This window comes from Dendrobates tinctorius, unplaced genomic scaffold, assembly GCF_039654945.1.
Source record: "Dendrobates tinctorius isolate UK_male_01 unplaced genomic scaffold, ASM3965494v1 ptg000147l, whole genome shotgun sequence".
Taxonomy (NCBI): Eukaryota; Metazoa; Chordata; class Amphibia; order Anura; family Dendrobatidae; genus Dendrobates; species Dendrobates tinctorius.
In genome coordinates this window covers 17,501-995,000 of record NW_027361814.1, presented here as the reverse complement: position 1 = coordinate 995,000, position 977,500 = coordinate 17,501, and the positions used below count along the sequence as shown (strand labels likewise).

Below are 977,500 nucleotides of genomic sequence, written 5' to 3'. Positions count from 1 at the left end.
AGTCTGTGCGTGTAGCGGTTCGGGCCGTATTAATTGCGGAAATCTACTTAATAATAAGAAGTTAGCAGCGTTCGGATTACAATATAATTAACTAGATGTGTATTTCCTAAAGGGAGTATAGATAGTGGTTTGAAATGGTGCCCGCTAGAGTTGAGCGAAACGGGTCGAAAAAATTCAAAAGTCGCCGACTTTTGGCAAAGTCGGGTTTCATGAAACGAAACCCAACCCTAGGATGAGGTCGGCCACGAGGTCGGCGACTTACGCGCCAAAGTCGCGTTTCAAAAGTTTGTTTTGCGCTCTTTTTCAGCCAATCAGGATCCACGGACACTGTGGGCAACGTGATGACCTAGGCACGGGTCACCACCATCTTTCAGAAGGGCATGCAAGTGATTGGCTTGCTTTGGTGGGAGTCACAGGGGGTATAAAAGGGCGTGCACGCCGACCGCCATCTTACTTCTGCCGATCTTAGCATAGGGAGAGGTTGCTGCTGATTCTGTAGGGAGAGCGTTAGGCAGGGAAGAAGACAAAAAAACTGCTTCTGCTGCTAGCGATTTGGCCTGCACAACACACCAGTCACTGTGTGTGCAGTGCAAGGGGAGGCTATATAGTGGTGTATCAGTGGTGTTGGTTGTTGGGCTGCCTTCTAAGGCTTCCTGACATTCCTGCATTGCTGTTTACCCACTGCTCCGCAAACTGCTTTTTTAAAAGCAATCCCAATTTTTTTTTTTGTCCTGCTGAGAAGAAAAAAAAACTGCTTCTGCTGCTAGCAATTTGGCCTGCACAACACACCAGTCACTGTGTGTGCAGTGCAAGGGGAGGCTATATAGTGGTGTATCAGTGGTGTTGGTTGTTGGGCTGCCTTCTAAGGCTTCCTGACATTCCTGCATTGCTGTTTACCCACTGCTCCGCAAACTGCTTTTTTAAAAGCAATCCAATTTCCTTATCCTCTAGTCACTTTTGTCACAGCTGTGCCATCGAGCCTGTCACATAGCGCTCAGATATTCATTGGGCCTCACACAATCCAAAAGTGTCCAGTGTCCAAAAGTGTGTGCAGAGATTCAAAATCTCCCTTATCCTCTAGTCACTTTGGTCACAGCTGTGCCATCGAGCCTGTCACATAGCGCTCAGATATCAGTGGGCCTCACACAATCCAAAAGTGTCCAGTGTCCAAAAGTGTGTGCAGAGATTCAAAATCTCCCTTATCCTCTAGTCACTTTGGTCACAGCTGTGCCATCGAGCCTGTCACATAGCGCTCAGATATCAGTGGGCCTCACACAATCCAAAAGTGTCCAGTGTCCAAAAGTGTGTGCAGAGATTCAAAATCTCCCTTATCCTCTAGTCACTTTGGTCACAGCTGTGCCATCGAGCCTGTCACATAGCGCTCAGATATCAGTGGGCCTCACACAATCCAAAAGTGTCCAGTGTCCAAAAGTGTGTGCAGAGATTCAAAATCTCCCTTATCCTCTAGTCACTTTGGTCACAGCTGTGCCATCGAGCCTGTCACATAGCGCTCAGATATCAGTGGGCCTCACATAATCCAAAAGTGTCCAGTGTCCAAAAGTGTGTGCAGAGATTCAAAATCTCCCTTATCCTCTAGTCACTTTGGTCACAGCTGTGCCATCGAGCCTGTCACATAGCGCTCAGATATCAGTGGGCCTCACACAATCCAAAAGTGTCCAGTGTCCACAAGTGTCTGCAGAAATTCAAAATCTCCCCTGTCCTATAGACACCTTGTACCTTGTTTTACATTACTATATAGTTTGTTGGATTTTGTCTACATTTCTACCAAAAATGAGGAAGGCTGGTGGAAGAGGCCGTGGAATTGGGCGGGGGTTGGCAGCTGGTAATGATGGTGTTGGTGGTGGATCTGATGGTAGTGGCAAGAGCAAAATAGGACCGAATGCAGGAGGTGCTGACCCTGCGTCATCGTCTGGCTACATAAGGCCTCGAACGCTTAGTTTTCTAGGAGTTGGCAAACAGCTTTTAAAGCCAGAGCATCAGGAAAAAGTTTTGTCTTACATTGCTGACTCAGCCTCCAGCTCTATCGCCTCCTCTTCTTCAGTTGTAAAAAGTAAAAGCACTGAGTCGTCATTGGAGGCTCATGTTCATGAACCACACCTTTCCTTTTGTCCTTCACCCCAACCAAGATTGAAGGATGACGCAGGCCATACTACTGATTACTCCATGGAGCTGTTTTCACATACCATGCCTGGATTATCAAGTGAAATGGTGAATTACCCAGGCCAAGATGAATCTGACATGGAGTGCACTGATGCACAGCCGCTGATGGATGATTCTGCTGGTACATTCACTCAGAGCACTACATTGTCCTCGCAGTGTACAGAGCCAGATTCTGACCCTGATGAGACTCAGGTGCCCCTTCCCGCACACCATACCACCATACACGGTGACACAGAGGAAGGTGCACATGACATAGAAGAGGAGGTGATGGATGACCCAGTTGTTGACCCAGATTGGCATCCATTGGGGGAAGAGGGTGCTGCTTCCAATAGCTCAGATGAGGAGCATCCACAGCAGACATCGACATCGCAACAGCTGTTATCTGGCAGGCCCGGAGCACTCCAAAGACAGGTTCCAAACATCAAAAGAGTTGCTGGACAGCTTGTCCAGAGGGTCAAAAGATCACAGCGTGCTAGGCCGCAAAATGTCTGCCAAAGTAGGAAGAGTGCAGTGTGGCACTTTTTTGACCAAAATCCTCATGATCAGGCCAAGGTTATCTGTAAGAAGTGCGCAAAGACCTTTAGCCGAGGGAAAAATCTGAAAAATTTGAATACCAGTTGCATGCTTAGACATTTAACCAGCATGCACTTGCAAGCGTGGACACAACACCAAACCTCAAGTGCCACATGTGCAAATGATCACAATGAAGGTAGTCAGCAACGCTACATTGTTTCCCCCACTGTAAGCCCACCGGTTAGCACAGCAGCAAATGTTGAGGTGTCGTTGCAAGACCACAGCAGTCAGGGAATCCCACTGTTATATCAACGAAAGACTGATTCTAGGCCATCAGAAAGAACACCAACTCCATCACCATCATCAACCCTCTCTCAGTCCGCCCTGTCCACCGCTACTTCCACCATATGCAGCTCTCAAGTCCAGCTCACCCTCCCAGACACTATGAGTAGGTCAAGAAAGTACTCAGTCTCTCATCCGCGTACACTGGGTTTGAACGCCCACATTGCCAAACTAATCTCGTTTGAGATGATGCCCTTTCGGTTGGTGGAAAGCGCAGCTTTCCGCGAACTCATGGCATATGCAGTACCACGCTATGACCTACCCAGTCGCCACTTCTTCTCTCGCAAAGCCATCCCAGCCCTCCACCATCATGTGAAAGACCGCATTGTCCATGCACTCAAGCAGTCAGTGAGCGGAAAGGTGCACCTCACAACTGATGCATGGTCCAGTCGGCATGGCCAGGGCCGTTACGTGTCCATCACTGCGCACTGGGTTAATGTGGTGGATGCAGGGTCCACAGGGGACAGCGGTGGTGGGACAGTGCTGCCTAGCCCACGGTATAGGAAACAGTTGGCTGTAGGCGTTCGACCCTCCTCCTCCTCCTCCTCCTCCTCCTCCAGAAGCGAAAGCTCGTCCACAGAGCGCAGTCGTACGAGCACTCCATCTGCAGCTGCCACTGTTGCACACGATGTGTCCCCCTATCGAGCAGCTAGTGGAAAGCGTCAGCAGGCTGTGTTGCAGATGATGTGCTTGGGCGACAGACACACCGCTGAGGTGCTGGCCGAGTACTTGAAGCGACAAACTGAGTCATGGCTGGGCAGTGTACATCTTGAGGCAGGCAAGGTAGTTAGTGATAACGGCCGTAATTTTGTGGCATCTATAGCCCTTTCAAAACTCAGCCACATACCTTGCTTGGCTCACACCTTGAACCTGGTGGTGCAGTGCTTCCTCAAAAATTATCCGGAGTTAACAGCCCTGCTCCAGAAGGTGCGAAGACTGTGCGCGCACATCCGCCGGTCGCCTGTACACTCCGTTCGTATGCAGAAGCTGCAGCGATTGCTCCACCTTCCCAACCACCGCCTCATTATCGACATTGCAACAAGGTGGAACTCCACCCTGCACATGGTGGAGCGGCTGTGCGAGCAGAGGCAGGCCATAATGCATTTGTGGGAGGATACACGGCCAGGCACTTTGAGAGCAGACATGGAGTTGACAGGTGTGCAGTGGTCGAAGCTGAAAGACCTTTGTAAAGTCCTTCAGTGTTTTGAGGAATGCACATGGCTGGTAAGCGCAGACGACGCCATCCTAAGCATGAGCATCCCACTTATGCGTCTGCTCATGCAAACTTTGACGCACCTTAAGGAGCAGGCGTCTGCAGCCAATGTTGATGAGGAGGAAGAGGAGGAGGGAATCCTTGATGACATTCAGCCATTGTCTGCTCAGGGACCTCTCCTGGATGAGGTGGAGGAAGAAGAGGAGGAGAAGGATGATGATGGGGATGATTACTTAGGGGAGGAGGATGCATCTCGTGGGGCAAGTGAAAATGTTGGCGTGGCAAGGTCTGGTACAGGGTTTGTGCGTGACTGGAGGGATGTGGATTTGCCAGAAAGTGCTCCTCCACCCAGCACTCGCAGTGCATCATTGACACCGGGAACATTGGCCCACATGTCAGATTATGCCTTGCGGATCCTAAAAAGGGACCCCCGCATTGCCAAAATGATGAACGATGACGACTACTGGTTGGCCAGCATCCTGGATCCATGCTATAAAGGCAAATTACAAAACATCATGCTACAGGAGAACCTTGACCTAATATTGGCTAATAAACAAGCAACTCTGGTAAATCGGTTGCTTGAGGCATTCCCAGCACACAGCAGCGGTGATGGTTCTCACACGAGCCGTACGGGCCGGGGGCAGCTTGGCAGAGGTGTTCGTGGTGCACACAGCAGAAGTGGCGTTGGAGACAGGGGTTTCATGACAATGTTGTGGACTGATTTTTCAAATACCGCTCACACAACTGGTAATACTGCATCGATGGAAAGTGACAGGAGACAGCAGTTGTCAACTATGGTTACAAACTACTTTTCCTCCCATATCAATGTTCTCCCACACAGGTCATTCCCCTTTGACTATTGGGCCGCTAAACTGGACACCTGGCCTGAATTGGCCCAATATGCCTTACAGGAGCTCGCTTGCCCAGCTGCAAGTGTGCTATCGGAAAGAGTCTTCAGTGCAGCTGGATCAATCCTGACAGAAAAAAGGACCCGTCTGTCAACCCAAAATGTGGATGATCTAACCTTCATTAAAATGAACCACGCATGGGTTTCCAAGGATTTTGTCCCACCTTCCCCTGATGACACATAGGGTGACAGAAAAATGGCTTGCTTTGGTCCACCTCTTCCTGGTACTTCACCTATTTCGCCTTTTGCATCAGCTGAATGTCCAACATCAACATATGCCACTTTCTAAAACTCCCTAACTGTGCTGCCTCCCCCCCCATGGCCGGGGTCACCACCTAGCGCACGACACCGTGCGAGTTCCGTTGCCCTGGACAGGTGGGTAGGCCGACTCTTGGGCGCGGGCACTGGCACAGGGTCCCTCATAGTGCAATCAAGTGTCTCTGACGGTGGTGGTGCACACCCGCCGTCAGACACACCGCTGTACTATGAGGGGCCCAGTGCCAGTACCGACGCCCACGAGTGGGCCCCCCTTGCTTGGGCAGGGCCCCAGCATTTGCAATCTTTACCTCTCCCTGCTCCTCCGCTGTGTAATCTGGGCCGTCAAATCCATACTGTGCCTGACACCGTCTGAGCCTGCCTCCTGAGACATATATTTTGAATGTGTACACTATCCATACATGTTATACGGGGATACGGTACCCTTTCTAACCTTTGTGCAATCACGTGCAATCCATACTGGGCCTAACACCGTCTGAGCCTGCCTCCTGAGACATATATTTTGAATGTGTACGCTATCCATACATGTTATCCGGGGATACGATACCCTTTCTAACCTTTGTGCAATCACGTGCAATCCATACTGGGCCTAACACCGTCTGAGCCTGCCTCCTGAGACATATATTTTGAATGTGTACGCTATCCATACATGTTATCCGGGGATACGGTACCCTTTCTAACCTTTGTGCAATCACGTGCAATCCATACTGGGCCTAACACCATCTGAGCCTGCATCCTGATGTATAGACATATATTTTGAATGTGTACGCTATCCATACATGTTATCTGGGGATACGTTTCCCTTTCTAACCTTTGTGCAATCACGTGCAATCCATACTGGGCCTAACACCGTCTGAGCCTGCCTCCTGATGTATAGACATATATTTTGAATGTGTACGCTATCCATACATGTTATCTGGTAATACGGTTCCCTTTCTAACCTTTGTGCAATCACGTGCAATCCATACTGGGCCTAACACCGTCTGAGCCTGCCTCCTGATGTATAGACATATATTTTGAATGTGTACGCTATCCATACATGTTATCTGGGGATACGGTTCCCTTTCTAACCTTTGTGCAATCACGTGCAATCCATACTGGGCCTAACACCGTCTGATCCTGCCTCCTGAGACATATATTTTGAATGTGTACGCTATCCATACATGTTATCCGGGGATACGGTACCCTTTCTAACCTTTGTGCAATCACATGCAATCCATACTGGGCCTAACATCATCTGAGCCTGCCTCCTGATGTATAGACATATATTTTGAATGTGTACGCTATCCATACATGTTATCTGGGGATACGGTTCCCTTTCTAACCTTTGTGCAATCACGTGCAATCCATACTGGGCCTAACACCGTCTGAGCCTGCCTCCTGATGTATAGACATATATTTTGAATGTGTACGCTATCCATACATGTTATCTGGGATACGGTTCCCTTTCTAACCTTTGTGCAATCACGTGCAATCCATACTGGGCCTAACACCGTCTGAGCCTGCCTCCTGATGTATAGACATATATTTTGAATGTGTACGTTATCCATACATGTTATCTGGGGATACGGTTCCCTTTCTAACCTTTGTGCAATCACGTGCAATCCATACTGGGCCTAACACCGTCTGAGCCTGCCTCCTGATGTATAGACATATATTTTGAATGTGTACGCTATCCATACATGTTATCTGGGGATACGGTTCCTTTTCTAACCTTTGTGCAATCACGTGCAATCCATACTGGGCCTAACACCGTCTGAGCCTGCCTCCTGATGTATAGACATATATTTTGAATGTGTACGCTATCCATACATGTTATCCGGGGATACGATACCCTTTCTAACCTTTGTGCAATCACGTGCAATCCATACTGGGCCTAACACCGTCTGAGCCTGCCTCCTGAGACATATATTTTGAATGTGTACGCTATCCATACATGTTATCCGGGGATACGGTACCCTTTCTAACCTTTGTGCAATCACGTGCAATCCATACTCTTCCTGACACCGTCTGAGCCTGCCTCCTGATGTATAGACATATATTTTGAATGTGTACGCTATCCATACATGTTATCTGGGGATATGGTACCCTTTCTCACCGGAGACTTATTTCATTGTTTTCAATGTTGGGACAGCAATTTTTGGGGAGCACTATACTCTGGAGAATGATAGATGGGGCCCACCATACACTGGAACATTCCAAAGGTGGACATCAGACACTGGAGCAGCATTTACAGGGCCCATTATACACTAGAGCATTAGAAATGGGGCCCATTATGTTTGGAGCATTATTTGGGCCCATAAGACAGTGGAGCTTCATCCATGGGGACCAACATATACTGTAGCATTATGTAGAGCTCATCATATACTGTTTCAAACATTATATGGGACCAATGATTCTGTATGGAGAAATAGATGGGCCTCGTCATGAGATGTAAAAAGTGAGGTATTTTTCATTGTACTATACCGCTATTTCTCTGCCGTATCGGAGCATGATGAGTTGTGGTATGTGTTAAAGGGGCGCTCTTTCGCCCAGGGCACATGAAAACCTGCAGCCAGCCCTCCCCCCCACAACTTTAGCCAAATAACCCCCATTTTTCAGTGCGTAACTTGTATTATGAAGTTAATTAAGGTTGACAAGCTTAAGTAAGAAGAATTGATGCTTTTGGCATTCAAATGGGCACTGTAGGTGTGTTTCCTGTCCTCCTCTCACTGCCGACTTTTATTCCCCATTGACTTACATTGAGTTTCGTGTTTCGGGATGACCCCGACTTTTCCCTATAATCGGACGATCTTGCTCGACCCGACTTTTGGAAAAGTTTTCATCAGGGTCCGATTTTGTGGGTGGGGCCCCTCAGGGTCCGATTTTGCGGGTGGGGCCCCTCAGGGTCCGATTTTGTGGCCGGGGCCCCTCAGGGTCCGATTTTGTGGCCGGGCTCCTCAGGGTCCGATTTTGTGGCCGGGGCCCCTCAGGGTCCGATTTTGAGGGTGAGGCCCCTCAGGGTCCAAATTGGTGGGCGGGTCCCCTCAGGGTCCGATTTTGTGGGTGGGGCCCCTCAGGGTCCAATTTTGTGGGTGGGGCCCCTCAGGGTCCAATTTTGTGGCTGGGGCCCCTCAGGGTCTGATTTTGTGGCTGGGGTCCCTCAGGGTCTGATTTTGTGGGTGGGGCCCCTCAGGGTCCGATTTTGTGACCGGGGCCCCTCAGGGTCTGATTTTGTGGTTGGGGCCCCTCAGGGTCCGATTTTGTGGCTGGTGCCTCTCAGGGTCCGATTTTGTGGTTGGGGCCCCTCAGGGTCCGATTTTGTGTCCGGAGCCTCTCAGGGTCCGATTTTGTGGTTGGGGCCCCTCAGGATCCGATTTTGTGGCTGGGGCCCCTCAGGGTCCGATTTTGTGGCCGGGGCCCCTCAGGGTCCAATTTTGTGGGTGGGGCCCCTCAGGGTCCAGTTTTGTGGGTGGGGCCCCTCAGGGTCCAATTTTGTGGGTGGGGCCCCTCAGGGTCCAATTTTGTGGGTGGGACCCCTCAGGGTCCGATTTTGTGGTTGGGGCCCCTCAGGGTTCGATTTTGTGGTTGGGGCCCCTCAGGATCCGATTTTGTGACCGGGGCCCTCAGGGTCTGATTTTGTGGGTGGGGCCCCTCAGGGTCCGATATTGTGGTTGGGGCCCCTCAGGATCCGATTTTGTGGGTGGGGCCCCTCGGGATCCGATTTTGTAGTTGGGGCCCCTCAGGGTTCAATTTTGTAGGCGGGGCCCCTCAGGGTCCGATTTTGTGGCCGGGGCCCCTCAGGGTCCGATTTTGTGGCCGGGGCCCGTGACGGTCCAATTTTGTGGCCGGGGCCCCTCAGGGTCCGATTTTGTGGTTCGGGCCCCTCAGGGTCCGATTTTGTGAGTGGGGCCCCTCAGGGTCCGATGTTGTGGCCGGGGCCCCTCAGGGTCTGATTTTGTGGCCGGATCCCCTCAGGGTCTGATTTTGTGGGTGGGGCCCCTTAGGGTCCGATTTTGTGGGTGGAGCCCCTTAGGGTCCAATTTGGTTGGTGGGGCCACTCTGGGTCTGATTTGGTGGGCAGGGCCACTCTGGGTCCGATATGGTGGGCGGGGCCACTCTGGGTCCAATTTGGATGCCAGGGTGGCTCAGCCTCCTTTTTGTAGGCCAGGGTCTATCAGCCTCCGATTTGGAGCCTTGGGTCACTCAGCTTTCGATTTGGCGCGCCGGCCCTTTAAGACTCATTTTGGTGCGGCGGCTCTTTAAGAATCACTTTGGCGCGTCGGCCCTTTAAGAGGCAGGGTGGCTCACTGGGCTTCTAAATCCACGTTGGCGCACATTCTCTCTCAGGGGCATACATCATGTGATGAAGCTAGATTTGCCTTTGTGCTGTGGGTTTTGCTTTAAGAGCTGATATTATGTGGCAGAAGCTCTGTCTTGGAGAGGTCATGTGACGTTCGTAGGCGTTGGCATAGTAACTGGGTCTGCCTGCGCATATCAATGAGCTCAACTGCCATTTCAATCGCCTCAGGGCATGTTTTGCCATTTCCCCATTGAAAAGCATTGGAGACAGTGCATTCCAATGACGGGAAAAAAAATTTTCAAACGCAAATTGCGCAAAAACTACAAATCCGATCGACACGAAAAATACTTAGCACACCTCTCATGGACGCTGGCTTCGAAACGACACCTCAACGGAGTCTGTGCGTGTAGCGGTTCGGGCCGCATTAATTGCGGAAATCAACTGGAAAATAAGAAGAAGAAGAATAAGTTAGCAGTAGTGTTGAGCATTCCGATACCGCAAGTATCGGGTATCGGCCGATACTTGCTGTATCGGAATTCCGATACCGACTTCCGATATTTTTTCAATATCGGAAGTCGGCATTGGAATCGGAAGTTCAAAGTTGATTGACAGCCTGACGTCATCATGATGCGCGGTGTGTGCGCATCATGATGCGCCGTCATTTCGGGCCTTCCGGGGGTCTCTGCCGGCCTGCCAGGGGGCTGTGTGGACTGCCCGGGGTCTGTACCGGCCTGCCGGGGGGCTGTGCCGGCCTGCCGGGGGGCTGTGTGGACTGCCCGGGGTCTGTACCGGCCTGCCGGGGGGCTGTGCCGGCCTGCCGGTGGTCTGTGCACCCTGTGGGGGTCTGTACCGGCCTGCCGGGGGGCTGTGCCGGCCTGCCGGGGGGCTGTGCTGATGTCCGGGGGTCTGTGCAAGCATCGTCCGATGGGACTATAAGTCCCATCTGGCGATGCCTGCTACCATGACAGTGATTGACACATTAGCCAATGATGGGACAGTAGTAGTCCCATCATCCGGCTAATGTGTTAAATGTTAAAAAAAAAAAAAAAAAATACTACATACATACTACATACATACTACATGCATGCTACATACATACTACATGCTACATACATACTACATATATACTACATGCATGCTACATACATACTACATATATACTACATGCATGCTACATACATACTGCATGCTACATACATACTACATACATACCACATATATACTACATACATACTACATGCATGCTACATACATACTACATACATACTACATACATACTACATACATACTACATACTACATATATACTACATGCATGCTACATACATACTGCATGCTACATGCATGCTACATACATACTACATACATACTACATGCTACATACATACCACATATATACTACATACATACTACATACAATACATTCATACAATACATACATAGACATACAGTACATATAACATAGAGTAACATACTTACCAATACTTGTCACATTGTTCCCCGAAGCCATTGTCTTTTACGGAATAAATATTAACATAACAAACCACAAAAATACTCACCCACGATCCGAAGCAGTCCACGAGTGTGTCCCACGACGATCTTGGGTAGAGAACTGCAGCATCAGCTGATGCTGCCGTTCTCTACGGGCTGCAGGAATCCAATGACGGAAGGTAGGTATCCTTCCGCACTGTATTCCTCCACCACTTAAAAAAAAAAAAGTCCCTAGTCTCACTTTATGTCATTGCTGCGTGGGAAATTCTGCACAGACCCCCTGGCAGGCCGGCACAGCCCCCCGGAGCCTGCACAGCTCCCCCGGCAGGCCGGCACAGCCCACCGGAGCCTGCACAGCCCCCCCGGCAGGCCGGCACAGCCCCCCGGCAGGCCGGCACAGACCACCGGAGCCTGCACAGACCCCCTGGCAGGCCGGCACAGCCCCCCGAAAGGCCCGTACAGACCCCCAACACATTAGCCGGATGATGGGACTACTACTGTCCCATCATTGGCTAATGTGTCAATCACTGTCATGGTAGCAGGCATCGCCCGATGGGACTTGTAGTCCCATCGGACGATGCCTGCACAGCCCCCCGGCAGGCCGGCACAGACCACCGGAGCCTGCACAGACCCCCTGGCAGGCCGGCACAGCCCCCCGAAAGGCCCGTACAGACCCCCAACACATTAGCCGGATGATGGGACTACTACTGTCCCATCATTGGCTAATGTGTCAATCACTGTCATGGTAGCAGGCATCGCCCGATGGGACTTGTAGTCCCATCGGACGATGCCTGCACAGACCCCCGGCAGGCCGGCACAGCCCACCGGAGCCTGCACAGACCACCGGCAGGCCGGCACAGCCCCCCGGCAGGCCGGCGCAGCCCCCCGGAGCCTGCACAGCCCCCCCGGCAGGCCGGCACAGCCCACCGGAGCCTGCACAGCCCCCCCCGGCAGGCCGGCACAGCCCCCCGGCAGGCCGGCACAGACCACCGGAGCCTGCACAGACCCCCTGGCAGGCCGGCACAGCCCCCCGAAAGGCCCGTACAGACCCCAGAGAGGCTGTACAAGGCAAAAACAGGGTTTTTCTTATTCCGATACCGGAAGTCCCATAGACTTGAATGGGACTTCCGGTATCGGAATCGGCGATACCGATACTTTTTTTTAAGATCGGCCGATCCATTCCGATCCAATACTTTGAAGTATCGGACGGTATCGCTCAACTCTAGTTAGCAGCGTTCGGATTACAATATAGTGGTTTTTTCAAACCACTATAATAATAATGTCCCGCTATGTGCCCCTAATATATTAATCATTTCCTCCTATGTGGCCCCATATAGTAATAATGTTCCCCTATGCTGCCCCCATACATTAATATTGGCCCCAATGTGGCACTCATCTGGTAAACCTGTCCCCCCATGTGTTCACCATGAGTTAATATTGCCACCCTATGTGGCCCAGTAGTAGCAATGTCTCCCTGTGCCCCAACACATGAATAATGTCTCTCTGTGTGGCCCCCATACATTCATAATATCCTCTGACGCGGCTTGGTCCTTATACATAAATATTCTGTTAATCATATACAGATGGATGGAGCTGCTCCATGTTGAGTAGTTGCAGTTATCTGACCCATTGTGACATCACTGTGTTCCGCTCCTCGTGATGTCACACTGAGATCTCCATTGTGACATCACGGAACTGTGTGGTTATACGGAGTGACGCTGCAGGAAGAGGCTTTGTCTGAAAAGACTCACTGAGTGTTACACATTCGGCGATATTTCTCCAGGCTAAAATGCTCTTTCGATTTCTTATAATTGTGAGTTTGCTATTAGCATCTGTGGAAGGCGCGCCTGTCAACATCTGCCGCCATGATCCCTGGACCAAGCCTACGATCCCAGCAGGTAAGTACTTTTCCTAATAGTCACCCAATATGAGGTTTACCCCGTGGGGCTGGGTGAAGGCTTATTTTTTATGCCATGAGTTGACATTTTTACTGATAACATGTTGGGGTAGATCCAATGTTTTGATCGCCTTTTTTTATTGCATTGTTGCGGCTGCCAAAAAAATGTTATTCTGGCGATTTAGATTTTTTTTCTGATTATGCCGTTTACTGAGCAGATAAATTTATTTTAGATTTTGATAGATCGAACTTTTACAAACGCAGAGGAAACAAATGTGTATTTTAAAATATTTTTAAGTGTTTAATTTTTAAGGAACTTTTTTTCCACTTTTTACTGTCTGCAAACGTCCCCTTTAGAGACTTGAAGCTGCGATTGTCTGGTTGATTGTGCTATGCATAGCGGTCCATAAACACTGCTAAGTAGAGTAAAAACCACACTCTCCTATGAACGCCAGCTGCAGGCAGCCTTTCACAGGAGGATCCTCATAATAATCATCTTTATATAGCGCTAACATATTCCGCAGCGCTTTACAGTTTGCACACATTATCATCACTGTCCCTGATGGGGCTCACAATCTAAATTCCCTATCAGTATGTCTTTGAAATGTGAGAGGAAACCCACGCAAACACGGGGAGAACACACAAACTCCTTGCAGATGTTGTCCTTGGTGGGATTCGAACCCAGGACCCCAGCGCTGCAATGTTAACCACTGAGCCACCATGCTCATGACAAGCACTGAGTCTTCAGCACACCCTCGGCTGTCATGGCAAACCATTGGTGCCACGCAGTCATGTCACAGGCATGCAGTTCAGCTTGTGATATTACCCCACCCCAGTGACACGTGTTAAATGTCGCTGTCAGAGATTCATAGCAGCATTAGACAGGTTAACATCCACGGGTGGAGCTCCATTCCACCCATGATTGTTAAAGTCACATGAATCACCCATTAACTGCTGGGAAACATGCAGGCTGAATCAAAGGCAAGGACACGAAGGACACAAACTTTGACGTACATGTACGGCAAAGGTCTTGAAGGTCCTAATGCTAAATATACAGCCATGACTGATTCATGCACTTAGTCAAATAATATACAGATAAGACATAGAGGTGTAATAATACGGGCTGGATACAATAACTTCTACACATAACAGAAGGGAGGTATAGGAAATACATGTCACCTCTCATTTTGTCAGCAGAGATCTTTGGAGTTATGTAACTTCTATTGAGTGGCTGAGATTGTTAATAGGTCACATGATACATTTCGCGGAGGAGTCTTCATGTGTTACCCTCTCCCATCCTGTATTCCCTATTCTAGGCTCTCGCACTAATTGTAAGAGTAAATGTAGATCTTCCTGTAAGGAATAATGGAGTCACTTGTGTCTGTGATCTTCAGTCGTGTGATTCCATCTTTACCACTGGGGAAATTATACAGTTTTATGACTAACGGGGAATAACTTGTCCACCATGTTGGGCTTTCCGATAATTGTGATCTGTGCAGTCCTAGAGTTACTCATAAGAAATGGTCCTAGGTCTGGATAAGTAAATTAGGTGCAGTGAATAATGTATATACTAGTAGCTGTAGACATCTGATGTTCTCCTCCACTAGAAGACTACTGAGGAGAATTACACTGATACATTGAGAAAAGTTCCTACAGAGTTTCCCTACAACTAATTGATGTCTCATTTTTTTTCAGACTTTGGTACCAGGGTGCTTTCTAGAACCAGAGTCTGCATAATTGGACAGGACAACTGTTTTCTCCACAAACAGTGCAAAGGACCTGAGGATTATGGATGTAAGTCACATAGTTACGTGGACAGGTTATCTATTATCTGTCAGTGTTAATTCTAAGTCAACCCTATATTCTGTAGTCAATGTTCCTTCCTAATAAATACTGCAGTTAGAGTACACCCCTGGATCAACCCCTCTTCTCCAGTAATCTAGAGCAGTTATCTAGTAATAACATCTATTTATGGAAAAGCCTCCAGATATCTTTTAAACTTTTATCCTCTAGACACACAAGGCCCTTTTGATATGTTTACATGCCTGGATATAGAAGGATAGATGCAGGGGCACAACGATCGAGGTCACAGTGAGTGCGACCAGGCCTGGGTAGGTGGGCCCTGCAGACATACATTGAGCTGAAATTCACTGCAGCACAAATATTTGCCGAGTGGCGCATGCTAGTGATGTCATGCGCTTCCCGTCACTTGTGCGCTAAAGTCAGCTGCCGGCTTCTGCTCCGGCTATGGAAGAAGATGTCACAAGTAGTGGGAATGGGTGAATTTGAATAGAATCATTTCATTTTTTTTACTTTTGTTAGAGAAGAGCTCTAGAACATGGACATTATTACTGGAAAAATATACCGGGATGGGGGATATATATTACTGGAAGGAGCCCAGAATGGGCGGCATTATACCAGGAAAGGGCGAAGGATGAAGGACATTATACCAGGAAGAGGCAAAGGATTGAGGACATTACTGTTTACCAGGAAAGGGAGCTATTATACAAGGAAAGGGCCCAGGATGGATGAAATACCAGGGAGAGGCAAAGGATTGAGGACATTATACCACGAGAGAGACATTATACCAGGAAAGGGCGCTGGATGGAGGATAATATACCAGGAAGAGGCAAAGGATTGAGGACATTATATCAGGAAAGAGAGTCTTTATACCAGGAAAGGGCCAAGGATGGATAACATTATATCAGGAAGAGGCAAAGGATTGAGGACATTATACCAGGAAAGGGACACATTATACCAGGAAAGAGCCCAGGATGGAGGACATTATACCTGGAAGAGGCCCAGGATGGAGGACATTATACCAGGAAAGGGAGACATTATAACAGGAAGGGGCCAAGGATAAAGATTTTATATCAAGATGGTGGATATTATTACTGAATGAGGTTCAGGATGGGGAACATTATTACAGGAATGGGTTAGGATGGGGACATTATTACAGGAAGGGTGCAGGATGAGTGATATTATATGAAGGGCCAGAATTGGGGACTTTATTACAGGATGGGACATTTTACAAGAGGGGGCAATCATGTATGTCTTCACAGGATCTGGAATGCTACAAGGGACCATACATCTGTCAAATATGCAGGTGGGGCCCAGGTCAAAATTTTTCACCAGGACACATCGGCCTCTACCTAAGCAACTGGATAGATCTCTATATTGTCAATAATATGTATTATACAGAGTGGGCCATTTATATGGATACACCTAAATATCATGGGAATGGTTGGTGATTTCAACTTCCTGTTTGTGGCAAATTAGTATATGGGAGGGGGGAAACTTTTCAAGATGGGTGGTGACCGTGGCGGCCATTTTGAAGTCAGTTATTTTGGATCTAACTTTATATTTTCCAATGGGGAGAGGGTCATGTGACACATCAAACTTATTGAGAATTTCACAAGAAAAACAATGATGTGCTTGGTTTTAGCATAACTTCATTCCTTTTATGAGTTATTTACAAGTTTATGACCACTTTTAAAGTGTGTTCAAAGTGCTGCCCATTGTTTTGGATTGTCAATGCAACCCTCTTCTCCCACTCTTGACACACTGATAGCAACACCGCAGAAGAAATGCTAGCACAGGCTTCCAGTATCTGTTGTTTCAGATGCTGCACATCTCGTATCTTCACAGCATAGACAATTGCCTTCAGATAACTCCAAATATAAAAGTCTAAGGGGGTCAGATCTGGAGACCTTGGTGGCCATTCAACTGGCCCACGACGACCAATCCACTCTCCAGGAATCTGTTCATATAGGAATGCTTGGACCTGACACCCATAATTGATGGTATGGTGTGGTATATGGAGTACAAAGATAGTGGGGCTATTCTTCATCAATGGAAACCTCAATGCCACTGGATATCTGAAATTGCTACATGATGATGTGTTGCCCTCTTTATGCACTGAAGATGGCACATTCCTTAAGTTTTTCCAGCAAGATGGTGCACCACCACATTATGGATGCCAGGTCCGAGCATTCCTACAATGACTCTGCCCCCTTAGACTAGTATTTCTTCTGCAGTGTTGCTATCAGTGTATCAAGAGTGGGAGAAGAGGGTTGCATTGACAATCCAACACAATGGGCAGCACTTTGAACACATTTTATAAGTGGTCAGAAACTTGTAAATAACACATGAAAGAATAAAGTTACGTTAAAACCCAGTACACCATTGTATTTCTTGTGAAATTCTCAGTAAGTTTGATGTGTCACATGACCCTCTTCCCATTGGAAAAAATAAAGTTGGATCAAAAATGGCCAAGTTCAAAATTGCCGCCATGGTCACCACCCATCTTGAAAAGTTTCCCCCCTCCCATATACTAATGTACCACAAACAGGAAGTTGCTATCAGCAACCAGTCCCATTTTATTTAGGTGTATCCATATAAATGGCCCACCCTGTATATTAATATGGCATCATCCCTGAGACATAATTTTAAAGTCCCATATTTTTAATCGTCTTGCCGGATCCTACAGTCCAGTAGAATATGTAATAGAGTCACAGTTTTCTCTGCGGCAGATTGAGCAGAGCTCAGTTTATGAGCTGTGTATAACCCCGCCACAGCTTTGTGTTTACATTATATATTGACAGAAAGCGGCTAATCAGTGCTGGAGGCCTGGTTGGACTAGGAGGCACAAGACCAGTTGTCCTGTAGTGATAATCAATTGCTGGTAAAACAGTGATTCTATTGCAACAGTCCAGTAATTGACACATTGCTATTATAATGGTCTATGCTTCTGCATTATGGTTCTCTCAGATAAGATGGCAAAAGCCTGGTGACAGATTCCCTTTATAGGACTGCTTCGATAATAATGCCATAGTGTATTACATACAAGTTATTGAATATATATTCTTTCTTCTCTTTCAGTGGATGGGATTCTTCCTCCAATGATCCCTTGGAATAAAGTCATCATTTTTATTGTAGTTTTCACCATCATCATATTCCTCCTTGGAAGATTCAATGGTGTCATCTGCAACACCATACGTAGGTAAGTATTGTAAAGGATGATTTATATTGTACATGGGACTCTGTAAAAAAAATGACATCTTTATTACAGATGAGAGGCTCTGACAAAATTCTGCCAAATCATGTAGATTTTATTTAGAGATTCGATTCACATCAAAATTATTCTTCACAAATTGATTGTTCCCTATTATGCCCTGGGGTCTTCCCAGTCCCAGATCATAATAAATGGAGGATGTAAGAAGAAAATAAAGTTCATACATCACCAAGCCCCTCTCCAGAAGCCCCCACCGCTCTCTGCCTGCAACTCCGGCCCAGTGTTGACTCTTGGCATGGACTTGCATGAGCAGAGACCTTTCGGGGCCCGCTTGTAGCCAAAATTCCAATGCAAAGAGAATACTTGGCCAGAGGTTCGGTACAATGGTATTGTGGAAAACTGGCCATCGAGAATAAAGCAGCGGAAGTCGGTCAGAGAGGAGAGCTAAACTTTTTGCCAGCGCTCTACTGTTCCGCAAGCTGGCGGCTGCCGCTAGCTTCCACTTTGCTTTATTCGCGTGGAGTGAATTACAAAAAAATCTGTGTTCTCCAACATTCCTAGTTTTGTAAATATGAGCAGAATTCAATTTCACTCAAATCCACTTCTGTCTAATCTTCATATTACCTTACAATCCAGTGCGATCCACACATATTAAACTTTCATGTACATAAAAAATTGTTGATAACTACCAAAATTTTCCTTATTGCCAATGTTTCTACAGAATGTAAGAGACAAAATGAATGAAGAAACATATGAGTCTATGTTTCATTCTGCAGAATAATAATATGTTACTTTGTAATTCACAATATACCTTATATTTTACTATTTTAAAGATATCTGAAAAAGGATAAACCCAGGAGAAATGATGAAGATAAAGAGACCAGTGATAAACCTATTGGTAAGTACAGCCTAACCAATCTGACACTAAAGCAGTTCTCCAGTATAAGAAAACCAGGGCTACCATCTTCTTAGGTACTGCTCATTAAAGTAATGAATATGCGCTCCACGCCTATGGGAGTGGAGACAGGTGCATATTCATTGCTATAATGAGCGGTACCACATGACCGCTGAACACAGGAAGACGCTGCCTCAACGGGACAAAAGAGATGTAGGGAGCACGTGCAGTGACTGCACCAGGAGGGGTGAGTATGATTTGACAGCCGCTGGCTCCTGTCACTCCCTCACCCCCCCGCTAGCTATCTTGGACAACAACTCGTGTATAAGCCGAGGGGGCCGTTTTCAGCACAAAAAAATGTGCTGAAAATCTCGGCTTATACACAAGCATATACGGAAATCTAGTTTCCCACCTTTGAATTGACTCTAATTTCTGAATATCCTATTTTTAAATGTGCAGCCTAAAACTGGATCCTATATTCTAGATGTGGCAAGCATCATAGAGGGAAAACAAGTAGACCCCCATCTAGTGAAAACTCTCTGGCCATTCCCACTCTGATTTCACAAAAGTTACCTCAGTAACGACAAGTATTTTGATTACTAATATCTACTTAGCTGAGAGGCAAATTTAAGAAAAAAAAAGTTTTATTCCACTTTACAGTCAACATTACAATATGTGTCCTGTACAACATGAAAAATTTTTGGTGAATAGTCTTCTTTAAAGAGAATCTGTCACCAAGCAAATATAGTTTAAAATTCAGGTTCCATATTATAGAGCAGAGGAAGCGGAGTAGATTGATACCGTGTATACCCGTGTACAACCTGAGATTTTCAGCACATTTTTTTATCCTGAAAACACCCCCCTTGACTTATAGACGAGTCACTGCCTGCGGGGGAGGGGGAGTGGTGGAGAAGACGGCTGTGGCATAGTGACAGTTGCAGCTGAAGCTGCCGGCTTTCAGAAGAGATCATACTCACCCTCCTTGCGTCGTCACTGCATCTCCCTTGGTCCTGGCTCAGGCAGCTCTTCCTGTGCTGAGCGGTCACATAGTACCGCTCATTAAGGTAATGAATATGCACATGTCTCCACTTCTATAGTTGTGGAGCGCATATTCATTACCTTAATGAGTGGCACCACGTGATCGCTCAGCAAAGGAGTGCTGCCGGGATGGGACAACGGAGATGCAGCGATGGCATGAGGAGGGTGAGTTAGATGAGGAGAGGTTGAGCCATGCATGCAATGACGGGATGGGGGGATGTGCCATGCAGACAACGGGACCAGGGAGCCATGCACATCAGGACAGGGATTGGGGAGCCATGCACAGCATGACAGGTATGGGGGACAATGCATACCAGGCTTATACTTGAGTCAATAAGCTTACCCAGTATTCAGTGGCAAAATTAGGTGCCTCGGCTTATACTCGGGTTGGCTTATACTCGAGTATATACGGTATATAGTTTTGTGAGGAAAGATTCAACAAAACTCATTTTTTAATCCCTTCATGACATTGGGGTTTTCTGTTTTATCTCCCCTTCTGAAAATATATTAGAAACGCAATGAAAAGAAAAACAACCTTGTACAAATAGTTTCTTAAAGGATCTTGTTGGTAAAAGATCCGTAGACATAGAAGTAACAATCTATGGGAAACATAGAGAAGTGTTTATTATCAAAATAGTGATTTCTGTGGTTTCTGTTACAGGAAAACAAGAGAATAAACTAATTATTGGAAATGGTGAGGCTGCTTGTGGACCCATGGCTGAAAAAAGTGACAACCTCAAAAACATAGGTATCAATAAGCAATGGATCAGAGACAAAATCGCCCAATTCGATGCTAAAATAAGTGACAACCTCAAAAACTCTGAAGTCAATAAGAAATGGCGCCGTGAAAAAATCACCAAATTCGAGGCACGTCAGAAAGTGATCATCAACTCTGACAGTAAGTACTCAGGGCTTTTATGACATATATTTAATGGATAAACACCCTTATAAAATAAGTCTTTTAAAGGAAAATGTCAGTGAATAAACCCCAGACATTGAGGTAACTCTAATGGTTTGGTCCATCTTTTTTTGTGTCCTCAAATCTCACACATTGAGAAACGTGCAGTAAGCTATTGTGGAGCGTGTTCTTTTTCTGCTGTGTAGCTTGTTGCTTATGCTTTTTTTTCATAGTTTGAAAAAGGATCTAGGTCCAACAAGTTCAACTTCTCTCCACCAACTGTGCACTAAATTATCTATAACCCACAGTGCTGTGTCTGCCATTACCAGCTCTTGTAGTTGGGCATTCTACAGTCTGACTGCTCTAACTGCAAAGAACCCTATCCTATTTAGCTACCAGAATCGCCTTTCTTCCACCCATAATGAGTGCCCCCTGGTCCTAAGTATGGTCCTTACAAGGAATAAGTCAGGTGCTAGATCTTTGTATTGACCCCGCACATATTTATAGATGTTAATGAGATCTCATGTAAGAATCTCAACTTTTCCAACCTTTCATCATATGAGAGGCCTTACATCCCATCTAATAATCTAGTTTCCCATCTTTGAACTGACTCTAATTTCTAAATATCTTTTTTTAAATGTGCAGCCTAAAACTGGATCCCATATTCTAGATGTGGCCAGCATCATAGAGGGAAAAGAAGTACACCCCCCTCTAGTGAAAACTCTCTGGCCATTCCCACTCTGATTTCACAAAAGTTACTACACGGGTTTTGATTACTAATATGTACTTAACTGAGAATGTGAAAGTGTGGTGAAATTGCATAAATAGTGCAATTCCACAAATGCATGTATAAGTCATAGGTCATGACGGGGTTAATCGTTTAAACTTCTGCTCTTTCTGGGATTTTCGGTCCAGTAGGCAGTCCTATCCGTGGTTGAGAGCTACCTTTGTTATACACACTTGTACAAAGACATATGTCAGTCACTGATAGTACCGCCAATTGGCCCAAAAATCCATGAAAAAGCAATGGAATCAATGATTAAAACACAGGTAATACTAAATGTTTTCTCACAGGACTATGTTATATATCGATCTACTCATCCCCCTGATCTATAATATGATGTCTGCAGATTGGACTGTGTTTTCATGGTGACAGTTTCCCTTTAAGTCATTTCCTAGTATGCTAGGGATCTCCAACGCCAGGCTGACTGCAGAGTAGAATCAATGTCCTTTTCATGATCATCTAGTCCCACTAACAGTGTATTTTACAGAACAACAAGAGGACGAAAAACATATTCCACCTCCTCGGCGTGTTTCAATAATTACCTCTCAAGTTTCTGATATCTGGGCGGAACTTAAAACCCGTCTAAGCCAAATCTGGCAGTAAGTTCTTAAGACTTAAATATATGTTTAATGATATACAGTATGCCATGTTCTGGCATTAACAGGCAGTGGGATAACTAATTAGAAATTGATCACTCAAGACCTAAATGTTGATAGCAATATTTTTATTTGTGCAAGGTAAAGCTTCATCATGGGAGTCAAAGCAGGTCTTTGTAAGGAGTCTAGATGGTACCAGCAACATATGGTTTCCATACTGGTTCTGTTAATATTTCTAAAATCCATTTCCTTTCAAAAAGAGACTAATCGAAAATCTAGTAGTCAAACTGTCAGAGGATGGCCTGTAAGGCTAGGATCAGTTCACTGCGTGTAAAGACTGTGATATAATCTAAGAGACCTCTTCAGAGTGTCAGAGGACATGAAAACTATTGTCACCTATTCGAAGTAGCAATCTTAAAAGTCAATATCGACTCTTTAAAAAGCCTTGCCACAAAACTTAGGATAAGAAGGCAAAGCAGAAATTCCCATTGCAGATGTGTTTTGGGGTGTTTGCGTCTCTTCAGTGCAATGCATGAGATCTGATTTTCCTGCATGAGAGACCTCTGACATGGGGTTTAAGGGTTTAGGTTTTTCCTTGTGGACAATTCTTCCCTCGGAATTTGATAGAGTTCTTGACCTTTTGCTCTCTGAATAGGCTATTTACTTATTCAAATTCCCCGTGAAGCATTGCATGGCCTTTAAGTCTTGCTCTGCTTTTTCTTCTCCACAAACAATATAATCTGGAAATAATGAATGACATATAAACTTTGCCAGCTGCCTTGCTCAATATAATCTGTCTCCATATTCATATTGTCATCTTTAATGTTTTGTTAATGTTGTGACATTTATATTGCAGGTTAAGCAGAGCGGGATCTCGCTGTGAACCCACAATGAACATCGGATCCAGCCAGAGACAACTTTACATCAGCAAAAAGAGGCAGATTCTGGGCTCGGTTTCTGTTCTCCCCCACTGAATAGTACATTACAGGACATTTCTGCAGCTAGATGCACTCACTGAACAAGTGAGTTTCCTATTGCAGAACGAGGCAGATTCCGGGCTCGGTCTCTGTTCTCCCCCACTGGATATGACATTACTGGACATTTCTTCAGTTAGACAAACTCACTAAGCCAAGTGAGTTTCCTACTGCACAAGGCAGATTCCATACTCAGTCTCTGGTCTCCAGCACTGAATATGACATTACTGGACATTTCTGCAGCTAGATGCACTCCCTGAGCCAAGTGAGTTTCCTACTGCACAATGAGGCAGATTCCAGGCTCGGTCTCTGTTCTCCTCCACTGGATATGACATTACTGGACATTTCTTCAGCTAGACAAACTCACTGAGCCAAGTGAGTTTCCTACCGCACAACAAGGCAGATTCCATACTCAGTCTCTAGTCTCCAGCACTGAATATGACATTACTGGACATTTCTGCAGCTAGACGCACTCACTGAGCCAAGTGAGTTTCCTACTGCACAGCGAGGAAGATTCCGGGCTCGGTCTCTGTTCTCATCAATGTACACCCAAAGCCTAAGGGAAAGGCAGTCCTTCATCCATGGTTCCCTAGAGGTTTCCTCCATTGGGGGTTTTTCCTTTCCTGAGTGTTGAAGGTTGACTCTTCGTGAGTCAAGGGCCCCTTGTCTTCTTCATCAGGGCCACATTTTAAGTATATTCTATTACTTCTATGAGAACTTTTACATCAAACACCTTGAATATAGTTAATAAAGAAGTCATTGAATAATATGTAGCAGTGTATCTGAGCCTCTATGTATAGATCTTTATAACGCAGCAGAATACACATAGCATTGTGAGGAGGGATTATTTTGTATAGTCATTGCACACATGGCTGCTTATAAGCATATTTTCTGGCAAAAATGTAAATTGAGGTAGATTTCTGTTGTGTTAAAAAATAAAGATGATTAAGGATTTAAATGTGGAAATGGTTGTAGATCAGTCTAGATGGCATTGTATACTTGAATGTTGCTAGAACATAAGTTGCACAGTATTCAAAGAGTAACCGTCATTTTAATTTTTATTTTGTTTATCAATAGTACAGATGAAAATAATCATATTTGAAATATAACTTATCAAAGAAATTTACTTCTTCCCCTGGACTGATCTTTCAATATCAATTCAATCAAAATTCTACCAAATCTGTATTCATTTGTAAAGGGGTGGTAAATGGAAGATGCATTCAGTCAACAATGCACAGCACATACATGTAAATGCCATCATCTGCTGGTTGCACTGGATAGGCAGAAACTGAAGGATAGAGCATGTGTTCCCTGGAGGGAACAATTTGAGGGGAACACTGGGTCAGGTGACAGCTGTGGCACAGTTGCTAAATATAAAAGGCTGGGACGACGAAGCACAAGTCAGTTGGTGCCAGGATGTGAAAGCAAGAGGAAATGTGGGCAAAAGAATTGGTGAATGGACAAGATTGTGCTCATTGTACCTCAGAGCAGTCTGATCATGTGGACATCTCGACTACGTATTTCAAGCACTGAAGACCGACTTCTTAGGTAAAGCATTGGAGACCGACTTCGTAGGTCAAGCTCTAAAAGTCAGATGTTGATCGCAGGCCAGAGAAAAACACCTGTCATTCCTAAAAGAAGACACTGAGTAAACCGAGTCGTTACTTCCAGGTTAGACATATGATACAGGGTGTCAGCAGGGGCCATGCTTCATGGATCAAAGGTGGCCTGTGAACAATGTGGCTCGCATATTTAGGGCAAAAATGTAGGTTTCTTTTAATTAGTCGGAGATTGCAAGAGGAGTTCCGCCTATTTTTACTCTCAGTCCACAGTCTGAGAGCTTGTGGAAGATGAGTTTTTTACAACTATTCACTGGTCTTTGTGCCATGTGGTGGCCATTGTTGCTGTGGTGTTGTGCTTGTGGGGTGGTGTGGCCTGAAGTCATGGGGACTCAGCCTCACAACATGGGAGCTGTGAGGCACCAGGTCGCCTGCCCTGCTGGTGCATCATCGATGCGATGGTGGTTTGAACACCATGCTGCACCTTTTAGGCTAGGGACCCATTGAGAGGTTCACCGTGACATGGTAGTGGGCTTCATAAAGTCTGATCAGAATGTTAAACTAAGAACCTCATGCTCAGTTTTGTAAATCTTTTGCCTAGTGGAATTAAATGAATGTATGATTTTTGGATGTGTGGTCTATGTCTTTTTTTCTACAGGTTTGGCACTCACACATTTAGGACTTGCGGCCTAGCACGAAATATCAGTGACTCCCATCTGTTAGGACCAGTGTAACGTTCAGAGTTGCTTAACCCCTTAATGTCCAATGACGGACACAGTCCGTCATCAGACGTCTCCCCTGCTTTGATGAGGGCTCCGGCACTGAGCCCGCATCAAAGCCAGGACATGTCAGCTGTTATTAACAGCTGACATGTGCCCGCAATAGGCGCAAGCGGAATCGCCGTCCGCCCGCGCCTATTAACTGGTTAAATTCCGCTGTCAAAGCTGACAGCCAGCATTTAAATAGCATTTCCGGCCGCCGGGCCAGAAATGACATCATCGCCGACCCCCGTCATGTGATCGGGGGTCGGCGTCATGTTGCCTGGACAATCAGGTTGTTCCAGGCATATGGCTTTCAGCGCCACCTGGTGGTCGGCGCTGAAAGCACAGCAGTAAATCAGCTACATATGGGCGATCTGCTCATCGCCCATATGTAGCAGAGCCGATCGGGTTGCACATGCTTTTAGCCTCCTATGGAGGCTAATGAAGCATGCCAAAAGTAAAAAAAAATGTTTAAAAATAAAAAAAATTAAAAAAAAACCTAGAAGTTCAAATCACCCCCCTTTCGCCCCAATCAAAATAAAACAGTAAAAAAAAAATCCCACATACACATATTAGGTATTGCCATGTTCAGAATCGCCCGATCTATCAATAAAAAGAAAGCATTAACCCGATCGCTAAACGACGTAGCGAGAAAAAAATTCAAAACGCCAGAATTACGTTTTTTTGGTCACCAAGACATTGCATTAAAATGCAATCACGGGCGATCAAAAGAAATCTGCACAAAAGTGGTATCATTAAAAACGTCAGCCTGGCACAGAAAAAATAAGCCCTCATCCGACCCCAGATTATGAAAAATGTAGACGCTACGGGTCTTGGAAAATTCCACAATTTTTTTTTTTTTAGCAAACTTTGGAATTTTTTTCACCATTTAGATAAAAGAAGACATAGACATGTTTGGTGTCTATGAACTCGTAATGACCTGGAGAATCATAATGGCAGGTCAGATTTAGCATCTATTGAACCTAGCAAAAAAGCCAAGCAAAAAACAAGTGTGGGATTGCACTTTTTTGGCAATTTCACCGCACTTGGAATTTTTTTCCCGTTTTCGAGTACACAACATGGTAAAACCAATGGTGTCATTTAAAAGTACAACTCGTCCCGCAAAAAATAAGCCCTCACATGGATGGAAAAATAAAAAAGTTATGGCTCTGGAAAGAAGGGGAGGGAAAAGTGAAAATGCAAAACCAAAAATACCCCTGGTCGTTAAGGGGTTAAAGAGAATACAACTGTAGGGAGATGGACTGGGCCAGTGATATCTCTCTTGTGTCAGGGCTGAAACTATTAGTGCTGTCACCACTGTTGCCGGGGGGAGAGATTTCTGACCAGGACAGACCTTTGCACTCGACTATAGGGGGCGAGTCAGACTTAAAAGGGACAGTTCGCGCCACTGCAGGGCTCTGGGTGAAAAGACAGAGTGTGCAGCAGAAGAAGGTTGATTACCTCTCCGCAGAGAGATGCCAGAGTACAAGACCATGCTGCAAAGCACTAGCCCACATATCTACTGACTGCGAGCAACTTGTGACTGTCTACCCTCTCACCTCTGATACGGAGAAGACATCCCTTGCCGTTCCACTGACAGTTGCTGGTGCGTTATTTAGTATTGACAGGGAGGAATATTCAGAGCCAGGTAGCAGAACCCCGACCCCCTCCTCCAAACCCAGACATTCTTCGGCGGTGCCACAGATGACTCTGCATCGTGTGCTTCTGCCCGAGACTGCGAGACTGCGTCTAGGGAAGCCAACATGTGTCAGGAGACAGTGCCTCACTTTCCTTCAGGACCAGGCCAGAGACTTCACGCATCGCTTGCGGCGCCACCGTAGGATTTCAAGGCTTCATCATCCGGATACATCAGACTCAGGGGCACATCTATAATGAGGCAAGTTGAGCCGTTTGCCTCAGGTGACACTCAGTTCCTGAAGATAGGGGGCGGCAGGGGGGAAAGTGCATGTCCTGTGTGCTCCAGACATGTGCAGTCCAGACTCCTCATCCCTTTCTCCTCCTGCGTACCGCTCCGTACCCCTACAAAAAGCGGAGGACCGAGCACACCAAGCTTCCTCCATGACACCAAACATTTCCTTACTGCTGGATCCTATTTGGCCAAAGGACCTTTGATGATGAAAGGAGCACATGATTCTTTGGGAGGAGACTCAGGCTGTGGGCTGTGCTTGATAATGTCTAGTATTAGTGACTGCAGGTGAATAGAAAGGTGAGCTACAAAGCCTGTGTGGTGCCCAGGAAGAAATGTGCACGGTTGTGTGCAGAGCCCGGCGTGTGTCAGCAGACCGCGGCAGAGCAGTGAGTGAAGAGCCCGGCGTGTGTCAGCAGACTGCAGCAGAGCGCTGTGTGCAGAGACCGGCGTGTGTCAGCAGACTGCGGAAGAGCACTGTGTGCAGAGCCCATCGTGTGTCAGCAGACTGCAACAGAGCACTGTGTCCAGAGCCCGGCGTGTGTCAGCAGACTGCGGCAGAGCGGTGTGTGCACAGCCCGGCGTGTTTCAGCCAACTGCAGCAGAGCGCTGTGTGCAGAGCCCGGCATGTGTCAGCAGACTGCGGCAGAGTGCTGTGTGTAGAGCCCTGCGTGTGTCAGCAGATTGCGGCAGAGCGCTGTGTGCAGAGCCGAGCGTGTGTCAAAAGACTGCAGCAGAGTGCTGTGTGTAGAGCCCTGCGTGTGTCAGCAGATTGCGGCAGAGAGCTGTGTGTAGAGCCCAGCATGTGTCAGCAGACGGCGGCAGAGCGCTGTGTGCAGAGCCGAGCGTGTGTCAAAACACTGCAGCAGAGCGCTGTGTGCAGAGCCCGGAGTGTGTCAGCAGACTGCGGAAGAGCGCTGTGTGCAGAGCCCATCGTGTGTCAGCAGACTGCAACAGAGCACTGTGTCCAGAGCCCGGCGTGTGTCAGCAGACTGCGGCAGAGCGGTGTGTGCACAGCCCGGCGTGTGTCAGCCGACTGCAGCAGAGCGCTGTGTGCAGAGCCCGGCGTGTGTCAGCAGACTGCGGCAGAGCGGTGTGTGCAGAGCCCAGCGTGTGTCAGCAGACTGCAGCAGAGCGCTGTGTGCAGAGCCCGGCATGTCAGCAGACTGTGGTAGAGTAGCGTGTGCAGAGCCCGGTGTGTCAGCAGACTGTGGCAGAGCCAGGTGTGTGGCAGCTGACTGCAGCAGAGTGCTGTGTGTAGAGCCCTGCGTGTGTCAGCAGATTGCGGCACAGCGCTGTGTGTAGAGCCCAGCGTGTGTCAGCAGACTGCAGCAGAGCGCTGTGTGCAGAGCGTGGCATGTGTCTGCAGCCTGCGGCAGAGAGGTGTGTGCAGAGCCCGGCATGTGTCAGCAGACAGCGGTAGAGTGGCATGTGCAGAGCTCGGCATGTGTCAGCAGACTGCAATAGAGCGCTGTGTGCAGAGCCCAGCGTGTGTCAGCAGACTGCAGCAGAGTGCTGTGTGCAGAGCCCGGCGTGTGTCAGCAGACTGTGGTAGAGTAGCGTGTGCAGAGCCCGGTGTGTCAGCAGACTGTGGCAGAGCCAGGTGTGTGTCAGCAGACTGCAGCAGAGTGCTGTGTGTAGAGCCCTGCGTGTGTCAGCAGACTGCGGCAGAGCGCTGTGTGCAGAGTGTGGCATGTGTCTGTAGCCTGCGGCAGAGAGGTGTGTGCAGAGCCCGGCATGTGTCAGCAGACAGCGGTAGAGTGGCATGTGCAGAGCCCGGCATGTGTCAGCAGACTGCAATAGAGCGCTGTGTGCAGAGCCCGGCGTGTGTCAGCAGACTGCGGCAGAGAGGTGTGTGTAGAGCCTGGCGTGAATCCGCAGACTGCAGCAGAGCGCTGTGTGCAGAGCCCGGCATGTGTCAGCAGACTGCGGCAGAGCGGTGTGTGCAGAGCCTGGCGTGAATCCGCAGACTGCAGCAGAGCGCTGTGTGCAGAGCCCGGCATGTGTCAGCAGACTGCGGCAGAGCGGTGTGTATCAACCACTGAGGACTAACTTTTATACAGTAATAATTCTAAAACTTTTTAAGGTATGTTCCCACGGTCAGTAGGTAAAAATGGAAATCAGAGATCATACCCATAACAAGGGAACACCTCAATTGCACAAAAATGTAGTGATACATAAAGATCAAATTTTATTAATAATCATACAAGGATACATACAGTACATGACAAAACCAAAACACATATAAAACAATTAAAATTGCATATAATATATGCAAAGCAACCCAACACAGTGCCACACCTTAATATAAAGACTGTGGCAAACCACACAAGGTTCTCACAAAAGGCGCTATGTGGAGAAAAAGGCTGGCTTAAATATATACAACTTCACAATAAATATGTGACATAACACACTTCAAGTTGACATGGATCACATATATGCACAAAATCAATACATATGCAAGAAGATGTGTACAACCAGAAAAATAACTGGCTTAAATCTAATATATAAAGCTCAAAGTGTGTATGTATGTGTGTGTGTATGTATGTGTGTGTGTATGTGTGTATGTCTGGGATAGGCATCTGCACCGTCGCAGCTACAGCCACAAAATTTGGCACAGTCACACGTCTGGACCCTGAGAGCGTGCTAAGCTATGTTGTGAGGTGAAATTTTAACCCTGCGCGTTCCAATTCACCAAACAATTTTGCCCCTATCTACATACTGGGGGAAAAAGTGTGTGTGCGTCAAGCCCCGCCCTCATTATGATGTCATAATGCCCCTATTTGCATACTGGGGAAACAGTGTGTGCGTATCAAGCCCCGCCCCTCATTATGATGTCACAATGGTTGCCATGGCGACGCTAATGTCACCATAGGTTGCAAGCCCTGCCACCGCTCATTATGATTTCATAATGGTTGACTATGGGATGGAGGATTTGTATGACGGGTATATGGGAACGGGACTATGGGATGGGGGATGCGTGATGGGTATATGGGAACTGGACTATGGGATGGAGGATATGTATGACGGGTATATGGGCACGGGACTATGGGATGGCCGATATGTATATGGGCACGGGACTATGGGATGGGGGATGCGTGATGGGTATATGGGCACTGGACTATGGGATGGAGGATATGTTTGACGGGTATATGGGCACGGGACTATGGGATGGCGGATATGTATATGGACAAAGGACTATGGGATGGAGGATGTGTGATGGGTATATGGGCACTGGACTATAGGATGGAGGATATGTATGATGGGTATATTTGCACGGGACTATGGGATGGCGAATATGTATGATGGGTATATGGGCATGGGACTATGGGATGGAGAATATGTATGATGGGTATATGGGCACGGGACTATGGGATGGAGAATATGTATGATGGGAATATGGGCATGGGACTATGGGAAGGAGGATGTGTGATGGGTATATGGGCACTCGACTATGGGATGGAGGATATGTATGATGGGTATATGGGCACGGGCCTATGGGATTGTGGATATGTATGATGGGTATATGGGCACGGGACTATGGGATGGAGAATATGTATGATGGGTATATGGGCACGGGACTATGGGATGGAGAATATGTATGATGGGTATATGGGCATGGGACTATGAGATGGCGGATATGTATGATGTGTATATGGGCACTCGACTATGGGATGGCGAATATGTATGATGGGTATATGGGCACGGGACTATGGGATGGAGAATATGTATGATGGGTATATGGGCATGGGACTATGAGATGGCGGATATGTATGATGGGTATATGGGCACTCGACTATGGGATGGCGAATATGTATGATGGGTATATGGGCATGGGACTATGGGATGGAGAATATGTATGATGGGTATATGGGCATGGGACTATGGGATGGAGAATATGTATGATGGGTATATGGGCATGGGACTATGGGAAGGAGGATGTGTGATGGGTATATGGGCACTCGACTATGGGATGGAGGATATGTATGATGGGTATATGGGCACGGGCCTATGGGATTGTGGATATGTATGATGGCTATATGGGCAGAGGACTATGGGATGGAGGATATGTATGATGGGTATATGGGCACGGGACTATGGGATGGAGAATATGTATGATGGGTATATGGGCATGGGACTATGGGATGGAGGATGTGTGATGGGTATATGGGCACTCGACTACGGGATGGAGGATGTGTGATGGGTATATGGGCACGGGCCTATGGGATTGTGGATATGTATGATGGGTATATGGGCACGGGACTATGGGATGGAGGATAATTATACTTTTCTATAACTTACCACAGTTAGTTACTATGCCCGGGCAGCACCGGGCTCTTCAGCTAGTCTAATATATAAAGCTCAAAGTGTGTGTGTATGTATGTGTGTATGTGTGTGTGTATGTGTGTATGTCCGGGATAGGCATCCGCACCGTCGCAGCTGCAGCCACAAAATTTGGCACAGTCACACATCTGGACCCCGAGAGCGTCCTAAGCTATGTTGTGAGGTGAAATTTTAACCCCGCGAGTTCCAATTCACCAAACAATTTTGCCCCTATCTACATACTGGGGAAAAAGTGTGTGTGCGTCAAGCCCCGCCCCTCATTATGATGTCATAATGCCCCTATTTGCATACTGGGGAAACAGTGTGTGCGTATCAAGCCCCGCCCCTCATTATGATGTCACAATGGTTGCCATGCTGACGCTGATGTCATCATAGGTTGCAAGCCCCGCCGCTCATTATGATGTCATAATGGTTGACTATGGGATGGAGGATGTGTGATGGGTATATGGGCACTTGACTATGGGATGGAGGATATGTTTGACGGGTAAATGGGCACGGGACTATGGAATGGCGGATATGTATATGGGCACGGAACTATGGGATGGAGAATATGTATGATGGGTATATGGGCACTCGACTATGGGATGGCGAATATGTATGATGGGTATATGGGCACGGGCCTATGGGATTGTGGATATGTATGCTGGGTATATGGGCACGGGCCTATGGGATGGAGGATAATTATAATTTGCTATAAGTAACCACATTTAGTTACTATGCCCGGGCAGCGCCGGGCTCTTCAGCTAGTATATATATACAACTTCACAATAAATATGTGAAGTAACACACTTCAAGTTAACAAGGATCACATATATGCTATCTTTTCCCTGAGGAAGCCACCTGTGTGTGGCGATACGTGTGGGAGCTCATCCCACACTTAGGTTCTCTCCATCCTTTGGCGCTGCTGGCCTGATTTGTTCACTCTGGGGCATATAATGATCCTAGAGTATACATAGATTCATATGAACTTATTTTGTTCATATACCATAGCTGTTGGGCATCCATAATTGCTGAGTCTCTTATATCTGACCTATGTAGCTAAAATCCCTGCTTAGGGATAATCTTCCTTTATTCCCTTTGCAAGAAAAAATCAATTAATTATCAGAGAAACTGTTTCTTTTCTGCCCATTACGAATGCTGTTGGACCCCTCTCCTTTGGTATTGTATGCACACTTTTTTTCTGGTTGTATACATCTTTTTGCATATGTTTTGATTTTGTGCATATATGTGATCCATGTCAACTTGAAGTGTGTTACTTCACATATTTATCGTGAAGTTGTGTATATATATATATTTACATAGTAACATAGCAACATAGTAACATAGTTTTGAAGGCTGAAGGAAGACCTTATGTCCATCTAGTTCAGCCTATTTTTAGTGCAGCTGTTCTGCATTGTTGATCCTGGGGAAGGCAAAAAACCCACAGAGTAGAAGCCAATTTTCTCCATAGGGAAAAAAATTCCTTCCCCTAAGCTGGGTCAGCCATCTACCTATAATATTCTGTTATTCGTAACCTTCTATACTGTTACTCACAAGAAAAGCCTCCATTCCTTTCTTAAATTCATTCAGTGAGTTGGCCATCACCACTTCCTCAGGAAGAGAATTCCAGAGCCTCACTGCTCTTACCGTGAAGAACCCTCTTCTATGCTGGTGCAGAAATTGTCTTTCCTCCATACGAAGAGAATGCCCCCTTGTTCTTGTCACAGTCCTTGGTACAAACAGTTCATTGGAGAGATCTCTGTATTGCCCTCTGATATACTTGTACATATATATTAAGTCTCCCCTAAGTCTTCTCTTTTCTAGAGTAAATAGACCTAATTTTGATAACCTTTCTGGGTATTGTAGTGAACCAACTCCATTTATCATTTTAGTAGCCCGCCTTTGAACCCTTTCAAGTTCAGTAATGTCTTTCTTGAGCACCGGCGTCTAAAATTGCACACAATACTCCAAGTGTGGTCTGACGAGTGATTTGTACAGAGGGAGAATTATGTTTTCATCTCGTGTCCCCAGACCTCTTCTAATGCATCCCATGACCCTGCTTGCTTTGGTGGCAGCTGCCTGACACTGGGCACTCCAATTTAGCTTCTTATTGACTAAGATGGCTAAGTCTTTTTCCATGTCTGATTTCCCCAGCAGTTTCCCATTTAGTAAGTAATTATAGCATCTGTTTATCCTTCCCATGTGCATAACCTTACACTTATCTGTGTTAAACCTCATTTGCCATTTTTCAGCCCAATTCTCCAATTTACTCAAATCTGTCTGTAGTTGCAAACTGTCCTCCTTTGTGTTAACTACCTTACATAGTTTTGTATCATCTGCAAATACTGATATTTTACTGTGTAAGCCATCCACTAGATCATTAATAAATATATTAAATAGTAGGGGGCCCAATACAGAACCCTGTGGTACCCCACTAGTAACCCTGGCCCAATCTGAGTATGCCCCATTAATAACCACTCTTTGTTTTCTCTCACTAAGCCAGCTACCTACCCATCCACACACATTTTCCCCTAGCCCAAGCTTTCTCATCTTACTTACCAATCTTTTATGTGGGACAGTGTCAAATGCTTTAGAGAAGTCGAGATAAATGACATCCAATGATTCTCCTTGGTCCATTTGAGAGCTTACTGTCAGAGACACCGCACTACACTTGCTCATAGAGTCAGTGCGCGTGTCCTGAGTACAGAAGCAGTGCTAAAAGATACCTGGGGAGCAAGGCCACAGAGGTGACCAGGCGTGCTTCAAGCTAATAGTGTCAGGGTCCAGTCAGCGCTGGAAAGTAAAGAGGCACGGGACCTGCGGACACTGAAAATGAGCAAGCTGGCACAGGACCTATGGTCATGTGACTGCAAGGGGGTGGGGCTTAGCGTCCTGCTTTCAGATATGACTGGACACCATACAACAACTCAGAGTCAGGCAAAACAGAGGTCACAACAGTACGGGCAAACGAGGCACAGGAGGGACAAACAGACGGGTAGTCAGACAAAGCCAAAGGTCATACACAAGAGGGCGACGTGGTACCAAGGGGACAAGCAGAGAGAAGTCGGGTCACAAGCAGAGAGTCATACACGAGAGGTAGCGCAGTACAAGAGGGTCAGGCAGAACTCGTAACAGGGACAGAACCAGATCACAACCAAGCAGGCAACAAGTTATCAGGCACAAGGCACACGTATACAAGAGGTCAACTAACTCAGCCGAGGGCAGGAGTATAACTGACACCGGACCCAGGTCCAGTGAGCACTAAATAGCCTCCTTCTGCGAGAGAGAGGCAGGACAATTAACCCATAGTCTAACCAGGACGGGTCAAAGAGAAATCCCGTCCTGGATCATGACACTTACATCCTCATAGAAGCTGATCAGGTTAGTTTGACAGGAGCGATCCTTCATAAATCCATGTTGATATGGAGTTAAACATTTATTAACATTGAGATATTCCATAATGGTATCCCTTAGAAACCCTTCAAAAATTTTACCCACAACAGATGTTAAGCTTACCGGCCTATAGTTTCCAGGTTCCCTTTTACACCCCTTTTTGAATATTGGTACCACATTTGTTTGCCGCCAATCAAAAGGAACAGACCCTGTTTCTATTGAGTCTTTAAATATAAGGAATAGAGGCCTGTCTATCACATTACTTAACTCCCTTAACCCCTTTCCTACATTGGACGTACTATTCCGTCCATGTGACCTGAGACCAAAGTCCCAAGGACGGAGTAGTACGTCTAATGCGATCAGCGGCGCTCACGTGATCGCGGTGTACCGGGGATTAAAGGAAGCATCGGCAGGGAGGGGACTCCCTCCGCGCTTCCCTGCGACCCCCACAGCAGCGCAATGTGCAGCGCTGCTGCGGGGGGCTCTTTCCCTGCAGGTCCCCGGATCCAAGATGGCAACGGGGACCTTCAGGGGCCTGCAGGGAGCTGGCTTCCTCACTGCCCGCAGAGCGCAGGCATGAGGAAGCCTGCAGCAGTGCCTGTGACAGATTGCTGATCTGTCACAGCGATCTGTGATGTGACAGATCAGCGATCTGTCACAGGACAATGATGTCCCCCATGGGACATTATAATAAAGTAAAAAAAAAAAAAAATATTCTCTAATAAATTCATTTTTTTAAAATAAAAAACAAAAAAACAATAAAAGTACACATATTTGATATCGCAGCATCCGTAGTGACCAACCCTATAAAACTTTCCCATTAGTTAACCCCTTTAGTGAACCCCTTAAAAAATAAAAATAAAAAACGAAACAAAAAATAATGATTTATTATCATACTGCCGAACATAAAGTGCAATAACGCACGATCAAAAAGACGCATATAAATATCCATGGTACCGCTGAAAAAGTCATCTTGTCCCGCAAAAAACGAGCCACCATACAGCGTCATCCGCAAAAAAATAAAAAAGTTATAGCTCGCAGAATAAAGCGATGCAAAAATAATAATTTTTTATATAGAAATTGTTTTCATTGCATAAAAGCGCCACATAAAAAAATGACATAAATGAGGTATCTCTGTAACCGTACTGACCCGAAGAATAAAACTGCTTTATCAATTTTACCGCATGCGGAACGGTGTAAACGCACCACCCAAAAGAAATTCATGAAACGCAGGTTTTTGTTCATTCTGCGTCTCAAAAATCGGAATAAAAAGCGATCAAAAAATGTCATGTGCCCGAAAATGGTACCAATAAAAACGTCAACTCGTCCCGCAAAAAATAAGACCCCACATGACTCGGTGGGACAAAATATGGAAAAATTATAGCTCTCAATATGTGGTGATGCATAAACTATTTTTACAATAAAAAGCGTTTTAGCGTATGTCAGCTGCCAAAAATAAAAACCGCCATAAATAGTAAATCAAACCCCCCGTTATCACCCCCTTAGGCTAGTTTCACACTTGCTTTTTTTTGCAGCGCGTTTTTCCCGCAAAAAAACGCATTGAAAAAACGCATACATAAGCATACAACTGCTGCGTTTTTTTCAAGCATTTTTATGAGCATGCATGAAAAAAACGCAGCGTTTTTAAGCGTTTGTACGCGTTTTTAGTGCGTTTTTACCGCGTTTGCGTTTTTTTCCAACATTTTTAGGTGGCCCCTCACACTACCCAAACCATGACTTTACTAACCCTAACCCTGACCCTAACCCTAACCCTGACCCTAACCCTAATCCTAACCCTGACCCTAACCCTTAACCAAATCATACTTAACCCTAACCCAAACCCTAAACCCTAACTAACCCTAACCCTAACCCTAACCCTGACCCTAACCCTAACCCTAACCCTGACCCTAACCCTAACCCTAACCCTAACCCTAACCCTGACCCTAACCCTAACCCTAACCCTGACCCTAACCCTTAACAAAACCATACTTAACCCTAATCCTGACCCTAACCCTGACCCTAATCCTTAACAAAACCATACTTAACCCTAACCCTGACCCTAACCCTGACCCTAACCCTAACCCTAACCCTGACCCTAACCCTTAACAAAACCATACTTAACCCTAATCCTGACCCTAACCCTGACCCTAATCCTTAACAAAACCATACTTAACCCTAACCCTGACCCTAACCCTAACCCTGACCCTAACCCTAACCCTAACCCTGACCCTAACCCTAACCCTAACCCTAACCCTGACCCTAACCCTTAACAAAACCATACTTAACCCTAATCCTGACCCTAACCCTGACCCTAACCCTTAACCAAACCATACTTAACCCTAACCCTGACCCAAACCCCAACCCTAACCCTGACCCTGACCCTAACCCTAACCCTAAACCCCCTTAACTAACCCTAACTCTAACCCAAACCCCTAAATTCCATGGTTAAAAAAAAAAACGCATATGCAAAAAAACGCATACATGAGCATGCCAGTGCGCACATATGCGCATCCATAGGCTATAATGGCCATTTTTAGCGCAAAACGTGCGCATATGTGCGCATGCGCTTTTTTGCAGGGCCAAAAAATGCAACATGCTGCGTCTGGAAAATACCAACGCACACCCCAAAAAAACGCAGCGCATGAAAATCGCATACATGCGCTTACCAGCGCGCAGGTATGCGCACCCATGTTAAATATAGGGGAAAAACGCATGCGCAGGTATGCGTTTTTTTCCAGCGCTAAAAAACGCAAATGTGAAACCAGCCTTAGTTAGGGAAAAATAATAAAATAATTTTTTTTAATTTATTTCCATTTTCCCATTAGGGCTAGGGTTAGGGTTAGGGCTAGGGTGAGAGCTAGGGTTAGGGCTAGGGTTAGGGTTAGCTTTGGAGTTAGAATTGGGGGGTTTCCACTGTTTTGGTACATCAGGGGCTTTCCAAACGCAACATGGCGTCCTATCTCAATTCCAGCCAAAAAAGTTAAATGGCTCTGCTTCCCTTCTGAGCTCTGCCAAGTGCGCAAATAGTGGTTTACCCCCATATATGGGGTATCAGTGTACTCAGGACAAATTGCACATTAACTTTTGGGGGCCTGTTACTCTTGGGAAAATAAAAATTGCTGGTGAAAAGATCATTTTTGTGGAAAAAATATGATTTTTTTAATTGTACGGCTGTACGTTATAAACTTCTGTGAAGCCCTTGGGAGTTCAAAGTGCCCACCACATATCTAGATAAGTTCCATGGGGGGTCTAGTTTCCAAAATGGGGTCACTTGTGAGGGGTTTCCACTATTGGGGCACATCAGGGGCTCTCCAAAAATGGCATGGCGTCCGATCTGAATTCCAGCCAATTTTGCACTGAAAAAGTCAAACGGCGCTCCTTCACTTCCGAGCTCTTCCATGTGCCCAAACAGTGGTTCCCCCCCACATATCAGGTATCAGCGTACTCAGGACAAATTGCACAATAACTTTTGCAGTCCAATTTCTCCTGTTACCCTTGGTAAAATAAAAAAATTGAACCTGAAGTAATTATTTTTTGTGAAAAAAAAGTTAAATGTTCATTTTTTTTAAACATTCAAAAAATTCCTGTGAAGCACCTGAAGGGTTAATAAACTCCTTGAATGTGGTTTTGAGCACCTTGAGGGGTGCAGTTTTTAGAATGGTGTCACTTTTGGGTATTTTCTATCATATAGACCCCTCAAAGTGACTTCCAATGTGATGTGGGCCGTAAAAATAAAATGGTGTTGTAAAAATGAGAAATCGCTGGTCAAGTTTTAACCCTTATAACTTAGTGCATTTGTCTGGAGGCCTGTACGGGTAAACCTTTTTGCTCTTTTCTGTTTTATATTATTGGTGGACTTTCAAGTCCTCTTTCTGTGCTGTATCAGTCTTAGGATTTAGTGTTAGGTACCCGTAAACGTGGAGATCTTTGACGTAGGTTACGGGCTCACGTATTTTGGCCAAAATATCAGCTAATACTCCACATATTTTAATGTGTTTTTGCACTTTTTATTTAGGGTGCAGTTGGGCCCATTTGGTCTTGTAAACTGCGGTGTCTGTTCACATGGCATGCATTTTGATAGCGCTGGGCAGCCCGCCTGAGCTAATAGAAGGGTGTCACTACTAGGCTGACCTGGATGCTGTGCATGGCCATAGTGTGAACAGCGCCGCATACAAGTGTTTTGTTGTGCATTAACATACCAGGCAGCCGCCCCCTCCATGTATTGGTAGGCTGTGAGCAGTTGTTATCATCGGTATTCTCGCCCCTGTGTTGCCATCTTAATTATATGGGTCCACTGCATCCTGATAGTGCATTTGTCTGGAGGCCTGGACGGGTAAACCTCTTTGCTCTTTTAGCTGTTTTATATTATTGGTGGACTTTCAAGTCCTCTTTCTGTGCTGTATCAGTATCAGCGTACTCAGGACAAATTGCACAATAACTTTTCCAGTCCAATTTCTCCTGTTACCCTTGGTAAAATAAAAAAATTGAACCTGAAGTAATTTTTTTTTGTGAAAAAAAGTTAAATGTTCATTTTTTTTTAAACATTCAAAAAATTCCTGTGAAGCACCTGAAGGGTTAATAAACTTCTTGAGGTTGAGTGCAGACGTACTTTTTGGCCCTGCAGATTTTTCCGCGCAGAATGGAAGAAATCTGCAGGTCAAATGACCTGCATTTTTCCTGCGGATTTTTTCCATTTTTCATGCGGTTTTCTTGCGGTTTTTGTGCGGTTTTCCATCGCGGTTTTCCCCCTGCGGATTTGGTGACAGGGGAGATGGAAAACCGCAGAAAAGAAGTAACATGCTGCGGATTTTGTACCGCGGAAAAATCCGCAGCGTCTGCACAGCGTTTTTTTTTTCCATTGATTTTAAGGCTACTGTACATCACAATGCAGATATGCAACGTTTCTGCACGGTAAAATCCGCTGCGGAACCGCTGCAAATCTGCATCGTGTGCACACAGCCTGAATGTGGTTTTGAGCACCTTGAGGGGTGCAGTTTTTAGAATGGTGTCACTTTTGGGTATTTTCTATCATATAGACCCCTCAAAGTGACTTCCAATGTGATGTGGTCCCTAAAAATAAAATGGTGTTGTAAAAATGAGAAATCGCTGGTCAAGTTTTAACCCTTATATCTTCCTCTAAAAAAAAAAAAAAAATTTTGGTTCCCAAATTGTGCTGATGTAAAGTAAACAGGTGGGAAATGATTTAAGAGCATAAAAATTCAAAGTTGGAAAATTGCGAAATTTTCAAAATTTTTGCCAAATTTCCATTTTTTTCACAAATAAACGCAAGTTATATGAATGAAATTTTACCACTAACATGAAGTACAATATGTCACGAGAAAACAATGTCAGAATCACCGGGATCCATGGAAGTGTTTCAGAGTTATTACCTCATAAAAGGACAGTGGTCAGAATTGTAAAAATTGGCCCGGGAGTTAACGTGCAAACCACCCTTGGTAGTGAAGGGGTTAATACCCGAGGGTGAATGCCATCAGGGCCTGGTGATTTGTCAATTTTAATCTTACTAAGGCGGTTCTGCACTTCTTCCTGGGTTAGGCAGGTAATACATAATGGGGAGTTTACATTATCACTCTGCATTTCCCCTGGCAAATCCTTTTCCTGTGTGAACACTGTTGAGAAAAAAGTATTTAAAACATTTGCTTTTCCCACATCGCTCTCTATGATTTCACCCTCATTGTTCTTTAAAGGGCCGACACCATCAATTTTAATCTTTTTACTGTTTATATAATTAAAGAATAGTTTGGGGTTTGTTTTACTTTCCTTAGCAATGAGTCTCTCAGTTTCCACTTTTGTTTTTTACACATTTTATTTTTTTCTCTATAACTTTTTAATGCTTCTTCATTGCCTTCTTGTTTTAGCTTCTTAAATGCCTTGTTCTTGTTATTTATTGCCCTTTTTACATCCTTATTTAGCCACATTGGTGTTCTCCTGTTCCTAGCCCTTTTATTTCTGTACGGTATGGCTAGCTCGCAGAGGGGGTGTAAAACGGATTTAAATATTTCCCATTTAGTTTCTGTGCTCCTATTTTTGAGGACATTGTCCCAATCAATTCGGCGAAGGTCCTCTCTAAGCTGATCAAACTTTGCTTTCCTGAAAGTCTGCGTTTTGGTAACCCCCTTCCAGGGCACCTTACTGAAGGACAAGTGGAGTTGTATTATATTGTGGTCACTGTTCCCTAGGTGCCCATCGACTCGTACTTCTGTTATTCTATCTGGCCTGTGGCTTAAAATTAAGTCCAGAAGGGCTGTCCCTCTAGTTGGGCCCTGCACAAGTTGTGACAGATAATTATCCTTGGTCACTCACAGAAATTGGTTTCCTTTCTGAGATACGCAGGTTTCAGTTTCCCAGTCTATGTCGGGGTAGTTGAAGTCCCCCATAATAATAACCTCATTGGGATTTGCTGAATTGTCTATTTGTTTCAATATTACATTCTCAGTGGTTTCTGTTATATTTGGTGGCTTATAACAACCCCCTATGAGGATTTTATTACTTTTCTCTCCTTGTATCTTCACCCATAGAGACTCCACCTCTTCGTTTCCCTCTTGTATATCTTCTCTTAGTGTGGGCTTTAAAGTGGGCTTTATATATAGACAGACTCCGCCCCCTTTCCTTTTTTTTACGATCCCTCCTAAACAAATCATATCCTTGCAAGTTAGCTGCCCAGTCATAGCTGTCGTCTAACCATGTCTCAGTTATTCCTACTATGTCGTATTTTTCCTCATACATTACCAACTCCCGATCTTCAATCTTATTGGTCAGGCTCCTTGCATTGGTCAGCATGCAGGAAAGAAGTTTTGCTTCCTTTTTCTTAGCTTCCTTCTGAGTACCCTGTCTTGGGTCCTCTGTACCACATCTAGTATCCTTGATTAGTTTGTCCTTCTGCTGCATGTTCTTGTCTGCTGTTTTTCCTCCCATCCCCTCTTCTTCTAGTTTAAGCCAGTTATTTTTCTGGTTGTACACATCTTCTTGCATAGGTATTGATTTTGTGCATATATGTGATCCATGTCAACTTGAAGTGTGTTATGTCACATATTTATTGTGAAGTTGTATTTATTTAAGCCAGCCTTTTTCTCCACATAGCGCCTTTTGTGAGAACCTTGTGTGGTTTGCCACAGCCTTTATATTAAGGTGTGGCACTGTGTTGGGTTTCTTTACATATATTATATGCAATTTTAATTGTTTTATATGTGTTTCGGTTTTGTCATGTATGTAGCCTTGTATTATTATTATTAATAAAATTTGATCTTTATGTATCACTACATTTTTGTGCAATTGAGGTGTTCCCTTGTTATGGGTATGATCTCTGCTTTCCAGTTTTACCTATTGTCTTTTACATACCCTGGTGATTCCGGCATCAAAGTAGGAAAGGATTCTTTAGGCTATGTGCCCACGTAGCGATTTTCAAGCAGAATATTCCTGAGCAGAATAGCACACCCTGCTCCCGGGAAAACGCATGCGGTTTTTGATGTGCTTTTTTAAGCGTTTGTCAAGCATTTTTGCATGCGTTTTCCTATGCGTGTTTGACCATACAATTGATGTTATGCCGAATCACTTGCGATTCCGCAAAATTAATGAACATGATGCGTTTTTTACCGCTAAGCGATTAAGCAGCGGTAAAAAATGCACAATTGGCACAACATGTGTGTTTTCAATTACAAATGCCTGGAATGCTTTTCTTAAGCGCTTCTGCAGCAGAAATGCTTGTCTAAAAGCGCTGCAGAAATGCTTATAAAACACTACTTGGGCACACAGCCTTACAGTTAGGGTATGTGCACACGTTGCGGATTTTGATGCGGATCCGTGTTTTTTGCATCAAATCCGCAGTGTAGTGCACAGGCAATATTATTCTATGGTAAATGAAGAATTGCTGTGCACATGTTGTGGAAATATACAAGCAGATTTTTTTCCGCAGCATGTCAATTCCTTTTGTGGATCCGCAGCAGCGTTTTACAGTCTGGCACATATCTCTCTCTCACAGATCCAATACCACCTAAGATATCCTCACACCAAAAACGCATTAGAACCGCAGGAAATCCGTATCAATTCCGCAAGAAATCCGCAAGTGTTTTCACCTGCGTTTTCTGCAGAAAATTCTGCAGACTAATCTGCAATGTGTGTACATACCCTTAGAGTAGTCAGAAAGTCAAATGACCTACAGCAAGAAGTAGTAATGGCAGATATTGTATCCTCATTTTATAAAGGGCTGGATGCTTTTCTCACAACAAATGACATTTTGTGTTAGAAATAAACTAGCGATAGAGAATGTATTACTGGTGGAAAAAAGTTGAACTTGAAGGACAAAGGACTTTTTTCAACCTATGTAGCCATATTCAAAAATATGTAAAGCACATATATGTAGGTGGTATTATCTCTTCAGGCATTCCCACAATCCGGGCTACTTCTCTTCTAGGACAGATTTGTGATGTCCTGTTCCTCCAGATTGACGCAGAGTACAAGTACTATCCCATTACATACAATAGCTAGCGTACATGCTACCAAGAACCCCAGAAGGTTCAATCTGAATCTCAACACCCTCCAGGGGGATACAAGCTTGGATGGGTAGAGTGAGTACTGTTTGCCCGGGTGGCAAAATGAGTTTGGAAGAGGAGGGAACAATCACTTTTCTTAATACTCCTCCGTCACGATAAGCTTCTTGAGCTTGAGCTACATGTACTAACTGCTGGAATACTCTCCTCTGAGGGGTATGTGAACTTCACTGCTTCAAAGTCTCTTTAGAAGGTTCGTTGATCAAGAGGCTTCCGAATTCCTTTATGACATTCATTCCCAGGGTGACTGTGTGTCTGCTACCCGCTTCTCCCTGGGTTAGCACCACACTCTTTCGTCCATATCCTTTACACAAATGGAGATCTGCACCCACGCCACTCTTGCGACCAGAATGAGTAGTTGGTTGGCAGCCATTAACTTTATCACTTGGCCCCGACCACTCAGGCCGTCCTGCTTCTGGAAAATGTCGTGGGAAATAGGCCTCTGGCATCATTGTCACATGTGAGTCTGTGTCCACCAGGCACCGCACTGCATGACCATCAAATTCAGCCCAAACCAGAGGGCATGTTGACTCTAGGTTTGCGGGACTTCCACTACTCCTCTGTGCCTGTTCTGTGCGGCGTCCCCGTGGCTTAAAGCCCTCTAGTTTAACGGATGGCAGGGTTGTATTCTGCCCTAACGTGTACACTCCCATGCTGTGTGTCCATTCTCGCCACAATTAAATCAAGTGAGGGGTCTCTGATGACGAAGCATTCTATTATCATGGTGGGGTTCTGGGCCTTCCCTGCCCCAGGCGGATCTGCGGTAGCCTCCGTTTTCTTTTTAACATCCGCCAGTTCTCCCTTAATATTCAGTAGTTATCTCCTCAATTCTTCGACCCATTGGGGTTCAGTGATTGCACTGATGTACACCTCCCCGCTCCAAACCTTCCTCACCAGGACTGTCACCCCCTGCTCCTGTTCACGCGTGCACGCTTCACTTCCTATCTCAGAAAAGGTCATGCACGTGCTCCCGCAGGGCCTGCTTTGTCAGCTTGTCCCGCAAGCCCGTCAAAATTCAAATTCAAAGAAGCTTTATTGGCAAGACTAAATACACATTAGTTTTGCCAAAGCAAGTGTACAAAAGGGAATAGGGATAGGAACTGTAGGGATGTTGGGTAGGGGCTGTAGGAAAGGTGTATGGGGGCAGATCCAGGATGGGGCTATAGAAGTCCATGGCATAGGGAAGGTGAATGGAGGGATGGGGCAAATCCAGGGTGGGGCTATAGAAGTCCAAGGCATAGGGAAGGTGGATGGGGGGATGGGGCAGATCCAGGGTGGGGCTATAGAAGTCCATGGCATAGGGAAGGTGGATGGGGGGGATGAGCCAGATCCAGGGTGGGGGCCATAGAAGTCTATGGCATATCATAGTTCTCTTTCTCGCAGTCTATGGCATGCGCTCACATATTGCGCTGCTATCTCCACTGCTCTCTCTTCTTCCCCCAGCAGGATATATGTTTTCTCTTCCTCCTTCATGGTGATGAAATCCGGGAAGAGATATGAGAGTCTCTTGAAGTGAGTGTCCCTCACTGCTGAGTATTTGGGGCAGCGTAGCAGGAAGTGGGTATCATCCTCCAGGGCCTCCTGGTCACAGTGTTGGCACAGTCTTTCCTCCCTGGGCTTGTAGCTCTGCCTGTGTCGGCCGGATTCGATGGCCAGACTGTGGTCACTGAGTCTATACCGGCTCAGGATCTTGCGGTCTCTGGGGTCCGGGAGTTTCTCCAGGTATGGGGCCAGTCTGTATACTCTCTGTAGACTCCGGTACATGGTCAGTTTCTGTGAGCTGATGATGTCGTTCTTCCAGTCACTTACGTACCTCTCCTGGCCTTCGTCTACCATCTTCCTGATTCCGGCTTTTGTCAGGTTATTGTTCTGGTCTGGTTGGTTTTGGGTGAGCTGTTCTGAGGATCCTGGTTTTTCTCTTTCACCTACATGTGTCAGGGCTTTATGGTGATGGGAGTTTGGATTGCTCCTATGTAGGTGAGCCCGGAATGACAGTGCCCTCTTTAGAACCGTTAGGTGTAGAGGGAATCTGCCTAGCTCGGCCCGGCAAGCACTGTTGAAGGTACTCCGATGGACTTGGAGAAGGTGCTTGCAGAATTCCAGGTGGAATATTGCTGTTTGGCTGGAATCCCACCTTGACCAATCTGGGTAGGTGTGAGGACCCCAGACTTCGCTGCCATACAGGAGGATTGGGGCGATGATAGAGTTGAAGATTTTTAACCAGACCCTCACTGGTGGCTTCAGATGGTAGAGTTTCCTTCGGATGGCATAGAAGGTTTTGCATGCTTTGCCTTTCAGGGTCTCTATGGCTTGTTTGAAGCTCCCTGACCGGTGAATCTCTAGGCCCAGGAAGGTATATTTGTCCGTTCCTGTAAGGGTGCAGTTGTTGAGGACAAATGAAGGGTGCTGGTCTGATTTTCTCTTTCTCTTCTGGAACTCCATGATGTTGGTTTTCTTTAGGTTGACCGATAGTGCCCGTCACTAAAAGGTCTCGCAGAATTATGTCAGTCGGGCCTATGCCAATGCCATCTTTCCTAATAATCGCAGCATGCAACTCCTGCAATGCGTTCATGTACTGAGTTACAGTCGCCTCCTCCCTCATCATGTGGCTAAAGAGAGGCGTCCTCATTTCCCCTACGTCTGTGGAATCTCCATGAGTCTCTTCCAAAATTTGAAGCACCTAGTTAAAGGTGTCTCGCTCCCTGGGTGTCTGTAGCATAACCGAGTATCTGGCTTCTCCATCTAATTCCATAAGAGCCACCTCAGTTTCTAATGCAGGGGTCATAGGGTGCATCCTCATCATGCCCCTGATATGCTCAGTCCAGCTCCACAACATAGTGCTATTTCCCATAAATTTTAGCAAATTATTCAGTATTGCCCCCAGTGAGATATTGGATCTAGGGCCATCCCCAACTACTTGGTCTGCCACCTCCCTGCTGTTGGACTGCATCCTGCTGACTACGCCAAGTGTAAGGTACTAGCAGGAATGCGGGATGCAGTGACAAGCAGGATGCAGAGCAAGCCTTAACGGGTATTGTATGCAGAGAGATAACAGCAGTAAGTACTCCTTGCAGGGAGTGAGGGGGTATGATAATATAGAAGCACACAGAGCAAACGGGGACGGAGCAACAACAGAGGGTCAAATAATGAGTTAACCTATCAGTCTTTGGTTCCAGGTCGGCGGAGGCTGGAAAATCTCACGATGGCACCGTAGTTGACGCAAGGAGTCTCTGATATGATCCCGGAGGAAAATGTTGCACAGTCTCTTTGTAACGGTGAAGTGTCCTGGCTCCCTCACATGTGGTCTTGTCGTCCTGGAACATGCTGCTGGCCGATAGGAGGGCTGAAGATCCACAATAGGCATACAAAATCCCGGGATGAAGGTTGCAGTCTCACTATTACAGACAACGCGCACTAGATGATGAGTACTGCGCAGCATGTTGGCAGTTGGCAGCGGTTCAGACGGGTTTGTGCTGTTGAAGTCAGAGGTTAATGAAGAAACAGTCTCTGGAAGTACCCGGTCTGCCTGCACAGGGGATGGAAGGGAGCTGCTGAGTTCTGTAGATTGGCATTGGAGAGCGGAGAGGGAGTCAACTTTCTCATGGAGCACACACTGGGTCCCCGCCAAAAGCCCCATTTTCACACTCACAGTCCCCTTTATCTCAGACCCGCCCACTTCAGTCAGGTGCAAAGGTGTACCCCAGTCAGAAAGTCCTTCCCCTGACAACAATAGTGACAGCCCCGACAGTTCCAGCCCAGACACACGAGATACACCACTAGCCCGTTCCACCTTCCTACAGTGAAAGCAGAGATCTGCTTACCGTCAAAATGAATGACGAATGCACTGGCTGCATTGTGACTTGTGATACTGGTGCAGCATTGGATCCAAGTGTGTTTTAAATGCCATCAGATTCAAAAGTGACACAGACTATGCAGGTGTGGCGTCCCTGAGGCTTCAGTCGCCACAGAGGTAATGCACCTTCTCCTAAGGTGTAGTGCCCCACCATCCAGGTAGGCTGGGAACTCCTTTCCGCATTCCAACATCTGCACCCCACACACAGGATAGTTCAGCAGGGACCCATCCATGCTTTATGCTGGAAAGGTCATAGGGTGCCTTTTGTGGTCCCTGGCTTCGTAACACGGGAGGTGCTGGGGAGGCGGGTGGAGTTAGATATAAAAGAGTGGGAAGAGTGAAAGTTGTGAGTGAGTTGGTTAGAGGAGAGAGAAGAGAGAAGATGGGTGTCTGAGGGACGTGCTGCAACAGGTCCCAGTGATCTGGGCTGCTGGCACGAGAAAGACCAGAGAAAGAGACTTATAAGATTGATAACCTAACCTTCCATAAGAGAGAGAGAAAAGATCGGAACGAAGGAGAACAGAAGGCGGTGGGAAGCAGGTTGAGAAAGAGAGGAGAGAGAACCCTTCCAGTCCAGAGAGCACAAAGGCCGGGGCCCGGTCCCCGAGGTTGATTGGATCTTTATGTCTGGCAACAGACACCGGAGGAGTAGTGAGCCGCTAACGCCTTGCTCCCATCATAGACTTGGGACACAACAGCAACTGAATAGAGAGCCGGGACGCAGTGAGGAGTCCCCGAAGCAGGCTACAGCTGTCTGTCATACAAGTAAAGACTAGGAACACCTAGAGAGAGGCATTCCAGGGGAACTAAGTACTGGAGTGCTTCGCTCCTAAAGGCGCATTGGAGGAGCTGTTCAGTAAGGTACATGTTGGTGGAGTGTGGAAGGGAGAATCCTATCCTGCCTGGAGGTTGGCTGGAGCCCTGACCTGGAGAACACAGTACGGAGGCAGGCAGTTGTGTGAACTGCAGAGAGTGAGTAAAGCTTTGGAACCGCATACTCTGGTGTCCTCCAGTTATTCCCGCACCACTACACCTGGGTACCAGCATCCATACCATTCTGTGCCTCTCCTCATCCATTGCACCTACACTGCCCTGGGACTACAGCTCCACCTGTGGGGAGCTATACCATCTCTGCTGCACCACACCATCAGTCCCAGTGGATCTGTATGCAGCGTTGGCTTACCATCTTACTTGCTAAACACCACGGGTGGCGTCACAAACTATTCATATAAACTTTAACACTAGTGTTGAGCTTTCCGATACCGCAAGTATCGGGTATCGGCCGATATTGCAAGTATCAGGTATCGACCGATATTAGCTGTATCGGAATTCCGATACTGACTTCCGATATTTTTTTCATATCGGATACCGGAATCGGAAGTTCCCATAATGCTATCAGCCCGCTCGCTTTGATTCAGCCAATGGGAATCCTCAGAAGTGTGGGCACATCCTGTTAGGCATGTAGGCATGTTAACTATTGGCATGGCTGTGATTGGTTGCTGAAATGATGTCATGATGCACTGTAAAAGCCACCGCCGCCGCCATTTCTGGTCACTCTGCTGTGAATTCAGTTAGGGACAGGCTGCTGTTGAAGACTGTGAGGGACAGTTAGAAATAGCGATTCTCAAAACAATATTGTGCTTTACCCAGACTACATAAACCACCACTGTAGCTTTCTTTTCCCTATCAGCAGTGTTCACAGCTGTCTGCAAGGGCTGTGTGAGTGCAGCTCACGCTGTGGAGTGGGTCCTTCAGCCACGTCTGGTTGTAGGCCGCCCAGCGTGCCTCACTGCTGCCTCATACATATTTTTCTTTTTGAGCTGCTTATTTTAAAAAAATTCTATCTAGTGTGCTTCCATCCGTATCCATATACGTTGGTTGCAAACACTAGTAGTAGACAGTGGAGCCTTTCTGCAGCCTTTCAGTGCTAGTGCCCACTTAACTGCACTGTTCACGGCTGTCTGAGAGGTCTCTGACTGTGTGAGTGCAGCTCACGCTGAGTAGTGTGTCCTGCAGCTACGTCTGGTTGCAGGCCGCTCAGCGTGTCACTGCCTCACACATTTTTCTTTTATTGCAGCTCATTTTTTCTCCTATTAGTGTGCATCCATCCGTATCCATATACGGGGGTTACAAACACTCTAGGAGTACACAGAGGAGCCTTTCTGCAGCCTGTCAGTGCTAGTCCCCACTTAGCTGCACTGTTCACGGCTGTCTGAGAGGTCTCTGACTGTGTGTGAGTGCAGCTCACGCTGAGTAGTGTGTCCTGCAGCTACGTCTGGTTGTAGGCTGCTGAGCGTGCGTCACTGCCTCACACATATTTTTCTTTAATTGCAGCTCATTTTTTCTTCTCCTATTAGTGTGCATCCATCCATATCCATCTACATTGGTTGGTTGCAAACACTATATAGGAGTAGATAGAGGAGCCTTTTTTCTGGCTTGTGCCCTTCAGCTGCAGCCAGATTAGTATTACCCAATTTTTTTGGAGCCTCATCATTTGCATTGTAAGTTACCTGCCTGCATTGTAATAGCTCTAGAAAGTTGGTGATACTCTGACTTTCAAATCTTTGGTCACATCCTTTTAGTTTTTTTTCCCCAAGAAAAAAACAACAAAGTTCACCAAACACTACATTTGAAAGTTGTGTAGGCCACATTAGCTCCCATTAAAGTGTAGTCGACACACACACTTCATAAAATTAGTGTTTCTTATACCTGTAACCAGCTGTTCAGGAATAAGCACACTAAGGCCCCCCTTTGTACTTTTCTGCCTATCTTTCTCAGTCTAGCAAGATGAAGAAGGCAGGGAGTAAGACACGTGGCCGTGGGCGTGGAGTTTCAGCAGGGAGAGGACGTCGGGATTCTGCAGGGAGAGGATGTGGTGATTCCGCAGGGAGAGGACGTGGGGATTCTGTGCCTGCTGTTGGCACCAGTGAGTCAGCATCCCCCAGTTTTAGCAGGCAACAGTCCTTTATGCGCAGCTTTGTAGGACCTCACTGTAGGAATAAATTGAAGCCATTGTCGGATGGATGGCAGCTAACGCATCGACTTCAATTACCTCCACATCCTCTCAGGGCCAGAGCACCATAGAGCAACCATCTGTCTCTTCACAACCTGCCAAAGTGACCAGGCAGTCAGAGACCCCTGGACAGGAGCCATCACAGTCTCTACTTGTGTTCTCGGAATCTGTTGGTTTGGAAAGAGGGGGCCAGCCAAGCAGCATTCCAGAATGTGAAGAAGAGGGATTATGCAGTGATGCGCAACTTCTTTGTCCCTCTGAATCTGAAGAGGCGGGTTGGCCAGTGCCTATGGTCAGCACACCTCAGTACGCATCAGATGATGATGAGACTCAGTTACCCCTTTCTGGTGCGTACGGTGCTGGCGAGACAACCCAAGAGAAGCAGGTGTTTGAAGAGGGGAGTGTAGATGATGAGGTCCTTGACCCATCATGGCGTGAGGAACAGGAAGGTGGTGGGAGCAGCTCTGAGGAAGAGATTCCCCGAACCGCCAAAACCGGCGGGAGAGGGAGGGGGCAGACTTGGTTGCCTGTAGCCTCCACTTCGGCACCCGTTAGGAGCATTCCACTTTCAAAAGGCAAAACTGGCGCTCCCAATACTTGCAGTGCGTGGTCCTTTTTTGACACAGTTGCAGATGACATTTGCTTTGTCAAATGCAAGCTGTGTCATCAGAGAGTCAAAAGAGGGAAAAATGTCAGCAACCTCAATGCCACTAATATGTGGAAACATGTGCGGACCAAGTACGAGGTGGAGTTACACAGACACACTGAAGACGTAGGCCAATGTACAGCACCACCTACCACCTCTTCAGCTCGTGTTGGGGCCTCTTCCTCCAGCTCACACACAGCTGGTTCGGCTTCCTCACAGGATCGCCAAGGAAGAACCTCTGGCACTGTTGTCCGGAGACCATGTGACATTCCACCCACAGCACCACGTTCCAAGTCATCCTCACACTCCCAGGCCACTCGGCAGCCATCGGTAGCACAGACATGGGACAAAAGGCGGCCATACTCGGCAAACCATCCCCGAGCACAGGCTCTGAATGCTGGCATTGCCAAACTACTGGCCCTTGAAATGCTGTCATTCAGGCTGGTGGAGACTGACACCTTCCGGGACTTCATGGCATTGGCAGTCCCACAATACACCGTGCCCAGCCGCTTTTATTTCAGCAGGCGAGCCGTCCCTGTCCTGCAGAAACATGTGGAGGCAAACATAAAACATGCGCTACTAAACGCCGTCAGTAGCAAGGTCCACCTGACCACTGATGCGTTGACCAGTAACCATGGACAGGGACGATACTTTTCCCTCACTGCCCATTGGGTCAATGTTGTGGAGCCGGGTACAGATCTGGAGAGTGGCGCTCTATGTGTTCTGCCAACTCCACGGATTGCAGGAATCCAGTCTGTACAAATTGACTCCTCCTCCTACTCAAATTCCTCTGAAACAGCGCAGCAGGAGCCTGTTACGACCGATATGAGCACAGCCGTGGCCAAACGTCAACAGGCCGTACTGAAATTAATTTCTTTGGGGAATCGAAGCCACACAGCGCAGGAACTCTGGAATGCCATCAAGCAGGAGAGCGACGTGTGGTTTGTGCCAGCGAATCTCCAGCCGGGCTTGGTAGTGTGTGACAATGGCCGAAATCTGGTGGCAGCTCTTGGCCTAGGCAACCTCACTCACATCCCATGTCTGGCACATGTGCTCAACTTGGTCGTGCAGAGCTTTCTGAGGGACTATCCAGATCTTGATGCACTGCTGCACAAGGTCCGCATAGAGTGCGCTCACTTGCGGCGTTCCAGCACGGCAAGATCGCGCCTTGCTGCTCTGCAGCGCCGATTATGCCTTCCGGAACATCGCATCATATGTGACCTACCCACCAGGTGGAATTCAATGTTACATATGTTGAAGCGGTTGTGTGAGCAGCAGGCAGCAGTCATGGAGTACCAGCTGCATCAGGCGCAAACAAGTCGCAATGTGCGCCGGTCACACTTCAGCACCACTGAGTGGGCCTCTATGAAGGACATCTGCCTCGTTTTGCGTGCCTTCGATGATTCCACGCGGATGTCGAGTGCAGATGATGCACTAGTCAGCATGACTGTCCCCCTTATCTGCCTGCTTTTAAAAACACTGCAAGCACTAAGGGATGAGGTTTTGGAAGAGGTGGAGGATGAGGAGTCCCAAATGCCATCTGCTTCTGGACAGTCTGCGCTGCGTGCTTCCTCACAAAGGCCTAGGCAGGGGACACTTTGGGAGGAGGATGAGGAGGAGTCGATGGAGGAGGAAGACATCTCTCCACAGGAGGGAGGTACACAAAGCTCTAGTCAGTATGTACAGCGAGGGTGGGGTGATGCAGAGCAGGCAGAGATCACGCCTCAAGCAGGGGACAGCGGTTCTTTGGCAGTTGGGAGTCTGCAGCACATGGTTGACTTCATGCTGCTGCAGTGCCTGAGAAACGACCTCCGCATCGCCCACATTCTCTACACGGCTGATTATTGGGTGTACACCCTCCTAGATCCTCGCTACCGGGACAACTTGCAAACCCTCATACCAACGTTGAACCAGGAGTGTAAACTGCGGGAGTACCAAGACACACTGGTGCAGTCCATCATGTTTTCCATTCCACCCGACAGTAGTGGTGCTAGTGCTTTCCACGCACCACTGTGCGTCGAGCCAGTGGAGGAAACTCGGCACAAAGAGGGAGCAGAAGCAGCGCCTCAGCAGAAGGCAAGACCACTATGGCCCAAATGTGGCAAAGTTTTGTGTGTCCGCCAGAATTGTCTGCACCATCACTGACGGCTCCAGTCAGCAGGAGGCAACGTTTCCGTCAGATGGTGACAGACTACATGTCTTGCCCTGTGAGTGTACTCCCAGATGGCTCTTCCCCCTTCAAGTTTTGGGTCTCTAAGCTGGATACATGGCCAGAGCTTAGCCAGTATGCATTGGAGGTGCTGGCTTGCCCTGCTGCCAGTGTATTATCGGAACGCGTCTTTAGTAGTGTTGAGCGACATTTGGTTTTTTAGGGTCGAGTTTTGTTTCATGAAACCCGACTTTTCCAAAAGTCGGGTGGAGCAAAATTGGCCGACTATAGGGAAAAGTCGGGGTCGTCCCGAAACACGAAACCCAATGTAAGTCAATGGAGAATTAAAGTCGGCAGTGAGAGGAGGACAGGAAACACACCAACAGTGCCCATTTGAATGCCAAAAGCATAAATTCTTGTTACTGAAGCTTGTCAACCTTAATTAACTTCATAATACTAGTTACGCACTGAAAAATGGGGGTTATTTGGCTACAGTTGTGGGGGGGGGCTGGCTCCAGGTTTTCGTGGGCCCAGGGCCAAAGAGCGCCCCTTTAACACATACCACAACTCATGATGTTCTGATACGGCAGAGAAATAGCAGTATAGCACAATGAAAAATACTTCACTTCTTACATCTCATGACTGATATCCATTTTAAATTCTCCAATACCTCCAAAAACGGACAGTATATAACTCCATACAGTATTATGGCCAGCGCTTAGTGCGCTATACAGAGTAATGAGGCCCATATATTTCTCCATACGGAATCATTATTCCCATATAATGTTTCAAACCGTATATGATGAGCTCCACATAATGCTACAGTATATGTTGGTCCCAATGGATGAAGCTCCACTGTCTTATGGGCCCAAATAATGCTCCATATATAATGGGCCCCATTTCTACTGCTCTAGTGTATAATGGGCCCTGTAAATGCTGCTCCAGTGTCTGATGTCCACCTTTGGAATGCTCCAGTGTATGGTGGGCCCCATATATCATTCACCAGAGTATAGTGCTCCCCAAAAATTGCTGTCCCAACATTGAAAACAATTACATAAGTCTCCTTGCTAGGGAATCCCTGCACTACTCTGAACTCCTTGTCGTCCCCATCTTCCATCTCACTGCACTTGGCTGTTTAGGCCCTCCCACCGGCAGAGACACTTTTGCGTACTATGCGGTGCCCTGTGCCAGTGCCATCGCCCATGAGTATGCCCCCCCACCTGCTTAAGGAACCTGCTCTTTCATCTGCACCTTCCTCTTTGTCACCGTGTAAGGTGGTATAGTATGCGGGAAGGGGAACCTGAGTTTCCTCTGGGTCAGATTCTGGCTGTGTAGAGTGCGAGGGGAATGTAGTGGTCTGGGTCAATGTACCAGCAGCATCATCCAGCAGTGGCTGGGCCTCAGTGCACTTGTGGCGTCCCCAAGAGTACAGTCGCCACTGTGGCATTGCCTTCCTCCTAGGGAGTGTGTTGTCAAGCTTGGGAGCAACGAAGCATCTCTCTAGCAGTGAAACCAACATACAACACATTTCCCACTCCAGGCCAGCAGGGAGACCTCTGAACCTGACTGCTGAGGAGCTGCTCTCTGTGGTCAGGAGGAGGTAAGTTAGGGCACTCTGTGCAGGGAAGGGGAAGTGTGTGGACATGAGAAGGGGACCTAGAGGATGAGCAGAGTTAAGGCTCACTCCTAGCTGGAGCACATGGTCTGGATTCCGGTCTCCGAGTTTGTAGGGACACTGACGTTCCTGCAGCAGAAACCGGGGGAAGTAGCAGCTATAAATGCTCTGTACCCAACTAAGGCTCGGAGGCCCCAGCATCGACGTGTGCGAGGCAGAAGGAAAAGGCTACAGCTGTCTGCCATACAAGTGAAGTCTGAGGAACATCTGTTAGCCAGGAGGCGTTTCAGTGAACCACGGTCCTGTGAGTGCTTCCCCCCCAACCGCTAGAAAGGAGACGTTCAGGAAGGTACATGTTGGCGGAATGTTGGAAGGGAGCTTTCCATTCTGGTCCCGGAGGTTGGCAGAGGTCCTGACCCGGAGGACACAGCACGGAGGCAGGCATCTGTGTAACCTGCAGACTGTGAGTAAAGCTTTGGAACTGCACGCTCTGGTGTCCTACAGTTATTCCAGCACCGCTACATCTGGGTACCATCACCTACACCGCCTGTGCCTTTCCCCCATCACTACATCTACACTTCCCTGGGACTCCAGCTCCACCTGTGGGGAGCTTCACCATCTTTGCTGCACAACACCATCAGTCCCAGAGGATCTGCATGCAGCGTCGGCCTAACATCTATGTTGCCGAACACCACAGGTGGCGTCAAACTATCTATATAAACTCTTTACCATTATACCACGCCATTTACATGGGCGCTCAGGGCCACCGTCCGGGTCACCGCTGCTGTGACACATCCCACTGACACCGGCCCGGTACCGAGTACCCCACAGCCCTGGGAGGGCGACCCATATGCCGACTGCTGATCGGGCGGCGTTATTCCCACGAACCTCCAAACAGCGTCCCTGAAGGCAAAGTTTTTGGTTTCCGGGGGCAGTATGATTGCAAAGCTGAACCTTAAAGGAATGTCCAAAAGGGCACCACCAGGAGTGGAGCCTGTGGCTTAATTGGACTGCACCCGGGAAACCACTACCATACAAGCTACAGAAAAGATGGACAGAATGCAAGCTTTGTCGATTCTGTGTGTGGTGTGGTATTTCCGTTTGTAGTTGTGCTAGCGATTTCTCAGCTTTATTCCGTTAACGACCGATACTCCGGCATGGCCCCGCGGTACGCGTCTAGCTTACTAGAGGGATACGCGAGGCTGTGGCACGTGAGATCGAGCAAATAACAGGTCTAGCATTCCAGTATATGTCCGGGGCTGCATGCACGCTACACTGAAAGGACCAGCTTTTGTCGCTTACAGGTGCAGATAACCTGCTGAACTCCGTTAGTGCTGGGGATCTGGGATTCAGATTATTCCCCGCGAACGATGATTTCCCAGTAAGTTCAGGTCAACCGCAATTCCGGAGTTAGGCCTAACCGTCATTCCTGAAAAAATTACGTGTCCAAACCACAGGTGCTGTAGCTTGCTTAACAGATCGGCAGCCGTTCTCAGGCCCAGTATGGATTCAACAACATTGTAGAAAGTTGGTAAAGGGTACAGTTTCACCGAATAACACGCATATATGTAGCCTAGTTTACATATTAAAAATATATGTCTATAGATCAGGAGGCAGACTCAGATGTTCTCAGGCCCAGTATGGATTTGACCAGATTGTACAAAGTTGAGAAAGGGTACTTTATCACTGGATAGCAGGTATATATAGCATAGTTTAAACATGTAAAATCTCTGTGTTCTCAGTATGGATTACACAGCAATCTAAAAAGTGGAAAAAAGGAAATGCATTTGAGGCGTACACAACTATATACTTTTGGTGTTATTTTTAAATCTTCATATATATTTCTGTCTCAGTAATACAGTCCAGCCTCTCTGCAATAGGAAATGAGATGCATACAATTAGTGACATAAAGGCTATTGATTGCAGAAATCTAGGAATTATTATTCACGGGAAAAACTTCCGTCACAATTCTCATAGGCGATGCTGACCCTCAATTAATTTGTGTGTTGAGACAGTGAAAACATTTTTTGGTGAATAAAGTCTTGCTGTATCGCACTTCCGTTGATTCCATCACTGTTACTCATCTCAATCCAATTTTTATCACAGGGAGCGATGTAAACATGGTGCTCACTGGCTATCATGATCTGTCACGTAACTTTGGAGTGCAAAAGACAGAAGCCACAGGCTGTAGGCGATTCTATTTGATTGGCATGAGAGGGCACATTTTGAAATGTGCGCCGGAATGTCACACGTTTGTGAGTAGGAAAACTGTGAAAGCTGATGATAAACCACCACTGCATGTAATTGTGAGTCGACGTCCATAAGAAATGGAAGCCACTGATCATCTGGAGCTAGAGCCCGGCCAGCAGGACAGGGCATAGCTACATCTTAACCATCATCTTTCAGTTCAATCAATTTGTAGTGGCAGTCCCAGTGAAGGATTTGACAGCCCAGACTACACAGCGGAGGAGCAGGGAGAGGTAAACATTGCAAATGCTGGGGCCCTGCCCAAGCAAGGGGGGCACACTCATGGGCGTCGGTACTGGCACTGGGCCCCTCATAGTACGGCGGTGTGTCTGACGGCGGGTGTGCACCACCACTGTCAGAAACACTTGATTGCACTATGAGGGACCCTATGCCAGTGCCCGCGCCCAAGAGTCGGCCTACCCACCTGTCCAGGGCAACGGCACTAGCACGGTTTTGTGCGCTAGGTGGTGACCCCGGCCATGGGGGGGGCCGCCCACTTAGGGAGGTTTACAAAGTGGCATATGTAGATGTGGGTCATTCAGCTGCTGCAAAAGGCGAAATAGGTCAAGTTCGCGGAATAGGAGGAGGACCAAAGCAAGCCATTTTTCTGGCAACCTATGTGTCATCAAGGGAAGGTGGGACAAAATCCTTGGACACCCATGCATGGTTCATTTTAATGAAGGTTAGATCATCCACATTTTGGGTTGACAGACGGGTCCTTTTTTCTGTCAGGATTGATCCAGCTGCACTGAAGACTCTATCCGATAGCACACTTGCAGCTGGGCAAGCGAGCTCCTGTAAGGCATATTGTGCCAATTCAGGCCAGGTGTCCAGTTTAGCGGCCCAATAGTCAAAGGGGAATGACCTGTTCGGGAGAACATCGACATGGGAGGAAAAGTAGTTGTTATCCATAGTTGACAACTGCTGTCTCCTGTCACTTTCCATCGATGCAGTATTACCAGTTGTGTGAGCGGTCCGTGAAAAATCAGTCCACAACATTGTCATGAAACCCCTGTCTCCAACGCCACTTCTGCTGTGTGCACCACAAACACCTCTGCCAAGCTGCCCCCGGCCCGTATGGCTCGTGTGAGAACCATCACCGCTGCTGTGTGCTGGGAATGCCTCAACCAACCGGTTAACCAGAGTTGCTTGTTTAGTAGCCAATATTAGGTCAAGGTTCTCCTGTGGCATGATGTTTGGGAATTTGCCTTTATAGCGTGGATCCAGGATGCTGGCCAACCAGTAGTCATCATCGTTCATCATTTTGGCAATGCGTGGGTCCCTTTTTAGGATCTGCAAGGCATAATCTGACATGTGGGCCAATGTTCCCGGTGTCAATGATGCACTGCGAGTGCTGGGTGGAGGAGCACTTTCTGGCAAATCCACATCCCTCCAGTCACACACAAACCCTGTACCAGACCTTGCCACGCCAACATTTTCACTTGCCCCACGAGATGCATCCTCCTCCCCTAAGTAATCATCCCCATCATCATCCTCCTCCTCCTCTTCTTCCTCCACCTCGTCCAGGAGAGGTCCCTGAGCAGACAATGGCTGAATGTCATCAAGGATTCCCTCCACCTCTTCCTCCTCGTCAACATTGGCTGCAGACGCCTGCTCCTTAAGGTGCATCAAAGTTTGCATGAGCAGACGAATAAGTGGGATGCTCATGCTTAGGATGGCGTCGTCTGCGCTTACCAGCCGTGTGCATTCCTCAAAACACTGAAGGACTTTACAGAGGTCTTTCAGCTTCGACCACTGCACACCTGTCAACTCCATGTCTGCTCTCAAAGTGCCTGGCTGTGTATCCTCCCACAAATGCATTATGGCCTGCCTCTGCTCGCACAGCCGCTCAACCATGTGCAGCGTGGAGTTCCACCTTGTTGCAATGTCGATAATGAGGCGGTGGTTGGGAAGGTGGAGCAATCGCTGCAGCTTCTGCATACGAATGGAGTGTACAGGCGACCGGCGGATGTGCGCACACAGTCTTCGCACCTTCTGGAGCAGGGCTGTTAACTCCAGATAATTATTGAGGAAACACTGCACCACCAGGTTCAAGGTGTGAGCCAAGCAAGGTATGTGGTTGAGTTTTGAAAGGGCTATGGCTGCCACAAAATTACGGCCGTTATCACTAACTACCTTGCCTGCCTCAAGATGTACACTGCCCAGCCATGACTCAGTTTGTTGCTGAAAGTACTCGGCCAGCACCTCGGCGGTGTGTCTGTCGCCCAAACACATCATCTGCAACACAGCCTGCTGACGCTTTCCACTAGCTGCTCGATAGGGGGACACCTCGTGTGCAACAGTGGCAGCTGCAGATGGAGTGCTCGTACGACTGCGCTCTGTGGACGAGCTTTCGCTTCTGGAGGAGGAGGAGGAGTCGAACGCCTACAGCCAACTGTTTCCTATACCGTGGGCTAGGCAGCACTGTCCCACCACCGCTGTCTCCTGTGGACCCTGCATCCACCACATTAACCTAGTGCGCAGTGATGGACACGTAACGGCCCTGGCCATGCCGACTGGACCATGCATCAGTTGTGAGGTGCACCTTTCCACTCACTGACTGCTTGAGTGCATGGACAATGCGGTCTTTCACATGATGGTGGAGGGCTGGGATGACTTTGCGAGAGAAGAAGTGGCGACTGGGTAGGTCATAGCGTGGTACTGCATAGGCCATGAGTTTGCGGAAAGCTGCGCTTTCCACCAACCGATAGGGCATCATCTCTAACGAGATTAGTTTGGCAATGTGGGCGTTCAAACTCAGTGTACGCGGATGAGAGACTGAGTACTTTCTTGACCTACTCATAGTGTCTGGGAGGGTGAGCTGGACTTGAAAGCTGCATATGGTGGAAGTAGCGGTGGACAGGGTGGACTGAGAGAGGGTTGATGATGGTGATGGAGTTGGTGTTCTTTCTGATGGCCTAGATTCAGTCTTTCGTTGATATGACAGTGGGATTCCCTGACTGCTGTGGCCTTGCAACGACACCTCAACATTTGCTGCTGTGCTAACCGGTGGGCTTACAATGGGGGAAACAATGTAGCGTTGCTGACTACCTTCTTTGTGATCAGTTGCACATGTGGTACTTGAGGTTTGGTGTTGTGTCCACGCTTGCAAGTGCATGCTGGTTAAATGTCTAAGCATGCAACTGGTATTCAAATTTTTCCCTCGGCTAAAGGTCTTTGCGCACTTCTTACAGATAACCTTGGCCTGATCATGAGGATTTTGTTCAAAAAAGTGCCACACTGCACTCTTCCTACTTTGGCAGACATTTTGCGGCCTAGCACGCTGTGATATTTTGACCCTCTGGACAAGCTGTCCAGCAACTCTTTTGATTTTTGGAACCTGTCTTTGGAGTGCTCTGGGCCTGCCAGATAACAGCTGTTGCGATGTCGATGTCTGCTGTGGATGCTCCTCCTCCTCATCTGAGCTATTGGAAGCAGCACCCTCTTCCCTCAATGGATGCCAATCTGGGTCAACAACTGGGTCATCCATCGCCTCCTCTTCAATGTCATGTGCACCTTCCTCTGTGTCACCGTGTATGGTGGTATAGTGTGCGGGAAGGGGCACCTGAGTCTCATCAGGGTCAGAATGTGGCTCTGTACACTGCGAGGACAATGTAGTGCTCTGAGTGAATGTACCAGCAGAATCATCTATCAGTGGCTGTGCATCAGTGCACTCCATGTCAGATTCATCTTGGCCTGGGTAATTCACCATTTCACTTGATAATCCAGGCATGGTATGTGAAAACAGCTCCATGGAGTAATCAGTAGTATGGCCTGCGTCATCCTTCAATCTTGGTTGGGGTGAAGGACACAAGGAAAGGTGTGGTTCATGAACATGAGCTTCCAATGACGACTCAGTGCTTTTATTTTTTACAACTTCAGAAGAGGAGGCGATAGAGCTGGAGGCTGAGTCAGCAATGTAAGACAAAACTTTTTCCTGAAGCTCTGGCTTTAAAAGCGGTTTGCCAACTCCTAGAAAACTAAGCCTTCGAGGCCTTGTGGAGCCAGACGATGACGCAGGCTCAACACTTCCTGCATTCGGTCCTATTTTGCTTTTGCCACTACCATCAGATCCACCACCAACACCATCATTACCAGCTGCCAACCCCCGCCCAATTCCACGGCCTCTTCCACCAGCCTTCCTCATTTTTGGTAGAAATGTAGACAAAATCCAACAAACTATATAGTAATGTAAAACAAGGTACAAGGTGTCTATAGGACAGGGGAGATTTTGAATTTCTGCACACACTTGTGGACACTGGACACTTTTGTATTGTGTGAGGCCCACTGAATATCACAGCGCTATGTCACAGGCTCGATGTCACAGGTGTGAAAAATGTCACTAGAGGATAACAGAGATTTTGAATTTCTGCACACACTTGTGGACACTGGACACTTTTGGATTGTGTGAGGCCCACTGAATATCACAGCGCTATGTCACAGGCTCGATGTCGCAGGTGTGAAAAATGTCACTAGAGGATAATGGAGATTTTGAATTTCTGCACACACTTGTGGACACTGGACACTTTTGGATTGTGTGAGGCCCACTGAATATCACAGCGCTATGTCACAGGCTCGATGTCGCAGGTGTGAAAAATGTCACTAGAGGATAATGGAGATTTTGAATTTCTGCACACACTTGTGGACACTGGACACTTTTGGATTGTGTGAGGCCCACTGAATATCACAGCGCTATGTCACAGGCTCGATGTCGCAGGTGTGAAAAATGTCACTAGAGGATAACGGAGATTTTGAATTTCTGCACACACTTGTGGACACTGGACACTTTTGGATTGTGTGAGGCCCACTGAATATCACAGCGCTATGTCACAGGCTTAATGTCGCAGGTGTGAAAAATCAATCAATCAAATTTATTGTCGCCAAGTACATATTACATATATACAAGGAATTCTTTGTGGCAAAGAGGCAACATAATATATAACAACAGATACATCAAGTAACATCTAACAAGACAGATACAGTATATAGTCTACACATGAAGATTTAATTGTTGAACAGAGAGTGGATAGAAGCTGTTAATATGGCGGTTGGTGCTGCATTTGGGGACTCTGAAGTGATGTCCTGAAGGGAGTAGTTGGAATGAGGAGTGTCCCGGGTGAGAGGGATCGGATGAAATTTTCAATGCGTGGGATCGAATACTCTTATCATAAAGATCCTGGATTTTAGGCAGGGGGAACCTATAATTCTCTCTGCTGTTCTGAAAGTCCTTTGTAAGCGGAGTTTGTCATGTGCAGTGGCTCCCCCATACCAGACTATGAGAGAGGATAGTCACTAGAGAATGTCACTAGAGGATAACGGAGATTTTGAATTTCAGCACACACTTGTGGACACTGGACACTTTTGGATTGTGCGAGGCCCACTGAATATCACAGCGCTATGTCACAGGCTCGATGTCGCAGGTGTGAAAAATGTCACTAGAGGATAACGGAGATTTTGAATTTCTGCACACACTTGTGGACACTGGACACTTTTGGATTGTGTGAGGCCCACTGAATATCACAGCGCTATGTCACAGGCTCGATGTCGCAGGTGTGAAAAATGTCACTAGAGGATAACGGAGATTTTGAATTTCTGCACACACTTGTGGACACTGGACACTTTTGGATTGTGTGAGGCCCACTGAATGTCACAGCGCTATGTCACAGGCTCGATATCGCAGGTGTGAAAAATGTCACTAGAGGATAACAGAGATTTTGAATTTCTGCACACACTTGTGGACACTGGACACTTTTGGATTGTGTGAGGCCCACTGAATATCACAGCGCTATGTCACAGGCTTAATGTCGCAGGTGTGAAAAATCAATCAATCAATCAAATTTATTGTCGCCAAGTACATATTACATATATACAAGGAATTCTTTGTGGCAAAGAGGCAACATAATATATAACAACAGATACATCAAGTAACATCTAACAAGACAGATACAGTATATAGTCTACACATGACGATTTAATTGTTGAACAGAGAGTGGATAGAAGCTGTTCATATGGCGGTTGGTGCTGCATTTGGGGACTCTGAAGTGACGTCCTGAAGGGAGTAGTTGGAATGAGGAGTGTCCCGGGTGAGAGGGATCGGATGAAATTTTCAATGCGTGGGATCGAATACTCTTATCATAAAGATCCTGGATTTTAGGCAGGGGGGAACCTATAATTCTCTCTGCTGTTCTGAAAGTCCTTTGTAAGCGGAATTTGTCATGCGCAGTGGCTCCCCCATACCAGACTATCAGAGAGGATAGTCACTAGAGAATGTCACTAGAGGATAACGGAGATTTTGAATTTCAGCACACACTTGTGGACACTGGACACTTTTGGATTGTGTGAGGCCCACTGAATATCACAGCGCTATGTCACAGGCTCGATGGCACAGGTGTGAAAAAAGTGACTACAGGATAAGGGAGATTTTGAATTTCTGCAGACACTTGTGGACACTGGACACTTGGATTGTGTGAGGCCCACTGAATATCACAGCGCTATGTCACAGGCTCGATGGCACAGGTGTGAAAAATGTCACTAGAGGATAACGGAGATTTTGAATTTCTGCACACACTTGTGGACACTGGACACTTTTGGATTGTGTGAGGCCCACTGAATATCACAGCGCTATGTCACAGGCTCGATGTCGCAGGTGTGAAAAATGTCACTAGAGGATAACGGAGATTTTGAATTTCTGCACACACTTGTGGACACTGGACACTTTTGGATTGTGTGAGGCCCACTGAATATGACAGCGCTATGTCACAGGCTCGATGTCGCAGGTGTGAAAAATGTCACTAGAGGATAACGGAGATTTTGAATTTCTGCACACACTTGTGGACACTGGACACTTTTGGATTGTGTGAGGCCCACTGAATATCACAGCGCTATGTCACAGGCTTAAAGTCGCAGGTGTGAAAAATGTCACTAGAGGATAACGGAGATTTTGAATTTCTGCACACACTTGTGGACACTGGACACTTTTGGATTGTGTGAGGCCCACTGAATATCACAGCGCTATGTCACAGGCTTAAAGTCGCAGGTGTGAAAAATGTCACTAGAGGATAACGGAGATTTTGAATTTCTGCACACACTTGTGGACACTGGACACTTTTGGATTGTGTGAGGCCCACTGAATATCACAGCGCTATGTCACAGGCAGAAATTGGCTAGTGTATGGCAAACTACAAGGTGTATATAGAATTGGGCAGAATAGGAATCTCCCTAGAGTGTAGGTCTGTAAGAACGGAACAAGTCCTCGACTTATCCTTACACAGCGACACACAGCTTCACTGTGGCCGTGATAACAGCCATTACACGGTACTGAGAGAGGAGCGTGCACGTACACGGCTGTCCGGTGTACGTAAAATTGTCAAGCTCCGTGTTTTTTAAGTATATGGACTGACACACGCTGTCTCTCTATAGTTTTGAATGTGATCAAACAGCAAATATATTTAACTGTTTGAAAACTAGACAAAACTAGAAGGTGCAGGTCTGTAAGAACGGAACATGTCCTCGACTTATCCTTACGGAGCGACACACAGATAGCTTCACTGTGGCCGTGATAACAGCCGTTACACGGTACTGAGAGAGGAGCGTGCACATACACGGCTGTCCGGTGTACGTAAAATTGTCAAGCTCCGTGTTTTTTAAGTATACGGACTGACACACGCTGTCTGTATAGTTTTGAATGTGATCAAACAGCAAATATATTTAACTGTTTGAAAGCTAGACAAAACTAGAAGGTGCAGGTCTGTAAGAACGGAACATGTCCTCGACTTATCCTTACAGAGTGACACACAGATAGCTTCACTGTGGCTGTGATAACAGCCATTACACGGTACTGTGAGAGGAGTGTGCACCGCTGTAGGGTGTGAAAAAATGCACGCTCAGTACCTCACCAGGACAAAAAAAAAATTGGGATTGCTTTTAAAAAAGCAGTTTGCAGAGCAGTGGGTAAACAGCAATGCAGCCGTCAGGAAGCCTTAGAAGGCAGCCTAACAACCAACACCGCTGATCCAGCAAAATATAGCCTCCACTTGCACTGCACACACAGTGACTGGTGTGTTGTACAGGCAAAATCGCTAGCAGCAGAAGCAGTTTTTGGTGTCTTCTTCCCTGCCTAACGCTCTCCGTACAAAATCATCATCAGCAGCTCTCCCTATTCTGAGATCAGCATGAGTAACATGGCAGTCGGCGTGCACGCCCTTTTATACCCCTTGTAACGCCCACCAAAGCAAGCCAATCACTTGCATGCCCTTCTGAAAGATGGTGGTGACCCCTGCCTATGTCATCACGTTGCCCACAGTGTCCGTGGATCCTGATTGGCTGAAAAAGAGCGCAAAACAAACTTTTGAAACGCGACTTTGGCGCTTAAGTTGCCGACCTCGTGGCCGACCTCATCCTAGGGTCGGGTTTCGTTTCATGAAACCCGACTTTGCCAAAAGTCGGCGACTTTTGAAATTTTTTCGACCCGTTTCGCTCAACTCTAATATATACTTATACTATATTTTCCGCTTTGTAAGACACACTTTTTTTCCCTCAAAATTGAGGGGAAGAAGGGGGTGCGTCTTACAAAGAGGATATACCTTTGCGCTGCCACTGAGGGAACTTGCCGCGGCACTCTGTGCCCTGATGCTGCCGCTGCGCTGTCTGCCGGTACTTACCGCCACCGCCGCGCTCCTGTCCCCCAGTCGTTTCTTCCACCGCCGCGCTCTGTCCCGTTCAGCGTGGGGGGTCTCTGCCGCTCCATGCCTGCTTTCCTGTGTCTTTCTTCCTGGAAAATGGCCGCCGCGCATGCGCAGATCGACATCTCGGCACTGAAATCTCGGGAGATGAGATTTCAGTGCTGAAATCTCATCTCCCGAGATTTCAGTGCCGAGATGTCGATCTGCGCATGCGCGGCGGCCATTTTCCAGGAAGAAAGACACAGGAAAGCAGACATGGAGCGGCAGAGACCCCCCACGCTGAACGGGACAGAGCGCGGCGGCGGCGGAAGAAACGACCGGGGGACAGGAGCACGGCGGTGGTGGTAAGAACCAGCAGACAGCGCAGCGGCAGCATCAGGGAAATCCACAGGAAAGCAGGCATGGAGCGGCAGAGACCCCCCACGCTGAACGGGACAGAGCGCGGCGATGGCGGCAAACACCGGGGGACAGGAGCGCTGCGGTGGCAGTAAGAACCGGGGGACAGAGCACGGCGGTGGCGGTAAGAACCGGGGGAGAGCGCGGCGGTGGCAGTAAGAACCAGGGGACAGAGCGCGGCAGTGGTGGCAAGCTCTGGGGGACAGAGTGCGGCGGTGTTGGCAAGCAGGCACCGGGGACAGAGAATGGCGGTGGTGGCAAGCATCAGGGGACAGAGGGCGGCGGCAGTATCAGACACAGGCAGCGGCACGCTTCACATCAAAACACCCCCTCATCCCAGCAGCAATGTTCCACTCCGGCCTCCTCCATCACCACCCTTGGTAAGCAATAAGACGCATGGATTATAGGATGCACCACCATTTTATTAAAAAAAAAGTTTTTTTCCTATTTTTCTCCTCAAAATTTGGGGTGCGTCTTATAATCCGGAGCGTCTTATAAAGCGAAAAATACGGTACTGCTCAAAAAAATAAAGGGAACACTAAAGCATTTGGAATGATGTTTACGCGTTCTCTTTATTTTTTTGAGCAGTATATATATATATATATATATATATGTGTGCATCTCACAAAGTTAGAATATCATCAAAAAGTTATTTTATTTCAGTTCTTCAATACAAAAAGTGAAACTCATATATTATATAGAGTCATTACACACAGAGTGATTTATTTTACGTGTTTATTTCTGTTAATGTTGATGATTATGGCTTACAGCCAATGACAACCCAAAAGTCATTATCTCAGTAAATTAGAATACTTTATATCACCAGCTTGAAAAATGATTTTAAAATCCAAAATGATGGCCTACTGAAATGTATGTTCAGTAAATGCACTCAATGCTTGGTTGGGGCTCCTTCTGCATCAATTACTGCATCAATGTGGCGTGGCATGGAGGCGATCAGCCTGTGGCACTGCTGAGGGGTTATGGAAGCCCAGGTTGCTTTGATAGCAGCCTTCAGCTCATCTGCATTGTTGTCTGGTGTCTCTCATTTTCCTCTTGACAAAAGGTCAGGCGAGTTTGCTGGCCAGTGAAGCACAGTGATACTGTTGTTTTTAAATCAGGTATTGGTACTTTTGGCAGTGTGGACAGGGGCCAAGTCCTGCTGGAGAATGAAATTTCCATCTCCAAAAAGCTTGTCAGCAGAGGGAAGCAAGAAGTGCTCTAAAATTTCCTAGTAGACGGCTGCACTGACTTTGGTCTCGATAAAACACAGTGGACCTACACCAGTAGATGACATGGCACCACAAACCATCATTGATTGTGGAAACTTCACACTAGACCTCCAGCAGCTTGGATTGTGGCCTCTCCACTCTTCCTCCAGACTCTGGGACCTAATGACCGTTAGCTAAAGAGATTGTCCACTACTTGGACAATCTCTTCTGAATCATTATTCTCCCCTAAACTAACAACTATACTCGCCTTCAAAGTTTTGATATTATAGTTCATATTCTCTGAAAAAAGGCCAAGAAAGCAAAAATTCTGCCGGGGTATGTAAACTTTTGAGCACAACTGTATGTATAGTGAGATCAGCCAATTATGGACGATCATTCTCCACTTTGTGTAAGTGAATTCTGTAAAATCTTCTGATGCTGGGATTATTGACATTATGTTTCCATCTAGTAGTCTTTTTTGCAAATTAATTAATGAGTTAAATTATTATAATTCCATCTCCGCATCAGTTATAAAGATGTAGGAAATCCTATAGAACTATTCTTTTTCTTTTAGCAGAATTAATCTCATTTCCTATCATACCGTTCGCTGAAAATGCTAATATGAAGTCTTAAGGGGATCTGATAAAAGAATGCTGCGAATGTGGAAAAAAGAACAAATATAAAAGCAATAGTTCAATAAGAGGAACTTTAAAAAAATGGACTTATGCTTAAAAATGAAAACATATACAAATACAGGGAGCAGCAACCAGCCCAATCATAATTGCTTTTTTATGCTTTTCAATTCGTTGAACAAAATAATTTTCTAACTTTTTAAAAAATATATTACATAATGTATTTGGGCTGTCAGTTTTAATTAAGAGTGATGATTTTTCTAAATACACTGTACTGTGCCAATCTGTGTAGAAAAAAAATACGTAAACATAGTAACATAGTTATTAAGGTTGAAGGAAGACTTTAAGTCCATCTAGTTCAGCCCATATCCTATCCTAACCTGCCCTAACATGTTGATCCAGAGGAAGGCAAAAAAACCCATGTGGCAAACAGTAAGCTTCACATTGGGGAAAAAAAATTCCTTCCCGACTCCACATACGGCAATCAGACTAGCTCCCTGGATCAACGCAATATTAAGGAAACTGGTGTATATACCCTGTAATATTATACTTTTCAAGAAAGGCATCCAGGCCCTTCTTAAATTTTAGTAGGGAATCACTCATTACAACATCATATGGCAGAGAGTTCCATAGTCTCACTGCTCTTACAGTAAAGAATCCACGTCTGTGAGTATGCTTAAACCTTCTTTCCTCCAGACGCAGAGGATGCCCCCTTGTCCCCGTCACAGGTCTAAGAGTAAAAAGATCATTAGAAAGGTCTTGGTATTGTCCCCGCATATATTTATACATTGTAATAAGATCACCCCTAAGCCTTCGATTCTCCAAACTAAATAACCCCAAGTGTAATAACCTGTCTTGGTATTGCAGACCCCCTAGTTCCCTAATAACCTTGGTCGCTCTTCTCTGCACCCGCTCCAGTTCAGCTATGTCTTTCTTATACACCGGAGACCAGAACTGTGCACAGTATTCTAAGTGTGGTCGCACTAGTGACTTATATAGAGGTAAAATTATGTTCTCCTCATGAGCATCTATGCCCCTTTTAATGCATCCCATTATTTTATTTGCCTTTGCAGCAGCTGCCAGACACTGGCCACTAAATGTGAGTTTGTCGTCCACCCATACACCCAGGTCTTTTTCAGTGACAGTTTTGCCCAGTGTTTTACAATTAAGCACATAATTATACATCTTGTTCGTTCTACCCAAGTGCATGACCTTACATTTATCCCCATTAAAGCTCATTTGCCATTTATCAGCCCAAGCTTCTAGTTTACATAAATCCTCCTGTAATATAAAATTCTTCTCCTCTGTATTGATTACCCTGCAGAGTTTAGTGTCATCTGCAAATAATGAAATTCTACTCTCTATGCCCCCTACAAGGTCAATAATAAATATGTTAAAAAGAAGCGGCCCCAAAGCTGACCCCTATGGTACCCCACTGCTAACCGTGACCCTAACCGTTTGAATACTTAAAAAAAAAAAAAAAATACCGTCTTTTGCGGATTATAACACGCATCCCAAATTTTGAGGCGGAAAATAGAAAAAAAAACTTTTTTAATAAAATGTCAGTGCTTCTTATAATCCATGCGTCTTATTGATTTACTGTGGGAGATGAGGGTATTTGGAGGTGCGTCGCTGCGGGTGTTCGGTGGTGCGGGGTTCTGCCAATATTTTGTTACTTTTCATACTGTCAAGTAATGCAGGATTAAATAGGAGTGAGGTCATCGGGGAGTGTTCAGACATTAGTGGAAATTTTTAAAGCATGTATCCCAAATCATTTTAGCGAAAGTTATTGGTTTCAACCTGGAAGAGTCTAATTTGTTAGGAGTTGGTCAATCAAAAATAGGAGTTTGGGTGGATAGGGGCCAATCACAATTTTTCGATTTTCATCCATCTGAGGAATGCTCTGAGAATAGACTAGGCTGGAATATGACGCAGACGAGTTGCCAGTTATATTTAATCACATCTGGTACACCAAGGCCCCCTCTCGTTTTGCTCGTTAATAGAATCTGATTCTTAATTCTTGTATCTTTGAGGGGCTCAAATACATTTTAGAATGGACAACTGAAAGCTTTGTAACTCCTTATAGGGAGCACAAATACGTAGAGTTTTAATGAAGTATAAAAGTTTAGTGAGTATAGTTATTTTGACTGCTGATAGTCTCCCAAACAAATATAGTGGAAGACTATTGCACTTATTCAGTGATTGTTTAAGTTCAAGAAACAACTGAGGATAATTATGCTGATACAATGACTTGTAATTGTAGGTCAAAAGAAAAAACTTTTTGACAGTGAAGGTGATCAGTGAGTGGACCAGGCTGCCATGAGAGGTAGTGAGTTCTCTGTCAATGGAAGTCTTTAAACAGAGGCTGGACAGACATCTCTGAGATGGTTCAGTGAATCCTGTATTGAGCAGGGGGTTGGACACGATGAGCCCGGAGGACCCTTCCAACTCTAATACTCTAGGATTCTATGAACCCCCAAATATTTCAGAGAGGAGGCCATCCTTCTATATTTGTACTTTTCTATTAAGGAACTTAATGATGAGTTATATGACTGAAAAATAAGAAAAAAGAGCGGACGTCACCGCTGTTACCGTGACGGGACCAATGGTGTGCGGCAGGCAGAAAACCAAACAGCTTGGACTCCCGGGTGCTTGACCTTGTAGTATTCAAATTTTGGAATCCATGAAGAGAAAGTAGTCGCACTCAACGGAAGGTGAAGAATCTGTTTATTGACATATCTGGTTACATGTCACAGTCGGGGGAGTGGTAGCATGAGTGCATAAAGGCTGACAATGGCCGTTTCGCGCTATTGCAGCGCTTCTATGGGTCCTGTAGAAGCGCTGCAATAGCGCGAAACGGCCGTTGTCAGCCTTTATGCACTCGTGCTACCATTCCCCGACTGTGACATGTAACCAGATATGTCAATTAATGATGAGTTAGCCACATTGAGGAGGAGAGCTTCCATCTTACCTTTATCAACCTTATAGCCTGGAAGGTAAAGAGCTATAAGTATTTGCAATGTTACATAATAGGCGTTGTATGAGGGATATTTTGAGGGGAATAAGATATAGTTTTTACTGGTACTATTTTTTTTTAGTACATTTGAATGTATAATCACTTGTTACTACACTTTAGGGTGGGACTGATGAAAAAAAACAGCAACTGTGGCATAAATTATTTGCACTCTTCTTTACAGCTTTCACTGTGCAGGACAAATAATGCATTAGTATGGGCCATTATGAATGCAGAACTTCCGGCAATGTAAAAAGAGCAGACAAAACTGTTACAGGTTCTCTTTAAATCCATGGAACGTGGTTGAAAATATTTCTCGTCATGAGCGTGAATTAAGTATGCTATGGCAGACTGTCTCTCTATCCCTGTCCAGTCCCTTCTCTTCCCACATCTGCTCCAGAGACAGATTACACATGTGGTTTTCCATGAACCACAACCAACAAGTTCTAAAATCACAGTAGTATCCATATACAATTAGTGCTACCCTTAGGGCGCATTCAGATGGCTGTATAAATTGGAACGCGGACATGGACTGGCCGGCGAGTCTGCCAAACCAAGCATGACAGGTTCATATATTTCTATGCAGCCATCACACTGTACTTAGAAGGATCATTTCCAGCCCGAGCATTGCATTCCAATCTCGGTCTGATTTTTTTACGGCCGTCTGACTACGCCCTTAAAGTCCATACTCAGCATAAAAGAAATTAGGATTATTGATGAGCGAACGTGCTCGGATAACGTCTTATCAGAGGATGCTTGGGTGTTATCCAAGCATTTTGGGCGTGCTTGTATATTATGTTCGAGTCCCCGCAGTTGCATGATTTCCGGCTGTTAGACAGCCTCAACACATGCAGGGATTGGCTGTTTGTTAGACAGCCTGAAAACATTTGGGGATTCCCTAACAGCCGGAAATCATGCAGACGCGGGGACTTGAACATAATATATGAGCACGTCCAAGATACTTGGATAACACCAGATCATCCATGGATAAAACGTTATCCGAGCACGTTCACTCATCACTAATCAGGATCAATTTATATTTTTTTAAATATTGTTTTCTGTTTTTTTGCAGTTTAAAACTCTTGCAGCTTCATAGATGGCCACCGAAGGACCATCAGATTCCAATATCATTAGTAAAAATTAGACAAAATGTTGATCAGACTGCTAAGTCACTAAAATTGGATGCAATTAATAAAGAATGCAAATGATATCATTAGGAGCCTAACTTTGCAGTGCATTTCTGTGGGCTCCATATTTATATTTCATATTTTAGGAAGTCAGATGCAGATAGAAATCTAAGGTTCTTGGAAGCAGCGAGTATGATTAATTTAAACATACATCAATGTGCCATAGAAGGTCACAGTGCACGCTTGGAAGTGAGGAATAATAAGCTTGAAAATGCCCATAGGGGCCCCTGCTCGACTGCACGGAAACCAGACTGCTTGCAGAGTGCTTGAAATCATTTAATAATTCATCGCTATCTCTTGCTAAAACCAATAAGATGAATTATTTAAGGACTTCATATTATTAAAGTGTCGAACTGATTTGGTACCCGGAGACTAACGTTGGCAGTTTACAAGTAGCCGGATGTATGCCATTCCAGGGTGTCCTCTGTTTCCTCATGGGCACACACCTTGTAGCAGATATTTTACCGGGTGATACTTCATTCCTAGAGAGAAGAAGGTTTGGGATAAAATCTTGTAGTCAAGGAAATAAAAAGACAGGAAAACAAGAAATGTATGGCTCCTCTGAGCGGATACCGGTGTAATTTATTTAATGTTTATAGCTACAAGCCTGCAGAACAATTCAGATTTCATCTTCACACATAAATGCTACTGAGAATCGTAAAACATGTCACTGGCGCCAAGCATCCCGCCAAGAGGACCAGATTACGGATGCACAAACTGATAGCAGGATAGAAAATTACAGTCTTAAAAGGGGAACTCCTTCTATAAGCCAATAGTTATTTCATAAGTTCCTATCGCATTGGCAGATTCGGTCTGTCCATTTATTACATGGTTGGTCTTTCGTTTAGATAGCCAACATGAAATGCCAGCTTCTACAAACCCAATAGAGTTGGTGGAAAGCAGTTTGCATAGCTCAGTCCATTGGCGTCACCAGTATTGTGTGGCCAACAGAACTGCCACATACCTGACGTCCAGGGCCACCATCAGGGCATTACTGGCGTATGGTACCCATTGAGCAAAAGTAAAGAGGGGGGCCCGGACCTAGGCTGCGCCTCCCATCTTGTGCTTCTGCTTACTGGGCCCCAGGGCATAATAAATAATTGTGGGCCGCCAATGTCGTCGCACATCTCGGTACAGGTAGGCTTCTTAAAGCTCCACGACCTTTAAAAGTGAGCGGCCGTGCAGCTCCAAGTTAGTCTCACTGCCTCTTCTGTGATGGCATACACGCACAGCAGGATACCTGTCCAAAAGTTTAGATGAAGAGGATCGTAATAGAGGTAAGTATGAAAATTAAAACTAAAATTAATTAAATGGGCTTGGGGTGGAGCAAATGATGACGAATTGTGGGTTTGGGATGGGGGACTGTGAATGATGATGTATTGAGGTGGAGTAGCGCAAATAATGATGAATTGGGGGTGGGCGACAGGGGATAGCAAATTATGAATTGAGGGTGGGGGACGGGGGACAGCAAATGATGAATTGAGGAAGGAGATGGGGACAGCAAATGATGAATTGAGGGTGGGGAGACCAAATGATGATTTGAGGTTGAAGGGGTGGGGAGAGAAAATAATGATGTATTGAAGGTGGGGTACAGCAAATGATGATGAATTGAGGATGGGGGATAGGGGACAGCAAATGATGAATTGGGGTGGGGGAGAGTAAATGATAAATTGGGGGTGGGGGAGTGTAAATGATGAATTGGAGGTGGGAGAGAGAGGACATGACGTAATGAATTGGGACGAAGGGGGACATGTAAATATAATGAATTGGGGGAGCGGGAGGTACAGAGTGGGGGATCTTGAGGATGCAGGAGTGTGATTGGTAATGAATTGGGGGAAAGAGTGCAGGAACTAATTAATTTATATATTTATTAGGTTAGGAAAGTGGTTATTTATGGTTAGTGAAGGCACAGTGGTGTATTATAATTTATATTTGGAATGCCGGGTTGCACAATAACTATATATTAATGGTGGGTGCACATCTGTATTCAGCTGCGTACTGTAGAAGTTGGGGAATGTGCTCTGGAAGCGGTGCTCTAGATAACTGTTATTTTATGCAGAGACAATTCCTGGATTGAAGAAGTGATGGTGGTGTGTGCTGGATAAAGAAAAAAGGCAAATATTAAGGACTTCAAATAGAGATGTCACCGGTGAGTCAGTGTGTTATACAGCACTCCTGTGTATAATGCAACTGGTGATCACTGCATTACCTGTACTCTATATACTGTATATAGCTCCTGTGTATAATATCACTGGTGATCCCTGTGTTTTAACTGTAAACTATACACTATATACAGAGCACCTTTCTATAATGCCACAAGTGATCCCTGTATTACCTGTACACTGACACTGTATACAGAGCTCCTGTGTATGTCTATAATGTCACTGATGATCACTGTATTACCTGTACAATTGCATTATACTCTGTATACTATGTACAGAGCTCCTGTGTATAATGGCACTTATGGTAATATTAGTATTGCAGGATTTTTTATTAATGATCAATATTGTATTCGGTCACTATGTGGTGGTAAAATGTGGTCTGGTCATGGTGTCTGGTCATGGTGTGGCGGTATTTGTCCCTTGTATTTGTAGTAGTATTCGGTGACTATGTGGTGGTAATATGTGGTCTGGTCATGGTGTGATGGTATTTATTCCTTGTATGTGGTATTATTCAGTCACTATGTGGTAGTAATATGTGGTGTGGTCATGGTGTGATGGTATTTCTTCCTTGTATGTGGTGTTATTCAGTCACTATGTAATGGTAATATGTGGTGTGGACTTGATGAGGTGGTATTTCTCCCTTGTACATGGTAATATTCAGTCACTAAGTCGTAGTAATATGTGGTCTGGCCATGGTTTGATGGCATTTGTCCCTTGTATGTGGCATTATTGGTCATTTTAAAAATATATGCAACGTATTTCCTTAAAGAAAAATAAACAAAAAATATACTTAAAAAGAGTACAGGATATTTTAATTTTTTTAATATGTTATAGTAGTGTAAGACCCTGCCTAGAGCGTCTACCTTGTAGTGGCAGTCTTAAAAAATCTTTTAGCCAAAACAAAAGCTGATGGCTATGTGTGTGATGTGTTGTTAGATCTGTTTATGTGTGATTGGTGAGGACGTGGCGCAGAAGTGGAGTTTTCCAAGAGTGGGTGGTGGGACTGTGGAATGTTTGAGGGGTGGTGGGTGAGCTAGGGTAGAGCCTGGGCAGAGTATCAAGGGGGCCCCAAAGTTTTGCCAGTTTGGGACCCTGAAATTCCTGGTGGCATCCGTTTCCCTTCCTTAGATCAGCCGGCTTGAATGGACTTCATCGTTGCGCACATGTTACGTCACACCAGGGTGGCTGATCAAAGTAAGTTCCCATGCTGCAAAGTTAACAGTTCTCAGTGCTCCCGTTTACACACCGGGTGCTGCAAATCGATTTGCACCTGCTCTAATACCCCAGAAATTAGTGAAGGTCTGATATCCTTCAAAGATCCCTAAGATGTACCCTAATACTGTACAGAGATAAAGGTTTTCTACTAATGTATTAAATCTTTGTGTTTGTGGGATTGTCCAGCATTAGCAAAAACAATTTAATTTTTTCCAAAACCTGCACCACTCCTGATCCATGTCTTGTACTAGAAGTCATGTAGAAAACTAGGTACTCAGGTAAATGTTGTGAGCAGATAATTTTATTTTGTGCCAAGTTTTCTACAAGATTTACATGGGATAGGATCCTACTTGGGCACGATCTTCAGGAGTGCCATAATTACCTTTTTGGTATAAGAAGTCAGACCTATTAAAGGTGTTATCCCAATACCAACATTTATCACCTATTTCAAGATTAAGTGATAAATGTATGATTGGAGGGGGTCCCATCATTGAGATCCCCACCAATCGCAAGAACGGGTGTCTCAAAGTCCAGTGTGAATGGGGCGCTAGTCACCGCTTTCTTCACTTAAATGGGACTACGGGTGTGGCACTGCGCAAGTATGACCACTGCTCCCTGTGAGTGGAGTGGTGGTCACGCATACGCTGTACCGCTTCTTATATATTTTCAAAAGCTTTTGATACGGTGCCACACAAAAGGTTGATACATAAAATGAGAACAATGGGGATAGGGGAAAATATGTGTAAGTGGGTTAAGAGCTGGCTCAGGGATAGGAAACAAAGGGTGGTTATTAATGGAGCACACTCGGACTGGGTCACGGTTAGCAGTGGGCTACCACAGGGGTCAGTTTTGGGCCCGCTTCTTTTTAACATATTTATTAATGACCTTGTAGGGGGCATAGAGAGTAGAATTTCAATATTTGCAGATGACACTAAACTCTGCAGGGTAATCAATACAGAGGAGGACAATTTTATATTACAGGAGGATTTATGTAAACTAGAAGCTTGGGCTGATAAATGGCAAATGAGCTTTAATGGGGATAAATGTAAGGTCATGCACTTGGGTAGAACGAACAAGATGTATAATTATGTGCTTAATTGTAAAACACTGGGCAAAACTGTCACTGAAAAAGACCTGGGTGTATTGGTGGACGACAAACTCACATTTAGTGGCCAGTGTCAGGCAGCTGCTGCAAAGGCAAATAAAATAATGAGATGCATTAAAAGAGGCATAGATGCTCATGAGGAGAACATAATTTTACCTCTATATAAGTCACTAGTGCGACCACACTTAGTATACTGTGCACAGTTCTGGTCTCCGGTTTATAAGAAAGACATAGCTGAACTGGAGCAGGTGCCGAGAAGAGCAACCAAGGTTATTAGGGAACTAGGAGGTCTGCAATACCAAGACAGGTTATTACACTTGGGGTTATTTAGTTTGGAGAATCGAAGGCTTAGGGGTGATCTTATTACAATGTATAAATATATGCGGGGACAGTACAAAGACCTTTCTAATGATCTTTTTACTCTTAGACCTGTGACGGGGACAAGGGGGCATCCTCTACGTCTGGAGGAAAGAAGGTTTAAGCATACTCACAGACACGGATTCTTTACTGTAAGAGCAGTGAGACTATGGAACTCTCTGCCATATGATGTTGTAATGAGTGATTCCCTACTAAAATTTAAGAAGGGACTGGATGCTTTTCTTGAAAAGTATAATATTACAGGGTATATACACTAGTTTCCTTAATATTGCGTTGATCCAGGGAGCTAGTCTGATTGCCGTATGTGGAGTCGGGAAGGAATTTTTTTCCCCAATGTGAAGCTTACTGTTTGCCACATGGGTTTTTTTTGCCTTCCTCTGGATCAACATGTTAGGGCAGGTTAGGACAGGATATGGGTTGAACTAGATGGACTTAAAGTCTCCCTTCAACCTTAATAACTATGTTAATATATACAGGGAATATGTTGATGCAATATGTCAATAAGCTGGCAACTGCCTCAATTTGAAGAATGATTTTAATGTCGTGAAAATGGAAGTTATTCTGTACTTACTAGAGTAATGACAATCCAATTTCAAAGTCCCGTTCCATCTTCTATGTGTCTACTGTGACCGCCCAGCTCTGTGGGTGAGACAAACACTTAGTAGAAACCAGCAACATATGTAGATGCAGAGTGAAACAATTTCTGTTTGTTACATTACTTATATCCTGCCAGTTTTCTCCTCTTAACGCTCTACCTTAAATTTCTAGTTGTGATGTTTCCTACACACAACACACAGATATGAGGGATTTATGTTCTCCTGTCTCTATGTAGCACATGCTCAGAAAAAGCAGTTGCATGGAGGACATTATAGGTATTGAGCATCATAGCTGTGAATCCAGCTCTGGGGTGAGACAAACACTTACTAGAAAGCAGTAGCATGTGTGCGCCTCTCTTTTTCACACTCTCTCTATTCTTCTTCTGCACTCTCCACAGACTTCAACAGTTATCATCTGAGTGAGCTGGAAGGCCGTCTTGTTTTGACTACGTGAACGATAAGTGTTCAGGTGGGAACAGAAGAAGTGGCTCATAAGTGAAGCAAGCATTTTTCTCTGCTAAGATATAATCTTGTCCTGTTAACTTATGTAAAGTTTGTTGCCCATTAAAATGGGCTGTCTGCTTTTAACAATCCCTTTATATTAGTGGACCCTCAGTAATAAGATGATGACAGGTTGGTATTCCTGCTATTGGGTCTCTAAATAACAACCAATTCTTATCACTTTATAAATCTAGAATGTCCTAAAAGAACGCTTGAAAATGGGGGTTTCTAAGCCAGACAATCTTTCTAAATTAAACGTGACAACAAAACGTTTTTAAAAAGCAACAGGAGAGTTTTATGTGAATTCCTGGTTGACATAGAGTTCCTCTTTCTCTTAAGAAAGAGGTTCTGCCGAAGCTTAGGTGTGAATTTCAATCTCGTACTTGTATAGTCTCTACATCCGAACACTGTAAAGATGAATTTCACACATAGAAGTCAATGGAAAGTGGTTGCTGAATGTAAGCTTTCCTTTTGCCTTTTTACGTTTTTACGTTTCAACTTTGATAGCTGCCGATTCTGTTCCTAAATCCGTCCTTCTCTGGTCAGTGCAGCTATGTGGGTGTACTATATACACTACCATTCAAAAGTTTGGGGTCACTTAGAAATTTCCTTGTTTTTGAAAGAAAAGCATAGTTTTTTCCAATGAAGCTAACATTAAATGATTCAGAAATACACTCTATACATTGTTAAAGTTGTAAATGACTATTCTACCTGCAAACGTCTGGTTTGTAATGCAATATCTTGATAGGTGTATAGAACCCCATTTCCAACAACCGTCACTGCAGTGTTCTTATGGTGCTTTGTGTTTGCTGTATAAGAAGGCTAATGGATGGTTAGAATACCCTTGAAAACTCTTGTGCAAGTATGTTAGCACAGCTGAAAACAGTTTGGCTTATTAGAGAATCTATAAACCTGACCTTCCTTTGAGCTAGTTGAGAATCTGGAGCATTACATTTGTTGGTTCCATTAAACTCTCAAAATGGCCCGAAAAAAAAGAACTTTCATGTGAAACTCGACAGTCTATTCTTGTTCTTAGAAATGAAGGCTATTCCATGCGAGAAATTGCCAAGAAACTGAAGATTTCCTACAAAAGTGTGTACTACTCCTTCAGAGGAGAGCACAATCAGGCTCTAACCAGAGTAGAAAGAGAAGTGGGAGGCCCTGCTGCACAACTGAGCAACAAGACAAGTACATTGGAGTCTGTAGTTTGAGAAATCGACACCTCACAGGTCCTCAGCTTCATTAAATAGTAGACGCAAAATGCCAGTGTCAACGTCTACAGTGAAGAGGCGACTCCGGGATGCTGGCCTTCAGGGCAGAGTGGCAAAGAAAAAGCCATATCTGAGACTGGCTAATAAAAGGAAAAGATTAATATCGGCAAAAGAGCACAGACATTGGACAGAGAAGATTGGAAAAAAGTGTTAAGGACAGACGAATCCAAGTTTGAGGTGTGTGGATCACACAGAAGAACATTTGTGAGACGCAGAACAACTAAAAAGATGCTGGAAAGTGCCTGACGCCATCTGTCAAGCATAGTGGAGGAAATGTGATGGTCTGGGGATGCTTTGGTGCTGGTAAAGTGGGAGATTTGTACAAGGTAAAATGGATTTTGAATAAGGAAGGCTATCACTCCATTTTGCAGCGCCATGCCATACCCTGTGGACAGCGCTTGATTGGAGCCAATTTCATCCTACAACAGGACAATGACCCAAAGCACACCTCCAAATTATGCAAGAACTATTTAGGGAAGAAGCAGGCAGCTGGTATTCTATCTGTAATGGAGTGGCCAGCGCAATCACCAGATCTCAACCCCATTGAGCTGCTGTGGGAGCAGCTTGACCGTAAGGTACGCAAAAAGTGCCCATCAAGCCAAACCAACTTGTGGGAGAGGCTTCTGGAAGCATGGGGTGAAATTTCTCCAGATTACCTCAACAAATTAACTGCTGGAATGCCAAAGGTCTGCAATGCAGTAATTGCTGCAAAGGGAGCATTCTTTGACGAAAGCAAAGTTTGAAGGAGAAAATTATTATTTCAAATAAAAATCTTTTTTTCGAACCTTGGCAATGTCTGGACCAGATTTTAAATTCATTTGGCAACTCATTTGATTAATAAAAGTATGATATTTCATGGAAAACACAAAATTGTCCGGGTGACCCCAAACTTTTGAACGGTAGTGTATAACGACAGGGAGCTGAGATGCCAGCGGGTGGTTTGCATTATAAAGTAACAATCCCAAAGCACCGTCAAAGCGACACTTCAGAGGAAACGCGCTGGAGGAGCTGCAGAAGTTCATCTGTGTGGGGGGTTTTAAGGAAAATTGTAATGGAGATGATTTATTTTTTTTACTCCATTGAGTCATTAAATGAAAATCTACATAGTCATTTAAGTGCTCAGAGGTTGAAGTTTTTCTAAATTTTTTTTGCATTTTTGGATGACAGAATTACTCCAAGGAGAGGTCTAAAAAGGGAACGGTGAGTGGTTTTTGTCAGTCGCATCTGCCGGAAACAAGTCCAGTTTATGTGAAGCATTTAGAATATAAAAAACCCCATCGAGGCTTTTATCCATATATTGAAATTCTGTCTGATGATCAGGAACAAAAGAAGCCAGGACGCCTCTATTGTATTTGCATTAGACTCCATGGCAACTAACTTCCTTTAATAGCGTTTAAAGGGCCTTGTTATGAGAAGCTTTAAAGGGAGCCTTTGAGAATGAATTTACTACTGAAACTGGTGTTATGGCTGTACAGGTCATTGTGCAAGAAGAAAAATGAGATGTACCTTGTAGTAATCTGGTGTCCGATCATTGAGAAATCCAGCTTGAGAGCCTAGAAGGGCACTGAAGGCAAGTCAAAGCAATAAACACGCCCCAATGCATTTTCAGGTTAAAGGGGTGTCTCAAAACCAGGTTTGATTTTCATCTTAAACGTCTATTTATTGTAATAATATCCTATCCTTCCCTCGCCAATCTAACGGCTTTATTTCTTTTTTTCTTTTTTATTTACCTATTTCCGTCTTGATGCTTCATTTGAGAATCCCCAGTGCATGCGGGGATAGTCGAACTATACGTCATCAGGATACCCTCCCTGAATCAAAATGTCATCAATGACGTTCATTTCAGGGGCTGGCTAGACCCTTCTGTAGTGAGCATGCTTTGGTTGTCAATTCTGACAAATGGTCAGCACAAGTTCCCTTCTTACTGTGCATTACTCTTCTCAATGCACAATGGCAGTGCACTCCCTTGCCGGACTTAATTAGAACTGACAAGCCGGCAAGAGAGCACACTGTCAGTGTGCACTGTAAGGAGAGAACTCTACATCAGAATGAACTCACTGACTAATTCTCTGCAGCCATGTGAAAGGAAATAAAGCGCTTGTAAAAGCCAAATGGTGATTTTTTATTTTTTTTACTGAAAGCTATAAGATTTATTGAAACCAAAATGGTTATCAATAAAAAATAACAGCTCAATGGAAAAATTTAAAAAAAGGTTCTCGGAAATTGATGAGACAAATGATTTCGCCCACAATAAAAACAAGCCGTCATACAGCTTTAGGGACGAAAAAGAAAACAAGGGAAGAAAAAAACAAAAGTGCTAAAAGAAACTTCGCTGGTTTGGGAAAGAGTTAATCTGGTTTGCAAAAAGCTTCAAGACCCTCTGCAGCTAATCAGTCCTCAGTCACCAACAGAATGGATCCGGCTGGAAAAAAAAAGAAAACCGAAGTATAGAAAAACCTAAATACCTTCACAGCAAGAGGAAACAAAGTGACTGTAATGCAGATCTATAAAAGCCCAAACGGATTTTTTTTCCTTAGTACCTGAAAGCTTTTACGTTTGGTTGCTACAATAGTTATTCATCCACGTGTCACGGCTGCCAGATCTTTACAGAGAAACATGCTTGCTGCCTTTTTATATATGTTCACCTCAGAATTACCGCCGAGCATGTATCAAGAGCTGTGTGACAACTTCTCTTTTTTCACCTGCCATTTACACACCTTAGGGCTCATTCCCACTTGCGATGAAATCGGACGAATGCAATCGTATAAAAAAATCGGATTGAATTCGGACCAATGTTATTCTATGATTGTGTGTTCATCAGCGTTTTTTTATTTCCAGCTCGGATCACGATCGCACTGGAAAAAAGTTGCAGCATGCTGCGATTGTAATCGGAAAACGGATCGCATCCCGCAATACAAGTCACTGGGTGCGAGAAAAAAAAATCACACAGCACTTGGACCATGTGAGTGCTGTCTGATTTTTACACACCGATCGCATTTGAAAAGCCAGCAATTCATATGTGGATAGAGTAAAATCACACTAACAGGTTAGAATAGAATAGATATATATATACACATGGAATACAGAGATATATAGAGATGTCAGTGACACACACATATATATGTATTTATATTACAGAAATGGATAGAAGAAAAACTGGTAATTCAGCAGCCGGGTGGTGTAAAATCACTGCAGATAGGGGAGATGGATTACATACAGTAAATACAAACAGAATAGGTAGATATATAGATATAGTAACATAGTTTTGAAGGCTGAAGGAAGACCTTATGTCCATCTAGTTCAGCCTATTTTTAGTGCAGCTGTTCTGCATTGTTGATCCTGGGGAAGGCAAAAAACCCACAGAGTAGAAGCCAATTTTCTCCATAGGGAAAAAAATTCCTTCCCCTAAGCTGGGTCAACCATCTACCCATAATATTATGTTATTCGTAACCTTCTATACTGTTACTCACAAGAAAAGCATCCATTCCTTTCTTAAATTCATTCAGTGAGTTGGCCATCACCACTTCCTCAGGAAAGGAATTCCAGAGCCTCACTGCTCTTACCGTGAAGAACCCTCTTCTATGCTGGTGCAGAAATTGTCTTTCCTCCAAACGAAGAGAATGCCCCCTTGTTCTTGTCACAGTCCTTGGTACAAACAGTTCATTGGCGAGATCTCTGTATTGCCCTCTGATATACTTGTACATATATATTAAGTCTCCCCTAAGTCTTCTCTTTTCTAGAGTAAATAGACCTAATTTTGATAACCTTTCTGGGTATTGACAAATACAATTAGTGCAGTGCTTGTGCAGCTTACTGTACATGTATTTAATTAATAAAAGATTATATTTCAGAAAAAAATGACGTGGGCTCCCACGCAATTTTCGGAACCAGAGGGAAAGCCAACGGCTGGGGGCTGATGTTGATAGCCTGGGAAGAGGGTACTACCCATGGGACTTCCCAGGCTATTAATATCAGCTAACAACTGTATACTTAGCCTTTACTGGCTATTAAATTGGGTACCTCCCCCAAAACAAGACTTGGGGTCCCCCTATAATAACTAGCAAAGGCTATGCAGACAGTTGCGGGCTGATATTAATAGCATAGGAAGGGGTCATGGATAGTGGACCCCCCAGATTAAAACCATTAGCTCTCAGTTGCACCAGAAAAAGCGCCTCTCTAAGATGCGCCAATTCTGGCACTTATCCTCACTTTTCCCACTTGCCCTGTAGTGGTGGCAAGTGGGGTGATAGTTGGGGGGGTTAATGTCACCTTTGTATTGTCAGATGGCATCAAGCCCCAAGGTTAGTAATGGAGAGGCGTCATTAAGATGCCCCCAATTACTAAACCCATAATCACATTGTATAAAACACACACAGAGAAAAAGTCCTTTAATTGAAAGAATGACACAGACTCCTTTAATATTCTTCATTAAACCATACTTATGACCTCACCCATTCCCCTGATTCCCTCCTTATCTGAAAAAGAGGTAAGAAAAACAAACAACAATATTCCTCACCTTTCTGCAGAGATGCTTTTAATACATTTGTCCCACGACATGTCCAGCTCTGCTACATCTAGATGGCAGGCTGCATGGTGTGACCATGCAGCCTGTCATCCAGTGAAGAAACTGAGCACCGTGTGCTCAGTGTTTCTGTAGGAACTGCTATTCCCTATCTGAGGACATTGCGAGTGTGGGAAAGTTCTCCTGCTCGTGGTGCCATCTGACAGGTCCTGCGAGTTCACGGCCAGTGAACTCACTTCACCTATGTGACATTAGCGCTCATCCTAGATATCACTGAATGAAATATTCCAGTTGCAAATCTTTATTCATTACATAGTGGCATGCGTTGAGAACAATAAAACATAAGAATGATTAATGTAAATCAAAATGAATATCCCATGGAGGTCTGGATTTGGAATGATACTCAAAATCAAAGTGGACAATCAAATTATAAGCTGATCCGACTTGAGTTGAAACGCCTCTAGGCAAGCAAGTGATGCTCAGTAGTGTGTGTGGCCCCCACGTGTCTGTGTGACCTCCCTACAATGCCGGGGCATGGTCCTGATGAGTAGCAATATATTCATTAGGCACAAGTTAAACAAAGTCCACATAGATAATCCAAATATATGTGTGTGGGAAAAACATGTTACTCCACAAACCTGTTTGTAGCAATAAGAAACTTAGAGTTTTATGACAAAAACATGATAATTTTATTTAGAAATAACAAAGAAAATTAAGTGACCTTTAAGTGAATAAAATCATGAACAAAGAGGACAAAAGACCATAGTAGTACACAGACATCCTGGTGACAAATGGTTGATAGTACAAACAATGCAATGAAGTGGATTAAATCTACCTAGGGCAGGCAAGAGCATTGACAGTAAAGACAAAGCATATAACAATGCTAAGCTACAGTTGCCCAAGCAGCTGCCATAAACGTAAGCCCAACATAATGCTCTAGTGTTAAAAAAGTGGTTGTGCAGAATAATGAGGTAGATTAAATTATTGCGGGCAGACCAGTCCATAGCTTCAATGCCTTCATCATGCAGGAACCACTGACACACGTCAGCCACATGAGGTCTAGAATTGTCGTGCATCAGAAGAAACCCAGGGTCCACTGCACCTGCATATGGTCTTACATTGGGTCTGAGGAACTCATCCCGATACCTAATGGCAGTCAGGGTGCCTCTGGCTAGCACATGGAGGGCTGTGTGTCCCTCCAAATAAATGCCACCCCATACCATTACTGACCCACTGCCAAACCGGTCATGCTGAAGGATGTTGCAGGCAGCAGTAAGTTCTCCACGGCATCTTCAGACTCTGTGACGTCTGCAGGGCATTAGGGCAAAGCAGACTAGGCAGCTGCCTAGGGCCCACACTCTCTTGGGGGACCCCAGCGTCTACAACAGAAGCTCCACTGATAATCAGTGAAGCTTCTGATGCAGAGATTGGTTGAGGACCTGTAGTGACAGGGGAGGGAGAGCTAAAGACCCGGCACCTACCAACCTGAGATGTGAGATAAGTAGTGTAGCACCCACTGTGTGCTGCTCCTTGTGAAAATGGCTTCTGTCAGCACCTCCTGCTCTTGTCCTCAATCACAGCAGAGGAGAGGGCAGGGAGGTGTCTGCTGGGAGCAGGAGAAGCTGAAGCTCATAGTGTGGAGCATCTCATTCCCTCCATCATAAAGCAGTGCGTGCATCTGAGGTGTGTGTAATGTGTGTAATTGATGTGTGTGTAGTGTGTGGTATATGTGGTGTGTGTGTCTGTGAGCTATGCGTATGTGTTTATATGAATCACAGGTATCAAATGAGCATTTGTTGTGCAGCATGTGTGTACCATGTACATGAATGTATGTGTGTGCCATGTATATGTGTGTATGTGTGTGGGCCTTGTACGTGTGTATAAGTGTGTGCCATGTATGTGTATGTATGTGTGTGCCATGCATATGTATGTATGTGTGTGCCATGTACATGTGTGTGTGTGTGCCATGTATATGTGTGTATGTGTGGGCCTTGTACGTGTGTATAAGTGTGTGCCCTGTACATGTATTTATGTGTGCCATGTACATGTGTGTGTGTGTGTGTGCCATGTATATGTGTGTATAAGTGTGTGCCCTGTACATGTATTTATGTGTGCCATGTACGTGTGTGTGTGTGTGTGCCATGTATATGTGTGTATAAGTGTGGGCCTTGTACGTGTGTATAAGTGTGTGCCCTGTACACGTATTTATGTGTGCCATGTACATGTATGTGTATAAGTGTGTGCCATGTACATGTATGCATGTGTGTGCCATGTACATGTGTGTATAAGTGTGTGCCATGTACGTGTATGTGTGCCATGTATATACGAGGCTGAAGTTGTTTTATTATTTGTCAGTTTCTTGTTCGGCAATATTTTCTTTCCTGTTTTTATAGGTTTCACTACAAAAAAATAAGCATCACAAAAATAACATACAATGCAGCGAGGTGCCCTGATGTGAATACACTTAAAAGCAGCTACAAAAATTATAAAACTGGCACAAAAATGGGCATCAAAGTGGGCACCGAAGTTGCAGATATGCTGCTAATAAGAACTGTGAAGTTGGTAAGCCAAGCCTCCAACTCAGACTCTTCAACTTCCCTGACTCCCGACTCCACAGGTCTGGTCACTGCCGAGCATAAAGTGCATCACAGATTCATCTCAGCTAAAAGCCAAGATCCTTAGATCAGGAACAGAACTGACATTTATTGGACATTTCATAATTTTCCCAAATTACTATGAAAAAAGTACATCACATCCTGCACCCAATGTATACCGTGTATACTCGAGTATAAGCCGAGGTACCTAATTCTACCTAAAAAAAACTGGGAAAACTTAAAAAAATATTCAGAATTGAGAGTCCTCTGTGGTTAATACCTTTTAATGGCTAACTGAAAAGATGGTAACATTGCAAGCTTTCGAGACTACTCAGGCTTGCAAGAGATGTCAAAAGCAATAATAAAGGATTTTGGGGATATGTCAAAAGTAAAAGAAAAGTCAAAGATGCTATAGGATTTTTACAGGATGAAAATGATGAAATGGTAAGACAGGATGTTGAGAAGGCCGAACTTTTAAATTCCTATTTTGGATCTGTTTTCTCTCAGAAAGGAAATGTGACATCAACTGTTCTTCACTGTCCTATTAAGGGAATAGAAGAATCCAGGATATCTATAAACAGAAAGATAGTGAGGAAACACTTAGCTAACCTAAATGAATTCAAGTCTCCAGGTCCAGATGAATTACACCCCAGAGTACTGAAGGAGATAGCAGAAGAAATTTTTGAACCGCTCTCCATAATCTTTGAAAATTCTTGGAGAACAGGAGAAGTCCCAGAAGACTGGAGAAGAGCAAATGTTGTTCCTATCTTCAAAAAGGGGAAGAAGGTGGACCCAGGCAACTATAGGCCGGTGAGTCTGACTTCTATACCAGGAAAGATCTTTGAACAAATTATTAAACAACATGTATGTCAGTACCTGGATAAGAATGAAGTGATTAAACAGAGTCAGCATGGGTTTGTAACTAGTAAGTCATGTCAGACTAACTTAATTTCCTTCTATGACGGAATCACTGATTGGGTGGATCAAGGAAATGCTGTAGATATAGTATATCTTGACTTCAGCAAAGCATTTGACAAAGTATCTCATACAATCCTTATTGAAAAAATGACTAAGTATGGAATGGACAAGGCAACTGTTAGGTGGATTCATAACTGGCTTAGTGATCGGACCCAAAGAGTGGTCGTAAATGGCTGCACATCCAGTTGGAAGAATGTCTCAAGTGGGGTACCACAGGGCTCTGTCCTGGGCCCTGTATTGTTCAACATCTTTATCAACGATTTAGATGAAGGAATTGAGGGTAAACTCATTAAATTTGCTGATGACACAAAGCTAGGAGAGATAGCTAATACTAGAGAAGAGAGAGAGAGGATTCAAAAAGATATAAATAAACTGGAGAAGTGGGCAGCAACTAACAGAATGGTTTTTAACAGGGAAAAATGCAAAGTACTACATCTGGGCAATAAAAATGAAAAAAGCATATACAGAATGGGAGGAATAGGCCTAAGCAAGAGCACATGTGAAAAAGACTTGGGTATACTAATAGATCACAGACTGAATATGAGTCAACAGTGTGATGCAGCAGCAAAAAAAGCAAATGCAATTCTAGGATGTATTAACAGAAGCATGCAGTCTAGATCACGTGAAGTCATTATTTCCCTCTACTCCTCTTTGGTCAGACCTCATCTGGAATATTGTGTCCAGTTTTGGGCACCACATTTTAAAAAAGACATCAACAAACTGGAGCAAGTTCAGAAAAGAGCAACCAGAATGGTGACCGGTCTGCAAACCCTGTCTTATGAGGAAAGGTTGCAGGATTTGGGATTGTTTAGTTTGCAAAAGAGAAGACTGAGAGGAGACTTAATAGCTGTCTACAAATATCTTAAGAGCTGTCACATTGTAGACGGATCAACTTTATTCTCATTTGCACAAGGAAAGACTAGAAGCAATGGGATGAAACTGAATGGGAGGAGACACAGATTAGATATTAGAAAAAACTTTTTGACAGTTAGAGTGATCAATGAGTGGAACAAGCTGCCACGAGAAGTGGTGAGTTCTCCTTCAATGGATGTCTTCAAACAGAGGCTGGACAGACATCTGACTGGGATGATTTAGCGAATCCTGCTTTGAGCAGGGGGTTGGACCAGATGGCCCAGGAGGTCCCTTCCAACTCTACGATTCTATGATTCTATGATTCTTCATCAGGCATAGACTAATACAAAATCTGAAGAATCGCATATTTATGCACAACACAGCACAGAAAAAATGCAATAGATAAGACAAGTGACGTGAAGCAGAATTCTGATTATGGGAGAGGGAGAAAAATAAATATTGGACCAGTTCATAGATAAGGAGTCCGGATGTTTTATTGTCCTCTGATTGGGGTCTCCTAATGTGATGCCCCCACAAGGTCTTAGGAGCAAATTCCTTAATTGATGTAAAAAGACATAAATCCATGCGACACATTCATTCCAGCATGAGAGTGTCAAAGGTCGTCATAAATTTATACTCACAGACTCTTCTCTCTCTCTGAGATGTGAAGTTACCTTTCAATACCAGTAATTTCATATCCCTGGTGTTGTGGTCCATCATACAAAAATGTTTTGCCACAGGTAGGTCCATTCTTTTTTCTCTTATTGTGTGACGATGAGCATTCATCCTTGTTCTAAGCTTTTGCCCGGTTTCCCCCACATACAGACCCCCCAGTTGGACATTTAGTACAAATAATTAAGTACACCACATTAGATGTAATGCAGCTGAAAGTATCTGGGATCTTGTAGTCCTGATGTGAGTTGGGGATCTTTATCGTGACCGTGGTCATTATAAATGGACAGGTTTTACATTTTTTCTGGTTGCAAGGAAAGGTTCCTGCAGCTGTTGGAGAGGAGAGGGAGCTTCTGACAATGATGCTTCCTAGATTTGGGGGCTTCCTAAAGCACAGTAGTGGGGGGTCTGGAAAAATGGATTGTAATCGGGCATCTTTTTGTAGTAAAGGTTGTAATTTCCGTGCAGCTCCCCTTAGCGCTTCCAGATTTGGGTTGTATTTTTCTATCTACTGGCTAACACGGTACAAAAGATATACATCTTACCTGTGGGAAAACTTATTAACTCGAGTATAAGCTGAGGGGGGAGATGCAGCAGCTACTGGCTCCATGAGCCTCCCCTCTCCCCACGAGTCTCCCCTCTCCCCGTCGGTCTGCGAGTCTCCCACAGGGGTGTTTCTTACCCTCTTCAAAGCAGCACCATCCTGGAGCAGCAATAGCAGTCATGTAGGCGGTCTGTCGCCCCTCTCTCCGGTCAATTTCTCTTTCCCTGGGTTGCTTCTTATCCCCTCCTTCACAGCAGCAGCAGCAGCAGCAGAGCAGCGCAATCCTGGCATGTATTGAGGTGGAGGTTGCCTGAGTCACGGAGGTAGCGGCGTGCCGGTAACTTATGAAGCAAGCGGTAGCTGTACGGCAGGTGGAGGTTGCGGGCGGCCTGCATTTTCAGTGCAGCACGCTTCACTTCTGGTGATGTCACAAATATTCATAAGCCATAATGAGCAGGACCGGAAGTGCAGTGTGCGCAGTGAAAATACAGACAGCCTGCAACCTCCACCTGCCGTACAGCTACCGCTTACTCCATAAGTTACCAGCACGCCGCTACTTCCGGGACTCAGGCTGCCCGCAACCTCCACCTGCCGTGCAGCTATCGCTTGCTCCATAAGTTACCAGCACGCCGCTACCTCCGGGACTCAGGCAACCTCCACCTCAATACATAGCGGGCTGCTATTTTTAGGCTGGGGGGGCAATATCCGTTCCTTACGAGCCTGAGAATACCAGCCCCCAGCTTTCTGCTTTAGCAAGGCTGGTTGCCAAAAATATGGGGACCCCATGCTGCTTTTTTAAATTATTTAAATAATTTTAAAAAATAGCGTGGGGACCCCTCTATTCTTGATAACCAGCATTGTCAAAGCTGACAGCAGAGGGTTGCAGCCTCCAGATATGAGTTTTGCCTGGCTGGTTAACGCCGTTTTAAATTATTTACTTACAGCGCATGAGCCGGCTAATGAATACTCCCATCCGCCGCTCCTGCTCTCGCTGTTATTAGCGGTAGCGGGTGTCGGATGATGGTTGCTGTAATCTCATAAGCTGACACCAGTAACAGGAGGTAAACTTTATACCTCCGATCACAGATGAGTGCCTACGCTGTCTTTTGACAGCATAGGAACCAAGGCTCTCTGACCGACGGGGATGATTTCACCGCCAATCAGAAGCGGTGTTCACCGCACTGTCATGCACATGACAGCTTGGCAAACACTGGATGTTCGGGCCCCCCATTCAAGTGAATGGGGTCCAGGTTCTGGTACTGTTCTGGTACCCAAACCCGAACTTTTTGTAACTGTTCGGCCGAACCCGCCGGACCATAACATCCAGGTGTCCACCTATCTCTAATTATATACTGTATTTAAGGAGTCAGAGTCTCTCCATTTGATACCGACTCCATCAAAATGGACACTGACTCTGACTCAACAGCCTTGCTGCTTATAACATGATATTGTATGGGGATAGATTGAGCTACTAGTGTTCTGCCCCCATCATTCTTCATTAGCCAATATAAAGAGGTCGAGAAACGAGCCAAACGACTTCAATATTACATGGGCCTGAACTCAGCACATGTAAATACAGCCAAAATGTTTGAGTGTCATGGTGCAACATTTGAGCAGTGGGGGCCTTATATTATTTTTTTGCCTAGGTTCCCACTTTGTCTAAAACCGGCCTTGCATGTCTGTCACATGTGCCCAGTGTGAATCTTCTCTCATCCGTGAAGAGAACAGGGAATCAATGTTGAATCTGCCAATCTTGATGTTCTTTGGCAAATGCCAAGCGTCCTGCACAGTGTTGGGCTGTAAGTACAATACCCACTTGTGGACATCTGCCCCTCATACCACCCTCATGGAGTCTGTTGCTGACAGTTTGAGCAGACACATAGATGTTAGTGGCCTGCTGGAGGACATTTTGCAGGGCTCTGGCACTGCCCTTTCTGTTCCTACTTGCACAAAGGAGAAGGCAGCGGTCCTGCTGATGGGTTGCTGCTCACCTACGCCCCCTCCACGTCTCCTGGTGTACTGGCCTATCTCCTGGTATCTGCTCCACGATCTGGACACTGCTGAGAGACACAGCTACTTTTCTTGCCACAGTTCGTACTAATATGCCATCCTGGATGACCGCCACTACCTGAGCAACTTCTGTGGGTTGTAGACATCGCTTCATGCTATTGTACAGTAGAGATGAGCAAATTTTTTCTGATTTGGGCCCCAAATCTGATTTTGACATATTCGTGCCCTAGTCGAACACTATTAGTGCCGAATGCATGTCTTATGATCGGTTCCAAACATATTCGATAATTTCTACTCCCATTGACTCAAATGACTTTCGGCTGTGTTCAACAAATATTGCAAAAACAATATTCAATTCCGATCGTATTTGGACCTGAATCCAAACAAATTCGTTCTTCTATACTGTATAGTACCTCTAGGGGTGAGAGCAATGACGGAATGCAAAAGTGACCACAGCATCAGCCAAAAAGGATAACAGAGAAATGGTCTGTGGTCACCCCATGCAGAACCACTCCTTTATAAGGGTTGTCTTGCTAATTGCTGATCATTTCTACCTGTTGTCTGTTCCATTTGCACAAAAGCAGGAGAAACTGATCCACAATCAGTGTTGCTTCACAACTGGACAGGTTGATTTCACAAAAGTGTGATTGACTTGGAGTTACATTGTGTTGTTTAAGTTTTCCCTTTACATTTTTGAGCAGTGTATTTGTCAACTTTTTGAGAACTTCATCCAAGAAACGAAAAAAGGATGTATTGTGGGCCACCAAAAATATTTAGCTGTTACTATGCCACCTTTCTTAGGACATATCCCACTACTTCCATTGCCTGCCATCAATGCTCTGCTCTTCTCCATCCGTATTAAAATAAACTTTCCAGAATCGCAGGTTTTCAGGAGGTTTTAAGCAATTTCTGTTGGAGTTATAACAACAGCTGCAGCTATGCTAGAGGGACAGCAAATGGGGCAATGGGAATGGAGTTTATCGGTACTGAACTGTATGACCTCTCAGTGCTAATTGTATCAGTTCTTCCTATAATCCTCCACGTTTCGATAAAAAAAGATAATCGTTGCTGCATTTTTTCAATTAAAACAGTTAACTCTCCCAAAATGAGTGATGACGATTCTGCTGAAAGCTCAAATCTGCAACAGTTTCAGCCCTGTCTGAAAGACTTACCAACAATTCCAGAAATCTGGGAGGTATCCAATCTTCGGGAGCTCCCAGGAATGCTAGGAGAGTTCAAAAATATGACAAAAGTGCATCTTTGGGGAATGAGGCAGATAGAATATGGAAACATTTATGTAAACCCGGATTTTACAGTTAGTAGAGTCGGATGATCATGAGGTCACAAAATTCAGCACTTTCTCACTGCTTTTTTTTCCGCATGGTGTTTGCACTAAAAGGCAAAAGCAATCAGCACTGCTCTTTGCATTATTTGATTTAAACTTTTTTTTTTTTGCCTTTTTTTGATGCATTTATGTTATGGATGCAGATTCTCAAGGAAACGACAAACTTCCTATATGCAGTACTCCTGTCTTCCAGTAGGTGGCAGTAGTTTCCTTCTCATCTTTTTAAGTGCCAATCTACAATAAAACAGGAGGGAAATGAGATACATAGTTCAGTCTACTAAAAAAATATGAGTAAGAAATATAATTTCTTCATTAGTGCTGAAGACTTCCTTTATCAACAAGTTCTGTAATTCCAGAAACATTCTCACTTTCTCTGTAGTTTGCTTGCTCCATAATGCCAGCGCTATTGTTTTTTCGCCCCGAGCCAATTACTGTATGGTAAGTATAACGCTGACAATGTGTTTTTACCAAGGTTTAGGTGCATTTATCAATTTTTTGATTTTTTTTTTTCTTTTTACCCCTGCACAGTGCAGGTATGAATAAATAAAAGTATGTGCATCAATTCTTGGCAATAAAGCTTATAATCTAATTTGCTTATCATAATGGAAAAACACAAAACAGACATCTAATGTGAAGCAAAGAGCTCATTTGAAACCGCTAAATTCTATAATGGTGTTCTTCCATAGGGAAAAGCTAGGAGAACTCACATAAGAGGTGAGCGCATCTTTTGAAATTCGAATTCACAGATTTTGACGACTTTTCCCCAAAAAACTTGATTTGCATTTTTATAGAGAAATATAAAATGTAAGATTGCATAAATGGCTATAGGTACTGATGCTGCTGTGTGGGTATTGGTATTGTATTGGTAATGCCAACGGTAACCTGGTACACCCAGCTCAGGAGTAGGGACAGTATAGAAGCTAGTTTAGTGCTTAGTTAGTGATAGATAGAAACATTAGACAGTGATGGGCCTATTAATGTGTAAAATTTAGAAATAGGTTATTATACTGTTAAAATCTTTGGGACCAGCCCAGCATGGGAAGAGAAGGTCAAAGCAAAAAGGAAAGCATTTCCTGGTTTAGTCAGACAGTGTTAGTATGTGAGGTTCATGTCAAGTGGAAGATCAAGTGGCAAGTGGGCTGGAGGAACATAGTGTTCTGGCAGTCTGAGATCGTATATCCTGTGGCAATTCCTGTAACGTCGGGGGCCTATGGCTTTAACTAGGCACTGGAAAACGTGCCTTATTCCCTTCCATACAGATGAGAAACTGCAAGAGGGATATGAAACGGATCTCGGGAGGTGTGTTGGGCTGGACGGGAAATCCCTGGAACTGACAGAAGGATCAGGGCGGGTTTTAGACAAAGTGGGGACCTGGGCAAAAGTTTAAAGTGGGGCCCCAAATGCTAACATATTGCACCATCACACAGAAACATTTCTGTTGTATTTACATGCGTTGAGTTCAGGCAGATAAACGAGCGTGATCGACAATATTGAAGTTGTTCGAAGCTTGTTTCCTGGCCTCTTTACTCCAGCTGAGCAAGACTGATGGAGACAGATAGTCCTCAATACAGTATAATGCAGATCCCATATAGTAGAATGCACTCCCCATGTCCTTGATAGAGTATAATGCAGCCCCCCCAGAGTATACTGCAGACCCCCTCAGAGTATACTGCAGCCCCCCTCAGAGTACAATGAATTTCACATATAGTACATATAGTAGAATGCCCCCCACATACACAGTATAGTGCAAAACACACACACCCAATACTTACCTCTCCTCCTCATTGCCCTGCTGCTCTGGCTTCTCAGGGTCTCATCAGCTCCACTGCTGGCACATGTTGCTGAGTCACAGGCATAGGGGAAGTGATAGGAGAGGGTGTGCTCTCTCCTCCATCACTGCTTTCAACTGTATTGGCATCTATGATAAGTTAAATACGCAATGTAGGGGGGGTGGCTCCAAGCCCCTCTTACTCATGGGCCCCATAGCAGCCACATGGTGTGCTGCTATTAGCGGCACGCCACTGACTGGGGGTCCTAGGAAGCTGCCTGGTCTGCCGGCCCTGAGAAGGATCATGCATAGGGATAAACTGAGCTGAATGAAAGCAAAAATGGAATTGGAGGGTGCTTTGCCCAAAACTGCGTGTTAAAGACTGTTGTATCCGAGCTGTCCAGTAAAGTTGAACTTGTTATAACAAACTAGGTGTCCCCTGATGTGTGCAGCTAATCCTGGACTCATGGACATGGATGTAGCAGAGTCCTCTGGCCTGAACGTGAGTACAATGCAATATTCATAGTACAGTACATATGAACTTGGACACTGTGTGTTTGTGGGGTGTCAGGGTGTGGAGGAGCAGCTGCTCTCCCACAGCTACCAACCTAGCCACGTTACAGTTACACTCTACAGATGTAAGTATCTGGTGACCATACGAGCTTACACCCTACAGAAGGGAGAGGACCCCGCTAACCATAATAGCTTACACTCTACTGAAGAGAGAGATGACCCCTCTGTCCATAAGAGCTTACTCTCTACAGGAGAGACGGACACTGCCGAGCATAAGAGCTTACACTCTACAAGAGAGAGGATCCTTGCTGACCATAAGAGCTTATATTCTACAGGAGACAGAGAGGACCCCGCTGACCATAAGAGCTTACACTCTACAGGAGACAGAGAGAGAGAGGAACCCGCTGACCATAAGAGCTTGCACATTACGGAAGATATAGAGGACCCCACTAACCATAAGAGCTTACACGCCATATAAGGGAGAAGACCCCGTTAACCAAAATAGCTTACACTCTACTGAAGAGAGAGAGAGGACCCTGCCGACCATAAGAGCATACTCTCTACAGGAGAGAGGACCCTGCTGACTATAAGAGCTTACACTCTACAGAGAGAGCGGAGCTCGCTGACCATGAGAGCTTACTCTCTACGGAGAGAAAGGACCCCACTGACCATAAGAGCTTACACTCTACAGAGAGAGCGGAGCTCGCTGACCATGAGAGCTTACTCTCTACGGAGAGAGAGGACCCCACTGACCATAAAAGCTTACTCTCTATGGAGAGAGAGGACCCCACTGACCATAAGAGCTTACACTCTACAGAGAGAGAACCCCGCTGACCATAAGAGCTTACACTCCACATGAGAGAAAGAAATAATTCCTAACCATAAGAGCTTACACTCTACGAAAGATAGACTTACAAGTTTTTCACAGCTGGAAAAAGATGCAATGGGAACATAAAATGTATACATAACAAGGATAAATACTGTATGTCTTCTAATGTGTTGCTGGAGTATGCTTCCTTGTATTACAGCAGTCTCTTCCTTGTAAATAGTGAACGGTTCCAAATTGGAACAACAACACAGTGTAAGTATAGGGGTTCTCAAAACTTTGAGATACACAAGTTTATATAACAAAGAAGTCACATAACTAGTTTCACAATGCACAAATGCAAAGAAATCAACTTTAGTGTATCTACTATTTTAGCTATACAGAGAGTCCCATGCAAGCTTTCCTCCAGTCCTTAAATCTTAGTAGTTTCTCAAAAGATGACAGTCTGGGTGTTATGCTAAGAATTTTAACAGTTTGGTCATCATGCCAAGTAAAGCTTTACACTATTACATGACAACGTAATTAGCTTGTAACGCCGGTGTGTTTGTACCTTGTTTCTCAGGCATTACTCTGTTGTCTCTGCTTTAACCCTTTGCTCTTCTCCCTCTAACTAGCTGGGAAACTGTTGTCTGTTACCTGTATGGATGTGGCTCAGTTGCCTGCTCTGCTGCGTAGCCGTACCTGTGTTGTCATGTCTTTGCTCCGCTGCATGACCATTCGCACGTGCAGTCCCTGGCTGCCTCTGTGGAAGCTATCGGCGGGTTGCAAGGTCCTCTGCAGCTGGTACATGACTTTCCACATGTGTCCAGGCTTTCAGTCGCTGCCAGGTGCCTTAAGCCTCAGTTCCTGTGTGATTGTGCTGTAATGGTTTCTGCCTGTGCTTAAGGTGCGGGCGGCCACACCTTCCCTGCTTTTATTAGGGTTAGTGTGTGCACTTGAATTGCAGTCCCCAGTCTATTGCTGAGGGGCAGCTCCTATATAAAGTTGCTCTTTCCTGTTGGGCATGGCCAGAGCTTCGCATTAAGTTTCTGAGTCTTGCCTTGTGTGTTTGGTGTGCAGCTCCTGTTCTGCCTGCGTTCAGTTCTAGGAAAGCTGATGCCTGTTTTTCCGCCTGCTCTGGGGGCTGAGTACCCAGACCTGTTTCTGTTTGTGTCCTGTTTTTCCACCTGCTCTGGGGGCTGAGTACCTAGGCCCGTTTCTGTTTGTGTCCTGGTTTTCCACCTTCCATGGAGGCTGCATATCCAGTCCAGTTTATGTTGTGTCTTGTTTCCCGCCTCCCTGAGGGCTGCATTCTCAGGTCTGAATCCTTGATCCAGTATCTGTCCATGTACCTGGATCAAGATTAGAGATTTTTGTGCTCAGATATCTTTGACCAAGGTTTCAGACCTTAATTGGCCTGTTAGGGTTATAGCCTGTTCACTATCATCATTAGAAAAGGCCAGGTGATGCAAATCTCCCAGCTTTATAAAAACCCAGCCTCCATTAACTTTGTGCCAAAGAACAACAGCCATGGGGTTTTTCTAAGCAGCTGCCTAGCACTCTGAAAATTAAAATGATGGATGCCCACAAAGCCGGAGAAGGCTATAAGAAGAAAGCAAAGCATTTTCAAGTTGCCTTTCCACAATTTGAAATGTAATTAAGAAATGGCAGTTTACAGGAACAGTGGAGGTCAAGGTAAGCGCTAGAAGACCAAGCAAAATTTCACTGAGGTGCTGCTCGTAGTTTTGCTAGAGAGGCAAATCATAACCCTTGGTTGACTGCAAAAGACCTTCAGAAAGATTTAGCAGATTCTGGAGTTGTGACACATTAATCAACTGTTCAGAGACACCTGCACAAATATGGCCTTCATGGAACCGTCATCAGAAGAAAACCTCTCCTGCATCCTCACCATAACATTCAGCGTCAGAAGTATGCGAAAGAGCATCTAAACAAGCCTGAGGCATTTAAGAAACAAGTCCAGTCTTGTGGACTGATGAGGTTAAAATATAATTCTTTGGCCACAATGATCAAAGATATGTATGAAGAAAAAAGGGCACAAAATTTCAGGAAAAGAACATTTCGCCAACCATTAACCATGGGAGTGGATGAATCATGCTTTCGGTTTATGTTGCAGCCAATGGCAGGAGAAACATTTCACGGGTACAGGAAAGAATGGATTCAATGAAATTTCACAAATTCTTGATGCAAAAATAACACCAACTGTAAGAAAGCTGAAGATGAAAAGATGATGGTTTATACAAATGGTTACTGATCCTAAACACACATCAAAATCCACAGTAGACGACATCAAAAGGTGCAAGATGAAGATATTACAATGGCCCTCACAGTCCCCTGATCTGAACGTCATTGAAAATCTGTGGCTAGACCTCTGAATAGAAGAGGATGCAAGACGATCCAGGAATCTCATTTCATCTTCAACTTGCTTAACTGTTCACAATAACAGTAATTTTGATCAGGGGTGCCCAAACTTTCACATTTCACTGTATTGCTAATCTAGCATCCACTTCCTGATTCAGACGCTGAGGCTCTAAAGTGAGTGGGGAGCAGTATATCAGGATGCCGTATGTACTAACGAAGAATCACAGATATATCTTTCACAAGGATACATATTGTCAGCTGATCCCTATTAATATTTTTCTATCAAATGTATCCCTTTATTTCACATTTCCAAATGCTCCTGACATTTTGTATATCATTTACTCAACCAAATTTTCATAATAATTTGCCCACTAAGTGGCGCCGCCCTGCTGAAGTCCACGGTTAATATTTAATTTTCCTTCCTCTGAGCCGTCAGTTGCCGCTCTTACTAATAGTGACAAATAACAGAGTCTAGAGGTCCTCCGCTCAAATTAACTTATGCTGATGAGTTTTGCTGGAGAGCGTTGTGTACATAGGGTGTGAGATATGTTATTTACAGTATCGGGTGCGCGGTTGGACCCTCCTTCTATACCGTGTTTCATATACAAGTGGTTTTAATCAGAACAGGACTGCAGTATTTCACTTGCCAACCAATCGCTCTCCTCAAAGGAGTTCTTTCCACTGTGAATCATGTATCTTGTGATTAGAGCTGGATGCGCAGAGACAGTGGATGCGCTGGAGGAAATCCTACCAATGAATTCAGGACAATGGAGAGCGCCGGCTGTTCTGATATTGCTCCTTCCCCAGCTGGCCTGAAACGCAGAAGGTCACAGGCACATAAAGTTTAAGCATGTGTTTATTGGAGCCGGAGAATTGATTACTGATTTAGGCTGTCACGCTGTCGGAGCTGTTGCTGTCGGAACACTAAAGGCATTTTCAATTTTTCAATTTTTTTTTTCCCTTAATTTTGATTTCAAGCAAGGCAAATTGCGAGTCACTTATCAATACTGAGAAAATTGAATGAGACTATAATAACTTGTAGAATATTTTTTTTTTACTTTTTTGCGGAGTTACTACTTAACTTTTTAGGAGTGAGATGAACGCATGCATCCAAATTATTTCCAAATGTGGAGGTGAATATCCACATAATTTTGCTTTTGCCAGTAAATCTCTATAGCACTGAGTTGTTGCTTGGTGTCATACGTTAATCCGCCTCTTCCACAATGTACCATGTATCATTTTTATAAGTCTTTTGCAGTGCCTAATGATATTACATATGAATACATAAAGCTCCTAATTCTCCTTAAAAAGCACTCTAGTGTCAAACTGTAAAGATAAGATGGAGAGGAGGGGGATGCGGCTGCAGTTTTTTTTTTCGTTTTTTCAATGTAAAACGGGAGAAAGGAGTAGAGTAACTGGCGGAGACATATGATGTGTTCAGTTCTCACAACACATCGATAAATCACTCCAAGAAGCAGTTACCCACCTCAGTTGTACATTACATCATGTTAATATTTCCTGCAGTCTTCAGATCTTCCAGTGCCAGAAGATTCGAAGAAGATCGGAGGCAGCAAGCTGAAGCTGCGGCAGCACAGGTGAGGGGCCGGCCAGGGTCTAGAGAGTTTAAACTTCTATTAGTTTTAGTATCTTCCCTCCCCAAGTTTATTATGCCTTGGGCTCTGGAGAGACCTTCGAGTTTAACAACCATCTTCCATTTCAGACCCAAGATTTTATTCAAACTCAGTCAAATCTGTCAGCCAATAAAAAGAAATCTGCCCAAAACGGTAGATTTAGCTCACCTCTAATCATAGTCATTTTCAAATAAATTTAGTTTTAATGGCTTAGTTTACAAAGGTTGTGCTACTTTATTTGTTGGTTATATATGGAGATGGCTACTCTTAGTAAGCACCTGTTCACACCTGTTTTCTGTTTGGATGCGCCCATCAGTCTTTTGATATTAGTTTACAAAGTTGCCACCTAAATTATGATGTCGTAGATACATTTTTTTTTTACAGAAACAGTGCCACTCTTGTCCATAGGCCACGTGCGGTATTGCACTTAGCTCATTTAAAGAGTAACTCAAATTTTATTATTATTTTTTTAATACTTTTGTCCACCATAAAAATTTATGAAACTTTGCAAATCACTTTATTATGGGGACTTGTCTTCATTACTGTGAGAAATTTCATGTAATCCCGCTTTTTCCCCAGTCTATTTGCCGCCATCAGCCACATTGATATCATTTGGAGTACAGATGATGGCAATGATGGGTCAGCTCAGCACTTGTGTCTCACTCACTGTGTGGATAAGCTGATAGGCATAACACTCATAGGAGACAGGGACTGACCCATCACTGCCATAATCTGTACTCCAAAAAGATATGTTCTCATATAAATGCAAATGAAGGCAGGAAAATATACTGGGGGGGGGGGGGAAACAGGTCTCGAAGCCACTTTTTTTCAATTTTATTTTACAGGAATGAAGCAAAATCCCATAATAAAGTGATTTTCATAACTTTCTACGCTGGGCAAACTTGTAAAAAAAAAAATCAAAAGTTTAGTTTACTCCTTAAAGTAAAATGGGTCTAAACTGTAATATCAGGGGTGAAAAAAAAACAACTAAATCTTTCCAATCTCATGGAACCCCTTTAAAAGTGTGGGCTTGAAATAGCATGTCTGCAGCTTCCCAGGACCCTGAAGCCAAGGAGTTAGCATTCACTAGGTAATTCCTGCATATAATGAGTAATGCGATTAAGGCCCAAGCCTCCGTATATCACTTTATGAGATTCTTATGTCACTAAATAAATCATTGTGTTGTATTTCACTTGAAATTGTGCTTTTGCAAAAATCGATAGTAAGCAAATTAACAGCAGACATTATATCACTATGTACTTATTACAACGCTTGGCTTATTTCGCTGCTCTTTTATTTGTTCTCGCCCCGGTTTAAGGCCTTACTACACTTTTTATTGAGACTTAATACATGCTCTGCTGAGCTGGCTCTTCTCCAGGATCTCATAAAGAGCGAAGAAAGCTTCTTTATTATTTAGAAAGTTACCAGTTAGTCTAAGTTCACACTTTACTTTACGCTTGAAAGTGACAGAACTTGATGAACTTTACGGCATAGAATCCAGCTGCTGAAATGACAGAATTGCCAATCAGTGTTACATCTTAGCTCTGCATGATGGTTACAGTCTGTGGACACAGAGGTTTTTCTAAGGAGGTCAAAGTAGAAAAGTTTTCTAGTGGAAATATCCCTTCTTTGGAAGAGTTTTTCGTTTCCTGCAACTGTTTTTAAGAGTTTAAGTGCTTTTGGAGAGTGGTTTTTGCAAACTTCTGATTGACCTGTGCCAGGTTTGGAGCGCTTTGAAGACACAACATGCACTTCTTTTCCCGACCATTTTTCCAACACCTGAAATGGAAGGAAACCACTTGAAAAATTTAACATATGCATGGTAGGTCGATTTTCAATGGAAAAGAACAAGCAAAGTGTTTTTGAGCAAAGCACAAAGTTTTTTGAGGCATTCAAAAATAACAAGTATTTCAAGTAGAAACCACCCTAGGAAACAGTTTTTTTTTGTGGATTTTTTTTCTTTTCCTGAATCAGTTTTTAAGAGTTTTGTTTAGAGGTTTTTTCTCTTTTTTTTTTTTTTTGCAGCATTTTGATTGGACAGGGCTTGGTTTGAAGAAGAGATTCCATCAAGATAATCTCCAAAGAAGTGAAATGTTCCTTTTGTTTTACACCAGGCATTTTTCAAAACCTCTTCTGGGAAAAAAAAATTTGAAGAATGGCAAAGTGGATTTCCCATACGAAAGAATAAGAAAAGCTTTCCAATCATTTTTAAGTGGTTTTTGCGAAGCATTATAGAGAAAAAAAATCTTCCAAAAACTCTTGTGTTAACATAGCCTTGGGGTTCAGCTATCAGAAATTACCCCCTAAGTTTGCCCATGCTTTCGGCACGCCACAGTTTGTGTTTCATACAACACTTGTGCTGCATATTCAGTTGACTTTCATCCAGACAGTAGGTAAGAAGATGGTGCTATGTTTTGCATGAACTTAAAGTGAATTTGTCACCCCTGGAATGCTTTTTTAAGTTATTACTATGGGCATACAGGTAATATAATGGTTAAAATAGTCTTACCTGTATGCCTCACAGCTGCCATCTATCTACACACATGGTCAAAATTGTTGGTGCCCATCATTTAATGACAGAAAAACCCACAATGGTGACAGAAATAACTTGAATCTGACAAAAGTAATAATAAATCAAAAATCTATGGAAATGAACAAATGAAAGTCAGACATTGCTTTTCAGCCATGCTTCCACAGAATTTTTAAAAAATTATAACTCATGAAATAGCCCTGGACAGGATTGATGGTACCCTTAACTTAACATTTTGTTGCACAAACTTTTGAGGCAATCACTGCAATCACACGATTCCTGTAACTGTCAATGATACTTCTGCACCTTTCGACAGGTATTTTGGCCCATTCCTCAGGAGCAAACTGCTCCAGTTGTCTCGTGTTTGAAGGTTGCCTTTTCTAGACGGCATGTTTCAGCTCTTTCCAAAGATGCTCAATAGGATTTAGGTCAGGGCTCATAGAAGGCCACTTCAGAATAGTCCAATGTTTTCCTCTTAGCCATTCTTGGGTGTTTTTAGCTGTGTGTTTTGGGTCATTATCCTGTTGCAAGACCCATGAACTGCGACTGAGACCAAGCTTTATGACACTGGACAGCACATTTCTCTCTAGAATCTCTTGATAGTCTTGAGATTTCATTGTACTCTGCACAGATTCTACCCTGTGCCAGATGCAGCAAAGCAACCCCAGAACATAACAGAGCCTCCTCTATGTTTCACAGTAGGAAGTGTTCTTTTCTTGATACGCTTCATTTTTCCTTCTGTGAACATAGAGCTGATGTGCCTTGCCAAAAAGTTCCATTTTGTCTCATCTGTCCATAGAACATTCTTCAAGAAGCTTTGTGGCTTGTCAACATGTAGTTTGGCAAATTCCAGTCCGGCTTTTTTATGATTTTTTTTCAACAATGGTGTACTCCTTGGTCGTTTCCCATGAAGTCCACTTTGGCTCATACAACAACGGATGGTGCGGTCTGATACTGATGTTCCTTGAGCTGGAAGTTCACCTTTAATCTGTTTAGAAGTTTTTCTGGGCTCTTTTGTTGCCATTCGTATTATCCATCTCTTTGATTTGTCATCAATTTTCCTCCTGCGGCCACGTCCAGGGAGGTTGGCTACAGTCCCATGGAGCTTAAACTTCTGAATAATAGGTGCAACTGTAGTCACAGGAACATCATGCTGCTTGAAGATGGTCTTATAACTTTTACCTTTAACATGTTTGTCTATAATTTTCTTTCAATCTCCTGAGACAACTCTTTCCTTTGCTTCCTCTGGTCCATGTTGAGAGTGATACACACCATGTCGCCAAACAGCACAGTGAGTATCTGTAGCCTCTATACAGGCCACTCACTGATTCCAAAATTGTAGACACCTGTGATGCTAATTAGTGGACACACCTTGATTTAACATGTCCCTTTTGTCACATTATTTTCAGCGGTACCATCATTTCTGTCCAGGCCGATTTCATGAGTGTTATTTTTTTTTTTTATTCTGTGGAAGCATGGTTGAAAAGCAATGTCTGACTTTCATTTGTTCATTGTCATAGATTTCTTATCTATTATTACTTTTGTCAGATGCAAGTTATTTCTGTCACCGTTGTGCGTTTTTCTGTCATTAAACGAGGGATACCAACAATTTTGACCACATGTGTAATTGTTGAGAAATTGAGTTTTAATTTTTTTATGTTAATGATTTCTTCTAGGCTCTGGGGCGTGTGGTACCTGGAAGAAATCTCTGCCTCCTGTCTTTATTATCATACTACCCCCTTCCCATGCACCTCGCACTGCCCTGTGATGTGCAGCTGTGGCGTCATAATCCTGTATCTGCGCCCTGTACTCGCGCTATTATCTGTACTATATCCGCCCTTCTATGGGCAGTGTATTCATCCTTCTTCTGCGCAGACTGAAAACCATCAGACTATTATGAAAATGGTTTTCATGAGAACTGCCCCAGAAAGGGAAGTCCAAGAATTACCACTGCTGCAGAGAATAAGTTCATTAAAGTTATCAGCCTCAGAAGCTGCAAATTGACTGCACCTCAGATAACAGCCCTCATAAATGATGTACAGAAATATCTCAACTGGGGTCTGATGAGTCAAAATTTGAGATTTTTGGTATCAACCACCATGTCTTTGTCACCATCTTAGTTTCTTTTTACATGCATTTCTTTCCTTCTAAGATGAAGTCAGGATAGATAAATATAAATTCTGCTCTCACAAAACCATTTGAGAGAATACTGAGAGGGTCTAAAACTTTCATCGGCATAAAAGGAGAGTACCATGAGAAATCTGTGATTTAACTCACATTCTGGTAGGTGTCACATGTTTTTCTTTACTCCTTTTTCCTACATATGTCCCTCCATGGTTTTGCTGCCTTCAGTCTGAATTTACAATGTGCACATTCCAATGTAAACATGCCGAGACGGTAGCCATGGGAGAGGGACTCTGTTTCTGCTGTATTCTTCACACACACACACACACACACATACACTCGGGTACAGTTTACTTGGGCCAAAGAGCATTCTCACTTCTTTCCTTGTCCATAGAATCATAGAATCATAGAATCGTAGAGTTGGAAGGGACCTCCTGGGCCATCTGGTCCAACCCCCTGCTCAAAGCAGGATTCGCTAAATCATCCCAGTCAGATGTCTGTCCAGCCTCTGTTTGAAGACTTCCATTGAAGGAGAACGCACCACTTCTCGTGGCAGCCTGTTCCACTCATTGATTTCTCTAACTGTCAAAAAGTTTTTTCTAATATCTAATCTGTGTCTCCTCCCATTCAGTTTCATCCCATTGCTTCTAGTCTTTCCTTGTGCAAATGAGAATAAAGTTGATCCTTCTACAATGTGACAGCCCTTTAGATATTTGTAGACAGCTATTAAGTCTCCTCTCAGTCTTCTCTTTTGCAAACTAAACATTCCCAAATCCTGCAACCTTTCCTCATAAGACAGGGTTTGCAGACCGGTCACCATTCTGGTCGCTCTTTTCTGAACTTGCTCCAGTTTGTTGATGTCTTTTTTAAAATGTGGTGCCCAAAACTGGACACAATATTCCAGATGAGGTCTGACCAAAGAGGCTTCACGTGATCTAGACTGCATGCTTCTGTTAATACATCCTAGAATTGCATTTGCCTTTTTTGCTGCTGCATCACACTGTTGACTCATATTCAGTCTGTGATCTATTAGTATACCCAAGTCTTTTTCACATGTGCTGTCACTTAGCCCTATTCCTCCCATTCTGTATATGCTTTTTTCATTTTTATTGCCCAGATGTAGTACTTTGCATTTCTCCCTGTTAAAAACCATTCTGTTAGTTGCTGCCCACTTCTCCAGTTTATTTAAATCTTTTTGAATCCTCTCTCTCTCTTCTCTAGTATTAGCTATCCCTCCTAGCTTTGTGTCATCAGCAAATTTAATCAGTTTACCCTCAATTCCTTCATCTAAATCGTTGACAAAGATGTTGAACAATACAGGGCCCAGGACAGAGCCCTGTGGTTCCCCACTTGAGACATTCTTCCAACTGGATGTGCAGCCTTTTACGACCACTCTTTGGGTCCGATCACTAAGCCAGTTATGAATCCACCTAACAGTTGCCTTGTCCATTCCATACTTAGTCATTTTTTCAATAAGGATTGTATGAGAGACTTTGTCAAATGCTTTGCTAAAGTCAAGATATACTATATCTACAGCATTTCCTTGATCCACCCAATCAGTGATACCGTCATAGAAGGAAATTAAGTTAGTCTGACATGACTTATTAGTTACAAACCCATGCTGATTCTGTTTAATCACTTCATTCTTATCCAGGTATTGACATACATGTTGTTTAATAATTTGTTCAAAGATCTTTCCTGGTATAGAAGTCAGACTCACCGGCCTATAGTTGCCTGGGTCCACCTTCTTCCCCTTTTTGAAGATAGGAACAACATTTGCTCTTCAATCTAGTCCAAACTAGAATATCACCTGAACTTTCTATTCCTGTAACTAACCCACAATCCCAAAGCCTTCTCCTGACTATGTGCCGGCCCTACAGTTAACCCTATCTTCCGCAGCCACAGACGGATAACTATTAAATACCATACAGTATAATTCCTGTAAAACTGTAAAATACATTTTCATAAATTTAGCTACCAGGGGCTGTCAGAGGAGTGGAACATCATCCTCACCTCCCTCATATTCCTCCATACTTTAATTATGGTCGTCCTCAAAAATACAGGATCTTAAAAGAAGGGTTAGTACATTTATCAGAAACCATTCTAAAACACTGAAGACTGGTCTTGCTTGGGCGTCTTCTACTCACTGAACGTCAGCCTCGGTTAAAGGACCCAGAACAATAAACAACACATTCCATAAAATATTTTTTAAACTCTACCAGCACTGGTGTCCATCTTGTTAGGGACCCTGGAACAAAGTGTCCATGTCCATACTTAACAGAGACCCATAGGACAAAGCACCAGCAGCCCTTCATGCCAAAGGCACAGTCCTGAAGACTTCTGTCCCAGCTGGATCATCAGGTCATCCAACCCCCTTTCCCCAACAACAGTCATTAAGACTTGGGCACAGTCCATAAAAACCACAGTCTATGTTTTTGAGGGGTATCAGACCCCACAGTTGCACAAGCAACTGCAATCCAGCAGAAAAATGCTCAACAGGCACAACAGAACAAAATCTAAAATCAAAAATTAGCCCAGTTGGCTATAACAGGCTCATTCTGGGATCGAGAGCATCCCAAACAGTCCCAATTTCCCTTTAAGTGAGAAAAACAGGTCTTGGTGCCAAATAGGTTACAACAATCCTTTTTCATTAAATCAAAGAAAACAGAGGCGGGATGCCTCAAATTGGAGTCCTGAGATGCAACTGCCTTCTCTCATTGGACCAAATTTTCATGGCTGTCTAGCCAACTACTATAAGGTATAAAGGGCATTTCTTCCTATGGCAACTTTCTCTCTTCACGGCTTCTCCAAAAACTTCCATTTCTCCTTCATATATGTTTGGGAAGGTGGCCTTCTCCATTTCCGCGATTGTTCTGGGTGTTTGACCACGCCTGGATCATCCCACCCACAGATCTGCCATAGGCCACTTGGATCGGCCCGTAACTAGTGACCTGGAAATGCTAGACCACTTGCCTTTTTGTTGCTCCAGTCATCTCAGCTGGCTCCCACTCTGCCACAGGCTCCAGGTGTCTTGGACCTTCCTCTCCTCAACTTGACGATGTCTGCTGTGTTGCCTGGATGGCCCATTCGAGAGTTCTGATGCTACCCTGAGACTCCTGAAGGGCCTCTTCACCTTTTTTTGGAGAAGGCTCTTACAAGACCACACCTTCCTCGCCCCAGTGGAGATCACTGGCCCTGGGGACATGGTTAAACCCTTTAGGGGCCTCTTTGGCTCTCCTCTTCCAAATTTGTATTATAGCCTTCTCACTGAGCATTTCCTCCTCCCACTGCTCAAGATTAATGTCCTTAAAGGGCCAGACCAGTGCTGTAGCATGTCAATCTTTGCAGTACCAACATTTTATAAGCGCTACAAATTCTCCTGGGTACAAACTATGGAGCCATGGGGGCAGATATTTTCGCTTAACTGCGCTCTGGTTTAGATAAACATCTAGGTCCTCCTCTAGGAACCCGAATCCTCATTTGATGTCAAATTCTATGACTCCATTCCTAGCCTGGGCATCTTCTGCGGCCCTCCTCCAGGCGTAGTCGGACCCCTCTAGCCAGCCCCACAGGTAGATGCCCATCCATTTACGCTCCTCCACCACATCCCTGCATCAGATAGGATGATCTTCCCACCAATTTCTCTGTGAAGGACTAGGGAGGCCCTCTAGCGGTAGAGAATTGAGCAGGTCAAACTCCATCCTTCTCCAGTTTATCTCTTGCACCTCCGTGCATTCTACCCTTACCACCTTTGCTGCCACATCAGCCTCCCTGAGATCCTCATCGTCTTCTGAGGACTCAGTCACCGCATTCGGGGTAGGCTCTACAGACATCGAAGCCTGTTTGGTATCTTTGAGGGGGTGGCGCCTGAGTTGGTGGCCTTAGGGGATACCTCCTCAGCCACATCAGCAGGTTGTGGTGTGGCTGTTACCAGAACCTCTGCCAGTGGACACCCTCTCCTCTTGCATCTGACTCCAGCACCACACCCGCAGCTCATGGACTAGGGGGCCTACCATAGGCTGCGGGGGGGGTTAACTACTGCATCATCTTCCATGGTGGGGGGTGGCTGTAGCTTCCTGACGCAGGCTCTGGAGTGATGATCTGCAGCATGTCCTCCACCCCTGCATCCTCCTCACTGGTGTCCATGTGCCTGTCCTGCCACTCACCCGCCTCTCTACCGCCATACAGCATCTTCTCTTGAGCTTCCTATTCCAGTTCCTCATTTCACAAGTGCTGCAAAGAAAATGGCTACAGTTGCTCCATTACTTCCTGTGGCTTTTGCTCTGGTTTCCTGATGCATCGGTTGAGTCACACTTCACATTGACCATACCTCCTGCCTTCACCATCTTCCACCTGATGGGCTGTGCCCTCTTCAGGTACACACCTCCCACTTCGGGCTGGATCCTATCTTCAGGACACATCCTTCTTTGGACCAACACTCCTGTGAACTGGGCACACTTTCGTTCTATCGGACACCATCCACGCCCATAATAGGTGATCCTTCTTCTTCTCTTCACTGCCACCATCTTAGAGTCCATGGTTTCATGTGCCGCATGTATTCCAGCGCTCTCCCATATGTGCCACGGGTCTTTGTTACCCCGCTTTCTGAATGCAAGGAACTCACCTCCTGACGATGACAAATGTAAATGTGCACAGGATGATAGCCATGGGTAAGGGACTCTGTTTCTGCTGTTTTCTTCTCACACATACACTCCAGTACAGTTTACTTGGGCCAGAGAATGTCCTCCCTTGCTTCCTTGTCCACCCTAGACTATCAACTGAATTTCCTAGTTCTGTAACTAACCAACAATCTCCAGTCTTCCTTCCCAATATGCGCTGGCCCTACAGTTAACCCTGTCTTCCCTACTAACAGGAACTGCAGCCACAGAAGGATAACTATTAAATACTGTACAGTACAGTAAAACACCTGCAAAATATATTTTTAATTTTTTTAACTACCATGGGCAGTCAGAGGAGTGGAACACCATCCTCACCACCATCACACAAATAAGAACAAACAAACATTTAACTACATGTATGGGTGTGTCCAAGCTTTTATGCGGTACTGTATATTCATTTTATTACCATGTAGTTTAGCAATCTGTAACACCCATTCTATCCCTTCTCACAAAACTTACTGGGTCATAAGATTTCTTGTTCCGTGTGGAACCTGTAAGCTCTCCCTGTACACATCCCCAGTCACTGTAAACTTGCAGAGGCTCATAGACCACGCCCACTTTACGTCAGCATTCAGAGCACCGAGAGCTTCTGTATGAGTCATTCAAAGCATAAACTGTAAATTTCTGTAGTCTGTGCTTTAAACCGACTGGGTATCACATGATAACATGTGACAGATCAGGAACAGAGCAGAATTTTATCAGCTGGTAAATTATGAAGTTTTTTCATTTCTGATAGTCTGTACAATGATTTAATTACCTGTGTGCCTGGAAAACCCCTTTAAATGACAAATAGCTCTGCTATATCTGTAATTAGATTGCAAGCTCTAGTGAGCAGGGCACTGTCACCTTCTGTTTTACTGAAACGCTTAGTGCTACAAGAATGCATTTTACATCCCAGTACGCATTACAGATACTGGCTTTCATTTTCCGTCATATGCTTGCAGTTTTCCAATATTTTCTGCTTACGTGGTCTGCAAAATACATAAATGAAAGAAAAGTTGTTAATATCTACTAAAAGTGTATAGGACAAAAACAGTAAATTTGATAAGAATGTCAACCTCATGTTAACCCCTTTTGGTTTTTCCTCTCTTCCCAGATTCATCTCCCTATATTGTCTCGCTGGCTTCCCGGCTTGCATCTTACTAATGACGTTTACGGTTCAACCATTTTGATGGTTTCTCAGAATTACCGTATGTACACCTGATGCATCATTCATCTATATGCAAATACAGAAAATTAGAATAGTTAAGCGGATAAAACTGTAATTACTCAATGCAAAATATTATTTTTCCTTTTTTTTTAGGGGAAAAGCCTTATCCAAAGTGGCATAAGACACCATGGATACATGAATGTGTTACCTAAAGTTGTATTTGCTGCCTGTTTAAGGTTGCCTCCCAGCTCGTAACTCACCATTGTTACTCTACCATAAGGCCAGTATGACTGCGTCATCTGGAAAACCTTCTAAATATATTGTTACAGTGACTGAATGTAACTCTGTTTTTCTGTTACATAGCTCCAAATCGAACTAAACACAGATTTTGAAGATAGCATGCTGGCTGCCTGCAGTCACCACTAGGGGGAGCTTAAGAGGTTATTGTATACTGGTTAAACATTGAACTCAATGCTAACTTAGTATGCAGTAATATCTTTAGCGCTCTCTAGTGGTGGTTAGAGGAATTCAGAGCAGCACAGATTTTTTAATCCACTTAGATAAAAATGGTGCTTAAGAGCAATTGTTGGTAGAAGAGTGGGAAATTCATTTTAAAGGGTGATGAAACTGAGCAAAGCCACTGAAGGTCACTTCTATCTTTGGCATAGTGAAATGCATGCACCACCCTATAGTCCAATTTTACATTTTCCCCATTTGCATAATCATTATCAATATATGCAGAATTTCTCTGCAAATGTCATCACAAGATCTTCTGTATATAGTAAGGTATAGTAAGGTGGTGGGATGAAAATGATCCCCACCGTGTTCATTTTCTTTTTGTTTACGTGTTGCTTTATGGAGCCAATGCTTAAAGGGGTTGCCCACTACTAGGACAACCCCTTCCTGATCAAAATGTTTGGCCTCGATAAATTAATAAAACCTATACTCCCCTCCCGTGCCATCGCCGTTCCCACGGTGTCTGCTTGCTCTCCTCGGGGTACTCGTGCGGTGTTGTCTGGACTTCTTCTTCATGTTCGATTTGTCCTAAGGTGAGGACAGTGATGCCAATGCTGATTAGGCAGCGGCATAGTGTGTCACAACAACAGCAGGGGAGCGCCGGGAGAACTATCGCCAACACAGCGGGAACGGCGTCAGCACAGGTGGTGAGTATAAGTTTTTTTATATTAATCGGGGCCAAGCAAGGGGTATGAGAAGAAGTTGTACAAGAAGTTTTATAACTGTTCAAGAAAGGTTTAAACTACCAATCACGGAGCTTGACGATTCTTCCTGAGTAGACCGGACAAGCCGCTTAGCGCCGAAGAGCTCACCAATTGATTGACTGCAGAAGATGCAGAAAATAATAGGCACTGGAAGCAGTGGCAATGACTCAGCACTGGACCCAGAGAGGGTAAGTAAAGTGATTTTCTGAGACAGGAAACCCCTTGAAGATCAGACAGAGTAAGATAGCATTGGTCAGTTGGGTAGTACCTTAAGAGAAGTAGAGGCAGAGTATCAGTGACCCTACAGTCCCCTCAGGAAATGGAGTGATGTGAGCACGTTCCTGAGTTCCTGAGAAGGGATCTTATGCATCGAACCGCGGTGATGACTCAGTGATGAGCGGTGACATCACCGCTAGCTACTGAGCATGCACCGGCTGCTCCCATTCATTCCACAGTCAGTTACAGTCGGGAGCGGTTGTATTAGCAGCGCTCCGACTGTAAACGTATTAACCCCCGAGATGGATTTACGCCGTGGGACGAGACTGAGCACCGGACAGGTAATTATAGATTTGATTTGTTTTATTATTTTCCCTTTTTTTTCAGAAGATCGATGGCTTCGCTAAAGGAAGATTCTAAAAATGTGTGTTGTATTATTTCATTAAAATAATTTATTCTTATTGTGAGTGTGTTTATTTAACCCTTTATTTACTGTAGGATTAGTAATGGATCCATGTCTTATTGACACCTCTCCATTACTAATCCGGGCTTAATGGCACCTTATAATAGAAAGTTGCCATTAACCCCTTATTACCCCACTTGCCACCGCTACAGGGCAGTGGGAAGAACCGAGCAAAGCTCCAGATTAGGCGTATCTAATAGATGCGCCTTTTCTGGGCAGCTGGGGGCTGCTGTTTTTAAGCTGGGGGAGGCCAAGATAAATGGCCCCTTACCAGCCTGAGAAAAGCAGCCCCTCAGCTGTCGGCTTTAGTCAGGTTGGCTGTCAAAATTAGGGGGGATCCAACGCCGTTTTTTTAAATTATTTATTTAAATAATTTTAAAAAACAGCGTGGGGACCCCTCTATTCTTCACACCCAACCTGGCTGAAGTTGACAGCTGAGGGCTGCAGCCCCCATCTGTAAGTTTCATCTGGTTGGTTATGAAAAGGAGGGGTAACCCCACGTCGGGTTTTTATTCATTCATTCTTCTCTCCTGCCGGCAGAATGTCAGCCGCGGTCAGCACCAGCTGCCGGGAACAGCGCTACCAGCGTGCTGGCGCGACCATGCTGGTATCTAAGGTACACAGTGGGTAACTAAGTGACGCGCTTGCATAGTTACCCGATATTTACCTTAGATACCAGCTCCCTGTGTCGCTGATCGTTGGTCTCCCACTGTCACACGCAGCGATGTGCGCTGGCCAGCGGGAGACCAACGATAAAAACACGGCCCAGGACATTCCTGCACGATCAGCGATACCCGGCAGGGGGGACAAGTCGCTGATGCCTGTCACACACAGCGATATCGCTGGCGAGATCGCTGTGACGTCACAAAATCAGCAATCTCGCTAGCGATCTTGCTGCGTGTGACGGGGCCTTTACTTCAATGGAGTTTGCAGAAGGTCATTGAAGTTTTAATGTCCAAACAGATGACCCACCTAACAAAGGAATGAAACTGACCAGTGATTTGTTATTAGTAAATGCATTTGTTGTTGGTAACTAAGTAACTGACTGGTTTAAGGAGGTTTCTCTCTGGCATCCCAATGAAGATCAAACTTTTTACTGAGATACATTGGATGTTTTATGATATAAAAGAGCACACAGACATAGAGGGAGAGGGACACACACAGAGAGCAGAGGGGAGATGTGACAGACAGAGACGTTACGTAGATGGACACAGATTGATGGATTTTTCTACCTGAATAATGTAATGTATGAATATTGCATATGCATTTATTGTTTATGTTGTTTATTAATTAATCTTATCATTTATTAAGTAAATCAATTTAAGTAAAATTCAATTCTTGTGTGAGCAAGCATTTTCTTATTCATTACAATCCTTTTGAATCCGTTACAATACACGAGTACAAACAGGCAAATACAGATTTTGATTAATTGTATCATCGCTTTTACTGAGTAAACCGCCAATATAACCAATATAATCTTCTAAAACGTTGTTTCTTGATTTGTTTCCCAAATGTTTTCCTGAACATTTCAATCAAACCTAATACACTATTCATGAGTTCACGTCTCTCCATGAAGTACAGAACTTTCCTCGCTTCTTAATCGCCCGGATCATGCACAAAGTTTGAGTTGCATTTAATCTTAAAGATCTATTAGGGGTCTGTGATGGTTTGATATGCTATATGGATATGAATTGTTCACTCTCCTCTTGCTCTGATGATTGTGTTATACCAGAGAAGGACCCCGTGACAACTGGTAGCAGCGGTGGGATCAACAGAGCGTAATCCAATGGAGAACTACCCACAGAGTGAGTACAGAAATTGGACTGTATCCAGTTTACAGGAGAGAGCCAGAGACCTGGGCCTGAACTTCCAAGGACTAACTAAAGAAGCCTTTATTGACCTACTGGTGGGTGCTAGTCAGACCACCTACTCCCATATGTCTGAAGGACGAGCACTGGAGACAGGAATCCCCACCCCAAAAAACCAGTGGTTGGTGTGGTACGAAGAAGAGATGGCGGTTCTGGGCCCCGGAGTTTCTCAGGAGTATAAGGAAGAAGCTGTCCGCCGGGCACAGCGGAGACAAGAAGCAATGGAGCTTGAAAGAGGGAGTAATGCAATGTGGAGTGTAACCCCAACGATCCGGGAGCCTGTACGGATCACCTGGACAGAGTTTTAGCCATTTGATGAGGCTTCCGGAGATGTGGAGGGGTTCTTCAAGGACTTTGAGCAGCAGTGTGCTGTGATGGAGGTGCCCCACTCTAGCTGGATGCGTTTGATAGTAGGGCCCCTGAATGAAAGCATGGCGGAGGCTTACCGAACCATTGACGCACTGCGGAATCGGGATTATAACATTGTAAAGCAGACTATCCTGGATTACCATGCTATCACCCCAGACTCATATAGGGCCAAGTTCCTAGACCTCCCATGCACCACAGGGGGATCGTTTAAGATGTATGCACATTAGATGTCCCAGGCATGTCGGAGATGGCTCGAAGCAGAAAACGTCTTTACTGTGGAAGATGTTATACAGGCTTCCTTATAGAACAATTTCTTGCCAAGTGCTCCGCAGAGGTACGGGAATGGATCCGGGAGCGCATGCCGTGTACCGTGGATAGAGCTGCAGTCCTGGCCGATGATGCCCTTACTATCCAACCGCAATAGAGGAGGCTTCTAGATAATGTACCACGGCCTGCTCCCGCGCCCCGTCTCCCTCAGATTATATCTGCCCTTCCATCTAATCGCAAGCCGATGACTATCACACCTCCCAATCCTGGGCCCCAACAGTTCCGACCACGACCTGGGGGTATCACAGAGAGGAGATGTTATGTGTGTGGGCAACCTGGACATTTGCAGTTTGGATGTCCCTCAAGGATTCGGAGGGAGCCCACGCAGCCCCACCTCATCCAGTGCATCTGGTGCACTCCATCCTGCCTGAGGAAGAGCTACCACCATCCCCACCAGAGTCGACCACCAACCACGGCACCATAGATACTCCTCCTGGAGTGTACGGACTCCGGCCTCTGTACTTTGGCTACCCAGAGCAACGGCAATGCCACCTGCAGGATGTTTTAATTGATGGATACAAAGTGTCAGGATTTAGAGACACAGGGGCATTTCTGACTATCGCTGACACCCGTCTGGTTCGACCCGAGGCAATTCACCAGGGTGCAGGAATTCCCATTGTCTTGGCGGGGGGTGTCTGCAAATATATACAGCGAGCTTTGGTGCATTTGGATTATGGTTTTGGAGAAAAACTGTGCTGGATTGGAGTTATGGGAGGACTTCCTGCAGATATCCTCCTTGGGAACGACATTGGGGAGTTACAGTGTCACTTTGTGGGAGCAGTCACCCGACTACAGGCCCTTCAAGCACCACGACATCCGGACCCCACTGGGGAGCAATCTGTTTGGCCAGAAGGTCCATGGGCCTCTCACTCTTCTGAAAGAACAATTGGAGGGAGATATCGCAGACATTGGAATGCTCATCATTCTCTACGTTCTAGAGTTCAGAGATCGTCTTGCCCAGCTAGCTACCTTGGCTAATGATTAACAGCAAATGGCCCAGTCCAGTCAAGAAACCTGGTATGACCGTAACGCCAGGACCCGGGAATTTATGGAAGGACATCAAGTGCTTATAATTATTGCAACCCCTGCCACTGTAAAAGGAACTATAAACGATTGAGCAATGTGGACTATAGTGAGCAGGCCAGAGGTCTGTGTAGACCTCATAGCGTGCTCACTTATTATGAGGGGGGAGAGGTTGTGATGGTGTGATATGCTATATGGATATCATTTTGTGTATATTGCTATTTCACTGATTTGTATAGTGTTAATCTTGATGCCTTGTATGTCTGCAGCCTGACTTTTATCTATGACTCTTGATGACCCCCTGTCTGGGAGGCCTGAAAACCACCCCAACCTGTTTGACTCCCCCTGGACATAAGGAGGGGACTGGGGAGGACAGGGGGTGGGCAAGTCAGTTGCTGTGTGCAGAGTATGGTGTGAAGACAGGACTTCAGAGAGAAAGAAGAATATATGGAACATGTTATCCACTGTCAGCTGGATTTTGGACTCTCATCTCCCTGGACATGTTATACTGTTACTGAACTGCATTCAGATTCTGGACTATCTATGCTTTGTGGGGTGGACTGAATATGGACCTTTCGTATTTTTGCCTAAATAAATGTCTTGGAATTGTTCACTCTCCTCTTGCTCTGTTGATTGTGTGATGCCAGAGAAGGACCCCGTCCCAGGGTCATTAATTGAGAACAAAAAAAAAAGAAATAATTATGGATCAAGCCTTTGTCTCAGTGAACAATTCTTGTCCTGTTGAGCTGTATATTAAGTTGCATATTCACAAGCAAGTAATGCGGATTAATACACGCACTTAAGGAACGCTAGAAAATCTACTTATCCTATAAAGATTATGATTAAAACCAATTTATGACACTCATCTCAGATAAATAGGTAATTCTGATGGAAAACTCCGCTAATTGCTGCAGTATAAGAGGATTGATAGCAATAACATTTGTGCATAAAGGATACAAACGATTGGGTTTGGCTTCATGTTTGAGAATCTGTTTATATAATATATTTGGAGCAAACAAGCTGTAAAGCGGTTTTCCAAGAGTGAAATATTCATTATATATCCTTGGATGTCAATTTCTGATCGTTTTCATTGTTTAACATGTACATCATCATATATTTAGTTTTGACCGTGCCTGGTGGTGAAGCTTTGTGCCTTTCACAGCCGAGAGCTGCAGTACCAGGTACAGTCCCAACTGAATAGATGCAATACTTACAGGAGCACCGTGTTGGCGCTGTCTCCTCTTCATAAAGATGCTCATCGGGCAGTGGTATGGCCCCAATGGTGGCAGACCACACAACCAATTTTCACCCCCTGACACTCAGTACCCAGACACATGCCCCCGTTGTCTCTTCTTCACCCATCTATGCTCCGTCGTATGTTTGCAACATCTCTGGTTGCAGTAGTTTTGCTGCAAAGCCATATGGATAAAGGATGGTTGAGACATCCATACTGATATCATAAATAATCAATCCTTTTTTTAGAATCATATTAGGTTTATCATTAAATGTAAGCACAAGCTAAGAGTCCATATGCACAGACTCTGACCGATGGCACACGGAGTTGCAGTGGCTCATTAATGTAAACATGTTGACACACAGTATCCAACTGGACGGTACTTCTGGGTGGATCCATATTATTCATCAAAAACAATCCCTTTAAAGGAAAATATCTGTATTACAGCAAACATTTGAGCATCCAATGCAACACATGAGGGGACAGTATGACCATACTTGCCAACGTTTCTGTAATATCTGGGAGGCATCTGGAAAAACGAGAGGCCTTTACAACTCCTGGTGAGATAATAAATTTCCCGATACTGCTTTGACACTAGTCACTATTCACGGGCAAGCCGTGAGGCTAGGGTAGTCAAGAGGTCCGGGGTCAGATACAAAGGGGTAAAGCAAAAGGCGTAGTCAGATCATAGACCACAGTCAAAATTCCAAGATCACAGTGTGTCAATGCAAAGGGAGTAATACAAATGGGTAGTCAATATAAAAATCCAGGGTCCGGCAACAAAATATTAGAAGTCAGAGATCAAGGCACAGAGGACAATCCACACAGAGCTGAAAGCTACAACTGACAGAATAGAGGCAGACAGCCAGCTAAATAGCATGGGAATCACTCCGAACAGGAGACACCGGAAGAAAACACAGCACGTCCTGGCCCTGATAGGGAGACTGGACTGTCACTCACTGCACTGAGTTCAGCACGCCGAAGCCTCAGATTGGACTGCCTAGCTGTCTATCATAATGCTGACAGCTCAGCATGCCCCTTTTCCAGATTGGGCGGCTGAGCTGCCACTCACCACACTGAGTGGAGGAATCGTGACAACTGCCAAACCAATTATACTGAGAAGTTTTATCATTCACGGCGGTGAGAAGGCATGCAGAGGTGGACTAGATGAGTACCCTTTCCAAATCCTTGCCGTGGAAAGTTGGCAAATATGAGTATGGGGTCATATCTGGCAATGGAGCATACCCTAAGGACAGTTTTATGGTTTCATAATATGGCTAAATATTAGAATCCTTATTGGGCTCCATGATGATCTTTTTTGGGTACAGCAAGATTAAGGGAGCACTGTAGATTGTGGCTATAAATGTACATGTATCTATCACAGCAGTATGAAACTGTCAGAAGGGAGGAAGGAATGAAATAATGCAGGGACTTGCAGCTTTTTGTAATCCCGTAGAAATAATCCGTACTGCTTACTATAATCATAAAGCTCTGACAAGTGTAAAAATGCCGCCGTGTACCTGCTACTAAATATTATTCACAGCATAGAAAGTTATCTACTTGCTGTCACAGCTGCGCCAGAGCTGTCACTGCTACAATTCCTCTGTATTTTCTGAACCCACAGGGAAATTAAATCATATTTCTTCATAAATTAATAGCAGGAAAAGAGCAGATTATTGGAGTTCATCATATTATAATATATCGGTACCAATATATACAGTACACTGAAATGCATGCTTTAAAAAAATGTAAATGATGTCCAGGATATGAAGGAAATCCTTTAAAAAAATGCTATTCTGGTATAAATGTTGGGAATCACCGAAGTGGCTGAGCTACAGCAGAGGAGGGTTAAGAATCCTCTTCACCCAATTTGTCTATATATTAGCCATACATTAGAGATGAGCGAAAAAATTTGCCAGACCTTGGTCAGTATTCCATGGCCACTGGACGGGAGCCCTATAGACCAACCTTTTGACATTTACTTAGTAAAAGGTGGAATGTGCATTTACATCGTGTGTGTAATATACAGTGGGGAAAATTAGTATTTGATACTCTGCTGATTTTGCAAGTTTTACCACCTACAAAGAATGGAGAGGTCTGTAATTTTTATCGCAGGTACACTTCACCTGTGAGAGGCAGAATCTCCAAATAAAAAAACAGAAATCATTTTGTATGATTTTTGCATAATTAATTTGCATTTTATTACATGAAATACAGCATATACTCGAGTATAAGCCGAGGCACCTAATTTTACCATAAAAAACTGTGAAAACTTATTGACTTGAGTATAAGCCTGGTATGCATGGCCTCCTCATTCCCATCCTGGTATGCATGGCCCCCTCATCCCCATCCTGGTATGCATGGCTCCTCATCCCCATCCTGGTATGCATGGCTCCTCATCCCCATCCTGGTATGCATGGCCCCATCATCACTATCCTGGTATGCATGGCTCCTCATCCCCATCCTGGTATGCATGGCTCCTCATCCCCATCCTGGTATGCATGGCCCCATCATCACTATCCTGGTATGCATGGCTCCTCATCCCTATCCTGGTATGCATGGTCTCTTCATCCCCATCCTGGTATGCATGGCTCCTCATCCCCATCCTGGTATGCATGGTAACCCTCATCCCCATCCTGGTATGCATGGCCTCCTCATCCCCATCCTGGTATGCATGGCGCCTCATCCCTATCCTGGTATGCATGGCCTCTTCATCCCCATCCTGGTATGCATGGCCCCCTCATCCCCATCCTGGTATGCATGGCTCCTCATCTCCATCCTGGTATGCATGGCCCCATCATCACTATCCTGGTATGCATGGCTCCTCATATCCATCATGGTATGCATGGTCTCTTCATCCCCATCCTGGAATGCATGGTACCCCTCATCCCCATCCTGGTATGAATGGCTCCTCATCCCTATCCTGGTATACATGGCTCCTCATCCCTATCCTGGAATGCATGGTACCCCTCATCCCCATATTGGTATGCATGGCCTCTTCATCCCCATCCTGGTATGCATGGCCCCCTCATCCCCATCCTGGTATGAATGGCTCCTCATCCCTATCCTGGTATACATGGCTCCTCATCCCCATCCTGGTATGCATGGTACCCCTCATCCCCATATTGGTATGCATGGCCTCTTCATCCCCATCCTGGTATGCATGGCCCCCTCATCCCCATCCTGGTATGCATGGCTCCTCATCCCCATCCTGGTATGCATGGCCCCATCATCACTATCCTGGTATGCATGGCTCCTCATCCCTATCCTGGTATGCATGGTCTCTTCATCCCCATCCTGGTATGCATGGTACCCCTCATCCCCATCCTGGTATGCATGGCTCCTCATCCCTATCCTGGTATACATGGCTCCTCATCCCTATCCTGGAATGTATGGCCTCTTCATCCCCATCCTGGTATGCATGGTACCCCTCATCCCCATCCTGGTATGCATGGCTCCTCATCCCTATCCTGGTATGCATGGCTCCTCATCACTATCCTGGTATGCATGGCCCCATCATCACTATCCTGGTATGCATGGCTCCTCATCCCTATCCTGGTATGCATGGTCTCTTCATCCCCATCCTGGTATGCATGGTACCCCTCATCCCCATCCTGGTATGCATGGCTCCTCATCCCTATCCTGGTATGCATGGCTCCTCATCCCTATCCTGGAATGCATGGCCTCTTCATCCCCATCCTGGTATGCATGGTAACCCTCATCCCCATCCTGGTATGCATGGCTCCTCATCCCCATCCTGGTATGCATGGCTCCTCATCCCTATCCTGGTTTGCATGGCCCCATCATCCCTATCCTGGTATGCATGGCCCCATCATCACTATCCTGGTATGCATGGCTCCTCATCCCCATCCTGGTATGTACAGGCTTCTGATCCCTATCCTGGAATGCATGGCTCCTTATCCCTATCCTGGTATGCATGGCTCCTCATCCCTATCCTGGTATGCATGGCTCCTCATCACTATCCTGGTATGCATGGCCCCATCATCACTATCCTGGTATGCATGGCTCCTCATCCCTATCCTGGTATGCATGGTCTCTTCATCCCCATCCTGGTATGCATGGTACCCCTCATCCTCATCCTGGTATGCATGGCTCCTCATCCCTATCCTGGTATGCATGGCTCCTCATCCCTATCCTGGAATGCATGGCCTCTTCATCCCCATCCTGGTATGCATGGTAACCCTCATCCCCATCCTGGTATGCATGGCTCCTCATCCCCATCCTGGTATGCATGGCTCCTCATCCCTATCCTGGTTTGCATGGCCCCATCATCCCTATCCTGGTATGCATGGCCCCATCATCACTATCCTGGTATGCATGGCTCCTCATCCCCATCCTGGTATGTACAGGCTTCTGATCCCTATCCTGGAATGTATGGCTCCTTATCCCTATCCTGGTATGCATGGCTCCTCATCCCTATCCTGGTATGCATGGCTCCTCATCACTATCCTGGTATGCATGGCCCCATCATCACTATCCTGGTATGCATGGCTCCTCATCCCTATCCTGGTATGCATGGTCTCTTCATCCCCATCCTGGTATGCATGGTACCCCTCATCCTCATCCTGGTATGCATGGCTCCTCATCCCTATCCTGGTTTGCATGGCTCCTCATCCCTATCCTGGAATGCATGGCCTCTTCATCCCCATCCTGGTATGCATGGTAACCCTCATCCCCATCCTGGTATGCATGGCTCCTCATCCCCATCCTGGTATGCATGGCTCCTCATCCCTATCCTGGTATGCATGACTCTTCATCCCTATCCTGGTCTGCATGGATCCTCATCCCTATCCTGGTATGCATGACTCTTCATCCCTATCCTGGTATGCATGGTTCTTCATCCCTATCCTGGTCTTCATGGCTCCTCATTCCTATCCTGGTATGCATTGCACACAGCAGAAAAACATTAAAAAAAATAAATAAACCATCCTGCTTACCATACCTGTGCTCCCTTGCAGCATCTTGTTCCAATGCTAGCAGTTGCACCGGCTGGACAATCACGTGTGCCCACTGCTAAAGAGAAATGAATATTCATTGCGCACGCAGTGAATATTTATTTCTCTTCAATAGCGATCACGGGATCGCAGCTGATTCTTTTTGTGAGGTAGAAAATTTCCCTGCCTGTTTTATAAATAATATTTTACTTCAAAGAAAGAATCATTTGCAATCCACTGCTGTAATGACTGTATACTCTTTTACGTCCTCCCCTGCCCAGGATCTGTGGTATGCTCAGACCATGTCCATGCACGGTCAGACACAGCCATTACACAGTACACAGCAGGGACACATTTATAAGATTATCTCAGCACAGGAACATTTTATTTAAACACATCCAATTGTGGAAACTATTATTATTCCAAGATCTATTGATTGTAATGGTAAAACCCCTTTTAAGAACTGTTTGAGAAATAAAGCTACATCAGCTCCAACCCAGCCTTTAAAACGCAGAATGTCTCACACTAAAATGTCTTTCCGCTGTTTTATATTCACATGCTATAGATTTATTGCTGTACTTTTCGAAACTAAAATTCACTGCACTTCTTTTCATCTGAATAATGTTGACTTTGCCAGCCAGCACATGGACTTCTACAAGTCCTATTCAGAATGTGACGGGGGCAGACATTTCTGCTAAAAGTCTACTGCATGTGGATTTACCGTAAGGCTTCTTTCACACATCAGTTTTTTGCCATCAGTCACAATCCGTCAAAGTGGGAAAAAAACAGATCCTGTGCAGATTGCAAAAATCTTATGCACCTGATCCATTTTTTTGACGGATCTGTCGAAGCAGGAGCTGTATGAATTTAAAGGAATAGGAAAAGAGAGAGAGAATCTTTTGATGTGCCAGAATGGAAAATGCAGCTTTGGGGGTTAAATTAAAGGAATAACTTCAAAAAACGGAATCCATCTTTTGACGCTCAGCGACGGATCCTGCGCCCATAGGTTTCCATTATAGCCAACGACAGACAGCGCTGGATCCGTCACTCTCCGACTTTTTGACGTTCACAAAAAAACATTACTTTGTCCGTCGTCTGCGCCCGATGGACAAACATTTTCCGACGGATCCACCAGACGATGGATGAAACGTGAGGCCATCAGTCACAATCCGTCACTAAGGCTACTTTCACACTAGCGCCGTGCGACACACGTCGCAATGCGTCGTTTTGAAGAAAAAACGCATCCTGCAAAGTTGCCCGCAGGATGCGTTTTTTTCCATAGACTAACATTAGCGACGCATTGCGACGCATTGCCACACGTCGCATCCGTCGTGCGACGGATGCGTTGTGTTTTGGCGGCCTCGACGCACAAAAAAACATTACATGTAACTTTTTATGTGCGTCGTCTCCGCCATTTTCGACCGCGGCCGAAACTCCGCCCCCTCCTCCCCGGACATGACAATGGGGCAGCAGATGCGATGAAAAACTGCATCCGCTGCCCCCGTTGTGCACGCCTTTCACAGTGTGCGACGGTACGTCGCCCCGACGCAGGGCGACGGCCGTCGCACGACGCTAGTGTGAAAGTAGCCTTATACAAGTCTATGAGAAAAAAACGGATCCAGCACTGGATCCGTTTTTTTTTCAAAAAACGACGGATTGTCACTGATGGCAAAAAACTGATGTGTGAAAGAGGCCAAAGGCCACGATTTATCCACACCGGCATTGCTCACATGGTGGAGTCAGTCGCTCCTGATTTATGTAGAGGCGCACACCTCATAATGAATCCAGAGCCTCCGACAGGAGACGTGCGCCTCGTCACACACAATATCTTACTCCAGTCAGTGAATAGAGTAAGATTTCTGGTGTAAGGAACACCTCAGTTTGTCATGAATTAGACGATCTGTGGTGTCACACGCCCATCCTTCGTCAGCTTTCTCCAATATGGGCAAAAATGGTGTGAAGTCACAAAATTTGGGCACAACTACGAGTTACGCCCAAATTTGTGACTTGTCACGTATTTTTTTTGCCAGTTTTCTGGAGTAAAATCTTTGATGATTCGAGGCCTTAATGTTTTACACTTCAGGCTCGTTCAGATGAGCGGTCCTTGTGCAGAATGGATGTTATGTGGACAGCATATGGACCAATGTAAGAAACAAGAACATTTTCAGGACTGAATCTGTGTCAAATAAAATTTACAGCATGCGCTACTTTATTCTGTATATCGGGTCAGATTCGCCTATTATTAGTCAACGGGTGCACAAAAATCGGATCACGTACTGGTGGCCATCCATAAGGCATAGTTTTCTTACAGATCCATTGCAATTATTAACGGTTATTGTTTTGTTATTATTTAATGTTCAAGTAAAACTGGATGCCAACCGGGTGTAAAAAAAAAAAAAAGGGACATATGGATGTAAAAATGGTCATACAGATTGTAAGCAATAATCACACGGATGGCAAACGTATGCTGAAAATAGACGTAGGGATGTCCATTTGTGCTATGTTTCCATTTTCCTCTTCCTAGACAAAGACAACTGAAATAGGAGGATAATTCATCAAAATAGTGTAAAGAAAAAGTGGACCAGTTGCCATAGTAACTAGAGGGGAACTGGAAAATGAAAGCGACGATCTGATTGGTTGCTAAGGATAACACAGCTCCTCTGCTGGCTCCGATTAGCATCCATTTGTGTGCCGTGTTTCCGGTTTCATCATCAGTGTTTCTCACATGCCAAAAAAAAAAAATACGTTTTCCAAGATTTCTCCTTCCCATTAACCCTCCGTCAGGTGCACCCGAGTTCAAGGACAGTGAGGCTGACAGGTACAGGTTAGAAAACCACCTGTAATATCTAATTATCTCAATTTCAGGACTCTAAAAGTAATCAGTGACCGTCATAGGGATGTATTAATAGAGAGTACACAAAATCAGGTGCCAAAAAAACCCAAAACATTTAATAACCATAAACATATTAAAACAAAATGTAAGTATAGCGATATCGGGATTAAAAATACACTATTCTAGCAAGAGGTTAAAAACCAAAACTAGACACAACACATACCCAACACCTGAAAGTCCAAAACCAGGTAGATAATTCCAATTACTTACCACAAATTATTGCCAGTGCAGCCAAGGAGGCATCGAGGAGAAAAAGATACCCCCTGATTACACACGTGCCTGACAAAATATTGCAACCAGGTTGTCAGCTGCATCTGATATCACGATCATTGGCACTGCTTTTTCCATGTGCCTCCTGATGAACTTCTATCATGGAAGGGAAATGCGTCGGTTGATTTTTTTTGACAGATTATCACCCCTTTTTTAGGGGTCTATGCTCTTTTTTTTATTTGACGGGAAGTACTGATTTTGGTATTGGTGGAGAATAGGGTGGTATAGGGGGCATAATAGGGTGAGACATCGTTGAGCTCAAGGTAGGGTGCCAACCTCCGCAGCAAGGCAGGTGTTATTCTAGGGTGCTCTAGGCCGGTCCCAACCTCCGCAGCAAGGCAGGTGTTATTCTAGGGTGCTCTAGGCCGGTGCCAACCTCCGCAGCAAGGCAGGTGTTATTCTAGGGTGCTCTAGGCCAGTGCCGACCTCCGCGGCAAGGTAGGTGTTATTCTAGGGTGCTCTAGGCCGGTGCCAAGCTATGCAGCAAGGCAGGTGTTATTCTAGGGTGCTCTAGGCCAGTGCCAACCTCCACAGCAAGGCAGGTGTTATTCTAGGGTGCTCTAGGCCGGTGCCAACCTCCGCAGCAAGGCAGGTGTTATTCTAGGGTGCTCTAGGCTGGTGCCGACCTCCGCAGCAAGGCAGGTGTTATTCTAGGGTGCTCTAGGCCAGTGCCGACTTCCGCGGCAAGGTAGGTGTTATTCTAGGGTGCTCTAGGCCGGTGCCAAGCTATGCAGCAAGGCAGGTGTTATTCTAGGGTGCTCTAGGCCAGTGCCAACCTCCGCAGCAAGGCAGGTGTTATTCTAGGGTGCTCTAGGCCGGTGCCGACCTCCGCAGCAAGGCAGGTGTTATTCTAGGGTGCTCTAGGCCGGAGCCCACCTCCGCAGCAAGGCAGGTGTTATTCTAGGGTGCTCTAGGCCGGTGCCAACCTCTGCAGCAAGGCAGGTGTTATTCTACGGTGCTCTAGGCCGGTGCCAACCTCCGCAGCAAGGCAGGTGTTATTCTAGGGTGCTCTCGGCCCACTTAGGCACTTCTTTTGTGGACACTTCATGTGTCTTTTATCACAATAATGGGTTAATATATATGTTATCCGAGTCAGTCAGAATATTGATTTTTTTGCCTGGTGGTCATTATATGTTGTCTAGTTGTCTGTGTTTTTTAATGTTTCAATAAAAGGTAATTCTTAAGTATTTAATTTAATTTGATGAGCTTCTCTGTCATTCTTCCACTGTACAAGGACAGTGGAAGAATGGACCAAATGTGTTTTGTTTTTTTTGTTTTTTTCCTTTTATTCCTCTTTCCTGACTGGAAGACCCATGGATCTGCAGCAGCTGTATGACCCGTGGATCTGCAGCAGCTGTTTTCATACATATTCATGGTTGTGTTTCATATAACCTTATTATTAGGTCAGCATAATTTTAATTGGCAAAATTGTTATTCTCAGATGGAACCCTATTTGCGCTTTGCTTGCTCCTAGTTTCTATTCTTCCACTGTATGCCAGAGGACACGATGTGTTCCGTAGCCCCTATGCCAGACTTTGGGCTCCGTACGTGACAGGAGCAACCGCTTGGGATCCCAGTAAGGCCTCTCACTGCCTGGAACAAGTGCCCCTTGCTGCCCCTAGCAGCCCACTGTACTTGAACTTGAGCTTGACACTGCACTTCTCAAACCACACCTAACTCCTACACTCCCAGGAAGTGCCCCCCTTTTATTAAGACTAGTTTCCACCCACTGGGCTGGTTCTATCCTTAACTATTCCTAAACTCTCCTATCCTATAGACTAAACCTTTTGTCTTTATCTTATGTCCTATACTGTTGGTATACCACTTACTATATAAACCATACTTATGCTATCTTAAGCTAATCCTATGCTTATCTTGTACTATACACTACTCACATTATACATTAACACTTTACATGACTTACATACTGTACATTACCATAATACATTACATAAAAAGCACATCACTTTTACATATAAAACCGCATGACACTATACACACACCATGGCTGTTGTCTTCAGGGGCAGGATCAGGGTAACAGAGTCCACATCCCTACAGGTACATCTTAGAGATGGTGCAAATCTTTTCGCACTGCCCGATCCATCGGCCACGTAAGTGATCTATGGCTGCTAGACTGGAGCCGTGAAAATCACCTATTACTAAATGGCATTTGCAGCTCTTCTTTCGATTAGCCAGCCTGGCATGATGTCACATGTGTGTGATGCCATGATTTTGACGTTGCACCAGGTTGACTAATCAACAGAAGAGTCACAGATGTTATTATGTAAAGGTTGATTTTCAGAGCTGCCGGCTAGCAGCCACAGATTACTGACTTGGCCGATGGACAGGGTCGACCAATATCAACTCTAATACATGAAACACAGAAGTGTAAACTGGGTGTAAATCAGAAGTTAAATTGTAACCAATGGGAAAGTGATGACATACAGGTGCTTCTCACAAAATTAGAATATCATCAAAAAGTTAATTTATTTCACTTCTTCAATACAAAAAGTGAAACTCATATATTATATAGAGTCATTACACAATGATCTATGTCACGTATTTATTTCTGTTAATGTTGATGATTATGGCTTACAGCCAATGAAAACCCAAAAGTCATTATCTCAGTAAATTAGGAACAAACTGTAGAAGAAATCAGCGCAATACGGTCTTACCCGATGGATAAAAAAATAAATCAATTCAGATTGCACTAACCTGATAGATCTATTAGTAAAGCATATACATCTTATTGAAGAAATTAGCTGCAGCAGGTCCACAGGTCTTGTTTTATGGACCCGTAGAAGCGACAGCAAAGTCCGGGAGGTCTCGCTCTTCATGAAAAAACTCCCCTGACACCTGCACCTCTGCAAATATCAATTTAACCAATTTTATGGATTAAAGCCCCATCTTGAAAGAAGGATCGGCCTTTTCCATTTGTCTTTGTATACATGTGGTTGTGTCCTGTCCCCTCAGCAGTGCCACAGGCTGATCGCCTCCATGCCACGCCGCATTGATGCAGTAATTGATGTAAAAGGAGCCCCGACCAAGTACTGAGCGCATTTACTGAACATACATTTCAGTAGGCCAACATTTCGGATTATAAAATCATTTTTCAAGCTGGTGTTATAAAGTATTCTAATTTACTGAGATAATGACTTTTGGGTTGTCATTGACTGTAAGCCATAATCATCAACATTAACAGAAATAGACACGTGAAATAGATCACTCTGTAATGACTCTATAGAATATATGAGATTCACTTTTTGTTTTGAAGAACTGAAATAAATTAACTTTTTGATGATATTCTAATTTTGTGACATGCACCGGTATCTAGGAAATATGGCAATAAACGATTAAACAAAATAATTCCGAATGCATTGTCAGATACAGAAATGTACACAGGTTTTTTAATGTTTTATCCAATATACAAAGAAAATACCATTTTCGAAAGCTGTTATAATGTATAAATAAGATTTATCTTTTATTATAGTGTTAATGGTAAATGTAGTATAAAGTGCTGGGTAACATGGGCATGATTATTCCATAGCAGATTTTCTATTTGGAGCTGCGGGAGAGATAAATTCCTTCATTGCAGTTACAATGTGTTCAATGTCCTCAACGTAATGAGGGGGAAGGGAGACGAGGCAAAATATTGGCTATTGGCGCGTGCAACGACTATGTGTGTTAAGTAGAAACCAGGACTCGTCTCCGTTAATTGATTGTAGCTACACGACCGGCTTCTCTAAAATGAATATAATTTCCCCAGATGCCTGTAAAAATTAATCAATATATCCCAAGTGATTACTTTCTGGCTAAATTGCATTCAAGAAATTAAACCAACAAATGTAACTTGTTTCAATTTTGGCAGATTTTTTTTATGTTTTTTTTTTATTTATCTTTTAATCCATTTTTCTTTAAGCTTGAAATTAACATAATGATTTATATGTGGGTACATGTATGGCAAAGATGTTTTTTTCAGATGCTTAATTTAAATTAGTTTTTATAAAGATGGCTGAGTTTGGGTTTGTTCAATAATGGGTTATACAGGCAAGGTGTAAAGTTTCAGGGTATGTGCACACAGGCCAACCACCACAGTGGAAGAAACAGTGCTAAGTATCTCAATGCAAAAATGTCACAGTTAAGCCCGTCCTTTATAAAGGATAAAATCCGAGGTGACATGCACAGTATAAATTGACATACTGCAGATGTCAAGGCCATTTATGTTGCAGCTATTCCCTGCAGTGTATACATTGGATTTTTTAAGATCTCATTTGCAATGCTACTACTCTAAAATGGTAAGCTAAACTAAAATGTTTCTATACGAATGCACAAAGCATGGGCAAAAAAAAGGATAATTGGGATGGGACTACTAACGCAGGAAAAGAAATATGATGTCACTGGTATCACTGAAGCTTTGTGGGACAATACACATGATTGGAATACAAGGCTAGAAGAATACAACTTATTTGCAAGAAACAGACTTGATAAACGAGGAGGAGGTGTCGCATTGTGTGTTAGAAAAGCGTATATCTACACAGAGATCCTAGCTTCAGAGACTGGGAGTTCTGTGGAAACTGTTCGGGTAAGAATACAAGGAGAGAAAAATGGAAAGGACACTATTGTAGGCATTTACTACAGGCCGCCTGTGCAAGCTGAAGATATGGATGAACTCTATGCATCAAATTGCCAAGTTGTTCAAAAAATATGACATAGTGTCCATGGGAGATTTCCACTATCCAAACAATTGTTGGGAATTACTCTCAGGCAAAACTAAAAGGTCAAGCAAATTCTTATCCTCTCTTGCTGACAACTTTATCTTCCAAAAGGTAGGGGGGAAACAAGGGGATCTGCTACCTTGCATCTAACCTTATAAACAGGAAGGAAATGGTTGAGGAGGTAAGAGTGGCCGGGGCCCTAGGAGGTAGCAACCATGCTTTTTTAGAATTTTGGATAACTAGAAGCGGAAGACCTGTGAAGACTCAGACTTCAAGGTTAGATTTCAGAAAGGCAGATTTTAAGGGACTCAGAAAGAGAATCAGAGGGATCCAATGGCTGGATATCCTTAAGGATAAAAATGTCTAGGAAGGATGGGAAATTTTGAAAAATGAGATTCTCAAAGCACAATCGTTAACAATTCTGAAAAGAGGGAAGAATAGGAAGCATTTAAGGAAATCAGGATGGATGAACACAGAACTTAAACACATGCTAAAAATGAAGAAAGAAATGTTAATCAAATGGAAAGAGGGAGGTATAGCTTAAGAAGAATATAATGCAGTCTGCAGAACCTGCAGGGTATGAATCAGATTATCTAAAGCTGACAATGAATTAAGGCTTGCAAGAGACGTCAAAAGCAATAAAAAAGGATTTGGATGATATGTCAAAAGTAAAAGAAAAGTGAAAGATGCTATAGGATTCTTACAGGATGAAAATGATGAAATGGTAAGAAAGAATATTGAGAAGGCGGAACTTTTAATTTCCTAGTTTGCATCTGTTTTCTCTCAGAAAGGAAATGTAACATCAACTGATCTTCATGGGACCATCGAAGGAATAAAAGAATTCACACTATCCATAAACAGAGAGATGGTCAGGAAACGCTTAGCTAACATAAATGAATTTAAGTCTCCAGGTCCAGACAAATTACACCCCAGAGTACTGAAGGAGATAGCAGAATAAATTTTTGAACCACTCTCCATAATCTTTGAAAATTCTTGGAAAACAGGAGACATCCCAGAAGACTGGAGAAGAGCAAATGTTCCTATCTTCAAAAAGGGGAAGAAGATGGACCCAGGAAATTATAAGCCGATGAGTCTGACTTCCATACCAGGAAAGATCTTTGAACAAATTATTAAACAACATATATGTAAGTGCCTGGATAAGAATGAAGTGATTAACCAGAGTCAGCATGGGTTTGTAACTAATAAGTCATGTCAGACTAGCTTAATTTCCTTCTATGACAGAATCACTGACTGGGTGGGTCAGGGAAATGCTGTAGATATAGTATATCTTGGCTTCAGCAAAGCATTTGACAAAGTATCTCACACCATCCTTATTGAAAAAATGAATAAGTATGGAATGGACAAGGCAACTGTTAGGTGGATTCATAACTGGCTTAGTGATCGGACCCAAAGAGTGGTCGTAAATGGCTGCACATCCAGTTGGAAGAATGTCTCAAGTGGGGTACTACCACAGGGCTCTGTCCTGGGCCTCCTATTGTTCAATATCTTTTTCACACAAAACAATTCATAGGGTTTATTTAACCATCATAAACCGCAACGTAAGCCTGGTTGCACATCACCAGCTTACTTACAGTCCATTACTTCATCACGTGTGGCTTTACAAAGCATTCACTAGTCACGCCGAACTCTCTTCAGTCACCGGGTGACCGCACAGTTCAGTAACTGACCTTTGTCAGTGCACATAGTTCTTTCCCCACACTCGGGGTTACCTTTCAGGAGCTCCTGCTCCACAGGCTGACTCCTCGTCAGTCCAAGGTCCTCAACAGGACAGCGTCTTTCTCAGTGTGGGGATGTCCCAGGCTCCACACACATGTGGCCTGTCAGGTGCTATTCAGGACGTTCGTCCAATACCCAGGCCACCAGGTTCAAGGTCTCACCACGTGCTCCAGGAATCCGATCCTACTCACAGGATCTTCCAACACAGACCTTCCAGGACCTTGCACCCTGAACCATTCAGGTACACACACTATGTGCCTATGTGACCAGACCTCAGGTCACATTATATGGTTGTAACCACCCCCATGGTTGGGAGGTACATGTGTGGTTAGTCAATTCCCGCCCAGCTCTCTGACAAATACTTGTGGAACTATTAGTTCCAGCATAACCATATCATTTTGGGCTTACAGCACAGAGAATCTCTGCGACACATACCAGCCATTTACAATAATGCCCGTCCCTAATTTACCATCATAATTATGCTTCCAAGCGCCTCCTAGCTGTAACAGAGGTTACTGCATCACAAGGGGTGTACCATCCTACATCCCATTTATACACAATATCAAGCAATTTAGAACTTCTGTACAATGTCTAAGGATAAACAAAAGTTTTTTCCATACTGTATACTTGCATTTGTAAACCAATTGTTTCCCATTTCATACGCTATTATGGTGTATGTGGGCTTTTTCTGATGCGATATGATGATTTGTGGCATGCAATGGACCCGCAAAAATCTAAGTGAATATTACATTATATGTTGCTAATTTTATCCTTCTAATATAGGTTATAAACATAATAAGGCCAGTTGTTTGGCGCAATCTGTTATCTGCTGATTTTTCCACCCGATTGCAGATAACTCTACAAATGGTTCTTCTAATTTTAAGATAAAGTTGGTCATCAGTGTTTGATCTGAAGTAAACTTGAGCTGTTAGGATTTCTGACGCTTCTTCTGATTAGTAGGTCCAGCACGAGGTCATTGTTGTGGAGAAACGCACACATGACATTACGTCAGGTCTACTAATCAGAAGAGTCAACCCAAGCAAGTAGGAGAAGGTTCACAGGGCTCCCGTTCAGCGTCCATGGACTATTGACATGGCACCTGAATTAAGGTCCTTCTCTAATCAGTGGAGGTTACACCTACTGATCAGCACAATGAATGGGACAGGGGAATCCTGTTCTGATTGCTGTAGAATATGTAAAGTGCCAAAATAGTTCCTAAATCTATTAGCATTAAGGCCCATGCACAGAGATTCTGCTTAATTTGGAATCGGACTCATGCAGAGGTACAATGTCCTCATACAATTCTGTGAGTGCAGTATTATGGTTCCTTACAACTAAGAGGATTTATGGAGCTGTAATGTGTGTGCTGGCGGTTCTATATTAACACTCTACACTTAATATTATTTAATACCAGTGGACTGATTAGATTCTTCTCATGGCACAAATAAAAATGTCTTAATGTGACATTTGAGAACATGAGCATAACAAGTCTCTAAAAAGTCTCAAATTTGCTCTACAGAATACAGACTACAGGTGTTTACTTTCTTGGCAGCCTGTATTCTGCTGATAGGTCTTACAGAACATTTTACATTACTTACGTATTTTTTATTCAAGATAACGTCTTGAAAACATTACTCCCCTTAAAAATCCTGTCCATGAGATGATCTGCACTTGTCCCAATGTTTTTTCCACTGTTCAAAAAAATGCTTATATTCTTGTAAACTAATGTTGTTAAGTGCCTCCAACTATTTTTTTCTTAACCTCTTCTATGTCCTGAAAACGCTTTCTCTTTAGGGCTTTTTTTATCATCCTTGGGAATAAGAAGAAGACGCAGAGGGCTAAGTCAGATGAGAAAGGGGGATGAGAAACCATCGTCATGCCATTTTTCTGGTTGATTTTCAACGATGTGTGGGCAGTTGCGTTGTCATGATGAAGCAGCTAGTCCCCTGATTGCCATAATTCAGGTTATTTCTCACTGCCTCAACCAAACGCTTCAACGATTGCAGATAGTAATGTTGGTTCACTGCGGTGTCTTTGTGAAGGAGAGAATGGCTAATGAAATCAATTATTAAGCTTATATAAGGTAGTTCCGATGTGGTGTGGCAAGATGGCGTCTGCATCCTGGAACAACGCCCTGGAAGGAATCCTTGGAATGTGAAGTGGATACACCAAAGACTATATATGGAGCATGCCTAACATGGACCAATCACAGACTGACATGATAGTTGCTCAGAAGATGTGCGACACCCTTTTTCTGGCTGTTGCATGATCTTTTGTTCTGTACTAATAAAATCAGTTGTATGCCAGCTTTTGCTGTGAGAGGACCACATATCTGACTTCTGTGTCCGATGTAGTTCCTCTATGCATGCACTCGGCTCATATTTATCAGGTCAGAGACAGGCAATCACTGAGATTTCACCTTAAGAGATCACCCCCACATCCTGAGGAACAAATTCAACGTGAACAACTCCATTGATGTTGAAAAAAAACAAGCCATCATGGACTTCAAATTAGATTTCACTTGCCGTGATTTTTTTGGTCTGGGCGATGAATGCATCGTCCACCGGCTGGGCTGCTGTTTTGTTTAGGGATCATAGGCGTAACACCAAAATTCATCCCCTGAGATGAAAAAAAAAATCTGGACCACCCCCCCTTACTCACCTGACCTAGGCCCCTGCGATTTCTTCATAATTCCCAAGAATGAAGGAAAGCCTCAAAATAAAGCTTTTTCAGGATATAGAAGAGGTTAAGCAAAAATAGCTGGAGGCTCATAACGGCATTAGTTCAGAAGCATATAAAAATGTTTCAAACAGTGATAAAAACCATTGGGACAAGTGCAGATCATCTCATGGACAGGATTTTGAAGGGGAGTAATATTTTCAAGATCTTATCTTGAATATAAAAAATGTAAATAAGTAATTCTCGTTTAGTGAGGCTTTTATAGCACGCTGTCTTCCAAACCGAAGCCCCGTAACTCATCGTTCTCTCACCATAAAAGAGACAGGTTTATAGTTTATACTTTTATATTCATAGAAAAAAAATCCTCTATGTCCATGGGCGCTTTATGTGAACATTTAGTTAGGATTTTGCCCTTCTGAAGGAATTTTTTTTAATTCCTGATCCAACGCCGTTCCGAAAGGACCTCTTCATGAAAGACTTCTCTAGAAAGGGTTTGAGGAATGCCAGCTCTTCGCTACGATCAGCTTCCATCAGGCAACTGTTCAACAGGATGAGGCAGTAGTCTGATTTTCCAGATGACTATAGGGGAAGATAAGAAATCATTCAATGAAAGGATACAACTAGCAGCAGCGTAACATATACGGCTTCCGGTCTCGTTCATCATCAGCAATTTGCTAGGGCACTGCATTAATAGTGGTGTTACCACTACGGACATTCATAGCGACTGACCACGGGTTTCCTGACTTGACCTTGCAGCCTCATATATGAGTTTGTAAGTTCGGGTCGGGAGAATCTCTGCCAGTTCAAGCATTGTGGTCTGTATATGGTGCATGAAATACATCCATCTGACCTTGGTCTTACCCTATTTTTCTATAGCTTTCCATTTCCTCTCCTCATGTTTTTCACATCATGACCCTGTTCCTCTGCAAATACTGGGCATTCTTCCTGATAAATCCCATATAAGTTGATCAGTTGACATTTCTCTCTACCTTACCGTAGTCATACTCTGTGAAACTGTGAACCATTCACGCTTCCTTTCATCCATTCCACCCAGTAAATCACTATATGGATTATAATGAAATTACAGGCGTTTACAGGTCACTTTCTCACACAAAATCAACAGTCTCTTCCTCTGCTGCTGTACAAGAATCCGTCTAGACAGAATTATCATAAATGTGTTATTGAGAGGGGGGTGGTTTCTAGAACGTCTTATGTTGAAAAATGCAAATTCTGACATTGTTTTTGCATTACTAATTAGGCAAGTGAGGATTAGTAAATATGGAATTGCATTTGTCCCTCTCTACCTCTGCCGCCACTATCATAAATCGTGAAAAAAGGAAACAGCTGGAAGATTGGAGTGGGGCTTCTGCTGACCTCAATTTAAGTGGTAATAATGTTCTTTCACAATAGTAAATGATCCAAATACAAAGATCAGTTTGCCCGGGATCTTGAGTGCCTTAATCTACTACTTTAACTTTTTTCTATAGAGAAAACCAAAAGCAAAACACAAAACAAATATCCTGGAATAAAAAAGTAAAAAAATATATTGCAAAAATTGCATGAAGGTAGTAATAATAGTAATAATAAGGGTATTTAGTTAACATAATTTTGATCAAAATAATGTAGAAGCCATCCTGCCACGTCACGGCAACCCTTGTGGGACAGTCCTAACTCTTGTATTTAAAACCTTTCCACTTGTCAAATGATGTAAATGTGAACAAGGACAGAGGGACTGAACCACCAGTAATAGTATAGGCCAGACAGGATGGATTTTCCAACTCAGAAACAGGGCGGTCACACCCTTATATGCACAGAATGCACAATGAAACAAATGAGAAACTGGGTCTGAGCAGAAAAAGTAAATTAATGTGCATGCAAAATGTAATTGCATATGAACACATGATCCAAATACAAAGATCAGTTTGCCCGGGATCTTGAGTGCCTTAATCTACTACTTTAACTTTTTTCTATACTAGTCTTTCAAACAATGTTTGGAACAGATAGGTAGTTGTTTATAAAAAGTGACATAGACAATATTTTGAAGTGAAGGTGCTACACAAAAATGTATGTCCAGTCCACCATATTTATATTACAGTAGTTAGTTTGGCCAATTATGCCACCAGACCGGTGATGCCAAATACAAGGGAACTTGGGGCTAAGGCCTCATTCAGATGGCAATTTTTCACTTTTCTTCTGTCAATGTTTTTCATGTATGAAACACCTTCCCATTATAAGCCATGGAGCTGTTCACATGTCCATTTGTTTGGCAGACCAACTGTCCGAAAAAAAAGGAGATATGTCTATTTTGGGGGTAATGTTTCTTCTTATCTTGTGTAGAGTGACAAGCCAGGCCTGGTATATCAGAGTGAGGAGACATTTATATGCCTTGCATGCTCCTCTGGGAAGTTTAATATGTAAATTGCTTCATCAGAGAAAAAAACAGATCAAATGGGACATGGTAAGTTGGTTGAGTTGTACATGGTTCATGGGCATGAGGTGTGCCCTGTTATTGAAATAACATGTTTTTTGGCCATTGGGGATGATCCAATTTCATTCTTAAAACATTCGAATGTTTTTTCTCTGTCAAAATATTAGTACCTAGCAGTGTTCAAAGATTGTTGGTTGCGTTTGGGTGAGAAGCCTGCAGAATATGGATCACATTGCGGGTTTGGGGAATGAGATGGTTCGCCACATTGGGTGGTGGGAATCATTGCGTTTTAGTTCCTTTGTCCACCTTGACCTGATGGCGTTATGAAGGGCCGGTAGATTATATGTATTAGTATGGTATTAATGGTGTTATGTTTGTTACCTTAGGTGCATGCTTAATATGGATCCTAGGGCACTCTTATGTGTTCTGAGGGGCGTTGTGGTTGGATATTCGTCCAGATGGTCAGCAACTCGGGCAGGATAGGTCCACGGCGATGATGAAGTCGATTGGAATCTGTGGTATGACTTGGGGGAGGGTCTTACCAGAATTCTCCTATTATTGCAGAGTGGACTGTCCACAGGATTTTCTGGTATTGCATGTAGGAGGAAATGACATTGGCACCAGATCATCTCGGGAATTGATTCAGGATGTAAAGTTTGAAGTAATGAGATTGTGGTCAGCATATCCAAGATTATCATTATTGGTTCAAACATCATGGCACAGTTCACATGGAGGTATGTAAGGTCGATTGAGAAGATTAACAAGATTAAAGTAAATAAGGTGGTGGATCGTTTTGTTGCCAGGAATCAAGGCATAGTGGTGAGACATAAGGACTTGGAGATTGCTTCCAGGGAGCATATAACTTTAGATGAGGTCCATCTAAATGCAATAAGTACTGATTTGTGGGTGTTGGATTTGAGGCCAGCAAGCGATGCGTTTGTGGCAAGGTCAGACCACGTAAGGTGTCACATGGTCGGTCTATGGCGGGGGGACAGGTCTGTGTTAAAGGGAATCTGTCACCCCTTTTTTTGACTATCAGTTGCCGGCATTGACATCAGGGGCTTATCTACAGCATTCTGTAATGCTGTAGATAAGCCCCCGATTTAACCTGAAAGATAAGAAAAAAGAGTTAGATTATACTCACCGGGAGGGCGGTCCTGTCCGATGAGTGTCGCGGTCCGGCCCCTCCCATCTTCATATGATGCCTTCCTCTTCTTTCCTTCCTGTCGGTGGCTCCGGCTGCTCTGCCCTTGAGGGCCTCTCCCGGCGCCTGCGCACTGCAGGACTCTGCTCTGCCCTCAACAGCGCCGTACCGGCCCGCGACACCCATCAGACCGGACCGCCCCCCCCCCCCGGTGAGTATAATATAACTCTTTTTTCTTATCTTTCAGGTTACATCAGGGGCTTATCTACAGCATTACAGAATGCTGCAGCTCACGGTTCCCCAGCTTCAGTCCTCAAGGCCCACCAACAGATCATGTTTTCAGGATTTCCTTTGTATTGCACAGGTGAAGCAATTACCACCTGAGTAATACTAAGGAAATCCTGAAAACACGATCTGTTGGTGGGCCTTGAGGACTGGAGTTGGGGAGCCTTGCTGTAGATAAGCCCCTGATGTTGGTGCCGGCAGCTCATATTCAAAAAAAGGAGTGACAGATTCCCTTTAAAGGCTAGTCAAGCGGTGATGGTCCTTGGTGGGAAGGCACTATTAAGGTATGGTGGATTCTGTGATAGGCCAAGATAACGTGCGAGCGTAGGTCCCGCAAGGTTAGGAGTATTAATTAAGTGTTATTAATACTTCACTCTCTGTGCTGGCGCGCTGTTGTCAGGGAAAAAATTTGTAAGGTTGTGGGTTATGCCTCCGGAGCAGGCCTATCAGCTGTTTGATTTTAACTAATGTTTACATTGTTTATAATGTTGGGGCGCCAGCGTTGTAGACGCCACAAATTTGTGTATAATGTGTAATAAAGGCTGCTGTAGCTATTTTACCCAAGTCGCAGGCAGTCATGTGTTTATTTCAGGTACATTAGGTATAGTGGTTAAAGAATGGTGGTTACAGTCATAGCGACCAAAAATCCTTATTTAACTTGTGAGAAGACTAGAACTCTAGTGCCATCTAATATAATTTGCAATCCTGAAAGTTAATATCAACCAGTAACAACCTTTGCTACATTATTTAGGACAAAAGTCAAACCAGATATTATTTGCAGTCATGTGTAGGAGTGTTTGCCCCTCATCAGTGCAAAGCAAAAGATCTGATTTGGATGTAATTTAAGGTATTTTCCATCTGGATTTGCAAGAGGAAAAATCTGCAGCAAATTATAATAGCAGCAAAGAGGAAGAGGTTTTAGAAACATTTCATTCACACTCTGTGCAAAAATGTGAGCGTACAGTACCCTCACTATATCTGGAGTAATGAGGAAGGCTGAGGCATTAATCACCTTCCACTTCATACAGTTGTGGCCAAAAGTATTGACACCCCTGCAATTTTGTCAGATAATACTCAGTTTCTTCCTGAAAATTATTGCAAACACAAAATACATACATACATACTACATACTACATGCATACTACATATACACTACATTCATACAACATACATACAGTTGTGGCCAAAAGTATTGACACCCCTGCAATTTTCTCAGATAATACTCAGTTTCTTCCCGAAAATGATTGAAAACACAAATTCTTTAGTATTATTATCTTCATTTAATTTGCCTTAAATGAAAAAACACAAAAAGAATTGTCCTAAAGCCAAATTGGATATAATTACACACCAAACATAAAAAAGAGGGTGGACAAAAGTATTGGCACTGTTCGAAAAATCATGTGATGCTTCTCTAATTTGTGTAATTAACAGCACCTGTAACTTACCTGTGGCACCTAACAGGTGTTGGCAATAACTAAACCACACTTGCAGCCAGTTGACATGGATTAAAGTTGACTCAACCTCTGTCCTGTGTCCTTGCGTGTACCACATTGAGCATGGAGAAAAGAAAGAAGACCAAAGAACTGTCTGAGGACTTGAGAAACCAAATTGTGGGGAAGCATGAGCAATCTCAAGGATATAAGTCCATCTCCAAAGACCTGAATGTTCCTGTGTCTACCGTGCGCAGTGTCATCAAGAAGTTTAAAGCCCATGGCACTGTGGCTAACCTCCCTAGATGTGGACGGAAAAGAAAACTTGACAAGAGATTTCAACGCAAGATTGTGCGGATGTTGGATAAAGAACCTCGACTAACATCCAATCAAATTCAAGCTGCCCTGCAGTCCGAGGTTAACAGTGTCAACCCGTACTATCCGTCGGCGTCTGAATGAAAAGGGACTGTATGGTAGGAGACCCAGGAAGACCCCACTTCTTACCCTGAGACATAAAAAAGCCAGGCTGGAGTTTGCCAAAACTTACCTGAAAAAGCCTAAAACGTTTTGGAAGAATGTTCTCTGGTCAGATGAGACAAAAGTAGAGCTTTTTGTGCAAAGGCATCAACACAGAGTTTACAGGAGAAAAAAAAGAGGCATTCAAAGAAAAAAACACGGTCCGTACAGTCAAACATGGTGGAGGTTCCCTGATGTTTTGGGGTTGGTTTGCTGCCTCTGGCACTGGACTGCTTGACCGTGTGCATGGCGTTATGAAGTCTGAAGACTACCAACAAATTTTGCAGCATAATGTAGGGCCCAGTGTGAGAAAGCTGGGTCTCCCTCAGAGGTCATGGGTCTTCCAGCAGGACAATGACCCAAAACACACTTCAAAAAGCACTAGAAAATGGTTTGAGAGAAAGCACTGGAGACTTCTAAGGTGGCCAGCAATGAGTCCAGACCTGAATCCCATAGAACACCTGTGGAGAGATCTAAAAATGGCAGTTTGGAGAAGGCACCCTTCTAATATCAGGGACCTGGAGCAGTTTGCCAAAGAAGAATGGTCTAAAATTCCAGAAGAGCATTGTAAGAAACTCATTCATGGTTACCGGAAGTGGTTGGTCGCAGTTATTTTGGCTAAAGGTTGTGCAACAAAGTATTAGGCTGAGGGTGCCAATACTTTTGACTGGCCCACTTTTGGAATTTTGTGTGAAATGATCAATGTTTTGCTTTTTGCTTCTTGCTTCATTCTCTTTTGTGTTTTTTAATTTAAGACAAATTAAATGAAGATAATAATACCAAAGAATTTGTGTTTTGCAATCATTTTCAGGAAGAAACTGAGTATTATCTGACAAAATTGCAGGGGTGTCAATACTTTTGGCCACAACTGTAGATCTCCTCTCTTTTCTATTCTACATGAGCGAGATATATCCAGCAGTTTCCTCATATGTATACATTATTGGGATCACTCAATACTGGTGAGAAATTATAAAGAAATTATTCTTCCTAATAGAATATGCCCTAGAACTGGCACTTTTAGGTGCTATAAATTTGATTTGCTAGCACTGGTTTTCCCATAGGAACAATAGTAGCAAAAATCAAACAGACATCTTGACTCTGTTGCATCTGTAAGTGTAGATTTTCTAAAGCCATGCTGCACAATTTCTAGAGCTAAAAGATGATAATTAAAAACTGTACAAACCTTTGACTAGATTATTTTTTATAATTGTTCATTTGCTTTCTAAATGCAGAGTAGAGAAAACAGGACACAGACAAAGAATACAACACATAAAGAGGAAATAAGCAAGAGGAAGAGGGTTTATACACATATCTACAGTTTAGAGAGGATAAAGCAGCTACAGTCTCAGGGAGGGCAGAGAAAATAAGTTATTTAAAAAGAAAAGCACATGAAGAGGAAATAGTAGCGGGATGAAAACTGTTCTGATACATGAGCTTGCATCCTGGATACCCACAGAGCTCACATTCAGCCTATATTACTGGGAGAGACACTCCCAGAAGAGAAAACATAATTTTTCCATGTCAGTTATCCATAGACTTTAATGCTTTCATACTTTGTTTTCAATTGAAATTACAGTATAAGCAGACTTTGACCTTACAAGTGTATGGCTTAAATTACAAGCTCCTAATATATAGATGTAAAAATCTCAGGAGGGACTTAATATTGGAGATATGTGAGATAAAGTGGGAGTGGGATTTTTGGGGGGTCATGCCATTTGAAGAAAATTAAAATTACAGTCAACCTTTTTCTCACCTGAATGGGCTGATAACAGTTATTAATAAACTGAAGTTAACTAGACAGCACATGGACATAGATGAAATTATAGCTAAATGTAAAATGTTAGCAAATTTTACCAAAATTTTAAGATCATTTTATTTAATTCCCATTCATCCAACCTGGAATTCCCCATTTAGTTGAATCAGCCTGAGCTGCAATACCACACCCAGACATAAGGGGTGCTATTTCTGGAAAGAAAAAAAAAGGAATTCTGGAAGATCAACCCTAGATAGTTAATTGATAAATATTCACAGATGGGTAACTTACAGTCATGCACATGCCAGGCTGATACCAGAGATGCATGGTGGAAATCCAGAAGATGAATACAAAGTGAAGTTTGGAAATGCTGCAGCAAGATGTAAAGAAACAATTATACATGAAAATATACTGTACATCAGCTAGATAATATCTGCATTACTGTGTGCTCCATAGACCGTCCTTACCTGCTCTGCTGCACTCCTTCCATTGTGGGAGCGAACGATGGAGCCTCCTGAGTCTTCCTCCCGTCAGGAGGAGGTTTTATACTCTGTTCCTGAGTCATGGAGACGCTCGCCATCATGTCTAATTGATATGGGGTGGCCTTTAATGAATGTTAAAAGGGGCGAATGGGAGCTACGAGGTGACTTTTCTCTCCATGACTTGTAGAAACTTGTGGCCTTTCGGAAATAAGCTTCTGACAAGGTTCTCCGTGACGCCATCAAGACTTGAAAAATGGAGAAATTTTCTTCAAAAGTTTTGAGTATTTCCAAGTTATGACAGTGAGCATATTAACCCCTTAGTGACCACCAATACGTCTTTTTACTGACATGTGATATAAGAGAAAAGCATCCCCCTATGGATAATAGTCCTGAAGCTATCAGCTGTACACTATAGCTGACAACTTGCCGCATCAGCCACAATCAGTGTTGGCACTGACTGTAGTCATTGAACCCCCTTACAGTTGTGCTCAAAAGTTTACATACCGCGGCAGAATTTTTGCTTTCTTGGCCTTTTTTCAGAGAATATGAATGATAGCACCAAAACTTTTTCTCCACTCATGGTTAGTGGTTGGGTGAAGCCATTTATTGTCAAACTACTGTGTTTTCTCTTTTTAAATCATAATGACAACCCAAAACATCCAAATGATCCTGATCAAAAGTTCACACACCCCATTTCTTAATATCATGTATTGCCCCCTCTAACATCAATGACAGCTTGAAGTCTTTTGTGGTAGTTTTGGGTGAGGTTCTTTATTTTCTCAGATGGCAAAGCTGCCCACTCTTTTTGGCAAAAAGCCTCCAGTTCCTGTAAATTCCTGGACTGTCTAGCATGAACTGTGCTCTTGAGATTCCTCAGAGTGGCTCAATGATATTGAGGTCAGGAGACTGGGATGGCCACTCCAGAACCTTCACTTTGTTCTGCTGTAGCCAATGACAGGTTGACTTGGCCTTGTGTTTTGGATCGTTGTCATGTTGGAGCGTCCAAGTACGTCCCATATTCAGCTTCCGGGCTCATGAGTGCAAATTTGCTTCCAGTATTTGACTGATAACGTGCTGCACTCATCTTTCCTTCAACTTTGACCATGTTTCCTCTGCCTTTGTAGCTCACACATCCCCAAAACTTCAGCGATCAACCTCCATACTTTATAGTAGGAATAGTGTTCCTTTCATCATAGACCTTGTCGACCTCTCTCCAAGTGTAACGTTTATGTATGTGGCCAAAAATTCAATTTTGGTCTCATCACTCCAAACTACCTTGTTCCAGAAGTTTTGAGACTTGTCTCTGTACTGTTTTGCATATGGTAGGCGAGATACTTTGTGGCATTTGCGCAGTAATGGCTTTCTTCTGGTGGCTCGACCATGCAGCCCATTTTTCTTCAGGTGCCTCCTTATTGTGCACCTTGAAACAGCCACACCGCTAGTTTTCAGAGAGTCCAGTATTTCAGCTGATGTTATTTGTGGGTTTTTCTTTGCATCATGAACAATTTTCCAGGCAGTTGTGGGCACATTTTTTGTTGGTCTACGTCACTTACCGTGGTTTTGTTTTCACAGAGCCCTGATTTTCTATTTGTTAATCACAGTTTGGACGCTGCTGACTGGCATTATCAATTCCTTGGATATCTTTTTGTATCCTTTTCATATTTTATACAGTTCAACTACCTTTTGCCGTAGATCTGTGGACAATTCTTTTGCTTTCCCCATGAATCACAATCCAGAAATGTCAATGACAGGATGAAAGATGCAAGAGTCTGTCTGGATCCCAGAAACTCACTCAGCTTTAATGCACACACACAGATTACAAGGAAACAGGTAACAGGTGAGGATGTAACCTTTAGTAGCCATTCAAACCTAATTGTGTCAATGTAACGATAATGTAAAATATCATGTTTTATTTTTCCTATTAATTCACATGCCTTTCTAGAACTTTCTGCTCCCTTCATAGCTGCAGACTCATGCCCCTTCCCCGTGTCAGCAGGCTGCTCTCCCTAGCTTCCTCACTCACAGTCTGTAACATGAGACTACAGCTCTCCTCACTCCTTCCTGCTCTTCCCCCCCTCCCGAAGGAATGTTAATTAGCCAGAGCAGTCCTTTGTCCAAAAGAGAACATGTGCTTCTCATATTAAAGAGGCCATAACTTGGGCCCAGTCAGTGACAGAAATATGAAAATGACATTTCTGGGACGTGCGTCGACTAAGCTTCATTGCCCGTGTTTTTCCCAGTTCCAGCGCTAACAGAACCAGAGAAATGAATTTCTCCTGAACAGAGTTGAATAGACAGCCAGTGTTTGGTGTCATTAGAAAGCTAATTTCAACATAAGATGAATGATGGTTCTGCCAATATTCTGCTAGGTCCTCAAGCCCAGTTATGATTGTTATAAGTTTTCCTACCAGAATGTGAACTCTGAAAGCAGTAGAAAGGAGGCCACATGCTTTTACATCATGCATGTCATTCAAGTCTACTCCAGTTCAGTTTTTTTGTGTTTCTTTAGTATTTTTGTATTCAGTACAAATAGGGTGTGGCCTCCTTTCTACTGAGCTGTGTAGTTCATTTATAGTCCCTCTTAAGCTGGGTGTCCATTTGGGACCCAGAGACTCTGCCACTATTCACACTAGGTAGGTTTTACCATTAGTGTATTTACTGTCTCAAATGGGTACACCTTGCCGTGGTGCGACAGCTTTATACTTTTTTGATCAAAACAGTGTTTACCAAGTACCCTATGTTATTTAATGCACTTGCTTTTTTACTTATTTATTTTCATTAGGGTATATACACACATTGTTTTTTCCTTTGGTTTTGCTTGCTTTTATGGCCAGTGTGAACATGCTTTTACATCATGCATGTCATTCAAATCTACTTCAGTTCAGGTTTTTTTTGTTACCGAACTTTCACATGCCTAGAAGTTAACTGCGCTACTAATTTGGGTTGGCTTCGTACCCCTTTATTAATTTAAATATTGATAGAGAAATCAGAAGCTGGTGGCAGTGAAGTGTGCTCTGGGCTAGGTTGGCTAGCTGGCAGTGACGGAAGGGGTTTTATAAGCTGATTGTCTGGCTGCGGCCAGAGCCTTTATAATTCCCTCACTGCAGCGGGCCTAATAGCCAGTGCACAACAAGTAGCTCGTCCGACGAACAGTTATCCTAGGTGCAGTTCCCTGACTGACCTGAGGGTAAGGGTGGCGCCGGAGAGCTGCAAGTTCCAAAGCAGAGCTGGAAAGTGGGATATACATAAATCCCGGCAGTTTGTAACACATTGTGGCAGCAATGGGATAACTCAAATAAGCCCCTGCGGTAAATTGTTAGGGCAAGTCTAGCTTGCTGTTTTCATCACATTGTGGCAGTGGTGGGATAACGAAGATAAGCCCCCCTATATGTGTGATAGCCGTGTGCGGCCAAAGGTCACACCCCTGATCGTGAAGGTCAACTTCTGTGCATGTTATCAGGCCAAAATCACCAGGGTATGTGAACTTTTGATCAGGGTCATTTGGATGTTTTGGATTGTAATTGTGATTTAAAAAGAGAAAACACAGTAGTCTGACAATAACTGGCTTCACCCAACCACCTACCATGAATGGAGAAAAAGTTTTGGTGTCATCATTCATATTCTCTGAAAAAAGGCCAAGAAAGCAAAAATTCTGCCGGGGTATGTAAACTTTTGAGCACAACTGTAAATGCTACTGTCAATAGTGACTATGACATCTAGATGGTTAACAGAGTGTGGGGGCTCTCTATTTAACCCCATTGGCACCCTGAGATCTTGATCATGTGGTCCTGATGTTTGCCATGGCAGTTGATGACCAAATAATGGCCTTAGAGTCTGCTGGCTTTAGTGGCCTGTTCAGACGTTATCAAAATTTAGGTGGTAAAAATACACTTTTTCATTCCTGTCATGCCACTTTGCATTAATTCCTGAAAAGCATCTGAAGAGTTAATGAACTACCTGAAAGCAATTTTGAATACATTAAGGGGCGCTGTTGTTAAAATGGTATCATATTTGGGGATTTCCAATATATAGCACCCACAAAGTCACTTTGAAATTGGACAGGTACCTAAAAAAAATGTTTTGTAAATTTCCTTGAAAAAAATCAAAAATTACTGCTACATTTTTAAACCTCCTAAAAGGCTAACAAAATAAAATAACATTTTACAAGTGGTGTTGATGTAAAGCAGACATGTGGGAACTGTTATTTATTAATGTTTTTGTATGGAATGATTCTCTGGATTAAAGGGATAGTCATTCAAATCTCGAAAATTGCAATTCTTAGAAACATTTTGGCAAATTTCTAATATTTTTTATAAATAAACGCAAAACATAGGAACTTAAATTTACCATTATCATAAGGTATGATGTGTCACGATAAAACATTCTCAAAATCAATGGGATATATTCAAGCATTTCCCGAGTTATTACTGCATAAATTGACACATGTCAGATTTGAAAACATTGGCCGGGTCACTAAGGGGCTTTAAACATGGAAATGTTACCTAGCTTCACTGATATTTCTCGTTTGCTTTGTGGCAGTAGCTGTTGGTCCCTGGTGCAAACTCTGTAAGAGGGCCACCTACTATGCACCATATATAATGCTGGTGTTGTCTTGTGCCAGGTGGCCCACGGGAACCTGTCAAACCTTTTTCAAAGCCCAAACCTTCTTGTGCAGGGTTTAAAAGTGGAGAAAGGACAATCACTTGGCCTTTCCACACTAGGTTATCCAAATCTGGTGCCAGTGGCTCCACGACTATGTTGGCCTTTCAGAAGTAACATCAAGCAGTTATTTTTTTTTATTTACATGAAAAATTAGATCTCATAATATGTCTGTAAGAGGGTCAGTTTTTAAGCCTCTGGTCCCCATCACAATCGCTCAATACAGGTTCTGCAAGACAATGGCACAAAGATAGGTGGAAACAGTTTTTGGTACACAGCTTGGCATCTACAATCTTTGGCACCGATGCTTGGCGCTAAAACCATAAATGTTCGTAACTGGACTTGCAGACTCTTGGCCCAGGTCATTCTTTGGATACAATTGCTAATGGAAATGAAGGAACTGTCCCCCCATTCTTCCACTGTAAAACTGCTCTGCAATATCTCCAACTAGCTACCCAGGAGGCCCTGGAAGTACTCCACAACCTCACAGCTATGATGCGCAGGAAGACACTGCAGGTCCCAAGAACTCTCCACAATTAACACTGCTGATGCAGACAGCATGGTTGGTCTCAAAAATGACCCCTTTAAACAGAACCTTCGAGGCACTACTCGACTGCGTCCACCCACCGTCCAGATATTCGGCCATTTCTGCTCTTTTGTCCCCTCTCACAGCATCTACATTCACAGAAGTAAGAAGAAAGGAAGCTGCAAGTTGCATCCAGACTATTTTTTTTTTCTTGGAAGTATAAAGAGCTTATCAGTATAGAAAGGGGAATGCTTGAAGATGAAGAAGATGCCACTTTCTCCAAATATATTTTATTAAGCTTCATACATTCACATGTACCAGTGAGAAAAATCAATATTGATAGGTTGCTCTCAGTCTGTTACCTTGAGCATGTGACAACACGACAAGTAAAATATCTTGTGTAAATTATAGAATTTCAGTTCCTATACTTTTGCTCCATCTGGGATTATGACAAGTGTCATGTTTAGGCTAAATACCTCTGTGGGTGGATAATGAGGATCGCTGACATGGCGAATACCTCACACAACGTGTCAGTGTTTAGAGCCGTCTTGTCTGGTTCTGCGGTTCCTGCGTGCGCAAAATATACCCGTCTACTCAGCTGCCTATAACGATCTATGGGGAATAAGTGATAATAGCGAAATACTTGTCATTACTCTGATTGCTAAATATTGTATCATCTCAGGAGATGTCTCAGGATATCTCTATCTCTTCATGTCCCAAATAGACCATGCCATCTGGTTGCATTAAGATTTCTTTCGGATTGATGTACACTTCTCACCATTGAAATTGTAAGGCCGAGAAGGAAAAGTTGTCACAGTATGGAAATCACAAAATGGATAGATGTTGTGCAAATGGTGAAAAAGTGGAAATAATATTTTCAAAACATCACCATATCTTCAGTATCGAGTATGAGCTCCAAGTGCAGAATTCTCTACAATTACAGCCTTGGCTGCTACCAATTAGGTTATTAATGGTTGTCTGAGGAAAGTCTTGCTGCTGAATGCACTTGGGCAAAGCAACATCAAGATCCGCTGCTGGCGGACCTTTTGCAATTGCGGACCAATAACATACCAGATGGGCCCAATGGGAGACAAGTCCAGAGATGCTGCAGGCCATGGAAGAATATTCAGACCACACTGGTGTCTCACAGTAGAACGAGTAACATTTGACTAGTAATGTGTTGAGAAATGACCGTATCACTGGTTCCACCATCAGGGCATTACTACCCATACTGCTGTATGGGGCCCGGTGAGCAAAAGTAAATAGTGCTTCTGGGCCGGACCCCAGGGTATAATAAATTATCATGCGTTGAAGCACATCTCAGCGCAGGGAGCCTTTCTCGTGCTGGACACCCTTCAAAACTGAACAGTTGTGCGGCTCCAAGGGAGTCCCTCCGCCTCGTCTGTGACACGCGGGTGATGGCACGTACATCATTGTGTACACACCGGCATGGACACGTGGCACTAGCCAGAGGGGCGCCTGCAGGGGCTGAGGTGGAGCCTGGGCGAAGTCTCAAGTGGACCCGAGCATTTTGCCAGTATGGGTCCCTGAAATTCCTTGTGGCAGCCCTGTACCAGGCAGTTGGTATATCTGAAATGAAGGCTAAAGGGATGCAGCTACCATAGATTATGCCATCCCACACCATAATCTGGGTGAAATGGGAATACTGTACGTGGTCACTTGGCCACTAAAGAGAGCTATCACGAATCTGCTTGGCACTAGCTATTCTGTTTTCCAGATCCCAGGGGTTGCCTTGACCCTCAGCCTTTAACCCCTATACAGAGATCTCGACTTAATAAGGACCCTTAGGCTGTGGCCACATAGTTAGCTGCCATTTGGTGGTGCAAGCACTCAAGCAGAATAGTCAGGTAGCCGGATCAGAACCAGAAGGTCAGTATGGGAACAAAATCACAAGACAGGAGAATAGTTAGAAAATGATCTGCAGTCAAAATTCAGGAATGTCTACAGGGAGTGAGAGCAGGATACTGAAGTTTTCAAGGAGTAAATCAAATTCTAATTGGCAGTGGGCTGCATGCTTTCAGGAGCTTAAATAGCCACAACCCTGTCCAGGCCAAACAGAAGGAATCAAACACTGAAGCAATAACTCCTGATCTCCCAGTACAGATAGAACTACGAGTACTTTGTACGGAACTAGAAGCAGACACAGGAAGGGCAGACACCTACACAGACGTCACACCAGGACCGATGTGACATCCATCCTCTGTGAAGGTCTCTTCATGCCACCACTGCTCACGTGGCTATTATTGCACCCAAAACTCCTCTCCAAGACAAAAACAGAACTTATCTCTGAAGATGATAGTCCTCCATTGTCCATTTCCAACCTCCATCCAGAGACTATGTGGCAATGCCATGAAGAGACCTTCATGAGGGAACAGAAATAACTCTTGGATATACGGTAATTGTGACTCTAACATGAACAAACTTCTTTTTTTACCCAGTTTCTAAATGTCGATTTCCTTTTTTTGTTTTCCAGAAATTTCTATGGAACATAAATTACATACATATTACAATGTGAAAATATTCAGCCCCTTTGTGATCTTTTTTATCCTGTTTTGTGGCATTACAACCTAGAATTAGACTACATTTAAAGTATATGGAAAGAGTCTTGAGGAGGGGAAGAGTCTTGAGGAGATCATTTGCATATTCCAGTGCCTTCTGGGATAAGTGAAGAGTCTCCGCGAGCTCTACGATCACTGGGTTTTGGCCGTTGCAGCTGAAAAGAGGAAATCGGAAAACCAGGGGAAGAGTCTTGAGGAGATCATTTGCATATTCCCAGTGCCTTCTGGGATAAGTGAAGAGTCTCCGCGAGCTCTACGATCACTGGGTTTTGGCCGTTGCAGCTGAAAAGAGGAAATCGGAAAACCAGGGGAAGAGTCTTGAGGAGATCAATTTTGGCTCATCTTTCATCGTTTTTAAGAAATCTCAAGATGGAAGAGGCCAGGAGCCATTTGGTGAGCTGCATTTCTTGCTACATGTTCACAGACTTACCAGTGGAAAAGCCAAACTTCACATGCCACAAATGCAGCTTGTGTCCCTGTTGGAGGAAAAGTTGCAAAATCTCGAAGAGAGATTGGCTACGTTGAAGATCATTAAGGAAGGTGAAGAGTTCTTGGACAGAGCAGAATTATCTCTTCATGTTACAGAAAGAGAAGAAATTCGAAGTGCACCTGAAGAAACAGAGGAATGGAGACATGTGACCCAGAGAAGCAGGAGGATCAGGAGGCAGTCAGCACCCATACTGCTCAGAAACCAGTACCAGGCTCTCACGCAGGAAAATGATGAAGAAATACATCAGGATAAGACTTTGCCAACAAACAGCAACCTTGTACGCCTTCAGAGTCCTCCTGGATGGAGAAAGAAAAATGTTGTGAAGAAGAAACGGAGAGTGGTGGTCATGGGGGATTCCCTGTTGAGAGGAACAGAGGCCGCTATCTGCAGACCGGATATAACTTCAAGAGAAATGTGCTGTCTTCCAGGTGCAAAAATTAAAGATGTGTCTGACAGGATATCAGGACTCTTCAGACCTACAGATGACTACCCATTCCTGCTACTACATGTGGGGACAAATGACACCGCAAGAAACGACCTGGAAACCATCTGCAGAGACTTTGAAGACTTAGGCAAGAAAGTGAAAGAACTGGGAGCGCAGGTGGTCTTCTCTTCCATCCTCCCAGTGGATGGCCATGGAACATGGAGGTGGAATAAGATTCTGCAGGTGAACAACTGGCTACGTCGATGGTGCCGTCAGCAACGATTTGGATTTCTGGATCACGGAGTGAACTACTTATACGATGGACTACTTGCTAGAGATGGGGTGCACCTTACGAAGACTGGAAAGCATGTATTTGGAAGTCGCCTTGCTACACTTGTAAGGAGAGCTTTAAACTAGAACAACATGGGAAGGGAAGCAAAAGACCAGAAAAAGCCATACACCGGACAAATGCTATTGAGAACTCTGCTAATAGAAGTGGAAAGGAAGAACAAAGGAAGAACAAACAAAGAAGAACAAAGGAAGAACAAAGACGAAAGAATCTAATTAATAAAAATATTGGAGAAAGAGAAACCAATCACAAACTAAAATGTTTCTATACTAATGCACAAAGCATGGGCAACAAACAAGGAGAATTGGAACTACTAACACAGGAAAAGAAATATGATGTCATTGGAATCACTGAAACTTGGTGGGACGATACACATGATTGGAATACAAGACTAGAAGGATACAACTTATTTGCAAGAAACAGACTTGATAAACGAGGAGGAGGTGTTGCATTGTATGTTAGAAACGCGTATATCTGCACAGAGATTGAAGCTTCAGAGACTCGGAGTTCTGTGGAAACTGTTTGGGTAAGAATACAAGGACAGAACAATGGAAAGGACACCATTGTAGGCATTTACTACAGGCCGCCTGTGCAAGCTGAAGATATGGATGAACTCTTTATGCATCAAATGGCCAAGTTCTCCAAAAAATATGACATAGTTGTCATGGGAGATTTCAACTATCCAGACATTTGTTGGGAATCTCTCTCAGGCAAAACTAACAGGTCAAGGAAATTCTTATCCTCTCTTGCTGACAACTTTATCTTCCAAAAGGTAGGGGAGAAAACAAGGGGAACTGCTACCTTGGATCTAATCCTTATAAACAGGGAGGAAATGGGTTGAGGAGGTAAAAGTGGCTGGAACCCTAGGAGGTAGCGACCATGCTATTTTAGAATTTTGGATAACTAGAGGCGGAAGACCTGTGAAGACTCAGACGTCAAGGTTAGATTTCAGAAAGGCAGATTTTAAGGGATTCAGAAAGATAATTGGAGGGATCCAATGGCTGGATATCCTTAAAGACAAAAATGTCCAGGAAGGATGGGAAATCTTGAAAAATGAAATTCTCAAAGCACAGTTGTTAACAATTCCGAAAAGAGGGAAGAATAGGAAGCATTTAAGGAAACCAGGATGGGTGAACACAGAACTTAAGCACATGCTAAAAAGGAAGAAAAAAATGTTTATAAAATGAAAAGAGGGAGGCATATCTAAAGAAGAATATAATGCTGTCTGCAGAATCTGCAGGGCACAAATCAGATTATCTAAAGCTGAAAATGAATTGAGGCTTGCAAGAGATGTCAAAAGCAATAATAAAGGATTTTGAGGATATGTCAAAAGTAAAAGAAAAGTCAAAGATGCTATAGGATTTTTACAGGATGAAAATGATGAAATGGTAAGACAGGATGTTGAGAAGGCTGAACTTTTAAATTCCTATTTTGCATCTGTTTTCTCTCAGAAAGGAAATGTAACACCAACTGTTATTCACTGTCCTATTAAGGGAATAGAAGAATCCAGGATATCTATAAACAGAAAGATAGTGAGGAAACACTTAGCTAACCTAAATGAATTCAAGTCTCCAGGTCCAGATGAATTACACCCCAGAGTACTGAAGGAGATAGCAGAAGAAATTTCTGAACCACTCTCCATAATCTTTGAAAATTCTTGGAGAACAGGAGAAGTGCCAGAAGACTGGAGAAGAGCAAATGTTGTTCCTATCTTCAAAAAGGGGAAGAAGGTGGACCCAGGCAACTATAGGCCGGTGAGTCTGACTTCTATACCAGGAAAGATCTTTGAACAAATTATTAAACAACATGTAAGTCAATACCTGGATAAGAATGAAGTGATCAAACAGAGTCAGCATGGGTTTGTAACTAATAAGTCATGTCAGACTAACTTAATTTCCTTCTATGATGGTATCACTGATTGGGTGGATCAAGGAAATGCTGTAGATATAGTATATCTTGACTTCAGCAAAGCATTTGACAAAGTCTCTCATACAATCCTTATTGAAAAAATGACTAAGTATGGAATGGACAAGGCAACTGTTAGGTGGATTCATAGCTGGCTTAGTGATCGGACCCAAAGAGTGGTCGTAAATGGCTGCACATCCAGTTGGAAGAATGTCTCAAGTGGGGTACCACAGGGCTCTGTCCTGGGCCCTGTATTGTTCAACATCTTTATCAACGATTTAGATGAAGGAATTGAGGGTAAACTGATTAAATTTGCTGATGACACAAAGCTAGGAGGGATAGCTAATACTAGAGAAGAGAGAGAGAGGATTCAAAAAGATTTAAATAAACTGGAGAAGTGGGCAGTAACTAACAGAATGGTTTTTAACAGGGAGAAATGCAAAGTACTACATCTGGGCAATAAAAATGAAAAAAGCATATATAGAATGGGAGGAATAGGGCTAAGTGACAGCACATGTGAAAAAGACTTGGGTATACTAATAGATCACAGACTGAATATGAGTCAACAGTGTGATGCAGCAGCAAAAAAGGCAAATGCAGTTCTAGGATGTATTAACAGAAGCATACAGTCTAGATCACGTGAAGTCATTATTTCCCTCTACTCCTCTTTGGTCAGACCTCATCTGGAATATTGTGTCCAGTTTTGGGCACCACATTTTAAAAAAGACATCAACAAACTGGAGCAAGTTCAGAAAAGAGCGACCAGAATGGTGACCGGTCTGCAAACCCTGTCTTATGAGGAAAGGTTGCAGGATTTGGGAATGTTTAGTTTGCAAAAGAGAAGACTGAGAGGAGACTTAATTGCTGTCTACAAATATCTAAAGGGCTGTCACATTGTAGAAGGATCAACTTTATTCTCATTTGCACAAGGAAAGACTAGAAGCAATGGGATGAAACTGAATGGGAGGAGACACAGATTAGATATTAGAAAAAACTTTTTGACAGTTAGAGTGATCAATGAGTGGAACAGGCTGCCACGAGAAGTGGTGAGTTCTCCTTCAATGGAAGTCTTCAAACAGAGGCTGGACAGACATCTGACTGGGATGATTTAGCGAATCCTGCTTTGAGCAGGGGGTTGGACCAGATGGCCCAGGAGGTCCCTTCCAACTCTACGATTCTATGATTCTATGATTCTTTCAGGGACATTTTATTTATACTTCAATAAAAGAATTTGGAACCAAAAATCATTTTGACCAATATGTTGCACCATCTACTGTCTACATCCTCTGTGTTAGGCGGGGGTCACACTTGCGAGAAACTCGCACGAGTCTCGCGTCTCAATTCCCGGCATTGCCGCCGGCACTCGGGATCGGAGCGTTCAGCTACATAGAAATACATGCAGCCTCACACTCCGGTCCCGAGTGCCGGGTATTGAGACGCGAGACTCGCGTGAGTTTCTCACAAGTGTGACCCCAGCCTTACACTATCTATTACTAACTGCAGAGTGAGCAAACTGAGAACCCATCAGTGAGCTCACTCTGACAGGGAGTTTGTAACTCTTTTTTTTCTTTCTTTTCCTGAGCTCTTTATGGCTGATTTTGACAATATCAAAACTGAGTCCAGGTGAAAAGAGTTCCAAATTCTCCGTCAGAACGAGCTCAATGACGGATTCTCAGTTAATTCATTCTGCAGCCGGCAATGAAGTAAAAGTCTGTAAAATCCAAACGGGACAAAATTTTTAACGAGATCCAATTGCCAAAATGATTTTTAGCACAAAATAAAGGCACATTCTTGACAAATCCCAATAGTATTGTAATATTTACTCTTTTTTCTCAGTCTTTTTATTTATTCTTTATTTTCCTGTACTCCGGGTCATCCTCCCCTCCCCCGTCTCTCCTGCTATCACTGTGTGCCATTGCTCAGTACTTTCCGCAGTACAATCAGATTAGAAATGGCAGTCCTTACACGCCTAAAGCATCTTTGCCGACTCTGTCAGAACTTGTTGGGTTGGCAAGAATATGCCAAGTCCTTTGGGTAGCAAAAGACAGGAGAGTGACCCAAAAAACAGAGGGATCTCCTGCCAAAAAAAAAGGAGAAAAAGAACGTACATATTTATAAGGCAGAATGTATTGAAGCAATTAATCACTAAGCGGTGACAACGTAGATTTGTGCTGGAGCGTCTCTCTGTGGAGATGGACGGAAGGGAGCGTTCAGGGGTATTGATAATTCTGTTAGAAGCTGGAAGACATAAGAGATCGGGGGAGGCCGTAGATGAAGACATCTCGCAGACATTCGGGAAATCTACTTGCTGGAAATGTCAGCAGCAGATCACTGGTGACACAGGACGTCACTGCGCATTACTCACTGCTGCCCCTGATAGCGCGCGTCGAGGTGACGTGTCCGAGTCTTTTATCCTTTGCATGTATGCCGCAAATTGAATCATTTAATAATTCCGCATTGTTTATGTTTTTTGTTTCAGTTCCGCTCTCAGGGTAAGGAATGAAAGCGAAGGTGATGGCGCTCCAGGCTGTCAGGAGACGGCGACCGGTGATAATTGAAAGTCAGGACGGGGGATGGGTAAATGCAACAGCTGAGCGCAGACGTGAATGAGGAGGCGAAGGAAATAATCATGCTAGCATGTAAAGAAAGGGGTGAGACAAAAGTTAGGAACCACTCGTAATGTTAGGGTCATATATTACATTATTAGGACACCTCCGCATTACACCTGCAGGCGCTTTTATATCTTCCCATTAGACAGTAATATGAAATTGTTGTATTGTACATAGATATTAGATGGGGCTGAGGTCCGGACTCTGTGCCACCGACGTCATGTCCTTTCCCCATCTTCGTCAGGACAAAGGGACGAAACGCGCGTTGGGGCGCTTGTGGAGGACCACATTAGCAGACCACATTTTCATGTAAGTGTTTTGAGAAAAAAAATGTATATTTTTTTTTCCTTTTGGTCACAGCAACCACCATTAGTTTACACTACAGTAGTCTGTGCATCATTTGTCTCTACATGGTTAACACATATGGTGGTAGAGCTGGTGAATTACTATGTGCACTGATTGCAGATTTAGTAGGTCAGGCTTCTGGCGTTGGTTCCTCCTATAATACATTTTGCAGTAGCCTTGTAATTGTGTCTTTTGCATATTATCTCTTATTATTATTGATCTATTTGAATAAAGCTAATAATTATTTTACTGGCATGATATACTGATTCTTCTTGGTCTTTTGGTGGTTTGATATCTAATACAGTTGTGCCATTCTACCTTATGGGTTTTTGTGCTATACTACCCCTAATATCCCACATCGTCCCATCAGCCAGAGCCACCGGACTACTACCCCTAATATCCCACAGTATCCCATCAGCCAGAGCCACCGGACTACTACCCCTAATATCCCACATCGTCCCATCAGCCAGAGCCACCGGACTACTACCCCTAATATCCCACAGTATCCCATCAGCCAGAGCCACCGGACTACTACCCCTAATATCCCACATCGTCCCATCAGCCAGAGCCACCGGACTACTACCCCTAATATCCCACAGTATCCCATCAGCCAGAGCCACCGGACTACTACCCCTAATATCCCACATCATCCTATCAGCCAGAGCCTCCGGACTACTACCCATAATATCCCACATCATCCCATCAGCCTGGAGTCAGAACCAGAGTGCTGAGTGGAACGGTCCTAACTTCCATACCGGGGATCCCTTTAAGAGAGGCCTGGGGTCAGTACCAAAGCGCAGAGTGGATTTTCCCTCACTTCTGTACCAAGGATCCCTTTAAGAGGGGACTTAGGTTAGAACCAGAGCGCTGAGTGGATTTGCCCTAACTTCCATACCGGGGATCACTTTAAGAGAGCCTGAGGTCAGTACCAGAGCATTTGAAGGCAATTGCCCTGACTTCCATACCAGGGATCCAAGAGACGCTTGGGGTCAGAATTAAAACGCTGGATGGATTTGCCCTGACTTCCATACCGGAGATCCCTTTAAGAAGGGCCTGGGGTCAGTACCAAAGCGCAGAGTGGATTTGCCCTAAATTCCATACCAATGATCCCTTTAAGAGACCCTGGGGTCAGTAACAAAGCGTTGGATGGATTTGCTCTGACTTCCATACCAATAATTCCTTTTAAGAGGGAAGATGTGCCTATGGGATGGAGGATGTGTGATGTGTATATGGGCACGGGAGGGGGGATTCATTTGTCATGTGCTCTCTGCTCCTTTCAGGGGGGCAGACAATGGCTGGGAGCTTATGTTCCCGGGGATGCTAGATTTCTCCCACCATGTCAGTGTCTGCTGAGGTGTTGTCAAGTGGGAAAACTGTTGGTCATAGCAACCAATCACAGCTCAGCTACTTTTAACCAGCTCTGGTGAAATGAGAGATGCTTAGTGATTGCTTGCAAGGAAAACTGTTGCTCATAGCAACCAATCACAGCTCAGCTTCTTTTGAACAGCTCTGGTGAAATGAAAGATGCTTCGTGATTGGTTGGTGATACACACACACATTCAATTTTATATATAGAGATGTGTCTATATGTGGCCACCCAGTGGTTGTGACGTGCATTGCGGCTTATTTTTTATTTACTCATGGGTGTTTTGTAGGCATGTTACATTTTATTAAATTTGTATCGTGAGAATCAGGAGTCCTTAATGAAAAGTATGCTTATACACATACAGTATGTTCTCCTGGCCCTTGATTCTTGACTTACCTGGAATTGAAGTATGGGGAAAGGACTAATGATAGCTATGTTTTTGGGTGCTTAAAGCGAATGTGTCACTCGGTTTTTGCCATGCAATCTGAGAGCAGCATTATGTAGGGGGAGAGACCCTGATTCCAGTGATCTGTCACTTACTGGACTGCTTGGGGCAGTTTTGCTTAAAAAAATTATTATTTTCTCTGAGGCAGATCAACCAGTGCTGAGCCCTGTATAACTCCACCCACACCCCTGATTGGCAGCTTTATGTGTACACTGTGCATAGGCAGGAAGCTGCCAATCATTGACGTGGGTGGGGTTACACAAAGCAGGAGGAATACATGTCTATAGACACGTAGATAATCTCCTGCTGATAAAACACTGAACAAAACACAACCTGGTAAGTGACACATCGCTGGAATCAGAGTCTCTCTTCCTACATCATGCTGATCTCAGATTACATACAAAATCCAGACCATTTGTCAATTTGGCATCACAGTGATCTCAAAAAGATGCCACAGTGGAACTGTAACCCATGCTTCTTACAGACCACAGCAGATCAGTAGCCATTGGTTGTCTTGTTGATGGTGACCTCTCACCTACAGGCTAAAATTGGCCAATGTTGTCAGAATGATGAGCGGAACCTTCATGGACACGAGTCCTGTATCTTTATGCCCCAAAATGAATTCTCAAGGAGTGCACAATTAATTTCATTCCGATTACCAAAGTCCAGGACTCCAGGGACCCTGCAGAGGAGCCCAGTTTAGGAGACACTGCTCGATATGTCAGTGCAATGGCCGGCCTGGTGGGAGGATGACGATTCTACATCTTCTTTTACAAGCCCCAGTGTCTGAATGTCCCATTCCTTTGTACTATTGAGTAAGCAATCATTGTGACGCTTTTCCGTTCTCTGCACCTTACGCGTTTTATAGCCGCAACATGATATAAAATAGATTTTTGAGATTTAGACTTTTGCCGATGTAATTTTCCAGAGCAGAGGACAATGGGAAGGAAAATGGAATTATCCCACCCAGATAGCTTTCAAATTGTGCATCCGAAGACATTCTCAGGAAGGAAAAACATATCTGGCCCCGAAATACCGGAAAATCTACTTAGCGGAGCGTTTCTTTGTTTACGGCCAATCGCAGCCCTGCGCTTTATGTGTAATTTTATTGCTTAGGAATGAAAAGAATGGATCGCTTCTGTCTTGACTATTGGGCAATATACAGGGACAGATGTGGCGAGGAGGAAATGATGGCTTTTTATAAAAAAAAAAAAAAATAAAAAAGATCTTCGGAGAAAATGTTGCTGCAGTTTACAATGGGATAATTCCGGCTGAACTTCAATATTTTCTAAAGAGGTGAAAAATGAAATATGTAAGCACCGTGTGCGTAGCAGACAGAGAAAATATAGAACGTGCATTGTGGCGGGCAAACGTAGGAAGATCCAATGGCGGGTCACTAGTGATAAGTGAGCGTGCTGGGATAAGGTGTTATCTGAGCATGCTCGGGTGTTAACCGAGTGTCTTCGGCGTGTTTGAAAAATATCTTCGAGTCCCCGCAGCTGCATGTCTCACAGTTGTTCAGCAGCGGCAACACATGCAGGGATTTTCTGTTTGTTAGGCAATCCCTGCATGTGTCGCGGCTATCGAACAGCCAGGAGACATGCAGCCGCGGGGACTCGAAGATATTTTTCAAGCATGCCGAAGACACTCGGATAACACATGAGAATGCTGAGATAACACCTTATCCGAGCACATTCACTTATCACTACTGGTCACTCAGAAGCCCGGGATCGTTTGATGATGGAGTATAGAAAACTTCCAAGGAGAACTCACCTTCCCGTAGGCTTCTGTGGTATCTCGGAGATTTGCAAACTCTTCCAAGGGAATGGAAGACTCAAGGAAAATTGGGAAACCTTCTAGACTCCTGGAAGAGTTTGCAAATCTCCGAGATACCACAGAAGCCTACTGTGGCACTACTGAAGCGTCCAAGAGTTTCCCAGAAAGCAGCATTTCAAGAAGGCTTCTTGTGTGTGATGTTCCATCATCGGACCCAGCCGTGGCCCAAAATCACAAATCCGAAAGGCATGAACGGCACGTGGAAGAGGCAAGTTCTCCTTCAATGGAAGTCTTCACACAGAGGCTGAACAGTGAAATGGTTTAGAGACTCCTGCATTGAGCAGGGGGCCAATTGGACACGATGGTCCTGGAGGTCCCTTCCAACTCTAACATTCTAGGATTCTATGTACCTGAAAAAGGGTGCGAATATTTTTGGAGGCGGCGACTTGTTCTACATGTCACAATCAATATTCTCAGACTGGTCCCTGAGATAAGGTGGAGAAGCAAATGCTCCTCTGTCCTGGGTTGCATAACCTGGCGACTTTGAACATTAGGCCACGTTCACACGTTCCGCATTTGGTCAGTCTTTTAACATCAGTATTTGTAGGTCAAAGATGGTAGTGGGTGAGAAATGGAGAAGTGGTGACGGGTTTCTATTATACTTTTCCTCTGATTGTTCCACTCCTGGTTTCGGCTTATAGATAGTGATGTAAAATGCTGACCGTGTGAACGTGGCGGGGGTGCTACTGCTGGAGCAAAATTTTAATTTGTTTCTCTATGGCTAAACAGGTTAGGTGATAACTTGTGGATCCAATCGATGGGCTTCCCGATCCTGAGAACATGGCGCAGTGGCTGCTACACATTTCTGCAATTCTTTATGGACAGGTCCACTGTATTCCGGTCTCACGACGCCCAAGTGTAGCAGCAGCTGCGTACCCGGAGGGAATGCCATCTCCCTGCCACCTGTCCATCCTCTGTTCAGTTTTGCACAAAAAAAACACGGTGAATTCTGTTAATGCCGGTTTATGTATTCATAACTTCATAAATGATCGAGTTCTCTCTTACCCACTGAGCCGACACATAATTAAATCACCTTCTCCTCCTCCACTGTCTTTTACTTAGAATAATAATCAATTTCTCACATAAAAATAACTACAGTTTCTATTTTTTTTTCTTTCTTTCTGAATCTTTAGTGAAAGGTCACGGCGGTGATGATTTATTTCAGTCTAATCCTTTTGTGCGCCCGCATTACAAGAATCTCATGAATTTCCATTTGGCGTTTACCTTTCAGGCCGCTACTCTCCGGCGCTGCGCACACGTCAGATCGGAATCAATTTATTTTATTGACTCTTATAATTTGTTTACAACACAATCTGCTCCCATGATGTTTCGGAGCGGAGCTGCGGGGATCTGATGTGCGACTGCTCAGTGTAGCAGACTGTTGTACGCTATTCGGTGCGTGCGGGAATCTATGAGCGCACCGCGGTGCACCCGGCGAGAATGAGGTTCTTAATTTTTGTGATTTCTGTACAACTTATTCACAGATCACGGACACAGGCAGGTTAGAAAACCACAAATCAGCAAGATGTATAAACTCAAAGTTCATTACGAAACGTTAATGGTAAAACAATAAGTGATTGATATTCAGCGTCCAAAATAATACCGCCATACAATGCTTTAAATAAAACACCCATACAGTATTCAAATTGTTCAACGCATACGATACTGCCATCCACTGCACAAATAAGACCACCATCTAATGCCTTAATAATACAGTCATACGGCATCCAAATAATTCTACCCGTGATTAATTTATAAAGTAGCCATATAATTCTAACCCACATAATACTGCCATCTACTACACAAATACCACAATGCAATGCCATGATAATACATACTTACAGTATCAAAATAAATCTACTCACGCAATACTGCTATCCACTACACAAATAATACCACCAAGCAATGCCATGATAATACATTCAACTGGTATTAAAATAATTCTACTCACAAACTGCCACCCGGCAGTATTATGTGAGTAAAATTATTTGGTTAGTTTATCAATGTATTGTTATGGCATGGTATTGTGGTATTATTTGTGTAGTGGATGGCAATATTGTGTGAGTAGAATTATTTTGACACTATATGAATGTATTATTATGGCTTGTTTTGTGGTATTTGTGTAGTGAATGGCAGTATTATGTGGGTTAGAATTATTTGGTTACGTTCTGAATGTATCATGGCATTGTATGGTGCTATTAATTGGGTAGTGCCACCCACTACACAAATAATACCACCATACAATGCCTTAACTATAGCTTCATACAGTTTCTGAATACTACCCACTAAATACAGCAAATCAATGTCCAAATAGTACTGCCATACAGTCATGGCCAAAAGTTTTGAGAATGACACAAATATTAATTTTTACAAAGTCTACTGCTTCATTTTTTCTAATGGCAATTTGCATATACTCCAGAATGTTATAAAGAGTGATCAGCTTAACAGCAATTACTTGCAAAGTCAATATTTGCCTAGAAAATTAACTTTATCCCCCAAAACACATTTCAACATCATTGCAGCCCTGCCTTAAAAGGACCAGCTAACATCGTTTCAGTGATTGCTCCATTAACACAGGTGTGGGTGTTGATGAGGACAGGGCTGGAGATCAATCTGTCATGATTAAGTAATAATGACACCACTGGACACTTTAACCCCTTCACCCCCAAGGGTGGTTTGCACGTTTATGACCGGGCCAATTTTTACAATTCTGACCACTGTACCTTTATGAGGTCATAACTCTGGAACGCTTCCATGGATCCCGGTGATTCTGACAAAGTTTTCTTGTGACATATTGTACTTCATGTTAGTGGTAAAATTTCATTCAAATAACTTGCGTTTATTTGTGAAAAAAATGGAAATTTGGCAAAAATTTTGAAAATTTCGCAATTTTCCAACTTTGAATTTTTATGCCCTTAAATCACAGAGATACAGCACACAAAAAACTTGATAAATAACATTTCCCACATGTTTACTTTACATCAGCACAATTTTGGACCCAAAATTTATTTTTGTTAGGAATTTATAAGGGTTAAAAGTTGACCAGCGATTGCTCATTTTTACAGCACCATTTTATTTTTAGGACCACATCACATTTGAAGCCACTTTGAGGGGTCTATATGATAGAAAATACCCAAAAGTGACACCATTCTAAAAACTGCACCCCTTAAGGTGCTCAAAACCACATTCAAGAAGTTTATTAACCCTTTAGGTGCATCACAGGAATTGTTTTGAATATTTAAAAAAAAATGAACATCTAACTTTTTTTCACAAAAAAAATATTTCAGGTTCAATTTTTTTTATTTTACCAAGGGTAACAGGAGAAATTGGACTGCAAAAGTTATTGTGCAATTTGTCCTGAGTACGCTGATACCTGACTTGTGGGGGGGAATGACTGTTTCGGCGCATGGCAGAGCTCAGAATGGAAGGAGCGCCGTTTGACTTTTTCAATGCAAAATTGGCTGGAATTCAGATCAGACACCATGTCACGTTTGGAGAGTCCCTGATGTACCTAAACAGTGGAAACCCCCTACAAGTGACCCCATTTTGGAAACTAGACCCCCCAAGGAACTTATCTAGATATGTGGTGAGAACTTTGAACCCACAAGGGCTTTACAGAAGTTTATAACGTACAGCGGTACAATTAAAAAATCATACTTTTTCCACAAAAATGATCTTTTCACCCCAATTTTTTTTTTCCCAAGGGTAACAGGACCCTAAAAGTTATTGTGCAATTTGTCCTGAGTATGCTGATACCCCACATGTGGGGGTAAACCACTATTTGGGCGCATGGAAGAGCTTGGAAGGGAAGCAGCGCCATTTGACGTTTTTGGCTGGAATTGAGATCAGACACCATGTCGCGATTGGAAAACCCCTGATGTACCAAAACAGTGGAAACCCCCCACAAATGACACCATTTTGGAAACTAGACCCCCTAAGGAACTTATCTAGATGTGTGGTGAGAACTTTGAACCCCCAAGGGCTTCACAGAAGTTTATAACATACAGCCGTACAATTAAAAAATCATATTTTTTCCACAAAAATGATCTTTTCACCCTCAAATCTTATTTTTCCAAGGGTAACTGGACCCTAAAAGTTATTGTGCAATTTGTCCTGAGTACGCTGATACCCCACATGTGGGGGTAAACCACTATTTGGGCGCATGGCAGAGCTCGGAAGGGAAGCAGTGCCATTTGACGTTTTTGGCTGGAATTGAGATCGGACACCATGTCGCGATTGGAAAACCCCTGATGTACCTAAACAGTGGAAACCCCCCACAAATGACACCATTTTGTAAACTAGACCCCCCAAGGAACTTATCTAGATGAGTGGTGAGCACTTTGAACCCCCCAGTGCTTCACAGAAGTTTATAACGCCAGGGCATGAAAATAAAAAAATCGTATTTTTTCCACAAACATGATCAATTAGTCCCCAATTTTTTCATTTTCCCAAGGGTAACAGGAGAAATTGGACCCCAAAAGTTGTTGTCCAATTTGTCCTGAGTACGCTGACACCCCATATGTGGGAGAAAACTACTGTATGGACACACGTCAGGGCTCGGAAGGGAAGTAGTGACGTTTTGGAATGCAGACATTGATGGAATGTTCTGCGGGTGTCATGTTGCCTTTGGAGAGCCCCTAATGTACCTAAACAGTGGAAACCCCCCACAAATGACCCCATTTTGGAAACGAGACCCCCTAAGGAACTTATCTAGATGTGTGGTGAGCACTTTGAACCCCCATGGGCTTCACAGAAGTTTATAATGCCCGGGCATGAAAATAAAAGAATCGTATTTTTTCCACAAACATGATCAATTAGTCCCCAATTTTTTTATTTTCCCAAGGGTAACAGGAGAAATTGAACCCCAAAAGTTGTTTGCCAATTTGTCCTGAGTACGCTGACACCCCATATGTGGGAGAAAACTACTGTATGGACACACGTCAGGGCTCGGAAGGGAAGTAGTGACGTTTTGGAATGCAGACATTGATGGAATGTTCTGCGGGTGTCATGTTGCCTTTGGAGAGCCCCTAATGTACCTAAACAGAGGAATCCCCCCACAAATGACCCCATTTTGGAAACGAGACCCCCTAAGGAACTTATCTAGATGTGTGGTGAGCACTTTGAACCCCCAAGGGCTTCACAGAAGTTTATAATGCCCGGGCATGAAAATAAAAAAAATCGTATTTTTTCCACAAACATGATCAATTAGTCCCCAATTTTTTCATTTTCCCAAGGGTAACAGGAGAAATTGGACCCCAAAAGTTGTTGTCCAATTTGTCCTGAGTACGCTGACACCCCATATGTGGGAGAAAACTACTGTATGGACACACGTCAGGGCTCGGAAGGGAAGTAGTGACGTTTTGGAATGCAGACATTGATGGAATGTTCTGCGGGTGTCATGTTGCCTTTGGAGAGCCCCTAATGTACCTAAACAGTGGAAACCCCCCACAAATGACCCCATTTTGGAAACGAGACCCCCTAAGGAACTTATCTAGATGTGTGGTGAGCACTTTGAACCCCCATGGGCTTCACAGAAGTTTATAATGCCCGGGCATGAAAATAAAAAAATCGTATTTTTTCCACAAACATGATCAATTAGTCCCCAATTTTTTTATTTTCCCAAGGGTAACAGGAGAAATTGAACCCCAAAAGTTGTTTGCCAATTTGTCCTGAGTACGCTGACACCCCATATGTGGGAGAAAACTACTGTATGGACACACGTCAGGGCTCGGAAGGGAAGTAGTGACGTTTTGGAATGCAGACATTGATGGAATGTTCTGCGGGTGTCATGTTGCCTTTGGAGAGCCCCTAATGTACCTAAACAGAGGAAACCCCCCACAAATGACCCCATTTTGGAAACGAGACCCCCTAAGGAACTTATCTAGATGTGTGGTGAGCACTTTGAACCCCCAAGGGCTTCACAGAAGTTTATAATGCCCTGGCATGAAAATAAAAAAATTGTATTTTTTCCACAAACATGATCAATTAGTCCCCAATTTTTTCATTTTCCCAAGGGTAACAGGAGAAATTGGACCCCAAAAGTTGTTGTCCAATTTGTCCTGAGTACGCTGACACCCCATATGTGGGAGAAAACTACTGTATGGACACACGTCAGGGATCGGAAGGGAAGTAGTGACGTTTTGGAATGCAGACATTGATGGAATGTTCTGCGGGTGTCATGTTGCCTTTGGAGAGCCCCTAATGTACCTAAACAGTGGAAACCCCCCACAAATGACCCCATTTTGGAAACGAGACCCCCTAAGGAACTTATCTAGATGTGTGGTGAGCACTTTGAACCCCCATGGGCTTCACAGAAGTTTATAATGCCCGGGTATGAAAATAAAAAAATCGTATTTTTCCACAAACATGATCAATTAGTCCCCAATTTTTTTATTTTCCCAAGGGTAACAGGAGAAATTGAACCCCAAAAGTTGTTTTCCAATTTGTCCTGAGTACGCTGACACCCCATATGTGGGAGAAAACTACTGTATGGACACACGTCAGGGCTCGGAAGGGAAGTAGTGATGTTTTGGAATGCAGACATTGATGGAATGTTCTGCGGGTGTCATGTTGCCTTTGGAGAGCCCCTGATGTACCTAAACTATTGAAACTCCCCACAAGAGACCCCATTTTGGACACTAGACCCCCCACGGAACTTATCTAGATGTGTGGTGAGCACTTTGAACCCCCAAGTGCTTCACAGAAGTTTATAACGCTCGGACGTGAAAATAAAAAAATCATTTTTTTCCACAAAAATGATATTTTTGCCCCCAATTTTTTATTTTCCTAAGGGTAACAGGAGAAATTGGACCCCAAAAATTGTTTTGCAATTTGTCTTGAGTAGGCTGATACCCTACATGTGGGGGTAAAACACTGTTTGGGTGCATGGCAGAGCTTGGAAGGGAAGGAGCACCATTTGACTTTTTCAACTCAGAATTGGCTGGAATTGAGATCAGACGCAATGTTGCATTTGGAGAGCCCCTGATGTGCCCAAACAGTGGAAACCCCCAATTCTAGCTCCAACCCGAACCCCAACACACCCCTAACCCTAATCTCAGCCCTAACCCTAACCCTAGCCCTAACCCTAACCCTAACCCTACCCCTAACCCTAATAGAAAAATGGAAATAAATACATTTTTTTTATTTTATTATTTTTCCCTAACTAAGGGGGTGATAACGGGGGGTTTGACTTACTATATATGGCGGTTTTTATGTTTGGCAGCTGTCTCACGCTAAAAGACGCTTTTTATTGTAAAAATAGTTTTTGCATCACCACATATTGAGAGCTATAATTTTTCCGTATTTTGACCCACCGAGTCATGTGAGGTCTTATTTTTTGCGGGACGAGTTGACGTTTTTATTGGTACCATATTCGGGCACGTGACATTTTTTGATCGCTTTTTATTCCGATTTTTGGGACGCTGAATGAACAAAAACCAGCGTTTCATGAATTTCTTTTGGGGGAGTGCGTTTACACCGTTCCGTGTGCGGTAAAATTGATAAAGCGGTTTTATTCTTCGGGTCAGTACGGTTACAGCGATACCTCATTTAGGTCGTTTTTTTATGTTTTGTCGGTTTTATGCAATGAAAACTATTTTATATAAAAAATAATTATTTTTGCATCGCTTTATTCTGCGAGCTATAACTTTTTTATTTTTTCGCTGATGATGCTGTGTGGCAGCTCGTTTTTTGCGGAACAAGATGACGTTTTCAGCAGTACCATGGATATTTATAAGCGTCTTTTTGATCGCGCGTTATTACACTTTTTGTTTGGTGGTATGATAATAAATCATTATTTTTTGCTTCGTTTTTTATTTCTATTTTTTAAGGGGTTCGCTAAAGGGGTTAACTAATGGGACAGTTTTATAGGGCGGGTCGCTACGGACGCGGCGATACCTAATATGTGTACATTTATTGTTTTGGGTTTTTTTTATTTCTAAAAAATGGATTTATTTGGGGGAATATTTTTTTTTTTCTCATTTATTTGGCGATTTTTTTAAATTATTTTAACACTTTTTTTATTTATTTTTTTAACTTTCTTACATAGTCCCAGGTGGGACATCACTGTCCTGTGACAGATCGCTGATCTGTCACATCACAGATCACTGTGACAGATCAGCAATCTGTCACAGGCATTGAAGAAGACTTCCTCTTGCCTGCGCTTTGCAGGCACTGAGGAAGCCAGCTTCCTGCAGGCCCCCGAAGGCCCCTGTCGCCATCTTGGATTCGGGGGCCTGCAGGAAAGGAGCCCCCCGCAGCAGCGCTGCACATTGTGCCGGGTGGGCGCCGCTGATCGTGGTAGAAGTACTATCCCGTCCATGGGCATAGGGGCCCGGGTCCCATGGACGGGATAGTACGACGGATGTCAGAAAGGGGTTAAAAGGAGGCTGGTGCTTGGCATCATTGTTTCTCTTCTGTTAACCATGGTTATCTCTAAAGAAACACGTGCAGTCATCATTGCACTGTACAAAAATGGCCTAACAGGGAAGAGTATCGCAGCTAGAAAGATTGCACCTCAGTCAACAATCTATCGCATCATCAAGAACTTCAAGGAGAGAGGTTCCTTGTTGCCAAAAAGGCTCCAGGGCGCCCAAGAAAGACCAGCAAGCGCCAGAACCGTCTCTTAAATGTGTTTCAGCTGCGGATCGGGCTACCAGCAGTGCAGAGCTTGCTCAGGAATGGCAGCAGGCAGGTGTGAGTGCATCTGCACGCACTGTGAGGCGGAGACTCTTGGAGCAAGGCCTGGTCTCAAGGAGGGCAGCAAAGAAGCCACTTCTCTCCAGAAAAAACATCATGGACAGACTGATATTCTGCAAGAAGTACAGGGAGTGGACTGCTGAGGACTGGGGTAAAGTCATTTTCTCTGATGAATCCCCTTTTCGATTGTTTGGGACATCTGGAAAACGGCTTATTCGGAGAAGACCAGGTGAGCGCTACCACCAGTCTTGTCTCATGCCAACTGTCAAGCATCCTGAAACCATTCATGTGTGGGGTTGCTTCTCAGCCAAGGGAATGGGCTCTCTCTCAGTCTTGCCTAAAAACACAGCCATGAATAAAGAATGGTACCAGAATGTCCTCCAAGAGCAACTTCTCCCAACCGTCCAAGAGCAGTTTGGCGATCAACAATGCCTTTTTCAACATGATGGAGCACCTTGCCATAAAGCAAAGGTGATAACTAAATGGCTCAGGGAACAAAACATAGAGATTTTGGGACCATGGCCTGGAAACTCCCCAGATCGTAATCCCATTGAGAACTTGTGGTCAATCATCAAGAGACGGGTGGACAAACAAAAACCTTCAAATTCAGACAAAATAAAAGCATTGATTTTGCAAGAATGGACTGCTATCATTCAGGATTTGATCCAGAAGATGATTGAGAGCATGCCAGGGAGAATTGCTGAGGTCCTGAAGAAGAAGGGTCAACACTGCAAATATTGACTTGCTGCATTAACTCATTCTAACTGTCAATATAACCTTTTGTTACTCATAATATGATGGCAATTATATTTCTGTATGTGATAAAAACATCTGACAAACACACATAAAAACCAGAGGCCAGCAGATCATGTGAAAATATAATATTTGTGTCATTCTCAAAACTTTTGGCCATGACTGTACAATAGCTTAATAGCTTCATACTGTACTTAGATAACACTACCCACCAAATATTGCCATTAACCACACAAATAATTCTTCCATTCAATGCCTTAATAGTAACTTCATATAGTGTCCAAATAATACTGCTCACATAATACAGACGGTCACTGTCCAAAAAAGTCCACCCTATAACACCTTAAAAATACAGTCATACAGTATCCAAATAATTCTACACACGATGCTGCCATCTACTACAATACAATGCCTTAATAATAGTATCATACAGTATCCATATACTACTTCTCACATAATACAACTATTCACTACCCAAAATGACACTGCCACACAATGCCCTTAGTAACGCTATACATTATCCAAATAATAATAGCCTCAAAATACCGCCATTCACTCCCCAAATAATACCGCTATGCAAAGCCTTAATAACAGCTTCATACACTGTACAAATACAACTACGACCACCGAGAGCTGCGGCCAGTGGTTGAACAAACACCCTACCGATTTATTCACACTAGGGACTCGGGAAGCGCTCTCCTGCTTGGTGAGGGTCCTAGTAGTGAGACCTCCAGCGATCATTGGGTGGAATGATGAATCACCTTTCTTTTTAATTTTTTATTTCTCATTTTAGTTCTCTTATTCGTTAATCTGAATTTGTGGCCTCTCAGATTAACGAGGCCGTTCACTATTCACTCTGGTTTTCCTCCTTTGCGTTTTTTTTCAGCAGTGTTGTGAAGGGTGTAGTGCGGCATTTTGTGCACTTGTTGTGTACGGTGTAGTGCGGCATTTTGTACACTTGTTGTGTACGGTGTAGTGCGGCATTTTGTGCACTTGAGTACGGTGTAGGGCGGCATTTTGTGCACTTGTGTACGGTTGTAGTGCGACATTTTGTGCACTTGTTGTGTACGGTATAGTGCAGCATTTTGTGCACTTGTTGTGTACGGTGTAGTGCGGCATTTTGTGCACTTGTTGTGTACAGTGTAGGGTGGCATTTTGTGCACGGTGTAGTGCGGCATTTTGTGCACTTGTGTACGGTGTAGTGCAGCATTTTGTGCACTTGTGTACAGTGTAGTGCGGCATTTTGTGCCCTTGCTGTGTACAGTGTAGTGCGGCATTTTGTGCACTTGTGTACGGTGTAGGGCGGCATTTTGTGCACTTGTTGTGTACGGTGTAGAGCGGCATTTTGTGAACTTGTTGTGTACGGTGTAGTGCGGCATTTTGTGCACTTGTTGTGTGCGGTGTAGTGCGGCATTTTGTGCACTTGTTGTGTACGGTGTAGTGCGGCATTTTGTGCACTTGTTGAGTACGGTGTAGTGCGGCATTTTGTGCACTTGTTGTGTACAGTGTAGGGTGTCATTTTGTGCACGGTGTAGTGCGGCATTTTGTGCACTTGTGTACGGTGTAGTGCGACATTTTGTGCACTTGTGTACGGTGTAGTGTGACATTTTTGTGCACTTGTGTACGGTGTAGTGCGGCATTTTGTGCACTTGTTGTGTACAGTGTAGTGCGGCATTTTGTGCACTTGTTGTGTACGGTGTAGTGCGGCATTTTGTGCACTTGTGTACGGTTGTAGTGCGACATTTTGTGCACTTGTTGTGTACGATATAGTGCGGCATTTTGTGCACTTGTTGTGTACGGTGTAGTGCGGCATTTTGTGCACTTGTTTTGTACGGTGTAGTGCGGCATTTTGTGCACTTGTTGTGTACGGTGCAGTGCGACATTTTGTGCACCTGTTGTGAACGGTGTAGTGCGGCATTTTGTGCACTTGTTGTGTACGTTGTAGTTCGACATTTTGTGCACTTGTGTACGGTGTAGTGCGGCATTTTGTGCACCTGTTGTGTACAGTGTAGTGCGGCATTTTGTGCACTTGTTGTGTACGGTGCAGTGCGACATTTTGTGCACTTGTTGTGAACAGTGTAGTGCGGCATTTTGTGCACTTGTTGTGTACGGTGTAGTGCGACATTTTGTGCACTTGTGTACGGTATAGTGCGACATTTTGTGCACTTGTTGTGTACGGTGTAGTGCGGCATTTTGTGAACTTGTTGTGTACGGTGTAGTGCGACATTTTGTGCACTTGTGTACGGTGTAGTGCGACATTTTGTGCACTTGTTGTGTACAGTGTAGTGCGGCATTTTGTGCACTTGTGTACGGCGGCATTTTGTGCACTTGTTGTGTACGGTGTAGAGCGACATTTTGTGCACTTGTTGTGTACGGTGTAGAGCGGCATTTTGTGCACTTGTTGTGTACGGTGTAGTGCGGCATTTTGTGCACTTGTGTACGGTGTACTGCGGCATTTTGTGCACTTGTTGTGTACGGTGTAGTGCGGCATTTTGTGCACTTGTTGTGTACGGTGTAGTGCGGCATTTTGTGCACTTGTTGTGTACAGTGTAGGGTGTCATTTTGTGCACGGTGTAGTGCGACATTTTGTGCACTTGTGTACGGTGTAGTGCGACATTTTGTGCACTTGTGTACGGTGTAGTGCGGCATTTTGTGCACTTATTGTGTACAGTGTAGTGCGGCATTTTGTGCACTTGTGTACGGTGTAGGGCGGCATTTTGTGCACTTGTGTACGGAGTAGAGCGGCATTTTGTGCACTTGTTGTGTACGATGTAGTGCGGCATTTTGTGCACTTGTGTACGGTGTAGTGCGGCATTTTGTGCACTTGTGTACGGTGTAGTGCGGCATTTTGTGCACTTGTTGTGTACAGTGTAGGGTGGCATTTTGTGCACGGTGTAGTGCGGCATTTTGTGCACTTGTGTACGGTGTAGTGCAGCATTTTGTGCACTTGTGTACAGTGTAGTGCGGCATTTTGTGCCCTTGCTGTGTACAGTGTAGTGCGGCATTTTGTGCACTTGTGTACGGTGTAGGGCGGCATTTTGTGCACTTGTTGTGTACGGTGTAGAGCGGCATTTTGTGAACTTGTGTACGGTGTAGTGCGGCATTTTGTGCACTTGTTGTGTACGGTGTAGTGCGGCATTTTGTGCACTTGTTGTGTACGGTGTAGTGCGGCATTTTGTGCACTTGTTGAGTACGGTGTAGTGCGGCATTTTGTGCACTTGTTGTGTACGGTGTAGTGCGGCATTTTGTGCACTTGTTGTGTACGGTGTAGTGCGGCATTTTGTGCACTTGTTGTGTACGGTGTAGTGCGGCATTTTGTGCACTTGTTGTGTACAGTGTAGTGCGGCATTTTGTGCACTTGTTGTGTACGGTGTAGTGCGGCATTTTGTGCACTTGTGTACGGTTGTAGTGCGACATTTTGTGCACTTGTTGTGTACGATATAGTGCGGCATTTTGTGCACTTGTTGTGTACGGTGTAGTGCGGCATTTTGTGCACTTGTTTTGTACGGTGTAGTGCGGCATTTTGTGCACTTGTTGTGTACGGTGCAGTGCGACATTTTGTGCACCTGTTGTGAACGGTGTAGTGCGGCATTTTGTGCACTTGTTGTGTACGTTGTAGTTCGACATTTTGTGCACTTGTGTACGGTGTAGTGCGGCATTTTGTGCACCTGTTGTGTACAGTGTAGTGCGGCATTTTGTGCACTTGTTGTGTACGGTGCAGTGCGACATTTTGTGCACTTGTTGTGAACAGTGTAGTGCGGCATTTTGTGCACTTGTTGTGTACGGTGTAGTGCGGCATTTTGTGCACTTGTTGTGTACGGTGTAGTGCGACATTTTGTGCACTTGTGTACGGTATAGTGCGACATTTTGTGCACTTGTTGTGTACGGTGTAGTGCGGCATTTTGTGAACTTGTTGTGTACGGTGTAGTGCGACATTTTGTGCACTTGTGTACGGTGTAGTGCGACATTTTGTGCACTTGTTGTGTACAGTGTAGTGCGGCATTTTGTGCACTTGTGTACGGCGGCATTTTGTGCACTTGTTGTGTACGGTGTAGAGCGACATTTTGTGCACTTGTTGTGTACGGTGTAGAGCGGCATTTTGTGCACTTGTTGTGTACGGTGTAGTGCGGCATTTTGTGCACTTGTGTACGGTGTACTGCGGCATTTTGTGCACTTGTTGTGTACGGTGTAGTGCGGCATTTTGTGCACTTGTTGTGTACGGTGTAGTGCGGCATTTTGTGCACTTGTTGTGTACAGTGTAGGGTGTCATTTTGTGCACGGTGTAGTGCGACATTTTGTGCACTTGTGTACGGTGTAGTGCGACATTTTGTGCACTTGTGTACGGTGTAGTGCGGCATTTTGTGCACTTATTGTGTACAGTGTAGTGCGGCATTTTGTGCACTTGTGTACGGTGTAGGGCGGCATTTTGTGCACTTGTGTACGGAGTAGAGCGGCATTTTGTGCACTTGTTGTGTACGATGTAGTGCGGCATTTTGTGCACTTGTGTACGGTGTAGTGCGGCATTTTGTGCACTTGTGTACGGTGTAGTGCGGCATTTTGTGCACTTGTTGTGTACAGTGTAGGGTGGCATTTTGTGCACGGTGTAGTGCGGCATTTTGTGCACTTGTGTACGGTGTAGTGCAGCATTTTGTGCACTTGTGTACAGTGTAGTGCGGCATTTTGTGCCCTTGCTGTGTACAGTGTAGTGCGGCATTTTGTGCACTTGTGTACGGTGTAGGGCGGCATTTTGTGCACTTGTTGTGTACGGTGTAGAGCGGCATTTTGTGAACTTGTTGTGTACGGTGTAGTGCGGCATTTTGTGCACTTGTTGTGTACGGTGTAGTGCGGCATTTTGTGCACTTGTTGTGTACGGTGTAGTGCGGCATTTTGTGCACTTGTTGAGTACGGTGTAGTGCGGCATTTTGTGCACTTGTTGTGTACAGTGTAGGGTGTCATTTTGTGCACGGTGTAGTGCGGCATTTTGTGCACTTGTGTACGGTGTAGTGCGACATTTTGTGCACTTGTGTACGGTGTAGTGTGACATTTTTGTGCACTTGTGTACGGTGTAGTGCGGCATTTTGTGCCCTTGTTGTGTACAGTGTAGTGCGGCATTTTGTGCACTTGTTGTGTACGGTGTAGTGCGGCATTTTGTGCACTTGTGTACGGTTGTAGTGCGACATTTTGTGCACTTGTTGTGTACGATATAGTGCGGCATTTTGTGCACTTGTTGTGTACGGTGTAGTGCGGCATTTTGTGCACTTGTTTTGTACGGTGTAGTGCGGCATTTTGTGCACTTGTTGTGTACGGTGCAGTGCGACATTTTGTGCACCTGTTGTGAACGGTGTAGTGCGGCATTTTGTGCACTTGTTGTGTACGTTGTAGCTCGACATTTTGTGCACTTGTGTACGGTGTAGTGCGGCATTTTGTGCACCTGTTGTGTACAGTGTAGTGCGGCATTTTGTGCACTTGTTGTGTACGGTGCAGTGCGACATTTTGTGCACTTGTTGTGAACAGTGTAGTGCGGCATTTTGTGCACTTGTTGTGTACGGTGTAGTGCGGCATTTTGTGCACTTGTTGTGTACGGTGTAGTGCGACATTTTGTGCACTTGTGTACGGTATAGTGCGACATTTTGTGCACTTGTTGTGTACGGTGTAGTGCGGCATTTTGTGAACTTGTTGTGTACGGTGTAGTGCGACATTTTGTGCACTTGTGTACGGTGTAGTGCGACATTTTGTGCACTTGTTGTGTACAGTGTAGTGCGGCATTTTGTGCACTTGTGTACGGCGGCATTTTGTGCACTTGTTGTGTACGGTGTAGAGCGACATTTTGTGCACTTGTTGTGTACGGTGTAGAGCGGCATTTTGTGCACTTGTTGTGTACGGTGTAGTGCGGCATTTTGTGCACTTGTGTACGGTGTACTGCAGCATTTTGTGCACTTGTTGTGTACGGTGTAGTGCGGCATTTTGTGCACTTGTTGTGTACGGTGTAGTGCGGCATTTTGTGCACTTGTTGTGTACGGTGCAGTGCGACATTTTGTGCACCTGTTGTGAACGGTGTAGTGCGGCATTTTGTGCACTTGTTGTGTACGTTGTAGTTCGACATTTTGTGCACTTGTGTACGGTGTAGTGCGGCATTTTGTGCACCTGTTGTGTACAGTGTAGTGCGGCATTTTGTGCACTTGTTGTGTACGGTGTAGTGCGGCATTTTGTGCACTTGTTGTGTACGGTGTAGTGCGACATTTTGTGCACTTGTGTACGGTATAGTGCGACATTTTGTGCACTTGTTGTGTACGGTGTAGTGCGGCATTTTGTGAACTTGTTGTGTACGGTGTAGTGCGACATTTTGTGCACTTGTGTACGGTGTAGTGCGACATTTTGTGCACTTGTGTACAGTGTAGTGCGGCATTTTGTGCACTTGTGTACGGCGGCATTTTGTGCACTTGTTGTGTACGGTGTAGAGCGACATTTTGTGCACTTGTTGTGTACGGTGTAGAGCGGCATTTTGTGCACTTGTTGTGTACGGTGTAGTGCGGCATTTTGTGCACTTGTGTACGGTGTACTGCAGCATTTTGTGCACTTGTTGTGTACGGTGTAGTGCGGCATTTTGTGCACTTGTTGTGTACAGTGTAGTGCGGCATTTTGTGCACTTGTGTACAGTGTAGGGTGTCATTTTGTGCACGGTGTAGTGCGACATTTTGTGCACTTGTGTACGGTGTAGTGCGACATTTTGTGCACTTGTGTACGGTGTAGTGCGGCATTTTGTGCACTTATTGTGTACAGTGTAGTGCGGCATTTTGTGCACTTGTGTACGGTGTAGGGCGGCATTTTGTGCACTTGTGTACGGAGTAGAGCGGCATTTTGTGCACTTGTTGTGTACGGTGTAGTGCGGCATTTTGTGCACTTGTGTACGGTGTAGTGCGGCATTTTGTGCACTTGTGTACGGTGTAGTGCGGCATTTTGTGCACTTGTTGTGTACAGTGTAGGGTGGCATTTTGTGCACGGTGTAGTGCGGCATTTTGTGCACTTGTGTACGGTGTAGTGCAGCATTTTGTGCACTTGTGTACAGTGTAGTGCGGCATTTTGTGCCCTTGCTGTGTACAGTGTAGTGCGGCATTTTGTGCACTTGTGTACGGTGTAGGGCGGCATTTTGTGCACTTGTTGTGTACGGTGTAGAGCGGCATTTTGTGAACTTGTTGTGTACGGTGTAGTGCGGCATTTTGTGCACTTGTTGTGTACGGTGTAGTGCGGCATTTTGTGCACTTGTTGTGTACGGTGTAGTGCGGCATTTTGTGCACTTGTTGAGTACGGTGTAGTGCGGCATTTTGTGCACTTGTTGTGTACAGTGTAGGGTGTCATTTTGTGCACGGTGTAGTGCGGCATTTTGTGCACTTGTGTACGGTGTAGTGCGACATTTTGTGCACTTGTGTACGGTGTAGTGTGACATTTTTGTGCACTTGTGTACGGTGTAGTGCGGCATTTTGTGCACTTGTTGTGTACAGTGTAGTGCGGCATTTTGTGCACTTGTTGTGTACGGTGTAGTGCGGCATTTTGTGCACTTGTGTACGGTTGTAGTGCGACATTTTGTGCACTTGTTGTGTACGATATAGTGCGGCATTTTGTGCACTTGTTGTGTACGGTGTAGTGCGGCATTTTGTGCACTTGTTTTGTACGGTGTAGTGCGGCATTTTGTGCACTTGTTGTGTACGGTGCAGTGCGACATTTTGTGCACCTGTTGTGAACGGTGTAGTGCGGCATTTTGTGCACTTGTTGTGTACGTTGTAGTTCGACATTTTGTGCACTTGTGTACGGTGTAGTGCGGCATTTTGTGCACCTGTTGTGTACAGTGTAGTGCGGCATTTTGTGCACTTGTTGTGTACGGTGCAGTGCGACATTTTGTGCACTTGTTGTGAACAGTGTAGTGCGGCATTTTGTGCACTTGTTGTGTACGGTGTAGTGCGGCATTTTGTGCACTTGTTGTGTACGGTGTAGTGCGACATTTTGTGCACTTGTGTACGGTATAGTGCGACATTTTGTGCACTTGTTGTGTACGGTGTAGTGCGGCATTTTGTGCACTTGTTGTGTACAGTGTAGGGTGTCATTTTGTGCACGGTGTAGTGCGACATTTTGTGCACTTGTGTACGGTGTAGTGCGACATTTTGTGCACTTGTGTACAGTGTAGTGCGGCATTTTGTGCACTTGTGTACGGTGTAGGGCGGCATTTTGTGCACTTGTGTACGGTGTAGAGCGGCATTTTGTGCACTTGTGTACGGAGTAGAGCGGCATTTTGTGCACTTGTTGTGTACGGTGTAGTGCGGCATTTTGTGCACTTGTGTACGGTGTAGTGCGGCATTTTGTGCACTTGTGTACGGTGTAGTGCGGCATTTTGTGCACTTGTTGTGTACAGTGTAGGGTGGCATTTTGTGCACGGTGTAGTGCGGCATTTTGTGCACTTGTGTACGGTGTAGTGCAGCATTTTGTGCACTTGTGTACAGTGTAGTGCGACATTTTGTGCCCTTGCTGTGTACAGTGTAGTGCGGCATTTTGTGCACTTGTGTACGGTGTAGGGCGGCATTTTGTGCACTTGTTGTGTACGGTGTAGAGCGGCATTTTGTGAACTTGTTGTGTACGGTGTAGTGCGGCATTTTGTGCACTTGTTGTGTACGGTGTAGTGCGGCATTTTGTGCACTTGTTGTGTACGGTGTAGTGCGGCATTTTGTGCACTTGTTGAGTACGGTGTAGTGCGGCATTTTGTGCACTTGTTGTGTACAGTGTAGGGTGTCATTTTGTGCACGGTGTAGTGCGGCATTTTGTGCACTTGTGTACGGTGTAGTGCGACATTTTGTGCACTTGTGTACGGTGTAGTGTGACATTTTTGTGCACTTGTGTACGGTGTAGTGCGGCATTTTGTGCACTTGTGTACAGTGTAGTGCGGCATTTTGTGCACTTGTTGTGTACGGTGTAGTGCGGCATTTTGTGCACTTGTGTACGGTTGTAGTGCGACATTTTGTGCACTTGTTGTGTACGATATAGTGCGGCATTTTGTGCACTTGTTGTGTACGGTGTAGTGCGGCATTTTGTGCACTTGTTTTGTACGGTGTAGTGCGGCATTTTGTGCACTTGTTGTGTACGGTGCAGTGCGACATTTTGTGCACCTGTTGTGAACGGTGTAGTGCGGCATTTTGTGCACTTGTTGTGTACGTTGTAGTTCGACATTTTGTGCACTTGTGTACGGTGTAGTGCGGCATTTTGTGCACCTGTTGTGTACAGTGTAGTGCGGCATTTTGTGCACTTGTTGTGTACGGTGCAGTGCGACATTTTGTGCACTTGTTGTGAACAGTGTAGTGCGGCATTTTGTGCACTTGTTGTGTACGGTGTAGTGCGGCATTTTGTGCACTTGTTGTGTACGGTGTAGTGCGACATTTTGTGCACTTGTGTACGGTATAGTGCGACATTTTGTGCACTTGTTGTGTACGGTGTAGTGCGGCATTTTGTGAACTTGTTGTGTACGGTGTAGTGCGACATTTTGTGCACTTGTGTACGGTGTAGTGCGACATTTTGTGCACTTGTTGTGTACAGTGTAGTGCGGCATTTTGTGCACTTGTGTACGGTGGCATTTTTTGCACTTGTTGTGTACGGTGTAGAGCGACATTTTGTGCACTTGTTGTGTACGGTGTACAGCGGCATTTTGTGCACTTGTTGTGTACGGTGTAGTGCGCCATTTTGTGCACTTGTGTACGGCGGCATTTTGTGCACTTGTTGTGTACGGTGTAGAGCGACATTTTGTGCACTTGTTGTGTACGGTGTAGAGCGGCATTTTGTGCACTTGTTGTGTACGGTGTAGTGCGGCATTTTGTGCACTTGTGTACGGTGTACTGCGGCATTTTGTGCACTTGTTGTGTACGGTGTAGTGCGGCATTTTGTGCACTTGTTGTGTACGGTGTAGTGCGGCATTTTGTGCACTTGTTGTGTACAGTGTAGGGTGTCATTTTGTGCACGGTGTAGTGCGACATTTTGTGCACTTGTGTACGGTGTAGTGCGACATTTTGTGCACTTGTGTACGGTGTAGTGCGGCATTTTGTGCACTTATTGTGTACAGTGTAGTGCGGCATTTTGTGCACTTGTGTACGGTGTAGGGCGGCATTTTGTGCACTTGTGTACGGAGTAGAGCGGCATTTTGTGCACTTGTTGTGTACGGTGTAGTGCGGCATTTTGTGCACTTGTTGTGTACGGTGTAGTGCGGCATTTTGTGCACTTGTTGTGTACGGTGTAGTGCGGCATTTTGTGCACTTGTTGTGTACAGTGTAGGGTGGCATTTTGTGCACGGTGTAGTGCGGCATTTTGTGCACTTGTGTACGGTGTAGTGCAGCATTTTGTGCACTTGTGTACAGTGTAGTGCGGCATTTTGTGCCCTTGCTGTGTACAGTGTAGTGCGGCATTTTGTGCACTTGTGTACGGTGTAGGGCGGCATTTTGTGCACTTGTTGTGTACGGTGTAGAGCGGCATTTTGTGAACTTGTTGTGTACGGTGTAGTGCGGCATTTTGTGCACTTGTGTACGGTTTAGTGCGGCATTTTGTGCACTTGTTGTGTACGGTGTAGTGCGGCATTTTGTGCACTTGTTGAGTACGGTGTAGTGCGGCATTTTGTGCACTTGTTGTGTACAGTGTAGGGTGTCATTTTGTGCACGGTGTAGTGCGGCATTTTGTGCACTTGTGTACGGTGTAGTGCGACATTTTGTGCACTTGTGTACGGTGTAGTGTGACATTTTTGTGCACTTGTGTACGGTGTAGTGCGGCATTTTGTGCACTTGTTGTGTACAGTGTAGTGCGGCATTTTGTGCACTTGTTGTGTACGGTGTAGTGCGGCATTTTGTGCACTTGTGTACGGTTGTAGTGCGACATTTTGTGCACTTGTTGTGTACGATATAGTGCGGCATTTTGTGCACTTGTTGTGTACGGTGTAGTGCGGCATTTTGTGCACTTGTTTTGTACGGTGTAGTGCGGCATTTTGTGCACTTGTTGTGTACGGTGCAGTGCGACATTTTGTGCACTTGTTGTGTACAGTGTAGGGTGGCATTTTGTGCACGGTGTAGTGCGGCATTTTGTGCACTTGTGTACGGTGTAGTGCAGCATTTTGTGCACTTGTGTACAGTGTAGTGCGGCATTTTGTGCCCTTGCTGTGTACAGTGTAGTGCGACATTTTGTGCACTTGTGTACGGTGTAGGGCGGCATTTTGTGCACTTGTTGTGTACGGTGTAGAGCGGCATTTTGTGAACTTGTTGTGTACGGTGTAGTGCGGCATTTTGTGCACTTGTTGTGTACGGTGTAGTGCGGCATTTTGTGCACTTGTTGTGTACGGTGTAGTGCGGCATTTTGTGCACTTGTTGTGTACAGTGTAGGGTGTCATTTTGTGCACGGTGTAGTGCGGCATTTTGTGCACTTGTGTACGGTGTAGTGCGACATTTTGTGCACTTGTGTACGGTGTAGTGTGACATTTTTGTGCACTTGTGTACGGTGTAGTGCGGCATTTTGTGCACTTGTTGTGTACAGTGTAGTGCGGCATTTTGTGCACTTGTTGTGTACGGTGTAGTGCGGCATTTTGTGCACTTGTGTACGGTTGTAGTGCGACATTTTGTGCACTTGTTGTGTACGATATAGTGCGGCATTTTGTGCACTTGTTGTGTACGGTGTAGTGCGGCATTTTGTGCACTTGTTTTGTACGGTGTAGTGCGGCATTTTGTGCACTTGTTTTGTACGGTGCAGTGCGACATTTTGTGCACTTGTTGTGAACGGTGTAGTGCGGCATTTTGTGCACTTGTTGTGTACGTTGTAGTTCGACATTTTGTGCACTTGTGTACGGTGTAGTGCGGCATTTTGTGCACCTGTTGTGTACAGTGTAGTGCGGCATTTTGTGCACTTGTTGTGTACGGTGCAGTGCGACATTTTGTGCACTTGTTGTGAACAGTGTAGTGCGGCATTTTGTGCACTTGTTGAGTACGGTGTAGTGCGGCATTTTGTGCACTTGTTGTGTATGGTGTAGTGCGACATTTTGTGCACTTGTGTACGGTATAGTGCGACATTTTGTGCACTTGTTGTGTACGGTGTAGTGCGGCATTTTGTGAACTTGTTGTGTACGGTGTAGTGCGACATTTTGTGCACTTGTGTACGGTGTAGTGCGACATTTTGTGCACTTGTTGTGTACAGTGTAGTGCGGCATTTTGTGCACTTGTGTACGGCGCCATTTTGTGCACTTGTTGTGTACGGTGTAGAGCGACATTTTGTGCACTTGTTGTGTACGGTGTAGAGCGGCATTTTGTGCACTTGTTGTGTACGGTGTAGTGCGGCATTTTGTGCACTTGTGTACAGTGTAGTGCGGCATTTTGTGCACTTGTGTACGGTGTACTGCGGCATTTTGTGCACTTGTTGTGTACGGTGTAGTGCGGCATTTTGTGCACTTTTTGTGTACAGTGTAGGGTGTCATTTTGTGCACGGTGTAGTGCGACATTTTGTGCACTTGTGTACGGTGTAGTGCGACATTTCGTGCACTTGTGTACGGTGTAGTGCGGCATTTTGTGCACTTATTGTGTACAGTGTAGTGCGGCATTTTGTGCACTTGTGTACGGTGTAGGGTGGCATTTTGTGCACTTGTGTACGGAGTAGAGCGGCATTTTGTGCACTTGTTGTGTACGGTGTAGTGCGGCATTTTGTGCACTTGTTGTGTACGGTGTAGTGCGGCATTTTGTGCACTTGTTGTGTACGGTGTAGTGCGGCATTTTGTGCACTTGTTGTGTACGGTGTAGTGCGGCATTTTGTGCACTTGTTGTGTACAGTGTAGGGTGTCATTTTGTGCACGGTGTAGTGCGGCATTTTGTGCACTTGTGTACGGTGTAGTGCAACATTTTGTGCACTTGTGTACAGTGTAGTGCGACATTTTTGTGCACTTGTGTACGGTGTAGTGCGGCATTTTGTGCACTTGTGTACAGTGTAGTGCGGCATTTTGTGCACTTGTTGTGTACGGTGTAGTGCGGCATTTTGTGCACTTGTGTACGGTTGTAGTGCGACATTTTGTGCACTTGTTGTGTACGATATAGTGCGGCATTTTGTGCACTTGTGTACGGTGTAGTGCGGCATTTTGTGCACTTGTGTACGGTGCAGTGCGACATTTTGTGCACTTGTTGTGAACGGTGTAGTGCGGCATTTTGTGCACTTGTTGTGTACGGTGTAGTGCGACATTTTGTGCACTTGTGTACGGTGTAGTGCGGCATTTTGTGCAGCTGTTGTGTACAGTGTAGTGTGGCATTTTGTGCACTTGTTGTGTACGGTGTAGTGCAGCATTTTGTGCACTTGTGTACAGTGTAGGGCGGCATTTTGTGCACTTGTTGTGTACGGTGTAGAGCGGCATTTTGTGCACTTGTGTACGGTGTAGTGCGGCATTTTGTGCACTTGTGTACAGTGTAGTGCGGCATTTTGTGCACTTGTGTACGGTGTAGTGTGGTATTTTGTGCACTTGTTGTGTATGGTGTAGAGCGGCATTTTGTGCACTTGTGTACGGTGTAGTGCGGCATTTTGTGCACTTGTGTACGGTGTAGTGCGACATTTTGTGCACTTGTGTACGGTGTAGTGCGGCATTTTGTGCACTTGTTGTGTACGGTGTAGTGCGACATTTTGTGCACTCGTGTATGGTGTAGTGCGGCATTTTGTGCGCTTGTTGTGTACGGTGTAGTGCGGCATTTTGTGCACTTGTTGTGTACAGTGTAGGATGTCATTTTGTGCACGGTGTAGTGCGGCATTTTGTGCACTTGTGTACGGTGTAGTGCAACATTTTGTGCACTTGTGTACGCTGCATTTTGTGCACTTGTGTACGGTGTAGTGCGGCATTTTGTGCACTTGTGTACGGTGTAGTGCGACATTTTGTGCACTTGTTGTGTACGGTGTAGTGCGGCATTTTGTGCACTTGTGTACGGTTGTAGTGCGACATTTTGTGCACTTGTTGTGTACGATATAGTGCGGCATTTTGTGCACTTGTGTACCGTGCATTTTGTGCACTTGTTGTGTACGGTGTAGTGCGGCATTTTTTGCACTTGTTGTGTACGGTCTAGTGCGGCATTTTGTGCACTTGTTGTGTACAGTGTAGGGTGTCATTTTGTGCACGGTGTAGTGCGGCATTTTGTGCACTTGTGTACGGTGTAGTGCAACATTTTGTGCACTTGTGTACGGTGTAGTGCGGCATTTTGTGCAGCTGTTGTGTACAGTGTAGTGCGGCATTTTGTGCACTTGTTGTGTACGGTGTAGTGCAGCATTTTGTGCACTTGTGTACAGTGTAGGGCGGCATTTTGTGCACTTGTTGTGTACGGTGTAGAGCGGCATTTTGTGCACTTGTGTACGGTGTAGTGCGGCATTTTGTGCACTTGTGTACAGTGTAGTGCGGCATTTTGTGCACTTGTGTACGGTGTAGTGTGGTATTTTGTGCACTTGTTGTGTATGGTGTAGAGCGGCATTTTGTGCACTTGTGTACGGTGTAGTGCGGCATTTTGTGCACTTTTGTACGGTGTAGTGCGACATTTTGTGCACTTGTGTACGGTGTAGTGCGGCATTTTGTGCACTTGTTGTGTACGGTGTAGTGCGACATTTTGTGCACTCGTGTATGGTGTAGTGCGGCATTTTGTGCGCTTGTTGTGTACGGTGTAGTGCGGCATTTTGTGCACTTGTTGTGTACAGTGTAGGATGTCATTTTGTGCACGGTGTAGTGCGGCATTTTGTGCACTTGTGTACGGTGTAGTGCAACATTTTGTGCACTTGTGTACGGTGCATTTTGTGCACTTGTGTACGGTGTAGTGCGGCATTTTGTGCACTTGTGTACGGTGTAGTGCGACATTTTGTGCACTTGTTGTGTACTGTGTAGTGCGGCATTTTGTGCACTTGTGTACGGTTGTAGTGCAACATTTTGTGCACTTGTTGTGTACGATATAGTGCGGCATTTTGTGCACTTGTGTACGGTGTAGTGCAACATTTTGTGCACTTGTGTACGGTGCATTTTGTGCACTTGTTGTGTACGGTGTAGTGCGGCATTTTGTGCACTTGTTGTGTACGGTGTAGTGCGGCATTTTGTGCACTTGTTGTGTACAGTGTAGGGTGTCATTTTGTGCACGGTGTAGTGCGGCATTTTGTGCACTTGTGTACGGTGTAGTGCAACATTTTGTGCACTTGTGTACGGTGTAGTGCGGCATTTTGTGCACTTGTTGTGTACAGTGTAGTGCGGCATTTTGTGCACTTGTGTACGGTGTAGTGCGGCATTTTGTGCACTTGTGTACGGTTGTAGTGCGACATTTTGTGCACTTGTGTACGGTGTAGTGCGGCATTTTGTGCACTTGTTGTGTACGGTGTAGTGCGGCATTTTGTGCACTTGTGTACGGTTGTAGTGCGACATTTTGTGCACTTGTTGTGTACGGTGCAGTGCGACATTTTGTGCACTTGTTGTGAACGGTGTAGTGCGGCATTTTGTGCACTTGTGTACGGTGTAGTGCGGCATTTTGTGCACCTGTTGTGTACAGTGTAGTGCGGCATTTTGTGCACTTGTTGTGTACGGTGCAGTGCGACATTTTGTGCACTTGTTCTGAACAGTGTAGTGCGGCATTTTGTGCACTTGTTGTGTACGGTGTAGTGCGGCATTTTGTGCACTTGTGTACGGTGTAGTGCGACATTTTGTGCACTTGTGTACGATGTAGTGCGACATTTTGTGCACTTGTTGTGTACGGTGTAGTGCGGCATTTTGTGCACTTGTGTACAGTGTAGTGCTGCATTTTGTGCACTTGTGTCCGGCGGCATTTTGTGCACTTGTGTACAGTGTAGAGCGGCATTTTGTGCACTTGTTGTGTACGGTGTAGTGTGACATTTTGTGCACTTGTGTACGGTGTAGTGCGACATTTTGTGCACTTGTATACGGTGTAGTGTGGCATTTTGTGCACTTGTGTATGGTGTAGTGCAGCATTTTGTGCACTTGTGTACAGTGTAGGGTGGCATTTTGTGCACTTGTTGTGTACAGTGTAGTGCGGCATTTTGTGCACTTGTGTACGGTGTAGTGCGGTATTTTGTGCACTTGTTGTGTATGGTGTAGAGCGGCATTTTGTGCACTTGTTGTGTACGGTGTAGTGTGGCATTTTGTGCACTTGTTGTGTACGGTGTGGTGCGACATTTTGTGCACTTGTGTACGGTGTAGTGCGACATTTTGTGCACTTGTGTACGGTGTAGTGCGACATTTTGTGCACTTGTTGTGTATGGTGTAGTGCGGCATTTTGTGCACTTGTGTACAGTGTAGTGCGGCATTTTGTGCACTTGTGTCCGGCGGCATTTTGTGCACTTGTGTACAGTGTAGAGCGGCATTTTGTGCACTTGTTGTGTACGGTGTAGTGTGACATTTTGTGCACTTGTGTACGGTGTAGTGCGACATTTTGTGCACTTGTATACGGTGTAGTGTGGCATTTTGTGCACTTGTGTATGGTGTAGTGCAGCATTTTGTGCACTTGTGTACAGTGTAGGGCGGCATTTTGTGCACTTGTTGTGTACAGTGTAGTGCGGCATTTTGTGCACTTGTGTACGGTGTAGTGCGGTATTTTGTGCACTTGTTGTGTATGGTGTAGAGCGGCATTTTGTGCACTTGTTGTGTACGGTGTAGTGTGGCATTTTGTGCACTTGTTGTGTACGGTGTGGTGCGACATTTTGTGCACTTGTGTATGGTGTAGTGCGACATTTTGTGCACTTGTGTACGGTGTATTGCGACATTTTGTGCACGGTGTAGTGCGACATTTTGTGCACTTGTGTACGGTGTAGTGCGACATTTTGTGCACTTGTATACGGTGTAGTGCGGCATTTTGTGCACTTGTGTACGGTGTAGTGCGACATTTTGTGCACTTGTGTATGGTGTAGTGTGACATTTTGTGCACTTGTATACGGTGTAGTGCGACATTTTGTGCACTTGTGTACGGTGTAGTGCGGCATTTTGTGCACTTGTGGACGGTGTAGTGTGACATTTTGTGCACTCGTGTACGGTGTAGTGCAGCATTTTGTGCACAGTGTAGTGCGGCATTTTGTGCACTTGTTGTGTATGGTGTAGTGCGGCAAATTGTGCACTTGTGTTCGGTGTAGTGCGACATTTTGTGCACTCGTGTACGGTGTAGTGCAGCATTTTGTGCACAGTGTAGTGCGGCATTTTGTGCACTTGTTGTGTACGGTGTAGTGAGACATTTTGTACTGTTGTTGTGCACGGTGTAGTGCGGCATTATGTGCACTTGTTGTGTACGGTGTAGTGCGGCATTTTGTGCACTTGTTGTGTACGGTGTAGTGCGACATTTTGTGCACTCGTGTACGGTATAGGGCGGCATTTTGTGCACTTGTGTACGGTGTAGTGCGACATTTTGTGCACTCGTATACGGTATAGGGCGGCATTTTGTGCACTTGTGTACGTATAGGGCGGCATTTTGTGCACTTGTTGTGTACGGTGTAGTGCCACATTTTGTGCACTTGTTGTGTACGGTGTAGTGCGACATTTTGTGCACTCGTGTACGGTGTAGTGCGACATTTTGTGCACTTGTTGTGTGCGGTGTAGTGCGACATTTTGTGCACTTGTGTACGGTGTAGTGCGGCATTATGTGCACTTGTGTACGGTGTAGTGTGACTTTTTGTGCACTTGTGTACGGTGTAGTGCGGCATTTTGTGCACTTGTTGTGTACGGTGTAGTGCGGCATTTTGTGCACTTGTTTACGGTGTAGTGCGGCATTTTGTGCACTTGTGTACGGTGCATTTTGTGCACGTGCTGTGTACGGTGTATTGCTACATTTTGTGCACTTGTTGTGTACGGTGTAGTGCGACATTTTGTGCACTTGTTTACGGTGTAGTGCGACATTTTGTGCACTCGTGTATGGTGTAGTGCGGCATTTTGTGCACTTGTGTATGGTGCATTTTGTGCACTTGTGTATGGTGTAGTGCGGCATTTTGTGCACTTGTTGTGTACGGTGTAGTGCGACATTTTGTGCACTTGTTTACGGTGTAGTGCGACATTTTGTGCACTCGTGTATGGTGTAGTGCGGCATTTTGTGCACTTGTGTACGGTGCATTGCGACATTTTGTGCACTTGTGTACGGTGTAGTGCGGCATTTTGTGCACTTGTTGTGTACGGTGTAGTGCGGCATTTTGTGCACTTGTTGTGTACGGTGTAGTGCGGCATTTTGTGCACTTGTGTACGGTGTAGTGCGGCATTTTGTGCACTTGTTGTGTACAGTGTAGTGCGGCATTTTGTGCACTTGTGTATGGTGTAGTGCGACATTTGGTGCACTCGTGTACGGTATAGGGCGGCATTTTGTGCACTTGTGTACGGTGTAGTGCGACATTTTGTGCACTCGTGTACGGTATAGGGCGGCATTTTGTGCACTTGTGTACGGTGTAGTGCGACATTTTGTGCACTCGTGTACGGTGTAGTGCCACATTTTGTGCACTCGTGTACGGTATAGGGCGGCATTTTGTGCACTTGTGTACGGTGTAGTGCGACATGTTGTGCACTCGTGTACGGTGTAGTGCGACATTTTGTGCACTTGTTGTGTGCGGTGTAGTGTGACATTTTATGCACTTGTTGTGTGCGGTGTAGTGTGACATTTTGTGTACTTGTTGTGTACGGTGTAGGGCAGCATTTTGTGCACTGCTTGTGCCGTTCTCAATAGGTTAGGTTACTTTTTTTTTGTTGTTTTTTTTTTTTTTTAACATTTCATGTATTTATGGCATATCCAAACGTTAGGAATGTGTGGAGGATCCACTTTTTGAACACCTACTTATCAAAGCCCCAACTTTCAGTTCAGGGTCCCCCCATGTCTGGGGATTCAGAAAAACCCTATCTGCTCCCTATGTCACCATATTGAACCCTATTGTCAAATCTATGGTCGCTGTGTCGCCTGTACATGACAAGTTCCTTTAATTTTTAGAGGGTTTTATACACAACGGTTGCAAAAAGTTAAACACCGACCCGTCAGGGGCCTGAATGCAGTTTTCTCATAATGAATTCACCTGCACAATAAGCGGAGAACAGCGGAATTATCAATGGAGCTGAATATTTATAGGGCATCCTCTAGTGGTAGCCTGTGATTAGCATGGATGAGGCAGGAGCGCCAGCAGATATGGGGGCTTCACATTACACAGAATGCATTTATCCAGAATTATGGTGATCCGGCTGCAGGAGCGGCTTCCCCCCCTCCCCGGCCAGTACCACCACCAGGATCGCACTGCTGGCAGCTTGGGAGCAGCCACAATCGAAAGTCACAGGAGAAATCATAAAAGTGATCCTAAAGAATTACTGATCACGAGACCGGTCTACAGAAGCGAAGGTAAGCTGCAATACCACACACAAGCTCTAGTCACAGGGGTGGCGCTATTTTGCTAGAGCACAATATGTATTTCTAATTCTAAACAACCCCGGAAAGGGAGATGATAAAAATGTCTGTAAAGAGCTGTGAAATTAACGGCGCTATATAAGCGAATATATAAAATTAATAGTGCACATGAAAGTGAGGAGCTTTGTAATATATATCTTATCAGAGAAATCTGCTTTTTATTCTCCTGGATTGATCATTTATTCTCAAAATCCTCAATTCTCAGGAATGCAGACTTTTCCCATTTCTGAGCTAGATGACAATTGGTGCTCATAAAGTTCTATGGAGAAATGTAACTGTTGTTTCAGGAGAACTTGCAACAGAATGTCTGTGTTGCATCTATCTCCTCCCTCCTCCATAGAACTTTAAAAGGACCAATTGTCATTTCCTATCTCTGCACTAAAGACAGATTTTACCCAATAATTGAGAATGAATGATCAGTTCCGGAGGATAAAGAAGCAGATTTCTCTGATGAGATATATTAGAAAGTTTATTATTTTCACCTGTATTATAGATTTAAATAAAAATAATATCTAAATAAAAATTAACACGATGGTTACTCTTTAATCAAACTGAGCTGCAATACAAGACTCAGCCTGTGGACAAGAGGGGCGCTGTCTCTGGGGGGGAAAAAAATCAAATCTCTAACTATGAATTAATAAATTGTGGATAATTACTCGAAGTTTCTTTTCCGTGTCTCCGGCCAGCCGCGCTGCTGAATAGATAATGCATTCTTTTTGTTGCCAATCTTTGAGATAAGATCTGTGAATGTAACAGAAGTCGTAATCCGCGGCTTAATAATCCTGTCATCATCGACAATGCATTGTGTAAGGGATATATTATTTCTATTATAGGAGCTAAGCCCTTGTGTCACCGGCTTCCTCACCGGAGGTCAGCGCAATCCTAATACAATAGGCCACAATTTCTTATCCGTGAGTGTCCTACTTAGATTAAAAAGAAAGTGTTTGTCGGCCGCTCCTGTCCGTCCGGCGCGGAGGAGGCAGGACCCACTTGGCAATGCACTGACTTGCATTCAGCTCCTAGCGGCTAATGCTCTATTATTTGTGCTGCGCCTCTCTGGAGAGAGAATACTTCTTAACCCTTCAATACTGAGGACCGGAATACGGGAGAATACAAATCAATTCATTAAGGCCTACAAGTCCCACCATGCAAGATGTAGCTGACCTGACAAGTGAGGACACGCCGATGGGAGATGGGGGGGGGATACGATGTCGGCGACCATGAGAACCATACCAGCACCTAAATAATAAAAGAAATGAATGGGCAAGTTTGGATTTATGGTCTGGAATGAGGACAACAAGCAGAAAATGGCACAAGTACAAGACTGGGCAAGATGGATTTTAGGGCTACCAGGTGTGATCTTAATGAGGTTTCCTGGGATTTTAGGCTGGGAATTACATATGATGTTCCCCTTTAATACCTCATTTCTTCAACTCCAGTCCTCCAGTGGTTCCAACCGGTAATGACCACTCTTCTGTGACAGAACAGCCGGTGGTGCAGAGCTCACTGATATCAGCCCAGTCCAGTGATAGAAGCCACCGCGGTAACAAGTCCATTCATGACACATCTTCCTCCAATCTTCCACCATCACCTGTGAGTGATATTATTGAGAAGTGGAGCAGAACCGCAGCAACTCACCCATGAAGTGGAGACCCTGTAACTTTTCAGAACGATGACAGTGCTGAGGAGGAGCAATGGGCAGAAAAATCACCAACACTCTGCTGACTGTATAGCTGCAGCGTCCAGATCTCCTCTGGTATTAACATTAGCATAAATATTGCGCCCCCGCCCGTGGGGAACTTCATGGCCAAGCAGCTGCATGCAGCCTTACATCACTAAGCACAATGCCGAGCGTCGGATGGAGTGGTGTAAAGCCGCCACAACTGGACTGTGGAGGAAACATGTCCTGCACAATGATGGATCACACTTCTCTATCTGTTGTCTGATGGAAGAGTCTGGGTTTGGTGACGGCCAGGAGAACATTACCGGCCTGACTGCATTGTGCCCATTGAACATTTTGGTCCAGGAGGGATAATGTTATGGGCTTGTTTTTCATGGGTCAGCCTTGACACCTTAATTTCAGTGAAGATAAATATTAATGCTTTAGGACAAGACATTTTGGACAATTGCAGCTTCGTTTTGTGGGACCAGTTTGAGGAAGACCCTTTTCTGTTCCTCATGACTGTGCCCAGTGGACAAGGTCCATAAAGATATGACGTGGGGAGTTTGTTGGAAGAACATGACCGGCTGTACAGAGCCCAGACCTCAACTCCATCTAACGTCTGGGATGAACTAGAATGGAGAATCTCCTCCAACGTCAGTGTCTGAGCTCACAAATGATCTTCTGGTTGAAGGAGCAAAAATTCCTACAGACGCTTCCAAAATCTTGTAGAAAATTTCTCCAGAAGAGTAGGAGCTGTTATAGCTGGCAAGGGATCAACTCCATATTAATGAGTATGGCTTTAGAATGAGAGGCCATATAATCTCCTCTAGGGGTAAAGTCTAGATATCTCTTTTTTGTAAAAATGCAGTCAAGAGAAAAACTAAGTAAACCCAATTTGAATTCCTCCTGAACAATGTGTCATACAAAAAACAATTACTTTAAGTTAATGCTGCTAAAAGTTGTACTACAAATTACTGATTCTTGGGGCGTACTTAATTTTTCACAAGATGCACCAGTTTTTTGGCTTAGTTTTTGTTAAATAACGACAGTGTAATGTGTCAAGTGGTGTCCAGCTTCGGTTTTATTTATTAGAGATGATTGAATCCATTGAAAATTCGAATTCGCCGCCATTGGCAAAATTCAAATTACGGCAAGGAAATTGGATGTGAATCACAGGTTCTCCTAAAAAGATGTCTAACATTCTGCGGTTTCTTACGACTGTATGCAACTACTTTCAAGCTTCTTAAGGAAAACTCAACCTAAGTAATGTGAAGATGATTTCCACTATGGGCAGGGACGACTCCAGGTTTTTGTGGACCCCTTTAACACAAACTACAATTCATGATGCACAGATAAGAAATATAGGTATAGTACAATGCCAAAGATTTCACTTACTTCTTCCATTACATGAGTGATTTGCCCTGGGGGTGATTCAAAAATCTGCAGTCACACAAAGTGACTGCAGACTTATTTTAGAATGGACAGTATAGTCCTCCATACAGTATTATGGGCACTACATAGTCCTCAATACATTATTATGGGCACCCCATAGCCCTCATTACAGCATTATGAGCACCCCATAGTCCTCAGTACATTAAAATTACGCCCCCCCAGGAAAAAGCGATAGCAAAACGCGCGTCAGGGTTTTGCCTCCTGACCAGCCTCATTCATACAGGTACTGGCAGCACTTTTAACAACCCCCCTTGTTGCAATGGTCTTTATGCACCTTTAGGCACTTGCACTTTAGCACACTGTGTATTAATTTTACTGGACATCTTTTTTCTCTGATCTTGTATATGCAACATTATTTAACTACTTACCATCTTGCTTTATGCACGGGTCAGAATTTAATTCCTTTTAACACTGTTTTTTACCATAGTGTTTTGACAGTGTACTTTTATATTAATGTTTGTATTCGTATATCGCATCTGTATTGAAAGTATTCTACCCACTGGGCTTATATTGTAATCTGATTCACAGTGTATGGCTTTGACATTCTTTGATTTAGTACATGTACTACTTACCTGTTTCACATGATTATTTATGCTGTGGTTGCTCGGAGGTCACTCTGCCTTGTTCTACGCCCTTTTCTGCACTATTATCTCCTATCCTATTGTTTTTATCCCATTTGTACTAATAAAATATTCACATTTTATCCTGGGTTGTGCACTTCCCTTCTTTTGGGCATGTTATCTATTTTGGAAGTCTCCCCTTATATTTTCTTAGATGGTCTTTATGTAGGTTTTAACCCACCGATCAGCAGCATGAAGTTCCCCAGGGCGGCACCAGACTCTTAGGTCTGTCACACATGTTGAATGTGAACCTGCTCTCATCTGTGAAGAGAACGGGAGGAAAAAAACAGACTTTCAACAAAATTGACAAATCAAGTTGCACGGTACTGGGCAGTGAGCACAGGTTCCAATACAGCACGTCAGGCCACCATATCATCCTCATGGAGTCTCCTTGACAGTAATTTCACTATTGCATATGCTTCCCTTCCTACCTTAGCAGACCCGTAGAAGTGAGTAATCGCGAAACGGCTGTTGTCCGGCATCTCCCTCCCCTAGCATTGATCTAACGTCCTGCATTTTCACATACCTTTTGATTGAATTCATGTGAAATAAAGATGCACAGTTTTTCAGCTCTATTGGTGAGTGCCGTATGTATAACTAATACATACTCTCAGGTCCCTCCCTGCCCAGAGACAAGCGAATCCCCGCAGTGACTGCAGACTTATCGATTTGGACCAGACAACCCCTTTAACTGATACTGAGTGTTTAGGTTCAAAGGGAGAATCTGTCAGAAACAGATTTAAGTCCCACTGAGGAACGTTTGGCCTGGGAATTGGTCTTGATCTGGAGGAAGCTGTGATAAAGTAGGAAAGCAGAAAAACCAACCAGGTCATAATTATATAGGGCCTAAAGGGAAGCCACCTTAACGTTAATGATGCTAGTGGAGAATCCCTGTTCTAGACCTTTCTGAAGGAACTCTAAAATACAATTTACTGGTACTTCAACTCCTGAAGTGGCTAGAAATGTTTTTCAGGTCTTACCATAGATCTTCGTGGTGACTGCCTTCCTATTCTGGAGCAGAGTAGAAATCAGGTTAGGAGAACTTCCTTCGTCCCTTACTACCGATCTCTCAAGTTCCATGCTGTTAAATGTAGGCTGGCTGCTTCAGGATGACACACCGGTCCTTGGGAGAGGAGATCTGGTCCTTCGGTAGCCCCAATGGTTCGGTGACTGGCATCAGTCTCAACCTGGAAAACCATGGCCTCTTGGGCCAGAAGGGTGCTATCAGCATGACTCTAGCCCCGTCTTCCCTAATCTACCTTAGGACTGCGGGAATCAGAATCACAGGTGGAAAGGCATATGCTTGACCGTACCTTTGTCTGACCAGGAAGGCATCCAATATCAACATCTTTATCAACGATTTAGATGAAGGAATTGAGGGTAAACTGATTAAATTTGCTGATGACACAAAGCTAGGAGGGATAGCTAATACTAGAGAAGAGAGAGAGAGGATTCAAAAAGATTTAAATAAACTGGAGAAGTGGGCAGTAACTAACAGAATGGTTTTTAACAGGGAGAAATGCAAAGTACTACATCTGGGCAATAAAAATGAAAAAAGCATATATAGAATGGGAGGAATAGGGCTAAGTGACAGCACATGTGAAAAAGACTTGGGTATACTAATAGATCACAGACTGAATATGAGTCAACAGTGTGATGCAGCAGCAAAAAAGGCAAATGCAGTTCTAGGATGTATTAACAGAAGCATACAGTCTAGATCACGTGAAGTCATTATTTCCCTCTACTCCTCTTTGGTCAGACCTCATCTGGAATATTGTGTCCAGTTTTGGGCACCACATTTTAAAAAAGACATCAACAAACTGGAGCAAGTTCAGAAAAGAGCGACCAGAATGGTGACCGGTCTGCAAACCCTGTCTTATGAGGAAAGGTTGCAGGATTTGGGAATGTTTAGTTTGCAAAAGAGAAGACTGAGAGGAGACTTAATTGCTGTCTACAAATATCTAAAGGGCTGTCACATTGTAGAAGGCTCAACTTTATTCTCATTTGCACAAGGAAAGACTAGAAGCAATGGGATGAAACTGAATGGGAGGAGACACAGATTAGATATTAGAAAAAACTTTTTGACAGTTAGAGTGATCAATGAGTGGAACAGGCTGCCACGAGAAGTGGTGAGTTCTCCTTCAATGGAAGTCTTCAAACAGAGGCTGGACAGACATCTGACTGGGATGATTTAGCGAATCCTGCTTTGAGCAGGGGGTTGGACCAGATGGCCCAGGAGGTCCCTTCCAACTCTACGATTCTATGATTCTATGATTCAATATCTGAGGAGTCTTTCTGGGATTCAAAGAACAACATTTTTCCACCTTTCTGTTTTGTTTGTGAATAGGTCTATGTCTTATGGCGTGTTCTACCATAGTAACTCTTTCATGTTCAACTAAACCGACTTCTCTTCCTCTGTCCAAACTCCCTGGACCAGGTGATCCTCTAAATGAGCTCCCCATCCCATGTGGCTTGCATCTGTGGTAATTAGCCTTGAAGTTTTGTTTATACAAGGTGTCCTCTGGCTAGATTTTCTATGTTCAACTACCAAAGAAGATAATGGGTTGTTTCTGGGGATAATAGTACTCTCCCTTCCAGATGACCTTTTAAGTTGAATTTGTTCCTTCGAACGTGCCACTGCAACTTTCTGGCATGAAACTGGGTCCACAATACTGCAGGGATACATAGTGTCTGAGAAGCCAGCAAGGACATAGCCATCCTGAGAGACATGGTGGGAACTTTTACCGCTTCTGATACCTGGCGGCATACTATTTCTATTTTGTCATCTGGAAGACGACATTCTTGATTTCTGGAATCCAGAAGGAGACCTAAAAAGACTTGTACTTTCAGGGAATTTGATCTAATTTTTTTTAGATTTAAGAGGCAACCTTTTTCAAGGTAGCGCTGACCTCTTCTAACTGAATGTTGCAGTGTTAGGCTGTGTGCCCACGTTGCGGTTTTTTTTTTTAAGCGTTTCCGCAGGTTTTGTGCCGGCTCAGACGCTGCAGAAACGCTTAAAAGAAGCTTCACATTAAATTGCATGCGTTTTTGGCTTTTTGTGCCAATGCATGCGTTTTTAAACGCTCAGGAATCGCATAGCGGCTAAAAACGCAGCATGCTCATTAATTTCCGCATTGCTGAGCGTTTTTATCCTTTTCCAATGTTCCCAGAAAATGCGCGGGAAATAACGCGTCCCTAACGCGCATCTTTTGTGCAAAAAACGTGCAAGAAACGCGCGGAAATAAAACGCGCGTTTTCTGGGAAGGGGATCAGTTTCCTGAGCGTTTAAAAACAATAATGTGGGCACATAGCCTTAACTGACCTGCCTACAATTAGGAAGCCATCCAGACATTGGACTACAAGCTCATCCTTTTCTCAAAGGAGAGCCGTCACTTCTGCTATTATTAAGAGCGAGAGCCTTTCAATTACCTGGGGACAGGCAAGTCCTTTGTGTGAGGAACCCGTCTACGCTTTCCCCCCCCCCCCCCGACCATCCCATCTATCCTGATCTCTGGGGAGTCTTCTCCAGTTATACCTTCTTTTGCGAAAGGACCTTCTATAAGCCGGTATGGACAAATTAGGAAGTTATTTTTTGCTGTCTCCTACATCCTCCAAAATATCGTACAATACTAGGTCAAACAGGTAATCCCCTTCACACGAGATATAGCATAGTTTTGACTGGACTTCAATATCCCATAGTCATCACTTCAACCAGAGAGTTCTATGGGAAGAATTAGGAAGTGCCTCCGATCTAGCTGCCAACCTTGTTGAATTCACTAAAGCGTCAGAAACTCTGCTGCCCCCCGCATCAACAGATTTGTGGCCAAAATTGTGTCCCTAGCCACCTTATCCTTCAGCTGACTTTCTAGCTGATCCAATCAAACCAAAGACAAGTACATGTTACTGAGGTGGCTGATTTCAGAACTCCAGCCAAGGATTCCCAAGTACCCTTAAAGCTATTTGCCTTTACAGCCAAGGGATCCTTCAACTCCCCCAAATCATCAAAGGGTAAAGTGAACCTTTTAGGTGCCGTTGAGACAGCCACATTTAACTTTGGGGCTTTATCGCAAGATGACGTTGAGTCCTCATCAAAAGAATATTTCCTCTTAAATAATTAAGGAAAGGAACCGCTCTTCTCCGATTTTTTCCTCTCTCCCCCGACAAGGGCTTGGATCTTTTCATTAACAGGGAACGTCCGACACTTTTAGTTACAGGCCCTCAAACATGACATCCTGGACAGATTTTTGGGCTTTAGGCTCAACAATATCCATTAAGGATTCTAACTGCCTTCACTAAGTTATCAGTCTCTTCTACAGGAAAGCACTGACGCCCCTTATGCTCCCCTTGTTCTGCCATTCTATGACAAAGAAGAAGAGATATTTTAAGACACATAATGACCTTCGGACCTGTCGGATTTGTTGTCCGATTTTGGGGATGATCTAGGCTTCCTAACTTTCCTACTCTTCTCCTCCCCATGAGTTAGGGACTTTAGGGAATTATTGACTTCTGCCCTAATAATGGATCTTCATTCTGAGGCCAAGTTAGGGGATTCTTCCCAAAAAGTCTGCTCAATACAGCATCGACAAAGTCTTTTCTGCTGAGAACAAGGCAGCCCTTTCTTTACAGAACGCACATTCCCTATATACATTATACACTTCCAACTTTTTCCCTGACAAAATTACAAGAGAAGCCCTATTATAACGTGAGCTTTCACGAACATCAATTACCACTCAGAAACTATCAAGAGTACTGGATTCAGACAAGGAATCACATCACCCGACAGATCTCCTCTAGAAGTCCATACTATCAACATCTACTTTACTGGAGCTGTGGCTTTGTTGGCTGGTTCTACGGTCACTCTTGGCACCATGTTTTCCACCTGAGTGATTACTACTGCCACACTGCCGCTGATGTTCCTGCTGGGGCTCCCACTGGTGCTGCTGCTCCATTACCGCTGGAGAAAACGATGGAGCAAAGAACCTACTCTGCTAGCGGTCTTACTGCATTTTAAATGATGGACCTGTCAGACACAGCACATCCCTCTGCTGATGCCCCATCTAGTCCCACCCCGGAAGTGAAAAACACCTCTGGGTCAAATGTCATCTGAGTACTCGTCATCAGGGTGGTCCTCCTGATGCACATCTCTGCAAACCAGGGATGTGTAGTAACCGGCTGACCACAGAGAACGGCACTGCTACTTGCACTGGCACATCAGTCAAGTCCCCCTGAACCCACTGTGGCGCTTCCAGGACCCCTGCACCGGCCGCAGCAGGGACGGAACCAATGACTGAAATGACCAGCCAGGTCTTGGTAAATCTTCTTGTCTTCTTCTAGTACTGCCGATATATATAGATGAAGGTTCTTCAGTCAAGTACAGAAAACCAATTCATGTGTGGGAGAGGAACCACCCTTTTACCCTGTAGGTTTTCTGTCCTTGAAGGGCTGATCCTCTCTCTCCGTAGTGCTGTCATGGGGGAGAGAAAAAGTTAGTGGGTTAAAACTTGGAGGTCTCTACCCGAAGCGATTTATTTCATGTTCTAATTACACATGCGATATTGGTTACTATGTAGTAGAGGGGAGATTAATTATAGAGTTTGCAGTTTCCATCTCCGGCTGAGACTTCAGGTCACATCATGTGGATTGGAACGGTTATAAGATGGAGCAGATTTCAGATTTCATTCTGGCAGAGAGAACAATCTGACAAACAAATGCTTTTGCGTTCCAGAGCAAACCCTGGAGAAGTTCACGTCGGGGCTGGAACATTGCAATCTCTTTGTTTAATGCAGTTCATCTCTCCGGAGTTTTCAAACACATCAAAAACTTAACAAAAAAAAATACAGATGAAATCCAGCAGAAAGTGAATAATCTAAATATGTTTTCTCTCCCAACTTTCGGTTTCCCAGTAAATGACTGACCAGACCAGTATGACTGAGGATTTTACTTCGCCTACAGAGAAAAAAAAAACACTCTCAGTCACAGATGTTTTATTTCCTTGAACAATTACTGTATTTGTAGGCACGTTACGGGGATATGGGGTCAATTGCCATCAGCATATTACTTTGTCCCTTTTTCCATTGGGACCGGACCTCAAAAGAAGCTTTTTTTTTTTGGGGGGGGGGGTTTGGGGGGGAAGAGTGTGTTAGAGAGTTCATGCTAGTGGAATAGGAAGGGCCTTGAATAGTCCTTATTTTGAGACGCATATTAAGAAGTATATATTAGCACAGAAAGTGATAAAACACACAGCATTGGGTCTTTCTCTCGAAAGGTGCCCTCAATTTACATAACAGTGGAAAAGCTCAAAAGAGGACCAGAGCTTTTTAGAGCTTTTTGCCATTGTTTTTGCTTTAAAAAAAAACAACAAAAAACGCTAGTGGCTTCTTCATTATTCAATGCAGTGAAAAAAAAATAACAAGAAAATGATAGTAAAAAAAAGACTTCACAAAAATCACGCCAGTAGCTAAAATCAGGAAACGACACAAAAGATGATTCAGGGAAACAAAAAATCCAAAGTTTTGCTTCTGTGTGAAAAACTCATTGCGCCTGAGTTTAAAAGACTGTGTGTACATAGCCCAACAGGACTGGTTAGTCTTCAGATTCTTACCCCTTCCTTTGGATCAATAATGGAAAATAAACTAAAATTGCCCCTCTGACGGTGTGCCCCCTGGCAGCTGCCCATTCTGCCTTACCCAACATCCGACCAGCACTGGCCAGAAACACACACACAAAAAAACTAATTTATTTTGAAAACACCGGTTTTAATCTTTTTTAGTCAATTTATATATAACAAAATCTACAATGTGATTATAAAATGGAATGGAAGAATAATACATATACAGTAAGTGGCGTTGTTATGGGAAGGTGACGAGACGGATCTACGCGAGATTCTGGTCATGCACTGGCACGGTCAGCTCCGCTGCTGAGCCATCTATAGGTGCTCAGTAGTCACTGGTAAGAAATGCATAAGAGCTTGAGTAGGTGATTAAAATAATCTACTACAATAAAAACGAGCATCATAAAAATGAAAACAACCTAAAAGAAAAAAAGAAAAATAAAGTAAAAATAAAATAAAAAGTAACCGTCATATATACAAACTTCTGTACAAGATGATGAAACAGGAATCGGCAGACATCGTTAGCAACGCCTCAATACTTTTTATTTGCTTTATTCTCTTGTATGTAAATTGCTCCTTTATTATTCTACGACATAAATTAGTATCCACAGCTCAGTAGCTCAATGTTTTTTTTTGTATTTTTCTACATTTTTGCCTACTCTAAAGGCCTTTTATCTACCGTGATTGCACAAAAATGAAAAAAAAAAAAAAAAAGTCAAAATGCTGTGACCCAAATGAGGTAAGTCCTGCATGAAGGATTGCAGCGATGCCGTACGTTGTGTCGTTGGCACGTGATCTACTGCATGATCCCAGAATCCACAGATGGCTGCTTCCTCGTGGTCTTTGGAGGGGGTGGCGGTGGCGTTTTGCTGGGTAGTGGAGGTGGCAAGTGCTGAAATAAAGGTAAAAATGGAAACATTAATATACAAAAGAAGATGAGAATATGGCCGTACACAAGGGACAGCTGGTAGAAGGCGGCAGCAGTCTGTCACCCATGGTATTAAATGATGAGGCATGTTGATCTCCAACATGCCCGATCCCACTTTCACTTGACAGCTGCACATACAAATTAGATAGTCGGCCAAACACCTGTCAAAATCGGAAGTTTTGCCAACTTATGCATATGGACAGGGATGGGAGATTTAGGTGTCGCTTGATTTGGTCTATGGCACAAATGACCCGTTATGCCCAAAATATCAGAAGCAGCTTGTATGATGTCAAGGCTTGTGCCTGCACCAGTTTTCATTTCCAGACACAAACCCGCAGTCATTCCCTACAGATATAAAGTGATTGGTTAGTATTGATCTCTTCCCAGAAACAGTGCCTCTCTTACCCACAGGCTGTGTCTGACATTACAGTGGAGCAATAATCTGTTGCCATACTGGATCTAACTATTTTTTTTCCTCTTTTCTCAGTGATCGTCGGGCAATTACTATTGATTAAGGGAATGTTTATTGTGATATACAAGTTTATTATTTCAAAAGGAAGATGCAGGAACAATCACAATTATCTTAAAAGTACAGAAGCGAGCGGCAGCTTTGTATGGATTATGATGTAGCACAAACTTGCAAAGATGCAAAAAATCGATTTATCGTTATTATGGATTCTTTTGGTAGTAAAAAAAAAGAAATCCTTAATGGTGGAGAAAAAAAAAAAGCAGAAATCCTTCTTTCAGGCTCAGGATAATTCTAGCCAAAGACGGATCCACGACGAGGACGCAGACCCATTATTTTTCTCAATACAGTCCAAATTTGCAGGCTGATTATATGCATGCTGATTATTTGCAGGCTGAGTATATGCAGGCTGATTATATGCATGCTGATTATTTGCAGGCTGAGTATATGCAGGCTGATTATATGCATGCTGATTATTTGCAGGCTGATTATATGCATGCTCATTATTTGCAGGCTGATTATTTGCATGCTGATTATATGCATGCTGGTTATTTGCAGGCTGATTATTTGCAGGCGGATTATATGCAGGCTGGCTATTTGCATGCTGATTATATGCAGGCTAAGTATATGCAGGCTGAGTATATGCAGGCTGATTATATGCAGGCTGATTATATGCAGGCTGCTTATTTGCAGGCTGATTATATGCATGCTAATTATATGCAGGCTGATTATATGCAGGCTGATTATATGCAGGCTGATTATATGCAGGCTGATTATATGCAGGCTGATTATATGCAGGCTGATTATATGCAGGCTGCTTATATGCAGGCTGATTATTTGCATGCTGATTATATGCAGGCTGATTATATGCAGGCTGATTATATGCAGGCTGATTATATGCAGGCTGATTATATGCATGCTAATTATATGCAGGCTGATTATATGCAGGCTGATTATATGCAGGCTGCTTATTTGCAGGCTGATTATTTGCAGGCTGATTATATGCAGGCTGATTATATGCAGGCTGATTATATGCAGGCTGATTATTTGCAGGCTGATTATTTGCAGGCTGATTATATGCATGCTGATTATTTGCAGGCTGATTATATGCATGCTGATTATATGCATGCTGATTATATGCAGGCTGATTATTTGCAGGCTGATTATTTGCAGGCTGGTTATATGCAGGCTGATTATATGCAGGCTGATTATTTGCAGGCTGATTATATGCATGCTGATTATTTGCAGGCTGATTATATGCATGCTGATTATATGCAGGCTGCTTATATGCAGGCTGATTATTTGCAGGCTGATTATTTGCAGGCTGATTATATGCAGGCTGATTATATGCAGGCTGATTATATGCAGGCTGCTTATATGCAGGCTGCTTATATGCAGGCTGATTATTTGCAGGCTGATTATTTGCAGGCTGGTTATATGCAGGCTGATTATATGCAGGCTGATTATATGCAGGCTGCTTATATGCAGGCTGCTTATATGCAGGCTGCTTATATGCAGGCTGATTATTTGCAGGCTGATTATTTGCAGGCTGATTATTTGCAGGCTGATTATATGCAGGCTGATTATATGCAGGCTGAGTATATGCAGGCTGAGTATATGCAGGCTGATTATTTGCATGCTAATTACATGCAGGCTGATTATTTGCAGGCTGATTATTTGCAGGCTGATTATTTGCAGGCTGATTATTTGCAGGCTGATTATTTGCAGGCTGATTTTTATCCCTGGTTGTTTTCTGCTCCAAATTTTCAGTAAAATTCCGTCTGAATCTGCACTTTCTCCACAGTGGATCTTTATAGCTTATTACATGTATACTAGACTTGAACAAAAAAGATTTGCAGCAGCCACGTCGGCAGTCCATGGCCAACTTACAAGAGCCATACAAAGCTGCTCGAACCTGCCGGCATCCCCAGCACCTCTTTAGTAGGCCCAGCGTGACCTCATGTTTGTGGTGCGCCGCAAGGATGATGTCGAGCAGGACCTACTAATAATTAGAGGCGCTGGGAATGCCGGCAGGTTTGAGTAAGTTCTCATGGTTCTGCTGAACCAGGATCCAGCAAATCTTTTTGATCACCCCTATAAATAAGTTTAATGTAAATATTAAAGCTGCACAAAGTATCGCCCCCTACTGGTGACTGCAAGTAGACTTTTTTCATTAAGGCTATGTGCCCACATAAGCAGAATTTTCCTGGGCAAAACCGGACTCCTTTACAGGAAATCCGCATTTTTTTTTGGCTTTTTTGCGTTTTTTTTTTTGGGAGCATCCTAATACAATGAACATAGTGGCAAATCCGCAGATTTTCTGCAAAATTAATGAACATGCTACGTTTTTTCCACGATGCGTTTTTTTTGCGGAAAAAAACGCAGCATGGGCACAAAAATTGCGGAATGCATTCTAATAATGGGATGCTTAATGTATGCATTTAAGCGTTTCTGCAGGGGAAAAACGCAAAAAAAAACACGAAAAATCCTGAACATGGGCACACAGCCTTATTGTCAGCAATTTTAACCTCCCAAACAGACATGGAGAGCAGCAAAAGCACAATTATAGGCATAGTCAGGGTGTGAATGACCGAGGAATCCAGGATTTAACCTCTCCTGCCTCGTGTACATCACACGTGGGGGGGCTCTGCTGTATGGAGCGGACTCTGGAGATGATTCGGGGGTCCAGGCTGCATTATACGGCCTGTGTGACTGCAGTGATCAGGGAAGAAAATCTAATCATCGGCTGCAAAGCAAATCCCAGGGGCTAGGATTAAAACAGGCACGACACCTTTAATATTCTGTATATGAGGAGGATAAGACATACCTAGGTGGTAATCCTCATACAGAGGAGATGCTGCGCTATATCGCAGAGCAGCCACTCGGTGTGTATAGGCGTCCCCGCAGTTTACATAGCAACAACCATTGACCACATCTGTAGAAGTAGACATGTGATGATCCTCCCCGTACGTTTATACTAGTTGTGGTCTCTGCTTTTACACACATCCCTATAGATGCGGTGCCCTGCCCTGTGCAGGAGATATCGGGAGTCTGCCAGGTTACATTAGGCCCCAATCTCAGCAAATTCAGTGAGTCGCGCACACCTCGGGGGAGACGAGAACCTTATGTAAAAGCCATATCTGCATCACAGCAGCAATCTGTCCTTCTTGACGGCCTCTCGTATCCAAGAAAGCCGAGAGACTTCCTTGTTGTCATTCTCTATGTATATGTCCGTAGATTGAGATTACATAAAAATATGGGCAAGAGACAAAGACACAGAGTAGAAGTGACAGATGTAGAGATTAATGGAAGAAATCGTGGGTAGATACGACTATATCTACATCATATCTGCCTGTCATATCTCTAGCACGAGCTGTAGATAAAGAGATGATGGGGAGAGACCACAGCCTGTGGCTCCATAGCCTTAAGCTCCTGCCTGCAGTAATAGAGGTTGTTGGTTCAAGTCCCGAGGAGACTCACAAAAAAAGAGAAAATGACTTTGTTTTATTATTGATGGAGAAAGGTTGAAAAAAGACCTAGGTCCATCAAGTTCAACCTATGTACCGATGTAAAAATATGAACCATCATATAGTACCCACCCATATTAGCAGAAAGGTATCACGTAGATATAAAGGTGACACTGTAGGTGGATATGACCAATATTGAGTTGATCGGACATACAGTGGGGCTTGAAAGCTTGTGAACCCTTCAGAATTTTTCATATTTCTGCTATAAAATTGACGTAAAACTAGATCAGATTTTCACCTAAACCCTAAAAGTGGATAAAAACAACCCAGTCAAACTAGTGATTCAGAAACATTAAACTTTGTCATTCTTCTATATGAGGAAAATGATTTAATATCACATGTCTGTAAGTGGCAAACGTATGTGAACCTTTAGGATTTGCAGATACTTTCAAGGTGGAATTAGAGAATGCGGTTTCCAATCAATGGAATGACAATCAGGTGTGAGTGGGTGACCTGTTTTATGTAAGCAACAGGGATCTATCAAAGCCTGATCTTAATAACATGGTTGTGGAAATATATCATGGCAAGAACAGACAAGATTTCTGAGGATCTCAATAAAAAAAAAAGAGTTATTAATGTGTATCAGGCTGGAAAAGTTTTCAAAATCATCTCTAAAGAGTTTGGGATTCCACCAATCCACAGACACATTATGTACAAATGAAGGAAATTCTAAATAATTTCTACCCTCCCCAAGAGTGGTCTACCAACAAAGTTCACTCCAAGAGCAAGGCGTATAATAGTCCACAAGGTCACAAATGGCGCTTAAGGTAACTTCTAAGCAACTAAAGGCCTCTGTCACATTAGCTAATGTTAAAGAAGCACTCCCATCAAAATTTTTATCGTCTTAATATATTGCAGTCATCATATTATATGGCACTGTGTACTTACAATTGCTCATTTTGCCTTTCTACCTAGTTAATCCTTCTGTTTTCAACTAGGACAATGACATCACATGATTAAAAACTGACTAGTTAGAATCTTTAAAAGCTCTGTGTAGAAACAGGAGGCCAATTTTCTCTGCACAAGGCATTAGTCACTGCAAAAGTCCTTGGCAGGTGGAGGAGCGGAGCATCTGGGTCAGGGGTGGCAGAGGTGAATGATAAATGCAAGGACAAGAGACTTCCTGTTTCCACATAGACCAGAGAAAAGAGAAGAATTATCTTGGCAGAAAGGCAAAATGAGCAATTGTAAGCACAATATGATGACTGCAATATATTAAGAGAATAAACTTTGATGGGAGGCTTATTTTGCTGTTCATAAGTCCACCATCAGTACACTGAACACAATGCTGAGGATGAATGTGACCATAATAACATTTCTCTTTTAAATCATACAGCTCTATGTATGGAGAAAGCAAAACACTGTACTACATCACAAAACCCCCGTGACACACGGTGGTGTTTGGGCCCGTTTTTCTGAATCTGGGCCAGGACGGCTGCCATCACTGATGGTACAATTAATTCTGAATTATACCAGCAAACTCTACAAGAAAAATGCAGGACCGCACAGGAGCCGATTCTCAAAATAACATGGGTCATGAAGCAGGACAACGACCCAAAGCACAAGTCGTTCTACAAAAACATGGTTAAAAAGGATAAAGTTTAAGTTTTGGAATGGGTAAGTCAAAGTCCTGACCTTAATCCTATAGAAATGTTGTGAAGGACCTAATGCAAGCAGTTCATGGGCGAAAACTGCTGCAAAATAGCAGAGGTGAAGCTGTTTTGTAGAGAGGAATGAGCTAAAATTCCTCCAAGCCGACGGCCAGGACTAAGCAACAATTACCAGGAACGTTTAGATGCAGTAATTGCTTCACAAGATGGTCACACAAGACAATGAGAGCAAAGGTTCACATACTTTCACATACTTTTGCTACTTAAAAAGAAGAGACAGTCTAATATTTCACATACATTTCACATACTTTTGCTACTTTTGCTACTTAAAAAGAAGAGACAGTCTAATATTTGTGACTCCTTTGTTTGTTCTCTCTTGTTCTTTTTACTTTTTGGACTTAAGTGAAAATCTGATGTAGTTTTAGGTAAAATTTATGCAGAAATATGGATCCAATGGGTAACGTTTCTCCTTGCGGAGCGTGACAGGTCAGGCCTGACATGCCAAGGTAAGGACACTTTTAAGCCGCAATGCTAATTTGGGAAATATGCAAATTGTTTCATCAGAGAGGAAGAGGACTAGAACTCTAGTGCCACCTATATTTCCCACAGGAACATTGCGGCTTAAAACTTTCCTCAACTTGGCATGTCAGGCTTGACATGTGACTCTCTTGCAAGGAGAAAGATTACCCTTTGGACTTCAGTCAGACGCCTCTCATCCAGCCAAACCAAATCTCACACTTTGCACTGACGAGGGGCAGCACCCCGAAACACAGTGTCAGCACAATTGAGATTTTGTTTTTGGCTTTTATCCTAAGTCATGTAACTAGGCTCGTTAGATGGTCGACATGGACTTTTAGGATTGCTACTTCCAATAGGTGGCAAAAGAGTTCTAGTCCTCTTCCTCTCTGAAGAGACAATTTGCAGAAATATGGAAATTTCTGAAGGTTCCAAAAGCCCCACTGTAGACATGAGAGATGAAGGCTAGAGGTGAACTAAAGCAATACATCGAGATATGGGGTCAGACAATGATGTGGATGAGAATCTCTGACCCTCAGCTGGTCACCAATTAAACTGAAGGTTTGAGGATGGGGTGGAGGTCAGTGCTCTGCGCAGTCGCTTTCCCTATCCACACCACTCTCATCCCCCCATGTCTGTAGGGTTTTCACCTTGTGCGCAGGGGAAAAGTCATGCTGGAACAAAAAGGTGCATTTTGCATACTACTACCACAGAGCTGGAGGAGAAGACTGTCAATAAGGGCATTATCACTTCCCCTTGATGCCATCTCAATACCCCACCCAGCATGAAATCTATGTGACCACTGAAGATGTTGTAAATGGAATAACGCTTTAAAAATCTGTCCCCATTTGCGGAAGTAAAATTTATTTTAGTAGCCAATCATTTTTGGCTTTTACCCTTTTAAGTCAGCCGAAAGCTTACCCTTTGGGGTGTAGATGGGGGTGTAGCAGGTGGGATGAAGTCTTGGTAATCCGTGACATTTCCATAGTCTCCAATGCTACTTTTGACTGGTAGTGGAGGGGGGACATCCATTGGTTCAGCAGTACTGACGCCATTTTGTTCCATGCCTGGTGATACATAGAAGGGAAATGGTAATAGGTCGTTCACTCTTCTGCCATTATTTTATAATAGCAAGAACTATTCATTCATGTCACAGACCGAGAATTTATAGGCTGAAATTTCTATCAGAATTTCACACTGGGTATCATAGTTACATGGATTTACATTTACATGTAATTTACTCCAGAGCTGCAATCATAGTTCTGCTGGCTGTCATTGGAAGCAGTCAGCAACCTCACTTTCTGACAGATCTCGAGCTGATTTATAATGCATTTCACCTTTAGTGTAGTGGGGGGCACTTAGTTTTTTTCCACCCTCCAAGTACTGTGCAATGTGCGGATTTCAGCTCTGAATTGTATTTTTCAAAGAAAGCGATTCCTGTTTTCTGCTGCACAGATACAATGTAATCACTTTCCATAGAAAAGGTGACCTGATTGCTATGATTTTCCAGCATTCATTATTCTTGATTTTTTCCTGCATAATTGAAAAGTTTATAACATCTCCCAAATTGTCAGTCAAAAATATTACTAATAAGCAGAATTAAAGCGGCCACGAGACCAAATCTCCTTTCTTTTAAGATACAACAGGTGGAGCCTGACCATTTGGGCGACAAGTTGTCGTTTTTTCCTTTAGATCCTTATTACAAAAAAAAAAAACCCACAAGACACAAAGCAAAAAAAAAAAAAAGAAAGTGAAATGAACAAACTGATACCTGTGTTCTACACCCATTACATTTACAGAAAATGAGAAAGGCAATGACCAGCTGTCGATATATTAATTTCCAGGATGAACAACAGAGGGGCAAGCGCAATGGAGAGTTGTAAGAAAAGGCTCCAAAAATATATTCGAGACCCCCTGTGTTAGGCAATCCCTGCATGTGTTGCGACTGTTTGAAAAGCCGAGAGACATGCAGCCGCGGGGACTCAAACATATTATTTGAGCACGCCTAAGACACTCGGTTAGCCCCCGAGCATGCTCAGATAACACCTTATCCGAACACATTCACTCATCACCAATCACCACCTTTCCCATTTGTTCCTCTAATCATCTCCTACGAGGACAGGGGCCACCCTCCACCACCTGCGGTGTCGCCTGCTCTCCAGCACAGGTAAGCCCTGAGTCCTTCTCCACATTGCATTTATTACTTTGCTATGCTGGAACTTGTTGTGACTGTCAGAGCACGCTGAAGGTTGTAGTTCCCCGAGAGCTGCAGGTTGCTGACCCCTGAATTTGGGCATCTGTAAGCCCAAATTAGTGGGGTATATGCCACATATCGTATGAGGGGGTCACAAGCCATGGATGCACCCTCAGATGCATTGCAGAAACGTCTCTGCCTGGTAAGTTGCATGACGTACCTAAGGGTGGGCTGAACGTTAGCCTATTCCTAGGAGTGACCGGTGGGGGCTGCTGGGCAGAAGCCGGACTCTGGGACGCAGAAAACCTCCTGTCACCAACGACGGCACTGAGAACTTGACTCCTTGGTCTCTGGGGTCTTAAGGGGCTTATCTGGAGGAGAAACAGATCAATACTGTTAGCAGAACACAAGAGAAAATTGCCATAACCCTACTGTAATCCGCAAGTATAGTGCAGCAGCCTTCAGCCACTGGAAGGGGGACGCGAAGGATGCTGTACATTGTGCCATTTCTATTGTGTTCCCTATGATGTCCAGGATGATGACTGCACCGTACACCATGTAGGGGTCATTCTCTGGTTCTGAATCTCAGCTTCCATTCACTTCAATAGGAGCTGAGATGCAGTACCTAAGAACGGCCACTACATAGTATATGGAGCTGTGCTTTTCTGGCTTCATACCCTGAAGTTCCGATGGCCATGGGTCCTGGTAACAGCTGATCGCTGCTGATGTCAATCGTCGAGCCCCTCCGATCTGATACTAATGACCTACAGTTATTGCCTTTCTTACAAGAAAACTACAACCCGACCCCTAACGATACAAATTCAATGGGTTTTGTTGTGTTAACAGTTACTGATCTGTATCAGGATATATTTCTTGTGTTAGTAAGAAAGGCTACATCTGTATCCTAAGGATAGTTCATCATTATGTAATCCCTAAAAAAAAAACCCATTAATATACCTCTACAGTATATTAGTTTTTCCTAATAAAGAACTGCCATTCTCAGGCATAGTCAAATGATAAGATAGTGTTTGCCTTCAGCCACCACTAGGGGGAGCTCACTCTCACTACATTCTGTTATATTACTGCTCTCTATGTAGCTCCCTCTACTGGTGGCTAGAGGCAGTGAAAGAAAGACGCAATCTACAATGACGTATCCCCGTTTATTTATGTGACTTCTACAATAACCTCCCTTGTGCGCACAACTGACCGTCTCAGACAGGATCACGGCTTCAGATTGCTGCGGCGCAATATCAGCTGCTTTAAATTCTTTGTCGAATATCTCCTGGTGTTTGCTGTTCCTCTTCTCCTTCTTTTTCTCTTTTCGGTCCTTATCGAGGTCGTCTCTGTCTAATTTATCTTGAGAACGATAATGCATCTTCTTTGGTAATAGTGGCTCAAGAACAAAGCTAAAAAAGAGGAAAGCTTCCATTAATCCTTCAGGAGCCGACGCATTTTATGTGGTCAACCAGGTACCAAGGCGCTAATCCTAATGGCATCATGACTGCCTTTGAGGCGGCGAGGCGTAGGACAGCATTTGTACATGTGATTGTATGATTTTTGCACTTTACTAGCTCTGTACAGAAGAACATTGGACCTTCTTTTCTTATAAATCACTGTGCAATCCCTCTGTTATGCCTCTTGGAAATGAATAAATTGACTACTGGGACCCATAAACTTTTTAAAAAATTGGTCCGATTTTGTTCCTGAAAAGTCGGATGAGTGTCAAGCGAGTACAATGCGATTTTTATCACCTAGCATCTAAATGACATGCGAATGCAATCCGTATGCAATGAGATTTTAACATTAGCTTTTACATGGAGTAATTCTCTGTAATTTAAAGATAGTTTTCCAAGGAAATATTCTTCACTACATATACACATCTATATCAGATAGATACATAGATTGGTAGATAGTAGATAGAAATATGTGAATGAGATAATTAATCAGTGCTTTGCGTGTGTAGTTTACTGTACATGTAAGTTATTAATAAATACATGGAAAAAAAATGGCGTGGGGTCCCCTGAAATTTTATTATCCAGCAGAGGGAAAGCGAACAGCTGGGGCAGATGTTTATAGCCAGGGAAGGGGGAAAAGTTCTCACGCTTGCAGTGAAAAAGTTCAGCGGAGCTCATATCCAATGAACTCCGTTCACCTCAATGGTGCCAGTAAAAAATTAAAAAAAATTTTTTTTACAGGGGACATGGGCTTCCGTGGATTAGACGTTAAGGTTGCACTTTTTATTTTTAAATTAAAAAGATTGTCAGTGTGTTTATTTGAAATAAAGGACTTTATTCAAGGTGGTTTTTTTTTTAAGACATATCTCCAATACTAACCCCTGGGCTTGATGTCAGCTGCCAATACAAAGCTGACATCAAACCTCAATAACCAATACCCACTTGCCAACGCACCAGGTCAAGTGGGAAGAGCGAGGCTAAGTGCCAGATTTGGAGAATTTTATGGTTTTGTCATTTCTCGGGTGGCTGAGAGGTGATGTTTTTAGTCTGTGATGGGGACAATATCCATGGCCCCTTCCTAGCCTATTAATTTCCGTCCACAGCCTTTGCTAGTTATTAATAATAGGGGGAACATAGTCGGTCCATTTTAAGTGTATGTTCTCTTATATTTTGAGAATATGTATTCTGGACTGAAATCACAGTGAGAAATATCCATAAAACTGCAGCACATTGCTGTAAATAGGAAATCTATGTAGCCACATGTGGACTAATCTCTCAGAATTGGCCTATTCCACGTGTGGGTCAGCAGAAGTTTATAAACTGCAAATCTGACATAAAAAAACCTGACGATCTCAGATTTCTGCTGCCAATTACTCTGCAAATCTACAGTACATACGGTAATTTTTTTTACACATAAAATCGGCCCTGTGGAGGGCGGTTCACAACCATGACAGACAACAAAAAAACATTTAAGGAGTTGTACCCTTTCAAAAAAACTTTTTTTTAACATTTAACAGTTAACTGTGAAGAAAAACAAAACAAAAACTATTATGTACAGTTATTTATAAAACAAAAGGAGCATTACTTACCCTCCTGTGGTCCAGACCATCGTGTGAACCGCTGCCCCAGGCTCTGATGTTTGGCTGCAGCGGTGATGTCACGTCGATGAGCTCAAAAGGAGAGGTTCGTGCAACCTACACGGACAGAGCTTAAAGACTGGCTGCAGCGAAGTCGACATAATTTCACCACTGCAGCCAAACAACAGAGACGGTAGCAGTGTTTTTTTTTGTTATAGTGTTGAAGCCTATGATAAAAATAACTGTATAAGGTTCTGAAAAACAGGAAAAAAATACTTTGTGGCACTGATGGTAAAAAACGAACAAAATAAAACTGGAATTCCGCATGAAATGTAAGGCTGGTTTCACATTTGCGTTTTTTTTCGCGGTATTTTAGCGCTAAATAGCGCATGCGTTTATTTTTCCTATACTTTGCATGGGATGCGCTTATGTGCGCATACACATGCGTTTGTACGCGTTTTACCGCGCATGCGTTTTTTTGCGGTATGCGCTCGGGCGCACAAAATGCAACCTGTTGCATTTTTTGGTGCGTCCGACTTGCCTCAAAAAAACGCATGCACGCGCAATGCGTTTTTTTACAGCAAGACACCCATTATAGTCTATGGGTGCGCATATGTGCGCATTGGCATGCTTATGTATGCGTTTTTTTGCACATGCGTTTTTTTTTGTTAACCATGGAATTTAGGGGTTTGGGTTAGAGTTAGGGTTAGTTAAGGGGGTTTAGGGTTAGGGTCAGGGTTAGTTAGGGTTTAGGGTTTGGGTTAAGTATGGTTTGGTTAAGGGTTAGGGTCAGGGTTAGGGTCAGGGTTAGTTAGGGTTTAGGGTTTGGGTTAGGGTTAAGTATGGTTTGGTTAAGGGTTAGGGTCAGGGTTAGGGTTAGTTAGGGTTTAGGGTTTGGGTTAGGGTTAAGTATGGTTTGGTTAAGGGTTAGGGTCAGGGTTAGGGTTAGGTTTAGGGTTAGGTTTAGGGTCAGGGTTAGTTAGGGTTTAGGGTTTGGGTTAAGTATGGTTTGGTTAAGGGTTAGGGTTAGGTTAGGTTTAGGGTCAGGGTTAGTTAGGGTTTAGGGTTTGGGTTAGGGTTAAGTATGGTTTGGTTAAGGGTTAGGGTCAGGGTTAGGGTTAGGGTCAGGGTTAGGGTTAGTGTGAGGGGCCACCTAATGTTGGAAAAAAACGCAAACGCGGTAAAAACGCACTAAAAACGCATACAAACGCATAAAAACGCTGCGTTTTTTTCATGCATGCTCATAAAAATGCTTGAAAAAAACGCAGCAGTTGTATGCTTTTGTATGCGTTTTTTCAATGCGTTTTTTTGCGGGAAAACGCACTGCAAAAAAAAGCAAGTGTGAAACCAGCCTAAGATTTGTTTATAAAGGATGTCCGCTTGGCGGTAAAAATTACCATCTTGGGCCTTGGATTTATCCAGCCAGGCTTCACATTGTTATATATTATCAAAGGAAACCTTTTTGCCACAAATAATTTCTTATCATTCTATTACATCAGCTTTTGGCTCCATGGCATCTACTTTTTACTGACAGCGACATTGTGTCAGACTCTACCTCTCCCATTATGTCCCATTGCCAGGGTTTGACTCCTACATCCAGACCACTGGACAGGCCGACACCAACCACCTGAATAGAGCTTATCTGTAATACCAGACTTGACCTATAATCAATAGTGGTGCTATTTCTGGGAACAAAAAATACAAAGCCTTTTCTGGTGCAAACAACTTCAATTAAGCGTTTGTTGGCTTTGGACAATCCCTACTTGTTAAAAGAATCTTTGAAAATTTCCCAGCAGCACCTATGCAGGGGATTAAGGCTGTGTGCGCACGCTGCGGATTAGGTGCGGATTCATCCGCGCGGATTTTGTAAAATCCGCAGGTCAAAATACCTGCGGTTTTACCTGCGGATTGCTCTGCGGTTTTGCCCTGCGGTTTTTCATCTCCTCAATGGAGGAGATGGCAAACCGCAGGAGAATCCGCAGAAAGAATTGACATGTCAATTCTTTCTGCGGATTGAAAACCGCAGATAATCCGCGCGGAAAATTCCGCACCGTCTGCACTGCGGTTTTTGATTCCCATAGGGAATCATGGTACTGTACACCGCAGCAGAAACTGCTGCGAAAAATCAGCAAAATCCGCAGCGTGTGCACACAGCCTTAGGGTATAGCAAAGTAGTAATTAAAATCACTGAGTTATCTGTGTAACGAGGGACAGGACAAGTTCTTCCAGTGAGAGAGACATTCTATGTAATGGCTGAGAGATGAGGACCCCACTGCTCCAATGACGTCCAAGGAAAAGGGTTTACCAATCCGGAAGATCCCTTTAAAGTGATTGTCGTTATCTACTGACTTGATTTTGCTATAAACAGGCATAATGCGGAGTATATAAAGAAAAGGTACTTGCTGCCCAATACCCAAGTATAAAATACTGTCAGTCATCAGTTACAAGGCAATAGAGCTGGAATTACAGAGGCTTTAGATCCACAAATAGCATTGGTCAGTAGCCAGTTACGGGGGGGAAAGAACTGTAGTGATAGATGCTTCAGATCTACAAACAGCTACAGGGGAATAGAGCTGGAGTGACACAAGTTTCATACCTAAAAATAGAAATGGTCAGTCATCAGTTATGTGGGAATAGAGCTGCAGTAACAGAGGCTTCAGATCTAAAAATAGCTAAGTGGGAATAAAGCTGGAGTGACAGAGGTTTCAGATCTACAAATAGCAATGGTCAGTCATTAGTTAGAGGGAAATATAACTGTAGTGACAGAGGCTTCAGATCTACAAATAGCTATGGGAGAATAGAGCTGGAGTGACAGAGGCTTCAGGTCTACAAATAGCAATGGTCAGTCATTAGTTAGAGGGAAATATAACTGTAGTGACAGAGGCTTCAGATCTATAAATAGCTATGGCAGAATAGAGCTGGAGTGACAGAGGCTTCAGATCTACAAATAGCAATGGTCAGTCATTAGTTAGAGGGAAATATAACTGTAGTGACAGAGGCTTCAGATCTACAAATAGCTATGGGAGAATAGAGCTGGAGTGACAGAGGCTTCAGGTCTACAAATAGCAATGGTCAGTCATTAGTTAGAGGGAAATATAACTGTAGTGACAGAGGCTTCAGATCTATAAATAGCTATGGCAGAATAGAGCTGGAGTGACAGAGGCTTCAGATCTACAAATAGCAATGGTCAGTCATTAGTTAGAGGGAAATATAACTTTAGTGACAGAGGCTTCAGATCTACAAATAGCTATGGGAGAATAGAGCTGGCGTGACAGAGGCTTCAGATCTACAAATAGCTATGGGAGAATAGAGCTGGAGTGACAGAGGCTTCAGATCTACAAATAGCCCTTCAGCCTCAACTGCAGATCCCTGCAAAAGCTGATTTTTAAGGAACGGACTGGACATGCAAATGTATTGTTGGACTTGTGTTTAAAAGAGCTACAAGCAAGTATAAGTAGTTTGGGGGATGAAATCCTGCTGACAGATTCCCTTTAAACCTTATCTGCTGACTTCACAGAAACTGATGAGCGCTGGGAGTGGAGCCAAAGATACAAGGCCGATATTAGGCATCCGGGGAGTAGATCTAAATTTTGTTTAATATGCAACAACAACATTACTTGAGCTTTGTAAGCTAAACAGCTGTATCATGTCTCAGTCCTGCAGAAATGTGACAAACAGCTGGGGCAAATATTGTGACCTCACGAAATGTCAATCGCCATCTGTAAGACTCAAGTCTTCACTAAGCTCCTCGATCCGGGGTTTAACAGAAGTGAGTTATCTGCCACCTTGGAATATAACCATGTTGTGTGATTTGCATATGTGAAATACAGAAACAAACACGGAGGACTTGGCACATAAGAAATCCATATGGTCAGCAGTTATGACGGCTGCAGATTAGCCATCTCTCCGCAGTGTCGCAGGGGGTAGAGGCATTTATAGGAATAGGAAACAGAGAAAATATCATTATCTCCCTTTCTCATTTCCTTTCATTTAATTCGATTTTGTCATTTACTAGAAATTAAAGTACAGATAAGAAATGTCAGCCATGTACGAGTTCCTCCTCTTCCATATTGTCCTATGTCTGGCTGTAAGACAACTACCTGCAGCAGGACAAGCTGATATGTAAGCCCCAACAGCTCAGCTTCTGTCTGGCCACAAATCCTACAGTTGACATGTCATGGCATCCCCAGGTAAAATCAGGTGTTTTATCAGAGGTCCTCCAAAACCTCATCATTTATGACTGCAAAATATTACATACCCATCAGAGCCTGGTCTTGAAGGTGTGCTGTCTGATGACATGGAGGATACAGAGACGACGGATAAAGGCCTGGATTGTGACGGCATGGTAAAAGATCTAACCATAGATCTGGGCCGGTTCCCCAGCCTGTCATCAATGCTCGAAGACTAAAAGGAAGCAAAAAAAAAAAACATATCAGTAATTTACTGTCTGTAGTACTGTATGCAGCAGAAAGGTATTCATAGCGAAGACGTAGCAGAGCTGAACTTGTCATTTAGTTATCTTTGGTACAGGATCACAAATTTAGAGAGAAGAAAATACCAAATATTGGTTAGAATTATCAACTTCAAAAACACAAAATCCTAAGAATTTAGAGGTAAAAGAAATTGTGTAAATTGGCTGCCTGGAATTGTATCTGAAAAGAAAGCCTGTGAGTCCTGCATTCCTCCACCCAGTTTACTAGATCTGAACACAAAGCAATAGGAAAAGAGGTCAATCACTGTGTGGCTCTCTGGCTTTCCCTTTATGCACGCAGGGCTCTCCGGCTTACCCTTTATGTACGCAGGGCTCTCAGGCTTTCCCTTTATGTAGGCAGGGCTCTCAAGCTTTCCCTTTATGTAGGTAGGGCTCTCCGGCTTTCCCTTTAAGTAGGCAGGTCTCTCCCTTTATGTAGGCAGGGCTCTCCGGCTTTCCCTTTAAGTAGGCAGGGCTCTCCGGCTTTCCCTTGAAGTAGGCAGGGCTCTCCGGCTTTCCCTTTATGTAGGCAGGTCTCTCCGACTTTCCCTTTAAGTAGGCAGGGCTCTCCAGCTTTCCCTTTATGTAGGCAGGTCTCTCCAGCTTTCCCTTTATGTAGGCAGGTCTGTCCGGCTTTCCCTTTATGTAGGCAGGGCTCTCCGGCTTTCCCTTTAAGTAGGCAGGGCTCTCCAGCTTTCCCTTTATGTAGGCAGGGCTCTCCGGCTTTCCCTTTATGTAGACAGTGCTCTCCGGCTTTCCCTTTATGTACGCGGGGCTCTCCGGCTTTCCCTTTATGTACGCGGGGCTCTCCGGCTTTCCCCTTATGTAGGCAGGGCTCCCCGGCTTTCCCTTTATGTAGGTGGGGCTTTCAGGCTCTCTCTTTATGTAGGCAGGGCTCTCCGGCTTTCCCTTTATCTAGGCAGGGCTCTCCGGCTTTCCCTTTATGTAGGTGGGGTTCTCAGGCTTTCCCTTGGTTTAAGCAGGGCTCTCAGGCTTTCCCTTTATGTAGGCGGGGCTTTCAGGCTTTCCCTTTATGTAGACAGGTCTCTCCGGGTTTCCCTTTAAGTAGGCAGGGCTCTCCAGCTTTCCCTTTATGTAGGCAGGGCTCTCCGGCTTTCCCTTTATGTAGACAGTGCTCTCCGGCTTTCCCTTTATGTACGCGGGGCTCTCCGGCTTTCCCTTTATGTACGCGGGGCTCTCCGGCTTTCCCCTTATGTAGGCAGGGCTCCCCGGCTTTCCCTTTATGTAGGTGGGGCTTTCAGGCTCTCTCTTTATGTAGGCAGGGCTCTCCGGCTTTCCCTTTATCTAGGCAGGGCTCTCCGGCTTTCCCTTTATGTAGGTGGGGTTCTCAGGCTTTCCCTTGGTTTAAGCAGGGCTCTCAGGCTTTCCCTTTATGTAGGCGGGGCTTTCAGGCTTTCCCTTTATGTAGACAGGTCTCTCCGGGTTTCCCTTTAAGTAGGCAGGGCTCTCCAGCTTTCCCTTTATGTAGGCAGGTCTGTCCAGCTTTCCCTTTATGTAGGCAGAGCTCTCCGGCTTTCCCTTTATGTAGGCAGGGCTCTCTGGCTTTCCCTTTATGTAGGTGGGGCTCTCAGGCTTTCCCTTTATGTAGGTTGGGCTCTCTGGCTTTCCCTTTATGTAGGCGGGGCTTTCCCTTTATGTAGGTGGGGCTTTCAGGCTCTCTCTTTATGTAGGCAGGGCTCTCAGGCTTTCCCTTTATCTAGGCAGGGCTCTCCGGCTTTCCCTTTATGTAGGTGGGGCTCTCAGGCTTTCCCTTTATGTAGGTGGGGCTCTCCCTTTATGTAGGTGGGGCTCTCAGGCTTTCCCTTTATGTAGGTGGGGCTCTCAGGCTTTCCCTTTATGTAGGTGGGGTTCTCAGGCTTTCCCTTTATCTAGGCAGGGCTTTCAGGCTTTCCCTTTATGTAGGCAGGGCTCTCAGGCTTTCCCTTTATGTAGGTGGGGCTCTCAGGCTTTCCCTTTATGTAGGCAGGGCTCTCCGGCTTTCCCTTTATGTAGGTGGGGCTCTCAGGCTTTCCCTTTATCTAGGCAGGGCTCTCCGGCTTTCCCTTTATGTAGGTGGGGCTCTCAGGCTTTCCCTTTATGTAGGCAGGGCTCTCCGGCTTTCCCTTTATGTAGGTGGGGCTCTCAGGCTTTCCCTTTATGTAGGTGGGGCTCTCCCTTTATGTAGGTGGGGCTCTCCGGCTTTCCCTTTATGTACGCGGGGCTCTCAGGCTTTCCCTTTATGTAGGTGGGGTTCTCAGGCTTTCCCTTTATCTAGGCAGGGCTTTCAGGCTCTCTCTTTATGTAGGCAGGGCTCTCCGGCTTTCCCTTTATCTAGGCAGGGCTCTCCGGCTTTCCCTTTATGTAGGTGGGGTTCTCAGGCTTTCCCTTGGTTTAAGCAGGGCTCTCAGGCTTTCCCTTTATGTAGGCGGGGCTTTCAGGCTTTCCCTTTATGTAGACAGGTCTCTCCGGGTTTCCCTTTAAGTAGGCAGGGCTCTCCAGCTTTCCCTTTATGTAGGCAGGTCTGTCCAGCTTTCCCTTTATGTAGGCAGAGCTCTCCGGCTTTCCCTTTATGTAGGCAGGGCTCTCTGGCTTTCCCTTTATGTAGGTGGGGCTCTCAGGCTTTCCCTTTATGTAGGTTGGGCTCTCTGGCTTTCCCTTTATGTAGGCGGGGCTTTCCCTTTATGTAGGTGGGGCTCTCAGGCTTTCCCTTTATGTAGGTGGGGTTCTCAGGCTTTCCCTTTATCTAGGCAGGGCTTTCAGGCTTTCCCTTTATGTAGGCAGGGCTCTCAGGCTTTCCCTTTATGTAGGTGGGGCTCTCAGGCTTTCCCTTTATGTAGGCAGGGCTCTCCGGCTTTCCCTTTATGTAGGTGGGGCTCTCAGGCTTTCCCTTTATCTAGGCAGGGCTCTCCGGCTTTCCCTTTATGTAGGTGGGGCTCTCAGGCTTTCCCTTTATGTAGGCAGGGCTCTCCGGCTTTCCCTTTATGTAGGTGGGGCTCTCAGGCTTTCCCTTTATGTAGGTGGGGCTCTCCCTTTATGTAGGTGGGGCTCTCAGGCTTTCCCTTTATGTAGGTGGGGCTCTCAGGCTTTCCCTTTATGTAGGTGGGGTTCTCAGGCTTTCCCTTTATCTAGGCAGGGCTTTCAGGCTTTCCCTTTATGTAGGCAGGGCTCTCAGGCTTTCCCTTTATGTAGGTGGGGCTCTCAGGCTTTCCCTTTATGTAGGCAGGGCTCTCAGGCTTTCCCTTTATGTAGGTGGGGCTCTCAGGCTTTCCCTTTATGTAGGCAGGGCTCTCCGGCTTTCCCTTTATGTAGGTGGGGCTCTCAGGCTTTCCCTTTATCTAGGCAGGGCTCTCCGGCTTTCCCTTTATGTAGGTGGGGCTCTCAGGCTTTCCCTTTATGTAGGTGGGGCTCTCCCTTTATGTAGGTGGGGCTCTCAGGCTTTCCCTTTATGTAGGTGGGGTTCTCAGGCTTTCCCTTTATCTAGGCAGGGCTTTCAGGCTTTCCCTTTATGTAGGCAGGGCTCTCAGGCTTTCCCTTTATGTAGGTGGGGCTCTCAGGCTTTCCCTTTATGTAGGCAGGGCTCTCAGGCTTTCCCTTTATGTAGGTGGGGCTCTCAGGCTTTCCCTTTATCTAGGCAGGGCTCTCCGGCTTTCCCTTTATGTAGGTGGGGTTCTCAGGCTTTCCCTTTATGTAGGTGGGGCTTTCAGGCTCTCTTTTTATGTAGGCAGGGTTCTCAGGCTTTCCCTTTGTTTAGGCAGGGCTCTCAGGCTTTCCCTTTATCTAGGCAGGGCTCTCCGGCTTTCCCTTTATGTAGGTGGGGTTCTCAGGCTTTCCCTTTAGGTGGGGCTCTCAGGCTTTCCCTTTATGTAGGTGGGGCTCTCAGGCTTTCCCTTTATGTAGGTGGGGCTCTCAGGCTTTCCCTTTATGTAGGCAGGGCTCTCCGGCTTTCCCTATATGTGGGCAGGGGGAGGTCAGCTTATTCACCTCCATGCTTTCTTTAGGTTCAGTAGTGGAGGAGACATCTGACAGATGAGCAATATTATAAGAAAAATGCAACACGAAGCACAGCCCTACTTCCATTATAGAAAGTATAAGCTACAGCGTAAATCATAATTTCCTAATCCTTTACAAATTCTGAGTTTACTCTGAGTGGAAAACCTACTGTCTCCTTCCCCATCACCCTGTAGACCGTACGCCCGCGGGGCAGAACCCTGTCCCCTCTGTACCCATCTGTCATTGTTAGTTTGTTCATTGTCATTTCTATTTGTGTTTTGATGTAACCTCTTATGTATCTTATTCACCATGGAATCAATGGTGCTCGAAAAATAAAGATAAAGATCAAGCCAAGCGCCGATCCCTGTTCTTTTGCGGCTGTGTCTCATTGATGGAGCAGTTCACTTTTATATCAAAACACACATCTAAATCAGGAAAAGAAAGATCATATCCATGAGAATAAAGACGAGCGATTCACAGCAACATTTCTGCCCGACGTGATGGAGTCCGGCGCGTGGGGACGATATGACACCGGATGAAATCTTGCCGGCTGTGGAGCTTTGCGCGGTTTTGTACTCTGTCACTTGCTGATTAATTGATACCCGGTGAGCAGACAGTGGTAGGGGCACTCCATCATCGCTGGCAGGCCCTCCGCCAAGCAGGGATTAGGAAAACATTATTAAGATAACATCGGACATGTGTAACTAGAACGCCGCTCCTTTGTCAATGCGTAAAATGGAGAGCGAGGTGAGGTGACATCGTGACTAATCCTAATTGAGGTTTGTGAGATATCTCGCTGTTATATTAGTATTTAATGGACCTGTACGGGCGCCGAGGATCTGCAGCTGGACTCGGAAAGAAAAATTTTTTAAAAAAAAGCAACGCTCATTATAATACCCATCTGTGTGTGCAGACACCAACCCAAATATTGGATCACGCTGCCTGGCAAAGCTGCCATCAGATTTGGTAACAGATGCTCAGCAGATACGGTCCTGTCTGATAAATACAAATAATACGAAACCTTAGCAAAAAAAGACGAGCTGGGAGAAGACAAATTAGCAGAGCTCGGTGTTAATGCGCCATTACCGGACATTACACACACTATAACGCTATGTCGCATTCGGCCAGATAATGAATTATTGCTGCATTATTTGCTATAGACATAGCGGGCAGAGAATTTTGGGGAAAAATGGGCCAAAAAATTGTAATATATTACATGCACCAAATTTATTATGATTTGCACAAAAAAAAAAAAAAAAAAGAATAAAAAGAAAAAAAAAAAAGAAAAAAAAAAAAATAGGTGGCTGAGGTCAAAAGTGAGACAACTTTATTACTAGTCACTTATGGTGCAAAGCGCAGGGAATAAATGCCACCAAATTTATTTTTTCGTCTCAGGAGATCTGTAAGGCCATGTGCACACGTATGCAGAAAATTTCTGCATAAAAACAGGACTCCTTCCCAGAAAACACGCGTTTTTGCCGCGATTTTTGCCGCAATTTTTTTAGTGCGTCCCCAGACACACAGAAAATAGCCATGCTGTATTTTTTTTACCGCAAAGAGTTTTTTGCGCGGTAAAAAACGCATAAGAAAATGCATTAAAATGAATGGGAAGCTTCTTTTTTGCATTTTTCCCGCGGATTTTTTGGTAAATCTGTGGGAAAAACGCGAAAAAAACACTGTGTGAACACAGCCTTATATGGCCAGTAGTATGGGGTCTATATATTAGTGTAAATGTGTAGGTGCCAGCAGCTTTCCTTGCTAGACAGACTGAGAACAAGAATATCAAACCACCAGGGATAAAGTTCATCATTAGGTTGTTCTCTAAGGCTACTTTCACACTTGCGGTTTTTTGCGCTGCGCACCGTGCTCCGTGCAAACGCACATAAAAAACGCATCATGCGTTTGTGTCTGGTTTTTTAGCATGCGTTTTTTTTTAGTTGACGTGCGCATTACAATGCGCACGTCAGCGCACCCATAGTCTATAATGGGTGCTTTGGTGAAAAAAAAAACGCATTGTGTGCGCATGCATTTTTTTGGGACAAGTCGGACGCACAAAAAATGCAACAGGATGCATTTTGTGCGCCCGAGCGCACACTACAAAAAAACGCATGCGCATACAAACGCATTGTATGCGCACCCATGTAAAGTATAGGGGAAAAAACGCATGCGCATACAAACGCATGTGTATGCGCACCCATGTAAAGTATAGGGGAAAAAAACGCATGCGTTTTTTTGCGCAAAAAGACGCAAGTGTGAAACCAGCCTTAGGAAAACCCCTTTAAATGACACTTGGTTCTGCTATATATAACGCTCAGATTACAGCTACATTTATCACCTATCCAGAGGAGAGAGGACTAGAGTTGAGCGACTTTGGTCGGATCGGGTTTCATGAAACAAAATTTGTTTCAGATGAAACTGGTCAGACTAGGGCAAAAAAAGTCAGTTTCGTCCGAAACCCGACCCCAATGCAAGTCAATGGGGAATAAAAGTCGGCATTGAGCGGATGACATTCTTCCACTCAATACCAACTTTTATTCCCCATTGACTTGCATTGGGGTCGGGTTTCGGACGAAACTGACTTTTTTTGCCCTAGTCCGACCAGTTTCGTCTGAAACAAATTTTGTTTCATGAAACCCGATCCGACCAAAGTCGCTCAACTCTACTTATGACTTATTACTAAGGGCCCCATCATAACGACCTCCAGTGATCACTAGGACAGGGGTCCCCGATCCCGCCTTCCTCTACACTATGGTTGGATTTTATATAGTGGCACGGTCGATCGTGATTCATGGTCTATGAGACTGGCAGACAGGTGACTATATCTCTTGAAGGGGCTGTACCGTTTGAAATATTTTGCTCCTAAGGCTCAGGGAGGCAAAAAAAAAAACAAAACAGAGCTTTAGCTCACACTCCCAGAAACCAACCTCACCACTCACCACTGCTCTGTTCGTTTTTGATCGGCAGCAGCAGAGACCTCACGCTAACTGTGCTGCAGTCAATCACTGAGCTCAGTGGCTTGTGCAATCGACATCGGCAGTGGTGCTGAGCTCAGTGACTGACTGTAGCACTGTTGTGACATTACCGCTGCAGCCAATCAACATTCGCTTGTTCTTGTGATCAGACGAGAAACATTCATTCATCGGGAAAATCTCTCTAACGACACTGGGTATAATTACCAACACTGGCGACCCCTGGGTAGTCACGTCTTGGATTGACCAGGCAAATATGAGCCGGAAAATACCTTAACATTTCATACAATTTCTAATTCAGGTCGCAGAGCCTTATACCCACCAGAGTCCGGACGCCATATTGCTTCTCAATTTTCTCTTTCAGTTGCTTAAAACAAGCCTCCATTCTCTCGTGGAAAGGCCTCAAGGCTTCTGTGACCTTTTCTCCATGGATGCGTATTCCCTCTGCAAGGAATGGAACCTAAACAGATAACGAGAAATACATATAAAAGGCTAGAAGAATGCAAAAAGAGATCAGAATATACAAAGACAATCCAAGTACACCATATACATTGTGTATTTTTTTTCCTGTATGATCCATTATCTTCTTTGGAAATGATTGGGGCAAGCGAGACCAAGAGCTGCTTCTCCTGACGGCCCCATAGGTATGACGCACAGATCCAGATGAGCATTTATTAATGGTGAATAATGACGAGTGATTGTAAGACATCAGCTCTTATGGAGCAGGATGTCCGCACCATGATGTATCATATATAATGCGGAAAAAACAATTTTCTGTTCCCGCTGCTAATCACCAAAGACTTTTCTTTTTTTAGTCTGCACGGATAAGTTTAGTTAATCGCTAAAAAAATTCTAATAAATATTAATAGTTTTTCTATAAGGATTATTATAATTTAATTATTATAACTAAATTATTATAAATTGTTTAAGCAATTATTATTTAAATGATTACAAATCATATAAGAATAACTAAAAGCTAATTATAGTAATACCATACTATTATACTAATTATAATATTTATAATGATCATTATTTAAGAATGTAATCTAATTATATTTATTATAATTGAATTAATCAAATAATTTATTCAATTCAACTATTCATTATTAATATAAAAAATAAGGATACGTAAATGCTAACAAAAATTATACATTAATCACAATCTTCACTGGCTGCTCCTTTTTTGTAGTGCTAACCATGGTAAAGGGGTATAATTCCCATGGCTCAGTGGTTAGCACAGATTCCATGCAGCCCTCAAATTCGACAGAGTGACATTTGCATGGAGTTTGTATGGTCTCCCCGTTTTTCATATGGGATATTTTTGGAAATGGAAGTACGCAGAGGAAACCTATGAGGTTGATTGCCTTCCTGAGAACAGGAGTCTGATGTGTGTTGTATTGTACACTCCAAAACTGCACTCACAATTCAGCTGATTGGGATTGGAAACAAATAAAAAAAAAAAAAACTTGCCGTCAGACACGGCGCACCTAAAGTTTAGCTAAGGACAATTCGTTTTTCCTCTATTAGATTCCTGTACAATGGCTGATGTAAAAAGCAGCGAGTCAAACACATATACTGGGAGAGTTAAAGAGTAACCGTCGTTTTCATTTTTATTTCATAAATCAATAGTACACAGAAAAATAAGCAACTTTGTAATATACCTAATCAGAGAAATCTGCTTCTTTCCTCTCCTGTACTGATCATTTCCTCTCAGTTAAATTTGCTTTCAGTGCCGACAGACTAGTTACATTACTGAGATAGGAGGTGACAGTTGGTTGCTTTTCAAATTCGATGGCGTGAGGAGCTAGAGGCAGACACAGACATTCCGCTGCTGGCTCCATAGAACTTCATGAGCACCAACTGTCATCTATCTCCGTAAAGAGAAAATCTGTATTCAATGAAGACAAATTTTTGAATTGAGAATTTTGAGAATAAAGTGATCAGTCCAGGAGGAGAAAGAATGAAACTGAAAAGGGAGAAGATTCAGATTAGATATTAGGAAAAAATTTTTTGATGGTGATCAATGAGTGGAACAGGCTGCCACGAGAACTGGTGAGTTCTCCTTCAATGGAAGTCTTCATACAGAGGCTGGAGAGACATCTGTCTGAGATGGTTTAGCAGGGGGTTGGACATGGAGGTCCCTTCCAACTCTAACATTCTATGAGGCAGATTTCTCTGCTAAAATAAGATATAGTACAAAGGTTTTTTTTTTTTTAATTAAAAATGAATAAAATAACGATTACTCATTAAGCTAAAAAAAAAAGCAGAATTGGCAACACAGACACAGTGTGACTAGAAGTCATCACTTTGTGTATCAGCTGATAATTGCATAATGAAATATTGTTTTTTAATGTACAACAGTATTTAGAAAGTTGTCAAAATTGACATTTAAAACCAAGCTCATACATATTTCCCCAAAAATTACATTGTTTATTTAAAGGGGACCTGTCACCTGCCACAATAAATGTATAATTTTATTACCCGGTATAAATACCGCAGTTCTCCTGAATCCAGCGTCGTTTTTCATTTTTTCCTGCTCCTCTCTGTTCCTGAGATATGGCCTCCTCTTCCCTGATATAAATCTAGTCTAGTTAGCCAAGTGGGTGTAATCTTCCAGAAGACGCCCACAGAGGAGAGTGGATGACCAACCCCCCTTGGCTAACAAGACTAGATGTACAAACAGAGAAGAGGGGTGAGTATCTCAGGAACGGAGAGGGTCAGGAAAAAAAGAAAAACATCGCCGGATTCAGGAGAACGGCGGCATTTACACCAGGTAAAAACAAAATGGGACAAGTCCTCTTTAAATTTGCCAGGAATTTTCCTATTAGTCCATAGCACACAGTGTGATTTTTTTTTAACTTTGCATAATGGAGTATTTTCCCTTTTAATACGCAGGACCTTATTGGTATGAAAAGCAATATATATATAATATATACATCTCTGTATCTGTTGGCCTGTATATATCATGTGCAATAATAAACAGCTTCCATTGAAATGACGGGTAAATGTCCGACGGGCCGAACAAGACAATGCGGCTCCTTCTCCTTTGGTGACAAGGAGACTAAGGGATAACTATTCATGGCGCATATGAAATTATCAAATGTCAATGTCAGATTTGCTACTGTAAAGCTGATAAATGCCACGGAAAAGTGCATGCCACGCGGATGACGCAGCTGCCCACGAGCTGTCAGCTCAGAGGCCGAGCTGTCTCTTGGGTGCCTGCCCCTGCACTGGGTAATTACAGCGAGTTTTTACCTGCCATGCAATCAGATCCTTGACTTTTTCAATTTTATCCAGGTCCTCTGGGTGTTCTTGCATGTATTTCTCAGTAAAGAAAGCCTGGTGAATATAAACAGGATTGATTACAGCCGCTTTCATCGATGCGAGTCACTTAAAGGCAACTTTCATCATCATCATCATCATCAGTTATTAGTTTATCAATGTGTAGAAACAGAAAAAAAAATTTGCAATACGATCCCCCTATCGTTTTAGGTATAGAGCTCTGTGCAAACCTATGTGTTTCTATGGTAACAGACAACAAACCCTGTAGTCATGCCTTCTTCCATCGGTTTATGTTGAGATATATTCAGTAAGTGCTGAATATTGGAAGCCAAGTTTAAAAGGATTTTTCCGGATTTGGAAAGCCCGCGCAGTATAAAAAAAACAAACAGAAACTGCGCTTTAGTCACCCTCCTCTGGTCCAGTGTCAGCCGTTCCCAGCAACTGTTATTATCTGCATTGTAGACGTCATGCTGACAACACTGCAGCCAATCGGTGTGCCCAAAGCTGCTCAGAGACGCTGAGCTCACCGACTGGTTGCAGCGCTGTCCAACATGTCGCCGCTGCAAAATATAACAGGCTCAGAGCAGTGGCGAAGACTCAACACAGGACCCGGAGAGGGTGAGCGAGGCCAAGTATTTTTTTTTTTTAATCTAAAAAAAAAAAAGACAAATTCCAGTTGGGGAACACGGGTTTCCCAAAATCAGAAAACCCCTTTAAGGTTATGTTCCCGCATGGCGTTTTTGCTACTTTTTTTTCTGCAGCAAAAACAATAGTGTTATCAGGAAATATGGTGCAATTTTTTTGTTTTAATGGGATAAAAACGCTGCTGAAAAGAAACGACAATCCAGGGATCGCCTGGGAAGTATTTTTGTTTTCTCAGAACCCTTAGAAACGGGTTTAAAAAAAATAAATAAAAAATAAAAGCAGAACTTTCATCACCAATCCCAGAGCTCCTTTCCCAACAGCGCCCCAGTTCCTCAATGGTCCTTACTTTATGTGATGACATCCGGACTCAGAGACTTGTGACCACTGCAGCCACTCACTGACTGTAGCTGGTAACCACTGCGTGGAGTGATTGGCTGCAGCAGTCGCACGTCCAAGTGTCAGGACCGCATTGCTGCAGCAGGAAATAGGGACCATAGTGAGAATAGGTAACATTGAAAACGGAGCAGCTGGGAATCAGTGAGGATTTTACAAAAAATGTCTGTCTGTGAGGCAGTCCCTTAAGCTTACAGCAAGTGACAGAAATATGAGCCCATGGGTTTTCTTGCCGGATTAATTTGTAGGATGATTTGGATGCAACCACGGAAATCAACATACAAAATGTGTCCCAATATTAGAAAAAAAAAGCGGATTTCATAAAAACCTTAAAAATAACCAATTTTGGAATAAATCTAGAGTCTCAAAAATGTTACAAAAACGTCTTATCGTGGCAGGTAAACCGAGCGATGGTTTTGGTTTTTGTTCCTTTTCGGCCATCTCACCTTTTCATAATTTGCGAATCCTCCCATGACTGCGGGGTCCACAATACCGTTCAGTAGTAAGGACAGGGGGTTGATGGGCAGGTTGGGGTCGTTCATGTGCTGCTGCACCATGTCGTTGATTTTCTCATTGGTCAGCTGCATCGTCTCGATGGCGTTTTCCAGTGGGCTGATTTCCACCTGTCGTACAGGAGAAAAAGGGGCAAATACATAATATCGGAGAGAGAGGACCTAAAATGTGAGTATCACATTCCCACATCTCTCCATGGAACCCTATATGTACGGAACACCGATTAGCGGGGACATACTGTCATTGTAGACCTAGAAATAGGTGTTTGGTGTTCTGTTACAGATGTAGCAGAGCTAAAGCTGTCATGTGGCACAACATCACAATGTCTTACCATATTCACAGATTTCACTTCAAACCATCGCAGGATCCCAGGAAGCTTGTAGGCTATGGAAAAGGTCGTTCTCTCAATCCACATATTCTAAGCACGGAACAAAAAAATAGATTAGCCCACACGATCTGGTGAAGACGCCATGAAGGACATTTTCACAAGTCCTGGAAGTTGTATCGTTGTCTTTCACGTTTCAAACGGTGACTGGCTGGAGCTTCTCTCTGTATCTACAGGCCCGTACCTTACTGCAGCCCTTTACTTTCTCCCTGCCGATCTCAGCTGCAGGAGGGTGAGAGATCTTGCAGCAGAGATTGGCAGGGAGAAAGTAAAGGGCTACAGTAATTCCAATGTCTTCCTATTCTACCTTGTTTTCAAATTAATGACTAATAAACATCAAACTCTGAATGAAATGAAACTAGTAATCCCATCTCTATAAAAAAAAAGAGAATACCCCATTAAAATAATCTAAATTCTATATTTTTAATAATAGGGACAAATGTAAATTTACTGTGGCAGGTATCGTCCGGGGATTACTGGAGCAATAGTTTAACGAGGTGTTTCTGGGCTATACAAGGATGGCTCTTCTAAGATATGTCATTATGATTGGTTGGACCTCTGGGACCACCATAGAATGAAGGTTTATTTTTTTCCCCTGCATAGGAGCCCCCAATCACCAGCTATAAAGGAAACCTCAGCTGGCCCCACTAGGGGGCGCAGCACTAAGACCCCTTCATTATCAGCCCCATACTCATGGGAAAGTGAAGGCATTCCCTATCAGCTTGCTATCACTTCCTAACATCAGAAAACCATTTTAAATGAGTGAGATTGACCTAAAAGAGAAGGTGTAATCAACCCATATGGGGCGCAGACTTGATATACACCGCCAGAAACACCTCTTTATATAATCCGACAATGATTACTGTATTTTTGTAGAACTAATTGTGACCGTCCGCACATCCGCCATCCCCAAAATAACAACATCGGGCTCCCTATCTGTACGGCACAAATGGAAATGACAGTATTTACGGCACACAAGCTGTTTTCACTTCGATTAGGATCTAATGATCTGCAGCAATTGGCCGCTGAACTGTCTTCTTTTCACGCCAGGCAGTGTGTATAATAATTACATTTCTTGATCATAAATGTCTGTTGGGGCGATATGTAGCAGCTAAAAATCTCAGGTACTTACAGCAAACTCATTGTCAGGATCTTTTTCCCCTTTTCTGATTGGCCGGGAGTATTGAAATCGAACGACTTCATTAATTCGGTAGAAGCTGCGGGAAATCATAAGAACAGATATGGCGATCTCAAGGGTGATTGATAACAACACAGCAGTAATGTAAAGCAAATCTATCAGACCTCAGGCAGTGAGGACCCGCCTCGGACCAGTATTTCTGACACTATCAGAGGAGAACACAAATTATGGGGTCCTATATGATCGCCACTACCCAACTTGGCTGTGCCACCAGTACAGTCCGCTGAGACCTCACCCCGATTCAGATCCTCTGCTTTAAGACTGATGCTTTTCTTTGCTTTGCAAAGACTGCAGAAAAACGCAACGGATCTGGAAATCCGCAACAAATATTTAAAGATAAGGCTTGTTGGGCTGCTTTACTACGTAGCACTGGCATTTTGACAGTGCGGAGTTGAAGTTGCTCTTTCTTTTCCATTTTGACGTCTTGTTTGTTAGGCTATGTGCCCACGTAGCATTTCTAAACGCTCAGGAAACGGGTTCTCCTTCCCAGAAAACGCGCTTTTTTGATGCTTTTTTTCGCACGTCTTTTGGACTATAGGAAATAGCCAAAACCGCGGACCTAAGCGGAAATTAATGAACATGCTGCGTTTTTTACCGCAAGGCGTTTCCTTAGAGGTAAAAAAACGCATCCATTGGCACAAAAAGGCCAAAATGCATTTAAATGAATGGGATGCTTCTTTTAAGCGTTTTTGATGTGGTTTGACCCCGAAAAACGCATCAAAAACGCTTAAAAAAACGCTACGTGGGCACACAGCCTTAAAGATAAAAATCTGATTAAAAAAAACCGAATTGAAACGTTCTGCAGATATTGTACAGAAAATGGTTAGTAATTTTTGGTGGGAAAGGCGTATGGAAAGCTACAGTTCCAAAAGGCGTTACATAGACAACAGTTTGGGGTTTCTATTGGCCTTTCTGATACTTTTAGGCCAAGTTTCCACAATGAGCAGATTCTCTGTACCCAAATAAACTACAGTGGATTGTGACGATATTCACCCTCTGGCTTTTTACCTATTTTGTTACATTACAACCTGTGTTTAAACATTTTTCTAATCCAATTTGTGTGTGATATATCAGAACTAATTTGGTGAAGTGAGAACAATATAGACATAAATTAAATTCTTGGGATCAAATAACTAAAAAATGGCAGGTGCATATGTATTCATCCATTTTGCAATGAAGCCACTAAAAATTTCTGGCACAAGCAATTACCTTTATAAGTCACATGCTTAGTGACAGGACGCCCTCCTGTTTGCAATCTAAGTGTCACATGTCTGTCAGTATATACACTTTACCTTTTCTGTAAGACAACACCATTAACACCAACACCATTAAACAAGAGGCACCACTAACCCAACAGCACCATGAAGACCAAGGAGATCTCCAAACACCATGAAGACCAAAGAGATCTCCAAACACCATGAAGACCAAGGAGATCTCCAAACACCATGAAGACCAAGGAGATCTCCAAACACCATGAAGACCAAGGCGATCTCCAAACACCATGAAGACCAAGGCGATCTCCAAACACCATGAAGACCAAGGAGATCTCCAAACAGGTCCCAATCTCTGATGATCCTCTGGAGTGCCAAAAAATCCATTATCATTAGATGGAAAGAAAATGGTACCACAAGGGACCTGACAAGAGAGGGCCGCCCACCAAAACTCTCAGTCCGGGCAAGGAAGGCATTAATCAGAGAGACAGGACAGAGACCAAAGCTAACCCTGAAGGAGCTGTAGAGCTCCCAAGCAGAGATAAAGTATCTGTCCATATGACCGCAATAAGCCGTACACTCCATAGCAGGGGCCTTTATGGAAGAGTGGGCAGAAAAAGCCTTTACTTACACACAAAAATTGTAAGGCTCGTTTTGAGTTTGCCAAAAGACATGTGGGAGACTCCCCAAATGTATGGAGGAAGGTGCTGTGGTCAGATGAGACCAACATTGTTTCCATTCCATTACATAACAATTCATTATGCCTGGCCCCTTGCAGAAACCAACTATCCAAGTAAGAGATATTTGCTTCAAGGGATGCTTTCTCACTCTCCTTTTAAGCCAGTATAATGAACGGAAATTCATCGTTTACAGCATTTGACTGTTAAGATAGCCGAGTCCTGGCCACATACTAGACTTTTTTTGTAGGGTACCCTGAATATAAAATATCCTCTTTGGGTATTGATTTTCTGGTTCCCTGAATTTTTGCCCTTCTTCCTCCACTGTTGCTCCCTATCCCAGGTTTTGGGTTGGTTTTATTATTAATTTTTTTATGTAGTTTTTTAATCTATGTTGTTTTATTCATGTTTCTTCAGTTTACGTCGGACCTTTCTCTTACTCTCCCTCTGGATCCATATTCCATATTTCTATCTGGCTGTTCCATTGGCCCTAATGTTCGTATCTGCTCTATGTACGCGTTAGCCTGGACATCTGTCCTTATGGATGAATATGAGATGCTACGATTTAAGGAGACTACATGTGCTTTCATATTTATAGTGACGCTATGTTGTTTGAATTATATGTTGTCTCTTGATATATATTTCTAATTCCTATTTGTAACTGTTATTTCCATCTGATGTTTTTACTTATATATTCTTGTCCATTTGACTTGTGCCCATTTTTGTACATTACTTCAATACAAACCTACATTCATTGGTGATAGTGGTTGTGCACATGTCGCTGTCCCTGTTCGTGGCTGACATGCGGAGGAGTGTCTTCTGCCTTCCTCCGGGCTCCCGGGGATTTCTCCTCCCCTGCAGCCCGGGGTAACTTATGATGCTTTCTCCTGCATTCGGCGCTTTGGGTGTACAGCGCGCATGCGCCGCGTGAAACCGCTCTGATTGGCTTATTGGGAGCCATGTGATTAGTCACATGGGCTTAAGAAGGTCCTGTGCTCACCCCCCGGCATACTTCCCTTGAGAAAGCGTGCTTCTAGTCACGCGAAACGCGCGTCGGGTGTTCCCCTCACCTGGTCCCGGGTCCACTCAGCCTCTATCCTTAGATCTGGTAAGACATTGCTCTTATACTTGACCATATGAGACTTACTTTTGCGCACTGGTTGCTATAATGGCTTCACTAGTTGGTGTAGGAGTTCTCTAACCGGAGGATGGGGAATTAGCAGACATTGCTAATTCACCTGGCTGTGGCTATATTTGCATTCAAATTACACATACTGTCTTGCTATTTGATATTATGTGGCTGGGTGTTTCCCCCGGGTTATTCTGTCTTCTACCATGTGGTGTTGCTTTACTTTGTGTCTGTACAATGTGATACATATGTAAATTAATAATTATTCACCCAGTTACTCTCATTTCCTCCTTGCATGCATATCTATTGGAGTGGGTGCTTTAGGTGCTCTTTTGTTTAGGGTGGCTACTTATAGCCTTACCCCCTATTTTTGACATAGTGATAATGTCACTGAGGTCTTTGCATTTAATACTAGACTATTGGTTGCTACAACCTTAGCCCACGATTCCCAGAACAACGAAAATCTCGACCAATAACAATAGCACGCAACAAGTCCTTTATCGTTCCTACTGTTAGGACATGGAACCATGTCGACCTGAGATATGGGATAGTTCTTGTTGTTTCCATGGATACACCTTAACCCTATCCCCTTCACAGGGTCTAGCAAATACGGAAATGTGGCCCTTGCCAGGGTCCCGTCACTTGGACATCATTCACAGTCACCGGGCATTCCTGAGGCCCCTCGCCAGTATGTGGAACAGCACTGCAAGCAGGGTAGGTGAAGGAGGACTAGTGCCGGTGTACGCTGAAGTCCATCGAGTCCGAGGTCAAGATCAAGGGACAAACGGCTGATGTATGACCCGGGACTCAACACATCCAGCAGATAATGGTATGAGTTGTAACATTTGAACCCGGCTCTGACTCCTCTGGGGTCTTTATGCGCTCCATCTTTTGGGTCTCCCAGAAATGTTATCTCAGGCTCCCTTGATTGCTCATGGAGTTCTCCATGGCCAACTATCTTTCTACAAGGCTCACAAGGTCATCCACATTCAGGGGATCTCCTTGGGCAGCCCAGCACTGCACGGTTTTTGTAAGTTAGTGGATATACTGGTTCACTACCACTTTTTCCACCGTTTACGCTGAAGAGCAGGTCTCAGTCTGCAGCCATTTTGGCCCCAGGTGTAACAGGTCGAACAACTGGGACGGGCAGGTTTGTCCCTTTGATAGGGTCAGAAGTGTACCCATTGTACCCCGATTACCAGGTTAATGCCCAAACGTGCTATAATCTGCACCTTCAGCTTATCGTACTCCTTGGCATCCTGCAGGGCAAGGTTATAGTATGCTTTCTGCAGTTCACCCATGAGGTATGGCATAAGGACCTCTGCCCACTGTTGTGGGGGCAGTTTCTCGGTCCACCAACCTCTCAAAATATAGTCAGGTAAGCCTCAATGTCATCTTCCATAGACACCTTCTGTAAGGCCTCCCATACCATTCGCCTCACCCCACTACCTTCGCTTTCGCTGGCAGGTGTTGTCAACTCCAGTGCATGGACAGTTTCTGCCAGAAAAGCCATGTGCTGCTGATGCTGAACCTGCTGCTGCCGAAACTGCTGTTACATTAGCTGCTGCTTTAACTCCTGATGCTGCTGTTGATCCTGCTGGATCAGGATCTTACCGGCTTCCTGTTGGGTCAGCTGCTGCTGCACCTGACTAATTGCTTAACAAGCTCCTTTATGCTTTTAGACTGTGTTTGCTGTGGCTGCCTTTTACCCAGGACATTCAATCTTTGCTCTGCGATCGCCTGTGCTCTCTGGGACTTCACATCTGCATCTCATCTACCAATTGTAGGGTTTCACTTTCTCTGGTAGGCGTTAGGCCTTAAATAGCGCTCACCTAGGTTTTTGTCCAAACACGTGTATAAATATAAAAACGCACACAAATAAATATATATATATATATATATATATATATATATATACACATACACACACACACACACATTAATATATACCCTACATATATTAATATATACCCTATATATAACACACTACTGGACTGTAAATTTCCTCACACCCTAATTAACCTTAGTCTTTCCTAATAAGAACTGCCGGCCATGTAGGATCACCTAACGGTAATTATAAAGCCATTCTTCTACTATGTATTATAATATTGAAATTTCTAGCTTTCGTGCATTTGACAAATTGAAATGTGTCGCAACAGCCTGCACCTTTCTCCCCAACGCGGCCGAATGCAGATGATATGCAAAAAATCATTTGGTGGAGTTTTAATTCTGTCTTTATGCTCAGCACTTCCTAATGATTGGTGAAGAAAACAAGGCTTTGTGCAGATTCCCAGTGGACGCACAACTAAGGGGCGATCTCAGGCTATTACTTCTCCTCGGGCAGCCGTGTGCATCGTGAGGCTGCGGCAGACACCTTCCTTATCTTTGGATTATTCAATAACTCCCTAATCTCTGCACACTATGAGTGGAAAACCAAGCAGAGGGTCCCATGTGGGGGCTTCCACCACTGATCTTTAAGTATGTAAAATTATCGACTGAACTTCGTATAAAGCATGAAGCATTTGTGGCTTTGTTGCCATCTTTACGAATATTATCTCAGTATTACGCCAGCTGCATTTGACTGACTCCAATACGACAATCTGTGTGTTGACATAGGACTGCACGAAAATCTGCATCTTAGGCATCAGTTTTTCATTACAGTCTATGTGGTTGTTCATATTATATCTGTGTTTTTCATTTTTTGGGATTTTGTGTCTTCAAAAAAAAAAAAAAAAGGAGAAACTTCAGTCTTTGATTCAAGTCACAGAGATCAAAATCACCCACACAAGTCTCCGTGCGCTATGGCAGCATTGCAATGGGTACAAAAATTTTTTTTAAGCATACAAGAAAATCACTAATAAAATATTGATGGGAAAAATGGACATAATGACAAAACAATGATGAAAATTGGTCCTTTTTAGCATATAAAAAAAATCACTGAAGTCTGACTAAGGCCATAAAGTGAATCCCTAATCCCAAGGAGTGGAAAACATTTAAGACAGTTGACAATGATCTCAGGAGTGAATGCCCTAACAAATTCACTCCAAGGCCAGACTCAGAGTAATTACAAAAAAATTCAAGAGCTACAGCTCAGACTCTAAAGGCCTGTTATGTTAAATGTTCAATTTCATAAACGTCCAAATAACGTACAAATAGAGAAAGACTGAACAAATATGGTTTCTTTGAAAGTCTCTTCTTTTTAAAGTGAACATGGCAGTAGGGCTAAAATTTATAATGTTGCTTTTGGCAAGCTCAAAAAATATATTCCAAAATTATACAGTATTTCAAGTCCCCGTGGCTGCATGTCTTGTGGCTGTTCAACAGCTGCAACACTTGCATGCATTGTTAGGTAATCCATGCATATGCGTGGCACTCAAACAGCCAAAAGACATGCAGCCGCTGGGACTCGGGCATAATTTTCGAGCACGCCAAAGACACTTCGCGCACAAGCATGCTCGGATAACACCTTATATGAGCATGTTCGCTCATCACTAGTCATGATTTTAGCTTGTTTTTCAACCACAGAACCTGTTATGCCTGCATGTACAGAATGAAACCCACAGAATTGTATTTATGGCCTTACAAACTAAAGGGATACTCATATTTTAAAGGATAACTACATTTTTAAAAGATATTTGATGTTATAGCCCCTGGCAAGTACTGTTGATCAGGGGATCATAAGACCAAGGGGCAGAACCGCTCAGCTTATTTAGATGTAAGGACACAGAGACTTCTTAATGAGCCCGTTACACAACTCTGCTTGGGTTTGAGGATAAGATGAGCACTTCTGCCTCTTGTCTGAGCAATCAGGGAGGGTCTCGAGACTCAGTTCCCAGGATCTACAATGCTAACTAAACAAGGGCTAGAATACAAAAAAATAAAAATAGTTCAAAACTTAGTTAAGTTTCACAAGGCAACATATGCCGCACGACAGCAAAATTGCAGAGGGACATTGTGACATCACATCTGATATTTACCTTTAACCTCACACTGTGACCTGCAACAGGGACGCAAATTTTTGGAAGTGTGTTGGATTTTCTACCACTAGTGCATGCGAGTCACTTGTCATAGACTTGAAGGTAACTTGTCTGCAATTTGGCTTTTTTTTTTTTTTCTTTCTTCACGCAAAATCTAAGTAATCGCATGACAGCAAGTTGCACAGTTGGTGGCGTATAACAAGTCGCTGTGTAGCCCCAGCTTTAAAACAGGTCTGTAGACAGGTGCAGATATCACCTATGAAACCAGGAGCCCAACAAGGGGGACATGCAACCCACTTTTACAGATTCACAGATGATGATTACCCATTTGCTGGAGAGGAGTCTGTCTTTTCGGCCCCCTCACCCAAAAGTCTTATGGTAACAGCCAAAAAACTGAGCCAAGGGAAGATCCTTTTAAAAGAAGTAATTAATACACTGCGTTAAAGGCAACCTGTCATCTTGGAAACTGCCATTTACCTGCAGATATAGGGTTAATGTGCAGGTAAACTGATTTACAATGCTGCTTGGTTGTCGTACTGAAAGTATGGCTACGAAAGCAAATGAATCATTTCCTCCTGGAAGCCGCCGACTTTCAGTTACTGTAACCACTCTGGGCACGCCCCCATAACTGAAAGCTGGCAGTTACCAGGAAGAAATAAGTTTATTTTCTCCCAGTTGCTGCACTTTCAGTAAGTCGGTCAAGCATCATTGTAACGCTACATACCTGCACATTAACCCTATATCTACACATAAAGAGCATTCTGAGGTGAAAGGTTCCCTTAAAACGAAGGGGCATGGGTCTGAAGGGGCAGTGAATAACTTATCATCTAACATTGTTGTGCTCACCCTTTCTTTGTGTCTTTCCAATTTCTCTTAAAGATCTGTCATGAGATTTCACAATAATCCATCAGAAATGAAAGCAGCACGCCATGGAGACTTCAATTTGAGTGATGTTTATTAGCCCATCCGGCTATGTGCCCATTCAGCAACGTTTTGGTCCTAAAGGGATATGGACCTTTCTCAAGCAGAGACTGTATCCCTTTTGGATCGAAACATTGCTGAATGGGCACATAGCCATATGGGCTAATAAACATCACTCAAATTGAAGTCTCCATGGCGTGCTGCTTTCATTTCTGATGAATTGTTTTGAGGTTTGGTATATGCCTGGAAGCGTGCACCCATTGTTTTCTTTCTTTTGTGCTGCTTTTTCATTTTTTTTTATCAGATTTCACAATAGAGATGTCATACCTTAGCAAACAGATTTTGTAGACCGGATGAGACTGTTGAACTTACTTTGAAATTCCATGTCAGAATGGCTGTCTAATTCTTTTTGAAAGTTTTACCTCCTGATATTAAAATTAGCATTTTATAAGTCATATAAAATACTAATTTTGCAATATCAGGATTATACAGCTATTCTGATACAGATTATTATTTTTTTTAATTAAGTATACAATTCTCATCAGGTCCAAGCAAACTATATAAAATTGTATGTAGTTTACTACACTATAAAAACTGCTGATATGTCCGCCTTGCTCTCTTTATATAATCCAACAGAAATAATAGAAAAGCTTCTATTTTATGAGAGCAATAAAAAGGAAATCCGAGAAAAAAAAAAACAAAAACACCGGACACATAAAAGTGAGTAAATTAAAATAATTCCTTTAACACAGCATCATAACTCCGTTCCTGTTCGTTTCTCCTATTTATAAACTGCTGATCTGAATTTCCGGAAATTCAATTAACACTTTCTTTACTGTAAGAGGAATGAGAAAAGTATGTGACAGGCGCGCAGTCTCTGGCCTGCAGGGTCACTCAGCTACGCAGATTTTTCATCCTCCTACATGTGTGCGCGAGTACAGGATACAGGGCAGCACGGGGAAGCCAGCGCTGCTTCACAGTTACGTAATATTTCTCTTACATCTGCTCCACTATTTCCAGCCCTATCGGGGATTACTGTATAATCACAAAAATGAGTAAGTCGAGCTTATTAGAGAAGCAAAGCACAAGCAGAGAGATGTCACTGCAGAAGTGCCAGGTTTTCAATGAGTGTGTGATTATATATATATTTTATTATTGTGCAAGACTTTTTGGTGGGTGTGGAAAAAGCATGCTGCAAAGTACAAATGCATTCAATAATAGAATTGTTAATAGCTTATTTTTATCATTTAAAATGAACAAAACAGCCTCAGTTCTTCTAGTTACACTTGCACATAGTAAGTGCTAATTCAGGCTTCCGTGAATCTTGGACATCGATGTCCGGACTGGCCGCGGATCTCCTGACTCGAGTGTGACAGCCGTATGGCATTGGTGGTTCGTGCTCAGACTGATTGTGCGGAGTCCTTAGGGATTTGCAGGACTATAGTCAGGTGTATGAGTAATAATTATACCAAACAGATGATAATGATCATCATTGTATATAGTGCTGTATATAATTATAATGCTGTAGATAAGCCCCCGATCCAACCTGCAAGTGAAGAAAAATAAGTTTTATTATACTCACCCGAGGGGCGGTCTGGTCCGATGAGTGTCGCAGGTTCGGGTCCGGCGCCTCCCATCTTCTTGCGATGCCGCCATCATCCTGCTTCTTCATGGCTCCCCGGCATCGCGCTCCTGCGCAGGCGTACTTATCTGCCCTGTTGAGGGCAGAGCAAAGAACTGCACTGAGCAGGCGCTGGGCCTCTCTGAGTGCGATGCCGGGGAGCCATGAAGCAAGCAGGAAGGCGGCATCACAAGATGGGAGGCGCCGGACCCGGACCTGCGACACCCATCGGACTGGACCGCCCCCGGGTGAGTATGATAAAACTTATTTTTCTTATCTTTCAGGTCAGATCGGGGGCTTATCTACAGCATTATAGAATGCTGTAGATAAGCCATGAAAGACAGTGGACGCATCTTATAGTGGCCAAAACAGGTGACAGGTTCGCTTTAAAGCGTTGTTCTCAACATAGATCTTGGGATTCACATCACTTCCCTGGCTCCTGGACTTCTGCTTGCATGACTACAACACTGGCTTGGACTTTGCACTGTCCCACGTTGCAAGCAGAGGCAGCTGTGCCTCTGCAGCATTGCAGTGAGTCTTGAGAGCAAAGCTTGCAGGTGCTGCTCTCCTTGGCTAGGAGACTGGCCACCTCTGGTAGACAGTAGAGGTGGCAGATACCTAGACAACGAGCAATAGATTAGAACATTAAAAATCCTTCAGTTCTTGAGAATAATGAGAATATTTTAATAAAAGGTAAATAACAAAATCGCTTGTTTTTACTTTTATAATGTTGAGAATAAAAGAAGGCTCAGTGGTGATCCATTCATCCACCAGATCTAAGGTTTCCAATGATTGTACCTACATAGATCTTACACATACTAAAGAGTTTAAAAAATAAAAAATCTCACGACAAACCTGTACATACCTTAATATCTGCTCAGACACAGGCTTATTCTTGAACTTTGGTGGCAGCTCGAGCAACGGTTTTACGGTAAAACACTGAATGTCTGATTGTGAGAATTAAAGATTAATACTGGTGTGTTCATTCAATTCCATAAGAAATAAAAACTAAATAAATATGTAGGTCTCATTAAAATGTTATTTCATAGCCTGGGGTGAGAGCAATGCCCCAAAGGCACCATGAAAAAACATTGCCTTCTTTCTTCTACCTGACAAGTGCCAGTATGTGAGACTTCTGAGAGCGTCCTGTGAGACGACCCAGACAACTTCCGTCTCACAGTCTTTTCTAAAATCTAATAATATCCATCAGTGCTGTAATTCTGTTATATACTGGGGACGGTGATTTTCTGCTTTGCTCCATTTCTTTACAAGATGCTAATCCTAGAAATTAATGATAAAAGCAGGAGATAATCCTGTCCCCACTGTTTGCATCTATACCAGCTTCCGCTCTTCTGAGAAGGTTTTCTACAAGATTTTTTAGGTGTTTGTGTAAATGTTTAGGTCCCCAAAAAATTAGAAAGGTATTCAAACAGTGATACCTTTATTGGCTAATCAGAGAATTTATATTTGTAAGCTTTCAGGGCTTCCCTGGAAAGCTGCTGTAACCAGACCTTCTGATGCATTGGGAAGTCTGCCTCCTCCCACCAGCATGGTTGTCTGAGATGATCTAAGTAACATGTGAGTGCCTTTCTTCTTTAACCCTGTTTTATTTGTAACTGCTTTGTACATATTTTAATTGTCTCATTTTGTAAAATCTTTTATACTTTCTGTAAACACTGTCTACCTTTTTTGGAGTAAAATATAAACTAATTAGTCTCGTATCTCCTTGCTCTATAACGAATTCATGTGCCTAAAAGTTAATTGTGCTACTAATTTGGTTTGACTTTGTACCCCTTTATTAATTTAAATATTGAGAGAGAAATCTGAAGCTGGTGGCAGCGAAGTGTGCTCTGGGCTAGGTGGGTTAGCTGGCAGTGACGGAAGGGGTTTTATAAGCTGATTGTCTGGCTGCGGCCACAGCCTTTATAATTCCTTCGCTGTGGCGTGCCTAATAGTTAGTGCACAACAAGTGGCCCGTCCACGACTAATTATCCTAGGTTTAGTTCCCTGACTGACCTGAGGGTAACGGGGGCGCCGGAGAGCTGCAAGTTCCAAAGCGGAACCAGAGAGTGGTATATATATAAATTCCGGCAGTTTGTAACAGTGTTGGCAGCGGTGGAGTAACTAAAATAAGCCCCCCTGCAGTAAATTGATAGGTCATGACTAGCTTGCTGTTCTCATCACATTGTGGCAGCGGTGGGATAACTTAGATAAGCCCCCCTGTACATGTGATAGCCGTGTGCGGCCAAAGGTCTTATATACCCCCTGATCGTGACAAGCTTGCAAATATAATTTCTCTGGTTAGCCAATAAAGGTATCACTCTTCGAATACCTTTCTCATTTTTTAGGGACCTAAGTATTTACATCGATTTTTCTGGCTAACACGGTACCACAATATTATTTTGTATTGTACATCGTTAGGTGTTTGTGGAAATTTTTCCCTTTCATCCAGTAGAGCATTTGTGGGGGTCAGACACTGATGTTGAGGAGAGGTCGGGCTCACAATCTCCATTCTAGTTCAGCCCAAAGGTGTTGGATGGAGTTGATGGGCTCTGTGCAGCCAGTCATGTTCTTCCACCAAACTTCCCCAGCCATGCCTATATAGACCTTGTGCACAGGAGAACATGGGGAACAAAAAAGGGCCTTCCCGAAACTGTTCCCACAAAATTGGAAGCCACAATTGTATAAAATGTTTTATATGCTGAAGCATTAACATTTAAACTCATAAGTCGAGGGGCTGGATGTTGTTATAAACCGGGGGCGAGGGGATGAAGCTTATACACCTGTGGTGAAGGGCCGGAGGTTATACACCAAGGGCTGTAGCTTATATACTGGGGGCGAGGGGCCAAGTTTTGTACACCGAGGGGGGGGGGGGTGTTGAGGGGGCTGGAGGACATACACCGGGGCGAGGGTCCGGAGGTTATACACCGGGGGCGAGGGGCCGGAGGTTATACACCGGGGGCGAGGGGCTGGAGGTTATACACCAAGGGCTGTAGCTTATATACTGGGGGCGAGGGGCCAAGTTTTGTACACGGGGGGGGGGTGTTGAGGGGGCTGGAGGATATACACCGGGGCGAGGGGCCAGTGGTTAAATACTAGGCTTGACGAGCCATGTAGTGCACACCTGGGGCAATGGGACTAAAGGAGACAAATCTGAATTCTGTGATTAAGCATGTGCCACAGCACTTTCCTCCATTTCATCAAATTGCAGTGTGTATAGATGATGACATGTAGTGTGCATTACATATACACTTCTACACACACACCACTTCCATCCCACTGGATCCTATAAAGATACATTGCCCGGTAGAGCTCTTGATGTCATCGCCTGGCGGAGATGTAGTCTTCATCTTCTCTGCATTAGGAAACTGAGTTAACAGCCGAGCCTCAAAATCTTCACGTCGCTCATACTCCTTTCCCCTATAAATGAAGACTTTATTCTGAGGAAGAAAAAACAGAAGAAACTCATTAATAAAAGATGTTGCAAACACACTGCCACTAAAAAAGCTGCAAGCGAGATAACTTGCTGATTGTGGAGACCCCAGTCATACTGAGAAGGGGGCTCTGGGATCCCCCCTGTATGAACAGAGCGATGCTCATGCATGTGCAGCAGCGCTCCATTCCTCGTCTATGGGACTAACAGAGGCCCGTACTCAGCTAATTCCAACCCGTTTAATCATTTTGCTACAGCAAATAACTCCTAAACATTCGGTCTTTCTGCTCCATAAGAGGAGACGAGTATCAGATCTTAGATGATCATATAGATCTGGGTACATTATTTGTAGAGTTGGGGGCTTCTTGGCACTGGCATAAATACTCCAGGTGTTCCTCGCAGCACAGGACGCCGCTTTCCTTGACATGATCGGCCCACGTGATTGGGAAAAGCCCTTTCGGTAAAGAAGAGCGGCTAGCTGTTATTTGCAGCGTTACCGATCTGTGGGCACCAGGAGAAAGAAAGCAGGAAGGACTTTTTGTTTTTGTTTTATTTTTCATCTGGAATTAAAGTGCGTTAATACGCGCAGAAGCCGGCAGACCTCACCGTGCCGGCCCACGTGACCTTTATTTAATGTCTGCAGCTCGATATTAGTGGCGAGGCTGGCGGAAACAAAACAGGGTATTATAGTTTTAATAAGACTGCCAGCAGGCAATGGATTCCTACTTTTGCTGACCTACTTCTGTGCAATTTACGACACGCAGCTTCTGTGCACACGGGAAAGATGCATTCGCCTCTGATGTGGACCAAGTTATGCAAGGTAAATTCATCAAACGTAAAAGCATTAAAAAAAAGCAAATTATTGACAAAGGTGACAAACAGAAATTGAAATAAAAGAGGGCGTGGGAGACGCTTTTTATTTTTTTGTAATTTTTTTAAACCGATTTTTCTTTTTCAGAAATGCATTAACCAGGTAATGAAACATGACTGTCCCCTGACTAATGTACAGGAGTGACAAAGTGACCCCAACTGTCCGGCCGGTGGAAAACCCAATAAATGCATTTCCGCCCAAATGCAGACTCGCTGGCTCGTGAAGGGAAACCAGACCTGGATTAATAAAGATGTTTAAAGCACAGCTCACAGTTTGCATTATTCACTCTTTTACTACACACATAATGTGTCTAAGCTGGAAAATTGCTTGTTGGACTGAACCCCGCTATGAATTTCAATGCTCTGGAAATCTCGGTACATCGATGACAGACGCTAGGCTGAAAACTGCAGACACACCTGGATATTTAGTGCCGGAGGACGGATAATAGTGGTATTTATTGTCAATATCCTACTGCCATAAAGGCTGCCACTGCAGATGGGGGACATATAGGGGCCCCCAATTCAACACTGCACCATGTGGACTTACACAGGTACTATAGAAATCCCAAATAAGGGAGGCTAGCCTGCCAGGGGTACATCAGTAAACAGTTCTTTCAGGTAAGGGAAGGGAGTAGGGGAGTCACGCACCAGGGGCATTTCAATCTCATGATGTGATGACCCAACATCAGGATACGCCATAAATATATGATCATGGGGGTACAATATATATGACTCCCTACAAATCTGGAAGATGAAAGTGCTAAATTGGTGATTCAGCATGAGGCTCCTTGAAAGTCTTTCCCTGCATAGTGGCGTTAGGGGAACTTCTGCACAGTTGTGCACGGCCACCTAATGTGCAGAGGAACTTCTGCACAGCAGTGCCCAGCCACATACCGTGCAGAGGAACTTCTGCACAGCGGTGCCCAGCCACATACCGTGCAGAGGAACTTCTGCACAGCGGTGCCCAGCCACATACCGTGCAGAGGAACTTCTGCACAGCTGTGCCCAGCCACATACCGTGCAGAGGAACTTCTGCACAGCGGTGCCCAGCCACATACCGTGCAGAGGAACTTCTGCACAGCGGTGCCCAGCCACATACCGTGCAGAGGAACTTCTGCACAGCGGTGCCCAGCCACATACCGTGCAGAGGAACTTCTGCACAGCGGTGCCCAGCCACATACCGTGCAGAGGAACTTCTGCACAGCGGTGCCCAGCCACATACCGTGCAGAGGAACTTCTGCACAGCGGTGCCCAGCCACATACCGTGCAGAGGAACTTCTGCACAGCGGTGCCCAGCCACATACCGTGCAGAGGAACTTCTGCACAGCGGTGCCCAGCCACATACCGTGCAGAGGAACTTCTGCACAGCGGTGCCCAGCCACATACCGTGCAGAGGAACTTCTGCACAGCGGTGCCCAGCCACATACCGTGCAGAGGAACTTCTGCACAGCGGTGCCCAGCCACATACCGTGCAGAGGAACTTCTGCACAGCGGTGCCCAGCCACATACCGTGCAGAGGAACTTCTGCACAGCGGTGCCCAGCCACATACCGTGCAGAGGAACTTCTGCACAGCGGTGCCCAGCCACATACCGTGCAGAGGAACTTCTGCACAGCGGTGCCCAGCCACATACCGTGCAGAGGAACTTCTGCACAGCTGTGCCCAGCCACATACCGTGCAGAGGAACTTCTGCACAGCGGTGCCCAGCCACATACCGTGCAGAGGAACTTCTGCACAGCGGTGCCCAGCCACATACCGTGCAGAGGAACTTCTGCACAGCGGTGCCCAGCCACATACCGTGCAGAGGAACTTCTGCACAGCGGTGCCCAGCCACATACCGTGCAGAGGAACTTCTGCACAGCGGTGCCCAGCCACATACCGTGCAGAGGAACTTCTGCACAGCGGTGCCCAGCCACATACCGTGCAGAGGAACTTCTGCACAGCGGTGCCCAGCCACATACCGTGCAGAGGAACTTCTGCACAGCGGTGCCCAGCCACATACCGTGCAGAGGAACTTCTGCACAGCGGTGCCCAGCCACATACCGTGCAGAGGAACTTCTGCACAGCGGTGCCCAGCCACATACCGTGCAGAGGAACTTCTGCACAGCGGTGCCCAGCCACATACCGTGCAGAGGAACTTCTGCACAGAGGTGCCCAGCCACATACCGTGCAGAGGAACTTCTGCACAGCGGTGCCCAGCCACATACAGCACAGAGGAACTTCTGCACAGCGGTGCCCAGCCACATACAGCGCAGAGGAACTTCTGCACAGCGGTGCCCAGCCACATACCGTGCAGAGGAACTTCTGCACAGCGGTGCCCAGCCACATGCCGTGCAGAGGAACTTCTGCACAGCGGTGCCCAGCCACATACCGTGCAGAGGAACTTCTGCACAGCGGTGCCCAGCCACATACCGTGCAGAGGAACTTCTGCACAGCAGTGCCCAGCCACATACCGTGCAGAGGAACTTCTGCACAGCGGTGCCCAGCCACATACCGTGCAGAGGAACTTCTGCACAGCGGTGCCCAGCCACATACCGTGCAGAGGAACTTCTGCACAGCGGTGCCCAGCCACATACCGTGCAGAGGAACTTCTGCACAGCGGTGCCCAGCCACATACCGTGCAGATGAACTTCTGCACAGCGGTACCCAGCCACATACCGTGCAGAGGAACTTCTGCATAGCGGTGCCCAGCCACATACCCTACCCTGCTGTACAGTGAATAGAAATTGCTGAAATAGCCTGCACGGGAGGGACTCAGGGCCAAAGTACAGAAAAAGCAGTATAGTGAGTAAGCACTGTGGCCAGAGTTGAAGAAAAAAAGATTTGCAGGACCCTGGTCCAACATCCATGACATTAGTCTGCTACTGCAAACCTCCACCTACCAACAGACATCTCTTCCGAATAGCATGCCATCATTGCAGCACAACGAACACATGACACAGCACAGGGCCTACTGATCCTAAGAGATTCTGGAGATTCCTGCAGGCAGAAGAAGTTCTAAAAGGCTCTGGTTTGGTGGGCAACATGGCTCTTGCCCAGGCTCGTGCTCATCTTGTTCCTTAGCTCTAACTGCGGCCCTTTCACTCTTAAAACCCGTGGAGGGAATAGAGGTTGGACCCCCAAGATTATGGAGCAATGGAAGATACTGGCAACAAGCCATTAATTTACAAAATGGGAAAGTCCCTTTAAAGAAATTGCACCTGGAGGGATGTCTGCTTTTTTGCCATGCAGTTTCCATTTTAGATAGATGTTCCTGTTAGTCAGACGATTGACCCAAATGGTCTAGTCGTAATGTCTACCACCCCACCCCCCAAACATAAGCTGAGCTGCAAGGTAAAGGGGACACATTTTTTTTCATAAAGAGAGCTTGTCATCAGAATTTTATACCCAAGGTAATGCTGAATTGTCTCTCCCTATTCCCCGCCCGCTGCTGGCCTCTTCTCTCTGTCTGACACATGAGTAACCTTACCCGTGATTGACAGGAGGCAGGCAGAAGCCGGAGAGTTGTAAGTGCAGCGCCAGCCCACTGCACTTACAACCCATTAACAACTTACAACTCATTAACTTAAAACTAAAAATTTCGCTAAAACGGCAAAACTAATTTCTACAAGAAAAATCGGCATTAAGTCGCTTTTACATACATGCCATTAAGTCTGGTATGTTAAAATGACAATATTTGGGGCTAAAAAAATACATTTTCGGAATTTGGATTTCATTATAAATTTTGCACCGTCTGCCTCCTGCAGCCTCTGTGTTGCGCTGTCCATTGCCGTCTGCAGAATGAGCTCATTGGGAATCTGTCAGTCAGCCCCGCTGTAACTGGAGATGTTTCTAACCCTTTTATCTGTCTTTTTCTGAGCTCATCTCAGCTGACTTATGACCACAGACCACATCAAAGTTGAATGTGTCAGAAATCAAAGAGCCGGTAATAACAAAATGGTGCAAAATGTTTACTAAAAAGCAATTGCAAAAATGATGGTTAACCCCTAATACATGCATTTAAGTAAAAAAAAAATGTTTTTAAAGGTGGGGATCTGATAGCGATCAGATGATCAAGCATTATGCTGACAGCTTTGATGTGTTCATAGCATGTGGATGTGCCAAAAATAAAGGTACAGAGGGACAACTTCTGATTACATGCCGTCCCACCTCCAGCTAAAAGGATCAAGCTCAGTTGGACTGGGGTATCCATGTATTACATAGTCAACCGTTCATGTGAATGGCCACAAGTGCTGCAAGGGAGAGGAGCAGAAGGAAACTTCCCTGGCAAAATCAGCTGATCCCATATATGATTCTTACGTCGGGAGACGACTCCTTTAATCAAAATGTGGCAGGTTGTTTAATTGATTTTGTATTGCTCAGTTGGCACGAGAATGCATGCGACAGCAGCTACTTACGTCCTCTGCGGTCACATACGGCACAGGCAGCCGCATAAAACAAGTAACACACTCGGGTTAATACAGTAACTGCAGGTCGTTCCACCGCCACTTTTCTCAGCCCGTGCAGTAGTATTAACAGATTCCACATTAATTTTACATGTACCCTAAGGAACGTGGGGAATCCTTGTCCGAAATATCCAACAGCAAAGTAGTCAGGCTTTGGCCGGATAACTTTCACGATGCTTTCGAAAAACTGCGCTTGTTTCTTCTGCAATGAAAAGAACGGAGTTACAGAACAGAAGCGAGGAATAAGGACGCGGGGTATCAGGGCGGTGCTTTAAGGAGGCGGCCCGCTCTTATTAGGAAAGCAGTCTGGATTATTAGTCGTTTTGGATGCCAGCAATAGTCAGAAGCTGCAGACGACAGACATTATAATCCGGTTTCACTGCTTTATCATGTCTACTGCTGCCCAGACTCAGGCGCTAGGAACGGTATTAATTATTCGCCATCTTTCCATCTGATTTCAAAATTTAGTGCTGATTAATTTTTATAGATCTTCCATCCGGGCAGGATATAATGCATCCTTAGGGAAACTACTAGAGAGAGCTTACTGCCTACTGAGGGATCAGATTACCACTACCTGTGTACTGAAGTCTAAGGAGAGTGGATGGAGGAAACTGAGGCACAGACATAGATGGTGCAGCTACTTTATATGTGATTTATATTATAATCAGAGCTGAATTCACAGCTACACTGCTCAGTACTAATTTTTAATGTCCTCCACGCTGCTGATTCTGAACTTCACCTATATTTATTCACCATCTCTTCATCATATTTCAAAATTCAGTGCTGATTTTTTTTTTTTTTTATAGATCTTAAGTCCGGTCAGCATAACATTATGCAGCTTTAGGGAATGACTAGAGAGAGCTTACTGCCTACTGAGGGATCAGATTACCATTGCCTATGTACTGAAGTGTAAGGAGAGTGGATGTAGGAAACCGAGGCACAGACACAAACAATGCAGCTGTTTTATAAGTGTTTTGCCTGTGCTGGATTGACAGCTACTCTGCTCAGTATTGCTGTATAATGTCCTCCATGTAGCTGATTCTGCATTTCTCTACATAGAGACAGGAGAGCATGAATCCCTGCGTGTGTGTTATTTATGGGAGACATCATAGCAGCTAGGGTCTAACCACTAGCTTAGAAATAACTGAAAATTAGCAATAAGTGAAAAGGTGGAATTCAAGTCTTATAATGGCCAGAAAAGTGTTATTTCTAAAGTACACACTCATGGTAGCTTATAATAATTTCTCCTGAATAATATGTACACTTCAATGTATAATTTGTAGCAGTAAGACCCCCCAGCTGAAGTTGCAAGAAGCCATAATGTAGCTCCAGGTATATGCAATGGATTTAGATTTAAAAAAAAAAAAAAAACACAACATAAAAACAGAGTTCTAAACCATAAAATTCGGTTTTTATGTTGTTGTTTGTTATTTTTTTTTTTAAACTAAATAGAGCAAGAGAGAGGTCACCAGATAAAAATGATTCTGGTGACAGACCTGAAACAATAAATACCGACATAAAAATGAGCTAAATACAAAACAAAAAAACATAGGGGAGACACACTCGACAAATAGATATGTTAAACCAACTGAAAACACCCAGAGTGCTACACAGGTCTCATGAAAAAAATATTATATTGATGTCAAAAAATGAGAATTTTTTTTTCCAAAAAACAGAATGCTCCAGTGGAGTAGTACCAAAGCACATATAGGTATATGTCAGAATAGATTTATCAAAAGGTCAGGTGCAAGATGCGTATATGCAAAAATATATAAACTGGTAAATAGAGCCCTTACCAAAAAATACCCTAAGTCATACATGCAAAATTCTGAGACTACCTCTTAAATAAAATGTACCAGTAGGAAAGGGGGTAAGGTGCATGTTCTCTGGTCCACCTTCCCCGACGCATGCTCCCTGACAAAGCCTGCGGGTGAAACGTGCGTTGGGACCGGTGGACCAGAGCACAGACACATTACCCCCTTTCTTACTGGCACATCATTTTGATGTAAATACACTATGGTTTCCCTCCTTTTAAGAGGTAGTCTCAGAATTTTGCATGTATGACTTAGAGTATTTTTTGGTAAGGGCTCTATTTACCAGTTTACATATTTTTTAATATATGCATCTTGCACGTGACCTTTTGATAAATTCTGACATATACTTATACAGTATATGCTCTGGTACCACTCCACTGGAGTATTGTTTTTTGTAAAAGTTTATTTTTACATCAATAAAATAGTTTTTTTTTTCATGAGACCTGTGTAGCACTCTGGGTGCTTTCAGTTGGTTTAACAGACATGAAACAATGCACTATGACGTTACTGCATTCATAAAAACTGGAAACAAAAACAAATCTTAGTGCAACAAAGAAAAAAAAATAAATGAACGACTCACCAGTAATTCACTCAAATGCTCATAGTCAAACATTTCATTTTCATATTGCTCTGCTAGTTCTTTGCCCAGGGTAATGGCCTCCTCCCACATCTGAGAAGAAATGATAGAGATAGATGAAGTCAATCAATCATTCTTGCTCGGATACATTATAATGAAGCACTACGTGTTACTATTAGCCGCCATCTCTTGCAGTTTTTGCACACTCGCCTTGTAGTCATGCACTAACTCCTATTCTATCGGCTCCATAGAGGACAAAAAAAAAAAAGTCAATTCCTTCTAGGCAAACAGTGATGGAAGAGAACTTTACCGTACAGCGAGTATTAAACATCAAGGACATTTTTTTATACCATTTCTTATGTACTGTGCCTTTTAAAAACTATTCACACTGCATCACCTATTCCACATTTTTTTCACATTACACGCCAATACTTAAATGTATTTTATTGGGATTTTATGTGAGATACAAAGTAGCAAGTATTAGTGAAGTGTAAAGGAAATGATACATGGTTTTCTAAGCTTTTTTTTTTTTTTTTTTTTTTTAAATATGATGATTGTGACGTGCATTTGTATTCAGCCCCCCTGAGTTAATACTTTGTAGGACCACCTTTCTCTGCAATTGCTTCTGCAAGTCTTTTTTGTCTCACCAGCTTTGTACACCTAGTGGTCACATTTTTTTCTCCATTCCTCATTGCAAAATGGCTCTAGCTCAGTGGGATTGGATGGAAACGTCTGAACAGTAATTTTCACATCTGGCAGATTCTCAATGGGATTTCAGTTTGGACTGTGACTAAGACACAACACACATGATCTAAGCCATCCATTCCATTGTAGCTCTGGCAGTATGTTTAGGGTCCTTGTCCTGCTGAAACGTGAACCTACACCCCAGTCTCAAGTCTTCTGCAGCCTATAACAGTTTTTTCTACAGGATTATCATATATTTAGCTCCATCCATCTTCCCATCAACTCTGACCAGCTGCAGAAAAGCTCACTGTCCTTCCTGAAGAAAGCATCCCCTACAGCATGATGCTGCCACCACCATGTTTCACGGTGGGGATAGTGTTTTCATGGTGATTTACCAATGCTTTCTTTTTTGTATTGGTATCACAGCATCATATAAAATCCCAATAAAATACATTTAAGTTTTTTTGATTAACATGAAAAAAACGTGAAAAGGTTCACGGAGTATGAAGACATTTTCAATGCACTGTATATTTTTCTACATAAAAATACTTAACAAAACTATAGACAGTTTTAAGTATCAGTACATTTAAAAACAAAAAAAATCTGGTCCTTAGAAAGCCTAAAAGGGAACATGTCAGTTAATTCATGCTTCTCGAACCACGGTCAGCATGGATCAGAGCTTGGCTGCATGACTGCAATCAGGCATGTTTTACTATAAAACACTTCAGTGTTCCAGTTATCGAAAAAAAACAAAGAAATGAGCTGGTAACGTGTAAAGTGTAAGAGCACGTTCACACTGTGGCCATTTCACAAACAAAACCCAATAAAAAAAATACATTCAGCATATACCCTATAGTAAGTAAATAGTAAAAGTACATTTCAATAACATAGGGTACTTAGTAAACATTATTTTGATTTTGATAAAAAAAGCATAAAAGTCATCCCACCATGACAAGGTGACCCAGTTGGAACTGTCCTATCCAGTCTCTAGTATTAAAATCTTATCTTGTGTCAGCCGACCTGAATATGAATAAATGCAGAGCAGGACAGGGACCGACTATTCAGACACCCATCTGTTGTGAATTCTCTTGCTCGGAGTTCTGAGCCGAAGCTCCCTCTGCTCCCTCTAGTGGTTGTTGAGAGTAGTGGAGTTGGCCAAGCGGATGTAAGTTCCCCACCTGACGACGATAATTGGAAACCTGGGATTACTGGCTGGGAGCATATAATTGAACTGGCTGCTCTTGGAGGTTGCTGGTGATTTCCTCAGTGTGCATTTGGAGCTCTTTTGTCCCCTGCCTGATCTGCATGGTTTAGCTAAATGATTCTTTTGCTAATTCTATGCATCTAATCTGGTTGTGTCTTATTTTCTGCTCTCTGTTTTGCTACTAGGGTTCAGCGTGCTCCCTGCTGGGGGCAGCGCTGAGCCCTGCTTCATATGTTGCAGCTTGTTCAGTCCCCTGTTATGTTAGTATATTTTTCTTGCTGCCAGTTTATAGCAGAGTGCTGATCTAGCGGGAGTGAGATCGTGTGATCTCAGGTTTTTTGTATATCAGTAGTGTTGGACTTTTTCAGGGTTTTGTGCGTGATTGCAGACAGTATCTTTTCTGTTCTGTCCTGTCTGTCCTGTCTAGACAGCTTGGGCCCCACCGTTTGCTCAGTCTGTTCTCTGCCTGTGTTTGTGTCTTATCTTGTCTCACCGACAATATATCTTTGGGGGCTGTCTGTTCCTTTGGGAATCTGCTCCGGGGCAGTTTAGATTTCATCTTTCTGTCTTTAGGCTTAGTTAGTCCTCCGGCTGTGACGAAGCATCTAGGGCATCGTAGGAACACTCCATGGCTACTGCTAGTTGTGTTGATAGGATCAGGGGTCTGCAATCCGCTTAGTTACCAACCTCTCTGGTCTTCTGGTGGCTTAGCCTGTTCCTGCCATCCTCCTCGGTGACCCATTCATAACATCCATCCATGGGAAGCTATATAGATAAATGTCTAGCTCAAACGATAGGACCATCCTGATTTGGTACGCCTTGTCGCGGCAGGATGGCTCATATGCTCTTTCTATCAAAATAGTGTTAACCAAGTACCCTATGTTATTTACATGTATTATTAATTTATTTACTTACTACAATGTATATGCTCAATTTGTTTTTATCTTGTGTTTTGTTTTACATATAGTTTAGTTTGAAGAGCAGTTCGGGGACCATAGGCAGAGACTAGACCAATCCGGCAGGAAGCTTTGGCTGGCTTCTGCCGGCACCTATCCAGGTGATTGACAGGTCCCTATTTACACACCTCATATGACAATATGATCATATAGGTACGATACTTAGTAGTAAATACGATACCTAGCAGAAAACGATGCCTGCCACAAGGATTACTGTGGATTTGCAATAGATTCACAAAAGGAATATCCTCATGATCATTCAATGAGGCTATTCCTGGGCTTTTTCTTGCAGAATCCGCAGAAAAAGATAGCATGCTATTTATTTCCAAAGTGAATGTTAAAGTGACATTTAATACAGAGCATCTAACAGACTATAGAGTCACTTCTTTTTAGATCACTGGTGGTGATAAAAGTTTGCACAGTGTCCATAAGAAAGAAATTGTGTTTGTCACCAAAAGAGATAAAGAAGTGTGTATAAAGCAAAAGGATTCCAGAAATACAAGGAATTTTATCAGATCACAAATGACCAGGGCTGTGGAGTCGGAGTCGTGGAGTCGGAGCTCATTTTGGTGGAGTCGGTATAAAATGGTCCGACTCCGACTCCTAAAATTTATAATAAATTGGGTACAGTAATTCAATGCAGAATGTGCTGAATATTTTTTCATAGGAATTTGGGAAAGTTATGAGATGTCCTATAAATGGCTGTTCTATTCCTGATCTAAGGCTACATTCACACACAGCGTTTTTGCTGCGTTTTTTGAGGATACGTTTTTCAGCTGCAAAAGCAGATCAGCTTTTTAAAAAAAAAAAGCATCACCTGAAAGGTTTTTGAGCTCATAGATGTTTTCAATAGAAAAAGCAGATTAGAAATCTGCTCTATCCATTTATCCTTATCTTATCTGTACCAAAAAGAATGAAAGCCAGGTAGCACACAGACTAACACTCCTTTTTTTTTTTTTAGCACCAGTCAGGTACACCTCATAGCTGCCCAAAAGGACGCCCAGGACAGGCATTGCTCGTCTTCAGTAACACATCAACATCAATTGACAGTTGGAATAAATAGACTGCATTCACCACATCTTAAGGTGCAGGCTTTATTTTCAAGTGTAGGGGTGTGCAGTATAAGGTTCTGCTGCAGCTGAGGTGTGCGGTAAGAGATTCTGCGGAACAGTATGAGGTTCTGCCCCCCCCCCCCCTAGTTTTGATCCTTGCTAAAACTGTTTCTTATAGATATGGCGAACCCTCAGGTAACCCTAAATGAAGGTCAATGGACACAGGTGGCTGAATTGAAGGAATTGCTTAATCACCTATTTACCGTGACTAAAAAATTACAAGCTGAGGATTTAACTCCTGGCATTTTCATAAGGGAGTGGAAGAACTTGCTATTTTGCCTGTCCCAAAGAGGAGATTTAATCGCAGATGGCATTTCTGCTTCAGTGAAACGGAGAGAGACACAGCTATTGGAAAATAAAAATTTTCTGGCAGCTGTTTATGTGGACCCAAGTCATCATATATTGCTTGATGATCAACAACTTACTAAAGGAAAAGAAGCTCTGACTGAGGTAGCAGTTAGGATGAGTGGCCTACAGGAGGACTGCCAGGCGCAAGAGGACTTGGGTCCTGACAGTGCTACTGCTGCCATATCTTCATCCTCATCAGATGAGGAGTTTGACTTTGACAAGTATTTGGATGATATGGAGCAGGCAAAGCGTTGCTGCAAGGAAAAAGATTTCACTCCGTCTCCTATAGCAGCAGATTGACCATATTTCAGCAAAATGTTTCACTTGCTCTCAAAGAAAAATTCAACTGTTCATCAAAATTGACTGTGCATGAGGCAATTCCTTTATACCCGGAAATTGTTAGAGATGTTGCCCATGTGGTTACGGCTTTGCCTCCAACCCAAGTTAGTGTAGAGAGGTTGTTCTCTGGCCTTAAAATAATTAGGTCAGATTTGAGGTCATCTATGAAGGAGGATCTGATGGAGGCAGTTCTATTTCTTAGAACAAATTCATAGACTGCACAAATGTTATTTAGTATGCTTTTGGTGAAAACTGTTTTTTGCCACTTACATAGTTTATTACATAGTGTTATATATATATATATATATATATATATATATATATATATATATATATAAAGAATTGATATTACATAGTGTATTACATATTTACAATTTATTTCAGTTTTTTGTGTTCTAAAGATGTATTCCAATAAATATATATTATGTTCTATCTAAATGTCTTGATTATTGTATAATAAAAATGATTAAATGTCTGATGTTCGCATAGTACTACAATAAATTTTTCACTTAAATATAAGCAATATATGTTGGAGTCGGAGTCGTGGAGTCGGTGGAAGGGAAATTGAGGAGTTGGAGTCGCAGGTTTGGCTTACCGACTCCACAGCCCTGCAAATGACACAAAATAATAATAAAGAAAGTACACATAAGTACAATATACAAAGATGTGGCTGTCAAAGCTCCCCTTCTCATCCTCCTGTACAAGGACTGATAACACCTCTATATACAGTAGATAACACAGGATCCACCATTCACAACAGGTGATGTCACAGCTCACCTCCTCCTGTACAATGATCTTTGTCCAGATAAGAGCAAGTCCAAACTAGTGAGTCTAGTATTGGGTTCAGTAGCCAGTGTAAAAATACCAAGATTTCTGAAATCATCTTAATATAGATAGGGATTTAGAAAATATAAAAAAAATAAATAAGTATACATTTACCATAAAATCCTGATTTACACAAGAGGTTATTTTTCATGACATTCCCTTAAATAAAATGCAGGAATCACAAAGCAGTGGGTGTCAGTAGTGGCGCAGAAAGTAGGCAACAGGGACAACATGATGCCTTTTTAGGTAAATATTATTTAATGAGGAGTCAGGATGTCACCGGAGTAAGCTGGGCACTTATTGGAGTCTGGTGTATTCTCCTTTATTGCCTGGGGAGCTGTCAATCACTCATCCCCCTGTAATGCAGTGTGGCACGCTCTCCATGGAAGTGTGATCAGGGACCACAAGGACCGCCATATCCTTCAAACTGGAGAGAACGCTGAATGTCATGGAGAATGTGATCAGAGTAAATCAAGAAACTGTACAAGCAAAAGTGGCAGAGCAGGCGGGCGCTGAGCGGAGGCGGGATAAATGGGGCCTTCTGTTGTTACAAAGCACATCTGAATGTGATCTCCAGCTCTGTTACATAACGCTCAGTCCCTCTGTCAGGGACAATTCCAATAATAGGAGAACTGTCCCTAGGATGAATCGCCTCCTCTCGGCCAGCTGTTACAATGGAACTGGGGGGCAGTAATAACCTGATGAGTATTACAGGAGGTGAGGGGCCGGAGAGAAGAACTGTATAACACGCAGCAATGCAAACCGGTCACTCACATGTCTGCAGATCATATTCACATCATCATAGCCTTCTACAGAGAGGAGCGGCGCCCCCACATGTGCTGCTAATCTCCTGCAGAGGGCATCCGTCACAGGTCACCACTGGAGGAAGTCACTTCTTAACCAACCACTGATTGACTACTAGTGCTCCCCCCTCCCCTGTAACAAGAGGTTCTTCAGCAGCAGGGAGTATTATACAGTCATTGCAGCTGCAGAGCATCATGACACACATCTCGTCTGCAGCAAAACCTCACAATAGACACCTCAGATGGTGCAGAACCTCATAATAGACACCTCAGCTGCTGCAGAACCTCATAATAGACACCTCAGCTGGTGCAGAGCCTCACAATACACAACTCTGCTGCTGCAGAACCTCATAATACACAACTCTGCTGCTGCAGAACCTCATAATACACAACTCAGCTGCTGCAGAACCTCATAATAGACACCTCATCTGCTGCAGAAACTCACAATACACAACTCAGCTGCTGCAGAACCTCATAAGACACCTTAGCTGCTGCAGAACCTCACAATACACACCTCAGCTGCTGCAAAACCTCTAATATACACCTCAGCTGCTGCAGAAACTCATAATACATGTCTCAGCTACTGCAGAACCTCATAATACACACCTCAACTGCTGCAAAATCTCATAATACACACCTGAGCTGCTGTAGAACCTCACAATATGCACCACAGAATTCCTGATAATCCATATTGTTTTACTATATTCTGTTTTTTTCTTTTTTTTTTTTTAGGATGAAACCACAAAAGTTTGGAGCACCAGGGTGACTGGTAACTTTACAAAGAATCATATTCTGTTTTCCGGAGCCGGGGGCTGAGCATAATCTACCCTGGTTATGTCTTAAAATTAATATAAAATCAACGGTCCTGGAAAAACTGTTGATTCTGCACAAGGATGATCCGGGACAAGTACAACTCTTATGGTTTTATTGTATAATTTTGTACTTCATTGGTTTTACTATCGATCTGTACTTTAATAAAAAGATGCCCCACGGGCGGCAGATGGGAAAGATGCAACTTTCTAATCCCAATTGTCTCTGCGCAACGAGGGCCCAGATGGAGCTGTAGAAGAACGCACCATCTCCTACTGAAGAAAGTGTCGCAGAGAACAGACATTTCTTGCCCCCTTTTTTTTACTGGGAAAAAAAATTGCCTCTTTTGGAGCTCCCCTAATGAGCAGAACAAGATATGTTGCAAGAGTCACTTTGTCCTGATTGTGGTCTTGTCTTTGTATCATTTTTGTAAAATTTCCCCTTATCACTATCTTAAAAAAAAACTTGAAAGGAGTATTCAAAATCGAAGATCCTACCCTATAATATGATAATATTAGCAAATACTTCCAATAAGAAACGTACTATAGTTCTTCTGATTAGCTACAGTTGTGGCCAAAAGTATTGACACCCCTGCAATTCTGTCAGATAATACTCAGTTTCTTCCTGAAAATGATTGCAATCACAAATTCTTTGGTATTATCTTCATTTAATTTGTCTTAAATGGAAAAACACAAAAAAGCCAAATTGGATATAATTCCACACCAAAGATAAAAAATAGGGTGGACAAAAGTATTGGCACTGTTCGAAAAATCATGTGATGCTTCTCTAATTTGTGTAATTAACAGCACCTGTAACTTACCTGTGGCACCTAACAGGTGTTGGCAATAACTAAATCACACTTGCAGCCAGTTGACATGGATTAAAGTTGACTCAACCTCTGTCCTGTGTCCTTGTGTGTACCACATTGAGCATGGAGAAAAGAAAGAAGACCAAAGAACTGTCTGAGGACTTGAGAAACCAAATTGTGAGGAAGCATGAGCAATCTCAAGGCTACAAGTCCATCTCCAAAGACCTGAATGTTCCTGTGTCTACCGTGCGCAGTGTCATCAAGAAGTTTAAAGCCCATGGCACTGTGGCTAACCTCCCTAGATGTGGACGGAAAAGAAAAATTGACAAGAGATTTCAACACAAGATTGTGCGGATGTTGGATCAAGAACCTCGACTAACATCCAAACAAGTTCAAGCTGCCCTGCAGTCAGAGGCTACAACAGTGTCAACCCGCACTATCCGTCGGCGTCTGAATGAAAAGGGATTGTATGGTAGGAGACCCAGGAAGCAGGGCTGTGGAGTCGGTAAGCCAAACCTGCGACTCCGACTCCTCAATTTCCCTTACACCGACTCCACGACTCCGACTCCCACATATATTGCTTATATTTAAGTGAAAAATGTATTGTAGTACAATGTGAACATCAGACATTTATCATTTTTATGATCCAATAATCAAGATATTTAGATAGAACAGAATATATATTTATTGGAATACAACTTTAGAACGCAAAAAACTGTAATAAATTGTAAATATGTAATACACTATGTAATATCGATTACATATATACAGTACAGACCAAAAGTTTGGACACACCTCATTCAAAGAGTTTTCTTTTATTTCATGACTATGAAAATTGTAGATTCATTCTGAAGGCATCAAAACTATGAATTAACACATGTGGAATTATATAATTAACAAAAAAGTGTGAAACAACTGAAAGTATGTCTTATATTCTAGGTTCTTCAAAGTAGCCACCTTTTGCTTTGATTTCTGCTTTGCACACTCTTGGCATTCTCTTGATGAGCTTCAAGAGGTAGTCACCGTATCCTCAAAAAACGCAGGAAAAACACTGTGTGTGAATGTAGCCTTAGATCAGGAATAGAACAGCCATTTATAGGACATTTCATTACTTTCCCAAATTCCTATGAAAAAATATTCAGCACATCCTGCATTGAATTACTGTACCCAATTTATTATATATTTTAGGAGTCGGAGTCAGTCCATTTTATACCGACTCCAACTCCGACTCCACCAAAATGAGCACCGACTCCGACTCCACGACTCCTACTCCACAGCCCTGCCAGGAAGACCCCACTTCTTACCCCGAGACATAAAAAAGCCAGGCTGGAGTTTACCTGAAAAAGGCTAAAACGCTTTGGAAGAATGTTCTCTGGTCAGATGAGACAAAAGTAGAGCTTTTGCAGGCATCAACAGAGTTTACAGGAGAAAAAAAGAGGCATTCAAAGAAAAAAACACGGTCCCTACAGTCAAACATGGTGGAGGTTCCCTGATGTTTTGGGGTTGCTTTGCTGCCTCTGGCACTGGACTGCTTGACCGTGTGCATGGCATTATGAAGTCTGAAGACTACCAACAAATTTTGCAGCATAATGTAGGGCCCAGTGTGAGAAAGCTGGGTCTCCCTCAGAGGTCATGGGTCTTCCAGCAGGACAATGACCCAAAACACACTTCAAAAAGCACTAGAAAATGGTTTGAGAGAAAGCACTGGAGACATCTAAGGTGGCCAGCAATGAGTCCAGACCTGAATCCCATAGAACACCTGTGGAGAGATCTAAAAATGGCAGTTTGGAGAAGGCACCCTTCAAATATCAGGGACCTGGAGCAGTTTGCCAAAGAAGAATGGTCTAAAATTCCATCAGAGCATTGTAAGAAACTCATTGATGGTTACCGGAAGCGGTTGGTCGCAGTTATTTTGGCTAAAGGTTGTGCAACCAAGTGTTAGGCTGAGGGTGCCAATACTTTTGTCTGGCCCATTTTTGGAGTTTTGTGTGAAATGATCAATGTTTTGCTTTTGGCTTCATTCTCTTTTGTGTTTTTTCATTTAAGACAAATTAAATGAAGATAATAATACCAAAGAATTTGTGATTGCAATCATTTTCAGGAAGAAACTGAGTATTATCTGACAAAATTGCAGGGGTGTCAATACTTTTGGCCACAACTGTATGTCACTTACCCCATGTGCAGGGCATTGCATTAGTTTAGGTATCCATGGTTACGACCAGTCATATAGTGACAGTTAGTTGTTAGTGGTTGTAACTAGAGATGGGTGGACACCTGGATGTTTGGGTTCGGCCAAACAGTTACAAAAAGTTCAGGTTCGGATACCATAACAGTATCCGAACCCGGGCCCCATTAACTTGAATGGGGGGCCCTAACATCCAGTGATTGCCATGCTGAAAGGTGACATCAACCCCACTTGCCACTGCTAAAGGGCAAATGGGAAGAGCCGCACATCTAATAGATGCACCTTTTCTGGGCAGCTGGGGGCTGCTATTTTTAGGCCGGGAGTCAATATCCATGGCCCCTTAACAGCCTGAGAATACCAGTCCCCAGCTGGGAGCTTTAGCAAGGCTGGTTGTCAAAAATGGGGGGGACCCAAAACAGCATGGGGACCCATTTATTTTGTTAACTAGCCTTGCTGAAGTAGACAGCTGAGGATTGCAGCCCCCAGCTGTGAGTTTTGCTTGGCAGGTTATCAAAAATACAGGGGAACCCACGCCATTTATTTTTTTAATTATTTATTTACAGCGCAGAAGCGGCTGATGAATACTCCATCCCAGGGGTGGATTAAGGGTAGCCAGGGCCCGGGGCAGTTCAGACTCTGTGGGCCCCCCTCGTCACGTGACGGGGGTCACGAATCGTAGAGCCACACTCTACATAGAGAATAATGGGGCCTCCAGCACCGACCTCCACCTGCAGAGCCACACTCTACATAGAGAATAATGGGGCCTCCAGCACCGACCTCCACCCGCAGAGCCGCACTCCACATAGAGAATAATGGAGCCTCCAGCACCGACCTCCACCCGCAGAGCCGCACTCCACATAGAGAATAATGGAGCCTCCAGCACCGACCTCCACCCGCAGAGCCGCACTCCACATAGAGAATAATGGAGCCTCCAGCACCGACCTCCACCCGCAGAGCCGCACTCCACATAGAGAATAATGGAGCCTCCAGCACCGACCTCCACCCGCAGAGCCGCACTCCACATAGAGAATAATGGAGCCTCCAGCACCGACCTCCACCCGCAGAGCCGCACTCCACATAGAGAATAATGGAGCCTCCAGCACCGACCTCCACCCGCAGAGCCGCACTCCACATAGAGAATAATGGAGCCTCCAGCACCGACCTCCACCCGCAGAGCCGCACTCCACATAGAGAATAATGGAGCCTCCAGCACCGACCTCCACCCGCAGAGCCACACTCCACATAGAGAATAATGGGGCCTCCAGCACCGACCTCCACCCGCAGAGCCGCACTCCACATAGAGAATAATGGAGCCTCCAGCACCGACCTCCACCCGCAGAGCCGCACTCCACATAGAGAATAATGGAGCCTCCAGCACCGACCTCCACCCGCAGAGCCGCACTCCACATAGAGAATAATGGAGCCTCCAGCACCGACCTCCACCCGCAGAGCCACACTCCACATAGAGAATAATGGAGCCTCCAGCACCGACCTCCACCCGCAGAGCCGCACTCCACATAGAGAATAATGGAGCCTCCAGCACCGACCTCCACCCGCAGAGCCACACTCCACATAGAGAATAATGGGGCCTCCAGCACCGACCTCCACCCGCACTCCACATAGAGAATAATGGGGCCTCCAGCACCGACCTCCACCCGCACTCCACATAGAGAATAATGGAGCCTCCAGCACTGACCTCCACCCGCAGAGCCACACTCCACATAGAGAATAATGGGGCCTCCAGCACTGACCTCCACCCGCACTCCACATAGAGAATAATGGAGCCTCCAGCACTGACCTCCACCCGCACTCCACATAGAGAATAATGGAGCCTCCAGCACTGACCTCCACCCGCAGAGCCGCACTCCACATAGAGAATAATGGAGCCTCCAGCACCGACCTCCACCCGCAGAGCCGCACTCCACATAGAGAATAATGGAGCCTCCAGCACCGACCTCCACCCGCAGAGCCACACTCCACATAGAGAATAATGGAGCCTCCAGCACCGACCTCCACCCGCAGAGCCGCACTCCACATAGAGAATAATGGAGCCTCCAGCACCGACCTCCACCCGCAGAGCCACACTCCACATAGAGAATAATGGGGCCTCCAGCACCGACCTCCACCCGCACTCCACATAGAGAATAATGGGGCCTCCAGCACCGACCTCCACCCGCACTCCACATAGAGAATAATGGAGCCTCCAGCACTGACCTCCACCCGCACTCCACATAGAGAATAATGGGGCCTCCAGCACCGACCTCCACCCGCAGAGCCACACTCCACATAGAGAATAATGGGGCCTCCAGCACCGACCTCTACCCGCACTCCACATAGAGAATAATGGAGCCTCCAGCACTGACCTCCACCCGCAGAGCCGCACTCCACATAGAGAATAATGGGGCCTCCAGCACCGACCTCCACCCGCACTCCACATAGAGAATAATGGAGCCTCCAGCACTGACCTCCACCCGCAGAGCCGCACTCCACATAGAGAATAATGGGGCCTCCAGCTCCAGCACCTACCTCCACCCGCAGAGCCGCACTCCACATACATGGCTGCTCTCAGTGCTCTGTGCTGTGCGCACAGGACCTGTGATGAGGTCACAGGAGGGGAGGAGACAGGGGTCACATGATCGGGGGCCCTGACACCTTCCCTCCTGTGATCTCATCACAAGCCTTTGCACGCTACCAGCAGCATCAGCGTTCACGCTACTTGTAGATGCTGCTGGTAGCAGAGCACATAATGCCGCCCCCACGGTCACTCACTTTTAGGTGGGGAGAAGATGGAGTGCCATTGCAGCAGCCAGCAGGAATGTGGTGGGGGCCCCGGGGCTGAAGCCCCGCCTGCCCTGCCTATAATCCGGCCCTGCGCGGTGGCGGATTATAATGGGGCAATTTACTGGCCTGGGCTGTGGGCCCCTTAACCCCACTGGGCCCGGGGCAACTGCCCAAATTGACCTCATTATAATCCGCCACTGCTCCATCCGCCGCTCCTGCTCTCACTGTTATTAGCGGCAGCAGGTGTCGGATGATGGGATCAGTAGTCCCACCAGTGACCGGAGGTAAACTGTATACTTCCGATCACAGCTTAGCGCTCACACTATCATTTGACCGTGTGGAAACCGCGGTTCTCTGACCGGCGGGGATAATTTCACCGTCGATCAGAATCGGTGTTTGCCACGTTGCCATGCACATGACAGCGCGATAAACACCGGGTGTTCGGGCAGCGAACCCGAACAGTATCACGGACTTCCTGGTGAAGTCCGTGTTCGGTGTCCGTGCCCGAACAGTAGGCGTTCGGTACGGACACCGAACTTTACTGTTCAGGTTCGCCCATCTCAAGTTGTAACCATAGATACCTAAGCTACTGCCATGCCCTGCACATGGAGTAAGCGGCATAGCTAAGCAGAAGAACTATACTACATTTCTAAATGGAGGTATTTGTGAATATTATTATTACTACACCTACAACATAATGGGATAGGATCTTGTACCTGAGAAGACTTGTTTAACCCCTTACCTACAATTGACGTAATATTCCGTCCATGTGACCATGGACCTAATTACCATGGACGGAATATTATGTCATCGCGATCAGCGGCGCCCACGTGGTGAGCGCCGCTGATCGCGGCCGAGTGTCAGCTAATTATCATAGCTGACACCCGGCACAATGTGTCAGGGGCGGTCACGGACCGCCCCCGACACGTTAACCCCTTGCACACCGCGATCAAACGCGATCGCGGTGTACCGGGGGTTAAAGGGAAGCATCGGCAGGGAGGGGGCTCCCTCCGTGCTTCCCTGAGCCCCCCACGGCAGCGCAATGTGCAGCGCTGCTGCGGGGGACTCCCTTCCTCCAGGCCCCCGAATCCAAGATGGCGACGGGGGCCTGAGGAAGCTGGCTTCCTCAGTGCCTGCAAAGCGCAGGCATGAGGAAGTCTGCAGCAGTGCCTGTGACAGATCGCTGATCTGTCACAGTGATCTGTGATGTGACAGATCAGCGATCTGTCACAGGACAGTGATGTCCCACCTGGGACAAGGTAATAAAGTAAAAAAAAAAAAAAAAAAAGTGTTAAAAATAATTTAAAAAAAATCGCTAAATAAATTAGTTAAAAAAAAAAAAATATTCCCCAATAAATCCATTTTTTGAAAATAAAAAAAACACAAAACAATAAAAGTACACATATTTGGTATCGCCGCGTCCGTAATGACCTGCCCTATAAAACTGTCCCATTAGTTAACCCCTTTAGCGAACCCCTTAAAAAATAAAAATAAAAAACGAAGCAAAAAATAATGATTTATTATCATACCACCGAACAAAAAGTGCAATAACGCGCGATCAAAAAGACGCATATAAATATCCATGGTACCGCTGAAAACGTCATCTTGTCCCGCAAAAAACGAGCCACCATACAGCATCATCCGCAAAAAAATAAAAAAGTTATAGCTCGCAGAATAAAGCGATACAAAAATAATTATTTTTTATATAAAATTGTTTTCATTGCAAAAAACCGACAAAACATAAAAAAACGACCTAAATGAGGTATCGCTGTAACCGTACTGACCCGAAGAATAAAAACGCTTTATCAATTTTACCGCACGCGGAACGGTGTAAACGCACCCCCCAAAAGAAATTCATGAAAAGCTGGTTTTTGTTCATTCTGCATCCCAAAAATCGGAATAAAAAGCGATCAAAAAATGTCACGTGCCCGAAAATGGTACCAATAAAAACGTCAACTCGTCCCGCAAAAAATAAGACCTCACATGACTCGGTGGGTCAAAATATGGAAAAATTATAGCTCACAATATGTGGTGATGCAAAAACTATTTTTACAATAAAAAGCGTCTTTTAGCGTGCGACAGCCGCCAAACATAAAAACCACCATAAATCGTAAATCAAACCCCCCGTTATCACCCCCTTAGTTAGAGAAAAATAATAAAACTAAAAGAAAATGTATTTATTTCCATTTTCCCGCTAGGGTTAGGGTTAGGGTAGGGTTAGGGCTAGGGTTAGGGCTAGGGTTAGGGCTAGGGCTAGGGTTAAGGCTAGGGTTAGGGTTAGGACTAGGGTTAGGGCTAGGGTTAGGGATAGGGTTAGGGCTAGGGCTCAGATTAGGGTTAGGGGTGTGTTGAGGTTAGGGTTGGAGTTATAATTGGGGGTTTCCACTGTTTGGGCACATCAGGTGCTCTCCAAAGGCAACATGGCGTCTGATCTCAATTCCAGCCAATTCTGCGTTGAAAAAGTCAAATGTGCTCCTTCCCTTCCAAGCTCTGCCATGTGCCCAAACAGTGTTTTACCCCCACATGTAGGGTATCAGCCTACTCAGGACAAATTACAAAACAACTTTTGGGGTCCAATTTCTCCTGTTACCCTTAGGAAAATAAAAAACTGGGGGCAAAAATATAATTTTGCGGAAAAAAATGTTTTTTTTATTTTCACGCCCAGGCGTTATAAACTTCTGTGAAGCACTTGGGGGTTCAAAGTGCTCTCCACACATCTAGATAAGCTCCGTGGGGGGGTCTAGTTTCCAAAATGGGGTCACTTGTGGGGAGTTTCAATAGTTTAGGTACATCAGGGGCTCTCCAAACGCAACATGACACCCGCATACCAATCCATCAAAGTCTGCATTCCAAAACGTCACTACTTCCCTTCCGAGCCCCGACGTGTGCCCATACAGTAGTTTTCTCCCACATATGAGGTATCAGCGTACTCAGGACAAATTGGACAACAACTTTTGGGGTCCAATTTCTCCTGTTACCCTTGGGAAAATAAAAAAATGGGGACTAAAAGATCATGTTTGTGGAAAAAATACGATTTTTTTATTTTCACGCCCGGTCGTTATAAACTTCTGTGAAGCACTGGGGGGGTTCAAAGTGCTCACCACACATCTAGATAAGTTCATTAGGGGGTCTAGTTTCCAAAATGGGGTCACTTGTGGGGGGTTTCCACTGTTTAGGTACATCAGGGGCTCTCCAAACGCAACATGACACCCGCAGACCATTCCATCAAAGTCTGCATTCCAAAACGTCACTACTTCCCTTCCGAGCCCCGACGTGTGCCCATACAGTAGTTTTCTCCCACATATGAGGTATCAGCGTACTCAGGACAAATTGGACAACAACTTTTGGGGTCCAATTTCTCCTGTTACCCTTGGGAAAATAAAAAAATGGGGACTAAAAGATCATGTTTGTGGAAAAAATACGATTTTTTTATTTTCACGCCCGGTCGTTATAAACTTCTGTGAAGCACTGGGGGGGTTCAAAGTGCTCACCACACATCTAGATAAGTTCATTAGGGGGTCTAGTTTCCAAAATGGGGTCACTTGTGGGGGGTTTCCACTGTTTAGGTACATCAGGGGCTCTCCAAACGCAACATGACACCCGCAGACCATTCCATCAAAGTCTGCATTCCAAAACGTCACTACTTCCCTTCCGAGCCCCGACGTGTGCCCATACAGTAGTTTTCTCCCACATATGAGGTATCAGCGTACTCAGGACAAATTGGACAACAACTTTTGGGGTCCAATTTCTCCTGTTACCCTTGGGAAAATAAAAAAATGGGGACTAAAAGATCATGTTTGTGGAAAAAATACGATTTTTTTATTTTCACGCCCGGACGTTATAAACTTCAGTGAAGCACTGGGGGGTTCAAAGTGCTCACCACACATCTAGATAAGTTCCTTGGGGGGTCTAGTTTCCAAAATGGTGTCATTTGTGGGGGGTTTCTACTGTTTTGGTACATCAGGGGCTTTCCTAATGCGACATGGTGTCCGATCTCAATTCCAGCCAAAAACGTCAAATGGCGCTGCTTCCCTTCCGAGCTCTGCCATACGCCCAAATAGTGGTTTACACCCACATGTGGGGTATCAGCGTACTCAGGATAAATTGCACAATATCTTTTAGGGTCCTGTTACTTTTGGAAAAATAAGAATTGAGGGTGAAAAGATCATTTTTGTGGAAAAAATATGATTTTTTAATTGTACCGCTGTACGTTATAAACTTCTGTGAAGCCCTTGTGGGTTCAAAGTTTTCACCACATATCTAGATAAGTTCCTTGGGGGGTCTAGTTTCCAAAATGGGGTCACTTGGGGGGGTTTCCACTGTTTAGGTACATCAGGGGCTCGCCAAACGTGACATGGCGTCCGATCTGAATTCCAGCCAATTTTGCATTGAAAAAGTCAAACGGCGCTCCTTCCATTCTGAGCTCTGCCATGCGCCGAAACAGTGGTTCCCCCCCACATATCAGGTATCAGCGTAGTCAGGACAAATTGCACAATAACTTTTGCAGTCCAATTTCTCCTGTTACCCTTGGTAAAATAAAGAAAATTGAACCTGAAGTATTTTTTTTGTGAAAAAAAGTTAAATGTTCATTTTTTTTTAATATTCAAAAAATTCCTGTGACGCACCTAAAGGGTTAATAAACTTCTTGAATGTGGTTTTAAGCACCTTGAGGGGTGCAGTTTTTAGAATGGTGTCACTTTTGGGTATTTTCTATCATATAGACCCCTCAAAGTGGCTTCAAATGTGAAGTGGTCCCTAAAAATAAAATGGTGTTGCAAAAATGAGAAATCGCTGGTCAAATTTTAACCCTTATAACTTCCTAGCAAAAAAAAATTTTGGTTGCAAAATTGTGCTGATGTAAAGTAAACATGTGGGAAATGTTATGTATTAAGTTTTTTGTGTGCCGTATCGCTGTGATTTAAGGGCATAAAAATTCAAAGTTGGAAAATTGCGAAATTTTCAAAATTTTCGCCAAATTTCCGTTTTTTTCACAAATAAACGCAAGTTATTTGAATGCAATTTTACCACGAACATGAAGTACAATATGTCACGAGAAAACAATGTCAGAATCACCAGGATCCATGAAAGCGTTCCAGAGTTATGACCTCATAAAGGTACAGTGGTCAGAATTGTAAAAATTGGCCCGGTAGTTAACGTGCAAACCACCCTTGGTAGTGAAGGGGTTAAGAATTGTTTAAAATTTCACCAAAACATTTAAAAAAAAAAATACATTTAACGCAAAACATAAATTTGCACAGTGGGCTATTTTCTGACGATACATTGTCTTTAGAGTCTCTCCCCCCAGAGATCAGCAGAGGGGAGCTGTATACTGATCTTTATCCGTGTAGATTGTGCTGCATTACTGGGCTTTATAAATTACATATCATGGTGCTGAAAATGAATAAAGGATTGATGATCACAGCCTGAAACATAGCACAAACTCTCTTTTTTAACTCAAAGTAGACACAAATTTATGCAAAAATGCTTTTCTTTGGCAAGCCTGTTCATAGCCTTTAATATCCCATTTCTGTAATAACATAGTATCTTTATTTAACAATAATAATGTGTATCCCTGTGATGTGCAGGATCCATCTAAAAACCTACCATTCATATCTATCCATCATAGTTGACCTAGGCTTTAAAACACATCTATGTCTGCTCTGTGTACTCAAGGGTTAAAAGTACTAGGGTAGAACTTTTTTTTTTTTTTTTTACTGGCAAGTATTTCTGGTCCACTGCTATTGCATAGGAGCTTAATAATATTCAACAAAGTCCTTGGATTAAAGAGCTTTATTAAAATTACTTTCCTACTGCAAAAGACAATAAATGAATATAAAGCGTACCCGGCAGGAAAGGTTAGGCTGCTGCAGTGAACTAAACACAAGGGTACAAAAGCAAAACCCGCACTACAGAGGATTAGGACTATATTTCCATGTCGGTGACATGCGGCTATAGCGAGCGCTGCGTTTAGGGCAGGTGATAGGGAGGCGGCGAGAAATGAAGAGCAGGATAGAATTTCTTTGGAATGTCCCAAACTGCAAAAGCAAATGCCGCCTGTCCAGTCCTTTCCTTGTGAACCCTTGATCTTAATGTACTTGCCTGGTTACATAATCCTAGAATGTTAGAGGGTCATCGTGTCCAACCCCCTGCTCAATGCAGGAGTCACCAAACCATCTCAGACAGATGTCTGTCCAGCCTCTGTGTGAAGACTTCCATTGTAGGAGAACTCGCCACCTCTCGTGGCAGACAGTCCCACTCACTGATCACCCTCACTGTCAAAACTTTGTTTCTAATATCTAGTCTGTATCTTCTCCCTTTCAGGTGTTTTTTCCATTGCTTCTCGTGTTTCCATGTGCAAATGAGAATAAAGATGATCCTTCTACACTGCGACAGCCCTTCAGATATCCTCCATCCCATAGTCCCGTGCCCATATACCCATCATACATATCCACGATCCCATAGTCCCGTGCCCATATACCCATCACACATCCTCCATCCCATAGTCCCATGCCCATATACCCATCACACATCCTCCATCCCGTAGTCAACCATTGTGAAATCATAATGAGGGGCGGGGCTTGATACACACACACACTGTTTCCCCAGTATGCAAATAGGGGCAAAATTGTTTGGTGACTTGGAAAGCGCGGGGTTAAAATTTCGCCTCACAACATAGCTTAGGACGCTCTCGGGGTCCAGACGTGACTGTGCCAAATTTTGTGGCTGTAGCTGTGACGGTGCGGATGCCAATCCTCCATACACACCCACATTGAGCTTTATATATTAGATATATAATAATGACACTTTCAGGTACTTTCTTAGCTAAAAATAATTTTTACAACTGGTTTTCATTAAAAATTTTGCACAGTTTTCTTTCTATAGCCTCTGGGTTGCACTATCCACTATGGGCTGCAGAGTGAGTTAACTGAGGATGCATAAGTAAGCTTATTTTGAGAGCGACATTTGAGACGCTTACCATTCTTCTCCTGAGCTCCTTTTAGCTGGTTGATGACCACATTGAAGTTCAAGCTCACTGATGGATTCTCAGTCAACTCATTCTGCAGCCACACAATAAACGCAGAAGGCAAATAGGAATAATTTTACTGAAACCTAACTGCAAAATAATTTTTAACCAAATATACACACATTTAAGGTAAAAAAAAATGATTTCAAAAGTTTCCATATCCTCTAATGAAAAAAACTAATGCACTGGCATATCACAAGAGTGCCTCAAGGGCCTTACTTTAGCTTCCACCTTCCCCTTCCTAGCAGCTTGGACAGAAGTTTGGCGCGGGTGTTGGTAAATATGCAACACCAACCAGTGAGTGACAGCTACACAAGTGAGTGTTATTCCAGTGCTGTCATCCATGTGCCATGAACCCTATTGCCAAACCATATCCTACACCTATACAAATCAATAATAACTTATTAAAAGGTGTAAACATTGCGACTCCCTTATCTTACATAAGTATAATCATTTTACTCTTACTGGCAAATTTTAAAGGGAATCTGTCACCCTTTTTTTTGCCCTATCAGCTGCCGGCATTGACATCAGGGGCTTATCTACAGCATTCTGTAGGTCCGGTGGGGCGGTCCGGTCTGATGGGTGTCGCGGTCCGGTCCGGCTCCTCCCATCTTCATACGATGCCGTCCTCTTCTTCCCTTCCTGTAGTAGCTCTGGCGCACTGCTCTGCCCTGTTGAGGGCAGAGCAGAATACTGCAGTGCGCAGGTGTCGGGAGAGGTCCGGCGCCTGCGCACTGCAGTATTCTGCTCTGCCCTCAACAGGGCAGAGCAGTGCGCCAGAGCCGGAGCCACTACAGGAAGGGGAGACGAGGACGGCATCGTATGATGATTGGAGGAGCGGGACCGGACCATGACACCCATTGGACCGGATCGCCCCCTCTGGTGAGTATAATCTAACGTGTTTTTCTTCTCTTTCAGGTAACATCGGGGGCTTATCTACAGCATTACAGAATGCTGTAGCTAAGCCCCTAATGTCAATGCCAGCAGCTGATAGGGCAAAAAAAGGGGTGACAGATTCCCTTTAAAGATAACATGTCATTTGCCATAAATGTTATTTTTTCCTCTTGGTATAAATGCCGCTGTTCTCCTGAATCCGTCATTTTTTTTCTTTCGTTTCTGCGCCTCTCTGTTCCCGAGATACGGCCTGCAACTAAATCTTGTCCTTTTAGCCAAATGGGTGTGGTCTTTGAAAAGACTCTTCGCCCACTTGGCTAACAAGACTAGATTTATATATAGAGAGGAAGAGGCCATATCTCCGGAACAGAGAGGCGTAGAAAGAAAAACAACGCCGGATTCAGGAGAACAGCGGCATTCACTCTAAGTGACATTCCTCTTTAAATATTCTATTAGTTTTGAAGTGTATGTCTTACTATTGAATTGCGAATCATGGATAACTAGCCATGCTTGTATAGCCCTCGGCTATGTCGCTGTTCCTGATATTAAGCAGGAACTCGGCATTTCGGTGTTCCAACACTCCCACAGTCAATAACTTCCCGACGGCTACGGTTTTACCTTTACAAGCATCTGGATGCCGTTTCAAATCAGAAATTATGTCACCGTTTACCTTCCATCAGATGAAAACAATGTTAAGTTTCTTGTTTTATTAGTTTGGGGAATTTGCTATATTTTATGCAGGCAGTAAAGAAGTCGTAAAATTTCATCAACGTGTTTTTGAAGGACGGCTTTAACAAAAACAGGGAGAAAATAAATGGAGGCGCCGGAAAGTTGTCGGGAGCGCCGTTCTCTTATTACCTTTCCTTTGTCGAAGTAATGGATAATCTCCTGGTACAGCAGTTCTTTTAATTGCCCTTGCGTAGTTGCCTGGTAACCGTCCCGTTGAGTCAGATGCGCGGCACAAGCCTCCTCCGACCACTTGTAGTAGGATTGGTTAAAAGAAAAAAAAAAATAGATTAGATGAGGAAAGTCCATATTACATTAAAAGCATTTTTTTTTAAAGAGAATTGCAAAAGTTAATAAAAAAAACAATTAGAAAAAGCATTTTTAAATCGACATCTGTCAAATAGTTTACAAACTTATCGCGATCTTGACCGTCATCGGCGCAAAAATAAACAACTGAATTGGAAAAATACTCAGGGGATTATGAAGGAATTTCAGAATAATTTATAGGTGCCGTACAATATCGCGACGGTCTCTAATTCTGCACGGTTTAATTTCTTTCTTTCTGATACAGAGCTCCAAATCCTCTGCCAAATTAAAGTTAAACAACTGTAGTCCTGAATATTAGAGGGGTATTCCCATCTCTAAGATCCTATCCCAATATGTAGTAGTAGGTGTAATAATACTAATATTAGCAAATACCTCAATTAGAAATGAAGTATAGTTCTTCTGATGCACTGTGTCTCTTTTTTTCATGTGGAGGCATTGCAGGACCTTAAGTATCCATGGTTACGACCACTAGCAACTAGCTAGCTGTCACTATATCAGTGGTCGAACCAACAGGCAATCCTTGCATGCGATGTAGCTGTCGAACAGCCGCGAGACCTACAGCGGCGGGGACTCAAACATATTTTTTTAACACGCCAAAGTTACTCGGGTAGCACCTGAGCATGCTCGTATAACACCGTATCTGATCACTTTCTCTCATCACTACCAGACATCTCTGATGGCAACTTACCTCCCAGACCAAGAAGGATTAGTGGTCCGAAATTGTACATACCGGATCCAGATAAAATCAGGGGAGAGTCGGGAGGGCCCCATACACATCAGACTGTTCACCGAACCCGTCAATGTCAGGGGGTTCAGCCGACGTCGGTCTAATGTTTTTGAGGGCATAAACTCTGGGCAGGTTGCAACGCTTCAACGTTAACTTTTACACCCTTGTTACCTTTTCCAAAATAGAAAGGGTCTGGAGGCAGATTCTCCGGAAGATCTATGTCCGACCCATAGATCTTAACAGCTTATTTACATATTAAGAAAAATATGGATTTTTCTGGAATAAGACATTGGATTGCAGATATCAAGGTATCATTTTAATTAGCTACCTGCGAACTACATACCCATAAAGACGGCTTAGAATGGTTATTTTCAGCTATCCCCCTACTATCCCTCTACTAGATGCAGTAGAGTATTTCCTGTTTCAGTACACGACCAGAAATGTGTATGAAGGGGGCAGGCTAACTGCTCTTTTCAACAGCTAAGCCAGTCCCCTTTAATGACAAAAAAGGGGGCTGGCTTTGCTAATATAAAGCCAGCCTCCTTGTGCGGAGCACAGTCCGGTAGTGCCGTTGCCGAATGCAGAACTGAAGGCAATAGATGAAAATCAGGGATCTATGATAGCAGAAAGATATTAATATTTGTTTAAACTTACTATTTTACCCCTATTTAATTCTTTAGTACATCTTGTAGGAATTTTCTTTATTTCTGGGCAAATTTAGTTTTTCCTCAACAGATTTTATATACTGCTCATGTCTAGGCGTCCTATCTGACCGCTAGGCCTGTCCCACAACTAAACGCTCTCGTTACTAAACACAGAGCAAAATGACGGTGAATGCAGCTAAATAAAACGATGTTCCCCGTGAATGATCTTATTGACGAACGCGAATAAATCTACCCTGATTATTATTTTCCAGGAAACTGCGGTGGAAACGGACATTGCCTGTACAATTTATAGCCCACTAGTCCGTGAAAAACACTCGCAGAAATATTCATAAAAATCTAACGTCTCACGAGACATTTTAGAACCAAGTAGCAGAACTTTATGAGTGATCTCAGATTCTAAAGCATTGAACAAAATGTTCTTTATGGGAACAGCGGTGACGGCTCTGAAAATCGGGAAGTGGAGCAGCTGAACGTCTCTACGTGCAGCAGATAAGAAGTCCTTCAATTAAACTAAGGAACCAATGTAAAAAAAATACTTGTGGACTTCATATTCCGCCCACTTTTTTTTTTTAATTTGTATTTTTTTTTTTTTTTTTTTTAATTCTTACGGTACCCAATGTGGCCAATTCTCATTTTCGCACTTTCATTTTCTCCTACCCTTTCCCTCCAAAAATCATAAATTTATTTTATTATTGGGGACTTGATTTTTGTGGAATGAGTTGTAGTTCTGAACCCCATCATTCCATATAACGTACTGAAAAGCGGGTGGAAAAAAAAAAAAATCCAACTGAAGTGAAATGGTGGAATAAAAAAAAAACACTATTCCTTCAGATTATAGTCGTTTAGTTTGCGGTAAAAAAAAATGACCTGGCAAAATGATTTTTCAGGTCAATACAATTGTGTTGAAACCAAATTTTTTGCTTAGTATTTTAGTGGCTAAAAAATATTAAACTTTGTAAAAATAAATTATTGGCTTGTGTCGCCATCTTCTGATCTCTAACTTTTTTATTTTCCCATCGATGGACGGGAGTGAGGGCTTGTTTTTTTCTCAATGGTATCTTTTGATCACTTTTTACCTATATCATTGGGGGGAGATCCTGCAACCACAAAAAAAGCTACTCCGGCATTTACCGGTGGATATTTTTGCTTTTCACAGTTTACTGGACGGATTACATAATTCATTTTAATAGGTCGCACTTTTGGGATGTGGTGATGACAAGTATGTTTATATATTTTTTTTAATTACGGGGGGGGGGGGGGTCAAAGTTGTATATATTTTTTTTAACTTTAATTACTTTTTTTTTAGTCAGTCATCCTAGGGTACTTGAACCTATGATTGAAGAGTATTTGCTTGTACTGTATATTAGCATTAATGAGTACAAGGATGGCAGCGACAGGAGTCATCGGCAGTCCCCAGGCTGCAATGACAACTCATCCACACCCTACGAATCGAGTCTCCAGTGGGGTAATAGGGGCAAGAATGAAGGCCAACTTGGACAGCAACACTTTGCTGCTGTCAGAGGCATCTAGGTGGTTAAACAGCAGCGATCAGAGCTATTTAGACTTGTTGCTGATGCTGTATAACACAGCCAGCAGCCACTGTGTATGGCTTAGGAGTCTGTACTCATGACATACGCTTTACATGTATGGGGATGACTAGTCCTTCTAAACACAAGAATGTAATGCAACAATGACTACTTTTGTACATAGTCTGCTCCGTACCTTTAGAAGCTTGGCGTGTAGTAGCAGCGTGTACGCGGCTTCCGTGTAGTTATCACATTCTTTATGCAGGTCACACAACTTGTACAAGTACCTAAGAGATAAAAAGGACATTGAAAGGTGGAAAGCAGCTGCTCGGCACATCTCAAATGGTTCTAATTAATATTTGATACATTTCCATAGGATATCTATGGCGGATACCCACATGTAGACATATCAGGGGCTGTTCATACAAAGTGTTTGACCAGTCAGACCCGGTCCTGCTCTGCCCTCCCCCCCATCTACATTTGGGTCATCTGACAATAGATGAAGTTTTAATGCTAGTGGTTAGGACCTTACCGATTGGGGTACATCTTGTCGCAATGGGATGGATTTTATGCTTTTTTGATTACAAACAGTATTTACTAAGCACCCTATGTTATTTATAAGCACTATTACTATTTACTTACTTACAGAAGGGTATATGCTCGTTTTGCTTCTATCTTAGGTTTTGTCTTAAACTATTTCTGGCCATTATATGACTTGTGTCCTGTGTTTTAACCATTTTTTTTCCCGAAAGCAGACTCAACTTCTAATTTTTCAGTTGATTTCCCCATGCCCCGCACACAGACATAAGGGATACCAGTTTCCCTATCTTTCTGTAGCTCATTCTCAGAAGCAGTAGCACTGAGCGGTGCAGCTGTGATTCCGGCACTGGGATGAAAAACTCTCTTAAGACTGATTTTTAGCAAAATATCAGTGTGAATGATGAGGTCTGAAGGTGGGGAAGGGAGGGAGATGGGATGGGAAGAAGTTACTGATAAGTAGAGAATGAGGTATATTTCTCTAATAAGATATATTACAAAGTTTCGTATATTCACTTGTACCATTCATTTATGCAAAGCTTGTTGAAAGTGCGGCGCTCTAATGCAAGATCTGGGAAAAGGGGACTCTCCAATGAAAGTCTGTGGATCAGTGAAAACAAAAAACTGAACAGCACTAGGAATGTTTGATAGGATGATTTCTCCAGATTCGCCTTTTTTTTCATCCAAGAAAAACTGATTAAATACATACACTCGTGTGAACTGAGCCTAATGTAAAACACTGACTAGTGTGAGAAATGAGCACCGTGTGCCCCTGCACAGATTATTCGGGGTGACCCTTTAGTGCATTCCCCTAGGCTTAGCAGGCTCTCGACAGGGGAGATGTTTTCTGGTAAAACATCACTGACAACAAGGTCGTCCAAGGATTTTACAGCCGTTCACCGCAATGTGATTTCTCATTTCCCTCCCCTGTACTAAGGATGTTCTATAAAACGATACCCACCTAATATACATTTCTTCCCTCTCAATCTCTTTGTAGAAATTCTGTGGAAACAAAAAAAAAAACAAAAAAACAACAACATAACAAATAGTGCGTTTACTCATCTTTTCTGCAACCTGTAACACAAATGCAGTTTACAGAGAAAATAGCGCATGAATATTCATGGTCAGTCGGAATGTAAATTCAGAAAACTCTGAGTCACTGCACTTAGCCTGGGGGTTTATTGTGCTTTACAGTAACTGGAGGAAACTTTCCTCCAGACTGGGAATTCTTCATAAAGAGTTATGTATCTGACCTCTAAAATTTAGATGTGACTTACAGAGGGAACAAAACAAGGAGTAAGATGAATGAGAATAGAACATTAGGAGATGCATACTCCGACACCAAGCATTAGGGCAAGTCGTGCACGATCAACAGTTCATTAAAGGGGTTGAATGTGCTCAAACAAGGTGTTATCTGAGCATGCTCGGGTGCTAATCGGGTGTCTTTGGCGTGCTCGAATAATATGTTCGAGTCCCTGCAGTTGCATGTCTCTTGGCTGCTCAACAGCAGAAACACATGCAGGGATTGCCTGTGGCAGCCGTGGGGACTCGGACATATTATTCAAGCACGACGAAAACACTGGGGTAGCATCCGAGCATGCTCAGAAAACACCTTACCAGAGCACCTTCGATCATCACTAGCATCTCTGTGTTAGACAGGGATGGACTATCATAAGGATATGCCATCCCTTTATGATCACAGGGGCTCCTGAGAATCTATTAGAAGCCGCATTTAGGGCAGCACGCTGGCTCAGTGGTTAGGACTGTTGCTTTGCAGCACAGCGGTTCTGGGTGCAAATCCCACCAAGGACGACATCTAGTGAGCTTGCATGCGTTACCTCCGGGGTTTCCTGGTTTCCAAATTCCACCTACACTTTAAGTGATGCCATACCCTTGTGATATCACATTAAGAAATGCAACTTCGTGGTGCATACAATGTGCTGAACTCTTTTTGTTTTTTTCCTTTTTTGTGGAAAAACGGTAATTCCGTCATTTGGATTCTTTTCTATATGGCATATACCGTACAGATGTAAAGAATTTCATTTTGATAGATCACAATTTTATGAATGCGGTGACCAAATATGTTTATATATATTTTGTTTGGTTTTAAACTTGACCTATTTTTTTTTTTTAGGTCCTCCAGAGGACCTGAACCTATGATTGCTTCTAGTATACACGACAATACTTTAGTAAAATAATATATAGTAAAATTAACAATGTCCTACCACAGAAGCACCAAAATGGAGAAGACAGGGACGTTCCAGCAACCCATCCGCACCCTGCGACTGCAGCATAAGCTGAGGGGGTTGATGGCGGCAGGGACAGATGCCTACAGCTACAATCACTACTGTTTAAAGCTCGGTACCGGCTGTACAGCACAGCCAGCCCAACCCTGCATGGAGGAGGCTCAGCTGTAAAGTCTAATATCAGACTGATCCGTTATTTCGGCAGGCAGACCGTATGAGTAGGGCAACAGATCACTCCACATCAACAATTGGTCACGCAAACAGTTCGTGTGTAAGGGGGGTATCAGTCATACAGTTTATGGGGGACCCATATTTATCAGACACTTAATTTATGGCACAAACTACTTTATTCCTGCTGAAATTTTTTTTTTTTTTTTTTTTTTTTTTACATATTTCTTTTTTAACTTTGCCATATTGTTTTTACAAAGGGGGTGTGGCTAATCATGCAGAGCAGCCTACAGACACCCCCCCCCCCCCCCCCGAGGAATCCTGTGAGCCACTCCCCTTTGATAAAAACCCATACAAATTTAGAAGTGAAAAAAAAATTCTGGATCCATAAGTTGATTTAAAAAAATAAAAAAAATTAAATACTCTAGGAAGCAGCGGTAATAAAACAAGAGCAAAAGCTGAGCACTATTGACCTTGTGACCATTACTCTAATCTGTACTGTCCTGATCTAGGATAAAAGCAAGATAATACTGGACTGGGTTACATCTATACTTTTGCCACTGACCAATACATTGACGGTGCAGCTCATTCGGTTCTCCTTATTCTCGTCATGCATAATAGTCCTGTAGTCTAGAAGTCTCTCCATCAGTCGGACAACCAAGGTAACAAAAGTTTCTCCGCTCTTGGCCAGATATTTATGCTTCCTGCAATGCTCCAAGAGTCTGCAAAACAAACCAAAAATAAACTTTGTTACTAGCCTATTCCTGACTTAAGCGTTATTTTAAGCCAAGAGCTTCATTAGCACATTTTAATTATAAGCGAACTGTAAAGTTCACGGCTTGCTTGTTATTGTCCCGTGTGCCTATACTTAGGTATAAATCTTAACGGTTAATCAACACTTACATCTTCTCAAACAACACTTTGTACTGCTCGTCCCCTCGCCCTCCTTCTACCTCGTGGTCTAACTTGGTGATGATCTCGTTTTCAAACTAAAAGGAAAAAAAATGGAAAGGAAACAAGAATAAGACACAAAAATTAACGTTTACAGGAAACAGAGCTGTGACAACCGAATCTAAAAAGAAGAAAAAAATTAATCCGTCATTTGATAGTCCTGAAAGTCAGATAATGTGGCGTTTGTTTTCCTGGATAGAACCTAAATATATGACATTTCACAAGAGTAGAAGCTGAAAGGAAGCAGGAAGATGTATTCAGATGACCACCCCTGATGTACACCAACTTCTAATAGTTTATTGCCCCCAATCTTACCAACATGCATTTAATTTTATTAATGGGCAATTGGACGCAATGCAATCTGCCAGAACATCTGACCCAATTAAAATAGTTTTGTTGGCAATCATCATAAAACTGCCAATATATTACAATCTTCAGGAAGCAGATCACAATACCAGGAAAGGGACAATATGTTCCTCATCAGCAGGCAGCAAGGGAGAGGGCACTGCCTGCACCAGTGTGCCACCAGGGAGAAGACACTGCTGCATCTAATCACGAGCTATAGTAAGATCCCCAGGTAGAAGACCCTGCCCCACTGGATCCTCGGGGAGAGGACACGGCCCCACTGGGTCTCCTGAGAAAGAACATGGCCCCACTTGCTCCCCACCTATATGACACTACCCACGAGTCACCGGCTATAGAACACTACCCACTGAGTCAGGATATTGCACCAGTTGGACACCAAAGAAGCAGCATAGGACACTAACCACTGAGTCACCAGGGAGAAAATACTGTCCCCAGGGAGAGGACATTCACCTACTGGATCACCAGCTATAGGACTCTACCCACTAAATCACCACAAAGAGGCCACTACCCCACTTGGTCACTGAGGAGCAGTATAGAACTCTGCCCGACTGCATCCCACAGAGACGGGACACAGCCCCACTGGGTCATCAGGAATAAGACACGCCCACCTAGGTCATCAGGGACAAGATACGGCCCTGCTGGGTACCCCAGAAAAAGACACCGCTCCGCTGGGTGTCCAAGGATGGGACACCACTCTACTGGGTACCTCAGGGACAAGACATAGTCTGATGGGTAGCCCAGGGATAAGATACCACCTCACTGGGTACTTCAGGGAGGGGACAGGGCCTCGATAGGAAGCCCAGGTACAGAACATGGCCCCGCTGGGTACCTCAGGAACGCAGCCCCGCTAGGTCACCAGGATTAAGACACGGCCGCCTCGGTCATCAGGGACAAGACATGGCCCTGCTGGGTACCTCAGGAAAAAGACACAGCCCCGCTGGGTCTCTAGAGTATGGAACACCACTCTACTGGGCACCTCAGTGACGAGATATAGCCCGCTGGGTTGCCCAGGGATAAGACAAGGCCCCACTGAGTACTTCAGGGAGGGGACACGGCCCTGCTAGGAACTGAAGGGACAGAACATGGCCCCGCTGGGTACCATAGGGATGGAACGTGGCCCTGCTGGGTACCCCAGGAAAAAGACACGGCCCCGCTGAGTCTCTAAGTATGGAACAACACTCTACTGGGTACCTCAGTGACAAGACATAGCCTGCTGGGTAGCCCAGGGATAAGTCACGGCCCCACTGAGTACTTCAGGGACAGGACAAGGCCCCGCTAGGAACCCCAGGGACAGAACATGGCCCCGTTGCCTACCTCAGGGACGGAATACGGCCCCGCTGGGTACCCCAGGGATAGTACAAGGCCCTGCTGGGTCACAAAAATCAGATAAAGCCCCACACGGTCATCATTACTTTTGACGAGACTTCATGTAATTGTAGCTTATAAGTTTTAGAGGTGTAGTTTTTGTTTAGAAATATGCCTTAGATTGGTGAATGGATGGTGAAGAAAGTTAGGAGAGGAGTTATTTCTCCTAAAAGAACCAAACTTCAGCAACCAAACCAAGCTAAAGGTGTGTATTTTCTTGGGTCTGCTTCCATTTCAACTGCACGGGCCCTTCTGATCAGTGCAATTCACACACGAGGAACATACTGGTATGTAAGCTTATTATTATTTTAACCAGAAATTAAAATGATTGCTTCATTCTCTTGCATTTATTTTTTCTTTTTCGCTCACTTTTCAGTTTCCAGAAAAATTAACATAATTAAAGGAAAACAGGATCTAGGTTTAATTAAAATTACTATCATTATCTCTTCCCATAATTACATATTATCTATTATCGTTTACAACCTTTCAGCAGAATTGTCTGCTTGATTAATTTAATATGTTAACTACTGTCAAAAATGTGACCTTTTCACAGCAAAAATGAACTGAAACCTAGATGTTTTCATCATTTTAGATGAATGTTAAAGGTGAAAAAAGAGAGCACACAGCGTGATGAAGAGGATTGACCTTTTGCTATTTTGAGGCCGAGACCTTAGAGATGAGCGAGGTACAAGTAACACATAAAACTATGACAAATGGACTATTCTCAGAATTGTTGCTCTATTAGCTGCAATTTATTAAGACAATTAACATAAAATATAAAAAATAATTAAATCATTTATTTCCATTTCTTATAAAGCAGCAACGCTATTGTGCACCGTTGTACAGATCGGTCCCAAAATACGACATCCTTATCTCAAATACGCATTAAGACCAATTTCATGCAAAGTTAATTAGGCTGCTGTTCACACTTTGAGAGACTGTGATAAAACGCCAACTTTTTTTTATGCAGTTTTTCTAAAAAAAAAAAAAAACCTCAGCATTTTTACATCGATTTGGGAAAATTGCAGTATATAAAAAAAACTATGCAGCATTACCAAAATTTTGCATTGTGTGAATACAGCATCATTCTATTAGTATGCTTTCTATTGTTTTGTACCTTCAACTTGGTTAAATGAAAATCTGATTAAAAAAAAAAAGTATGCTTTTGGGAGGAAACCTAAAACCCTGGTTGGAGTACAAACCCCAGACATGACATGGAGCAGTGCTAACCACAGAGTAACCGGGCTGTAATCCGAGCAAGACTAATAATGTACAGTGGGAAACCCTTCAAATGACTAGCGATGTTGGGTTTAACATGGACTGCTCCTTTGCCTCCTGGCTTCCCGCGCCCATGAAAGTGCACAGCTCGGACTTGTGGCATGTTCATGCCACGGGTCCGAACTGTGCCCTCTCCCATGCTGCTGGCAGAGACAGTTTTACCTCTGCAGCTTTGGAGGAACACAAGGATCCAGTGAGGCAGCCAACTTCAGAGTAGCACTTGCAAGCTCTAAAGGAAAGGGCTTGTAAGCGTCTTTTCCTTCCCTAGGACACCGGGCACTGGTAATACGCTGCAGTGGTGGCTGGTAGCCTAAGAAATGAGAAACTATAGACTTAAAAATTCATCTGTTCTTGACTTGAAAAGCAATTTTAACAAAAGATAGAATTACAAAGTTACTTGTTTTAAGATGAGACAACACCTCCTTTTAAAATATTGCAACTCCTTACGATAATGAAGCTAGAGGATCAAAAAGTGAAAAACAAACGCAGAATCAATGTCAAAGAGCATAAAACCACTAACTGGAAAGGACATGCCATGTACCAAAATTTGTAAAGCAAATTGGACTGTGCCTTTAGTTTGGACTCTTTATTGTCCTAGTTCACTTACATGGTAATGTAACTGGAAGGGTTGATGGCAGCAGGGATCTGACTGCAGGACTGCCTGGTAAATGGTAACTGGACCATCATGTAAGTCTTCCAAAGAAAAAGCTGGTCATTTTCTTAAGTTCTTTTGCTGGCTTTAAGAGTAAGACGGTTGAGATTTTGAGCTGGGGCACTTGCTAGTTGCTTCCCTAGAGCTGCATCTAAATACCATGGCCAAGGTAAACTGGCTTGTAAGTATCCCTGCGGACCTCATGACCCAGTTAATCCCACCCTGAACTGATATGCAAATGAGGCTGAAGAACTATTTGTAGATCTGAAGCCTCTGTCACGCCAGCTCTATTCCACACCCAGTGCCGCCACCTCCTGCTGGACAGAAGACTCCTCTGCTTGAAGTCACACAGCGTAGAAACAGTTAATCAAGGAAAAGGAGGTGGCCCTGGGCGGGGAATAGAGTTGGAGTGACAGAGGCTTCCGATTTACCATATCAATTCAAACGTGGATTTCTCAGTAATGGAGGAATGAACTGGCCATGTAAAGTTATTGCTGGACTTGTCTTTGAAAGAACTACATGAGCAGTCTAAAAATAAAAGGGGACTTGTGCTGTCTGCTCTCCCCTGTTCACAAAACTGCAGCGAAGACTTAGTTGGAGAGGTAGGTCATGCATGCACCCTACTGCTCCATTAACTGGTCCAGGAGGTAAATATACATTTTCTTGTAGCCAAGGAAGAAACGGGGACAGAAGAACCTCTCCTGTTAATCAGTGGGGAACCACACTAATCTAACAGTTATCACCAATTCAGTGGACAGATGACAACCTGATCAGGCTGTAATACCCAATAAACGTTACTGCCAAAATTACAAACAACTTACTCTTTATATATTAGTTTTTGCAACATCCAGACGTTCTATATTGGTGATGCGTGGCATACAGAAAAAAAAACAAAAACACAAAGACATCAATAAATGTGTTTAACGGCAACATTAGCTCGAGTCTAAGGTCTCGCATGTTACAGAAGAAAGCAAAGCTGATGTCAGGTCTGACATTTATGTATGTTACACTAAAAGCCAATGGTCAATCAATAAATAAAGAGAAATCCCTTGGCAACTTCTAAAACTAGAGAAAAACCAAACAATACAAGTAGTAACATAATATTAGCTGACACTATGGATTGAGTAGAAAGATGAAGAATACCAAGGCACATTGGACAGACCCATGCTAGAAAGAAGCAGAACAACGGCTTCATGACTTGGTTGTCCGTGCTTACTTGGATGTGAAGCCTCAGTGTTCTGGAACGATGGACTTTCCGTATCATGTATATATTTATATTAATACTGATAACCTGTAATGTTTGTCATGAATGATTAGGATATAGTCTAAAAGGTTTGATATTTGGGGCTCCCAACAAATGGGACCCTCACAATGCAGGAGGATCCGGTGTCCGGACCATGTTCCGGGTATAAAAAGTGGCCAACGGTGACTGGTTAACTCCCATGTTAGATTTTCATAGCTGAGGCCAGAAAGAAGAGCGGGCTATGCTACACTATTTCAGAAATTTGGAAGTTTATGCCCAATCACTTCTATGGATGTTACAGAGACAGCGGGGTACAGCCCACGCCGATAATCACATAATCATGGCTGCCGCATGCAGACAAGTATTCCCATCTCAGCTATGAATATTGGAAAAGGGTAATAAAGGGGAATGGAAAAGTTTTATTTTTATATGGTATTACACACGTTTGTGTGAATAGAGGAGAAAACTTTGGTCAGCATCTTCACTTCTTTGCCATAGGCTAAAGCAGTTTACAGATGTGACCTCTCACTCTTGAGGTCACATCTTGTCTTTTGATTGTGTCTTTGACTTTGAAAGAGCTACATGGGCATACACAGATTCTGACCGCTTACTCATTCCCTATGGGACTTGCGGTTTTGCACTTGCGGTGAGACAAAAAAACACAGCTAGCAGCGTTTTTTTCCGTTGCTGCAAGTACCGCATTTGCGGGATCGCGGCAAAACTTCAAGTGCCGCACATGTCCGCAAGTCCCATAGGGAATGAATGAGGCCGAATGCAGTGTTGCCATAAGTGATCCGTTACGTGACAGATGCGGAAAAAAACTGCCGGATCTGCCGCGAATGGCGAAAATCGCTGATGTGAAAGTAGCTCAAGTCACTACTGACAGTGTCTGCATTAGTCATACTCGCCAATTGGGGACAGCACGAAAAGTGTCTAGGGCAGCACAATCTCTAAATACGGCCCTGGTAATACCTTCTCTTTTCCTGAGAAGGCGCTGCAGGTAAATAAAGCACTTAGTGTCAAATTTCTCCTTAGTTTACAGCTAATTTCTGGGGATCCAAAAAGGGCATCACTATGTGATCAACTTATTGTCAAGGGCCTCCACTTATTTATAGAGTCCGTCTAAATCGGGGAATCCCTTGAATGACTGTAGGCAGAATAGAAATAGTCATGTGAAGAACCCCAACTCAGATATCCTAAATGATCAGAGTTAAGCAAAAAGATTTTCAGGATCTTGGTCCAGCAGCCATGTCATGAGTCTATGTTCCTGTGAACCACATCCATCCTCGGCTTCTCTTTTAGTTGGTCCAGCGTGACACCTTGCCAATGTTACGCCACAATGATGACATCCCTGAAAGAGGAGTCTGAGATTCCAGCAGGTAGGAGGCACTTCACAGTGCTCTTGTCTGAAAGCCAGAGGACCACCGACATGACCACTGGAACATGGACCTGCAAATCTTTTTGCTTATCTCTATTAAGGACAGACTTAATCGAAACTGAAAGATCTTTCAGTTACATGAATGGTAAAACGATAAGAATATGCCCGGGTGTCCTGTTACTGGGACTTTTAATGGATCCTCTGGCAAGAGTGAGTATCAGCAAGTATACAATTTCTCTGCAGCAGCCCCACAGGTGAAGTGGGGTATTACACAATGTAGGTGATGATTTTTTTCTAGACTCTGTTTAATAGAAAGGGGTCTTGAATATGACCTCTTAAGGCCTTATTGGGGTGTCTGGAAAGGTTTTTTTTTTTTTTTTTTTTTAACTAGATACCCCACAAATTAAAAACAAAATAAAACACAATCCGATGTGTAGAGGCAGCGTGTTTTATAAATTATAAATCATTTGCTAAATTCAGCTTCGGCAGAATATGACTGCAGGAGTTCCCAATATCCAAGGGATTCGCTTTATTGAGTGTCTTGTCTTTTTAAAAAGACAGAACAGATCCACTAATGTGTGCATTCACAGACAGCCCCGGATTTTCGTTTCCGCATGTAGGAGCCTAACATTGGCTGGGGAATGGCAGAACAGCATTGCCTCTACAGTTGGCTGTCTCGGCCCATTTAGGTCTCCGTTCAATTAAAACTTAATGAGTACAGTTCTAGTTACTTAAATGCTCTCTGCATCAATAATTATTAAGCTTGAGCTCTTCATTCACCTGCGTGGAGAAGCATTTACATCTCATAACATCTACAATCACTATTTACTCCTACAATTAAACCTTTCATTTCCATCACAAACTTATTAAACATATGAGTTTTTTTCCGGAAGGAAAATCCTCTTGGGTGGCGCTCAGCTAAATAACATTTAACTTGGGCGTCTTCAGATAAACCGCTTTTTTTCCATTATTTGATTATTTTCATTAGATCCATCTACAGATAGGCCCATATATGTTTGGACAGAGACATTTTTCTAATTTTGGTTCTAGACATTACCACAATGAATTTTAAACAAAACAATTCAGATGCAGTTGAAGTTCAGACTTTCAGCTTTCATTTGAGGGGATCCACATTAAAATTGGATGAAGGGTTTAGGAGTTTCAGCTCCTTAACATGTGCCACCCTGTTTTTAAAGGGACCAAAAGTAATTGGACCGTTGACTCCAAGGCCATTTCATGGACAGGTGTGGGCAATCCCTTTGTTATGTCATTCTCAATTAAGCAGATAAAAGGCCTGGAGTTGATTTGAGGTGTGGTGCTTGCATTTGGAAGGTTTTGCTGTGAAAGAAACAGGCGGTCAAAGGAGCTTTCCATGCAGGTGAAACAAGCCATTCTTAAGCTGCAAAAATAGAAAAAACCCATCCGAGAAATTGCTGCAACATTAGGAGTGGCAAAATCTACAGTTTGGTACATCCTGAGAAAGAAACAAAGCACTGGTGAACTCATCAATGCAAAAAGACCTGGGTGCCCACAGAAGACTAACAGTGGTGGATGATCGCAGAATAATCTCCATGGTGAAGAGAAACCCCTTCACAACAGCCAACCAAGTGAGCAACACTCTCCAGGAGGTAGGCGTATCAATATCCAAATCTACCATAAAGAGAAGACTGCATGAAAGTAAATACAGAGGGTTCACTGCACGGTGCAAGCCACTCATAAGCATCAAGAATAAAAAGGCTAGACTGGACTTTGCTAAAAAACATCTAAAAAAGCCAGCACAGTTCTGGAAGAACATTCTTTGAACAGATGAAACCAAGATCAACCTCTACCAGAATGATGGAAAGAGAAAAGTATGGCAAAGGCGTGGTACAGCTCAAGATCCAAAGCATATCACATCATCTGTAAAACATGGCGGAGGCAGTGTGATGGCTTGGGCATGCATGGCAGCCAGTGGCACTGGGTCACTAGTGTTTATTGATGTGACACAGGACAGAAGCAGCCGAATGAATTCTGAGCTATTCAGAGCTATACTGTGTGCTCAGATCCAGCCAAATGCAGCCAAACTGATTGGTCGTCGTTTCATACTACAGATGGACAATGACCCAAAACATAAAGCCAAAGCAACCCAGGAGTTTAGTAAAGCAAAGAAGTGGAATATTCTTGAATGGCCAAGTCAGTCACCTGATCTCAACCCAATTGAGCATTTCACTTGTTAAAGACTAAACTTCAGACAGAAAGGCCCACAAACAAACAGCAACTGAAAACCACTGCAGTGAAGGCAGAGCATCAAAAAGGAGGAAACACAGCGTCTGGCGATGTCCATGAGTTCAAGACTTCAGGCAGTCATTGCCAACAAAGGGTTTTCAACCAAGCACTAGAAATGAACATTTTATTTACAATTATTTAATCGGTCCAATTACTTTTGGTCCATTTAAAAACAGGGTGTCACATGTTAAGGAGCTGAAACTCATAAACCCTTCATCCAATTTTAATGTGGATACCCTCAAATGAAAGCTGAAAGTCTGAACTTCAATTGCATTTGACTTGTTTTGTTTAAAATTCATTGTGGTAACCAAAATTAGAAAAATGTTGTCTCTGTCCAAATATATATGGACCTAACTGTATGTACATACAAGGGGTTTATTACAACAACAATAAACCTTTCCATATGAAGCCATTGTGGTACGGAAAAGGGTGTTTTGCTGGATGGGAGATACATTTCTCACAGCAGGTTAAAGTTTGGATGGGATTTTCCCTAAAGACAAGGAACTGCGATGATGTTAAGGTCACGTGATAACGTGTGGGCTATATAATGGAGGTTGGTATTTGGCACATAGTGAGTGTGTGTGGAAGATACAGGAACTTGGCTGGAGTTAGCCTGAATCTGTTTGTTGGACTGCACATGCTGCAGAGCTATAGCAGCAAGACTCCAAACAACCCTGGGAATGGCACCGGGCAGATGACACTGACCTGGCAAACGCTTAGTTAAGCCCGTCTCATGCAAAGGTGAGTCTGGGACCTGTGGATCTCCAAGCTGGAGCATGTTTATGTTTTCCGTTACTTTCAGTTAACCTGCTGTTTTTCAAAGTGACATTAAACCACTGAAGTTGTTGCCTCGTTACTTCGGCCCTGCCATTCCTTACCAGAGCAAATTCCTACACCATATATATAGCAAATGGATGCCATGGAGGTGTGCACACACTGCTCGTGTCCTTTATTCTTTCTGTAAGGCAGAGTAGAAAAAGGATGGCTTCTACTCTAGTGGACACAGCCTGTCAATGTATTACATAGTCTTCCCTTGATGCAAGTGGCCGCGATTAGATTTGAGCAAAGTGATTTTCAGGACCTTGATACAGCGGTCTAGTCAATAGTCGATGGCCACCGGATCAGAGTCTTATGAAATTCATTTCTGGCTCCTCTTTTTATTTGTAAGCCTGGCATGATGTCATCGATGTGGTGCTGACTAATCAAAAAAAGAGTTGAAGATGTCGGCCGGTAAGAGACGGTGTTAAGGGTTCTGGTCTGGCAGCCTCGGGATATCGATGTGGCCGCATCAGGCAGCCTTGGGATATCCATGTGCCCGTGTCTGGCACAGCCTTGGGAATCAGATATTGATGTGGCCACCGGACAAGAGTCTTGTGAATGTTTTCGATTAATTCTAGCTGGCATGTAATCATCATACACTTCCCATGCAGCATTCGAGGGTTTCCTTCTATTGAAAAGCAAAGGAGAAATCCAGCATTTCCCTGATAAAAAAATATGCCGATAGTTTTATTCCAACATAGGTCGAAAATGGACAATACCAGTACTACAAAATTAAAAGGATAAAAAACTACGCTTTTTGAACTAAGTTTAGTCTGAAACGAGTAGGATTTATCCTTAAAATTTTGAAGTACAGGGATTGTCCATTTTTGCCTTTTTTTAGAATAATGCTGTCTGCATATTTTTTATCCAGGAAACGGCTGGACTTCTCCTTTGTTTGCGGTCCTACACTACTCTACAGCAGGAGTGGTGTTTGTCCGTGCCGAAGCCTGCTGGACACTACAAACTGGGCGAGCTGGATTATTCCTTTGACTTTCCTCTGAATGACTGGGAGATTGTACAAAATAATGCTTTATTTTATCAAGACAAACCCATTTAGGGACAAACTCAGACAAATGAGTGACAATAGTTCAGTACTGGAAAAATGGAATTCAACATCGCTAGTTTTTAGAGTTCTACAGACTAGTTCTTCCTTAAGGGGGTTTATACAGAACTTGATTTTAATGACCTATCCTATTATTAATATCAGATAAGGAAAACATACGTGACCCCCACGATCAGCCGTCTGCACTCTACATGGAGTTAGGACATCACAGCTCAGTACACCATGTAGTGGTCATTACTGGGTACTGCAGCTCATCGCCCATTGGAGTGAAAGGCAATGAAGAAGAGGAAAGGCTCTGGTGTCAAGGCTCTGTACACTACTTATTTTCAGCCGCTGCAAGATCTGTTAACAGCTGATCGGTAGGGATGAAGTGTGTAGGATCAGTACCGATCTGATATTGATGAAATATCCTGGATAACCCTTTTTAACTTGTCTCTAAACCTGAAATATTCTGATATGAATGGCACAATATGGTATTGAAATTATATCATGACAAACTCAATTTATGAAAAGGAGGGAGACAAGGAGTGAGCCAAGACACAGGAGGAGCATGTACAAGTTAAAATAAATACTTGCAATTCCCTGTCTGACCACATGGTGCGCTGTTGGAGGAGATTACTGTAAGATGATATTTTAATGCACCACGTAGTGACGGTAATAAGGCAATCATGAAGAACAGACATTACTCACCAATTACTAAACGTTATTTGTTGACTGCTGTTGCCTTGTTCTTAGGGAGTTCTTTTTGTATCACAATTATAAAGGGAGGACTTCCTAAAATAATAGTGTGCTATGTATCTTATGCAATGGGTTCTTAAAAATGTATGGCAGATACACCGCTATAGGGGAAATGTGAAAAATAGCAGCCTGATTAACCTTTATTCCCATAAGTTGTAGCATCGCTTTCGCACACTCCAGATGACAATTGCGCATTTTTAGCAGCGAGATTCCTGCAAATCTCACAATAACAGCCGATATAACGACCTCTTCTGGAATCTGCGGGTGGAGAGGATTCGGCTTCTTGCAGAACGGTCTGAAGAGTCTTTTAATTCCGTGCTCACATGTCTCTGGAATAGATAGCGGTGCAGAAGTAAATGCTGACGGGATCCGCTGCCTGTCCACGCACACACTGACCCGCTGAGACTTGGCACAGCAGCGTGGGAGTGAGTGGGAGATCAATGAGACATCTCTTTATCCAGGGAATGAAACGCGCGAACAGGCTTTGTACACAGTTGCAGTCTGGGTGCTATTGTGCGGACCCCGTGTACACATTGTAGAGCAAGGAACACCCTTTATTAATCCTCAAGATGAAAGCACAGGGGGTTACCAAGACTTAATGAGACAGACAGGGAAAGTTCGATGTTTCCTGATGACGGCTATATAGGAGCGGAATTGTTTTTTTTTGACTCACCGCTCCAAGCTGGGTTGTTCATGCAAGTTAATAATGATGGAAGTTAAAGGGGTATTCCTATCTCACACAAAATTATGCCACTATTTTATGATTGGTGGGGACCCCGGAGAATGGCTTTAGTCTGTCTCTGCGCAGAAGCGCCCTAAGCCTCTCGCTGTGCAGGGGATCCACAACACAGCTACAAGTGAACAGCTTCCAGCTACATTTCCCTGCACAGCAGAGAAAAACAATGATGAGGGCTACAACAAAGAATTAGCACTGTGTTTTAGTATCTGTGGGGGTCCGAGAGGCCAGACCCCTATCAATCTGAAAACCAGACCTTTTTTTGCTTCCTGTAGCTTGTATTAGGCAACATATTAGGAAGCACAATACAGAGGTTGTCACCATTTATCATACTATATTAAAGGGATTAAACAATTTACAACCTGTTCTGAGCTCACACATCGTTTGTAACTAGCACAGACGAATGCTCATCAGTGGAGGTGTTGGACGCTCACCGATCTCATATTGTTGACCTATCCAACACCACAGGGCATCAATGGCTGGGTCCTGGACAACACCTTTAAAAAATATCTGCAGCACATCTTCATGCAGTTGCATGGGGCTGGCTGCCGTTCCCAGCAGAGCCGGGTGGCCAGAAGGGAAAATTAGAAGGGCATTAGTGATGAGCGAACGTACTCTGATAAGGTGTTATCTGAGCACGCTCGGGTGCTAACGGAGTGTCTTCAGGTGCTTGAAAAATAAGCTTGAGTCCCTGCGCCTGCATATATCGTGGTTGTTTGACAGCCGTAACATATTCAGGGATTTCCTGTTTGTTAGGCAATCCCTACAAGTGTTGCGGCTGTTTAACATCCGCGAGACATGCAGCTGTGGGATTCGAACATATTTTTTTGAGCCACTGAAGACACTTGGTTAGAACCTGAGCATGGTCAGATAACACTTTATCCGAGCACATTCGCTCATCATTAAAGGGCATACAAGTGCCCCATCAATCTCTACATCTGTGGCGCAGAGGTCCTCTATCGAATATAATGTTGTCACCATAACCTTTTTTTACATTATTTCAAACATTTCCTGTACAAAAAGTTAAAAAAAATAAAAAAAAAAAAAAGGTCACCAAAAACTCTCGGCTTAAAAGTATGTTACGGTCTTAGCACATAAAATAATGCCCACTGCATGTTATAATCTGTGACATTTGCTGGATTGACATCTCAATAAATTGCAGCCAGTGACAATCTCACCTCTGATACACCTGTATAGAAATGGGCAGCACACAATTAGTAGAACAGATCAGATGAAATCTCATTGTTATGCCGCCTCAGCGGGCAACTCTTCTTACCATCTGAAAACTCCTCGTAGAATGAAATTCACATTGCATCATGTCAAAGAAAATTGGGATGGTGGCTTTACGTAGTTCTGTCTCAGGGATCAGCGTCATTTCCAGGATGGGACCGACCATTTCAGGAATGAATTTGATTTTGTGTTGCCCTTTGAGGAGGAGGAAAGAAAAAGACAAAAATGAAGAAAAAACAAACAAACAAAGAAAGTGGATTTAGGTCAAGTGGTAAGAAAGGATAGAAAGGCTGCGGAGGATGACAGCGGTGCCCTCCTTCCTTCTTAAGGATATGTCTTCATGTAGAGTAGATAACCTTCACAGTCTTCGTAAAATTACTAAAAGAAACATTTAAGGGAGAATCTGAGCAGGAGAGAAAAAAAAAAAAAAGGCTTCCGGAATCTAGGCAAATTTACGGAGGGTAGGGAAGGCGCTCGAGGCACCTCTGCTACATTACGAGTAAGGTTATGTGTTCAGACAATATTTGGGTACATTCATTTCAAAGGTTCACAGCGGCAAATCTAGATAAGAAAACATCAAGAGGATTCTGATGGAATTTCCCTATGGAAATCAGCACCGTGTAATATGAAAGAAAATAAACCCAATACTAAAAATTTGGTGCTTCCATGGTACCGCACCAGTCTCTGTACAAACTGATCTCCTGTGATTATCTCACTCTTGTGATGTGCCGTCATCACAGGACGTCGACTGTATGAACACCGATGGGACCAGAAAAGGGAGTAACGCAAGGACCAGGGAAGGGGAGAATGGTGGCGGATTCTATATTTTACATATATAATAATGAACCCGCCACCATACTCCCCTTATATATGTCTATTGAAGTGCTAAGAATGTTCTGTAGTGTGAGGATGTGATCCTAAATGTAAAGTTAGGCAACTTTCTTAATGGTCTTCATTAAAACTTTTCTAGTAGTTTGCTGCTGCAGAGAGTTTTTATAGGAGTTTATCCCTTTCAATATAGGGCCTGCAGTTTATAGCGGCTGCAGTTTATATTAGAAAACAAACCTGCCTTTCTTGGGCGCACCGGCGAGTCTCCACCGCTGCCGCCGATGCCTGGCATTGACTGCAGCGCTGCCGTCACATCGACAGTGTGGCAGCTCTAAAAGCGGTGTTCCATCTACACTGGCAGAGCAGCCAATAACAAACACTGGCAGCAGCGGCGGAGACTTACCAATGGACTAAGAAGGTATGTACGATATGGTTTTTAGTTTTATATTACACAACAGCTGGGGTAAAAACTTTACTGAATCCCTTTAAGTCATGCACCTAGCTGAGCAGTTTTCAAAAATATTACAAATAGTTAGAGCTCTTGCTCCTGGCTCTGACAGCTCTCTCTGCTCTATTCTCCCTTGTGTCAGTGTTAGAGATAGCAGCAGGGAGCCCTAAGGGTTGTAGAAAGAGCTCAATAGTGCGGAGATGGGAGAAAATACAGTCTATATAGGGCAGTGAAAACTAGCTGCAGATATGAGAAAAGCACATGGAGAAAATAAGTGCAAGATACAAGCTGTGCTGACATATGAGCTAATGATGACAGCAGTGTGAAGGAGAGAATGGCTAATGAAATCCATTATTAACCTTACATAAGCTAGTTTAGATGTGTTGTGACAAGATGGCGTCTGCTTTCTGGAACAACACCCTGGAAGGAATCCTTGGAATGTGAAGTGGATACACCAAGAGACTATATATGGAGTGGATCTAACATGGACCAATCACAGACTGACACCATTGCTGTTCAGGAGTTGTGCGACACCCTTTTCCTGTCTGTTACATGATCTTTTGTACTACTAAATTTCAGTTGAGTGCCAGTGCTCGCCGAGAGAGAACCCCACATGTGACTTTGTCCGATGTAACTCTTCTAAGCATGCACTCGGCTCATATTTATTAGGTAAGGGTCAGTGAGATCTCATTTTAAGAGATCACCTTCACAGCAGCACCTTGCAAACACACACAGCTCACATCCAGCCTATATTACTCGGAGAGAGATTCCCATAAGAAAAAAAATCTGAAACTCAGATCAAGCTGAAAACTACATATTAGGGGCCTGAAATGAATGAAGTTATGTAAATTTCAGACTGAAATGTGTAATCACTTTTATGCCAAGGGTGTCTGTAGTCTTTTATGCAAATACTGCATACAAACCAAAATCAGCACTTTCTCCAACATTACAGAATTGGGCAGCAAAGTGGCTCAGCATTTACCCTTGCTAAATCAATGAGGTCCTAATGCTTGTTCATGCTGGCATCATGGCTTGTAATTCCAATGACAGCTAAAATCGCTATCTACCAGGATTTCTGTCATTAAAAAAAGTGTTACAGAACACCTGTTCTTGTTTTATAAAAAAAAAAGGCCAGTGTGAACGGAGCCTAAACGATAGCAAAAAAAAAAAAAAAAAAGTAAAAAAAGTGTTCAAAGTTCTAAGAAGTCCACGCAAAAAAAATATATTTCATACTTATATACAGTTTAAAGTTAAATAATAAAATGCGTTGATCCTGTAACTGACTGAGTGACCCTGCAGATGTTTAATGGTTTGCAGCGTACACTTGAAGGAGCTGTAAGGCGAGCTCCTTTTTCAGGCCTGTTATTTTCCAGCTTGTCTGTGACAGTTTTCATGTATAATGTCTGAAAAATGTCAAAGTCACGGCTTCAGAAAACAAATGCTCCTGACACGGAGCTATTCATCAAACACAACATCAATGTCAAAGTTTTCTGGAGGTTTTATTGCTGCTCTTTTAGAAAAAGGATACTACAGAAAGCAAAAACTTTTTTCCAATCATGGAAACATTGCACTCACACACATGCTATGGATTGTTTTTTTCTTTCTTTTTTTTTTTTAAAGGAATCCTTTAGATTAGGGAATATTTACATTGCCTTATTGAGGCTGAACTGAGGATTGTAATTAATTTATTGGTTTAAAATGTGCCAAATCAGGAGGCTCAAGAACGTGAGCTCCGCCCCCAAGGAGCCTTTTTGAAGCTAATGAATTATAGCTACAAAAAAATGCTAAAGTCACTGCATCAGAAAACAAATGCTCTTGACACAGCATCAATGTCAAACGTTTACTAGAGGTTTTATTTCTCTTTTACAAAAAGATAAAAGACAACAGAAACTTTTCCCTAATCCTAGAAAGGTTGCATTAGCTCACATGCCATCGATTTTCTTTTAAAGGAAACCTTTAGATTAGGGCATATTTACATGGTCTTATGGAGGCTGAAATAAGGAGTGAAATAAGAATTAATTTAAAGGTTTTAAATGTGCCAAATCAGGGAATCAAAAGAAAGTGAGCTCTGCCCCCGAGGAGCCTCTTTAAAGCTAAAGAATCATGACTGCAAAAAAAAAAAAAAATGGGTCAAATACTATTCTTAAATGGGTCTTCTAGTTGACAAACGAGAATAAGAATTTGTGAATGAGCAATATAATGTGAAGATGAGTAAGAGTTGTCAGTTTTCCTTTAAGTGAACCACCCATGAAAAATTGGATCGAAAAAAGAATGAGGTCTGGAATCTTCCACAGAAATGTACATTTTATTTTGATAACTGTATGCAAAAACTTTGTTGATTTTGTAAAGGTTTGTGACATTGCTTTGGCATAAAACCAGTAGTTAAGGGTGCTCAGAAGAGAAGGAATTGATGCCTAAGTGATTGCAAGGGAAATTATGGACAAGAACCCTTCTAGGAAAGTGCTTGACATTATACAACCAGGTGCTCATTATTCTATATGATTTTAACATCACATTCACTTGTGTTAAAAGTTACAGAATATTCTAAATATTAAACTCTGAAGGATGCTTACTAATATTATAAGTAAGAGAGGAACTTTTGGCATTAGTCAATCAAGACGCTTATTAAATTAATTAAAAGGGGTAGTTTTATAGGAAACAGACCCTTTAAAAATACAGATGCTGGGGTGACAAGTCGTAGGTCATGCCTAGCTAACATAGTGGTGTAGGACACAGAGATACACATGGGACAGCTTGTGTCTGCCACAACGGGGAGATGCTTGTACACATTGATCATCCATTCCGGATTGTGGGTTGGGGGTCTTGATCAGAGAACTAATGGGATATATGAACAATGGTTCATCTCATGAAACGATTACTTTAAAACTCATCCTTACAAATATGCCCTGGAACTTGGGAAAAGGGAGAACCCTTCCTAAAAATATGATGAAGGAACTTCGTTGATAAGTGACCCTCTTAGGACGTAATGTGCCAAATATAATATATTGACCCTGCTTGCCGGTATAATACCCCTTTATGATGGCATGGAAATACAGAGAAGATACTAGAATGGCTTTGTGCGATCACTAATAATATTCTAATTTGGTGCAGAAAATGTGTCAGACGCATCTCAATATCATTTTTACTTTTAAGCTTTTAAAAATGAAGAGAGCGGTTATACTTACCCAAATTATACCACATGTCCCTGATTTCAAAGCCGATCTGTCTTCTCATATCACCGTATCTGAAGGATGAGGAAAGGTGTAATTTATGTATTTTTGTCATTGTTTCCAATCTTGTGAATAAATATTAGCAATACCGAGTGACAAAGGCAGCAGTGATTGAATGTGACAAGCTATGACAATCTTTTCAGTATGGTGATGGGAAGAGACTGGAATTTATTTCCTCGGAGAGTAGGGAATAAAAGAGGCGCGCAGTCTATGAAGATTTCTCAAAGTTTAAATTGGACGAGATTTCTCAGGAAATATCTTTATCTACAGTTCATAATTGAATAAGAAGCACCCACCAAAAATATAACCAGGAAGACGACCATCGGTGAAAAGAACGTCTCCGGAACAGGAAATCCAATCAGGTCAGTGAAAATAACATACCTACACCCAGACTGGAAATATGGTAACCTTCGTCTTGGCCAGAAGGGCTACTGTGCTTGCACCAACATTTAAATTGGTTTTGACTTAAAGGGGATATCTGGGACTTTACAAAAGTGTATCTAAGCACCAACAGACAAGAAATTGCAGCATACCTGCTTGTTGTGCCCGGCGCCGGTCTTCCCTGACACAGAGTGGTCACATACGCTCCTGCCGGGAATTCAGAAGCCTATGATGACTTCACGTCCATAGAGTGGAGGCTTCTTTTCCGGTCCGCTCTGTTGACGGGGTGGGACTACCGAGGTCTTTCTGATTGACAGCCGTTTCCCCGCTGCCTAAATAGGGGAGCCATTTGTCAATCAGAATTACCTCGGAAGTCCTGTCGCGTCAGCAGAGGCAGCTGAATCCCCGGCAGGAGCGGTCTGTGACATTTAATATACATACAATAAAAAAAGGCTGCTAGGCCGTGTCCATACCAAGTTTGAACCTACGTTTAGTTTGCATGGTGCGAAAGCTCAAAGTGTATATGCTAAATTAGACCATGGAAGGGCTCGTCCATCCGAGCAGATGGAAGAAATCAGATGGTTCTGGCAACTTTCTTCTAGTGTCTATGGGGCATACACACTAGAAGAAAGTTTCCAGAATCATTTGATTTCATCGGCACCGGCCAACCATCCGCTCCGATGGATGATGCATTGTATTCAGCAGAGATGAGCTGCTGACAGAGGTGTCTGGCACTAGCTTTCTCCTCTCTCCTAGATGAACATTAGGAAAGCAGAGCACTCGTGTTTGGAAGAGTTAAGAGAGATTATTGTTTTGAAAATGACCGTTCAGCTGACAGCTATAAATTGTGCATGGCCAGCTTCAAGGGAAACCATCATCAGTAAATGACTTATTGTTTCAGCCTTTTTAAAAAAATGTTGGCAATCTTATTTTACATGTGACAATTTGTATTAAAAATAAATATCTTGCAATTTTTTCCTTGGCCACCGGGGCTTTTTTTTTTTTTTTTTTAGGCCTCTTTCTTGCAATCAGTCACAATCCGCCAGGTTTTGAAAAAAAACGGATCCTCAATTTTCTTTTGAGGATCCGTTTTTTCCCCATTGACTTCCATTAATGGCGGATTGTGACGGATTGCCGTCCGTTGCATCCGTTTTTTTGAGGATCCGCCAAAAGTTGGTGTCCGTCACCATCCTCAAAGATTTGAAAATGGAGCTTGCAATGTTTCTTTCTCTGGCGGATCCTCCAGACACTCATTTAACCCGAAATTCTTTCTGGGTGCCGGACAAACAAAATCAATCAATCTCTCTCTCTCTCTCCTTTTCCAGGCTGAGATGCCTTTAAAATTCTACATTTTGCGGATCCGTGAAAAAAACGGATGGGTGGCATCCGTTGTCATCAGTTCTAAAACGGATCCAGCATCCGTCCTTTTGGCAGATTTTAACTGATGCAAAAAACTGAAGTGTGAAAGAGGCCTTAGACTCATACTTCCTGTTGTTTCAGGAAACAACGCCTGTATATAGCCACAATAAACGTACCCTGACCCTACCTTTTGAACTGAAGCATCTAATGTGGCAAAGGTGATTGTGAAGGAAAGGGGGAGCAGGTGTGCTGTGACATCATCTATTGGTGGATCTTGTGTTAACACTTGTGTAATATAGGCCATTGTCATCCATGTATCGTATATATAAATGCTTACTTGAATAATGTAATAAAATCGCTACTGATCAAACAATAAATGCACAACTACAAACCTGCAGATTAAATTCTGATTTACGCTCCCAAATGTGACCTGTTCAAACCTGCAGTTTCCTGAATGCTGTAAATCCTCAAGTTCCTAAGCTCTGATACTAAAAGTATAAAATATTTTCCATTTCATTCTTTTTTTTTTTGTGTGTGCAAATCTACGACACTTTAACCTTTAAAAACAGCAACACGCAAAGTGTTTAACTGGATAGAAATCCCTACAAAAGGCAATAGGGATAAAGTTTTCTACGACAGATGCGATGACTACGTCCCGTGGAACACACATCTTCAGATGTATAAGTTCCGCTTTGTAGTGAGCAGTCGCCAAAAATCTCTAGACACAGGTACTGACGGAAAATGGATTAGCATTTCATTCAAGCTGTGGAGGAAATACAAAGCGTCTCTCCCTTCATCTTAAATAAAAAAATATGCAGAAAAATCACAATGCATTTCTATTCTCAGAAAAATGAAATTCGCTCGCCCTCTGTACTTGTATTTTTGAAGCGATAGCTTTGGTGCAGGTGGTTTAAGATTTATGCATCTATTTCACAGAAGTTACTTGTTACTCACTTGTTCAGGATTTTTGCTCTTTTGGCACTTGAGAAATTTTCCAGTTGCAGCGATTCTTGGGTTAAGAAAGCGACGGCCAGGTGAAAATAATTGTTCCACAGCTAAAGAAAAAAAAAATTATATTGCAAATAGGCAATTTTTTTTTTAAAGAGGACTTGTCGCCTTTCCCAAAAAAAAAAAATAATATCCGGCATAAAATAACACTTCTGGGGCACATCATCTAATAATTTTGCTTTGTTTAATTCCTCTGTTATTCCTCCTAGAAATGTATGAATTAATAGACAAAAGGGTGGTAACATTCCTCTTGTCAGAGAGGCGTGTCCCTGCATAGTCAACACTGATTGGTGAATGCAGAGTCAGATGTCAAGGACACGCCTCCAACTGATAACACCCTGCTGTCAAATCATTTCATATATTTCCAGGAGGAATAACAGAGGGATGGATCAAGGCAGAATTAGAAGAAAAGACTACAGAATTGTTATATTAGAAGGAAATAAAACATACCGTATTTAGACTAGTCAGATGAATGGACAGGTCCTTTTTAACTCCTGCATCAATTTTTTTGTCCCACTGTTAATAATTGGTATGTCTTTAGACCAATTCCATCTTATAAGTTTGTAAGTTTGTATGAAATTGTATTTTGTTAACTTATTTTTCATTACGTACAGTATTATATGTATTATATATACACATAGATTACGTGGGCCTTATTGGATTTTAATGGCTATCACATTCAGAGGAATGAAAATATGTGGTTGTTTGTGGGAATCTGTCAGTAGGATCAACCCACCTATGGGCATGGCGGTGAGAGAAAGTTGTATTAATTACATTTTTATCTGTGATTCAGTCTTAATTCAGAGTAATCCATTTTTTTATTCATATGTAAATGAGCTGTTAAGATCTATACACTGGAAATAGATCTCCCAGAGAATCTCTCTCCTGAGCTCATATTAAATGAAAGGAGGCGTTACCAGTGTGAGACATGTAATGACTGACAGTCTTGCCCTCCTGATTTCATTGCAGTGCTGTGTTTTATTACAACTAACACATAACATTGGAAATGAACTTTGTCTTGTTACAAACATCTGCAATTGTGGCTCTCATATTACGGTCAGCTCTGCTGTAGAACTGTGCCAGATTACAACTAACACTTCTTCAGCTTTCATCTCACGGCAGCCAGTGTGGAAGGAGAGGAGCAAAGTCGAGATGACAGATCGGAGGAGAGCTACAGCTTTGTTATGAGTAGAGTTGAGCGATACCGTCCGATACTTCAAAGTATCGTATCGGATGGTATCGGCCGATCTTTAAAAAAAGTATCGGTATCGCCGATTCCGATACCGGAAGTCCCATTCAAGTCTATGGGACTTCCGGTATCGGAATAAGAAAAACCCTTTCCTGCCCTTGTACAGCCTCTCTGGGGTCTGTACGGGCCTTTCGGGGGGCTGTGCCGGCCAGCCAGGGGGTCTGTGCAGGCTCCGGTGGTCTGTGCCGGCCTGCCGGTGGTCTGTGCAGGCTCCGGGGGGCTGTGCCGGCCTGCCGGTGGTCTGTGCAGGCTCCGGGGGGCTGTGCCGGCCTGCCGGGGGGCTGTGCCGGCCTGCCGGGGGGCTGTGCCGGCCTGCCGGGGGGCTGTGCCGGCCTGCCGGGGGGCTGTGCAGGCTCCGGGGGTCTGTGCAGGCATCGTCCGATGGGACTACAAGTCCCATCGGGCGATGCCTGCTACCATGACAGTGATTGACACATTAGCCAATGATGGGACAGTAGTAGTCCCATCATCCGGCTAATGTGTTAAATGTAAAAAAAAAAAAAAAAAAAATTACATGCTACATACATACAACATGCATACTACATACATGCTACATTCATACTACATACATGCTACATTCATACTACATGCAACATACATACTACATGTATACTACATGCATGCTACATACATACTGCATGCTACATACATACCACATATATACTACATACATAGTACATGCATGCTACATGCATGCTACATGCTACATACATAACACATATATACTACATGCATGCTACATACATACTACATGCTACATACTACATATATATACTACATGCATGCTACATACATACTACATGCTACATACATACTACATATATACTACATGCATGCTACATACATACTACATATATACTACATACATACTACATACATGCTACATGCATGCTACATGCATACCACATACATAACACATATATACTACATGCATGCTACATACATACTACATGCTACATACATACCATATACATACTACATGCATGCTACATACATACTACATGCTACATACATACCACATACATACTACATATATACTAACTGCATGCTACATACATACTGCATGCTACATGCATGCTACATACATACTACATACATACTACATGCTACATACATACCACATATATACTACATACATACAATACATTCATACAATACATACATAGACATACAGTACATATAACATAGAGTAACATACTTACCAATACTTGTCACATTGTTCCCCGAAGCCATTGTCTTTTCCGGAATAAATATTAACATAACAAACCACAAAAATACTCACCCACGATCCGAAGCAGTCCACGAGTGTGTCCCACGACGATCTTGGGTAGAGAACTGCAGCATCAGCTGTTGCTGCCGTTCTCTACGGGCTGCAGGAATCCAATGACGGAAGGTAGGTATCCTTCCGCACTGTATTCCTCCGCCACTTAAAAAAAAAAAAGTCCCTAGTCTCACTTTATGCCATTGCTGTGTGTGACAAGTATTGGTAAGTATGTTACTCTATGTTATATGTACTGTATGTCTATGTATGTATTGTATGAATGTATTGTATGTATGTAGTATATATGTGGTATGTATGTAGCATGTAGTATGTATGTAGTATGTATGTAGCATGCATGTAGCATGCAGTATGTATGTAGCATGCATGTAGTATATATGTAGTATGTATGTAGCATGCATGTAGTATATATGTAGCATGTATGTAGTATGTATGTGGTATGTATGTAGCATGTAGTATGTATGTAGCATGCATGTAGTATATATGTAGTATGTATGTAGCATGTAGTATGTATGTAGTATGTATGTGGTATGTATGTGGCATGTAGTATGTATGTAGCATGCATGTAGTATATATGTAGTATGTAGTATGTATGTAGTATGTATGTGGTATGTATGTAGCCTGCATGTTGCATGCATGTAGCATGCATGTAGCATGTATGTAGCATGCATGTAGTATGTATGTAGTATGTATTTAGCATGCAGTATGTATGTAGCATGTATGTATGTAGTATATATGTAGTATGTATGTAGTATATATGTAGTATGTATGTAGCATGTATGTAGCATGCATGTAGTATGTATGTAGCATGTAGTATGTATGTAGCATGCATGTAGTATGTATGTAGCATGTAAGTAGTATGTATGTAGTATATATGTAGTATGTATGTAGCATGTATGTAGTATTTTTTTTTTTTTTTTTTTTTTTTTAACATTTAACACATTAGCCGGATGATGGGACTACTACTGTCCCATCATTGGCTAATGTGTCAATCACTGTCATGGCAGCAGGCATCGCCCGATGGGACTTGTAGTCCCATCGGACGATGCTTGCACAGACCCCCGGACATCAGCACAGCCCCCCGGCAGGCCGGCACAGCCCCCCGGCAGGCCGGTACAGACCCCCACAGGGTGCACAGACCACCGGCAGGCCGGCACAGCCCCCCGGCAGGCCGGTACAGACCCCCACAGGGTGCACAGACCCCCGGCAGGCCGGTACAGACCCCCACAGGGTGCACAGACCACCGGCAGGCCGGCACAGCCCCCCGGCAGGCCGGTACAGACCCCGGGCAGTCCACACAGCCCCCCGGCAGGCCGGCACAGCCCCCCGGCAGGCCGGCAGAGACCCCCGGAAGGCCCGAAATGACGGCGCATCATGATGCGCACACACCGCGCATCATGATGACGTCAGTCTGTCAATCAACTTTGAACTTCCGATTCCGATGCCGAATTCCGATATTGAAAAAATATCGGAAGTCGGTATCGGAATTCCGATACAGCAAGTATCGGCCGATACCCGATACTTGCGGTATCGGAATGCTCAACACTAGTTATGAGACAAAGATCAGCTCTGCGGTACTGAGTTACTTGTAATCACACACAGCTCTCCAGTGAGGTCAGGAGAGCAGACCGCTAGTTATTTATATTCCTCACACTGGTAAATTTTAAATAAGATCTGCAGGCAGACTCTCCAGGAGATCTTTGTCCCGCCCAGAGGTCTTTAAAGCTTATTTACATATTGGGGAAAATGTGTGTCTCTCTGGAATAAGACACTGGATTGCAGATATCAAGGTATTATTTTATTCAACTTTCTGTGACTAACATGCCCATAAGAGGATTGATAGATTGCTTTCCCAAAAAAGTGTTGTACCAACCCAGTCTTTCCTCTATAAAACATATACCGTATATACTTGAGTATAAGCTGAGTTTTTCCGCACATCATTTTTAGGCGGAAAACGCCCCTCTCGGCTTATATTAGAGTCACTGTCCCAGAAGACGACGGGGGAGGAGGAGCGGCGGAGTCACAGGAGGCAGAAGCCGGCTGTTGCGGCTAAAGTCTGAGCCCGCTGCTAAAGAGAAATGAATATTCACTGCACTGGCAATGAATATTCATTTCTCTTATAGCGCCCACACTGTCAGCCACAGCCGCCGGCTTCCAGCAGCTGCCAGGTGTTCACGGGTGCTTGCTATTTATAAATAGGCATGGAGTGAAGTGAATATTCATTACCTTAATGAGTGGGGACATGTGATAGCTCAACTGCATGAGCTGCTGGCACCGGAACATGATGCTGCGAGGGTGCGCAGGGAAGGCAAGTAGGATTTTTTTTTATGCTTTTCTCATGGGGGCCATGCATGCATACAATGATAGGGAAGAGGAGCCATGCATACCAGGACATGGATGTGGAGCAATGCAAACAAGGATGGGGATAAGGAGCCATGCAGACAAGGATGGGGATGAGGAGCCATGCAGAAAAGGATGGGGATGAGGAGCCATGCATACCAAAATAGGGATGAGTGGACCATGCATACCAGGACATGGATGTGGAGCCATGCAGACAAGGATGTGGATAAGGATGTGGATATGGTAATTTAATGATAAGGCAAATCCTGTATTATCTAGCAGAGGCAGTGCAGTTTTTTTTATATACAAGCGATTAGGCATTTTCTGACATCTAGATTGGGCAGGGCCATATAACCGCTATGATCTAAATGATCACATTTGCAATAATTTACATCTCTATGGCATTCTTGGAGTCACGTATACATTTGATTGAGAAGACATGGTGCGCGGTAAGGAACATTCAATTACAATGAACTTTTTTAGGAAAACCCCGCTGGCAGGTAAAGAGTTACCATACAATGCACAAATCTGGCAGATATAAGACAAAATCTTTAGGCTTCACTGGATTATTTTCTTTCAGATCAGCACAAAAGAAGGGAACGGTGTTTACTATTAAACAGCTCCCTGAAGTGCAATGTGTTCTCCTCTTTACGGAGTGAGCAAGGAAAAGCTGCTGCTCGTTGGAAATCTGGTTGCCAGACGCCTCCTTGTTGTACCCAAGCTGTGTTCTCAGCATTTCTGTGCGATGCAACCTCCACATATGTTTGATTTGATAAGGCATTAAGCAAAGTTATAAGGCTGCGGAGAGCCACAAGTATGGAATTCTTTACTTTTGAAGACGAGAAGAAACAGAAACTTCTCATTTCGGGACAGATCTGTGCAAATTAGAATAACCAAATGGAGACCATAGTATGATGTGCAGAAGGCAAAATCCAACCAAGACTAATACACCATTTATCAGATACTGGTATGGCTTATCTCTTAAAGGAAAAGGTCCCTATACAATCCCTTAACTCTCTGGGCCCCACAAAGAGATCTGGCACAACGTCTTTAATGGTGGCACCCAACTCAACTCTGAAATAGGTATGTTTACTAGTGCTCTTGACCCATGGCACCTTTAGGTGGCTACTTAGTTGTAAAAGATCCCATTTTAAATATGTCCCTTATGTAGAAATAAAAAATTCTGTAATTACACTTTACAATAATAATATTTCCAGGGTTTCCAAGAAGTTGCCCTCTGTAGTCAGCCACATTCTCTTCTTGTTTTCTGAGGTCTGTGCTGGTTCAGGCCACTGTCGCGGTGCTAAACCATTGATCACACTAGTTTATCATAAAAATAGTCTAAGATTAAAAAAAAAGTAGTCTCTTACCTGAAGTTCAAAGTTTGCTTGATCCAAAAACTTTTTGTTCAGCATGTCAGCATACTGATTAATAGCCCGTAAGAAAACTCTGCGACAAGACATAAAAAAATGACATGGTTACTGAAAACAGCAAAGCGAAATACAAAAGGGCCTATAGGTTGGCCTTACAGTCATTCCCCTTTCACACAAGTCGCCTTCATTAGGATTTCTGCACCAGTCGTGGCAGCGGAGCCGCTCATTCATTGTAATGATATCAGCACTGTGTGTAGTCGCTTCTCTCCGGCCTCGGTAACCGTAGGTGAAGAAGAATAAGAATATAATCAATAGCGATAATTATTTCAGTCTGAGGAATGAAATAATGGGAAAGATAACTGCTATAGTGAAGGTAGGAGCCAATTAGCCGGCTTAATTACCGAAAAATCGCAGATATAAGACTGCAAGTCATTACATTTTCTATTATGCGTGGCTTCGGTATAAAGGTGGCATGGTACTAAATGTGTCTCATCTCAAGAGCACAACCTTAGAGTGACGTTAATACCTAAAGCCTCGGTATTTACCCCATTGGCCCATCATGGAGTAGCCCAGACATAATTTAAGAGAAGTTAAGGTCATCCATAGATTTTGACTAGCTGTTCGGCAAATTCTCATTTAGTGGACAGCTCACCCAGGACTTGGCTCAACCTTGTATGGATTCATTTTACTAAAGGAAAGGGAAGAAAACGAACACGTACGCCTTTTTTGGAACCTAAAAGTTGCCATGTTGAAACTCAACATATCCTGACAATCATTCAGCTTTAGAAAGACTGTCGTAAAGGCCGTATACGTCTTAAATCAACCATCAAGAATTGCTGGGAAAAGTATCTGCTGTATGGCCAAAACATATTTATTTGGACACCTGACCATTACTCCTGTATAATGGACATCTGTTAAAAAAAAATATGTATTGGGCACTGGTTTTGGATCAGAAGGTCTGAGTCAAATGATAGAAAATGTGTTGAATGGAGTTGAGTTTGAGGTTTTATGAAGCCATTCAAGTTCCTCGGCACCAAACCCGTCCTACCGTGTCCTGACGGACCTCAATTCGTGCACAATCATGCTGGAACAAGAAACGGTTTTCTCCAAACTGCTCTCACAAAGTTGGAAGCAACTGTGCAAAATGTCTATATTTAGAAGACCCCCTCGTACTATTACTCTTTTCCCCCAAACCTTTCAGCAGCCTCTATGCATTTCTATAGGAATCGATATTTGGGCATCTGCTAAACCCAGTGAAGACGTTTCCAGCCCAGTGATGACATGCTTTACATGCTTTCCAGCAGGCACTTGGCATTGTCTATGGCTCGCTTAGTCTTGTGTGCGGTTCCTCAATCATGAAACCACCTTTCATACAGTTCTCGATTTAGTTGGAGGGGTGTACCGCTTAGTGGCAGAGTCGCTGTTAGGCTATGATCAAACTTTGCTTTTTTGCTGCTTTTTTTCCTGCAGGCAGTAAAGAAGCAGCATGTAAAAATAAGTTTTTGCTGTGTTTTACTGCTTTTTTGTTTCTTTTTCTGGTGCAGATTATATGTGTTTGCATTTTTTGCAGCATTTTTGCACTTCACTGCTTTCTATGGAGAAAAAAAATTCTGCTTTTAATTATATAGTGTATATTTTAAACTAATGCAACATTTCTTTAAGCAAAGAATATGCTGATATATACGGTAATAGCCCTTTAAATCTGCCGGGAAATTACGACCGTCCTTGGACCTCTTTTTTTTTTTTATTCGACTCTTCCAGATTGACAGGCCCATTGCACATTATACAGCGAAATGTGAAATTGTAGTTACTATTCAGATTGCTAAGTATTGATCTGTATTTTAACAAGCTTCATTATTTCAGTAAAGCCTAATTAGCGCCATTAATCAGGAGGCTCCAGCAGTATCTGGGAATATTGGCCTGTCACATCATGTTGTGCCGGGGACCATAATAGGCTGCACTGATGCCGTCCGCCGCCGTACTAACAAGATCTTACGTTACTGAGGATTGTACTGATGGAATCACATCCGTGCTGCCCCGCAGGTCTGCTCCGGATACCTCTCCTAATCCCCGGAGCACTGATGGACACAACAGACTAACGATCACTGACAGATGCTTAAGTGCTTGGAAAGAAACGTATTGAAACCCTTCAAAGCTGCTCAGGCCCGAGGGCAATTGTCTATCTGTACAGTGACAAACTTCCGAGGACAGTAAATAAATTGTACCAAGAGATGTTCGTCCTGACAAGCATCACTGGCCCACCCGCAACCGGTCCTGTTACTGGAGACAACAGACTTGAGTCATGGTCGCATACAAGTGTCGCCTCATAGGGGGCTGTACAGTCCAATATACACACTATAATAGAACTTTATTACTTCCGTGTCCAGGCATTGGCTCATGGGGGGGGGGGGGTCGTACAGTCCAATATATTCAGTATCATAGAACTTTATTAGGTCCGTGTCCAGGCGTTGGCTCATGGGGGGGGTCGTACAGTCCAATATATACACTATTATAGAACTTTATTACGTCCGTGTCCAGGCGCTGGCTTATGGGGGGGTCGTACAGTCCAATATATACAGTATAATATAACGTCCGTGTCCAGGAGTAGACTCATGGGGCTCATAATGTATATAGTATAACAGAACTTTATTATGGCCATGTCCAAGCATCAGCAAATTGGGGGGCTCATACAATCCAATATATACAGTATAACAAAACTTTATTACAGCAGTGTCCAGGCGTCGACTCATGGGGGCTCGTACAGTCCTATGTATACAAAATTATAAACCTTGATTACATCCGTGTCCCGGCGTCGGCTCATGGGGGGCTCATGCAGTCCAATTTATGTAGCATAACAGAACTTTATTGTGGCTGGGTCCAGGCATCGGCTCTCGGGAGGCTCGTACAGTCCAATGTATAGAGTATAACAGAACTCTATTGTGGGTGTGTCCACGTGTCGGCTCACGGGGGGCTCGCACAGTCTAATGTATGTAGCATAACAGAACTTTATTGTGGCTGTGTCCAGGCGTCGGCTCTCGGGGGGCTCGTACAGTCCAATGTATATAGTATAACAGAACTTTTTTGTGGGTGTGTCCACGCGTCGGCTCATTGGGGCTCGTACGGTCCAATGTATACAAAATAATAGAACTTTATTACATCTGTGTCCAGGCATCGGCTCACGGGGGGGGTCTTGTACAGTCCAATGTAAGTGTAATATATATGCTCAACAATTATTTGCTTTCCCTATGACTCACAATCCAGAAACGTCAGTGGCTGGATGAAGGATGCAAGAGTCTGTCTGGATCCCAGAAATTCACTCAGCTTTTATGCACACACACTGATTACACACAAACAGGTGAGGCTGTTACCTTTTGTAGCCATTCAAACCCATTTGTGTCAACTTCTGTGCATGTTATCAGGCCAAAATCACCAGGGTATGTGAACTTTTGATCAGGGTCATTTGGATTGTAATTATGATTTAAAAAGAGAAAACACAGTAGTCTGACAATAAATGGCTTCACCCAACCACTAACCATGAGTGGAGAAAAAGTTTTGGTGTTATCATTCATACTCTGAAAAAAAGGGGCAAGAAAGCAAAAATTCTGCCGGGGTATGTAAATTTTGAGCACAACTGTTGTATAACAGAACTTTATTGTGACTGTGTCCAGGCGTCGGATCACGGGGGGCTTGAACAGTCCAATGTAGGATAACTCGGACACATCAAATTGTTGAACATGAGATTAAAAAGTGTATACACAGAAACAATAATCTAGATAAAGGAATGAAGGGCTATATCACAAAATTATAACTTATCCCCTATCCATCGCATAGGGGATAATTACTGATCACTGAGGGTCCGATCAATAGGAGCCCTATTGATCCAGAGATTAGGGCTCTGGAGTCTTGAATGGAGCAACCGTGCCATGCTCACCCCCAGCTACATCTATTACCCGTTGGGAATAATGCTTTAACATTTCAGATCACATAGTCAATAATGACGGGTATAACATATATCTGTAGGGTGGTGGTGGCGTACTATCTTTTTGCACAATATATATTTTTTTTACTGGAACAAGGTGAAATTATTAGAACCGTAACTTCCAGAACTGTAAAGACGGATCTGGCAGAGCAGACATTGCACTCAGTCAGCATATGTATCCAACCAAGACTTTCCTCCTCGTAGAGCGCGGGAATGGTTAATAGGTCTGTAAGTTGGACAGAGCGGTCACGGCCGGGATAACGCTGTAACAGAGTCAGGTGGTTCCAGTTTTGTTAAATTAAAAAGTATTGAGGATTAGGAAATGATTAGACAAGTGAACAAGCCATAGAATATGCCTGTACATTTCATTTTTTACATCAAGGACGAACGACCTGTAGCTCCAGCATAGAGGGAATATATGCAGACTGTGTAGGGAGAGGGAGGAGGCGAGCTGTGACATCGTCTATTGTGGATGGTGGATCCTGTATTATCTGCTGTATACACCGCTTATATTCCATAAGAACACAGATATGAAGCCCAACAAGCTCAATGCTTCTTCTTACCGACATCTACCATTGGGGAGAGTCAGGACACATCCATAACGCAACACACATACAGTTGTTTCAATTGCTTTGGCTGAAGTTCTTCTTTATTTCTGTCTACCAGCATAACGCTGGACCTCTTTTGTGCAAGTAAGTGAAGAAGTCACAGCCAGAGATGAGGCAGCGACTGATCTTCAGTGTGAACAAAAAATTAGGCATGTCGATATCCAAAATGTCTGATACTTCTATAGCGCCATTCACATTAGACTTTTGGCCAATTCTGCTGAAACTGGTTGACATAAAGGGTGTATATTCCCTGCTCCAAGATCACATTCCAATATTTAAATTAAATAATAATATTAGCAAATACCTCCAATTACAAATATAGAATAGTTCTGTTGATTTACTATGTGCGGGGCATTGCAGTAGCTTAGGTGTCCATGGTTACGACCACTCATATAGTGACAGTTTGTTGCTAGTTGTCGTAACCACGGATACCTAAGCTACAGCAATGCCCTGCACATGGGGTAAGCGACATAGCTTATTAGAAGTACTATACTATATTTCTAATTGGAGTTATTTGCTAATATAATTATTATTGTCCCTACACATATTGGGATAGGATCTTGGAGATGGGAATAACCCCTTTAACTTCTTAATTGCAGCTATAGACTTATACGTCCAAACATTTTCTGTCTGCAGCCTTTGGGTATTGCAGGAAAATGACTGCCAGCAGCCTGGGAAAGCTTCAGGTGCCCCCTGCTGAGTACAGGTGAGTAATTAGGCAGGGGGTGATCACAGCCCCTATAATATAAATGCACAGCATGGCGCTTAGTGCCGACAGTTTAATAATCTGTTACTGATGTATTCAGATTTGTTCCTTAATGTGCACCTTTCATTTGCCTCATATTTCCGTCATTTACACATCTGTGGTGCGGACTATCACACGGATCAAGAACCATCATGACAGCCAATGTTAAATATGGGTTTAAGTTAGTGAGCTATTAATACTCAGCAATCTTCCCGCACTCGCTGCTTAAAGCAAATCATTCCTCAAACACATAATCATAATCAGTGGGAGCCCTGATGCTCGGATGAACGGTGTACGAGCCGGGGAATCCGGTGATTGAGGTAAGTGCCAGATTAAAGGTCTGTTTTATTGTTGATCTGTCCCTTCGCAGGTTCCTTCTCTTGTCAGTCACTGAAAACCAGCCCGGATAATAACAGGACGGAGATGGCGTTTCCAGCCACATCTGTGCTATATCGTCTCTCTCCCAAACTTATCTTTATGGTTCCTACAACTTACCGTACTTTTTTTTTTCTTTCTTTTTAAATCTTAAAAATGCATTTCTCATGTGCCCATTTAGAGCTTATGGGGCGGGATCTGAAACAAGTCTGTGTAACAGAGAGGCAGTCTCTGTACAGCAATGTGGTTACCACCTGTAACCTCAATTAATACCTTGACCAACGAGTAATAATTTTTATTTCCATAGCGCCAACATATTCCGCAGCACTTTACATTATAGAGGTGACTTCTACACACAATAGACACTACAGCATAGCATAGCAATAAACAGATAGATCAAAATAGATGCCAAGAGGAATGAGGGCCCTGCTCGCAAGCTTACAATCTACAAGGAAAAAGGGGAGACACGAAAGGTGGGTGGTAACAATTGCTTTTATTGTTCGGGCCATCTCTAGTGTAAGAATCGGGTGTTCCTGTTGCTGCATGAACCAGTTAACAGTCTAAATACAGTCATGGCCAAAAGTATTGACACCCCTGCAATTCTGTCAGATAATATTCAGTTTCTTCCTGAAAATGATTGCAAACACAAATTCTTTGGTATTATTATCTTCATTTAATTTGTCTTAAATGAAAAAACACAAAATAGAATGAAGCAAAAAGCAAAACATTGATCATTTCACACAAAACTCCAAAAATGGGCCGGACAAAAGTATTGGCACCCTCAGCCTAATACTTGATTGCACAACCTTTATCCAAAATAACTGCGACCAACCGCTTCCGGTAACCATCAATGAGTTTCTTACAATGCTCTGCTGGAATTTTAGACCATTCTTCTTTGGCAAACTACTCCAGGTCCCTGATATTTGCCATTTTTAGATCTCTCCACAAGTGTTAATAAATCTAATAATCTTTATTTTTATATAGCGCTAACATATTCCGCAGCGCTTCACAGTTTGCACACATTTTCATCACTGTCCCCGATGGGGCTCACAATCTAAATTCCCTATCAGTATGTTTTTGGAGTGTTCTATGGGATTCAGGTCTGGACTCATTGCTGGCCACCTTAGAAGTCTCCAGTGCTTCCTCTCAAACCATTTTCTAGTGCTTTTTGAAGTGTGTTTTGGGTTATTGTCCTGCTGGAAGACCCATGACCTCTGAGGGAGACCCAGCTTTCTCACACTGGGCCCTACATTATGCTGCAAAATTTGTTGGTAGTCTTCTGACTTCATAATGCCATGCACACGGTCAAGCAGTCCAGTGCCAGAGGCAGCAAAGCAACCCCAAAACATCAGGGAACCTCCGCCATGTTTGATTGTAGGGACCGTGTACTTTTCTTTGAAAGCCTCTTTTTTCTCCTGTAAACTCTATGTTGATGCTTTTGCCCTAAAAGCTCTACTTTTGTCTCATCTGACCAGAGAACATTCTTCCAAAATGTTTTAGGCTTTTTCAGGTAAGTTTTGGCAAACTCCAGCCTGGCTTTTTTATGTCTCGGGGTAAGAAGTGGAGTCTTCCTGGGTCTCCTACCATACAGTCCCTTTTCATTCAGATGCCGACGGATAGTACGGGTTGACACCGTTGTACCCTCGGACTGCAGGGCAGCTTGAACTTGTTTGGATGTTAGTGGAGGTTCTTTATCCAACATCCGCACAATCTTGCGTTGAAATCTCTTGTCAATTTTTCTTTTCCGGCCACATCTAGGGAGGTTAGCCACAGTGCCATGGGCTCTAAACTTCTTGATGACACTGCGCACGGTAGACACAGGAACATTCAGGTCTTTGGAGATGGACTTGTAGCTTTGAGATTGCTCATGCTTCCTCACAATTTGGTTTCTCAAGTCCTCAGACAGTTCTTTGGTCTTCTTTCTTTTCTCCATGCTCAATGTGGTACACACAAGGACACAGGACAGAGGTTGAGTCAACTTTAATCCATGTTAACTGGCTGCAAGTGTGATTTAGTTATTGCCAACACCTGTTAAGTGCCACAGGTAAGTTACAGGTGCTGTTAATTACACAAATTAGAGAAGCATCACATGATTTTTCGAACAGTGCCAATACTTTTGTCCACCCTCTTTTTTAAGTTTGGTGTGGAATTATATCCAATTTGGCTTTAGGACAATTCTTTTTGTGTTTTTTCATTTAAGACAAATTAAATGAAGAGAATAATACCAAAGAATTTGTGTTTGCAATCATTTTCGGGAAGAAACTGAGTATTATCTGACAGAATTGCAGGGGTGTCAATACTTTTGGCCATGACTGTATGTAACAGTACAGACACAGAGGACTATTAAATGCAAAAAGCATGTGAGAACATGATGCGAGGAACCTGGTTATGGTAAAAAATTTTGAAATGAGCCACACAGGGATATTTAGGTTAGTGCGTTGAGCGATAGGCCAGTTTGAACAAATGCGTTTTTAAGGAACGCTTAAAACTGTGGGGATTAGGGATTAATCGTATTGACCTGGGTAGTGCATTCCAAAGCACCGGTGCGGCACGTGAAAAGTCTTGGAAACGGGAGTGGGAGATTCTGATTAATGAAGATGTTAACCTCAGGTCATTAGCAGAACGGAGGGCACGGGTAGGGTGGTAGGCTGAGACGAGGGAGGAGATGTAGGGTGGTGCTGAGCCATGGAGTGCTTTGTGGGTGAGGGTAATAAGTTTGTACTGGATTCTGGAGTGGATGGGTAACCAGTGTAAGGACTGGCACAAGGTAAAGGCATCGGTATAGCGATTGGTGAGGAATATGATCCTGGCTGCAGCATTCAGGATGGATTGGAGAGGAGAGGGTTTGGTAAGAGGGAGACCGATTAGTACAGAGTTACAATAGTCCAGACGAGAATGAATAAGAGAAACAGTAAGAGTTTTTGCAGAGTCGAAAGTAAGAACGAGTGCATCCATTTTCAAATTTTCCAGAGATACGAGCCTTCGCTCGGGTTGATTTGTTGTTGTATGATGCGAGCAGACATCTGAGTTACAAGCGAGTGTCCCAAGAAAGTGAGGTTTCCCTGTCAGGTGCACTTTTGACCTTTTCTTGTGAATAATTTTCCTGGGGTGGAATCCATATTTAGCACTGCATGCTGATGACACTGTGCTGTACCTAGGATAATGGTTATTTTTTGGTTTATGCTTCTGCTATTTTACCTGTGGCGGTACGTTTTTTCACAAGTGCAGCAAGGTATAGTATTCTGCACTATTATGTGCACTCCCCGACTCTTTGGAGTGTAAGCTTTATGGCTCAATATTTGCTATATTTATATGTGGCCATTTGCATGCTTATGATGTTTTGATCGACATTTCTTACTTTTTTTATATTGTTATGGCACCCAAAAAAACAACAATTCTGGAGCTTTGATTTTTTTTTCTCGTTACGCTGTTTAACGATCAGATTCATCTATTTCATATTTTGATAGTTTGGACTTTTACAAAGGCAGCAATATCAAATATGCGCATTATTTCCTAATTTTTTTAATTGGGAGGGGGGGAGAGGATGGGTATTTGAAATATATATATATTTTTTTTTTTTATTTAAACTTTTCACTGTATTTGTTAGTCCCCTTAGGGGACTTGAATCTACGATCCTCTGATCGCTTGTGCTATATACAGCAATGGAATAGCTGAACCTGGGCTGATATGGCAATCTTGATCACATCAAGGGCCAGCCGATGGACGCACAGAACACCACGTCCCCTTGCCTGCGCACGTTAAATGTCAGAGATTAACAGCATTGTTTGAAAAGTTAGCAGCCGCAGACAAATGTGTTAAGAGGCAGATGATGGCCAATTACATCAGCCATCATCTGCCGACAAAAATGCGAGCTCAGCGAAAGGAAGACGGCATATGACATAACTGTAAGTCATATGTCATCAAGAAATTAAGTATTCTAATCTCTAACAGCGGTGGTCGGTTTCCAAGGCAATGAGCTGTACACAAAAGAAAAAAGTTATATCTTTAGAACGGCTGAAAATTTTAATAAGCAGTAAATTGTAAAATTGCTTGCGTTTACAAGATCTAGTCGACATTACCTAGAACGGGCATTTCGGTCCCTCACACAGTGTGTGATTTCAGCAGACTTATTTATTATAGTAAAAAATAATGCTGTGGTCCAACGAGTATAGAGAAACAATCAGGACAGAACACAGCCTGCCTGGATCTGCATTTCCCAGAGATGTTTGGATCTTGCCGGAGTAAAGCGCGCACCGCGGAGAGCTCCTGTCAGAGCGTTAATCTGATGTGGTGTGTGAGAGTCACTGGTGCTTATTATTGTACTGTGATTAGAAAGTCTGAAGAAAATCTTGTTTTTTCTCAGATTACAAAAATCAAGACAAAACTGCGGCGCAATTTCAGACCGTGGGAGATAATAAAATCTTCAGTCATGCAGTTCAGAAGACCCCGCGCGCAACGAAGCCTCGGCTAATTTCAGAAGGTTTAAGAATGCCATGATTGATAGCGAATTTTAAATGAGGTTACAAAAGGCATTACTATAATGTCACACCAATTAAGTTAGATGGAAAGATAATGAAGGCTTTTATTTCAGCCGATCAATCCTATCGAGATTACACCCGACGACTTTCCATTGCTTTGATAAGCGAATATTTGATATCAAAATAAGACGTTCAACGGAGGAGAAATAAAGGCTGTGCATTAACGCGGTCAGTGAAGGTCAAAACACAGATATTTACGGAAAAACAAGATAAAATCATACCGAACCCTCAAAAGTAACGGTGGTCTTCAGATGTTCTCCGAACAAGTAGTTAAGAGTCCATTTATCAGTTTCTTATTTGGAAAGGGTGAGTGACAACCAATATGGAAAACATTACATTTCCTACAGGGGTTGTCAGTCACCCTTCACATATTTTGCCGGCTTCAGTTAGTTACAAAAACACAAACTGGCTTTACGCTTCCTACCCAGGTCCAGGGCTGCGTTTCTGCTGCTGCTCCCGATGTCTACAGCGATAATATCACAGGACAGCACCGCAGCCATTAACTAAACACAGTGGCTAAGCCCGCGCTGACGGTATGAGCCGCTGAGCTCATTGATTTGGCTGCAGTGCTGTTGACTAGTGATAAGCGAATGTGGTGTTATCATATAAGGTGTTATCTGAGCATGCTCGTGTGCTAACCGAGTGTGCTGAGTGTCTTCGGCGTGCTCGAAAAATATGTTTGAGTCCCCGCGCCTGCATGTCTCGCAGTTGTTCAGCACATCCACAGATTGCCTAACAAACAGGCAATCCCTGCATGTGTTGCGTTTGTCAAACAGAGACAAGGCGACGCTGGGACCCAAACATAGTTTTCGAGCACGCCAAAGACACTCGGCACACTCGGTTAGCACACGAGCATGCCGAAGACACTGTTAGCACAAAAGCGATTTTTTTTCCCTGCACAGTGGCACGGCATGCCTACCTAGCTGCGCAAGAAACTGCAGCTTGCACAAAATAAGTTTTAATGGCGCGCCCCATATTATAGTTCACCCACAAATGCCTGCATTCGGCCCATTTCTAAATGACAATCTGGTAATTTTCTTAAAAATTAATCATTTCTGCGTCCAAACCGAGGCAGCTACTTCAAGAGACGATTGACTACGATCAAGCAGGGCTTCCAACAGTGAACCCCATGCCTCCCGCTACCGAGAGGTCTCTAGCTCATGGTAAAGTAAATGACTCTGCTGAATACTGGGTCAACCTTATAATTAGCCGACTCCATTGTAAAAAAAGTGACAAGTCTATTTTATACCGTCTGTGACCAATGAGACATGCTGTAATGCCCGGCAATCCGGGCCCCGCGGGAAAAGCTGAATTAGTGATTCCCTCTCCGTAAACTACTTTTATTATCTGGTCTATTACAAGACAAGATATCCTGTAAATAACTGTGAAGCGCACAATGTTCACCATTTACACGTTCCGCTCATATTTTATTTACATATTCTGCCCTTTTCTCGCTCAGGAGATGTACTGAAAATAGACATCAATGCTACCATCACCTCCAGACATTTAGGAGTTTTATGTCATAAGCACATTCATCAACCCACTACATTAAACATCTTGCAATTTTTCTAGTCGACCTACTGGCTTCAAGTGGTGCATATAGTACTGATGTTACAGGGCACAGACGGAGAGTATCTAAAGTAACGGGAATCTGGAGACAGGGAGGGAGAAATCAGCTAGAGAAAAATTCAAGAAGTCGCCTGATGAAACCTTTGATGATCAAGCGGGAAAAGAAAAAAATATAAAAACTAGCTGAAGAGCCCGGCGCTGCCCGGGCATAGTAACTAACTGTGGTTAGTTATAGCAAATTATAATTATCCTCCATCCCATAGTCTCGTGCCCATATACCCATCATACATATCCACGATCCCATAGTCTCGTGCCCAAATACCCATCATACATATCCTCCATCCCATAGTCGAGTGCCCATATACCCATCACACATCCTCCATCCCATAGTCCCATGCCCATATACCCATCACACATCAACCATCCCATAGTCCCATGCCCATATACCCATCACGCATCCTTCATCTCATAGTCCCATGCCCATATACCCATCATACATATCCTCCATCCCAGTCCCGTGCCCATATACCCATCATACATATCCGCCATCCCATAGTCCCGTGCCCATATACCCATCATACATATCCTCCATCCCATAGTCCAGTGCCCATAAACCCATCACACATCCTCCATCCCATAGTCCCGTGCCCATATACCCGTCATACATATCCTCCATCCCATAGTCCAGTGCCCATATACCCATCACACATCCTCCATCCCATAGTCAACCATTATGACATCATAGTGAGAGGCAGGGCTTGCAACCTATGATGACATCAGCGTCGCCATGGCAACCATTATGACATCATAATGAGGGGCGGGGCTTGATACACACACACTTTTTCCCCCATTATGTAGATAGGGGCAAAATTGTTTGATGAATTGGAACGCGCGGGGTTAAAATTTCACTTAACAACATAGCTTAGGACGCTCTCGGGGTCCAGACGTGTGACTGTGTCAAATTTTGTGGCTGTAGCTGCGACAGTGCAGATGCCAATCCTGGACATACACACACACATACATACACACACTTGAGCTTTATATAATAGATTGTACAACGGATCTGTACCAATCCTATGTTTTATCAATCAAGGGGCAAGTCCCTGGCCGCTAGACCTGAACCCTCCGAACCTTGTCCTCCATGAGACATCCCCAGCACCTTTTTTGGATTTGTAGGCCCGATGCAATGTCATGGGGTCTTCTAACAAAAAAAAGCACCAAGGGATGTAGCTAGGTAGGAGGCGGTTTTCAGGAGTCTGGTCTGACGGCTATGCTACGATGAGACCACTGGGTCAGGGTCCTGCAAATGTTAGACCACTGGGTCAGGGTCCTGCAAATCTTTTTGCTTAACTCAACTGAGTGCTCAGTTATGACTATGGTTTTGCAAGGCAAAGGGTAGGTTCACACGATCAATTTCTCCACAACCGAGAAAAACGGTACGATTTTTCAGAGGTTGATCAGAGTGGCATCAATTTTTTATGCTGCTGGTGACTTTGGCTGACCAGGACCAGGTGTTAGGAAGTTCAATAAGTTCAAGGAACTGTCTTTTACTGAATAATTTGGTGGAAATTATATAAAACAGATAAGGGGTGTATAAGTTCATGAACATTTCTCTTAATACACGGAATATCTTCCTACACTTTTCCTGTAACCTTCCTTACTTTATTATTATTATTATTATTTATATAGCGCCATTAATTCCATGGTGCTGTACATGAGAAGTGGGTTACATACAAAGTTATAGATATCGTTGACAGTAAACAAATTTACGATGACAGACTGGTACAGAGGCGAGAGGACCATGTCCTTGCGGACTTACGTACGTTCTACAGGATAGTGGGGAAGAGACAGAAGGTCGGGGGTGCAGCAGCTCTGGTGGTGATGAGGCGGCAGCTCAGGCGGTGGTGAGGCGGCAGAATGGTTATTGCAGGCTGTAAGCTTTCCTGAAAAGATGGGTTTTCAGGTTCCGTTTGAAGGATCCGAGGGTGGTGGATAATCGGACGTGTTGAGGCATGGAATTCCAGAGGATAGGGGATATTCGGGAGAAATCTTGGAGGCGGTTGTGTGAGGAAAGAATAAGTGTGGAGGAGAGAAGGAGGTCTTGGGAGGATCGAAGATTACATGAGGGAAGATATTGGGAGATTAGTTCAGAGATATAGGGAGGGGAAAGGTTGTGAATGGCTTTGTAGGTCAGTGTTAGTAGTTTGAACTGGATTCGTTGGTGAATTGGGAGCCAGTGAAGGGATTTGCGGAGGGGAGAGACAGGGGAGTAGTGAGGAGAGAGGTGGATTAGTCGGGCAGCAGAGTTGAGGACAGACTGGAGTGGTGCAAGAGAGCTAGTAGGGAGGCCACTGAGGAGAGTGTTGCAGTAGTCAAGGCGGGAGATGATGAGGGCATGTACAAGAGTTTTAGTAGATTGAGGGCTGAGGAAGGGTTCGGATTCTGGAAATATTTTTGAGTTGGAGGCGACAGGAGGTGGCAAGAGTTTGGATGTGTGGTTTGAAGGACAGTGCAGAGTCCGAGAGTTACTCCGAGGCAGCGGATTTCAGGTGCGGGAGAGAGCGTAATGCCGTTTACCATAATAGATAGATCTGGTAGGGAAGATACGCGAGATGGAGGAAAGATAATGAGTTCAGTTTTGTCTACATTGAGTTTTAGGAAGCGAGAGGTGAAAAAGGAGGATATGGCTGATAGACATTCTGGGATTCTGGACAGCAGAGAGGTAGATCTGAGTGTCGTCCGCATACAGATGGTACTGTATATAGGTTCCTTACCTAGTCCTCTGTCTATACCACCACCCAGGAACTTCCGTTGTCCCAAACAACAGTACTATTGTCAGTGAAATTCCTGTACTTCAACCCGCGGTTCCACATCTTTTTCAGATTAGGTGAGCTATGTTGCCTCTATGACCGTTACTCAGCTTCTCTAATGACCGACGCCTTGGAACTACTGCCCAGGGTACGCTCTCCATCTCACACTCCGTCCGTGCTTTGATCCATCCTATTACCTTCTGGACTTGCAAGCTTGGTATTGGGTTGCTAGGTTTCCTGACCCAGGTCTCGTCTCCGGAGAACAACTCGCCCCTTCTGTCACTTTCTCTTGCCGCTTTCCTGGCTCTGGCTATCCATTCCCACAGTGACATCCACGTCACTCGGCTCTGCTTGTCGGACAGACCATAGGTTTGCTTCTGCTGAAGGCTGGGCCTTATCTGATCTCCTGACAGGAACCTCCCTCTTTCCCTTCACTTTAGCCCCTCCTACTCTGGGCTAGTCCAAAGCATTAACCCTAACTCTACCTACTGTCAGGCAAAGCACAACACTGTCGTTAATAACACATATCACGAAACACATCAAGCATTTAAATACATTAAAAACAATACACGTGCCTTTCAGGTGAAAGGAGGGCAACTCTTCCACCTCCTTACACACAGCCCCATAGAATATCAAAGGTACGAGTGCTCTCTCTGAAACATGGATTTTTGTGAGTACTCACTGTAAAATCCTTTTCTCCGAGACGCTCATTGGGGGACACAGGTACATCTGGAGGCTGACACTAGGCAAACAACACAAGGTAAGCTCCTCCCCCGCCGTATACACCCTCGCCCTGATTGCGGGCGGAAACCAGTTTAGTGCAAAAGCAGTAGGAGAACAATAACAATCAGCCTTAATGCAGAAAACAATATGTCTGGCAAGGAAAAACGACCCTGACATTCACAAAAGAAATACACATTAATTAAATAAACAAGAGCCAACTTGGCTTACAGGGTGGGTGCTGTGTCCCCCCAATGAGCGTCTCGGAGAAAAGGATTTTAAGGTGAGTACTCACAAAAATCCATGTTTCTCCTTCGTCTCATTGGGGGACACAGGTACTGTGGGACATCCTAAAGCAGTCCCTGGGTGGAAGATTGACTCACCGATCCAAGCTACATGCACCTCTTGTTTAAAGGTGCTCCACCGCTGCTTGGAGAATCCTTCTACCCAGGCTTGAATGAGAGACTCCCCGGATGAAAGTCTTTACCTGCATATTAGTAGCAATCTTTCGCTGGAAAAGGACGGACAACACCGATATCTGTCTCCTAAGGGAGCTCGGGGCCAGCCCTGAGTCTAGGCCTGATTGAAGAAACGCCAAGATGTTGGGAATAGAGAATGTCAGGGGCGAACGACCCCACTCTCTGCACCACGTGAAAAAAACTTTCCAGGTGTGGTGGTAGATTTTTGCCGAGGTCAGTTTCCTGGCGCTAACCATTGTAGCGACCACCTCATGCTCAAACCCTGCTTGAGTTAGAATCCAAGATTCAATGGCCATGTCGTCAAACACAGGGCCCCCGAGTTCGGGTGGAATATCGGGCCCTGGTGCAGTAGATCTGGGCGGTCTGGCAGTCGCCATGAGACGTCGGTGTGCAGCCGCACAAGATCTGCGTACCATGCCCGACCAGGCCAGTCTGGTGCCAGCAGAATTGCTGGGACCCCCTCTGTTTTGATCTTCCTGATGACCCTCGGAAGCAATGGCAACGGGTGAAACAGGTATGGAAGGCGAAACTGGTTCCATGGTAGGACCAATGCATCCACCCCGAACGCTCATGGGTCTTGCGACCGAGCGACGAACACAGGCACTTTGGCATCCATTCTGGACGCCATCAGATCCACATCCGGTGTTCCTCACCGTTGGCAAATTTGCTGGAAGACCTCAGGGTGCAGGGCCCATTCCCCAGCCACGACCTCTTGTCGGCTGAGGAAGTCCGCTGCCCAAATTTCTATGCCTGGGATGTAGACTGCCGAGATTACCGACTGGTTCTTCTCGGCCCAATGAAGCATATGTGCTATCTCGCGCATGGTTGCCCTGCTGCGCGTGCCCCCCTGATGATTTACATAAGCCACCACCATGGCGTTGTCTGACTGTATCCGAATGGGCCGTCCTGCTAGGAGGTGCTGAAAATGCTGCAGCGCCTGCCAGATCGCTCATATTTCCAACAAGTTGATCGGGAGATGAGCTTCCTGTTGCAACCACTGGCCCTGGGCCGTGTGGTGGCGAAAAACTGCTCCCCAGCCGAGGAGACTGGCGTCGGTCGTGACCACTAGCCAGTGGTCTGTGGGAAACGGTACCCCTGAAGAAGGGAGGATCTGGTCGTCCACCACTAGTGATTGCCTGACCTGAGAGGTCAGCCGGCACCGCTGATCAAGGGTGAACGGGTTCTTGTCCCATGCTGACAAGAGAGTGTGCTGTAGGGGTCGAAGATGAAATTGGGCAAACGGAATTGCTTCCATTGCTGCCACTATCTTCCCTAGCATCCTCATCCCAAACCGAATGGTGTGAGGGACTGGCTGCTGGAGCTTCTGGACTCCTTGCCGGAGCGCTAGGGCTATGTTTCGAGGGAGAATTACCAACCCTTGGGAAGTATCGAAGATCATTCCCAGAAAAGCAATCCTCCGAGCTGGGACCAAAGATGATTTCTTCCTGTTGACCAACCAACCTAAGCGGGAGAGTGTATCCAGCATAATGCTGACATTCTCCTTGCATGCCCGAAATGAGGGACCCTTCACCAAGAGGTCGTCTAAGTATTGCAAGACGACAATGTCCCGCGAGTGTAAGACGGCCATTATGACTGCCATCACCTTTGTGAACACTCTGGGGGCGGTGGCTATCCCGAATGGGAGTGCTGCGAATTGAAAGTGTCGACCATTGATGGCGAACCAAAGAAACTTTTGGTGCGAGGGAAAAATGGGAACGTGCAGGTAGGCATCCTGGATGTCGATCGAGGCTAAGTACTCTCCCTTCTCCATGGCTGATATAACTGAGCGGAGAGATTCTATCCTGAAATGTTTGACCCTGATGAACCTGTTTAGGAGCTTCAGGTCCAAAACCAGTCTGACTGTCCCGTCCTTTTTGGGGACCGCGAACAGATTGGAATAAAAACCCTGAGCTTTCTCGTGCTCTGGTACGGGAACAATGACTCCATTGTTTGGGAGTGAATTGATGGCCCCTAGCAGCGCCTTTGCCCGGGGCTTCACCTTGGGAAGTCGGGAGAGAAAAAACCGTGTTGGAGGGTACCTGATGACCTCTATTTTGTACCCTGAAGTCACCAGTTCCGCGCCACCCATAAGTCGTGTGCTACCTCGACCCAGATATGACGAAAAAAGAGCAGGCGGCCCCCCACCCTGCTGATGTCACCTACCAAGGGCTCCGAGTCATCTGGCTGAGGGTTTCTGGGCCCTGGCTCCTCTCGACCTGGGCTGGCGAGCGTGCATCCTTCCCACCGGAATGGGTCTATATGAGACCTGTCTCTCCCTATCCTGGTTAGAGCGAGGCGCTGCTGCCATCCATCCGGTGTTCCGAAAGGCTCGAAAACGTGTCGGGACCTGGTGAAAAGGCTGTTTCACCTTTTGCTGCGGGAGGAAGCTGCTTTTACCTCCTGTCGCGTCGGAGATGAGCTGATCCAACTTCTCCCCGAACAGGAGGCCCCACTGATAGGGCAAGGAAGTCAAGGACTTCTTGGAAATTGAATCGGCTCGCCAAGTCGTCAACCAGAGGGCTCTCCTAATGGCTACCGCGTTAGCGGCTGCAAATGCTGCACAATTAGCCGCATCCAAAGAAGCATTAATTAAGTAGTATCCAGCCATAGCAATCTGACTTGCAACCTCAGACACCTTCGCAGGTAGGCCTCTATCCTGCAAGGCCTTATTGAAAGACTCTGACCTCGCACAATTTGGCGCTCTGCGCTCGTGGAAAACGGAGCCCTACAAGAAGGGCATGCAGCGTAGAGAAAAGTGTGTGTCTTCCCTTTCCCGGCCATATTGTGCCTGCCAGGCGTTTTATATATGTATAAAAAACTTTTTTTTTTTTTTTTTTACTTCAATAAGAGGCAGGGGTGGGGGAGGAGGGGCCCCCTTGGTGTTTAGTGGCCTCCACAGCGAAGCTGCACTCACCTGACGTGCGTTCCCCGACTGTGCGCCGCAGCCCCAACCCCCTCTGAGCCTCCGTGGGGCAAGCCGACCTCTTCCCTGGTCGCGGCCTACCCCGCACTGAAGCCGGGGCCTGGATTTATCCGGCGCCCGTCCAGGCTCCAAGGGGCGGGCCGCCGGAAATGATGCCGCACGCCGAGGGCGGTACTTCCGCAGCGGCCTAGCACTGACCAAAGCCGGGGACTAAATTTTTCACCACCGCCCGCAGCGGACGCACGCGTCGCAGCGGCGATGATGACGGGGAAAGCGACGCTACTCCTGGCCCCACTATGGAAACGAGGAGGGCCTCAGGGGAACGCACACCGCTGCCTGCTGCTGCCCAGGAGCCCCCCGTACGACCTGTACCTTCAAGTCCACTTCATCCAGACGACTCCAGGTAGGCCCTTCAGGGATCAAGACCAACCAAAACAGGGAGCGGGGGGTGGTGTGGGGATCCTGGATGGTGCAGGCACCCTAACTCCGTCCAGCATCAGCCGAGAAAAGGGACCGTCCGCCTCCTTGCAGCACCTCCGTCTTGCGTTGGTGGAGCAGTGGGGGCAGCTTGGACCGTCTTGTGCCTCTGAATAGCCCATGGTTTCTCTACCTAGGGGTGGTCAGGGCTAGGTCCGGCATCGTGTCCCACGTCGCGGGAAAGGATACGTGGAGGGACGCTCGCACGTGCTCGCCCGTTGTTGGTTTGGGGAAATCGGACCCTTTCATTAGGATCCGTTGCCCCTGTCTCATCTTCTTAGAAAAAAATAAAGAAAAGAAAAAAACAAACTAAAATAACAAATTCTGGGGAAATTGCCCAGATTTGTCCCACGGTGCAGGAAAGGATACGTGGAGACCATACTCGACACGTGCTCGCCCGTTGATGGTTTGGGGAAATCGGACCCTTTCAATAGGATCCGTTGCCCCTGTCTCATCTTCATGGAAAAAAAGTCTGGAGAAAAAAGACCAGACGTGTTCCTCCATAGACACTAAGCAAAAAACTGGCTTCCGCCTGCAATCAGGGCGAGGGTGTATACGGCGGGGGAGGAGCTAACCTTGTGTTGTTTGCCTAGTGTCAGCCTCCAGATGGCAGTAGCATACACCCACAGTACCTGTGTCCCCCAATGAGACGAAGGAGAAAACCATGGATAGCACTCGTACGAGAAAATCAGTTGTGTGCATTAGTTCAAAATGCGATATCTGCAGCATTTGCCCAGTGGGAAAATCCCACGAATTTGTGGAAATATTTGCTTCTGCAAAAACTCCACAGCAAATATGTCCAACGTTGACGTACCCTAAAGGCCACCTGACAAGGGCCGACTTCAACCAACAAATGAGCATTGATCGATATGTAAGGGAATGGACGACAAAAACTATTTAAGGACAAAAACGATGATTCGGTCCCTATAGAGTTTGCATAATATGGCCACCACATGTTCACATGGGCCGATGATAATTTTTTATGCCAGCATAGACAATCAAATTAGCCAACAAAAGACTGTTTTGCTCGTTTGTCGCCATGTTTTCAGTGGCCCATGATCAGAAGCAAAGTTCTTAAGAACGACCCTTATTCTGCCTTCAGGCACGCTGACACGATGTGCAATCCAGCATACAGTATAAACCACAGCTCTGTCTTCCAAAATAAGCAGACTGTTCTCTGTAGTCTAACTTGTTTATTTGTGAAGAGTATAGAACATGCGTGGTAAAACTACAAGGAATACAAATAACATGCATAAGTATTGGGCAGATGATCACAGCTAACACAATCACAGAAGTGTACATTGAGATGCAAACATTACATAGGAATACATTAGTTTATGATTACATTTACTGAGAACAGGCAACTAAAAGGTTAATGACATCTCTTGGCTGCTAGACAGTAAATAACACCTCTCTGAATCACTGCATTGCAAGAAAGATTAAGCTTACCAGATATGCTTTAGCCGGGTAGTGACATAGAGAAGTTGCAGGAAAAACAAAGGTTACACAGGAGGACAAAATAACATGTGCATCCTATGAGATCCACAGAAGCAAAATGGCCCTTCTTCATCCCAGAATACATTGCTTCCTTCCCACAAAGCACTGCTTTAATCCTATAGTGCATTGCTTCTGTAAAAGTCACAGGCTTTATAATGCTATTGAAGACACTGCTATAAATTCAGCCACCAGTAGATGGTGTTATAATTAACCCAGCACATAATAAAACATTCTTTGTCCTATTAAGAGGGCAGAACAACCCTAAGGGCCAGCCTAAATGGGCCGTTAGGGTTGGCAATGACAGCAGGATTAGAGCGACTGGTATATAAAACAAATTACTGAGTCTTACACACAGATGTACACGACAATGCGGAAAATAAAGCCTCCCCCCACTGCTGACGCCACTGCAATGTATAGACGGTTTAGGGTTAGAGAGTGTAACTAATCCAGCAAAGACAGAAATACAAGCTGGAGAGACTCGCACTTGAGTTTTCAGAATCATAAAATTAGTTTGCAAAAGGCAAAAAAAAAAAAAAATAAAATAAAGTGGGGAGGCGAGGAGGGTATTTCTGGTCTGTGGAGGTGGTTGCTAATTGATCCACAGTATAAAGGCCTGCACCTGAAATAAGCTAGATGCCGGTCTCTAAAAAACAAACTATGTTAATTAAAGCCCGAAGGATTTCATTAGACAAATTCATCTTTTTTTATTTATTTATTCTATTTTTTTTTATTTTTTTAAATAAAAGAGGCCCATTTTCAGATTAAGACCTCATAATAAGCTGGCAATTTGATTTACTGGAAACGAGTGTGGATGTTATTAACCTAGATACAGTAAGTGATGTTAGGATGAAATAATACTTAATATTAAATATATCATGTTTGTGTATTTATTCCATACGTTTGCACAGCTTTGTGCGAGAATTTAGATTTTGATATTAAAGGACTACTGCCAAAAAATCATGTCACCCCCCATTTCATAAGATGGGGATAACTTGCTGATGGCTGGGAGCCAAAATGTTGGGACTCCTACTGATCCCAAGAAAGGGGCTCTGCAGTCCTGTCCTGAATGTGAAGTCAATGCTCTTTATTAAACGGCTGATTAAAAAAAAAAAAAAAAAAAAATCACTAGCGTTTTGACCCCCAGTGATCTTGAAGCTCTGCGGCCCCATCCTTAATGGAGTAGAGGTGTGCAAGTTTGGCTTCCGCGCCATTCATTGTCTATGGGACTGCTGAGTACTGTGGTTGGCTACTTGCGGCAGTCACATAGACAATGAATGGAGCAGGAACCAAGCATGTGCCCCTCTGCTCCATTCAGAGCCTCAAGATCTTAGCAGTCAAACTCTGAGGGATTTTTTGGGGGATCAGCCCCTTAATAAGGTGCATGCACTTTCAGTATATATTTCATGACCAAAATATCAAGCACTGCTGGGTTTTCTATGAGTAATTGCCAGAAATCCAAAATTTGCCAGGACTGTCAATTTTCTGAAAACAAAAAGGAACTGTGTTATCTTAAACCCCAAGGAGTGGGCTTTTATGTTCATTTTGTAAAACTAGATTTAAGGGTCTTCTGACATAGGATTTTGGGTGGGCATTAAAAGTGTTATCCATTATTGGACAACCCTTTACTAATGAGCCAACGGGAGTTACTAAAAAAAAAACTATTCTCACCTCTCAGGCTGGGATTATGATCCCAGCAAATCAGCACTAAATAGGGAGGAGCGGCACAGGTCCACATGGACAGTATCAATTTATTTTCCAACACCTGTTGCTTGTATAGTTGCAGCATATTCTGCAGCGCTGTATAGAAATAGTTTTAACTCACATCGGTCAGTAGGAGTTTGGACTTCACAACACAATCAGCATGTCTTCGAGCAGAGACTCTGATTCCAGCGATGTATCATTTATTGAGCTGCTTACTGTAGTTTGGATAAAATCCCTGTATTATCTTCTGCAGATTTAGCAGTTCTCTGAATGCTGAGCTGTGCATAACCCCACCCACACCACTGATTGGCTGCTTTCTGTGGAGGGGGTGTGGTTATAGAGCTCATAAATATTGAGGACTACCTGGCAGCAGCTTTACTAGTCCTCCAGTGACCGTATACTGCTGATTAACATTGATTTTATCAAAACTACAGTATGCAGCCCGGTAAGTGACACTTTGCTGGAATCAAGAGCTCTGCATCATGCTGCTCTCATATTAGGTGGCAAAAATCTTGCCACCGATTCCCTTAAAACTGTGAATTCACATATCACAAGTGGTGTCACTGTAGGGGAGACGTGAAGACGAAGCTATTACAGCACGGTGGCTCAGTGGTTAGCACTGTTGCTTTGCAGCGCTGGGGTTCTGGGTTCAAATCCCACCAAGGACAACATCTGCAAGGAGTTTGTATGTTCTCCCCGTGTTTGTTTGGGTTTCCTCCAGGTTCTTCGGTTTCCTCCAACACTACAAAGACATACTGATAGGGAGTTTAAATTGTAAGCCCCAATGGGGATAGTGATGATCATGTCTGTAAAGTGCTGTGGAATATGATAGCGCTATATAAGTAAATACATAAAAAAGTAAGTCCTGATGAGACGACTCCTGTAAATATATTCACTAATGTGCAATTGTAGAAAAAATACTGAAAAACTTTAAAAACAATAAACTGGTAGGATTTTATCCGATAAAGTAAAAGTTTCCAAAACCTAAATTTACAGTAACCTTCCCTCATCTTACCCAAAAAACCCTATTTTCTTCCAAGCATTGTAATTAGCACTGCAAAGAGAAGGAAACTTTGAGATCAGCCTCATAAATCACTTCCATCCTCAAAGCTGAGGAAATATGCTTTTCTTCAAAAACTATTGTTGTTAATGATGTATGACAACAAACATGGCATCAATATTCATTAACATGACTCTGCGAGGCGCAAGCTCCCAACGTGTGACTGCAGCGATTTGTTCCCAAGTTACCTGAAGTCTGAAAGTTTAATTTGCGTGGAGCAAAAGAGCGAGAAAAGTATAAAAAAAAACCAAGAGAAAGTCTAATGTGTATGTAAGTAATGACCCGATACAGCACATAACTCAGGGACCAGTACCTACCAGGGTATCCGGAGATAACAATACTTTAGAGTGTGGTCTCTACGATCGCTACAAGAGCGGACATGGAATAATGCAGCTCCTTCTCCCTCTACCAGGAGGAAGTCTCAGCACGATCTTAGGCTTCACTGAAAGCCTGAAATACATCAAGTCATCTGCAAGTAGCAAACTCTTCTCTAAAACTATGGAAACTTCCTAGTATAACGGTGGCCGTACGCCCAAGACAGCTCTAGACAGAATACTAACTTGGCCGAAAGCTATCCAACCCCTTCAAAGTGCAGATCATGCATGTGTTCTCAACAGGGAGCGGGAATAAGAATCAAGCAACAGCTAAAGGTCAAAGTTGGCTGTGTGTCCCTGCTACAAAGCAGCACAATGCAATTAATGGAGTCGCATTGCATTGTTTTTTGAGACTTGCTTGTCGCAGTGTCTTCATGGTCTGCAGTCGCTGCAAGCAAGTTGCAAAAAGTTTAACCGCATCCGATTTTGCGTTACTTGCTTGTAGCGGCAACCTTTGGCACAAAATGCAACCCCATTCACATGTGTTGCGCTGCAATGTAGCCGCTACACAGTGAACTTTGGCAATGCGACAACTGTAGTAGCCAAAGTTGTCATGTTGCCCTAGCCTAAATGATACCTACAGTTATTATAATTTTCTAACATGTGACAGGGGAAGGGTCTGGGTCCATAGATCCACATCAATCACTCCATTCATTTGTGACATGTTTGTTGCTCAGGAATAAACAGTACGAGTCCATATAGAGAGCGGTGTAAGATAGCATAGCATGTCTATGAGCCTCTACACATGCTCTGGAGAAAGAAATGGGACAACTGAATGCTTGGTTGGTCTTGCAGAAATTACCCTGTTCAGCTTAAATTAATCTAGAGTATACGGGCACATTAAAGCATATGTCCAACTTCACAAGGACGCTTTAACTTATGCTTAACTGGGAAATTTCTGCAAGACCAACTAAGCATCCAGTTTTTTTTACATGTTAGTGGTTACTTTCAGTTAATGAAACTGCAATATGCTTCAGCCTGTAATGTTCATTTCTTCATTCATTTTCATAACCCCTGATATGCAGTTTGCAGCTTGAACCAAGGGTCAGATTTTTCTCTTGTAGGAGTATCTCTTACAGTAATATAGGCTGGATGTGGTGTCTGTCTCTCTCCCAGTAATATAGGCTGGATATGAGGTCTGTCTCTCCTAGCAATATAGGCTGAATGCGAGGTCCGTGTCTGTCCCAGTAATATAGGTTGGATAGTCTGTGTCTATCCCAGTAATATAGGCTGGATAGTCTGTATCTATCCCAGTAATATAGGCTGGATGTGGGGTCTGTGTCTCTCCCAGTAATATAGGCTTGATGTGGGGTCTGTCTATCCCAGTAATATAGGCTGGATGTGGGGACTGTGTCTCTCCCAGTAATATAGACTGGATGTGGGGTCTGTGTCTCTCCCAGCAATATAGGCTGGATGTGGGGTCTGTGTCTCTCCCAGTAATATAGGCTGGATGTGGGGTCTGTGTCTCTCCCAGTAATATAGGCTGGATGTGGGGTCTGTGTCTCTCCCAGTAATATAGGCTGGATGTGGGGACTGTGTCTCTCCCACTAATATAGGCTGGATGTGGTGTCTGTGTCTCTCCCAGCAATATAGGCTGGATGTGGGGTCTGTGTCTCTCCCAGCAATACAGGCTGGATGTGGGGTCTGTGACTCCCCCAGTAATACAGGCTGGATGTGAGCTCTATTTGAACTGAACTGTTTGCATCCAGGGTATTCTTCTCTTCACTGCTCATATTTCAGCACAGCTTGTATTCTGTACTTATTGTCAAGGGTTTACCACAACAGAGAGGAGCCAGAAGACCGCAGCGTCCAATTTCTTCTACTCCTGCACTCTTTAGAAGCACTTCACCTTGAATGGTGTAAGTTTATTTTAGCAGTGCAGAGATTAATCTGCTCAGTTGAGAGCTCCTGGAAGCTTTCCTACGTTAAGGCTCTCAGCTGTGCATCATTATCCACTCAAATCTCTTATATAATCTGGACCTGGCTAGCACGCATTGTCCTAGAGATCGCTTATGCTGCATGGTTGGAGGTTGTTGGTGGTGGTTTTTGGAGAAGGTGCTTGGTGGATTTATCTGAGACTGTTGCTATGTTTTGAGAGTGTGATAATTCCCTTTCTTCTCCTACTATGGTTTAACCCCATCCTCCACTCCTCGAAGTTTACCTGTGTTGGTTAGGTGTGTATATTTGTATGACTGGTATTTCCCTTTATCCCTGTACATATTAGCTTGTTAGTCTGGTTGGTGTATTACGGTAAAATACTATTTTCCTCTTCCCTGGGTGGGAGGGCTACAGACTGAGGGCGGATTCATGAGCTAAGGCAAGGTACGTGGCCCTGGCGTCTTCAACATCAGAAGTAATCCAGAGAGCAGGGCAAACTAGGGTGCTCCTAGAGTTAGGGACAGCCGACAACAGAGTTGTGACACTTATTTCCTCTTTGTCTGTTTTACTTCTTGTTTACATGCTGTTTTTCTCTGCTTTCTATAAAACTTTAGACATTTTCCCCTCTCTCCACTGTTTATCTGAGTATCATCTCCTCACTTCTGCTATCTCTAACACAAAAAAGTAAAAAAGTGAGGGGTGAACAGAGAGCTGTCTGGAGTAGGAGTGCTGACAAACTCTTTATCTTTTTTGCTGGAGAAGTTTTGGAGGCCCATTGCAGCAGCAAAACGGTACAACGTTTTTGCTAAAAATGATTTAGAAAGTTGCTTAACTTTGCATTTAGAAAGAGAAAAACAAAAATGTGTTAAGGTGTACATAACTATTAAAAGGAGTCGGCCACCCCAAAACACTAATTGATCCACTCACACATATATGGAGGTGACTTGCCTCTACAAAAATTAGACATGTAGTATAGATTTTAGTGGTTTCGTTAGAAAGATGAGAGTGCACATGGACACAGCAGGAGTCGGTCCGCCGCTCACACAGTGTGTGCAGTACAGTAACGAACTGTGACTGCGGACAGAAGACAGTAACTACATAGCACACTGACACTTTTCAGTTTTGTGCAGCTGGGGTGCTGCAGTCAGTGTGCTTTCTTATCACAGGCTCCTGTCTGGCTTCAGCACTGTACTGCAGACAGGAGCCAGCGATGAGAGACCGCATTGCTACTGATCAGTGCCTGGTTCTTGTAGTGTCAGTGTGCAGACGAAGAGCCGCAGGAAGTGCTGTCAATCAAGACATGCCAGAGTGCTTGGAGTACAAATTGAGGGTTTATTCTGGCAACTAAATCACTAAAATCTATACTGCAGGCATGAGTTTTATAAATGCCAAGACCCCCTACATACTTGTGTAAGAGGAGTTTTGGGGGACTCCCTCCTAGCTCTGCAGATGCTCTCCCCCAACAGGACCGGACTCCTCTCTATTCCTTATATGAACAAACCTATGATTTTAATGGGCAGCATGTCCATTTTTCCTGCTTCGTTAGACGACCTTTTCTTTGTTAGGGGGTTATCCGATTTAGCCAGTTCCTCTTATGTTATCGGATTTACTGCCGTCAGACAATCCACCATAGTCTAATGCTGTATTTCATTGTTCACATCCTCTTTGCAATTTAGGAAAAGGAACGACCAAATTACTGATCTTCAATGATAACTTGTGCCTTCGATATTTTGAACTGCACGGCATGACAGAGACAGAAGTGTACATATATACCCCATCTACCTCTCTCTACGCCATGGTAATGTATGCAGCGTCCTTCAGCAATGCATATATCACCTTGGCACAGATAGAATGGCGCATGAGACATCAAGGTTATGGATCTTGCAGCACACCAGCTAAATCCTAACCTATATTACATTCTGGAGAGCAGTGCAATTAAGGTCTTGGCAACATTGTACAATTTTAATTGGGAAGCGGAATAAATAAAACATCAAACAAAATAAGGGAGGGGGTGACGGTATATAGTCATGTGCACAGTTTGCAGGAATAAACAGGGTTTTTTTTTCCTCCTAAAATTAACATAATAATAAAATATGAAACCTGTAAAAACTGCTCATCAGTACATTATTCTTCAGATGCATCCCTTATCTTTGCTGATGTGTAATTGAGAACAGGAGCACTTAATAATGCTTGGTGCATAAAAAATATATATATACTATAGAATGGTGTTTACTGGTGCAGAAAAGCCGCCATAAATCTTATTGTCAACCAGTGCATGTAGAATCAGCTGGTTGTGTGCAGTCGTTTTACACGTGTGCATACATATATCTATGCTAGGGACACCGAGCAGTTATCATCACCATGGACAATTGCAGAAAACATGCACATGCAAAAACATTGCATGAGTTGATCAGTTTGCAAACCCTATGGATTGCATTATTTATGGGGTCAGACAAGATTAAAGGGCAAGACGGCAGTTCACAAGGGATGCACAGCTCTTAGGGTAAGGAGCTGAGTGGCTTTTGTGCCCAGGCTTCCTCACCGCACCCTGGTCCCTCGCCCAGGGCCCCGCCGCACTCTGGTCCCTCGCCCAGGGCCCCGCCGCACTCTGGTCCCTCGCCCAGGGCCCCGCCGCACTCTGGTCCCTCGCCCAGGGCCCCGCCGCACTCTGGTCCCTCGCCCAGGGCCCCGCCGCACTCTGGTCCCTCGCCCAGGGCCCCGCCGCACTCTGGTCCCTCGCCCAGGGCCCCGCCGCACTCTGGTCCCTCGCCCAGGGCCCCGCCGCACTCTGGTCCCTCGCCCAGGGCCCCGCCGCACTCTGGTCCCTCGCCCAGGGCCCCGCCGCACTCTGGTCCCTCGCCCAGGGCCCCGCTGCACTCTGGTCCCTCGCCCAGGGCCCCGCCGCACTCTGGTCCCTCGCCCAGGGCCCCGCCGCACTCTGGTCCCTCGTCCAGGGCCCCGCCGCACTCTCGTCCCTCGCCCAGGGCCCCGCCGCACTCTCGTCCCTCGCCCAGGGCCCCGCCGCACTCTGGTCCCTCGCCCAGGGCCCCGCCGCACTCTGGTCCCTCGCCCAGGGCCCCGCCGCACTCTGGTCCCTCGCCCAGGGCCCCGCCGCACTCTGGTCCCTCGCCCAGGGCCCCGCCGCACTCTGGTCCCTCGCCCAGGGCCCCGCCGCACTCTGGTCCCTCGTCCAGGGCCCCGCCGCACTCTGGTCCCTCGTCCAGGGCCCCGCCGCACTCTGGTCCCTCGCCCAGGGCCCCACGTTCTTAGGCTGTCCCTCTGTATAGTTAAAGCCATCTGCCAGTGTGCGAGCACAGAGACTATCAGGAAGGCTGCACTACTAAACTCATTAGGGGTTACACTGAGCTGGAACAGGAAAGCAAGCAGCTGTAGTTCGCTGTGGCAGGTGGGCGGAAATTATTCTCACGTTACAAACAAAATATGAAGATGAGCAAAAGAAAAAAAAACAAAAAACAACAAAATATAACACAATAGGAAGAATTTTACCCATCTACATTCCATTCCAAATATTTGCCCTAGTTTCCTGTATGTGGAAATTTTATTACATTTTATTAAAATCATTATTTTTAAGATTTTTAGATCGAAGCGCTCATTGTTTAGATTAAATGTCAGAGAGTGAGCTGTAATCATTGGCTGCCGATACAAGAGACGGCGACCAAGATTACACGTCATAAGGTACACGAGCGCAGCCTCAAAATGTGATCAGGAGGATTTCCATTCATTGGCAGCAAACAGTGCCCTAGAAAAAGTATAGTGCAACAGTGCAAAACTAATCATTATACAGGAATACCATAGACTCGAATATAAGCCGACCTGAGTATAAGCCCAGGCACCTTATGTTACCACTAAAAACTGGGAAAACTTATTGACTTGAGTATAAGCCGGGTATGCATTGTCCCATCATCCCTATCCTTGAATGACTGTCCACCATCCCTATCCTTGAATGCATGGCTCCATCCATATCCTTGTATGCATGGTTCCATCCTTATCCTGGTATGATTGACTCCCATTAAAAAACATTGAAAAAAAAATACCATCCTACTTACCTTCCTGCGCTCCCTCGCAGCGTCTTGTTCCGGTGCTAGCAGCTGCTTTATGCTTGGAAGCAGCACGTGGCAGGAGAGTCATGCGCTGCTCACAAACCAAGCACAGCTGCAGGAATACTCACTGCTCCCCACGTGGGAACTATGGAAGGCAGGGAGTATTCATTGCTATTAAGTAGCGCACACAGTGTCCGCCGCCAGGCGGTCACGTGTGCCGCTACTTAAGAGAAATGAATATTCACCTCTCTCCACGCCCATGGGAGTGGAGAGAGGTGAATATTCAATTCTCTTAAGTATCAGGCACACGTGACAACCCGGCCGCTGCAGGAGCCGGCCGCTGCAGGAGCCGGCCGCTGCAGGAGCCGGCTGCTGCAGTTGACACTGGGCGCTATTACAGAGAAATGAATATTCATTGTCAGTGCAGTGAATATTCATTTCTCTTTCGCAGCAGGCACAGTGTCAGCCGCAGCAGTCGGCACCTGCCTCCTGTGACCCACCGCTCCCCCTCCATTTTCTGGACACCTCACTCGAGTATAAGCTGAAGTGGGGGTGTTTTTTAGCACAAAAAAATATGCTGAAAAACTCGGCTTATACTCGAGTATATGCGGTATATAACAAACTTGTTAATTAATCCCTACAGCCATATTTTACATGGTTGCAGTTTGTACGACTACATTATGAGAGAATTTCCGCTTAGTTACTGAGGTCTGTACTCACTTGTTTTGCATCATGTTCATTATAACCCAGTCTGACGGATACACGTTCTTCCCAATGAGGTTCTTAAACATGATAAACGTTTCCATAAGAAAGTCCTAAGAAACAAAAAACAGAAGGCAAAATGTTTCAGTACGTGACCGCCTTCGAGCCACACAGACAATAACCTTCCAGGCGGTCTTGGTTTTAACTCTGCAATCATGTTCTAAAATGTAACAGGATAGTAGAGCAGCTGTGGGAGCCCCAGGGAAGTTGCTGTCAGACACAGCCAGACTCCCCATAGAGAAGGCAGTTTGCTGAATACACTGCTCTACACTTTCTGATCGCTGTATACATAGCGCTAAACAAAGCGCTGTCTATTCCGCATATAGGTCCTACTCTGGATCCAGCGGTCACATGATTGATAGGTATAGGAAGGGACCAGGAGCTGCAGGGTCACAGGAGACCTAGTTAACTGTTCTATGCAGCCAGGCAGCTGAATTTTCCCCTGTAACTGAGGCTAATATACTAACTACAGTTACAGAAGAAATCTGTGAAAAAAAATTTAGGTTTTTAAATGTGTGTTTACATGTGCATATTGTGTGTGTATATTTTATATGAAATAAATGAAAAATTCATAAAAAAAGTTTTAAAATAGTTACTGCCAATACACAAAAATTCCTTTTCGTAGCTCTGACATCATTAAAAAAAAATAAATGTTCAATATATAAAAATAATTGTTATGGAACAGAAAACAATTTAAAAAGTTATTTCATTGGTCCTTTGAGTTCATCTAAAAAAAATTTGAAAAATCATAAATTTCCTTTATTTTACTAATTATCGCAATTACGCAACACACAAAAAAGATGAACAAATTGTATTAATATTGGAATGCATGTATGGAAAAAAACAAAATGTGACTGGTCAGTAATGGGGGGGTAAATGACCCGATCTTGGTTTTTTCCAAATTTTCAATTTAGGTAAGAAAAAAATACTTAAGTTCCACAGCATTTCTTAACCCACATGGGTTCGAAAAGTCATGCCTTGTGATGAACAAACGTGCTGGGATGCGGTGTTATCTGAGCATGCTCGGGTGCTAACCGAGTGTCTTCGGCGTGCTCGAATAAAATGTCTGCGCAGTCCTCGCAGCAGCCGCATGTCTTGTGGCTGTTCTACAGCTGTAACACATGCAAGTATTGCCTGTTTGTTAGGTCGGGATCACACATGCAGGAAACACGGCCGAGTCTCGCATGTTAATACCCGGAACTGCCGCCGGCACTCGGATCGGAGCGTGCGGCCGCATAGCAATACATGGAGCCGCATGCTCCGCTCCCGGGTGCCGGCAGCAGTGCTGGGTATTAACAAGCGAGACTTGGCCGTGTTTCTTGCATGTGTGATCCCGGCCTTAGACATGAATACACGGAGACTCAAACATATTATCCGACCACATTGAAGTCACTTGGTTAGCACACGAGCATGCTCGCTCATCACTAGGACTCGTGTGTACGCTTTCTTTGAACTGTTAAAAGCAGCAGATTTTCTGCCAAACCCTGTAACAAAAAATACAAAAAAACTGAGCATTTGGTCAACTTGGGAATATGACCTAAAAACTACAAAAAGGAAACTCACCACAACATCAGTTCTCATTTTCCCAAAGGTCTTGATAAGGTGGCCATAGTGGTAATCTTCCATTTGCCTTAATATGGCCGTCATGGAGGCAACAAAATTTCCCTAAAAGAAGAAACCAAATAAAAAGTTACACGATCCAACTTATACTTTTATTGAGAAAACTAAAATATATGGAATTAAAAAAAAAAAGTATATTATTCATAGGTGTTGTGTACTTAGGATCGCTATTAGTATTTCGCTTTGTTTCCTTCCCGAATAGTACAGCTTAGCGGGATCCCTGCATTGAACACTGAGAAAGAGATCGGAACTCGGTCTTCCTTTTAAAAATGATCCCATATGAGTCATGAATGAATGGTTAAAAAATACACAAGTGTGCACACATCTGATGAGTGTCAGAAATGACATCTCTTTATTCATAGCTGCTTTTAATAGGTTTTCACTCTTCCCCCTTTCGGTGGGTTTCACCCAGGAAGGGGAACGGTAACACCCAGTTGACAAATATTCAGGAAAAAAATAGCAGAGCTCAATACAAAACAAAAGTTATAAGAAAAGATTCTCCAGAATTGATAGCGATTACTAAAACAAATGTGTCAGGAGGGACGATGACAGCTCCTTTTTAATATTTAAAGATTTTCTCTGCTCAAAGAGGTTTTCTCCTCCTCATCATCATCAATAATAGGTAAAATTGCAAAGTGCTGGTAAAAACAAGAAACTTTGCAATTTATCGCATATTAAATATTGTCTTCGTTCTAAAAGATGGAAGGATTTTCAATGTTCTAAGTTTACCGCTCGTTGCCTATTTTACTAGCCACCTCTGCAGTCTATCAGAGGTGGCCGATTGCCTACGGTGCGTACTTGTAAGCGCTTTCCTTTAGAGCTTGTAAGCGCTGCTCTATTGCTGAATCCAGGTCAGCTTTGGTGTCCGTGTGCTCCTCTGATACTCTGCCTGCAGCCTCGGCGTGCGCACAGTTCAGGTCAGTCATTCAGGAGTACACGGCTTCCCCTTCCTACAAGGAGAAAGCTGGAAAATAGGGGAGAGGTGCGCTCCTGAAGATATAAAAAAAAAAAAAAAAAGGATGTTGAGAGCAACTTTTATTTTTGACAAAAAAATCTGATTACGAGCTAAGAAAACTCCTACTCTATGTACTGTCAAGCCTTCTGTAACCTCATTTGCTCTACGTTTCATGCATTATCTCATGCTGTATTATTAATCAGATTTTTTTTTTCCAGATTAGATGGAAAACTATTTTGAGCACCTGAAAAAGCGAAGAAAAACTTTGTCAGGAGGGATTGCCTCCCAATTTATATTCCCATACAGGCAAACAATATAATAATAATAAAAAAAAAAAATCAATAGAATCTTGATGTAACCATCCTAAAATAAAGAAATTAAAAAAAAATGTGGAGGAAGAAATGATGATACTTTAATGTTTCCTGCTCCTTTACTGCCGAGTGTATTTCAAATGGACACCAAGATATTGGTTTACTTATTAAACGCATTATGAACAGTGACATGGGCAATTTATAGCAAATCCGTGTTTTATGGGGGAGATAAGGAAGAACATTCATCTTCATCATGAGCCAAACAAAAAAGCTGCGTTTTGCACGCTGGGGTTGGCGGCATTAAAGCTGGAGTCTAATAAACACATTTACTGTATTTTTTTTATATATATATTTTTTTTCCACAGTCACTCCTGTTAAAAATCGCATTAGCCTGTGTTTCAAGTCATGTCTGATTGCTATAATCATCAATCAAAATATGTTAGAAAAGGTTAAGACAAAACTGCAAAATCCATCTGAAGCCGGCGCAGACATCATTCCGTATGCGTGCAATTTGGGTCCCCAGAAGCATAAAAACCCATTTCTGCTAACAGGCTTTTCATAGAATTTGAAGGGACATTATGGTCAAGTACTCTCCCCCGGCCGGTGCATCGTAGATTGGAATCAAAGCTATTATTCTGCCGTATCAGGGGCTGAGCGGCATTTTAAGTGATTTTAACAAAACTTCCGTGCGTTTTCCGCCGGCGAGCCATCAATCTGAATTACACGCTGAAGGAACGGCTGCTTAAGACGTGTACGCGGTGTTAACACACGGGTGTCCATCAGTTCGCTGCAGCAGCGTGAGGAATACGATGCAGGTGCTGAGTGCTTATTCAAGGGGGTGATGTTCAGCCGTACTGGAAAGCAATGGACCGGAAGCCACACGCAGAGAAAATCCCAGGCGGCGGGTCTCCGGTGATCACTGATTATATTACAGGACTGCAGATTGGAATCTATCGCTGCACATTACGGACCGGCGTTGGATGCCGGACTATTGGTGTCCCGGATCAAGGGAGGTTCCAGATTTATGTAATACTAGCTGAAGAGCCCGGCGCTTCCCAGGCATAGTAAATAACTACGGTTAGTTATAACAAATTATAATGATTATATATATATATATATATATAAAGCTGAGTGTAGAGTCCCGCCCAGTCCGCATAACCACATTCACTATAATATCCCACATCATCCCGTCAGCCAGAGCCACTGGACTACTACCCCTAATATCCCACATCATCCCGTCAGCCAGAGCCACTGGACTACTACCCCTAATATCCCACATCATCCCGTCAACCAGAGCCACCGGACTACTCCCCCTAATATCCCACATCATCCCGTCAGCCAGAGCCACCGGACTACTACCCCTAATATCTGACATCATCCCGTCAGCCAGAGCCACCGGACTACTACCCCTAATATCTGACATCATCCCGTCAGCCAGAGCCACCGGACTACTACCCCTAATATCCCACATCATCCCGTCAGCCAGAGCCACCGGACTACTACCCCTAATATCCCACATCATCCCATCAGCCAGAGCCACTGGACTACTACCCCTAATATCCCACATCATCCCGTCAGCCAGAGCCACCGGACTACTACCCCTAATATCCCACATCATCCCGTCAGCCAGAGCCATCGGACTACTACCTCTAATATCCCACATCATCCCGTCAGCCAGAGCTACCGGACTACTACCCCTAATATCCCACATCATCCCGTCAGCCAGAGCTACCGGACTACTACCCCTAATATCCCACATCATCCCGTCAGCCAGAGCTACCGGACTACTACCCCTAATATCCCACATCATCCCATCAGCCAGAGCCACCGGACTACTACCCCTAATATCCCACATCATCCCATCAGCCAGAGCTACCGGACTACTACCCCTAATATCCCACATCATCCCATCAGCCAGAGCCACCGGACTACTACCCCTAATATCCCACATCATCCCGTCAGCCAGAGCTACCGGACTACTACCCCTAATATCCCACATCATCCCGTCAGCCAGAGCTACCGGACTACTACCCCTAATATCCCACATCATCCCATCAGCCAGAGCCACCGGACTACTACCCCTAATATCCCACATCATCCCGTCAGCCAGAGCTACCGGACTACTACCCCTAATATCCCACATCATCCCATCAGCCAGAGCCACCGGACTACTACCCCTAATATCCCACATCATCCCGTCAGCCAGAGCTACCGGACTACTACCCCTAATATCCCACATCATCCCGTCAGCCAGAGCTACCGGACTACTACCCCTAATATCCCACATCATCCCATCAGCCAGAGCTACCGGACTACTACCCCTAATATCCCACATCATCCCGTCAGCCAGAGCCATCGGACTACTACCTCTAATATCCCACATCATCCCGTCAGCCAGAGCTACCGGACTACTACCCCTAATATCCCACATCATCCCGTCAGCCAGAGCCATCGGACTACTACCTCTAATATCCCACATCATCCCGTCAGCCAGAGCTACCGGACTACTACCCCTAATATCCCACATCATCCCATCAGCCAGAGCCACCGGACTACTACCCTAATATCCCACATCATCCCGTCAGCCAGAGCCACCGGACTACTACCCCTAATATCCCACATCATCCCGTCAGCCAGAGCCACCGGACTACTACCCCTAATATCCCACATCATCCCATCAGCCAGAGCCACCGGACTACTACCCCTAATATCCCACATCATCCCGTCAGCCAGAGCCATCGGACTACTACCTCTAATATCCCACATCATCCCGTCAGCCAGAGCTACCGGACTACTACCCCCAATATCCCACATCATCCCGTCAGCCAGAGCCATCGGACTACTACCTCTAATATCCCACATCATCCCGTCAGCCAGAGCTACCGGACTACTACCCCTAATATCCCACATCATCCCATCAGCCAGAGCCACCGGACTACTACCCCTAATATCCCACATCATCCCGTCAGCCAGAGCCATCGGACTACTACCTCTAATATCCCACATCATCCCGTCAGCCAGAGCTACCGGACTACTACCCCCAATATCCCACATCATCCCGTCAGCCAGAGCCATCGGACTACTACCTCTAATATCCCACATCATCCCGTCAGCCAGAGCTACCGGACTACTACCCCCAATATCCCACATCATCCCGTCAGCCAGAGCCATCGGACTACTACCCCTAATATCCCACATCATCCCGTCAGCCAGAGCCACCGGACTACTACCCCTAATATCCCACATCATCCCATCAGCCAGAGCCACCGGACTACTACCCCTAATATCCCACATCATCCCGTCAGCCAGAGGGGGGTCTGTACCAAAGCACAGAGTGGATTTGCCCTAAATTCCATACCAATGATCCCTTTAAGAGACCCTGGTGTCAGAACCACAGAGCTGAGTGGAACGGTCCTAACTTCCATGACAGGGATCCCTTTAAGAGAGGCCTGGGGTCAAAACCAAAGCGCTGGATGTATTTGCCCTGACTTCCATACCAATGATCCCTTTAAGAAGGAAGATGTGCCTACGGGATGAAGGATGTGTGATGGGTATATGGGCACGGGAGGGGGGATTCATTTCTGTCATGTGCTCTCTGCTCCTTTCAGGGGGGCAGACAATGGCTGGGAGCTTATGTTCCCAGGGATGCTAGATTTCTCCCACCATGTCAGTGTCTGTTGAGGTGTTGTCAAGTGGGAAAACTGATGGTCATAGCAACCAATCACAGATCAGCTTCATTTAACCAGCTCTGGAGAAATGAAAGATGCTTAGTGATTTATTGCAAGGAAAACTGTTGGTCATAGCAACCAATCACAGCTCAGCTTCTTTTGAACAGCTCTGGTGAAATGAAAGATGCTTCGTGATTGGTTTGTGATACACACACACATTCATTTTTATAAATAGAGATTGGCACTTATGTAAATCCTTTCATCCGGTAATACAGAAAATCTGGGAAATCAGTGCACGATAATTCTACAGGACTGCAACTAGTGCAGATCACTAATGTTACATCGCAGGCTGCATCGCGGCACATTCGAATATAGATCCATTTTGCGGTTTCATTCCCATTATCCCCATGACAACACTTACAGCCTTTGCGCTCTGACAGCTAGATATTACCATAGGGACATTCAGCCTCAGGGGTTATGCAGACAATCATAAAAATCAGACGGGCACGATCCGTTGTTTTGACAGATAGCGTTCGTTTCCATGTTATTCAATGAGGCTGTGCACATGCCCAAATCTTTCATCGGACCAAGTGGTCGGAGAAAATAAATAAAATTGCTGTATGCACAATTTGCTTCCAATAGGATTGCACTCGACCATTCAAGTCTATGGGTCCGTTGAATAAAAATCGGACTGCACTTGTACGACATCTGAGTGTGGACCGATTTTCACATACATACTTGAATGGAGAAAGTTTTTGTTTTCCATTCTACACTTTCGAGAAACTCCAACCACACTCCAAACAGCATAATTGGACCAATTATCTCAGATGAGGAAAAAAAACAGTCGTGTGACCCTGGCCTTATAGTAGCCTACTTGGTGGGGAATTCATGATGAGTGGAGTTTTCAAAAGGAACCTGTATTTTTACTTTTGGAAGTGATGTGGCAGTAAAGGTGCTTGCACCCACATAAACAGGATAGTTTTTTTTTTGTAGAGATCCAGTGTATCAGTAATGAGAAATCTAGTGCAGAGGTCATATGCAAATCAGGCTGGAAGTGCACAAGGGTGTGTGTCAACTCTTCCAAGGGTATTGACACACCCCTAGTGCACTTCTAGACTGATTTGCATTTGACTTCTGCACTAGATTTCTCATCTCCAAGATCCCATCCCAATATGTAGTGGGTGTAATAATAATAATAATAATAATAATAATAATAATAATAGCAAATACCTTCAATTAGAAATGTAGTGTAGTTTTTTCTGGTTCGCTATGTCTCTTTCCTCATGTGCAGGAATTGCAGGACCTTAGGCATCCATGGTTACAACCACTGATACAATGACAGCTAGCTGTTAGTGGTCGGAACCTTGGATACCTAAGGTCCTGCAATGTCTGCACATAAGTAAAGAGACACAGCAAATCAGAAGAACTATACTACATTTCTAATTGTAAGTATTTGTTAATATTATTATTATTACACCTAATACATATTGGGACAGGATCTTGGCGATGGGAATCGCATCGCGGAAAAAATAGCAGCATGCTTATTCTTTTGTGCGGAATCACAAAGAATTGCCGCGATTCCGCACCCATAGGAATGCATGAGAATCGCTTACTTCCCGCATGTGGCTATGCCCACCATGCGGGAAGTTAAGCGTCTCATGTGCGGTTGGTACCCACAGTGTGGAGGAGAGGAGACTGTCCTCCAGGCCCTGGGTACCATACCCCTGTAAAAAAAAGAACAAAAAATAAAAAATCGGGGTATATTTACCTTCCGACGTCCCGCGCTGCCATCCCGGGCCACAGCGTTCCCAGTAATGCCTTGCGGCAAGGCCCTGTGATGACGTAGTCTCGCGTGACTCTAACGGTCTCGTGAGATCGCTATAGCAACGCGAGACCAAAGTCATCACAGGTCTCGCAAGGCATTACTGGGAACGCTAAGGCCCGGGATGGCAGCGCGGGACGTCGGAAGGTAAATATACCCCGATTTTTTTATTTTTTTTTACATTCTTTCTTTTACTATTGATGCCGCATAGGCGACCTCAATAGTAAAAACCTAGTCACACTTGTCAAACACTTGTCAATCACTTTCCAAGCGATGCTTCAAATCGCTTGGAAAGTGCTTGAATATCGCACGCGAAAATCGCGGCAAAATCGCGAACATAATCGCGGTAAAAACGCGCGATTTCTGGGAAGGAGTCTGGTTTTCAGTGTCCGGATTTAAACGCTACGTGGGCACATAGCCTTAAACAGATAAAAATCTAAATGTATTGTTATATTGTTTACAGCTCCATTTTTCTGATACAGAGCACCAATTCACCTTCATATCCATAGTTTTAAAAAGATGACATTTATCTACCTGTAGCCACCACTAGGGGGAACCTGATATTTAACTGCATACTGGTTATATACTGAAGTCAGGAATAAAATGGTATGCAGTAAGCTCCTGAGCTCCCCCTAGTGGTGGCTACAGGAAGACTTTTAAACAAAGTTACAACTACTTAATAGGGGTTATCATGGCAGCCTATCACAAGCCACAGCGCTTCCATGGCTGGTTAAAAAACGCAGTCATTGCTTCCAGTCATGGTGGATATATTATGTAAATGATCTGTTAAAGATCTATGGGCTGGACATAAATCTCCCCGAAAATCTGACTCCAGAACTCATTTTAAATGAAATTGGTGTTGCTAGTGTGAGACACGTAGGTCAGGAAAGAAGACGATCAGTAGTTATAAGTCATGATACGCTCCTTTTAATTTGTAATAAGTCCTGGAGGCGGATTCTCAGGGAGATCTACGTCTGGCCCATAGATCTTAAGAACTCATTTACATATTAGAAAAACGTGAAATTCTCTGGAATAAGACATCAGATTGCAGATATCAAGGTATCATTTTATTCAGCTTCCTTTGACCTACATGCCCATATAGACGGATTAATAGGGTTGATCTTTCTGACAGATTCCCTATAAGTTGCGGCCACCACCATCAGGGGCTTATCTACAGGATTCAGTAATTCTGCAGATAAGCCCCCGATGAAACCTGAAAGATAAGAAAAACATGGATTTTTGTGATAACTCACCGTAAAATCCTTTTCTCCGAGACGCTCATTGGGGGGACACAGATACACAGATTTTACGGTGAGTTATCACAAAAATCCATGTTTCTCCTTCGCCTCATTGGGGGACACAGATACTGTGGGTCGTCCTAAAGCATTCCCTGGGTGGGAGACTGACTCACCGATCCAAGCTACATGCACCTTTTGTTTAAAGGTGCGCCACTGCTGCTTGGAGAATCCCTCTACCTAGGCTCGCATCCACCGAGGCCTGAGTATGGATATTATAATGTTTGGGAAATGTGTGCAGGCTGGACCAGGTTGCTGCCTTGCAAACCTGTTCCATCGAAGCCTGGTGCCGAAGCACCCAAGAGGCGCCCACTGCCTGAGTACAGTGCGCTCTGATCCCTGCTGGAATCGGCGTGCCTCTAATGCGGTAGGACTCCTGAATAGTCAAACAAATCCATCTGGCTATGGTCGATTTTGAGGCAGCGAGTCCCTTCCTGCGTCCTTTGGGGAGCACGAACAGCATGTCCGTCTGACGAAAGGGTGCCGTCCTCGACACGTACCTCCGGAGGGCTCTTACCAGGTCTAACATGTGAAGAGCCTTTTCCACACGGTGCACCGGTGCTGGACAAAATTAAGGCAAGACAACATCCTCATTAATGTGAAATGAGGACACGACTTTCGGCAGAAAAGGAGGGGCAGGTCTGAGCACCACCTTATCCTTACGGAAAGTGAGGAACGGGGCTTGGCAGGATAGGGCTGCCAGTTCTGAAACCCGCCTGATAGAAGTGATGGCCACCAGGAACACCACTTTCCAGGAAAGGTACCTCAAGGAGATATCCTGTAACGGTTCAAATGGAGCTTCCTGGAGAACACTTAGGACCAGGTTAAGGTCCCAAGCGTCCATAGGCGCCTTATAGGGAGGTACGAAGTGGGAGGCTCCCTGGATGAAAGTCTTCACCTGCAGATTGGTAGCAATTCTGCGCTGGAACAGGACTGATAAGGCCGATATTTGTCTCCTGAGGGAACTAGGGGCTAAGCCCGAGTCTAGGCCCGACTGGAGAAAAGTCAAGATGTTGGGGATCGAGAATCTCAGCGGAGAAACACTGCGGCCTCGACACCAAGCAAAGAACACCTTCCAAGTGTGGTGGTAAATTTGTGCTGAAGCAGGCTTCCGGGCGCTAATCATTGAAGCGACCACCTTGCTCCCGAACCCTGCCTGGGTTAGAATCCAAGATTCAACGGCCATGCCATCAAACACAGGGCCCCTGAGTTCGGGTGGCAAATCGGCCCTTGAGAAAGAAGATCTAGGCGCTCTGGCAGGCGCCAAGGAACGTCGGCGAGAAGCTGCATTAGATCTGTGTACCACGCTCGACAGGGCCAGTCTGGGGCCAGCAGAATCGCCGGGACCCCTTCCGTCTTGATCTTCTTGATGACCCTCGGAAGTAGTGGCAGCGGGGGAAATAGATATGGGAGGCAAAACTGGTTCCATGGCAGAACCAACGCATCCACAGCGATTGCCTGCGGGTCCCTGGCCCGAGCAACATATGTGGGCACCTTGGCGTTCACTCTGGACGCCATCAGGTCCACATCCGGAGATCCCCACAGCTGACAAATCTGCCAGAAGACTCCGGGATGTAGAGACCACTCTCCGGACGCAAGACCCTGCCGGCTGAGAAAGTCTGCCGCCCAATTTTCCACGCCCGAGATGTGGACAGCCGAAATCACCGTGTGGTTTGCTTCGGCCCACTGCAGAATATGCCCCACCTCGCACATGGTTGCTCTGCTGCGGGTGACCCCTTGGTGATTTATGTAAGCCACCGCCGTGGCGTTGTCCTATTGAATCCGGATGGGGCGGCCTGCTAGAGAGTGATAAAACTTTTGCAGAGCCAGCCGAATTGCTCGTATCTCCAATAAGTTGATCGGGAGGCGTGCCTCCTGTGGCGACCACCGTCCCTGGGTCATGTGTTGGCGAAACACCGCTCCCCAGCCGAGGAGACTGGCGTCGGTTGTTATCACCAACCAATGGTCTGGGGAGAAAGGTTTCACCTGGGTCAGAGAGGAACTGGTTAACCACCATCCGAGCAACTGCCTGACTTGAAAGGACAGTCGGCACTGCCGATCGAGCGTGAAGGGATTCTTGTCCCAAGCTGACAAAAGGGCGTGCTGCAGGGGGTGAAGGGTACCGCTTCCATTGCTGCCACCATTTTCCATAGACTCCTCATCCCGGATCGGATGGTATGAGGGACTGGTTGCCGAAGTGTCCGGACTCCCTGCCGGAGCGCTCGCACCTTTTCCTGAGGGAGAATTACCATCCCTCGGCGAGTGTCGAGAACCATTCCTAGGAAGGAGATCTTTTGAGCTGGCACAAGGGATGACTTCTTCGCATTGACCAACCACCCTAAGCGGGCAAGAGTATCTAGCGTGATGTTGACATTTTCCTCGCATGCCCGTATTGAAGGGCCTTTGACCAAGAGGTCGTCCAGATAAGGCAAGACGACTATGCCTCGAGAATGCAGTATGGCCATGACAACTGCCATAACCTTTGTGAACACTCTGGGGGCTGTGGCTAGCCCGAAGGGTAGTGCTACAAACTGAAAATGTAGATCGCTGATGGCGAAGCGTAGAAACCTCTGATGAGGAAAAATGGGAATATGCAGATATGCATCCTGGATACCTATTGAGGCCAAGTATTCTCCCTGCTCCATGGCCGATATGACTGACCAGAGAGACTCCATCCGGAAATGTCTGATCCTGATGAATTTGTTCAGAAGTTTCAGGTCCAAAACAGGCCTGACAGACCCATCCTTTTTGGGAACCGCAAAAAGGTTGGAATAGAACCCCTCATTTTTTTCGTGTTCCGGAACTGGAACAATGACTCCGTTGTGCTGGAGCGATTTGATGGCTCCCAATAGAGCCCTTGCCTGGGCATCCACTCTGGGAAGCCGGGAAAGAAAAAACCGTCTTGGCGGGTATCTGACAAATTCTATTTTGTAACCAGAGGCCACCAATTCCTTTACCCATGCGTCGTGAGCGACATTGGCCCCGATGTGGAAAAACTAGAGTAGGCGGCCGGTCACCTTGCCGGTCGAGTCATTTGGCCGACGATCTTTGGGATCTGGATCCCCTCGATCTGGGCTGCTGAGTACGCAATCTCCCCAATGGGTTGGCTCTATATGAGACCTGCCACTCCCTATCCTGGTTGGGGAGGCCTGAGGCGGCGGAATTGGCCGCTGCAGTCCACCCGGTGTTGCGAAAGGCACGAAAACGTGCCTGAAACAGGTGACAAAAAGGCGGTTTGACCCTTTGTTGAGGGAGAAACCCGCTCCTTCCTCCTGTGGAGTTGGAGATAAGTTGATCCAACTTCTCCCCAAATAGGCGGCCGCACTGATAAGGCAGGGAAGTCAAGGTCTTCTTACAAGAAGAATCGGCTCGCCATGTCCTTAACCATAGGGCTCTTCTGATCGAAATTACATTAGCGGCAGCAAGTGCAGAGCAATTGGCCGCATCCACAGACGCATTGATTACATAGTCTCCAGCCATCGCTGTTATGATTGAGTCACCGTAGGAGGCAAAAACAGAAATACAAGCTAAGTCCAGAAAACCAGAGAAGTTGGCAACTATCAGATTGCAGACCCCTGAACCTATCAACACAACTAGCAGTAGCCGTGGGGGGTTCCTATGATGCCCTAGACCCCTCGATCACGGCCGGAGAATTAACTAGGCCTAAAGAAAGAAAGGGGAAATCTAAACTGCCCCAGAGCAGACCCCAAAGCAATAGGCAGCCCCCAACATATAATGACTGTGAAGCAAGATGAAAACACTAACACAGACAGAAAGATAGACTGAGCAAAGACAGGGCCCAAAACTACCTAGATAGGAAAGGACAGGAAGGCTGCTGTCTGCAATCTGCCAAAACCCTATCAAAGACATAAGCCAACAAGCTGATATGAAAAAGGCCCTGAAGCAGCAAGGCTTCAAAAATTAAAGCAGCACTCAGGTATTTTCAGAAGACAAAGCTAAAGGAATTCAGCACACCCCAGCAGGGAATGGCAGAAATCCAGACAAACAAAGCAAAACAAAGTCAAGCACCAATGCAAAAGGCCGAACAGCAAACTTAGCTTTAGAGGAGCAGGAATTCAGACTGGTCTTCAAGGATCCCACAGAGAAATCACCCGCAGGGCAGAAGGGCGTCGGCAGCCTTATATCCAGTCAGTAACTCCACTCAGCCAGTCATCATCATCAGCCTCAGGTGTTTGATAAACAGGCTCACTACCTTTCTTTACCAGAAGAGGGAGTTCCTCGGGCCTCAGTAATGAAGGGGAAAATGAACTCACAACACATCGCCATCTGACCTGCGACCTCCGAAATCTCTGCAGGTAGATCCTGCTCCTGCGCGACCTTGTTTAATGTTTCTGACCATGATATCATAGCCTTGGCTACCCAAGTTGCTGTGAATGAGGAAGCGAGCGCTGACCCTGACGCCTCATATACTGAGCGAGCTAAGCTCTCTATAAGGCGATCCGTGGGATCCTTAATTGAGGAAACACTAGGGACGGACAGCAGGGTCTTAGTGGCTAGGCGCGAAACCGAAGGATCCACCATCAGGGATTCCATCCATCTTTTACGGAGGTCTAGGGCAAACGGATACCTTGTTTCGAGTGCCTTTTGACCTGAGAAACGCCTGTCTGGACATTCTCTGTGCCGCTGCACTATGTCCTCAAACTACGGGTGAGAGGAAAAAATTCTGTGCGGGCGCTTCACTCGCTTAACCCCTTCACCCCCAAGGGTGGTTTGCACGTTCATGACCGGGCCAATTTTTACAATTCTGACCACTGTACCTTTATGAGGTCATAACTCTGGAACGCTTCCATGAATCCCGGTGATTCTGACATTGTTTTCTCGTGACATATTGTACTTCATGTTAGTGGTAAAATTTCATTCAAATAACTTGCGTTTATTTGTGAGAAAAACGGAAATTTGGTGAAAATTTTGAAAATTTCGCAATTTTCCAACTTTGAATTTTTATGCCCTTAAATCACAGAGATACGGCACACAAAAAACTTGATAACTAACATTTCCCACATGTTTACTTTACATCAGCACAATTTTGGAACCAAAATTTTTTTTTGTTAGGAAGTTATAAGGGTTAAAAGTTGACCAGCGATTTCTCATTTTTACAACACCATTTTATTTTTAGGACCACATCACATTTGAAGCCACTTTGAGGGGTCTATATGATAGAAAATACCCAAAAGTGAAACCATTCTAAAAACTGCACCCCTTAAGGTGCTCAAAACCACATTCAAGAAGTTTATTAACCCTTTAGGTGCGTCACAGGAATTTTTTTGAATATTTAAAAAAAAAATGAACATCTAACTTTTTTTCATAAAAAAAATACTTCAGGTTCAATTTTTTTTATTTTACCAAGGGTAACAGGAGAAATTGGACTGCAAAAGTTATTGTGCAATTTGTCCTGAGTACGCAGATACCTGATATGTGGGGGGGGGGGGGGGAACGACTGTTTCGGCACATGGCAGAGCTCAGAATGGAAGGAGCGCCGTTTGACTCTTTCAATGCAAAATTGGCTGGAATTCAGATTGGACGCCATGTCAGGTTTGGAGAGTCCCTGATGTACCTAAACAGTGGAAACCCCCTACAAGTGACCCCATTTTGGAAACTAGACCCCCCAAGGAACTTATCTAGATGTGTGGTGAGAACTTTGAACCCCCATGGGCTTCACAGAAGTTTATAACATAAAGCCATACAATTAAAAAATCATATTTTTTCCACAAAAATGATCTTTTCACCCTCAATTCTTATTTTTCCAAGGGTAACAGGACCCTAAAAGTTATTGTGCAATTTGTCCTGAGTACGCTGATACCCCACATGTGGGGGTAACCCACTATTTGGGCGCATGGCAGAGCTCGGAAGGGAAGCAGCGCCATTTGACGTTTTTGGCTGGAATTGAGATCGGACACCATGTCGCGTTTGGAAAACTCCTGATGTACCAAAACAGTAGAAACCCCCCACAAATGACACCATTTTGGAAACTAGACCCCCTAAGGAACTTATCTAGATGTGTGGTGAGCACTTTGACCCCCCCAGTGCTTCACAGAAGTTTATAAAGCCCGGGCGTGAAAATAAAAAATTCGTATTTTTTCCACAAACATGATCTTTTAGTCACCATTTTTTTATTTTCCCAAGGGTACCAGGAGAAATTGGACCCCAAAAGTTGTTGTCCAATTTGTCCTGAGTATGCTGATACCCCATATGTGGGAGAAAACTACTGTATGGGCACACGTCGGGGCTCGGAAGGGAAGTAGTGACGTTTTGGAATGCAGACTTTGATGGAATGGTCTGCGGGTGTCATGTTGCCTTTGGAGAGCCCCTAATGTACCTAAACAGTGGAAACCCCCCACAAATGACCCCATTTTGAAAACTAGACCCACTAAGGAACTTATCTAGATGTGAGGTGAGCACTTTGAACCCCCAAGGGCTTCACAGAAGTTTATAATGCCCGGGCATGAAAATAAAAAAAATCGTATTTTTTCCAGAAACATGATCAATTAGTCCCCAATTTTTTCATTTTCCCAAGGGTAACAGGAGAAATTGGACCCCCAAAAGTTGTTGTCCAATTTGGCCTGAGTACGCTGACACCCCATATGTGGGAGAAAACTACTGTATGGACACACGTCGGGGCTCGGAAGGGAAGCAGTGACGTTTTGGAATGCAGACTTTGATGGAATGGTCTGCGGGTGTCATGTGCGTTTGGAGAGCCCCTGATGTACCTAAACTATTGAAACTCTCCACAAGTGACCCCATTTTGGACACTAGACCCCCCACGGAACTTATCTAGATGTGTGGTGAGCACTTTGAACCCCCAAGTGCTTCACAAAAGTTTATAACACTCGGACGTGAAAATAAAAAAATCATTTTTTTCCACAAAAATGATATTTTTGCCCCCAATTTTTTATTTTCCTAAGGGTAACAGGAGAAATTGGACCCCAAAAATTGTTTTTCAATTTGTCCTGAGTAGGCTGATACCCTACATGTGGCGGTAAAACACTGGTTGGGCGCATGGCAGAGCTTGGAAGGGAAGGAGCACCATTTGACTTTTTCAACTCAGAATTGGCTGGAATTGAGATCAGACGCCATGTTGCATTTGGAGAGCCCCTGATGTGCCCAAACAGTGGAAACCCCCAATTCTAACTCCAACCCGAACCCCAACACGCCCATAACCCTAGCCCTAACCCTACCCTAACCCTACCCCAACACACCCCTAGTCCTAACCCTAGCCCTAATGGAAAAATGGAAATAAATACATTTTTTTAGTTTTATTATTTTTCCCTAACTAAGGGGGTGATAACGGGGGGTTTGATTTACTATTTATGGCGGTTTTTAGATTTGGCAGCTGTCGCACGCTAAAAGACGCTTTTTATTGTAAAAATAGTTTTTGCATCACCACATATTAAGAGCTATAATTTTTCCGTATTTTGACCCACCGAGTCATGTGAGGTCTTATTTTTTGCGGAACGAGTTGACGTTTTTATTGGTACCATTTTCGGGCACGTGACATTTTTTGATCGCTTTTTATTCCGATTTTTGGGACGCAGAATGAACAAAAACCAGCGTTTCATGAATTTCTTTTGGGGGGGGGGGTGCGTTTACACCGTTCCGCGTGCGGTATAATTGATAAAGCAGTTTTATTCTTCGGGTCAGTACGGTTACAGCGATACCTCATTTAGGTCGTTTTTTTATGTTTTTGTCGGTTTTATGCAATGAAAACTATTTTATATAAAAAATAATTATTTTTGCATCGCTTTATTCTGCGAGCTATAACTGTTTTACTTTTTCGCTGATGATGCTGTGTGGCGGCTCGTTTTTTGCGGGACAAGATGACGTTTTCAGCGGTACCATGGATATTTATATGCGTCTTTTTGATCGCGCGTTATTACACTTTTTGTTTGGCAGTATGATAATAAATCATTATTTTTTGCTTCGTTTTTTATTTTTATTTTTTAAGGGGTTGGCTAAAGGGGTTAACTAATGGGACAGTTTTATAGGGCGGGTCGCTACGGACGCGGCGATACCTAATATGTGTACTTTTATTGGGTTTTTTTTTATTATTTCCAAAAAATGGATTTATTGGGGGAATATTTTTTTTTTTTTCTAATTTATTTGGCGATTTTTTTTTAAATTATTTTTACACTTTTTTTTATTTTTTTTTTTTTACTTTATTAAATAGTCCCAGGTGGGACATCACTGTCCTGTGACAGATCGCTGATCTGTCACATCACAGATCACTGTGACAGATCAGCGATCTGACACAGGCACTGCAGAAGGCTTCCTCATGCCTGCGCTTTGCAGGCACTGAGGAAGCCAGCTACCTGCAGGCCCCCGTCGCCATCTTGGATTCGGGGGCCTGGAGGAAAGGAGTCCCCTGCAGCAGCGCTGCACATTGCGCTGCTGTGGGGGGCTCAGGGAAGCACGGAGGGAGCCCCCTCCCTGCCGATGCTTCCCTTTAACTCCCGGTACACCGCGATCATGTTTGATCGCGGTTTGCAAGGGGTTAACGTGTCGGGGGCGGTCCGTGACCGCCCCTGACACATTGTGCCGGGTGTCAGCTGTGATAATCAGCTGACACCCGGCCGCGATCAGCGGCGCTCACCACGTGGGCGCCACTGATCGCACCGATGTACTATCCCGTCCATGGGCATAGGGGCCCAGGTCCCATGGACGGGATAGTACGTCAGATGGCAGAAAGGGGTTAAATGCCACTTTATGCCCCGTAGCCGCTGCGGGATCATCCTCAATCCCCAGGGTCTGATTGACGGCTTCTATGAGGCTGTCCACTGTTTCACGTGACCCTGGAGTGTCCAGGTCAAGGGGCTCGTCTGGGTCGCAAATCCGCCTTGCAGCACCGCAGTCTAAGCATTGGTGGAGCAGTGGGGGCCGCACGGACTAGTCTTGTGCCTCTGTACAGCCCATGGTTTCAATACCTAGAGGTGTTAAGGGCTAAGTCCGGCATCAAGTCCCACGTCACGGGAGAGGATACGTGGAGGCGACACTCGCACGTGCTCGCCTGTTGTTGGTTTGGGGAAATTGGACCCTTTCAATAGGATCCGTTGCCCCTGTCTAATCTTCATGGGAAATAAGAAAAAAAGTCTGGAGAAAAAAGCCAGACGTGTGCCTCCATGGACACTAAGCAAAAAACTGATTTCCGCCCGCAATAGGGGTGAGGGTGTATACGGCGGAGGAGCTAACCTCTTTTCTTTCCACTTAGTGTCAGCATCCTAGCGGCAGAAGCATACACCCACAGTATCTGTGTCCCCCAATGAGGCGAAGGAGAAACACGTTAGATTATACTCACTGGGGGCGGAGTCGGGGCGGAGGGTGTCGCGGTCCAGTCCGGCGCCTCCCATCTTCATACGATGACGTCCTCCTTCTGTCTTCTCCCTCGGCTCCTCCGCAGGCGTACTTTCTCTGCCCTGTTGAGGGCAGAGTAAAGTACTGCAGTGCACAGGTGCCAGGAAAGGTCAGAGAGGTCCAGCGCCTGCGCACTGCAGTACTTCACTCTGCCCTCAACAGGGTAGGTAAAATACGCCTGCGCAGGAGCCGAGGGAGAAGTAAGGAGGAGGACGGCATCGTATGAAAATGGGAGGCGCCGGACTGGACGCCAGGGTGAATATAATCTAACTCGTTTTTCTTCTCTTTCAGGTTACATCGGTGGCTTAACTACAGCATTACAGAATGCTGTAGATAAGCCCCTGATGGCAGTGGCCGCAGCTTATAGGACAAAAATGGGGTGACAGATTCCCTTTAATGGTGACATTAAACGTTTAAAATGGTTAATGCCAGCCACCATTATCGTTCATGTTTACAGTGAATCTCTTCTTTCCATTATTACATTTTAAATCTTTGGCCAAATAATCTTAGTCGGTAATTATTTATCGACTATAGCCGCTTAAAAGATTTATCAAAGTATATAATCCCTTATACCCGTCTGTTTGATATCGGATACACATGTGAAACGTTTAATGCATGGCACTGCGCACCGCTAGGAAAACACTGGATCTTCATAAAAGTAATCACCTCTTGATGCCGAGATAAAGGAGCCGTTTCATACCTTAATTAAAATGACTGGAGCTGCAATCAAAATATCAATCAGTTTGGTTTATATAATTCTAATGACCGAACCCCCGGCACAGCTGAGTCCCTCCCGAGACCGCACAAACCAACTCACTGACACACAAACACGGATCTAACGTCTGACAGATGTCAGCGCCTGGGAGCAGGATTTTTATCTACTGTGCTTTTATTTGGAAAATATGTTTTAGGCAAAAGTGCAGTATGGTACATAATTGACTAACGCAAAGAAATCTGTTCTGCTTGATTAGGAATCATGACCTATTTTAGACCGTGTTGCATGGAAACTTCTTACCTGGACTCTCAGCATCTGATAGTAGAAAAAAGTCAGGACTCATTCGATTTACATTTAAAGGGATTCTGTCACCAGATTTTTGCTACCCTATCTGAGAGCAGCACGATGTCGGCGCAGAGACCCTGATTCCAGCGATGTGTCACTTACTGGTCTGCTTGCTGCAGATTGGATAAAAGACTGTTTTATTTGCTGCAGATCGGTCAGTTATCAGAATACCGAGCCCTGTATAACTCTGCCACCACCCCTGATTGACAGCTTTCTGTGTGCACTGTGCATAGGCAGAAGGCTGCCAATCAGTGGTGGGGACGAGGTTACACAAAGCTCATGGCTATGGAAGACCACATGGCAGACGTTTACTATTCTTCTAGTGAATCTCCTGCTGATAAAAGTGATTTTATTAAAACTATAGCAAGCAGCCCAGTAAGTGACACATTGGTGGAGTTAGGGTCTCTGCCTCTACATTATGCTGTTCTCATGTAAGATGGGAAATACCTGGTGACAAATTCACTTGAAACTGCACCCATGATGGTGTTTTTGAAGATGGTGAAGGGATAGGGAGGTATAGGCAATTAGTTTACTACATATTCGTTGTTGTAATCAAGGGATTTGTGTTATTGTAAGTTAACAAGGACTTTCTTGCTGAGGATTTTAAAGTGAATCCGCTCCAAAATCCACATTAAAAATGTTATTCCTATCAAAGAAAATCCTCCTTGCTTCTCATATGACAAGTTTATATACGTGCTTGAAATACAGGGTCTGGGACTTTTAATTTCTGCATGCACCTAACAAATTAGATTGCTGTAATCACCAGAATGGATCAGATCTACACCCAAATTTCCCCAGCAGTCTCTGTACTGTAATTGTAAGGTGCTACAGTGTACTATTTCTCTAAAGTAGATCTATCTACCGTTGTGGCCAAAAGTATTGCCCCCCCTGCAATTCTGTCAGATAATATTCAGTTTCTTCCTGAAAATGATTGCAAACACAAATTCTTTGGTATTATCTTCATTTAATTTGTCTTAAATTAAAAAAACACAAAAGAGAATGAAGCAAAAAGCAAAACATTGATCATTTCACACAAAACTCCAAAAATGGACCAGACAAAAGTATTGGCACCCTCAGCCTAATACTTGGTTGTACAACCTTTAGCCAAAATAACTGCGACCAACCGCTTCCGGTAACCATCAATGAGTTTCTTACAATGCTCTGCTGGAATTTTAGACCATTCTTCTTTGGTAAACTGTTCCAGGTCCCTGATATTTGAAGGGTGCCTTCTCCAAACTGCCATTTTTAGATCTCTCCACAGGTGTTGTATGGGATTCAGGTCTGGACTCATTGCTGGCCACCTTAGAAGTCTCCAGTGCTTTCTCTCAAACTATTTTCTAGTGCTTTTTGAAGTGTGTTTTGGGTCATTGTCCTGCTGGAAGACCCATGACCTCTGAGGGAGACCCAGCTTTCTCACACTGGGCCCTACATTATGCTGCAAAATTTGTTGGTAGTCTTCAGACTTCATAATGCCATGCACACGGTCAAGCAGTCCACTGCCAGAGGCAGCAAAGCAACCCCAAAACATCAGGGAACCTCCGCCATGTTTGACTGTAGGGACCGAGTTCTTTTCTTTGAATGCCTCTTTTTTCTCCTGTAAACTCTATGTTGATGCCTTTGCCGAAAAAGCTCTATTTTTGTCTCATCTGACCAGAGAACATTCTTCCAAAACGTTTTAGCCTTTTTCAGGTAAGTTTTGGCAAACTCCAGCCTGGCTTTGTTATGTCTCGGGGTAAGAAGTGGGGTCTTCCTGGGTCTCCTACCATACAGTCTCTTTTCATTCAAACGCCGACGGATAGTACGGGTTGACACTGTTGTACCCTCGGACTGCAGGGCAGCTTGAACTTGTTTGGAAGTTAGTCGAGGTTCTTTAATCAACATCCACACAATCTTGCGCTGAAATCTCTTGTCAATTTTTCTTTTCCGTCCACATCTAGGGAGGTTAGCCACAGTGCCATGGGCTTTAAACTTCTTGATGACACTGCGCACGGTAGACACAGGAACATTCAGGTCTTTGGAGATGGACTTGTAGCCTTGAGATTGCTCATGCTTCCTCACAATTTGGTTTCTCAAGTCCTCAGACAGTTCTTTGGTCTTCTTTCTTTTCTCCATGCTCAATGTGGTACACACAAGGACACAGGACAGAGGTTGAGTCAACTTTAATCCATGTCAACTGGCTGCAAGTGTGATTTAGTTATTGCCAACACCTGTTAGGTGCCACAGGTAAGTTACAGGTGTTGTTAATTACACAAATTAGAGAAGCATCACATGACTTTTCGAACAGTGCCAATACTTTTGTCCACCCTCTTTTTTATGTTTGGTGTGGAATTATATCCAATTTGGCTTTAGGACAATTCTTTTTGTGTTTTTTCATTTAAGACAAATTAAATGAAGATAATAATACCAAAGAATTTGTGTTTGCAATAATTTTCAGGAAGAAACTGAGTATTACCTGACAGAATTGAAGGGGTGTCAATACTTTTGGCCACAACTGTATGTAAGGTCTGCACATAATGCGGACAGGTCCACTCTACTACTGACCAAGACAGCATTGTGTAATGACAGATATGCCTTACGAGAACTTGACATTAAAGAGGACCTTTCACCATTTTTTTCAAGTTGATCACACAATGTAATAGTGGCTCTAATGTTGCACATCTCCATTACGAGATTTTAGCAAAGTATTTGGCACTTAATCAGTTAATTTTAGTTAAGTCCAAGTGGGCATTATCAGAAAGTTTTCACTGGGGGTGTGAACTTTGTCACCTATGACTTTTCCCAATCATAAGCAGGCAGCAACACTCAGGGAGAAGAAAATCATCCCCCCACCATAGCTTAAAACAGGCTAATCCTGGGTGAGGCATCTATTAACAGACTTATCTCACTGCAAGAGGTATTACAAATTGGGAGGAAGCAGCGGTACTGCTGAGCTGGCAGCTCTGAGAAGAAAGTTGACAGAAGTGTTTATAATGTGACATAGTCTAATTCAGCTGTACTGCCCTCTCCCCCACACACTAACTGGAAAGAGAAGAAATCTCAAAAGTGTCCGTAATGACACTTGGGTCTGCTGTGCTCTGAGCAACTTATAGTCACTCTTTCAGTTACATCAAGCTGTTTATCATTAAATATCTCACACAGGAGTAGCCTGTTCTAGGCTATGGTGGGACGTGTTCTTCTTTTCGCTGAGTGTTGCTGTCTATTTATGATTGGTCTACATTATACATGGAGAAGTATATGCTTCCAGTGAAAATTCTCTGATATTGCCCACTTAGGCTTACAAAAGATTAACTTATTGGGTGCCAAATACTTTTATTGCCAATATATCTGCAATGGAGAAGAAAATACAAAAAAAAAAATACTGCAGCCACATACGGTGGTATGTCCAGTTCAACATGAAAAATTTGGTGAAAGCTCCTCTCAAAATCAAGAGCATGTATATAAGGCAAAGTTCACTTTCAGGTTGAGTACTTTGTTGATTTACAACCTCTTATTAGTTGGCTTACTTAGTGCTAAAAATGTCAACATTCAACATTTTGGCACACGGTACAGGATGTTAAGACATGCCCCTTGTTAGGCGTCGGATTTCTGCGTTTACTCCGCAGGGATCCAGACCCTCACATTCTGCAGTCTCCTGCTGTTTATCTACTGCAGAGGAGATTGCCTTTCAGCAAATCTCTCCTGAGGCTAAGTCCTTCTGTCCTCCTACTGAGCATGCTCATGGGACGATCTCCCATTGGCGATCGGGAGTCATGTGCTCAGGTCCCGCTCCAGATCTCATTGGTCCATCTCAGAGATCTGGAGGCTTGCGGAAGGTCCCGGCTGCTATAAAAGGTGCGCATGGCTGTTCCGCCATGCGCTAGTATAGACTTACTTGCTGCTGTGTGTATGAGGACGGATGTATGATTCTGGTGAATGACTAATTATAAAACCCTTTCCCTCTGATATTACGTATGTGGTTAGGGACTGAGTTAGAATCTGCGCCAGCGCTCCTCTGCCGCAACATCCACAGCTGCTAGCATCCGACATTGCGCTTGCGTCATAGCTTTGTTGTTTAGCAGCAGTGTCCACGCCGCGCTGCAGTAGCAGCTCTCCTTAGTGTCCGCAGCTGCGACGCCGCACACACAGTAGGTCTAGACGGACGTAGTGCCGCCGTCTTGGGCAACTCCTGTGACCAGATACGGTGTGTGTATTTATAATGAGTACTGTGACCTCAACAGGCTCAGTCTGTGTATTTGTATTTATTTGGCATCTCTGTGATTTATCAGCGATTGCTCTGCGCACCTGGGTGACGTTTAACCCTGTGCGCATTACCACCATATTGCTCCTGCCATCACTTAGCAGCGGTTATATCACCTACTGCACGGTGGACCCCGAGCGGCGAACGCACTTTATTATTATTTTTATTTAGTGTGTTCCGCCGTTCCTAACACCCCTTTTCTATTTAGCCACACTCTTTTTCAGAAAAAAAACACTTTGCCAGACAAGGCACAAAAAGTGCCTAAAAGACATCTGTGATGCAAGTCACAAAAGACCATTTTATAAGCACTAAGCCAAGTAGAGCCATTATACCAGGCCAAGACGCTAAGATGCAAGACCAGGAAAAGGCATAGTACCGGGCATAGGCACTGAGTTGCAGTACCAGGTAGAGCCATAGTACCAAACTTGCATAAGGATGAGTGGCTTTTCCTGGCTAAACATGTGCTGCACCCATTAAAAAAAACTACATATGACTTTCTTCTTCAGATCTGTTCTTGACATCATCACTGCACTACAACAAAATACCAAAAATTGTCTTTCCGCTCTCTCCAACACCATAATCACTCTCTATTTGTAACCGTATATTTCTAAAATGGAACGCCTTGTATTTCCAACTTGTAAACTGACCTAAAAATTATATTTCCAGTTTAATGTCTGGTCTACAGGATTTACTTAAAAGGGATGTTGTTCTTAAAATTAGACAAAAGGAAATAGAAAAAGTAAGTCAATTGCAACATTTCTTATCTGCTGTCTTTCTCCTATAAAGATAATTTTTATCTTGTAATGTGCAACTTGTTTTTATGGAGGTCGGCCTGCAAACCCAGGCGGAGAGAGTTACAGTACAGAGATTCACACTGTCATGATCCCAGTGTAGGTTTTGACCTGCACGTTAGGGGAGGGGTTAATGTCTTGAGCCAAGTGCAGGCTTTGACCTGCATGCCTGGGATTAATTATTGTGGCCTCTCTTTGGTTCAGGGAGAGCTTTTATAGCCCTGGGAAACTCCAATCCCTGTCAGTTATACTTTTGCCTTTGGCCAAGTGTGGTGACCCCTGTGCCTGTTCGTTGTCTTCTAGCTTGCTAATATGGTTCTGACCTGGTTCTGTCCCCTGTTGTGAGTTTGCCTGTTGATTCTGTACTGTATATCTGTTTCTCTGGTTTCTGACATCTTGGCTACGTCCTGACTATCCGTTCTGTCTAATCCTTTGGTATTGTCGTGCTATCTCGTGCTTTGACCCAGGCCTGATCTGTTTACGTCCCTGTCTATGCCCCTTGGTAACCTTGTCCCGTAGCTCCCATTCTAGGAGTTTTCCTGCAGCTCCTAGCTCTCTGGAGTTTAGGTAACACCCCCAGCAGTCACGTGCTTTAGGTCCTGCTGGTCTGAAGCACGCATCTTCACTGCTGCTGCCCGCTCCTCAGGTATCTTTGAGCACAGTTTGTCTTACGCAGGACACGCGCACTGGCTCAGTGGGCAAATGCAGTGCGGTGTTCCTGACATACTCCTAACATACCAGCCACCTCTCTACAACCCATTGATTTCCATACATCAGATTGCTGATCACCTCCGTCCATCCTTCCATCTTCTGAAGAGAAACAGTTATTAATCACCAGCCTGGCAGCATTAAGATCACGGTTATCTGCTCTTGCTGTCCAGAGCGGTGTGTGCATATGTGTTCAAATCCCCTGTTATCTCTGTGTGTAAATACAGGGATAACAATACAGCCTGAGAACAAACCACTGAGAGCTCAATGTGTTATAGCAGAACTTGTGCTGAACTTTATAGTACTAACACAACAGTTCTATTCATCAGAGGTGTCATTCAAGCAGACGTGCCTATCCTTCTAGAAGTCAAGTAGTAAGGAAACTGAGATTCCATTGCTCAGAACAGCTCAAGAGACCACTTGAGAATACCCCTTACATTACCTGCACCTCAAAAACATCTACAAATGGGTCGTTCGTTCTTTAAACTCTCCTAGTTTCAATCTATCCTGAATGGAGCAGCCAAACTCATTTCTGTCCAGCTGCTACACTGATGACTCCACTCTGCCAGTCATTGCACTGACTGCCCGTCAGATAAAGGATACAAACTCATCACTCTCTCCCCCACAAAGCTCTCCACAGTGCTGTACCCCATCGCCTTCCTCATCTCTATCACCCTACCGGGACACTCTAATCTTCTAATGATCCAACACTAACTTCCTCCATAATTCTATCATCAAACTCCCATCTCCAAGACTTTCCATGTGCTGCTCTGAAATGTTCTAACCCAAACAATCCGGTTAATTATATTAGTAGCCAGAGTTCCCCTTTCCTACATTTTTGTCAAAATATGGTTCTTTCCATCATCTGTCCCTAAACTCATTGTGTAGGAGGAAGAAAAAGATCGGGGGTACCTTTCTCGCTTCAGTTCCGGAACTGCCGGGACTGTCACCAATGTTGCAAGGGGGAAGACTTTCAGAGAGGGACAGTCATTGACTGCATGTCACTGAGGTAGGTGGGGCGGAGTAAAAAAAGCACTCCGTGCAGGAAGAGGGTCAGAGTGCAGGTGGAAAGCTGAAGCAGGCAGATGGGTAACAGTGTTGGCTGTGAAGGCAGAACATCCTGTGAGCGCAGGCAGACATGACAGATTACTTGTGTACAGGTCTGCTGAAAGTAGATGACGGACTGCCTGTTCCCCCACTAACCTCCGTACTGGGAGGTGACTGACAGTCGAGACCAGAGACTAAAATGCCGACTCTCCACTCCAAGCCACAGGTGACTAGGCCAGCGCCTTCCAGCCAAGTTCCTGACACACTGCAGAGTGAAGCCTCACTCCAGCGGTTACTTGTACTGGACTAGCACAGTGTTTGGAGTTGCTGGGTACGGAAGCTTCCTGCGCCCTTCAGAGACTCTTTTCCTGCTCCGTGGATTGGAACCCTGTCCTCTACAGACACCTCCAAGACGTCACGTGCCGCTGTTGCAGGTGCCACCGTTGGAGAACCGAGATGCTGCAATCAAGAAGACTAACACTAAGTTTTTGCCTTTTCCTATTGAATCATCGTCCGTCCCTGCCATACCCCTTTCTAGTTCTCAGTTCTGCTCTTCTTCTACATACCTTCCCCTTGTCCTTCTACTCCCTACGCGGAGTTTACTTGTTGTCAATAAACCTGTTAACTCTTGATCTGACTCCTGTCCTTGACGACATCCCACGTTCCTGCTGTTTCTACAATTGAACTCAGTAGCAGGTTTTATCTGGACATATACAAATACTGGCGGGAGAATGGTTCACACAACATTTCGTGAATGCCCCCAATTTATTATATAGATAGCAGGAACTACACAAAAAAAAGCACTTTTTACATTTTGTGCCACTGCATTTTCCTTATAGATTGTAAGATCTTCCAATCAGGACACTCATTCCTTGTGTGAATGTGTAACTTTGTAATGTCTAATTATTTTTTGTACAAGTACCCCCTGAAATGTTGTGGAATTACTGGTTCTATGCAAATAAAATTCTTATTATTCAGATGTTTTAGGACTCAAAGACAAGTGGTGTGAAAATAGAAACGTCAGTTGACGGGAGGTTAAATCTTGCCCTGTGAATGTGTGTTGTAGCGACTCTTACAGCGAGGACCACACACAGATGAGTCACTGCCAGTATTCCTTTCTAGTGTAGTATTTTAATGGGTGGTACAAATGAATCTGATGTCTGAATGCCCAGCTTAATTGGAGGTTAATTAACTGATAGCACTCATGAATAAAATGCCCAGTCCTGCTGCAAATCAATGCTCAAAAAACAAAAAAAACAAAAAAAAAACAAAAACTATAAACAAGTTACAAATCACGCAATGATATTATAAACTTGAATATAGAGAAGAAAAGACCTTGGAGCTTAAGAAAATTATGTTGAATATATAGTATACAGTCATGGAGGAAATTGATGGTACCCATGAAATTGTCCCAGAAAATGAAGTATTTCCCCCAGAAAATTATTGCAATTACACATGTTTTATTATACATGTTTATTTCCTTTGTGTGTATTGGAACAACAACAAAAAATGAGGGGAAACAGGCAAATTGGACAAAATTTCACACGCATGATTCCAAAATGAGCTGGACAAAATTGTTGGCACCTTCAACTTAATATTTGGTTGCAGACCCTTTGGAATGAATCATTGCAATTAATTGCTCTTTATAATCAACAAACTTCTTACACCTCTCAACTGGAATTTTGGAGCACTCTTCTTTTACAAACTTCTCCAGGTCTCTCATATTTGAAGGATGCCTTCCTTTTACCATCTCTCCAAAGGTGTTCAATGGAATTTAGATCCGGACTCATTGCTGCCACTTCAGAACTCTCCAGCGCTTTGTTCTCATCCATTTCTGGGGTCATTTTGAAGTCGTTTGGAATCATTGTCCTGCTGGAAGACCCATGACCTAAGGCGCAAAACCAGCTTTCTGACAATGCGAATCAAAAACCTTTGATAATCTTCAGATTTCATGATGCCTTGCACACAGTCAACAAGAAGGAAAAAACTGGAAAAAGACAAATTACAAAACAGGTTCTTATCTGTGTAGCAATATTAACAGAAATGCACAAATTATGCTCACCTGGTTGGGTTGTGTGCACACAACCACTGATGGCATTTTAGCCCACTGCAGACCCACGAAGAGGTAATACACAAAACAGAGCAAATGGGTTGTTGTGCACTGCAGTAAAAGAATCGAAGATGCCAATCCAGTAGTATGGTTTATTCGTCAATGCATTTCAAAAGTATACAACTTCCTCATCAGGATAACCACGAACTACTGCTGGAAGAACCAAGACCTAGGACTCAAACACAGTTTTCTGACACCGAGCACTACACTGCGACCCAAAATCCTTTAGTAATCTTCAGATTTCATGGGGCCTTTCACACAGTCACAGCACCCAGTGCCAGATGCTGCAATACAACCCCAAAGCAATGTTGAACTACCACCATATTTGACTGTAGGTACTGTGTTCTTTTCTTTGTAGGCCACATTCCGTTTTTGGTAAACCGCAGAATGGTGTGCTCTACCAAAAAGCTCTCTCTCAGTCCACAAGATGCTTTCCCAGAAGGATTTTGGATTCCTTACGTACATTTTGACAAACTGCAGACTATCTTTTTTATGTCTTTGTGCTAGCAGTGGGGTCCTCCTGGGTCTCCTGTCATAGCATTTAATTTAATTCCAATGTAGACAAATAGTTTGCACTGACACAGATGTACTCTTATCTGCAGACAGCTTTAGTTTCTTTGAATGTGCTTGGGATTGCTTATGCACCATTCGGATTATCCTGCATTGGAACCTTTCATCAATTTTTCTCTGCTGTTCATGTCCAGGGACATTAGCTATAATGCCATGGGTTGTAAACTTCTTGATTATGTTGCGTATCATGGACAAAGGAACGTCAGTATCTATGTTGATGAACTTGTAACTTTGAGGTTGTTGATATTTTTCAACAATCTTGGTTCTCAAGTCCTCAGAATGTTCTCTTCTCCTTCTGTTCTCCACGCTTAGTGTGGCACTCACAGACACACAATAAAAAGATTTAGTCAACTTTTCCCCTTTTCATCTGGTTTCAGGTGTGATTTTCACATAGCGAAAAAATTGAAAAATTGACAGCTGGGGGTGCAAATTAATATGTGACTAACATACAAAAAATGCAAAGTGGATAAAAATTAACTTTTAATGTACACAAAATATACCAACAACATACAATTAAAAGGTGCACTCTAGGTTCACCCTACAATTCAGGCCCTTATGTCAGTTCCTGCCTCCAGTGGAGGTTGGCACCCTAGTTACTTCTACAAGAAAATGGTACCCCCGCTCCTTGGCGGCTGACACTAGCTGCTTTAGATATGTCTGTGGATAAGTGCAAACAATCACCCAATCACAGTGTTGGGGACAAATGAAGGAAATACCAAGCAAGCGAGCAGCTGAAACTACGAGCGTTGGCGGAAAAGTGCTGGAGGGGTGAGTAAGTGAACCATCGGGCATCATTTGGATACTACTAAATAATCAATGATTAACATTTGTACCCCACTAGAGCTGTCTCCTGTCCTGAATAGCCTGCCTACCAGCGGAGGCTGGCATCCTACTTGACAGCGGATATGGTGCCCCGCTCAACAATGGCTGACCCTGGGAGTCCCTAGGATAAATGTTCATCCCCCAGGACCAATGTGGCCAGATGCTGGCAGGGAGCCGGAGCCCCACAGTGAGGAGAAGACCACTCACAACCAGAAATCTGGCAGTGCAGTGGCAGATTATATTAGATCACTTCATAAAAGACCAACACAGCAAAGGGAGTATTTATCACATCGGTCGCTTGTAACTATGCGTTTCACCACATATGGATCATCAGGAGGTGAGATGAATTGATACTGCATGGTGCTAGTCCATGCTCATTTATTTATACACAGATGCCAATCCAGGAACATCCCACAACCAGGGCTGTGGAGTCGGTAAGCCAAACCTGCGACTCAGACTCCTCAATTTCCCTTACACCGACTCCGACTCCCACATATATTGCTTATATTTAAGTGAAAAATTTATTGTAGTACAATGTGTACATCAGACATTTAATCATTTTTATGATCCAATACTCAAGATATTTAGATAGAACATAATATATATTTATTGGAATACAACTTTAGAACACAAAAAACTGTAATAAATTGTAAATATGTAATACACTATGTAATATCGATTACATATAAACAGTACAGACCAAAAGTTTGGACACACCTTCTCATTCAAAAAGTTTTCTTTATTTTCAGGACTATGAAAATTGTAGATTCACTCTGAAGGCATCAAATCTATGAATTAACACATGTGGAATTATATAATTAACAAAAAAAGTGTGAAACAACTGAAAATATGTCTTATATTCTAGGTTCTTCAAAGGAGCCACCTTTTGCTTTGATTACTGCTTTGCACACTCTTGGCATTCTCTTGATGAGCTTCAAGAGGTGGCCACCGGAAATGGTCTTCCAACAGTCTTGAAGGAGTTCCCAGAGATGCTTAGCACTTGTTGGCCCTTTTGCCTTCACTCTGCGGTCCAGCTCACCCCAAACCATCTTGATTGGGTTCAGGTCTGGTGACTATGGAGGCCAGGTCATCTGGCGTAGCACCCCATCACTCTCCTTCTTGGTCACATAGCCCTTACACAGCCTGGAGGTGTGTTTGGGGTCATTGTCCTGTTGAAAAATAAATGATGGTCCAACTAAACACAAACCGGATGGAATAGCATGCCGCTGCAAGATGCTGTGGTAGCCATGCTGGTTGAGTATGCCTTCAATTTTGAATAAATCCCCAACAGTGTCACCAGCAAAGCACCCCCACCCCATCTCACCTCCTCCTCCATGCTTAACGGTGGGAACCAGGCATGTAGAGTCCATCCGTTCACCTTTTCAGTGTCGCACAAAAACACGGTGGTTGGAACCAAAGATCTCAAATTTGGACTCCTCAGACCAAAGCACAGATTTCCACTGGTCTAATGTCCATTCCTTGTGCTCTTTAGCCCAAACAAGTCTCTTCTGCTTGTTGCCTGTCCTTAGCAGGGGTTTCCTAGCAGCTATTTTACCATGAAGGCCTGCTGCACAAAGTCTCCTCTTAACAGTTGTTGTAGAGATGTGTCTGCTGTTAGAACTCTGTGTGGCATTGACCTGGTCTCTAATCTGAGCTGCGATTAACCTGCGATTTCTGAGGCTGGTGACTCGGATGAACTTATCCTCCGCAGCAGAGGTGACTCTTGGTCTTCCTTTCATGGGGCGGTCCTCATGTGAGCCAGTTTCTTTGTAGTGCTTGATGGTTTTTGCCACTGCACTTGGGGACACTTTCAAAGTTTTCCAAATTTTTCGGACTGACTGACCTTCATTTCTTAAAGTAATGATGGCCACTCATTTTTCTTTACTTAGCTGCTTTTTTCTTGCCATAATACAAATTCTAACAGTCTATTCAGTAGGACTATCAGCTGTGTATCCACCAGACTTCTGCACAACACAACTGATGGTCCCAACTCCATTTATAAGGCAAGAAATCCCACTTAATAAACCTGACAGGGCACACCTGTGAAGTGAAAACCATTTCCGGTGACTACCTCTTGAAGCTCATGTAGAGAATGCCAAGAGTGTGCAAAGCAGTAATCAAAGAAAAAGGTAGCTACTTTGAAGAACCTAGAATATAAGACATATTTTCAGTTGTTTCACACTTTTTTGTTAATTATATCATTCCACATGTGTTAACATTCATAGTTTTGATGCCTTCAGAGTGAATCTACAATTTTCATAGTCATGACAATAAAGAAAACTCTTTGAATGAAAAGGTGTGTCCAAACTTTTGGTCTGTACTGTGTATATATATATATATATATATATATATATATATATATATATATATATATATATATATATATACACACACACACACACACACACACACACACTATGACTTATGTCAGCTAAGACAAACCCTAGATCCTCAGGCTACATTCACAGCATGGGCATAGCCAGGATCAAACTGGGGGGGGGGGGGGGGCAGAACCTCATACTGTTCCGCAGAACCTCATACTGCACACCTCAGCTGCTGCAGAACCTCATACTGCACACCCCTACACTTGAAGATAAAGCCTGCACCATAAGAAGATGTGGTGATGAATGCAGTCTATTTATTCCAACTATCAATTGATGTTGATGTGTTACTAAGGACGAGCAATGCCTGTCCTGGGCGTCCTTTTGGGCAGCTATGAGGTGTACCTGACTGGTCCTAAAAAAAAAAAAGGAGTGTTAGTCTGTGTGCTACCCGGCTTTCATTCTTTTTGGTACAGATAAGATATGGATAGACAGATATGGAAAAATGGATAGATAGAGCAGATATCTAATCTGCTTTTGCTATTGAAAACATTATCTATGAGCTCAAAAACCTTTCAGGTGATGTGTTTTTTTAAAAAGCTGATCTGCTTTTGCAGCTGAAAAACGTATCCTCAAAAAATGCAGGAAAAACGCTGTGTGTGAATGTAGCCTTAGATCAGGAGTAGAACAGCCATTTATAGGACATTTCATAACTTTCCCAAATATTCAGCACATTCTGCATTGAATTACTGTACCCAATTTATTATATATTTTAGGAGTCAGTCGGTCCATTTTATACCGACTCCACAGCCCTGCCCACAACAGGATAGTCATCCTGGAATCTAGGAGAAAACACGTGGTAGACACGTGTGCCTAAGTATGGGTACCCCCCTATCCATATAAACATCTTACTACAGGAAAAATGGTGCCTAACAGGACCTATATATGGGCCTGTGTATCATCCATGTCACACGCAAACCTCCAGGTCCGGGACCTTGGCGTGATACTGGAAATGATAACTTGGAAGTGCGTTACGGGCAGGGTCAGGTGTGCGTTCCACTGTGGAACGCTATAATGAGATGCAACTGTTGTTTTGCGCATACGGGGAGGGCTGCAATCCATGTTCGATACCCACCCCCACGGAAGCGCACCGTTCCGTGACACATGGAGTATTGCTGACCAGTGACACGATCAAATGATATAGAGTGGGGCTAGGTGCGCATGCGGACTGGTGTCTATGACCAACTGAGTTTGAATGAGTATCACAAGCTTGAAACAAAGTTGTTTACCACAATTGTGTTGGACCCATTTTTGGGGTTTAACGTGAAATTGTGTCCAATATGCCTTTTTTTCCCTTCTGTTGTAGTGTATTGTTTCGATGCACAAAGGAAATAAACATGTGTATAACAAAACATGTGTAATTGCAATAATTTTCTAGGAGAAACACTTCATTTTCTGGAATAATTTCAAGTGTGCCAACATTTTCGGTCATGACGGTATATACTGTATATACTAAGTGTATAAGCTGAGTTTTTCAGCACTTTTTTGTGTGCTGAAAATGCCCCCCTCAGCTTATACACGAGTCATTGTCCCAGAAAGACGGCGTGGGAGGGGTAGCGGCGGAGCAGCAGGTCACAGAGGCAGGAGTCGGCGGCTACGGCTAAACCCTGTGCATGCTGCTAAAGAGAAATTAATATAACTGCGCTGGCAGTGAATATTAATTTCTCTTATTGCACACACAGTTACAGCCGCCGGCTTGCAGCACACATCCTAATTACCTTCCCAGCGCGCCCACGCTGCATCTTGTTCCAGTGCCAGCAGCTCTTCCGGCCGAGCGATCACGTGTCCCCTGCTCATTAAGGTAATAAATACTTTTTTTTTCTTATAGGAACCATGCATACAGGGACAGGGATGGGGAACCATCCATACAAAAACAGGGGATAAGGATCCATGCATACAAGGACGGGGAGCCATACATACATGGATGGGGAGCTATGCATACAAGGAAAGTGGATAAGGAGGCCGTGCATAACAGGACAGGGATGAGGGGACAATACATACCCCCACTTATACTCAAGTCAATAAGTTTTCCCAGTTTCTCAAGCAAAATTAGGTGCCTGGGCTTATACTTGGGTCAACTTATACACGAATGCTCTATATACTCGAGTCATAGTCCAGGGGGTCGGCAGGGGAGGGGGAGCGCAGCTGTCAGATCATACTCACCCCCTCCTGGAGCGGTCTCTGCAGTCCCTGCTTCTCAGATAGTCTCCGGCGCCGCAGCTCTTCCTGTGTTCAGCGGTCACGTGGTACCGCTCATTAAAGTAATGAATACGTGGTACCACGTGACCGCTGAACACTGGAAGGAGTTGCCAGCATCGGAAAAGGAGGACGGGGGGAGCATATGCGATATTCACCTGTCCCTGTTCCACCGCCGCACGCCGCTCTGTCCTCCGCGTCCTCTGGATGTGACGGTCAGGTCAGAGGGCGCGATGACGTGTTTAGTGTGCGCCCTCTGCCTGAACAGTTACTGCAGTGACCCGGAAGACAGAGCAGCATGCAGCGGTGGAACAGGGACAGGTGAATATCGCAGGTGCTGGGGCCCTGAGCCAGCGGCGACATCATTACCTGACCCCATAGCGCGCCGGTGTCCCCGCCTGCTCAAGACACCGGCACCTGGCCCCCAGCGATGAGGGGTGAGCATGTCTTTTTTTTATTCGCAGCAGCAAATGGGGCCTACTCTATGGAGAATCTTATGGGGCCATAACCTTTATGGAGCAGCATATGGGGCATATTCTATGGAGGATCTTACAGGGCCATTTCCTTTATGGAGCAGCATATGGGGCATATTCTATGGAGCATCTTATGGGGCCATAACCTTTATGGAGCAGCATATGGGGCATATTCTATGGAGCATCTTATGGGGCCATCAAGATATATTGAGCAGCGTATGGGGCATATTCTTTGGAGCATCTGATGGGGCCATCAAATGTTATAGAGCAGCATATGGGGCATATTATTCTATGGAGCCATTATTAACCTTTGTGCAGCATTATATGGGGCATATTTTGTATGGAGAATCTTATGGGGCCCATCATGAACTGTATGGAGCATTATATGGGGCTCCTGATTCAATACGGATATTCAAAAACATTTCACCTACTGATGTCTCAATTAATTTTACTTTTATTGGTATCTATTTTTATTTTTGAAATTTACTAGTAGCTGCTGCATTTTCCACCCTAGGCTTATACTCAGAGTCAATAAGTTTTCTCAGGTTTTTGTGGGAAAATTAGGGGCCTCAGCTTATACTCGGGTCGGCTTATACTCGAGTATATACAGATGAGTTGTAAGGTGGCTGTTAGACACATAGTGGATGGGAGATAAACCTGGAGGAATGCTTTAGTACATATAAGACTAAAAGGGGTTAATTTGCCATGACAGGTTGATAAAGAGCAGCTGAAGAGTTGGAAGACATGGCTGCTCACCATATCTCCCATGGGTTTGGTTCACTTTGTAAGATTGAGACTTGTTTGTGTCACAGATTGCTGTGTGTATGGAGGTGTGCAGATCTCCTGGATTGAGTGCCTTTGCTAAAGGACTCAGAAGCTGGACTCTAAGCCAGGCAGGCTAACCAGCATTATTGTATGGACTTGTTGCTTTATGTTTTACTATGCACATGTGTCTATGCACATGTCAGTGTATTTCCACAGACCATGTGTCCATGGGCAAAATAGGCCGACATGTTCGGTTTTTTAACAGCAGCATGGGCCGCAAAACGTCCCGACCATGTGCACACAGATGACTGTGCGTGAACTCTCTGAGCTGAACTGCGGTGAACTCAGTGAACTTTTTCTCACGGTGCTGAGGTCACCGCAGTTCAGCCCGGGTGGGAACGCAGCCTCAGTGATCTGCGGTAACCTTGATGATGTCACTGCTGCTCACTGATGCTGCTCGCAGCAGCTCAATCATCAGTGTTTCTCAGCCTGGACGGTCACATCTTGGCACTGTCCAGGTTGAAAACTGTTTATCCCCAGACATGGATTACGGCGTGGGACAAAACGTCGAACAGGTGAGGGATATTGTTGCTTTTTATCTTTATTACAGCAGACAAGGGATTCAATGGAATGGCCGTTAGGTGAGGAAAAGTGTATTTAGTTTTAAATAAAAAGGGAAAAGTGTGTTTTGTTTTATTTCAAACAAAAGACTTTATTCTGGCTGTGTCTTTATTTACCATGTAATTATAGGATTAGTAATGGATAGGTGTCTAAAGCCCTCGTTACACATAGCCATATCGCTAGCAATATTGCTGTAACGTCACCGATTTTGTGACGTAGCAGCGATATTGCTAGCAATATCGCTATGTCTGATACCTCCGACCGGCTCCCCCACTGCTCATCGCTGGTCACGCGAGAAGGTCCTGGATCATTTCTCGTCGGCGACTTCCTGCGGCGCTGACGAGCGACGCGTGGAAGCGGGCGGGAGGACGTCAGGATCACCGTGTCTGACAGGTAAGTAGCGACCCCCGACCCCTGCGATGTCACTGGTGAGATCTGCCTGTGTGGCAGCTCACTAGCGACCACTTAGCGATGCACCAGCGATCCATATCGTTGTCGGGATCGCTGGTGCATCGCTAAGTGTAACGGTACCCTAAGGGTATGTGCACACGGTGCGGATTCTGCTGCGGATCCGCAGCATTACTGCAGCTGCGGGTCTGTAGCAGATTCTGCTGCGTTGTACAGTACCTTTATTTCCTATGGAAATAAAAAAAAAACGCAGTGCACATGCTGCGGTTTACAATCCGCAGCATGTCAATTCTTTAGTGCAGAAACGCTGCAGTTTCACACCTCATCCATTATGAGGTGTAAAACTGCAGGGCAAAACCGCAGATAAACCCCAGGAATTAAGTCCTGCGGATTTATCTGCGGTTTTTGCTACAAAATCCGCAGAGCCAAAAAACTCCGTGTGCACATAGCCTTATAGACAGCTCTCCATCACTAATCCCTGGGCTTGATGTTACCAGACAATAAAAAGGTGACATCAACTCCACAAATAATACCCCACTTGAGACTGCCAAAGGGCAAGTGAGAAGAGAAGGGCAAAGCGCCAGAATTGGTGGGGCAGAAAGATCAGAGCAGTCTTCAGCACCCGATGCCAGGAAACAGCGCTAACTGTACTGCTGCTTCCCAGGCACCGTTACGTGTGGTACTGATGCGGAACACGTATGCCACAATTATTACGCACAGGGACACACATCTCCGGTACTGTTTTTTCTGGTACCGGAAATATCAGGATGTGTGATTGTGAAACTGTGGAAGATCTTAAGATCACCTCATGAAAGAGGAGCAGTAATTCTAGTTTCAAGCATCTAATAGAAAAAATGTAAGGAGGACGTATGGTAAACAAATACAAAAAATAATTAGGAAATGTAGCAAAAATCCAAAGTAGGAATCTATGACAGATAAAACCCTATTTGCAATCTTTAGTACAAAATCTCCTAATTCCTAGTGATCATGATGGATGTATAATTTGCGCAGATATTAGAGGACCAGATATAACAAGTGGCGGCTCGAACGCTTTTTTCCCCTACAATGTTATGAGACTCATTTATATTTTGCAAAACAAATAAAATGGTTTCTCTGTGCAATTACGGAACAATTTATCAGACCACAAGAAGCAATTACGCAGGACGATATCTCGGAGTTGCAAAGATTTCACACTTGATATATCACATGCCATATCTTTATAGTTCAGGAACGTGGACGTTGCTTTCTACCGTTCTCTGCCATGTTAATAGTATATATCTAATGCCCATGATGTAACAATAGAAGGTGACGGCTTTAGGGAATCCTAGTAAAAAATTCATTCTAAGCAGCACTTTGTTTTCCTCTGTGATGGAATCTGTTGCCGCCGCTTAATCAGTTTCCATCGCTTTCAATTTGCACTTTTAAAGAAATATGATTTTGCCAGAAAGTTGGGGAAGAATCTGCAGCATCGATCTCAGTGGCCAGTGGCCAACACTCACTTAGGGGTTTTTTCTTTTTTTTTTTTTCTTCTTTTACGGGAAGAAATAAAGAACAAGATGGGTTGATTAAAAAGATTTGCATTGCAATATAAATTGCACTGCAGCAATTTAGGAAGTTGGAAAAAAAAAACCCTTGTACAGATATCAGAATGTTGCTTGTTTTGCATAAGAAAGGCCACAGGGATATGTACCCAAGTGTTACAATGTTTTATCAATACAATTAAAGTAACATTTTCAATGCATTTATTGCAAGACCATCTGCTTTCTGTGAAAACTTTACACAATGCAGTTTATCTGGTTTGGGGGATGAACCTCATAATCATATGTTAGTACAGGGGAAGGTGACCTTTGTATAAAGTAAATCAATGCATGCTGCTTAAAGCGCATCTGTCCTTTCATATAATGCATGCAGAAAAGCATCTGTCATGGGGCTACCGCGACAGAGAGGCGCTAAAGACCACGGTGTCTGGTGTCCTGCACTGGTTAGAAGTACTTTAACATTGTACTAAAAACAGTGCAGGTTTTCTCCTTGCTATCCGTGCAAGGATTAAAATGTTCAGTTGAAGATACTGGAGCTCTCCTAAATGGATTATCTCAGCTGTTCAGTGTTGATCACTCCTCTCTGCTATATGTGCTCGCCTCTGGAACTTAGGAATTGCCAGTGTTAAGTCGTACTGCCTGGTTCTGAAGTTGGAGGTGTGGTTTGTGGTTGGAGTTGGTGTTTGGAGTTTGTTCAGGAGATTATTGCCTTGAGTTTTGTCTGTGTGCACATCCTCATCCTTTACTATTTGGTTTTGCCTTCCTTTTAACTCCCATGTGACTCACTCTGTTGTTTGGTGTGTGTATTTTGTATGGTTGTTATTTTCATTTATGTCTGTCTTCCCTTGTTTGGTTAGTGTGTTCCTATACACTTCAGCTTCCCAAAACCCTGGGTGGGGGAGGGGACAGATAAGGGTTGACATGGGAGCATAGCCTAGCATGTGATCCTGGCATTTCCACCTTCAGAAGTAATCTGGGGGGACCAGAATAGAATAGGGCACCCCTAGTTCTAGGAAGCTGGTTATCGCCCATAGTCCTAACACCATTATGACAGCATCCACAAGTTAAAACTGATTTTGGTACACATTGCAGTCTATGTTCAGAAACTATTCTGATTCCATCTACTCTTTGTCAGTAAGCAGTTTTTTGTCAACAGCATTCTACCAGCATTATAGGTGCTGGTACTTCCTTTTCTTTATTTCTAAATTATGCATTTTATATTTTCATGTCTTGCATTTCTCCTGCTACTGGCCAATAGTTTAATTTGTCTGCCCCAAACTAAAAGCCCTCTTCTCTGTTATGCCTGTATGCAGTTGCGCCAGACAGAAGAGTAGAAGCAGTGAGACAAAGCCACAACCCCAATTCCTATAATCCAACTTGAGAGTCTCTGCTGCTAGACCAGGCCTGCACAAAATACGGCCTACAAAGAACCAGGAGACCCTGGTTCCCACCTTCCTATATTCAATTGTATTTGCGTCTTTTGTCAGCCCAACCTTGACATGCAGCAGCGTGATGAGATCATTACGCCACGCTGTGACCTCATCCCACTGCAGCTGTCGCCGGTGCAACAGCGCAGTGAAGATAAGCACGAGCTGCAAAAATTAAGCGCTACAGAAGAGGGTTGCTGTTACTATGAGGTGCTATTATAGAGAGGACCTGTGTGGGGGGGGAAATTACGTTGAGGAGCTGTGTGTGAGGGAATATTACGGAGAGGAGCTGTGTGTGGGGGGAATATTACGGAGAGGAGCTGTGTGTGGGGGGAATATTACGGAGAGGAGCTGTGTGTGGGGGGAATATTACGGAGAGGAGCTGTGTGTGGGGGAATATGACGGAGAGGAGCTGTGTGTGGGGGGAATATTACGGAGAGAAGCTGTGTGTGGGGGAATGTTATGGAGAGGAGCTGTGTGTGGGGGGAATATTACGGAGAGGAGCTGTGTGTGGGGGGAATATTACGGAGAGAAGCTGTGTGTGGGGGAATATGACAGAGAGGAGCTGTGTGTGGGGGAATATTACGGAGAGGATTCATGCACTGACTGTGGTTCTGGCCGTACCGTGCTTCGTGTTAAAACTGAAAATTCCTCAAAATTTAGTTTTGGGATTATGATGAGGATTTAATGGAGTTTATGCTCCTGAAACTGGGTGTGTTCATATGGATTCTTTTTTTTTTTTTTTAGCAGAAACTTAAAATCCTTCTCAAATACTCAAAACTTAGTTCTGCAGATGTATTCATGCAAATACCCCTTTACATTTTTTTGGAGGTGTTTTGGATTCATTCAGTAGGACAATGTGGCCGTTCGGGACCCAAAAAATGTTGGTAGAACTTGAAACTTCTGAACAACAATGCAATATTTGTGACGCTCTTCCCACCCCCAAATGCAAATTAGTAACGGGAGAAACCCAAGCTCTTATGTACGAGTGAATATAACAGAAGGATGGCACAACGCAGTTATTTTATTTGAAATACAAGTACCGTATTCGCTATAATGCACAGAGGAGCCGACAATCCCTCTTATATGACTAACTTTAACAAAAGCTCAAGCTGAATAAATCACATTTATCAACAATTTACTATAATAACATTGTAAAATTATCCTTTAATTTTTAATTGATATAAAAAATAAATAATTTATGTGCTGTAAACAGAATTTTACTAGCCTTAAGAAACAATGTAGGTTCCCAAGACGAGAAAAAAAAAATCTTGGGTTTCTCCTGCTCGCTCGGAGTCACATTCTACCAAGACTCCATTTCTTTACCTGTTGCTAAGCAACCAAGAAGCTAATAAATGCAGACAGTGGACATCTCCATCATCTGCACCACAGCAGGTTTTTAAAGAGTTCAAATAGGGTAAATGAAAAAAAATAACAGAAGAAGCTAATTAGCAAAAGCTTGGGCCTCTAATGAAGACTGTTCACTAAATCGAACAAAAAAAAAATCCATACAAGAGGATAAAGTTGAATTAACAAAGTTACAACTTTGTTGGGGTTTTAACTGGTGTATACTGGTGATGATGGTTGCAAATGCCAAGAGAAGTACCTGTTTCTGCACATGTTTAAGAAAAGTCATCTACAACTACATAGGAGAAAAGGCCGGGCATAAATATTGCGTTAGGTAAATTTTGAATTAATGCATTAGTATTTTCAGGACTAGATCTTGCTAGATCTTGTAGGACCTTGTCGGACTGCTGTCCAAACTAGACCTCACAAGTGGCAGGGTTTATGCACATTTGCAATAATGTTTCTGGCAAACGAGACACCAAGTTGTAACTGATGCAGTTCGCTGCAACATTCAGTACAGATATATCGAGAAACAGTGTCATGAAATTCAGATACAAGGAGTATTGCTTGAAAGCCATTTCAATTTAAAGCAGCACTTCAGCATATATTTTCTTTTAAAACTCCCCTCATTATACCAGCTACACTATCGATAAGAGCAACATGCAGAATCTCCTGCATATTAAAACGAGATACAGCACCAGCCTGACTCCTGCTTGTAAGAGATGACAGGAAAATACCTATCCCAAGCAGGTGGCAGGAAAGCTGGATTGAAGATAGATCACAAAGAATACACCGAGACTGCAGAAAGAACTTGATGTCTGCCAACTTGGAGTAAAGCCACTACTTGAGGATATTGTGGATTTTTTTTTAACCTATAATCATGCTACCTTTCTTGGCCCATGCTTCCTGAATGGAAGGAACTTTCTGGAAGCTTAGTTTTTATGGCGGCTTGGGGGGCTTCAGTGGTGCCAAGGAGATTTGCCATCTCCTCCGCACCTCCTGGGTGTAAGAGACCTTCCGGATGCATAGAGAAAGAGCGAAAAGGAGGGAGTTCGGTGGTGCTAAGGAGATTTGCCCTCTCCTCCATACAAACTGAATATACGCCTTCCTGAAAAACAATTTTTCTAGAGGTTTCAGGGAACTTCAGTGGCGTGAGGAGATTTGCCAATTCTTCCAGGAGGTCTCCCATTTTTCGAACAGTGTTTGGATGTTTTGGAAGAGTTGGAAAATCTGCAATGCATAGCATAAACAGACTCTGCGGGGTGAATCTTGATTACACAGGATACAATGAGACTGCAGTTCTATGTCACCATCACTAGCTGCCCTTAGAGAAGACTTAAAAAAAAGTGCAAGGACATTGTCATGAGTCTCCAAACCCTCTGTATAGACAGAGACAACATGGGAAAAGTCTCTTACATTTGGCGAACATATAAGAGAGGAAAACGTTAATCATCACAGACAACAAAGAAATTGCACATCACGAACAAGTTACACAAAAGGTACACGGAAGAGCCCATACATTATTCTTTATCTAAAGCCGATGTTGCAGTATAGTCAGACATAAAATGTCTGAGTGCTGCTCTAATTCCAAGAAATACAAACATGGGTTGTGTGTATTACAGGAGACTATAAAATACAGGCCTCAGATTCATCATTTACAGTTTTTTTTTTAAGTCACTTTTCTTTTTTGTCTTGTGGTATTCGATGCCTTCTTTACACCAAATTCTTTAAAATGGTGCACCCGACTGAAGAATTTTGCGCAAATCAAAAATGATCTATTTTTGTACACCATGTTTCGTCACTTTTTAATGTAAAAAGTTGCAAAAATTGTGTCAAAGTTCTTGGCGTACATATAATCACTCTTGGGAGGGGGGAGAAGGACGGGGTTACATGTGTGACAAATTTAGTCATTTTTTTGAAATGTAGAAAATGATAGATCAGAAGGAAAACATATGTAAAACCTAAAAACCACCCACAAGGACAAACAAAGAAAAAAAGGCAAACAAAATAGGCTTAAAAAGTGCTAAAAAAGCACAAAAAAACCAAACGGACATGGTGTTTTCATTGTAGAAGATTCAAATACGATAAAAGCGAATTACTAATTGCACCAAAAAAGTACGTGATATGCAGTACATGCATTATTCTTCACAATTGTGAAAAGCGTTGGAAGAGGAATCACAATGAAGATGTGCAAACAAGTGTTTTAGGCTAGTTCTACACTGCGACTTTGCCCGCGAAGTTCACTCGGTGCCGCTTGCTACATCGCAGTGCTATAAAAGTGAATGGGGTCACATTGCGCCACCTATACTACCGCGATAAGCAAGCCGCAAAAAAAAACAAAACAAAAATAAGTCTCAGTTGCGGTTGCAGTAGTGTAGGTGTCGCAATACGATCCCATTCGCTTCTATAGTGACGTAATGTTGTCAACGGCGGTCGTGTAGCAGAGTCTTATATGCAGATTGTTTGCCATGTGTGCAACTTTGATGAACTTGTTGTAACCTTTGCTATTTTCCCAAGCACATAAATCAGACCGGATGAGTAATAATCACACAGATGTGTGAAGCCAACGACATAGCAGATATCAGAAAAAAAACAAAACATCAAATTCCCAGGAGCGCTTTTTGATTATTTCGATAAATTAGAGAAGCTGATTTTTTGGTGAATCTTTAGAATGTTTGATTGGCTGCAATTTAATATGCAAAATAGAATAATTAAAATTTAAATATATGACCTGCTATAAAATATGTCAAAAAAAAAAGTTTTTAAAAAATTTACTAAAAATGATATTTTGAAAACTTTGTTAATCAATCTGGTTAAACTGATTCATTATGACCCTGTTATTTTGCTAAAGCTCCACTGAAACTTGAAGGGTTTGTAAAGCCTTAGGCTACTTTCACACATCAGTTTTTTGCCGTCAGGCAGGATTCGGCTATTTTTAGAAAAAACGGATCCGGCATAAATTTTGGAGAACTGTAGAAACGGATCCGTTTTTCTGCCGGATCCGTCTAGCAGGTTAAATCTGTTTCCTGGGGGCTGGCCAATTGGATCTGAGCATGCGCAGACTTAAAAAAACGGATCCGGTGGCTGGATCCGTCTTTTTCTGGATCCGGCGCATTCCGGCGCCCATAGACTTTCATTGTAGCAAAAAGCCGGAAGTGTCGGATCCGGCGCTTCCGGCTTTTTCTCCGGAGACAAAAAACGTTACAGTAGCCGTTTTTTCCAGACGCCGGAATGAGACAAGTAGCCGGATCCGGCAAAAAACGGATGAAACGCAACGCCATCCGGCGCGATCCGGCGCTAATGCAAGTCAATGGGGAAAAACTGGATCCGGCATGGCATTTAGCCGGATCCGGTTTTACAAAAAAAAGCCGGATCGCGCCTGACGGCGAAAAACTGATGTGTGAAAGAGGCCTAAGGCTATAAGTCTGCAGAGACTATGTGACTGCAGACTTGTGAATCCTCAAATCAAACGCTGGAAGGATTCTCCACAGAGCCAGGAGCGGACGGTCATGTGACCGCAATTATTCGATTTGCATACTTTCAGCCACATGCTGACTAGACGTGTCCAGTTTCGCTCAATACACTTGCACTGAGTGAGGCCGTGCACGTCTAGTCCGCACATGACTGCATGTATGCAAATCACATACTTGTAGCTCCGGCAGCACAGGATCCTCGCAGTCCGCGTGATGTGAGAATTCACAAGTCTGCAGTCACAACGTGACAGCGTATGGCAGGACAACCCCTTTATGGTCAAGTTCAAGCAAAGTAGATATGATACCATGAAAAATCATGCCCACTATTAAAGACACTGTTGAACAATGTTAGTTTGATGCTGTTTTTTTTTCCCTATAGGCAGTCTAAATAAAATTGTGGTATTTCAGGATTTCTGTGCTAAAACACTGGGGGAAAAACCCATTGCACCAAATTTGTACCAAAAATATAAAGAAAGAGGAAACAACTGCAAAAAAAAATAAATGCAGCAAAAACACAGGGCCGTGTTCACAAGTAGCGCAGGGAGGTAGCCGTAGGCAAGATGCTTATCTCTTATGCCCCCACACACCCCGTGATAGTGGGAGTCCTGGCTGGGTGTATGGACGTGTGCTGTGAGGGCGTTACACCAGTGCAGGCTGCATGTAACCAATGTTGCTGGTTTGCCAGGACCAGGTGTTGAACAGTTCAATGAGAAAGACCACCATTCCAAAATAAACTTTTTACTAATCGGGAAATTAGTAGGGAATATATACAAGATTTAGCGGGTACACAGTCTTATGAACGTTTCCTCTACAACTCTAAGAATTTTTCACACAGTTTCCTTCATTCTCTTCTCTATTATTCTCAGCATTCACCTTCCCTCTTTACTCTTATTACTTGTCCTCTGTTTCCACTGTTTCGCAGTACTTCACCACAGCCCAGCTCAGTACTACAGTCCTGCTTAGTAAGACTCCTTTACTCGTCCCGCGTCTTTTTTCCTCTTAGGTTGCCAGCATGGACGACCTTTGTTTCAAGCTCAAGGAGGCTCTGAAAATCTCACTTGGGACTTTCTATTCGTCTCGCATACTCAATCCTGTCTAGGCCCGTTATTGTGAAAGTAGTACACTCTAGGCCTTTTTCCTAGGTGCCTTTTCCCGGGACCAGTCGTTGAAGGATCACTGTTGTGAGCTCATTTTCGGGTTTGCCTCTGGCTTCTGATGAGGGTTATGGAGCTGGCTGTGCTGACAGAGGAGTAGTGAGTTCTCTATCTGGACTCCCTCTGTTGGTGAAGGGAGGTAATGAAGCTGATCTAAATGGCAGAGACCGGCCACCTGAGGAAGAGGATTTTGATTGGACATCAGGAGTTTCTGATTGGATTTAAGGCAGCCGACTCCCTAGTTTCTTCCTGGTGATTTTTCCTGACTGTGGCTCCTGGTTTCCAGTTTGGTTCCTGCCTTCCTAAAGCTAAGTTTTCTCTGCTATTGTTCATATGAGTTTTTGTCTGGTTTACTTAGTTTTTGTGTTCAGCCAGCCCTGGCTGGGACTGGGCTGAATCCCCATTTTTGTCTCTGATCAGTTGATCTCTTTTGCTCGGTCTTCAGAATATACCTGAGTGCTGATATAGTGATTTTTTCTATCAGACGTGTTGGACATTCTTTTTGGCAGGGTTTTTTGCGTGATTGCAGACAGCAGCTTTTCTTTCCTGTCCTTTCTAGTTAGCGAGGGCCCCATCGTTTGCTCAGCCTATCTTTCTACCTGTGTCTTCATCTTGTTTCACCGACAATACATGTTGGGGGCTGTCTATTGCTTTGGGGTCTGCTCTGGGGCAGTTTATATTTTCCCTTTCTTTCTTTAGGCTTATTTAGTTCTCCGGCCGTGACGAGGCATCTAGGACCACCGTAGGCACGCTCCACGGCTACTGCTAGTTGTTGTGGATAGGTTCAGGGGTCTGCAATCCGCTAGTTACCAACCTCTCCGGTTTTCTGGGCTTAGCTTGCTTTGTTTTTTCCTCCTTGGTGACTCATTCATAACAGATCACTCTGTCTCTTAGTCACTTCGGCTCCAGATCTCACCATCTCTTTCCTTTGGGTCTCCTCCCACTCTAAGGACACCCCATAATGAGGGTGGATCTGTTATGAATGGGCCACCGAGGAGGAGAGCAAGCCCAAGTTAAGCCACAGAAAACCAGAAAGGTTGGTAACTAAGCGGATTGCAGACCCCTGATCCTATCCACACAACTAGCAGTAGCCGTGGAGCGTGCCTATGATGATCCTAGACGCCTCGGCACAGCTGGAGAGCTAAGAAAAAAGGGGAAATCTAAACTGCCCCAGAGCAGACCCCAAAGGAATAGATAGCCCCCAAACATCTATTGTCGGTAAAGACAAGATGAAAACACAAACGCAGGTAGGAAAATAGACTGAGCAAACGATGGGGCCCACACTGACAGGACAGAAAAGGAAAGACACTGTCTGCAATCACGGAATAGCCATGCAAAAAGGTCCAACACGTCTGATGCAAAAAAATACTGAAGTCGCACGACTTCACCCACTATATCAGCACTCTGGTATATTCTGAAAGCAGAGCAAAAAGAGGCCAATCTAATAAGGGACAAAAACAAACTGGCACATGCAGTAACATATAAATGGTGATTCAACACAGCCCCAGCCGGAGTTGGCTGACCCACACAAAACTGAAATAGACAAAACCAGATCAAATGTAAACAGAATAGCAAATGAACACTTAGCTGAACATGCAGGGACTGAGCTGGAAATAAGACCTCAGGAGGCAGGAAGAAAATCACCAGCAGGGATAGAGGGAGTCGGCTGTCTTAAATCCCAGTCTGAAACCCCAGATCTCTAATCGTCATCCTCACTATCAGGTGGCAGGCCTCTGTTAATCAGATCAGCTCAGCTCTTTACCTCCAGTAACCACCAGAGGGAGCCCAGAAAGTGAACTCACAACCCCTCTGTCAATTTGACCAGCTCCACTACCTTCAGTAGTAACCAGAGGTAGGTTAGAAAGCGAATTCACAACAGGATCTTAGCTCCTTCCTCTATGCACTCCAGACCTTGTCTAACAGGAAACTGTCAGTTTCCCTTCAAATCAGCCCCTTCCTCTCTGGGCTAGTCCCAATAATTAACTCTCACTATCCCTGTTGCCAAACTACACACATCATCAATACTACTAAACACCTTTAACATTATCACACTTCCCATTACACCATATAACATTAAACCTGCTTCTTCAAGGAGGAACGTGGGCAGTATGTCCATCTCCTTACATGTGCTGCGGTAAACTTGCAAATTTTCCTCGACAAAATACACACTAAAGATCCTCTCTGATTATTGCATTTTTTAATGAGTTCTCCCCCTATATTTCGCCTTTGGTGCAAATTTAAGTGGAAAGGGTTTTCTTTTTTCTTTTTTAAGTTCAGAAAAGCTTTGATTCTGCACTTAAAAACACAGCTGTTTCTTACAAGCGTTTTTTTCTGGTTCCTGTGGAAGCCTATTGAGAAAAAAAAAAGCACCAAAACCCCACAGTTCAACAGCGACTTTGAACGCATAGTGGGACGGAGTCTTCTTAAAATCAAATTAACTTTGTTTGAACAGTTGAACGCAGCAGATTTTCTGTGCCAAAAATAAAAAAACGACAGAAACCCCCCCCATAGTATTTACACTAAGTGTGAGCACAGCCTTATAATCAGAGCAGATTGTTATTGCATATTTTATGTGCACAAACCTTAAATGTTTGTGCACATGGCCTGAATTACTCTAAAAACTGCACTTAAATTAATCCAAAAAAATCATCCAAAATTGCACCGAACCTTAAACAAATCCAAACATTTAAAAAAACTGAATAGAAAGCCTGTTTTAGAAAATTTTCTGAAAAATCAAATGTTACAAAATCTACATAAGTTACTAATTCCACAGAACGCACATGACAAGCGCAGGTTGGCGTATACAGGTCCTGGTGGCCAGCTTAGCCGATATGAGGCGAGATTTGCTTGGCAGGACACAAGGTGGCACTCCTTCCCTTGCAAATGCTACAGCAAAAATCTCTATGGTTTTCATGCAGTTTGAGTGGCGACTTCGAGATGGAAGCAGCTTTTGTGTTTCTGCTCTAATCATTCCTCCGGGTTTTGTGTTTTTTTTGTTTGTTTTTTTTCTTTCACCCCTTTCCAGAAGAACAAAAAGAAAAAAAAAAATTCGTAAAAAAAAACAAAACAAAAACAAGTTTTAATAATACCCCGAGACAACTGCTTTTACAATCGCAGCTATCAACTCTCAGGAAGCCAAGGAGATTGCTCGGAATATCTTGCAGCAGATGCTGAACCACAGAACATCCTTCAACAGCAGGCTTGCGGAACTGATCCGAGAGAAATGGCTCAAAGGGGAACTTCACAGTCATTTACTTATTTTTAAGGATACATAAGGTAAGCTCTGATGCCATAACACCCCCCTTTTCTGGAGGAGGCTACGGTCTTAATGAGATGTCCATCTGCTTCCCCTGATCTCTCATTGTGTTTTGATTATCCTCAGTCTTAACATTGGTAGTGATCTTGATCTATGGGGGTGAAGATTGGCCATTTTCGGGGGTGGAGGAGTGGGTAAATATTCCAAATCTGAGCATCCCCACGCTGAGTTTCCATTTCCTGCAGAGAGCTATGGCAATAGTACAATCTAGAAGCCCTGCGTATTAGCCTGGGCTATCTGCTTGCTCTGTGATGCAGAATGGTATTTGCTTATGGAGAGCTGCAATAGACGGCATGCACTTTATTGATCGGCTCCTAGGATGTGGTCCTGGGTACCCACAGCACAATATCTATAGAGCTGCATAGAACATTTCCTGAGCAGCACATCTCTCTATCAGGTTCTATATAGACAGGCTTGCTCCTGGGACGTGAGTGAGCGTGTGTGTGTGCGATGTTTGCACTCAGCCTACTTGCTCATGCTGGCAGCACACGGTGCCATCGTCAGTTGCCATCCGGCCGACTTCGAGGGAATGATCGCTGGAATGAATGGTGACGATTGGTAAGTGCTTATCAGCTCCATCTAATATTTAAGAGCAAATTAGCTAGTGTTCTATGGCGGCGTAATCCCTATAGGCGCAGCGGGCTCCTTCCATCACTTTCTCCCAGAATACTCAATGAGCCAATTTCATCTGGCCATCTTCATCCACGGCACAGGACGAATACAAATATGAGGCGTCCGCCCCTATAGGTGACAGCCGGACGATTATTATGGATGCTTTATGTATCACTATTGCATGTGTAGATTCAGTCCTGCAGATTCGTCAGCTCATAACTTCTCCCATACAAAAAAAAAAAAAAAAAAAATCTGTGGGGTGGAGGGTGGGATGACATTGGGGTTAGGTTACCGACTCGAGCGCTGGCCGCCGCCACCGTCTATCATATGTACAGCTTCTTGTCACATGACCAGGAATGTAATTAGTCTCCTAAAACGTGTTTATCCCCCCAGTCCTATATGATCTACACCAGCATCACGAGAATTCCCTGCCCCGAGATTCCTGTCCTAAGGCATGGTGCTTTCTCCAGACTTGTATCTGCATTCAAAGTCGCTTTCATCTCTGAAATATTCATTACATCTTTTTTTTTTTTTTTCCATGTGAGGTTACACTGGAAGATACTCAGGCTTCTGAATTTATAGCCATGCAGCAAAGCACCCGGAGCAATGACTTACACAGATTACACCATCCCTGGATTGATGGGGTTCAAATAAGTGGAACTGGGCTCATACAGCTCATTTTTCCTTTAATTAATTTTTTTTTTTTATCTTTCTCGTATCTAAAAATTTTTCCAGTTTGAAATGGTTCGCTGAGTAAATTATTATATATATATATATATATATATATATATATATATATATATATATATATATATATATATAAATAAATAAATAATTTTTTTTTTATTTATTTCCCCCCATGTAACTACTGGCACAAATATATTAATTTTTGCATGTGTGTACTTGCGGAAAAAATAATTACACGCATATCTAATATGTATATATTTCCATATCATATCTATATGCAAACATATAGACTGTATATATGACATAAGAAAAAGCATTACTCGAGAAATGATATATGAATATAATATATACTTACTTTAATTATATAATATATATATTCTATGAATATATATTATATATAAAATATATCATATCCATATAAAAATATCTCTCTCTCTCTCTCTATATATATATATATATATATATATATATATATATATATATATATATATATATATATATATTTATACACACATCCAATAAATCACTACATAGAAAAATAAAACATATGTTATATATATTACACCCATACACAATAGTTATAGTTTACATTTTCTAAAATAAAAGGGACAGAGTAAAGAAAAAAAAAGGGGGTATGTAGCCAGGATGCCATTGGTCGGGTTTGCCAAGTAGCCGCTTTATGTGCAGACATAACTTACAGGACCATTTGCATTTTTGCGACAGGTCATTTTGGCGAACAAGATGTGGAATATATTATGACGCATAAAAGTGTACATCACTTTGAGCAGAGTGTTAGCAAGGTCACTGTGGAGGAAAGTCTGTCTCCATTGCTACCACCAAAAAAAAAAAAAAAAATTACCAATCCCATTTGAGGCGTATTCCCAGAGTATTCTCAGCAATGCAGATATTACAGTTCCGGGTGTGTAAGTGGAAGGCATTTTGCTCACTGAGAGCGAAGCATCTGGAAATGGTTTTTGCACTAGAAAGTTCCTTGTTAATACCAACGAAAAAAATAAATAACAAAAACTTATCTTTAAGTTGCCGCTGTGGATGGTTGAGTCTCCACTGCAGGGGCTAATCGGCTTCTCCCCCGCACCCTGTGGACAGGTAGTGACTCTTTATTACACAACTCAGACTATGCAAGAATGTTGAATCTATCATTAGCTACTGATGTAGCAGAGCTGGGTTTGTCATTGGGTCTGCATCATTGCATCACAGATAATGCAGTAGATTCACCTGCAGTTGCGTGGTGCCAAATGACAAACCCTGCTCTGCTACACTTCCCTTTTTCCGCTGGATGGATTTATCTTTAGCTTTCGTCCTTGACAAAGTCATTTATTTCTGTTAGACACGTGCAGAGAATATCATCGCTTTTGCAGACGAGACATGCTCGTTTCCTACGACATACATGTAGGCTTTTGGATTTGTTGATAAATGGAATAACACGGCATTTCCATTTGTAAGTGTGTGCAGCAATTTGTCGAGTGGCCTCTAACATGACAGGTGTCACGTGAGTCGAGTCCGCTAAATGGCTGTCAATCACCAGTGATTAGCGACTGGTTCCTGTGCCGTCCTCATAGTGATGCCCAGAGGGGCAATAATGGGTCAGTGATGGCACGTGCCTTCCAAATCCCAGCTCTGCTGCAATGGACACATGTGCTGGGTGAGAAGTACTATCAGATCCAGTATTGGTCACCACCCAGCTTTCCTCTTGCCCTGAATGGCATACAATAGCACTTTCCTTCCCTATCTGTAAGATATGTTCACATGTGGCAGATATGCTGCGACTTTCCATCCGGATCTGCATCAGAATAAATCTGCAGTGCTTTACAGCTGCTGAAAAGGTCCAGAACAGAAAATATCCTGTGCAGCGGATTTGGAAATCTACGACAGGTCAATTTCCTCTGTGGGTTTTTACAGCGGATTTCACCTCCTTTTGCAATGCGAAGGGCGAAAATCCACGACGATCTACTTGTAATAAGCACAGATCCGTGTCAAAATCTGTAGTGTCAAATGGGTGTGTGTGAACAAGCCCTAAGTGTCAAAGCTACCGTATTCTGTCTCTGGAATCCTACTCAGGAAACAGGCAGCTCAGGCTGAACAGTAATGCAGGGATTGAGCGGGAACATTATATATATATATATATATATATATATATATATATATATATATATATATATATAAATATTTTACTAATTAAATTTAATCAACACTTCGTATAAGCATCCATGCTGCATTATATGCTGTCCCCTGACGTACACAAGTGCACCTATTGCTCTCTCTTATCAGCCATTTCTGCAGGTTTCTAACCTTGAATTAAATACATGCAATTCTGCTGTTTTTTTTAGACTCATAACCAGATGGAGCAGCGTTCTGCCGTCCCCTCATAGCTCAAACAGCCAAATTTGGCTCTGCTACATCTGCACATGAACGTGATCAGTTTCTTGAGCCGCCGACTGCTTTAGATTTATTTACTTGTCCTAATGTGTCCGTGCTGAGAAACGATCAGGAAAAGCGACGTCACACTTTATGAAGAGCGCAGGACTCATTATATGGCATATTATATATATATATATATATATATATATATACATATATATATATCTCCTTGTCACATTGCACAGGACTCCAGACCTTGAGGGTATCTCCTACACAATCCGTACAGCGTGTGTAAGCCTGACTCAGCATTCTGGTCATTAGTAACGTCTGACTCGCTCGCTGGCTCCAACACTCTCCTCCTTTCAGAGCCTTGAGGTCTGGAAGCAATAATCATATGTAAGGAACACAGTTACCCATGCTCCAATATGCCATTACATGTCTTGGTGGACGTGTCTTCCAGCAGACAGCAATGACAGGCGGCAAAGCTAAGGAAGACGGCGGATGGGATCTCATGCTCTGCACCATCCAGACATAGACAACTCTGCAGGCACAACCACACAATGGTACAGAATGGTCAGCATGGCATCGTCAGAGTTTCCGAGAGGGATCAGAGCATGTAATGGGCACATGTAAACTTTTGTGCCACCCATCACAGAACTGGAAGAGCCATTAGTTGCTGATCAGATATTCCCCACCACCTTCTCTTTAGTAGAGCATACTTGTCCACGGGCCTCGAGAGTAATTTGTGGTCAATGGTACACAATGGTACTGAATAGTCAGCATGGCATCCTCAGAGTGGCCGAGAGGGATCAGCGCATGTAATTGGCACGTGTAAACTTTTGTGGCACCCATCACAGAATTGGAAGAGTCATTAGTTGCTGGTTCACCTTCCCTTTAGTAGAGAATTCTTGTCCATGTGCCCCGTGAGTAATCTGTGCACAATGGTACAGAATGGTCAGCATGGCATCCTCAGAGTGGCCGAGGGGGATCAGATCATGTAATGGACACGTGTAAACTTTTCTGCCATCCATCATACGATTGGAAGAGTCATTAGTTGCTGATCAGATGTTTCCCAACACCTTCTCGTTGATAGAACATACTTGTCCATGGGCCTCGTGAGTAATCTGTGGACGATGGCTCACAATGGTACAGAATGGTCAGCATGGCGTTCTCAGAATGGCCGAAAGGGATCAGATCATGTAATGGACATCTGTAAACTTTTCTGCCATCCATCATAAGATTGGAAGAGTCATTAGATGCTGGTTCAGATGTTCCCCACCACCTTCTCTCTTGGTCCATGGGCCTTGTGAGTAATCTATGGACGGGAGCCCTAAAAACAGCTACCCACCAGACGGTATCCACGGCTCTTCTTTTGATTTATCAGCCTGGCGTGACACCATGTGCACCAGTTCAATTAATCTAAAGAAGAGTCGCAGATGTTGAGAGGTAAGAGTTAGTCCTCTGGGCTGCCGGAGATCACCGAAGTGACCGATGTGCCAGGTGCAGCAAATCGATTCTCACCAACTCTAATAGTAATCCAATGTGACAGCGCTGAGAAATCAAGCTTTGAAACTACATGTAAATTAGCCTCATAGAGCACAGGGGGTGTGTCCTGCACTAAGCACGTCCCAATGGACTTCCAGACAAATTTGCATTTGACTTCAAAGATTGATTTCTTACTGCTGGCACATTGGATTACTACAAAACAATATATGACTGTAGAATAATTCATCCCAGGCTCAATGGCCTCGCCACAATATTAAAAGACCAGAAAGTGAAGACCAGTCTAAGATTGTAAAACTTTTTCCAATGAGTGACACAAGAGCACTTTTATGGGGTCAGTCCCCCCCTCTCTTGACCCTTCTTTGGTCCTGAGGCTGCCTACAAGGGCTCTTGGACATGGCTGGGTTCTTTGGAACACAAAAGCTTCACCCATGAGAGTCTATGAGGCTCCATGAGATGCATCAGATTTCATAGCTTCTGAGGGAGAATCCGCCCATACCATAATGCCTATTGGAGACACAGTATAAATGGCGCCCTTCTCAAGTCACCATCTTGGTGGAGTCATGTTTCTATGACTTATTTTCCATTGATTGAACTTCTGCCTTTATAATAATGAAGTTTTCCATTCCAGTTCCGATTTTCCTAACTTGAGCCCGTGTTTTGCAATGTGCTACATTCTAACGCAACGCAAAGCAAAAATGCATCAAAAACAAGCATTTTTGCAGTTGCGTTTTTCCTGCCTTGAGTTGTAGAAATGGTGCAGATATTTCTGCATCCATTTATTAAACATGTACACATAGCCTAAGAGCGTTAATTGTTTGAGCATCAAACTATTTCAGTGTTTTCGGTGTGAAAAGGAAAAATTTATCAGAATGCAAATATGGATACTGAGCAAGTATGGGTGAAGATAGATTTTAGTTCTCTAACCTGCAGAATTGGAGCGGTGGATGGCGCGTTATCGAGTAGCTGCTGCCATATGTTTCAAAACTTTATACGTAGAGTACAAAGCAAGCGAGCGGGAATTTACAAAGCCACATTTGCCCACTCGGCTGCACACCCTTTGCATTCCCAGTCTTGTGGTGTGTCCGGATATATGCAGTGTCATCCATGCATGTAAGCTTCGTTATTGCTGTAGCGTATATCTGCTTGTAGATCTGTTCATCCATATTGGGATCTGCCATCTAAGCAGCTTTGTGTGTCACTATCCACAATGAAGTCTGCATGTCCTGACACAGCGCCGGCTGGTATGTAATGGAGTCAGCACCTGCCAATAATGATGTCCGGTGAATATCAGATCCGGCTATAACATACAGCGAATACGCTGAGTGTGCAGGTATATGGCCTCAGACAGGACCTTGCATTGGTATTTTACTGCTGTTGTACAATGTGGCATTATACAGTCAGATCTTCTTTAATGCTACTACTTTAATCACATTATTACACATTACCTAAAGAGTATCCTTTAAAAGAGAACATATCAGCATGAAATAGGGAAAGACGCCCCGGTTTTAAATAGCTAGGTCTCCCCACTCCGCCGGATTGACAGTTCGCTCCCTATTTCTTAGGGAGAAATCGGCCATCAAAAACGAGTTGGGTAGGAAGAGTCAGAGGGAGCCGCCCTCATGACTTTTCTTCTCCAACTATGGCTAGCGTAAAACAGGGGCAGGCCCCTTACAAAAAGCGGTGTCTTCCTGCCATGCTTGATGGCTGCTAACTTGCTATACACAAATAGAGAGAAACAGGTCAATCCAACTGAGCCGGAAAGGGAGAAGCCAGAAGGAGCCGCCCACATGACTTTTCTACTCGCTCCCATAGCCATAGACGTTTGAATCTAGCCATGAATTGGACCATGATGCTCGACTGGCCATACATGGCTCAGTGGTCATCACTGCAGCCTAGCAGCGCTGGGGTATTGGGTTCAAATCCCACCAAGGACGACATCTGCAAGGAGTTTGTATGCTCTCCTCGTGTTTATGCGAGTTTCCTCTGGGTTTTCCGGTTTCCTCTCACACTCCAAAGACATACTGACAGGCAATGTAGATTGTGAGCCCCGATTGGGACAGTGATTATGTCTAGGGAATTATTAGGGGTATATATGTAAGTAAAATAAATTAATAGGTCTCTCTCCTGACCTTGACAGCCCAATATATGCCTATGAGGTGGTTGAGTTTTGGTCAGGAGACCTACGTCCAATCCATGCATCATGGACTGTACTCAGACTGAAATAGAAATGTTTACATTCAGCCTAAGTAACAAGGAGGTTGGTCTCCGTTTTATATATATACACACACACACACACACACACACACACACACACACACACACTGCTCAAAAAAATAAATGGAACACTCAAATAACACATCCTAGATCTAAATTAATGAAATATTCTCATTGAATACTTTGTTCTGCACAAAGTTGAATGTGTTGTCAACATAATCACACAAAAATCATCAATGGAAATCAAATTTTTGAACCAATGGTGGCCTGAATTTGGAGAGACCCCGAAAATGAAGGTGGAAGCAAGTCAAAATGATGCTCAGTATTTTGTGTTGCCACCACGTGTCTGTATGACCTCCCTACGCCTGGACATGCTCCTGTTGAGGCGGCGGATGGTCTCCTGAGCAGTGTATATATATAAATATCAGTTTTTTATTATCTCCCACAATGGGTCGAAAGAAGCTTAAAATGGAAGAGAAATCCCGTGCCTTGGCTCTGCTCGAGAAGGGGGATTCGGTGATTGCTGTAGCTAGAGATCTGGGAGTGTCAAGAGAAGCAATTTATCAACTGAAGCGGTCGGCGGCATCATTGCCTCCTGGGATGGTACCGCAGAGGAAGTCAGGCTCTGGCGCACCTAAGAAGACTTCACCAAGGACTGATAAGCTTCTGAAGCGTGAAGTGATGTCACATCCTTCTATAACTGCTGGTGAACTAAAAAACAAGTACCCTATGCTCCTCCAGAACATCGCAACTAGGACAATTCATCACCGCCTGCAGAAGGACCTGGGTCTACCAAGTTGCCGTGCCGCAAAGAAGCCCCTGCTCACAGCAGCAATGAAGAAGAAAAGGCTTGCCTTGTGTATGAAATATCAAGATTGGACATCTGAAGAGTGGAAGAAAGTGATGTTTAGTGATGAGAGCACTTTCAGGCTGGTCAGGGGAGGCTCAAAGGTTGTGCGTCGTCCGAGTACCGTGTCACGGTATGACCCAAAATATACAGTTAAGACTGTTAAACACCCTGACAGTGTGATGGTGTGGGGTGCATTCAGTGGAAGCATGGGCAGGGCAGGTTTGTACTTCCTTCCCAAGAATGTAACTATGAAAGCAAGCAATTATATTACTGCTTTGGAAGAACACATGCTTACTTTTTGGGTCATACATCAGTGTGATTACTTTATGCATGATGGAGCCCCTATCCACAAAGCCAAGGCCGTGAGAAAGTTTCGCAGTGACCATAACATTAACATTTTAGAGTGGCCAGGTAATTCCCCTGACCTTAACCCCATAGAAAATGCCTGGAATTTAATGAAAAACAAGGTTCAAGAGACACGACCCAGCAACATCAACAATCTAAAGGAGGTGCTGAAGACACTGTGGGTAAACATGGACTCCGCATACTTAGCCAGCCTTGCTGAATCCACGCCTAAACGACTGCAGATGGTGATAAAATGTAAGGGTGACATGACAAAATACTAATTGCAATAAAATATCCACAATAAAACACTTGAATCCACTTGAATATTAAGATTTTGTGGTTTCATTGAACTTGTAAAGATTTTTTTTGCCGGCACTGTATATATATATAGCAGCGTTTTTATCTGCATCATCTACGCATGACGGCAAAAAAAAACCGCTGCATTTGCGTTGTTTATGCGTTCGATATGACATCAGGCAAAAATGGGCGTGACTCATGGAATTTCTATTTACATTTTGAAGAACGCATGCGTACGCATATCCTTGCATATGCATGCGTTCCCATAGACAGTAATGCGTTTTTTTTACGCACTCATCCGCATGTGCATGACTGTGCATATTTGACTGAGTTTTGCCGCTTCCAAAAATGCAAAATGATGCGTTTACCGGACCCCGCCGCACACTGGAAAACGACGCATGCGTACGCTGACGCATGCCCCTGCGTTCACCATGTTAAACATAGGGAAAGATGACACATGCGGATTGCTGCGGATGAAACGCTGCACACACAGACGCAAATGTGAAAGCAGCTTTAGTGATTGGAAGAACACTAAAGTGAAAAGTCATGCTCCTTAGGCCCTGCATTTGGCATATCATGGTGTACCAGCTCAACCCAAAGTGTTCGTTTAAACAGTTCTAACACCTAAAGGCTTGAAATTTAAGGGAATGTACACTTGTGGTCACAAAAAAAAACTACATTCTTATACCCTATTTTGGAATTTTTAGTCAATAGGGGGTAACCACATGGCAAGAGTAGAAAGTGTCTCTTGCTCCTGAAGATCTTTCCTGACTTACACAAAAGTTACTCCTTAGATCCCAGTCCAGAGCCTCTCAGCCAACCAAATCAGATCTCATACTTTCCACCCCGAGGTAGTGTGTCTGCATATTGAGATTCTGGTTTGGTTTTTATCCTAAATCATATTGCAAGGTTCGTTAAAGATTCAATATTGAATTTTAGGATCACTGCTTCCAATAGGTGGCACTAGAATTCTAGTCCTCTTCTTCTCTAAAGAGACAATTTGCATATTTAATTTCCCAAAGGAGCATGCATGGTTTAGAAGTCTCCTCACTCTGACATGCCAGGCCTGGCTTGTCACGCTCCACAAGAAGAAAAGTTACCCCTTAGATCCCAGTTCAGAGCCTCTCACCTAGCCAAATCAGGTCTCATACTTTGCACTGATGAGAAACAACACCCAGAAACAACGTGTCTACAAACTGAGATTCTGGTTTGGTTTTTATTTGTATATTTAATGTGACAATGTCCAATTTTTTAGTTCCCCTGTGGTGGTGGCGCTGCTGCAGGGAAACACTGCCAGGTTTCTCCCATCAGTATATTATCTTGGCCATGAAAAATCACTTTAAAAATGTCGGCCACTGTCTCCCTGCTGTCTTACCCTACTTTTCACTCTCTTAGGTCTGTTGCACACATTTTTTTTTTTTTTTTTTTTTTTTTAATGTATAGAAAAAAAACTAAGTTTCATTTTTGAATTTTCTTCAGTGTGTCGGATCCATTTCTATGAGTCAGTACTTCCAATCCTCATTGGATGAGCTTTGCTTATACGCCAAAAAAAAAAAAAAAATCTTCTCTTACCCATTAAAGGGAAATTGGTCACTAGGATCAAACCTCCAAATCCATCTAGATGGACATACAGGTCATAGAAAGTTGTATAAAATGATACCTTGATATCTGTGATCCCGATGTCTTATTCTAGAGAAATTATGGTAGTTTTCTAAATATGTAAATGAGCTGTTAAGATAGATCTATGGGCCGGACATAGAGCTTCCTGAGAATCTGCCTCCAGAGATTATTTTGAGAGTGGATTACCAGTGTGAGACATGTAATGACTGACAGGCTGCTCTCCTGACCTACATGTCTCACACTGGTAACACTCCCATTTATTTAAAATAAGCTCTGGAGGCAGATTCTGAGGGAGATCTCTGTCCGGACCTTAAATCTTAAGAGCTCATTTACATATTAAGAAAAACATGGACTTCTCTGGTATATCCGATCACAGATAGCAAGGTATCATTTTATTCAATTTTCTACTGACAATTTCACTTTAATGGGTAAGAGAAGAATTTTTGTTTTTCATATGAGAAAAACTGATGCAAAAAGGATTGTAAGAACTGACACAGACCAAAAATTCCTATATAAACCGCTTAGGAGGGTTGATCCTACTGACAGATCCTTTTAACCCATAAAATATTGGCAGAACACTGATGACAACTGTGTGCTATAGGTTATTATTGTTGCACTGGTAAGTTTGATGCGCGGCTCAAATAGGAAAGGTCTCCATTATTTTTTTCATGTTTCGCAGACAATCGTTCTATGAAAGAAAGAACAGGTGAAAAGGCAAGCTGATTACAGTAGGCAAGTGATCTATGGGCATACATAAAGGATAGCACACATGCCAAAATAAATGAAATGTGAAAAAAGCTCTTAGGGCAGGTTTCCACGGTCCAGAAACATTCAGTATTTGCTGCGGATTGAACGCTGCGTCCTGCCGCAGCGTTTAATCCGCAGCGTCCAGATGTTCCTGCATAGTGGAGGGGATTTTATGAAATCCCGTCTCCACTATGTGTCCTCCGATTACGCGAGTGACAGTTTCGCTAAACCGGACATGCGGCGCGTCTTTTTTGACCGTCGCATGTCGGTTTACTGTGCGGAGATGCTCAGTAGGTAAACTGCCTACTCTACGGCTACGCTGCGGTGATTCCGGATGTGTTCAATGAGCACATGCGGAATCACCGCGCGTACAGAAGGAGGCGGGGCTTTGGGTGGAGTGGGGTGTCCACTCAGTCTAAAGCGCAGGGAATACGGTACGTGGAAACGTACCCTTACAGTAAGCAGGATTACAGGAAGGTGGGAAAGAAAGAAAGCCATTGGACAATTACAAGAGAAATGCATGCTAGGAAATGAGGAAAAGGAAGTTCCTGCTCTCATAGTGCTGGTAGAATCTTGATGACGAGGGACCGTCCACTCACAAAAAGTGGTTGGCAAGTTACAGAGCAGGAGAATCAGGACACTTCCTAGACTAATTAGACTGGTATGGGAACAAAAAGCATTTATAACTTGCTTTGGGGGAGTGACGGCATGAAGATTACAGTTTTTTTTATGGGAAAAGGAAATGTTTGACTTAAAGGGCTGCTTCGCTATTTTTATACTGATCGTTTGACAGGTCATCGGTATAAGATCAGTGGTGGTCCGACAGCTGATACCCCTACTGATCAAATGTTCTTAGCGCAGGTGGCCGCCAGATGTTAACAGATGTGGAGCTGAACAGCACAGATCAGTCAGCTCTGTAGTGGCCATGGCTGGGTAGATGCAAATGCATAGGAGTGAATCGGCAACTCAGATGACAAAGGTGAGCTATCCGGCTCCACAACGGCACCCAGAACCACTGATCGGAGGGGGTGATCCCGCTGATCTGATGACAAATCCTTATGATATGTCATCAATATAAAAAGTATCACAGATGAGTCATTCATTGCGCGGTTCTCTCCGGGCGATTATCTACTCCGCTGCCAATATTTAGAATCTGTGGGATCTCCAATTTTCTAAGCTATATGTCTCTTCCCCACCCCAGTAGTCTCAGACTTCTGTGTGTCTCTCTGGCTGATGGCACATCGCGGGTTACCAGGGATTGATGGAAAGTTGCAGATGGTGAAATCTAATGATTCGGAGCGTAAAGTATCAATGATAATCTAGAAATAAAATACGGGATGGATTTATAATAGCACCGAGGAAGTGGAGAGAAAAAAAAAAAAGGGAAAAAAAAATTGCTGAAAAGATTTAGTAGAGCGGCGTGCGTCCTGCAGAAAAGTGATAAAAAGCGCGTGCGGCTTATCAGAGGCCTTCTCACATGATTTAACGATTATCTTGCTTTTAGTGTCACCTGTAAACTGTATACAGCCTTCCATTAATCTGGCTGTTTGATAAGAGATTTTCCTCTCTGCTGTCATTCGGAGCAGCTTACGCCTCTTGAAGCCCTCCAAATACCAAGCCAAACAGCTCCCCGGGCTGATAAAACACTGCATGAAGCGATGCGAGGCTCCGTACTCCATCATGGCACAGATACCACTGCAGATGTTGTACTCCAGAGATCGGCATATTAAAAGACAACCAGGAACGACGATGAGCAGAGACATCGCCCAGCGGGTGCAATCACTTAATGTGACAGAGAAAAAGGATTTTCAAAATGTAGAGATTCGGTGGTTTCTTTAAGGCCAAGGTGATCGGTGATATCCGGAGGGTCTACTAAGGTGCCGGTGGTATTACGACGAGTCATGGAAATACAATAAGACCTAGGGGCAGACTGACCATTTGGGCATTACGACAAAGACGGAGGTAAAAAAAAAAAAAAAAAAATTACTCATCAAATGCAATTTATTAACAATGCGAATGCTACCAGTCCTGAGAATTAAGAGGCCACAGCGCGAGTTTAGTTCTTCGCCCTGTCCATGTGCTCTGCAGGGGAACTACCGCTGAACCGAAAGGTGCCCATTACACTGTTAGGACCACCGCTAACTAGGGGAAAACTCAGAAACGGACTTTGGATGCAGACATTGCGCTAAAGAAGCGATGTGGCCTCTTCGTTCTCCGAGGTCAAACCCTCATCAGTCAAAGTAATGGCAAATCCTAGCGATAGGTCAGCACCTTACAAAAGCGGAATAACTCAAGATGGCTTTCTCCTGCTTCTGGCTTTGCGTAATGCCACAACATATTGTGAATTCGTGTAGGGAATAATAGATGCATCATCAAGCTTTCTAAATGATTGGATGCTGAATTAGAGGGAATCTGTCAGCAGTTTTTTACCATGTAATCTGAGAGTAGCATGATGTAGGGGCAGAAACCCTGAATCCAGCAACGTGTCACTTACTTGGCTGTGTTTCCCTGTTTCAATAATATATATTTTATCAGCAGTAAATTATCACTACAGGACTAGGTGTCACATGCCTTCTGGTCCAACCATGTCACTGTACAGAGCTCACAGAAAGCAGCCAAACAGTTGTGTGGGCGGGGTAAAACAGGGCTCGTCATTTGAGCTCTGCTGGATCTGCAGCAGAGAAAACATTGATTGTATCATAACTGCTGCACCCAATAAAGTGATATATGGGTGGAATCTGTATTTCAGTCCCTACATCATGCTGATGTCAGATTCCATAGCAAAATCATACTGAAGTATTCAATTTAAAGGGATAAAGACAGCTGAAGAGCATCTCTCCTTGCAGTCAAAAGTCAATAGAAATTCATGAACGGTGTTCAAAACATTTTAGGAGTGATTCAATCTTATTATAATAAAATATAAGAATTTTTTGTGTGTAGGTATTGAGATGCTGACTAAATATCAATACTGGTGTGATTGGTCTGAATACTATGCATAAAGCTGTAAACCCTAGTTCAGATTCAGGGATATCTGGAGGAACATTATAACCAAAATCAGAAACCTTCCGAGTGATGTAGTGATAGCGCTGTATAACCTTACTGCAACATGTAACTAGAAGGATTTGCCATGTAGGAGTCGGTGAAAGCTGGGACACAGCCCCTCTGAGAACTGCACTACTGACCCTATTAAAAGGGAACCTGAAAACATGTAAAAAATTAAAGACTTGTTTTTCAATTTTAGGCAAAGAATGAGATGAAATATTTTACAGGCAGTCAAAAAAAGTATATAAGATGCACAGAAGTATATTTTACTAATTAGCTGATTATAAAAATACTAGATGGGGCCCAATTCTAACGCATCGGGTATTCTAGAATATGTACGTACTATAGTTTATTTAAAGGGAATCTGTCACCCCATTTTTGCCCCATAAGCTGCGGCCACCACCATCAGGGGCTTATATACAGCATTCTGTGATGCTGTAGATAAGCCCCCAATGAAACCTGAAAGATAAGAAAAACACGTTAGATTATACTCACCGGGGGGCGGGTCCGATGGGTGTCGCGGTCCGGCGATTCCCATCTTCATACGATGATGTCCTCCTCCTTGCTTCTCCCTCGGCTCCTGCACATGCATACTTTATCTGCCCTGTTGAAGGCAGAGTAAAGTACTGCAGTGCGCAGGCACCAGGAAAGGTCAGAGAGGTCCGGCGCCTGCGCACTGCAGTACTATGCTCTGCCCTCAACAGGGCTGATAAAGTACGCCTGCGCAGGAGCCGAGGGAGAAAGTCATCGTATGAAGATGGGAGGTGCCGGATGGGACGGCGACACCCATCGGACCGGACGCCGGGGTGAGTATGCGGCAAATCCATGCAGCAGGAGATGACCCGCGGCAACCGTCGGGACATCAGCGGCAAGCGCAGCCGATCTCCCGACGGTAGCGGTGGCGTGCGTCATTCGAATTCCGAGCCAATTCGCAGCCGGACTGGGAGATTAAATATGCAAATTGTCTCTTCAAAGAGGAACAGGACTTGAACTCTAGTGTCACCTATTGGAAGCTGCAATCTTACAAGTCAATATTAACCCTTTAACGAGCCTTGAAATATGACTTGGAATAAAAGCCAAATCAGAATCTCAATTTGTAGACCTGGTGTTTTGGGTAGTGCCGCTCGTCAGTACAATGTATAAGCTCTGATTTGGCTAGGTGAGAGGCTAACACTGGGATCTAAGGGGTAAGATTTCTCCTTGTGGAGAGTGACATGCCATGAGGAGCAATACCCCGAAACACCATGTCTACAAACTGAGATTCTGATTTGGCTTTTATCCCGAGTCATATGGCTCGCCAAAGGGTGGATAATGGCTTGTAGTATTGCTACTTCCATTAGGTGCCACTAGAGTTCAAGGCGTTTAAGTCTCCTCATTCTGGCGTGCCAGACCTGGCATGTCACTCTCCAAGACCTCTAGATTAAAAAGTTGATCGAAATTAACTTTGAGGTAAAAAAAAAACCTTGAGTAATACACTGTGACATCTTTGAATGAATGGACGTTTGCTACTTTAGGGTCCCTTCTGCCCTAAGTATTAATCTCGATACCTCTCCATCCTTTACAAAATGAAAGCAAGATGTCCCACTAGCAGAACGCTTTAATCAAACTTTAAACATCTAGTTGTTGGCTTGTCTTGTTTCAAGTGCATTGTTAGAAGGTTCTTCGAGCTCCATCTTTGCAGTCGGAGCTGTAGAAGGGACTGGGCCTGATTGACCGTGGAATATAAATTCCTGCTTGGTCAATACTGAACAGTCTCAGGGGAATGTGCTTGTCACTACAGATATACACGGACCACCGGGTCTGGAGTTACATGCTGGTAAAAGATGGAATAAATTTTGCATTGTTTTTTTTTTCCCAAAAAATATCTGTCATTAGCCTATTCTTCATGTTACGGAACTAAATTACCGACATTTTTTTTTGTCATGTAAAAAAATCATACCAAGTAGAATCATTTCAGAATTTTTTTTAGCTTTAATGTCACCTGTAATCTGTCCAAATCCATTACAATATAAAACGAACATATTTTTGGATGGAAAAAGAAAAAAATTAAAGAACCAAAATAATATGGTTGCATAAATATTCACACCATTAAAGCTACGGTAATACCTTGCTGTAGTACCTTTTGAATTTATGACACTATTCAGTTTTTTTGGGTAGGAGTCTATAAGCAGGGAATTGGCAATCTTTGCTGTCTCTTCCTTGTGAATCTCCTGTGCATATCGCCCTCTAACTCACAGATTTCCAATTAGATTCAGGTCTGGACTCTGGGACATTCCAAAACTTTTCTCCTCTTCCGGTGGAGCCATTCATTGGTTGATTTGGAAGTGTACTAAGTGTCGCTGTCATGTTGATATTCCTCTTCAGCTTCAGGCTTGAAAATTTTGTTGCAAAATTGACTGATATTTGAAACTATTAAAAACTCCTTCCACCTTAACTAAAGCCCCAGTTCCAGCTTCCAATACATAGTCCAAACCATAATGCATGGCCTTCCATGTGTCACTGTGGGTATGGTGTTTTTATTTAGTGATGCGCAGTGTTGGCTTTGCGCCAAACAAACCTTTTGGAAATATGGCCAATAACGTCAACCTTGGTCTCATCAGACCATACCATGTTTTCCTATATTTTTTGGCCGACTTGATGTAGCCAGGCTTGGATGTTTTTCTTTTTAAGAAAAGGCTTCCATCTTGCCACCATACCCCATAGGCCATAAGTATGAAGAGTATGGAAGATTACTGTAACATATAGTACACAACCAGCACTTGCCAGAAATTCCTGCAGCTCCTTTAACCCCTTCACCCTCAAGCCTGTTTTCATCTTTATGGCCAGGCCAAATTATACAATTCTGACCAGTGTCAATTTATGAGGTATAACGCTGGAACGATTCAACAGATTCCACTGATTCGGAGACTGTTTTTCGGGACACTTTGTACTTCATGATAGTGGTAAAATGTATTCGATAGGACTTGTGTTTATTTGTGAAAAACAGAAATTTGATGAAAATGTAGCAATTTTCAAACTTTTAATTTTTATGCCCTTAAATCAGAGAAATAAGCAGTTTCTCATTTGTTTTCAACAAAATTTTCAAAACCATTCTTTTTAGGGACCACATCACATATGAAGTGACTTTGAGGGGTCTAAATGACAGAAAATACCCAATAGTGACACAATTTTAACAACTGCACTCCTCAAAGTGCTAAAAACCACAATCAAGAAGTTTATTACCCTTTCAGGTGCTTCACTGGAATTTTTAGAATGTGGAAGGAAAAAAATAAACATTTAAGCTTTTTTCAAAAAAATTTAACTTTAGAACCAAATGTGTTTATTTTCCCAAGGGTAACTGGAAAAAATGGACCCCAAAATTGGTTGTGCAATTTCTCCTGAGCATGCTGATACTCCATATGTTGGGGAAAACCACTGTTTGGGCACACGGAAGGGCAGGAGCACCATTTGACTTTTTGAATGCAAAATTTGCTGGAATAATTAGCAGACGCCATGTCGCGTTTGGCGAGCCCCTGATGTGCCTAAAGAGTAAAACCCTCCTAAAGAGACCATTTTGGAAACTAAACCACTCAGGGAACATATCTTAGATGTGTATTGAGCACCATGAGCCCCCAGGTGCTTCAAAGAAGTTCATAACATTTAGCCGTGAAAATAAAAAAAAATTTACACAAAAATTTTCTTTTAGCTCCAAATTTTGCATTTTTGTAAGGGTAACAGGAGAAATTGCACCATACAGTTTGTTGAGCAATTTATCTTGAGTACGCCGATACCCAATATGTGGAGGAAAACCAATATTTGGGTGCACCACAGGGCTAAGAAAGGAAGAAGTGACGTTTTGGAAGGCAGATTTTGATGGAATGCTCTGCAGGTGTCATGTCGCGTTTAGAGTCTCTGATGTGCCTAAACAGTGGAAACCCCTGACAAGTGACACCATTTTGGAAACTAGACCCCTCATGGAACGTACCTAGATGTGTGGTAAGCACCTGTAACCCCCAGGTGCTTCACAACATTTTATAACGTATAGCCATGAAAAATAAAATTTAAAAAAAAAAAAAAAATCACATTTTTTCCAGTTATTTTAGCCCCAATTTTTTTATTTTCACAACGATAACAGAACAAAAATGGTACCCAGTACATCGCTTCGACCAGTACGTCGCTGCGACCAGTACGACGCTGCGACCAGTATGTCGCTGCGACCAGTACATGCACCTGTAAATTAGGCGGGCTCTCATCGCTACAGAAATGCCAAACATGTGGATGCTAACTGCAGTTTAGGTACACCGTAGGGATGAGAAGGGAGGAGGGCATTTGGATTTGGGAGCGCAGAATTTGCTGAATTTGTTTTCAGGGACAAGGAGCCATTTTGCCTTTCCAGACCCTCTTGTCATGATCCAGGTTGGATCTGACAGATTAAATGCACAAAGTAACCTTTTTTTTCTTTGGCTGTGTGCCAAAGGTGGTTTTCCCCCCGGTGGCTATTAGGGTCATTGCACTCTGGTTACCTTAGTTTGTGCACGTAATTATGCAACAGGTGTGATTGCTCTATAAGAGAGTATCAGGTGTGTTAATCACTGTTGGTGATAAGTTCCTCACTTACAAGCAAGCCTGGGTGAAGGATGGAGCTGAAGGAGAGTCCCGGGCAGCTTAGAGAGTCCTGGAGTGGCAGCGATGGTGTCTGCAAGGAGGGCTGGCATGGATTGGTGGAGTTGCAGCTATGGTGTCTGCAAGGAGTGCCTGCATTGCTTGGTGGAGTGGCAGCTATGGTGTAGAGCTGCACTCATGATGCTGGACTTGGTTGCTGGAAAGCTGGACTCAAAATGCTGGACTCTGTCTCTGGACAGCTGCATGGAGGTGGTGGACTCTGGTTTCTCCAAGGCTGCACTATGGTGTTGGATCCGGTTGAAGGAAAAGATGCACGCAGGTGGTGCGCTCTGTTGCTAGGAGCGTAAGCAACAGGGCAAAGCTAAGTGGTGTTTCCCCTGTTTTGTCACTTTTCCTTATGTGTGTTTAGTGCAGTGGTGGGATTAGTTTCCGCACCGACCATTTCCCTAGTGAGGGTTTAGGTGCAGGGCGAGCTAGGGTTTAAAGGTATCCTGAGCGGTGCCCAGTGCGGAACCGGCCTAGGGTACGTTAGGAGTGTAGAGACACTGACTCAGGGGAGTGCAGTAGGTCTCCACGTCCCCCGTTCCCTATCGCAGGGCCACCATTGTTATTGTTACCCAGGTTTTCCCTATTCCCTTTGTCTTATTGTATTAGTTACCGGCCTGCGGGCCGCGTCACATAAGACAATTACACGTGCCGCGTCCTGTTGTATCAGTTACCGGCCTGCTGGCTGTGTCACTCAGGACGGGGCACGTGACACCTCTGTACTACAACTATCGTGGAAGACCCCTATATTTCCGTTAACAGATGACGTACCTGAGTGGGGACTTGCTTTTTTAGTGGATTGAGTTGAAGCTTTTATTGGTAAGATTTTACAAAAGGTTTGGAGATCACATTTATCCTGCGCACTACGCTGAGCACTTACTTGGGGATTTCCATCTAAATCTCTGAGTGACGTGATTCAGGTGAGATACCTAAAGGATCCACTCACTATAATGAGGCAGCAGAGTTAGGCTATGTGCACACGTATGCAGAAAATTTCTGCATGAAAACCGGACTCCTTCCCAGAAAACGAGCTTTTTTTCTGAGTTTTCTGCGCGTTTTTTGCGAAGCGGTCCCAGCCTCATAGAAAATAGCTAGACATGAGGAATTTTTCATGAAATTAATGAGCATGCTGTTTTTTTCTACAATGTTTTTTTCGCGGAAAAAATGCATCAATATGCACAGAAGTGCGGAATTTATTAAAATGAATGGGATGCTTAAGCTTTTTTTAGCGTTTTATTTGGTAAAGCCGTGAAAAAAAAACACGAAAAAACCGCATACGTGTGCACATACCCTTACTCTGGACTGTCTGGCCTCTGTTCAGCGTTTTCTTTTTTTCAGGAGTGCACAAAACTGTGGCCCTTTCATGCACGCCTAAAAAGCGAACACCACCAGATCATAAGTGGCCTGATGGCATCCACAGTGCCTCTATCTGCTTTATTATTGGGAATCTTCCACCGGGGTTTCTGTCTGAATCTTGTATTTCAGACATTTACACGGAAACCCAGGCGAAGAGTAGGATAAATATGAGCCGAGCCTTACTGCGATTTTTGGAAGACAGAATGAACAAATCAACAGCAGGTGAAGAATTTGTTTTATTTATATCTATATAGACATCTATAACCTGTCTCCCCCATATGTCTCTGAACTAATCTCCCGATACCTTCCCTCACGTAATCTCCGGTCCTCCCAAGACTTCCTTCTCTCCTCCACACTTATTCGCTCCTCACCCAACCGCCCCCAAGACTTCTCCTGAATAGCCCCCCTCCTCTGCAATTCTTTGCCCCAACACGTCCGGCTATCAACCACATTTGGATCCTTCAGACGGAACCTGAAAACCCACCTCTTCAAGAAAGCCTACAGCCTGCAATGACCCCCCCTACCTCCTTCTCTTTCACCACTACCGGTGATATCACCTCAACCAACACCGGAACTGCTGCAACCCACCAACCTACTGTCTCCTTCCCCACCATCCTGTAGCATGTAAGCCCGAAAGGGCAGGGTCCTCTCTCCCCTCTGTATCAGTCTGTGATTGTTAGTTTGTTGACTGTAAGTGATATCTGTAATCTGTATGTAACCTCCCTTCTCATGTACAGCACCATGGAATCAATGGTGCTACATATATAAATTAATAATTTATTTTTTACGCTGTTCCTCGTGCGGTACAAGTGATTAGGCAACTTTATTCTTAGCGTCGGGGCAATTACCAGGTTTTTATGTTTGACTGCGGTCACACACTAAAAACAGCTTTTTTTTTTGCAAAAACTAATTTTTGCATCGCCACATTTTGATAGCTATGATTTTTCCATATTTTGTTTGGCACAGTCATGAGGGCTTGTTTTTTGCAGGACGACTTGACGTTTTTATTGATACCATTTTTGGGCACATGACATTTTTTGATCGCTTTCTATTCCAATTTTTGTGAGGCAGAATGAACAAAAAAAAACAGCAATTCAGAAATAGTTATGTTTTTTTTTATGCCATTCCGTGTGTGGTAAAATTGATAAGGCAGCTTAATTCTTTGGGTCAGTACAATTACAGTCATACCACATTTATATTGGTTTTTATTTTTGCATTGCTTTATTCTGAGAGCTGTAACTTTTTTTTTAATTTTCTGCGGATGTAGCTGTATATGAATGTTTTGGTTTTTTTTTTGGCGTATCAAGATGACGTTTTCAGATATCCCATATTCATTTACATTAGTCTTTTTCATCGCATTTTATTCCACTTTTTGTTCGGCGGTATGATGTTGAAGCATCATTTTTTTGCCTAGTTTTTTTATGGTGTTCACTAAAAGGGGTTAATTAGAGGGTCAGTTTTATAGGTCGGGTCATTCCAGATGTGGCGATATCACGTAAAAATATTTATTTCTTGGTACACAATATATTTTTATTTCGTGAATTTTTTTTTTTTTTTTTTATATTTCTACAATTTTTTTTTCTAAATCATACTCGGAGCATGATGCAGCAAGTTTGTCAGTGCAGCTCTGACAGTTTGTAAAGCATGGGGATGCTCCTGCATTCCTATGCTTAACAAGCGATTAGCCTGCAAAAAGTAAAAGCCCCATAGAGGGACAAAGTGAAAAAAAAATGTAAAAATATTTAAAAAAAAACAAAAATTCATTGTCGTCATCATGACATCGGGTCATCATGGCAACGATCGGCCCCTCGTATGACGTCACAGGGGCACTGATCAGAGAGAAGATATCAATTGCAGCATTTAGCGTGACAAAAGTGTCGGGAGCAATGTGGGCATATCTCCTGGCACGGATTCTCACAGCGGACACCCGGCGGCGATTGCCCGCATACAGCATCCTGTGCACAGGAGATCGCCATGATGTATATATACTGCATCGGTCAGAAAGTACTTCCCGACCATGACGTATATATACTGCATATGTCAGAAATGGGTTAATTATGCTGCAGGCCTCTTGGCAGCCTCGATGTCGAATTTTCTTCTTGTCAATTTTTGAGGGATCCAGTTCTAGGTAATTCTACTATTGTGCCAAATTTAATCCACAGCCCCAAACATAAGAGGGTGTTCACACTTATGCAACCACATTATTTTATTTTGTTATTTTCACCCTCATGTCTTTCTCATACAGACCTCAATTGTTATATTTTTGTGTTTTTCACCTGTTAAAAGTATTATATTTGTTGGATTTTTTTCTTTAAATAGTGTGTTTTTAGCAAAATCAAAAAACACAAACAAACTGGCGTTTGGTGATAATTCTACTTTTATACGTTCACAAATCAAAAACGGAACTATAAAAACACAAATCAATATTCCTCGATACCCAAATACTTTTTTTAAAATATCAACATTTGTTTTCCCATTTGGGATTGTATTATTTTGTTAACAGTGTATAAAAATGAATGTCGGTGGCTAAGAGTTGGAGCAAAGAAGTTCCTTGACTTCGTAGAACTGGCTGCAGGTATCCTGAACCGAACTTACAGCCTCATAGACATAATGATCCACAGTTGGTTGAAGACATGCGGCCCATATACGGGTTGTCAAATATGGCCATCTGAACCTAGCCTTACATGGATGGCGCTAATATAACAGCATACAGCGTTGAAGAGTGGCAATTTTTTCAGGGAAAAAAAAAAACAAAAAAACTACCATCTCTTTTAACCCAACTTCCGAGGATCCGTTTCTAGCCCCTAGATTTACGATAAGTGCACAAAAATGTAAAATCATCCAACATTTCACCTGCATATTATATCTCTAATAATTGAATAGCAATTCTGAGTCTTCTATAAATATTTCCTAGCTGAGCCCTATGTAAATACTTTTATGCCCAACGATGATAAGGGTATTCTCGGAGTGATACGTTTATTGGCTATCCAGAATATATAGGTTTGCACTCTTTCAGAGCACAGAGGGTCCTTCTTCAGGCTGGATTACAATGAAGGAGCCTCTGTGCTCTGAAAGCTTGCAAACATATATGAGTTTCCGGTTAGCCAATACAGGCATCACTCCGAGGACACTTTTGTCATTGTTGGGCATAAATGTTTTTACATCCCTTTTTCTGGCTATATAATTGTGCATCAATCACCACATTCAAAGATCCAGCTCCGTACAATTGGTCAGCGGGAATTTTGTACCAAATGACCAACCTACAAATAACGAGTAGATATACATCAGACTGGACTCTTTTTGGGTGTATGGACACCAGATTTGCGATCAGGTAGCCAAGAATTAAAAAATTAAAAGAGCAAGGTGATGCGATATAGTTAAAAATGAGCGATTTTAACATTCCTTCTATCACTCTCTTACAAGGGACTGTTGGTCGTCAAAGACTTCAGGGGTAAGATTAATCATAAAAACTTGGGGGTGGAAGTTACTGTAAACTTGTAGGTGCTCACAATGGTATGTAACCAAGGACGGCTTGAAGCGCAAACAATAAGCTGTCATTTCTAGTTTTCTGCAGCTCACGTTAAGCTTTGCTGTGCAGACTGAGACAGAGTCTGTAGAATCATCTCATAACTAGAAGTTGGAGGATTTTATAACAGGCTCATTGTAGTGCTTGGAGCTTAGGCGTGTTTCACACATCAGTTTTTTAGTGTCAGTTAAAATCCGCCAAAATGGCGGAAAGCGGATCCGTTGTTAACGGATGCCACCGAACCGTTTTTTTGACGGATCCGTGGAATGAAGAATTTTAAAGGAACTGCTGTCCGAGAGAGAGAGCGAGAGAATTTTTTCTGTCCGCCAGAAATGATTTCAGGGTTAAATTTCTGCCTGACTTCATTCCTCTGGGCATGCGCACTATAAAATGCGGATCCTGCAGCACAAAAAACGTTACATGGTCCGTCCAGGCATCTCGGCGGACGCAAAAAAATTGACGGATCCTACGGATGGCCATCCGTCAAGATCCGCCGGTAATGCAAATCAATGGGGGAAAAAACGGATCCGCCAAGAAAATGGCGGATCCGTTTTTTTGCAAAAATGGCAGATTTTGACTGATGGTCAAAAACGGAAGTGTGAAACAGGCCTTAGACACACCAGTAGAGTATAACTACAGAAAAATCATCAGCCTTTCATAAGGAGACAAAAATTGACCATGTCTTCCTGAAGATTGCATTAGGAGGTTAACACTTTCCTGACCATTACAGGGATATTGCCATCCCTTACACACTTATTCTGTGTATGTAAAAAATGAAACAGGTGCGGTTCCACCTCCGGGCCTCTCATCGATCGTAAGAAAGGGGTCCCATGATCCCAGTGATGGTCCACTTTGGCTGTGGTCTTCATACAGTATATTACATCTATTAAATTTGCCACAATTCCTACATTTAATGAATAAACTATATTTACATCCGCCATATTCTCCTTCTAAGCACGCACTTCTGGTTTTGAGTAAAGCGTTGGTCAGAGGAAGCAGAAACGGATGAATCTAGGTCAAAGTCTTGAAGGAAGAGTGCATGTAGGTTTCATTCGTAAGGGATGTTCTATGCATTGGCTTCAATGACCTAACATATTCTGACAAGGACTTACAAAAAAAAACAACGTGTGAAATGTGCTAGAATGTAAACCCGCATACTCATATTATTCATCAAGCGCAACTCTTTGGGATTTAAAGGAACATTTCGTCCAATTTAAATGGCCCTTTAAAATAAAATCAGCCTGTGTCATACATTAGTATTTGGGGGGCAGGTGATGTTTAGCTGTAGAGATGCAATCAAATCCCAAAATTAGACCAAAATTAGAGAGGACATACCTCAAACTATCAGACACCAAAAAAACGGAATTGTGAAGCCAAAATATAATAAAATGAAAAATTTTTTAAATACAAAATAAAAAATAAAGTAAAATAAAATGACAGTTACATAAAGGGTCAGAAAATGGACAGAATGAGCTCCAAGAGGTCTACATAAAAAAAAAAAAAAAAAAAAAAAAAAGATATCTTCATATACTGGTAAGAATGAAATCACATATGATTAGAAAGTAAATACAAAGCAAAATAGCGACATTACATAGGGATTTCAAAAAGAGGAGTAAAGTGCCAAAAAAAATCAGATGAAACCAAGCGAGTCCTCTCCTTGCCTGGTCTACATGGTAATTATGCTCCTCAGTGATGGTCCGTTATAATGGATGCCTTGACTTATGGTTATAGAGCTAGTTGATCGCACATTTGGCACTTGCACTATTATATGCATCACTAAGTCTATATCTCCGATCCGTTGTTGCACCTTATATTTTACTGACTGTCACTGCAATTTATCTTTGCACTATTGCATTTTAAATTCTATCTTGCCATATATTTATGACGCTATATTGTTAGTATTTGCAGCCACTGTTGGTAATATTTTACATTCCATGTAAATAATATACAGGACTCGCTTGGTTTCATCTGATTTTTTGGTACTTTACTCCTCTTTGTGAAATCCCTATGTAATGTGGCTATTTTGCTTTCTATTTACTATCTAATCATATGTGATTTCATTCTTACCAGTACATGCAGATATCTTTTTTTTTTTATATAGACCTCTTAGAGCTCATTTTGTCCATTTTCTGTCCCTTTATGTAAATGTAATTTTATTTTACTTTAATTTTTATTTGGTATTTAGTAAATTTTTCATTTTATTATAATTTGGTTTCACACTTCTGTCTTTTTTTGGTGTCTGTAGAGATACAAGTAGATATATTCGGCAGCAACCCCTATGTGGACTGTAAGAATCGTAATATGCCAGGAAGAAAAGAAAAAGACAAGGGGGTGGGAAAAAAAGGGCTTGAGAATATTCATAGACAGAAATGGATAAAAAAAAAATAAGTAAAAAGAAAAAAGAACCTTTAATAGCCCATGTGGCGTGGCGACATTTCAGTTACATAGAACCTTTCTCATAGACGCGTTCTATCCACACAAGAAAAATGGACGGAACACGTTCATGAAACTCGGGAGTGTGAATAGGGTCTTAACAGCGTCAAATTATCTTTTATTTATTAACACTATGGGTGTGGGCACTGTCCCTGTAACTATCAGCACCAAACAGTAACATATATTCATAAAGTAATTCCCTGCGCGGTATACTCAAATATTTATTCATGTGAAAGGTTCCCTAAAAAACCTAGAAGGAATGTGTTATCAGAAGATGATCTATTCCTTAAATCTAAAAAATTTCTAAAATGTATTTTGGAAAAAAAAAAATTGGTAACATTTGTTTTATATCAAAATGTGTATTAAAAGTAGAAAATTAGATTCTTGAAATTTTCACACCGGCGACTGGTGTTTTTTTTTTTTTGGACTCTAAATTTCACCTACCCGAACCACAATGGTCAGACTCTGACCCTTTCTATTGTACTGAAGCATCTAAAAGGTCCATTTACATGGACCGATCACTGATTGGTAAACCTTTACAAAACGATGGTCGTTTATATTCCTGTTTACACAGGCAGACCAAATGATGCGTACTGCAGGATGGTGCACCGCTGAGAAGGATGATCTATGCTGCTTGTTCATCAGGTGATCTGCATCCTTTTTACACAGCAAGAAAACTGTGAAAAGAGCATTTTTAACAACACTCATTCATGATAACCTTGCAGTGTAAATGCCCCTTAAGCGTAGAATAAAGGTCGCTTTAACGGGAGGTGGAGCAGGGGAGCTGTGACATCGCTTACTGTGATTGGTGGATCCTGCGGTGTTATCAGCAGAGTATAGAAGTGTTACCCTTAATTGTAATCCCGCCGCAGATAAAGAAACTGCTGAAAACTCTTCTTCAAAGGGCAAGTAGTACGAGTCTAAAAAGCCCCAATGGCCTGTTATTTTTTAATAAAGTTTCTCATGGGAAAAAAAGTATTTGATACTCTGCCAATTTTCCCACCTACAAAGAATGGAGAGGTCTGTAGTTTTTATCATAGGACACTTCAACTGTGAGAGACAGAATCTAAAAATAACCAGAAAATTACATTGTATGATTTTTAAATAATTATAATATGCAATAAAATGCATTTTAATGATTTGAACACCTACCCACCATACAAGACTTTTGGCTCTCACAGACGTGTTAAAGAAAAACTAAGAAGTCCTCCTACTCTGCACTCACTACCTGTATTAATTGCACCTGTTTGAATTTGTTACCTGTATAAAAAAACACCTGTCCACACACTCAGTTAATCACACTTCAACCTTCTCCACCATGGCCAAGACCAAAGAGCTGTCTAAGGACACCAGGGGCAAAATTGTAGACCTGTACAAGGCTGGGATGGGCTACAGTACAATAGGCAAGCACTGGGCAACAACTGTTGGCACAATTATTAGAAAAAGGAAGAAACACAAGATGATTGTCAATCTTCTTCAGTCAGGGGCTCCATACAAAATCTTGCCTCGTGGGATAAGGATGATTCTAAAAAAGGTCAGGAATCAGCCCATAACTACATAGGAGGACCTGGACAATGACCTGAAGAGAGCTGGGACCACGCTAGTAACACGCTACGGCGTCATGGATTAAAAACCTGCAGGGCACGCAAGGTCCATCTGCTCATGCCAGGACATGTCCAGGCCCGTTTGAAGTTCACCAATAACAATTTGGATGATCTAGAGGAGGCATGGGAGAAGGTCATATGGTCAGGTGAGACCAAAATAAAACTTTTTGGTATCAACTCCATTCGCTGTGGAGGAAAAAGGATGAGTACAACCCCAAGAACACCATCCCAATCATGAAGCAAGGTGGGGGAAACTTCATATTTTGGCGGTGATTTTCTGCAAAGGGGACAGAACGATTACTCGGTATTGAAGGGATGATGGATGGGGTTATGTATTGTGAGATTTTGGCCAACAACCTACTTTCCACAGTAAGAGCATTAAAGATGGGTCATGGCAGAATCTTCCAGAATGACAATGACCCAAACACACTGCCAGGGCAACTAAGGAGTGGATCCATAAAAAGAATTTCAAGGCCCTGGAGTGGCCTAGCCAGTCTCCAGACCTGAACCCAAAAGAAAATCTTTGGAGGGAGCTTAAACTCAATGTTGCCCAGTGACAGCCCTGAAACCTGAAAGATCTGGAGAAGATCTGTTTGGAGGAACAGGACAAAATCCCTACTGCAGTGTGTGCAAACTTGGTCAAGAACTACAGGAAACGTCTGACCTCTGTAATTTCAAAGAAAGGTTTCTGTACCAAATATTAAGTTCTGTTTTACTACTGTATCAAATACTTATTTCAAGCAATAAAATGCAAGTTAATTATGTAAAAATCATATAATGTGAAGTGTACCTATGATAAAAGTTACAGACCTCTGCATTCTTTGTAGGTGAGGTGAGAAAACTTGCAAAATACTTAATTTTCCCCACTGTATAATAATAAATAAATTATATATACACACAAAATATATATATATCTAATATATAAAGCTCAAGTGTGTGTGTGTGTGTGTGTGTGTGTGTGTGTGTGTATGTCCGGGATTGGCATCCGCACCGTCGCAGCTACAGCCACAAAATTTGGCACAGTCACACGTCAGGACCCCGAGAGTGTCCTAGGCTATGTTGTGAGGCGAAATTTTAACCCTGCGCGTTCCAATTCACCAAACAATTTTGCCCCTATCTACATAATGGGGAAAAAGTATGTATCAAGCCCCGCCCCTCATTATGATGTCATAATGGTAGCCATGGCGACACTGATGTCATCATAGGTTGCAAGCCCCGCCGCTCATTATGATGTCATAATGGTTGACCATGGGATGGAGGATGTGTGATGGGTATGTGGGCACTGGACTATGGGATGGAGGATGTGTGATGGGTATATGGGCACGGGACTATGGGATGGAGGATGTGTGATTGGTATATGGGCATGGGACTATGGGATGGAGGATATGTATGACGGGTATATGGGCACTGGACTATGGGATGGAGGATACGTATGACGGGTATAGGGGCACGGGACTATGGGACGGAGGATGTGTGATGGGTATATGGGTATGGGACTAAGGGATGGAGGATGTGTGATGGGTATATGGGCACGGGACTATGGGATGGAGGATATGTATGATGGGTATATGGGCATGGGCGTATGGGATCGTGGATATGTATGATGGGTATATGGGTAACCACAGTTAGTTACTATGCCCGGGCAGCGCCAGGCTCTTCGGCTAGTGAGTATATATATATATATATATATATATATATACACACACATATATACATGCATACACACACCGACACTATACATATGTTCTTAATGCTCAGCAGTGGTTTTAGTCATGGAACTCTGCAATGCCAGCCAGAGTTTTGTGACCTCTTGGATGAGTTGTCGCTATGGTCTTAGGGCAATTTTGGTCGGCCACTATTGGGAAGGTTCACTACTGTTCTATGTTTTCGCGATTTGTAGATAATGGCTCTAACTGTGTTTCACTGGAGTCACAAAGCTTGAGAAATGGCTTTATAACCTTTTCCAGACTGATAGATCTCAATTAATTTCCCATTTGTACTAGAATTTCTTTGGATCGCGGCATGATGTCTAGCTTTTGCTCTACTTCATGTTGTCAGGCGGGTCCTATTTAAGTGATTTCTTGATTGAGAACAAGTGTAGCAGTAATCAGGCCTGGGTGTGGCTAGGGAATTGAACTCCGCTTCTCAGAGATGTGATAAACCACAGTTAAAACAAAAATCTTATTTCCCATCAGAAACTTTATTTAAAAAAAATTGTAATCTCACACTGGCCATTGGGGATTTTTTTACATTTATGCAACGAGAGAAAAGAGGAAAAAAAAACACAGATACCTGACAAAAAAAAACAAACAAACAAAAAAAGTCACTTTTGATGACACACTCCGTTTAGAAGGATGATGCAGTCTGCAAAAATGATCACCTATCCACTACTGGGACACCCACCAATTGCCACAGCAGGGAACTTATGTCTGTTCATTAGTCTGATCACTCGTGCCGTGGTCATTCATTGGTTTATTTTGTTTTATCTATTAGTTTCTAAGTCACAAATACAATCTCTAATCAATGGCTGATTTTGCTAAATCCCAAACTATCCAGATTTATAAAATCTTCATCTTACTGGTTTCTCTGTTTTTTTTGCAGGAACCATGGTGAGCAAGGAGGGGGACAAATGTGTGCTGACATCCTCAGAAAGTGAAGCCGAGCCAGCTGTTTCTTTAGCCTTAGACATGAAATATGCATTGGACCCCAACCGGCAGATAAAAAAACGAAATAAAGCCCTTCAAGTGAGATTTAAAGATATTTGTGAGGCTCAGAATGAACAGAGGGATAAAAAGCTTACAACGGTGCCGCAAAGTGAGAGAAAAGACACCAAGTCTCTTTCTTACAAAGCTTATCGGAAGTACATGACAGTGCCTGCTCGGCGGTCTATACCCAACGTAACCAAGAGCACAGGGGTTCAGACTTCGCCAGACCTGAAAAAGCGCTACCAGACTTTTCCTCTTGACCGGAAAAAAGGGAACCTGTTAAAAAATGCTTCTGGCGTGGAACTGAAGGGTCAAAATAATGGATTCCTAATAGAGGTAAAGGATACAAAAGAACACAAAAGCTCAGGAGAGTCTAATCGATGCAGCAGGGTCAATGACCAAGTTGTTGCGGAACTGGTGGTACATTCGAGTGAAGATATGGATGTCATTACTTCTAGCAATTGTTCAGATGCATGTGGAAGCACTGATTTGCACAGCTGTACTAAAGATTCCCCCTTTCCTCAAAACCCAGCAATCTCCACATCGAAACAGGCCATCTGCCATGTGCATGAAACCACAAAACACGACAAAAGGCCATTAGGGAACACGCTACCCCATCATCCGGCACATGTTAAAGTGCTTCTGAAGGAGGAAGCCACCATACACTCGCCTGCCCTCAACCCCAACCTAGCCGACCCTGAAGACTTGACTGACACACAAAGGACAGTTTGCCCGCTGACACATGAAGACAAAAGAACTGCTCACGTAAATGGCCTACAAGGCCAAGATATGAATGCAAAAGCGTGTACGACGCAGTCACAGTGTCAAACGACGGAATGTAACGAGCAGGCCATGCAGATAAATGTTTTACCTGTGGAAAAAAATCAGCCTTGTCAGACAGCAGTTGCTTTGAGTGATGAATGCCAACAAATTGTGCCTCACACGGAAGTGATAGACTTAAAAGCACAGCTTCACACCATGGAGAACCTGATCAGCTCTAGTCAGGAAACAATCAAAGTGCTTTTGGGTGTTATTCAGGAGTTAGAGAAGGGAGAAGCTCACAGAGAGGGGTAAGTGTCCAAATCAAAAACTCATTGTATGTTTATACGAAAAGGGAACTCATAGGACATGTATTCATAAAATGCAATCAACTCGAATTGTCATACGCAGAGTCCACCATTAAAGGGAATCTGTCACCTCAATTTGGCGGGCTATTTAAATGCCTTCTGTCCGGTCTGATGGGCGGTGTGTTGTCGTCGCCTTTCCTCTACCCCATCCTTGGCCGCTGTCCCTAATATTTTCTGGAATTTGAGTAGTTGTCCTCCATAGTCGGCGCGTGCGCAACGCAATCTTGCCTTGAGCATGCGCAGTATGCTTTTCCCAACCGCGGGCAAAGCCGAAAAGCATTACTGCGCATGCACCGGTGAACTATGTTCCGGAAGTATTTCGCTAAGAAAGAAGATGGGGGAGTGCAATGAGTCTCACATGACTTCAATAGGACAGGGATTGTTTGCAGTCTATAAACCATGAAGGCACATGGATCTGCAGGTGAGCTTTTATACACAATGATAGGACTTCGTTTAATGAAGACTATTTCATTTATTTTAGAAAAATTTTAGCATTTGAAAATACAAAACAAAAAAATACTTTCTTCTGATCAAATCAAAGACAAGATGCTAATAATTCCTGGACTTGTTTTTGTTGCGTGAATTAAGTATTTTTACGAAACGCAAGGGACGGCAGTGGGGTCCGGACTGGCTGACCATCGTCCCCCAATTGTAGATGTCCAGTAGAGAGGAGTTGGGCCATTGGATTATAACATGCCCTTGGCATTTTGCATGTATATGGGGAGGGGGCAAGAAAAGAAGTGTTCATCCGACAGCCATCTATTGTGTATATTGAGATCAAGTAATGAAAGTGAGGAATCTGTTTGTCGAGACATATGAAGAACATGAGCTTGGAAAACAATCCAAGCGAACATATATTCATGCAGCTTTTCTTGCTTGTTCACTTCAGTCAATAGTGTAATTACCCATAGCTTTTAATTGCATCCAGCTATATACCGTAACTCAGATCAGGCTATCACTTGTCTCTGCTAATGTAACAACGATCAGAAATAACTACAGTATGTCCTTGTCCTTAAAGCAGCAACAACAATGCCTAACGCAACATATCCGTCTCATATACCTAACTACAGTCATATGTAAAAGTTTGGGCACCCCTATTAATGTTAACCTTTTTTCTTTATAACAATTTTGGTTTTTGCAACAGCTATTTCAGTTTCATATATCTAATAACTGATGGACTCAGTTATATTTCTGGATTTAAATGAGGTTTATTGTATTAACAGAAAATGTGCAATCTGCATTTAAACAAAATTTGACTGGTGCAAAAGTATGGGCACCCTTATCATTTTCTTGATTTGAACACTCCTAACTACTTTTTACTGACTTCCTGAAGCACTAAATTGATTTTGTAACCTCATTGAGCTTTGAACTTCATAGCCAGGTGTATCCAATCATGAGAAAAGGTATTTAAGGTGGCCACTTGCAAGTAGTTCTCCTATTTGATTCTCCTATGAAGAGTGGCATCATGGGCTCCTCAAAACAACTCTCAAATGATCTGAAAACAAAGATTATTCAACATAGCTTTTCAGGGGAAGGATACAAAAAGTACAGACAGACATCTGACTGGGATGATTTAGCGAATCCTGCTTTGAGCAGGGGGTTGGACCAGATGGCCCAGGAGGTCCCTTCCAACTCTACGATTCTATGATTCTATGATTCTAAGTTGTCTCAGAGATTTAACCTGTCAGTTTCCACTGACAGGAACATAGTAAGGAAATGGAAGAACACAGGTACAGTTCTTGTTAAGCCCAGAAGTGGCAGGCCAAGAAAAATATCAGAAAGGCAGAGAAGAAGAATGGTGAGAACAGTCAAGGACAATCCACAGACCACCTCCAAAGACCTGCAGCATCATCTTGCTGCAGATGGTGTCACTGTGCATCGGTCAACAATACAGCGCACTTTGCACAAGGAGAAGCTGTATGGGAGAGTGATGCGAAAGAAGCCGTTTCTGCAAGCACGCCACAAACAGAGGCGCCTGAGGTATGCAAAAGCACATTTGGACAAGCCAGTTACATTTTGGAAGAAGGGCCTGTGGACTGATGAAACAAAGATTGAGTTGTTTGGTCATACAAAAAGGCGTTATGCATGGAGGCTAAAAAACACAGCATTCCAAGAAAAACACTTGCTACTCACAGTAAAATTTGGTGGAGGTTCCATCATGCTTTGGGGCTGTGTGGCCAATGCCGGCACCGTGAATCTTGTTAAAGTTGAGGGTCGCATGGATTCAACTCAGTATCAGCAGATTCTTGACAATAATGTGCAAGAATCAGTAACGAAGTTGAAGTTACGCAGGGGATGGATATTTCAGCAAGACAATGATCCAAAACACAGCTCCAAATCTACTCAGGCATTCATGCAGAGGAACAATTACATTGTCCCCAGACCTGAATATCATTGAACATCTGTGGGATGATTTGAAGCGGGCTGTCCATGCTCGGCGACCATCAAACTTAACTGAACTGGAATTGTTTTGTAAACAGGAATGGTCACAAATACCTTTATCCAGGATCCAGGAACTCATTAATAGCTACAGGAAGCGACTAGAGGCTGTTATTTTTGCAAAAGGAGGATCTACGAAATATTAATGTCAATTTTATGTTGAGGTGCCCATACTTTTGCACCGGTCAAATTTTGTTAAAATGCAGATTGCACATTTTCTGTTAGTACAATAAACCTCATTTGAATCCAGAAATATAACTGAGTCCATCAGTTATTAGATATATGAAACTGAAATAGCTGCTGCAAAAACCAAAATTGTTATAAAGAAAAAAGGTTAACATTAATAGGGGTGCCCAAACTTTAACATATGACTGTATCTGTTATAATCTTTCCAATATCCATCTCTTACCTATGTTATATCCAGCTCATATTTATCTATCAAACATGAAGTTATCGCTGCATGGAGCTATTCAGTAAGTGAGAGCAGCTTAGTTACACAAAAACGTAGAAGTGCGATATGTATCCAGTGAGGCAGGAGTCACAATGGCGGGATCTAAAGATGCATTCATCTCACCGGTACTGGACTGTTATATCTCACCATCCATGGTAATACCTACTTACACATCTCTCCATCACAAATCTATCCGTCCCACCTGTATTCATCCATCCAGCCTCTGTCTAGACGCAACTATTTCTCTCTCTAACTATCCATCTCTCTATAAGTTTATCCAGTCATCCATACTGAATACTTCATATCATGAAAATATCCATCTGTCCACCTTACCTCTATCAATCTATATCTTGCCCTCCACCTATCCACACTTCATATCATGATTTAGAAACCGGTCTCTCTCTCTCTTCGCCCTCTATCCATCCATTCATCTCTACTGCTCCCTATCCCTCACACTCTCTCTCCAGGGCTAGCGCTCTCAATTCGTCCCACCCTCCCACGCTCTCAATCCATCCCACACTCCCACGCTCTCCATCCGTCCCGCCCTCCCAATTCGTACCTCATTGCCACTCTCTCAATCTGTCCCACCTTCCCAATTCGTCCTGTGCGCTCAATCCATTCCTTCCTACCACTCTCTCAATCGGTCCCTTCCTCTCAATTCATCCCTCTCTTAATCTGGCCCTCCCTCCCGCTCTCTCAATCAGTCCTTCTCTATCTCAATCCGCCCATCCCTCCCGTGCTCTCAATCCTTCCTGACCTCTCGCGCTCTCGATCTGTCCTACCCTACCGTGTTCTCAATTCGTCCCGCCCTACTGCACGCTCAATCCATCCTGCCCTTCCGCACTCTCTATCCGTTGTGTGCGCTCAAATTGTTCTTCTATCTAGCGCTCTCAATCCATCCCTACCGCTCTCTTGATCTGTTCCACCCTCCTATGCTCTCCAACTGTCCCTCCCACTGTCTCAATCGGTCCCTCCCTCCCGCTCTCTCAATCCATTCCTCTTCCCAATGTCTCAATCGGTCGCTCCCGCTGTCTCTCAATCCAGCACTCCCGCTCACGCTATCTCTCTCCTTTAAGCACTCATGCTTCTCTCAATCAGTCCCTCCCGCTCTCTCTCTCTCCAGCCAGCACTCCCGCTCTCTCTCTCCAGCCAGCACTCCCGCTCTCTCTCTCCAGCCAGCACTCCCGCTCTCTCTCTCCAGCCAGCACTCCCGCTCTCTCTCTCCAGCCAGCACTCCCGCTCTCTCTCTCCAGCCAGCACTCCCGCTCGCTCTCTCCAGCCAGCACTCCCGCTCGCTCTCTCCAGCCAGCACTCCCGCTCGCTCTCTCCAGCCAGCACTCCCGCTCGCTCTCTCCAGCCAGCACTCCCGCTCGCTCTCTCCAGCCAGCACTCCCGCTCGCTCTCTCCAGCCAGCACTCCCGCTCGCTCTCTCCAGCCAGCACTCCCGCTCTCTCTCTCCAGCCAGCACTCCCGCTCTCTCTCTCCAGCCAGCACTCCCGCTCTCTCTCTCCAGCCAGCACTCCCGCTCTCTCTCTCCAGCCAGCACTCCCGCTCTCTCTCTCCAGCCAGCACTCCCGCTCTCTCTCTCCAGCCAGCACTCCCGCTCTCTCTCTCCAGCCAGCACTCCCGCTCTCTCTCTCCAGCCAGCACTCCCGCTCTCTCTCTCCAGCCAGCACTCCCGCTCTCTCTCCAGCCAGCACTCCCGCTCTCTCTCTCCAGCCAGCACTCCCGCTCTCTCTCTCCAGCCAGCACTCCCGCTCTCTCTCTCCAGCCAGCACTCCCGCTCTCTCTCTCCAGCCAGCACTCCCGCTCTCTCTCTCCAGCCAGCACTCCCGCTCTCTCTCTCCAGCCAGCACTCCCGCTCTCTCCAGCCAGCACTCCCGCTCGCTCTCTCCAGCCAGCACTCCCGCTCGCTCTCTCCAGCCAGCACTCCCGCTCGCTCTCTCCAGCCAGCACTCCCGCTCGCTCTCTCCAGCCAGCACTCCCGCTCGCTCTCTCCAGCCAGCACTCCCGCTCGCTCTCTCCAGCCAGCACTCCCGCTCGCTCTCTCTCCAGCCAGCACTCCCGCTCGCTCTCTCTCCAGCCAGCACTCCCGCTCTCTCTCTCCAGCCAGCACTCCCGCTCTCTCTCTCCAGCCAGCACTCCCGCTCTCTCTCTCCAGCCAGCACTCCCGCTCTCTCTCTCCAGCCAGCACTCCCGCTCTCTCTCTCCAGCCAGCACTCCCGCTCTCTCTCTCCAGCCAGCACTCCCGCTCTCTCTCTCCAGCCAGCACTCCCGCTCTCTCTCTCAATCCAGCACTCCCGCTCTCTCTCTCAATCCAGCACTCCCGCTCTCTCAATCCAGCACTCACTCCTGCTCTCTCCTCAGTGCATTCCTCCCTATCGCTCTCTCCTCCCTCCCTGTCAATCCGTACATCATTTCTCTATCCATCCCTCCCTCTATCCTTCCCTGCTTTCCTCGCTCTATGAATCTATCCATTTATCTATGCCTCCATGTACCTCTCCATCCACCCTGAATACATCATATTATGGTGACTTAGAAAACAATTGTAACACGGATTATCTCCAAACAGTTACATCAGCAAACCAGTTTCTCCTGGCGACGACTGCTTTATAATCTTATGCTAGTGAATTAAGTAATGAATTCTGTGAATAATGACACATTTAGCATCAAATCTAAATTAAGGAAGTATGATTATTAGAGAGCGCGAACGTCTCCCTATAACACTCCTGTATGTGTAAAACCAAGATAGTAATGATAGCTGGAGTAGCGAGCTATGCGATATGTATACAGCCTCCTTCTGTGATGATACATTCAGTCTTCGCATTGCAGAGTATACAGCAAGTGTCTGTCTACTTCTCAGGCAGTTCAGCCGATTGTGACCCACTTAATTTAGTCTTATCTTATAATTACGACCTCGGTATTTTGTAAGACTGTTTTGCATTATCTGTCTAAATGGGTCGAACGACGTTTTGCGCTAGATGTCATCAATATTCCCAGTCGATGACCGCTATCTACAATTCCCATTAAAAGTCAAAGCATTAAATGAGGAAGTGATTTAGTTAAAAAATTATGAACAGCGTGATTGATCAAAAGTAACATAAATGAGTGTTTGGTGAAATGGAGATAAGTTTCTGTTTCTTTTCCAGTCACAGCGCCTCTCTAGTCATTGGTTGCATCTGGTATTGCAGCTCCACCTTTTACAGTAAAATGTAGCGGAGCTGCAATACTAAATACCAGACACTGGAAAAGAGGGTTGGTTTCTAATCCTGGGCAATGCCTTTAACTCATAGACGAACAAAATACATATCTACAGTCGAGATGCCAATGCCAGATACAACTATGGTAAATGGGCACCGACACGGTCAGCCCGATCCTCTTAAAGTGACCGTGTGCTAGCCGCTACATGTCAAAAAAAAAAAAAAGTATACGGCTCAAACTGAACGCTAGGGTTTGCAATTTGACGTGAAAAAAGGTGGGAAGTGTTTTTTTTGTTTTTGTTTTTTTTTTTTACTGCATTCAGGCCACTACCATTTCAAGCAAGATGTTGCAATGACATCACAGCCTCAAACATGGGGAGAGGAACATGCTGAAGGAATATTCCCAGCAGTCCTTTGTATGCAGAAATAGGGAGTTAATAGTAAGCCATAAGTGAAAATCTAAAATAAAAGGAAATACAAATAAACCAAAAGTTCCTTTCAGATCCAACCATCAGGGACCATTCCCTTTGACATGGAAATATTTTATATGATTTTATGGTCCATATCACAGACTACATGTTATATCAAATTCCCAAGCATTATTAATTGTCACTAGTTTTTGTCTCCCTAGCTAGAAAAAAATTGTCCTTTGTTCCTGGGATTATAGCAATGATCTAGGCTGAGCAAAGTATTCGGTGTCGTTATACGCGGAAGAGCGCGGGGATAATTTTCTGACAAAGTTGTCTAGTAGAACTAATTACACACTACAACACAGAAAGGAAAAGAATGAATTTTTGTTTCCAATTTTCACTACATAAAAAAAGGATAAAAAAAAAAAAAAAAAAAAAAAAGATACTAGATCAGAGAGCAGTTCAGCAGGAGACCAGGGATCCAACTCATAGGCAAGTGTAATGCTTGTCAGAGTGCCCTCATAATTCGTGTGGGGGGACCATCATACTGCGTGAGAGGACCATCATACTGCGTGAGAGGACCATCATACTGCGTGAGAGGACCATCATACTGCGTGAGAGGACCATCATACTGCGTGAGAGGACCATCATACTGCGTGAGAGGACCATCATACAGCGTGAGTGGACATCATACAGCGTGAGTGGACATCATACAGCGTGAGTGGACATCATACAGCGTGAGTGGACATCATACAGCGTGAGTGGACATCATACAGCGTGAGAGGACATCATACAGCGTGAGTGGACATCATACAGCGTGAGTGGACATCATACAGCGTGAGTGGACATCATACTGCGTGAGAGGACATCATACAGCGTGAGAGGACCATCATACAGCGTGAGTGGACATCATACAGCGTGAGAGGACATCATACAGCGTGAGTGGACATCATACAGCGTGAGAGGACATCATACAGCGTGAGTGGACATCATACAGCGTGAGTGGACATCATACAGCGTGAGTGGACATCATACAGCGTGAGTGGACATCATACAGCGTGAGTGGACATCATACAGCGTGAGTGGACATCATACAGCGTGAGAGGACATCATACAGCGTGAGTGGACATCATACAGCGTGAGTGGACATCATACTGCGTGAGTGGACATCATACAGCGTGAGTGGACATCATACAGCGTGAGAGGACATCATACAGCGTGAGAGGACATCATACAGCGTGAGAGGACATCATACTGCGTGAGAGGACATCATACTGCGTGAGAGGACATCATACTGCGTGAGAGGACATCATAATGTGTGTGGGAGGACATCATAATGTGTGTGGGAGGACATCATACTGCCCATGTTGGGTACTGTAAGGGCATAATATTGTGATTAGGGTGGGAGGGGGACAGGGGGGGATCATACTATGTACTTGGAAATGTGGAGACATCATGCTGTGTGTAGGTAACTCATACTGTGTGTGGAATGAATGTACTGTGGGGGCACCATACTGTGTGGAATAAATGAAATATTGGGGCATCATACAGGTATTGTACCGTGGGAGAACACTAATGGGTTTCACTAGGAGCAATATCTCTGTGGCTTAGTGTGAAATAAAAATTGTGGTAGAAGTATGTGTGTCTCTTTCCTAACTTAAAGTTGGGAGATATTTTGAATGTCGCATTTGGATCACATACTTTAATTTAGTTTAATAAACTTACTGATAATGTACTTAATACAGTATATGCTTCAGAGGCATATGGTAATGAAGCTTCTGGGCCCCAGCTCAATATCTACAACACATTTATAATGGTATGTTCACACAGGACGTATTTACAGCAGAATTTTGCAGAGATATTATCCGCGTTGAATGGTGTGGACGCCGCTGCAGTTTCTGCTGTGGAAACACTGCTGCATTCACCTTTGCACCGTAAGTCCACGGTGAATACTTGCAGCATAAATTTACATCTTGCAGATATCAGATCCACATAACTGGTGAATTTAAGCTGCAGGTTTTCTCCAGAGCGTGGATGAGATCTCAAACTTTCATCCACTAAATTGGTACAATAAAACGTAGCCGATTCCAGATTGTATACCTGATACCTGCTGTAAGTGCATCCAGTGTGAACAAGAACCAATACTGGTGTCTTATGTAGCAGAGAGACCTTTGGGCTCTCACTAGCACATGGGCCCGTTCTGGGCTCTCACTAGCACATGGGTCCATTATGGGCTCTCACTAGCACATGGGTCCATTATGGGCTCTCACTAGCACATGCGTCCGGTCTGGGCTCTCACTAGCACATGGGTCCGTTCTGGGCTCTCACTAGCACATGGGTCCGTTCTGGGCTCTCACTAGCACATGGGTCCGTTCTGGGCTCTCACTAGCACATGGGTCCGTTCTGGGCTCTCACTAGCACATGGGTCCGTTCTGGGCTCACACTAGCACATGGGTCCGTTCTGGGCTCACACTAGCACATGGGTCCGTTCTGGGCTCACACTAGCACATGGGTCCGTTCTGGGCTCACACTAGCACATGGGTCCGTTCTGGGCTCACACTTGCACATGGGTCCGTTCTGGGCTCTCACTTGCACATGGGTCCGTTCTGGGCTCTCACTAGCACATGGGTCCGTTCTGGGCTCACACTAGCACATGGGTCCGTTCTGGGCTCACACTTGCACATGGGTCCGTTCTGGGCTCTCACTAGCACATGGGTCCGTTCTGGGCTCACACTAGCACATGGGTCCGTTCTGGGCTCACACTAGCACATGGGTCCGTTCTGGGCTCACACTAGCACATGGGTCCGTTCTGGGCTCACACTAGCACATGGGTCCGTTCTGGGCTCACACTAGCACATGGGTCCGTTCTGGGCTCACACTAGCACATGGGTCCGTTCTGGGCTCACACTAGCACATGGGTCCGTTCTGGGCTCTCACTAGCACATGGGTCCGTTCTGGGCTCTCACTTGCACATGGGTCCGTTCTGGGCTCTCACTAGCACATGGGTCCGTTCTGGGCTCTCACTAGCACATGGGTCCGTTCTGGGCTCTCACTAGCACATGGGTCCGTTCTGGACTCTCACTAGCACATGGGTCCGTTCTGGGCTCTCACTAGCACATGGGTCCGTTCTGGGCTCTCACTAGCACATGGGTCCGTTCTGGGCTCTCACTAGCACATGGGTCTGTTCTGGGCTCTCACTAGCACATGCGTCCATTCTGGGCTCTCACTAGCACATGCGTCCATTCTGGGCTCTCACTAGCACATGGGTCCATTCTGGGCTCTCACTAAGCACATGGGTCCATTCTGGGCTCTCACTAGCACATGGGTCCGTTCTGGGCTCTCACTAGCACATGGGTCCGTTCTGGGCTCTCACTAGCACATGGGTCCGTTCTGGGCTCTCACTAGCACATGGGTCCATTCTGGGTTCTCACTAGCACATGGGTCCGTCCTGGGCTCACTACACATGGGTCCATCCTGGGCTCTCACTACACATGGGTCCATTCCTTGAAGGCATCAAACTATTTTTTTTTTTATCAATAAGTGTATTGCATAGAGCAGCCCAATGGGATAAAAGTTATTTCACAAATTAGCATATCTCCGACTACCGGGAATCCGTGTGAAGTCTCTCATCACCTCTCTATCACCTAAACCAGTACAGTATACGAACAGGACGATTACAAATTGAGGGAGTGATCACCGTACTACTTCGACTTCCCATTAAATATTCATAAAGACATGGATAATTCAACACCCACAGGGACCGTCTGTCCAAGCTGAGGAAAACCTATGCCCATTAATTGGACAGGTTACAGGACCGGAATTTCTTACTTTACCTTGGGCCAAGAGTAATCAGGGTTAGTTATAGCAGAAGTGCTCCATTTCATATTTTTTTTTAATTTTCTCTTTATATATTTTGCTTTTTTTTCTCTCTCTCTCTTAAAGCATGGATTGCCAATCTTTTAGGGGTCTTAACCATCTAAAAAATGTTGACGCCTCACCACTCTTTGCTTTCAAAAATGTCAAAATTTACCCTAATTTTTCTTAAAATATGTCAACAAAAGCAGAAAAAAAAACCATAAAAAAATAGCACAAATTAAGTCTGTGTGCTTAGGCTAAAACATACGTCCAGAGCTTTAACCAACGTGTACGTGAACGTTCCCAGAGCTCCATTCACTAGTTTATCATTTATTATGTACATGATAAAGGAATTTGTAGCTCGGCATTAGAAAATTGGAGCTATGGTCTCCATACTTCTATACTGTGAAATTGATAAGCAAGTTACTTTGGAGCAGCTCAGATTTAAAGGACAGTTAAACTTTTTCCTTTTTCCTCTAGAGTCTCACCAGACTAAAATGGTGACACTCTACTTTTAATTATTTCTTATAGCCAATACTACATAAATATATCTAATATATAAAGCTCAAGTAAGTGTGTGTGTGTGTGTGTGTGTGTGTGTGTGTGTGTATGTGTGTGTGTGCGTATGTACTGTATATAGGTCTGTCTGTCTGGGATTGGCATCCGCACCGTCGCAGCTACAGCCACAAAACTTGGCACAGTCACACGTCTGGACCCTCAGAGCGTCCTTAGCTATGTTGTGAGGAGAAATTTTAACCCCGCACGTTCCAATTCACCAAACAATTTTGCCCCTATCTACACAATGGGGAAAAAGTGTGTGTATCAAGCCCCGCCCCTCATTATGATGTCATAATGGTTGCCATGGCGACACTGATGTCATCATAGGTTGCAAGCCCCGCCGCTCATTATGGTGTCATAATGGTTGACTATGGGATGGAGGATGTGTGATGGGTATATGGGCACAGGACTATGGGATGGAGGATATGTATGACGGGTACACGGGCACGCGACTATGGGATGGCGAATATGTACGACGTTTATATGGGCACTGGACTATGGGATGATGGATATGTATGATGGGTATATGGGCACGGGACTATGGGATGGCAAATATGTATGATGGGTATATGGGCATGGGACTATGGGATGGAGGATGTGTGATGGGTATATGGGCACTCGACTATGGGATGGAGGATATATGATGGGTATATGGGCACGGGCCTATGGGATCGTGGTTACGTGGTTATGTATGATGGGTATATGGGCACAGGACTATGGGATGGAGGATGTGTGATGGGTATATGGGCACGGGACTATGGGATGGAGGATAATTATAATTTGCTATAACTAACCACAGTTAGTTACTATGCCCGGGCAGCGCCGGGCTCTTCAGGTGATATATATATATCCTAACCCTAGAACTTTAATGTACTTTTGCTTCTACGTAACATTAATTTGGCTAGTTTGGTTGTTAGATAATAACTTTTCCTGTAAACTGTGAACCAGGTTTATTAGCACTGCTCATTAGCCCTCCCTCACAGTGGCCTACCAGGGGATTCACCTGTTCCCGACGGCCAGTCCGAGCCTCTATTGTATGTTTGCCCTTATGTGCATATGCATAGTTTGTGTGCAGCTGCCTCGTCCTCTCCTCTATTCAGCAGTATTTTAGCTCTATATCAGGATTGTACACACTCATCAGCTAAATGACAATCTATTTCAGAACATAAATGGAAATATAGATTTCTCATCCATCCAACTAGATGTCAAATTAACCCTCTGTAATGGAGCTGCAATTCATTTGTGCATACGAGTTTCGGGGGCTCTGTTCGTTCAGTGCTGGATATTAACTAAAAGTCTCTGCCTAAAGGTCGTAGAAGATTGTAGAAATACTAACTAGTAAGGGTAAAGAACATCAGAAGGGGCGAGAAAATGTCAACGCAAAATTTGCCAACTTTCATGATAAGCATGAAATGACCCCAGCTCAGTCTTCGCTACACTCTACATTATGTTACATGTTTTTTTTTATTATTCATTTAGGTTTTAATTAAATATTTCATGAAGAACAAAAACCCTAATCTTTCATGGATATGCATTGGAATTCTATAAAACCCACAAGGAAAATCAAATTAAAAAAAAAAAAAATTCGCTAAAGGTCAATACCTCAGGATGTCAAGACGACACACTCTGGGAGAGGTGGTCAGGGGGCATAAGGAATATATGGGTGGGGAAAGAGTGAAACCAATTATGAAAATAGTCCCCATAAACACCACTTATCTGAAAGATACAGCATGTCCCCTCCGGCATTTAGAGGTTCCTCAGGGGGCTTCAATTATAGATTAGTAGGAGGACTGCAGGTACGTGTGTGAGACGCTCCCAAATTGATGGAAGGTATGTTCCTTACAAGATGTTTAAATGGGGGGTACGTTTTATATATTGAAAAATTTTAGGGTGACGACCTCTGCGGACAGGAAGGGCTTCCTCCCACTGTGTAGTAAGTAAAGATCTTTTTTCCTAGTGAAGGATTGCATATCTACCTTTTACATATGATAGATTTATAACAGTGCTATATTGGAGTTTTTTAACCCCTGTGTGACACAGATTTATACCCAAGGCACATAAAGCTTTTTTTTATGCCTTACTTTTTGCCCACCCACAGACACCTCATATTCCTCTGACCATCCTTCCACTGCAACATCTTTTTGTCAGTGGGTTTATATTTGCAAATATTTTTTCTCTTTGATTCTGGATTCCTGAAGCCATTGTGGGTGTAATAGAATTTTAATGCATATCTATTACAGATTAGCGTTTTTAGTAGCGTTTTCACGTTTTGTTCTTGATTACACTTGGCCCCCTAGTGTTATACCGATATTGCTTCCTTCTTGTAGTTGTTTAATTAAATATTTCACCGATGCAAAAAAAGAAAATTCAAAGAAATGTAAATTCTCGCAGGAATCTTCAAGCAAAGACGTGAACTTACTTACAGTTCTATGCTGGAAACAGGTGGCAAGATCGTCGCTGTCTGAACTAACATGCTGGATTAAAGGACATCTGTACGTGGGGGGCCCTCATACAGTGCGTGGGGAGGCCATCATACTGTGCGTGGGGGGCCCTCATACAGTGCGTGGGGGGCCATCATACAGTGCGTGGGGGGGGCCCATCATACAGTGCGTGGGGGGCCCTCATACTGTGCGTGGGGAGGCCATCATACTGTGCGTGGGGGCCCTCATACTGTGCGCGGGGGGGCCATAATACTGTGCGCGGGGGGGCCCTCATACAGTGCATGTGGAGGCCATCATACTGTGCGCGGGGGGGCCATCATACTGTGCGCGGGGGGGCCATCATACTGTGCACGGGGGGGCCATCATACTGTGCGCGGGGGGGCCATCATACTGTGCGTGGAGGGCCATCATACTGTGCGTGGGGGGGCCCTCATACTGTGCGTGGGGGGCCCTCATACTGTGCGTGGGGGGCCATCATACAGTGCGTGGGGGGGGCCCTCATACTGTGCGTGGGGGGGCAATCATACTAGTGCGTGGGGAGGCCATCATACTGTTGCGTGGGGGGCCCTCATACTGTTGCGTGGGGGGGGCCATCATACAGTGCGTGGGGAGGCCATCATATTGTTGCGTGGGGGGCCCTCATACTGTGCGTGGGGAGGCCATCATACTGTTGCGTGGGGAGGCCATCATACTGTTGCGTGGGGGGCCCTCATACTGTGCGTGGGGAGGCCATCATACTGTTGCGTGGGGGGCCATCATACTGTGCGCGGGGGGGCCATCATACTGTGCGCGGGGGGGCCATCATACTGTGCGCGGGGGGGCCATCATACTGTGCGCGGGGGGGCCATCATACTGTGCGCGGGGGGGCCATCATACTGTGCGCGGGGGGGCCATCATACTGTGCGCGGGGGGGCATCATACTGTGCGTGGGGGGCCATCATACAGTGCGTGGGGGGGGCCCTCATACTGTGCGGGGGGGGCCATCATACAGTGTGTGGGGGGGCCCATCATACCGTGCGTGGGGGGCCCATCATACTGTGCATGGGGGGCCCTCATACCCTGCGTGGGGAGGCCATCATACTAGTGCATGGGGAGGCCATCATACAGTGCGTGGGGAGGCCATCATACTGTTGCGTGGGGGGCCATCATACTAGTGCGTGGGGAGGCCATCATACTAGTGCGTGGGGAGGCCATCATACTGTTGCGTGGGGGGCCCTCATACTGTTGCGTGGGGGGGGCCATCATACAGTGCATGGGGAGGCCATCATACTGTTGCGTGGGGGCCATCATACTGTGCGCGGGGGGGCCATCATACTGTGCGCGGGGGGGCCATCATACTGTGCGCGGGGGGGCCATCATACTGTGCGCGGGGGGGCCATCATACTGTGCGCGGGGAGGCCATCATACTGTGCGCGGGGAGGCCATCATACTGTGCGCGGGGAGGCCATCATACTGTGCGCGGGGAGGCCATCATACTGTGCGCGGGGAGGCCATCATACTGTGCGCGGGGAGGCCATCATACTGTGCGCGGGGAGGCCATCATACTGTGCGCGGGGAGGCCATCATACTGTGCGCGGGGAGGCCATCATACTGTGCGCGGGGAGGCCATCATACTGTGCGCGGGGAGGCCATCATACTGTGCGCGGGGAGGCCATCATACTGTGCGCGGGGAGGCCATCATACTGTGCGCGGGGAGGCCATCATACTGTGCGCGGGGAGGCCATCATACTGTGCGCGGGGGGCCATCATACTGTGCGCGGGGGGCCATCATACTGTGCGCGGGGGGGGCCATCATACTGTGCGCGGGGGGGGCCATCATACTGTGCGCGGGGGGGCATCATATTGTGTATGTAATATACAGTCATATGTACAAGTTTGGGCACCCCTATTAATGTTAACCTTTTTTCTTTATAACAATTTTGGTTTTTGCAACAGCTATTTCAGTTTCATTTATCTAATAACTGATGGACTCAGTTATATTTCTGGATTCAAATGAGGTTTATTGTACTAACAGAAAATGTGCAATCTGCATTTAAACAAAATTTGACCGGTGCAAAAGTATGGGCACCCTTATCATTTTCTTGATTTGAACACTCCTAACTACTTTTTACTGACTTCCTGAAGCACTAAATTGGTTTTGTAACCTCATTGAGCTTTGAACTTCATAGCCAGGTGTATCAAATCATGAGAAAAGGTATTTAAAGTGGCCACTTGCAAGTAGTTCTCCTATTAGATTCTCCTATGAAGAGTGGCATCATGGGCTCCTCAAAACAACTCTCAAATGATCTGAAAACAAAGATTATTCAACATAGCTTTTCAGGGGAAGGATACAAAAAGTTGTCTCAGAGATTTAACCTGTCAGTTTCCACTGTGAGGAACATAGTAAGGAAATGGAAGAACACAGGTACAGTTCTTGTTAAGCCCAGAAGTGGCAGGCCAAGAAAAATATCAGAAAGGCAGAGAAGAAGAATGGTGAGAACAGTCAAGGACAATCCACAGACCACCTCCAAAGACCTGCAGCATCATCTTGCTGCAGATGGTGTCACTGTGCATCGGTCAACAATACAGGGCACTTTGCACAAGGAGAAGCTGTATGGGAGAGTGATGCGAAAGAAGCCGTTTCTGCAAGCACGCCACAAACAGAGTCGCCTGAGGTCTGCAAAAGCTCATTTGGACAAGCCAGTTACATTTTGGAAGAAGGTCCTGTGGACTGATGAGACAAAGATTGAGTTGTTTGGTCATACAAAAAGGCGTTATGCATGCGCTGTATTGTTGACCGATGCACAGTGACACCATCTGCAGCAAGATGATGCTGCAGGTCTTTGGAGGTGGTCTGTGGATTGTACTTGACTGTTCTCACCATTCTTCTTCTCTGCCTTTCTGATATTTTTCTTGGCCTGCCACTTCTGGGCTTAACAAGAACTGTACCTGTGTTCTTCCATTTCCTTACTATGTTCCTCACAGTGGAAACTGACAGGTTAAATCACTGAGACAACTTTTTGTATCCTTCCCCTGAAAAGCTATGTTGAATAATCTTTGTTTTCAGATCATTTGAGAGTTGATTTGAGGAGCCCATGATGCCACTCTTCATAGGAGAATCAAATAGGAGAACTACTTGCAAGTGGCCACTTTAAATACCTTTTCTCATGATTTGATATACCTGGCTATGAAGTTCAAAGCTCAATGAGGTTACAAAACCAATTTAGTGCTTCAGGAAGTCAGTAAAAAGTAGTTAGGAGTGTTCAAATCAAGAAAATGATAAGGGTGCCCATACTTTTGCACCGGTCAAATTTTGTTTAAATGCAGATTGCACATTTTCTGTTAGTACAATAAACCTCATTTGAATCCAGAAATATAACTGAGTCCATCAGTTATTAGATATATGAAACTGAAATAGCTGTTGCAAAAACCAAAATTGTTATAAAGAAAAAAGGTTAACATTAATAGGGGTGCCCAAACTTTTACATATGACTGTATGTGTTTGTAATATCTCTTTCATATCTAATACAGATTGAGATCAAGATATAATAAACATGAAAGGACAATGTCATTGAGTTACAAATGATGAAAAAATGGAAATTGAGATGTTTTGAACTTTTTTTTTCCATTTTTTTATTTTATAAATTTGTATACTATTACCATGTCTACCAATCCTGTGATTTCTATTAAATCACAACTTTTCCTTCCTGGCGTGGTAATATTGTTGAGGTGTGTTATAACTCTGATAAATATGATATAGACAAATAAAAAGAAAATACAGATGGATAATAGATGTGGTCTTATTAGTAGAATGTATACGTAAAAGGTGTGATTACTAATTCTACAAGCGACAACGCAGAGGAGTCACACAGCAGCCGCCTCTAGAACAGGTAAAGAAAGCCTCACACGCCTCCCTCCTGACCTTGACCCAATCATTCTTCCTAATGAATGTCACGGCGAATAATTGCCGCGCTCTGACGGGGCGACGCTGCCGCTCCGACAAGTGAATCCATCACTGAAGACGACAATAGAAGAGGCTGGTTTGGCACTCGCTCTTTACCTAAAATGCCTTTATGCAGACCTGCCACCATTTTTCCTAGCTGCATCTGAAAATTACGTGGCCACATTGTAGATCTGACACTCGGGAGCTTTATAGATTATTGATACTTGGATAACTTTGATTTTGCTGCGACATGGCATGTGGTGGTCACTCATGCCCACGAGAATATAAAATGAAGGTCAGCTCGCCGCTCCTACAAAAATTATTTTATTCTACTCGGCAAGGTTTCTACCATGGAAAAGCCGCATTCAGTAAAAGACTGATACACATTAGTAATTTAATAGGAACATTTCAATAATAAAAAAAAATATGAGAACAAGGAAGAAATCCAGCAAGGACTCAGCAAACCAGGATTGGAGTAAAATACCAGTGGGTTTGGACTGTGAAGAAGGCGGATTAAGTCGCCGAAACGGGTTGTCACATTTGCGTTTATTTCTGCCATGCACTCTGGTTCCTGATCCTTGTGGGTCGTCTTTTTAAACTTTTTGAAGAAATAAAGAAAATATTATTTTACTCCAATCCTGGTTTGCTGAGTCCTTGCTGGATTTCTTCCTTGTTCTCCTATTGAAGGATTTACTCCTAATCCAGTCCGTGCAGGAACTTGATCACCAGGTGGGAAAGACCCATGAGTCTCATTGCTGCAGCTGGACTCTGACATACATACTCTGCCAATAAAAAAAATATATATACAACTAAATACAATGGGGTTAAATGTCAATCACCAGAGAGAGGAGCTTTTTAGGCCTGTTTCACACTTCCGTTTTTTCAAATCCGTCAAAATCCGTTGGTTTCCGTAAAAAAACGGATCCGCCATTTTTTGCAGGATCCGTTTTTTTTGTCCCATAGACTTCCATTAGTGGTTACCGTGGATCCGTCAAAAAAACGGATCCGTTTTTTTAAAACGGATCCGTTTGCATCAGTTTCCGTCAAAAAAACGGAAACGGATCCGTTTGGCGGACACAAAAACGGAAGTGTGAAACAGGCCTTACAATCTACAGGTTGTAAGGTCTTTAATAATGGGGACAGAATGCAATTAGCTTGCAGTGCCCTTGTACACTATAAAAGGCGCTAATTAATGAACCATTTTTTTCCTGTGTCCCACTTGGTGCAGCTGATGGTAGGCTCTAGACAGAATCAGTTTCCTTCCCCCTCTGACAGTTGACAATACAGTCCCTTTACAGGGACAGAACGTAATTAGCTTTGTAATGTTTCCTGTGTAAAAATACTTCATTTTTTCCTAATTGTCCCACTTGGTGCTGCTGGTGATGGGTTCTAGACAGAATCAGTCTCCTTCCCCATCTGGCAGCTGGCAATATAGTTCCTATATACTTTTCTGCAGTTACTATATATATTACCATGGTACACGCCAGAGGCTGTATGCCTTTTCCTGATCAGTAAGGCAGAAAAATGCTAATTCTATTGCCTGCTCTGCAGTGAACAGAGTGGAACTGTGCAGAGATCTGAGTTGCTGCAGAATGTGTGTCCAACACAACTCCTCTCATTAGGCGGACAGGCACATTGCTACATACTTTAAACACCAGGTGGCACCAAGACTATATAAGTAAATACCCGGGTCCATACAATGAAAATGATCTTTAAAGAGGACCTGTCACTTGCCATAAGGAATTTTTTTTTATTTCTGCCTGCCTATAAATTCCCCTGTTCACCAAAATTTGATATTGTTTTACTTTTGTCGTTTCACCTCTCCATTCCGGAAATATGGACCCCTCTTCACTTTATGTACATCTAGTCCTGTTTGATATTTTGAGGTCTAGCCACAGATTTTCAATGATGTTCAAATCAGGGGACCGTGAGGGCCATTGTAAAACCTTCAGTAATTATCACTGTAGAAGAGGTCTAATACATTTCTGACAAATGAACGAGTCACCAATCTTCGGGTTCGTTTACACAAGCAGATAATCACTTAAACGATGTGATCGTAACTCACGACGAGCAAATGATGTCAGACAAGTGTTTGTACAAGGAAAGAATCGTAAAGGAAATGGTTGAATAGCGATTGTTCCACTCCTCCTTTTTGTCGGGCTAATTGTTGAACGAGCGAACATTCTCTATTTACATTACACAATAGACGGGTTCTGATCCAGGACCGGGGGGTATGTATGCGTTATACATACTCCTGGCCAGAGCCAGTCTAGTGGACGTGGCCTCACTCCATAGACTTGTATGGAGTGAAGCCGCTCCCCATCTAGTGAAGGGGCAGTTCATTGCGCGTGGCCGACTACAAGGCGCTTCCTCGGTCCATACTACGGGGGTTGCATCCACTGGCCAGGAGTATGTATAACACCTACATACGCTACATTCCCGGATCAGAAACCGGCGAATCCTCACGGATTCGTAAGTCTGCAGTTACACAGGTTAAAGGGGAAGTCCGGTCCAACGCTATCGTTTCTAGATTTGTATGCAAAAATGCTACAAAAAAAAAAAAATTAATTCCCATGAACAGTGCTGAACAGGTTCTCTCTGCTTTCCGAAATTGCAGTATATCACATTTTTTTTAAATTATATTTAGCCATAGGCCTAAGTGGCGTGTATGAGCTCCACACACCGTGAATTTTTTTTTTAATAGTATTGTGGGTTAATTTTTGGCTTGGATCAAACAAAGCTACATACATTAATTTTATGCATATTTTACAAAAGTCATATTTTGTCGTCAAACCCCATGACTGCCCCTGTGAATAATTAACGAGGGTGTCTTTCTTTTTTTTTTTTTGAGTGTTCCCTCTAATGGAACTGGAAAGGCTGCAAGATAAATAACGTCACCACAGATATCGCAGGAATGGCGCCGGTCTGGGAAGCATGTGTCTTTTAATTTTATACGAGGGACTATACTATAGCATAGAAGGCAGTGTTCAGTATTGGACACCGGTGATGAGCGAACGTGCTCGTATATTATGTTCGAGTCACTGCGGCTGCATGATTTGCAGCTGTTAGACAGACAACATATGTGGGGTTTCTCTAACAAACAGAAAATCCCTGCATGTGTTGAGGCTGTTTAACAGCTACAAATCATGCAGCCGCAGGGAGTCGAACATAATATACGAGCACTCCCGAGATACTCCGATAACACCTGAGCATGCTCGTTAACACTATTGGACACCCTTTCAAGCGTGTTGTTTTAATTAAGTTTTTTCAGTACATGCAAATAGTATAAAATTGTCCCGATTACCGAGGGCTGGTGGGGTGAAAAATAGGGATAAATAGGTAAGAATATGGTATAATAGAAATACTGATAAATGGAATGTTGGTGAAATATATAGAAAGCAGGAAATATAACATTAAGGATCTTTATTTACTGTATATGTATGTATGATTGTAAGGAATAAAGAACAATCTACCATCGGTTACGTTATCGCCTTGCGCCACAAGTTGCCCCGTTATCAATTGGAGGAATAAGCCCAACTCCAAAGATGTTTTCTTTGTAGTATGAGGGATAAAAAGCCTTTAGAAGTGGAACCAGTCTGCTCTTCAGAAGCAACGTAACAGAAGTAGGACAATAGAATTGGGAATTCAATAGCTGCGTGTTGGGTCACTCGGTACTGACCCGTATACAAGCTTCCACCCCCCGTAAGCAATTATACCATTCTCAGATGTTGCAGATAGATCTACATAACGATTACTGCCCGGTACAAAGACTGAGTCAATTCAATACAGTCAAGTCCTATCGGTAGACTGCTCTCTCCCAGAACGATGACTCCTCTAGAGAAAAATTGCTTGGCTGACATGAAAAGAACAATGGTTTCATGGTCTTGTTCTATGGCAAAACTGAGAAAGTAACGTTAATTGTTGAGTTGATGTACGCTGGCATTATCCTTCTCAGTATTATCGTATTATCGTTCTCAGTTATCAGCCATTATAGCCTACGGTTAGATTAATTTTTCCAATTGCTTGATTGCCTAAGAAATGTTTATCAGTCCTCTCCTTAATGGTAAGAAAATATATATATTTTATAAAACTTCCCAAAATATTCTTTTACTTCCGAATGTCCACCGATTGCCCAAAATCAACAATCCAATTACAGTCCTGAGTTTGACACAGGAGAAAATTTCATGTGTAGGTAATGGGGATGGTGGATTTGCTTACATGAATCGCAAAGCCAGCCCCCGTCTCAGTTAAAGCCCCATAGGCTGGATCAACTTTTAAAATGTGCTGTTAGCCAGGCCCCCTACATACAACTCTCTCCTGTGTCAAGCACAGGGATGAAAGTGCAGTTTACGGGTTCCAGGACTGCAGCCATTATCAATATGACAGAGAACATTTAGGTTTAAGAATAAATAAAAGTGGTATACGTTTATTAAAAAAACCAATACATGCAGAATTAAGGTAGTTGCAAGAATTAACAAAATGCATCTTTTATTAAGCAAAACTTAAAAATATATGTATGACGACGCACTAGTTTGTGAAGAGCACGTCGGGTGTGCTTGGTTGGTGATCAAAGACGCCAATCTGAGTAGTCGATCATGTGTATTTAGCTTTGTATTTACAAAATTATTGTTATTTTTCTTAGCTGTGCCATTTATTCCCATCATGGGGCTTTCCCTGTGGCTTCACCCACTTTGTTTTTGGGTGTGGTATAAATATATTTTGTATTTATATGTAATAAATTCTGCATTTTATCCATTCTTGAAACTACTCTGCTCCCACGCTTATTGTAGTGTGGTTGTGGGATTTCAGTCGGTGCTTTAGGATCTCCCACCCCACTCTGTCATGTCACGGTATTGCTTTTTTTTGTTTTTTTACTCCTTAATGACTGCCAATAAGTTTTTTTACTGACCAGAGATATAAGAGAATAGCGTCTCCACAGAGGTGACAATCCCGCAGCTGTCGGCTGTCCACTACAGCTGACAACTTGCTGTATCACAAACTTGGCACTGTCCATATCTGTTTAACCCCTTAGATGCTGCCGGCAGTAATGACTATCATATAAATGGTTAACAGTGTGAGGGCTCCCTATTTATCCCCATCAGCATCCTGAGATCATGATTCTGTGGTCCTGATGTTTGCCATGGCAGTTCACGGCCAAATAACGGCCTTAGAGTCTGACGGCTGTTGTAACCTGTTCAGAAATTAGTGACATTTCCCCAAAGTCACTTCAAACCTGGATTGGTTCCTAAAAAATAAATTTTGAATATTTCAATGAAAAAATTAAAAACTGTTTCATTTTTTAAACCTCCTAAAATGTAACAAAATAATAGAGCATTTTACAAATGGTGCTGATGTAAAGCTGACATGACGGAAATGTTATTTATTAATGTTTTTGTGTGATACGACTATCTGGATTTTGGCCCGGTCACTAAGGGGTTAATATTTACAGTAGCTGTACAGCTGAGCACACTTATTTACTTATTTTTAAAGTGGACAAGCCCTTTAAGGAGGACCTATCGGCAGGTCAAACGTGGGCAGGTTTTGCTCTTTTGCCATTTTATTCCAACTGCTCCCCAAAATATTCTTTTTATCAGCCAGAATATATCTATATAGAGATGGTTCCAGATTATATCTATATATCTAGATAGATCGCTAATTATATCTATCATTTTTGCTGGTCTTTACAATGGAATGTGGCTCCCAGGATAATTATGGAATTTTGGCAAAGAGCTGAAAAAAAAAAAAAAATTCAAGTTTATGTGTTAAATTTACATTATAATCAAAGGGTCCTTAGCTGAGATTCTTCACTGGAGGTGTCACTTTTTTTTTTCTACATCATTTTGGTCAGTCATAAGCATGAGGCATCAAACAGAAGGGGAAAAAAAGAAAAAACACACCCAGAGAAGCCAGAACCGTCTCTCTCTGTGTGATATTATGGTACGCCATGTGATGACACACAGCTCGGCCGTCCTCCCCAGATCACACCGGCTGCACCAGCTGAGATTACAAGCAAGGGGAGTAAGGTGAAGAGAGAGAGCAAAGTTGTGGGTCATCAGAAACACATGCCTGCATCTATTTTAGACATCAGGCAATAAAACCCTGATAGCCAGAGTGGTGTGTGACATGCTGCAGCTTTCACCCCACAGCACTGTCACCTCTGCTCTCCTCCCTCCACACTGTCAATGCCCATTCTAACCTTCTAAAGGAGCTTTGTTTTTGTTTTTTTTAACCCTGCATGATGCTGCTTGCTTATGATTGTTTGAAGTCAAGCAGGGTAAAAAGTAATTGCTCCTAAAGAAGAATCTCTGCTGACACCCCTTAATATTGTAATTTAACATACAAACCTTCAGAAGCTAATATCTCGCCAATGGAGAGGAGACGTTAAAAAAATATTATATTTATACATACCCATACATATATATATGACTTTCCATTCTGCTTTGCAGCCATTTGTTCTTCATATGGACAGTTTAGCATGCTAATCTGCTACAAGTTCCTCTTTAAGTAATCACGTCTGCATCGGGTGACTGAACAGCTTTAATGCTGTCATGCTGCCTGCTAGGTCACATACAAGGCCAACAGGCATTGGCAGCTATCCTTTTCATTGAGAATAGTACAGTGGCCGGTCAGCCATGCATGCACCTTAGCAGGCACCTGCCAACGCAGGGTCATTGGTGTCACTCACATCAATATGTGGACTTGAGTAGTGCCACTGCTCCCCTCTCTCACACTATGTGCAATGGATGTGACCACCATTCATTCCAGAGAGTATTTTCCATGATATACAGTGGGGCAAAAAAGTATTTAGTCAGTCAGCAATAGTGCAAGTTCCACCACTTAAAAAGATGAGAGGCGTCTGTAATTTACATCATAGGTAGACCTCAACTATGGGAGACAAACTGAGAAAAAAAAAATCCAGAAAATCACATTGTCTGTTTTTTTTTCATTTTATTTGCATATTATGGTGGAAAATAAGTATTTGGTCAGAAACAAGCAATCAAGATTTCTGGCTCTCACAGACCTGTAACTTCTTCTTTAAGAGTCTCCTCTTTCCTCCACTCATTACCTGTAGTAATGGCACCTGTTTAAACTTGTTATCAGTATAAAAAGACACCTGTGCACACCCTCAAACAGTCTGACTCCAAACTCCACTATGGTGAAGACCAAAGAGCTGTCAAAGGACACCAGAAACAAAATTGTAGCCCTGCACCAGGCTGGGAAGACTGAATCTGCAATAGCCAACCAGCTTGGAGTGAAGAAATCAACTGTGGGAGCAATAATTAGAAAATGGAAGACATACAAGACCACTGATAATCTCCCTCGATCTGGTGCTCCACGCAAAATCCCACCCCGTGGGGTCAGAATGATCACAAGAACGGTGAGCAAAAATCCCAGAACCACGCGGGGGGACCTAGTGAATGAACTGCAAAGAGCTGGGACCAATGTAACAAGGCCTACCATAAGTAACACACTACGCCACCATGGACTCAGATCCTGCAGTGCCAGACGTGTCCCACTGCTTAAGCCTGTACATGTCCGGGCCCGTCTGAAGTTTGCTAGAGAGCATTTGGATGATCCAGAGGAGTTTTGGGAGAATGTCCTATGGTCTGATGAAACCAAACTGGAACTGTTTGGTAGAAACACAACTTGTCGTGTTTGGAGGAAAAAGAATACTGAGTTGCATCCATCAAACACCATACCTACTGTAAAGCATGGTGGTGGAAACATCATGCTTTGGGGCTGTTTCTCTGCAAAGGGGCCAGGACGACTGATCCGGGTACATGAAAGAATGAATGGGGCCAAGTATCGTGAGATTTTGAGTGCAAACCTCCTTCCATCAGCAAGGGCATTGAAGATGAAACGTGGCTGGGTCTTTCAACATGACAATGATCCAAAGCACACCACCAGGGCAACGAAGGAGTGGCTTCGTAAGAAGCATTTCAAGGTCCTGGAGTGGCCTAGCCAGTCTCCAGATCTCAACCCTATATAAAACCTTTGGAGGGAGTTGAAAGTCCGTGTTGCCAAGCGAAAAGCCAAAAACATCACTGCTCTAGAGGAGATCTGCATGGAGGAATGGGCCAACATACCAACAACAGTGCGTGGCAACCTTGTGAAGACTTACAGAAAACGTTTGACCTCTGTCATTGCCAACAAAGGATATATCACAAAGTATTGAGATGAAATTTTGTTTCTGACCAAATACTTATTTTCCACCATAATATGCAAATAAAATGAAAAAAAAACAGACAAATGTGATTTTCTGGATTTTTTTTTCTCAGTTTGTCTCCCATAGTTGAGGTCTACCTATGATGTAAATTACAGACGCCTCTCATCTTTTTAAGTGGTGGAACTTGCACTATTGCTGACTGACTAAATACTTTTTTGCCCCACTGTATTTAGCGTAGCTTGCACATTATGAATGCATTTTAGAACACTGATAAAGAGGTACTGAACAAAACAATATCTGTGGGTGTTTGAGTAAAAGGAAATGTGTCACTAGTTTTTTGCAACTCTATCGGAGGGAAGAAGTATGTCAAGGCAGAGACTCTGATTCCAGTGATATATCACTTATTGGGCTGCCTGCAATAGTTTTGGTAAGTTTTCTCTGCTGCAGATCTTGCAGTTCTCTAAATGCTGAGCCCTGTATAGCCCCGTCCACATACTGATTGGCAGCTTTCTGGCTATGCACAGTGGACACAGAAAGCTGCCAATCAAAGGTGGGGTTGGGGCTGGATTTCCTAGCAGCAGGTTTACTAGTCCTCCAGTTGCTAATCTCCTGCTGATAAGTGATTTTATCAAACTTAAAGCAAGTAGCCCAGTAAGTGACATCAGGAAAGCAAGTAGCCCAGTAAGTGACATCAGGAAAGCAAGTAGCCCAGTAAGTGACATCAGGGAATCAGGGAGTCTCCGCCCTTACATCATCCTGTTCTCAGATTGGGTGGCAAAAAACTGGTGATGGATTCTCTTTAAAGCTACACTAATAGAAAAAAAAAAAAAGACTCATAATGACAATAAAATCAGAAAGATCAGTATTTGCAAACCTGCTTGATCATTTTGTGATATTTCTTCGATTTACAGCTATTTCTATTTTATGTTTAGGCTTTCATACCGGACTGGCCAAGATACAGCAAACTGTGACACGTGCAGGAACAGCGCATGTATAATATACAGGTAAAAGGTCGTTATTTTACACATTGAGCATGCTCATATACATACATGTAAAGAAAAAAAAAAACACACACACACCAGTTCAAATCGCTGTTTATAGCCCTGAACCCTGCAAACAAAATATGTCCAATATATACCGTAAATATAATGTCTATAGGAAAGGAAATACGATTTTAAATGTTTCTTGGTGGTCCTTTGTGGTCATAAAATAATATGAAATCATTTTTATTTACATTGTACTCCAGATATCGGGGAAAAAAAAGAGATACAAAACCGACAAAAATTAAGTCCCATGTATTGCGAAAAAAGGGGTAAAAATTACTTGAATATCAATTTTTTTTTTTTTTTTTTAATAGCTATTAAAATCGCATGTACGATAAAATCCGGAAATGTGCCTGATCGAATGGTTAAAGAAGCATTCTCAGCTTTTGTTTATTTTTTACTTCTATAAGGGCAACCAACATCTGTTTGTCTATCCGATTCTGCGCACTTCATTCCATCTAGTTCAGCCTCTTGTTCCCTTTAGACTCCATCTTGAACTTCAGATTACATCCTGCTCGTTATTCTTATATGTCCTGCTATCAATCCAATGATGCATTAATACAGCATAATATGACTGGCTAGATTATGTATGATCTGTGTCACCTGGGAGGATACAGTGATTATCCTTTCTTCTATGTTCTCCAAAATTAGCTAATAAATTATAGGTATTCATTAAAGAAGTCCGCCTCCTCCTCCCATCAACTTTTTTATCCTTTTAATATATTGCAATCCTGATATTATATAACATTGTATACTTACAATTGCTCATTTTGCTTTTCTACCCAGCTAATTCTTCTCTTTTCCATTAGGTCTCTGACATCATGTCATTAAAAACTGACTAGATGAATCCTTTTAAGCTCTATGTAGAGACTACAGGTCAATTTTCTCTGCATGAGTCATCAGATACTGCAAAAGTCAATGGCAGGGGGGAAAGGAGTAGCAGCTGGGAATGACTTACACAGGGAAAATAGACTTCCTGTTTCTACACAGAGCAGAGAAAAGAGAAGAATTAACTAGGTAGAAAGGGAAAAAGAGCAATTTTAAGTGCACAGTGATGTTATGATATAATGATTGCAATATATTAAGAGGATAAAAACTTTGATAGGAGCACTTGTATAAGACAGGCTGAACTGTATTCTACATTTTAATTGGTACAATGATTTAAAAAAAGCAGATAAAAAAAGACAAGATTTGTACAGACAATAAATGTGGTATCCCAGTTACATATAAAATGTAATTGTGTAATAGTTTAACTCCTAAGTTCCATGAGGAAACTCAATATTATAGAGCAAATACAATATTCATATAATATATAAACTTGGTTTTTTTTTGTAAATCATTGTACCAATAAAGATTTACAACTTTTTAATATATTGTTGGGTTGTTCACGCGTTTGTCAGGTTACACTACATTATAATTGTTTGATAGGAGCTGTGCAGTAATCATCATTATCTTTGATATCAGTTTCAGTTAAGTGGTACAGTCCATGCATGGGCAGCATGGTGGCTCAGTGGATAGCACTACAGCCTTGCAGCGCTGGAGTCTTGGGTTCGAATCCCACCAAGGGCAACATATGCAAGGAGTTTGTATGCTCTCCCCGTGTTTGTGTGGGTTTCCTCCCACTCTCCAAAAACAAGAGGAATTTAGATTGTGAGCCCCATCGGGGACAGTGATGATAATGTGTGCAAACTGTAAAGCGCTGCGGAATATGTTAGCGCTATATAAAAATAAAAAGATTATTATTATGCATTTGCGTCATACAGTTCTGGTGAATGAGATGGTGTCCACGCAACTTTAACGATGAGAAGTATAAGGCTGAGTGCAGACGAACTTTTTGGCCCTGCGGATTTTTCTGCGCAGAATGGAAGAAATCCACAGGTCAAATTACCTGCATTTTTCCTGCGGATTTCTTCCATTTTTCCTGCGGATTTCTTCCATTTTTCATGCGGTTTTCTTGCGGTTTTTGTGCGGTTTTCCACTACGGTTTTCCCCCTGCGGATTTGGTGACAGGGGAGATGGAAAACCGCACAAAAGAAGTAACATGCTGCGGATTTTGTACCGCAGGAAAACCACGCTGAAAAATCCGCAGCGTCTGCACAGCGTTTTTTTTTTCCATTGATTTTAAAGCTACTGTACATCACAATGCGGATATGCAACGTTTCTGCGCGGTAAAATCCGCTGCGGATCCGCTGCAAATCTGCATCGTGTGCACACAGCCTAACATGAAACATCAAGTAGTAACTATACTAAATAAGGTAATATTATACAGTGGGGAAAAAAAGTGTTTAGTCAGCCACCAATTGTGCAAGTTCTCCCACTTAAAAAGGTGAGAGAGGCCTGTAATTGACATCATAGGTAGACCACCACTATGAGAGTCAAAATGAGAAAACAAATCCAGAAAATCACCTCGTCTGATTTGGCAAGATTTATTTTGCAAATTATGGTGGAAAATAAGTACAGTGCCTTGCGAAAGTATTCGGCCCCCTGTAACTTTTCAACCTTTTCCCACATATCATGCTTCAAACAAAGATACCAAATGTAAATTTTTGGGGAAGAATCAACATCAAGTGGGACACAATTGTGGAGTTGAACGAAATGTATTGGTTATTTTAAATTTTTGTGGAACATCAAAGACTGAAAAGTGGGGAGTGCAATATTATTCGGCCCCTTTACTTTCAGTGCAGCAAACTCACTCCAGAAGTTCATTGTGGATCTCTGAATGATCCAATGTTGTCCTAAATGACTAATGATGATAAATATAATCCAGCTGTGTGTAATCAAGTCTCCGTATAAATGCACCTGCTCTGTGATAGTCTCAGGGTTCTGTTTGAAGCACAGAGAGCATCATGAAGAACAAAGAACACAACACGCAGGTCCGTGATACTGTTGTGGAGAAGTTTAAAGGCGGATATGGATACAAAATGATTTCCAAAACTTTAAACATCCCAAGGAGCACTGTGCAAGCGATCATATTGAAATGAAAGGAGTATCATACCACTGCAAATCTACCAAGACCTGGCCGTCCCTCTAAACTTTCATCTCAAACAAGGTGAAGACTGATCAGAGTTGCAGCCAAGAGGCCCATGATCACTCTGGATGAACTGCACAGATCTACAGCTGAGGTGGGACAGTCTGTCCATAGGACAGCAATCAGTCATACACTGATTTCTTCAGCAGGGACAGGGAAGATGGTTAAAATTGATGGGAAGATGCAGGCGCAACAAAGGATTAAGTTAAAGGGGCCGAATAATATTGCATGCCCCACTTTTCAGTTTTTGAATTTCCACAAAAATTTAAAAATACCCAATACATTTTATTCAACTTCACAATTGTGTCCCACTTGTTGTTGATTCTTCACCAAAAATGTACATTTGCTATCTTTATGTTTGAAGCATGATATGTGGGAAAAGGTTGAAATGTTCCAGGGGGCCGAATACTCTCGCAAGGCACTGTATTTGGTCACTGATAAAAGTTCATCTCAATATTTTGTTATATATTCTTTGTTGGCAATGACAGAGGTCAAGCGTTTTCTGTAAATCTTCACAAGGTTGGCACACACTGTTGGTGGTATGTTGGGCCATTCCTCCATGCAGAACTCTTCTAGAGAATTGATGTTTTGAGCCTGTCACTGGGCAACATGGATTTTCAAATCCCTCCAAAGGTTTTCTATGAAGTTGAGATATGGGGACTGGCTAGGCCACTCCAGGCCCTTCATATGCTTCTTACGAAAGCCACTCCTTCGTTGCTCTGGTGGTTTGCTTGGCATCATCATGCTGAAAGATCCATCCACATTTCATCTTCAATGCCCTTGCTGATGGAAGGAGATTTGCACTCAGAATCTCACGGTACATGGCCCCACTCAATCTTTCATGTACACTGATCGGTCATCCTGGTCCCATTGCAGAAAAACAGCCCCAAAGCATGATGTAGCCACCCCCATGCTGCACAGTAGGTATGGTGTTCTTTGGATGCAACTCAGCATTCTCTCTCCTCCAAACATGACGAGTTTTGATTCTACCAAATAGTTCAACTTTGGTTTCATCAGATCTTATGACATTCTCCCAATACTCTTCTGGATAATCCAAATGCTCTCTAGCAAACTTCAGACGGGCCTGGACATGTACTGGCTTAAGCAGGGGGACACGTCTGAGTCCCTGGCGGCGTAGTGTGTTACTGATGGTAGCCTTTGTTACAGTGGTCCCAGCTCTATGCAGGTCATTCACTAGGTCCCTCCATGTGGCTCTGCGATTTTTGCTCATCATTCTTGTGATCATTTTGACCCCAAGGGGTGAGATCTTGCGTGGAGCCCAAGATCGTGGAAGATTATCAGTGGTCTTGTATGTCTTCCATTTTCTTCTTATTGCTACCACAGTTGATTTCATCACACCAAGCTGCTTGCCTATTGCATATTCAGTCTTCCCAGTCAGGTGCAATTACTACAGGAAATGAGTGGAGGACATAGGAGCCTCTTAAAGAAGAATACAGGTCGGTGAGAGCCAGAAATCTTGCATGTTTTTAGGTGTCTAAACAGGTATCAGGTTTTACTGCGTTTTTTGTGCCAAAACCCAATACGACTTTTTTTTTGCACTAAACTTTGTCAGCATGCACAAGAGACAAATCTAGCATGCTAAAACACACCAAAAAAACGCAGCAGATAATGCAAGGAAAACCAAGCAAAACCTGCTTTTTTCTCCTGCCAAGAGATCAGGTTTTGCTGCAAAAAAAAACAAAAACAAATGCCTAGTGTGAGCTTACCCTAATAAGGACTATAATTTCATCAGTCACTTTGTGATTCCGTGAGATACATATCTCATGGAAACTAAGTATCATGAAATGACGGAAAAAGGTTAAAGCCAAGCAGAAATGCGTCAAGAACCGTTACCTTGAATTACAAAGAACATCATGTCATCCGGTATTTGCTTTTGTAAGGGATATGAAGGAACATGGATTATTCTGAGAGGGAATATATCCATACAAGTAGGGATTTCAGATTACTGTCATCAGACACAATCATGTGCCCTGAGACTTAAATATGTGGCACAGCCTGACTGCCAACGAGCAAAGTCCCATCTGTTATGTAACAGCTGAAGGAAAAGGAAAGCATATACATTAACATATTTCTGGCACCGCTACTTAGAAATGGCTTATTTTTTAACGTTATCAAGTCTGTTAATGAGAATAAATATGCAACAAACAAACAGAGCAGATTTATTACCGGTATAATATCTATATAATTGTCGGATCTGGCCCAGGGAATCCGTCCGACTGCAGTCACAGCTTCATTTCCTTTATATTATCCAACAATAAAGAGGAATGTACATTGGAAGATTAAGAAATATTTTCATCAAATCCAGTTAATTGATGTAATACTAAAAACTGGATAATTCGGACTTAGAAACGACGGCATCAAGTATTAAGACTGTGAAAGAATATTCACTCCAGTGACAAATTCTTTCTTTTTTTAAAATTAATAAATCTAAAAATGTTTGCAATAGGGTTTCATTAAAAATGTTGCATCGCTTAGCTTTAAACACGCTGGCTGGCTATAAAATGAGTTAACTGAGAATCAGTCAGTGAGCTCGGTCCTACAGGACTCATCCTTATTTTACAGAACTCCATTCAGCTGTCTTATGACCACATCAAATCAGAACCTTTGCTTTCATGTGGTCATTAGCTGGAAAGATCCCAGTAACAGACAGATAAATGAGTCCGAACTCTCCTGTCAGCACAAGCTCACTGATGGATTCTTAGTTGACTCACCCTGCACTTGTTTGTGCTTCCTTCCTCACAGCCTGCACTTCTGTCTAATATCCGTCTGCCTTTAGAGGACGATGACACCAGACCTGCCCATCAATCTCCTCCTACAGAAAAACCCAGCGACTATTTTTTCATTAGGAGGAGGCTTGTGGACTGATCTCGCTGCACACTCCTGCACCAGCAGCCAAATTAGCTACAGGAGTTCGGTGCAGTGTGTGCAAAAGGAGGAGAACCTGTAACACTTTTAAACTAGTAAGCGCCACAAAATCAGGCCTCCAATGCATTTGTTAAAAAGGAGAAGTCTCAAGTTGTCTCTTGAGCAGCTCAGAGCAATGCAGTCTCCTTACTTCTTGGTTTCTGGCAGGGCAAGCTCTACTGTTTGAGTGACAGCTCTAGTGAGCAGCACAAATGTAGTATTAGTAGAACTATAAAGCTTAGCACAAATTCTACTGTAACACATTCAGCTGTCAGTGGTTTAGTCTACAGTGTACACCGTTATCACTGTATAAACATATAGAGAAATGGTATTTGAAAAAACACAGACCGGACAGTGAGATTGGTCATTAGGATATACTTGCTCTGAAAGGTGCAGGTTGTCGATATTGCAAGAAGCTGAAGGGGATAGAGAGGCAGGAGAGCAGCTAACTGCTGTATAGAAATCAAAAGATTGGAGAGAGGTGGCTGGTATGTTAGGAGTGAACTTGTCCTGGAATGTAACAACTGTGCACAAGCCAAGCTCCATGGAAACCAGCTGTACACTATGAAAGATAAATGCTGCCATTGAATGAGAATAACAGCAAACAGAAGGAAGTCAACTGCAAAGTTGCTTATTTTCATGCTGTCTAACTAATGAAAGCAATTTAAATTACTTGAAAATACCGATAATGCACCAAAACCAAAAAATGCTGGAGAGAATTAAAAAATAAAATAAAAAATCATATATCTTTTATTTAAGGACCTAATTGTAATAAACACTCAAAGTTGGTTGAGAATCCCACTAAATGAAAGTTATAAAGATGCTGTTTATAGGACAAAACTGGTAGAAGACAGCTTGCACCGCCCAAAGCAGTACTGTGACCAGTGGGGGCAGTCTTCAGCTACAACCACACTATAGCTTCCTATTCAAAGATTAAAAAAAAAACCTCTTCAACATCATTCCAAATTAATAAGTGGTATGTCACCCAATAAACCCATTGCCCATTTTTATATCCACAACAGATCTTGGGATTTCTTTATTTTTTGGTTGGGGGCTGGACGAGTTGTATTTCTGAATAACACCATTCCTATTACTATATAATGTAATGGAAAAAGGGAATAAAACTTCAACTGGTGTGAAACGGTGGGGAGAAAAACATAATTCCGCCAATGTTATTTTTGGATTTTGTTTTTGCAGCATTCATTGTGCGGTAAAAATGACTTGGCAACACGATTCTATGGATCAGTACTGTACCGGCAAAGCCAAAATTGTATAGTTTTAGTTTTCTTTTTTAACCTGATGTAGAACAATACAGTAGGGTTTAGGTCATGAATGGATTAAGACCCTCACTGATTATCCTAGCAACTACAGAAAGTCTGTTTGACCGAAAGATCCAGCACAAAGCCTTAAATTTTTGTGAGTAGTGTATTTGGCTTTTGGGCAAAATTCCAGGATGAACCAAAAATGCATTCTGACTTTTTCAGGTGAATTAATGTGACCTCTAAACGTTTACGCACATGTCCAACTGTTCAATGTCTCAGGACTTTTTGCACAACTTCATGTTCTCCATCTAGGAGCTTAATGGCAAAATTCACAACAGGCATTTGATCCGTGAATCGCCCAATATATTTTTAGGTTCAATTAAAATTGGTATTAAACAGTCCTCCACATCGTGCTGTTCAGATTTTGACATCAGACCAAAACGACACCTAGCAATTGATCACCTTGATCACCAGTACCTCGCCATTACGAGGCTTCAGCAGGATGTTCTCAGACGGCAGTGGCCACTGAGCTTAGAGAGTCAGAGAGTCATCAGCGGGAGATAGAAGGACTGGAAGAGTCACAGAAAGGCAGAGAAGTGAATGTCCTTTGGCCACATCCCACACTGATAACCGCTTCATTCTGAACAATGGCCTTTGGAACCGTATGATGATGCCACACAACTCCAAGAACATTTAAGGGAGATGAGGGAACCCAAGTTTCACATCAGGCCATTCAAAACCATTTATATCAGCGTGGTCTGCGTGCTAGATCACCTGACGACCAAGCATGGGCCAGAGAACATCTATGCTGGACGAGGGACGAGTAGGCATCAGTGTTGTTCACTGGTGAAAGTCGAATCACACTGAGCAGAAATGATAGTCGCCAACTATGTTGGAGACGTCAAGGAGATCGCTATGCATCAGCCACTTGTCACCAGACGGCCTTTAGTGGTGGTGTTACAGTGAGGACAATACAGAACTGCCCTACACTTTGTGAATGGTACAGTGACAAGCCCCTACTACTGGAATAACATCATTAATCCAGTCATTGCGCCTCTACACCAACAACACAGGACTAATTTCATCTTCATGGACACAAAATGTTCCAGCTCATCAAGGTCACATCATTAGGCCTGTTTCACATTTCAGCTATTTGACGTCAGTCAAAATCCGCCAGGTTGTGAAAAAACGGATCCGTTACCATTATGACACAAACGCGAGTCTGGGAAGGAGAGCGAGAGAATTTTTCTGCCGCCAGAACGGAAATTGGGGTTAAATTTCTAGCAAGGAAATCCTTCCGGGCATGCTCAGTGTGAAATAGCTAATCCATTGCCGGATTCCGTCAAAAAACGGTAGGCAACAGATCCACCGCCCATAGGCAACCATTATAACTAATGGCGGATAGCGGCGGATCCGTTGCTATCCGCTATTTTGACGCAGCCAAAAAATGTTTCATTGTGCGTCCACTCAAGTCAGCGGACGACAAAATTTTGGCGGATCCATCAAAAAACGGATCCAACGGATGAGCATCCGTCAAAATTCGCCGCTAATGCACGTCAATGGGGAAAAAAACGGATCCGTCAAAAAAAATGGTGGATCCGTTTTTTGGGCAAAACGACGGATTTTGACTGACGTCAAAAAACTGAAGTGTAAAACAAACCTTAGGGAACAGCTGCTGGAGACTGGAGAATATCACATGGAGTGACCTGCCCTTTCTCCAGACCTGAATCCCATAGAAAACCGATGGAATCAACTGAGGCACCGTGTAGAGGCTCGTAACTCTATACCCCAAAAACTCAATGACCTGAAGGCCACCCTTCAAGAAGACTGTGACGCCGTGTCTCAACAGACAATAAATCAACTTGTAAACAGTACAAGATGACGGTGTCACGCTGTAATTGATGCTTAACTCCACATGACAAGGTATTGAAACAATGACATTTTTGTCGGGGGTATCCCATCACTGTTGTTGGCTTTTGTTTCACTAATTTGCTTGAGATGAGGATATTACCATTGCTGCTTCTACTTAAATGTCCTACTTTCATGATAAAATATCACTGTAGAGTGAACGTTTTAAGTTTTCCATAAATTTTGCCCGAAAGCCAAATATCCCTAAATTTTTGTGAGTAGTGCATGTGCATTCTTAATGAATTACCGCTGATCTTTGAGAGAGAACACAGAGTGAAATCAAGATCAACAAATCATTGGGGAATTTTGGAAATTGGCCTTGCAGCTTATAGCATAGACTGTGTCTACTATTCTAAAGTTCTCTGTCCTCCCTAATGGACATCTCTGTTCATTTTGCTGCTATACGCAAATTAGGTTAGACAAAGACTTTGTGACTGTGATGTCACGGGTGACTGGATACTCCGCCTCCAGCAGGGCGAATTTCTATGTCACCCGTGACCCTGGATACCCCGCCTCCAGCAGGGCGAATTTCAACAATGAAACGTGCAGCTGGATACACCGCCTCCAGCAGGTGAATTTCAATAGTTACACGTGTATCTGGATACACCACCTCCAGCAGGGCGAATTTACAGAGATAAGGGAAACACCAGGGAAACTGATACAATGGAGGGCCCTGCAATAGGGAACGGGGACGTGGAGACCTCCTGCACTCCCCTGAGTCAGTGTCTCTACACTCCTGACGGTCCCTAGGCAGGTTCCGCACTTGGCAATGAGCAGGATACCTAAAAACCCTAGCTTGCCCTGCAGCTATCCCTTTCTAATGAATTGGACGATGCAGAAACTAATCCCATCACTGCACTAAAACACACATAAGGAAAGTTACAAACAGGGATAACACCACTTAGCTTTGCTCTGTTGCTATTGCTCCAAGGAACTCTTCTCTAGCTCCTTCCTCCACCAAGGATGGTTGGAAATGACCAATATCACCAACAGTGAGTGAGACTACCTGACTCTCCTTTATAAGCAAGAGCCAGAGTAATCACACCTGCTAGTGATTCCCGTGTAATACTACTAGCCACCACCGGGCAAAACTAGAACTAAAGACACCACTGTGTAACGACCCTAATGGCCACCGGGGGCAAAACTAACTTTAAGCAATCAGCTTAAAGGAAAACAAAAGGTTACATGTGCTTTTATCTGTCACAATCCAGCATGGATCGTGACAGTGACCATCCCAAAATTTTTAGATAACTCAGTTGACTGTATGCAAAATGCAGGTCAATTTAAAAGAATCAAAACCGAATGACGAGATTTTATTTTCTGCCATTTCTTCCATATGTGTCCAAATACATATGATTGGGATATATATAAATACGGATAGTGTCTACTTTTCAAGTTTCTGTCTTTTAACAGAAACTTCTGCGTTGGCGGGGAGAGTGCTGGGCGTTTGATTTTACATTTAAAGGGACAAAAAAACAGTGCCATGTCCAGCAAATAATGGAAATTAAATGTCAAAGTAAAAGCGTATGTTGACAACAAGATTTTCTATGCTTCCCAAAACTGCATTAAAAGTTCTACAGTACAAAGATGCTCGGAGGTTACATGGTAAAAAATAAGGTGAGAAAAACATTAAGAATCACAGCCAAATGGTGCTCAATATTACATTTAATTAAACTCTATAATTTAGAAAGAATTACAGAAATCAGAAATTTAAAAAAAAACAAACTAATTTTCACCAGGATGTAAAAAAATGATTTGTTACAAAAAAAAACAAAAAAACAAAGAGATAGAAAAATGAGAGCGAAAGAGAGATAGAAAGAAAAAGAAAAAAAGAAAGAGAGAGAGAAAGGAAAGAGAGAAAGTAAAAGAAAAGAAAAGGAGAAAGCATAAGAAAGAGAAATAGAGAAAATGTAAAAGAAATTAAGAAAAAGAGAAAGAAAGAGGAAGAGAGCGCTTGGGTGGCAAGCAGAGAGCCATGTTACAGCCATAGTACTACAGTGCCCATACTGTACCCTCACGATGCCCCCCCAAGGTATTCACGAAAAGTATTGCGTGACAAGGGCTCCATATGGCAGCGTGCGCAGGAATCTGTGTGCAGCCGTACAAAGTCTCGGCACACAGAAATGCAGTGAATTATTTAATGAAACACTTATGTGGATTCTGATTTAACTGCTTTAGTGGTTCCATTTTTCGAAAGTAGACACAAAATATTTATAGCAACAGTCCAAACATTGGCCGGCACTCACATAATTTTAAAAGAATTGCTTTATTGATCTAGTAGCATAAAAGGCACAAAAAGTAGTTGAACAAAAGAGCACAAAAATTAAAAAGGCAGAAGAGAAATATCAGCTGCGCTCTCAAGCAACATGTTTCAGACCTGCATGGTCCTTTGTAAAGTCTGACTTGACCGTGCAACATTATACTATTAAATATAAAAATTGCTATTTTCAACTTTTTGTAGACAGGATAAGATGTCTATATCTAATATATAAAGCTCAATGTGTGTGTGTGTGTATGTCTGGGATAGGCATCAGCACCGTCACAGCTACAGCCACAAAATTTGGCACCGTCACACGTCTGGACCCAGAGAGCGTCCTAGGCTATGTTGTGAGACGAAATTTTAACCCCGCGCATTCCAATTCACCAAACAATTTTGCCCCTATCTACATAATGGGGAAAAAGTGTGTGTGTATCAAGCCCCGCCCCTCATTATGATGTCATAATGGTTGCCATGTCGACGCTGATGTCATCATAGGTTGCAAGCCCCGCCGCTCATTATGATGTCATAATGGTTGACTATGGGATGGAGGATGTGTGATGAGTATATGGGCACTGGACTATGGGATGGAGGATGTGTGATGGGTATATGGGCACTGGACTATGGGATGGAGGATGTGTGATGGGTAAATGGGCATGAGACTATGGGATCGTGGATATGTATGATGGGTATATGGGCACGGGACTATGGCATGGAGGATGTGTGATGAGTATATGGGCACTGGACTATGGGATGGAGGATGTGTGATGAGTATATGGGCATGGGACTATGGGATGGAGGATGTGTGATGAGTATATGGGCACTGGACTATGGGATGGAGGATGTGTGATGAGTATATGGGCACTGGACTATGGGATGGAGGATGTGTGATGGGTAAATGGGCATGAGACTATGGGATCGTGGATATGTATGATGGGTATATGGGCACGGGACTATGGCATGGAGGATGTGTGATGAGTATATGGGCACTGGACTATGGGATGGAGGATGTGTGATGAGTATATGGGCATGGGACTATGGGATGGAGGATAATTATAATTTGTTATAACTAACCAGAGTTAGTTACTATGCCCGGGCAGCTCCGGGTTCTTCAGCTAGTATATATATATATATATATAAAGCTGTGTGTGTGAGTGTGTGTGTATGAGTGTATTGACGATGATGTCATAATCATATGTAATCAACTGATGTCATTCAATGATGTCAATCATTTGATGATATCACAATCAATCGATGATGTCACAGTTATTCAATGATGTCATCAATTGATGTCATAATCAACCAATGATGTCAATCATTTGATGTCATAATTATTCAAAGAGGTCATGATCATTTGATGATGTCATAATCAACTGATGTCATAATCAACTGATGATGTCCCCGCTATGTGGAGTGGGTGTGGCTTAATACACACTCACATAAACCAATGGGATTGAGGATGTGTGATGGGTATATGGGCACGGGACTATGGGATGGAGGATGTGTGATGGGTATATGGGCACGGGACTATGGGATGGAGGATGTGTGATGGGTATATGGGCACAGGACTATGGGATTGAGGATGTGTGATGGGTACATGGGCACGGGACTATGGGATGGAGGATGTGTGATGGGTATATGGGCACGGGACTATGGGATGGAGGATGTGTGATGGGTATATGGGCACGGGACTATGGGATGGAGGATGTATGATGGGTATATGGGCACTGGACTATGGGATGGCGGATATGTATGATGGGTATATGGGCACGGGACTATGGGATGGAGGATAATTATAATTTGTTATAACCAACCACAGTTAGTTACTATGCCCGGGCAGCGCCGGGGCTCTTCAGCTAGTACTGAATAAAGGTGATGAGAATTGATTACAGAGCGTTCCCGATTATCGGCCTATGTAAACATGCCCATAATCACCCGAACGTACGAGCATTCGCGGGTGAATGGATCGATTATGCCAGCTTTAAAGTCATCATTGGCAGCAGCTCACCCAATATAAACAGAGAATGTGCTGCCGATAACGTTACGTGGGGACAGAATGATTGTTTTAACCACTGTTCTGCCTCTATCATTGCTCTTCGGCCTGTGAAAACAGACCAGAAAATGGACGTTGATCGATTTCTACAAAGTAGATCGGCCCTTCACCTATCTATAGGTAATAAAAGTCTAATCGCTGGGGGGCGCCGTCACAAAGACCCACAGCAATAACTAGAATAGGGGCTCAGAGCCTTCATTTCCTCTCCATTACATTACCACATGCAGAAGAGGGGTCAGAGCCGTGAACAGAGCGGTGGCTGAGCACGTCCTATTGACAGGTGGAGTTCGCAAAGTGAATCTGTTGCCATATATTATAATGCAACAATGCAAACTGTATATATTTATTAAAATAGATCTATTAGGCCTGATATGTCTGGTGTATTTATTTTGAAAGTCCATATCAGAAATGATGTGTAAATTGAATATTAATTGAATCTTTTTTTGGGGATCAAGCTATAGAATGAAATAGCTCATAACTCCAAGTTTATGCAGCCTCCGCCCATCTAGCGTGACTGACAGCCGCAACGTGTACTGAGCAGCGTGAAAAATCAGCAACAGCAGGGAGGAGGAGCTGTCAGTCAGGCTGGGTGACTCCATTTGTGAACCATGAAAAATGTAATTGAGGAGGGTGGATATTCAGCAGCTGGGAGGAAGGACACTGAGGAGCTGTCAGTCAGATTGGGTGGCTCGATTTGTACACAGTCAGAAATGTAGTCTATGTGGGTTGAGATTCAGCAGCAGGGAGGAAGGACACCAAGATGCTGTTGTTCACGTGAGATAGGTGCAGACTTCGAAGCAGCAGGGAGGAGGAACACTGAGAAACAGTCAATCAGGAAAGGTAGGTGGAAGGTGGGTAGAGATTCAGCAGCAGGGAGGAGAGGTGCTTAACAGCTATCAATCAGGCTAGGTAGGTGGAGAATTAAACTTTCTTAAAGGATTTTACTCCAATTCTGACATGGATTGTCAAAGCAAGTATACCGGCCTCATCAGGTATAAATCTAATACATCATATATGCAGTTTGTATTGTGAAATCTGTTGACAGATATGATTAAAATATGTATCGCACATTGTCATCGCTGAGTAGAGCGCATTTTAAATTTGTTAATTTACGTAAATTACTTTTTTTTCCTTTCTTCTTCACATTTTAGTGTGGAACTGGATTTTAAGCAGCAAGAAGACAAACTACAACCAGTTTTAAAGAAACTCCATCCCATTGAGGAAACTCAGGTTGCACCTTTGCCTTACCCTGCAGAGAGTTACACGTCGACCCCCAAGCAAAAATCCAAAACAGAATCGAAAAAGCACGGAAGATGGAAACTCTGGTTCCTATAGCTAAAGCTGCTGAAACACGAGCCTCTGGCCTTCATGGGCACCATCTAAGAAAATACAATAGTCCATTACCGAAGAAGTGGGATCTTGTTAACGTGCAGTTATCAAGAAGCGTATGTTTGGTCAGTATGCAGATATCTACTGTGTGTACCAAAAAGGCCTTTATACTTGCAACTCACATGGCAGGAGCAAGGTATAAAACAAAACAAAAAAAAAATCACAACATGCCAACTTTTACTAGCAGTTCACTATGCGGGATGTAAAATCTGGATTAAAATTTGTATTGCCAAATGTGAAGAAAAGAAACGGAAAATGTGGAAGTTTTTTTTTTTTTTTTCCAATTATTTTGGTTCAATATATAAAAAAAAAAAATCAATGGCTATAATGCTATAATTTGGGTTTCTTTTATTTTGAGTTTATATTAAGAACATGGATTTAAGGGAAAAAATTTTTTATAGCCTAACATCTATAAAAAAAAAAAAAAAAAAGAAAAAAAGGGGTCTTTCATCTAACATTTTATTGCAAAATACAAGCAGGTGATGAGTGCAATTTTCAGCACATCAAAAATCCGGAGAAAGCACAAATTTTCAAGCGGTCGGAGACCAATGAAAATCTCAAAGATGAGACTAATTATGAGTTATGCCTTCCCGCGCTACAGAATATTTTTTTTTTCCTTTGTCACTTTCACGCTCACTTTAATATTACAGAAAAAAGACATTATAAAAATAAACCGCTCACGTCAGAGCAAACAGGCATATCCCAAAGTCAGAACATGCCTTTAATCTCATTGTTCGTTGACAGGGTCAAGGATATGGGACGCTTTGTTTTCTTAGACGTAATTTCTAATGTTTTCGTACCCAAAAAAAACAACAACTTTAAAACGAACAAAAAATAATAAAAAAATATATATCTCAAATAAAAAAAAAAAAACACAACAACACATTTCTGGCTAAGGTTTCGTAACTAATGTTGGAATAATGTTTGGTCTCCACCTTACAATGTTTTATAAGTATTAAATGCCATAACCATTGTATAAGAAAGCCAAGACTTTTTTTTTTTTTTAGTTAATTCGGCATTATGCTTTGTAATAATAGGTCATAGAGATCTACAACTTTTTTTTTAATAAAATGGTATAATTTAGATAAGTGGAATTTACATTTATTATTCAATGTCTGTTTAATTAAAAATGATAAAAAAAATGTGAATATGGATATTTTCTAGGTAATTTTAAAATAAAATTATTAAGATTAATTTTACTATTTAATTGAAGAAATAGTAAATGAATGAAGGATTGTTTCGCTACTTAGTATAGTATAAAACAGTTATTATATGCTCTTAAATGAGAGAGGGGGATCAAAAAAAATAAAAATAAAATAAGTAATATCTATATTTACAAAGAATTTTTGCAATGTATCCTGTATAGCTTAGATCGATGAGAAAGTACAGAATTCAGTTTTCTACAATGCTTCGAGAAAGGTAGCTTCCCAGAGTTGCAAAATTTAATTTATATAGTTGAAGAATCTTATCTTCATGGAAAAAAAAAATCTAGTTCATTAAAGGAACACTAAATATATCTAAAAAAAAATAAATAAATATAAAATCACACAAAAACAGAATTATCCCAATCTCGTCCTTTTCTTTATTTCTGTATTTATCTGACACTGCAATCAAAATTGAGGAATTTAAATTCAATTCTTGTTTTCTGAGAGCTCAGTGATTCCTCGCCTCCTCCTCCTTGCAATCCTAGCTTTTCTGTAAGCGCACAGTCAGGTGGGCCGAGATCAGACCGCAATGCTCGTACTGGCCGGCGGCTCTCCTGAGCCAAGCGTTACAGCTGCAGCGAAATACATGAAACGATCACGCTTGGGTAGGGAGAGCCGCCGGCCAGTCCGAGCATCGAGATCAGATTTATACAGCCGTCTGACTGCACTCTAAGGCAAATGATTGATGGAGGGTCCCTGCCCCACCTCATATTTAGACTAAAGGTGACCGAATCAGCAGGCACCCCCCACCCCCCTTTCAACATTAGCGTACTAACGGCCAAATCGGCAAATATCAACAGGATCGACCAGCGGCCTAATGTGTATGGAGACATCCTGACTCTCCCTCCCTTGAAAAGTTAAATGATGGGAGTGAAGGATGCCACCACATTGGATTACCAGTGGCCAGTCTTTTTATTTCCTGGAGATAAGTCGCTGATCTAGGAGAGGAAACAGCCGTGTGTTCCAATCTATGTAGGCATCGGGAACAATTGATCGGCCACCAGTCATCTTATGTGTATGGGGGCTTTAGACTGGAGCAGAAAAACCGAAATACTAAACACCATCCTTTATCTACGCCTACCTGTGAGCGATCGATCAGACTAAAAATAAAATAAAAAGCAAATTAATGCTTGTAGGCGTTACAGTGTTCATTTCTGTGCTTAGGATTCTTTTAAAAGGGTTGTCGGGTGGGTAAGTTTTACTTATTTTTTTTACCAATGACTAAGAACAGGATAAAAAAAAAAAAGCAATACTCACTTCATCTAATCCTCAACTGCTGTAGTTTTGAGGTTGCCCGTATCACCCAAAAACTTCCACCCAAAAACAGGAAATGCTAGGAAAAATAGTGCAGCCAGACCCTGCCTGTGGCGGGTGCCAATGATCAGCTGATCGGGCATCTCCTGTTTGTCATGAAGGAACCAAAACGTCTGGCAGGGTGGCAGCCTTCGAGGAATGGGACCCACAGATTCAGAGAGTATTGCGCTTCTCTTAAATTTTTTTCTACCCAACCTATTCTAAGCCACTGGTAAAACAATTTTATCCACCATAAAACCGCTTAAAGGGCTTGTCCGGAGAAAAGCAGTTTTAACTGATCCACGGCATAGGTGATAATTTATGGATTGGATCCCAACCAAATGCCAGAACTTAAGTTGGGTTCTCTGAAAAAAGTTATAACTTATCTGCAGGACAGGTGATAACTAGTGAAGAGCGAGTGTGCTCACCACTCAAGTGACCATCGGGGTGCTTGGATACGCACAGATTATCGCGGGTCCTCGAGCGTCATGCTCGAGTTCCCGCCCCACATGTTTCGTGGCTGTTATACAGCCAATAAACATGCAGGGATTGCCTGAAACATGTTGGGAGGGAACTCGAGCACGGCGCTCGAGGACTAGCGATACTCTATGCGTACTTGAGCGTCCCGATGCACGCTCACTCATCACTAGTGATGGCAAATCGTTGATGGGCATGACTGTCAGGAGGCGCACAGAACAGGTCATTTTCATCCCCCTTTGGATGGAGTAGTAGTGCACATGCCGACTGTCTCTCCATTCATTCTCTATGAGGACAGCCGAGCGCTGCGTTCAGCTATTACCGATAGTCTCCATAAAGATTGAATGGATTGGTGAGCGAGCTTGTGCATTACTGCTCCACCGTGATGGAGATCAGGTGTCCTGTTCAGCGCGCATCCTGGGGGGGGGGGGGTCATACCCCTCAGTGATCTATAAGTTATCACTTTTCCTGCAGATAAGTTGTAACTTTTAAAAGACAACCCTTTTAAAAGGAGAAAACAGACAACATAAGGATCACAGGGCTGAAAAAAAGCTAATTACACAGTGGCTTCTGTGTACTAAACAAATCCTATGGTCAGTAACCAATTAGATTTTTCCTTTTTTTTTTTCTTTTTTTAAGAAAAAATAGGAGACATGGGATTACAGATTTGCCACAGAAGATTTAGTAGCTACTGATATACACCGCAGGTTATTTTCTTCACTGTAAGAGAAATAATTGATACAAAAAATATGAATACTTGAGTGTGAAAGTAATGCATAAAATGGAAGATTAAATGCATGGATCGCTGATTTTTCTTTTTAGTAATTTTTTTTTTTTTTTTGTCACTGCGATTGGTACATCCAGATAAAAAGGTGCTTTATTTTCTATCACTAAGTGATAATTTGAAGCGAGTGTAAGGATTGTACATTCTTTTTTTCAGTAATATTGTATAAGATGTGTATTCATGCCCAGATACATTTATGCTTTATTATGAATAATACTTGTCAGACTTGCTTAATAGGGCTACAAAAAAAAAAAAAAAAAAATGTACATAAAAAAGAATAATCAAAATTATTTTTGTGTATAATATAGTCTCTGTGAAAGGAATAGTGGTAATGTGCCAAGAAGGAAGTGCAATTGTTACTTGCTGGGCGGGGGGAAAAGGAAAAAAAAAAATATATATATATTACTGTATTTTTATTATTATTATTTTAATTAAAGATACATATGTTTATACTGCACAAGAAAAAACTTTGTTTTAAAAATCCCCAAATAAAGTTTTGCCCATACGTCATGATTTAATTAATAGAATAGTGCATTAAAAGACTGGTTATCATTTATCACAAAAGAGGATTTTACTTTTGCTGGGAACATTTCTATCAGGAGAATGAACCGCGCTGAAATAAACAAGTACGGTATACACTAACATCGTAGAAAAGTAACTGAGGTTTATTGTCAATTTATGTCACAAGTTTATACATATTTTTAAGACATATTTGCCAAAAGATTGTTTACAACTAGCATAAACGCTGTTTTTTATTTTCCCCCACATCTCTTTTTTTTGTGTGCAGAAAAAGCAAAGTGGGTGTGAATTCACGAAAACTCAGGTGTTCACCGGGCGTTTACAGGGAGCGCCATCGTTAAAAAAAAAAAAATCACCTATGGTTGGAATTAGGTTTTTGTGTTACATGTATTTTTTTTTTTTTTTTACATTTTGGCAATTTTTTTTTTCATATTACGATCTTTATAAAAAAAAAAAAAAAAATCACACAATTAGTAATCCTGCAATTTCTTCACACTGATTTTAAAGATTTTTTTTTTTTTTTTTTTTTTTAGACTTTTACGTCCTGTCGTTTCAGGAAGCGTTTTCAGCAGGCTCCTTATAAGCAAAGGCAGAATTGCAGTGACAAGTAAAACCTCTACGTATCATCTAGGATCTACAAATCACGAATGGTGATTTTACACTTGACCCTGCACCCTTGTCGCTTCACATTGACCTCTGCACACGCTCATTTTACACTTCAGTTCGAGAGATGGGGTCGGGATCTGACCATTGTGGCTAATGTACATGTGTTGTTTCCTGAAACAATAGGAAGTTAAAAGTCAGGAGGGTCCCGGCATACCTTGATTCCTTTATTTAACAAAACGCGACGCGTTTCAGCCCATCCAAATCCATCATCTTCTTGCTGATGAAAGCTTCGGATGGGCCCAAGACACATTTGTTTTTCTTCAATCCTTTATTTAATAAAGTTGAATGCATTTCAGTCCATCCAAAGCTTTTGTCAACTGCTGAAGCAAGCTTTGGATGGGCTGAAACACGTCCAGAACTGTTAAGTAAAGGAATCCAGAAAAAAAACATAACGATTTGAGTACCATGACTCGCTTAACTTAGCATTATCTTTTTTTCCATGGGCACTACTACCGCCCGTGCGGTGCCGATCATTTATGATTCCTATTCAATAACGCCCTAGTGGCCAGTGTGAAAATTGCATATGTACTTAAAAAAAATGTACCGTATTTAAAAAGAAAAAATTCTGGCAAAAATGTTTAGAAAATACATTTAACACAAAAACAAAATTTAAACAATAATTTTCTGATGACACATTCCCTTTACAGATGCTGGAAGCCTGTAAAAAATGCATGTAAAAAAACACATCAAGTGCAGAATGTCAGTGTTTCTGCACAAAAAAAGATGAAAAAAAAACTTCTGTAAATCTGCTCCAAAAAAAAGCATAAAAAAAAGGAGAAATTGTGACAAAAACACCTTTTTTTGATGCAGACACGTGCAGAAAAAAGCTGCATTTTTGCAGGTAAAAACATGACCTACATCTACAAGGTGTGGACTCCTCCATTGCTGGCAATATGGGGAGTGGTGGTGAACTGGTTCTCCGTACGAGCATGGAGACTTACAGACAGCGCTTCATGGGTGATAAGTATACAAATTAGCTCTCATTCAGAACTATAGACACTTTCAAGCTCCACCGAGGAGAGGTAGCGATCTTGTACGTCATGTCCGAGCCTGAGAACTAGAGCAGGAATTAACGCCGAGCCCAAAATCGCTCTACGGGCAATGATTCGGGAGTGTTTGCCCCTTATAGTAGCAGAGTCATTGGGTGGCGTGTGACATCAGCACAGGGTATTTAGAAAAAAAATGCACCAATAGCAATACCAACTATCATATCATCCTAAAGATAAAATAGGGGTATTAATACGCCCTAAATATGCACAAATGTATAATTATAAAGCTGAGTTCACACATGTACCGCTGTTTTTGTGGCGGTTTAAAACGCGCGATTTTGCCGCGAAAACGTGAAAAATAAGCATCCCATGCATTCCTATGGGATTCCGCAATGCTGTGCTAATGCTGCGTTCTTTTCCACGGCGGAATCGCGTCGTGGAAAAAAACGCAGCATGCTCATTAATTTAGCGGAATCGCGGCGATCCGGCACCCATAGGAATGCATTGTTCTGCTTACTTTCTGCACGTGGCTGTGCACACCATGTGAAAAGTAAGCAGAACATTTGCGGATGGTACCCACGGTCCGGAGGAGAGGAGACTGTCCTCCCGGCTCTGGGCATCATATCCCTGTAAAAAATAGAATTTAAAATAAAAAATATTGTTATTCTCACCTTCCGGTGTCCCGCGCAGCCTTCCCGCCGTTCTCCACGCTCCCGGATCACGACGTCATCGTGAATGACCGCGAGACGTCGCGATCCTGCGAGAACGGACACCATCGCGGTCATTCTCGCAAAGGATTACTGGGAACGGGAGCATGGATAGAGGCGGGAAGGCTGCGCGGGACGCCGGAAGGTGAGAATAACAATATATATATTTTTTTTATTATTTTTTACATCCTCTCTTTTACTACTGATGCCGCAGTGTGACCAAACTGTCAATCAGTTCTCCAAGCGATGCTACAGATCGCTTGGAAAACGCTAGCATTCTGCAAGCTAATTACGCTTGCAAAATGCTAGTTTTCCCGCGGGAATTTAAAATGCGATTTTCCCGCGGAATGGAATCCGGAATTCTTGCGGTAATTGCAGTGAGAGTTCCGCTACGTGTGAACGTAGCCTAAGGGATACACGCCCAGATACAATCATAAACATGATCATATACCAGTACGTCCTTCCTTTTCTTGTCTCTACGGTGGACATATCCCAAAATATATGGCAGAAGATTAGGGTTAAGCAAAAATATTTGCAATGACCCTTGCCCAAGGCCACGTCATAGCCTGTAGACCAAAGCCCTATGATCCTACAAATTACCTCTTCTGATTATTAACCCACAGAAGGGGTATACATAATGTCACTCCGGGCCTACTAAAGAGAAGAGACCCCAGGGATGTCAACGGGTAGGAGGTCCGTAAGACTCTTGTCCGGTAGCCATGAAGTACCATTGTGGTCACCAGACTAGCGGACCAACAAATCTCAACTCTACAAGAGATGTTTGGCAGATATGGAAAATAAATCCAATGGTCAATGTTATCCATCAGCCATCGATTGCCAACAAGTTGCCATATTATTATTATTTTTTTTACAGCATTTCTTGCTCCCAATATAAAAAAAAATATACATATATACATTTAAAATTAGAAATTTGCTTCTGTCAAAAATCAGCTTACAATATGGTTCAGGAGAGGGGAGGAAAGATATATAGACCCCTTCATCAGAGGAGCTCACTGACAGATTCACTGGTAACTCATTATTATTATTATTATTGTGCATTTGTATAGCGCCATTTATTCCATGGCGCTTTACATGTGAAAAGGGGAAATATAGACAAGTATAATAAACATATGTAAGACAAGGGACACACAAGTACATAAGGAGCGGGGACTCATGGTGCAGTCTGGTATGCAGTGATACATAAAGGCTGTAGAAACAAAACTGTCCATATTTAATTTGAAACTCTTGCAAAAGAGATTTTTTTAGCTAAAAATGCAAGTAAAAAATAATCCCTAAAAGGTGTCTTTAGACAACATTAGTAATTGCAGTCATTGTGCGAGAATGCCAGAAAGCAGAATTCAGCACCCATATTTCTTCAGCAGAACAATAGATGATGAATAGAGGGGACATTAACCATGGTCTTGCCAAATCCCCTGCAAGTCTTAATGTGTGGGTTCATATATCGCTTATGTCTTCTGGAATTTTAAGTTGCAAACTCACTTTTACTAAACCCCATTCACACTGCGCCGGACATGAAGCATAATGCGGTTTTGTCAAATGTATTTCACCCACTGTACCATTAATATTAGCAAGTACCCTGAGGTTAACGCTGCAAATCCAGAAAGACAATCCATAAATCATAGCAATATCCCTTACTTCAAAAGCCCCGCTTAACCGTTTGGCAGAAGCAGCCCCATTGAGAGTGATGGTGTAGCGACGCATTTTGCTGTGGTGTAGGTCGCTGGAGTGCCATTCTGCCAATGAGCCAAACGGTGCGCAGGGCCTTGCACGATTTTAAATGGCCCGAATGTTAGTTTGGACCACAATGAGAAAATGGTCAGTGCAGAAAAAGGGGTCATTCCCACTGTTCTCATGTTCTTAAAGAGATATTTCCATCTCAGTAATTGATGGCATACAGAACGAAGAGTCTACAGAATTGCATCACTGCTGCTTCCCTTTCACAGATTTTTTTTTGTTTTTGCACAGGGATGTTCTTGTCCATCCACCATAAAAGAGGTTGCCTACTACTTTTTCATTGATGACCTATCCTTAAGTCATCAATGTCTGATAGGTCAGGGTCTGACGTCCGGCAGCCCTGCTGATCAGCTGTTTTCGGAAGTGCTCGATTGTGGAACTGTTCTGTCTTCTGATAGAGACGGCAGCCGAGTACTACACATCCGTATCTTATAGATTTGAATAGAAGAAGGATGTGTACTACCCTGCAGTGGCCACTATCAGAAGACAGAGCAGCTCCACAATCAAGCAATTCCAACCGGCGGCCGCAGATGTTAATACCGGGAACAGTTGATTGGTGTAGGTGCCAAGTGTCAGACCTAGCCTAAGGATAGAACATAGGAGAAGCAGTCGACAGCATGTCCAGGATTAAGAAGATGCATGCTCCAAGTCCAAAGACCCATTTGGACAGAGAATTCACAGAAAAAAATGGAGGAGAAGAGCAGCATCCAATTCGGGTGAAAAAATGTTCAAAGTTTATTCTGCCATCAAATATATACAACGTTTCGACCACAGCATGGTCTTTTTCAAGTACGTGGTCGAAACGTTGTATATATTTGATGGCAGAATAAACTTTTGAACATTTTTTCACCCGGATTGGATGTTGCTCTTCTCCATTTTCTCTGTGAATTCTCTAGCCTAAGGATAGGTCATCAATGAATAACCTCACGTGAATGGGGCGGCCTTCGGTATGGGGTCACGTTTGCAGTTTTCCCAGAACGGCATCGCCCTCCTCTACCACTTGGCTGTGCTGGGAAAAATTGTGAAGACGACGCACCACTAAAAGAAGTGTGGCCCCTATAGTCTCTAACTCAGACCTCGATCCCGCAGAGATTATTGAATCATTGCATATCCTAACAATAAGCCAATCACTTACTAAGTCGGGAACACCACCTTAACAGAAATGTCACATACAATGTGGTTTTAGAAAATAAAAACAAAAGCCAGGAGGGTAAAAATTGCTATGGTTGATTTCCCAAAACAGCTGTGTTACAGTTCTGTAGACCATTTAATTAAGTTAACATTATTTCAGCAAATTGTAAAATTAATAGAACACATATTTGAGCCGACGTGATTTAAAATGTACTTACAATGAGCTCAGAGTCCCGTCCCATGGAGATGACTGTTCTGTTCACAGTTCTCAGAAGTTTTTCCATTATTATCTGAACGTGTCGTTGAGTTGGACCCTGAAGAAGGAGAAAGAAATTTAAAAAATAAGATATTTGTGTTCTATTCTGTGAAATCAATTTTTAAGAGCATCTAAAAACTGCGGAGTTAATAGGCGCCAAATACTTGGTGGCGATAAATTGGGAGTCATTCGAACAACAGATTTAGAAATCTGAACGCGCAGAGCTTAGAACAAGTCTTTACAATGTGAATTTTATTCTATTTTTACAATCTTGTAATATATTTATGATCTAAAGATGTTTTGACTTGAGCTATAAAGCTTTAAATTGACTTTCTAAAACTGAAATAAATGGCAGTATCATTTTGCAATGGCAATTTGTCTCCATTTCTCCGTACAGTGTTGTCGGTGTCTAATATAATAACGGCATTATGTAGTAAAGATAAGATGTGCAAGTTGTGGTTTGGCGCAGGAACAAAAGTGATCATTGTGGGAATCCTTTTTGAAGCAAATATTTTGTTCTATACATCACCTATACACACACATTATCTTGCCATGTTGGCACAAAAGTTAGCCCTGTTACCGATTTATACAGACCAAAAGTAAATAAAATTAACCTTAAAAATGTAAATGCTATTTGGACCTTAGAATTTTTTTTTTATTCTTCATTTGCTTCCTAAGTTCAAATTTAGGCAACTTTCTGAGTCGTCTTCATTCAATATTTTCTATCATTTTGCTGCTGTCTTGTCTGAAAGTCCTTTTTCTAGTTGAGTGATTAGCAAAAATGTTACAAATTCATAATGGTGCTTGCTCCTGATATTTCCCTCTGATGTCCTCCTCCCTTCTCTCAAGGTTATGGATATCAGCACAGCAGGGAAAGGGTATACACAGATCTCGAAACTTTGGACAGGGGAGAAAACATCTACAGTCTCAAGGAGGGCAGAAAAATAAAACAGACTACATATAAAGAGGAAAGTACACAAAGAAAAAAAAAAGTGCAGGATAGAAGCTGTACTGTTATATGAACTAGTGAAAACCAAAGCACCATGGATACAAACAAAATTGGTAATTACAGCACTCCTGTGAAAGGTGCCCAAGTAGCGCCCTAACCCATGTAAATCTTGTAGAAAGAGTGACAAGTTTTCTACAAGATTTAACTAGATACAAACAGACCTCACATCCAGCCTATATTACTGGTAGAGACACTCTCACAAGTGGGAAAACAAACTTGGATCAGGCTGCAAATTGCATGTCAGGAGGTCTGAGAATGAATAAAAGGAATTAAGTTTTCAGATTGGAACAGTATTCATTTTCATTACGTTTATTCAGCCACTTACAAAAGTGCATTAGACTTTATTTTAATATACCAAAGGCCATCCCAAAAATATATATTTTTTTTTTAGAATTGATCACCAAGTTGAAAAAATGGTTGGCATCTATCAACACTATCGCTACTGTCGAAAGTATTCCTCATGAAAGTATACAAATAATTGCATATTTATGTGTATATTGAGGACATTTTAGAGATCTAGCCTCTATCAAAATTAGATTAAGTAATCAATCAGTAAAGAATGAATTTTGGTTCTATTTTGATTGAAAAAAAAAATGCATATGGTGTACAAGAGTGGACATTAATCTTAAAGGAGCATAACACCATGGTCCTGTGGCCCCCAATGAGGGGACAGAGAACGTTGTCCAGGACTTAAATGGGTGATAATCACAGTACCCAGCAGCGGCCAGTAAGCAATGTACATGGCTGCTGTGTTCTGTACATTGCTTGCTGCTGTAAAAGTGGATTTTTAGCTGATCTCTGGGGGTTTCAGGCTATCGGACACCCACTGATCTCATGCCGATAAAACCTCAAAGTGGATAGGTCATGAATTTTAAAGCCTTAAACAACCCATTAAAGGGTAGTTACTAGTGATGAGCGAACGTGCTTGGATAAGATTTTATCTGAGCATGCTCGGGTGCTAACCGAGTGTCTCCGGCGTGTTCGAATAATATGTTCGAGTCCCCGTGGCTGCATGTCTCAACCACAACACATGCAGGGATAGTCTAACAAACAGGCAATCCCTGCATGTGTTGCGGCTGCTGAACAGCCACGAGACATGCAGCCGCTAGGACTTGAACATATTATTCGAGCATGCTGAAGACACTCGATTAGCACACAAGTATCTGAGCACGTTCGCTCATCACTAGTAATCATCCAATGTAATTGACTTGATTAGGATGGATCCGTATCTGGCAGCACATAGAGAATCTCCCAGAAGAAATGGTAAAATACAATTTGTGGGTTCATAAAAGTGAGCGATCTTTTCCCATTACTGACCACGTCTTTCCTGTAAAGCACCTCCAGGATGTTACTAAGCAATTGGCAACAAGCTTCCAGTTCCTCCTGTCGCTCCAAGTGATACTTCAGCTGATCGGTCATCATTGGGAGTAAGATTTCTCTGCACTCTGCAGACAAAGCAAACAGTTACACCGAGGAGAATGGATGTTTAGCAATGAGACAGACAGAAAACAGACATTACTTATAATACTTAAAAGGGGTTGTCGGACTTCTGATTTGTGACTGCTGACTTCTGAATCCTAACAGAGTGCTGTGCCCACACTGTCAGGATTCTCCAGTACTTCCAGCGACAGTGGGCAGCCAAGTGACCGCAATATGTATACATGTGGCCACATGCAGACTAGACGTGCTCAGCTTCTCTTAATCCACTTGTGTTAAAGAGAAACAAGACATGTCTAGTCGTAATATGGAGGGAAGTCTGCAAATACCAGGGATTCCTGACAGTATGCGCAACACATACTGTCAATATTTAGAAGTCTGCAGTCACTCTGTCATTATCAGGACACTGGACAAATAGCAGCCGACAGAAACCTTATTAATTGCAAAAGGAGGAAATTATCATCGTTCTGATCCCATTCACTTCTCTAGGGTACATATTTGGCACAATTTTTCACCCATTTAGAGTGGCCAATAAGACTCCATATTCAGTCAGCTGGTCTACAAGACTCCAAATACAGCACCTCTCTTTAAAAAGAAAACCAGTGCACCCCCTCAAAGCTTTGCCTGGTTTATAAAACCCTTTGTTAAATACTCTGTATAGACCGGCTCCCTCAGGTAGACCTCTAATCTATTAGTCAGAGCGGACGCCAGGTAGAAAAAGCATGCGTCTTACTCCAGAATACAAAGCACATCCATACATTGCAAGTCCAGCTCACAGATAATAATGAGAAATGCATACATCTACATTTTTCCTGCGGTGGTGCTGAAAAGGGAATGAACGCATTATTAATTCAAAGGGAATTTCTCAACTCACTTTTGCTTATAGTGGAGCACACCTCACCGGTCATCGGCCCTCGCGTTCTCTGGACGGTTTCTTTCATGGTAACCCTCACTTATCCATGTGAAATGAGCATATGATGAATTCCTGTTTTGACGATTTAGGACCCTAATTTATACAGATAAAATCTTGATAAAGGCCTAACGGCCGAAACGTTGATAGTTTATTATCTGTTTTTGGTCCGAGTGCATCTTTTTTGGAATAATAAACATTGGATTCGTCAAATATTGTTTGCCGAGGTTTTTCTATAGTACATTACTTATAGAAGTAGTGATACGGCTCTATAATAAAAAATGATACTTTTTTTGTCGACTTCTGATGTGCTAATCATGAGAAATCTAGTGTAGAAGTCATATGCAAATCAAGCTGGAAGTGCCTGGGGGCGTCATTGCACTTGGACTGTTTCTTCTGGGTGCAACGACATGCCCCTAGTGCACTTTCAGTTTGATTTGTATATGGCTTCTACACTAGATTTCCCATGACTGGCACAGCAGCTCTGTACAAAAAAAGTATAATTTTTTTTTATTAAGGGACTAACAAAAGTGATGAGCAAACGTGTTCAGATAAGGTGTTATCTGATCCGAGTATCTTGGGTGCGCTTGAAAAATGTGCTCAAGTCCCCGCACCTGCATGTCTCGCGGCTGTTAGACAGCCACAACACATGCAGGCAGGGATTGCCTAACAAACAAGCAGTATCCTGATCGTGGCATGAAGGGAAGTGTTAAAATGTCTCTTGCTCTGGAGAAGAGGTAGAAACCCTTTTGGGCGCTGTGAAATGTACAATTTCCCTTACAGTCCAGATTTCCCACTGATCGCTACAGCACTCCACTTCTACCAAGTAGCAATTACCGTAATAGTCTAAAGCAGAGAACCCCTGTAAAGAACTGGTCGACTGAATGTATCCCTTAGAATCCACAATTGTCAGATTTGCTGCATAAACATTCTGCAGAAAAGAGGCCAAAGTCCGAGGGGGAATTCACGTGAGGAAATCCACACTAAATTTTGGTTCTCTGCCAGCAAAGATTCCTAAAGGTAATTATTTTATAATATTGAGGTTCTCCTGATGAAGAAGCTGGTTCAACGAAAAGCATTGAGAATCAGTGGCACTATCTAATTCCTCATTACGTCCTCCGGATTTCTTGAATATAGCACAGCAGTACAGATTACTACTCCGATCCTCCACCAAGGGAACCATCAGTAGAAGATTTAGTATGGGGGTTATGCGCGTAAAGTGCCTTTTATATATATTTTTTTTTTTTACAATAAGGCACAAACACAGATTTTCCTGCATATCAACAGGTGAAGCGCAACGGTAAGATTTCATTACATATTTTTACTTCCTCCTTCAAAGTCAATTGAGAAAATCAGTCACAAATCTCTGCTCTTTAAAGCTATGTTACACCTTCCCACAGAATTTTCTTTTATCGCTAAATTATTTCTTAAATGCCACGGTTAAGGAACTTTAAAAATAGTCTTCAATAAAAAATGTCAACGTTTTGCGGTGAGGATTGTAAGTCCTTTATCTAGTGATCTGGAAAAATGCTACCAATCCACCATAACTCCTGTTCCTCTGTCCCTACTCTCAGTATTAGAGATAGCAGGAGGGAGGGAGTTGCAAACAGATCTCCGCAGTATACAGTGATAGTGAGGAAAGTACATGACGAGAAAGCAAGTGCAGAAATGGTGTTGATCTATACAAGCAAGTGAAGACAGCACCACAGACCTCACATCCAGCCTATATTCCTAGAAGAGACACTCCTACATGAGAAAAACCTGACACTTAGATCAGGGGGTCTGAAAATGAATGAAGGAATGAAGATGGAAGACATATTAACTACTGACTTACCGTATATAAAAAAAATATTTTTTTTTTCCCCAGGTCAATAAGGTGTCAATCGCTTTAAAAATAAATCCATACTTTGGGTCAACTTTTGTGTAGAAAAATTCTGCGGCATGTGGATATAATTTTTTTTATTCTCATCCGTGTACATGGTACTGTAAACTGTTGCAGATGAAACCTATGCAGAGCTGCAGATAAAACCTATAACATATTTGATGCATGTGTACTTAGCTTTCCATTGGAAATAAAACAAGAAAATTTGCTTTTCAGTCCCTGCTATCTACCTGGAATCAGTACATTTGGTAAATCGTAATGGCTGCTTCCTATGATGGCTGTACATCTGTAACGGCTAATAATATATGGTGCTCACCATCTCAGATACGGAGAGACTAGAACATAACCTCTATATACAGATACTTATGTGCTATCAGAACCTGAGAGCGATGAGCTCCTATGTGACCGAGCAGAAGACATGCAGAGAATGCCAATGGCAGCCCCTGACTGATCCCTCAGTTCAGAGCCCCGGTACAATTACCGGGGTAGGTTGGTTTATTCATGCATCAGATCAATATCCCTTCTCAACTTGCAAGGTTAAGCCTAAGGCCTCTTTCACACTTCAGTTTTTTACAATCAGTCACAATCCGCCAGGTTTTGAAAAAAACGGATCCTCAATTTTCTTTTGAGGATCCGTTTTTTTTCCCCATTGACTTCCATTACTGGCGGATTGTGACGGATTGCCGTCCGTTGCATCCGTTTTTTTTGCGGATCCGCCAAAAGTTGCTGTCCGTCACCATCCTCAAAGATTTCAAAACGGAGCTTGCAACGCGTTTTTTTCTGGCGGATCCTCCAGACACTAATTTAACCCGAAATTCTTTCTGGGTGCTCGACAAAAAAAATTCTCTCTCTCTCTCTCTCTCTCTCTCTCTCTCTCTCTCTCTCTCTCTCCCCCAGCGTTTCCTTTAAATTTCCTCATTTTCAGGATCCGTCTGAAAACGGATCCTGTGCCATCCGTTCACATCAGTTCAGAACGGATCCGCTTGTCTGCCTTTTTGGCGGATTTGAACTGATGCAAAAAAACTGAAGTGTGAAAGAGGCCTAAGGCAACGGGGCTTTGAGGTACCGATGTCCTGGGATGAAATCCAAATGGGGGCATGATGAGGATAGAGATTAGATGTTCTCCATGCTTTAGTTTCATCTTTGCGCCATTAAAGGGATTTTCCTTGATATGGATCAAAGCTCATAGAACTTTTGTAAAAAGATTTCTACATACAAATTCAAGGTTTTTCCATCATTACTTTTTTATGTCATTGTCAGTATGATCCTCTCCACCTTTGCTGACGTACATGCCCAGTCTCGAAGGAGGTCCTGAGATCATATTGCATTGTGCATGAGTACCGGGAATATGTTGGCAGTGCGGTGGCTCAAACCCCACAAAGGAAAAGATTTGGAAGGAGTTTATATGTTTTCCCCGTGTTTGTGTGAAATTTAGCGATGAGCCGGGTTAGCACCCAGGCATGCTCAGATAACACTTTATCCGAGCACGTTCACTCATCACTAGTGGGTTTCCTTTTAGTTCTCAAGTTTTCTCCCACACTCCAAAGACGTAATGATAGGGAATGTAGATTGTGAGCCCCAATGGGGACAGTGATGATATCTGTAAAGTACAGCGGAATAGGATGCTTCTACTGTATATAAATAATGTTGACTCTTGCTTCACAAGATGCACTGCTTTAATTTTCCCCTACGCAGGAGCTAAAATCAAACCCCCTGCCGATTTGTAGGACATCAATTTGGAAACTGGCACATTACCACATACTGACCAATGGACACAGTCTGACTGCTCGCTCACCAGCAGGCGCTGCCAAAAGAACGCAGCTTCCTGTGAAACCAGCCCTAGTGTGAATGTAAAGGCTCGTCAATCTCTGCACAGCGCTGCAGAATATGCTGGAGAAATATATATTACAGGAAATTAAAAACAAACAGGCTTTAAAGAGGACCCATCATCTCGCCTAACATGGATGTGTTGGTATGTAAGGGAAATTCCTGTAAAAACCTTTCTGGATCATCGTTTCTTAGACTTCCTTAATCTTGTTTTACTCAGTTATTCCAACTGGAGATGCAAGAATAAATCATTCCTCTTGTCATGGTGGTTTATGGTGGTTCCCCCATAATCTGGAACTCTCTGCCGCAATACATCAGACTCACCATCAACGGAAACCTTCAAGAAGAACCTGAAGACCCACCTGTTCCGACAAGCCTACAGCCTGCAATGATCCTCGGTCTACTGAACCACAGCATGACCTGCTCTACCCTCTCCTACTGTATCCTCACCCATCCCTGTAGACTGTGAGCCCTCGTGGGCAGGGTCCCCTCTCCTTATGTACTTGTGTGTCCTTTGTCTTACTCGTTTATTATACTTGTCTATATTTCCCCTTTTTACATGTAAAGCGCCATGGAATAAATGGCGCTATATAAATGCATAATAATAATAATATCCTTACTTAATAAGACACTTTATAATTACTGCTGACTGAGGAACTGGACAATGCAGAGAGTGAGAGAGCACTCTTCAAAAGCACATTAAAAAGTTTTTCTCATCTTCATCCTTCAGGAGCATACTGCTCCTGTGACTCCTGCTTGCTGGGGAACTGGTGCACTCTTGATTGAGAGCTCTGTTACAAGCAGAGGCAGCTTTATTCTGCAGTACTTAAGCTGGCCAGATCCATCAATTTGGCTAGGTTCAGAGCAGCTCATACAAGCTCTACAGCCAAGAACTTGTAAGACTGAACTGCTTGACTAGGACCAGCCACCACTGCAGTATAGCAGACATAACCTGGGCAACACGCAGTTAAAAATTAAAGTAGAAATCCTTCCATTCTTGAGAACGCATTAGATTTTTCATAAGTAGACTGCAAACCTTCAATTTTAACCATTTATGATGTTGAGAAAACCCCTTTATGCACAGAATGGAAAAAAAAATATTCCAGCAACTTCTTCCTTAATCTCTTTTTCTTAGATCTAGTTTTGTCTCATATTAAAATTGAGATCAACGCCATGTCCTCCTTCCTCATTGTCTGATGTATGCATTTAAGACAACTGACTGCAGCAGGAGCCTCTTCCATCTACTCAGCCTGCAGCACGATTAAAGAGAACCTGTGATGTCAAATAACACTATTAACCTGCAGACATAGAGTTAATCTGCAGGCTAAATAGGTGTCCGGCCACCAGGAAAAGATTAACTTTATTCCTCCTATGAGCCGCTGGATTTCAGTCTTACAGGCGTGCTGTCACGGCTACAGTGTGAGAGGCCGCCGGCTTTCAGTTAGAGGCATGTCGAGATGGCTACCGTCACTTCTTACAGTATTATGAGTGGTGGCTATAAGTACCAGGGCTGTGGAGTCAGTAAGCCACAGTTGCGACTCCGACTCCTGGATTTTATCAGGCTCCGACTCCGGCTCCGACTCCTTCATAAATGGCCAATTCATAACAACAAATTTACTGTTGTAAAATATTAAACATGGTGCTTATTCAGTTTCTCACCAGTATATAAGTAATCAGACCACTTAGGGCAAAAACTACATTTATTAGAATACAATTAGAATATAGCAAATAACTTTTATAAACTTTTCTAAACTGTAAGTAAATATGCAATAAACACTTTTATGCAGTTAATAAGAAGAAATCTATAAATTTGTCCTCAGAAAAAGTATTGCCTCTGTCAGATCCTCCTTCATGGATGCCCTCAAATCTGATCTAATTATTTTGAGAGCAGAGAACAACCTCTCTACACTAACTTGTGTTGGTGGCAAAGCAGTAACCACTCGGGCAACATCTCTGACAATGTCAGGATACAGAGGAATCGCTTGTTGCACTGTTATTTTTGATGAACGGTCAAATTTCTCAATTTCTTTTAGTGCACATGAAAAATTCTGCTGAAATGTACTGGCTGTGTTCCTTGATGGGGATGACTATTCTTCTATGCGGGAACGCTTTACACGGTCCTTGTGATCCAAATATTTTTCGAAATTAAATTCTTCATCAGTTGATGATGAGGGTGAAGATGTGGCAGGACGACCAAATTCTTCTTGTTCCTCCTGACTGTTCTGCAACCCTTTCATCCTTACTGCTATTTCAAACAGAGCTTCTTTTCCTTTACTTAGCTGTTGATCATCTAGAAGAATCCGATGGATTGGGTCTACATGAACAGCTGCCAAAAGAATGTTATTTTGTAATAGTAGCTCCTCTCTCCGTTTCATTGATGTAGCAATGCCACTTGCAATTAACCCTCCTCTTTGGGACAGGCGAAACATCAGGTTCTTCCACTCCTTTAAGAAAATACCTGGAGTTAAGTCCTCTGCTTGTAATTTTTTAGTCACTGTAAATGGGTGCTCTAGCAATTTTTCCAGCTCAGTCACCTGATTCCACTGACTTTCATTTAGCGTCAGTTGAGGGTTAGCCATGTCTACAAGAAAAGTTTTCAGTTCAACCAAGCGCTGAATCATTAAGTAAGTACTGGCCCATCGTGTGGCTTGATCAATAATTGCCCCTTTTCCAGCACGTCTCTTCAAAATTGAGTCAACTTTAGGGGTTCTGGCAACAGTAGCCAATTTTCTCACCTTGCCAATCAGTGCAGCAGCATGTCTTTCTTGCAGACTGTCTCGTATAGCCAGCTGTAGCGTATGCACAACACAGCGCATGTGATGAATGAAAGAACATATTGACACAGTTTCAACAAGATCATCTAAACTATCATGTTGCTGTTCATCTGAAGCAACTTCAGTTTGCTCCTCAGTTACAATACTGTGTTCCTCTATTTCAAACATTTCTGTGTCTGTGGACCCAGAATGTTCTTCTAGCTGCTGGTCACCATCATTACTCTCATTCATTAGCTTAATAGTACTTATCATATTTGAAGCATTGTCAGTTACGACAGAAAGAACTTGCTCTTTTTTAAGTTCATAGTCTTGCAGAACCTTTTCCACCAAGACCTGGAGAAACTCACTGGTGTGATGAGCTTTGGTGTCTTTTACTGCCAATGTCTTGGTAACTATTTCATTTTTGTCACAAACAAATCGGACATTGATGGCAAGCTTGCGGGCCATTTCCCATTTCAGACACATAAAAGCTGGTCGTGAAAATAATGAAATCGGCACACTATCCTTTACAACAAGCTCTATGATCTGTTTTTTTTAAATGTATCTACTGTCATTGTCACAGTAACTTTGTCACTGACAAAATATCTTGCAACTGATGGCTGCAAAGTTCTCTGCTCCTTTGTTTGGCTGGAAGAGCTGGGCACTGGTTCATTGGTTTGGATGCAGTCTCTCTCATCCACTGCTTTCAGTACTTCTGGATGAAAGCGCTGTAAATGTCTCTTTAGATTAGAAGCTCTGGTAGGAACATTTTTATCTTTGCCTGAATATGCACTCATCTTGGCTTCACAGCATTTGTTTTCGTCTGGATCATTTGTCATACACTGACAGACATAATGTTTTCTATCTTGAGTGATGGTGAAATGTTCAAATACAGCTGATTTAATGTGATGCTTCTTTGACATTCTCAGGTTTTTAATTCTGCATTCACAATCCAAATGACAATTGTTTTTCCTAAAAACAATTGTACAAAATTATTGCCAGGTCGTACAACTGATATAGTGGTCAGTAATACTGTTATTATTCCTCATGTACTCACAGCTAACTGATGCAAAGTTTGTTGAAAGGATAATACTTCTTACAGTCTTCCTCTTCTGAGTAGCAGGCAGCTGTGAGATGCTTGGAAGACGCACACCTAGTATGATCTAGTCTAGAGGAGGAGCTTTACTACTAAGAATTTGCAACACATTTTCACTTTCAGTTTCATACATTGTAAGTAGGGGGGTTGAGGCAGCATGAGGTTAACCAAGTATAAGATTAGATAAGGGCAGTGGAGAACAGTGACACACAAGAAGTAAGAAATGTCTCTATCTCCAGCAGAACTGCTTATCACTGTTGTTCATAGTTTGATAGAACATATATATTTGAGTAACATTTATAAAATTCATATGAAAGTTCAATTATGAAATATTAATACATTTTTTTTAAAGCTGGAGTCGGAGTCGGTACATTTCTACCAACTCCAACCAAAACTAACTCCGACTCCACGACTCCGACTCCACAGCCCTGATAAGTACATTCTGACACTTTGACTGACAGCCGGCCTTGCAGTGAATCAGTGCAGATTCAGCTGTCAAAGTGCTTATAGCCACCATTCACAATACTGTGAGAAGTGACTGTAGCCACCTCGGCACGCCTCTAACTGAAAGCCAGCGATTCTCAGGAGAAATAGAGTTAATTTTCTCATTTATTAAGGAAACCGGGCACCTTTCCAGTCCTGATTTCGACTTACAATCACTGATGTAAAATACTGACCAAATATTGAACGTGGCCTAATACAGGTAAGCTACTTGCCTGTTCTACCAGGCGCCGGCTCTAAAGAGTCAATAACCACTCCTGCCGGCGATTCGGCTGCTCTACGTCAACTTTTCTTCTTGCAAGCTGCTCTGTCGATAGTGCCAAACTGTCGACGCCATGCTGATTGACAGCTGGCTCCTCGCAGTTGTCAATCAGCATGATGTCAGCAGTCGTGCCCCATCAACAGAGCAGAGTGGATGAAAAGCAGTTGAATTGCTGGCAGGAGTGGTCTGTGACAGCTCTGTGTCAGCACAGATTGGAGCCGGGTACAATGGGCAGGTAGTTAGCAACTATCTGCCTGCTAGTTCTCAGACCCTTAAAAAAAACATTATATAGTCCTGGATAACCCCTTTAAATGATGATTTCTAGGTTTTAAGTTCCTTTAAAATTGCAATTAGACTAAGGACAGGGACTGATGTAAGTAATGACGTGTACAGCGCTGCAGAATACACTGCTGCAATATATCTACCAAGGACGTTCCTAAATTCATGTGAAATCCTAAATTCAGCTCAGAATACAAAACTCCATATAAGTAAATACATAATAAACTAGCAAGATCAATTCTCGCCTAAACTGGGAAATGGACTGAAATCTAATTTGCTTGCATTTGAGGGTAAATCCCACAGAAGACTTGGATCTGATATTGATCTGCACCATTGTATATGACCTATATTTTCAAGCACGGAGAAATAACCGTAAATGCCAGAAAAAAATGTCTATACTCTTAGCACAAACTAAAAAAAAAGTATTACTTAGAAAGGGAGGTCATAGAAATGCGGTTATTCTGCCCCAGCCCAATGTTTGAAAGACTGTATAGAAAGTCACCTTGATGCCACTTATCACAGCGACATTGCTCGCGTAAGATAAAGCATTAAAATGATGGTCCGTACTGCGGCTTTCCTCGAGGTAAATGACTATTATCAGGCATAAAATGCAGTGATGCAGACCGTTCCCTTCTTACCGAGCTGGCTGAAAAGGTCGCTGTGTACTATCTCAATAAGGCAGTAGAGCTTCTGTCGAACGAGGCGATCTCTAGGAACGTTCAGGATGAAGTCAGTAAAAAGTTTGCTGCGGAAAAGAAAAATTAAGTTTTAAATACAAAAACACACTAGTAAAAAATTCTCAACTATGAAGAAGAGCATTTATACAGAAAATAAATACTTAAAGCAAAAATAAAAAAAAAATACTCATAACAATATTGAAATTTCCTTTTCTTTGGAGGTTTTAAAAGGTTTTAAAAAGGAATCCCTTCTATTGCTCTGGCACTACTACGGGAATCAGAATGTTATACAGGAAGAGAAGAGCAGACGGGAAAGGATTTGGTGCAATTTGTATTTTCATGGAATCTGTCACCCTTTTGAGTTATGAATATGGGCATACAGGTGTATCCAGGTGAGATTCGTCGTATTCTGTTATATTCAGAACTCAAAAAGCTTAAAAGGGAGATAGATTCCCTTTAATGGGACATGTAAATTTTAGACATTTATGGCGTATCTGCTGAATACAAATTTATAGCAGATGCGGATCTAACAAAGAAGATGCTCGAATGCACGGGACTTGACCACTAACACCGCGCACTGGACTCCAAAGCATAAAAGAGCTGGGATTTAAGTGCATTAAAAGGGGTATTCCCACCTCAGACATTTATGGCACATCCATGGGATATGCCAAGAATTTATAGTAGAGGTGCCAGAAAAATGACATCAATCTCAGGAACAGGACTCCGTCACATGAAGCAGACAGTGGAGAGGTGGTCAGAATTCAGGCCAATGGGAATTTGAAAAACCTCTCCACTCATAGGCTCCGTTCTCGAAATAGAAGACCCCCATTGGATATGCCACAAGTGTTAGATGAGAATACCCCTGTAATGCACTGAAAGCCTCTCTTTCTATGCTTAGCAGTCGAGTGGGCGGTCCTTATTTTCACTCCAACGCTGATGCCAGTGATACAGCAGTGAAGTAAGACAAAGACATTTTTCACATTTAATTAGTAAACCAAGCGTGGCTGAGACGTCAGGAGTATCGGCCCTGGATATGACAGTTTTTTGGGTTTTATTTTACTAAACTTATTTTAAAATATCTTTACCTGTTGAAAAACTCTTTTACTGTTAAACTGGTTTATAAACTACAAAATGCCTTTGGTTCTAAAAACAAATTTTCACAAAACCAGATTTTAGGCTAGTGGACCATTCTAACACTTTGGAGGTCCACCTAGAAAATATCGAAGTGGACATCTTCTAAGGAGAATTCCATCTCCTAGTGGTGGTGGTGGTATTAGGAGGGCTACCTACCTTAACTCCTTTGGATCAAATACAAGTTTCACATCATTCACAATAGTTGGCAGATATTTCAGTGCAGCCCCCTGAAAAAAAAAAAATCATATCACAGTAATGTCAAAAAACATATTTTTGTATTCTTACTTTAAAAAAAATAATAGTGATTATACTATACTTTTTTTTATTAAAAGCATACATGTAATTTCAGGCGACTTTTTAGAATAACCTGATGATTGTGCGTACATCCAAAATAATATATCTGGCCATTACATCCTTCATTTTCAACAGTTGTTCCCTCCCCTCTAATTTTCAGTTGTCTCTGAGCTAGTGGGTGGAGATTAGCAGCTAAGATGTTTAACAAACACATGACATAGAGACTTTAGGGAATCCTGTTGCCCGGTCTCTATGTAGTGTATGCTCAGTGGTAGCAACAGCACAGAGGAGATAAAACCGCAATATTGAGCAGTGTAGCTGTGAATTCAGCACTAGGGTGAGATAAAACACACACAGAAGGCTCTCCTGCTTTGTGGTGTTTATTTCCCTCCCTCTAGTTCTATGACCCTTTCTTCTTCTTACTCCCCTTTTTAAATTAAAAGAGACTTCAATAAGTAGCTGTAATCTGATGACTCAGTGAGTTGGCAATTTATTTTGTTTTAAAGAGTATTAGTCAGTAGGATCAATCTCTGCCCCAAACTGCATATATGGGCAGGCATGTCTTTGATATATACATATATTGACAACTTTACATCATCTATCTGTTGCTGCATTCAAAAGCAATTAGCATTTTTTCATTCTTACACAAAAAAGATAGTAAGTTGTTGTGAGTTCATTTTTCCCTTCACCATTGAGGTCTGATGAACTCCCTACTCTAGTGAAGGAAGGTAGTGAGACTGATTACCAAACACCTGGGCAGCTAGATGATAACTGGGTGGCTGGAATTGAGGACTGGATATAAGGCTGCCGACGCCCTTCTTCCTGGCTGGTGATTTTCCTGCTGGATTCTTGGAGACCAGTCTGATTCCTGCGTCTCAAAGCTAAGTTTTTCTGCTCTGCTTTGTACTCTTCAGTTTTGTTTTTGTTTTGCCTTGTTTTTTGGGATTTCTGCCATCCCCGGCCGGGGGTGAGCTGAATTCCATTTTTGTCTCTGATCTGTTGATCTTTTGCTCTGTCTTCAGAATATACCTGAGTGCTGATAGTCTTTTGAAGCCTAGCGACTTCAGGGCCTGTTTTTCCTATCAGTCGGTTGGCTCATTTTGATAGGATTTTTGCGGATTGCAGACAGCAGCTTTCCTATCCTGTCCTATGTAGTTAGCTTGGGCCCCATCATTTGCTCAACCTATCTTTATATCTGTGTTAGTGTTTTCATCTTGCTTCACCGTCATATGTTGGGGGCTGCCTATTGCTTTGGGGTCTGCTCTGGGGCAGTTTAGTTTTTCCCCTTTCTGTCTTTAGGCTATGTAGCTCTCCGGCTGTGATCGAGGGGTCTAGGGCACCGTAGGAACCCCCCACGGCTACTGCTAGTTGTTGTGGATAGGTTCAGGGGTCTGCAATCCGATAGCTGCCAACCTCTCTGGTTTTTCTGGACTTAGCTGGTATTTTGTTTTTTCCTCCTTCGGTGACTCATCATAACAGTAAGTGCTCTGGTCATGACAAAAGCACTTTCTAAAGCTTTGCCTCCACAGGTTGTTTCCCCACTCAGCACTGGCCTCCTTAGCTTGACTGATAGCTCATACTCTGATTTCCTCGCCTGGTGCCTGATGTCACACAGACAAATAAGCTAAAGAAGCTGGTGCTAGGAGAAAAAAAAAAAAAAACAACTGCAGGAGACAGTGACATCTTAATTGAACTGTCACACATACAGCTTTTAACGCCCAATTACCATGCAATAGAGAATGTTTATTACTTGGGAGTGCAGAAACAGATAGAAGATATATAAAGTATCAATGGTTTTAGATGTCCAAGTCCTGCATGCACATATATGCGATTTGGGGGAGGTTCAATCGTACTGACAAATTCCCTTTAACCAAAACTGATTTTAGTAGTTTTCAAATTAAATTACCGTATATACTCACGTATAAACCGAGATTTTCAGCCCATTTTTTCGGTTTATACGCGAGCCATATACCGGGGGTCGGCGCGGGAGTCAGAGATCATACTTACCCCCTCCTGGAGCGGTCTCTGCAGCCCCCTGCTTGTCCCACGGTCTCCGACGCCTGCCTTCAGCGGTCACGTGGTACCGCTCATTAAAGACATGAATATGTGCATATTTATGTCTTTAATGAACGGTATCACGTGACCACTGAAAGCAGGCGCCGGAGACCGTGGGAGAATGGGGCTGCAGAGACCGCGCCAGGAGGGGGTAAGTATAGCGATATTCACCTGTCCCCATTCCCATGCTGCTCATCACTGTCTGTCGCATCCTCTGTGATGTTCAGGTCAGAGGGCACGGTGATGTTGTTAGTGCACGCTGCGCCCTCTGCTGCCTGAACGTCACTGAGAGATGACATGGCAGACAGCAGCAAGCAGCATGGGAACGGGGACAGATGAATCTCTCAGGTGCCAGGTCTTGAGCCAGCAGCGACGGAGAAGTGAGTATGTAATTTTTTTTTTATTTGCAGCAGCATATGGGGATTATTCTATGTTGCATCTTATGGAGCATCTTATGGGGGCCTATTCTATGGAGCATCTTATGGGGGCCTATTCTATGGAGCATCTTATGGGGGCCTATTCTATGGAGCATCTTATGGGGGCCTATTCTATGGAGCATCTTATGGGGGCCTATTCTATGGAGCATCTTATGGGGGCCTATTCTGTGGAGCATCTTATGGGGGCCTATTCTGTGGAGCATCTTATGGGGACAATGTATGGAGCATCTTATGGGGCAGCATATTCTATGGAGAATCTTATAGGGCCATTATTAACCTTTATGGAGCATTATATGAGGTGTATTTTGTATGGAACATCTTATGGGGCCATCATGAACTGTATGGAGCATTATATGGGGCTCCTGATTCAATATGGATATTCAAAAACATCTAACCTACTGATGTCTCAATTAATTTTACTTTTATTGGCATCTATTTTTATTTTTGAAATATACCAGTAGATGCTGCATTTTCCATTCTAGGCTTATACACGAGTCACTAAGTTTTCCCAGGTTTTGTGGCAAAATTAGGGGGGTCAGCTTATACACGAGTATAAATGGTATGATTTCAGGGAGGCAGGAGAAAAAAAAAAGTGTCTCATAAGTGGAGAAAAGAAAAGCACATTTCTCAGATAAGATCTATTACAGGATTTCTTATATTCACATACACTGTAAATTAAGAAACGTTTCGTGGAAAGATGGTGATTGGTGTCCATTACAAAAAAAATAGCAGGGACTACAAAGATAACGGCATTCATAGCAAACACTGCATAAAAAGCACAACTGTTTAAAGTAACAACAAAAAATACAAAAGAAGAGAAATCTAGTTTAAAATTAGGAGCAACTTTTTCCTCTCTGAAATCTCCCAGAAGGATTAAAGAACCAGAGTTAGGGTCCCGTCACATTTAGCGATGCACCAGTGATCCCGACCACGATACGACCCGGTCAGGATCGCTGGTGCATCGCTAAATGGTCGCTAGTGAACTGCCAAATAGGCAGATCTCACCAGCGACGTAGCAGCGGTCGTCGGTCGTTACTTACCTGTCAGACGCGGCGATGAAGACGTCCTCCCGCCCGCGTCCACGCGTCGCTCGTCGGCACCAGCAGGAAGTGGCCGACGAGAAATGGTCCAGGACGATCTCGCGCGATCAGCGATAGACAGCGGGGGAGCCGGTCAGAGGTAAGTATCACACATAGCGATATCACTAGTAATATCGCTGCTGTGTCACAAAACCAGTGACGCTTTGGCGATATCGCTAGCGATCTCGCTTAGTGTGATGGGGCCTTTAGGTGAGTAATAATAAATAAACTTGTTCATGATATCTCCGTGTCTTCCCTTGAGCTTGGCCTCTTATATCAGAGATGAAACAGCCAGCCTTTTTGATGGGTGCAGGAAATCGTCCTTGCTAAGCAAATGCATGCCTGACAAACCCTCACGGGAAGTAATTTGGGTTGGTGCTTGACGTAGACACAATTATAAAACACTTTTTTTGCATTTCAATTGCCCTGAATAATACTAAGGGATGAAGATCTTCAGCACGTAGGGTTTGTGAATTCTATTGCTAATTTATACGCTCAAGAAACTGAATTTCAATTTTTATTTTTATTTTTTGCTTAAAGAGTAAATTACTACTTTGTGATTATAAAATTAACACAAAAGTGTAAAAGAGAACTAGATGTGTATTTCCTGAAGGAAGTACAGATAGTGGTTTGAAATGGTGCCCGGGCTGGCTCTTTAAGAGAGACTTGCCTGCTGCCCCTGCAAGACTTTCAACTCAGGATCCGTTTTAACTGTGAGTGCCTCTCAAAGGCCACTTTGGCCTCAGGGTCTGATTTGGTGGGTGGGGCCCCTCAGGATCCGATTCCTTGGCCTGGGCTCCTCAGGGCTTGAATTGTTGGCGGGGATCTCTCAGGCTCCGATTTTGTGGGTGTGGCCCCTCAGGCTCCGATTTTGTGGGTGTGGCCCCTCAGGCTCCGATTTTGTGGGTGTGGCCCCTCAGGCTCCGATTTTGTGGGTGTGGCCCCTCAGGGTCCGATTTTGTGGCCGGGGCCCCTCAGGGTCCGATTTTGTGGCCGGGGCCCCTCAGGGTCCGATTTTGTGGCCGGATCCCCTCAGGGTCCGATTTTCTGGCCGTGGCCCCTCAGGGTCCGATTATGTGGGTTGGGGCCCCTCAGGGTCAGATTTTGTGGGCGGAGACCCTCTGGGTCCGATTTGGTCGGCGGGACCACTCTGGGTCCGATTTAGTGGGCGGGGCCCCTCAGGGTCCGATTTGGAGGCCGGGGTGGCTCAGCCTCCGATTTGGAGGCCGGGGTGGCTCAGCCTCCGATTTGGAGGCCGGGGTGGCTCAGCCTCCGATTTGGAGGCCGGGGTGGCTCAGCCTCCGATTTGGAGGCCGGGGTGGCTCAGCCTCCGATTTGGAGGCCGGGGTGGCTCAGCCTCCGATTTGGAGGCCGGGGTGGCTCAGCCTCCGATTTGGAGGCCGGGGTGGCTCAGCCTCCGATTTGGAGGCCGGGGTGGCTCAGCCTCCGATTTGGAGGCCGGGGTGGCTCAGCCTCCGATTTGGAGGCCGGGGTGGCTCAGCCTCCGATTTGGAGGCCGGGGTGGCTCAGCCTCCGATTTGGAGGCCGGGGTGGCTCAGCCTCCGATTTGGAGGCCGGGGTGGCTCAGCCTCCGATTTGGAGGCCGGGGTGGCTCAGCCTCCGATTTGGAGGCCGGGGTGGCTCAGCCTCCGATTTGGAGGCCGGGGTGGCTCAGCCTCCGATTTGGAGGCCGGGGTGGCTCAGCCTCCGATTTGGAGGCCGGGGTGGCTCAGCCTCCGATTTGGAGGCCGGGGTGGCTCAGCCTCCGATTTGGAGGCCGGGGTGGCTCAGCCTCCGATTTGGAGGCCGGGGTGGCTCAGCCTCCGATTTGGAGGCCGGGGTGGCTCAGCCTCCGATTTGGAGGCCGGGGTGGCTCAGCCTCCGATTTGGAGGCCGGGGTGGCTCAGCCTCCGATTTGGAGGCCGGGGTGGCTCAGCCTCCGATTTGGAGGCCGGGGTGGCTCAGCCTCCGATTTGGAGGCCGGGGTGGCTCAGCCTCCGATTTGGAGGCCGGGGTGGCTCAGCCTCCGATTTGGAGGCCGGGGTGGCTCAGCCTCCGATTTGGAGGCCGGGGTGGCTCAGCCTCCGATTTGGAGGCCGGGGTGGCTCAGCCTCCGATTTGGAGGCCGGGGTGGCTCAGCCTCCGATTTGGAGGCCGGGGTGGCTCAGCCTCCGATTTGGAGGCCGGGGTGGCTCAGCCTCCGATTTGGAGGCCGGGGTGGCTCAGCCTCCGATTTGGAGGCCGGGGTGGCTCAGCCTCCGATTTGGAGGCCGGGGTGGCTCAGCCTCCGATTTGGAGGCCGGGGTGGCTCAGCCTCCGATTTGGAGGCCGGGGTGGCTCAGCCTCCGATTTGGAGGCCGGGGTGGCTCAGCCTCCGATTTGGAGGCCGGGGTGGCTCAGCCTCCGATTTGGAGGCCGGGGTGGCTCAGCCTCCGATTTGGAGGCCGGGGTGGCTCAGCCTCCGATTTGGAGGCCGGGGTGGCTCAACCTCCGATTTGGAGGCCGGGGTGGCTCAGTCTGTGCGTGTAGCGGTTCGGGCTGTATTAATTGCGGAAATCAACTTAATAATAATAATAAGAAGAACTAGATGTGTATTTCCTGAAGGAAGTACAGATAGTGGTTTGAAATGGTGCCCGGGCTGCGACTTTAAGAGAGACTTGCCTGCTGCCCCTGCACGACTTTCAACTCAGTATCCGTTTTACCTGTGGGTGCCTCTCAGGGGCCACTTTGGCCTGTGGGGCCCCTCAGGGTCTGATTTAGTGGGTGGGGCCCCTCAGAATCCGATTCAGTGGACTGGGCTCCTCAGGGCTTGAATTGGTGGGCCGATTTGGTGGGCGAGGCCCCTCAGAGTTCGATTTGGTGGGCGGGGCCACTCTAAGATTTGGAGGCCGGGGTCGATGAGCTTCCGATTTGGAGGCCGGGGTCAAAGAGCCTCCGATTTGGAGGCCGAGGTCAAAGAGCCTCCGATTTGGAGGCCGAGGTCAAAGAGCCTCCGATTTGGAGGCCGAGGTCAAAGAGCCTCCGATTTGGAGGCCGGGGTGGCTCGGCCTCCGATTTGGAGGCCGGGGTGGCTCGGCCTCCGATTTGGAGGCCGGGGTGGCTCGGCCTCCGATTTGGAGGCCGGGGTGGCTCGGCCTCCGATTTGGAGGCCGGGGTGGCTCGGCCTCCGATTTGGAGGCCGGGGTCAAAGAGCCTCCGATTTGGAGGCCGAGGTCAAAGAGCCTCCGATTTGGAGGCCGAGGTCAAAGAGCCTCCGATTTGGAGGCCGAGGTCAAAGAGCCTCCGATTTGGAGGCCGAGGTCAAAGAGCCTCCGATTTGGAGGCCGGGGTGGCTCGGCCTCCGATTTGGAGGCCGGGGTGGCTCGGCCTCCGTTTTGGAGGCCGGGGTGGCTCGGCCTCCGTTTTGGAGGCCGGGGTGGCTCGGCCTCCGATTTGGAGGCCGGGGTGGCTCGGCCTCCGATTTGGAGGCCGGGGTGGCTCGGCCTCCGATTTGGAGGCCGGGGTGGCTCGGCCTCCGATTTGGAGGCCGGGGTGGCTCGGCCTCCGATTTGGAGGCCGGGGTGGCTCGGCCTCCGATTTGGAGGCCGGGGTGGCTCGGCCTCCGATTTGGAGGCCGGGGTGGCTCGGCCTCCGATTTGGAGGCCGGGGTGGCTCGGCCTCCGATTTGGAGGCCGGGGTGGCTCGGCCTCCGATTTGGAGGCCGGGGTGGCTCGGCCTCCGATTTGGAGGCCGGGGTGGCTCGGCCTCCGATTTGGAGGCCGGGGTGGCTCGGCCTCCGATTTGGAGGCCGGGGTCAAAGAGCCTCCGATTTGGAGGCCGAGGTCAAAGAGCCTCCGATTTGGAGGCCGAGGTCAAAGAGCCTCCGATTTGGAGGCCGAGGTCAAAGAGCCTCCGATTTGGAGGCCGAGGTCAAAGAGCCTCCGATTTGGAGGCCGGGGTGGCTCGGCCTCCGATTTGGAGGCTGGGGTGGCTCGGCCTCCGTTTTGGAGGCCGGGGTGGCTCGGCCTCCGTTTTGGAGGCCGGGGTGGCTCGGCCTCCGATTTGGAGGCCGGGGTGGCTCGGCCTCCGATTTGGAGGCCGGGGTGGCTCGGCCTCCGATTTGGAGGCCGGGGTGGCTCGGCCTCCGATTTGGAGGCCGGGGTGGCTCGGCCTCCGATTTGGAGGCCGGGGTGGCTCGGCCTCCGATTTGGAGGCCGGGGTGGCTCGGCCTCCGATTTGGAGGCCGGGGTGGCTCGGCCTCCGATTTGGAGGCCGGGGTGGCTCGGCCTCCGATTTGGAGGCCGGGGTGGCTCGGCCTCCGATTTGGAGGCCGGGGTGGCTCGGCCTCCGATTTGGAGGCCGGGGTGGCTCGGCCTCCGATTTGGAGGCCGGGGTGGCTCGGCCTCCGATTTGGAGGCCGGGGTGGCTCAGCCTCCGATTTGGAGGCCGGGGTGGCTCAGCCTCCGATTTGGAGGCCGGGGTGGCTCAGCCTCCGATTTGGAGGCCGGGGTGGCTCAGTCTGTGCGTGTAGCGGTTCGGGCTGTATTAATTGCGGAAATCAACTTAATAATAATAATAAGAAGAACTAGATGTGTATTTCCTGAAGGAAGTACAGATAGTGGTTTGAAATGGTGCCCGGGCTGCGACTTTAAGAGAGACTTGCCTGCTGCCCCTGCACGACTTTCAACTCAGTATCCGTTTTACCTGTGGGTGCCTCTCAGGGGCCACTTTGGCCTGTGGGGCCCCTCAGGGTCTGATTTAGTGGGTGGGGCCCCTCAGAATCCGATTCAGTGGACTGGGCTCCTCAGGGCTTGAATTGGTGGGCCGATTTGGTGGGCGAGGCCCCTCAGAGTTCGATTTGGTGGGTGGGGCACCACAGGGTCTGATTTGATGGGCGGGGCCCCACAGGATCTGATTTAGTGGGAGGGGCCACCTTGGGACCAATTTGGTGGGCGGGGCCCCACAGGGTCCGGTTTGGTGAGTGGGGCCCCACAGGGTCCAATTTCGTGGGCGGGGCTCCTCTGGTTCCGATTTGGTAGAAGGGGCCTCTCACGGTCCGATTTGGTGGGCGGGTCCCCTCAGGATCCGATTTGGTGGGTGGGGCTCTTCAGGGTATGATTTGGCAGGCGGGGCCCATGAGGGTCTGATTTGGTGGGCAGCGCCCCTCATGGCCTGATTTGGTGGGTGGGGCCACTCTGGGTCTGATTAGGTGGGCGGGGCCCCTTAGGGTCAGATTTGGTGGGTGGGACCCCTCAGGGTCTGATTTGGTGGGCGGTGCCACTCTGGGTCCAGTTTGGTGGGCGTGGCCCTTCAGGGTACAATTTGGTAGGCGGGACCACTCTGAGTCTGATTTGGTGGGAGAGGCCCCTCGGGGTTCGATTTGGTGGGCGGGCCACTCTGGGTCCGATTTTGAGGGCGGGGCCACTACGGGTCTGATTTGGTGAGCAGGTCCCTATCAGGGTCCAATTTGGTGGGCGGGGCCTCTCTGGGATCCGATTTGGAGGGCGGGGCCTCTCTGGGATCCGATTTGGAGGGCGGGGCCACTCCGGGGCCGATTTGTTGGCCTGGGTGGCTCAGCCTCCGATTTGTAGGCCAGGGTCGATCAGCCTCCGATTTGGAGCCTGGGGTCACTCAGCATTCGATTTGGCGCGCCAGCCCTTTAAGGCTCATTTTGGTGCGCCGGCCCTTGAAGATTCACTTAGGCGCGTCGGCTGTTTAAGAGCTAGTTTGGCGCACTGGGCTTCTAAATTCACTTTGGCATACATTCTCTGTTAGGGGCACGCGTCATGTGATGAAGCTAGATTTGCATTTGTGCTGTGGGTTTCGCTTTAAGAGCTGATATTATGTGGCAGAAGCTCTGTCCTTGGGGCGTCATGTGAAGTTCTTTGACGTTGGCATAGTAACTCGGTCTGCCTGCGCATATCAATGAGCTAAACTGCCATTTGAATCGCCTCAGGGCATATTTTCTGTAAGGCAAAAATTTCCCCATTGAAAAGTGTTGAGACAATACATTCAAATGACGGGAAAAAAATTTTTCGAATGCAAATTGCGCAAAAACTACAAATCCAATCGACACGAAAATTACTTAGCACACCTCTCGTGGACACTGGCTTCGAAACGACACCTCAACGGAGTCTGTGCCTGTAGCGGTTCGGGCCGCATTAATTGCGGAAATCAACTGAATAATAAGAATAAGTTAGCAGCGGTCGGATTACAACATTAATACTAGATGTGTATTTCCTGAAGGAAGTACAGATAGTGGTTTGAAATGGTGCCTGGGCTGCCCCTTTAAGAGAGACTTGCCTGCTGCCCCTGCAAGACTTTCAACTCAGGATCTGTTTTAAATGTGGGTGCCTCTCAGGGGCCACTTTGGCCTCAGGGTCTGATTTGGTGGGTGGGGCCCCTCAGGGTCCGATTTTGTGGGTGGGGCTCCTCAGGGTCAGATTTTGTGGGTGGGGCCCCTCATGGTTGATTTTGTGGGTGGGGCCCCTCAGGGCTGATTTTGTGGGTGGGGCCCCTCAGGGTCCGATTTTATGGCCGGGGCCCCTCAGGGTCTGATTTTGAGGGCGGGGCACCTCAGGGTCTGATTTTGAGGGCGGGGCACCTCAGGGTCCGATTTTGAGGGCGGGGCCCCTCAGGGTCCGATTTTGAGGGCGGGGCACCTCAGGGTCCGATTTTGAGGGTGGGGCCCCCCAGGGTCCGATTTTGTGGTTGGGGCACCTCAGGGTCCGATTTTGTGGGTGGGGCCCCTCAGGGTCCGATTTTTTGGCCGGGGCCCCTCAGGGTCCGATTTTGTGGCCGTGGCCCCTCAGGGACCGATTTTGAGGGCGGGGCCCCTCAGGGTCTAATTTGGTGGGCGGGGCCCCTCTGGGTCCGATTTTGTGGGTGGGGCCCCTCAGGGTCCGATTTTGTGGCTGGGGCCCCTCAGGGTCCGATTTTGTGGCTGGGGCCCCTCAGGGTCTGATTTTGTGGCTGGGGTCCCTCAGGGTCTGATTTTGTGGCTGGGGCCCCTCAGGGTCTGATTTTGTGGCTGGGGCCCCTCAGGGTTCGATTTTGTGGTTGGGGCCCCTCAGGGTCCGATTTTGTGGCCGGGGTCTCTCAGTGTCCGATTTTGTGGCCGGGGCCCCTCAGGGTCCAATTTTGTGGTTGGGGCCCCTCAGGGTCCAATTTTGTGGTTGGGGCCCTTCTGGGTTCGATTTTGTGGCCGGGGTCTCTCAGGGTCCGATTTTGTGGTTGGGACCCCTCAGGGTCCGATTTTGTGGTTGGGGCCCCTCAGGGTCCGATTTTGTGGCCGGGGTCTCTCAGTGTCCGATTTTGTGGCCGGGGCCCCTCAGGGTCCGATTTTGTGGCCGGGGCCCCTCAGGGTCCAATTTTGTGGTTGGGGCCCTTCTGGGTTCGATTTTGTGGCCGGGGTCTCTCAGGGTCCGATTTTGTGGTTGGGACCCCTCAGGGTCCGATTTTGTGGTTGGGGCCCCTCAGGGTCCGATTTTTTGGCCGGGGCCCCTCAGGGTCCGATTTTGTGGCCGGGGCCCCTCAGGGACCGATTTTGAGGGCGGGGCCCCTCAGGGTCTAATTTGGTGGGCGGGGCCCCTCAGGGTCCGATTTTGTGGGTGGGGCCCCTCAGGGTCCGATTTTGTGGGTGGGGCCCCTCAGGGTCCGATTTTGTGGGTGGGGCCCCTCAGGGTCTGATTTTGTGGCTGGGGTCCCTCAGGGTCTGATTTTGTGGCTGGGGCCCCTCAGGGTTCGATTTTGTGGTTGGGGCCCCTCAGGGTCCGATTTTGTGGCCGGGGTCTCTCAGTGTCCGATTTTGTGGCTGGGGCCCCTCAGGGTCTGGATTTGTGGGTGGGGCCCCTTAGGGTCCGATTTTGTGGGTGGGGCCCCTCAGGGTCCGATTTTGTGGCTGGGGACCCTCAGGGTCTGATTTTGTGGCTGTGGCCCCTCAGGGTCTGATTTTGAGGGTGGGGCCCCTCAGGGTCTAATTTGGTGGGCGGGGCCCCTCAGGGTCCGATTTTGTGGGTGGGGCCCCTCAGGGTCCGATGTTGTGGCCGGGGCCCCTCAGGGTCCGATTTTGTGGCCGGGGCCCCTCAGGGTCCGATTTTGTGGCCGGGGCCCCTCAGGGTCCGATTTTGTGGGTGGGGCCACTCTGGGTCTGATTTGGTGGGCTGGGCCACTCTGGGTCCGATTTGGTGGGCGGGGCCACCCTGGGTCCAATTTGGATGCCAGGGTGGCTCAGCCTCCTTTTTGTAGGCCAGGGTCTATCAGCCTCCGATTTGGAGCCTTGGGTCACTCAGCTTTCGATTTGGCGCGCCGGCCCTTTAAGACTCATTTTAGTGCGCCGACTCTTTAAGAATCACTTTGGCGCGTCGGCCTTTTAAGAGCCAGGGTGACTCACTGGGCTTCTAAATACACTTTGGCGCACATTCTCTCTCAGGGGCATACGTCATGTGATGAAGCTAGATTTGCATTTGTTCTGTGGGTTTTGCTTTAAGAGCTGATATTATATGGCAGAAGCTCTGTCTTGGAGAGGTCATGTGACGTTCGTCGGCGTTGGCATAGTAACTGGGTCTGCCTGCGCATATCAATGAGCTCAACTGCCATTTCAATCGCCTCAGGGCATGTTTTGTCTATAGCAACATTTCCCCATTCAAATGCATTGAGACAGTGCATTCCAATGACGGGAAAAAAAATTTTCAAACGCAAATTGCGCAAAAACTACAAATCCGATCGACACGAAAAATACTTAGCACACCTCTCATGGACGCTGGCTTCGAAACGACACCTCAACGGAGTCTGTGCGTGTAGCGGTTCGGGCTGTATTAATTGCGGAAATCAACTTAATAATAATAATAATAATAATAATAATAATAATAATAATAATAATAATAATAATAAGAAGAAGAAGAAGAAGAAGAAGAAGAAGAATAAGTTAGCAGCGTTCGGATTACAATATAGTGGTTTTTTCAAACCACTATAACTAGATGTGTATTTCCTGAAGGAAGTACAGATAGTGGTTTGAAATGGTGCCTGGGCTGCCCCTTTAAGAGAGACTTGCCTGCTGCCCCTGCAAGACTTTCAACTCAGGATCTGTTTTAAATGTGGGTGCCTCTCAGGGGCCACTTTGGCCTCAGGGTCTGATTTGGTGGGTGGGGCCCCTCAGGATCCGATTCGGTGGCCTGGGCTAATAAGGATTTGAATTAGTGGCCGGGATTCCTCAGGGTCCAATTTTGTGAGTGGGGCGCCTCAGGGTCCGATTTTGTGGGTGGGTCCCCTCAGGGTCCGATTTTGTGGGTGGGGCTCCTCAGGGTCAGATTTTGTGGGTGGGGCCCCTCATGGCTGATTTTGTGGGTGGGGCCCCTCAGGGTACGATTTTGTGGGTGGGGCCCCTCAGGGTACGATTTTATGGCCGGGGCCCCTCAGGGTCTGATTTTATGGCCGGGGCCCCTCAGGGTCTGATTTTGTGGGTGGCACCCCTCAGGGTCCGATTTTGTGGCCGGGACCCCTAAGGGTCCGATTTTGTGGTCTGGGCCCCTCTGGGTCCGATTTTGTGGCCGGGGCCCCTCAGGGTCCGATTTTGTGGCCGGGGCCCCTCAGGGCCCGATTTTGTGGCCGGGGCCGCTCAGGGTCCGATTTTGTTGGTTGGGCCCCTCAGGGTCCGATTTTGAGGGTGGGTCCCCTCAGAGTCCGATTTGGTTGGCGGGGCCCCTCAGGGTCCGATTTGGTAGGCGGGGCCCCTCAGGGTCCGATTTTGAGGGCGGGGCACCTCAGGGTCCGATTTTGAGGGTGGGGCCCCTCAGGGTCCGATTTTGTGGGTGGGGCCCCTCAGAGTCCGATTTGGTTGGCGGGGCCCCTCATGGTCCGATTTGGTAGGCGGGGCCCCTCAGGGTCCGATTTTGAGGGCGGGGCCCCTCCGGGTCCGATTTTGAGGGCGGGGCCCCTGAGGGTCCGATTTTGTGGGCGGGGCCCCTCTGGGTTCGATTTTGTGGCCGGGGTCTCTCAGGGTCCGATTTTGTGGCCGGGGCCTCTTAGGGTCCGATTTTGTGGTTGGGGGCCCTCAGGGTCCGATTTTGTGGGTGGGGCCCCTCCAAGTCCGATTTGGTTGGCGGGGCCCCTCAGGTCCGATTTGGTGGGCGGGGCCTCTCAGGGTCCGATTTTGTGGGCGGGGCCCCTCAGGGTCCGATTTTGTGGGCGGGGCCCCTCAGGGTCCGATTTTGTGGGCGGGGCCCCTCAGGGTCCGATTTTGTGGGTGGGGCCCTTCTGGGTTCGATTTTGTGGCCGGGGTCTCTCAGTGTCCGATTTTGTGGCTGGGGCCCCTCAGGGTCTGGATTTGTGGGTGGGGCCCCTTAGGGTCCGATTTTGTGGGTGGGGCCCCTCAGGGTCCGATTTTGTGGCTGGGGACCCTCAGGGTCTGATTTTGTGGCTGGGGACCCTCAGGGTCTGATTTTGTGGCTGGGGACCCTCAGGGTCTGATTTTGAGGGTGGGGCCCCTCAGGGTCTAATTTGGTGGGCGGGGCCCCTCAGGGTCCGATTTTGTGGGTGGGGCCCCTCAGGGTCCGATGTTGTGGCCGGGGCCCCTCAGGGTCTGATTTTGTGGCCGGATCCCCTCAGGGTCCGATTTTGTGGGTGGGGCCCCTCAGGGTCCGATTTTGTGGCCGGGGCCCCTCAGGGTCCGATTTTGTGGGTGCGGCCCCTCAGGGTCCAATTTGGTGGGTGGGGCCACTCTGGGTCTTATTTGGTGGGCTGGGCCACTCTGGGTCCGATTTGGTGGGCGGGGCCACCCTGGGTCCAATTTGGATGCCAGGGTGGCTCAGCCTCCTTTTTGTAGGCCAGGGTCTATCAGCCTCCGATTTGGAGCCTTGGGTCACTCAGCTTTCGATTTGGCGCGCCGGCCCTTTAAGACTCATTTTAGTGCGCCGGCTCTTTAAGAATCACTTTGGCGCGTCGGCCTTTTAAGAGCCAGGGTGACTCACTGGGCTTCTAAATACACTTTGGCGCACATTCTCTCTCAGGGGCATACGTCATGTGATGAAGCTAGATTTGCATTTGTTCTGTGGGTTTTGCTTTAAGAGCTGATATTATATGGCAGAAGCTCTGTCTTGGAGAGGTCATGTGACGTTCGTCGGCGTTGGCATAGTAACTGGGTCTGCCTGCGCATATCAATGAGCTCAACTGCCATTTCAATCGCCTCAGGGCATGTTTTGTCTATAGCAACATTTCCCCATTCAAATGCATTGAGACAGTGCATTCCAATGACGGGAAAAAAAATTTTCAAACGCAAATTGCGCAAAAACTACAAATCCGATCGACACGAAAAATACTTAGCACACCTCTCATGGACGCTGGCTTCGAAACGACACCTCAACGGAGTCTGTGCGTGTAGCGGTTCGGGCTGTATTAATTGCGGAAATCAACTTAATAATAATAATAAGAAGAAGAAGAAGAAGAATAAGTTAGCAGCGTTCGGATTACAATATAGTGGTTTTTTCAAACCACTATAACTAGATGTGTATTTCCTGAAGGAAGTACAGATAGTGGTTTGAAATGGTGCCCGGGCTGCCCCTTTAAGAGAGACTTGCCTGCTGCCCCTGCAAGACTTTCAACTCAGGATACGATTTAACTGTGGGTGCCTCTCAGGGGCCACTTTGGCCTCAGGGTCTGATTTTGTGGGCGGAGCCCCACTGGGTCCAATTTGGTGGGCGGGGCCACTCTGGGTAAGATTTGGAGGCCGGGGTGGCTCAGCCTCCGATTTGGAGGCCGGGGTCGTTGAGCCTCCGATTTGGAGGCCGAGGTCAAAGAGCCTCCGATTTGGAGGCCGGGGTGGCTCAGCCTCCGATTTGGAGGCCGGGGTGGCTCAGCCTCCGATTTGGAGGCCGGGGTGGCTCAGCCTCCGATTTGGAGGCCGGGGTGGCTCAGCCTCCGATTTGGAGGCCGGGGTGGCTCAGCCTCCGATTTGGAGGCCGGGGTGGCTCAGCCTCCGATTTGGAGGCCGGGGTGGCTCAGCCTCCGATTTGGAGGCCGGGGTGGCTCAGCCTCCGATTTGGAGGCCGGGGTGGCTCAGCCTCCGATTTGGAGGCCGGGGTGGCTCAGCCTCCGATTTGGAGGCCGGGGTGGCTCAGCCTCCGATTTGGAGGCCGGGGTGGCTCAGCCTCCGATTTGGAGGCCGGGGTGGCTCAGCCTCCGATTTGGAGGCCGGGGTGGCTCAGCCTCCGATTTGGAGGCCGGGGTGGCTCAGCCTCCGATTTGGAGGCCGGGGTGGCTCAGCCTCCGATTTGGAGGCCGGGGTGGCTCAGCCTCCGATTTGGAGGCCGGGGTGGCTCAGCCTCCGATTTGGAGGCCGGGGTGGCTCAGCCTCCGATTTGGAGGCCGGGGTGGCTCAGCCTCCGATTTGGAGGCCGGGGTGGCTCAGCCTCCGATTTGGAGGCCGGGGTGGCTCAGCCTCCGATTTGGAGGCCGGGGTGGCTCAGCCTCCGATTTGGAGGCCGGGGTGGCTCAGCCTCCGATTTGGAGGCCGGGGTGGCTCAGCCTCCGATTTGGAGGCCGGGGTGGCTCAGCCTCCGATTTGGAGGCCGGGGTGGCTCAGCCTCCGATTTGGAGGCCGGGGTGGCTCAGCCTCCGATTTGGTGTGTCGGCCCTTTAAGACTCATTTGGGTGCGCTGGCCCTTTAACAATCACTTTGGCGCGTTGGCCCTTTAAGAGCTAGTTTGGCTCACTGGGCTTCTTTTAAATCCACTTTGGCGCACACATTCTCTCTCAGGGGCATGTGTCATGTGATGAAGCTAGATTTGCATTTGTGCTGTGAGTTTCGCTTTAAGAGCTGATATTATGTGGCAGAGGCTCTGTGCTGGGGTTCAAGTGAAGTTCGTAGGCGTTGGCATAGTAACTGGGTCTGCCTGCGCATATCAATGAGCTCAACTGTCATTTCAATCGCCTCAGGGCACGTTTTGCCATTTCCTATTGAAAAGCATTGGAGACAGTGCATTCCAATGACGGGAAAAAAAATTTTCAAACGCAAATTGCGCAAAAACTACAAATCCGATCGACACGAAAAATACTTAGCACACCTCTCGTGGATGCTGGCTTCGAAACGACACCTCAACGGAGTCTGTGCGTGTAGCGGTTCGGGCCGCATTAATTGCGGAAATCAACTTAATAATAATAAGAAGAAGAATAAGAAGAAGTTAGCAGCGTTCGGATTACAATATAGTGGTTTTTTCAAACCACTATAATAAACACAAATACAATTTGAACAAATAAGAAAAAAATACGTAAAATAGATCAACATCACATAAATAAAATATATATTATCAAGCAATATATACTGCAAACAGGTTCACATTTCACCTTAAAATGAGGGTCTAAGACGAAGTTTTTCCTTAATAAAACCACCATAAAAATATTTATGTAACAGAAACACCCCTGTTTTAATCAATAGGTTATTTTCAGATTATATCTTTCTTCTAAGGCATACATGTCTGGGGAAGAAAATAAAGGAACGGAACGTACAGGTTGTTTTCTCATCAATCCTCCCAGTCGATGGCCATGGCATCAGAAGATGGAATAGGATACTAGAGGTGAACAACTGGCTACGACGGTGGTGCAGGCAGCAAGGATTTGGATTCTTGGACCATGGCGTGAATTACCTCTACGATGGACTTCTCGCAAGAGATGGGGTACACCTCACAAAACCTGGGAAACACACATTCGCCAGAAGACTTGACACACTCATCAGGAGGGCTTTACACAAGAAGAAGAGGGGATGGGAGGAAAAACAGCAGACTAGAACATGCAGCAGAAGGACAAACTAATCAAGGATACTAGATGTGGTAAAGAGGACCCAAGACAGGGTACTCAGAAGGAAGCTAAGAAAAAGGAAGCAACACTTCTTTCCTGCATGCTGACCAACGCAAGAAGCCTGACCAATAAGATTGAAGATCGGGAGTTGGTAATGTATGAGGAAAAATACGACATAGTAGGAATAACTGAGACAAGGTTAGATGACAGCTATGACTGGGCGGATAACTTGCAAGGATATGATTTGTTTAGGAGGGATCGTAAAAAAAGGAAAGGGGGTGGAGTCTGTCCATATATAAAGTCCACTTTAAAGCCCACGCTAAGAGAAGATATACAAGAGGGAAATGAAGAGGTGGAGTCACTATGGGTGGAGATACAAGGAGAGAAAAGTAATAAAATCCTCATAGGGGGTTGTTATAAGCCACCAAATATAACAGAAACCACTGAAAATGTATTATTGAAACAAACAGACAATGCAGCAAATCACAATGAGGTGATTATTATGGGGGACTTCAACTGCCCCGACATAGACTGGGAAACTGAAACCTGCGTATCTCAGAAAGGAAACCAATTTCTGTCAGTGACCAAGGATAATTTATCTGTCACAACTTGTGCAGGGCCCAACTAGGGGGACAGCCCTTCTGGACTTAATGTTAAGCAACAGGCCAGATAGAATAACAGAAGTACGAGTCGATGGGCACCTAGGGAACAGTGACCACAATATAATACAACTCCACTTGTCCTTCAGTAAGGTGCCCTGGAAGGGGGTTACACAAACGCTGAATTTCAGGAAAGCAAAGTTTGATCAGCTTAGAGAGGACCTTCGCCGAATTGATTGGGACAATGTCCTCAAAAATAGGAGCACAGAAAATAAATGGGAAATATTTAAATCAGTTTTACACCCCCTCTGCGAGCTAGCCATACCGTACAGAAATAAAAGGGCTAGGAACAGGAGAACACCAATGTGGCTAAATAAGGGTGTAAAAAGGGCAATAAATAACAAGAACAAGGCATTTAAGAAGCTAAAACAAGAAGGCAATGAAGAAGCATTAAAAAGTTATAGAGAAAAAAATAAAATGTGTAAAAAACAAATACATTTAGCAAAAGTGGAAACTGAGAGACTCATTGCTAAGGAAAGTAAAACAAACCCCAAACTATTATTTAATTATATAAACAGTAAAAATATTAAAATTGATGGTGTCGGCCCTTTAAAGTACAATGAGGGTGAAATCATAGAGAGCGATGTGGGAAAAGCAAATGTTTTAAATACTTTTTTCTCAACAGTGTTCACACAGGAAAAGGATTTGCCAGGGGAAATGCAGAGTGATAATGTAAACTCCCCATTAAGAATTACCTGCCTAACCCAGGAAGAAGTGCAGAACCGCCTTAGTAAGATTAAAATTGACAAATCACCAGGCCCTGATGGCATTCACCCTCGGGTATTAAGGGAGTTAAGTAATGTGATAGACAGGCCTCTATTCCTTATATTTAAAGACTCTATAGAAACAGGGTCTGTTCCTTTTGATTGGCAGCAAGCAAATGTGGTACCAATATGCAAAAAGGGGTGTAAAAGGGAACCTGGAAACTATAGGCCGGTAAGCTTAACATCTGTTGTGGGTAAAATTTTTGAAGGGTTTCTAAGGGATACCATTATGGAATATCTCAATGTTAATAAATGTTTAACTCCATATCAACATGGATTTATGAAGGATCGCTCCTGTCAAACTAACCTGATCAGCTTCTATGAGGATGTAAGCTCTCAAATGGACCAAGGAGAATCATTGGATGTCATTTATCTCGACTTCTCTAAAGCATTTGACACTGTCCCACATAAAAGATTGTTAAGTAAGATGAGAAAGCTTGGGCTAGGGGAAAATGTGTGTAGATGGGTAGGTAGCTGGCTTAGGTGATAGAAAACAAAGAGTGGTTATTAATGGGGCATACTCAGATTGGGCCAGGGTTACTAGTGGGGGACCACAGGGTTCTGTATTGGGCCCCCTACTATTTAATATATTTATTAATGATCTAGTGGATGGCTTACGCAGTAAAATATCAGTATTTGCGGATGATACAAAACTATGTAAGGTAGTTAACACAAAGGAGGACAGTTTGCAACTACAGACAGATTTGAGTAAATTGGAGAATTGGGCTGAAAAATGGCAAATGAGGTTTAACACAGATAAGTGTAAGGTTATGCACATGGGAAGGAGAAACAGATGCTACAATTACTTACTAAATGGGAAACTGCTGGGGAAATTAGACATGGAAAAAGACTTAGCCATCTTAGTCAATAAGAAGCTAAATTGGAGTGCCCAGTGTCAGGCAGCTGCCACCAAAGCAAATAGGGTAATGGGATGCATTAGAAGAGGTCTGGGGACACGAGATGAAAACATAATTCTCCCTCTGTACAAATCACTCGTCAGACCACACTTGGAGTATTGTGTGCAATTTTGGATGCCGGTGCTCAAGAAATACATTACTGAACTTGAAAGGGTTCAAAGGCAGGCTACTAAAATGATAAATGGAGTTGGTTCACTACAATACCCAGAAAGGTTATCAAAATTAGGTCTATTTACTCTAGAAAAGAGAAGACTTAGGGGAGACTTAATATATATGTACAAGTATATCAGAGGGCAATACAGAGATCTCTCCAATGAACTGTTTGTACCAAGGACTGTGACAAGAACAAGGGGGCATTCTCTTCGTATGGAGGAAAGACAATTTCTGCACCAGCATAGAAGAGGGTTCTTCACGGTAAGAGCAGTGAGGCTCTGGAATTCTCTTCCTGAGGAAGTGGTGATGGCCAACTCACTGAATGAATTTAAGAAAGGAATGGATGCTTTTCTTGTGAGTAACAGTATAGGTGGTTACGAATAACAGAATATTATAGGTAGATGGTTGACCCAGCTTAGGGGAAGGAATTTTTTTCCCTATGGAGAAAATTGGCTTCTACTCTGTGGGTTTTTTGCCTTCCCCAGGATCAACAATGCAGAACAGCTGCACTAAAAATAGCTGAGCTGAGCTAGATGGGCATAAGGTCTTCCTTCAGCCTTCAAAACTATGTTACTATGTCAAATTGGCGATTATATTTGACCCACGACGCTTTATGGAGGACTATGTGAAGCTCATTATACTGTATGGAGGACTATGCGGGGCCCATTATAGTGTATGGAGGGAATCTCAGATGGGGTCACCATACTTTGCCAAGGGAATCGAGGTGGGGGGAGTACAGTAGGGTCATAATACCAAGCGTGTGGAGTGTACCGTAGAGTAATTCACTGTGAGGATCTTTTACGGTGTTTAGGGGACACTTCTGTTGGCATCATACTTTATGGGGGGAATGAAACAGCAATCAAGTTTCTTCAATAAGGGAAAATTACTTTGTAAGGGCTGAAAAGTTGTGTGGTATCTTCTTCTAAGACCCCCAAATATTACAGTTATTCTTGGAGGGGGGCAGGGCCCAAACATAACTTCTGCTATGGGACCCCATTATTTTTATGTACGCCCCAGCCCATGAGAAAGTATCCAATGCTCCGATCACATGGTCAGTCTCATAAGATTAATTAAAATGTACTTTGTGTGACAACTTCTTTTAAGTTTGTTTCCATATTTGATATGGGAAAACTGTTAAATGTAGAGATTCTTTTAATAAATAACAAGGTTGGCCTGTGACTGCACAAATTTTTAATTCTGTCCCTCTGTGTATTTGAGTGTGACATCTCTGCTCTAAGGAGACCAGACAAACCTTCCTACGAAAAAGGTATGCTAAAAAAGTCTCTTCACAGAGGACTTCAACAGGGTCTCAAGAGCCTCCTAAAGGCGACAGTAATTAGACAAGTCAATAATGAACCTTAAAAGAGATTTTTTCTATTTGACTTAGGATATAAATCCAAGTCAGAATCTTTTCCAGAAGGCGAACATTTCCATTTGCACACAACTGTTCTTGGATTTTTGCTCCTCGTCAGTGCAAAGTAGAAGACTTTATTGGCTGGGTGAGAGGCATTTGATAAAGGGAAAGAACTTAAAAACAGTAGTCTATGGAAGGAGAAGATTCTGGTTTGGCTATTTACCCCAAGACATAAAGCAATGCTTTTTACAGTGTCAATATCAATTTTAGGATTCCACCTCCGAAAAGTGGCACTAGAAACCATGTTACTTTCCTCTTCACGTTTATGCATTTATAGGTTGCAAGCTTGATATGTAAAGGAAATCCGAAAGTAAAATTAATGATAATGATCGCGAGCCAAACGAAAATAAAACTAAAAGTGGATTGTAATCTCTCTGCTGCGGCACTGATGGAACAAAGACAACAAATCTGGATTACTGTACATAATTACTGAGTGCGGGAAATGAGATTGGAAAGAGGTCAATATGTGACAGATTGATGGCAGGTTCAGTAAAAGATTCTTGACTTTGGTAAAATTATCAGTGGAAAAAGCAGAGGGTGAAATTATTGTGATTGGAACAAACTAGATATAATAGCCTGACACAATGGTTTAACTCCCTAACAGCTGAAGTGCATTTTCACAGCAGCAAAAGACGGGGGATGCAAGAGACATGACCGCAGCACTGCAGTTGGTTAACAGAGGAAGGGGGCTCCCTTTTTAAACCCCTTTGAACCCAAAGTCCCAAAGTTTGTCATCGCAATTTGAACCCAAGTAATGGCCTTAACGAGCTATGGTGGCCTGTTAGACCCTGCTTATAGCAGGGCCTAACAGGCCAAGTTTCTGGGCAAGACTGACAGGGTTGATGCACAGCAGTACCGAACCACGATCAGGGTGTAAAATATTCAATTCCTTCAGTGGGAAAAGGTTCAAATGCTACAAAAGTTGAAAGAAGTAAAATAAATAAATATGAAAGCCGTAAACAATTTTGCCAAAAACGTAGCTCTTACTTTTAATAATAAAAAAAATAAAAATAATAATAAAAAAAAAAGGACACCACATATAATAATTCCTAAAAAATATCATTTTCTATTAAAATTAAACAAAAGAGGAATTTCTGATACGGAAAAAAAAAAAAACAGTGAAAATTGTGTCCAAATTCAAATGATGTCATCCGTACTTTATAGATCGATGTAATTTATGAATGGAACCAGCGTCACTAGCTCACCATGATCATGTAAAATGATTGGAGAGGTGACCCTCACTAACACTCTTATTATATTCATTCGTGGCTAAATAATTTGTACTTGGCCTGGTTCCTATGGAATTAAAAATCAAATTAGTGGGCTATTAAACAAGACTCACTGCCAGCTGGGTTTAATCTTTTTCAAATTTTAGATAATTGATTTGTTTTTTTTTGTTTTTTAAAGGGATGATGTTGCTTTAATGGGCCCCTTAAATTTGGTACAGTGGGTCCAATTAATTTAAAAAAAAAAAAACAGCCCTCAGGAAAAAATAAGTCATAAAATCTCAAGACAAGAAATTATTGAGTATAGCAAAGTCTGAATTACTTAAAGGGGTGGTTGGGCAAAAGAAATGCACCCCCGGTAAATAGTTGATTATGCTGAAAAAGGTGCGGCTGAGCCAAGCTTCTCTCCCCTGCATTTTAGAGGAAGTGTAATATTGCATTCTGAGGAAAACATGATTTTGGTTGCTTACCGTAAAATCTGTTTCTCAGAGTCTTCATTGGGGGACACAGATACCGTGGGTGTGTGCTGCTGCCTCTAGGAGGTTGACACTATGCCGTGAAAAAAAAGTTAACTCCGCAGTATACACCCCTCCGACAGGCTGTAGGACAATCAGTTTTGCTTAGTGTCAGATAGGACGTGGACAGGGGTCTCTTACAGACCCATGCCTACCTCAATGTGCGTCGTTCCTTTTCAGGTAAGCATGACCATGGAGGGATACAAAGTAGATCGGCTACATCTGTATTCCCACACCGGGATTATGAGTACGGCATGTACTGCCACCCTGTGTCCTCATAAATCCCGTTGGCAGGACACTAGCCCCTAACACGGACTCGTGTTCAGATGATCGCATCTGGTCCTGACCTTCGTCTCTTATCACTCGCCCTCCAGAGCCTGATGATCCGAGTGAGACGCCCAGCAGAAAAGATTTGGGACAGCAATCTTTTCATCAGGTAACTGCTCCCTGTCACGGGGAGCTGAAGGTAAGAGGATGCAGCATTTTTCATTAAAAAAAAAAAAACCATGCCGTGAAAAAAATGTTAACTCCGCCTCCGCAGTATACACCCCTCCGACAGACTGTAGGACAATCAGTGAGAAAGCAGTAGAAGGAGACATCATGTAAGTCATCATATATTCATTACAAGTAACAAAATCATGGGAGGGCGCTGTGTCCCCCAATGAAGACTCTGAGAAACAGATTTTACGGTAAGCAACCAAAATCCTGTTTTATCTTTCGTCTCATTAGGGGACACAGAAACTGTGGGACATCCAAAAGAAATCCCTGGGGAGGGAGAAGACAGAAACATCCTTCAGGTTGGAGAACTCACCACTGCCGCCTGAAAAATTCTTCTGCCTAGACTGACGTCCACTGAAGTATAGATATGGATCTTATAGAACCTTGAAAAGGTATGAACAGACGACCAGGTGGCTGCCTTGCACAATTGCATGGCTGATGCCCTATTGCCCTATTGTGTGCCGCCCAGGAGGCGCCCACCACCCTGTTTGAGTGAGCCTTGACCCCAGCAGGGGACACCCTGTTCTTCACCCGGTAGGCTTCCAGAATTGCCATTCTGATCCAGCGGGCGATTGTTGCCTTAGAGGCCAGTAGGCCTCTTTTCACCCCATCAGGAATGACAAAGAGCGAGTCTGTCTCCCTGAAAGGAGCCTTCCTAGCCAGGTAGACCCTTATCACCCTGGCCAGGTCCAGCTTATTGAAAAAAAAACGCTCCAGAGGATGAGTTGGGGCAAAATGACGGAAGGATTAGGTCCTAGTTCAGGTGGAAGGCCGATACCACCTTGGGGAGGAAGGAAGGAGGATCCCGCAAAATAACCCTGTCTTGGTGCATAATCAAAAATGGAGGGCGACAGGACAGGGCCGCCAACTCTGAAACCCGCATGATAGAGGTGATGGCTATGAGAAATACCACCTTCCAGGACACAAGGAATATGGGAGCTTCCTGGAGGGGCTCCAAGGGTGAATTTGTCAAGGCTTCCAAGACCAGGTTAAGATCCCATGGATCCACAGGGGATCTGTATGCCACCCTTTGAAGAAAGGTCTTAACCTGCAGGCGAGAGGCCAAATTCCGTTGGAAAAGAATAGAGAGAGCAGATACTTGGCCTTTCAGGGAACTTAGGGCAATAGCGGCATCTAATCCTGCCTGGAGAAAGGCTAGGACAGATGGTAGGGAACAGGGTATAGTTGTGATGTGATTAGACTCACACCAGCCAAAATAACCCTTCCAGGCTCGATAATAGACCATGAAGATGGCTTCCTAGCCTGGATCATTGTATTAATGTTTCGGTCCGAAACAACCCCGCTGCTCTCAGTATTGTGGTTTAGATGGCTACGCCATCAAATTGAGCAACCGAGAATTCGTGTGGTAAAACGGCCCCTCAGCCAGGAGATCTGGCCTGTCGGGGAGTCTCCAGGGGTGCTTGCGAGAAGATTGATAATTTCTGCGAACCAGGCCCTCCTGGGCCAGTATGGGGCGACCAATATGACCGGCACCCCTTACGCCCTGATCCCCTTTAGTAACCTGGGTAGGAGAGGAAGGGGACGGACCAGGTAAGGGAGTCTGAACTGTGACTAGGGAATAACCAGCGCGTCGACCCCTATTGTCAGAGGATCGCGGCACCTGGAGACAAACTATTGGACCCTTCTCTTCTGTTGAGATGCCAGAAGGTCCACATCCGGAGTCCCCCATAGTTGCCAGATTTGATGGAGCATGTACTGATGTAAGGACTATTCTCCTGCTGCGAGCCCTTCCCGACTGAGGAAGTCGGCGGCCATGTTGTCTCTGCCGAGAATGTAAACTGCAGATATTGCAGGAATCGCGGCTTCCGCCCGGCTGAGGATTCTTGTTCCCTCTGCCGATGCCTGGGGACTCCTGGTTCCCCCCTGATGATTGATGTATGCCCTACTGTGGCATTGACCATCTGAATCCAGACTGGCTGATCCTCGAGGCAGCCTTCCCAATGTAGGAGTGCTGGAAAGACCCCGGTTGGTTCTAGAATGTCGATCGACAGTGAGGATTCTCGCCTCGACTATCGCCCCTGGACCGCCAGGTGATGGAATACCGCACCCCAGCCCAGGAGGCTGGCATCCCTAGTTATCACCTGCCAGTGGACAGGGGGAAACAGGACCACCCCAGATAAACAAGGGGGGAGGTCGGTCACCCTTGAGGGACTGTCTGGCCTGACTGGGAGGGAGTAAGGGCGATCCAGTGAAGAGATGGACCTGTACCACTGAAGGAGGGTGTCCCTCTGAAGTATCCTGGAACGGGACAGGGCAAGTGGTATTGCCTCTGAGGCTGCCACCATCCTCCGCAGGACTCTCATGGCAGCGCGAAAAGATAGGAATCGGGATTCTTGCAGAGAGCAAATTCCCTGCCGGAGAGTAATCCACTTCCTTTCGGGAAGAGAGGCCCTCGAGCGGCGGGTGTCGATTAGCATCCCTAAGAACTCTAGGCGTTGTGTTGACGTAAGGCGGGATTCTTTCCCTGTTGAAGAGCCAACCAAACCGGGACAGCGCGACTAGAACCGCAGATAGGTTTTAATGTCGCCGTGGGAGGAAGGATTGGAGGCTGCGCCGAATTCTGCATTCCTGCAGTGCTTGGAAGCAGGTACTGGCTTTTAAGATAAGTTATAGCCACGGAGCACAGGGTAACAGTGATCCCTCCATAAATACAAGAAAAAGAGCTTTTTTTTTTTAATGAAAAATGCTGCAGCCTCTTACCTTCAGCTCCCCGTGACAGGGAGCAGTTTCCTGACGAAAAGATTGCTGTCCCAAATCTTTTCTACAGGGCGTCTCACTCGATCATCAGGCTCTGGAGGGCGAGTGATAAGAGATGAAGGTCAGGACCAGACACGATCACCTGAACACAAGTCCGTGTTAGGGGCTAGTGTCCTGCCAACGGGATTTATGAGGATACGGGGTGGCAGTACACGCCGTACTCATAATCCCCAAGTGGGAATACAGATGTAGCCGATCTACTCTGTATCCCTCCATGGTCATGGTTACCTGAAAAGGAACGACGCACATTGAGGTAGGCATGGATCTGTAAGAGACCCCTGTCCACGTCCTATCTGACACTAAGCAAAACTAGTTGTCCTACAGTCGGAGGGGTGTATACTGAGGCGGAGTTAAGTTTTTTTCACGGCATAGTGCCAACCTCCTAGAGGCAGCAGCACACACCCACGGTTTCTGTGTCCCCCAATGAGACGAAAGAGAAAAATGGCCGTCCATACAACACAAGCGAGATCGCTGCTGAGTCACAAGTTTTGTGATGCAACAGCGACCTCAGCAGCGATCTCGCTATGTTTGACAGGTAGCAGCGACCAGGCCCCTGCTGTGAGATCACTGGTCGTGTAGGAATGTCCTGGACATTTTTTTGATCGTTGAGGTCCGGCTGGGTAGCATGCATCGGCATGTTTGACACCTTTTACCAACAACCTCGTCAGCGACTCAGAAGTGAGACACATGGCGTGACATCGTTACAAAGGTTGCTACGGGTTGCCGGATCATTGCTGCGTCGTTGGGAAGATCTGACAGACATCTCACCAGCGACCACATAGCGATGCAGCAACGATCCCTACCAGGTCGTATCATTGTCGGGATCGCTGTAGCGTCGTTATGTGTGACGGGGGCTTTACTAGGATATGAGAACAATGGCTGTCCTCATCAGGGGCGGTCTTTAGTACCCTGGCAATAGCACCCCTGCATGTCAATACGTAGGATGGGCTTCTTACCCAGGAGTAGAGATGAGAGAATTTGTTTGGATTCGGTTCCAAACACGATCGGATTCGAATTTTGTTTTTGCAATATTCGTCGAACACAGCTGAACGTCATTAGAGTCAATGGGAGTAGGAATTACCTAATATGTTCAGAACCGATCATAAGACAAACAATCGGCATGAATAGTGTTCAAATATGGCACGAATATGTCAAAATCAGATTCAGGGACAAAATCCGAACAAATTCGCTCATCACTACCCAGGAGTAAGAAACATGTTGAAGAAAAATTAAAAAGGTTTTTTTTCCCATCAAAAGACACTCAATGCAAAAGAAGAAACCAAAGTGCTCACAGTTCAGAAATAAAGTATAAACTGTTTAGTGCCCCCCATCTTACGCTGCGGTCATCTCTCTAGTATCACCGCCCATCTTACGCTGCAGTCATCTCTCTTGTATCACCGCCCATCTTATGCTGCAGTCATCTCTCTCGTACCCCTCCCCAACATCTTATGCTGCAGTCATCTCTCTCATACCCCTCCCTCACATCTTATGCTGCAGTCATCTCTCTCGTACCCCTCCCCAACATCTTATGCTGCAGTCATCTCTCTCATACCCCTCCCCCACATCTTATGCTGCAGTCATCTCTCATACCCCTCCCCCACATCTTATGCTGCAGTCATCTCTCTCATACCCCTCCCCCACATCTTATGCTGCAGTCATCTCTCTCATACCCCTCCCTCACATCTTATGCTGCAGTCATCTCTCTCATACCCCTCCCCCACATCTTATGCTGCAGTCATCTCTCTCATACCACTCCCCCACATCTTATGCTGCAGTCATCTCTCTCATACCCCTCCCTCACATCTTATGCTGCAGTCATCTCTCTCATACCCCTTCAACACATCTTATGCTGCAGTCATCTCTCTCATACCCCTCCCCCACATCTTATGCTGCAGTCATCTCTCTCGTACCCCGCCATCTTATGCTGCGGCCATATCTCTTGTATCCCCTCTCCCCATGTTATGCTGTGGTGTAAGACAACCCTTACAGGTTTCCCACACACACGCACACACTTTTGAAGTCATATTTTTAGTGTTTACAAAAATTAAAAATACAAATTGTTGTATCATTAATTTTTTTAAGGGTTTTTTTTCCAGTGGGATTTTTTTTTAGTAGTAGTGTGAAAAGTCATAGAAAAAAACAAAAATAAAAAAAACACAAGATAAAAACAACACCTATAAGAATTTAGCTAAGAAAAACGAAAACAAAAAACAAATAGATGCTTGAGGAGGAAAAACCAATCAGCCTGAAAAAATAAGCCAACTCTACAGCATACTTCATGCATACATAAATTTAAAGAAAAAAAGTAACTGATGCCAAAATAAAACACATTAAATTCACAGAAAAAGCCCAGATAGTTTTCGCAGTATATGCATGGGATCACTGAAAATCTCATATACAATGATGGAAATGCAAAACTATAAAATACTGGAAAATCTGGCACATTTTTACTACATGGGATTGTATCCCAGTAAGAAAATGTTATCAAATACCCTTGATTGGTGAGAAATTTTAATTGGGTAGAAGTCTCAGCTCGATCATTAGAAAAGGGGGATTCCGAGCTGCTGTTGAATGAAGTGGTGATTGAATATGCACACTGACGCTCAATTCATTTTTACTAAGCCTAAAGACATGCCTAAAGACACTAAGCCTAAAGACACGCCCCAGAGGATCCCGAATGCCACGCTCCCTTACTAAACAACATAAAAAGTAATACTAAATAGAAAGGAACCATATGGCAGATTAATAAAAAAAAATTACTCAAAAATTACACAAATGAGCAGAAGGAATAAAATAAGAGCAAAAATCAGGTGATAGGTCCGCTTTTATTTGTTTCTGGGTTACACAAATACAATTTAGTTGGGAGACCACCTAACAAAAAAGGAAGCCAGATCCTACCAACTTAAAATTTGTGATCATTTTTATTTTATTCATTTTATTTTCTATTAATCTTTTACATTTTCTTCCAGGCAAACATAGATGAATGTACATTTCTTTCCAAGCAAAAGTACAAGCTCAATGGTCGTCAATCCGTCACCAATATCCAAAAATAAATGCAACCACTCTACCACTTACAAATGAACCTTCGATGGGAATTGATTGGCATTAAGTTCTTAAGTGATAGGGATGAAAACAAGACCCATTTACATAAACCTATAAGTCATTCCCTGATTAGAGATGTCAGGCTTTTTTCAGGTCATTGAAATAGGCCAATGTGAAATGTGGAATATTTTTTTCGTTCTCTGCCCCTCATCCCCCTCCGTGGCACAGCTGGAAATCCATTTTGCCGTCTGATATTAATCAAATAAGCCATTGGTTTTCTCCTTTTGCTGCGCCGACATGCTAATCAGTATGTGAAAAGGCAGAAATCTTAAACTCTACTTACTACCCTGGGAAAAAGGAAAGGTTTACATAGCCTGAAGCGCTTTAAGATTTCTTTCATTCTGGGCTCATATTAAACTGTTTGATATCTGATGTTTTTCTATTGCAGTTTCACTGGTCTTAATGCATGACTAGGAAGAAAAAAATTTTTTTTTTTTTTTTTTGTAATGGAGCTTAGAGCTGAAACCTCTGAAATAAGTGATGTGTAGTCTTAAATCACATAATAAAAATAACTTTTCTCCTGATTTCTCTCTGCTCCCTACAAATCCCCATACCAGCGCCTATCCAACGTATTCTTATCTGATATTACAGTTCCTTACGGCCAAACTTTGCAACTTACTGTCTGATCCTTTTTTCTTTTGCAGCTTCACAGTTAGTGAACGTGTGATGGAAAGAAGAAAATCTGTAGCCTCTCCTGTTATTTATTCCCAAAATCAAGTCTGGATCGCTTATTCTTAGAACTCTACATTGTGCCGTTCCTCTGTTATTCCTACTGGAAGCGGATGAATTGCGACGGTTACAAGTTGGGGGAGGCGAAAGCAAACTGATTCCGTCTTATCAGAGCTGGGTATGTAGGGACACACCCCTTTGACAAAGGAATGATAACACCCAGATGGTAATTTATGCACAAAACGGCACGACACAAAGGTGATGAAGGTCATGTTCACACAATGCATTTGCAATTTGTTTTTATGGCCAGGATTTTTTGTTTTTGTTTTTTTTGTAGGCCCTCTCCTGACATGTCTGTTTTAGAAAATAGTGGGAATCCCCGTAAAATAAAAAATATTTGAGTCACTTTACATGTGATGTGTTTGTGATTCATTTCTTCTGCTGCAATTTTCAGAAAAAGTGGTAAAATCGCAGGGGCATTTACTTGTGCTTTCGGAAAATCTTGGAACGTGACTTAACAAGAAGGGGCTCAAATAATTTTTTTTTCATGGAGATTCCAACTATTTGTTAAAAAGAGTTGTCAGTAGAGGTCCTACAAGAAAAAGAAAACAAAGAAAAAAAAAAATATTGGAAAATTAATGAAATGAGGCTTAAAAAAAAATCTCACGTGTTGGGGAAACAGAAAACAGTATACATAGAAAATAGAGAAAAAAAAATAAAAAAAAAAAATGGAAAAAATATCTCAAGTATCGTGGGGGGGCGAGAATTCAGCAGCAGGTCATTTCAAGCACAATGTCTACCATTCCTTCTACACTAGTTTTTAGGCAATAAAAGATGCCACATTATACACATTTGCACAAAAAAATTTATTACTTTTTTAAAAATTATTATATTGTTGAGTCACTGCTTTTTCATTACATGAGTGGGAGGGAGGGGCTTAACAACAGATTTACTTTAATTTAAAGGGGTTGTTCACTCCTCACACAACCTCTTCTGAAACCCTATGTTTCCTCCCAAGTAAAATAATAACACCTATACTCCCCTCCGATGCCAAAACTGTTCCAGAGGTGCAGGCACTGGCTCTCCTGGGGATTGTGTGACACTTTTATATGTCATGCGATCCCTGCTGCCAATCAACGCCGCTTCACTCTTCTCTCCTTCTAACAAGTCAAGACAACTCTAGGAAGTGAGAGCTGCGGCTGCTCACCAACTTCCTCTGGATGTTAATTCCGTTGGTAAGAGAAAAGAGTGAAGCTAGCACTGAATAGTGGCAGGGATCATGTGGCATAATGTCACACAATCCTCGGGAGAGCGAGTGGCGACAGGGGAGACAAGCATCTATTCTATTATTTCTAAACAATGTTTTTTGGTGATTCCTTTGTATCCCCGTTCGTACTGCACCCACACACACAAATGATACACCATTTGAAAGGTAAACTTGCCCCATTCAGGAAGAAAATAGCCAAACAAACCACAGATCAACGATTTGATCACAAAATACAGTTTAAACATTAATTTTCATAAACTTGCAGTAAGAAAAAATGATCTGCAGGTGGCACCACAGTACCTCGAAGCACACTACCAACACATTTGTAAACATGCACTGCCTTTTCGGTGATTACTTCGCCCCACACACACACACGATACACCATTTGAAAGGTAAACTTGCTCCCTTCAGGCAGAAAACAGCCAAACAAACCACACATTCACGATTTTATCAATAAGTACAAATACAGTTTAAACATTCATTTCCATAACCCTGCAGAAAGACACAATGACGTGCAGGTGGCACCACAACCGGAAAACATTTTTTGGTCTCTACTTATCAAAACAATTTATTATATTACCAATCTACATATATAAATGCCTGTCTGTGTTCATCAGCTCATGAAATACATTTACATTTGACCAGCTTGCATTTTCTGAAATTGCCTGCGCCCCCGACGACCAATGTGCGAAAATTTCGCACGGGTCAAGCTAGTAAGTATTAATATTAAAAAGGGGAAGGGGAATAATAAGATTTTAGAAAAAGGTTGTCCGAGTAGTGAGACAAAAAATTGTCATAGATGTTGGATCAGACGCAATACGGAGAAAGTTTCAGATGATAGGGTGCCGTGCAGACGGACCAAACAGTGCACCAATTAATCTTTGAAACCATAGGGTATTTTGTCACCATCGCACAAGCTCCTTGCACAAGTCTTTGTGGCAGAAATGAGTCTATTTAACCAGGGCTGTGGAGTCGGTAAGCCACAGTTGCGACTCCGACTCCTGGATTTTATCAGGCTCCGACTCCGACTCCTTCATAAATGGCCAATTCATAACAAATTTACTGTTGTAAAATATTAAACATGGTGCTTATTCAGTTTCTCACCATCATATAAGTAATCAGACCACTTAGAGCAAAAACTACATTTATTAGAATACAATTAGAATATAGCAAATAACTTTTATAAACTTTTCTAAACTGTAAGCAAATATGCAATAAACACTTTTATGCAGTTAATATGAAGAAATCTATAAATTTGTCCTCAGGAAAAGTATTGCCTCTGTCAGATCCTCCTTCATGGATGCCCTCAAATCTGATCTAATTATTTTGAGAGCAGAGAACAACCTCTCTACACTAACTTGTGTTGGTGGCAAAGCAGTAACCACTCGGGCAACATCTCTGACAATGTCAGGATACAGAGGAATCGCTTGTTGCACTGTTATTTTTGATGAACGGTCAAATTTCTCAATTTCTTTTAGTGCACATGAAAAATTCTGCTGAAATGTACTGGCTGTGTTCCTTGATGGGGATGACTATTCTTCTATGCGGGAACGCTTTGCACGGTCCTTGTGATCCAAATATTTTTCTAAATTAAATTCTTCATCAGTTGATGATGAGGGTGAAGATGTGGCAGGACGACCAAATTCTTCTTGTTCCTCCTGACTGTTCTGCAACCCTTTCATCCTTACTGCTATTTCAAACAGAGCTTCTTTTCCTTTACTTAGCTGTTGATCATCTAGAAGAATCCGATGCATTGGGTCTACATAAACAGCTGCCAAAAGAATGTTATTTTGTAATAGTAGCTCCTCTCTCCGTTTCATTGATGTAGCAATGCCACTTGCAATTAACCCTTCTCTTTGGGACAGGCGAAACATCAGGTTCTTCCACTCCTTTAAGAAAATACCTGGAGTTAAGTCCTCTGCTTGTAATTTTTTAGTCACTGTAAATGGGTGCTCTAGCAATTTTTCCGGCTCAGTCACCTGATTCCACTGACTTTCATTTAGCGTCAATTGAGGGTTAGCCATGTCTACAAGAAAGGTTTTCAGTTCAACCAAGCGCTGAATCATTAAGTAAGTACTGCCCCATCATGTGGCTTGATCAATAATTGCCCCTTTTCCAGCACGTCTCTTCAAAATTGAGTCAACTTTAGGGGTTCTGGCAACAGTAGCCAATTTTCTCACCTTGCCAATCAGTGCAGCAGCATGTCCTTCTTGCAGACTGTCTCTTATAGCCAGCTGTAGCGTATGCACAACACAGCGCATGTGATGAATGAAAGAACATTGACACAGTTTCAACAAGATCATCTAAACTATCATGTTGCTGTTCATCTGAAGCAACTTCAGTTTGCTCCTCAGTTACAATACTGTGTTCCTCTATTTCAAACATTTCTGTGTCTGTGGACCCAGAATGTTCTTCTAGCTGCTGGTCACCATCATTACTCTCATTCATTAGCTTAATAGTACTTATCATATTTGAAGCATTGTCAGTTACGACAGAAAGAACTTGCTCTTTTTTAAGTTCATAGTCTTGCAGAACCTTTTCCACCAAGACCTGGAGAAACTCACTGGTGTGATGAGCTTTGGTGTCTTTTACTGCCAATGTCTTGGTAACTATTTCATTTTTGTCACAAACAAATCGGACATTGATGGCAAAATAGTTCACTCTGTGACGTGTGCAGGCATCCATTTTAAGAAACAGAAAGCGTCCCTTGAGAGTTTTTTTAAGTTCTTCCTTTTGTTTAAAAGCTTCTTCGATTACTAATTTTCTAATACTCTCTCCAGAGAAACACCAAGCTTGCGGGCCATTTCCCCATTCAGACACATAAAAGCTGGTCGTGAAAATAATGAAATAGGCACACTATGCTTTACAACAAGCTCTATGATTGTTTTTTTAAATGTATCTACTGTCATTGTCAAAGTAACTTTGTCACTGACAAAATATCTTGCAACTGATGGCTGCAAAGTTCTCTGCTCCTTTGTTTGGCTGGAAGAGCTGGGCACTGGTTCATTGGTTTGGATGCAGTCTTTCTCATCCACTGCTTTCAGTACTTCTGGATGAAAGCGCTGTAAAGGTCTCTTTAGATTAGAAGCTCTGGTAGGAGCATTTTTATCTTTGCCTGTGATAGGAACTGAAGGAGTTAAATTGAGTTCTGTCTATGTTGTATTTTCTTGTTTAGACTCATCTTACCTGTTCCCTTGAGAACTAAAACCAGATAACAGATGAATTCCTGTTTTTCAGCCTACGTGGCTTCCTCTGTCTTGTTGAAACCAGTTGTGAAATTGTTTTATACTACGCATGTCTGTAAATGTTTAACTTCTTTGCTATAAAGAATGGAAACCTAACTGATAAGCCAGAGGCGTCTCAGCAGGCTTCCCGAGTTGTACAATACAGCGTAAGTCTGTGTTATTCTTCTCGACGGAGCAATCAATTAGAGACATATGGTGTCTCACACCCAAGAACATCGGTCCTTCAGGTGAAAGAGGTACTCTGAGGGATCCCGACAGTTTCCTGACGCCCGAAACAGGGACCTGATATAGGCACCTCTCCAAGACTACCCGATCTACAGACCATTCCAGTTACTGATGAAATTGTGAACAGCAGACCTAAACACCTGGCCAGGTAAGAGATCAATTCTTCTCTTCTCTGCTCTTCATAATCTATCATTGTAACTAAGGTCCGTATAAAGGGGAATCTAGTAGAGGAGGGGGCCGTAGGATCAGGTCTATATAAGAACTCTGAGGAAATCGGGTGTGATACGCATATGTAATTTTTGCTCGAATGAGAGGTCATTGCAGATTCTGTCTGTGTACTGCTATCTTCAGGAGAAGAACTGATGCAAATCATAACGGGTATGGTGATTGGACATTTGCAGGAACAACCCCAGACACCAATATAAGAAAGTTTCATTATGCCAAAAAGGGAGATCAGTGGTGGATACTGTTAGCATTGAATACACATATCCCATTGAGTAATACGTTGAGAGGTCAGACATTACGGAATATAAGGCTAGGTGAACAGTTCATATTACAAAGCCCAGACGGACAAGTTTTCCACAATAGAAGATTCCGTGTTCGGAATCAGGGAGGTTGTTGAGTGGCTGCTCTGAGTTGAAGGATTGTGGAAAGTAGAAAATAAGCTGCACAGCAGGTATTCGTTCAAAGAGTGGTGATATTGCCTATCTGGGTCATGTGACAGCGTCCTTTCGGGGAGGTCACCGCCTAAGCTTAAATCAACACCCTTTACGAATAAACCTTGTGACAGATAAGAGTGTGATTGATTGAGCACAGGATAACAATATAAGCCTGTGACAAGATATGACTGAAGAAACCCAGTGAATGGATGTCCTGTTCACATCCCTGTGTATCGTGGGAGTGCTTCTGTTTGCAGTGTATATAGCGTATAAGTATACGAAACATATAATACAAAGAGGAACAGAAACTCCATTCAGTCTGTTAGCACCTTAGGAAGAAGGTAACGAGGTATAGTAGAGCTGAGTCTTGAGCTTACCCAATACACCACCTAAGGCAGGGGACTAACAGAAGGGATAAGTGATACGGGACAAGAAAATGGGAAACAGTCAGGGGAAAACAGTGGTAGAAGGAAAATTGTTAAGTGAGATAATAAAGGACAGATGTGGAAGTAGTGCAGCAAAGGACCTAAAAGCAGTATTAAGAGAGTTTAAGTTAAATGGTAAAGAAGCTCTAGATGAAGAAAAGTGGAAGGAGATAAAAGACATAAAATCAGGAAGAATTGCAGACAATGAGTGGGGGGAACAAGTGGAGGCATGCATTAAAGTATCACAGGTTGCTAAGCGAGAGAACTGGGCATATAATGAGAAAACAAAACGATGGATTCGTCCCAAAGAATTTAGCCCTGTGTCAGAGAAGCAGGAACCACCACCATATCCTGCCCCAGCCCGTATAACAACCCCACCTGCAGCACTGGTTATATCACTGCCCACCGGACTGTGCCCTGATGTACAATCACCATTACCTAGCAATGGTGATCTAGGATGGACTTGTAATAATTGTGGTCAACAAAATCCAGACTGGAGAGAGACGTGTCTAGCCTGTGGAGCACCCCGTTACCATCACCCTAGCAGATTAGCCCTCGTTAGGACCCAAATACGCCCTTTCAGGGAAACAGATGAACAGGGTGTTACCCGCACCAGACAGATTCAGACTACCCATTATACTCCATGGTCCGCTCCAGAATGTATGGCATTATTGTCTAATGCTCCAGATCCCACTACCTTTCCTATGGGGTTTGCCCGGTACATAAGATAAGTACTGACTGTACACAGAGGGACCTGGTTGGATGGGGAAGACTTATGCAGATTAAAACTACCAATAACTACCCAAGGGGAGTTTTCACAGATTGTTGGACCAAATAGACCCGCTGATAATGATCAAGAAGGTAATCCTCGAACTCAGGCTTCGAGAGAGCCCTTTTTAATTGCCCTTGACAATTTTATGCAGACGAAGCAGAGACAGAGAGGTAACATGACAGCCATACCGCAGAAACCGGGACAGTCAGTGACCGATTTGTATCAAGACCCTCATCTTGGAACGCCGTTTCCAATATCTGAAAGAAATAATGAGGGGGTATCACGACTATTGGCAAAAGCCTTTATGGAAGGGTTGCTCAAAGAAATACGAGATCCCCTGAAAATAAGCACCCCTGATTGGAGATCAGTACCTGATGTCCATGGATTAAGACAAAAAGCTATGGGCATTGAATTAGATTTGCAGAAAAGGAAGAATGCACCACCGGCCAAAACAAGAGTAGCGGTGACCCAATTTGACAACCAAGGACATCCAATCAATGAGGTTAGGAGGAGAACTTTTACATGTCATTACTGTAAAAAGCCAGGTCATTTCCAGAGAGATTGCCGTAAACGAAAAGCGGATAGAGAATCTCAGCCTAGGAGGGAGGAACCTACTAACTGACTAGGTGCAGTTAGAATGCAACTTGATTCTAGGGAACCAGTAGTTAAAATCAAAGTAAATGGAAAAAAGGTACCCTTTCTAGTAGATACCGGAGCAACCTCTTCAGTGGTTAATGACAAAGTAATAACTCCAGATCTCCTTTCAGAAAACTCGACCTTTGTTTCAGGATTTAGTGGACAATCTAGCTTAATCCCTTTTAGCAAACCTTTACCAGTTATAGTAGGACCTAAAATGTTTCTGAATACATTTTTGTTTGTCAAAAAAGCACCAATTTGCCTATTGGGAGTAGATGTACTAAAGAAACTGCAGGCAGACATCAAATTTACTGAAGATGGTACAGTACACCTTACCATTCCAGATGAGGAAGGGGATGCTATTGAGGCTTGCATGATAATTCAAGCTCTCGAGTCACAAAATCCTGATGACACCACATCACAACCATGGGACTCAGCCCTAGACAAATTACCTGATACCTTATGGGCAAAAGGGAATGCGGATATTGGCTTACTTCCCGTATCCCCAGTTGTGGTGGAGGTGCCCGCAGACACAAGGTTGCCACAGCTGCGGCAGTACCCTATCAGTGCCCAACAAGAGGCTGCTATTGAGGCACAAGTCACTGATCTTGTAAACAATGGAGCATTGGTGTCAATTAAATCACAAGCTAATACGCCATTGTTTCCTGTCAAAAAGAAAGGAGGACCAGGTGATGCCCCGAAATATCGCATGGTACATGATCTGAGAGAGATAAATAAGGTCCTTGTTCCTTTGACACCAGTAGTAACTAACCCACACACGCTATTGGCAAAAATCCCTAGTCAATCGAAATGTTTTTCAGTGATTGATTTGTCAAACGCATTTTTCTCAGTGCCCCTCCACAAAGGCTGTTGGCATCTGTTCGCTTTTACATTTAAGGGCAAACAATATGCCTGGACCAGACTGCCACAGGGCATGCAGCATTCACCCACACTGTACACGCAGGCATTGCAGTCTGTGTTGGCCGGCTGGCCACACCCACCTGATGTAGTGCTCTTACAATATGTGGATGACCTGTTGCTTTGTGCACCTGATGAGGCTAACTGTAGAATCCATACACTTTCACTACTGATGTTTTTATCAGACAATGGATGTAAGGTCAACAGCGAAAAGTTACAGTTTTGCCAACCAAAAGTCGTATTCTTAGGACATTGTCTATCACACGGTACCCGACACTTAACCAATGACAGAATTACAATTGTACAACAAATGAAGGAACCGACAACCCACAAGCAGTTGAGAGCATTTTTGGGTTTAGTTTCGTCTTGCCGCCAATGGGTCATACATGCTAGTGAACATATGCAGCCACTGTATGATTGCATCAACACAATACCTTTTCAACTGACTGACATTGCACGAGACTCATTCCAGTATCTGAAGAAGGCCATAGTGTCAGCCCCAGCATTAGGTATACCTAACTATGATATACCCTTTCAACTGATGGCCGCTGAAATTAGAGGGCATGCTACTGGCATTTTGACACAGAAACATGACAAAAAGAATAGACCCCTTGCATACTATTCTGCCAAACTAGACTCAGTAGCACAGGGAACACCATCCTGTGTTAGAGCAGTCTCTGCAATCGCATTGCTACTTGACAAAGTTTCTGATATTGTACTGGATAACCCACTAACTGTCTGTACCACACATGATATATACGGTATCCTGAATCAGGTTTCTTCTAAACATATTTCTATGGCCAGACAACTCAGATTGCAATGTGCCTTGCTTATGCCTCCTAATGTTACGTTTACTAAAACTCAGAATCTGAATCTGGCTACATTGTTGCCAATTGCAGATTCTGAAAGGGGGGATATAGATGAGAACACATTATCGCTTTCTTTTGAGCCCCCACACGAGGTTGAACATGATTGCATAGAACTGATGCAGCAAGAAGTTGTTGGCTTGCCCAATGTCACAGACACACCATTGTCAAATCCAGACTTTATATTTTTTGTGGATGGCAGCAGATATGCCGATGAAAGTGGAAAATTCCACACAGGATATGCGGTAGTGTCACCACATGAGACTATTGTAGCAAAGGCACTTCCACCCCACATGTCCGCACAAGAGGCTGAGCTGACAGCTCTGAATGAGGCATTAAAACTTTCCAAAGGACAAACAGCAAATATCTACACTGACTCAAGATATACCTTTGGGATAGTACATGATTTTGGGGTTTTGTGGCGCACAAGGGGTTTCATGACAGCAGCAGGAACACCCATAAAACATGCCACACTGATCAGAGACATCCTCGAGAATGTGGCCCAGACACAGGGGGTGGCCGTTATGAGGGTGCCAGCACACACCAGAAAGGACAACATGGAAGCAAAAGGCAACGAGAAAGCAGACCAGGCGGCGAAGCAAGCTGCCTTGGGGACTCCAGAAAAAGGAAACATAGTGCACAAGGATGCATCAGAATTGTTTACAGACTTACAAAGGTTCCAAGAAGACTCCGCTCAGACGGACAAGGAAACTTGGGAAAAGATGGGAGCTGAGAAGACGAACGGAATGTGGACGAAAGATCAGAAGTACTGCTTGCCTAGGGTTTTGTACCCAAGGATGGCAGAAGCAGTTCACCTTCCAACTCACATGTCCGCCAATGGAATGACGCGCCTAGTCACGAAGGTTTGGATTGCTCCTGGGTTTGGGAAGGTGGCGCAGCTACCCTGTACCTCCTGTCCCATATGCCTAGCACACAATCCCGGACAGGTAGTGAAAACTCCACGGAAACACAGTCCTAGGCCGTTATATCCCTTCCAGAGACTACAGATCGACTACATTCAACTCCCCAGAAGTGGACCATATGAATATGTTCTGGTGTGTGTTGACATGTTCTCTGAATGGCCAGAGGCCTACCCGGTGAAAACGGCTACAGCTCGAGCCACTGCAAAGAAACTAGTGATGGAACTAGTACCACGATTCGGTGTTCCTGAAACAATTGAATCAGACAGAGGCACACATTTCACTGCTGAGGTAATGCAAAATGTAATGCAAATGATAGGTGTAGAACAAACATTTCATACACCCTACCACCCACAGAGTTCAGGGAAGGTAGAAAGAATGAATGGGACATTAAAATTAAAAATACAGAAAACCATGGAACAGACCCATAGACCATGGCCAGAGTGTCTTCCGTTAGCATTATTCTCAGTAAGGTACACACCCACGGGGAAAACTAAACTGTCACCCTTCGAGATATTGTTTGGAAGACCACCAAACACAGGGTTGTACTACCCACAGGTCTTAACACTCAATGTGGATAATTTGACAAGTTATGTAATCCAGTTGCAAAAGCATTTAACTCAAATGCATTCTCTAGTTTTCTCTTCCATTCCAGATCCAGATAGTGTGGAAGGAACTCACTGTTTACAACCCGGTGATTACGTATATGTCAAGAAACACTCCAGAAAGACCCTTGAACCCCGATATCAAGGACCTTACCAAGTACTCCTAACAACGCCTACTTCTGTTAAGTTGGAAGGACGACCAACCTGGATCCACGCATCGCATTGCAAACTAGCCACAGGAATTAACAAAGCATAAGAGTGCATAATGTTTTGGTTTGGTTTTGTTGCATTATCTGTAATAATGGTAGCTGCGTGGGACAGTCTAAATTCTCCAATGTCCTTGAATAATAAGTTTATACAACATCATAAAAAATTACTGAATGATTGGTCAAATTACACTCGGTCTCCAGCAGATTGCTGGATCTGCACACATTCACCAGTATCAGCCACTAGTATTCCGTTCCTTGTTATTCCTGTGCCACCCAAGGAATTATTTGCCTGGACCAGTTGTTCTGATACACTTGCTAATAATGCCACAAATAATGTGAAGTTATGGAACACAACGGTTGGTATACCCATTGTGGGATGGGTAGGATATCCCTGGTGGCAAGGTAACCTTTCAGGAAGTAGTACTCACCTCCAATATCTGGCATATAAGGGGGGGGCTTGGGTACCTAGGAATAGAACCCGGTTAACCTACTTGGGACAAGTTCCAACGTATGGTTTACAAGTTAGCTTTAATGTAACTTCCCATTCTACTGATGCCTTCAAACCAATGTTGCTAGAAAGAAAGTTACATAATATGTCATGGGAGTACTCCAATTTATTTCCCCAGGGCACTAACGAAACTTGTATTAATATTCCAGGTAATATGCCTTGTAACGAGTCCTCGGAATATAAGAAGGGAACCTCCCCTTGTGGAAACCCTGATGCAGGTTATTGTAGTCCTTTAGGACAATTTTCACCTTGGTGCATGCTCCAGAATGCATCTGCGTTCATAGATTTAGTTCATAGACTGGTACTACAACATTCAGCCCTATGGGACCTACCTAGTGACATGTACTGGGTATGTGGAGACAACGCATATAAATGGTTGCCAGTAGGGGTAAAAGGTGCTTGTACTCTGGGTCGTTTGACTCCAGCTACCTTTGTTATTCCGAATGACCAGTTGAGTACTCAGAGCATACCTAAACACACGTTGTACAAAAGAGCTGCTGATAATACACCTCGCCTCTCTGGAAGACCACACATAGTGCAGATGAGTGTGGCCAATAAAATTGTTAGCTCTATTTTTATCTACCCTATGATCACTCAAATGTGGGATAAATTAGTTAGAGCTACAGATTATTTAGATGACCAAATATGGGATATATTGGATATACTGAACACCACTGTTGCTGTTCAAAATCAGCTTATCATAGTCACTAATCAGCATACCATAGTACTAGATTATTTAACTGCAGCACAAGGAGGTATGTGTCAAGTCATCGGACCAGCTTGCTGTCATTATATAGATCCTGACAAAACTTTAAGATTAAAACTAAAATTAGAGGATGTTCAAAGACTCAGAGATCAGTATGATAAAGACAATGATCGCAATAAAGATAGTTGGTGGTCAGATACCTTCTCCTTTTTGAATCCAGCCAATTGGTTTAAAGGTATAGGGGGTTGGATAGCTGGAATTATATTAAGCCTACTACGTATCTTTGTTTGTCTTTTCGTAATATATGTATTTTTAAAATTCGTTTTTTGGTGTTTAACTGTGTGTAAGAAAAGATACAGAAACAGATGAGAAAGATGAATTAATGACAGAACCCTTACCAAAGTTGATAATTGTTTCCTTTAAGTCTTAGGTTGACATCTCATTTCTGACATGAAGGAGCGTACTCTTGTGATGACAGACGTGGCCTTAGTAACTGGGGGATGGAGAGGGTAAAAGAAGATATCTGTCTCCCTCGGGCAACCCGTCGGCCTGGGATAGTACCTGGTGAATAGGACACTATCAGCTGTCATTACAGGATCCAGTGTTCCAGATTGTGAAGAATGAAGATGTCAAAGGGGGGACTGATAGGAACTGAAGGAGTTAAATTGAGTTCTGTCTATGTTGTATTTTCTTGTTTAGACTCATCTTACCTGTTCCCTTGAGAACTAAAACCAGATAACAGATGAATTCCTGTTTTTCAGCCTACGTGGCTTCCTCTGTCTTGTTGAAACCAGTTGTGAAATTGTTTTATACTACGCATGTCTGTAAATGTTTAACTTCTTTGCTATAAAGAATGGAAACCTAACTGATAAGCCAGAGGCGTCTCAGCAGGCTTCCCGAGTTGTACAATACAGCGTAAGTCTGTGTTATTCTTCTCGACGGAGCAATCAATTAGAGACATATGGTGTCTCACACCCAAGAACATCGGTCCTTCAGGTGAAAGAGGTACTCTGAGGGATCCCGACACCTGAATATGCACTCATCTTGGATTCACAGCATTTGTTTTCGTCTGGATCATTTGTCATACACTGACAGACATAATGTTTTCTATCTTGAGTGATAGCGAAATGTTCAAATACAGCTGATTTAATGTGATGCTTCTTTGACATTCTCAGGTTTTTAATTCTGCATTCACAATCCAAATGACAATTGTTTTTCCTAAAAACAATTGTACAAAATTATTGCCTGGTCGTACAACTGATATAGTGGTCAGTAATACTGTTATTATTCCTCATGTACTCACAGGTAACTGATGCAAAGTTTGTTGAAAGGATAATACTTCTTACAGTCTTCCTCTTCTGAGTAGCAGGCAGCTGTGAGATGCTTGGAAGACGCACACCTAGTATGATCTAGTCTAGAGGAGGAGCTTTACTACTAAGAATTTGCAACACATTTTCACTTTCAGTTTCATACATTGTAAGTAGGGGGGTTGGGGCAGCATGAGGTTAACCAAGTATAAGATTAGATAAGGGCAGTGGAGAACAGTGACACACAAGAAGTAAGAAATGTCTCTATCTCCAGCAGAACTGCTTATCACTGTTGTTCATAGTTTGATAGAACATATATATTTGAGTAACATTTATAAAATTCATATGAAAGTTCAATTATGAAATATTAATAGATTTTTTTTTAAAGCTGGAGTCGGAATCGGTACATTTCTACCGACTCCGACTCCAACCAAAACTAACTCCGACTCCACGACTCCGACTCCACAGCCCTGTATTTAACTACTTAGTTACGAAACAAATAAAGGAAAAAAAAAAAAAAGAACCTTATTATGTTGCAGCTTACCTTTACTATGACGGTCTGGTCGGTCTGGCTGCTTGTCATCTCATTGATGGACTTAAAGAGCTGCAGCAAGGACTCCATGAACTCCGCTTCCCCCTTATTTTCATACAATCTGAAAAAGAACAATAATTTATCCTTCTGCATAAAATCTTGCAATTACACAGGACGGCGAGGATCCATTCAATAAAAGCACAATGAAAAAAAGATTTATTGTTCATCATACATGCGGAAACCACATACGAGACCTGCATGTATCTTGGATACGAGGTTCTGACGCTCTAAGCAAAGAGATGGTCATAATTCTCATTCATTTGTACAGAAATTTTGAAAAACACATGGTGTGCACACACCTTACTGTATTTTGGGGTAATAGAAGAAAGGGGTCTGCTAGTATTAAGGCCAACATCTAAAAGACACTGTAGAGAGCAGCTATAAAGAGTGGAGGACCCAGAACATCTATGCAATACATGGACAGCCCACTGATATAAATGGCAAGTATGCAATACTACTTTTCTCCTGTGGAAGCGCTGTAGGGAAACTGAACACATGTATCCAGGTTTCCCCAAAGAGTACAGCTTATTTTAGGAGCTTCTTCACAGAGGAAAGGGATAGAGTCTCTAGCTCCAACTTGTGGGCATAGCAATTTTAGAAGTCAATGTTAACTCTTTATGGATCCTAGCCACATAAGTGTAAGGAGTTATCCACTTTTAGGGCCAACAGATATATTTTTTTTTATTAAACGCATGTATTTAGGGTTAAAAATGATTTTTGTACAGCTGGATTTCAGTAAGAACGTTGCACCAATTTTTTTTTTTTTGCCTACACATTCAACTTTGATGTGGTCTGTGGTCATAAATTAGTGGAGAGGATCTCAGAAAAAGACAGATAAAATAAGTTACAAAGTGATGAATTCTCAGTTAACTTATTCTGTGCCAGCAATAGATCATGTTAATTCAATTATCCTCAGAGGCAGAAAACCCCTTTATAGTAATGTCAAAAGAGTATCTTCTCCAAAATGACAAGACCGCCGTTTTTGCCCCTCATTAGTGCAACGTTCTCTTCCTCAGTGAAGACACATCTTGCATATTTCATTTTCCAGGGAGATCTGCATGGCCTTTACGTCTCCCTACCCCAGTTTGGCGGTCTCCTATACTTTGCCCCTTAGACCTCCCAGTCGTAGGACACTCTAAACTACCTATCAAGGTAACATCAACGGACTGTTCAAAATACTTACTGAATAAACAAAATTCTGGAGCGGACGATGAACTTGAAGATATATTCCAAGGCTTTCATGACCTTGAAGACTTGCTCTGTTATGCCAGGTTTATCGGCATTTTCCACGTAATTCCTCAACACTTTTGTCAGTTTTCTGGAACAGACATGTGAGTATCCACATTATTGATCACACTTGGCAGGAATCTGGAGTGAATAACTATAAAATCGCTAATGGATAGTAAAAGGCCGGAATATCAAAGCTATTAAGCAAAGACCTTGTACAAGTGAACGATTTGGGTGTCTGCTTCCTTTCTCATCAATCGTGCGGCTTTGCGAGCATATTTTTTTTCTAAAGCACTAGAGCACCAAAAATATAAAGCAAAAACATGCTAGAAAATATATACCGTGGCGTGTACACAGCTCCTATCCAGTCATGTCTCTCCAAGCCTACAACCAAGACCCTGCAGTCCGGGGCCCATACACATTCAGCCAAAAGCCGCCAGAGGGAGAAAACAGCTGACAGAAATCTCTGATGGCGGCTTATCTCGCCTGAGAATAAAGGGATCGGGCATTTAAAATTAACCAGCTCAATCCTTCTCTTCCCCAATATCATCTGTCACAGAGAAAAGGGAATCTGCCATGTACTTGCATCCTGCATGTCTCACTGGTTTTCCCCTATGCAGGCTCTCTCTCATTTTCAGTGGTTAAACAGACGTGAGATTCCTGCTCTCCTGTCTGCTCAGAAGCAGAATGGAAGACATGATACAGCAGTACTGAGCAGTGTAGCTGTGAAACAAGCACTAGGATAAAATACAACAGTGCTAAAAGCATCAACACCACCTGCCTATTTCTCTGCCTGCTTTCTCCTCCTCACTACAGACTTCAATATGCAGCTTTAATCTGGTCCTTCAGTGAGATGGCAGTTTAACTTCCATTCACCGAGATTTCAGCAGTTTTTCTCAGTGAAAAAAATTCAGGAGGCGCCAATGAGCAACTTATAAGTGGCAAAAGGATAAGAAATAGCTATATAACTTATAGATTAACACTTACTGGGGTAGAAGGGAGATAAAAACAGAAGTTTTGTCTTTATAAATTACAGTGGGGCAAAAAAGTATTTAGTCAGTCAGCAATAGTGCAAGTTCCACCACATAAAAAGATGAGAGGCGTCTGTAATTTACATCATAGGTAGACCTCAACTATGGGAGACAAACTGAGAAACAAAAATCCAGAAAATCACATTGTCTGTTTTTTTTTCATTTTATTTGCATATTATGGTGGAAAATAAGTATTTGGTCAGAAACAAGCAATCAAGATTTCTGGCTCTCACAGACCTGTAACTTCTTCTTTAAGAGTCTCCTCTTTCCTCCACTCATTACCTGTAGTAATGGCACCTGTTTAAACTTGTTATCAGTATAAAAAGACACCTGTGCACACCCTCAAACAGTCTGACTCCAAACTCCATTATGGTGAAGACCAAAGAGCTGTCAAAGGACACCAGAAACAAAATTGTAGCCCTGCACCAGGCTGGGAAGACTGAATCTGCAATAGCCAACCAGCTTGGAGTGAAGAAATCAACTGTGGGAGCAATAATTAGAAAATGGAAGACATACAAGACCACTGATAATCTCCCTCGATCTGGTGCTCCACGCAAAATCCCACCCCGTGGGGTCAGAATGATCACAAGAACGGTGAGCAAAAATCCCAGAACCACGCGGGGGGACCTAGTGAATGAACTGCAGAGAGCTGGGACCAATGTAACAAGGCCTACCATAAGTAACACACTACGCCACCATGGACTCAGATCCTGCAGTGCCAGACGTGTCCCACTGCTTAAGCCTGTACATGTCCGGGCCCGTCTGAAGTTTGCTAGAGAGCATTTGGATGATCCAGAGGAGTTTTGGGAGAATGTCCTATGGTCTGATGAAACCAAACTGGAACTGTTTGGTAGAAACACAACTTGTCGTGTTTGGAGGAAAAAGAATACTGAGTTGCATCCATCAAACACCATACCTACTGTAAAGCATGGTGGTGGAAACATCATGCTTTGGGGCTGTTTCTCTGCAAAGGGGCCAGGACGACTGATCCGGGTACATGAAAGAATGAATGGGGCCATGTATCGTGAGATTTTGAGTGCAAACCTCCTTCCATCAGCAAGGGCATTGAATATGAAACGTGGCTGGGTCTTTCAACATGACAATGATCCAAAGCACACCGCCAGGGCAACGAAGGAGTGGCTTCGTAAGAAGCATTTCAAGGTCCTGGAGTGGCCTAGCCAGTCTCCAGATCTCAACCCTATAGAAAACCTTTGGAGGGAGTTGAAAGTCCGTGTTGCCAAGCGAAAAGCCAAAAACATCACTGCTCTAGAGGAGATCTGCATGGAGGAATGGGCCAACATACCAACAACAGTGTGTGGCAACCTTGTGAAGACTTACAGAAAACGTTTGACCTCTGTCATTGCCAACAAAGGATATATCACAAAGTATTGAGATGAAATTTTGTTTCTGACCAAATACTTATTTTCCACCATAATATGCAAATAAAATGAAAAAAAAACAGACAATGTGATTTTCTGGGGTTTTTTTTCTCAGTTTGTCTCCCATAGTTGAGGTCTACCTATGATGTAAATTACAGACGCCTCTCATCTTTTTAAGTGGTGGAACTTGCACTATTGCTGACTGACTAAATACTTTTTTGCCCCACTGTATGTGTTACTTTTTACTCTGACAGTTGGTGTAATTCTGGTGATATCAAAATTACATAAATACAAATAAAGTGTCATAAAACAAAACACAAAAATTATAATTATTATCAACAGGAAAAAATGTACTTAAATGTAAAACTGTATTGGATCACTAACAGGAGAAGGTAACCTGGTACTGGACTAGTTAAAAAACCCTGGAAGAGCCTGCCGCCTTTATGAATACTTTCAGAATCAGGTGTGGGTGTGTAAGTTATATAACCAGTCAGGTCCTCTACTCTATTGCACTGATATAGGCAGCAAAAAATAAAAAGACAATAAATCAAGGTTAAAAAGTTACACCAAGCTCTCAATACCCTACATGAAACCCAGTATTGAGATAGTTTACGAGTGATCTGCCAGAAAAAATTAGGAATAGGCAAGTGTAAAACAAGCTTTTCCATTCTCTGATAACTACACATCTATTTGCATTTTTTTTTTTTTAAATAGGTCAAAAACTTGTGATGAATTTGTAAAGCTCCGACAGAGATATTCCAGCGGCTCTTTGGATATCAATGTATCCAGCTCACACTGTCACAACTGATCTATTAATACGGGAACGATGAAACATACGTGTAAGCCAGGGTCGCGCTAAAGTGCTTCTTGATGTAAGTTTCCAGGACTGGGTTGAAGTGCTGAAACTTCCGATCTGCAATCAGACCAATAATGAATACCTGCAAAAAAAAAAAAAAACTGTCTCATAAATAATGCACGATCGTAGGAGGCACATCCTGAGCCGGGGAGCATTCCATCACGGCAGCATATGCCTACAGCACAGGACGTCCATTCAGAGGGAAAAATCAGAAATTCAGAAAGAGAGAATGAGCTTTAGAGAGAAAGTATACCTAGACAACATGCTCATTACATATTAAACAGAGTTTTGTAGCACTGGCAGATCCCCTGCAGAAAATTATCTATTCTGCAGACAGTGGAACTGTTCGCAAAGTTGGGTAAACTTTTTGATATTAGCGGAGATTGTTTTTTTTTTTTTTACAAGTTTAGATTATAAGGGGTACTATCGAGTTTTCAGATGGCAGTGTGCTAGTGTTGGGTATCTCCAAGAGACACGGTGGCTTAGTCGATTGGGCCGCTATTCTTAAAAGGTGCTGTGTTGTGGCAAAAAGGGTCAACTTGCAGTGATGCCCTACTTTTTTTTTTTTGGGGGGGGCGGTGGAAACTTAACATTCAATCCAATGATCATTAAGTATTTACTATTCTCTGGAGGACTGACTGCTGCTACCGGCAGTGATCCAGAGGACACAGCTCTGCAGAGCCCCAACTGAATGTAATGGGCAACAAGCAAGTTCAACCTTACCCCATTCAGATAGGGCTCTGTAGAACCGTGCTCTGAGCAGCACTGGGGGTCCATGTGGTCACACCACCTACGATCAGTAAATTATCCCTTACCCTACAGTTAGGGGATAACTTCTAATCTTGGGAAAATCCCTTGTCTAGATTTGTTAGAGAAGTCCAATCCATGAGGTCGATGAGTTCTTGAGGATCCTGAGAAGTGGGTGTAAAGTCCCAATTTATTAAGAAGTCACCTCATACTTGGCCGTTTCAATATCATCCGCTTACTTATTTTTGCACATTTATTAAAAAAGAAAAACTGAAATATCACATGGCCATAAGTATTCAGACCCTTTGCTCAGACACTCATATTTAAGTCACATGCTGTCCATTTCCTTGTGATCCTCCTTTAGATGGTTCTGCTCCTTCATTGGAGTCCAGCTGTGTTTAATTAAACAGATAGGACTTGATTTGTAAAGGCGCACACCTGTCTATATAAAACCTCACAGCTCACAGTGCATGTCAGACCAAATGAGAATCATGAGGTCAAAGGAACTGGCCAAGGAGCTCAGAGACAGAATTGTGGTAAGGCACAGATCTGGCCATGGCTACAAAAGAATTTCTGCAGTACTCAAGGTTCCTAAGAACACACTGGCCTCCATAATCCTTAAATGCAAGAAGTTTGGGACCACCAGAAGTCTTCCTAGACCTGGTCGTCCAGCCAAACCGAGCAATCGTGGGAGAAGAGCCTTGGTGAGAGAAGTAAAGAACCACCCCAAGATCACTGTGGCTGAGCTCCACAGATGCAGTAGGGAGATGGGAGAAAGTTCCACAAAGTCAACTATGACTGCAGCCTTCCAACAGTCAGGCCTTTATGGCAGAGGGGCCCGACAGAAGCCTCTCCTCAGTGCAAGACATATGAAAGTCCGCATATAATTTGCTAAAATACACATGAAGGACTCCCAGACCATGAGAATAGCTTAGTTACTCACCGATAACGGTGTTTCTCGGAACCCATGACAGCACCACGGAGACAGGGGATCCGCCCTTCAGGGACAGGAACCTACAGAAAAAGGGCGGTACCTCTTCTCCGCCTTCAGTTGGTTACAGAGCATCAGAGGGTCTCCAGGTTAGTTAGACAACAGAAATATATACACACAATATTATAATACTACTTACTTATCAAAGCACCGTGCCTAAACGGAAACACTCTACTAACAGTAAAACGTGCTCACCATACTCGTGAAGGGGAGGGGAATAAGCGGGTGCTGTCATGGGTTCCGAGAAACACTGTTATCGGTGAGTAACTAAGCTATTCTCTCTCACCCATGACAGCACCATGGAGAGAATTTCAGAGATTGGTAGCTTAGGGAGGGACCACCGCCTGAAGGACCCTTCTCCCGAAGGTCAGGTCAGATGTAGAGGCTAGATCTAATCTATAGTGCCTAAAAAAGGTCGAAGGTGATGACCAGGTGGCCGCCTTATAGATTTGTTCTATTGATACCTCAGATTTTTCAGCCCATGAGGTCACCATTGCCCTTGTGGAATGAGCTCTCAGCCCCTCAGGGATGGTATTCCCGCTGGATGAATATGCCAGGGCAATCGCATCCCTTATCCACCTTGCCAGGGTACTCTTGGATGCTTTGAGCCCCTTCCGAGGACCCTGGAAACATACAAAGAGAGAGCCTTCCTTCCTACACTTTTTGGTGGCCTCTAAGTACTGTACTAGGCACCTTTTAACATCTAAAGTGTGGAACTTTTCTTCCCCCTTATTTTTTGGATTTGGGCAGAAGGAAGGAAGGACTACCTCCTGGGACCTGTGAAAATGTGATGACACTTTAGGTAAATAGGCTGGGTCAGGTTTTAAGATGACTCTATCCTCTAGAATTTTTGTAAAAGGAGGCCCCGCTGACAAGGCTTGAATATCGCTCACTCTTCGGGCTGATGTTAGTGCCACCAGAAGCACAGTTTTAAGAGATAGGATATTTAGGGGTGCCGAGTGAATTGATTCAAACAGAGGGCCTGTCAGTGTTGAAAGTACAAGATTCAGGTCCCATGATGGTAATCTTTGACTGGCTATTGGCCTAGATCTGGTTGCGGCTTTAATAAACCGTGCTACCCAGGGGTCACCTGCCACATCATGGTTATAGAGGACGCCTAATGCCGCTATTTGTACTTTTAATGTGTTGACCGCCAGACCCTGTTCTAGGCCCTCTTGTAGAAATTCTAGGATCTTATCAATCTGAACCCCGTCCTGAACCTTTGCCCTAGAGGTGGATAGAAATTTTTTCCATGTTCTGCCATAAGCTCTCATTGTAACCGGTTTCCTACTCTTTTGTAGTGTAGTTATCAGGTTTTCTGAAAAACCCCTGTCCCTCATCAGTGCCCTTTCAAATTCCATGCTGTTAAATGGAGGTTCGGTGCCTGAGGATGTAGCACTGGGCCCTGCGATAGCAGGTCCGGGAGATCCGGTAGGACCCATGGGTCGGTTACTGAGAGCATTCTTAGCCAGGAGAACCAGGTTCTTTTGGGCCAGAAGGGGGCTATCAGTATCATTCTCGCCCTGTCCTCCCTGACTTTCTTTAGGACTGCTGGAATGAGCATGATTGGGGGAAAGGCATATGTTAGATTCTGTGTTCATGGGAGCATAAATGCGTCCAGAGTTAGAGGATTCCCCCTGGGATCTAGGGAGCAGAAGGCGTCTACTTTTTTGTTTTTGAAGTCGGCGAACAGATCTACGTCTGGGGTCCCCCACATTTTTACAATCTGCCGAAAAATGGACTGCTTTAGTACCCATTCCCCCTGTCGTAATTGGGTGCGGCTCAGAAAGTCTGCCCTTTGATTCTCTGTACCGCGGATGTGTAGGGCTGTCAGAGATAACAGGTTTGCCTCCGCTAGTTTGAGGATTTTGGCGGATGTGTCCATTAGGGCTCGGGACCTGGTTCCCCCCTGGTGATTTATATAGGCCACTGTGACCCGATTGTCCGAAAGGATACGGACATGGTGGTTCTGGAGTAGGGGTAGGAAGTGTGTTAGGGCATAGCCTACTGCTAGAAGCTCCTTTTGATTTGAGGAGGCTCTTAGTTCTTGATTTCCCCATACGCTTTGAGTCACCTCGTTGTTCATGTGCGCTCCCCATCCTGTGGGACTGGCATCTGTTGTCACTATGTGTGTTATCTTTGGTGCCCAGGGGATCCCTTTGGACAGGTTCTCCTGGTTTCCCCACCAAGCTAGGGAATGAATAGTGCTTGAATTTAGGGTAATGCGACCCTCTAGGTGTCCCCTATTACTGCCTGGTTGGCCAATACGTCCCACTGGAGATTTCTCGTGTGTAACTGAGCCCATTGAACTGCTGGTAGGCAGGTAGATAGTGAACCCAACAGTGACATGGCCTTCCTTAGTGTCATGGAGGGATTTTGGATTGCTCTTGCTGTAATTTGAGCGATCTTCTCCTTTTTGTGGTCTGGGAGGCGACACTCCTGAATGTTTGAGTCTAGTGTTAGGCCCAAGAATTCTTGTACCCTGCTGGGCTCCAATCTTGATTTTTTTAGATTTAGAAGCCAGCCCAGGTCTTGTAGAGTGTTCATCACCCTGTCTCTTTGTTCCCTGCATTTTTGAGCCGAGCTGCCCGCTATTAGGAAATCGTCTAGATTCGGGATTATTATTATATCTTGTTCCCTTATATGAGCCATCATTTCCGCTACTATTTTGGTGAATACTCGCGGGGCTATCGATATTCCGAATGGCAGGGCTCTGTACTGGAATTCTTTCACCTTGCCTTTTATTGAGAAGGCTAACCTCAGATACTTCCTGGAGTCTTTGTGGATAGGGACGTGATAATAAGCGTCGCTGAGGTCCAACACCGTCATGTAGCAGTTTGGGAACAGGACTTTGGTGGTAGATTTGATCGACTCCATTTTGAAGCTCTGGTTCTTGACGTATTTGTTTAGCTTTCTCAGATTTATAATTGTACAAAAGGTGCCGTCTGGTTTGGTCACTAGAAAAAGGGGGGAGTAGAACCCTCTGCCCATATCCTGCAGGGGAACCTCCTGGAGGACTCCTTTTTTTACTAGGCCTAGAACCTCGCTTTCTAGCGCTTCCTGTTCTCGCATGCTGGATCTCAGCGGCGTTGTTACATATTTTTGAGGCGGGAGAGAGAAAAAGTCTATCCTTAGGCCCTCCTGGATTAGGTTTATTATCCATGGGTTTGTTGAAATTCTCCTCCAGGCTGGAAGGAAAAAGGATAACCTTCCCCCCACCCTTGGCGTACTGTCACTTGGAGGGCTTTTTGTCCCGGGGACTCGGGGAGAGTTATTAAAGAAGAAGCCTCTATCTCTTCTTTTATCATCCCACTTTTGTTCCCTTGGTGGTCTTCTCTGAAAAAACCTCCTATTCCGAAAGGGTCTTTTAAATGCCGCTGGCCCTAAATTTGGGAATCCTTTTTTCTTGTCCCCTGCTTTCTGGAGGATGTCATCTAACGTTTCCCCAAAAAGGAATTTTCCTTCACAGGGGATGGAGCATAATTTCATTTTGGTCTGTAGGTCCCCTGGCCAACTTTTAAGCCATAGTGTCCTTCGGGCCGCGTTTGAAAGTGCTGCTGTTTTGGACGATAGTCTGACTGAATCGGCCGATGAGTCTGCTAGGAATGCAGCCGCTCCCATTATTACTGGGATAGAATCTAAAATTTTATCTCTAGGTGTCCCTTCCCTCAGCTGTTTCTCAAGTTGGTCCACCCATACCATTAGGGCTCTTGAGGTACATGTCGCCGCTATCGCTGGCCTGAGGTTACCGCCTGCAGACTCCCAAGCCCCCTTTAGAAAGGTATCCGCCTTCTTATCTAGGGGGTCCCTGAGGGTGCCCATGTCCTCAAAGGGAAGGGCAAATTTCTTTGAGGCTTTAGCAACTGCTACATCGAGTTTCGGGGCCCTATCCCAAGACGTGGATGCCTCCTCCTCAAAGGGATATTTCCTTTTAAGGGAAGGGACCGTAGTATTTTTCCTATCTGGCTTATCCCATTCCTTTTTGATTAAACCCTTGACGATTTCGTTTAGTTGAAATACTCTCCGTTTTTTCTGGCCTAGCCCCCCGAACATTATGTCCTGGACTGTCTTATCCGGCCTCGGGTCCAATACCCCCATGGTAGACCTTACAGCTTTCACCAGTTTGTCTACCTCTTCTAGGGGAAAACAATGGCGCCCTCCTGTTACCTCGTCTGAGGAGTCGGATTCTGAGGATTTAGACGAGATTTCCCCTGATGTGGAAGAATCTGACTGGGAGGTTTCTACCGTGTCTTTTTTCCTCGTTTTATCCTTATGTTTAAGGGATTCGAGGGCACTCTGGACCTCTGATTTAATTGCGGCCCTTAGGTCAGATGCAAAATCCGGAGTCTCCTGACAAACAATTTCTTTTGTACAGGACTCGCATAGTTTTTTCTCCCATGATACCGGTAGGGGTTTAGTGCAAGTGGGACATTCCCTGTTCTTCTTTTTAGCCTTCTTCTTTCCCTAATAAGGGAGAGGGATTGCATTACAAGGGTGACATGCACGAAGATCACTTACCCCAAAAAAAGGAAGTGGCTGCAGGTACCGGTTCGGGAGACAGAGTCAGGTCCTGTATAGGCTGATCTCCTGGTGGCGTTTTGCTCCTCGCTGCTGACGTACTACGCCGCGTGGAGTGACTGCTGGAACGGCACTCTGCGTTTCGTTCCTTTTGTCGGTGGTGGTGTTGGTGGTGCCTCTGCTGTTTCAGCTGCTGCCTCTGCTCCTGTTGCTGGTCGCTATCCTCCATTATTAGGATCGCTTCCAGCCAGGAGTTTCTGTGCCTCACCTTTTTTAAACTTAGCACCGCGTGACGTCACCGCTCCCCCTGCACGCGCTGGTTGGGAAGCGCGCTCCTGCGCATGCGCCCGGTTCCGGGACCCAGAAGTCGCTGCTCTACTTCCGGGGCAGCGGCCATCTTGGTACTCTCCGTACCATGGTGCTGCCCACGCTCCACCGGGTCCCGCTGAGCCCCAATCTCCTTTCCGGAGCGGCGACTCCGGCGTCTCCCCCTCCGCTCACCCGGCAGCCCGCATCGGCCCCGGCTTCGGGCACCGCACCTGCCGCGATAGGGGCCTCCCCGCTGCCGATAGCCGGACAGGCCGGCCCCGGACTCCTGGATGCACAGGTACCATCCTGTGGGTCCCTCCGTCAGGGACAGGAACCCAACTGAAGGCGGAGGAGAGGTACCGCCCTTTTTCTGTAGGTTCCTGTCCCTGAAGGGCGGATCCCCTCTCTCCGTGGTGCTGTCATGGGTGAGAGAGAAATGATATTCTCTGGTCTGATGAGACAGAGATAGAACTTTTTGGTGATAATTCCAAGCAGTATGTGTGGAGAAAACCAGGCACTGCTCATCACCTGCCCAATACAATCCCAGCAGTGAAACATCATGCTATGGGGCTGTTTCTCAGCTGCAGGGACAGGATGACTGGTTGCAATTGAAGGAAACATGAATGCGGCAATGTACAGAGAGATCCTGGATGAAAACCTCTTCCAGAGTGCCCTGGACCTCAGACTTAGCTGAAGGTTCACCTTCCAACAAGACAATGACCCTAAGCACATAGCTTACAAAGGAGTGGCTTCAGAACAACTCTGTGACCATTCTTGACTGGCCCAGACAGAGCCCTGACCTAAATCCAATTGATCATCTCTGGAGAGACCTGATAATGGCTGTCCACCAACGTTCACCAGCAAGCCTGACGGAACTGGAGAGGATCTGCAAGGAAGAATGGCAGAGGCTCCCCAAATCCAAGTGTGAAAAACTTGTTGCATCATTCCCAAGACGACTCATGGCTGTACTAGCTCAAAAGGTGCTTCTACTCAATACCGAGCAAGGGTCTGAATACTTATGACCATGTGATATTTCAGTTTTTCTTTTTAAATAAATTTGCAAAAATTTCTACATTTGTTTTTTTCAGTCAAGATGGGGTGCAGAGTGTACATTAATGAGAAAAAATGAACTTTTTTGAATTTACCAAATGGCTGCAATGCAACAAAGAGTGAACAATTTAACGGGGTCTGAATACTTTCCGTACCCACTGTATGTTAACTATATGCACATGATAAAAGAAGTGGAAACAAAACTTTCAAAACATCTCAGTCTGTTAAGCATTGAGTATGAGCGCCACATGCAGAAATCCCTGTACTTCCAGCCTTGGCTACTATCAATAAGGTTATTAATACTCGTCTTATGAAGGTTCTGCCGCATATGTTACCATTTTTATTTATACTATGACTTCGCTTACTACGGTGCAAAAGTAAAACAGATTGCAGATCTGTTCAAGAAGACAAATCAAGACAACAGATTTCCAGCAGCGAACACATACTCTGCTCTTTGTCGTCTTGTTTCCTTTGATATAACTTACCAAGGCATCAAAGACTAATATATCAAACGTCTCGCTCTCAGAGTTTTCCATTATGATGTTAAACAACGCATCCAAAGTGTCCTGCAAGAACTAGAAATGCAAAAGTTTGGGTCAAAATCCATACAAGAGTTTTCTAGATCAACAACCTCCGTGCAGCGATTGTCCACGAGGTTATGCTTAGGTGCGGCCTGGTCTGGGTGACAATACATGAAGCGGCCATGATGGGGAGAAGTGCAGTTTGGTGCGTTTGTCAAATTTACTTTTAATGGTCGCCCAATTTCTTGAAAAAATAAATTCTTATTCCCTGAAAATTGTGCGGCCTTGATGAGCCTATTCTGGTAAAATGCATTTTTATTTGCAAACCAACACTGCCAACACTAACGCATTAAGAAACACTGAACAGCACATCAGCGCAGTTTTCACAAGCGCCATTTGGCCTTGCCCTGATACGAGCCTCCTTTTACGTAATTAGTCTGATTGTATTTGTAGAGCTTTGACTGAAGAGACCATTTGCAACGTTAGCCCTTAGACCTCAATCCAGAGCCTCTCACCTACCCAAATCAGATCTCATACTTTGCACTGATGAAGGGCAACACCCCGAAACACAGTGTCTGCAAAATGAGATTCTGGTTTGGCTTTTATCCCATGTCATATTGCAAGGCTCGTTAAAGAGTCGATATTGACTTTTAGGATTGCTACTTCCAATAGATGGCACTATAGATTTCTAGTCCTCTTCTTCTCTGAAGAGGCAATTTGCATATTTAATTTCCCAGAGGAGCATGCATGACGTACAAGTCTCCTCACTCTGAAATCCCAGGCCTCACTTGTCACTCTCCACAAGGAGAAACGTTAACCCTTAGACTCCAAACTTCAAGTAAGAATTAGATTGCCAATTTACCTTAACGACTTCGCCTCCGTCGACAATCATTAACTGCTGTAAATTCTGCTGTAGTAGGTTTGTGTTCGAGCGCCATTTCAAGAGCCCCAACAAATCAACTAAAAACGGAAAAGATGATCATCAGGTTGTAATATGAATCTGAAGGCTGCGCTAGAATAACAAAGTAACAAGAGTAAGTGTCCCAAGCAGCTACGACGGCCCTTTTGTAAAATGGAGCTGTAGACAAATGCACAGGTTGATACAAAGATGTTGTGAGGAGGGCACCACAAAAAAAATATGTTCTAAGGGCCAGGATGATGTCTCATCCATTATTCAGCATGCTTGGATGAAACACCAAAATGGAAACTAAAGACCACCTCTGTCTAAATGCTCTATGATCATCAGAGGGGAAGGAAGGGGGGGTCTGTTCCTGAAGACCCTCAGGGATTATCCAAAAGAAGGCCACTCCAAATACCCGCTCTTTCTCTGGAGAACCCTATATTAATAGTATTAGTATTCCTACAAGTGAAATTACTTGCAGACAGAGTGGTAAACGGCTGGTAAATACTGTTTAAATATGTGGAAAAATCTAACTGGAAGTGAAGTGCAGCTGCAGGGTAAAAATACATCCTCCCTGTAGCTGATTGCTTCCAGTCACTGAGGTGGCGGCTGTTTTGTGTGCTGCAATCGCTCACCCTGCTCCTCAAAGGACATCCAGCTCCATAGCTTGTGTGCAGAGTCAGAAGTCGATCACGGAGCAGGGGAGTGATCACAGTGCAATCACTGTGCAGTAAGCACTGACTGTTCACAGCACGCAGTGCCGCCTAGGAAACTGAAAGCAAGTAGCTGCAGGGAGAAAGGAACTTCATTTTCTCCCTGCAGCCACACTTCCAGTAAGACTGCAACATGTTTTAAAAAAAAAAAGGTATTAAGCTGCAGATGACCATTAAGGCTGCTGGCTTTTTTGTTTTTTCTGTATGCCAACTAACAAGTATAATGTGAACAAGGGTTACCTATAACCGACTAACTGAAAAAACCCTATTAAAATATACCTTTTATTAAGTACAAAAATAACAATATAAAATTGCACAGATGTCCCCTATTATAAAGCCTAGTAAAAAACGGGCTAGCCCATTTTTTACTAGGCTTTATAATAGGGGACATCTGTGCAATTTTATATTGTTATTTTTGTACTTAATAAAAGTTATATTTTAATAGGGTTTTTTTCTGCATGCACAGTATTTTGAGTCCTGGTGCATTTTTGCCAGATGCAGCATGCAAATTCTTTCAGCAGTTTTTACCCATTCAAATGAGATTGGGTTAAAAAACAAAAACATACATAAAAATGCAATTAAAATACGGATGCCGTACGCAGCATTTTTCCTGCCACCACTCTAGTTTGTAGAGCATAAAAAAGTAACCCGTGAACATACCCTAAGGCTCATCTATTTAGAGTTTACGGACACTGATGAAGAAAGTACAAAGCAGTCCTATCTCCATCCAACCCACAGACTAGGATTAGACGTGCGGTGCCCATTGCTTGACAGCTGCTGCATTCAAACAGAATACTCGATATCCCCATTCTCGTGATTGGTAGTGACACTACCTATCCTACGTTGCGATCTTGGTACAACCGCTGTAACGGCCCATCATCTTTAAAAACCTTAATCAGCTGCAATCTTACCATTCTGTGTGAGTTTAGTGGAGCAGACAAGAGTGGATATTTGGAAAGAGTCTTTGCTAATGGTACAACTCCCCAGATTTTGCATGCTCTTCCCTGTGGCCGAGTGTCCTTTCTCTTCTAATTCAATCTTTGTTGCGGGAAGGCCAAGGTAGGTCGCTGCGTCTTCAAGTTTCTTTGCCTCTGCCTTTTCATGCAATAAAACAAAAGCAAATAAATAAAAATAAATACAAAAACCCCAAATTTAATATCCACTAAGTCAACTCTAAATAGTGGATAAATAAAGAGCAACGGGAAACGTCTAATTACAATGTAGTCTCTAGAATGCCGTGTACTTACCGGGAGAACACAGATTCTCGCAGGGTACACAAATACTACAGTCACAGCTACGATCAGCCGCCGAACCTCAGCCACCATGAGTAAAGTGGTTAATTATAACAGTAAATTAATCCAGGACTCATGATTCATGAATCTGTGCTACCAATCACCGACATCCAATTAAATGGTGAAATAATGCACCATTTACTTTCTGATACATGTACGACGATTAATACCGCTGTAACTCACAAATCTATTTTTTTTTATTTTATTTTTTTAATATTAGCGATATTTATTGCATAAACGGATCATTTATTAAAGTAAAAATGCTAGCGATATATTACCAGACATATATACGAAGACAATATGGAAAATTGCAAGCAACAATCAGACGACACAGGGTTCCTGCAGGAAAGCTCATAATATGTCTTTATGCCACACAAGGAGGATGTCTAAAACTTAAGCTATCTATGACGCATCGTTATGACTGGTCATCAATGGATCTCCAATAGCGGGCACCACCAAGAACAGCTGTCTACAGCTCCGTGAATAGTGCATGGAGCCGTGAAAGTAAAGCCCCGCACATCGCGTAGTGCTGCGGCTCAGTCCCTATTCTACAAACTCTGTGCATCTGTGAACATAGCAGACTGCAGAATAAGTTAACAGAGAATCTATCAGTGAGCTCATTGTGACAGTGGCGGGGTGTGTAGCCAACCTCTCTCCTTTTTAACGTTCTTCAATGTGAACTCAAGAACACTAGTGATGAGTGAACGAAATGAGATAAGGTCTTATCCAAGCATACCTGGGTGATAACCAAGTGACTTCGGAGTACTCGAAAAATATGTTCGAGCCCCCGCGACTGTCAATCAGCTGCAATACATGCAGCCACAGTGACTCGAACATATTTTTTCAAGCACTCTGAAGTCGCTAGATTAGCACCCGGGCATGCTCAGACAAAACCTTACCCGAGCACGTTCACTCCTCACTAATGACCACATCAAAGTTCAACTGGTCTTAAAAATCAGCTTACTTCTCACCATCTGCTGACGAAGACCACCGGAGTGGAGGCACTGGTAGAGATGGGGGGTGGGAGAAAAGTGGTAATGCTTATTTACCGTACTTTATAACAATACAAACTCTGCTAAAATTCTAAATAGTCTTTAAAAGCTCCTTTTAAAGAGTTATGATAAGATGCAAACTATGAATAATAGCCACACTAGCATTACACATACTACTTCAAAGAAAAGGTCAGTATGTCCACCTGAGGGTCTGGATCCACCAACAACCATCACTCTGTATAAACCCTATTATTGTGTTACCTTGTAAACTATCAGGTCGTGTTCTCCATCTCTTAGTGTTGTTCCATCGTATCTCATAAGCTTGACGAATGCCACAGCGAAAACTTTCTCAGACTTATCTTTGGCTATGGAAGAAAGAGAACTGTACAGTACAACTAAAAGTGTAATAAGTAAATACATGCCAGATGACTTGCACATGAAACATTAAGAAGGTTGTTCAAGACTTACATATTTAAGTATCTTAAATTAATAAAGTACAATAGTTTTATCCAGGAAGGTAATTACTATAGAATTAAAAGGGCCGCAGTCTTCTTACACTGACAAAAACCTGTTCTAGAATATTAATAACCTGTGAGCGTACGTAGTAGGAAGCTCAGAAACTGCTTTCATGTTCAGGAAAATGTGCTCATAGTGTATATTATGATCAGATACTGAAAATACCAGGAGTGAGATGATAAGAGGCGGCTGCTCATACTGCTGTCCACCCTATCTGATCAAATATTAGAGATACCAGGGGTGACGAGGTAAGAAGAGGCTGCTCACACTGCTGTCCACCCTATCTGATCAAATACTAGAGATTAGAGATACCAGGGGTGATGAGGTAAGAAGAGGCTGCTCACACTGCTGTCCATCGTGTCTATCTGATCTACTGCCGGAGATACCAGGGGTGATGAGGTAAGAAGAGATTGTTCACACTGCTATCCCTCCTTGTCTACCTGACCTAAAACTAGCGATACTAGGGGTGCTGATGTAAGAAGCGGCTGCTAACACTGCTGTCCACCCACTATCTGATCAAATACTAGAGATACCAGGAGTGGTGAGGTAACTAGAGGCTGCAAACACTGCCATCCACCCATCTGAGCTGATACTAGAGATACCAAGGGTGCTGAGGTGTAAGAAGAGGCTGCTTCCACTGCTGTCCACCCTGTCTATATGATCTAATACTGGAGATACCAGGGTGCTGAGGTAAGTAGAGGCTGCTCACACTGCTGTCCACCCTATCTGATCAAATACTAGAGATACTAGGGGTGCTGAGGTAAGAGGCGACTTCTTACACTGCTTTTGCCCGTCTATCTTATCTAATACTGAAAATATCTGGGGTGTTGAGATAACAAGAGGCTGCTCACACTGCTATCCACCCTGGTTTATCTGATCTAATACTGGAGATACTAAGAGTGCTGAGGCAAGCAAAGACCTTTCACACTGTTGTCCACCCTGTTTATTTGATCTAATACAGGAGATACCAGCAGTGCTGAGGTAAGAAGAGGCTGCTCATACTGCTGTACACCATGTCACTCTGAATACAATACATAGTAGAGAAATCTCTAGGATACAGCAGTGGAGCTTTTTACTGTACACACACTCCCATACAAATGGTCTAATTCTACAATGATAAAAAAACAATTGTAATTTACTAATTAAATGTTTTAAGAAAATAATTTTTTATGACAATTCCTTTAGCTATTTTTTTCAATTAATGGAGAACCCCTCTAAACAATTGACCAGTACATGCTAGAAAGACATAAAGGTGTCCAATAATAATAATAATCATTAAATGTAGTAATAAGAATGACAGAAGTGTACGGATTGAGCCATACATGTCCTAAATCATTACAAATCATTAAGATACAAGAACTTGCATGTGCTACTTACACTCCTGGGAAGATCTGTGGCGGAAAGTGAATCTTAAGTGGCTCCGATTTACATCTTCAATGGGGATGGCGACCTTTAATAAATACATAAGATGAAGCGAAGTCTCAAGAACAACAGCAATACACATATTAAGAAATTTCCGGCTGATGAACCTCAGAGGAGATGATCAACAAGAAAATGGGATTTATACAGCGACATCCAAGAAGCAGAACTTTATTACCATCAGACTAGTATGGATTGAGGTTTTGGAGTAAGACTTCTTTTATTCCACAGGGAAAACCCATCTCAGATGGGGAAAAAAAAAAAAGGATAAAGAACTTTTGGTATAACATGTTAACGCCGATAGCGGTATCATACAATTAAAGGGACACAAAACCTAAAATTAAGCTGGATGTTATAAATAGCATTTTTACGTTAACTCCTGGCTGACAGTCAGAATGAAGCGCAAGACAGTCTTGAAATATAATTGTTTTTACAAATTAAGACCACATATTGAAATGTTTTCTATTTTTCTAATTAGCTTTTGTTTTGGATCATGGGACAGGACATTTTGCATGAGTTGCTTTTAAAGAGAATTTAGAAATGTGTTATAGCAGCCATATGGATTTACAAAACAATGAACTGGAGATGGTGATCAACATCTAATGGGGAGTGTTGTTTGCACGCTCTGTGAAATGTGCACAGCTAACTGCGAAAAGAGGCTTAGGAGGTGACCCGAAATCCCCTATTGCCAATGGTGAAACCAGTAAACACAGGTGCTAGCAGTCATTGTGATCCAAACTGCGATGATAATCAGATAACAGCCGAGAGGTGATGTCTGTAAAACAGGAAGTGACTGCGGAAAGGTGATGCCCACAAAACAGAAAGTGACTGCCGAGAGGTGATGCCCACAAAACAGAAAGTGACTGCCGAGAGGTGATGCCCACAAAACAGAAAGTGACTGCCGAGAGGTGATGCCCACAAAACAGAAAGTGACTGCCGAGAGGTGATGCCCACAAAACAAGAAGTGACTGCCGAGAGGTGATCTCTACAGAACAGGAAGTGACTGCCGAGAGGTGATCTCTACAGAACAGGAAGTGACTGCTGAGAGGTGATCGCTACGGAACAGGAAGTAGTGGCTTAGAGGTGATCTCAGAACAGGAAGTGACTGCCAAGAGGTGATCTCTACAGAACAAGAAGTGACTGCCAAGAGGTGATCTCTACAGAACAGGAAGTGACTGCCAAGAGGTGATCTCTACAGAACAGGCAGTGACTGCCAAGAGGTGATCTCTATAGAACAGGAAGTGACTGCCGAAAGTTGATCTCTACAGAACAGGAAGTAATGGCTTAGAGATGAACTCTACAGAACAGGAAGGGACTGCCGAGAGGTGATCTCTACAGAACAGGAAGTGACTGCCGAGAGGTGATCTCTACAGAACAGGAAGTGACTGCCGAGAGGTGATCTCTACAGAACAGGAAGTGACTGCCGAGAGGTGATCTCTACAGAACAGGAAGTGACTGCCGAGAGGTGATCTCTACAGAACAGGAAGTAGTGGCTTAGAGGTGATCTCTACAGAACAGGAAGTGACTGCCAAGAGGTGATCTCTACAGAACAGGAAGTGACTGCCGAGAGGTGATCGCTACAAAACAGGAAGTAGTGGCTTAGAGGTGATCTCTACAGAACAGGAAGTGACTGCCGAGAGGTGATCTCTACAGAACTGGAAGTGACTGCTGAGAGGTGATCGCTACAGAACAGGAAGTAATGGCTTAGAGGTGATCTCTACAGAACAGGAAGTGACTGCCGAGAGGTGATCTCTACAGAACAGGAAGTGACTGCTGAGAGGTGATCTCTACAGAACAGGAAGTGACTGGCAAGGGGTGATCTCTACAGAACAGGAAGTAGTGGCTTAGAGGTGATCTCTACAGAACAGGAAGTGACTGCCGAGAGGTGATCGCTACAGAACAGGAAGTGACTGGCAAGGGGTGATCTCTACAGAACAGGAAGTAATGGCTTAGAGGTGAACTCTACAGAACAGGAAGTGACTGCCGAGAGGTGATCGCTACAGAACAGGAAGTGACTGCCGAGAGGTGATCTCTACAGAACAGGAAGTGACTGCCGAGAGGTGATCTCTACAGAACAGGAAGTGACTGCCGAGAGGTGATCTCTACAGAACAGGAAGTGACTGCCGAGAGGTGATCTCTACAGAACAGGAAGTGACTGCCGAGAGGTGATCTCTACAGAACAGGAAGTGACTGCCGAGAGGTGATCTCTACAGAACAGGAAGTGACTGCCGAGAGGTGATCTCTACAGAACAGGAAGTGACTGCCGAGAGGTGATCTCTACAGAACAGGAAGTGACTGCCGAGAGGTGATCTCTACAGAACAGGAAGTGACTGCCGAGAGGTGATCTCTACAGAACAGGAAGTGACTGCCGAGAGGTGATCTCTACAGAACAGGAAGTGACTGCCGAGAGGTGACCTCTACAGAACAGGAAGTGTCAGCCTATTAAGAGGCTCAGTGCTCAAAGTCAAAACTACAAGTTTTCAAGATTTATAAAAATAGATAGGGACAGGGAAAATTAGAAAACCATACCCAAAAATTCTTTAAAAAAAAATCAAACAAAAAAAAACATGTTTATCATAAAAAACCTGATTTAACCAATAGTTATTTTCAAATAATAAATTTCTTTCAGGCTACAGGACAGTGATAATATGCTATGCGTCAGTGACAAGTGTGTGTGTGTGTTCTCTAGATGAGGTTAAGCTGAAAAAGCAGACATAGCCTGTGGACAAGGGTGGAGCCATTTCTTATATCTATTGGGGAAAATGTACTAATCTTGACCAATTTTTAGGGTAAATTTTGGCACACATTATTGCTTTTTTCAGTCTTACCCACACTTTTACTCTAAGGCCGGGATCACACATGCGAGTAATATAGCAAAGTCTGCCCCTCACAATGAATGTCTCCTGGGTCATAGACTTGTCAGTGAGTGTAAAAGTTTCCAATCATCATCCCCATTCACTGCTCTTATTTTTCTGCATTTATGAACAAAAAGCGCATTGAAAACATTTTTATTATTATTTTAAATATTATTTTACTGCACGATTTACCTTCACGGTCTCAAACCACCGGGGCTGCTTCACTTGATAGTAGATCACCGACTTGTACTCTGACACAGGTTCATCTCCGGCTCCCTGGTAAATCACGTTCTTAAAGCGAAATCGAGAAAAGACAAAAGCAAATAAATGTAGGTGTTCACAGCTTCTGAGCAGAGGCGATAGCCGCATAACTCAGCAGCAGAAGATGTACAGTGGAGTTTGTTAATAAAATATAATGAGAGGAGTCTTTAACTTGTGATGGAATATTATAATCAAATCGGATTATCCTGCACAATAAACAGGAATTAATAAAGGGAAAAATACAAATTATACCGTATATATTCTATGCAGCAAGGACTATGATATCAACACATTGGAGCAGCATTACTGAAAAGGGTACTGTCAGGATCGAAAGTCTTCTCCTACACATAGGGTAAGCAAGAACTTACTGATTGTTGAAGGTGTGGGTGCTGGGACCCTAGTTTTCAGAGAATTCACCGAGTCTTGAATGTAGCGGAATTTGAATTTGCTCCATTCATTGTCTAAGGGACTGCTTGAGAAAGCAGAGTAAATCGCTTGACCATTTCCAGCAGTCCCAAAGTAGACAATAGATGGAGCTGAGGTCAAGCATGCGCACTTCAGCTTAAGGCCGGGATTACACATGCGAGGAACGAGTCTCGCATGTTAATAGCCGGAACTGCCGCCGGCACTCAGGAGCTGAGAGTGCGGCCACATAGCAATATATGCAGCCGCACGCTCTGCTCCTGAGTGCCGGGTATTAACATGCGAGACTCGTCCGAGTTCCTCGCATGTGTGATCCCGGCCTAATTCAGAATGTTGTTCTTATAGAGCTGACCAAGGCTGAGCTGCGGTGACCTTGGTGAGATCCCCGCTAGCACCGTGAGAAAAAGTCTCACGATGCAGAGGCATGTTCAACGCAGTTCACCTGCATAATTTCACTGCTGTGAATATGAACAGCTGTGAACTCACCTCTGCACCAAGAGACTTTCTCACAATGCTAGCGGGGATCTCACCGAGGTCATCGCAGTTCATTTCGGCTGAGAACGCAGCCTCAGTGACTGGCATTAACCTCCATCACGTCACCATTTGTAACTGAGGTTTCGCACACAGCAGCTCATTTCTCAGTGGTTCTCAGCCTGGATGGTTGTATCTTGGCATCGTCTAGGTTGAAAACTGTTTATCCTCCAGACATGGATTACGGCGTGGGACAGAACGACTGACAGGTGAGGAATATATTGTTGTTTTTTTATTTTTATTACAGGAGACGAGGGATTCAATTAAATGAGCTTTAGGTGAGTATAACAGTGTTTGCTATTTTTAAATAAAAAAAAAAGTAAAAAAGTGTTTTGCTTTATTTCAAATAAAAAAAAACAACTTTATTCTGGCTGTGTCTCTATTTACCATATAACTATAGGATTAGTAATGGATGGCTGCACGTGACAGCGTGGCAAACACTGGTTGTTCGTGCCCCCTATTCAAGTGCAACCCGCAGGACCCGAACATCCAGGTGTCAGCTCATCTCTATTCAGGGACACTTTCTACGATGGGTAAGGTGGTGAATTTGATGAAACAAGACACCAGTGGGTCTAACTTATGAAAAAAGTAGGTCTGCTGGGAAAAAAAACTTCAGAAAATGTCCATCCTGCTGCTTCAATTCTCTGGTTAGAACTTTGTCAAACGCTGTGTGGTTGTTGAAGTGTCCGAGAGAGCACTTCACTCTCTTATAGGAGACATCCTCTAGAGTAGACTTACTATCCTTCACCCATAAGTATCTTCTGCCGCTGGATAAGGCTGTTGACCAGGTCTCTCTTCCTAAAGGAATGATCCAAGATCTGTGCCTGCCTCTTTATGACACCAAGCTGACGGTTTAGCTTGCATGGGAAGAGGAAAGCCAACTTTTAATGTTCTTAGTGTCAGCCTCTTGGTGGCAGCAGACAACAGCCACCATTCCTGTTTTTCTTTTTGCAAAAGGTATATCCCATGCACCACTCTGTAGTCAGTGCAGTCTTGGTACAACCCTTCAAGACGTTGTAACAATATAAAACTCCAAGATCCAATGCAACAGACCGTCTCCTTCAGATAATCATTTTATCGATAACAATGTACACAAAAAAACTTCCATGCCACAGAGGGCCTTTATCAAGCCATAAATGCACACCTCTTAGTTTTATGGCTTGATAAAGGCCCTCAGTAGCTGAAACATTGAATGGAAGTATTTTTGTGTACATTGTTATCAATATTGATTATCCAAAGGGGATGGTCTGTTGCCTTGGTTCCTGGACTCACCCAATGAAGCAACTTAGAAATGCCCATGGCCCCCAATTATTTTTTTAAGACAATTTCTCTGATTTCCAGTCCCTTCTTTTCAGACCACCCTGGTACACCGTGTACACTTCTCTGCTCTCAGCTAGTCCGTTCAAGGACCCGGTGAAGTAACTCAGCCAATCAAAGCACAGTATGCATAAAGACGTCTGGGAAAATGGGACTCTGTTTACCGAAACTGTGCTGAAAAAATTGAAAAGAGGGGGTCCGCATTTTGTATATATTGTGGATATTTTATTGTGAACTTTAGTGTCACTTTAATTACGCAAGTCCTTCAAAAGCAAAGGGTTCCAAAAACAAAAACTCATTATGACCGCAATGTCTGTTCCTTAAATTTGTGTACACAAAACGGGGGAAGAACAAATACCTCCAGTCGCTTCCCATCCTCATCAAATACAGACATGGTGACCTCCACATTCTTGGCCGTAGTCTTGTTGCCTCTATCAAAGTCGCCCTGAAACATTGTAACATAGATATCGTTTCGAACATCACCTGGTGGGAAAAAAAAAAGTAAAAAATGAAAAAATGTAAAAAAAAAAAAAATATAAATAAAAGATAACAGAACCCAATTATCCAACATAAGGATAAATTATCATTATCAGATCGATAGGGATCCAAAACTGGCCCCTTTTCCCATCTCAATCAGCTCTTTTTTGCACGTCCTGCAGCAGACCTGTACATTGTGTAGTTGCCGTTCTCCGGTACTGGAGCTCAGCTCACCTTTATTTCAATGGGAGCGAATCTTCAGTATCGGAGACCGGCCACTACACAGTTTAAGGGGCTGGAGTGTTCCGCTTAGTAAACCTTTAACTTCCGGCAGCCACAGGATGTGGAAAGAGCTGATTGGTGGGGGTGCTGGGTCCAATCCTAAGGAGAGCTCATCAATAATTTGGAATTGGATACCCTCTTTAAATACATCAGAATAATAAAATGCAATGTGATGTCGTAATCTGTAGCCTCCTATGGAGTAACAAGCTGCTAAGAGCATTCCTATAGGTGACCTTGTCTTGATGTTATTAGCTGTATGTAATATTTCTGAAGTTTTATCAAGCTGTGATGTAGGCGTTCTGAAGGCCACGTATTAAGGAAGGTTTTTCTCCGTTGCTCTAAATTTTCCCTTTAAGTATAGCAAAAAAAAAAAAAGCCTCCAGTTATAACTCCAAAAACCTTGCTGGAGTTTAATGTAACAGCCAGGATGTTCTACTGCGGTGGCGATGCTGATGCATAATTAATAAAAGAACATCGCTGTGCTTTCATGGCTTATAAAACGAAGCAAAAAGAAATCCAGGCCAACACAATGCACTCTGCCGCTTCTAGCCTATGATTTCTTGATTTCTTATAAAAAAGGGAAGAGAATCGCAGCGGCCATCAAGGAGCCAACGTTACAGTTCAAGAGGGATCACGCCGCACTTTCCATCCGGCACATGTCAGATATAGTCGTAGATAATATATTAAAAGGGAATGCTCAATCGGGTGGATCCGAAAGTAATATCTGTATGGAGGGAATTCCATCAAAAAAGGTAATACAAGGTACAAGCTAAAAGACACCAAGATTAATTAATAAGAATAAAAAAAGAAAAAAGTTTCTTCCATCAAAACTTTATTGAAAGACTGCCTTTTCCTCCTGAATTTTGTTGACCCCTTTTATTCCTTCCTTTTCCTCCATTCTTGTTTCGGTCCCCTCCTCCTCCTGTTGTGGTTTATTTGGACGAATGTTTCCCTTTAATTTGCTTCCCAAAGCAATTTCAGAAGCAGGAGGTAATGTGGACGCTTGCAACAAAGCAGCCAGCTACAACTGAAGATGCAAACGTAGCAAAACCAGAACTAAGAAGCGCCTGCCGACTTGGAGAAAAGCAGCAGAAAATGCTCTAAAATCAGGTACTGGCAGACGGCGCGGCACATGCCAGCGGAGGTTACTGATTGGCTGTGGCAGTCACATGGTGGTGCGGGACCGGCGGAGCATGCGTGCTGGATCACCCGGGAGGGTGAATAAGTGATCTTTACTTTTTTCCTTTCTAGAGCACTTTCTGCTTCTTTTACTTTGCCAGCAGTCAGAAAATTCTGTTATGGACCAGGTAGAATATACTTGATGACTTGAGGCCAGGAAAAGCCTAGTCTCGGGGATAGGCAGTAGTGATGATCTTAAAAGGGATGCCCACCTTTGTGGACAATTATTTTTTTTTTTTACTTAAATGCTTGAAAATTAGGGTTCAAATAATTTTAGTAATTGGGTTTCATTTACAATTTTGCTCCGTTTGCCTCCTACAGCCGCTGTACTACACTGTCTATGTGGCTGAACCAAGTTAACTCATTCTGCAGCCAACAATACACAGTGTAAAAAAGCGGCTCTTAGGAGGCAATTGGTGCAAAAAAAATTTAATTAAACCCAATTGCAAAAATGATTTTTAGCCCCAATTGCATGCATTTAAAGAAAGGGGAAAAAATGTACCAAAATCGGACAACCCCTTTAAGTGTGCATATATAAGAAGCCGAATGGTGTGGCAGAGAGCAGCACTACTACCAAATTTAATAAATCTATTTTATATCTCGGTATTACAACGTTTGCTCTGTTTAAGAAGGTGACGATCTCTGTAAGATTGCACCTATTCCCACATGGTCTCATTGCAGCTTGGATCAGACTCCCAAGGTGACTTTCACTGCTCGTTTTGAATGTGTCCTTAAAGTGGACCAGAATTTGCAAAATAAACTGCATACATCATTAAACATTCATTAGATCCGATGAGACTGGTGTACTTACTATGATAATCAATGTCTGCAACATATATAACTTTCAAAAAAGATTATCTGCATTGACAGCTCCTCAGAGTGCCTCCAATTTGCTGAGATCTCACACTGCTTAGTACAAGCTGCGGCTGCCAGACAGGCGGGGAGAACGTGCAGAGGCTGAATACACTTGGCCTCATGAGCTTTCTCACTCTATAGCTGAACTTATAAAAATGCTCATCATAATATCAGGATTGTACAATCTCTTGTGACATGAATTTTCAAAGTAAATACACAAGCCTCATCAGGTCCAAGAGAGTTATTCCATATTGTATGTCAAATCTGGTAAATCCTCTAACACATTTGCTCATATAATAGGCTTTTTTTTGCTGACAAAGCCAGCTAAAGTATATACACAAAATTCCAATATATACCAAAAATTAATAATAGATGGGGAAAAAAGAAGAGATCCCAATATAAAAATCACAATTTTTATTAGTAAATAATAATAAAATACATCATACATAAAAAAGCAAAAATTCTGCCCAAGGGACACCGAGCTCAAATAAGTATCTGCAATATAGTAGTACCCAATATAAATGAGCATCAAGAGGTCTTATACAACAAATAATAAGAAAGCAACTAATGACCACAATACAATAAAAAGCCTCATAATGAAAGATGCATATTACCTATTGGGAATGGTGTGTTCGCTCGGCAGCCCCTGGAAGAAGCAGGTGGCGAAACGCGCGTCAGGGTGAGGGGACGCCGAGTGAACACGCCATTCCCAATAGGTAATATGCATCTTTCATTATGAGGAGCTTTTTATGGTATTGTGGTCATTAATTGCTTTCTGGTGTTTACTGGCAAGGATTTGTCACGGTTTACTATATGGTAGGGGCCTTCAGTTATATTCCTCATGATTTAAGCTATTTTGCAGCATCACTTCTACGTATGTTACAAGGGGTGATAGCTTTGGAATTTGTTTCTATTGCGGGTCTTCCACTCAGGATTGGAATTAATTGGACTATTTATGCCCACATTACATTTGATATGTCTCAATAGAGATTCATAAAAATATATAATTTGTTGTATAAGACCAAGACCTCTTGATACTCATTTATATTGGGTGCTACTATATTGCAGATACTTATTTGACCTCGGTGTCCGTTGGGCAGAATTTTTGCTTTTTTATGTATGATGTATTTTATCATTATTTACTAATAAAAATTGTGATTTTATATTGGGATCTCTTCTTTTTTCCCCTTTATTATTAATTTTTGGTATATATGGGAATTTTGTGTATAGTCTTTTTGAAGTGCCCTACATGAATTTGGACATTTTTTGGTTGATATCAAAGCCAGTTAAAGGCAAAGTATGCAACCATACGGCCCGAATCAGGACATTTTCTGACAACTGCCAAAGTAACGTGAAAATGACATGTGAACGGAGCCTTATGTTCCCTGGTGTAATAAACTAAATAATGAAAATCTATAATATAGTAATAGATTGAAACTGGGTAATACCATTCACCCCACCAGAGGGATGGTATCCTGCTATACACAGGCACACACACAATTGACAATGGGAACTGGAACACCCTGGAGTCCATTTATTCATACATTTCCAGGAAGAATAACAGACACAAAAGTCTAAGGGTTGCGATTCCGCTGCAAATTCGGAGAAAATCGTCGTAAAAAAAACGGATGTTTTACACTGTGTGAACAGAGCTTTATGGATTTTTTAGCGCTCAAAAACCTCCGGGATGAGAGGGTCCATTATTAAAACCCCCACCTGTTGTTTTATAGTCAAGGGTTGACCGTCCTAGCTATGAAAAATAAAAATATATATAAATATTACAATTATTATTTCTTTTCAAGAAAACCCCTTTAGTCTTGTTCTAATTGCTACAACATGAAGTTAGCGGCACAGAATCCCGCTGCCCTTTCCCATTAACCCCAGTAATTGCAGAGCTGCACACCTGGCATGATAATCTCAGGGAATCCCATTTTTCGTGCCACGGCTGTAGATCTATCCACAAGATGAGGAAATTCCTTTCGGATCTGATGAATGTCACCAGGCAGCAGCTTCATTGTTACCCACAGACCTGCGGGGAAAGTAACAAAGGGTTACACGTCCTTGGGCGCCATCGTAACGCCTCGCTAGATATATTTAGCGGACAGCTTGTGTTGCTCCTATACAATTCATCCTCATTAGGGGATGTGACTGAATGACATCTCTATCATCAATGGTTATTCATTCTTCACAGCCACGACTTGAATCTGAAGATTTACGTAAGTCTACGGCACGGAGGTGGATCTACACTCTGAGGAACCTTTCTTGGGGGGGGGGGGGGAGCAGAAATAAGTATCTATAGTTTACACGTCCTCTCCTCCTGACTAGTGAGTGATGAGCGAGCGTGCTCCGATAAGATGTCCATGGAACGAGCATTGTCTGATTAGTGCAAAACTCATTACAAACCAAGGAGGAGGTGGTGAGCTGTCAGTTTGTCCATTCCAAAATTTGGATCCTGTATTATCTACTGTGCATAGAGTCATCAGTCATTGTACAGGAGGAGGTGAGCTGTGACATCTCTTATTGTGAATGGTGGATCCTGTGTTATCTACTGTATATAGAGGTGTAATCAGTCATTGTACAGGAGGAGGTGAGCTGTGACATCACCTATTGTGAATGGTGAGTCCTGTGTTATCTACTGTATATAGAGGTGTTATCAGTCATTGTACAGGAGGAGGTGAGCTGTGATATCACCTAATGTGAATGTTGAATTCTGGGCTCACCATATAGAAACATTATATGTAACTGTAAATCTGTGATGATAATGGGACTGCTGGAAGTCTGTATAGGACAAGAAGAGTGACTCTCGCATAATTTCAGTGCCTGGTGTAAAAATATTGCAATATTTTTTTTAATACACACAGCAATATAACAAATTAAAAACATCAAAACGATTTATAAAAAATTCATTTAAACACACAAATCCAATTTAAATGCAATCGATCATCTCAGAAAACGTTATTACCTATAGGATTATATATAAGCAATATAGGGTTGATTTTGCAGGTAAATAGCGTTACAAAGCTGCCCGGACGCCTTCCAGAAAAAGTGCAGCTACATTGAGGAAATAAACTTATATACTCCCAGGAGCCGGCGGCTTATAGTCAAGGGGGCGTGCATGGAGCAGATAGCGTCACTGCTCATTATACTTTGGCAACTTGGCGACTCGTTTCACTTGGCTTCTCTCCATAGAAGTGAACTGGCCCCATATGGCGAGCTGCGGCTGTAAGCACGTCCCGGCAGTCTGACTGCTGGCTGTGCACAGTTGCAATGCAGAGCAGGCTGTCAAAGAGCCGGACCGTGCTTACAGTAGCGAAAGTAGGTGCTCCGTCCATGCTCCCTCGACTGAAAACCGGCGGCTCCAGGGACGAAGTAAGTTTTTCTTCTCTCGGAAGCCGACCTTTCAATAAGGCAGCCGGGCAGCATTGCAAAGCTATTTACATGCAAATTAACCCTATATCTGCAGGTAAATAGTATTTTCAGAAGTGACAGGTTCCCTTTAAAACAATAGGTCGTTTTTTGATGAAATATCCCTTTTAACTGCATCATGAGTGCTGCTTTCTGCATTTTCTATATATCTCATGCCATATCTATAAAGCTATATCATAGATCTCATTCTATATACCTCATGCTGTCTGGCTTGATTCAGACCTAGTACCTAGTGCCCTTCGGTATGGCCATGTGTGTGTATATATATTTACTTTTTTTTAAATTTACAGTCAATGAGAACCATGTACAAATTAAAATAGTGATTCTCCAGTCAATATAAACACGTTGCACTTCCCCCAACACTCAGGTTACTACTAGGCTGCCAATCCTTAATTTAGGCGCCCATTCCCTGGCTATATCCACCATTACAGCTAGCCCACTGCATCTTTTTGATCTGTACAAATGCGTCAATGACGTAGTCCTTCTCTCTGGGTACAGACAGGGGCTACGCCAACACTGTCTGCAGCGCCATCGATTCACTGTAACTAACATCAGCTTCGTTCCAAAGGAATGTATTGAGCTGTACGAGCCATGTGTAACCTTGTGGATGGCATCTATCCATTAGAATCGCTGCAGAAAGTCTCCGTGTAGCCCGAGCCTAAAGACTGACGCAGCGGCCAAGTAATTATCCGCCTGGCAGCTATTGAACTTGACCCAGCAGCTAAGTGGCCAGTTTACCTTGGGGAAAACATCCACAGCAGAGAAAATATTGTTTGATTCTCAGATACTATACAACTGGCTACTAAGCCTCCTAGACATAAGCCAGTTGGCAGAACTTGTCTTTACAGCGAGACCGGCCAATAATAATGTCTACGGCAGCTGGTGCATGAGTAAGTTACTCATCTCCACCAATAAAGGGATCGTGTCATCAGAAATCGACCTATTGTTTAAATTTCGTTATCTATATTAAATGTAGTTAAAAAAAATAACCTTTTTTTCCACATCATGATCTATAAAAAAAAATGACGGAGTTATATTTCCATCGTCTTCTCCGCGTACTACTTTTACTTGATGTGTTTGTGTCTGCTGCCATTCATGTACAGAATCAGCCATCTTCGGGCCATTGTGCATGGTTTCAGTCTCCTTTTCACTAGTTCTTCTCTCGCCTCTTTCTTGTGTGACTCACTTTTTAATCCTGGTTATCTTGGTAAATCAATAAAAGTATATAGATTTCATATTTTGACATTCTGTGTGACTGGCCATATTTTGTGGAGTTCGGTTTTGTTGCTTTTTGGCCTCTCCATTTCTCCTATGTATGCGATTTGTTTAGGTGTTACCCATTATATAATAATTTGTTTCCATCAATAATTCATTTTTCCTTTTTATGGTGATTGGGCACAAGTACAATAGTCGTCTTAAGTTTGAGTTTTCATTTATAGAGATGTTATTAGTCATTGCACAGAAGGAGGGGGAGGGGAGCTGTGACATCACCTATTGTGTATGATGGATCCTATGTTATTTTTTGTATAATGATGTGTTATCATTCATTCTACAGTAGGTGAGCTGTGACATGAGCTATTGTGAATGGTGGATCCTGTGTTATCTACTGTATATAGAGGTGTTATCAGTCATTGTAAAGGAGGAGGTGAGCTGTGACATCACCTATTGAGAATGGTGGATCCTGTGTTATCTATTGTATATAGGGGTGTTCTGTCATTGTACAGGAGGAGGTGAGCTGTGAAATCACCTGCTGTGAATGATGGATCCTGTGTTATCTACTGTATATAGAGGTGTTATCAGTCAGTCATTGTACAGGAGGAAGAGGAGGAGGATGTGAGCTGTGTTATCAGAAATTGTGAAAGGCGGATCCTATGTTATAAAGTAGATAACCCCCTCCTCCTCCTGTACAATGACTGATACCACCTCTGTGTTATCTACCTTATAAACAGGTGGTATCAGTCATTGTACAGGAGGAGGAGAGTTATGACATCACCTATTGTGAATGGTGGATCCTGTGTTATGTACTTTATATAGAGGTGTTATCAGTTATTGTACAGGAGGAGGAGGTGAGCTGTGACATCACCTCTTGTGAATAGTGCATCCTATGCTATCTCCTTTATAGAGATGATGTTTGATTTACACATTAGGTTGTATGTGGATGATAGATTCCCTTTAAAGCGAGGATTACCCCCCAATAGGTTAGGTCATCAATATCAGATTGGTGGGGGTCTGACATCTGAACCTCATTAATCAACAGATATCTGGTGATGTGGTTGCCGAAAGTATATACTGTAAGGAGCAGCAACACCACAGCTCTATACAATGGGTAGCCATTTTCAGTTACTGCAGCCCAGCCCTCAGTGAAGTCAACGGGAACCGAGCTGCGGTGTTTTCCGGGTCTGTAGACATGTACTTTCGACAACCATGGCACAAGGTATTAATCGATGACAGAACTCCAGGTGGCGAACATCCATTGATCAGATTGTGTTTTGGCTGCCTGACATTGGAGGACGACTAGGCCTTACTATAGATTGCTTTCAGAATAAAGTTAGAGAAGGACGTGGTCTCATTGAAGAGAGAGCAGAGCAGTGCATTGCAATATATTTCCACGCAATGCTCTATGGGAAAAACAAACATGCACCAATGAGGGGCAGATATTTGAGGAGTGTCTGGTTTGCTTGAAATGAAATGGCATTTTCTTTCTGGAGGAGAGATCATTTTCATACAGTGAAATATATAAAGGGACGGTATACGGTAATCTCCTCAGCTCCCCCTAGTGGTGGCTTCAGGCAGCTAAAATGTTTGGTAGCAAATCTAAGTCCATCTATGAGGACCTAGAATCATTTTTTAGAGTTAAAATTCCTAAAATTAGGAATCTTGCATTTGGAAAAGACAACAAAACTCAGCCTCGCTTCCATGATCATGAGATTTCTTCGCAGAGACCTACTGAATGTGAATATCCAGCAGAGGTGACAAATGATCCTCTCCTTGTTCTTGAGCACAATCATTTATTTTAATTAAAATAAAAACCCTCTACTAAGTACATGGCGATTTTAATTACAGAGCCGCGGAGAGGATTTTCCCAGCTGCGCGTTCCGATGTGAAGATTGCATGAAAAGTACATACCTTGACCTTTGTGGTTGACTTCCTTGGCAGCAATCACTTTGTTTATAACAGTCTGAAGAAAATCATTCTCCCCTGCCACCCTGGGAGAAAAACGGGATGATAGGTTGAGCTGCTTGTGCCGGATGACGTCATCCAATGCTAGCCTGGAGCGTGCACATCACGGACACCACCACAGGGAACATGGGGGTCACAGAAAACCAGAGAGCACAGAAACAGGGGGACGGATGAGGCCATAGCAGAGGTGGCACAAAAAGTGTTGTATTAGTTCACAACAGACACACAACGGAAACAGGATGACAAGAAAGATATGGAAAGGTCAGTGATAAAGTATTTATCAGAGAAGAGAAATTCAAGTTTATGACCCTAAGCACCCATGGAGTTGTCTGCGAGAGACCCCACAAGCTGGCCATACACCTTAGATAACTATTCCTCCCGACCCCTCTATAAACTTGAAGGTTGGTCTAAGGCCTCTTTCACACTTCAGTTTTTTGGATCAGTTATAATCCGCCAAAAAGGCGGACAAGCGGATCCGTTCTCAACTGATGTGAACGGATGGCACAGGATCCGTTTTCAGACGGATCCTGAAAATGAAGAAATTTAAAGGAATCGCTGGCCGGGAAGGGGAGAGGGAGAGGGAGAGGGGGAGGGGGAGGGGGAGAGGGGGAGAGGGAGAGGGGGAGGGGGAGAGGGGGAGAGGGAGAGGGGGAGAGGGAGAGGGGGAGAGGGAGAGGGAGAGGGAGAGGGGGAGAGGGAGAGGGGGAGAGGGAGAGGGGGAGAGGGAGAGGGGGAGAGGGAGAGGGAGAGGGAGAGGGGGAGAGGGAGAGGGGGAGAGGGAGAGGGGGAGAGGGAGAGGGAGAGAGGGAGAGGGAGAGGGAGAGGGAGAGGATTTTTTTTTTTGTCCGGCACCCAGAAAGAAATTCGGGTTAAATCAGTGTTTGCAGGATCCGCCAGAGAAAAAAACGTTACAAGCTCCGTTTTGAAATTTTTGAGGATGGTGACGGACAGCAACTTTTGGCGGATCCTCACAAAAAACGGATGCAACGGACAGCAATCCGCCATTAATGCAAGTCAATGGGAAAAAAACGGATCCTCAAAAAAAATTTGAGGATCCGCTTTTTTTCAAAACCTGGCGGATTGTGACTGATTGTAAAAAACGGAAGTGTGAAAGAGGCCTTAGCTGAGCATGCATACTGAAAAGGTGTATCTCCTTAAAGGAAAAAAAAAAAAAAGGGCATGTTGAAATTCAGTATATCTAATCCTTCTTTCTCCAAATATCTGCCCTTTGAGGACAATCTGAAGTAGGCCCCCTACTCCTGGACTGGTAGGCCCCCTACTCCTGGACTGGTAGGCCCCCTACTCCTGGACTGGTAGGCCCCCTACTCCTGGACTGGTAGGCCCCCTACTCCTGGACTGGTAGGCCCCCTACTCCTGGACTGGTAGGCCCCCTACTCCTGGACTGGTAGGCCCCCTACTCCTGGACTGGTAGGCCCCCTACTCCTGGACTGGTAGGCCCCCTACTCCTGGACTGGTAGGCCCCCTACTCCTGGACTGGTAGGCCCCCTACTCCTGGACTGGTAGGCCCTCTACTCCTGGACTGGTAGGCCCCCTACTCCTGGACTGGTAGGCCCCCTACTCCTGGACTGGTAGGCCCCCTACTCCTGGACTGGTAGGCCCCCTACTCCTGGACTGGTAGGCCCTCTACTCCTGGACTGGTAGGCCCTCTACTCCTGGACTGGTAGGCCCTCTACTCCTGGACTGGTAGGCCCTCTACTCCTGGACTGGTAGGCCCCACTCCTAATTAATAGACACTACTAATTAGAAGCACAAGGAATCCCAGAATGGCAGCCATAGACTACTGACACGGCCACAGATCAGGGTCCTGCAAATCTTTCTGCTCAACTCTCATGTATGCTCATTGGGTAGAGTGGTGTCAGCTGCTACCAGATACGTCCGATGACGGCATATCTCTTGTGTGAGTACAAAAAGATCAGGCTTGTTAAAATTCAACATCTCCAACCCTTCCTTCCAACAAAATCTGCAATTTGAGGACAGTCCGGACACCCCCACAAATGATCATTACCGCCTGCATTAATGACGGATCAACACTGAGATGTTTCAGGAAATGATCGGAATGGAGGAGATCATAGAGATTTGATGCAAAGTGACAAGGAGCTTGTAAGAGATCACAGGGACAGATGGAGAAATGAAGTCACTTTCCAAAGACACAAGAAACCAAGTTATATTTTACTGGGTAAGCAAATCGGCAGCAAGCAAGCCGGACTTTACAATTCCCTTTGTCAACAAGAGGGCGACTCCTCGCACTCCAACGGGAAGGATTGGAAGCGCTAATGACAAGTGGAACAGCTACGTACAGCTGTCAGTTCACTCATACATTTCCACAAAGCATAAAGAGAGGCACAGAGTTATATGAAGACATGTTCCAGCATTGTTATTTCAGACAATTTCTGGTAATACACATTAATAAAACAAGTCAAGACTGCAAAATTCTATAGAGAAGAAACATTTTTGTTGATTTTCTTTGTGCAAACCTACTATGCTGTTTTACAGTATGTTTTTTTTTCTTAGATTATGCTTCTGTTTTTTTCCAGCTAGAGCTAGGTTCACATTTGCGGATGGAGGATCTGCGGGCGTCTGCGGATTTCCTCCGTGAAGCTCCGCCTATGGCTGCACCTCCTCCGGTCAGCTCCGCCTACGGCCGCATACTTCTGCATGCGGCCTGCGTACCCTATCTTTACGATGATGATGCGGCGACCGCATAAAATTCAAACATGATGCGATCGCCACATTGTCAAAATGACGAAAGTGGAGGCATCCGCATACATCCGCACGACCTGCGTACCCAATGCTAAAGATAGATACCCTATCAAGTCGCATGCAGAAGTAGGCCGTAGGCGGAGCTGACCGGAGGAGGTGCAGCTGTGGGCGGAGCTTCACGGAGGAAGTCCGCAGATCCTCTATCCTCCACGCGCAAATGTGAAGCCAGCCTTAGTTATGCAGGTTGGTACCCGGGACGTTCATACTTACCATTTGACATATGATTGATAGAATCGGTCATACTGGAGTCAAACATTAAAAGGGTTTGTCCATCCAAACAACCCATCACTTAAACAATGTATCACATGAACCCCTAATGAAGCCAAAAACAGGCCTTTGAAGTCCTGCGGTTAGATGGGACGGATGAAAATAGCTGATCGCTGTATTCAACCATCTCCTTTGATCCCATTCAAATGAGGCAATCCGGCAGCAGGACTCCTAGCCATCCCTTTAAGCGTAAGGCCATTGCCCACGGGTCTACATATAAGATTTAGTATGTCCAGGTCACAATATTGTAAGAAGAGCACGATGGAAGATGCTTTTATATACTGACCTAATAGAACATAAGTCCAGACATTTAGGAGTGAAAAAATCTTAACGTTTCTGAAGATTTTATGTCAACTTTTAACTAGTGATGAATGAACGTGCTCGGATAAAGTGTCATTCGAGCATGCTCGGGTGCTTACCAAGTGTCGTCGGCATGCTCGAATAATATGTTTTAGTCCCCACGGCTGCATGTCTCATGGCTGTTCGACAGCCAACAACACATGCAGGACTTTTCTAACAAACAGGAAATCCATGCATGTGTTGCTGCTGTCGAACAGCCGCGAGACATGGAGCCGTGGGGACTCGAACGTATGTTTTGAGTACGCCGAAGACACTCGGTTAGCACCCGAGCATGCTCAGATAACACCTAAGGCCTGTTTCACACATCCGTTTTTTGTGTCCACCAAACGGATCCGTTTCCGTTTTCTGCCGCAAACGGATGCAAACGGATCCGTTTTTTTTAAACGGATCCATTTTCTGACGGATCCGCGGTAACCGCTAATGGAAGTCTATGGGACAAAAAAAACGGATCCTCAAAAAAAATGGCGGATCCGTTTTTTGACGGAAACCGACGGATTTTGACGGATTTGAAAAAGCGGAAGTGTGATCCAGGCCTTACCCGAGGACATTCGCTCATCACTACTTCAGACGATTAAAAAAAAAAAAATCCAGAAAGAATTAATCAAATAAATATTTTGCTCAGACTTATCCATCATCTACAACAGCTTCACTAATGGCTTTCAACTGCATTCACCATATGAAAATGTCTCGTATTGCTTCCGAATACGTGGAGCTTTGGCTGTAAGATGAGGATGTGGAAGGCGACACATTGGGCTTGGCCGACAGACAGGGCACATAATCGTGTGCTGTCTCCGGGCCCCTGGCCAACGCATAGAGTCGGCTGCCTCCGGGCCCCTGGCCAACGCATAGTGTCGGCGTGGTTCATTCTGCACCTCGTGCTGTAGTAATATGGGTGAAGACGTTCTGAAAGACCAAAATTTGGGATCACAGCCACTTGCACAGACTTAAGTGAATTTGCTACCTAAAAATCACATTCGAAATATTAAGATTAAAGCCAGTCATCAGACACTTGCACAGTAAATTTTATACATATTCACTTGCTAAAATTTTATGCGGATTTCGGCTCTCACGGTGTGACAAAATCCATACCAAATCGTTTTTCTCTTTTTTTGCTATGAGAGCCGTAGAGATGTCAATTCTTAAAAACGGTAGTAAAGATGTAGGTAAGACATCAATTACTCTTGCTGAATAGGGAATTTTTGTGAGCATTTCCACGGCGGTGTAAACTGCAAACCCACAGTACAAATCCTAAACTGAGCTGTTGGGAATCAATTCGCATATCCCAATCCATCGGAAAAAGACTGTGGTCTGCGGCTGCATCACGGGACAGGAGTGCCGCCTTTTACCGCTACTTTAGGGTAGCCGACATCATAGCTGCGGCATGACGCATGAACCCTCATGTACTTTATTAAAGTCAATGGGTCAGGGACCCAAAGAGAGAGAGAGAAAAAAAAAAAAAGAAATCCGGCATCTGTCACAGTTAGGGACAGACGCCATGCAGCTAGTGTGTATGGGAGAAACAATCACACAGGAGAATCTGCCTAAATGATGAACCAACAGAAGGAAAGAAGCACTTAAAAATGCAGCCGGGATCTCAGGAATTCTGATGTCAGAGGAAATCTCCTGCTCCTACACACTGAGAAAAGAAGTGTGAAAGCCTTGCATGTTGCGAGGTGTCATGGAAGGTAAATCCCTGCCGTGGCGAACGCTACGATCGGCGAGGGCAGAGCGGGCCAAGAAGTGACGTTCAGTCCTCGCTGCGCTTTGTTACACAAGTCCATAAAACAGCTGCCTGTAAATTATTCACACACCCCGGCTGTAAGGATCCACAGTCCTCACACACAATCTTACACCCACATGTCAATCTGAGCAGGCTGGAATTAGAAAGGAAGGATTTTTATGGCGAGGACCAAAAGGTGCATGGTGAAGAAAAATAAAGTCATCATCACAGAGCGGATGCTCCCCATTCCCCCCAGCTGAGGTTCATTCACCATCAAAGCTTAGCTGCTAATAGTTTATCATTTTTGCTTCACCAGAAATCGGGTCAACATGCACCGACCTGCTGAGCTAGTAGAGTTGCGGGGCAAAGCATGGGGGACGGACAGAGAAGCAGCCTGATAAAATGTTTAACCCATCTTAAACTCCAAAAGCTAATTTGTCCAAATTGGAATCAGTAACGGCAAACATAAAACCAAGTAGCCCACACAGGGAAACCATCACTAAGAAGAACCCTCCTAAGCCATCTATATGGACATGTGGGTCATAGAAAGATGAATAAAACAATACCTTCATATCTGTGATCCGCAGAAATCTACATTTTTCTTCATGTAAATGAGCTGTTAAGATCTATGGACGGGACATAGATCTCCCTGAGAATCTGCCTCTGGAGCGTATGTTAAATGAAAGGGGGCGTTATAAGTGTGAGACATGTACTGACTGATATCGTGATGTCAGTGCAGAGCTAAGTGTGATTACAACTAACACAGTACAGCAGAGCTGAACTTTGTTTTATTACAAACACAGCAGCAGTTGTCCTCTCATAGTGTTGTCAGCTCGCCTGCAGAGCTGTGCCTGATTTTAACCAACACAGAGTTGGAGCTTGTCTCATTACAAACACATTTGCAGTTGTCCTGTCACAGTGCTGTCAGGTCTGCTGTAGCGCTCCCCCCACCCCAGACTGGCTGCTTGTGAGATGGAAGTTGAAGTACTATGAGAGGATGACTGCATCTGTAAATGTGTTTCTAATGAGACAAAGTATAGCTCTGCTGTACTGTATTAGTTATAACCAGTAATAACTCTGCAGTGAGATCAGGACAGTAGACTGTCCGTCATTACATGCTTCAGACTGGTAATGCCTCCTTTCATTTAGAATAATCTCTAAAGGCAGATTCTCAGGGATATCTATGTCTGGCCAATAGATCTTAACAGCTCATTTACATGTTAAGAAAAATGTGGATTTGTCTGGAATAAGACATCGGATCGCAGATATCAAGGTGTCATTTTATACAACTTTCTCTGAACTGCATGCTCAGATGGCTTAGGAGGGTAAGTACTGCTGACTCCACTCCTGGTTTTGGCTTACAAATACTGATGTAAGATACTGACCAAATACTGACCGTGTGAATGTGGCCTAACTGTCCCATCTGATGTTAGATCCCATAACTAGAGACTCTACAAAACCCCATTAATTCCCTTTATATGGCACAAAGGTTCTTCAGAGAAATATACTAAAGGGATTCAATAAACTGATATGAACATTTATTTTAATCGTTTTCTGTTCTTAATTTTGGGGTCCGAAGTCTCACCTATGCTGCAGTTAACGGCGTTTCGGAGATTTTGCTGCTCCCAGAAGGACGGTAGGAATCTGTAGTCTGTAGGAATCTGTAGTCTGTAGGAATGCGATATTGACCTCTGGGGGAGTGCTGTGGGCATACTCTGTGATCTACGCAGAGGTCACTGTGCAGGGAGGGGGAAGTATGTGAGCTGCGACCATCAGCTACTGTGAACTGCAGATTCTGTGTTATTTCTGCCTGTGATCATAATGAGATGTCTGCTCAAATGGGAACTCTACAGAACAAGATGTGACAGTCTATTGTTAGACTCAGTAGTCTGAGTAAAATGTCAGATTAATAGGGGTATCCCCATCTCCAAGATCTTACCCTAATATGTAGTAAATGTAGTAATAATAATAATAATAATAGCAGCAAATACCTCCAATTAGAAATAGAGAATCAGAAGAACAATACGACGTCGCTGACCTGTTGTGCAGGGCATTGCAGTAGCACAGGTATCCATATTACTGCCACTCATATACTGAATGCCACGGAAACAGGCACAGTGTGACTGGCCGTAACTATGGATATTGAAGCTACTGCAATGTACTGTACATGGGGTAAGCGACATAGCTAATCAGAAGAACTATACTATATATCTAATTGGAGGTATTTGCTAATATTAATTTTACACCTATTACATGTTGTGATAGGATCTTGGTGATGGGAATACCTCTTCAAGTACTTTTTTTTTTTCTTATGAAGATTGTGACGTGGAGCAAAAAAAAAAAAATTTAAAATATTTGTTTACCGTAATAACTGGATTATAATAGGGTGTTTTGTGGATTTAAAGGTATCATGCCCTGCGGTTACCATTTCGTCCAGGACTGTGAGCGCATTATTGGCTGCCATGAACAAGCGATGGAGAATTCACAACCGTCTGACCTAACACAACCTGTATATTATTAAAGGTCTCCGGGGCAACCGCAGCGAGAACGAGGAATTAATGGCAGTCATATATTACCAGAACGCTCCCACGACCAAAGGGATAATTTCCGATATTATCATTATTTTATCTGAAATGTCATATTGAAACATAATACTAATGGATCCAACAAATAAAGGAATTTCTTTACGAAAAGGAAAGTTCTATAAATTTTCCAGTTTAAGTTCAGTATCAAGTAGTCCGAGAATGGGGGATGGGGAGTCCGAAGTACCCTCTGCGAATGGAGCGGGAGCGAGTACGTGCAACCACCACACGGCCACAGACCGTGAAGAGAGCAGAGGCTGCACATGATCACTAACGCCCAATGTACATAGGGGTATTGGTTAATAATTGGACAATATCTTTAAGATTGTTCTCCCTTTAAAGAGAATCTGTCAACAGATTTTTTTTCCACCTAATCTGAAAGAATTACGGTACATAGAAACAGACCCTGATCCTAGAGATGTGTCACTTACTGGGCTGCTTGCTTTAGTTTTGATAATAATCACTGTTTTATCAGCAGGAGATTATCATTAGAGGACCAGTAAACCTGCTGCCAGAAAAACCCCACCCCCACCACTGATTGGCAGCTTTCTACCAGTGTACACAGATCGGCTGCCAATCAGTGGCGCGGGCGGGGTTATACAGGGCTCCGCATTCAGTCTGTGATTTAATCAAAATAACAGCAAGTAGCCCAGCAAGTGACAGATCACTGGAATCAGAGTTTCTGCCACTAGAATATGCTGTTCTCTGGAAGTAGAAACCTGAAGAACAGATTCCCTTTAAGTATGGTTCTTTTCACGCTGCACTTTAGGCTTGTATTAAAAGCATACGTTCACACGTTAGACATTTGACCCCTTCATGACCTATAGGAACACCACAGGTCGTGTCATTCCCTTTGATGTGGACTCCAGGACTGAACCTCATCTTTCCCAGCACATGACAGCTGATTTAATCAGCTGTCATGTGCCCCTAACAGCCGCAGGTGGAATCTGTTAAGATGTTAAACGGCACTGTCAATCTCTGACAGAGGCAATTAACTCACACAAACCAGATGAGCGTCACAAACCACGCCCATCGGTGCTCCTGTCACATGATTGCGGGGCGCTGATGGGTTTGGCATGACAGCCAGGGGGGTCTGAAGTAGACCAGTAAAAACAAGTAAAGGGCGTAACGAAACGAAAAGAAAAACGACAGAATTACTTTTTTTTTTGTCACCGCAAATTGCAATAATAGGCAATGAAAACATCATATCTATCCCAAAATGGTATCAATAGAAACATCAACTTGGTGAGCAAGAAAGTCTTAGTTACTCACCGGTTAACGGTATTTTTCGGAGTCCATGACAGCACCACCTGAGAGAGGGGATCCGCCCTTTAGGAACAGGAAACCTACAGATACAAAAAGGGTGGCACCTCTCCCACGCATCAGTTGGATTACAGAGCACAAGAGGACTTCCAAGGTTAATGCATGATTTATGTACAGTATTCTTTACAATTATAACTTTTATCACCAGTGAGCATATACAAGAAAAAAGACGTGCACACCCCAATTAAACTATAAGGGAGGGAATATACGGGTGCTGTCATGGACTCCGAAAAATACCGTTAACCGGTGAGTAACTAAGACTTTATTCGGTCGTCCATGACAGCACCACCTGAGAGATTTACAGAGAGTAATATCAACTTTAGGGAGGGACTACAGCCTGCAGCACCCTTATACCAAAAGAGAGGTCTGTGGAAGCACCCAGGTCTAGCCTATAATGACTATAAAAGGTGCTCGGAGAGGACCAAGTGGCCACCTTACATATCTGGTCGATGGAGACTTCTGATCATTCGGCCCATGAGGTTGCCATTGCCCTGGTGGAATGCGCCCTCAGCTTCCCAGGTGGCGACCTGCCCTTTGATGTGTATGCTATTGCAATCGCCTCTCTAATCCATCTGGCTAGTGTATTTTTTGATGCTCTACAACCTTTTCTGGGGCCTTGATGAGAGATAAATAGGGCATTATCTTTCTTCCAGGGATCGGTGACTGACAGATATTCTATGAGGCCTCTCCTGAGATCCAGGGTGTGTAGTTTCCTTTCTTTTTCGTTAGTTGGATTAGGGAGGAAGGATGGCAGAACTATCTCCTGTGTCCTATGGAAACTAGAAACTACCTTTGGCAAGTACGCTGGATCAGGTCTAAGTATTACCCTATCCTCTTTAAACTGTAAATAAGGAGGACACCTAGATAAGGCCTGAATATCGCTTATTCTGCGAGCTGATGTTAGAGCTACCAGGAAGGCTACCTTGAGGGACAGGTTTTTTAGGGAAGCCGACGAGATAGGTTCGAATGGAGTCTCTGTCATAGCAGTGAGGACTAGGTTCAAGTCCCACGGCATAAACCTATCCTTCAATATTGGCCTGGATCTACCTGCTGCCTTAATGAATCTGCTTATCCAATGATTACCAGCAATGTTACAGCTAAACAGAGCCCCCAAGGCTGACACTTGTACTTTAAGGGTACTGGTAGAGAGTCCCATGTCTAGACCTTTTTGTAGGAACTCTAATATCTGCATTATAGGTGCTGAATCCCCAGCGATTACTTCTGAGTTTTGAAGGAATTTTTTCCAAATTCTAACGTAAATTTTTGTGGTAATGATTTTTCTACTCTTAAGTAGGGTGTTAATTAGGTCTGCGGAGAAACCCTTCTCTTCTAATAATGACCGTTCAAACTCCACGCCGTCAGATGAAGGCCAGCCACCTGAGGATGGAAGACTGGGCCCTGGGACAGGAGATCCGGGATGTCCGTCAGAACCCAAGGATCGGACACCGACATGGTCCTGAGGCATGAGAACCATGCTCTCCTGGGCCAAAATGGAGCGATGACTATAACCCTCGCTCTGTCTTTCCTGATTTTCCTCATCACCAGGGGTAGAAGAGATAGGGGAGGGAAGGCGTAGGCTAGTTTGAAGTCCCAGTTTATCAGGAAGGCATCTACCGCCAGAGGATTTTCTCTGGGATTCAGGGAGCAGAATTGTTTCAATTGCGTGTTGTCTCTGGTGGCGAATAGGTCTACCTCTGGATATCCCCACTTTTGAACAATCAGATTGAATATGGAGGTGTTTAAAGACCATTCCCCTTGCTTTAGCCGATTGCAGCTTAAAAAGTCTGCCGTGATGTTGTCTTTTCCTTTTATATGCAATGCTGTTAAAGATAGGAAGTATTGTTCTGTTAGCTGGAACAACCGCTCTGCTACAAACATCAGGGGTCTGGAACGGGTCCCGCCTTGGTGATTGATGTATGCCACGGTGACCCGATTGTCGGAGAACACTCGCACGTGATGGCCCTGTAGGTACACAAGGAGCTTTTTAGCCGCCTGTTCTACCGCTGTCAATTCTTTTAGGTTAGATGACATTCTTAACTGATGATGTTGCCATTGGTCCTTGACTAAAATTTCACCCATATGAGCTCCCCAACCGTAAGGACTAGCATCCGTGGTGACTATGCGGGTTACGTTATACTCCCAGGGCACCCCTTTTGATAAGTTATCTTTGTCTAACCACCACTCTAGGGACTCCCTTGTGTTACGGGATAAGGTTAGCTGACCCTCCAAGTAACCTCCAAGGACTTTTTGATGTAATAAGACCTCGCTCTGTAGTTTCCTTGCCTGAAACTGGGCCCACTGGACTGCCGGGATACAGGCTGAAAGAGAGCCTAGAAGGGACATGGCTTTTCTGAGGGACATGGTGGGGTTATTGGAGGCGTTCAGGATCTGATAATGGAGGCGAACAAGCTTGTCCGGAGGCAGACGGCATTCCTGTTTTTCAGAATCCAGGGTTAGGCCCAAAAATTGTTGGACTTTCATTGGCTGCAACCGGGACTTTTTGACGTTCAGCAACCATCCTAACCGTTCTAGGGCAGACATTGCCTTTTGTAGCTGTTGTAAACAATGGTTCGCCGTTTTACCTACAATAAGAAAATCGTCCAGGTAGGGAATCACCAGAATGTTCGATTCACGTAGATGGGCCATGACCTCCGCTATCACCTTAGTAAACACTCTGGGAGCGACTGCCACTCCAAAAGGGAGGGCCGCATATTGGAAATGTCGAATTGACCCATCCAACTGAACCGCCACTCTGAGGAACCGCTGATGGCCTGCATGGATGGGTATATGGTAGTATGCGTCTTTTAGATCTAACACCACCATGAAGCAGTTTTGGAACAGCAATTTTATTGCAGACTTAATCGTTTCCATTTTAAAGGGACGTATGACCAAAAACTTGTTGAGGGCCTTAAGGTTAATTATTGTCCTAAAGGAGCTGTCCGGTTTGCGGACCAGGAACAGAGGGGAGTAGAATCCCTTCCCCCATTCTTCCTCTGGAACCTCTATCAGGACTTTCTTAGCGCACAGGTTATGAACCTCGGCTTCCAGGGCAGCTTGTTCTGCAGCAGATGACCTGAGTGGGGCGATTTTAAATTGATCAAGGGGAATCCTAGAAAACTCTAGTCGTAGTCCCACGGCTATTATCCCCAATATCCAGCTGCTATTGGAGATCAGAGACCAGGATGGGTAGAAGGCAGCTAGTCTCCCTCCTACTGGGGCAACTAGTCATTGGGGCGGCTTTTTCGTATCCCGAGCTGGACCTTCCTGGCGCCCTCCCCCAAACATGAATCCTGTACCTTTCCTTTTTTTGTCATCCCATCTGCCCTGATCTCTGGACGGCCTTCTCCGGAAAAACCCTTTCCTGGCAAAGGGACGTCTGTAAGAGGGGTTCGGGAGACTGGGAAATTTCTTTTTGTCATCTCCAGCTTTCCCCAACAATTCGTCCAAGACGGGGCCGAATAGGTACTCCCCCTCGCAGGGAATGGAACAGAGACGGGACCGGGCTTGAATATCTCCTGGCCAGCATTTTAACCAGAGCGCTCTTCGCGCTGCATTAGACAGACCTGCGGCTTTAGCCGCCATTCTTGCAGAGTCTGCAGAAGCATCGGCTAAAAACGCCGCGGCATTTTGAATGATGGGCAAATTTTTCCGAATAGATGATCTTGAAGCTCCATCTCTTAGTTCGGAATCTAGCTGATCTAGCCAGACCATCATAGATCTGGCTGTACAGGTGGCAGCTACCGCTGGTCTTAACGCGCCTGCTGACATCTCCCATGTCCCTTTAAGGAAAGAATCCGCTTTTTTATCTAACGGATCTTTCAGGGAGGCCATATCGTCAAACGGTATGGCGGATTTTTTAGATGCTTTGGCTACTGCTGCATCTAGTTTCGGGGCTTTATCCCATCTGTTTACTACCGGGTTATCAAAGGGGTATCTCCGCTTAAAGGCTGGTGGCATGGAGCCCCTTTTCTCCGGTCTCTTCCATTCTCTATCAATTAGGCTCTGAACCTTTTCGTTCAATGGAAAAGCTTTACGTTTTTTGGGGTCCAACCCCCCGAACATTATGTCCTGTGCTGAGAGTTCCCGTTTTTTTTCCGCTACCCCCATGGTGGACCGTATAGCTTTCACTAATCTGTCCATCTGGTCTAAGGGGAAGCAGAACCGGCTAGAGTCTTCATCTGAGGAAGACGACGAGGAGGCCGAGGAGTGCGAGGAATTGTCCCCCTTCCCAGGGGCGACTGAGGCCTCCGAGCCTGAACCACTAGCCTCTCTTCTCCTAGAAGGTTCTCTTTGAGGTAAAGCTTTCATTTCTGCCCTGATCATGTCTCTCAGGTTTGAAGTGAAGTCAGGTGTCTCTTCCGCTACCTGCATAAACGGGGGAGAGTATAAGGGCCTGACAATCTACCCCTGGACTCCCTGTCCTTAATAACTCCTACCGTCTGCCGTATGCATGGCTGGCATAACTTTTTAGGGTGGCCATCTGGTAGGGGGGAACTACAGAGGGCACATTCCCTGTGTTTCTGTTTTCCCGTAAGCTTCTTCCCCTGAAAAAGAACATAAGGGAACACTGCATCAGGGTACATTCACGGAGATCTCTTACCCATGCAGATGAGGCAGGTACCGGATCACGGAGGGAGGCAGGGGGGTCCTTTCTGGAGGAACTTTCGCGGCTCTGGTCGCTAGTTCGTCTCTGTTTCTTCTGCTGGCTACTCGTATTGGCCTGTTTCTGCGGCCGCTCCTGCGCCTCGTCCTGCTGGACTAAGGGGGCTTCCGACGTATCCATTGCTGGGGCCTTCAGAAGCACCCCAGCGCCGTCCCCATCTGCCTTATATGGCCTCCTGTCCGGGTCAGCAGGCAACCTGCCATAGCACCACCCACCCGGCTTTGCGTTCCCTCCCCCATGCTCCGGCCCCCCTTGCGCCGGGTCGCCGCGCGACCCCCGGACCGGCATGCACCCGCGGTGCGCGCCGGAGGTCGGCCGGCACCCGACTTCCGGTATCGGCGCTATCGCTCCGCCCCTTCCGCCGCGTCACTTCCGCCGCTCAGAGCCCTGCGGGAGCGCGCGCGAAGGAGCTGCGCAGCTCTGCCCGGAGTGCCAGCCCCCCCCCGCGCCCGCCGCCATGAGCCCGGCCAGGGGACAGCACCGACCGGAAGGACCGGGCCTGGGGAAGCGCACCGGGGCATACATACCAGGTGCTGGCTTTGGAGACGGCATCCACCGGACCCCTGCTCCACCTGCTTCGTCCACTGCCGTGGTGACCTACCCGGCCCCACCGTGTCGCTTCCAGGGACCCCGCACTGACCGAGGTAGGAGACCCCCTCGCTACCTGGGTCGGTCAGCCGGCCTGGGTATTCAATGAAGATTCCATGAAGGACGATCTGTAGAGAGTCCTGTCCTCTAGGAACAGGAAACCAACTGATGCGTGGGAGAGGTGCCACCCTTTTTGTATCTGTAGGTTTCCTGTTCCTAAAGGGCGGATCCCCTCTCTCAGGTGGTGCTGTCATGGACGACCGAATAAATAAGCACTTGCCAAGACCCAGATCACGAAAAATGCAGGCACTACGGGCGACGGAAAATGGAGACTTTTTTTTTTTTTTAAACAAACAATTTGGGTTTTTTGTTTCACTACTAAAACAAAAAATAATCTATCCATGTTTGACATCTGCGTATCGGTAATGACCTGGAGAATCATAATGACAGGTCAGTTTTTAGCATTTCGAGGGGCAGTACCCCGAAACACAGTGTCTGCAAATTGAGATTCTGGGTTGGCTTTTATCCTAAGTCAAGTGACAAGGCTCGTTAAAGGGTTGACATTGACTTTTAGGATTGCTACTTCCAATAGGTGGCACTAGAGTTCTAGTCCTCTTCCTCTCTGAAGAGACAATTTGCATAATTAGCATTTAGACTCAAAGTCGGACATGTTTCTGATTTTCCATAGACCCCTCAATCCGCAAAAAAAAAAAAAAAATCACGGACATGTGAATGGCCCCATAGACTATAACAGGTACGCGTGCTATCCGTGAAAAACATGTGAAAATCGTACTTGTGAATGATGCCTAAGTCAAAGGTAGCCCACCATTAATATGTATGGGAGAGAGGTCCAATTTTTAACATCTTCCACGTAGTTTATCAGTTTTCTTTTTTTGCTTCAAATCCTCTTTTTTAATAAGGGGTAAAGCTGCAGTGAAGTGATGAAAGAACTGACACGTTGCATTCATCACGTGAATGAGACTTTGGAAATCGCATTCATTTTGCTGCTACTGAAAAACGCTGTATCTTGTTTCTACCCAAAAAACGGACATTAAAAAAGAAAAATGCATCAAAAGAGCTATGTGTGAACAAGCACTGAAGAGCCCCAGTGACAAAGGTCCAACACCAACAAGAATTATCAAAAATTCTGGTGGACATTGGCTGCCACCATGTTTTATGATGTCTGGTGAAAAGAAGCCGCCTAATCTGAAAACATAAATATAGGAGACCTCCTGTGAACATATCCGCTACCAGAGACCGTGTGAATCCAAGATAAGATTTTACGTGCGGCGAAAATGATAAGGGAAAGAACATAGAGGAGTCATATTCAGCATGGGAGGAAATGAGGGCCACGGAAAAGTACATCATAATTATAACTCTGTGTAATGATACTTACGGCTGAAAAGGTATAAAATGTTGTTTGTCCTCATCGTCAAGTTTTCCAGTAATTATGTCGGTCACATCCATTACTGAAAGCAGAAAGACATAAAATTAACAGAGTGGATGGCGTCGGCCGCAACGTGCGAGCGTTTTAATGGAGTAGTTGCATTAATGAAATGTACAGACGAAATGTGCATTACGTCCGGAAAAAAAAAAAATCTATATTCCAGCTTTATTTCGCATCTGTAGCCACTCTCCTGACTAATTTCAGCTGCTGAGAAGTGCACTAAATCGTTTGCCACGTGAACTTTCCCCATACAGCGACACTGCCACAAAGAAATAGAAGCGACTGCAATTGTGGAAATGGTAAAAAAAAAAAAACAAGATTTCATGTACGACAACACATTTCACTGAATTATTTACCGGCATCCATTTACATGGTAAATAGCGGCGGTCGCGCCAATTACCTTTCCATCAATAATGAAATATGCCAGTGCATTTAATTAACCTATAATTAGAGATAAAACCAATGTTTATTACGTTCCGAATAGATTAAATGAGAGGAGAGGTTATGAGGGCGATTATTCGAAAGAGACTTTATTTTTGTTTGATCACAGAGGGGAAAATAAAGCATTGCATGCCGCCATTAATACCAATGCACCCGGCCCAAAGTCATTCTGTGCAATTTCCACTGTAGCTGAAAGAGGAGGATGCAGAAAGGGAGGCCATCCTCCCTCTATAAATCCTATTGTGGCACGTAGATTACAGACTACTCCTTTAATACCTTGAAATGAATTTCTAAGAATAACTCTTCCCTCCCTATCGGCTTTTGCTCGAATTGACTGGCTGCAGGAGTCACGAGTACTGTAGTAGTTATGTGACTGGCTGCAGGAGTCACGAGTACTGTAGTAGTTATGTGACTGGCTGCAGGAGTCACGAGTGCTGTAGTAGTTATGTGACTGGCAGCAGGAGTCACGAGAACTGTAGTAGTTATGTGACTGGCTGCAGGAGTCACGAGTACTGTAGTAGTTATGTGACTGGCAGCAGGAGTCACGAGTACTGTAGTAGTTATGTGACTGGCAGCAGGAGTCTCGAGTATTGTAGTAGTTATGTGACTGGCAGCAGGAGTCACGAGTGCTGTAGTAGTTATGTGACTGGCTGCAGGAATCTCGAGTATTGTAGTAGTTATGTGACTGGCAGCAGGAGTCACGAGTACTGTAGTAGTTATGTGACTGGCAGCAGGAGTCACGAGTGCTGTAGTAGTTATGTGACTGGCAGCAGGAGTCACGAGTACTGTAGTAGTTATGTGACTGGCTGCAGGAGTCACGAGTACTGTAGTAGTTATGTGACTGGCAGCAGGAGTCACGAGTACTGTAGTAGTTATGTGACTGGCTGCAGGTGTCACAAGCACTGTAGTAGTTATGTGACTGGCTGCAGGTGTCACGAGTACTGTAGTAGTTATGTGACTGGCAGCAGGAGTCACGAGTACTGTAGTAGTTATGTGACTGGCAGCAGGAGTCACGAGTACTGTAGTAGTTATGTGACTGGCAGCAGGTGTCACGAGTGCTGTAGTAGTTATGTGACTGGCAGCAGGAGTCACGAGTACTGTAGTAGTTATGTGACTGGCTGCAGGAGTCACAAGCACTGTAGTAGTTATGTGACTGGCTGCAGGTGTCACGAGTACTGTAGTAGTTATGTGACTGGCAGCAGGAGTCACGAGTACTGTAGTAGTTATGTGACTGGCTGCAGGAGTCACAAGCACTGTAGTAGTTATGTGACTGGCTGCAGGTGTCACGAGTACTGTAGTAGTTATGTGACTGGCTGCAGGAGTCACAAGCACTGTAGTAGTTATGTGACTGGCAGCAGGAGTCACGAGTACTGTAGTAGTTATGTGACTGGCTGCAGGTGTCACGAGTACTGTAGTAGTTATGTGACTGGCAGCAGGAGTCACGAGTACTGTAGTAGTTATGTGACTGGCAGCAGGAGTCACGAGTACTGTAGTAGTTATGTGACTGGCAGCAGGAGTCACGAGTACTGTAGTAGTTATGTGACTGGCAGCAGGAGTCACGAGTACTGTAGTAGTTATGTGACTGGCTGCAGGAGTCACGAGTACTGTAGTAGTTATGTGACTGGCAGCAGGAGTCACGAGTACTGTAGTAGTTATGTGACTGGCTGCAGGAGTCACAAGCACTGTAGTAGTTATGTGACTGGCTGCAGGTGTCACGAGTACTGTAGTAATGTGACTGGCTGCAGGTGTCACGAGTACTGTAGTAGTTATGTGACTGGCAGCAGGAGTCACGAGTACTGTAGTAGTTATGTGACTGGCTGCAGGAGTCACGAGTGCTGTAGTAGTTATGTGACTGGCAGCAGGAGTCACGAGTACTGTAGTAGTTATGTGACTGGCAGCAGGAGTCACGAGTACTGTAGTAGTTATGTGACTGGCAGCAGGAGTCTCGAGTATTGTAGTAGTTATGTGACTGGCAGCAGGAGTCACGAGTGCTGTAGTAGTTATGTGACTGGCTGCAGGAATCTCGAGTATTGTAGTAGTTATGTGACTGGCAGCAGGAGTCACGAGTGCTGTAGTAGTTATGTGACTGGCTGCAGGAGTCACAAGTACTGTAGTAGTTATGTGACTGGCTGCAGGAGTCACGAGTGCTGTAGTAGTTATGTGACTGGCTGCAGGAGTCACGAGTACTGTAGTAGTTATGTGACTGGCAGCAGGAGTCTCGAGTATTGTAGTAGTTATGTGACTGGCAGCAGGAGTCACGAGTGCTGTAGTAGTTATGTGACTGGCTGCAGGAGTCACAAGTACTGTAGTAGTTATGTGACTGGCAGCAGGAGTCACGAGTACTGTAGTAGTTATGTGACTGGCTGCAGGTGTCACGAGTACTGTAGTAGTTATGTGACTGGCAGCAGGAGTCACGAGTACTGTAGTAGTTATGTGACTGGCAGCAGGAGTCACGAGTACTGTAGTAGTTATGTGACTGGCAGCAGGAGTCACGAGTACTGTAGTAGTTATGTGACTGGCTGCAGGAGTCACGAGTACTGTAGTAGTTATGTGACTGGCAGCAGGAGTCACGAGTACTGTAGTAGTTATGTGACTGGCTGCAGGAGTCACAAGCACTGTAGTAGTTATGTGACTGGCTGCAGGTGTCACGAGTACTGTAGTAGTTATGTGACTGGCAGCAGGAGTCACGAGTACTGTAGTAGTTATGTGACTGGCTGCAGGAGTCACAAGCACTGTAGTAGTTATGTGACTGGCTGCAGGTGTCACGAGTACTGTAGTAGTTATGTGACTGGCTGCAGGAGTCACAAGCACTGTAGTAGTTATGTGACTGGCAGCAGGAGTCACGAGTACTGTAGTAGTTATGTGACTGGCTGCAGGTGTCACGAGTACTGTAGTAGTTATGTGACTGGCAGCAGGAGTCACGAGTACTGTAGTAGTTATGTGACTGGCAGCAGGAGTCACGAGTACTGTAGTAGTTATGTGACTGGCAGCAGGAGTCACGAGTACTGTAGTAGTTATGTGACTGGCAGCAGGAGTCACGAGTACTGTAGTAGTTATGTGACTGGCTGCAGGAGTCACGAGTACTGTAGTAGTTATGTGACTGGCAGCAGGAGTCACGAGTACTGTAGTAGTTATGTGACTGGCTGCAGGAGTCACAAGCACTGTAGTAGTTATGTGACTGGCTGCAGGTGTCACGAGTACTGTAGTAGTTATGTGACTGGCTGCAGGTGTCACGAGTACTGTAGTAGTTATGTGACTGGCAGCAGGAGTCACGAGTACTGTAGTAGTTATGTGACTGGCTGCAGGAGTCTCGAGTATTGTAGTAGTTATGTGACTGGCAGCAGGAGTCACGAGTGCTGTAGTAGTTATGTGTCTGGCTGCAGGTGTCACAAGTATTGTAGTAGTTATGTGACTGGCTGCAGGAGTCACGAGTGCTGTAGTAGTTATGTGACTGGCTGCAGGAGTCTCGAGTATTGTAGTAGTTATGTGACTGGCAGCAGGAGTCACGAGTGCTGTAGTAGTTATGTGACTGGCTGCAGGAGTCACGAGTGCTGTAGTAGTTATGTGACTGGCTGCAGGAGTCACGAGTACTGTAGTAGTTATGTGACTGGCAGCAGGAGTCACGAGTGCTGTAGTAGTTATGTGACTGGCTGCAGGAGTCACGAGTACTGTAGTCGTTATGTGACTGGCTGCAGGAGTCACGAGTACTGTAGTAGTTATGTGACTGGCAGCAGGAGTCACGAGTACTGTAGTAGTTATGTGACTGGCAGCAGGTGTCACGAGTACTGTAGTAGTTATGCGACTGGCTGCAGGAGTCACAAGCACTGTAGTAGTTATGTGACTGGCTGCAGGTGTCACGAGTACTGTAGTAGTTATGTGACTGGCAGCAGGAGTCACGAGTACTGTAGTAGTTATGTGACTGGCTGCAGGAGTCTCGAGTATTGTAGTAGTTATGTGACTGGCAGCAGGAGTCACGAGTGCTGTAGTAGTTATGTGTCTGGCTGCAGGTGTCACAAGTATTGTAGTAGTTATGTGACTGGCTGCAGGAGTCACGAGTGCTGTAGTAGTTATGTGACTGGCTGCAGGAGTCTCGAGTATTGTAGTAGTTATGTGACTGGCAGCAGGAGTCACGAGTGCTGTAGTAGTTATGTGACTGGCTGCAGGAGTCACGAGTACTGTAGTAGTTATGTGACTGGCAGCAGGAGTCACGAGTACTGTAGTAGTTATGTGACTGGCAGCAGGTGTCACGAGTACTGTAGTAGTTATGTGACTGGCTGCAGGAGTCACGAGTACTGTAGTAGTTATGTGACTGGCAGCAGGAGTCACGAGTACTGTAGTAGTTATGTGACTGGCAGCAGGTGTCACGAGTACTGTAGTAGTTATGTGACTGGCTGCAGGAGTCACAAGCACTGTAGTAGTTATGTGACTGGCTGCAGGAGTCACGAGTATTGTAGTAATGTGACTGGCTGCAGGAGTCACGATTGCTGTTGTAGTTATGTGACTGGCTGCAGGAGTCACGAGTGCTGTAGTAGTTATGTGACTGGCAGCAGGAGTCACGAGTACTGTAGTAGTTATGTGACTGGCTGCAGGTGTCACGAGTACTGTAGTCGTTATGTGACTGGCTGCAGGAGTCACGAGTGCTGTAGTAGTTATGTGACTGGCTGCAGGAGTCACGAGTACTGTAGTAGTTATGTGACTGGCTGCAGGAGTCACGAGTATTGTAGTAATGTGACTGGCTGCAGGAGTCACGATTGCTGTTGTAGTTATGTGACTGGCTGCAGGAGTCACGAGTATTGTAGTAGTTATGTGACTGGATGCAGGAGTCACAAGTATTGTAGTAGTTGTGTGACTGGCTGCAGGAGTCACAAGTAGTGTAGTAGTTATGTGACTGGCTGCAGGAGTCACGAGTATTGTAGTAGTTATGTGACTGGCTGCAGGAGTCACGAGAACTGTAGTAGTTATGTGTCTGGCTGCAGGAGTCACGAGTGCTGTAGTAGTTATGTGACTGGCTGCAGGAGTCACGAGAACTGTAGTAGTTATGTGACTGGCTGCAGGAGTCACGAGTACTGTAGTAGTTATGTGACTGGCTGCAGGAGTCACGAGAACTGTAGTAGTTATGTGACTGGCTGCAGGAGTCACGAGTACTGTAGTAGTTATGTGACTGGCTGCAGGAGTCACGAGTGCTGTAGTAGTTATGTGACTGGCTGCAGGAGTCACGAGTGCTGTAGTAGTTATGTGACTGGCTGCAGTCCATCTACAAGAAACACCTGAGTATTATTTTAGCAGAGCAGACGCCGATGGGGAGGAAGTTATTCTTTGAATACACCTTTAACTTTAAGGCCTGTTTGGGCCTTTACAGACATGTAATTTTATTTTTTTTTTTCAGCTTCTCGGCATAATTTTTATTTTTATTTTTTTTTAATGCAGAAGAATTTTTGGTGACATTTAGAGATTTGGGAGGTATGCACAATATAGAAAAATAAAAAAAATATAAGATTTTCACCATTACATTTTCGTTTTAAACTGAATACCCTCCCATATAGTGGACTGACTTTATTAAGGACACATGGATACATATTAATTGTAGGTTCTTTTGTTTTAAAGCAACGTATGTGCAGTAACATGCCTTATTATACAAATTGTTTGCATTCTTTTTGCACCTTTTATTATTCAATTTATTACATTTTTATTTTACACTTGTGTCCTAACAGGCAGCGTTCCTGAACAGACAGGCCTGGGATCCTTTCTAGGCCCATTGAGGCAATTGTATAGGGGGTGTCTCAGCCCAAGATTGCAAGACCAGAAAAAAACAGGGATAATACCTCTCGACTTGAGACAACTAAAAGGTTAAAAATTAAGAGGAACCCGTTATATGGTTTTTAACAGGAAGAAACTGACTCATTATACAGCTGAGCACCAACTCAAGGGCAGCAGGGCACACACATATAACATTTATTTCCAAGCATAAAAATAAAAAAACTGTGTTTCACAATAATCTACTAATTGCCACCAACGTGGATTGGCTGCCGTTAAACAGTTAAATGGATGAAAGAAAATATATATTATCAATCTACAGTGGGGGAAATAATTATTTGATCCTTTGCTGATTTTGTTACTTTGTCCACTGACACAGACATGAACAGTCTATAATTTTAAGGGTAGGTTAATTTTAGCATTGAGAGATAGACTATCAAAAATAAAATCCAGAAAATCACATTATATAAATTTATTAGCATTTTGCATTGAGAAATAAGTATTTGATCCCCTACCAACCATTAAGAGTTCTGGCTCCTACAGACTAGTTAGACGCTCCTAATCAACTTGTTACCTGCATTAAAGACAGCAGTCTGACGTAGTCACCTTTATAAAACACTCCTGTCCACAGATTCAATTAATCAGTCAGACTCTAGCCCCTACAACATGGGCAAGACCAAAGAGCTTTATAAGAATGTCAGGGACAAGAGCATAGACCTGCACAAAGCTGGAATGGGCTACGAAACCATAAGTCAGACACTGGGTGAAGAGACAACTGTTGGTGCAATAGTAAGAAAATGGAAGTAATACAAAATGACTGCCAATCGACATTGATCTGGGGCACCATGCAAAAAGGAGATTTTTGTGTACTCACCGTAAAATCTCTTTCTCTTAGCCTCTAATTGGGGGACACAGAACCATGGGTGTTATGCTGCTGTCCACTAGGAGGCGACACTATGCATAATCTGAAAAAGATTAACTATGGCTCCTCCTCTGCAGTATACACCCCTGCATGGCGTCAGCCTTCTCCAGTTTTGTGCAAAAGCATTAGGAGGAACGGAACAATAACAACATAACCATGCCTGTAAGAAGGCTACTATGTACGAGCTCATAGAACAATATGAGAACTCAACCGTAACAACGGCCCGTAAGGGCAACAGGGTGGGAGCTGTGTCCCCCAATTAAAGGCTAAGAGAAAGAGATTTTACGGTGAGTACACAATCTCCTTTACTCTGTCGCCTCATTGGGGGACACAGAACCATAGGACGTCCCAAAGCAGTCCCTGGGTGGGAAGCAATGGACGAATATTGTGCTAGCAGGTCCCTAAACTTGGGGCACTGCCGCCTGCAAAACCAGTCTACCCAAGCTCGCATCCGCTGAGGACTGGGTATGAACACTGTAGTGTTTCGTAAACGTGTGTAGGCTAGTCCAAGTGACTGCCTTACACACTTGTGCCGAAGCCTGGTGCCGAATGGCCCAGGAGGCCCCTACTGCCCGTGTAGAGTGTGCCGTGATACCGGCCGGAAGAGGGGAACCGTTAAGTCGGTAGGCCTCATGTATGGTGGACTTGATCCACCTGGCAAGGGTAGCCTTGGAAGCAGGCAATCCCTTGCGACTGCCTTCCGGAAGAATGAAGAGGGAATCAGGCCTCCGGAAGGGGGCAGTCCTGGACACGTAAGTCCGCAATGCTCTGACGAGGTCAAGCGTATGCAGAGCCTTCTCCACTCTATGAACCGGAACCGGGCAAAGGGATGGCAGTGAAATTTCCTCATTGAGGTGGAAGTTGGATACAACTTTCGGAAGGAAGGATGGTACTGTACGGAGAACCACCTTGTCCTGGTGAAAGGCTAGGAAAGGCCGTCTGCAGGAAAGTGCTGACAATTCCAACACTCTGCATAACGAGGTGATTGCCACTAGAAAAACCACTTTCTGTGACAGAATGCTGAGTGGAACTTCTTTAAGGGGTTCGAAGGGTGGTGCCTGCAATGCTGTCAGGACCAGATTGAGGTCCCACGTTTTCAGCGGACGTTTGTAGGGAGGAACCAATCAGGCAACTCCCTGGAGGAAAGACCTTACTTGCGGATTGGTAGCAATGCGCCTTTGAGAAAGGACGAAATCGCTGACACCTGACTCTTAAGCGAGCCTAGGGATAGTTTGGCGTCTAGGCCCGATTGAAGAAAACCTAGGACCTTCAGGAGGGAATAAAGGAGTGGGACTTGTCCATAAGATTCGCACCAGGAAAAGAAAGCTCTCCAGGTACGATAATAAATCTTGGCGGAGGCTAGCTTCCTTGCCCTGATCATGGTCTCAATGACTTCAGGTGAGAACCCTGCCTGGGTTAGAATCCAGGTTTCAAGGGCCATGCCGTCAAATTGAGAGCCCCTGAATTCTGATGGTAGAACGGACCTTCAAACAGAAGGTCGTGACGGTTGGGTAGATGCCAGGGGGCGTCTGCTGTAAGTTGAACGATGTCGGCGTACCATGTACGTCTGGGACAATCTGGCGCGATGAGGATGGTTGGAACTCCCTCTTGTTTGATCTTCCTCATGACCCTGGAGATCAGGGGGAGGGGTGGAAAAACATGGATTTTTGTGAGTACTCACCGTAAAATCCTTTTCTCCGAGACGCTCATTGGGGGACACAGAGACTGTGGGTGTGTGCTTCTGCCGCCTGGAGGCCGACACTAAGTGTACAAAAAAAGAGTTAGCTCCTCCTCCGCCGCATACACCCTCGCCCCTAGGCCGGGCGTAACTCAGTTTAGTGCATAAGCAGTAGGAGAACGCGCCTTAAACTCAGGCAAGAAACTATATGTCTGAAAAAGGGGTCACCCTAAACCTTGTACAAGGAATTGTAAAACTCAAAATAAGTAAATGCCAACTGGCTGATAGGGTGGGTGCTGTGTCCCCCAATGAGCGTCTCGGAGAAAAGGATTTTACGGTGAGTACTCACAAAAATCCATGTTTCTCCTTCGTCTCATTGGGGGACACAGAGACTGTGGGACGTCCTAAAGCAGTCCTCTGGGCGGGATCTTAGCTCACCCAATCCATGCTAATTTGCGCCCCTGACTAGAGGTGCGCAACTGCTGCCTGGAGAATCTTTCTTCCCAGGCTTGCATCTGAGGATGCCTGGGTATGTACGTTATAATGTTTGACAAACGTATGTAAACTGGACCAGGTAGCTGCTTTGCATACCTGCTCCGCTGAAGCCTGGTGTCGTAGTGCCCATGAGGCACCCACTGCCCGTGCCGAGTGAGCCTTGATCCCTGCCGGAACCGGCGTGCCACTGATTTGATAAGCTTCTTGGACCGTCAGGCGAACCCATCTGGCCAAAGTCGCTCTGGACGCAGCGAGCCCCTTCCGCCGTCCCTCTGGAACCACGAATAGAGAATCTGTCTGGCGGAATGGCGCCGTCCTTGTCACATACCTCCTAAGGGCTCTTACCAGATCCAGGGTGTGCAAAGCCTTCTCTACCCTGTGCACCGGTGCCGGGCAAAACGAAGGTAAGACGATGTCCTCGTTGATATGAAATGCAGACACAACCTTCGGCAAGAAGGGGGGAGCTGGCCTTAAAACTACCTTATCCTTATAAAAGGTTAGGAACGGTGGTTTACAAGATAAGGCCGCCAATTCCGAAACCCGCCTAATAGACGTTATGGCTACTAGAAAAACGACCTTTCTGGACAGGTAAGGCAAGGATACCTCTTGCAATGGTTCGAAAGGGGCCTCCTGAAGGGCTCTGAGCACCAAGTTCAGGTCCCATGATTCCGTCGGCGCCTTATAGGGGGGTACTAAATGTGCGACCCCTTGCATAAACGTCCTAACCTGCCAGACGGAAGCGACTTTTCGTTGGAAAAGTACCGACAGGGCCGAGATTTGCGTTCTGAGGGAACTCGGGGCCAACCCTGCGTCCAGCCCTGCCTGTAGAAAAGCCAGTACGTTGGGGATCGAAAAAACCAGAGGAGCCACTTCACGATCCCTACACCAACGGAAGAAAACTTCCCAAGTTCGATGATACACCCTCGCCGAGGAAGGCTTTCGGGCACTCACCATCGTGGCCGCCACATCGCGTCTGAATCCTGCCTGTGTTAACAGCCAAGATTCAATGGCCACGCCGTCAAACACAGGGCCCCTAAGTTCGGATGGCAGATCGGCCCTTGGGACAGTAAGTCCGGCCGATCTGGAAGACGCCAGGGTACGTCCACCACTAGTTGGACCAGATCTGCGTACCAGGCCCGCCGGGGCCAGTCCGGGGCCAGCAGAATTGCTGGAACCTTCTCTCTCCTTATTTTCCTGATAACTCTTGGAAGCAGCGGCAGCGGGGGGGAACAAGTACGGGAGACGAAACTGGCTCCACGGGAGCACCAGCGCGTCTGCTGCGATTGCCTGCGGATCGAGGGATCGAGCAACAAACCTTAGTACTTTGGCATTCTCTCTGGATGCCATAAGGTCCACGTCTGGTGTCCCCCACCGTTGGCAGATCTGCTGAAAGACCTCGGGGTGCAGGGACCATTCCCCTGCCGCGACCCCCTGTCGGCTGAGAAAATCTGCCGCCCAGTTTTCGACTCCTGGGATGTGCACCGCTGAAATTACCACGCGGTTCTTCTCCGCCCAACGTAGTACCAGTCCGACCTCGCGCATGGCTGCCTGGCTGCACGTGCCCCCTTGATGGTTGACATATGCTACTGCTGTAGCATTGTCCGTCTGGACGCGCACCGGCTGGTGTCTCAGGAAACACTGAAAATGTTGTAGGGCCAATCGTATTGCCCGTATCTCCAGAATGTTGATCGGGAGAACTATCTCCTGAACGGACCACCGCCCCTGGGCTATGTGACTCTGGAAAACTGCTCCCCAACCTTGCAGGCTTGCATCGGTCGTCACCACCAACCATTGTTCCGGGGGAAAGGGTTTCCCCTGGACCAGAGACGAGTCGCGAGTCCACCACCGGAGAGAACTCCGTACCAGCGGAGACAACTTGCACCGATGACTGAGAGACAGCAGCCTCCGGTCCCATGCTGTCAAGAGCGCATGCTGAAGCGGACGGAGATGGAACTGGGCAAACGGGATTGCTTCTATCGCCGCCACCATTCTGCCCAAAACACTCATGCCATACCGGATGGACCTGGAGCCCGGCTGTAGAAGGTTCCGTATCCCTTGCTTGATTTTTTGCGCCTTGTCCTGAGGGAGGATCACCAGCCCCCGGGAGGTGTCGAAAATCATGCCTAGGAACACAATTTTTTGGGCTGGAACCAAGGACGACTTGCTCCAATTGATCAGCCAGCCCAGACGGGCCAGGGTATCCAGAGTAATCCTGACATTGTCCTGGCACTCCTGAAACGACGGCCCCTTTACCAAAAGGTCGTCCAGGTAAGGTAACACCGTTATGCCCCGTGCATGCAGGACGGCCATAACCACCGCCATTATCTTTGTAAAGACTCTGGGGGCAGTGGCCAGACCGAAGGGCAGAGCCACGAATTGGAAGTGACGTCCTCCGATCGCAAATCGCAGGAACCTCTGGTGTGGGGGGAATATCGGAATATGCAGATATGCATCCTGCACATCGATTGAGGCCAGGAATTCCCCTGGATCCATGGCTGCAATGACCGAGCGGAGGGATTCCATCCGGAATCGCCTGACCCTGATGAATCTGTTTAGGATCTTTAGATCCAGAACCGGCCTCACAGTCCCGTCTTTTTTGGGGACCGAAAAAAGATTGGAGTAAAACCCCTGCGACTCTTCGCTCTGCGGCACTGGGGCGATGACCCCTTTGTGCTGTAGCGACGCTACAGCCTGTAACAAACTCTTCGCCTGTGAATCTGTTATGGAAAGTCGCGAACGGAAGAATCGCTGAGGTGGCCGTCCGACAAACTCTATCTTGTACCCGGACGATACAAGTTCTGCCACCCAAGAGTCGCGTGTCACTGCGACCCAAACGTGGCTGAACCTTAGTAGGCGTCCGCCCACTCTGTCGTCCGTAGGTACGGAGTGCCTCCAGTCATTTAGCTGGAGGTTTTTGGGGCTTGGCCCCCTTCGCTCTGGGTAAATGGCCTCGGCCTCTACCCAGCGGATTGGCCCTGTAAGAGACTTGTCTTTCCCTACTCTGGCCATCGTTTGCGGAGGAGTATGCCCTGGCCGAAGTCCCCCCCCAGGGGCTACGAAAGGGTCGAAAACGCCTTTGCGTTTGCCTGAATGCCGGGCGACTTCTCTGCTGCGGAAGGAAACTACTCTTCCCCCCTGTGGCTTCTGAGATAAGCCTATCCAGCTTCTCACCGAACAGTCGATTGCCCTGAAACGGCAATGAGGTTAAGGATTTTTTAGAGATAGAATCCGCTTTCCACAGTCTCAGCCATAATGCACGCCTAATGGCGATCGCATTCGCCGCCGCCACCGCCGAACACTCGGCCGCGTCCAGTGAGGCGCTGACAAGATAATCACTTGCTCCTGACATCTGATTTGCCACCTCTAAGACCTCCGCGGGGAGATCCCTGTCCTGGAGGGCCTTATACAGAGCGTCCCCCCACGAAACCATGGCCTTAGCCACCCAAGTCGCCGCAAAGGAGGGGGCCAGAGCCGACCCTGCTGCCTCATATACCGAGCGGGCAAGCCCGTCCATGAGGCGATCAGTTGGGTCCTTTATAGAGGAAACACTGGGTATCGACAATAGCGATCTTGATGCTAAACGTGACACCGGAGGATCCACTACTGGCGACTCTACCCAAGCCTTATGGAGCTCAGGAGGAAACGGATACTTTGCCTGCAGCGCTTTTTGCATTGCAAAACGCTTATCCGGGTGATCTCTATGTTTCTGGACTAGCTCCTCAAACTCCGGATGCGTGGCAAATCTTCTATGTGGTCGCCTGGATTTCTTAAAAGAGACCTTGTGACCTGAGGCTGTGGGCAAATCGTCCTCGATCTCTAAAGTCTGGTTGACTGCCTCAATGAGACTGTCCACCGAATCCTGGAACCCCAGACTCTCTAGATTCCAGGCCTCTTCCTCCTCTCCTTCATCCTGATCGCTCCCAGAGCTTAGTGACGGGGAACGGGATGCCCTAATACCCGCCGCCGAAGCCCCGGAGGGTCCGGCCGACGGGGAACGAACCCTCTTGATATGAGCTTGCCTGGTACTGGAGCGACCTCTAATGGTTGGAGGGTCCTGAGACGAGGACGAGCTCTCTTCCGCTGGCAGACCCCCCTCCCTGTTCCTGCCCGGGCCCTGAAGGGATTCAATTGCCCTTGTAAGGGACAGCATAGACTGCGATAAGGACACCGCCCATTCCGGGGGGTCCTGACCCCTGGGTTCAGAAACAGTGGGGGGCTCCTGGGCGCGCTCCGACTCACAGGCTTCACAATATTTACCCGCCTGTGCCTTTGGCAGCCTGACCCCACAGGACACGCAAACCGCGTAAAGGAAAGAGTGAGCTTTCCCTTTGGCAGACATACTTGCACAGGCTGAAGGCAGAGTAGAAGGAGGAGGAGGGTAACCTCTTCCTTGACAAGCAGCGTGGTTCTCCACACGGAGTTACACTCACCCACCGGCTCCTGTCCGCAGTACCCCTGCGTGGATGCGAGGTGTTAGGGCGGAAGTCCTCTGACCTCCTGCCCTATATCGCACGTCCATTCGCCGCCGCCACCGCCGCGTCAGCGGGCGGGATTTCCGGCTACCACCGGAAGTCAGCGGGCGGGACTTCCGGCTACCACCGGAAGTCGGCGCGCGGCCTCGCGCGATACTCGCGGCTCCTCTTGCAGCGGGGCCGCGGCCCGCTCCGATACACGCGGCGTGCGGAGCCCGGGTGCAACGCCCTGGCTACCGATACTCACCAGCGCCAATTTGCGGTGCGCTCCCGGAGCAGACCCATATATTAAATAGGTGAGCAGGACTATTCGCCGTGCAGGGGGGGGGGGGGGGGAGGGGGGTCTGGCTCTGTCGGTTTTACTCGCGGCCTCTTCCCCTGTACCGGAACCCCCGCTCCTGGGCGCTCTTACCTGCGCCTCCGATTCAACCCCCTGGACTCACAACCAAGGGGTGGACGGGGCCTCCATACACTGCTGCTGTAGGAGAGGAACAACGTGGAGGCTGACCACTGGTTCTGCTCACACGCGCCTGATGAAGTTTGTGGGGAAACCGAGTCCTCTAATCAGGACGCGTTGCCCCTCTTTCTGTTAAAAAATAGATGTCTGGAAAAAAGTCCCAGAAGTGTCCCTCGGTGCGGGAGAGGACACGTGGAGGGTTACTCACACGTGGTCGCCCGTTGGTGATTTGGGGAGATCGGATCCTCTCTATAGGATCCGTCGCCCCTATCTTATCTTCATAGAAAAGAAGGAAGGGAAAAAAAAAAAAAAAAAAAAAATCTAGTCTGGAACTCCAGACTGCGTGTGCCTCCATCAGACACTAAGCAAAAACTGAGTTACGCCCGGCCTAGGGGCGAGGGTGTATGCGGCGGAGGAGGAGCTAACTCTTTTTTTGTACACTTAGTGTCGGCCTCCAGGCGGCAGAAGCACACACCCACAGTCTCTGTGTCCCCCAATGAGACGAAGGAGAAATGTACAGGAGTTGGAACTGGGACCAGTCCTGGACCAGGGCATCCGCTCCGAGCGACCGCGGGTCGTGTGTCCTGGCCATGAAATTGGAGACCTTGGTATTGAGATGGGATGCCATTAGGTCCACATCCGGGGTTCCCCAGCATTGACAGATCTGGTAAAAAGTCTCGGGATGGAGAGTCCATTCCTTGCCTGCTGAGGAAGTCGGCTTCCCAGTTTTCTACACCCAGAATGTGGACCGCAGAGAGTACCGACCTCGTGTCTTCCGCCCAGTGGAGGATATGTGCCACTTCTCTCATCGCCTGGGCGCTGCGGGTCCCGCCTTGGTGATTCACATATGCCACAGCCGTGGCATTGTCCGACTGTATCCGTATGTGCGAGGCTGCAAACAGGTGATGAAAGACTCTCAGTGCCAGGAAGATGGCCCAGATTTCCAGGACATTGATGGGCAAGGTCGCTTCCCTTGGTGACCACTTGCCTTGTGCCCTGTGATGTAGGTGCACCGCCCCCCAGCCTGTCAGGCTTGCATCGGTAGTCAGGATCTTCCATTGACCTGAGAGAGTGTTTTCCCCATGCAAGCGAGGTTGGCTTGATCCACCAATGCAGGAACCTCCTGGTTGACGACGTCAACCGGGACTCCCTGTCGAGGGAGAAGGGATTCCTGTCCCAAGATCTAAGTATGGCTAGTTGAAGAGGCCTGAGGTGAAACTGGGCAAATGGCACTGCCTCTATTGCTGCTGCCATCCTGCCGAGGACTCTCATGGCAAACCTGAGAGATCGGGGAGGACTGCGGAGGAGTGTACGAACTCTCAGCCGAATGGCCAGTGTCTTCATTCCCAGGAAGGTTAGAGTCTGACTTGGGGTAGTCGACGATTTCTGTAGGTTGACTAACCATCCCAGATGACTCAGTGTGTCTATTGTGATTGAGACACTGACTTCGCAGTCTTTGAAGGTGGAAGACTTGATGAGGAGGTCGTCCAGGTACGGGACGACTAGAATGCCTCTTGAGTGCAGAACGTCCATGGTGGCTGCCATGACTTTGGTAAACGTTCTTGGAGCTGTGGCGAGTCCGAACGGAAGGGCGACAAACTGGTAGTGGTTTTGGTTGACCGCGAACCTGAGAAACCTTTGATGGGCGGGAGCAATTGGTATGTGCAGATATGCATCTTGTATGTCTATGGAAGCAAGATATTCTCCCTGCTCCATGGACGCAATGAAGGACCGGAGGGACTCCATGCGGAAATTACGGACCCGTACGTATTTGTTGAGCTGTTTTAGGTCTAGTATGGGCCGAACGCTGCTTCCTTTCTTGGGAACTACGAACAGATTGGAGTAGAACCCTCGGAATCTTTCGTTTGTGGGAACCGGCATCACGACTCCTGCTTGAAGGAGAGAGGAGACCGCTTGGTGGAAGGCACAAGCCTTGTCTGATGGTGTTGGAGGAATAGAGAGGAAGAACCGATTTGGTGGAGTGGAAGTGAACTCTATCTTGTATCCGGAAGACACTATTTCCCTGACCCACCTGTCTTCTGTAATAGGCAGCCAGACTTGCTGAAAGAGTAAAAGTCGCCCGCCTACTGGTGGGGTGTCTTCCGGAGTTCGTGAGTCATGATGAAGTGAAGTTCTGAGGTTTTCCTCCCTTGGGTTTCGCTTGGCCTGCTTTCGACTGCCAAGTCCTGTCCGGTCTCTGCACCGTCCGTGGGTTGTCCCTGCGTGGAGAGCGGTTACGGTTTTGCGCTGGGCGCAAGACGGACCAGCCCAAGGAATTCCGAAAGGATCGGAATCGTGTCTGGTTTCTTCGTTTAAACGTGCGTTTCGGTTTTAGTTGAGGGAGAGAGGTACTCTTACCCCCAGTGGCATTGGCTATCATTGTGTCCAACTTTTCGCCGAAGAGCCTTCCAGTAAGGTACGGAAGATGCGTGAGGGACTTCTTTGAGGCCGCATCCGCTTTCCATTCTCGCAGCCAGAGGATACGCCGAATCGTAATGGCGTTTGCAGCTATCCCCGCTAGACCTCTTGCTGAGTCTAGGGCTGCATGAAGCATGTAGTCTGCTACCACTGCTATCTGGACCGCTTGGTCCGAGAGCCCGGCATTTGGAACTTGAAGACCCTCATGTGGTTTTTTGGCCCAATCCAGGATGGCCTTTGCCGCCCCTGCTGCTTCGAAAATGGAACGAGCCATGCGTTCTACTTGCCGGTCTGCTGCGTCCCTGAGGGTTGAGCTGTCTGGCAGAGAGAGTAAGGTCTGCGCTGCTAGTCTAGATACCGGGGGTCCACTTCGGGTGTATCTTTCCAAATATTTGCGATTGGCAAATTTTTTCTCAGGCTGCGATAACTGTTTAGTAAGTATCTTCTGAAATTCATGGCCGCTTACGTCTGTGAGAGTCGGAAGCAGCATGTTCCTGAGACAAGCTGTCCGTTTGCTGGGTAACGTTCATAGCCGGGACCCGACCCTACAGAGCTTGCAGCAATGTGGCGGTTAAGTTATCTATGGACTGTGTCATAGACTGTGACATCAGAGTAGCCCATTCCGGCGTGGTATCTGTCTGGGCAAACCCTGTCTTATGAGGAAAGGTTGCAGGATTTGGGAATGTTTAGTTTGCAAAAGAGAAGACTGAGAGGAGACTTAATTGCTGTCTACAAATATCTAAAGGGCTGTCACATTGTAGAAGGCTCAACTTTATTCTCATTTGCACAAGGAAAGACTAGAAGCAATGGGATGAAACTGAATGGGAGGAGACACAGATTAGATATTAGAAAAAACTTTTTGACAGTTAGAGTGATCAATGAGTGGAACAGGCTGCCACGAGAAGTGGTGAGTTCTCCTTCAATGGAAGTCTTCAAACAGAGGCTGGACAGACATCTGACTGGGATGATTTAGCGAATCCTGCTTTGAGCAGGGGGTTGGACCAGATGGCCCAGGAGGTCCCTTCCAACTCTACGATTCTATGATTCTATGATTCTATGATCTGACGCTGAAGCGTTGGTAGGGACTCCCTGGGGTTCTGACCCAGGGTTCTGGATGCAATCCCGGCAGTGCGGATACGTGCTGCCACTGGGGAGCGTGGCTGATTAAGGAAGACCTTAGGTGGTTTCTGAACACTTTCGAAACAAATCTTATGTTTTGGGACTTCCGGGATTGGCTCTGAGATTTCCAGCACCCGATGGATGGCAGAGATTATGTCCTCAACTAGCGCTGTATTGCTAGGGGGAGAAGGTACCACGGACCTCTCCGTTTCGTTGTCTGAGTCAGAGTCACAGACACTAAGCAAAAACTGGAGAAGGCTGACGCCGTCCAGGGGTGTATACTGCAGAGGAGGAGCCATAGTTAATCTTTTTCAGATTATGCATAGTATCGCCTCCTAGTGGACAGCAGCATAACACCCATGGTTCTTTATCCCCCAATGAGGTGACAGAGTAATCTCACCTCGTGGTGTATCCTTGATCATGAGAACGGTGAGAGATCTGCCTAAAAATACACGGGGGAAACTTGTTAATGAGCTCAAGGCAGCTGGGACCACAGTCACCAAGAAAACCATTGGTAACACATTACACCATAAAGGTTTAAAATCCTGCAGTGCCCGCAAGGTCTCCCTGCTCAAGGAGGCACATGTGCAGGCCCATCTGAAGTTTGCCAATGAACACCTGGATGATTCTGTGAGTGATTGGGAGAAGGTGCTGTGGTCAGATGAGACAAAAATTGAGCTCTTTGGCATTAACTCAACTTGACATGTTTGGAGGAAGAGAAATGCTGCCTATGATCCAAAGAACACCTTCCCCACTGTCAAGCATGGAGGTGGAAACATGCTTTGGGGGTTTTTCTCTGCTAAGGGTAAGAGCACAGGACTACTTCACTGCATCAATGGGAGAATGGATGGAGCCATGTACCGTAAAATCCTGAGTGACAACCTCCTTCCCTCCGCCAGGACATTAAAAATGGGTCATGGCTGGGTCTTTCACCAAGATAATGGCCCAAAACATACAGCCAAGGCGACAAAGGAGTGGCTCAAAAAGAAGCACATTTAATCATGGAGTGGCCTAGCCAGTCTCCAGACCTTAATCCCAAAGAAAACTTATGAAGGGAGATGAAGCTCCGAGCTGCCAAGCGACAGCCTCAAAATCTTAATGATTTAGAGATGATCTGCAAAGAGGAATGGACCAAAATTCCTCCTGACATGTGCGCAAACCTCATCATCAACTACAAAAACGTCTGACTGCTGTGCATGCCCACAAGGCTTTGCGACCAAGTATTAAGTCTTGTTTGCCAATAATGTTTACAATGTGATTTTCTAGATGTTATTTTTGATTTTCTATCTCTCAATATTAAAATTAATAATAATAATTTTATAATAATTTTTATTTATATAGCGCCAACATATTCCGCAGCACTTTACAATTAAGCGGGGACATGTACAGACAATAAATTCAATACAAGTTAAGACAATTCAAACAGTGACATTAGGAGTGAGGTCCCTGCTCGCAAGCTTACAATCTACAATCTAAAATTAACCTACCCTTAAAATTATAGACTGTTCATGTCTTTGTCAGTGGGCAAAATTACTAAATCAGCAAGGGATCAAATACTTATTTCCCCCACTGTATATATGTATATATTACTACATTGAAACAAAATTACCTGCAACGCCAAATGGCCTCCTAAGACCTGACGTTAGTTTCCTAGTGTTGTTGTCTCTTAACTCCATCCGTCCCACCCTCACTATCTGACACACAAAGCTGATTTTTTCTCTTTTCAGGTCTTTACTTCCGAGGTCCTGCAGGTCAAAAGAAAAAGCAGGAAATAATAAGGGAAGGTGAGGACTTTAGATAAGTCAGATCGAAAATTGCATCGGCACTTTGTAAACCGACATCAATTTGGGTAGAGTCTAGAGATAGGTGGATCATTTCACGGAACCCCGGTCCAGGTCAGTGCTTGCCAGCTAATGACAGGAGCTACACAAATTTCATAAGTAGGCTGGTTACCTGGTGCAACCTTATAAAGCACTTTATAAACACAGACATCTATTTGGGTAGAGTCTAGACGTAAGTGGATCGATTCACGCAACCCCGGTCCAGGTCAGTGCTGGCCAGTTGTGGACAGGAGCTTCACAAATTTCCGGCGCATGCTGGATCCCTGGTGCAACGTTTGAACCGCTGTATTGGTGTGATGTCATTTGTGCAGTGACGTTTTGTTAGCCCGGCAAATTGAACAAAGCCTGAGATGCCAACGGGTAATAAATTTGAGTAGTTCCTGTCCACGGCCAGAGAGAACTGACCTGGACTGTGGACCAAGGATGCATGAAGCGATATGCTCATCTCTAGTACACTCCATTGTCTTTATGAAAATAATAAAAACACAAGACTACCTAAAGGTCTGAGACGCTTTTGCATGATTTTCTTTTTTGTTAATTTGCTTTCTAACTGCAAAAGTGAGCAACTTTCTAAATAATCTTCCTTAACATTTTCCTACTATGCTGCTGCAGAGTCTGTGCAACTCCTGTACTTAGCTGGCTGTTCTGCTCCTGACTCTGAAGTCTCTCTTCTCCATTACCCAAATATTATTGAGAAAAGGATGGGGTATGTGCACAGTTTTTGAGAAGTTTTTCTCAAGCAGGTTGGTTTGGAAGACCAAGATTGTTTGGCTGTGGTTTTTATTTGCCAATGCGTTTTGAGGTATTCATACTTCATCAGGACAAACCACAATGATGGTTTGTCCTGATGAGATATGAATACCTCGACGCGTGTTGACAAAAACATCACATCCAAACAATCTTGGTTTCCCATTATATATTGAACCTCTGGCAGTGCGGATTTATATCAGCTTTCCTTACAAGTTTGCATCTTCTCATTTATGGTGGCTCTGCAGCAGCCTTTTTAAATAAGCTAACGCAGGGGTTGTGACTGTCACAACTCCATCAGGTGAGCAAATCCTGTTTTTACTATTACTCTTTAAACTGGATAAGACCCTATTGCGCTCATTGTTGTTCCAGCTTTTACTTTGCTCGGACTTCTTTAAAGGTGTCTCCTGATGGAATCCACTTCAAACTAGGTGCAGTCCCATCAAAAGACTGCAAAAAAATGCTTCAGGGGAAAAAAAAAAAATCTTTCAAAAACTCTTGGAAAACTGTCCAGAACTCTCCATAGAAGGAGGAGTGCTTTCTGCTGCAGTTTTCCACTAGAAATTTTCAATTTTGGCCATCTGAAAAAAGCTGTGTGCACATCCCCTTAGATATACCAGTAGGGAGCTGATCAGAATGTGGAGAGGGCAAAAAGCGTCCTAGTCTTCATGGAGGGAAGATGGTATATGCTTTACAGTGTGCAGAGGGAGGGGATGATATCACACAGGCTATGTATGAGCACCCATGATGGATTCTGCAGGAGTAAGGCAGGAGTTAAACACATCCTCTTCTGTCTTACAAAATATCATCACATGAAAGGAAATCCCTCATGAGTTGTACAAGTAGTACAGAAATGAAGCTAAGCTCATACATTAGCGCTAGAAAAGACAACAGCATCCCACACGCCCACCTCACATCCAGTAAGTAACATAAAAATCAACTAATGGAGTAAAGTATGGAGATTACTGCCTGACACTGCAACTATTGTTTGTTTTTACCTCCGGGTAACGATTAACATTTTTTTTCAATGTGAAAAGGGGTTGTTACCTCTCAGAAAACTTTCTTACATACCCAAAGGTAGCGCTTTTAAAAAACAGTATAACAGATCCTCTCCATGCCTGCCACTGCCCTGATGTCTTCTTTGTCTACAGGGCTGTCAATGTGACATCAGCACTGCAGACAATCAGTGCGCTCCTGCTGTCTACATGGTGACCTGACTGATTGGCTGCAGCAATGCCAACATGACGTCAGTGCTGCGAACCAACAGAAAACGGGGCAGCGGCCCAGACTGTAAATAAGGCGCAGTTTGTTTGCAGCTACCTATGAATGAAAGGTTTCTGTAGGGAACAATCCCTTTAAGTCAGCCACATCTCTTCCGATACAGTAGGGTTATTACTTTGAGACTTAGAAGAGCCTTTATTTCCAAGCAAACAGATCCGTTATATTAGTTTCTGGACATCTTGCTATAATACATTTAATAATAACTTACTGTGAAAACGGCTCGCAGATTGTGTAGCCTCTCGATGTCTTTCGGCAGGCCAGAACTTGACCAGCGCACTAGGTAGTTTTCACTGAAAACAAGTGAAGTGGTACATTAAAAAAAAACAAAGGAAATGTATCTCCATATTATTATTCTTTAGTAAACAAATCATAATAATCACAATAAGACCCTGCCACGGTATCATGCCCCAACATTTTCGTCCCTGCGATCCAAATTTTTACCAATCACCATAACGAGAAGTATGGGAACGAAACACGGACCGAAAAAGCCCAATTATCCACTCTGTAGAGAAACTGCAGGTCGGGATCCTTGTTTCTCTGAACGATCCGTTAAGAACGACGGTCCCGGCTAATGAGCACTGTGATGAATTCTCCGCCGTCTATCATTCGTGACATTATTAATGGCGGTAGTGCCGGTCACTGGTGAGGTTTACAGTAAAGAAGTCGCTATGACACATTTTGTCCAAAATCAGGAATTGCTTTTGGATAATGATTTGATGGTCCCACAATAAACTACTTCCAGTAAAAAGGAGAAATGCCGGCTCTCCTGTAATGTCCCGTTCGGTAAAAAAAAAAAAAAAAAAAAACTTGTACAGCACTTATTTTTTAGACCAGGACATAATTTGATAATAAAAAATATTGAACATTCAAATAACTTTCTAATATATAGAGATAAACTTTTATTCAGTGGAACTGTAACACCACTCCAACCCTACAACCCACCCATAGACTCGCCCTACGCCTGTGTGCCCCCATCACACATTTTTGCTCTCGCGCCCCGCCATCGGGTGATACTTTTCTTACTATTTCATGCTCATCGTCATTTTCCTTTTTTCCCCCATACATTTTCTTATTTAGATGAGAAACTTTCACACTGCTTCCATAGTTCATAACTTAATCCCATGTTTCATTTTAGTAATGCAGAGCACATGGAAAAATAATTACTATATTTTTTTTTGTACGTACTGTAAAATTACATTTTAGATTTTCTACTCAAAAAAAAAAATCAAAAGTGCATTAGATGGGAAGCGATCGTTAAACTAATGACATTAATTTCGGATGCTTGCTTTAATTACTAGTTGGTGATTGGGATTTATTAACTAGTTATGAACTGTGGAAAAGTTTCCAGAAGTCTTTTTCCCTTCATTAATTTTCAATTATAGTTGATTAATTTTCAAAAGCTAAAAAGGCGGAGGCGGGGGCGGGGGGGGGTTTACATAATTTTTTTTCCAGACTCTTGGATGGGACTTCCCACGAAAGGAACAAGTAAAACTTTTTCACAACATTGCTTTATTGATGACTGATCAGTGATTGCTAGGAATGTTGTCAGACGTTTGGCTATGGCTGTGCCTGGTTCTGCGGCTCAGTAAAATCATGTAACATTGAGCTACAGAACCAGGCACAGACACTGCCAGTTAAAGGGATTATCAGGGACAACTATTGTATTTTTTTTTTTTTGCAATGGGCTTAAGAACTAACAGGCAGATAGTTGCCACCTACCTGTCTATTGCATCCAGAGCCGATCTCTGGCAGCTGAGTGTAGTCACAGACCGCTTCTGCCAGTGATTTAGCGGCTTCTTCTGATGTCACATCAACAAAATAGCAGCTTCTCTTCCACTCTACTTAGTCGATGGGGTGTGACTGCTGACGTCACGCTGATTGACAGCTGGCACCCTGCCGAATAACTGCGGGGAGCCAGCTGTCCATTAGCATGTTACCTGCAGTCATGCCCTGCTGACAGAGAAGTGGAAGAGGAAGAGCTTCTCTGTTAAAGTGGAGCAGCTGAATCGCCGTCAGGAGCGGTTTATGACAGCTCTGTGCCAGTGTCGGGTAGAACAGGCAGGTAGTTAGCAACTACCTGCCTGTTTTTTGGTTTTTTTTTTTACTAAAGATCCTAAAAACTAAAGTCCTGGATGGCTCTGAATCATCAGGACCAGTGATCTTCCCATTGGTCTTGATGAGGGGATAGTTTAGGAGACAAAAGCTTCTTTTAAGAGCCCAATGTTATTACTGTGGTTAAAGTTTATGTAAAAAAATTTAAAAAAAAAGGTCTCTGGGGGTCAGTAGGCCTATTAACTTGCTGCTGATATACTATATTTCCTACTCCTATCTAAGGGTTACAAATGGTGAAAAGCTGAAGATTGAACAAGCTTTTTGGCTTTCTGCAAGCATAGAGAGGGGAGGCTCCTGCTGCAGCCGGTTGTCTTGGGCTGTGTTCACATGTTGCTTTTTTGCTGCTTTTTTATGCAAAATTAAACGCAGCTTTTTACAGTACCCGCAAATCAGATTTCAGAGATCTCTTCACGTCCATAGTTTTTTTTTTTTATTCCTGACTGAATTGGAAAACTTCTGCTTTTTGGAAAACTGCAGTGTATATCTTTTCAGCGCTTTTGCAGCATTTTTTTTCACCCATAGAAAGCAATGAGTTAGTGCACAAAAGCAGAAAAAAGAAAATAAACACTGCCATCAGTTTTTTGCAAAAACACGTAGAACACGATGTGAAATCCATTTATTTTTGTGATTTTCTCAAGTTGAAACCAAAATGTCTTTATGTCCTCACATGAGAATGGTAGCTCGAATTAGTACAGTTTAAAGTGCATCTGTCAGCAGTTTTGGCCGATATAAGAAACGGCCGCTGCCTTTCAGGGCTTATCTACAGTATTCTATAATGCTGTAGATAAGCCCCCGGTCCGACCTGAAAGATAAGAAAAATATGTTTTATTATACTCACTTGGGGGGGGCGGTCCAATATCGTCCGGTCCAATGGGTGTCACAGGTCCGGGGCCTCCCATCTTCTTTCGACACCGCCCTCCTGTAGCTTCACCAGCTTCACCGCTTCTGCGCAGGCGTACATATCTGCCCTGTTGAGGGCAGAGCAAAGTACTGCAGTGCGCAGGCGCCGGGAAAGGTCAGAGAGGCCCAGCGACTGCGCACTGCAGGAATCTGCTCTGCCTTCAAAAGGGCAGAGAAATACGCCTGCGCAGGAGCACGATGCCGGGGAGCGGTGAAGCAAGAAGGAGGATGGTGTCGCAAGAAGATGGGAGGCGCCGGACCCGGACCTGCAACACCCATTGGACGGACTGTATTGGACCGCCCCCCTGGTGAGTATAATAAAATGTATTTTTCTTATCTTTCAGGTCGGACCGGACACTTATCTACAGCATTATAGAATGCTGTATATCAGCCCTGAAAGGCAGTCGCATCTTATAGCGGCCAAAACTGCTGACAGGTTCCCTTTAATAAAATTAGTGATTTGATAAAGTAAACAATTGCCTGAGCCCATTTCAATGGCCAACCAATGTGTAAAACTAAACATTGCCTAACCAATGTATGAAACTGAACAATACCTGACCAACTCAATGGCCCTGACCAATGTTTGATGGTAAACACTGTCCATTCTACAAAATGCACTGCCAATGTCTTTGGCTACTTTCACAGTAGTGTTTCCTGGAGCTGCGGAAGGATGCGCACGGCCACCGTGAAGCTCCGTCTACGGCCGCACCTCCTCCAGTCAGCTCCGCCTATGGGCGCATGACGCTGCATGCGACCTGTGTACCCTATCTTTAGCATTGGGTATGCAGGCCGTGCGCAGGTATAAGTTTGCCGGCGCACGCGTCATCTTGACGGTGCGCCATGTGCACCAAAATGCAGCACGGTGCGTTTGGCGCAGGATGGCGCACCGTCAAAAGGATGCAAGCACCGGCAAACGCATACCTGAACACGGACTGTGTACCCTATGCTAAAGATAGGGTACGCAGGTCGCATGCAGCGTCATGCGCCCATAGGCGGAGTTGACCGGAGGTGCGGCCGTGGGCGGAGCTTCACGGCGGCCGTGCGCATCCCTCCACAGCTCCAGGAAAAGCTAGTGTGAAAGCAGCCTTATGTAAACTATTCATGCCCAATTCATCTCCTTCCACTTTTGCTACATTTGTAATTACGTATTTTTTCATGAACTTCTATGTTCAGAAAAATCACTATTTTATCAGACAAAAAAAATCCTTTTCCACTAAATAATTTGATCAATTTTGCCCTTGCTTCAAAAAAACGTTTAATGTAAACGCATGCAGTTTTTTAAAAAAAACGCACCAAAATGCGCAAAAAAACGCACACAAACACATGATGCGTTTTTTTCATGCGTTTGTGTACGCAAAAAACGCGCAGCAAAAAAACGCAAGTGTGAAAGTAGCCTTACAGCCACATACAGGACAGTGAGGAGGGAGGACGTGGCTTTTCTGTTAAGACAGAGGGAAGATTTCTTTGTAGGTTTTCATTGCAAATGTAAGCCGAAAAAAGAACAAGGCAGGAATAGCTGGGATATTTCTTTATTTCATGTGCATTTTCTGTGTTTTTTACTGCTTCCTTTAATCAAAGTATAAAAAAAAAAAAAAAAAAAAGTTTCTAAACTACTTTGTGTCTTAACTTATCTGCTATTTTCAAGATCAAGGTCAGTGAATTAATGGAAACACTCTTGGTTATGTTTAGAGGCTGAAAACTTCTACTGACCTTCTCCTACTCATATTGACGATTTGTTACTATGTATCAGTCAAGGCAATCGGGTTTGAAGCTCAACACACATCTCTCCCTCTCTATCATGGCCTCCGGGCTGAAATATGTCATCATCGCTAATACATTGTAACAAACTGAAGCCATGTGAGTAGAACAAGGGCAGTACAGCCACCTCAGCCTCCGAATGCAAAAAAAGGTTTCCATTTACTGACCGAAACAACCAAAAATAAACACAAAAAGTATATGGAGCTGCTGCCCCTTCATTTTCAGGATCGATGAAGGTCCCCTGGATCAGATTCTACTAGATCATAAATTGATATCTCCTGATGACATGTCATCACTTTATAAAATGAAAGGGACCCTTAAAGGGATTGTCCGGGCAAAATTAAAATGTGCTACGCACCTAATAGTCTCTGCCTTCAAGCTCCTTGGATATTACACAGAAAGGGGGGGGGGGGTCACCGCTCGACCGGCAGCAAGTCCACTGTGGCCTGTGATTGTCTGCAGTGGTCAGGGGACTTAAGCAGCGCTCGTCACCTACCCGCTGTGTCTCTCCACTGTAGCCAACTAGCAGCCACTCACCGGCTGCATCCTTTCCGTATTCCCCAAGAGCGCCGCTTACCTGATGAACTTGGACTCCAAGGTGTCATAGAGCGACATTAAAACTTCAGCGTCCTCTCCGATTTTGCAAACCACATTTTTTAAATTGACAAACAATGCAAAAGACGGCGTGGCTGCAAACTTCGCTTGTCTGTTGATGTCATTCTGCTTTTGGGACTAAATATATGACAAATACAAAAAGAATAAAGAAATAAATTACGAAAATAAACACAATGAAATACTTACATTGCAGTTAATAAACATTACGACTGTCAATTCAGGTAAAATGTGTAATTTTTCTTTTTTTGTCTGGATGGTCATTGCAGATTCCTATTTATTAAAAGGGCTGTCTAGGCTTACAGGGGTTAAAGTCTGCAGTCACATGGAGCAACTGCAGACTTGTGAATTCTCACAGTGCGCACACTGCGGCTGTCAGGATCCTACGGTGCAGAGAGCGAGGGGTTGTGTAGCTGCAAGTATGCAATTGGCATACATGCGGTCATGTGCTGACTAGATGTGCGCAGCGTCGCTCAGTACAAGTGGAATGTGGCCAGAAGTATGCAAACTTATGGTCACATAATCACCAGCTCAAAGCGCCGACCCTGGAGAATCCTGACAGTGCACAGTGCATGCAATGTCAGGATTCAGAAGTCTGCAGTAAGAGTGACTGCAGGCTTCATCAACAAGCCTGGACAAACCCTTAAAAAAAAAAAAAAAAAAAGTATTATAAATTGAAGGAATATCTAGAATTGAGAAAGATTTGCAGCAATGGCCAAAAATATTGCATTGCATCTTTATGTTTTCCATTTAGCGATCTAAACCTAGGTGTATGTTCACCCCAAACGACATTGGCCTGAGGGATTCAGCGCCGTCTATCCTGTATTCCTGCAGTCTCTTGGAATAAATCGCATTGCATTAACAGATGAGTGCCGCAAGTTTCTTCTTCAATTTTTCAGCCTTTGTCACCTCTCTCGCTGCCTATTCAGAGTGCTGCAGTCGAAAGGAGTTTGACATCAGCGCTTGGCATAGGTAGTGAGTGAGATTAAGTCATCATACTGAGCAAAGCAGCAGATGACAACCTCATCATTGCTGTTGTGCTCTGCATAGGAACCTTAGGCACAGCCATGGATGTCCAAGCAGCCCCTGTCTTCTTTACCAATCTATATCACAAGCTGCCAGCCAGGTATACATTGCATCACTTCATAGAATTTGGTGCCAGTGAATGGGCCAAAATGTCCAAGTGATGTTTAGGCCAGATTCACACTTGCCTTTTTTAAGTATATACAGTGCCTTGCGAAAATATTCACTCCGTTGGCAGTTTTCGTGTTTTGCTACTTCACAACCTGGAATTTCACAGTTGTTTTTTGAGGGCTTGCAGAAGTTCATGTAAAGAACATTCCTATAACTGTGAACATTTGATTTTCTTTTTATTGTGAAGCAAACAATAAAAAGGAAAACATAACTGAAAACGTCAGCATGCCTAACTATTCACCCCCCCCCCCATAGTCAGTACTTTGTAGAACCTTTTTTTGTTGCAATTACAGCTGCAAGTCTCTTTTGATAAGTCTCCATCAGCTTCCCATTGCCATTGGGATTTTTACCCATTACTCAAGACAAAACTGTTTCAGCTCTTTCAGGATAGATATCCCCCTTAAACCACTTGAGTGTACGCTTTGGGTCATAGTCTTGTTGGAAAGTGAACCTCCGTCCCAGGTCTGAAATCACTGACAGACAAACCGGTTTTGCTCAAGAATAGCCCTGTATTTCACACAATCCATTATCCCCTCGACTTGGATCATTGACATGATATTGCCATCACCATGTTTCACTGTGTGGATTGTGCTCTTGGAGTGATGAGCTGTGTAGGTTTGGAGCCAGACATAGCATTTACCTTGGTGGGAAAAAAGTTCAATTTTGGTCTCATCTGACCATAACACCTTCCTCAATAAGTTTGAAGAGTATCCCACATGTCTTTTGGCAAACTCAAAACAAGCCTCACAATTTGTGTAAGTAAAGGCTTTTTTTCTGCCCACTTTTCAATTAGGGTGTGTGCACACGTTGTGGATTTTTTCTGCATAAAAATCCGCATTGCTTGGCAGAAACAGCATGCAGTTTTCCTGCGGTTTACTATCCTTTGTCCAGCGGAATTGATGCAGATTCTTGAGCGGTTTGGGCTGTGCAGATTGTGGAAGGATAGAGAGATAGCGCAAGAGAGAGAGAGAGAGATAGCGCAAGAGAGAGAGAGAGAGATAGCGCGAGAGAGAGAGAGAGATAGCGCGAGAGAGAGAGAGAGATAGCGCGCGAGAGAGAGAGAGAGATAGCGCGCGAGAGAGAGAGAGAGATAGCGCGCGAGAGAGAGAGAGAGATAGCGCGCGAGAGAGAGAGAGATAGCGCGCGAGAGAGAGAGAGAGATAGCGCGCGAGAGAGAGAGAGATAGCGCGCGAGAGAGAGAGAGATAGCGCGCGAGAGAGAGAGAGAGATAGCGCGCGAGAGAGAGAGAGAGATAGCGCGCGAGAGAGAGAGAGAGATAGCGCGCGAGAGAGAGAGAGAGATAGCGCGCGAGAGAGAGAGAGAGATAGCGCGCGAGAGAGAGAGAGAGATAGCGCGCGAGAGAGAGAGAGAGATAGCGCGCGAGAGAGAGAGAGAGATAGCGCGCGAGAGAGAGAGAGAGATAGCGCGCGAGAGAGAGAGAGAGATAGCGCGCGAGAGAGAGAGAGAGATAGCGCGCGAGAGAGAGAGAGAGATAGCGCGCGAGAGAGAGAGAGAGATAGCGCGCGAGAGAGAGAGAGAGATAGCGCGCGAGAGAGAGAGAGAGATAGCGCGCGAGAGAGAGAGAGATAGCGCGCGAGAGAGAGAGAGAGATAGCGCGCGAGAGAGAGAGAGAGATAGCGCGAGAGAGAGAGAGAGATAGCGCGAGAGAGAGAGAGAGATAGCGCGAGAGAGATAGCGCGAGAGAGAGAGAGAGAGAGAGATAGCGCGAGAGAGATAGCGCGAGAGAGATAGCGCGAGAGAGATAGCGCGAGAGAGAGAGAGAGATAGCGCGAGAGAGAGAGAGAGATAGCGCGAGAGAGAGAGAGAGATAGCGCGAGAGAGAGAGATAGCGCGAGAGAGAGAGATAGCGCGAGAGAGAGAGAGAGAGATAGCGCGAGAGAGAGAGAGATAGCGCGAGAGAGAGAGAGAGATAGCGCGAGAGAGAGAGAGAGATAGCGCGAGAGAGAGAGAGAGATAGCGCGAGAGAGAGAGAGAGATAGCGCGAGAGAGAGAGAGAGATAGCGCGAGAGAGAGAGAGAGATAGCGCGAGAGAGAGAGAGAGATAGCGCGAGAGAGAGAGAGAGATAGCGAGAGAGAGAGAGAGATAGCGCGAGAGAGAGAGAGATAGCGCGAGAGAGAGAGAGATAGCGCGAGAGAGAGAGAGATAGCGCGAGAGAGAGAGAGATAGCGCGAGAGAGAGAGAGATAGCGCGAGAGAGAGAGAGATAGCGCGAGAGAGAGAGAGATAGCGCGAGAGAGAGAGAGATAGCGCGAGAGAGAGAGAGATAGCGCGAGAGAGAGAGAGATAGCGCGAGAGAGAGAGAGATAGCGCGAGAGAGAGAGAGATAGCGCGAGAGAGAGAGAGATAGCGCGAGAGAGAGAGAGATAGCGCGAGAGAGAGAGAGATAGCGCGAGAGAGAGAGAGATAGCGCGAGAGAGAGAGAGATAGCGCGAGAGAGAGAGAGATAGCGCGAGAGAGAGAGAGATAGCGCGAGAGAGAGAGAGATAGCGCGAGAGAGAGAGATAGCGCGAGAGCGAGAGAGAGAGAGATAGCGCGAGAGATAGCGAGAGATAGCGAGAGATAGCGAGAGATAGCGAGAGATAGCGAGAGATAGCGACTGCAGGAGCAGGACACTGTAAAGATGAGCTCCTGATCAAATCCAAGTTTTATACCTTATAATGAGAAGATTGGAGGACATACCCCAGAAATTCACAGACATGATGACATACTAAGCACACCGGAAAAAGATTTTAAGGATTTTAAGCCAAGACAAGAAAAATCAGGATACAAGATACAAGGATAAAAAGCAGGAACAGCTCAGCCACTGGAAATCAAGCAAGCAGAAAACCACCAATGCTCAGTGCATCCCCAAGGTAAGGGCTTCACGCCAATACACTGCTAAGAGAACAATAGACTGTATATTAAGCATTAGAAAATATTGGAAAATATAAAAGACTTTTAAATTGAAACAATATAGGAATTGCACTGTAAGCATGGAGAGAGACATGGGGCCTGACACATTAGTGATAGCCTTCCCTGAGAATGCTAGATCCAAGGCAGCCAGTAAAGCCCCCGTTACACACTGCGATATCGCTAGCAATATCGCTGTAAAGTCACCGATTTTGTGACGTTGCAGCGATATTACTAGCGATATCGCTACATGTGATACTTACCTCCGACCGGCTCCCCCGCTGGTTATCGCTGATCGCGCGAGAAGCTGCTGGATCATTCCTCGTCGGTCACTTCCTGCTGGGCTTCCTGTGGCGCCGACGAGCGACGTGTGGAGCCGGGCGGGAGGACGCAGGATCGCCGCGTCTGACAGGTAAGAAGCGATCCCCATCCCCTGCGATGTCGCTGGTGAGATTTGCCTGTGTGGCAGCTCACTAGCGACCACCCAGCGATTCACCAGCGATCCTGACCGCGTCATATCGCTGGTCGGGATCGCTGGTGAGTCGCTACGTGTAACAGTACCCTAAGGCAATAAAACTGGCCAACATCAAAAAAAACTCCAGAGACAGTACTAATAGACGTTAATGAACAGGGAGAAAAAACAAATGTGTTATTCTACTCAGGGCACCATGAAGCCTGGGACCAGACTCTCAGAAACCATTACAAGAACGTCAAAACACGGGGCATTAGCAGGGGCAAACAAATTAGAGTACAGGATGAGGAGGACCCCGAGACTTTTAATCTCTCCATAAACATTTATAATAATGGAACTATCATGGTGCAAGGAACAAAACAAAAACTGGAGGAATTTTTACAACAATTCAGTCACATTAGGACCCAGGTACAAACCTTGAGAAGAGGCATAACCATTCCATCTCAGATTACAGCAGACAGGGTCCCAAGCTGTGCACCCACCACATCTACATCACAACCCCCCATGGATATTCTCAGAGACTGCCTGTCCAGATTAGAAAGTGAGTTTACTCAATTCAAAGAGGATTTACAAAGAAGCCAAGGTGAGAAAAATGCAAATGAACAACTGAAGGACGAACTATTGAGGTTGAAAATAGACTTGTGTGAAATGCAAATGTCACTTAAAAAACTGCAGGAAGAAAACTCAACTCTCAAAGAAGAAATATCATTGCTAAAATCATCAAATCTGCAACAAAACATGGACATAGCACCTCAAAGTATAATGAACACCCCAAAACCCACGCATGCAGCAACTACCCCGATGCCTGACATATCACAGACCGGCGACAGCCCCGACCAGACTGAAACAACCTCAGCAATAAAAATACAGCAGACTCCCATACAGCAAACCAGAGCAACCAACATCCTACAGAGGAAAACTGTGCCCTCATTCCCTGCAACAAAAATACAGCCCCAACACCACAGCAGTCAAAGACAACCATCACCCAAGGACCAAACGATGCACAAACAGCAAATGACCCAAATAGAGCACCGATCCCCGACATCGTCCTAATAATAGACTCTAATGGAAAATACCTGGACACTAAGAGACTGTTCCCAGGGGCACAAGTCACAAAAATCCGCTGTTCAACAATCCCACAAGCAGAGATGGTGATCAGTAATCCATACTTCACAGAGCCCACACACCTCATACTACACACTGGCACAAACGATATCCAACAAGAGACAGTCACTCAGGACCTAACAAAACTCGCAATAGCAGCCCAGCAAAAATTCCCCGGAACCAAAATAATCCTGTCTGCCCTGCTTCCAAGGAAAGAAATAAACCAAGAGGTAATCCAGCAAATCAACTCAAGAGCTGGCTGCCAGTATCGCCTCAACACCAAATATACAGCTGGCAAGCCACCCCAGAATAACGCTCCGTCACCTATACGACGACAAACACCTCAATAAACAAGGGGTCAGCAATCTAGCAAAAGAGCTAAAGGACATGGTTCTAAACAGACCTCTGAGACTACAAGCAACACGCCCACCAAACAGATGGCAAACCACAGCGATCCCTGGAGAGAATCCACAGAGAGGGCAAAGGAGACAACATGCCCCACAATGGCAATGCACAGCGATCCCCAATGAGAGTCCACAGACAGGGCACAGGAGACAACATGCCCCACAATGGCAACACAGAGCAACAGAGAACAGCAACATGGCTGAAATAAGGACATTGCTCAGCACACTATGCAGCCAACTCATGGGACACCCTTAAAATATGCCACCCAAACCCACCACAAGAACGTGTTACGTCCTATGAGAATCTTTCTTCATTATAAGGTATATCGACCAAATATGACATCCTTAGTTATCAGCAGCTGGAACATTCAAGGACTGAATGCCTCAGCCTTTGGGTCCAAGACAAATGATCCAGACTTCAAGCAAAAGCTAAAGAACATTGACATCCAGATCCTTCTGGAGACATGGGCCCGGGCAGAGGAGGAATCCCTGACACCCATGGGATACAGGGAATTTTCTCTCTCTGCCCAGAAAAACAAGAACATCAAACAGGGCCGTTGTTCAGGGGGCATACTAATATGGTACAAGGAGGAAATCAAAGAGCACATCAAGGCAGTAAAAAGAGGAGAAAGCCATATCTGGATGAGGATAAGCAGCACCATCCTCACCTCTCAGCAGGACATCTACCTCTGCGCAGCCTACATCCCTCCATCAGAATCCCCATACTATAAGCCGGACATCTATGAGGTCATACAGAGAGAGGCAGCCCAATTCCAGTCCATGGGCAGAGTGCTCCTCTGCGGAGACCTCAATGCCAGGACGGGTACAGAGAAGGACTACATGTCACCTGACGGAAACACATATGTAATGGGAGATGGATCCTTCTATAATGACTCAGTACAGGCCGCAAGAAACAGCTATGACAGAGTGGTGAATAAAAGCGGCAGAACCTTGCTGAACCTGTGCCGGAGCTTGGGGCTGTATATAGTGAATGGACGCATCAGGGGGGACTCACTAGGGAGATTTACACTAAACTCCCACTTGGGCAGCAGTGTGGTGGATTACGCAATAACGGACATAGACCCAGCAAACAAATGCCTTCATAGTCACCCCTGAAACCCACCTGTCAGACCACAACCAGACACTGCTGTACATGAGATCCACGGACAAACAACCCATAGAAAAGCCACACCTGACCAGTCTACACAACCTGCCACCATCCTACAAGTGGCCCAAACAGTTATCCACTGAATACACCAACATGACTAACAGAACCGAGATCCAAGAGCTACTTGTAAATTTCAACACAAGTAGTTACGCATCAAACCAGCAAGGGGTCAACGGGGCAGTGAATGACTTTAACAACATCCTATACACCATGGCAGAGCTAGCAGGCATCAGAAGAACCAACCCCCAGAAACCAACAAATAAACAAGGCCAAAAATGGTTTGACAAAGAATGTAAGTCACTACGCAACTCCCTAAGGGTAGCCTCAAACCAAAAGCACAGAGATCCAAACAGGGACCTAAGAGCGGCCCATGACATCCTACAGAGGCAATACAAACGCACTCTCAGGGAGAAAAAACAGAGGCATATCTGCCAAGAACTACAGAAGCTTGAGGACTCCCTCCAGGACAACTCATTCTGGGAGACCTGGAATCATATCGGCACAAAGCCCAAGCAGAGCACCCTCCACATCCAAAATGGCAACATCTGGCACAGCTACTTCAAAGGCCTCTACAAGAACATACCAGAAGAAGACCTAACCCCAGAACAGAAGCACCTAACCACTAAACTCAGAGACATGGAGGAGACAATCAAAGACTTCCAAAATCCTCTGGACATACCAATCAGTGTGCTGGAAATAAAAGACAGTATCAAATTTACGAAATGCAAGAAGGCCGCGGGCAGTGACGGCATCCTGCCAGAGATGATCAAATTCAGTTCCCCAGATATACATGCAGCACTGGCAAAACTATTCACCCACATCCTGAGTGCTGGCTACTTCCCAAAAAGCTGGAATCAAGGTCTCATAACGCCCATCTACAAGAATGGAGACAGATATGATCCAGCAAACTACAGAGGAATATGTGTTAACAGCATTCTGGGAAAACTATTTAACAGCATTATTAACAAAAGGATCATCACCTTCCTCACCCAGCGGGACACCCTCAGCAGAAGCCAAGCTGGGTTCATGCCAAACCATCGCACCACGGATCACATCTACACCCTGCAAAGCCTCATCAAGACCCACATCCATAGGAAAAAACAGGGGAAAATATTTGCATGTTTTGTGGACTTCAAGAAGGCCTTTGACTCAGTGTGGCACCCAGGTCTATTCCTGAAACTCCTGGAGAGCGGAATAGGTGGCAGAACCTACGACGTCATCAAGAGCTCATACACTGAGAATCGGTGCAGCGTGAAGGTGAATGGAAAGAGGACGGCCTTCTTCCGGCAGTGCCGTGGGGTAAGACAGGGATGCAGCCTGAGCCCAACTCTATTTAACATCTACATAAATGGACTGGCAGCGGCCCTGGAATTCTCCTCTGCCCCAGGTCTCAGCCTGCACGACCGAGAGGTGAAGATCCTGCTGTATGCAGATGACCTCCTGCTGCTTTCCCCAACCGAGAGAGGCCTCCAAGATAGCTTGGCCGTGCTGGAAACATTCAGCACCACATGGGCGCTGCCCATCAACCAAAAGAAGACCAAAGTCATGGTGTTTCAAAAGAGGAGTTCTAAAGAAACCTCCACTTCCTCCCTCACACTAAATGGTGCCACGCTAGAGAAGACAAGCAGCTATACCTACCTCGGTCTGGAGCTAAGCCAAACCGGGAGCCTCAAGCAAGCAGCAGAGACCCTGAAAGGGAAAGCATGCAGAACCTTCTATGCCATCAGAAGACAAATGTACCACCTCAAACCACCGGTGAGAGTCTGGCTCAAGATATTCAACAGCGTCATCACACCTATACTGCTATATGGCAGCGAGGTATGGGGTCCAGCAACCTATCCAGACCAGAAAAAGTGGGATTCCAGCCCAACCGAAGTCATCCATCTGGAGTTCTGCAAATATCTCCTCCAGGTACATCGCAGCACCTCAAACATAGCCTGTTGGGCAGAGCTGGGCCGATTCCCCTTATGGCTCACTATACACAAGAGGGCGCTATCACACCAGGCGCATATACAGAACAGCAACCCCAGCTCCTACCATCATAAAGCCCTGCTGAGCCAGAGCCAAGAGCAAGCCAGGAACCTCGGCAGCCAGCTCAACCAAAGTCAGCAACACACCCTAACTAAAGCCCAAATAAAAGAGATCTCAGAGAGCTGCAAGATGCAATACATAGAGGGTTGGAAGAGTGAATTGGAGAACTCCCAGAAACTCACCATCTACCGGTCACTGCGGAGGGACTACACACTGGCTCCATACCTGGAAAGGCTACGCCACCCCAAAGACAGGCAGACCCTGAGTATATACAGATTAAGCGCCCACAACCTAGAGGTGGAAACAGGGCGGCACCGACAGACATACAAGCCACGAGAGAACAGACTGTGCCAGCACTGCCAGCAGGGGGCTCTGGAAGATGAGGTGCACTTCCTGCTGCACTGCAACAAATACTCAGCAGTGAGGGACTCCCACTTCCAGAAACTTACCACCCATACCCCAGACTTCCCATCCATGGACGAGGAGAGGAAACTCTGCATCCTACTGGGGGAAGAAGAATCAATGGTGGAGGTCGCCGCCCAATATGTCACCACATGTCAAAAGATGAGAGGAACTAAAGACCTCCAAATGGACAATCACTCCCCAAATTTTGCCCCCAACACCCCATCCCCACTACCCCCACTACAGAGATAGATAGATAAAGAGAGAGAAATAGAGAGAATTATCTTGTCCCCGGACAAGACACAACGAAAACTGCATTTCCGCAGCATGTGCACGGCGGTTTTGGTTTTCCATAGGTTTACATGGTACTACACCGCATGGAAAACTGCTGTTGATCCGCAGGACCTAATCCGCTGCGGAACCGCAGCAAAAACCGCAACGTGTGCACACACCCTTAAGGCCACAACTATGGCATGTACAGCTTATTGTGGTATAGACAGATACTCCAGTCTCTGCTTGGGAACTCTGCAGCTCCTTCAGGGTTACCTTTGGTCTCTGCGCTTCCTCTCTGATAAATGCCCTCCATGCCCCAGCTGAGAGTCTTGGTGGGCGGCCCTCTCTTGGCAGGTTTGTACCATGTTCTTTCCCTTTGAGGATAATGGATTTGATGGTGCTTCGGGGGAAAATTAGAGATTGGGATTTTTTTTTTTTATTATTATAGCCCAACCCTGACTTGTACTTCCCAACAACTTTGTCCCTGACTTGTTTGGAGATCGCCTTGGTCTTCATGGTGATATTTGGTTAGTGGTGCCTCTTCCTTAATTATGTTGTAGCCTCTGTGGCCTTTCAGAAAAGGTGTGTATATACAGACAGACCATGTGACACTTAGATTGTACACATGTGCACTTATGAAGGTAATTGCTTGCACCAGAGTTTTTAGGGGTGAATACATGTGCACATGACAATTTTTAGTTATTTAATCCCATAAATATAATTTATGCCTATATTTTAATCACTTCAACTTAGACTATTTATTGCTGATGCTTTACACACAAATCAGATTACAAAAATAGACAAGGAGGCTGAATACCTTTGCAACCCACTGTATGTCATCATTATTATCGTATTTCCTTCTTAACTATTACATTGCGCTCCATACTGTGTATTAATTGATATACTCAAACTTAGAGTTTACTCCTACACGTGGCTACAGTTTTTTTTTTCAAACCGATGTAGACAGCACGTGTTTGAGGTCTTTTCTTTTTTAAGCTACATAAAAGTTCTGCAATATGGTAACACCCACCTTTTCTTCTTGGATTCTTTCCTCGACCTGTTTTGATGCAATTTCATGTGCCTGGAAGAGGTTTATTGTACTGGTCTGCTCGGGGTCTAGGATATTACCATCCTCATCACGAACCACCAAGTCCAAATCAAGAATCCTAGGAAAAGAAGCAAAGAATTCCAAATGATGCAAGAGGGAATTGAACACTTCTGAACAAGCAACTGCTCATAACCAACACAACACATAGTAAAGTAATGATAAAGTACAGGAAAAGAAAGAAAGAAGGAAAAATAAATGAATGGGAAAATAAAAGGTGAGGAAGGTCAAAAGAAAAAAAGGAAAGATGATAGGTGAGAGGAGGTAAAGGGAAGGAACACAAAAGTGGATGAGGAATAAATGGTTAAAGGGAAAAACGCAAGAAGCAGACAAAGGGTGTGTGGGTCAGTAAGGAAAGAAAGGATAAATCAAAAGGTGGGTAAGGCAGAGGGAACTAAAAGATGTGGGGGAATGGAAAGGTCGAGAGGTGCGAACAGAAAGGTCAAGCGGAGTAAGGGAAAGGTCGAGAGGAGGAATGGAAGGAAGGGACAGGACAAGATAAAAAGGAAAGGAAAGGACAGGACAAGACGGAAAGCACAGGACAAAGAGGAAAGGACAGGACAAAGAGGAAAGGACAGGACAAAGAGGAAAGGACAGGACAAAGAGGAAAGGACAGGACAAAGAGGAAAGGACAGGACAAAGAGGAAAGGACAGGACAAAGAGGAAAGGACAGGACAAAGAGGAAAGGACAGGACAAAGAGGAAAGGACAGGACAAAAGACCAAGAAAAATATTGAGAAAATAAAAAATATATTAAAAATTTATCTAAAAAAGTGCAGGATACAGTAAATTGAACAGTGTGTAATAATCAGCCTTTTCCGTAGTTCTCTCAGAGGGTTGTAAACAGACTTTTCCTGCCTAAACTCGGCATTGTGATTATGTCTAGTTATATGAAGAATACATATGTCCTAGATGCAGTATAAACATTGTATTTTGGAGCCTCAGAGGATATCGCATCCATTACTTCTTGGGAGCAGAAGATGTTTCTCGGCAAGCCTTGCTGCCATTTGTCAGAAGTTTTAGAACAAAACAAATTCTCGAGATGCTCGCTCCTGTTTGAACAAGGAGCATCTGGAAGCTAGGCAAACTTTAAGCAAATACATTGGCAGATGGTAAGACACAATAACAAACAAGGAATTCATTAATTGAGAAAAAGGTTAGGCTTTAAATTCTTTATTATGAATAGAATCAAGAATCTGTCTCAAAACTGTTTCCATGCAAAGCAAAACTCAGTCATGAGAAATGCAAAACTGCCATATCACACCGAAGCACGGACTAAATTATATTTTCATAAAGCAGTCTGACTGTTAAAGTCTAAAAGGCAAAACGCATACCTAAACATCAGCCACCAACAGAAAGGTAACGTCTGGCTATAATAAATGACGAAATATTCATGAGCAGCAATGGCAATCACTGTATCCACAGATAAGTAAATCACTCAGCTACATTAGGTTCGGAAGAGAAACTCTAGCTAACAAGTTTACAGTAAAAGTACCACAATACAAAGACACATGCAAACAAGTATAAGCAACGATATTAATAAACTACCTCTTACATTAGAAAACATTATGACATTGGGAAATTATTCTATCTACTCAGAGCTTATTCCAGTTTGGCCTGTTATAGGTCCAAACTGAAGGTTTTCAGATGGTTTGCCAGTTCTTAAAGCACCACTTCAAAGTTTTTTGATTTATTTTCCCACAAAGCTGGAGTGGTCTAATCTAAGGTCTGCAACTTCTACTAACTGTGAGCCTGCGAGCCCCGCTTCTCGCCCAGAGAAAGCCTGCGAGTCCCGCTTCTCGCCCAGAGAAAGCCTGCGAGTCCAGCTTCTCGCCCAGAGAAAGCCTGCGAGTCCCGCTTCTCGCCCAGAGAAAGCCTGCGAGTCCCGCTTCTCGCCCAGAGAAAGCCTGCGAGTCCCGCTTCTCGCCCAGAGAAAGCCTGCGAGTCCCGCTTCTCGCCCAGAGAAAGCCTGCGAGTCCCGCTTCTCGCCCAGAGAAAGCCTGCGAGTCCCGCTTCTCGCTCTGAGAAAGCCTGCGAGTCCCGCTTCTCGCTCTGAGAAAGCCTGCGAGTCCCGCTTCTCGCTCTGAGAAAGCCTGCGAGTCCCGCTTCTCGCTCTGAGAAAGCCTGCGAGTCCCGCTTCTCGCTCTGAGAAAGCCTGCGAGTCCCGCTTCTCGCTCTGAGAAAGCCTGCGAGTCCCGCTTCTCGCTCTGAGAAAGCCTGCGAGTCCCGCTTCTCGCTCTGAGAAAGCCTGCGAGTCCCGCTTCTCGCTCTGAGAAAGCCTGCGAGTCCCGCTTCTCGCTCTGAGAAAGCCTGCGAGTCCCGCTTCTCGCTCTGAGAAAGCCTGCGAGTCCCGCTTCTCGCTCTGAGAAAGCCTGCGAGTCCCGCTTCTCGCTCTGAGAAAGCCTGCGAGTCCCGCTTCTCGCTCTGAGAAAGCCTGCGAGTCCCGCTTCTCGCTCTGAGAAAGCCTGCGAGTCCCGCTTCTCGCTCTGAGAAAGCCTGCGAGTCCCGCTTCTCGCTCTGAGAAAGCCTGCGAGTCCCGCTTCTCGCTCTGAGAAAGCCTGCGAGTCCCGCTTCTCGCTCTGAGAAAGCCTGCGAGTCCCGCTTCTCGCTCTGAGAAAGCCTGCGAGTCCCGCTTCTCGCTCTGAGAAAGCCTGCGAGTCCTGCTTCTCGCTCTGAGAAAGCCTGCGAGTCCTGCTTCCTCCTCCCACAAATAAAAAAAAGTCTGCAACCCTGGATTCCCCTCTGCCGAAACGAAAGAAAGCTCAAGTCTTCCTTCTCCCAACCATGTATAGAGAAAGTCTGAGCCCTGATTCACCCACACATGGAGCATTTGCATCTTTCGTTGCATAGCCAAATTCATCCTACAAAACTTGATTTCAATTAAATGCAATACATGGGTCCCAAAGCAAATGGATCCCAAACCTAATATTTGACTTAGATCATGGGTGTCGTCTTATGAAGCAAAGGGGCATTCATGCCCCAAGGATCAGCAGGCTCCTTGTGCAACTGCTACCTCGCTCCCAACAGTTTTGATTAATGGATGTACAAGATAGATCAGATCGTTAGATCCATTGTTAGATCGATTAATCTACAAGTCAATTTAAATTCTCGATTCTCCCACAATTTCCTGTTCTCCAACCTGAACAGGGCAATAAAGAGGGATTGCTTTTTTTGTTTGCTTTTTAGAAATGGAGGCTCAAGAAAACTTGGTATTTTACAACTTCACAGTAAAAATGATACATGAATGAGTGGCTTTGTTACCTAGTTTATAGGACACAGTGATTCAGTTATCAATTTCTATCAAAGAGTAAAAAAAAAAAAAAAAATCTTAGGTAAAAAAAAAGGTTAAAACAGTGGTATTAAATGGTAAAAATGAAGCAATCCAAGCAGGAAGGTCACGTTAACACATACGAGCCACCCGATAAAATGCGGCTCATTAATATCTACAAACCTGTTTCCATAATCAATCCTGGCAGTGATTTTCTTTTTCAGTTCTTTCAGTTCATCTTGCGGTAGAGTTCCCGAGAGGATCTGTGATCTCCACTCCACCAGGTCGCAGATCATATTCCGGACGCAATTAAACATTTCTCGATTATCTTGCTATAAAAAAAAAAAAAATAGGAAAAAAAAAAAAACTATTATAAAAGTAGCATAAAGTACCGTCTGTGAAACTCTCTGGAGTGGGCAATGTGGTCATTCTCAGCGATAAAAGTTCATTTGCACTAAACCATTGACATTTAGATCACAACCATTGTGGGTCTCAGTAATAATTGCTTTATGTATATGAGGAAATTGCCAACAATAAAATGGAAATAAAATAATCATGCAGAGGAGATACTCTTTCCGCAGGTCCATTCTGTGCCAGCGCCGTTTTTTTTTTTCTTAATGTTCCTGCATGTACTGGTCAAACACCTACAACTTCCATTTTTTTGGTTATTACAGGGTATCCTTCACCTGATTTCACTATATAAGGTGCACACATTAGTAAGTAGCTCTCTTAGTCCTGAGGGGCTGGTGTACGTAGTTTTTAAAAAAAAAAAAAAATCTATGTCAGAATGGCTATATAATCCGAATATTAAAGTTTAGCACTTTAAGAGTTTAGTCGGAAGTGGATTCAAAAAATACTCATTTCGGGCAAGAAAAGGTTCATAGAGGATTATATAGCCATTTTGATATGAATTTTCAAAGTAAGTACACCAAACTCATCAGGTCTGAGATATCCATTTAAAACAAAGTATGCAGTTTGTATTGTGCAATATGGTGACAGATCTGTTTAAAGTCATTTTAGCCTCTTTTTCGCGCATTCCTTTTTACTATTTTTTTTTTTTTTAACTAGCAGTTCTAGCAAAACTACTCCCATATTTTGTGCAAATAACAAATCAGCGTTTTTCTAGACTTTATTATTAATAGCCATTTTAAGCACCCGCACTGACCAGCTGATAGAAATAACGGGGCTTCTGCCCGCAGCGTTGCTTCCTCTTTATGGTTTTATTTGGCACAGCTCCGTACACATTGTAGTAGTCGTGCCTGGTATTGTAGCTCAGTCCTATTAAAGGGAACGTATGAAATCCAGAAACGCTCTCTATCTGCAGACATAGTGGTAACCTGCAGGTAAGTAGCAGTGAAATCCTGCGTAACCTGGAGCAGAGGATACAGGGAGAAAATGAAGTTTTATTCTCCCTGCGGCTGCTTGCTTACAGTCATATGGGCGATGCACAGAGCGATTATAGTCACCACTAACTACACAGTGAATGCGCTGTAATCACTTCACATGATTTTAGAAAGAAGTAAGAAACTTGGCACTCAACTTATGATAAGGAAATCCAGATTTTTTATTTAGGCAGTCACAAAATACGAGGACGTTTCGGTCCCAATTGGACCTTCATCAGCCCGACAGCTGTATGAATAAGTATAGATACTGGGCTAAATGTGCTTGTAGGTGAAAGTGGCGTAGCAGCAACCGTAATTAAGAGTTTAGTCCTGTAAATATGGGAAGGGGTGTATAGGTTAAAGCTGACCAAAAGCAGGGATTTGAAAAGCAGGCGCTGTGCTTAGCCTCTCCTACACTGACCCGGAATCCACCGTTGCCAAGTTTCTTACTTCTGTCTTACTGGCTTGGGAACCTACTTGAGCACCTTCACAGTAATGCTACGGTTTATTCTCTTTTCACATGATTTTGACAGCTGGCTCTGCAGCATGTGAACAGAGTAGACTGTCAATCAAAGTGCTGGGGAGTGATTATAGCACGTTCACTGTGTAGTTAGCAGTGACTGTAATTGCTCCCTGCACCGCCCCTTTGACTGGAAGTGAGTGACCACAGAGAAAACAAAACTTCTTTTCATCCCTGTAATCTCTGCTCCAGGTTACACATGATTTCAGTGCCATTTACCTGCAGATTAAGCCTATATATGCAGGTACTAAGGAATAGGGGATAAATTGCTATTTTGGGAATGACCTGTTAAAGGGAACCTGTCTGTAACTCTGAGAATCTCATTTTCAGTGTTCAACAGCCCTATTCTCAGGATTGCTGGTGGTCTGCCCTCAGCAATTAACAAGTTATACCGGGTCCTGTGAATAGGAGATAAACTTATTTTGGGAACAACCCTTTAACTTGAATGGGACTGAACAACAGAAATAAAATGCAAAGTGCAACAACAAGGCAACGAACAGAGTTGTGCCCTGCAACAGTAAATATGCAGCGGCACTGCAGCCGGTGCCACCTACCCTTCAATCAGACCGGCGGGGGTGCCAGAAGTCAGACACCAATCGATTATTGGTCCTAAGGAAATACCTTTTGGCTACTTAATTTTGTTCTTATTATCCAATTCCCCCTTCACAGTCCCAGTTACACTGTAAGAGTGAAAAGTGACAACTTTTATTGACAGGGCTGCAGAGACACTTTTGTGAGTAGGCAGCACCATCTTGTGACCGGTGACCCAATGATCGTTGGGATCACAGGAGGCGGAGGCAATTTTTTGCATATGTAAGGAGGTGACGGGGACCCTCATTTGCCCCCCTCTCTCTCTCGGCCTCGTGTGGTACCCGGGTGGTTTGCCTGTAATGTTTATTGTTATCTGTCTGCATCTAATCTATGTGCTGTGTTTGTATTGTCTTACTATGTTCCCTTAATGGATGACCTGTATTGAGTATGCGCTCTGTTGCATTGTTAGGGTAGGGATAGAGTTAATAAAAGGGGCTGATCCAGCAAGTGGGTAAGGAGCAGGAAGTTCCTGCCTCTGGAGAGAGCCCGGGCAGGATTGCCGAGGCAGGACATGTGTCCCTGTCTGGGACAGAAGGGACCCCAGCTGGGGAATAAAGGTTGCCGCAGACTGCTGCTATCATCTGCAGGGCAGAGTGGACGAAGCCTGGGACTGCAGGTCCGTCTTCAGAGAGATTGTGTGGCGCTCCAGTTTGAAGGCGAGTCATTGTTGCTGACTGGCCTAAAGTAGATACAGGGACAGAACAGGAACGCCTATTTATATATATGTGCAGTAAAGTTTTCCCTCTTGGATCAGAACTGTGCCTGACGTGTTTTGCTCCTGTATCCTCACCCTCAGTGCCTGCAGTGAGCGTGGGAAAGAAGGTAACCGATTGTGCTGTGGGACTGAGACCGCACCTGTCCTTTTTTTCATGTGCAAGGGGCCAGGGTGTTTATGGACTGTTGCTTTAAGAGACTCGGTCAGGACTACCACCCCGTGCCACCTTGTTACACATACACAACATTTATCAAATATACTGACCACGTAAAGCTGCCGCCATATGAAGGACCATTCTCGCAACGTTGTAGTGACTTCTTGCACAAGAGGAATCTCGCAGGGAATGACTGCTTCATGCTGCCTACAAGTTATAAGAAATGCATAAAGAAAACAATAGAGATGTGAATATTGATGTCAATAAGATTACAGGTGGGAAGATGGGAGCGTGCATGAGCAGTGGGAATACAACATCTAAACATTCCCTACATTTACCAACATCCTTCATTAAAGGGGTGCACCCATACTGTAAAGCGGTGTATATGCTATCGCCATGTGAGAGAGAATATACGTTTATTGTGGGCTAACCCATATGGCACAAATCGGGAGTTCTAACAAAAGGTGCTCCAGAAAAAAAAAATCATGTAGAAGTATGCTCACATAAGAGGGCTGGTAACTTTGTTTTAACAAGGACGTGCCATTTCTCTTAAATGGAATCTGTCACCCCATTTTATCCCTATGAGCTGCTGCCATCGCCATCGGGGGCTTAGCTACAGCATTCTGTAATGCTGCAGATAAGCCCCCAATGAAACCTGAAAGATAAGAAAAACAAGTTAGATTATACTCACCGGGGGGGCGGAGTCGGGTGCCGTGGGTGTCGCGGTCCGGTGCCTCCCATCTTCTAGCGATGATGTCCTCCTCCTTACTTCTCCCTCGGATCCTGCGCAGGCGTACTTTATCTGCTTTGTTGAGGGCAAGTAAAGTACTGCAGTGCGCAGAGACGGGAAAGGTCAGAGAGGTCTGTCACAAGCGCACTGCAGTACTCTGCTCTGCCCTCAACAGGGCAGAGCAGTACGCCTGCGCAGGAGAAGTAAGGAGGAGGACGGCATCGTATGAAGATGGTAGGCGCCGGACCGGACGGCGACACCCATCGGACCGGACCGAATGCCGGAGTGAGTATAATCTAACTCTTTTTTCTTATCTTTCAGATTACATCAGGGGCTTATCTACAGGATTACAGAATGCTTTAGATAAGCCCCTGATGGCGGTGTCGGCAGCTGATAGGGTAGCAAAAAACCTGGTGGCAGATTTCCTTTAAAGGGAATCTGTCACCTCATTTTAGCCCTATCTGAAAGAATTATAATATAGGGGCAGAGACCCTGATTCTAGCAATGTATCACTTACCGGGCAGTTTGCTGCCATTTTTACAAAATCATCGTTTGCCAAGCCGCGGATCTAGCAGTTCACCGAATGCTAAACTGTGTATAACCCCGCCCACACCACTGATTGCTTATGCCTAGTATACACAAAAAGCACCCAGAAATCTGCCATTAAGTAGTGGGGGTGGGGTTTACAGAGCTCATGAATATGCTTGACTACCTGCCAGTGGATTGACTAATCCACTAATGATAAAATCACAGTTTTATCAGTAGGTGATGATCTCCAGCCAATAAATATAAAGCAGAGAGCAGCCAATCAAAGGTGTAGGTGGAGTTATACGGAGCTAAGCATTCAGAGAACTGCCAGATCTGCAGCGGATAAAACAGTGATTTTATCAAAACTACACTAAGCAGCCCAGTAAGTGACACATCGCTGCAATCAAGGTCTCTAGCTCTGCATTATTCTGCTCTCGGATTAGATAACAAAATCCTGGTAAAAAAATTCCCTTTAAATACAGTATGATTTTTTTTTTTTTTGGGGGGGGGGGGGGGCTGGTGTAAATGATGTCGTACTCCAGTGTTTCTTTTGTTCCTGTGATTATGAAAATCTATTCTCATTAACCAAACGAGTATGAAGAGTCCAGGACCACACCCACTTGGAAAAGACGACTAGATTTACATACAGAAATGAGGGAGACGATATCTCAGGAACGGAAAGGTGCGGGAACAAATGAAAAAGAACGCTGGTTTCAGGAAAACAGAGGCGTTTACATCGGGCTTTAAACATTTATGGCAAGTGACGGCTCCTCTTTAAAGAAGTTGTATATATTGCAAACACCCTTTATGCTAGAAGGGCACCAGGGAAATAACGGCCCGTCGTTCAGACCCCCAACACAACGCTACATCCCAGCGATGTGCCGTAACCTTCCACGGTGGGAATACCCATTACGTACTTTGCTTTTCCCTCTTCCAGATGTTTTCTATTATGGCGTAATTATTTTTTGTTTAACGCTCATTGTGACAAATCTGCAGAAATGGGAGACATATGGAAGACGACGACTACGGTACTTTTTTCACAGCCCTGTATTTTGCCAATATTTCTATCAAACCCTCTCCTGAAGTACAATTACACCTTCAAAAAGGGAAAGGAGATTGCAGTAATTACTGGCGAACCTCTGGCAGCGGTAAAGCTAATTACACCTGGTGACGGACGGCGTTCGTTCTGCCTTGGTCGCTTTCCTCTGCATTTTTCTTGTATTTACATATCCGCCAACAAAGCCGGTAACCTAATCCCATCATCTATTCTCGATTTCTGAGGATCTGAAAGTCGTCCCGACGCAAAACGATTAATTATTATTTAACGGCGAGATCAAAGTTTAATCGGAAACTCGAAACGTGTCCTCGAGCCGTTGTATTTGCAACAGCTTAAGTCATCCCATAAAAATAAACTCACTTTCTGCTATTTTTGTCGGCTCTAGAAATCAATTTTGTAATCAGAGGGATGTCATTACGCTGTAATCAGATGATTAGAATACCGACGCCGAATGTATCTAATCTAGAGGGGAAGACAAAGACGACAACAGAGCAGATACCGAGCAGAACTCCTAACAGGGGCTGTCGGCCGCGCGACCTCTGCAGGCTGAAGGCTACTGTGTAATTATACGGTACAGCACGCAGGAAAAAAAAAGGCATTTATAGCAGAGATGTCACCAGATTTTAGAATACAAATTGCATACAATGCTAACCTCTTAAAGGGAATCTGTCATTAGGTTGTTTGCTATGTAATCGAAAGCCATCATAATGCAGGGGCAAAGAACCTGATTCCAGTGATGTGTCTCTTACTGGATTGCAGGGAGCAGTAGATATAGCAGTGCTGGGGAATGCTGAGCGGTGTATAACCCTGCCCACACCATTGATTGGTAGCCTGCTCACAGTGTACACAGGAAGCTGCCAATCAGTGAAGGGGGCGCGGTTACACAGAGCAGGAGGACTAGGAGGTACCAGACACTTAGTCCTGGAGTGATAATCATCTTCTGATAAAACACTTATTAAAACTACAGAAAGCGACACTCATGGAATCAGGCTCTCTGCCCCTACATTTGGCTGCTCTCAGATAAAATAGCAAAAATTTGATGACAGATTCCATTTATTCACGTACATGTATGCGATTGCAGGGGTTCTTACAAACGCTCTTTCACAGATTCTTGGACTGTCAAATAGCACCTTATCGGAAGTAGCGCAGCAGCCCCTTCATTCTCAGGATTAGTGGGGGTAAGAGATGGTCCAGTGTTGACCATACAGGAACCCCGAGATCCACCTCTGGGTTTTCCGTGGCTCCTTTTATTAGACTGCCTGCCATGTTGTCATAATTGCGGTGTGATGGACAAGTGCTGTTGCGACAGGCCGGCAAGTCAAAAGAAGAGCTGCGGAAAGCTGTGAGGTAGGAGGCGGTTCTCTGACAGCTGAAGATTACTGATGTGGTCACTGGACCAGGTCATGAGAATCGATTTGCTGGTTGTCCCTGAGATCCATTTACAGTGAGGGCGTTTCATATAGGAATACCCCTTAAAGAGGGCATTAAACCCATAGTCCATCTAACCTACAGCTCTATCATCCATTCCAGGCCTTGACATGGTGACAATAATGTTTTTCAATGGGACAACAGAGAAAAAGACCATAATATCTGCCCCCCCCCCGCACCCCTCCTTACCCAAAGATACACATACAATTCAAAAAATCATCTCCAACAAAGGCTCAATCTAATATTAATATTGGGTTATTCCTAAAAATCTGAAGTTAAATTACCCTTTTCCTTCGACTGTGGCATCCTTGAGATGAACATAGCTCGCGGGAAATATACCCTGGTGAGAAAACAAACAAAACCGTAATTAAAAAGTGTCTATTCACTAGATCAGATCATCGCATACAACCCCACGAAGCCCTCGGGCAAGCTAATCATAGATTAATTTTTACATTTTTTTTTTTAAAAACAAAATATTAGCGACTAAAAACGTTGGGAACTCCTTAAAGGGTTAAAATCTGCCGCCCGACATAAAAAGTTTGATCGTCAGGAAGCGCCTCGGATCTGAATGAAATCTTTTCCAGGTATTTTAGCATTACTGTAAGTGCGGCAGTAAATGGATGGAGCAGAGCGGTCTGAACTTACTAGTAATCATAGTCAGCTCTAAAAAAAAAAAAAAAAAAAGTTCAGGTGCCCCTGCCCTGGTTTATAAGAGGAATATTGAAGGCATTAAGCACATCATCTGACGAGAACATTACAAAGCCGAAATCAAAACCTATAAGAATAAAATACGGCCCTGATAACAGAGAGGCGGCCGCCCTGATTGTAATGAACAGAGGAGTCTGCATGGATTTATCTGATGACGCCTTCAATCTCAGAAGAAGGAAGGAGAATTGGCATTATTAGGCCCGGGGTAATCATCCCAACAACAAGGAGATCTAACATCTGTATGTAAAGAGGCGTCTTACCTTTTTAGATTTCTTCCTCAAAATGTAACCCCTGAACCATCCTGCAGAAAAGAAACCGTAAAATGAGGTTCAGAGGAATATCCAAGTTCCAACCTATTTTTCCATACTTTCAATACAAAAAACAAAGCAACTTTGCAATTAGTTACCCTTAATCTCTAACGTTCACGTGTCTGCAGCTCCTACGCAGGAGTGTGTGTCTCCATGGCTACAGAATACAAAGAACCTGTTTGTAGTCTGATCCGACCGTCGTACTCGCTTGCAAACATTCTGAATTGTAAACTACCAAAAGTCTCAGACTACACAAGGGTTGTTTGTAGTCTGTCACCATGGAGACGCATAGATCGCCCAAAGAGCTGCAGACATTAAAAAAAATAAATAAATGTTTCTGAATACGAGATGTAAGCGGAAAAGTCCAACAGCTCCCCATGGTCAGTGCACGACCACTTTCCCTCTCCTGACAGAAGTATCTCTTCCCAAAAACACCAGAACAGCGTTCCCAAAAAGAACTTGATCTTTATTTCTTCCTAGACAGAACATTACAATTATTGTACGATCAGTAAGGTTTCTTAAACGGATGTGTCTCTGACCATAAGGTCCTTATTCATAGCCCATGGACTATAAATATACGGTCAAAATTGCTTCAGTCCTAGATCATTTTTCCTCTGTACTGACTGTACAATACATTTTTAAGTAGGGAATCGGACACCCAGCACCCCCACTGTTGAGCTGGAAACTGCTCTAATAGCCGCCATATTGATAGTGGTGCTACCAAATACTGCGCTTTAGCTCCCATTTAAGGCCTCTTTCACACATCCGTTTGTCTCCATCAGTCAAAATCCGCCGTTTTGCAAAAAAAAATGGATCCGCCGTTTTTCTTGGCGGATCCTTTTTTTCCCATTGACTTGCATTATCGTCGGATCTTGACGGATAGTCATCCGTTTTTTTACAGATCCGCCAAAATTTTGGCGTCCACTGACATGACTCACTCTCTCTCTCCTTATTCCAGACACGGTTCCTTTAAAATTCTACCTTACACGGATCCGTCAAAACAACGGTCCGGTGCCACCCGTTCTTTTTCAATCCGCCTACGGATCAGTTTTCCGACATTTTGGCGGATTTCGGCTGAGCAGAAAAACGGATGTGTGAAACAGGCCTAAGTGAATCAGTTGATTGGTGAGGATGCCATTGTCAGACCACTACTGATCTAATACACAAAGGTTGAGCCGGGTGCGTAGGCAAGTCAATTTCCCAAGTACAGGGTGGGCCATTTATATGGATCCACCTAAATAAAATGGGAATGGTTGGTGATATCAACTTCCCATTTGTGACACATTAGTATATAGGAAGGGGGGAAACTTCTCAAGATGGGTGGTGACCATGGCGGCCATTTTGAAGTCGGCCATTTTGGATGCAACTTTATTTTTTCCAAAGGGAAGAGGGTCATGTGACACATCAAACTCATTGAGAATTTCACAAGAAAAACAATGGTGTGCTTGGTTTTAACGTAACTTTATCCATTCATGAGTTATTTACAAGTTTATCACCACTTATAAAATGTGTTCAAAGTGCTGCCCATTGTGTTGGATTGTCAATGCAACCCTCTTCTCCCACTCTTGGCACACTGATAGCCACACCGCAGAAGAAATGCTAGCACAGGCTTCCAGCATCCGTTGTTTCAGATGCTGCACATCTCGTATCTTCACAGCATAGACAATTGCCTTCAGATGACCCCAAAGATAAAAGTCTAAGGGGGTCAGATCAGGAGACCTTGGTGGCCATTCAACTGGCCCACGACGACCAATCCACCTTATCATCAACCATTCCCATTTTATTTAGGTGTATCCATATAGAGGGCTCACCCTGTAGAGTGAGGAAAGTGACATATGTACACGTGGAATTTTTTTGAGGAGGTTTCTAAATTATAAATGAATAAGAGTAGTCTTTAAAACAGACTAGGGTTTTTTTTGTTTTCTTTTTAACCCCTTACTGCTAGCTGACGTAATAGTATGTCAGCTGCCAGTATCCCCCGCTTTGATGTTGGCTCCGGCGGTAAGCCCGCATTAAAGCCGCGACATGTCAGCTGTCTTGAGCAAGAGGAATCACGATCCACCTGCTCCTATTACCTAGTTAAATGCCGCTGTCAAACGCCGACAGCGGCATTTAACAAGCGCTTCCGGCCACCGGGCCGGAAATACGCACATCGCTGACCCCCGTCACGTGATCGTGGGTCATCAGTGTGTCGGCATAACCACCAGAGGTCTCCTTGAGACCTCTATGGTTGTTGATGCCGGATTGCTGTGAGCGCCACCCTGTGGTCATTCTGCTACATAGAGGCGATCTGAGAATCATCTTTATGTAGCAGAGGCGATTGAGTTGTGGCAGCTTCTAGCCTCCCATGGAGACTATTGAAGCATGCCAAAATTTAAAAAAAAAAATAGCTTTAAAAATATGAAAAAATTAAAAAAAAACCATAAAAGTTTAAATCACCCCTCTTTCGCCCCATTCAAAATTAAACAATAAAAATAAAATCAAACATACACATTAGGTATGGCCAAGTTCAGAATCACCCGATCAATTTAAAAAAATGATTAACTCGATTGCTAAACGGCGTAACGAGAAAAAAAAAAAAAATTAAAACACCAGAATTTCGTTTTTTTGGTCGCCGCGACATTGCATTAAAATGCAATAACGGGCGATCAAACAATCGTATCTGCACAATAATGGTATCATTAAAATTGGCATCTCAGCATGCAAAAAAAAAGCCCTCACCCAACCCGAGATCACGAAAAATGGAGACGCTATGGGTCTCGGAAATTGCGCAATTTTATTTTTTTTTTACCACACTTTTAGAATGTTTTTTTCACCATTTAGACAAAAGAGAACCTAGACATGTTTGGTGTCTATGAACTCGTAATGACCTGGAGAATCATAATGGCAGGTCAGTCTTAACATTTAGTGAACCTATCAAAAAAGCCAAAGAAAAAAACCAGTGTAAGACTGCATGTTTTTTGCAATTTCACCATACTTGGAATTTTTTTCCTGCTTTCTGTTACAAAACATGGTAAAACCAAAGGAACTGTTCAAAGGTACAACTCGTCCTGCAAAAAACAAGCCCTCACATGGCCATACTGATGGAAAAATAAAAAAAAAAAAAGTTATGGCTCTGGAAAGAAGGGGAGTGAAAAACGAAAACACAAAACCGAAAAAGGCTCCGGGGGTTAAGAAGTTTATTGGAGTAGGACCTCTAAAAAAAATAAAAAAAAAAAACTGAAAAATCGCTTTAAAAAAAAAAAAAAAAGGTATGTGCACATACGGTAATCATGTGCTGAGCGACCACACACATTTTATTCCATATTGGCCTGTACAGGCCTCCAAACTGACCATACCTGTGCAATGACACCGGACGAAGGATGAACATCCAGGTAAAATGATGATTTCTCTGATGAACAAATCTTTGGGTTTTGATCAAGGTTTGACTAATAGGTTTGGTCACCATCTTTAGGCTCTGTCCAAATCATCGTCATTTTTATGGGAAAACAGACTATTACATGGTTCTGCAGACACAAAGCTCCTGTAGAGCTATCTATGACTTGCTAATAGGCTGCCACGGAGTCGGTGGCGAGCTATCCAATTATCAGATATTTTATATACACAAACATACACAAGTAAATGGCTCCAGGCATTAAATACTAGCCAGAAATAAACAGAATAATCTTCAGATCTACAATGTCAGCTGTCACATCACCAGTGATGTCCCGAACGTTACTGGAAAGCCTCCACTTTCTACACAATCTATGTTAAACCCAAGGAGCAGCGCTCGTGCTCACGGACGGAACGTGGCCACGTCTATAAAAGACACCCTTGATTAATCCCACATTAACAGAATTTTCTCAGTATTGTACAGTAAGGCCATGTGCACACACTGCGGAATCACCTGCGGGTTTTTTCCCGCAGAACCGCAGGTAAAACCGCAGGCAACGTGACCTGCGGTTTTCCTGCGGTTTTGCCCTGCGGTTTCACACCTCTACTATGTTAAAGGTGTGAAACCGCAGCGGAATCCGCAGAAACAATTGACATGCTGCGGTAAAAAAAAATGCAGCAAAACCGCGCGGAAAAAACCGCAGCGTGAGCACTGTGGTTTTGAAAACCCATAAGGTTACATAGAACTGTACCATGTCTGCGGAACTGCTGCGGTTCCGCAGGGCCAAAACCGCAGTGGAATTGCAGCAAAAACCACTGCGTGTGCACATAGCCTAAGGGCCTCTTTCACACTTCAGTTTTTTGCAATCAGTTACAATCCGCCAGGTTTTGAAAAAAAAACGGATCCTCAATTTTCTTTTGAGGATCCGTTTTTTTCCCCATTGACCTCCAGTAATGGCGGATTGTGACGGATTGCTGTCCGTTGCATCCGTTTTTTTTGACGATCCACCAAAAGCTGCTGTCCGTCACCATCCTCAAAGATTTCAAAACGGAGCTTGGGTGCCGGACAAAAAAAAAAATTCATTCTCTCTCTCTCTCTCTTTCTTCATTTTGCGGATCCGTCAAAAAAATGGATGGGTGGCATCCGTTGTCATCAGTTCGAAAACGGATCCAGCATCCGTCCTTTTGGCGGATTTTCACTGATGCAAAAAACTGAAGTGTGAAAGAGGCCTAAGGCAGAAAAAAAAACCTCGGCATGAGAACAGCAGGATTTTTCACTCCCTTCCAGGTCACAGGCTCATATTAACCCAGTTTTTCTGAATGCTGGATTCCTGGGCTTTTTTGATTCAGCCCAGCATAATAAAAAAAAATAAAAAAAAAAAAAACATAGGAGAACAGAATAATTTGAGATTTAGATTTACTAGACTGTATGTGAATGGGAAATCCTAGAATAAACCAAAAATAAATGACACTGAAGTGTAATCAATGCAATGTTCTAGCAGTTTAGCATCCACAGGAACTGTATTCCCCGAAGATCGGCCTCACAAAAGTGCGGTTCCATTAATTTACGAGAAATAAGGCAAAATTCTAAACAAAAAAAGACAGAATGGCCCAAATTCCAATGCCACAAAATAACACCAATGGCCTCAATGGTTCAGGTCACATGTACATGTGACTTCTGCAGCGGTGACGCGTTTCTCCAGTGACTGGCTGCAGCGGTTAAATAGCCAATAGAAGTAGAAGGTAGGAGACTTTAGGTGGAACGGTTCAGCACTCTGGATGAGTGAATGTGGATTGGAAACAGTATACTATTTTTTTTCATCCTCTGATACAGGCGCTTGGGGGGACGTGACAACCCCTTTAAATTTCACATCTGAATATGGAGTCAACTTCGGTAGTCAGATGGCATCGTAAAAGTCACAGGAGGTGAAACACTAATACAATGGGCATAAATAAGATTAAAGGTTTGTCATATCCATTATTAGGGCATCCAAACAAGAGCACATAGCAAAAGGATACTGACAGAGATGAGGCTGTGGCAAACACTAGAATATATAGAGTAAGTATTGTAACCAAAAGTTGGAAATATGAACTCATATTACTATCAATCAGATCAGATTCTTGGAGGTACCAAATATATATTATAATAAGACTATTACCACCAAGTAAAATAATGAATCATATAGAACAAAGAGCATCAAATTGATCTCAATCGTCGTTACAAAAAAATCATCTATACACAGAAGCAAAAACCCATACCCCCCCCAAAAAAAAAAAAAAAAAACATAAAAAAAGCAAATAGGCCAGTGTGGATACAAAGTTAATAAAGCATATTAATATTCCATAAGTCCAGAATGTGAAGGCATGGGACAAATCATGTAGTATCAATAACTATATTGAAGCACAATACATTAGGATAAATATATTTTGAACATTAGAACAAGCTCCAAAGTGTATAACATGCTTTAGTCAAATAGATAGTAATAATAAACCAACCATACAAGATTAGTGCATATAGCCCCCTCACAAAAGCACTTCAGCAAAAATAGAGAATAATCTATTAATAATAATCCATACTAACCATATACTATTAAGTATCAAACCACACTGCCCAGTAGCTCGACGCGCGTTTCACGTACAGCTTTGTCAGTGGGTACTGGAGCAGTCTCCCTAGTCGACATATATAGTGCATAAATCACCACCGGTACAACTGTATAAATGCCCAGGGAGTAACACTGCACATGACATATATAGTGCAATCCAAAAAAAAAAAAAGGGATTGTACTAGCACCAATGTTATTCAATGAGGCAGTGTAGATCTGCAGGGGGAGGTTTCTCAGCTGTGTTCGACATGAGAAAAAAATTTGCAGCATGCTGCAATTTCACTGCGCAATCGCATGCCATACGGACCACCTAAAAGATATATTTTAGTAGAATCTCTCCATGCTAATTACTCGACATCCAATTATAATAAATGGAGCTCTCAAAAGTTCTTGGTCATTCAATATCATATTTCTAAATAACATTATGTTCACATTAGCGCTGCAAAAAAATGAAGATCCTGCAAATGGTGTCAACGATGTGTCCCCTACAAACAGCTGGTGAATAGTGTCGGATCCAAACAGATCGGATATTGGTGGTCTTTTCTATTGATAAGTTAATCATTTTATAGAACTGGAAAACCCCAGGATCCATTTAGTTTCCTTAGCTACATCATCCCAAAGCCAAGTGAAACTTATGGATCAAAAAACAAACCAAAACAATAGCCATGAAATATGTATGTGAACGATGATGATCTCTCACCTTCATGGGTTTCTAGTAAATGCACGGTGTCCCCGATCTGTAGAGTCAACTCATCCGCTCCTCGGGCATTAAAGTTGTAAAGCACTAAAAAACAGATAAAAAGAAAATATACATTTGTGTCACATCACATAAGCAGGTGATCTGTAGAAAAAAGGGTACATTTCGCTCATAGAAGGTGCTAAAGCCAAGCGATGCGTCCATTACGGATGTTAATGTCTGAGTGGTTAGCACTGCAGCCTTGCAGCGCTGGAGTCCTGGGTTCAAATCCCACCAAGGACAACATATGCAAGGAGTTTGTATGTTCTCCCCATGTTTGCGTGGGTTTCCTCTGGGTTCTTTGGTTTCCTCCCACATTCCAGAGACATGCTGATAGGGAATTTAGATTGTGAGCCCCATCGGGGACAGTGCCGATAATGTCTGTAAAACGCTGTGGAATTAATGGTGCTATATAAGTGAGTAAAATAAATAATGTGATGCACTGATTGATTTTAGTGGTTTGATGCATCAAAATGCAGTCATGGTGTTCTAGAGTAGGGGGAGCCAAGCAGATGGATATATAGTTTTGTGAGTTCAGTATGACCCGTGTTTTAGCCATTTAATCCTCTGCTCTGAGATTTTGGGTCCAGTGGGCGGTCCCATCAGTCACTGACAGCTCTCTCTATATGCACACTTACAGAAAGAAAGCTGCCAGTCACTGATCGGACCGCCCACTGGACCCAAAATCCCAGAAAGAGCGGAGGATTAAATGGCTAAAACACGGGTTATACAGAATCCTTAAAGCTATACATCAGTCTGCTCAGCGCCTCCTGCTCTATAATATGTAGATTAAAATGCATTGTCATGACAGGTCCCCTTTAAAAGTATTTACTTCCAGAGAGTTACTAATGCAATTTAATCATTTAACCCCTAAATATTACACAACTATTAGGCTTGGAAGATAAAGTGTATCTTTAGAGATTTCTTTTTTGTGTGGTTGATGCATTTGTACTTTTTCAAACATAAAATAGCACAAAAACACTAAAAATATGCAAATTAATCACAGAAAAACAGCGTGTGTAATTCCAACCTAAAGTCGGCCAAACACAAGTTAACTCTAGGCTTCGCCATACACGACTCAATTTTTTGTACATGTGTTTTCACTGAGTAGAAAGGCGGCTCACCTCCCCTAAAAACAAAAAGGATCGGGCTTTGAAATTTCTATGGCCAGATCTCTCTCTCCCCTGAAATCTTCTGGATGGGGAGAGCCGAGAGGTCCCATAGACACATCAGATGGTCAACTGGTGTGCTGAAATCTGTCAGCTTCGTCAACTTTCAATTTATGCGTGAAGAGATCATTAGGCAATATTCAAATACAGCAAAAAAAAAGGGACCATACATTAAGTATGCCCTTAGTGTGGCAGTACAGCTTGACTGGAGTAGGACAATCCCCCACCAATCACACAAGCCTTATTACTGGCTGTAAATTTTATTGTCTGGAGAGCCCCTTTAAATCCTATGCATATACATTATAGCCTACTTTTTGCATTTTTGGCAAAACTAAGCAGTTACTTGACTATCTTTAAATGAACACATCCTTAAAGAGTAAGCGTACTTTTAGGCTGTGTGCACACGCTGCGGATTATGTGCGGATTCATCCGCGCGGATCTTGTAAAATCCGCAGGTGAAACCGCAGGTCAAAATACCTGCGGTTTTACCTGCGGATTGCTCTGCAGTTTGGCCCTACGGTTTTTCATCTCCTCAATGGAGGAGATGGCAAACCGCAGGAGAATCCGCAGAAAGAATCGACATGTCAATTCTTTCTGCGGATTGAAAACCGCAGTTAATCCGCGCGGAAAATACCGCACCGTCTGCACTGCGGTTTTTGATTCCCATAGGGAATCATGCTACTGTACACCGCAGCAGAAACTGCTGCGGGTCCGCAGCGGCCAAAACCGCTGCGGAACCTGTAATGGAACAGGTGTCAAAACGCAGTGGAATCCGTAGATTTTACAGGTGTCAAAACGCAGGGGAAAAACGCAGGCAAAGCCGCAGGTAAAACGCAGGTCATGTTACCTGCGGATTACCAGCAAATCCGCAGCAGAATCCGCAGCATTCTGCACATACCCTCACAGTGTTTTTCATTTTTCATAATGTTTTATTAAATAAAAAATACAATTGACGGTTACTCTTTAAGGCTCTAATGTCACTGATGAAAAGCGTCAGATTCTTCGGTAATTTTGCCTGCCGGCAGGAACACCATGGCAGACTGCAATATATAAAATCTAAAAAATAAAATAAAATAATAGACCCCCCAAAAAAAATAAAGCCAAAGTAGAAACAGAGCATTCTCTGACGGGTAGAAGGAATCATTTCTGCACCTATTTTGTATAAGAAGTGTACACCGCGTTCCAAATGATGGGAGTAGTTAGGTTGTAAGGAGGAATACAGTGGGGCAAAAAAGTATTTAGTCAGTCAGCAATAGTGCAAGTTCCACCACTTAAAAAGATGAGAGGCATCTGTAATTTACATCATAGGTAGATCTCAACTATGGGAGACAAACTGAGAAAAAAAATCCAGAAAATCACATTGTCTGGTTTTTTTTTCATTTTATTTGCATATTATGGTGGAAAATAAGTATTTGGTCAGAAACAAAATTTCATCTCAATACTTTGTGATATATCCTTTGTTGGCAATGACAGAGGTCAAACGTTTTCTGTAAGTCTTCACAAGGTTGCCACACACTGTTATTGGTATGTTGGCCCATTCCTCCATGCAGATCTCCTCTAGAGCAGTGATGTTTTTGGCTTTTCGCTTGGCAACACGGACTTTCAACTCCATCCAAAGGTTTTCTATAGGGTTGAGATCTGGAGACTGGCTAGGCCACTCCAGGACCTTGAAATGCTTCTTACGAAGCCACTCCTTCGTTGCCCTGGCGGTGTGCTTTGGATCATTGTCATGTTGAAAGACCCAGCCACGTTTCATCTTCAATGCCCTTGCTGATGGAAGGAGGTTTGCACTCAAAATCTCACGATACATGGCCCCATTCATTCTTTCATGTACCCGGATTAGTCGTCCTGGCCCCTTTGCAGAGAAACAGCCCCAAAGCATGATGTTTCCACCACCATGCTTTACAGTAGGTATGGTGTTTGATGGATGCAACTCCGTATTCTTTTTCCTCCAAACACGACAAGTTGTGTTTCTACCAAACAGTTCCAGTTTGGTTTCATCAGACCATAGGACATTCTCCCAAAACTCCTCTGGATCATCCAAATGCTCTCTAGCAAACTTCAGACGGGCCCGGACATGTACAGGCTTAAGCAGTGGGACACTTCTGGCACTGCAGGATCTGAGTCCATGGTGGCGTAGTGTGTTACTTATGGTAGGCCTTGTTACATTGGTCCCAGCTCTCTGCAGTTCATTCACTAGGTCCCCCCGCGTGGTTCTGGGATTTTTGCTCACCGTTCTTGTGATCATTCTGACCCCACGGGGTGGGATTTTGCGTGGAGCACCAGATCGAGGGAGATTATCAGTGGTCTTGTATGTCTTCCATTTTCTAATTATTGCTCCCACAGTTGATTTCTTCACTCCAAGCTGGTTGGCTATTGCAGATTCAGTCTTCCCAGCCTGGTGCAGGGCTACAATTTTGTTTCTGGTGTCCTTTGACAGCTCTTTGGTCTTCACCATAGTGGAGTTTGGAGTCAGACTGTTTGAGGGTGTGCACAGGTGTCTTTTTATACTGATAACAAGTTTAAACAGGTGCCATTACTACAGGTAATGAGTGGAGGAAAGAGGAGACTCTTAAAGAAGAAGTTACTGGTCTGTGAGAGCCAGAAATCTTGATTGCTTGTTTCTGACCAAATACTTATTTTCCACCATAATATGCAAATAAAATGAAAAAAAAAACAGACAATGTGATTTTCTGGATTTTTTTTTTCTCAGTTTGTCTCCCATAGTTGAGGTCTACCTATGATGTAAATTACAGACGCCTCTCATCTTTTTAAGTGGTGGAACTTGCACTATTGCTGACTGACTAAATACTTTTTTGCCCCACTGTAGATGATGAATTTCAGGAGCCGGGCAGTGATATTTGGCTGCCGACCAGACGCTAATGCTTCCTTACAGCCAATAATGCTTTCAGTAAGGGAGGCAGGGCAGACGACGTGACATGTCCTCTTTAAAGGAGTTGACCGTCTTGCAATACCAATCAGATAATCTCTCAGTAACGGTCTAATAATGGAATCGCCAAACGCACAGCCGGCAGATTTTTACTTATTGACACATTTATCAGCAAATGTTCCCATATACATCACAAGCCTACAGTGTGGATAAAGAAGAGCTTTCCTGACAGTAGCTGCATCCCTCAGCAGAGGGTGACCAAGAGCCCAGACAGACAAGCCTCCCATTGGACTGGGAGGAGCAAGAGGGGATTAGAAAACATTTTAAAAAAAAGACTAACAAAAGAATTAGATTTTTTGTTTTCTCTTTGGTGAGGATTATTCCAATCTTAATGCTAAACGTGATTATTCTTTAAAAAGGAACGACCCCTTTAAATTGCTCAGAATGGGTTTAAAATAGAAACAAAAAAAGTCACACTCACGTTAATCATTTCTTGCCACATACAAATCAGTCTCTGCACACGCTTCTGCAGTTATGGCATCCTGACACAGACACGTGACCGCTGCAGCCAATTAAATAGAAACAAATAGGGAGGGCCTCACAGTAAAGATCAAAATGGAAAGGTTCGTACTTTGCGCTGCTTGATTTTATCACCCCGGGCAAAAACCGATCTTTCAATGACCGGCAGTCAGATTTTGAATGTGCACACAAAAATGTTGCGTTTTTGTTGGGGTGTTTTTCTGCGCAATTTGTCACAAAACCTGAAAGATTCCCTAGTAGCAGCAAAGTAAAAATCCTGAAGCCTCGTGCACACGGTGCTTATTTTTTCCTTGCAGGTTTAAATCTGCAGCGTGTCAATTCGTTCAGCCTTTCTGCCGCAGATTTCACTCATACTAATGAGTGGGTAAAAAGTTGCAACAAAAACACGCATTTTTCCTGCCAAGAGGTACAAAAATGGTGCAGATATTTTTGCTAAAAATATGCTTGCTAACAATGTATTTTCTCTGAATCAGCGTGTATTCCCTTAGTAACAAAGGGGTTGAGACAACCCAGAAAAGTGCCACTTCACCACCAGAAAAGTGCCACTTCACCAGTCATGACCTTTCAGCATTCATATAATTTGCCTCTAATAGAATGTGGCCCCTCTATAAATATTTGGCGCCAAACTTCAGTTAAAAGCTGAATTTCCACAATCGTGTCTCATGGTCCATATGTGGACTGCAATATCGGACCATCAGTGGGTCTCCTGAGCCATTCTAACAGCCTCATGGGCATATATGAAAATTTTGGTTGGGGTCACAATACCCCGCTGGAGGAGCAGATATGTTGGTCTGTGTACAGATTATGAAACATGGATGTTGGACGTTGTAATTCAGCCTTAGTAAAAAGCAAATCGTTCAAACACTTGCATTTCGGTAAGTGGATGAGGACCCCGCAGATCACAGTGGGCGGGATACATAAAAAAACAGGCACAGAAAGCCTTGGACTAATGAGACAAATGGAGATAATCCACTAGTTGCTAATAAATATCCACGAGTGTTGAAAACGCCGCCAGTAATCCCCGGTCTCATGTGTATGAGGATAAACTTGATCAGTTTACTGAAAGGAAGGAGGGAGGTGTCCGGGTAATGCATGGCACGCTCGTCTTCTTTATAGTTTACATGAAAGCACTTTACACAGAATGTGAAGAAGAACCCGGTAATGACTCATGACTATATAAATCAAGGCATTACAAGAACATTAACTTGGAGATCAAGAACGGACCCCTTTTCCATGTAGAAATGTGGCTACAGGGCGGCACGGTGGCTCAGTGGATAGCACTGCAGCTTTGCAGTGCTAGAGTCATAGGTTCAAATCCCACCAATGACAACATCTGCAAGGAGTTTGTATGTTCCCCCCGTGTTTGCGTGGGTTTCCTCTGGTTTCTTCCCACATTCCAAAGACTTACTGATAGGGAATTTAGATTGTGCGCCCCATCGGGGACAGTGCCAATAATGTCTGTAAAGCGCTGTGGAACTAATAGCACTATATAAATTAGTAAAATAAATAATACTAAAGATTGTGGTGGTGCATTTTTGCAAAAATTGTGATAAATAAAATAAAAAATTAAAGAAGCCCTCCTCCCATCAAAGTTTTTATCCTCTTAATATATTGCAGTCATCATATTATACAGCACTGAGTAATTACAATTGCTCATTTTCCCTTTCCACCCAGTAAATTCTTTTCTCTACTCTATGTACAAACAGGAAGTTTCTTGTCCCTACATTTATCATTCCCCTCTTCAACTCCTTACCCAGCTGCTTCCAGGGACTTTTTCAGCGACTCATGACTTATGCAGAGAAAATTGACCTCCTGTTTCTACATAGAGCTTAGGCTAGTTTCACACTAGCGCTTTTGAGCGCGACGGCCTGCGCACGGCCGCTGCTAAGCCCCGCCCCTGCCGCGCCTCCGCCGGTAGCTCCACCTGCCGGCGCATGACGCTGCATGCGTCCTGCGTCCCCTATCTTTATCACTGGGGGCGCAGGCCGTCGTGCAGTATGCGTTTGGCGGCGCATGCATCCTTTTGACGGTGCGCCGACCTGCGCCAAACGCAACCTGCTGCAGTTTGGTTGCGCTCGGCGCACCGTCAAAAAGGCGCATGCGCCGCCAAATGCATACTGCGCATGGCCTGCGCCCCCAGTGATAAAGATAGGGGACGCAGGACGCACGCAGCGTCATGCGCCGGTAGGCGGAGCTACCGGCGGAGGCACGGCAGGGGGCGGGGCTTAGCGGCGGCCATGCGCAGGCCGTCGCTGCACTCAAAAGCGCTAGTGTGAAACTAGCCTTAGAAGGATTCGGAAAGTCTGATTCTGATCACATAATGTCATAGACCTAATAGAAAACAGAAGAATTAAAGAGGTTGTTCACTACTTTAACATTCACGACCTATCCATAGGATAGGTCATCTCATCAATGCATGATCGCCAGGGGTCTGACACCCGGAATCCCCGCCAATTAGCTGATAATGGTGTCAGCCACTGTCCGGAAGTACTCACTTGCGGAGCTGACCAACTTCTAATTCACACCCTCCTCCTATTGATTTGAAGAATACTGCCAGCTCCGCAAGGGAGTACTGCCGGCCGGCGGCAGCCACCAACACCGACAGCACCTGATCGGTGGGAACGGCGGGTGTCTGACTCCGACCGATCAGACATTGATGACCTATCCTACAGATGGGTCATCAATGCTAAAGTAATGGACAACCTCTTTAGACGGGTAGAAAGGCAAAATGAGCAATTGTAAGAACACAGTGCCATATAATATGATGGCAGCAATATATTAAGAGGATAAAAACGTTGATGGGAGTGTTTCCTTGACGTCAGAATGTGCGGGTCTGACATCCAGCTCTCTGATTGGTGACTGCATGTACACAGTGTATGGAGCGGAATAATAAGGCGTTGAGCACCAATTAGTGCCAGCCCTCATTAATTGCAGCTCAGATCACATTCACTATAATACGACCTGCGCTGCTGTACAGTGTTGATCCGGCCCACCACCACCCTCATCGATCGGCCCCCGAGAAGCCTTGTGTCTAAAACACAAGTGTGAGCAAGGCATGTACGAATTCTGGCAATTCTAGCGTAGTAGATCTCCAATATCTCAATGAAACATTTTTATTGACTACAATTTAAAAAAAAAAAAAAAGGAAGTATTGGATCATTCAACGATAACACGGCCACAATAATGAAGAAGCTCGAAAGTAATACTACAAATCAAGATAAACTCCGAGCAGGTCACAGACATAGGGAATCGTGTAGAGACTGATAACCGCTCTAGAAGCGAGAGCGGGCTTGTTCTGCTCACACATATTATACTATGTGAATCAAATGTCCTGAAGGTTTGGTTTTCGCTTTTGTTTTTCACAGAATTTTACAAAAAGAACCGGTTATCAACGGGCGAGGAGGAAGCCAGATAAAGACATACGGAAGAGAGGGAAAAGGTGTGTGCCTGGACTGGGTTTATACAAGAAAGTATTAAAAGGGATTGGTCACAAACTACCCTTTAACTACTGATAGCCTCACGAGATCTTTAACCCCTTAATGACCGCCAATAAGTCTTTTTACTGACCTGAGATATAAGAAACTAGCGTCCACACAGGTGACAATCCAGCAGCTGTCGGCTGTTCACTACAGCTGACAACTTCCTGCATCAGCCACGATCAGTGTTGGCACCGGCTATATCTCTTTAACCCCATAGATGCTGCTGTCAATGGTGACTACATCATGTAAATGGTTAACAGAGTGTTCGGGCTTCCGATATATCCCCATCGGCACTCTTAGAACATAGTTGTGTGGTCCAGATGATTGCCATGGCAGTTCACGGCCAAATAGCGGCCTTAGAGTCTGCTGGCTACAGTGGCCTGTTGAGAAGTCAGCGACATTTAGGTGGTAAAAATCAACTTTTTCATTTCTGTCATTTTGCATTAATTCCTGAAAATACCTGAAGGGTTAATAAACTACCTGACAGCAGTTTTCAACATATCATGAGTTGCCATTTTTAAAATATCACGTTTGGAGGTTTTCCAATATATAGGACCCGCAAAGTCACTTATAACCTGGATAGGTCCCTAAAAAATAAATTTTGTAAAATTTCCGTGAAGAAAAATGAAAAATTACTGCTACATTTATGATTTTAAGACCTCCTAAAATGCTAACAAAATAACATTTTACAAATGGCGCTGGTATAAAGCAGACATGAGGGAAACATTATTCGTTAATGTTTTTCTGTGATATGACTCTCTGGATTAAAGGGATAATCATTCAAAGTTTGAAAATTGCTATTTTATTTACATTTCTGTCAAATTTCTGATATTTTATAAACAAACACAAAACAAACAACCTAAATTTACCATTATCACAAATTATAAAGGGCCACATAAAAAAAAAAAAAAAAAAATCTCGGAATCAGTGGGATTTGTTGAAGCGTTCCAGAGTTATTTAAACCATAAAGTGACACGGGTCAGATTTAAAAAATTTAGCTCGGTCACTAAGGGGTTAAGGCCGCCATACAATTTAGACTAACCTCTGCTGAACCTGCTTGGCCGACAGTCTAATGTGTAATGGGATCTGTTGAATTTCCCCCCAAAAGTTGCTATCAGGGAAAATAAAGATCTGATTTCGGACGGCCAATCCATTGGCTTTCAGCAAGATAAGCCACCGCCAGACGAGTCTGACAGCGGCTTTCTTATAGGAAACACGAGTTCGGCAGAGTGAGTCCTCCTGAGTATGAAGAAGTTAGGAAAGAAAGCTGCTGGCCAGACAACTGACAGTCAACTGCCATCTGTTGTTTATGGGGCCCCATAGTCAATGTTGCTATAGAAAGTTTGCCTGTTAGGTAGAGTGTGTAATGAGTGGAGGCCACAGCACATGAACAGATTTTAAAGTGTATTGTCATTTTATGTGACTTTCAGAATTAGCCATCTTGTGTATACATGAGGAACAACATCATTTCTCGCCATTATATGACTTCTTTCCCGCATTTTGCACCAGTTTTTCCCCATGCAGACAACGCTCTCTTTCATTTTAAGCAGTCCCCGAGTTAGGAGAGTCAATGACGTGATGTCGCCTATACACAGCACACACCGAAATGAGTGATTCCTGCTCTCCTGTCTCTATGTAGCACATGTCCAGAAGCAGCAGTAGTATAAAGGACATTATACAGTAGTACTGAGTAGTGTGGCTGTGAATCCAGCACTGAAGTTAAATAAATTAGCAACACAATCTGCCTGCGTCTGCCCAGTTTCTCATGGTGCCGAGTGCTACTCACTTCTCTCTTCTCCTTTCACAGGCTGTATAACCTTACACCTTTATTGACAATGATGAGTTTAGGAGGCAGGTGAGCGAGGAAGAGGCTAATAAGTGGAAAAAGAAGCAGATTTCTTTGATAAGATATACCGTAATAAAATGTTTTGTACATTCACTTGTACTATCGATTTGTGTAAGGTTTGTTACAACCACAGCGACCATTTAAAAGGTTTGGGATTTTAAATTAAATTTTAATACACTTAAAAGTTTGGGGGGGGTCAAAATCTGGATATAATTGTGTTTGTACTTCTGTACCATTTGTGCACAGACGGCACCTGCCTGACCCTCGGCTCACTGGCTTATCATCCATACGTAATGGTGTGACGTCCACAAGACAATATGAAATTTGTGACACTGTCGCATTTGTAAGCGTTAATTAGCTAGTCATCTCATTAAGTATTTGGAAATATTGGCGCTTGACAAGGACTGGTAGTGATGGAACTAGACTAAGCTATAAATATATTAGATTTTGGATTATTTCAAAGGTTTAATCTTATGGGGGGAAAAAAATAAAATGATTTTGTAAGCTGTTCGGAAAAAAATTAACAACGCACAGTGGATGGGCACCAGGGACAGGTTTTATTGGAGAGTTTTGATAAATGAGGCTCAAGATTTCATGACGATTTTTTATTTATTTATTTTTAATTACTGAGTAATTCAGGAAGAGAATATGAAAGATTGATTCTGAAGTATTTTATTCTGATTAAATCAGGAAATGTTCATGCACTAAAGTACTTATCTACCCTGCAGCAACAAATTCCATTTTACACCCTCACTCTTATTCTGCAATGTGAAGGTGATTTTTTTGCTTTTTGTAAGGTATTAAGTCCAACAAGCTGCCTACTAATTTCATAACATATGATTAAATGGGTGAAGGGGTCAATTTTGTGATAAAGAGCAGTAAAGCCCATGCACAAAGGTGAATAATAAAATTATGGTAACCTAGAACCATCACTAGAGAAGCTTCGAAGGAGGGACATTTCTTGAAGACGAAGACTAATCTGCTACTTCAATGTAGTGAGCAGATGGAGACTGATTCTTTTTGTCATAAAACTGTATTTCATCAATCTAAATCCAGGCCTATTTAGGACTTTGTATAAGAACCAGTTTTCCTCATGTATAAATTTCTTACCCAGAAAATAGAAGAGTTCCATAATGAAAGGAACACGCCCCCGAAGGAAGGGAGGTGAAGCGCGCGTCGGGGTGAAGGCACACGTTTGACATTCCATGCTCGCATTACTACCGCAACATTAGGTAATATTGACCTTTTTGTACTCTATATATACTATGGGCACGATGATTGAAAGTGATCTTGAGTAATAAGTGTCTGAAAGGGGAACCATAGCATTTATGCAGTATTGAATACATGGTCTGCTATAACAAGATTATCCCCATTGTTTTGACACTATGCTACATACCCGAGTACTCACAACATTGCTAATGTCTGGCGTCTTTGTGTCCCCTTTTTTGAAACCGGTTTTAGAGGTATTTTTTAATATTATTTCAATAAACTATTTACATTTTAATCATTATGGATCACTTCTATTTTCTGGGTTAAGGAATTTATACCTGAGGAAAACTGTTTGTTATACTACTGATTGAAGTGCTATACTCCAATTTATAGTTGGAACTTATTGGTAACCATTTAGGACTTCGTGACAAACTTTAGGACCGCCCACTGGACTCCTTAACAAACATTACACACAAAAGGATGTCAACCACTAAAAGGACTGCCCACTGGACGCTTGCCAGGTCGGGCGATAGCGGCTGAAATGTAAATACTAATAGAGATATTTAGGAAAAGCACATGATGAGGGTCTGCAATCCCATGTATGGCAGCATATGGGGAAACTTAGGAGGTATAAGATCATATGTTTTCCAATGAAATCTCTGTCTAGGAGGAGGATACCATGCAACCAATGGGCAAAGCTGCAGCATTCAATGCTTACAGTCCAGGAATTGTGTGTAGTGACAGGTTTGAGGTTTCCTGCAACAGATTCAAACCTTTGTTCCAAAAATTCTTTGCATTCTCAGTAAAATGACACCAAGATCCCTTGCAAGATAAGTTCATTACAGCAGCAGAGGAGGCTCTGTCCACATCCCGTCTGAGCCTAGAAGGAAGCATTCAGGTCTATGGCACTGACTGAGATAGACAGCTGTATCCGTGAGCCCTATAGACTTGAATGGAGCACCAGCAATCATGTGTGACCACGTCACTTCATTTAATCCTGCAGAAAGTAGGACAGGTGATAGGGATGCCCCTTGTAATGATTAATAAAGGTTCCTGGAATTTAATCACCAATCCGGTGGATACAAACCTTCAAAATAGGTCGTCCGTCACAGGTAAACATTTACTTTTTATTGTTACTGGATGTCATTGATGGACACTATCAATCATCCTATGTCTATAATAATAATAATAATAATTATTTATATAGCGCCAACATATTTCGCAGCGCTTTACAGTTTAACAGTTTCAAAACACAAGTCATAAGTAACAACGTTAACAATACAAAAATTAAAGCGAAATAAGACGAAATAAGCCGCTCCTGCTCGTGAGCGCTTACAATCTACAATGAGGTAGGGGAGATACAGAGTACAGGTGTGTATTTACAATGATGGTCCAGCCATCTAGAGGGAGTGGGGGATAGATGGAGATAGTGAATGGGCTACACAGGCACACTTACACATAGAATGACTGTGATTAGTGAATGTGATAAGCCGCTCTGAACAAATGTGTTTTGAGTTAGCGCCTAAAACTGTGCAAATTGTGGCTTGTCTATAGACTCCCATATACAAAAACAAAAGTATTCACATAACATTCATTTTTATTAGGATATTTCGTGAGCTTTTGTTAAAGGGAATTGGTCACCAGGTTTTTGCTACTCCATCTAACAGCAGCATGATGTAGGGGCACAGACCCTGATTCCATTGATGTGTCACTTACTGGGCTGCATGCTGTCATTTTGATACAATCACTGTTTATCTACTGCAGATCTACCAGTTAGTTCTCAGAATGCTCAGCTCTGTATTACTCCAAACAAACCACTGATTGGCAGCTTTGTGTGTACATGGGCAGAGAGCAGCCAACCAGTGATGGGAGTGGGGTTGGACTACCTGGCAGCAGGTCTACTAGTCCTCTAGCGATGATCTCCTGCTAATAGAACAGTGATTTTATCAAAACTACACTAAGCAGCCCAGTAAATGATACATCACTGGAGTCAGGGGTCATGGCCTCCACATTATGCTGCTCTCAGATTAGGTTGAAAAAATCTGGTGATAGATTCCCTTTAAATTAGTACCATGACAAATTGTGTAAGCTAATGCAATTCAAGAAAAAAGATAAGATTAAAGTTGTGATTAACCCCTTCACGACCTTTGACGCCACGTAGACGTCATGAAAAGTCGTGACAATACGACCCATGACGCCTATGTGGCATCATGAATTGATTGCCCCCCTGCGGATCGGGTGACCGGGGTCACGGCCCGACCCGCACACAAAGGACCCTTCAGAGTTAACACCTGGGGGTGTGGCTTATCCCCTACGTGCCTACGATCGCTCTGATTGGCTGTTAAAAGTGAAACTGGCAATCAGAGCGATTGTAATATTTTACCAATGAAAATTGGTGAAATATTACAATCCAGCCATGGCCGATGCTGAAATAGCATCGGACATGGCTGGACACCGAGACCCGACCCCCCCCACACCGACTGACGGCACCGATCGGCTGCCGCCATCATAATCTGCCCCCCCGCCTTCCCTCCGCCCCCCAGCCCTCCGATCATCCCCTCCGATCACCCCCTCTCACCCTCCTTTGTGCCTCCGATCTCCCGCTATCCGTCCCGGTGTCCCGCCGTCCAGCGTCATGGGCGCCGCCATCTTGGAAGATGGCGGGCACATGCGCAGTGCGCCGAATCGAATCTGCAATGCAGCAGATTCATTCATTTATTTTGATCACTATAACAAACTTTCATAGTGATCAAAATAAAAAAAAAGTAAAATCACTGCCCCCCTTATCACCCCCATAGGTAGGGACAAATAATAAAAAAACACAAAATATTTTTTTTTTATTTTTCCATTAGGGCTAGGGTTAGGGCTAGGGTTGGACTAAGGGTTAGGGTTGGACTAAGGGTTAGGGTTGGACTAAGGGTTAGGGTTGGAATTGGGATTAGGGTTGGGTTGGGGTTACAGTTAGGCTTGTGGTTAGGGTTAGAGTTGGGATTTCGTTAGGGGTGTGTTGGGATTAGTGTTGTGGTTAGGGTTATGATTAGGGTTGGGATTAGGGTTAGGGGTGTGTTGGGGTTAGGGTTGGAGATAGAATTGAGGGGTTTCCACTGTTTAGGCACATCACGGGGTCTCCAAACGCGACATGGAGCCACCATTTATTCCAGCCAATTTTGCATTCAAAAAGTCAAACGGTGCTCCCTCCATTTCGAGCCCTGACATGCGCCCAAACAGTGGTGTACCCCCACTTGTGGGGTATCAGGGTACTCAGGAAAAATTGCACAACAACTTTGGGGGTCTAATTTCTCCTGTTACCCTTGGGAAAATAAAAACATGGGGGCTAAAATAATTATTTTTGTGGAAAAAAAATGATTTTTTATTTTCACGGTTCTGCGCTATAAACTTCTGTGAAGCACTTGGGGGTTCAACGTGCTCACCACACATCTAGATAAGTTCCTTGGGGAGTCTAGTTTCCAAAATGGGGTCACTTGTGGGGGGTTTCCACTGTTTAGGTACATCAGGGGCTTTGCAAATGTAACATGACGCCCACAGACCATTCCATCAAGTCGGCATTTCAAAACGTCACTACTTCCATTCCGAGCCCCAACGTGTCCCTGAACAGTGCCCCCCCCACATATGGGGTACCAGTGTACTCAGGACAAACTGGACAACAACTTTTGGGGTCCAATTTATCCTGTTACCCTTGTAAAAATAAAAAATAGTGGGCTAAAAAATTTTAGAGGAAAAAAAAATAATTTTTTATTTTCACAGCTCTGCGTTATAAACTTCTGTGAAGCACTTGGGGGTTCAAAGTGCTCACCACACATCTAGATTAGTTCCTTGGGTAATCTAGTTTCCAAAATGGGGTCATTTGTGGGGGGTTTGCACTGTTTATGTACATCAGGGGCTCTGCAAACGTAACATGACGCCCACAGACCATTCCATCAAGTCTTCATTTCAAAGCGTCACTACTTCCCTTCCGAGCCCCAATGAGTGCCCACACAGTGGTCCCCCCCACTTATGGGGTACCAGCGTACTCAGGACACACTGGACAACAACTTCTGGGGTCCAAAATATCCTGTTACCCTTGTGAAAATAAAAAATAGCAGGCTAAAAATTTATTTTTTGAGGAAAAAAAAATATTTTTATTTTAACGGCTCTGCGTTATAAACTTCTGTGAAGCACCTGGGGGTTCAAAATTCTCACTATGCATCTAGATAAGTTCCTTAGGGGGTCTAGTTTCCAAAATGGGGTCATTTGTGGGGGAGCTCCAAAGTTTACGCACACAGGGGCTCTGCAAACATGACATGGTGTCCGCTAACGATTGGAGCTAATTTTCCATTCAAAAAGTCAAATGACGCTCCTTCCCTTCTGAGCCATGCCGTGCGCTCAAACAGTGGTTTCCCCCCACATATGGGGTACCAGTGTACTCAGGACAAACTGGACAACAACTTTTGGGGTCCAATTTATCCTGTTACCCTTGGGAAAATAAAAAATAGCGGGCTAAAAAAATCATTTTTGAGGAAAAAAAAATATTTTTTTATTTTCATGGCTCTGCATTTATAAACTTCTGAGAAGCACTTGGGGATTCAGAGTGCTCACTACACATCTAGATAAGCTCCTTGGGGGTTCTAGTTTCCAAAATGGGGTCACTTGTGGGGGTTTCTACTGTTTAGGCACACAGGGGCTCTGCAAACGCAACATGAAGCCCGCAGAACATTCCATCAAAGTCTCCATTCCAAAATGGCGCTCCTTCCCTTCTGAGCTCTCCCGTGCTCCCAAACAGTGGTTCCCCCCCACATATGGGGTATCGATGTACTCAGGACAAATTGCACAACAACTTTTGTGGTTCAATTTCTCCTGTTAGCCTTGTGAAAATAAAAAATAGCGGGCTAAAAAATCATTTTTGAGCAAAAAAAAATGATTTTTTATTTTCACTGCTCTGCGTTATAAACTTCTGTGAAGCACTTGGGGGTTCAAAGTGCTCACCACACATCTAGATAAGTTCCTTCGAGGGTCTAGTTTCCAAAATGGGGTCACTTGTGGGGGAGCTCCAATGTTTAGGCACACAGGGGCTCTCCAAATGTGACATGGTGTCCGCTAACGATTGGAGCTAATTTTCCAATCAAAAAGTCACATGGCGCTCCTTCCCTTCCGGGCCCTGCCGTGCGCCCAAACAGTGGTTTATGACCACATATGAGGTATCAATGTACTCAGGAGAAATTGCCCAACAAATTTTAGGATCCACTTTATCCTGTTGCCCATGTGAAAATGAAAAAACTGAGGCTAAATAAAATTTTTGTGAAAAAAAAAGTACTTTTTTTTTTTTACGGATCAATTTGTGAAGCACCTGGGGGTTCAAAGTGCTCACTATGCATCTTGATAAGTTCCTTGGATGGTCTAGTTTCCAAAATGGGGTCACTTGTGGGGGAGCTCCAATGTTTAGGCACACAGGGGCTCTCCAAATGCGACATGGCAACCGCTAAATATTCAAGCATATTTTCCATTCAAAAAGTAAAATGGCGCTCCTTGCCTTCTGAGCCCTGCCGTGCGCCCAAACAGTGGTTTATGACCACGTATGAGGTATCGGTGTACTCAGAAGAAATTGCCCAACAAATTTTGGGATACATTTTATCCTGTTACCCATGTGAAAATGAAAAAACTGATGCGAAAAGAAAATTTTGGTTGGAAAAATTAAAATGTCCATTTTTTCATTCCATGTTGCTTTACTTCCTGTGAAGCACCTGAAGGGTTAATAATCTTCTTGAATGTAGTTTTGAGTAGCTTGAGGGGTGCAGTTTTTAGAATGGTGTCACTTTTGGGTATTTTCTGCTATATAGACCCCTCAAAGTGACTTCAAATGTGAGGTGGTCCCTAAAAAAAATGGTTTTGTAAATTTTGTTGTAAAAATGAGAAATTGCTGGTCAACTTTTAACCCTTATAACTTCCTAACGAAAAAAAATGTTGTTTCCAAAATTGTGCTGATGTAAAGTAAACATGTGGGAAATGTTATTTATTAACTATTTTGTGTCACATAACTCTCTGGTTTAACAGAATAAAAATTCAAAATTTGAAAGTTGCTAAATTTTCAAAATTTTCACCAAATTTCCATTTTTTTCACAAATAAATGCAAAAATTATCGACCTAAATTTACCACTAACATGAAGCCCAATATGTCACGAAAAAACAATCTCGGAATCGCTAGGATGCGTTGAAGCGTTCCTGAGTTATTACCTCATAAAGGGACATTGGTCAGAATTGCAAAAAATGGCCAGGTCGTTAAGGTCAAAATAGGCTGGGTCATGAAGGGGTTAAAATTGAAATCTTTTGCAATTTTCCTTCCTGTTCTAAAGTTTAATAGTTTACTGCTCTTCCTCTAGGTTATAAACCGCTGAGGTGACCAATTGGCTGTGGCCGGTCTTCTAGGCACAGAGCACAGGACTTGCAGGCTCTTTTCTATAGATCTTGTAAGCCCTGCTCATAAGCCAGCTGGATTCACCCAGCTTGCATGTAAGGCCGGGGTCAGACTTGCGAGTGTGATGTGAAAAACTTGCGCGGGTCTCTCGCATCAATACCAGGCACTGCCGCCAGCACTCGGGACTGAAACGCTCAGCTGCATAGAAATACATGCAGCCACACACTCTGGTGCCGGGTATTAAGGCACGAGTTTCTCGCAAGTGTGACCCCGACCTTAACAGTGCTCCTTCAAGGCAGAAGAGACAAGGCCGACTCTGGCTGCAGAACTGAGAATGTACAGTCTGGGTCAGTGGCGCAACCATCCCGCTGGACCAAACTGTCATTAAATCAGGAGTGCTCCAACACCACATACTCGGAAAGCAAGAAGCCAGGAAGCTGGGGAGCACGACGCTCTTGAAGAACTAACAAGAAAACCTATTTAAGGGTGGACATATCTGTACTGCTTTACTCGGTATATGCCGGTTTATACCGCACACATCAATTTCGTCGCCATTGGATCTGGGTATATTGTATATTGCACTTGAAAAGATCCAAAACAGAGTAGCCCTTTAAGAGGCTGCAATCTCGATTGGTCTGGCACAGCGACATGACAGCTCTATTGGTAGCACATGGTGCCGACTTCCACTTATTCTGACTTGCACAGGTGAAGCATGAGGTTAGGTATGTGACTTATGTTACCGCAGAGCGCTCTTGCTCCTGACGAGGAATGTGGGACGTGTCCCAACAGATGAAACATCACAAAGCTTTCAGGTACTCGGTCAGATCTTCACCCTTTGACTCATTCTTCTACATTTCGTAACCTTATAGATGACTTAAAGGAAGACAAAATCAGACATTGAGCACCGCAGTAATAATATTCGACAACTAAAGGCCCATTTATAAGGAGCCATTTTTGCCCATAAGTGAGCGGCGTAAAAGTTTATCAGCACTCACTTATTGGTCTTTTCATAGCTGTATTTGATAATATAATCATTCAGCATATTATCGGCAGCACATACCTTGTTTACACGGGAGATGTTTACAAGGGGCGGTGTGCCATCAATGACGAATTTTATGCCAACATCAACGATCCATCAACATGAAAACAAGTGTCTTACTTCTTCGCTAATTAACAGGAAAAGTTTGCCGATTATCGGGGCCTTAACAGGGCTGTCAACTAATTGGACAACTACTTTTTAAATGGCGTCCAAGTAACAAAAGAAAAACTTATACTCTCCTCCAGCACTGGCTCCGTTCACATGATGTCAGTGGCGTTTCTCCTCGAACTTAAGCGACATTATGTCACGTGAGCGCTGCAGCAAATCTGAATCCGCCTTTACTATTTTGCCAGAGTGGATGTCCGCTCTGATGGGATATTGATGAGCAGCAGCCGGTCAGACTGACTAGCTGCAGTGGTCACGTGAGTAACACATCACCAACTGGGACAACAGTGCCGATCTTAGCTGAAACTGTGCCGCTGAGGGAGGAGAGTATTTGTAGTGTTTATTTTCTACGGGGCGCTGAATTGATTAAGCAGGGGTTTGCCCAATTGTGGACAACGGCTACAGATGGATACACACATTGGGGTAGATTTATTAATTCTAGCTTATTTTACACCGGTATTTTACACTATAATTAAGGTGCACGCTCTTTATTCTCCACGGAGCAATGGACACTTTCCAAAACGGTCTTGTGATATGTAAAAGGAATCTAATAAATTAGGTGCACATCTTGCTCACCAGTTTTTTTTTGGTTCAAGTTGAGCCAGAATTAAACCTCCCCCATTACATGCAGATACACAAGAATGCATTGACTAGAAATAAATGCAAAACTTGCATTTTTATTTATAATTAAATGATATATTACCCATAGGCACAAGTTTACTTTGTACTGTATTTAGAATTTTTAAAACAAGCTTGAAAAATCAAGTCGAGAGAATTTCACTCCACCCCGATGTCAGACAAGTCCGCAGAAGCTTACAGCTAAATGCTTAATTGTCTTCCAGGTTTCCACGATGTTCGAGACAATCATTAAATCTGATTTTTATGTTTTTTTTTTTTCTTTCTTTTATAGATGATGACAAAATAACGGTAAAAACAAAGGAAAAGGTAAAATGTCTTCGAACATTTATGTAGGGTTTATCTTTAAAATGTTGTAAAATTGTCATTATGGATACAGATCCATGTTCCCATGCAGCCAATACGCTAACGATCCGGACACGGGGGTCAGGCTGTTATGGTACATTGACAAGTTGAGCATTTGCTACATATTTTGTTGAAGAAAGTTCTGCATTGATCGAAAGAAACCCCAATTCAGATAAGTGGAACAGATTTCAGTTGCAGAAATTTCTGTAACGAAATTTGGAACTTGTCAATTTAACCACAGGGGGAAAAAAGAAAAGAATAACAGTGGGCACTGACCTGCACTTTTCGGATTGCAATGCTACCCCATTTTCTTGCATTACGTTGCGATGTTGCAGAGCAATCTTTGGCTATGCGACCTATGCTGTGGCCAAAGCACGATTTGGTGCGTAGTTTGACAAAATCTGCTCCGATTGTGGATATCATTGTAAAAATGCCGCAGTTTTTCAGGTAAGCAATGTGTGGACGTACCCTACAATTTGAATGTTGAATAAGAACTAATTTTTCTAACATTTCTCACAGAAAAACGGCTACATGGCAATGCTTCACCACATACAGCTTTCTAATTGGGAAACTACAACTCCCAGCAAGGCTGCACACCACTGCTATAGGGAGCAAAGAAGTTTAGTATTGTGTACCAAAAAGCTAGAAAGCCTTTGATTAGTAAGCGTTTAACGAGGGAGTGGTGGTACTTCTCACTCACACTCATCCATTAATCTGGATTGCTATAATCTTTATAAACCAACTGCACTGCAACAAATACTGGCGCACAGCAGTTTATACATCCCTAACCCTAAGGTACACAAACACTGGCGCACAGCAGGGTATACATCCCTAACCCTAAGGTACACAAACACTGGCGCACAGCAGTGTATACATCCCTAACCCTAAGGTACACAAACACTGGCGCACAGCAGTGTATACGTCCCTAACCCTAAGTTACACAAACACTGGCGCACAGCAGTGTATACATCCCTAACCCTAAGTTACACAAACACTGGCGCACAGCAGTGTATACATCCCTAACCCTAAGGTACACAAACACTGGCGCACAGCAGTGTATATGTCCCTAACCCTAAGGTACACAAACACTGGCGCACAGCAGTGTATACATCCCTAACCCTAAGGTACACAAACACTGGCGCACAGCAATGTATACATCCCTAACCCTAAGGTACACAAACACTGGCGCACAGCAATGTATACATCCCTAACCCTAAGTTACACAAACACTGGCGCACAGCAATGTATACATCCCTAACCCTAAGTTACACAAACACTGGCGCACAGCAGTGTATACATCCCTAACCCTAAGTTACACAAACACTGGCGCACAGCAATGTATACATCCCTAACCCTAAGTTACACAAACACTGGCGCACAGCAGTGTATACATCCCTAACCCTAAGTTACACAAACACTGGCGCACAGCAGTGTATACATCCCTAACCCTAAGGTACACAAACACTGGCGCACAGCAGTGTATATGTCCCTAACCCTAAGGTACACAAACACTGGCGCACAGCAGTGTATATGTCCCTAACCCTAAGTTACACAAACACTGGCGCACAGCAGTGTATACGTCCCTAACCCTAAGGTACACAAACACTGGCGCACAGCAGTGTATACGTCCCTAACCCTAAGGTACACAAACACTGGCGCACAGCAGTGTATATATCCCTAACCCTAAGGTACACAAACACTGGCGCACAGCAGTGTATACATCCCTAACCCTAAAGTACACAAACACTGGCGCACAGTGTATACGTCCCTAACCCTAAGGTACACAAACACTGGCGCACAGCAGTGTATACGTCCCTAACCCTAAGGTACACAAACACTGGCGCAGAGCAGTGTATACATCCGGTACCTTCAGCTCCACATTTGGATCTTCCTGTGATGATGTCTTGGCAGATAACATGGTTGCTGCTGTCACTGCCGACACCGTGCACCAAACAATACCAGCATAACGCCGTACTGGAGAAAAGTCTACAATATGTGAAGTGCAGAAATGCAAATGAGATTGCAGACTAACAGTCTTGAGGTTTCTGGTAGCAGCTATGTGGTACTTCTATATATACCATAGTAAAGATCTATTTATATAGCCCTTAACCACAATAAAGAAGAGTCAAAAACCACAGCAATATCTGCTACCATGCAACTACCCAGACAGCAACATGTCAATAATTATATATAAAATATACGTTTCTCCAGTCAACTTCCACGCAGCAGCATCGTCGGAGGTCTCCCCGCCCTAATGGGGGACAGGAAATACAAAAGAAGTTAAATACTTCTCCCCTTCCTACAACCTCCAGTGTGTTTTTCCTGTCCCCTATGGGGCATGAAGAGGCTCTAATGGTGCTGCCGTGGCTGGCGATCTGGAGAACCCTATGTCTCATCATGCCAAGCAGCCGAGGTTGGGGCTCAGCTCTCCTCTATGGGCTGCTCCCGTCTCCACAATCCATACGACTCGGGACCTCTCCCACCCCTTCTGCGCTCCCTCAGGGGGTAAAGCAGGGCGGTGATGTGCGGCCGGAGTCCTCCCGTAGCTCCCAGGCGTCCTCCTTCCTCTGTGCCTGCTGAATCCAGAGTTTGCGTGCACCGGAAGTGGTGTCAGGCTGAACTTCCGGTTTACTTCCTGTGCGTTCCACGCTGGAACGCACGCGAAGCCGGCAGATGCTGGCGCCCTCCAGAACCAAGCGGCACACTTGGGGGCGTACCTTGGAGTTCCCCCTGTTGGACCTGGGGGGGGGGGGAGGAGCACAGAATCAGCTGGAGACCGCGGTTTATTTAAATTCTGGTCGAAGGAGCCACCAGGTGAGACGCATTGTCTATGTTGGCCTGTGACTGGACAGACTGACCATGGACAGCAACAAACCCTCCCTATTTGCGTCTGCAGAGCCCAAAGTACACCCTCCTGCTGTAAGTAGCGGGTGATGGTCCCTTGCTATCCAGATATCATAACCTACAGGTTACTTAGTATACCTTCTCTCTCTTGTTAGGGAGAAAAGGTCCCTGCCCTTAAGAAGGATAAGGCCACCCAGTCGCAAGTGTAAGATATGTGCTTCCAGACTTCCCTCTGCATACAAGAAAAAGCTTTGCCACGGATGAGGTTTTACGTACTGAACAGCCCTCCCTCCTGGATAGCAACAAGATCCTCATTAAACAGGAGGTTCAATCCTCCACGGCTACCTTTTCCCAGGCCCCAATGCCACAACCTCTTCCTCCTAAGAAAAGGAAGATGGTAACAGTAGAAACCGACTCTGACTCGGGCGAAATCCATACCTCGGGTTCAGAGGACATTTGGGAGAATGAGAGTTCCACTTTCACCCCCAAGTCCGGTAACAAAAAGTATTACTTTTCTTCCGAAGATATGGAAGAGCTAATTAGTATGGTGAGGGGCACCATGGGGGGTCGAGGAGGAGGAAGTGAGATACACTGTACAGGATGAAATGTTCGGGGGGACAAAACCCAAAGACCAGAAAGGGTTTCCCGTACAAGAAAATGTACAAAACCTTATCCTACACGAATGGGGCTTCCCTGAAAAAGGTCTTGGTGTCCTCTCAGAGTTAAAAAAATCACTTTCCCCTGGACGGTGATCATTCCCTATGGGAAATCCTTAAAGTAGATATGCAGTTGTCCAGGGTACCCATAAAGATGGCCATTCCCTTTGAGGATTCTTTCCAGCTCAAAGATCCGATGGTCCGGAAGATCGAGAGCTTACTAAGGAAATCATGGGACACCTCCACCAATCTGCTTAAAACAAACGTGGTCGCCACGTGCATCGCTAGATCTCTTTTTCTGTGGCTCCGCAAGTTGGAAGATCACCTGACTCAGGGTACTTCTAGAGAAGAGAAACTTGATTCTCTTCCCCTCCTCCAAAAGGCAAAGGGGATTTTGGCTGATGCCTTGGCTGAGTCTGTCCAGGTGGCAGCAAGATTCGCAGTCCTTTCCAATTCATCAAGGAGAGTACTGTGGCTGAAGTCATGGGGGGGGGGGGGGGGAGGGGTGACTTTCGGCCCAGCCCTTGACGATATCGTAGACAAAGCTACGGATAAAAAGAAATCCCTTCCCGAGAAAAAAACATTCTAGGAAACTGTTTATTCGTCCCCCCCCCCCAGTGACCAGCCCTCCCAGAGGGAGTTCAAGGGGAAGGGAAAAACAGGGCGATGGAGTTATCCCGAGGGTGGCAAGGCTAAAAACGTTCTGGTTCCCCTCCCTCAACAAACCCTGGATAAACAATGACTGCCCTCAGGTCGGGGGTCGACTCTCTAATTTCCTCGCCCAGTGGCAATCCATCTCCACAAACCAATGGGTTCTTCGTACCATTCAAAATGGTCTGAGGTTAGAGTTTGAGAGTCCTCCCCCTCATTGCCTGAGAAATACCTCCCTGCAATCTCCACATCTCCAAGAATCCCTACTATCAGATCTGCAGGGCCTGCTTCAATCAGAAGTGATCTCTAGAGTGCCACAACAGGAGATAGGCAAAGGCTGCTATTCTCATCTGTTTTTGATAACAAAACCCTCAGGGGAACACAGGCTTATCATAAACCTGAAACCCCTGAACCAGGTAATCAGATACAGATGATTCAAAATGGAATCAATCAGGTCAGCAATCCCACTAATTGGACAGAAGTGGGTGATGGCTACAACAGATCTGAAGGACGCATATTATGTGCCGATCCATCCGAACCACAGAAGGTTCCTCAGATTCGCAGTTTCCAACGGACACCGGGTCAGCCATTTCCAGTTCAATGTCCTGCCCTTCGGCATCTCATCAGTACCAAGGGTATTTACCAAGATCATGGCGGAGGCAGTAATCTTCATCCGACGCCAGGGAGTTTACGTTATCCCATATCTAAACGACTTCATTATCGTCGCACCACTCGTCCCTCGGCTGAACCTGGATGTGGCAAAAACCCTGGAATTCCTAAAATCCATAGGCCGGATTCAGAATTTGGAGGAATCGGATCTTCGTCCTTCCACAAGAAATTCCTAGGAGTTCTTTTGGACTCAGAGAAGAGAACATCCTTCTTACCCAGGGATCGTCAGCTCCAGAGGGGGATCAGCTTCCCCTAAAAACTCTCATTTCAGATGCCAGTCAAAGGGGGAGGGGTGCAGTTGTAGAGGGATCTTACTTCCAGGGTTTGTGGGCCCCAGACATCAGCTCCAGCTCCTCAAATCTGAGAGAGCTGAAAGAGGTGGAGGAGGCGTTGAAAGCTGCATCAGCTCTTATCCGGGATCACCATGTACGTGGCCTACCTCCGACATCAAGGAGACACAAAATACGCCAGTCTAAAATTGATCGCGGCGAGGATTTTTTACTGGGCAGAAAGATATCTATTGTCCATATCAGAAATTCATCTGAAGGGATCGGACAATACTCAAACAGACTTCCTCAGCAGGAAAGACGTCTATACGGGAGAATGGTGCCTGGATCCAGCGGTCATCTTGTCTCTGACTTTGAGATGGGGGAGTCCAGATGAGGACCTGTTTGCAAACGGTCAAAACGCAAAGGTGAAAACATTCTTTTCCCTCTGTCCTGCAATCAGAGCACGAGGAATAGATGCCTTCTCCCATCCATGGACCTTCAACCTGGCATACGCCTTCCCACCAATACAGATGTTGGCAAAAACGCTGCAGAAGATTTGGATGGATCGAGCCACCACTATCCTAACTGCTCCCATATGGCCAGGGAGAAGCTGGTACAGCATATTGCTGGACATGGCTCAGGAAGGTCCTTTGCTTCGGTCCCAGAAGATCGACCTACTGCATCAGGGGCCCCTGCTGCATCCGGACCTAAGCAAATTGAACCTTGCGGCCTGGCTACTGAAGACAAAATCTTAAAGGCTAAAGGGCTCTCAGATGGAGAAATCCAAACCCTCCAGAAAGCCAATGACTAACGCCATCTATGGCAAAGTATGGAAGAGGTTCTCATCTTGGTGCCTCCCAAGTACTCCTGATCCCTTCCATCCCAATATTGCACAAATTCTGGATTTTCTCCAGAAGGGGTTGGAGCTAGGGCTTATACCCAGTACACTGAAGGTTCAGGAATCAGCTCTTACCTCTTTCTTTGATCAAGCCTTAGCTGGCAAATGCTGAGTTAAACGCTTTATGACCTCTGCAGAGTTCGTGCTAGGCTACATAGTCAGGTTCCCCCTTGGGATTTGAATCTAGTCCTTAACAGTTTAACCCGGGATCCATTCAAACCCCTACCATCCATAAGCTTAAAGAACCTGACCCTAAAAACCATCTTTCTAGTGGCAATTACTACCACTAGGCACATAGGAGAATTGCAGGCCCTGTCAGTACAGGAACCTTATCTAACTATCACGTCAGACAGCATTATCCTTCGGTTAGACCCCTCCTTTATGCCTAAGGTAGTCTCGGACTTTCACAGAGGTCAGGATATCGTGCTACTCTCATTCTGCCCAAATCCTTCAAACACGAAGGAAGAAACCTTTCGCACCCTTGAAATCCACAGGGTAGTTCTCTATTATATCCAACAAACTGAAGAGTGGAGGATTGACCAAAACCTATTCATTCAGTTCACGGAACGGAATAAAGGCAAGAAGGTGGAAAACAATATGATTGCTAGTTGCATCAAGCAAGCTATCTGTCTGGCATATTCATCGCAGAATCTTCCTCCTCCTGCTTCGCTGAAGGCTCATTCCACCCTTGCAGTATCCACATCATGGGCAGAATGAGGGAATGCATCTTCTGAGTAGATATGCAGAGCCGCTACCTGGTCGTCTATCCACACTTTCACCAGACACTACAGACTAAATTTCAATAGGGATTTAACCTTTGGCAGACAAGTTCTGCAGGCCGTTGTCCCTCCCTAAAGAAATTAGTGGTTGGTGTTACTCCGATGCTGCGGTCGTGGAAGGTGACTGGAAAAAATAGAATAAGTCTTACCGGTAATTTGGTTTCTAGGAACCTTCCACGACAGCACTAATTTCCCTCCCTATCTGATGTTCTTATTGGATGATTCCTGCACTTTGGTGGTAACTATACATGCTAGTGCGTCCAGAAAAAACACTGGAGGTTGTAGGAAGGGGAAGGGTATTGAACCTCTTGTATTTTCTGTCCCCCATAAGGGCGGGGAGACATCTTCCGATGCTGCGGTCTTGTAAGGTTCCTAGAAACCGAATTACCGGTAAGACTAATTCTATTTTTGTATATAAAAGAAACAATTAAAGAAATGCAAAACCTTCTATTCCATTGTTTGCTTCTTCCAGTTTAGAAAAAAAAACTTTTTTTTACCCCCTAAAGAAATGCCCACGTACATCCTACAGCTGTCAGCAAATCTCTCTCCAATTGCCTCATTCACATATACGTTTCCATTTTTATAAAACGTTTTCCACTCACGTGTCTCATCTGCTTTTTTTCTCATCTATTTTTAAACTTTAAAGAAAATAGGACTCTATTAAATTTTATTTATCCATTAGACTCATAAAGGACCACCCCTCCTAAGCTGTCTATGTGGTCATGTAGAACAGAGAAAGAAGAATAAAATTATACCTTAATATCAGCAATCCGATGCGCTATTTCAAAGAAATCAACATTTTTCTTAATACATAAATGAGCTGTCAAGATCTATCTATGGGCTTACAGAGATTATTTTACATGAAAGGGAGAATTACCAGTGAGAGAGACATGTAGATCAGGAGAGCAGACTGAAAGTCATTACATGTCTCACACTGGTAACGCCCCCTTTCATGTTAAATAAGCTCTGGAGGCAGATCCTCAGGGAGATCCATGTCCGGCCCATAGATTTTAACAGCTCATATTAGATATTGTAACACTGCGTTTTTTTTTCTGCATCTTCAAAAACAGGATTGTGAAAGGCCAATGACGTTCTTTCCAGTGATGCCCATCTTTTAGGTCATAAATAAGTGTCATGAAAAAGTAGTTTTGTTTCATTAAACACATTCATGGCTATTGGGAGTGTTTTGACAAACTCTGTAATAAGCCACAATCGGCGAAACTCTGGGTTAAGCCAAGCCCAGAGTAATCTGCACTTTATAATGATTGTGATATGCACTTGTTTTCTGGGATTGTGTATATATGGAATATTGCTAGTTTACTCAGTACATGTTGTCTGTACAGTTCTCTCGTTTCCTAGGTAGAAGCGCGTGAAATCTCAACATCGATTCAAGTATACCATCGGGTAGCAGGCTGTGATCTATGCCCACAAGATAAAAGAGTCCATACACTACATCCTACTTTGACAATTTCTTACAATATTCCCTCTCTATGGTTGAGGGAGGCGATTGACCTTCAATAGGGAATTACTGACATACATAGTGTGTAGCTGCAGGTTTTTTGTATGGATATTAGCCATTACGAGACATTGATTTACACCCTTTTCTCTTTTTGACTCAAACAACGCTACCACTATTTTCTTTAATAGACTTTTTGCTTCACCTATTCGACATCTTCCTGATTATAACTTGCGGTCAGTGAATGGAAATATTGTTTTGTTTTTTTTTTTTTATTTAATTTAAATTGAAAGCCTTAAAAATCCCAATCCGACCTTCTGTGGCTTAAACAGCTGACGAGTTTGTTATCATTTAATTTGTGGTGATTGAGTAGCGCAGGGAGAGCGGAATCAGGTGACGGCACATTTATCCCAGCAGTGAAAGCAAAAATGTTTCCGATCACAGACAGCAATAAGGCAGCTTGAAGATGGTGAAGAACTGAAATGATAGGAGGAAGCAATGCAACAAATTTTTATTATACAGCAAAATTATTAAAGAGATTTTCTCGCCTTTTTATAAAAAAAAAAAAAAAAAAAAAAAAGGTTCACAGTGGGAAGCCATGCTGAAAAAAAAAAAAAGAAAAGAAGCTATAGTCATCCGAGATCCATTCACTGCTCCAGTGCAGTCACTCTGATAACATCACGACCACCAGTCATCTAACCGATGAGGACACAGACTCACTGCAGGGTCAGGAGACTGGCGGTCGGCACATCATATTGTGATCCGGCGATAAAGGTCAGAGGATCAGCGCTAAAGCAGGGGAGCGAATTTCATGGGCGAGTCTAACTTATCGGAATGGTTCTCCACTGCGGATTTAAAAAAAAAGAAAGAACCTAAAAATAAAAAAAAATAAATAAAACTCTGGCCTTTAACGTAAGTTTTTTTTGTTTGCTTGTTTTTTTGGGGGGAGGTGGTGGGTGGAGAGGGAGAATCACCAAGTTAATTTTTTTTTTTCTTGTGGAGGGTGCTACAGGGAATGTAAGTTGCCCATACATCTTAAATGGTCTGTCTCTATTGTCGAGTGAATGTGCTTGGTTAAGGTGATATCCGAGCACGTTCGGGTGCTAACAGAGTGCCTTTGTCGTACTCGAATACCATCATGTTCAAGTCCCTGTGGCTGCATGTCTCGCGACTGTGGGACAGTCGCAACACAAGCAGGGATTTCCTGTTTGTTAGGCAATCTCTGCATGTGTTGCTACTATCGAACAGCCGCGAGACATGCAGCCGCGGGGACTTGTACATCGTATTCGAGAACGCCGAAGATACTCTCTTAGCACCTGAGCGTGCTCTGAAAACGCCTTAACCAAGCACATTCGCTCAACCCTAGACTTGTCTCCTCTATGGGAACAATTCCAAAATACTAACAAACAAACAAACACGCTTGCAAATTACTAATTAAAAATCCTCTCTTTTCACAAGATAAAAAGGTTTTTTTAAATCTGTGTACTGCTTGTCACCTTGGTTTCTGGCCAACTCTGCAGTCTATCAGCGGTGGCCAACTTACCAGGCAAGGAGCGCAGCGCTTACCATGCCCTTTGAATTTTAGCTTGCAAGAGTTGTTCTGAAGCTGGCCAGGTTACTTCGGTGTCTCCACACTACACTGATGCAGCAGAGGTTACGCTGGCTCTGACTGCAACATAGTAGAGAGTGCACTGTCAATCATCAGGAGTGCACCGTCTCCTGGCAAACAGGAAACCGGAAAGCAGAGGAGCATTGCACTTCTGAAGATTGAACGTGGCAACCCCTTACAGCTGCCCGTACATATGAGACAACCATCACCCAAACCTTCAATCGGCAGACCGCTTTCTGTCCCGACATTTCCATACGCACCTAAGTGTTCATGTGTTTTAAACAGAAATTAGAAAGCCACAGCCTCACACAATTGTTTGGCTGCAAACTGATTTTTCAACTGCACTGTTCCCTGCTGAACGACAACTCCATGTGCTGGATTGACTTCTCTCTTGCAATGCTACAGACGTCAATCAAGTGGAGCAGGTGGTGATCATACCCATGAGGGAGGCGCTAGGTGGGGAATAATGTGGAGGATGATGCACTAGACAGGAATTAGCTGCGGCCTCGATTACATAAAGATACAAAGTTGATTTTCTCAGCAGTGAAATATCAATTTGCGGCCAAGAACCTGTATGTGTAGGAATCGTTTTTGGGGTTTTTTTTGCTTTGTTTTTTTTTTTAGTATTACTTTGCACTTCACTACCCCACAAAGGAATGCAATTAGTGACCTTCAACACCTAAATCCGTGAACCATGCTGGTTGTTTCCACATATAACGAGAAGACATTAGATGTCTGTCTGCAGAAAGATCGTCACTAAACATTAGAGAGACAACAAGGGGAAACATAATTAGAAGCCGTCATTTCTCTGGTCTATGGAGCCAAGTGTCGCTCGAGAGCCTAAACACATAATGCGTAATCCAAATATACAGATTCCCCAGCAGTCACCCCCTCAACCAAGAAGACTAATCCTCAATACACCAGACTTACCATTATCACTACTTCTCTACTCCCATAATTTTAATTATTGGGTACTTCTATAAAGCTGCAACACTCAACACCCCAGTGATTCCTAAAGAGCAATTCCCATGCCGGCTAGACCCGGTAACTACGAAAGTCAGTGGACCTCGCGATTTCTAGAGACTGAGCAAATTGGTATTTGGAGAGAGGTTACTGTCACAGTGGACGTGTACATGAAGAGCAGAGTAAACCATGGAACAAAAATGGAATATACAACACATTTTGTGCAAAATCCCTAATGTCTATGGTGACTATTGCTGCCATGTTGTATGGAGCAATGCTCATTCTTGGCCTGAAAGTGTTTTTTCATGGTTCCCTGTGGTAGAGTAAAGTATTTAGTGCAAACTGTCAAGGCAGAAGGGAAATGATAACGGCAGGGAACACACTTCTGAGTCTTTATCAGCACTAACCGATATTGATCAGAGCAGACAGGAGAACGGTTATACGAGACCGGAGCCGTCTCATCGCTGCCACCAAAGTGCATGTACCCAGCTAAGTTCATATGGGCATCCTCCATCACGCAGATCAGGAAAACACTCACAAGTGGTGCACTCTGGATGTTCAAAAGTTTGTATTTCGCCTTAATTCCCATCTTGTAATAAAACAGATTCTCATTCAGATTACTGTAATGATGGCAAAATTTTAGCAACCATTTTAACGCCACAATTCCTGGCATGATTACGAGTCTTCACCGAACAAACAGCATCAGAGATCACAGTTAGTTCGGTTCATAAAACCCGAGGTCTGGCCTCATCTTAAAACCATAAAGGCTTGTTCATATGTTGTTTTTGTCTTTTAGGCCGGGATCACACTACCGTGTGTGATGCGAGAAACTTGCACGAGTCTCTCGCATCAACAGCCGGCACTCAGGACCGGAGCTGCAGCTGCATAGAAATACATGCAGCCGCAGCTCCGGTCCTGAGTGCCGGTGGCAGCGCTGGGTGTTGATGCGAGAGACTCGTGCGAGTTTCTCGCATCACACAATGCAGTGTGATCCCGGTCTTAAGAGTAAAAGCTGATGTCATCAGTACTATCAAAATTAATGATTTCTGAAATCTCAAGCATACGCTGCTCATTTTTTCCCTTACAGAATTTAACCATCTCTGCATTTTTTTCAGATCCACAGAAAATAAATTCTTTCAGCCGTTTTTCATACAGGTGAATGGGAAAAAGACGCAAGTAAAAACACAACAAACATACATATTGAATGCAACATTTTTCCTGCCAATACCAGAAAATACTCAACATGTGAACAGATATCTAGCCATCAAAAGGAGGCCTTACCCTGCAGCAGCAGCTTACATGGTAAGAGGGATGCCCATGAGAAGACGACCTCTTTAAAGCAGATGGTGCACTAGTCACAGTCAAGCTAACGCCTCTAGTTTTGCAAAAAAGGGTAGACCGAGCTCATGCATTTGAAGTTACACTTCTTGTACACGGACATATTACGCGGCAAGGATGGCAATGATTGCTTTCAGAAAGACTTTCCGTATCATAGAAGGACAGAATGTGATCCCATCCGTGGAATTAAAGAGATTAAGTGGGTAAAATTGCCAAAAGTGCTTTAAAAGAAGTAACTTTGCAATTTACCTCTTGTGAAGAATCCTTTCCATTTTCATGAACGATTTGATTTTTAAGTGTATTGTTATTTTCTCGCTGCCTAGGTGACAGGACAACTCTGCAGACCATCAGCCGTGGCTGGACTCCCAAGTGGTGGCCTGTATGCTCTGTATCCGGCCAGCTTCAGTGCCCATGCGCCTGTCCAATGCTGTAGAAATAAAGCTGCCTCTGCTTGCAGGGTCGGAAAGTACAGTTTGGGCTGGTGGTGCAACATGCTGCTGGTCTGCAGTGTCAATCATCAGGAGCACACCGCCCTCCTAGCAAGCAGGAAGGCAGTGGAGCGGTCTGCTCCTGACTCAGGCGTAAAGTCGTAAAACCAATAGCCTAAAACTACTAGAACGCCATATTCATTTTCTAAATAATCATTTACCCCACATATTCTAAGCATCCAAAGAGTCTCTGTAGTTATGGCCCTAACCTTATTGACCTGACCCAACCCTTATGTGTCGTTGCCTCCGTTTTAACAAGCAAGAAGATCAAAGTCATTTCCTCAGTACCATATAGAAGCCACGGCTGAATGCCAATTTGTGGCTTGCACTGTAATAATGATTTCTCCCTAAAGAACATTAGGTGAAAAAAAAAAAAATTACACTATTACCGAAATAAAAATCAGGGGGAAACCTGATTAACGAGCAGCGTTCCACAAAAACTGCAGTGGAGACATGAAGGTGGTTTTACATGGACTTTGGTGAAACGCAGATGACATAACGGTTATAGAAACCCATAACGGCAGTGTCTCTGGTTTCGCGAGCAGCTTTGTTTGTTCTGGAAATCCAGGCAAACCACATACAAATGTAATTTTTTCCAAGTCACACAAGTTTTGATCGTCGGAGGACGGTTCATTTATAATGGTTTGTTTATTCAGGTCTCATCACTTCATTTCTAGACCATAAATCGCAAAAAGCAGTTTCTGCTATTAACTAGTCACTCAAATGAAGACGGTGAACATTACAAGTAGAGGGGACAATCACTGTAACGTCCTGGATGAGCTGTGGAGATATACTGATTTTCCCATCGCTGAGACAGTGAGAAGCACATGATAGATTACCCTGAGCTCAGCTATAGAACAAGGTAAGTAGACATACAGGTGCTTCTCACAAAATTAGAATACCATCAAAAAGTTAATTTATTTCACTTCTTCAATACAAAAAGTGAATCTCATATTATATAGATTCATTACAGAGTGATCTATTTCACGTGCTTATTTCTGTTGATGATTATGGCTTACAGCCAATGAAAACCCAAAAGTCATTATCTCAGTAAATTAGAATACTTTATAACACCAGCTTGAAAAATGATTTTAAAATCCAAAATGTTGGCCTACTGAAACGTATGATCAGTAAATGCACTCAATACTTGGTCGGGGCTCCTTTGGCATCAATTACTGCATCAATGCAGCGTGGCATGGAGGCGATCTGCCTGTGGCACTGCTGAGGGGTTATGGAAGCCCACGTTGCTTTGATAGCAGCCTTCAGCACGTCTGCATTGTTGGGTCTGGTGTCTCTCATCTTCCTCCTGACAATACTCCATAGATTCTCTATGGGGTTAAGGTCAGGCGAGTTTGCTGCCAATCAACCACAGTGATACTGCTGTTTGAAAATCAGGTATTGGTACTTTTGGCAGTGTGGACAGGTGCCAAGTCCTGCTGGAGAATGACATTTCCATCTCCAAAAAGCTTGTTGGCAGAGGGAAGCATGAAGTGCTCTAAAATGTCCTGGTAGACGGCTGCGCTGACTTTGGTCTTGATAAAACACAGTGGACCTACACCAGCAGATGACATGGCTCCCCAAACCATCACTGATTGTGGATACTTCACACTAGACCTCCAGCAGCTTGGATTGTGGCCTCTCCACTCTTCCTCCAGACTCTGGGACCTAGATTTTTTTTTTTTGCTTCCTGAATGCAAAGTTAAGCAACTTTCTAAATATTCTTCATTAAATATTTTCTTCCATTTTGCCGCTGCAATGACTATCTCCTTTAGCCAAGTGATCTGCAAAAATGTTATAAATTTATCCGCGCTTGTGACAGATCCATCTGCTCCTCCCTTCCTTCTCTTAGTGTTAGAGATTGCAGAAGGGAGGCGGAGAGGATTGTACACAGATATGCAGTGGTGAGGGGAAAAAAGTATCTCAGGGAGGGCACACAAAGTCTATCGAAAAGGAGGAAAGTAACTTGACCACAAATAAGTGCAGGATAGAAGCCGCTTTTTCATCTTTTTGCAGTCAAGTTCTAAGGCACCTGATTGTTTAACAAGTGGGTAACCCCATCTATGATATATTATAGTTTATTTGTAAAATACTTTAATGGTGTTTCCTGCTAAATTTTCTTTTACAAGCCTGATGAATAGAGATTGTCACATCGTCTGGATGTCCTACAAAGTGGAGGAAGGGTGATTAGGAATTAACCATATATCGGCCAGGTAGAGCCGCATCCTACCACTAAACTTAGTACTGTCTTGTCCCCAAAAACGATGAGTGTAGCTCATGGTGCTAAGACCCTTGTGGAACACAGTACATGTGAACCCGCACATAAACCAACATTGGTCACTGGGAGTTGATTTTTTTATTCTTGCCTTCTGTCGGGGTCATCACAGGTGTCTAGTAGTGGCTTACTTCCCTCTCCCTCCATTCATGTGTGTGGAGACGTCAGGAGAGATAGCCGACACCTCATGTGGGCAACTTTAGCTGCGGCACAACCGGTAACATTGGGTTTCTAACACTATACCTGCATATATTAAAAAAAAGAGACAAAATAGAATAAATTTTACAACTTTTGGGTTTTTTGTTTTTTTTCCCTCCAAAGTCTGGAGAAATAATGGATTCCTCAAACCGGTGATGACATATTCATTCCCACTCAGAACATTAGCATTTTAGAAAAATGAGCAACAAAATAATCAACTTCGTTTTTGTTCTAAACTTTCGACAGAATAAAATTATCTCATGCGATCGTTTCAGACTTAATCAGATGAATATGGATAGACAGCAAAAATGTAAATTCTACAGACAGAAAAAAAAAAATGTAATAATTAAATATAAACCATGTCTGATTGCAATCAGCTGGCACGGCACCAGGAGTGACAATACGGGGGGTCACGCTCACACAAGGGGACCCGCTCACCTCCACGATCACACTCCGCAGACTTCATCTCAGCGTAATAATCTCATCCATAGTGATTACCACATATTTACATAGAGGAAGCAAAACTCTGCATTTGGAGAACAGACTGGTTCTATTACCTTTCTTTACGAGCAATCAATCAAATATGGTCTATTAAAAAAAAAAACCACAACACTACAGCCAACAGTGAAGACGCAGGAAGAAATACAGAGGAAATTAACTCCTGATAAAGCCATATATAACACACCAAATTAGGCCTCACTCATATGACCGTCATATAGCTGTATTTTAGCAAACCTGCCAAAGCGTACTTGCCCTGTTGTCCCAACGCACATTTCACCCTTCGCCAGGAGCGTGTGATAAAAAAAAAAGGGTGAAACGTGCGTCGGGGGCGACAGGGACATGCTGAGTACCAGCCAGGATGTAAATCTGTCAACATAGACCCACTTTTTGAATATTGTGATACCTACAAGTGCTCCTCACTTAATTAGAATATCATCAAAAAAGTTAATTTCAGTTGGTCAGTACAAAAAGGGAAACTCTTATTATATAGAGTCATTACACACAGTGATCTATTTCAATTGTTTATTTCTGCTAATGTTGATGATTATGGCTTACAGCCAATGAAAACCCAAAAGTCATTATCTCAGTAAATTAGCATAATTATCAAAAAACACCTGCAAAGGCTTCCTAAGCGTTTAAGAAGGTCCCTTAGTCTGTTTCAGTAGCTCCATACCGTGTGCAGATTTATTAGGCAAGTTGTATATGAGAGGATTCTCTATTATTGAACAACAACTATGTTCTCAATCAACCCAAAAGACTCATAAATATCAAAGCTTAATATTTTTGGAAGTTGGAGTGTTTTTTTTTTTGTTTTTTTTTAGATTTGGCTATCTTAGGCTGGTTTCACACTAGCGTCTTATCACACAGCGCATTGTGAGCTAACGATCGCACGCGCAATTGTCCCCTATCTTTAAAATGGCGGGCGCAGTGTCCAGCGATTGCACGCATGCCTCAGCGTTTCAGTGCACTGCGCATTTTCCAGGTGCGCGATCAGACGCTACATGTTGCATTTTTTGTTCTAGCCCACGTCGTTAAAAAAAAAAAAAAATTGAATGCGCACATCAGTGTACGCAATGCGCAAAAAATAGCATTACAGTCTATGGTGGCGCTGACGTACGCTGTGTACTGCACATGTCAGCGCATTGTGAGCGTGTGCGATATCAGAGTAAACAATGTAGTGCCTGATCATCACTCTCCAGACAGACAGCAAGAAGACAAAACACCAACCCAGCCAGAGACCATCCACAACTTTAGAGAAAACAGCAGCTTTAATGCGAGTCTTCTAAAATCAATTTATGTGAAGCTGTCCTTTAAAATATATAATGTATTCATTTTTTTTTTTTTTTTCCCCAGCATGTCTTCTGGATCAGAATATGCTGCTCCACAGGAAGAATAGGAAGAGGCAGAGCATGAGGTGAGTATTTTGCTGCCTTTGTATACCTGCCTCTACAAATGGCTAATTTCTGTTCTTTTACAGACCTCGGAATCGGACCAGGCAAGTGAGCGGGAACAGCCGGAGCAGCGTACACAAGGCACAGCGGGGAGGAGACGCCATGTAAGGATACATTCTACCTGTTTTTTTGGTTCAATAATTTTTCTATTCCTGTTTTTCTGCCCTGCTTTTCTCTCTTTTTTTTTTTTTTTATTTCCTATCTCTATCATTCGCCACAATTTCCAAGCTTCTAAATGTGTTTGTTCTCTAGGTTCCACAACGGGATGAAGACCTGTATATTGACAACGAGCAACTGATCAGCCTTGTCCAGGAGCGTGTCCCATTGTGGGACAGCCGTGACTAGCAGTACAAAGACATTGTGGTGACCCGGTGGCTCTGGAATAAAGTGGCCACAGCGCTGATGGAGTGCTGGCACAGAGCCTCTGCAAGTTTAAAAAAGGTGTTCAGGTGTGATGCTGCATTGACTCTTGTTCGTGATACTTGTGTGTGTTAGTGCAACATATAGACTTGCAGTAAACACACGTGTCCTCAGGTTCAATAGTGTATTCCTTGTGTATTGTCATGCGGTATATTTCATGCTACACTCTTGTTCGTGATGATACTTGCAGTAAACACACCAGTGTCCTCAGGTTCAATAGTGTATGCTTTGTGTATAGAATTATTTGGGAGGCTGCACTGACTGTTTTACAAGGTCACTCAGGTTTGTGTGTTTATACAGAGATGTCATTGCATTGTATAATTTTTTTTTTTTATAATTTTTTCAACAGTGAACAAAGTCCGCACACGTTGACGCTCGATGAAGGACCGCTTCAACACTGATGTTCGGGCTGAGGGACAGGTTCGCAGTGGCTCAGCAGCAAAGACAAGAACAAAGTACCGCTACCATCGCGCTTTGGAATTCTTACGACCGGTCCTTGCCACCAGAGCGTAAGTGTATGTTTTTATTTTTTGTTTTAATTGAACTAATTGGTGCTTTTATATTCCACAGCTGATTCTTCGCGATAATGCATGATATTAATGTTTTACTTTTGTTTCCACAGCACCTGGAGCAGCACCCTGCAATCTGTCCCTGGAGCGGTTCTTCATCGATCGACCTCGGACCCGTCCCAGCCATCCGACAGCCAGGAAGCAAGTGGCAGGTCAGCAACACAGACAGCTGGTGACCAGGAAGCTGGTCAATCAGGTGTTCCCCTGTCCCAGGTCTCTGCCACTGGTTATGCAGGCACTACGCGCCAGCGGCAAAGGGCCTCGGACAGGCCTGTCTTGCCCGAGTTCATGCACTTGAGCGAAGCCTTTCATGCCAGTCTCAAGACGCTGTCCGAAAGAGTGGAAAGTGGTTTCTCACTAATGGAACATGGTTTTAACCACATGGAACACCTCATCCACTCTTCCGACCAGCGCCTTGAACGGCTGGAGGCCGACCTCAATAGACCAGCGCACCATTTCTTTAGTAAAATTGAACAGGGCATGGCGGATCACCTTAGTCCTGAGCAACAGCTGAATGTGTTACACGCCTGCAACACTGCTTTCTTGCAGGCTATGCAGCAGAATCAGTACGTGCAGCAATCAGTGTTGTCATTCCCACCTGTGCCACCACTGTCTCGCTTCACCACAGTACCGACTTCTGCTGCATATCACTGCACGGCCACATGCATTCCTAGCCAAGCCAGACACCACTATACAACACCAATGCCGAGTGCTGCTGGACACTCCACCCCCGCCACCACCATGTCAAGCGCTGCTCCTGTCTGGAGCACCAGTACTGCCACCGTTACCTCATCTTGGCGCACCACAAGCACAAAATCTGCTTGGTCCACCTCCACCTCTTGTCCTGTTCGGAGCACAGAGTCACCATCATCTCCGGACCGGAGCACCGCCACTTCTCATCAGTATGAGAGCACCGGCACAAATCCTCATCATTCAAGGAGCACCGCCACCACTACTCTTCACACGAGCACCGCCACCGCTTCGCCTCCTCATACCACCGCCAACACTCCTCATCAGAAGAGCACCGCGACCACTTCGCCTGATAGGAGCACCGCCACTTTTCCCACCAGAAGCCCGGCACACACTTCTTCGTTGAGCACCGTCACCACAATTTCTCCTTCAAGGAGCACCGCCAGCGCCACCACCGAGCAGCCTATGGGAGACCCACATTCCGTATTTTATTCTGCCAAGACACGGTCCACCATCTCTAATCGGTCAGCCAATGTAAGGCGGTCATACGGTGTTAGTCGGTCCAGGCAGGTGACTCCTGCCCCAAAGAAGAAGAAACAAAAGACTTTGTTAGTCAGTCCCCCCCCTCTCCTTTCAATGTTTCTCAAACTGCCTCCATTTCCATACCTGGTCTACCTTCCCCCAGTACTTTAGTAGCCCCTTCCCCTAGAACCCCTTCCTCAATTTCCAGCCGTTCCTCGTCTCTCCACACCCCCAAAAGGAAAATATTTTTTTTTTTTTTACAAAAAAATAAATGTGCAATTTTTATGTTTCAAAAAAAAAGGTTTGTTTAATGTGTCTTTCGCCGCCTACACACACTGCGGTGTACACACACTGCACCATACATTTGGCGCTTTTGTCAACACATAGCTCCACTACTGACACATGCTTCGCGTGTCAATCTATGAGCTATGTGTAGTCAAAAATTCTAATCTATATGACTTATTTTCCACAACAGTCTCTTCAGTAAGGTAATATAGCACATACTGAATAGAGGATGGAGATGAGTGCAAGGCCTATCTATTGTTACCTTGACTTGTATCCTAAACAGTTAATTGACTATGGTGCGTTTTAACATCATTTAACTTTTGGGATAAAATCCAAGGTTATTCTAGGTAGACTTTGTAATTAACCTCACCCTCTATTCAGTGTATGTTGAAAAACTGAGGAGATGATGTTGAAAATACACGCCATATGTGCAATACCCTGGCCTTTGAAAGTAACTATCACACCTGGCCAGGTGAATACACACGAGTTTTAAACCGCAGTGTTGCTTCAGTCTGCATATATTTCTGTCAGACTGTAGCGATGCTGCAGTTTACCTCTTATGTGTATTCTCCTGACTATGTGTGATAACCTTATGGAGTCTGGATGCGTTGCTTTAGGCGTCCTCACTTGGGTATTCTACAAGTTGTATCAACTTTATTATGTATACATTCTTGAGTTCAAACTGGCCACAGTGATGATAATACAACTAATATCGATAGTCACAGCGTTCTGTATGATACATACTTTGGGATGATACTGCATTCCAAAATGAAGATGTTTTTAATCCTGACAGATGACACAAATATTAGTTGTATTATCTCCACTGTCGCATCACATTGAACTCAAAATGTAAAGATAATAAAGATCATACAACTTGTGTGTATGTATAGTCACCTGGTCAGGAGTACTAGTAAATTCATGATGCACAAAACCCAGCATTGTGAATTCACTCTTACACCTGGCCAGTTGTTTATTGTATTGAAGTGTAAAAAGACAGAGTGCACTCAGTACAGGTATCAACACAGGTTTTTTTAGTAACATACACACGAAAGTAAACTTGGTTACACCATTTGCTCTTGCCAGGCCACCCGTCCTACATCTGAGTTGAAGTAGGCAGCAAATTGGTCCCTCATTTGGCCTACTTCTATTTATGACCTGAGAGGGTGCTGATTAAATTCAGGCAAGGGGTTAGGAGCGGCATCATCGAGTTCAAAATTCAGGTGCTCCCTAACCATCACAAAATTGTGTAGAACCACACAGACCTTCACCACCTCATCCACTGTTTCCAGTTTAAGATTAATGGCTGTGCTGAGAATGCGCCATCTGGAGACAAGTATTCCAAAGGCACACTCTACGGTTCTTGCTCTGGTCAGCCTGTAATTAAAAATTATTTGGTGTGGTCCAGGTCATGGCTGGAGTAGGGCTTGAGGAGGTTTTGGCACATCTGGAATGTCATCACCAACCACTACAAAGGGCTGTGGCGGACCTTCGGTGTTGGGAAGAGGCCGTGGCATGGGAAAATTGAACTGGTTGCCATACAACCTCCGGCCCATGTCAGAGTTCTTAAAAGCCTGGGAGTCATTCCCACGGCCAAATGCACCGATGTCCACTGCAACAAACTTACAGTCTGCATCAGAAATGGCCATGAGAACTGTAGAGAAGTACTTTTTATAGTTATAGTACTCCAACCCTGTTCTTTTGGGTTTTATAATCCGGATGTTTTTCCCATCCACCGCACCTAAACAGTTGGGGAAATTGCAGACTGTCCAGAATCTTTCTGCATGTTCAAGCCACTTTTCCACGGTGGGCAGGGGCAGAAATTCTGGACAGAGAACGTCCCACAAAGCCCAGCAGGTGTCCGCAACTATTCACGACAAGGTGGATATTCCAAGCCAGTACTGGAAGTGCAGTGAAGAGAGGGTCTCTCCAGTAGCCAGGAATCTGCGACACAAAGAAACAACAAAAATTATTATTTCTGCATATTGTTTTTTACCACACCATAAACAAAAAAACTTTAACACAAAAAAAGGGCATTAAAAAATAAATCTTCAGCCTTTTCTTTACTGGCATAAAAATAATGCTGCAGCCTTTGGTTAGGTACATGGCAGATAAAGAATTCAGCAAGCTTTGGAATAGTACATCTGAGAACAGATAAAATTATGCAGGCATTGGTTTTTAAATACTACGTACCGTAATGTGACCAGGAGCCGTTCCTCGGGAGGAATCGCACGACGGAGCTGTGTGTCCTGTCTCCGGATGACATCTTGGACACGACCAAGCAAATACATGAAGCTTTGTTGGGGCATATGTGTAAAGTCCATAAATTTCTCCGGGTTTGCCTGTAGCTCGCTGTAGAGGGTGTGGTACGCTCCACGGCTCTCACGGAGTTCAACAATCGGATGTATCCACAAACGACGGCGCTGCAGTCTTCGCTGTCTCTCTCCCTCCCTTTGTTCATGGCAAGCAACTGCATAAGCCTGAGCCATCCTGATGTCCAGATCCAAGTTGAAGTGAAAACTCTTCCAGCGCAGATCCATGTCGTCAATATAAAAAGCAAGCAAATGTGAAGAATTAAGCTGAAAACAGGGTCTATATAACAAATTCCCATAACACACGCCCACTGCTGTCCAATTGGTGCACTAATTGGTCAAGGATTTTTCCTCCTGTGATTGTGACATCATGCACATAAAAAAAGCAAAACGCATGGAAAAGGCATGCATATGCATGCAAACGCTGCGTTTTTTTTGCCTTAACGCGCACGATGATGCGGAAAAAAAAAGCAGCGTTTACATGCGTTTTGCCACGCGTTTGATTTGTGCACCAAACGCAGTGCAGAAAAACGCTAGTGTGAAACTAGCCTTAGGAGGATATCTGTTTGTGCAGGTCACCATTACTGTGCAGAATTATTAGGCATCTTAATAAAAAACAAATATATACCCATATCACTTGTTTATTTTCACCAGGTAAACCAATATAACACAAAATTTAGAAATAAACATTTCTGACATTCAAAAACAAAAAAAAAAAAAATAAAAAATCAGTGACCAACATAGCCACCTTTCTTTACGATGACACTCAAAAGACTTCCAGCCATTGATTCTGTCAGTTGCTTGATCTGTTTACGATCAACATTGCGTGCCGCAGCCACCACTGCCTCCCAGACACTGTTCGGAGAGGTGTACTGTTTTCCCTCCTTGTAGATCCCACATTTTATTAGGGACCACAGGTTCTCTATGGGGTTCAAATCAGGTGAACAAGGGGGCCATGTCATTTTTTCTTCTTTAAGACCTTTACTGGCCAGCCACGCTGTGGAGTATTTGGATGCATGTGATGGAGCATTGTCCTGCATGAAAATCATGTTTTTCTTGAACAATACTGACTTCTTCCTGTACCACTGCTTGAAGAAGGTGTCTTCCAGAAACTGGCAGTAGGTCTGGGAGTTGAGCTTCGCTCCATCCTCAACCCAAAAAGGTCCCACAAGTTCATCTTTGATGATACCACCCATACCAGTACCCCACCTCCACCTTGCTGGAGTCTGAGTCGGAGTGGAGCTCTCTGCCTTTTACTGATCCAGCCTCGGGCCCATCCATCTGGCCCATCAAGAGTCGCTCTCATTTCATCAGTCCATAAAACCTTAGAAAAATCAGTCTTAAGATATTTCTTGGCCCAGTCTTGATGTTTTAACTTATGTTTCTTGTTGAAAGGTGCTCGTTTTTCAGCCTTCCTTACCTTGGCCATGTCCCCGAGTATGGCACACCTTGTGCTTTTTGATACTCCAGTAACGTTGCAGCTCTGAAATATGGCAAAACTGGTGGCAAATGGCATCTTGGCAGCTTGTCGCTTGATTTTCCTCAATTCATGGGCAGTTATTTTGCGCCTTTTTTTATCAACACGCTTCTTGCGACCCTGTTGGCTATTTGCCATGAATCGCTTGATTGTTCGGTGGTCACGCTTCAAAAGTTTGGCAGTTTCAAGACTGCTGCATCCCTCTGCAAGACATCTCACAATTTTTGACTTCTTCTGACCCATTTTGCAAAAGGAAAGGAAGTTGCCTAATAATTACTCACACCTTATATAGGATGTTGATGTCATTAGACCACGCCCCTCCTCATTACAGAGATGCAAATCATCTAATTTACATAACTGGCAGTTGGCTTTCAAGCCTATACAGCTTGCAGTAGGACAACATGTATAAAAAGGATGATGTGATCAAAATACTCATTTGCCTAATAATTCTGCACACAGTGTACAATCATGGGGAAGACTGCTGACTTAAGAGATGTCCAGAAGGCAGTCACTGACACACTCCACAAGGAGGGTAAGCCACAAAAGGTCATTGCTAAAGAAGCCAGCTGTTCACAGAGTGCTGTATCCAAGCATATTAATGGAAAGCTGAGTGGTAGAAAAAAGTGCACAAGCAACCGGGATAACCGCAGCCTTGAAAGGATTGTTAAGAGGCCATTCAAAAATTTAGGGGAGATTCACAACGAGAGGACTGCTGCTGGAGTTATTGCTTCAAGAGCCACCACACACAGACGTATCCAGGACATGGGCTACAATTATCACATTCCTTGTGTCAAGCCACTCATGACCAATAGACAACGCATGAAACATCTTACCTGGGCCAAGGAGAAAAAGATCTGGACTGTTGTAAGTGTTCCAAGGTGTTTTCAGGTGAAAGTAAATTTCGCATTTCATTTTGAAATCCAGGTCCCAGAGTCTGGAGGAAGAGTGGAGAGGCCACAATCCAAGCTGCTGGAGGTCTCGTGTGAAGTTTCCACAATCAGTGATGGTTTGGGGAGCCATGTCATCTGCTGGTGTAGGTCCACTATTTTATCAAGACCAGTCAGCGCAGCCATCTACCAGGAAATTTTAGAGCACTTCATGCTTCCCTCCGCCGACAAGCTTTGTGGAGATGGAAATGTCATTCTCCAGCAGGACTTGGCCCCTGTCCACACTGTCAAAAGCACCAATACCTGGTTTGCAAACAACAGTATCCCTGTGGTTGATTGGCAGCAAACTCACCTGACATTAACCCCATAGAGAATCTATGGAGTATTGTCAAGAGGAAGATGAGAGACACCAGACCGAACAATGCAGACGAGCTGAAGGCTGCTATCAAAGCAACGTGGGCTTCCATAACCCCTCAGCAGTGCCACAGGCTGATCGCCTCCATGCCACGCAGCATTGATGCAGTAATTGATGCCAAAGGAGCCCGACCAAGTATTGAGTGCATTTACTGAACATACATTTCTGTAGGACAACATTTTGGATTTTTAAATCATTTTTTAAGCTGGTGTTATAAAGTATTCTAATTTCCTGAGATAATGACTTTTGGGTTTTCATTGGCTGTAAGCCATAATCATCAACATTAACAGAAATAAACACGTGAAATAGATCACTCTGTAATCAATCACTCTATAGAATATAGGAGTTTCACTTTTTGTATTGAACTGAAATAAATGAACTTTTTGATGATATTCTAATTCTGTGAGAAGCACTTGTATGCTAGTGATCTAATAATGTCTATTTTGCAGCATTTGCTTCTATAAAATACATCAGGTAGGCTTGGTATATGCAATATTGTATTTTTACTGTAAATGTTCAGCCCTATGTTTTGTTGTTTAACTTTTTTCCTATAGGCCCTACTTACCTTGTGATATAAATAAAATATTTCTATTTTGGGCATAAGATACTCTCATCTTAGGGATTTTTCATCCCCCATTATTTTGTAGTTTTATCCACCTGAGAGCTGTATGATATACGCGAGAAGACCCTGATTCCAGCGATGTGTCGCATACTTTACTGCAGGTTTGATTAAAAACTTTTTTTATCTGCTACATATCTAGCAGTTCTCTAAATGTTGAGCCCTGTATAACCTCGCCCACACCACCGATTGGCGGCTTTCTGTGTCAATTGTGCATAACCAGAAATCTGCCAGTGATGAGGGCATGATGGGGCTACCTAGCAGTAGGTTTACTATTCCCGTAGTGATAATCTCCTGCTAAAAAAAACAGTGTACATATACATATTACATATTCATTTTTATTAGGATATTTTATTAATGGGAATCTATAACCAGGTTTTTGCTACTCCTTCTGACAGCAGCATGAGGTAGGGGCAGAGACCCTGATTCAAGCAAAATGTCACTTACTGGGCTGCTTGATGTTATTTTGATACAATCACTACTTTAATCGGCTGCAGATCTGACAGTTCATTGAAAGTTGAGCTCTGTAATTCCCGGCCCATACCACTGATTGGCTGCTCTATGCCTATGTACACAAAAAAGCCGCGAATCAATACTGGGGGCGGGTAAGACTACCTGGCAGCAGGTTTACTAGTCCTCTAGTGATAATCTCCTGCTAACAAAACAGTGATTTTATCAAGACTACAGCAGGCAGCCCAATAAGTGATATATCGCTGGAATCAGGATCTCTGTATCTACATTATGCTGCTCTTAGGCTGTGTGCACACGCTGCGGATTAGGTGCGGATTCATCCGCGCGGATTTTGTAAAATCCGCAGGTCAAAATACCTGCGGTTTTACCTGCGGATTGCTCTGCGGTTTTGCCCTGCGGTTTTTCATCTCCTCAATGGAGGAGATGGCAAACCGCAGGAGAATCCGCAGAAAGAATTGACATGTCAATTCTTTCTGCGGATTGAAAACCGCAGATAATCCGCGCGGAAAATTCCGCACCGTCTGCACTGCAGTTTTTGATTCCCATAGGGAATCATGGTACTGTACACCACAGGAAAAACTGCTGCGGTTCCGCAGCGGCCAAAACCGCTGCGGAACCGCAGCAAAATCCGCAGCGTGTGCACACAGCCTAAGATTAGGTGGCAAAATTCTGGTGGTGAATTACCTGTCAGGCCACGCAAAGCTGCTACCAAACATAAAAAAGTGGTAGATATTAAAATGCAGCCATCTAAACAAAGCCTGACGTTTCCTATTCCAGAATAGGATCATTCCAAAGCAGAATGTGCACTTGGAAGCAAATCTTGGATTTTTTTTTGTGTATCTCATGCAACAGACAACGAACGACACAAAAGGATTGTTACTTAGGAAGAATGGGTGGCGTATCTAATGGGGTAATAGATGATCGTCAACTCCAAAACTAAAAGCGAGACCACAGAAAGCGGAATTAACCCCCCCCTCTAAATTCAAGAATTAACACAGCAAAAAAGACAACAGTATTTCAGTGCCCTGGCAGGTAAATACTGTTGCCCTTTATTGGTGAGTTAATTAACATTAATCAACTCCCACAGGAGGAGAGAAAGACGTTTTAGGCCGAGTTCTCACGTAGCGGAGGATTTTTTGGCAGAAAATCTGCTGTGTTTAACAGTGCAAGCGATGTGGATCGGATTTTATGAAGACGTATGCTCACTGTGAAGTTTTTCCAATTTATGTTACTGTGAGAGCCTGAGAAAAATGACTGCCTCTAGGACTGAAAGCCGGAGACGGTCGGGAGGACTAAAGTTCAACTCTTCCTGGCAGCCAGGTGTTCAGCACTGCGGCCACATGGCTTTAGAACGCTAGTAACCTGCAGATTAACCCCATATCTGCAGGTCAATAGCGTTTTTTGACATGATAGTTTTCCTTTAAAGGCTAGGTTTCCCTCCATAAAGAATTATTTCTGCTGTTTATTTGCTTCCTGAATGCAAAGTTAAGCAACTTTCTAAATAGTCTTCATTAAATATGTTCTTCCGTTTTACTGCTGCAATGATTGTATCTCCTTTAGCCGAGTGGTCTGGAAAAATGTTATAAATTCATCAGCGCTCCTGACAGATCCTTCTGCTCCTCCCTTCTCTTAGTGTTAGAGGTAGCAGAAGGGAGGCGGAGAGGATTGTACACATATATGCAGTGGTGAGGGGAGAAAGTATCTCAGGGAGGACATACAAAGTCTATAGAAAAGGAGGAAAGTATCTTGAGCGCAAATAAGTGCAGGATAGAAGCCGCTTTTTCAGCTTTGTGCAGCCAAGTTCTAAGGCACCCGAATATGTAACAAGTGGGTAACACCATCTATGATACATTTATGGCATATATTATAGTTTATTTGTTAAAAAAAAAATACTTTAATGAGGTTGATCAAACCGTTTGAAAAGCGGTGTATTGCGGCACCTACTCTTGTGATTATTGCAGCACAAATTAAAATCTGAGTGTAAGGCTACTTTCACACATCCGGTGTGTGGGGGTCCGGCGGCGTGCGGCGAAAAGCCGGGCCGCCGGATCCGGCCTGCAGCCGTGACACCGGATGTGTGTGCGGCGAGATGATACGGCTCGGACATTATTAAAGGAGCCGCAGGACAGAGGCAGCCAATGAGACAGCTGCTGAAAGGGAGGTGAGGGGAGGAGAGGATAGGAGAGGGGAGGGGAGGAGAGGGGAGGGGGGTGGAGAGAGAGAGACATGGGGGGTTAACATTAGTGTCCAGGCAAGAGAATCTCTCTCTCTTGCTGGGCACTTGTGGGGTTAACCCCACAGAGAGATCTCTCTCTCTCACCCAGACACTGTGAGTGTTAACCCGACAAGTGCCCAGCGAGAGAGATCTCTCACAAGTGTCCGGGTGACAGAGAGAGAGATCTCTCTCTCTCGCCGGGCACTTGTGGGGTTAACATTCACAGAGTCCGGGCATGCGCTGTGGAAAAAGCCGGTCCGGCGCTGCAAAAAAACGTTACATGGAACGTTTTTTCCAGACGCCGGACAGGCTGTTTTTGCCGGATCAGGCAAAAACCGGATACGCCGCATAGGTATCCGGCGCGATGCGGCAATAATGAAACTGAATGGGGGAAAAACCGGATCCGGTGGCAACCGGCGCCGGATCCGGTTTTTACACTTTTCGCCGCATCGCGCCTGATGCTGAAAACCGGATGTGTGAAAGAGGCCTAAGCTGGACACCAGACAACTGAGCGTATACGGGTGTACGCCAATAAATGAAGGAATCAATTGCTGTCCAAAAACAGAGAAAAAGGTGGCACTCACCATCCGATAAAACATTCCTTTATTTAGTCCATGACACAGGTACAGCGGGAGAGGAGCGGATACCTTCTGTGGACGACAGCCGTTTCGCGCTGGCGGCGCTTCAAGGGCTCTCTCTATTTTATCAGATGGTAAGTGCCACCTTTTTTTTCCCCCTCTGTTTTTGGACTACTTTAATGAGATTTCCTGCTAAATATTCTTTTACAAGCCTGATGAATTGAGATTGTCACATGGTCTGGAAGTCCTACAAAGTGGAGGAAAGGTGATTAGGAATCAGCCCTATATTAGACAGGTAGAGCAGCTCTCACATTGGGGGTAGAGAGGCTCAGCGTCCGTCCATTCAGCACTGCATGAAAATATACAGCTGAAGGAAGCTTTTCCCGGGAAGATTCAACTATTTGCTGTACCTGCGGCAGCTAGCTGAAAAAGGTTTTGAGACAGGCCCTTTAAAATAGTTTTTTGCATTTATTATGTCATCCTTATAGTTTGTAGTTCAGCGGTACAGTAGGGTCAGTGTGGTTTTACGTTTTTACATGCAAACCGAGTACATCCATCTCTATGGAGACCATTTTATTGCTTGTTCTTAAGACGACATTTAATATTTCAGTGATACATTTTCGTCGTCCGCGTGACTTCCGAGTCATCCAACCATAAAACCTGGCACATCACCGTCAGTCTGCTGCTTGGGTCTGCAAGGGGTCAATACACAAAACCAATCTGTTTTTCTCACCAGGCCAAATATCCGTGTAAACAAGTATATAAACCCTCGACATGCGACAATACTTTATGAACTGGAACATATTTCAGAAACACAAAAGAATAAATCAGAATAAATGTATCGCTGTGTCTTGGTTTATCGAGTTCTTGAAAAGAACTGAGCCCTGCACGGCCGGAGGCTCGCACAATACACCTAAAGCAGATCCATCACCTCTCCTGGCATGTCCGATTTAGGAAATCATCACAATTGTGAACTCTCTCTCCTTAAGATGTTATCCGAGCATGCTCAGGTGCTAAGCGAGTGACTTTGGCGTGCTCGAAAAATATATTCAAGTCCCTGCGCCTACATGTCTGGTGGCTACTAGAAAATTCCCTGCATGTGTTGCGGCTGTCGAGCAGTCGCAAGAGATGCAGCCGCGGGGACTCAAACATATTTTTCGAGCACGTCTCAGACACTCGGTTAGAACCCTAGCATGCTCCGAAAAATCTTATCCGAGCACGTTCGTTCATCACTAGTGACAGGTCCTATTTAAAAGTGTTTTTTTATGAAACAAAGTGCAAGAACTATTGTTACAGATAATAAACATGTCTATAGTAATTCATTATCAAATTACATTTCTGCCCACATTAATGTTCCGGCACACGCAATTTTTCTCATCCTGCAACTGCAGATATGCGGCGTGTCAATGTCTTTGGCATGTCCCCTGGAAAAAAAGAAAAGTCTACAAATAATCTCTTAAAAGCGGAAGAAAACTAAAGGCTGTCTAGTGCCACATACTGGAGTTCTTGATCTTAGAATATTGACCTTTTAAAATGTTATTCCCATCATCATAGAAGGATACATTCGGATAGAGCTTGTAAAAACAAGCACTTTTCCAGTTTACTGCTGGTTAAAATTTGCAGATGTCATTGAGATATTAACACTTTAGTTTACAGCTTGCTGCTAAAAGACCACCACTGCTGTCTAGCTTGTAAGCACTTCCCTGAAGCGAGCAGCGATTGAGAGGTAATCGAACTCTCCAGCGATCCTCGTCAGCTTCAAATTAGTGCTTAGAATCTCAACACAAAAGAGCTTGTAAACACTGCGCATGTTCTACTTTCTAGCAGTGGTGGTCGGTCTCCAAGACGATGAGCTGTAAACAAAGCAAAAGTATTAAAAACGTCTACAAATTAAGGGGTAAATAACAAAAGTGCTCATATTTAGCAGCACTATCCGAAAATACCCTTTTATGAAGATGGAAATAAACCTTGAGCTTCACCACCACTTAGGATATAAAACCAAACTAGAATCTGGCTGGGTTAAAGAGACTCCTTCATCCTCTCTTATGCATGCATGCATCCAGCTCCTGTGTCCTGCGGTCTGTGCATGCGTCTTCCTCATAGGCAATTATACAGACCTATTCCTTGATGACCTCCCGTCTTACTCACAAGGAATTAGGAGCATCCTAGAAATGTCACCAGTCAATGAGACATTATCTAAGCACAGCTGGCTGTATCAGGTAACTGGCAGCGAGAACGCAATGAGGAGGCAGCATCCAGGATGCACTCATAGTTCTCATCCAGCCTATATTACAGACAGAGAAACTCCCACAAGAGAATAATCTGAAACTTGGATCAGACTGAAAACTGCATATCAAGGGGTCTAAAAATAAATGACACTAACCACTAGTAAATGTAAAATATATTTTTTTCCTCCTCAGAGCTGAGAGGAAGAAATCCTTGGGTTGAAGTGTGGCCATGCTGTATCTTTGTTGGTTATCAGAGAAGAACCTGAAAACCCACCTCTTCAAGAAAGCCTACAGCCTGCAATGATCTCCGCTGCCTCCTCACCACTACCGGTGATATCACCTCAACCAACACCGGAACTGCTGCAACCCCCAACCTACTGTCTCCTTCCCCACCATCCTGTAGCATATAAGCCCGAAAGGGCAGGGTCCTCTCCCCTCTGTGTCAGTCTGTCATTGTAAGTTTGTTTACTCTAAGTGATATCTGTAGTTTGTATGTAACCCCTTCTCATGTACAGCACCATGGAATCAATGGTGCTATATAAATAATAAAAATAATAATAAAGCGCGCCATAGTGCGGCTCAGCAGCTCACTATCAATCAGAGAAGATGCTGAATATTCAGTGACTGGGATTACTCTGCATTGCCAATGAGACCGGGCAGAGAGGAGAGCTGAGAATTAGAGCATGCATGTCCACCTCAGCATAGTCAGGAATGTGGCCGCAGTAGAGGGCAGAATGCTCAAGCAGTAGGTGGCACTAGAATAGCTCTATTAAGGCTCATTCACACGTCAGTATTTGGTCAGTATTTTACATCAGTGTTTGTATGCCAAACCAGGAATGGAACTTACCGAGAAAAAAAATATAATTGAAAGACTGACTCCTGTTCTTTGTTTTGGAGACACTCCTGGTTTTTGGCATACAAATACTGCTGAAATACTGATCAAAAATACTGATGTGTGAATGAGGCCTTAAAGAGCTCTTTTTATCGGACTACATTTGGGGCTTTGTTTTACAATCTTCTTCGTGGGAGTGGACCTTGGATACAGCAGGAAGGCAGCCCATGTACATACAAAATGACTGCATGCAGATCATACAAGAGTGCTGCTTTTTTATGAAAGCCTTGATACATGTGGGGGATTAATATATATATATACATATATATATACATACACACACACACACAGACAGTACAGACCAAGAGTTTGGGCACACCTTCTCATTCAAAGAGTTTTCTTTATTTTCATGACTATGAAAATTGTAGATTCACTCTGAAGGCATCAAAACTATGAATTAACACATGTAGAATTATATAATTAACAAAAAAGTGTGAAACAACTGAAAATACCTCTTGAAGCTCATCAAGAGAATGCCAAGAGTGTGCAAAGCAGTAATCAAAGCAAAAGGTGGCTACTTTGAAGAACCTAGAATATAAGACATATTTTCAGTTGTTTCACACTTTTTTGTTAATTATATAACTTCACATGTGTTAATTCATAGTTTTGATGCCTTCAGAGTGAATCTACAATTTTCAGTCATGAAAATAAAGAAAACTCTTTGAATGAGAAGGTGTGTCCAAACTTTTGGTCTGACTCATCAGGCCATATGTGTAAGGTATAAACCTGTAGAATTCCAACATAAACATGTAACAGTATGGATCCGACATGTGAATGGCTGCAAGGTCAGATGAGAAAACAGCGTACACACAAAACCTTCCAGAATAGACATTTTGCCTCTGCTGACATCACAATAGGTCGTTGGCCCGTGGCCGGACGTTCTGGCTGAGCAGTGTAGATCCCACACAGAACCTTCCTGAACGCGCCGAGGCTTTCTCTATTGTACAACAAAAGACTCGTCCTTCACAATATGAACACAAACAAGCCAGGAGTCGGCAGAGTGGTGTGTTCTATATGCTTCAGAGCAGCGCTCACCAACATGCGTTTCTACAACTGCTGCAAAACTACAACTCCCGCAAAACTACAACTCCCAGCAAACCCTTACAACCGCAGGCTGCTCTGGTACTGACCATAGTTATGATACCATAATTGCCCATGAAAATGACCGATCTGCTCAGCCTCCCATGTGTATTAGATACTTGTAAAATATCAGGTGCAGTCATATAAGCGTTAAGCGGACATCCAGCTAAAAGGTGTAGACGGCATTAGTATAGCGGAAGCAGAAGTAGTTGCTAACTGGCACCAGATACCGTAGCTTTGCAGGGGAAATCTCACCCATTTTACCTCGTACTGGGGAGCCGGCATTGCCTGGATCTGCGGGGATGGCATCAGACGGACGTGGACCAATCAGGCCAGGAGAGCATATTCAGGGGCGTAAATATAATGTGTGCAGAGGTTACAATCGCACCCGGGACCTGGGGCCTAGGGGGCCCAAAAGGTCATACGAAATGACCATTATGATTAAAAATCTGCGTTGAGGGCCCAGTTGGAGGTTTTACATTGGGGACCACGAGCTTGAAGTTACGCCATGTGATCACAATATAACCACATACCGACAGCCAATTTGAATTTTGTTTTTAAGGACGTTATGGGGTCTTATTGTGAAGTGTCACTTTTTTTTATGGTACACTATAAGTTTGGGTGTACAGGACTGGAGTAAGCTCTAATCCCAGCCATTGAATCTATTCATTGCCCTGTTCAAGAAAGAGTGCAGTAGAATGACGACAGGAGGCTTTGATCATCTCATTCCTCCTTGTGCTTTGGGGACCTAGAAAAGACCCTAAAGAAGTCTTCTGTACACCAAGCTGGCTGTGAGGGAGCTGCACACTGAAGGAATGTAAATACACATTACAAGGAGGCAATCCCTTTATGAAATTATAAAAAAATGGGAAACAAGACATTAAAAAAGGAAATTAAAAAAAAAGAAAGAAAAGAAAATAATAAAAGTGACAGAAAGAGACATTACAAAAATGTAGACAACTTGGACAAGTGCAAGAGTTGCCTGCTATTCCAGTCCTGGACCAGAACAGTGCCTGCAGCGATTTTTTTTATCATTGGTCCATATTACTCATGCACACTATCAAAGGTTAAAGAAGTTCTCCGGGCACAAAATAAAATTCTGCGGCGATATCGCACATGGCACACTGTCAGGATTCAGTCCTGTGGCACAGGCGGCCATTACTTGGCCTCAAGTTTGCAATTTGCATGCAACTGCAGGCTAACGGGGATTCAGTTTGCTTGACGCACTGTCAGGATTCTGCTATGTGACCAAAATTATAGTCATCTCTGAAGGAGGTCCAAATTAAAGATTTCTCCAAGAGGTGTCAATTCTCCAACCTAAAATTATGCCTTGAACAGCCAACTCAATGCAAAACAATGAAGTAATGGCTGCGAAAAAAATAAAAGGAAAATACGTAGCTGATATTTAAAAGGGTTTGTCCAGCTCTGCTCACAAGCACAATGATGGAGGCAAGCATGAGATGATGAAGCTGTGTTAGCAGGTAATTGCTGGGACACTTGTATGATCGGCAGGTATCATGCAATGGGAGGTGAGCAGCCTCCCACAGAGGCTCAGTGGTTAGCACTGCTTTGCAGCGCTGGGCTCCTGCGTTCAAATCCCACCAAGAACGACATCTGCAAGGAGTTTGTATGTTCTTCCCGTGTTTGCATGGGATTCCTTCTACAATCCAAATAAGGAATGAGGATTGTGAGCCTCGATGGGGACAGTTTTGAAGTCTTTAAAGAACCACAGAATATGATGGCAAAGCATAATAATAATGACACGTGATGAGCAGCCATGGATAACAGGAGTGCACAGTAAAGAGCTAACATGCAAGCACTACAGAACAGGGCGACAAATGCAAACCTCATCTTATATAGGTCTCATATACAGACACCATTGACTACATATACCAGCTCTACCTCATAGCTGATATTGGGGAAAACAAATGCATCTTCCGTGAATAGCAGCTTAACAAGCCGGCTGGATGGGTGCCACCGTGACCAGTCAATACCGTCTCACAATGATCTGAAGTTTTGCTTCCAGGACTGGAAGTTTTTTTCTTTTCTTTTTTTGCAATCTCAAATGAAGAGATTGATTTTAAAAGTAGTCAGTGATCGCGGCTGCGGGGAAGCATTGAAGTGTCAGGGATGAGGCAGGAGGAGGCGAGGGAGGAGGATGAAGGGGGCCTTCCTGTACCGAGTGCTGGGGGAATAGGCGCGCCTTACAGGCCCATTCCAATGGGATGAGCCACAGCAGCGCTCTCACACACAGCGCCTGGAGCAGGAGGGGGACCAGCTGCTGCCAAATCATTATGGTAGATGCACATTGCCACACCAAGCCACTTCCTATTGTGACATGTTACAAAGAAATAAGGCCTCTGGAATTACAGTAAACGCTCAGACCTGGCGTTACACTACCTGCGGTTCCTTAAAGCGGATCTGTCATGTAGGGGCTAAGTAGGCCTGGCCCAAATTACACAGTTCCTGTATTCAGAGCATCTGGATCTGCGTCGTCGCACCGACCCAACATCTGCACGCTGCAACAAGGGACACTGAGGGTCCCTCAGGGCGCAGCTGGGATTCTGGCGCTTCTTGAAAGTAGCAGCAACTTTCAGAAACCTAGTGCAAGTTCTCTTGCTTACTGTTAATGGTCACTCGGTTTCGGCACAAATCGCACCGCTAGCTCCGTAGGACCGTACCCAAAAAAGTGGAGCGCCACAGCACCGTGTGCTGCGGGACAGCCATGTCTATAGCTAGTGATCTGCATGCGGATTGCCAGAGGACATCCAACACATTTAGGGTATGTGCACACGCTGCGGATTCAGCTGTGGGTTTTTCTGCGCGGAACCGCAGGTAAAGTGACCTGCGGTTGTCCTGCGGTTTTGCCCAGCGGTTTCACACCTCTACTATGTTAAAGGTGTAAAACCGCTGCGGAAACCGCACAAACAATTGACATGCTGCGGTTTGTAAACCGCAGCAAAACCGCGCGGAAAAAAAACGCACCGTCAGCACAGCGTTTTTGAAACCCCATAGGGTTTCATTGTACTGTACTTGGTCAGCGGAACTGCTGCGTTTCCGCAGGGCCAAAACCACTGCGGAAACGCAGCAGAATCCGCACCGTGTGCACATAGCCTTAAAAATATTTGTGTAGCAGTCACAATACACAATCGTTAGATGTGATGTCGCACTGCAACATTGTAATTTCCCGTTTGGTCCCAGCCTATGTCCGGTCTTACACATCCATGTGTCACAGTCCAAGTACAGACCACCATGCATGGACTGGTCGTAGGGTGTCCCAACCCGAGTGCCTATGAAGCAGTTGGGTTCAGCAGCCAGTATCACGGATGTGTGAACCCAGGCTTAAACATGCAATACTGTTCAGAAGAGGACTGCACCGATCATTGGCAGGGGCTATGTGAATTTAGAGGAGCCCACAATGGGGAACCAGCCTCCATTACAATGCTCGTTTGACGACGGCTTGTGTTAACAGAGAGCAATCACACAAAAAATAAGAAAGTGGCCTATCTGCCTGGTGACTGGATTGCTCATACTGTTGATACTTAAAATCATTGATCTCAGCAGCACATCGTCCTGTGTAAACAGGTGATGTGCTGCCGATAATACGACATTCTATGTGCACAGAACCAGCGCTGTGGAGTCAGTAACCCAAACCTCCGACTCCTCAATTTCCCTAACTCCGACTCCACAGGTCTGGTCACTACGGAGCATGAACATAAAGTGAGAGACAGATTCAGCCCAACTAAAAGCCAAGATCCTTAGATCAGGAAGAGAACTGACATTTATAAGACATTTCAGAACCCAAATTATTATGAAAAAAATATACAGCACATCCTGTGTTGTACTACTGTACCCAATTTATTATAGATTTTTGGAGTAGGTCCATTTATACCGACTCCACAGGCCTGCAGAGAACACTCATGCACATGGGCTTGTGGTCTCGGCTGAGTATATGGTGGCTGTGGTCCAACCATTTAATTGTGCCCTTACAGTCACAACATGACGACCCAGGTACTTCTTTAGATGCTCCACTTATTTCAATGGAGAAGTAATGAGAGATGCAAAAGATTTTCCACCACTTGCACAGTACTACGGGAAACGCGTTAGAGAGGAACAATTGTGGGAAGCTCCATTTGGTTCTGAAACGAGCGCTATACAATGTCCCTACAATTTATATAGAATCGGTAAGAACCCACACATGATATGCAACTTACAAATGGAATTTGAAAAGTCAGCTCATCTCAAATTATGTTCTTAAAGTTGCAAAACTCTTGTTAAGTCACATTTTTCTGCAGTTTCACAAAAAAAACTTCTAAGATTTAGGAAATGTTCAATTCTTTGGTTTTGCCTTTTGAAGGCAATGAGGAAATAGGCAGATCACATGGTTTAAAAAACACAGCATGTCCTGCATCATTTCCTGCTATGTAACATCTTCCTGTATTATTTGTAAGGTGCGTTTCCCTTTAAGACACTGATCATTTGCACACCCGCTGCCCAATACCTGGAGCTTGCCTTCTCCAGACCAGAGGCAGGCACATGAAGGCGCTGACATGACCACTAACAAATGAAGCCGTGCCCACGCAATAAATCCTCTTTACATTTCTTTCTTTTGAAAAGCTAACGCTTTGGTAGAACAAGTGACTCAGCGCAGACTGGCAGATTACTCACATGGACTTCCCATATACACAGGGCTGAAAACCCCACAGTCCTACAAGAACGGTGCATCCCGGTACACAGCAACGTGCGGTGTCGGTCCTGGACTTTCTGCATTTAAAACGCAGCGCCGGGAAACTGACTTTTTTTCTGTCTTGAAATTAGAAGTGGAAAGTATACACTAAAAAGAGGCAACAAAATAGAATTCCTGAATAAATTAGTCAAAGATCCAGATAAGTGAATTTTTTAAAGTGAATTTGCGCCAGGAAAAATGTCAAGTGGGGTGCCATGGCACTTGGTCTTGCAATCAGCAGGGGTCATATGTGTCACATCCTCACATATCAGACATCATAGAAAAGTCTGATGAGAAAACCCCTTTTTAGGGGTTTCCATGCGGAAATAGACAGGCGGCTTTGATTTTTAGATCCCACGGTGTGCCAAATTTTTCTTGCGACTTTTCACAAAATATTTTAAGCACTTCACATGCGGATTTGGCTGCGGATTTTCGCCAAAGAAAACAGATTTGGGTGGATTTAACCTTACATAACTTTTTCTACTCAATTTTTCTGGAAGAATGTGAGGAATTAAAGCCATTTCCCATCTTAGTGATGAAAAGTGGTTTTATACTTGACGTGTATGGTCACCATTACTGATGAGCGAGTATACTCGCTGCTCAGGTTTTCCCGAGTATGCTCGGGTGACCTCCGAGTATTTTGGCGTGCTCGGAGATTTAGTTTTCTCGTCTTACCTGCATGATTTGTGACTTGTAGACAGGCTGAATACGTGTGGGGATTCCCTAACAGGCATTCCACACATATATTCAAGCTGTCTAGCAGCCGCAAATCATGCAGATGAGGCGACGAAAACAATCTCCAAGCACGCCAAAATACTCAGAGACCACCCGAGCAACGAGTATACTCGCTGATCACTAATCACCATACCTGGTGCCCTCCCTTTGCCTCGTCTGCTGAGACTAACCTCACAGTCCGCTTTTGTCCAAGATGGTTGTAGCAGTGGTGTAAGGACTCAGAACCACATATCCACAGCACAGGAACAGCAGGGGCGGCGAGGTTCACACTTAGCACTGTGCTTCCATGCCGCTGAGCAAGCCAAGCTGAACGCATAGGGACTGGAAGGCACTGGGTAGGGGAGCCACACGAGACAAATGTACGTCACTTTTTAATAACAGGGAGGAGGGGTGCTTTAAATAGTTTAAAAGGGGATTTCTCATCTAGTCTTCAGCATCACATCACTCTCTGGGCTCCAAGCTTCTGGCTTGATGAGCTGCAGCGCACTTTTAATTTATTGACAGTTTCAACCAGTGGCATCATGACTCCGGCGACCCGATCTATGCGCTCTTCAATGCCACAAGCAGAGCGATACAGGGAGCGTCAGAGCAGCGCTTACAAACTCTATAGCCAACAGCCTGGAAACACTGACCTACTTGCCACCACTCATAGCTTACTAGCCACCTCTGCAATCTAAGCAACAAGAGGTAAACTATATAATATAAAATCTCAATTCTCTAGAACAATGAGGATTGTTTAATAAGAAACAAAATGCAAATTTGCTCATTGTTACAAGCACTATGCAAGTGAATATTTTAGGATCATGAGAAAACAACTTCACATCTTGCAACATGAAATTCAAATTGCACTACGAAGCTCGGGGTGGTATCATACAACCAAATTTATAATTCTCTCTGCGCCCTAAACCTTTAACATTACACTGAAGTCCCAGACGTGAACACTGACACATTATAATGTATATTTTCACTAAATAACACAACTGGGGAAGTTTCCAAAAACTAGGGCAAATGTTTAAAAAAAAAAAAAAAAAAAAAAAAAAAAAAAAAAAAAGTAGTTGTCCATTGTAGCCGGATTCCAGCTCTGAAACATATGTCACCCTGCCGCGCTCAGTTTTCAAACTGCAGTTCTGAGTGTCAATATATGTTGCAGATGTGACCAGCAGAGCACTGTGACCGCAACATGCAGGTTTCCAAGGTTTGGAACCAGTAGGATTTTTTTTGTAACTTGCTCGTCTTATTCACGGTTTCTTGTGGGCCTCAACACAACCCCAATCACCTGCATTACAGCGCTATATAGGAGGGAATTACTATTTGAGTGATTCTTTATCAATACATCATTCTAAATGGTGCGTTCATCCACAATAGTGAAATACACTAACGGTCTGGCCACATCTGGTGAAGATGCCGAAGATATTCTGTGCGGATTTGCGTAAATCTGCAGAATACTGCACCAGATACGTGGATCAGATTTTAAAACTGTAGTCTACAATTTTAACAGGAGTATTATTTTTAGGATAGGTCATCATTATATTGTTGTGGTGTCTAACTCCTACCAGCCCGCCGCCATAGAGCAGCAGCAAGCAGATGTGCGGCTCCACTGCAGGAGGCACACGTGCCCCACTCCACTGCACCTGCTTCATTATTTGCACCATTCCATATGCTCACCTTAGGCCAGTCTCACACATCTGTGTTTTCAGGTCCGATATGTGAGCTGGTCGCTAATCTTCTGAACCGAACTACATAACCTCATAGGCAGATATTAGGCTGTTGAGATCAGGTCAGGAGACCTGAAGATAGTTTATACATCACGATCCATATTTGGCCTGTGAAATATAGACGTGTAAAACCAGTCTTACATATAACGGTGCCTGTGCCATGTATTGATCCCCTACTAAATGCGTATTGATAGCCAAAAGGAAAACCTCTTTAGAAAAAGCTCAAAATGTTTCTGCACGGCAACTGACCAGCGTCTGGATCCTAAACTCTGCAGTCTGTCAATTTATGGTGCACGATATGCGCAGAAAATCCTGCTCGTTAGACCTCATTCAGACACATTTTTCAGGGTGGGGGTTTGCCCTTTCAAAGAAAAAAAAAAGCATAAATCATCAAAGCGCTGGATCTAATTGTCAACCATTTTTGGTCCATGCATTCGTTTTCACCATCCTTCTCGCATGCAAAAAGAAAAATTCCGAGATTATTCTCTCCATAAGGGCAGGTGCAGACAAGCAGATTTTTGGTCCGAATGCAATCTGACGAAACATTGGATCGCACCCAGACCAATGTTATGCTATGGGGCTATGCATGTTTGATTATTTTATAGGAAAAACAGAAAGAAAACGCTGCGCTCAAGCTTGATCCTATATTTGGATCGCACTTGGCCATGCAAGTCAATGAATGAGTGTGAAAAATCGGACTGCAGTCAAATGACATTTCCGCAGTATCACAGAATTCAGAAGACGGAGACATTTTTTCCTATATCTTCTCATCCGAGAGAATCGGATCACAAAAATCTCTGATCAGAGTGTCAATCACATAATCGGCCCGATTCACTCAGCTGAGAGAATCTACGGCCCTTAAATAGTTAAAAAACTGACATGTGCTGTCCACTTTATTCAAGGATCCATTGCCGAGTAGGAACTGTGGTTTGGATCAAACCCCGACGTCTCTTTTTATTTGGCGGTCTGACAATCACCCCTGCTGATCGCGGCTGCTAAAGTTAGGGCTGCATGGCGAAACGCGATGTGCGACAGCAGCTCTCAGACAAAGCTTGCACACAAAAACTGAGCAATTTGCCGTGTCCAAGTTGCACACGCGTAACTTGCACCGATGTCAATGGCAAGAGAGTCACGTGCAACTTGTGTCAGAAAATCCAACACATATAGAAACATTCTGGACTCTGAATTGCAATCCTGGGAGGTCAAAACGTGAGAGTTAAAGTTGTTAGATGCGATGTTGCAATGCTGTCGCTGTATAATCATAGCCTCAGGTGGTTTAATGTCCTGTTTACACAGGCCGATCAGAATTCCATGTGCACAGAAGGCCGGTGAGTACGATCGCTTTGTCCCTATGCAGTATTGCGCTATTGGCAGCACACCGCCAGTTTACACCGGACAATGCGCTGCCGGTAACGATCTTCACGCCGCCATGTTTGGTCCAAACACAAAGTTTTGCTTGTTCATCAGATGATTACTAGGATGTTCACACAAGCTTTCTAAAAAAAAGGCTTGTTCCCACTGGGTTTTAGATTTTTGCAACTGTCAAAAATATTGAGGTTTTCAAGTGAAAATGGTTTCAGGAAACACAGGAGTTTTTATTAGGCTACGGTCACATGACACATTCGCTCCAATTACGGTGATCAGACTTTCTCAGATGGGAGAAGACGAAAAAGAAAACGTCTCCATCTTCTCCTGTCAGTCCGTGAAAACCAAACTGCACTCAGACGTCATCCGAGTGCAATCCAACGGTATCCGCGGACTCACTGAGTGTGACCCAAATATCGGATGCAGATCGTGCATGCTGCGATCCTTTCCTCGGACTCGGTTCAGTGAAGACAAAAATCCGCCGTATGCACAGGCCCCACAGAGTAACATTGGTCCGAGCGCGAATCGATGTTTCGTCAGATCGCACGAGGACCAAAAACACAGTCGTCTGTACCTGGCCTCACACTCTATCATTATAGTTTGTTTTTTGTAAATTTTTTTTTTTTTTTCAGCGTTTGAACCTTTTTTTTCCTTTTGCATTCTTTGGGACCATTTTTTTTTTTACATCTGCTAATCGATTAATAAAGCAATAATCATAATCTTTTTATTATAAGGGAAACCACCAACAAAACAATCCAAAAGATTCCCAGGCCGTTTCCAGGGTTTTTTTTTTTTTTTTTAACTCTTCCCTATTGTACAGTCCAGAAAAAAAAAAGAGAACGATAACATCTGGAGAATGGTCCCCGCTCGCTTCTTTTAACCGCTTGGCATTTTTCGACACCTGAAGCGGTTAAAAAGACGCCAGAGTCCTTTTTTCCTGCACGAAGAATTAGGAAAAGTCTTTTGAGAGCCCTTTTCCGGCCCATAGTGTGAACGTACCGCGACGAGCGCTCCGATCTGATCACCGTCACGCTCATTTTCAGGTAAAATTCCATAAATAAACGAGTTTTTGTGGTGGATTGATAGCATTTAGCGCGGGCTGCTCCGTATATAGTGCAGGATATCAGCCACATGTGGACTGGACACAGGAAACAGGAGAGGGACACAAGTTGTGGCCCAGTGCAGAAGTGCAACCCCCCCCCAATCGGGCAGAGCACATGCTGGGAGTTGTGGTCCCCCAGTGCACCCCCCCTCCCCCCCAATCAGGCAGAGCACATGCTGGGAGTTGTGGCCCAGTGCAGAAGTGCAACCCCCCCCCAATCGGGCAGAGCACATGCTGGGAGTTGTGGTCCCCCAGTGCACCCCCCCTCCCCCCCAATCGGGCAGAGCACATGCTGGGAGTTGTGGTCCCCCAGTGCACCCCCCCTATCGGGCAGAGCACATGCTGGGAGTTGTGGTCCCCCAGTGCACCCCCCCTATCGGGCAGAGCACATGCTGGGAGTTGTGGTCCCCCAGTGCACCCCCCCTCCCCCCCAATCGGGCAGAGCACATGCTGGGAGTTGTGGTCCCCCAGTGCACCCCCCCTCCCCCCCAATCGGGCAGAGCACATGCTGGGAGTTGTGGTCCCCCAGTGCACCCCCCCTCCCCCCCAATCGGGCAGAGCACATGCTGGGAGTTGTGGTCCCCCAGTGCACCCCCCCTCCCCCCCAATCGGGCAGAGCACATGCTGGGAGTTGTGGTCCCCCAGTGCACCCCCCCTCCCCCCCAATCGGGCAGAGCACATGCTGGGAGTTGTGGTCCCCCAGTGCACCCCCCCTCCCCCCCAATCGGGCAGAGCACATGCTGGGAGTTGTGGTCCCCCAGTGCACCCCCCCTCCCCCCCAATCAGGCAGAGCACATGCTGAAGGTTGTGGTCCCCCAGTGCACCCCCCCCAATCAGGCAGAGCACATGCTGGGAGTTGTGGTCCCCCAGTGCACCCCCCACAATCAGGCAGAGCACATGCTGGGAGTTGTGGTCCCCCAGTGCACCCCCCCCCCAATCAGGCAGAGCACATGCTGGGAGTTGTGGTCCCCCAGTGCACCCCCCACAATCAGGCAGAGCACATGCTGGGAGTTGTGGTCCCCCAGTGCACCCCCCCCCAATCAGGCAGAGCACATGCTGGGAGTTGTGGTCCCCCAGTGCACCCCCCCCCAATCAGGCAGAGCACATGCTGGGAGTTGTGGTCCCCCAGTGCACCCCCCCCCCAATCAGGCAGAGCCCATGCTGGGAGTTGTGGTCCCCCAGTGCTCCCCCCTGCAGCAGCCCCACTTCCTGCACTTACCCACTCCATACTTCTCCTCTTTCTTGGTGGGCACCCAGCGGGTCATGGTGCTTGCTGCTCCCCCAGGTCCTGAGCTCAGGGTCGGGCAGCCGTCATCGGTGCAGGGCGGGGAGGGGCAGATAAATCCTAAAGTAACAGTGGAAAGTAACTCCTGGTAACAACAAGGAGGGAAGAGCTGGGGATGGACACTCTGTAACTTTGTGAGGAGAAGGGAGGTGCTGCTGACAGCCCAGCCCTGGCCGGCGTGTCAGGGATTTCCTGGAGGTAGCTCCTCCCCTAGCTGTGAGAAGAATGGCTGCAGTACACAGGGAAGGTGTGGAGGAGACTGCGCTCAGGCCGCCATTGCCCGGCCTCCTCCTCCTCCTCTCGGAACAAGGGAAGAGAGAGAACTTTGTTGGGGTCACGTGTTTCAACGTGACGTCACCACCTCTGGGACGGCAGAAGCGGGACATCATACGAACCAATAGAAGAGCAGCTTTTATTTTTTATTTAACCCGTGTTAAATAAGAGGCAAAAACTGATTGGTCGCTATGGGACACCGAAACATGTTGGTTTTGTTTTGTTTCTAGCGACCTATCAGAGAACAGTTTTCATTGTATAATCTGTGCTGGGAAAATGAAAGCTAAATGGTTATTGGTTGTTATTTGCGTTTATAGTACCTAGTTAACCAATCAGTGAGCAGTGTGTTTTTTTTCTTTGCATTAGTGGAGAATGAGAACTGAACGGTGATTGGTTCTGATAGCATTTGAGCTATATCAACCAATCAGTTGCCTTGCTTTTGTGTTAGTGGAAAAAAAATGAAAGCTGATTGGTTGCTGTAGTAGACCCAAAAGCTAGTGCATTGTCTCATTGCACCCTATCAATGATCAGCTTCTAGAAGTAGAAAATGAGAGCTGAAAGCTGATTGGATGCTGCAGAAATATTTGCAAAACACCACTGCTGTCAATCAGAGACTGACTTACATTTCGGGTCGGTTAATGACAGATGACCAATCAAAAAGCAGCTTTCAGTTTATAGCCTAAGGCCTCATTCAGGTGACCATTTTTCACGTACACATGTCCTATGATAGTCTATGGGGCTTTATGGCGGCAAAAAAAAAAAGTGTCATAAATCAAACTTGCCCATTCAGAGAATGAAGGCAGTGGTGGTGCAGCGTGTACATTGCTTATCCATTCTATCAGGGCTAAAGGTGCCCCTTTATGTCGATCACCATGACTCCCAGTAACCAGACTGTGGGTCCACAATGTAAAGCGTGCAGTAAAGCTCAGTCCTTGGTCCTTTGGTACCCTGTACGTAGCATTGGTGGTTATGACAAGGGCACCCCAGCTGGTAGCGTCCCTGGTACCCACACATGGAGATCGTCAGGAGGTGCGTAACGTCACTGGCTGCTAGGCACGGTGTCCTGTAGGAGACCCAAAATTCATAAAAGAAGTACTCACCCTGCCGGGAGGCGATCGTTTCAGGCACTAATTGCCTCACTGCCAATCATTCCAAGTATGTTGATAGGCACCTACAAGGATGTGTGCTACATTTACCAGCCTATCTAAAAGATACCTGTCACGTGTTACAAATTCTGGAGTCTATTAAATGGAAAAGGCAGTATATTTTGGGAACATTAATTATCACATCACTGTACATGGTGAATGATCAGCAAAAAAGGTTGATCTTTTTTGCACAAAATAGATAAATATGCAAATATGCAAGCTGAATTTATTATGGAAAGTATTCTATTTATCCAAATGCATAATTATTTCATCTATGAGCACCCGTTTTACCTGCGAACATGAGGAACAGCCATGGGGAGCAGGTTTGCCCACAGTTGTGAAGAACCCATCGTTTTTGACAAAGGCGGCGTACGGGCAGGCCTGGTCCTACGGCGTCAATTAATTGACAATGTTTTATTCAGATGGGAAGGGTACCAAGATTCACTGCTGAACGTTCTTGATTAAATCAATCAAAATGACTAGGGTTTGGAATTCATCCCCCATATTCAGTACTGAAAGAGTGAATTTCCCAGATCTCACTATTCTTGTGAGTCGGGATTGTTTAGCTACTAAGGGCTATAAAAAAAAAAAATGGAATATTTGTATTCACATAACCAGTTGTTATCTTCCTTCATGGCTTACTAATATCTCTAAAGTTCTATTTCTATTTACCCGAATCGCCAAAACTGCACCCTTATGCTGATAATGCATACCAAGCTGAATGAAAGGCAGCTGAAATAGCTCAGAGAGTGAGTTGTATTGAAGCTGAACAGAGGTATGTTTCATGGTGAAAGTGTTTAAAACTACTTTAGCTGCTAACTGCCTGCAATACCGAGACTGTTAAGACTGTCACATATACTTTGTTCTATTGTGCTGAAGAAAGGACTGTTTATGTGATCCATTTGTGCTGAAGAAAGGCTGATTTCATTTTACCTGCACATGGGGTAAGTGACATAGCGAATCAGAAGAACTGTACTACATTTCTAATTGCAGGTATTTGCTAATATTATTATTACACCTACTACGTATTGGGATAGGATCTTGAAGATGGGAATACGCCTTTAATGCTTTTTGCTGAGTAATCTGTTGTGGGAACACATTTGAATATTCCAATGTATCCAGATAGAACCTCTGTCATACTCATTCACTGTAATGAGGGTCCAAAAGGTGAAACTCAGGACTCCCATTCAACTGTCTCCATTGGGGGGGGGGAATAGTCAACTTTTTTGTTGGGACACCAAAGTTTGCTGGACTATGCTATTGTGTTCTATGAAAAAAAGATGAACACTCCCTGAGAAGCTTGTAAACTGGAGTCCAAAGTTTCATCTCTCGGACTCCACTAGTCTAAAGTGAATGGTAACGCCGGGGGGGTACATTTGATCACCATTTTTGGGTATAAAACACCACCCCCAGACGGAATGTACAGCGAGATCCCAACGTCAGTGTCCAACGTCCTTATTTTTTCTCCCCCTTTTTTTCCGGTCCATGAATCATTATTCCCATGTTATTATTTATATTTCACTATCCAGACGAAATTGAAATAACTGAGAACTCATATTCTCAGAGGTAATAATGTTTGCTCTTTATTGCTTACTTTGCATTTTTAGGAGATGGTCATGAATATCTGCTTTGCAATTTGGTGGAGTGAGCTGAGAATGTGAATGAGAGAAAAATAAAACAAAAGTAGAGAGAGGTTTTTTGTGGATGTTTACAAAAGCAAAATATCTGGGAAAGATATATGCAAAATGTCTGTTCATCATTACCGCCGAGGCCGCGTTCCCACGTGCTAAATACACAATAAAAATCTCTGATTCTTGTATTTTTTATGCGGGTTCCCCTGTGTTTGATTCATTTTTGGTGCACATTTAAAGCAGTGTTTGGGGGTTTTTTTAGTGCAGAAACGCCCATGTACACAAGGTTTTGGCTCTGGCAGTGAGTCTTTAAGATAACAAAAAAGTGAAAAGTTTAATTGGCAGAACTAAAACATTGGCTTTGAAATAAATACTATATGTCACTTTTTTGAAATAGGAGTGCTCCAATATTTTATTTTATATTGTAATCCAGTGGTCGGGACCTTGTGGCTTGCATGAACACTTTATTAGATTGGTGCTGCTTTATCTCTTTGGGCATTTTTTTTATCTAATATCTATCCATCTATCTTTCTTATATCTATTTGTTTAAGAATTCATTTTCAATTGATATTTACCAAATATCAATTTGTCAAAATCAGACATTACTTTTCAATTGTGGTTCAACAGAAAAAAAAAAGGAAAAAAAGAAATGGCCTGGACAAAAAAAAATGATGGTACCCCTAGAAAAGATTGAAAATAATTTGACCATAAGGACAAGTGTGCCCTGTAATTAGCTGTTAGGGCTGGCGGAACGTACCAAATTATAAAATAATAGTTGGTGCGTTCGCAGCCCGGGGTCCACCGTGCAGAGGTGGTACACTGCTGCTAAGTAATGGCGGAAGAATTAAGCGGTGTGAAACCAGTCACACGTGGGTTACGTCACCCAATGTGAACAGGGCGAACTCTGTTACTGCACAGAGCCGCACCACCGCTGAAAGAAGATGCCGGAGCCTGCTAACTCACAGAGCTCGGCCAAGAGAGCACACAGTGTCTGGCCACAGAACTCTACCACAAGGACACGGGGTTAGAGTCCTTCTAAGCCTACTGAACGCGCGGCGTCGCTGCCGCGAGCGCCGCTATAGACGCTGGCTATGGAGCATGTGCACTGAGGCGTGCCGAGTCCCTGGTGAGGCCAGATGCCTGACTCAACCTCAGACCTACCAACGCCTAAGCCTGGGCGCTAGCAGGCTAGGCTGCACAACACATGCGTACCAAGGGTAGGGATTTCTTAATGAGTCATTCACCAGAGACATTCATATGTGCATACATCACTCACTCCACATAGTCTGTAAATACAGTCTATACTAGCGCATGGGCGAGCGGCCATGCGAACCTTTTATAGCCACGGGCATCCGGGACCTTCCTGGCTTCTTGGATGGGCCAATCCGAACACGAGCAGGACCTGAGCATGTGACCCTCGATCTCCAATGGGAGATCACTCCACGGGCATGCTCAGTGGCCCGACATGAGGACTTAGTCCCTGGAGAATATCGCTGCTGAGCAGCATGTATTGTCATAGCTGTGCCAGAGGTGGCAGCAGCAGGCAAACCCACGGAGTTGGCCTGGGCAGAGCGCCGGGACCGACAAATCTGCTGAGCAGGCCCACTGCGGCCGAAGAAGAATGGGAGACAGCTGGGTGCAAGGCTCTGGATTCCTGCTGTGCAGTGGCAGGAACCCGATGCCTAACATTACCCCCCTCCTAGGGCCCCCTCCCCTCTGAGCCTCGCTACGCTCAAATGCCGCAATGAGGAGCGGAGCGTGGATGTTTTCCACTGGCTCCCAGGTCCGAGCCTTTGGACCATGACCCTTCCAATCCACCAAATAAAACTTTTTGCCCCGAATCACCTTGCATCCCACGATGGCATTGACCTCAAACTCGTCTGAAGACAAGTCTGATGTCCCGGCAGATGACTCGGAGAACCGGGACAAGTGAACAGGCTTAAGGAGGGACACGTGGAATGTATCAGAGATAGCCAAGTGTGGTGGAAGGGCCAGACGGTAGACCACAGAGCTGATCTGCTCGAGGACCTTGAAGGGGCCAATGTAGCGCGGTGCGAACTTAGTGAACTCTACCCGCAGCCTGATGTTTTGGGTGGAGAGCCACACCAAGTCGCCAGGGGCAAAAGTCGGAGCAGGGCGCCGGTGTGCATCAGCAGAGGTCCTCATTCTCTCGGAAGCCCGGATACCATCCTGGGTGTGATCCCAAATGTCACGTGCCTCCACCGCCCAGTCTGCCACCCAGGAGTCGGTGGACGACACGGGCAGGGGCACAGGGACGCGCGGATGCTGGCCGTAATTTAGGTGGAATGGGGTCTGACCGGTGGAGTCGACCACAGCATTGTTCAAAGCGAACTCTGCCCATGGCAGCAAGGATGCCCAGTCGTCCTGCCTGGCTGAGACAAAATGTCGAAGATATGTGATCAGGGTCTGGTTGGCTCTCTCTACCAACCCGTTCGTCTCGGGATGATAGGCCGAGGAGAGATTCAGCTCAATGCTGAGCAGAGAACAAAGCTCTCTCCAAAACCGGGACGCAAACTGAGGACCCCGGTCACTGACAATCTTGTCCGGCACGCCATGCAGGCGGAAAACGTGCTTAATGAACAACACTGCCAGGCCCCGCGCAGAAGGTAACCGGGAGAGAGGCACCAGGTGCACCATCTTAGAGAAATGGTCGGTGACAACCCAAATGACCGTGCTGCCACTGGACTTGGGTAGTCCCACCACAAAATCCATACCGACCATCTCCCAGGGCCTGCCCGCTACTGGCAGAGGAAAAAGAAGCCCAGCGGGCCGCTGCCGAGAGGACCTATTCTGGGCACTAGATACGCACGCCTGAATATAGTCCCTGACGTCACGGGCCATATGCGGCCACCAGTACGTCCTCACCAGAAGCTCAGAGGTCCGTTTTATCCCGAAATGTCCACCCACCCTGGACGAATGAGCCCAAGAGAGGACCTCCGGTCGCAGACGGGCAGGGACAAATGTCTTGCCCGGAGGTACTGACTCAAGGGCAACTGGAGCCACAGTCCTCAGGCTCTCGGATGGGACGATCAGCCGAGGCTCCTCCTCCTCTTCCTCTGATGACACCACGGAGCGGGAGAGAGCATCGACCGTGACATTCTTCTACCCGGAGAGAAAATGGAGGGTGAAATGGAACCGGGAAAAGAACAAAGACCATCTGGCATGGCGAGAATTTAGCCGCTGGGCTGTTTGTAAATACACCAAGTTTTTGTGGTCGGTGAACACCTGGAAAGGATGGCGAGCCCCCTCCAGGAGGTGTCTCCACTCCGAGAAGGCCAACTTCATCGCTAGCAACTCCCTGTCCCCGATGGCATAATTCCTCTCCGCCGGTGTGAAGGTCTTGGAGAAAAAGAAGCATGGGTGCTTCCGACCTTGCGTATCCTTCTGAAACAGGACCGCTCCAGCAACGACGGAAGAGGCATCCACTTCCAGAATGAAGGGCTTATCTACATCGGGGCGATGTAGAATGGGAGCGCTAGCGAAATGGGACTTAATGGAGGAGAAGGCCTTGGAGACCGGTTCCGACCACAACTTAGGGTTGGCACCCTTCTTGGTGAGGGCTACCAAGGGTGCTACCAAAGTCGAGAAGTGGGGGATGAATTGGCGATAGTAATTTATGAACCCCATAAAGCGCTGCACCTCTTTGAGAGAATGAGGTTCCTGCCAATCCATCACCGCCTGTAGCTTGGCAGGATCCATGTCCAACCCCCGGGCGGAGATGATATAGCCCAGGAAAGGCAAGGACTCCTGCTCAAACACACACTTCTCCAACTTGGCATAGAGGGAGTTTGCCCGCAGGCGATTGAAAACTGCAAACAACTCTCCGGTGGGAGTCAATATCTGGTGAGTAGATGAGAATATCATCCAGATAGACTACAACCGAGGTGGTAAAGCATATCCCGGACGATATCATTCACAAAGTCTTGGAAGACGGCCGGGGCATTACAGAGGCTGAAGGGCATCACCAGGTATTCATAGTGCCCATCCCTGGTGTTAAATGCCGTCTTCCATTCGTCCCCATCACGGATGCGAATCAGGTTGTAAGCCCCCCGCAGATCAAGTTTGGTAAACACTCTCGCTCCCCGTAGCCTATCAAACAGTTCTGATATCAGGGGCAGAGGATACTTATTCTTAACGGTGATGGCGATCCTGTAATCAATGCAAGGACGTAGTTCCCCACTCTTCTTCTGGACGAAGAAGAATCCCACCCCCGCTGGTGACACTGACTTCCTAATAAATCTCTTGCCAGATTCTCCCTGATGTATTGAGACATGGCCTCTGTCTCCGGGAGAGATAGGGGATAGACTCGACCCCGGGGAGGCTCATCACCAGGCAAGAGGACAATAGGTCAGTCATATGGGCGATGCGGTGGAAGGGTCTCCGCCGCCTTTTTGGAGAACACATCCGCATACTGTCGATAGTGTTTGGGGAGCGTGGAGAGATCTGCGGGAACCTCGGTGGAGGCAACCTGAACGCACTCCCTCAGACATCTACCCTCACATGATTTAATCCACCCAATAATCCTCCCTGAGGACCACTTTATATGGGGGGAGTGGTACCGCAACCAGGGGACCCCTAGAAGTACCTGGTCAATACCATCGGGCATGATGAGGAGGGATATTGTCTCCTAATGAGATGGAGCCACTGAGAGTAACAAGGGGGCGGTCTGGTGGGTTATCTGTGAGGGTAGAGTGGCGCCGTTCACCACTCTGACGGTGACTGGTGTAGACATCATAACCAGAGGTATAGTGTGCTATTGAGCGAAGGCTGACAACATAAAATTGCCCTCTGCCCCGGAATCCATGCAAACCTCCACCGCCAGAGTCGAAGAATCAACCCCTTAAAGGACAGCTTGGAGGAAAACGCTGCGGATTCTAGTGCGCCGCCTCCTACAGCCACTAGGCGCGAGTGTTCTCCCAGCTGCTGTGGGCACCAGTTGGCAAGGTGACCGGACTGCCAGCAAACATGACAGCTCACAGGAGTTCGAGCGGACCGGGCCCTGGATCCCTCATGGGAAGCCCCCTGACGCTCGGACGCCCGATCGGAAGATTAAAGAGGTTTAGCAAAGCTAGGTGCCAACCTAAACCTCTGCCTACACTGGGCCCGCTCCAACCTTCGCTCGGCGAAGAGAAGATCAATATGGGTGGAGACAGTGATAAGCTCCTCTAGTGTAGCGGGAATCTCCCTGGTGGCGAGAGTGTCCTTCACATGGCCAGCCAAACCTCTCCAGAATGCCGGAATGAGGACCTTATCTGGCCACTCTAACTCTGAGGCCAGCGTCCGGAACTGGATGGCAACGAGGCTGACCATGGACGAGCCCTGTGATAATGCCAGCAGCCGGAGCGCGGTGTCATGGGTGACTCGTGGCCCCAGGAAGACCTGCTTCAGAGTGTCCAAGAACCGCGAGACACTCTGCACCACATGATCACCACGCTCCCACAGCGGTGTGGCGCACTCCAAAGCCCTGCCCGACAAGTGGAAAATAATAAATCCCACTTTAGCCCGCTCAGAGGGGAATTGTGCGGCCAGCAGCTCCAGCTGTATAGAGCACTGGCTTACGAAACCCCTACAAGAAGTACTATCACCCGAGAACTTCTCGGGCAGCGGAAGGTGGGACAAAGTCGGGTCAGGGATGGCTGTGGTCACACGGGAGACAGCCTCTGTGGCTGCCTGAACAGCGACCGCAGTAACATCCGCAGCTGAGGCTGAACACTCGAGAGCCGCCAACCTGCTCTGCAGCTGCTGGATGTACTGCAGCAGTCGCTGTTCATCCGCCATTACTAGCCAGACCCTGGCGCTAGTATAATGTTAGGCCTGGCGGAACGCACCAAATTATAAAATAATAGTAGGTGCATTCGCAGCCCGGGGTCCACCGTGCAGATGTGGTACACTGCTGCTAAGTAATGGCGGAAGAATTAAGCGGTGTGAAACCAGTCACACGTGGGTTGTGTCACCCAATGTGAACAGGGCGAACTCTGTTACTGCACAGAGCCGCACCACCGCTGAAAGGAGATGCCGGATCCTGTTAACTCACAGAGCTCGGCCAAGAGAGCGCACAGTGTACGGCCACAGAACTCTACCCCAAGGACACCGGGTTAGAGTCCTTCTAGGCCCACTGAACGCGTGGCGTCGCTTCCGCGAGCGCCGCTATAGACGCTGGCTATGGAGCACGTGCACTGAGGCATGTCGAGTCCCTGGTGAGGCCAGATGCCTGACTCAACCTCAGACCTACCCACGCCTAAGCCTGGGAGCTAGCAGGCTAGGCTGCACAACACATGCGTACCAAGGGTAGGGGTTTCTTAATGAGTCATTCACCAGAGACATTCATATGTGCATACATCACTCACTCCACATAGTCTGTAAATGCAGTCTATACTAGCGCATGGGCGAGCGGCCATGCAAACCTTTTATAGCCACGGGCATCCGGGACCTTCCTGGCTTCTCGGATGGGCCAATCCGAACACGAGCAGGACCTGAGCACGTGACCCTCGATCTCAAAATGGGAGATCACTCCACGGGCATGCTCAGTGGCCCGACATGAGGACTTAGTCCCTGGAGAATCTCGCTGTTGAGCAGCATGCATTGTCATAGCTGTGCCAGAGGTGGCAGCAGCAGGCAAACCCACGGAGTTGGCCTGGGCAGAGCGCCGGGACCGACGAATCCACTGTGGCCGAAGAAGAATAGGAGACTGCTGGGTGCAAGGCTCTGGATTCCTGCTGTGCAGTGGCAGGAACCCGACGCCTAACATAAGCATTGCCGCTATCTATAACCTTCTAATCCGTCATTTTGCCTATTTAAAATGTGAAAAGTAGTCACTGTGCTGTTTGTTATCACGTTGTGTACCATGCTGAGCATGGATCAAAAAATGCTAAGGAGAGAGTTATCTCTGGAGATTAGAAGAAAATACGCAAACATGTTAAAGGTAAAGGCTATAGTAAAAGATCCAAATAGCTTGATGTTCCTGTGACTACAGCTTCATGTATTATTCGGAAGCTTAAAGGGGATGTCCTGTCTTAATCTACAACTCTGCAGGCCTTCTATGTGACTGCAGACTTGTGGATCCTCACATAGCGGGCTCTGCAGATTCTCAGGTGCTGGGAGTGGAGGGCCCATGACCGCAAGTACGGGATAAGATTTGTATACATTCAGTCACATTATTATTATTTATTTGTATAGCACCATTGATTCCATGGTGCTGTACATGAGAAGGGGTTACATACAAATTACAGATATCACTTACAGTAAACAAACTAACAATGACAGACTGGTACAGAGGGGAGAAGACCCTGCCCTTTCGGGCTTACATGCTACAGGATGGTGGGGAAGGAGACAGTAGGTTTGGTGGTTGCAGCAGTTCCGGTGATGGTGAGGTGGTAGCTCCGGTAATGGTGAGGAGGCAGTGGGGTCATTGCAGGCTCGAAGCTTTCCTGAAGAGATGGGTTTTCAAGTTCCGTCTGAAGGATCTGAATGTGGTTGATAGTCAGACGTGTTGGGGCAAAGAATTCCAGAGGACAGGGGATATTCAGGAGAAGTCTTGGAGGCGGTTGGGTGAGGAGCGAATAAGTGTGGAGGAGAGAAGGAGGTCTTGGGAGGATCGGAGATTACGTGAGGGAAGATATAGGGATATAGTCACATGCTAACTAGTGTGTATTGCAAGAGTATTGAGGGAGGCCAGATACAGTCTAGTCGTAATATGACCAAAAGTATACAAATCGCATACTTGCAGTAACATGACTGCTGTTCCCGGTGCCAACACCTGAGAAAACTGACGGCGCACAACGCAAGTCTACAGTCACATACAGTGACTGCAAACTTGTAGATTAAGACCGGACAACCACTTTAAGCTTCTGAATCTATTTTTCATTCATCTATCCCATATCTATCTATCTATCTATCTCATATCTAGCTATCTATCTAGAAGAAAAAAAATGGAACAGCACCATACAGTCATGGCCAAAAGTATTGACACCCCTGCAATTCTGTCAGATAATATTCAGTTTCTTCCTGAAAATGATTGCAAACACAAATTCTTTGGTATTATTATCTTCATTTAATTTGTCTTAAATGAAAAAACACAAAAGAGAATGAAGCAAAAAGCAAAACATTGATCATTTCACACAAAACTCCAAAAATGGGCCGGACAAAAGTATTGGCACCCTCAGCCTAATACTTGGTTGCACAACCTTTAGCCAAAATAACTGCGACCAACCGCTTCCGGTAACCATCAATGAGTTTCTTACAATGCTCTGCTGGAATTTTAGACCATTCTTCTTTGGCAAACTACTCCAGGTCCCTGATATTTGAAGGGTGCCTTCTCCAAACTGCCATTTTTAGATCTCTCCACAGGTGTTCTATGGGATTCAGGTCTGGACTCATTGCTGGCCACCTTAGAAGTCTCCAGTGCTTTCTCTCAAACCATTTTCTAGTGCTTTTTGAAGTGTGTTTTGGGTTATTGTCCTGCTGGAAGACCCATGACCTCTGAGGTAGACCCAGCTTTCTCACACTGGGCCCTAAATTATGCTGCAAAATTTGTTGGTAGTCTTCTGACTTCATAATGCCATGCACACGGTCAAGCAGTCCAGTGCCAGAGGCAGCAAAGCAACCCCAAAACATCAGGGAACCTCCGCCATGTTTGACTGTAGGGACCGTGTACTTTTCTTTGAATGCCTCTTTTTTCTCCTGTAAACTCTATGTTGATGCTTTTGCCCTAAAAGCTCTACTTTTGTCTCATCTGACCAGAGAACATTCTTCCAAAATGTTTTAGGCTTTTTCAGGTAAGTTTTGGCAAACTCCAGACTGGCTTTTTTATGTCTCGGGGTAAGAAGTGGAGTCTTCCTGGGTCTCCTACCATACAGTCCCTTTTCATTCAGATGCCGACGGATAGTACGGGTTGACACCGTTGTACCCTCGGACTGCAGGGCAGCTTGAACTTGTTTGGATGTTAGTGGAGGTTCTTTATCCAACATCCGCACAATCTTGCGTTGAAATCTCTTGTCAATTTTTCTTTTCCGTCCACATCTAGGGAGGTTAGCCACAGTGCCATGGGCTTTAAACTTCTTGATGACACTGCGCACGGTAGACACAGGAACATTCAGGTCTTTGGAGATGGACTTGTAGCCTTGAGATTGCTCATGTTTCCTCACAATTTGGTTTCTCAAGTCCTCAGACAGTTCTTTGGTCTTCTTTCTTTTCTCCGTGCTCAATGTGGTACACGCAAGGACACAGGACAGAGGTTGAGTCAACTTTAATCCATGTCAACTGGCTGCAAGTGTGATTTAGTTATTGCCAACACCTGTTAGGTGCCACAGGTAAGTTACAGGTGCTGTTAATTACACAAATTAGAGAAGCATCACATGATTTTTCGAACAGTGCCAATACTTTTGTCCACCCTCTTTGTTATGTTTGGTGTGGAATTATATCCAATTTGCCTTCAGGACAATTCTTTTTGTGTTTTTTCATTTAAGACAAATTAAATGAAGATAATAATACCAAAGAATTTGTGTTTGCAATCATTTTCAGGAAGAAACAGTATTATCTGACAGAATTGCAGGGGTGTCAATACTTTTGGCCATGACTGTATACAGTAGATGAATTCAGGCTGCAAGGCCCTCCAAACAAATATCCATTTGCATAAATAATAAAAAAGTAAAAAGGAGGCAGCACTCCAATAAATGAGGAAAAAAGTGGACTTTTTTACCCATATGGGGTGGCAACGTTTCGGCTGAGACCAACCTTTTTATCTATCTATCTATCTATCTATCTATCTATCTATCTATCTATCTATCTATCATCCATCTATTTATTATCTATTATCTATCTGTCTATTATCTTTCTATCTATCTATCTATCTATCTATCTACAGTATCTATGAAAAAACTGAAGGCAGCACTCCTTTTCAAAGAGTAAAATATGTGGGGGGGGTTTCAGACCCACATGGTTGGCGACGTTTCGGCTCATGCAGAGCCTCTATCTATCTATCTATCTATCTATCTATCTATCTATCTATCTATCTATCTATCCAATACTGTCTATCTACCCTTCTGTTTTGCACATACATCCTTACATGAATCCTTACCATATACTACAATCACTTTTATCTTTTGTGTCATTACTTCCTTTAATTGTTGAACGTTGTGTTACTGTAATGTCGGATCTAATTTGTATAAGTTCCGTCTGAATTGTAAAGTGCTGCGGAATATGTCGGCGTTGTATAAATAAACTGATTATGTAAAGTTACACATTTTGCTGTGGCAGATGTCTTGCATCCTTTTATGAAAGTGTCACAAGTAAACTCGGTGCAATGTGAATTTACATGCTGGAAGAAGGAGCCTTTCAGCGAGTCGTGTGACATAAATGGTGGCACACTTTTCAGTCTTTGCTTATCCGCTTCAACAACTCAAAAGATTAAAAAAAAGCAAAACAAGGAGACCTTTGTATATGTTAATACATGAGCTGAGATTGCAGAGAGCTGCACGGACAAGAGCGGGGTGCTGAATGCTGCTCCTCCATAGCACCAGGACACGCTCATTAGATCCCTCTCTTCTGCACCGCACACGCACACCGCTGCTCAATTATTGCTTGTGGTGATCAGAGGCATCGTCAGCCATGTCCTGTAATAAAAGGAAGACAATTACCAGTATGTAAAATATTAGAACACTTCATAATAAGCAATTAAACTTAACCCCGGAGGTATTTTCGTTTGTGCATTTTCATTTTTCACCACCCTTCTTCCCAGAGCCATAACTTTTTATTTATCCATCAATATGGCCATGTGAGTGCTTGTTTTTTTGGCGGGACGAGTTGTACATTTGATCGACACCATTGGTTTTACCATGTTGTTTACTAGAAAACAGGAAAAAAAATTCCAAGTGCGGTGAAATTGCAAAAAAAGTGCAAACCCACACTTGTTTTTTTGTTTGGCTTTTTTTACTAGGTTCATTAAATGCTAAAACTGACCTGCCATTATGATTCTCCAGGTCATTACGAGTTCATAGACACCAAACATGTTTATGTTCTCTTTTATCTAAAGCCTCCGTAACACACTGCGATATCGCTAGCAATATCGCTGTAAAGTCACCGATTTTGTGACGTAGCGATATTGCTGCATGTGATACTTACCTCCGACCGGCTCCCCCGCTGGTTATTGCTGATCGCGCGAGAAGCTCCTGGACCATTCCTCGTCGGCCACTTCCTGCTGGACTTCCTGTGGCGCCGACGAGCGACGCGTGGAGCCGGGTGGGAGGACGCAGGATCGCCCCGTCTGACAGGTAAGTAGCGATCCCCGTCCCCAGCGATGTCGCTAGTGAGATCTGCCTGTGTGGCAGCTCACTAGCGACCACCTAGCGATGCACCAGCGATCCTGGTCGGGATCGCTGGTGCATCGCTAGGTGTAACGGTACCCTAAGTGGTGACAAAAATTCCAAACTTTGCTAAAAAAAAAATTGCACCATTTTCCGAGACCCGTAGCGTCTCCATTTTTCGTGATCTTGGGTTGAGTGAGGGCTTATTTTTTGCGTGCCGAGCTGTCGTTTTTAATAACACCATTTTGGTGCAGATACGATCTTTTGATCGCCCGTTATTGCATTTTAATGCAATGTTGCAGTGACCAAAAAAACGTAATTTTAACATTTTTTATTTTTTGCTCGCTACGCCGTTTAGCAATCAGGCTAATCCTTTTTTTATTGCTAGATCGGGCAATACCAAACATGAGTATGTTTGATTTTATTTTTATTGTTTTACTAGCTGAAGAACCCGGGGTTGCCCGGGCATAGTAAGTACCTGTGGTTAGCTATTACAAATTATATTGATTATCCTCCATCCCATAGTCCAGTGCCCATAGACCCATCATACATATCTGTCATCCCATAGTCCAGTGCCCATATGCCCATCACACATCCTCCATCTCATAATCCCGTGCCCATATATCCATCATACATATCCTCATCCCATAGTCCCGTGCCCATATACCCATCATACATATCCTCATCCCATAGTCCAGTGCCCATATGCCCATCACACATCCTCCATCTCATAATCCCGTGCCCATATATCCATCATACATATCCTCATCCCATAGTCCCGTGCCCATATACCCATCATACATATCCTCATCCCATAGTCCCGTGCCCATATACCCATCATACATATCCTCATCCCATAGTCCAGTGCCCATATACCCATCATACATCCTCTATCCCGTAGTCCCGTGCCCATATACCCATCACACATACTCCGTCCCATATTCCATGCCCATATACCCATTATGACATCATTTTCGCCATGGCAACCATTCTGACATCACCTTCGCCATTGCAACCAATTATGACATCATCATCACCATGGTAACCATTATGACATCATCTTTGCCATGGCAACCTTTATAACATCATTGTTGCCATGGTTGCATTATGACATCATTGTTGATTGATACACACACACACATACAGTTAACTTTATATATATATAGATTTTGAATGGGACAAAAGGGGGGTGATTTGAACTTTTTTTTTTTTTTACTTTTAAATTTTTTTTTTCACTTTTGGCATGGTTCAATTGCCGCCATGGGAGACTAGAAGCTGCCATAACTCAATCAGCTCTGCTACATAGAGGCAATGGTCAGATCGCCTCTAATGTATATAGCAGAATTATTCACTTGCTATGAGTTCCGACCACCAGGTGGTGCTCACACCAAGCTGGCACTGACAACCATAGCGGTCTCCAGGAGACCTCCGGTTGTCATGCCAACAGACTGGTGACCCGCGATTACGTGGCTGGGTCACCAGTGGCTGGGTTTCCGGCAAGATTGCCGGAAGCGCTTGTTAAATGCCGCTGTCAGCGTTTGACAGCGGCATTTAATGGGTTAATAGCCGTGGGTGGATCTCGATTCCACTCATGACTATTGCGGGCACATGTCAGCTGTTCAAAACAGCTGATATGTCCCAAGAAAGATGTGGACTCACAGCCGGAGCCCACATCAAAGGGAGGGAGTCCGACATCGTAGTACTATTACGCCCGATGTTGGAAAGGGGTTAAAATATTAAACACATTTCTCCTGTTTTTCTTGAGATATTAACACTCTATTGTATACATGTCATTGCTTCAGTGACTGACCACCACTGCTAACAGCCGTGGTTGAACATGCACCGTGCTTACAAACTCTTTTCAATTCAGGATTGGGAGGGCTGAGTCCCAATCTTGCATTACGCTACTGTTATCAAGCACTATCCAACAACACTTATCTATAAAGATGATAATAACCCTTTAGCCCCTGTACGACCTATGATGTATAGATATGTAATAGGTCATGTGATGCAGGCTCAGGCGCTGAGCCCGCATCTTTCCCGTCACATGACAGCTGATCTAATGGGCTGTCATGTTCTTCAAATAGCTGTGGGTGGAATCACGATCCACCCACAGCTCTTAACATGTTAAATGCTGCTGTCAATGTCTGATAGCGGCATTTACTGTAATTCACTCAAACTGGATGCCCATTGATGCCCCTGTCACGTGGGGTGCAGATGGGTTGTCATGACAGCCGGTGCTCTGCAGAAGACCCCTGTACTTGTCATTGCAGATCTCCAATAAATGCCGGCTCAAGGCTGGCGTTCATAGGATATTATGATTTCTGCTAGACATAGCTTCAGCCCTGCTATGTGTAGCTCAGGCGATCGGATGATTGCTGCTTCAAGTCTCCTAAGGGAACTACTGAAGCCAGTAAAAAGTAGAAAAAAAAAGTTTAAAAAATATATAGAAATATATATATATAAAAGTTTAAGTCCCCTGTCTTTAGCCCCATTCAAAATAAAATAATAATAAAAAAAACCCATAATACACAAATTTTCTATTTCTGCATTCAGAAACGCCAGATCTATCAAAATATAAACTAAATTAATCTGAATGGTAAACGGCGTAACAAGAAAAAAATCAAAACACCAGAATTGTTTTTTTGCTTGCTGCAACATTGCAATAACGGGTGATCAAAACATCGTATCTACCCCAAAATAGTATAACTAAAAACGTCAGCTCGGCGTGCAAAAACTAAGCTCTCATGTGGCCTCAGATCCTGAAAAATGGAGACACTACAGGTTTTTTTTCACCACTTAAATAAAAAAAAAAGTGTTTGGTGTCTGTGAACTCGTAATGACTTGTAGAATCATAATGGCAGGTCAGTTTTAGCATTTAGTGAACATGGTGAATAAAAAACTCATAAAACAAGTGTGGAATTGCACATTATTTTTGCAATTTTCCCGCACTTGGAATTTTTTTTTTTTTACCATTTTCCAGTAAACTATATGGTAAAATCAATGATGTCGTTCAAATGTACAACTCGTCCCGCAAAAAAAAACAAGCACCCACGTGGCCGTATTGATGGAAAAATAAAAAAGTTATGGCTCTGGGAAGGAGGGGAGCGAAAAATGCAAAAATGGAAAATCGCAAGGTCGTGAAGGGGTTAAGTAAGCAATACAAATTGATATATATAGTGGCATATAGAATGCATATTTCCAGAAACAAAGTATTGAAGCTTAAAATATTAAAAAAAAGCCTAAAACAAAATAAATTACGGTACAAGGAGGGGAAAAGTGTTTATTGCGTAGTTTCCAGATTTGAAGGAGGCAGTGCACTCCTGCAGACTGACAGTGCATACCAGTGGCACAAGTGGTGCGAGGTTTTGTATTTTATTGTGGGAATATCCAATCCAACCATTGATCAGCGAACAAAAAATCTAACAAAGAGAAAGAGAGCTCTCCATTCCGCAGTTCTGCTCCTTCACTTTAGTGACTGGTGGTGGCCCCATCATCTTAGAAGATTTAATTGACATCATCAACTGAAATTTATGACACGTCACAATGACACATGAAAAGATTTTCGTATTAAATGGATATTTTTGTTACAGCCATTTTTTATGGGGTTTTTTATTTTCCATATTATTTTATAGATAAAAGAAAATATAAAATCTTTCAATTTTATCACTGGTCACTAGGCCTAATATTAGCATCCTGCCTGTACATTTACACTCAAAGACTGACTTAGACCCTATTTGTTTGTATAGGAGCATACACTGGGCATGCTGTAATGTGGACAAAGGCCATTGTGCATGGAGGGGGATGAGGTGAGTTGTGACATTACCTATTGTGAATACTGGATCTTGTTATATCTACTGTATATAGATGTGTTATTATCACTCATTGTACAGGAGGAGGAGGTGAGCTGTGACATCTATTGTGAATGGTCGAGCCTGTGTTATTGTCACGCTGTGACAGTCTTCAGTAAGGAAGCGGACCTCAAACTGTCCCTGGAGCTGGAACCCTAACTATCCCTGTCTCGGGCATCCGCCTAAGGTAGAGTGGCCCGAGTCGCTGACCTTACTATGCTCCTTTAAAAACTCTAATCTGTCCCCTCTTTTACCCCATGAAGCATGGGACAGAAATGGAAGGTGAACCAGACAGAAAGGCAAAACGGATAATAGAAAACCTCTATCATACAAAAGTTTAACCAACAATCGGGAGTAGGATAGGGACTGGGAGGAATAAACTAAAGGGGAAAAGGTACCAGGAGATAAACATACACCTACAACAGAAAACTACAGAACACCTCAACTCCAAACTTCTTTAGCTTTAGCACACAGCACAGGAAGATTAATCTCCAAGCTCCTATTCAGCACAGCGTCTCCTAGGAGCAAGGAAGCAAAGCTTTCACTGGCAGGACAGAGAAGGTCTGGCCAGGTTTTATAGGAAGAGGTAGGGACCAGATCAGAAGCAGCTAAAATGGAGCTGCATGCTTCTGACCAGCACAGAAAGGGTCGTTAACTGTTTCAGCACCAAAGGAAACCAAATTCATTTAACATGGGATCCAAATTCACAGGTTAAATGGAAGATCTGCGATTTCCAATACGCAGTGATCTTCTACCCCCATATCTCCAAGGTTGGTGTGATACACTCGTGACAGTTATCTACTGTATATGGAATTGTTATCAGTCATTGTACAGGAGGAGGAGGTGAGCTCTGACATTGCCTATTGTGAATGGTGGATCCTGTGTGATCCACTATATATAGAGGTGTTAGCAGTCATTGTACAGGAGGAGGTGAGCTCTGACAATGTCTATTGTGAATGGAGGATTCAATGTTATCTACTGGACAGGAGGGGAGGAGGTGAGCTCAAACATCACCTTGTGAATGGTTGATCATGTGTTATCTACTGTAAATAGAGATGTTATCAGTCATTGTACAGGAGGAGGTGAGCTGTGACATCACCTATTGTAAATGGTAGATCCTGTGTTATCTATTGTATACAGAGGTGTTATCTATTGTATACAGAGGTGTTATCAGTCATTATACAGGATGGGGAGGAGAGGAGCTGTGACATCACCTATTGTGAATGGTGGATCCTGTGTTATCTATTGTATACAGAGGTGTTATCAGTCATTGTACAGGAGGGGGAGGAGAGGAGCTGTGACATCACCTATTGTGAATGGTGGATCCTGTGTTATCTACTGTATATAGAGGTGCTATCAGTCATTGTACAGGAGGAGGAGGTGAGCTGTGACATCACCTATTGTGAATGGTGGATCCTGTATTATCTACTGTATATAGAGATGTTATCAGTCATTGTACAGGAGGAGGTGAGCTGTGACATCACCTATTGTGAATAGTGAATCCTATGTTATCTACTGTATATAGAGGTGTTATTTAGCATTAAACCTAATAGATTGATAACAAAGTAAAATGACTATTACAAGGAGTCGATTCAGATGAATAACTGTTCATGTAAAAAATGAAAGCCTAGCTGCTTGTTATATGGTTATCCCCAGCCTTATCTCTAGGAGCTCATTGTTTGCTGGGATTATTAATATCAGGGACTAAGACTTCAGAGTTTGCTGTATATTTGTATCACATAAAGTACTTCTTCATTGCAGTTTTTATGTAGTTTCTTGAGACTAGGTCAGTGATGGACTTTATCTCTCCTTATTCTGGATACCCTATTGGATCTGCATTAGAAACTGCATGTGTCTTTCCAGCCCATTGCGGTGTTGCATGCATTTTCTGTGTAAGGTAAAGTGAATGTCACTAGATTTCACAATACAATCTGAATATTTTATTAAAGGAAGCCTGTCACGTTGTACATGCATAGAATCATAAAATGTTAGAGTTGGAAGGGACCTCCAGAGTCTTCATGTCTAACCCCCTGCTCCATGCAATGCAAGATTCACCAAACCATCTCAGACAGACATCTGTCCAGCCTCTGTTTGAAGACTTCCATTGAAGGAGAACTCGCCACCTCTCGCCACTCACTGATCTCCCTCACTGTCAAAAAGTTTTTTCTAATATCTAATCTGTATCTTTTACCTTTCAGTTTCATTCCACTGCTTCTCATGTTTCCATGTGCAAATGAGAATAAGGATGATCCCTCTACACTGTGACAGCCCTTCAGATATTTGTAGACAGCTATTAAGTCTCCTCTTAGATTTCTTTGTTTTACAAGCTAAATATTCCCAGATCCTTTAATCGTTTCTTGTAGGACATAATTTGCCATCTGCTCACCATCCTTGTAGCTCTTCTCTGAACTTGCTCCAGTTTTTCAATGCCTTTTTTACAATGTGGTGCCCAGAACTGGACACAGTATTTCAGATGACGCCTGACCAAGGAGGAGTAGAGGGGTATTATTACTTCACATGATCTAGACTCTATGTTTCTCTTAATACATCTTAGAACTGTATTTGCCTTTTTTGCTGCTGCATCACACTGTTAACTTATGTGAAGTCTGTGATCTATTAGTATACCCAAGTCTTTTTCACACGTGCTGCTGCTTAGTTCTATTCCTCCCATTCTGCAGATGTAATTACCATTCGATTAGTCGCTGCCCATTGTTCAAGCTTATCTAGATCCTTCTGAATCCTTTGTCTCCTCTAGTGCTAGCTATCCCTCCTTCCTTTGCATCGTTTGCAAATTTGTTTAGTTTATCATCAGTTCCCTTATCTAAAAGAGAAGCAGAATGATATATCAAGCTGTTGGAAAAGTTTCTGTATTTTATTAATTGAAATTCAAGCATGGAGTTTTACAGTAAATATACCAGGATCATCAAGTCTAAGAGCTCTATTTAATAATTTGTGCAGTTTGTATTGAAAACTGGTGACAGATTTTAAGATGAGCAACTACAGTAAAGCACTAATGCAAAATTACTAGAACTTAATACATATATATATATATATATATATGTGATTCTCACAGCAATGGCTAAGTATATATACAGGTGCTTCTCACAAAATTAGAATATAATCAAAAAGTTCATTTATTTCAATTCTTCAATACAAAAAGTGAAGCTCATATATTATATAGTCATTACAAACAGAGTGATATATTTCACGTGTTATTTCTGTTAATGTTGATGATTATGGCTTACAGCCATTGAAAACCCAAAAGTCATTATCTCAGTAAATTAGAATAAATAACAAAAACACCTGCAAAGGCTTCCTAAGCGTTTAAAAAGGTCCCTTAGTCCAGGGTTCCCCAACTCCAGTCCTCAAGGCCCACCAACAGGTCATATTTTCAGGATTTCCTTTGTATTGCTCAGGTGATAATTGCTTCACCTGTGCAATACAAAGGAAATCCTGAAAACATGATCTGTTGGTGGGCCTTGAGGACTGGAGTTGGGGAACCCTGCCTTAGTCTATTTCAGTAGGCTCCGCAATCATGGGGAAGACTGCTGACTAGACAGATGTCCAGAAGGCAGTCACTGACACACTCCACAAGGAGTGGCTGGCTGTTCACAGAGTGCTGTATCCAAGAATATTAATGGAAAGTTGAGTGGAAGGAAAAAGTGTGGTAGAAAAAGGTGTACAAGCAACTGGGATAACCGCAGCCTTGAAAGAATTGTTAAGGAAAGGCCATGTGATCGTGACTCCGGGCGTCCAAAAAAAAAAGAAAAAATAATTTAGAGGAGATTTGTTTTAAGAGCCACCACACACAGCCGTATCCAGGACATGGGCTACAAGTGTCACATTCCTTGTGTCAAGACACTCATGACTCATAGACAACGCCAGAAGCATCTTACCTGGGCCAAGGAGAAAAAGAACTGGACTGTTGCTCCGTGGTCCAAGGTGTTGTTTTCAGATGAAAGTATATTTTGCATTTCATTTGGAAATCAAGGTCCCAGAGTCTGGAGGAAGAGTGGAGAGGCCACAATCCAAGCTGCTGGAGGTCTAGTGTGAAGTTTCCACAATCAGTGATGGTTTGGGGAGCCATGTCATCTGCTGGTGTAGGTCCACTGTGTTTTATCAAGACCAAAGTCAGCGCAGCCGTCTACCAGGACATTTTAGAGCACTTCATGCTTCCCTCTGCTGACAAGCTTTTTGGAGATGGAAATTACATTCTCCAGCAGGACTTGGCCCCTGTCCACACTGCCAAAAGTACCGATACCTGGTTTACAAACAACAGTATCACTGTGCTTGATTGGCAGCAAACTCGTCTGACCTTAACGCCATAGAGAATCTATGGAGTATTGCCAAGAGGAAGATGAGAGACACCAGACCCAACAATGCAGACGAGCTGAAGGCTGCTATCAAAGCAACATTGGCTTCCATAACCCCTTCAGCAGTGCCACAGGCTGATCGCCTCCATGCCACGCAGCATTGATGCAGTAATTGATGCAAAAGGAGCCCCGACTAAGTATTGAGCTTATTTACTGAACATACATTTCAGTAGGCCAACATTTTGGATTTAAAATAATTTTTCAAGCTGGTGTTATAAAGTATTCTAATTTACTGAGATAATGACTTTTGGATTTTCATTGGCTGTAAGCCATAATCATCAACATTAGCAGAAATAAACACGTGAAATAGATCACTCTGTAATGACTCTATATAATATATGAGTTTCACTTTTTGAATTGAAGAACTGAAATAAATTAACTTTTTGCTGATATTCTAATTTTGTGAGAAGCACCTGTATATATACTTAGCTATTGCTGTATCTTACAAACCTAGAGCAAAGTTATCTTGTTATTAACAATAAATTAAATAGTTAAAAAACTTGACCAGCTAAAACAATTCCTTATATGGCTGTTTCAAAAAAAAGAGCTATGTTTCTTGAAGTGCTACAATATGGCAGCGGTATCAGATATCTTCAGAGGCGGCAGTCTGAGGTGTCTCCCTGGCGGCTGCATTTTACCACCCCCCTACCGGACTAGGAGTTGATTGTAGCTGGCTCAGAGAAGGTGCAGCGCGTCGGCTCCCAGTGATCAATTGTACTTGCATCTTTCAGGTGCGAGTACAATTGATGCCCTGACCGCCGGGTCAAGGCGATGTCAGCAGCGTGATCAGGTCAAGTCACAGAAGTGCAAACAACATTGGCGGTAAGTGCTCCAGTGGACATGAAGACACCAAAGATTTATTGAAATGAAGGTGGAGAAGATTTAAGGACACAGGAGAGTGAGGATGGGTGTAGACACAATATAGGGAGAGTGAGAAATTTGAGGACACAGTTTGAGGAGCAAGGGGGGAGTGTATGTGGACATAGTATGGGGAGCGAGGGAGGGTGTAACGGGCTGGATGGAGGAACCATTGTGCCGAAGCTCAATGAAGACCTGGAGAGTCGTGACTAGGAGCCTCATCCAATCTGCCCACGGATATGCAGCAACTAACGACATCAAGATCCGAGGAGAGACAACAGAGGTGGTCCAGGTGCTACTCCAGGACTGACCTTGGGTAGATGGCAGCTGACTCCTAGGAACAGGTAGCTGGAGTGGGCCGAGTGAATGTCCAACAGGTGCATGCAGGCAAAGAAAGATGACAGGAACCGCAGATGCAGACAGGACCGACTGATGGAGAGATGAGCACTGGGACCGGCTGCCATTGAGATGAGCCCTGGTAGGAGCAACAGGAGCTGCTGCCATTGAGGTGAGTACTGGCAGATGCAATAGGACCGGCTGCCGTTGAGGTGAGCAGTAGGAAGAAAAAAATGGTTAGCACTCGACTTTTTGTGAAACGGTGCTAGTGAAAGGAACCCGAGGTCCCATAAGCATAAGTTCAGAGAAAATCACTGCACACATACAAGAAAAATAATGCTTCAGGTGAGTATTTATTTGATGCTGATAGGTGAAGCGACAATTTAAACGACGTTTCGGCCAATCATTGGCCTTTATCATATAGTCGCCCTTTCAAGAAAGCATCATGGGAAAACCAGATAAGTAGTGTCACGGCAATGGACTATGACATAGAGCCTATTGGGTCCAGTTTAGAGTCAAAGCCCAGTGTAAGCAATGAGTTCAGGAGGAGCCGGTCTAGAGGGAGTATGGGCTTGATTCATTGGTGGCGCAGTGGAGGATGCAGACAGTTCTGTGTCCCTGCGGTGAATGAGGTGAGCAGTGGCAGGTGCAATTGGACCGACTGCCATTGAGATGAGCACTGGTGGGTGCATCGCATCCGGCTGCCTTTGAGATGAGCTCTGGCGGGTGCAGCATGCTGAGATATAAGCACTAGGACCTGAGAACTCACAAGAGTGTTAGGAAAACAAACTCACAACATTGAACAAGTACCTCCATGTTGGAGGCTGTGCCTCAAATAGTAAAGGTCCTCCAGCTATTGGCTGGGGACACTTTAGAGGAATGCGTGTGGCCCCTTTAAGAAAGAGGAAGTGTGTGTGTGTGCCCTAAGCACAGGGCTGGGGGACCTGCATGTGGTGCACGCACCCTGTGCAGCAGCAGACTCAGAAGGAGAAGGACGGGGGCCGCAGTGGTGTAAGTACACTGGTGTCTGCAGGGAGAAAGGGACTGCAGGCAGATATGCGGGTGCTACAAAGGTTATGTTTGCATACACGATAAGGAGAGCGAGTGAGGGGATGGGTGCAGACACAGCATGGTGAGTGAGGTGATAGGCGTGGACACAGTATGAGAAGCAAATGGGGGAATGACTATGGACACAGTATGAGTAGTGAGGAGGGGTATGTATGAGGACACAGTATGAGGAAAGGATATAATGTATGTAGACACGGTATAGGGAGTAAGGGTGATAGGATGGGTGCAAATACAGTATAGGAAGTCGGGGAGATGTGTGAGGAGGCAGTATGGAGAGCGAGGAGGTAAATATGTGAAATTACTGTATGGTTAGAAGGGCTGTGTGAGAGGAGACATTATGAGCAGGGAGGGGGAAATGTGTCAGGAGTCTATTGAGAGGAATAGTTGAGGAGACAGTGCTCCATACAGAATACTGAGCCCATATATTGCTCCATACAGTATAATGAGCACTATATAATGCTCCATACAGTATAATGAGCCCCATATATTGCTCCATATAGAATAATGGACCCCATATAATGCTCCACACAGTATATTGAACCCCATAGATTGCTCCATACAGAATAATGAGCCCCATACAGTGGGGCAAAAAAGTATTTAGTCAGTCAGCAATAGTGCAAGTTCCACCACTTAAAAAGATGAGAGGCGTCTGTAATTTACATCATAGGTAGACCTCAACTATGGGAGACAAACTGAGAAAAAAAAATCCAGAAAATCACATTGTCTGTTTTTTTTTCATTTTATTTGCATATTATGGTGGAAAATAAGTATTTGGTCAGAAACAAGCAATCAAGATTTCTGGCTCTCACAGACCTGTAACTTCTTCTTTAAGAGTCTCCTCTTTCCTCCACTCATTACCTGTAGTAATGGCACCTGTTTAAACTTGTTATCAGTATAAAAAGACACCTGTGCACACCCTCAAACAGTCTGACTCCAAACTCCACTATGGTGAAGACCAAAGAGCTGTCAAAGGACACCAGAAACAAAATTGTAGCCCTGCACCAGGCTGGGAAGACTGAATCTGCAATAGCCAACCAGCTTGGAGTGAAGAAATCAACTGTGGGAGCAATAATTAGAAAATGGAAGACATACAAGACCACTGATAATCTCCCTCGATCTGGTGCTCCACGCAAAATCCCACCCCGTGGGGTCAGAATGATCACAAGAACGGTGAGCAAAAATCCCAGAACCACGCGGGGGGACCTAGTGAATGAACTGCAGAGAGCTGGGACCAATGTAACAAGGCCTACCATAAGTAACACACTACGCCACCATGGACTCAGATCCTGCAGTGCCAGACGTGTCCCACTGCTTAAGCCTGTACATGTCCAGGCCCGTCTGAAGTTTGCTAGAGAGCATTTGGATGATCCAGAGGAGTTTTGGGAGAATGTCCTATGGTCTGATGAAACCAAACTGGAACTGTTTGGTAGAAACACAACTTGTCGTGTTTGGAGGAAAAAGAATACTGAGTTGCATCCATCAAACACCATACCTACTGTAAAGCATGGTGGTGGAAACATGCTTTGGGGCTGTTTCTCTGCAAAGGGGCCAGGACGACTGATCCGGGTACATGAAAGAATGAATGGGGCCATGTATCGTGAGATTTTGAGGGCAAACCTCCTTCCATCAGCAAGGGCATTGAAGATGAAACGTGGCTGGGTCTTTCAACATGACAATGATCCAAAGCACACCGCCAGGGCAACGAAGGAGTGGCTTCGTAAGAAGCATTTCAAGGTCCTGGAGTGGCCTAGCCAGTCTCCAGATCTCAACCCTATAGAAAACCATTGGAGGGAGTTGAAAGTCCGTGTTGCCAAGCGAAAAGCCAAAAACATCACTGCTCTAGAGGAGATCTGCATGGAGGAATGGGCCAACATACCAACAACAGTGTGTGGCAACCTTTTGAAGACTTACAGAAAACGTTTGATCTCTGTCATTGCCAACAAAGGATATATCACAAAGTATTGAGATGAAATTTTGTTTCTGACCAAATACTTATTTTCCACCATAATATGCAAATAAAATGAAAAAAAACAGACAATGTGATTTTCTGGATTTTTTTCTGTTTGTCTCCCATAGTTGAGGTCTACCTATGATGTAAATTACAGACGCCTCTCATCTTTTTAAGTGGTGGAACTTGCACTATTGCTGACTGACTAAATACTTTTTTGCCCCACTGTATATTGCTCCATAGATAATAAGCCCAATAAAATGCTTCAGTATATGCAGGGCCCATATAATGTTCCAGTATATGTTGGGCCCCATATAATGTTCCTGTATATAATGGGCTCCATATTATGCTCCTGTATATGATGGACCCATATAATGCGCATATAATTCTCCATATAGAGTGTCCCCATATAATGCTCCAGTATTTGCTGGGCCCCATATAATATTCCTGTATATAATGGGCTTCATATTATGCTCCAGTGTATTATGGACCCATATAATGCACCAGTCTATGATGGGCCCCATATAATGCTCCAGTGTATGATGGACCCCTTGTAATGCTCCAGTATGTGATGGGCCCCATATAATGCACCAGTCTATGATGGGCCCCATATAATGTTCCAGTATATGAAGAGCCCCATATAATGCTCCAAACATTAAAAAAATAAATAATTAAATACTTACCTCTCTTCGCTGGCCGCTGCTCTGCTCTGGACTTTTCAGCGCTATCTTCTTCCATCTCTCTGCACGTGACTGTTCAGGCAGAGGGCACATACTAGTCAAGTCATCGTGCCCTTTGACCTGAAATATCACAGTCAGAAGATGTGGAAGAAGCTGCAGTATAGGAATTGGAGAGGTAAGTATTGCAAGTACCAGGGCCCTAAGCAAGCGGGAGGGGGCCCACTCATGGGCACTGGCACAAGGCCCCCATAGCGTACCGGTGTCCCACCTGCTCAAGGCCCCAGCACTTGCCCGAGTGCGCCGGGTGCTGACATCGGCTCTACCTGACTGTAAGTTTGCAAATCTCATATGAATGATTGGTCACATGACGATGACTACTCAAACCACTTGGGGAGAGGGGGTCAAATGGAATTTTTACCCCTGGTGCCAGAAAACCTAGATATGCATGTTACGCCCAGGCACAGGTAAGTTCCGCGGTCGACACAGCATACTTCCCCCTGGCACCGTCACATGCCTAGTCTCTGATTGTCACCTCAATATACCCTGGCTAGTGTACTGACTGGCAAGGATGCTAGCCTCACCACTGCAGATGGTAAAACACAGGGGAAGAGACAAACACGGGACAGACAAAGAAAAATGGAAAATACACTCAGCTTCAGGCTCTGCTGCTAAGCTCCACCGCAGCATAGAAAACAGCACCCGTTGACACATCTGGATATCTTTACACCTTAGCGATTTGCATACTTCTGGCCATATTTCGATCAAACGTGTCTGGCCTTACTCAATTCACTTGTATTGAGCGAGGCCGCACATGTCTAGTTGGCACTGTCACGGTGTGTATGCAGATCACATACATGCTGTCAAGCACCCGCTGCTCCCGGAACCGGAAAATCCTGACAACACATGCATTGTGTACCCCCCTAGTCTGTGAACCCCTAGTCTGTGCACCCCTACTCTTCTTAGTTAGAAAATGTCCATAGACTATTCTGATTTTGAAAGAATAAACAAAGTATTACCCATCCATCAAAGATCGGGGAATAGCATAGACACTGCCTATAGTGTCTTATTTAAAAGTTTAGTGTTGCTTTATTAACTTATGAAAACTCCAGAGCTGTAATCTATCATTATATCATCTGATAATGAGATGACTGGACTAACTCTTCTGTCCTTTTCTACACAACAAAGTTTACAAGAGAGTTGCAGAGAGCAGGGAATGTGATTGTTTTGTTTTTTCTCGAATAGCCAGTGTGAAAATTAGAATATTTTAGGATTTCTTTGTAACCTAAAAATAATATTAAATACACTATATATAAAGAGAATAATTTGCTGATCGCTGGGAACCCAACAATCCTTAGAACTGGACTCTGGAACCCCGAGAAAGGGGCTCTGCAGCCCTCTCCTCAATGCTTGACCTCCTCTCCATTTAATGTCTGTGGGGCTGCCGGAAATAGAAGAGCTCTGTACGGTAGACAATGACTGGAGTAGAAGCCAAGCATGTGCATCTCCACTCCATTCTGCACAGGGTTGTAGAGCCCCAATGTCGAGATCAGCTGAGAATCCCAGAGGTCAGACCCCAGTGATTAGCAAGTTATGCCCCATCCTATGGAAAGGGAGTATAGTTTTTTGGGGGGGACACTAACCATTTGAATAATATTAAACAAAGATACCAGTTCCAGAATATTAATGTACCCATAGAATTAGCGACTCACAACAATATGTATAACAAGGAGAAAACAGCGTCCAAATATACTATAAAAAGTAAACATAGTAACATAGTAACATAGTTTTGAAGGCTGAAGGAAGACCTTATGTCCATCTAGTTCAGGCTATTTTTAGTGCAGCTGTTCTGCATTGTTGATCCTGGGGAAGGCAAAAAAAACACACAGAGCAGAAGCCAATTTTCTCCATAGGGAAAAAAATTCCTTCCCGACTCCTAAGCTGGGTCAACCATCTACCTATAATATTATGTTATTCGTAACCTTCTATACTGTTACTCACAAGAAAAGCATCCATTCCTTTCTTAAATTCATTCAGTGAGTTGGCCATCACCACTTCCTCAGGAAGAGAATTCCAGAGCCTCACTGCTCTTACCGTGAAGAACCCTCTTCTATGCTGGTACAGAAATTGTCTTTCCTCCAAACGAAGAGAATGCCCCCTTGTTCTTGTCACAGTCCTTGGTACAAACAGTTCATTGGAGAGATCTCTGTATTGCCCTCTGATATACTTGTACATATATATTAGGTCTCCCCTAAGTCTTCTCTTTTCTAGAGTAAATAGACCTAATTTTGATAACCTTTCTGGGTATTGTAGTGAACCAACTCCATTTATCATTTTAGTAGCCCGCCTTTGAACCCTTTCAAGTTCAGTAATGTCTTTCTTGAGCACCGGCGTCCAAAATTGCACACAATACTCCAAGTGTGGTCTGACGAGTGATTTGTACAGGGGGAGAATTATGTTTTCATCTCGTGTCCCCAGACCTCTTCTAATGCATCCCATGACCCTATTTGCTTTGGTGGCAGCTGCCTGGCACTGGGCACTCCAATTTAGCTTCTTATTGACTAAGATGCCTACCGTAAGTCTTTTTCCATGTCTGATTTCCCCAGCAGTTTCCCATTTAGTAAGTAATTGTAGCATCTGTTTCTCCTTCCCATGTGCATAACCTTACACTTCTCTCTGTTAAACCTCATTTGCCATTTTTCAGCCCAATTCTCCAATTTACTCAAATCTGTCTGTAGTTGCAAACTGTCCTCCTTTGTGTTAACTACCTTACATAGTTTTGTATCATCTGCAAATACTGATATTTTACTGTGTAAGCCATCCACTAGATCATTAATAAATATATTAAATAGTAGGGGGCCCAATACAGAACCCTGTGGTACCCCACTAGTAACCCTGGCCCAATCTGAGTATGCCCCATTAATAACCACTCTTTGTTTTCTATCACTAAGCCAGCTACCTACCCATCTACACACATTTTCCCCTAGCCCAAGCTTTCTCATCTTACTTACCAATCTTTTATGTGGGACAGTGTCAAATGCTTTAAAGAAGTCGAGATAAATGACATCTAATGATTCTCCTTGGTCCATTTGAGAGCTTACATCCTCAAAGAATCTGATCAGGTTAGTTTGACAGGAGCGATCCTTCATAAATCCTTGTTGATATGGAGTTAAACATTTATTAACATTGAGATATTCCATAATGGTATCCATAATGGTAAAGATTTTATTAACATTACAAAAATTACAGAAAAATATATAAACAATATTAAATTTGCATTAGTACAATATAGTTAGAGCCATAAGTGAAAAAAGAGGTTGGAGGGTTGGTCAGAAAAAAAGTGACAATATGCGTGCAACAAGATAAATTTATGTAATTAGAAGGGGTTCACATCAGATATGATAGGAGTCGGATTTCTGCGTTTACTCAGCAGGGATCCAGATCCTCACATTCTGCACTCTCCTCCTATTTTTCCACTGCAGAGGAGATTGCAGAGGAGATTGCTATGCAGCAAATCTCTCCTGAGGCTAAGTACTTCTGTCCTCTTACTGGGCAAGCTCGTGGGACGATCTCCCATTGGAGATCGGGAGTCATGTGCTCAGGTCCCGCTCCAGTTCTCATTGGTCCATCTCAGAGATCTGGAAGCATGCAGAAGGTCCCGGCTGCTATAAAAGGCGCGCATGGCTGTTCCGCCATGTGCTAGTATAGACTATACTTGCTATGTGTGAATGGTGATGGATGTATGACCCTGGTGACTGACTCATTTGAAACCCCTTCCCTCTGATATTACGCATGGTGATAGGGAATTAGTTTAGCAGTCAGCGCCAGTCAGTGGCAAGCCTTAAGCCACTGTGCTCACCGCACCGCTACGCTAGCGTCCAACATCGCGCTTGCCATCTGGCTTTGTCATCGAGCGGCAGTGTCCTACGCCGCGCTGCAGTTGCAGCCCTTCTAGGCATTCGCAGCAGCGTCGCACACGGTAGGTCTAGAGGGACGCAGCTCCTCTATCTTGGGTCCTGCTCCTGTGACCAGATACCGTGTGTGCATCTACCTGAAGCCTGTGTCACTAACAGGTTCAGCGTTTTGTGTGTTTTTTGTTGCGGCACCTCTGTGTGTGAACAGAGGTTGCTCTGCGCACTCCGGGTGAAGTTTAACCCGTGTGCATCATACCGCCATATTGCTTGTCTGCCACCACTTAGCAGCAGTTATACCACCTACTGCACGGTGGACCCTGAGCGGCGAACGCACTTTATTATTTATTTTATTTAGTGCGTTCCACTGTTCCTAACAAGATATCTATATCAACTGATACTCTCAAATTCAGTTATTACCCCCTGAGGAAGCGACATTAAGGCGAAACGCGCATTGGAAAATGTGGCCGTGGTCTTGGCAGGATCTACAAACATTATGAATACCGTAATTACTCTTCTCATTGATTGTACCCTTCTCTATTACATGTATGGCGTGCACCATATATCTATTAACACTTTATGATAGACAATGTATCACTGCTCCTCTATTGCATTGCTTTCTCTTTTACTATATTCAGAGCAATACCTGAATTTGAGAGTATCAGTTGATATAGATATCTGATGTGAACCCCTTCTAATTAAAGTAATTTATTATTATTATTAATAAAATCTTTACTTTTTTTTAATTATTTGGATATTTATGCCCTTTGAATAATATGTTGTTGATGATGATGACACATCACCTTCTAAATCATTATAATGTTTGCTAAGGCTAGTTTCACACTTGCTTTTTTTTGCAGCGCGTTTTTCCCGCAAAAAAACGCATTGAAAAAACGCATACATAAGCATACAACTGCTGCGTTTTTTTCAAGCATTTTTATGAGCATGCATGAAAAAAACGCAGCGTTTTTATGCGTTTGTATGCGTTTTTAGCGCGTTTTTACCGCGTTTGCGTTTTTTTCCAACATTTTTAGGTGGCCCCTCACACTACCCAAACCATGACTTTACTAACCCTAACCCTGACCCTAACCCTAACCCTAACCCTGACCCTAACCCTAACCCTAACCCTGACCCTAACCCTTAACCAAATCATACTTAACCCTAACCCAAACCCTAAACCCTAACTAACCCTAACCCTAACCCTGACCCTAACCCTAACCCTAACCCTAACCCTAACCCTGACCCTAACCCTAACCCTAACCCTAACCCTAACCCTAACCCTGACCCTAACCCTTAACAAAACCATACTTAACCCTAACCCTGACCCTGACCCTAACCCTAACCCTAACCCTAACCCTGACCCTAACCCTAACCCTAACCCTAACCCTGACCCTAACCCTAACCCTAACCCTAACCCTGACCCTAACCCTTAACAAAACCATACTTAACCCTAATCCTGACCCTAACCCTGACCCTAACCCTTAACCAAACCATACTAAACCCTAACCCTGACCCTAACCCTAACCCTGACCCTAACCCTAACCCTAACCCTGACCCTAACCCTAACCCTAACCCTGACCCTAACCCTTAACAAAACCATACTTAACCCTAATCCTGACCCTAACCCTGACCCTAACCCTTAACCAAACCATACTAAACCCTAACCCTGACCCAAAACCCAACCCTAACCCTGACCCTGACCCTAACCCTAACCCTAAACCCCCTTAACTAACCCTAACTCTAACTCAAACCCCTAAATTCCATGGTTAAAAAAAAAAAACGCATATGCAAAAAAACGCTTACATGAGCATGCCAGTGCGCACATATGCGCATCCATAGGCTATAATGGCCCTTTTTAGCGCAAAACGTGCGCATATGTGCGCATGCGCTTTTTTGCAGGGCCAAAAAATGCAACATGATGCGTCTGGAAAATCCAATCGCACACCCCAAAAAAACGCAGCGCATGAAAATCGCATACATGCGCTTACAAGCGCGCAAGTATGCGCACCCATGTTAAAGATAGGGGAAAAAACGCATGCGCAGGTTAGCGTTTTTTTCCAGCGCTAAAAAACGCAAATGTGAAACCAGCCTTACTGGAGTTTTTGGTGTTACATTTGTATGTTTATTACATTTTACTGAAGTATTTTCTATTCTCTGACATATGGATTCGGGAAACGCTAAGCCAAAATATAATCGGGTAAAACAAAATTGTTTAGGATGAAAATGTTTCAGAATCCTTTGACAAAGATGTTGGTGGGGAGACGCGATGAGTTGTGCAATGTGACGCGAGAACGATGTGCAGAATAGGTTATTATTTTTCTACAGCTTAGGAGACATTTCTCTTCTAGCAGCTTATATCGCTATTCCAAATGCAGAATGCAAGGATCGCGCCAGCAGCAGATTAGAATTGGGCCATCTTTTCTTCTATCTCCGCACAAAGGTGTTCCTCATTAAGTCTTCCTGGAAATGGACAAATAAATGGGCATCATGGTGATGTTGTACCCCTTGTCAATGTATGACTAAATGGACACTGTGGTGTTGTTGTACCCCTTGTCAATGTACGAATAAATGGGCACCATGGTGATGTTGTACCCGTTGTCAATGTACGAATAAATGGGCACCATGGTGTTGTTGTACCCTTTGTCAATGTACGAATAAATGGGCACCATGGTGTTGTTGTACCCGTTGTCAATGTACGAATAAATGGGCACCATGGTGATGTTGTACCCATTGTCAATGTACGAATAAATGGGCACCATGGTGTTGTTGTACCCCTTGTCAATGTACGAATAAATGGGCACCATGGTGTTGTTGTACCCCTTGTCAATGTACGAATAAATGGGCACCATGGTGATGTTGTACCCGTTGTCAATGTACGAATAAATGGGCACCATGGTGATGTTGTACCCATTGTCAATGTACGAATAAATGGGCACCATGGTGTTGTTGTACCCCTTGTCAATGTACGAATAAATGGGCACCATGGTGTTGTTGTACCCCTTGTCAATGTACGAATAAATGGGCACCGTGGTGTTGTTGTACCCCTTGTCAATGTACTAATAAATGTATACCGTGGTGTTGTTGTAGCCCTTGTCAATGTGCAAATAAATGGGCACCGTGGTGTTGTTGTACCCCTTGTCAATGTACAAATAAATGGGCACCGTGGTGTTATTGTACCCATTGTCAATGTACGAATAAATGGGCTCCGTGGTATTGTTGTACCCCTTGTCAATGTACGAATTAATGGACACCGTGGTGTTATTGTACCCCTTGTTAATGTACGAATAAATGGACACCGTGGTGTTGTTGTAACCCTCGTCAATGAAGTACAGTATATCCATACACAGCTTGATTGTGATTAAGAGACCTGTTCTATTGTCAGGAAGAACGGAGATCTCACAGGTGTTGATTTATATCTTTAATTTTCAGTAGGAATAACAGAGGAACTGTTTTATTCAGAATGATAGGAAATGATGCTCCACATTTGTTATACCATGGAGAATGCAAGCAATTACTAAATCATACCTGTCAGAAGAGATGATTGCAGAACTGACCAATCACCATGGCAGACAGTAGGCCGCTGAAGCCCCTATTTCTGCCTGTTCATACTACTGTGAATTCCATCCACAGGCTAAACTTCATAGGAGACTCTGATATTTATTTTTATATATTGCAGTACTGCCGTTTTACAGAATATAGCAGAAGTGATCAAAAACTTGCAGATCCAAGTGCCCTATGGGGGCTAAAATATAAGGTGTAAATACAAAATAATAAATAAAATTTCAGTCACTCTTTGCCATTTTTGAATTTAAAAATTAAGATGTATTTTCTTTTTTTTTTTTTTTACCTTTCTAACAGATTTTTTTAAGCCACTAAATTAATAGTTTTGTATCACCATAATCATACTGACCTGGAGAATTACCGTAATATTGTCAGGTCAAATGAAAACTGAAAAAAAAAATGGTTGCCGGAATTGCATTTTTTGTCATCATTCCACAGCAGGTTTTATCCCATTTTTCAGTAAAGTTCATGTTGTCATTCAAAACTACAACTCGTCCAGTAAAAAATAAAAAGCCATTATACGGCTATGAAAAAGAAAGTAAAAGTTATGGCTCGAGGGAAAAAATAAAGCTCAAAAATAAAAATTGGCCAATACAGGAAGCAGTTTTAGAGGTATTCCCATCTCCAAGATCCTATCTCAATATGTAGTAGATTTAATAATAATAAAATGAGCAAATATTTCCAATTAGAAATTTAGTATAGTTCTTCTCATTCGCTGTCTCTTACCCCATGTGCAGGACCTTAGGTATCCATGGTTACAACCACTGATATAGTGAACGTTAGTTAGCTAGTGATCATAACCATGGATACCTAAGGTCCTACAATGCCTGCACATGTGGAAAGAGACATAGCGAATCAGAAAAACTATACTACATTGCTAATTGGAGGTATTTTCCAATATTTCTATTACACCTAATACATATTATTGGGATAGGATCTTGGAAATGACGATACCTCTTTAAATCCAAATCTTTACTGTTTTCAGTCGACGGAAAAGCTCATATCCTATTCTTTACCATAATATTATACAAAACTATTAACAATGTCCGTGCTCGGCTCCAACCTGTTTATAGAGGCTCACAAAAAACACATAAACCGAGGAAGATTCCAAAACGTGCCCAGATTCTTCCATCCTTGTGTATGGAGGACGGGAGCGTGCATTGCTGTAGGATTTATACTGTTATGGTGCGGTGTGGGACAGGATTCTGTAATGCTCCTACTTACGGTAATCTTCGTTCCATACTATATCGCTTTGTTAAATCTACTTTCTGAGATGACCTCCACAGAGAGCCTCAGATAGATCACCCAACCTCGTGTACTAATCATATTCTGTAGTATTGTGATGCTGCACGAGGGCAACAAATATCTCGGCGCTGTGCCCCGCAGCCCATAAAACACGCAGCACTATTAATCCCGCTGACGGGGAACATGCCACACAGACGAGTTCATAAAGCAAATTGGAAGCGAGGTTTCTGGAACGTTCCAGGAGCGCGCTATATATATTGCTAGGATCTATATTACGGCTTCGTATTAATGTCACTTATCATGACAAGTGAAAAGGCTCCGCTTTAATCGAGAATTGTGTACTAAGTGGCGGAATTTTTTTTTACGTTTTACGCAGGGTTGGCGACTGTCTAAGTTTCTAGACAGTCCGTAAAAATAGGGTTCATTTTTTTTTTTCCGTAAAAGAAAAAAAATTTAATGCAAAATTTTAGGCACTTTTTAAAGGGAGACGTGACGATGCATGCTAATTCAGGGAGTGGTTCACTGAGCACATGGCCATGCCAACCTTGCACGAAGAACCCTTTTTTGCATATAGAATAAACAGATTTTTCTGGACAGAAAAGGCGATGATTACTACACAAGGGGTATATATACTGTTGGGGTCTTAAGGTCAGCCCAGCACTAGACGGTCAGAGTGCAAATATAATAAGTTGTGTGCGAGGTCAGGGTTGCAGCTGTGTCAGTAACCAGAGGTTCCCAAGATGGCAGAAGGCACCAGGAGTAAGGCGAAGGGGGAGGCCAATGCTATGGTCTATGAGGAGGTGGTGGAGGACAATACCAATGAAGGCGAGGTGGAGCTCAGCCAGGGCTCCCCAAGGAGCCAACCCCCCGTGCTCAGTCCCGCAGTGGACTGTCCACCACCTGCCCGCCCTAGCCTGTCCAGATCGGAGGCCCTTTTCCAAGCGGCTACAGCACAGCTCGAGGCTGGTAACGACGCCACCCATGACAGACTCCTGGTGGCGGCAGAGAAAGCAGCAGAGCGTGAGCAAGCGGCGGCAGAGCGTGAGCATGCCGAACGTGTGCTGCAGGCAGCAGAACGCCGTTGAGCTGCGATGCGTCGGCACCAACTGGAGATGGCTCAGCACGGGCTTCCGCTGGACGCTCCAGCTCCACTGGGGACCAAGGCTTCCAAGTTCCGGGCGGAGGACTTCCCCCTACTTGAAAAGGATGGAGACCTGGATTCCTTTCTGCTGGCCTTTGAGAGAACCTGCCTCCAACACATCTGGCCCTGGATCAGTGGGCAAGGTACCTGACCCCCCGTTTGAGTGGTAAGTCCCTGGAAGTTTTGGGGGACTTACCTGCCAGGGAGGAGCAGGACTACAACAACATCAAGCAGGCCCTGATCCAGCATTACAACCTCACCCCGGAGTCGTACCGCAGGAAGTTCCAGAGCCTGCAGCGGGGCTCAAAGGACACCTGGACCGACCACATGCGGTCACTGCTGAGAGCTGCGGAGCACTGGACCTCGGGTCTAGAGCTCACCACCTGCCAGGAGGTCCAGGAACTGTTCGTCATGGAGCAGTTCTTGTGGAACTGCCCAGAAGACCTCCAGCAGTTCCTTCGTGACCGGAAACCAAAGGGGGCTTCTGCTACAGCCGCCCTGGCAGACGAGTATGCCAACAACAGGGTGTCTGAGCCAAAGATGCCTGCCAGCAGCACCTGGAGAGGCGGTAAGCCCAATCCTGCCCCGTCCCCCAGCCCCTAGAGTGTAAGGGGTGTACTCCCCTGCTGCCCTCTCCAGGCCAGGAGCAGAACCCAGACGTTGTCATCATTGCAACCAGCCAGGACACTTTAAGGCTGCGTGTCCCCAGCGCCATAAGGCCCCATCCATGTCCCAGAAGCCGTCCACTGTTTTGTGTGTGGGAGGGGGTGGTGGGAGGTCCCTGGACAATTACCAACCCGTCACCATCGGCCGCTCAGCGGTCATGGGACTGCGGAACACAGGCGCTGAACGAACCCTGGTACGTTCTGAGGTGGTGTCCCCACAAGACTTGGTGCCTGGGAAAACCCTTTCCATCTCCGGAATTGGAGGTGTTGAACCGGCGCTGCCCGTCGCCAAGGTGTTTTTGGACTGGGGCGCCGGGAGGGGATTGCGGGAGGTGGGAGTAATGCCAAATATTCCTGCCAATGTGTTGCTTGGAACCGATTGGGGGCGGCTAGTGTCTCAGTATGTGGCCACTGAACCCCCAAGTCCGGCTCCCCAAGAATGTCATGACTCTACTGTGAATGCTAATGTTAATGTGTTGAACGTGCCTCCAACAGTGGAAGAGGAAGTGAAACCTGATGGTAAGCCATGCACTGACACTACACACACAGGGCTCACAGTGAGGACAGGTGAGAAGACTTCAGGGGAGAGCTCAGAGGTGGAGGGAGGGGCTGCTAGGGGCAGTGTCGGGCCCCTAAGTGAATTAAGCCTGCTGAGTCTAGGGCCTCTGCAGAAAGAGGAACAAGCCATGGGGGGAGGGGGCGTCCCGGGAGAGGAGCCACCAGGTAAGTCTGCCTGACCTGGCTACTTGGTCGGGGGCTGAGGGGAAGCAGGTGCTACCTGTGGTCTCAGCGGTCGTGGCCGCTGTTACCAGGAGTAGCAGCGCCGGAGCCCCAGGAGCCTCGCGGAGGTCCGTCGGTTTCCCCCTCTCCGACCAAGTGGCTGCCGAGTCAGACAGCGGCCAGGAGACAGATCCCGGGGAGCTGACAGAGGATGTGGCAGTTTCGTCAATTCTTGCCACATCGAGTCAGGGATTTCAGGCAGCGCTGGAAGCTGACGCTAGCCTGAAAGCTCTCAAGGAGCAGGCGGCACAGCCTCCCCTGGAGTCCGACCGCGAGCGAGTGGTCTGGGACCAGGGACGGCTGTACCGGGTAACGGTCTAGCAGGGTTCACCGGAGGCGTGGCCCAGGGACCGACAGTTAGTGGTAACCTATCCTTTCAGGGCAGAATTGTTACGGATCGCACACGAGATTCCCATGGCCGGACACCTAGGGATCACCAAAACCAGGGCCAGGCTAGCTCAGCATTTCTACTGGCCAGGAATGAGGACCGAGGTGATTGCCTACTGCCGTTCGTGTGACACCTGTCAGAGAGTGGGGAAGGTGGGGCGCGACGCCCCAAAGCTCCACTGGTAACTCTGCCTATCATCAAAGAGCCTTTCTCGAGGGTGCCTGTGGATCTCATTGGACCTCTGTCCACCCCCAGCCGCTCTGGGAAATGCTTCATACTAACGGTAATGGACTATGCCACACGGTACCCAGAGATGGTAGCTTTGTCGTCCATTCGGGCTGACAAAGTGGCCACTGCCTTACTGGAGATTTTCTCCAGAGTGGGGTTTCCCCATGAAATGCTCACCGACCGAGGGACCGAGTTCATGTCGCAGCTGATGGAGTCTCTCTGTAAGCAGATACAGGTGCAACATCTGGTAGCCAGCCTGTACCACCCACAGACCAATGGCCTGTGTGAGCGGTTCAATGGCACCTTAAAGCAGATGCTGAAGATGTTGGTCGACTCCCACGGGAGAGACTGGGAGCGGTATCTCCCACACCTGCTGTTTGCCTACCGGGAGGTCCCACAGGCCTCAACTGGGTTCTCCGCCTTTGAGCTCTTGTACGGGCGACGTGTACTGGGGCCCCTTGCTCTGGTGAAGGAAGCATGGGAAGGGGATTTGGCCACCCCTGGAGTGTCGGTCATTGAGTATGTTGTGCGCTTCCGGGATAGAATGATGGCCTTGACACGGCTGGTGCATGACAATATGGCCCAAGCCCAGGCTGAGCAGAAGCGGTGGTACGACCAGAATGCTTGTGAGCGGACCTACGAGGTGGCTACTGGTCCCCGTATCTCAAAACAAGCTTCAGGCGGCCTGGGAGGGTCCATACCTCGTGCACCAGCGGCTCAATGCTGTCACCTATCTGGTCACCCTGGACCATGCCCGTGGAAGAAGGAAGGCCTTCCACGTGAACATGATGAAGGCCCATCATGAGCGGGAGGCTTGTGCCCACCCAGTGTGCAACCTTCCGGAGGAAGGAGAGGTAGAAACCCTCCTGGATCTGCTCACCCAAGCCAAGGCGGGTGGATCCATCGAGGATGTGGGGGTTGGCCACCAGCTCTCAGAGGACCAACGTTCCCAGCTGGGGGTCACCCTACACCCATATCGGGAGCTGTTCAGCAGCCTGCCCGGAAGGACTGAGACAGCCGTCCAATCACGTGGACACCGGCAATCATCCCCCGATCCGGTGTTCAGCGTATCGGGTCTCTCTTGAGGTGCAGCAGCACATGCGCCAAGAGAAAGACGAGATGCTGAAGCTGGGGGTGATCCAAGTGTCCAACAGCGTGTGGGCTTCGCCTGTAGTCGTCGTCCCTAAAAAGGACCGAACTACGCGGTTCTGCGTGGACTACCGGGGGCTCAACGCTGTGACGGTCACCGATGCGTACCCAATGCTGCACATCGATGACCTGCTCGATCAGCTGGCCGGGGCCAAGTACCTGACCATCTTGGATCTGAGCAGGGGGTATTGGCAGATTCCCCTGATCCCTGGGGCACGGGAATGCTCTGCCTTTATCACCCCATTCGGACTCTACGAGTCCACAGTGATGCCATTCGGCATGAAGAATGCCCCTGCCACTTTTCAGAGGATGGTCAACACGCTGCTCGAAGGACTGGAAGGGTATGTGACCGCGTACCTAGATGACATTGCCATCTTCAGTCCCACCTGGGAGGATCACCTAGAGCAGTGGTCCCCAACCTTTTTTGCACCAGGGACCGGCTTGAACCAAGACCATTCTTCCATGGCCCGGCAGGGCGGGGATGGAGGTGTGACAGGGGCGGGGCTTTGGTCATAAGGGGGCGGGGCTATGGACGCGGTTGTAGTTTAGCAGTGCATATTTATCATTTAATTATAACATTTTTAATGTGACTCAACTCACCATAGGTTTTGAATGAGTGAGAGCACCTGGCTTGTTTCTGTTTCAGTGGGAGCACTGGGCTACTTCTACTGATGACCGTCACTGCTAATGATGATTGGAACCTACAAGGAAATGGAGCATTGAACACTTAAGAACAATTGTACTGGAGTACTGTACATGCTGATTATTTTCTAATCATCAGAAAATGTATGTGTGGTCCCCCCGTCCAGCTCTGTGTGGCTCCCCCTGTTGTATGCATGGCTCCCCTGTCCCATCCTGTATACATGGCTCTGCTCCCACTCTCCCATCCTGTATACATGGCTCCGCTCCCATCCTCCCATCCTGTATGCATGGCTCTGCTCCCACTCTTCTATCCTGTATACATGGCTCCCCTGTCCCATCCTGTATGCATGGCTCCGCTCCCACTCTCCCTCCCTTGTATACATGGCTCCGCTCCCACTCTCCCGGCCTCCCTTGTATATATGGTTCTGCTCCCAGTCTCCCTCCCCTGTATATATGGCTCTGCTCCCACTCTTCCTCCCTTGTATATATGGCTCTGCTCCCACTCTCCCTCCCTTGTATATATGGCTCTGCTCCCACTCTCCCTTCCTTGTATATATGGCTCCGCTCCCATTCTCCCTCCCTTGTATATATGGCTCCGCTCCCATTCTCCCTCCTGTGTATATGACTCTGCTCCCATTCTCCCTCCTGTGTATATGGCTCCGCTCCCATTCTCCCTCCCTTGTATATATGGCTCCGCTCCCACTCTCCCTCCCTTGTATATATGGCTCTGCTCCCACTCTCCCTCCCTTGTATATATGGCTCCGCTCCCATTCTCCCTCCCTTGTATATATGGCTCCGCTCCCATTCTCCCTCCTGCATGCATGGCTCCGCTCCCATTCTCCCTCCTGTGTATATGGCTCCGCTCCCATTCTCCCTCCCTTGTATATATGGCTCCGCTCCCATTCTCCCTCCTGTGTATATGGCTCCGCTCCCACGCTCCCTCCTGTATATATGGCTCCGCTCCCATTCTCCCTCCCTTGTATATATGGCTCCGCTCCCATTCTCCCTCCTGTGTATATGGCTCCGCTCCCACGCTCCCTCCTGTATATAGGGCTCCGCTCCCATTCTCCCTCCCTTGTATATATGGCTCCGCTCCCATTCTCCCTCCCTTGTATATATGGCTCCGCTCCCAGTCTCCCGGCCTCCCTTGTATATATGGCTCCGCTCCCATTCTCCCTCCCCTGTGTATATGACTCCGCTCCCATTCTCCCTCCTGTGTATATGGCTCCGCTCCCATTCTCCCTCCCTTGTATATATGGCTCCGCTCCCATTCTCCCTCCTGTGTATATGGCTCCGCTCCCACTCTCCCTCCTGTATATATGGCTCCGCTCCCATTCTCCCTCCCTTGTATATATGGCTCAGCTCCCATTCTCCCTCCCCTGTGTATATGACTCCGCTCCCATTCTCCCTCCCTTGTATATATGGCTCCGCTCCCATTCTCCCTCCTGTGTATATGACTCCGCTCCCATTCTCCCTCCTGTATATATGGCTCCGCTCCCATTCTCCCTCCCCTGTGTATATGGCTCTGCTCCCACTCTCCCTCCCTTGTATATATGGCTCCGCTCCCATTCTCCCTCCCCTGTGTATATGGCTCCGCTCCCATTCTCCCTCCCTTGTATATATATGGCTCCGCTCCCACTCTCCCTCCCCTGTATATATGGCTCCGCTCCCATTCTCCCTCCCCTGTATATATGGCTCCGCTCCCACTCTCCCTCCCCTGTGTATATGGCTCCGCTCCCACTCTCTCTCCCTTATATTTATGGCTCCGCTTGGCTCCCCCATCCTCCCCATCATACTTACCCTCACGTCGCTGAACTTCCTTCCCGTCGCTGCACGTCCCTGCATCTCGCGGCGCTTCAGCTCCTGTGCGGAGCGGTCACGTGCTACCGCTCATTAAGGTCTATGAATATGGACGCCACGCCTATGGGAGATGAGTGGCGTCCATATTCATGACCTTAAATGAGCGGTAGCACGTGACCGCTCAGCGCTGGATGAAGCCGCCGCGGGATGCAGGGTGAGTATCAGCTGCTGCACCGCCCCCTGGCTCCCCTTGTGTCCGCGGACCGGCAAGGGCACTGCAACGGCCCGGTGCTGGGCCGCGGACCGGCGGTTGGGGACCCCTGACCTAGAGCACCTGGCGCAGGTGCTCGGGCGGATCCAGCGAGCAGGCTTGATCATTAAGCTTGAAAAATGCCAGCTGGGTATGAGTGAGGTCCACTACCTGGTACACCGGGTAGGTGGGGGAGCTCTGAAGCCAGAGCCCGGGAAGCTGGATGCCATCACATCCTGGCCCACCCCCAGGACCAAGAAGCAGGTGATGTCCTTATTCGGGACTGCCGGGTACTATAGCACACTATAGTGCCCTAGCCAAGCCCCTGACGGACCTCACCAAGAAGAGGCTGCCCGTCACAGTCGACTGGACAGTCGCCTGCGAGACAGCTTTCCAGGCACTCAAGACCGCCCTTTCTAGCCAGCGACTTCGGCCTCGGTGCTGTGCTCAGCCAGGTTGACGCTATGGTGTGACATCCGTCTGCGAGTCTGGGCTGCAGTGAGACAGCACCCCGAGCAACCCCGATACCCTTTACCCCTATACAGGGATCTGGATTTACAGCAGGGCCCAGGAGGTAGCTGTCTGAATAAGAGCAGCGGACCAGAGCAGGATGGTCGCCAGAAAGGGGTTAAAAAACGGGACCAAAAGCGTAGTCAGGAATCCAAGTCTAAACCAGGTGGGCAGCAGAGGTACAAAAACGGCAGACAGTAGCAGAGTCAAATCCAGGCCAAGGTCAGAGTCATAAACCAGGAGGGCGGTAGAGGTACAAAATCGTCAGGCAGGAGCAGAGTCAGAAATCCAGGCAAAGGTCAGAATCAAAGATAGCAAATAATAAACTAGCACACTGGGGAAACCAAGACTATATCTGGCAGCCTGCAAGACCAGCCCCAAGGTATTTGAGGGATCAGATCATCCCTCTCAGGTTCACGGTCTGATGACGTCATTAGGACCGCCCCCAGGACCAGGCCAGATGGTGAAGCACCAACCCCTTCATGACCGATAGAGGAGCGCAGCCTGCGGCCGCCAGATGCCTGTGGAGGAGCCTCCTCCCTGTTAGCAGTACCCACGGGCAGACCACGGCACCTCCCAGTGGTCGAGGCAGGAACAGCCGTCCCCGAGTTTGACCGTGACATGACAGTCCGGCGCCTCCTAGAGGCCGAGACCGGAATAGCAGGGCATGGGTCTGATGGCGACGTGCCAGTCTGGTGCCTCCTAGTGGCCGAAGCAGGAACAACAGTCACTGTATCCGATGGCGACGTGATATACGGGCCATGATCACCCTGTTCTGTACCTGAGCCAGAAGCTCCTGCCGAGGGAAGTGGCCTATTCCACGATGGAGAAGGAATGTCTGGCAATTGTGTGGGCCCTGCAGCGTCTGCAGCCATACTTGTATGGACGCCTATTCACCGTGGAAACAGACCACAACCCCCTCAGCTGGTTACACAGGGTCTCTGGGACGAATGGTAGGCTGCTGCGCTGGAGCCTCACTCTCCAGCACTATCACTTCACCAATCGCCACAAAAGAGGCAGGGACCATGGTAACGCTGATGGGTTGTCCCGGCAAGGAGAGGGTGCGGAAGGGCGCATGGGGGAACACAGGAATATGATACCCCCTAGTGCCCTCTAAATCAGGGAGGTGTGATGAACAAAGCAGGATTTAGTGCTCCAATGTTGAATAGCAAGGCCTTTCAGTATGATAATGAGATAATTCCCAAAACAGAACTTCAAAGCTTGAGTAGGAGCCACGCAAGCATAGGGCAGTAAGGGCCTGGGGGCTTCAATTAGAATATACCTGTCAGCTCGACACAGAAATACACATCCATTGTCTCTCCCAGCCACCCCAACTCCATCCTAGGATCATGGATTATGAGCACATTTCGAGATATGGACTCATGGAAAATATCCGAGCGACCCAATGGGGCCATGTTTGCTCTCCACACGACAGGCAAAACAAACCACATCCACTGGTACCTCTCATGTCCTGATCCGATCATGCTGTTGAAAGTTACCCCCTTTCTTAGATATTGGGAATAAGTTCTGCAGGGAGCTAAAGAGTGGAGATTATTAGCCCACCCTCTGACACGGGGGGACCCAGCATGCTTAAGAACAGCAGCACATGGCAGAGACACTCACTCTCTCACAGAGGAACCAGACGATGATGATCTAAGAAGGAACTGGGGACAGATCTGCCAAGGGGAGAAGCGGCCCACGCTTTGGGGTCTGTCCGGCAACTAAGATTCTTGTACCTGTGGACTGCAGAGCTCCCGGCACCCACATGCAACCTACAACCTGGTAAATTGACCTCCAGCTTAATATCTCAAAGTCTTGTACCCTTATTGTTATATTTTACTCTGACTGCAAATCCACAGTAATTCCATTGTATAGCTTACTATATATTTCTGTAATTATTTAGTGTGCCCTTAAGGCAATTAAACCATAACATTAATCATGGGCTGATGCTTTTACTCTGATTACGAATCTTAGAATACCCAGTGGGTAACAGGACATCCTCCCCGGCGGCCATTTGCTCTAGGTGCAGTTCCCTTACTGACCTGAGAGATAAAGGGGGCGCTGGAGAGCTGTGCCTGTGTAGTTACGCCACATTGGTGACGTGGGAGGAACGGGTCCTGTCCCTCCACAAAACCCATAAAGGGTTTGTCTGGCAAAGCACAAGTTATAACCTATGTGCAGGATAGGTGTTAACTAGACGATTGGTGACGGTCCGCCAGCTAGGACATCCACTGATTGGCAGAACAGAGACTTTATTCCCGTTAGAATGGAACGATGGTACTCATGCTCGATCACTGCTCCATTCACTGTCCTGTTTCTTTCCGGCATCACCATAGAGAATGAGTGGAGCGGTGGTCGGGCATCCAACCTGCTGCTCCATTTTGTTATGGGGATTAAAGTTCTCCGTTCTATAGGTTGCCAAGGGCCCAACAGTAACCAACTCCAGGGCCCCAATTTTCATCTACATGTAAATGTGACATTATCATAAATCACAAATTTCTATACCAATGAACTGGGCAGATTATTAAGGAATAAGATGCTGCCATTGTCTGAACAAAGTGATTCAAGTGCACTGCTCAAAAAAATAAAGGGAACACTCAAATAACACATCTTAGATCTGAATGAATGAAATATTCTCATTGAATACTTTGTTCTGTACAAAGTTGAATGTGCTGACAACAAAATCGCACAAAAATCATCAATGGAAATCAAATTTATCAACCAATGGAGGCGTGGGTTTGGAGTTGTCAGGAACACCGCACTGCACTTGCTCACTGAGCCAGGGCGCGTGTCCTGAGTACAAAGACGGTGCACAAAGATACCTGCGGACTGAGCAGCAGTGGTGACAATGCATGCTCCAGGACCTGAATCACGTGACTGCTGGGGGCGTGGCCTAAGCTCCACAGAGCTAGGAGCTGCAGGGAAACTCCTAGAAGGGTAACTACAGGACAATGTTACCAAGGAGCATAGACAGAGACAGACACCAGATCAAGCCCGGTCAAAGCACGAGATAGCAGGACAGTACCAAAGGGCTTAGACAGAAAGAATAGTCAGGACGTAGCAATAAATCAGAAAACCAGAACAGGTATTAGACGGTACAATAGGGGTAAACTGTAACGGAGTAACGATAGCCAAGCCAGGAGGTCTGAACCAGAAAAGACAATGGTACCAAAAACGAGAGACGGAGTACAGAGTGAAGGAACAAGCCGGGTCATACACGGGAAGCAAACAAACAATGCAGAGTACACGCACACCAGAGTCAGACACACCAGAATAGCAGTATAACTGACAGAGAATGCCAGTATGGAGTGAGCATAAATACCCCTCCCAGATCCAAAGAGAGGCCGGCAATGTTAACCCTGTCAGAACAGGACATTAACCATGTCCTAACCATGACAGGAGTCACACACAAAAATAAAGTGGAATGTAATGTCCTTAAAACACGTCAAAATGAGGCTCAGTATTGTGTGTGGCCTCTACATGGCTGTATGACCTCCCTACAATGCCTGGGCATGCTCCTGATGAGGCAGCGGATGGTCTCCTGAGGGATCTCCTCCTAGACCTGGACTGAAGCATCCGCCATCTCCTGGACAGTCTGTGGTGCAACGTGACGTTGGTGGATGGAGCGAGACATGAAGTCCCAAATGTGCTCAATCGGATTCAGGTCTGGGGAATGGGCGGGCCAGTCCATAGCTTCAATGTCTTCATCTAGCAGGAACTGCTAACACACTCTAGCCACATGAGGTCTAGCATTGTCCTGCATTAGGAGGAACCCAGGGCCAACCGCACCAGCATATGGTCTCACAAGGGGTCTGACGATCTCATCTCGGTACCTAATGGCAGTCAGGCTACCTCTGGCGAGCCCATGGAGGGCTGTGCAGCCCTCCAAAGAAATGCCACCCCACACCATTACTGACCCACTGCCAAACTGGTCATGCTGAAGGATGTTGAGGGCAGCAGATCGCTCTCCACAGCATCTCCAGACTCTGTCACGTCTGTCACATGTGCTCAGTGTGAACCTGCTTTCATCTGTGAAGAGCACAGGGCGCCAGTGGCGAACTTGCCAATCGTGGTGTTCTGTGGCAAATGCCAAGCGTCCTGCACAGTGTTGGGTTGTGAGCACAACCCCCATCTGTGGACGTCGGGCACTCAGACCATCCTCATGGAGTCGGTTTCTAACCGCTTGTGCAGACACGTATGTGGCGCCCCTGAGGGTTCAGTCGCCACATAGGTACTGTACCTCCTCCTGAGGTGTAGCATTCCACTCCCCAGGTAAGATGGTAACACCTGACCAGACTCCAACACCTACATCCAGCACAGACACCTTAGAACAGCAGAGAACCCTTTATGGCAGCTGCTTTGGTTCATGAAGGGTGGTGGGTGGAGCTTAGAAACACTAGAGGGGAAAGCTGACAGGAAGTTTGGTCAGGGGGAAGGAGAGAGAGGAGGCAGATGCATAAGCCTCCTGTGAGCTGGAGCTGCTAGCAAAGAAAGAGAAGGAAAGAAAGATCAGTTGTTCAGAATGAAGATAAGCACGGAACGTGAGGAGAGAGACTGGGACTAGGGCTAGTGCAGAGCCCTTTCCTAAGTTGATTGCGCCAAGGCTGGGCACCGGTATCTGAGGCTGTTTGTGATACTAATGATCCTGCAGCAGAAACTGGTGGAATAGAAGTTGTGACCGCTTTATTCCCACCAAAGACTTGAAGACACAGTGGCAATGTTGTGTGAGCTGGGACACGAGTGAATGGAGTCCCCGAAGCAGGCTACAACCACCTGTCATGCGAGTGGAGTTTAAGTAACATCAAGAAGGAGGCACTTGAGTGTAATTCAGAACTACAAGTACTTCAGATTTGCGCTAGAAAGGAGACGTTCAGAAAAGGCACATTTGAAAGGGAGTGGTGGAAGGGTTAATCCATCTACCTGGGAGTTGGCTGAGTCCCTGACCTGGAAACCGAGGCACTAAAGCAGGCACCTGTCTGTGCCAGAAACGTGAATAAAAGAATTGGAACTGCATTCAGCTGTGTCATTGCCTTCTTCCTGCGCAACCCACTCAGCACTGCTACATCTCTGTGCCTAACACTACACCATCTACCTCAACATCTATTACTGCTGCCCTAGGACTAGAGGTCTACCTGTGGAGAGCTATTACATCTTTGCTGCGCCCCACCATCTGTCCAAGAGGAGCTGCACTGCAGTGTCGGCTTAACACCTTCATTTACGAGCACCACAGGTGGCATCACGAATCATCTACCTATAAACTTTATTCAGCTAAATTTCACCCATTTTACATTGGACGCCCAGGGCCACGGATAGGGTCACCGCCACCGTGACACATCCCTTTGCTAGACACCGGCCCGGTACCGAGTAATCCCACAGCCCTGAGGGTGATCCAATTTTGGAGTCATGAACAGGATTACGAAGCCCGGTGCCACCGGGTCCTGTGTGCCGAAGATTTGATTGATTTGAGAAATGCTAAACATGAAATGTGCAAAGGAATTGATTTATTGAACTGAGACTTTGACTGTAAAGATGGCCACCATGGCGGTGAAGTAGGGTGTGCCTTCGTGGGCAGCACCCAAGAAAGAGCGTGACACGACATGAACCTCCCCTGCCTGTACTTCTATGCTACTGCGTCATGGCTGACCCAGAGAGGGGTCCGGATCTTAGCCTCGTATGGAGGCAAAGGGAAAAAAAACACCGCCCCTCGGGGGTGGAGAGAAGCTCCACGGGGGTAAAATAAGCGGAAGAGAAGAGAAAGCCACCACAGTACCAGGAGGCCATGATGGCAAGCATCAGGAGGCCTGTGGAGCGCAGCGGCGAGGTGTCAGTATCTCCCGGCTCTGGGGAATCAGGCTCTGGACGCTAACCACTTTCCAACCTGTCGCAGCTGGAGGAAGAGATCGCGGAGCTGCACAGGAAACTCCAGGATAAGCAGGCTCTGCTGGAACAGAAATGCCAGGCCTCCCAGGAGGAGTCCGCCATCTTGGTACCCTCACCACCGGTACCGATAGTTACCCTGCAGGTACCCTTACTACCGGTACCCACTAGCACTTCCCCTGTACCACTGTCACTGGTACCCACTGACCCATCAGTCTCCCCATCACCGGAGGCTGAAGAGGAAGGCAGCGGCCCTGGAGGAGCAGGTACGTCCAATGCCTCTGGGACATGGGAGACCCCGCTAGGCCCCAGTGCAGCGCCACCAACCCTGAAGTCCGGTCAGGCCATTTTAGATGTTACTTGGGACCGGAGGATGGCGCCCAGGGGAGGAGTACTGGAACCCGCCCCCATTGCACAGCCTCACACCACCGGGGGTAGCAGGTCAGAGATCCGCAGTCGAGCAGCACAGAGGACGGAAGCTCTAATATTTCCCCTCACCATGGAGGAGTTCTGCAGGCAGCAGATCCTCAAGTTCGAGCAGGAGGAGAGGGATCGTCAGTGGCAGAAGCAGGCCCTGGCGGAGCGGGACCTCTACCATAAGCAACAAGTTCGGAGGGGACAGCTGGAGCATCGTAACCCTATGGGGTGGGGACTAGTCCTCAGGTTCGATAATGACCAAGGATTCGGCTTTATCCAGGACTCCAGGAGGGGTCCTGATCTTTTCATAAGCAGGCGGGATGTGGAGGCCCATCTGGTCCACGGACACCCGGAGTGTGATCTGTATGAGGGGGACTACGTGTCATTCACACGCCATCTCGGAGACAGGGGATGGTATGCCCTCAACATCCGTAGGATTCCCGCCGAGTTACTAGCCCAGCAGGGGGCGCATGACATTCCAGAACCTGCAACAGCACAACCACCGGACATGACAAAATACCAAGTCTCATCTGCCCACCAGGGGGCATTGAAACCACGCCTGGAGCCAATCTTGTCCAAGCAGCAGGGGGCAACAGCGGCAACCCCAACACAGGCCGCAATTCCATCAGTGGCTTCTGTAGTGCCAAGGCCAGTAGCCCTCACTACTGAACAGTTGTCAGAAGCCCTAAAACAAGTACTGGTTTAGGTACGTGTGTCGACTGGGGGGTGTTCCCTTTTTCGCCGCAAACAGACTGGAGACAGAAGCCAATGTGCGTTCAACAGGTCCTCTTTATTGGCCATCCTCTCAACGACCGCAGCACCACACAGCAGCTGCACAACAACTTCTACGCACAGGCCCGGGTACCTTTCACTTTTCCCTTTACTTTTACAGTGACGTCCCTCGCGGTTCTTACACTGTGGCTGCCATTGGGCCCACGACCACAGCGCTTCCCCTGTCTGAGTCCGTCGTCTGGTACCCGCGGGCTTCCTCTGTCCTGCGGCTCTCCTGTCAGGGCCACCCCCTGACTGGCTCTCTCCTCAGTTCCTACCGGAGCTTCTTCTTTGGCCGTCTCTCCCTTCTGTCTCCTCTTCTCCTGAGCTCCTCCTCCTGGACTGGCTTGCTTCTGGAACTCTCTCCGACTATTTATTCCCCTCCCCGGGAATTCCCCCCCAGAGCTCCTGTAACTCCGCCCCCCATGACTCTGTGGTTTCGTAGCCTTAAGTTGTAGTTAAGCCCTTTCCTCACTGCTCCCTGCTTCCATCTTGTGGCCAAACTTCAGTACTGCACTGTCTCCCTTTCCTGCTGTTCTTGGTTTCCCCCTAGTGGCCAAACCTGGTACTTTACCACCTTCTACAGTCTCTAGCTGTCTCCCCACATACATCTACAGCAGTCCACGTCAAGCACTTTTACGGCACATTGTCCATTCACCTTCCTACTGCAGACAGGTCCATAGGTCAGTCCACTTCCCTACATACTCCTTTTCTTTTACCATTGTCGTCCTAGACAATCTCGTCCCCCTCATTTTCCTTTCTGAAGCTTCCCCACCTTCTTTTTGTCTGACCGGTCATTAAGAAAAGATGATACACATGATACACGGGGAGCCAAACAAGACGGGGCAGTCATGCTCTGAGTAGCTTATGGCTACTCGCTGGCGCCTACGCCTCTGACTAGAGTTGAGCGAAACGGGTCGAAAAAATTCAAAAGTCGCCGACTTTTGGCAAAGTCGGGTTTCATGAAACAAAACCCGACCCTAGGATGAGGTCGGCCACGAGGTCGGCGACTTACGCGCCAAAGTCGCGTTTCAAAAGTTTGTTTTGCGCTCTTTTTCAGCCAATCAGGATCCACGGACACTGTGGGCAACGTGATGACCTAGGCACGGGTCACCACCATCTTTCAGAAGGGCATGCAAGTGATTGGCTTGCTTTGGTGGGCGTCACAGGGGGTATAAAAGGGCGTGCACGCCGACCGCCATCTTACTTCTGCCGATCTTAGTATAGGGAGAGGTTGCTGCTGATTCTGTAGGGAGAGCGTTAGGCAGGGAAGAAGACAAAAAAACTGCTTCTGCTGCTAGCGATTTGGCCTGCACAACACACAAGTCACTGTGTGTGCAGTGCAAGGGGAGGCTATATTGTGGTGTATCAGTGGTGTTGGTTGTTGGGCTGCCTTTTAAGGCTTCCTGACACGCTGGCATTGCTGTTTACCCACTGCTCCGCAAACTGCTTTTTTAAAAGCAATCCAATCTCCCTTATCCTCTAGTCACTTTTGTCACAGCTGTGCCATCGAGCCTGTCACATAGCGCTCAGATATCAGTGGGCCTCACACAATCCACAAGTGTCCAGTGTCCAAAAGTGTGCGCAGAGATTCAAAATCTCCAGTATCCTCTCGTCACTTTGGTCACAGGCAGCTGTGCCATCGAGCGTGTCACATAGCGCTCAGATATCAGTGGGCCTCACACAATCCACAAGTGTCCAGTGTCCAAAAGTGTGCGCAGAGATTCAAAATCTACATTATCCTCTCGTCACTTTGGTCACAGGCAGCTGTGCCATCGAGCGTGTCACATAGCGCTCAGATATCAGTGGGCCTCACACAATCCACAAGTGTCCAGTGTCCAAAAGTGTGCGCAGAGATTCAAAATCTCCATTATCCTCTCGTCACTTTGGTCACAGGCAGCTGTGCCATCGAGCGTGTCACATAGCGCTCAGATATCAGTGGGCCTCACACAATCCACAAGTGTCCAGTGTCCAAAAGTGTGCGCAGAGATTCAAAATCTCCATTATCCTCTCGTCACTTTGGTCACAGGCAGCTGTGCCATCGAGCGTGTCACATAGCGCTCAGATATCAGTGGGCCTCACACAATCCACAAGTGTCCAGTGTCCAAAAGTGTGCGCAGAGATTCAAAATCTCCATTATCCTCTCGTCACTTTGGTCACAGGCAGCTGTGCCATCGAGCGTGTCACATAGCGCTCAGATATCAGTGGGCCTCACACAATCCACAAGTGTCCAGTGTCCAAAAGTGTGCGCAGAGATTCAAAATCTACATTATCCTCTCGTCACTTTGGTCACAGGCAGCTGTGCCATCGAGCGTGTCACATAGCGCTCAGATATCAGTGGGCCTCACACAATCCACAAGTGTCCAGTGTCCAAAAGTGTGCGCAGAGATTCAAAATCTCCATTATCCTCTCGTCACTTTGGTCACAGGCAGATGTGCCATCGAGCGTGTCACATAGCGCTCAGATATCAGTGGGCCTCACACAATCCACAAGTGTCCAGTGTCCAAAAGTGTGCACAGAGATTCAAAATCTCCATTATCCTCTCGTCACTTTGGTCACAGGCAGCTGTGCCATCGAGCATGTCACATAGCGCTCAGATATCAGTGGGCCTCACACAATCCACAAGTGTCCAGTGTCCAAAAGTGTGCGCAGAGATTCAAAATCTACATTATCCTCTCGTCACTTTGGTCACAGGCAGCTGTGCCATCGAGCCTGTCACATAGCGCTCAGATATCAGTGGGCCTCACACAATCCAAAAGTGTCCACTGTCCACAAGTGTGTGCAGAAATTCTAAATCTCCCCTGTCCTATAGACACCTTGTACCTTGTTTTACATTACTATATAGTTTGTTGGATTTTGTCTACATTTCTACCAAAAATGAGGAAGGCTGGTGGAAGAGGCCGTGGAATTGGGCGGGGGTTGGCAGCTGGTAATGATGGTGTTGGATCTGATGGTAGTGGCAAGAGCAAAATAGGACCGAATGCAGGAGGTGCTGACCCTGCGTCATCGTCTGGCTACATAAGGCCTTGAACGCTTAGTTTTCTAGGAGTTGGCAAACCGCTTTTAAAGGCAGAGCATCAGGAAAAAGTTTTGTCTTACATTGCTGACTCAGCCTCCAGCTCTATCGCCTCCTCTTCTTCAGTTGTAAAAAGTAAAAGCACTGAGTCGTCATTGGAGGCTCATGTTCATGAACCACACCTTTCCTTGTGTCCTTCACCCCAACCAAGATTGAAGGATGACGCAGGCCATACTACTGATTACTCCATGGAGCTGTTTTCACATACCATGCCTGGATTATCAAGTGAAATGGTGAATTACCCAGGCCAAGATGAATCTGACATGGAGTGCACTGATGCACAGCCGCTGATGGATGATTCTGCTGGTACATTCACTCAGAGCACTACATTGTCCTCGCAGTGTAAAGAGCCAGATTTTGACCCTGATGAGACTCAGGTGCCCCTTCCCGCACACTATACCACCATACACGGTGACACAGAGAAAGGTGCACATGACATAGAAGAGGAGGTGATGGATGACCCAGTTGTTGACCCAGATTGGCATCCATTGGGGGAAGAGGGTGCTGCTTCCAATAGCTCAGATGAGGAGCATCCACAGCAGACATCGACATCGCAACAGCTGTTATCTGGCAGGCTCGGAGCACTCCAAAGACAGGTTCCAAACATCAAAAGAGTTGCTGGACAGCTTGTCCAGAGGGTCAAAAGATCACAGCGTGCTAGGCCGCAAAATGCAGGGCCGGACTGGGACTAAAATTCAGCCCTGGCATTTGAAGTTACACAGGCCCACTAGTCACATGGTGACTATATAATATCTTTGTACACTTGTAGGTTACAAGAAGTGAGAGGAGATTAACACGACTATATAACATGTAGTCACAGCTGTGTCCAGTATTTCAGCTCAGTCCTATTTATTGCTTTTAGGTACAGTACTCCTCCCAAACCTCTGTCCCCTTTTGTATGCATGATTACAGAATTCCTGGCAGAACTGCTCTCTATTGGGCAACCAGACCCCCTGGTCATAGCTGCCCCTATCATACCCCCCAACTTTTGAAGAAGGGAAAGATGGACAAAGACTGCGGCCACGCCCGGCCACACCCATTTCACAACTAGTCACACCCATGTCCACGCCTAATTGCACCCATTTAGCACTGCTGATCACACTGACTGGTACTGAGGGCACAGTGGCTGGCATTATGGGCACACTGACTGGCACTAAGGAAGATAGAAAACAGAGAGAGAGAGAAAAAAAAACAGAGCGAGAAAGAAAGGGGAAATAAAGAAAGAACAGTGAGAGACAAAGAAAGAACAGTGAGAGACAGAGAAAGAACAGAGAGAGAAAGAAAGAGGGGAAAGAAAGAAAGAACAGAGAGAGACAGAGAAAGAACAGAGAGAAAGAAAGAAGTAAAGAAAAGAAAGAAAGAACAGAGAAAGAGAGGAAAGAAAAAGAAAGAAAGAGGGGAAGAAAGAACAGAGAGAGAAAGAAAGAGGGGAAAGAAAGAACAGAGAGAAAGAAAAAGAGAGAAAGAAATAAAGAAAGATTCTATAAAGATACTATAGCAGCCCGGCTCCCATTGTACTGCCCACCTGAGCCTCCCGGTGAAGGACCTATCATGATCCGCTCACATGGCCAGCATCCCCGATTCCAAGGCGATCCTGCTGTCTGCGCTGTCGGAGGAGGACACGGTGATGGATCTGAAGCATTCCTGGTTCCGTCACAATCTCCTCAAGAAATTATCTCATTTCCGGTCAGCTTCCAGCACATCACTTCAGGTGGAACGTCATGTGTGTGTTTTAAAATGCTCCTCGGGGCTCCGCCGTGTACTCCTGTGTCCGTGGGAAAAGCACGCTTTGTATGCTTTGTACACACTTGGCTTCGCTCCGTACATCCCGTACACACGGCTCCTCTCCGTACACCTCATACACACACGGCTCCTCTCCGTACACCTTGTACACGCGCGGCTCCACCTCGTACACATACACGGCTCCTCTCCGTACACCTCGTGCACGCGCGGCTCCACCTCGTGCACACACAAGGCTCCGCTCCGTACACCTCGTACACGCGCGGCTCCTCTCCGTACACCTCGTACACGCGCACCTCGGACACGCGCGGCTCCTCTCCGTACACACACATGGCTCCTCTCCGTACACCTCGTACACGCGCGGCTCCTCTCCGTACACCTCGTACACGCGCGGCTCCACCTCGTACACACACGGCTCCGCTCCGTACACGCGCGGCTCCTCTCCGTACACCTCGTACACGCGCGGCTCCACCTCGTACACACACACGGCTCCGCTCCGTACACCTCGTACACGTGCGGCTCCGCTCCGTACACCTCGTACACGCGCGGCTCCTCTCCGTACACCTCGTACACACAGGGCTCCAGTCCGTACACCTCGTACACACAGGGCTCCGCTCCGTACACCTCGTCCACACACGTGGCTCCGCTCCGTACACCTCGTACACACGCGGCTCCTCTCCGTACACCTCGTACACACGGCTCCGCTCCGTACACCTCGTACACACACGGCTCCGCTCCGTACACCTCGTACACACGGCTCCGCTCCGTACACCTCGTTCACACACTGCTCCTCTCCGTACACCTCATACACACGCGGCTCCTCTCCGTACACCTCGCACACACGCGGCTCCTCTCCGTACACCTCTCACACACGTGGCTCCTCTCCGTACACCTCGCACACACGCGGCTCCGCTCCGTACACCTCGTACACACGCGGCTCCTCTCCGTACACCTCGTACACACGCGGCTCCGCTTCGTACACCTCGTACACACACGGCTCCTCTCCGTACACCTCGCACACACGCGGCTCCTCTCCGTACACATCGCACACACGCGGCTCCTCTCCGTACACATCGCACACACGCGGCTCCTCTCCGTACACCTCGCACACACGCGGCTCCTCTCCGTACACCTCGTACACACGCGGCTCCGCTTCGTACACCTCGCACACACGCGGCTCCTCTCCGTACACCTCACACACACGCGGCTCCTCTCCGTACACCTCGCACACACGCGGCTCCTCTCCGTACACCTCGCACACACGCGGCTCCTCTCCGTACACCTCGCACACACGCGGCTCCTCTCCGTACACCTCGCACACACGCGGCTCCTCTCCGTACACCTCGTACACACGCGGCTCCTCTCCGTACACCTCGCACACACGCGGCTCCTCTCCGTACACCTCGCACACACGCTGCTCCTCTCCGTACACCTCGTACACACGCGGCTCCTCTCCGTACACCTCGCACACACGCGGCTCCTCTCCGTACACCTCGTACACACGCGGCTCCTCTCCGTACACCTCGTACACACGCGGCTCCGCTTCGTACACCTCGTACACACGGCTCCGCTCCGTACACCTCGTACACACACGGCTCCGCTCCATACACCTCATACACACACAGCTCTGCTACATCCACACTGTAAATCCTGACCCCACACATACTTACCTCAACCAGCACCATGACAACAGCAAAGCAGTCTTGCAGACACCAAGAGGCAAGGCTGTGCGCACAGGACCTGTGATGAGGTCACAGGAGGGGCGGAGTCAGGGGGTGACATGATCGGGGGTCTGGACAAAGGCTCCTGATCATGTGACCCCCGACTCCTCCCCTCCTGTGACCTCATCACAGGTCCTGCGAACAGAGCGAGCAGGCAAGCGAGTGCGACGCTGTGAGTGGCTGCGGGGGGGGGAGTCTCATGCTAGGGCGAGGATGGGGTGCGTGAGGGGGGTGTGGCGGCAGGAGCCACAGTGGCCGCAGCAGCTGGCAAGCGACCAGATGATCGGGCGCTGCCGCCCGCGGCCCACGTGACAGCGGCCCAGCGGGAAAATGCCCGGTTGGTTATATTGCCAATCCGGGCCTGGCAAAATGTCTGCCAAAGTAGGAAGAGTGCAGTGTGGCACTTTTTTGAACAAAATCCTCATGATCAGGCCAAGGTTATCTGTAAGAAGTGCGCAAAGACCTTTAGCCGAGGGAAAAATCTGAAAAATTTGAATACCAGTTGCATGCTTAGACATTTAACCAGCATGCACTTGCAAGCGTGGACACAACACCAAACCTCAAGTGCCACATGTGCAACTGATCACAACGAAGGTAGTCAGCAACGCTACATTGTTTCCCCCACTGTAAGCCCACCGGTTAGCACAGCAGCAAATGTTGAGGTGTCGTTGCAAGACCACAGCAGTCAGGGAATCCCACTGTTATATCAACGAAAGACTGATTCTAGGCCATCAGAAAGAACACCAACTCCATCACCATCATCAACCCTCTCTCAGTCCGCCCTGTCCACCGCTACTTCCACCATATGCAGCTCTCAAGTCCAGCTCACCCTCCCAGACACTATGAGTAGGTCAAGAAAGTACTCAGTCTCTCATCCGCGTACACTGGGTTTGAACGCCCACATTGCCAAACTATTCTCGTTTGAGATGATGCCCTTTCGGTTGGTGGAAAGCGCAGCTTTCCGCGAACTCATGGCCTATGCAGTACCACGCTATGACCTACCCAGTCGCCACTTCTTCTCTCGCAAAGCCATCCCAGCCCTCCACCATCATGTGAAAGACCGCATTGTCCATGCACTCAAGCAGTCAGTGAGCGGAAAGGTGCACCTCACAACTGATGCATGGTCCAGTCGGCATGGCCAGGGCCGTTACGTGTCCATCACTGCGCACTGGGTTAATGTGGTGGATGCAGGGTCCACAGGGGACAGCGGTGGTGGGACAGTGCTGCCTAGCCCACGGTATAGGAAAAGTTGGCTGTAGGCGTTCGACCCTCCTCCTCCTCCTCCTCCTCCAGAAGCGAAAGCTCGTCCACAGAGCGCAGTCGTACGAGCACTCCATCTGCAGCTGCCACTGTTGCACACAATGTGTCCCCCTATCGAGCAGCTAGTGGAAAGCGTCAGCAGGCTGTGTTGCAGATGATGTGTTTGGGCGACAGACACACCGCCGAGGTGCTGGCCGAGTACTTGAAGCGACAAACTGAGTCATGGCTGGGCAGTGTACATCTTGAGGCAGGCAAGGTAGTTAGTGATAACGGCCGTAATTTTGTGGCAGCCATAGCCCTTTCAAAACTCAGCCACATACCTTGCTTGGCTCACACCTTGAACCTGGTGGTGCAGTGCTTTCTCAAAAATTATCCGGAGTTAACAGCCCTGCTCCAGAAGGTGCGAAGACTGTGCGCGCACATCCGCCGGTCGCCTGTACACTCCGTTCGTATGCAGAAGCTGCAGCGATTGCTCCACCTTCCCAACCACCGCCTCATTATCGACATTGCAACAAGGTGGAACTCCACCCTGCACATTGTGGAGCGGCTGTGCGAGCAGAGGCAGGCCATAATGCATTTGTGGGAGGATACACGGCCAGGCACTTTGAGAGCAGACATGGAGTTGACAGGCGTGCAGTGGTCGAAGCTGAAAGACCTTTGTAAAGTCCTTCAGTGTTTTGAGGAATGCACACGGCTGGTAAGCGCAGACGACGCCATCCTAAGCATGAGCATCCCACTTATGCGTCTGCTCATGCAAACTTTGACGCACCTTAAGGAGCAGGCGTCTGCAGCCAATGTTGATGAGGAGGAAGAGGAGGAGGGAATCCTTGATGACATTCAGCCATTGTCTGCTCAGGGACCTCTCCTGGACGAGGTGGAGGAAGAAGAGGAGGAGGAGGAGGATGATGGGGATGATTACTTAGGGGAGGAGGATGCATCTCGTGGGGCAAGTGAAAATGTTGGCGTGGCAAGGTCTGGTACAGGGTTTGTGCGTGACTGGATGTCATGTCGGACGCTGTTCACACCACAGCATCCGGCAGGCAGAGGTAGTTCCACCTCCAGCCACTATAGCCTCAGTGGCGCCGGACTGATCTTCAGGCTCTCGGGGGTTAATCCTGCTGGAGACCAGGTTGGATGGTTAGTCACGCCCACGGTCTTTAAATAGTCATGCTGGCCTATGGGCGTCGCCGATTATAGCTTGTGTTTCATACCAAGTGGTTCCGGTCTGGAGTGGAGGTGTTCAAGAGAGAGAGATTCATATCTGGTGTCGTATGATCCGTCGTTATCCTTTCTCCTTCCCATATTTGTGTTTAGTTGTGCCCTGTTCACATTACTGTTTATTCCTGTGTGTGTGCGGCGCAGTGCAGTTTAAGTTCTCCCTGTCTGTCATTATTTGTGTGGGAGCTTTGGTGGTGACTTCTCACTGGGTGGAGGGTGGAGGGTTAAGTGCAGGGCTGAGCAGGAGATAAGGAAAGGTCGGAGGCTCAGGCATTTGCACCTTCAGCAAAAACCCTGGGTTGAGGGTCAGACAGGGTTTCCCCTAGTAAAGGGACACCACAGGGGCCCCGGGTATTTCAGCCTTAGTTGAACTAAGCCCCCGTGACATTATAATCGGCCCACATTTTTTCAGGAGTCCATGGATCCATTAGATTCCATAACCCGCCAGTTGGCGGCGCTGTCCATACAGGTCTCCGAGTTGAATGGGGCAGTTCAGCAGCAGGGCCTGGTAGTAGCAAAGGTGCAAACGGCATCTGCAGGTATCGGTGCAGAGCCGAAGTTTCCGCTGCCAGAACGATTTTCAGGCGATCGCAGCAAATTTGTCGTATTTCGGGAGGCCTGCAAATTATACTTCCGCATGCGGCCAATATCCTCAGGTAGTGAGGCCCAGCGAGTAGGGCTGGTGTTGTCATTACTGAGTGGTGACCCCCAAGCATGGGCATTTTCCTTACTAGCTGACTCTGCTACATTTCATTCGGTCGATAATGTTTTTTCTTCCCTCGGGCTCATTTACGATGACCCTGACCGACTGGCTCTAGCGGAATCTAAAATCCGCGCCCTCCGCCAGGGGGAGCGCTTGGCAGAAGACTATTGTTCGGAATTTCGCCGCTGGGCTGTAGACACACAGTGGAATGACCCAGCACTGCGGAGCCAGTTTATTCATGGGGTATCAGGGAGGGTGAAACAAGCCCTCCTGATGTATGAGACTCCGGCATCATTGGAGTCTGCCATGAGTTTGGTGATACGTATTGATCGCCGTCTTCGTCAGGGGGCACAGGAGACGCTACCTCTGGGGGAAAACAGAGGTGCAGGTGTGGTTGAAGTAGATGAGTCCGCTGAACCTATGCAGATTGCTGGCGTGGCACAGGTTCAGCCTCGCGCTCCGGGAGTCCGGAAGTCCGGAGCATGTTTCTACTGTGGTAAAGGAGGTCATTATGTTAACGTTTGCCCGGTACTACCTAAGAGGGTCACACCGGCGGAAAACTGTTAAGCTCAGAGGGTATGGAGGAGACCCAACTGAGCGTATGCATATCCTCCATGATGGTATCTCAATGTATGCTCCCTGCCAAGGTTATTGTCGCCGGCAGAGAGCTACCTATATCAGTGTTTGTGGATAGCGGTTCCGCCACCAATCTCATAGATGAGGAGTTTGCACACACCGCCGGGTTTAAGATTGAAAAACTTCCTCACCCCATACAGGTGGTGACCATTAATGCTGTTCCCCTCCCTCAAGGGGAGATTACTGAGTTTGTGGCAGAGGTGAAACTCCACATTGGGGTCCTACATTCTGAGTCGGTTACATGTAGGGTCCTCCGTAATCTCCCAGCTCAAATGGTCCTGGGTTTTCCATGGCTGTCCAGGCACAACCCGGTAATTGATTGGAAAACTCAGGACATAGTACAATGGAGTGGTTTCTGCCAAGACAATTGCTTGGCCACATGTGTGTCCGCCGTGACGCCCAGCCTGCCGGAGGCTTTGCAGGATTTCGCGGATGTTTTCTCTGAGAAGGGTTGCTCAGAACTGCCTCCACATAGAGCCTATGACTGTGCTATTAGGTTAAAACCCGGGGCCAAATTACCTAAGGCCAGGATGTTTAATATTTCTGGTCCTGAGAGACAAGCTCTGAAAGACTACATCGCGGAGAGTCTGAGCAAAGGTCACATCCGGCCTTCGTCCTCGCCTGTAGCTGCGGGGTTTTTCTTCATTAAGAAGAAAGATGGGGGGTTACGCCCGTGTCTGGATTTCCGAGAGTTAAACCAGATTACTATCCGTGATCCCTACCCAATGCCGTTGATCCCGGATTTGTTCAACCAGGTAGCGGGGGCAAAATGGTTTTCCAAGCTGGACCTCAGGGGGGCGTATAACCTCATAAGGGTCCGTCAGGGGGATGAGTGGAAGACGGCGTTTAACACTCCTGAGGGTCATTTTGAGAGTCTGGTTATGCCGTTTGGGTTGACCACCGCGCCTGCCGTTTTCCAACATTTTATTAATGATGTCTTTGCTCATGTCCTGGGGAGATTTGTGATTGTATACCTGGATGATATCCTCATTTATTCTAGCGATCGGGACACTCATTTGCAGCATGTTAGGCAGGTGTTACAGTTGCTCCGGGAGAACCAGCTCTATGCTAAGCTGGAAAAATGTTTATTTTTTGTCCAGGAGTTGCCCTTTTTGGGATATATTGTGTCCGCAGCTGGTTTTAAAATGGACACCGCTAAGGTGCAAGCGGTGTTGCAATGGGAGAGGCCGGAGAGTCTGAAAGCACTCCAGCGGTTCCTTGGGTTTGCGAATTATTATAGGAAATTTATAAAACACTTTTCGACTGTCGCCAAACCGCTCACGGACATGACAAAAAAGGGTGCCGATCTGGCGAACTGGCCTGAGGTGGCTATACGTGCATTTGAGCGTCTGAAGAATAGTTTTGCTTCAGCCCCCATTCTGGTGCAACCAGACGTGTCTAAACCTTTTGTGGTAGAGGTTGATGCGTCGGAGGTGGGAGTGGGGGCAGTACTGTCTCAAGGCTCGTCCTTGAGCGAGATGCATCCATGCGCCTACTTCTCCAAGAAGTTGTCGCCGGCCGAACGGAATTATGATATCGGCAACAGGGAGTTGTTGGCCATCAAACTGGCTTTTGAGGAATGGCGACACTTCTTGGAGGGGGCGGCTCACCAGGTCACAGTTATCACCGACCATAAGAATCTGCTCTACCTGGAGTCGGCCAAGCGTCTGTCTCCTAGGCAGGCTCGCTGGGCATTGTTTTTTACTCGTTTCAATTTTCTTGTGACGTACCGTCCCGGGGCTAAAAACACCAAGGCGGATGCTTTGTCTAGGTGTTTTCCGGGGGGAGAACCTCGGGAAGAGCCTGTACCCATCCTCCAGAAAGGGGTAGTGGTCTCGGCTCTCACGACTGAGGTAGAGGCGGAGATTGCCGAGGCCCAAGAGGAGGTACCACCAGGACTTCCCGCCAACAAATCATTTGTACCCCTGCATCTTCGGCCTAAGGTGTTGAAGGAACACCACGATTCGGTACTGGCTGGTCACCCAGGGGTGAAGGGCACCTTAGAGCTGGTATCGCGTCGTTTCTGGTGGCCCAAAATCCGGCAGGACGTGGTCTCATACGTGGCAGCTTGCATCACGTGCGCTAGGGCTAAGTCACCCCGAACCCGTCCTGCTGGCACGCTACAGCCTCTGGGGGTACCCAATAGGCCATGGACAGAAATCTCCATGGATTTTATCACTGACTTGCCAGCCTCGGCAGGGAACACGGTCATCCTGGTGGTGGTTGACCGTTTTTCAAAGATGGCGCATTTTGTGGCGTTGTCCTCTTTGCCCAATGCTAAGATGTTGGCTCAGGTATTTGTGAAGGAGGTGGTCAGACTCCACGGAGTACCGTCTGACATAGTATCTGATAGGGGTACGCAATTTGTGGCGAGGTTTTGGAAAGCTTTTTGCTCAAGGTTGGGGATCAAGTTGTCACATTCATCGGCGTTTCATCCACAGTCTAATGGACAAACTGAGCGCATGAACCAAAATCTAGAACAGTATTTACGATGCTTTGTGTCCGACAACCAGGAGGAGTGGTCTACTTTCCTTCCTCTGGCCGAGTTCGCGTTAAATAATCACCGCCAAGAGTCATCAGGAGAGTCTCCATTCTTTTGTGTGTACGGTCAACATCCTCAGTTTTGTACCTTACGTCAGGGTGACTCCGGGGGTGTCCCGGAGGAGGATCAGCTAGGAGCCCAATTGTCATCAGTCTGGAGGCGGGTGAAACAGCGTTTGTTGAGCATGAGTGCCAGGTACAAACGGGTGGCTGACAGTAGACGCGTGCCAGGTCCGGACCTGTGTGTGGGTGAATGGGTGTGGTTAGCTACGAAGAACATAAAACTCAAAATCCCTTCTTTAAAACTGGGTCCAAGGTTTATTGGGCCTTTTAGGATTTCTGCCATCATTAACCCAGTAGCTTATCGGTTGGAACTTCCCGCGGTGTACAAGATACACAACATGTTTCACAGGGCTTTATTGAAAAAGGTGGTAGGCTTGGTGGACACGACGCCGATGCCACCTCCAGTCATGGTGGATGGCGAGTTAGAGTTCGAGGTCGCCAAGGTAGTGGACTCTCGAGTAGTACGCCGTACTCTTCAGTATTTGGTGCACTGGCGGGGGTATGGTCCAGAGGAGAGGTCTTGGGTTCCAGCCTCAGACATACATGCGGATCGGCTGGTCAGTTCTTTTCACCGTCGTCATCCGGACAAGCCGGGTCCTATGAGTCTTGAGGGCCCTGGGGTCCCTCGTAGAAGACGGGGTACTGTCATGTCGGACGCTGTTCACACCACAGCATCCGGCAGGCAGAGGTAGTTCCACCTCCAGCCACTATAGCCTCAGTGGCGCCGGACTGATCTTCAGGCTCTCGGGGGTTAATCCTGCTGGAGACCAGGTTGGATGGTTAGTCACGCCCACGGTCTTTAAATAGTCATGCTGGCCTATGGGCGTCGCCGATTATAGCTTGTGTTTCATACCAAGTGGTTCCGGTCTGGAATGGAGGTGTTCAAGAGAGAGAGATTCATATCTGGTGTCGTATGATCCGTCGTTATCCTTTCTCCTTCCCATATTTGTGTTTAGTTGTGCCCTGTTCACATTACTGTTTATTCCTGTGTGTGTGCGGCGCAGTGCAGTTTAAGTTCTCCCTGTCTGTCATTATTTGTGTGGGAGCTTTGGTGGTGACTTCTCACTGGGTGGAGGGTGGAGGGTTAAGTGCAGGGCTGAGCAGGAGATAAGGAAAGGTTGGAGGCTCAGGCATTTGCACCTTCAGCAAAAACCCTGGGTTGAGGGTCAGACAGGGTTTCCCCTAGTAAAGGGACACCACAGGAGCCCCAGGTATTTCAGCCTTAGTTGAACTAAGCCCCCGTGACACTGGAGGGATGTGGATTTGCCAGAAAGTGCTCCTCCACCCAGCACTCGCAGTGCATCATTGACACCGGGAACATTGGCCCACATGTCAGATTATGCCTTGCGGATCCTAAAAAGGGACCCCCGCATTGCCAAAATGATGAACGATGACGACTACTGGTTGGCCAGCATCCTGGATCCACGCTATAAAGGCAAATTACAAAACATCATGCCACAGGAGAACCTTGACCTAATATTGGCTAATAAACAAGCAACTCTGGTAAATCGTTTGCTTGAGGCATTCCCAGCACACAGCAGCGGTGATGGTTCTCACACGAGCCGTACGGGCCGGGGGCAGCTTGGCAGAGGTGTTCGTGGTGCACACAGCAGAAGTGGCGTTGGAGACAGGGGTTTCATGACAATGTTGTGGACTGATTTTTCAAATACCGCTCACACAACTGGTAATACTGCATCGATGGAAAGTGACAGGAGACAGCAGTTGTCAACTATGGTTACAAACTACTTTTCCTCCCATATCGATGTTCTCCCACACAGGTCATTCCCCTTTGACTATTGGGCCGCTAAACTGGACACCTGGCCTGAATTGGCCCAATATGCCTTACAGGAGCTCGCTTGCCCAGCTGCAAGTGTGCTATCGGAAAGAGTCTTCAGTGCAGCTGGATCAATCCTGACAGAAAAAAGGACCCGTCTGTCAACCCAAAATGTGGATGATCTAACCTTCATTAAAATGAACCACGCATGGGTTTCCAAGGATTTTGTCCCACCTTCCCCTGATGACACATAGGGTGACAGAAAAATGGCTTGCTTTGGTCCACCTCTTCCTGGTACTTCACCTATTTCGCCTTTTGCATCAGCTGAATGTCCAACATCAACATATGCCACTTTCTAAAACTCCCTAACTGTGCTGCCTCCCCCCCCATGGCCGGGGTCACCACCTACCGCACGACACCGTGCGAGTGCCGTTGCCCTGGACAGGTGGGTAGGCCGACTCTTGGGCGCGGGCACTGGCACAGGGTCCCTCATAGTGCAATCAAGTGTCTCTGATGGTGGTGGTGCACACCCGCCGTCAGACACACCGCTGTACTATGAGGGGCCCAGTGCCAGTACCGACGCCCACGAGTGGGCCCCCCTTGCTTGGGCAGGGCCCCAGCATTTGCAATCTTTACCTCTCCCTGCTCCTCCGCTGTGTAATCTGGGCCGTCAAATCCATACTGTGCCTGACACCATCTGAGCCTGCCTCCTGAGACATATATTTTGAATGTGTACGCTATCCATACATGTTATCCGGGGATACGGTACCCTTTCTAACATTTGTGCAATCACGTGCAATCCATACTGTGCCTGACACCGTCTGAGCCTGCCTCCTGAGACATATATTTTGAATGTGTACGCTATCCATACATGTTATCCAGGGATACGGTACCCTTTCTAACCTTTGTGCAATCACGTGCAATCCATACTGGGCCTAACACCGTCTGAGCCTGCCTCCTGAGACATATATTTTGAATGTGTACGCTATCCATACATGTTATCCGGGGATACGGTACCCTTTCTAACCTTTGTGCAATCACGTGCAATCCATACTGGGCTTAACACCGTCTGAGCCTGCCTCCTGAGACATATATTTTGAATGTGTACGCTATCCATACATGTTATCCAGGGATACGGTACCCTTTCTAACCTTTGTGCAATCACGTGCAATCCATACTGGGCGTGAGAACGGCTGGCGAGCTGTTAAGCAAGCTACAGCACCTGTCCAGACAAGTACAGGGATTCCCTAGCGAGGAGACTTATTTGATTGTTTTCAATGTTGGGACAGCAATTTTTGGGGAGCACTATACTCTGGAGAATGATAGATGGGGCCCACCATACACTGGAACATTCCAAAGGTGGACATCAGACACTGGAGCAGCATTTACAGGGCCCATTATACACTAGAGCATTAGAAATGGGGCCCATTATGTTTGGAGCATTATTTGGGCCCATAAGACAGTGGAGCTTCATCCATGGGGACCAACATATACTGTAGCATTATGTGGAGCTCATCATATACTGTTTCAAACATTATATGGGACCAATGATTCTGTATGGAGAAATAGATGAGTTGTGGTATGTGTTAAAGGGGCGCTCTTTCGCCCAGGGCACATGAAAACCTGCAGCCAGCCCTCCCCCCCCCCACAACTTTAGCCAAATAACCCCCATTTTTCAGTGCGTAACTTGTATTATGAAGTTAATTAAGGTTGACAAGTAAGAAGAATTGATGCTTTTGGCATTCAAATGGGCACTGTAGGTGTGTTTCCTGTCCTCCTCTCACTGCCGACTTTTATTCCCCATTGACTTACATTGGGTTTCGTGTTTCGGGACGACCCCGACTTTTCCCTATGATCGGACGATCTTGCTCGACCCGACTTTTGGAAAAGTCGGGTTTCACGAAACGAAACGCGACCCTAAAAAACCAAAAGTCGCTCAACTCTACCTCTGACAATTTCCCTCTGGTTGGGATAAGACCACCCGGATTTCTCAACGGGTGCGTACCTCCCACATTTCTCACTTTCAGCAACATTGTGCAATTTGGAGCGCAACGACCGAGGCTCTGGCCTACCTGGTCACCGCAAGCTTGCCTCTTTCATTTTGGGGTGTTTTCTGATACTCAGGACCTGATCTATGGAGCGCTGTCTGTTTCAATTCCATACACTTCCTTGTACCTTCAGTTCAAATCAGTCATGGTCGGCATTTTTCTTACTCCAGTACCTGGGACTTGTTGAACATCTCCATTTTTTTAATACAGATAACATTTCAAACTAACTATACATACTATACATAGTTTCAACCTACACTACTCAACATACACTACTTTTGACGGGTACAACATTTACCCTGTTTCCTGCAACATTCTACGTTGATTATCATACTACACTTAAACTACTCACTAGTTCTGTTACCTATTTACTGAAGAACTTCTCTTGATATGAAACTATTCACTCTTTCTTTCTCCATTATATCTATATCTACCAGCATCATTATGCAACATTTCAAACATTGTCAAAAACATTTTTCTTTTTATAAACAACGGTGCGCCCCCTTCCTTTGCGGAAAGCACCCCCATACATCCCTGCCATGTCAAGAGGTGGGGTTTCTTACCCCAAGGGGATGCAGAACAGTCCCCCTTGCCAAACAACGGTGCGCAGTCTGTCCCGGTAGTCCGTAATTTCAGCGGTGCTCCGGGTCGTCTCCTGATGGCCTATGTTCTGGCTGCAGCAAGGAACTCCACAGCCGTGGAGTTTCCGGGATGTCTGTTGGTCCCTGGGCCACGAGTGTCCTGTGTGCCTGAGGCCCAGGAGTCCTCCCCCTTATGAGGGGTCAAGTTCTTCGGGGTACGCAATTACTGCCATGGCATAGTAACCGTGGGGGCAGTATTCTTTGTAAAAGGATACCCGGTCTCCCATCTGCAGGGCCCGCCCGTGTTTGATGGAGGCCACGTTCAGATATACTTTGTGGCCGGTTTCCGCCTCTCGGATGAAACCGTAGCCCTTATTGACGTTGATGTACATGAGCTGCCCAGTACTCCGAGGAACAGACATGGCCGCCTCCCCCTTTTCGCGCAGCAGCGCCCAGATCTTCCACTTCTCGGCCTTCTTCTGCGAGATGACATCAGCGATCCAGACAGAAGGTCCGGTATAAGCAGCGGAGCCTGGTGGGTAGGCCGTAGCCGGAGCCGAGAATGAGACAGGGGCGACCGCGGATATCGATGGGAGGGCCGCGGTTCCGCTCTGCGCCCGGGATGCAGAACAGGGCAGCACTGGGCGGAACGGCCCAGGGTCGGTGGCGCGGATGTCTGTGGGCCCCGCGTGGGCCGTGGATCGGTCGGGAGGCGGGACCGCTGGACGTGGGAAGGCCGGACGGGGAGGCTGAGGGCCGGTGTCGGGGCCCTGGGGCCTGTCTCGTGTCTGGGGCGTGTGATCTGGAACTGCCTGCGGGACTGCCGGCTGGGTCGGAGGGATGCTCCACCTTCCCCAGCGCCGCAGCTCCCTTCAAGCCGTTCCGCCGCTCTTCCGGAGGTCGGTGCATCCGTGCGACCGGAGGGTCCAGGGTGTCGCAGGTCTCCGTTGCTTCCGCATTGTTCCTGGCCCTGTCATCTGGAATGCGCCGCCGCTCTTCATTCCACCGTCCGGCAGGACCAGCCTCCAGGCCGGTAGCTGCAGTGGGGTCGCGGGTCGGTCTTCCTCCAGGGTGAGTGTCCGGTACACCCACAGTGACTCCCAGGTGCAGGTGACCCGCCGGGCCTCGATCTCCCGTCGCCATCTCCACTCCACCATCCCGCTGTAGTCTTTCACTTTGAAGGAGTGCCCAGCCTTGCGGCAGCAACACCCAGCTTTCCCAGCAGTGTTCCAGAGGCAGGCTCAGCTTAGCTGCCCCTGACAGTCCAATGTGGCAGCAAACTCCTGGAATTCTTTCAGGCGCTGATATGCCACAGCCATTTCTGCAAAGTCCTTTTCCGCACCGGATCCTTCTGATTAAAGCCAGCAATCCCGAATACAGTCCAATTTCGCTTCCCCTGTCTGAGTCCGTCGTCTGGTACCCGCGGGCTTCCTCTGTCCTGCGGCTCTCCTGTCAGGGCCACCCCCCTGACTGTCTCTCTCCTTAGTCCCTACCGGAGCATCTTCTCTGGCCGTCTCTCCCTTCTGTCTCCTCTTCTCCTGAGCCCCTTCTCCTGGACTGGCTTGCTTCTGGAACTCTCTCTGACTATTTATTCCCCTCCCCGGGAATTCCCCTCCAGAGCTCCTGTAACTCCGCCCCCAATAACTCTGCGGTTTCGTAGCCTTAAGCTGTTGTTAAGCCCTTTCCTCACTGCTCCCTGCTTTGCTTCCATCTAGTGGCCAAACTTCAGTACTGCACCGTCTCCCTTTCCTCCTGTTCTTGGTTCCCCCTAGTGGCCAAACCCAGTATTTTACCAACAGCAGTCCACGTCAAGCACTTTTACGGCACATTGTACATTCACCTTCCTACTGCAGACAGGTCCATAGGTCAGTCCACTTCCCTACATAGGCAGACAACATCAGCCTCTTTTACCCTGCACAGAAGGGTACCCAAGACATGCCGTGGAAGCAATCGAGCCCAGACGCTTAGCCATGCTAATCAGGAGGACTGAACTGATTCTCCAGTGAGTTTCTTTACCTGTATATAGTTACCCAGGAGGGTTTCCATAATGTTGCATTTTACCAAAGTGAACAGTGCACTCTAAACTATTTGTAAATAAGTTAAACCCAGGTGGGTTCTTGGCTAAATGTTCCTTTTAAATAAACTGTAGAGATCATGAACAGTGAGTGATCCGGACACTCTATTGTATATAGTTAGCGCCTATTAAGGTGCTCCCTCTTGGTTTTACATAAGTCTTTAGGAAAGATAAGGATCCATCATTGCATTAAAAAATTACAGACCTGAACAAAAACCCGTTTGGTGTGGCCGAAGACAGGGTCTAAGCGGGAAGACCAGCATGTCTTGCAGCCCACCCAGGACCGACGTTGGAGGTTTTGAGCGGGTCCTCCACACATCACTTGGACACAAGAAGATACCCCGGCTGGGGCAATATCTGCCATTCCTCATTGATTACTGCTTTTCATTGTAGCTAATAAAAGTGTTATTATATCTGTAAATATTATGCCATGTATAAGAAATGTATATTGATAGGTATAGAATTTTTGCACTTTTTGGTAGATAGCTATGTAGATAAATGTATATAGATAGCTAATTAGGTACAGCAGTGGCGAACCTTGGCTGGCGGTTGTCACTCAGGCACTTTATAAAGAAAATAGGAATGATTTAATATATTTAAGAAGTAGATAGTATTGTAAGTATAGGATATTAATATAGGTATGATAGACTGTAAGATTTATGAAGAGGTATATTGTAACAGGGACAAGAGAATGTCCAGACCTGGTGGCGAACCTGATAGGTGAAGGCGGTTGCCCCAGTAGCACTTGATAGAGTTGGATAGCAATTAGGATATAATATAGTATAAGATAGCACTTAGGCCATAGGATGTTATAATCAAAATTTTCAGTAGCGTTCAAGCTTTAGTCCTCTCCTTAAGAGAAGCAGTTTTACATTGTTTATTTAAAATGCAAAATTTGTATGTTTCAGTAACATCTTGTATTCTCATTTGTGTACAGCCCGCGGACGTGCTGCGGTTAACGGGGGGGTATGTGGCGCCCCTGAGGGTTCAGTCGCCACAGAGGTACTGCACCTCCTCCTGAGGTGTAGTATTCCACTCCCCAGGTAAGATGGTAACACCTGACCAGACTCCAACACCTACATCCAGCACAGACACCTTAGAACAGCAGAGAACCCTTTATGGCAGCTGCTTTGGTTCATGAAGGGTGCTAGGTGGTCGGTGGAGCTTAGAAACACTAGAGGGGAAAGCTGACAGGGATTAGGTCAATCTCCCCTACGGGGGAAGGAGAGCGAGGAGGCAGATACATCAGCCTCCTGTGAGTTGGAGCTGCTAGCAAGGAAAGAGAAGGAAAGAAAGATCAGTTGTTCAGAATGAAGATAAGCACGGAACGTGAGGAGAGAGACTGGGACTAGGGCTAGTGCAGAGCCCTTTCCTAAGTTGATTGCACCAAGGCTGGGCGCCGGTATCTGAGGCTGTTTGTGATAATAATGATCCTGCAGCAGAAACTGGTGGAATAGAAGTTTTGATCGCTTTACTCCCACCAAAGACACAGTGGCAATGTTGTGTGAGCCGGGACATGATTGTATGGAGTCCCCAAAGCAGGCTACAGCTGCCTGTCATACGAATGGAGTTTAAGTAACATCAAGAAGGAGGAACTTGAGTGTAATTCAGAACTACAAGTACTTCAGATTAGCGCTAGAAAGGAGACGTTCAGAAAATGCACATTTGGAAGGGAGTGCTTGAAGGGTTAATCCATCTACCTGGGAGTCGGCTGAGCCCTTGTCCTGGAGAACGAGGGACTGAAGCGGGCACCTGTCTGTGCCAGAAATGTGAGTAAAAGAATTGGAACTGCATTCAGCTGTGTCCTTGCCTTCTTCCTGCGCAACCCACTCAGCACTGCTACATTTCTGCGCCTAACACTACACCATCTACCGCAACACCTATTACTGCTGCCCTGGGACTACAGCTCTGCCTGTGGAGAGCCATTACCTCTTTGCTGCGCCCCACCATCTCTCCTAAAGGATCTGCACCCCAGCATCGGCTTAACACCTTCATTGCCGAGCACCACAGGTGGCGTCACGAATCATCTACCTATAAGCTTTATTCAGCTAAATTTCACCCATTTTACATTGGATGCCCAGGGCCACGGACCGGGTCACCGCCACCGTGACACGTCCCTTTGCTAGACACAGGTCCGGTACCGAGTAATCCCACAGCCCTGGGGGTGATCCACATGCACATTTGTGGCCTGCTGGAGGTCATTTTGCACAGCCCTGGCAGTGCTCCTCCTGTTCCTCCTTGCACAAAGGCGGAGGTAGCGGTCCTGCTGCTGAGTTGTTGCCCTCCTATGGAAAAGGAGTGGCTAACCAAGCACAGCTGAGCACAGGGTTTTCCAACATGGCTAATTAACCCCTGTTCTTCTAGAAGAAATAAACACATTTGAAATGAAGGAGAAATGCTGGGATAGGAGCAATCAGACGCTGCAGTCTTCTGGCTCCATTTTTTCGCGGTAACCCAGTGACATGCAGTGTCAAAAAGCGACTCCTTATTTTTGTCACATTCTGAAAGGTATTTATTTTTATATTTTTTACAAGAAATATATGAGGGCTTTTTTTATTGCTATAAGTAGTCTTTTTAAGGAATTAGGTGTTATAATATACTGATATATGCGGCATATATGAGTGTAACGTTCTTTTTACTTTTTGTTGCTTACTGTTTGTGTAAAGTAATAGAATATTTTTCGTTTGTACCATTTCGGGTGTAGAAATAATTTTTTCTACAATGTGTCTTGATTTAGCCATAATAAATCTGCCTTCTCTTCTGTGTGAAGGTTCGCTGGCCATCAATAGATATGTCTTCCACTCCACTTCCAAGTCTCATGCTATTTATATTGTTCCAAGACCAGCACACACACCCATGCAACATTTTTACAGATTCGGTACAACATGTGTAGGCTTGGCGCGCGCCAAAAAAGTGGTTTAAAAAATAATTTCCCTTATAATAACTTACCTTCCTGGTGCTCCATATGAGAATCTTAGGGCTCGTTCAGGCATTGGTATTTTGCGTGCATGTGCTATGCAAAACGGACAGCGTATGGACGACACGTGGACCTCTGCAAGTCAATGTTGTCGTTCACGTGAGCGTTTTATCTCTTCTGCAAAATAAAAATTGTAAAAATTGCAGCATGTGCTACAATTATTTGAATTTTGGATCAGATTTGCTCATGAACGCTTAAAAGTTTCAGCAAAAGTTTTTTTTCCCCCCCTATAGGACTACTGCAAGAAGGGTTTAAAAAAAAGGTTTGGGGGGGGGATTACCCATTTAAAGGGTTAAATATATTACAGTCATTCTCTCTATGACCAGACATCTCGGCCTTCTGATTTAATGACCACAGGGAAAAACATCGGTTAGCGTCCTGTGCTGGTCGATACTGACCAAGACATTGGACATGTTGTATGATCTTTGCCTGGAAGTCAATATGTAAAGGTTCCAGAAGATTACAGAGCTCAGCAGTAAAACATGGCTCTAGATTAAGAAATCCTGCCAGGTTTTCACAGCGCCTGCCCTGTCTTCACATCTACATTAATACAAAAGCAGAAAATCGTTTGCTGAGCTTCCCATGGAAATGTTGACCTTTCTGTAGACTCCTTGCCCTGGACTGTCTTCTATCTGCAGGAATGTGTTCAGTTAGTGCAGACAGTAAATATTCTGAAAAATGGAGAGATGTAGCATTATACTGTCCTTACTATTTGTTTATTTTATGTAGAATTGTGGCAAATAAGTCGTAAATACAAACGTATATCTATTGTCCTCTGTTATCAGTTATATGGTGCATCGACAGTCAGGGGCGCATCTTGAAATATGACCTAGGGGTAACGTTTCTTCTTGTGGAACGTGACAAGCCAGGCCTGGCATGTCAGAGCGAGGAGACTTGTAAGCCATGCATGCTCCTCTGGGAAATTAAATATGCAGATTGCCTCTTCAGAGAGGAAGAGGACTAGAACACCAGCGCCACCTGTTGGAAGCAGCAATCCTAAAAGTCAATATCGAATCTTTAACGAACCTTGCAATAGGACAAAAGCCAAACTTAGGAATAAAGAAGGAATAAGGAAGTTGTAAAACTATTTAGAAGCTTTGCAGTTTATGCTTAATAGTCCTTCTAGAGTTTAGCAACAATATTTGCAGGACTCTGGTCCAGTTGCCATATCTGTACCCTGCAGCCGCCAGACCAGAACCCTGCGAACCTCCTTCTCCCTGTCGGCATCCCCAGCACTTCCATCTGATTAGCAGGCCTGTAGTATTGTCATGTATGCATCATGCCGCAACGATTTGACGTAACACCAGACCTGCTAGTGAGAAATGTAACCGAGGATGATGTGAGGTAGGAGGAGGTTTGCAGGGCTCTGGGCAGGTGGCCACCAACTACCAACGTGGCAGCTGGACCAAACCAAAACGCTGCAAATCCTACATAAAGGAGTATTCTCAAGTTTGGAAGTTATTCCCTAACCAATGGGATAGGGGATAGCTTCCCAATCGCTAAGGGTCTGACCTCTGGGGTCCCCACCGATCCTAAGAACTGGGGCTCTAGTGTAAATAAAGTGGCAGTCAATCATGTGCACTGCCATTCTATTCATTCTTAGTGGGACCACCAAAGGTAGGTAATGGTGTGGTGTGTGTGTATGATCGACCACAGAAATTTGGAAATTTTTATTTAGTGCTAATTTTTATGGTCTTTACAAGTGGGCGTGACTCACAGGGTAATTATGCAGAGCAGCCTGTAAAGACATGCCCCAGAAGATCCTGTGAGCTATGCCCCATTGGCAGTCACCATAAAAAAGCTTATGTCTCTTTTCCTTCCTATACTCCAAATAAAATCAGGTAAGAGGTTCAGTAAGATGGGGGGTGCAGACAATCAGTTAAGAGGTGCAGTAAGAGATGGGGGTGCAGACAATCTGGTGGGGCATGCAGACAATCAGTTAAGAGGTGCAGTAAGATGAGGGTGCAGACAATCAGGTGTGGAGGGTGCAGACAATCAGTTAAGACGTGCAGTAAGATAGGGGGGTGCAGACAATCAGGTGGGGCGTGCAGACAATCAGTTAAGAGGTGCAGTACGATGGGGGTGCAGACAATCAGGTGTGGAGGGTGCAGACAATCAGTTAAGACGAGCAGTAAGATAGGGGGGGTGCAGACAGTCAGGTGGGGGGTGCAGATAATCAGTTAAGAGGTGCAGTAAGATGAGGGTGCAGACAATCAGGTGTGGAGGGTGCAGACAATCAGTTAAGAAGTGCTGTAAATAGGGGTGCAGATAATCAGTTAAGATGGGAGTGCGGACAATCAGGTGTGGAGGGTCCAGACAATCAGGTAAGAGGTGCAGTAAGATAGGGGGTGCAGACAATCAGTTAAGATGGGGGTGCAGATAATCAGGTGTGGAGGGTGCAAACAATCAGGTAAGAAGTGCAGTAAGATAGGGGGTGCAGACAATCAGGTGGAAAAGAATAAAAGCTGGGATCGTGTCATTAAAGGGAATCTGTTGCCAGGTTCATACTTTCCTGGCTAAGGCCAACATATAATAGAGACGAAGACGCTGAATCCAGAGTTGTATCATTTAAAGGGATTCTTGCTGTAGTTTTTTTTATATCATTGTTTAATCTGCTGCAGGTCTGCTAGTCTTCTCAATGATGAGTTCAGTCTAATCCCACTTGTGCTATTGATTAACAGCTTTCTGTCTGTACTGTGTCAATTAGTGGTAGGGTGTGGGAATAGCAAAAGTTCATAAATATTGAAGTCTAAGTAACAGAGGCTCAACATTGAGAAGACTAGCAGAGCTGCAGAAAATACAACAGTGATTTTATGAAGACTGTAGCAGGAAGCCTAGTAAGTGATACATCGCTGGAATCAGGGTCTCTGAGTTTTATAAGTTTCTGGTCTTATAGGTTTCCCAGAAAACGATTCTGTCTTTGTTTAGCCAATTGCGCTGTCACGTGAGCGCCACAACACAACGCTAGCCTGTGCTTTTGTATGTCGAGTTCAGCGGCCCTGAAATATTCTCCTTTGATAAACACCTTCCACCTGAACATTGATGCGCTGCTTCATTTTCCAATGTTCTATGTGAAATGCTGATGAAAGTTTTGAAATTCATGATTTTTTTTTCTTTTTGGAGGATAAAGTCTGACTTTTTTCTCCAGGATTGTGTGATTGCATATTCACAGTACCCATTTCAGCCGGTACAAGAGAAATTGTGTGAGCATAATTACCGCAACCAGCATTCCTGCTGTCTAATGAGCCTATGGTCTCGAAGGACACACTTAACATTTTTATTCCAATTAGCTACATCAACATCTGAACAAAGGTTTGTTTCCCAATAGAAATTCAACGAGTTTAAAAGTGCAATTGTTATGCCAACATTCCCTCATCGGGTACGCTGGCGTCGATTCGGTATGCCTGGAATATTACTAAAGCGACTCATTTCTTGGCCGTATCGTGATAAACTTCGCTTAGAGCGAGGAACAATGACTATTTTATAAATACGCCCAGATTGTAATTTTTTTTATTAAAATGCGCACCTGCCGCCGTCTTATTAAAATGTACCCGGTGCCTTAAGAAAGGTGACCCTCGGGGATAACAATGAGTGCGGAAGACTGGCAGCCGCAATAACAATGAGCATTGTAATAAGGCGCGGACGCATCCTCCTGCAATCGCACAAACCCACGCACGCCATTTTTCATCGTATTTTTCTTCCCTGTTCTGCTAACTGAGCCAGGAGACATATTTGTGGACGGAGATGTATTCACAGCACAGATGACAATAACTCCTGGATTTCCTAAGCAGTACAGTCATTTCTTATTAAATCACCTCCCGACTCTGTCTATACAGATTTCATGAAAATTCTGCCTGGGGAGGATGATCAATATGTATTTTTATTTTTATTTTTATGTGTTAGCAAACCTCAGTAAGACAGTAAGCGTAACATTGACCTTCAAGTGGCAGAGAAGTCAACATTTTTTTTGGGCATCGAGTCAATGAACTCAGGGAATACCTGCAGCAGTTTGGAGCGCCGTCGTCACCGCTACAGCTGATCAACAAACACTGGAGCAATGGTGTAGACTCCGAGGAGGGAGAGTAGCATCTCTAATTCATTTTTCAGACATCTGGAAGCCTAGGGTGCATTTAACATTTTAAAGGAAATCGATCATCAGGGGGTATTTTTGTTATGTAATCCGAGAGCAGCACATGGTAGGGGCTGAGACACTGATTTCAGCAATGTGTCACTTATTAGGCTGCGTGCTGTTGTTTCAATAGAATTAATGTTTTATCAGCAGGAGATTATCACTGCCCCGGATTGGTACCCTGGTGAGCCCTAGTCCAATCTCGCCCATATCACTGATAGCATCTTCCGGGCAATAAACGCAATGTACACACAAAGCCGCTAATCAGGGTTGTGGGCAGAGTCAACTTTCTGAGCTCTGCTGTATGCTGCATCTAAAAACTCTGATTGTATCCCAACTGCTGCACCCAGTAAACTAAGTGACACATCGCTGGAATCAGGGTCTCTTTTCCTACACTGCACTGCTTTCAGTCGAGCTAGCAAAAACCTGCTGACAGATTCCCTTTAAAAGGATCACCAATAACAAGAGAAATGTGCAGAAAATAAATGAATCGTGACTGTCATGCTACAACACCAAGGTTGGTCTGGCTTTAATATTAGTGTCAAATAATGATTTGCTCAAAAATACGGATTCTTCGCTCTAAGTGATCGATGGTCATTCACAACCTGACAACTGTGTCGGCATAGGTAATTTTTTCACTCAGTTTCCCAGCGTCAATAACTCATTCTCTTCAGTAGTGCCCTCTCCATTCCTGTCTAGCAGCAAGATGCAAGAGTGCGTCCTCCAATAGTAACACACCGTCAGAGGCGTATCTAGGCTTCCTGGCACCCGGGGCAAGAACTTGGTTCAGCGCCCCCCCCCCAAGTACATATGTGACTTGCACAGTTAGTCATGTATAACAACAAGCATCTTGCTTTATGGGCTGGCTGCACCCTGCAGTGCATTTGTTCTAGACCTGGGCAGGTAAGTGTTGCTGCCTTTTTGCTTGTTGTTATAAATGAATTTTTGAAGACCTGAGTCTTCTTCAGTGGCTTTGCTATTCAGTTTAGTGTAGGGACCCGTAAGCGTGGGAAACTTTGGCGCAGTTTACGGGCTCACGTATTTTGGCCAAAATATCAGCTAATACCTCACTAATTGTTAAACTTTTTGCACTACATTTTTCGGGGTGCAGCCGAGCCCAGACACGTTTGGTCTCGTATGAGGGGTGTTCACACTGGGATGCATTGAGAGGGTGCTGGCCAGCCCGCCTAATCGAATAGTAGGGGCGTGACTAATAGGCTGTGAACCAGACACCATGCAGTTCCCTTGTGTGAACGGTACCCTATGCGGACCCGTCTGTGTAGACGCCAGTGCAATTGCAGCCTGGGAGCCGGCGCTGCCTCCTTCTCTGCACCGGCTGTTGACAGCCGTCAGAGAGAACAGCCAACTTGAAGGGGAGCGGCAGAACGCAGCCGCCGGGGGGAGACACTGCAGACAGCTGCATTAGGCGGCCCGACTGCTCCCCCCTGCTGGCTGCGCCCGGGGAACTGCCCCGGCTGCCCCCCCGGATACGCCTCTGCACACCGTAGAATACCACAATCCCGTGCAAATACGTTTTATTAAACTCACAAGAGCCATTCTTTAAAATCACTTATAAAAACAAGCAAACATCCACTGTTATAAATGGGTCACTGAGGAGGATGGCAGGAACAGGCTAAGCCACAGGCTAAGCCACCAGAAGACCAGAGAGGTTGGTAACTAAGCGGATTGTAGACCCCTGATCCTATCCACACAACTAGCAGTAGCCGTGGAGCGTTCCTACGATGCCCTAGATGCTTCGTCACAGCCGGAGGACTAACTAAGTCTAAAGACAGAAAGATGAAATCTAAACTGCCTGCCCGGAGCAGATCCCCAAAGGGATAGATAGCCCCCAAACATATATTGTCGGTGAGACAAGATTGTCATGGTCACGTGTGTCAGGACGCAGATGATACCGCAAGGCGGACCCATAACACACGTGACCCTGGATACACCGCCTCCAGTGGGGCGCATTTAAATAATAAAACGTGCAGGTGGATACGCCGCCTCCACCTGGCGAATTTAGGTATTACACGTTATACATACAATAATCAAATAATAACGGGGGAACCTGGGAAACTTTAACAATGGTGGGCCCTGCGATAGGGAATGGGGACATGGAGACCTCCTAAGCTCCCCTGAGCCAGTGTCCCTGCACTCCTTACATTCCCTAAACAGGCTCCGCACCTGTCGCCGCACGCGTACCTTAACGCCCTTGCTCACCCTGACCCTAAACCCTCAGTAGGGAATGGGTCGGTGCGGAGACTAATCCCACCACTGCACTAATAACACAAGAGGAAAGAGACAATACAGGGGAAACACCACTTAGCTTTGCTCTGTTGCGTGCGCTCCTAGCAACAGAGCCCTCCACCTGAGTGCATCTTCTCCTCCACCCGTATCCATCACCATAACAGGATCCTTCACCTTAGTGCAACCTTGGAGCAGAGTCCAACACCAGTTGCAGCTGCTTAGAACCAGAGTCCCAAGGATGAGTTCAGCTGCTGACACAAAGTCGAGCATGCTTGAGTCCAGCTCAGCGGCCAAGTCCCACATGGTGAGTGCCACTCTCCATAGTCGCCACTCCACCAGCCCATGCAGACACTTCCCGCTGACACCATCACTGCGACTCCACCACGCCATGCCAGCCCTTCGTCCAGACACCATAGCTGAAACACATCCCCCCTGGCTAAGCTGCGCTGGACTCCTCACCAGCTCCATCCTTCATCCAGGCTCTCCAAAAACAGAGTGAACACAAACTCACAATATCACAGGCAGTGATTGCACACCTCTAGCACACCTTTATAGGGTGTCACACCTAATACCTAATTAAGTGCACAAAAACCCAAAGTGCAATACCACAACCACCACCGGGGACAGTCAAAACACCTTTGAACTTAACCAAAGTAAAAAAAGTTCACTTTGTGCTTTTAATACCGCCAGATCCAACACTGGATCATGACAAAGATGAGACACAAACACAGGCAGAGAACAGACTGAGCAAACGGTGGGGCCCACACTGACTAGACAGGACAGGACAAAAAAGATACTGTCTGCAAATACGCACAAAACCCTGAAAAAGTCCAATACTACCGATATACAAAAAACCTGAGATTACACAATCTCATCCCCGCTAGATCAGCACTCTGGTATAAACTGGCAGCAAGCAAAAAGATACTTACATAACAGGGGACTGAACAAGCTGCAACATATGAAGCAGGGCCCAGCTCTGCCACCAGCAGGGAGCACGCTGAACCCTAGCAGCAAAACAGAAAGCAAAAAAAGACACAACCAGATTAGATTCAAAGGATTTTCAAAGTAATCACTTAGCTGAACCATGCAGATCAGGCGGGGGACGAAAGAGCTCCAAATGCACACTGAGGAAAAAATCACCAGCAACCTTCAGGAGCAGCTAGCTCCATTATATGCTCCCAGCCAGCAATCCCAGATTCCCAATTATCATCGTCAGGTGGAGAACCTCCATCCACCTGGCCAGCTCCACCACTCTCAGTAACCACCAGAGGGAGCATAGGGAGCTTTGGCTCAGAAATCCGAGCAAGGGAGTTCACAACAATCCACCCTACTCAAAGTTTCGCCTTTTGGCTTCATCCAGGGCATCACACCTTTGAAGAAGCCGAAAGGTGAAACTCTGAGTTGGATAAATGGCCTCGTTTATTTGATGTTGAAAAACAAAACAATGCCAGCACTGTTTTGACGATGTGAGATGCCATCCACGTTCATCTTTGTCTTTTGCGTTGAGTGGTGAACCTCTGCGCACATTGTTGTTTGATGATAACGTTTTGAAAAGGAAAACCCCCCCTTAAAGGGATATTTTGCTACCGAAAAGATTTCTTTATAGTTGTGACACCAAATACTATTCTGTGACAGCACAGCTATATTGGAATGCTGCATTATGGTAAAGAATGTCATCCAGGATACTCATATATCTGACTTTTCAGGCACTCGATGTGTATTTATCATGTATTAATGTTTGTGGTGTTATATCAGATTATTGTATCTTTCTATTCCACGGAAATATCTCAGCCTTCTGATAAGCCTCCGACTGGTCCCAGCCTTTTCTAATGCCATCTATTCAGCGTGTAATATTCTTCCTAAATACCGAGGCTTCTTCACTCGTCTGTTCGTGATTGACCTTAAAAGATCTTGTTCTGTAGAGGGGCCGCGTACACCACGTTTCGGGACTGCAGATGGCCATCCGCTGCATCTGTTCTTTTCAGAGGACTGTGCCTGGCTAAACATGTTTCTATTATGTAATATTGAATAAATGTCACATCCCATAAAAGAAAAAAAAAGTTATAGCGCCAAATGTAGGAGCATTGTCCATTTAACAAACAGAAGATGTGAACTTCTGGCAGAGAGAAGTAGATGACTCATGTGGCAGATTACAGTGCAGGTCAGGACGGGGTAATAATGTCTCATATCTATGACAGCACTTCTCCACATTTGTCAAAATTCCATCAGGTTCCCTCTGCCAGATAAGAGATCCCGGCTGTCAACTGGCAGAATAAGAAACTTTTTTTTTACTCTTTCTCTATGATCCACAGCCACGTGGAAATATTTAGAGGAACTGACAATTATTTTTCTATCTTTTTTGTGAAGCGTTAGGTTTTAAAGATTATTTACAGTAATTTGTAGTCTATTAATTTCGGGAAATTCTTCTACAAATAACGACATGCAGACGACCAGATTAGCGATCAGCGGGAAAAAAAAATCTGAACGTTGCAACAGCGACTATGGGAGAAATATGGTATTGTATGGTGCTCTTTAAATTAAAGGAGTTTTCCAGTTTAGGAAAACCCATGTCCCATGCCTGCAGATTGTTTAAAGAACAAATAAACTGAGCTTTACTCACCGCCATAGGTTCTAGCATTGAGTCTCGCACCGTCTACGGCATGTATTATTGTTTGCATCATCAATGTCATTTCGACAGCACTGCAGCCAATCACTGAGCTCTGGCTTGATGGCATGAGTAGCTGCGCTCAGTTATTGGCTTCATAACTGGTGACATGATGTCAGTGCTGCAGACAATAACACACTCCGGGGCAGTGATTTTTTTTTTGTTTTTTTATAAAACAAACTGCAGACAGGAGACAATGGTTTCGGAAAACCCCTTTAAATAGTCCTCCAGAGAGGAAAATGCTCTTTGAGCAACTCCCCGCTCCTACCTAATCTTTGACCAGGACAGGAAACCATCTAAAGTATAATGTATATATAGCTAATAGGACATAAAAAAGCAGTTGTACTACTTATGGCTAAAAGAGATGGCCAGGTTTGGCACAAAAGTCTGCAGTCACTCTATAAGACTTGCGTGCTGTCAGGATTCTTCAGTGCCAGCAACAAAAATAGGCGGTCATGTGAGCACAAGTACGCAATATACATATTTCTGGCCACATTCTGACTAGGCGTGCCTGGCCTTGTATCGAGCAAGGCCGCACATGTCTAGTCAGGATATATCCAGGAGCATGCATATCGCATATATACGGTTACATGACTGCTCAATCCATATACAGTGGGTACAGAAAGTATTCAGACCCCTTCAAATTTTTCACTCTTTGCAGCCATTTGGTAAATTCAAAAAAGTTCATTTTTTTCTTCTTAATGTACACTCTGCACCCCATCTTGACTGAAACCCCCCCAGAAATGTAGATATTTTTGCAAATGTAATAAAAAGGAAAAACTGAAATATCACATGGTCATAAGTATTCAGACCCTTTGCTCAGTATTGAGTAGACAACCTTTTGAGCTAGTACAGCCATGAGTCTTCTTGGGAATGATGCAACAAGATTTTCACTCCTGGATTTGGGGATCCTCAGCCATTCTTCCTTGCAGATCCTCTCCAGTTCCGTCAGATTGGATGGTGAACGTTGGTGGACAGCCATTTTTAGGTCTCTCCAGAGATGCTCAATTGGATTTAGGTCAGGGCTCTGGCTGGGCCAGTCAAGAATGGTCACAGAGTTGTTCTGAAGCCACTCCTTTGTTATTTTAGCTGTGTGCTTAGGGTCATTGTCTTGTTGGAAGGTGATCCTTCGGCCAAGTCTGAGGTCCAGAGCACGCTGGTAGAGGTTTTCATCCAGAATATCTCTGTACTTGGCTGCATTCATGTTTCCTTCAAATGCAACCAGTCGTCCTGTCCCTGCAGCTAAAAAACACCCATGATGCTGCCACCACCATGTTTCTCTGTTGGGATTGTATTGGGCAGGTGATGAGCAGTGCCTGGTTTTCTCCACACATACTGGTTAGAATTATCATCAAAAAGTTCTACCTTCGTCTCATCAGACCAGAGAATCTTATTTCTCATAGTCTGGGAGTCCTTCATGTGTTGTTTAGTAATCTGTATGCGGGTGTGGTACTGGCTGGTACACAGGATGCAGTGTTGAGACGCAAGACGGTATGGGGTTTTTGGTAACAACTTTTATAGGTTTATAGGTAACTATCCGCAGGGATAGTCTAAGCAACCGACCAAAATAACAGGAATTGTCCTCGCAGGGACTCAATACAAGTCAACACGGAAATCTAAGAACACGACTAAGTCCGGCAAAGCCGGTCACTATAGGGCCACGGTATGGCCGACTACGGGTCCTTAACTATATAGTGTCACTTAACCGGCTCAACGTCCCTCGGCGTCCCGGACGAAGGTTCTTCGGCGTAGCAGCCGCTGGGCCCAGCCGCTGAAGATCTTTCGTAGTCTTCGAGCGTTCCAACGCTCCGGTGAAGCAGGGGCACAACAGGCCCTGGAGGAGTCCTTGGACAGATGGGCTGCAGCCCTCGGATAGGGGCAAGCAGCGGCGATGCGGGGTGGCGGCTGGCAGGCCACCTGCGCAGCCAGCGACTGCAACGGAGGACCCATGGCGAGCAACGGCCCTTGCCGTGGACTGGAGCGAGACAGTGGTGGCAGCCGACGGCACAGTACTAGCCGCGGCCACGAGTAGAAGCGGGGCGGCTGCGGGCGGCGCGAGACAGGCCGCCTGGCTGAAGTGAGGCGGCAGCGGCCGCTGGTGTCAATGGGCAGGCCGCAGCCACGGGCAGGAGCGAGGCGGCAACGGCTGCTGGTGTCTGCGGGCAGGCCGCAGCCGTGGGCAGGAGTGAGGCGGCAGCAGCCGCTGGTCGACACAGGGCAGCGGTTCTCAGTTGGTAGTCTCGGCGCCGTCCCACTGATGTCCAGGGGGAGTATCTCTCCTGTCTCTGGCCTCCTTCCTGGCTCCGGTAAGTCGCTCTGGCTCTCAGTCGCTCCCACGGTCTCCTGCTCCTTCTGTCTCGTTCTGCTGACTCACCGTGACTCACGTTCCCCACCCCTTTTATATTGGCTCCTCCCCCAGTCCACCTGTCAGTTTCCACGGTCCATCCTTGAACTCTGTCCCCCGGAAACAGTTTCTCCTGGAACCCAGGTGATGGTCCCCTTGGTTCCGACCCGAACACTCAGCTGGGACCTTCTCTCCCACACTCACCCACCCTGTATGCTCGCCAGTCCTCGGGCGAGGGCTTTAGTAGACTCGAGTTAGTCTTTTGAGACGACAGTTCTTGTCGCCATATGAACTGGTCCTGTTCGTAGCGTTCAGGGGGTTTGCCAGCTGTTGACCACTCGGAGCATCTAAGTTCGACTGTGGTGGAGCTTTCTGGGGTGGTGGATGGTGGTAGGTTGGTCGATTCTGGCGGGCTAACTGGGTTTGCTGCAATGTCACTACTTGGAGGGCCCGCGGATGTGGCTGGGAAGTCCTCTTCGTCATCCAGGTCCCAGACCGTTGATGGGGGGTCGGGGACCTGAGGGATCGGCTCGGGTCACATGGGATCAGTGGACGCACAGGGGCACAACATATTTCAGTGCACAGTACGAGTGAGAGGTGCGTCATTTCCTTCGGATTGTATTTCATACACAGGCCCGTCGGGGCTTATCCTGCACAACACTCGGTACGGGTTCTCCTCCCACCGTGGTTCTAACTTGTTTTGGGGGCGTTAATCTAGTACGAGTACCCGATCCCCAGTCTTGAAGTCAATTGGTGGGGGCAACGCTCCCCCGGGTGTTCAAGATCCTGGAGCTTTGTATGGACGATTCGGTGGAGGGTCTGCAGCCGGTGCCGGTGGTTTCGGACCCACGAGGATACTCCGGTCCAGGGTTGGGGTTCCTCCAGGTTTAACTCCACTTCCATGATTCCTTTGCCTTCCCGTCCAAACAGCAATGAGTAGGGGGTGTAACCAGTCACCCGGTGCACCCAGTTATTATATACCCACACCAGCTCAGGGACGTATTCAGGCCAGCGGGCCTTTCGGTCACTCTCCAGGGTACGCAGCATTTGGATTAGTGTCCGATTGAATCGTTTGCAGGCTCCGTTTCCCTGCAGGCGGTATGGTGTAGTCCGAGACTTATCGATACCGTAGAGATGATGTAGTTCTTCCATGACTCTTCCTAGTAAGCACGCTCCTTGGTCCGAATGTATTCATTGCAGGCAGCTGTACACTTGGATAAAGTTTTTACAAATCGCATAGGCGGCAGACTGCGCTGTCTGATCTCGGGTGGGGGTGACCACGGCGAACTTGGTGAAATGATCCACCATAACGAGACAATGTTCAGAACGAGACCTATGGTCAGATAGTCCACCGTGAGGAGCTCGAGGGGAGCTGATGTTACAATTGTCTGCACCGGGGTTCGTTGCGCAGGAGGTTAAGCGAGATCGCACGGCCGGCAGGTTCGGCAAACTTCTTCCACAGCAGCGTGCAAGCGTGGATGGTACACTATCTGCTGCAACCATTGCAAAGTCTTTTGAGCACCAAAGTGAGCCCCCTTTTCGTGGGCTTCCCGAGCCAGTTGGCTGAGATGGGTTCCGGGCACGATCACCTGCCATATTGTAGCAGACGTTGTTAGTGACACAAATTTCCGATATAAAAGTCCCTTTTTTGATGACTAGTTTCTCCCACTGGTGCAACATCAACAACATATCCTGGGTCAAAGTCTGTCTCTGTGAGCCAGTGGGCAGTTTGCCAGTGGCCACCCATCGGCGCAGGAGTCCAATTTCTACATCTTCCAGCTGCTGGATCCACTTGTCGCGTGGCTGTTCCAGCATTCCCCCTAAGGGTCCCGGATGAGGCGCTTCTTGCGCGGTGGCTGTAAGCGCGGCGGTGGTGAGGGCGAACGGCGTCTCTTCTCCTTCTAATTCATCGTCTCAATTCCTCCCTGGGGTGGTGTGTCGGATTCTGGAGAGTGCGTCAGCGTGCACGTTTTCAGCCCCTCTTTTGTAGATGATCTTGTAGTTAAACTTGGCCATCCGAGCCACCCACTGCTGCTCCAGGGCCCCCAGTTTGGCATTCTCCAAATGGGCTAGTGGTTTGTTGTCAGTCCGCACCCCCACCTCAGAGCCCGCCAGATACTCTGCGAACCACTCCATCATTGCCCACACTACCGTGAGGAGCTCGAGCTTAAAGGAACTGTAATTGTCCGGGTTGTGTTCGGAGTCGTGCAGCGACCGGCTACCATAGGCGATCACTTTCTCTCGGCCGTCCTGCACCTGTGACAACACAGCTCCTAGTCCCTGGAGGCTTCTGTCGGTATGCAGGATGAACAGTTGCGAGAAATCCGCATACGCCAATACCGGGGCTTCCGAGAGTGCAGCTTTGAGATCTTGAAACGCATCCTCTTGCGGTTGCTGCCAATCGACCTTCCGTCCATTCACCCCGGCTGGAGTCCCCTTCAGCAGGTCCTGCAGAGCTCGGGCTCGGCATGCAAAATTCTTCACGAACCGACGGTAGTAGCCGGCCAACCCCAGGAAGGCCCGCACGTCTTTCACCGTCTCGGGGGTAGGCCACCCCTGGATGGCAGCAACCTTTTCCAAGGATGGTCTGACACCCTCCGCCGAGACGGTATGCCCCAGATATTCGATCTGGGTGCAGAACAGATGGCATTTCTGGGGCTTTACCTTCAACCCGTACTTTTGCAGCCGGCCGAGCACCTGCCTCAACTGCCGCAGGTGGTCCTCGAACATGGAGGAATAGATGATGATATCGTCCAGGTATATCAACGTGGCTTCAAAGTTGAGGTCTCCCAGACAACTCTCCATCAACCGCTGGAAGTTTCCTGGGGCTTTGGCCAGCCCGAGCGGCATCCGATTAAACTCGAACAGTCCCATGGGAAGGATAAATGCCGTCTTGGCACTGTCTTCCTCCGACATCGGCACCTGCCAGTACCCACTGGCCAGGTCTAGAGTTTAGAAGTACGTTGTGTTCCCCAAGGCGGACAGAGACTCTTCTATGCGGGGCAGTGGATACGAGTCCTTGATGGTGTAGGCATTCAACTTTCGGTAATCCACACAAAAACGCAGAGTACCATCTTTTTTGCGAACCAGTACAATGGGGGCCGCCCAGGGGCTCTGGCTTTCTCGTATGACCCCCTTCTGAAGCATTTGAGCTAATAGGGTTTTCACTTCCTGGTATAGCTGCGGTGGAATTTGCCGATATTGCTCCCAGATGGGGGCCGCTCCTGCCATTGGGATCCCATGCGTGATGGCCGTGGTACACCCAAAGTCATCCTCATGACTTGCGAAGACACTGTAATATTGTCCGAGAAGTGTCTCCACCTGGAGAAGTTGGGCTGGCGCTAGGCCGGAAAATTCGGCCCGCATTCTCTCCAGGATGGCTCGGCCTTTCTCCTGGGTCGAGGATACGGCAGTCTGTAGGGTCCGTATCGTTACTGCCCAAGGATCTTCGGGCCGCACCTTCAACTGGACTGCGGGGTTCGGCAGCATCTCCTCCAAAGACCTTACTAGTTTGGCCATTTCGGCCCAGGGCTTCAAGGTAATATCTTGGTCTTCCAGGTTGACACAGCGCACCAGGACGGTCCCTTCCCGCACTGTGGCCAGGGAGCGGGCTACCAGTATGCCAGGGTGCAGGCACTCTGAGTAGCATGGTTCCACCTGCACCTCCACACCCACCAGAGGCATCGGGGCACGGATCGGCAGGGCCATCACCGTCTGCCATGGAGGAAGCACGAGCGGGGGAGCCGCTGGCACGATGACTTTGCCCAGTGCCTCACCCTCTTGGCACTCCTGGAGCACTCGCGCCTCCCGTACCAACCGCTGGAAGACCTGCCCTTGAGCCGTGCGAGGACCCCAGTGGCTTAGAGTCTCTTGTGTGGGCTCGTTGAGGAGGAGGTTGCCAAACTCTCGTAGTATGTTCATACCCAGAGTAACCGGATGGTTGCTGTTTGTGTCTCCCTGGGTCAGGACCACGCCTTGGCGGCCAAGTGATTTGCCGCTTATCGAAATCTACATCCAGGCTACTCCGAAGACAGGAACTGGTAGCTGGTTGGCGGCTACCACCTTTATCACGGACCCCCACTGAGGTCTTACTGCTTCAGGAAAATGCTGCCGAAAATAAGTCTCTGGCATGGTCGTTACTTGCGATCCCGTATCTACTAGGCATCGTACGGCACGGCCTTCGATCTCTGCCCATACCGTGCACATATCTTCCCATACCGTGCACCGTGCGACCAGGTCTTCGTGACTTCCTGCACCCCGTGTGGTGGGCTCCGGCTCCGGGCGGCGTCTCCACGGCTCAGGGTCCTCTGCTCTTCTTGGCCAGCGGGGCGGGTTTCCCTTGGAACGTGGGCATTCTCAGGCGGCGTGTCCCTGCCAATTCTCCACAATCGTAACAGGCGAATGGTCGTGGGGACCGACTTGGGTCAGGGCCGCGATGGTTCACGCCTCCTTTACCTGGCCCTGGCCGACTCCTTGTGGCCTCTTTCATGGCTTCGGCCAATTCACCTTTAATACTCTGTATCTCTTGCTTCCCCTCTTGTACCCAGTGGGGTTCGCCCAGGGCGCTTACGGATACTTCGATACTCCGTGCCATCCCCACGGGGACCGTCACCTCTTTCTCCTGTTTCCGAACACGTGCCTCCTTCCCTATTTCTGAAAAGGTCAGATGTGGGTCCACTCGTACCCGCTCTCGCAAAGCCTGTCTTGTCAGGGTGTCTCGTAACCCAGTCACTAATAGGTCACGTAACGTTACGTCCACGGTCCCCACGCCGACCCCATCCTTCCATTCAATGGCTAAAAACAGTTCCTGCAAAACATTCATATACTGGGTCACTGTTTCCCACTCTTTCTGCTTGCGACTAAACATCCGGGTTCTCAGTTCCCCCACATCGGTCGGGTCCCCATTGGTCTCTTCTAAGATCTGTAACACCCTGACGAAGGTGTTTCACTGCCCCCGGGGCCTCAACATTACGGAATCCCGCGCTTCCCCATCCAACGCCATCAGGGCCACTTCTGCCTCTAGGTCAGGGGTAAGCGGATGCATTCTAAATAACCCACGCATTCGCTCCGTCCAGCCCCACAGCATAGCATTGCTGCCGGAGAACCTGGGTAGATTGCTTAGCATAGCCCCCAAAGAAATGCTGGGCCGGGGGCCCTCATTGTCCGCGCTCGGAGACTGCATCCTGCCGACTACGCCAAATGTGGTATTAGCAGGTACGCAGGATGCAGTGTCGAGACTCGAGACGGTTTTGTGTTTTTGGTAACAATTTTCATAGGTTTATAGGTAACTATCCGCAGGGAAAGTCTAAGCAACCAACCAAAATAACAGGAATTGTCCTCGCAGGGACTCAATACAGGTCAACACGGAAATCTAAGAACACGACTAAGTCCGGCAAAGCTGGTCACTATAGTGCCGCGGTATGGCCGACTATGGGTCCTTAACTATATAGTGTCACTTAACCGGCTCGACGTCCCTCGGCGTCCCGGACGAAGGTTCTTTGGTGTAGCAGCCGCTGGGCCCAGCCGCTGAAGATCTTTCGTAGTCTTCGAGTGTTCCAACGCTCCGTTGAAGCAGGGGCACAACAGGCCCTGGAGGAGTCCTTGGACAGATGGGCTGCAGCCCCCGGATAGGGGCAAGCAGCGGAGATGCGGGTGGCGGCTGGCAGGCCACCTGCGCAGCCAGCGACTGCAACGGAGAACCCGCGGCGAGCAACGGCCGGCCCTTGCCGCGGACTGGAGCGGGACAGTGGTGGCTGCCGACGGCACAGAACTAGCCGCGGCATGGGTAGAAGCAGGGCGGCTGCGGGTGGCGGGAGAGAGGCCGCAGCCTCGGGCTGAAGTGAGGCGGCAGCGGCCGCTAGTGTCAGCGGGCAGGCCGCAGCCGCGGGCAGGAGCGAGGCAGCAACGGCCACTGGTGTCCATGGGCAGGCCGCAGCCGCGGGCAGGAGCAAGGCGGCAGCAGCCGCTGGTCGACGTGGGGCAGCGGTTCTCGGACGGTCGTCTTGGCGTCGTACCACTGATGTCCAGGGGGAGTATCTCTCCTGTCTCTGGCCTCCTTCCTGGCTCCGGTAAGTCGCTCTGGCTCTCAGTTGCTCCCATGGTCTCCTGCTCCTTCTGTCTCGTTCTGCTGACTCACCGTGACTCGCGTTTCCCGCCCCTTTTATATTGGCTCCTCCCACAGCCCAACTGTCAGTCTCCACGGTCCGTCGCTGAACTCTGTCCCCCGGAAACAGTTTCCCCCGGAAACCAGGTGACGGTCCCCTTGGTTCCGACCCAGACACTCAGCGGGGACCCTCTCACCCACACGGTTTTTCATATGTCTTGCACTGAGGAGAGGCTTCCGTCGGGGCACTCTGCCATAAAGGCCCGACTGGTGAAGTGCTGCTATGATAATTGACTTTGTGGAACTTTATCCCATCTCCCAACTGCATCTCTGGAGCTCAGCCACAGTGATCTTGGAATTCTTCTTTACCTCTCTCACCAAGGCTCTTCTCCAACGATTGCTCAGTTTGTCTGGACGGCCAGGTCTAGGAATACTTCTGATGGTCCCAAACTTCTTTCATTTAAAGGGGATCTGTCACCCAATTTTTGGACTATCAGCTGCGGCCACCACCATCAGGGGCTTATCTACAGCATTCTATAATGCTAAAAAGGAGAAAACGGAGTAACGGATCCAAAATATATGCAAAAGTATAAATTTTATTAGTACTCACATCAAGTGCTGACAAGTATACAAGTTGACTAAAATAGGGGGGATAAGCCCCAATGATACAACAATCAGGACAGACAAGGACAGGGTAAATAAAATGATACCAGTGCTCGAAATCTACATGGCACAACGTTCAGTCAGCCCATGGGCATTGCACATAACAGACATGTGTCTAATGGTAAAAGATAGTCAAATATGGCATACTCAATTAAATGTGTATTGTACATAGTTGTACATGTCTAGAGCGCCAAAAAAAAAAAAAAAAAAAACATCCAGAGGGGTCGATGTGCAAGTCCAATGGACACTGAAAATAAATGAATCAATGACATGTGAAAGGATTCTTAAATAGTTAATAACATATGTATCAGCATATCAAAACTGCGCAATTGTGCCAGAGAGAACCCGGGAGACGACCCGCTAAGCGGTCCAAATGACCGAAGTGTGGAAACAAGTAAAGGCAGGCTGCTTACCGGGGAGCAGAGGAGGTGAAGGCCCATGCAACTCCCTTGATAAAGCGCCTGTGGCGGGCGCGAAACGTACGTCGGGGGTCGTTGCATGGGCCTTCACCTCCTCTGCTCCCCGGTAAGCAGCCTGCCTTTACTTGTTTCCAGACTTTTTTTTTTTTTTTTTTTTGACGCTCTAGACATGTACAACTATGTACAATACACATCTAATTGAGTATGCCATATTTGACTATCTTTTACCAGTAGACATATGTCTGTTATGTGCAATGCCCATGGGCTGACTGAACGTTGTGCCATGTAGATTTCGAGCACTGGTATCATTTTATTTACCCTGTCCTTGTCTGTCCTGATTGTTGTATCATTGGGGCTTATCCCCCCTATTTTAGTCAACTTGTATACTTGTCAGCACTTGATGTGAGTACTAATAAAATTTATACTTTTGCATATATTTTGGATCCGTTACTCCGTTTTCTCCTTTTTAAGATTAGCATATGGAGTGGTAATCCATGCACAAGGCGTTTTTGTACCATGGTCACCGCCTTGTCTCGTTCTCTGATACTGGGCATTATCATATATGTAGCATTCTGTAATGCTGTAGATAAGCCCCCGATATTACCTGAAAGATAAGAAAAAAGAGTTATATTATACTCACCCTGGCGTTCGGTCCGGCCCGATGGGTGTCGCCGTCCGATCTCGGCTCCTGCGCAGGCGTACTTTCTCTGCCCTATTGAGGGCAGAGCAGATTACTTCAGTGCGCAGGCGCTGGAGCTCTCTAACCTTTCCCGGCTCCTGCGCACTGTAGTAATTTACTCTGTCCTCAACAGGGCAGAGAAAGTATGCCTGCGCAGGATCCCAGGGAGAAGCAAGAAGGAGGAAGGCATCGTATGATGATGGGAGGCGCCAGACCGGACCACGCCTCCCGGTGAGTATAATCTAATATGTTTTTTTTATCTTTCGGGTTTCATCGGGGGCTTTTCTACAGCATTACAGAATGCTGTAGATAAGCCCCTGATGGCTGTGGCCGCAGCTGATAGGCCGAAAATTAGGTGATAGATTCCCTTTAAGGATTATGGAGGCCACCCTGTTCTTAGGAACCTTGAGTACTGCAGAAATTCTTTTGTAACCTTGGCCAGATCTGTGCCCTGCCACAATTCTGTCTCTGAGCTCTTTGGCCAGTTCCTTTGACCTCATGATTCTCATTTGGTCTGACATGCACTGTGAGTTGTGAGGTCTTCTATAGACAGGTGTGTGCCTTTACAAATCAAGTCCTATCAGTTTAATTAAATACAGCTGGACTCCAATGAAGGAGTAGAACCATCTCAAGGTGGATCACAAGGATATGGACAGCATGTGACTTAAATATGAGTGTCTGAGCAAAAGGTCTGAATACTTACGACCATGTGATTTTTCGGTTTTTCATTTTTAAAAAATTTCTACATTTCTGTTTTTTTTCCAGTCAAGATGGGGTGCAGAGTGTATATTAGTGAGAAAAAATGAACTTTTTTGAATTTACCAAATGGCTGCAATTAGAGATGAGCGACTTTGCCTTTTTTCGGGTCGAGTCGGGTTTCATGAAACCCGACTTTCGCAAAAGTCGGGTCGAATGAAATCGGCCGATTATCGTGAAAAGTCGATGGCCGACTGAAACACGAAACCCAATGCAAGTCAATGGGAAAGAAAAGTCTGCAGTGAGTGGAGGATAGGAAACACACATACAGTGCCCATTTTAATGCCAAAAACATCAATTCTTATTACTTAAGCTTGTCAACCTTAATTTACTTTATAATAATAGTTAGGCATTGAAAACTGGGGGTTATTTGGCGAAAGTTGTGGGGGGGGGGGTAGGGCTGGCTCCAGATTTTCGTGGGCCCAGGGCCAAAGAGTGTCAATGGGCTCCTTTAACACATGCCACAATTCATGATCTTCTGATACGGCAGAGAAATAGCGGTATAGTACAATGAAAAATTCTTCACTTCTTACATCACATGACTGATATCCATTTTAAATTCTCCAATAGCTCCAAAAACGGACAGTATATTACTCCATACAGTATTATAGCCACTGCATAGTGCGCTATACAGAGAAATGAGGCCCATATATTTCTCCATACAGAATCATTGGTCACATATAATGTTCCATACAGTATATGATGAGCTCCACATAATGCTACAGTATATGTTGGTCCCCATGGATGAAACTCCACTGTCTTATGGGCCCAAATAATGCTCCATATATAATGGGCCCCATTTCTAATGCTCCAGTGTATAATGGGCCCTGTAAATGCTGCTCCAGTGTCTGATGTCCACCTTTGGAATGCTCCAGTGTATGGTGGGCCCCATATATCATTCTCCAGAGTATAGTGCTCCCCAAAAATTGCTCCCAACCTTTAAAACAATTAAATAAGTCTCCTCACTAGGGAATCCCTGTACTAGTCTGGACTCCTCGTCATCCCCATCTTCCATCTCTCTGCACTTGGACTGTTTAGGCAGAGGGCATACAGACGTGATGTCATCGCGCTCTCTGCCCAGAATGTCACTGTCAGGAAACGCGGAAGACGTCACGGCGTTGGAGCAGGGAGAGGTAAGTATTTCAACTTTGCAAGTGCTGTGATCCTGAGCAAGCAGGGGGGCCACACTCGTGGGCGGCAGTACTGGCACAGGGCCCTTCATAGTACGCCGATGTGTCTGACGGCGGGTGTGCCTTTGCCAGTGCCGTTGCCCAAGAGTGGGCCAACCCACCTGTCCAGGGCAACGGCACTCGCACGGTTGCGTGCGCCAGGTGGTGATCCCGGCCCTGGGGGAGGCAGCCCAGTTAGGGAGGTTGAAAAAATCGCATATGTTAATGTTGGACATTCAGCAACTGAAAATGGAGGAATTGGAAAAGTCCAAGGAAGAGGAGGACAAAAGCGAGCCATTTTTCTGGCAACCTACGTGTCAGCAGGGGAAGGTAGAACAAAATCCTTGGAAACCCATGCATGGTTCATTTTAATGAAGGTTAGACCATCAACATTTTGGGTCGACAGACGGGTCCTTTTTTTTGTCAGGATTGATCCAGCAGCACTGAAGACTCTTTCGGATAGCACACTAGCAGCAGGGCAAGCGAGCTCCTGTAAGGCATATTTTGCCAATTCAGGCCAGGTGTCCAGTTTACAGGCCCAATAGTCAAAGGGGAATGACCTGTGAGGGAGAACATCAATATGGGAGGAGAAGTAGTTTGTAACCATAGTTGACAACCGCCGCTGTGTGCTGGGAATGCCTCAAACAAACAGTTTACCAAAGTTGCTTGTTTGTTAGCCAATATTAGCTCTAGGTTCTCCTGTGGCATGATGTTTTGGAATTTACCTTTATATCGTGGATCCAGGATGCTGGCCAACCAGTAGTCGTCATCGTTCATCATTTTGGCAATGCGGGAGTCCCTTTTTAGGATCTGCAAGGCATAATCACACATGTGGGTGTCAATGTTCCAGGTGTCAATGTTGCACTGCGAGTGCTGCATTGAGGAGCACTTTCTGGCAAATCAACATCCCCCCAGTCATGCACAAACCCTGTCATTGACCTTGCCACGCCAACATTTTCTCTTGCCCCCTGAGAAGCATCCTCCTCCCTTAAATAATCATCCCCATCATCCTCCTCCTCCTCTTCCTCTTTTTCCTCCACCTCGTCCAGGAGAGTTCCCTGAGCAGACAATGGCTGACTGTCATCAAGGCTTCCCTCCTCCTCTTCCTCCTCGGCTGCAGACGCCAGCTCCTTAATGTGCGTCAAAGTTTGCATGAGCAGACGCATAAGTGGGATGCTCATGCTTATGATGGCGTTATCTGCGCTTACCAGCCGTGTGCATTCCTCAAAACACTGAAGGACTTTACAGAGGTCTTTCAGCTTCGACCACTGCACACCAGACAACTCCATGTCTGCCCTCAAACTGCCTGCCCGTGTATCCTCCCACAAATGCATTACAGCCTGCCTCTGTTCGCACAGCCTCTGAACCATGTTCAGGGTGGAGTTCCACCTTGTTGCAACGTCGATAATTAGGCGGTTCTTGGGAAGGTGGAGCAATCGCTGCAGCTTCTGCATACGACTGGAATGTGCATGCACAGTCTTCGCACCTTATGGAGCAGGGCTGTTAACTCCGGATAATTATTGAGGAAGCACTGCACCACCAGGTTCAAGGTGTGAGCCAGGCAAGGTATGTGTCTGAGTTTTGAAAGGGCTATGGCTGCCACAAAATTCCAGCCATTATCACTAACTACCTTGCCTGCCTCAAGATGTAGACTGCCCAGCCATGACTCAGTTTGTCCCTGCAAGTAGTCGGCCAGTACCTCCGCGGTGTGTCTGTTGTCGCCCAAACACATCATGTTCAACACAGCCAGCTGACGCTTACCACTAGCTGTTCGATAGTCGGACACCTCGCGTGCAACACTGGCAGCTGCGGATGGAGTGCTCGTGCGACTGCGCTCTGTGGATGAACTTTCGCTTCTGGAGGAGGAGGGTCGAACGCCTACAGCCAACTGTTTCCTATACAGTGGGCTAGGCAGCACTGTCCCACCGCCGCTGTCCCCTGTGGACCCTGCATCCACCACATTAACCCAGTGCGCAGTGATTGATATGTAACGGCCCTTGCCATGCCTACTGGACCATGCATCTGTTGTGAGGTGCACCTTTCCACTGATTGCTTGAGTGCATGGACAATGCGGTCTTTCACATGCAGGTGGAGGGCTGGGATGGCTTTTCTAGAAAAGAAGTGCCGACTGGGTAGGTCATAGCGTGGTACTGCGTAGGGCATGAGCTCGCGGAAAGCTTCGCTTTCAACCAACCGGTAGGGCATCATCTCTAACGAGATTAGTTTGGCAATGTGGGCGTTCAAACACTGTGTACGCGGATGAGAGGATGAGTACTTTCTTGTCCTACTGAGAGTCTCTGGTAGGGTGAGCTGGACTTGAGAGCTGCATATGGTGGAACTAGTGGTGGACATGGCGGATCGAGAAAGGGTTGGTGATGGTGATGGTGTTGGTGGCCTTGCTGATTGCCTAGATTCAGTCTTTCATAGCAATAACATTGTGACACCTCAACATTTGCTGCTGGTGGTGTGCTAACCGGTGGGCTTACAGTGGGGGAAGCGATGTAGCGTTGCTGACTACCTTCATTCGGAGCAGGTGCACATGCGGTACGTGAGATTTGGTAGTCCGTCCACGCTTGCAAGTGCATGGTGGTTAAATGTCTAAGCATGCAACTGGTATTCAAATTTCTCAGATTTTTCCCTCGGCTAAAGGTCTTTGCGTACTTCTTACAGATAACTTTTGCCTGATCATTAGGATTTTGTTCAAAAAAGTGCCACACTGCACTCTTCCTACTATGGAAGACATATTGAGGCCTTGCACGCTGTGCTAATTTTACCTTCTGGCCAAGCTGTCCTGCAACTCTTTGGGTTTTTGTAAACCGTTTTTGGACTGCTACGGGCTTGCCAGATAACAGCTGTTGCGATGTCGATGCCTGCTGCGGATCCTTCTCCTCCTCTTCTGAGCTATTGGCAACGGCACCCTCTTCCCCCAATGGATGCCAATCTGGGTCAACAACTTGGTCATCCATCACCTCCTCTTCAATTTCATGTGCACCTTCCTCTGTGTCACCATGTAAGGTGGTATAGTATGCGGGAAGGGGCACCTGAGTTTCATCAGGGTCAGATTCTGGCTCAGTACACTGCGAGGACAATGTAGTGCTCTGAGTGAATGTACCAGCAGAAAAATCTAGCAGTGGCTGTGCATCAGTGCACTCCATGTCCGATTCATCTTGGACTGGGGAATTCACGATTTGACTTGATAACCCAGGCATGGTATGTGAAAAGAGCTCCATGAAGTAATCTGTAGTGTGGCCTGCTGCATCCTTCACTTTTGGTAGGGGTGAAGGACACAAGGAAAGGTGTTGTTCCTGACCAGGAGCCTCCACTGACGACTCAGTGCTTTTGTTTTTTGAAACTTCAGAAGAGGAGGCGATAGAGCTGGAGGCTGTGTCAGCAATGTAAGCCAAAACTTGTTCCTGAAGCTCCGGCTGTTACACCCGGTCCCCGTCCTGGCGCTGCTCCCAGGTCTGCCACTGTTACACCTGGCCCCCGTCCTGGTGCTGCGTCCAGGCCTGCCGCTGCTCTCCGTTCTGGGCACTCACCTCAAGCCTCTCATGCTGCTGCTCAGCGTTCTGTCCTCCCTCCTGCCTCCTCCTCCTGGCGTCCTGTGAGGAGATCTGTAGCTAAGGCTATTAGGGCCCGCTCGCCCGCTCTCTTGCCTTCTTAAAGGGGCGGCGTGCATTATTCAAAAAATGCAATCAACCAATGGCAGCGCACTGGCTGCTATTTCTGGTCTCTCCTCCATAGGGAGAGCGCCGGAGCAACGAGTATCTATCATTGCTACATCCGGTTCTCATGCTAACCTGTCTGTGCTGAATATGCAGTCTCTGTGCATTGTCTAATGCACTCTGTTTCCACAGCATATCAGTTTCCTGTGTTACCTGGTTATACCAGCAACCATCTGGGCCTCAGCCATCCCGTTCCGCCTACAAACATCCGAGTCCAAAGACTGTGTGAAGGTCACTGGAACCGACTGCTTACCAACTAACCGGATCCAGGACCCAGCGCATTACGGACCCTGCTGTAACTTTTGTTATCCCTTTTGGTCCCGCTGGGACAGCTGGCACGTGTTCGGGGTCTAACTGGAGGTAGCACCTGTGTCCTCCGGGTATTCCTTTCTGGCCCTGCCTGAGGGGCTTTACTATGGGTGCCCGGGGCTCACTAGTCACGCGCCCTTCGCAGCACCCCCGGCCGTAGTCCCGAGGTTCCACTTAAAAATTAAAAACGAATGTGAACTTCACCATCTCTGCCTCCGTTTCCATTCGTTACAGATTGCTCCGGCCATGGAATCCGCTGGACCCCAGAGGCCTCCGACGTTGGAGTTGTGGCAAGAGGTGACCCGTTTAAGAGATCAACAGGATAAGATCACGACGTATCTACGTAACCTGTCCACCCGCATGGATGCTCTGCAGAAACCGGCTGCTCCTGATTCACCTAGCAACACCCAGGTACCTGCTGTCATGACAAGCAAGGGCCCCCTCCTGGCAGCTCCTACCCGCTTCCATGGTGATCCCACTCAGTGTCAGGGTTTTCTCAGTGTACCCTACACTTCGAAATCTTGGGGCATATGTTTGCTTCTGACCGTGCCAAAGTGGGCTTCATTATGTCACATCTAGCAGGAGAGACTCTCGCCTTGCTGAATCCGTTATGGGAGAGAGGAGACCCGCTGGTTAGTGATCTTCAATCTTTCCTAGAAACTTGTCGCAGGACCTTTGATGAACCTGGCCAGGTCACATCGACCGCTTCTGCCTTGCTTCGCTTACACCAAGGAACCCTCACGGTGGCTCAGTATGCTGTTCAGTTCCGCACCCTCTCGTCTGAGTTATCCTGGAACAATGAGGCCTTGCTGGCTACCTTCTGGGAGGGCCTATCTGGAAAAATCAAGGATGAGCTGGTGGGACGGGACAGGCCTACCATCTTGGATGACCTGATTTCCTTGGCGACCCGGATTGACCTGCGTTTTCAGAAGCGTTCCATGGATATTAAGCGTGACAGGAGGTCCTACCACCTGGATTCTAATTCTTCCAAGACATCTACCTCATCCTCTTCTCCAGAAGCTATGTAGGTAGATCGAGTATGTCTGGCCAGCCGCCGCCAGGAGGCGCGTCGCAAAAACGGAAGCTGTCTGTACTGTGGTAGTTCTGAACACCTGATCCGCTCCTCTCCAAAGAAGTCAGAAAACTCCTGTGCCTAGGCTCGGTAGGAGAGGCCACCCTAGGTAGAGAATGTTCCTCTCCTTCATTGCAGATCTCAGTCTCCGTGACCTGCGGAGCAATAAAATTTTCTGTACTCTGTCTGTTGGACTCCGAAGCCGCTGAAGCTTTATCCAGCAGACGCTTGTGGATCGCTACCACTTACCAGTTCAGGCTCTTCCCAACCCGTTGCGGGTAACCGCTGTCGATGGCCAGCCTCTGACCGAACCCGTCCAGTTCCAGACTGAGCCAGTGGAACTCCGGGTAGGTCTTATGCATTCTGAAAGAATCCGTTTTTATGTGTACCCTGGTTTGTCTCACCCCTTGCTTCTAGGTTTGCCTTGATTTCAGAAACATGAGCCAGTCCTTATTTGGAGAACAGGCAAAATTCTAAGTTGGGGAGATTCCTGCTCGGACCGTTGTTTAACCCAGATTGAACCAGCTTCACCCCCGGTCCAACCTGCTACCCTGCCTGGATTACCATCCGCTTACTGGTCCTTCTCGGATGTCTTCGGGAAAAAGAAGGCTGAAAGACTTCCTCCCCACAGGTCGTATGACTGTCCAATAGACCTTCTTCCTGGAACTTCCCCTCCCCGTGGGAGAGTTTACCCTCTTTCCCAGGCAGAGACTCAGGCTATGTCAGACTACATCCAGGAGAACTTGGCCAGAGGGTTTATCAGAAATCATCATCACCTGCAGGAGCAGGCTTCTTCTTCGTGAAGAAAAAGGGCAGATCCCTGAGGCCCTGTATCATCTACCGAGGACTGAACCAGATCACGGTAAAAAACAGGTACCCTTTGCCTCTAATTTCAGAACTGTTTGAACGTCTCCGAGGGGCCAGGATCTTCACCAAGCTGGATCTCAGAGGGGCTTACAATTTGATCCGAATCAGAGATGGAGACGAATGGAAAACAGCCTTCAACACCCGTGATGGCCACTACAAGTACCTGGTAATGCCGTTTGGTCTAAGCAATGCTCCCGCTGTTTTCCAAGAGTTCAGAGTTCGTCAATGACATTTTCAGGGATCTACTTTACACCTGTATTGTTGTCTACCTAGACGACATTCTGATTTTTTTCTACTGACTTGGTCTCACATCTCAGACAAGTGCGCCTGGTCTTACAGAGGCTCAGGGAGAACAGACTGTACGCCAAGTTTGAAAAGTGCCTCTTTGAACAATCCTTTTTGCCTTTCCTTGGTAACATTGTTTCCTCCACAGGATTAAAAATGGATCCAGAGAAGGTATCAGCTGTACTCAAGTGGCCTTGTCCGTCTGGGTTGAAGGCCATACAGCGATTCCTGGGCTTCGCCAACTACTACAGGCAATTCATTCCTAACTTCTCCACCAGAGTGGCGCCCATCTCAGCTCTAACCCGGAAAGGTACAAATCCGAAGGATTGGCCTCCTGAGGCTGAAGGAGGTCTTTGTTTCTCTCAAAAAGGCCTTTGCTGTCGCACCTGTCCTTCATCATCCTAACTCCAATGAACAATTTTTTCTTGAGGTCGATGCCTCTTCAGTAGGTGCGGGTGCCGTACTAACCCAGAAATCGTCCTCCGGGCGAATGCATTCCTGTGGTTTTTTTTACAAGGTTTTTTCTTCCGCAGAGAGAAATTATTCTGTTGGAGATCGGGAATTGTTGGCTATCAAATTGGCTCTGCAGGAGTGGAGGCATCTTCTAGAAGGAGCTCTTCATCAGGTAGTTGTATACACCGATCACAAAAACCTTGCTTACCTCCAAACTGCGCAAAGGCTGAATCCTCGTCAAGCCCGCTGGGCTTTGTTTTTTGCTCGTTTTAACTTTGTTCTTCATTTTAGCCCAGCTGACAAAAATGTCAAAGCAGATGCACTTTCCAGAGCCTTTCTACCTCCTGATCAAGAAGAATAACCGCAGCACATCATTGAACCCTCAAGGTTAGTCGCGGTCGCTTCTACTGATCTTGCCCGGCTGCCTCCCGGGAAGACTTTCGTGTCAGCTTCTCAGCGTACTTGTGTCTTTCGGTGGGGTCACTCGTCCAAGTTGACTGGTCACGCCGGCCAGTGAAAGACTTTGCAACTCATATCCCGGTACTACTGGTACGGCCAAGCATCTACCCGCAGGTAGGCTTCAGCCTCTTCCAATTCTGTCTGCTCCCTGGCAACATATCGCGATGGACTTTATCACAGATCTCCCGATCTCATCTGGCTGTTCTGTGGTGTGGGTAGTGGTGGATCGCTTCTCTAAAATGGCTCACTTCGTTCCACTACCCGGTCTTCTAACTGCTCCTGAGTTGGCGGACCTGTTCATCTGGCACATCTTCCATCTCCATGGTTTCCCTCTCCACATCGTGTCCGACAGAGGAGTCCAGTTCACCTCAAGATTCTGGAGAGCAGTTTGTAAACTGGTAAGAATTGAACTGGATTTTTCTTCAGCGTACCATCCCCAGTCCAATGGAAAGTGGAGAGGACAAATTAAATCCTGGCTGGATTCCTGCGTCACTTTGTCAACGCCCATCATGACGACTGGGTAGACTTACTGTCCTGGGCCGAATTTTCTTACAACAATCAAGTAAGTGAATCTTCTGGAAAGTCTCCCTTTCAGATTGTCTTCGGATTGCAACCTGGAATACCTCTTCCCATCTCCGGACCATCTGGCGTTCCAGCTGCTGATACTTTCTCCGAAGGTTTTTCAAAGGTCTGGAGGGATACCAAAACTGCTCTGGAGAAAGCCTCCCAGCATATTAAAAGGTATGCGGACAAGAAATGTTTGGATGTGCCTATCTTTCGTCCCGGAGACAAGGTATGGCTCTCTTCTAAGTACATCCGGTTAAAGATGCCATCCTACAAATTGGGTCCCCGGTTCATCGGAACATTTGAGATCTTGAGACAGATCAATCCAGTCTCGTACAAGCTGAAGTTGCCCACTTCCCTATGTGTGCCTAACTCCTTTCATGTTTCTCTCCTCAAACCAGTAGTTTGAGTCCCTTCTTTAAGGATCTGGGTACCACTCCTGACCCTGTCTCGGAGGATGATGTTTTTGAGGTAAAACATATCCTGGCCGTAAAAAAAGTAAGGGGTAAGACCTACTACCTGGTGGACTGGAGGGGTTTTGGTCCTGAGGAGAGATCTTGGGAGCCTAGGGAGAACATCCAGGCTCCTCTTCTCCTTAAACGGTTCTACGCAGGCTTGAAGAAGAGGGGGTGTAAAGAGGGGGATACTGTTACACCTGGTCCCCATCCTGGCGCTGCGCCCAGGTCTGCCGCTGTTACACCTGGCCCCCGTCCTGGCGCTGCGTCCAGGCCTGCCGCTGCTCTCCGTTCTGGGCACTCACCTCAAGCCTCTCATGCTGCTGCTCAGCGTTCTGTCCTCCCTCCTGCCTCCTCCTCCTGGCATCCTGTAAGCTAAGGCTATTAGGGCACGCCCGCCCGCTCTCTTGCCTTCTTAAAGGGGCAACCAATGGCAGCGCACTGGCTGCTATTTCTGGCCTCTCCTCCATAGGGAGAGCGCCGGAGCAATGAGTATCTATCATTGCTACATCCAGTTCTCATGCTAACCTGTCTGCGCTGCATCTGCAGTCTCTGTGCATTGTCTAATGCTCTCTGTTTCCACAGCATATCAGTTTCCTGTGTTACCTGGTTATATCAGCAACCATCTGGGCCTAAGCCATCCCGTTCCGCCTACAGCCATCCGAGTCCAAGGACTGTGTGAAGGTCACTGGAACCGACTCCTTACCAACTAACCGGATCCAGGACCCAGCGCATTACGGACTCTGCTGTAACTTTTGTTATCCCTTTTGGTCCCGCTGGGACAGCTGCCACGTGTTCGGGGCCTAACAGGAGGTAGCACCTGTGTCCTCCGGGTATTCCATTCTGGCCCTGCCTGAGGGGCTTTACTATGGGTGCCCGGGGCTCACTAGTCATACCCCCTTTGGAGCCCCCTGGACCGTGGTCCCACTTAAAAAATAAAAACAAATGTGAACTTCACCATATCTGCCTCCGCCTCCATTCCTTACATCGGCTTTAAAAGCGGTTTACCTACTCCCAGAAAAGGGAGCCTTCGAGGCCTTGTGGAGCCAAACGATGATGCAGGCTCAACACCTCCTGCCTTAGGTGCTATTGTGCTTTTGCCAGTACCAGCAGATGCACCGCCACCCCCACCACCATCAGTACCAGCTGGCAACCCCTGCCCACATCCACAGCCTCTTCCACCATACTTTCTCATTTTTGGAAAAAAGTACCCAAAATATCACCAGCTCTATGGTACTGTAAAACAAGGTACAAAGTGTATATAGTATTGTGGAGAATTTGAATATCCCTAGAGATTTTAGGAGGCTGAACTATTATCTCAGGCCCACTATAGATTACACCTCAATTTAACAGGCTGAAATAGGCAGGTGTATGACAAAGTACAAGGTGTATATAGTATTGGGGAGAATTTGAATCTCCCTAGAGATTTTAGGAGGCTGAACTATTATCTCAGGCCCACTATAGATTACACCTCAATTTAACAGGCTGAAATTGGCTGGTGTATGACAAAGTACAAGGTGTATATAGTATTGGGGAGAATTGGAAGCTCCATAGAGATTTTAGGAGGCTGACAATGATGCTCTCAGTCCAAGTATGGCAGCAGGCAGCCTAATAAGCAGGACCGCTGCACACAAAAGTGTGGAAAAATGAACGTTTGGTAACTGTGCAGAAAAGAGGAAGAAAAGTATTTTTGCTTTTAAAAAAGTAGTTTGCACAGCAGTGTGCAAACAGCAATGCAGCTATCAGGGAGCCTTATAAGGCAGCCTAATAACCAACAGAGCTGATGCACAAAAAATATAGCCTCTCCTGTCACTGCACACAAACTGTTGTGTTGTACAGTGAAAATCGCTACCAGCAGAAACAGTTTTTTTGGTTCTTCTTCCCTGCCTAACGCTCTCCCTTTTTCAGAATCAGCAGCGCAACCTCTCCCTAATGCTAATATCGGCAGAAGTAAGATGGCGATCGGCGTGCACGCCCTTTTATAGCCCCTGTGACGCCACACAAAGCAAGCCAATCACTTGCATGCCCTTCTCAAAGATGGTGGTGACCGATGCCCATGTCATCGCCTTGCCCACAGTGTGCGTCCTCCATCATTGGCTGAAAATGGGTGCTGGAAGCATCATTTGAAACGCGACTTTGGCGTTCTGGTCGCCGACCTCGTGGCCGACCTCACGCTATGGTCTGGTTTCGTTTCATGAAACCCGACTTCAGCGAAAGTCGGCGACTTATGAATTTGACCGACCCGTTTCGCTCAACTCTAGCTGCAATGAAACAAAGAGTGAAACATTTAAAGGGATCTGAATACTTTACATGCCCACTGTATATATGCTCATGTAGCTCTTTCAAAGATACATCCAGAAACACATTTGCATGGGCATCAGAAATGAGCGCACCCATGGAAGTTCAAACTTTAGTCCAAAGTTCGATTCGGGTACCAGCAATGTACCCGAATTTGAAACTGAATCCTGTTCCCATAGAATTCAATGGGGACCCGAACTTTGGAGCTGCCTCCTCTCCGAACTCCCAACCAGTAAAATGGACTTCCAGGAAAAGTCCGTGATTGAAATTCAATACCGGACACTAGGTGTATGATATGAACCCCAAACTTTACAATTCGGGTTGGATCATCTGTAATGGGCAGTCCGTTGTCTCCATTCCTAAGAAATTAATGTTTGAATTGATATGCAAATGGCGCTGAAGAGCTATGCTAGATCTGAAGCCTCTGTCACCCCAGCTCTATTCCCTGCCCTGCACCGCTTCCTCTTGCTTTGACTGACAACTCCTGTTCTGTCTCCGACATTTAATTCATAATCCCTGATTATCTGCTTGTTAATGTTTTCAGGGTTTTCTGGCTCCATCTAGTGACCAGAGTCATAACCGCAGTGTTACTGTGTGTTTACTTTCACTTTCTATTTCCCTCGGTTTCCAGAGCATTCTGGTAAGGTTGCAATGCACCCTGGTAGCCTTTTGCAAAGGATTATGGTTAGTTCAGCTCCCATTTTCCCTTCAGTCCACCAGTTTCCTTCTGCCTGCATTCAGGAAGCATCTCATTTCTCTTCTCCCCTTGTGACAGCATCGCTGGTATGTACTTATGTTTCCTGTATCCAATTCCTGCCTCATACTACCCTGCTTTGTCAGTTAACCCCTGCTCAGCTAATAGTGCACATGTTGATTATTATGTATATATGTATTCCTATGTACCCCGTACTGACTGAGTGTATATATGTTTGTATTGTAGTCTACACTTCATACAATGACTCCAGCAACTCTCCTCACCCAGAAAATAGGACTATCCAGTGCCCCTCCAGGAGGATTCGACGCTAAGGACCTCTACAAGCGCCAATGGCGACTGGTACAAAGTCTTGCAAACACATTCTGGGACAGGTGGCGCAAACAGTACTTGTAAACCCTACAGCCACAGATGAAGTGGCAATCTACAGGGCCTAATCTGAGGATTGGTGACCTCATCCTTGTGAAAGACTGCCTATTCCACTGAAACCAGTGGCCACTTGGACTAGTAACTGCAGCATTCCCGAGTAAGGATGGCAACATCCGCAAAGTCGAACTTAGGATGGCCAAAGGGAATGAACTTAAGACATTCTCCAGACCAGTAACTGAGCTGGTCCTATTGCTGTCTTCGGAGAAAAAGAATAGTGACATCTGTTTGATTCCAGACGGGGAGTGTTCTGTCGGCGACATTTAATTCATAATCCCTGATTATATTCACAGGTCAACGAAAAAAAATTTTTTTTCTGGTGTCCAAAATATTTTAATGAATTTGGGGTATTTTTGGGGTGCTGATTCTGAATATGTCATCAGTTTTGCCAGATTGGCTCAAGTTTTTGAGATTTTTGGTATCTTATTTATAGCACTTGTTGGTAAATGCGACGCATCATCTCATTAATTTCTTTGGATTAGTACTTGAACTGAGCAGTTCTCAATATAGTTTTGTGTTAATTAGTGTTCTAAAAGTTTGTTCATAGCTTGATTTTTGCACTAACTTTATGTTGTTGTCTGTTTTCCAGTGAAAAGCATGAACTCATCATGAAGAAGTTGTCTTAACGATCCAGACTCATTCTGTTACATTTGTGGTGAATATACACTGCCAAAACATAGAAGAAACATAACACACTTCGTAAAAAAAGTGTATTTTGCCTATTTTGGGGTTATGCTTGGGGACCAAGACAAGTTTTGGGCACCACACATAGTGTGCAAAGCATGTATCGAATTATTACGAAAATGGAGCAAAGGACAAAGAAAAAGCTTCAAATTTGGTGTTCCAATGGTGTGGAGAGAGCCAAAAAATCATCATGATGACTGTTATTTCTGTGCAGTGCAAGTGCAAGGATTCAATAAGCATAAGAAACGAAAATGGGAGTAACATGGAATCTGCAAGAAGGCCTGTCCCTCATTGTGAAGATGTGCCTGTACCTGTGTTTACCATAAATAACAGTCATCATGATGATTTTTTGGCTCTCTCCACACCATTGGAACACCAAATTTGAAGCTTTTTCTTTGTCCTTTGCTCCATTTTCGTAATAATTCGATACATGCTTTGCACACTATGTGTGGTGCCCAAAACTTGTCTTGGTCCCCAAGCATAACCCCAAAATAGGCAAAATACACTTTTTTTACGAAGTCTGTTATGTTTCTTCTATGTTTTGGCAGTGTGTATTCACCACAAATGTAACAGAATGAGTCTGGATCGTTAAGACAACTTCTTCTTGATGAGTTCATGCTTTTCACTGGAAAACAGACAACAACATAAAGTTAGTGCAAAAATCAAGCTATGAACAAACTTTTAGAACACTAATTAACACAAAACTATATTGAGAACTGCTCAGTTCAAGTACTAATCCAAAGAAATTAATGAGATGATGCGTCGCATTTACCAACAAGTGCTATAAATAAGATACCAAAAATCTCAAAAACTTGAGCCAATCTGGCAAAACTGATGACATATTCAGAATCAGCACCCCAAAAATACCCTAAATTCGATGAAATATCTTTGGCACCAAAAATGCTGTTGACTCTGCTTGTTAATGTTTTCAGGGTTTTCTGGCTCCATCTAGTGACCAGAGTCATAACGGCAGTGTTATTGTGTGTTTACTTTCACTTTCTATTTCCCTTGGTTAGCAGTGCGTTCTGGTAAGGTTGCAATGCACCCTGGTAGCCTTTTGCAAAGGACTATGGTTAGTTCAGCCCCCATTTATCCCTCCAGTCCACCATTTTTCTTCTGCCTGCATTCAGGAAGCATCTAATTTCTCTTCTCCCCTTGTGACAGCATCGCTGGTGTGTACTTATGTTTCCTGTATCCAATTCCTGCCTCATACTACCCTGCTTAGTCAGTTCTCCCCTGCTCAGCTAGTAGTGTAGATGCTAATTATTATGTATATGTATTCCTATGTACCTCGTACTTACTGAGTGTATATATGTTTGTATTGTAGTTTCACTGCGCCAATATACCATCACGTTCTATAAAGCACAGATTCAACCTACAGTCTCCTTATTGGACCCTGGTATAGTGGTTTAGGCCTGTTTCACACTTCCATTTTTTGCCGTCAGTCAAAATCAGCCAATTTTTTAAAAAATTGGATCCGCCAAAAAAGGGGCGGATCCGTTTTTTCCCCCAAAGACTTACACTATTGGCGGATCTTGATTGACGGTCGTCCGTCCCACCCGTTTTTTTACGGATCCGCCAAGATTTTAGTGGCTCCAGGGCAGATGAGACGGACCCTGCAACGTTTTTTCTCTTTGATGGTCCGCTATTTTGAACTGCGCATGCCTGGAATCTTATCCCCGGGAGTCAGTCTCTCTCTCCCTCTCTCATCACGCCCGCCGCGCGATCTCGCTCCAAAGTCGCGCCCGCCCCGCTATCTCTCTCCAAAGTCGCGCCCGCCACGCAATCTCGCTCCAAATTCGCGCCCGCCGCGCGATCTTGGCCACAACATGCTGCTGGCGCTTTAAATCACTCCGCTTGCGTTCTCCCACGGATCCTTACTCCAACGTGGTCCACTCAAGTCCGTCCATCACTGAACGCTGACGGATCAGTTGCTGTTACCCTTTGGCGGATTTCAGCTGACCGCCGCCGCCGGAAGTATGAAACAGGCCTCAGCTGCCTGTATAAGCTACATGAATTCTGTTTCATTTAGTGAGTTCAGACCAATGAAACAGTGGCCATCCAGCTAGTGAGAATTCAGGGAAGAGACAGTCTTTCATCTTGCAGGACCCAGTGAAACAGCGGCTATCCAGCTAGTGGGAACTCAGAGAAAGAAGAGTCTTCCATCCTGCAGAGACCAGTAAAACAGTGGGCATCCAGCTAGTGGAATTCAGGGAAAAGACAACCCTTCATCCAGCTTGCAGAAACTAGTGAAACTGCACTCACCCACCTAGTGAGATTGAAGTCACCGGCTGCATAGAGACATAATACAGCTACAGCAATCTCTGCACAGCCAAGTATTCCTCCAAAACACCATGTCCCACAAATCACACAGAACAAAATCTGTTACATCCGTCTCCTCAAAGGCTATATCCATCAGCAGCGCGGTCGCCATTGCCCGCGCAAATGCTGAGGCCGCCAAAATACAAGCAAGCTATGCTGAAGAAGAGATGCAACTTAAATTACAGAAAGCATTCCTAGGTGATCAAGAGAGAAAGGCGCAGTTAGAGAAGGCACGCATGGATGCCGCCTTAGAGAGCCTAGCAGCAAAAAGAGAAGCTGCCACAGCCCTAGCTGAAGCAGAATCGCTAGAATCTGCGCAAAACCCTGAGCTGCATAGCCGAAGCAGTACGTCAAGTCTGAAGTTGCCACTGCAAGATTCGCCACATCGCACATCTCAGTATGTTAATGAACTTCCTGATCCAAACTATAACCAGGAAAAAGACACATCCAGTGAAGCGGGTGAGAGTCATCATGAGGCTCAGCTCCAAGAAAGCGTGGAACAAAACAACTCTGCTAATGACTATCTTGCTCCTCACCAGGTAACCAAAGTGAATCATCTTGCTGACACACGGCATATTCTGCCTTCAGGCACGCTGACACGATGTGCAATCCAGCATACAGTATAAACCACAGCTCTGTCTTCCAAAATAAGCAGACTGTTCTCTGTAGTCTAACTTGTTTATTTGTGAAAAGTATAGAACATGCGCGGTAAAACTACAAGGAATACAAATAACATGCATAAGTATTCAGCAAATGATCACAGCTAACAAAATCACAGAAGTGTACATTGAGATGCAAACATTACATAGGAATATGTTGTGAGTTCATTTTCCCCTTCATTACTGAGGCCCGAGGAACTCCCTCTTCTGGTAAAGAAAGGTAGTGAGCCTGATTATCAAACACCTGAGGCTGATGATGATGACTGGCTGAGTGGAGTTACTGACTGGATATAAGGCTGCCGACGCCCTTCTGCCCTGCGGGTGATTTCTCTGTGGGATCCTTGGAGACCAGTCTGAATTCCTGCTCCTCTAAAGCTAAGTTTGCTGCTCGGCCTTTTGCATTGGTGCTTGACTTTGTTTTGCTTTGTTTTTCTGGATTTCTGCCATTCCCTGCTAGGGTGTGCTGAATTCCTTTAGCTCTGTCTTCTGAAAATACCTGAGTGCTGATTTAGTTTTTGAAGCCTAGCTGCTTCAGGGCCTTTTTCATATCAGCTTGTTGGCTTATGTCTTTGATAGGGTTTTGGCAGATTGCAGACAGCAGCCTTCCTGTCCTTTCCTATCTAGGTAGTTTTGGGCCCCGTCTTTGCTCAGTCTATCTTTCTGTCTGTGTTAGTGTTTTCATCTTGCTTCACCGTCATTATATGTTGGGGGCTGCCTATTGCTTTGGGGTCTGCTCTGGGGCAGTTTAGATTTCCCCTTTCTTTCTTTAGGCCTATTTAATTCTCCGGCCGTGATCGAGGAGTCTAGGGCATCGTAGGAACCCCCCACGGCTACTGCTAGTTGTGTTGATAGGTCCAGGGGTCTGCAATCTGATAGTTGCCAACTTCTCTGGTTTTCTGGACTTAGCTTGTATTTCTGCTTTTGCCTCCTACGGTGACTTATTCATAACAGAATCACCCGCCATACCGCAGATCCTAGGGTACTCAATAGCAGGAAAGAATTGTAAAAAAAAAAAAGAAAGTGTGTATATTTTTTCCTCTATATCTCTGAGGCCGTAGGGGGAATTTTTTTTCTCTCAATGGAGATAAAGCAATTGTCTGATCGTGTGGAGCAGCTCGCTGCGGAAGTGCGGGGAATTTCCGCCTACCTTGCTCATTCACATGCTGCTGAACCAAAGATTCCTACACCTGATGTATTTTTTGGGGATCGGTCTAAATTTTTGAATTTCAAAAATAATTGTAAATTATTTTTTGCCTTGAAGCCTAACTCGTCAGGGAGCTCCGCGCAGCAGGTTATAATTGTCATCTCCTTGCTGCGTGGCGATCCCCAGGATTGGGCGTTTTCTTTGAAACCAGATGATCCTATTCTGACTAATGTGAACGCATTTTTTCAGGCCTTGGGGTTGTTGTATGACGAACCTAATGCCATTGATCAGGCTGAAAAGACCCTGCTGGCATTGAACCAGGGTCGTGATTCTGCAGAATTGTACTGTCAAAAATTCCGAAAGTGGGCAGTACTTACTACCTGAAATGATAATGCCTTGGCTGCTCTCTTTCGGAAGGGGTTGTCAGAAGCCATAAAAGATACTATGGTGGGATTTCCTGTTCCCTCTGGTCTTGACGATTCTATGTCATTAGCCATTCAGGTTGATCGGCGTTTGCGCGAACGCAAAACTGCACGAGAGGTGTTGCCACCTGTTGAACAAATGTCTGAACCTATGCAATGTGATAGAGTTTTTTCCAGAGAGCAGCGTCAGGAGTTCAGAAGGCGTAATAAGTTGTGTTTTTTCTGTGGAGATGCCTCGCATATTATTTCTGTCTGTCCTAAACTAGAGAAACGCTTTGCACACACGTTTTCTGTTGGGGGTGTTCAACCTAAGTTTCTTCTGGCTATTACTCTGATCTGCTCCCTGTCCACATTTTCCGCCAAGGCTTTTGTGGATTCGGGAGCAGCCCTAAACCTAATGGACTTGGATTTTGCTAAACGTTGTGGATTTCCGATGACACCTCTGCAGACGCCTATCCCTTTGAGGGGGATTGATGCTACTCCTTTGGCTAAAAATAAACCCCAGTTTTGGACCCAGGTGGTAATGCGGGTCGCCCCAGACCATCAGGAAAATTGCAGATTTTTGGTGTTGCATAATCTGCATGATACTATTGTTCTGGGGTTTCCCTGGTTACAGATTCATAATCCAGTTTTGGATTGGAAATCTGTGTCTGTGGTGAGTTGGGGTTGTCGGTGTGCCTTTAGTGAGGCTCCGGTGTTTTCCACCTCTCCTCAGTCGCATGATGTTCCTGATTATTTGGCGGACTTTTATGATGTATTTAGTGAGAATGAGTCTGTGTCTCTGCCTCCTCATAGGAGTTATGACTGTGCAATTGAACTGAGCCCGGGGTGTAAATTTCCCAAGGGTCGGCTCTTAAATTTATCTGTACCCGAGCACGAGGCTATGCGATCCTATATTAAGGAGGCGTTGGAGAAGGGTCATATTAGACCATCCTCGTCACCCTTAGGTGCCGGTTTTTTTTTGTAGCCAAAAAGGATGGATCATTAAGACCTTGTATTGATTATCGTGCCCTCAACAAAATTACTGTTAAATATCAGTATCTGTTACCCCTGATTTCTGATCTATTCTCCAGAGTTAAAGGTGCTTGCTGGTTTACCAAGCTTGACCTCAGGGGGGCGTATAATCTTATTCGCATTAAGCATGGGGATGAATGGAAGACGGCGTTTAATACTCCGGAGGGACATTTTGAGTACCTGGTGATGCCTTTTGGGCTCACTAATGCCCCTTCTGTCTTCCAGTGCTTCATGAACGATATTTTCTGAGATTTTGTCGATAAATTTTTGATTATCTATCTGGATGATATTTTGATCTTCTCCAAGGATTGGGATTCTCATGTGGAACATATTCGGACTGTGTTCCGGATCTTGAGGGAGAATTCACTGTATGTCAAAGGATCTAAATGCCTTTTTGGAGTACAGAGGATTTCTTTTTTGGGATTTATTTTGTCCCCGTCAACTATTGAAATGGACCCGGCCAAGGTACAGGCCATTTACGATTGGGTTCAGCCCACTTCTTTGAAGGCCCTCCAGAAGTTTTTGGGTTTTGCTAATTTTTATCGGAAATTTATAGCAAAATTTTCTAGTATTGCCAAGCCATTGACTGATTTGACTAAGAAGGGTGCTGATGTGTTAAATTGGTCTCCGGAGGCTGTTTCTTCCTTTCAGGAGCTGAAGCGAAGATTCACCTCCGCCCCAGTTTTGCGGCAACCTGATGTCTCACTTCCATTCCAGGTAGAGGTGGATGCTTCTGAGATTGGTGCAGGAGCTGTTTTGTCCCAAAAGGATCCTGTAACATCTAAAATGAATCCCTGTGCTTTCTTTTCCCGAAAGTTCTCTCCATCTGAACGTAACTATGATGTGGGGAATAGGGAACTGTTGGCCATGAAATGGGCATTTGAGGAGTGGAGACATTGGTTGGAGGGAGCTAAGCATCAAGTCGTGGTCCTCAATGACCACAAGAATTTGATTTACCTAGAGTCGGCTAAGCGCTTGAACCCTAGACAGGCTAGGTGGGCCTTGTTTTTTACACGTTTTGATTTTGTGGTTTCTTTTCTTCCTGGAACGAAGAATGTCAAGGCAGACGCCCTCTCTAGGAGCTTCTTTGCTGATTCTCCTGTGGTGACCAAGCCTGCTACCATCTTAGGCGAAGGGGTAGTTCTTTCTGCCATCTCGCCCGATTTGAGACGTGCTCTGGAAGAGTTCCAGGAGGACAAACCTGAGCGTTGTCCCAGTGGAAAGTTGTATGTTCCTGACCAGTGGAAGAAGAGAGTGATGTCTGAAGTTCATTGCTCTAATTTGGCTGGTCATCCAGGTATTTTTGGTACTAGAGATCTGGTGAGTCGGTTTTTTTGGTGGCCCTCCTTGTCTCGTGATGTCAGGAATTTTGTGCAGTCTGTGGGACGTGCTCCCGGTCTAAATCGTATTCTCGCTCTAGTGGGTTGTTGATGCCTTTGCCTGTCCCCAAGAGGCCATGGACCCATATTTCAATGGATTTCATCTCTGATATGCCTGTCTCTCAAAGGATGACTGTTATTTGGGTGATTTGTGATAGGTTCTCTAAGATGGTTCATCTTGTACCACTCCCTAACTTGCCGTCTTCCTCTGAGTTGGTGCCCCAGTTTTTACAACAGGTGGTTCGTTTGCACGGGATTCCTGAGAACATTGTATCTGACAGAGGAGTCCAGTTTGTGTCTAGATTTTGGAGAACTTTCTGTTCCAGGCTGGGAATTCAGTTGTCCTTCTCCTCTGCTTTTCACCCTCAGACCAATGGGCAGATAGAGAGAACAAACCAGACCTTGGAGTCATATTTGAGATGTTTTATTTCTGCTAATCAGGATGATTGGGTTTCATTTTTGCCCTTGGCCGAATTTGCTTTAAATAATAGAGCTAGTTCTGCCACTTTGATGTCACCTTTTTTTTGTAACTTTGGGTTTCATCCTCGATTTTCTTCAGGGCAGGTGGAGCCCTCTGCCTGCCCAGGTGTTGACACTGTGGTGGAGAGAATGCACCAGATCTGGGACCAAGTGGTGGATAAGTTATCTCTCTCCCAGGAAAAGGCCCAGCTGTTTACCAACCGACATAGGACCATTGGTCCCCAGTTTAAGGTTGGTGATATGGTGTGGTTATCATCAAAAAATATTGCTATGAAGGTGGCTTCTCCTAAGTTTAAGCCTAGATTTATTGGGCCTTACAAGATTGTGGAGATTATTAATCCGGTCTCTTTTCGTTTGGCTCTTCCTGTCACATTTAAAATCCATAATGTGTTCCATAAATCTTTGTAGAAGAGGTTTGTTGAACCTGTTGTTCCGGGGGTGGCACCTCCAGACCCTGTATTGGTTGAAGGTAACATGGAATATGAGGTAGAGAAAGTACTGGATTCCCGTCTGGCTAGACGGAGACTCCAGTATTTGGTTAAGTGGAAGGGTTATGGTCAGGAGGATAATTCCTGGGTCTCTGCCTCTGATATTCATGCCAAAAGATTGGTGCGTGCCTTTCATCGGGCTCACCCTGATCGCCCTGGTGGCGTAGTTGAGGGTTCGGTGACCCCTCCTCAAGGGGGAGGTACTGTTGTGAGTTCATTTTCCCCTTCATTACTGAGGCCCGAGGAACTCCCTCTTCTGGTAAAGAAAGGTAGTGAGCCTGATTATCAAACACCTGAGGCTGATGATGATGACTGGCTGAGTGGAGTTACTGACTGGATATAAGGCTGCCGACGCCCTTCTGCCCTGCGGGTGATTTCTCTGTGGGATCCTTGGAGACCAGTCTGAATTCCTGCTCCTCTAAAGCTAAGTTTGCTGCTCGGCCTTTTGCATTGGTGCTTGACTTTGTTTTGCTTTGTTTTTCTGGATTTCTGCCATTCCCTGCTAGGGTGTGCTGAATTCGTTTAGCTCTGTCTTCAGAAAATACCTGAGTGCTGATTTAGTTTTTGAAGCCTAGCTGCTTCAGGGCCTTTTTCATATCAGCTTGTTGGCTTATGTCTTTGATAGGGTTTTGGCAGATTGCAGACAGCAGCCTTCCTGTCCTTTCCTATCTAGGTCGTTTTGGACCCGGTCTTTGCTGAGTCTAGCTTTCTGTCTGTGTTAGTGTTTTCATCTTGCTTCACCGTCATTATATGTTGGGGGCTGCCTATTGCTTTGGGGTCTGCTCTGGGGCAGTTTAGATTTCCCCTTTCTTTCTTTAGGCCTATTTAATTCTCCGGCCGTGATCGAGGGGTCTAGGGCATCGTAGGAACCCCCCACGGCTACTGCTAGTTGTGTTGATAGGTCCAGGGGTCTGCAATCTGATAGTTGCCAACTTCTCTGGTTTTCTGGACTTAGCTTGTATTTCTGCTTTTGCCTCCTACGGTGACTCATTCATAACAGGAATACATTACTTTATGATTACATTTACTGAGAACTGGCAACTAAAGGGTTAATGACATCTCTTGGCTGCTAGACAGTAAATAACACCTCTCTGAATCACTGCATTGCAAGAAAGATTAAGCTTACCAGTTATGCTTTAGCCGGGTAGTGACTCAAGTAGAGAAGTTGCAGGAAAAACAAAGGTTACACAGGAGGACAAAATAACATGTGCATCCTATGAGATCCACAGAAGCAAAATGGCCCTTCTTCATCCCAGAATACATTGCTTCCTTCCCACAAAGCACTGCTTTAATCCCATAGTGCATTGCTTCTGTTAAAGTCACAGGCTTTATAATGCTATTGAAGACACTGCTATAAATTCGGCCACCACTAGATGGTGCTATAATTAACCCAGCAATAATAAAACATTCTTTGCCCAATTAAGAGGGCAGAACACCGCACCTCAGACCGAAGCAATATGACACCGGCTGGCACCACCCTGGGGATACTAACAGGTATGAATGCACCTCACATCACTATCAGGGTGACCCATCACCAGTGTACTATGCTGACAACTGGTTCACAACAGAATTTGCTAAGTTCTTCACATGACGTGATCTGGTTGCCAAGGGACTCATGAAATTCACTGACCACGCTGAAGGTTACAGAGCTTGGAAAGCTTCCATCCAAAATGTCACTAGAGACTTGGGACTACAAAACAGGGAAGAGATAGACCTTTTAATCAAATACCTGGGAGAAGAGTCAGTCAAACACGCAGTAAGGATCAGAGACATTAATATAAACCACCCTCAAATTGGCCCTAAAGGGATCTGGAAGAGGCTAGATGAGTGTTACGGCTCAGCAGAGGTAATATAGAGAGCCTTGTTCAAAAGAATCAATGACTTTCCTAAAATATCTAACAAAGGTCTCCAGAAACTTCGAGAACTAGGGACCTGCTAAAGGAAGTCCTAGTTGCCAAATGTGAAAGAGACCTACAAGGACTTGCATTCCTTGATGCAGCCAAAGGTGTTAACCCTACAGTCCAAAAGTTGCCCTACAAGAGAGGTGGCTCACACATGGTTCCACGTACAAATACAAACACAGTGTTCCATTCCCTCCCTTCTCCATTTTTGTAGACTTTATACACAAACAAGCGACAATCAGAAATGATCCCAGCTTTGATATTGCAATGTCATATGCCACACCGTCACCAGCTGCAAACCCATGCAGAACATCTGTGGCAGTGCACAAGACTTATGTTTCTACTCCAAGTTTCAATTACAGGTCTGCTGGTCGCTCTCAATCAGAGACAAAGGTACAGGACCCTGACAAGCAGTGCCCGCTCCATCAGAAGCCTCATCCTCTCCTGAAATGCAGAGTCTTCAGGGGAAAATCTATGCCATACTGCAGAAGCTTCCTGAAAGAAGAATATAGGAAGAACATAAGAAGCTTCCTGAAAGAAGAATATAATGCTGTCTGCAGAACCTGCAGGGCACAAATCAGATTATCTAAAGCTGACAATGAATTGAGGCTTGCAAGAGATGTCAAAAGCAATAATAAAGGATTTTGGGGATATGTCAAAAGTAAAAGAAAAGTCAAAGATGCTATAGGATTTTTACAGGATGAAAATGATGAAATGGTAAGACAGGATGTTGAGAAGGCCGAACTTTTAAATTCCTATTTTGCATCTGTTTTCTCTCAGAAATGAAATGTAACATCAACTGTTCTTCACTGTCCTATTAAGGAAATATAAGAATCCAGGATAACTATAACCAGAAAGATAGTAAGGAAACACTTAGCTAACCTAAATGAATTCAAGTCTGCAGGTCCAGATGAATTACACCCCAGAGTACTGAAGGAGATAGCAGAAGAAATTTTTGAACCCCTCTCCATAATCTTTGGAAATTCTTGGAGAACAGGAGAAGTCCCAGAAGACTGGAGAAGAGCAAATGTTGTTCCTATCTTCAAAAAGGGGAAGAAGGTGGACCCAGGCAACTATAGGCCGGTGAGTCTGACTTCTATACCAGGAAAGATCTTTGAACAAATTATTAAACAACATGTATGTCAGTACCTGGATAAGAATGAAGTGATTAAACAGAGTCAGCATGTGTTTGTAAATAATAAGTCATGTCAGACTAACTTAATTTCCTTCTATGACGGAATCACTGATTGGGTGGATCAAGGAAATGCTGTAGATATAGTATATCTTGATTTCAGCAAAGCATTTGACAAAGTATCTCATACAATCCTTATTGAAAAAATGACTAAGTATGGAATGGACAAGGCAACTGTTAGGTGGATTCATAACTGGCTTAGTGATCGGACCCAAAGAGTGGTCGTAAATGGCTGCGCATCCAGTTGGAAGAATGTCTCAAGTGGGGTACCACAGGGCTCTGTCCTGGGCCCTGTATTGTTCAACATCTTTATCAACGATTTAGATGAAGGAATTGAGGGTAAACTGATTAAATTTGCTGATGACACAAAGCTAGGAGGGATAGCTAATACTAGAGAAGAGAGAGAGAGGATTCAAAAAGATTTAAATAAACTGGAGAAGTGGGCAGCAACTAACAGAATGGTTTTTAACAGGGAGAAAAGCAAAGTACTACATCTGGGCAATAAAAATGAAAAAAGCATATACAGAATGGGAGGCATAGACCTAAGCAACAGCACATGTGAAAAAGACTTGGGTATACTAATAGATCACAGACTGAATATGAGTCAACAGTGTGATGCAGCAGCAAAAAAGGCAAATGCAATTCTAGTATGTATTAACTGAAGCATACAGTCTAGATCACATGAAGTCATTATTTCCCTCTACTCCTCTTTGGTCAGACCTCATCTGGAATATTGTGTCCAGTTTTGGGCACCACATTTTAAAAAAGACATCAACAAACTGGAGCAAGTTCAGAAAAGAGCAACCAGAATGGTGACCGGACTGCAAACCCTGTCTTATGAGGAAAGGTTGCAGGATTTGGGATTGTTTAGTTTGCAAAAGAGAAAACTGAGAGGAGACTTAATAGCTGTCTACAAATATCTAAAGGGCTGTCACATTGTAGAAGGATCAACTTTATTCTCATTTGCACAAGGAAAGACTAGAAGCAATGGGATGAAACTGAATGGGAGGAGACACAGATTAGATATTAGAAAAAACTTTTTGACAGTTAGAGTGATCAATGAGTGGAACATGCTGCCACGAGAAGTGGTGAGTTCTCCTTCAATGGAAGTCTTCAAACAGAGGCTGGACAGACATCTGACTGGGATGATTTAGCGAATCCTGCTTTGAGCAAGGGGTTGGACCAGATGGCCCAGGAGGTCCCTTCCAACTCTACGATTCTATGATTCTATGATTCTATGGTATCTGCTACATGTGCTGCTCATCCACACCTCATTTCGCCAAGGATTGTAAGGTCAGTGTAAAATGCACAGAGTGTGGCACCACAGATCATAACGCTGCTCTACACCCTGGCCCAGCTCCATGGAGTGCACAAAACACGCCAGCTGACAGTGAGCATGGCGGGGAGGAAAGGAGCACTGATGTAGCTACGCGAGAGATCACTTCACAATGTACTGAAGTCTGTAAAGGGACAATAGACAGTAGGTCCTGATCAAAGATATGCCTTGTCAGAGTGTACGCAAAGGGCCATAGAGACAAAGCTGTAAGACTGTATGCTATCTTGGATGATCAAAGTAATCGATCCTTGGCTAGATCAACATTCTTTGACCTATTCAATATCAAAGGGCCAAGCACCCCCTACTCATTAAAGACATGTGCAGGCACTGTGACAACAGCAGGCAGGAAAGCCACTGACTACCAAATTGAGCCCTTAGGCTGAGTTCACACGTGGTGTTTTTTTTGCGTTTCCGCGGCGGTTTTAACCGCGCGATTTTGCCGCGAAAACGCGAAAAATAAGCATCCCATGCATTTCTATGGGATTCCACAATGCTGTGCTAATGCTGAGGTTTTTACCACGGCGGAATCGCTTCACGGTAAAAACCGCAGCATGCTCATTAATTTTGCGGAATCGCGGCGATCCCGCACCCATAGGAATGCATTGTTCTGCTTACTTCCCGCATGTGGCTGTGCACACCATGCGGAAAGTAAGCAGAACATTTGCAGATGGTACCCACGGTCCGGAGGAGAGGAGACTGTCCTCCGGGCTTTGGGTACCATATCCCTGTAAAAAATAGAATTTAAAATAAAAAATATTGTTATTCTCACCTTCCGGCGTCCCGCGCAGCCTTCCTGCCTCTCTCCACGCTCTCGTTCCCAGTAATCCTTTGCGAAAATGCCCGCGATGGCGTCCGTTCTCGCGGGATCACGAAGTCTCGCGGTCATTCGCGTGACGTCATCGCGAATTACCGCGAGACATCGCGATCCCGCGAGAACTGACGTCATCGCGGGCATTTTCGCAAAGGATTACTGGGAACGGCTGCGCAGGACGTCGGAAGGTAAGAATAACACCATTTTTTATTTTTTTTTGCATTTTATCTTTTACTACTGATGCTACATAGGCGGCCTCAGCAGTAAAAAGTTGGTCACAATTGTCAAACACTATGTTTGACGAGTGTGACCAACCTGTCAATCAGTTCTCCAAGCGATGCTACAGATCGCTTGGAAAACGCTAGCATTTTGCAAGCTAAATACGCTTGCAAAATGCAAGTTTTTCCGCGGGAAAATCGCGGGAATTTAAAATGCGATTTTCCCGCGGAATGGAATTCCGGAATTCTCGCGGTATTTTCCGTGAGAGTTCTGGTACGTGTGCACTAGGGTGACCGGATCTCATATGGGGGGGAAAAAATGTCAGAATCTTGTTCGTCTGGACCCCACAAAACGATTCCCCTTTCCAGATTTGAGAGAGCCAAAATTTGAGCTCGATCAAACGACGTTAACCCGTGCCGCGCTCGTCGCTCAAAGTTTGAAAAAATCCAAATTGAGGTATTTTAAGATTTAGGTATTTTGCATAGTCTGTTAGACTATAAAGAATGTGACAACAACATTTCAGAAATAGCCCTGACCAAATTTTCGAACCATTTCATAGAATCATAGAATCATAGAATCGTAGATTTGGAAGGGACCTCCTGGGCCATCTGGTCCAACCCCCTGCTCAAAGCAGGATTCGCTAAATCATCCCAGTCAGATGTCTGTCCAGCCTCTGTTTTAAGACTTTTGTGGTATTTGAATGCAGAGTTGGTGGGATTATCGTTTTTTGATCCCACCATTACAGACAATGAAAAGTTGTTAATGGCTAATAAATTGCTCAGTAGCACAGATGAACCATCAGAGCACGCTAACCTACATGAGTTGATAATTTTACATAGTTATCTAATCTATTCTAGAGCTTTTGTTAAAGTAGTTTTTGAAACGTCAGAATATAATGCTCGGCATTTGCTTACAACTTGCAGGACATATTGCTTTTGTTCTTCATCTTTTGTCAGAAGGTCGTTAAAGTCGGTTACTTCCTACCTCTTTTAATTTTTCTTTCCTAACTTTTGGATTTACAACCCTAGCGTGCTCTGATGGTTCATCTGTGCTACTGAGCAGGGCCGGACTGGGACTAAAATTCAGCCCTGGCATTTGAAATTACACAGGCCCACTAGTCACATGGTGACTATATAATATCTTTGTACACTTGTAGTTTACAAGAAGTGAGAGGAGATTAACACGACTATATAACATGTAGTCAGAGCTGTGCCCAGTATTTCAGCTCAGTCCTATTTATTGCTTTTAGGTACAGTACTCCTCTCAAATCTCTGTCCCCTTTTGTATGCATGATTACAGAATTCCTGGCAGAACTGCTCTCTATTGGGCAACCAGACCCCCTGGTCATAGTCGCCCCTATCATACCTCCCAACTTTTGAAGAAGGGAAAGATGGACAAAGACTGCGGCGCGCTCAGTTTTTGGACACGCCCAGCCACACCCATTTCACAACTAGTCACACCCATGTCCACACCTAATCGCACCCATTTAGCACTGCTGATCACACTGACTGGTACTGAGAGCACAGTGGCTGGCATTATGGGCACACTGACTGGCACTAAGGAAGAGAGAAAACAGAGAGAGAGAGAAAAAAGAAAACAGAGAGAGCGAGAAAGAAAGGGGAAAGAAAGAACAGAGAGAGACAGAGAAAGAACAGAGAGAGACAGAGAAAGAACAGAGAGAGAAAGAAAGAAGTAAAGAAAAGAAAGAACAGAGAGAGACAGAGAAAGAACAGAGAGAAAGAAAAGAGAAAGATTAGAGAGAGAAAGAAAGAACAGAGAGAGAAAGAAAATGAGGGAAAGACAGAACAGAGAATGAAAGAACAGAGAAAGAAAGAAAAAGAGAGAAAGAAATAAAGAAAGATTCTACAAAGATACTATAGCAGCCCGGCTCCCATTGTAGTGCCCACCTGAGCCTCCCGGTGCAGGACCTATCATGATCCGCTCACATGGCCGGCATCCCCGATTCCAAGGCAATCCTGCTGTCTGCGCTGTCGGAGGAGGACACGGTGATGGATCTGAAGCATTCCTGGTTCCGTCACAATCTCCTCAAGAAATTATCTCATTTCCGGTCAGCTTCCAGCATATCACTTCGGGTGGAACGTCATGTGTGTGTTTTAAAATGCTCCTCGGGGCTCCGCCGTGTACTCCTGTGTCCGTGGGAAAATCCCGCTTTGTATGCTTTGTACACACTTGGCTCTGCTCCGTACATCCCGTACACCTTTTGCTCCACTCCATACACACACGGCTCCACTCCGTCCACCTCGTACACGCGCGGCTCCTCTCCGTACACCTCGTACACACACGGCTCCGCTCCGTACACCTCGTACACACACGGCTGCGCTCCGTACACCTCGTACACACACGGCTCCGCTCCGTACACCTCGTACACCCACGGCTCCGCTCCGTACACCTCGTACACACACGGCTCCTCTCCATACACCTCGTACACACGGCTCCGCTCCGTACACCTCGTACACACACGGCTCCACTCCGTACACCTCGTACACACACGGCTGCGCTCCGTACACCTCGTACACACACGGCTCCGCTCCGTACACCTCGTACACCCACGGCTCCGCTCCGTACACCTCGTACACACGCGGCTCCGCTCCGTACACCTCGTACACACACGGCTCCGCTCCGTACACCTCATACACACACGGCTCCGCTCCGTACACCTCGTACACCCACGGCTCCGCTCCGTACACCTCGTACACACACGGCTCTGCTCCGTACACCTCATACACACACGGCTCCACTCACCTCGTACACCCACGGCTCTGCTTCGTACACCTCGTACACACACGGCTCCGCTCCGTACACCTCGTACACACACGGCTCCGCTCCGTACACCTCATACACACACAGCTCTGCTACATCCACACTGTAAATCCTGACCCCACACATACTCAACCAGCACCATGACAACAGCAAAGCAGAGTCTTGCAGACGGTATAGGCAAGGCTGAGCGCACAGGACCTGTGATGAGGTCACAGGAGGGGCGGAGTCAGGGGTGACATGATCGGGGGTCTGGACAAAGGCTCCTGATCATGTGACCCCCTGACTCCTCCCCTCCTGTGACCTCATCACAGGTCCTGCGAACAGAGCGAGCAGGCAAGCGAGTGCGACGCTGTGAGTGGCTGCTGGGGGGAGGAGGTCTCATGCTAAGGCGAGGATGGGGTGTGTGGCGGCTTATCTCCCTGCAGTGCGGGAGGAACTTGAAACTATCACCGCCGTGCCCGCAGAGGGCCGGCGGCAGGAGCAACAGTGGCCGCAGCAGCTGGCAAGCGGCCAGATGATCGGGCGCTGCCGCCCGCGGCCCACGTGACAGCGGCCCAGCGGGAAAATGCCCGGTTGGTTATATTGCCAATCCGGGCCTGCTACTGAGCAATTTATTAGCCATTAACAACTTTTCATTGTCTGTAATGGTGGGATCAAAAAACGATAATCCCACCAACTCTGCATTCAAATACCACAAATGGTTCGAAAATTTGGTCAGGGCTATTTCTGCAATGTTGTTGTCACATTCTTTATAGTCTAACAGACTATGCAAATTACCTAAATCTTAAAATACCTCAATTTGGATTTTTTCAAACTTTGAGCGACGAGCGGCACGGGTTAACGTCGTTTGATCGAGCTCAAATTTTGGCTATCTCAAAATCTGGAAAGGGGAATCGTTTTGTGGGGTCCAGACAGACAATATTCCGACATCGATTTTTTGCGGTCACCCTAGTGTGCACTTAGCCTTAGACGGACAATTCTGCCTACCACTACCTACAATCATCTAGTGTAATCAGATCCCAGAAAACAGATCTGAAATCCCTACACCAGATGTGGCAATCCATCATGCTCACTTAAAACGCATAGCTCACTTTATACCAGAACTCGACCATCAGGCTCAGATAATACTGCTGTTGGGAAGAGATATCCTACAGGTTCATAAAGTGAGAAGTCATATCAATGGACTCCACAATGCTCCCTATGCCCAAAAGCTAGTCCTATGATGGGTCATAATAGGAAACGTATGCTTGGGACACATGCACGCCCCATCTTTTGTGACAAGTATGCTAACAAATACATTGGAGAAAGGACGCCCATCTCTGTTTCAGCCTTGCAACAACGAGTTCCATGTCAAGGAACTACCATAAAGCATCTAACTACCCAATAATTTAATGGACTTTACTCATGACAGCAGTATGGTGTCAGGAAGTTATGAGGATCAGTTGGGGTGCACAATCTTCCAGAGAACTAAGCAAGACAACCAAGTAGCAATGTCAGTAGAGGACAAGTTGTTCTTAGAGGTAATGGAAAAGGGACTTGTAAAAGATGAGACCAACAGCTGGGTCGCACCTCTTCCCTTCAGAACCCACAGACCATGTCTACCAAACAACAGAAATCAAGCACTAAAATGTTTCTCCTCTCTCTAACATAATCTGCAAAAGAAACCGGAGATGAAAGATCACTTTTTCTCCTTCATGTCAAAGATTTTTGAGAACTGCCATGCAGAACTAGCTCCCACTCTTAAAGACTGAAGAATGCTGGTTCCTACCCATGTTTGGAGTATACCACCCTAAGAAACCGGGCCAGATTAGAGTGGTGTTTGACTCCAGTGCTAAGTTTGATGGTGTCTCCCTGAATGATGTTCTACTGACAGGACCAGTCCTCAATAACAAACTGCTGGGAGTACTTATGCTCTTCCGTAAGGATTCCATTGCCTTCATTGCTGACATCCAGCAAATGTTCCATTGTTTCCTTGTGAGAGACAGGAACTTCCTAAGATTCTTCTGGTACAGAGACAATGATCCTACTAAAGAGGTCACAGAGTACCGCATGAGAGTGCACATCTTTGGCAATAGTCCTTTACCTACAGTCACCATTTATGGACTCAAAAGGTCAGCTCAAGAATGGGAAACAGAATATGGATCAGATGTCAGACAATTCATAGAAAAATACTTTTATGTTGATGACTGTCTGAAAGCCATGTCTTCAAATGAGACTGCCATCAGTCTTCTCAGGAGAGCCCAAGAGATGCTTGCGTGCTCTAACCTCAGGCTTCACAAAATAGCCTCAAACAGCCAAGAACTAATGAAAGCATTCCCTTCACAAGACTTGTGTGACGGTCTCAGAGACCTGGATCTGGGTCAGACCTCACACCAATGCAACACAGCCTCTGGCTTCTCTGGAATCTACAGTCAGACACTTTAACCTTTCAGGTCAGCCAGGAAGAAAAGCCTTTCACACGCAGGTGTCCTGTTTACCATCAACAGCCTGTATGATCCCTTGGGTTTTGCAGCTCCTATTAATATACAAGGCAAATGCATACTAAGGGACTTAACTAAGGAGACATCTGACTGGGATGCACCTCTGCCACCTGATAAGAGAATCCAGTGGGAGGTATGGAAGAACTCTTTAGCAGCCCTCTCCAAACTGAATGTTCCAAGACCATACACCCCTGTGCCGTCTACAGAAATACAAAGCCAAAGACTGTACGTATTTGCAGATGCTTCTGTCAAAGCAATTTCTCAGGAATGGAGGAACAGACTGGCCATATAAAGGTATTGTTGGGCTTGTCTTTTAAATACTTTTGTCAAAACTGGGGGAAAAAATATGCTGGATAAAATTGCATTATGGACCTGCTTGTGTGGAATATCTAAATATATAAAGCTGAGTGTATGTATGTGTGTATGTATCAAGCCACGCCCACTCCACATATCCCCACCCACTCTGCATCGCCACACTCACTCCACATGCAAAGCCCCATCCACACGGCCCACGTTGTTAGCGCACACGGGCGGAGATACATTCACTCCAAAAGCCACCCTGCAAAACTCATTGGCTGCGACATCCCAGCTGCTGTGAGCTACAATCAGGGCCACCGTCTTCAGAGTATCAGTGCGCAGCAGGCACACGCCACATCTAGCTCCATCGTGTCTAGAATGGAGTTGCTTCTGTGAGGCATGACGTCAAGGGAAAGGGAGGCGCCTCATGGATTACATCGCTGTGCTCATAACAGGAAGTTGCTGTGCACGTGTGAGGGGAAAAGAGGAGTGGGGGGAAAAATAGTGGAGTGGGGGAAAAATAGTGGAGTGAGGTGAAAATGAGAGGTGTGAGGGGAAAATGAAGAGGTGTGAGGAGAAAATAGTGGAGTGATCAGAAAATGACAGGTGTGAGGTCAAAATGACAGGTGTGATGAGAGAAAATGAGAGGTGTGAGGGGGAAATTGAGATGAATGAGGGGAAAGTGAGATGTGAGAGGGAAAATGAGAGGCATGATGGGAAAATGAGAGAAGTGAGGTGCTGCTGCAGTATGAGGCTGTGTATAGAGAAGAGTGAGGCGCTGCAGGTGGAGGCTGTGTATAAGGCCATATTCACTAGTTCAGTGTTTGGTCAGTATTTTACCTCAGTATTTATAAGCCAATACCATGAGTGGGAGAAAAATACAGAAGTGGTGACGTGTTTCTAATATACTTTTCCTATGATTGTTTTACTACAAGTTTTAGCTGACAAATACTGAGGTAAAAATGCTGACCAAATAATATGTGAACGAAGCCTAAAGTAGAAAAGTTTGGTGCTGCAGAAGAAGTAGGCTGTGTATATGATACGCTTTATTGCACTTAGTGCAATTGCTCAAGTGTGAGGTGCTGCCGGAGAAAGCTACTATAAGACTATGTGCACACGTATGCAGAAAATTTCTGCATGAAAACTGGACTCCTTCCCAGAAAACGCGCATTGTTTTCTGCGCAAAAAACACGTGTTTTTTATGCGTTTTTTTCTGGAGCGGTCCCAGTCTCATGGAAAATAACTAGAAATGCGGAATTTTCCGCGAAGTTAATGAGCATGCTGCGTTTTTTTCCACGATGCGTTTTTTTCGCGGAAAAAAACGCATCAATATGCACAAAAAGTGCGGAATTCATTAAAATGAATGGGATGCTTCTATTAAGCGTTTTTTAATCGTTTTGTTTGGTAAAACTGCGAAAAAAACGCTTACATGTGCACATACCCAGGAGAAAGCTGTTATGCAGAAAAATGCTGTGTATAAAGGAGGAGAGTGAGGTGCAGGAGGAGGCTGTGTAAAAAGAAGGAGCATGAGGTGCAGGAAGAATAAGAGCCCTTAACTGCCGCCGTTAAAAGTCATATCAGCAGTTAAGGAGCTAATATTGTGGCGAACCGACTAACTGGTGTTGTTGATACATTGATCCATATGGATCAATCGGGGTTTATGCCCAACAGATCTACAGCAGCCAGTATACGGAGACTATATCTCAATCTGCAGTTGCCAGTCGATAACCCAGGTGGGAGGGTGATAGCCTCACTTGATGCCCATAAAGCCTTTGACACTAGAATGGTCATACCTGTGGAGAGTGCTGCATAGTATGGGTTTTGGTCCTCAATTTACAGCGTGGATTCAGCTATTGTATACTCAACCCACAGCTAGAGTTAAGATTAATGGGGTAATGTCCGCGGGAATACAGCTGCATAGAGGAACGAGGCAAGGCTGTCCACTGTCGCCGCTCCTGTTCGCTATTGCGATAGAGCCATTGGCGGCGGCTATTAGACTCAACAAGGCAATAAAGGGGTTTCAATATGGCGATTTGGAGGAAAAGGTGGCCCTGTATGCGGATGACCTTTTGTTATTCCTAGGGGACCCCTCGGCTTCATTGGATCATGCTGTACAGACCATTGAGGGGTTCAGTGAGATCTCAGGACTGACCATAAATTTGTCTAAATCAAGCCTATTTAAAGTGGACAAGGAGGTGGTATGGACTAAGGAAGACATAGGGGCCAACAAACTACAATGTGTGGAAATGTTTAAATATTTGGGGATACAGGTTTCCCTACCGGTGACTGAGTACCTTAATACTAATCTAGTACCCCTACTGGCAATTCTAAGAACTAAGGTGGATACTTGGAACAAATTACACTTGTCGGTGGTGGGAAGGATTAATCTACTTAAAATGGTTTTAATGCCCAAGCTTTTATATATATATTACACAACTCCCCAATCTGGATACCGCAGAAAAGGTTCGGAGTGGTGAATTCACTGTTTAGGGCCTTGGTATGGGGTAAAAATCAACCTAGAATAAGGCTTGAAACCTTGCAAAGACCAAAGGATGAGGGGGGACTGGCACTACCAAATCCGGAACTGTATTTTTTAGCTGCCCAAAGTCAACATCTCAGAGGGTGGTCTAATCAAGAGAAGGCAGGCGTCATCAGAGGAGTGCTGGAATACATACTAAATAGAAGCCTGTTGATACTTGGCCTAGAGGATAAGAAGATGGGTGTAATGGGAGACGGGTGTCCCACTCTGTGACTCTTACAAGACCTGTGGAACAGACTAAAGAGGGTGAGAGGGGTGACCGGGTTGACTAGATTCACAGTTATATGGGATAATAGTAACCTCCCAGAGATTCGGAAACATGGGAGACTGGAAGGCTGGAAACGTAGGGGGCTGACATTAATGTCTCAAATTATGGATAACGGGGAGCTGAGACCGTTTGTGCAATTACAGAGTGAGTTTCAGTTGCCGGATTCTGAATGGTACCACTACTGTCAGGTACGGCATGGCATTACGGCTCAAAAACTTTCCAGAAACCTGCAGATACAATCTGACATAGTGTTAGACTATATATGTGGTGGTGCTGGACTTACGAAAGGGGTAATTTCTAACACCTACAAAGATATATTGCATACACATTTAATGGGGTTCCCACTTAAAGCAAGATCCAAATGGGAGGGAGAGATTGGGGTGATGACTGACGAGGTATGGGACAGCGTCCTAGAATATGTCCCCAAACTCACTATGAGTGAACCAGCTAGGTTGTCTCATGTTTATGTGATCCATCGTGTGTACCGTACCCCCCTTCTGATGTTTAAAATGGGGCTGAGGGACAACTCTGACTGTCCAAGATGTGGGGGGTCTGATGCCGGAATCCTTCATATGATGTGGACTTGTCCCAGGCTATCTGCGTTCTGGTTTAATGTCATTAACAGAATAGAAGGGGCTTACGGAAGTGTTATACTCAAAAACCCACTGGTCTGCATACTGGGATATGTGGAGGAAATTGAAATAGTTAATAGTGCAAAGCTTGCTATAGCCAGACTACTATATGTAGCAAGGAAGCTGATTGCGAGGAACTGGATCAGGAAAGAACCACCTTCTGGAAGAGAGTTTGTGAAACAGGTGTCTTGTATCATCCAGCTGGAGGAAAGGATATATGCTAAAAGAGGCAATTCTAAAACCTATGAGAGGTTGTGGAATCCCTGGTTACAATACGGTACTGTTAACTGATGGGAATGTGCTATATTTTACAATGCTGGTGTTGTGGATAAACCATTAATACCCGGACAGAGGAACATTTCTGTTTTGTATGGTTTGATTGACAATATGGGTAAAGAGGATGACTAATGGTAAATTAAGGTGTAGGAGATATGTTATGGAGAAAAGAGTTATATATGCTGTCTACATGGGGGGGGGACAGGGATGTTCAATTTGTAAATCTATTGTTTGTGGAAGATTTACTGTATATTCTGTATTTTGAATTCTGATTAATAAAAATCTATTTGATCAAATAAAAAAGGAGCTAATATTGTGTTGCAAAAAAAAAATTTAGCTTCAACAAAATGGCGCCGGTTAAAAAAAATACTATCAATACTTGGGTAATCATTTAATTAATTTGTGTTGAATATATGATGTGAAATGTTTTTATGTGCAATATAATCATCATAATTTGTTATAACTAACCACAGTTAGTTACTATGCCTGGGCAATGCCGGGCTCTTCAGCTAGTAAATTATATAAATGATACTTACACAATGCAGAGAAAATATGCAGCAGAAATTGCAGATAAGAAGTCCAGAGCATGTTAATTCACAAAGCGGATTTTCATCTTTTGCAACGGGAACTCAGCAGAGTTTCAGTGTTATGTGGACTTATCATAATGCAATGCATGTATCTACTTTACATTCTATGATACTATTCCATACAACAATGTACGCTGCACATTTCGTGTTGGCGAACCGCAGCTGAGAAATGCATCATTACATGTCACAATTTACATTACTCCAAGGACCAGTCATGCACTTCAGGCAATAGAACCGGCATGAAAAATGAAGATGTCCAACAATGTGAAAATTCACAGATCTTCAGAGGCCTGCGTCCTTGCGAGGAGCTGAAATATTTATTGCAAAGTCTTAAGTGGAGCACAGGGGGGTTAAACGTAAGGTTACGGCATGCTGGCTTCCATTCCGAAAATGAATCTTGACCAGAATGATACAATATTTCACCATTTTCCCAGGAAAACATTGTAGAGCGGCTGGTGTAGGTCACCGCGGTGGGGAAACGTGACATAACTGTAAGCAATGCTTTGTCATTGTAATTTCTTATGTTTAGGAAGTCGTCATTGTGGTGTTTGATACGGAAAATACAAGAGAATCGCTCCAGGGTTAGAACACAAATATTGGAGACTGAATTTATCTAAATGAGCTTCACAGGAAGATGGATTGCCAAATTGTTCCACAACACAAGATCATAGATTGGTTTGATAATGATGAGAAACAAACAGAAAAAAAAAAGCACAAACAAAAAAAACAAAGATGTTCACTAATTTACTCCCACAATGTATTTACTACGTATATTGCAGCCATGATGGATGAGTTTTCTGAATTGAATTTTGGTGGTTGTTTCATTTCGAGAAGACAAATGATACTGTGTGGTGGTTTTCATTAGCCTGCACTCAGGGGAGTAGCTGTAGGCAGTACAAAAGTAACAGTTGGATCTGGGTCCTGGCGCCTGAGGGGCCCGATAAACCCTTCCGATACAAAAGAAGTCATCAATAGAAGATGGATGGAGGGTGTAACTAAACTTTAATTATGCTCCAGGTAGTTTAAAGTTATGAATTTTTGCAATATACAAAACTTTATTGTCATCCTCCTTTAGAAGCTGCTTTTAACTGATTCTCGGCAAAGATCCTTCCTTTGCAAAATAAGTCATCAATATAAGATGAGGGCAATACCTAAAATGTAATTATCCTCTAGGTAGTTTAAAGTTATAAATTTTTGCAATCTACGAAACTTTATTGTCATAATTAGCTTCAAGTTCATGCTCCTTTAGAAGCTGCTTTTAACTGCTTGACAGCAAAGAACTTTCCGATGCAAAATAAGTCATCAATAGAAGATGGGGGACAGAGTAACTAAACTTTATTTATCCTAAAGGTAATTCAAAGTTATGAATTTTTGTAATAAACAAAACTTTATCTTACTTTGCTTGAAGATTATGCTCCTTAACTTCTTCTTGGAGAAGATATTGTGAAGCAGTGACAGGTATTATATGTGAGGGGCGATATGTATCCCCCAGGATGCGCACAGATGCGCATTGTATTCACAGGCATAGCTGTGATTGCAGTGCAAAGTAAAAGTAAGTGTGGTCTTGGACAAGCTATTTGTCCAAGGTAGATTTAAGAAAACTCGACACGGGCTTTTATTTTTGGAGCAAACTACAGGATGGTAGTGGGGCAGTTCGCTCCCTCCAGGCCAAGTCTTACATGTGGCCCATGGCCACAGATTCCATTTAAAAACCCTGCAGCAAAGGGTTGGGTGTGTCACTCTTGGTTTGCAAACTGCAGAGCAGGTGGCTCTGCAAGGCTCAGCCGGTGTTAAATAACACAGAGTCGAGTGAAACAAAAAGGCCTGGCACCCCAGAGCATGACATGGTGGTGCAGTTACCCACGGCAGCAAGTCTGGTATAAGGCCTGTCTTGATTCCTGGCTACGATCCCGAGGATACCATTTATTTTCCATTTGTGAGTATATTGGACATTAAAGACTCTTTGTTTTGAACTTTCCTGTGGTCACTGCCTGTCTGTCACACTGCACCAACCCCGCTGCACTGCAATATGTACACTTTGAATATTGGGTGGGAGGGTGGAAAGTAACTGAACTTCTTGGAGGATAATTAAAGATGAAACTTATGCATTTTTTGCAATATAAAAAACTTTATTGACTTATTTTGCTTCCAGTTCTTGCTCCTTTGGAAGCTTCTTTTTACTGTTTCCCGCCAAAGAGAAACATATTCAGTCTCCGTAGAGGACTTTCTCTGTCCAAGTTTGGGAAAGGGGATCAGAGTAAAGTTCTGTACACAGACTGTTTGGATATAGTGTACCCATCTTGCTGAGCAGCAGTTGAATGCACCTTCTAAAGGAGTATAAACTTGTCTTATGAAACAGCACTGCAAGATAACATTTGGGAGAAAAGGATGCAAGGTAAGGGAATGAAGTGTATTACAAACATTCATAATGTTGTGATGCCTGGAGGCTAGTTAAGTTTGATAGAAAAAAGTTTATTTGTTCTTTAAGTCACACTTCTGCCTGTACTATATTAAGGATGAACTCCGGCTTAGTGACTGTATCTATGTAAGGTTGTTGAATAACACAGATCAACTACAGCTGTTCATAGAATGGATAGAACGCTGAGGGACAGAAAGCATATGATGGGGAAGATTCACAATTAGGGCACCACAGTTATTGGGGATCAGATAAAGGGTAGACGACATAGAAGTGACTTGTGCAGCCACACAGGAGCCCACGAGGTAAGGGGGCCGCTACTACCTCCAAAGCTGGTGGAAATATTCATTATTGGACTGCAAAGAGCCGATATTGTCACGACTGCGGCCACGGACGCGGCCCAGCAGGCGCCTCCAAGCCGATGGCTAGGGGCGGGATTCCCCCGAGGACGCAATATGGACCCTCTATACCACAGAGGGGGACCCGAGCCTACCCAAACTAGGGAAGGGCAGAGACTGGGATACTGTAGCAGCTGAGCATGTGGACAAAGAGAAGACATGTAGGACTCGATAACACCGCACAACTTCAGGTATAAAGAACATAAAGTTTACTTAACGTAAAGTCACACAGTACATGGATGAAACAGGGCTATGCCCGGCTCCCGATTCCACACCTCCCAGAAGGGTAACACCCAGTGGACCCCAAGGCACCAATGGATCACTGAGGCACACATAGGCGGGATATCAGGACACAGGCAGGACATAAGGGTACATAAGGACATCGGGACACAGGCTGGACATCAGGACACAGGCTGGACATCAGGGTCATCCACAAGACATCAGTCACCGGCAGACATCAGACATGAGTCGGTCAGTTCCGGACATCTGACAAGACTTAGGCTAGTTTCACACTAGCGTTTTTCTGCGCTGCGTTTGGTGCGCACATCAAACGCGTGGCAAAAACGCATACACACGCATGTAAACGCTGCTTTTTTTCCCTCATCATCGTGCGCTTTAAGGCAAAAAAACGCAGCGTTTGTATGTGTATGCAAGCGTTTTTCCATGCGTTTGCTTTTTTTATGCGCATGTGGGTTGCCCTCCCAGGGCTGTGGGGTACTCGGTACCGGGCCGGTGTCAGGGGAATGTGTCACAGCAGCAGTGACCCGGTCCGTGGCCCTGGGCGCCCAAGTAATGGTGGAATGTGATGTAGTTAATGTGGAATGGAATAGTTTGTGACGCCACCTGGAGGTGTTAAGCCGACGCTGCAGACGGATCCTCTGGGACAGATGGCAGGATGCAGCAGTGATGGTATAGCCCTCCACAGGCAGGGCTGATGTCCCAGGGCAGTGTAGTTGTAATGGTTGTGGAAAGGCGCAGGCAGTGTAAAAGATGGTACCCAGATGTAGCGGTGCTGAATGGGTTGGCGTGAGAATGAATGGAGGACACCGAGGCTTGCAGTTCCAAAGCTTTACTCACAGTCTGTGGTACACAAGGGTGCCTGCCTCCGGACCGTGTCCTCCGGGTCAGAGACTCAGCCAACCTCCAGGCCAGATGGAAAGCTCCTCTCCAACACTCCGCCAACATGTACCTTTCCTGAACGACTCCTCTATGGCGCATTAAGGTGTGAAGATCTCCAGTACCGTGGTACTCTGGAATTCCTCCTGTCAGATGTTCCTAACAACTCTACTCGTATGGCAGACAGCTGTAGCCTCTCTCGGGGACCCCTTTCTCCGGAGTCCTGGCTCTCTATTCAGTTGCTGTTGTGCCCCAAGTCTTAGTTGGGAGTAGTGCATTTACAGCCAACTACTCTACCGGTGTCTGCTGCAGTACCATAAGTGTCCATACAACCTCGGGGACCGGGCTCCGGCCTTGCGCTGAGAACCTATAGGCAGGGTTCCTCTTCCAACCCACGTCTCCTCTCTGTTCTCTTACTCCTTCGTTCCGTACTGATCTTTCTCTCTCTTATGGAAGCTTAGGTTGCAGTTCTACATCTTTCACCTTCTGTTACGTTCCTGTGCCAGCTGGCTCAGATCACTGAGGCAGCTGCAGCACTCCTTCCTCCATCCCTCCTTCCAGGGATCCCCACTCCTCCCGAGTGGCTTCCTTCCTCACTGACCTTCTGTCAGACTGGACCCCTAATCCTACACTTTCCCACTCTTTTATATATCTAAACTCCACCCACCTCCCAGCACATCCAGTGTTCCATGCAGGGAACCACCAGAGGTGCTCTGCTACTCTCTAAGCACTGAGCCGCAATGTGGTTGTGCAGAACTACCCTGTTGTGTGGGGTGTGAGTGTTGGAGTGTGGAAAGGAGTTCCCACCTTACCTGGATGGTGGGGCACTACACCTTAGGAGAAGGTGCAGTACCTCTGCGGCGACTGAGCCTCAGGGGCGCCACATACCCCCCCGTTAAGCACAGCATGTCCGTGGGCTGCAAGACAACAAAGTTGACAGTACAGGAACATACAAAATTTTATAATACTGCATAAACAATTCTTATACTAAACTTCCTAGTATAGGAGGTACTTATTCTTGAATGTTACAAACAATTCTTATTTAACTATCTAAACTTCAAGTAAGAAAGTGCAATTTTTCATTATAAGTGCCATTATCTGTGACTCACTATCACTTCAGTATTATTCAGCTTTTCCTTGCACATTTCTTTATCATTTTACTCTCTGCTAGACGCAAGTCGCTGACCGCAAGTACCTGGTCCGTCACCTGTCTACTTTCAATTCTTTATTCTTAATTCTGTATCAAAACATTCTCAATTCTCTGTAAAAGCCATTTCTCAGTTACTAATACTCTTATAAAACACATTATCAACAATAAAACATTTCAAAGATTCTTGTAAGTGCTGGACACCGCTCTCAGCCAGGACTTCTTGCAGTGTCCTTTTGAGGTAGACATCATCTTCGAAAAGTGTCCATGCAAAACATCATCTTCGCAAAGTGTCTGTATGTAAAACCAAGCAAAAGCACCTAAAGAGGCGCATACTATTTACAAGAGAGTTTGTGATACACTCCAAGTTCATGACCACTGTAGTTCAAAATTGAAGAACGCTGCCACTGCAAAAATTAGGCAACAAAAGTGCTACCAGAAAAACATGATAACAACAAAAATATAAACAGGCACAATGGTGCAAACAAATCCTCCTGGGTAACGAAATTTGGAAAGTTTTCTAATTGTGGTCCCCTCCTGGGGTTCTGGAAGCCGAACTGGAATTGTCATCATCCTGATTCTGGTATCTTGCTAAAGGGCCTTGAAGCTGTGGCAAAGGGAACCCATGATGCATCTCAATGCCCATCAACTGCTCCTCCTCGATAGGTGGTTCCGCTGTCCTGGTACGAGGTCTAGCTCCTAGGGCTTTCTGCAGCTTGTCTGCGCTGATAAGCAACTACCTGGGGACTTGGCAGTGAAGGGATCCCGAGATCACCGTCCCAAAACGATCCAGACCCCCCTCTTCCCTGAAGATGTTGGATCGGGTGTGCCGGCTCCAACCGTACCCCTAGCAGCAGGGACCTCCTCCACATCCCCATCAACCCATTAGGAGGGCCGGGGTATATACAGTGGGGAAAAAAAGGATTTAGTCAGTCAGCAATAGTGCAAGTTCCACCACTTAAAAAGATGAGAGGCGTCTGTAATTTACATCATAGGTAGACCTTAACTATGGGAGACAAACTGAGAAAAAAAAATCCAGAAAATCACTTTGTCTGTTTTTTTTTATTTTATTTGCATATTATGGTGGAAAATAAGTATTTGGTCAGAAACAAAATTTCATCTCAATACTTTGTGATATATCCTTTGTTGGCAATGACAGAGGTCAAACGTTTTCTGTAAGTCTTCACAAGGTTGCCACACACTGTTGTTGGTATGTTGGCCGATTCCTCCATGCAGATCTCCTCTAGAGCAGTGATGTTTTTGGCATTTCACTTGGCAACACGGACTTTCAACTCCCTCCAAAGGTTTTCTATAGGGTTGAGATCTGGAGACTGGCTAGGCCACTCCAGGACCTTGAAATGCTTCTTACGAAGCCACTCCTTCGTTGCCCTGGCGGTGTGCTTTGGATCATTGTCATGTTGAAAGACCCAGCCACGTTTCATCTTCAATGCCCTTGCTGATGGAAGGAGGTTTGCACTCAAAATCTCACGATACTTGGCCCCATTCATTCTTTCATGTACCCGGATCAGTCGTCCTGGCCCCTTTGCAGTGAAACAGCCCCAAAGCATGATGTTTCCACCACCATGCTTTACAGTAGGTATGGTGTTTGATGGATGCAACTCAGTATTCTTTTTCCTCCAAACACGACAAGTTGTGTTTCTACCAAACAGTTCCAGTTTGGTTTCATCAGACCATAGGACATTCTCCCAAAACTCCTCTGGATCATCCAAATGCTCTCTAGCAAACTTCAGATGGGCCCGGACATGTACAGGCTTAAGCAGTGGGACACGTCTGGCAATGCAGGATCTGAGTCCATGGTGGCGTAGTGTGTTACTTATGGTAGGCCTTGTTACATTGGTCCCAGCTCTCTGCAGTTCATTCACTAGGTCCCCCCGCGTGGTTCTGGGATTTTTGTTCACCGTTCTTGTGATCATTCTGACCCCACGGGGTGGGATTTTGCGTGGAGCACCAGATCGAGGGAGATTATCAGTGGTCTTGTATGTCTTCCATTTTCTAATTATTGCTCCCACAGTTGATTTCTTCACTCCAAGCTGGTTGGCTATTGCAGATTCAGTCTTCCCAGTCTGGTGCAGGGCTACAATTTTGTTTCTGGTGTCCTTTGACAGCTCTTTGGTCTTCACCATAGTGGAGTTTGGAGTCAGACTGTTTGAGGGTGTGCACAGGTGTCTTTTTATACTGATAACAAGTTTAAACAGGTGCCATTACTACAGGTAATGAGTGGAGGAAAGAGGAGACTCTTAAAGAAGAAGTTACAGGTCTGTGAGAGCCAGAAATCTTGATTGCTTGTTTCTGACCAAATACTTATTTTCCACCATAATATGCAAATAAAATGAAAAAAAAACAGACAATGTGATTTTCTGGATTTTTTTTTCTCAGTTTGTCTCCCATAGTTGAGGTCTACCTATGATGTAAATTACAGACGCCTCTCATCTTTTTAAGTGGTGGAACTTGCACTATTGCTCACTGACTAAATACTTTTTTTCCCCACTGTACCTGGGAGTTCCCGGCGGTGCGGTCTCTGCTCTGGTGCAGGCATGGTGGCAATGGGCTCTGCCCGGTGAGACACCGGAGACGGCGGTGGAGCCAATAGCAGCTCCGGTTCCGCGGGGGTCGCCGGCGGGGCCTGCACAACTGCGCCAGGTCCAGATGGGGGCTTCTCTTCCTCCTCTTCAGCTCCCTGGGCTGGGTACAATTCCTCCGGTAAAGGCAGCAGCAAGGAAACAAAGCACGCTGCCGGTGACATGGCAGTGGCCACAGGTTCTACAAGGCCTTCCCAGAAGAGGTCCGGTGCAGCAGCGGCGGGCACCGGTGTTGCGGGTACCGCAGGTGTAGGTCTCTCCTGGCGCGCTGCAGGTTCAATGTCCATAGCGCTTCTCGCCTCAGTTACAGGCGGCGTGTCAGCTGGATAATCTCGTCCTCCAGCTGTTGGGGATTCATCCCGGAGATCGGGTTGGAGCCTTCAGCCATGGCGCCAGGGAGATCCATTTCCCCACGCTCCGCAGGCCTCCTTCCCTCTCTCTCCAAAATGGTGTTCTGGCGCTCTTCTTCCTGCCTCGGCTCCTTTCCCGCCACTGGCTTCTTCTGCCCCTCCTTCCGGGGGCGGCGTCTTCTTCCAGCGCCTCCATACCAAGCCAGTATGCGAACCCCTCAGGGGGTGGGCCATGTTGCTGTCACATAGTAATTCAGGCAGGGAAGGCCCAAGACTTCGCAGTCTTTTCCTAGGACCTCCCATCTCTTCACGCCCTTCTTCTCCGCGCCACTGGCCATTTCTAATGTCCATTTTACAGTCTATTATATTGGGTCTTCTGAACATTTTCAAAAGTTCAAAGTCCAACAAATCTCAGGCACACAGAACCCGATGACATCGGGTCTCGTCATCTTGTTCGTGACGCCAAGTTGGGTCGCCCTCCCAGGGCTGTGGGGTACTCGGTACCGGGCCGGTGTCAGGGGAATGTGTCACAGAAGCGGTGACCCGGTCCGTGGCCCTGGATGCCCAAGTAATGGTGGAATGTGATGTAGTTAATGTGGAATGGAATAGTTCGTGACGCCACCTGTGGTGTTCGTCAAGGTAGGTGTTAAGCCAATGCTGCAGACAGATCCTCTGGGACAGATGGCAGGATGCAGCAATGATGGTATAGCCCTCCACAGGCAGGGCTGATGTCCCAGGGCAGTGTAGTTGTAATGGTTGTGGAAAGGTACAGGCAGTGTAAAAGATGGTACCCAGATGTAGCGGTGCTGAATGGGTTGGCGCGAGAATGAATGGAGGACACCGAGGCTTGCAGTTCCAAAGCTTTTCTCACAGTCTGCGGTACACAAGGGTGCCTGCCTCCGGACCGTGTCCTCCAGGTCAGAGACTCAGCCAACCTCCAGGCCAGATGGAAAGCTCCTCTCCAACACTCCGCCAACATGTACCTTTCCTGAACGACTCCTCTATGGCGCCTTAAGGTGTGAAGATCTCCAGTACCGTGGTACTCTGGAATTCCTCCTGTCAGATGTTCCTAACAACTCTACTCGTATGGCAGACAGCTGTAGCCTCTCTCGGGGACCCCTTTCTCCGGAGTCCTGGCTCTCTATTCAGTTGCTGTTGTGCCCCAAGTCTTAGTTGGGAGTAGTGCATTTACAGCCAACTACTCCACCGGTGTCTGCTGCAGAACCATAAGTGTCCATACAACCTCGGGGACCGGGCTCCGGCCTTGCGCTGAGAACTTATAGGCAAGGTTCCTCTTCCAACCCACGTCTCCTCTCTGTTCTCCTACTCCTTCGTTCCGTACTGATGCTTCTCTCTCTTATGGAAGCTTAGGTTGCAGTTCTACGTCTTTCTCCTTCTGTTCCGTTCCCGTGCCAGCTGGCTCAGATCACTGAGGCAGCTGCAGCACTCCTTCCTCCATCCCTCCTTCCAGGGATCCCCACTCCTCCCGAGTGGCTTCCTTCCTCACTGACCTTCTGTCAGACTGAACCCCTAATCCTACACTTTCCCACTCTTTTATATATCTAAACTCCACCCACCTCCCAGCACATCCAGTGTTCCATGCAGGGAACCACCAGAGGTACTCTGCTACTCTCTAAGCACTGAGCCGCAATGTGGTTGTGCAGAACTACCCTGTTGTGTGGGGTGTGAGTGTTGGAGTGTGGAAAGGAGTTCCCACCTTACCTGGATGGTGGGGCACTACACCTTAGGAGAAGGTGCAGTACCTCTGTGGCGACTGAGCCTCAGGGGCGCCACACATGATGTCACAATCACAGGAGGAAAAATCCTTGACCAATTAGTGCAACAGACTCCACCAATTGGACAGCAGTGGGCGTGTGTTATCAGGGGTGGATTAAGGGTAGCCAGGGCCCCGGGCTGTTCAGACTCTGTGGGCCCCCCAATCATGTGACGGGGTCATGTGATGGGGTCATGTGACGGGGTCATGGAGGTCAGTGCCCAGAGATGGCTTACATAATGAGGACAAGCCACGGGCAAACAATAGCCACAGAAGAAATGGACATCTAATCCGAAAAATGCCGAGCTTCTGCCAGGCGGCTGCTGCATCACCAGGTCATTAATATCGCAGGGAGAAGACAATGGGAGAGGGAGTCCCCACACCAAAGAGGCATTTCACTCCCCCAGCAGACCAATCAATGACTGAAGCCTGGAACTCTGTGAGCAGTGTCACAGTCAGTGGCCACAGATGAGATCTGCTAACCACATGGAGAATACAGCTGGCCCATCAACCCATCACCCCAGAAGCCATCACAACTTGTACTGGGGATGAGCGATGTGCATGGATCTAAAGATCTGGGGATCTCCTCCAGAACCAGAGACTATTGTGCTCCTGGGAGATCAGTTCCTGGTAACATACATGACAGGGGCATGTGGCCCCACAGGACAGGGAGCAGGGGCATCACAGGGGCAGGGGGTCCCACAGGACAGGGAGCAGGGGCATCACAGGGGAAGGGGGTGCCACAGGACAGGGAGCAGGGGAATCAGAGAGACAGGGGGTCCCACAGGACAGGGGACAGGGGTATCACAAGGGCAGGTGGCCCCATGGGGCAGGAGACAGGGGGTCCTATAGGGGCAGAGGGTTCCACAGGACAGGGGGCGAGCAGCACCACATCACAATGCTCCTCTGTGCCCCCCACTCTGCACTGGCACTGCCCAGGGCATTACCCGCTCCTGGCACTACTACAAAGCTGGCAGCAGGTTCAGCACAGTTTGTGAAGCACCAGAGCGAAGCTGTCCTCCGGGGCCCCACTCACACTGACATGTGGGGGCCACACTTTTACCTGTGGACAATCCTGCCCCCATCTCCAATCCTGCCCCGTCCCCAATCCTGCCCCGTCTCCAATCCTGCCTCCGACTCCATCCTGCCCCCGTCTCCATCCTGCCCCATCCCCAATCCTGCCCCGTCTCCAATCCTGCCTCCATCTCCATCCTGCCCCGTCCCCAATCCTGCCCCGTCTCCAATCCTGCCCCTGTCTCCAACCTGCCTCCATCTCCATCCTGCCCCCGTCTCCAATCCTGCCCCATCTCCAATCCTGCCCCCATCTCCATCCTGCCCCCGTCTCCAATCCTGCCTCCATCTCCATCCTGCCTGTCTCCAATCCTGCCCCCATCTCCATCCTGCCCCGTCTCCAATCCTGCCCCCATCTCCAATCCTGCACCTGTCTCCAACCTGCCTCCATCTCCATCCTGCCCCCGTCTCCAATCCTGCCCCCGTCTCCATCCTGCCCCCGTCTCCATCCTGCCCCCGTCTCCAATCCTGCCCCTATCTCCATCCTGCCCCGTCTCCAATCCTGCCTCCATCTCCATCCTGCCTGTCTCCAATCCTGCCCCATCTCCATCCTGCCCCCATCTCCAATCCTGCCTCCATCTCCATCCTGCCTGTCTCCAATCCTGCCTCCATCTCCATCCTGCCCCCGTCTCTAATCCTGCCCCCATCTCCAATCCTGCCCCTGTCTCCAACCTGCCTCCATCTCCATCCTGCCCACGTCTCCAATCCTGCCCCCTTCTCCAATCCTGCCCCCGTCTCCAATCCTGCCTCCATCTCCATCCTGCCCCCGTCTCTAATCCTGCCCCATCTCCATCCTGCCCCGTCTCCAATCCTGCCCCCATCTCCATCCTGCCCCGTCTCCAATCCTGCCTCCATCTCCATCCTGCCTGTCTCCAATCCTGCCTCATCTCCATCCTGCCCCGTCTCCAATCCTGCCCCCATCTCCAATCCTGCCCCTGTCTCCAACCTGCCTCCATCTCCATCCTGCCCCCGTCTCCAATCCTGCCCACATCTCCAATCCTGCCCCGTCTCCAATCCTGCCCCGTCTCCAATCCTGCCCCATTCTCCATCCTGCCCCATCTCCATCCTGACCCCAATGTTTCCAATCCTGCCCATCTCCATCTTACCTCACCCATGTCTCCAATCTGCCAGGGAAACATTGTCCGCTTTAAATAATAAAATAAAAAACTTTCTTCTTACCTGGACACGCTCCTGCGGCGAAGATACAGCTGCAGTGTGATCTAAGCTGAAGGACCTGTGGTGATGTCATCGTCATGTGATCAGGGGCAGAGCTGATCAATGGTAAAGGCCTGTGATTAGCTCCGCCCCCTGATCACATGACGATGACGTCACAACAGGTCCTTCAACGCTTCGGCCGCAGCGCACAGCACTTGGGGCCCGATGGCTAGGAGCACAGGAGCGGGGCCCATGACCTGCGGGCCCCCTTCTGTACTGCTGTTCACCGTGCCCCTTACAGCAGTAAGGGCAGTAATGCCCTGATGGTGGCCCTGCCTCTCACTAACAGGCTGGGCCCCCAAAAAACCTTGGGCCCGGGCGACCGCCCCATCCGCCCCTATTAAGATCCGCCACTGTGTGTTATGGGAATTTGTTATATAGACCTTGTTTTCAGCTTAATTCTTCACATTTGCTTGCTTTTTATATTGACGACATGGAACTGCGCTATAAGAGTTTTCACTTCAACTTGGATCTGGACATCAGGATGGCTCAGGCTTATGCAGTTGCTTGCCATGAACAAAGGGAGTGAGAGAGACAGCGAAGATGGCAGCGCCAGCATTTGTGGATACATCCGATTGTTGAACTCCGTGAGAGCCGTGGAGTGTACCACACCCTCTACAGTGAGCTACAGGCAAACCCGGAGAAATTTATGGACTATACACGTATGTCCCAACAAAGCTTCATGTATTTGCTTGGTCGTGTCCAAGATGTCATCCAGAGACAGGACACACAGCTCCGTTGTGCGATTCCTCCCGAGGAACGGCTCCTGGTCACATTACGGTACGTAGTATTTATAAAAACCAATGCCTGCATAATTTTATCTTTTCTCAGATGTACTATTCCAAAGCTTGCTGAATTCTTTATCTGCCATGTACTTAACCAAAGGCTGCAGCATTATTTTTATGCCAGTAAAGAAAAGGCTGAAGATTTATTTTTTAATGCCCTTTTTTTGTGTTAAAGTTTTTTGTTTATGGTGTGGTAAAAAAATATGCACAGATAATAATTTTTGTTGTTTCTTTGTGTCGCAGATTCCTGGCTACTGGAGAGACCCTCTCTTCACTGCACTTCCAGTACTGGCTTGGAATATCCACCTTGTTTGGAATAGTTATGGACACCTGCCAGGCTTTGTGGGACGTTCTCTGTCCGGAATTTCTGCCCCTGCCCACCGTGGAAAAGTGGCTTGAACATGCAGAAAGATTCTGGACAGTCTGCAATTTCCCCAACTGTTTAGGTGCGGTGGATGGGAAAAACATCTGGATTTTAAAACCCAAAAGAACAGGTTCGGAGTACTATAATTATAAAAAGTACTTCTCTACAGTTCTCATGGCCATTTCTGATGCAGACTGTAAGTTTGTTGCAGTGGACATTGGTGCATTTGGCCGTGGGAATGACTCCCAGGCTTTTAAGAACTCTGACATGGGCCGGAGGTTGTATGGCAACCAGTTCAATTTTCCCATGCCACGGCCTCTTCCCCAGCCCTTTGTAATGGTTGGTGATGAGACATTCCAGATGTGCCAAAACCTCCTCAAGCCCTACTCCAGCCATGACCTGGACCACACCAAATAATTTTTAATTACAGGCTCACCAGAGCAAGAACTGTAGAGTGTGCCTTTGGAATACTTGTCTCCAGATGGCGCATTCTCAGCACAGCCATTAATCTTAAACTGGAAACAGTGGATGAGGTGGTGAAGGTCTGTGTGGTTCTACACAATTTTGTGATGGTTAGAGAGCACCCGAATTTTGAACTCGATGATGCCCCTGCTAACCCCTTGCCTGAATTTAATCAGCACCCTCTCAGGTCATCCGTTGAAGTAGGCCAAATGAGGGACCAATTTGCTGCCTACTTCAACTCTGATGTAGGACGGGTGGCCTGGCAAGAGCAAATGGTGTAACCAAGTTTACTTTCGTGTGTATGTTACTAAAAAACCTGTGTTGATACCTGTACTGAGTGCACTCTGTCTTTTTACACTTCAATACAATAAACAACTGGCCAGGTGTAAGAGTGAATTCACAATGCTGGGTTTTGTGCATCATGAATTTACTAGTACTCCTGACCAGGTGACTATACATACACACAAGTTGTATGATCTTTATTATCTTTACACTTTGAGTTCAATGTGATGCGACGGTGGAGATAATACAACTAATATTTGTGTCACCTGTCAGGATTAAAAAAATCTTCATTTTGGAATGCAGTATCATCCCAAAGTATGTATCATACAGAACGCTGTGACTATCGATATTAGTTGTATTATCATCACTATGGTCAGCTTGAACTCAAGAATGTATACATAATAAAGTTGATACAACTTGTAGAATACCCAGGCCTGGTGTCATGCTGAAGTGAGTACGCCTAAAGCAACGCATCCAGACTCCATAAGGTTATCACACATTGTCAGGAGAATACACATAAGAGGTAAACTGCAGCATCGCTACAGTCTGACAGAAATATATGCAGACTGAAGCAATGCTGCGGTTTAAAACTCATGTGTATTCACCTGGCCAGGTGTGATAGTTACGTTAAAAGGCCAGGGTATTGCACATATGGCGTGTATTTTCAACATCATCTCCTCAGTTTTTCAACATACACTGAATAGAGGGTGAGGTTAATTACAAAGTCTACCTAGAATAACCTTGGGTTGTATCCCAAAAAGTTAAATGATGTTAAAACACACCATAGTCAATTAACTGCTTAGGATACAAGTCAAGGTAACAATAGATAGGCCTTGCACTCATCTCCATCCTCTATTCAGTATGTGCTATATTACCTTACTGAAGAGACTGTTGTGGAAAATAAAAGTCATATAGATTAGAGTTTTTGACTACACATAGCTCAAAGATTGACACGCAAAGCTCCACTACTGTGATAGCTCCACTACTATGTGTTGACAAAAACGCCAAATGTATGGTGCAGTGTTTGTACGTCGCAGTGTGTAGGTGGCGAAAGACACATTAAACAAACCTTTTTTTGAAAATAAAAATTGCACATTTATTTTTTGCAAAAAAAAAAAAAAAATATTTTCCTTTTGAAGGCCATTTGGGGGAAGAGTGGGATAATTTGGGGGTGTGGAGAGATGAGGAACGGCTGGAAATTGAGGACGGGGTTCTAGGGAAAGGGGCTACTATAGTACTGGGGGAAGGTAGATCAGGTATGGAAACAGAGGCAGTTTGAGAAACATTGGAAGGAGAGGGGGGACTGACTAACAAAGTCACCTGCCTGGACCGACTAACTCCGTATGACCGCCTTACATTGACTGACCGACTAGAGATTGTGGACCGTGTCTTGGCAGAATAAAATACGGAATGTGGGTCTCCCCGAGACTGCTCGGTGGTGGCGCTGGCGGAGCTCCTTGAAGGAGAAATTGTGGTGACGGTGCTCAACGAAGGAGAAGTGTGCACCGCCGGGCTTCTGGTGGGAGAAGTGGTGGCGGTGCTCTTCTGATGAGGAGTGTTGGCGGTGGTATGAGGAGGCGGAGCGGTGGCGGTGCTTGTGTGAAGAGTAGTGGTGGCGGTGCTCCTATGAGGAGATGTGGTGGCGGTGCACCTTGAAAGATGAGGATTTGTGCCATTGCTCTCATACTGATGAGAAGTGGCGGTGCTCCGATCCAGAGATGATGGTGACTCTGTGCTCCGAACAGGAGAAGAGGTGGCGGTGGACCAAGCAGATTTTGTGCTTGTGGTGCGCCAAGATGAGGTAATGGTGGCAGTACTGGTGCTCCAGACAGGAGCATGACATGGTGGTGGCAGGGGTGGAGTGTCCAGCAGCACTCGGCATTGGTGTTGTATAGTGGTGTCTGGCTTGGCTAGGAATGCATGTGGCCAAGCAGTGATATGCGGCAGAAGTCGGTACAGTGGTGAAGCGAGACAGTGGTGGCACAGGTGGGAATGACAACACTGATTGCTGCACGTACTGATTCTGCTGCATAGCCTGCAAGAAAGCAGTGTTGCAGGCGTGTAACACATTCAGCTGTTGCTCAGGACTAACGTGATCCGCCATGCCCCGTTCAATTTTACTAAAGAAATGGTGCGCTGGTCTATTGAGGTCGCCCTCCAGCCGTTCAAGGCGCTGGTCGGAAGAGTGGATGAGGTGTTCCATGTCGTTAAAACCACGTTCAATTAGTGAGAAACCACTTTCCACTCTTTCGGACAGCGTCTTGAGACTGGCATGAAAGGCTTCGCTCAAGTGCATGAACTTGGGCAAGACAGGCCTGTCCGATGCCCTCTGTCGCTGGCACGTAGTGCCCGCATAACCAGTGGCAGAGACCTGGGACAGGGGAACACCTGATTGACCAGCTTCCTGGTCACCAGCTGTCTGTGTTGCTGACCTGCCACTTGCTTCCTGGCTGTCGGATGGCTGGGACGGGTCCGAGGTCGATCGATGAAGAACCGCTCCAGGGACAGATTGCAGGGTGCTGCTCCAGGTGCTGTGGAAACAAAAAGTAAAACATTAGTATCATGCATTATCGCGAAGAATCAGCTGTGGATTATAAAAGCACCAGTTAGTTCAATTAAAACAATAAAAACATATACTTATGCTCTGGTGGCAAGGACCGGTCGTAAGAATTCCAAAGCACGATGGTAGCGGTACTTTGTTCTTGTCCTTGCCGCTGAGCCACTGCGAACCTGTTCCTCAGCCCGAACATCAGTGTTGAAGCGGTCCTTCATCGAGCGCCAACGTGTGCGGACTTTGTTCACTGTTGAAAAAAATTATAAAAAAAAATTATACAATGCAATGACATCTGTATAAACACACAAACCTGAGTGACCTTGTAAAACAGTCAATGCAGCCTCCCAAATAATTCTATACACAAAGCATACACTATTGAACCTGAGGACACTGGTGTGTTTACTGCAAGTATATGACTTGCACTAAACACACAAGTATCATCACGAACAAGAGTGTAGCATAAAATATATAGCATGACAATGCACAAGTCATACACTATTGAACCTGAGGACACTGGTGTGTTTACTGCAAGTATATATCTTGCACTACACACACACAAGTATCATCAGGAACAAGAGTCAATGCAACATCACACAGAGAAATACTTACTGAATGCCTTTTTTAAAGTTGCAGAGGCACTGTCCCAGCCCTCCATCAACGCTGCGGCCACTTCATTCCAGAGCTGCCGGGTCACCACAATGTCTTTGTACTACTGGTCACGGCTGTCCCACAATGGGACACGCTCCTGGACAAGGCTGATCAGTTGCTCGTTGTCAATATACAGGTCTTCATCCCGTTGTGGAACCTAGAAAACAAATACATTTAGAGTCTTGGAAATTGTGGCAAATGATAGACATAGGAAATAAAAAAGAGAGAAAAGCAGGGAAGAAAAACAGGAATAGAAAAAATTATTGAATAAAAAAAACCAGGTAGAATGTATCCTTACATGGCATCTCCTCCCCGCTGTGCCTTGTGTACGCTGCTCCGGCTGTTCCCGCTCACTTGCCTGGTCCGATTCCGAGGTCTGTAAAAGAACAGAAATTAGCCATTTGTAGAGGCAGGTATACAAAGGCAGCAAAATACTCACCTCATGCTCTGCCTCTTCCAATTCTTCCTGTGGAGGAGCATATTCTGATCCAGAAGACATGCTGGGGAAAAAAAAAAATAGTACAAATTATATATTATAAAGGACAGCCTCACATAAATTGATTTTAGAATACTCACATTAAAGCTGCTGTTTTTTATAAAGTTGTGGATGGTGTCACGGGTCAGTAAGGGGGAAAATGATGATGAGGAACTGGGGCCCCCTGAACTGCCCCTCAGGCTAAGGGGGTGTCCTGTCTTTCCTTAACTTGGGGGTACACTTAAAGGTAGTGAGGCCCAGTCCCTGACCTGTCCCTGTCTCCTGTTTAGCCCTGAGCTAAACCCCCAACCCCCTCCCCAGGGGGTGAGACAGGGAAAAAATTGTTCAACACAAAAACCCAAAGGAAAGATAACAGACAGGGTAAAATAAAACAGAACTTAGCTTGCTCTGCTGCAATGCTCCTGGACAGCAGAGTAGCCACTTGACAACAGCAAACAACTGAAGCACCACAGAACTCAGCTCCTGATCTCCAGCGTGGTTGGTCTCCCAAAAGCAAAGTGTATAACCAACAGTGATTTCCAGCACCTGAACTCCTTTTATAGGAAGGAGGGGGAGAAGTCACCACCTGCATAATTAATCACATGCAGTTTCCATGCAGTAACTCCGGTGGCCACCAGGGGCATAAACTCAAATTAACCCCAATGACCGAAAAGAAGAAAAGGTTTAGATAAGAGGAGATCCAGATCTGACAGATCCAAAAAATGGATCATGACAGTACCCCTCCCTCAAAGAGGGGCCTCTGGACCCTCAAAAAAGCGCTTCACCAAAAACAATCTTTGATGAGGATGCCTGAACACAGTTGAGTTCACCTAAGTAAACACCTGACTCACAGGTTTATGGCAAATGCGGCTATGTAGATGTTCCGGAGGTGACACATCTCCAGAGCGCCGACCTGGGGAACAAATTGTGTATGGGCATGACAGAGGGTAACTCCAGCTGGTAGGTCACTGGGCCGAAAATGGCAGACACCCGATAAGGACCGATAACTCGAGAGTTCCAGAATCCAGCAGCACACTTCCACCGGATGTAATTTGTGGACACCCATACAAACTCGTTCACACACAGGTCAGGACCTGAACATTTAATAGCACTCGTGCGTTTGCCACAAAATGGTGAACTCTTCGAAGGACTGAAAACAGAAGCGTCCCCCTGTGTCACCACACTCACACCCCCACGATTTTCAGCGGAAACCACCACCCTCCGCTGACCCCTCCTCCTACGAGGACTCCGACTACCAGGGTTAGCTACTGGTGAGGGTTGAGACTGGTCCCTACTCCCTGGCCGCACCTCTGCTGCCCCAACTGAGGAAGGGAAAGTGTTGTGAGTTCATTCTCTGGTTCACCAGATGTGAGTTCTCCTTCCAGACTCCCTCTGGTGGTAACAGGAGGTAGTGAGGCTGATTTGATCAGTGGAGATCTGCCACTTGAGAATGAGGATGACGATTGGACCTCAGGAGTCTCAGATTGGATTTAAGACAGCCGACACCCTATTCAGTTGCTGGTGATTCCTTCTGGCTTGTCAGCTCTTGGTTTTCAGCTCTGTTCCAGTCATCTAAAGCTAAGTTTTTCTGCTAATGTTCACACTTGATTTTGTTGGTCTATTCAGTTTTTTGTCTGGTCAGCCAGCCCCGGCTGGGGGCTGTGCTGAATTTCCACTCTTATTTATCAGTATTTTGCCAATTTGCTTTTTGTCCCTTACTAGTTTGGTCTCTTTTTGCTCTGTCTCAGAATATTTCAGAGTGATGATATAGTGGGAGAAGTCTAGTGACTTCAGGGTTAATTTTGCTATTAGAAGTGTTGGACATTATTTTTGTAGGGTTTTTTGCAGATTGCAGACAGTGTCTTTCCTTTCCTTTCCTTTCTAGTTAGTTTGGGCCCCATCGTTTGCTCAGCCTATTTTCCTGCCTGTGTTTGTGCCTTCATCTTGTTTCACCGTCAATACATGTGTGGGGGCTATCTATTCCTTTGGGGTCTGCTCTGGGGCAGTTAGTTTTCTCCTTTTCATGCTTCAGGCTTATTTAGTCCTCCAGCTGTGACGAAGTATCTAGGAACATCGTAGGTACGCTCCACGGCTGCTGCTAGTTGTGTGGTAGGATCAGGGATCTGCAATCTGCATAGTTACCAACCTCTCTGGTTTTCTGTGACTTAGCTTATTTTGCTTTTTTCTCCTTGGTGACCCATTCATAACAGGAAAGGTTGTAGCAAGACGGTGGAGACAGTTGCCCCCAGGCAGCAGCCCTCACACAACTGCCCCCAGCTGACAACTTCCCCAGACCGCCAATCTATCACCGGGTTGTGTTTCTTTAACCAAGGGAGACCTAGAACGATGGGTCATGGTATTCCGCTCAAGACGTAGCATGACAGGGACTCCTCATGATTAGTCCCTATACGAAGATGTATATTGTCCACGATTTGGGTAAGGCTCCCCTGGCTTAATGGGACAGAGTCAATGGCCTGGACGCTTAAGGGTTTGGCTAGCGTCCTACACCTGAGGCCATGGGTCTGAACAAAGTGGGCATCCACCAGGTTGACTCCAGCTCCACTGTCCACAAGTACCGGAAGGCCCTCAGTTTCTCCACCCATCGTAACCTCAGCCGTTAGGGTACACTGAGGGCAAGAGATGGAGGACATATACACTCCCTGGTTGTCTTCCTCCACACGACCGGGGGGGGGGCTGCTTCTTCGGTGGTACGGAAGATCTGGCATGCACTGGGCAGACTCCTATAAAATGACCAGTCTGCCCACAGTAAAAACATGCCCCCACACTTCGGGAAACCGCAGGCAACCCCTTTTTGGAAACCACTACTCCAAGCTGCATGGGTTCCTCCGATTGCTCAGGTGTGTCCTCCTCCCTAGCAAGGACTATAGGGGGTGCATATGGTGTATGTCTCTCCCTGAGGCGTCTATCCACCCGGATGGCAAGGGACATGGTGGCCTCCAGCAACCTGGGGGCGGCATACTGCACCAGAGTATCCTGCAACTTAGGAGACAGACCCTACACAAAATGACTCCTAAGCGCAGGGTCATTCCACTGCGTGTCAGTGGCCCACCTCCTGAACTCTGATCAGTACTCCTCAACAAGCCAGCCTCCCTGCTTGATCTTACGGAGTCGGGATTCTGCCAGGGAGACGCCATCAGGATCGCCATACACCAGCGCCAGAGCCGTAAAAAAACATCTATTAACCATAAAGATGGCAAACCGGTCGGCAGGGAGAAAGCCCAGGCCTGGGGATCACCCCTAAGTAGGGAGACAATAATCGCCACATGCTGTTCTTCACTCCATGAAGAACGGGGGCAAAGCCTGAAATATAATTTACAGGCCTCCTGAAACACAATAAACTTGTCTCTCCTCCAGAAAACTTGTCCAGGAGAGATATCTTAGGTTCTGGTTGAGCCTGTACCTGAGCTGAGGCCCAGGTCCCCACCAACTGCTGCAGTTGTGGCACCATCTCACCCCACAACACTTTAAGCTCATCGGTGAGAGACTGTAGCATTTGGGCAAAGGCCTGCATTTGAGCCATGACTCACCAGGAAAAACTGTGATGGTTGGTTATAATGTCATGAGGCAGTAAGGGGGAAAATGATGATGACGAACCGGGGCCCCCTGAACTGCCCCTCAGGCTAAGGGGGTGTCCTGTCTTTCCTTAACTTGGGGGTACACTTAAAGGTAGTGAGGCCCAGTCCCCGACGTGTCCCTGTCTCCTGTTTAGCCCTGAGCTAAACCTCCAACCCCCTCCCCAGGGGGTGAGACAGGGAAAAAATTGTACAACACAAAAACCCAAAGGAAAGATAACAGACAGGGTAAAATAAAACAGAACGTAGCTTGCTCTGCTGCAATGCTGCTGGACAGCAGAGTAGCCACTTGACAACAGCAAACAACTGAAGCACCACAGAACTCAGCTCCTGAACTCCAGCGTGGTTGGTCTCCCAAAAGCAAGTGTATAACCAACAGTGATTTCCAGCACCTGAACTCCTTTTATAGGAAGGAGGGGGAGAAGTCACCACCTGCATAATTAATCACATGCAGTTTCCATGCAGTAACTCCGGTGGCCACCGGGGGGGCAAAACTCATATTAACCCCGATGACCGAAAAGAAGAAAAGGTTTAGATATGAGGAGATCCAGATCTGACAGATCCAAAAAATGGATCATGACAGATGGTCTCTGGCTGGGTTGGCGTTGTCTTGTCTTCTTGCTGTCTGTCTGGAGAGTGATGATCTGGCACTACAAAGCCCTTATTTTATCTACCTTCCTTCTAAACAATGCTGATTGTTTAGGGGTGGATTTACCAAGTGTCTAGACATTGTTTACTCTGAAATCGCACGCGCTCACAATGCGCTGACATGCGCAGTACACAGCGCACGTCAGCGCCACCATGGACTCTAATGCTATTTTTTGCGCATTGCGTGCGATGACGTGCACATGCGATTTTTTAACGACGAGGGCCGGAATAAAAAATGCAACATGTAGCGTCCGGCGCGTCTGATCGCTCACCTGGAAAATACGCAGCGCACTGAAACGCTGATACATGCGTGCAAGCGCTGGACACTGCATTCGCCATTTTAAAGATAGGGGACAATTGCGCGTGCGATCGTTAGCGCATGATGCGCTGTGTGATAAAACGCTAGTGTGAAACCAGCCTTACAGGCACCAATGAAGTCATCAAGCTCCAGGCTCCAGGCAGCAGTTATCAGGTTCTAGACTAATCCGCGGACAGCTTCCACAGTGGCAACCAGGGACTGCACATGCAGATGGTCAAGCAACAGAGCAAAGACCTAGCAACACATACACAGCTACGCAGCCAAGCAAGGAACTGAGCAGGCTCCATACAGGTAACAGCCAGCAGTATCCCAGCTCAATTAGGGGGAAAGGAGTAAGGGGTTAAAGCAAAGACATGCATTGTCACGCCGACAACCAAATACAGACAGAACGGCGTGACAGATATATTGTTCATGCACAGGGTTCTCTCTATTGCCTGTGTCCACCAGTGGTCATGGGTGTGTAATGTTCACATATGCAACAGAAATGGACTTATTGTTTGTGTAAAGGAGGACTTTACACTAGCCTGACAGCAGATGGCGATAGTGTGAAGTTATGTTTGCTGTATTGTGGAGGGAAGCTCTCTTGTTGTTGTTACCTTTTACTTTTGCTTTTGACTGTATTATCCCAGCAGCACGGGCTGTGTGCTTCTGAACTCTAAGCTCATGTTTACCCATATGAAGTAAATACTGTTTACTGAAGATTATTTTCTCAGTGAACTTCTCCTGTGTACCGGTGGATTCTCAAAAGATACACTCTTCTACATTGTAAGGGGGTGAAGTGCAGGAAGAGCCGAGATAGAGTTGCCTCCTCTGCTCCATGCCGGAACTATTGAGCAGGGCAGCAGGTTCCCCGGGGGACACAAAAGCAGCCTGTTCAGCAGCCAGGAACGGGAAGGGAGGAGAGCTGAGAGCGGGAAAAGTGCGCAGGTTTTCCTCAGAGCAGCGCAGACAGCAGACAGGGGAGGATGCTGGCACAGACCGGGAGAGAAAGATCTCTGGTACAACAGCCAGAGACAGGGAGACCGCGCACAAAGACTGCAGACCAAGAGTACGTGAACCCGGGTACTGCAGTATCAGGAAGGTTGCGCACTCATCCCTGTAATAAGACTTTTCCATGCAAAGAGACTGCGCCCAGTGACAAGGCTATGACCTGCCTAGAGAGACTGTACCACGTATGAAGTTCCGGTGACCCTTGTGTTAATGCAGAGCCCCTGATTCCAGTGAGAAAGCACCACTGCAGAGTTTTAAAGTATTACCTGGAGCATAGGGGATATCGTGTGTCTCATACCCCTCACATCTCGGCTGGACATTGTTAAAGGCACAGGATACAGAGTACTTCAGACGACAAGTGCTGCTGGAGATTCGGCGCCAATATGGGAGAAGAGTGACACTTCAATCAAGACTCCTTCAGACTGATAAGTTCCTCCATAGGAAATCTACCCTTATCACTGTTTAATACTGTTGATGCTTTTTGTCTACTTGCTTAACTCGTTTTCATAATATTCATATTTACACTGTTAATTTTGTCAGTGTTATCCCCTGTACATAAACCTCCCTTTAACTGTTGGTCCGTCTGTTCCGTGGTGACATACTCATCTTCTGCACTATTACAGGTGCACATTTATTGCATATCAAAACGATTTGCCATAAATATCCGATAAGTTTGGGAACCGCAAGGACTCCCATCTGTTTGAAGAATGGGTCATGCAGCGCATGTTGGAATGAAAGCATGGCCTACTCTCCTTTAACAGTGGGGTTAGAGACCCACATTAATTGGACATTTAAGGCACATTTTGTGGACTACGCAATAAAGGTCCATAACTGTTCAACCCTTTAAGAAGAAAGATTTGCAAGGAAATCGACTTAGTGTGGCAAAAAAGATTTTAAGAGAACCTGCCAGCACGATTTTGTAATTTAAGGTAAAGACATTGCTGGAATTGTGCTTTGCATATTAAATTGATACCTTTGGATTAGATTTCGGTGCACAGGGGCCGGACTGTGCACTGGGACTTCTCCCTGTCTGTGACTCTCCAGGCCCCTCTCCCTGCATCCAGTCTGTGATTAACAAGTTACTGCTGAGATTTCAAACAGAGGAGGCCGGTTATTCAAGGACCAGAGGCAGTGGAGGGACTGGGGAATCATAGATCAGAGGCAGGTGGAGGCATCAGGGAATCACAGAGAAGACCCAGTGCACAGTCCGGTCCCTGTGCACCAAAATCTAATAAGCAGAAATCTTCAAATGCTGATTACAGAAGAACCATAAAGTGGATTTATTCACCAAAGACATCAATGTAAACAGCGAGGCAGTACATAAAACTTCTTATAGATGTTGTCTTTGGTGGGAATTGAACCCAGGACCCCAGTGCTGCAATGCTAACCACCAGTAGCGTAGCTATCGGGGGGGCAGAGGGGGCGGTGGCTCCGGGCCCCATGCTCTGAGGGGGCCCACCCCGGGCTACGCTACTGTTACAGTCTGCAACAGAGCAGGGAGAATTGATCTCCCCGCTTTGCCGCCCGGCCACTACGTTCTAATCTCTTCTCTGTGCACAGTACCTGTGATGAGGTCACAGGATGGGAGGAGTCAGGGGTCACATGATCAGAGGCCTCAGTGTATGCAGGATTCTGCTGTGCTGCTTTCATCGTGCTGGACGAGGGGAAGTTTATGTGTGCGGTCAGGAGGGGTTTACAGGGTGGATATAGCAGAGTCATGTGTGTACAGGGTGTACGGAGCGGAGATGGGTGTGTACGAGGTGTACGGAGCCGTGTGTGTACGAATTGTATTGAGCAGAGCCACATGTGTATGAGGTGTACGGAGCAGAGCCACATGTGTATGAGGTGTACGGAGCTGAGCCGTGTGTGTACGGAGCAGAGCCGCGTGTGTACAAGGTGCACAGGGCGGAGTCACATGTGTATGAAGTGTACGGAGCGGAGCCATATGCGTACCAGGTGTACAGAGCGGAGCCGTGCGTGTGCGGAGCCGAGCCGCGTGTTTATGAGGTGTACGGAGCGGAGCCGCATGTGTATGATGTGTACAGAGTGGAGCCGTGTGTGTACGAGGTGTACGGAGCTAAGCCGTGTGTGTATGGAACGCCCCCCAGGGCCCGGGGGTACTCGTTACTGGGTTGGTCAGGCTCTTTCATAGGGGAAGTGTGTCACGGTGGTGATAGTGACCCGGTCCGTGGCCCTGGGTTCCCAATGTAGATGATGGAAGTTCAAATAAGGGGGAAGATGGTAGGATAATTGTAGGGGAAAAGGGGAAATCGTGACGCCACCTGTGGTATTCGGCTAAGGCAGCCGACGCTGCACTGCAGATCCTCTGGGACGGTGTTAGGGCAGCGGAGATGGTGAAGCTCTCCACAGGCAAAGCTGTGTCCCAGGGGAGTTGAGCCGGTGACGGTGATGGTGAATGTGGTATAAAGCAGGTGAGATGTTAATAACACGAAGGACACAGTTTAGTGCAGTTTCTGGGTTTTTACGCACAGTTCTTGTGCACACGATGACCCGCTTGGTACTGTGTCCTCCGGGGGAGGGGTCCAGCAAACTCTCAGGTGGATTGGTGACACCTTTTAAGGATTCCTCTTTATGTTCCTCTTTCCTGGCCGTCTCTCTCGCTCTATGCCCTCACCAGCAGCGTCCCTCATCCAGCAGCCTCGGACCTTGCCGAGCGACATGGGACAGGCCCCTGGGCCGGGGTCCTTTATCTCAGTGGCTGCCTTCTGGGGGATTGCTTGTGGATTTGGCTGTCGCACTACAGTCACTACAGCCTCCAACTTACTAGTTGAGCCTTGTTTGGTATTCTCCACTAGACTCAGGGGTTGGTTCCCTTACTGTGGCCTGGTCCTTCCTTTTCAGGATACGGGCCCCACGGGTGGCCAGTCGCACTGCCCGTGCCCCTAGGACCCCTTCTATTCTCCTGGGAGCTTCTTCTTATTAGCTGTGTCTCCCTTTCTCAAACTCTCTTCACGTCAGTCCTGCTCTCTCGCTGGTCCTGTCACCGACTAACTAGTTTCTGGAAGGATCTATTTACCTCAGAACTAGCTCCTCCCACCAACTGTCACCTTTCTCTCCCTGACTGGATGTCCTCAATCACTCCACTGCTTAAGCTCCTCCCCCTCTACCTACCTTTCCCATTCGCTTCCAAACACCCTTTCCTAGCCAGCCTGGGATGAGGCCATCCTCCCAAAGGGTACACCCAGATGCCCTGACTAACTAGCGTGTGTTGTGTGCGAGTGATAGGAGTCCTGGTTGGTGCGCCCTCCTTACCTGAGGGTGGGGCACCACACTTCTGGATGAGGAGCAGTACCTCTGTGGCGACTGGACCCTCAGGGGTGCCACATATACGGAGCCGAGCTGCGTGTGTACAAGGTGTACAGAGCAGAGCCGCATGTTTATGAGGTGTACGGAGTGGAGTCATGTGTGTACCAGGTGTACAGAGTGGAGCCATGTGTGTATGGAGCGGAGCCGCGTGTGTATGAGGTGTACGGAGCGGAGCGTGGGGAAGCGTGAATATTCATTTCACTTTAGCAGTGGGAACAGGCTTTGGCTTCCTGTGACCCACTGCTGCTCTTCTGGCACTTCTGGAGCAGCAGGGACCCTAGGCAGCTGGCCCTATATGCCAGCAGGTGTCAGTGCCTGGGCCCACCGGAGAATCCTCCGGTTCTCCGGTTGCACAGACTGACCCTGAATATGGGCACTGTTTTCTAGGGCACTTGCACCCAGCATTACTATATTCTAGAGAGCTGCTTTAGATTTTAGAGGTCACACAGAACCACACAATAGGTGCGGTAATAGGGACATATACGGCAGCAGCAGCTCAGTATTGAGGTATTAGGTGCAGTAATAGGGACACATACGGCAGCAGCGGCTCAGTATTAGGGTATCAGGTGCAGTAATAGGGACACATACGGCAGCAGCTCAGTATTGGGGTATCAGGTGCAGTAATAGCGACACATACGGCAGCGGCTCAGTATTGGGGTATCAGGTGCAGTAATAGGGACACATACGGCAGCAGCGGCTCAGTATTGGGGTATCAGGGGCAGTAATAGGGACACATATGGAAGCAGAGGCTCAGTATTAGGGTATCAGGTGCAGTAATAGGGACACATACGGCAGCAGCTCAGTATTGGGGTATCAGGTGCAGTAATAGGGACACATACGGCAGCAGCGGCTCAGCATTGGGGTATCAGGTGCAGTAATAGGGACACATACGGCAGTAGCGGCTCAGTATTGGGGTATCAGGGGCAGTAATGGGGACACATATGGCAGCAGAGGCTCAGTATTAGGGTATCAGGTGCAGTAATAGGGACACATACGGCAGCGGCTCAGTATTGGGGTATCAGGTGCAGTAACAGGGACACATACTGCGGCAGTGGCTCAGCATTGGGGTATCAGGTGCAGTAATAGGGACACATACGGCAGCAGCTCAGTATTGGGGTATCAGGTGCAGTAATAGGGACACATACGGCAGCAGCGGCTCAGCATTGGGGTATCAGGTGCAGTAATAGGGACACATATGGCAGTAGCGGCTCAGTATTGGGGTATCAGGGGCAGTAATGGGGACACATATGGCAGCAGAGGCTCAGTATTAGGGTATCAGGTGCAGTAATAGGGACACATACGGCAGCGGCTCAGTATTGGGGTATCAGGTGCAGTAACAGGGACACATACTGCGGCAGTGGCTCAGCATTGGGGTATCAGCAGGATGAGCAGTTTGTGTAGGTTGGGAATAGTCCAATTGGTGACAGTGCTGAAAATATGAGAAGTGAAACGTGTCTTTGTTGTATTCTCTGTAGCCGAGTCCTGGCTGGAGAAGTTGTCATGTCGGTCTGGGCCAGATGGAAAAGACGGGAAAAGTGAACGATTACATCAGAAAGAATGTCAGCTGTAAGTCATTATCTGTAACTCTGCTGTAATCTATTACATGTTCTGTAGGACTGGTATTATTTAACACTGACCATATGGCGGTAATATTATTTGTCTTTTCATATATGGATTATTTTTGGCAACAGTGCAGTCATCTGCTGAGGTTCTCTGGTTAGGGGCCCACTCAGAAGTTTCGCCCCCCCCTGAACCAAAACCCTAGCTACACCTCTGCTAACCACTGAGGCACAGAGCTGCATACACAGTAAGTGCTGGTTGCAAAATTTACTGAAGTGTTTAAATGAGTTAGTTGTGTATTAGAGCCTAAAGGTGCTTTCACATTGTGTTCAGGCACTTGTTCGATGGCTCAATCGGGGCTGACGTCCGAAACTCCCCGCATAATGAGGTTTAAACGTATGCACCGATGGTACCATAGACTGTAATGGCGCCCCCAGAGCGAGCGTGCATCATTACGTCTGTGTGTCTGTCTTCAGTAGGCGTACACTCCAGAAAATGATGTACGAGAGAGAACACTTTCCCTCAGCCGGCACCATTATAGTCTATGGCCCTTTCGGCGCATTTTTCCGAACATTATTTTGCGGGTCTCTCACATCACGTGATTAAAAACTGACAAACTGAATGCTTCTAAGCTCTATGTAGAAACAAGAGGTCAATTTTCCCTGTGTGACTCATGAGTCATCATTGCAAAATTCCCTGGTAGGAAAAGGGGGGAGCAGCTGGGTCAGGAGTTGAAGAAGGGAATGATAAATGCAGGGACAAGAGACTTCCTGTTTCTACATAGAACAGAGAAAAGAGAAGAATTAACTGGGTGGAAAGGGAAAATGAGCAATTTAAGTACACAGTGCTGTATAATAGGATGACTGCAATATATTAAGATGATAAGATGATAAAAACTTTGATGGGAGGAGGAGGAGGGCTTCTTTAAGTCTGTTTTTTTGTGGTAAAACTATTAATATGTCACTATAATAATATAGTCCGTATGTAGAAATATATTTAAAGAGTAACTAATTTCGTCCAGCGTGCAAAGTTATAAAACTTCGCAAATCTCTTTATTAGGGAATTTGTCTTCATTGTTGTAAAAAGAATATGGGTAAGTGGCTTCCAAACCCCGACTTTTCGCCATCTTCAGCTGCATTTATATCAGTATGTACTAATTTGGAGTACAGATGATGGCAGTGATGGGTCAAACCCTGCCTCCTCCTCTTAGTGTTCTGATTAACAGAACAATCTCCTGAAACACCTTATCCCCAGAGTTAGGCCGGGATCACACTACCGTGTGTGATGCAAGAAACTCGCATGAGTCTCCCACATCAACACCTGTTACTACTGCCAGCACTCAGGAACGGAACTGCGGCTGCATAGAAATACACGCAGCCGCAGCTCCGGTCCTGAGTGCTGGCGGCAGTGCCGGGTGTTGATGCGAGAGACTCGTGCAAGTTTCTCGTATCACAAACGGTAGTGTGATCCCGGCCTTAGTGAGACACACAGGCGGAGCTGACCCATCACTGCCATCAGCTGTACTCCAAATGAGTACAATCTGAAATCAGTGCAGCTGAAGGCAGGGGATAGAGACCGGGAAAAGACAGGGTTTGGAAGCTACTTACATGTATTTTTTTTTTTAAAGAATCAAGACAAATCCTTTAATAAAGTAATTTGCAAAGTTTCATAACTTTCTATGCTGAACAAAATTATTTAAAAAAAAAATAGAAGTCTGGTTACTTTTCAAATGTTCTGCTCAAGTTAATGGTAGGATATTATTATTGTACAGCACTTTACAGACATCATCATCTCTGTCCCCATTGGTGCTCACAATGTATATTCCATATCAGTATGTCCTTGGAATGTGGGAGGAAACCAGAGAACCTGGAGGAAACCCACACAAACACAGAGAGAACATACAAGCCCCCCCTTGCAGGTGCCGTCCTTGGTGGGATTTGAACCCAGGACTCCAGCGCTGCAGTGCTAACCACTCAGCCACTGAATAGGCAAGAAACCCACTGTGGTAATATCAACCAGAGTCTCACTTACACATGATTTTAGATTATAAGTCCCATTGAGGACAGGAACTGATGTGGGGAGAGGAGTTGACTGTAGGGATGACGATCTATGTACAGCGCTATGGAATATGCTAGTGCTATATAATATATAAATACATCTGGAACCGGCCTTGTTAGAGCTTCAGTGCAGTTAGGCTTCATTGTTATTAAGTATACAGTTTCATAGACAGAATGAAGTCATGTTTGACTTTAGGAAGATGTGATGAGAACTTGAGATGTCATGAAATACATCTTATTAGAATTCGCCATTGGACACACTGCCACCTACTGGTACGAACATGACATAGCAATGAAATGTTCTACATGAATGGCTTTTCACATAATAAATGAGCTGCTGGGAGAGTAAATGATCAATGCAGGTGCGATTTAGGGCAGTAAATTGGTTATATTGCACCGGGTGAAGTGATAGTTTGGGTTCTCCTAAAATCCGTGGTGACTTTTTCCAACTTGGATTTTATTTGGGAGTATAAAACCTGCCCCTAGCTGAATGCCGTCTATACACCACATGTGGTGTAAACATTACACTGCAAATCCTCAGCAAAATTCATATATGTCATTTTTTCTTCAGACTGGCCGAAGGTCTCCTGACCTGAACTCAACAGCCGTGTAGGCATATATTATGCTGATCAGGTCAGGAGACCCCTGGCCGACGAAGAACTCTGCACTCGGACCATGATATCCTGACACCTAAGATGTAGATTTTGTTGTGGATTTCACCACAAATATTAAACGCGTGACCCTCGATGTGAGAATCCTAGGCCCTTCTGTAACAATGAGATTGGTCCTGGATTTCAGATTTTTTTTCCATTACACATACAAGTTTACAAAAGCCAATCCACATGTATTATACTGTAAATTGCTATGGAATTGCGATGTAGAATACACACAGTAAATCTGCAGGAAATTCACAGAATTTATATTGGCTGGAAGTGGAAGGTGCATGGTGTGTTACTTCTGCCCTTCATAGCAATTCTCTATGGTTTGTACTTCAAGGACTATACATACCTCCATCTTCGCACATGTTAGAGTGGATCTGTAATCTGATTTAACAATACAAATTGAATACAATATTACATAGATCTCTTAGACCAGATGAGGCTGGTGTAGTTATTTTGTAAATCCATCTCAGTATTGCAATATAATTCTTATTGAAAGATTAAACTTAAGCTTTGCTCATATGTTTGACAGCTCCTTAGTGTTCCTCTTCCCAGCTGCTGAATCTCCACCTACCTAGCCTGATTGACAGATCCTCAGTGTCTCTCCTCCCAGCTGCTGCTGAATCTCCACCTACCTAGTCTGACTCTCAGCTCCTCAGTGTTCCTCCTCCCATCTGCTGCTGAATCTCCACCTACCAAACTTCATTGATGACTCCTCATTGTGCCTCTTCCCTGCTGCTGAATCTTCACCTACCTAGCTTGACTGATAGCTCCTCAGTATTCCCCCTCCCAGCTGCTGCTGATTCTCCACATACCTAGCCTTATTGACAGCTCCTCAGTGTCCCTCCTCCCATCTACTGCTGAATTTCCATCTACCAAACTTGATTGATGACTCCTCATTGTGCCTCTTCCCAGCTGCTGAATCTTCACCTACCTAACTTGATTGATAGCTCCTCAGTGTTCTCCCTCCCAGCTGTTGTGAATCTCCACCTACCTAGCCTGACTGACAGCTCCTCAATGCCCCTCCTCCCAGCTGCTGCTGAATCTCCACCTATGTAGCTTGATTGACAATGCCTCAGTACCCCTTCTCCTAGATGCTGCTGAATCTCCACCTACCAAACTTCATTGATGACTCCTCATTGTGCCTCTTCCCTGCTGCTGAATTTTCACTTACCTAACTTGATTGATAGCTCCTTAGTGTTCTCCCTCCCAGCTGTTTCTGAATCTCCACCTACCTAGCCTGACTGACAGCTCCTCAATGCCCCTCCTCCAGGCTGCAGCTGAATCTCCACCTATGTAGCTGTAAGGGAGTGAAGCACCGAAGGAGCAGAGGGGAAGTTGCCTTCCCAGCTCCGTGCCCGGAAACATTAAGCAGGGCGTTAGGTTCCCCGGGAGACACTTTAGGAGACTGGACTGAAGCCAGGAACAGGAAGAGGGCCGGACTGGGAGTGGGAAAACTGCACGCGCTTTCTGCAGAGCAGCGCAGAGACCTGAGAGGAGAGGATGCTGACGCAGGAGGGGAGATTACACGGGTACAGCCTGGGACGGCACTGTCAGGAAGGTTGCTGACTCCCCTCCGCGATAAGACTTAGCCCCACAGAGAGACTGTGTACCACGACCAGACGCTCCCCTGCAGAGAGACCGGGTTATGTGCTGAGACGCTCCCCCGTGACAAAGGGGCGCTGAAGAACATCTCCGGAGACTGGAGCAAGTTCTGAGTTGGCTACAAAAGTACAGGTTGAAGGTGAAACCCCAGAAGTGCCACCTCTTCCGAACACAAATCAATTATCTGGGGCACGTTGTCTCTGCCGAGGGAGTGAAGCCCTCGCAGGAGAAAATCGCCGTGGTGCAGGAGTGGCCGACCCCAAAAACCGTGAAGGATGCGCGAGCATTCCTGGGACTCACGGGATACTTCCGGCGCTTTGTGAAGGATTTTACCCGCATCGCAAACCCCCTCCTGGAATTGTTGAAAGGAGTACCCTCATGTGCGAAGAACAGGAACATACACTGGGGAGAGCATTTCAGACTCTGAAGAAGGCCCTGACTGAGGCCCGGTGTTGGCCTATGCCGACTTCACGCAGCCGTTTATCTTGCTTACTGACGGAAATCTACAAGGACTCGGGGCAGTACTCTCACAGATGCAGGTTGGTTAAGGAGCATGTCATCGCATACGCCAGTCGATCCTTACATGACTCAGAAAGAAATCCAGATAACTACAGCTCATTCAAGTTGGAGTTGTTGGCGCTGGTGTGGGCAATGACTGAGAAGTTTGCAGAGTATTGGCCGGCTCGGAAGTCCATGTGCGTACGGATAACAATCCATTGGCTCACCTCGAAACAGCTAATCTGGGGCCTTAGAACAACGCTGGGTATGAAGAGTTGGAGGCTATTGAGGTTCCAGAGTTTGGAGGGACTGCCAGGACGGTGGCAGCGACTCGGGAAACAGTTCAAGAATGTACACCCGAGAATTTGTTGGAACAACCACGTGATGAGTGGGTCCGAATACAACAGGAAGATCGAGAGATAGCTCAGCTGAGACTGTGGCTCGTAGCCGCACAAGTGCCTGGCCAGAGTGAGAGGACAGCCATGTCCCCTGAGATGTTACAAATGTTGCGCCAGTGGAAGCGGCTACAGTTACGGGATGGTATCTTGTACAGGAAAGTGTACCTACAATCTGAACTGAGTTTCGTTTGGCAAACGATCATCCCCACGTCCCTGGTAGAACAGGTGGCTAAGGAAGCGCATGAGAAGGGAGCACACTTCGGGACGGAAAAAACATTCCATTGGCTGCAACGGTTGTTCTATCATCCCCACAAGAGGGCCGTCATGGAGAGAGTATGCCAGCATTGCCGGAATTGTGAACTAGTCAAGCTACCGGAACAGCGAGCCCCCACAGAAACAGTGAGGTCCTCTGCCCCCAATGGAGCTACTGGCCATAGACTACTTGACGATTGGCCCAGCGCATCAGGGCTATGAGCATTGCCTTGTGATGATCGACCACTATTCCAAATTTGCTGTGGTCACACCCACTCGGGACCAGACTGCCGAGTCTGCGGCCTATGCTATCTGTAATCATTTCATTCAAGTGTACGGGTGTCCCAAGTGAATCCATTCTGACCAAGGAGCCTGCTTCCTTGGGAAAGTGATGAAAGAGTTGCATCAGTTGTACAAAATTGATAAGTCTCGGACCACCCCTTACCATCCACAGGGGAACGGAGCTTGTGAGAAATTCAACCGAACCCTGATCCAGATGCTGAGGACACTGGAAGAAGATCAGAAAGTGTGCTGGACTGAGTCCGTCTCCAAATTATTGTGGGCATACAATAACCGTAAACACAGTACCACAGGATTCACGCCTTATTCACTGTTCTTCGGCCGACCCGGGAAGGGACTGATTGAATTGGCGCTAGAGCCTGAGGAGGACTACCCGCAGATGGGGGTGTACTCCTGGGTTCGAGAACATCATCGCCGGCTACGGACCATTCAACGGCTGATGCAGAACGAACTTCGTGGATTGGAACACCCTCAGGTCACTCCCCAGAATGGGACAGCCCTACGACCAGGGATCGAGTCTTAGTGAAGGAGAAACACCCTAACAGCAAATTGGAGTGTCGGTGGGAGAAGAGCCTGTATAGGGTGAAGCAACGGCTCGGTGGACGGGGACCCGTCTATAAAGTTCAACTTGAAACGGGTGACGAACTCCCCACTCGTACACTACATCGGAATATGCTCCATCCCTGTTTGTCTTGAGACCCTCCAGTGGAGTCATCTGCCCCGGCGCCCCCCCCGGTGGCTGAACCAGTGATTGTTGCTGAAGACGAAGAAGGGGGAGGCTCTCTACCCCTTCAGGGAAACCCGGAAACAGGGCTGGTGCCTGAAACTACGGAAGTAACCGAGGAAACGCCAACTAACTCTTTCCGGGTGGCTGATTCCACAACCTCCACTGATCTGAGCCGTTCTGAACGGCAGGTGTGCCCCCCAGACGCTACAACCAGGACGAATTCATCTGGCAGCAAATTGTACGAGGTCTGGATGATTGTCAGCAATAACTCCAGAAACTCTCACCAGTGGAATGGTGAGCTCACAGAGAGGGGGAATGTAAGGGGGTGAAGCACCGAAGGAGCCGAGGGGGAGTTGCCTTGCCAGCTCCGTGCCTGGAACCATTGAGCAAGGGCATTAGGTTCCTCGGGGGACACTTTTGGAGACTGGACTGGAGCCAGGAACAGGAAGAGGGCAGGACTGGGAGCGGGAAAACTGCCCACGCACTCTGCAGAGCAGAGACCTGAGAGGATGCTGACGCAGGAGGGGAGATTACACGGGTACAGCCGCTGGAGTCAGAGAGACCGCGGACACAGGCGGTGGGCAGTGAGTACGTGAAGCCTGTGACTGCACTGTCAGGAAGGTTGCTGACTCCCCTCCGTGATAAGACATTGCCCCACAGAGAGACTGTGTACCGCGTCCAGACGCTCCCCCGCAGAGAGACCGGGTTATGTGCTGAGACGCTCCCCTGTGACAAAGGGGCATTCAGTAATGGGACAGTGACCAGTACAGAGAGACTGTGTTACGTACATGGTTGCCGTGACTTGTGTGTTAATACAGAGCCCCTGACATCGGTGAGAGAACACTGCTGTAGAATCAGAGAGAAGGACTTGGAGCAAAGGGGAATACCATCAGCCTCATACCCCTTTGGCTCCCGCATTAATCCCTCATACCCTAGCTGGACTACGTTAAAGGCCCCTGAGACAGAGGACTGCAAGCACTGCTGGTGCCAACGTTGGACAAGAGTGAACCCTGCAATCAAGACCCCTGAGGACTGATAAGTTTATCTTATAGGAAAATAACTTTTATACTGTTTGAATGCTGTATATGCTTCTCTGCTGTTTATATAACCTGTTCACATCATATTGACTTCTATACTGTTCACTTTATCAGTATTATTCCCTGTAAATAAACCTCCCCTTTTACTGTTGGTCTGCCTGCTCCGTGGTAACATATATGTGGGAGAGAGGGTCCCCATTGAGTGTCTGGGTCGGAACCAAGGGGACCGTCACCTGGGTTCCGGGGGAAACTGTTTCCGGGGGACAGAGTTCAGGGACGGACCGTGGAGACTGACAGGTGGACTGGGGGAGGAGCCAATATAAAAGGGGCGGGAAACGCGAGTCACAGTGAGTCAGCAGAACGAGACGGAAGGAGCAGGAGATCGTGGCAGCTACTGAAAGCCAGAGCGACTCACCCAAGCCAGGAAGGAGGCCAGAGACAGGAGAGATACTTACCCTGGACATCAGTGGGACGGTGCTGAGACTGTGAAGGGTTAATACTAAAATCAGAGTTGAAGTTTCGTTTTATCCATTCTCTGTAGGTTTCGTTTCTTAATTTTTGTTGCCGTAGGATAAATTTTTATAATTGGCATGGGCTGTCATGAAACCAGACTGTTCTCATCAGGTACAAAGATAAGGGAGGCAGGAGTGTAAAACTCTGGAGAATATGTCATTATACTACTTTCTATTTGGATACGGACATATATGTAGTTTCCGGTTTTCTTGCAATATTATTGGCTTACAAAGTGAAATGATGCTATTGGTACTTGAGAACCTTGCATAATTAAGCAAAAGATTATAAAAGATGTGACTAAAATAAAGGGGCTTAGTGATCTGCCTCGATCCTCCCATTGGGCGTGGTGAGTGATCGAAGACTGGGTAGGATACGTAACTCAGATATATATAGATAGATATATATAACCAGAGGAGTCCGGAGGGATAGTCTGAGACGCCCTCCTCCTTTCACTGAGTACCGCGAATTTTGGGCTTCCCAGAGGGGGTTGACCCTGTGGAACAAACGGAGACGGCCGCTCCAGTATTGTGCACAATTTGTCAGGATATTTAGCTCTAAAGGAGAGAATTAGGTTTCAGGTGAAGAAAAATAAAAGTTTGGAATTGTGTAAAGGATCAGATACTGTTAGTCTTATGATTCAAAGACGAGGAAAGAAATTTGTCAGGAATGCAGGAAAAATATTTTCGATTCTGGGATTTGCTAAGGGCGGGAGGCTACAGCCTACGCTATAGGATGAAGGAGTTTAAAAAAAAATAAAAATAAAAAATAAAGGGAGATTGACTGATGATGGATTACTTAAAGTCGCTGAGGAATTCCGTGGCTTGGCACATAAATTGTATAATGAAGGTTATGTGGAAATTGAACAGCAAGTGAATTCTGATTGTTTCTGTTACTGCTATGTTGAAGAAGGAAAAATTGTCTATTATTATGGCAAAGACGGGATGTATTGTGGTTCAAGAAAGTGACTGTGCTGTGAGGAAGTGATTGATACTAATGTGTCAGGCAAATAGTTAAAAGTGATGATTTGAAACAAGAGGTCTCCCTGCTAGATGACAATTGTACAAGGAGACCGAGAGTCGCAGCCCCCACCTCTGCTGACGGCACCTATTATCATCCGCCGCCAGCCTTAGTCCCCGTTATTGCTAGTGGTTGACTATCCACCCCTTCCATTTACCAGCTCCAGAGGAAAAAAAAAAGTTTTCAGAAGACTTTAACCCGCTCTGCTCAGAGAGAGAGAAAAAAAAAGCAAACTAGCAAGCTAGCAGCTGCAGCTGCTTCAGTACCCCCTCCCATCTTAGCCCACACCATATCCCCCTTCGCCCCCACCACAGCTGTGAGCACACAGCCAGTCTCTTATCAGTATCATTGAGTATCATTGGAGCACACAGCAAACTCTCGCCCCCCCCTCAGACTTCAGCTAGTGGGAACCCTGCTCCTCAGCCCCTCCCTGCTAATTATCGTTACTGCTCAGTTCGTGATCTCTCCACATGTCCAGTAAATTTACTAGGGGCAGATTCATTATCACGGTTCCGCTCCGAAATACAATTCCAAGATGATGGTCAGATGGTTTTTTTTGTTATATAATCCCTATGTAGATGAAGACAGTGAGGAAATCTGTATTTTGCATTACCTTCTCACGGTTATGATGGCCCTGATAGGCTCAGATCCACCCCCAATATTGCCTGAGGATCAATGACTCACCCCATACCTCTCAGAGATACCATCTAAACTTTGGTCAAAAGGGCCAAATTATATAGGGAAAATGCCTGTAGAACCAGTAAAAGTGTTTCTCAAACCTGGTGCTTAATCCACATACTCTTTTGTCCCAAATACCCCAGGATGCTGCTTGGTTTACAGTTATTGATCTTACCAATGCCTTCTTTAGCATTCCGTTACACCCAGACTGCCAGTTTCTGTTTGCATTCACTTATCAGGGACGACAGTTAACATGGACAGTTATGCCACAAGGGCAGCACTGAACTGTCGGGTTTCAGCCTCGGGACTTCAGTTCTGCCTTGGTCAAGTGATATTCTTGGGTCACTGTCTCCTTCAGGGTGTCAGACACCTCGCAGAAGAAAGAAAAATAGCTGTCAGCTCCCTTCCTTTCCCAAAAGATGAAACTGAACTCCAGCGTTTTCTTATGCACTTATTTTTGTCAGTGGATACCGGATGCATCCCGCATAATGCAACCCCTTTACAACGCCTTGAAAGACGGTATAATGAACTATAAGGAAAGATGGCAGTGATGAGGATTATCTCCAATATGATTGTTCCCAACTTCTGATAGAAGAAACAGCTACTCCATCAAATGTCAGTGAGAATCCACTCCCAAATCCCGATCTGGTGTTATACACGGATGGTTCAAGATATGCTGACGAGTTTGGTAGATTCCACACGGGATGCACTGTTACCACAGAGGACACTGTAGTGCAAGCAGCAGCGCTCCCGCCTTCACAGTCAGCACAAGAAGCGGAACTCCAGGCTCTGTCTACTGCATGTACTTTGGCCAAGAACAGACGGGCTAATATATACACGGACTCACGGTATGCATTTGGTATTGCTCACGATTTTGGGGCTCTATGGGCCAATCGAGGGTTAATTACTACTGTTGGAACTCCAGTGAAAAATGCTGAAGCTGTTAAAACCCTCATGGACTCGATCAAATTACCTACTCAGGTGGCTATTATCAAAGTTAAGGCGCACGGTCCTAGGACCAGTCCATAGACTGTTGGCAACACATTTGCGGATATGCAAGCAAAAGCCGCCGCTCTTTTACCCGTTGAATCAACCATACCAACTATGGTGACCACACGCTCTCAGCGTAAACAGTTACAAGAAGCACTGACCCCACAAGAACCTGAGGATCTACAACAGACTGAAGTTTTCTGTCGGACCCCGCAAGACCGCTTAATGACGATGTAGAGAATGTCTCCAAAGGATGAGGTGAAGCAATGGAAGACTGATGGGGCACAAATGGATAATGGTCTCTGGAAAAAAGACCAACTTGTGTGTCTCCCTAAGCGGATGTACCCTGCTATTGCCATATGGGCACATGTACCTACACATCGAGGAAAGAATCAGGCCTTCGCACTGGTGCAAAAATTCTACTGGGCCCCGGTTCTCCAGTTGGCCGGAAGCATTCCCTGTTACCAACATGACTGCAAAAACTACAGCGAAGAAACTGGTGATGGAAGTTATATGCAGATATGGGGTTCCAGAAGTTGTTGAAAGTGATCAAGGTCTGGCCTTTTCTTCTCATGTGTACTAAGAAGTTCTGACAATGCTTGGATCCACTGTAGCCCTCCATACTCCGTACCACCCACAATCCAGTGGGGAAGTTGAGAGGCTGAACGGCACACTGAAGGGACAACTGACCAAAATGATGCAGGAGACTACGGCTCCATGGCCAGAGCTCCTACCCATTGTACTCTATCACATTCGTACTACCCCTATCGCAAAATATGGCCTGTCCCCATATGAGATATTGTTTGGTACTAGGCCCCCAGTTGCAAATTTCCAGCCTCAGCAGTTATCAGAAGAAACTGACCATGCTGTTCAATGTGTTATTCAGCTTAGTAAAAATCTTGCTAACACCTATGTTCTAGTTTTCTTTTCTTTTCCAGATTCAGCAGAAACCGACACCTGTCATAACCTGAAGCCTGGTGATTTGGTAGTCGTGAAAAGGCATGTCAGGAAGCACGGACTAGAACCCTTGTATGACGGTCCCTATCAAGTTCTCCTCATCACCCAACAAGCCAATAGTAAATGAAGGGACATAATGTTTTGGTTTTTCTCATTTTCCATATTATTATTGGTAGAAGTTAAAAGTTAAAGTTAGAAGATATTCAAAGACTCAGAGATCAATACGATAAAGACAACGATTGTAATAGGGACAGTTGGTTGCCAGACACTTTCTCCTTTCTCAATTCAGCCAATTGATTTAAGGGAATTGGGGGCAGGATATCTGGGATCTTACAAAGCTTGTTACACATTGCTGCCTGTATCCTTGTTGTATATGTGATACTAAAACTTGTTCTTTGGTGTATTTCTGTATGTATTAGGAAATTCTGCACTAAGACAGCTAATGATGATACCAAAGGCATCGTTGCCCCTGCTCTTCTCTGCACCGATCTCAAAAGGCTACTTGATGAAGATGTTGAAGCCAAGCACATGCCTACCTACAAAAGATCCCCACCACCGTCATCAAAAATTGTTATTCGTGAACTGCAGTATACAGGGGGGATGGGTGCGCCGCGACAGCCATGACTGGTAACACGACATCAGTCATGTGAAGACCAGTACCCCTCAAGCTGTTAGCTTGGGATAGCACCTCTGATGCTGCATATGTGTTAAAAAATTTTATCTAGGGGGGAATGTGAAGGGTTAATACTAAAATCAGAGTTGAAGTTTCGTTTTATCCATTCTCTGTAGGTTTTGTTTCTTAATTTTTGTTGCTGTAAGATAAATTTTTATAATTGGCATGGGCTGTCATGAAACCAGACTGTTCTCATCAGGTACAAAGATAAGGGAGGCGGGAGTGTAAAACTCTGAAGAATATGTTATTATACTACTTTCTATTTGGATACGGACATATATGTAGTTTCCGGTTTTCTTGCAATATTATTGGCTTACAAAGTGAAATGATGCTATTGGTACTTGAGAACCTTGCATAATTAAGCAAAAGATTATAAAAGATGTGACTAAAATAAAGGGGCTTAGTGATCTGCCTCGATCCTCCCGTACAGAGACCCCAGTCTCCGTGTGGTCATTTGAGTTGCTAGCAACACTGGAATAATTTGGAAATCACTGGCTCAACCGTGAAGGGTTAATTTAGCCCTCCCTAAATAGCTACCTCGACAAGACGACAGTCCGAGATCCGCTGCACCCGCGACGACCAGCGGCCGCCGCCTTCCTCCTGCCCGCGGCTGCGGCCTGCCCGCGGTTACCAGCGGCCATTGCCGCCTTAGCTCCAGCCCACGGCTGCTGCCTGCCCGCGGTCACCAGCGGCCGTTGCCGCCTCGCTCCTGCCCGCGGCCTGCCCACGGACCCCAGCGGCAGCTCCCGCCTCGCTCCAGCCCACGGCTGCGGCCTGTCTCCCGCCGCCCACAACCGCTCTGCCCTCACCCGTGGTTGCGGCAAGTCCAGTGCCGTCGGCGGCCACCACTGTCTGTGGCAGGGGCCGAGCCTCTGTTTGCCGCGGATTCCCCGTCACAGCTGTTAGCTGCGCAGGTGGCCTGCCCCTCGCCACCCCACATCGCTGCTGCTTGCCCCAGTCCGGGGGCTGCGGCCCATCCGTCCAAGGACTCCGCCGGGGCCTGTGGTGCTCCAGTGTCATCAGAGCGCCGGAGCGCTCAAAGTCTTTGTCAACGCTTCAGCAACTGGGCCCAGCGACTGCTATGCTGAAAGACCACCATCCCGAACGGCGAGGGACGTCTGGACTGCTAAGTTGACTATATAATTAAGGACCCGTAGTTGGCCATACCGCGGCCCTATAGTGACCGGCTATTGCCGGATGTAGTCGTGTTCTACCCCGTTTGTGTTTGCTTGTATAGAGCTCCTGCGAGGGCAACCCTTGTTACCCCTTTTTGTTGGTCAGGCTGTGACTGAGGATAGTTACCTCTAGGCCTATAATCGTTATTATAAAAAGCACCAAACCGTCTCGTGACTCGTCACTGCATCCTGCGTACCTGCAAGTACCAGATATACCTACTCCTGCACTTTATTACATAGCCTGATTGACAACTCCTCAGTACCCCTTCTCCTAGCTGCTGCTGGATCTCCACCTACCTAGCCTGACTGACAGCTCCTCAGTGTCCTTCCTCCCATCTGCTGATGACTCTCCATCTACCAAGCTTGATTGATGACTCTTCATTGTGCCTCTTTCCTGCTGCTTAATCTTCACCTACCTAGCTTGATTGATAGCTCCTCAGTGTTCCCCCTCCCAGCTTCTGCTGAATCTCCCCATACCTAGCCTGACTGACAGCTCCTCAGTGTCCCTCATCCCAGCTGCTGCTAAATCTCTATCCACATAGCCTGATTGATAGCTCCTCAGTGTTCCTCCTCCCAGCTGCTGCTGAATCTCCACCTACCTAGCCTGAATGACAATGCCTCAGTGCCCCTCCTCCGATCTACTGCTGAATCTTCATCTACCAAGTTTGATTGATGACTCCTCATTGTGTTTCTTCTCTGCTGCTGAATCTCCACCTACCTAGCCTGATTGACAGCTCCTCAGTGCCCCTCCTCCCAGCTGTTGCTGAATCTCCACCTACCTAGCCTGAATGACAGCTCCTCAGTTTCCCTTCGCCCTTCTGATAAATCTCCACCTTCTAAGCCTTATTGATGACTCTTCATTGTGCCTCTTCCCTGCTGCTGAATGTACACTCTCATAGCCTGATTGACAGCTCCTCGGTGTCCCTCTTCCCTGCAACTGGTGCTTCTTCATTCACCCAATATAATGAACAGGGCCTCATTGTTCCTTCTTTCAGCTGCTGATGAATCTCTGCTCACCCATCCTGATTCATGACTCTTCACTGTCCTTCCCTGCTGCTGTTAAATCTTTGTACACCCAGCCCGATTGATGACTCCTCAATGTTCCTCCACCTTATTGCTGCTGAAATCTCACACTGCTTAGTGCAAGCTGTCAGTCAAACTAGGTGGGTGGGCAAAAGCTAACAAATCTCTGGACTCATGAGATTTCTCACTCTATAACTGGACTCATAAAATACTATTTTAACCCCCTTCTGACATTGGGCGTAATAGTACGCTGATGTCAGACTCCCCTCCTTTGATGTGGGCTCCGACGCTAAGCCCACATCTTTTTCAGTACATGTCAGCTGTTTTGAACAGCTGACATGTGCCTCTAAGAGTCGCGGGTGGAATCACGATCTACCCGCAGCTGTTAACTAATTAAATGCCGCTGTCAATCTCTGACAGTGGCATTTAACTTGCGCTTCCGGCAAGCGTGCCTGAAATCCTGCCCATCGGTGACCCCGTCACGTGATCGCGGGACACCTATGGGTTGGCATGACAACCAGAGGTCTCCGGCAGACCTCTATGGTTGTCCCTGCCAGATTGATATGAGCACCGCCTGGTGGTTGGTGCTCATAGTAAATGAGCATTTCTGCTACATACAGGTGATCTGATCAGGGCTGCCACTAGGAATTTCGGGGACCCATACTGGCAAAATTTTCGGGGCCCCCTTTAGACTCCGCCCAGGCTCCATCCAGCCCCGCCTCCACCACTCGAACTGTCCACAGTCCCACCGCTCTCTCTTGGATAAACTCCACTTCTCACCTATCACACATTAACAGTTCCCATCACCAGGTCCTACATATAGCCAGCAGCTTTTGCTTTGGCCAAAAGATTGTTTTAAGTCGCCACCATAACAGGGTAGACACTTTTGGCCAGGCCCTACTCTACTGTAACCTATTAAATATTTGTTAAAATATGCAATACAATTTAGGTATATTTTTATTTATTTTTCAATTTTTTAAAATGACCAATAATATCACATACAAGGAACAAATACCACCGCACCATGTCCAGACCACAACTTACCACCACATACAAGGAACAAATACCGCTACACCATGTCCAGACCACATATTACCACCACATAGTGACCTATAATAAGACATACAAGGAACAAATACCGCCATACCATGACCAGACCACATATTACTACCATAGTGACCGAATAATATCACATACAACGAACAAATACCACCGCACCATGAACAGACCGCAAATTACCACAACAAAGTGACCAAATAATAGAATATACAAGGGACAAATACCATTGCACCACGCCCAGACCACATATAACCACCACATGGAGACTGAATACTACAATACTGACATTAATTAAAAAAACAAAATACTATGACCATAAGAGACATTATACACACAAGATCTGTACTTAGTATGCAGTGTCTGTGTACAGGTAATATAATGATCAATGACATTATACACAGGAGCTCTGTATATAATGTACAGGTAACACAGTGATCACCGGTGACATTATACACAGGACCTCTGTACATAGTGTTAGTGTACAGGTAACAAACTAACTCACCAGTGATGTCTCTAGGTGAAGTCCTTCATCTTTGTTTTTCATCTTTCATCCAGCACAGTTCGCCATCACGTCTTCCAGCCAGGACTTGTCTCTGCAGGAAATAACACAGTTATCTAGAGCTCCGCTTGCAGAACACATTGCTTATTTTTTTCCCAACTTCTACACTACACCACATGAAGAAAAAAAGGCGACATAGTATCACTCTACACAGTAACAGGACCGCCCCCCCATTTACAACAGTATCCTCAAGAAAATAAAATACATCACTGCAGTAATAATATCCCTTAATTAGCCCCTATGGTAATAATATCCCCCATCCTGACTCCCGTGTGTCTCATTTTTGGCTTCAGCCATATGTTCTCCCATCCCACCCTCATCAGTATCCATTCTGCCCCATATGATCTCCCCTCCTGACCAATCTGTCTAAATCGTATCCATCCTGCCCCATGACCCTGCTCCATCTATCTCCAATCATGCCCGGTGTCTCACATTCTGCCCCCTCCTGTGTCTCACTGTCACATTCTGCCCCCTCCTGTGTCTCACTGTCACATTCTGCCCCCTCCTGTGTTTCACTGTCACATTCTGCCCCCTCCTGTGTCTCACTGTCACATTCTGCCCCCTCCTGTGTCTCACTGTCACATTCTGCCCCCTTCTGTGTCTCACTGTCACATTCTGCCCCCTCCTGTGTCTGTCACATTCTGCCCCCATGTCCAGCATTCTGCCCCAGTGTCTTGCATTCTACCCCCAGCGTCCACCATTCTGCCCGCAGCGTCCAACATTCTGCCTCAGTCTCCAGCATTCTGCCCCATGTCCAGAATTCTGCCCCAGCGTCCAGCATTCTTCTGCCCCATGTCCAGCATTCTGCCCCGTCTCACAGTCTGCCCTCATATCCAGCATTCTGCCACCAGCGTCCAGCATTCTGTCCCCAGCGTCCAGCATTCTGCCCCATGTCCATTCTGCCCCCAGTGTCCAGCATTATGCCCCATGTCCAGCATTCTGCCCCCAGCGTCCAGCATTCTGCCCCATGTCCATTCTGCCCCCAGTGTCCAGCATTCTGCCCCAGCGTCCAGCATTCTGCCCCAGCGTCCAGCATTCTGCCCCAGCGTCCAGCATTCTGCCCCATGTCCATTCTGCCCCATGTCCAGCATTCTGCCCCCAGCGTCCAGCATTCTGCTCGCAGCATTCTGCCCCTAGCGTCCAGCATTCTGCCCCCAGCGTCCAGCATTCTGCCCCCAGTGTCCAACATTCTGCCCCCAGCATTCTGCCCCCAGTGTCCAGCATTCTGCCCCCAGAATTCTGCCCCCAGCGTCCAGCATTCTGCCCCCAGCATTCTGCCCCCAGCGTCCAGCATTCTGCCCCCAGCGTCCAGCATTCTGCCCCCAGCGTACAGCATTCTGCCCCATGTCCAGCATTCTGCCCCCAGCGTCCAGCATTCTGCTCCCAGCATTCCGCCCCTAGCGCCCAGCATTCTGCCCCCAGCGTCCAGCATTCTGCCCCCAGCATTCTGCCCCCAGCGTCCAGCATTCTGCCCCCAGCGTCCAACATTCTGCCCCCAGCGTCCAGCATTCTGCCCCCAGCATTCTTCCCCCAGCATCCAGCATTCTTCCCCCAGCATTCTGCCCCCAGCGTCCAGCATTCTGCCCCCAGCATTCTGCCCCCAGCGTCCAGCATTCTGCCCCCAGCATTCTGCCCCCAGCGTCCAGCATTCTGCCCCCAGCATCCAGCCCCCAGCATTCTGCCCCAGCGTCCAGCATTCTGCCCCATGTCCATTCTGCCCCCAGCATTCTGCCCCCAGTGTCCAGCATTCTGCCCCCAGCGTCCAGCATTCTGCCCCCAGCGTCCAGCATTCTGCCCCAGCGTCCAGCATTCTGCCCCATGTCCATTCTGCCCCCAGCATTCCTGCCCCATGTCCAGCATTCTGCCCCCAGCGTCCAGCATTCTGCCCCCAGCATTCTGCCCCAGCGTCCAGCATTCTGCCCCATGTCCATTCTGCCCCCAGCATTCCTGCCCCATGTCCAGCATTCTGCCCCCAGCGTCCAGCATTCTGCCCCCAGCATTCTGCCCCAGCGTCCAGCATTCTGCCCCATGTCCATTCTGCCCCCAGCATTCCTGCCCCATGTCCAGCATTCTGCCCCCAGCATTCTGCCCCCAGCGTCCAGCATTCTGCCCCCAGCGTCCAGCATTCTGCCTCCAGCATTCTGCCCCCAGCATTCTGCCCCCAGCGTCCAGCATTCTGCCTCCAGCATTCTGCCCCCAGCATTCTGCCCCCAGCGTCCAGCATTCTGCCTCCAGCATTCTGCCCCCAGCGTCCAGCATTCTGACCCCAGCATCCAGCATTCTGCCCCCAGCATCCAGCATTCTGCCCCCAGCATTCTGCCCCCAGCATTCTGCCCCAGCGTCCAGCATTCTGCCCCAGGCCCCCTGGATAGCCGCTCTCAAAAAAAAAAAAAAAATTCTTCTTACCTTGTTATCTGGCTGTGCTCCAGCAGTGAGGCTCCCTTCCTCTCCCAGTCCCACGTGGCACACTGACTGAATGAGGAAGTGGAGGAGCAGAGCAGTGTGTGACATCAGGTGAGGGCGGAGCTGTGGCTGGACCATTGTGCAGGGGGGATTTCGGCGCTGGCTGGACCATGGTGCGGGGGGGGCCTGCCCGAGGGGTCCGGGGGGCCCGGCAGGCGCTGAGTCTGAATTTAAAATAAAGTTGCAGAAGCCTGTATAAAATGTAGGGGGCCCCAGCGCGGATCGGGCTGCCAGCATGGTCGGGCCCCCCTAATCACCGGGCCCCATACACATGTAAGGCCTGTCAAGCCCTGATGGCGGCCCTGGATCTGATCATTGCCTGTATGTAGCAGAGCCGATCGGATTATGGCAGCTTCTAGTTATGGAGGCTATTGAAGCATGCAAAAAGTTAAAAAAAAATGTTTTTCAAAATATTAAAAAAATAAAAGTTCAAATCACCCCCCTTTCGCCCCATTCCAAATAAAACAATTAAAAAAATTAAAACATACACATATTTGGTATCACCGCATTCAGAATCGCCCGATCTATCAATATAAAAGAAAATCAACCTGATCGCTAAATGGAGTAACAGGAAAAAAAGTCAAAATGCCAGAATTACATTTTTTTTGTCGCTGCCACATTGCATTAAAATGCAATAACAGGTGGGTCAAAAGATCGCATCTTTATCAAAATGGTATCACTAAAAACATCAGCTCAGCACGCAAAAAATAAATTTTTTTTTAACAAACTTTGGAATTTTTTTCACCACATTAATAAAAAAGAACCTAGACATGTTTGGTGTCTATGAACTCTTAATGACTTGGAGATTCATAATAGCAGGTCAGTTTTACCATTTAGTGAACATGATAAAAAAACAAACAAAAAACAACTGTGGTATTGCACTTTTTTTGCAATTTCACCGCACTTTGAATTTTTTTCCCATTTTCCAGTACATGATATGTTAAAAACAATGATGTCGTTCAAAAGTACAACTTGTCCCACAAAAAACAAGCCCTCTCATGGACGTTTTGACAAAAAAAAAAATAAAAAACTTATGGCTCTGGGAAGAAGGGGAGCAAAAAATGAAAATGAAAACCAAAAATACCACTCGTCATTAAGGGTTAATAGGATTATATACAGCAATTATGACATGGATTTTCACAGTGAGTACACCAGTCTCATCAGGTCTAAAAGATCTATTTAATTTTATATAGGTTTTATTTAAGCTTCACATTGATCCCTGCAGAAACATCCATTTGGGAGCATGTTTTAATAAATTTTGTCTCTTTTCAGGACAACCCCATGAAAATCTTGCAGGTTGGGAAGTATGAATATGCACCCAACGCATATTTTGTGACTATGGAGCATTTCTGATAAAATCTGTAGCTTTTATCTGCACAAATTTTCAGCTAAATAGCAATTTTATGACTTTGCTCTCATTCCCTGCTCTTTTCTGAGCAGCCAGGACCGTCCATTTTCAGTATTATTAGACCTGACTTGGCCCAGGTATCGGCTTCCGCCTTATGCTCATCCTTATCCTGTAGCTGCGGAAATTCCCCACATTTTAATAACCTAAATGAATGTGATGTAACGGTCTGAGCGGCTGCACTTAATGAATAGGAGATGCTGCCTTTCATTCTGGTCTATTAAATTACCTGGATCAAGTACACAAGTGTGCTCACACATAACGCCGTGTGTAGTAATGGGCGGACAGTGCCGACGAGCTTATCCAGAGTCCAGGGGGCCATTTACAGAGACATACCGAGGAAGGGGGTATCATTTATCAAATGTACTTTACAGATGCGAGTATAACAAGTGCACGATCAATAGCTATGATACAGCAAAGCCTTATGGGAAGACTGTCAGTACAAAATGACTGGTCAAACCAAGCACAGGTACTCGGGGCATCCTTGGTGTGGTCAATCCGTTCAGGACCCGTGGAAGTTCAGGTACCCGACCCACAGTTAGGTTTGGGTACCCAGATTTGAACCAGAACATGAACCCCATTGAAAACAATGGTAAGAAAAATAAAAAAATGTCTCTCTGCAACGAACCTCCCCTGGAACACTGAACATTACATCAGACTTCTGGGGAAAGTCCGTGTTCGGCGTTAGAACCTTTAAGTTTGGGTTCATCTCTATGCAGTACCCTTCCCACCTACTTGCTATGCATCTATCTCCGCCCTTCTCTTCTTTGATTGACAGCTCTGCCTTTACAGGGCGAACATAGATGGAAAACAAGTAGGTGGGAAGGTCCAACGAACTGCTCGGCCACCCCAAGGGTGCACTGATTGCTTGTGCTTGGTTTGAACAGTCATTTTGTGCTGACAGATTCTTTTTAAAGCACAAGAGAGTGAACAGTGTTCATTCATCCTTATTTAAAGTGGTTGTGCTTTGCTAAATTGTTTGTCTACTCGACGGGGACATTAAAGGGGCTTTATACGATTAGGGCTTTACATCCCACTTCATGTGTGAACACTTGCTACTAAAGAGTGGGATTCACTCTAAGTGATTTTTTGGATTAAACGTGCGCTGCTAGACAAATGACTCCTTCCAGATTGCGTACTTTATACTTTTAATTCCCAACGCGTTTCGAAGTTAACACTTCTTCCTCAGGGGATGATATGTACACGTTTAATCCAAAAATTCTTTTCCCTAAATCTGATGATTTATGGTCACGGAGTGGCCATTTGGATGTGCAGCAGGCTGACCTTTGTTCCTTTGTGTCTGAAACTCTCCTACATAAGGTGAGTATAACATCTTGATTTATATCTATTTATACTTGGGTAAGACCCTATTGCGCTCTTTCTCTTTTAGTTTTAACCATTCACTCTAAGTGAGCAGTCAGACAGCCGTATAAATCGGAACGCAGTGCACCGACTGCCCGGCAGCTCTCCCTACCTAAACGTGACAGCTCTATGTAATTCTATGAAGCTATCACACTTGAATTGGGAGTGCTGCCAGCCAGTCCGTGCACTGAGTTTCGATCTCGCTCCTATTTATATGGCCGTCTGACTGTGCCCTAATAGAACAAGCCTGCCCATGTATTACTTTTTTGGCTGGCATGCAATACTCCATTTGATCTGTAGTGGCCACTGTAGTAGGAGTGCATGACTGGCTGCAACGTTACAAGATGAGTCAATGCCGATCACTTGATCACAGCTTTGGCTTCAGTTGTATTAACCCCTTACCTACAATTGACGTAATATTCCGTCCATGTGACCATGGACCTAATTACCATGGACGGAATATTACGTCATTACGTGGTGAGCGCCGCTGATCGCGGCCGAGTGTCAGCTAATTATCATAGCTGACACCCGGCACAATGTGTCAGGGGCGGTCACGGACCGCCCCGACACGTTAACCCCTTGCACACTGCGATCAAACACGATTGCGGTGTACTGGGGGTTAAAGGGAAGCATCGGCAGGGAGGGGGCTCCCTCCGTGCTTCCCTGAGCCCCCCACGGCAGCGCAATGTGCAGCGCTGCTGCGGGGGGCTCCTTTCCTGCAGGTCCCCGGATCCAATATGGTGACGGGGACCTCCGGGGGCCTGCAGGAGCTGGCTTCCTCAGTGCCTGCAAAGCGCAGGCATGAGGAAGCCTGTGTAGTGCCTGTGACTGATCGCTGATCTGTCACAGTGATCTGTGATGTGACAGATCAGCGATCTGTCACAGGACAGTTATGTCCCCCCTGGGACATTGTAATAAAGTAAAAAAAAAATAAAAAAAAAGTGTAAAAATAATTTTAAAAAAATCGCTAAATAAATTAAAAAAAAAAAAAATATTCTCCAATAAATTCATTTTTTGAAAATAAATAAATAAAAAAAAAAACAATAAAAGTACACATATTTGGTATCGCCGCGTCCGTAACGACCCGCCCTATAAAACTGTCCCAATAGTTAACCCCTTAAGCGAACCCCTTAAAAAATAAAAATAAAAAACGAAGCAAAAAATAATGATTTATTATCATACCGCCGAACAAAAAGTGCAATAACGCGCGATCAAAAAGACGCATATAAATATCCATGGTACCGCTGAAAACGTCATCTTGTCCCGCAAAAAACGAGCTGCCATACAGCATCATCAGCGAAAAAATAAAAAAGTTATAGCTCGCAGAATAAAGTGATGCAAAAATAATTATTTTTTATATAAAATTGTTTTCATTGCATAAAACCGACAAAACATAAAAAAACGACCTAAATGAGGTATCGCTGTAACCGTACTGACCCAAAGAATAAAACCGCCTTATAAATTTTACTGCACCCGGAGCGGCGTAAACGCACCACCCAAGAGAAATTCATGAAACGCTGGTTTTTGTAAATTCTGCGTCCCAAAAAACGAAATAAAAAGCGATCAAAAAATGTCACATGCCCGAACATGATACCAATAAAAGCGTCAACTCGTCCCACAAAAAATAAGACCTCACATGACTCGGTGGGTCAAAATATGGAAAAATTATAGCTCTCAATATGTGGTGATGCAAAAACTATTTTTAAAATAAAAAGCGTCTTTTAGCGTATGACAGCTGCCAAACATAAAAACCGCCATAAATAGTAAATCAAACCCCCCGTTATCACCCCCTTAGTTAGGGAAAAATAATAAAGTTAAAAAAAGTATTTATTTCCATTTTCCTATTAGGGTTAGGGCTAGGGTTAGGGTTAGGGCTAGGGTTAGGGTTAGGGTTAGGGTTAGGGCTAGGGTTAGGGTTAGAATTGGGGGTTTCCACTATTTGCGCACATCAGGTGCTCTCCAAACGCAACATGGCGTCTGATCTCAATTCCAGCCAATTCTGAGTTGAAAAAGTCAAATGGTGCTCCTTCCCTTCCTAGCTCTGCCATGCACCCAAACAGTGTTTTACCCCCTCATATGGGGTATCAGCCTACTCAGGACAATTTGCAAAACAACTTTTGGGGTCCTATTTCTCCTGTTGCCCTTAGGAAAATAAAAATTTTGGGGCAAAAATATCATTTTTGTGGAAAATTTTTATTTTTTTATTTTCACGCCTGGGCGTTATAAACTTCTGTGAAGCACTTGGGGGTTCAAAGTTCTCACCACACATCTAGATAAGTTCCTTGGGGGGTCTAGTTTCCAAAAAGGTGTCAATTGTGGGGGGTTTCCACTGTTTTGGTACATCAGGGGCTTTCCAAACACAACATGGTGTCCGATCTTAATTCCAGCCAAAAAAGTCAAATGGCGCTGCTTGCCTTCCGAGCTCTGCCATGTGCCCAAATAGTCATTTACACCCACATATGGGGTATCAGCATACTCAGGACAAATTGCACAATAACTTTTAGGGTCCTGTTACCCTTGGGAAAATAAAAATTGGGGGTGAAAAGATCATTTTGTGGAAAAAATATGATTTTTTAATTGTACCGCTGTACATTATAAACTTCTGTCAAGCCCTTGTGGGTTCAAAGTTCTCACCACATATCTAGATAAGTTCCTTAGGGGGTCTAGTTTCCAAAAAGGTGTCAATTGTGGGGGGTTTCCACTGTTTTGGTACATCAGGGGCTTTCCAAACACGACATGGTGTCCGATCTTAATTCCAGCCAAAAAAGTCAAATGGCGCTGCTTGCCTTCCGAGCTCTGCCATGTGCCCAAATAGTCATTTACACCCACATATGGGGTATCAGCGTACTCAGGACAAATTGCACAATAACTTTTAGGGTCCTGTTACCCTTGGGAAAATAAAAATTGGGGGTGAAAAGATCATTTTGTGGAAAAAATATGATTTTTTAATTGTACCGCTGTACATTATAAACTTCTGTCAAGCCCTTGTGGGTTCAAAGTTCTCACCACATATCTAGATAAGTTCCTTAGGGGGTCTAGTTTCAAAAATGGGGTCACTTGTGGGGGGTTTCCACTGTTTAGGTACATCAGGGGCTCTCCAGATGCGACATGGCGTCCGATCAGAATTCCAGCCAATTTTGCATTGAAAAAGTCAAACAGCGCTCCTTCCCTTCTGAGCTCTGCCATGCGCCGAAACAGTGGTTCCCCCCCACATATCAGGTATCAGCGTGCTCAGGACAAATTGCACAATAATTTTTGCAGTCCAATTTCTCCTGTTACACTTGGTAAAATAAAAAAAATTGAACCTGAAGTAATTTTTTTTGTGAAAAAAGTTAAATGTTAATTTTTTTAAAATATTCAAAAAATTCCTGTGACGCACCTGAAGGGTTAATAAACTCCTTGAATGTGGTTTTAAGCACCTTAAGGGGTGCAGTTTTTAGAATGGTGTCACTTTTGGGTATTTTCTATCATATAGACCCCTCAAAGTGGCTTCAAATGTGATGTGGTCCGTAAAAATAAAATGGTGTTGCAAAAATGAGAAATCGCTGGTCAACTTTTAACCCTTATATCTTACTAACAAATAAAAATTTTGGTTCCAAAATTGTGCTGATGTAAAGTAAACATGTGGCAAATGTTACTTATTAACTTTTTTGTGTGCCATATCTCTGTGATTTAAGGGCATAAAAATTCAAAGTTGGAAAATTGCGGAATTTTCAAAATTTTCGCCAAATTTCCATTTTTCTCACAAATAAACGCAAGTTATATGAATGAAATTTTACCACTAACATGAAGTACAATATGTCAGGAGAAAACAATGTCAGAATCACCGGGATCCATGGAAGCGTTTCAGAGTTATTACCTCATAAAGGGACAGTGGTCAGAATTGTAAAAATTGGCCCGGGAGTTAACGTGCAAACCACCCTTGGTAGTGAAGGGGTTAAGAACTGAACATTTCTCCCCTCTAGCTATACTCCTGCCAAAAATAGTAGAAAATGTAAATGAATTAAAAAAATGCAATTTTCAAATATAATTACCAAAAAAAGGCTGCAAAACCATTGTATCCATACTAGCAAAATGTGACCACTTGTGGACTGCAAAGTGGGGAGGATGCAGTCCATTTTTTCCCTTTATGTCAGAATTTTTTTCTTTTTGGCAGGAATTGCTGTAAGGATAGATGTGAAATCACTCATATTGACCGTGCACGCTACCCAGCAGATATAATTCTTTCCAGTCAATGAAGGATCCACTTGGAAGCGCTGACTGCACTGCAGCTCTCGTACAGGGAGTATTCTGCATACATAACAAAGCAGTTTCGCTCTTGTAAAAAGACAAACCCAAGAAAGTTGGATGTCGGCCACGTGGCAACAAAAAAGCACAGTATCACAGATCAGCAGAAAAATCCGAACATCAAAGCAACTCATTACTATGTCAGTGTGGACAGGAAGAAATGACAGCGGCAAATGCACAGTGACAGTGATAACAAGGACGAGCAATTATACATGTGGCCTGTGTTAAAGGCAAGGTGAGCTGCAGCTTAATTTACAAATCCACCACAGGTCCAGGAGAGGCACATACAAGGTCGGACTGGTCCACAGGATGATCGGAGAATCCTCCGGTGGGCCTGGTCTTAGGCAACGCATAGCATTGCGGTATATTTCATATTCAATAGAGATGTTCAGGCGGGTCAGGTGGGAGTCTGCGCAGCCTAAATGACGTCAGCACTAGTCACTGAGGATGCCCAGAGGCCCCGTCTGACCTGAGGTGAACTCGGCAGCATGGGAAAATGTTCAGAAACTTTCCCACGCTACAGAGGTCATGTCTGGTCAGGCAGGGAGGCTGCACAGGCAGCTTTTTATTCATTCCGCAGTGGTTTACAGCCGGGCAGGTAGCATTAGCATCACTCCCGGCTGTAAACTATTTAACCCCTTGAGATGGATTGCAGCATGGGACTTGACTGTATGACGGACAGGTATGGGATATTGTTTGTTTTTTATTTTTCTTATTTTACAGGAGAACAAGGGCTTCGATTGGATTGGCAGTTTAATAAAGATGGGAAACCAGTGTGTTTCATTAAAAGTCTTTAGTCTTAATGTGTTTGTGTTTTTTTAACTCTTTTATACTATTGGATTAATAATGGATAGGTATCTCCATTATTAATCGGGCTTAATGTCACCTTACAAAATCAAGGTAACATTAACCCCTTATTACCCCATATACCAATGGGAAGAGAGAGGCTAAGTGCCAGAATTGGTGCATCTTACAGGTGTGCCTTTTCTGGAGTGGCTGGGGGCAGATGTTTTTAGCCAGGGGGGGGCAATAACCGTGCTCCCTTTCTAGGCTATTAATATTTGCCCTCAGTCACTGGCTTTCCCTCTCTGGCGAAGAAAATTGCGCGGGAGCCCACACAATTTTTTTCCGTGATTATATTCTTTCATTTAACACCTACAGATCCAAAATTTTACACAAACACTCTAAAAAAATTAGTAATCACTGACATATATAAATCTTCCTGATATGCAATGGTTTACTATATGTAAAGCATGTCTCCTATCCTGTCGGCTTCTGCAATAATTTTACAAAAGCCGACAAATGAATTAACGACTATTCTGCTATCTATCTCTCTCTAAAATATATATATCTGTGTGTGTGTGACATATATATATATATATATACATATAGTGGTACAGTAAAGGGTGTTTTGCTGGATGGGAGATACATTTCTCCCGGCAGATTAATGTTTGGCCAGGTTTTCATGTCATGGTCACGTGATCAGCCCATGTGATGTCTACCTCACTGGTGGGAGGGGTTATGGGCTATGTAATGGAGGTTGGTATTTGGCACATGGTGAGTGTGTGTCTGGAAGTTACAGGAACTTGGCTGGACTTAGCCTGAACTTGTATACAGGATCCTCGTGCTGCAGGACTATAGCAGCAAGACTCTTAACAACCCTGGGAATGGCACCTGACGGATGCCGCGGACCTGGCAGCCGCTTAGTTAAGCCCGTCCCGTGCAAGGGGTGAGTCTGGGACCAGTGGTTCTCCAAGCTGGAGTATATTTATGTTTTTCCTTATTTTCTGTTAAACTGCTGTTTGTAAAGTGACATTAAACCACTGACTTTGGACTTTAAGCCTGTGTGCTGCCTCATTACTGCAGCCCTGCCATATATATATATATATATATATATATATATATTATACCTATACTAGGTGTATATATCTTGTCTATCTATTCTATTCTTTACTATACGGGGGATCTGCCGGCTTTTACTATATCTATATTTTTGTTTTGAAGATTATTTTGTTTTAAAATGTGTACAGTTTTTTTTTTTTTTTTTTTACAAATCTCATGTTAAAAGAGCATAGAGAGAACTGCACTATGTAAAAGCTCATGTTAAAATCGCATTGCATACGCATGTCATGCGGATGTTCCCTGGAAAAATTGCATGGAAATCGCACTACAGTCACATAGCACTCTTCCGTTTTTTCGGTCCGGGAATTTCCGGACCGTTATTTTTCTCGCGAATGGGTATGAGCCCTAAGGGACACTTTTTCTCTTGGCAGGAAAAATGCAATAAAAAATGAGCATTTTTGTTGCATTTTTCGCCATAGTGCCCTAAGAAAATAAAAAAAGAAAGTTAAAAAAAAAAAGTATTAAAGTGGAAAAAAGTAAAGAAACATAAGAGACCTAATTGGTATTAGCAGCACATCTGCAAAAATCTACTCTATTAAAACCTGTATAGTTATATATTATGCACCGAAATGGCATAATTAAAAATATCAGCTCGCCTCACACAAAAAAATCCTCATACAGCTCCATTGATGGAAAAGTAAAAAAGCTACAGATCTCAGAAAATAGTTTTTATAAGGTTTTGAATTTTTGTAACCACTAAGGTAGGAAAAACCTAAACAAGTTTGCTATTGCCGTAATTGTACTGACCTAAAGATTCATGTTGCCACGTTATATTTCCCATACAATGAACGATTTAAAAACCAACCCTGCTGCACCCAAAAAATGTTGCAATTGTGTGTGTGTTTTTTTTTTTTTTCTTCTCCATTTTACCCTACTTCTCTTCCTGTTTGCCAGTACATTGCATGGTAAACTGAATGGCGTCATTTAAAACTGCAGCTTGTTTGCCCTCATAGGGCTATATAGATGGAAAATTGAAAATAAAAAGGTTCTTGGAATCCAGGGATTAAAAAAACAAAAATCACTGCCATGAAGACGTTAAGGGGGTTGTCTCTGGTCTTAAGTTTTGGAATAAGCTTTGTACTTGTGTCTGCTGTCACTCTTGTGAATCCTCAGATAATGCTCATTGCACAATATGAGGATTCTATGATGCCGGCACCGAGAGCGTGCAGTCATGTGACACAAGTATGCAGTTTGCATCCTTCCGGCCACATTCCGACTAGACGTGTCGCTCAATTCACTTGTATTGAGTGAAGCCACCCAAGTCTAGTTGGCATGTGACTAGATGTATGCAAATAACATATGTGCGGTGACGCGCCTGCCGCTTCCATAGCTGGCGAATCCTCACAGTGCATAGTCTTCACAATGTGAGGATTCACAAGTCTGCATTCACATGCCGGACAACCTCTTAAAGATCTGAACCCTATGAATTAAAGGGGATGCGTGCTACTTGAATATTGATGGCCAATCCTTAGGAAAGTTCATCAATATCAGATGGGAGTGTGACACCTGGCACCTCCACCGATCAGCTGTTCCTAGTGCCGGCCGTATGTGTGGAGCAGCACATATCCCTCCAGTCAAATGCATAGCGGCACAACAGGGTACTGCAGATTCACCCCTATTTATTTGGTTAGGGTCAGAGGTGTAGTCTCAGCAGTGGCCACTATGCAGTTGACAGGACTGATCTGTGCTGTTCCTCTCCGCAACTTAGCACATCCGGCCGGAACGAGGAACAGCCGATCGTCGAAGGTACTGGGTGTCGTGCACTCACCGATCTGGTATTGGTGACCTATCCTAATGACAGACCATCAATATTTAAGAAATGGATGGCCCTTTTAGCAGACTGAAGAGAGTGCGATTCTTGCTGGATTCAAGACAATGGGGCCAAGTCGCACCACCAAAAATGGCTATGCGAGTCACAGTCTCTAGAAAACCGTTGGCCACAAGCTCGAATGCCGCCCGTGGTCCCTTCTTTCTAGTGAGTGACGAGGGTAATAGTATGTTGGACTCTAGACCATAAATGTGTATTCCTGGAATACTCCATTAATAGAGAGGTGAGGAGAGTGATGCGCCAGGTAGATGAGACAAGGACTGCACTCTACTGGAATTTGCCATCTCCGAGGACACACGTATAGCTGTCTTCAGTCCGGTTCCTCCAGTTGTGATGGATGAGCATATGGGAGGTCACGGGTTTCATTTCTCGGTACCTTCAATCACTGTCTTTTAAAATCATTGCAGGCGGCTTTCTAAAATAAGCATCACTTTCCTTATTGGATATTATTTCTAGGTCACTTCTCATTGTGTTTTGAAAGCTCGGATAAATCAGGTGTGCAAAGCGTCCCTTCTCCTTACAGCGCGTAGCCGGCGCGCTCATTGCCTCCAGATACTCAGGGGTGCATTAATAATTTTTGGTTATCTGCCTCAGGAAGCAGAGGTGAAGGAAACAGCTGAAGCATTAAAGGAATTTATTAAAAACATGTTTAATTGTTAAAGTCCGAGCCTAATGGCTTTCTTATATTGCTTCAATGCATCTAAAATAAACAAAAAAACCCCAAAATAATTGTTTAGATTAAAAAATATTCTACCATTTCGTGTATACAGCTCCAGTGCAGATCTATGGGTCTCCATGGTTACTGACTACAAACAGACAGTGTTTGTAGTCTAATCCTGTAGTCAGGTGTTACCCTCATCTCTCTTAAAGGGGAGCAGCAGGAATAAAACCAGGCTCGACTGAGGACGTGGGTTGCATGCTGGTCTGAAGTCTGCGAAGGAACTGTAGACGCAAAATGTTTGAATAGATTTAGTTACCGTATGCCTATTTGTAAATTTTCTTTATTTAATCTCTTATTTTCTCCAGGCGATCTCTCTCTCTCTCTCTCTCTCTCTCTCTCTCTCTCTCTCTCTCTCTCTCTCTCTCTCTCTCTCTCTCTCTCTCTCTCTCTCTCTCTCTCTCTCTCTCTCTCTCTCTCTCTCTCTCTCTCCATCATGATTCAGCTATAGCACCAATGTTGCATTCTGGTTGCAATACCAGATGTAGTCTATGGACAAAAGTGGCGCTGTTTCTGAAAAAAAAGAAAAAAAAAAAGTCTTATGTCTAATTTGAAATTTGCTATTTTTGTATGTGTTACACTTATCAGATAAGGTGACTTCTCCCAGTCCAAGGTCCGAGTGGGAAGCTGATAAGTGGACACTCAGGACAAGGACAGGAGACAGCAGAGAGGTAGGCACGATGTAAGAAACTGCAGGCAGTCAAAAGATGTCCAGGAACCACATGCAAGCAGGTGGGATGACAGAATCTGCAGGCAGATGGGTGACATACAGAAAACCATAGGGAAACAGTCGGGATGCTGGAAACCGCTGGCAGATGGGAGACGTCTAGGACATCACAGGCAAGCAGGACAGAGATGTCCAGGAGGCCACAGGCAAGCAGGTGGGATGCTGGTAACCGCTGGCAGGTGGGGGACATCCCAGGCATGCAGGCAGAGATGTGCAGGAGGCCAGAGGCAAGCAGGTGGGATGCTGGAAATCACTGGCAGGAGGGAGACATCCAGGACACCACAGGCAAGCAGGTGACAGAAGTCCAGGAGACCACAGGCAAGCAGGTGGGATGCTGGAAACCACTGGCAGGAAGGAGCCATCCAGGACACCACAGGAAAGCAGGCAAGAGAAGTCCAGGAGGTCACAAGCAAGCAGGTGGGGGACATCCAGGAGACTGCAAACAGCACCTGAGCAGGTCAAGGTGTGTACAGTCATGGCCAAAAGTTTTGAGAATGACACAAATATTAATTTTTACAAAGTCTACTGCTTCATTTTTTTCTAATGGCAATTTGCATATACTCCAGAATGTAATAAAGAGTGATCAGCTTAACAGCAATTACTTGCAAAGTCAATATTTGCCTAGAAAATGAACTTTATCCCCCAAAACACATTTCAACATCATTGCAGCCCTGCCTTAAAAGGACCAGCTAACATCGTTTCAGTGATTGCTCCATTAACACAGGTGTGGGTGTTGATGAGGACAGGGCTGGAGATCAATCTGTCATGATTAAGTAAGAATGACACCACTGGACACTTTAAAAGGAGGCTGGTGTTTGGCATCATTGTTTCTCTTCTGTTAACCATGGCTATCTGTAAAGAAACACGTGCAGTCATCATTGCACTGCACAAAAATGGCCTAACAGGGAAGAGTATCGCAGCTAGAAAGATTGCACCTCAGTCAACAATCTATCGCATCATCAAGAACTTCAAGGAGAGAGGTTCCCTTGTTGCCAAAAAGGCTCCAGGGCGCCCAAGAAAGACGAGCAAGCGCCAGGACCGTCTCTTAAAAGTGTTTCAGCTGCGGGATCGGGCTACCAGCAGTGCAGAGCTTGCTCAGGAATGGCAGCAGGCAGGTGTGAGTGCATCTGCACGCACTGTGAGGCGGAGACTCTTGGAGCAAGGCCTGGTCTCAAGGAGGGCAGCAAAGAAGCCACTTCTCTCCAGAAAAAACATCATGGACAGACTGATATTCTGCAAGAGGTACAGGGAGTGGACTGCTGAGGACTGGGGTAAAGTCATTTTCTCTGATGAATCCCCTTTTCGATTGTTTGGGACATCTGGAAAACGGCTTATTCGGAGGAGACCAGGTGAGCGCTACCACCAGTCTTGTCTCATGCCAACTGTCAAGCATCCTGAAACCATTCATGTGTGGGGTTGCTTCTCAGCCAAGGGAATGGGCTCTCTCTCAGTCTTGCCTAAAAACACAGCCATGAATAAAGAATGGTACCAGAATGTCCTCCGAGAGCAACTTCTCCCAACCGTCCAAGAGCAGTTTGGCGATGAACAATGCCTTTTTCAACATGATGGAGCACCTTGCCATAAAGCAAAGGTGATAACTAAATGGCTCAGGGAACAAAACATAGAGATTTTGGGACCATGGCCTGGAAACTCCCCAGATCTTAATCCCATTGAGAACTTGTGGTCAATCATCAAGAGACGGGTGGACAAACAAAAACCTTCAAATTCAGACAAAATAAAAGCATTGATTTTGCAAGAATGGACTGCTATCAGTCAGGATTTGATCCAGAAGTTGATTGAGAGCATTCCAGGGAGAATTGCTGAGGTCCTGAAGAAGAAGGGTCAACACTGCAAATATTGACTTGCTGCATTAACTCATTCTAACTGTCAATATAACCTTTTGTTACTCATAATATGATTGCAATTATATTTCTGTATGTGATAAAAACATCTGACAAACACACATAAAAACCAGAGGCCAGCAGATCATGTGAAAATATAATATTTGTGTCATTCTCTAAACTTTTGGCCATGACTGTAGATTAATCCAATCTAGCTTACTGGGGAGAGGGAAGCAAGGCATGCATCCGGGACAAGTGTGAAACAGTGGCTTGCCATTGGGGCCCTATATAGATATGCACAAGAAAAAAAATTATGAAGCGGGAAAAAAACAAATAAAAATGAATCTGCATTTATTTAATTCAATATCCACACTTATAATATTTCAGACAAATCCTTAGCTTTGAACAGTGCCAGTTTGCATAATTTTTTTATTTCTACATTTATAAAATACATCTCCTCTATTTGCACAATGGCTGCTGATCATCACTTATACATGGTACAAAAGATGAAGTGTAATAGATAACAAATCTCTGGATTGTCAGAAGTTTCCTTTCTACATTTTGACAGCACTCCCAGAGGCTAAAATGAGCATTACACCTAAGTATAACTTTTCATTTTTTGTTAAGAAATATTATAAAATATTTTTAATTTCTTTGTTAAATGGACAATTTATTAACAATGTTATCATTTCTTTAGTGTAATAAACAACAGTCTAATAAATGTGGTAAGGTCTAATTACAGATGTGTGCCGCCGAGGGGGCGGACTGCGGGGAGTTGCACTTATTTCCTCGTTCCCTTTGTAAACACAGATTCTGACGTTCTCAAATCCGATCTCCTGATTCACATTGTAGTTACGTAGCAACCATGAAAAACTCCCGCTGGAAGTCAAATTGTTCAGACAGTGGAAAAACAGCACATTCTCTGCAGATTATCATCATGCCCAAATTGCGTTTATTAGTATAAACTTTTATGTTTTCGGAAATCAAGTCCAGATACAGAAACGCATTTTATGTACAAACCTTCCTCAAGACAATTCAGATTAATTTTTTTTTTTTTTTTAAAGAAAACTGTGTTTTTAAAGGAGTTCGGAAAAAAAAAAGTGCGGAAATAGCGCCACTCTTGTCCCTAGGCTGTGGCAGGTATTGCAGCTTAAAACTATTCAATTTAATGCTGCAATACCAGACCCAGCCTATAGTAAGGAGTTGTTCTGTTTGGCAATGAACAGCATTATTTAAGGGAGTTATATACATATAGGGACTTTTTTTAACTTAAATTCATGTACTTTGGTCTAAAAAAAAAAAAAAAAAAACATTTGGGTTGCGTTAAAATTTTTTCACCATTTGGCTTTTATTTCTATAGGTTCTTTATTTTCTTGCACAGTCAACTTTGATGCGATCTGTATTCACAAATGAGCTGAGAAGAATTTAGAAAATGAACGAGAAAAGAGTCACCAAACTCCCCATCAGGTTGTCATTGCGGGCTCACTGACATATTCTCAGTTAACTCAAGGAGGCAAACAGTGAATATTTTTTTTTTTTTTTTATGAAACCCAATTGCAAAATTGATTTTAGCCTCAATTTCATGAATTTTAGTAAAAAAAACAAGCTCTTTAAGCATTAGAATTGTGACCACAGTTCTGGATGTAGCTAGAGCTGTCCTAACCTCCAGAGCTGCAGTCACTATTCTACCATGACATCATGTGCTATCCTCTAGTTCAGGGTTCCCCAACTCCAGTCCTCAAGGCCCACCAACAGATCATGTTTTCAGGATTTCCTTAGTATTGATCAGGTGATAATTGCTTCACCTGTGCAATACAAAGGAAATCCTGAAAACATGACCTGTTGGTGGGCCTTGCAAAACACGGAGACATGTCAGTGTTTGTGGGAGAGCACGGTCCGCAAAACGTGCAGAACACATGCACACGGAGACAGTGTATACTGTCCTCCATGTTCACGGACGGCTGCCGGGGAAGAAGCGCTACTGTAAGCCGCTGTTCCCCGGCGGTTGGTGCTGAACGCGGCTGTCATTCTTCTCTCCTGCTCTGCCGGCAACAGCAAGCAGGGAAGAATGAATGAATGAAAACCCGATGTGGGAACCCCCTCTGTTTGTGAACCAACCTGGCAAAACTCACAGCTTGGGGCTGCTATTCTCAGGCTGGTAAGGGCCCATTGATCTTGACCCCCCCCCCCAGCCTAAAAACAGCAGCCCCCAGCTACCCAGAATAAGTGCATCTATTAGATGCGCCTATTCTTGAGCTTTGTCAGGTTTTCCACTTGCCCTGTAGTGGTGGCAAGTGGGGTTAATAAGGGGATAATGTCACCTTGCTATTGGAAGGTGACAATAAGCCCAGGTTAGTAATGGAGAGGTGTCAATAAGACACCTATCCATTACTAATCCTAGAGTTATTCAAGGATTAAATAAACATACACACAATAAGAACAAAGTATTTTAATGAAACAATACACTACACACAGTTTTAAAATTTTCATTATACTCCTAATTCCATATCGACGCCATTGTTCTCCTGTAAAAAATTATAAAATAACAAACCAACAATATCCATACCTGTCTGGCGATCAGTCACTTCCCACGGTGCAATCCATCTCGGGGGTTAATTAGTTTACAGGTGGAGCGCTGCTAATGCGACGGCTCCGACTGTAAACTACTGGGGAATGAATGGAAGCAGCTGGCGCATGCTCAGTGACTAGCGGTGACGTCACCGAGCCTGTGTTCATCAGCTCATGAAATACATTTACGTTTGACCAGCTTGCTTTTTCTGAAATTGCCTGTGCCCCCGACGACGAATGTGCGAAAATTTCGTACGGGCCAAGCTAGTCTGTGATATTGTCAAGAGGAAGATGAGACACACCAGACCCACCAATGCAGATGAGCTGAAGGCTGTTATTAAAGCAACCTGGGCTTCTATAACCCCTCAGCAGTGCCACAGGCTGATCGCCTCCATGCCACGCCACATTGAGGCAGTCATTGATGCAAAAGGAGCCCCGACCAAGTATTGAGTGCATTTACTGAACATACATTTCAGTAGGCCGACATTTCAGATTTTAAAATCATTTATCAAGCTGGTGTTATAAAGTATTCTAATTTACTGAGATAATGACTTTTGGGGTTTCATTGGCTGTAAGCCATAATCATCAACATTAGCAGAAATAAACACGTGAAATAGATCACTCTGTAATGACGCTATACAATATATGTGTTTCACTTTTTGTATTGAAAAACTGAAATAAATTAACTTTTTGATGCTATTCTAATTTTGTGAGAAGCCCCTGTAGATCCCATCCACCATTATGTACAGGAGGCACCAGCAAGTTCCTGACATTCGCCATATAATGCAGCCATCCACAGGCCAACAAATTGCAGAACCATACTTGCCATCTCTCCTGGGAAAGCGGGGAGACCTCCTCTAGGTATGCTGGAAAAGTTGTCAGTTCTCCAAGGTGGTTGCCAAAGCCTCCCAAATTCTCTGCTATCATAGTGAGTGCCTCAGCATCCAAATGCTCATTATAGGACGTAAGATGATATGGGCCATGGAGGACGAAGACTCCTAATCACAAAAGTAATGGAATAGATGAATTAAAAGAGAATTTGTCTTTCAGGTCTGTACGGAGAAGAGCTGGGATGTTCCTGCACGTGCGCCCGGCTGGGATGAAGCAGGGTCATCCGAATTGTCGTGCAGCAAGAACCTGCACAGGGGCAGGGTTCAGTGAGCACCCGCTTATGTGTGAAATTCAATTAGAGGCTTTGAAAAACATCTCTTTATCATAATGGAAGGGGTGTACTCGGAATATACTTGCTACTGAGTCAAATATTATCTCTAAGGTATTCTTCCATGATGCAACCTAAAAAATTGCTAAAAATTAGTGATGAGCAAATGGGCTCAGATAAGGTGTTATATAAGCATGCTCGGGTGTTATCCGAGTGTTTTGGGTGTACTCGTATATTATGTTTGAGTCCCCGCCGCTGCATGATTCGCGGCTGTTCAACAGCCACAACACATGCAGGGATTACCTAACAAACAGACCATCCCTGTGTTGCAGCTGTCGAACACCCGCAAATCATGCAGCTGCGGGGACTCGAATTTATTATTCGAGCATGCCCAAGATACTCAGATAATACTCAAGCATGCTCAGATAACACGTTATCTGAGGACATTCGCTCATCACTATTAAAAATAAATAAAGCCGTATTAATGATCCGGCCATATTGGATTTTTTTTCCCCTTATATTAACTATAGCGGAAGGTAGGAGTAAAAAAAAAAGTCAAATATCTCGGAATACTTTTGTTTCCCTTCATCTCAGCTTCGCTGTCTCCCAAAGAAAGCTTTCAAGTGATACATAAATAATTATGCAAATGAGCACATTTCTGATCCTCTTAATTATCAGGAATCTGAGCATGAATACCATTAGCAGAGGATGAAATTACCAGGGCAATAGTAGAGTTTAGAGAAAGTGGTTGGTAAAGTGATAAAACATAATCCAGGGCATACACATCATAAAGACAAACTACAGAGCGGCTGACAGCCCCCCAGCAGAGGAAGGGGCTCTCCCTGATTCGTCCCATCCCTAACCTACGCAGGACTCCCCTCCTCAGAGGAACCACATTGTCTGCAAGCAAAGGAATGGGGGGTAGCCACACTGGGGACACTTTTTATTTCATATTAATGCTCAGATTTTTGGCTTAAATTCATTTTTGGAGTTGGGTTTCTTTAAAAATGTTGCTAAGTTTAGCTTTTACAGGCTCTTTGTCGGCACGTTCAACTTTGATGCGGTCTATGTCATAAATCAGCTGAGAAAAAGACGAAAAGAGATAAAATATCCCAGTTACACTGTCATAGCGTTCTCGCTGACAGATTCTCAGTTAGCTTATTCTGCAGCAAGCAGTAAACACTGCAGAACAGAGGCTATAGATGGCAAACAATGCAAAATGCTTAACAAGAGGAATGGTAATGCCAATTTCTGGGAAGATAAATATAAATGCTGGTCTTGCTTCAACGCCTCATCTGTCCCCGCAATCGCCGTCCTCCTCCCCTGCTGTGGACGGCAGACTTGTGAATCCTCCCATCACGTGCACTGCACGCTGTGAGGATTCTCTATGGCTGACACTGAGAGTGGGCAGTAATGTGACCACAGGTATGAGGTTTCTAGTCTGCCACATTCCGACTAGACGTGTCAATACATTTGCATTAAGAGAGGTCACGCATGTCTAGTCTACATGTGACTGCCTGTATACACACAGCATACTTGCAGTGATACACTGGTGCCAGAGAATCTTCACAGCATGCAGAGACTTCACAACTACCCTAAAGCCGGACAACTCCTTTAACCCCTTTCCGACAATGGGCATAACAGTACGCCGATGTCGGACTCCCTCCTGTTGATGTGGGCTCCAGCACTGTGCCCACATCTTTGCCGGTACGGGTCAACTGTTTTGATCGCGATCCACCGCCGGCTGTTACTTAGTTAAATGCCGCTGTCAATCTCTGGACGTGGAAAGAGGAGCTGGAGGATTGAGCAGAATTCAGGCTCACTTCTAGCTGTAAGCGCATGGTCCGGAGTCCGGTATCCGAGGATGTATGGATGCTGATGATCCTGCAGCAAAAACCGGAGGAACAAGAGGCTGTAAATGCTCTCTGTTCCCAGCTAATACTCGGAGGCACAGCAGCAACTTGTGTGAGCCAGAAAGAGGAGACTACGGCTGCCTGCCATACGAGGGGAGTTCTAAAAGAGAGCAAGCAAAAGGAACTTCGGAGTAAGTCAGTACTGCATATACCTCAGATAAGCGCTAGGATGGAGACTACACAACCCATCTGCATAAAGTTGATTTCAGGCTGATCAGCTCCCGTTCCATCTGTAATCTGGATCCTGGACTGCACTTGCAAAGTAAAGGTAAAGGAAACTGCACCCTGTTGTGTCATTGCCTTCTTCTTGCAACCCCTTCAGCACTCCTACATCTCTGTGCCTAAGACTGCACCCTCTTCCTCAACATCTATTACTACTGCCCTGGGACTACAGCTCTACCTGTGGGGTGCCCTTACATCTTGCTGCCTTATACCATCTGTCCCAGAGGATCTGCCTGCAGTGTCGGCTTAACCCCTTCATTGCTGAGCACCACAGGTGGCGTCACGTATCATCCACCTATAAACTTTATTCAGCCACGTTTTACCCCTTTTGCATGGATGCCCAGGGCCACGGACCGGGTCACCCCCACCGTGATACATCCCTCTGAGACACCGGCCCGGTACTGAGTAACCCCACTGCCCTGGCGGGCGATCCATATGTACTGCCTATTGAATTGCACACTTGCTCCATTCATACTCCACCCACACAAACAAATGATACACCATTTGAAAGGTCAAATTACCTGCACGTGGCAGCACAGTACCCCAAAGCTGCTTACAGGCATCACAAACAAATCCAAACATTTGCCTTGGGGTCTTTCCAGCTTGCTCAAGTGCTTGCTCAGCCTATTTCAGGCACATTGGAGAATTGCACACTTCACTGAGGGTGAGTCACATATGCAAACACATTTGTATACATGCACTGCTTTTTCGCTGATTACTTCACCCCACACACATGATACACCATTTGAAAGGTAAACTTGCTCGCTTCAGCAAGAAAAGAGCCAAACAAACCACACATTCGCAATTTTATCACTAAATACATTTTACACATTTATTTTCATAAACCTGCAGAAATACACAATGACCTGCAGGTGGCACCTCAACCGGAATAAATTTTTTGCCCTCTACTTATCAAAACAATTTATTGTATTACCAATCTACATATATAAATACCTGTCTGTGTTCATCAGCTCGTGAAATACATTTACATTTGACCAGCTTGCTTTTTCTGAAATTGCCTGCGCCCCCGACGACCAATGTGCGAAAATTTCACGCGGGCCAAGCTAGTCCAATAATAAAGTGATCTGCAAAGTTTCAGAACTTTCCTTACTGGACAAAATTCTAAAAAAAGTAAATAAAAGTTTAGTTACTCTTTAACTTGAGGACAAGACAAGTTACTGAAGATAGCACCTGTCGTACTGATCAGGAACCTGGTGTGCCGATAACCCGATCAAGTGTAATACCGTACATGTGTGTGTAGCTTGCAACACCGCGCTCCAAAAAATGGGGAAAATTTACTTGTAAACTTCTGCCCACCTATAGGAGGTGTTACTTTAGGGGTGCGGTATTTTCAAAGATAGGAATTTTCCTTAAATCTGTGTTCAAATACAAAGCCCTAAACGTAAAAAAATCGCTATAATTACCCGAATTTACGTTTTTTTATTCCCATTTTCATTTTGCCTTACAAATCGGTAGCATTAATTCAAACACTGAAGAACTGCGACATTTTTACAGTGATGGAATGGACCGTATTGATTCCTATATTTTGTACCTGTTTATCAATATGTTTAGAAAAATAGCTCTCCGAGGCGTTGAGTGAGCAATCAAACCTGGCATAATGCGATGATTCTGGAAAACCTCATACTGACAAATAAACACAAGTGTATAAACGCTAAAATAGAAGACGGCATCTAGAGAATATTGAGCCATTTAGACGTGATCGACTCACCTGACCAGTGCATTAAAATAGCGGTTTTCATATTATTACTAATGGCTCTCTCATTGGATAATCCATGGCAATAAACTTATTACAGGAACCTCAAGAATCAGCGGGAAGTGTATCATTTTCCTGCTGTGCCCCTACAGGAAAAATGAATAATTACACCATTCCTGTTCAACGGCTGTGAGCGTTAGAAAGGAGAAGAATATTTTGGTAGCCGCAACATATGAGGTCCGGAACTGGGTGCCCCAAATCAAAGGGTTTCCTAAACCAAACAACTTCTTTAAACACAGTTAACAAAGGGGTCGCTACCTATTCCTTGCCATGAAATTATTATTATTATTATTTATTATTATAGCGCTCTTTATTCCATGGCGCTTTACATGCATGTTGTATGAAGATTTCAAACTTTATTTTAATGACTTAATGGCATTTTAGGCACATTTTTAGGCATTTTTAGGCAAACAGACCTCTAGTGCCACCTACTAGTGCCATCTATGGGAAGTAGAAATCCTAAAAGTCAATATTGACCCACCAATGAGCCTTGCCATATAACATAGGATAAAAGCCAAAACGAAAATCTCAGTTTGTAGACACTGTGTTTTCGGGTTACTGCCCCTAGTTTCTGCAAATTGAGATTTCGAGCAGTACCCCGAAACACAGTTTCTGCAAATTGATGTTTTGTTTTTTATTTAAAGTCATGTAGCAAGGCTCATCAGAGTTCTTGTCCTTTTCCTCTTTGAAGAGATAATTTGCATATTTCCCAGAGGAGCATTGTAAGGCTTAAAAGTCTCCTCACCTTGGCATGTCAGGCTTGACATGTCACTCTCCACAAAAAAAAAATGTTACCCCTTAGATCCTAGCATTTTAGGAAAATTCATTGCATATTTTCTGAAAATTTTAGATTCTGGCGAATCTGAACTTCATTTTCATGAAGCCAGGAAAATGGTGGTCAGATGGCCATCATTTTTTTTAAATAGTTTTGAGGGCTGAGGAAGTGTTTAAAATAAAAAAAATAAAAAATAATACTCATCCTGTGACGGGCTCAGCTTCTGCTGAGCCGATTATTTGAGTGGACCCTCTGGGTCGTGGCACCCACCCACCGAGGGCGAGCTTACCTTGTGAGAAACCACCCCCTATACAGGGAGCGTCAGGGGCAAGACCAAGGGGGTGAGCCACCACGACAGCTGGGACCAGACGGCCGGCTCAGGGGAACACTAAGTGCAAGTGTCTGACGACAAGGACGAGCAGGAAGCAAGACAAGACAAGAGGTAAGTTCAAGGTATCTTCATTCAGAACTTCAGGATAACATTCAGTGCGAACGTGAAAACAAGCAACACAACAGCAGGGTGCTGTGTGGGCACGCCAACGTCCATAGCATGGTACGGGCCAGGAGGCACGCCTGGGTACAGGTAAAGGCACAATGGCATCGGACTCCGGACAGCTGGCAACGATCAACACGATCAGGGCATCAGGCTGCGGACATCAGCTCCGGACATCAGGCCGCAGTCATCAGGCCTACGATCTCTGGCAGCGATCGGCAGATTCCGGGCATCTGGCAGGCAAACCAGGGTTCAGGCAAGGAGGCATGACAGATCTCCAGGCATGGTGCGTGTTAGGGAACACGCCGAGGTCCAAGGCAGGATTCCAGGCAGGATGCGTGCTAGGGGCACACCAGGGTCCAGGGTAAGGTGCAAGGCTAGGTGCGTGCGTAGGGGACACGCCAGGGTACAAAGCAAGGTGCAAGGCAAGGTGCGTGTGTAGGGGACACGCCAGGTTTCAAGGCTTAACAAACGAGACAGGGTGCATGTGTAGAGACACGCCAAGGTACAAGACAGAAGGGTTCAAAGTACAACAAACAAGACAGGGTGTGTGAGTAGAGACACGCCAAAGCACAAGAAACAAAGCAGAGCCCTGCACGTGCAAAGAGACACGCCAGGGTCAGGGCTCAAGGCAGAGTCCTGCACGTGCAGAGGGCACGCCAGGGTTAGGGTTCAAGGCAGGGTGCGTGCTAGGAGCCATGCCAGGGTTCAAGGCAGGGTGCGTGCTAGGAGCCACGCCAAGGTTCAAGGCAGGGTGCATGCTAGGAGCCACACCAGGGTTCCATCCAGGCAGGGTGCGTGCTAGGAGCCACACCAGGGTTCAAGGCAGGGTGCGTGCTAGGAGCCACGCCAGGTTTCAAGGCAGGGTGTGTGCTAGGAGCCACGCAGGAGGCACGCCTCACTGGCCAGTGCACACGGCTGTACACAAACACGAGGCACGACCAAGGCACAGGAGGTGGCAAGGGAACCCACGCCGGGGTTCAGGGAAGGCAAGACAGGGAGCGAGGCAAGGCAGGGAGCAGAACACGGAGAGGAACAGAGACAGAAACACAGAGTCAGATCAGAGCGAGAACAGAGCTAGCAGCGGAGCATAGGCCGAAGCCCAGAGCCGGGCCAAGGCAGAGCCTTGGGACTAGCCAGGAAATGAGACATAGAACTAGCAGCGGAGCGTAGGCCGAAACCTAGAGCCGGGCCAAGGCAGAGCCTTGGGACTAGACATAGAAATGTGCAAGAGAGCACAATAGAACAGAGTATGGAAAACCAGGCTGAGACAAGAAACATGAGAAGTACAACAAGTGTCAGAATAGCAAAAACCAGACATGGCGAAACAGGCAAGGCAGAGCAAGGATACAACATGGCGAAGACAGGCTAAGGCAGAGAACAGCGGAAGTACTACAAGGCAAAGCAAGGCAAGGACAAACATGGCACGAGAGACAACACAAGACATGGCACGAGACAAGAGGCAGAGTACAAGAACAGAGCGTGTGCAGAGACGCACGACAGGGCAGAGTGCAGGGGCACAGAATACAGGGAGTGACCGAGCAGATCAAACAGCCATGCAGGGAAGCAACGCAATAATCAGGCCCTGATCATAGGGAGGGGCGGTCTGGTATAGCTCCATAGCACCAGTACTTCCGGGTCAAGACCAGGGGAGAACTTCCAGAGTTCAGATCCTCCAGGATCACAGAGAGCAGTCACATGACCAGGGATTCCAAACATGCAGAGATGATTGCAGAACCAGACAGTGCTGGAACCTAGGAAAGGTCACGTGATCAGGGGTTCCAGACATGCAGAGATGATTGCAGAACCAGACAGCGCTGGAGCCTAGGAAAGGTCACATGATCAGGGGTTCCAGACATGCAGAGATGATTGCAGAACCAGACAGCGCTGGAGCCTAGGAAAGGTCACATGATCAGGGGTTCCAGACATGCAGAGATGATTGCAGAACCAGACAGCGCTGGAGCCTAGGAAGGTCACATGATCAGGGGTTCCAGACATGCAGAGATGATTGCAGAACCAGACAGCGCTGGAGCCTAGGAAGGACACATGATCAGGGGTTCTTGGAACACAGAGATGATCACAGAAGGCAGAGCAGAAGCGCAGGCATCTTGCAGCCCAACAGTCATGAGGTGAGTGTGCACACTGCTCTAGGGAACATGCAAGGGATAGCAGACATGAGATACGCGTGCACACAGCTCCAGAGGTCATGAGGCAAAACAGACATGGCGGACATGGCGGACGTGACACATCCGTCCTACGCCGTTACTTGACTTCTTATCCCACCTTGGCAACTCGCCGATTCTCTGTGCCGTTCTTTATAGAAATACATGAAGCCGCACACTCCGGTCCCAAGTGCCGGCGGCAGTGCTAGGTATTGATGCGAATTTCACGCAAGTGTGACCCCGGCCTTACACCTACTCACAACAAATCACAGACTCAGACAACTGCTCATTAATTCTCAGCACCTATCATGCTGGAGGGAAGCTATGGGTAACAACCTTTGCAACACATATCTCCCATCACATACGGTGCCGGTGACCCTGTCACAGGACATGTTAACAAGCAACAGGACCCTATTTACTATGTGCCATTTATAAGACGGGAGTCTTTCTATGTGACGGAGAAGCCTCTTGGCACAAGGTTGGCCCCCTCTGCACCCGGTATAACTACACCCCATTCATCATCATTATCACTCCTCGTAATATAGACCACAGAGAGAGGAATATCTACCAGGCAGCATGCAGCATTCTCAGCGTATTGCCTTATTTTCATTTTTCGGGCCTGATTTCCTCTTTAAAGGATAACATTTGTCAACATCAAGATGCTTTCTCCCAGTGATCAATCACACCTAACAGCTCAAAACAATGTACGTATGCCCTAGCGAGAGAGTGATTTAAATCCTCATCCTTGCGTTACCAAAGCTCATACGCCTATTCCCAAAAGTTGCCCGGAAATCACAAAACTATTACTTCTAGGGTGTGTTATAATGTCACTGTGGAAAAATCTATATATTCCTATGTATTCCTGCAGTAATGTCTGATTATGATAATATTCCATCTATATAGCCATTTTCTATAATGGGACTCATGTAGAGCAGTATAATGTATGTGTTACGTGCTGTAATGTATGCATAGCTGCAGATTGACATTGCGCTATAAAGCCATGATTTATAGTCTTGGTGCTTTTCCTTTATCAAAACTAAAGTCGCGAATTGGTAAATATCAGCACTTGGTTTGAATGAATTTTTGCAAAAAGGTCATCCATGAAATCTACATATCCACCATTAATTATTCCTGTGGGGAACAGTTTTTTTCTTTATTTTTGCATAAATAAAAGATGTAAAAAATACACTTTTTTTTTTTATCAGTATTTCCATTTCAGTAGTTCACCCTGAATATGCTTCATATTAATATTATATTTAGTTTTCAGCTTGAAAAGTTATCATTGACACATGTTTTTCGGGACTATTATCTATTGCAGTCTAGGATTCGGGAGCCACAGGCTGGAAATCACCGGCGACTACTCATTGGATCATAAAGTACTTAAAGTGCAAAGTATTGATTGCGAGTCCCAATTAGGACAATGGTCGATATATTGTGCCTGCACTATATGCTCTGTGTACTGATGGTGAACTAGAACGTTGAAGAAGATGATCATGGTTATTGTGAATTGAAGGTGAACAAATCGATTAGAATCCAACCATGTTCAATGTGGTTTTGTCCTGATGAAGAAGTCTGTGAATTTTTAAACATGTTGTCTTATTACCGCAATTCTCAACAAATCGACTTCTGGATTTCCTTTTTTATCATATGATGTCTTCGACAGCACAGTAAAAGCTACATTCTCTATGGTTGTTCCTTCCATTGGATGTATCCTGGATCTCCAACAGCCAGCCGTTCTACTGAGTTTTCCTTAGTGTTTATCGATATGTATTTAATCTCTAATAATAAATGCCCTAAGCAGCTTCCGGTTGTAACAACTTCCGTCCAGTTGTAACCGGTGACGTCACTGCACACCTCTTTCCATGTTAACCCTCAACACACACACACTCCTCTCACCTTTCACCATCTCCACTCACTCTTTCACTCCATATACGACCCCTTCTCTCACTCCGTCTCTCATACTCACGCCGTCATCGCCGCTGATCCACAATCCCCGACATCTTCCATTTTGGATCGGCGAAATCCCGCGATAGTCAAGATGGCGTCGCCGCAAGAACATGTCGCCGGCGTGGAGGACGTCGGGATCCAAAATGGCGTCGGCGAAATCTCGCGAGATTTCGCCGACGCCATTTTGGATCCCGACAGCATCCACGCCGGCGACATGTTCCTGCGGCGACGCTATTTTGGATCGGCGAAATCCCACGATACTAAAGATGGCGTCGCCACAAGAACATGTCGCCGGTGAGGACGACGTCGGGATCCAAAATGGCGTCGGCGAAAACTCGCGAGATTTCGCCGACGCCATTTTGGATCCCGACGTCGTCCACGCCGGCGACATGTTCTTCCGGCGACGCCATCTTTAGTATCGCGGGATTTCACGATACTCAAGATGGCGTCGCCGCAAGAACATGTCGCCGGCGTGGACAGCGTCTGGATCCAGGATGGCGCCGGTGGAAGATGTCGGGGATCGTGGAGCAGCGGCGATGACAGCGTGAGTATGAGAGACGGAGTGAGAGAAGGGGTCGTATGTGGAGTGAAAGAGTGAGTGGAGATGGTGAAAGGTGAGAGGAGTGTGTGTGTTGAGGGTTAACATGGCAAGAGGTGTGATGCTATCGCATCAGGCCATAATCTAGATGTTCTATAATGATACTGCTATATATATGTATATATGTTGTTGTGTAGATAGGGAAAGTGCAGTACCTCAATGTGGGCACTTGATGGGGGTAAATCAGTGTATATAGTTAGTTAGTAGGAGCCAACCGTGGATAAGATAGAGAATTTTCCCTTTTATTGGAAGTAGGGATACAGAACTCAGACAGGGCAGATGACTCCGTAAGGTTGGGAAGTCGGAAGCCCAGCCGTCCAGGGCCAGGGGGCCAGAAGTGCAGCAGAACCTACATGCAGGTTGCTCAAAAATGTGGCAGCTTACTACATGGGCAGATGCCCTCATGTCTGGGGCGAAACGGACAAGGGAACTCCTGAACCTAGTGAAGCTGAACAGGGAGGATGCTGCGGTAGCGGTCGAGATGGGACAACCCAGCAACCCAGGTACAAACTGAAGGGCATAGGGAAGAGCACAGGGAAAGTGAAGGATATGGACTGTGCAGAACTCTGTGTTGATGCTGTGACTGATGTGGATCTGCTGCGATTGAAAACAAGTAAAGTTCTACATTTAAAGTTGGAATTGGACTCTGTCTCTTTATGTGCCAGATCAAAAGAGGAAGTGTCTCTGCGACTAAGGGAAGCCTTGGAGAACCAAGCAAGTAAGACAGTGGGACTGTACAAATGTGATGAGGGTGGTCAGGGCGCTTAAGCAGACACCGATGCGGACCATGATTACGACCCTGGCTGCCGCGCAAATTGCGGCACACAACCCTGCCAGGTGAGGGCATCCCAGCACCTATCGTTCTCATATCCTTTATCTGAATAAAACTCTATTTTGCTCTATTGTCTTCCGATTTTGTCCTAAAATAGACACTGACGTATTACACATTGCAGAAGACTGCATGAGTCAGAGAAGAATCACACAACGTTGGACTTGGCTGGGCAGCCTTCTTCATAATGCCTTGCTGCAGTTCTAAGTGCTGCCCCTGTCACCATGTGGTTCACTGTGCTCCACCCAGTACCTGACCATCGCTCTGAGCTGCCTTGTACTTCACTTCCAGCTCTGCTGTTTGTGAGTCATAGGGTGACGCAGCTGAACTCTGCAGGAATTTGTATCCATTCTGTCCTGCAAAGATCTGCAGCATGTTATATATAAAGTGATTCCACCCTCCATTCCTCACCAGAACTTAGGTTCCTAGCAGGGTCTGACTGGGGTGCCTAGGGCCCACCAGGGGAATTGACTCTAGGGGCCCACCCTATGGCTACCATAAACAGTTTTATTACGTGTTCATTTTTTGGGCTCTCCCACTAAAACATGTGCCATTTAGCAAGCTGTACAGTGTGCAAAAGAGAACACTCTCAGCCTCCTATATATCGTACAGACTGTACTCTTGGCATCCTATATCACATACAGACCGCACTCTCGGTCTCCTATAACAGATACTTTCTATGAGAGGCTGAGAGTGTGGTATGTACAGTATATAGGATGCAGATACTGCAGTATGTATGGCATATTGGCCTCATATATGACATGCAGACTGTCACCCTCCTATTAGGCCCCATATAAGACAGAATGTCGGCCTCCTATTAGGCCCCCTATAAGACATACAGAGTGTCGGCCTCCTATAAGACATACAGACTGTCGGCCTCCTATTAGGCCCCCTATAAGACAGAGTGTCGGCCTCCTATTAGGCCCCCTATAACACATACAGACTGTCGCCCTCTTAGATACTGTACAGACCGCACTCTCTGCCTATGTACGGCATACAGGAGGATGATAGTGGGGTCTGTACAGTCAGTATACAGGCCTCATATGACATATGAGGCCATATAAGAGTGTGGTGTGTGTGCATCATATCTAGGAGGCACTGGCAGAGATTGTGATCTGTGATGCTGCATCATGTCATGTGTATGAGCAGGGCCGGTTTTAGGCAAAGTGGGGCCCTAGGCCAATGTTAAAATGGGGCCCCAAATGCTAACATATTGCACATCACACAGAAGCATTTTGTTTGTAGTTACAGGCACTGAGTTCAGGCCGCAAAATGAGTGTGATCAACAATATTGAAGTCGTTCAACACTTGTTTCCCGGCCTCTTTCCACCATCTGAGAAAGAATGATGGGGACAGAACAATCACTAATTGATCAATCTGTCCCCATACAGTATCATGTTATCAGTAGCATATCTGCAGTTTACACCCCATAGTCCTCCATATAATATAATGTCCCCCATAGTCCTCCATATAATATAATCTGCCAAAAGTCCTCCATATAGTATAATACACTCCTCAGTCCTTCATATATTAAAATACACTCAGTCCTCCATATAATATAATACACTCCTCCATATATTAAAATACACTGCTCAGTCCTCCATATAGTTTAATACACTCCTCATAGTGCTCCATATAGTATAATACACTGCAAGTCATCCATGTAGTACAATTCACTTCCCATAGTATAATGCACCCCATAGTTCTTCATATAGTATAATGTATTCCCCATAGTCCTCAATACAGTATCATGCAGCCCACATATAGTATAATGCAGCCACCCCATAGAGCATAATGCAGCCACCCCACATAGTATAATGCAGCCCTGCCATACAATATAATGTAACCCCCATAGTATAATGTATTCCCCATAGTCCTCGATACAGTATCATGCAGCCCACATATAGTATAATGCAGCCAACCCTTAGAGCATAATGTAGCCACCCCACACAATACAATGTAACCCCCATAGAATATAATGCAGCCCCCCTCACATAGTATAATGCAGCCCCTCCATAGAATATATGGCAGCCCCTTATATAGTTTAATGTAGCCCCTCCATAGAATACAATGTAGCCCTCCTCATAAAGTATAATGCAGCCCCAATAGACTATAATGTAGTCCCCTCATAAAGTATAATAAAGCCCCCCTACAATATAATCTAGCCCCCCATAAAATATAATGCAGCCCCCGTAGAATACAATGTAGCCTCCTCATATAGTATAATGTAGCCCCTTCATAGAGTATGATGCGATCACCCCTATAGAATATAATAAAGATAATACAGCCCACCTCCCCATAGAATATAATGTAGCCCCAAATAGAATATAATACAGCCCACCTCCCCATAGAATATAATGTAACCCCCCATATTATATAACACAGCCTCCCCCATAGAATATAATGTATAATGTACCCCCCATGGTATATAACACAGCCCCACATGGTATACAGCACAGCACTATGGTATACAGCACAGCCCCCATTGGTATACAGCACAGCCCCCATTGGTATACAGCACAGCGCTATAGTATACATCACAGGCCAACATGGTATAAAGCACAGCCCTACATGGTATAAAGCACAGGCCCACATGGTATAAAGCACAGCCCCACATGGTATATAGCACAGCATCACATGGTATACAGCACAGCCCCCCATTGGTATACAGCACAGCCCCCCACAGGTATACAGCACAGCGCCATGGTATACAGCACACCCCACATGGTATAAAGCACAGACCCACATGGTATAAAGCACAGCCCCACAGGGTATAAAGCACAGCCCCACATGGTATATAGCACAGCATCACAGCACAGCCCCCCATTGGTATACAGCACAGCCCCCCATAGGTATACAGCACAGCGCCATGGTATACAGCACACCCCACATGGTATAAAGCACAGACCCACATGGTATAAAGCACAGCCCCACATGGTATATACCACAGCATCACATGGTATACAGCACAGCCCCCCTTTGGTATACAGCACAGCGCTAGGGTATACAGCACAGCACCATGGTATACAGCACAGCCCCACATGGTATAAAGCACAGCCCCACATGGTATATAACACAGCATCACATGGTATACAGCACAGTCCCTCATTGGTATACAGCACAGCCCCCCATTGGTATATAGCATTTACCTGGTACCCCGCCAGGCCAGACTGAGCCTGGTTCCTAGTAGCTCAGACTCTCGCATCCTGTATTGGCGTATTCCTGTTTTGTCTCACCTGGTATCGACCCACTTGCCTTCTTGTTTATCTTGATCTCTCTGCTCCTGATCTCATCTACGAATTCTGAGCCTTGGCTGACTACGCTATGTTCTGTCTCATCCATCTGTACCTTGTACCAGACACTTGAGCCCTCCGGTCAGCTGCTGCAGTCCTTAGGACTACTGTGGAGTGCTACCTGGTGTCTACCGGTGGCCCAGCCTATCCTCATAATCAGATGCTCTAGTGAATTCCCGGTAGACACTTAGTCACGCACCTCCAGGGGTAAGCCCGGCCCATGGTGCAGTGGGTTCACACCCTCCAGCGTTACAGCCGATATCCCATCACATGGTATAGCACAGTCAATCAAGAAGGACTATCATAGCCTGTATAAAAGCGAAGGCAAGGAATGCAGCAGCCAAATGCTTGTGAGTCTGGATAAATATAACATGTCACAGTTGACAGCTTAGCCATAGAGATAGGGAAAGAAAGTCATAAAACACTTTAGAAACTGTACTGACAGCACAATAGTGAAGAACGGTTACCATTCGCTTTCCCATAGCCATATATGCTGAGATCAATTTGACATCACTAAGGTTATGTTTGTGTTAAAAAAGGGGTTGAAGTTAGTTGAATACAGTCCTAGGAGACCTAAGAGTGTTACATATATTTTTAAGACAAATGTAGACAGTATTTTCAACTCACTGTGAGTCAATTTTCCACAAATCAAATTTTCTTGGAAAATTCAGCAAAGCTGGTGACTTCGAATTTCAAAAGATTTTCAGGTTTCTTCCTTGAATGCTTTATTTCACTTGAAACCCTCGGGTGACAATGCTTACCTCTCCATGACCTAGCACAGGTTAGGCTGCAAGAGAGTCTTGCAAGAAGTTGCCAATGTTGTCAGATGAAAATGTTGTCACATGTATCTGCAAAAAGTCTCAAGTGTAAACCCACTGTGATCAGTACGAATCATCTACATCTGTTCAAGTCAGCCGGAGGCCTCTGAAATTGCTGAAACCACCAAGCTCTTTACCTGTTGTGAGACTGTATAACCATCGAGCTTGTCGCCTCCAAGTAAAGTTGTTTAAGTAACTTCTTTATGCAGTTTTATCCTTCCTCCATGTCTGAGCGGGGAACCACTTTACCACTGAAGGCCTCATCTTATATTTAAAGGGAAGGTGCCGTAATTTTATATAATTTGCAAAAAAAGAGTAAGTAACAAAACATGTTGTTTCAGCAAATGTTGTACTAACTAGGATTTATGGTTTGTTTGTGATAATGTTTTAATGTAGCCACTGGGCGCTGCCATCTTGATTTGCAGATCTGTGGAGGACTTATACAGTCTGCAAATATGGCCGTCCCTGGACATAGGAGACTGCGGTCGGCTCCCGACCCCACATTGCAGCCTCATTAGCAGAGAACTGGGCACGCCCCTGTGGGCTGCACCATTCACTGCTGTAGGTGTGGCTGGGCGCCATTTTACTGTAGCCCAGTGCTATCTGCTGAGCTCCACTTTCTGCACTGTGCTTCCTGCTCCAACTCCACTGTCCTCCTGCTCTGTCTCCGCCTCCTCACTCACACACAGCCCCAGTGATCTCCGGTAATCTGACACCTTTTCTTTTATGAGAGCTTTTATGGCTGTCTGAGGACAGTGACATATACAGCCCATAGTCTAGTGTATAATTGGGGGGCTGGAAGTTTCACCAGTGTGGGCATATCTGTAATACTGTCTCCTGTGATACTGCCTGCTGAGCCGTGTATCTAATCCTCTCCTGTGATACTGACTGCTGAACCATGTATCTAATCCTCTCCTCTGTGATACTGTCTGCTGAGCCGTGTATCTAATCCTCTCCTGTGTGATACTGACTGCTGAACCGTGTATCTAATCCTCTCCTTTGATACTGACTGCTGAATGGTGTATCTAATCCTCTCCTGTGTGATACTGACTGCTGAGCCGTGTATCTAATCCTCTCCTGTGTGATACTGCCTGCTGAGCCGTGTATCTAATCCTCTCCTCTGTGATACTGTCTGCTGAGCCGTGTATCTAATCCTCTCCTGTGTGATACTGACTGCTGAACCGTGTATCTAATCCTCTCCTGTGATACTGACTGCTGAATGGTGTATCTAATCCTCTCCTGTGTGATACTGACTGCTGAGCTGTGTATCTAATCCTCTCCTGTGTGATACTGCCTGCTGAGCCATGTATCTAATCCTCTCCTGTGTGATACTGCCTGCTGAGCCGTGTATCTAATCCTCTCCTGTGTGATACTGCCTGCTGAGCCGTGTATCTAATCCTCTCCTGTGTGATACTGCCTGCTGAGCCGTGTATCTAATCCTCTCCTGTGTGATACTGCCTGCTGAGCCGTGTATCTAATCCTCTCCTGTGTGATACTGCCTGCTGAGCCGTGTATCTAATCCTCTCCTGTGTGATACTGACTGCTGAACCGTGTATCTAATCCTCTCCTGTGTGATACTGTCTGCTGAGCCGTGTATCTAATCCTCTCCTGTGTGATACTGCCTGCTGAGCCGTGTATCTAATCCTCTCCTGTGTGATACTGCCTGCTGAGCTGTGTATCTAATCCTCTCCTGTGTGATACTGACTGCTGAACCGTGTATCTAATCCTCTCCTGTGTGATACGGACTGCTGAGCCGTGTATCTAATCCTCTCCTGTGTGATACTGACTGCTGAACCGTGTATCTAATCCTCTCCTGTGTGATACTGACTGCTGAACCGTGTATCTAATCCTCTTCTGTGTGATACTGACTGCTGAGCCGTGTATCTAATCCTCTCCTGTGTGATACTGACTGCTGAACCGTGTATCTAATCCTCTCCTGTGTGATACTGACTGCTGAACCGTGTATCTAATCCTCTCATGTGTGATACTGAGTGCTGAATTGTGTATCTAATCCTCTCCTGTGTGATACTGACAGCTGAACCGTGTATCTAATCCTCTCCTGTGTGATACTGTCTGCTGAGCCGTGTATCTAATCCTCTCCTGTGTGATACTGACTGCTGAACCGTGTATCTAATCCTCTCCTGTGATACTGACTGCTGAATGGTGTATCTAATCCTCTCATGTGTGATACTGACTGCTGAGCCGTGTATCTAATCCTCTCCTGTGTGATACTGACTGCTGAACCGTGTATCTAATCCTCTCCTGTGTGATACTGACTGCTGAGCCGTGTATCTAATCCTCTCCTGTGTGATACTGACTGCTGAACCGTGTATCTAATCCTCTCCTCTGTGATACTGTCTGCTGAGCCGTGTATCTAATCCTCTCCTGTGTGATACTGACTGCTGAACCGTGTATCTAATCCTCTCCTGTGATACTGACTGCTGAATGGTGTATCTAATCCTCTCCTGTGTGATACTGACTGCTGAGCCGTGTTTCTAATCTTCTCCTGTGTGATACTGCCTGCTGAGCCGTGTATATAATCCTCTCCTGTGTGATACTGCCTGCTGAGCCGTGTATCTAATCCTCTCCTGTGTGATACTGCCTGCTGAGCCGTGTATCTAATCCTCTCCTGTGATACTGACTGCTGAATGGTGTATCTAATCCTCTCCTGTGTGATACTGACTGCTGAGCCGTGTATCTAATCCTCTCCTGTGTGATACTGACTGCTGAGCCGTGTATCTAATCCTCTCCTGTGTGATACTGACTGCTGAACCGTGTATCTAATCCTCTCCTCTGTGATACTGTCTGCTGAGCCGTGTGTATCTAATCCTCTCCTGTGTGATACTGACTGCTGAACCGTGTATCTAATCCTCTCCTGTGATACTGACTGCTGAATGGTGTATCTAATCCTCTCCTGTGTGATACTGACTGCTGAGCCGTGTATCTAATCCTCTCCTGTGTGATACTGCCTGCTGAGCCGTGTATATAATCCTCTCCTGTGTGACACTGCCTGCTGAGCCGTGTATCTAATCCTCTCCTGTGTGATACTGCCTGCTGAGCCGTGTATCTAATCCTCTCCTGTGTGATACTGCCTGCTGAGCCGTGTATCTAATCCTCTCCTGTGATACTGCCTGCTAAGCCGTGTATCTAATCCTCTCCTGTGTGATACTGACTGCTGAACCGTGTATCTAATCCTCTCCTGTGTGATACTGTCTGCTGAGCCGTGTATCTAATCCTCTCCTGTGTGATACTGCCTGCTGAGCCGTGTATCTAATCCTCTCCTGTGTGATACTGCCTGCTGAGCCGTGTATCTAATCCTCTCCTGTGTGATACTGACTGCTGAACCGTGTATCTAATCCTCTCCTGTGTGATACGGACTGCTGAACCGTGTATCTAATCCTCTCCTGTGATACTGACTGCTGAATGGTGTATCTAATCCTCTCCTGTGTGATACTGACTGCTGAGCCGTGTATCTAATCCTCTCCTGTGTGATACTGACTGCTGAACCGTGTATCTAATCCTCTCCTGTGATACTGACTGCTGAATGGTGTATCTAATCCTCTCCTGTGTGATACTGACTGCTGAGCCGTGTATCTAATCCTCTCCTGTGTGATACTGCCTGCTGAGCCGTGTATATAATCCTCTCCTGTGTGATACTGCCTGCTGAGCCGTGTATCTAATCCATTCCTGTGTGATACTGCCTGCTGAGCCGTGTATCTAATCCTCTCCTGTGTGATACTGCCTGCTGAGCCGTGTATCTAATCCTCTCCTGTGTGATACTGCCTGCTGAGCCGTGTATCTAATCCTCTCCTGTGTGATACTGCCTGCTGAGCCGTGTATCTAATCCTCTCCTGTGTGATACTGCCTGCTAAGCCGTGTATCTAATCCTCTCCTGTGTGATACTGACTGCTGAACCGTGTATCTAATCCTCTCCTGTGTGATACTGTCTGCTGAGCCGTGTATCTAATCCTCTCCTGTGTGATACTGCCTGCTGAGCCGTGTATCTAATCCTCTCCTGTGTGATACTGCCTGCTGAGCCGTGTATCTAATCCTCTCCTGTGTGATACTGCCTGCTGAGCCGTGTATCTAATCCTCTCCTGTGTGATACGGACTGCTGAACCGTGTATCTAATCCTCTCCTGTGTGATACGGACTGCTGAACCGTGTATCTAATCCTCTCCTGTGTGATACTGACTGCTGAACCATGTATCTAATCCTCTCCTGTGTGATACTGACTGCTGAGCCGTGTATCTAATCATCTCCTGTGTGATACTGACTGCTGAGCCGTGTATCTAATCCTCTCCTGTGTGATACTGACTGCTGAACCGTGTATCTAATCCTCTCCTGTGTGATACTGAGTGCTGAATCGTGTATCTAATCCTCTCCTGTGTGATACTGACTGCTGAGCCGTGTATCTAATCCTCTCCTGTGTGATACTGACTGCTGAACCGTGTATCTAATCCTCTCCTGTGTGATACTGTCTGCTGAGCCGTGTATCTAATCCTCTCCTGTGTGATACTGACTGCTGAGCCGTGTATCTAATCCTCTCCTGTGATACTGACTGCTGAACGGTGTATCTAATCCTCTCCTGTGTGATACTGACTGCTGAGCCGTGTATCTAATCCTCTCCTGTGTGATACTGACTGCTGAACCGTGTATCTAATCCTCTCCTGTGTGATACTGACTGCTGAACCGTGTATCTAATCCTCTCCTGTGTGATACTGACTGCTGAGCCGTGTATCTAATCCTCTCCTGTGTGATACTGACTGCTGAACCGTGTATCTAATCCTCTCCTCTGTGATACTGTCTGCTGAGCCGTGTATCTAATCCTCTCCTGTGTGATACTGACTGCTGAACCGTGTATCTAATCCTCTCCTGTGATACTGACTGCTGAATGGTGTATCTAATCCTCTCCTGTGTGATACTGACTGCTGAGCCGTGTATCTAATCCTCTCCTGTGTGATACTGCCTGCTGAGCCGTGTATCTAATCCTCTCCTATGTGATACTGCCTGCTGAGCCGTGTATCTAATACTTTCCTGTGTGATACTGCCTGCTGAGCCGTGTATCTAATCCTCTCCTGTGTGATACTGCCTGCTGAGCCGTGTATCTAATCCTCTCCTGTGTGATACTGCCTCCTGAGCCGTGTATCTAATCCTCTCCTGTGTGATACTGCCTGCTGAACCGTGTATCTAATCCTCTCCTGTGTGATACTGTCTGCTGAGCCGTGTATCTAATCCTCTCCTGTGTGATACTGACTGCTGAACCGTGTATCTAATCCTCTGCTGTGTGATACTGACTGCTGAACCGTGTATCAAATCCTCTCCTGTGTGATACTGCCTGCTGAGCTGTGTATCTAATCCTCTCCTGTGTGATACTGCCTGCTGAGCCGTGTATCTAATCCTCTCCTGTGTGATACTGCCTGCTGAACTGTGTATCTAATCCGCTGCTGTGTGATACTGACTGCTGAGCCGTGTATCTAATCTTCTGTGTGATACTGCCTGCTGAACCGTGTATCTAATCCTCTCCTGTGTGATACTGTCTGCTGAGCCGTGTATCTAATCCTCTCCTGTGTGATACTGACTGCTGAGCCATGTATCTAATCCTCTCCTGTGTGATACTGCCTGCTGAACCGTGTATCTAATCCTTTCCTGTGTGACACTGCCTGCTGAACTGTGTATCTAATCCTCTCCTGTGTGATACTGCCTGCTGAGCCGTGTATCTAATCCTCTCCTGTGTGATACTGACTGCTGAGCCGTGTATCTAATCCTCTCCTGTGTGATACTGTCTGCTGAGCCGTGAATCTAATTCTCTGCCGTGTGATACTGCTCTCCTGAAATACTCTGTGCTGCTGTCACCCTGCTGGTTTTATGTGTGATCTACATGGTGGTATTGTGTATGATCTATATGGCGGCATTGTGTGTGAAGTATATGGCGGTATTATTTGTGATCTGCTAAAAGGGGACCCATTCTGGGGTGGTTCTGGCTGAGCAACTGCACACGGGTCAGGGGTAATAGGTGCAGTCAGGGGAGGGCTGGTGAAGCAGCTGAAGAGAGGGGTCTCATTTTTATCGTTACTGTATGGCTACATTCCCCCCCAGCCTGCTTCCCAGCGTCACCCCGGACTGCGCCTGTCGCCTCGCTTTCACACATCGCCAGGACAGAATCTGAGGAGGGGAATGGGGTCTTTGCATGCAAAGTCTGGATCAGAACAGGCCATCAATCAGCAGAAATGTTTCCTGGATTTCTGTGCTGCTGTCTCCCTGCTCCTCCCCCATATATCTCCCTCTGTGCCCCCCATAGACCAGCACATTGCTCTCCTGAAATACCCTGTGCTGCTGTCACCCTGCTCCTCCCCCATATATCTCCCTCTGTGCCCCCCATAGACCAGCGCACTGCTCTCCTGAATTACTCTGTGCTGCTGTCACCCTGCTCCCTCTACGATATATCTCCCTCTGTGCCCCCCATAGACCAGCACACTGCTCTCCTGAAATACTCTGTGCTGCTGTCACCCTGCTCCTCCCCCATATATCTCCCTCTGTGCCCCCCATAGACCAGCACACTGCTCTCCTGAAATACTCTGTGCTGCTGTCACCCTGCTCCCAGAATCCTTGCTGCCTGCCATCCTCGGTGACCGAAGACCCCATTCCTCTCCTCAGATCCTGTCCTGGCGATGTGTGAAAGCGAGGCGACAGGGGCCTGATATATGGTGGAAGGAGCAGGGTGACAGCAGCACAGAGTATTTCAGGAGAGCAGTGTGCTGGTCTATGGGGGGCACCCTGTTCGGTGCCAGGGATTGTACATAGAGCGCTGTGTTTTATACACATGGATGGACCGTCTGCTTGTCTGCTCCACAGAAATCCAGGAAACATTTCTGCTGATTGGTGACCTGTTCTGATCCAGACTTTACATGAAAAGACAGTCAGTAACTTTGCAGGCCCCATCAAAATGGCTGCTCACTGTGTTCCTAAATGTCATCCTCTCTTTTCCCTTAGCAAACACCCAGAAGGGGAGGAGACGAGTGACACCACACCCATGTCAGCAGATTCCGCCCATACAGTGTCCATTTTAGGGCATGATCATATATCAAAATCAAATATCATGGACACTGTACACCCATAATTACTGCAGGACAGTAATGTGAGCTAGTTGTACACTAGGTTTTTGTGCCAAATTTCAGTATCTGCTCCCCCTAGTGTTAACAAGTGGAAATGCCAAACTTTTTAAAATTATTTTTCATATTTTACAAAATTAAAAACAAATGATAATATTTTTTAAGAAAATGTAAACATTAATTCTTTACATTTTTTCAATTGCTGAAAATTTTTTTGGGGGATGGCACCTTCCCTTTAAGAGTCCGAGGTCAAATGCCAGTAGAGTACAGTCATGGCCAAAAGTTTTGAGAATGCCACAAATATTATATTTTCACATGATCTGCTGGCCTCTGGTTTTTATGTGTGTTTGTCAGATGTTTTTATCACATACTGAAATATAATTGCCATCATATTATGAGTAACAAAAGGTTATATTGACAGTTAGAATGAGTTAATGCAGCAAGTCAATATTTGCCGTGTTGACCCTACTTCTTCAGGACCTCAGCAATTCTCCCTGGAATGCTCTCAATCAACTTCTGGATCAAATCCTGACTGATAGCAGTCCATTCTTGCAAAATCAATGCTTTTATTTTGTCTGAATTTGAAGGTTTTTGTTTGTCCACCCGTCTCTTGATGATTGACCACAAGTTCTCAATGGGATTAAGATCTGGGGAGTTTCCAGGCCATGGTCCCAAAATCTCTATGTTTTGTTCCCTGAGCCATTTAGTTATCACCTTTGCTTTACGGCAAGGTGCTCCATCATGTTGAAAAAGGCATTGTTGATCGCCAAACTGCTCTTGGACGGTTGGGAGAAGTTGCTCTTGGAGGACATTCTGGTACCATTCTTTATTCATGGCTGTGTTTTTAGGCAAGACAGAGAGAGCCCATTCCCTTGGCTGAGAAGCAACCCCACACATGAATGGTTTCAGGATGCTTGACAGTTGGCATGAGACAAGACTGGTGGTAGTGCTCACCTGGTCTCCGAATAAGCCGTTTTCCAGATGTCCCAAACAATCGAAAAGGGGATTCATCAGAGAAAATGACTTTACCCCAGTCCTCAGCAGTCCACTCCCTGTACCTCTTGCAGAATATCAGTCTGTCCATGATGTTTTTTCTGGAGAGAAGTGGCTTCTTTGCTGCCCTCCTTGAGACCAGGCCTTGCTCCAAGAGTCTCCGCCTCACAGTGCGTGCAGATGCACTCACACCTGCCTGCTGCCATTCCTGAGCAAGCTCTGCACTGCTGGTAGCCCGATCCGCATCTGAAACACTTTTAAGAGACGGTCCTGGCGCTTGCTGGTCTTTCTTGGGCGCCCTGGAGCCTTTTTGGCAACAAGGGAACCTCTCTCCTTGAAGTTCTTGATGATGCGATAGATTGTTGACTGAGGTGCAATCTTTCTAGCTGCGATACTCTTCCCTGTTAGGCCATTTTTGTGCAGTGCAATGATGACTGCACGTGTTTCTTTAGAGATAACCATGGTTAACAGAAGAGAAACAATGATGCCAAACACCAGCCTCCTTTTAAAGTGTTCAGTGGTGTCATTCTTACTTAATCATGACAGATTGATCTCCAGCCCTGTCCTCATCAACACCCACACCTGTGTTAATGGAGCAATCACTGAAACGATGTTAGCTGGTCCTTTTAAGGCAGGGCTGCAATGATGTTGAAATGTGTTTTGGGGGATAAAGTTCATTTTCTAGGCAAATATTGACTTTGTAAGTAATTGCTGTTAAGCTGATCACTCTTTATAACATTCTAGAGTATATGCAAATTGCCATTAGAAAAAATGAAGCAGTAGACTTTGTAAAAATTAATATTTGTGTCATTCTCAAAACTTTTGGCCATGACTGTATATCACAGACCAAAAAGATAAGACAAATAAATAGTCAAAGGAAAAGACTGGGGTCAGGCAACTAAGGTCAGAGTATGTACAAGGCAAAAGGGGTAATGCAAACGAGTAGGGAAAAGACAAATTCGAGATCTGGCAAAAAAGGTCAGCTTATCAGAATACATTTCACAGCGCAAACACATCATCAAGCAAGGCTACGACTGGCAATGGTCTGACAATTGCAAGCCAGCTAAATAGCCAGGTAGTCACCCTGAATGGGTGACACCTGGAGGAAACCCCGCAGGTACAGCCAGATTGAGTAGCTGAGCTGTCACTCTCAATACTGACAGCAAAGCACACCCTGCCTCTGATTGGGCAGCTGAGCTGTCACTCTCAAGACTGACAGCCCAGCACGACCCTGACTCTGATTGGGCGGCTGGAATATCACTCACAATACTGACAGCCCAGAACGCCCCTGACTCTAATTGGGTGGCTGGAATGACACTCACAATACTGACAGCCCAGCACACCCCTGCCTCTGATTGGGCAGCTGGAATTCTGCTCACAATACTGACAGCCCAGCAGGCCCCTGACTTTGATTGGGCAGCTGGAATGCCACTCACAATACTGACAGCCCAGCACGCCCCTGACTCTGATTCGGCAGCTGGAATACCGCTCACAATACTGACAGCCTAGAAAGCGACTGATCCTACAAAGTGGCTGAGTTGTCACAGCATCCTTAGGACACTGTGAGTGGTGCAATCATGACACAGGGATTTCAATGAATAAAATGCAAGGTATTCTGAACTTTATCCTACAAAATGTATATCAGTTTCTCTTGCTCCTTAACATCCTGCCTGCAGATCAGATACTATTTTCAACATGACAAGTGCCCTTTAATGTTTAAAGGTAACCTATCAGCAAAATAATCGAACCCAATGATATACACCTACAGCGAAAATGGTAATCTACCATTTTAAACATATGTGACAGTGTAATTTGAAATGTGGCTGCAGAGAAAAAATTAAGTTTGATTCTCCCTGCAGCTGCTCATTGTCATCGAGGCGGCACTGCGGCGGTGAGCAGTCAGTGGTCCCAACACATTGAGAGCACTGTAATTACGCCCCTGCTCTATGACTGACAGCCATCTATGTAGTGTATGGACTGAGCTGAATGTCACAAGCACGCTCACAGAGCGCTGACTGTTCTCAGTCCCTGACACCACCCTGATGACTGGAAGCAAGCAGCTGCAGGGAGAATATTTACTCCCTGTAGCTGAACTTCCAGTTAGATGGAAAGCCACAAATTTATAAAACAGTATTTATTTTCTGATTACTTCTATGGCCAGGGGCAAAACTTAAAGCTTGTGAGCCCTAGTGAAAATCTCCAACAGGGCCTACAACTTTCATGGGGCAAGGGTGCGATTGCAACCCCTGCACCTGTTATACAGTTGTGGCTAAAAGTATTGACACCCCTGCAATTTTGTCAGATAATTGTTTTGAATGAGTCACCGTAGGAGGCCAAAACAGAAATACTAGCTAAGTCCAGAAAACCAGAGAAGTTGGCAGCTATCGGATTGCAGACCCCGGAACCTATCAACAACAACTAGCAGTAGCCGTGGGGGGTTCATACGGTGCCCTAGACCCCTCGATCACAGCCGGAGAACTAAATAGCCTAAAGACAGAAAGGGAAATCTAAACTGCCCCAGAGCAGACCCCAAAGCAATAGGCAGCCCCTAACATATAATGACGGTGAAGCAAGATGAAAAAACACACAGATAGAAAGATAGGCTGAGCAAATGATGGGGCCCAAGCTAACTAAATAGGACAGGATAGAAAAGCTGCTGTCTGCAATCCGCCAAAACCCTATCAAAACAAGAGCCAACAGACTGATAGGGAAAAAAGCCCTGAAGACGCTAGGCTTCAAAAAGACTATATCAGTACTCAGGTATTTTCTGAAGACAGAGCAAAAAGGAATTCAGCTCACCCCAGCAGGGAATGACAGAAATCCAGAAAAACAAGGCAAAACAAAACCAAAACACAAATGCAAAAAGCAGAGCAGAAAACAGCTTTTGAGGAGCAGGAATCAGACTGGTCTCCTAGAATCCCTCAGAGAAATCACCCGCAATGCAGAAGGGCGTCGGCTGCCTTATATCCAGTCAGCAATTCCAGTCACCCAGTCATCATCATTCTGGCAGGTGCTGGGTCCTTGAGGAGGGGTCACCGAACCCTCATCCATGCCACCAGGGCGATCAGGGTGAGCCCGATGAAAGGCACGCATCAATCTTTTGGCATGAATATCAGAGGCAGAGACCCAGGAATTATCCTCCTGACCATAACCCTTCCACTTAACCAAATACTGGAGTCTCCGTCTAGCCAGACGGGAATCCAGTATCTTCTCTACCTCATATTCCATGTTACCTTCAACCAATACAGGGTCCGGAAGTGCCACCCCAGGAACAACTGGTTCAACAAACCTCTTCAACAAGGACTTATGAAACACATTATGAATTTTAAATGTGACAGGAAGAGCTAAACGAAAAGAGACCGGATTAATAATCTCCAAAATTTTGTAAGGTCCAATAAATCTAGGCTTAAACTTAGGAGAAGCCACCTTCATAGCGATATTTTTTGATGATAACCAAACCATATCACCAACCTTAAACTGGGGACCAATGGTCCTATGTCGGTTGGAAAACCGCTGGGCCTTTTCCTGGGAGAGAGATAACTTATCCACCACTTGGTCCCAGATCTGGTGCATTCTCTCCACCACAGTGTCAACTCCTGGGCAGGCAGAAGACTCCACCTGCCCTGAAGAAAATCGAGGATGAAACCCAAAGTTACAAAAAAAAGGTGACATCAAAGTGGCAGAACTAGCTCTATTATTTAAAGCAAATTCGGCCAAGGGCAAAAATGAAACCCAATCATCCTGATCAGCGGAAATAAAACATCTCAAATACGACTCCAAGGTCTGGTTTGTTCTCTCCGTCTGCCCATTGGTCTGAGGGTGAAAAGCAGAGGAGGAGGACAACTGAATTCCCAGCTTGGAACAGAAAGTCCTCCAAAATCTAGACACAAACTGAACTCCTCTGTCAGATACAATGTTCTCAGGAATCCTGTGCAAGCGATCCACCTGTTGCAAAAACAAGGGCACCAACTCTGAGGAAGATGGAAACTTAGGGAGTGGTACAAGATGGACTGTTGTGAGTTCATTTTTCCTTGATTCTGTTATGATGAGTCACCGAAGGAGGAAAAAACAAAATACCAGCTAAGTCCAGAAAAAACACAGAGGTTGGCAGCTATCGGATTGCAGACCCCTGAACCTATCCACAACAACTAGCAGTAGCCGTGGGGGGTTCCTACGGTGCGCTAGACCCCTTGATCACAGCCGGAGAACTACATAGCCTAAAGACAGGGGAAAAACTAAACTGCCCCAGAGCAGACCCCCAACATATGACGGTGAAGCAAGATGAAAACACTAACACAGATAGAAAGATAGGTTGAGCAAATGATGGGGCCCAAGCTAACTACATAGGACAGGATAGGAAACCTGCTGTTTGCCATCCGCAAAAACTCTATCAAAATGAGCCAACCGACTGATAGGAAAAACAGGCCCTGAAGTCGCTAGGCTTCAAAAGACTATATCAGCACTCAGGTATATTCTGAAGACAGAGCAAAAGATCAACAGATCAGAGACAAAAATGGAATTCAGCTCACCCCCGGCCGGGGATGGCAGAACTCCCAAAAAACAAGGCAAAACAAAAACAAAACTGAAGAGTACAAAGCAGAGCAGAAAAACTTAGCTTTGAAATGCAGGAATCAGACTGGTCTCCAAGAATCCAGCAGGAAAATCACCAGCCAGGAAGAAGGGCGTCAGCAGCCTTATATCCAGTCCTCAATTCCAGCCACCCAGTCATCATCTAGCTGCCCAGGTGTTTGGTAATCAGTCTCACTACCTTCCTTCACTAGAGGAGGGAGTTCATCAGACCTCAATGGTGATGGGAAAAATGAACTCACAACAGTGATAGAGTGATGTCTGAAGTTCATTGCTCTGCATTGGCTGGTCATCCAGGTATTTTTGGCACTAGAGATCTGGTGAGTCGATCTTTCTGGTGGCCCGCCTTGTCTCATGATGTCAGGAATTTTGTGCAGTCCTGTGAGACTTGCTCCCGGTCTAAACCTTGTTCTTGCTCTAGTGGCTTGTTGATGCCTTTGCCGGTGCCCAGGAGGCCATGGACCCCTATTTCAATGGATTTTATCTCTGATATGCCTGTCTCTCAGAGAATGACTGTTATTTGGGTGATTTGTGATAGATTCTCTAAGATGGTCCATCTTGTACCACTCCCTAAGTTGCCATCTTCCTCTGAGTTGGTGCCCTTGTTTTTGCAACAGGTGGTTCGCTTGCACAGGATTCCTGAGAACATTGTATCTGACAGAGGAGTTCAGTTTGTGTCTAGATTTTGGAGGACTTTCTGTTCCAAGCTGGGAATTCAGTTGTCCTTCTCCTCTGCGTTTCACCCTCAGGCCAATGGGCAGACGGAGAGAACAAACCAGACTTTGGAGTCGTATTTGAGATGTTTTATTTCTGCCGATCAGGATGATTGGGTTTCATTTTTGCCCTTGGCCGAATTTGCTTGAAATAATAGAGCTAGTTCTGCCACTTTGATGTCACCTTTTTTTTGTAACTGTGGTTTTCACCCTCGATTTTCTTCAGGGCAGGTGGAGCCTTCTGCCTGCCCAGGTGTTGACACTGTGGTGGAGAGAATGCACCAGATCTGGGACCAAGTAGTGGATAAGTTGTCTCTCTCCCAGGAAAAGGCCCAGCGGTTTTCCAACCGGCGTAGGACCGTTGGTCCCCAGTTTAAGGTGGGTGATATGGTTTGGTTGTCATCAAAAAATATCGCTATGAAGGTGGCTTCTCCTAAGTTTAAGCCTAGATTTATTGGACCTTACAAGATTTTGGAGATTATTAATCCGGACTCTTTTCGGTTGGCTCTTCCTGTCACATTTAAAATTCATAATGTGTTTCATAAGTCCTTGTTGAAGAGGTTTGTTGAACCAGTAGTTCCTGTGGTGGCACCTCCTGACCCTATATTGGTTGAAGGGAAAAATTAACTCACAACAATGGACCATCTTAGAGAATCTATCACAAATCACCCAAATAACAGTCTTTCTCTGAGAGACAGGCATATCAGAGATAAAATCCATTGAAATATGGGTCCATGGCCTCCTGGGCACTGGCAAAGGCATCAACAATCCACTAGAGCGAGAACAAGGTTTAGACCGGGAGCAAGTCCCACAGGACTGTACAAAATTCCTGACATCACGAGACAAGGCGGGCCACCAAAAAGACCGACTCACCAGATCTCTAGTACCAAAAATACCTGGATGACCAGCCAATGCAGAGCAATGAACTTCAGACATCACTCTCTTCTTCCACTGGTCAGGAACATACAACTTTCCACTGGGACAACGCTCTGGTTTGTCCTCCTGGAACTCTTCCAGAGCACGTCTCAAATCGGGCGAGATGGCAGAAAGAACTACCCCTTCGCTTAAGATGGTAGCAGGCTTGGTCACCAGAGGAGAATCAGCAAAGAAGTTCCAAGAGAGGGCGTCTGCCTTGACATTCTTAGTGCCAGGAAGAAAAGAGACCACAAAATCAAAACGTGTAAAAAACAAGGCCCACCTAGCCTGTCTAGGGTTCAAGCGTTTGGCCGACTCCAGGTAAATCAAATTCTTGTGGTCAGTGAGGACCACGACTTGGTGTTTAGCTCCCTCCAACCAATGTCTCCACTCCTCAAATGCCCATTTCATGGCTAACAGTTCCCGATTCCCCACATCATAGTTACGTTCAGATGGAGAGAACTTTCGGGAAAAGAAAGCACAGGGATTCATTTTAGATGTTACAGGATCCTTTTGGGATAAAACAGCTCCTGCACCAATCTCAGAAGCATCCACCTCTACCTGGAACGGGAGTGAGACATCAGGTTGCCGCAAAACCGGGGCAGAAGTGAATCTTCACTTCAGCTCCTGAAAGGAAGAAACAGCCTCTGGAGACCAATTCAACACATCAGCACCCTTCTTAGTCAGATCAGTCAATGGCTTGGCAATACTAGAAAATTTTGCTATAAATTTCCGATAAAAATTAGCAAAACCCAAAAACTTCTGGAGGGCCTTCAAAGAAGTGGGCTGAACCCAATCATAAATGGCCTGTACCTTGGCCGGGTTCATTTCAATAGTTGACGGAGACAAAATAAATCCCAAAAATGAAATCCTCTGTACCCCAAAAAGGCATTTCGATCCTTTGACATACAGGGAATTCTCCCTCAAGATTCGGAACATAGTCCGAACATGTTCCACATGAGAGTCCCAATCCTTGGAGAAGATCAAAATATCATCCAGATAGATAATCAAAAATTTATCCACAAAGTCTCGGAAAATGTTGTTCATGTAGCACTGGAAGACAGAAGGGGCATTAGTGAAACCAAAAGGCATCACCAGGTACTCAAAATGTCCCTCCGGAGTATTAAACGCCGTCTTCCATTCATCCCCATGCTTAATGCGGATAAGATTATACGCCCCCCTGAGGTCAAGCTTGGTAAACCAGCAAGCACCTTTAACTCTGGAGAATAGATCCGAAATCAGGGGTAACGGATACTGATATTTAACAGTAATTTTGTTGAGGGCACGATAATCAATACCAGGCCTTAGTGAACCATCCTTTTTGGCCACGAAAAAAACCCGGCACCTAAGGGTGAAGAGGATGGTCTAAAATGACGCTTCTCCAACGCCTCCTTAATATAGGATCGCATAGCCTCGTGCTCGGGTACAGATAAATTGAAGAGCCGACCCTTGGGAAATTTACACCCCGGGCTCAGTTCAATTGCATAGTCATAACTCCTATGAGGAGGCAAAGACGCAGACTCATTCTCACTAAATACATCATAAAAGTCCGCCAAATAGTCAGGAACATCATGCGACTGAGGAGAGGTGGAAAAAACTGGAGCCTCACTAAGGGCACACCGACAACCCCAACTCACCACAGACACAGATTTCCAATCCAAAACTGGATTATGAATTTGCAACCAGGGAAACCCCAGAACAATGGTATCATGCAAATTATGCAACACCAAAAATCTGCAATTTTCTTGATGGTCTGGGGCGACCCGCATTACCACCTGGGTCCAAAACTGAGGTTTATTTTTCGCCAAAGGAGTAGCATCAATCCCCCTCAAAGGGATAGGCGTCCGCAGAGGTGTGGAAATCCACAACGTTTAGCAAAATCCAAGTCCATTAGGTTCAGGGCTGCTCCCGAATCCACAAAAGCCTTGGTGGAAAATGTGGACAGGGAGCAGATCAGAGTAATTGCCAGAAGAAACTTAGGTTGAACACCACCCACAGAAAACGTGTGTGCAAAACGTTTCTCTCGTTTAGGACAGACAGACAAATAATATGCGAGGCATCTCCACGAAAAAAAAACACAGCTTATTACGCCTTCTGAACTCCTGACGTTGCTCCCTGGACAAAACTCTATCACATTGCATAGGTTCAGACACTTGTTCAACAGGTGGCAACACCTCTCGTGCAGTCCTGCGTTCACGTAAACGCCGATCAACCTGAATGGCTAATGACATAGAATCGTCAAGACCAGAGGGAACAGGAAATCCTACCATAGTATTTTTTACGGCTTCTGACAAACCCTTCCGAAAGAGAGCTGCCAAGGCATTATCATTCCAGGTAGTAAGGACCGCCCACTTTCGGAATTTTTGACAGTACAATTCTGCAGAATCTCGACCCTGGCTCAATGCCAACAGGGTCTTTTCAGCCTAATCAATAGCATTAGGTTCGTCATACAACAACCCCAAGGCTTGAAAAAATGCATTCACATTAGTCAGAATAGGATCATCTGGTTTCAAAGAAAACGCCCAATCCTGGGGATTGCCACGCAGCAAAGAGATGACGATTTTAACCTGCTGCGCGGAGCTCCCCGACGAGTTAGGCTTCAAGGCAAAAAATAATTTACACTTATTTTTGAAATTCAAAAATTTAGACCTATCCCAAAAAACACATCAGGAGTAGGGATCTTTGGTTCAGCAGCATATGAATGAGCAAGGTAGGCGGAAATTCCCCGCACTTCCGCAGCGAACTGCTCCACATGATCAGACAATTGCTTTATCTCCATTGAGAGAAAAAAAATTTCCCCCTACGGCCTCAGAGATATAGAGGAAAAAATATACACACTTTTCTTTTTTTTCTTTTTTTTACAATTCTTTCCTGCTATTGAGTACCCTAGGATCTGCGGTATGGTGGGTGATTCTGTTATGAATGAGTCACCGTAGGAGGCCAAAACAGAAATACTAGCTAAGTCCAGAAAACCAGAGAAGTTGGCAGCTATCGGATTGCAGACCCCTGAACCTATCAACAACAACCAGCAGTAGCCGTGGGAGGTTCCTACGGTGCCCTAGACCCCTCGATCACAGCCGGAGAACTAAATAGCCTAAAGACAGAAAGGGAAATCTAAACTGCCCCAGAGCAGACCCCCAAAGCAATAGGCAGCCCCCAACATATAATGATGGTGAAGGAAGATGAAAAAACACTCACACAGAAAGATAGGCTGAGCAAATGATGGGGCCCAAGCTAACTAAATAGGACAGGATAGAAAAGCTGCTGTCTGCAATCCGCTAAAACCCTATCAAAACAAGAGCCAACAGACTGATAGGGAAAAAAGCCCTGAAGACGCTAGGCTTCAAAAAGACTATATCAGTACTCAGGTATTTTCTGAAGACAGAGCAAAAAGGAATTCAGCTCACCTCTGCAGGGAATGACAGAAATCCAGAAAAACAAGGCAAAACAAAACCAAAACACAAATGCAAAAAGCAGAGCAGAAAACTTAACTTTTGAGGAGCAGGAATCAGACTGGTCTCCTAGAATCCCTCAGTGAAATCACCCGCAAGGCAGAAGGGCGTCGGCTGACTTATATCCAGTCAGCAATTCCAGTCACCCAGTCATCATCATTCTGCTCAGGTGCTTGGTAATCAGCCTCACTACCTTCCTTCACCAGAAGAGGGAGTTCATCAGACCTCAATGGTGAAGTGAAAAATGAACTCACAACAGATAATACTCAGTTTCTTCCTGAAAATGATTGCAAACACAAATTCTTTGGTATTATTATCTTTATTTAATTTGTCTTAAATGAAAAAACACAAAAAGAATTGTCCTAAAGCCAAATTGGATATAATTCCACACCAAACATAAAAAAGAGGGTGGACAAAAGTATTGGCACTGTTCGAAAAATCATGTGATACTTCTCTAATTCATGTAATTAACAGCACCTGTAACTTACCTGTGGCACCTAACAGGTGTTGGCAATAACTAAATCACACTTGCAGCCAGTTGACATGGATTAAAGTTGACTCAACCTCTGTCCTGTGTCCTTGTGTGTACCACATTGAGCATGGAGAAAAGAAAGAAGACCAAAGAACTGTCTGAGGACTTGAGAAACCAAATTGTGAGGAAGCATGAGCAATCTCAAGGCTACAAGTCCATCTCCAAAGACCCGAATGTTCCTGTGTCTACCGTGCACAGTGTCATCAAGAAGTTTAAAGCCCATGGCACTGTTGCTAACCTCCCTAGATGTGGACGGAAAAGAAAAATTGACAAGAGATTTCAATGCAAGATTGTGCGGATGTTGGATAAAGAACCTCGACTAACATCCAAACAAGTTCAAGCTGCCCTGCAGTCCGAGGGTACAACAGTGTCAACCCGTACTATCCGTCGGTGTCTGAATGAAAAAGTATGGTATGGTATGGTAGGAGACCCAGGAAGACCCCACTTCTTACCCCGAGACATAAAAAAGCCAGGCTGGAGTTTGCCAAAACTTACCTGAAAAAGCCTAAAACGTTTTGGAAGAATGTCATCTGGTCATATGAGACAAAAGTAGAGCTTTTTGGGCAAAGGCATCAACATAGAGTTTACAGGGGAAAAAAAGAGGCATTCAAAGAAAAAAACACGGTCCCTACAGTCAAACATGGCGGAGGTTCCCTGATGTTTTGGGGTTGCTTTGCTGCCTCTGGCACTGGACTGCTTGACCATGTGCACGACATTATGAAGTCTGAAGACTACCAACAAATTTTGCAGCATAATGTAGGGCCCAGTGTGAGAAAGCTGGGTCTCCCTCAGAGGTCATGGGTCTTCCAGCAGGACAATGACACAAAACACACTTCAAAAAGCACTAGAAAATGGTTTGAGAGAAAGCACTGTAGACTTCTAAGGTGGCCAGCAATGAGTCCAGACCTGAATCCCATAGAACACCTGTGGAGAGATCTAAAAATGGCAGTTTGGAGAAGGCACCCTTCTAATATCAGGGACCTGGAGCAGTTTGCCTAAGAAGAATGGTCTAAAATTCCAGCAGAGCATTGTAAGAAACTCATTGATGGTTACCGGAAGCGGTTGGTCGCAGTTATTTTGGCTAAAGGTTGTGCAACCAAGTATTAGGCTGAGGGTGCCAATACTTTTGTCTGGCCCATTTTTGGAGTTTTGTGTGAAATGATCGATGTTTTGCTTCATTCTCTTTTGTATTTTTTCATTTAAGACAAATTAAATGAAGATAATAATACCAAAGAATTTGTGTTTGCAATCATTTTCAGGAAGAATCTGAGTATTATCTGACAAAATTGCAGGGGTGTCAATACTTTTGGCCACAACTGTAGTTACGCCCCTGACCATGGCTGCTGGTATATACTGTTTTTTTTTTTTTTAATTTTGCTGTCTCCATAACCTTAGTGTGACACAATCAGAAGTTCTATCCTACACATTTCTTGATAAATACAGTGGAAGGCAGCAATACTTTGTATTAGTCATGAATGATATCCAAATTCAGTACTTGATAATTACAGTAATCGACTTCTTCATAGCAGACTAATATCAAATGTCTAGCACATAATAACAGGCCATTTGTACATCTACACTACAAAGGACACATTACGTTGCTGTATCCAGCTGCAGATAAACAAGACAGGTCTTAAGAGTTATTCAAGAACCCTGCATTTGTGGCTTCAGCAAGGTTACACTGCACTTTCATCTTCCTACGAGGCACCTGACCCTTCGCCAGTCTTATATTTTCTGACGAACAGTTGTGAAAGCTTTTTTTTTAATTTATTTATTTATTTTTTACTGTAGTATAGGAAAAATTGTGATTGTTATATACTGGTGGGATATGAGGTAGGGGATTCTAATATACAAGGTGCCCAATCCTCATTTGATCACTGCAAAGAGACTTTTTTTTCTTTACATACAGTGTAGTAAATTATGGTTTTGAGTTACACATGAATAATACATAATATAAATTGTTTACGGGTTATAAGCGGAGGGTCTCTCATTTACGACTATCATCTATTGGCAGCGACAAATAGCATCTATCCTCGTTAGAGAATTTAACATGTTCATTTAAAGCATTCCTTTCACCAGGTCAAAAGTTGTCCTATTTTATTTACCCTGTTTCCCTGAGTATGATGATTTTGTTTTTTATAAATCCGCCATACGGTTCCAGAGATATGATCCTTTTTATTTAGCGCTTTGTATGGCCTTTACAAAGAGGGTGTGTCTCAGAGGATTCTGTATGGGGCGTGTCTCTAGTCTTCTTTGCATAAATATCCTGTGAGCCACGCCCCTTGGCAAAAACCATAAAAATTAGAACGAAATAAAAAGGTCCATGTCTCAGCAACTGTAAGGCGGATTCTCAAAAAACAAAAAAACAGCGTACTCAGCGGAGCAGCACGAATAAAACAAGAGCAAAACTGGACACACTTGAGATGGTGACAGGTCCACCTTTAAACAGTAGAATATCTGATTTCTCCTGTGGTTATGCTGCAGGTAAACTACAAGCTTGTTGTTGCTGTCAGGTTCCTCCCACTTTCACAGATAATAGGTGGAGATCTCAGCATAAGAACATCCTGTGATCAATTTACTTCTCACAGGTTTGGTGTATCTTCAATTATGGGAGGAGGATCAGGATGAGCAGTCATATATATGCCATCCCAGATAACAAACTGCACTGCATCGAATAATACTGTTACACACAGGGTAGGAAAGGCTAAGTGCAACACAAAAGGATAAGGGAAATGGAACCAAACACTAGGGGAGGGGGGAGTGGAGACCACTATACAGATTTAACGTAACTCTGTCTGCCCTATCATCCCTATATAGGTTCCGCACCTATCTGTTATGAATGAGTCACCGAAGGAGGAAAAAGCAAAAATACAAGCTAAGTCCAGAAAACCGGAGAGGTTGGTAGCTATCGGATTGCAGACCCCTGATCCTATCCACATCCACTAACAGTAGCCATGGGGGGTTCCTACGATGCCCTAGACCCCTCGATCACAGCCGAAGAACTAAATAGGCTTAAAGAAAGAAAGGGGAAATCTAAACTGCCCCAGAGCAGACCCCAAAGCAATAGGCAGCCCCCAACATATAATGACGGTGAAGCAAGATGAAAACACTAACACAGATAGAAAGATAGGTTGAGCAAATGATGGGGCCCAAGCTAACTAAAAAAGACAGGATAGAAAAGCTGCTGTCTGCAATCCATAAAAAACCCTACCAAAAAAAGTCCCAACCGTCTGATAGGAAAAACAGGCCCTGAAGTCGCTAGGACTTCAAAATGACTATATCAGCACTCAGATATATTCTGAAGACAGAGCAAAGAGAAAAACTGATCAGAGACAAAAATGGAACTCAGCACACCCCCGACCGGGGATGGCTGAACTCCAAAAAACAAGGTAAACAAAACAAAACTAATAAGTTCAATAGCAGAGCAAAAACTTATCTTTGGGAAGCAAGAATCAGACTGGTCTCCAAGAATCCAGCAGAGAAATCACCAGCGACTCAGAAGGGCGTCGGCTGACTTATATCCAGTCAGAAGTTCCTGTTACCCAGTCATCATCTACCTGACCAGGTGTTTGGTAATCAGCCTCACTACCTTCCTTCACCAGAAGAGGGAGTCCAGCAGACATCGACGGTGAAGGGGAAAATGAACTCGCAACAGTACCTCCCCCTTGAGGAGGGGTCACCGAACCCTCATCCACGCCACCAGGGCGATGAGGATGGGCCCGATGAAAGGCACGAGCCAATCTTTCGGCATAAATATCGGATGCAGGGACCAAAGAATTATCCTCCCGGCCATAACCCTTCCATTTAACCAAATACTGGAGTCTCCGTCTAGCCAGGCGAGAATCCAGTATCTTCTCAACCTCATATTCCACATTACCTTCAACCAATACCGAGTCAGGAGGTGCCACCACAGGAACTACTGGCTCAACAAACCTCTTTAACAGAGACTTATGAAACACGTTATGGATCTTAAATGTAACAGGAAGAGCCAATAGAAAAGACACTGGATTAAGAATCTCCAAAATCTTGTAAGGTCCAATAAATCTAGGTTTAAACTTTGGAGAAGCCACTTTCATAGCGATATTCTTTGATGACAACCAAACCATATCACCCACCTTAAACTGGGGACCAATGGTCCTATGCCGGTTGGAAAACCGCTGGGCCTTTTCCTGGGAGAGAGAGAACTTATCCACCACTTGGTCCCAGATCTGGTGCATTCTCTTCACCACAGTGTCAACACCTGGGCAGGCAGAAGGCTCCACCTGCCCTGAAGAGAATCGAGGATGAAACCCAAAGTTACAAAAAAAAGGTGACATCAAAGTGGCAGAACTAGCTCTATTATTTAAAGCAAATTCGGCCAAGGGCAAAAATGAAACCCAATCATCCTGATCAGCAGAAATAAAACATCTCAAATACGACTCCAAAGTCTGGTTTGTTCTCTCCGTCTGCCCATTTTGTCTGAGGGTGAAAAGCAGAGGAGGAGGACAACTGAATTCCCAGCTTGGAACAGAAAGTCCTCCAAAATCTAGACACAAACTGAACTCCTCTGTCAGATACAATGTTCTCAGGAATCCCGTGCAAGCGAACCACCTGTTACAAAAACAAGGGCACCAACTCTGAGGAAGATGGCAACTTAGGGAGTGGTACAAGATGGACCATCTTAGAGAATCTATCACAAATCACCCAAATAACAGTCATTCTCTGAGAGACAGGCATATCGGAGATAAAATCCATTGAAATATGGATCCATGGCCTCCTGGGCACCGGCAAAGGCATCAACAATCCACTAGGGCGAGAACAAGGTTTAGACTGGGAGCAAGTCCCACAGGACTGCACAAAATTCCTGACATCACGAGACAAGGCGGGCCACCAAAAAGACCGACTCATCAAATCTCTAGTACCAAAAATACCTGGATGACCAGCCAATGCAGAGCAATGAACTTCAGACATCACTCTCTTCCTCCACTGGTCAGGAACATTCAATTTTCCAATGGGACAACGCTCAGGTTTGTCCTCCTGAAACTCTTCCAGAGCACGTCTCAAATCGGGCGAGATGGCAGAAAGAACTACCACCTCACCTAAGATGGTAGCAGGCTTGGTCACAACAGGAGAATCAGCAAAGAAACTCCTAGAGAGGGCGTCTGCCTTGACATTCTTAGTGCCCGGAAGAAAAGAGACCACAAAATCAAAACGTGTGAAAAACAAGGCCCACCTAGCCTGTCTAGGATTCAAGCGTTTGGCCGACTCCAGGTAAATCAAATTCTTGTGGTCAGTAAGGACCACGACTTGATGTTTAGCTCCCTCCAACCAATGTCTCCACTCCTCAAATGCCCATTTCATGGTTAACAGTTCCCGATTCCCCACATCATAGTTGTGTTCAGATGGGGAGAACTTTTGGGAAAAGAAAGCACAGGGATTCATTTTAGATGTTACCGGATCTTTTTGGGACAAAACAGCTCCTGCACCAATCTCAGAAGCGTCCACCTCTACCTGAAACGGGAGTGAGACATCAGGTTGCCGCAAAACCGGAGCAGAAGTGAACGTTCGCTTCAGCTCCTGAAAGGAAGAAACAGCCTCCGGAGACCAATTCAGCACATCGGCACCCCTCTTAGTCAAATCAGTCAATGGTTTGGCAATACCAGAAAAATTAGCTATAAATTTACGATACAAATTAGCAAAACCCAAAAACTTCTGGAGGGCCTTCAAAGAAGTGGGCTGAACCCAATCATAAATGGCCAGAACCTTGGCCGGGTCCATTTCAATAGTTGACGGAGACAAAATAAATCCCAAAAATGAAATCCTCTGTACCCCAAAAAGGCATTTCGATCCCTTGACATACAGGGAATTCTCCCTCAAAATCCGGAACACAGTCCAAACATGTTCCACATGAGAGTCCCAATCCTTGGAAAAGATCAAAATATCATCCAGATAGATGATCAAAAATTTATCCACCAAGTCTCGGAAAATATCATTCATGAAGCACTAGAAGACAGAAGGGACATTAGTGAGCCCAAAAGGCATCACCAGGTCCTCAAAATGTCCCTCCGGAGTATTAAGCACCATCTTCCATTCATCCCCATGCTTAATGCAAATAAGATTATACGCCCCCCTAAGGTCAAGCTTTGTAAACCAGCAAGCACCTTTAACTCTGGAGAATAGATCAGAAATCAGGGGTAACGGATACTGATATTTAACAGTAATTTTGTTGAAGGAACGATAGTCAATACAAGGCCTTAATGACCCATCTTTCTTAGCCACGAAAAAAAACCCAGCTCCCAAGGGTGAAGAGGATGGTCTAATATGACCCTTCTCCAACGACTCCTTAATATAGGATCGCATAGCCTCGTGCTCAGGTACAGATAAATTGAAAAGTCGACCCTTGGGAAATTTACACCCAGGGCTCAGCTCAATTGCACAGTCATAACTCCTATGAGGAGGAAAAGACGCAGACTCATTCTCACTAAATACATCATAAAAATCAGCCAAATAGTCAGGAACATCATGCGACTGGGGAGAGGTGGAGAAAACAGGAGCATCACTAAGGGCACACCGACAACCCCAACTCACCACAGACACAGATTTCCAATCCAACACTGGATTATGGATTTGCAACCAGGGAAACCCCAGAACAATGGTATCATGCAAATTATGCAACACCAAAAATCTGCAATTCTCTTGATGGTCTGGGGCGACCCGCATTACCACCTTGGTCCAAAACTGAGGTTTATTCTTCACCAAAGGAGTAGCATCAATACCCCTCAAAGGGATAGGCGTCCGCAGAGGTGTCATAGGAAATCCACAACGTTTAGCAAAATCCAAGTCCATCAGGTTCAGAGCTGCTCCCGAATCCACAAAAGCCTTAGCGGAAAATGTGGACAGGGAGCAGATCAGAGTAATTGCCAGAAGAAACTTAGGTTGAACACCACCCACAGCAAATGTGTGTGCAAAACGTTTCTCTCGTTTAGGGCAGACAGAAATAATATGCGAGGCATCACCACAGAAAAAACACAGCTTATTACGCCTTCTGAACTCCTGACGTTGCGCCCTAGACAAAACTCTATCACATTGCATAGGTTCAGACATTTGTTCAACAGGTGGCAACACCTCTCGTGCAGTTTTGCATTCACGCAATCGCTGATCAACCTGAATGGCTAATGACATAGAATCGTCAAGACCAGAGGGAACAGGAAATCCCACCATAGTATCATTTATGGTTTCTGACAAACCCTTCTGAAAGAGAGCTACCATCATTCCAGGTAGTAAGGACCGCCCACTTTTGGAATTTTTGACAGTACAGCTCTGCAGAATCCCGACCCTGGCTCAATGCCAACAGGGCCTTTTCAGCCTGATCAATAGCATTAGGTTCATCATACAACAACCCCAAGGCTTGAAAAAATGCGTTCACATTAGTTAGAATAGGATCATCAGGTTTGAAAGAAAACGCCCAATCCTTGGGATCGCCGCGCAGCAAGGATATGACAATTTTAACCTGCTGCGCGGAGCTCCCCGACGAGTTAGGCTTCAAGGCAAAAAATAATTTACAATTATTCTTAAAATTCAAAAATTTAGACCGATCCCCAAAAAACACATCAGGAGTAGGGATCTTTGGTTCAGCAGCATGTGAATGAGCAAGATAGGTGGAAATTCCCCGCACTTCAGCAGTGAGCTGCTCCACACGATCAGACAATTGCTTCATCTCCATTGAGAGAAAAAAAAAATCCCCCCTACAGCCTCAGAGACATAGAGGAAAAAATATACACACAAAAAAAAATTCTGACAAACTCTTTTTTTTTTTTTTTTTTTACAATTCTTTCCTGCTATTGAGTACCCTAGGATCTGCAGTATGGCTGGTGATTCTGCTATGAATCAGTCACCGAAGGAGGAAAAAACAAAAATAAAAGCTAAGTCCTGAAAACCGGAGAGGTTGGTAGCTATCGGATTACAGACCCCTGATCCTATCCACAACAACTAACAGTAGCCGTGGGAGGTTCCTACGATGCCCTAGACCCCTCGATCACAGCCGGAGAACTAAATAGGCCTAAAGAAAGAAAGGGGAAATCTAAACTGCCCCAGAGCAGACCCCAAAGCAATAGGCAGCCCCAACATATAATGACGGTGAAAGCAAGATGAAAACACTAACACAGATAGAAAGATAGGTTGAGCAAACGATGGGGCCCAAGCTAACTAAAAAGGACAGGATAGAAAAGCTGTTGTCTGCAATCCGTAAAAAACCCTACCAAAAAAAGTCCCAACCGTCTGATAGGAAAAACAGGCCCTGAAGTCGCTAGGACTTCAAAATGACTATATCAGCACTCAGATATATTCTGAAGACAGAGCAAAGAGAAAAACTGATCAGAGACAAAAATGGAACTCAGCACACCCCCGACCGGGGATGGCTGAACTCCAAAAAATAAGGTAAACAAAACTAATAAGTTCAATAGCAGAGCAAAAACTTATCATTGGGAAGCAAGAATCAGACTGGTCTCCAAGAATCCAGCAGAGAAATCACCAGCGACTCAGAAGGGCGTCGGCTGCCTTATATCCAGTCAGAAGTTCCTGTTACCCAGTCATCATCTACCTGACCAGGTGTTTGGTAATCAGCCTCACTACCTTCCTTCACCAGAAGAGGGAGTTCAGCAGACATCGACGGTGAAGGGGAAATTGAACTCACAACACATATCGCCAAGCAAGATACCTAATCCCTGCCTGACCCTGATGTATGCCCTGCATCAGGAAAATGAGGATGGGTATTAGTCAATCCCCACTACCACTAAAGAAAGATGGATACACAAACAAGGGTGAACACTTAGCTTGAGTAGACTCAGATAGAAACACAGACGTCCTCCAGCAATACCAAGGAGAAAGATAGCTGACTGCTATAGCTCCAAGCCGCAACAGGAAACTGGAAATAGAAATTTCAACCACAACTTCCAGCAGCAAGCTGGGAGTTATATACATCCCGATCCAGGTGTGTCAACTAGAGCCGGGAGAGGTTGCCACTGGGTCCTAAAGTCAGAATGACTAGGAAGCTTTCTGCAAAGCCACCGCTGAGACCTTCTGCAGCTAGATGTAGTGCGACTGTCTGCAGCCTCAGACACACCCATGACAAATACAGGTTAAAAAGTAACTAACATATTCAATGAGAAATAAATATTTTGACATCTTTAATTAGAGATGTAATACATTTTTCGTGATGTACCGCTACATGCTGCTGTACATCAAAGTTTCCTTGTTGACTATAGCAAGTAATTATAATCCACATTTACAAAAAATGAAAACTCAACCCTGAATGGTTGCTATGTTATAAGTATATGTCAGCCTGCAACTCACAAATGGAAAGTCAGATTAAAATGGATTTACAATTAGTAGCTGCTTCTTTGTGACAACTTCAAGTGAATGTAAATTCTTAACCTTTTCATGACCAAGTAATTATACGTAATTATACATTTTTAAGTTTAGTCTTCTTCTTCCAAGAGCCATAACTTTTGTATTTTGCCATTGCCTAGGTTGTATAAGGGCTTGTTTTTTTTCTTTCATGACCATAAAATATGCTGAAAAAAACTCATTCGTTTTACCATATAATAAACTAACCAAAAATAAGAAAAAAAACCCAAGGATGGAAAAATGGTGAAAAACAATTTAGTTCCACCATTATTTTTAGAGTTCTGTATTTTATGGTTCTCATTGTGCCGTAAAAATAATCTGACAGCACGATGCTTCAGTTCAGTGTGATTACGGCTGTACCAAAATTGTTTCCTTGATTATATACAATTAAGTTATGATGATGGTTAAAAAGTTTTCTGGACTTTGTTAAAAAAAAGTTTTGATTTGTGCTGCTGTTTCTGATATTCGGAACTTTTCCATCACTTGAACTATGCAAGGGCTTGTATTTTTTTGTTGTTGTTGTTGTTGTTTTTATTGATGCTATTTTGGGGGTATGTATGATGTTTTGATCGCTTTTCATTGCATTTTTGCAGATGTTGCAGTGACTGAAAAAAGTTCTGCCTTTCCATTTTTTCCCTTTACGACATACAGTTAATTAATTGTATATTTTTATTGATCAGACTTTTATAGCGATGCTATGATTATTTATTAACTAGATGGTGGCCCGATTCTAACATATCGGGTATTCTAGAATATGTATGTAGTTCATTTATGAAGATTTAAGAATAATGCAATGAATACACAGGATTTTCCAGGTAAAATATATACAGTCATATGTTAATGTTTGGGCACCCCTATTAATGTTAACCTTTTTTCGTTATAACAATTTTGGTTTTTGCAACAGCTATTTCAGTTTCATATATCTAATAACTGATGGACTTAGTTATATTTCTGGATTCAAATGAGGTTTATTGTACTAACAGAAAATGTGCAATCTGCATTTAAACAAAATTTGACCGGTGCAAAAGTATGGGCACAGCAACATAAAAGTGACATTAATATTTCGTAGATCCTCCTTTTGCAAAAATAACAGCCTCTAGTCGCTTCCTGTAGCTATTAATGAGTTCCTGGATCCTGGATGAAGGTATTTGTGACCATTCCTGTTTACAAAACAATTCCAGTTCAGTTAAGTTTGATGGTCGCCGAGCATGGACAGCCCGCTTCAAATCATCCCACAGATGTTCAATGATATTCAGGTCTGGGGACTGGGATGGCCATTCTAGAACATTGTAATTGTTCCTCTGCATGAATGCCTGAGTAGATTTGGAGCGGTGTTTTGGATCATTGTCTTGCTGAAATATCCATCCCCTGAGTAACTTCAACTTCGTCACTGATTCTTGCACATTATTGTCAAGAATCTGCTGATACTGAGTTGAATCCATGAGACCCTCAACTTCAACAAGATTCCCGGTGCCGGCATTGGCCACACAGCCCCAAAGCATGATGGAACCTCCACCAAATTTTACTGTGGGTAGCAAGTGTTTTTTTTGGAATGCTGTGTTTTTTAGCCTCCATGCATAATGCCTTTTTGTATGACCAAACAACTCAATCTTTGTTTCATCAGTCCACAGGACCTTCTTCCAAAATGTAACTGGCTTGTCCAAATGTGCTTTTGCATACCTCAGGCGACTCTGTTTGTGGCGTGCTTGCAGAAACGGCTTCTTTCGCATCACTCTCCCATACAGCTTCTCCTTGTGCAAAGTGCGCTGTATTGTTGACCCATGCACAGTGACACCATCTGCAGCAAGATGATGCTGCAGGTCTTTGGAGGTGGTCTGTGGATTGTCCTTGACTGTTCTCACCATTCTTCTTCTCTGCCTTTCTGATATTTTTCTTGGCCTGCCACTTCTGGGCTTAGCAAGAACTGTACCTGTGTTCTTCCATTTCCTTACTATGTTCCTCACAGTGGAAACTGACAGGTTAAATCTCTGGGACAACTTTTTGTATCCTTCCCCTGAAAAGCTATGTTGAATATTCTTTGTTTTCAGATCATTTGAGAGTTGTTTTGAGGAGCCCATGATGCCACTCTTCATAGGAGAATCAAATAGGAGAACTACTTGCAAGTGGCCACCTTAAATACCTTTTCTCATGATTTGATACACCTGGCTATGAAGTTCAAAGCTCAATGAGGTTACAAAACCAATTTAGTGCTTCAGGAAGTCAGTAAAAAGTTGTTAGGAGTGTTCAAATCAAGAAAATGATAAGGGTGCCCATACTTTTGCAGCGGTCAAATTTTGTTTAAATGCAGATTGCACATTTTCTGTTAGTACAATAAACCTCATTTGAATCCAGAAATATAACTGAGTCCATCAGTTATTAGATATATGAAACTGAAATAGCTGTTGCAAAAACCAAAATTGTTATAAAGAAAAAAGGTTAACATTAATAGGGGTGCCCAAACTTTAACATATGACTGTACACTATCATTAAATGTTATTGCTCATAGAAGTTAATACAACTGCAGGAGATGACCCGCGGCAACCGTTGAGAGATCAGCGGGTAGCGCCACAGATCTCCCGACGGTAGGGGTGGCGTGCGTCGTTCGAATTCCGTGCCAATTCACGGCTGGACTGTGCCTGTCGCTGATTGGCCACGGCCGGCCGGGCGCGACTAATCTGCGACGTGGGATTTCTGTTACAGACAGACAGAATTAGATGATTATAGAGTAGATTATTACTTTTTTTTACTGAGAAAAGAGGAGAGGTGATTTCAGCTTCCCTTAGGGGACTTGAACCTGCGATCGCTTGATTTTTTATTTTCTATACTGCAATACAATGGCATTGCAGTGTATAAAAGAAATGAATGATGATCTCCTATGAAGCCCAGCTTGTGGCTGAGCTTCATGGGTGTACAAAGATGCCAGTGACCTGGTCCTTCATTGGGCAATTCTCTGGCACCGTGCAATTGCATTTCAGGAGAGGATCAATTGTCACCAGAATGTTTATGTGATGAGATTGCTCCACTTAAATGCCATTAATAGAGATTGACAGTGGTAAAACAGCAGCGATTGGAGCTGGTTAGAAGCAGGGGTTGTCTGTATAACATAGCTGGCACCTGACATATATATGGAGTGGGGTCAGCTACTGAGATCACTCAATACATCCGCACCCGCCAAATATATCCAATATATCCTATGCGGGAAGGCATTGAACTTGTTTTCCTATCTTTTTATACACCTTTTTTATATTAAGAGTTCCAAATCTTCTGTAAATACAGAGTTACCAGTTTGGTGGATAGGAGCTCAGGAGCTTACTGCACTTTTTTTTATTATTGGCTTCTATGTATAAACAGTCTGCAGTAAGCTCCTGAGCTCCCCTAGTGGTGGCTGAAAGTCATGGGAATCAATACTGGGCACGGATTTGAAGCTCTGTTTCAGAAAAAATTTGTGCTGCATGTCCTGTAAAGATATATTAAGACATTAATGAGCACAGACAAGGAATCCAATATCTTGCTCTACTGTTTAATACTTCCATGCTGTGATATTGGCTGTTTTCACACAGTTGCCGGTTTAGGGTCTACAGTATATTGGTGATACAGTATTGGATACCAAGTATCAGTTCATGCACAAACCCATGAAGCACTGAAGCTGCCCTCGCTAATTACGTTATTGATTTATCAATACATTAACAGTCAAGCAGTGGTGCACATGGAGGAGACCCCAGAGCAATAATAAAAATGAGCTTGGACCCAGGTGAAGCCACCGCGGTGTCCTCGACCGTCCTTGACAGGAGGTTCTGCCACCTCTATTCTATTTTTTTCATTTCTTAGTTTTGAAACATTGTAGCACCGGTGCAACAACATGCGCAGATTGCAATGGAGATGGGACTAAGCCACAATCTCTACTTTCCTGACAAGTGGATTCAAAGAGGTGAAAAGTAAGCTAAAAGTTAAACATAATGTCAATTAATGCAGTTTACATGTGTGAGGACAAAAACAAGATACAAAAGATCATAATACATGCAAGACAAAATCTACAAACGATACATACGTTACAAGATATACAAAAATGTAAAATTAAACATACATTATTCTCAACCTCAAGAAGAATAAACTTGGCATCTGCGGGTTTCTGCCCACAGGCTCATCTGAGGTCCCATTGTTTAACCCGAACTTATGTACCCCTGATGATGCTGTGTACTCGGTGACCTTTGTTTAATGCACGCTCACACTGACTCACCAGTGTATAACTCGGAAGAGTTCTCTCCGACGTTTTATCAGGTAGTACTCACTCCGATGTTATACCATGGAGCAGTGGCGACTAGAGTCTTTTTATCTCTTGCTGAGTCGGCATGAGAAAAGAAAATGCTGCGAATGACAGTGTATATCGGACGGCGCGCACCTATACAAGTTTATGGATGCATGCAAAACATCAGACTGCACTCAGGTGATATCTGATATACGCCGACTCACACAATGGAGAAGATGGAGAAATTAAGTTCTCCATCTTCTCCACACCTTGCAATTTGCAAACAGGCCTTTGTACTAGACTCGAACTTCCTGTTCTGTCTAGCAGCTACAGGGATAAAGACAGCAAGCAACATAGCAGACCCTAGCTCATTGACTTCTACAGAAGAGCTTTCCAGGCATGCTTTGATCTGAATGAGAAACTAGATCTGAGCTGAAAAAGTAAATGAATGTGTATGCAAAATGTAAATGCATATAAACACATGACCTTTACACAGAGAAAACCAAAAACAAAAAAATAATATCCTAAAATAAATAAGTAAAAAATAAATTGCAAAAATTGCATGAAGGTAGTAATAATAATAATAAGGGTATTTAGTAAACATACTTTTGATCAAAAGAATAAAGAAGCCATCCCGCCATGTCAAGGCAACTCCTGTGGGACAGTCCTAACTCTTGTATTTAAAACCTCTCCACTTGTCAAGTGACGTAAATGTGAACAAGGATCGAGGGACTGAACCACCAGTAATAGCATAGGCCAGACAGGATGGTTTTCCCAGCTCAGATATAGTTTCTCATTTAGTTCAATGTGCATTCTGTGCATATAAGGGTGTGACCACCCTGTTTCTGAGTTGGAAAATCCATCCTGTCTGGCCTATGCTATTACTGGTGGTTCAGTCCCTCGATCCTTGTTCACATTTATGTCACTTGACAAGTGGAAAGGTTTTAAATACAAGAGTTAGGACTGTCCCACAAGGGTTGCCTTGACGTGGCGGGATGGCTTCTACATTATTTTGATCAAAATTATGTTTACTAAATACTCTTATTATTATTACTACCTTCATGCAATTTTTGCAATTTATTTTTTACTTTTTTATTTTTGGATATTTGTTTTATTTTTTTTTATTATGCTTTGATCTGAGCAAAGGTCATTGTACAGGAGGGAGAGAAGGTGACAGCTGTGACATCACCTATTGTGAATAGTGGATCCTGTGTTATCTCGTGTATATTGAGGTGTCATCAGTCATTGTACTAGAGGAAGAGGCGACCTGTGATATCTATTGTGACTGGTGGAGCCTGTTATCTACAGTATATAGAGGTGCTATCAGTCATTGTACAGGAGGAGGTGAGCTGTGACATCTATTGTGACTGGTGGATCCTGTTATCTATTGTGCATAGAGGTGATATCTTTCATTGAACAGAAGGGGGTGAAAGTGAGCTGTAACTTCACCTACTGTGAATGGTGGACCCTGTATTATCTACTGTATATAGAGGTGTGAACAGTCATTGTACAGGAGGAGAAGGTGAGCTGTGACATCACTTATTGTGAATGGTGGATCCTGTGTTATCTACTTTATATAGAGGTGTCATCAGTCATTGTACAGAAGGATGGGATGAGCTGTTACCTCACATAGTATGAATGGTGGATCCTTTGTTATCTATTGTTTATAGAGATGTTATCAGTTATTGTACAGGAGGAGGAGGTGAGCTGTGACATCACATGTTATGAATGGTCGATCCCTTTGTTATCTGAATTACATGAATATATCCTTTGTTATATGAATTACACCCCAGAGTACTGAAAGAGATAGCAGAATAAATTTTTGAACCACTCTCCATAATCTTTGAAAATTCTTGGAGAAGAGAAGGCCCTGAAGACTGGAGAAGAGCAAATGTTGTTCCTATCTTCAAAAAGGGGAAGAAGATGGATCCAGGAAACTATAGGCCAGTGAGTCTGACTTCTATACCAGGAAAGATCTTTGAACAAATTATTAAACGACATGTATGTAAGTACCTGGATAAGAATGAAGTGATTAAACAGAGTCAGCATGAGTTTGTAATTAATAAGTCATGTCAGTCTATCTTAATTTCCTTCTATGATAGAATCACTGACTGAGTGAATCAGTGAAATGCTGTAGATATAGTATATCTTGTCTTCAGCAAAGCATTTGACAAAGTCTCTCATACAATTCTTATTGAAAAAATGACTAAGTATGGAATGGACAAGGCAACTGTTAGGTGGATTCTTACCTGGCTTAGTGATCGGACCCAAAGGGTGGTTGTAAATGGCTGCACATCCAGTTGGAAGAATGTCTCAAGTGGGGTACCACAGGGCTCTGTCCTGGGCCCTGTATTGTTCAACATCTTTATCATTGATTTAGATGAAGGAATTGAGGGTAAACTTCTTGCATTTTCTGATGACCCAAAGCTAGGAGAGATAGCTAATACTAGAGAAGAGGATTCAAAAAGATATAAATAAACTGGAGCAGTGGGCAGCAACTAACAGAATGTTTTTTAACAGGGAAAAATGCAAAATACTACATCTGGCCAATAAAAAAGAATTAAAAGCATATACAGAATGGGAGGAATAGGCCTATGCAACAGCACATGTGAAAAAGACTTTGGTATACTAATAGATCACAGACTGAACATGAGTCAACAGTGTGATGCAGCAGCAAAAAAGGCAAATACAATTCTGGGATGTATTAACAGAAGCATGCAGTCTAGATCAGGTGAAGTCACTATTGCCCTCTACTCCTCTTTGGTCAGACCTCATCTGGAATACTGTGTCCAGTTTTGGGCATCATATTTTATAAAAGACATCAACAAATTGGAGCAAGTTCAGAGAAGTGTGACCAGAATGGTGAACGGTCTGCAAACCATGTCCTATGAGGAACGGCTACAGGATTTGGGAATGCTAAGTTTGCAAAAGAGAAGACTGAGAGGAGACTTAATAGCTGTCTACAAATATCTAAAGGGCTGTCACATTGTAGAAGGATCATCTTTATTCTCATTTGCACATGGAAAGATGAGAAGCAATGGGATGAATCTGAATGGGAGGAGACAAAGATTAGATATTAGAAAAATCTTTTGACAGGGTGATCAATGAGTGGAACTGGCTGCCATGAGAGGTGGTGAGTTCTCCTCCAATGGAAATCTTCAAAGAGAGCCTGGACAGACATCTGTCTGGGATGATTTAGTGACTTTGAGCAGGGGGTTGGACCAGATGACCCAGGAGGTCCCTTCCAACTCTACCATTCTATGATTCTATGATCTATTGTATATAGAAGTGTTAGTCATTGTACAGGAGGAGGAGGTGAGCTGTGACATCAACTTTTGTGAATGGAGGATCCTACATTATCTATTGTATATAGAAGTGGAGGAGGTGGAGGTGAGCTGTAACACCTATTGTGACAGGTAGCTCCTGTTATCCACTGTATATAGAGGTGTTATCAATCATCTCATAAGAGGGGGGGGAGGTGAGCTGTAACTTCAACTATAGTGAATAGTGTATCACATTGTATCTCCTGTATGTAAAGGTGTAACCATTCATTGTAGTCCTGCCTGTGATGATAATGAGATAAAGGTCTTCTGGATGATCCTAATATTTGTCTTATTGGCCAGTGTGAGAAATGCAAAATATCTGCTTTTTTTTATTCTTCATTTAACCCCTTTCCGACATCGGATGTAATAGTACGCCGATATCGGACTCCCCCTGTTTGGTGCGGGCTCCAAAGCTGAGGCCGCACCTTTCCGGGCACATGACAGTTGATCTACACAGCAGACATGTGCTGGCAACAGCCACGGGTGGAATCACAATCCATCCGCGTTTGTTAACTAGTTAAATGCCGCTGTCAATCTCTGCCACTGGCATTTAACTTGTACTTACCAGAAGCGCGTCACTAAACCTGCCCATCAGTGACCTCGTCACGTGATCGTGGGTCACTAATAGGTTGTCATAGCCGGATTGCTATGAGCGCCACCCGGTGATCGACGCTCATAGCAAGTGACCATTTCTGCTCACAACTGCAGCTTCTAGTATCCCATGGGGACTGTTGAATCATGCAGAAAGTAAAAAAAAGTTTTTAAAAATATTAAAAAAATTAAAAATATATAAAAGTTCAAATCCACCCCCCTTTCGCCCCATTCAAAATAAAACAATAAAAAAATCGAGTATACAGATATTTGGTATTGCTGCTTTCAGAATTGCCCGATATATCAATATTAAATAAATAATTAACCCTATCGTTAAATGGCCTAACGAGAAAAAACGTTAAAACGCCAGAATTTCTTTTTTTAGTCACCACAACATTGCATTAAAATGCAATAACGGGAGATCAAAAGATTGTATCTGCACCAAAATAGTATCAATAAAAACGTCAGCTCGGCAATTTTTTTTTAAACAAACTTTGGAATTTTTTTTCACTGCTTAGATAAAAAAATAACCTAGACATGTTTGGTGTCCATGAACTCGTAATGACCTGGAGAATCATAATAGCAGGTCAGTGTTAGCATTTAGTGGGCATGGTAAAAAAAACAAAAAAAAACCCAACTGTGGGATAGCACTTTTTTTTGCTATTTCACCGAACTTGGAATTTTTTCCCCCATTTTCCTGTACAAGATACTGTATGTTAAAATCAGTGGTGTTGTTCAAAAGTACAACTCGTCCCGCAAAAAAACAAGCCTTCAGACTGACACATTGACTGAAAAATAAAAAAGTTATGGCTCTGGAAAGAAGGGGAGCAAAAAATGAAAAGGCAAAAACGGAAAATGGCCCAGGGGGTTGAGGGGTTAATACAGATAGTGATGTGAAAAACTAAAAGGTAAAAACATGATTAGTACTTAAATAAAAAAAAAAAAAAAATGCATTTCACATAAAAACCAGATTAAAAAAAATCTAGTGATAAATTCATGTTCTTGTTGTTACATTTCAAATTTCATATAGAAAGTGTTAAGGAAAAAAAATAATAAAAAAACACAGCATCAAAAGTAAAAAAAAAAAATAGATAAAATTAACATAAAAACTTGATTTTCTGATGACACTAAAAGTCTATGGTACGTATAATTGAAGAGTTGAAGCCAAGAGATGATAAACCGGAGCTCCTGGATCCATGACACTGACTGTCTCTGCAGAAAGAATGTCCTTGCAGGTAAATCAAGAAAAAGACAAAGGGTTTTTTTCTCCGCACCGATTTATGTAAAATGAGACAAAATGCTAAAACAAATAAACTGCAAACTGTTGAAAATTGTTTGTTTGTTTTTTTGCATTTTTTTTTTAAATTTTAAATTAGGAGAGTCATTTATACACAATGGCACGCCGCCTGCAGCAACAATATAATTAGATTGCTTCCTACAGTCAGTAACTTAACTGGAACCTAATCAGTTCAAAATATAATGAACGAATGTGAAATCTCAAAGTCTATTTTTGCACAAGTAAGGGCCAATGTTATTACTACTTGGGAAAAGGTCCATCCTGAAGAAAAGCCAATATTAACAAAAGAAAAGTGATGAGCAACTGGAGCTATTCCTGTAATGATTGTGAGACAAGATGTATTAAGGAACTATTCTGCTTTGATTAAATCGCTCCTTTGAGTGTCGAGCTAAAGAAAAGAAAAAAGAAAAAAAGAAGTTTTACATAAAATAGCTCAAATAGTCATCTTTACAGGAGAGATATAATGTCGCGTACGGTGCGGGGGCCCTTTAATTGGTCTCGGCTTTGTGATCTAAGCTATAGAGACTTAGCATAAGTGGTTTATAGCTTTAGGTATATATGCGCTAAAAAGAAAACTGCTGCTACTGCAAAAATATAATCATCACTGGAATGACTAAGTTTGGAGGGGAGCAGCTCCATTTTATGATGCATAAATAAAGATATATATATATATATATATATATATATATATATATATAAAAAAGAGATAGCGAGAAGATGATGAGTATAGTCCGAGAAAAAAGAAGAAAAATGAAGCTGGGCGTGAAAGCTTGTGAGACAAAAGAAGACAAAATTAGGATATTGTAACTGTAAGGAAGGATTGTCTTGTTGAAGGGTTGATGGAGCAGCCTTTGAGTGGACCCCTAGAAAAATGCCAGAGACCCAGGTATAATTATCGGAGTTTGGTTTGTTTCTTCTATTTTTCAAAATTTTCACATTCGCCATATACTTGCCACCATTCAGAGAGGTAGCTCCAAGGTCACCAAATTTTGCAAGCCTCAATCCCTTCCATACTTCTTCAATTCATCGTAAAGGTGCATTTGGATACCCAGATGTTCCATCTGATGATGGAGCCTCCTGTCAATGTCTACAAGAAACCTTCTGGGGTTTGGGAGGACAGGGGTGGACATATCATTGGTGCAACCCAAGGTTAAGGGCGTCCATTCTTACCTCCAAGGCATTTAGAAGTTTGCATCCTGATGAGTGGAAAGGGTCCATATAGTGTCCTCTTCTGTCTGTGTCTGCCAGTAGCCTAGGAGAATTTCCAGCTGCAGAATTTAAGGAGATCTTCCATCATTTTTCGTTTGGGAGCCACCAGTTGCTCCATGATTGTTGGAAATTATGATTTTTCTCCTGCATGGACTGCTGGACACAGACAAAAGAGGGCAAGAACAATACATGGGCACTTTGCAGCCCAATAGCTAATCATAGTGAACAATTTCACCTGCTTTGGAGGTGGTAGTGGCCCCTTACCCATTGGGACCCTCTGGGGCCGCACAGGTTGCATCAATGATATGTCCGTCCTTGCTGCGCGGAATGAGATCTTTGCTGCAAGATACATCCCCAGGATTGTCTCTGATCGGTGGTAAGTGCATAGCAAGGCCAGATCAGGATCATAGCCCAAAGCCTTTTTGAGAACTCTTACATCGACCAGGCAAGAAATTAAGTCACCATTGTAGACATGGGACAGGAATGGATCAGAAGTGGGCAGCTGAGATGTCACTACTGGGAGGAGGCAAAGGACAGGAACCAAGAGAGAAACTGGACAAATTTTGATGCTGAGTTGTAATAAAATGATTTTCTTCTTTTTTTATATTAATAACCTATTTGTTAGATATGTCAGGCTCATCAATATAAGATCAGTGTTTATGAGACACCAACAGCGGCCATATGTAAAGAATATAAGGAGAGGGACACCACAGCTCCGTGCGCTTTTTATTTTTTTCCTTCCGAGAGGTGCTGCAGGACAGTTCCTATATTTTACACACCGGAAAAAAAAAGCTGCAAAAAACCTGTGTGTAAAAGTAGCCTTAAGGGTTTGTCTGATGAGAGACAGCCGATTTCAAAATGTAAACCGAGGGCAAATCAGCTGATTGCTCTGGTCATGTCCCAACAGCACAGGAAAACAGAGGGAAAGCCTCTAGCAGTCCCATCTTTCCAGTGCAGTGGCTGCTTTGAGGAAAATGCAAAATACAAGGAGGCCATTCAGATGATCGGTTGTCAATGATGGCTGAAGTCCATCAGAATGAGAGTTTTTTTTTACAAGGATATGGAAAGTATAAGGAGGAACAAGCAGCACGTCCTACTGGCAAACTTGGCACCAAAATTTGGGCAAATTTAAATCTTTGCAATGGGACCCCATCTCTTCTATATATTAAAGTGGTTCAACCAAATCTGGAAGTTATTCTCCAGCCATAGGAGTCCAACCGCTGGGATCTCCACTCATCCAGAGTACTGGGGCTCCTGTGTGAATGTCATGGTGGTTGATCATGGGCAACTCAACTCCACTCATTCTCAGTCTATGGCACCGCTAGAGATAACCAAGTGCAGCATCTAGATAATTTTTGACACTCCCATCAAAGTTTTTATCCTCTTTATATATTGCAGTTATCATATTATACAGTGCTGTGTACTTACAATTGCTCATTTTGCCTTTCTACCCAATTAATTATTCTCTTTTCAATTAGGTCTATGACATCACGTGACTAGCTGAATCCTTCTAAGCTCAGTAGAAACAGGAGATCAATTTTCCCTGCATGAGTCACAAGTCCCTGCAAAAGTCCCTGTCAGGGGAAGTTGGAGCAGCTGGATCAAGAGTTGAAGAGGGGAATGATAAATCCAGGGACAAGATACTTCCTGTTCCTACACACAGCAGAGAAAAGAGAAGAATTAACTTGGAAGAAAGGGAAAATGAGCAATTGTAAGTATGTAAGGGTACTGAAAGTAAGGTTCGTTGGATGCAGTGAAGAGCCAGAGGCAGAGAAGGGGCTAGCAGGATTTACTAAAAACAGGTTATTGTGTTACAAGGAATACTACACACAGGAAGATGAAATCAACAGTGGCAACAACAGTATTTGTACAAAAACACAATATTTGGGAACAAAAGGTGTATGAAAAAGATAACTTATCGCTTGCAGTTCTTGTTGTGGAGAGGCTAGAATATCTCCCGCCGGCGTCGTAGATCGTGGGCAATGTCTCTGGCTCTGTTATGGAGGAATGAAAAGCACTGTCTCCTGAGTGTGCCGACGTATCCGGGCTTGCTTGGCTTGAGTGCGTTGGAACCTAGAAACAGTCTCTTTTGTTGATTCCTCTGGAATGGCGCAGAACACGAACAGCTTGCACGCTCGCAGGCCACGGCAGCGTGCGAACCTCTGAAGTGGTCGCTAGGAACAGAGCACGTAAGATTGTCTCTCACTGAGAGCAGGAAGGAGCCATCCAGTAAGAGAAGGTCCCGGGACAGCTTAGTAAGGACACAGTCAGTTGGCAAGTCAAACCGCTGGGGATAGATGATCAGGAGTTAGCAGTTGGAGCAGTGGGGATGGAGTTAACCTTCTCCTTGTTCTCCTGTCGCCTTCCTGCCAAATCCCCCTCATTCCCACGCTCATCCCCTTTGATCTCCCCCATGTCCCCTGCTGTCCAGTGCAAAGGTCCTCCCCACCCAGAAGAATCCTTCCCCGGCAACAGTGGTGACAGTCCCGATAGTTCCGGCCCCAAAGTGTATCGGGAACCGCTGACTCTGTTCTGGCTCATCATCTTACAAGTACACAGTGCTTTATAATATGAGTGCAATATATCAAGGGGATAAAAACGTTGATGGGAGTGATTCTTTGAGAATGAATGGAGCGAAGTTGCGTATGATTGACCACCAGTACATTCACACAGGGCTTGGTTTAAGGGAACGTCCTAGTAAATAGGAAGTTATGGATAAGGAATAACTTCCAAACTTGCCCGATCCCTTTAATTACTGTGATTTGTATGTGCATTTCCGTGTCCATCTTGACTGTGTAGTAATGCAGCATTTGTGGATGGTCTCTGAATACCATGTAAATACTTCAATAAAATCTCATTATTATGCCATGAAAATAGCCCATTGTTTCAGGACTTTATTCTGATCGCTCTCACAATGTTTATGTCTGGAATCAAAAAGCATTCATCAAATACGATGCGTCTCCATTGTGCGGCTCGTCCTCGTTATTTCCCGGTCTCTATAAATGGTGCCTTTTATTTCCATTCTCTTATCTCATTAGGTTTTCTTTATGTAACAAGGTAATTATTATCACTATAAAAATATGTCAACTCCATAATGAGGGTTTTCTAAAGGTTACTCTCATCTGCATGTGTGTATAGCGGGGGGAAGCGGGAAAGCTGGTTTTAGTGCATTTCTCACCTAGTCTTTGAAATGAATCCCTTAGATGTGGAGAGTTATTAATTTGCTTAACATCTGCTTACATATGTACATTGATCTCGTTCACATATTTACTTCACTGCATGAACGCTCCGCAGAGCCGATATCAGGACCTCGTTACCGAGAGGAGCGACAGCTAATACCAACTCACCAACTCTTTTACCCACTTCTCCAGCAGATGCAGCAAGCAAAATACAACCCCGGAGGAACGCTCGCGTCTAAAATTGTAATTATCAGGTTTCTTCTTGGGCTCTGAAGTTACATCTAGCATATTTCTATTATATCTTAATCCTGTTTTATATCTTTTTCTATCTAGAAACTATCAACAATTTGCTGTTGACAGATCTGACTTTAAAAATTTTTTTTTTGCTTAGTATTATGATTGAACCTCATATATTAAATAGAGTCATTACAGAGTGATCTATTTCACGTGTTTATTTCTGTTAATGTTGATGATTATGGCTTACAGCCAATGAAAACCCAAAAGTCATTATCTCAGTAAATTAGAATACTTTATATCACCAGATTGAAAATGATTTTAAAATCCGAAATGTTGGCCTACTGAAATGTATGTTCAGTAAATGCACTCAATACTTGGTCGGGACTCCTTTTGCATCAATTACTGCATCAATGCGGCGTGGCATGGAGGCGATCAGCCTGTGGCACTGCTGAGGGGTTATGGAAGCCCAGGTTGCTTTGATAGCAGCCTTCAGCTCGTCTGCATTGTTGGGTCTGGTGTCTCTCATCTTCCTCTTGACAATAAGGTCAGGTGAGTTTGCTGGGCAATCAAGCACAGTCCTTCTGGAGAATGAAATTTCCATCTTCAAAAAGCTTGTCAGCAGATGGAAGCATGAAGTGCTCTAAAATTTCCTGGTAGACGGCTGCGCTGACTTTGGCCCTGATAAAACTCAGTGGACCTACACCAGCAGATGACATGCTCCCCAAACCATCACTGATTGTGGAAACTTCGCACTAGACCCCCAGCAGCTTGGATTGTGGCCTCTCCACTCTTCCTCCAGACTCTGGGACCTTGATTTCCAGATGAAATGAAAAATTTACTTTCATGTGTGTAACGGCGCCGGTCGTAACCACCGCCACCCTCCTAGCTCCGGGCCCCCCCGCGGCTAGTTCTTACCTGGTCCGTTGCGCGCCGCTTCCTCCCTCCTCCGGTCCACGCATGCCTCCTTCCTCCTCCTGCTCACGCGCGCCCCACCTTCCTGGTCTCCCAACAGCGGCTACCCCGCACATGCGCATTAGGGCGCGGGCGCGCGGCCGTCAGGTGGTTTAACCCTGCGGTGGGCGGCGGCCGATTAGTGGCCAGCCTATTGCCTACCGGCAGGGGATATATCAGGCGTCTCCCACAAGGGGAGGACACCTGATTGTTGTGTGTCCCTACCTGCTCTAATTTGGCCGCCTATAGGTTCCTATAGGTCTCTTTGCGTCTCGTATGTTCCCTAGTCCTAGTCTTGCTGTCTCTACCTCTGGTGTTTGCCCTGTCTTACTGCCCGTCCTCTGTCCTGCCTACTCCTAGTGCCACTACCTTCGTCTTCCCGGTTCCCTGTCTCTGTTCCATCCTCCAGTGTCCGTTCTGTTCCCTGCCCAGCATCCAGCCCTCTGTCTACCGGTCCTCCATTTGTTCTCTGTCCTCCTGCACGGAGTTCTGGGCCTTGGTAAGCCTCGCCAGCCGGTTGCCTTCTCCAGTCCCTCGAGCCGCCCCTCTCGGTTCCAGCAGTCGCGGTACTGCCCTCTGCGGTCCTGCCCCTAACGATCCCTGTACAGGGATCGGTCATCACCTGGTGCGCTCGACCCAGGGTCTCCGGATCCGTGACCCAAAGGGTCCACTCTCGGACGTTATCTCTTCCTGAACGTCACAATGTGAAAACAACACCTTGGACCACTGAGCAACAGTCCAGTTCCTTTTCTCCTTGGCCCAGGTAAGACGCTTCTGACGTCTATTGGTCATGAGTGGCTTGACACAAGGAATGTGACACTTGTAGCCCATGTCCTGGATACGTCTGTGTGTGGTGGCTCTTGAAGCAATGACTCCAGCAGCAGTCCACTCCTTGTGAATCTCCCATAAATTTTTTAATGGCCTTTTCTTAACAATCCTTTCAAGGCTGCGGTTATCCCGGTTGCCTGAGCAGCTTTTTCTACCACACTTTTTCCTTCCACTCAGCTTTCCATTAATATGCTTGGATACATCACTCTGTGAACAGCCGGCTTCTTTATCAATGACCTTTTGTGGCTTACCCTCCTTGTGGAGTGTGTCAGTGACTGCCTTCTGGACATCTGTCATGTCAGAAGTAGTGTTGAGCATTCCGATACTGCAAATATCGGGTATCGGCCGATATTCGCTGTATCGGAATTCCGATACCGAGTACCGATATTTTTTCAATATCGGAATCAGAAGTTTCCATAATGCAATGAGCCACTGTTGTGGCTGTGATTGGCTGCTGAAATGATGTCATCATGATGTGCAGGCCTGCCGGGGGGTCTGTGCCGGCTGCCGGGGGTCTGTACGGGCCTGCCGGAGGTCTGTGCCGGATGCCGGGGGTCTGTACGGGCCTGCCGGGGGTCTGTGCCGGCTGCCGGCGGTCAGTACGGTCCTGCCGGGGGTCTGTGCCGGCTGCCGGGGGGTCTGTGCCGGCTGCCGGCAGTCTGTACGGGCCTGCCGGGGGTCTGTGCTGGCTGCCGGCGGTCAGTACGGGCCTGCAGGGGGTTTGTGCTGGCTGCCGGGGGGTCTGCCGGCTGCCGGCGGTCTGTACGGGCCTGCCGGGGGTCTGTGCCGGCTCCCGGGGGGTCTGTGCCGGCTGCTGGCGGTCTGTACGGGTCTGCCGGGGGTCTGTGCCGGCTGCCGGGGGTCTGTGCCGGCTGCCGGCGGTCTGTACGGGCCTGCCGGGGGTCTGTGTGTGTGTGCAGGCATCGTCTGATGGGACTACAAGTCCCTTCGGGCGATGCCTGCTACAATGACAGTGATTGACACATTAGGCAATGATGGGACAGTAGTAGTCCCATCATCCGGCTAATGTGTTGAATGTAAAAAAAAAACAAAAAAAACCATACATAGTACATACTACACACATACTACATACTACATACATACTTCATATATACTACATTCATACAGCATACTACATACATCCTACATATATACTACATTCATACAGCATACATACATACTGCATACATACTACATATATGCAACATTCATACAACATACATACATACTACATACATACTACATATATACTACATTCACACAGCATACTACATACATACTACATATATACTACATTCATACAGCATACATACATACTACATACAGTGGGGCAAAAAAGTATTTAGTCAGTCAGCAATAGTGCAAGTTCCACCACTTAAAAAGATGAGAGGCGTCTGTAATTTACATCATAGGTAGACCTCAACTATGGGAGACAAACTGAGAAAAAAATCCAGAAAATCACATTGTCTGTTTTTTTTTCATTTTATTTGCATATTATGGTGGAAAATAAGTATTTGGTCAGAAACAAGCAATCAAGATTTCTGGCTCTCACAGACCTGTAACTTCTTTAAGAGTCTCCTCTTTCCTCCACTCATTACCTGTAGTAATGACACCTGTTTAAACTTGTTATCAGTATAAAAAGACACCTGTGCACACCCTCAAACAGTCTGACTCCAAACTCCACTATGGTGAAGACCAAAGAGCTGTCAAAGGACACCAGAAACAAAATTGTAGCCCTGCACCAGGCTGGGAAGTCTGAATCTGCAATAGCCAACCAGCTTGGAGTGAAGAAATCAACTGTGGGAGCAATAATTAGAAAATGGAAGACATACAAGACCACTGATAATCTCCCTCGATCTGGTGCTCCACGCAAAATCCCACCCCGTGGGGTCAGAATGATCACAAGAACGGTGAGCAAAAATCCCAGAACCACGCGGGGGGACCTAGTGAATGAACTGCAGAGAGCTGGGACCAATGTAACAAGGCCTTCCATAAGTAACACACTACGCCACCATGGACTCAGATCCTGCAGTGCCAGACGTGTCCCACTGCTTAAGCCTGTACATGTCCGGGCCCGTCTGAAGTTTGCTAGAGAGCATTTGGATGATCCAGAGGAGTTTTGGGAGAATGTCCTATGGTCTGATGAAACCAAACTGGAACTGTTTGGTAGAAACACAACTTGTCGTGTTTGGAGGAAAAAGAATACTGAGTTGCATCCATCAAACACCATACCTACTGTAAAGCATGGTGGTGGAAACATCATGCTTTGGGGCTGTTTCTCTGCAAAGGGTCTAGGACGACTGATCCGGGTACATGAAAGAATGAATGGGGCCATGTATCGTGAGATTTTGAGTGCAAACCTCCTTCCATCAGCAAGGGCATTGAAGATGAAACGTGGCTGGGTCTTTCAACATGACAATGATCCAAAGCACACCGCCAGGGCAACGAAGGAGTGGCTTCGTAAGAAGCATTTCAAGGTCCTGGAGTGGCCTAGCCAGTCTCCAGATCTCAACCCTATAGAAAACCTTTGGAGGGAGTTGAAAGTCCGTGTTGCCAAGCGAAAAGCCAAAAACATCACTGCTCTAGAGGAGATCTGCATGGAGGAATGGGCCAACATACCAACAACAGTGTGTGGCAACCTTGTGAAGACTTACAGAAAACGTTTGACCTCTGTCATTGCCAACAAAGGATATATCACAAAGTATTGAGATGAAATTTTGTTTCTGACCAAATACTTATTTTCCACCATAATATGCAAATAAAATGAAAAAAAACAGACAATGTGATTTTCTGGATTTTTTTTTCTCAGTTTGTCTCCCATAGTTGAGGTCTACCTATGATGTAAATTACAGACGCCTCTCATCTTTTTAAGTGGTGGAACTTGCACTATTGCTGACTGACTAAATACTTTTTTGCCCCACTGTATATACAACATTCATACAACATACATACATACTACATATATACTACATTTATACAGCATACATACATACTACATATATACTGCATTCATACAACATACATACATACTACATATATACTACATTTATACAGCATACATACTACATATATACTACATTCATACAGCATACATACTACATGTCAGAGACACCGCACTGCACTTGCTCATAGAGCCAGTGCGCGTGTCCTGAGTACAGAAGCAGTGCTAAAAGATACCTGTGGAGTGGGCAGCAGAGGTGACCATGCGTGCTTCAGGCTAATAGTGTCAGGGTCCAGTCAGCGCTGGAAGGTAAAGAGGCATAGGACCTGCGGACACTGAAACTGAATAATCTGCACGGGACCTATGGTCATGTGACTGCAAGGGGGCGGGGCTTAGCGTCCTGTATTCAGATAGGACAGGACACCATACAAACAACTCAGAGTCAGGCAAAACAGAGGTCACAGCAGTACGGGCAAACGAGGTACAGGAGGGACAAACAAATGGGTAGTCAGACAAAGCCAAAGGTCATACACAAGAGGACGACGTGGTACCAAGGGGACAAGCAGAGAGAAGTCGGGTCACAAGTAGAGAGTCATACACGAGAGGTAGCGCAGTACAAGAGGGTCAGGCAGAACTCGTAACAGGGACAGAACCAGATCACAACCGAACAAGCAAGCAAGATATCAGGCACAAGGCACACGTATACAAGAGGTCACTTAACTCAGCCGAGGGCAGGCGTATAACTGACACCGGACCCAGGTCCAGTGAGCACTAAATAGCCTCCTGCTGCCAGAGAGAGGCAGCACAATTAACCCATAGTCTAACCAGGACGGGTCAAAGCGAAATCCCGTCCTGGATCATGACACTACATACATACATGCAACATACATAAAACATGCTACAGATATACTACATACATACTAAATACAATACATTCATACATTCATACAATACATACATATAGACATACAGTACATATAACATAGAGTACATACTCACCATTACTTGTCACTTTGATCCCCGAAGCCAGTGTCATCTATGAAAAATATAAAAAAAACAAACCACCAAATACTCCCTGTTCCGCAGAAATCCACGAGTGAGTGTCCCACGACGATCTCCCGTGGAGAACAGCATGTTCTCTAGGGGCTCCAGGAATCCAATGACGGGAGGTAGGTATCCTTCCGCACTGTATTCCTCCGCCACTGTAAAAAATAGTCCCTAGTCTCACTTTATGGCAAAAGCTGCATGGGAACTTTCTCACACAGCAATACCAAAACTGGGGAAACCGGTAAATAATGCAGGAAACATGTAATATAATAATTAGAAATTGTGTTATTCCTAATGAGCACACAGTTGACAGCTTATTCTAATAAAAGTCACCAAAAAACTGCAAGTATTCTCCTGTTTCTAAGAATAAAAATTAAACACATTATCACAACATGCTAGCAAAACCCTCAACCTGCTGCAACTCACACAACAACCACATCCTAAAGCAGAAACATCTCCAGAGTATAGCAAAATCATAATCTTGCTCCATTCATGTAAGAATATATTGATCCATCCTATTAGATATTTGGCAAGGTTTCAGTCTTCATGGCAGCTTTTGGCAACACCCCGTTGCTTCAGGCCCATGAACTAGTTTAGTAGACCTCTTCCACACACCAATATTATAGTCCTATATTATATATACACTCACTGGCCACTTTATTAGGTACACCATGCTAGTAAGGGGTTGGACCCCCTTTTGCCTTCAGAACTGCCTCAATTCTTCGTGGCAGAGATTCAACAAGGTGCTGGAAGCATTCCTCAGAGATTTTGGACCATATTGACATGATGGCATCACACAGTTGGCGCAGATTTGTCGGCTGCACATCCCTGATGCGAATCTCCCGTTCCACCACATCCCAAAGATGCTCTATTGGATTGAGATCTGGTGACTGAGGAGGCCATTTGAGTACAGTAAACTCATTGTCATGTTCAAGAAACCAATCTGAGATGATTCGAGCTTTATGACATGGCGCATTATCCTGCTGAAAGTAGCCATCAGATGTTGGGTACATTGTGGTCATAAAGGGATGGACTTGGTCAGCAACAATACTCAGGTAGGCTGTGGCGTTGCAACGATGCTCAATTGGTACCAAGGGGCCCAAAGAGTGCCCAGAAAAAATTCCCCACACCATGACACCACCACCACCAGCCTGAACCGTTGATACAAGGCAGGATGGATCCATGCTTTCATGTTGTTTACGCCAAATTCTGACCCTACCATCCAAATGTCGCAGCAGAAATCGAGACTCATCAGACCAGGCAACGTTTTTCCAATCTTCTACTGTCCAATTTCGATGAGCTTGTGCAAATTGTAGCCTCAGTTTCCTGTTCTTAGCTGAGAGGAGTGGTACCCAGTGTGGTCTTCTGCTGCTGTAGCCCATCTGCCTCAAAGTTCGACGCACTGTGCGTTCAGAGATGCTCTTCTGCCTACCTTGGTTGTAACGGGTGGCAATTTGAGTCACTGTTGCCTTTCTATCAGCTCGAACCAGTCTGCCCATTCTCCTCTGACCTCTGGCATCAACATGGCATTTCCGGCCACAGAACTGCCGCTCACTGGATTTTTTTTCTTTTTCGGACCATTCTCTGTAAACCCTAGAGATGGTTGTGCGTGAAAATCCCAGTAGATCAGCAGTTTCTGAAATTCTCAGACCAGCCCTTCTGGCACCAACAATCATGCCACGTTCAAAGGCACTCAAATCACCTTTCTTCCCCATACTGATGCTCGGTTTGAACTGCAGGAGATTGTCTTGACCATGTCTACATGCCTAAATGCACTGAGTTGCCGCCATGTGATTGGCTGATTAGAAATTAAGTCTTAACACACAGTTGGACAGGTGTACCTAATAAAGTGGCCAGTGAGTGTATATATATATATATATATATATATATATATATATTGGAAGTACAGTATGGGCGCCATATTACGGATACATATAATATATCCGTAATATGACGCCCATACTGTACTCCCAATTTCTGAACTGAAGGCACATGTAATTTTTTTCTTTGTAATGGAAATTGGGGCCTAGAGTTGGGTCCTTATTCCAACATAATGATAATCTGCTGCTAAGTTATACCATTAGAGGCCGTTGGAAATAATGGAAATAATCCTGTCCATTAGAGTTAGTGTAAATCGATTTGATTGTCTGTGACAACTGGATGGCAACCCTGACAACCAATTTTCAATTGACAGCCTCCATGGCTCTTCTTTCATTAGCCGGCCTGGTGAGAAGTCGCATGGGCATCACTCCACAACCATGACATTGAACCAGGTCGGCCAATAAAAAAAGAACCGCGAATTCCGGTAGGTATGAGGCGGTTCTCAGGGCTCCTGACCAGCGGCCATAGATTACCGATGCTGCCATTGGATTGGGTCCTTCGAAACGATTCTCTCCGATTCTACTGCCCAAGTGTACGCCCCATCTTGCCCAGCTTCTAAACCACTCTGCGTAGATTGCCTTCCAGTTACTAAAGGCTTGAAGACTTCAGATATCAGGCGAATGCTTTCGGAGTTCTTCGGAACACAGAAGAAGAAATTGTTAATTTCCAGGTAACATAAAGCTTTTCCATGCATTAGAGCACACCGGCTCCTCCGCATTTAGAAATACATTACCAAACTTGTAAATTGTGCAGAAAGTATGTCTCGTAATGAAATAACATCCATATTTCATAATGGCCCTGATATTTTTATCACTCATATCATTATCCTTTTGATTTCAAATTAATTTTACGTCCTGTCAAATAACCGTGTCGTCACCATGGAAACCAGCCAATTCTCCGCTGTGTACTCGACGCGTGTCTGTGAACCTCTGAATATTCACAACATGAAAGAATTGGATTACTTTACATTTCATTTCAAATTCCTTCACTCTCGAGATTCCCACCAGAGGACGGAGTCTCAGTTCTCAAAATTAAAAGTACATATGTTCTAAACACTTTCTGCCTGCTTGACCCTTTAGGACATCACAGCAATAGCAGCTTTATAGAGATTGCTTTGTGTTATTAAATCTGTGGAGGTGAATGGCATAAACTGCATTTAGGATATTGTGCAAGGGCGACATACAAGTGGTAAAAAATGGCTTCAGTTTTACTTCCAAAAATCCACTGAGTTATGTCAAGGTGTCAAAAAAAAAAAATAATGACATTTTTGATGGATGCTCCTACATGTCTACAATTCAGATATGGTCACAGTCCTAAGACAGGCTGAAAAAATTTCCATAAAAATTTCAGTCACAATGGCGAAGACTTAATAGACCTCTTTATAGTCTCTGGGGTTTGTCTGACATTGTTGATGTCCATCATGTAATGGATCTGACTGTTAAGGGCCCGTCACACTAAGCGATATCGCTAGCAATATCGCTATAATGTCACTGGTTTTGTGACGCAGCAGCGATATCGCTAGTGATATCGCTATGTGTGATACTTACCTCCGACTGGTCCTGGGCCGTTTCTCGTCGTCAGCTTCCTGCTGGGCTTCGGGCTGTGGCGACGAGCGACGCGTGGACGCGGGTGGGAGGACGTCTTCATCGCCTCGTCTGACAGGTAAGTAGCGACCGCCGACCACTGCTATGTCGCTGGTGAGATCTGCCTGTGTGGCAGCTCACTAGCGACCACTTAGCGATGCACCAGCGATCCTGACCGCGTCATATCGTTGTCGGGATCGCTGGTGCATCACGAAGTGTGACAGTACCTTTAGGTCTCATCTGCTAACTACCTGAATACAATGGCGGTGTGCTGCTGCCTGAGCCTGCCTTTGTTTTTTCAGCATAGTGTATGTTGAACTTTTTGTATATCTTCTTTTTTCTTGGGAAAAATTTCATTATTATATTTTTTTAGCGTGTTCTGGAACCTTGTCATTTAATATACCGGCATGTATACTCACATTACTGATTGGTTATTTGTATAGCTATTGACTATTGTGACAGGGGAGACAAAAAGGCTTATTTTGGGCTTTTTGTCATACATTATCTTTTATACCTTTTTGTTTTTAAATGTAACTTTTGGCTTATGTGATAATAAATAAATTTTCATATTTATAGGTGATCTCTTGGTTTTGCATACTTCTTTTTCTTTACATTTTCCATTCTGTACTAATGACACTCATTATGGGCCCTTTCCTGTTATAATATCCTCCATCATGTGCCCCTTCCAGTAAAAATGTCCCCATCTCATGTCCTTTCCATTAATGTCCGACATTCTTGCCCCCTTCTTGCTGTAATGTCCCCCATTCTGGCCCGCTTACTGCTGTAATGTTCCCCATCCTGAACCACTTCCTGCTACAATGTACCCCATCCTGAGCACCTTACTGTAATAATGTCCCTATCCTGTCCCCTTCCTAGTATAGTGTTTCCTATCCTGGGCCCCTTTCAGTAATAATGTGGCACATCCTGATGTAATGTCCCCCATCCTGGCCCCTTTTGGTAATATATCCTCAATCCTGGGTCCATTCCAGTAATATATGGTCGTCATCTTGGTATAATGTCCCCCATTCTGGTATAATGTCACCATCCTGGCCCCTTGCGGTAATATATATTCCCCATTATGGGTCCATTCCAGTAATATATGTTCCCCATCCTGGTGTAATGTACGCATCCTCTCACCTTCCAGTAATACATATTCCCCATCTTGGTATAATATCCCCCATCCTGGTGTAATGTCCCCCATCCTGGCCCTTTCTAGTAATATACGTCCTCCATCCTGTGTCTCTTCCTGGTATAATGTCCCAGCCCCAGGGCCCATCCTGTAACAATTCTCCTTGCTCTGCCACTGTTCTCTAACATTTTTTCTCTTCTCACCTTCCCCTGTTCTCACAACGCGTACCATCCTCTTCTAAAGCCGGTGCAGAGGCCGGGCAGCTCACTTTGGGGTAATTGCTATGGGCAATGTACGATGTCACAGCTAGGCGCTGACTGTGGCTAGCATGCCAATGTCAGCTGCTGGCCTCTGATTGGCTATCGGCGTGTATGGCAGTGCAGGGACCCAATAGATCTCTGCGTTGCAATACATTTCAGCTGATTATGTATCTGCCTTTAGAAATTAAGAATGCCCAAGGCTTCTGTCTGCTCTATGTTTAATCCAGTGTGCAGAGCCAGCTATACGAGCTTCCGTCCAGCATAAAAGTTGCATAAATAATAATAATAATCTTTATTTTTATATAGCGCTAACATATTCCGCAGCGCTTCACAGTTTGCACACATTTTCATCACTGTCCCCGATGGGGCTCACAATCTACATTCCCTATCAGTATGTTTTTGAAGTGTGGGAGGAAACCGGAGTACCCGGAGGAAACCCACGCAAACACGGGGAGAACATACAAACTCCTTGCAGATGTTGTCCTTGGTAGGATTCGAACCCAGGACCCCAGCGCTGCAAGGCTGCGGCGCTAACCACTGAGCCACCGTGCTGCCCTATGCATATAATTTGTATTGTGCTTCTGTTCAAGGTAGACCCATTAGAGACTCAGGTACAGGCAGGAGACACTGCTGTGCATTAAGCAACAAGTTCATGTTCCTTAGGCCTCTTTCACACTTCAGTTTTTTGTGTCAGTTAAAATCCGCCAAAAAGGCGGAGAAGCGGATCCGTTCTTAACTGATGTGAACGGATGCCACAGGGGAGAGAGAGAGAGAGATCAGTGTCTGGAGCATCCGCCGGCCAAAAAAAGTTGCAAGCTCCGTTTAGAAATCTTTCAGGATGTTGACGGACAGCAACATTATGGCGGATCCGCACAAAAACGGATGCATCGGACGGCAATCCGTCAAGATCCGCCAATAATGAAAGTCAATGGGGAAAAAAATGGATCCGCAAAAAAAAAATTGCGGATCCGTTTTTTTCAAAACCTGGCGGATTTTGACTGATTGTAAAAAACGGAAGTGTGAAAGAGGCCTTATCTGTCTTTCTCTGCCTAAATGGGCAGTCAACCTCCGAGACGAGTGTCTGCAGATGTATGAGGCGCAATGAGCAGCCAGTCCACAGCACTGCCTACAACGACACATAACATGTGCGTAAAGCTACAATCCAGGACCTACTTCTAGTTTCCCTATAAATAAGGATTACTATTGCAGTATAATGGTTGCGCCCCGCTCCTTTTGTTTATTACCATGCAATTAAAATGGAGCATTGGTCACTGATGCATTCCAAAGATATCTCCCGGGGAAGTAAGGAGCAGTGGGAAGTTGTCATCAAGTGCAATGCAGTAACCTGTTATCTGCGCCCTGAGATGTTCGCAAATGGATAACCAACACAGCAAAGAGTACAAAGGCAATCAAGTAAACCCATTACAGCCGGCGCGAGGGAAGCTTTTATAGTCTTACAGGACAGTAGGGGACCCATTTGGCCACTTCTATGAACTTTCAAAAGAAAAATTGCTCTAACTCCTGGTAACCCGCTAACTAGTGCAATTTCAATCAGAGATACACTCAATTCTCACAGCCTGCGGTTATAATCCCACACAGAAAAACATATCTCTGTATATTTTTTCATGGTTGGTAAGGAGGATGGAAGAGATTTAATAGGCTTGAGTTGAAAACAAAATGAACTTTTTTTTGTGATATTGTGGTACTTTTTAAATTTAACAGCTATAACTTTAGATAAATCTTTTTGTTGGAGCATACAACAGCTGCAGGCTTATACTAAAGGAGGGGGGCTGTGTTGAGCAGACAGCAGATGACACTGTGTTCATTGTTAAGGTTTGTTAAAGGGTAACCATTCCTTTGAGTAACTTTTCAGTATAAACAGTATTATGTGAGTCCATGAGGATTAACACTGTGAACCCGATCCATTAAGACAAGCATTTCGTACACCAGTCTTAATAGGGAGTGAGTAGGAATATGATACTTCAATTTTTTTTAAAAGGTTCATGCCATCTTATAAGTTGCAGGTGCCTCGGTGCACCTTGCCAAAAATGAAACTCAGTTGGGAAACTGGAGTAACATTTCTGGCATAAGAAACGCCTCAACTTTCCTTAAATTATATGAATGGACAAAGTCAAACCTTGTCCCGTCCCTGCTTCTCCCCAGCTTCACCCAATTTGGCTAAGCAGCTTGAAACTTGGGCAAAGACGCCGAAGATTGCAAATATTTAAAGTGTATTTTTGCCATATACATTTCAATTGTCGGTACAACTTACCTGCATTTTTACCATTTTTGCCCTTTGCAGGATCTAGCTCTCATTTTCAATCCACTCTGAGCTGGTGGGAGGAAACTAATTTCTATGATCTCTCCCACACACAGCACAGAAGAGAGAGATTCCTGAGATTCCTGATTTTCATGAAGCATGGGGGAAGGTATACAGCACTACTGTACTGATCAGAGTAGACTCCAGCTCCCTGCTAGTTTCTTCACTTTGCTTCACGCTCCTCCTCCCCCTCTCTTCTATGTAGACAGATGTCTGCACTTTTTCTCAGGAGTAGATGCTGAAAACCATAATCTGCAATATGTGTCAACTCACAAGCCATGGTGTGAATGGTTTATATAAGTGAATTCTGCTGGAATTATTTAAGAAAAGATGTAACAAATTTAATTATATAATAAGCGAAAAATTATTGACCTTACCTATCAAATTCCCCCATTGCTCCAGCGCTCCCCACTAATAATCATTGCGTGCTTGACTGCTGTGATGATACAAATTTTGGGCAATCAATGGCTTCAGGGGTCTTGTGCAGAAAGACTAGCAGGAAGCATTGGAAAAGCAGTGCTGGAAATGCAGGAATTTAACAGGTAAGGAAAGCTTCTTTTATTATTTTATCAAATTTTCCATCCTTTCCCACATCTGAGAAAACTCCTTTAACTCATTCTCATCAGAGGATATACTGACAGCAGCAAAAAGGTAGAATGGCTGCGTGACACAATATTTTCGATGCCCATCGCCACTGTAGTATTGCAGTATGTAGTACAAGTGATCAAACGATCACAGGTTCAATTGCCCTAGGGGGACTAATCGATAAAGTAAAACTGAAACATATATCTTTTAATAATTGTAAAAAAATAAAAACGTTACAAAAAACATATTTAGCATCATTATTCTCAAAAAAATGGAAGCGTCAGAATTGTCTTTTTTCGGTCATCACAAGTGATGGGAGAGCACTAAAATGCTCGAGTGCTCGTTGCTCGAATCGAGAAAATTGGAATACTTGGGTGCTTGACTGAAGCAACGAGCCCAATGTAACATAGTAACATAGTAGCATAGTTAACAAGGCCGAAAAAAGACATTTGTCCATCCAGTTCAGCCTATATTCCCGTCAGAATAAATCCCCAAATCTACGTCCTTCTAAAGAACCTAAGAACTGTAAGATACAATATTGTTACGCTCCAGTGAGACATCCAGGCCTCTCTTGAACCCCTCGACTGAGTTCGCCATCACCATCTCCTCAGGCAAGGAATTCCAGATTCTCTCTGCCATAACAGTAAAGAACCCTCTTCTATGTTGGTGTAAAAGCCTTCTCTCCTCTAGATGCAGAGAATGTCCCCTTGTGACCATCACCTTCCTTGATATAAACAGATCCTAGGAGAGATATCTGTATTGTACCCTTATATACTTATACATGGTTATTAGATCGCCCCTCAGTCGTCTTTGTTCTAGACTAAATAATCCTAATTTTGCTAATCTCTCTGGGTATTGTAGTTCCCCCATCCCCTTTATTAATTTTGTTGCCTCCTTTGTACCCGCTCTAGTTCCATTATATCCTTCCTGAGCACTGGTGCCCAAAACTGTACACAGTACTCAATGTGCGGTCTAACCAGGGATTTGTACAGAGGCAGTATAATGCTCTCATCATGTACATCCAGACCTCTTTTAAGGCACCCTGTGATCCTGTTTGCCTTGGCAGCCGCTGCCTGGCACTGGTTGCTCCAGGTAAATTCATCATTAACTAGGATCCCCAAGTTCTTCTCCATGTCAGATTTACCCAGAGGTTTCCCATTCAGTGTGTAATGGTGATATTGATTCCTTCTTCACATGTGTATAACCTTACATTTATCATTGTTAAACTGCATCTGCCACCTTTCCGCCCAAGTTCCCAACTTATCCAGATTCATCTGTAGCAGAATACTATCTTCTCTTGTATTGACTGCTTTACATAGTTTTGTATCATCTGCAAATATCGATATTTTACTGTGCATACCTTCTACCAGATTGTTCATAAATATGTTGCAGTGAATAGGTCCCAACACCGACCCCTGCGGTACCCCACTGGTCACAACGACCCAGTTAGAAAATATACCATTTATAACCACTCTCTGCTTTCTATCACTAAGCCTGTTACCTACCCATTTACACAGATTTTTTCCCAGTCCAAGCATTCTCATTTTGTGTACTAACCTCTTGTGTGGCACGGTATCCAAAATCAAGATATACCACTACCAATGACTTACCTTGGTCCAGTCTATAGCTTACCTCTTCATAAAAGATGATTAGATTGGTGTGACAGGAGAGATTCCTCATAAACCCATGCTGATATGGAGTTACACAGTTGTTCTCATTGAGATAATCCAGAATAACATCCGTCAGAAACCCTTCACATATTTTACCAACAATAGAGGTTAGACTTACTGGCCTATAATTTTGAGATTCACTGTTAGAGCCTTTTTTGAATATTGTTACCACATTTGCTATGTGCCAGTCCTGTGAAACAGACCCTGTTGCTATAGAGTCACTAAATAGAAGAAATAATGGTTTGTCTATTACATTACTTAGTTCTCTTAGTACTCGTGGGTGTATGCCATCCGGACCCAGAGATTTATCTATTTTAATCTTATTTAGCCGGTTTCGCACCTCTTCTTGGGTTAGATTAGTGACCCTTAATATAGGGTTTTCTTTATTCTTGGCATTTCACATAGCATTTCATTTTCCACTGTGAATACCGTGGAGAAGAAGGTGTTTAATATATTAGCTTTTTCCTCATCATCTACAACCATACTTTCCTCACAATTTTTTAAGGGGCCTACACTTTCACTTTTGATTCTTTTACTATTGATATAGTTGAAAAACAGTTTGGGATTAGTTTTACTCTCCTTAGCAATGAGCTTCTCTGTTTCCATGGAAACAAATCTTCCCAGGGTTGTCAACCTCATGTCGCTGAGGAGGAAAGACGGGGTGTAAGTAGCCTTTATCAGAGTGGTAATTGAATTTTTTTCAATTTTACTTACAAATTCTTTTTTTTGTGTTTCATCTATAGGTTCCACAATGTGAGGAAGGACAGCGTGACATAGATAACGACCTACTTATTCAATCTGTGCAAGAGCGAGCAGCATTGTGGGACCCCCGTGAGCGGAATCATTCCGACTCAGCCTTGATCCAACGACTCTGGGAAGAAGTGGCCAGGTCGCTGCTGGATGGTTGGGACCGTGCCACTCCACATATCAGAAAGGATTTTGCTAAGTATTGCAATGTGGTCTGACAAGGCAGTGAACCTGTCGGTACATAGCTTTACAATAAATTTTTTCCTTTTTCCCCTTCACAGTGAAAAGAATAAAAGTCCGTTGGCACTCCATGAATGATCGCTTCAGTAAGGACATGACAGAGGAGATTCAGGTTCGAAGTAGTGGTGCTAGAAAAATCAGAAAATATAAGTATCATCAGCAGCTTTCTTTTTTGAAGCCTGCAGTTGCCCAGCAAACGTGAGTATCTTTTGTGTTGTCTTACTATGATTTAAGCTTTGTATTTTTTTACTAATGTTTTTCATTTATTTCCCACACAGAACCTGGATCGTCCTCAGTTGAAGAGGCCCTTCATTGACCAGCCAGCGAACCAGCCAAAAACATAACACCAGCAATGGAGCAACCAGGCTGGCTTCACAGGCTGGAGAACAGGCAGCCAGTCCAGCAGGTTTTCACCTCTCCCAGGCCTCTGCCTCTACTTTACTTGGGTCTGCTCGCCAGCGTCAGAGGGCCTGGGAGAGGTCACTCATGCCCGAGTTTATTCACTTAAGCTCGACTTTCCAGGATAGGATAAAGGTGGTTTTAGAAAGATTGAACAGTGGGAACATACACTTCCAGGATTTCCACAGACGCCTTGACCGCCTGGTAGCCGATCTTGATAGACCGGCGCAACATTTTTTTTCCTCAATAGAGCGGTGCATGACGGAAAACCTACCGCCTAATCTCCAACTGAACATGATGCAGGCCTGCCAGGCTGCTTACAACCAGGCATTGCAGCAGTCCCGATATCAGCAGCAGGCACAAAGTTCTTTCCATATAGGTCAACAAGCTCCAGCACAGCATCAGTGGCAGAATCCGCCAGCACCTTTCTCAACATCACAAGTACTTGTCTGCTCACCAAGTGACCTATCCATCACCACAAAAACCCCTGGACATTAGGTCTGTTCCAACAGTACCCAGCTACACCACGCAGCCAAGTTCAGCAGCCCAGCCTTCCACTTCAACCACACAGCTGAGTGCAGCAGCCCAGCCTTCCACTTCAACCATGCTGCCTAGTTCAGCACCCCGAGGAACCAGCAAAACGAAGGCCAGCAAAAGAAAACAAGCGAAGAAACTTTACCCACCCCTCCACCCTCATCTCTGAATGTGTCTCTGTTTCCAAGTATCTCCCCACCTTCCCTTGGTTCCATCCCATCAATGTGTCAGTCCCTTCCAACTTGAATTCCACTCCTAATGTGTCCTCTTCCCCCAATGTGTCCTCTGCCAATGTTTCTTACCCAATCCTCTAATTGACTGCCACCTCCCCTGTAACAACTTCCCCAATCACTCCTAGCCTACCTTCCCAGCCCGACACCCCCCAGGTCCACAATGTAACTCCCTCCCGCAGATCCTATAAGTAAAGCCCCCTTTTTTCCCCTTTTTTGTTATTTATTTGTCAAATTTCTTCTTGGTGTTATGCTTGTTAATAAAAATTCTTTTCGCTCACAATACCTGTTACCCTGTGTTTTCTTTATCTCTTTAAACATGTGTGTATTGTTGCGTGAAGTATTAACGGGTGTTACAGTAAAGGTGTTTATTATTAAGTCAGCAAACATTACAGGTACATAACATTACATGTACATAACATTACAGGTACATTTTACTTAGTGGCTTAAACCATTTCGTCTTGCCATGCCACACGTCCACTATCCTAAAGAAAGTAGGCAGCAAATTTATTCCCTTAGGCCGGTTTCACATTAACGCTTTTTAAGCGCACGCACGGCCGGGGGTAGCTCCGCCCCCGAGCCGGCTCTCTGCCCGGCGTGCCCGCCCCTTGCTTGTAGCGCCGCCTACTAGCGCACAGCGGCGCCTGCGATCGGCGCACCCTATCTTTAGCTTAGGGTGCGCAGATCGTGCGCAGGCCGTGCGCTAGTTGCACTTTGACCTGCGCTGCGCACTTTTGACGGTGCGCCGTGCGTGCCAAAATCAAACTTTTCGGATTTTGGCGCGCACGGCGCACTGTCAAAAGTGCGCAGCGCAGGTCAAAGCGCAACTAGCGCATGGCCTGCGCACGATCTGCGCACCCTATGCTAAAGATAGGGTGCGCCGATCGCAGGCGCCGCTGTCCGCTAGTAGGCGGCGCTACAAGCAAGGGGCGGGCACGCCGGGCAGAGAGCCGGCTCGGGGGCGGAGCTACCCCCGGCCATGCGTGCGCTTAAAAAGCGCTAATGTGAAACCGGCCTTATTTGGGCAACTTCCACTGTAGTCCTCAAATGGTGTTCTTGGTAATCCTGCAATGTGGTATGAACAGGTTGCTCAAGTTCTAGGTTGGGTCACTCTTTCACCAGGATATAGTTGTGCAGAACAACACACGCTTTCACAACCTCATCAATTATCTCAATTTTTAGATTGATGGTTGTTCCCAAAATGCGCCATTTAGATACCAGCAATTCAAAGGCACACTCCACTGATCTTCGTGCCCTTGTCAGTCGGTAGTTGTAAACCCTTTTTGGAGATTCAAGTCCCTACATGAGTACGTTTTTATAAGGTTGGCACACATTTGGAACACCTCATCCCCAACCACAGCAACGGCATTGGTGGTCCTTTAGTGTTCTGAAGAAGTCGTGGCTGTGGAATATTAAAATTATTACCATACAAATGTTGGCCCATGTTAGAGTTTTTGAAAGTTTGTGAGTCATTTCCTCGTCTAGATGAGCCAATGTCCACGGCGACAAATTGACATTCAGCATCTGCAATCACCAAGAGAACTATGGAAAAGTATTTTTTATAATTGAAATACTCAGACCCACTTCCAGCAGGTTTAATAATACAAATGTGTTTGCCGTCCATGGCCCCCAAACAGCTAGGAAAATTACAAATGTCCTGGAATTTTACAGCATTTTACAGCCAGCATTCAGTTGTGGGTTGGGGGAGGAATTCTCCACGCAGAATGTCACATAAAGCACGGCAGGTGTCTGCAACAATCCCAGAAAGCATGGACACTTCAATCTGGAACTGGAAATGAAGAGATGTTAAGGTCTCTCCGGTGGCCAGAAATCTGCCGAACAGAAAATGCAAAAGAAATCAGTACATGGCTTTAAGAAAAAATGGAAAAAAATCAGTACATGGCTTTTAGAACAATCATATTAATAACAGGTGTTTATTTTTCTAAATTACGTACCTCAGGGTCACCAACAGGTGTTCCTCAGCAGGAATTGCTCGATGTAGCTGTGTGTCCTGCCTGGTGATGGATTCTTGGACACATAGCAGCAAGTCATGGAAGCTCTCTTCCGACATCCTCGTGTAGTCGAAAAACATCTGATTGTTTGCACGCAACTCTGTGTACAATGAGTAGTAGGCTCCACGGCTCTCTCGGACTTCAACGATGGGGTGTTGCCAATAGTAATGAAGAAGTCTTCTCCGTCTTTCTCTTCTTCTTTCCTCTTCACAAGCAAAAGCAAAGGCAAGAGCAAATTTCAATGACAAATCAAGATGAACAAGGAAGCTCTCCATGCTAAGATTCATCTTGAAGCTGGATACAGCAGCAAATGATGAGGATTGCATCTGTGCAGAGTGTATATATAAAAATCCCATGAGACACGCCCATTGGGTGTCTGGTGTCATATTGAACACATGCGCATAAAACAACGCAAATGCATGCACACGCAGCGTTTTTTGGCCATCATGCGTAAGATGATGCGGATAAAAACACTGCGTTAGCATGCGCTTGTATGCGTTTTTGCATGCGTTTGCGCATGCAGATGATACGCTGCACACAGAAACGCGAATGTGACCCTAGCCTAAGCTGGTCAGTCTTTGCCTTCCTAAAGTTCTGTGTGTAATGGTCAATGTGTGACTGGACACACCGCCTCCAGCAGGGCGAATTTATATGACACACGCGACCCTGGATACACCGCCTCCAGTAGGGCAAATTTAAATAATAAGACGTGCAGCCGGATACACCGCCTCCAGCAGGCGAATTTCAGAAATACACGTGAAACTGGATACACCGCCTCCAGCAGGGTGAATTTAAATAATAAGGGGAAACACCAGGGAAACAATTACAATGGTGGGCCCTGCGATAGGGAACGGGGACGTGGAGACCTCCTGCACTCCCCTGAGTCAGTGTCTACACTCCTAACGATCCCTAGGCCGGTTCCGCACCGGGCGCCGATCAGGATACCTAAGAACCATTTCTAGTGAAATGGCCGGTGCAGAGACTAATCCCACCACTGCACTGAAACACACATAACGGAAAGGCACAAACAGGGAAACACCACTTAGCTTTGCTCTGTTGCTCTTGCTCCCAGCAACAGAGTCAACCACCAGAATGCAGCTTTCCTCCTGAATAGCTGCCACCAAGCTCTGTCTGAGCTGCAAGGAAATCCCCTCTCACTCCTTCCACACCAGGACTCTGACTGTGCTGCAAGGAACTCTCTCTAGCTCCTTTCTCCACCAAGGATGGTTGAAATGAACACGATCACCAACACCAGTGAGAGCACATGACACACCTTTATAGTTAAGCCAGAGAAATCTGTTAGTGATTCCCATGTAATAACGCTAACCACCACCGGGGGCAAACTAGAACAGAAGACACCATTGTGTAATAATCCTAATGGCCACCGTGGGCAAAACCAAACTTAAGCACACAGCTTAAGGAAAAAAAAGGTTACATGTGCTTTTAACTGTCATCATCCAACCTGGATCATGACACTGTGTTTTTGTGACTCCCTGACCAGTCCCCCTACATATTGTGGTCGATATTTCCTAAATTCCCAGCGACCTGCATATTTGCTATTCTGTCAGGTATATTAGATTGTGTTAGGTCTAAAAGTGGTGCTCCTCTGGCTGGATTCTGCACCAATTGTGAAAGATAATTTTTCTTGGTTATTAGCAGAAACCTGTTGCCTTTATGGGTTTTACAGGTCTCTGTTTCCCAGTTAATATCTGGGTAGTTAAAGTCCCCCATAACAAGGACCTCATTATGGGTTGCAGCTTCATCTATCTGCCTTAGTAGTAGATGTGGCACCCCTGAGGGAACAGTCGCCACAGAGATGCTGCACCTCACCCAGAGGTATGGTATCCCACAACCAGGTAAGGTGGAGACATCCGACCACATTCCATCCCACATCCCACACACACACGTAGCATAGCAGAGTACCCTTTATGGCCCCTACTTGGAACACGAAGAGTGCTGGGAGGTGGGCGGAGTGTAGTTTGTGAGTGGGAGAAGGATAGAAAGTGAGGTGAGATTCCCTCAGAGGGAGGGAGGGAAGGAGAAGGACGTGTCTGGAGCAGCTCTTGTGATTAGAGGCTGCTGGACGGATTGGATTATAAGAAAGCTCCCTAAACGGAAAGGTGGTTCTTCTGAGACATGGCTGGAGCATATGTAGGGAAGGTGACCTGACGGACGGACGGACTTGTCAGAATAGAGAAAGGAAGGTTTGCACAGTTTAGACAGGTGTCAGTTATTACAGTGGGGAAACAGCTAGGAAAGTGTAGTGGACGTGCAGTACCTTGGGTTGATCATTAGAGGGCAGGGAGGAGTGTGAGCAAAGGACTTGACATCAGCTTAGGGCTTAAGAAACCGTTGGTCATGGGGGGCGGCGTTAGAGGGAATCGGGAAAGATATAAATTTGACAGGAGGGTTCCAGAAAGTTCCAGTCCCCAGGGGGAGCTCAAGTGACAAGAAGACTGTGACAGTTGCCACACTGTGAGGAAAATCCAACCAGGGGGACTGAGGAGAAAGGAAGTCAGGGGGGTGGTCCTGACATGAAGTACCGCAGTACAGACGAGGCCCCGGGGAAACACATACCAAGTTGAAGATGATACCTGACCAGAAACATTACTGTTGGTGTACGGACCTAAGGCGGCCACAGTGACCGAGCTGACAGGAATGTCGATAAGCAGAAAGGGACGGTACGTGTATTTACGTCCCTGGTGATAAGTACGGGGTGTGTGTAACGGCCTGGACACGGAGGGCCGTGAAGAGAATTTGCGGTGTATTGTGAGGGCCGTCAGTCGGACGGCGGGAAATAAACTTGGACCTGTTGCACCCGAAAACTGCCTCCATCTTGGGTCTGTACGTTACTGCGCGGTATACAGAGGGACCACCCCCCAGCCCGGCCCTGCGACCCTACACATACTCCCCGTGGGTCTCTTATCCACGCTGTCTGACGTCAGGTGGAGGAAGAAACTCTTTGCAAAGGGTCACGGCCCCTAGCCTAGTGAGCACACTTCAGGGTGCTACTAGCAAGCCGATAGCTTTGGTTACTTTATGGACCATCACCCCACCAGTTATTCCGACTGGAAAGGCAGCTACATAGGATCACAGGAAGGGAAGAGTATGCGTTGTCTGACAGGATTCACAGCTCCTGGCCTGGAACGATAATTGTGAATTGCTGGAAAGGAAGGAAAGTGGAAAGCAGCATATTGTGTGGAGGCAGCCAAGAGAGGTACATACTGACACAGAGTGCTGGAAGGATGTACTTCATTCTACCTGGAAATTGGCTGGACCCCTCACCTGGAGAATGCAGCATTGAAGCGGGCATCTGTGCATGCCAGAATTGTAAGTAAAGCCCTTGGAACTACATGCATTTGTGTCATCTATCTTCTTTCTGCATCACCAGCCCAGCACTGCTACATCCTTTACTCCATACTACATCATCATCTCCAAATTACTCTCAGCTGCCCTGGGACTACAGCTCTGCCTGTGGAGAGCTTTACCAACTCTGCTGCATCTTATCATCTGTCCCAGAGGATCTGCACTGCAGCGCTGGTCACCACTCACCAGATACCACAGGTGGGGTCACGAATACATACAAACTCTATTCTCATCTAATTACACCCATTTTACATGACCGCCTGGGGCCATGGACCGGGTCACTGCCACTGTGACACATCACTTTAAGACATTCGGCCCGGTACCGAGTATCCCACGGCCCCTGGGGCGCGTCATAGACTTTCCATGATTTCTGTTATATTTGGGGGTTTGTAACAGACCCCAATGAGAATTTTGTTACTATTTTTCCCTCCATGTATTTCGACCCATATGGACTCGACATCCTCATTCCCTTCGCTATTATCCTCCCTTAAAGTGGACTTTAGACAAGACTTTACATAAAGACAAACTCCTCCTCTCCGATTTTTACGATCCTTTCTAAACAGACTGTAACCCTGTAAGTTAATTGCCCAGTCATAGCTTTCATCTAACCATGTCTCGGTTATTCCCACTATGTCATAGTTACCTGTAGATATTTCTGCTTCTAGTTCTTCCATCTTGTTTGTCTGGCTTCTGGCATTGGCGAGCATGCAGTTTAGAGGATTTTGTTTTGTTCCAATCTCCTCCCTGTGGATTGTTTTAGAAATTTTCTTACCTCCTTCCGGAGTATGTTGTCTTGGGTCTTTTTTGCCGCACCTCATATTCTTCATCAGTATATTTTCTAGCTTCATGTTCCTGTCTAATGTTTTTCTTCCCGTCCCCTCTTCTTCTAGTTTAACGCCCTCCTGATGAGTATAGTGAGTCTTCTGGCGAATGTGTATTTCCGGGGTTTGCTGAGGTGTAGTCCGTCTCATACCATGGTCCAGGAATCCGAATCCTTGTTGTCTGCACCAGTTTTTCGCATCAAGGATCCTGTTCCATCTCCTGGTGCCATGCCCCGTCTACAAAGGAAAGAAGAAAAAAAACTACCTGTGCATCCAGTTCCTTTACTTTCTTCCCCAACTCTTCAAAGTCCTTGCAGATTGTCAGTAGGGTCTTTCTTGCCGTGTCATTGGTTTGGTGCCAATATGTATCAGAAGAAATGGGTGGACATCCTTGGAATTGATGGGCTTTGGTATCCTATCGGTCACATCCTTGATCTTCGCACCTGGGAGGCCGCATACTTATCTATGGGAGAAGTCTATGGGAAACTCAAGCAATTTCCCGGCGGCCCCCCCGGTGGTCTGCAGAGGGACTAGAAATTGCGGGAATCGATGGGAACAGTGCTCAAATGACTTGGGAACAGCATGGGGAAGACCACAGAATGGGGAAAACCCCTGGAAGCATTTCTGACTCCCAGGTCACTACTGTGAACAATGTTGTCAGAGTCTTACGCCACTTTTACAGACGCACAATAAAACACAAAAACGAAACCAAAATGGATTTTCATGGGAAATGTGTTAAGGAACATCCTTTCCAGGGTAGTGACTTGTATATAAGGCAAAATAAATAACAAAAAAAATAACACCTTGGGCTATGTTCACAAGTAGCGTTTTTGATACGTTTTTGAACTTTATCATTGCTTTCAACCAAGACAAATGAATTCACTGAGAAATATTATTTGAACATTTTACAACCTTACCTGGCCATGTGGTTTGTGATACATCATCAGACACATTCTGTTTAATTTATGAAGGAGGGACTCTGAAAGTCACAAAACCTATTTTTATAGGACCATCAGGCGGTCTTTACTATTCTTAAAGGTCCAGCAGTCGGCCCTCACTGTTTTTAGAGAGTCATCAGCCGACTATGCTTTGTTGTTCCCATTATTAAACAGTGGGTCTCCGATACTGTTATTGCCTATGCAGTGAATGCAAGGGCTGCCAAAAATTTGGACGCACCCCTTTGATGAGACATATGGGAGGGCCTAATGAAAACAATGTTCCCATTATTAGGAAATGGGTCTTCCATAGAGTTTGCCTATGCAGTGAATGCAAGGGCTGCCAAAATTTGGAGCCACTCCAATGCCTCTTTGAAGAGACGTACAGGAGGGCCTCATGGAAAAATGTTCCTATTATGAAGAAGTGGGTCTCTCATAGTGTTTGCCTATGCAATGAATGCAAGGGCAGCCCAAAATTTGGGTGCATCCCTATACTCGTTTGACGAGACGTTGAGGAGGGCCTTATAGAAAATGTTCCCATTAGAAAGGAGCCGTTCTCCTATACTTGTAATGCCCATGCTCTAAATGTATGGACTGACAAACATTTACCCCTGGGGAGTATACCTGAACATACTGTATAACCATTTTTTTTGTATGGGCATCATAAACACCCTTTAAAAAATTTATGTGGGTATTGCATCATGGACCACGGTCACCCTTTTGATATGGCAGTGGAGGATGAGGATGAGGAGAAGGAGGAGGACAACAGCAAATAGCCAAAATCAGGAAGCGTATACCCATGTGTGGGTGTGTAGAGGTGCATGGGAATAGACCTCCCAAAAAATGACACTGGATTTGAGGTAATGTTTCGCTGTTATCATTCGATGGTGTAGAGAAGTCTGGCCCAATCCAGCCCTTGTTCATCTTTTTGAGAGTCAGCCTGTCAGCATTTTCAGGTGACAGGCGGATGCGCTTATCAGTTATAATTCCACCAGCGGCACTAAAAACCCGCTATGACGAAACGCTAGTGGCAAGGCAGGCCAGGACCTCCATGGCGTAGAGAGCCAGTTCATGCCACATGTCCAGCTTGGATACCCAATAATTATAAGGCACAGAGGAGTCACAGAGGACGTTGGTACGGTCAGCAAGGTACTCCCTCAGCATCTTCCAAAACTTTGTACTCCTTGTGAGAGTACCCCACGCCTCAGGGCCTGTGCAATGGGAGGGTCTGAGAAAACGCTCCCAGAACTTTGCCAGTGTTCCCCTGCCTCTGCTGGATTGGGGTTGTGTCTCTCTCGCCAGTACTCCTTGGTTGTCCAACGAACTGTGACCACTGCCGCCAGCGTTTTCAGATGGGAATTTTTTTAACAATTCTGCAACAAGGACCCTCTGGTACTGCCCCATTTTAGTAGACCTGTCCACCTCGGGAATAAGAAATAGAAAGTTCTCCTTTTAGCATGGGTCTAGAAGTGTCAACAACCAGCAATGACTGTCACCAAAAATTTTGAGAACGCGAGGTTCACGGGAAAGGCAGCGTAACATAAACTCAGCCATGTGTGCCAGACTGCTAACAGGCAAGACTCCCGTGTCCTCATCAAGAAAATGACTGATCATGCCCTCCTCCTCCTCCCTGTCCTCAGGCCATCCACGCTGAACAGATGGTATGACAGTTGGGGTTGCATTATTGTCTATAGCAGTGATAGCGAACCTTTCTGAGACCGAGTGCCCAAACTGCAACCTAAAACCCAATTATTTATGACGAAGTGCCAACACGTGCCAAATGCCCCATCATGATCCCCTTCTTGTAGTAATATGCCCCATCATGATCTCTTTCATGCAGAAATATGCCCCATCATGATCCCCTTCATGTAGAAATGCTCCATCATGATCCCATTAACGCAGAAATTTTCCCCATCATGATCCCCTTCATGTACAAATATGCCCCATCATGATCCCCTTCATGTAGAAATATGCCCCATCATGATCCCCTTCATGCAGAAATATGCCCCATCATGATCCCCTTCATATAGAAATATGCCACATCATGATTCCCTTCATGCAGAAATATGCCCATCATGATCCCATTCATGCAGAAATATTCCCCATCATGATCCCCTTCATGCAGAAATATGCCCCATCATGATCCCCTTCATGTACAAATATGCCCCATCATGATCCCCTTCATCCAGAAATATGCCCCATCATGATCCCCTTCATGTAGAAATATGCCCCCTCATGTTCTACTTAATGTCAAAATATGCCCCATCATGATCCCCTTCATGTAGAAATTGCCCATTCCACCACCTCCATCATTTCCTCCCCATCACCCCATCATTTCCCTCTTACCATCACTCCCATCATTGCCTTCTCCCCATCACTGGCCCTCTCCCCACCACTCCCATCATTGTCTTCTCCATCACCCCCATCATTCCCCTCTCTCCATCACTCCCATCAATGCCTTCTCCATCACCCCCATCATTCCCCTCTCCCCATCACTCCCATCATTGCCTTCTCCATCACCCCTGTCATTGCCCTCTTCCCATCATTCCCCTCTCCCCATCACTCCCATCATTCCCCTCTCCCCATCATTCCCATTATTCCCCTCTCCCCATCACTCCCATCATTCCCATCACTCCCATCATTATCCCTCTCCCCATCACTCCTATCATTCCCCTCTCACACACACACACCAGCGGCTACAGACACACCAGCGGCCACACGCACACAAATCAGCGGCCATACTCACACACACCAGTGGCCACACACACACACACCAGCAGCCACACACAAACACCAGCGGCCACACACACACACCTGCGGCCACACTCACCTCTCCGCGCGCCGGCAGCTTCCTTCCTCTCACTTCCTCTCACACATTGAGCGGCGCGGCCGCGGCTGGATGACATCATCATTCAGCTCTGCGGCCACGTCATTCAATAAGTGAGAGGAAGTGAGAGGAAGGAAGCTGCAGCTCCGGAGCAGTGAGGCAAGGCCGTGTGCCAGCCGAGAGGGCTCCTCATGCCCTCTCTGGCACACGTGCCATAGATTCGTCATCACTGGTCTATAGCGCATAAAACTAGCTCCTGTTCTTCCTCCTCCTCCTCTTCTTCCTCACTGTCACCCAATACCTCCTTTCAGTGTATCACCGGAGGCTGGGTAGAGCAGTCACATCTCCCGATGTGACTGTTCTACACGTGGGATCATCGGAGATCACTCGGTAAATGGACTACGCCAGACAGAGAGTATTATTTGTTGCTTTATTATTTTATTTTTGTTGCAGGAGATGAGGGAGACGGGTGATGCAGTAAGTATGGTTTAATTAAGATTCAATAAAGGAGTCTGTGTGATTATTTCAAATAAAGGACTTTATTCTGGTTGTGTCTTTATTTACCATATAACTATAGGATTAGTAATGAATAGGTGTCTTATAGACGACTCTCCATTATTAATCCATGGGCTTGATGTCACCGGACAATACAAAGGTGACATCAACCCCACAAATATTACCCCACTTGCCACCGCTACAGGGCAAGTGGGAAAAGCGAGTCTAATTGCCAGAACTGGTGCATCTATATGATGTCCCATTTCAGGGGCGGATGAGAGCTGATGTGTGTATATATATATATATATATATACTGTGTATATATATATATATATTACCAAGCCTGAGATTTAGTAATGAACAGGTGTCGGCCAGATACCCTCATTAATAAAACCGTACATAAAGAATTAACTAAAGACACACACACGAAATCTGCGTGAAATGCAATATCTGTTTATCTTTCAAAAAATTTTTTTTAAAAATTACGTGGGCTCCCGTGTATTTTTCGTAACCAGCAGAGGGAAAGCCGACGGCTGAGGGCTGATGTTAATATTCTGGGAAGGAGCCAATAGCCAAGAAAGTTCCCAGGCTATTAATATCAGCTCACAGATGTTTGCTTAGCCTTTACTGGCTATTTTACAGGGGAACCCCAGAAAAAAATTGACATGGGGTCCCCCTATAAAATCAAACCAGCAAAGGCTAGGCATACAGCTGGGGACTGAGTACTGAGGGATGGCCACCACCATCAGGTTGCGGAAAGCTTCCGTCTCCACAAGCCTAAACGGCAACATTTTGAGTGCAAGCAGTCATGAAATATGTGAATTTAGTAGTGTGGCCTGTGGGGTGTTGGCTGCATATTTATAATAATAATAATAATCTTTATTTTTATATAGCGCTAACAAATTCCGCAGCGCTTTACAGTTTGCACACATTATCATCACTGTCCCCGATGGAGGTCACAATCTAAATTCCCTATCAGTATGTCTTTGGAATGTGGGAGGAAGCCGGAGTACCCGGAGGAAACCCACGCAAACACGGGGAGAACATACAAACTCCTTGCAGATGTTGTCCTTGGTGGGATTCGAACCCAGGACTCCAGAGCTGCAAGGCTGAAATGCTATTCACTGAGCAACCGCGATGCCCGCTTGCGTTACAAGGACTGGGGTATGCACAACTTAACGCTGCGCTGGGACAAGGACGTAGACATGCTTGCTGATGGTGCTAGTTGAGTGCATGCAACGACAGATTAGGAGGGCAGAAAGCATCTTCGCATGCACCATGGACAGGGGATTGGCTTGCACGCACAACAGCGGAAGAAGCAATGGTGTCACCTGCAGACACTGTTCTTGGACCCTGGGGTTCGGCCCACAAAGTCGGGTGCTTTGCTGCCATGTGCATGATCATGCTGGTGGTTGCCAGGCTTGTAGTTTTTGCTACCCCTGCTGATGCTGGCCTGGCAGGTGGTGCAAATGGCCTTTTTGGGGATATCGGCAGAGTCTTTAAAAAAACAACCAGACTCGGGAAGACCTAACAGTTGGACTGGCAACTTCTGTCATATTGGTGTTACAGGGAACGGTTGCCAGCCTTCTGTCTGTGGCCACCACACAGCTTCTGCCTGTTGGGTGCTACACCTCCCTCCTCCTGTGTGCTGCTGTCCTCACTCTGCATGTCCTCCTGCCAGGTTGGGTCAGTTACTATATCATCCACCACCTCACCTTCAACTTCCGCACCCTGGTCCTCCTCTTGACTTTCTGGAAATTGTGTCTCATCATCGTCCACCTCTTGTGACACTTTCCCACAGTCACCTTCGTGTGACCGTGGCTTCTCAAATATTTGTGCATTGCTACACACGATCTCCTGCTTATAGTGGACCGGACAAGAGGCCCGAATTTATAAATGGAAAAGTGAACAGCTCTTCGAAGCCTCCAAGTGTGGGATCAGTTGTCTCTGGGCACTCAGCAAGGTGGGAGGAAGGAGGATCAGGGTGAGGAATATGCGGTCCAGACTCATGGCTACTGAGACTTGATCGTGTGGAAGACAGGGTGGTGGTGGTGGTGGCAACAAAGTGACTGAAAGCTTTATCCACTATCAAACCAACAACCTTTTGACACTGTTCTGGGTTCAATAGTGGTGTGCTGCAGTTCCCTAGTAATTCGGACAGGAAGGTCGGGCGAGAAGATGTGGGTGTTTGTTGTGGCACAATTTCAGCTTGCCCACAGCCATGGCTCTGACCTCGGCCTCTGCATGCACCATCACCATCACGTCCAGTTCCCCGTCCCTTGCCACACGTCTTGCCCATTTTAAATAGAGGACAATATTTTCCACGATCACTACAAATGGCTGAATTTGGAGCAAACTTATATGTGATCCATGTGATGGACAAACCACTGCTTGAAATAGCTGGCCTGTAGGTAACTATTTTTACCAGCAAACTAGTGTCAATAACTTCAATAACACACTGCACCAAAATTTAAAGGGAAGGCAGAAATGGCAAAATTTGGAGGGCACTTTTTATCTCTGATCCGTGTGATGGACAAACCACAGTTTGAAATACCTGGCCTGTAAAAAAATTATTCCTGGTCCCTGATACCTGGGGCTATGTCTACAAATATCTGTAATAGCAGCAGCAGACAGAACTGGAATGGACGCGCTTGCTATATGCACTGCAGTCTGCCACATACACTGCCTGCCTGCCTAGCACTGATATCTATGCAGCTTTATTAGTCCTCAGAAGGACTGTTAGTTGAGATGGATATGTTTATTAGATATGGTATTGTGGCGCCCCTGAGGCTCAGTCACCACAGAGGAACTGCACCTTCTCCTAAGGTGTAGTGCCCCACCAACTAGGTAAATTGGGAACTCCTTTCCACATTCCAACACCTGCATCCCACACACAGGATAGTTCAGTAGGTCCGCCTAGCAGCTTCAGGCTGGGGGTAGCAGAGCACCCTTCGTGGAACCCTACTTCGTAACACGAGATGTGCTGGGAGGTGGGTGGAGTTAGTATAAAAGAGGGGGAAAGTGGAGAATTGTAGGTCAGTCTGGGGTGAGTCCCAGAGAAGAAGGTCAGTCTGACAGGAGGTCAGGCGAGAGGAGTTCAGTTCTGAAGTTAGTTTTGAGTTCAGTTTGAGTTCAGTTTAGAAAGAGTGCTGCAGCTGCCTCAGTGATCTGAGCCAGATGGCACGGGAAAGAGAAGAGAAGGAGAAAGACGTAGACCTGCAACCTCAGCTTCCATAAGAGAGAGAAGGAACAGCGCGGAACGAAGGAGTAAGAGAACAGAGAGGAGTTGTGGGTTGAGAGAGTACTCTGCCTATAGGTTCTCAGTGCAAGGCCGGGGCCCGGTCCCTGAGGTTGTATGGACACTTATGGTTCTGCAGCAGACACCGGTGGAGTAGTTGGCTGTAAATGCACTATTCCCATCAAAGACTTGGGACACAACAGCAACTGGATAGAGAGCCAGGACTTCTGAGAAGGAAGTCCCCGATAGAGGCTACAGCTGTCTGTCATACAAGTAAGGTTCTAGGAACATCTGACAGGAGGAATTCCAGAGAACTACGGTACTGGAGTTCTTCACACTAAAAGGCGCATTAGAGGAGTCGTTCAGGAAAGGCACATGTTGGCGGAGTGTTGGAGAGGAGAACCCTGACTTGCCTGGGAGGTTGATTGAGTCTCTACCCCGGAGGACACGGCATGGAGGAAGGCACCAGTGGGTACCACGAACTGTGAGTAAAG

The 977,500-nt window shown here is 44.9% G+C and overlaps 4 protein-coding genes across 5 annotated transcripts; 2 read left to right on the top strand and 2 right to left on the bottom strand.

Moving 5' to 3' along the window:
• Positions 1–135,095: 135,095 nt before the first annotated feature.
• NPS (neuropeptide S) lies at positions 135,096–142,899 on the bottom strand. The gene is made up of 3 exons (XM_073546334.1): positions 142,787–142,899; positions 142,611–142,689; positions 135,096–135,342 (listed from the first exon to the last, which is right to left on the bottom strand). Exons 1-3 carry the CDS (start codon positions 142,897–142,899, stop codon positions 135,163–135,165), a joined length of 372 nt encoding a protein of 123 aa, XP_073402435.1. The 3' UTR covers positions 135,096–135,162.
• A 56,784-nt stretch (positions 142,900–199,683) lies between these two features.
• Positions 199,684–695,183, bottom strand: DOCK1 (dedicator of cytokinesis 1). The gene is made up of 52 exons (XM_073546335.1): positions 694,840–695,183; positions 631,516–631,599; positions 624,793–624,833; positions 624,109–624,164; positions 620,192–620,288; positions 616,903–617,051; positions 613,378–613,513; positions 602,355–602,509; positions 597,216–597,297; positions 594,748–594,883; positions 575,332–575,404; positions 559,598–559,677; positions 554,949–555,074; positions 550,611–550,735; positions 547,913–548,011; positions 544,824–544,896; positions 543,192–543,295; positions 541,558–541,741; positions 539,895–539,992; positions 538,997–539,086; positions 530,878–530,978; positions 527,587–527,721; positions 526,356–526,464; positions 482,373–482,443; positions 481,044–481,150; positions 470,776–470,903; positions 468,412–468,507; positions 337,745–337,846; positions 336,140–336,234; positions 305,623–305,701; positions 299,331–299,431; positions 296,592–296,650; positions 292,177–292,325; positions 278,950–279,035; positions 278,612–278,768; positions 276,594–276,634; positions 275,292–275,382; positions 271,983–272,102; positions 250,355–250,444; positions 248,058–248,162; positions 242,512–242,653; positions 240,079–240,160; positions 229,612–229,696; positions 228,426–228,512; positions 228,028–228,204; positions 226,517–226,600; positions 223,584–223,721; positions 216,090–216,235; positions 210,008–210,206; positions 209,021–209,171; positions 207,528–207,673; positions 199,684–200,451 (listed from the first exon to the last, which is right to left on the bottom strand). Exons 1-52 carry the CDS (start codon positions 694,883–694,885, stop codon positions 200,356–200,358), a joined length of 5,589 nt encoding a protein of 1,862 aa, XP_073402436.1. The 5' UTR covers positions 694,886–695,183; the 3' UTR covers positions 199,684–200,355.
• On the top strand, positions 385,278–462,931 carry INSYN2A (inhibitory synaptic factor 2A). 2 transcript variants are annotated; one of them, XM_073546337.1, is made up of 4 exons: positions 385,278–385,622; positions 416,129–417,302; positions 443,735–443,806; positions 458,430–462,931. In XM_073546337.1, exons 2-4 carry the CDS (start codon positions 416,134–416,136, stop codon positions 458,611–458,613), a joined length of 1,425 nt encoding a protein of 474 aa, XP_073402438.1. In that variant the 5' UTR covers positions 385,278–385,622; positions 416,129–416,133; the 3' UTR covers positions 458,614–462,931. The 2 variants fall into 2 exon arrangements, with proteins under 2 accessions (XP_073402438.1, XP_073402437.1); XM_073546336.1 differs by lacking the exon at positions 385,278–385,622 and adding an exon at positions 385,686–386,220.
• A 142,186-nt stretch (positions 695,184–837,369) lies between the features above and the next one.
• Positions 837,370–839,000, top strand: LOC141049675 (uncharacterized). The gene is made up of 2 exons (XM_073546325.1): positions 837,370–837,710; positions 837,959–839,000. The coding sequence occupies exons 1-2, from the start codon at positions 837,580–837,582 to the stop codon at positions 838,494–838,496; spliced, it is 669 nt and encodes a 222-aa protein (XP_073402426.1). The 5' UTR covers positions 837,370–837,579; the 3' UTR covers positions 838,497–839,000.
• The last annotated feature ends 138,500 nt before the right edge of the window (positions 839,001–977,500 follow it).

Excerpts from the sequence above, each read along its gene's own strand:
- LOC141049675 (XM_073546325.1), top strand. The coding sequence starts at position 837,580 with ATGGACTATACACGTATGTCCCAACAAAGCTTCATGTATTTGCTTGGT. Across the intron at positions 837,711-837,958 it reads CGGCTCCTGGTCACATTACG|ATTCCTGGCTACTGGAGAGA; the intron begins GTACGTAGTATT and ends TTTGTGTCGCAG.
- DOCK1 (XM_073546335.1), bottom strand. The coding sequence starts at position 694,885 with ATGACCCGCTGGGTGCCCACCAAGAAAGAGGAGAAGTATGGAGTGG. Across the intron at positions 624,834-631,515 it reads TTTACTAGAAACCCATGAAG|GATGGTTCAGGGGTTACATT; the intron begins GTGAGAGATCAT and ends TCTTTTCTGCAG. Across the intron at positions 555,075-559,597 it reads AGTCAACCACAAAGGTCAAG|GTCTGTGGGTAACAATGAAG; the intron begins GTATGTACTTTT and ends CTTTCCCCGCAG.
- NPS (XM_073546334.1), bottom strand. The coding sequence starts at position 142,899 with ATGGCGAGCGTCTCCATGACTCAGGAACAGAGTATAAAACCTCCTCCT. Across the intron at positions 142,690-142,786 it reads GAAGGAGTGCAGCAGAGCAG|CATTTCCAAACTTCACTTTG; the intron begins GTAAGGACGGTC and ends ATCTTGCTGCAG. Across the intron at positions 135,343-142,610 it reads AGCCTGGCATGTGCATGACT|TCATCTGGAAAATCAGACTA; the intron begins GTAAGTTACCCA and ends CTTCCCCTATAG.
- INSYN2A (XM_073546336.1), top strand. Across the intron at positions 417,303-443,734 it reads GGAGAAGCTCACAGAGAGGG|GCTTTCATACCGGACTGGCC; the intron begins GTAAGTGTCCAA and ends TTTTATGTTTAG. Across the intron at positions 443,807-458,429 it reads AGCGCATGTATAATATACAG|TGTGGAACTGGATTTTAAGC; the intron begins GTAAAAGGTCGT and ends TTCACATTTTAG.